Source organism: Opisthocomus hoazin, chromosome 5 (assembly GCF_030867145.1).
Source record: "Opisthocomus hoazin isolate bOpiHoa1 chromosome 5, bOpiHoa1.hap1, whole genome shotgun sequence".
Classification (NCBI taxonomy): domain Eukaryota; kingdom Metazoa; phylum Chordata; class Aves; order Opisthocomiformes; family Opisthocomidae; genus Opisthocomus; species Opisthocomus hoazin.
Genome location: NC_134418.1, coordinates 12,840,383 through 13,858,404, shown reverse-complemented (window position 1 = coordinate 13,858,404; position 1,018,022 = coordinate 12,840,383). Strand labels below are relative to the sequence as shown.

Here is a 1,018,022-nt window from a genome sequence, read left to right as displayed (position 1 = left end):
TTGCTGTGTTCCTGACATCATCCCGTGCCTCAGATCAGAGGTAATGCTGCAGTAGCAGCATCCAGAGCTGTGGGACATCGATCAGTCTTGGTCAGTGTGTGTCATGGGGGAACTGGGAGTCTCAAGAACATGTTTGGAAAGGGGAAGCTGCTTCCTGTAACTGTGTGTAACTGTGAGCTGTACAGTCATAAGGGTGTGAATGTTTGCGCCCCCTCCCCTTGTTCTTCAGTCTCTTTTTCTGGAATTGTGGTACGCTGTATTTGAGCGGCACAAAGGGGACCAAAACAGTGATGGGCTTCCACTACTGCCTACCTCTTCCCACGCCATAAGTGAGGAGGGCAAGCCTGAGAACCCTCTAAAGCTGTAAAGGCTGAAAGGCCAAAAAAAAGAATCAAAACTCTAGTTTGGAGTGGTAAGATTTATGTATATATTCATGCTATAAAAATAGTTCTTAAAGTAATAAACCTTTCTTCTTGTGCACCACTGAGGCAAACCAGGCAGCCTCTGCAGTGATGCAGTGCCCCTGTGGCAGTCACATCGGGCGTTAACCGTCAGCTGTTCCCCCGTTCCCAGCCACAGCCGTGCCACTGCCCCTGGCGGTGTGCCCACCGAGCAGGGCAGGGCGATACCGAACTACACAATCCACACCGGGGGTGGTGGGATCAGGAGCTGAGTCAGGGTTTGGATGGGGCTTGGCTTACGCAGTGTTGCCGTGGCCTGAAGGAACCGAGGGCCGAGATGGCTTTTTGGAATCATAGAAAGTTTGGGGTCGGAAGGGACCCCAAGAGGTCATCTAGTCCAACCCCCCCGCAGCAAGCAGGGACACCCCTAACTAGATCAGGTTGCTCAGAGCCCTGTCCAACCTGGTCTTGAATGTTTCCAGGGATGGGGCCTCCACTACCTCTCTGGGCAACCCGTTCCAGTGTTTCACCACCCTCATTGTAAAGAATTTCTTCCTTATATCCAGCCTAAACCTACCCTGTTTTAGTTTAAAACCATTACCCCTCGTCCTGTCACTGCTGTCTCTACTAAACAGATTGTCCCCATCTTTCCTATAGGCTCCCTTTAAGTACTGAAAGGCTGCAATCAGGTCTCCCCGCAGCCTTCTCTTCTCCAGGCTGAACAAGCCCAACTCTCTCAGCCTGTCCTCACAGGAGAGGTGCTCCAGCCCTCGGATCATTTTTGTAGCCCTCCTTTGGACCCGCTCCAACAGTTCCATGTCCTTCTTGTGCTGAGGGCTCCAGAGCTGAACGCAGTACTCCAGGTGAGGTCTCACCAGAGCAGAGTAGAGGGGCAGAATCACCTCTCTCGACCTGCTGGCCACGCTTCTCTTGATGCAGCCCAGGACACGGTTGGCCCTCTGGGCTGCCAGCGCACATTGCCGGCTCGTGTCCAGCCTTTCGTCTATCAGTACCCCCAAGTGCCTCTCAGCAGAGCTGCTCTCGATCCTTTCATCCCCCAGCCTGTATTGATAGCGGGGATTACCCTGACCCAGGTGTAAGACCTTGCACTTGGCCTTGTTGAACCTCATGAGACCTCACACAGGCCCACCTCTCCAGAAGCGCAGCCTTCTGACTGAAGGTTTTTGTTTTTTCCAAGATGGGCACATGTGTGTGTGTTCATTCAAAATGAGCAGCTACTGTCCGTCATCTCTTCACTGAATGCGTCACACTGACACGTCGCATACAAAAGGCGTTTTCAGGAGTACGTCTGTAATGTGTGCCCCAAGACTTCCCAAAAAGAAGCAAGTTAAAAATCAGAATTATGGGAAGCTCTTTTGTTTATTCCTTTTCTGTGCTTTCTGTCTCCAGTCATCATCAGCAAGGAAAGAGGAATTGGCTTCCTTGATTTTTTCCTGAACTCTCCTACAATGAAGGATCAGGCCAGCATGGTGACGCTGCAGTCCTTCCAGGCGCTGACTTAGAAGCTCTGCGGCATCCACCTTTTCCTCAAAGTCCCGAAGCAGGGCCTCGTATCCAAGCAGCCCACATCTCTGCTGCAGTTCCAGGTTGTTCCTCCGCAGTCTGTCTCTGGCCTGTTTGGTTTTGGTCACGATGTCTCTCTTCTGCGACAGGACGGTCTCGATGCCCATCAGTTCAGCCTTTCTCTCTTCATTTTCAGCTTCCACAAAGTGTAGTTTTTCCTGGAAGTGGCTGAGGATGTACACCATGTTCGATACCTTCTTCTTCAGCTTCAGGATTTCATCGCTGAGCTCGTCAATCTTTTTGCTGTGTTTCTGACACTCTCTCTTCATCTGCTCAAAGTCCATAAAACGCTGGTCCTTGACCACTTTTCCCTGAGCTTTCAAGTTGCTTTCCAGGTTTTGGATTTCATGCTTCAGCTTGATGTTCTCCACGCGGGCCTAGGGGAGCGGAAACAAAGGAAGAATGACCCCGTTGCTCTCACCCCTGCCGTGCCGGGGCGAAGTGCCTCTGTGGAGAACGCTCCGTGACAGCAGTGACGCTCCGAGGGGACAGAAGCCCCGCACAGGCTCTGCTCGGGGCTGGCGGCGGGGGGTGCCCGCGGGGACCGGGAGGGGAGCGCCGGCCCGGCCGGGAGCGGCTCCGGGCAGGGCAGAGGGCGAAGCGGCGGAAGGCGCCGGGCCCCGGGCCTCACCTCATGCACCCGCTGCTCCTTCTCCCGCTCCTGGGCCTGGATGCGCTCCACCGCCTTCGCCGCCGCCTCCCGCCCGCCCGCCCGCCGGGCGAGGATGCGGACGGCCACCGCCTGCTCCCGGGCCTGGAAGGCGGCCCAGGCGGCCCTGGCCGGGGCCTGCCGCTCCTCGGCGTCCCTCCGCCGGGCCTCCTCCCGCTCCCGGCAGGCCGCGCCCGCCCGCTCCCGCTCCTCCTGCAGCTCCCGCAGCTCCCGCAGCCGCCGGTCGTAGAGCTGCGGCCCGTCCGCCGCCGCGTCCGCCCGCCGCCTCTCGCCCCGCCGCCGCCGCAGCAGCTCGGCCAGGAGCAGCTGGAGCCGGGCGCTGGCCTGCCGCAGCCGCTTCCGCTCGCCCTCCAGCCCGCACCACTCCTCCAGCAGCGCGGCCCGCTCCCGCCGCTCCGCCTCGCCCTCCTGGGCCGCCCCACCGCCCGGCGGCTCCGTCTCCGGCTGCCCCGTCTCCGGCGGCCCCGGCGGCCCCGTCTCCGGCGGCCCCGTCTCCGGCGGCCCCGGCCCCGGCGGCCCCGGCGGCCCTGGCGGCCCCGTCTCCGGCGGCCCCGGCGGCCCCGGCGGCTCCGTCTCCGGCGGCCCCGGCGGCTCCGTCTCCGGCGTCTCCGGCGGCCCCGGCGGCCCCGTCTCCGGCGGCCCCGTCTCCGGCGGCCCCGGCGGCTCCGTCTCCGGCGGCCCCGTCTCCGGCGGCTCCGGCGGCCCCGTCTCCGGCGGCTCCGTCTCCGGCGGCCCCGTCTCCGGCGGCCCCGGCGGCTCCGTCTCCGGCGGCCCCGGCGGCCCCGTCTCCGGCGGCCCCGTCTCCGGCGGCCCCGGCGGCTCCGTCTCCGGCGTCTCCGGCGGCCCCGGCGGCTCCGTCTCCGGCGGCCCCGTCTCCGGCGGCCCCGGCGGCTCCGTCTCCGGCGGCCCCGTCTCCGGCGGCCCCGGCGGCTCCGTCTCCGGCGGCTCCGGCGGCTCCGTCTCCGGCGGCCCCGTCTCCGGCGGCCCCGGCGGCTCCGTCTCCGGCGGCTCCGGCGGCCCCGGCGGCTCCGTCTCCGGCGGCTCCGTCTCCGGCGGCCCCGGCGGCTCCGTCTCCGGCGGCCCCGGCTCCGGCGGCCCCGGCTCCGGCGGCCCCGGCTCCGGCGGCCCCGGCTCCGGCGGCCCCGGCTCCGGCGGCTCCGCGGGCTCCCCGGGCCCGCGCATCGCCCCGGGCCGCGGCGGCTCCCCTGTGGCGCCCGGGCCCAGCTCCGCCCGCTCCGGCGGCCCCTCGGGGCGCGCCCGCTCCTGCCCGCCCGCCGCCGCCATGGCCGGGCCGAGCCCCGCGTCCCCCGTTGCCCGGGCAACGGGACCCGGCCCCCGCCGACCGGCCCCGCCCCTCTCCGCGCTGCGCCGGGTCGGCCACGCCTCCTCGCCTCGGACTCAGCGGCGGGGTCGGTCGCGGCCGCCTCTCCGATTGGTCGCGGGAAAGGAAAAAGTATCCCGCTCGGCCAATCCTAGGCGTTCGTTCGTTTTAATACCCCCCGCGCCCGGGCTCGTTGGTCCCATTGGCCCTGGGTCCGAGGGGAGGGCCGAGCCCTCCGCTCCCATTCGCCGTCCGCCGCGGGGCTCCGCCCGCCGGTCGCGCCGCCATTGGCGACGCCGGCGCCGGGGGCGTGGCGGCGCGTGCGCGCGGCCCTCCGGCGGGCGGGCTGGCGGGCGGGGTAAAGATGGCGGAACTGGGGAAGAAGTACTGCGTGTACTGTCTGGCCGAGGTGAGCTCCCTGCGCTTCCGCTGCACCGAGTGCGCCGACATCGAGCTCTGCCCCGACTGCTTCTCGGCCGGCGCCGAGATCGGCCCGCACCGCCGATGGCACGGCTACCAGCTCGTCGATGGCGGGCGCTTCACCCTCTGGGGCGCCGAGGCCGAGGGCGGCTGGAGCAGCCGGGAGGAGCAGCTGCTGCTGGACGCCATCGAGCAGTTCGGCTTCGGCAACTGGGTAAGGGCCGGGGGGGCCGGAGCCGGGGGCAGCGGCGCCGCGAGCGGGGCCCCGGCCGTCGCGCTGCTGTCGGGGCAGCGCCGGGCGCTCGCCGGTGTCCCCGTCCCTGGGGCGTCCGGGCCCGCTTGCCCCGGCGGCGCTCGTGGCGCGCCTTCCCCCGTGGGAAAACTTCCCTGGGCCTGGACACGCGAATCTTAGGGCAGCGCTGGGAGGGCTGCGGGCGGGGAGGGCTGCGGGCTGGCTTCTGGGGGGCGGGGAGGAGGCCGAGCGCTGTGCTGGAGCTGGGGCGGGAGATCGTGAGGAAGAACTTCTCCACTCTGAGAGTGACGGAGCGCTGGAACAGGCTGCCCAGGGAGGCTGTGGAGTCTCCTTCTCTGGAGATATTCAAGACCCGCCTGGACAAGGTCCTGTGCAGCCTGCTGTAGGTGACCCTGCTTCAGCAGGAGGGTTGGACTAGATGACCCACAGAGCTCCTTTCCAGCCCCCACCATTTTGTGATTCTGTGATCATTTTGTCACCCCTCCCTGTTTCCCGTCTAGGAGGACATGGCCGCTCACGTGGGAGCGTCCCGAACGCCCCAGGAGGTGATGGAGCACTACGTGAGCATGTATATCCACGGCAACCTGGGAAAAGCCTGCATCCCCGACACCATTCCCAACAGGGTGACAGACCACACGTGTCCCAGTGGCGGCCCGCTTTCCCCGAGCCTGACCACGCCGCTCCCGCCACTGGATATCTCGGTGGCCGAGCAGCAGCAGCTGGGATACATGCCGCTTCGGGACGACTACGAGATCGAGTACGATCAGGACGCGGAGACGCTCATCAGCGGCCTCTCGGTGAACTACGACGACGACGACGTGGAAATCGAGTTAAAAAGAGCTCACGTAGACATGTACGTGAGGAAGCTCAAGGAGAGGCAGCGGCGGAAGAACATCGCGCGGGACTATAACTTGGTGCCGGCCTTTCTGGGGAAGGATAAAAAGGACAAGGAGAAGGCTCCCAAACGGAAGATCACGAAGGAAGAGAAGGAGCTGAGGCTGAAGCTGAGGCCCCTGTACCAGTTCATGTCTTGTAAGGAGTTTGAAGACTTCTTTGAGAACATGCACAAGGAGAGGGTGCTTCGAGCAAAGATTCGGGAGCTGCAGCGGTATCGTCGGAACGGGATCACCAAAATGGAAGAGTCGGCAGAATACGAGGCCGCCAGGCATAAACGGGAAAAGAGGAAGGAGAACAAAAACATCGCCAGTTCCAAGCGAGGGAAGGAGGACGGGAAGGAAGGTGAATTTGCTGCCATTGAAAACCTGCCTGGCTTCGAGCTCCTATCGGACAGGGAAAAGGTGCTCTGCAGCTCTCTGAACTTGAGTCCTGCGCGCTACGTGACTGTGAAAACTATAATCATTAAAGACCATCTCCAAAAAAGACAAGGGATTCCTTCCAAGAGTCGCCTGCCCAGTTACTTAGATAAGGTACTGAAGAAAAGGATTTTAAACTTTCTAACAGAAAGTGGTTGGATATCCAGGGACGCTTCATGAAACTCATCAGAAGAACACCCACAGCAGAGGCCCATTGTCGCCTCACGGACTCTGTTATTTTTTCCTTCCCTCCCCAAAGATACAGAAATGATGTCACTCGGACAGCGGGAGGCAAACACGTAAACCCCCGCGGTATTCATGATCCATAGTTCAAAGAGACTTTTGCTTTGGATCATGGAAAATACTTAATTGTGAAACTTTACATTGGATTTCACTGCTTTTGGTACATTATTAGATTTCTTTCGTGTGAACTTACTCAAGTCCAGTAGTCCCAGAGTAGTTACTTTACTCCTTACTATTGGGCACGAGTATCGGTGTAATCCTTGCTTTTCTTTGAAGGTGGGAGAGAGTTTCCTTTGCTGGAAACTTAACTTCTCCCTTCATTTTGCTTTTGGCATAATGCTGGCAGCAAAGGGAAGCTTATGAGAGCCCTGAGCTCAGGAGCACACTGAGCAGGGATTTCTGTGGCCATTCCTCAGCTTTCAGAAAGTTCTCCTTAGTAACTACAGCCAAGGTGTGGGGACAGTGGGGGGAGAGCCTCCGCTGAGTATGGTGGGGACGAGCCACAGCCGGGAGGAAATGCAGCGGGTGAGAGAGATGCCTTCAGGTACCTGTGCTGTGGGAAGGGCTCTTGAAGAGAGAGCTGCCTGCGCAGCCAGCTGGCCCAGGCACGGCTTTGGCTGGAGCGTTTGCCGAGACCGACCCCGCTGAGGCTTCGATGCTGACTGACTGAGTAGCCACGTTGCAGGCGTACTGGGCAGCTGTGGTGCTCTGTTCGGGAGGAGGGGTCAGCGCTACTGTGAAGTGGCCGATTTGGGCCAGAAGTGGGGTCTGGGAGAATGGGCAGCGAGTTGTCTCGCGGGGGTGGGAGCCTCAGGCAGCAGAATCGCTGTTTGTTCTTGCGGGGGGAGCCTGCTCCCCCTCCTTTGATATCTGTGACTTCTGTGGGCTGAGGCAGCGGCGCTGCCTCCTCCCGAGTTCGACTGGGAGCGACAGGGAGAGGGAGCAAGATGCTCAGACTGGGAGCGGTCGCCGAGACCAGTCTGTAAAAGTGAAATGAGGGGTGATACAGATGAGGTCAGAATGCACAGCCAGCGTGCTCCCGAAGCGCAGAGCTGTCAGTCAAGCCACTGCAGGGTTCTGATTGCACACACCTTGATATGTACTGGCTGAAACACGTCGAGGTTTCTGACCTGGCAGAACTGCGAGCGCAGCCGGCTGCCGCATGAGCTGTGCGCCCGCGGAGGTGACTCGTCACCATGCCTAACGGCTCCAGCCTGACCTGGCTGCCACGTGGTGGCACCGCCTGTAGAAGTGCCTGGCACACAGTCCTGGGTGGGTGAGATCCACTGATGAAGGGAGAGGTGTTGAAGGAGGGTGAGAACAGGATTGTCGTGCTCATTTCATCCATAAATTCCTGTGCTGGTATTGAGCTAAGTGAATAGAGAAGGGTGGTTGCCACGTGGGAGAGGGCAGGGTGTTGGTCGTGCTGAAGCCTCTCTCCTGGTCGTGTCCAGAGCAGGACGCTGTGACGGGAGGCTGGCTGGGCAGGTCTGCGGCGGAGCCAAAACCTGGAGCTCGACTGCCCGCAGAACCAGCGCAGGCGCTGGAAGCGTCCTCTTGGTGCGATGCTTTGGGCTGTAGTCGGTGAGGATACCGCGAAATCTCCACATAGTATTAGTTCTGCAGCTTGGCAGGGGCGTACTGATCGGAACGGGGTTTTAGTTCGTATATCCAGCGTTACCAAAATAGTGTTTCCAGTGAGTTTAGGATAAAAGGGGTACAATTACAAAGCCACCATTGCTAAGGAAGGAATAAACCAAAACTCTAGTGCCTTTTTCTTTTGAGCTCGTGGTGTTACGTCCCTTCAGAAAGGGTAAGGGCTATGTCCTCTCAGATGTAATGCTTTGTTCGGCTTGCCTGCAAGTGGCTCGTTGTGGAAGACTCAAGACAAAACCGTCTCCTCGGCAGCAGTGGAACTAACTGCAGTGTGCTGAGTAGCTTTAAGAGCCTCTTCCACCCTGTATGCATGTATGAGCAGCGCACAAGTTCATCAGGTTCAAGCCCGTGGGTGTTTCCTCTGTCCGGCTCCTGGGGAAAGGAAGCTCGCCTGTTCTCTCTAGTAGTCTCTCGCAATTTGGTTCTTCCTGGAACTTGTCACCTAACTGCCGTAACGCACCATTGCTGACCGCGCTCTGGAGCCTCAACTCTGCGTGCAGCTGGCAGTTTAAAAGAACTGGTGGTTTTTCATTTTGGTTTTTTTTTCCCTCAAATCTGTGACTTTTCTATTTCTACACTGTTTTGGAACACCTAAGTCTAAGCAATAGTCTAAAGCCAATCTGAACAATAACTTAAAAAAAAAATTTATCTAGGCACCAATGAGTCATTTAAATGTTGAAGTGAATTCTGCATTTACACTTTGTAGTTTCTGAATTCCTCAGCCCCTCCAAAATGTTTCTTTGGTGCTAGACGTAACTTATTGAACATCAAAATGAATGTAAAATAAAGTATTTTTAATGTATGGAATAGGGATATCGATATTTATTTTATACTTGCAAGCAAATTCAAGGTGGTAAATGTTTGCTTTAGCAAATACTTGTCCCTTGGAAAGGGCTTCCCTAGAAGCAATGTCTCGTCAGCTGTGCTTTGAATTTTAAAGGTGACTTGCACTAGAGGATGCTGCTGTTCCGTATTTTCACATGGAACTGATTTAGTCTAAGCATTCCTTTGTTATGAGCTGCTGCTTTTGTTTCTTTGTTTGTTTTTAAGTTGAGATGCAGTTATCTTAATCCAGCAACTTACTAGAGCTACGCTGCTTGTCTTCTGTGGTGAAGGGGCTGAGAAAAACCATGGCAAAGAGCTCTCCAGCTTGTATCTTGTGTTGATCCGGAAGTGCTTCCTGTACTGTACAAATAACTGAGCCTTCATGTTGCTAATGAACACATTTTATATGCTTAATGCTCTGACTTTTCTAATTCAAGAGATTACTAATGATAGTATCTGTCCTAACAGTGTTGATGTAAGCCGATGAGAAAGTGACACTCCATACGCTGTTGACAATACTGATCTGCTGCTGCTGCTAGAGGCAGCAAGTCTGTTTCAGTGCTCTGTTTACTTCCATCAGTCCAGTCCCAGTGATGTTTTATAGTAATATTTGCTCACTAGGTAACAAGGGAGCATTAATCTCCACTCTGTGTGTACTACCCAGTGCAGAAGGGCTTGTTACAGAGTGTTCTGGGTGCAGACCCTCCTGCCCTGCGTTCCATTGCAGTCCCAGCAAGCATTAAGAGCAGCGTTAGTAGGTTTGCACGAGTCTTGACCATAAACTGCCTTGTAAATCGCACAGATGAAGCACTCTGCCATTACTCTCTTGTGCGGTGGCTGCATCAAATTTCTTTGCAACTGTAATAAACTTCATTAGCCTTTTCGTTTACTATCTTTTCTTGCAGAATGGTTTTGCATGTGCCCCAGTTGCTCTTAAGTGATGCCACAATAAATACTGTGAAGGAAGGTACCTGGTGAGCATGTTCAGCTCATCATCTTCTTCCTCAAAGGGAATGTTGCACTCATTTGAACAGTGTTCTGGTGTAGCTGTGCCAGACACACAAATGCCTGTGCTGAAATCGTGTAAAACCTAACTGATGTTGTGCACACTCAGCATTTTACTAGGTTTCTGCATTGTACATTGGTAAATAAACTTGTATTAAAGTTTCTTTCCATTATGGATTTAATGGTAATGTGGCTTGCGTAATGAGGCAAATGGCTGAAGTCTTTGCAATAACAAATGGAGACAGATTTTAGTGAAATGGTGGTGGGTGGAGAAGTGGTCTCTATGAAACAGCTACACTGGAGGTACGAGTGGTAGCTTTGCTGGCTGCTCTGATGCTTAAATCTCAGAACCACCTCCCTCTGCTTTCTTCAGTGCTTCTCACTGTTGTATGGCAGAGTGCTCTTGGTGGAGACTGAAGCCTTCTGTCCTGAAAGCCTCTCTGAAAGGGCAGGCCGAGGGAAAGGAACCACTTAAATGAGATACTTGTGCTAAACGTTTAATGATAACTTGTGTTTACACGTAGCGTCGTCCAATAAAAAGACATTTTGTGTGAGGCACTGGGAAGCTCACGATCTGCTAGGGAAGAAGCCATCCCTTTGTTTCAGTGTCCTACTGGAAAAATCTTCTACACTAATTAAGTTGTTTTATTAGATTTAGTTCACGTCCAGAGGGGTTGGGTGGGGGCCAGAACGACCCATCACAGTTCTTAAGAGGCATATAAACTGACCCTGGTCCCTTCATGGCCTATCAGTTGAGCATGGGTTCCAATCAAAGTGCAACAGAACTGCTGCTCCAATCCTACTTCACACACTTACAGCGTGCTCTAACCCAGGTGGGAGGAAGTTACTTCCAAATTCAGCTTAAGTATATGGAATCCCCTTTTCTTTCCCATAGTTTTACACTCAATCTTTCCATTTTGATCCCTGTACTTGAGTAGTTTAAAAAAAAATTAACACTGCAGTTGTCTTCTCCCATGCACCAAAGATCATTCTCCCTCCCCTGCCCAGTCAAAGCACTGATCTTAAGAGTTGAGAAAGAAACAATGAATCCATAAACATGACTGACCTCCAAACAGCAGTATGCACTTAAGTGGTTCCTAGTTAACTGTCTGATTCTCGTGAGGCAAACCAGCACTGGAAAAAAAGTCTGCAACAAGTAATCACTTCTCACCATAAGCAGTGTGCAGTAAGCTGTTGGCAACTCTGTGTCTGAACCAAAAAAAATATAAATCAATACTTGATCTTAAGGTAAGAAGCTCCTTAATCCAAGACAAGCAGAAACAAGGGTGAAAAATTCACAAGTACTCACTGTTTACCAGGTCCTAATGACATGCGTAAGTTTGAAGTTTCTGTCCTGTGTGTTACATGTGTGGGCTTGGAGGACACACGAGGGCAGATGCTTTGTCAGCTGTGTGATTTGCCCCGTGCCATCCACTCCTACCCAGGTGACCAGACAGATGTAGGACAAAGCATTCCGTTACTCATGTGCTGTGTGTTTCAGCCTGATTCTGCAGGATTGGGAGCAGCGGGTAGTTAGGGATGGCAGGAGCTGCGTATGGGAAAAGTTCTGTTGCAACTCAAGATCCAAGCTGAGTAAATGCAAGAAATGAAGAAGAAACTAAGTCCACGTTTTCGTTTGAGCCACTTACATGCAATTATCTATGTAATTCTAAAAGGCAGTATGTACGAAACTCTCAGCTACTTGCTTCTTGGGGTATTCTGGCTTTCAGCAGGGCTGTAACTACAGTTTGCATAACAAACTGATCATAAAGCTTGGAAGTTACAAGACTATCAAAATTGTTTAAACCAATTTATACAATATTAAATTAAAAATCCAGAGATAGGATAAATTCTATTGGTTCTTCAATGCCATACAAGTATTAGATGGTTTTCTTGAGTCAGCGTTCCTACAGAACAAAAAGGGTTGAACAATTACAAAAGATGTCTACTCTCCATTGCCTTTTATTTACAGGTCAGAATTCACAAAGGTTTCAATTTCACTTGTTGAGAGAGATTATTTCTGAACAGACGAAAAAGTGCATTTACCACATCAGTGTGTAAAAGCTGATGGACGCTTACAGAAATCGGGTTCTTTGTACTACTTCACCCACTTCCGCAATGTTAGATTCTACAAAACAGAAGGAAGTTTTTGAACCACTATTTGGATTTTCCATCTACATACAGGGATAAACGTGAGACTGCAAAATTCTTGTAAGCATTGCGTTCCTTTCAATTTAATGCACCTTCGGTAGCAATAGTTGTAAAAAATGTTACCCAATTAAAGCATTAGAGGGCTTAATGGCTCTTGTCTGTCACACTTAAGACGACAGTTTATACAGCAGGGATGTTGAAGGCCACTAAGCAGGAGAATTTCATTGGCTGCTTCATTCTCACTGGAGACCTCAACCAATTCATTTAAACCTCTCAGCGGGCAAAGGAAGGAGGGAAGCACGGTGTAAGAGAAAAACCATCCAGCTGTTTAATAGTTGTATGGCATTTTAAATTCTCAGACTAAGCAGCTAAGCGTCTTTCACAACACCCACCAAGGCAGGCCGCAGTGTGCGCCCGTGCAGCTTATAGCCAATCTTGGATACTAACGCAATAGTGCCAGGCTCCTTCCCTTCCATGGGAGCATGGAACAACGCTTCGTGTTCATACGGATCGAACCTGGCTCCGACAGGATTCAGTCTGAGCAGGCCATGTTTTTTAAACACTTTTTGAATCTGTACTTCTGTCATAACAAGACCTTCATACAAGCTCTTCAAGTGAGGGTTTTCATCCTTGATTTCTTCTTTTGGAACGCTTTCTGTTGCTTTCTCCAAAATGTCTGCCACTTCTAGTAAGTCCTTACAGAAGCTCTGAATCCCTAAAAAGAAATAGAAGGGAATGGGATTAGTCCACTGAGGGAAACAAGTGTTAAAAAAAAACCCAACAAACAAAAACACAACCCCAAAACCTACGGCAATAATCTGTACTCTTTTAGATTTTTAGCAAGATGTGTGATACTGTAGATGTTTGGGGTAAAATGTCCTTCCCAATTTTACTTGATGATACAGAACTATTACAGATACCTCAAAATCCACACCAACTCCTCTAGTTCTATGGAAAAAATGTATTTCAGCTTAATACTTTAAAGAGCTAAAGCTATGCTGATGACCTGACATTAACAGTTAAAATTCTAACCAAAGTTACCAAAACCTTCAGATGGCTTAACATAATTTGCTTGTGTCTCATCCTGGGATTCACCTAAAGCTCAAAGCATTATGTTGCCCTCTTCCTGCCCTTCATCTGATGGGCTAAAAATATTTGCAGAAGAAAAAGCACGGAGTCAGACTGATGAGGAATCCAGGGATTCTTCCTTGAATGAAAAGAACTCGCACCTCTCCCTACCACTACAAGCCAGTTTTGCAGAGTCAGAAGCTGTGCCTTGTAAAGGGCAAGCAATTCCTAATCTAACGACAGGTCGTGTCCTGAAGCTGTTCTCTGGCTCACCCTAAGAGAGTCTGGACTAATCTCAAGGCAAACTGTCTCTAAAAAGAATGAAAAATCAAAATGATCCAGAAGAATGACACACTTCTCCACAGAGGTAAGCCAGTGACAAAGTGCACTGCATTTTGGTAACCTTGTTGGGTTTTTTTTTAGCCACAGACAGCCTTTTTAATTCTAGCTTACGTTTTAGGTGTTTTTTTCCCTTACCAAGAAATGATATGAGCATTACCAGAGGACAAGTCTTTGGTTTAAAACAAAAAGAACTACAGAAGCACCCTGTAGCATCTATAGGGATCAGCTAGTTCTCAGGAAAGAGTCACTTTAACCACTGCCCAACTCCACAGAGATGTGAGCTCTTTATAGAACAGTAGCAGTGTCCAAGTAGTCTCAAAACTATGAACAAATGAATCAAGGTTTTCAATTAAAACTGAAACTGTGGTTAGGGCTGAAGTGTCCCAAACACAGATTAACCAGTTGTCTGGTGATCTGGATCAAAACAAATAACCAAACTAGGGCTGAAGTGTCCCAAACACAGATTAACCAGTTGTCTGGTGATCTGGATCAAAACAAATAACCAAACTCTTCAGAAGGTGGTTTGGTTTTGTTGGTTTTTTTTTCTCTTGTGCAAGTTATCTCTGCAGATATCTGTGACTGCATCTCCGTGAATGTATGCAAGTTTTAGAAATGAGCTTCTCTTTCTTCAACAGAAAAAGCAGTCACACACAAATGATAAAACTTACAATCATGCAGATTATCTGTAATTTTGTTTTCACAAGAAATTGTTTGAAGATATATTTCTATTGTAGCATCTCTGAGAGCTCAGACATGACTCAAAGTCCTTGTGCACTACATGGCGTATCAGTGAAACAACGCTTACGGAAAATCAACTTCAGGATGAAGCATTCAAACATCCATGAGAATAGTATGAGAATACTATGTAACTGAGAAATGCTTTTTCTTACAGTACACATTAACTGAAAACCCTGTATTCAGACATGAAAAATTCTGTATTCAGAATTAAACTACACAGCCGGGTATAGTGTGTGGCAAAAAAGGCCAACTCATGTTTCAAGCCGGAGCAAGCGTCAGACACTAGGATGATATAGCACCCTGCTGCTGCAGTATCTGCATACAACTTCTGTTTTACAGAATTGTGTTTGAACTGTCAAAAAGCTAAATCAGATGTCAGTAGCCCGGCTCTTGAAGACAGATGTATTTCCAGCAGTCCTCATAGCCAGTGACTGTACATTCCTAACACTGGAAAGAATCCACCCATCTAAATGTATTAATTATTTTGAAAGCTATGGCCTTCAACAGAACAAGAAAGTTATTCAAATATAAAAGTCTAAAAAACACCAAAAAACCACAAACCCCTCAAAAAAGAACCAAACTCAAAGCAAACAAAAGAACGAAAAAACCCACACCAGAAGGAAAGCTAATATTCCATGCTCTTGGTTCTGTTTTTTGCAGTCACTTTTTGAGACCAAAGTGCATGAAAAAGGCAAATTTCAGGCTGAAAATCTTACTGAAAAAAACCTACCAGTGCAGTACATACTGTAGGAAATCAGACACCAAATTCAAAGAAAATTTCAAGTTGTTGACTTTGACAGTTTAACTCTTGCCCTTGTCCAGTGAGACGATTACAGTTCCGATGCAAAGAGAGGAATCACTCAAACCTCTCTGCCTCAAATACTTTTTTTAACCAGGTAACCAGAATCACCGGAAAGTACAACTCATCAAAACTGTGGGCCAGTCAGCTCAGTTTTCCAGGCTTTGCATTTCCTGCTGCTATTCCTGGTCTTATGGGCATACAGAAAAAGAGCCTCCACTGACCGTATAACTTTGCCTCTTCTACCAGCTTCTGGCTTCTTTGCCTCACGTTTTCTACGTCTGCCAAGGCACGCTTGTACTTGTCCTAAAGAGGAAGAACCAGTAACAGAAAAGACTTCATTCCTGGTGGTTGGGTAGTTGACAATAATTGAAAACAGCACATTCAGTATAAAACAGCATTTTAAACAGTTACATAGCCTAAACCCACCACCTAAAGAGTAATCTGAAGACAACATGCCAGTTACCACAGCATCCTTCCTACCAAGGCAGATGCTTGCTTCACTTTAGTGCAGACAGAAGCGAGGGAAAGGAAGTAATATGGGTTTCCAGGCTGTCTGTATTTGTCAACAGATCAGCTGTAAGAAATTTTTAACTCTGCGGATGTATCAGGTTTTATGGATGAAAAATTTCTACTTTTTCTGATGTGTGTTCACAGAAAGCCTTCATCAGTCACATGGTATTCTGACCCTATGGCAAATGAGATTCAACCCAGCCACGACTTTCAAACCATCTACTCCCTCTCCATACATACCACAGAGTGTCCTCCAGTTTTTTTCAAACTTTACAAACTATGAAGTATAATTCCTCTGTTGTTCAATTCAGTTTTGGTCTATTCCTAGCAAGATGGCCATCTAGCAGAAGATCTACTAAGAATGAAATTCAATAAACTTAGGCGCTTCGGGTTGAGCACTTCACCATCCAACCCAGAAGTCTGTGTTGGGCTTCCACTCTCCATATGCTCGACCTTCACACGCTAGTGAAGAATTTCAAAACAGAACACGAACAGTCAACCAGTTGACCAAAGAGCAACATTAGGTAGCCAGTGGTAAATGCTGTCAACACAGATGTTAAATGACATCTCAGTTTTGTCCTTCAGTGCTTCAGGAAGGGCAACAGAAACAAAACTCAATCCACTTATGATCCATGGGTGCTGCTTCTATAGAAGGTCCTGGGCGACCTCTCAAAGTCTCAAATGCTCTAGAAATACATTTTGTATAAAGCACTCATCCAGAACAGCAACACCTTTGTTTAATCCACACCTTCCTCCTCAGGGCATCCTTCACCCTCTGCTGACGTCACGCACAGGAGAGAATGCAAGATACGTTAGGCCAGACAGAGGGAATGTGAAGCTTCAGCCTGTGTCTGAAGCACTCTCCCACAAAGAAGGTTTGAAACTTCCACCCACTAAGTACGTAATAAGTACACTATTATATAAAAGCTAAGCATCATTAACCTCGACCTTTGTAAAAGCCAGCAGCTGTTTTCAGAAAGCCTACCCTTAGCACACACAAAATTTCTCCACTGAGCAAGACCTAACTGAAGTCAGCAAAACCAAGTACCAATTTTTTTTAGGCTGGAAGAGGTCCAATTCCATCCAGAAACTAGAATTCAACTATGCAATATCTTAATTTTGGACCAGGGATGCATCTCAGGCCTTGCAGTGCATCTACTCTTAAGTTAAAGAGATTACCAAATTACATGTTTTCATTCAACACCTAAACAGTATCACACAACTGTATCCAGACTGCACACTGAGAACCCCTAATGAATGCTTTTAGGTATGCAGTTTGTCAGGTATGCAACCTCATGACCAAAAGACACTTACAGTGACTTCTTTTAGTTGTTCTTCCAGTTTGGCCTTTTCTTCAGCTAACATTTTTTCAGCAGAGCTGGGTTCAACCTTCTGCTCATTTTGGCTCTGACTCTGGTCCTCTTCCAAGTTCTGGCCAGTATTTTTCTGCTGTGTCGCTACACAGAGCAGTCGTGGAGAAGTCCTAGGGCAAAAACATGTGGACAATATTAATCAGTTGCTTACTTTGTAAGATATTAGCATTTCCTGGACATACGGGACACTTTTTGACACATCAATGACTACAAAATTCTCACATTCAAGCACAAATCATTGCAACAATTCTAGGTTTGTGAAAAGTGTATGTGGAACCTTTCATCAGAAGTAAGGGAACTTAGCCCATGTAAAGCAAAACATAACTTTGCTGCACAGTAACAGCCCCTGGGCAGCAGCTTCTAAGTATCCATTATATTCAGCTTATAAAGTCGCAGCACTTTTAAGGGGAATATAAGCTCGCTTCCAGCACAGTAGTCTGTCAGGAAGAACGTTCGGTTTACGGGATGCAATCGCCCTGCAACGGCCTCCCCGAAGCCCCACCGAGGAGAACCGCTGGAGCGCAAGGGCAAAGGGCCTTCCGCGTCCCCGTGGCATCACATCGCCGCGTCGCGACCACCACGGCGAGGATGGGCCGGTCGCCACGACGATGGCCGTTCATCCCTTCCTAACGCTCCTTGGGCGAGCGAGCCGAGCTGCCCGAGCGAAGCAGCTGACGGACGAGGCGGGCGGGTCAGGGCCGCAGCGATAAAAGGCCCCGCATCCCTCCGCGCCGCACCCAGACTTCAGGCCCGGAGGCCTCCGGACTCAGCACCGGGCCAGGAGGGCCCAGCAACGCCGGGTCACTCTCCCGGGGGAGGGTAAGGCGAGCCGGCAACGGGCGGCGGCGGCTGGGGGGGGCACCGGCCGACCCCGGCGGCAGGAAGGGGCTCCCCGGCGCAGAGCCTGAGGGCCGAGGCTCAGGGGGTGAAGCAGCCCAGGGCGGCGGGGCTGGGCCCTGCTCTCCTCCCGGCCCGGCGGGAAGCGCGGAGCCGGACGCAGACCCGCCCCGACGCAGGCCAGGCGGCGCGGCGCGGCTCTCACCTCAGGGAGAAGCTCAGCAGCGGGTACCGCGGGCGCAGCGCGACCCGCACACACTGGGCCACCGCCGCCATACCGCCTTCCTGCCCACCGACCGCCGCAGCCCGCCCCCACGGGCCTCCGCGAGCCCACTGCCAATCGGCGAGCGGCCAGGCCAAGAGTGACGCGGCCGAGGACCAATCCGTAAGGCGGAGGCACGCCTCAGGCCCCACAGGCGAGGCGGGGGTTGGAGCCCACAGGTCTTCCGGGGCGCTGCGGAGAGCGCCGGTAGGGAGCGCTCTCCTCGCCCCGCCTCGTGGCGGGAGGTAGCGCGCGCGGGCGGGTGCGGCCGCGGGCGAGGCGAGGGGGCGGGGCTCGCGGGCGGGGCGCGCGCCGCGAGGGCCATTTTGTGTTATGAGGGATGGCGGGCCGGGCCGGGCTGGGCCGGGCGCTGTCCGCCCCGATCCTGGGTCCCGCCGGGTACCTGCTGCCCGCCGCGGGGCGGTGCAGGGGGAGGCGGCAGCCGGGGGGCGTTGGCAGGGTGCGGGCTGAGGCCAGGCGTTGGTATTTTCCTGTCAAAACTGGTCAGCGCGAGCAGGAGGTGGCTCAGTGGCTGCAGGTGGTCCCATCTAACGATCTGCATCTGTCCTGTGCAAGCGGTGACTGAAAAAGCTTGAAGATTGGAGCTCATTGTTGTAACTACTGAGTAACCTTGTTATCAGTAATACCTTGTAGCATGGGTCAGTAGTTTGTCTGCAAAGCTCCACGTAGAGGTTTGCATCATGTGTGTCCGTACACGCTCACTGGAACTGCTGTATACACTCTTGCCGGATAATCATGATCTAAAATGGGAGAGTTGGGCAGAGAGGAAGCTGATGGAGTTCAACAAGGGCAAGTGCAGGGTCCTGCACCTGGGGAGGAACAACCCCGTGCATCACTACAGGCTCGGGGTGGACCTGCTGGAGAGCAGCTCTGTGGAGAGGGACCTGGGAGTGCTGGTGGACGACAGGTTGACCGTGAGCCAGCAGTGTGCCCTGGTTGCCAAGAAGGCCAATGGGATCCTGGGGTGCATCAAGAGGAGTGTGGCCAGCAGGTCGAGGGAGGTTCTCCTCGCCCTCTACTCTGCCCTAGTGAGGCCCCATCTGGAGTACTCTGTCCAGTTCTGGGCTCCCCAGCTCAAGAAAGATGAAGAGCTACTGGAGAGAGTCCAGCGGAGGGCTACGAGGATGATGAGGGGAATGGAGCATCTCACCTATGAGGGAAGGCTGAGGGAGCTGGGCTTGTTCAGCCTGATGAAGAGAAGGCTGAGAGGGGACCTTCTAAATGCCTATAAATATCGTAAGGGTGGGTGACAAGAGGATGGGGCCAAACTCTTTTCAGTGGTGCCCAGGTACAGGACAACGGGCAATGGGCACAAACTGAAGCAGAGGAAGTTCCATCTGAACAAGAGGAAGTTCTTTACTCTGAGGGTGATGGGGCACTGGAACAGGCTGCCCAGAAGGGTTGTGGATTCTCCTTCTCTGGAGGCACTCAAAACCTGCCTGGACGAGGTCCTGCTGTAGGTGACCCTGCTTCAGCAGGGGGGTTGGACTAGATGACCCACAGAGGTCCCTTCCAACCTCTAACATTCTGCGATTCTGTGAAAATCTTGAGCTTTCATTAAAAGGGATAATGTTGCTAATCCACTGCTTCCACATGTGGCCACCTGCTTGCGCAACCTGTTTGTACAAGTATCCCAAATAACTGGAGGCTACAGGAACTCTGCTTGGTGATACTTTGATGACTCCCTAACTATGGCGGTGTTGTCAATTAGTTTATCATTATTGTGTTAAAAGGGGGAAAAAAACGCAAGGTCACACATTTATTGTACAGGCCCAAAGTGAGTGCTAGATTATTCACAGATGCCTGAACACCAGCTGTTAACCTGACTTTTGCTTGCATTTGTGCACTTTCCAAATGAAATCTGAAGGATAGAGAAGATGCACATTCCATGATGCAAATTTAGTAAATGTTATATTCAAGTGTATAATTAAAGTATCACTGAAATAGAAGCTGCAGAAGACATTTCTGGCTTGCCGTGTGAAAATCCTGCAGAAGTTAGGACCTTGCTAAATTCAATCAAACTTTGACAGAGTGCACCAAGTTTTCAGCATGGCCTTTATTTGGCAGGTGTGCTTGTCTATGATGTGTTGCTTCACAGCCTCTGCAGAAAGCAGGATAAATGGTGCAATGAGGCCGGCGGCCTCATACCATGACAACTGTTAGATTCCAAGGAGTCTCACTGTCTCTTACATGGATGTGGATTTCTCTTCCTGTGAGAGAATTTGGAAGAGCTAGAAGCATACCAGTAAACCCATGAGTGCTGAGGGAGCTGGCAGATGTCATTGCTGAGCCACTCTCCATCATCTTTGAGAGGTCCTGGAGGACAAGACAGGTGCCCGAGGACTGGAGAAAGGCCAATGTCACTCCAGTCTTTCCAGGCAAGAAAGAGGACCCAGGAAACTACAGGCCAGTCAGCCTCACCTCCATTCCGGGAAAGGTGATGGAGCAGCTTATCCTGGAGGTCATCATCAAGCAAGTGGAGGAAAAGAAGGTTATCAGGAGTAGTCAGCATGGATTCATCAATGGGAAATCATGCCTGACCAATCTGATAGCTGTTTACGATGGCATGACTGGCTGGGTAGATGAGGGGAGAGCCGTGGATGTTGTCTACCTAGACTTCAGCAAGGCTTTCGACACAGTCTCCCATGATATCCTCCTAGGGAAGCTCAGGAAGTACGGGCTGGATGAGTGGTCGGTGAGGTGGATTGAGAACTGGCTGAATGGCAGAACTCAGAGGGTTGTCGTCAGCGGCACTGAGTCTAGTTGGAGGCTGGTAACTAGTGGTGTCCCCCAGGGGTCAGTACTGGGCCCAGTCTTGTTTAACTCCTTCATCAACGACCTGGATGAAGAGTTAGAATGTACCCTCAGCAAGTTTGCTGATGACACCAAACTGGGAGGAGTGGTAGATACACCAGAAGGCTGTGCTGCCATTCAGCGTGACCTGGACAGGCTGGAAAGTTGGGCAGAGAGGAACCTGATGAGGTTCAACAAAGGCAAGTGCAGGGTCCTGCACCTGGGGAGCAACAACCCCCATGCATCAGTACAGGCTTGGGGCGGACCTGCTGGAGAGCAGCTCTGTGGAGAGGGACCTGGGAGTGCTGGTGGACAACAGGTTGACTATGAGCCAGCAGCGTGCCCTGGCTGCCAAGAAAGCCAATGGAATCCTGGGGTGCATTAGGAGGAGTGTGGCCAGCAGGTCGAGGGAGGTTCTCCTCCCCCTCTACTCTGCCCTAGTGAGGCCCCATCTGGAGTACTGTGTCCAGTTCTGGGCTCCCCACTTCAAGAAAGATGAGGAGCTGCTGGAGAGAGTCCATCGGAGGGCTACGAGGATGGTGAGAGGACTAGAACATCTCTCCTACGAGGAAAGACTGAGGGAGCTGGGCTTGTTTAACCTGAAGAAGAGAAGGCTGCGAGGGGACCTAATAAATGCTTACAAATATCTGAAGGGTGGGTGTCAGGAGGATGGGGCCAGACTCTTTTCAGTAGTGCCCAGCGACAGGACAAGGGGCAATGGGCACAAACTGAAGCACAGGAAGTTCCGTCTGAACATGAGGAAGAACTTGTTCCCTCTGAGGGTGACGGAGCACTGGAACAGGCTGCCCAGGGAGGTTGTGGAGTCTCCTTCTCTAGAGATATTCAAGACCCGCCTGGACAAGGTCCTGTGCAGCCTACTGTAGGTGACCCTGCTTTGGCAGGAGGGTTGGACTAGATGACCCACAGAGGTCCCTTCCAACCCCTACCATTCTGTGATTCTGTGATTCTGTGAAACAGTCTTGGGTGATAAGAGGTAACAGCTCTCGGATAAGAAACAAATGGTTTTGCAGTCCGTGGTTTTTATATTTTGGTGATCGCTGTTTTGTGATGTGATGCTGGTACAGTCCAATGGCTTGCCTGTACAGGACACAGCAAAGAAGAAGGGTGTATGCCACATGCTGTCCATGCATGGAGTGGCTGTAGTGCTGTCAGTATCTGCTTTCTGGATAGTAGATAAGCCACAAATTCCAAGCTTCATACTCAGAAACACTGAAAGATGTAGTTGAGGAAATCTGTGAAAGACGCTGATAATGGTAAGGAAGGATCAGCGAGATCAAGGAGAAAAATAGGAATAGGCATGAAGCATGATACCAACAGAAAGCTGGGAAGAAATGAGCCAGAAAAGATCAGTGGATCTTTAGGTCTGATGTTTTTAAAATGTTTCCTGGAAAGATTATTGGTTCCTGACAAAACCTAGACAAGCAGTCTGTCTGTCTGGTCTTGCTTGTCTGTTGTTTTTCCCTGACACCCTTAACCTGTATCTTGCTATTTCAGCTTTTCTTCATTCTCTGCTGCCTGCCATCTGTAGAATTTGTGCTTGAATAATGATTGATCACAAAATCACGGAATTGATAACAAAAGGTTGAGAAAAGCCCATTGCCAGCATGTCTCATTAATAACTGAGTAAAATATATTGGTCTCCAGATTTATGAAACAAGCTCCTTCTTGTATTAGGACCCATTTACCCCAAATAACAGTTCATAGGCCTTTTGCAAGCAAATTTTCAAGATATTCCACAGTGAAAATGAATTTTGTTTTTTTCTCAACTGGAACAGCTGTCAAGAAAAACTTGCAGCTAGCACAGATACTGATGGGTTAAGACTAAACAGCATATGCAGCACAAAAGAAGAGCATGCAAGTTTACGTGGAGCTTTTTTGCATCATGACTGATGTTGGCTGTAAGTACAGTCCCATTTTGACCAAAAAAACTGCACAAACAAACAACTTTTCCATGCTTTGTTCTGGCTTGCACTGTTGCAGTCTGTTCTAATTGTAGTGCCTCCTAGTGGGGTGGGTGTTTTTTAAACTCAGCTAATGAGTATTCAGCATTTGTTGCTTGACCTGGCTGACAGTCTCAGGTGTTCAGTAACAAGCATAGTTTTGTTCTTGGGCAGTCCTCTCCATATCAAGCAGTCTTTTGCTCTTCACATAAATACCAGGTTTGAATATGATCTGATGGTAAGTAACGCTTATCCTGAATTCTAAAACATCAACCAGCTGCTGCATTTCAGCTTGATGTGGGTAAAAGTGACTCTAACGTCTATGTTCTGTGGACTAGTGATGGAATCAGGTAGTCTGCATATAATTCCCGGTTCCTCTAGTGATTGATTCGCTCTGTGGTCTTGTTCAGTTGTTTAACCTCATTTCCACATTTCTACGACTACAAATTAAGGGTAGTAATCTTTCAGTACCTTACAATAAAGTTATTTAGAGACCACGAGGGAATTTCTGTGATATTTTGAAAATTCGGAATGTCAGCTGAATGATAAGTCTCTGTTTTATTATTAACATTACACTTGTAGTAGAGACTTGTAATCCTTCGAGATGAAAAATGCTATAAATGCAAGATTTGTGCCTGAAAAGTTAAATGAAAAATTAAGGCATTACATCTGTGTTTCAAATATGAACGTATTATTAATGTTTTGAGGGTAAAAGCGAAAGGGTATTGTATCTTCTCCGATCAGATATACTATATGTCATCCTAATCAGAACCAAATATTGAGCTGTGGTGTGAGCAAGTGCAAAAAAAAACCAAACCAAAAATATCTTTGTAAATATTCTAGCAGTGACCTTTCAAGCCAGTTACTGGGAAATACCTAAATCAAATTTAACAATGTTAATTTAGCTGTAAGGCTGTTACTGAACTATTAATCAGTGAAGACAAACTTGTTATTCATACCTGTGCCCTTTAGAAAAAATTTCAGGTAAAACCGCTTAGCCATAAGATTCCGTAGTCCGTTGTGGGAAGATGTATAGGGTAAAATTAAGGGACTGATCCCCGTGGATAAAATAATAAAAAATTTTCCTCTGTAAGGATTATTGAGACTGAGGAGCAGCTGCACCCTGGATGCATTTCAGACAGAAGACAGTAAAGATTAAATCATTACTTGAATCCAGAAACTTGAAATTCTGAAATGCAGGTTGAGGTGTGGGAGGGAGATAACATTAATTTCTTTTAGTTAGAGCTGTACTAAGATGGTTAATCTGTACATTCAGAATTTGTAATTTTTAATGCAAACATTTGAAGAAATCTCTCCCAAGAGAGAATGTGTAATACCTTCTTTCTGCCTCGTTTCTCCTTAGGCTGAAAATACAGAATTGTACGTCCTGCTCTGATTATAAAGAGTGCTCTTTGACTTCCCATAGCTTTTTGCTAACTAGCTTGAAAGGTACATTTTGTAACTATCTTGTTGCCTGGAGAATGTTGTCGCTGTGTTGGAAATTTAATAGCTATAGCCACAGGGCTCTGAAGAGAGCTAGAGCAATTTAGAATAACAAAAGTTCTGTTCCTGGGAGGATACTGAAGAGATCCTTCCCCAAAGCATCATGCCACAATTTCGGAGACAATTTATTGTAATATTCCTGCATAAGTCATCTGGTATCCCAAGGATTTACAAATCTGGCCATCATTATGGTGTGTTCTCTTAGCCGTCGTGTTATCAGGGGCACTCGTGTATGTCTTGTAACATTCCTGGAGATAAAAAAAATGGAAAAATTCTGTCAGGCAAGCATTGTCTATCTTACTTTAGTCTAGTTACCAGTCGGAACCAAGCCATTCAAATGCACAGAAATGATCTTCTGTCATGCTGATGTGGCTTTCCACCTTGAGACAAATTTATTGATCTTTGAGAGGAGGGTTTTCCGATCAATTGTGATTCTCCTAGTGTGGGGTCATGGATTTTCTTAATATTTTTCTTAAAAATATGTTGTTGCCTTTCAACTTACCAAGAACAAGTTGATAGAAGAGCTCTCTTTTGTCATGTTCAGATTTGACAAGAAGACAGCAGTTGTTGGTATCCACTTCTGTACAAAGGCTAACAGTGGAAGTGCTGTTACTGGAATGGTATTTGGACATTCAGATCTACATTTTTCTTTCTTTCTTAATTTTTCTTTAGGATTTGATGAATTAGCTGCTGCGGGCCCATTTCTGCTGCCCTGTGTACAAGTGATTTGTATTAGTCAAAGGGAATGTTGGAAGGGGAAGGACTGCCAAGCCAGGTGCTAGGCAGATAGGCTGCCAGTAGTACTGTAAAAGCCTGAGGCCTGGCTATTTATTGCTCAAGTGTGACTTGTGCAAATGTTTCTCCCATGCTTTTTACATATTTTTTTCTGATGACTGACAGGATGTTGAACGGCATGGTTTGTTGGGCCGGTGCACGGAGCTCTGTTTAGGCGTGAGGTTTCAGTGCTCTGATTCACTGTTCGGTCTCGTAAGCAGGCTGTTTGTCGTGCACCCAGCTGGCTAACAAAGGAGGAACGCTCATTCTGCTGACGTTGTGCGAGGGTATTGAAAAGCTATGAGTGCAAGATGCGTAAAGCAAAATTTAAAAGGGTTGCCTTCTGCTTTTATCCAACTCCTCTAGAAAGCAGCAAGAGCTTTTAATAGTGTTTCTGTGTGTAATTAATGAGTGCGTGAACACTCCTGTGGGACCATTGTTGTGCTCCATTCAATCCTAATCTGGCTAGGTGAGTCTGTCCAGAATGGGGGCAAAGAGTTCAGCTAAAAATAGCTGGAGTGGAAGGGAACAAACAGATTTCAAAAATATGATTTCCACATAAATAAAATCTACCTCACACCTTTGTGGTACTCTGTGTGGAGCTCACAGTCTCTGAACCTAGACTTAAACCTTTCCCTAAAATGAGTGCTGCACGTTTTGTTCCCTTTCCACAAGCATCCGTGAAGGCACAACTTCAACCCTGTTATAGGAGCTTTTCTCATCATTAAAGTTAGACTGGTGAAATTTAAGGGGTGTGCTTTGTTCAGATTTTTCTCAAAATCAGTTGGGTTCTGTTGCTGATATCTATGGTATAACTCCAGTTTTTTTGAGTTTATTTGAATGTAAACCTGTGCCAGGCAGGCACAGACAGAACTGAATGAAAGCCCTTGTTTTACATCTACAGTACTTGCAGCTTGTTCAGAAAACAAGAGCGTGGCTGCATCAAGTTTTCTGACAGTTGTCATCCAAAGTACTTTCATGCTCTTTTAAAGATCACCTCAGATTTATGAATCACCTCAGGTTAAAGTGTTATTAATCAATGAGAAACTAGTTGAAAATTATTGGTTCAGCACTGTGAGTGCTCTTGTGCTAGATGCTTATGAAATAAAGTCCCAGGAAGGGAATCTGTACTTCCAGGCTATATGTTACATAAATGCTGCTGCTGTAGCTGGAACCACAGTCTTTCCCTGTGACTCCATTACCAGCTCCTCGTCTCTGCACTGTTCTCTGATCTGACTGGAAAAGCTGCTTCTCATTGCCTTTACAACCCACTGTCTATCCTTGAACTTTACCCAGGCTTGTGCTGTCCTTTCTCCTTCTTCCTTTTATACCTTCTGCTCTGCTGTTTCTATCACCATGTCTGCTCTGTTTGGAGTGGAAGAGCCTCTCTACCACATTGCTTCCATCTCTGCTTACTCGTTCTCAGGTTTTGCTGAAGCTGTTCTTGCTTAAGAGCTCATAATGGTTTGTGATCAAGATCACCTTCACCTTTTTGATATTAAACATTGCTTCAACAGCACTGTGTTCATTTCTAGAGATGGTGTGACCAGTACCCCCTGCTCTGGTTCATGACGTTAGTGTTGGTTGATAATTATGCTTGTGCGGTGGTGAAGAATCCCTGCCCTGCTGTGGCTTCTCTTAATCTGTTTTTATTACTGAACAAAGACTTTTCCATGTCAAAGAGCTTATAGTTTTTTATGGCTAGTGCTGTCTGTAGTTTATTAGACCACCTTTTTCTGCTGGCTAAATTTGTATTTTAAGTCTATTTTTAAAATGATATTTCTACTGTGTCTTTTTAAAAATGTGTTTATTACTTTTCTATGACTCCCCAAGTGCCTTGGCTGGCAAAGTCTTAATGAATAAAATTACTGTCATGTTATAGCTATAAAAATCCACTCCCTCCTTGGAATGGGGTGTGCAAGTTTGAAGAGGCTGAGGAAAATGAGAAATATAGTTATCTTGGAGTTATTTTGAGTAAAATAGGATAAATATGTAGGAAAAAGGTTTGTAACATTTTCCACTTATGAACTGTTAATGTGTTGATCTTCCTAATTCTACATCATGCACATAAACCAAAGGTATATTTGTATTGTTATTACAGTGGTGTTTGCTCTGTAGGACAGAACCACCCAGGCTAACTTTGTAGAAGTTGAACGTTGACAGTCTGAAAGTACCAAAGAATTCTCTATGTGCTTGAAAACCTGAGTAAGTGTCACAGTATGTTGTCATGCTAATTAACTCTGAGTTGGTTGTGCTTCTTGGAAAGCAGCTAGTATCTGAGACAGCTTGTATCTCATACAGCTCTGTAGCATTCTGCAGACACATTAGCGACTGTCTACACATTGATTTGACAGCTTTTCTGCTGTTTGGAACAGAAGGAGCTGTTTTGGACTGCTGATTGTTGTTTTTCAATAACAATTGTTGATACCTTGGTACAACACCAAGTGAATTAAAAGATGGGCAGACAAGAAGTTGAGGCTTTGGAGAACTCTGAGAGCTGCAAAGTAGATGCTGTACTGTTCTGCCAGAAGACAGTGTGACAGACTTAGAGAATCTGTTCTCATGGTTCTCCATGTTGCAAATAACTCTGTTTCAGAGGCGGCTTTTCAGTAAACTCCAGCTAAATTACGTAGATCATGTAAGGAGTTGGCCAGCAACAAGAAAGGTCAAGCAAGAGCATAACACAGGAAATATTTATACATTGATGGCAATTTCCTTGTTACAGCTTAATGTTTGTAAGGAATAAATTCCCAGTTGGGGGTGATTATGAGGCAGCAAGCAAATTTACCTAGCTTTTCACTTTTCAGATGTTACCTACCTTTGTAATAGTTCTGCAGATCACTAAGTGCAAAATGCTGATAAAGTTAGGTGATGACTTAAGGCAGTCTCTTTTTAGGCAGAGTCACTGAATTGTAGAGACAGGTAGAGACATTTACTTCCTCTCTTTGTGCAATGTGATGGGTTGGCCCCAACCAGCAGCAAAGCACCACTGGCTTGCGTCCCCCCACAGAGGAATGGGCGAGAGAATCAGAAGGGCAGAAGCAAGAAAAACTCCTGCATGAAGACAAAGACAGTTTAGGACTATGAGGATGGTGAGGGGACTAGAGCATCTCTCCTATAAGGAGAGGCTGAGGGAGCTGGGCTTTTTCAGCCTGAAGAAGAGAAGGCTGCGAGGGGACCTAATAAATGTTTATAAATATCTCAAGGGTGGGTGTCAGGAGGATGGGGCCAGACTCTTTTCAGTGGTGCCCAGCGACAGGACAAGGGGCAGTGGGCACAAACTGAAGCACAGGAAGTTCCGTCTGAACATGAGGAAGAACTTCTTCCCTCTGAGGGTGATGGGGCACTGGAACAGGCTGCCCAGGGAGGTTGTGGAGTCTCCTTCTCTGGAGATATTCAAGACCCGCCTGGACAAGGTCCTCTGCAGCCTGCTGTAGGAGACCCTGCTTTGGCAGGGGAGTTGGACTAGATGACCCACAGAGGTCCCTTCCAACCCCTACCATTCTGTGATTCTGTGATTCTGTAATAAGTGAAGTAATAAAATGAAAAAAAACCACCAAGTGATGCAAAGGCAATCACCACCTCTCACCAACAGACTGATGCCCAGCCAGCCTCTGAGCAGCGACTGCCATGGAAAGACTCCAAGACTCCCTCCCCGGTTTTATTGCTGAGCATGACATATGACATGGAATAACCCTTTGGTCAGCGTGCGTCTCCTCCCAACCTCCTGTCTGCCCCTGGCCTGTTTGCTGCAGGGGCAGAGCGGAAAACCAGGGAAGGCCTTGGTGCTTTGTAAGCAGTGTTCAGCAATAGCTAAAAACATTAGTGGGTCATTAACACTGTTTTAGTCATAAATCTAAAACACAGCATCATACAGGTTGCTGTGAAGAAAATTAACTCCATCCCAGCCAGACTCAGTACGTACAATAATGGCTAGGCCTGACCCTACAGTGGCATAACCACTGTGCTAGCTATAAATACAACTTTACTGCGTTTACATCTTCTCTCATTTTCATTAGTTAATGACATGTATCCAGTTGACATACAGAAATACTCCAAATAAATTTTATGAAAGCTAAAAGCAACAATTTTCAAATGGAATGGCTGAAATTGTGCATCTGGTCTCTATTTATGCACATAAATATTTTGGTCTTCAGACATGTACTTCACTTGCAATTCCAGGAAATTTGTAGCAGTCTGACCGCTTTAAGGCTGCATTTGACCGGGGTTGTATATTAATCTTTTTTTTCTTGCATTTTGTGATATATTTTCATTCTATATTTAGGTGAAATTCCAGTTTAGGTAAGTCTGCAATCTAGATAATTGGAAGCCTCTGGTTTATAGAAACTTGTTGCTGTAGAACTGTCTCTGTTTTCCTCCAGCAAAGTCTGTATCCTGTGGTGAAAACTCTACGCTTGTTAAGGAACTTTCTGGAATGTCATTTCTAGCATTCCTCCATTTGTCCTGTAAGTGCTCCTACTGTATTTGAACTCCTGTTTTTATGTGAAATTTGTTACATTTCTTTCTGCAAGAGAACATTACTTGGAGCAGAGAAGCTGAGATGACATGTAATGTGGAATGGAGGTGGTATTAGGCTGTAAACAGTCATACGTTATTAAAACCAAGCAGTGTTTTGACCTGCAAAGGGTCAAGGAATCAGCTGAGCATCAGTGTTGATTTTGTTTGGCCAGCGATACCACTGTGGAACTTTTGTATCTGTTGTTTAGGCTGGCAGCAAAGTTGTCATTTTTTTTTCCATCATGTAGGTTACAAAGTGAGCGAATTGGATGCTAAATACGTGTGGTCCCGTTGTGGACACCCCACATACCCCACCTGGCCTCCAGTAGCTGTTCCAGAAGTGCACGAGCCTTAGTAAGCCTTGTTTTGTTTCCACCAGCCCCATGCTGACGTCTCATTTAAAATGTGTTTTTAGATATCTGTTTTTAGGCACCTGAATCACTCTTCAAACATCACTTCTAGAAAATATGTCTACAAAAATCCTGTAAGCACATTTGTGAACATCAGAAGAAGAGCCTATCAAAGATATTTAAGGCCCAGCAAATTGCTCTCTATCTGGCAGTCAGTGTGCAGCTTTACATCACTGGGGCTTGTCTGCCTGTGCATTCCATGTGTTTGTGTGTCCGCTTGGCTCTTGACAAAATTATTTATGCCCTTTCCAGTCTGCCTTCCAGAATCATCCTGAGGCCTTTGTTTGGCTCAGTCTTCTGGCCTTCAGTCTGTTTTCCCTGGCTCTGCTCTTGTCTGCTTTACTCAGTATTTCTTGTGACCATGATTCTTGTCTGTGGTTTTACCCAGCTATTTCAGGAGATAGCCTGTCTTTTGACTCTTGTGTTTTGTGCTTTGTCTTGTGAGCTGGCCAGAAATAGGAGGGTCACCATAACCTTGTTTTGAGTCTTCTGAGAGCATCCCTATGTCTCATGTTGAATTCCTAACTATATGTTGAATTCCTGACTATTTACCAGCATGTTCTTCTTGCTTTCAACCCTAAGACAACCTTAGGAGACAAGCTTTTAAACCAAACCATTGGCCTAAGAAGGCTTGGGATGCTCTTTAAGAGCCTCCTTCTGTAGCTTTGGATAACTAGTTACTTCTAAGTGAATAGGAAGGAAGGTCAAATGTTTGGGATGAGTGAAAAAGTAGTTTAACCTCAGGAAGGTTAGTTTCAACTTAGTGAAAGTTGAGTTTGCAATTTCCGTATCAGATCATCTTTCTTCAGCAAGATTTGTGATGAGCCAAATGCTCATTGCTTATCCCTGATGTTTCTTGGGCTCTCTAACCTATATTGGTGCCAGAGATGAAGTGTGTATATAGTACATACAGAAATATGTGTAATGCAGGTTAACGTAGTGTCAGGATGCTACCATGTCTGTTTGATGAGCGTATTGATGTGTATGACAGACTTAACTGAACACTTAGAATTTATTTCCTTGTTTAGAAAGCCTGTAGTCCTAGTAATGGCATTACAAAGATCTTTTTTTCAGTTGTGTCAAAGTCGGTGCATCTGTTCCTACTTGTTAAAAAAAGATAATGTTGATTGATGTGATTTAACCATAAATACTTACCTGGTGCTTGGACCATATTGAAGATAAACCCCGTTGCATTTAACAAGAACTGCTGCCCCATGTGCCACACAGAAGCGGCAGCCAGCATATGGCAGGTTGGAACGATCTTCTACTATTTTTCTGAAGTTCTGAAGTGAAAAGAACATGCCTGTGAAAATATTCAAGTAATATATTTTTCTTATACTGTACCTTGTGTTCTGTAAGTGCCTCTGAAAATCAATAAAAACAAATTACATCTGATGTATTCTGTGTTTTGCGGGGATGTCAAGCCCTTTCCCCTGCTATATTAATGTTTGGAAAAAAGTCATTGCACATAAAAATCCTCTATTAAAATAGTAATTCATGATGTTTTAGTATCTTTTTCCCCTAGTTAAAGAACAGTAGGAAGTATAGGAGTGATTGTTTTTTACTGCTATGAAAATATTTCTGTTTTTTGACAGTAACTGGCATCAAGAATAACAATAAAAAAAATATAAGCCATATTGAGTATTCCTCCTCTGGTGTTTTATGTCTACTCAGAGAAGATAGGGTACAGACAATTGTTCAGCTGCAGTAAAGTTCTCATTTTTGTTGTGCAGAGCTAAATTTATCCTTGCTGTAATTTTTCTGAAATCAGCATAGTTACTTCTGCTAGGCATGAGAATGACCTGCTCTGACTGTATTGCTGTTCTAGCAGAGACTGCACTTGAGCGGAGCTTCTTCCCTTCAGTTGAATACACGCATACATGTAAATTGTGTTTTCCTCTGCAACTGTTTGAATGATTATAGCCAGCAGCGACAGAAGAGCACAGTAACTCGAATCTGTGGCTTTCAGGTGGATGAGATAAGCTTTTGTCGTTTCAGAGGAAGGATGCTGTTCTATATCACATACTTCATCTGAAATGTTTCACCACATACCTGATTAGGCAGAAGCCTTCCTTACAAATAAATTGGGGTTAGTACTCATGAGGTGTTCAGGCTTGATATTTTCTACAGAGTATCCAGAAATCAAGGGGCAGGGGGAAGAAGCTTGGATTTTTTTGGTAAATAAGTTTCTAGTGTTGTATCAGAATATTTTGTGGTTATAAAAGAAACAGGTGGTGTAAAAGAAAATGGGAGCTTTTCCAAAGCTTCTACTTGAATGAAATAAATGTGTCAGAACGGAATAGGGGAATATAAGGTTTACACAGAAGTAGGACCAAACTGAGATTTGACATCCAGTTTCTATTTTGAAATTATTCATTTTCTCCCTATTAGGCTGTACAGACCCAAAATGAGGAAGTTCTCTGTAAACTGAAGTTTCATAATTCACTCCCAACATTTCATGTTCCTGTCTCCTTTGTTTTGATGTGAAGGTCTGTGTTTTTAATAGAGCTGATTCATTTTTTTTCTCCTCCCTTGGAAGTATCATGTGTCCAGCAATGTCTGTGGTTCATTTCTGTGCCTGCTTATTTTTATTTATTTTTAACAGATTCTCTCACTCTCATCAATAGCGTATGTATGATACAGGTTGCCATGGTAAACATGAATTTTTTATTGACATCATAAATATTAATTTAAAACATGAGAAGCTGGTAACTGAGATGTTAACACTGCTTTGGAGATTTTCCTACTCCTGAGGTGATAGAAATTATATATGGGGCTAAAAATGTGAAAAGCAACATGTCTTGGGAAGGAGGTCCTGTGGTGATAGTACAGCAGTCTGAGGGTACAGAAATGTAGGATATTTGGACTGTGAAGCAAAGACAATAAGAGGCCACACACAAGCTGCTGCAAGTTAATACTAGAGATGACATGGAACCAAGGTTCAAGTCTTAAACTGCTTCCTTACATTCTGGACCATTTGTAGTCAGCTCTTTGCATCAGAGTATGACCAATTGGCTCAGCTGAATCCAATATGAAAAAGAGAGTGTGAAGAGAAGTGGTCAGCTTCAAGGCAGGGAGGGGCACAGGGCTGGCCTCCTGGAGTTTTATTTATGACTTTACATCTAACTGTGCTGAATAAGTAATTTTAGGCAGGGCAGATTTTTGAAAACTCCCAGTTACCAAATTTCGTTGAGCTCAATGGGAGTTACGTGCCAGGAAGTTCTTGAAAATTCACTTTTCCAGACATACCGTATCTCTGAAAGTCGTGTCCTTCAGCCTCTTAGATTGTTTGTGGAATGAGTCTGATGCTGCTTGCTTTCTTGGGAGACAAGGAAACAGAAATATATTTGGTGGTAGTTGCATCTAATGGAAATTTTTTTCTGCATAGCCTCTGATTCCTGATGAATTTCTATTCATCCATTAAGTCCCTGGTGTTATGACCGAGTGTTCATTTTTCACTGTGGATTCACTTTTGGAGCAGAAAGTTATGAGGTTTTTTGTTGTCTTGCCCTGGGACTTTGACTCGTATTTGGTGCTGTCACCGAAGAGTGATTTTAGAAGAAGCTACATGATGAGAGGTACTATCTTTCATCTGATATGTTAAATTGAGGTCGCTTCTGTCAATGGCCCTCTTAAAACTCACCTCTGTGTCTTGTCAGACATTCCATTTCCCAGTGAAATTAATTCTAAAAATCAAGGACTGTGTCTGAGATATTACGAAGCCCATATGGCGGCTCTTTTTGCCCCGTCTCCATTGCACTATTGGTATTTCACTTACTGTTTTTGTCAGGACTTACATTATAAAACTCAATTTTACTCCGTTCTGTATCACAAAGCAGCATATGTCACACTAACTCCACTGGGCAGAGTAAGATTACTACATGAAACCTTATATCATCTTGTGATATATATACACACAAGATTACTCAGAAAATAACTTGTCACCACTGCAGACACTTCATGGTTGCTGGAAAAAACACTCCATACTGAAGGTCACATGTATATATACACTGATTTAACAGCTCTATTCACCCTTTGCTAGAACAGTGCTGCTAGCAGAATGACAGGAGACTAGTAAAGCTTCATACTTTTAAGGAAAGCTTTCCGATACCTTCTGTTTAAAGGACTGAAATTGCTTATATCAAAAGGAAACAGAACTTTGTGATGACATTATTTTCTGAAAATTAAAGCGCTCAACTCCATTTCACCTTGGTCGCTATTAAGACTCCACGTGTATCACAAATGTTGACATATAGCACACCATAGGGACTGGTGCATTAGGTTTGACATTTTCAGATTGTTAATTCCTTGGTTTGAATCACCTTGGGGATTTTTTTTTTTAAATACAGGTTAACAGTTCAAGTAGTTCAGTGTCGCTGGTTCTTTCAGCTGTGATGTTAAAAAGCATAGTCCTCTCAGATTCTTTATAGACTGAAATCTTATAGCCTGTTCACGAGAACAGGACTTGGGAAAGCTGATTTGGGCGCATGTCTCTCCTCCATATTCCTATTGACTGTACTCTGTGCTTTTCTGCTTGATGCATTTCAGCAGTGATTTCAAAGGCAAGAAGGCTTCCTTTCTGCTACTCTCATGAAAAACCACTTAGATTTTTCTGATTTGTAATTTACTGAAACATAACTTTGCTATTAGTGTCCTGTGCCTTTCAGGTGGCTCCCAAAAGCCCAGGTCTTTCTGTTGTTTCTGTACATTCCCAACTGAGATGGTTAGTTTTGCAGACTCATCTTTTTTGTATTCTGACTTACTGTGTATCTAGAACTATTGGCTATGTGATGACGGTTGATTTCTTGTCTTAAAACATTTCACAAAACCAGTAAGTTTCTTTTTTTTCTGTGGGATGTATTTGATAAGAAGTGACAACATTTCACATTCTTTTGTCAGTACACAAAAATTATGTCCTAAGTGACTTGACTTCTAACAGAGCCACGTTCAGTTTTTCACAGGGTTCTGATCTGACTTTGTGTTAATTGATTTCTTTAATGGTTCCAGTGATATCTTAAAACAGAAGAACGTTATATGCGACCTAGTAGTGTTCTGCTCTTTGTAGTCCACAAATCAATAAATGCACTTAAAAAACTAAACTCTAAAAACATTAATTATAGATATAGGCAAAGGTCACTCTTTCTGTCAAGTTCCTCTCCCCATCCAATTTCTAAATAAAGAAATTATAAAGCAGCATGCAATTTGTGAAGTCTAGTGACAACGTTTATTTTTATATAAAATTAGACTCTAAGGGTTCCATTTTGGAAATGGAATGGAAAAACTTCAGTGAGCAGAATTCCCTACCCACTTAATAAAGTGGAGGTCTTTCCTAGCATATTATGTAACAACAACAACAAGAAGTCCAGAAATATTGTTATGCTTACTGTCAGTATCTCTGTGTGGAATTACTTCTAGATTCTGAAATGGCAGCGGAGTCTCAGCACTTTTACAGTAACCAAGCTGGGACCTGAATTGGTATTCTACCACTTTCATTTAAATTCTAGCAATTATATAAAATAAATAGATAGACACCTTGTCATGTTTTTTCAAGCCCTAAATGTTGAATTAAAATGTGGAACTTCCTAATTATGTCAAATGCTGTCATGAAGAGTTCACCTGAAAGCAATTCAGACACTACAGAGAAGGGTATGGCTTAGTCAGCTTATTATTTCTTTCACTTGAGTTCTAATGTGAAATTGCTTTAATAGCTTTGTGGTGGTTTTAAATGTTTTACGGGCTTTCCTTCTCCACAGAAATTTTAATCATCATATTTAATTTAGCAATCTTTCAATAATGAAACGAGTATTTATAAAAGTTGGCAAGCTTGTTGGCAAAAATCTGTGTTTGCTCTGGGGACAGATATAGCATAGACAAGGAGGATGTCGTGGTATTGCTAGATAGGCACGGTCGTCTGGATCAAGCTGCTTTAATTCAAGTCATCACCACAGCCCCTGGAAATGGCAGCGCTGTGTCCTATGCTCTGCCTTGTGCAGGTGCTCTCAAACCATGTCCTGGCAAACTGAGACAGCCAGCTTGGTGCTGAAGGAAAGAAGTATTTACGTGTTTCTTCTGCTAGCAAAGGTTCGGTGGCAGTAGCCTATGGCAAGGGGTAGTAACAAGCCACGTAAATTGTTGATGCCTGTCCTAGCATGCTTCCTTGCAACATGAATATGAATCATGAACTTCCATTTCACTTGTTCAGTGATACTTCAGTCTTATTTTGGGCTGGAAGAACAACTTCTAGCATTAAAAATATGCTCATTTTTTTCTGTAACTTTGCAGTATGGGTTGTGATGCAGGTTGTTTATACCAGTGTAATGTGAGTGCAAAACACTTTTATTGTTAGTTAATAACACTGAACACTTCTTCCTTATTTTAAAATGCTGAAAATTATGCAAAGCTATGGACTAGGGGGCTTTGGGGTCTTTCCACACTAGGTGAAGGGACTTGTGCTAACTATGTGATAACTAGCATGTAAAAAACCTAATGGTTATATGGTGTGTACACAGCCTGTCTTTCTGTAGCAGACATCATTTTGTTTGTTTTTAAGGTAGCATTTACAAGTAATTATCATCATGCTTTTTTTGAAATGTTACCTTCTGCACAGGTACTGGTCTACCTGCTTTATCAATATTGGTTTGACTTAAAAGGGCACTATAGAACCGGTATTTGAATCGGTGCTAGTCTGTGTAGATGATGAAATGTGGGTAGACCTGCTATCCAGAAGGTGGATAACAGGACAGATACACTCTTCAGCTAGAGGTTAGCACACCTGATACGGACATCAAATTGTTGTATGATGATACAGTGTAGCTCCAGCCATGACTGGCATGATTTAAGGTGAGGTTTAACCTTGCCCTAGAGAAATGAGGAGGGCTTAAACATTCTGGCTTGTTGGCTCTGATGCAAGGGGAATAACTTCCTGCTGAGAGATGGCAACATACAGCTTTGGGGCAGTGACACTGCCTAAGGCACTGTTAGGCAGTAACAGCTCCAGACAGCTGCTAAAAATCTACTTCATATCTGTAAGTTTTGTACCATAAAAATGTAGATAAAAACTCCAAGAAGCAGATGCAAACTATACAGGTGTAAACCAGATTAGATGTAAAACACGAATATCATAATATTCATGCATAATACTTCAAAATATCATTCATTAAGCTCATGCAAGTCACAGAGAGATCTGGAGGAAAGAAAGGGTACTACATTACAAAAATTAATAAGCACCACTGTATAAAACAACTCAGGCATTGGAAAGAGTAAATGTCATGGAAAGTCAATAAGACTTGGCTCCTGGGTAACCCATGTTATTTTAAATGTCATGCTCTGTACTAAATAGTGACTCATTTTGTACATGTTGCTGAATCTTCTTGGGAAATTCTCTATATTAGTCTAATGTCTGTCAAAGAAACAGTAACTCCCTGGCCATCCATTTCTGATATTTTGATTCTTTAAATATTGATACCCCCGCAAGGGGTCTAAGAGCAAAAATGGCTCATAAACTACAGGTGACCCAAATGCCTAGTAAAGATCTATGGCAATGAAAGCAGGTGTCAAATGCCATATGATTTCTGAGGCAGGAATGTTATGTACAGACACACGTGCAACTCTTAAGTGTACTTCGGGTCTGAAACAGAGTTTCATACATACTTACAAATTTCCATGAAATATTTCATTGAAGTTGTATTTGTGCTAAAATAAACATCTTTAATTTATTGAGCTGAATACTATAGTGTTTTCCAGTTTTTCCGCTCTCTAAACTCCACTTAAATGTCCTCAAAGTAACATAGATGGTTTTGATTGTCAAATACTTAGTTCTTAACTTTGAAGTCCAGGTTGCTTTCTAGTGGAAAATTGTTTTTCTGCTTCTGTCAGAACCCACAGCATCAGATTGTAACATTAATTTTATATGTGCTGGTCTCTACTCTTCCTTCCCATTAGTCTTGTACTCAGTGCAATCAATGACTCAGTCTAACACATGCTGAAAACAGTAGGAGGTATTCTGTTGATTAACAGAAGTTGGACTTCTCAAAGAAAATCATCCTCTGAGACTGGAATCTGACATTCAGTTTCCTTTCTATAGTTTCAGTATCTTTTCTGACCTTTTTGTGAACAGGAGAGCAATTTTAGAGAACCATCTTTAAGTCTACAACAGGAGTTGAAGGAGCAGAAATATTTTGTCTTGTTTCTGATTTAACCAGATAGATGCTTCATTATAGCGTTCTCCTGTATGACACCATAGAAAAGATCTGGCAAGTAATAACTCTGTGTTGAAAGCTGTGTTCTTTGGCTGTGAATAGCATTCCATGTGGAAAATTGGCACAGCAGGTGTCAGCTCAGGATACTCAGAATTCTTCCTCCCTCTGCTACCAAATCAGGCACAGGAAATGTTTGTGGTTTAATGTTCCACTGTGCTGTTTTTGATTCTTCTTATTCCTATTTTACCTCCCATCCAGCCTTTCACAAGTTTCTTAAATGAATGAGGTTCTGCAAAAATGCAAGGAGGAGGACTACATGAACTGCAGACTTGGTAGCATCACCTCAGTCCTTGAAGAGATTATGGAGCAAATCATGTTGGAAGCCACTTCCCAGACACGTGGCAAGCAAGAAGATAATTGAGAACAGCACACATTTACTGGGACAAATGTTGCCTAACCAATTCATTACCTTCTAGAATGAAATGAGTGCTCTGTGGTTGATGGAATAGCAGCAGGTGTTGTTTACCTTGACAAGGTTTCTGACATGGTCTCGTGTACCATCTTTGTAGCTAAACTAATGAGACATGGATTGGGTAGTGGATGAAAAATTGGACGGTTGGCTCAAAGAGGAGTGATCAACGGTTTGGAATAAAACTTCCAGACAGCTACAAGTGATCTTCCTCAGCAATCAGTACTGGGGCTGATACTGTTGAACAGCTTTATGGGCATGAAGGGGCAACATGCACCCTCAGCAAGTTCATGAATGATGCCAGATTTTGTGTGTGGAAGGGAGCAGCTGATACGCTAGATTGAAGCAGAGCCTCTGTACAGAGCAACCTCAACACGTGGGAGGAATGGGCTGCTAGAAGTCTCATGATGTTCACGATGCAAACACACTGTTCTGCCAAGACAGATTAGTACAGGCTGGGGGCCAACTGGCTGGAAAGCAGCTCTGCAGGAAGATCCAGGGGGTCCTGGTGGGCAATGAGGTGATCATGAGTCTGCAGGAACAGCCTCAGAGCAATGAAAGCCAATTACATACTGGGCTGCCTGATCAAAACTGTAGCCAGCAGGTCAAGTGGTTATTCCTCTCTATTCTTTACTTACAAGGCTCCACATAGAGAAATGTGTTCTAGTTTTGACCTGCCGTGCAAGAGAGGTGAATAAACTGGAGCAGGTGCAGCAGGGAGTGAGTAGAGATGGTTAGGGAGCTACAGCATAGGAAAATGAAGGAAATCTAAGGTAGTGCAAGGAAAAGTTGAGAGTGCTGTGCTTGTTTACCATGGACAAGTAAAGGCTAAGGGAGGATCTAACTCCAGTCTTCTGCTACCTCGAGGAGGGATATAGAGAAGATGGAACCAGAATTGCACAGTAAAAGGACAAGATGCAATGGATACAAGTTGCTATATAGAAAATTCAAAGGCATTAGGAAAATTTCTTAGATATAAGGTAGTTTTATTTCACAGGGAGGGTGCTTAAGTACTGGAACAGGTTGCCTGGAGAGGTTGTGCAGTCTCTGTCCTTGCAGATATTGTCACTTGTTAAGTCCCTGAGCAACCTGATTTCTCTCTGGAACTCGCCATGTTTGGAGGAGGAGGTTGGGCTCATCAATCTTCAGAGGTGTCCTCCAAACTAAACTATTCTATAATTATGCCATTCTATAATAAGTCTTCACCTCTGGACCTGACATGCCTCTGAAATGTAGGAGAGATGTAGGGAGGAGATAGGAAAGAGGCGTGGGGTTTGGAAGTTACTCTGTGGGCTTTCGTAGAAGATTTTTCAGGTCTTAGGTTAGTCCTTGAGTCAGCTCTCCTCCTGATTTCCATGGGTGTATCAATCCTTACAAGTATCACGGAGCTCAGTTAATGCCTGAACAGCAGCACGGTCCAGCATGCGGGACACAAGACTGCCACTCTGAGCCGGCTTCTGGACTTTACCATCCTGCTGAGTTGATAATATACAAGTCACTATTTTGTTTTCCCCTCCCTTTCCTTCCATATTTAGACTGCAAACTTTTTGGATCAGAAAGTGGTTTTTTACTAGCTCTTCAGCATACAGCATGCCAGGACCTCATATTGGGTAGGTCTGTATGTGCTGTTTCTTTAAAGCACAATCTGAGGTGAACATGCTGTAAAAATGCAAAGTGTTACAGCTGGAATTTCCCTCAGACTACATTTGTTGTGTAACACAGAGAGAAAATCAAAGTTCTCAATGCTGTACTGCTCCTAGTAAGAGACTTACTTAATAAAAAATCATATTTTGAATGGAAATGTTAGCAGCGGTGAATGGAGATGGGGGTTGAATTAGAGTAATCTGAAAGGAGAGAGGCTGAAGACTTGTTACAGTTAATGGGGCAAGACGAGGGAAAAGAATCTGTATTTGCTTGTAAGACTCTGCTTGTCCCCTGGCTCCCTTCTCTTCCCTCCTCCCAAAATAAAAATAAAGTGCAGGGCTTCATTTGGGGCTGAAATCCTCGTGTGACTTGGTGGAAGACTTCGTGTTGATTCTGTAGTGTTAATTTCTGCAGGGTACTGTGAACCCTTGACTTCCAATTAATGTTGCTGTAAAGTGCTAAAAGGATTTATGAGCCACAGTTAAGAGAAATAACTGATGTGGGCTGCTGCCATAGGCTCTTGAGATTCTCTTGTAGCCAACTTCGCCGCCACTAGAATTGTTGCTGGCAAAGTACTGCAGCCCACCTGGAACTGAAGCTGGCAAGAGATGTCAAAAACAACAAGAAGGGCTTCTTCAACTACATCATCAGCAAAAGGAAGGCTAGGGACAATGTGGGGCCGCCACTGAATGAGGCGGGTGTCCTGGTGACGGAGGATGCCAAGAAGGCAGAGCTACTGAATGCCTTCTTTGCTTCAGTCTTCAGTGCCAAGGCAGGCCCTCAGGAATCCCAGGCCCCGGAGGTAAGAGAAGAAGCCTACAGAGAGGATGACTTTCCCTTGGTCGAGGAGGACTGTGTGAGGGATCGCTTAAGCAATCTGGACGCCCACAAATCCATGGGCCCCGATGGAATGCACCCACGCGTGCTGAGGGAGCTGGCGGATGTCATTGCTGAGCCACTCTCCATCATCTTTGAGAGGTCCTGGAGGACAAGACAGGTGACCGAGGACTGGAGAAAGGCCAATGTCACTCCAATCTTCAAAAAGGGCGAGAAGGAGGACCCAGGGAACTACAGGCCGGTCAGCCTCACGTCCATCCCGGGAAAGGTGATGGAGCAGCTTATCCTGGAGGTCATCAACAAGCAAGTGGAGGAAAAGAAGGTTATCAGGAGTAGTCAGCATGGATTCACCAAGGGGAAATCATGCCTGACCAATCTGATAGCTGTTTACGATGGCATTACTGGCTGGGTAGATGAAGGGAGAGCCGTGGATGTTGTCTACCTAGACTTCAACAAGGCTTTTGACACGGTCTCCCATAACATCCTCCTAGGGAAGCTCAGGAAGTGTGGGCTGGATGAGTGGTCAGTGAGGTGGATTGAGAACTGGCTGAATGGCAGAACTCAGAGGGTTGTCATCAGCGGCTCTGAGTCTAGTTGGAGGCCGGTAACTAGTGGTGTCCCCCAGGGGTCAGTACTGGGCCCAGCCTTGTTTAACTTCTTCATCAACGACCTGGATGAAGAGTTAGAATGTACCCTCAGCAAGTTTGCTGATGACACCAAACTGGGAGGAGTGGTAGATACACCAGAAGGCTGTGCTGCCATTCAGCATGACCTGGACAGGCTGGAAAGCTGGGCAGAGAGGAACCTGATGAGGTTCAACAAAGGCAAATGCAAGGTCCTGCACCTGGGGAGGAACAACCCCATGCATCAGTCCAGGCTTGGGGTGGACCTGCTGGAGAGCAGCTCTGCGGAGAGGGACCTGGGTGTCCTGGTGGACGACAGGTTGACCATGAGCCAGCAGTGTGCCCTGGCTGCCAAGAAGGCCAATGGCATCCTGGGGTGCATTAGGAGGAGTGTGGCCAGTAGGTCGAGGGAGGTTCTCCTTCCCCTCTACACTGCCCTAGTGAGGCCTCATCTGGAGTACTGTGTCCAGTTCTGGGCTCCCCACTTCAAGAAAGATGAAGAGCTACTGGAGAGAGTCCAGCGGAGGGCTACAAGGATGGTGAGAGGACTGGAACATCTCTTCTATGAGGAGAGGCTGAGGGAGCTGGGCTTGTTTAGCCTGAAGAAGAGAAGGCTGCAAGGGGACGTAATATATACTTACAAATATCTGAAGGGTGGGTGTCAGGAGGATGGGGCCAGACTCTTTTCAGTGGTGCCCAGCGACAGGACAAGGGGCAATGGGCACAAACTGAGGCACAGGAAGCTCCGTCTGAACATGAGGAAGAACTTCTTCCCTCTGAGGGTGACGGAGCACTGGAACAGGCTGCCCAGGGAGGTTGTGGAGTCTCCTTCTCTAGAGATATTCAAGACCCGCCTGGACAAGGTCCTGTGCAGCCTGCTGTAGGTGACCCTGCTTCAGCAGGAGGGTTGGACTAGATGACCCACAGAGGTCCCTTCCAACCCCTACCATTCTGTGATTCTGTGATTCCTTTCTTTCCTCTTCCAAAGCAGAAAGCACATGATCATGCCATGTGCACGTGTTCCCTGCGGCTGCCGACAAAGACAGCTGGGACAACTGTTGAAGAGTTCAGAGACCCAGCAAACAGTTCTTGTTGCGTTGCCACCCGTGAGGCAATAGAAGAGCAACCGTAAAGCCCATTCCATGGCCAGGGGCAGATTAACTCACTTTTGGAAGAGAGTCTCCAGCTGCCACACAGGTGAGTTAGTAGCTCTGTATTACTGCTTTCTCTGGGGCCATGCAACTGTGGGTACGACTGGGGCATGATATGGTGCTTCAGCAGTGTTAAATGCCGGAATAGTACCACTTGGCTCCCAAACACAATGGCTGCCGAGCTAGTTTTGGAGTGATTGAATAAGGGAACTTTGAACCGTCTTTGCTGATTTCTTTACCTTTCCCAAACTGAAAGATTATATCTGAGACAGCTCAGGATGTGGCTGAAGGTATTAAAAATATTTTTTCCTAGCAATAATTTGTCAGAATCCACACTTTTGTTTAAAAAAAAGCATAGAAAAAAGAAAAGGGGATCCTTACCTATTAAAGGTATAAAGCTGTGATTTAAATTACTCTGGAGATAGTATTTCTATAATCAGTACTAGTCTTAGGTTTATATTAACTTGTCCTTTGCTCAGCTTTGCTCTAATAGAGCTACTATGAACATATGGCAGGTGCCTCAGAAAACTTTGAATTTTACTTTGTTACTGCCCCTGCTTGTCTCATTATTCCTCTTGAAGTTTCAGGATGTGATCTGTAAGTAATTTTTAATTATATGCAACTAGAAAGGTAATGCTGGTCTTGCAGATAAATCACAGGACTTGATGGCAGGAGATGTAGGTTCTTTCAGCTTCACTAACTTTGTGGCCTCCAGCAAGTCACTCGACTATGGTGTCTCACAGTACTTATCTGCTGAAGTGGGCTCAGAAGCCCTGTCAAGTACAACAGAGACTCAATATTTGTACAGATTTGGTGAACTTTTAATGCACTGTTGTGTTAAAGCTAATGATAACTATTTTGTAAGTCTCAACCCAAAATTTAGAGCTCACACAGGTAGCATGTTTCTGGTGAAAATATTGCTGTTCTTCGTTCTGTTGTTTAGAAACTGAATTAAAGTGCATGCAAGGGAGGAAAAAATAGCAACAATGCCTGAAGTCTGTGAAGAGGTATGGCATGATGCACCTTCTGCCTTTGTGTTGCAGCAACATTGCTATCTGTAGTAACAGTAACTGTTTTTATGATGATCAGTATTATAGTTTAGCTTCAGAAGAGGAACCTAAATGCTTTTGAAATTGATAGGCTATAGTCTGAGTACCCTGACTAAATACATAGTTAAGAAGAGGTCTCCTCCAATAGCAAATTTTCTCACAGAAAATTCTTGACCTGTGATAATCCTGGGAGAACTGATGTACAGCTTAATCCTGCACAAATAGATTTATAGATGGCCAAAAGTAACCTGATGTCTTTATCAAAGACAACATTCTTATTGATTAATGTTTTTTTTGTTGATTCATTCTGTTGTAGACTATGATAACTGCTGTGCACAGTGACACCTGGGAAATAGCTAAGTAGAGAGACTACTATAAAACGTAATCTATCATTTTTCTGCTTTTGATTGAAACACATTTGTGATAACGTAGCTTATTGTTATGTTGGCTGAAAAAGAAATATCTGTGCACATACTTCTGTAAAATTTAGTTGGACTTTTATGAGTACTGTATTTTTATGTGATCAAGAGAGGGACATAAAGTGCTAAAGAGAGCCAGAAAGATGAGCTGAACTATACTGATCTCAAACTGCATGCTGGAGTCATAGGTCCATTTAACTGCGGTATGGCGAATTCTGATTCCTGAATACATTTTCTTTGGTATGATGATTTTTAAAGAAGCCTTGAAAATTTCTGTATTTTTAAGGGTTTTGTAGTATTCTTAAAAGTATATAGGGCTAATGGATTGACTTGTAGTATTGAAAAGGCTGAGTAAATTTTTTCCTTAAGCTTATGATTCTGGTACCTTTACATGCCTGTCCTTCTAGTTCATTGATATTTGTGTTGATAAAAGTTTGATTTGAGAACTTACACTAACCTTAGTGTCCTTGACATACTTACACTCTACAAGGATAACTTCTTACTCCTGTTTTTTACAAGTGCTCTAATTAATTTCAGTGGAACTTGTCACAAGACTCAAGATTTTTGGTGGGTTTAGGGGCTTTTAGATTGATTCTAAAATAGTGCAATCCACTTAAATTCCCTATGCAGATTGACATGAATGGTGTTCTAAGCCTTGACATAGAATAGCATAGCTGTGTGCTGTTAATCAGCTTCTGTGTCCCACTCCATATGTTTGCTTGTGGTTTCTGTGTCTCCCTTTAATTATTTGATTAACTAATGGGAGGTGTTATTGCTGTTTGTCAAGTGCTTTGAAATTCATGTATGAATGTTGTCGTACAAGTGAAAAGCTGTTCTTAGACAATGTCAGGAAAAATCGGCATCGCCTTGAATTTGGCCCATGGAGTTATCCTCAGTCACTCCCTTATCATTACTTGGCTTTATGAAAAAATAAATAAAACAATGGGGTATGACTGGGCTCATTAAAAACGTATTTTGTTATTAAACATCCTGTAAAGAACGTACTGTAATATCAATTACTGGCTTCAGCAGTTTTGGGAAATGGGACCGTCAAAGTACGTGAAAGCCAATATGCACCAATGGTATAGTCATTGATTTTCATAGGACTGTGGGAGTCAAAAATGGAAATTGATATTGCAATGATGTCCTGGGTAATTGACCATTGAAGTGATTCAGTAGTAGTCCTGTAGGTAAGGGAAGAGGCGCCCTTCTTTGGTGCCTGTTCCATATTAATGAGTTTCATACTTAGTCTTTTATGCTTGTTTCGTTTATAGTAGAGCTCTAAGTAACTGATCTTGACTTGAGAGTACTTGGCATCTTGCAGGACCCAGAATTGTGCCTGCTGAAGCTTGCTGCATTTAATTTAATTGTATCATTTCATTCACTGTTACTCACTCCGTCTATCCCAAGGGGAACATAGTAAAAGGAAAAGAGAAAGGAGAGAGTGTTAGTAATAACAGCAGAAAGAAACAACTAATTTTCAACTGCTTTGAAACATGCTTTCTGTAAGCAATGCAGTCCTTCCAAGTGGCAAAAAGCCTGACTGTTGAACAGATGTGCAATAAACTTGGGTTTTCTTCCACTGGCATAACATAGTGTATCAATAACACCTTCTTAGAAGCACTGCCTCAGAAGGGTTTTCTAACCTAGGGATATTGTTATGTGGATAGGACCTGAAAAAACAGAAATCCTTATTATGATCATAATTTATAGTGAGGGTCATACAGAGGGTTAATAAAAGATTTAATAGATATTTGAGTAAACGGCAAAACAGCAATTGCAGTTCGGTAGGTTGCTTATGATCATTGCCTTTAACCAGCCATTAAACCTTCTAATGGTATTGTCAGCTTTAATATGTGAATCTTGTAACTATACCATCTTTATAACATGTTATAGTCATTTAGCCTTTATAAAATATTTATAAATGGAGCCTCATGATAAGTTTAGCCCATATTTGGTTTCCACTCTGCAGCATGCTGCTTATTGTGCAGATCAATATTGTCTTACTGCTTCCTTGTATTCCTCTATCTGCCTGCACATAAGAGGTTTTCTTTAGATTAGTATCCCCATGCTACTGTGGGATTGGGCAAATGTGTTTAATTGCACACACACAAATATTATGAATGGCTTCTGAACTATCAGTTCAGGAAATGCCAGAATGAATGTTACCTGTCTCCAAAGAGGTGCGTGGAACCCTGATGGGAAAGGCTCCCATCTCACAGCATCTGCAGTTGGGTGTTAAGCCTCTATGTGATGTTGTACATGAAGCAGTGTGCCTCCTCTTCCTACTGTGCCATGATGTCCTACCATGTGGCAGGACCAGCATGACGGTGTGGGTGGAATGAAGGTCCAGGCTCAGTGACGATTCATTTGGTGGATTCACTGTTAGCCCAGTTTGAAGCAGGAGAGTATTTTAGAAGCAGAACTCCCAGCTATCAACACTTTCTGCACATTTATTGGTGTCACAGAGATGCTGTAGTTTGGATGAGATAGATTACTTTCAGAGGAAACCAAACCAGAATATCCACTGTGGATTATACCAAATATGCCCCAATCCCCAGTAATGATCACTGAACCCGTTCACTCCTCTCAGCACCATGATGTCCTCCAGCGTGAATTTAATGCACACCAAGAAAAGGCTTTTGGACACTTAAGAAGTGGGCAGCACCCAGAAAGTACTTCCAGCGCTGTATAAAGGCCCATATGGCAAGTATGCCTTGAAGTTTTCTGCTGCTGACTACCTTGAAATTTGCTTCTTTTTTCTTTACTGGGACAACTCCTACCTCAATATTCTTTCTTTCTTTATGAGCATTGTCTTGTTTGGCAGTCTGTCTTTGCTGAACCTAGTGCTGGACAGAACCTTGGTCTCTTTTACAATCTCTCTCTTCTTTTTCCCATCTTGTAATTATTTCGGCCCACTCCCTGCTGTCTTTCCAGGTGGACATGTCTTGCTGCTTCAGCCTCCCAGAAGATCCAACAAGGTACATGTGGTGGCCCCAATAATATAATCGTGTTTATTATCTTGTACTGTGAGAAAGCTGAACAATTCTACGGTGGCAGAATAATCCAGTGGTAGAACAAAGAGCTTGCTAACCTCAGGATAGCTTCTAGATGCAAGGGGCCTTGCAGTCAGCGGTGTGCAAAGTGGTGGAAGATGAAGTTTCTCTTGATAACAATAACTGCACTTTCGGGGAGACACAGTGGATGTACCCTTGCTAAGGAGATCTAAACAACTTTTCAGGTGGGACCACAGCTCTGAGGCTACTGCCCACTCGGATGCTTGCACCCTGGGTTCTGGCATCATCAAGCAGGGGTCCTGGAGGAGAACTCAGCCTCTAATGCCACTCCAGGGAAAGCTGAATCCCACAAATGACTCCGGTTAAAAACTGTCAACATCGAGGGGTTTTTCTTTTACCCGCTCTCTGCTGTAGTCAGTACCAACAGTGCGCTGTGTCAGATTTAGTGTTTTCATTCTAGGTAAGCATAGGTCTGCAGCTCAATGCCAAGGGTCCCAACTCCTCACCATGAAAACAAGGACAAGTGCAGGCTGGGTTTGTTTCAGAAATCAAGCCAAGGGTTTATCTTGATCTGCTGTTACATTAGGAAACTACAAAGTTTTCTGTCTCCGTTAACATTTTACCCTTAATTTCAATTTCATTCTAATCAAGGCCGTGAGAACTGCACCCACCTTAATATTAGTACATAAACCATGTGTGTATTTTAGGTGACTAGCCATAATTAAGACTTGGCTTATTTTCTTCCTCTTTCTTGGGCTGTTTGATAATTAGCAAACAATTCTGATGAGTTATTTATCAAACTTGGTTGTAATGATGAAGTAGAATAAAAACTAGGTAATTTAGAATTATTTTAAAAATTGAAATCAAACATGTTTTCTTTGGAAAATACATTTTAAAAATACCTTTAAAACATAAGTATATACTAAGCCCTGACCTTAGTAAAAAAATATTTTACTTTTATGCATTTAAAGTTTGTTATATTGTTGTCAATATTTTCAATAGTCAAACCACTGCAGTCACTGAGTGAGGAATTGAAACCATGGGTTACTGAAGCTATAATACAGGGTTAGCTTTTTTCTGCAGACACAAAAAAATTGCTCCTTTATTTTGGCCATTTCAAATAGTTCAATTCAATAATTATTTAACTGAGAAACTGACCTGTGCTGAAAAAGCAGAAAAACTTGTTTTTCTCTCCCAAACTGTTGGTAGGATAAGAGGATCAGGTCTACTAATTAAACATTTGGAGACAACAACTAGGAGAGACCATCAGGTCAGTTAGCTAATTTTAGATTAGTAAAACTTTCTTTATCAATTAGAAAATTTTGAAAAGGAAATGTGAGTCGACAAACATTTTTCTTCAGGTATACAGCAGATTGAAGATTTTTACATAACTTATAAAATAGCTTCAAATGCTGTGTTATGCATTTGGGGTGAATTGGAATTTTTGATCTAATTCTGTTTGACAGAAGTTGCACAAAAGCAGACATTTAATAATCAAGACAGATGCTATTCACAAGAGTCCAACTCTAAGACCCTGAAGAGTCAAAATAATTATGTATTACTCAAAAAAGGTCTTAATTTATTTTTGTCAGCAAAGAGAAAATAACAATGCACGCCACCAAAGAAAACTAAGTAAAGATTGCAAAACAAAAGTAATGATCATTTAAGGTTTTTTACTTGGTAATTCAAGTTATCATTAAAATATGTGACTATCAGCATAGCAACAAATTATCAGTAATTCAAAGACAGCAGCAGAACTTTCTTTAATCTTCAGACAGTCCCAGTATTCAAAGACAGAAATTTCTGTGGCAAGGTGGGAAACTGAAGAAGGATTCTGTGGAAGGAGACTGACGATTATGTTTTCAGTAATTCCTCAGTGCTAAAATGCTTATTCAGCAGTAAAAGCTGAATTGAAATGTTCTTACGTACATTGAAATGCTAACTTACTCTACAGGAAATCGCATTCATTTCAGCGTCTTGTTCAGTAACGTGGTCGTTAGTCAGTCTAAGGCTACGGATGTTCCTCCGCTTTTTCAGTTTCTTCTTTCTTACTCCTGGTAACACTTTATATGTATTTTTAACTATAAGTAGACAAAAATAATGTGACCACCATAATGAAATTGAGCCAAAGAAAGCAGTTTACCACTGGATATGAACTTCATGGAGAAACAACAACAAAAGCCCTCAGAAGACCATTAATTTAAACTGAAAAGGCTGAACTTTATTTCTAATTGTAACACTTTTAAATTCTGTGCTGTTACTTCAGGTTGTTTCTCAATGGATTTAAACAGTATGTGATGAATAAAATATTGATTGGTGGTTTCAGATGACAGATGCTTCTAAATCGGAACAAACGTAACTAATATGAAATTCAAATTCTGATCAAACAAAAAATTAATATGAATTTCATATTTTCTTGCTTTTAATAAGCACAGATGTCTTGTCGGTGGCTCAGGCTCTGTCAAGCATCACTGCCTCACTTTTTGTGGGCTCAGATATAAAGATACAGAATTCTTTCTATGTATGTGCTTTGCATGCAGAATCAAACTGGTTGATATTCAGGCATAACTGACGTTGATTTTCTTGAATGGCGATCGTGGTTCTAGTGTAAAAATGCTGAAACTCTTTACTTTTCCAGCACAATATGCATTTAGTAATTTAGCACCAGAAGGGTCCTAGCTCATCAGTGAATCATGTCCCCTGGTCTTGCAGGCAATTTGACGATATAATCCCTTTAACAGACAGACTCAGCTCTGTACCTCTTGCTGCTTGACAGTGGATAAAAAGATAAAATGGTGATACTTCATCTTCTACCAGATTACTAAAGATAAATGATGCCCTAGCCTAAATGAAGTATCAGTTTAGTGAACAATGAAGTATATGGACACAAGAATTGCCATGTAGGTCAAAAGATTGCATATCTAGTCCAGTGTCCTAGGTTTGACAATGTTCTGTTCCAGCATGAGGTTTAAGAAACTCTTTTCTGAATTTTCACACAGTGACCTTCCGCTGGGAGAGGCACTTTTGTAATGGCTGCCAGTGAGAAATCCACCCAAACGCAAGGTTTATTTATTTTTTTATTCCTACTAAACAACTTGTGTGTTCATCCTGTTTATATAAACATTTAAGTTTTGCTTTTAATGCCTTATAGTGCTGAGTTTCAGAGGTTAGCCTGACAATTTTTCTATTTTAAATATTTCTGCCTTTTACCTTCACTACTTTGCTGAGTGAAGGTATACCAAACCCTGTGACTGACTGTGGCTATACCATTTGTTATTTTATGTATCTCCATCATGTGTCTTCTTGTTTGCATCTTGCTGATGCAAGGAAACTTCATTTCCTCTATCATCTTTGAAAATAAGATGCCCAGAACTAAATGCACTATTTCAGCTGAAGGCATACTAATGACTAAAATAGAAAGGCATGCTAACATTATTTTTCTTCTTTTCTGTATCATTCCATTACAGAAAATGAGGCTCAGAATCTCAAGAAATCATCTTCTCGCCTCCTTCTCCCATAATCCTAACATGTTGTTTGCCTCTGTATTTGCAGTTGTGTGTTGATCAGAAGCTTTTGTGTTTGATCTGTTTACAGTAGTGCTCCTGTCTCTTTTCTGAAAGGTTCTAGTTAATGTAGAATTTGTCAGTGTCTAAGTAATTCAGACAGGATTAATGTATAGCGAACTGTGTCTGGATTAAAATCCTCATGCGTTGGGTTGCTGAGCAGACTGGTGAAAACATGCAAGTGCCTTTCAGTTCTAAGGCAGTTTGATATGATAGTGACCAAAAATTTTCACCAATGTGAACGGAGTTTGTGGTAGTATCATCTTGGCTTTTTTTTTACATAATTGATATGTTTTTAGGAAATCTTCACTAAGAGGCCAAGGCTGGTATGAAGTAGAGCCTGTGCAGGTGTCTCTGAGAGGCGGGTTGGAGCGAAAAAGCTGACACCACTGCATGCTCTGCATCATTACTTCTAAAAAGGCCCTAGGGAAGGGCAGGGAAGTATTTTTTTTGTTAGTCAGGGACTTAAATGGTATTTCTGCCCTCCTCAGAGTGTTGTCCTGAGTGTCTCTTCCTCCTTGGGTTAATGAGTCATAAAACTATGTTATATCATTCCTTTAATAACCTAACCAAAATCAGCCTAAAGATGTGCTGGTGACTGTGGCCATGGCCAAAGGATCCAGCAGTAATAATGCATTCTGATTAGGAGGCACGTATGCCTGAGGATTGTAGCTTCATTAGCTGCAATTAGCATGAATATGCAACAAGCTGAAATACGCCCAAGAGCTCAGCATGAGAAAAATATGAAGAAAATTACCATTTACATCCATTGCCTCAAAACACTTAAAATGGACAATAAATAGCTGTCTGTACAGGAGCTATATGGTGTACAGCCAATTACCTGGTTGAGTCCTGACATGCATATAGATACAGAAATCTAAACCAGATTTCATGGCAGGAATGTGGACAGTGTATTCAAAGAGTGAAACCGACACAACACACTGGGTACATGAATTATCAATATATGAATAGTTAGTTACATATCATTTTAAATTGATATAGATAGTAGATATGTAGTAGATTGGTATACCTAGCACATGTACATGTATATTACATGCAAGAATAAAATAAAAATTATCTTTGCCTAGTATATGTCTGAAATCTTATTAATTGCACAGATTTTATCTAGTGTGTGATGGACAAAGAATTTACTCCTTTAAGAAGTTTCAAGTGCAAAGCAATAAAAAAAGGGGGGTTTATTACATACTGTGTGTGGTTATAACAGAATCTTCACCTATTGCATGAGTCAACCTGCCATGACAAGACATCATCAGCTATTGCAAGTTCAGCATTCATCCCCAGTGTTCCCTCCTTATAGTCCATGCAAGACTCATCCTAGACACACGGCATTAGAAAGACGTTACTCTGCCTTGGTACTGGAGTTGTTCAGAACTCTGCCACAGATCACCACTGTTAATAACGTCTGTCTCATTCAGAGGACCTGAAGAGGACCAGGGCTTTTCTGTGTTTACTGTTGTGTAAGACTGGTAGGAAAGTTTCTGGCTTCTACAGCCTAAGGCTGAAGTTGCCAGCGGGGAAGTGGAGAAGCATATAAATATCCAAAACAAATTACCATTAGATGTGTAGAGTACACACGTGCATATATCAGAGCACACATTTTTGCTGGTTTCAGTAGAGAAACCAACCATTTAGTATAGTTACATGTTAGCTCATTTCTTCTAGGCATCAGGGGAGAGGTAGGTGGTAAAAAAGGGACGATCTGGATGCTGCTGCTCTAACCTGGTGGGAGTTTAAATCTGTGTGTCAGATAGACAAATTCTACAATCGTAAGACACTCGCATTGAAAGAGACCTCCAGAGGTTCTCAGTGTCATTCCCTTGTCCCAGCCTTCTCTGGGTTTGAATCCACAGAGGGATCTGGCTATGTTGACAGTCCTTGTACAAACTGAGATTTGTTCTTTCATTGCTCTTAACTTCATGTACTCTGTTCATCTTAATTATGCAAAGCGTAGGTGCCTGAACTGGTAATGTTTTGTGATGACGAGAGGTTGATTAGCATACTGAATAGGCAAAATGCAACTCTCTTTCTCAATTTTGCCTGCTCCTTGCATTGTTTCTGTAGCTGGTGTGGTATCGGCCAGCTGTTATGGTTTTGTTTGTCTTGATTTTTACCAGTTCATCTTTAGATTGGCTCACTGCACAGTGAATGCCATAGCCAGAGTTTTTAGTGATATATTTAAAAATTCTAATTCAGTCTTGCTACTGCTCAGTATGTCTACAAACTATCAAATTGATCATAGTGTTCTCATCACTCAGCGGTCTTCTGTGTAAGACCAACACGTTGCAGCACTTGAGCAGCTTTCATCTTTCCAAACCACTTGTTTCTGCTACTATACATTCTGCATTCTGCATGGAACCTAGAATTCATCAGTGTTTTATTTTTATTTCTATTTTGCTTTTATGTCGCTGTTGTGATTATAAAACACAGAATCTACTTATTCCTTATGTTGAGGAGCAGGGATTTAAAAATAATGTTCATATGAATTTTATAGGAAAAGTTTTAAATTATTTTTCATTTTAAGTGCATTTTCAGCTTTTCTGTGGGTTATGAGTTATTTATTACTTTTCTCTTTTCCTTATCACAGAGTGTGAGGTTCTCAAGGTTCTATGGAGCTGTATTTCCACTTTTTTTCCTACATGGACCTAGTGTACTTGCGATAAAGTTGCTTTTGATTTCAGTAGGTACCATTGCGGTGAGAATTGTCTCTCTGATTTTAAAACTGCTGAAAATAATTTGCTTTTATTCAGAGATTTGAAAGGACAAAAGAATGCTATAAATAGACCTAAGAAGAAAGCAAGTACCAGATGCAGCCATAACGTGAAAGAAGGGATGTTGCTGGATGACTGCTTCTGTATCATCTCAAAAATACCATGTGCTCCTCTTGGTCCACTGCTTTCCCCATACCCACAGTAGTGGATCTACCTTTGTGAAGTGTAGGGAGAGAGAAAGGACACCCTGACTTTCCTCCACAACCAGTCTCACAGTGACAAGAAGCTTCCTCCTTTAGGATCACATGCTGAGCTATTAGGATATTCCTTCACCTTGCCTTTTTTTTTTTTTCCTACAGCTACATCTATGCTATTTATGTAGACAATGATGTGTTTTTGCAGACAGATGTACCACTTACGGTTTAAACTTCCTTTGTCCTCAGAGCAGCATCACGAAATTTGTCAGAGTGAGTCATTTAGTGACAATAAAATAATAACAGCCTGCTTTCCTAGGGAAATGACACAGCCAGGTCTGGTTTCACCAACAGTAATGTTTAAATCACCTGAATTTGAGAGAGAGTAGAGCTATCAGAAGTATTATGTTCCTGCATGTTTTGTGAGAGCAGGTTGGCTGGTGAAGGAGGTGTAACCTGTTAGTGTTGGAATACCTTTCATTCAAATATGTTCAGGCATCAGTGTCAATCCATCTTGAGCATTAGGTGTTCTTAATGCTACTAATTGTAGAAGTACATATTTGAGAACAGGGGGACTCACTAAATGATGGATTATTCTGATTGTAATTTAACATTGGAAGGCTGTGTCTGGGAATAACTGGATTCTCTGTCACTTTTTCCTTAATTTCTTCTTTCTACACTGGATAGCCTTTTGAATACAGCTGCTAAATATAGCACAAGAAATAGTCGGTGAAATTGTAAAGGATCTTAACGCCCTTAAAAAACATTGAAAATTCTAATTCTAATTTATTTATTTGTAAAGAAGAGTTTCCATTTGCAGGAGCTCAAGGCAGATATCTCAGGCTCCCTAAGAATCCTGTGCTTGTCACCTCTCACGTACTTAAAGAGCAGATATAGCACTTGGATCCTTATGTTTGATCCATTTTTCAAAGTCATAGAAATCAGGTGCATCATGATGCTTTCAGAATGTAAATATATAATGCAGGATTGTTCCAGGAGGTGGAACCATATTGATCTTTACAGATTTATCATTTGTCTGACTGAAATTTGAAAACTATCCTTTGTTTTTTTTGGAGTTCTCTTTCCATTTATGCTGAATGGCCTGACTAAACTCCAGATCACTAGGACTGTAATTTATGTAATTCAGTTTCTCAGCCTCTTTCTATCTCCTTATTGAAACACTGTGGTTTGCTTCATTATTGAAGTAGACTGCACTCCACAACTTACTGTTCAGTCTTTCAACAGGTGTGAATGAAGTGAAAAATTCTGAACTTCATACATGGAAGCTGTAATTCAAACAACAAAGCAGGTGTTTTTCAGAAGGGGTAGTCATTAAATAGAGTAAAATCAAAGCTTCCAACGTGTTTTCTAGTTGAGATTGCAAGTTAGGATAATAGAAGCTTCAGTAATGAGGATCAATTAAATGGGGTCATATGCAGACCATAAGTAACAGAACATTCAGCACCACTTTCATGAGAGGGCATTTGATTTTAGTAGAATGTGCTTTCTTTCTGTGAAATTAATTATACATGTTTTTCATTTTTTAGATCTAGGATTTTTAACAAGTAGCAACTGCACCTTACTTCTGTTCAGGCTGGTATTAACTATACAGTAGAGACCATAATTTCTGGTATTATCAGTTGGTGACAAGACTTAACCCAAATACATCTGGAACAGACTTTGCACCTTATTATAAAGCAAAGGAGCAGGTAGGGGCCACATAATGTTTTAGAACAGTAGGCAATATAGAGAAGATTGGTGCGCAGCAAAAACTCTAAAACTGAAGTTGTCAGCCTGCATGGGACTAGAACTGAATGTTCGGAAAGTTAGTAGTTTGCAGGTCCTTTTGCTCGGTGAACATTACTAGACTTTTACCATCACTGGGCAATAGGAAGAGTTCAATACATTTTAACCAAAATTGTTGCTGAAAATGTCCAGTGACTAATAGTAATCTGTCCAACAGATACAAACTTTCTTTCTGCAGCTCTGTTTTTGCCATTATGTCTTTAATACTATTTGTCGAGAACACATACTCCAGTCCACCCTTGCAATTTACGAGACACTGGATCATTTCATTTCCCTGAATCCCTCTGTGACTAGATGATGAATTCTTGCAACTCACTAATCTTGCACCATTTCCCTCACTGAAGTAACATGTTCAATAACAAGGAGACTTTAAGCTTGGTGATTTTGCACCAAGTTTCTTGGGACCCAGATGTTCGCATGGCTGACTTGTTTAATGTCTTGAAAAAGTGAAGTTGGTTTCATGAAATTAATGGGAATAGGACGTAATTCTGGTAGTTGTCTGGCTAGTCTGATAATGCCATTGAAGTAGTGGAAAATGACATGAAAATAATTGAATTTCACATACCTGTGTTGTTATTTTGTTATTATTGCTCCGTATCTGACTGTAGCCTCATAGAGATAGAAGGGTGTGCTTGTTGCTGCTCTCTCCTTTTATAGTTAAGCTAGTTTGCATTTAAAAAGTTGAAATGGTGATGCAAGCAGAGCAGAGAGATATAAATAGAGCACTATCTCTCAATATTTGGTAACAGATGTTTGGGGAAAAATAAAAGAAACAGGGCAAATACTGAATAATCTTTCCCTGATGCCATCCAACCTTTCTGTAAATGGCAGCTTAAGGACTTTCAGACCTGGATGTTTCATCTGTACCACGATGCTCGAAAGCCTTGATGTGCCATTACCTCTCTTTCATGTCTCTTTCTAATTCTGGCTTCCACAACATCTCATGTGGAATTTAATTATGTTAAGAAGTGTTTAATTTTGTATGTTTTAGACCTGCTGCATGCTGAATTCACAAGCTGCTTTCTCCCTACAAGTTATTTCATAGAATAATACCGTACTCGTCTTCAGTCATCCTTCATCCAAGCTCAAGGGTCTGACGAGCCTTTCTCAGACAAATGTTGCTCATACTTCCAGTCATCATTGTTGTGTATTTCCTTCTGGTTCTCTTACATCCTTTCAAAGATGGGAAGATCAGCACTCCACATAGTATTTGAAGTGTAGGCACACCTTTTATACGTACAATAGTGAAAACTGTCTTTGCATCTGTTCTCAATTTCTTTTCTGAAAATGTGGCCATCCTAGGGGAAACAAATGTTTGAATACCTTGTTCTGCCATTTACAAGGTCTTTACAGGGCATTTACGTTGCAATCAGCTGTGCAGTTCATCCAGGAACCTTACCCCTTCCATCTCTTTTAGTGCACCCTTTCCTGGTCTTAAAGAGTTTCAGAGCTCCCAAATGGCCATATTCTCTGCAGTGGATATGACTGGCTCTGGAACAGATACTTTTTCGACCTGTACTTCCTTTAGCCCTTTCACTTCTGAGCCTCACAAACAGCTATTGCTGGCTGCTTGCTTGGTGTAACTGCTGCTCCCCACATTAAGTATAAAAAGGTGCTTCCCAGCTTATACATGCCAGTAGTGTCTTCATTGCTTTGTTTATCTGGCTCCTCCTACTGCTTTCACACACATGGAGTGCCATGTTCTTCCTTCACTGTCTGTTCCCATTTCAGGGCCTTCCACTTCTATGTGATTTTGCTTGTATTATTTTTCCCCTTCTCATCTTTTTTTAGAAATCAATGGGGAAGCATTTAATGTGATGGGAGACTGGAGGTCTGTGGCCCATTTTGTCACACGGCATACGAACTTGGCAGAAAAGGTAATCTTAGTTCGTAAGAGCTTACGATATAAATTAAAGGTAATGGGAGGCTATGTCAAGGGAAATGGAGCAGAGCAGTGAACTGTAAAAACTAGAGGCAGTCACAATGGCACTAGAAGCAGATGTAGGTCCAAGTCTAACCTGGAGACTTATAGTACTGAAATGTGGTGTGGAAGGAATGTTGCTTGTGTTTATAATAGGCAGAATCAAACCTTTGACTCAGGTACCACTAAGCACTAAGGTAACAGAGTGTTAAAATTGAGACCATATTTTCTTGTGCCTCAGACCCATGTTCAAGTGAAGACTTCAAAAAAAAGTCTCTGCAGCTGCAGCAATAAAAACACTAAATAAAAACACTAAATGCACTTTAAAGTTAATAACAAGCACTCCCTATCATAGTGTTGTATTCATGGTTTTATGCGCAGAAAGTCTTTTGTACCCATGACATGATAGAAAGTTATTGTTGATAGATGAATTGTCTGCTTAAAAAAAGCTACAAAATATTCCACTACTAACAAACTTCTACCTACGATATACTTTTGTCCTCATAATTTTTTATAGCATCTTAATGTAAAGTGCTATCTTAGACCTGTATGTACAACATGTGTTTTTGAGAATAATAAATGAAAGTTGCTATAGAAATAATACAAGAGTGTTTAAGAATGACTTCTGAATGGTTCGGTGAAGTAGATACTGGAACAGCAATCTAAATTCTATCAGACAAGGTAATGGAGGGTAAAGAAGCTGGCAAGCAGAGTGACTGGAAAACTAAATGGTAATATAAGCCTAAAGCATACAAGAGCTTTGAAAAACTCTATGTAGATAGGCCAGGAAACTAATGTATACATGAAGGACTGTAGCTTGAAAGGAGAAAGAGGAGTATCTGGTTGAAAAGGAGTCAAGGAAGAGCTGAGCCAAAGGTGTTACTGAGTGCTTTTGATCTGGATACACAGCATCCATGCAGTTGAGGGCGAGATTCCCACTTGTGGTGTTTTGATTTAAAATAAGGCCTATATGCATACAAAATATAGCTGGTAATGGTCAACTGGTGAACCTCTTGGCTCCAAACCAGGATCAGCTGTACCTCAACCATTCTTACAAAGCCTTATTCTACTGGTCCTTAAAAATCTGCATGGGGATCTGCAGTCACCAGAGGCATTCTATTCCAAGTGTTGGCAGTTCACCTCAGGGAACTTTTCCTGATACCTCACCTTAATATTTCTTTCTGTGCTTCGGACCCTTTACTTCTAGCCACACCCTCAGCTGACAAGAATGAGATCTTGCTGCTCTATTAGCTTGAAGCTAAGACTTCGCTTCTCTGCTCCTACAGTCATCTCTAATGTCTGTATGATACCCTTGGACTCTGGTCTGGAGTAACCCGCTGACCTCTGTAGACCAGGAACTCAGGTCATTGACAAAATGGTACAGGTGCCATACTTCTGTCTAAGGTATTTTCCACAGAAACATTTGCACATTGGCCTGATAGCTACTGGTAGCTACTATTTTGGCTGATACTCTGGATATCTAGCAGCCAGTCACAAACTGTATTAAGCCAGGAAGAAGATCCTGGCTTGAAAAGGAGAACGCATCTTAGAGAAATTCATGGGAACGCAGCCTGGGGGGGCAAACATTCACAGCTGGTGAGTTCTAGTTTGTATATGTTTAGTCTAAAGTATTCTGACAATGGAGTGCTCACTGACAGGTATTTGAGAAATATATAATAAAAATAGCAGAGAGCCAATTTCAGTTCTCATATGGAACAACGGCTGAGAAAGTTGTTCCCAGTGCTTTTCTAGAACTAGACAAGAGTTCACAGGTTTCTTCAGCAATAAAAAGTGCTCTAAAAAGACGGCGTAGTACCACAGTCCATTACAAAGTATCTTGAGTGAATCGGCATATCATATGCGTATCACAGGGGAATCTTGTGGGGGGTTTAGAGATTCGGTGTGTATTGATGATCTGGCTGCTGTTGAATACAGTAAACCAGCAGATGCTATGTTGAAACTTTGACTGGGGAGAAGATTGTTTTGAAGTGTCTCATCCAACGTGGTTTCTTGAAGATTTGGAAGGAAGGATGTTCAGACAACATGGCAGATAAATGCCTTTTCTGTACTGGTCAGTGCTACAGCTGTACTTGGTCTATACCCAAGCCTAAGCGTCTCAACACATGTGGTGTTTGGAACAATTCACTCTCTTGACTTTAAAAGGGATAAGAATTTGATGTAATTTGCTCTGGTTTTAGCCAGTTGGATAGTGCCACACATTATTTAGTTTTGATTAGCTTAGTCAATGCGCAGAGCTAGTAAATGTTAAACATTAATTTTAATCATACAGCAGTGCCACATACAGCCTCTCAGCATTCTGATATTCAGCCAGAAGTGCAGGTGTGCAAATGAGGAATGTTTTTGGCTTTAAAAGCCAAACCTTTCTGCCTCTCACACCTGCACATGTTTGGAAAATAAATATAGCCAACAAAAGCTCTTCTAAAATATTATTGTCCAAGGATTCCCTACTCAAACACTTGCGAGACATGCATGCATACATAAAAGAAGCAGATGCTATTCTGAGAAGTGTAAAGCATGCATATTGCACAGAAGTTGATGTGATCTACTCATGCTTATCGGAACAGCAGCTTGTAGGAGGTATTTGATTACCTGCAGAGTCTGGCCCTGGTTCAGTAGACTAGTATATGATTATCTAAAAAGCCTCATCTTGCTCCCTCTGAAGTCAATGACAGTGTTCTCATTTTGTTGTCATTAGTGGGTCATCTCTTGGCAATATTTCATCAGATTGTAGTTCACATACATGAGCTTCCAATCAAAATTTTTGCAAATATCTCTTTTCTTGTTTGTTTTAAGGGTGACACTTAAATATTTCCACCTGCCTTCTGCATATTTTTTCTATGTTATTGTAGGTTCATATTTTTTTAACACTCAAAATTACAGGGTTGAAATAACTACAGGAGTAAGTAGTATGTTACTCTGCTGATTTCAGTGAAGTTACAAATGTGTAGTTTACAATCTGCATGGCAAAATCTGGAAAAATGCAAAATCTGGTATTAATAATCTCAGTTTTTGTAAGAAAACCTTCTTTGAACACTGCTTATTGCACTATATTTTTGAAGATGTTAGTTCAGAATGAAATAGGAATTTGGTAAAGTGTATTTGTGAAAAGAATCAATCACACAGATGATAATATTCCCTGAAAGTTGCACAGCCTCTCATGAAAGCTTTGCTGCTGAAAAGCAAGGTCCTCTTGTAGTACAGGATACACAGATGCCTAATATGTATCTGCCAGAGGTCAAGGAGGAGATAAGAAGATCGAAAGTGGTACAGAACATTCACAATCAATAAATCTTTTATGAAGAGAAGTCAGATCCTGACTTGCCACTCCAGGGAGCTCCCAAAGGAAAAAGCAAGTGTGTCTGTGAATCCGTTCCTGGTGTCCAGTGAAACAAGTGATTCCGGAAGGAGCGAGGGCAGTTGCTGTTAGAGTTTCAGCTGTGTAAGTCAGCATGAACCCAGCAACCTTGGTAACATAGCTGGGGAAGGCATGACTGAACTTGTTTAGAGCTAGTTTGGTTATATCTTATAGCAGTAAATGTGAATCTGGCTTAATGTGAAGAACTTGGGGAAACCACAATTACAAGACGATGATGGGGAATATTGGTAGAACTATTTAAAGTGAATAAACATCATGAAGGGGAAGAACTAAACTTTTCAGAGACATTGAAAGGTTATCTAACTAACTGGAAGTGATGGAATGTAGTCAAAGCAAAACTGTTAGGAAACTTCTCTCATTTGCATTGTTGCTCTAATGGAGTTGCGTTTTCTTACACTTGAGCTCACTTAAGGCATTGTCCTGGTTTAGCCTGGCTGGACACCAGGTGCTCACCAAAGCCACTCTATCACTCCACCTCCTCAGCTGGACAGGGGAGAAAAATATGATGAAAGACTTGTGGGCTGAGATAAAGACAGGGAGCAATCACTCACCAATTACCATCATGGGCAAACCAGACTCAACTTGGGGAAATTAGTTTAATTTATTACCAATCAAATCAGAATAGGGTAATGAGAAATAAAAACTAAACCTTAAAACACCTTCCCCCACTCCTCCCTTCTTCCTGGGCTTGACTTCACTCCTGATTTCTCCACCTCCTCCCCGTGAGTGGCGCAGGGGGACAGGGAATGGGGGCTGTGGTCAGTTCATCACACGTTGCCTCTGCCGCTCCTTCCTCCTCACACTCTGCCTCTGCTCCAGCATGGGGTTCCTCCCACGGGAGACAGTCCTCCACTGGCTTCTCCAATGGGCTGCAGTTCTTCACGAAGTGCTCCAGCGTGGGTCCCCCACGGGGTCACAGGTTCTGCCAGCAAACCTGCTCCAGCATGGGCTCCTCTCTGCATGGGTCCACAGGTCCTGCCAGGAGCCTGCTCCAGTGTGGGCTCTCCACGGGATGACAGCCTCCTTCAGGCATCCTCCTGTTCCACCATGGTCCTCCAAGGCCTGCAGGGGCACCACCTGGCTCGCCATGGTCTTCCCCATGGTCTGCAGGGGAATCTCTGCTCCAGTGCCTGGATTGCCTCCTAAGAAGTTCAAAGAAGGTGGAGTACCTCCCCCTAAAATGATCACTGTAGGCTTGGTTTGCATGGTAGTAAGTCTATCTAAGGTGCAGAAACAATATTTATAGTAGGAGAAAAAATAAGTGAATGGCAGTAGCTGTTAAGACATGATTAAATTTGATGTATGTGTCAGAGGTGATTAACGTCTGAATGGCTAGAGGCTGCTTTTATTCTCTGGTAGGTGTTTGGTGACCAGAACTAGCAACTGTATTTCTGTGGCATTGCAAGACCTGTCCTAGATTAGCCTCCTCTGTATAACCCACACACAGAAATGCCCTTTAATTTGGCTGATCTGTTGACCTGATGGCATTCCTGGAATCCAGGTATCTCTAAGGCTTCAGCCCTGCAAGATCTACAAACCTGAGATTATTAAGTGGCCACTCCTTTCAACTCTTCTGCAAATGGGTTTCCAACCTAGGTTAGGGGTCACAGCATGAAGAAGACTTTAGGGTAAGCTGGAAATAAAAAGTCCAGATAACAAATATGACAGCCTACATTAGGGCATCATTAGTGTGGGAAATACTGCTATGAAGTCAGTCCTTCTACTTTGAAATCCTAATGCTTGGTGAATGCAATGGACTTGAAGACAGGATTTTCTCCGTATTTAACCCTTTTTAAAAATGCACAAAAATGTTTTTGTTTCAAGGGATGCAAAGGAAGATTCCTAGTGAAATCAGTGTATCCACTTGCATGACTTAAGTTAAATGTGTGCTCAAGGTCTCTGCTGATTTGTGAGCCTCGGCACAGGACCTTCCTTTATTGCTCCTTTTTGTCATTGCAAAATCAGTAATGTATTCAACATATTTTCCATAATTTATAACCCAACAGTGACAAGCAGTGTGTGTCAAATGCTGCTGTAGTGACTGACTGAACTAATGAAGTCCAGGGGCTATGTGCGATATTCCACAGCTTGACAAAGAATTAGACTGGTTTTGGAGATGGGGGGATACTCAGCCAATATAAAAAAAGATCAAGTATGCACCCTGTTCACAGTAATACCCATGTCCCTGGGAGTAACTACTAATGCAGCTAAGGTGGAAAACCTAGAAAATGAAGGTACTTTGAAAATAAAGTGTTAGAAATAAATGAAGGGTGAGAAAAATTCAGCATCAAGCCAGCTACAACTGAATGTCTTCACTAATATTTTTTTTCTGCTGAGAACAGAGACCCCATGAGAACTCTTATTTTTTTTTTCCTTCCCAAAACAGAAGATTTGTGTCCTGTGATGCAGTTCTGTGCAGGCTAAAACTACAAGAGCACTGCTGGAAAATTGCAGGAACAATGATTTATTCCTGAGTTGAAAACTGAACAAGGGAAAACACATAAACACTGCACTATAGGCACAAAGGGTGATTATTTTTGCCATGTGAAATGGTTTTAAAATTCATGGGAAAAAGTAATTTTTGACAATATGGTGTAGATTGTTTAGGTCTTATAAAAATAGCAATGGATGGTGTGTTTGCTTTTCAGACTGCTATCTTTGCTCTACTGTTCAGGTATTTTTAATGGCTTTTCTTGAATAAGACTTAGAGTAGTTATGTTTATTGATGGATGAATTTATATGATTACAGCAGACTAAAATTGCAGAATCTTACAATAGCAGAAACTAATCTGAGGCCTTACTGTATTTTTCTTCAGCAAGTTGTCTTGGGAGAAAAGATCTGATCATTCTGTTTGATTGATTTTTTTTTTCCCCAGTTGTATTTATTTTAAGTATTTTGGTGGATCAAGGTACTACTTTTCTGGATGCTACACACTGAATCATATATGAAATTAGAGTGAAGTGTGGGAATTTAGCAGTAGGTTTGTCACTAAAATATATATAAAAGTAATTCTCTGTTTCTTTGTCAATTTTTACAGTTTAGGTGATGGAAATTCAGATTTCATGTGCTTTTTCATGAGCCCTAAGAATATTTGTTTGCTGTCTCTAATGTCTATCTTAGATTTTTGGTTCCATCTTCTGTAGATGGGGTTACAGAATTACCAACTAAAGACAGAAAATAAGATCCTGGTTAAAGTCCTATTTTCTTAAAAATTAGTTCCCAAGTATCATTTCAAAACAAGAAGAAACCAGCTCAGGTCGTTTAATGTAATAACCACTAAAAGCTTTTGCAAGTTTAGTCAGGCAGGAGAAGAAGATGGTGAGAAAATCACGCTAGCCCTTTCTGCCACAGCACTGCAATGAGAAAATAAACTGTTGAAAAGACATGAGAATGTCCTAAAGAATGTGACATTAAAATAAAATACTTGACTCCACTGTCTTTATCTTCCAGTATCCTGAGTCTAGAGGATTAATTTATTCTGTGTTTTCAGTCTTTCTTTGAAAATATGAGGACTATCACACTTCCTAAATGCCAACACTGAGATTTTTATGCTGTCTCCTGATTCCAACAGCTGGAGCTCTAGGAGCATTGTGAATCTATAAGCTGCTGTATGAGCTTTATATATTGTTTCCTACGGATACACATTTGCTCTTATTTACCTCTCACGCAGTACTTACTCCTGGTTTCCAAGTGAATGATATAGCAAGCATATGGAAAAACATACAAATTTCCCAGATTTCCCTGCTTTTTGGTAATCCCAAAGAAAATTGAAACAGCCGCTCATGCCAGATTTCGAAAGGCAAATTCATTTTCTAAATCATTTGGGGTATTAGCTTCCATTGATGTTCATAGAAGTTAGGAGCCAGAAGCACTGAAAATGCCTGCCTGCATCCTTACAGGTGTAGGCTCTTTCAAGATTCTGGATCAAAGGGAACTTCAGGGTAGGCTGCAATTGTTTGAGGTTGGAGAGAAAATATTGCATAGCAAAGAAAAAAAGGTAGAGAAAGGCTTTTCTTTTGGATACTTTTTCAGCATGTGTGTTTGTAAGAGGTAATGATAATGGAATTTATAGAGCGCTGTTCAAAACAGTTTGATATTTACGCACCAGTTTGTTTTTTTCAGGTTAGTTAGGTCATCCTTTATTCATGGCACAGTACTAAAAGGTACCTTTTATTTAGGAAAAGTAGTATATTGTCTTGATGTAAGTAACCTGGCTGGGTGCATAAAAGATGACTTTAAGATGTTACGAAATATGGAGGGATTTTTGTTGTTTTACTAGCTCAAATGCAGAGCAAGATAGATTTAAAAGAAATTAATGTTTAGATGTAGATATAGAATAGATAAGGGGAGCCTTGGAAAGTGTAAAGTCCTTTGTATTTCTCCAGCTTGTGATTCCAACACCCTCCAGCCTTTTACTTACACAAAACATCTGCCTTCAGCTGTACGCTTTTTCAGGAACAATAGCTTGTCGGAGAGGAATTGGTGCCAGTTGTCTTTTATGTTTCTGTTACTTTAATTTTCATTATTACCCATATGGCTTTTTTGAAAATGGTTTTCTCCAAAATGTGTTATAGTCAGGTTCCCTGGCATCTGATAGTACACATTTTTCACGGTGCTACATTACTTTTAGTAACTTGCTCTTTTGGGGAAAGGGGAGGAAGACTTACCTTTATCCATTCATCTAGCCCATGCAAATCTATATTGCAAACAAACAAGGAAAAAAAAAAAAAAAGACATGCAAAACAATAAGCCAGCTCAGAAAAAAGTCCTACCTAAACAAAATTCATGTACTATTCTGTTAACTATTTAAAGCATTTATTCCTGAAGGTTGTTACTTTAAGCAAATCCGTTTCACAGATTGAAAATAGTGCGGTCTTCTATGATGTTTTAGATGAATATATCTTCTACACAGAACTCTCTCATTTTTGTTGGTTTGGCTTTGAACTAGCCACTGCTATATCTGTAGACCTCAGCCGTGAGACAAAATTTAGCAAACTCCCTGGAAAACTTACAGCAAAATCCTTCCCCACCCCTTCAAATAGGCACGCAAGACCACTTGAACTTAAGCTTGTATGCTTGCAATAGAAAGGATTTGCTCTGTTGGTCAAAACCTATTAACCATAACTTGGAGCCTACTCCCATCTGCGTTCCTCGCTGAGCTCTTTCCATGAAGAGTTTGAGAGGATCGAGGTAGCTGTAAACATGTCATACTGACTTCCCACTGAAAGTTTACCAGATGCGAAGATCTCCAGTTAGAAAAATGGTGCATTTAGGGATCCTTTGCAAAAGACCAAAAGACTGTTCGAATGGATTGGTTTTAGTTGAGCTTAATATTTATATATTTTTCTGATACCACTTTCTCAGAAATGCAACCATATTAGCAAACTGATTAATAAAATGACACTGGTAAAAATGCTGGTAAGTTTAGATCAGAATGTATGTGGTTTGTAAGACATTAATAGTATTTTTAAAATAAAAAGAACTGCGTACCTATACCTATATGAAGCTGAATGTAAACCTGAGAATTACATCCTTCACACCACATTTTACTTTACCTAAATACCCACGTCTTTCCCAGCTTTCCATATTTTCTCAAATAAGCTTCGTCAAATTTTAGGACAGAAAAAGCACAAGTGCAAAGCTATTCTGTGAAGAACAAAGTCCCACAGTCTAGCTAGCCACATAAAAGAAAAAGCCCTTCATGTTCTGTTGTGAGCTCCTAAGGTGTAGACAATTAATCCAATGCTCTCATGTTTTCAGAAGTCTCCTCGTTAATTATTGGTGAGAAATTATGAAGGCTGAAGACAGATAATCTTACAGTAGCCACCACAACATTATGCTTCACCATATGTTTTCTATTTCAGACTATGCCACTGTTTCAGGCTCTGTGGCGTAACAAATTCATACAGGTTAGTTGGATTTTTTTTTTCTGATTGATGGAAGATAAAATGTTAGGGGCTCAAGGCAGCTTGTATTCATTGTCAGCCTGTTTTTTAAGTGACAGTAATTGTACAACATTTTTTGCTTTCATTTTATGAGCTAGAACTGGAGAAAATTATAGTGTATATTTACCTGCTTACTAGTAAAAATCCTGCAAGGTGCTGAGCTCTTCAGTTGCTTTCATCGAATTAGATGAGAGCTGAAGATGCTCAAAGGATGAGGTTTCTAGACAGCCTCAGTGACTTCTTGTTTATGGGCTACTGGCCTGTAGAAAGGTGGGTGGTTGTGCCAGTTTTCTCTGCATACATGCTGTTTGCTAACTTGACACTGATAAAATTAGAAGCTATTCAGCTTTCCCTCAAATCATTTACAGCTCTTCCAAATTTTTTCTCATAGGTGTATGTCAGTTAGTATACTCATACCTGAACACAGCTCCCCGTAATAAAAGAGATAATACACTTACACTGAAATCCACTTTCTTTTATATTGTTCAAATTTGAATAGGATAATTGAACATGCACTTTATAACTTAGTCAGTCCTTCATAGAACAAAGGCAGCTACTCACTTTTTTGACTTCAGAACTGCCCACATAAGTAGAGTTTTGTTTTTGTAGTGACAAGTATTGCTTCCTATTAATTAGGCTTCCTTCTGTGGGCATCTGGGCTAGCTGCTGGCAGCAATGTATCAGTGAATTAATGTGAACAAAGCAATCTGACATCTGCTTGTTTTTTTATTCTTTCAAATGGAACAATTATCGAGAACAGTGTTAAGACACCTAGATTTGTTGACTATAGAAAGCTTCGAGGGTTTTTTTTGTACCTGTAGTAATACAAATAGAAATTATTTTGGATCATGAGAGGCCTAGCTAAATAAAAACTGCTGTTTAGCATAAGGGAAATCAGGGTATGGCATTATGTATAATAATTTGCGTTAAACACGGAAGAAAGCATTTGCTTTTTGTTAATTGGGTAACAAGGCATTAAAGCCGTGCCATTTATTAATTCGTTAGCTTAAAATGTGGTCAGAGTGAGTAATAAGGCTGTGTTGGGGTCAGGGATTTTGATAAGACGTGTGAGATATTAAGTTATTTTCATGCATGAGCATTTTGTCTAAAACCCTGCAGGTCACTGTGCTCTTAATGATGTTGTTAACATCAACACAATGTAAATGGAAATTGGTTTGTATCTAATGAACAGAATAAGGTATCCTAAATGCATCTTGATACATTGATTTAAGTCAGCCTTTGAAGGAGGTAAACAATCTGTAAGGAGCATGCTTACATGGGTAATTTTTTTCTGATTTTCCACCATGTTGTGGATCTGCGGTCACCTTGCATTACCAGCCTGAGAAGGCTGTGAGTATGAAACATGTAACAAACTGTTATCAATATTTTTATTTGCAAGTGTACTTCAGACCAGTAGCAAAAGGAATACTAGCATCGCATCTTCGTTTCTGCTCCAGCAGAACTTGTAGCTTTCTGTAGTACTTTCACTGTTTGATCAGACTTGAACCTGGTAAAAATAAAGTGGGTTAATTGAAGTCTTTTTAATCTTAATCTAATCTGATAGTAAAAAAAAATGGGAGTAGACTTTATTAGTATAGCACTAACAATTCTGCCATTAACAGGAAGAAACTCACCTTGGATTTACAACACACTAATTCTTTTTCAAGCTTTTTCTATTTCTGTTCTGGGACTAGAGGAGCTCAGAGGTGTCTGATAATAGGTTATTTGTCTTTTTGTCTGCCTGTGTGTGTTTGCGGAGCCAGAGTTTATAGGAGACATAAAAGGTGACAGAAATTTAAGGAAGCCTCTTTGTTTTAGGAATCCTTAAACCCACTCTAAACTAGCTTTCTGGCAACCTGTAACAAGTTCCAGTTGAACAAGCTTTGAAACTGGGAAAGCCCTTCACCTCTCAGAGCTGGTCTCTTGTATTGCTTAGCTTGCTTGGGCTTTCTAAACAAAATTATACTTACTGGTCTGTAAATTAGCTTCCTTCCTTTATTAGCACACTTGATGTTAACAAACTTAGAAAAATCAGTAGTAATTCTGTTCTCTTCTGTTTGTGTTTCAGCTGGAATAGTCACAACAGAGTAAGAAGTAATTGAATATTCTGGTCAGGCTTTGGACTAGAAGCATGTTGTTTTGATTGCCCTTTGCATAACCAAACATTTCTATGAAGCTGGATCAACGTTTGTTTTCTCTTTTTACATAGTACTTACCTAACACAACTGGACCTTGATCTGTGGTGTGGTTCCCTGACTTTGGACAAAAGAAATGTATGGTTTTACCTCTTCAGTGATTTAGCTACTGGACTTTGAATGACATTAATGGGAGTTACCTAGTGAAACTTTATTTCCAGTTTTGCAGACCTCAGCCTTCTCATTCAATCTGCTCTATACTCATGTTTTGAAACTATACTGTCATTAAGCATACACAGTAGTGATATAATGCAATACAGGTATTGTTGCTGCCATATCCCTAGTCCAGAGTTACAACATTTTATCATTGTGAATTACTGATATATTAAATATGTACTATTTATTAGATTGGAAGATTCAGTAGGTGTGTATTAATCAGGCTGATGTAAAAACAGCTTCAATAGCCATTGAAGAAGTGGCCAGGCAAATGCCCTTCCCTTAGTGGCAGTTGTCTTTATCTCTCCTGAGGATTTCTATTGCAGAGACAAGAGATGGTGCAAGTATCTCATAGCATCGCCCACACATCTGTCTTGGTTATGATAATCTCTAAAGGAGGAAAATAGAGAAGTTACCTTTGTTTCCTTTTAATCCTTGACTTCTTAGGAGCCTGATGCTAAGGGATTCAACTAGTGACAGGCGCAGTGGTAGGCTGAGTGAGTCATCCCCATGTACTCAAACCTCACAATTCATACAGACAAATAAGAATTACATCCATTTCTCTCTGCTATAGCATCCTTCAAGTGAGGTTTTTAATTGACTTGCCTAAGAATAAAAGGCCTGTGCAATTACTCTTTGTCAGTGACTAATCAGTTGGGCTGCGTGTCTGTCTGCCCACCTTGGTCAACATTTTCTGAACCTTTAAGACAATTTCAACTAAACTGGCAAACAGGGAGAGGTCACAAAAATAAATGGCAAGTTGTGTGACTGGGCAGACAAGGAGGACTTATCTGTGGATTTGTTAGGTTCCTGTAAAGATACATGGAGAAGAATTGTGACAGTGGGAGAAGGTTCAAGCAGACCTTGCAGTTGACCGTAAGATGCAAGGCTGGAAGAAACTGGGCTTCATTAGTTCTAGAACTACTGCTTGGTTTTCTTTTTCCTTTTAGGTCTCATTGTGGGAAATGTCAGTTGCTGACAGATGTAAAGAGCTCGACTCTTAGGAATGTGGGTGTTATCCTCTCTTCTCTTACCTGCTGCTCACTGGGAGCCCTACCTGTCCAATACAGTGGTAAATGCAAAATGGATAGGCATGACATAGTCCAACAGTATTCATTCAGATGAAGTATTAGGTTTTGCGTGCCAGTTTTAACATGTAGGGACTCAGGCTCTTTCATGTATTCTGAGTATTTTTAGGTCATTCTACAAATGTCGAGTAAACTTCACAGTTTCACAGGAGACAGGCCAAGATGTCAGAATCAAAATTGCTGAATTCCTGACAAGGGAGAAATCACCCCTTCGTGTTGGTTGACACGATTGTGGTCAATATTTTCTTAACAATTCAGCACTGCATTTTTTCCCTTGTCCCTTTTTGTGCAGAGGTGCAAAAGATGGAAGGTGACATGCTCAACATGCACGTTACCCCACCAGGAATGACTTTCCACTCATGTATTTTCTGCGAGCGGTTGAATCACTGCCCGATTTCTGCGCCCCTAAAGAACATGTCCAAACAGCAATGATTCAAACAAGTGTTTGACCACCAGCTGTCACTGAGACCAGTTTGCAAGAGTCAAGGGGGTTTTATTGGGAAAACTAACTTTCTGCCCACTTAAAACCAGGTGTTTTTCCCCGGACAAGGGTAGTGATTCAGAGGACGCTGTGAAGAAACTAACTGCATGCAAAGACCATTCTCATCTCATGCTTGTGCTTCCCTTCCTTTAGAGAGCTCCCTGTTGCTTCTCCTAGGCCTTCTGAACTTTCAGTATTGTCTCCAGAAATCAAGATTTGAAAAAAAAGAAAAAAAAAATCACTTGTTTTTTACACCAGATGTAAAGTGCTTCAGGAATGAATTTAATATACAGCCCCTTCAGGAGTCCCGGGGCAGCTTCTGGTGACCTTGGCCAGGTGGTGCTGCCTGCCCTGTGTTCCTGCCGGCTGCCCTGGCTCCTGCGGGCAGGGTGTTCGGGGCAGAATCTCTGAAACTGGCGGCTGGAGGTTCCCAGAGGAGGGGTAATTTCTGCTGTTAGTTCAGACGCCGCGCTGCAGGAACAAGGGGGAAGGCTGCGCAGAGGCTGTCTTGAGGCTGTGCATGGGACTCTGAAAGAAGGCTGTATTGGGAGCTGCAGAAAAAGCACATGGGATTATTTTATTTAATTATTTTTATTTTCAATCTTTATTCCTTTTGAAATGTGAGACCCATCCTGAAATTCCTTTTGAAATGTGAGTCATCCTGAATTTGAAGCTGCCTTAGAGTCTGAGACACGACAGTAATAACAGGGCAGATGACCACAGGTCTCCTAGCACTGAAGGTGTACAGCTCATATGCAATCATACAGCTTGCTGAAAGTCATTTTTACGTGAATTTGGGACGACCAGGTTACTTTAGGTCATTACAGTAGTCATTCCAGGCCTGTAAACAGTACAGTTAAACAAGTGCATGCTATTTTTTTTATTAATCTTCCCAGAAAAGCCTTTGTAATCCTAATTTTCTAGGCCATTAGGGTAAAGGCAGATTACAACTAAAGCTGGTTTGCTGACTTCACTCACCTTGGTTTTGCCCAGCCCAGATCTCTCCTGTTAGGTGTCACCTAGCGGGTCAGCCTGCGGCTGGAGTCATGACTTCCCTTGGTGGTCTTTCAAGCGTGTTTTCTGACATTTAGGCCTCAGCAACCTCATCTCACTGCGAAGTTCGATTCAGCTTCAGAGCTGGCCCCGGACTGCGCAGCAGGTTGGGCCGGGAATGCTCTGGAGGTCCCTGCCAACCTCAGCTACCCCGTGCTCCTGACCGGCTCCTCTCACGGCACCGAACCGCCGCATGACTCACAGTCGGACAGCAGGCCGCGGCGGAGCGGGACGAGCGTCCGATCTGCGACGGCCAACTCCGCTTCCACCGCTTCGCCTGCGTGTTTGGAGTTCCGCCGCACCGCACAGACCCCGCCGTTGCCCCTCCTGGCCGTGACCACGCTGCCCCGAGCACCTCCTGGAGCCGGCCTCAGCCGGTCACAGGCCACGCGTCCCCGAGCGGGCAGCAGCCGCCGGGCGGCCGGCTCCGGACGGCGCAGTGAGGAGCCCGGTGCCTGCCAGGGGCTGAGGGACCGGAGGAAGGGCGGGCTCCCCCCTCCGCCGAGGCACCTCTCGGCTCCAGCACCGCGGTCGCACTCCTGCGCCTGCCTCGCTTGCTCCTCGGCTGCCCGCTGCCGACGCGCAGACCCCTGCGCACGCTTCGCCACGGTCTCCCGGGACCGCGCTCGCCCCCCGCCACCCCCGGCCCGTAGGGGCTGCGCGGACGGTGCTTGCTCGGAGCGCTCTCGGGAAGCCTCTCGCTCAGCGCGGAACTTCACGGGCAGCGGGCTCTGCCGGTGCCCGCTCGTCCCCGCCCCGCCGGGAGAGCCCCGTCCCCGCCGCTGCTCACCCGGGTCCGTCCGTCCGTCCGTGTGGGAGCAGAGCACCCACCCCCCCGCCGCCCGGCGTTTCGGCGCGGGCCAGCAGATGGCGGCGCCGCCCCGGCTGGGCGCTCAGCCCCGCGCGCGCCCCGCTCCGGTTACAGCCCCCTCCCCCGCCCCCGCCCTCCGCGGCGGTGTCTCCCTCCCTCCCTCCCTGCCTCCCGCCGCCTCCCCGCCTGTCACTGCCACGCCGGAGAGCCACCATGGCGCGCGGCGGGCCACGCGTGTCCGCCGCCGCCGCCCCGCGCGGGGCCGCCCGCCCGCCGCCGCCGCTGCCGCTGCCGCTGCTGCTGGTGCTGGTGCTGCTGAGCGCCGCCGCCGCGCCGCGCTGCGCGGAGCCCTGCGGCCGCCCGCGCCCCGGAGCCCTGACCCGCGGGGCGCGCAGCCCGCCGGAGCCGCGTCGCGGCGGCGGGGCGGCGGCGGGGGGCAGCCGGCCCGGGAGAGCATCCTCGGCGGCGGCCCGGGAGCAGGTCTCCCTCGTCAGCACCTCCTTCGTGCTCAAGGGGGACGCGTCGCACAACCAGGCGATGGTGCACTGGACGGGCGAGAACAGCAGCGTGAGTGCGAGCGGGGTCCCTGCCCTCACCCCTGCCCTTCGCGCCGCTTTGCTCCCCCGGCCGGCGGGGCGCAGCCCGTCCCGCTGCCCGCGGCGCTCCGCCGGGCTCGGGGCGGGCGGAGCGCGCTGCTCCCGACAGCCGCCGCCGGGCCGGGGGCGCGGGGGTCCCGGCGGGCCGCGCTCGGGGGTGAGCAGCGCGCCGACGGCCGCTGAGGTGCCGCCGGGAGGCGAAGCCCCGCCGGGGTCGGGCCGGCCCCGCGCTTCCGCCGAGACTTCCCCAGAAGTTGGGAAAGTTTGCGAGGGCGCAGCTTGCGGGGGGGCCGGTGCGCGGGAGTGGGGGGGGCTCGGCCCCGGAGCGGCGAGGCGCTGTCCGTGCGCCATCGGCGCGCCCCCGGCGCCGTGCCAGGGGCTCCGGGCAGAGGAGGGGCAGGGGACGAGCCGCGGCGCGGGGGTGGTCTCCTCCAGCCCTGCGTAACGTCCCAGAGATATATTTCTCTGTATTTTTTTATATTTGTCAGGGCTTCATCGCTTCCCCTCGGCTCGGTCACCCCCGCGCCGCGCTCTGCCTCCGCGGGGGCCGGGGACAAACATCCAACGCGCGCCCAAACCGGAGCGAAGCCGCCGTTGGCGGGAGGCGGGTGCGAGCGGCAGGCGCGGGCAGGGCCGGGGCCGGGCGCGGGGCGCGGTGGGTCCCGCAGGGGTGCAGGAGCAGCGGCAGCGCTCCGAGGGCTCGTGGAGCCGTGTCGGTGGGTGACAGTCGCTCGCTGGGACCGGCGTGGGTGCGTTAGGGCGTCAGCGTCCGCAGCTCCCGCAGCTGAAGCGCTGTGCCTTGCCGTTATTACTGAATTACCTGTTTCAGGCAGCAGCTTTCACGGCGAGCGCCCGTAGTCTATTTTTAACTCTTTTTCAGTTTCGGCTGGTCTCCGTTTCTTTACGTATCGACCCATTAATGGGTGCGTATTTGCACGGGTGGTTTCAGGCGTTTGCTTCTTCTAATTTATCCCTCACTGAAACGTTACATCGTAACCGCGGGCGTCATAGGTAAATATTACACAGCACTTTGCACTGTCTGTGTAACTTCGTAGGCAGGAAAATATCGTTATGAAGGCTCAAGATCAACTTTCTCCTGGAGGATTTTAGTGTTTCTGGAAAACTCTGGAGTGTTTTTCCTACAGTTCAGCTAAGCTCAGACTCTGCTTGAACTTTGTGAATTTAGCATAAAGTTTACTTAAACTTGGCTCAGTTCAGCGAGTTTGTGTTGTACTTCTCACAAGTGTGTGAATTATCATCCTTGCTCTGGGATCTCAAGTGCTGGTTTTTGCCTGTTTTGCTAGGGGTTTGCCCAGGATGTGGAGCTGCTAAGGCTCCGCGAGTGAGGATGCAGTGATTCCCTCGAGCACGCTGAGCTCTTGTGTTAATGCTTTTGTATAATCAGGTGTCAGAGCTGGAGTCAGCATCATAAAGCTTGACACTTTCAAAGGCAGTTTTTGATTTGCTCAGGAAGGAAGCATAAGATGATGGCCATTTTCTGTGAAAAGAAGATGGTGCAAATTAGCAGCATCAGCTATTCTGATTCTGTCCTTCCTCTATTTCTCTGCTGTTAGACTGCTGGTGTTTTTGTGGACAGTGCCTGCAGGCTGTTAGCACTACTTCCTTGAAGAACTCAGTATTAAAGAGTTGGCATAAGTTCATTTTTTGACATAAAAGGCAAGTAACAGCTTTCATGCAAAGCGCTCTGCACTCTCAAACGAATATAGTAGAACCTTGCTAATCCACATTTACGCCTAGTGGTCTCTCCTCGACTCTCTGCAAAGATTTAATAGCAGATGCTGCAGTGAGGGCTTGTATTGCTAAAATGTTATTCTTTTTTCACAGTATGCTACAGTTCACTTACTAGAATGCTACCAAGCAGTCTCTTCAAAATCAAAGATAAGTGGCAACTGGCAGAATAAATGAAAGTGGTTGCAGTTTTTGCTGCAACTTAGTTCTTCTTTGTTTGCTTAGTTACGATCTACTAATTCAGTGTAGCAGGATGATACTCTCATGATGAATGCCTGCAGACGTTCTCTACAGTATTTGCACATTCAATAAAAAGTACTTTTGCAGAGTTAGTTAAGAAGTGTGTTGCTTACTCTGCCTGCTGTCAGGTGATCACCGTCAACCAAGACTGGATTTGAACGAGTGACCTGGTAATGAAAGACTCTTTGCTGCCTTAACCCAAATCGTAGATTTGGTCATGAGAGCAGCCAGTCTTTTTGCACTGGATGTTTTACAGTGTTACTGTCAGCATTTTTCTGCACCTTCTTTTCTTGTTAACTTTGTTTTATTGCATGCTTCCAGTAGAAGAGCTGATATTTTAGTGAAGGCTTCCAGACAAAAATGATTTGTAAAGACAGCCTGTAGAATTTTTTTTTTTTAAGAAGTGGAAGAAATGCATTAGCCCAATGGAAGCAGAATGGGCTTAAAGAGTTTGGAGAGAATTTTGCTGCCTGTGTGTGTGTGAGAATAAAACAACTGAAAATAAGTAGCTGATCCAAAACATATTCAAGATAGTCTTGGATGTTTGTTTGTTTGTGTGTGCATGTTTGTATGTATTTATTTAGTTTACTCTGCGTGAAGTGTTTGGAGGTAGAAACACTAAGATCCAGGGCTTCTCAAACCTGGCACCTTACTCTGCATTCTTAAAGCTATGGAAAATCTTGCCTTGCCTCAGAAGCACAGGCTTGAGCCCCGAAGCGCTGTTCTGTCCCAGGCGCATTGCAGTCAAGGGGAGGACTGTCGTTCATAACACTGGGGTTTGGGATCAGGCCCTGCGAACCTCGGGAGGCACGAAGCAGTCTTAAAGTGTCACCGCGCACATTTGGCACCTCATTGGAGGTACTCAGCACTTTGTAAACCAAGGAGCTAAACTAGTTCCTTTACCCTTTACAGCTGCGGGGCTGAAAATTTGACAATGATGAGCTCCAGATGACCGTATATCCTCTTAAACACCTCACATAGTAAAATGAATGAAGAAGAAAAATGCAGCAGGATTATTCCTTTGAGCTCTGTGATGGAGAGACAAATAACCATAAAAGCTGAGGGGTCAGCTGCTTCTCTGAGGGTTGTTCACCTGCATGAATAGTTCACTGGAGGTGCCACCATGGAGTACTCGTGTGTGTGGATCAAGGGCAAATAAATAAATTTGAAAGGGGCAGAGGTTAGGCTGAAGTGCACATGGCGCTTTAAAAAATTTATTTACATCTCGCAAATCTGCCTGTGCTGCAATAATAGGAGCATGTGGTTTTTGGTTGCGTGAGATGTCTTGACAGAAACTAAGGAGGCTGTAAATTAAATCGGTCCTCTCTCCTCCTCCTGCTTTTCTGTATTGTAGAAGTCTGACACCTACTTTATTATCATCTCATAATGCCATTAGTTTTGTGAATTAGGGAAACGGTGGATTTGATAGCACAGCAGAGTATGTGGTTGCACTGATTGTCAGGTGAGCTTGCATAACTGGGAAGCTCACCGTGCACTTCCTTGCTTTGCCAAGAGAGAGCTGTGCAGGGATTTTGCACAGCTTCCTGTTTTCTGTCCTCATTACTTTTATTTTGTATTCTAATAATTAATTATTTATAAATTCTGTAAGTGATAGGCTTGTCCCCAACCTTTCTTGACAGTGAGATGCATAGTTAAAACCATCACTAGCGATGCCGGTCTTACAAAGCTAGTCCTTGTAACATCAAGAGTGTATCTGGTTAGTGAATTTCTACAATTAGTATTGCTGCTCTCTGTCCCCTATGCCCGCAGAAATCTGTTGTGCACTATTACTTTCAAACAAAGGCTCATGCAAATGGAACTAATTTCCCGTCCAGTCTTAAAAATATCATAAACTGAAGACATGACAGGTGGGTGGTGCAGCACACCATTTACTCTGGTAAGGGCTGGTGACTGACATTTGTGTAACTGATAAGTAGCGTGGAGTTGTGCATCCGAATATACACATCCTTACAGAATAGCCTCTTACTTGCATTAAACTGAATATGTATGTCCCCAGATTTACTAAAAATACACTACCCTTTCTGATTTGGGGAAAAATAGTCAATTTATGACCACTTTATAAACGCTACTTTTCCTTAGAATAGACCTTATAGTCATCCCAGGAGCTTTTCTGTGCTATGTAAACAACTTTCTTTGCAAATTGATATTCTTTTTGACCCTCCTGAGGAATTCCCATTGTGCGTTAATACTAGCTGATTTTAAAAAAAAAGCAAAGCCAAAACAGAAATATGGGGAGAATGAGACTCGTGTTCACAACTGATTTTGATTCGTGGGCTGCTCTTTGTGCTGCGTGCAGACTGCTGAAGTGTTGTCAACAGGACTTCAGCCAACTAGTTCTAAGCCTGCAGTTTCATGGTGCCAGTATTTCCTTTCTTTGTTTGTTGTCAAAATATGAAGTCCATGCAGGAACTTATTTGTCCAGTAAGTTGATGTCATGATCCCTCATAAACATGTAGCTCTTTGTTATGGAAAATAAACCTAAATAGACACACAAATTTTTCCAGACTTAATATTTAACAGCACCTTTTCAGAAAGGAAGGTTTATCACACATCTACAGAAATTGCTACACACAAAAACTTTAGCTGATACAGACTTTTCAGTATTTGATATCCAGATACTTTGTTTAATTTAAAAAATATTACTCTTTGCGAACAGTTACACCATCTATGATTTATACAGCCCAGTGATCACTAAATGTATTCTTCTGGCAGATATTTTATTTAATTGGTTTTCTGTTTTGTTCAGTTTGCAATAAATTTTGCTGAGGAGATCTATAAAAAACATTGACTTCAATATTACTGTAGCAGTATCTGTAACAGTAAATGTAATTATCTATCTGAACTGGGCAGAAGTCCATTTGTGGTAAGGTTTTGGTGCTGTTTCTCCGGAATAGCCAGACTATTTTTTATGAAACTAAAGGGAGCATGAGGTCAAAAATCCTGATGGCTCAGACCTTTGATAAATGGCAGATGTATTGCAAAGTGAAAGGCAGATTTCCCATAGGGAGGTCTTTTTTAAAATTCCTTGAGATGACAGTGTGATAAAAAACAAACAGCAACCAAACCCAATAATCATATTTGAATGGAACAGCAGAATCCCACACGGAAAGCAGAATGATTTTAATCTGACTGAAGTAACTCTGGAGTTCTAACATTTTTTTTTTCCTTTTTTTTCATGATATGGAGTTTATGACTGACTGAATTTATTTGCTCCTACCAGCCTCTGTTTTCACTCTTTTCCAGCCCGCCAGCTTGCTAGTCATGTCGCTGCCTGCTGAGCTCTCTCCACATTTCAGCAAATTCTAATTGCTAAAGAAAAGAGAGAGCACCTCTTCTCATCCCCTAAGTAGACACTTAAAACTGATACATGCTTTAATTAGTCAGTGTGTGTTTCAAATACGCTTGAAAGTCCTCCTCCACACCTGCAATCATACCTGGTTTTAACAGGTTTGCTGGTTTAACTGGCATTGCCTGGTTTGCTTAGGAGCAAGCTACTAGCAGCCTTAGCGTGAGTAGGTACTACTGGGCTAACATTGGGATGAGCTCAGAGACTTTAAATCTAGGAGGGAAATTTAGCAACGAACACTAAAGACAGACACCGGATTGAAATCCTATCACTGATACTGCTAATGTATTACATGTGCATGATAAACCAAACCTGGCTTAATACCAATCATTAGGTATGTGTTTAGGCTCTTGGTAGCAGGTTCATGTATCGCAGTGGGAACATAATGCGTTCTTCCCCAGCTTGACAGTGTTAGGAATCTACTGATAGAGATCTTTGGAGGAAGAAATGAGGACAACCGTTTTGATTTTATTAAAATCCAGTAGACTGGTAGGTTTTTTTTGAAAGAACAGGAGGGGAAAAACAGTAATTGTTCTGCTAAAATGGGAAGTTCTGTGAGGCATGTACTGATTTATGAATTTAAAACATGAAGCTGCCCAGATTACAGAAGTTTTTATGCCAAGATCTTTGGATGTCCAAATAAAATATTTGCATAGAATCATTTAGGTTGGAAAAGACCTTTAAGATCATTGAGTCCAACCATAAACCTAACACTGCCAAGTCCAATACGCTGCTAAATCCACCATGGTCCTGTCAGTTAAGACCAAATTATGTTAGCATAAGAAGACATAGTCTGCAATACAGTGCAAGTGAGATCCTTCTATTTCATGAAAGCACAAATTCTTTCAAGCAAAAGCTGAAAGTGCAGGTTGAAAGTAGTCTGCAGTGTATGAGTGCTTGCTGTAGCTCATGATGAAACTTGATGACCTGCAACACTCCTTCAACATTTTGATTCCCATAGTCTCACGTTCTTTACCAAACATTCCCATCCCCTCCCCAGTAATAATAGTTTAAAACCCTAACAAATAGCTAATGACACAAACACTTTTGACAGAAATAGTGGATGGGATCCTTTGTCACACCTAAATTCAGCCTTCAAGTCTAAGCTTGGACTTCTGCAGTCAGAAGAAGGTGGAGATGGTCCCTGGACTGATCTCTCCCCAGCAGTCTTGGCATCTGCACTTGAGAAAGCTTGGATGAGTCGACTTCTGAAAGCATGTATCTCTCTCTGCTTTTTGTAGAGGGGCCTAGATGACAAACTTGGACAAAACACAGAATTTATTTAAAGTTATCTCTAACTCAAATATCTAGAGTTTATTGCTGCTGCAGTTATTTCCTACCTTAGTTATTGTAGCATGGTTGTTGGAGTTTCAGTTATGGATTAAGACTGTTGTGGTAGAAATTGCACAAACCCGATGCAAAAATACAGGTGGAGCTCTAAAAATTTTATATTTACAGTTCTACCTGCATACATCCCTGAGAAGCAGAATTATGTGCTTAAGGGATGTACATCGGCAGAAATTACAAAAAGGTCTAAGTTTCAGTCCAAGCTCTGCTCCAACACCTGTTTAAGTATTTTTTTTTCTAATGACTTGGAATATTCATATATAAGCAGTCATTTGGGCAAGGTCTGAAATTTCCCCTCTGCATTAAGAGTTGATCAGGAACTTAGAAATGTGCCCACTCTGTGTGTATGTATGGAGGTATGTTTTTCTGTCTCTCTTTTTTGTCCAAACCAGTAGATATGCAATGCGTCAAGAAAAAGTGGAACAGTTTTAGCAGTAAGGGTTGTGAGCCTCTGTTCTGGCAGGAGATGTGTGTTTCAACCATTCATGCAGAAGACCATTCTGCTGAGTGAGCACTCTAATCCCGGTGCTGTTGTGCGAGGGTGAGGAGGGCAGTGTCACCTCCCGTGAGAAGCCGTGTTTCAAAGGGAGGTACCACTGTGCACTGTGAAATGCTCAGTGTCGTCGGGAGGTGTGTGCTGGCACATCTGCTGGACTCGCCGCCTTCGGTAAAATGAGTGAAGTGCCGTGTTTGTGGATCCTGTTGGATTTTGTCAGCCCTGGGTGAGGCTGTTGTGGGAAGAGGAGAGATGCCGAGGCGCTGCTGTCTGGCAGGACCGAGAGCATGTGTGCCGCCCTTGGCAGAGCTGGTGATGCTCTGCGCAGCCCTGCCACCACGCCTGTGAGCTCTGAAGCAGTTCCTTGGTACTCACACTGATCCCTCGGGGGAATTTGAGGCTTGGCCAGAGGTAGCGCGTGAGGTTCCACATGAACAGCTGTCGGGTTAAACTGAAGCTGAATAGGAGTACCGAGAAACTTTGCCGGGTACCTCATCAGCATCCTCTGAAATGGCACTCACATTACAGAGGTGATTTAGCGCCTCGCTTTCCTACCTGCAGTGTGAGAATAACGGTACTTCCCTATCTCCTAGGCTGCTGTTGTTCTAAATAAGCTGTGCACTTTGATATTAAAGTAATGGTTATCACCATAACACCTAAAGGAGGCAGGAGCATAGAAAATCACATCTGTGGTTTCTTTGTTCCTTTGACTTTCACAGTACAGTCTGGGAATTAGAGAAGAAAAGGCTCTCACAGGTCATGCAAACTTCTCCGTTTGTTCTGATGTTTGTTTTGATCAGGGCTCCTTTTAATGTGTAGTCCAGTTTAATTTTAATGCCTAGACTCTGGCACTTCAAGATCATTGAACAGACTCAAGATTATGTGACTAAAAACATTCTCAGTGAAACAACCGGTATTTAACATGATTTTTTCTGCCTGCGTTTACCAGTATACTGAAATAACTGTGCTTCTTTCTCAGTGCTTGTACCTTTCCTGCTCTTGTAGACTAGTAATTATTTCTCTGAATAACATTTATTTTGACCTTTAAAAATTTATTTTATAACTCGCCTGTGCTAGGTCTTTAATGGCACCATCTATATGTAGGACAGTACCTACATATAATAGTACCTATCTACCGTGTGTTGAACTGGCACATTTTTAGAAATGTACATACACACAGAGATTACTGTTCATTTCTGGATTTCCTCTAATCTCTTGAATGTCCTCGTGATTATCTGTGTTCTCTAAAAAGAAAACCACAGAACAGTAAATAGTTTTTGTTAGTTTGGTTTTAAAATATAAGTCATAAAAATACTTAAATAATTTGGTTGTTAGCAAAAAAGCTACTTTCTGTGCTACTTCTGTGCAGCAACATTGCTAAATGTTTGTTTCAGGAGATGAAGTAGATGTATTTAATGTTTTTTTCCCCCCATTCACTTTATGAAATTTGTTTCTTTCATGATCTCTGGAAGCTTATCAGAGGTATGGTAAAACTGCGCGAAGCGTTGTAGAAGTGTATTTGCCACCAGCTACTGTGGTGTGTCCTTATTCCTGCTGAGCTGTAGGCCCATGTTTACTGGCCAGTCGGTTCGGTTTTAGCAGATGGCAAGCTACACTTCGTGAAAACACTTTTTTATCACTGTTACTGTCTCTTCTCTGCTCCCCAGACTGAAAGTGCCACAGGAAAAGAGCAGTCTTCCCCTGGCTCGTGTATGAGCAAGATCTGGTGTCCTGGGGCTCTGCTCTGAGCTGGTGGCAGGTAGGTGCTTCTGTCACACCAGTAGGTAATAATGATGATGTCTGAGGATTGAGCTGTTCCACCTGTAAATTCTAGCAGTGCAGAGCCTGGCCTCCCTAACTAAGCTACAGTAGAGAAAAGTTGCTTTTCTCAGGTATGGGAGAACAGCCTGTTGATGGTTAATGCACTCCCGCGCTTGCCTCCACCAGTAGCTGTCACCGCAAGACAGATGCCCGAGGGGATGGAGCTGAAGGGTGAGAGGAATATGTTGCAATCACTCTGAGCTTTGGGAAGTGCTTCACAGTGTTAAATGTGACTGATTCTGAAGAAATAGTTGTTTCTTCGGTGAAAACACAGTTGTACCAGAGGATGGTAGGTTGCCATAAAATGCTTCTGGGTCTAAATTCAATAAGATGTATTCCCTGTGTTTGCTAGGAGAAAAATACCTTGTAACTTGGGCTTGTCAGAGGACTGGAACTGCCTATGAGTCTAAGGCATCTAAATCTGCAGCAATACTGATTAAATCTTGCCATTTATGGAAAGCATAACATTTTTTTCTCGGTTCTTCTTTTATGCTCTTAGGTGTTGTGTTGTGTGTTCAGCATAAGCAGGCATCAGTGTTAACATAGGTAGAGATAAGAGTATAACCCCGGGGGAACTCCTGAAACGCTTTTGTATGGGCAGCTCTTTTTTACGCATGGTTTTTGAGGGGCTCCATGGATGAGGCCTAAAAACAGAAACAAAACAATCAAAAGCCACGTGTGCCAGCGACAGGGGGATGACTTTCTGGGTGCATAGAGATCTTTGCCAATCAATTACCACACATGGCAATGGAGACCCGTCGGGATGTGGTGTGCATACACAGTGTTCCAACATTCAGCCTGCTACAGAGCTCACGAGGTGAACTCTGGGGAGATCTGCAGCAGCAAATGCCTGGAGACACCCAGGGACCTGGCTGGTGATGCTGGAGACCTGTAACAACATGCAGTTAGGTGGCACAGAAACACTAACGCTCTTTTGTCCAGCTCACCTCAGCTTGCAGTGATCTCCCCAGTGGGAGAGGAAGTAAAAATGGAATGATTGGGATCTGCTGTGTGTTTGTACTTACAGGATCTAATCTCGATGGTTCTCAATAAATAAACCCCAGTATCCTACTCCATGACACGTTGGAATTAACATACTTATTTCCCTAAGTTCCCAGCTGGTTTTTACAGTAATCCCGCAGTGCTCTTTCTGAGCACTTTATGGGGCGCTGTTGAGACTAATAAGAGTTCACATTAGGTTTGGCTGCTACATATTGGTTTGTGGATACGCTATGTGAACATAATTCCTTCTGGCCTCTCTCATTTTAGTCTTGCAAACCGCACAAATTTAATTGATATGTATAGGACTTTAGAGTCTTTGGTATTGTAGTATTTTGTGTGGTTAGAGCACAGAAGCAGGCAGGCATAGGAACTAAAAAGCTTTCCTTTCCCAGGCTCAGATGCCCCACACAGGGACTAGGACTTTGTCAGAATTGCAGCTTTTTATTTAGAGGGCCATTTCATATTTTGCTAATTTGTTTGGCTTTTAATTGGTGGCTTCCTGTGTTTTCCTGACTCAACCACATAATGGCAAGCATGTCAAAAGATCTGAGCTGCCTTCAAAGCAGTCTTGAAACATGTTCTTTGCCCTGACTGAGCAGTACAAACTGAACAGAAACTTAGACAAAAGATCTGTGTTGGGAGTATGGTGGCTTTGGAGTGGGAGGTGTGTCCTGAGCACCACTGACAGGCTACAGAGGACTGATGGTGAGCTCCCTGGTTGCCCATGGCTGTGCTGGTGCTAGGGATAGAGTGGTTCTGAGCTTTTCTTTCCCCTTGGATGAGGGAAGCCAATAGTGGCGGAGTCAGCTGAGACCTGATCCTGTTCTTCTTGAGGTTTCCCAGCCTGACGGTGAAAATAAATATGAAAGAATCCAGAGTTATTTTTACCTCTCTTGTACGTGACATCCACCGAGGTGCTGCTGAACACATGCAGGAGGGAGGAGGATGTGTGGAAGGAGCAAAAGTGCCTATGTTTTTGGAGCAAGCACCCCACTATCAATGTTTTAAATTTAACTTGGGTGACAGATATTATTAAACTTTGTCTAAAACCACTGTAAAGAAAAGAAGCAAGAAAGTATGTTGCACATCAGCTGAACAGCGTTTTTGTAGCTCCGTGAAAGGAGGACCCAGGAAACTACAGGCCGGTCAGCCTGACCTCCATCCCGGGAAAGGTGATGGAGCAGCTTATCCTGGAGGTCATCATCAAGCAAGTGGAGGAAAAGAAGGTTATCAGGAGTAGCCAGCATGGATTCACCAAGGGGAAATCATGCCTGACCAATCTGATAGCTGTTTACGATGGCATTACTGGCTGGGTAGATGAAGGGAGAGCCATGGATGTTGTCTACCTAGACTTCAGCAAGGCTTTCGACACAGTCTCCCATAACATCCTCCTAGGGAAGCTCAGGAAGCGTGGGCTGGGTGAGTGGTCGATGAGGTGGATTGAGAACTGGCTGAATGGCAGAACTCAGAGGGTTGTCATCAGCGGCTCCGAGTCTAGTTGGAGGCCGGTAACTAGTGGTGTCCCCCAGGGGTCAGTACTGGGCCCAGCCTTGTTTAACTTCTTCATCAACGACCTGGATGAAGAGTTAGAATGTACCCTCGGCAAGTTTGCTGATGATACCAAACTGGGAGGAGTGGTAGATACACCAGAAGTCTGTGCTGCCATTCAGCGTGACCTGGACAGGCTGGAAAGTTGGGCAGAGAGGAACCTGATGAGGTTCAACAAAGGCAAATGCAGGGTCCTGCACCTGGGGAGGAACAACCCCATGCATCAGTCAAGGCTTGGGGTGGACCTGCTGGAGAGCAGCTCTGTGGAGAGGAACTGGGAGTGCTGGTGGACAACAGGTTGACCATGAGCCAGCAGTGTGCCCTGGCTGCCAAGAAGGCCAATGGCATCCTGGGGTGCATTAGGAGGAGTGTGGCCAGTAGGTCGAGGGAGGTTCTCCTTCCCCTCTACACTGCCCTAGTGAGGCCTCATCTGGAGTACTGTGTCCAGTTCTGGGCTCCCCACTTCAAGAAAGATGAAGAGCTACTGGAGAGAGTCCAGCGGAGGGCTACGAGGATGGTGAGAGGACTGGAACATCTCTCCTATGAGGAGAGGCTGAGGGAGCTGGGCTTGTTTAGCCTGAAGAAGAGAAGGCTGCGAGGGGACGTAATATATACTTACAAATATCTCAAGGGTGGGTGTCAGGAGGATGGGGCCAGACTCTTTTCAGTGGTGCCCAGCAACAGGACAAGGGGCAATGGGCACAAACTGAAGCAGAGGAAGTTCCATCTGAACATGAGGAAGAACTTCTTCCCTCTGAGGGTGATGGAGCACTGGAACAGGCTGCCTAGGGAGGTTGTGGAGTCTCCTTCTCTGGAGATATTCAAGACCCGCCTGGACAAGGTCCTGTGCAGCCTGCTGTAGGTGACCCTGCTTTGGCAGGAGGGTTGGACTAGATGACCCACAGAGGTCCCTTCCAACCCCTACCATTCTGTGATTCTGTGATTCTGTTCACTGGTTAAGTTGTTGGCTCCCACCAGCTTCTGTAAAGGAAGATGCAGAAGGAATGCATTCTCCTGCATATAAGCTGAATCGTGCACCTCTGCTTAAAAATTGTAAGATGTAACTCAGTGAACACATTTTCAGTTCATAATGAAATACAGGTGTTGATCTTCATGCAGCATCTCTCAAGGGCTACTGTGCGGAGCACTGAGGGCTGCTAACAAGATCTTCTTTCCTTCCTCCTCTTCCAACTGCTTTAAAACAGATGGTTTTTTTATGAAGTGGGGTACATTTAGAAGACTTTGAAACTTGGTATTCCTTTTAATCATCTTATTGCTCCTGGAGAACTCTAAGAGATGACAACGTTTTTGAAATTCATTGTATAAGGACCTTGTGCCCTGTATTCCATTTCTTTATTTTAAAAACACTTGGGGGAGAGGAGGAAGATGACTGCTATCAGATGACCATACATGATCAGCGTGAGACCAAGATTGTTAGCTGGTAAATTATCAATATGTAATATTTCTTTTAGTTTAGCTAACTGCAGAAAAGCAACTTCTTAAACTGACACAAACTGGCAGAACTTAAGAACTGAATCAAAGGCAAGCTGCTTCGTGAGCGGGTGGACTCGGTTCGGCTTGATCAGTCTGCAAGCACGCAGGAATTTTTGAGCTGCTTTTGTGTGTGCTACTGAGGCAAGAGATGTTTTATGAACACTGGAGCTGCGTGAAAAGAAGACCCTCCACTTCCTGCTTGAATCAATGTCCATATTATTGTGAGGGATTACATCGCGGCTCTAATGTTTGTGACTGCAGACTGTTCCTGAAGACGGGAATGTAAGGCTAGAGCAGGATATAATCTTTATCTTGTTTGCAGAAACTGCCAGCAAGTCTGGTTATTGCATTGCTCTATTTTGTGAAGTGTATCGAGGCTCCCTGAGGGAGCAGGACTCAGTCCAGCGTGATGTTTCACAGGGGCTGGCAGCTCAGAAGTCAAGCCCATTGAGATGGGAGCACTGAAACTCACATTTAGGCATAGACTCTGTGCCAGGAAGTAATATAAAGAGTTCATAGTCTTTGATCCAGAGTCTGTTGTATGTGGATGGTTTGCAATAAATGCGCAAGCTTTTTTTTTTTTTGTAGCAACTAAATAGACTTGTATGTATCAACTGAACCCGATTGTCACCGTCACTATCACTCAGTGAGAAACTCTGCTCCCTTTTAGGCAACTTCTGTGTCTGTCCTTTCTGTTACTTTTCTGTCTGCTTTTTTGTATGTCTCTCGTTCCCCCTCTCTCCTTTCTTTTCTCTGTCTCTGTGTGTCCCCTTTGTTATTCCCCCTTCATTTCCTTCTTGGTATTAAATCACCTTTCTCACCCTTGAGGGCTTAAATAGCATCATCTTCCTGGTTCCACCTGGAAAAAAAGACCTTCAAAGACATGGTTAGTAATGACACAGACATGTCATCGGTTTGGGAGCTGCCATTGCTGTGAATAACGATGTTCACACTTGGTCACATGTTATCTGCAGGCTTGGACAGACACTGCAGGATTGCGTAAGGAAATCTTGTGTTCATGGCAGTATCTGTATCTCTAGAGGATAGCAATAAGCAGACGTTTAAAAAAAAATTGTCCCCAGAATACATCATCTAAACTGAAACTGGCCCAGGTGCAGTGTATTTCATCTCATGCCCGCAGCCTAAAGCTGCGAAGTGATCCCTTACGATCTCTGCAACTCACCTAGGGTTAGTTTTGGATTGGGGACGTGAAGTAAAATACACTGCTTCTATGTCAAGCTTCTGGGTGAGTGCAAATCATCATAATTAGAAATGAAAGACTCAAAATCCCATTTCCAGTCATCCAGTTCTGTAATCTGCCCATACCATCTGATAAGAATTTGTGTACTACCCATCACTGGCATGACTCTGCTGCTCATCCAGGTTTAACTGAAAAATAATCATAATGTATTCAGTGTTAGATTTAATGCATAAATGAGGCATTGTGAGCAAAACGAGGCATTGTGAGCAAAACACAACTTCTGAAATGTCTATTATCGTGGATTTTATTGTCTGGATTAAGTTCAGATATTAGTGCTTGTGATTCTGATATTTGGGTGGTGTCAGTCTGATATGTGACTTTGCCAAGTATGCCTCATTATTACTTTTTGCAACCTATAGGCAACAAATTCTTTTTCCTTTAAATGAAATGAAATATTTACAAGCTGTTACTTGTTGCAGGAATTTAAATGAATGAAGCTTCTCTTGAAAACAAACGCAAGCTGAGAAAGCAAAGACAGCAAATGAGCGTGAAGCTGTCATAGGAGGGAAACTCTGCAGCTCCTAGATGCAAGCTCTGTGGCTTTAGCTGAGCCTTGGAAACATGGGAGTCAAAAGCAGGAAAGTACTAAGGTCTTGGTTTCTGGCATAACTTGTTTCTCAGATGCAAGTGCACTTGCTGTGCAGTCACCGCAGTTCACGGACTGAAAGAAGATGAACAGATTTAGAGTGCTTTTATCTAACGTGAAATTGATACCGTCTTGTGGGGAATGACTTCTAAGAAGAGCGTAAGAATGTCTGTACTAGGCTAGACCCGTGGATATCTAGGGAAGAGCATCAGACTCAGACGAATATTTCGTGATCCTTCACCAGACAGCTTTCCTGGCCGAGGGCAGTTTGTGGCTCAGGGGTAACTGTAAAAGCTTTTCAGGTGCAAGAAACGTACCTTGTTTATAAACAGGAAAATGGCAGGGAAGATGAGCTTCTGTACTTAAATGCAGCAGTTAGCCAAAATAGCTAGATCTAAATTTCTATTGATTACACCATCATTTCCCCAAACCAAAATGAGTTCAAATTTTCAGGTATGTTCTCTGAGTGATTTGAATTTTGTGGGTGTACAGCTACATTTTAGAATTTCAAACCCATTTCTTACTACATTGATTTAAATAGTATTTAAATTCCAACAAATTACATAAAATAACAAGTAGACCTATCAACACATAATTTACAAAGTATTTATTTTCTACTGTTTCTCATCAGTTCTGGAAGTTTGAAGGGTACGACATCTTTTGAGTGAAAGTTGTTTCTAGAAAAAAGATGCATGGCAAAGGTAGTTTTTCGATGTCTTTGTTTTTATGGAATTTATTAAAGCATCTTTTTAGAAGTGTTGGATGACGGTACTGTTGTATGGAAAAAGTACTAAATATTCTGAATGTTTTCCTTGGTTATTTAAAAATGAATAAATGATCATTAAATGGACAACCTCATCTGAGCCAGGATTAATTTTAAATTCAAGCCATTATTCTCTTGGTACATAACCAGTACAGTATATGTTCTTATCAACAAGTGAGTCTCATTTTTAATTTATGAAAGTTTACCTGAGAGTATTCAGATGTCTTACCCTCTCCAAGTATAAAAAAATGCCTTTGATGTCTCAGAATTTGACTTTAAAACAGCCAGTCTTCTGGTGTGCTGTATAATAAAGTTGTTTTGATACCTACAAGAAATGCTGCTTGTTCGTTCCACGTTTGCATGGCATAATTAAGCTAGGTTTTTGCTCAATAAAAATTGGTGATTCTGTTAAAACAAAAATCAATCCTCTTCTCTGAAGTTACTTTAAGGCCAATTATTAAACAGGCATGACCAAGTTTCTTAGACATTAAGACGTGCTGGAGGTGAATTTTGAAAATCGTCTTGCTCATTCTTATTTACAAATAGTTCATGATTTTTGAATAAGGATTTCTAGTGCTCTCTTTTCACTTTTAATATTGGATTGAAGGATAGCAATAAAAACATTCAATTATAGTGGACTATCTGTAGGCTCTGCAGGAACCGGAGCCGTGATTAGATTTCTCAGCTAGAGCAGCGCAGCACTATTTCGTTGACTTAAATTTCACCCATTATGGAAGGATTCTTAGGTTTCATTTGTCTCACAGTTAGTGGAATGTTCACAGTAATGGAAAGAAGAGGTGCAGGAGCCTACAAAATGGGGAAATGTAAACAGAAACAGATAATATCGCAAGAATTATATTTCAAATGTTGAATTCCACACTGTCTTTCTTACTGTTTTTCCTCTTCATTTTTTTCCCTAAACTTTCCTATGTTATCGAGTTTATCTAGAAAAAGGAAGCTTGTTAGCTCGAGCAGAGGTTTGTCTTTTTTTGCCTTTCTTTTTCTTCTCACTGTCTGTTAGTCCTCTACCTTCTTTTCTATGGACTGGTTAATTTAATCTGTCTAGCTGCTGTGTTGGTGTGTTCAGCATCACTAGGGCATGTTACATATGAAAGGCACATCAGCTGAATGAAACTAATATCCCAATCAACTTACCACTGCTGCAGATCGAGGGAAACCAGCTGGCAGGAGTGAATTGATCTCTGTATCAATCTCCTTGCGCAGGCAACCAGTTCAACAGAGAGAAACGAGACCTGAGTCTGCATCACTTTCCTGTTGTAGAAGGCTCGCTGTGTCGGAGTCTTTTTCTTCCAATTTCACTGATAAGCTCTGCTAACAGCTCCGAGAGCAATGGTACTCCGCACAGTGTTACTGAACCCAAAGCTTGTAAAAGGCAACAGCGGGCTTCGGTGTGTTTTGGATCAGATCCTTGGGCTAGTGCTGCAACCATGCTAGTCACCATATGAGTTAAGAGGTATTTAAGCCTCAAAAGCATTAGGAGGGATCTCTCATCTCTCATTGCTAACAGCATGAGGCTCGTCCTGATAATGAAGCAGGACAAATTTTATTTGTTATTTTTTAGTATACACAGCTGCTTTTTTATGTTTCTGAACCACATGCATGCTAATAGTTCGGAGGGATGACATGCATTTCAGTAGGCATCACTATTATAGCTACATGGGGAAAAAACCATGGTGCTTTCACTCTTCTCCCTCATTTTCTTGGTGAAGGAACAGTAGTGCAGCAGAGCAGGTCTGTTCTATAATAAAAATTTTCAGGGCACTATAATGTATAACTTAGGTAATGGTTTAAATAATCAAGTTAAAGAGAAAATAATTAGGAGGCTAATTTGGATTCACCCTTCCTTATTACCACTTAAAGATGTTGACTGTAGAGTTGTTACTGCTTCATTTAGCCTGACTATTGCAATGACGAAACTCCTTGTGCGTCAGACTGACCTTGTTTGGATGTGAAGCAGGGCTTTTGTGGTGCTGAATCAGAGCACGTAGCACTTGTGGCTTTTCTGATACCCTAAAATTAGGAGCAAATAAACTGACATTGGCTTACACAAGGGAACAGACTTGCTCTGCTTTGGTCCCAAAGGTGCCATTGATTCTGTTTGTATTACAAGGTCAAATATTTGTCTGTGGTATCATTGAGGCTAACAAAAGGTTGTCATAGGGCAGTGTTTATGTCACAAGTTGTGACATTTACTTGTTGATGGGATAGTATAATGTCAGCATGTCGTGGTGCAAATGTCATCATTTTGTGATGTGACAAATTGTCCTTAAGGGTAGACTTTTTAAGACACCTTAATGGATGTTGGAAAATGAATAGGTTTAGACTGATTTTATTCGCGTCATATTTAGGAACAATCAGAAGTTTAGAAAACAAAGCTTGCAGCAATTTGTATCTCTTTTCATTCTTGAAGGGTCTTTGCTAATGTCACAAACTTTAGTCATTATATACATGATGCTTCCTTAGCAGGCAAATTTGTTGACTCATCATGCTTCAAGGCAGTTCCAGAGATGACAATTCTTCAGTAGCTAACATGTTTAACTGGACCATTCTCCATTTGTAGCAGACTGGATTTTTCTTACTTTAACCACAAAATAGTAAGAGAATTTGGAAAGTTTCCAGTCTGTCAAAACTTAAGTGCAATAGGAAGTAAGATAATTTTATTTGTATTTGTTCTGTCCTTCATTCAAACGTTGTTAGAGGCAATTGTGAAGCATGCTAAGCAGTGCTGCTTATGCCTTATCTACAAGGCAAATTCAGCTGGGATGGCTGTGCTTTGTTAGCACAACTAAACCGAACCAGAAGTGTGTTTGGTATTGCAGTGTATTCCTGGGCGGTTCCCCGTGTATGCCTGAGCCGCACTGTAAGACACCAAAGGAGAGGGTGTTCAGTAGTTTCCAGAAGACATTTTAAATAAAATGAAGACATGCAACTTGCACTGAAATCAGACCCTTTGAGAATATTGATCGGGTTTCTTAAATATGAAGAGAATATTCTGGCAAGAACTCAAGGCTGCAGATTTTTCTGTGGAAATAGTAGGTTTCTGCTTCTGTAGAAATGGACTCAGAGGACATTTTTTGTATCCAAGCATAGAATAATTAAATCATAGATTTGCTCTTCAGGTTAGGTGTTTCTGGATTTAATGGTGAAATTTGGTCTTAGACAGGCCTAGTCATGCTTCAGGGTGGTGGCAGCATGCAGGCTTATTTTGTCAAATGCGGGTGAGAAAAGCAACACGTTGTAGCAGTGGTGGGCAGTATTCTGCCCTCTCTGCCTGAGGAGCTGTGTGCTCATTCTAAGCTGGACTGGAGACGAGCGATTTTCTGTGAAAGTACTTTCCACTAGATTTGGAAAAACTTCTGCTGAAATTTGTGCTTTCCAAGTCTGTATGGTCTCAACATTGTGTTCACACAGAAATTCAGTTTTGTATTGGTGCTGTATATGAAACTATATATGCAGACTTAATCTGCCTGTATAGTGTGTAGATTTAATGCAGAAGTTTGAGCTGCTGTTCTTTGAAAACAGAGATAAATATGATATAGTGTGTTTTCTTGTAAAATTTTCTAAGTGAGGCTGGGCTGGGCAGTTCCTGGACCTGCTGGGTCTTGCACTTGGGTCACAACAACCCCATGCAACGCCACAGGCTTGGGGAGCAGTGGCTGGAAAGCTGCCCGGCGGAAAAGGACCTGGGGATGTTGGTCAACAGCCGGCTGAACATGAGCCAGCAGTGTGCCCACGCGGCCAAGAAGGCCAACGACATCCTGGCTTGTGTCAGGAATAGTGTCACCAATAGGAGCAGAGAAGTGATTGTGCCCCTGTGCTCGGCACTGGTGAGGCCGCACCTGGAGTACTGTGTTTGGTTTTGGGCCCCTCACTACAAGAAGGACATTGAAGTGCTGGAGCATCTCCAGAATGGGCAGTGAGGCTGGTGAAAGGTTTAGAGAACAAGTCTTATGAGGAGTGGCTGAGGGAACTGGGGCTGTTTAGTCTGGAGAAGAAGAGGCTGAGGGGAGACCTTATCGCTCTCTACAACTACCTGAAAGGAGGTTGTAGTGAGGCAGGCGTTGGTCTCTCCTCCCAAGTAACTAGCGATAGAACGAGAGGAAATGGCCTCAAGTTGCATCAGGGGAGGTTTAGATTGGATATTAGGAAAAATTTCTTTACTGAAAGAGTGGTCAGGCATTGGAACACGCTGCCCAGGGAAGCATTGGAGTCACCATCCCTGGAGGTGTTCAAAAAACTTGTAGATGTGGCACTTTGGGGACATGGTTTAGTGGGCATGGTGGTGTTGCATTGACGGTTGGACTTAATGATCTTAGAGGTCTTTCCCAACCTAAATGATTCTATGATTCTATGACTCCTCCCCAGGAGCCAGGGGAACCCTGTCCATGAATGTCAGCTTTAACTATGGCACTACTGTCAGAGAACCGTGTGCATGTGGACTCTTCTTGCTAAGCTTGGCCAATATTGAGCTAATGCTCTGTGATTACACCAGGCTGTAACTTGCTGCTAAGGAAGAGAAACTGAATAAAGAAAAAACATAGTGTTTGGTGGAAATGAACGGTGTTGAACAACTTTGAACAGCTTTCTAATCAAGATATTTTGCACATCGGGTACTTTCTTCAAACCATTTGGTCTGGAACTGATCCAAAGCCAGTCTTTCTCCTGAGGCAGTTCCTGAAGCAGGACATTTTTGCTCAGATTACCACCAGTGTAAAGCTCCATTTCCGTAGTTTCTGTGTCAGTTCAAAGACAGACTCCAGGTGAGTTGTGTTTTTTCTGCAGAGGACTGTCAGTGATTGCAACATGATGTGGTTCCTGCAGAAATGGCAAACAAGGTGGGTCTGGTTGTTTTTGCATCTCTAGGGCTTCAGGAGAACCACACCTGGTTTGTGGGGCTGCCAGAGGCTTTCTGTTCAACCTTGAGCAGGTAACTTGAATCTTTCTACAGCTAAATGTCATGTACAGGAGTCCTGTTCCACCTCGCCGGTTATAAAGGCAACATCAAAGATCATGAAGTGTTTGGATACTTCTGAAATTTGTGTGATCACATTACCATAGGTAAACAGAAAGGAAAAGAGAGGCAAACTACACAGGAAAGTTATGTTTCTGATGTTAGTCTGATACAAGAATCTTATTCTACAGTCCCTTATCCAGAGCTTTCATGTGACTTTACATCTGACAAGATACTGCTTTTTAACTGCAGTAATCTAAAAACATTATGAATGATTTTTCATTTACATATGTTTTTAATGCCTGATACTTGCATTAGTGAAATATGCTTCTTACCAAGCCACTTTTTATTTTGGTATATATTATTTTCTTTCATAATAACATCTACCATAAAAATTATTGGGAAATTTAAAGAATGTTTGGGATTTTTAAAATTCTTTTTTCTCAACTATATGTTTTTTTAGTTTTAATTTGGTAAGAGTTATAAATTTCTTAGAATCATTGCATACATAATAATTTGAAATGTGTCTGGCATTAGTTTTGTAAAAACAATCTGGATGTTCTCTGATCTGGATCCACAGAGCCATAAAATATATATGGCGCTGTATTAAGTTTTATAATGCTCATTACTTCAGTGTTGTACCTGTTGGGTAGAAAATCACTGAAGCAGATGAAGAGTATTGCTCTTTGAGCAGCAGAAATATTAGATGTGCTTTTACATGGCCCCTTCTAGATGTGAGTTTCACTGCAGGGTTCAGCAAAGAAATAATTAGTATTTAAACTGTTTGCAAAGGAATATGACTATTCCTCCAGAGCAGAAGAATTACAAATCAGTGGAGCGCTGCAGATTTTTTCTTTGGGCTAAAATAATTGCCATATGAGGTCTTCAGGATATAATGAGGGATATCTGTGGTCTATCAAAGTGAGCTTAAAACTGGATATAGTAGGACCCTGTTTTAATTCCTGAATCTTTCACGACTGTCACTGTAATTTGGGGCAACACTCTTTGTTCCTGTTCCAGTTGTTAGAGCTGTATTAGCAATATAATCTGTGTGTCTTTAAAATTAACTGTGCCTCCATATTTAGTTACTTTCAGGGTCAATTGCTAAGCTACTTAGACAACAAATTTAACCTACCTGCTTTGTAATCACTGTAATTGATATTCTGGAAGGCCTGGGATCCATGCATGTTGTACAACATTGACCATTGTACTCCAGCAATCAGCTCCAAAATGTTAAATATTTAGATAGTGTTAGCTAACCTTCTGCTTATAATTATAGCCCTAATAAACGTCAATATTTATATTGATATCTTCCTATTTTTGAAAGGGATTTTTATTTATGATCTGTAGAAAATGTATTTATTTAATGGGCATTGCATTAGCATTGCGAACGGTCATAATGTGTTTAATTTCAAGGGATACCTGCTTTGAAATTTGCAGAATAGTGGAAACGCCACCATTCACTTGGGAGTGTCTAGGAGAAAGTCATGCTAATGTTTTATTTTTAGAATATGTCATCGTAGCATTCCACTTCTGTTACTGAAGTGCCAGTTGTTTGGTCCCAGTAGAGATGTACAGGACATGAAACAGTCCTGTAAGTATCATGGTAGAAAGCCATATGAAAACATGGAAGTTTGTGGTGGGTGTGTAATCCCCAGCTCAGTTGTACATGATGAGAACTTGTTGTCTAGGTTTTGGATGTAAGCAACTTTTGAGTGTAAAAAGTGGTGTGCCTACCCCACTTATGTGAGCGACCCAGTTTCACCTGTCTATTGTATGGGTTTAGATGCATTGCAGTACGGTGATTTTGCATTCTCCCGGGTTATAGCCCTCTTAAACCCTCCAAAACCAAGGTTGTTTTTAAGTTGGCTCATTTCACTGTACCTGTGCATGGTGCAGCTCTGCAACCCTTGCATGGACACAAGTGAAAGGGCGTCAGGCACAGGCAAGGGGCTGAGAACAAGTGGCCAGAGCAGTAGGTAAATGGGAGCTTTGGGAAGTAGCTTCACTGCTGAATCAGTGTATTGTGAAACAGATTTCTTAATGTGTAGTTGGCTACCTGTTTCTCTGGGTAGCAGTGCTGTCTTAGGCAGCCACAGAGTATTTCCAGGCCTGTACAAACCCTCTCAGCTGGTGTCAGTGTAGTTGTTTGTGGAGAACTGGAGAATTGATTGTGGTAAGAAGAATGTGGACAGCTGGGTTAGACTATTTTCTTTAATGTCTGATTTAAATCTGCCTTCCTTCAGTTTACTTCTTTCCCTATCCACCAGGGATATGGAGAGAAGTTTATTCTCTGTCTCTTTTCATCAAGCTCTAATATATCTGAAAGCCTTTATTATGCTTCTCCTATGTCTTGCGTTCTTTAGATTTAATAACCTCAGCTTTGTCATCCTTTTCCTGTTGCTCACTTGGTGCTGCTTTTCAAGACCTCTCATCATTTTTATTGCATTCTTCCAGGCTCTCTCCAATTAATCCACATTAGTCCTGTGATGCTGTGGCATGAACACACTCTTCCAATTGAGGTCTTCAGGCTGGAGTAGAAGTTTCCTTTCTGAGACTCACAGTCTGCATGTGTCTTGCAGCCTTTTTATTCATTACCTTACGGTGCCATACTGCTACGAAAAAGGTGGACATTACTGTCTCATGATTCATTAACACTCCCAGCTCTTCTTTTGCTGAGTGTACACTGCTCTTGCTATTCTGATTATGCACACTTCAGTATTTATGCTCACTGACTGCCATTGTTCTTGCTGAATGGCACCCGGCCATTTTTGATCATTTTTCCAATTTGTGAAGATCACTTTGAGTTCTCATCCTGTACCTCAGTCTATATGTTTCAGCTTGGTGTCATCCTCGGATTTAATAAGCATAGCCACTTCACACAGCTGTTAGATAATAGCAGACAAAGGATGTGTCCTCTTGCAAACCCACTGGATAGAGAGGGTATCTGTTGCCTCTCTGTTATCCACCGACATCCCTTAACTCCCACCCCCATGCTGGGGGAATCACATGTGGAGAAGTCTGTACCCAGAAGTGACTAGCAGGAAATTATGGCAGAGGCTGTGTCCTGCTGCATTCCTTTTCCAAACTCTGTGAGTAGAATTATATTTCTTGCTGATCAAAATAACATCCGAAGACAGAATCTTTTAAAAAAATATAAATGTCAGTATTTCTGTGGCTTTTACTTCACATGGCAAACTCTGCTTTGAATTAGTGCATCTGCTTCAAGGTCTGCATAGTGTCACTGGGTTTTGCACGCCATTGCCTGGATGTTCTTCTGCACTGGCATAAGGGCACACAGCACATGGCCTCCCACACCTCCTCCCACCTCTGCTTCACTGCCTGTCTGCTGCTGGGCATTCTCTTGGTCTTCTGTAACTTGTTTATTTCTTTATTCTTCTTTTCAGTCTCCTGAGACTGCTGTCGTTTTCTTTCTGTCTACCTCTAGATCCTTAAATCTTCAACCTGCATGAGGTTCATAATACATTTCTGGGTTATAGACATTTATAGGTACATTTTGTGTGAGCAAAATACAGAGCTGGTAAAAAGAAGTTCTGTTAAAATTAGGGAAGCATCAGAAGCTCTGTGTGCATGTATATGCACTTTGAAATACTTTGTAGGTTAACCTCTCATTTATTTTCTCCTCAGAAAATCATTGAAATGTTTACCAAGAATGAGCTCTGTTGCCTTACTTGTATGTTTACTTTTCCCTGTCACTTTGTCCCTGTGGCCAGTGTGAAATCTATGGTTCTGGAACAGTACCTTGTATGCCACTTAGTATAATTTTGATTTTGATCTTGGAGTATGGCATATAGGTGCTACGGTAAAGCAGGTAATAATATTTGGCAGATGTTAATGCATTAAACATAGGAGTTCAGAGGCAGGCTTCTCACTTTTATTATTATTACCGCACAGCTTTTAAGCATCCCTGTGTCTTTCTAGGCAGATATCTGGAATTTATTGAGTGGAGTAAATTCCTTCTGGGTATTTACAGGAAGAAGTGACAAATGTGATTTGATAACTTTGACAATTACACAATTCTCTTCCTGCTAGTGAATCCAAAACAACTTTTGAGAGCAATATGAAATAAAGTTATGACCAAGGGCAGCCACTGTGAGTTACAGTAAAACCAAGTGTTTGGTTAAACCCTCAGAGCTGCAAAACTTCTTACAGAGACATTAAGACAACAGATTAAGACAAAAATATCAGAATGTTTATGAGCTTTATGTCTGCAAGAATTAAACTGATTTTTCAGATAAACAGAAGTGCATAGCTTGCTGAACACAAGAAGAAACAAACATTGCTGGTGCTCATACCAAGCCATTGCTACAGTGTGATCAAGCTGCTGAGGAAAGTGTTTTGAAGGGTAACCAGTGGTACAGAGGGTATGAAGTTCAACAAGGCCAAGTGCAAGGTCCTGCACGTGGGTTGGGGCAACCCCAAACACAAGTACAGGCTGGGCGGAGAGTGGCTCGAGAGCAGCCCGGAGGAGAAGGACTTGGGGGTATTGGTGGATGAGAAGCTCAACGTGAGCCGGCAATGTGCGGTTGCAGCCCAGAAAGCCAACCATATCCTGGGATGCATCAAGAGAAGCGTGGCCAGCAGGTCGAGGGAGGGCATTCTGCCCCTTTACTCCTCTCTCGTGAGACCTCACCTGGAGTCCTGCGTCCAGCTCTGGTGACCCCAACATAAGAAGGACATGGATGTGCTGGAGCAGGTCCAGAGGAGAGCCACAAAGATGATCTGAGGGCTGGAGTACCTCTCCTATGAGGACAGGCTGAGGGAGTTGGGGCTGTTCAGCCTGGAGAAGAGAAGGCTCCGGGGTGACCTTAGAGCAGCCTTCCGGTCCCTGAAGGGGGCCTACAGGAAGGATGGAGAGGGGCTTTTCACAAGGGCGTGTAGTGATAGGACAAGGGGGAATGGCTCTAAACTGAAAGAGGGCAGATTTAGATTAGATATTAGGAAGAAATTCTTCCCCATGAGGGTGATGAAACACTGGCCCAGGTTGCCCAGAGAAGCTGTGGCTGCCCCCTCCCTGGCAGTGTTCAAGGCCAGGTTGGATGGAGCTCTGAGCGACATAGTCTAGTGGAAGATGTCCCTGCTCATGGCAGGGGGGTTGGAACCAGATGATCTTTAAGGTCCCTTCCGGCTCTTACCATTCTATGATTGTATGATACCACTGCAGGGCCTGTTGCAATAGGAGAAGGGGTAATGGCTTTAAACTAACAGAGGGTAGATTTAGACCAGATATAAGGAAGAAATTTTTTACAATGAGGGTGGTGACACACTGGCACATGTTGCCCAGACAGGTGGCAGATGCCTCATGCCTGGAAACGTTCAAGGTCAGGTTGGATGGGGCTCTGAGCAACCTGATCTAGTGGTAGATGTCCCTGCTCGCTGCCCGGGTGTTGGGCTAGATGACCTTTAAAGGTCCCTTCCAACCCAAAGCATTCCATGATTCTGTGATTCTGCTAGTGAACAAAGTGTGTCTGCTGTGCATACAGGAATGCTGTGGTAATTACACACAACGTTAGAGGACTGTTTCTGCTGCAGATCATGTGTAGCAAAATGCCTCACTGTCTTGTGTGCTCTACACTGCAAGTTGAGTAGGTTTCATAGACTACTAATGGCATTTATGTAGGTAGAAGGCAGCTGAAAATGGGCATGTCTTCCCACTAAGCATAAGGAAATTGAAATGCTGAAGGTATGGAACCGTGTATTTCCCATGTATTTCTACAGAGGTCAGTGAAGCTGTATCAGCAGTTGTGTACACTGTCCTGGGGGACCTCTGTTGTAAAACAGCACTAAGAGCTGTAATATGAGAATTACCACTGGTGGGATCCAAAGATTTCACTAGCTGAGGGCTGTGCAAAGCCAGTGCTCTTTCGGAGAGTGCTGAAGGAAGGCTTAGCATGCCAGAAGAGAGAGGTCTTGGGTCTTCAAAAGACACTCTGAAATACTTGACGTTAGGTAGCTTCACTGAATATTAAAGAAGGCTCTGAATTTGACATTGTTACTGCTTGGACGGTTTTTTAATATGGTCAGTGAGTTTTTGGAACTTATGGTGTTCTTGCTGTAGGAAGATATAAAGGTGAAGTTTGTAAATACATAATAAAGGCTCTGAAAATAATTTTGGAGAACTTTGGAAACCAAGAACAGAAGAGATTGTGCCAGTGGAAGTTTCAATTGCAATTTTAAGTCTGCCACTTCTCTGAGAGCCAGGAAGTTGAGCTCTGAGATAGTGTGGGGTCATGTTGAAAGTGTGACCGTATTTAGAGATATGGGAGTATTGTGATGGGGAAAAGTGTACTGTGTTATGGCCATCAGGCTCAATTTTTCACTTTGGCTTTACTAGAGCCAGATTTGATTTTTAAACAACTCTCGATCAATCTCTTTCTTGACCTTGATAATCTACCTTTTATTTTCTTTTTGATCCTTTTTGTCTATTCAGATAAAACTTCAGGGAAAAGGCAGTTTCTTACCATGCATTTCTGCAGCACAAAACGCAGAGGAATCCCAAATTTGAACAGAGTTTTGAAGTTCTACAATGCAGAGAGAGGAGTTCACCAAAAGCAGAGTTGATGCAAATTATTTTGCCTGCTAAGCTGTAGCAGATCTTTAGGAGAAGTTTACAGAGAGAGCGTTGGCTCCACTTGTCTAATAATCTATGCTTCAGTAGTTTGTGATCCTGCATATGTTCTGCTTCAGGCTAGATAATTAGTGTTGCCAGTGGTTATCACTTTCTGTGTAATAACTCATATCTGTCCTGGACTAGAGGCTGATAAGCTTTTGTTCCATCTAAGGGTTGCTGTGCATCCTCATGCCACTGTATATATACTACTTAAACAGTAATAATTTCTCTCCGGACTTGCTTGCTCTTCTATACTTAACTGGGGAGTGAGGACTGTTAAGAGGAGGCCATGCTATATCATGCTACAGTATTTCTTTATCTTTAACTTGGGCAGACAAGACTTCCTGTCACCTAGGGAGCATATTTTAAACTTCCAGGGTGGGAAACAATGCCTGTGCCTTCACTTGCTGAGTTAGAGACATGTCATACAGGGCAATGCAGCATATAGAGCTTAACAGGAGTATTTGGCCATTGGTCCTTATCAGCAAGCAGGAGATCAGCCTGTAGAATTTCTGGTGTTTCGATGGTGGCTTGCAGAGAGCTTGTTTGAGGATGGTGCTCTCTGCGTCTGGACAGCACCAGTAGCTTGCAATGGGCACAGGTATGGCTCCATGCTTCCAGTTTTCTTGGGAGAAATATTTACTGTCACAGCATCCAGTTGTGACTACTGAGGAGTAGAGAAAACAAGTGGGGAGGAGGAGGCCATTATCGTAATTTCTAATTGCAAATACTCTTTCAGTTTGTCTTTACTCTGTTCTGAATCTGGGTCAGTAAGAAACAAGCCTTGAGGAATAAGCAGAAGTTATGAGTAAGACTTAACAGTGTAACTGAGCCCCAAAATGTTTACAAGATCACACTTTGATTTTTAAACAATTGCTTAAACAGATAGTTTATTGATAGAAGGACATTTCTTGAGTTTGAAAATGGTTTACGATTTATACAGTAATTGAAGTGGCAGTTACTTCATCACACTTAAGTTTATTGATTCCATTAGTACATTGAGCTCCTTTCTGCTGAACCACCCGTCTGTGCTATGTGGGATAAATGAAGAGGAAAAGATGCCATTTTCCTAACTATGCAAGACCCAATTTTCTGCAAGAAGTAAAGAAATGAAAGCAAACAAACTAGTGGAAAAAGAAAAATCACAGGAGAAATGATGCTTTGAATCTCTTTACATTTGATTAATTTTTCGAAATGACTTTGTGTTTATCAGAGGATGCCTTTTCTGTGGGTCAGTGGTGGATGCTGAGTTTGCTTGCTCTGTTAAAGTGGCCAGCATCCGTATTCCCGCAGTTTGAATAAGCAGAATCACAGAGTCACACAGAATCACAGAATGTTAGGGGTTGGAAGGGACCTCTGTGGGTCATCTAGTCCAAGTCCAAAAGAAGATGAAAAATATGAATGGGAGAACAAAGCCAGCTGGAAAGTCATTTCTGTATGATTCCACTTTGTGTAATTTCAACATGTTAAATAATAGTTTTCACACTTTTATTTCCCCCAAGAAAGTTGGGGAAATCACTCATAGTTGGGCAATGCTCAATGCTGCAGGGTGGAAATGTGGAGCATTGGCATGTGAGCTCCATGGGAGCTGAAAGACAGAAACCTCTCTTTGCTTATGTTCTGCTGGGGCAGCTGCTCCCTGCTCCTCTGGCCTCTTTAGAGCGAGCTGCCTTCTGCTGCAGTCTCGCTCAGTCCTGTCTCACCTTGGGGAAGATAGTGGCTTTCTGCACCAAATAGTGCCTGTAAGGGCAAGAGCTGCTGCCTTGCCAGGAGCAAGTGATCCTCTGTCTCTGTCTGCCCTCCATGAGCTCCTGGCGTCGTTCAGCTTGCGACAGTTCCCCTGGGCAGTGTGGTGTGAGAGCTGGTGGTCTGCCATCACACCGAGTGCTCTTCTAGTCCGAGCATGGTACTAAGGAATGCACGTTTTGGCTTTTTGCTGTGTGTCCCTTAGATTTGATAGGTTTGCTCCTTTCTCCCCTGAATCACTGATGGAAGTCAGCCAGAGTGAAAGGACATGTTTTGCTCTTTGTAGCTGGGAAACAGAACAAAACAAAGTAATGATTTGGCCCTTGGGATAACTGAAGTGAGAATAACCCATCATTCTATGTCTAGCGGAAAGATAGTTAATATTTTTACCATTGATAGTACATGCTGGGCTAATGTATATAATGCTTCAAAAGCACCTGTAGGATATTCTGACCATTTAATCATGTAATTCTGAAAAATAAAGGACTTTGATTACAACCAAGGCTCCACATAACGGTATCAAGCTAACATTCAAGGTCTCTTGGATACTGGTAGGAGAGGTATTTAGCAAAGTCATCTTAGGAGCACCCTAATTTTAACAGCATGACTTGTGCCTCGATTACTACAAAGTGAGTTTTGACACCATTCCAGGAGCACCTTTTCATGGGATTTGGCCCAGGCATGCTGTGCCTGCATTGGAGTGAGCCTGGACAAGGTGAATGGAAGAAACAGAAATGGAAACCATCATGGTCTTTCCGAAAGGTTTTTCAAACAGATTTGTTTTCATCCTATTGCAAGATGGGAACTTTTGGATGCAGAGCCCAATTCAGGGACCAAAGGGATCGTGTAGTCTCACATTTATTAAATTGCGATGTGAGTTGGGCCATATGGCACAGAAGCAGAACAGGGGGGTTGTGCAGGGTTTTCTTCAGGGATATAACTCTCTTCCTGTGACTGCAGTGGAGTTATTACCATTTTATGGTGCAGACATGCTCAGATGCTGTGTTGGGAAGTGCAGTACAGTAATCTGAACTGGACTGAATTAATTTCTGCGATATGACAACAAAGTCTCTGGCCATATTACAAGGTTGGCCTCTTGTCATCTTTTTTGATTGTGCTACTCTAAATTTGGACCATCTGTGTGGGGTTATATTAGTGTTGTTGCTCTGAAGTTTACAAGCTTTCTAACAGCCAAGTGGAAAGGGCATTTCTCATTATTGTACCAATGGCTGAGACATTAAATGCTTGTTGTTATGTTCACAAATGAGTGTGCAGATTTTTGGCAAAACCAAGGAGTCAGATTCACTCATGCAGATTAAGGTCTTATTACAGTGTGTCCAATGCAGTTGTATACACCCAGGTCGAACCACTGGGTCTTTTGTGTGAAACAAGGAGTAGGTTTTAGACAATATTTTACCAGCCTTTTTTTTTTTTTTTTTGTTTTCATCAGTTTGATTAAGGAAGAAAACAGGATCTAATTTAATTTGTCTTCCTCCTCCCTGTAAAAATCTATTTTACTGGCAAATTAGAGTGATGAGAATTTCTGAAAATTTTATCAAGCAAATACTTTCCATCTGACAAGGCTGAAACTCCAAAGTTGCCAGGAAACCAGAAAAGCTAGTGTGACGTTAATTAGAGGAGATGGTCTGGCTCTTGCTTTTGCCATCTAACTCCGTTTTTCTATCCTTGCATCATTTCAGAGAGAAAGCCCAATAACTATTTTAGATTCAGCAGCCAGCTGATTGTCTTGTCTTTTGTATTGCATAGCATGAATAAAAAAAGAATTTATTTGCAGAAGTATCATGAAACAGTTGTTTGTGCTACCTGTGAAAATACAATAGGCTTTTTAGATTTTGTGTGGCCTGAGCTTAAATGAGGAAAGAGAAAAGGGGAAATGGTGACCGAAAGAGTGTCTGAGTGCATGAAAACTGCAAGAAATACCTTCCACAAGCTCACTGTTATTATTTGGTTAGAATGATGATTAGGAACCAGTATGAATACTTTGAATATAGAAAAGGTTATGCTTCCCACCTCCTGATTTAAGGAGATGCGTAAGGATTAAAGTAAATATGCCTGTAATTTATTGTATTGTGTGCATTCAGCATACTTGCTCTTTGACAAGTATCCAGCTCCATTCAGTGCCAGCTACTTCCTAATCAAGTAATAGATGAGGCTCAAAGGAGGCTGCTCAACATCCTCTGGTTGAGCTTTTGCTGCTGGGTAAGGAGGTTTAAGGGGGCCAGACGCAGAATAATCAAGAGGAGGCAGGATGCTATAGGACTACGGATGCTGGGAGGGTGGAGAGTGCTTCAGCTGCTTGTTGTAGGCGTTATTTATACATTTTTCCTTAAAGGATCGTTGGTTAAAGTGCATAAATGGCGAGTGGATTTAGTGTCTACAGTTGTGGTGTTGATGCTTGTCTCCAATGAAGTGATCCATTATCTCCCTGGCTACAGGTTGTAGGACAGAATTTTTAGAAGTGGGGTTTTGGATGCATCCATGTTGTCTTTGTTGCTAGCCTGGATATAAGTTACATTTTTTGTCATTTAGCTTTCATTGCAGTGGCCTCCCGTCTTGTGAGGTTTATAAACACCTGCCATCCAAAAAACCCCCACAAAACTAATTAAGAAGTAAGTATGAATTTAAGCTGAAGCTTCTTTAGTCCTGGCATCACAGGGAGTGACTACATTCATTGATCCACGGTGTGGATGTATTAGGATGGTGTCTTCTACAAGAAGAATTAAACCAGATATTAGGGATGAGTTTAACCGTCCTGTGGAACAACTGCAGAATATTCTAAGTTTAGACTGTGCTATAAAGTGTATCCATTTTTTCCTGAAGTATTTATATGGAATTTCTTGAGAATTTTCATTAGAAGCTTGACTGAAACGGAATCCTTTAAATCATAGTAACAGCAATCCTTTGTGTTTGATGATGGATGTCATAGTTTTAGATCAACAGAAGCCAGATCCAAGTGGTCAGTCTCTGAGATCTTGAGCTTCTGCTCTGAATCTGCAAAATGTGAATAACAAAGATTCCTTACATTCATATAGTTCTCCTGAGAATGAGCTCATTAACATCCAGGTTGCTGATGATGGGAGGCCTACAAGTAGGTGTTGGGAGTGTTGGTGTCGGGTATGGTTGCATGCATACTATATCCAATGGGATTCCATGGAATACATAGTGATGTTTTTAAGGATTTCTAAAGTTTGATACTATGGACTGCACTGAAATGAGGCAAAAGTGGAATCTGAAGTTCTTCTTTGGCTTTAAGTCTACCAATTCACGTGACTCTACCTTTGAAACCTGAGGCTTTGTTCTTTCCAGCCGCAATCCAAGTTAAAACAAAAGTGAAATAATGTATTCTGTTGTCTCCCAGTAGGGATTGGATACTTTCCTATGCCTTTATTACGTTATAAAACACATGTAGTGGCAATAGCTCTGGTTTGTGTTAGAGAGCTCAGTCATGCAGTGTCCCGGACACTCCTGCCACTGCTCAGTGCCCTTGCCATGGCTCAGAGTGTTCAGTGTGACCTTTAGGACTATGTAACCAAGCTGAAATAATTGCAGTGCTCAGTATCTGTAGTTTCATTATACTGTTTTTTCTTTCCCTCTCTCTTCCTTGTTCACTGTTGTCTTCGTATGGCTTTGGGCACTGAATATTCCCAGGTCCATAACTGATTCTAGGTTGTTAACAGAGTTCTCCACTACCTGTCTACTTTGTATTCCCTAAGGGGGGAAGCCCGCTATGTAGGAGTAGAAACTTTCAATCTGTGAAAATCTGGTGGGCCAAGAAGACTTTTTGCAGCCGAATTAGTTTTTAGTGGTGCATTGATTCAGTGTCTATCAGCTCACATGTCAGACTGTGTGAGGGTCACCCTCTGCCCCATCCCTAATGCATTTCCCTTCAGCAGTCACTGTTTGTGCATCTTTTTTTTTTTTTTTTTTGATATAGGACCTTGAAGTGCACTGGTGCTGCTTCATTAAGTTTTATTTAGTAACAGTAGATTGCGTTGGTGATCGAACGCTGAGGGTTCAGTGAAACTACGCACATCCCTGGTGTGCTGTCACGTGCGTGATGCTGCTGTTCTCTTTGCTGGCACACTGCAGAGCAGAGGCAGTTTTAAGAAAGTGCCATACCTAACTTTCCCGTTTAGTGTGGAATAATGTAAAGTGCTTTACCAGTCAAAACATGGAGCAGGAGCTGTCACTCCTGGGTTCAGTTTTCCAGGCAGATTTGTAAGATGCTGGGGGTGCAGACTTTGGGATGCTGGGGCTGGCTGTCCTGCTGATTTGTTGCTGTTACCACGGTGTCTAAGCGTCCCAGCCAGGGAGCTGAACATCTGTACATGCAACACTAAATGTGGTTTGTGGAACACTTTACAAACTTGTATGAGTAACATTAATTTTCTAAAATTTATCCTCAAGTACTTAAATGAACTTGGCTGTTTTTTTTCCCAGTAGTGATATGCTGCTTTTTCATCCTTGCTAAGACCAAAGGCCTAGCTCTTATGGAAATAAACTAAGATAGCAAAACAAAGACTTGTAAAAGCCATTAGTTAGAATATTTACAGCTATTTAATTATTTCAAATATTTAAGATTCTTGGATACCCATCTTGGGTTTTTTTTTAAAAGGGTCGTTTGAAAGGACTGAGAACACAGTACTTTCTGAAAATTAGGTCTAGTTAAGGCTGCCTAAAATGGAGATAAGTGCAAGTCAGCTCATGAGTCGCTTTTGAAAATCTGCGTCTATCTAATGTTGAGCAGCCTCATTTGAGGTCCCTGTTTGGAAACACTGATGCCATTTTTTTTTCCCAGCTTTTTTTAATCCCTCTGTACAGGAGGCTAAAAGAAATGCACCTCATCATGTTGCTGTCAGAGTTAATACTTTTGAAAGACGCTGAATACTTCACAAGCTACACCTCTATAGTATTAATTTATTTATTGTTGTGCCCCCCTGATGGAGACATTGCCTTTCTGTATCTATAATCTCTTTAAAATGAGCATTTGGTATTAATCCGTATTTTTCCTGTGGGGACTGGAAACCAGTTGATGGAGGTAGGAAGTTCTGATGAGCTCCCCCTTTGCAGGTTTTCTAGCTGGGGTTCCTTCTGCCACACTGCTGTCCCCTTAAGCTGAAATTCTAAGCTGTTTTCCCCTCTCTCATTTTATGCCTACTTCGTAAAATATTCCTATTAACCTCACATTTGTGTCCTGTATTACATCTGGTGCTGCTGTGTAGTTGAGAGGTGCAGGCATTTCAACCCAGAGTGAGTTTGTGGCTTGTATTCATATTCAAATTTTGGTATCATCTATCTATGAAATTATTCATCAGATTCCTGTGTGAATGCTTTTAATGGTTTAATGCGTTCGGCTGATAACAAACTGCATGCTGAAACGTAATGTTGCTCTTTTTAGACTTGATTAGACTCTATCCTTGATTGTGATTTAATGGCTGTTCACAAGCTTGTTCGCTCTTGCTGTTGCATATTAAGTACCAAAGTATCCAGCCAGGTCTGCCAAAGTCTTTCAAGGGACCATGGTTTCTCAAGGGAGATGAAAAGCCCTAAGTAGGCTAGTGTTTTGATTCAGGACTTGGATTGTATTCGATTGTTCTTGATCACCAAAGATTTTGTCCGTAAATCCCTCCGGAAACGTTTAAGTGCTCAAAGACCTGTCTCAGTGCTGGATTTTACTCTCCCAAAATGCTATCTAAACAATCAAACAAAATCCTTTTTTAAAGCAATTAGCGCAAGCAATAGCAGTCAAAACAATTCCAAATGTAAGTTTTATTCACCTTCTCCTTTTCATTTCCCAAATGCCTGTCTGAGCTATTGTGCCAGAAAAAGCAGTGTATGATTAGAAGTCAGCTATTTCTCATCTGCTTTGTGCATCGTCTCCAACATCTCGTATTTGTGTATTGTGGGTGCTTGTATGGCCCAAATTACCGTAATCTCTGCTTTTTAGCATACATTATTTTTCACTGTGCCCTTACAGAAGTACCGGTAGTCCTAACTCTAACAGGAAGATGCAGGGATTTCCACATGAAGTCTCAGAGTAAGGGCTTGATCTGAAGTCCTGCGCTAATGCCATTACCGAAAAGTCACTTTTCCGATAAGTATCTAGTCTTCTCTGTTTATGAGAGGATTGATAGAAGCATGATACTGGTACACTAGTTAGGAGATTGTTTAAGGTAGGATTGAAGTTATAGCATATGCTTGAACAGCACAGCAAGAGATGAAATGACCTCAGTAGTTTTTTGGAGAAAGGGTCGGATGAGGGAAGATGCCTACTGAGCAGTGGAAATGTGGGACCACAGAAGTATGTTGATGACTTCTAGTGATGTGCTCCTCACCTTTGGCTAACATGTCTGCTGTGAGCCCTAGTGAGCTCATGTTCTCTAAGAAAATATCTATAATAACAAATTAGCTTTTAAAGTGTAAGATGACGACACTTGACCCTCAGGTGATGTTGAGAGTAGCCTGTGAGCAGCGGTGTGTTTTAAACCACAGCTGATTTCCACAGTCTGCGTTAACTGTTGCTTTTCTAAAGAAAGAAATAGTCGAAGGATTTTCCAGTGCTTTTTTATACCAGTGAGTCTGTATTGAGCTCCGTGGAATTATTTCTGGTTTGCTCCCGCTAGCTAAGAGGAGTTTAGTTGCCAGTGCCTCTCCTTTTCTTGCTCATGTCTGGCTGTGGTTAATGTATCTGCCACAAGATTATTGCAAGATGATGGTTTCATTTTAGCTGAAATATGAACTGAGTGCTTTTGAACTGCATTTTATTCATTTAGTGAGCAAAATATGTTGATTATTCAAAAAAAAAGAGCAAACAAGACTAATCACCTAGAGTAGACTAGACTGGAATAGAATAGATGATTTCAGTTGGAAGGGACGTACAATGACTATCTAGTCCACCTGCCTGACCACTTCAGGGCTGACCAAAAGTTAAAACATCTTGTTAAGGGCATTGTCCAAATGGCTCTTAAATAGACAGGCTTGGGGTATCGACCCCGTCTCTAGCAAGCCTGTCCCAGGGTTTGACCACCCTCTCAGTACAGAAATGCTTCATGGTGTCCAGTCTGAACCTCCCCTGGCGCAGCTCTGAGCCATTCCCATGTGTCCTGTTGCTGGATCCCAGGGAGGAGAGCTCAGCACCTCCTTCTCCACGTCCCCTCCTCAGGAAGCTGCAGAGAGCAATGAGGTTGGCCCTCAGCCTCCTTCTCTCCAAACCAGGCAAACCCAGAGCCCTTGGCCGCCCCTCGCAGGACATTCCCTCCAGCCCTTTCCCCAGCTCTGTTGGCCTCCTCTGGGTGCATTCAAGAACCCTTCCTGCAGGGCTGCTCTCCAGCCACTCCTCTCCCCATTTATACTCGTGCCCAGCGTTACTCCATCCTAGGCGCAGAATCCGGCAATTCGACTTGTTAAATTTCATCCTAATCATAGCCCATCAACCATTAATCATAGCCCGATGTTCCAATCTATCTAAATCCTCTGCAAGGCCTCTTGCCCCTCAAAAGAGTCAACAGCACCTCCCCATTTGGTATCATCACCAAACTTGCTAATGGTGCATTCAACGCCTGCATCCAGATGATTGATAGATGTCTTGAACAGAACTGGCCCTAGAATTGAACCCTGAGGAACACCACTGGTGACTGGTCGCCGCCCAGAAGTAGCCCCATTCACTACAAATGGGGTTTGGTTTATTTATTTTTTTTTTCATAAATCAGAAACTTTATTTTGAGGTGAGTTTCAGGCAGAGAAGGTAGGCATCACAGAGCTCCCCTTGTCCATGGCTGTGGGGAGCTTCCAGCTGCCTGGGAGACCATGGTATGGTTCAGACTGGGGGTCTGTGGGCTTCCTTGTCCTCAGGTCCATGGCTTTGCAGAAAGCTGCAGAAATCTCTAGCTGAGCAGCTGAGGAGGGAGGGGACAGGGGTACACCGGGGTCTGGTTGTGCCCATGCCTGGGCCTGAGGCTGTAAGAGACAGGACAATATGTACAAACAATGCGAGAAGCCACCCTGGGTCACCATGGGCAACCCCTGCCCAGGGCTCTCCCAGCCTCAGGCCAAGGCTGTCTGTCCCATGTCTCCCTGGCAGCATGGAGACACCTGACCTGGGATGGCCATGTCACCAGCCCCACCGCCAGCCTGCTGCCCACTCTGACGTGGCCACGACATTGTTGGGGCTGGTGCCAAGAGCAGGTATCTCAAAAATGGCACTGTCCAGATGTTATTTTGATTCCTTATCTTTATGTCAGTGTCCTTGTAGAGAGTGGCAGCTCTCTCTGGCTAAGGGGCTAAGGACAGGGATGCGCCACAGTCTGGTCACATCCTCTTCAGGGCCTCTGGCCCCAGAAGGCAAAGGAAGAGCCGCCACTGACTGTTGCACCACAGACAACCCCAGCCTCCCTGCCTGTGGCCCAGCTGTCCTCTTCCCTGCCCTCTTCCCTGTCCTCTCACCTCAGCCTTTGCTCCTGCACCAGCTCGCCGCCAGCCTGGCTGCCCCCCGCGCAGCTCTTGCATTCCCTCCCCTGTGACACGGCCCCTGCCCACCCGCTGCCTGCTGGGACAGAGCCGCTGCAGAACTGGTGGCAGCGGGGTAAACGGTTGCTCCTGTCTGTGGGGGAACAGCCTCTCGCCTGGGACTGCGGTCACTGCACAGCCCCTCATCGCCCCCAGCCCGTCCCACCTCCCTTGGCCCCCTCCTTGCTGTCAGGGCTGGGGAAGAGGGAGATGGAGCCCAGCATGAGGGTGCAGACAAATAAGTGTGGTGTCTAAACACTGGGCAGCAATTCAGGTGTTCAGCATGCCGACCTAGTGCCACTGTGGCTGTCTGAAAGCCCAGTATCCTATGAGTATGCATGAAATGGGCAGAATACTGGACCTGGGAAAGTTACCCGCCTTTTTAGATCAGCCAGGTGGGGTACACTGAGGCATCTGAAATTGCACTGAATACTTATTTTAATTCCAGCTGTAATGCCTGGAACTCCACTGGCTCCATCTATGGACAGTCAGCTCACACCTGGCTGCACACCTGCTCTTGGGAAAGATACCAAGCTCACTAGCCTTTTATTAAACACATTTAGAGATTAAATGCAGAAAGTTTTACATGAAGAAATGATTTTGCTGTAATAAGTAATGTGGTACATACCAGTTACCAGGGAAAAGCCATAGGGAAGATGCAATTTCGACCCCTGGTGAGGAGGTGCAATTAGCTTGTTTTGAAAGTAGTCTTACAAGAAGGCAGGTTCTTGTACCCTGCTCCAAAACACTTGCAAAGATTAAAACCTCCAGCATGCCTGTTCCCATCCAAGTGGCTCTTTTGTGCTTGTATTCAACCCCATGCCTACATCACTGCTTGTGAAAAGTCCTTCATTTTTCCATGGGGAAATAATCACCAGATGAAGTGGATCAAGAATTACTTTTGCGTGGATCATACTCGGCAACAAGTTTAATTACAGCTGAAGTGGCAGATATTCCCCTTGTGACACATCCTCCCTTTATTGGCACCAGAAGAAACATTTAGCAGTGGAGGAACTCCGAGCTTCCAGAAGAGTATACTGCTTTTCTGCTGCTGTGACCAGGTGACTCTTACATTAGCCCAGCTGCCCCTTTCATCTTCCTTTCAGGAGAGAAGCAATATATATCTTGTGATTTAATGCATACCCAGCACAAGGACTGGGTATGGGATTTTAAAATCAGTAACGTATTCTGCAAGCTTAAATTGCAGGATAGTATTTTCTTAAGGCAGCAGCTCTGGATTTTGTTAAGATGTAATGTAGACATTTTTATTAATTATTAATCAAATCCCAGATATGTCAGGAACATGATTTAATTCCTACTTAATAATCCTCTAAATGCAAATATTGGAACTCTTTAAAACAAGCTAAATGTTTTTTCACTGGAGCTTGATGAAGCTGATTAAGAATTACCTGCATTAAGTTTAGTTCCAGTGGAGACTATCTGTTTAATAAAATAAATTACCACCTCAGGGGAGTGTAGAGACACACTGCAACATAGTAAGGGCGAGATTTTCAGAAGCACTTTGCAGTGACTTAGCTCTGTTCTGTGAATTTTACCCTTCACATTAAAGGGATGATGGTGAGGGAAACACCCAATGTCCATCTTGGATAAACGGTGCACAGAGAATGCAGAAGCATTTTTTCCCTGTGTTCTCTATAAAATGTTTGTTCGGCGTTGCCGTGAAATCCTAGTTGTCTTGCTAAATCAAAAGTCTGCTGCCGAAGGCAAGGACAGGTTAAACGAAGTGAGCTGAAAAACAGCTGTTAGACTCACTGGCAGTACTTTATTGTCTGTGTCTTGTTAGCTTTTTGTTGGATTTGGCTCAGCTCCTTGAGAAACAATCCTATCTCTTGAAGAAACAAACCTCATGTTACCACCTTAAAATAATACGAAGAGTACTTGATTCTTCTTACTACGTTTCTCCCATCATTTTCTCTCTTTAAGCTGTGCTGTTTGGCTGTTTTTCTGTCGGCCCCTTTCTGTACTGAACCTGATACCTGCAATATTTTTCATTGCCTTATCCCCAAAAAACTCAGGCATATCACAGTGCTTGCCAGAAGCCATTCAAGCAAACCATTACCAGTTTATGAAATATCTTTAATTAATATGCATATACTTAGGAGAAAGAGGTGGTGTTAAAGACTGTTCAGCCAAACTAAGCATCGTGCTGTTGTTTTTATCTCCAGATCTGCCCTCCTTCGTTTGCCTGAATCTCTGTTGAATCACAACACTGGGCTGGGAGTCGTTCCGAGGGCCGGGGATTCGGGGAGTTTGCCAGGGGGCTGGGCCCCACCCTGCCTGCTGGAGCCTGGGAAATAATACACCGTGCTAGGGAGACAATGTGGATCCTATTCGAAGTCCGAGAAGCCAGTACATTCTGTGGCGTCTCAGAAATGCACAGCTTTTAACCCACTTTCTGATGCCCGGCTGTTGTCGGTGTCCTTGAGAGCACAGGGATCAAACCTGACACACAGCTAGGCACAGCGGTGTGGGGACGGGCAGAGTTGCGGCCTTAAATCTGAGTTTGCCATGGTGTTGCAATAGACAGAGCGTAACTGTGTGTTGGTGCTGATTCGCACGTGCATCTTATGCATGCTGGGAGGGAAGGCGTCAGGGCTTCCCCGATGCCCCACGCAGCCTCGATGCCCCACGCAGCCTCGGCCTCCCAGAGTGGGGCAGGGCCAGTAAGCAGCGGCACTTTGCAAGCTTGTGTTCCAGCAGCTAGCAGAGCACTCAGACCACAGGTTTATTAGCTGTTACTAGTTGTCGTTCTGGATGTTGATAAAATACGGAGTGAAAAATACACTGAACAGTAACTGTGGTTTCTTTTCTTCTGGGTGCTGGAGTTAGGTGCATCTCCTAATTGAAGTTGCACATTATGGGAACTTGGAGCAAGTAAAGCATCCTCTGAAGTTCATTACTGGGGAAACTGAATGTAATTGCCTTTGAGAAGTGGACATATTCATTTCAGGACCCTGCTTATTAAGTGTCCATATGGAAGGAAAGAGAACTTTCCATGCATGATCCTTTTAATACAGATTGAAAACCTCTCTCCACAGCTGTCTGTCTTTTGTAACTCTTAGTTCTGTGCTAGAAGCCCACAGATGACTGTGCATTCACATGCTGAGAAGGCTTTGGTTAGGCAGAGGCACCATAACTGAGGTCATCTAGTTTCATGTCCAGTCCTTAATCCTGACTGTCTTTGCAGCCTTAAATAAATTGCTTAGGCCAACATTTTTTGAATGTCGGTGTCTGAAGTTAGACATCCAAATCTGTAATTAAGCATGTAAGTAGGATTGCTCTGATTTTTGTAGACACTGACTCCCACGGTGTCTTTGTGTGTTATATTGTGTGGGGGTTTGCAGCATTACTTAAAACTAAGTGTGGATTTAGGAGCAGAACGTAAGACAGCCAAGTTTGAGAACATCAGCCTTGACCTACGCAAACTTAGTTTTTTGCCCGCCTGTTAAGCTAACCTAATAAGGCTTACATGGGTGAAGAGGATGGTAGGAGGACTGACAGACAGTGAGTTTTCTGATTATGAAAATGTTTTGATCAATCAGTAGCTGATATTTTCTGTTTTATGAATAAAGATAGTTATTTTTACCATGTAAGGAGGGAGATTTCTTCAGAACCATTGCCCAAATGTCATCTGGTTGTCATGTGCAAATGTAGCAATCTAATACATTTCTGAATATCAAGACTGTGCTGCTAAACACAGCCTGGTTTGATGCACCCTCCACCAAAACAGATGAACTGCAGTTTCTTAATGGACAGTTAGATAGGTTCTTAGAGACACGTGCAATATCATACCAATGAGATAAGGACTCCTTTGTGGTACTCTGGACTCATAAGCATGCTGGCTTCATATGCTGGGGGAGAATGTTTGAGCATTTTATTAAAAAAAAATTCCACTGTTCTGGTAAAGTTTTGGGGCCGCATTCCGATCTCATTTTCATTATGTATCTCTGGCACAGAGAAGAGAGGAGCTTACAGCCACTCTGGGGGCTAACTTCCTTTTCACCATGTGGGGACCAAGGCGTAGAGCTCTCTTTTTAAATTCCTCTGGTCCAGGTTTACAGTGGCAAGGAGATGTAATGTAAAGGGAGTGAGTTCTGTGGCATACTTTAAAGGACTAGATTTGAAGGCGGTTAAGTGCAGTTGCAGCTTTCAGCTTGTTACAGAGTTAAGGCCCGGCGCATGCGTGTTAAAACAGAAGTTCCCAGTGAATGTAGTATTGTTTGCAGGCAGAAGCGTCTTCAAGTCTAGTATCCCTCTCCCTTCCGTTTGGTAAGTGCTGTGACAACTCTGCCCCTTTTGGGGACAGACCAAAGTCTGCTGCAACTTTGTGTGGACCGTGTATCAAAGCCTACTTTTGTCTTGCTGAACTCAATGGGAATTTTGTCTTTAAATGTAGTGGCAGCCCCGCTGGATTCCTTCTGTTCTAATTTATTCTCTAGGGCGTTCATGTCCAGAAGTACTGACTGGCTCTTGCTTCCAGTGACTTAAACATGAGCTGACTGCTTATCACCCTTGGAAGGTGGAGTTCTTCCCTGCAGAAGATTCCAGTTTAAGTTGGCAGATATAATTGCTCAGAAACAATTTTTCCGTGGGCTCCTGATGAGACTGTCTTAAGTCAGGCTTGGTTTGGTGTGCTTTGATACAGAGGTGTGACAGTGCTTTTCACGTAATTGGGTTAACACTGAAAGCGTTGTCTGTTTTGATTAACATGGTGTGGTTTTTCTTTAACAGGTAGCGAACCAGTGCAGACAGAGAATAATTTTGACTACCAGAAAAATGTTCTTCAAGCAAATGGGTTTATCAGATACTTGATCAATCTTTCAAAATCCAGCTGTTAAGCAGAATCAGCACAGGCAATTGTGTTTTCTGCGGATTTAAATAATGTATCAGAAAGGATCTTGACTTTTAAGAAATGCACTGCCTGTGTTGTTGTTTCACTCCAAAACCATGAAGCTGCTTTGCTCCATTTTGAATTCAAGCATCTTGTGCAGCACAGGGCTGTGTGCGGTACACAACTGCTGGAATTGTTTCTTTTTTTAACTAAGAGATTGGCAGCCACTTGGATGAGTCACAATCTTGAGCCTAATTTTAGCTGGTATGTGTGTGTTGGGACAACCTACCAGAGACAGTTGCATCTCAAGGATTGAGAGAGTTGAAGTGAATTTAGTTTTGGGGCTTCTTAGGTATCAGCTTTTGTGTCTGACTTCTGTTTCTTCTCATGTGGTTTTGTACAGTCATATTATATGACCTTTCTGTTGCAATTCACCTGATTCCTCACCATCAAAGAATTTACCAGAAGGAGACAATCTAGAGTGACAACATCAATACTTGGATTGATGCTTGTTTGGTGTGTGTTTGACTTGTGTTTGTGTTTTGAACGTAATGAAGTCCAGAGTTTAAACTGGCTGTAGCATGCCAGTTCATTCGTTAATTTATCCACACGCAGCCTCTGCTGGTTTCCTCTAGCTAATGTGGGAAATAGTACCCAGGGAGGTGTGGTAGTTTGAGAGGAGGTTAGTACGTGCAGTCAGAGCCCTCGGGTCCTTCAGGCTGCGTAGTCTGGCTGCCAGCGCTCATGCCACTGTTCAGTGCCTGCGACTGTTAGTTTAAGGCAGTAAAGGTATTCCGCTGAACACTGCGTTTTGCTCTGCTGGTCCACATGTATCAAAGAATCGCAACCTCTGGCAGGAGCTGGTTCCTACTTCTGGCAGCCCATTGGGAAAGCAACGGGAACAGCGGTGCCTGCCTTTAAATGCTGCGTACGTGAGAAAGAAGAGGCGTGTGCTTTTTATGGCATCTTGCTGTTCCCTAGTGCATTATTGTTTCTTCTGAGGCAAAGGTGTCAGACTGGGTTGTTCAAGGAGATGGAGGCCAAGTTGTCACTTGCTGCCTGTGTTCAGAAAGCAGCTGTAGCGGTAGTACCCAAGTCTGTCCTCTGCTTTGTGTTCTGCTCAGCCTCTGTGTGCACCTCGGTAGTAAACTACCAGATGTTGTTTATAGAGAATGTAAAGGCAGTGTATCATTTTCCACTTAATCAGGATGTTCCTAATCGGGAAATTGCTCAGAGAACTAATTAAAGCCAAATGTACTCAATAACTACTGTTTAAGAGACACAGTAATTCTGCTTAGCAGGAACATCCTCAGGTGATTTACAGGTATCTGGGCCACGTCCCATTTTTAAACTGAGAGTGGCTTGGTTTCTCCTAGGAGAGCTCCTACTTTTGTCTGAGTTACGATGCAGGGAATGTCTGTACAAACAACTACTCTCACTGTCTGATCCACATTGAAGCTCTGTCTTTTCTAGACCAGGTTGGCAGTGTCCTCCCAGTCGTTGCAGTGGCTGGGTAGCAAGCCCTGCTCCCACTCCAGGCAGAGTTGCTTCTTCCGATACCCCGAGGAGTCTCAGGCTGTGGGCTGGTGGTGATGATGGTGATGGTCTGGCTTAAACTTTGCTTATGCTGAGCATAAACACCTCCTGGCCCTGGACGCGTGCTCCTGATTTGTGCTGCTTCTTGTGTTGTCCTCGTAAACTATTTGTTCAGCTGTGCAGCAGCTAAATCTGGATACTAATGTGGCTGAAAAATAGCCCAGAGAAAGGGGGGAAAATAAGAACAGAAGAGAGGTGTCTCATCCAAATCGGTTTTCTAGCCTGGTTCACTACGTGGCTACACAAACAGCTGTACAAGCACAAAGGAGGGAGCGCTGGGAAGAAGTGGGTGAGGTCAGGGAGGAGGGAGGCGATTTAAGCCAGCACTGCTGCCAAAACGTTACTTGCCAAATTACCTCTCAGCTCCTCTGTTTTCTTGAACATTTCCTCACATCTGCTCTGTCACAGTAAACTCTTATGGATGTTACCATTTCTGCATAATAACATAACAGCTTACTGATTCAGACAAAGATTTCATCTAGCCCAATATCCTGTCTCCAACAGTGGCCATAATAAGCAGACCCAGAGGGTAAGAGGGGGACAAGCATATCTGATACTTCTATGAATGTTCTCTCAGCCTCAAACGATGCTTAAGCTCAGGGGATTTCTTGAACCTGATGCGGTTCATTTACACAGTAACTCTCAAAGTATCTCTTAAGTACTTGTCCAAGTCAAGTACTCCTCTGAAGGCCATGTAAAATTGTGGTGTTCATGACATCTTTTGGGAGGGAGTCCCACATTTTTCCTACTTGGGATAATCATGAAGTCCATAGGCAGGACAGATGTGACAGTACCAACACGAGTGGGCCTGGGACTGCACTGGCCCGGAGGGTGACAGCTGTGGGAGCACCCTGGGACTCTCACACTTCTGCTCAATGAGTGTGCCCTCCAGACCAGGGTAACTCCAACTGCTCCTCCTTTTGGGACTGGTTCCTGACTCATCATGGCTCTCAGGCTGTGTCTAGGGGTTGCTGGTTGTGTTGGCATGAGCCAAATAAGCTTGGGGCCCTTCAACAGCTCCCAGCATGGGCAGGTGAGTTCCAGTGCTTGGGGTGTTCCTTGGCGCTCTTTAATTCATGGAAAGAGGTGCAGCCATGATGCCTCCAGTGAAACATGTGTGGACTAATATCACTGGGATATTCCTAGGTCAGCATTTTTAACCTCTGATGGTTTCAGGAAGAAGATAATTTCCTAGAGAACATGACAGTTCTTATTTAGTGTGCTTAAATTAATAATTCCATTGAGTCAGGTTTAATGCCCAGTCCAGTCATCTGTGACATATTGTCATTATTTTAATTAATATATCTTTTTACATAATGTTGGCTCACTTGTGCAAGAGATAAAAATATTGGAGAAAATGCTTCCCTGAAGATTTGGAACTATCATGAAGTTGGTAACACCTGCTAGCTACTGCTCAGCAAAGATGAAATGTTTTGATTGTCTCAGTGCAGTATGTGAAAGAAAGGTGTAAAGGACCCTTTCTGTAAACCAGTGAAGGGTGATGAAGTTGTCTGTTGGTGTGCTCAGCCAAAATGACCAGGAAGGAGCAGTCAGGACGCACATTATGTGCTCTCCTCTGAGGTGGTTGGGTTGAGTTCATATCTGAAAGCACACCAGCCAGTGGAAAAGCCTTCAGCCTGCATCAGTTTTGTGGGCAAATGAAAGTTTTTACATCCTAATGCTTGTCTAATTCCAATGGGATTCATCCTAGATTATAAACTGTGTAGCTCTGGATAGCATGATTTTCTGTGCACATCATGCTTTGTGACCAAATCAGTGAACTGCAGTGCTGCTCGAGAAGGGTGAATCTGCTGAGACAAGGCCACATTGACAAACTAGGACAAATTTTGAATGTTTGTTTAGTGGTGAGTTTGATGGAGGTAATAACTGTTGCTAGAACATTCATACCCATTTAACAGGATGAGAGGGAAAACTCTCCATCACCCTTCACCTGACGTTCATAGTGTTTCTCACGGTAATCTGTGCTTAGGCCTGCGAGGCAGTCCTGATCAGTGCGGCGCTGCCTGAGCCACCTGAGTTGCTTTGTCAATGGGGAACACAGAGGCAGAAAAAAAATTACCTGGTATTTATTTGCACGTCCTTTCTCCTGCCCCCTTGGGACATGATTCCCCTTTTGTAAGATATTCACAATTTATGTAAACGATTGCGATTGCCAAACCAATCAAACCAAGGACAAAAGCAATCACAGGCGCTCATCTAACATCTAGCTTCCTGACTCCAGCCCCCACATTAACTTCTACTTCATTAAAATATATACGACCCAATTCAAGAGCTAATTTAGATGAAACCATTAGGCTTCTGTCCTCATCACTGGTGGAAGGCCGAGGTTCATTTTCACACGTGAGTGAGCAGTCGCAGCTTTAAGATGCATGAAGGTTATTGCTGTGTATGTGCATATGAAAGGGAGAGGGAAAGTGGCAGACAGTGCAGACAGTGGACATACTCTTATTTCTGTAACAGCATCGTTTTATAAGGTCTTATGTGCTCCACCTGTGGAACGCTAAGCAGGATATAAAAATATATGGATGAGTGAAACACATGAAAGGAAAACTGAGCCTCTGAGAAGGGAGAGCGGCAGGATGCTCTTGCTGCATCGTAACTGTTGGGCAACTAATACAACAATGGTCACGGTCGCAGTGGAGTCCCCATTGGAAGATGTCTGGACACATCTCCAGAAGTGTTTGGACCAAGCCCAGGGAATCTCTACACACTCTGCAAAGTTTTTTGTTTTGTTTTTTTTTTTTTTTTCATGTTGGATAGCTGTTTTACCTGTCTTAACTTCAAAAGAAGCCCTTAGCAGGCAGAGTCTGCAAAAATGCTCAGAATCTCAAGACATTTTTTAATCTGGCAAATCCAAGCAATTTATCCCAATAATATCCCAGTCTTGAGAAGGATGCCATGACTAGAATGTGTCAGTAATATCTACCGGCATGTGTGGCTGGCAGGGGTTTCTTCCCTGGAGCCACTATCTGGGGTATCGCGTTACTCTCCGGGCTGATGGATGAGTCACTAGAATCTCTGTTGTGTTTGTGCATTTTATCAGAGATCATCAGGCAGCCGTCAGTATGATTGACTAACTCCGTGCCAAGTGTCAGGCAAAAGTAGCTGAAGTGAAGTAACACAAGTGACAGCTAAAGAATAAGCAACAATCTGTCTTTTCAAATGAGTTGTTCTGTTGGCAATTTGACAAATTGTACAGTGTAACTGAAAGTTCTAGTTAATGTGTTACATTACTTCAAAATATTCTGTTATGAATTGCTTACATTTAAATTCTGCCAGATAGAATGCTTAATGATAATCACTACAAATACAATAAAATTGACATTAAAATGCTGAGACAGTGCAAGTCCTCTGAGATTTATTCCTAAATATATTTGCAAATTCCTATTTCAGCATTTTTAAAAATAATTTGACATTTGTGTTTTCTACAAAATAGAATGCAATAGGAGACTTCTCGATATAAATGGACAAGAAGCAGAAAGGGTGGGATTGGAAACAATTTGTTTGCCCGTAGAAAACCTCCTGCAAACTTTTGCTCAGTAGATTTATTTGAGTGCTCTACCAACTGATTGATCTAATTTGTCTGCCTTGCACGGGTAATTCATGTTTTTCCCATCCTAAGAAAACCTGACCTCTTTTTTCTTTGATCAAAATTATTCTGGTTCCACGATATAAGGGTGACATTTTAATGGAACATGTAAATAAGGAGTATCTCCATGAACTCCAGTTTTGTTGCTTATACACCAGGAATGTTGGAAGGCTTTTCTTCCAAACTTTTATTTTTCCTGGCTGGTTAATGCCTTGGGAGAGCTCACAGCTCTTGTGATCGTCACTGTTTCCCTATGTTTTTGACATTGCTCTCATTCTATAAGAAAATGTGAATCATGGTTAATTGAGCAGTGGCTATATTAATTTATTATGACCATACTTCAAGGTCTTATAATTTGTTTCTCATAGTCTGGCCAGTCAGTGTCTTGGACACGGCTAGCTAATGATATAGCTTGTAAAAAGCTTTACCGGAAAAATTAAAGTGGGATTTTAAACAATTGCAGTTTTACTGGTAGGTGTCCCTATAGGGATATCTTTTTTCTACAATGATATCTTTTTTTCCTTTTTTCCCAGATGGGCAAATAAATTTTGTGACTATTATGAAATATTGTCCTCTGATTCCAAAGTAAGCATCCCAACATGAAGAGCTATTTGCAGGCAATCGAGTGTCCGTATATTTAAAAACTTGCTGTGAAGGTGTTTTAAAAGTCCTTATTTTGTTCTGTGTTACAAAGGACTAGGAGTGTACGTTGTCAGCTACAGTGCTCGACTGCGAGTGCTAAGTCAATCGCATGTGCTCATTAAAAATGTCCACTGTCCATTAAATCACTGATATTCCACCTTGGGCGAAGACTGTTTAGATGTTTGCAGGAGCTTTTAGTATCTAGGTGTTTCAGGTTTCCTGTCATCCTTGTTAGTCTGATCCGGTGTGAAGACACACTGTTTCTGTTGGCAGGCTGATTGTAGATTAAGCACCAGTTGTACGGCAGTACGTCTCCTGTTTGTCTTCGTCACTGCTACCTGCTCATGCTGTGGCGAAGATTTGTCTAGGAGGCTCTGTGAGAGCAAGAGCAGACATCAGGAACGGATTTTCAGAACTGTCACTTCTTTTGGGAGACCTTGCAAACAGCAAAGGTATTTTTTTGCACCTGGCATTGCTTAAGTTTTAATCTCATGCCTCATGGTGATAACTGCATGGTTGTTGGGAAGAAGCGTAGATTGCAGTTATCACCTTTATGTTGAGGCTTGGGGCTGACACAGAAAATAGGGGAAAGCTACTTGCTACTTGCTCTGCCAAAGCAAGGCAGCATCTCCTCAGCGTCACTCTGGAGGGGCTGGTACTCTTCCTGCTGATGCGAAGGCTCTCCCTCATGTTTCGGTCTGATTTAAGCACCGCTGGCATCAAGATGTGTGACTTTCTTCTGGTGTAGCTGATGTGACCAAGTTTCTTCTTCAAAATGGGTTGATCCTGGAATTCAGATAGGGGCTAGGTGGTTACAGCCTAACATAGATGAGCAGGAGCAGAGACCATTTAAATAGAAGATTAACAGCAAGCTATTGCAGAAAATATAACCACTGTTTGCCCTGAAGGTATTTATCTGTTCTCTAATAGCTGAATTTGCAATGACATCTTAGTGCCTGTGGCAAGTAGCGCCATAAGAACTTTTTCTTTTAAATATAGGCTTTGTATCTAAACCTTTAAAAGGCTGTGGTGACCGCAGAAGCTAGCATAGGCATGCTGGAAGCAATGAGGCTGTGCTAACTTCAGCAGACCTTGCCGCAGCAAGGCTGGTCGGTGCCTGCACAGCCTGTGGCCCCTTGCTACCTCGTCTGACTTGGGAGAACCTGTGCTGCAGCTAGCGAGGCAGTTTCGGAGAGGAGAGGAGGTGAAGGGAGGGCTCTAAAACTCTTCCCTCTCCCCTACCCTCCAGTCAGCCCATTTCTCTGGGGTGTTCTCCACGAATGAGAAGCTGGGGTTTTTTTGGAAGGCATATACCTGCTGGCGTCATTCTAGACAGTGTTAGACAGGACAGTGCTTTTGGGAATCCGTTGTGGAGAGCTGTAGGTGGAATCTCTTGGCAAGAGTTTAAAAAAGAAAAAAAGGCAATTGCACTAACCTCCTCCCCAATTAAAAAGGTGGATGTTGGCATTTTCTCTTCCATCTTCAGAAGGATGAACACTATCCCAGAGGTGATGATGATAATGGTTGATGGGTTTACTTTTGGTATGTAGTAAGTGTTGTATTATCCTTTTGTTCTGTGATTTATGGTTAAAGATAGAACAGCCGACAGTTCTGAGAATGAAGGGGAGGCTTGGCTAAAATACATATTGAAATAAAAAATAAACAGATGAAAAAATTACATTCTTTATTAGTGAGTATGTTTCTTTCAGGCTAATTTTTCTAAGGCAGATAATAAAATTATGTTATCTAAATTCAAAGCACTATATTTAAAATATTGTATTACTTATTTGGCTACTCCCTTTTTTAATATATGTCCCCAGAGTTTTGTAACACATGGGTCATCTTCTTAAAGAATCCCACCATAGCCTTAGTTTCCAAATTAGCTCCTTGAAATATCAGCTGTACATATTTTGCATTTAATAAATTGATTTATTAAGGAAGCAAGAAATGCAGTATTCAATTACTGTGGATCAGGCACCAAACATCCTAGTATGTTAGATGAAGCTGATCAATAAAAATCTATTTCATCAACATTTCTTAGCAGTGAACTAGCTGCTTGGTAACAAACGGAAGCACACACATGCAAACCCCTATCTTTTCTAAGTGTTTTCAGATAATATGACTGAAACACGAATGTCCTGTGCAATAGATCTGTGTATAATAAGGGAGTTTGTTGCGTATGAAATGCAATCTGTATTTCATTCCTGGAAAAAAGTTATATACATGTTTGTTTGTATTATATATGCCTGAGTGAGGTATATGGATCCCATGAGTAAGCAACACATCATAAAATTTTCATGGGGAAAAATTTTGTGTATCTTAATGTTAAAGCTGTGCTGAACACTGGCCAGAATCAAAACTGTCATGATTTATATGTGTCTGCCTGTTTCCTTCTTCTTAAATATCCTTTAAATCTTTTCTTGAGAGCAGGCTTTTCCAGGTAGTTTATAGAGGGTGCTGCCAAGCTTTTCTCGTAGTGGACATATTAGAGGCCATGGAAAACAAAACAAGTCTTGTTACTTGGAATTTATCTGCAGAGTGATTGCTGAACACTTTGCCTACTTTATCTGGGGGTGGGTCTCAAAAATGTTCTTGTTCCTGTTGATGGAATGGATCATGTCTTACTATGTACTGCATGAGCATGGCAACATACATCTATCTTGGAATGCCGGTAATAGAATATAATGACCCTGTCACCTTAACATTAACTTTCTTAATGTTGCTCAGTTTGAATTCTAAATGTGTAAACATCAGGCCATTGCTTGCCATTTAACTGTCTACAAAATAGTGATTGTGCTGGCCAGTAGTGTAATAATTGGGCTTTTGTTTGCATATTTCTTTAACAATCTCCAATTTGGATTCTCCGGGCCAAGTTTTGTACTCTTCGATAGAAGTTTCAGACCTTTGATCTTTGACAAATATTGAATGTGGTTTGCATAGTGCACTGAGATTAAGGACATGACAGTGATCTTATGCTAGTGGCTTCAGTGGAGTATCTTTTTTCATTTACAGCTGAACAGCTAAGATCAGAGTAAGGTCACGTGTTTGGAGCCCTATTTTTGATTTTTTCTTTGCAAGAATCCATCTAATGATATTCAGCTGCTTGAAAAATTTCAAGGGAGCCAAAGTAAGTATTGCTTGGTGGCTTGGGACCCTTTCCTGTCTTTGAACAGTTTTATTTTGAAAATAAAATTGTGCAAGTTAATTTTAATGCATTTTGCAAAACTCTGCTTATGATCTATGGTTTGTATTACTGATACACTCTCTTCCAGCCGGAGATCTCCCAGCTAGCCCTAGGAGATGTTATAACAGCAGAACAAGATTTATCCATCTGTCTATGAACCTGGTAAAACTGCTGCCACCACAAATCTACACAGATGAGGGAATCAAGGCAAGTTAAACTCAAGGCAGATTTTACATCCCTCTTCAACCAAACACTTCAGCGTGTGTTCGACTATAGACAGGGGTTTAATCCATTTTTCGTCAACAAGTCACTTAAGAGCATGACTAAATCCCACTGCATTACCGTGAGAGGGGAGCGTGGGCGTACGTGCTTTGCTGACTTGGAGCCTATTCCACACAGAAGTGCAAGAGTCTGGTAGTGTCGTGTGTGTGACGTTTGTGCTGTGGTAGCTAGGTATGAAGCCACAGACTAAGGGTGAATCATCAACATCACCACAGCAACAGATTTCTTAATACTCAAAACCTTTGTCTCTTGTGAGACAGGATCTCTCATTACAAGACCTTGGTAGAGTGGTAAGGAGGTTTTTATTGGAACGAACCAAGCAGGGAGGCTTGCACTTGTTGAAGTTCAACCAGCAACACTGCTTTGCTTTGCACAGGAGATCTGAGTTTGGACTTCAAGTCCTATAGCTGCCTCTCGACCGCTGCCCTGGTGCTCTCATGTGCCTGCTGGAATCTGCAGCCATCCCCATGCTGATGGATGTCCGAGGAGAGGGGCACCGAGTACCCTGCTGCTCCCAGGCACCTGCCTGCGATCCAGAAAGGAGCAGACTGTTAAAACCACAAACATGTGTGTATCAATGGCAGCTATGTCTAACTGCGCCACGTAGGGCCATCCATGAAATGAAATTATTTGATATACCAGATTCTCAGCTGGTGAGATTCAGTACCTGAATTAATTACAATGAGGTAAACCAGCCAAGGGGAGCACCCGTCTTCCTGTGTGTGTTGTCCATTTGGAGAGTTTGCTCACTGAAGAACAGATCTGAAGTACCTTTTTTTTTGATAGCAACATAAATTGATGTTTTGAGAGAAAGAAGATGTTCAGAATGAATGATTTTTTACCTATTTTGGGATTTGAATGATTGTACCAGACACTGAGGTTTGTATCCCTCCCAGTCTCCAGCAGGGTGATGAACTTTCTAGAATGACTTTTGTGTTGTCCTGTTCCCCTCACTAGCATGGATACAAATGTTTCTGTGAGGACTCTAAAAAGCAAAGATACTTTTTGATTCTTTGCCTAGTGATTTGTAGTCAGTCTGAGATTCTTTCTGGGGTGTAGTTTGTCAAGCACCTGTCAGTCATGTAATATTCTCCGCTTTGTTGAATTCTATAAAAAGGCATAGGATTCGGTTTTCAACTTGGTGCTTTAAAGTGGTTTAATAACCATGATGAGTCAAATGCTTTATGAAGCTTTTTGGCTTGTGCACTCTTTTCTTGATGTGGATGAAAGCACTGCAAGCTGAACCCAGAGCAAGGGTTAGGAGAAGGGTTACGATGAGATGACCATCATGGGAGTCCTTCCCTCCCTTCCCTCCCCCCCATATTTATTTTGATAAGAGAGCTCTTGATGGCAGCAGAGAAGAGATTCATGGCTACTTGCAAGCAAGAAGGCCTCGCAGGCATAGCAAGGTTGGGTGCTTGTGTGAAGAATTGGCCTATGTTCTTTCATTTGTCGTGATAATTATGGTTTGAGGTTTTTTCTGTTTCTGAAAAACAGCAGGATGAATAGACTATTAAAAACTACACTGAGAAGATACCACAATGACGATATCTCAGTTGCTGGCTCTTGCAGCTGTATGCCTTCTGTTGTTCTCTACTTCAACAAGTTTATTTGGAAGTGCTGGAGACACTTCTACATTAAAAAAAAAACCCAAACCAAACCCAAAAGAATTTGTTGTTGGACAGTGGAGACAGAAGACAAATGTCTGGCCAGCCCATCTCTGTCTTTGCTTAATGACACTCTTTGTCCTGGTGGCTATCTTGTGGATCTGCCTAGGCTCATTTCCCAAAATTTATATCCGTCTATAATCGGAAGTTAATGTGGTGGAGTGATTCCAGTTCTGATTCTCTGCTCTCTTAATTAAATTAATTGAGACAGTTTGAGGTGAATAGGGGCAGTGCTATCCCGAAGTTGTGAACGTCTATCCATCTTGCAGGAAACAAGTGCTATTCTGTGGATGTCCCCATCAAGAATAAGAAGCTTCCTTCTCAGATGAAAATCATTCTGTTTAATGGTTTATGTTTACATCAGTTTCTGTTAAACTTACACTAAGATTTTGTGCCAGAAGAGTGCCAGCTAGTGCTGAGAAGCCTTTCCAAATGCCCTGCCCAGGTCTTCCAAATGTACCCAGTTTTTAATATGATACACTCTTTGGGGTTTATTGACTTAACAGACTTCAGCTGCCTTTGGCCTGGCAGTACTTCTACTTACTAGAGTAAGTGTTAGGCACATGTCAGCTCTGCATTTTAGTTCTGGGAACAAGATTTTATCCAACTTGCAAATTCTTAGGATTTACTTATTGACTAAATTTACAGTTGATATTTTGAATTTTTAAGTGCTGAATGTGTTACACAATATGGTCGCTCTCCAAGACTGAATATTTGCAAAATTTGCTATCTGTCATAGCTGTTTTTTTAACTGGTTAAAAAAGAACACTTTCATTCCTGAGAACACTCACTTCTGTGTTAATGGGTGTGAAATAAAGGGTGGAAAAAGCTATATGGTACAGATCTGTTAATAAAAAAGTGCACAGGAGAATTAGAGAACATACAAGAGGAGATTTTCCCTGGGCAGTATAGCCTGTAGCCTATGACTATGCAAAGCAGATGATGTGTTAACTGTACAGCTCAAGAGAAACACTTCCATACTAGTTTTTGATCATTTGAACCAGTCAAGACCCTTACCACTACTTGGTCTTGAAGAAATAGATGATTTTTTTTTTCTTGAATTAGCCATTACATTTGTAGTTCAGGAATATTTAAATACTGCATAAACTCTCAGAGCTTTCATTCCTCTTTTGGTGTACACATTATAGTCATCTTTTGAAGCAGAGTAGGCCTTTCCAGTGACAATATAAGGGTTGCTGAATAGTTCGCTTTTAATTCTCGAAATGTACATTTCTAGGTATATTGCTGGGGATGAGGCAGATGTAACATAACATTATAGTTCTCTTTTCAGTCCACATGATAATTTGTTCTCATGATATGGATACAACGTAAGATTTATCAGTTTCAATTTATCAGGTCATTAATGGCCTTCTCTCCAGATGTAATATATTGAGCTCAACAGACAGTAGCCTTTTAACATTTCTATCTTCTAAATTGCTGTTTACGGGGAGAAGACGAATCAGTGGAATCAGCTGGGTTCACATTTTCTATGGTCTTCAGGATGGAAGACACTAGAGAAAAATAAACTGAGTGCATTCTGGGTCTAACTGGCAGACATGGGTTATTCTCTGCCTATGCTAATATATCAGAAGATATTCTTTGCTGTCCACAAGCTAATAAGTTGTACCGTGTACTGTCAGGGGAGTGTAAAGTATGACCTCAAGAATTTTATATCCTTTTATACTGACGGCTAGAGAAGACATGGTTTCTTTATTTACCATGAGGATTCAGAAGTATTTTCATATTTAATGTCAGTTATTGATTTACTAGGTTTTTTTATTCTATCCTGAGGCATTGGAAAGAGGAGCTCATCTAAAGGTACATCCTTAAATCAGCATAATCTAATTGGTAGTCTTTGGACTACTTCTACTGCTTTCTTTCTGTTTCCCTGAGAGGCATCAGAGGAGATGGGGATTATTAGCTCCTCCTGTACATGGAAAGGCACTCAGATCTGTCACTCCTGCATCAGCCTTCCCTGTGAGAGGAGCCCCCAAACTGGGATGTGTTGCACATCTTACGTCTGAGGTTTTATCACTCCCTTTTACATAACCAAGTGACCTGATCTGTATCAGTGCTAAGCACCCATAGCCTCTGATAACTTGCATAAGTTTCATGGTGTTCATCATTTGAAAACAAGGTATTTAGATAAATGTGGACTTGGTTTTCCAGCTTTAGGATGAAACTTTTCAGCCTTTATTTCAATGACATAGGCATCAGTGCAGTTTTGTGGAATAGTCTTTCAGATGCATCATCTCGTCGGCTGCTCTTACCTTCCCTCCCTCCTTCTGCTCTCCGTCTTATCTACAATCCCCTGAGCAGCTGTTCTTGCACTCATCTGAGTCAGCCGTAGTGAATACTGCCGAATGAAGACATAACTGTGATTCCTCTCCACCCCGATATTTTACTGTTATCCAGAGCTGCCTCGAAGAGCAGGGGTGGTCTGAACATCTGTGTGTAAGTGCAGTTAGAAGCCTCTGTCACTGTCTCCCAGAGTTCCAGCAGCTCCATGCCATTGTGCTTCTGCTTCTATTTAGAGCCTGAGCCCGTTATACTGAAGTAATGTTCATTTTGGAGATTCAGAATACAGTGATTTTTTTTTGTATGCTTTTGCTTCTTACTACGTAGATGCCTTGCATGACTAACAGTACTTTTGATACTATGGGGATTTCTGTTTGCAAGGACACCTTTCCATGGACAGCCTAGCTGGTTCAGTCTTTTAAGGCAGAGAGCACAGGTTTTTAATATGTAAATTTGCTAACGCAGCGTGTGTGTTGTACAAGTACTAGTGCAGGCCTGGCCTCATTCATTGAAGTAGCAGATTTTATATGTTCTTTGTATGTTCTAATGCTAAATATTGTCTACTTCCTTATCTTTTTATACATTGATATGCAAGGTGACAAGGTAAGTTGAAAAAAATTGAATTAATACAAAGTTAATTGTTTGAACAAATAATTTAGAGGACTAACTCTTTCATGCCCATTGCCAAGAAGAATAGTTCAAATATATTCATCAAATACTATGTGAACTTCACAAAATAAACAGCTGAATTTCTTTCACTGAGTGTGGATGGTTTTCTGTAGCTTCGCTTAACTCGTTGAAAGGATCTGCTTTGTGGTGTACCTGAACTCAGTAAGGCTTGTTGGGAATGTGGTCCATTCAGGGAAGACACTTTTAATTTAGAAGGCAGCCTGGTGTGTTCTTAGAAAGAAGATTTTAAGATATCAATGAAGGATTTGGTATGTATTGAATGAGTGCATGATTCGTGTACTGCAAAAAGAGAGGAACCGATTTATCTTGTGATCTCTTGCCGATACAAAAACTTGCAATATGTTAACAAGGTTGGGATATTGTTGCTGGCAGATATTGGAGGAAAGCCAAGCTCTGCTTGTGTTTGGCTTCAATTCTAGTAAGTAATTCTTTATTATTTCAATTAAATTATTCAGTTTATTTAATTCCATAATGCCTTGATAACACAGAGCCCTGTGGCCCACACCTGCAATGTCAGCTTCACATAGTAGCTACTATTTGGGAGAAACATAATAGGAAGTACTAGAATAAACAAAAGGAGCAGAATATAAACTTGCTGGTTTCACTTGGTAGTTACACCAAGGGTTTTACACTGTGCTTGTCCTCTAATACGTTCCTGTCTTATGCTTTTTGCCAACACCCTCGAATAAGCATAGTAATATTTTGGAAGAATGAAGGATTGATTTGTACCAAAATAGCAGTTTGGGACATCTCATGTTGCTTGGTCTCACATTGGGAGGGCTGGTTGCACTTGAGGCAAGCCTGCAGCTGTTCCCCACACCAGTTCAGGTCTGTGGTTTGCAGTGTTTGGGATCTGGTACCATCCAAATGCAAAGGCATATGGCTCAGGGTGAAGCACTGTTTTAAATACTAGTTTCAGAGCATGGGCGTGAGTTCTCTCTTTTCTGTTTCTTCAGCAGGTCTTTTAGTGATGCCTGTTCGTTCAAAAGAACCCTTTTCTTCTTCAAGGGACAGAATTATGCATTGCCATAATGCTGCTGCTGGGTTTGGTGACAGGGCGCTGGTGTATCTGTGAGGGTTGTAGTTGGAAATGCAACTTCTTCTGTCTTGGGTAGAGAAGAAAGAAATTATACTTCTTAGTGGAGACACTGCATAGCTGTCTAGAATGGATATTTTTAAAGGCGGGAATTTTCCAGTGAGTCATGGATATTAATGTAGATACTGATTTTTCTTCTGGCTGTCTCTACTAATTATCTGATAGGGAAGTACCCAACCAGAAGGCCAGGCTGTTGCTTTCTAAGCTGAAGATACTTTCATTGTTGGAATCTAAATATAAAGCTGCAATCAATAGGATAATCAGTTTTCTGCAACCAAAGGGAGCATAGTGTATGTAATAATCACTTTGTGTATATGTAGCTTGTTGAAGTAATTAGAAAAATGGTGGCATCAGCCTTTTTATTGCAGCAGCTGGATTAGTTAGGGCTTCAGCTTGCAATATTATCTCAGAGACAGCAGATAAATCAGCTGTTAGGGAAGCTTTGCTTGTTCCTGTTTACAGGGAGCTCACACCTGTACTGGTTTAGTTTCCACTGTGTGGGGAAAAGGCGGAGAGCGTAAAGCCACTAAGTAGCCAGATATTATACTAGTCCATTACAGTTTTCATGGTTCATATTTTTTTACGGTGCTGTAAGTAGTTAATCCAAGACATCCATGGAAACACACATAAAGCACGTGCCTCCCATGCTATAGTGGACGCTACTGTTTGCCTTCATCTTTCCCGAGTGAGGTATTGGTCCTGATCCCATAGCCTTCTCCCGTGTTGAGCAGTCCTTCCTGCATGTAATCCTGACTCGGCAGGACCCTCTCTGGAAGTACTTTGTGTGGGGGAGAACGTGCAGAGTCAGGTTGTGATTTCTGTCTCAGCTTCCCAGGTGCACGGATTTCTGCTGCTTATTGATCAAAGGCAGTAGAAATAAATATACACATGCCAGGATTAAGATATACAGACACCATGCAACTTTTGCTTTCTTTGGGTATATATGATTTGAAGGGTAGATTTTCGAGTTTGTTTGGATTTTGGGGTGGGTGTTTTTTTTAATTTACCTTGTTAAATCCTCTCTGGGCTTTGAAATACACGTAGTTTCATTTTCAAAGGCACTGAATAGTGAATCTCCTGACATCAGACGCTGAGTACTTTCAAAGATTTATAGGTAGAGATTTAGAAATCCAATTTAGTTTCCAATGAAGCATGAAGTTCAAGATGTTTATTAAGCTTTATTTAGAAAAAAAGTAAGAATATCAGTATGTATTCCCATTAAGATCATTATTCTTTGCATTCACAAGCATATGAATGAAACATTCCTATTTCTGCTTGTGGTGATGATTTTTATTGATGCTTCACCTGGAAAAAGTTTTCCCCGAAATGTCATTTGCATTTGGAGTTAAACAGCAGACTTTGACAAGTTTTTGTTTGATGAAGACTTTAATATTTGTCATCCAACCATGGAAAATACACAGTCCTCACTGCTTCACTCAAAGCTGCATTGTTCATCGAGAGCAGAGCTATCATGCAAGATTGTGGAAGATGAGTGGATTGTAGAGGCAGCTTGGTTAAAGGCTTTGCAAATTTGAGAGAAGGCTTTAGAATATTTCTGAAATTGAAAAGAAGCATTCATGTCCTGATGAGATGTGGTTGTGTAGACTCCTGTTTGCTGTGTGTGTCTTCATAGCCATATACCTTGTGCTAAATGTAGACAGATAGGGCGGCATCAGATCTGTATGGGAACAGTAGTCCACTGTCAAATTTGCTTCAATAAAAATGTCCTGCTGTTGGTGGTATTAATTAAAACTAGGAGGCTTAAAAATAGCTTGGACCTAACCTGTATAAAGACTTTCATAGCTCAGCATCAACATCTTGAACTGCACTAGGGTTAACAGTCATATGGTCTGAAAAATTGTTATGTTGTGTTCCTTGAGGATAGCTGCTTTCTCCATTGCTTGCAACTCAGAAGTGATCCACAGCTGCACTGTGTAAAAATCAACACAGTAATCCAGTCCAGAGGTCCTGAGGTGTAGCAGCAGTGGCACTTAGGCTTTGACAATAGACTTCTAATGTGTGTGGTATGGCTTCATTACAGTGAATAACTTAAAATATACTGCCACTTTTCTGAGGCTCCTCTGATCAGGTCTGGGCTGGAGCAGAGATCTTAAATCGAGACAGCTGCTCTATCTGAGCGGTCCAAGCAAGTGGGTCTTAATGGTGGCAGCTAGCATGGTAATGAAAATCTGTTACACCTATTGCTTGCTGTAGCAGAGCTTTGGATACCACAAAAGGTTGTCTTCAGATAAGACAGGGGATTAGGATTAGTTTAAGGCAGACAGAGCAGATGGTTAAAGAAAATTAGCCACTCTGTATTTCAGGGGAACAGCAAAGATTTCAGATTACTTTGTGCTGCCTTTGTTGCTTTTTAATTGTAGACATTTGCAAAGATTACTTTGGATGTGTGCATACCGATAAAGAAACTTGTAGTTTATGCAAGCAAGGAGTCTAGCTTGCACATTTATCTGAAGTAAAGAAGACATTTAAGCCGTTAAGGAAATGAAAACATAATGATAGAAATAAGCCCACATAGATACGGCATTATTGTATTTGGTCTTCTGCCAGATACAGCCCTTGGAGTTGCGGTGTTTTGCTGTCTTCAATGTAGAGACGTGGCCACTGAGACAATTGGTCAGCGTTGGAAGTTACTGAAATCAGAATGCAGTATTGCCTGTTGAGGCTTGCAGTCATAGGGGACTCTACCTTCATCAATCAGATCAAGATGAATGGCTGCGAAATTGGATCTCCAGCCTCGCTGAGCCACACTGTAGTGAGAAGGATACAGGCAGAGGAATTATGCACTGGTTTGGCCATACCGCTCCTGCTGTAGCCCCAGGGCTGCTGCTGCCATCCCAGCAGTCTCTTTTCTGGCCAAAGCCTAACTGCCTCACCCTTGAAGAATTTAAGATAAAGGAATGTGTGTTCTAGTCTGAAGAAAAAAAAATGTTTCTAGCTGTCAGTGCAGTGTGTGTAGCAGGCCTTTTCTGCTCTGAGTTACCTTCAGGTTCGTATGGGGATTAAAAAGGTCAATCTATTGCGAAGTAACTGACAAGAGGACGATAGGTCGCTCAAACAGACATCCCTCTGTTTCTCTGAAGTGTAATCTGTCAATCATTTCTCAGCCTCTTTCCTTGCTGTCATGAGATGATAGCAAATTAATTGTGGGTCTGTACATGAAACTTTTAAGTGCATGTGTTTGCCTCTCTGCAAAAATAGGTTTCAAATGGCTTGGAAATTGAAATTCTAGTGAGCTCTCTCCTTCACCCATAACACTTTGTGTCTTGATAAAAGCCATGAACAAGAATTAAACTGGGTTTTAAAAATTAACAATTTTTAAATGGAGAAGGATGGCTCTTAAGTGGGCTTCTCTACAAAAAATGCAGCTGCCTCCCTAACACCCCAAACCTCGTTGTTGCCCAGGTTTCTCTAGCAAGCTGTCCTTATCAATGGGAAGACAGTTTCTGTGGAATTGATTCGCTTGACAGTGTAGCAAGGGTGTCCAAAATAGGTCAGAATGCTGTATTGCTCACTGTTTTTGAAAGGGCGACAGGCTCCTGTGAGTTTGTGTGTGTTGCTGCAGCAAACAGGGATCTTGACTGCTTGTGCACTTGTGGTAGGATTGACCTACAGAGCCACATGAAAGGCCATAGATGTAGTTTCATGGCAGTGTGAGCCTTAAAAATCCCATTCTTCATTGCTTAAATGGATTAGAAGACCAGCACCTTTTGCAGGGCTTTTTGTAAATCCTTTCTGTAAAGATAGGTATCTAGGTCAGAAGCTAGAGGTGCTGTCACCTGTTTTTTCAAAGCTAGAGCACATTTGGAAACTCTTTAATAAAAAGTTGGATTGCTATAAGGAATTCAGTGGATTTCTAAAATACTCATTGAATTTAACCTATAAAACTCGACTTCCAGCGGGCTGACTGCGGCAGGTCAGCTGGTGCCATTGTCTTGACTTAGGCTAACGTGAAATTTTGAGAAAAAGCAAAGAAAAACTTCTGTGTTCTCTTTATCCTATTCACATGCCTTCTGAGCTCTTCTCATTTACTTCACTTCCTTCATTACGTTGCAAAATCGAGCTTAACTGTCTGTCATTTAGCAGTGCAGGGCACCTGGCTGTGGGGCCTCGTTCTGCTGCTAACATGGGTATTGACTGCCATGCAGAGGAGACTGTGGCTGCAGTGGACATAGGGTGCATCCAGCTGAGCAGCAGCTGCTGGTAGCGAGGCAGGGAGCATGCTTGCCAGGACAGAGACCTGTCCCCCTGAAAGGAGCACCTTTGCGCAGAACGAGTCTTTGGGAGCGCGTGTACTTTGCCGGTGACGGTACCTTCTTGCTGTCATGCAGTGATATGCTTTGCCCTGGAAGTCAGTTTAATGATTCAGCTGTCTGTATGACTCTTTGGAAGATGCATCCTGCTCATATCAAAACACATGAATTCTAGTTCTTGTTTAGATGTTTCTTGTCTGACTTCAAGAAAAGAAGTTTTTTAAAGGGTATGTAGGTAGTTAAATATTCAGGCAGAGACCTTGTGAATTTTTAAAAAACAACCTGTTCTTAGCCTGCAGTTAACTACAGGTGCCTAAATGCCTTTAAAATCTGCCCTGTTGCTTCTCTACTCTAGATATTCCTTCAGTAAAATGGAAAGATAAATCAGGATTATTTCACTAATGGAAAATATGTGGCAGTTCGATAGTGTGCTGAGGACAAAAAGTAACGTCCAAGAATCCAAGGAACTGAAGAAATGTGAAACTCCTATAATGCCTATATAAGACCGATATGAAATATATAGGTCTGACATGGTGGAGGTAGTAACGAAGAAGAGGTTGTTCCGCACACCCTCTAAAGAAGCAATGTCCCCTTAATGGCAGATCTCTGGGGTCCTTCTTTGCAGAAAGCAGACTGACAGCATTTGTAGGTTAAATGAAATGAATTAGCAAACAAGTAATTATATTTGCATGTAACCTTGTTAAGATAATATCCTGTCCATCTTAAACCTGTCATATTAGACGTATTTAATCTTTGCGACACATGGAGCGGTATATTATGTTTGACAGCTTCTAAAGGAAGAAGGACGAGAGACTGTAATTGGAATGCTGCTGTTGGATAATAATGATGAGTGCTTCTCATCTTCAAAGGGTTTTCAGCCTCTTTAGCTAATCCACACATCCACTGAGTGGGGCAGGTAAGTTTTATCCCTGTTTTACAGATGGGGGAACTGGGATGGAAGAAGAATCACCAGATTAGAACTTGAAGTGCCTATATGCTGGTAGTGCTGCATAAAACCAAAATTAATTTAATTTGCACACTCAAAATGAAGTAAATATATTGTTTAGGTTTAGATTACATACATTACATCAATCATCCTGATATTTGACCCTTCAAATATAAAGTCAGTGTCATGCACTACCATTATAACAAGTGTTCTCTGGTAATCATATTACTGTTGTGTTCAATAATCTTTACAAGTAAAACATGCAGAATTTCTGAATGTTTGTGCTTAGAATTGAAGATCCGATCCTGAAAGCCTTCCAGGTATAGAATCTCTTTTGCAATTAGTGGAACTTCAGACTCAGAAAATCGAGAGTATCGCCCATTGCACTGGCAAAACTCTCCATGGAGTGTGCACCTTCCTGGGCAGTTTTACTTGCTGGATTGGCATGTTAAGGCAATCTGAATTTACTGGGTGTTAAAATGGTAAATCAGTTGCTGTGAAACGGACGTCTTCCTCTCCTGTCCTTAACCCCCACATTTTATTAGAAGCGATTGCTTTTGTTGTTAAACAGATACAAGGTGATTTAAAAATAATTTCTTTTGGTTTCAAGTCTGTATTTATGTTATTGAACTGGAAAACATTTTTGAAAAATCATTTTACCTACTGCTGATCACTCTTTATACTAGAATTTCTTTTATATTAACAGTGAAAGGTGGGTCAATTATTACACATGTTATTTGCCCCCATGTGATTCTGTTGTCCCAAGGGCAAGCTGCAAATATACATTAGGGATTTTTAAAAAACATCTTTAATTCATTAATAAATAAATACTATTTTGTCCTCATCTTGAATTTAGTAGAGCTTCCCCAGTATCACCAAATTTTGATGTAAAAGTGAGCCACAAACTGAACCATACTATATAGTCCCCCATTGGAATGCAGTGAACATTATGCAGCTAGTGAACAGACATGAAAATATTCTTACTGATGACATTTTTAATTACTATCTGGAGAATGCTTCATTTATACAAAAAAAAGTGAGTAAAAATTGCAACATTTTAAAACTTCACTAATAAAAAAAGGAAATATTCCTTTTTCCTTTTCACTGATTGTCTTCTGCCTTCACTTATTCTTACATTGCAATGCTGTACAGTAATTTTGGGAGTAGACACCCTTTTTGTTCTCCTTCTCTTTTGTATTTTCAGGGCAAATTCCTGTATGCACTTGTTAGTTCCCCAATGAAAGAAAATGTTTTCACTTAGTCTTTACCTGAGTTCTATTGGCTGAAATGACAACGCTGTTAAAAATCAATGTGCAGAAAGCCAGATCATTACTGAGGTTTTCCCTTGAACAGTTCATAGAGATGGCAAGCTCAGGAAAACAGCCTGAGTAAACTGCATCGTGATTGATTTCAAGTACATCTGATGGAGTATAATTGTCTACCCATTCATTTCTTTTCATTCTCCTCTACATGCTTCTTCTTTTGGGATCAAGTAATCAGTAGCAATAATCACAAGCAGCAAGAATAAAAAAAGAAAATACACAGAAATGATCCCCCCTCAGTTTTGGTTGCAAAACCAAATAGCAGTAACTTTATGTTTCATTCGTGAATTCTTGTATTCCACTATAACATCAGCATAAACTTTGGGAAGGCCTTTACTCAACTTAATATTAACTTAATAAAAATACACGCTTTGGTTTATATTGATGGTTTTGCTGTTAGAGGCATTGAGACTAGATTTTCAAGCGTGTCAACATCATCACCAATATCTTCTCCCTCTCAATTTATATTAAAAAGTGGCAAGAGTATCAATACTTTGAGGGATTAGCTTCCCAGCATTTCTGGGTGGTAGTTTTTTTGTTGTTGGTGGCAGTGGGTTTTGGTTTTGGTTTTGTTTTTTTGGGTTTTTTTCTTAGTTTTTTAATTGACATTGATGACACTTAAAATGGAGACTCTACAATTCAGAATGTATGACTCTAACTGACCTTTTTGAGCAGAGCGTTAATTGTCGAATGTGGCCTGATACCTGCTCAATATAAATCCAGACTATTAAATTGACATTCATAAACTTCATTCAGTAGGAGTCCCAATTCAAAGAAATTTAGATTTTACTCATATCCTTAACCTTGTAAATTCACATCAGTGCAAACTCTTCATCTGAGAAGAAACTATTCTTCTGTGATTATCTGCCACAGGCCACAAATCTGTTTTATAGAATCATACTCTGCTGAAAATATTATTCTAAAAATTTTTTAATACATTGGTATTTTTGGTTTCAGGCACAAACAAGTATCTTAAGGCTACCTAATCAAATGGTTTTGAAAAAAATTTAGGTAATAATACTGTCATCTTACCTATGTATAGTTATAGCATGCCTGTGAATTGCTGTTATTGTGCTGAAAGGAACTGTTGTCGTGAATGCCAACCTTTTTTGGTTTATCGTATGCTTCTTGCTGTAACTGCTTTCGTACCATTGAGGATAGCATCTGAGCACTGTGATTTCTTGTGAGTGTTTGCTCTAACATGGTATGTTTCTTCTGAGTTTTGTTTAGTCCTAAATTCCTCTCTCAAATTATGCCTTTGTCAGTACATTCTATACTTGCAACTTCTCAATGTTTTAAGTATCAAATTTACTAGTGAAAAACTCTGTTTTTTTTTTTCTGCCAGACCCATAAACTCAATTTGAAATGTGAGAATTAAGTTATGTTCCTCCTATTTCTGTGTGCATGTGTGTGTGTGCTTAAATCTGTCTACAGGCAGAGATAAGCTTTTTCAGGCGGAGGGTTCATTGACTGTCATCAGAAAAAAGAACCCCACTTTCTTCAGATTATGCCTGTAGTGACCTCAGCCACTGAAGGCAGTGGGACTGTGCAGTGAGAACACGGCTATGAGGAATGAAAACAGCAATATTTTGTTTTGTTCAGGTACGTCTCCGCCAGGAGCAGATGCCATGGAAAAGAAGATGTCATTTTATTTTGAAGCTTTTCAGAACAGAACAATACATTTGAGTATCTAAAAAGTCATGTCTGCTGTCATTTTTGTAGGAAGATCATTAAACACTTTCTAGCTATTTGAGCAGTTTCTCCTTTTGCACTCAATTTTGGGTGAACTAAATTCTTCTCTCCTTTCCTTTTTACTTTTCATGTAGTTAATCATCAACTACATTTGTGTTTGCTTCGCTCTCCTTCAGCTCAACCCCCACAGGTTTAGCTTGCCTTATTATTGCGTTGTAGTCAAGTCACTCCAGCTCTGATCATGTTTTGCAACCCCCTGTGAGAACTCTGTGGTTTATCTACGTCTTTCAAATAATGCTATGCATAGAAGTACTGGTTAGCCAAGTAGATCTGTGTTAATGTTGCCTGTTAATAAGTGATGTCAATGTTTTTAGCTGTGTTACTATGTTAATACAGGTAAATTTGGCCAGTAGTATGTTGGCAAATACATTTCTGTATTACACAAACGTTTGTATATTCTCTTCCTATTTCAGCTGTGGTTCCAAGGGAAAGCTATTTACCTCTGCCATTCTGGATGAATTCTTATATCCATTTGAAAAAAGCATAGGAGGCCTTTATGGTAGAGAAGGCCCTATCTACATTGAGACTTTCACAGATAGTGAAGTTTTATGGGAAACATCAGTGAATTGGTTTCTGATGAGAATCATGATTGCATTAATTAATTACTTAACTGTATTAATTTTTGAATACAAACTGATATTGTGGGTCTTTGTCTCAAATTGTGTTTTCATTAATTAAGCAAGATAGCGTAAGGCGTAGGTCGTCTCTGGTAAAATAAAGGAAAACATTTGAGTCTGATGTGTGGACCTGAGATTGATACCTACATTCTCCTTGTATTCCCTCTCTTGCTGTATTTCAGGGAAGTTCAGATGTTTTAGTATAGTCCATGAAAATACAGCAAGGAAAAACTGTGGAATTTGACTCTGAAGCAATGATAAAATTCCACACACAAATCTATCCCTATACTTAGTGAGCCTGCAGCCTTTTTTTTTTTCTTATATTTTATTCATTATTACTAAAGTGTTTCTACAAGTAAGTCTCCTGGGATTAACTTTTTGTTTTTTAAAAATCTGTCAGTATGTCAGAAATAAACCTTCTGGCATTGAAGAAGAGGAGGCTTTGAGGTGTGGTTCTCAAAGTCAAGATTTTGGGTCATGATAAACCCCTTTTAGTTAGATATCCATAATCAAATATCCAGTTAAATTCCTGGGAGAAAGACTAGATAGATGTAACAGCTGATGCTGCACTGTGTGTGACTAACTCATAGGTTGGTTCCAATTGCACATTAAAAGCACAGGGACACACTTCTGATTTCACCCGCTTCAGAGCACAAAATTACACGTTGTTTCTCATTAATAATATTCTTTTAAAAATAGTACAAGGATGAAGACAAAGCCTGGACTATCTCTCATAATGATACCCTGGAGCATCAGAGACACTACAAGCTTGTGATCTTTATGTGAAAATAGTGAGCAAATGGAAAATGTGTGTGTATCAAGAAGGCAGTGAAGTCTTCCTGAACTTCATGTACACTTTTGCTTTGTTTTGGTACATTTGGATCTGTACCACTCTTTTTTAACTCCTGTCCAACATAATGAATTAATTTCTAATTACACTGCTCTTCAAACCAATGTAGATCTCCAGGCTGTATTCAGAGGCGATGGCTCAATGTGTTAACACAGAATATCAATCACAATAGTTGTTTGTTGCTGAAAATGCAGAAACAGAGGGCAGATTTGGCATGTGTAGGGACCTGATTGACAGAGTCCCTGGGGAAGCAGTCCTGAAGGGCAGAGGGGTTCAGGAAGGCTGGACATCCTTCAGGAATGAAATCTTGAATGGGCAGGAGCAGGCTGTCCCTATATGCAGAAAGGCAAGCTGGTGGAGAAGAAGAGTGCCCTGGCTGAACAGAGAGCTTTGGCTGGAACTCAGGTTAAAAAAAAGGGTTTATGACCTATGGAAGAAGGGGCAGGCACCTCAGGAGGACTAAAAGGATGTTGTGAGGTTGTGCAGAGAGAAAATTAGAAGGGCCAAAGCCCATCTAGAACTTTATCTGGCTACTGTGGTAAAAGACAATAAAAAATGTTTCTGTAAATACAATAGCAACAAAAGGAGTGGTAAGGAGAATCTCCATCCTTTATTGGATGCGGGTGGAAGCATAGTCACAAAGGATAAGGAAAAGGCTGAGGTACTTAATACCTGCTTTGCCTCTGCCTGTAATAGTAAGACCAGTTGTTCTCAGGGTACCCAGCCCCCTGAGCTGGAAGACATAGATGGGGAGCAGAATGAAGCCTCCATCATCCAAAGGGAAATGCTCAGTGATTTGCTTCATGACTTAGACACACACAAGTCTGTGGGACTGGATGGGATGCACCCAGGGGGTCTGATGGAGCCAGGTGGAAATGCTCACCAAGCCACTTTCAATCATTTTTCAGCAGTTCTGGCTAACCGAGGGGGTCACAGTTGATAGGAGGTTAGCAAATGTGGTGCCCATCTACAGGAAGGACCGGAAGCAGGATCTGGGGAGCTGCAGGCCTGTCAGTCTGACCACGGTTCTGGGGAAGGTTATGGAGAAGACCATATTGTATGCCATCACGCGACACGTACTGGACAACCACGTGATCAGGCCCAGTCAGCATGGGGTTGTGAAAGGCAGGCTGGATGAGGCAGAGGTTGTGGATGTTGTTTACCTGGACTTTAATAAAGCCTTTGACACCTCTTCTCACAGTATTCTCGTGGAGAAACTGCCTGCTCATGGCTTGGATGGGCATAGTGTTTGCTGGGTAAAAAACTGGCTGGATGGCCGAGCCCAGAGAGTTGTGGTGTATGGAGTTAAATCTAGCTGGCAGCCAGTCACAAGTGGTGTTCCTCGGGACTCAGTACTGGGGCCGGTTCTGTTTAATATCTTTATCAATGATCTAGACAAGAGGATCAAGTGGTCCCTCAGTAAGTTTGCAGATGACACCAAGCTGGGCAGCAGTGTTGATCTGCATGAGGGCAGGAAGGCTCTGCAGAGGGATCTGGACAGGCTGGATCCATGGCCAATTGTGTAAGGTTCAACAAGGCCAAGTGCCGGGTCCTGCACATGGATCACAACAACCCCATGCAACACTACGGGCTTGGGGAAGAGTGGCTAGAAAGCTGCCCCATGGAAAAGGCCCTGGGGGTGTTGGTGGACAGCCGGCTGAATATCAGCTGGCAGTGTGCCCAGGTGGCCAAGACGGCCGACGGCATCCTGGCTTGGACCAGGAATAGTGTGGCCAGCAGGAGCAGGGAGGGGATCGTGCCCCTGTACTCAGCTCTGGTGAGGTCACACCTCGAGTACTGTGTTCAGTTTTGGGCCCCTTACTGCAAGAAGTACATTGAGTTGCTGGAGCGTGTCCAGAGAACAGCAATGAAGCTACCTACCAGATAAATGTTTTCTCTGTTGTATTAATACACAGAATTGTGAATAATTGAGAGTAGTGAAAGACAACAAAAAAGCTGAGAATAATACGTGCATAACTGAGTGAAGAATTAACTCTTCTGTTAGGAAGCTTAGGAAGCTTTGCATTTTCCTTGTTGCTTTCAGGGTTTTAAATTTACCAAATAAAACTTGTTCTGTACAACTTCTAGTGAAAAGAGGAGAAGCTGGTTTGAATGGGTGCCTTTGCCATTGGGAATGAGTGCTCTCCTTGGAGTCCTTGGGAAAATGCTTTGGGGAAATCTGCCTGTTGACAGAGCCGAGAAGAAACCATGGAGGGGCCATAATGACAGTAGTAATGTTGGAAGCAAAAAGAAAGACATTTTTGGAAGGTAATGCAGGAGGACTGAAGTGCAAGATACTGGGGCAACCTGTCAGAAGAATTGTTCTCTTGCTACCACAATGACTGTGTGTACTAAACAGAGAGATGAAAGACTAAAACTGAGTAAGCTGTGAGGAAGACAAAAAGGCACGAATCTGGCAGAGACATCATAGTTGATATTTCTAAATTTAGATGCTAAGGTAATATTGTAGCTATGTAAGGTGAGAGAAGGCTCAGTCTGTATGGCAATGTGGTTCCATTGCGTTGTCGTGGCAGAGTAGAGCAGTCTCTGGGTGGAAGAGAAACACTCCTGTTACACCCACCGCTCAGGTTGTTGCTAGAGCCAGTCTCCAAGATTCCTCAGATTTTAGGCTAATTCCCAGCTGTGGTGGAGGTGCAGCTTGGAGCAGCTTTCCCAGTTAGCAGGTGTGTGCAAGCACCTGAGCCTCTTCCGCTTGTCAGCTCTGAACGCTGCAGAGCCATCTGCGGGGGTTGGCTGGACTGGGACTAGCAGGACAGATCTTTGTAGGGAAAATATCTGTGGTTCTTACACTTGGGAAACTACTACTGTGAAAACTGTCTTCAAAAAAGAGGCGTTGCTACTACAAAGCCACTATGCTTGTCACCACTTCTGAAGACTCTGCTCAAAACTCCCAGGTTTCCTCTTCTGTTCCTTTTTCAGTGCTTTTTTTCCCCCCCTTCTCTGCCATGTTTGTTTACATTTCATTGTTGTGTATTGCTTGTAGGCTATTTAGTCTCTATAAGGGACTTGTAGCAGAAAAAGGTCTAATAATGTGAGACGCTCAGTTCTTGTTAGTGCAGCTGCCATCTGTGAAAGGGAATTCTGCATGGGTGGCTGTAGGTGCGAGTTGAAAAAAATGGAGAGGTGGTGAAGAAATCGAAGGTGTTGTGAATGTGAACAGAGAAATTGGATTGTTGAACATTTCTTGTCCTGCAGCATAAAATAATTATTGATGAAAGTTTTACTCTGCAGAAAATCTGTTTTGAGCTTTGTGCACATGAGCTTTTCCATTCAGCATGCAGATTTAAATGATATGGAGAAATGCAGTCTCTTTTAGAAAGCAACTGTTGATGGTAACGGCACTAACTAACCTGGAGTGTGTTTCTGTTGCCTGTGAGTTTGGCAGAACAGGCTGGGGAAGCACTGAGCATCCTTTGCTATTCTCGTGATGAAGAGGACTGATCTTTTGCACTGTACTTCGGGTTCCTCCAACTCCACCGAATAGATTATCTGTTGCTTTTTCAGGAGGAAGTTACAATAATTGTATTGATTGTCTTTCATTTGACTCTTGACTGAGAGGAATAAAAAGCTTCGGGATTATTGATTTAGTTTTGCACTCAAGTATTTTACTTTTGTTTTCACTTCCCAAAGGACCTAATCCCAACGCCATTTAGGCAGTTGTATAAGGCCTTAATGCAGTAGACATAATGCAGTTATGCTCTGCAGAAGCCTGAATCAGGAGAGAGCCCATGTATCTATCGCCTTGCTCAGGCATTTATAACTATATCAACTGAGAATAACCCCAAAAATGAAAGAAGAGAAGTTTAAACAAATGGATTTGTTTATTCTGCCTTTTTAGGAACTATTCGTTTCTCTCACGCACCCGAATGACTTCTAGATATATCCTTGCTGTATCTGTCCTTGTCACTAACTAGCACCAGAGGGGCAGGAATTTAGAGCTAGAGATTGTCGAGTGCCAAGCACATCCTGATCTTTTTGCTACTGAAATGCTGTATCTGTTGTAGTAGAGACGGTCAGTGTGCGGTGCTTTGGAACATCCATGAGTAGGAGTCAGCCAATGTTGTGTTCATAGTTAGCACTTAAACTTTAGTGTTTAAATTTGATGGTCTTCTCCTGACACCCTATTCTGCATCCCCAAATAAAGTGGAGAATAGATAATACCGATCCAAGCGATTCTGTAGGGAAAGGCTGCTGAACTCCGTGCTAAATACAGAGGTGATGCGCAGCTCAGAGGCTGGCACTGAGAAGCCGTTTTTCAGTCTCTCAGTGCTTCAGTGTTTGTAAAAATAGCCTCCCATAAATGTGTTGCATTCTATGTTCAATACTGATTTCTCCAATTCCTTTACTTGGAACAATAATGAAATAAATCATAAATATAAACAAAATTTGGCTGGGCAGAAATATTTAGGCACAAAACACAGCAAACGTAGTACAAGATAAGCACGGAAGCACGCCGTTAAATACAACGAGTAACACTTATTTCGCGGATTAGGGTCTGCTGAGCTTCAAGGCCTTGTGGTTGAACGACCCCACATAGAATGAACACAACTTCTGTATCTGGTGGCTTGTGTACTGTGCCTCTGTATGTAATGCTAGTGGGTGTAGGAGGAAAGGAGTGGGGCACATGAATTGATTGTTTATATAACACAGTTCCTGTGTTTGCTGTACCGTTATTAAAATCACACAAGCCTGTAATAACGTAAGTTTATCTTAGACTTATTGGCCACATTTTTTCCGTCACTTTCAAACATTTCTGCGGAAGTTGCATTGCTACTATATCCCTCTGCCACCTCGTTTTCTTGAAGTTGCAGGTAAGGCATATTAAAAATTAGGAAATGCTTTGGGACAAAAAGATATATGCATTTAAATTTGTCTTACTATATTAAATTCAGCTTCCACTCCACTCTGAAACAGTGCCTTATGCAGACGAGAATTTTAGGAAGGCAATCAAATATACTTAAGTCCAGGTCAGGTTTGTTCTCTTGGACAAAGCTGTTTCTCCTAGGATGGTTGGTAGCTAATAACAGAGTCTGATTCTCTAGTTGTAGTTTTGACTTACTAGATGTCCTTGATAAATCTCTTCTGTGTCTTATCCTCATTTGTACGATAAAGATAAGGAGGCAGAGATCCATTGCACAATGCTTTGACATCTCTGGATGAAAAATGCCAAGTTTTTGTTATCATCCAAGTGTGGTCATTATTATACTGTTTCCTTGAGAACATTAAGCCCTTCTCCAACCTCTTCTCCTTTTCTTCCTCCAAAAAATTTATGTATATATACCTTACATCCAAGAACCCTCTAGTACTTTAGAAAGATCGGGGGATAATGTTATCTCTGTTTTACAGATGTATCAACGGAGAATCTATAAAGAGCAAGATCCTACTTGCAGATTATACATCTTGCTCAGTGGTCCAGGTCTCTGTCTCCCAGCAGCCTTAATCGCTAGACAACTTTGCTACCCTTTGTAAGAGAGAGAGGGATGAAAAAACCATCTGCTGCTTGTGGTTGCTAGGGAGTCGCATGCTGCCCTCAGGTTAGGCTGATCCACTTTCTCTCACATTTGTACTTGCTTGGACCACTGCTCTGTACTGAGCTACAGTTGATTTAGCTTTTGCTTTTTTCCTCCCCCTCCCAGTAGTATGGCAAGTGGACAATTCAAGGTGAGCTGCATGAATTTAAATGCATAACCTCTTAATAAATACATGCAGAAAGGGAGAGTAAATGTAGATTTTTTAAAGTGTTGCTCTTCTATTTGCTTGTTGTCTGAGACTTGCAGCATGGATGAGGAAGAAAACCGCTTTTAGTGAAGAACACTTACACCCGAGACACTGGCAGAATACTGAGGTTTATATAAATCTGTTCATTATGGCTCTGTGGGGAATTTCCAAATGTATTAGCATTTTTAGGTCCTCTTATCAGCACTTCAAAGATAAAGTGGTGTGAGATGAACGCTTCTCCCTTAGCGCACCGGGTTTTGCAGACACTGTGCACCCAAAATAGGTAGGAAAGTCTAAAAGGGGATTTATAAGCAGATGTTAAAAAATGCAGTGAATGATTTTTCGTATGGTTTTTAATTATGGTTTGTCAGATGGCTTCTCACAGGAGCATAATCATAAGCCAGATAATCACTGATGGTTTATTTAAAGAAAAAAGAAAAGAAGAGAAGGCAAGCTGGGTAGTGCTTTTGTGAGGTACTGCTGATGGGAGCTCTGTGTGTCTCCGTCGTGTTTATCTCCCTGCTCACTGTCGTCATGGAAGCTCAGAGCCAACTGGGAGATCCTGCTCTGCACGGGACTGGATTACTGACCCTATTGCATGGAAAATTGAATGTATTAAGCGGCAGCCGCATTTTCAACCCTAAGGACTTCACAAGGAATTTGAAACAAAAGGCCAGAGCCCTCTGAGGAGATTTTCATCCCAGGAGGGAGTCTCATTTTTAAAAAACAAATTAGCATCACCATAGAGAAGCAGCTTCCAATGACCAAAAATTAGAATACAAAATGAAAGATTTTTTCGTTCTCCTGGATGCTGCTTTCCATCTTGTCTTAGACGTAGCTGAGGTGAGCTAAGCTGTGACCTCAATGCAGTTGGTTGCACTCCCATTGGAAGTGGGAAAACTACTGACATCAGAATGTCTTGCCAATCCATGAGTGAAAGATAAAAGAGGCTCATTCTTTTATAGAGGTTTAACAACAGTGGTCTCTTCATTTGTATGTATATAAATTAACTAGAGGTCCATGAAAGGAGAAATCTATAGGAGTTAATCTATCAGGGACACATAGTTGTTTTATTTTTTTTTTCTCCTTTTCTTCCTGGTATCAAATAAAGTATTTCATAGACTTCTAATAAAAGATAGCCAGAATTCTGAAAAGACCTGTGAAAGAAAGCTCATAAGCTATAAAACCTTGGCTTGCCTGTACTTGCATGTGAAAAATGTGGATGTCATGTCCCTCAGAACAGGGATAGCCAGGAGCTGTAGTGACAGGGCTAAAGGTTTGCATGTGGAAATGCAAAGGATGGAACTTCCAGAGGTGAGGCATGGACAACCTCCACGTGTCTCCTTAACTGCGGTTTGCTGCTTTGTCCCACAGAGTTGAGTTGCAGGAGCCGGGCGTTGAGTTGCACGGTGAGGTTAAGGGCAGGTGTGTGTCGGTGCCTGAGAGATGGAGGGCACAGGGCAAGCCTGCGAGGCTTGTTTTGCTATTTTGCCCCCTGGGGCGATGGCAGAATAGCTCCTGCCGGGGAAGTCTGTAGGGACTGTGTGCTGAATTAGTGCAAAATGTGTTTCCCCTACATTTTTCTACGACAAATGCTGTCCTCTGAGCTCAGCGTACATCTTTTGAACTCCTCCAAGGAGTTCTTTTAGCCTTGTTGCAAACAGTAGCAAATTTATAAGCTAGCAAGCTTACACTGATGTGTGTCTTCTCCTTAAGCCTGCCTATCCAAACGTAATAATACTCTGCAGATTTTTCCCTTAAGGGTGTCTGTGTAGCCTGTCACTTTGGAGGAGATGCACCAAGACTGAAACAACACTTCATTAGAACAAATAAGCAGATTGTAATGATAGCTGTTGCCCTATGAGATTTTGCAAGTGAAGCATGCATTTTTGGTGCAACCAGACCAAAAGCAGACCCAGCAGTACTGTCACTACTTTTTGACTTTTTGCTGTAGAAAATACTAAAAATATCTACAGTTATATGTTTTTGCGTGCAAAACACTTTATAAATATTAAATAATTAGTCCTCACGAAATTTATACTCAAAGCCAAACTTGTCCCAACGTTTCTTCTCACCTCTCAGATTGTTTCTGAGTTTCTGTCATCCCAAAGTAATTCATGCAGTGCTCCGTGTTGATTTGTTTTTGATGGTATGGTGCCTGATAAGATTGTAGTATAGGAATAAAATAGATAACTACCTAATTTATTTTAAAGGATTATATGCTACAGCATCCTTCAGTATAGTTGTGTGTAAGTCTATATATGGGCACGTGTCTCTGTACAATTGACAATACTGACACAGCAGTTTCACAACTGAAAGCTCTGGTTTTGGACACTCTGTAGAACATAATAGGAATCTGTTATTGTAAAAGTGGTTACAAAATATCCCTTTTCTGCTCTGTACACTGAACACTTAAAGGTCATGCTTGTTGAGAACAGCAGCTTTATTTCTGCAACAGAATCGAAGTGTTTTGTCCTTGCTTATGCATTTTACTTGGCGGGGTGAGTTGTGGCACTTCTGATGTGGCTTCACACCATTTCATTTTGGTAAGCATTCGGTGACATGCACTGCAGCCAATGGGGCTCAGACAGAGCAGCAAAACACCTTGGCGTGGTTTTTGTAACGAAAGATGCCGAGTCAGTGTCTGCCCTGAAGAAATTCCTCCAGCAACACAGTAAGATTAAATGACTGTAACTTCTCAGCTGTTCACTTTTTTTGTGTGTGTGCGTGTCTACTAGCATAAGCATACAGTAATGGTGGAAAGTGGGAGAGCCGAAACACTGCACGGGGTGAGATAATAATAGTGAATTGTTATAGGAGAGAGAATGAAAAAGAGATCTTTTCTCCAGTGCCAAAGCTATAAAAAAACATGGGGAAAACAAAACAAAACAAAAGACCCCAACAAAAATCCATACTGTGATTAACATGGCAAAAAAGCAGGCATGATGGCTTTCCTGTATGTGAATCAGGAGAAGACAGTGGTGACAAATGAACATGCAACAGCCCCCCAGACATTTGCAGCTGATTAGAAGCGCTACAGACGAGCAGCTGTCATGCCAATGAAAGATGATGGAATTGAAATGAACTTACAGCTGGTTGGGGTGCCACCCCTCGCACTTCACTTTTATCACTGCTGCTCCAGGCTCCTACTCTTTACCTAGTCAATGAGTTTCTCTCCCTGTGTGCATCCCATGTAATTAGACTCACTTTAAATCAAAACGGGGCTCAGTTTCTGCAAGCCTGTGTTTTGTAAGGTGTTGAGGTGTGGAGCAGACTCAGAACTGTTCTCCCTAAGCACAGCTGAGATTGGGTACGTTATCACTGGTACAAGTGAGATGCTGATCAGCTAATAGCTACCAAAGTTTGGAGACCACAAGCTTTCAAAAGATTCTGGTATCTTTCTGCTTTCTTCTCTTCATTTGTCTCACTGTTCTTTTCCATGTTCTTTTTCCTCTAGCCCTGAACAGAAAGATTGTTAATACTTTTTTCAGCTACCAGCTAACAGAATGAGGTTGCAAATAAGGGAAATACTTCACCTGAAGTAGCTGTATCCTTAAAAATATATACCTGTATGCTTAAAATGCTGAGCTTTGGTATAACGTGTAAAATATATTTGCAGATCATTTAGCTCAAGCTGTGGTGTGAAAGGTAATTCTAGTTGACTGCTGGGAAGTAGGAAGTGTAGCCTCTCATTTTCTGCTTTCAGTGCTGAGCTATTCATGGAATCTGCAACTTTTTTTTTTCTCCTTTTCAATCTCTATTATTTTCCATTATTCTCTAGATTTAGCTGCTTCTAAATCCAAAGCAATACTCTGGATTTAAAATATTGCCTCCAGGAGCAGAAAGTATTTTTTCCTGTAGGGTGGATGTTTTGCTCTTGAGTCTATTAATTATGGCCTTTTCTTTCAACAGGAATAATTGTGTTATTAATAGTCTTTTCATGAACAGAAAAAAGGCCTCTTTGGAAGAAGAATGCTCTTGCTTCACAAAAGGTTTCTGATAGCCTTAAGGTGGATTTATCTGGTGGAGCCTTGGCTAACCTTCATATTAAACAGACAGAAGCAGTTTAGGGAATTTGGGGATGTGAGGCAAATTAGAAAATAAATTAAAAGCATTATAGCTCAATAGTATAAATTAATGCAGCTGCTGTAAGCTTCATCCTGAGAGAGTTGTCAATATCTGCAAAGCTCCTGCTATGGGAAAGAGAATTAATGTATACTTTAACATTTGTGTTTTGCCCCACAAGAAGCAATTTGATAGAGTTCCCTATAGCTTTGATGGCTTTTCTTATCTTAACTCCTTCCACACCAGTGCCCTGGGTGTCCTCTGGGGACAGCAGAATGAAGGGTCTGACAGCCTATCCCAGGCAAAGCGTGTTCTGAGTAAAAGCTGTTCAAAACAGATGCTGATAACAGTGATGTCCAGGCTTCCCTCTACAGTCGCTTCTCCAGGTTCCTGGCTGTGCAGGCTGTGGTAGGCTTGGTCCAGCAATTTCTCTGTCTTGCAGATGAATAGTTTGAGGATAGAGGCATCGGCTGAATCTGCGTCCCAACAAGTATCTCTTCTATTCTGCTATGGTTTTGTTAGTATTGGTGGGAGAAGAGCACTAACCTCCCTCCCCTATCCCAGGCCTCTGCAGTGCCGTTCCTTCTGCTGCAGCTCTTTGTGCCTGCTCTTGTCAATGGAGATTTTAGTATTGTCCCTTTCCTGCCCGACACCTGTGTGGAAGCTCTGCCACAAGATCAGAGAGGGCAGTGGTGTGTCTCTTTTCACTTACGGAACAGAGAGAGCAGTGCTGCTCATCTGAAGCCAACATGAGACAAACCTCCCAAAGCGTAAAAGAGTAAGATAGTGAGAATTTTGTCTTCAAAATGGACGGAGTCATTCAGAATGGTTACATGAGAATTGAGGATAATAGAAAAAACATGTTCATTTGGTGATTAAAAAGACGACTCTGTATGGCTTTTGTGTTCTCTGCTACTCTTGGTATAAACAGGAATTGAAAACTGTTGTTGCTGTTGTTGTATTTATATTCTAGTTGCGCTGTGCACTCTTGGTCAGATCTGGTCCATGGTGTTCTAAGAACTGTGCAAACATGTAGTAAATGAGAAATTATGTTCCAGGGAGTTTGTGATCTTGATCAAAGTAAGATGTTTCAAAGCATGTGAAGGGATGGAAAGTGGTGAGGGCAACCGTGATATGGCCCATGGCTGGCTAGGTGAAAATCAGTCCCTACAAAGCTAAGCAGAAGGAGGTGGTGTCTGGCTACAGTTACGTGTTAACCTCTGAGAGAAATAAATTTTAGAGAGGAACCTTTTCAGCAGGTCCTGAGACAGCATTCCTGGGGCTGGATGTGTCAGAGAGAGAGTTTGAGGCACCAGAGGACAAATTGCTATTTGAGGTTGCCATTATTGGTATGTTGGAGCATACTGGAGTGGGACAAGTAGTGGAAACATGGGCTGTGCAAATGCTTACTGCAGGGGACAAGTAAGGTGTCCTTGAATGAGAGCCAAAGGAGAGGCTTCAATGATAAGAATTATATGTCAGGGCTTCATGATGGTCCTCATGGAGTTGAGTTGGCTGTTCTGAAGATGGCAAGTATGCATGCTGGGTGCATAGTCCTCCTCTGTGAGGAGGAGGATGCAATCTGGGGCAGGATATGGCAGCAGATCTGGAGAAAATTTGGTAAGTTTAACTCATTTGCTGACATCTGTGAGGAGATATCCTAGAGACCTCATTCCATGGTCGTAGATAAGACAGGAGTTTCTGTGTCTCTTTATTTTTAATAAAGCGAACTACTTTCTGCCTATAATATATGCTACTACTCTTTAAACATGATTTCTAATCCTAACACTGTGAAATAGATTAAAGCATGCTTCTGGCAGAACATGACTTGCCTCCAGAACAAACAAGGGAACTCATAACATTGAAAATCTGACCTTTGCTTAATTTCTTTGTACTTGTTCTCAGTATGTCTTTCTCCCAAAGTCTTCTCTTTATTTAATCCACGAGAGAGGAAGAATATTAGCTTTGTCTTTTTGCCTTCTTTAAGGTAATAGTAAACTTTGGATGCTTTGTAATTGCCTGTGTAAGAAAGTTTTGGGGAAGGAAGATGAGGAATTGCATGTATGCAGAGAAAGATGGAACAGAATATCTGGAACTAACTTGGACTGAAAAATTCTTATCTAATGAAAGCTCACATAGGCATAAATATGCATCTGACATGTCACCTAAACTTCTTGCAGCCTCTGCGATAAGACTGTAGAAAAATGCTGTCTGGACGCCAAACATTATGAACGGAGTAAGGAGGCTGCACATATGACAGCGGGTGCTAATATCTTTATTCGGCTGCACCTGAGACCCTGACATTCCCCTTCTAGTGCTGCTGAAAATGCAGGTCAATTAATAGGAGCAGAGTTCTCATTTTTGATCCTGTATTTAATTCCCTGAAGCTATTATTGCCTTGAGGGAGTGGGGGAAAAGCGAAGAAGATAATTAGACTTGACCTTGTGCTATGGACTTGTGCAAACTGTTGGATTAGCAATGAACACTGTCAAAGCTTGGTTAGAAAGCGGGGGACACACACACACACCCCGGACACAACACATTGTAAAGCATGTTGCTGAATATGCAAGAGAATAAAAATTGAACTTCGAACGACAAGAGGGAAGCTGAAAACAAATGCTGAGGCCAACTCTCCAAGTATAATGCTGTTTGGAGTTAATGTCTTTTTCTTTTTTGTTGTCAGAACATCAGTGATAATCAGACAAAATGGCACTTACTGCAGAGAATCAATTAAGTTGGGCCTTCACAGATTAAAAAAATGATTAAAAAAAAAAAAAGGAAGGAGAAAAATAGGAATTACACTAAGGGAACATGTTATAACAGAACTTGTGATGGTTAAGCAGCAGCCGTGTATCAAATATATGGAGCAGAGCAACTGATTCTGACCAGCTTTGCTTTTTCTTTCCCATTTCTCACTGCACCTTCTCTCGCATTATCCTACTATTAGCATTACCGGCTTCCATTTTGGTGTGGATCACAATGGCTTGAATAAGTCTTTTTTTGAAACCATCTGGCATTAGACATCAAAAACAGCTGTTGATAGAGCTGGCTTTTAATGTAGCTAAAGTTCATGTCTCTGTGTAAAATAAATTGGAGCAGCGCCCACATTGATGCTGACATGGTGACACTGAGCCTTGGGGAATTCAATTTCTCGTTTTCAGTTGCTTTGCCTTCAGCCTCTCCCCCCATTAGGGATTCTGGGCCAAATCCTGTTCACCTTGCTCATGTGAAAATAATTTTTGATATCAGTAGGATTCTTCACTTGCATCCTTAGACCATGCAGCAGTGTCCTAAATGTAGGCATTGTTCAGCAAGCAGGAGTGAAAGGAAAAGAAGGAGATATGAAGCCTGAGCTGATTAGAAATTTTGTTAAATGTGGGGTTTTTTGTTTGTCTGAGTCTTTGTGGCACTGGAAATCCAAAGTCAAAAGCAGTTCAGCAAAACGAAACACGCCAGAAAACACTTCAAAGGGTGAGAAGCTGTAGGGTTGAATTCTGCTCTTGTTTCTAGTGGTGTAAATCTAGAGCGATGTGGACGTCTTCCAGATTTATGTAGCTGTCATAAACAACTGTGCTCAACCTAGGAAATGGAACTGATCATTGTTTTCAAGACCAGGCTGAGTGCAGGAGGGAGAATTTGAAAACTTGACATGATTTATGAAAATGTATTAATTTTCTGAATTCTTAGGACTTAGAAGTAGCATTACAGCTCAGTGGAGCTGTAACGTGAAGTTAGAAAATTTCAAAGGCAGTATTAACAGGCAGACTGCTTCCAGGAGTGGGCACGTGGTTGCTGCATTCCTTGTGCGTAGGTCCACAGAAAAGAGGGCGATGCCATGACCCTTTCGTTTCCTTCCTGTCCCTGGGCAGCCTGCCCTGCCTCAGCCCCACTGTGCAGAGGAGGAGGGCAGACCGTAAAAAGATTTGTCATCTTCATACCCACTCCTGGCTTTTGAGGATCCGAATAGAAGCTGGGAATGACCTGGCTTTCCCATCATCCCTTTCTACTTCAACTTCTTCAAGCAAAAGTGCCTGTAGCCTCTGTGTACTGTGAAGCAAACAGACCAATGTTTGTGTTACTGCGTTAGTAATGGGCTGTGCTGTCAAAACAGAGCAAATGGGGAGTGAGCAATGAGAGAGGAAACTAATCCCCTGCTTATACCAAATCATCTTCTGTAGCCCTCTCTGAGAAAACAAAGAGAAAGTGAAGGCAAGGGAAGAGAGTGCTGCAAAGTCATGTTTCAATTACTTTATGAAGAAGTAACTGTAAATGTTCCCCTCTAAAATTTGCTAAGCTTCATTGATTTAACATTGCGCTCAACATGGGAATTTTCCTCCCGAGCAGCTAGGTTACATTACACCTGACCTCTTTCCTGCTCTTTCTTTTATTTTTCAAGAGTGACTTTTTAACAATGATTTGCAAAATAAAATAAGATTCGCTTTTCTAAGTGCTTTCTCTACTTTCCTGTATTCTTTGGCCATTGAGGTGGTTGCTTGTAGGAGACAAATATGTTAATGTTATGAAAAAAAATCCCTATAGGTAGAGTGTATCCAAACTCACGTCCTTATCCTGAGAGGATTTATTTTTAAGATAAAGTGCCCTTGCATACAGTCTCAAGTTTAACAAAATGCCAAGACCTATAAATATTCCAGTGAACATTAAATGAAATAGGTATTGGGCTGGACGAGTTCTAATATTTTGTGCTTCCTCCATGGAGTCCCTGAAAGTTAATCCAAACCCAGCTTCCCCTGGGCTGCCAAGGTAATGAGGAGCAGAAAAAAAGGGAAAAGAAGAAGAAAAAAATGCCCAGAAAACTGCAGGGTAAAAGATTATTACAGAAGGGAATGAAACGCTAAAAGGAGAGGTTAAAATCGCTGCCCAGCTACACTGTAGATTTATACTTGGATTATCTAATGAAAGCTCAATGAGAGGAGTGTATAAGATGTATGCAAGTGTGACGTCAGTGTAAATTATATGAATATGAATATCATCCTACATCTATGCAGGTAACAGTGCTTTAGATATGTTAGTTGAAGATTATATGCAAGATATATTTTGCTATTAGAAGTAACGCATAGGTGAACTATCTGAATTGCAGGGTGCTTAGATGATGTGCCATGGCTACTGGGCCTGTTGCGGGGCTGGAGTTAACTTTCAGTAACCTCCGAGCGAGGGGCTGCGTTGTCCGGCTGTGCCAAGAGCAGAGCTGGGATCAGAGGGTCCCTACACACAACGTTCGTCAGGATAAAATTACAGATTGCATACAGTCTTCTGGTCAATTAAGGTAGAAAATAACCCTCTGATTGCTGGACATTTTGCTCACTCTCTTCTGTTTCAGCTGTTCTGGCATGTATCTGGAGTGTGGGTTGCCTGAAGGGGGAACTTTCTCTGGCCTCCTGACTGGGAGTGACACTGGTGCTGTGATGTGTCCCTGCATGTCTGTGGCCCTGTGGATCAATAGCAGTCAGCAAATGGTATTAACAGAGTATTCATGAGCTAATTTGATCCTGAGGAGCCAGATTTCATAATTTTTTGCCTCCTTCAAAAAGAAACAGGCTGTGATTCGGAATTGCCTTCGGGAGGCTTCATTTGTCTTCTGGAGACTTCGCCATCCATGGATGTGTTCAAAGTTGACTTGTTTCCCCAGGCCATACTTTGCTTTGTGAATGTCTCCCCAGGAGTCTTGCTTCAAAGTGAGGGAAGGACAGGTACCTGCTCTAGCTAGTCCAGGCTCTTCTGCTGATACTGACGACTTCCCAGATTTGGGCTTTCTGGGAATTGAGTCTCATTTTTCCTTGCACCGCAGTTCTTCAGAGGACTCAGACTCGCCCTAAGTATCGTTGCTTAACCAGTGATTGTAAATCAGCTGAGCCATGATGACTTTCTGTGGGTGCTTGATCATGAATCTCAGCCCTGAAGTATGCCCTGATTGCTTCTCCAAGATCTCCGGTCAGATGTCAGTGGTTTAACTGACTGCACTAGCTTGCTATCTGCTCTTTTTGTTTTTCAATGATGTATTAGCACTCCAAAGTCAGAAATATGCTTGAAGTTTTAAATCAGTTGCTAGTCCTGGAGAAAGTTTGTTTTTTGTTCATCTTAAGAATCAGTTTACTGTCCTTTTTTTTTTAAAAAAAAAAAAATCAAAGTGCATGAATCAGAATGTATATTACTCGATAATTTGATCAACGCTGTGGCAACAAAGGCCAGCTAGTGCCTCATTGCCTGTTGTGCCCTCTGGTTTGAATAGTAACAGCACATTTTCATGCTGAGTTTAGACGAATTGGCTCCTGCCTGTGTGTGCTGGGTAATGTCCTTTCATATTCTTGGCATTGGTAATGAATGGGATTTTGAACACGGCTTGCAGATGTTAAGGCTTATTGTAGGAAAAACCCTCACAAAAAGTTTAACCTTCTAATATGTGCCTAAAAGCCAAAGAGGGTATCAGAATTATGGTACTAATTCAGTTTACTATTGGTTGCTTGCTAGGTCTCTAATTGCCTGTACAAACACAAACGCTTTTGGTGACAGGTGACTTTACAGTTCCCAGATTTTTTTTTCCTGTCCTTTTTTTCATACTTGGTCAATCTGCTTGCTTTTAGACCTGCATTCGGCTTTTAAATCCCAAATAGCTTCTTTGACATTAGTGGTGTTGTTGCACGTTAATTAAGATCAAAGTTTGACCTGGGTTTTTTCCCTGAAATAACAAAATAGGTCTGTTACTGATACCATGGTTTACTGCAGGAAATCCTAAAAAACCCCAACAAACTAACAACAAACTAAAAACTTGAAAAATAAAAAAAAACCCCAAGGCCCTACAAAAATGTCTGTTGCCTGAAGATAGAGTATTTGCCTCCTTTTATTTGTTTGCAAAACCAGAAACTAAAAAGGCCTTTGCAGTGTCAAAACTGTCAACTTCTTATTTTGACAGGTTGTATTTCTGAACAGTAACACAAATCATAAACAACTTTTTTTTGAGGAATTACTGCTATTTGCAGATCCTATTTGGTTTTACAGCAGAGAGTAATGCTATTGAAAAGCTGGATTTGACACAGACAGTTAAGAGGGATTCTGTGTGTTGGGTTTTTTTGGCTTTTTTTATTTTTCTTCCAAGAGAGATGTTTATTTCAGCTGTGCATTTAATCCTTCCTTCAAAGAGAACTGGAGGATAAAGTGAATGCCAGAGCAGCATTGCGGGTTTCTACTGTACTTTTGCTCTTTTTTGCTGCAGTGCTAAACAAGTTTCTGTTAATGTGGTGGTGCAGGTGAAAATGCTGGGACTTCATTAACAGTTGGGCTGATGAAGTGTGAGCCAGAATAAAATCCAGTTCCTCCTCTGTTCACTGAGTTAGATTTGCAGGATGAGTAGAAGCAGAAAGCAGCATGCCCTGCTCGTGTTATTCCACTGAACAGATTTCACTCAGACTCTACATGGGCAGTAGAGTAAAAGAAAAATAGCAATAAAAATGTGAAATCTTTATGCAGTCGCATTCCTGAGTAAAACCAAACATATAAGGCCTTCAAAGTGAGACTTTGCAGGCAAATTACAATGGATGCCTGTGCTGTAGCCAAAATATACTGAGAAAAATAACTCCAGAACAACACATTAACAAGGAAAATGTAAGGAAACGAACACATCATTTTACCTTGTAGCCTGTGTAATTCAGCACAGTGTCAGAGAAGGGGGTCAGTGGTTGTACTGCTGCCTGGTTTGCTACCTCCTTAACTCCAACATGCATAGGATGGGTGGTCTTGTAGCCAAGACCTCATCTAGGTCTTAGGAGTAAATCTGAATGAATAATAATAATTCTTCTAGTTTCCTGGCTGAAATGAATTAAAAAAATAGGAGACCAAATGTTTTAAACCAGGTTAATGCCGTTGATATTTTTTTCCAGCCAATTGGTCTCTACTGTCATGGGAGAGTAAATTCAGTGATGTGTAGATACTGTTGCAGTGGGATGGTATGAACAGACAGGCAGCGACGAGAGAGTCCCATCTGATCAGAAAGTAGCCGGCTCACAGAAGAATGACAGTAGATGCTAAAGAAAAACCTGGGTTTGTTCTGCCTTTCATAGTCTCTCTGGTAGACCTCTTTTCTAAACAATGTTTTACATAAAGCAATTTAACTCATGTTAAAAAGAGTGCTTCAACATGCTTTTTAAGAGAGATGAACAAATAAAATCTTTTTCAACAACAGGACATACATCTAACACTTCACTGTTCTTAAGTATCACAACACACAAGAAAATGAAAAACAGAAGAAAATCAGAGTCAGATGAAGATGGTAACAGCAGAATTTATTTAAAAGCTGGTGTTTCTTGTCTCATGGTAATGCAATCAATATCTTCTCTACAAGCTTCAAGGCAGTATGAGTTCTTTAAATAGTGGTGTAGCTTTGAAATGCCCTTTCATACCTGGGTAGACCAACATTAAATCAAGAGACAGCATCATCAAACTTGCTTTGACTGATGAAAGAAAAGGAGTAATTGTCTGTGCCCAGTCCTTTTTTCTCCAAGAGATCTTGCTAGCTGCAAATCATTTGAGAGAAAAATCAGATTCTGCATCCATATTACCTTCCTAGAGAGATCTTTGCAGATCTGATCAGCGCTTTCCTTTTTTCCCTAGGAGTCACCAAAATCTTTACTGTTTTTCACTCAGATGTGTATGCTGAAGGCTCTGCTTATTTCCCAGGGCAGACTTCAGATGATGCATAAAACTTAGGTCGTGAACACTGGTGGTAATTAAAGATCTATGGTATGTATGTTCTAGGTTACTAACTTGGGTATCTGAGCAGAATTCCAGCTGGGGTAATTACGGGCTGTCTCGCTGACTGCTGTCAGCAGCTTCCGCTGGGTAAGGTGTTGTATTCGAGTCTCCTCCTCCATGAGTGCGTCGTATGAGTTGCTCAGTCTCCTGGGCCTGTGATTTTAGGAGCTGATTGCTGATTTACCCTTTGAAAAATCACTAATGATTTTACATGCCGATCTTGTCGCCCCATAAAAACGTCCAGTTCAGAGAGAGCACATCCTCCACACTTAGCGAAAATTGAGTCCTTTCAGTATTTCTTGTTAAATGAAGTATATGAAATCACCAGTTATTTTGGAAAATTTAAGCTTTCAGCAGAAATTCAACAGTTTCTGGGTAGGTTTTGTTCAATGGCAAACTTCAATGCATTTACAAAAAAAAAAAGAGACTCCGTTTTTGACAAAATACTCTCTCACCCTCTCCTCCCTGCCCAGTAATGCTGAATTTGCCTGAGAATACGTGTATCTTTCTGTCACAGAAGAATCAGGGAGAACTGCAGTTCATGCCAAGTCATTATTGGAAAGGAGTCAAGTAGTAGGAGAGAGTTCTTGTTGCTACTACCTTAATGTATTCATATATTTATAAATATTGACATTGTGTTCCACTGTGTTACCTGAGTGTTAGTTGAAAGCTTTTGAATACCTAATCATTAATAGTGTAACAGATTTCAGTTTGAGGAAAATTGTGCTACTTTTTATTCCATCAAATGCTTTGTTAAAATTGTGTTTTCTCATGTGCATGCTCTGCTGTGTGTTACTGCTAAGCACCAAATTCCTGAAGACACTGGAGATGTAGTTCTAACAGCATCATAAACTGCGCACTTAGAACGGCAGACTAAATATAGCTCTGGTCATTTTTATTTTAAGAATTGAGTTTATGGTAAGAGGACACTCCAGTAATGTATCCCAAGGGACTACTGTGATGAAGTTAATATAGCAGACATTTTATGTCTTGTAACATCACCTGTGTCAAACTGTGTTGTCACCAAAACCATGCTGCCATTGTAGAAATAAACTGCTCAGGCATAATTTCTGTGATTTCGTGAATAACAGGAATGTAACTTCAGAATGAAAATTTCCCAAAACATAAGAGATATTAATGGGATTAGATATATCTATCGTGCCTCTGAGAAGAGGAGACCTAGAGACAGCTTCACCATCTGTAAATCTGATGCTGGTGTAGTTGACTGCTTACATGGACTTCACTTTCTGGTGTTGGGAAGAATCACAGCAGTTAATGTCATGGATTCTGAGATTCCAGATAAGCAGACTTTTCCCCCTTTTTCAGCTGTAATTTTTCCTGTCTAAGAGAGAAAAAAAAAAAGAGGAGAGGATACAGTATCACAGAATCACAGAATCACAGAATGGTAGGCGTTGGAAGGGACCTCTGTGGGTCATCTAGTCCAACCCTCCTGCCGAAGCAGGGTCACCTACAGCAGGCTGCACAGGACCTTGTCCAGGCGGGTCTTGAATATCTCCAGAGAAGGAGACTCCACCACCTCCCTGGGCAGCCTGTTCCAGTGCTCCATCACCCTCAGAGGAAAGAAGTTCTTCCTCATGTTCAGACGGAACTTCCTGTGCTTCAGTTTGTGCCCATTGCCCCTTGTCCTGTCACTGGGCACCACTGAAAAGAGTTTGGCCCCATCCTCCTGACACCCACCCTTCAGATATTTGTAAGCATTTGTAAGGTTCCTTCTCAGCCTTCTCCAGGCTGAACAAGCCCAGCTCCCTCAGCCTCTCCTTGTAGGAGAGATGTTCCAGTCCCCTCACCATCCTTGTAGCCCTGCGCTGGACTCTCTCCAGTAGTTCCTCATCTTTCTTGAACTGGGGAGCCCAGACCTGGACACAGTACTCCAGATGGGGCCTCACTAGGGCAGTGTAGAGGGGAAGGAGAACCTCCCTCGACCTGCTGGCCACACTCTTCCTAATGCACCCCAGGATGCCATTGGCCTTCTTGGCAGCCAGGGCACACTGCTGGCTCATGGTCAACCTGTTATCCACTAGGACACCCAGGTCCCTCTCCGCAGAGCTGCTCTCCAGCAGGTCCACCCCAAGCCTGGACTGATGCATGGGGGTTGTTCCTCCCCAGGTGCAGGACCCTGCATTTGCCTTTGTTGAACCTCATCAGGTTCCTCTCTGCCCAACTTTCCAGCCTATCCAGGTCACACTGAATGGCAGCACAGCCTTCTGGTGTATCTACCACTCCTCCCAGTTTGGTGTCATCAGCAAGCTTGCTGAGGGTACATTCTAACTCTTCATCCAGGTCGTTGATGAAGAAGTTAAACAAGACTGGGCCCAGTACTGACCCCTGGGGGACACCACTAGTTACTGGCCTCCAACTAGACTCAGCGCCACTGACGACAACCCTCTGAGTTCTGCCATTCAGCCAGTTCTCAATCCACCTCAATGGTATGTCATCAGATCTGATCAGGAAACCTCTGTGCTATTGAGGTGGGACTAGCAGTAGTTCAGGGAGGTTCTTGTTCCTTTGCTACTGAAAAGAACGTAAAAGTTTCTTTAAATAGTAGTAAAAACTTTTTCACCATGAAAACCATTGGTGGTTAAGCATTAGAACAAGTGCCCAGAGAAGTAGTGGGATCCCTACCCTTGGAGATACTCAGAGTTTGACTGGGTACAACCCTGAGCAGCCTGCTCTAACTTGGAAGCTGACCTTGCTTTCAGCAGGGTGTGGAAGAAGATGCCCTCCAGAGTTTCTTTCCCTTTTATTCCATGATTCTAAATAGGCATCTGGATATGTGGAGATGAATTTCTCAGTTATTCCATGAACTTCACTAAATTCTATCTAAAAGATCTGTCTGTGTGCCATTGCAGCAGGTAGAGATGTTAATTTTGACTTCAGCTGGAATCAGTACAAGTTCTGAGTCTCTGTAGTCCTCTTCCAGTGCCCATGAAATCAGACCTGTTATGACTCTAATTCATTTCTCTAATTTCTCTAATCCATTTATACGTGACGTGTAACAGTGTGTGGGAGGCAGTTCCACAGTATCACTGTATGAAAAAAACCACTGTTCTGTAGTCTGAAAGTTTATCTACTTTTTTATTTGCATTCCTTCCTATTGCCTTCCCTCTGTGGTTTGATATGAGTTTGTCAGACCATTTATATGAAGCAGAAACAGTAAAAAACCGATCTTGAATAAAAGAGCTTAGTACGTAACAATGTATTGGGAACTGTCAACCATGACAGAAGATGAAAGTGTTGAAATTTAAATAAGCGTCCTGGGCAGTGTATTTCTACCTCATGCTCAATGCTAATATGCCTCGGCTGTGATGGTAAGATACTCTGTGTGCAGAAGTTACAGCCTCTTCTAGGAGTATGACTGGTGTGCAATGGATTATTTCTCAAAATTTGCTGACTAGCAGCAAGCCCTGGGCTGGTTTAAGAGCATCCTCTACCCCAGCTGAGAAGCTTGCCCGGCAGTCTCATCACTCCTGGGAGAAGCCAGATTTGATCCAGTGACCCAGAGGTGAAAAGCTCTGTATGCCATAAGCTATTCTCTGGGAGATGTTCAGTCTTTACAATTTTAACTGTTTAAGGATTTCTGCATTTTCTGTGATGTCTGCATTTGGCAGAAGTGAGCTGCTGATAAGAAATAAGATCAGGCCATTCCCTTGAGGTTTCCTCCCTCACCCACTCCACTTGTAGCTCAACAGTTTGGATAGTGAAGAAATCAGTTATTTTCTAACATTTTACAGTAGTTGAGCAAAAAATGTCACAACATTTCTCTAATATGGTCTTTTGCTCCAAATTGTTCAAGACACTGCTTTGAAATGGCTGGAAATATGCATGGCTGCAGCAAGCAAAAATATTGTAGCCAGCAGCTTTGCAATCAATTCTAGATGATTATATATGAATATTTCCTAATATTGGCACCTCTTCTATTCTGAGAGCAGTATCTTTGCTGCTGGTAGGTCGGATGCTTCTTGTAGCTTTTATTAGTGAGAGCAGGAAGATTTGGCCATTCGGGTCTATCCTTTGCGGTTTTCGCCGTTTTGTAGTCTCTAGTTGTGTAACTTTTATTACTGGCAGGTGCTGCTGAGGTTTGTTAGTGCAGGGCTGAGTGGGACTAACTTCTGAACTGGCTGTAACAGCTAGAATTCTCATCAATTAGAATTTCTTTATCTTAGCATTTTCTGCTCTGAGTCGGTGGTTGTGGTTCCAGTGCGTTGCTAAAGGCGTCCCAGAAGGTGCCTTTCAGACCAGACTCATAGGCAGCACCAACAGCTAGCTGGTGTGTGGAAGTGCCGGTCTCACCAGAGAACGTCTTCCTGAACCCGCCGGGCGCTGGAGCCTGCTCTGACTTGCCTGCAAGGCAGTTTGCAGGTGGGAACGGGGTACGCTGGGTTTGTAACCGCTTCACAGGCTGCTCTGTAGACAACCTGGCCAGTGACATGACCTCCCTGGGAGATGCGAGAGTGTGGCATCTCTGAGTCTATGCAAGAGATGATTTGTTTCAGTAAAAATAACGTTGGCTGTAAAAAGCGAATATTGGACTTTCCCATAAGCCTAATTTTTTTTCCCCGGATGGTATATAGTATAGGAAATTACTTTTATTCCGGACATTTCTGCCTTGAATGATGAGTGAGAATGGGTGAATCTACTTGAAAGAGCAGAAGATAAAAAATGAACAGTGATATTGATATATATATATATATCTTTTTTCATCAAGCCAGCTGAATGAATTCTGAGTATGGCCAGATTCAGCAGCCTGTTAGAAGGAAACCGAGCAAGACATCTCTTACTATGTATGGAGAATTGATTTGAGCCGATAGCCTGGAATGTGGGAGTCTGCCACTACAGCCGTGATGCCACCAGTGCTGCCGGATGGCATTCCTTGTGGAGCCTGACAGGACGCCTCGGTGCAGTGTAGCTCTGCCAGCTGTCTCTCTCCCATGGAGCGTAGCACAGTCCATTTAGATTCAATTTTGTTTTTATTCTTTGATGAGTGTTTAATAACCGTTTCCAAATCTCTGCACAGTTGGAAAGTGACATTGTCAAGAACAGGTGCAGCCAGCTGAAATTGTGTGGTGATGCTGGTTGTAAGAAAGAGCACTGGGAAGAAGTAAAGCGGAAAAGTTTTATTTCCTTCAGGGCAGAGTTGGCTAAATGGGATTGAGATATCCTGGGATAAAATAATTACCCTCTTGGATTTGGCTTGCTTTCCATCATGAGAGAAACTGGATGGCATTTTCAACTAGGGAAAAAAAGTCATATATCCTCATCCCAGCCTGGATATCAGCTTGCTGCATGATATTTGAAAAGTCACATGGACAAAATTTTGAGTTTACTTGTTCTACAACCAGGTGCTTATATAAACCACCTGGTTTCTTAAGGTAAACCCACAACCTGCTGTTTGTTATGGACACCCAACATTCCCAGCGCTTGCTGTTTAGGTAATTAACTGTATATTGATACAGGCATTCAGGACTGAATGGAGAAGAACTCTCTGAGTTGCAAGGCAAATTAGTGGAACCTAGAGGTATGCAGCATCTTCTGAAAGAATTTCTTGTATTTCTTAGTTTCTTCCCAATTAAATTGGAGGCAATAATTCGTACCTCATTGTGTTGTTTTGAGGCTTTTAGTCAATTAGAGCTGGGTACTGTGAGATATTGAACATCGTCAGCTCTGATGGATATTAATAAATGAGCATGCAGAGCACCTGGTGCAAGCAGGGTTCTTAATATTTGCGATTGTTTTGAGGTCTTTGCTTTGAGATGCTATTCAAGTGCTAAGGCTTATTAAGCTCTATCGTAATGCTAGCAACCTGCTGCACTGTAGTGGGGACTACCTGTTTGTGGCAATGCCCTTTTAGTCATGATATGTTTTACTGCTTTATCTCTGGTCTTTTCCACTGACTGCTTCATATAAATGTTTTGATGAACTCCGAGTGCTCTAAAGCCTCCCTTCTTGCAGATCTTCTCTGTCCTTTTCTCTGTTTTTTTTTTTCTGACACTCCACCTTTTTGCTTTGCTTCTTCAGCGTGGCAAAGCAGCAGGCACAGCAGTCTCTGTCCTTCAGAACAAAAGGATTACAGGGGTTAGATGTTGTAAAAGTATACCTCAAATGAATAATTCCCATTAGAAAATCAGTTTGTTGACTAAGGGAAAGTAGCTGGGGAGGAAGGGAAGAGAAGAAAAAGGCTTACTTAAAATTGTTGTTCCCTGTTGAATCCTTGTTACTGTGAACAGCTGATGTCTGTGGAAACTCTCTAACCTCCCTGCCTTAACCATGAACCTTCTCTTCATTGCTTTAACTCCTTTTTTGCTACTAGAGGGGTGAACTCAGTAGATGGCACTCTCTTTCCTCTGAGTCAGCGCAGGGAGGCAGCAAGCCGCAGCTGCAAGGCGACTCTGCCGGTGCCCGCTTTTGGAGCAGGTAGGAAGCCCAGAGCCTGGTGAACTGGGGACAGTCAGCACTGCTGCGCTGATTTCATGAGCGTAGGTGTGTTCCACCCCAGTCGGCTATAGTTCTTGTAATTACATCTCATCTTTCTGCGTTAATGGGTGCTATTTTCATTACACCATGAAGTCTGGGAACAACACAGACATGAGATCCAAACCTTGTCTCACTAAAGGTAGCTTTATATGACTGTTGAGCAGTGGAGCTGCTCTTCATTCACGTACGGAAGTGGAAGGGGGTCAATCCCAACGTGTTGTCTTTAGCAAGGTGTTTGGCAAAAAATATGAGAAAAGGCCCATAAAGGTAAGTAATAGGGGTAACACCCTAATGACAAATAACGTATGAGTAGGTGTGCTGCTCCCGAGTGCAGCTTCTCACACAGAGGCAGGTGTCCTCCTGCTGGAATAGAAGTTCATTTTTATTTCATTCGTATTGCAATAGTTGCAGCAAAACCCTGCACTGTGTTTAGCATAACACCAAAAATAATTTACTTTGTATTTTGTTACTAATATTTAATTATAATGATTAATATTTTGTTAAAATATTTTAGGAAGAAATGAAATTTGGTATGTGTTGCTAGATTTCTTGTTAAAATATTGAAAACTTTCAGTCCTAAATTCATGAATTAAACTTAAAAAGTCATTTATGAGACTTAAAAAGCATCCAAAATGTGTTTTGAAGTTGGGTTTTTTTGGCTTTTGAGTGAGGGTCTGCATGGTTTGACTTGCTCCGAGAGAAACCAGGGGTGCTTTCAAACACTGCTTTGGATTGTCTGTATGTTAGCTTGAGGAGGCAAGTCAACTTCTATCCCCAGGCATCATCATCTGATGGCAGAAACTCAGTGCTGGAGTTTCCAGTTGAAGGTCAAACACAAGGCTAGATTTGAAGGGCAAAACTTTGATTTTTTTTTTTTTAATTTTTATTTTTTTTTTACTTTATTCTCATCAGCCAGTACAGTGACCAGAGCATCAATGTGTCTGTGAGACGGTGAATCCATTACTAATTGGGCAGCTGCCTGTTACACCAGCTGGAGTTTGTTTAGACCTCTAGCTTTCAGTCGCATGCACTGTGCACTGCAGTAGTCAGGCTTGGAGGTCAGATACATGTGGATGATCCTTGTCTTTCTTCCATTAGTACAGAAGAACATACAGGCCTGAATGGATTGGTTATTGAGTTCACTCTAAAATGTCCTTGCTTATTATGTTTTTTGCCCTCTGAGTTAAAAAAAAAAAATTAGCTATTAATACCTCTAATTTTGAAGCCTCTGAATACATTTTAGTTAAGTATTTTGCACCCTGGATTTTGATATACTGTACCCTGCCATCATATTACTACAACACCTGCTTTGAGTTCTTCTCTCTCCTACCTGTCAGTGCATCATTTCATGCTCCACTAAGTGGTGCGAATAGCAAAACCATCTGTTCATTACTCATGTAGCCATTGTGTGAAATATGAATGAAACATCTCATGTCTGAAAGAGTCATTGTCAGTCCAGCTGGTAGGGCTGTATTCTGCCTAGAATCCAAGTCCAGTTGCTTCCTTCAGTTGTTGTGCTTAGTCTCAGCGCAGTACTTGTTCAAGCAAATGCCAAATCCGTGATTTGAAATCTTCTGTTTATTCACTTTGTCCCCCTCAAAGTGTACTTTAGGGATTGAGATCCTTGCTAGAACATTAAATGTGGCACAAAGTCATTCTTTGATTTTATTCTTGTACGCACAGATAAGTGAAGAATGTATGCATGTATACTTACAAATGAGGGAAAGACATGAATTTGTTGTGTATTACAGGAAGTTAATGAATGTTTTAAAGAACTCATTTTTTTCCCCACATTGTCTGTACTGAAATAACTTCCATCAAAAGTTTTCTCCAGCAGGTCGAGAGTTCCATCTCCATCAAAGCTATTTGTACCGTTCTTTCTTTTGGCAGAAAGAATTGTTCCTTGGGAAGCCACATCATTGTCAGTACTGCACAGATCAGATGGCAATGGCTTCTAAAATAGCAGGTTAATATCCCTGTCTGACAGGATTAAATGCTTAACAGTGATTCTTGCTTTTACAGCTATCAGGGTAAGTGATGCCATATGCAATGATAAAGATGTGACATTGTTCAGCTTGCCTTTTGGAGAATGATTAAACGACATACTTAAATCCTTTGTGGCCTTACAAATTTGATGGTACTGAGTGATACAGTGGAACAGAACAGCTATACCTTAAGTGAGGATCAGTGGCAAATTATGTATCTAAAATTTAGTTTATACTGATGCAGGCAGAAGGAACAGCACACACTATTTTCGTTTATAACTAGCAAAGTGATATATTGTGAAATCTGCCTCTGGTGTAAGCTTGCCCACACTCCTCATGAAGGCACTCACTCATTCCTTTGGGGTGGAAAAGACTGGATGGCAGCACATTCAGTAAAACCTGAACCTGCATCATCTCTTCAGACTTCGGGGTAAGATTCTGCTTGTGAATTTAAATACCCAAACTGAGCTGTCTGCGTGTGAAGGTGGAGTCTAAGCTTCTATTATAAAGTCAGCAAAGATCTCATTTTAAGAGTCCAAGGTTATTCAGCTTCTAAAGCAAAGCAGTCTAGGGCTGTTCAGCTAACGAGATGTAAGTGCCTGTGTTAGACTGAGCTGAGCAGCTGATGTGGATGCCATTGATTGTGAGAGTGCTCAGGCAACTTCTCCGAGTGTGTACACCTGTGTCTGGCACCTTCATTTAGATGTCCATTGGTAAGCTGGATCCAAGCCTCTCTGTGGAGTTTACAGTGAGGTGACTATGCCATCTCATAATCCATGGAATGAACTAGAATATTGCAGCACAACAGATGAGGAAGGTTTGGCTTGTGACCTGTTGGCATCTGGTGAGGCCAGGGTTGAAGGTGGGTTGTTTTCTGCTTACAGACTTCTGCAAGCTTTAACGTCTGCACACCTGAGGGATTGAAGGAGCAGCTGAGTGGTAGGATTTTGAGGCTGGCATAGGACCTCAACAATAAATATAGTTACTGAAACAGAAGTTGACGTCTAAATATTTTGAGGGTTTGGGCCTTGGCATTGTGCACTGGTTGCTGACATATTTAAAAACAGTGTTTAGAGAGGTAGTTTGGTCTGCTTCCGTATTCTTTATTGCTAACATAGAATTAAGTAGTTGTTCTGTACAATATTAACCATCCATATCGGGATAGTGCAAAAGGCGGTACTGGGAGAGATCTCTAAGTGCTAAAATGGCCATCCCATCTCCAAAGTCAGGATCAGCTGAATCAGTGTATTTGGAGAAGACCTTGGAAGAGTGAAGCTTGGCTGGTAGGTGCTTGGGAGCCTGATCCACCACTATCATGATGGAAGTCCTATTGATGGGGGTTCTGTTACAGGTGTTTAAGGAGCTTTTCTTCATGCGAAAGTTTTTCTCCAGCATCGAGGTAAGAAAGGAGGCTGACTTTGGTGTTTCCAGTCTTTTGGCTGTTAATCTGTTGTCATTTAGTGTTTTTATTTTGAGTATCATGTATTATTTCACATCCAGAAATGACATAATTAGCAAAAAATATTAGGAACATGAGAATTCTTAGGCTAGATTTTAATATAAAATTATGAGTTTCTTATAAAATTAGAAGTTGCAGCAGCCTGGCATAAGCCTTCTGCCATCAGGAGCAAAACCTGTGATTCTTTAGTCTCTCTCTTGTGTAGCTTTAAGAGCTCTCCGTAATGGGAAATTAACCCTTGCATAATCAGGCATCTAGCACTATACAGTAGGATAAAATATAACCTGCAGGTTTGTATTATGTGCAGATTCCAGGCTTGTGGGATGTGAGCAGGTTTGGGTCAGCCCTAGTGCTACAAAATGACTCAAAATTCAGAAATCTGGAAAGCTGCCGGTGTTTGCTTTGCTTAATAAAGCAAACTGTAAGTCAAACATTTAATCACAGCATTCTGGTAACAGGGGGCCTGTTTTAATACAACTCTTTTATTGGCCTCTTTGTAGTTCAGAAATAAGAAAGGCGATCCTGGCGGATGAGGTGTTTCCAATGCAAGTCCCATGTGGAACATTTTCAGACTCGGGCCTAGTATAACAATATGAATCACCGACATGAGAGCCGTTCTGATCTACGGTGGTTTTTCCAGTAGGGAAATAACCTGCTGAGTTTATTAATGTTTGTCTAATTTACATCATTAGGGTCATTTTTTAAATAGCCCTGTCTGCTTGCTTTATTGCCGGTGTGGGTGTTGGGAGGAGGGATGCCAGAGCGCAAGCGCCGCTCCTTGCTGAGCAGACTGGAAAGCTGAGCCTTGCGTTTCCCCAAGTGGAGAAAATCTTTGAGGCTTTGGGCTCCGAAGGCCTGCGCACCACTGCAGGCGTACGTGTTTCAGCCTGGCTTTGCTCGTTCCTCAGAAGACCTTTGTGACGGCGGGAGAAGAGCAGGGCAGGGGGTTGGGAGAGCAGGGCTGATGTGCTCAGCGGGGAGACAAGATGACACCCGTTTCAAGACTCGCTGTGTGCCATCCCTCTCCTTACAGGTGTGGCACACAGCGAGTAGCAAAGGGGGCTTTGTGCGGCTCTTCGCATGCTGGTCGTTCCGCAGCGTCTGCAGAGCTGAGCGGGGCCGTCCTCGCTCTGCTCATGGTGGAGAGGGAGCTCGGCAGTGGCACTGGCAACACTATGGTGTTTCCAAAAGGCTGGTCCTGCTCCTCTGAAACACCCTCTCCTCTGAGGGGTGGAAGATATTTTTCTGTGTTGTTGCAGGAGACAGTATCATATCTGTTACTACCACTGCTAGCAGTAATACAGGTGAGACTACTCAGCTGAAAAGACCGATCTGCAGATCAGACCAAAATTCTGTTATTTGTTTTTTTCCTCCTTGTCCTTCTCAAAGGGGAATAAATGAAAGGACAAGGTAATACTGCAATTGAAATCTAGCAGACTAAGTTTTGGTCTTTGTCTTCCAGTGAAAATCTGGAATCTCTGTTTGGTTTTCTAATTACTATGGGTTTACTACAGTTGGAATTTGATCAAGCTGCTGTAATTTTTAAACTGTTTTTAACTGAGATCTGTCTGTCTGTTTATCTACACATACATAGATGATATGTGGACAGTTGCCTGTACTTGGCTAAAATTATACTTCATTGTAGTAGTGGCAGAACTAATTTAGTTCCGCAGTTTTCGTGACTAAATCCTATTTACCTGAGTGGGAAAAATTTAAGGAATTGTCCAATCTGGGCCGTAGTGCTGGCTGAGTTAGCCAGCAACGAGCAGTGAGGTGCTCTGTCCCGTAGTGCATCCAGCTGGGAAGGTAAAGCAGAGGCAGAGATTTGGAAAAATCCTGATCTTTGCCATTTCTGAGTTCATAACATGTAAACTTTACTTGCTCACTAGTAGAGCATTACACAGATTACTTGGAGAAGAGTGTTTGAATGACTGATTGTCCTTGTGTAAATATATTGCAGAATTTAAGATTTTAAGATTATTTGGAGTTTGGATAAAAAGGAACTCTGAAAGAGCTGTTTAATCTGATACACTGACTGTACCTGGTTCTGTGTCAGACTGTAAGGAAGAAGTTACATGCAACATATTTTCTTGGTTTTCCTGGGTAGGAAATTTTTTTCTTCTCTTTGTGTGGACAGCTGCTCAGCTCCAGGTAAAAATGTTATAGTTTATGGGACTGCCAGCTGGAGCCAATTAAAATCTAATGGACCAGACTTGGCACTAAAACATCTTTTTCTGCCCTAGCAGCCTAGAGTTTTTGTTCTGCTGCTTATACATGATTTAAAAGGTTTACAATGTTGTTAAGAAACAAATTTACTTACCATTTTGCAAACCAAGACATCTTTAAATTTTAAATCTGGCACAGAAATGTTACGATTTGTGTCCTTTAATGAAGTCATGATTCCACTGAGCGTGAAGAGTTGTTACACAGGGACTTTTCTTCCCCGATGTTGTCCCCTAAATATATGAGATGGAAGCAGAGAGCTAAATGACTTGCTTTGGTCACAGCAAGGATCTGCTATATCCCTAGGAAAAAATATGAGTCTTGAAACAGATGATCTGTCTTTTAGTTCTGACTGCCTCGAGCATAAGAAACCTAGGACAAGAGTAGGAGCTTGAGTTACAGTGCTGGAGAGTGAAAATCATTATGGAGAGTAACATGGGCAAAGGGAGATGTGGATGCGGTGTGCTAGAAGGACAGAACAGAGAGCAAGAGCTCAGCAAAAATAATTGATTTTTGGAAAAAGAATTCAGTTCATTTGAACTGGAAGGAGCTGTTGTTTTTCTTGAGAGGTATAATTCAGACTAGTCTCTCTGTGCAAACCTAAAGGCTTAAAAGGTGTTTTTTGCCTTTCCAGAATGGTGTAGTTTAAAAGATTGAATTGAGACTTTTTGACTTCATTTTGAAAGTTTGGAGAATTTTTTTTTTTTCCAAAACATCCAAGTTTCACCAACACTGGCTGGGGCAGGCAATCTTTCTATCTAGGAAACCTTTCTATTTTTTTACCTTGTGGTAGCTAAAGTGCAGTTCACTTCATGTTTTCAGTGAGAATATTTGATTGGTTAGCCACCGAGGTTCAGGTTCGTCTGATAAACAGGAACTCAATTGCTTGTGACTGTTTCTCCACATTCTTAAAGATTGCTTAGGGCACGAAAGATACCCTGATAACAGGTGCAAAAGTAATCCTGTAGATGCATGAAAAAAGGAGGGGATGATTCTTAAGGCATAAGTCTGGAGCGTATTATCCTGTGGTTTCCACAAACAAGCAGGCTGTGCATCTGAAAGCATGAGAAGTGTGAATAGTGGGCATTTGAAAGTGTGATAAACTTTGGCCTGATTTCTCTAGTGTGCTATTCATGGGGCAGATCTAAGCTGTTTTTAAGCATTCTGCCATTTATTCAAAGATTCGTGGATTCAAAGACTGGACTGGATTTTAATCATGAACTGACCAGTTTTAACCCAAAAATGGGTTATTCCATGCATGTGTTCATACATGCTGAGGGTGGTGAAGTTGCTTTAGCAGGCAGGAGGAAAAGAGGATTGGGAGAACAATAAAAGAACATGAGAAAAAAATGAGTTTAGAGACACTTGTATGTAACAGATTATACAAAGCCTGAAAAACTTGGATATTTGGATGAGATGCTTCAAAATGTCAAAGGAGGGTCGCAAAATCTAGGGTGCATCTGGTATAATGGTAACTGCAAACAGTTGATGTTTGTCCCGCTTTGGTGCGTCACAGTGTTTTGCTGGTTCCTGGGTGACCAGTCTGCTGGTGGGTGAGGCTCAGTTTGTGCTGAGCGGTATTTACTGCTAGACCGCTTGGAGATGAAGGTGCAGAGATCAGAGAGAACTGTCCTCAGAGAAATGAGACTGGTCCCAGGCCTGATTTGGTCCTAATTTTCACTTTTCCATAATTTTCCTTTTCTAAAGCCTTTTGGAACCATTTCTATCTGCTTTTGTGAAAATAAGTTAAAGAAATTACAAGAATTTCTTAGAGCTTTACACAGTTAAAACTATGTAGCTTCCCTCCTTATGATATATTCAGCTCCCCGCAATACTGAAACCAAGGATTCAAACAGAACTGGAAATCATGCAGCTGTAGGGTGGTCCTCAGGCACAGGACCGAGACACGCTCTCAGGAAACCTTTGGAAATACTGTATAGGTGGTTATGCCTGTATCCCAGCCAGAGCACTTCCCTCTCTTAACTTGTCAATGTGTCACTTATAATGGGCATTAAATTTAACATTTGGAGAGATGCACAACTTCATAATATTAATAACAGCTTCATAATGTTAAGGAGAAAGATATAAGCTAATTGGAGAATGAATGTAGACATTTTTTGGCTGCTCTTCAGGCAGGAGATTTATTAGAAGCACTGTAGTACTGTAATTCCTGAGCCATCTCCTCTCCCCCAGCTTACACAAAGTTACTTCATTTGCCCCTCTCTCTTAGGAGTACTCTTGAAATGGCATCTTTTTATGTACCTGTTTTTTAGAGAACATCGTGGAGAAAAAGGAAAAAGAAACCAATCCAAAAAAGAATACAGATGATTCATAGTAAGAACTATTGAGGTTGTAAAAATACTCTGGTAGGGATTCTGACGAGTTGGCATATCTCCTTCCACATCGATAAATTTGTCAGTGGTGAAAGTGTTTATTCCTTTGCAGTTGTATGATTTATGCTGGATCTTTTGTACAGCATATGTGGACCTATAGTTCATCCTCAAACAGTAGAAGATGAACTCTGACTAATAGAACTCAGTGACTATCCTGCAATTTATGCAGGATTAGTATTTTTAAAGGGTTGTGTGCGTGATTTAAGTAGGATTTGAGTATATAGCCATGGTTTGTCCTTTGCTGTCAGCAAGGCCATCCTAAGTTCATTTCTTTAAAGAAGCTCCAGGCCAAATGTCAGGGAAAATTAAATCAAGCAGTGATGTAGTCCCGTAGGGAAAATGTATTTCAGTTGTGAGGTATTCATGGATGTAATATGTCATCCTGTAGTCTGTGACTGTTGGGTGCACTTACAGGCAACATGGCTTGGTAATTGCTACTTGTTAAAAAATTTGGCTACAATAAAAAATGACCTGCCAGGGAGAGAGACAGTTTTGTTAATTCTATTTACGAGACTTTCATCAAAATTGGAAGGATGTGTGTGTGTGGTGGCAAATCCTCCATGACACAGCATCTTTAATAAATGAACATTGTTTTTGTCTTCCAGCAAGGAGTAATCTTTTAGAGCTTTGGCTTCTGCAGTCGGAGAAACAAGTTGGACACAAGCCCTTTATTTTGCTCAGCCACCATCATTTTGCTACCCAATTCGCCCTTCCTGAGGGCATGTGTAAGCAAATTTTCCATTTTTCCAACAGATGTGGGACAAAGCTAGGCTTGTCGGATCAGCCTGGATCCAAACCTGGAAAGAATTAACTCCACCCTCTGTAGCCTTGTTTTCATAAGGAGTTTCTTTTTTTTTCCTGGTATATTCTAAATAAAACAAACCATCCCTTTACAGGTCAGATTATACTTTACTGTGGGTACCTGACCCAGGAGCAAGATCGTGTAGGTCATAATTAGAGGCCTGGCAAGCTCAGAAGGAGCCACAAACTGTCCTGTGAGACACCTCCCTGCCTGTGCTCTTGTATTGGCTTATTCTCTAAGCTTTTTTTGGGGAGTAGAGGCTTGCAGTGGTTTTCTTTATCGTCTCTATTTACAGATGGGTTACCTTTGTGGTCTCAGTAGCTATAAGCGCTGATGTGTAACATTCAAACTTCCATGCCATGCTTGGCCCTGTTATTTGATTACTGTGAAGCATTACATGTGGAGCATGCATATAATTTAGGAAGAGTATCTTTTCAGATGCAAATGGACATTTAAATCAGAAGAAGCTGATGCACATTTGATAGCAGTATCCTCCTAGAATGAAAAGATTTATCACCTATTGAATCATTAAGGAACAATAGACCTGCTTCCTCAGCTGGCCAAAATCATTGCATTGCTTTGGGCTTTAGCGACCCTCTGACATTAAGGATCTAACCCAGTGTTGTTCCTGTATCTGAGGATGAGAGTAATGAAGCTACATTTCATGGATTTATTTCAAGAGAAATAGAAGGGGCGAGATTCTGCTTCAGCTTGTGTCACTCTAAATCCAGAGAGATGAATTAAAAACCCAAAGTAATTTTAAGCGGAGCACTTGTGTTATTCCACAGTAACACTTCCCTAGCCAGAAGGGCTGGAGAATGACAGAAAAAGATTGAATCATAAGAATTTCTGAATAGTTTCATTGTGTGCTAGCACAATGCGTGAGATGTACTGGGTAAGGAAATAGGTTGCACGGAGGTTTGAATAAGAAAAAACCTTCATGTAGTTAACCCTTTAGAGTCTGCAGACACAGGGAAGGGTCACACCAGCTGTAGGCAGGAAAATTAAAGATGGGCTATCACCAGACAGGTTCATCTGGCCCTTGCAAGTCTGGCAAGCCAGTCTTTTTGGGGAACATTTTATTATTCATGATCTGTCTCCAAAATAGTTCTTTTCATGTCAGATTCAGCTTTGTTTATCACTTTTTTGTGTGGATTTGTTGAATTAGAAGACCCATCTAAATGAAGTAAAAGTTTTTGTTGTATGCTTTAGTGTTCATTTGCCTTGTATGTCTTAGAAGAATCATGAAATACTCAGGGTTTGTTGGAACCCAAGTACTTTGGGAGACAGTTAACCAATGCCTCTTCACAGGAAAGGAGTTTGGTTGACAGATCAAAGTGCATCTTTCCCGTAATAGTGAGCAAAAGATTTTAGCAGAGCTGCCCATGTGACCGTAAAGAGATCTGTCTTCCTGAGGAGTCAAGGCTGGTTATGAATTCATTGAATCTTTCCAAAGTGCATTTCGTTGCAGTGGCTTTCCTTTGTTGTATTGCTGGAACACCTTGCTTGGTTTTAGTAGTTTTCCCCAGGTCGTTCCAGAGTCCAACTTCAATGACACTGTGTCACCCACAGACATCTGTTTTAACTGTTTAGATTTCTAATGAGGATGTTACATAAACTCAAAGTTACTAAGAGCATGGAAGCATCTCTATTGATTAATTTCTTATATAAATGCTTTTCTAAGCATCGCTACTATCTATTTAAACCAATATCTAGTGTTCACAGCTCTTGGGTGAATAAGCATTCATTCCCATCCTTTCTTCCCCATGTTCTCTTTTATCTTCTTTCCTGCCAGTTTTCCTGTTGTCTTTGGTACTACTACCTGCAGTATTTTTCTCCTTTGGTTTGTCTCCTTTCCAGTTATTTTCCCCTTTCTTCACTGGAACCAGTAATTACTCAGTTTTTCTTAGATAGCTAACTTCCTCAGCTTTTTTCCTAGTGCCCTTTTTTTTTTTTTTTTTTTTTTTTTTTGATGCTCTCTCTCTTTTTGTTTATTGAGAGGTTCTTTCCTCCATCTTGGTCATATTCTGTGCAGGTAGTTCAAATATGTTTCCTCATTCTACCTTGATTATATTGGACATGAGATGGTGCTTGTATTAGCTGTTACCTCTTGTACAGTTGTTCAGCAATACCTGCAGGTATTTCCTTCCTTTTAAACACTCATTCATTACCTGTTGACTCTGACTGAAGCTCTGAGAGATGGGAGCTCTCACTGAAGCTATTAAAAAAAGATTTTTTTTGCAAAGAAAAGAGTATTCTGCAATTCGTAAATGAAGCAAGCTTTGCTGAAGAAGATTGAAGACAGTACGGTTGGCAGTTGTGATTCCTACCCACTCTTCTTTGGCAAAGCAATTTATGTAGATGTTATCAAATGGCATTCTGGGTACACTGGCCTTCTTGCAGTGTCAGAAATCTCCCATGCACGTACTGTCTGCTGCTGGCCTGGCTTTGCTTGTGGGAGGTGAGGAGAGCACAGCCCAGAGCCGACCTGTGCTGCAGAGGGCAGTGGGAGCTGAATCAGCTCCTCTCAGATCAGTGAGGTCTGGCTGTCCAGGCCTGCAGCCTCCTATTTCTTTGTATTTATCCTTTGAAAAGTGTGGTTAAAATTTTCAGACTCATTTATGTAGTTTGGTGCATAATGATAAACATGCTTTTTTACAGAAGCCATTTGTAGCACAACGATTATGTTGCACGTTTATTTCTGAAGACTTTAGGGATTCTTGCCGGGCCATATGACTCACAACTTTGAAGTCACTGAGCAAAGGGTCAAGCCTTTCTTCACTCAATAGATGCTTTCAGCTCCAAGTGCTGCTAGTACATTCAGGACTAAACATCTTGTCTATTCAAACAGCTGTAGCTTCAGAATGTCATGGAGCTGCATTAACGCTTCACTTCCTGCAATGAATCATCTTGCTTATGAAAGTATAAGAGATAGGGACATTTGAAAAAAAAAAAAAAAAGAGAAATAAAAAGAAATAAACCCTCTGTGCTCTGGAATGGATTTTTTATTCCCCCCCCCCCCCCCCCCCCCCCCGCCATGGATAACTTTATCCCATCACAGCAGTAAAATGCAATGATATGGAATAATTATGTGTTCCTAAGCCTTTCCAATTGATCTACTGTTGTGCAAATATATTCAGTAAATTCACTGGAGTGACTTTGGACAGCAAAATGCAAGGACATTACGAACAAAAGAAACACTTATTTGCCTGATATAATGGAGTGTTGTGACCACAGGAACATCATTGTTAACCTGTATTCTTGATTAGAGTAGGTTTGTTGTCAGAAAAATGGGTGTGTGGTTCAGACTTGGAGGCTTCATATTCATTCCCTCCCTCTACTTTCTGGTCTTAAAATTTAATTTTGGATTGGAAAATGATGCTCTTTTCTTCCTGTTACTGTAAGCAGGAAGGTGATTTTGTTTTCTGAGAGATGCCAAATGGCAATTTTGCTGAGTGAGGAAACAGGAGATATAAAGCCTAGCTGTCTTCTCATTATTGGCTTTCTGGTACTACTCATATTTAAAATATAATTTAGTTTTAAAAATATTCAGATTTAAGGGAGCAGATACTTGGAAAAAAGAATGTGCCATTATTAATGATTTGCTTCTATCAGTAGCTGCATTTTGAAACCGCACAGTCTTCCCTGGGCTGTATTAGCACTGTGAACAATGAAAACAGAAAAATGCAATGTCATAGATAAAAAGAGTACTCATTAGTATTCCCCTATATTTCTCCAGCTATTCATTTTCTGCATTTGTCAGCCATACTTTAAAATATGAGGTAGAAATTGTTTAAATGTTTGTCAAATGGGGATGTAGGAATTTAAATGCAGTAATGAGAAGTTATTTCAATACACAAGATAATATATATGCTACGTAACACACACAGTTTGGTATTTTTAAGACATTATTGCAGAATTAACAGATTTCAGAAAGACACTATGTAACACCCAATGAATATGATATATTGCAAATAAGGTCATCTAGTTATACAGGTAGAAGTAATAAATTTATACTGCTCGTGATTGTTTTTTCTATCTACATTTATCCTTTAGTGGCATTTGATTTTTTTCTTTGTGTCTTAAAACAACAAAAGAACTTACTGTAAAAGCTCAGAAACAATGACAATAGAAGGAAAATTAAGAAAGGGGGCAAAGAGCATTGCAGATGATGGGTAGCAGAGGCGAATGCTCCTTCAAAAATGTATTTTTATGTATTTTAATTTCAAGAATATAATTTTAATGGGAGACTGTTACCTGCCAAGATACAGAGTTGCCTAAACAAAGAGAAATGGAAACCATTTGTGCTTTAAGTTTTTACACTATTTTAAGTTTGAAAATTTCAACAAAAAGTTTTAAATTTTCTGGGTTTATAATTAAGTTTAAATGCCATTTCCATCTATCTGCCTCCCTCTTTTTAATTCCACTATTGAGAAATGAGAGGATGTGGAAAGATTTGGGGGGAAAAAAAAGGGGACCTATAAGTTTTGTCAAAGTAACTAAATAAAATCTCCAAATCTCTCTTCCAAACTTTTTTTCCTCCATGTTTTTAATTACAAAGTCCATTTTTGTCTACAAACACCTACTTTGAAAAAAAAAAAAATGACTAGTTCTACTTGTTAAATTATTGTGGTAGAATAATAGAAAATGTTTCTGAATTTTGTGACAACTATAATTACCCGCACAGGGAATACTATTTGAGAGTAGAGGGATCTTCAGTCCAGGTGTCAAAGACATGGCAAGATCAAGTGGCTGGAAACCAAAGCTAGACAAATTTGAGCAGAAGGTAGAAGCACAGGTTTTTAACAGGGGTGTGTGTGGGGGTGTTATCCATAGGAATGTCTCTTCACTGTCTCCATCACTTGATCCCTCACATTGGTAGCACAGCTTTCTAAAAGATGTACTGGAAGGAACTGGAAGATTTCTGGGATTTATGCACTCCATTCTGCCAGAGGTGAAGTCGGATGAGATATCACAGAAGTCTTTCTGGTCTTAAAGTCAGAATCTATGAAACGTATTTTTAGGCATCTTTGTGAGTCTTTCCTCTATATCTGTGAGATTCATCCTATGTGCTGAGCTGGAGGAACCAGAAGCGTTGCAGAGAAACACTTATTGAGCCTTTTCAAGGGGACGGTTCAGAAGACCCGTGTAATCCAGTACAGCATGCGGTAGAGTCCAGGCTGCCGTGTAATCTACTGTGAACCATTTGGCAGCTCTGTGTGTTGGCTTGTAAATGCATACAGCTGGGGCACCGGCATTGCTCCTCTGCATGTGCTTCTCTCCTCTCTATTCCAATTCCCACCTCATCCTCAACCAGCCGGTAAACACACAGCAGTGTCTTGATGTCCCCTCTGTCACGTAAAGAACATATTGCTTGTACCACTGCAACCCGCTTTTTGAAGAAGCCTTCATTTGGGAAAAGGAATTCTTGAACCCAACAGTATCCACTCTCTTCTATAGCTTTTACCAAGCATGCTAATTGCAAGGCCAGGGAGTGGAGGAGGAGGAGGAGGGTAATTTCTGTGAGGTGGGCAGCTCTTTATTGAAGAGTAAAAGGTGTCCTGCTGAGAGCTGAGGTCAGCATTGGAGGAGGTACATTTTTCACCTGGTTTTAATGTTGCGAGGAGTTGGATGTGGTGTCACTAGCTCTTCTATCCCTACAGAAACGTACCCTGTAAATTTAGGCAAAGAACAGGTGGAAGAGTCAGAGGTAGCTACCATCATTAGTTACTGAGTTTTCAGCAGCAAGAAAATAAAGATATTGAGCAGAGGGTGAATGTCCTCTGAGTGAAAGAGGCTCTTGTTGCATGTGAACAGGAAGATTTTACTTTAATCTTATGAAGATGACTGAAGAGTTGAAAAAGTTATTGAAGGTTAAGCGGGACTAATATTCATAGCAGTTGAAGGAGTGCAAATGGGAGAAGAGTTTTGCTCACTATTTCTTGGTTCTCTATCACTTTGAATGCAGTGACAAGAACCAGGATAGTATTACAGATTTGTGGGCTAGGATATGAAGTTCCCATTCATTAAATAACATGGCTTCATAGTTCTCCAGTGGATAAAGAAAAGTAATTTTAGGTTCACATTGTACAGGGGGCAAGTCAGTGGACAAGAGGAAAGTAGCATCAGGTTAAATTACATGCTCCAGAAGAATTCATTAGTTAAAACTTGATACATCAGAGGGTTTGTGCAGGATTAGTCAGCATTAATGCTGGGTCATTAGGAGTTAAATTATTTTCCCAGAGTCTCAGAAAGGAGTGGAATCAGAGCTGGGCATTGAAGCCAGCATTTGAAGCCAGGTCCTGTGGTTGCACAACGAGGCTTGGCCCTCTTTTCATGGGGTACGGAGCAACTGGGTAGAAACATCTATCATTTGTAATATGCATATTCAGAATATCTGCACAATTAAATTGTAGCATTGATCCTTCAGCAGTTGTATTTGAGACCTCTGTGGACTAGAGGATTCAGACCTTAGTAGATTTTATGTTCCCTAAATTGATTTTGTAATTATGTTTTCTCTATTTCAAATTTTCCCCCGGAAATACTGACATTTGATATACTTTCTCCATCTGTCTCTGTCCGGATTCAGATGGTTTGTGAGGTAAATTTAATCTCTCTGTTGCATCGTTAGATTCAACAGCTTGTCAGCATTTCCATCCTGAGCCGTGTTATGGAGGTCTTTGGAACTCATCTGTGTACTAGTGAAATCTGGCTTAAATGACTAAGATGTGAGTGGTTTTCCCCCCTGTTGCTTATAGGTAATTAAAATAAACTGGTATGGAATGCATTTTTAAGTTTGAGGAAGACCTAATGTTCAGACAGGGAATTGCTTAGGAAGTTGTTTTTTGCTGCTTACACTTAGATAAAGCCTGCCTCATTAGTGCAGTTTGCAGTTACTGTTAATTAGTCCATGCAAAACAAAGAGATTGTTTGCCTAATTCTTTTCTAAATCTCACCTTTTTTAAACTGGTGTTATTCCAGTGTCTTTAGTAGAATTACTGTGGATTTACGCTTGATGACTTCCACGATGTGCTGAGTAATGCTCTCCAAGTCAAATGTCGTCTTTCTTTGGTAGAATCTGAACTCTGTGAACTTCAGTTGCACGGAGTAGTATCTCAGGTGAAACAAGGGTATAGCTCATTCCCCATGTGTACTTTGGGCACCTGTATTTTATTCCAGGTGTTTCCTGCTGTAAGCACTGTATGTCTGGAGGGTGCAGATTTACACAGCTGTGTCTCCTCCGTTAGTGGAGGCAAAATGTTGACCCAGGGCTTGTGGCAGTGTGAGGTCTGAACTTTGTGCTGGCACCTAACTCAATATATCCTCACTTGGAATAATTTCCAAATTTTACTGTGATCGACTTTATTTGTGCCATCTCATTCCTCTTTTCAAATCTGGGTATGCGCAGTGTGTATGTTAAGGAAACGAAATCATCTGTTGAAGTCACAGCTTATGTGTGTAGTTCCATGTGGTTCCCAAAGAACCAGGTGTGTGGTTACTCAGTGTGAGGTTAATTCACCAGGAATGAGTAGGACAGAGGTAAAGGTTATGAAGACAAACAAGCAAATGTGGTCACCTAATAAGTTTTGAAAGAAATTGCTGCCCACACTAAGTGTGTCTGGGAGAGATCTCTGGTGTGCTGAGATGGGCAGAGCCTTGGCACGTTGACGCAGGTTGCATTATTTACTAAGGCTGACATACAAGTGGCAACGCAGGACCATTAGAAATTAAAAGCAGAAGTAAAATTTTTATGTGCTTCCATTCACAATGCAGAAAGTAGAGACCTAAAGGGAAGCCTACTTCTTTTTCCCAGAGGGATTTGAAATGAGAATAGCGTTAATGAGGATTAAAACCCAAACACTTGCTGTATAGGAAGTGGGAGCCAGCCTGTACCATTCGTGCTGTTCTGCTGCAGCCAGTGTCAATGGGTCACCTGGTCATCGTGCAGCGGGTTACACCAGTGTAGCTCCTGCAAGGAAAGAGTTACAAAATCTTCTTAACCTGGTAACACTCTTAACTCTGCTGGCTGGTGATGCCCAGCTTAGAATCCCTTTTTGGTGGCTCTGACTGTTGAGTCTATAACAATATCAGTGCTCGTGGCAGTTTGCTGGGCTGTTTATCACAGAGAAGTGACCTGTGTTGCACCAGTGCTGTGTGTAGGACAGTCTGGGGCCCCTCTAGGTATTAGGTGCTGGATGATCAAGGCTAATAAAACACCTTCTCTGGAGAGTCCTGCAGACTTGGGAGGTGGATTGTCAGTAATCGTGTTCTGAAGCTGCATTTCTTTACTTGCTTTGTGCTTCCTTATGTTTACTTACAAAAGAAGTCTCGCTTGTTCAGTGCTGGATGAAAAGTTGACTCATCTGAAATTTTTGGGGCCAGAATTTGACTCCAGATCTTTCCAGTTTTCATGCTTTCCTCTGTTTTGGATTAGGGATAGCTCCCAGCCTCTGTACAGGGGCTGAAGATGAGCTCTTCCATTCCACTCCAATTCCACAGGATGCCTGTTCAGGAATAGTCCTGATCTTGTCAGAATTGTTTACTTCATACACTTTTGGTCTTGCTCAAGCATAAATAGTACTTCTTTATCAGTCATCAGGGTCAGTTGCATGCACATGGCATAATCCAGTATTCAGAGGAGTAAGAAAACTCTCCAAAGTGCTTCTGGCTTTTCAAGAATTTTAAGCTTTGAAATTTAAATTAACTATTGGTAGAAGTCTAGTATGAAGGGTCTGAGTAGAAAATAACAATTGTTGCCTATCTATTGTCATTGTTTCTGTGTTTGTTCTTTGTTAGTTTGGCAGTAAGTAGTGTGCTGGGATTTCTTTTTAATGTTTATTTTGTTACATTGCAGTACACAGAATGATTGCAAAAGTACACTTGTTTGTTTTAAATGTTAGGCGAGAGATTCTTACTTTATTGGTAAGATGGGATACTTGTCGGAATAAGAAACTAAAAATGTGTATAGGCTGGGACCACAAACCCAATCCTCAGCTTCCTTACAATGGTCCAGCCATTGCCTTGTGTCTCTCTTAAGCTCATGTACATCTACTGGATTGATGACATGGCACTCATGTACAAAACTGGTGAAGAAAAAGGGGTGCTGACTTCAGTGGTGGTCTTCCACATTTGCCGAGGTATCGGTAGGACTGATTGCCACAGCCCTTTTATTGAACTCTCCGAATTTACAGATACTTATACATGCGAAATACAGGGCGCTCTGTAGTAGCTTTGTGCTTGACTCTTTCTGTTTTATGAGGGAGTGAAAACTAGTGACTGAATTAAAATAATGAAGCCTCTGAAGAGATCTTCAATGACTTAAAACAAGATTAGTAAATTTGTCATGTAGGCCTGCCTTATGCTCTGTATTTTTTTCAGTCAAATGAGTGGCATCTTCACATTATATTTAACAGGTAAACTGCATGAAAGAAGATGCCTCCTTAAAATATGAAGCAGAGAAGGGGAAAACTGTACTGATGCTGTTGTCTCAGTTCAGCTGCACTCTCTCCCTACAGACTGAGAAATGTTATTGCATGACCTCATGCTGAGGGCAGTTATCATTAAAGTAGTTAAATTCAATATGGCTCAAATCAAGATAGAGATTTTATGCAATAGTCACACAGAGGGTCTCTGTTGCTGCTATAAGTATTTACAACTAAATAGCTTTGTGTTTTAGATGACAACAAATCCAACTGTTCTGACCAAAAAAGCTTCTAGAAATACAAAAACTATGGATATGATATATTAAAAGTGACAAACGTCTTGTATTTAAGTAACTGAGATGAAGCTTGTATGCATGTGGAACAGACCGGTGCCAAATACCCAAAGCTGCGCAAGCCTTATCTTAATTTCTTACTTGATTTGTTTTCCTTTTTCATCTTGGAGGCTGATGTATTTTTGTCATTAATATCTCTGTCTACCAAAATATTTCGGGTAACAAGTTCTATCTCGGTGTGTGGAACTTGACTGTATGTATTTCTTGGCTTTGCCACTTTGGGTGAAGCCTAAACTGCAGATAGGTCAAAAATGAATGAAAAGATATTAACTATCCATTAATATTAACTTTGTGTATGAGTATTACTGGGGAGTCCACTGACAGCCGTGGCTCCTGGGGCTTGTGATGGAATAGGAAACTCAAACCAAGAGAGTCTCTAGTTCGGTTTAGCCTAAGGCAGAAGGGAGTAATATTTCTGAGGTCTGCTGGATTGCCTCAGGAAAGTGGAACTGGGCTCAGTGCAGCATCAGGGGTGACAGACATCATTGTCAAATCTTTCTTGCACGCTCAGGAGAGGTTTGAAAGAGCTCACAGACCAACAGACAGGGGGACTTGGTAAAGGAGTTACCAATGAGGCAGTGGGGGGAAGCTTTTGCTTTCTTTGTATGCGCTTCTAATTTATCCTACTTCATTTGTTGGTGTCAGTATGAAGTTACATTTATTTTGCATTTGATATGATGGAGCAACTCATTTCAGCTTTTTAAGACTTTCTTCAGCTTTCTGTAGACATTTCATCTCTAAATGTGTGGTTTCTGTCTGTGACAAATGCTGGGAGTTGGCAGCCTAAAGGGAGAGGTAGCAGGAGGTGGGGGATTTCGGTAAAGAAAAGACAAGGATTTGCCTACAGTGTGTAGAGAAAGATCAATAATACCTTTAGATTGCTGCATTTTTGTAAATGATTTGACACAGATCATTGGTGACTGGAGCATTCTAAAGCCAGGTGGTCACTTCACACTGACGATCAATACATAAATGCAAGGCAGACAAGAGTGCCATGAATAACAGGTTTTCTTGAATACGTGGCCTGCTTCTTGCCAAGTGCAATATATAGGTGACTTTTAGGGCTTGATGGATGAATGTAATTTTTGTGGTCTCGTGTAGGATCTTAAGCTACTACAATGACAAAATCCAGTTTAATAATTTTTCTTTAGTGAAGATCCAGAAAGGTTAGCTGTACTAGCAAGTACCAACAGCAGTCTCACCAGGGTTGGTGTACTTTTCGCTCATCAGTGGTGGGAGATAGGAGGATAGACTGAATTCACCGTTTTCGGTTGTTTTTGACCCCCGTCATTAGATTTCTTTTGTGTTTAGTGGTCTGTGAGTGCCATCCTTGCCATTTTTTCAATGTGCATATGTGGGTGAGTGATGCTAAGAGGTGAAAATGAACTGTTCCACCCCCCCCGCCTTTTTTTTTCTCTGTCTCTTTTCTTTGGAATCTATGTCACTTTTATTAATTCATCTATTTTCCTGTTAATGAATTCTCCTTTCATTGCTGTATGACACCAAGGGATGGCATTTATGTTGAAGGTTTTTGGGAATTTGATTAAAGAGGTATGGAGTCTGACATGCTGAATATGCAGACAGAAGATGTGAGCATGGCAGACGTTTCTCCTTCTGCTGTTTAGCCCAGTTCCTGAGCTTTTGTGTTGACCAGAAATCCAAACTCAGATCTGACTTGGCAAAGAATCATAGAATCATAGGTTGGAAAAGACCTCTAAGATCATCAAGTCCAACCGTCAACCCAACACCATCATGCCTACTAAACCATGTCCCAAAGTGCCATATCTACACATTTTTTGAACCCCTCCAGGGATGGTGACTCCACCACTTCCATGGGCAGCCTATTCCAATGCCTGACCACTCTTTCAGTAAAGAAATTTTTCCTGATATCTAATCTAAACCTCCCCTGACACCACTTGAGGCCATCTCCTCTCATCCTATCGCTAGTTACTTGGGAGAAGAGACCAACGCCTGCCTCACTACAACCTCCTTTCAGGTAGTTATAGAGAGCGATAAGGTCTCCCCTCAGCCTCCTCTTCTCCAGACTGCACAGCCCCAGTTCCCTCAGCCACTTGTCGTAAGACTTGTTCTCTAGACCCTTCACCAGCCTTGTTGCTCTTCTCTGGACACGCTCCAGCACCTCAATGTCCTTGTTGTAGTGAGGGGCCCAAAACCGAACGCAGTACTCCAGGTGCAGCCTCACCAGTGCCAAGTACAGGGACATGATCACCTCCCTGCTCCTGCTGGCCACACTATTCCTGATACAAGCCAGGATGCCATTGGCCTTCTTGGCCACCTGGGCACACTGCTGGTTCATGTTCAGCCGGCTGTCCACCAACACCCGAAGGTCCTTTTCTGCCGGGCACCTTTCCAGCCACTGCTCCCCAAGCCTGTGGCATTGCATGGGGTTGTTGTGACCCAAGTGCAGGACCTGGCACATCGCATTGTTGAAACTCATACAGTTGACCTCAGCCCATTGATCCAGTCTGTCCAGATCCCTCTGCAGAGCCTTCCTACCCTCAAGCAGATTGACACTCCCACCCAACTTGGTGTCACCTGCAAACTTACTGAGGGAGCACTCAATCTCCTCATCCAGATCATTGATAAAGATTTTAAACAAGACCAGACCCAAAACTGAGCCCCGAGGAACACCATTCATGACTGGCTGCCAGCCTCTAACTCTGGAGTAGGTTGACTTAAAAACTCAGAACAGAAATCTTCTGGTTTCCTATCAGCTACAGCTTTGAAATGTAAATAAGTTAGCATTGATTTTTGTGCGTGTGTGTGTGTGTGTGAATGTGTGCATTCCTACATACTTCCTTCCCTCACCTACTAATTATTTTAGAATTCTCTTTTCTGTGATTTTTCTTTCCGTCTATTGCGTCCAAGGCCTTTCTGCCATTTCCAAAGCGTGCAGCATGCTATGAAATAAAAATCCATGTATAGGTAAGCACCTTAAACCAGCAGTCTGGCCTTTACCTGCTGTGTGGGCAGATGCACAGCCCATTTGAAGGCATTCTAGTTTGAGGCGAAAGCCAGCTTCAGAAGAAAGACAGCATTTGAGAGATAAAACTCCTGCTTTCAAGGACTGGGGCAGAGGCTGGATACCATTTGGACTTTTCTTCAGCTTATCCTTTCTAAAATTTCAAATTTTGGGTCAAAACCATGTTTCTTGCAGAACTCCTGCTACTTCAAAGTCATTCTGCCTGCAAAAGTTTCACAGCTTGAGCTGAAGTTACTGGTATGATAGAAGCTGCTGTGGGCTTTGAGATCTTGTGGGGTGTTCTAGCCAAAAGGCTCTTCATTAAAAATTGAGGTGGAGAGTTAAAAGCAAGCCATGGGAAAGAATATATAATATTGTTTTAAAAGTCTAGGCTTTTCGTGCTTCCTAAATTTTTAAGATTAGTGAATCTTATTGTGCTTTCCCAATGTTAAAAAATGCTGTGCAGCATTCAGAACAACCATTTTACTATTTTTGTGATTAGTTATTGTTATGCTGGTGGCACCTACCTGTTCCACTATAAATTATCTCCTTGTCTCTTACAGAAACAAACTGAGAAACTGTTGTGATTGAGTAGGTTTGCAGCCTAAACATACAAATATTAGCAGTAGGCAAAGGAAATACTGATACCTCCCTTTTGCAAGTAGGGGGTATAGGCACAGGGCAATTCAGTGATTTGGGCTTACATATTCTGCATCTGCTCTGGCCCTGGATCTCCGGAAACAGAGCCCATATTTTGCAAAGTCTCTGAAAATACAAATCTGTTTTATAGAACTGTCTGTCATGGAACAAATCAGAATGATTTAAAAATCATGCAGAAGATAATCTTCCCATATACCTGCAATGTAAGTTAATGGTCGGTATTCTAACCCCCGTTTTACTGAGAGGAGAATTGATAGAGAAGTGACTTGGGCCTTCTATGGTGTTCCCAAGCCAAACATCCCAAAGAAGGATTATAAGGCTAATTTAGGAATTCTATTGCTTTCACAGTAATTCCCTGCTCAGCTTTCACCACGGAGATGTAGTCAGAATCACAGTCTTCAATATTAAATGCTACCGCTTAGTTAGAAGTCACGTATGTGAAAGACTACAAGCTGCAATACGTTTATATGTGATCAAAGCAGCTATGAAATCCCACCACTATTCTAAATAAAAAATGAAGTTTTATGTGTTAGTGTTGAGTTTGTCTAGGTTCAGACTGTGAAAACAGTGGAGTTTGGGTCCTGTGTAGCCTTAGACTAAACCACATAGTATCGTAGTCTGATAAATAATATTATTTTTTTATTACAGTTTCTCTTTAATTGTTTGTATTTATTCCTTTCTGTATGCAAAAATAAATCCTTTATAAACTGTGAGTGCTGTTAAGACTTTCCTTGATCTCAAAGTCATATTTTAATGCAACAGCTGCTGCTTGCTAATATTTCAGTGAGCTGGTTTTAAGGTGAATGAAATCTACCTTTCTGAGAGCGGTTTTCCTTTTTAGTTAATCATATTCAACTGTATACCAGGAATTGTCTGAATGTTGCTGCTTCTTGCACTGACCATTTATTTAATTTCTTTTCTTATTATAAAACCTCTTTCTGTAACAGGATTGCCATTTATTTCAATGGTACAAAAATGTTCTGTATCATTATCAAAGTAACCACCTGGAGTGCTAGAAGTAATGCACATACGTGGAACAAAACTCTGCTTTTTATTACAGATTTCTGAATGCAAAGTAGCTGGATGTCAATTTAAAATAACTATTGACTTCAGTAGAGTTGCTCAAGATTTATACTTGTGTAATTGAGAGCAAAATGTAGTTTCATGTATACGTCTTCTAATAATGCAGCAATATTGCGTGAGAAGTAAATCTCAACTTTACTGCTGTCTAATAAATTATCTGGTAAGCACTATAATTAAACTACAAACCAGTTCATTAGATGCAGGCAGTATCACTAGATTGTTTCTAATATAAGCAAGGTAGCTGCAGAATGTGAGAGGCTGATTGTGAATATTATTGCTGTGACAGCAACAGTTAATTCAAATAATGATGGAGCTTTAATAGATGAGGTTGTGTGAGAGAATTAGCAAAAGCAGATTTGCTGAATAATTGGTTCTTTCTTGGTAAGTCATTGATTTCTATTCTCTTCCTTCTCCTCCTTCCTCTTGTAGTTGTAATCATCGATCTGCTCATATGTGCATAACGCCCTGAGACTTCATCGGCAGCTGTAGCACAAGTTCAGTGCCTGTCGAGCAGAGCAAGCCTGGCGGAAGAAATGCCAAGGCAAAGCCATCGCCAACCCAGCAGGCGTGGGGTCCAGGAGGTGCGGGCCGTGACGCCAGGCGAGGGGAGGCTCTCAGGCGGGAGCGACACCCCACCCCACCGCACCGCGCTGCTGCCGGAGCTGGGGCGGCAGCGGGGGTCCCGCCACAGGCCTGCTGAGCTGTTCCGCCCTCTCCTAATTTAAAAAAAAAAAATGAAGTTGCAGCCTAGGGTGGTGCTTTCTGAGTGTAAATTGCTGTGCCGACACTGCAGATTTGATGTAGGTCTTTTCTTCATTCACTTTTCCTTGACTTTATCTGTTGCTAAAAAAATTTACTCATAGATCAAACACTGTTTCATGCTGTCCTTTTCTCTTACAGTGTGAATACTCGTACGGGTTTATATACATGAGCCACTGCGAAGTGTGTGCATGCATATGAGCTCATGAATGTATACGTCTGCGAGAATGCACGTGCTGCGGTGCTTCCAGAGCTGTAACGCCATAGTTTCTCAGCAAATGCTTTCAGGGTGTGTAGCACTATCTAGTACATAATCCTGTTTAACGTATTTTTTTAGCAGCACCAGACCATGGGTTGTACTGCCAGATTCAAACTGACAGTAGCTGTTGCAGCAGGCATTTTAAGGGGAAATGAAAGACATGAACTAAAGCACTGGAGGCACTTGCTTAAAATGGGGCTTGGTTAACAGGTGTCCAAAGATCAGATGTCGCTCCAGACTCTGTATTAGGATAAATAAATTTTCTCGTAGAGTAACATTTCTCAGAAAGTTGAGAGTTGGAGCCATATTTAGTACCTCAAGGGCCCTGCTTTGATTTTGTTTTTGCATGCTGAAAGCTTTGATTGGACCTGCGTGTTAACTTGCCATCACTTCAAGGAAGTGTTACATAGATTCATCAATACTCATTTTCCTGTGCCTTGACTACCTGACGTGTTCTGTAGCAGGCGGGGGGAATAACAGCTCCCTGCTGCTGCTGCCACTGCAGTCTCTACACTCTTCTCACACACAGGTTCTGTTCTTTAATGCCATATCAGCTGCATTTAGGACTTCAGTAATACAGGACATCTACTTTGCAAACTCTGACAGTGCTGAAACAAGGCTCCTGAAGAATTCCTAAAACCAACATTTTTCATAGGTCTCTGTACACTGCAGTGACAGGTACAGACTGTGCAGATACAAAGAAAACTGTTCCGTTTCTACATGCTCTGTGTCGTATCCTTGCCATTATTGTATCTTCTGGATTCCACTTGGATTCTAGAATTCCTTTAACTTTGGGCTAACCTTTTGGGTTCTATCTTTATAGAAAAATGAAGTATTGACCCAAATTGTGGACTTAAATGTCCACATAACTTGAGGGGAGATAGAAATGGTTTAGATAATATACACATTTTGGTTCCTCTTTTTCTAGCATGCAATTTTTTATTGGATTCTGGTGAGTTGAGACAGTCAGGATTTTTAATGTGCAGTCTGTAGGATTCTTGCAGATGTTTTGCAAATAGTTTTATACTCTAAGAACTCTGGACTGATCTGCCAAAATCCAGGAGATATTCTCCTGCTTTTTCTGATAAAGCAAGCAGTCTTTGCTTGGTATCCTGTCAACCAGGACCTAGACTAATATGATGAAATATGTGCTGCTCTTTTATAGTCTTTAGTGACTGGATAACATTTAAAATAATTTCCAAATGATAAGCTCAGTTGCAGTTCATCATTGTGGTCCTTGTCTTACAGAGAGACAAGGTTGGGTACCATTCAATCTCAAAGCCTTGTTTAGATATTATAAAATCTAAATACTTTCTAAATCTGTAAATTTATGCCTTGATTCTGAAATGAATTAGGCATGTATTAGTTATATTGTGTGCAGACTTCTGTCGTTCTTCATTTCTACCCAAGGAAGGTTTTAAAATGACAATATTTTTTGTTTCACAGTCATCTGTAATATGCCTAAGACAATCTGATATATACCTTTTGCAGTGTTTGGATGCCAGTAAATAAATTAATCTTTATCTCTGGACATTTGTGTTAATAAAGCATCAATTGCTGCTTACACAGGTGCTAAGTAAATAACAAACACTTCTTTTTCCAACTTCTTCCTTATGGACCTCTTCTTACCATTGCTGAGTGCAGCATCCAGTTGAGAAGTGCTGCCGGGTAGCACTGCCGTGGTGTTTTGATAGTTTACCTAGAAATGTCATAGAGTTCTTGGTTCCAAGCTCTCTTCATGTTTCCAGTTCTGCAGCTGATCAAAACTGTTCTAGAAAAGAGCAGATGTTCATGTTTCCTGTGGAAGTCACAGATTTGCCTATGCTTTCTCTAGGTTTAGACTTTTCCTTTGGAATGATGACAAATGTAAATCTACAGACAAGTAGCACTGGCACCGATCACTTTTTACTGTATCATCAGTGCTTGTGGAGCAGAAATCCACAGACTCTCATAAAAATATGTAGCTTTCCTGGTTTATTTGCAGGTGTACCAATTTAGAATTGTACATTTGCTGCTTGTACTATTGAAATCGTGGAACGGCGTGTTATGTACAAACCTTACAGCAAATCACCAACAGGCAGTTCCTGAAGGGTTTTTAAGTTTAATTCAGCATTTCCTGCCTGGATTAGCTTTCATCTCGTATGTAGTATAATGAAGGTTCCCCTATAAAGTTGTATATAAAATAATAGGATTTAAAGAATAACCTGGATAATTGCTGTTTGCCTCTTTGGTAATTATTATGATTGTTAATCCTTAAAGATCCAAGAAGCTATGTGAAACTAAATGGTTATTTTAGAGCTCTGCTATGTTTATCTAACAGTTTAAGTACTTCTATATTTATTTGAAATTTACTTTTATTTAAGAATGGGTAAAAAGAAATGGACATATTTAAATGGACGCATATTCTTCCATGCACAACTGTATATTGTTTTAAAACCAGTTGCATCAATTTAATTTGTATTTGAATGTTTACATAGGAAATTAAAACTACCTGAGTCAGATTTATTTTTTAAGGGCAACTGCATGGGTTTCAGTAATGCAGTTTGAAATTACAATGTTTATGGTATGGACACAGCTGAGTACAGAATGACTCTAATTGGAAGGTAAAGTAAACTGATTTACACTGCCTGTAGTGATGCTTAAAATGAGCACCCACACAGTACGGTTGGTAAGTGGTAACATAAGTGATTGTAACTCCATGACTCTCAGTGAAATGCCCGTATCTTCAGGAGAACCTTAGGGATCAGGCTTGTAATCAGTTTATTACAGCTTAATAAATTACCGTGTATCATCTGAGAGAAAGCCCAGAAACATAATCTACCTGAAATCTCAGTGTAAGAGGTTTGAGCAGCATGGGATTACCTGGCGGCAGGCTAAGAGGGTGCATAAGGATGGCAGAGTTGTGGTAACATGAACTTGAGACAATAATGAATAGTGCATAGGGAAGACTGTTTCTGTGTTTCTCATAGTGCATTAAAAAATCCTCAGTGGATTACAGTCACCAGTTTGTAAATGAGAAATCTGTAGTAGAATTCTTCCGGTGGTGCTCTCCAAAGCCCATAAATTAATTACATAGGTATTTATTTGAATTTTCTTTGCAAATCCCATTAAGGCTGTGTTTAGAAGTTTGAATTACTTATCGTGATGTTTTTAAAAGATGTTGAACTTTCAAATCATTGTAACTTGCTACAGGTTGAGCACTTTTTAAAAACAAGCCATGTGTTTAGGCTCTTAATAAAATGTGTGAGCCTAGTTTTAGCACCCTCAGGATATGGTCCAAAGTCTATTACATTAGTAAGATACCTTCCATTTATCTTAAAGATGTGAACTCAATCTGTAATATTTGAAAATAACTTTTTTTAAGAATACCACACACTGCAATGGAAGGGCTTCTGGAGAGGTATTCATGTACAGTGATCACCTCTGTGTAGCTGTACAAAACAAACCAGTGACTCAGGCTATAAAGAATTGTTCAGGGACTGAAGTCTGTACAATACAGGTCAGCAGGTGAAAATGCAGGCTCTGTGAAATTGGTAGCATTTCTGTTATTTACAGATGTAACATCTCCTCTGAATTCTTCTAAAAGATAAAAGGTGTTAAACCCCAATATTTTCACATGGGCTCCACTCTGCAAGGTGAAGCAGTGCTCCCAACTCACCTTCGGATTCCCACCAGTGTCAAAAAGTGGTCTAAAGTATGTTCATTCTCACAGTGCTTTATTTGAAAAAGAAAAAGAAATCGGGACATCAGGACTGCAGGCATCCTCCCATTGACTTGAGTCTGGTCATTTTAGTTAATACAGCCCAGGCTGCTGTAGAATATTGTTATTTTCCCAGTTGGCCAGATGGTATGAAGGAGGCATTTATGCCTTGGTATAATTCTTCCTGTGCACGCATTTGTCTTGCCTTACGAAGCCATGGGAGCCAAGCCCAGCTCTCTGCTGTTGCAGACCCTTCAGGCGAGCTCAGAGGCTCGCGGTCGGGTGCACTGGACCTGCTCTGTTGGTAGCCTGGGGATGGCTGACTTCACTCTGTCACAGTCATCTCTGTCCGTCTGCGGCTCCGGTGTCCTGTCTGATTATCAGAGTGTACAAGGAACCAAGGAGGTAGGAATCTAGAGCACTCTTCTGAGACTTCAACTATTTAGGGCAATGCTCATGTTTTCTTTGATTAAACGTCTTTCCAAATGCAAATACTATGTGTTTAATATTAAGATACATAAAACCAAGCTGAAGTAGTAAGCTGGAGTGATATTTTTTTGGAAATTAGCCAAGATAGGATCTTTAACGTTGTGTAATAGAATATTTTTTATTAATACATTTAAATAGTCAAACTCAGATATGATCAGACAATTAATGAGATGACATTTGATGTAAGTTTCAATTCAATATTACTGTCACCGTGTTCGTAGACTCTGTAATAATGTCAGTGTACTGCACTAGTTCAAAAGGATAGCTCTGCCATGGAACGCACGGAGCGAGCACGCAGTCAGGAATTGTCTTGGAATGAGTGAGAATTGTGTATATAATATGGAAAGATTTCTGTGATAGTGTAGTGATCTATAAATATTAAAACTGAAATAGTAGCTAATTAAGGCAAGCTTCTCTGTCTTATGAACGACAGTTTAGGTAACAACCCCAGCATGGGTAAAGGAGAGGTTTTAGTTGGGTTGTTTTTTCCTTTCCAGATGTCACTTCCATTAATTATTGAGCAGAAATACCAGGCTGACCAAGCTTCATTGTAACTTTCCCAGAGGTGAATAGCATCTCAGGAAAAAAAAAAGCTGCATAAACAATATAACACATTTCTTTTTCGGAGTTTAACAAATAAGGAACAGATGACAGAGGATTAAAGAACTAATAGTTTCTAATCAGTCCTTTACTCATGTTTTTCCTCTTTTCTCTTCTAAAAGTAATTTTGATTTGAGGAGCGTCCACGTGTATTTCACTTCCAGGTCTGGTCTTCTCAGGCCTTATTTTAGAAGACAGAAAGGTGCTTGCATTTTCTTTTTGGTGTCATCTGTTTTCCTCCTCTTCCAAGGGATACTGTTTATATTAGCATTACAATCTACAGGGGAAAGAGTCCAAGACATTACCTGAAAGGACAGGTTTAAGAGTGTGTGCTGCAAGTGTCATTATGTGCGTCTGTTTGTGGGTAGATAGTCTCTTGGTCATCTTTCCAAAAGGCTGATGGGTTTATTTTGATTATTTGAAACTAAATTAAGGTAGGAGAATGGTTATAAAAGCCCATGTGCATGTTGGACTTGGAAGTGTATAGGAGCCCTTTCAGGCCAGTGACCATACTGACGGTGTCAGTGAAGAGAAATAGGACTGCACCTGACTTGTTTTCTGTCAGTGTTTCTTGTCCCAGTTTTTAGCAGAAAACTATAGGCTGGAAGCTGCTGAGTGGCACTGTATGGTGCTGTTGCTCCCCTGACAAGACTGTTCCAATGTTATCCAGGTATGAAAAAGATTTTGAACCTTTTTATAGATGTGGTTGAGAGTGACTTTTTCTGGTAATTCTTTTCCATGTTTTCTTATTCAGAAAGGGTGACAACTGCCACTTTCCTAGAAGCTGAAGTCTGAAATTGAGTAGCTTTAGTAGCTGTCTTTCATCATTCTGCTAGGAGGAAGAGGTCAGGCTACTTCAGATGATGAAGACTGATGTATCACCGACAGGGTCAGAAGCAGAATTTGCTTCATTCTCATAGAATTACATTAACTCTTGAAGAGCTGGGTTTTGCTCCAACTTCTACTCTGTAGGCAGTATTTTCAGTTGACTTTAGTGGAGCAGTTCACAGAAAGAGTCTACTGTCAAGCTGAACAAATCACCTTCACTGCTGATTATATAAATCTTTTTTTTCCCCACCTATCATCACTTTGTGAACAACTATCTTACGTTTCCCTTTTTCAGAGTTTTAGTTTTCTTTTCAGTTCACTTTTTTGTTACCAAGTGGCACAAAGTCTTTCTTGTAGCTGAAGTAGGATTTATCATAAAATTCCAGTGCATAAACTTTTCTACAGTGCCTCATGTGTCCATTGATATCAGCAAATTCTGTTGTGTGAAGTACATGGCTTGGAGCCTGTTCTAAAACTTTTACTGATGAGAGAGGTTTGTCAACAGGCTCCTCTCAAATCACTGGTTGGCAAGGTCAGCATTGGGTAGTGACCACGGACCCAAATGGCCAAACCTGGATTTTGCCGAGAACCATCAAAGTTTCAGAAGGTTGCTGCTGTATGATAACTGAGCAGTGACCCATATTATTGCTTAGTCTTTGCATGCCAAGTCTTTTGAAATCAGTGGCTAGACAAGGTGTGTCTTGTAATGTCTATACGCAAGACCAGATTGAAACTTACTGCTACTCTGATACAGAAAGGCTGATGTTGCTACAGCTTTCTCTACCAATTCCATAGCTGAGGCATTGTTGGTCTTTAATGTTTTTAATGTACCATGTTTAATAAAAGTAACTACTTCTGCTTCAGTTTAAGACCTTGACCCAGATCTGACAATCTCAGAATCATCTATCACACGGGAGTTTCCCATCTCCTCCTGTTGACAGGTTCTGCACTTTTGTTCCTGACAGAGTTGCTCTCTCCTCTGATGCAAATGTACAGCCACTTCCCAGATAGTATCTCTGTGCCATAAAAAAGGTTTATTAATTCCAGAAGTCCCTTTCCTGATCTAATTAGTGACTCTATTAACCAGTTTGTACTGGCACCATCGTTCTCATATGTTTTCTTCTAAAAAGATTCGGTGAATTGGCAGCAAATGCATGGAAAGATGAGTTGCTGCAGGTCCAGAAGGTCCTAATAGTGGCACAGTGTTCTTGTTACAAAGGTTTAGTTGTTGTTGAAATCAGTTAATGAAACTGGAGCTGTCAAACTGAATATGGCCGCTACCTAGAACAGTTTAAACCTTTGCTTCCTCTAGTATGGTATTGAAAGAACATAGAAAGCTCATTTGTCATGTTCGTATTCAATGGTTCATAATAAACAATAGTGCAGCAAACTTTGGGATTTCTTCTGAGGTGATAATTTTCATGACTTCTGGCCATGTTTATATCAGAGATTCTGTCTCAGAGATGTGGAAATTGTTTGTTGTTAATTGCTGTATATGTAGGATAGAGCTTTCAAACCTGCCTAGTATGGTCTGCTCCCATGGGAGCCTCAAAGCTAGTTTTACCACTGACTTCAGTGAGAATAGAATTACATGCCTGCTCTACATGCTTTTAACAATCCAGTTCCCTAGCTGTTTTGGATTTGGATACACTTATCCCGGGCAAATGTACTTTGCTTAATAAAGTTCCTTCTGGACTTGGTTCTTGACTGTGTCCCGTGACCAGTATACCCTTGCTAATAAGGAATTATTAACTTGTGATTTCATCTGACCTAGATTTCCATGGGAGTGCCTTTAAACTCTTGCTTTTACTGTTTGGTGATATTTTTACCTTACTTGAGCAAAGACTTTTTAAAAACTTTTCAAGTCTTAAAGGAAATTCAGTGTAAAGAGATTTGAAAAAGGTTTCTTCTTGAACATCCATTATCCAAAGGATAAATAGAGGGAGTAGTTATGATACCACGAGGCTTCGTGTGAGAGTAATTGAATGGAAGGTAGTATTTTAATGGTAAGATTTATGCTGTATAAAAGAATTGACTGAGTATCACCTTGCACTGAGTAAACCCGTAGGTGAGATCATCATTTCGGTAGTCACAGAAATGACTGGACATATCTCTCTTGTTATTCTGTCCTTCATTCTCTGCCATTCTTTCCCGCTAGCTCTTCCTATTCAAATTCACTGTGCAGAGCAGCTGCCCTAGGCCAGCTCCTGCTGAGCCAGGCTAATGGGAGAGCACAGATTTTTGTTGCTCTTCTGCGATAGGTTGTGGGTGGATGTTGGACATAATGAACCCAAACAAAAAACAAAAACAAACCAACTGTACTAAACCCAAAACAGAGCCTGAGCACTTTTGGGGAGGGGAGGGATGGTGTTCTGGGAAAATGCAATTGCTGTGTACTCCATCTGTGCCGGCATCCGAGAGGAATGGTTATTAGAGCAGGACCCAGAGCATCACACCTGCAGTCCAGTTGCTGTGGAATCAGTAATTACGTGTTAATTAACAATTCTGGAATGAGTGAGAGTTTGCATGTCAGCAGATAATCTGTATAGTGACTAATATGCTGCAGAATGTTTTCAATTAGCAGGCTTGAAAAGGAAATCCCAGTGAGTGTTTTGCTTGGTTGGGAAAGGACTGAATGAATGCACTCTGTTGTTAGGACCCTCAAAATAGGAAAGTGGGAGATTTAAAAACTACATTGTAAAGATTAAGATCTGTGAAACACATATGCTTGAGTTACTTGCTACTGCTGTGCATTGATGGAATCATACAGAGTAAATTTCAGAGAAACGAAATTTTTCACTTGGTTAAATAAGAGTAAACATGGAGAAATTCCACTCTTGCATAGATTTGTTAAGGCATTTTAGTAGCCTAAAAAGTATTTTTATTACGAGTTTTTCAATGGACTGAAGTAGAGACAACTCCAGAATCAGTTCACCTGGGATGGAAACAAATGCTGCATTCTTTCTTTGACACAGATTCTGGGAACCATTGACTATACGCCACCTCTGTTAGACTTTTCACTGTGATCTCCAGGTGTTGTGTCCCTCCATCATATGTTTACATAGTAATGTAAGGAGAAATGTTATTTCCCAGTGACCTGGAAAATTATCCAGCTTATCCTGGAGGCCATCATCAAGCAAGTGGAAGAAAAGAAGGTTATCAGGAGTAGTCAGCATGGATTCATCAAGGGGAAATCATGCCTGACCAATCTAATAGCTTTCTACGATGACATGACTGGCTGGGTAGACGAAGGGAGAGCCGTGGATGTTGTCTACCTTGACTTCAGCAAGGCTTTCGACACAGTCTCCCATGATATCCTCCTAGGTAAGCTCAGGAAGTGTGGGCTGGATGAGTGGTCGGTGAAGTGGATAGAGAACTGGCTGAATGGCAGAACTCAGAGGGTTGTCATCAGCGACGCTGAGTCTAGTTGGAGGCTGGTAACAAGTGGTGTCCCCCAGGGGTCAGTACTGGGCCCAGTCTTGTTTAACTTCTTCATCAACGACCTGGATGAAGAGTTAGAATGTACCCTCAGCAAGTTTGCTGATGACACCAAACTGGGAGGTGTGGTAGATACACCAGAAGGCTGTGCTGCCATTCAGCGTGACCTGGACAGGCTGGAAAGTTGGGCAGAGAGGAACCTGATGAGGTTCAACAAAGGCAAATGCAGGGTCCTGCACCTGGGGAGGAACAACCCCATGCATCAGTCCAGGCTTGGGGTGGACCTGCTGGAGAGCAGCTCTGCGGAGAGGGACCTGGGTGTCCTGGTGGACGACAGGTTGACCATGAGCCAGCAGTGTGCCCTGGCTGCCAAGAAAGCCAATGGAATCCTGGGGTGCATCAAGAAGAGTGTGGCCAGCAGGTCGAGGGAGGCTCTCCTCCCCCTCTACACTGCCCTAGTGAGTCCTCATCTGGAGTACTGTGTCCAGTTCTGGGCTCCCCAGTTCAAGAAAGATGAAGAGCTACTGGAGAGAGTCCAGCGGAGGGCTACAAGGATGATGAGGGGACTGGAACATCTCCACTATGAGGAGAGGCTGAGTGAGCTGGGCTTGTTCAGCCTGAAGAAGAGAAGGCTGCGAGGGGACCTAATAAATGCTTATAAAAATGCTTATAAATATCTGAAGGGTGGGTGTCAGGAGGATGGGGCCAAGCTCTTTTCAGTGGTGCCCAGTGACAGGACAAGGGGCAGTGGGCACAAATTGAGGCACAGGAAGTTCTGTCTGAACCATGAGGAAGAACTTTTTCTCTCTGAGGGTGATGGAGCCCTGGAACAGGCTGCCCAGGGAGGTTGTGGAGTCTCCTTCTCTGGAGATATTCAAGACCCGCCTGGACAATGTCCTGTGCAGCCTCCTGTAGGTGACCCTGCTTTGGCAGGAGGGTTGGACTAGATGACCCACAGAGGTCCCTTCCAACCCCTACTATTCTGTGATTCTGTGACCTGGCTTGTCTGTTTTGACTTGACTTTATTTCTGTTCTGTCCATATTTGCTCTCAAGGGCAACATTCGGAGAGGTAGTTTCCAGAAGTGTTTGAGCAATTTTATCTTTTTTTTTTTTTTTTTTTTAGTAGGATGGTATTACAAGGGCAGGCAATCTGGAACTCTAGTTTTTAACTAGCTACAAGGAGAACTCATACAGGGGAAGAAAGATTAAAATTTTTTCAGGATGTTACAATTTATAAAAGTGGACTATGAAACTTTTCCGTTAGATTGGACAACTTAAGAGCTTCAAGATACGTAGTATATAATTTTGAACAACTTTCAAGCACTTCAGATGGATCAGAACTGGTCAAATTAACCTACAGGCATGGTTTTCAAGTTAATTCTTGACAAGTGAGCTCTATTCAAAATTACAGTCAGACAGAAGATATACACTGTGATGACCTTCGTGTACTGAAAATGACCGTTATGGAGATATGCTCAAAATATGACTGATTTTCAGACTTGTGAACGTCCAGAGGAACCTGGCTCTGGCTCCATGCTGTGCAGCTACTTTTAACGTTTTCCCCTAGTGAGGATGCTTTTTGGGAAAGGAAGGCTGATAGAGACCTGCCTGGTCCATTCCTCACCTAGTATGGCTCATCTTCAGCTCCTCCCAAGCAGGACTGGAGCTGTGTAGAGCCCGCCCTGCCTGGGCTGAGCTGCAGGAGCAGGAGTCCAGACTCCACTCCTGTGCTATTGCTACACCGTATATGTCTGGTAATAAACATTTTGCCGCAAGTGACAGTTTTTTATGGTCTTGGAAAAAGTGCAGCTTGGAATATGAATAATGTCAACAGTTGTGGCTTGTCTTCTTAATAACCTTTGGTCTTCAGGTTGACAGGGACCTGTTGGCATGTCTAAAGTGCAGAACACAGAATCCCTCGTTTTTATCCCAGGTGGTGCCTCTTACCCCACGGAAACCGCTGAACTTCTACTTGTAGCGTTCAGGGCTTGAGCTGCCCTCTGAGGACCTTCTGTCAACTTGAGAGGTGCTGCTATTTTTTTCTTCCCGTCCCTCAGATTGCTGCTGCTGCCACGCTTAGGGAAGCAAGACAAAGGCACGTGGAAAGGTGCTAGGTTGTTTCCACGTGGTGAGATGCAGCAGAGTTGGGCTGGTCACTTGAAAACTCTAGATGATGCAAGAATTTTTTCCCAATTTCTCTTCTGTCTTTTCCTGCAGATCCCTTCCTAGCTGCTACATTGAACTGATGTTGGATGTAAGTGATCTTGATGCCATCTAAGGCATCATCTCTTTCATGGAGCTCACATTTTTATTATCTTGTAATTAATTTGCAAGGTTCTCTGTAGTACCTGTTAGGAAATTGAATTGGATCTACAGATTTGGCCAAGCTCCTTCTCGAGCAGGCAGGCAGGCGTTCTGCCACATCAAATAAACTATGATTCTTGACTTCAAGCCTTTTTAATTCTCACGGGGCTTATTAGTGTGCACCTCCATCAAATGCATACTAGCGGGTTATTTTTTAATTAAATTAATCTCGTTCGAGATCTTCCCCTCCTCCCACCAGGTTCTGAAGGATACGTGAGCTTGCATCTCACTCAGATCAGCTTGCAGATTTTTCAGCCTTCTGTCATGTTAAAACCAGGATTGGTCGGAGCCTAAGAAATGGCGTATGTTTTTCACTCTGAAGACAGCATGCATCTAGAATTATGTCCTTGCGGGTAATTGAAGTTGCGGCTGTTGTACCAGCCACCTCTTTTCACACTGTCAGGAAAAAGGCACCGTGGAAGTCTACTAGCATATCAAATCAACAGCTGATGTTTCTAACACATGCAGACCGTTATGTTTGTAAATGTGAAGAGTTTTAAATATAGTAAAGTGACATCAGGGGTTTCTTTGGATAGAAAATGTCATTGCGGTCATCTCATGTTAGTCCTCCTGCTTTTCCATCAGTCTGACAGCTGTCCTTAGGTTATTGTCAAGAATGTTTGTAAAGTTACAACAAGTCATTCCTCCCTTCCATGGCTTGTTCCAGATTTAATTAATCTGATATTATTTTAAAAGTCATTTTCCCTCCTACTTTTGAGTACATGTAGAAATGATCTAATTACTTGTGATTCCCCTTAGAAAGTACAGGGTGCATTCCTGCCTCCTCTGCAATTTGACAGGTTATGCTATGCAAAATGCTACAATAAAAATTCCAGTGAAACAACAGGAGCACTTGCCAGCACATCGTGTTTGACACTGCTGTGTCACCGAATGAACGGACAGGACTTTGAAATTACTGTGAAATAAAAATGCATTGGAGTGGAGTCTAAAGGACTTGCCTTAGACCTTTAGATGTTCAACCAACCTCAGGGATGTCATTTAACTTCTCTATATCTGTTTGCCACCACCCGTGAGATTTATAGTTTCTAGACGTTTCTCTCACAGATGTCTCTAAAATGCTGTGAATCACCTGGATGCCAATGAACTATAAATATTAGCAAACACTCTTCTAATTCTTAGCGTATTCGTACCCCTGTCTGAACTGGTGTCACCACCATAGCTTTAAAAACAGGCTCTCAAACTGTGCAATGTCAAATGCAAAGTAGTTTTAAAAAGCTGATGCTTTTCCCAAGCTCTGTAAAACCAGTTAATCCCAAACAAAAACCAATAAAGTCAGTAATTCATCTCACTGTAACTTCTGCAGTGTTAATGCCTTTTGTCCTGGTTATCCTGGCTGTCAGTGTGGCTCCACGATGAATCCACCCGTGGGCTGCTTGCAGGGGCTGGCTGAGGTGGTGTGGGGGATGCCTGAGCTGAGGTGGCTGGCGGAAATCCCATCAGGCTGTCTGCTGCTGGAGAGAGCCTTTCCCCAGCCGGGCTGGGGTGGCATGCTGAACATGCTGGGTTTTTAACTGGGCATCGTGAGTCAGACACTTCACTGTTAAAAGCGCAGAGTTTGGGCCATTGAATTATTTGTTAGGTGTAACCTCAGATTCTTCTGAGGATTCATGAACTATCTCTTTTGAGGAATGCAATGATTTCATCAGATAAATGTTTAAAGCAGGGCTAAGATAGTAGCCAACCACAGCAGAAAAATATTTTTTCCTTTGAGATAACCTCTTAAATATATACATATTTAAAAACATTTTATCTTCTCTGTCTAATTCTAAGCACCCCTTCTGTCAGCAGCAGACAGAAATAAAAAGAAAAACCCCTCAGTGGATGCCTTTATTTTTTTGTGAAATGTGTCAGATGATAAGCGAAATGTAACTGGGTATTTATTTTACTTTTCATGTGCTCTGCAAACTGTGGAAGGCAGCAAGAGAGATAGAGCAGCAACAGCCTGATAAGCACGGCTTTTCCCTTTTTGCTGGCTTTCTGTTTATACTGCCTTTGAGCGAACACTGGGCTAGGGACCAAATGTCTTCACTCATCTGGGAGATTTCAGAGCTTCTGGGAATAAACTGGTGCAAAAAGCAGCTCCTTCATTACAAGATCCGTAGGTAAATGTTACCCTTGCAATAATCGCCATTTCCCCTCCATCTCCTCCGCAGCACATTCTGTTCTAGCAGTGCCTAACAAACAATAATAGCAAAAATAAGCTGTATTTTTTACACTGGTTATTTTCTGTCTCCTTACTGAAAAGGACACATAATGGAATGAATCTGGCTTCCCATCTGTTGCTAGGTGCAATTCAAAGTGGCAGTTTTGACCTATAAAGATTTGGCTGGTTTGCGTCATGCTTACACTAGAGACAGCCTCTCCCCTTTAATTTCTGCGTGTCTCCATTTTCCATCTGTGAAAAATCAGGATAACGCTACTTTTCTACTTCACAGGGATTTTACAAGGACACATTTATTAACAGGCACAAAGCATAGTCTCTGTATTGGACATCAGACAAATATCTAGGTCTAAAAACTTGCGGCCACCCTCAGTCCCACAGAACCCAAGTCGGTTGACCTTCACTACGTGATAGAAGATGATTCGTTGTCCTAGGCTGTATTACGGATTGCCAGATCCTAATCTTGTGGTTTTTAAACACATGCATATCATGATACTTGCAATTTGTCCAGCTGAATTTGATGTTTCCTTTTAAATAGTTTGGGACATTCTAGGGTTAGAAAGTTAGAGGTGTGCTTATATGTTGCAGTTTTGGGTCCCAAATAATAGAAGAGACAGTGGAGACTGCTAACTGTTGGGTTGGAGAAGTTGTATGTGAGATATGGTTTCCTCAGAGCACATATATCTAGAGTTGTGGTTGCCTGTTGTATTAAAAGTGAAGTAGTTCTTCGGTTAGCCTCATAAATCAGTAGTTCTCAGGTGCATTTTTGCAGTCATATGCGGACCAGGTTTAAGTAGTTTAACATGCCTATTTGAGAGAAGACATCTCCAGGGCATGTTGGATGATCAAAGCAATATTTTAGACTGGTACTAAATCATGGAATCAGTCTTGCAGGAGCTCAGGGGGTGGGTATGGGCATTTTAAGGAGCCTTGGCTTTACAGCAGCAACCCTTCAGTCCAGACGTACGGTATTTCCTACCTGTCCTATTTCCGATGTGATTGTTGGAATGACAAAATTCAAGCTCGGCAGTGGTAGTAGTTCTCCAGCTGAAAGGTGGACAGGGCAGCAGTGTTTCTCGTGGATGATTACAAGACATGGTCCATCTAGCTAGATGGATTAACTTCCTTATTGGTGTGGCTCTTGTCTTGGAAAAAGTGGGCCCCATCCCTACCAGAACTTTATAAACCTTGGTAAAATCTTTGAGTCTTATTTCCCTGCTGTGCTAAGCATGGATAGCACATACACTATCATGATGCTAGCCCTTGGTGGGGGTTTTGGTGGCTATTCCCAAGCTCACAGAGACAGGCAAGATGCAGGCTGTGCCAAAGTAGCATGTGGGAAACTGTTATAAGGTCTATTAAAGATCATTGTCATATTTTATGTTTTCCAGCATATTACATCCAAATATTCTATTTTTTCATAATATTGTCTTCATAACAGTAATGAAAATTGACCTTGTTTGGTATGATACTCTCTTCTTCAAACTCTGTTGTGTTACATATATACGCATACACACGCTTTGCAGAAGATGCAGTCTTCTGCAGAGAGCTCCACCAGCTAGACAAAAATCCGAGCTGCCACTCTACCTAACTGAGTAACTCCCCTTAATTCTATTCTTTGTGTTTTTGATAAATGTAGGATTTTATCCTTTTCAGATCTAGCTACCCTTTAGGAATCTTGTTGAGAGAATTTAAAAAATTTAAAAAAATTAAACTGCAGCAGAGATTTTTTTCAACCTGTACTTAGGAACATGTTAACAAACTGCAAATAAGTGGCAAATGAAAATTTAGCTTAAATTATATTCATTTCAAACACAACCCACAGTCCCCTTCATTTGGACATCAGTGATGGGGAATCTGCAGTTTTGAGGTTTGGCAGTGACACTGCTTTTGAGAACTGGAAATAAGAATATCAGGGAAAGATAGAGACAGGCCCTCATCCTGCAAGGCTTTACTCATTTGACTAGCTCTGCTTATTTCCTTAGGACATGTTTCCCTGTAGCACTGCGTTCCAGTGGAAGGGCTCTTGATTTTGCTCGAAGGACGGGGTCAGGAGGAGGTGACTTCTCCCTGCCCACGAGGGAGCAGGCAGGTCCCTCCTTCTGTGCTGAACCTCCTCAGGCTCCTCCTGCTCAGCACAAGGAGCAGCACTTCGGCTTGACCATGTGAGCTATCTCATGGCACCTTGTTAGCATGGTATGATGGCTTTATTGGGGGAATGAGTCATAAAAAAGCTTCCTTTGGTTAAAAATGAGCAGTTTCATTTTAGTGCGATGACAGCTCAATACTGAGGATTGAATTTTTGCATTAAAGCTAGTTTTATGAGTATGCAGGCAAGAGAAGGGAACTGTGGACACACATGCCTAGAAAGCAGCCCCTGCAGGAGGGGAAATCAAAAGAAAGAAAACCTGCTGTGATTTTTTTATTTTTGATTTTTAATCTTCTGAGGTTTTCATTCTCTTGTCAGCTCAGTGGGCATCTCTTTTAAGTAGCAAAGCCCTCGTGTGGAAGTCCTGTCCCTGAATCTCACTTATGAGAGTGATCATTTTCAACTATGCATGAGCAAAGTACCAAGAATTGAAGGTATCAGATGTGTTTTTTACTGCTAGTCATAAAGCAAACAATTAATGTATTGCACAGTCCTGTATCTTATCATCATGGAAGCACAGTCTACAGAATGTTTCTATCTTACCTGTTCCAGAGGAAAAAACCTGATGTGGGAAAATGTGTCAAAAACATCTCCACTTCATGTAACACCAGTGTTTAAAAATCTGTGTTCACCTTTCATGTGAACATCCCAAAGTGCTTTTCAGATGGGGAAACTGGAACACAGATTAACGATATGGTACTTCTGGCTCCCTATTGCAATGTATTTATTTCATCTTTCTTTTGTATTGTGGTGCCTGGGAAGGCCAAGCTTTTTTTTTTGTTATGGTTCATACCGCAGTAGTGCCCCCACCCCGCCCCTGTCCTGAGGTCTCCAGATGCTACTGTAATGTAAATAATGCGTATCAGCAGGTCATCTGGTAAGGCAGGGGCAGAGGCAACAGAACCCTGGCTCCAGGGCATGTTTTCCTGGCCACTAGACCGTACTGCCTCCCTAGTGTTGGTTTTCCTCATTGACGTTATATGGATTTCCAAAGAAAATGCCGCACAGAAGCAGCCATGCATTTGCTGAAAACAGGGCCAGTGTAGTAGTTATTAGATTTAGAACCATAGTGCATGTATAGCTCACAAAAAAAAAAAAAGGCACGTGATGGTCTACAGTCAATCACAGGCTAATATCTGTCACTGGATAACCACAGACATGCACTGTGAAGAACATGATCTAAATTCTTCAATACTAAAATGACAGATTTCTACTTGACAAATCAGTGTAAACTAATATACGTGAGAAGAGGTCTGACTCAACCTCTTATTAGTTGCTGTTTATTTTTTGTGAAGACAAGCCAGTAGAGGGCACTGGTAGATGTCTATATAGTACAGACCTGTGCGCTCACTTTCCAGAAGAGCCCAAATAAACCCACACAGTTTGGTGCGACTCGCTGCCTAGAATATGCTGTATTTCTCTCCACAGTGTTTTATCCACCAATAGTTTAGGTCTGCTTGAGCTACCAGCAAGTGGATTTAGTTCTTCAGGACAGATTGTAGACCTCATGCTTTAGGTCAGGATGTCTTCACTGAACTCCATTGACAACCAGAACGATAGTTCTTGTGATAAGAGGATTCTTTGCTGAAATAACAAATCATCTCTGCAGATAATGCATTGGGATACCCATGCATCCGTGACTGGAATATCCGTATGTAATATCCGTATTTAGAAATCAGTTGAGGAAGGGGGAAAAGTGTTACATATCTTGTATAGTTTAGCCACCTTGATTGGATATGGACCTTACGGGAAATACTATACTTCTGTCCTCATTGATTAATGTTTTAGGTGCAGCTATTCTCTGTGACATCCCTTCTTGGCTAGATGGGGTCACGTACATCTGACATACAGACATACTACCTGCATGGGAAGAACTAATTTAAAAGGGGTGTTTGGTGCAGTGGGCAGGTCGATAAATGGGTCGATCAACAGCAAGGACCAAAATTCTCGTATGACACACTGTGGCCCTGAGGTCCTGGCCCATTCTCTGCTATCTATAATATATTTTTTTATGTCATGGCTCCATTTATGTCCTGTACTTTGTAAAATAACTATCACAGTTGTGCCCAGGTTGGGATCAGAGCCTTTGAGCATTATCATGTCACGAATAACAGTAACATAATTTCCACCTTTAAAGCCTGTGATGACCTCTTCATGTTCTTCTTTATGAAATATCTATCTTTTAAACGGTGTTCATTGTTACTGATCACAAAGACCGCAACAGGACATTGACTTACCACTGAGAATTTTGAATCTTGGAGCAAACAGATCAGTTATGGCCATTTTGGGGTGTTTTGCTGCGTTTGTATTCTTCAGGTGAAGGTGCTATTTATTCTTAATGCTGTTGACCTGATTTTAATCCTAGCTAATGCCTTACAGCCATTGAATGGAATGTATTGAGTAGAAAAATAAATTCAATCTTACAGAATAATACTATAAGAGCAGTTTAAAAAGGTCAAAGATGGAATTTATTTTCTCTGTGTTGCTGGAACTCCTGTGTTTGAGTGTTTAGAAACTTGATATGCCTTTATAGCAAATGAATAAATCAGAGAAAAGCTAGAGCCTTATATTGGCAGTTCCTGAATAACTCGCTGAGTATCTTCTCCTTGGAGGTAAATTGGTGAGGTAAAAGGTGTTGAATGTCTTCAGCTGTTTGTGGATGTGGAACAGATTGGAGCAGGATGGAATAGAATCTATCCACAAATTAAGTCACCACAAAAGGTTTACAGTCAATGCACTGTTTCTGCACATACTAGAATAATAAAGAGTGGGGGTGGGCGTATCAGGGGTCATAAGAAAAAGCTGAAGTGTTATATGTTCACATCAGTCAATCCTGCTCTTTTTGGAGTGGGTGTAAAATAGCTGAAGAAATCATGATGTGTGCCCCAAATGACTCTATGCCCAATCTGGAAAGTCTTTAGGGATGGTATTTGATTCCGAACACACATTATTTTTTCTTGTCAATCATCATATTGGCATTGCACACTGTTATTAAGCTATTACCCAGCTTTTGTGAAACACACAGAATCATCGCAACAAGATAAAGTCCTGAGTGAAAATCTCAGTGGCTCACAACAAACACTTGTTTGAATAAAGCAAAATTTATACTGCTGCTTTCTTCTGATGATGTTCAGGGGCATGTACATTTAATAATACACTGATGTGTTGGCAACTGTAATCAAAATGGGAGTAATAAAGAGTCTAAACACGTGAAAATATTTCATGAAACCTACTTGTGAAAGTTAGGGTTTTGTAGATTGCTTTCTGGAACAGTATTGCCTTTTTAGCACTTGCATGTGATTTCTGTAACTTGACCAGAGCACATGGAGCTACTGTTACAGGAGAAGGGAAAAGGCTGCCTAGTTGATACAGTACGATTCGTTAAAAGGATAATTGGGGATTATATCAATTTCTTGAAAAATGCTTTCAACTCTACCAAAGTACCAGTTCTCTTGTAGATTTAAACAAAATGCTGATGACTGATGGTAAGTCTTTTTATTGTTTTGGAGACTTTGAAGACTGTAGGTTTAGTGTAATCTGACTGTGACTTCCATTGACTTTGGTGGAATAGGCCCAGAAAATATTTCCCTATTTCAGGGTGAAAGTCCTTTAGTTTTTTCTGTAGTGCTTATGATGTTTAAGTTACTAGAAATACTTTTGCTTTTCTTTTTCTAAATGTATATTGTTTATCTTGTGCTGTTTTTCACTCAAACTATATGGAATTTTAGTTTTAGTCGCTCTTCGTAGGAGGAGAAAGAGGAAGCTTATTGTAAATATGATATTTTCCATGTAATTTTCAAAAAGTGTTTAAAATAATTTTTAGAAAACATTTATTCTTTATTTCTTAAACGCTATATCTGCATTTCAGATTTATGGTACCCATCCCTTCTGAACATGGGAGAAGTAGATAAGGAAGACAGGGAAAGGATTTCAGGTATTCGTTTAGTTTCTGCATGGAAAGACATGAAAGATTCTTTTGGTGTTCTGTTTTCTACAGGTGGTTTAGAGCATAGGTTAATCTATGGTGGGGGCATCTGTATGTAAACCCTGAACATCTGGAAACAAAATCAAACTTCTTATAACCTGTACAGAGTTTTTAAGAGAAGACCAAATTCTCTTGCTCGTTATTCAGCAGAAAGGGCTGTGTTTGCAACAGGACAACAGCAATTCTGGCAGAATTTTGCCAGATGGATAGTAATGCCTTTGTTTCACTTTGCGAAGGTGACTGTTTTAAAAAGGCTTTTCTGATTCAGGATATTTTGATATTTAATAAATAATTTAAAAGAGTCTGGATTAGAATGAATGCCTTTAGTAGATGTATCTTAAATTAAATAGGATTGAAATATTTATTTTTCCTGCCTAACTCCAAGTTGCCTATCAAGTCATATTTTTTGTTAGCTCCGAATTCTCACTTGTGTAAAGTCAAGGGGGTCAGCAGATTTCATCCATGCAAATGTTTTTGCCCAGTGTCATTTTTGATGACTTAATTTATGCTTAATTGTTCAACATAATTACAACAAGTACTTCAGTGATAGTTTATGAGAAATAGTCTCAATGAACCATTGCTAACACCATGGCTCCGCAAATGAAGTGCTGCATCACAGTCTGCTAGTTCTGGCATCAGTTTTTTTGTTAAGTAAATAAAAGGTGAAGGGAGTCGATTTGGTGCTGAATTCAGCCCACAAAGAAGAATAATTCCCTGGACATGATATCAAGATTTCTTGCTTCTTACATCGTTTCCCAGCACCAAGTGTAATGGGATCCCATAGAAGTCATCTCCACAATGGAAAGAGTAGCTGGTCAAATAGGCTGGTGTATTCCTGCTTGGTACGTGTGGCCTATGGATGGGCTATAATAATGTCACAGCACTGGGCATTGTTGTTATAATTGTATTGGACAATCTGCTGCCTAAGGGTAGCATTTTTATAGTGCGTGTGTTGCAGGGGGCTCTATGATGTAACTTGGGCGCCAGCATCTGTTACAAAAGACCAGACGGGCTTAAATTGATATTGCAACTCAGAACACTAAAGAGAATGTCACCAGCAGTAGACATGGAGCTTTATAAAAACTGACCTTCATGCTAATGTTAAAAATAACAAAACAAAAGCTCAACACTGAATCCTAACGAATGAGATCTTTACGTTAATTCGAGACTGTAATATGATTTTGTAGACCTTTTTAGGTGCCTAGAGTAACTTTCCACTGCAGCTGTGAAAGGACAACTCCAGTTACTGGTGTAATACTCCTTTTCTGAAGTGCTGAATAGCCATTCAGTTCCTCGATCAAGGCCATCCTTGGCCCTGTGCTATCTGGTGAAAAAGATATGAAAAAAATACTGAAAGTATTTCTGTGTAAATGGTAGTATCTATTCTTATGAAAATAACAGGAATAATTTGTACTTGGTCTGTAGGTTATCTAGAAATATACCTGTCTATTAGAATGTATAACTGCAATAGATTTTTATTCTCTTATCTTCAGCTGGTCACAGTATTTTCCTTTACTTCTCTGTATTGCACACTGAATTCTGAGGTTCTCTCCAAGCTATTTCATTAAATATTTGATCTAGTTAGTCTTTCGTAAATACTAGCAACTAGGGCAAGATTCTCATCTATTCTAATTTGCCGAAGTCTGGAGTAACTGTGTTCAGCTGAATTATTCTAGACTTGAGTGGTAAAGGAGATCCCGGTCTGGTCCCTACCAGTAAAATGTGAACTGCATTCTCCCGTTTGATTCATGTGCGTTGTTCTCATTATCCGTAATGGATGTTGCACACATATATTAGGAGAATAGACCCTATTAGGAGCTGTCGAAGAAGTGAAATGAAAACGATAATCACTTTGTCTTGGATGAGGTATTGTATTTATTCTATGGGATTTTAAAGGATATTTTAGTGTTTAAATTATCTGGTACATTAGAGAATGGTTTAGGTAGGCTTTGGTTGATTGACAGCAGTGGGTATATTTTAGAAAATTATTATACTCATTGGGACTTTAATTTTGCTGTGAATGATATTATTTTTGGAGATGTAAATTGCCGTCTCTCCCAGGAGATAGATATGGTGTGCTGCTTATTTGATTTTTAGCAATAATTAAAATGATATGTTAAATTAGGCTCAGGTAGTGTCATGAAACAGGACCCACCTACTTTTGTGGGGGAGCTCAGAGTCCTTGACAAAGCTGTGATTTTTTGTAGTAAAGAGAAGTGGATACCCTATAGTTTGTACCCTAAAAATCACCCTTCTCCACATGCATCTTCACATAAGAAGGCCCAGGAGTCTGGCAGAGCTGTTCACTGAGATTGAGGGTGGGTGCTCTCTGAATGAGAATTAAACTAACTGAAGAACAGATAAGTGGACTCAAGCTATTGCCTTGCCTTACGCTTAGCTGACACAGAAGACTGTAATTCTGAATGCTGTCGATCCTTTAATTCTCATCGGTTGCCATTCAGATCAGACCAGGCTGTGACTGAAGCAAGAAGTACCTACGCAAGGGCTTCGGGCGAGAATTCGCTGCCAGACGGATAGGTCTGTGGGTTACATCTCACTTTTCAGATCACCAGGCTTTGCAGTAGGGCTGTAGGAGGGAATAAGGTTAAAAAAAATATCATGGGGTCTCCTTGTTGTTTGGACTTCATGGCTTCTTACCAGCAGCCCCAGTTTAGTCAAGGTTGTTATTTTCTCCCCTAGAGAAGAGAAATCACAAGAAAAGTGAAGCGACGTTTGTTACAGCTGATGGGAGGCAAATTGAGTGCAGTGGAGTGGGTGATCTTTATTGAGGACTAGGTGGCAATGTCACATATCACCCCCTGCGCAGAACCTGGCAAGTGTAAAGATCCTCTTGCCTTCCTAACCGGAGCAGGGGATGGTTGTCACGCTAGATAGATGGAGCGAATGAGAGAGGACTCGGGGAGTTCTTTTAGCCTGTAATTGAGGAGAATCTGAGATAACCTGTTAATCTCCAAGGGACAGCAAAGAAAGTTTTATCAGTCAATCAGTTGACAGCTTGGTTCAGAGAAATAAAAAGACTTAAGTGTGAGTGCTATCAGAGCAGACTAAGTAGTTTCTAAATAGGAGCTGGTGTGTTTGTGTCTGTGCATCCTTAAATGCTCTAAGCACAAGGTCTTTGAAGCACGGGGCTGGGATTTGGAATAGCATTCAAATAACTTCCGAAGTTCCAGCAGAGACAAATATAAATCTACCATATCAGTGAATTACAGATTAAGACGTGAAGTAGTTTCTGTTGTACTACATTGTCTGCAGATGCTATACATATAATGTCATAAAAATGGAAATACTCTGCAATTTAACCATTTTTACTGAGGTCACCCAGTGCTTTGAGACCACTTATTATCCAAACACTGCAAGAATCCGCAAGAATGGATTCTGAGCATTGATTTTTAATTTCTTTCCATTTTTGTCATGGGCCTTACAGGAATGATCTTATCTCAAAATGCCTGTGTTTAATAACAAATGCTTAATGCTCTTTAATACTATAGGTGACAATGTGTATTCATAACTTAGGATACTACAACTCAGCTGTGGTAGGAAACTACAATCTGTGGGGCCTCAGATTATATTTCTCAGTGTTTTAGGAGTATAAGCAGAATTTAGCAATGTGATATTCAAATTCTGTGAGACTAGGGACCAGCCACTTGAGCATCTCTCTAGACAAAACTCTGAAAATGAGTGTAAACTGAACACAGACAGGGAGAATGCAAAACTTGCAATGTCGCATCAGAACAACTATGTGATTCCTATAGTCTCTGTTGCCAGGTAGTACTTAATTTTTCCAAAGGCAGGGATGGAAAATGGCCAGTAAAGGGTAACTGCCAAATAAACGTAAGTTGCAATGTTAAATTTCAATAAACATAAATTTCGGCATTACTGAAGCTTATCATATACTTTTCCTGTACAGATGTGGCCAAAGATACCAGAGTCTGCCCCAAGCCTACCTGAGCTTGCTGTGTCCGTTAGCACCCTCACCTACCCTAGCTGCTCGGTAAACAAGAGCATTACTTTTCTGTCATCTGAAATGACTTTGTGTGAAGGAATTGTGCTGTCCTGTGGGCAAGCTGCATTTCAGACAGCATCTTGGCACAGAGAAGCTGTCTGGTCTTGGGGAGTGATGTTTTCCTCTGCTTTTGAGTGTATCATATGTTTTTCACAAATGCATTCCTTAGTCTAAATGTGATGCCATGGTGCGTGGATCAATACTGTTCCTCTGTGGCAAGGTGTACAGAATGCCAAATGTGTTCGGCAGTCTGTTATTATAAGGCAACTTAGCAGAGCCAAGAAGCCCGCAACCACCACTTTCATTAAGGGTAATTATCCTTGAGCAGCTGGGATAGGAGCAGGAGCCTGAATGGTAATTAGCAGCAATTGTTAGGAGATGTATTTTCAGGATTCTGTACCATTTTTCTTTCTGTTTAAAGAACAGACTTGAGGGAATTGTGATAAATCCTGAGTCCTTGCTGTTGGAGAGGAGCTAACTGCCTACTGAACAGCTCAAATTAGGATGTTCTTTGCATGTCCCTGTGTGGTCTTGCTGCAGTGAGAAATCATACTGCACTTGAATGGTTTGGGTCTTTGCAGCAACCGTAACATTTTCCTATCTGTTTTCTCAACAGATGTATTGCTTTATTGTTGTTTTATGTTGTAATAAATTAAAGTGACAACTAATGCAGATCTGTTTCAATTCAGTTATGTTATACAGGTAGAGAGAAATACATGTGTGTCACCAGTGAATAGAATTACCAGACTGGTAGAACCAGACTGATACAACCTTAGTCACAGATGAGATTAATGTGTTTCTATCCATCAACATTTTCAAAATGGCCATTTTCAGTGCTAGACTTAAATGGAAGAATAGCTTTTTATTTTTAAAACATTTTTTTCCCCACAACCTTCTTTGGTGTTATGTTTTGGTGTCAGTAATTAGCGCTGGAAGAGCTTGGCAAGTGGTATGTCCTTGCTGCAACATCTTTTCATGAAATGAGAGAATTTGTAAAGGGAGGAAAAAGAATTAGTAAAGCTTTTATCATGCAGCACAAATCTGCTAGATACTTGATCACCCCTGCTCTGCCCTTGGATAATAACAGCTGTCCTTATCTGGTAATGTTCATCCTCAGAATGTTTTAGAAGCATTAGTTAATGAACTCTTGGAATGTTATTTAACTGTTAAAAGAAGTGCATGATGGAAAACTGAAATAAACATGTTAGGTCATACATACTTTTTCTGTATTGTATTCCTGTGTAGGAAATACTTCTTGTTAGTTTGGAAGAGAAAATAAAGATCAAAGGCTTGCTTCTGTGCTGTGCAAAGGACCCCTGAGGAACCGTGTCAGTGAGAACCAAGGGCATTCAGCATGTCTGTGCTAGATGCTGGGCGCTGGTAGGATTCGTCCTGGATATACAGCTGTCTTTTCTGGTTGCCCAATTATATTTTCCATGACTGGCATTTATAGTGTACTATGTAGAATAATTATTGACTGCTTTTCAAATTCTGTGTGAGAATAAATGATAACAGTCTCTGTCTCAATCTCAGGCATAAGTTTCATAATATTACAGATTTGACTGTATATCCTTAGAAATGTCCTTTTTTTTCCTGCTACTTCAGACTTTTTTCTGTGAGTTAAAGTTTTTCTACTTTCTGTTGAAATCTAAAACAAAGGTTTCATCTCCTCCTCTAGTTCTAGCAGAATTTCAACATACCCTATTTATGACAGTATTGAGTATCACTGATGCATTGCATCAGTGGGAGTGGAGAGGACTCCAGCAGAGACTGAAGCATTAGAGGAGCCAGGCGCAGGTTGGATTTTTGCTCTATGCCTTGAGGTGAGTTTTTGAACTTTCTGAAAGCCTTTTTGGAAGTCTACACTGATCTCTGGAGGGGAGGCCGTGCTGATCTATCTGTTAATCAGTAGAAGTTTTCATCTCCAGGTACATTTCTTTGACACTTTTCCTCTGCAAACCACAAAGTCTAGCAGTTCATGTTCTGCTTTGTCGGTACTCTTTTGGCTGCTGATTCTTTGTATAGAGAAGAATATGGTATGAAGGCTTGGTAGTAGTGAAACCTAACAGAGGAGAGCTCAGAGGATGGAGCAGAAGATATCCTGAGCTTAAAATAATGATCCACTCACAAATAACAGAATCTGTCCAAATACCTTTCTTTGCAGCAGCTCTTCTCTCTGCCCTCTTCCTTTTTTTCTGGCTAATCTTCCCATCCAGCAGCTATTTGCTTGTAGGTTGTGTGAAGTTACAAATTCATTATTGAAATTCTCCCATTTGTTGGCTACATATAGTCCCCCTGGTGTCTTGTTAAGTGCCCTGTTACCAGCGAATGTTCTTAATTGTGTTCTGGAAGATGTTGTTCAAGTCTCAAGTCATTTACTCAAGGCTTGGGCCCAGCAGGTAAATATTTTCAAATTAATTTAGGTTGCTAAACAGGAATTCACTTAGATCTCTTAAATGCTGATAACTTGCACTTCCTACTGAATTCAGTGGGAGAAGAGATTATTTACCGCATTTTGAAATCAAGCTGATTGCTGGTTAAATGACAGGGTGGGCTTTTACTAGTCTCCCAGTTTGGAGTATGTTGAATATAAATTGGATGTAGAGAGAGGTGTCTGTGAAGTGTCTGACTTGAATATTTAGAAGGGACATTGGCCATGTGCTAATGAAAACAGTCACCTATAAATTACTAGGAACAACATCTGCTCATAAATGACTAAACATGAAGATTTGTTGTTTTCTACCTTACCAGTTTTACATAAAGTAAAACAATAAAGCTGTCTTAAGAATCTCTATTATTCCTTTGTGTATGCGGGTATGTACTGTAGCAAATGCTTTAAATACTGTAGATACTGAAGCTATTTATAGGTGAGTGATTTTTTTTTTTATCCTTAAATTTGTTTTTATGGACCTTCAGTTAATGTAGAACTTTATTTTGAAAGCCATAGAATCTTACTAATTTCTTTGCTGTCATTATCATCAGCTGCTGTCATCAGCTTTGTCCTTGTGCCCTTACTAATGAATGACAGCCATTAGAAACTCAGAGTCAGCAAAAAGTATACAGGACTTTCTGCAGCACTAAGGGCCGGGATGCCAGGGTTGCACTGCTGTGGAGCTGGACCTTTACAACAGCAGACTTATATCTTGACCAAAACCAGACGCTGACAAGTAATAGGGGAAAGTGTTCCCCTACTCCCCATATCCAGTTGCAAATCAATCAAGAAATAAAGCTAGCAAACAAGCAAACTAAAAAAACACTGTGAACAGATATAAATCTCCTTTATCCTAGTTTAAATAATTCCATGAATTTTTAGTGAGAAGAGCATGACCACGTACTGCTGACCAATAAAGATGTGGAAGGTTGGGAGTTTGACATGAGCACGGCCTCAGTTTCTGATGCAAAATGCATCAGTTATGATGATACATGAATTTCCAGAATCTGAATTTCAACAGGGTCTGTTGGCAGAAGCATAGCTCTTATTAAAAGTGGTCATGATGGTTTATGTAGCAAACTTCAACATGGGCATGTTTTTATTTATGTAGCTGGAATTGGGGGCTCCTGTCATTGTATCTTGAGGTACATGCAGGTTTGTTTTTTATTCACTTGCACTGTTGATAATCTGTCCACCTGTGGGAAAACAGATTAGCTGTTTTAATCTGAGCTAATAATGGTGAATATTAATACTTGTTAGTGCTATAGTTTGGTTTCCATTTATGACTTTGTTAGTATAGAACTTCTGACTTCAGCATAACAATCTTAATCATAGAAGACACTGAGCTTGCAGAAAAACTGTCAACAGCAGAATTTAATTTTATAAATAGCTGTAATGCTATACTTGTTAAGATTTCTTTGGGAAAATATCACTTCAACACACATCCGCATCCACCCACAGTAAAAAAGAGGATTTTTTAGCTAGGTAAAGCTGAAAAATTATTGTCAAATATCATGCAGGTTGTTCTGCCAGGGTTGATGAAGTAAAAATCTATTTGTAAGTGAATGTACAATAAAAATCCAGATTTTCATCAATGAATCCTGCTCAAAATACTGTACATGTAAAGGAGGGACTGGAGACAGCAGACCCTGTGGAAGCAGACAAGAAATACAACCCCTGACTGACAGCTCCTGCAAGCGAGGGGGGTGCCTGAGGCGTCTGACAGGAGAGCTGTATGTGGACGGACTACCTCATCACCAGGAGGTGGGTGGCACTGAAAATGGGTTTGCGAGACTGGTTGTGTGTATTGAGATCATACAGTTTGTGTGGGTATTTGACAACTGGGTGTCTTTGGAAACTGAAGGGCTTCTCTTGGAAGAACACATAAACAGTGGGGATTTGGGCTACTTTGGATAGAATAGCAAGTAAGTGCTTAGAAAGAAAGGGTACTGGCCGCTTGAGCGGTGTGTGGTACAGCTGGATTTGGAAGAACGTGAGACTGCAAGTCAGCACAGTAGGCCCTCAACCTGATGACGGTGCTTCCACGTCCCTGTGGCCTTTGCTAGCAGGCATTAGGCGGCCAGAGGAGAGGTCCCTGACTGCCCTTTCTGCAGTGGTGGCTGTGGCCTGAAGTTCTTGCTTTGCACTTGCCACGCTCAGTGAGACCTGAACTGTGGGTTGGAACTGATCCAGGGTGAGGAGTGGTGGAGGATCTCTCTTCTGACAAGTGAGCAGCCCACCAGGTTTCTCCAGGCAAGTGGGCCATAAAGGCAGGGGTCATGCTTAAGTACCAGTAAGCACTTGGTAACATGGTTAAAATTAAAAAAATTTCTTAGTAGAGCTGACAAGAAACAGAAAAGCTGCAGACATTGTGGATGTAGTGGTTGAAACAGTTATCCAAGAGGAAACTGATTGCTCTTTGTAATAGAGACTTCAGCCCCTTCATATTTAACATCTGGGATGCTCTCTTTAGTTCCCTTTCTACTGAGAATAAGGAGATGATGTGCCTCACCCAGGTTCTTCTGCCCCGCCATCTTCCCATCTTATCCATATAGATATGAATTTCTTTCTGCTTTCCCAGCTGTTGCTGAATTCTGTTTTGTAAATAGTTCCTAAATTTTTCCCCTGCATCTGAAGTCCCATTTGCTTCTGAACAGCCAGCCATGATGTGGCTATCTCCCTGTGTGCCAGATGACTTCCTCAGTTGTTTTTTGCCCAAAGAATTCCCACTCTTTCCCCCCGCTTGCTGGCGACGTGAGGATGTGCCTCTGCATTTCCTAAGTGACCTAGATCAAAAGGGACAAAGTTGACAGGAGTTATGGTAGCTTCCTCTGCAGCCTATTCATCCTACTTGCCTGCTGATCTCCACATGTCTTCCTATTCTGCCAGCCTTTTTAGTCATTTGAATTGGGTAATGTTTCCTATAATATTCATACACTGATATCAAAGGGTTTATTGGAATTCAAGAAGCAGAAATTGCTGCTATGTATCAGCAGTAATTAACATTCTTTAAATCCTTGATACTCATCCATAATAATATAATATCAAAGACCCTGAAGATAAAGGAGCAGTAGCATCTAATGGTGCAGAGGCTGTTTTCACCAGGTCATACATCTGCATTTGTTTAGTAAGAGTTTGAAAGCAAAACTAGAATTTCTATTATTTTTATTACAGGAATCCAACTACTTTAGCCTATCACATATGCAGAAGGTGTGTATACCTGCTAGTACCTGCATACCTCTAGTACGAGGACAAGCAAAGAGATCATGGTTAGACAGCAAAGTGGCTTTTTGAAGACTTTGGCGAGTTGAGGTTCTGGCTTTATTCTGCCAGTTCTTCTGAACTGATACCCCACTGCTGTGTAGTGAAGCATACTGGGGTATTTGTTACCATGCTTTCCTCACTGCAGCCTTGTGGGATGGTCTATCTTCCCCTTCCTTTCAGAGAATCCAGAGATGGTTGTTGATGGATGAACTCCTCCATGTTTTTAATCACTGAGAATTATCTAACTAGCTTCTTAATGACTATGTGAAAGCTTTCTTCCAAAAAAAAAAAAAAGAAGAGTGTATTCCACTTTTTTCCATCTGGTTATTTACTTTTTCAGTTGGAGGTCCACCTCTTCTCCCTGGTGTGGCATGCATTTCTTTCTTTTCACTAGCACTTCTGTTTTTTCATATTCAGTAGTTCCGTCCTTAAGCCACAAGGCACTGTCATGTTGTTTGCCTGTGAGCAGAAAGGGCCTTTCCCGCCCTTGTTGCCAGAGTGGTTAAATCACAGTGGAATGTATATTTACAGAGATGAAAAATGATTCTACCGATGAGGTAGAGGGGCAACTGGTCCTATGCTGGAACATGTCTGGAAGAGATGGCAAAAGTTCCTCTCTTAGCATCTTGTTGGTGTCATTCAGACTCAAATCCTGGAATGAACGGCTTATCATCTCCCATTCCAAGCTACTGGCGCTGAGGGCAGTTCTAGTCCTGACTGTTTTTTCAACGAGCACACCTCATATAATCATTCAAATTCCTCTTCATTTATTGTATGAAGCTTAGTGGACTAGTCTGAAGTGTTATGTGTTTCACTGCTTTATCTCTAATTATTTTAGCCCATTTATTCTTCTGCCACTGTTCCACCACAAACTTGGAGAAGACAGGCCATTTGAACCAGATTGTACAAACTGATAGCACCCCAGAAAAGGTATTTTTCTTAAAAAAAAAAAACCCAACCAAACACCACCCAAAAGCCTCCCCCCCAGAAAAGAAAACAACAAACAAACCACCACAGCCCACCTGGTAGCCATATCTGAATAGCTGCAGATACTGAGATCTGCGCAGTACTCTCCTCAACAAAAAACCTCTGTTGTATTGTGGAAACTTCTCCATACTGTTTCGGGTGACCTTACTGAGAACATAGTCCTGTAAAACCTGCATGCAGAAGCAAATTGTTAACTAGATTGGTAGACTGAACTGCTTTTGAGCTACTCCAGGCTCAGCAGCCTTAGTTTCCTTTGGTAGATATATTGATGAGCCAACAGTAATTCCTCAAGCTGTTCATGTTTCATGTTGTCAGAAGACTAATCTCTAACGCTTTTTCACTCCCTTCAGATGGCTGAGAGAATACTAAACTGCATTTTTTTTTCCAGGTTAGTATTACACTAAAAACATGTTTCGATCCCCACCCCCCCAGCTGTACCTACTAATCCCTTGCACTAGATTCCCTTACGCAGCCTTTATCTTGTCCACCTGGCATCAAGAACTGGTAGAAACACCAATCTCAGCTGGAGCTTTTTAGCTTGAAAACACTCTTTCAGGTTCATTACAGCAATAACTGTAGGCATGTGACTTGATTACACTACATGGAGCTTGTCTGAACCACCAAAGAGAGCAATGGATCACTTAGTAAGCATGCTAAAAATGTCTGAGAATGAAAGAGGACTGCTTTGGAGGGGCATCTGGTAGGACTGTCTTAAAACGTCATCCAAAAGTAAGTTCATTCTGTTAGTATCCTAGGAATTCTTGTGATACTGTTATTAAGGGGTGAACTTTCTTTTTGGTACAGCAGCATTAGGAATATTGATTTTAAAATGCATATGTGTATATACATATATGCATGCACAGTGAGCAGTGAGTTCTTATTCCACTGGAAGTAATTTTTCCTCTTTATTTCAGAGTCTGGTGATGAGTTATGACTGATTTTTAACTCTTGAAAAAGTAAAGAAAAAAAATCTTTATTTATTCCCAGTTCAGGAGTGTTATCCACGCACAGACTTGCTTCAGGGCCTTGTATCAGACCACAGTGTAGTTTTGCAGCCCTCAGTGTCTCCCTGTGTCAGGTATCTGGGCAACTCCTTATATAGGCTGCTCTATTAATTTCTCCTGGTTACCGTTCTGCATCAGCCCCTTCCCGGTTCCCTGGCATGACTTGCCTCTGCAGTTCAATCTCCGGTGTTCTTTGACTTCCCATTATCTCTAAATGTCAGCTGGCTGGGGACTTGCCTTGTAAATGATCTTTCTCTTCTGATCCTCAGGATACCAGTGACTAGCTTGCACATGGACCTCTTCCAATTTTTTTATCCACTTCCCTAGCAGTCATTTCTTGAATTGTTACATCTGGTGCAAAGTAGTTGCCCTGAGGCTGAGAGTTAGAGCTGGTATCTTTAAGAAAATCCCAGCTTTGACTCTGCTTTATGAGTCTGCATACAGCTTGGTCTGTAGGTTTGTGCAGTGTGTTTGCACTGCTCACCGGTGCGTTGGGAAGCTCCCTTGCTAATTGTTTGCAAACTGACTTTTCACAGACGATCTCTTATGTCTTGCATCTGGGCACAGAACTCTGGCTGGGATGCCCTTGCCAGGTCTGGCACAGCTGGCTTTGCTTCACTTGAGCTGTCTCCTAAGACAACTGGCATGACAAAAACTGTGTGACAGTGTTTGCAGTGCATACAAATGGGCATACAGAATGACGCCTCCTGTCTGCCTTCTGGCTTGCCATCTCTTTCGATGTCTTGGAAAGCTGGTCTTTCCTGCTTCCTCCCCTGCTTGGAACTGCTGCAAGCTTGCATAGCTGTCTCTAAGACACGCTGAGAAACTGCAAGCAAGAGGCTTTGGTATTACTATTGAAAATTCTGATAGATACAATGCAGCTTTTTCTTTAGCATTTTCATATATGGAAAGCAATAACTCCAAAACTCAAATACAGAGATGCTTGGTTTGATCACCATGATCAGTAAATTTAATCTCATGTGGAAATGCTTTTGCCATCTGAATCTGCTGGCAGCACTTGTCATTATTATTTTGAAAGATCAGAATTTTTTAACACAAAAAATTTACAATTTCAGCAGACATAGGTAGGATGCAACTATTTTTTTACCTACTGTGGTAGATAACTACTGTATTGTTATCCAGCTTTAATGCTAAGATACAGGTCCACTGTTTTTCTTTGGCTGTGTAGGTACGGTTTGACTTGGCAAATGTAGCTGGCTTGTTCTTTTAGTTCACCCAGAAGTGACACAGCAGATTATACTGGTAATCGTAGCCAATATGATATGGAAAAAGTGAAGAATTTTGGAATGTAAAAGGACTAAGAAGTAAGAAGACTAACTTTTAGAAAAGGTTACTATTTACTCAAAAATGTGATCTCTCTGTGCTTTGTATTGCAAAGGTGAAAAGGCAAAGGGCCAAGTTGCTTGCGACTCATGTTAGTATCATTCCATGGCAGAAGAAAAATATTTTCCTGTTATGTGAAGAGGCTGCAACCAAGTAGATGGGTATAACCATGTAACATTGGAAAACCTTCACTTTACAAAGCTAGGTTTAGCAGTTGAGTGAAATAAATAAACCAGGAAAGGACAGGACAGAAATCCGGGTGTTGGGAGTAACTGCATCATTTTCGGTAATCCCAGTTGCCCAGCCATTAGGACAGTCCTGGTGTCTGGCAGACGAGATGCATAAAGCAGTTTTGTAACAAGAAAGATGGCATCTCTTATGCTCCTAATACCAAACTAGCCAGGGATGCAGCGTAGTCTGGGAAAATTGCACCATATGTTCATGGGTTGTACTGAATCTCACTGCAGAAAACCTGAAAGCCGGCCGGGTGTTTGCGTCTCGGCAAAGGCAGAGTAGGTGTTTGGAGAGCAGGCTGATGGAGGTAACAAAATCACTGAGATGTTCTGCCAGGCGCCATCCTGTGGCCCAGGGCCAGGCCTGAACGAGCTTCCTGGCCTGGTATCCCCACGCATAACTGTGGCTCCTGCTGCGTGAGGACCCAGCTTCTCTGCAGAGCCAGCCAGCATCTCCTCGCTGCCGCAGTGGGCAGAGGCTGGTGGGCAGAGGCTTCCCACCATGCTGGAAAGGAGCGTGGGGCTGGAGCCAACCCTGTCTGCTGCCGCCTTGGCGAGTGGTGTCCCCAGGCCCATGCTCCCAACGCTGGTGAAGACTGGGGGCGAAGGCAGGCACTGGCTGCGAGGGTGGGGGTTCCTCTGCTGGCACAGCCAAACGTGGTTTACCCTACGCCTTCCAGCAGCTGAAATATGACCCAGCTCTTCTGAAAAGATTTAGCTTTGAAAAGCTGCCTATCCTGCCCACAGTCCAGCTTCGGAGAGCGGAAGGTCTCGTTGGTTCAGGATGCTTTTGTAGCGCTTGTGGCCTTGGACTTCGCTTAGTTTTCCTGTTTGCAACAGAGGGGCTGTGTGTGGCTCATAAGATACAGAAATACCTAAGTGTGAGCATGGTTTCAACACTGTGCATCTCGGTGAAATTCCTCTTCTCCTCAGCTCAGAAGCTAGCTCCTGCTTATGGGGATATCACTGAGGGAAGGATGGGCAGCAGGAATTAGCAGAAATCAAGTTCCTGTGATTTATATCTAAGAGTTCTCTCTTGACATAGCTTGCCAACGTCTTCACAAGGGGATTTGGTTCATACATTAAAATCACCCTTGTTATCCATACCCATTTATATAGCATTCATTTGAAGTGTCCTCTTTAAACTGGTTGATTTTAGTGCAGGCACAGGATGGTGATTTGGATCTGTCCTGAGGTATGAGAGCACAGGACGGTGGTCTGAAGAGCCTGTTTGCTTACAGACCTGAAGGAGCTGTTTAGATGGTTTTTTTACTCATCACATGCTGCAAGTCCTAATTATATTTTTTATTAATTAAAACAACACACTGAAACACGTTTCTTAGTATGGCATTGCCTGGAGCTGTTAGATACTGTTATAGAGTAATTAGGCAGTTAAGACACTGCTAAAGCATGTGTAGAATTTTAAAGGCATTTTTTACTTGTAAGGCTTTATATATATAATATATATACACAAACACAGACTGCTGAAGGAGTAAATTAAAAAACAACAACAAAAAAAGGAAATTCTGCTAAGGAACATAAACCAACATTTAAGCAATAGTGAAGATTCTGGCTTAAGCTCAAAAATTCAAGGAAATTCAGAGTTAAGGCCGAAAATCTGTGTTGATAATCAACCATAATTTTTATGTCTGTCTTTATTTTTACAGTAATGAGACAATGGCGGCTGGAGTTGTCGGCTCTTCAGCTTTAGCTTGGAATCCAATTTTAAGTTAGACACTTCATATTGAAGGCAAAAAAACCATCAGATTCTTGTAAATCAGTTTTTCTTTTAATGACACAGTGTACTATTTCTACAGAGAGAAGAAGGTCTTAAAAAAAGCTATTCTTCCAGATAACAATATGGCATGTTCAGCCTGGCATGCTCAGATGCAAGCATGAATGCAGTCTCTCAATAGGAGCAAACCTTTATAAGGAACACAACAGGATCATCCTGTAGGTAGAGCAGTAATGGGAAAGCAGAGAGGTTGCAGTGTTCTGCAAACTGCAGGTTATCAATAATCAGGAGATTAAATTCATTTAGAAATCGGTAAGCAGCTTACTGAGTGCATATGTATGTGTATACATTCTCTTGATATGATCAGTGTATATACAGTCAGCGTCCACCTCAGGAGCCCTCAGCACAGGTGAGACATGGACCTGTTGGAGCAGGTCCAGAGGAGGCCACAAATATGATCGGAGAGCTGGAGCACCTCTGCTGTGAGGAAAGGCTGAGAGAGTTGGGGCTGTTCAGCCTGGAGAAGAGAACGCTGTGGGGAGGCCTTAGAGCAGCCTTCCAGTACCTGAAGGTGGGCTACAAAGAAAGCTGGAGAGTGACTTTCAACAAGGGCATGTAGCAACAGGACAAGGGGTAATGGCTTCAAGCTGAAAGAGGGGAGATTTAGGTTAGCTAGAAGAATGAAACTCTTTACTGTGAGGGTGGTGAGGCACTGGCACAGGTGGCCCAGAGAAGCTGTCTCCCTGGCAGTGTTCAAGGCCAGGTTGGACGGGGCTTTGAGCAACATGGTCTGGTGGAAGGTGTTCCTGCCCATGGCAGGGGGGCTGGAACGAGATGATCTGTGAGGTCCCTTCCAACCCCAACCATTCTATGATAAACATATAATCAGTGTATATGATATTTCTATCCATGTTTACTTTCTGACCTCTGAACAGCTAGAGTTTACTTACTGAAGTCGCTTGAACTTTTCTTTGAGCTTAAATACTGTGGCACTTCCAATTAGAATTTAAAAAATCAATAATTTTCTGCAAAAAGTGTTTAATTGCAATACGGTCTTAAAAGTTAAAAATAGTAGTTATAAATTATTGATGCCAGATTCCTTTCTATTTGGAAAGGTCACTTAAAACTTCCCTCTGATTTGCATTTTAATGATGTGGAACAGTAATATTTACAAGAACTTAGGTTATATAGGAGGCAGAGGTGAGAAAACTCACTTTTTTTTTTTTTTTTTTGGAAGTCTAAAGAGAACTAGCTATTCTGTCTCGCTGCTTGGCTGAACAAAGTTTCCCGCAGACGTGATGAGACCTGCTCCTACTGTTTCATTTTATTTTAGACACTGAGTGCACTCAGTGTCTACACAGGGGATGAAAATCTCAAACCCTTTGAATGAGAAGTACTTGAAATCATACAAAACAGTTAGTGCACATTGATCACTCATCTCATTCCAAATGGCCACGATCAAACCCTTTTCCCCAGGAGAGATGGCTTTTCCCGCTGGGCTCCAGTGCTTCCCATTTCAGCTGTGAAGTAAGATGCTCTGGTGGCAATATCTTTAATGCAAGTTCCTTTCAAGTCCTCATTGACTGGAGCCAGGGTTATTGGCATCCACTGCCTTTGAGATGGAAAATAAATCTCATGATCCAGAACTCAAACAAAATATTCCTTGCATTTCCCATGAGAGCACTAATCCCTATTTCTAATTGGGAGGTAAAACTTTAAAAAGAGGATTTTATGAGGCCTGATGTTCCATGAAGTATGCAAGCAATTTGCACAGCAGCAGCTTTGTGTTCCAGTAGTAGTGGAAAAAGTGCTTGAAATAGGCATAAAGGTTGAACAGAGATGCATTTCAAGTGTGTTGAACATCTTTTAGGAAAATGTTCTTGACATGTTGTGGTTTGGTGTTTTGTTTTTTTTTTTTTTAAATTTAAAAATCCCCTTAGAAAAGAATAGGCTGTATTTAGAAAAGAAAACAAATCTACTACATCACTACGAGGGCTGTTACCTGCTGCTGGCTTCTTCACTTTTTTTATTTAAAGCTGTAAAAATCTTCTGAGTGTATCTGGGGAAATTGCCATGCGGTTCAGAGTCATTTGAGCATGTTTGAAGTTTAAATTTGCTCTAGCTCCAGCATTTTTATTTTTTTGACAAACAATGTTAATATGTTTCATTGGGAGAGAAATGTCAGAAACATCACTGTTTCTATTGAAGTTAACGACCCTGCATGATGCTGTAAACAAACTGATACCTGCAGTTCTCTTGCAGTAGTACTTGTCTTGGATCCTGTTCTTCCCTTCGCCTTCAACCCCACTCCAGCCTCGCGTGCTCTATAGCCCCTGCAGATGTGCGTTGGCTGCTGTGAGCTGGGTGCAGGCAGGCTGTACTACGACCACGGATGGGCTCTGGTATTTTTTTTTACACAGAAGACACACGCCTCTTGAGGATTTTTGTGGGCAAAGAAGTTCAGCAGCTGGAGAATGAAGGATAGTCATGCCAGGGACAAACCAAAGGAGCTTTGTCATCTTACAGCATGCAATGCAGCTTTTTATTTGCAGAGGAAAATATCATGGTTTTGGTTAGTCTGGATGTGTGGGTTGGAAGGTTGACTTGAACTTCTCAGAGTCCCTGTTGTCAATAAGTATCCTGCTAAGGCTGGCCTTTTTTCTGGACTCCCCTTTTAAATGCAGTTGTAGTGAATTGTTAGCTTTGGAGCTTGCAATCTTCCTGCCAAACTTGTTGCATGAGTGGTGAACTTTCAGCTGTGAAATTCTGAATGAAGAGGGTTGTGGGGACACAAAAACCTGAGCTAATTTCCCCTCATTTTTCTCCTCCCTCTGATAAAAAAAGGATGAAAGGCTGTTCTTACGCCACCTCTAGTGAGTAGTTCAGATTCTGCGTCTCCCTCTGCACCTCACAGTACAGAGTAAGCAGTCAGGACTGATGTTACCTTAACAGGAAATATCTGTGTTTCCAGGGGAAAGGCATATCTTGAATTTACTCAAATTCTTTAGCAGCTCTAGGTAATTTAAGACATAGCACATCCCATGTAGATCTGATAGCTGAACCGTGTATCAGAGAAACACAATTAAATGTAATAAAATGTAGATTTGAATCACAGTTTGACCTGAATGTAACCCTGAAGTAAGTGTCTTATATTAATATTTACAATTGATATCAATCATTGCAATTAGTAATAACACTAATGAGACAGAAGCAAAATAATAACCTTATTAAAATTCTAATTTCAATAATATAAGGTGACTCAGGCATTTGAAGTGAAAATGGATGCACGTTGATTAAATTTGAAAAATAATTTCTTTGAGTCCTTTTCTTAAAAAAACTCATTATAACTTGATTTGTCACTAAGGTTTACAGTTACCTGTAGTGGAAATACAGAGCTCCATTAAAATAAATGGAGATCAGGAGAACAAATAGCTGGAAGATCTAGTCTTGTAGCAGACTCCTGCTGGCGCAGGTTTGATTATCATTTATCTCTGGGGTTATGTGTCTTGCAATTTAAATACCATTTTGTATAACTTAAAGTCATTAGGGATTAGGAATATTTATGGTAACCATAAAATATATGATGATACTTTCAGATGTAGTATTCATAGCATCAGGTGTGGTAAATATGTAGTGATCAAAATACTGAGTTTTCAGGTACTTCCCCTATTTTTATAATCAAAGCAGCACTATAAATAGAAGCACTTAATTTCATATAGCTGTTATGGTCTTTCTGCTAACTCAGACAGTAAAGGACTACAAACACTTCTCACCACATCTTAGCCAAAAAATGCACGTTTAAAATTAGGTTCTTAGTAGTTTCTACAGCGTTCTGTTTTGTCCTACCAGGAATCCTCTGTTCTGATCCTGATTCTTCTCAAGCTGCAATCATGTAAGCCATAATGCTAATGAAAGGTATTTGGTGCTTTAAGTAAACCTCACAAGCAAGAGTCGAAAATTATTTCAGTGCTGTCTTGGACTTTGCAAGCTTAATAATGTGACCTGTCTCATGACTGAAATATTTGCAAAAACACTATGTCTCTCAGATTCTTTCCCAGCTTTTCATCATAGACAGTCTCTCCATCTTTTTTTCTCTCCGTTTCACTTTCTTAATTGCTACACATCATGGAGCACAAAAGTGTCATCTGAATGCATCATGCAGAATCTTCTTGGCTGGAGCAGAAATGTCTGCCCTGGTTTTTTTTGGTTTTTATTTTAAACCCCTACTATAGTAATTAAGGGTTCCCTTCTGTTTATGTCACAGGGCTTGCATACAAAGAAATTATTCAGCTTTTCTCTGTCAGTTGTAAACCCCTCTTTTCTGTTACTAAAAATGTATTTTCTGTAGTGGTGAATGCTGCAGTTGCCTCATCCTGTCAGCTGTCTACATTTGGTAAGTGTGGAAAAGTACAGTTTGCAGAATTGTAGGTAAACTGGGATTTTTGAGCTACTGTCTTGTTCTGTGCTATCATGAATCTCCATTACTCCTTGGTTTTGATGAGTTTTCCCCTCCAGCTCTCCATTTTGGTGTTTACAGTGTTTACAGTCTTAAAAGATTTTCTTTTTTTTTTTTTTTTCCTTCTGTAATTATGACTCTCTTTGGCCGGTCAAACTTCTGAGAAGGCCAGGTGAATGCTGCTTTTCTCGCCACAGGACACAATATTTGATCATGAGGTTACCCTTCTAGAGGGCTTTTGTTCAGGCCGTTAGCATGCTGAAATAATTGCTTATTGAAAGAGAAAGAAACCTATACTCAGTTGTTGGGAGTTTCTGACTGATTTTTTCCAGTCAGATCCATACAGATAGAGCTGCTTTTCTCCTAGAACATGAATGATGTCCCTTGTCTTCCACGTGGATGTACGGGTTTGGTGGCTTCCCTGGGCCTATGAAGACGGTTGGCAAGAGCTGCTGTCCCTTGGGTGCCTGTCTAATGGCCAGTATGGAAAGGCTGGCTTGGCTTTTCAGCTGGTGAGGTTGCTGTGTCTGAAAAGGCACACTTTTTGACTAAGCAAAGATTAAGCAATCTGAAGTTATTTCTGTAGCTGCAAAATGAATTTCCTCTTCCCTCCTCTTCATGCCACCTTGGTTCATGGGTTAGGCACACTGGCTTTAGGGTCTTGCAGTATTGTTAAATGTGCTGTATATACCATTTATATGGGATTATCTACACCTGTACGTTCTTTGGGGCAGTGATCTTTTGGGCTTGATATTTGTGCAGCATCTAGCACAGTGGGTTTATTAGAGACCTAATGTGCACTATCATCATGAAAATCATAATGGTCTGCTAAATTTCAGGGGCCAGCGTAAGTAAAAAAAAATCTTTACCTGTCTTGTACCAAACCTTAGGTTCACTGTTTTCGCAGAAGATCTTTGCATTTAAATAGCTCCAGATAAATCAAAAGCAGAATATACTGAACAATTACAGAGCAGATACAGGGCTCTACTATTCACCACACTAACCATCCTGTCTTCCATGTCATTTCTGTTTGTTTTCTTGTTTTCACATGCTTTCACATTACTTTCATCCTTGTCCATCAATTAAAAAAAATCAGTTATTTCTTTTTTTTTTTTTTATCACAGCACTTCTGAACTCCCGACCTGTTGTTACAGGCCTATCATTGTTTTCTTGAGTTTAGAACAATTTTTCTTACCCTTGATTGGACTTCTTGATTGGACTTTCATCACTAACCAGGAATTTGACTGACAGGAGAAATTATAATAGTTTTCTTGTCTCTCTTGCCGGTGATTTGGAAGAGAAATTTCCAACCTATTGTTCAAGGCTAATACCTGTATGTACCTCCTACTGGGGCTCCATATAAATTTGGTCTTATTACTGCAAGCTTTCGTTTCCTGACAGCTCCTGCAAGCCATTCCTTCACAGGAGATGTTTTGGCACCTTAAACTTGACTTGCATCTGGATACTGTGCCTGCAGACTTACCAAAGTAAGATGCTGAAAGATTAGAAGTAGTTTTTGTATTCCAGTTGAAGAATTCACCATCTGTGATCTGTAATTAGACTTTTCACTAATTAGATATAACAATGCTGCATAATGCTGAGTTTGAGCAAAAAATTCTTAGAAATACAATATAATATATGGCTGCTTGTTTCTATTGCTTAACTGTAAATAAAATGTTCCTCTCATGTCCTGGGCATCCATAGTTTCCTACTGTTGTACGTTTAAAAAAATTCTTGTCAATCATTCATAACACTACTTTGGTTGCTATAGTGATACCAATATCCTGTCTCAAATTATTGTACTTCAGAGCTTGGTAGTTTTTGGCTTTTTCTGTATTTTCTTCCTATTTCAGTCTTTTTGATTTTACAGATGCTCTTACTCAAGGACTGAAATTCCTATATTATTGGTCTATTTTTTCCACTATCTGATGCAAACCAGAATAAATATATACCTCTCCCCTATCGGACTAATGAAAATTCCTGCTGCTTTATTGGTACCCTCACTGAACATTGCTCTATATCGAAACCTTGCAAAACTTATATTTAGTTTTGTTATGGGTCGCTAAGCTAGAGAAGCGCAGTCTGTTCACCTTGACCGAATCAAGAACAGCTGCACCCAACCAAGTGGAATTTACACACTTTTGAAAAGCAGCTTGTCAGCCATGATAAATGTTATGCTGAGTGAGATGCTACTGAAATCCAGTATGAGGAGTCCTGTCGGGCCAAGCCTTCGTAATGCGACCTAAGTCGACCTTGACTGAGGTGATTTGCTGTTTCTGTGATATATGTAATAGAAAGAAACCAGAAAGCAGTATGAGCTGAGCAATGTCCCCTTTGTTTCTCTACCTATGATAAAGTTTGAGTGTTCGTTGAATTTTCTGTAAGGATCAAGCTGTTTTGGTGGGATTGTTGCTGTGCTGGGCATCTCTATATTGCTTCCCGCTCTCTGTACATCTCTTTGAGGGCTGATGTGGTCAGAGGTGGGTCTGCGGTTGGCCTGTTAGTCTGATGGAATATTCTCATTGATTATGTGGTCTAATTCCCTCTGCATTTTGTTTGTCTTCCCACAGTACAGCATTGCCACTGTAACCTCGATCATCAGTGTAAGTGGAATTTGGCATGCTTTGTGCCACATATTGGCACACATTGCCAAATCCAATGGGATTTGGCATACATCTCAATGTGTAGCCTTAAGCAGCCCCAGTTCAAAGGTCTCTATTGTTAAATGCCTTTCTGCTCAGGAGGCACTTGTATGGATAAATGATGCCATTTCTGATACAGAGCACATCCTGAAAAGTCTGTGGAATCAGACAGACTGCTAGAGTTTCTAAGCAGCAGGAAAAAAATCATTACTGAATAAGGTAAAAAGGAAAAGATTCCACGTGGGATTACTGTATTTCCAAATAGGCAAAAGCTGCATGGGGGAAGACGCATATAGAAAACATTCAGGAAAGTCAGGAAAAGGAAGGGACCTGTGTGGCTGGAAGTAAGTGATGTGTTTGTATTTTAGTAAGTGATACATGCTAAAACTGAAGGAGAAATGGGAAATGAAGAATGTGTGGTGGATCCTGGGACGAATCCATATCTCATGGAATCATACACGGATTAAGCAGGGTGGTAACGATGTTTGTATAACTGAGAAGGAATGCACAATACGCTCTTCTTTATTAATGTCTCTCATCTATATATGCTATTCTGCCCCATTTTCTTTCTAATTTATTCTCTCTTCTGTCCCTTGAGTAGCTGTCTAGTGTAGTGGATTTATGTTATTTGTTCAGCAACATGCCTACTTTTCTGAATTCTGTCCCATGTGCGTTTAGCATAACCTTCATTTGCACTTCTACTTGATGCCTACTTGTTTAGGTTTTTTTCATGTGCTGTTAGTTCAGTTCTGTTTTCTTGTGGGAAAAAGTTTTCTTTCTGTGGAAGAAGTAATTAAGTGTCCTACGCTAAAATCATCTTCTCCAGGATACTCCAGATTTACTTACTATCCTTCCCTTGAAATCCATGTGTGATGCTATGGATTGGTGATAGGAGAAAACTTGGCTTGTCATGCTCCCTTCCCAGACTCTGGAAGTTTCTGTGGCTGAACTGGTGCATCCAAAATCAGTCCCTGCACCACACCATTAGCAGCTATTTGCTTTGGCAGCCAGAATCTTACCATATGGTGTTGTATTTTTTTTTTTTTTTTTTTTTTTATTTGTACTTCTGTTCTCTGGCAGCAGCTGCTCGCTTCACTATCTGTTTTTAGCTGCCTGTGTGTGGGCATAAAACCCATGCGAGGATCGCTCTGCTGTGGATGTAATAGCAGAAAAATAGATGTATTTTCATCTCTCAAAAGATCTTTAGATCTTTTCAAAGAGAAGTGAACTGTGATTGTGCAGAGTGAACAGGGTCTTGTGCTTTTTAACTTCTATATGATGACACAAGGGACAACTGCATTTCTTTCTTCTTTTTCTGTTCCTTTTATTGATGCTGGGAATTCAAGGCTTGTCTGGCTCAAGGGAATCCACAGGATTTATCGTTTCTCTCTTTCTTTTGTACTTATTTGACTTCATACCAATGATCGGTTTAAAAATATTTTTATTGGCTTTTTAACATTAATTGAATTGTGGTGCTGTCTCTTCCACCTCGGCTGCCGGTGTGTGCTATAACCACCTCTCAGAATCTGGAAGAATATTGTAGAACAAGCTAGAAAGAGCAGGTCAACGAGTGTCTGAAAAATTTTAAACTCTTATTTTTTTTCTTGCTTTTTAAATTTGATGTGGGAATAGCAAACCTAGAATGAAAATGACGTAAAATGAATATTTCCCTAGTTGCAGGCAAGGTAACAAGTCAGGTCCAAGGTCAAGCCAGGAGATCTAAGCAACGATTCAGGAATATCAGGGAACAAGAGTGGGAACAGGCACATCTATGACACAGCTCAGGCCAGGACCCCGTGCCGATGCTGAAATGAAGATGCCAGGGCTGTGGACAAGAAGGTGCATGGGCTGGGGTCCAAGGTGAGGCTGCCCAGGGCAAATAAGGCCTGTTGGTGCTTTGGGGACCCTGACAAATTTAACTTTCTTTAAGCGTTTACTGAGAGAATCTTCTGGTCAAAGTGACTGTGACAAATTAGAAACACCCAGTAGAGCTGAAAGGTGGATGATGCTGCTGTGTTGAGAATGAGTGCGAGGAGCTCGTGATGAGTGAATGCTGGCTTTCAAATGGAGCAATTATGAGGAAAAATGGAGAGGAGAGAATATCATTGCAACAGCAGGCTAGATGAAGCCCACAGAGACTCAGGATTTCAGTTCATGCCCTCTCTTACCAAGACTTCTTGTACAGTAGAGGAGCCTGGTAAGGGAAGAGAACAAGAAAATTTCTTAGAACAGCTAAAAAAGATGATAATTATAACTGAATTACTCTGAAAATAATCAATGGACTTACATCACACTTACTACAAAAGGCTGACTTTCAAAAACCTTTTTGTGCTTTTCATCTGTGAAAGGAACTGCAGGTGATACGCAGGTCATATTCATATCAAAATACCCAATTTCAGACAGAAGTCAAGTGCTTAATAAATAATTAACCGACCTGTCAGCCTCGCCTCTGTGCTGGGAAGATCATGGAACAGATCCTCCTAGAAGCTATGCTAAGGCACATGGAGGACAGGGAGGTGATTCAAGACAGCCAGCATAGGTTCACCAAGGGCAAGTCCTGTCTGACCAACCTAATGGCTTTCTATGATGCTATGACTAGATCAGCGGACAAGGGAGGAGCTATGGGTGTGATCTGTCTGGATTTCTGTAAAGCCTTCGACACAGTCCCTCACAACATCCTTCTCTAAATTGGAGAGATATGGATTTGATGGGTGGACTGTTCGGTGGCTAAGGAATTGGTTGGAAGGTCGCAGCCAGAGGGCAGTGGTCAGCAGCTCAATGTCCAAATGGATGCCGGTGACAAGTGGTGTCCCTCAGGGGTCCATGCTGGGACTGATACTGTTTAACGTTTTCATCGATGACATAGACCAAGTGCATCCTCAGCAAGTTTGCAGATGACACCAAGTTGAGTCGTGCAGTTGACGTACCAGAAGGATGGGATGTCATCCAGAGGGACTGGGCAAGCTGGAGAGGTGGGCCTGTGTGAACCTCATGAGTTTCAAAAAGGCCAAGGGCAAGGTCCTGCATCTGGGTCGGGGCAACTCCCGCTATCAACACAGACTGGGGGAGGAAGGGATCAAGAGCAGCCCTGCTGAAAGGGACTTGGGGGTATTGGTGAATGAAAAGCTGGACATGAGCCACCAATGTGCGTCTGCAGCCCAGCAGGCCAACCGTATCCTGGGCTGCATCAAAAGCAGTGTGACCAGCACGTCGAGAGAGGGGATTCTGCACCTCTGCTCTGGTGAGACCACCCCCTGGAATCCTGTGTCCAGCTCTGGAGCCCTCAGCACAAGAAGGACATGGAGCTGTTGACCCGCCTGGACAAGGTCCTGTGCAGCCTGCTGTAGGTGACCCTGCTTCGGCAGGGGGGTTGGACTAGATGACCCACAGAGGTCCCTTCCAACCCCTACTATTCTGTGATTCTGTGATTCTGTTGGAGCGGGTCCAGAGTAGGGCCACAAAGATGATCCGAGGGCTGGACACCTCTCCTATGAGGAAAGGCTGAGAGAATTGGGGCTGTTCAGCCTGGAGAAGAGAAGGCTGCAGGGAGACCTTGCTGCAGCCTTCCAGTACCTGAAGGGAGCCTATAGGAAAGATGGGGAAAATCTTTTAAGGAGGGCCTGTTGCGATAGGACAAGGGGTAATGGCTTTAAACTAATGGAGGGTAGATTTAGACCAGATATAAGGAAGACATTTTTTACGAGGGTGGTGACACACTGGCACGGGTTGCCCAGAGAGGTGGTAGATGCCCCATCCCTGGAAACATTCAAGGCCAGGTTGGACGGGGCTCTGAAGAACCTGGTCTAGTTGAAGATGTCCCTGCTCGTTGCAGGAGGGTTGGGCTAGATGACCTCTAAAGGTCCCTTCCAACCCAAGGGTTGAATTTAAATTGTTGCTATTATCATTTCTGTAAAAGATGTGGATACAAAAGCAGATGACAGTGAAGAACCAAGGTCAAAAATCAGATTCTTAATACTGTCTGACTAATAGTAAAAATATTTGGTTTCCTGAGTCATTTATCTTTGAAGAAGACTCTTGTGGTACGGGTATTTTTTACACAATGCACTTGGCCTTCTTCCAACAGATGAGCGCTCCAGATTGATAGTAATGAAAGAAATATTAATGCACCGTAGCATGTCAATTATCTTGAAAAGGTCTGCAGCAACCATTTATCACTTAAATTTCGCATCGTATAACTGGGGACCAAATTGTGTTACATGTTAGAATAGTTCTGCCAAATTTGATCCATCATTAACTTTCATTTGTTGATAATTTGAACATGAATTTTTATTTAAGTTATGCTTCTTTGTCAACTTGATGGAAACATCTTGAATTGTCATGTTGTCATAGATGAGTGATGCTGTTTCTCAGCTGAGTTGACTGTATTCTGAAATGCCTTTAAGGATATATCACCCAGGAAAAAGTCCTGAGGCTGGGGACTTTATTTGTTGCATTGTGGGGGCAGGGGGAAAGGAAAGGAGGACTTTTATGACTTCAATTTGATTCTCAATTGCTGAATCATGCACAGAAACTTCGGTTTATTGTTTTTTGGGTTTTTTTTCCTTTAACCTCATTATTATGATGGCTTTCACTGCTAGGGTTACCAGGCTTCTGTTATAGTTTGGCTGTGGCCGGCAACAGAAGGGCCACGTGGCCGCTCTGCCGCCCCTCCCCCCGCTGGGGTGCGGAGGAGAATGGAAGGAAACAGGAAAAAACTGGTGGGTCGGGATAAGGGCAGTTTAACAGAACAGCAAAGGGAACAGTAACAACGATACAGATAAGGAGACAGTAGAACACAGAGAGCCACTCTCACCGCCCACCGCTGCTGCGTGCTCCCGAGCCGCGACTGCCTTCCCGCTGCCCAGCTCCCCCAACCAGAACCCAGCATGATGACACATGGTGTGGAATACCCTGCTCTGTTTGGCCAAGTGGGGTCAGCCCGCCCGGCTGTGTTACCTCCTGGCTCCTGGTGAAAAATAACCCTGTCCTAGCCGAACCCAGGACAGCTTCCAAGCAAAACAGAATAGTCATAAAGGGGAAAGGTAACACCAGAGTAATTTTTTTTTATCTGTTAGGTGGGTTTCAATGGATTGGGTGACATATCTCAGGTGCAAGAAGGCAAATTAATCCATTGTAGAAGATGTGATGCAGTCACACGTCTTGGCCCTAGGCAACATTAGCATTAATTGCCTGAGACTTCAGAAAAAGGCAACCCCTGGAGGGGTTCAACCAAGGAGGGTCTACACAGATGCATCCCCCACCACAATATTGAAGGAAATCCTTTGGTTGAAGGAGTTAGTTGGACTAGTGCAGTGTGGTATGGTGGCTCTTATTGACTAGTAAGGGGTAACCTGTGGTAGGCTGTGGAAGTACATATCTTTCTGTGTAATATTGGACCATTGCAAAGCTCATCAAGTTCTTTTCTCTGTACAAGCCATATTTTTTTCTCCTTGCCTTTTTAGAAAGCAAACACACAGCAGCTTAGACTGGTGTTATTTTTTCTAGAGCTCTAAAATAAAATTCTTGGTGGCATGCAGAATTCTGGTCAGAGGAAGCCTGGAGAAGGCTCATACATAAGAGGCTCTAATAAAAGTTTAATATACTTCTGTAATGTGCTCAGATACTGTTTTCAGGAGTGTGGTGTAAAAGGTCTGTGTTGAATAAACAGAATGGGAATCAAATAAAATGTAATTAAGCAGCCAGTAGATAATTTGACAAGCTCAGGTGATGCCTTCAGATGGTATGAATTAAAGCCAGAGCAAAAGAGACAACAGAGGGTTCAACACTGATTGTAGCTGTATGAAGTGCCTTGAAAACGGAAGTGAAGCCTTGGCATTGGGAAGAAACAGATTTGTTTTCTTGTTGGAAAAGCTATGTCTGATCAGTATTCTCACCTTCATTTAAACGGACAGTGCAAATGAATTCATGTAAAGCTCAGGATTGCTAAGTGTGTTGTATTTGTGCCTGTGTTTTGATTTAATTTGCTCTTCTGAGGAACTGAAACATTATAAAGGCCTTAGGTAGCTTTTCTCATCACTTGGTGTAGTGATTAGATCCTTGTATTGTAAGTCAAGAGATCATGGTTGTAGTCATTGCTCTGTTATCCAGGGTACTGAGAGGTTGGGAAAGGCTTTGGATGATGCACCTCACCGAGGATGTGCTTGGAGTGCAATTTAAATACCCTTGAATCACTGTACTGAGCTCCCCAGGTTTCTGGAAAGGCTAACCAGTTCCGGTTGTGAACAAAAAATAGTTCTGTTCTGCTTCTAGACAAAACCTGGGCAAGAAGCAGCAAAAGTGACTTGTTGCTGCACCTCAGCAAATAAATCTTAGCGTGCTCTGCAGAGAGCCACATCCATAACCCTGTACAGTTAATTGGCAGCTTGAATCAATTGACCACGTCTTGGCACGATTGACAGAGTTGCCAGCAATTTGCACCTTTGTCACGTTGTCCCAGCCTTACAGTGGCCGGTAACTAGTTGCCACTGTGTCGATGAATTGTTCTGACCCCACTGCAGCGGCTCCTGGGTGTACGGTGATTTCTTGCTGCACTGTGTGAAGTCCTGGTGTCTGTCAAAGGCCGATGTGCTGGGGACAGAGTGGAGATAGTTGTATTTCTCAAGTATCACGCCAAACGAAATCCTGACGCTGCGGTTTTATGGTGGTAGCTCTTTAGTGAGCCGTGGTGCTTTGCGGGGGAGTTCTTTGCTGCTTCCCTTAGCTTTTAAAACAGAGGGGCAGTGATACTGTGGCTGGCTGTGTTTAGAGAGAGCACTGCTGAGATGCAGGCTCAGTTACAGTGCTCTCAGAAATGCATAACTGTCAAGTCGCCGATGCTACCTGGTGTTAACAACCCTGGACACTTAAGGCACTGGTTCGTAATTTTATATTGCTTTAAAAGCTCCATGATTCTGCAGCGGTACAAGAAAACCACCCCAAGTAATATCTCAATTTGCTTGTTTTGTAGCAAGTTGAGTAGTGCTCTGACAAAAGACATAGGAACATCTCTTTTTATCTAACAGTAGTATAAAGATTTCTGATACATGTATCTTCCTTAGTAAATAGTAAGAAAAGCTTTCAAATTTTCTTAATAGTTCGTTATTTTCTGGGTTGTGTCTGAATGATTCGGGAGCGTATCTTACAGTTTTTATTTGCATTTTATGTGTATTTTGTACATCTCTTTGGCTCTCTTGATATTTATAGTTTATTATTTCTTAATGTTAGTATCTCATCTACTTAATCACCTCATCTCATTTACTTAATAGCATTTAGAGTTGTGCTTCATGTTTGGGTTTGTCAGAAAAACAAATAACGTGGGTCATCAAAAAAAACCCAAACCAACTCTGGTAAAAATGTTCTCTCCTCTTTCTTTGCAAGAATTAAAAAAAAAAAAAAAAAAAAAAAGAAACAAATGACAAACATCAGACAGTGTGTGCATACTTCAGGACTCTGTAATAGCCTGAGGCACTCTTTTGGTATTGTATTGAGAATGGAGATGCTCCTTTAGTCCTTGTATGTCTCTGAAACTGGGAGGATTGGAGTCTGACAGTCACTGTTTGAGAACTGCAGGATTTATTTTCTAATGATGACGCATATATTTCATTTAGAGGGAAAATTTTGATGAAACTTATTTACTTACTAGCAAAATCCTACGTGATCCTAACATGAAAAATGCCATAGTAGGAGTAAGACTGTCTTTGTATTGACAAGCCCCTTAGCTCATCACTAGCTTAAGTGATGTGACTCAGTCACTTTCATTTGTGCTGTACCATGGAAATCAGCTGGATGCAGAAACATGTTTTTGGAGGACAAGTCATGGTCAGTCACCTTAGCAGTGAGGCGTAGGGGAATTGTGGAATTTATTTTACTCAAAATATCCTGTAAAATAGAATAATTTACATTTCAGTTGTTATTGACTTGCTGCTTATTTATAACCTAAAATAAATTTTGCAGTGGAGGTGGTCCGTGGGGAAAACAGAGTTACAACAAACATTGTTACAGCAAATTGTACTGTACTCTGTGGAGGTTATGCTCTCTCCCCTTACACACCATCACGGTTCACGTAAGTTTGTTATTGACTCAGAGTGTTGCCATTTCTGTCTTTGCAGGTTTTAAGAAAAAAGAAATTTAAATACCAGGGATCTTTGTTATCAGCTTCTAACACTGTTAAATTAGATCCAGTAATGGGGTCCCAGACTGACAGTGTGTCTCGGCATTTCCCACTGAACAGCAGATAACCTGGGTGGCATCTGATATTTACGGCTGGATTTTGTGACGCCACATGGTCCGGGCTGCTCTGGTCAGAATCACACCTGTACAGCTCTGCTCGATGGTGGATGGCTGGGGGGGCGAGTTCACCCGCATTTCTGGCTCTGCAGTGTGAGCAGATTGCTGTGAGGTTGTTGCTCTGTCTCTGTGCCCACCCCTGGTGAGAGAAATTTGACTGCTGGAGCCGCGTAGCAGTGAACGGGCTCTGACAGCCTTCGTGTGCCCGTGACCGGGTTGCCTCCACGCCTGGTCCTGGGGGAAAGTTCTCCTGTGGGCTCTGGTCATGGCCCGGTGTGCTTTCCTCCCCTTGGTCCCCAGGCTGTGTCATCCAGCAGGGCAGGAGCGCGTTGTCCAGCACGCTGTAGGCTCTGTCTCCTCCAGCAGCCTGGGGCTTCTCCCAGGTCAGTGCGAATCAGAAATCAGAGTCGGGGTCCGTGATCGTCAATCCCAGACCTGGTGCCCCTTCATTATCCAGCAGCCCAAGTGTGATCTGGAGCAGTGCTGTCAAATTAGCCGGGCAGCGCAGCGTGAAATCCGTGCTGGCTCTGTGCCTGATGCTGGAAGACAGATGTTACCTGATCCACAGGGGTGATTGGAACGGTGCAGGCAGATAATACCTGAACCAACATAAAGCTTGACAATAGAAAATTAACTTTTCAGCGTTTGTTCGTCAGATTTGAATTGTCAGGGTGAGTTAATACTGAAGCAGTGCTTGGGTGTTTTTTTAGGAGCCCTCAGGGTAGTTCTGCCGTAATGTCAAACTACAGCTGAACTCTGATTCAGCAGCTGTTTATGTAAAGCCAGTGGTGAAACTCTGCAAGAAAATGAGTGGCTAAATGTCCTCGACTGCTTTTGAAACCTTATCAGGAGAGAGGTTCGCATGTAGCAAACACAGCAGCTCTGCCTAAGCAGCAATTGGAGTCAGCTCTTCTTAATTTTGGATTTCAAGTAGGCAGTCTGAGCCTGGCTACTAACGTGCCGCCTGTATTCAATGCCATTAAATGAAACCAACTGCAGATGAAGCATATCTAGGCACACTACTGAATGTTTTATCTTAGCTTTAAGTTTTTTTAGGAAATTTTACTATTATTTTGAGCTTGTTCTTATTTCCTTTTTTCTTTTTGGGATTACAACAAAATGAGTTTTTCCTTCACATTAGCAGCAACGTGATTTGCCATTTTATGGGCAATGTTTATAGTCTAGCAATGTGTGAGATACGTTCATAAAAGAAAGGCATGCTTCGAAATACAGCTTTCCACCAAAAGAAAAAATAACATAAGTGCTTATTATACCGATTTTGTGAGAAAATTTGGGTTGGAAATTGGTGCAAATTTTATGCACAATTTTAAGAGCTTTTTAATAGTTTTCAGCTTGCCAATACTGTCACTTCCAAATCCTGATCAGCTGCAAAGAAGCATTGTTTCAACAGGTGATAATTTTACAGTCTGCAGAAGAAGTTGCTAGAAAATAATCTCTGAAATAGATGTCTATACCAGGATCTCATTGGTGCAGATAATTTTTGTAAATGTTAAGGCTTATTCTTTACAAAATTAGTTCATTTTCTAGGCTGAAACTACAGTGACTATCAGAACATTGTCTTAAGGATATAAATTGGTCTTAAAGGCTGGGTTGAGGAAGGACTCCTTTTCATGGTGCCGTGTACTATTCCTGTAACATGTCTGGCATTATGCTCTTGGAGACAGGCTATTGTTAGCTTTTTTTTTCCTAGTATGACTTACAATACTTTCCAGTTACCGGATGTTACAGCAGCAGAATATATCATATTGTTTGAGATGCTTTTAAAATATAATCTACATGTATGCTGAATGGCTTGTGGACAGATGACTTCTACGAGTTTTTAGTCAAGCTACCAATGCTTTCTGTTTAAAATGAAAGGATCTGGTTCAGAAAAGGAGATACAGCTTTCACAAGGTATAGGGTTTTTGATACATTCATGTAGAATCTAATGGGACTTATTCTGATGCATCACAGTGGACTGTATAAGTGATCACATTCACGTAACAGGAGATATCCATATAACACTGACAGAGTCTGTAGAGAAGGGAAGAAAAAAGAATCAGACCAGCCAGTTTTGGTTTTGTGGGAAGAATTTTATCGTATCTGCAACTGCCAGTCCTATTCTTTCACACTGAGACATTCTTAAAAGCAGAAATTCATTGGTGTAATGAACATACACTTATCCTTGTGGGGGCGAGAATTAGATGCTGAAATGAAGTGTCTGTTTTTGTGTTTGGTTTTTTTTTAAAGAAAAAAGTCCATGACACCTCTGATATTTACAGAAGCATGACAGAAACAACCTTACAGCTTATCCAATTACACTTTAATACTATTAATAGAATTGAAATACTGGGTGCTTCCAAGGTGCTACAGGCATGTAGGAGATCATTTACAGAGTTCTTGTGTGTGTTATCAAAGAAGTCTTAGTTAAGCATCAAATTAAATTGCACTCTTCTTTATTACATTAAAATTAAGTCACGTTTAAAGAATTGACTCCTGCAATAGGCATATCAGAATTAACAATAGACTAATAGAAAAACCCCTTTTTTCTTGAATTCTGAATTGTGGCTGATCTATGACATTCGCTAGCCCATGGTATGAATGGAATAAAAGTTGATTTGGAACAAGTTGCTGCTGTCTAGGTCGGCAACACAGATGTGCTTTAGAAAATGAACTTTAGGAGTCAAGCCCTGATTTGATGAATACTTGGTATGTGCATGGGTGCTTTGCTGAATCATGGTTTCTGTACTGAAAGTACAGGGTTAGCTCCTCCTAATTTGAACCCTCTTTGGGCTGTTGCAGAACGTTGGCTGGATGGGATGCTGATTCTGGGAATCCTGCACCCTGAGACTGGGCTTTTTTGTTGAGGGAACGTCTTGTGCAGTAGGGAACTATGTGAACTTGCCTGTCCCTTCTGTGGCAAAACTAATACATTAAACTCCTTTTGCTAAATAGAAGCTTGTGTTTCTGTGCTTCCTGAAGGTCATGATTTCTGTCCCTTTTGAGCACCCTGCACAGGGTGGTAGGGAAGGGTCGTTTGAAGTTTATGATGAGTATTTGAGAAAGTCACCATTGAGCTCATGCAGCTGAACAAGCCCATGCTTGTTGCAGTGAGCTGTGGCCACTTGCTGCAGCTGCATTGCTTTTCTGTAGGTTTTTTTTCTTCAGCCATGGGTCCTTTTGGTCTGAGAGGTTCTGAGGTCATCTCTGTGTGTTTGTGTGCAGTTTAACAATAAAAATACTTTGTTGGTGGCTTTTGTTGTTGTGTTGGCTTTTTTTGTTATTAGCAGCGTTAAGGCAGCGATTCATGAGATTTTTGGCCACCAGCCTCTATTGTGGTTTTCACAATACACCATTATTTTCTTTATTCTTCATAGCAGGCTACTAGCCCAGACTCCTTCCACTTCTGCTGCAGTAGCAGGATGGATTTAACAGAAATGTCTCTGGGCTCAGAAACAATAGCGACTCATCTCCCCTTGCTCATCCACTCATGTACATCTTAATAAAAAGAAGTTTGTTTAATCATTTTGTTATGAATGTAGGATGTAGATTCAGTCTTGTCTTTGCAGTCTGTTAAATTTTTCATTCAAGCTAATGTGTTCGGAAGAGTTAATGTTATCTTAGAGCTGAGTGAGTGCTCGGGGCAGATCCTGCTCGGTTGTCCTGCTAGAGCAGCCCCTCTGCCCGCGCTGCCCACACCGTCTCGTTGGGGTAGGAGATGTGAAAGACATGCTTTGCGGCTATAGCCCTGGTCGCTCTGGGAAACCGGGCACTCCAGCTAAAAATAGTCTCCTCTAAGTTAACAGCTTTGCTTGTGAATGCACAGGCACGAGAAGCTGGTTTGGGTAATACGAGAGTCCCATGGTAGACTGGGAACCGGGGCTGCCTGGGAAGAGACAGACAGGAGCAAGATGGAGATGACAAAGATAGAGGGGTTGTAATCCTAGCATTGCCAGTCTATGAAGCGCCTGATGTTGCATCCTTTAATTTTGCTAACCACTGTGTATTTCCTTAAGATCTCAGACAAGGTCAGAATTTCATCCCACTAAATGCTTTACACATGTATGAGAGAAAGCATTTGTCTCAAAGACCGTGAAGTTTTAGCAAGCCAAGCACTAGGTAAAGAAAACAAAGAATTACTGTATCTTTACTCTGCTCCCTGGGGAGTTAAGGTGAAGGAGAGGCTTCCTTGAGAGGCTGAAAATTTACCAGCAGAGGAACTTGATCTGAATTTTCTGTGTTCAGGATGTGAGCCTCCAGACCTACTCCCCTCTTCTCTTTATTCCCTTTGGCCTGGCTTCTTCCCCCTCCCTCTGCAAAGCTTGCTGTAACCCCCCCTTCTTTTCACTGGAGCAGCTGAACTGCGCTCACCCTGCTGCTGGGGGGGGGGGAATTCCTCCGCTGTGGGGTGAAGCTGGACTCGTCAGTGTTTTATTTGCTGGTGGAACCGGCTTGCCTTGTCAGCTAGGGAAGATTTTCAGCTAGATCATCTGTGGTACAAGGAGGGAAATAAAGATGGGGGCTGGGAAATGCAATAGATAAGGGCTTAAGCGGTCAGAATTTAAATCTTAAATTGTCAGTTCCGTGGCTGGCTAGAAGAAGGAAATGTGAGAAGAAGAAGGCGGCAGTAAACATGATGATTAAGTGGATCTTACTCAGAGTAAATTATAGCATTCCTGAATGAAAGTCTTCTCTTTAACAGAGAAATCATTAAATGTTAAACTCACACTGTTATTTGCGTTTCATTGGGCAGACTTGCATGTGCAGAAATATCCATTTTAATTAGAGTTGAAAAGAAGTCTCGTGTACAGAGAACTGCCTGGTAGGTATTTTTATATCCTCTCTCAGTGAACTCATTTTATATGATGATGATTTCCTCTAATTTTTAATTAACATGTCTAAGTTAGAGTTGGGGAAAATGATCAGTGTTTCATTAACTGCCTCACACTTGGAGATCTATGCAAACTTAATTGATACGGTTGCTACAGGGTACTTTGTCAAAATGAGCCGTCCTGCCTTTAGCTTTCTCCCCTTGCTTTTCAGTTATATGAATTTGAGTGAAAGGCATACTGCAGCAGCGTGTAGTTTTACCTCTAAAATGACAGCATATGGTGTGGCATTATATTTCAATGCAATGTTTCATCCAGAATATTTCAAAACATTTTATAGACCGTGTATTGGAAAATCATTTGTTTATCATTGGTATATAGTGCCCCCCCTTTGCAAAGAGTGTATATAACAGTGCTTAGGAAGAGAAGTGAGACTAGTTCTTGCTCCTTCTCTGAAGAGAATTATTGGCTCAACTCCTAAGCATTGCAATTAAAAATATACTTGCTAGTCTATAGCAAATACTCCAAAATTCATAATCTTTAAAATCACAAATTATTAAAGCCTATTGTTGATATTTATTCATTTATTTAACCATATATACAAATGAATTATGGTATCTTGCTGGAAAAAGTGGTTGAGATGTGTGAAGGCAGGATGGTCTAGCGGTAAAGGTGGTGTACTTATGAGGCCTCGGCTCTGGTCCCAGCTCTGCTTCTAACCTGCTTTATGACTGGGACCAAATTACTGCATACAACTATTAGGGTGCTGAAGAAAGTAATTTTTGGGGAGGTAGGGACTATTATTAGTCACACTTATTAGTAATTGAGTAATTAGTACTAAAATGCATATTTCTTCACTGAGAGACTAATCAAACATTGGAACGGGCTGCCCAGGGAAGTGGTGGAGTCACCATCCCCGGAGGTATTTAAAAGACGAGTAGAGGTGGTGCTTAGGGACATGGTTTAGTGGTGGACTTGGCAGTGTAAGGTTTACGGTTGGACTTGATGATCTTAAAGCTCTTTTCCAACCCAAATGACTCTGTAATTCTAAATGTTTTTTCAAGGAGTCTAGGTTAATTAATAATAGTTATTGTAGTTATAGGGTTTCTGTTGCTATACTGTGATAATGAGGAAGGATATGAAAACAGCAAAGGTAAAAAAGAGCTGAAATTTAGCAATGTACTCAGTAGTCTGTTCACGATTTATGCCATGAAACTGAGTTAGAGATTGTAAAATCTGAGTAGAAATGCTATCTCTGAACTTGCTTTATCTCAGGAAAAACAAGACTTTTTACTGTCCGCTTATCATAGTGAGAAGAGCTAACTGCAATAGCAGTAGTAGAGTTGATACGTTGTAAATTATTCAAATATGGTTTTATGAAGCCAATATTAAAACGAGAATAAAAACTTTGTTTTCTTTACAAAGTGGTGAAAGTGATTATTGTAATAAAATATATTCGGTTTCCTCTAAAGTTTTGGACTTAGAAATTTGGTCAAGAAAACTTTTGTCTTAAAATATGATATTCACATGAGATATTAAGGCACACGGGATTAATTTAAAAGCAGTTGATGTGACATGGAATTGCAGAATAATTGAGGTTGGACATCTGGAGGTCATCTGGTCCAGCTTCCTGCTTAAAGTAGGGCTTTTATCAAAAGTGAGATGAAGTTAAGGGCCTGGTCCAGGCATGTTTTGGGATCTCCAAGGATAGAAATTCCTCAGCCTTGCTTGGCGACCTGTCCTAGTACTTAACTACACTCGTGATGAAAATATTTTTCCTTTTATATCACACTGGAATTTACCCTCCATCTTGTGTTTTTTCTTCTCTTGTTCTTGGGCTCTGGGAAGAGTCTCTCTTTTTCTTCTCTTTAGGTAGTGGAGGATACTGCTTTACTCTTCTCTGCTGGACAGATGGAGCTCCCTTACTTCTCCTTATCTGTCCTGTGCTTCAGCTTTCTAACCGTGATCCCCTACTGGACTCACTCCAGTCTGTAAATCTTTGTTGCAGCAGGATCCCCAAAATGGGCATAGTATTCTAGATTTTGTATGTATTTGTCGACAGGGAGTTGCTGAATGATAAATAGCAATGGTAGGATTCCCACGACTACCTGTATGCAAGGGGACTTAGCTTGTATGCCAGATTTGCTATGAGAAGCTGGGTGCAACCTGGAGGGATGAGGTACATAAAGCTTTGCCTTCGTACCTTGTATTCCAGTTTTGAGAAAAAAGGGATAGGAGAGAAACCCAGTTTGAAAGAAGAGAGAGGAGGGTAGAGAGTGCTCAGTTATAATGGTGATATTAAGTACAAATTCTAAAGCTTCGTGTTCCTGGAGAGGTGACAAAGCAGTGAGTTATGGAGAGATGAGTGGGAGTATGTATTTTGATTGGAGCAAGCACACTGCAAGCCCTCAAGCTAACTGAAACACTGGAGCCGCTTTAGTGCTAAGCATGATGTAACGCAGTGAACAGTTCCCTTTTTAACTGTTTCCAGTTCTGCAATTAGGAATATAACCCATTCCGGTATGAGAATAAAATTTATTTTTCCTGATAGGTTTTTTAGTGTTCGGTAAATATGACAGTTGGAACACATGGTGTTTCCTTAAAAGCTGTGAATTCAAATGATGGGTTGGTGTTGAAAAAAGGATCTTAGGTGTTTACAACCCAAGGCAGGTCTGTCAGCTACAGAAGTTGGAGCATGTTTTCCATCATCTAGAACAGTCCATTTGGGGCAAGTGCCAGAAAAAAAAAAAAAAAGAAAAAAAAAAAAGAAATCTCCCTCGGGGAAGCAGTGGGGACTCCATTCACAATTATGTGGAAACTCATTACCTTAGTTTCTAGGCTTTAGTTCTGAATCCAATGCTAGTCAGTGTTTCCATATTTTCAGTCACTGATATTGACACTGACGTGAATTCTGCTGTAAAGTTGGTAGATGGCTAAAGTAATGAAGGTTGCTGCAAGGATAATCTGAAATGGCTGATCAGGTGACAAAGTTCCAGCAAAATTCATTTTAGTACAGCCAGATGAAGAGCAGTGCATCAGGAAATGAAAAAAATGGACATAAGACTCTCAGGGTGGAAGGCTGCTTTGGGAAGTAGCAAGCCAGAAGTCAGTGTACAGTTATTTGGTGTAGCTTGCTTAACATGTACTTAAACTGAATTGGTATGGCAAAGAGGCTCATGAGGCTTGTTCTTGATGCTGAAATTCCTATCTGTATTTGTGAACTGAACTTGGAAGAATGTTCTCATTTTCTTTTTTTTTTTTTTTTTCTCTCTCCTTGTCTCCAGCTGCAGACTTTTTTCTTGACAGGCTTGTTCTTTCTTCTGCAGAAAATCGGTTTGATTCTACTGGCAATTAGCCAAGGGAGGCAGAGACTAGTTAGAATAATTATTGCTGGAGGTGTAGGTGTAGGTCTACGAAGCCTAAAGCTAAAAATTAGGAGACAGATTAGAAACAGCTCTTTGGAGTCTGAGAGATGAATAATGTCTGGGCTTGGAAAGATCTTGGGTTCTTGGGGAGAACCTGGTGGTGTGGATGAAAAAATGCTGATTATTTTTGTGTGTATCTGCATTCACTTAATCCCCCCTCTGCATGCCCTAATTTTATTAGGTGTGTTTGCCAAGTATTTTTTCCCTTTTAGGGAAAGAAGAATAAAATGTTTAACATAGCTCTCCAAAAGCAGCACTGTGCTGGCTTATCCCAGAATCACTATTCATGGAAACCTGTGATGAGGCTCCTGCAGGCTGTTGGTGAGCTGTCCATAGAGCATATATCAAGTACAAGTGGGAAAATTAACTTGCCTTTGCCTTTGGTAGCTGCTGTTGTTCAGATCTGGTGCTCTCACCCCAGAAGTATTCTTTGTTCTAGAGGATATACTCTGAAGGTAAGAGGTGAGGGGTGGGGAAAGGACCCACAAAAAATGATCCAGACGCTGGAAAATAAACTCTATGAGGTGAATTGTAGGGAGGCCAGTCATTAATCTTATCAAAAAGAAAAGGTCAAAAGGTAACGCAATTTGCTGTGTATGAGTACTTACATATGGAGAATATATTTGTCAGCAGGGGCCTTTTAATCTCATATACCAGGACATGATAATATCCCATAGCTAAAGATTGAAGGTAGACAAATTTGGTCTAGAAACAAGTCATCGTTACCTGGCTGTCCGCACAAATAAATACTGAGACTCTTTACTAGAGGAAGATGTAGGAGCTGTATGTTTTTTGAAGTGTAGGTAGCTGTATTTTGAACAATATGCTTTAAGCATGCTTTGGAGTTATGTATATGGGTCTGGAAGGGAAAGAGGAGAGGAGGCCGGACAGGAAGGACCAGGTGATCCCTTCTAGCTTTGGACTTTGCATTTGAGATGTCTTCAGTTTGTTCCTTTCATTCGAGGTCCGTATGAGCATTCATAATGGCTGCAAATCTCAAGCGAGATGATAAATATCTGACACCTCAGAGCATCAGTCTGCAAGAGGTCAGGAGAGATCCCTTTTGCTCCTGGATACATGTGTGGCTCTAGTTGCAGTCCCACCTGCCCAAGTGCACCCCCCAACACGCGTATGTTCCTTCAGGGAGATGAGCAGAGCCACAGCCTGGGATGAGACAGTGCCTGAGATGATGTGTGCAAAGAACCTGGATCTTTGACTTACTGCCTCTTTATAAAGAAAGCCTTTTTAGGGAATAGAGCTGTGTTTTGTGCTTTACGAGGGCTATTTCCACTGCCCAGAAATGTTGCTGCCTCATTGCTCCATCGAGAGACCAGCTTCTCCTTACCCCTGTGTCACAGGCAGTAAACAGTCTTGACTGTGGGAGTTTTGTCCCTCCCCGCCTTCCCAATATAAGGCCAAAATATCAAATTAATCACTTAGAATAGATCAGAAGATCATGCCTGTTTCTGATGCATAAGCCTTCAGGAACAATCATAGGACCTTACACAAAACACAAGTAATGTTAGGGTAAGTTAGACTCCAGGTACATCTTGGGAGCTAGAACCTACATTTTAGTGAATCTAAAACCTAGACTACAAAATGCCTTACAAACTGTCTGAGATGCCTAAGTACAGAAATCGCTCACTTTACAGTAAAAAGGAACCACTACCAGGAAGCAATAAGTTTTGGTTTTGTATAAACATGTATTCTTGTTCTTTTTTTTTTTTTTTCTTGTTTTAATTTTATGCAATTTCTTTTTAGTTCAGGAAAGAATTACCTTGTCTACCACCCTAGTAAAGATTTACCTTGTAGCCTTTATCCACTTGGATTAATTATAAATTTAGGCAGAAAACATTTAGCTTTTGTGATCAGTATCTGCCATTACCTGCTATGAGGACAATTATACTTTACTGCATTGAACGCTGCTGGAATTAAGGTTGTAGTTGCAATTCCTTTAAGAAACATCTATTTCCATGGATTTGCAGCTCAATTCTAAGCATCCTGGATAGGAAACATTTAGCTACAGGCAGTTATTTAGTTTTTTATTGAAGTAATTTTCCTTTGGTGTCAAAAATAAAATTTTAAACAGCATCGTCTTCTGAAACTAAGATAAACAGACTGTCTTGGAGGCTTACTGATTCCCCACCCTCCTTCCCCTTTTTGTACTTTTGTCCATCCCCCTGCCCCTCTTGTAGCTGATGTGGGACGGATCCTTTTCTCTAGTCTGTCAGTGTGCAATAACTGTGACAGTCACTGCAAAGCTGAATGGTAATTAATAATTAAAGACAGATGCAGGGGAATGTATCTATAACGCATTGATTTGTGGGGGGAGGAGTGTGTAAGTTGCTTTTTATTTTCCTTTTTTTTAAAGAAAAGAAAGACTTAGCAGCTAGTCTTAATATTAGACACAAATCTATTTTACAAACTTCAGATTAAGCTGCTTGTTAGTCATAACGCCGCTCCTGGGTGTACAGTTAGTTAGGTATTCAGTGTGCAGATCTCTCAGTCCTTGTTCATATTAGCTGGTCAGGCACAGCACAGACAGCTGGTATTCTTTGCTCTGAGAAAAAAAAAAAAAAGGAAGGATAACCCTAGGTACCAGAATACTAAAACCGAAACAAAGATTTGCCTGAGCAGAGACCCTGCGCATTTCCCAAAGCTATTTCTCCTAAGACACTGAGGAGTAAATATTTCTAAGGGACTGACAGTTTTCCATATAGCTTAACCCACTGAGAAAATGGGCACTGCTTGAGTTGGATAGGAACCAAAGAACTGAACTGACGTGTTTGAGCATCTGTTTTCCCCTTCCTGGTTGATGTCTTTTTCTGGTTTACAGCCTTTTTATTTTATTAATGGGGAGTTCACATGATTTCCAGGTATCTGATGATTCCTATTGTTTCAGTGTAGTCCTCTATGTCCTTTGCATCCATACTCTGGACCTCTTCTTCCTGTTGTTCAAAAATGTTTTGATCATGGTCCTGTAGTGTCTTAGTTAATTAGTGCAACTGATAAAGAACAGTATGTGGTGTCTTCTCCCTGAGAAATGCACTTCAGGCTGCTTGTGTCGTGACTTCGGGAAGGGAGAGGGAAGCTACAAAAAATATCACTTCAGGAAAATTGCTGTCTGTTGTCACAGAGATTAAAGGATGCTTTCACCTTCTCTGATCCAGAGAAGGATGGAGGGGACATGATTTCTTTCCCTGCTGATACAGAATCGATGCCCTTGAAATTGCATAGGTTTCTGTGGGTAGCTCTCTGAGCTGGGTGCTTTGTGAATATAGGTGTGAAATCTCTGGGCTTAGCTAACGTCTCCCAGCACTGAACTTTAACATTTATAATTTCTGCCTTCATATAGCAGTAATAATGATGCTGTATTAATTAACTGATATGGTAATGTGTTATGCTTGATCATTTAAGTTTCTGAAAGAAAGCCTGAACCATTTTGATCTGTATTTTTCCTACATTGTACACCAGTGTGTTCATTGGGATACCATTTGCATGTTTGACTGTTCAAAGTAAAATTTTAGCTGAAATAAATAATAAGTAATCTTAAATGGTGTTTTATTGTGTCTACAAAATAGACTTCTACCAGCTATTTCTTGGGCTGGATTGAAAGCGTCTTTTCCCTTCTACTTGCTGTTGATGGAGCACTGGAACAGGCTGCCCAGGGAGGTTGTGGAGTCTTCTTCTCTGGAGATATTCAAGACCCGCCTGGACAAGGTCCTGTGCAGCCTGCTGTAGGTGCCGCTGCTTCGGCAGGGGGGTTGGACTGGATGACCCACAGAGGTCCCGTCCAACCACGAACATTCTGTGATTCTGTGAAAAGTGCAGGCCTACTGCCCTGTCAAAGAAGAGAGTGGGATTGGGAGATGTTGGAATATTCTTTCTGTGCTGACAAAAAGATTTTTTTTTTTTTTTTTGGTTCCAAAGTGGGGAAGTTAACAGAGTTGAATGTTGTTTTAAATGTATGGGTGATATATTTTTCCTGTGGCCTTTAATCTTGTAAAATTCTTGCAAAAGACAGCATTTTTTCAAAAACAGATATACGTAGGTGATCATGGATTGACATAAAATGTCTGAGGTCACATCCAGTAGGTCTGCCCCTGCTCACTTTCTCGTCTACATTGTGAGTGAACTTTTCCTTTAAGAAATGTCTGTTTAGAGACATCTTCAGAAGTGTAAGTTCTCACTAGAAAAGAAAAAAACCTTGCCTCATTAAGTATAACCCTAGCTGTTCTCTTTGATTAGTCTCATGTCCCTTATAACTTGACATTTAAAGTCATTAATTTGTACAACTACTTGCATTTTGTGGAAAGTACAGCATGGTTGTTTCTCCTGTGTACAGAATGTATGAGACTTTTGTGAATACTAATTTTATCAAAATTGAATCCTTTCCTTCGTGAAAGAAATTTCAAGATCTGATTTACTTTTAATATGTTTAGAATGGGCTTAATCCAGATTCTCATTGGTTTAAACAGACTTTGGATCAGACTCAAAATAAATGGATGGGTATGGAAGGGTGAGGAGAGAGGAGAAAACACACCCATTTAGTAACAACATTGAGCTGAAAAATTGCCATTGGATTTGGGCTGTGTCCTCTGCTACTCTTGTTATTAGTGTCTTTCTGTCATGGCAGCAGTTAAACCTCAAACTCCAAATTCAAGAAAAACAATTTGAAAGAATTAGAAGGTTCAGATTTTTTTGTTTGTTTTGTGATAAGGTAATTTCCATAAGAAAAAGACTATTGACTTTTGAACAGAGCAGGCTATGCTGTAAGTTTCAGAAATAGAAATAGTGACAGGTGTTTACAACACAAATATAGAACAAACTCATTAGAAAAAAGATGGAAAATAAATAGTTCCAGGGAGAGGCTCAGTATAATGAAGGACAACAGTAAATGTTAGGTACATTGTACAGAAGTTTTAACTGCTTAATAGTATTCAGTTCTGTATAAAGTACCTTGATATGAAACACATCATAGTCATACATACCATTTTGAATAAATGAAATGTGGTTTTCTCAGGAGTTACAAAAAATAGCTTGCACCTTCTGAGATGATATATAGTTTCCTCAGATTTCCATTTATTCCTTGGCAGAAAGACAGGTAAGGGGAAAAATTATTTATTCTCATATTGAGAATGTTGACTTTTTGGCACAGTTTATATAACAGTTCCGCTAGGACATCTGCGGTATAGAAGCACATAATTGTACTTTAGACCTCCCAGCTCTGCGAAGTGCTGGCACATTGCTGTAAGTCATGGGTACCAGTGTGAGGGTAAGTGGCCTTGAACAGATGCAAAACTTGAGTCTGGGAGCATCATGTATTGGAAAACAAGATCCTTATGGTTAGTGGCACACAGAATTTATGTTGTGTCTGTTGATCCTGCTTCTCTATTTGTCCTCTTTTTATATGTTGCTTTCTGCTTTGCCTGGGCTTCTTCCGCAACTGATGTAAGCACGGATTCATCCAGTCTTTCTGAAAAGGTCAAGCTGGAAGTGTAGGTCTTCAGCAGGATCAAGCAATAGGAAAAGAAGTACTGCCAAAGTATTATTCAAATCTAGATGAGCAAAACTGATCTCCAGAGGTATCTGTCTCTGTGCCTAGGGGCTGGTACATCCTATGGTTAGGTGGGATAAGTCAGTGTGATACATCTCTGCCTCAATTTCCAAACTGTAAAATAGACAGTACTGCTACCTCTGTTAAAGGAACGTTAGAAGCCTGAGATGACTGCGTTTCTACAGAAAAGAGCCATGAGAAGGTGTGTTAGAGGTAACTGTTCAGAAGTGTTCTAGGGATGAATTAAAAATGTTTTCCTTTCAAGCCTTGTGCTGCTTAAACCCATCCTTGCTGCTTAAACAACAAAAACCCAAACTTGCTGCTGCCTTGTGCTGCTTAAACATCCTTGGATGTTGTACCCATCCTTGCATCTATGAAGACAGAAAAGAGTAGTTCTCGTAACATGAAGAAAGAAGTTCTTAAAGTATTTCCAAAACAATCTGGGATCACAGGGGAGAGACCAAGCATGAAAAACGTCAGTCTCTGAGGGGGTGAAGTTTACATGAAGAGTTTGTTACTGAAGCAGCTTTGCAACCCTAGCTACAGCCTGCTGAATGCTGACATGCAAAAACTGTCTCCGAAGAATCTGTTGAATGCTTAAGTCTTTGCTGGAGTAAAGTAAAGAAATGTAGACCTCATTTATCAGGGCCTACAATCTTTTCCTGCTTGTATCTACTTGATCTGAAGGTCATTTAAAATGTATTAGAGGTTTGAGATTGGAATGCGAGGCTAATTTGAAACCTGGCTTTTAAGATGACCGATTGTGTTAATGTTCTTCGTACTGGTTAAACTAAAGCAGAGTCCATGTGACACAACGGCATTAGCTGGGGTTCCGAAATGACGTGGTATTGCCTGGTGAAATAGCTGTTTCTTTTCACAGATAATGCTGTATAATTCCACTTAACTTTAATGGTCCCATGGCTTTTAAAGTAATGAACACCTAGGGCAGAGGCTGGGTGAGGAAATACAAAAAGCTGGCGAAAACTCAGTGCTCACAGATTGGAAACCTCCTGGTTTGGCTTTAGGCTGAATGTGGAGAACTCTCCAGCACTCCCCCGGCCCCTTCCAATGTTTTCTCTGACGTATTTGGCCCCTGACCAATTTTCCCAACTGCTCCCAAGCCCTTTCTAATAGTCTCCTAACCCAGTTGGACATTCTCTCAGCTCCTTTATACCTTTTCCATTGGCACGGATATGAAGTTCTGCTGCTTCAGGGATAATGCTGAAGATAAATGTGCTTTCATCCTTCTTCCTCTCAAAAGGGGTCATTCCCAGTATTTTACAGTAGCTGAATTCTGTTAATGTCATTTGAGGTGTTCCAAATTTATTCTGAATGTGGTCACACGGAGCAGACGGGCTTGGCATCTGAGTGGGAATGGTCTCCTTTCACGCCATGCATATGTGGGTACTTCTGCTGCAATTAATTGTTTTAGCAGGATAAGTAGGGATAAAACAGTTAAAATGAAAGGCAGATGTAAAGACCAAATTCCACCCAGTAGAAGGACAGTGAAGGGGTGGCATTGGTCCTAGTCCGTCCCTGTGCAAAACTGCAGAGCAAATAGTCCTTGCTTGGAGAGGCACCCAGGCTCCCCCCACTGGAAGAGTGATCGTACTGGGGACCAGAGGAGATTTTTTTAGGTGGCACTTGAAGTAACAGGCCCAGATCTGTTTTGTATTATTCCTGTTTTGCTAGGCAACCCCCTGACGTTTCCCCCCCCCCCCCCCCCCCCTCACTCTGTGTCATTGTCCAGGCCTGATTTTGGCTTTGGAATAAGGGCTGTTAAAGTTGCTCCTGAGCATGTTAATGCTGTTCAATGCAGCACGCACGCTCTGCATCACAAAAGGTGTGAAACAAGTTTTGCATCTCCCTCTGGTATGTCTCTGCTCTTCTGACTAAAATCCTAATCAGCATCCCTCTGTGACATAACTGCTTGACCTTTAGCGTGTTTGTCCTGGCAGTGCGCCTTCTAGGTAGGAGTGTGCTGTTTTCTCCTTCTGTAGATCATGTGGCCATGTTTATCTTTCTCATATATAAAGAACAAATTTAGGTACCTACAATATTCAGGAAATATAAAGTCCAGTCCTTATTCATGATAAGAAGGATATTAAACATTGCAACTCTTTGGCTGATCTTGATGCAGCATCAAAGTCCTTGCTGCCATATACAGTCTTGTAAAGCTTCTTTATGATAGGCAATCAGGTCTTATCTGAACACCATAAGCCATTCTCAGAGATAATTAAATGTAATTTTGAGGTCAGTATAGGTTGATGAAACCTCTGATAAATATGTTACCTGGTACATTGATATTTAATCCTGTGGTTCTTGTGAAGACAGAGCAGCTGCGAGGGAGAGTAACCAGTATGAACATATCTGCCAACAGCCCTGCATCAAAGGAACAGTTTTCCCAGCTTGTGGTATCCTCTACAGATGTTTCTATATGTCTTGCATGATAATGTCTTTTTTTGAAATAAAGAGCATAATTATTTTTATATGGTAATATTTTAAAAAAAAAAAGCTCTGGCTTTGAAAAAGGATTTAGTGATGCAGATTGGAAGCTCACTTTCAGTTTTTATGTTTTACTGTTGGGCAGTAACACTGCATGACAGACCAGGAATATTTCACAAACAGTACTTAAAATTTGATATGTTTTTTTTTTTTTTCTGGTAGTGAATAGCTATATAACATTGATGACCAAGGTGAATTGCCTATGCATAACACTGGATTCCTGAAATATCCAGAAGAGAGTAAAGGTGTTTTACACGTCTTCTTTGGAAGTCAGCTCTGCTTCCTCTTGAATTTTCATGGGAATGAAAAAGAATACTCAGACAATAGATTTGCTTCTGCAGGAAGAATTGTTAATTCGATTTATAATACATTGTTAGAAGAGATAAGTAAAACTAGTCTACATTTCAAAAAAATTTACTATTAGGAGTCAAGCCAGACTAGGAAAAAAATATTCTTACTTCATGCTTTAGAAATTTATTCTCTTGGCATGTTTGCAGATGTGGTTTTAAGAGCTTATCAAATGCTATGTTAAATATTTAAATCCATAAAGTACTCTGGTTGAGTCGAAAAAGGCAATGGCAGAGAACTGGAGATTTTTGTGTCAGAGGTGACATTGTTTTGGGCTCTTTTAAAAAGAACAGAAAATTTAATTGAACAAGGAGTTAAAATGTTACACGCTGTTTCATAAGCTGCAGATTTAATCTAGAATTTTGGGCCCAGTGATTCTGCGGCCTTCAAACCTAGTTCCCGTTCGCTTGAGTGAGCGCTGCACCTGCAGTGTGCCCAGAAATCTCGGAGCTGCATTTAATGATTGTAGAAATGAGTAGCGACACGAATATGTTAGAGTAGCAACAATCCAGATTAGTTGACAAATTTTAAGTATGCTTTGATTTTTTTAAAACTAAACATTAAAAGTTACAAACACAATATTCTCTATTGTTGTGCTAATATGCGGTACCACCTGGAAGCCTGTGCTTATCCAAGCAGCCAACTACTAAAAACTGAAGTAACAGCCTTACTGCCCGACTTGCAAATTGCTGAAGGCTGGAAAATATATTTGGGAAGCATCTTATACTTTTGTGTTTTTTATTCGCCACTGTTGGAGACAGGTTACTGATCTAGATGGACCTGTGGTATGAACCCATATGGCTACTTCAGCCAGATGGCTATTTATGTCTCTGTCAAATATGATTGAAATCAATCAGTGGATTTAGAACTATAAGATAGGGATGAGCAGCCAAAAGCATGTATCTATACAGTGTACGTACAGTGCCATCACACAAGGACAAATTTCTTAGGAGCTTGCATTGAAAATCTGACATCAGTTGTTGATGACGTGAAGACTTGCTGTCTTCTGAACTTACACTGTGGGCTCCTGAAGGCAGTACATTGTCTTTTTGTTCCGTGTTTGTACAGTGCTAAGAATATAATCCTGCTCTGTGCTAGCTAGTGGATTAAATATATTAGCTATCTTAAAGTTACTTTTCTGTATAAATGTTTGCAGGGTCAATGTGTAAAGTGCTATATTTAACATGGTTTTGAATCCGGAAGCAATCACAGCCTCCGCTTTCAAGACTATGCACTTATTCAGCTCTTGTGGATAGAAATACCTCTTAGAGAATAGAAATTGAGCCATTATAGTGTCTTGCCTTGAATTATGAATAAATTCACTGTACAGAATTATTACTAATGCTTAAGACAAGTGCACTGGTCCGGTCAGTGACTTCATACTCAGTAAGTTCTCCCTTCTTCCGATACAATTTAGTTGGAAGAACTGTAAATCTAATTCTTTAGGTCTTTTATGTTAAGTCATGGGTTGCTTTTATGAACTTTATTACCAGAGAGGAGTAGAAGCTTATATGGTGAATTCTTTATAGCTGTAGTAACGATCTAAATGTCTCCTTTTTCACCTTTTGTCATAACACTGCAACAGAGTAAACCTAAACACTCATTTTCCACTTACAGTTCTCCCAGTGTAATCAAATTGTTATGAAGTTGTTAATAGTATTGTGGAAGTTGCTCCGTGTAACAGACCTATGGTGATATACCTTCATATTAATAATCTCTTGTTTTTTACTTTTCTTGTAAGAGTCTTTGTTTTAAATAATGAATGTAAAAACTAATGCCAACCTTAGCATGATGATTGAAGAGCCTACTGCTTCAGAAGTGGAAACGGCTTGAGGGATTGGAGCAGTAGGTGGTTGCCTATATTTGTTAGGGATTTTTTTGATTATTAGTTGTCAAGAAAGTTTTGGAAGTACAGGGGGTGGTGGTGATGAATTAATAGGCTGTGCCTAGAACGTCTTGATCTCCCTGAAATAATTACAGTTTACAGTGTGAAATAGTTATAGTTTAATAGCTGAAAAGGTGTGTTAGGCTGTGTTCTTGAGCAACACAGCAGCTTATGTTCCAGTCATACAGAGTATTAAGTGCCTGTTCAAGTGACTCTTATAAACACTTCTCTTGATTTCAGTGAGTTCATTCACATGAATTAAATTAAGCAGATGCTAATAAGTTTGCAGGAACTTGAGTCTGTCTGACCAGTGTATTTTCCTGCTAGCTCTGGCTGCCCAGAAGTATTTACAGTGTGCTCTCACCTTCCAATAAACTTGGGACAACACAAAAACTAGCAATCACACTTGCAATTATGCATTTGAAAGTATGAGTCTTTTGCTATTAAAGTTCTGAATAGATGCCAAAAAAATAATTACTTCAAATCACAAATGGCAGGGGTCATATAAAGCTTAATCCATAAGAATCTCCATATAGATAGAAAAAGAGAGATCTGTGTTAAGAATGGTCCGTGGAAGAAAACATTATGGAGGAAGCATGGAAAAAACAAAAATTCATAAGTCAGTGTTTATCAGAAAGAGAAGGATCTTAGCAAATCCTTCACAGAAAAGGAAAAACAAAAAAAGAAAACCAAAGATAAAATATAAACACCAGGGAAAGTGATTGATCTAGAATTCGTTCCCTTTTCCTTTCTCACCCCTCCTAGGTGACATGGTGATGAAAAGAGAGGATTAAAATGGGCTGCTTTAAAGCCAAAATTTTATTAGGAAATTATTAAAAGCACATTGTATATCTTAAAGAGAAGTTTTGTTCCTTTTGTTCCAGCCTTACTGCAAAGCATTTCCAGAAGAGAGCAAGAGAAGAGGAGAGGGGAAAAACGTAGATCATTCTAACTTTAATTATTCATGAATAATAGTATCAGTGGAATTTTCCATTTGTTTTCCCTGTCCGTCATTCACTGAAAACTGAAGACAGGTCTATATCCAGAAAGGATTTTTGGGTCAGGAACGGCTGCCTCTCTTTTGTTTGGAGAACAGTTTTGAGCTGTAACTGCCAGAACAATGAGAATCCACCCAGGTGGGAACTGAGTTATGGAAGCAGGGGAATGGCATGGGAGAATTGAAATTTTCTCTGTGCACCCCCCAACCCCCCAGAAAAGGCAGAGGGAGGATGGAAAAAGCAGAGGTAGAGAAATTTCTGAACTTCAAGGTCTCCCAGCCTGGACAAATTGACCAGAATTACAGTTGTTATTTCCACTGAAAATTTACTTCCAACGCACATTGCATATGACTTCTGGAATCCTTAAGGGATTTATCTTCCTTACCTTGGCCCATATGGAGAAATACTGGCCAACTCTGGCTTTATGGAGAGGTCAAAGGCAAAGAAGCAAGAAATAGAGCACTACTAAAGCTGAAAATTTTAATTTTCCTATTTTATTTTAGATCTGTACTATGTGACATGGTTGGTGTATGCCTGTCATGTAGTATCAAAATAAAACAATTTATTGAAGAGTGAAAATATTGTCTGCTGAATTCTGCGCAGGGAGCTGGAGATACAATGCTCTGTTTATTCTAATGTTCATGAAAGGAGGTGAGACTGCAGTGGTGTGCCATCTTGCTACAAAGGGGCAGAATGTGCTGGGCTTGGAGCAAGCAGGAGAAAGGTAGTCAGAAAGCTGTAACTTGCAGTAAGGACTGCTCCTAAAAGAAGTCTGTGACACTCAGATACTGAGCAAGGGATCTGTACCAGACATCTGTGTCTTTATTATGGACCAAACTGTGTCTGTATTTTTACTTGTATTTACTTAAAACCCCCAAACAGCCAAAATTCCAGTCTTCAAGCCTCATTAACATTTTCCTTCTTTAGGATTTTCAGGTAGAAAGCCCTTGGTGGTGTTATTGGTAACAAACAACTTCTGAGGAATATGGGAAAAAGGAATGCTTAGGGACTTTTGTTTCAGGGCAATGAAAGCAGAAGGGATACATTTCTTGGATATATTTGACCAGAAGCACCTTCAGATGTTTGTAGATCCCTAGCATAGAACAGTGACTTACTGTTGCCACCCCATTGACATATTGTGGGGACTAACTCAAAGAACTGTGGGTGAATCTAAGATGAAATGGTTTAAAATGGTTTCACAAGGAACAGAAAACTGGATGGACTTGGAGATCTCTAGGTAACCCTATAAATCCATCCTTAAATAAAGAATCTGCTGAGTCTAATTCTACTCTATTGCCTACATTGATTTTAGCTATAAAATAATAACACAGAATACCTAAATCTACTTTAGTTGTCCATGACTGATTGTAGTATGAGCTGGTTAAGAATCATACCCTTGATCGTTGCTCAGTTGGTGTTGTGGTTCAAGCCTCCCTCCATGTACAGGCCACCCAAGCGCTTTTGCTAGGACAGCCATGTGTGTATGAACCATTGGCTTCCATCCAACCTGAAAAATGCTTGTAATTATGGAGTCCTGTTGAAATGAAATCAGTGAAACAGGTCTCTGCTCTTACAAATGATGCACAGAATCCAGAGATCCTGAAGGCCTTTGTTTTTGCTGTTTTGATTCCTCGTGTTCTTTGGATCTGTTTATTAATTGAGAAAAAAATACTGTGCTGGTTAGCAGGATCACTATTTAGCTTGAAAAGATGCCCACAATCCAGGGGACGATGCTGTAAAATCTGTTAAATAGCTGACCTACATTTTTCAGATATTGGGATGAAATCCACCAGCATAGTTGAAGTAGCGGTCAGTCCCCTGGCAGCCTTGTACTTCTTAGGTTGTGACAGGAATCTGCTAACAGTATTTAAGAATTCAAAGATGGCTCATTATGGCTTTGCTTTTCCTACTAAGTCATTCTCCATGCTGCTAAAATGCAAAATAAGGTATTTTAAGTTTTGAAAGGATTTACCAGTCAGGTTGGAAAACGCTGACATCTGTTTCTCAGAGCTATGACTCGGATTAAGGCACCAATCCTGCAGCATAAGACATCTTGCTGTGTATGGCTGTTCCCCAATGCAGTTTGCAACTACCTGAAAGGAATTACACTGAAGTGTGAGGAACAACAGTAGCTTGCTGATTTGGTGTCTGCATCCCCTAGATGAGCTACAGCCACCAAGCAGTGCAGTGAGCCCACTCCTTGGTCCTACAAGTCTTTAACACTTACGACAGGTGCTGAGCTACAGAAATGGCTGATCTGGAAGGTGCTGTGTTGATGCTTCCATAGAGGTTAAGTTCAAAGCAGGTGGATTGAGAGTTATCCAACAGGATCTTCCGTGTGTCATAATAATCAGGTTAATTCAGGAATGAAACATTGGGCTTGCCCTGTGGCAGTGTGGCTCCAAAGTATATCGCTGAAAATCATCTGAATTTCAAAAGTTATGGTTGTGCAGTGTACAGGGATGAAAAATGCTGGCTTACTAAGTTCAGGATTCAGTCTTTGGTTCTGCATGAGCATAAGGAAACAAAGCGTAATCTCTTATATCTTTTGATATTTTCTTTTTTATTTTCATGCACCAAATATGCATTCTTATATCTCTTAGAAAATGCTCCTAGGTCAATTTTTGTGTCCTAAGAGGAATTTCAATTGTTCAGGAAAGCAAGGACTGAAACTTTTTCCTTAATAATTGGAGCCAATAGATGCTCCCAGTAGTGAAATTTCTTTGTTTTTCACCTTAATTGCAAGCACCAGCAGAAAGCTGTAGTTAAGACACTGACAATAGAATAAATAGCTGACCTGATGGAGCGTGCTTGGGCTTGTAGCCAGGAATCTCATCAGTAGATACTTTCTCCTTCGGGAAATGTTTTTTTTTTTTTTTTTCTTTTTCTTTTCCTCTTGGCTTTGTAAGTCTTGTAGTAACCTACATAAAAGCAAAAGATTTCTTTTTCTTGCTTGCTTTATTTTAAACCAAGCCTTTATTTTTTTATAACTCGTCAAATTCCAATGAAGTGGTCTGGTAGATTGTGACCCTTGAGAATAGGAAATGTTAATACTATTTGTGAGCTATGGATTGCTTCTGCTTTTACTTGTATCAATATACATCTAGTAATATGTGTTGTGAATTTATCAGGCTTAGATAACCTTGAGTGCGACTGGTATTATAGCTTAGTTCTGCATAACTTTGTGTTATTTCCAAAATGTGATGCATATAACACCCATGGTCTGGAATTCTGTTCTCTCACGAGCTTCAGTGTACAGAGACTGTCTCATAAATGTATCATCAACATATTAGTTATCTAAATAATCAAAGTGACTGCCTGCAGTTGCTGTTTGCTGGAGATTTCATCTGGTGGTCAGGAGCAGAGGAAGTGCCAGTTAAATAACAGCATGCTCCCAACTGTTGGAGGCTGATGTTGACCCCTCATTAAAGAAAGCCAACAGCTGTGCAAGGAACCAGAGGTTCTTCCTGTTCTGCCTCTGTGGGGTTGCTATGGGAACGTGGGTAGAAGAACCACTAGTATGGACTGGCAGCAAGTGAAGGAAATCTGTTGTAAATGATCTAAATATAAAACATAGCATTCAGCTTGATAGACCAGTCATGGACTACTACTTTACGTTGTTTGAGCAGTGAATTTGTTTCATGTTGAATGAATGGAAAGTGTTTCTTGCTGACTTTTGTCATAGGTTGAAGGTGTTTTGTGGATGGAATTTGTTTGTGTATTTTGTTGGCTGTTGGTGATGTAGGTGAGTAATTTACAGAGCACAGAGCTGGTTCTTGAAGGAAAAAAAGTAATAATTCTAGGAACAAAAAATGACAGACAACAGGAAGTTCCATTTCTAATCTTACAGGGAAGACTAGAGCTCATTTTCTGCCTGAATGTGTTATCTGGATAATCAAAGTTAATCACCATTGTTTAACACTTCAGATTAAAAAAAAGAAATTGTGTCTGTAGGTGTCCAAGACAGTTGCCTCCTAAATATACACTAGCAACCAGATTGGTTCTTCCTGCTGAGCAAGTCATACAAATTGCTTGGGGGCTGTCATGTGGTGGGGAAATTTATGTGACTATTCCAACTACGCTGCTCATGTGAAACGGGCAGTCTTTCACAAAGTCACCATGTTTGCAGAAAACTTCGAGTACTGAAACCACTCTTCTCAGAAAGAGAAAGGAAAAAACCCTGTCTAAAAGCAAAGCTGGCAGGTGGTAAAAATAAAGTGGAATACAGGTCAGATTTTCAGGAGCCTCACTTCTTGCATTCTGCCCATGATCTACTTCTGTTTCTTATATCAGTTTACATATATAAATGTATTTATTCTTATTTTCTTTTTAGGTGATCCTGATCCTTACCAAGTATTATCATACTGACATGGGGAAAGTGCTGGAGAGCTCTTTGTGGAGGTACGTTCTCTGCTTTTCCAATAACCTTCCTCCCTGCCCCATTCTCAGTGTAGTTCTGTCTCTTTTCCCTTTCCAAACTGCTGCTGAGTTGGGTTGGTAGCTGATTAATGCTAGTACAGCAAGATTATCCAGATTGTCATCAGCTCTTACTCCTTCTCTTCCTTAAATGCAGTTCCTGCAGTTTAATACAAAAGAGTTTGAAATTAGTTTTAACGGTAGAGACAAACAATGATAGAGAGTATCAGGTATCTTCTGATGGCACTTTGCAAGATGCCATTCTCTTCCTTTTCTTTGGAAAGTCACTTAAAAACTTGGATATGCTTATTGTGTTGGGATGTCTCTGTTAGGAGTTCTCACTGCTCTTGAGTACTGTACTGAGGTTAGTAAATAATCCTGATTTGGAAGTAGTCACGACTGGATGAAATACAATACCAGTGCAGGTTATATGGTCTCTTACGACAACTAGGAATATGTAGTGATCCAAATAAATTTCTAAATTGATTCTCATTTCATTAACATTCATGAATTTGGATATCAAAATCCCCATTGTCTGTGTGTGCACAAATTGCGCTTTCAGGTGTGTATCAGCACAAAACCAGGGCTAGGGTAAGTCTATGTTATACTGGCCATACTGGTTATCTTCTCTTGTGTTAATTTTGTTTTGCTAAGTGGGCTTTTGTGCTCTAATTTTCTGTGTATCTGTATAAATCTTCCATAAAAAATTTTTGCTAGACCCATTATGTACACTTCAAAAGAGAATGTATTTCACTGTTATCAATAAACATAACATTGCTCCAACGTTTGCTATGCTAGTTTAGCTGGCTTATCTGTAGGAGTAGAAATATTCTTGAAATATTCATCTGGGATTTCTGAATAGTTGTTATAAATGACTGGAGACTTACTTGAGGAGTCTTATGTGAAATTCTTATGCAGCCCATAAGCTTCAGGTCTAGAAACAAACAGGTTATCTAATGCTTTGTGGCTTAGGTACTTGTGAACTTCATACTGTCCCAAGAGCTTGTGTGGGGACTCGGCCTTCATTTGTGTGTGTAAGGAGCTTTACGGAGACAATCCAAGAAAAGGAGTGGGCAACGCAATAGGGAGTGGGAAAAGTCTGTGACCAGGACATAAAGCACACCAGCCTTGTTACTTGTTTTGAAGGATTTCTCATAATGACGGTGTATCTTTGCAATAGCTTGATTTCATCCTAGTAGCTGAGTTGTGCAGGCTGGCCTGGGGCAGTGGTCCATGCAGCACAAGGGTATGTTCAGGTAAAAAAGAAACTTCTAGTCATAAAAAAGGGGTGTTCAGGAAAGAGAGTAACATCAAATGGAGACTGGTATTGGCTCAGGTTTGGCCTTTTTAGGGCTGTGATGGTTAATTTGTAATTATCCTTCAAACATACAAGATGTGAAATTAACTGGACATTTGTTTCTGTTTCAATTTTTGTCCAACATCTTGTGCAAAGAAGATAAACAAATGGCAATTTGGATACTCCCGTAATTGCGTAAGCACACATTGCTTTCCTGTTCTATGCCCCTGGCCTATACAACATGTGCAATATGTTTCAAGTTTTTCTTCAGTGTAATCTATCATAGAAGTCTTTTAAACTTATGCAGTCAGACTCTTCAAAATAAACTCTCTGCTCTTTCAAAATAAACATAAACCAGGCTTCAGATAATGTTGCTTTCTTTTGAGAATATAAACACTTTAAACAAGGTCATTCAGACCTTGTTGGCAGCTGGTGTAAAGAAACTGGTGTGAACTGCATTCAGATAGAGTTGATGCTAGTGTGCATCATAGGGCAGTCAGGCCCTTTTACTTCCAGGTAATAGATGTACCAGATGCTTTGGTTGTTTATAAAACGAGGATGGAAAAGCTGAAAGGAAGCAAGCGCTGAAGAGAAGCACTTGGGCCAGGGGTGGTAGGTGATCCATCCCTAGGTATGTTCTGCTCTGGGCTAACCTCCTTCCTCTGCCCACTGAGGCACAAAAGCAACACATGAGGTTGTCAGACTGGGGGGCTTCCAAAGTGCCTGCATCTGGAAAAGCACAGATGACACCAAAATATCCAATAGTGCCTCTCTCTGTTGAAATGTAGCTCATTATTTGTACTAAATAGAATAAAAATAAATACTGTCTGTGGAGTTGGGGACCTTTTGTGTTTTTCTCTGTGTGAAATGGTTGGGTGTGAACTGGTGGGGCTCCATGTTTGCTGGTGGAGCCAGGGTGTTGTGCTCACATTAGCAGCCTGCCCAGAATGCACAATGTATATGTTTTTAAACTTCTTTATTTGATTCTCTTTTGCATTCTTCTTATTTGCATCAGAAAAAGATACAGTAAAACAGGTGTGAAAAATGTTAGAGGTTTTTTTGTCAGTGGAAAAAAGCCATTAATCTTTGTGAGGTTTCTGTGCCCTAGTGAGAATGGATCCTGTCTGGTTATTTCCTGAATCAGTCCAATGTTTTTCTTCTTCCTGTCTTGCCCAGCTAGATCATCCCAGACACTTCATATTCTCTAAGTCTCTAAGCGAAAATAAACTTGTTTCATAACCTGATCAATCCCCACCAGGTTACTTTTTCAGTGTTGTTAATCTCCCACTTTTATCTTGCAAATCAGTAAATATTATCCTAGCTTGGCATTTATTGGTTCTTTTGTTTCTTGAAAATGTAGCTGTCTTTTCTTCCTCTAAAACATATTTCCTGTTCATCTCTCTCTCTTCTTCTCCCATCACTCAAAATAATTGGTGGGTTTTTTTCCTTGCTTTGTGGAACAGGGAATGAGAAGGGAAGGGTGACTCAGTGGTCCAGCGATGCTTATTTCTTCTTAGTGACCTTGGAGTTGCAGTCAGACTTTTCAGAGTAATACAAATGGTGGGGAAAACCACCGGTTGGAGGTGCATGCCTGGGGTGGAGGGCTCTTTATGCGAAGAAGATAGACAATTTTTTTTTTTCTTTTAGAAGTGTATCTAGTTGACTAATTTCTGTGCCTCTGCAGAGTGTTGTTAATTTGTGTAGGTAATTTATGCCTGCCCCCCCAGGTCAGGTTACAGGATTGGGAGGCCTAAATTTTAATTGCCTTGGAATCTTTTCATTGTTGAATAAACGAGGAAAATGGTCCTGGAGAATGAAAGTCTTAACAGCTCTTTACCAGTAGCAGCCATGTCTGATTACACTGAAGAGGTGGAGGCATAAATCTTCGTGGGAACACGTAGTTAGAAAACACCAGGGTGTGCTGCTCTAGTCAGCTATTTCTGATACTTTGCTAATTTGCCTATTAAGTAATTGTGAAGTTTGGGGTAAATTATATAGTTATTTACTTCAAAATAAGGTAGGGAAATAAACAGAGATTACATTGGTTACCTCTTGAATATAAATTAAAATAACCTATTGAGAAGGAACAGAGGGTTGTTTTCAGGTTTATTTTTAGAGTTTCTAAACTGCAGTATGTATTGGGAATATAGGCTGGCCTTTGTCTTAGGCCTCATTAGCGTAAAGACAAAAGCTCATACTGTGACTAAATTCAGGTACTAAAATTATCTTCACAAATTCTTCCCATATTGAAGATACTGTGCATACTATTGCTGTTTCTGTCAGAGTCCACACACATCTTTATCCAGCAGGCTTATGGTGTGAAGGGCCTGAATCAAACAGACCATGTAGGAGAATAGCTTCTGGAGTATGTGTTTTCATATGCTTGATGGACCAGTTTGTGCATAAATACATAGGTGCACATATTTGACAACCTCAGGTGCCTGCTTGCATGTGTTTCATGCCTGCAGCTTTAGATGTATGTACTTTGATCTTACAATCAAATATTTTAACTTTGAGATGGTAGCCACTAAGAAATTAATACCTATACTTATCTGCACACCTGAGTTAATTAATCCTAATAATGTCTCTTGGAAATAGATATATATTATTTTTATTATTATTCCATTTTATACATGAGACACCTGCGGTAGTAGCTGATTGCTGAAGGTTATGTAGTGACAGCATTCTATGGCCGCAGAATGGGCTTCCAACCCTGTGCTTAGGCTGGCTCAGAGTCCCGTTTCTGGTATGCAGGCAGCCTTCCCCTTCTTAACTTGATCTCAGCAATGAATAATAGATTCTGATGATGATTGCTAATAAAGTTGTGATTGCATATTATCAAGCTGTAATGATATGATAGTGCTAAAGCGACTTGCTGTGTAATTGCCATTGTTCCCAATGGCATCACCATGTTGTTATTGCTTCGCCACAGCAGAACAAATGGCATTATTTGATGTTAACTGCACTGTTAACTCCTCTCAGCATTGCATGCTGAACCCCAAGCAGGCCTGTTTTCAGAGACGTTGAGATATTTTGCCTCATGTTGTCAATAATGAGCTGCTAAATGAAGAAACAGACTTTGACTGCTTAAACGTGGTTGGCTATCATAGCTAAACATCCTGGGCCTGCTTGCTCCCAAGGCAGCCTGAGGCAGGAGGGAAGCCGCAGCGCTGTGCGAGGAGATTGTGCATCCGGGCCAGTGGCCGGGCGGCTGGAGGTAAGAGCGGCTGAGGGAGCCTCAGGCTTGGCAAACCTCTGGCAGTCAGGAAAAGCCTCTCTGCTGGCACTGCCATTTCCATCTGCACCCACAAAAAGCCACATATTCAGGGCAAGCCCCGGTTATACAGGCCCCCTGGCCCTCAGTAGCAGTCAATGCATGGTGACTGAATGGTGCTTTGGGCATTTACATAAAGATGCGTGCCTACAGTAAGGTTAAAATCCAGGCTACAGAGAGTGGGAGATCCTTTTAAGGTGGGTGCAGTGAACAACATACCACTTGGGAAAGTAAAATTTCCAGACTCTCCATAGAGCGTGAGAGAACAAGTATGGGCATGTGTTTCCAAACTCTTTGGACTTGTAGCTGAAATTCATTTGACCTGTTTCCTAAAATTAATTAAAATAAACAAACAAACAACAACAAAAAAACCCCAGTACAGAGTCTGGTGCCCCAGTGAAATTATTTCTTGGTGTAGAGTGCTGCTTAAATAAGTGAGCAACAGTATTCTGCAGCAACTTGCGCTTCCAGATGGTCTTGTATTGTGGTTCTGCTTTGAAAACTGACTTTGTAGAAATGGCCCCAAGGGATGGAGTTATTGAGTCTGTGATTTCCATGTCAAATTTGCTCTTTTTCCAAGTCAAAACAAAGAAAGAAATGGCTTTCTAATTATTAGCCCAGCGAACTCAGCTTGGGATCTGATGTCTAGCTGTGCTTTCTCTGGCTAATGCATCATCCTGAGTAATGCAGGTTCTGCAATCAGAATAGACTGCCCTCAATTATACCTGTGCAGCTCTTTTGTCCTTCTATTATATCCTTATTTACACCTGTTCTGCTGTGAAAAGGTTTTGGACAGTACCACTGAAAAGGCAGTCCTAAAATTAGAATTTTATTTCCCTTATTGAACAACAGATTTTTATACTGTCTTTGATCATATTTCCATATTCACCTAATAGCATTACAAAGACTTTCATTATCTTTGCTGCAATTTCTGTCTTGTTAATACTCTACAGTGCATCATTATGAGTTGAATTGTGCAGGAAAGTCTCTATTTTAAATTTATTTTTGAGCAGTTAAAACGTGCTTATTATGGGTGTCAGGTAAGAAAAATACAGAAAAGACAAAGGAAATGGAAGGAACATGTCTTGACAAACCTTTGAATGTGTGAGATTGAAGAGATGTTTCTTGACATCTTTAGCGGGCAGTGGTATTGATTTAGGGACCTAAAGGGTGCCAATGTTGCAGTGTGCTTCTGTAGTGTGTGCTGTAATGGATACATGACCCTCCATAGGCTTTCCTGAGACCAAGACCCATCACACTGGCAGTAACCTTGGTGTTACCTTGGTGCTGCACTCATCCTGTCACGTTTTGGCTATAGCTTTTGGCCGTTCAATAACAGAATGAACTTTGGTCATGGGTGTTTGGAACCATTCTCTGAGTTGTGACCTGTAGATCCCTCTGAAAGAGATGTCTTTTAAATGTCTCTCCAGGGACTGGGGCTTAGCTTAAGGAGGCCCTTTTAAGTCTGTTGCCAAAATAGCATTTTAAAAATATTTTTACATCTAGTATGTATGAAGGTCTGAACTGAAAAAAAAAATCCTACAAGCAAGTAAAAGCTACCAGAGAAGTCTGTCCAAAATGTTTTACTGAGCATCTGTTGCTCACGAATGAGAGTGCTGTGTCATAACTACTCTTCCAAGTCTTCAGCAACTCGGAGTGGTGATGATGATTTTGAATGTTTACATGTTTCTACGCTAATTCGTGAATATACGAAGAATACATGATGTGGAGTAAGATCCAGTTGGAAAGCTGTGATTTATATAGCTAGGCAAAGGCTCTTGCTTGCAGTAAACTTGTGTTTATTGGAGATGGTAGCAGCATTCCTTCTGGAAAAGGAATTAAATCATTCTGAGATATAACTCATAATGAGTCAATTTATTAAGAAAGAATAACCAGTTATTTTAAATGTTTTACGAATACTATCCTATTGTTTGAGTAACTTGAACCTAAGTCATAGAATTTCAGATTGCTTTAACTGGAACTGGTATCATAAACATTTTTTATAGGCACAGACTGTGTGGGAATTGTACCACAGGTTCTTGTTTTAAGTAGATTCCTTTTGACTGGGACTGACTGTCATAGAATAAGAAATCTTTCCTACCTAAAACCCATCCAGGTTGGTAGCCTGTTCAAGAAAGCCACTTCACTGGCATTTCCTTAGATCTGTTGTGGTATCTTATTGCATAAGCCTCCCTGCAAGAAATGATCATCTTTCTTGCTGGCCTCAGCAGACAGGTTTCAGGTGAGGAGCAGAGAAACAGGGTCCTCCTGTGCATTAGTCATCTGTGGGGTTTGTAATTTTGCGTGTGTGTTGCTTGTGCCCTCCCTCCCAGCGTGAAACAGGGAAGCTTGCATTGCCACTGCCCACGATCCACTTCTATACAATCAAACCAAGAATTGCAATCTCAGTGCTTTTATTGTGGCGTGATTGCTCTGTACTAAATTCATACAAAAACAGTTGAGCCATCGTTTTTTAGCTAATCAGAAGTGCTTTGCTGCATTGTCATCCATTAACTCCCACTGTCAGCAGGCCAGCACAGCAGGGAGGTGCAGGGCCCGTAACCTAGGGGCAGATGGAATGTCACTGTATATATATTAAGTAATGTTTCCTTTGCCACGCTGCAAAATGGAATAAATAAGAAACCACAATCAAAGCATCTAGTTTCACTGCTCATCACATTTTTATGATGATGAATGAGGCATAAAAACCTGAATAGGATATATTTTTAAAACCTGAAAAGGCTGCAGTCATGGCTTGCGGGAGCATATGGTAAAGTAGATATGACATCACACTCAGCAACTAGTGATACTGCTGGTTCCACCTTCAGCCTACTGTGTGACCTTGTTTGAAGAACTTACTGTTCCTGGGCTTTCCTCTGCTTGGTCTTTGCCCAATTTATTTCTTTGGAGTATAAGTAATTTGGAGAACTGATTGTACAAGTGCAATGGGACCCTCCATCGGTGCTGGGGCTGTAATGCTGCATTAGTACAAATAATAAGAAAGAGCTGCAACATTTAGGGATGTTTAATGTTTGTCTCCTTATAGTTTTTGGCTTGAGCCTGAGAAGGACAGGAGACTATCAGAGAGCGCTGACATACCAGGATACTCATCCGAAAACACTTACTTGTAGTTTCATTACAAGGCAGCTAGTGATGAAATGCATTTTCTCAGCTGCTGTTTTGAAAATGCTGTTTTGCAACCCCTGCCATTGCTTCTCTTAACGTTGGGCACCTTGTGTCACTGACGTGGTATGTGGCAAGCGAGCAGCTTCGATTGCTTCTGTTCTATGTGCAGTTTGCTCTAGTGCATTCCCTGCAAACTGATTGCAAATTAATTTGGTTGTTGGGGCTGAATGAAAGAACAGCTGCATAGTTAATTATGCAGAATGGTATAGAAAAATGTGGTGTTAATGTTTTATACTCTCATTATCCCTGCAGTATGGAATATATTTTTCACTGTGAAAATAACAAAGGCAATATTTCACACATAACTTATTTATTAGGAACTTTGTATTGTTAGGCAGATTTCTCTGCTTTAATTTGGTAGGGATAGGGACAATTAAAAACTTCATACAAGCCAGCTTTTAAAATGTAAATATAATCTTATGTGCTGAAGAATTTGGGGGTGTGGGTAGTTTACAAAAATTAAACCCATTTTACAGTAAGATTTAAATGTACTGATTCTTTTTAGTGTTCTGAAATATGGAAGGTTAATTGAGAGTTTTTGCTTCTCCCTGCAACCTCTCATTGAAGAGCTGACTGATAATTAATCAATTAGTCAATTGAAGCTCTGTTCCAGCTACTTTTTGGGGTTTTGTTTTCTTTTGTTTTCATATGATATTTGATTTTGTCTCTTCCTACTTCTGCTCTTCCTCTTTCCCCTTCAGCATAATTTCCTCCTATCGCATACAGAGCAGGGATAGAAACTTATTTTGCTTAAATAAATAGCCATTCTTGAGCTAACCTTCAAAAAAGATATTTTACTTTCTCACCAACTTTCTCTTCCAGTGGCCCTTTCTTGCTACCTATTACTCTCCCTCTTTCATAGGACTGGGTTTGTGTCTCTTCCAGGCTTGACTTTTCCAGTCCAAGCTGGAGAAGCTACTTCTTGGAGGAGGTATGAAGTGTCTACCAAAGTTTTTGCATTTCTGTCTAACATGTCATCTCCAAGGCTGGTTTTTGAAGCTGTTCCAGAGCTGATGTCCTTCCGATGGCAGGGCTTTTCCCTGGTAGTTGCTTTGCCAGACTGTAGATATTTCCATGACGTATGAGCACATATGATCCCAATTTTCTATCAGGATCTGAAATTCTGACTTCAGTCTGAGAGGAGGGGAAATCCCTGTTACCACCTATTTGTTAAAAGCACCTATCTGTGTTATCTTATTTTTTCCTGCATCTGGTATATACTTTATTGGCCAAACGGGTATCATTTTTCTTGAAGAGGGTGCATGCAGTTGGAATTGCGTCCCTTGATACAAAGACTTTGCCGTATCAGAGAAATACAGGCACCTCTGTGCAAAAGCCAGGGAAAAGTGGACATGCAGTAAAGTGCGCTTTCTTCATATCAAAAAGACAAAGAGTTCAGCTCAAAGGCATCTACATCACTCAGCCTTTCGATAACCAGTCTTCCAAGCTTGTGTTTCTGGCAGGAAGAGGATGTATGGTCGTGCTTTCTGCATGATTCAGACAGTTTTCTGTAACGCTCATCCGTCCTTAGGATTGCTGGCTGCAGTGAAGGCTTCGACATAAAATGTTAACACATGGGAGAGAAAATGATTTTAAATTTTATTTTTTTCCAAGAATTTGAAGACCTATCACCGTTTTATCTTAATTCCTACCATATGCTGTCCACTCCTTATTTTTGTGATGTCTCTTTGGGATTGAGTGTATATGGAAAAATGTGATTTCAAAATAAAGGTGTGCTGTTGTGAAGTACACTGATGAGAGGTTGAGATTTCTCTCCCTTTATCCTACCCCTAGACAGTGTCTGTGCTAAATACTGGTCTCTGAGGTTTCAGTAGTTTTTAATTTGCTTTTTCTTCAGCCTGATATGTAAAATTAGAAAAATAATAATATTTTACTTTTTAGCCTCATTTAAAAATAATTGGAAGCAAAATATACATGTGATGGAGTTTTGTATGTGTGATGATTTCAAGTGCATAATAATTAAACTCTTGGTGCTATTTTGGTGCAATTTTCAGCTTAGTTCAGACTGCTCTGTGCTAATGGCAAGGATGCACCAGTAAAATATTATTCCTCTGCGCTGTGAGAGGGCAGCGCTTTCTGGCAAAGTGCAGAAGCCCAGAGTGAAAACTCTCATGCCTTGACTTTCGATATGGCCTCAGGTGAATATATGAATCTGTCAGTGTTCCAGAGTGGAAAGTGTCCAAGAAACACATTTAAATAAAATTGAAGAAGGAAAGTAAGTTAATTATTTAAAGATCAGAAAAGTATGTTACAAATATGCTGCATAAAGCACCCTGACCTATCACAGCATTACCTTAATAGGTCACAGTTAGAAGAGATCTTAACTCCTTGCTTAAGTATACTTCAGGTACAACATCTCATAATGTGCACTGGTAGATGAAATGCAGTGTCGTACCTTCAGAGAACGATTTTCATTGCAAGGGAGCTCTGGTGATCACCAGGTACAACCCCCGCTCAAAGTGGGGCTTGCTGCAGAAGTTAATCAGGTGGCTCAGGGCCTCGTAGTGCCCAGCTCTGAGAATCCTCCAGGATGGAGATCCCACAGCTTTACTGGGCAACCTCTGTCCATCCATTTGCCGCTCTCATTGTGAAGGGTTGTGTCAACTGGAATTTCCCATCTGGCAGCGTGTGCCTGCCATCTGTTGTCTTTTCACTATGTACCCTGGTCCTGTTTTACTTAAAACCTCCGTTTAAGTACTGGAAGACTGAAATCAGATTCCCCACTAGCCTTGCTTCCCAGATTAGCCAAACTCTGCTCCCTCAGCTGTTGCTTCTACGTCATGTGCTCCAGTTTCCTCACCATCTTAGTGACCCTCCACTGGCCTCACTCCAGGTTGCTGATCTCTCTCCTCTATGAAGAGCCAAAAAACTGAATGCGCTTACTTTATCCCTTTTGTGGAAGTGGGGTGATCAGTCGTCTGGGGGCCCCTCTCTGCTGCTCTCCCCACATATAATAGGCTGTGCTTGGGTGAATGGTTTAGAATGGTTTCCTTATTTATCTGAATATAAAAGTAAGTGTGAAAATCCCTATATGCCGAAGTCATTAACAGTGGAAATTCAGTTCTTTAAAAATTACTTAGATACCCAAGTCACTTCATACCTCTTGAAAAAGATAACATTGGCCTTGTTTGCACTGAACCTGTCGGTGTAAGAACAGTGGGGATGCCAGCATTAACTTTTTGTCTTCACTTTTGTTATGCAGTATGAATTCTTGATGGCTTTTGATTTAGTTGCTGGTACATTATTTATGACATCTCTTGGCTGCAGCTGCTGTAATCCACAAACCAAAGCCAAGCCTATTGTTTCTAGTAATAGAATTGTAGTTTGTTGTGGAGCGACTCCCAGGTAATTAGGCACGATGTGCTGTTATTGGTTGTAACATGGGCTTTTCTAAATAAAGCATTAATCAGACTGAATGACAGGTTAAAGTGTTGTTTTTATTGGTTTTTTTCTTTTGAAGATTTGTCTACAATAGGTAAACATTGTGGCCACAAACATTAGGAAGATTAATTTTGCAGGAAAGAAAAGACAATTATGTTTGGTTTTTTTTTTTAATGATCCCTCACTTAAAAAAGAATTCTTTTAAGTGAGAATACTGAAATGTGCAAAGTGGAGTTTTTGAGGGCAAGAATTCACGTACTAATCCTGGGATGTGGGTAAAGCTAAAGTCGCATTCAAAGAGTGGATTTCCTACAGCAGTTTTTACTGCTATAGGATTTATGAAGTTTTGGACAATATGTGGTCATCTTTAGCTTGAGCTGTACTTTCATATGTGTATATTCTTGGTTGACAGGGTTTTAAGGGTCAAACGTAGACACCTGACATCGCTGGAGTAAAAACTGCTGATTGCTCAAAAAAGTGACTATGAATGGAGAGGAAGTTCTAAGAGGCACAACACTGGTTTGGTGTTAGTTTCTTGTCCCTTGGCATCTTCTCATCAAAGCTGGATTCTTTTGTGGAGTATGTGATGGATACAAGCTAACAGGAAAGAACGCAAAGGAAATTGGATGAAATTCAGCATTAGCTCTGAAAATCAGAATATATAGTAGCCAATCCAAAATCTATGAGAAGCTAATGGATTTGCCTCGATTAAAGTGGCAAGCTTGTGAAACAGTCCCTGCCACAAGAACATTTAGGACTGGGGATGGGAAACAGAATGAAGTCAAATTGAATTTGTTCCATTGAAGGTTGTTCCCTCAAGTGTGTTACGTTGCAGTATTATTTTCTTAAGAGAGAAATTAAAGCAGCAGCTTTTTTAGGACTGTGTCCTATTTTGATTCTCTGTGTTGAGTTTGACTGACTAACAGGGAATGGTGTTTATGAAAAGGCTCTAGTTTGCTTTCTCCCAGGTGGTGAAGAAAAGTGAATTACCGTGTTACAGGTTACAAAGCAAGTGTTGGGGTGACACTGAGGCAGAGCCTAGACCAGACAGGGATTCTTCCAATTTTTGTTTTGCTTCGTGGAGTGCTGCATATTCAGTATTTAATTTCCCTTTGCACCCTCTCTGTATAATGCCCACGAGGAGTAGCAGCTGTTGTTGCTGCCATGCTCACAGTGAGCTGGATTTACCTGTCAGCAAGTCTCCGAGAGTTTTCAGTATGAGGAAACAGTCACTTCAGAGGAACTGAACTGTGTGTGGTGTCACCCTTGGGGACAAGCTAAACTGCAAGGCCCTCCACCTTCTCTCCTTGAAAACAAACCATCTTTTAGTGCATAAACGTATGTGCCCTACTGGGGGACAAGGCAATAAATTGGCTTAATTGCTTTAAAGAGTGCTTGTGCTTTTGGAAGCAGTGGGGCTGTAATGATATGTGCAGGTTACAAGTCAGGTCCTACAACTAACTATAGACTTCAGCTGCAGTTTGTACCAATTGTGGATTGTTTTAGAGCAAAGATTTGTGGAGTGCAGTGTTATTTATTATGGAAGTAGTAATCATCTGTTCCCATTCTTTTTTTCCCCTCTGATAGCCTCTGAGGAGACATTCCTTTGGTCATTGGCGTTGGAGTATCTGTTCCACAGATGAAGCCCTGCAGCAATAAAAAAGGGTTAAAGTTGAGCTCAACAGCAGGAATTTTCTCATCATGACAGTTTGCACAGCAATTTTTTTTGCATCACAAAGCATTTTCATCTAGGCAGAAAATGGGTGATCTTACCTTGGGATGGGAGGAAGGCGATGTTGTTTGTATACAGGTTGGATTATTCCGAGTAAAAACTGTAGTCTTCAAAGGCCTTGGGTGTCTGATGATTATTGTGTTGGTTTGGACATTAAAGTGGAAAGAATTGACATGTTAGAACTAAGTCTGTTCATTCCTTTATTCTCAGCTTCCTGACCTGTTCTTTGCTCTGTCACGATCATGGATTTTTGTTGAACCTCATCCCTTATCACTCATTTTGTCACTTAGTGTAACGGGCAGAAGATTTCGAGGAGGCACACTGGAGGCCAGGTGGCTCTGGAGCAGATTCTTGGCTTCTGGTTTTCTTCTGTGTTTGATAACAAATGGCAAGAGTCCCAGTGTTGAACCCAGTCCTTCTTCCCCAACCAGGCTTAACTCAATCCTGCCTAGGCAGCTGAATGGCAGCGAGACAGCTGGTCGCGGACAGGCAATACTTGCAGTAGTTTCTACCTGTTACAGTTTGCCTACAACACCTGGCTTAGCTCTGTATTGAAGAGAAGCCAATGGACCAGTCCCACCTCTGCTTAAAGATATGAATATTAAAATGTGAGAGACCCGACTGCCCCCAGCTCTCTGGGGCCACTGCTCAGAATTTGGTCAGTGGTAGGGTCGGCACTTGGCATGGCATCTGCTGGTCTCGTATTTTTTGCTAAAATCAGCACATGACTCGCCCAGAGTCCTGTAAGGCTCACCAAAGCTGTAATCATTGCTCCCTGCAGTGTAAATGTGCCTTAAGTTAGTCACTGTATTTGTTTATGTGCTAAATAAATTAACACAATATTTCCATAAATGAGAAGGAATTACTGATAACCCACCTAATTTTCAGAGGATGAATGTTCAATATTTTCTAGTTATCACCTTCTTCCCTCTGAGCTCTCAGAATGGGAGTTACCCAAAATTTTTATCATATTTGAAATTAAATGGTGAGATGTCCATGGAAAAAAAAACTGGTTATACAAAGAAAATGTACTGTTCACCAAGTTTTGTGGTTTAGTTTCTGAGCACCCAGAATTCTTGGGATCTGGTAGGGATGACAACTGTTTTGTTTATGCCATAGAACAAGAAGTATCACCAAAAAGAAATTTAGAACTTGAACCAGTTGTGTTGATTTCCACTTTGTTTTTCCACATCTTTACCAAAATTCTGCTTAAGTTTTTTTCTTTAGAAATTAGTCTGGGAGTTTTTGAACTGATATATTCTGCTTCACTATATTCTTTTCTGTATTTTGCTATGTTTTTAAATTGAAGTTTCCTGATTCCTTATTCTCTATTTCAGGGGGTGAAGGGAAAGAACTATGCAGTATCAATAAGGCACAGGCTAAATATGTTAAAAACTGGTTAATTCATGGATCTTTTGAATTTAATTAACATTGAGTAATTGTAACTGCCTGGAGTTTAGCAGTCATCAGTGTCAGCCTTGCCTCTAGTCAAAATTTTAACCACTTATTTGTAGGTAAATACAAATTATTGGTGATTACAGCTATGGGTGACAAAAAAGAATTGACAGAGTTATGAGGACTGGGCTGACAGAAGAGCTCTAAGTTGGCACATTAAAACCAAGTTCAGCTTAATGGAATGCTAATTGTCTGGGAACAAGAAATGTGCGATATGATGTACAAAATCGTGATGGTAGAAAGGCTGAGGGGATCAGAGAGGTGGCCTCCATGGCTGTGTCTTGGGTGATTATGAACTTCATGTAAACCACACTCCTGACTAGGGAGAAAAGCAGTGTCTTGCTTTCTGTGCATGCTGCTGCAATACGTCAGGGCCTCCCGTCCCTGCATTCAGACACGTGTAGAAAAGTGGGAGAGAGTCACGGGAGCATTTGAAAGCAGGAGAAAACGGCCTGCTGTGGGAGATGCACAGAGTTCAGCCTTTCAGCTTATCAAAGGGAAGCAAAGGGCTCTTTAATCTAATGGTTGAGTTTACAAGAGGGCTTGATGTTTGCTCTGCTCAACCCTAGGTGACCCTGGCTGTAGCCAGTAGGCTGCAGGGAAATGACAGCCGTGTCTATTCAGTTGTTTTCTCTTTCTGATATCCCCCACCTTATCTGTTTTGACCCAGAATACCTTTCTGACTCCTTGCTCCTTAGCCAAACAGATTTCTCTGTAAACTATTTTCTAATTGTTTTCCTTAAAAAAGAAAGGGAGGCAGTAACTACTGTGTTGGATGGGCATGTTCACTGTCCAATAGTTTGTGCAGGGGTGGGGTATAGGGAAGGAAGGCCAAAGAGAGGTAAGAGGCAGTAAGAAAATGACTACGTGGGAGAAGACATCACTATCTTTTAAAAAAATCTTTCTAACGTTTTGACATGCCAAAAATGTTTTTTTAAAAACATTGACTTAGTTTATAAATTTTATCCTACTTAAAAATTAACAGTACTCAGCACCAATTGTGCGTTGTAAGAGTTGGTAACCTTGGTCTGACTGCACACAGCAAAGTTGTTAAAATGATCAGAAGTCCCACCAGAGTCAATGCTGATTTGTGTTCCCGTAGGCAGCTGCGGCAGCAGGACCAGGGAATGGATACAAATGGAGCTGTGAAATATGCCTTTCTCCTCGGATGCGGATGATTCAGATCAGAGCTTTGGCTGTTAGTGCAATGATCAGTTTTATGTTCTTGTCTGTTTAGTTTCGTCGATATTAAGTTTTGAAACTCTGAAACCTCTTTGGTCAATCCTTTTAAAGACCACATGAAGTGAGAAAGTATCATCACCTCTGTGCGACAGCGAGACAGGAGGGAATCCAGACTCAGGCACGGGTGATGTCCACTAACGCCCTGCGTAGTTAAGGTGCCTTAGCAAAGTGCAACGCATGCAGACCAGGTGTGTGTGCCTTCAGGTGCCTATGCGCTCTCAGGGTTTGGGATTTCCTTCTGAGAGCAGAGGCAAGGATATTACTCCTGTTTTGTTTGCTTCTCATCCACGCATTCTGTCACTTCTTTGACTGGGAATGTTTTTCCCAAGAGAGCGTTAATTGAAAGGAAACAAGATTGAAACATTATCAGCAAGTGCTGTGTGAATGAAAACATTAAATGAGTGAATTTCCCACGTGTCTTCTGTGCCACTGCTGCTTATAGAAACAATACAAGAAAGAGACGAAATGCCCAATGGCTTAGACTGGTAGCATTTAACAATTTGAAATACTCTAATTACCCATGTACTTGTTAGGAGAAGGGGTTGGTATTTGGAGGAGTGATGAGTTACATAATTCAGAAACACTATAAATTAGTAAATGCTGATTTTCTGTTTAGGTTTAAATATAGATGTTATGAAATTATTTTAGCTTCAATGTGGGGCATTTATCTTAGTGGAGATTATACAGTTTTGGTAGATATTAATGGTCAATTTGAGTAGCATCCACACTGGGTAAGCAGTCTTCTCTAATTTGAAAAATTATGCAGGTTTTGTTCTGAATTGCACTGTTACATTTAGAGAGATTGAAAAGTATTATAATTTAAAATGAATAGGCAGGAAGAGGAAAAATAAATCAAGATGAATTCTCTATTGGAGGATATGGTTTTGAAAACCCCTACTGTAAATACCCTCCAAAACACCTTGTACATGCAGAGAAAGCTTTTCAGGACATTATTGTTTTAGGAGTATCTTATTCTACATTTTTCCCTTTCATGCCATTCTTTTTCTTCCTTTTTTCTATCAGATGAGGAGTGAGGGAAGGTGAGAATAAACTCAATGAATATGTTGAGAGTCAGAGTGATGTAGTGCAGAGCAACATTAGAGTCCCTCTCAGCTACGCATTCATAATTTTCAGCCCTGTATTCTTTGAACTGGGATAAGGAGCCATTGGGTCCTTATGAGTCAGCTCTGAGCACCTTCTCCTTTAGGAAGAAGATAAGGAGGAAAAACAGATTCTTCAAGTAACATAAACTCCATTTAAATCCTGTGGAAGTTATATTAAAAGGAGAATCACTCCCTGGAAAGCTTTTGCAATGTGAGAATTGAATTTAACAGGCTAAGCCTTCCGTGATAATAATTGCACAGCTAAGGATGATGCAAATTTAATGGCTCTAATCAGGTGAGGTGAAAGAAAGCAAACATTAGGTTTATGCTTTAATTTGTGATTTGCCCTACTGTTGATTCTTCCGTGCAAGAAGAAGGATGTGTTGTGTGTGATGACCTTTTTTTGTTCTCTTCTTTGTTATAACCTAGAAAACTTTGGAAAATATGGATTGGATTTGGTGCTCTTCATCAACATAAACTGATTCCAGCTTAAAATTATACATTTTACAACATTTAAATTAAAATAGTTTACTGAAATTTATCATCTAGAAAATGAGAAAGACCATAGTAGGGCAAAACAGAGTACTGAGCTGGACAGTCCTTTATCTCTGCCAGCAGCTCATGCCAGATGCTTATGAACTATAAGAAAAGGACACAAGTCTGTAGTGGAGTTTCACAGAATCACATAATGATCAGGGGTGCAAAGAGCCTCTTGAGATTGTCTAGTCCAAGCTCCCTGCTCAAAGCATGGTTGGCTATAGCAGGTTGCTCAGGACCATGCTCAGCTGGGTTTTGAATATTTTGAATATTGTTGAGCTTCATGAGATTCCTGACAGCACATTTCTCCAGCCTGTGAGGTCCCTCTGAATAGCAGCACAGCCGTCTGATGTGTTAGTCTCTCGTCCCAGTTTTGCATCATCTGCAATCTTGCTGAGGTTACAGTCTGTGCCATCATCCAGCTCATTAATGAATATGTTAAGTAGTATTGGCCCCAGTGTCAACCCATGGGGCACATTACTAGTGCCTCATCTCCAGGTGGACTTCCTGCTACTGATCACAACCAACTGAGCCTAGGATTTCAGCCTACGTCCATGTCCACTTATCTAGCCCTTTGTCAATTAGGATGTTATGGAAGATGGTGTCAACAGCATTGGTAAAGTCAAAATAAGCAGTATTTGCTGATCTTCTCTCATCCTTTGAGCAACCTACAAGTTATCAGTTTGGCTAAGCACTATTTTCGCCTTCATAAATCCATGCTGACTACTCTCCCAAACCATCTTATTCCTATATGTAGAAATGGATTTCAGGATTATCTGCTCCATCCTTCCCAGGGATGGTGGTGAGATGGATGTGGCTGTAGTTCTGTGATCCTTCTTCTTACCCTTCTTGAAGATAGGAGAGACAGTCATTCTTCTATGAACACTCTCACAGGCTCTAACAATTTTTGACTTGGGCAGTTCCTGAGCCTGAGGTGCAGTCCTTTTGTTTAATATTCCTTCACAGTTTTTTTTTTCCCCTGTCTGGAGTTCTTTTTTTTTTTTTTTAATTTGGGCACTTTTTTTTTACCACAACTGTGGCTTGTGATGAAACACCTCCACCACTGTAAGTTTTGATTTTATGCACATGTCCTGGGTTCAGCTGGGATAGGGTTAATTTTCAGAAGAAGCTGGTTGGGCTGACCCAAACAGCCAATCACATGGGATGTTCTATACCATGTGATGTCATGCTCAGTATTTAAGTGGGGAGCTGGGTGAAGGAAAGGCATTTTGCTACTCAGGAGCAAGCTGAGCATTGGGTGGTGACAACATTTCATGCTGTATATTTTTTTTATCAGAACTGTTGTTGTTATTTTCTTCTCCCTTTGCTGTCCTGGTAAACTGTTTTTATCACAACCCATGAGTTTTGCCTTTTCCTTCTGATTCTTCTCTCCATCCCACTGGGACAGGGGAGGAGCGAGAGAGTAACTGTGTGGTTCTTTGTTGCCAACTGAGGCTAAACCACAACAGCACATGACAGTTTTTGGTCATCATTCCATTCGTTTGCTTGCCTTTTTCTGTCTTATATATATATATTTTTTGTGCTTCCCTTCTGTCCTGTTTGAGATAGACAGGGCAGTGTCAAGCACAGTAGTAAAGGTAAGGGCACAATGAAGGGGCTAATACCAGTGCTATACTGGTGTTTTCTGTTTTGTTCTCTGTTACATTCCTAAAAATTTCTGAATAAATTTGTTTTTTGAATCACTGTTGAATGGCAGATTGGTGTTTTCATGGCAGTCTGTGTCATACCATTCAGGTACCTTTATGGAATGGCAGTAGATTGTGTAAAAGTCTTCATTCTGTATGTAATGTTAGAACACTCCTTTAAATTTATCTACTGTGAATTTCTTTTGCCATTTTAATGACCAGTGGCTCAGTATCGTGAAGTTGATCTACAACTTTTCATACTTACTATCTTAGCTGATATTTACTTGTCTTCATTTTACTGCTTTGAATAATGTAGTGTTACCAGCAGATTTTTGTCACTGTCTGCCTGTTTCTATGATTATGAATGCATTAAATAGGACTGACCAAAGTACCTTTTGGGACTCCTTTGATGACTTTTCTCTATAGCAAAAATGAATCAAACCTTATGTTTCCTGTTTCTAGAATAATTATTCTTCCAAATGAAGACCTGTCCTCTTATCCTCTAGCGATATAGTTTCTTCAGCATGTTTTGGGGGGGATCTTTCTGACAGATTTTTAGGGTGGGCTACTTGGTTGAATTTTCCTTTTTATATATTCATTGATTCTGTCAAAAACCGAGGACATTAATGAGTAACGTATTCCCTCTCTGAAGTCAAGTGGACTCTCACTCAGTACCTTTTATTTCTCTGTGTGTCAAATTACGGAATTGGAATAGATTTTACTAATTTGCCTAGTGCTGACATCAAACTTTACTGCCCTGATGTATCTCTCTAAATTGTTCTTGGAGACCTTTAAAAAATTGGAATCCATATTTGCAAATCCATTTCCCTAATACAAACGTTATTTTAAATGAGAAGGCATTCTCTGCAATTAATGGCTTAGTGATTTCATCCTTGAGTTTCTTTAGAACATTTGGATGAATACCATCTGGTTTGGACAGATGAGTAGTGTTGATTTGTGTAAAATGTCTTTCACTGACACTTTAATATGAGACAGATCTTAATACAGCGACAGCAAAGAACAGCTCTGACGTGGGAACCTTTCAGAGCAGCTCCAGGGTGAACGAAGATGCCAAACATTAGTTTGCTTTTTCTGCTGTGGCCTTATCTCTGAATGCTCTTTTCTCACCTCGCTCATGTGTTGGCTCCACAGATTGCTGTGGCAGGCTTCACAGCTTTGGTAGGTTGGCAGAAGATTTCTAATTAGAGTGTAAATTTTTTCAAGTTGTGTTTCAGAGGTTTTTATTTTGGCCTATTGCATTATAATGTTATCCTTCTGAAGATCACCCTCCTCCCCAGTTATCTTCAGCTGGACAAAAATTCAGCTCGTTAAAGTTATCTGTTTGTCTTCAAGTAACATTTCTTTTTCATCATGCCTTTTTTTTTCATTGGTCCGCTTTAGCTTGTATGCACTTGCACTGAAATTCAATGTCATGTCTTTTAAAAGGCATTTCCAATATTTTACCTGTAATGCTACTTCTTTTAGCTTTATTTTGTTAACCAAGCTTCCTCCTTTTCCTGCAAGAATCCTGTTGAACCTGTTCCCATTGTGGATATTTTGGCTTCCTTGGTTATGCACAGATGTTGAATCTACGTCCGTGCTGATCACGGTTGCAGAGTGACTCACTGACAGCTCTGCTGAGACCCCGTGAAGAGTTGCTTCCCCTTGGAGTTTCCTGGCTGGCTGCTCAGGGATCAGGGTCTGAAAATTTGCTCTTGGCATGGTGCTCCCGTAGAACATTTAAGCAATCTAAGTGGGGTCAGTGAAATCTCCCATTACTCCCGTGTTTCCTGATCTTGCAGTTGTTGAGTTCACAAAGCAAATTGGAGTCACTGCTCCCATCCAGGCCAGCCTGGTGGTGGGATGCTAAATATTGTATTCTGCACTCCCAGCCCTGTGTGGGACTGAACTTCCAGTCCACAGGGATTGTGTGTTACTTCATACAGTTTACTTATTGATTGGATTTAGCTTTAAGCTTTTCCTTACGGATAGTACCCTTGCTAGCTATTCTGTTTTTCTCTTGTAGTCTCACACCCCGCCCCTCAGCATTTAAACAATCTACTAATTTCTGTAGATATCTAACGTTTGTGTAGAAGGATGTTTACTTACTTTATCGTCTCATCTGATTTTCTGTTTTTCATGCTTGCTTAAACTGGGACTTTCTTTTATCTGACTGCTTTTAATCATCTGCTGTTTCAAATTTGTCAACATTTCTCCTGTTCTTCGCTTAAGAATAAAGTGTTTGACTCCCTTTTCTAAAAGATGCGTTGTCCTAAACTGTGCATCCTTCTGTGCCTTTCAGCATTCTTCTTCTATACATATTTTCTTAATTTGCTTGCTCATCATGTGGGTATTAACGTTACTGACTTCAAATATGCTAGTAGGTAGAAAGACGAGAGGAAGAAAACTGCATTACTTTTTCAGTTAAGAACAAAAAAAGCAAAGGATGCTAAATATTATCACATACATTGAATTTTTTTACTGTCAATATATTTTTAGGGATTTTCTTATTTTCTCTTTTTCCTATGACTATGAGTTTGCACATTGGAGATGTCAAAAATGAGGCAGCACTACATTTCTTTTTAGGGAAGAGGGTCCTTAACTCAAAAGCATTCTTGCCTTTCTCCCTCACTCCAGTGGCTTCCCTGGGAAAACTCTCACTAAGAGCGAGGAAGCCTTTGCAAAATCCTTGGCCACGTGTTTTCTGTACATTTGTCATCTGGCTTTTTCCTTTTTTCTTTTTTTTTTTTTTTTTTATCTCTCTCTTTTCTTTTAGTTATACATATTTGGTATAAAACCAAGTTGAAACTAACCAGAATTCAGAGGCTTTGACTTTTCTGGTGAATACAAACAAAGATAGCACACATGAATAAAACAGGCTTTGCGTGTCTGTAGCAGCTTCCCACACTCCTTCCATCTAGCAGCCAACACTTTCTGTTGGCTTTTCAATTAAAGCTCTATGCATAGGGATGGATTTGCATCATTTAATATAAAACTGCCATTTAATGCCTCATAGATGTTACCTCCAGAACATTATTATTCCTTAATTTTTACGGCTGGAAGCAGCTTAGTCATCTGGATTGTGGTTTATCTCACTACCACTTGTGCCTGTAATAGATCCTGCCTGTCTGTGATTTGGGCAGTGGAGTTTGGGAGTCCTTTCCTCGTCTTCTGTGCCTCTTCCTTCTGCTTTATAGGGGGACATCGCTTACGTTCTTTCACCCAAGAAGAGATCTCTCCCCATCTTCCCCCACCCATGTTTTTTAGGGTTTTTTAAAATATAAGCAGAAATGTAAATACCAGTAGATCAGCATTTCTAAAAATAAATACAATTCGTGATCATTTCTAAGAGAGTAATTGTGGATCAAATTTCCTAGAAACTTTTTAAGGTTCCCATGCATTTCCAAACATGATTTCCTATATTTTTGGGAAAAGGTCTTTTTTTTTTTTTTTTTTTTTTTTCCTGTAATAAAACTCTGTCCATGATCTTTCTGTACAGCAGAAGGTCCTTTTCTTGCTAAGGAGCCCCTTACAAGAACAAGTCTTTGTACCAAACCTGTCAGGAAAAGAAAAGGAGGAAGCCTTGTCCCTGTATACCTTTCATCAGGTGTATTCTACGTCTGAGGAAGAGGAAAGAACAGTAGGAGGTGAAAACTTTTAAAAAAATAAAAGAAAAAGAGAGATAGGAGGAATTCCTAGGAGGTGTATGTCATACTTTCTCTCTCTGTAGAAAAGAACTAATGCACGAAATACAAATAAATGCTGCATGCCAGCTAAACTGTGTGTTAAGGCTTATGTCATTATTAGATTGTCAGCTTATGTATGTCAACTCAGCTGTGTGTATTTAGGGGTATGTGGTTGCACAAAGAGGCTACTTGGGAATGTGAAGTGCTTTGTAAGCAAGGACTGATTGTCCTTCCTCTGGGATTTCGCACTGTTTCTCATCATCAAGACCCAAATGAGGTCTAAGCACCAAGGAGTGCTTTCTAATTGGCTTTTACTGCCAGTGTCAGCAGTTTAGAATGGGACTTCAGGATCTGCCAGGTATACACAGAAAATGAACTCATCTGCCATGAGGTGGAAAGCTGTTCTGTCATTCAGCAGTGGAGCCATACATTTGTCATCGGTTGGATTGGGGCATACTAAGATGCTTTAATTTCCCCATGAAGAGGAAGGAGCAGCAATTTAAAGTAGAATTTCTTTTCCTTGCTGTTTTTGGCACATTTGACCCTTTTCACATGTAGACATATGAATGTTTTGTTTAGTGCTTTTTCTATTGTGTTGTGGGGGCTGTATCCTCCTATTTGTCATTAATTTGTGGCTTCTGCATCATCCAGAAGCTTGTAGTAGAACATCGGACAATGTGTATGAGAAATGTCCAGTAGTCTTACACTGAAGGAGGCAGCTTATCCCTTTCCTTCACTGGCTGCTCCATCAGCCTTAATGTCAGCAGCAAGAAACTGCAAAGCAGGGACAGGGAATGCTGGAAGAACTGAACTGTGCCAGCCTGGGAGGAATTTGTAATGATTGTCCTTGTGTTCCAGGAAACTCTGACTCTGTCTGTCTTGGGGGAATGAAGGGAAAAAAGGTGTTTTGAACAGGCATTTTTAACTGTTTTTCTGCTCCTTCTTGTGACACTTGCTGTTCTGCCTGACAGTATATTGGCAGCCAGGGACTGCTGGCATCCCCTGGAGGGGGAGGAGGAATTCTGCGTTGAGATTACATGGTCACGATCAACTTTCAGCAGCTGTAGGATCTCAGCCACCCAAAGCTGCTGTTGCCATCCATTTTCTTCGTTTCAAAAAATTTGCATTTGAATGCATTTTCTTAAAGCTAGAGGAAGACAACATATAGCTCTTAGTACAACGGTATGCAAGATTTTATGTGAATGGTACTCTGGGAGACTATGAAACGTATTAGATCTCAAGGTGGGGGATGTCTTCTTTCTGTGGCCTCCCCTTTTCCCCCCTCCCTCTTTTATGTGGTATACAGATTACAAAGGAAGTAAAAATACCCTTCCAACTGTTTTCCCACATTTTAAATAGGTTTAGAAACTTCCTATGAAGTCATCAGTCACCTAGGTACTACACATAACTGTGTTCCTGAATGTAACAGGTTTCAGATTTCTGGCTGAATTCCTATATGCCTGTGTCAGAAAAGCCCCACAAACTACAGACGGCTGGAGCTAAATGGAAATAATGATTCTCTGGAAGTGCCTTTACTGTGTATGGCAAGTGGACCACAGTTACTAAACTGCTTTTTATGTTTGTCTGTGTGTTTTTGTGGTGACTATACACAGTATTAGGGAAGTTATAAGTTTTAAGTTGCCTTTTTTGCTACTTTTCTTACAGTCAAAGAGTAATTTGGAGTTGGGGAACTTATTAGTAGGGGCTTGAATCCATTTGTTCTTCCTAGAATAAACTGTTTAAAATATTTAGCAGTGCTACTAGAAACAAAGAGGAAAGCAAGAAAAATATATACTTAAGCTTTAATGAGCAGAATTGTAACTAGCTCTGTTTCCCTCTTCTTGTTGCCATGTAGGTTTTATTTTTTAAAGGAAGAGCTCTCCTCTGAAGGCATCAAGTAACTGTAAGCTTCAGACATTCCTATTAACTTTAATGCCAAAATTAGTTAGGTAATTGCCTGCAGTCATATGTATAGCTAATGGAGATGAGTAGAGACCTGCAGAGGGTGACTGGGAAGATAGGAATGATGACCTGAGCATGGCAGTTGCCTTTCTCTGTCCACTGTTTTCTGCAAGGTGAACGTTAAGTGGGATGGATCTGGATCATAAGGGTCCCATTGAGAAAGGAGGAGTCAGTAGGTACCGGCTCTCCAGTTATCTTGTTTTGCAGTCAGAGATGGTGATCTAAGATACATTTAGGGGAAAGGAGGAAACGGAAATACAACATGAACAATTCTGGGGAAGTGGGATCAGTGAAGTTCACCTTCTTCAGCAAGAAACAGTAAAGAAGGTAGGAGGGATACAATAGGGGAATAAGTCAGTCACAGAGTGAGAAAAACAGTAGCAGATCGCGGACCTGCTGCAGAGCAGCTCTGCGGAGAGGGACCTGGGTGTCCTGGTGGACGACAGGTTAACCATGAGCCAGCAGCGTGCCCTGGCTGCCAAGAAGGCAAATGGCATCCTGGGGTGCATTAGGAGGAGCGTGGCCAGCAGGTCGAGGGAGGTTCTCCTCCCCCTCTACTCTGCCCTAGTGAGGCCCCATCTGGAGTACACTGTCCAGTTCTGGGCTCCCCAGTTCAAGAAAGATGAAGAGCTACTGGAGAGAGTCCAGCGGAGGGCTACGAGGATGATCAGGGGACTGGAGCATCTCTCCTACGAGGAGAGGCTGAGGGAGCTGGGCTTGTTCAGCCTGAAGAAGAGAAGGCTGCAAGGGGACCTAATAAATGCTTATAAATATCTGAAGGGTGGGTGTCAGGAGGATGGGGCCAAACTCTTTTCAGTGGTGCCCAGTGACAGGACAAGGGGCAACGGGCACAAACTGAAGCAGAGGAAGTTCCGTCTGAACATGAGGAAGAATTTCTTCCCTCTGAGGGTGACGGAGCCCTGGAACAGGCTGCCCAAGGAAGTTGTGGAGTCTCCTTCTCTGGAGATATTCAAGACCCGCCTGGACAATGTCCTGTGCAGCCTCCTGTAGGTGACCCTGCTTCGGCAGGAGGGTTGGACTAGATGACCCACAGAGGTCCCTTCCAAACCCTAACATTCTGTGATTCTGTGAATAACTTTCAGGTGATGCTTATGTCTGGTTCACTCCCATCGCTTAGTCCGTGCAGGACATTTCTGGAGTAGGGAAACATTTGCTAATGGTATATTGTATCCCCAGAGGTATTGCTAGGTAGGTGATAATAACCACGATTCTAGTCTCTTTGGTGCAACAGGGCTGTTGCTACCATCACTTCCTGTCTTGTTCAGTGAGTTGCTAGATTTTTTTCCTTGTGAGAAGAAGTATCCAAAATAAATGGACACTGTAGTTCTCCCCAACAAGTTCCTGGCTGTCTGGGTAGGGAGACTTCCTTTTCCAGTGGAAAGAAGCAGCTTAGTGTGCCATCTCCATCTGCTGGTTGAGTAAACTGGCAACAAATGTATCTGAACTGATTGCAGAAGAAAAAGAATTAACACATTGGAAAATATGAGTAGGAAAATAGAAAGTGTAATATACACTTTAACCCTTACTGAAGTACGGAATTTAATCAATAAGGTATTAAGAATTACAGGCTTCCCTTGGATGGTTTAAATAATCTTCTATATTTCAATGGCAGGGATATAATTACATATTGTTTGACTGGATAAGATATTACTGTGGAATATAACTTAGCTGATACAGGCATATCAATATATCTGAAAATACGGTGAAATAGGCATCTTTACTTGGAGAAGGTATCACAATTTATTTTAAAATTCAACCATGTGTAAAGCAATTATATAAGTTGTATATTTTGCAAACTCTGTGTGTTTAGTTTCTGACAATGTGTTTGGTAATTTCATTATTATCCTTAGGGTGTAAAATTACTTAATTGCTAATGAAAATGTTCATCCCACCTGAAAAAAAGTATTACCTAAGTACTCCTAGTAACTATTTTCTGTTCCGTACAGAGCAGAGCAAGTTCTTGTTTTTAAACTGATCGTCACTGAGGTATTCACTTACAGTTGCTGCACTTCATCATTTGAAATGTGCTTATGGGAGGAACTTAGGAAATGTATTTTCCTTTGCAGACTGTAGTACATAAATGAGTAGCATGCTGATAACCTTCAGGGAGAAGGGATTTCTTCTGTGCCTGAATAACGGAGGTGCACATTCAAGGCTTTCCTGGAGCAAACTAGAAACCTTAAAAAGGGTAGAGGTGAGCTCTACCAGCTGGTAAAGTTTCCTTGGCAGGCTGGCTTCATTAAATAGCATATTAATGAAGTCATGAACTGTAATTTTGGACGTCAACCATGACAAGCTGCGTATTTATGTATTTTTAAATCTGTGTGTGTATATATACATATGTATGTACATATGTGTTTGTATATACTGCAAGTATGTTCCTGAAGTTTAGCATTTGGATATTCAGCATAACGTTATATTGATGTGGTTTCCCTGCTGTTGTTTTAATCTATATTCCAAGCAAAAGAAGGTAAAGCTTCTATAAGCCCTATGCTTTCCTTATTTCCAGGGAATACAATTACCTTCATATCAATCTGTCCCTCTATTCAAATGTTTTTTTTTTGTATGTGTGTATATGTAACTACATAGAGAGGTAGAGGCATGAATTTCTTAGCTGCACCTTTCAATAAAAAGAAAATCAAAGTGATACAAGAGCAATTACTGTCATCATCTTTGGACGCCTCTGTTTAGGGTCATGGTTTTGCATCTGATATCGTAGTGGCTTTTTGATGGAAAAACAGTGTGGCTTCGTCTTTACTGAATCCATTGATTTGAAAACAGTGAGAGTCCAGCAGGTTTCAAGCACAGGCAACATATATTAACCACAAAATTCAGGGCAGAATTAATGTAATTATATATTATTTTTTTAAAACTAGAGGACTAAATTAAAAATAATCAAAACAAAACAGAACAGTAGGAGTGTTTTAGTATTTTGAAAAATGTTTGAGGTATAGACCAAACTGTTGCTAAATGTAGTACGGAGTGAATTAAAAAGTTACTGTGGTAGTTATAAATTGAAATTAAACCTGGTGTTTTTCTTTACGTTCCTCCTCTTCCACAGTTGCACACAACGTGATTATTATTATGTAATTGCAACATACAATGTTGATAGTTTGATATAACTTCAATACAAAAACTTCATGCAATAAGGAAATGGTAAGTGTTTGGACTAGAAATCACTGGTGCTTAGTTTTCAATTTATTACTTATGAGTAGTTCTTTCAAACGCCGCAGGATACAGGAAGGAATTGGTGTAAACCTGATCGGCTATTCATTCCTTCACAGCTCGTTATCCTTAGGTAAGTTCCTCTGTCCAATCTTTGCCAGCTTATAAACTGTGATGGGCAGGAATATAGATCCAGCAGCAAAAAGAATTACACTTTTCATGAAGTCTCCTACAGGTGGTTGTCTGATATATATACTTTTACCCCACTTGAGTTTGCCTCCTGTGAGAGGAGGTAGTTTTGCCTTCATGACAAGTATTTTCTCTCAGCAAGTATACCTTTGATCAAGAGACCATTTGTATCTTTAAAAATTCAGTCCAAATAGTTTGAACAACCAGCAACAGCTGCCCAAAATTTCCATTTTGTCCTATTAGAATATGCAGTACATAACCTGGTACTGCAAGGAAGAGAGTTGAATATATGAATGCACTTTGAGAAATAACAGTCAACCTTTTCATATAGCAGTTGATTGTATATTCCCTGATAACATATCACTACTAAGAACTTCAAAACCTGTTATTTGTTGCTGCCTAGATTGGTGGAAAGCCTGTGAATGTTGGGTCAATGGACCTGTTAGTGGGGCTTTGTGCTAGCTCCCACCTCAGAGGGAGTTGCTGATGCTCCTTCTTCAACCTTGCCTACAGGAAACTTAATTAAATGATGAGAGTTTGTTTTCCTGCTCCAACATTTCAAATCCGAAGAGCAGAATATATACTCAAAGGGATCTGAAAGGATATGCTGGTGTGTCTGCCACAGGAATGTCTGGTTTTGATGTCTTTCCTGGAAAGTAAAATTCATTCCTGCGATACCTCTCACGCTTTTGAACTCTTAAGCCATTCTTCAAGCTGTAGTTTATTTGAACACTTGACACATATGTCTCTAGTAGGTCTTTCCTGCAGTGGTAGTAGCACTGAAGGATTTTTCCCTTTGTCGTGGGTTTATTTCAAGTGAGGATGTAGAGTTCTGCTGATGTCTAAAAGAGCTTAACCATATTTCATATACCAAACAACCACCCTGTTTCATATACCATATACAGGTGTTTTTTGTAAACTGTTCTGAAGGGGAAGATCTAACCCAAATCAGGATGGCAGCTGGAGTTGCCCACTTGCGTGATACCTGGTGTTGTTTTGGCTGAGCAGGCCAGAGACAGGATTCTCACCTTTGGAAATCGTGACTAGAATGAAGCCTCAGCTCTGAGAATGAGAAATCATCAGAGGATGCATTACGTGGCTGAGTTGTGGAGCTGATATAATTAGAGAGATGATAGGGAAGGAAAGGAGCTTTTGCAAGCGTGCTTTATGCTGCTGAATTTCTTCTGCCATTCAGTGCTAGAACTGAGTGTACAATGCTGGACTTTCTCTTCTTATTGCTGTCTTTCCTTGGAATAAGTATGTTTGAAACTTTTGTTATAATGTCTTTAGCCTGGGGGTCCTGGGGACCCTACCAGATAAGAGAGACTTCGGTGTCCACATGCTAGAGTGCAATGGAGGCAGCAGGTGTCGGGATGAAGTTGGGCTAAAGGCATCTCCAAGGACACCTCCAAACTGCCCACGGCACTGCGATGAACATGAATTCCCTCTGCAGGGGGTGGAAACAGCTTTGTGTGTGGTCTAGTCTCTGGGACTTCATTAACCACAGTTTAAAGCTCACAGGAAGGGGTACGTGAGTTGTAGAAGCAAGTCACAGAGTCACAGGCATGTTGGCTGGAAGTCACTTTGGGAGACTACGTAATGCAGTCTCCTGAGATATTTGCCTTGGGCAGTTTCAGCATCAGCAGCTGTGCAAACTGAGATGAGGGATTGTTGCTGATGTGTATGTGGGGCTGGGTGTTCAGCTTATACATACACACAAGTTTTAGTATTTTCTTATTTTAGTACTGTTTCGTTTTCTTGTAATAAAGGTACCTTATTAAGGGCTTATGAGAGGGATCAGGCCACTGAGGTGTACACATATAAGTAAGATGCCTTGGATATTTGTATCCGTCTGCCCTGCTTGCTTACAACACTGCTCTACACAAGAATTGCAGGACTTGGCTCCAGATGTTTGACTGTGAATGAAACTGGATTTTGGGAGGAGTGTTTTTGGAGGGGACAATGCCAATATTTGACCAACACATAAGGTGAAGACTGACTGGGTTTAGTCTGTCCATATAAGCAATACAAGTGCATATAGGAGGTGATAAGGGAGATAATACGGAAGTGGAAATCAGGCTTGCATCCTCACATTTATTATGTATGATATGAATTTATCTCTTAATGTTACTTTGAACATAGGTAATAGCTGAGAACTCCCTTTTGCCCTGTTTCTGAAGTATCTTGTGCTATCTGAAGGAGAAATATTTAAAAAATACCTAGTGGTTTTGAAATACGAGAGAATCGTAGTGTTGAGAAGTAAAGGCCATCTTTTGTCTGCAGAATTGGCTCAGTGAAGGGCATGGTAGAAACAGTTTCTCAGCTCAACACTCTTTGGAAGGACCACCTCTAGCAGAGGGCGGGTGCAGCCTCCATTGCTGTTGCCTGTTGAATCACTAACATCTAGTGTCTGATTGCCAGCAAGGCTGTCAATTAGTACTAATTGTGTTGGTAGTTTTTGTGAGTCCAATTAAATTTTTTTGAGCCATGCATATTGCTTTCCTTGGCCTTGCTGGGTTGTTTAATGTTGCCCACAGTCTGTGAGAAGACATTTATCCTTATGTTGCATTGGTGCCAAATTAGATGGTTTGATGGCTATGCCTTGTTGAAAACTGATGCTTGTGGCTTAGGAGTACCTGGATGGAAATAAACACTGACAGCATCTAGGAATAATAATTTGGTTTTCTCATTTTCGGTTGTGGGCTTTTGCACACAGACAACACTTGCAGGTATTAATAAACCCATCTGCTCTCCTGGCATTTGCCCACCAACTCAAATAAGCCAGTGTTATAAGCGACTAGAGATAGATGATGGGCTGTGTCTTTGAAGATGTGAGTTTGCCTCCATCCACTCTGAGCTTTACTCTATTTTCTGTTATCTAAGGATTTGTCTGGGAGTGATGTAAGGGGGTATCTGTGTGTCTATACATACTGAGAATTTCCAGCATATAAAAGTGAGATCTTGGGGCAGGGGGGAGGGTAAAAGGCTGTTAGTCTTCTGCTTCTTAATATAACTCAAGATTCTTCTTGGTTATTGGAGGGATCCCCAAGTTGACAGGAGTGCTCAGCTGAGTGCTCTGGCGTGTTGCCATTTACTAACTTTCATTTGAGTCTAATCTGCAAAGTAATACTAATTTTTCAAATAAATGTTTTCAAGCTGCAGGGTGTTCCCACACTGACAGAAACCCTGGAGGGGGTCATCTGTTTCCTCTTCCCTGCTACAGCAGGGGAGATTATTTCTACCTTTTTTCTTAATGCTGTTTTTTCCAGGAGTACCTATTGTCCCAAGCTGTGCAGTAACCCAGGTACAAAGCACTGCCAGTCACAAGTAGCCCAGGAGCTCAGCATTGCAAGTCATAAGCAGAATGAAATATTTCCCACCCTTTATTTGGCTATACAGTGCTGGGTGGAAAGAAAAATGTTATTTTGCTTTAGGAAGTGGTGAACCTTTATGCTGCATGGTTTAACTTGCTGTGTATTTAGAACTAGATATATTCTGGCTTTATGTCCTTTATAGAGCCAAATGTAAAATTCTTGTTCCATAAAAAGTTGTTACAGTAAGAGGCAAAAAGCCTGCTTTGTTGATCTTTGAGGAAAGATATCTCAGAAATATAAATATCCATTGACATTTTACTTGTGCACAGTTTAAAAATGAATAAAGGAGAAAGTGTATCAAGTTTCTTGTTTGAACATGTTTTTCAGATGAAACAGAGTTCACATTACACCTGTTCTTTCTAAGTAGTGATCTATCCAAAATGAAAAATTTAACCCTGGATCCAAATGCAGTTTGTGAAAATCCTTTGTTACTGATAAAAGCCATGGACCTGATATTGAGTCCTTAAAGAGGTAGTGTCTGAGGACGGAGGGCATATTGAGAGTGTGGGCCTAAGCCCAGAGATCTGTCTTTTCTAGTGTCAGATATGAGAACCTTTAAGAATTCTGGGGTTTTGCCTTCGTCTCGGCAGTTCTTCTGTTCCTTAGGCTTATTGTGTGGAAATGAGTCGACCAGGGAAATTTTCTTTTCTTCTTCTTCTTTTTTTTTTTTTTTTTTTTTTTTATTTCTGAATACTGCCATTGCTGTGAGGGCACTAGAGAGTTTCTTTAAGGAAATTTATTGCTGAAATAAGGGAAGAAAATGAAATTCTGCTGGCTGCTGCTTGAGACTTATGGACAAAGAACATACGGACAATAATTACTTTTAAAGCCTCCCTGGAAAATATAAAATCTCTTGCCGTTAACTAAACTGCCTTTAGAACTAAAGAAGGCATGTGCAAGACCTGCACAATTTTTTTTGTGCGTGTCCATGTGTAATTCTCTGTAGGTATTTCCGGTCTATGTTTGCAGTGTTCTCCATTTCCTTCCTCTTATCCCTCTAAAGAACTTCCAGTGCCTGTTTAGACACAGAGAACATGTATTGTAATCCAGAATTCCACTACTGAGTTTGTTTGTCTTTCATTTGATTATTATGTTTTATTATAATATTGCATGGGCATTTTGGTTAACTAAGTAGATGTGTGTTGGTCTGACTAATTTACAGTTGGAGCATGTGTGTTAATATAGGCAGTTCTTCCTTTGCAAAGACTTTTTTGGTAGCTTGCAGTCTATTTGTACTTTCCTTGGTAATATTTCCCAGAGGTGGGATTTAAGGAAGGAAATGGAGCAAATCTAGATTCAGACTTTACTTTTGGATCTCCTTTCTCTAGAGGGTCAGAACACATCCCCGAATTTAATGATGCACTCAAATATAATGAAAATTTGGATATTAATCGTCGCTGGGAACCTGTGTTCTGTGCTCATTAAATACTAAATTTTGGTGAATGCTTCCCATTCCCTGACGAGATACCAGAACAGCAGACACCAAGCAACGTCAGGTCATGATGCAAATTTTCTTTGAGGTAGAGCAGTGAATATTGCATTAATTTTCAATGAAACCTCAGATTCCACTTTTACTGATGTAACTTTCACATCATAAAAATGCAAATCAGCTTTATTATATGCAATACAGGATTCTCATCACTTTAGTTGGTGAAAGTCTGGACTATTTAGAAAGACCAGTTGTTTGAGTCGACATGTGAATTAGATTGAGAAACAGATTTCAAGAGTGAAGAATAATAGTTCAAGTGGCATTAGAAATGAGTGACTGCTGAAATCTTTCCTGACTTACTAGTGAAATGTATCTTTATTTGATTAATTATATTTGTATACAAGGATGTGACATGACCTAAATCTTTGGGGTCATAAAGGACTCGTAGCAGTGTTGTCAATCCAATGCATTCAGAAGTCAGAAACAAGCTGGAGTTAAGGAATTTTGAATTGGTTTTGTTTGTCTTCTGGCATTTTTGCTCCTAGGACCTGTTTTGAAGGTTCTTTCTACTTCCACAAAGAACAGAACTTTTCTTTCACAATGCTTTAAAAAAGGGGAAGAAAAAAAAAAAAAAAAGCTAGGATTTTTGGGTGATTATGTATCTCCCTGAAAGGAAAGAGGTCATTTAAAGGAAAAAAAAAAATAAAATTTGGTCTCATGTTGATACTCAGATTTGTCATAAGACTTTGCAGTATAAAGCAGAAGAGAATTCCCATGGTGAGACCTCTCTAGCCCGTTCCCAGGACAGCGTTCCCTTCTCTCTCCATAATGCCCCATGCTTGGTGCAGCCAAGGTGTGTTGAGTCATGGCGTAGGTACTTCACATTCCAGTGGGTTCTGATGGAGCAGGACTGTAGGGAAGATGTTTGGAATCCAGCTACGACTCGTGCTCCAGGTTGCTTCATCTGCCACCGTCCTCTCTCCTGACCCCATCAGCTCTGGCCTTGCAGCATGTCCTGGTACAGGGCTGTCATATGCATGGAGATGGTAAGGACATGCAAGTTTTAGACAGTGCGGGCTATGTGTGGATTGTTTCACTGAGCGTTTCTGCAGAAATACAGTATTGATATGATGGCTTTTCCACCATGCGAGAAGTCTAGCTTTTCATATTCTGCGTGGACACCTGGAGTTCCTACTCGGTTATTGTTCGGTTCACACTATAGGAAGCAAATGACTGACTGAAAAATGATTCAAGATCCACGTATTGCGTCAGAAGGGAAAAACACCCCAAACCACAAAACCTAAGGGTTTTTTGGGTAATCAATACAGTGCACTTAGGAGCAAAGCAAATACCACAGTGAGTTAAAATTGTCTCTTCTCAAACTGCTTTGAAGTTGGAAAAGCAATATCTATGCTAACCTGTAAGAATGCAGCTGGAGCTGTGTGACATCTAACATGATTGAGTGCCAGAGGTGAAACTGCGTTTTTAGAATACAAGTATGAATTCACAAATGCATGTATTTTTAAACATGCAAAAACACACTAGATTAGGAGCAAGAAATTGGATTCATGCTGTTGGAATCCCTGTTAACTTTAAGCATCACGTGGGTAGAGTTTTGCTCAAGTGGATCTGGGGTGGAATCTTCCTTCATTCGCCTGGCAGGTGTGATGTTCCAGATTCAGGACACTGCAGTTCCCTGCAATGGCTAAGGAGTTGCACGTACATAAGGCTTGCAATCCCACATCCAACACTCAGCAAGGATGTAAAGCACAGTATTTTTAGATGCATTCCCATATACAATATAATGTGTTATATGTTTGTCTGTGTTTATAAAGATAGATTATTCCAAATGTTTAAAAATTGCAAATCAGAATAGAATATGTCATTTTAAATACATATTCTTTACCATCTAATGTTATTTTAAAACAGACTTTATGTGAATACTTGCATAGATATGTATGTTCTTTTCATCAAGTTTAAAATTAATTAGTTTTTAAAGACAAATTGCCATGTTTGTGCTCAATTGTGTATTAGAACATCATGTATTAATACATTGTATGTTATTTATTAAAAATGAAGCCTCCAAAGAAGATTTTAACTTACTTATCATTATTTGTTACGGATCTTATGCAGACGTACTTGAATATTCTTACTTCCAAACACCAAATAGGAAGTGGTGGAATGGAATAGCATTAATCCACCAGCAGCACTTTCTAATTGTTTGCATCTTTGGCTCTTTTGATTTAAAGAAGTAATGTTTGTTGTAGAAAAATTAGCTAAGTTTTTACGTTTGTCATGGGTACTAAGCAGCTCGCCTTACAAGACTGGTCTGAGCTTGCAAAATTATCTATGCATTCTTATACTGATGTACTTAGTATTAGATTTTATACAATCTGCTTAACAAAACCCAAATGGGAATAGACTACTGAAGATATCCTTCTAAATCCCCTTCTCTTGTGCAGTTTCATACTGATCTATATAGTTACAGTAAATGAGTATCTACAAATACTTGCTCAGTTTACATTCGTTCCTAAATGCCATCATCTTGTTTGCTTGGTTTGTATGCAAGAGGGGACTTGGGGAGACAGTCATATTATTTATTCTAATGTTATAATAACACATTTTAGTTTACATGTGTACATCAGCAAATATATGTTCCATGGCATAAAAGGAAAAAAACAAAACCTCTTTTTCTAGTATTTAGCATGAGTTGCTTTAGTTGAATCTAGATTTTAAAAACGGAGATGATCTGCGCTGTAAACATATTTGTCTGTAATTTACTAACTACAAAAGCCTGTTATTTGCTTGTCCTTCCCATCCTGTGCTTGACTGACTGGTTTGAATTTCAGGAGTAAATGAATTTGTGAGCAAAGGTTTGTTCCCTTCTGGCTTCAAGGCTTAATGAGACTGTAATGTATCCAGGCTGAGGTTACTGTTTGATCTCGTAATAGTAGGAAACAGACAAGTAGATTGCACTAATCATTAACGATCGCTAATACATTTGTTTCTCTCTATTCTGACAGAAAGGCTGTCTAATGCATGGGTTGGAGTCGGGCACATGGTAGAGCCTGAAGGGTTATATTATCTTACTTGTGTAATGACACTGGCAAAAAATACCTAGTTGGTTATGGAGAAGGCTGGCCATCCCTCACAGCTCCCTCCGTAGGAGCTGAAGATGGAAGGGTCAGTGCTGTTCAGAGTAGCGGGATGTTTCTGCTGGGAACCTCCTCCTCCTGTGAGCTGCTCTGCCAGCGTGACAGAGCTGATCCTAATGCCAGGGGAGGAAGAGGGGTGCTTTCAGTAATGCCCCGTGGGAATTCATAATCCAGAGCATTGTGCTGGAACTGGTGGCACATTTGTCCTGTGAAAGTAAGCGTTCACATTTATTGTAGTGACTCTGGTGGTCTCTGAATTAATTCCTGAGACTCAGTCCTTTTGTTCTCTCATAGGTGTGGGAATGAATTATCTGTCCTGCCAGAACAGTCTGAAATTAATATACTTCCTTTAGGAAAATTGCAAAATTAAATTAAACTTTAAAGAAACCACAGAATGTCTTTTGAATATTTAAATTAAACCTCAACTTCCCTCCCCCCGCACTTGGCCCAACAAGGGACAGAATCAGAACCGAGGAAAGGAAACCAGGGCTGGGAGGGCAGCCCTGAGTTAGAAGTTGGGTTTTTGGATAGTGGCCAGTCATGGGAGACAGCCAAACTGGAAAACTTGCAGAGGTGTTAAAGGCTCAGAGCCCACAGACCTGTGGCTCACTCGTCTAAGCTACAAAACACTGGTGATCTGAAAAGGTAATGTGAAATGTATCGTAAAACATCAGGATGATGAAATGATATATGCAGTGAAATAGGAAACACTCTTGGACTTTTCAGAAACATCTGGATTTTCTGGGGTGTTTTTTGTTGTTTTGGTGGGGTTTTTTTTGGTTTTTTTTTTTCAGTTAAATAAAACTTAAGATCTGCAGTGTATGGGAGCCGAATATTCCCACCATGTGTTGTTGCAAAGTAGTGAGGACTTCTGGTTTGTGCAGCAACCTTTACTGTTTTAAAGCGTCCTTGTGATTTAGCTGCTCGCTTCGCTTCACCCCCCACCCCAGTGAGTGAAAGCTGTCAGCTTGTGGTGGGAGAGAGCACTAGAGCCATTGCAGACGGTGTCGTGATGATTGGGAGGTGGACGTAGATCCCGGCAGAAACAGCCCCTGGCAGCCCAGAAGTTTCCAGCATAATTTGACTGCCTAGCTCTCTTTCTGCAGACCCTGTCAGCAACACTTAACTGTGGTGCTGAGAAGTGCTATGAAATGTCATGGGTGTTGTCTAGAGCCAAATCCTCATGGTGTTGCATTAGATTTGATCATGAGAAGATGCGTTCTCTTAGAAACAGTTCTGATATTAAAAATAATCTTTTCTTGCACCAACATTTGGCTGGCAGCTATATAGACACTTCCCAGTAACAACAGAGGCGGCTGTATTTGTTTTTGGAAGGTTTTGCTGCCCGAGTTCATGCTCCCTCCCTGCCTTTCTCTATCTGATTTGTTTTTTTTTTTTCTCCCAAAATAAGACTAGATCAAGGGACAGTGGGTTTTGCAGGAAACCTCATGCTTTTTGGTGCCTCAGTGACAAAACAAGTAAGAAAGTCAAGTGTCTCTTCCTGGCACACGAACATTTACTGACTGGAAGAAACACTGGGGGGGAGTATCTAAACATTTACAGAAAGAATGGCCGTGGCACCTGTGCTGTATTTTAGAACTGTGATAAAGGTAAAATCATTGTGGTCCCTTTTTGAACCTAAGGAAATTATTTAACTGTGGAAAAAAAAAAAGACATTTTCTGGTGTATATGAAGAAACCCACGTGTGCTACACTTCAATGCTAGTGCAACAGTTTCATCAGTTTTGAGAGCTGGGAGCTTTTCCTTGAACACGACGTTCCCTGGGGACACAGGGAGCAGGGCCTTGCAGCCCAGGCAGGGTGTAGCAGGTTTTCAGGGATCCTCATGCCTTGTGATGTCTTTTTTTTTTTTTTTTTTAAGGGGAGTTCAAGATCAGGTGATCTGGTTTTCAGGAGTGAGTACTTGTCAACAGCTGAGCTCCTTTCTTGGAAACTTCGTCAGTGTTTGAAACAACGGGATGACTTCATAGTTTGGGGTGTGTTATGCACATATTGATGGTGTGGTGAAAATATTAGCCGAGGCCAGATGGGTGATATGGTGTTGTGGGCAGATGACAGGGACTCTGACTGTGACTTCTGGAGGTCCAGCCAGAATGGAGACTTTCAAGAAGAGATGCTGTATAGTTTTCTAATGCAAATGCAATGAAGAGTATCTCCCTGTAACTCAGGGCATTAACATCCTGTTGAGTTGACAGATGGTTCTGGAAACCACCAAATGAAGGCATTAACTACCTGTTGTATATGCTACTCTTGGCTAGTAATGATGGTTTATCAGTCTGAGAAACAAGGCACACGTTTTCTTTGTTGTTTCTTTTTAAAGATTTCTTTGTGTGTGCTGACAAATGTTTTCTTTGCTTGGAGTTTTCATTGAGGGTTTTTTTTAACTGCTCTTAAAGACAACAAAGTTTGCTAAATAGTCTGAAAAAACAGTTTGCTAAGTTAAGAGATGTATCACAGGATTGTGCCTAGCCCTGAATAATGTGAATTAATCAGGTGAGAACAAAATGCAGTCTATTTTTTGCCTTGTATTCTGGAAGATAGAATAGATGGATAATCTTCTAGTTCAGGCATAAATCCTAGTTTTGGCTCTGCTGTAAAGTTCATACATGGTACTCTCAGAGGCTATTTAGGGAGCTTTCTCTAGGCTTCTACAGAGGATCTCATTGGCCGATTTTGTGCATTTAGGAAACATGAGGCTTCAGGGTCAATTGTGGCTCCGGTAAAGTGATTCCCTGGGCTAGGTACCCAGCTCCCATCACTGACAGCTTAAGTGGTGCACAGATGCTGCATTGCTCAAATCCTGGTCAAAGTGCTTACTTTTCTGCAGTCCTATCTTTTTGGGGCACTATTCTCTGTTTATAATTGTTATAGTCTCAGTACAGTTCTAGTCTCTACCAGGGCCACTCAGAAAACGTTACCTATCTTTCATGTTATATTTTGACATGCTGAAACTTGGTACAAAAAGTGTGGAAGCACCAGATTTGCTATGAAGATATAAGCTGTACTTCACAGGGTTTGAGGCCTAAAGAAACCACTAGAGGATTTTGTTCTAATTTTCTTTAGAGAAAATCATAGAAAGAGACTATTTTTTGTTATGCCCATGTGCTCCTTTGTGCTGCTTTGAAGACAAAAGAATTTTTTGTCTTCTGGAGACTAAATTCTTTGTGATAGATTGCAGAAGAGATCATGAAACCTCCCATACTTGATACTCTTGGAATGACAAGGAATTTACTAGATATAATTGCATGAGTCCATCAGAAAAGAAAGAGTTCACAGCAGGATTTTTCTAGTTTTATCTTTTTGGTTCTGCTTAATCTCTGATGCTGCGGAAGAAGCTAAATAGAGTTCTTTCCCTTTCTGCCTTTGGAATAAGTCTTGATAGCTGCATGGGAGGGAGATGTTGTTGTTTCTGGCCTCATCAGGTGATTCTGGAAGCCCAAAAATATGAGATTTCAATAGACTTATTTTCTTAATGGAGAACAGAAGTTATTCTGACTCTTTCAGGAGAAAGGCAAAAACCTCTGTTGTCTTGTGACTTGTGAAAGAAGAGAGATGAGCAGACAGATGTTTTGGAGTCTTGTTTACCCTAACAGTCTTTCTGTCCCTGAAAGTCAAAATATTATCTTTCCTGTCTAGTACAACAAAGCATGTTAACTGCAGAGAATTTCTCCAAGAATCTGGGGGGGGGGGGGGGGGGGGGGGGAAGAAAAAGAAGAGGATAAACATATTCTAGAAGGATAGCATAATTTTCTTTTAAACACTTCAAGCAATGCAGGTTCTCTTGGTAAAATATCTCAATTTGATTTTCCCAGCTGTGAAAGTAATCAACAGCTTCTTTCAACGTTTAACTAGCTAATGAGATCCAGTGACTGGAAGTTAGTTTCACGAAGAAGGTCTTTCAAGAGTTTATCTTGAGGTTCTCATTCTTCTGTTTCTTCCAGCTTCTCTTTTTTATGTCACTTCCACTGAAGTTCTGCTCCAGGTTCTGAAAGTGCATGGCTGCCATGGCGGTGACCAACCGATAGCCTTCAGGCATCCAGCACTGGAAGTATCTATTCATTTTTCCTTAATTCTATAGGAAACATAGGCCCTTTTTTAAAAAACTTTGTCAAGCATCTAAACTAAATTAAGGAAGTAGTCAGGTACAATCCTGAAGTTCCCATTAGGCACATAAAAATGCCATGCATTGAGTTCTATTAAAATGAATTTCATTAGATTCTCCTTGTAGACAGCACCTGAGATCGCTTCTCAGATACTGCATTTTCTTCCCTAACCTTCGAGATGCTATCTCACCTACTGCTGTTACCGCAGGAGGTCTTATATTTTTGATAAAAATAATTTCAGATGAAGGAGGAATCCCTTATGGCTCCACTAAATCAGGAGTTGTCAGTATCAAGAATATTTTGAGACCTGTGAGTATATTACAATTGAATCCAACTGAAGAACACTGTTAATTTCACATCATCTTTTTTTAATTGAGATGTCATGTTATACTAAGTCAAATGCCATGGAGAAATCAAGTGCACTATAGCATACAATTGCCTTTGTCAACCAGACCTGTTATCTCTTCACAAAAAGACAATAGGTTTGTTTTACAAGACCAACCTTCCATTAAACTAACTGATTAACATTAATTAGATTTTTAGCCTCTAATTCTTTGTTGATGAAATTCCAACTTAATCACTCCTTTTGCTGAATGCTAAATAACTATTCCAGAGGTCTGTGGCCCGTCTTTTTTATCCTTATTTAAATATTGGCTATCCTTTGGCTGTCATTTATTTCCTTGGAATTTCCCAGTTTTCAAAGGGAAATTGTTGGAATTTTGTTTAAAAATTAACATTAGCAATTTGGGGAAGGTCCTCAGCATGTCCTTTTAACACTCGGGGGTATCTGTTATCCGGGCTGCTGATATGAACATTGTTTAATTTTAGCAGATGTTGTCTACATCCTTCTTTATCACATACGGCAAACTTTCTGTTCCATCCACGACTTTGAGGTCAATGCATCCTCCTGCTTTCATGCTGAATACAGAACAGAATAAGAAACCCTGAGCATTTCTGTGTACTTTACATCATCGTGTACAGTTTTACTGCTCACCTCTTGCAGATCTCCTGTATCTTTTCTTCCCACTATTATCTTCTATGCACTGTCATTTACATACCTTTCTTCAGCCTTATACATTCACATTCTCTCTTTTTTCCTATGTTTTATATGTTCTAGTTTCTTTTCTATTTTTGTTGCTAATTCCAAGTCTCATTTTAAGCAAGATACCTTCTTGACAGTTTTTGTGTGCATCTGGGTGATGATGACTTCTTGAGTATACTTGTAAAGATACCCTCATAGTTTGTTAAAACCTATAACTTAATTTTTTTTTGTGTGTTTTTTTTAGTTTTTATGCCAATTGTTACTTTAAATTTTGGAAAAACGATCCTCCAGATTTTTCAAATGTCCTGTAAAATATGTGTTTGTGCTTTTAGATAGAATTTGTTTTTATGTATGGATGTGTTTTACAGAAGGTAAGTGCAGTAAAGTCACAATCATGAGTATTGCAGTCGAGCACATATATATATATTTTTAACTGTTTCACATTCAGATATCTGAAACGGGTCTTGGGTGATGGACCTGGAATTTTGGGGGTTACAACATGTTGATTTTGTCACAGACGAAGGAAAATATTTGTTTTTGCTAGAATTTCCTTTACTTTTCTCGGTGGAGCTGAGCAACTCATCAGATGCAGAGCCTGCAGAGAGCTGTATGGCTGTGCCAGCATGGCAGCTCCGTGCCATCAGCTAATTTCAGCAGCTGGTATCTGCAAATATGACATCTTTTTAATGATACTCGGTGGTATTTACACAATATTATAGTGAAACCCGTTCATTCAGGCCCTCTGGTGCGTGAGCTGTTAATGCAACACAGTAGATCTCCTGCTTGCTGTCCCTTCTACGTTACAACTGCAGTGGTATCAATATTACTTCCTAGTCCCCCAGTGTGTGAGGTGATGTGGGTTTGGGTCTTACTAAGCTGTGTTGGCTCCCTCTGCAATCATCATCGTGCTGCTCTGTCACCCACTCCTGCCCTCAACAGAGTTTGGTCTGTTTGGCATCAAAGAACAATGTAGCCCATAGGTTTGGATTTGCATTTAGGAAATGCTATAGGGGGAAAGCAAATACCCTGAAGTGGTTGATGCCCAGTGTGAACCTAGGGCAGATGGCACAGCCACCCTGTGGCAAGGTCTGTTCGCGGTGGGGCTGTGATCACTCTTCTTTCCATCTCCTCCACTGTTCAGTGAGCCCAGGTAGGCTCAGGATGCTGCCACGGTGAGAAAGGGTTGTGTGCAGGGAGGTTTTGTGGGTCTGATTAGAAAATCTGCTCCTTGGAGACAAGACATCTGTTGAGATTTTTTTGTTTTTAAGCAGCAAAGAGGAGCAGAAGAAGAGGGGCTGATACCTGAGTGCAGAGGGCACATCTGAACCAGGGAAGCTCACGTGCACACAGCAGCTCCATCTCCCAAATCTTCCTGTAATTCCAACAGGATTGCTTCCAGTATCCGAGTTGTGGGTATAAATTTTTAATACCTATATCATGTAGAAATTGCTCACATAGGTGTATGTTTCTCTTAGCCCTAAGAGAACGGTTGAGGATACAGCCTAGACTTTGAAATATACATCAACTGCAAATTGAGAGACTTAAGACAATGTAGATTTGATGTCCTAGGTGTAATTACCACCTTCAAAATCTGACACGTTTCCTGCAATATTTTCTATACATCTTGTCCACCTCTTCAAATTTTGGCTACAAGTCCTGTGCTTCCTTCCCTTGCTCATTAGTACTCCTGCAGATAGAGTAGTTGAAGATGCACTGATGAGTGCTGTGGTAAGGATGGCTTTATTATGAATACAATTACAAATGTTCTTTATGGTTTGTTTGACCCTTTTTAATCACTTTAATCACTTTCCTTCTCTGAGTTTCTGGCTGCTGACAGACGGCCTTTGCTTTCTAGCTGTCACTGAATGTGTGGAGACTAAATAATCTTGTACTTCAACCACATCTTTAATGCTTGTGTGTCTAATAGAAAATTGATTGATGAACTAATTGATAAAATCCGGCTAAGAATTTACTAAAATGCTTGTGGGCACCAAAGAGGTGAGGAAAAAATGGAAAACCCATTTATTCTAATTAACTCAGTAAAAAACAATTTTAGGAAACAATGCCTGCCTTGCTGGTGTGGAAACCTACAGATATAGGCAAAATAGCTTTGTATAATGTTTCTCATTTTATTAAGAAGGAGTTTCTGATTTGCCAGAGGGGCTCACTTTGCAGCTCTTTTGCTATACAAGTAAGGTAGAAGAAGAAAATTAAAACTAGAGTCCTGGCAGCTTGAATGTAAAGTGTACTCACCAGTGGTCTTTGTTGTTCTTGCAGCCCCAAGCACAGAAAATCTCCCATGCTGTTTCATTTCTTACCTCAATATGCATTTATTTAGAGTAAGGCCGAGAGTCAAAGTTAGTGGTAAAATTCAGTACCTGAGACATGGGAGTGAGATGGAAAGGAGCTGCAAGACATGTGTTGCATGATTCTAAATATCATTGATTTTATCTCTTTCTTCGTATGTTGGAGTTCAGGAGCAGCTCTTGCCCTTGCCTCCTGCTTCGTTCCCAGGAATGACAAAAAGGTTGTTTTGACCTCTGAATGCTTTGAAGTCAGAGTGTATGTGCATGCATGGATAATTCAGTCACTTTCTACGACTCTGTGCAACACATAATATGCTTCAGTTGATTCCTTGGGTTAAATCTGGTCCTGTAGTTAAGCTTGTATTAAAAAAAAAAAAAAGCAACACCACCAAAGAACAAAAAGCCCCAAAGCAAAACAGCAACAAAAAAACCCCAAACCCATCAAGCCTCTCTTTCTTCAGTGATTTTTTTTTTTATAGAATCATAGAATGCTTTGAGTTGGAAGGGACCTGCAAAGGTCATCTAGGTCCAACCCCCAAACTTGTTAGAAGTGTAAACCAACCACTCTTTGCTTGTCTGATTTCAAAGCCTGATTGTAAGCATAGTCTTTCAGGGGTGTAAACATTTGCCAAACTTCGAAAAAAATCAAATGATATCAGAGTGAATAGCAGCTCTTTCAAATTTAGTTAATTATTTCATTGCCTAGATTAGGCAGTGGGATAATTAACTAAATAATATGCTTGATCTCCAAACTCACTTGGCTTCTTCAGATATCTAAACTTTCCAGTATTTCCTCTCCATCTGTCAAATTTTCTGCTTTCACTATAGCCTTTCCAGACAGGATTTATAATATCCTTGTGCATTTTCAATGTAAATCTTTCTCTGTGTTGTTGTTTAAATCTTCAAAGCCACCCAAGTTAATAAAAAGTAGTATAAAATTAAATACGGGAGTATATGCAGACCTGATCATTTAATATTTAGTTCACTTTAAAATCTTATTTTTCAATGTGCTATAAGATTTTCCCCTACATTGCAAGAAATGCTAAACTCTCATCTTTGAATTGAGGCATTTTGCCCACAGTACGTGGTGCTTGCATGCAGCGAGGTTATTTCCTGTGTGCAGGGCTGTGGTGGGCAGCAATGGACCTTTGCTAACTTGAGCAGTGATTCACTTCTAGCCCTAAATAGGGTTATTATTATCTCACTTAGGCATCTATAGAAGATGTACTTTATAGGTCAGATATAAAAGATATCTCTTTGAGGGGGGTACGGGACATGTTCTTCCTAAAAATTGTTGATTCCTTCTCTCCTTTATGAATAGCACAGGGCTACTGCTGCTACTCAAGAGCTGCATTGAGTGGCAAAGCTGCTCATTCAGTACAGCTGCTTCCCATCCACCAATGCCTTCATGGCCTTCCTGGCTGCTGCTGAGGTGCCTGGCTATTGGAAAACCAGGAGTGATGCTGGACTGCTTTGGCTAACCTTAATTTAAAAAAGAGAGAAATCTTGCTGAAATTAAAGAAAAAAATCTATTTCTACCGAACTGTCTTGGATTTTCTAAAAGAAGCGTTACTATATTTTATAGCTATGTTACAAGTATGAAATAGGATTAGATTTAATATAGAGAGACTGATCACTTCAAAGAGTTTGTCAAATTATGCTTCTGTGTACCATAAGCTATGTATTGTCAGGCGAGTATATTGTATCATGGAAGTTACAAGTTCAGTTCAGGATGACTTAGCTCAAATTGCTGCAAACAGAATAGTTCTGGTTCAAGGCTCTTATAAGCTCCTCAAGTCTGAATGTTCTAGCTCGAGATATAAATATCTCCTGCCTGTGAAGGCCGGGGTAGTTTGTTTGTTCTGCAAGAAGAACAGCTTGAGACTTCTTTTCTCCTTTTCTATTTATTTCATGATGTGTTTGCTTTTTTTTCCTGTAGGTTTTTCTCTCTTCTGCGCACTCATGATACTGTTAAATAAGCGAGTCACACACCCATGACTTATGTTCGGTAGGGGTGAAAAAGAACGTACACAAACATCAAGAAGCTGAAACTAAAACTTGAATATCCGACTCTGATTTGACCTAAGCTGTGTCTGCAGTAAGATAATGTGTCACTTTGTAGCATTGACTACTTATTATATGATAAAATCAATTGTGCTATAAAAAGTTACAGTTGTCAGCGACATCATACATTTATTGCAGGTATTGAGGGCAATATAAAATTTCATACATAGCCAAGAGAAAACTGGTCAGTCTGTGAAATGTAAACATTCTGTAAAGTTACATTCTGCAGACTTAGGGCCTTTAAAACAGCATTAATTTTTTCCAATTAAAAACCTAACTGACATGAATATTTAATATAGGAAATCATATTTAATGTTTGGAATGCATTAGAAATTACTAAGTATTTTAACATGAAAATTTGAAGCGATGTTCAGGTTGACCTTGGAGAGTTGGTGCGATGTGAGAGAATGAGGGAGTTGGGGGAAAGGCGGTGCCCTGGGGGTGGGAGAGGCTCTGGGTGGCCATACAGCATGGTGTGGGGCTGCAGGTGGGCTCTGTAGGCACTGCACATCCCCTGCGGTACCCACCACTGGTGCATGGTGCCGGGGCTCAACAGAAACCTGGCTCCAAGACCACCAGTGCCCCAAGCTAGGGCAGTCACAATCCTAAATGAGTTTTGGGCAAGCTGCTGGTTACTTTTACCGCCTTTGTAGATCTTCTTCTGGTGAAACCAGTAAAATCTGTTGTGATTCACTTCAGCGATGCATGGAGACCGAGCAAGCAGAAGAAAACACCTTTTGCAGATTTCCCCTGGGAAAGCAGCTGTAGGAAGGAGGGAGCAGGGTTGCAAGGAGTGCTAATGTCAGGGATGCTCAAGAACACAGAGTTAGTGGGCAACCTTCTCCTAAAACATTGTGGTTTCCTGGTGTGTAGGTCGGGCTCTTGCCTGTCTGTAAGTTTCTGGAAAAAAATCTGGATTTTTGATTTAAAATTTTAGTCTTTCTGGAGTTTCTTAGTTTGGCTCATTTGTCTGAGATTTCTGCTGTACACAGGGTGCAGACACGAGCCTCTGTCCTGAGCTCAGAGTATCTGCAGCTCAGAGAAGTGACCTGCTCCACCTTTAGCTCCCAGTACAGAAACCGTTGTCCAAATACAGCATCCAAAGTACATCGTCTCTGTGGGAACCTGGCGTTGTACTAACAAGACAAAGAAAATGGGGACTGTTAGGAAGTCAGAAAGCTTCCTTTTTTTGAGTCCTGTGTACAGCAGCAGCAAAGGTGAAAAAGGGAAATGGTATTTTACATGTATACTTTTGCCCTAAAAAAATGTTTGTCAAAAGTACGCCTTCCATAGCTCAGCAATTTTTGCCTTATTTGGGCATTATTGTACAGCATTATTTACGCATGTTTATGTAAAGAAGTTTATGGATTAAAGGTGACACGTTTTCTTTCATGTTAGGTTACTGATACTGCCTTCCCTTCTTTCTATTCCATTAATAGAAAGAAGTTCATCTTCTTGGAATTCAGACCTTAAAGGATGAAGACAGTATCATACCCTTGCACGTTGTCATTATCTATATCCATATATGGATATAGATTTTTATTATGAGTAAATCTTTCTGATGTTCCAGAATTGTCACTGAGAGCTTTTGGTTAAAAAGGAAATAAAAGTAAAGGTGAAAATAGAAAGACAAAAGTTGGGCTTTGTCCTTTGATATCTTACAAATAGGAGGTATGTATCTGGAAAATGACTGCCTTCTGAGGCCTCCCTCTGATTCAACTAATCTTTTAAAATTGGTGCTGATACTCACTTTTGCTGAAATCTGGGAATAAAACCTGCTCTAACGATGACCTGTGATCTACTTCTGTTTTTCTCTGCTCTTTTCTTTGCCTCCTCGCCTGCATATAAAACCTATCTGTAATGGGAAAAAATGGCCAGTGCTATACACGGCTAGTTTTGAAAAAATGTAACTATGTAAAACTGCGTTCATTTCGAGCAAACTTACCTAGTTCCTCTATTTTTCTATTAGTGCCATGCCAAAAACTTACATGCAAGCCCCCTATCTAGCTGAGGGTCATTAATTTTTTTGGTCTTAGGATAGTGGGCTGGAAATATATGGAAGACCTAGTGAATGCACATATTCTCTGTAATAAAATGTGCATTGGACTCAGATTGAGCAGAAATTTGTGTATCTGAATTCTGGGCAGAATTCTGGAGTGCACACACTTGTGTGCGAACGTGGGCCCTGAATGGTAGTTCCCATTTATTTTGATTTCTTTGAAGTCTGGTTATTTGGTTTTGGAATATTTAGGTGACCAAATCAGTAGGTGTTTAATTCAGTGGATGAAGGGATCAGCATTATTCTTTCTATAAGTGTCATAGTCCTGGTAAATGGACTATATAAGGACTAAAAAATACCCTTTAGTGTATTCCAGAACTTGCATGTGAGTGCTGGTGAATAATTCCCTTTTACCGGACTAAGCATAACCAAACTTCTGTTGAAGCAAGCCAAATATTTAATGGAAAACTTTGGATTTTAATGTACAACCAAGACACAAAAGATGTTTTCCATTTCATAGAATTTAACACTACCCATTGTCCAAATGTTCTGCTCATTTAACTCTTAGTATGTTGTTCCCGTTAGAGCAGAGAGGACTGAAGGAGGCCCATGCATGGTGGGAACATGGTGGCCCACAAAGCTAACGGATTGAAGCTTGCAAAGTTGCTTTCTTGTTCAGCACTTAGTTATGAATGCAGTGGCTACTGTAACACAGCAGACAGACTGTGCATGTCCTTAACAGATCGGTCTAGGAGACAGTGGTAAGATAACTCATGGTCTGTGAAATTGCTTTTTCCAAAGCCAGAGCACAAATGTTGAAGTAGTTGGCTGTTGGTGGCTGAATGCACCCCTGGGAGTGGAAGATGAAATGCTTTGGTGTAGTATGCACATTGGGGTAGGCTGCTACTCAGTGTAACCTTCCACAGGAAAATAAACAGAAAATATTTGTGTTTTGCATAGCCCAGAAGTACCAGCCTTGGTAGCAGTTGTTGAAGCAAGTAGAATATGAGGAAGATGAGAGGATGGTGGCACTGCATCCCTGAATTCCAGGGTGATATTGCCTATGCAGGGAGCTGGGCGTGTGAGAGCCCAGTATCATCTGGGTTGTGAACAGATGCTCTTACGTGTCATAGATTACAGAAGTGGTTTTATTTCAGGGGTACCCAGGTATGGCTGTTGGTTCTGCTGTGCTGCATGCTATGTGGGAAGGCAGTGTGGTAGTACCGTCGGTTAGGAAATTTAACCAGGTGTAAAGTTGAACAGGAGTCAAGCGGTGATCCTGAACAGTTGTTTTTAGATGGAAGTTTTGGCCTGTTACTTAGTGTCTTTGGACAAACACAGAGCACTGAGCATTATAACATTTGCATCTACCAGCCCTTAAGACTTTTTATGTTTCAGTCGTGAAGCAGATAATGATATCCATGGAGCAAATATCTCCTGTGCTCCAGCAGTCAGTTATATCTCAAGATAACCTTTTCCCAGGAAAAAGAAATTTCATAATCAAGAGTTGCTTTCTCAGTTAGCTATACATCTAGTGTTGCTCTTGGAGAAAGCAATATTGAATAACTGCTGATGTGATTACAGCCCTGTCAATTTTGATATGAAAAGGTGTCTTAAGTTCTTTTCAGCCATTTTTCTGGATCATACTCTTGTTTTGTAAACCAGAGTTGTTATCTTTGACACTGTCCCTTAGTGGTCTTGATACCTAAATAGCATTATATAGCAGAAATTGAGATGGGTGCACTTTTGTGCCAGTAGTGTGCAAGAGAATTACAATCTTTGTGTCATGCCCAATTTCATAGGAAGTTCGTTTTTACCAAACTAATGCAACGTAGTTGTGATTTAAGAAACCTGAATTCTTGTAAAAACTGGACAATTTTCAGCACAATGGTTTTTGAAGCCCATTGTCCTCTGAGTAAAAATGATCAAGAGCCGATGCTTAGGAAGCAGTATGAAAACAAACATAGGTTGTACATTCAGAGCCATCTCTTGCTTCTGCTAAAAATCAACATTTTGGACTCATTGAACCAGAGGCTGCATCAGCCATTGCAGCCACTGCAGTCATTCATGAATCCTCCTTTGCTTGTGCAGTACAAAGGAAGACGACCTACAAAAGAGCCGCTAAGGTCGAAGTCTGTGCTGTGCCCTTCCAGGATTACTCACAGGCATAGGAATCTGGTGCCTCTGCTACAAGCACATCTTTTGGAAAGCTGTCCACCCTTTTCTATAATCTACTTTGTTATCAGCCCTCTTGTATGCATCCAGATCTTGCTATACTACCTCTGTGAAACCTCATCTTCCAAATCACGTTTTTCAAGAGGATTTATCTTTTCTTTAATGACAAAGGTTTGGCGTGTGCAGTGTTTGTCCCAGTATTTTATTCCCGCTCTGCCAATGATTCCCTTGGATTTTGGACAAGACTGTTTATCCACTTTGTGGAAGCAGCGGTAATATTATTTTTCTCTAGAGATGAGCTTATAATTCTTTAATGTTTAAAGATACCTCACAACTAAATCATAGTGTTTTATTCATGAACTGGACAGTGAATAAAGCTTGTAGTATACTGAGATCATGAGATATTGCTTGGGAGCCAGCTTAAATATACCTAGTGGTGAAAATCCAGTACACAGCTGAATATCTCTGGCATTTCAGAAATATACATCTGAAACACATTGAGTTTTTTCCTTAAACAACACTTCATTGTGGATTTTTTTTAGTAGAAGTAAGTACAAGTTCTTTAAGTTGTATCTGTACTTGCAAAGAACTTGACTCCTATGGAATGATGGTTAAATATGCTCTAAACTTTCTTATGAGGTATAAACCCCTTTTCTTTCATGCTTTGCTTTCATTCTTAAAATGTAAAAAGCCCTTTGGTTCCACCAGCTTGCACTGGCCATATTTGCCTGCTTACCCAACCTGGCATGCCAAAGTCAGTTTGCTGATTCCAGCTTCTCTAGAAACTGTTGAAAGAGCCAAGCTATATATTTGCCTCGTAACATGTCAGAGTAACTGATATATTGCCTTTATTTCCAACTTGAAGTACAGTGCAAGAACATGGTTCTTGTGTTCTTCTGGTCTAAAGCACACACTAAAATGGGTGTGTGCTTGCAACCCACAGAGAAAATTATTTCCATTAACTGGCAGAAGTGGCTACTTGCATGTGGGTGGTGCCGAGCAAATGCTTCTAAAATTAACTACTGGAATGTAATAAGAAGAAAAACTCTATCCTACTGTAAGGTTCCTGTAGGAATCCATTCTTCCTGATCTGAAATGTGGAAGGTATGTCTCCTTACAGACACTGCTGCTTCCACCTCCTTCCTCACAGGGTGATTCCTTGATGGCAAAATTTTTTAGAAAATTGGGGAAACGTAGCACATTACATCAGAAAGAAAGAGCACTTGCTTGTCTGGCTGATTTTTAATGGATATTTTTGCTCTGTAGTGGTGTAAATTAACTGAAAACCAACTATACTAAAAATAAATGTACTGTTGTGGTAAATGAGTCAAAACTGTATTGTTTCGCCTTGCATTATTCTAAATGATGCATTCTATCTAATCCTATTCTGTCCTATTCTATCCTGGTTTTTAAATGATACTACATTCCTCAGAGGATAACATGGAGTTTAAATGCAGCAAACAGTGTCGTCAGGAACAGTGCAAAGCTGCTGCCTGCTGCTGTGCCAGTTTCTCTGTGCCGGCTCAGGTCTGAACTATGGTGAACTGAACAGCCTCTCTTTTAAAGTTCTCAGTGAACAAAACTGAGAAACGTTTTAATTGTTGACCTTCAGAGTGAAAGAGCTGATGCATTAACTTACAATATCTACTACTATACTATGCTTATTGATTCATGAGCCCATAACTGTAGATAATAAAGAACTAATGTGCTTTAACAGCAATTTGTTATAATAGCTGGTAATGATTGTTTGATGCCACCTCTTCTCCTTTTCCTTCCCTCCTGCAATATTTTCTCATGTTCTGTATTTTCACTTCATCTCCCTAAGTCCATTTGTGCATCTGACCTCCTTATTAGCGTCTGTTTAATGCTAAGTGCATGGAGTTTTAATCTCTCGTTAGGCTTCTGCCCAGCGACAGGACAAGGGGCAATGGGCACAAACTGAAGCACAGGAAGTTCCGTCTGAACATGAGGAAGAACTTCTTCCCTCTGAGGGTGACGGAGCACTGGAACAGGCTGCCCAGGGAGGTTGTGGTGTCTCCTTCTCTGGAGATATTCCAGACCCGCCTGGACAAGGTCCTCTGCAGCCTGCTGTAGGTGACCCTGCTTCGGCAGGAGGGTTGGACTAGAAGACCCACAGAGGTCCCTTCCAACCCCTACCATTCTGTGATTCTGTGATAATCAAAAAATTTTGTATGCACCAGGACAAAACACAGATATTCATAATATATTTGCAGTTCTTTTCTGGGTCAAGTTCAGCAGGAAAAGAAAACATCTACTGGATACCTCATTTTTAAAGTTGTTTTGTATCTTCAAAGTAGTGCAAATACAGTTTTGTGAAGAAACGAAGAGCTGGTGTAGATTGACTTGTAGGCGTGCTAAATCACATATCTTTTTTTTTTTTTTTTTTTTTTTTTTCATCTTTCCTCCCGATTTTGGTCTTGGCAGGTTGAGAGCTCTGCAGGGAAAACTTCATTGATGCTTTACAGGTCTTTAGTAAACTAGGCTGTAAGTTTCATCAAAGTAACGGTTTATCTCATTATATAGAAAAAGCATGGCTTGCTGCAGAATTTAATGGTGATTGTTGAATTAGGTGATGATTTTTATGCTGGCTACTATAGTCTCTGGTGATGTAGATGCCATTAGCTATTATCCAGCATGCAGCTTATGGAGATGTAGAGTAGATAGCTCAAACTTGGACAGAAGAGTGCTGAAGATATTTGGGGAAAAAAACCCAACTATTGATTAGTGAATACTTATTTTTGATGCATTTAATCATTCTTATAATGCAGATGGTATTAAATGGATCTGGCAGATTTTATTTTGTAGCTGCAATGTTTAAAGAGGAGAATGCCTAATTGATTGAAGTGTGAATGGCCTGAACTCCCACCAACAGGACGCGCAAATGCTCCTGTCTGCTAAGAACTAAAACCTTGAAAACACACACACTGACAGGGAGTGACTGCAGCTGCTCTTGGTGACTAAGTCACAATAGGGAGCTGCTGTAATTGTTTCTTTTCATCATTTCTATTAGTTCTTGAGTCTTTCCAACTGCTCATAAAACTAAGCTTTACGGGTGTTTTTTCCAGTGTGGATAAAGGTTTCCGTGTCTGGATTTGTAGTCAAGCAGTGGAGTGTCCTCCTTATCAACAATATGGAAAAACACAAATTATTCTCTTTGTTCCCTATCCTCCATGAGAAAAGACAAGGCAAAAAGGTTCTATAGACACGAGAGGTTAGAGCAGACTTGTAAAGTAGTTTTAAAAGTTAGTGAATTACACATACTTTCCCAGAAAACATGTATTTCTGTACGCGTAACTTTTAGGCAAAAAGTTGACAGGCAATTTTGATAACTGAACATCAGAGTGTAGAGATAGATCAAAGCAGAATTTAATCCAGATACTAAAGAAGGCATTTGAATGCGAATTATCAAATTGCGGACTGTGTATATTCCAGCATTACACACTAGTTTTCTCTGAAGCTTTGTAGGGAAGAGAATGAAGCCAGCATGTCTTGTTCAGGTATGGCCATTCGTTACTTCTGGTGCCCAAGGTTGAGGACAGGCTCTGGAACCCATAATGACCACTGTGTGTTGGTGAAGGTGGGTAGTAGGGTCTCCAGAGGTGAAATATGTTCCATCACCTGCAAGGTCTCAAGTGAAATCTCACCAGCGCTATATGGATTATGTTTCTAGTGCTGTGTGTAGCATGATTATGAATTGATTTATCGTGGGCCTGTATCACTTGTTGGGATTCATTATATCACTGCAGGTACAGAAACAGTGTGATATGGCTTCTGGATATTGCAGTTATTTTATTGGCTTTTGAGTTGTGCAATGTATGGGTTAAAGCACCTTCAGAAGATCTCAATTTTCCATACGTTACTGCAAGAGAAGATAATGTTTTAGTGCAACTGCACTACCTGCTTAATTCCTTGATGGAAAACATAAAGTGGCTATGCAGAGAGCAGAGAAAAAAATGCTAGTAATGATTGCAAAGTATTTGTATTCTGATTCCTCCTTGCCAAGACTTACTCTATGAAGGCTGTAATTGTCTGTGCTTGGTCTCTGCCCAAGAGCGAGGGTTTTGTTGGTGTGAGGGGGGGGAAATCTATCTGCTTTTGTTTTTAAACTCAAGACAAAATGGTTTAGTCATTATACAGACACGTGAGAAAACTGAGTAAAACAATTGTCCCAGCTGTCACTATACAGATTCAGAAAAATTTTAAAAACTAAAATAAATAAAGAGCAAAAGCTAAATTTTGAGGTTGAAAAATCTTTCCTGTGGAAGGATAGTGGTGTGTTTTGATGTGAGTGACTAATATAGCCCTTTTTTCCTCATGTGTCAATGCTCCTAGGGAAATCTGGCTCAAGTACACGTGCTTGAGTATCGTTCTCCACAAGTCATGAACCTTGCCTGTTTTGTGATGTACTAACTCCTAGTTGTATTGTTTGTTATGCATATAGAGGGTGGGTTTTTTCAGATGGGGAAGAAAAAAAAAAACCACCTTTGCTTGGCTGTTTGCCTGAGCACAGGGCAGTCTACTCACTGTGTGTCCAGTGCTCTGACCATGCCTTCTGCTCAGGATGTAGGTGTCTTTCCCCTTGAAAATGTTCTTCTGAGTGGCAGCAGGGCCACATCAATGCGAGGGCGGCCCTTGAAGGACAGAGAAGAAGGTGAGCTCTGAAACGTCTCTGCTTCTGTGGACTCTGAAGAAGGGACTGGACAGGGAGGTTTGAATAACCGCTGTGGGACAGGGAGACATTAGGTCTGAAGACTGTGACTCTGGGATGACAGATTTCCTATAATTTTTTCTTGAGCTTTACAAGATTTCCAAGATGTGTTGGGTTTTTACAGTTCACTAAGGGCAAACCCCTTCTGATCTCTGTAGTAATTTGCCTAATAGACAACATTGATACCAAAAAAATGCCCAAAAGAAGATCAAAACAAAAGCACGCTTTGCATTGGCCCGGTGTGCATTTTCCTAATACAGAGCTTTGATTTTTTGGGTGGCATTGGCAGGGGCCTGGGATGTTGTTTGCTTTGATTTGAGAACAGTCAACTATTGTCTAATTGTTTGAGACAATTTGGACTTAAAGCAACCTAGGAAGCCAAGAGATCATAAACGATAGTTGCCTAGTTTCTTAAATAAAGCTATTCACAAAGCTCTTTTAAAGATGTAATTTAAATCTTTGTGTTATGCTTGTTACTTCTCAAAATAATAATAATTTCCATTTATAATCCTAGTGTGCGATTGTTACACTAGAACACTATGCTCTGGGTAGTATTTATTCAATGTTTTTAATTGGAAGAGCTTAAAGCATTTCACAATGCATTAATAATCCTTGCAATTGCCCTCTTAAAGGAAGTATTCATAGCCCCAGTTTCCATATAAAAGAAGACAGAGACATTGACTCATTTGCCCTAGGAACAAGCCAGTGGCAGAGTGAAAATATAACCTGTGGGTCCTGATCTCTGAGAACTGAATTAAATCTTGTAACACAGGCAAATGTTTTTCACTTCATGGGAATTCCTTTATATGAACAGCGGGAATAGGATAAACGGGTAGGTTTTATGAGTGAGTGCTTATGGAATTATGTGCTAATTTTCTTGAACTCTTACTCGTATGTTTTTGTTTTTTTAGTTCTTTTTGAAAGAGTAGAAGTAAAATTTTCTAATAGGGCTATATAAGAATGGTTATCTTCTGTATTGCTTTTTCACTACAGTATTTAAAAGTACGTGCAATGCTTTTGGGAGCATTTGAATTGTAGATTAGTGTTTAACTGTTCAGCTGCAATGATATCAAGCACTACCAACCAGGGCTGACACAAGTGATATGGAAATACAGAACAATGGAATTTTTGCATCTCTGAGGAGATTCAAATCATTAGCCTGTGTAGAATAAAATATACTTAAACATATATCAGCCATATGAGAATAGACACTTTCGAGTCAAGCCTAGTCCTTGAATATAAAAATGCTTTATTTACATAACCAAAATTATGCTACTGGAGCTTTTTTGTGTATGTGTATTTAGAGCTATAAAAATGTGAAACTTCAAGTTAGTATTATGGTTTTAATAATTAACATTCTCCTAGAAATCAAGTGTATAGCTTAGTTTGATGTTCTTGTATCAGTTTCTCAAGAAGTATAATAACTTAAAAATTAAGCTTCATATCACAAGAAAACAATTCTATATAGAAAAGGAAATAACTATCATGAAGAGATTGTGTCTGAAGTTTCCTTTCTTCATCTGGCACAGGGCATTTTATTCTCAGTTTCTGCTTGGCAAAGAGAGATTATTCCAATCCTTTCCATGATCTGTACTATATTGAAATAATATTGATGGCTTTTGTGTTTTGGAAGATAAAGGTGCAACCCAGCTGCACTTACGATTTTCTGCCTTTGCTGTTGAAGGAAAGGCGTCTGGTGCTGTATGGGTTTTTAATGTAAATCTTGCACAAGTTCATTGCATTACATTGCTGTAGCGATACAGCAGGATACGAAGACTATTTTATAGCCCCTGTGCAGAAAATAGCCTAGGAGGGTACTCTGCTCCTTGGGTCCTCAGACCTGTGCTGACACTAATCTTTTTTCTGCTGTTAGTGATTTTGGAAACATGCTATCACTTTGCACTACTGTGATGCTTTGTAAAAGGAAAAATACTCAATTTTAAAAATAAAAGTAGTCAGTCATGGCTTTGGTCTTTTCCTGTGGGATTGGGCACCTTACTGAAATGAAACTGTGAAACGCACGCGAACTGGTTCTGTGCTGACTTTACCTTATGAGAAATGAGTTGTCGGTATTCGGTTTGCAGTGCTGTATGAAATGCTATAGTTTGAATGTATTACGAGTAAAGCTGTCAGATCTACTTCAGGAGAAATAATTGATGCTAGTTGCAAGGCATGCTGTCGTCGTGATAAAATCCAAGTGTTAAGCTGAATATATCTGGTCTAGTGACCACTGCTCCTTATAAGCATCTCGTCTGGAGACTGTTGTGTGTTTGCGGCCGATCTCTGAAGAGCAGCTATTCTTCCATAGTCAAAAGAACAAAAAAAAAATTTCCCTTTTAGACAAATACCTTGGGAAAAGAGTCAAGTATTTATGAGCAACAGACACAAGATTGCTGAGAAGCATAAGATGCAAAAGAGAAAGTTAGAATTTTGCAACAGTTCAGTTACACTTTCAAGTAACCAAATTACTTTTATCTTGCTGATGTAAGAAAATGTGTGTTGATCTTCAAGCAGCTTATGATTACTAGGTGACCAATGATGCAGTTAGTCCAGTGTATAACATCTGAGTACCAAACGCTTAAGAATAAGTGCAGAATGTGTTACAAGATTTCTTTGGTACCTAAACTGTTGGAGACCCTGAAGAATTGAGTTTGATAAAGTTTCCAAAATGTGCTTGAACACTTGCAAATCTAGAAATTGTTATTTCTCTAAATGTCATGCTATGACCTAAATGTCATTCTTAGTCTTGCTCTGCTTGATTTCTTTACTATGTGACAGGGAGATCCATGGATCGGTTGCTAGAAAAAAATTGTTTTGCTTGATGAGGCTTGGTATGTTCTTTGTTTCATTCAGTATTCTTGTTTCATGGTGCTGCATTAAAAAACTGTCAGATCAGCCCTCTGTAGGCTGTGCTTTTGTTATACAGCATGCTTATCGTGTTTCCTCTAATTTCATCATAATAAAATAATCTTTCCTATAAATCACTCTTTTTGAGAGAGTATTGCTGTCACTCTGTAATTAATCTTATACACCCACCCCCCTCGCCCCCCGCATCCCCTTCAGGTCTTTAATAAATGGATTTAGCAATTTGGATTAAGCATAAAGCAGGCTAGTTCTGCAGCTGAATATGGATTTAAACTTTATACTTTAATGTTTTCTGAACCTTAGCCTAAATGAATACATGGGTTAAATCAGAAGTGTTTCTTAATTAGTATGCAGACACTGGTGACTCAATGTTATTAATTTCTTATTTGCTATTTCTGGATTAAGTTAATAAAATTACTGAGCATTTCATAAAGGACTATTTTTAACATTTTTCTTCTTGTGCACTGCCATCTAAGCATGAGGGTTTTCTCAGATCTTAGGTTTTCGTTTGTTGCTTAATGGGTCAGCGCCACATTTCGGAAACAAACTTGTGTTTAGTGTAGGACCCAAAACATACAGTGCTAGGTTATGGCATATAAAGAGTACGCGAAAATAAATCCTTCACTTTTCAAAAGCTGCAAAAGAAACCTTGACTGACCTTTCACTATAATGTCATAGCCATGACTATATAGCATAGAACACTATATAGGATTTCAGGTGGAATAAGTTAATTTGTTATAACTGTTTAGGACATTGGAACAAATCTGCTCCCTTTGGTTCCAACAAGCCGCATGCTGTAGCAGCTTTGTTCATCTTCCAATATATGTAAGGCACACCACAGTTTAAATCTTTGCAAGGGATAGGTACACATACACAAACAATAAAATGATTTTATGAATTAGGTGAAAAAAGTTTTATAATGTGGATTTGTTAGGATTACCTTCTTTCAAGGCCTGAGCTGCCTGTGCAGTGGGAAATGTGATACGGTTTGGCTGATGGGTGTTGTTCTCTCCCCTGCTCCCACCCCTTTTTTCTTCAGTTCCCAGCCCGAAACCTGAAGCTTTCCCAAATCCACATCCAATCCCCAGGGATAAGTTGCTGGGAGTTGGTTAGTTTTCTAGTGAAACAAGGCTCGTCTGGGGCACCGACATCTGTGGCCGTGACCTTCCTGTGAACTCTCTAACAAGTCTATTGCCATTTTCCTGCATTTCATTCAATGTACGTGGCAAGGAGTCACTAATTGCATTTGCTGGGCTATGCTACCTCTAAAACATTGCTTTTACAATCTCCTTTTCCTTCATCCAGTGCTTTTTTTCCCCTTTTCTGCAGTATCTGGAGTGTATCACACTGATAGTCGCAAACTGAGTATGAGCTTTTGAAGTCCAGACATTTGGAATATTGCTCGGCTTTGATGGTGACAATAAGTATGTTATTGAGAGATATTAAAAACAACTGGAGTCCTAATGACGTTAGGCCTGAAAAAATGATTATTCTATCAGAACATTTAATTTCCAAAAATTAAATTATGCATCATTTCCAGATTTTTAATAAAATAATTAGTGCCTGCACTTTCTCATTATCGGCTAGTTTGCTCCAATTTCTTTATATAAAAGGGGCTTTGTTGTTTAGTGAGGGGTCATATTATAGTTTTACACATTTTATTGTCTGGACTTCAGCTCCAAGAATTACATGTCTACTTGGGAAATGAATTCACTGTACCACAGAGGCTGGCAGGCTTCCAGATTTTAATTGCTTACCAGTGAGGTTCAGGACAGACTGTTCTTCCTAGGGTGGGAAAAAGAAAAAGAAGCAAAACTCAGTTGTGCTGAAGAAAATGAAAATCACCTTCTTGCAAAGAGTATTCACTAATATGTGAAACAAAGAGCTGCATCGTAGTTATCAATGCATAGTGGGTGATGTGGCTGAATCAACAAAATTGGGGAACTAAGCAAAGTTGGAGCTGTCATGGTATTTAGCGAAGTCTTATGACTTTCTGTAACTAACTTTTTTTAGGCAGACTGAGGTAGCTGACAGGGAAAAAAAGGGATTTCAGATCAAAATACATGGGAAAAGTTGAGAGAAAGGATGCACTAAGAAGCTCTGTAGTAGCAAACCAGAGAAGTAACTCCAAACATGTCAGCTGCAATATAAAGGTACGGCGCAATTAGGTCAGGTGATGAGATCCTGTTGCTGAAAGCCGAGAAATCTGGATTTCAGTCTCTGGCTCCACAAGAGGCTCCTCTGAGGACCTGTCGTGCCTTGTTTCTGGTGTGCTTTGTCTGCAAAAATGGAGTATTTTTGACCTTTTGCCTGAAGGTCTCTTTCTCTCTATTAAAGAAGTGTTTTCTGTTGCGTAACTTCATATCATTGCTTCCATGTCTCTGTATTGTAGTATGGTAGATATCCAAAAAGCCACGAAAATAGCAGAGTGTAAAGGACTGGTGAAGGGTAAATATCTGAAGTGAAACAGTAATTCTAAGTGTAGGAAGTTCTTTGCAATTTATTGCCATCAAGCTGTCTTGAAAACAGGTTATTTATTTGATACAGCTTCAAAAGGTATCAGTGGTGCTTTCAGGAGGGGGACGACATGGTGTTTTACCTGCTGACACTACTGCAGCAGCTACAGAAGACTGCAAAAGGCAGAAAGAAAGGAAAGAGGACAATGTTGAACAGGATAAAGTCTAGGCTCTTCTAGAAAGCATGGTTCCACAAAGTGAAGCAGTTAGTGGATGATAAAGTGGATTTTGTATTTGCTACAAAAGGGGGTAGAGAACTACTGGAGCTCTACTAGGCAGGATCTTTATTGTGCTGTGCATGAATAGATAAAAAATAACATGCTTGAATTTGGGTATGAGCAGCTTGGGAGATGATGGAGGAGGTGAGATGCAGTAATCGACAGCTGTAGGCACGCTTGGCAGCTGGAAGGGTGGCTGGGTTGGGGGGGGGGGGGGGTTGGGGGTGGGTAAGGGGAGGAGGATGCCTCTTTTCCAGGATTTATTTACTTGGAATGTGGACAGCCTGACATCTGGTTGTCTTCTAGCAAAACTCAAGAGTCTCAACTTCATTGCCTCTCCTGAGCTTTCCTTTCATACCTGTTAATTGGCTTGTACTAACATTTGAGCAACCCCTGCATTTTACATTCTTCTTTTCATTGCCAGCCTGGTAAATGACAGGAAAGAGATCGCTGTGGTTTAGCTGAGGGAAAAATGTTTCCATGCAGTGCAACATGGGCTCTAAAATATATTCAGCAAACAAGAGAAAACATACTGCTTACATGACTTAAGTTCTCTTTGTCTGTCAACATTTACATGCTCCAATAGGTCGTGTTTAATCTCAAGATACTAATAGTATGCATGCTAAAAAAAGCCCTCATTAGATTTGTAAGACTGAAAACTTTATAAGCCTTGCTATTCATTCACTAATGTTCACACTCACCAATGTTCATACTTGTTAAATGTAACACTCATTAAAAATATATAATCCATATTAATCATTTTAGTTATCCATCACTAAATCAGATTAATAGATCACCATACAATTTTACATTCTTTTTACAACTTAATGGAAATGATCCATTATTCAAATACTGAGCATTGCCCATCTGCACTTTTTTTTTTTTCCTCCGGTTGAGTCACCCATTAATGAGTGATAGACAGAGTAATGCTGACTAATGTATTTGGAGATCTTCAAAATGCTGTTGCCAAGACCCCTTGTAGGGCTTGTTCAGCCTTCCGAGTCACTACTCTCTGCTTCTGGCTGCTTGTGTGTCATTGGGTGGCATACTCCTGCTTGGGCAATGTCTCTGAAGGACAGGATCTTTGTGACTGGATTAATGGATTCCCTTATTATGTCTGATGACTTTTCATATTTCTCATTTTAATCCATTTTTTAAAAGATGATCTCATGTCTTGGTAGCTTCTTTCCCATGAGAGGAGTTCTGTTTTAATCCAAACACTTCATTAAAGGGACTTTTTTGGTAAATGTCTCACTCTTTTTGCCAGTGCTGCCACATAAATACCACTTAGCATTGTCACGTATTTTAAAAAAACTGTATCAGGTATAGGCAGGACATTGTATGTGTTACTATTCAAGTTTATGGTTTATGAGCACGCTAAGGAGGCAAAAGACAACTTGATATCGTACTTAACTTTAATATTAATCATAACAACAAATAACTATAAGCATATCCCTCACTGATTTGTTTCACCTGGGTTTAGCTGAAGCAAAACATTCATTCTAAAGGATTTCTCTCTCGGGATTTCCCTACCTGTCTCTTGTATTCATTCTAATTGTTTTTGTCTTGAACAGCATCTCCAGTGGAGGTGGCTGCTGAAAACCAGTGTGTAGCAGTTGGTCCTTAGAGGAGAGCCTCTGGCCCCTGTGCCTGTCACCGTGGGGCTTGGAGATAGATCTGAAACCTTCTAAAATTGTTAGCTGTTTCTCAGCCACTGTCAATGCTACATGATGTCATTGGGGGAAAAACTCTTGGCAATCTGTTCTCCTGTTTGTAGTCAGCAGTGCACTAGCAGATATGCAGGGTGCCTCAATTCCCGGACGGCTCGTGTCACCCAGCACGCAGGGGTCAGCAGTACTAACCCAATGGAAGAGCTTCACAAGAAATGCTAAGGGAGAGGGGTGAAAAAGAGATGGGTGAGAGGTAAGTCTGGGTCCAGTCTTTGCAAAAAAATCTTTCTAGCACCTGTGAAGATTTGTACAGCTCATGAGGAATTGTCTCTCTCTCTCTCTCTCTGTAGTATTTGTGTGCGCGTGTGTGTAATTCTTTTCGCCAACAACTGCCAGGTTATACACATAATATATTCTTTTAAAAATACTGTTTCATAAATGCAACATGTTTCCTTTTATCCTTTTGTTCTCCTTTACCCTTCTTTTTGGTCCCGCACTTCATTCGTTTACACTTACCGAAGAGCAGCGCATTGAGGCTGCCGTCAGCAGGTACGCTGGGCAGGTGATGTGCTGGGGGACAGCGGGGACTCCTTTTGCCTCTGACCTTCCCTGGCTCAGCCAGTGCCCGGGAGCGCTCCCGGGAGCTGTGTGGTGCCTTCCCAAACCTGCTTCCCACTGGGCTGGCGGTCTCAACTGGCCCTGCACGGAGCCAGGGCTTCCGTTGTCTGAACCTGCTCTTTTCCTCCTGGTTTTCCTTGTTCTTTCTACATTGGTTCCTGTGTCTGCCCTCTGCCTGCCCTCCCGAGCTGCCTCCTGAGAGCTGCTGTTAAGGGGAGTGCGTGCAGACTGGGCTTGCCAGCTGTGAAAGGTTTTCACAGAAGAACCTTGTAGGAGGCTGAGAAGTGAGAATTGTTTTCTTTTTCTTCAGTAAACACTTGAAAAAAGCAGCTTTGACAATGAAATAAACCTTCAGAAGTGATACTAGAAGTAGAAGTGAAAATTTTCCACAGTGTGGAAAATGTGTGTTTAATTACAGTTACAGAAACGCAAACAAAGCAACCTGTGAACTCCACAGTTTTTTGATTCGATAACAGTAGCTTTGTGAATTGCTGAGAGAGAAGTGATGCCACGCTGCGAAATCATCAGATTCCCCCCCATGCTTGCCCTATATCTGTAAGGCAAAACCAGCTCCACTTTCTGTATTTACCTAAAGCTTACTCACTGCTGCTATAAGCTTCTTTACAAGCCAAGAGTGGATCTGACTTGTTGATTGCTTACAAGTGAGGTACTTGAATAACAGGAAAATAAAGAAAACAGTAGTAGATCCTATATCAATATTTTAAACATCAAGCAAACATGTTTCATGCACATCCTTTCCTAATGAAGCATTTAGCAGCAAATCTTTTCTATGTAGGTCCAGTGACACAGTGAGTGGGTTTTATTTGTATGCTGTGCAACAATGTGAAGGAACTACTGGAGAGGGTCCAGCAGAGGGCTACAAAGATGATGAGGGGACGGGAGCATCTTTCCTATGAGGAAAGGCTGAAGGAGCCAGGCTTGTTTAGCCTGAAAAAGAGAAGGCTGGGAGGGGATCTTATAAATGCCTCTAAGTATCTTAAGGGTGGGTGTCAGGAGGAAGGGGCCAGAGTCTTTTCAGTGGTGCTCAGAGACAGGACAAGGGGCAACAGGCACAAACTGAAGCAGAGGAAGTTCCGTCTGAACATGAGGAAGAACTTCTTCCCTCTGAGGGTGACGGAGCTCTGGGACAGGGTGGCCAGAGGGGTTGTGGAGTCTCCTTCTCTGGAGATATTCAAGACCCACCTGGCCAAGGTCCTGTGCAGCCTGTTGTAGGTGACCCTGCTTTGGCAGGGGGGTTGGACTGGATGATCCACAGAGGTCCCTTCCAACCCCTAACATTCTGTGATTCTGTAACATTTGATTTCACCTGCATGCTTGCAGCTCAGGAAAAAGTGTTCATATAACTTGTACAGATAAGGACATGAGCTTGTCCTATAGCTAAAACATGATCATCCAATTTGTACTGACCTTTTGAAGTGTTTGGACAGGCTCCTACGTTATGAACATTTACTTCTAACATTGAGTGCTTTGCTACGATTACTGTTTGCATTTCCTATTCTCAACTCCCTGCCCACTCAGCCTTCATACTTCCTTCTCAAATACATCTTTTCTGTATGTCCTTGTCTTTTTCCATGTCTTTTTTCCCCCCTGTCCTTTCTAATTTGAATTCCTTTATTCTCTTTCAGCATCAAATAACCTCACCCACATCCTTACCCTGACTCTGTAAAGCCTTTCAAGAGCAGTCCTCCTCTGAGATCCCTTAATGTCGGAATTGGAACAAAACAACAGAAGAAAGAGCCTGACTCAATGATAAATGCACCTTTCTGAGTTTTAGTGTTTAGCCTGCGTTCTTTCGTTGGGCTGTGTGCTTTATTCATACAGTAGAGATGCTTCCTTGGAGAACTTACAGGCTGAAGAGTACCACTGGAGAAAGCAGTCTGTTAAAAAGGTTAACATGTACAAGCACAGTATATTGGACAAGAAAATCTCCCCTAGAAAAGAAAGATTTTTTTTTTGTACTGTAAATGGCAGTAAGTGGGTCTTTAGGAAGGATGTGAGCAACAAGAAATCTGCAGAGGAATCATTTGCTTATGTGTGAGGGGCCTGGGATGGGAGGGAGGAAGGGAGGGAAGATGCATTGTCAGGGGAGGAGGGAGGCAGGGGAGCAACTTCGTGAGAGATCAGGACAGTTTCCTGGACTTTCTACTCCAAGTTCAATGGAACTTCAGACTGGAACGAAGAATTTTGGATGACAGTCTGGCCTTTTCAAAACATGAAGGGGTTTATATCCTCTTTAAATATACATAGAACACAGGGAGCACTTTGAAAAGACTAAAGCATCGAACTAGGCAATTAAAAGAGAGGAGATTCTGCTGAGACCTTGTTTTTGAAGATGTACTAGAGAGGTAAAAAAGCAGGCTGGGCCAAATGCTTAGTACACACAAGACAGCAGATAGTAATTGCTTAAGCAAACGTGTGTTGTAAAAAAAAAAAAAACAAACCAGCAATGCAGAAAAGGTCAGTGTTCCCAATTTTCTGTTGAGAACCTGAGTACAGTTGTGCGTGTTTGCATGAGAAGTCCCTGCACTTGCCTGGCTGTGTGTAATACCCCTCTGTACTGCTGAAATTAGGAGCCTTCCACCATCATTGTACTTGGATAAAAGAATTTCGTTCAGTGTCTGCACAGCCTGTAACTGAGAACTGATGGGATACCTAAGATTTATTGTGCTCTGTAGGTTTTTGAAAAGTCACAGATTTTTCATGGCTCAAAATCTCTCCAAAGGAGTTAATTGTAAGAGTTATCGATTGTCAACACACCATCCCCCGCCCACATCCCTCCTACCACAAGGATTTTTGTCCCGAGTTAGGAGATCTTTGATATAGCTAATGGTACCTGTAATGTGACTCAGAGAAGCAGAAATGGGAAAAGCATAGGTCGTTCAGTAGTGAGTATTCACAATTGAAAGAATCCCAGGAAAATAATTGGCCTCAGAAGACTTTTGATTTGTGATTAATTATTCACAGCACAATTTCTCTAGCCTGTCTTGCTCCTGCACTTTAATCTCTTCAATTTGTCTGGCCTTCGTTGGTTTTATTTGTAAGTTCATTAAAATTAATCTTTCTAAAAAAGAAGTCTGACTGAATATAATCTTGCTTGTGTGATGAATGCGGACATTTTACTTTGTTACGTGCACACATATCTGGGGGAGCCGCATATAAGAGGGCAGTCATGCGGATTAGATGAATGTGCAATCAGTTGTCTCTGAGTGTAGTAAGTTACACAGCTTCCCTTCTACAAGACAAAGGAGCATCTGCGTGGACACGTTCCACGCAGCAGCGCTGCCTTCCCATTGCTGTACATTTATTGAAAAAGATAAAAAACACTACTATGAATGACTTCAAATTATTTGTAAATGGACTGCAAGTGCAAAGCTGGAGTACGCTCTAGGTGCTATGTTTGGTTTCTTAGTGCCTCCCTACATCCCGTGTGCTTGCTGCTGGGATCTCAGGGCTGGGGTCGCACAGGCGTTTTAATGACCAGCAGTTCCTCTGGCACAGAAAGGGGCAGCTTCTCCCCTTCTCCTTGCACAGCTACGGGCCACTCGTGCCCGGCTCGTCCCCTGTGCGGCTGCGGGGCGAGTGGGGCTGGCCAATGGCGTGGGGAAGGGGAGCAGTCTGCAGCCAGATTTTTTTGCAGCTCTAGCTCATTTCTCTTGCTGGGGGTTTTGATACAGAGGTGGGAGCAGTGGCCGGTGGCAGGGAAGCAAGGCTGCGGGCAGCCCACGAATCTGCTGCTGAAAGCCTCAGCAAGCAGTACTTTATTTGGAGAAGTGGGTTAGCATTGTGGTTTGTCAAAGGCAGCTGAAGGGTGGATAAGACAGCATGTTTAGGGCAGTATTAGCGCTAACGAATTTAGGTACTAATGCATGGCTTGTTAGACTGGTGTTTTAATATATTGGTTAACAGAAAAAAAAAGTGAGATACTGCTTTGGCAATTTTGATATTCTCATTCCTACATCTCTTCTGGTGGTTTTGCCTGGAAAGTGGTGTAGGATCCCCTCTGATTTGGGATTTGCCAGATACTCTGTTATGTAGTTATTTCCTTGAGTTTCATGCACCTCCTTTTGATCTCTTTAGAAGTATTTCTGTACCCATCAGCAGATACGTTCATGATCAGGCATCAGTGTTTCATCTGAGCCATTTTCAAATTTATAATGATGTTCTGCCAGTTCATACTCCAGGAGGAGTAAGTATCACCTTGTGTCAGTTACTATGAAATGATTACTTTGTTTTTGTTCTCTATATAGATTTTAAACATGCTTTATGGCTCAACTGAATATAGTTGAGTTTGCTTAGCCCTTTTTTTGTGAACAAAATAAAAAGCTTGAATTAATATTTCTTAATTAGCAGTCCCTAGTCTTTGCTGATAAAAGTCACTTTGAAAATGAATCCAGGCAAGGTTGTTATAGTGCTAGAGATATTAATTAGGTATTGCTGTCCATAAGACTGGTTAAGACGTTCCCCCAGGTTTTCGTGCTGATACTTGGAATGACTGGCAGTGATGAGGCGGAAGAATTTGCAGCAAAAGTCCTCAGAACAGCAGATCTGCAATTTTGCATTTGCGCAGTATGGAGCAGAAGAAAGGGAAATAGGGTGAAGCTCTGAGCAACCTGGTCTAGTGGAAGGTGTCCCTGCTCATGGCAGGGGGATTGGAACCAGATGATCTTTCAGGTCCCTTCCAACCCTTACCATTCGATGATTCTAAGTGTGTAACCAGCATGAAGGGAGACAGAGCACACTGGTGATCATGCTGTTTAGGCACTGTGTTCGCAGCCCACTCAGATCAGTTTGCTTTCTTCATGTGTTTCAAATCTTTACTTGGCGTGAGGGAAGAAGGGAAAAGATAATACTTTCAGGGTCCTGTGACAATGAACCTCACTGCAGAGTGCCCTGCTTTAACCCATCGCACAGCTTGGTAGAACATTTTAGAATTGCGCAAAGGCTGGCTTTTGGTCTTGGGCCCTAAAATCAGAAAGCACTGGTGAAAGCCCTGCTGCTCTGGGGTGACGGAAAGTCCCACGGAGGTAAGGGGATGTTTTGGAGGTGAAAGGAAGAAGTTGGAACTGTGAGAGCTTTCAGTAGTTGGCTGGATCTGGACAGGGGACAATTGAGAAATCACAAGGCAATATGGGCAGTGTGAGAGGTTTACTTGCAAGATGCAAGACAGTGCTGTGCTGTGTGGTCAGCTTGCTTGTTCCTCTCTTCTGGGAATTTAAAAAACGGTTTGTGGAGACAAAATGGCTAAGCCTGAGGTGAAGTGAATTCATGCCAGTAGCCTTCCTTTTGGGTAAAACTTAAGGAATGCTGGAGAGAAGCATCTAATATCCAATCGACAGGTGCCAGCCAGTACCAAATGGCCATGCTGGAAGCATGCAGCACATATCAATGTGTTTTATGGAGGGACAGCATAATTTAAAATGCATATCAAAAAGGAAGTGGGTGTTTATGTGTGGTCACATGTTTATCTGTGTCCTTTGAGGCTTTGATGATCTTATACGATCTTGTGTCATGACGTACAAACACTACCTAGTAAGAATTTTAAATACTTGTTTTGCCTGTCAGGGATAAGTGCTATTTAGATTTGATCTGAGACTGGAGAACTCTTCCCAGAAGGGCTGTTCATTAATTTTTGCTGATAAATAACACTTCGAGCTTTACATGTAGGACATAGCACATACTTTCCTCTTCTTCCTGATATTAATATTAGAATTTGTAGCACTTGAGGGGAGGGACAAGACCCAAACCTTCAACCTGCTTGAATTAGCCCAGTATCTATCTCAGTATTCATTTCTTGGGAATTACAGATACCACCACAATCAGGACCACAGATTAATCCCAACATCTTCTTAATTTGGGAGTTTGATTTGGTAGGTTGCAGTACCTGGTGATTGCTTAAGTATACTGACTGTATCTGGAACACCAGCGGAAGATTATTCCTAGTATACTGCTCTAAGGGCAGCAGAATTTAACTTTTTGGAGGTTTGCCTTAACTCTTGATTTTTTAGCTTCCAGAAGTTTTACTGAACTTGAGATTCAGAAAAGAGACATGATATTATCAGGCAATGAATTGTTTTGTTACAAAAAATTGTATCAGCTCAGCCATTTACATATTATCAATGTAGAGTTAAGCAAATATTTAAATTTAACTGTACTTGCTTTGCCAGTTGCTTTCATGGACAAAAGTTTCAGCTGTTATATTCAGAATTTCACAAATTTAAGGACTTGCTAATGGCAGGGGTTTTAATTTTTGTGTTGCTTGCGTGGATATATTTCGGACCAGAGATTGCTTTAGAAATCTGCAGTAGTCTGTGTCTTGGGAGTTGAACCTGCTTTGTGTGGGAATATGTGAGCAGCATTTTCTTATAATGACATATTTTTAAAAAATGAATACTGGAAATCCTTGACTAGCCATACATTAATATTCCTCGCAAAAATTCTGCTACTTTGGCCTTCAGGTAGTGGGTGGTAGAAGAATCATAGTTGTTACTCTTCTGGTCGATGGCTTTGTCTTAGTTCACTGAGTTTCTCTCTCCACAAACACGTTGCATGTGAATCGCTCCTCACCATGTGTCCCAACCGATCTAGCCAATATCATCTCCTTTTTCCAAATGGGCTGAAATTGGGCAGTCAAACGGAAACTCCTATTCACAGTTTGTGATGAAAAAAACTAATGAAATGCTCCATTAATCGTGTAGCTTGACCTTCATTTCCACTCTAATGAAGACTGAGAGGCAACATTAGCCCATCTGAAAGGTTTAAGTGTTTGAGATTGATCTCGAATGGGCTAAGGCCATCGGTGATATGATACAGGATTACTAAAGGCTTGAATAAATAACTCATGTCTTACAGTTGTGTTAACATAACAATCAGTCATACTTAGTACTTCTAGGTACTGCATTTAAATTTCTTTATTGAAATGTCTCTCATCGCTGGGAGTTTTGTCTGTTTGCTGACAAACTTGGGAAGGATGCTGGTTTTGGCTATCCAGTATTTTATTGCACTACTTACTGTGCTGTGAATGTTAACAGTACCAAGTGAGACAGGAATTATTTTTTAATACCAGTAAAGTAAAAATACTGCTGCTTTGTGGAGAGTTTCATCAGTCGGTGTCGGCAGCATTCTTCTCTTTGTACCAGATAATCCCAGATCCAAATCATGCCTAGAGATGTATACAAACTCTATCAGTTGTCTCAACATCTCATCATGGTGTCTGGCGTTTTGGATGAGATGTTGACCCATATCCACGCTTCAAATGCGAATTCTGAAATTACAGGCACGATATATGAAAGTGTAAAGGTATTTAGAGTACAGTGTAATTTATATTTTTCTTTTGCAGTACTTCTTTCACAACCTTTATAATTAGGATGGAGCCTCTATGGAAACAATCATTGATATTGAAAGGGCTTTCCATTATAAGTGTCTCCATTAAGTAAATAGGTGTAGGAGTCATAGCAAAGCAGTTTGTTTTTTAGCTGTATAAAACAGCAGTGATTTGTGCTTATTGAATTTTAAAACAGCGCAAAAAAGTTAGAGCAGAACTTAGGGAATCACTATGCAGTTCTTGTTCACTGTTACAGAAAGTGGAGTGATGCATACAAATAGCGCTAATTAATTTTTCAGTAGGAAACCAACACTTCATGCATACTAAGTCTTCCCACACTGGCATGAAATCGGTTACACTATTGCTGTACTGAGAGCGAGAGGCATTGCTGCAGGGAATTATAATGTGTGTAGAAAGGTGTTACGCAATCAGCACCTCTTGGATCTGCAGTCTCATTGACTGAAAGCATTAAAAATGGGAAAATGTATCATCCTGGTTTTACCTGGATATAACTTTGAAAATGTATGAAATTGAAATGTAATTTTCTGATTTTTTACTTTTGGTAAATTAGACTATGATCAGACTGTAACAAATGGAAAGATTAGTGTGGTGCTTGAGTCAGGGTTGATGGCAAGCTCTAGGCGATGATAGTCTTTAAATGAGCTGAACTTGTTGCTTATCAAATGATACTTGTCAGTAAAGTTTAATGCGATATTTTCAATAACAATAAGATTTTGTGGTTTTGTAGATTTCTGTTTAAAGATCTGTAGAGTTTCTTTCTTCCTGTTCGTGAATGAATACTCAGAATACTTTTTTTTTTCTTTTATCAGACTGTGGTATTAAATATAGTGAGCCTTTAAAAAAGCCTAAGAGGTAGCTAAGGGCTGCAACTGTTAATGCTACTTCTTTGCGTTTAACTTTTTTTCAAATGCAGTACAAAGCAAAATCTTTTTTTCAGAAGGAAGCTGAATTGATCAATCTGATGATATGAAGAGTAAACTTTCTTAAATGTTGTTACAGCAAAAAAAATGGTTTAAAATAATAAATGAGTCATGATAGTTAAAATTCAGGTCGTTGAGGCAGTGCCTCTGCACATCCACTATGGATTTGGCCTCTTAAGTACTTTTCAAAGTATGAGAAGGTGGAAAAGTCACCTAGAGTATAAAATTGTTGGTACAGGACTTCTCACAGTCACTGTCACTTTGCACTGCCCTTTGATGTGGCTCTACATAATTTTACTGGGACAAAAGTACAGTCTACAGAATTAGCAGTTGATGAGCACCTTGTACCAGAGAAAGTCTTTCTGTAGCTCTTGTATTGAAATAACTTGGAACTAATTTAGGGTGGGCACGTTTGTCACTCTCTGAGTTGACCAAATTGTGTTTATGCTTTTGCAAAATCTCTAAATTACAGTCCATGGCTTGACTGTAGCATCGAGGATGATTTGTCCAGACCTGGAACAACTAGGAAGTCTCTTTCTTCCCCTGCCCATGTCAGAGTGCTTACTCTGCAAGCTGCTGCTGTTTCCTCAGAAGGCAGTGACTTGCTGTTGCTATATACCACAGCCAACATCTGGCTCAAAGACTTGAGGATGTCGAACAGTCTGACCACAGAATGCAACAACAGAATTGTAAAATTCTGGGTGTTTGTGAAATAATTGCTATTGATGTCACTGGATGCAAGCTCAGGTGTTAGAAAAGTAGAGGACTATACAAATTTCAGTGTTGACATTGTCAGCATTCTCTAGGAAAAGAGTGATTTCTAGCTCATTCCCAGCCTTTCTGTATGCCTTCTTTAGAAAGTTCCCCTGTTGCTTAATTGGCTGATACAGAACAGTTTCAAATATTTTGGAAATTTCTTTTGTAATTCTCTCTGGCATTAGCAATTCATCCTGGCAGGTAAAAGGCTCAAACAGTTTTCACCAAGCTGAGGTATCAGGACCATTCTTAAGCACTGGCATACATTGCTAATGTGAAGCTCCGGGAGCAGCAGGGAATTTCATTTCACAACTCTGGTGCTCTAATGCACAGCCAGGGCCTTTTCAATAGGGCAAGACCTTTCCCCAACTGGAAAATTTGAGCCAAACTGAGAGTTAGCTAAGTGTTTCTGATGACTTTTCAGCCCCACCTACTTTGTAACAAAACACCCAACTGAGCAGACTTACTGTATAATACTGCATTTCTTGATCTGCACTATCAAATTTTGGATGCATTAAATGATTAAATGAGTCATTCATTCTTGTACTACTCAGAATGCACACTGCTTCATGGGGGTTGGGCAGGACTTCGCCTGATGTAAATAAAGTTCAGTGGGAAGAACAAAATTCAAGTCCTGTTCTTTGAAGATACAACAGATTGATGTTGTTGCTTTTTAATTGGACTGTGTTAAATTCAGAATGATACAAACCCAGAGCAGCACAATTTCTATCTGAAAGAAGAAAAGGAAAGCACTCCGACCAACCCCAACAAAAGTTTATTCACATGGTAAGGATGGGGTAAGGTAACACTGTTGAAAGTGATATTTTACTGTTAATGTTAGAGCACGGAGAGAGGTATTGAACTTGCAGTAAAAAGTGATCTCAAGAATTCAAATCTGTTTTATAAATACAGTTTTATTTGCATCCTGAATCTTCCTATTGTTGTAATTATTATAGTCAAGTAAAGGGGGGATGCAGTTTGTAAGAGAGAGGAGGATTTTGTCACCTCTCACTACATCCCAGACCCACTCGGAAAGCGCGTGGAACATAAGATTTCTTGTGAAATAAGTGAATCTGTAGCCTGGTGGTTTGCTCTGCTCCCTACCCCTTCCTGATTGAGCTATATTACTAGTTTTATGCCCCAGTATATTTTCTGACACTATGTTTTAACCCCCCTGTATGAGATTCCCCTATATGGACCTGTTGGAGTGGGTCCAGAGGAGGCCACAAAAATGATCTGAGGGCTGGTACCCCTCTGCTGTGAGGAAAGGCTGAGAGAGCTGGGGCTGTTCAGCCTGGAGAAGAGAAGGCTCCAGGGACGGACGCCTTATAGCAGCCTCCCAGTACCTGAAAGGGGCCTACAAGAAAGCTGGAGAGGGACTTTTTACAAGGGCATGTAGTGACAGGACCAGGGTTAATGTCTTCAAGCTGAAGAAGGGTAGGTTTGCATTAGATACAAGGAAGAAATTCTTTACCATGAGGGTGGTGAGGCCCTGGCACAGGTTACCCAGAGAAGCTGTGGATTCCCCCTCCCTGGCAGTGTTCAAGGCCAGTTTGGATGGGGCTTTGAGCAACCTGGTCTGGTGAAAGGTGTCCTTGCCCATGGCAGGGGAGTTAGAACTAGATGATTTATAAGGTCCCTTCCAACCCAAAACATTCTGTGATTCTGTAGCTACTTGACAACCTGTTCTGTATGTTATACAGACAAGGATTTGTGTGGAATGAATCCCTCTGATGCCCTTTGTGGCCACCTTTTCCCCTCCTCTCGCAACAGGTCTCCTTTTATTGAGTATGACACTGATTCAAACTGTCTGATCTGTTCATTTTAGACTTTTTTAACATAGATTCTTCTCTCAAGTCTCTTGTGACAAATGATTCGTTGTTGTTGTTTCGGGGTTTTTTTGTTGATTGTAACCTAGGCTTGATAGCTTACACTCCTCTGTAGAGTACAGTAAAATATCTGAAATAAATATCTGAAAATCTCACCATGTCTCTGTATTTCTAAGTCATTAACAATTTTATCACTGCTTCTGTTTCTATTAACTGTAGGTTTATATTGCCAGTAATTTTTTAACCTATTTAACATCCTTCTGAGTCTTTGATCAGCTTTAATATTAACCACTTTTAGATTCAAGATATTACTCCTTTTAGTTCTCTCTTCTACTATGGTAAATAATCCCTTAGCAGAAGTGTTTATTCTTAAAAGGTGTTCTCTCACCTTTCCTGCCAGGTATAAATGTAGCATTCTCATTCCCTCTCCTCTGGGCTTTATCTTTACAACCCTTTCATTGTTTTGCTTGCCTTCTTTAGATTCTTTCTAATTTATTCATGCCCTTTTTGTAATAATTGCCCAAAATGGCATGCAGTACTTTAAAGCACAGGTGCTAAATAATTTATTTTCTATGAATAATTCAGTCCTGACTGAATTAACTCTGTTAATGAACTGATCCTGCCTAGACAGAAGCATCCATTGTTTGTAAGTGTGCACAAAATTGTTTGTGCAAACAAATTTCTGGTGATGTATACTTGAATAGCTCAGCTGTTCGGTTTTGGTGGTATATGGCTATGAACACAAGGTCTTGTCTTACCACACTCTACCTTAGTTAAATTGGTGCAAAGGGCTTATGTCTTAAGAGGACTTTAACGTGCTCTTGAGTGTCAGTAGTGTTTCAACTACAGCTCATCAGCTCATTTTCATCAATAAATTCTGTGCTCTTAGTCCATCACAAAAGTGAGATGAGATTTTTGCCTCCCTTTCAGATAAACAGGGTTAATCTAAGACCGTGAGTCCAGCCTTACTGCTTTTGAGGCTTCAGCACATACATCTGTGTTCTTTGTTACATGTCTGGACTTAATTTACCCGAAATGTATTCCTAAGCAACTTCAGCTAAATTGAAATAAATACATGGCTTAAGCTGAAATGAGAGCTGATACAGGCAGCTTGCAGAAGTGTAGTGCAATTCTGCAGTCCAGTCCTGTCTGTGTGAAATTTGTCAGTGCAAGAAAATAGGATTATAAGGTGCCATTCAGTGAACAGAAACCAAGGCAGGCCTGCCAAAATAGGCAAATATGGGAGTTATCACCAGCATGCTCTCTTCTGTTCCAATAATCATAATCTGAATCATGTTCCAAGAATTAAAGCAGAACATAACAACATAAGCATAGTCTTAGTAAAATTTGCAATAATTTCATTTATTGTTATATCATTTTTAAAATGCAAGATTTAAAAAAATCCTGTAGCTGGAACCTCATCATTTGTCAGTGAGTCAATGAAGGATAACAGTTCTGTACGTTTTCTGTTATTAATCTGCTTTCCACAGTCTGTGGGAACGGAGACATTGAATTTTGACAGGGACGTTGAATCTTGTAACAAGCTGTTACAAGAGTAATCTAAGGAAAGTATCACTTAAAATTATTTAACAAGCAATTTGTTATTTTGACTTCATATTCAATGGCTTAATTGCCTAGACTATGAGACATTGTGTCAAGACCATGTTCCTCTTCTGTACTTTGCTGTCTGCCTCAGGTTAGGTGATAGAGATAATGTAGCGATACAGATACATGGTAATACTAACATTCTGTATTACTGAACTCTATAGACAATTTGCATTTTTTAATTCTGCCACTCTAAATGAAAAAAAATTTGTAATATGAAACTATACATTTTAAACAAGCTTGCAGCATGTAATATATCTGAATTTAGAAGTAAAGTGTATCTGATACTGTATTTGGAAGGGAAAATTCAACAGACTTTGGTCCTGAATCTTAGATCTCAACTAGGCAATTCAGTTGTAATTCCTCTATCAACAAAGTGAAACATCATTCTGGTCTTGGTTCCTGTCTCTGGTTTTAGAATTTCTCAATTAAGAAGTCCATTTTATAATGCATTTCAAAAGTAATTGAAAAATTCTGTCCCATCCCTCATGAACAGTTAGAGGAGATGGTATTTCTTTGACAGATGGGCTGATTTTGACTTCTAGTAGAAAAATGAATTGCAGCCATAACTATGAACTCTCTATTTCCAGTTCCCATAAGTGCTCTTCAATTGTGTGCTAAGGACCTGAGATCTGAAAGAAGATTTAGTAAGGAGGACTATAATTCAGGATTAATAGAATATCTGGAGTTACATCGAGATATTTGAATGGCTAGTGTACAGCTTATTCCTTCTTCTTTAGAGTTCATTTAAAACACGTAGCTTCAAAATAGCCACGTCTGTCACATTTAAATTTTTTTGACAGCAATAAAGTAAGTACAAATAATTTCTGTGGAATTGATTGTCAACAAAGGTTAAATGTCCCAAGAAGTACCTTCTGTCTCAATCATTGTGCCTGAAAGAGCTGTGGATAGCTTAAAAACTTGAAAAAGTGTTGGCAAGTACAAAGAAGTCTGTTCTATGGCATAAAGATGAGAAACCTTATCAAAAAGAAGATGTGGGATGCAGTATAAAGAGGTATTCATATTTACACCAAGAGGAATTAAATAAGTGAGACCTGTTCTACAAATAATTTCCTGAGAAACTTCAGGTCGGTGTAATGAAAACCAAGCACGACAAACTGAATTGTGCAACAAAAGTGTAGCCTGGCTTTATTATGATTTGACAAATAGCAAAAAGCAAGTAAAATTGCAGGAGAAATAAAGTGGAACTTAGAAGTATTCAGAAATGGCAGAATTAAAACAGAGAGCAACAATTGAATCCTTTTAAAGTTATCTGAGATTTTAAAAAAACACTACAAAGGTTTGCTTAAAGCATGTCTGGTGGCATGGAGCTCCCAGAACACTAGAAATCAGCTTTTTTGGAATTCTTTGTGTTTGATGATGATAAAAATATTTGCTGTTAATGCATAGATTTGTGAACAAGATTATTTGGCAAACTGGTCTGAGAAGGTGACGGAACATTGGCTAATTTGCTTGTGGCAAAGTAATTTTCCATGTTTTGCCCACTGGGCCCAATTCTGTAGTCCCTATAGAGTGCTACTGATTCAGTGTCATTTGGAGAATCTTTTAATAACGTTTAAATAATGACTTTCAAACGCAGAATGACAATAATGCAATACTTTTCCCCTGATCAAAGATAATATTTAGTTAATACCCCATGATTATCTTTTAAAAACCTGATGGCATGTGGGTTATTTTCACCACAAAGTCTTTGAAATTTTGTACTGATTATGTTATATAATTATGAGTTGAGAATAACAAATAGTAGCATCTTCTGTAGGAAAATACATATATCCTTTTGTTGTTTCTAAAATACAATACATTCTAAAAGCAAAACAAAATGAATCCTGCAGATTAGATGGATGTTAAGAACTCAGTTCAGGAAAGCACTCTGGAGACATTAAGCATGATCTCCTCAGCTTTCAGTGTTTTTAAAATCAAAATCAAAACAACAACACAACCCATTAAATTCTTCTAGATTTGAATGCCCTGAAGGCACCAGTGGGCCTTGGTGGCCCTGACCAACCTCCCCTGGGGCCTCTCCTGTCCCCTGCCCGTGGACCCAGGAGCACCATTTCAGCTCAGTCATGGGTGTACCTGTCTCCAGCTCTGCCACCACCTGCCCCTGCCTGGCCATGGGGCTTGGTGATCTGGACCCCAACATGCAGGCTGACTTGTTGGCTGGACCTCAGACCTGCCTCATCACCATGATATTGCCTTACGATCTTGACTCGTGGTTGGATCTGGCCACCATATGCGTTCTGTCCAGCTCACTTCACTTGGCATGGTAGGGTGGGGCCCTGGTCAGTGATGTTCTTGCCCTGCTGACCTTGTCCTTCAGGGAACAGTTACCCTTTGTTGCTCCTTGACAAATTAAGGAGAATCCCGTGTATTTTACAACAGTAAAAATTACCTCTGCGTGAATTCGAACACTGCTATCCAGTGTTTCAGTAGTTGCTTTAGGTTCATTCTATTATAAATCCTGGTGAGGGGGGGCAAAGGAGACAAACCGCACAAAATACATGCTCTGTTGCCTGCTTCTGCAAAACAATTTAAAGAGAATGTCCTGTCTGAAAATGGAAGTCTGAAAAACCACTTTTCCTTATACTGGTAATTAACTTCCTGCTGGGAAAAGTGCCGTGTGTCCTGTTGGTTTCTGGAACACCAATCTGAGAAAGAAGAGAGATCAACCCATCTGGGGAGAGAGAATACACTGGGCTGAAGAGTTTCAGGAGATCATAGTCACAGACTTATTTTCCAATATCAAAACTGCTGTAAGTACAAAATTGCATCTGTTACATAAATAGAGTGCCAGGGATGGTGATTTTTTTTCCTTTACAGGGCATTTTGCCTGTATAATTTTTCTGCTATTTTGTTGTGTGACTTTGTAAACCCATCGGGATATTGGCTTTGATTTTGTTTCTGAAAAAAAACCCAACCAAACACAAAAACCCCAGACAAACTCAATGAGGTTTCTATTATGGAAGAAAAGCAAATGATTGAGCAGTTTTGCAAAGAGATTCTGTACATTGATCATGCCAGTATAGGCTGATATGTAGTAGAAGATGCAACATGCTTTCTAATCCAGATAAATACTGATAAACCCTAATCCATGGAGATTTTGATAGGTGAATATGTAAAGAGCAATATATTGAGCTGCAGGCATCTTCAGTATGCTACTTGTTTTTACTCTTTGTTCTTATATTCCTGTTAAGTTGAGAATGGGAAATTTGGTGTCCAGGATGCTGGCATATGATGTGGTAGAGCTTTTCAGGGTAATGCGGCGACTCTTCTTCGATGGATATAGCTGCCAAGCAATGTTGTAGTAGCAGCATAACTTAATCAGTTCCTTCTCTGGGTTGTCTCCTTGATTCTCTGTGTGGTGCCACTGTGCTAGTAATAACAATCACTGTTATATTTCGAACGGAATTGTTATACAGCTTGACGAGTTTCCCTATTCTAGTTATGAGATGGGCACAGAACACCTCGAGCACAGCGCTGCATGCTGTGCAAGGGCAGGAATAAGTGGCTGGGACTGAGGAGGTGATTGCTTCAGCTGCTATAGGCAGTACTGCTGGTGAATGTGTGAATGCACCCTAGCTCCCATTGACTTTCAGCCCCTGTCACTTGTGCTTATGGAAATCTGAATCATTGTGTATAGCCCAGCAATAATTCCTGTTGTAGACTTCCAGCATATTTGATCTGACTGCTTGGTATTTTCAGACTGAAATATGTGACCTCTTTTTGGCTTATCTGTCTTCATGTGACCCCTTGAGTCGACAATAACTTCTTTCCTCTGCAATGTGAAGACTGAGATGCAGCTGTAATTACTGGCTCACTCAGACATTTTAGAGGATCTGAGCTGTTGTAAACAATTGCATTAGGGGAGCGCTTCCCCTGCTAGTGAAACCACGTGCAGTCACTTATCACAGCCTGCTCGCATTTCTCCACCTTGGAAGAATTGAGCTTTTGCAGATTACTGCTCCTTAACAATTCTCAATCTTTTTTCAGCTCCTTTGCCCTCGCTCCAGAGGGGCCATGATCCATAGTGTAAGACACATTCATATTCATAAAATGAATGTATGAAGTGTGTAACTTCAAGTGAAATTGAAAAGAGGAATACAAATTTTGGAAGAGGGGGAAAAAAAGCCTTTCAGAATCGCTTAATCTCTTTTTGAGCTTCATTGTTATAAGAGAATACCTAGAGGAATATGTGTCTTTTATTAACCTGAAGGTCCTGTTGCTTGCACCTTACATTAAGTCATCCTTTTGCTTTCACTAGGGCTGTTTTAAGAGAGTAAGACACGAATCAGTATAACGTTGTTCAAATCTTGCTGTATGTTATGCTTGTAATTGTATTTTCAAGGTGTTTTCTTTTTCATCTGACTTGGGCTGCCTTATGAACCCATTTTTTAAAATTAGAAATAACTGGTCAGCATGGTTTTCTGAATCAGGTATAGAATCTTGCCATGTTTCTGTCACAGATCCTTAAGCAGGTTTGAGACCACAAGCTGACAGCCCATGAGAGTTTGAGAATAACTTTCCGTGATTAGTTCTGAAACTCGATATGGGATTGATTATAGTAAAAATAGCAGTATTCTCGTTCTTTGGTTTGCTTTATGATCTGAGGTGGTTAAGAAGCAATATCGCAGTTCTCTGAGCCGAAGACAATGCATTTATAGTCTTTAAGCTAGTTCAGAGTTTATGTTTGTTAATATATTGAAAGTTTCTCCCTAACTTGCTCTCCGCCCAAGGTAACGGTTAGCTCACTATCAGCCACTAACAATTAGCTCTTGGCTTCTGCTAGTCACGCGTATTTGTATTTTGAGGTGGATAATGGTCTAATTCTTCCCTCCCCATTTTTTTTTTTTAGTTGTAAAAATCAAATGGAATAAACTTATTCTAGAGATGTCTGGGCTTTGAGGGATTCAGCCAGTTTTCCATTACTATGTTCTCTTACATTAGACTTTATGCCAATGAAATATATAATCTGTCAAGGCTTACCTTTCATCCTCTTTTCTTTTAAATATACAGTTACACTTCGGAACATAGCATGGAGAGTTTCTTATGAGTGTGATCAAATTGTGATGGCTCCCTGTTGGCTTGTGCAGGAGTTGGTAATGGAAATCTTCGCACTTTTGTTTTGAGCTTGAGCCAGGGTCTTCAGCCATTGTGAACTGGGCCAGCACGTACTGCCCAATGGGTTGAATGAGCATGGTAAAACTAGATAAGAATCTTTCCAAGACTTCAATAAAGTTTGAACTTGATCCTAAACAAACATTAAAAAGTTTGAAAGGGATGTAGCCGCAAGATGTGCTTTACATTTAAGAGCCACAGATTTTCACAAAGGCCAGAAATAAGTTTTAATTAATGAAATGGCATTAGTTCAGCTGGTGATGCTAAGAAACACATTGATTACATGTAAGCAAATAGAGATTTGACTAATGCATGGTTTAGTGCCACATAGGGTCCTTCCAGGCTTACATAAGTTACTGATAATTAAATTTTTCACGTCTCCGATATATTTTACCCTTCAGTTGGAAGTATTTGTGATGTACTAATTAGCTCTACTGAAGTTGGCACATAGGTTTCACCATTCTGAGGGGACATAATGTGCGTGCAAAGCAAATAACTTGTTACATTGTAGTAGAGAGGTAGATGAGTTCTTTAACTTTTAGTTCTATATGAAATATTTTATGGGGCTTACAGCTGAAAGCCAGTCTCAGCTGCTACTGTGGAGTGATAGTTGCTCTATAATAAACTTACGATGCTGTCATGGGATGAAATATATAGATGTGGGCACACAGTTGTGTTATAAATACTTGATTCTATGGTTTTTCAAAGACTCACAGCTTGAAACATGGGCTTTTGTGGATTTCCTTTTGATTCCACATTGTACAAAAAAATACCTTTGGAGGAGAAAAGAAAGATATTGAGTGTTGAGCACAAAAAGGTTTATAACAAACAGTAAAAGGAAGACAAGCAGGAGAAAGCAAAAATTAAGATACAGAGCTTGTGAAAGTCACTTCATCAAGCACTGAAATAGACTTGTTCTTCTCCAATGTGCCTGCTCAGTCTATACTGTTTCAGGCTGCTGAATCCTGTACTCTGTCATACTTCCCAGGTTCTTTGGCATGTCTGTTCATTTTTTGTTGTTGTTCACAGGAAAGAAGTCTTCTCCAGAGGGCTATAGTGACAAATTAGTAAAAACCAGGATATCCATCTTAGTTATAATTATGACTTTGCAACTTTTAAGGAGTATTGAAGGGATTTCTTGCTCAAAAGTTGCCCAGAAACTGCTCAGAGTAATGGCATTCCAAATGAGACTGGCAGTGATCTGTTCATAACACAAGGTCAGTGAATCATCTAATACTAGTTAGCTGTGGAAAAAAGTATTCACTTATGTAGATGCTGTTAGCATCTCAATGGTTTATATCTGTAAACATGGCACTGAAAGTCCAGTGTCCTCTGTGAATTATCATCTAGCCTAGGTACATGGGGGGGGAAAAAAAGTCTTCCATCTCAGTTGTATTCCAGTCTTCATATTAGTCATGGTTAACACTGTTTGTCACCCAGAGTTGGAGACTAAGCTGTGCAGTACTGAAAGACACTGCATCCCTTTATAGTGCCTGAGGTTGTGAAAAAAGTTGCTTTAGAAGTACATGATACCACTTCTACAACAGGAAGCATTTGTACATGCAGGTTGCATTCTTCTTGCTGTGCAGGAGCAGCCTCAAGGCCAGACTTGCGGCCAAATTCATCACCTATATACTGCATTTGCTCCAGTACCTGCAGGCTTGCCTGTGAAGTAACCCAGTGATGTTCCTGGGACCTCCTGTTTCAGCACATGCTGGAGTGTGTATTTATTCGTATGCAGCCTGGCAGTCTCCTGAGGCTCTGGCACACGTGTAACAGACAGTCTTGCAGTACTTCTTAAATGGCCACCAAGTTTACGTGCCAAAAACATAGATGGATTTGTGCTGTAGCAGGAGTTCAGGCTGTCCACGAAGAAAATGTGGAAGGATGATGCAAGCCTAAGTATAGACATGGCCAGAGCACCTCTAGTGGGACCAGAGTCCTTGACGAAATAGAAACAACAATAATAAAGAAGGAATTGATGGTGAGAGGCTGTGTGCCATCCAGGCCTTGGAGTATAGAGGAAATACAAAAAGATTTGAGCTAGGCTATTGCTTCTTATTCCTCTTGTCTAATTTTTTTTGTTTTCAATATGATGTCTGCTGTAGATTTCCACATCCACCATCTCTCTGCTTTTGTAGGGCCTCCCCAGGTGTATTGTCTCCAATAGTTTTGCTCTGTATTCCTTTGTGTAGCTCTCCTTGCTCTTTCTATTATTTGAGCTACTTCTAGTCAAATATATCAGTTCAGATAAGGGAATTACTTCATGCCTCAAACCCTAAAATGGTAATAGAAAAGGAGTTCTGGAGAGGGAAATCAATCTTTTCCCTTAATCATATCTGTTAACTCTTCTCCAAACCATCTTTTGTTTGTAGGCCTAGCCCTACACTGGAGTTACTGCCAGCAAGAAAAAAAATCCTCTAAATTAAAAAAAAAACACAACTCTTTTTTTGCTGATAAAATCACCTCCAAATATATGGCACGTGTCTACCTAAACAATACAATATAAATAGTAGCACAAGAGTGAGATAGCAAAATGTTACAGCAGCAGGATCTTTCATGGAAGCAACCAGGAGTCACATTACCTTCCTACGGTCATTACGATAGCAGTAGGGCTGGCTTGGTTCGTCTGGCAGCTGTCTCTCAGTGTGTGAAGTGAGATATGGGGACAGAGAAGAAGGCTATGTGTGAAGAAAACACATTTCTTAATTGAGCTGGGACTGAAAGTGAAGGGGCCTTTATGAGAACACCTTTTATTATCTCTCTGCATCAGGTACAAAAAGTGACCTGGAGCACTTTGTATTAGGAATATTTTCCACTGTTAGCATAAGCATGGCAAACAACGTAGCACAGCAGTCAAGACGCTAATGTGCATTGGCAGTATATGCAAATGCTCTAACAAGAAATTTTCATTTATTTATATACACTGCTATCAGTGTGGTGGGAATTGAAAATAATAACATCTGAATTGTTCAGTTGTTTGCTGGATAAATAAAAAGCATCAAATGTGGGAGCCTGATATTATATAAATATTAGATTTTTAGATGGGATCATTTTAAAAATGTTTTTGTATATTGTGTTCTAGAAGATGCTTTGCAGCTGACAAGACTTGCTCTCTTCTCTGCAGAATTGCCATGCTAAATGAGGCTCTATTTATGGAGGTGTTATCATTTTTCTACTAGAAAATGGGGTGTTCCTTTTCTAGCTGCTTGGAAGCTTATTCTCTAAGGAAGGGTGTCCATTACTCAGGCTAGTTGTCCCGATTCCAGCACCGTTTTCTTAATCCACGAACATGTCTTGAATTTGCAGGACAGAAAAAAAAGGAGGAGGATTGATGTAGCTCAAGCTAGACATGAAGAAATTAAAGCTTGACTGCTTTGAAAGATGGATGCCTCCCAGCAGGATCTCAGAGAAGAACTGCGTGTAAGAATAGAAAGTGGGGACAGGCTGCTGGGAAATGGATTAATGACCTGGAAGATAAATTGAGAGGAAAAATTAAACAGCAGATAGACCCTGCCTTTAGTGTCACAAAGACTGATGTCCAGCTCCTTGTAAGTGAAGAAGCTGTGAGTAAAACTTGCATCTTAAATCCTCATACTCCTGGTTTCTGGATCAAAACGTGTTCAGTGGTCACATCTGGTGGTGAGGCAGCTTGGGGTACATGGCACTGCATAGGTGTACTCTTGCCTGCTCCCGGTGCTTTCAAGACCTGCCATAGTGCATGGATGGTGACACTCTGACAACATTACATGGGAGAAAGGCAGAACTGGACCCTAAAATTAGAAGACTTGCCAGTAGTGTGTTCTGTTAAATCACGTTTGGATACACATACCTTACTTCTCTTGAACAGGTGGGCAACCATAACATTTTCTGACATGTTTTTAAGGGGAAAAATTCTTTCTTCATTGATTTCAAAGTTTATCTGTAAAAATGAATGGAATACCCTAAGCGATTGCTTTCAAAAACAGACTATTAACATGGTATGCATGATGTACATGAATTGGTAGAGAATCAATTTGTTGTCATTTACAACATACACATTTGGGACTAAGGCTAAATCAGCCTTAAATTGATAGCGAAACCTTTGACTGTCACAAAAGTCCTTTTGTTTGTCAGAGTAATGGTGCTGGTACATCATCTTGAGTGAGCCAGTGATGCAACTTATAAGCAAGAAGAACATTTTGGATAAGCATGGGAGATCTACTGCAGATTCTGAGACAAAAGGCGAACATGTCCGATTTGGAGAGACAACAGTGGGAAAAGCAGATTATGGAAATGGGTCATGCTCTGCAACAGTATGTAATGCCTGAGGGAGTATCCAAGAAGCGTCTAAGAGCTGGAAATGTAATGACACGGTTATGGATGGAGCAGCTCTGCTCATCCATTGGAGCAGAAAACAAATACATCACTTTTCAAGAGCAAGAGTAGACAGATGCAACAAGAACTGAAGTGAATTAAGAGTTATATACTGTGTAAAGCTCCCCTGTGCTAAGGCCTTGGTGTTGAGTCCTTTTGTATACATTTCCTGAAATATAAGTTGTAGGAGTTTTTTTGGCAAAATTTTCTGTGCCTTGATTATGCTTACAGTTAACCTGATGCAAATTTAGCGTCCGTCTGTTTAGTTCCGTAGAGTTACTTGCCATTTCTAGTAAGACAACTGAAGCAATGTCTGGCCTCTATGGATGTTATACATTTGAATGCAGAAGAGAGCAGTTGTGTGAAATGATGCTCATGTCAAAGCATGAGAACAAGAATGTTAACAGGAAGGAGGTCATCCTTCTAAATTTATAAAATTGCCTTAGAGTAAGTTTTCTAAAGTTCTGGCCTTTAACCCAAGTGAAGGCTAGCATGGGACTGAATTTTACAGGCTGGATAAATGGGAAGATGAAAAAAGCAACCCAGCTGAAAACAGGCTGAGATGACTGTGTAGAGAATGATATTACTGGTTTTTGGCCTAAATCTGATCACATTGATCTCAGTGGTTCAGTATCTAGGTTACGGGGGGCTAGAGTTGGAAATGGTCTGGAAAGTTTGGGCAAAAGCTAGGTGGCAGACTAGTTATATTTGTAACTTTTTAGACCGTATGGATCCAAGAGGAAAAGAAAAACAAAAGAGGGGCAAGCAACACCTGAAGTATAGCATTTTTAGACAACGTGGAATATTTTACTGTTCTATTTGCTCATCTTCCAGGTGAGAGAAGGAGGGAAAACATGGGAAGTTCATTTTGTTTAACCATACTACACATAAAGTTAACTCAAGTAATTTTAGGTTTTGTACCATTTTGCCACTTGTCAAAATATGCAGATGAGCCCTCTTTGTCCTGATGGATGATGTACTGTGCAAACTGCAGCCAGAGCTGGGCGATGCTAAAAAGATTGGCTTTGAAAATACAAATAGCTTCCTTCCTGTTTTAGCTCCCCAGGCCTCTTTCTATAATTCAGCAAAAGATTTCAGACAGCATCAGCTTTTGCAGGGTGTTTGCAGACTGTCTGCTAAGTTATGAACAGTCATATGCCTAGTGAAGCATCTGGTTAATCTTTAATTCTGTAGTGAATAAATTCTCCTGCCTTTAGCACTGATGTGAAATAATGGGTCTGACCTTTAATTTCAGACCCTAGTCTTGTGAGATAAAGTGAAGTATAACACTTTTTTTCGCAGCTCCAGGAGGTTCCCTGTTCAATATTGGCAAGCGTACAATAGGATCTCATGTCTCATTACTGTTGGGCAGTTTTAGGGATTTTATTAGAAGTATTTAGAACGAAAACAAGAGATGCCCTTTGTAGAAGCTCGTGTATAACATCCTGATGAAGCTTTTCAAAACAAGCTCCCTATGAAGCATCACAAGGCCTTATTAGGAAAACACCTGTCTCAGGTCAGGTAGTTGCAGCACTTTCTCCTCACTCTATCGTATGTAAAAGTCCTAAGAACCACTCCTGTCCTTCAACTTTTTTTTTTTTTCCCCACTGTAGTCCTCTGATTAATAAGATATTCACCTTGAATCAGATGTAAAAATGAACTTAAGATGAATATAAGTTTGCAGGCATAACTCAGAGGTCTGAATTCTCAGAACCCTCATTATAAAAATGAAATTGCCCCAATGCAGACATTAGAGATGTGGTATTAGGAATAACTTTACTTGAAGAATACAACAGAAATCCTCAAAGGAATTGCCATTGTATTAGGTTACTATGAGGAAACACTATCAAAGGATCAGAAACATGCACAAGAAGCTTGCTTTTGAACCCATAGTTATCCTAACAAGCTTCAAAAATGTGAGGCGTTTATAAAGGATTTTTTGAAAAAATGGTCTTGAAATTGAAATTGCAGAGGATTTAAAGATGAGCTTGTTGTGTCTTCATTGTACTCGGGCAGAAACTTTCCAGTCCTACTAATCTGGACAGACAGAATTCTTTATGAAATTCTTTTCACACTGCTTTGCTTATGGTTCACATTTCTACTAATGTGTAGTTTGTTGCCTGTTAAAAATACATCATTTTCAGTGACGCTCATACTGGTAAAGTAAATCTCAACAGTGTAACCTAATGTAGAGATGAAGTTTCTTCTTTTCTACACCTCTGCTGTTAAGAAGTCACATTATAATTATGTCAGTACCTAATAATGTTTCTGAAGGTTTCTTTTGTTTTGTGAAATACACTATTAGGCATCAAATTAAAGAAGAAATGACAGTGCCCAGCCCTGACTACTGTTCACTCTGCATTCCAAACATGGTGGTTATGGGAAAAGACTACTTTCTTTCTTTTGTACTTTTTAAGGATATCTTCACTTATTTTTATATTGTTAAAGTACACCCTTCAAACATTTATAATTTTACTCGGTATTGTTAGTCTGATATGTATGTAAAAAATATAACTAAGGTATATATCTCCTTTCCTCTTCTACTTGGAGTTTGCTGTAGAAGACAATAGCAATTGCAAAAGCCCCGTTGCTTTCAGGGAGGCCAGAATTTCACATTTGTGGAAGCTTATTGAAGCCAACGGAGACAGTTGTTATGAAATATTTTGTTTTCTTTTCTTCTGATTTAAATGGCTGTTAAATAGAATTTTCCAGAGTTTCAATTTAAAGAAAAGATGGGAGAAGTGGAAATTTGAGAAGAAAATAAAACAGTGGAGGCTTTCTTTCCAGTTTTAGTATTTGTAATCCATGAGCATGGGTAGAGGTGTATGGCCCTCATTCATAATCCCCCAAATGGCCCATTATGGATGAAAGTTATAAAGATACAGCTATTATAATTTAGTAAGAAACATTAATATTTCCCATTAATTTGGATGTAATTTCAAAAGAGAGTAAGTTTCCATCAGTTGGTGTACTGCTAAGACATTGACAATTGATTAATTTTTTTCCAATTAGACTTGTTCTCATTTATGGATGTGTCCATTTGTTTGGCTGCCAGAACTGTGGTGAGATGCAATTTGTTCCTAAAATGCCTTGAAATCTGTAACATGTCTGTCATCTTTAGAAGCCAGTGGAGAGATTCCTTATCAGGAACCTGATGATGTTCAACTAGGGCAAGTGCAGGGTCCTGCACCTGAGGAGGAACAACCCCATGCACCAGTAAAGACCTGCTGGAAAGCAGTTCTACAGAGAGGGACCTGGGTGTGCTGGGGGATGACAAGTTGACCATGACCCAGCAGCGTGCCCTAGTTGCCCTTCTTGCCAAGAAGGCCAATGGCATCCTGAAGTGCATGAAGAGGAGTGTGGCCAGTAGGTTGAGGGAGGTTCTCCTCCCCCTCTACTCTGCCCTAGTGAGGCCCCATCTGGAGTACTGTGTCCAGTTCTGGGCTCCCCAGTTCAAGAAAGATGAGCTACAGGAGAGAGTCTAGCGGACGGCTACAAAGATGATGAGGGGACTGGAACATCTCTCCTACGAGGAAAGACTGAGGGAGCTGGGCTTGTTTAGCCTGGAGAAGGCTGAGAGGGGACCTAATAAATGCCTACAAATGTCTGAAGAGTGGGTGTCAGGAGGATGGGACCAGACTCTTTTCAGTGGTGCCCAGGTACAGGACAAGGTACAATGGGCACAAACTGAAGCAGAGGAAGTTCCATCTGAATATGAGGAGGAACTTCTTCCCTCTGAGGGTGACGGAGCACTGGAACAAGCTTCCCAGAGTGGTTGTGGATTCTCCTTCTCTGGAGATATTCAAGACCCGGCTGGATGCGGTCCTGTGCAGCCTGTTGTAGGTGACCTTGCTTCGGCAGGGGGGTTGGACCAGATGGTCCCAAAGAGGTCTCTTCCAATCCCTACCATTCTGTGAGTAATTTCAATAAGGATTGGGTTGATGCAAAAATTATTTGGCTTTAAGACTTATTTCTACTTTTTTTTACCAACACATATTGTGAGTTGTGCATTTTTTTCCATACTTCTCTCATTAAAGAAAACACATTATTTGGAGAGAGAAGCTCTAAGCATTATGTGGCTGGGAGACAGGAATTCTGCTTTTCAGCTCTTAGTAAGAAGAATTTCCTTCTGTCTGAGGACACTCATTTGTCACCTGTGAAGATATTTCAGCTTTGTCATGATCAACAGTTGGTCTTAATATTTTTCATTCTGTTTAATTTTTATCTCTTCAAGAAAGGAAGGATAACCATCGTATTCCTAAAATTACGAGATAGAAAGCAAAAAACTGAGAATACAGATGGAGAGTGTTAGGGGAGGCTCGGGGTGGGCATTTATAATTTTGGGTCCTTTTTAAAATCTGTAAACAAATTACTGACTTATGCCATTATAGTTTCTGAATGGAAAACGAATTGTGCTCTGTAGGAGTTTGCTTTCCCTAATCTAATCTACACATGGGCTTAGAGTCACAACATTCAAGTTTCAATTGAATCCATAAATTGAACTAAAATCGTATCTATCTTTTAAACAATGAAAGTATAAATTACATTCATTCTGTCTTGGAGAGAAGGGAAAAATCCATGAAATGTGGGTGGTCAAAAGTCTGTGCAACAGAGAGCTTTAATTTATACAGAGGTCATGATTCTAGGGGATAAATGTTTAGAATCCCAGATGAGAAAAGTTCTTAGAAAATAATTTTACATTCATGGGATTGCTGCTCAGAAAAGAATTACCTTTTTCTGGGCATATCTTCAGTTATAATTCAGTTAAATATGTGTATGTACACTAGTAATAATTTAACACCTTCCTTCTGTTGTGTCTTACTATGATGGAGAAGGGCTCTAATTTTTCAGTGAACTCTCTGTCTCTCTTTTTTCCCACCTGCATTGGTTCTTCCAGATGTCTGTAATAGATGCCATGAAATGATAAAAGGATTAAGATTTTAAGCCATCTGGTGATGTAAGTCTTCCTGGCATTAAAAATTCTAATTACACATCTCAGCATAGTACACATTTTCAAGACTAACTTTATTTTATTGTCAGTGGTCTCCTTGTAGGGTCTTTTAAGGAATAGATTTATTTTTTTACCTGTTTTAGAGATCAAACAAATATTCAGTATCTTGGTTATTTGGCAGCCTTCTCTTAGTATTTTCACTTACTGAAATGTCCTTACAAATATTGGAATATTTCTCCTATATTTTGTTACATAATTTTAGTTATGAAGCGTATTTATTTAAGTTTTTTCCATATTCTGGATTCCTTAACAGCATTTTAAGTAATCTGCCTTTTACTGAAACATCTAAGGTCCAGATTTTTTAACTGCATCCCTTTGAAGATCTAGGCATGATTCACTGCAAGGTCCATAGAGTTCACACAATACAGTGTGATGGAAATGAAATGAGAGTTAAGCTTCTTACACTGCACTTCATACAGTTGCTTTAATAAGCAAAATGCTCTTGGTGTAACTGAAGCAGGCAGCTCACAAATGGCTGAGAATTGTAATTGTAAAATTATCCAGTCCTTCAGAGTCGATCTTCTTTGCAAGTGCTTCTGAAAAAACAACGGCTGTGGATAGACTCTGGAGAGCTTGCAAATGTGTGCTGAGCTTCTAGGGCTCCCTGACAGCACCCAGGCAACAGCTCCCACCCAATTTTCAGAAAGGGGAAAATACCTCATGGGTTGTAGCAGTGTAGGAAAGCATTGCAGGCACTGTAACAGGTCTTATGAGGAGTGGCTGAGGGAGCTGAGGCTGTTCAGTCTGGAGAAGAGGAGACTGAGGGGGGACCTTATTTGCTCTCTACAACTACCTGGAAGGAGGTTGTAGTGAGACAGGTGTTGGTCTCTTTTCCCAAGTAACAAGTGATAGGACAAGAGGCAATGGCCTCAAGTTGTGTCAGGGGAAGTTTAGATTGGATATTAGGAAAAATTTCTTTACTGAAAGAGTGGTCAGGCATTGGAATAGGCTGCCCAGGGAGATGGTTGAGTCACCATCCCTGGAGGTGTATAGATGTGGCACTTCAGGACGTGGTTTAGTAGACATGGTGGTCTTGGCTTGATGGTTGGACTTGATGATCTTAGGGGTCTTTTCCAACCTATGATTCTATGATTCACTGGAAGTTTCTAAACATAAAATTATCAAAGTTATTCAAGGCCGTGTTTTGGTATTTTTACTCCAAGTAAGTAATTTAAATAAGTATGAATAGGTTGGCAATATTGGCCAAAACCTGCTTTTTGGTGTAAGGGTATTGCCATCGAATACTTTGTGATCTAATCTAATTGTCAACCATATAGATGTCCATGTTTTTTGTCTCGATTTCTGTTTTATATGTGTTTGTATAAAGATTGTCTGTGTGCTATTAACATAACCCTAAAGCAGCTTTCCAAACCGAGGCCCTTGTATGCCTGTTTCTCCTCATTGGTGATAGAATGAGCCCAGGTGACTGTCTCAGGTGTTGGCATTAACATTGCGGAGGTTTGGCAAGATGAGTCCCACCATTGGCATGGCAAAACCAGAAACCCTCAAACCGTACCTGATAGCTGATTTTAATATGCAAGCTCACTTCTCAGCTGAGAAGGCTATATAAAGGCCACGTAGAATATAAATTGCAAAGTAACTTACTGTGTGGATAGTTAGGGCCTGGCGGTCGGAAGATGTCGTGCTGTACGGAAAGGTAGGCCCCCCCCTCCTCTCCTGATAACCAGTAGCGTTTAGCCCATAGGTGTAAGCAGACGGAAGTGACGCTGTAAACCTAAGCTATATAATACTGTGCTACCCGTCAATAAACGCCATTTGCCGTCCACCACATTGGTGTCTGCGAGCTGATGGCCCGAGCGGCCTGGGGTTGGTCGCCGTGCCGTTCCTGAACCAGGTCGCCACGCCAACAAAGGCAACAAGTGGTGCCGAAACCCGGGAAAGACTCGCCTGGAATCGGGTGAACGGCGGCCGGAGCGGCAGGACCAGCCCGGCGGGGAGGACGCTCCCGGACCAACAAGGAGGATGGAAGCCCTTGTGAAGGTCGTATTGCAATTACATAAGCAGTGGGGAATTGATTGTAAGCCCAAAGATTTTACGCTCGCAGTTGCGAGGCTTTTGCAAATTGGGGTCATTGACCAGCCGGTGGATATTCTCCACCCTGAGGTGTGGGATAAGTGCACTAAAGCGTTAGCCGAGGAAACGATGTCCTCGGGTTGTGGGAAAAAGCTTAAGTCGTGGGGGAAAGTCGTGCAGGCCCTGCAGAAAGCTATACAAGAGCAGGAGACCTGGAAGGCGGCAAAGAACTGTTTGTTAGCTACCCCAAAATTGGGAATCGGGGCAGCTACACAGACTTCGCACCCCCCAGACGATAACGGTTCTGCTGAGCCTAAAAATCAGCAAGAGGGCGACACGTCCCCTCAACTCCCGGACCCGGATCCGCTTACAGAGGGAGAGAAACAAGCTAAATCCTTCTGGGGCGGGTTAGCCGAGGAGGCTAGGGGTGCCGCGAAAGAAACAGAGTCTAATAAAGTCTGGGCCACACCACCGCCCTATGCGCCCCAAGATGGCACCGAGCACAAAGGGGAAAGGCGGGATGAAAATTCCTTTGGTGATAACAGGGAGGAAGCGCTAAAGTTATCAAGCGCACACAAAGGGGAGGTGGAGGAGAACAGGGGGGAGAGGAGCGGTAGGAGCGACCTAGAAGGGGAAAGGGGGGCCAGCGGGGGGCAGAGAGCCAACCGGCGCGTGCATTTCAAAAGGTGCGCCTGTGAGGTGGGCACCCCACCGAGCGGAGGGCGGGGCGGGCCCGGGCGGGGGGAGGAGCAGCCCGCCCATAGGGGAGGGGGCCAGAGCTCGGCAAAAACGTACTGGAGACCGGAAGTAACCAGTCAGTCGAGTTCCGACTCCGAGTCAGACACTAGCGGGGATGAGTGGCTCGTAACTAATTTAAGTTTAGAAGAGAAGAAAACAAAGATAAGTAAAGTCAAGAGCCAAAATATCCCCATCCAAATTAAAGAGAAACCGCGAGGGGGAGAAATCCCTCTCACGGACTGGAGGAAAATAAAGATTACGTGCGCCGACTGGACCCCATCGGCCGCACTAGCGTTCCCGGTCCGGGTGACGGACGGGGGACAGAGGGTCCACACACCGATAAACCCTAAGGATATACAAGCGATTGTTAAGGCAATCGCAGATAAAGGCCTTAATTCTGCCATTGTCTCCGCCCTCATAGATGGTGACTTCGGGGGAGACGATATGCTCCCGTTCGATATAAAACAAACTTGTAGATTGATCTTTGACGGGGCAGGGATGATCGTTTTTAAACAAGAATGGGAGGACAACTGTGCGAGGCAATTGGCCCAAGTAACTGGGGCAGACCATCCACTGCATGGCTCCAGCCTGCAGCGGTTAATGGGCACAGATCCCACAATGATTACTCCCCAGGCACAAGCCCAGGGCCTGCGGGCCCATGAAGTCATTACAACTACTCGTGCGGCCAGAGAAGCTAGTCGCATAGCCTCTAGAGTCATTGCCAAACCATCGCCATGGTCCACAATTAAGCAAAGTGAGAGTGAGAGTTTCACAACATTTGTGGATCGTCTCCAAGCAGCGGTCGATTCATCAGCCTTGCCTGTGGAGGCAAAAGGCCCAGTCGTAGCAGAATGTTTACATCAGCAGTGTAATTCAACAACCAAAGAAATCCTGCGATCACTATCAGCGGGGTTGTGTATCGCAGACATGATTAAGCATGTCGCGAAGGAAGAGCATCTAACCCCGATCCAGGTGGCTGTTCGCACCATACTAGCCAGAGTAAAACTAATGAAAACTGTGAGTTTTTGTTCACAGGACCGGATCATCGGACACCCCCGTAACCCGTATACCCCGGTGACCAAAGAAGATGACAAGTCAGCAAACGTTCTGTCCAAGCCTGGAAGTTCCTCACTATCAGAAGTTGTGTTACAAAATAGGAGGGGAATGGATATTCTTTTCTTGCGACAGGGAGGCCTCTGCGCTGCATTAGGGGAAGAGTGCTGTTTTTATGCTGATCACACCGGAGTAGTCAGAGATACCATGGCCAAACTTAGAGAAGGTCTAGAAAAAAGAAAAAGAGACAAAGAAGCCCAACAAGGATGGTTTGAGTCGTGGTTTAACCATTCGCCATGGTTAACCACCCTGATATCCACCTTGACAGGGCCGATTGCGATGATCGTAATGACACTAATTTTTGGACCCTGTATACTGAACAAGATCGTGTCATTCGTCAAGAGTCGGCTAGAGAAAGTTAACATCATGTTCGTAGAACACCAACAACTGCTTTAAAAATGTACCTACCCAGTGTTACCCTCAATCGTCCCTAAAAGTTAACTTCTACCCGTTTATTGTGCCTTATGTTTTCTATTCAAGTTTATAGCATATACTTTTTAACACTACTGTACAATATAGAATAAGAATAAGAATAACAATAGAATTTTTAAGATTATATTTTAGCTAATTTACAAATGCATTTGTCTAAGGTACCTTATCTTTGTAATCGTAAGATTTTAATATTTACATTTTTTAAATTGTAGTTAAGGTTAAGTAAGGTTAAGTCTGGCCAGATATTAAGTTTAAGTCTTAAGGTTAAGTATTAACACTTTTATATTTTATATTAACCTATTTAGTTAAGCATAAGGAGGGGGGAAATGTGGATAGTTAGGGCCTGGCGGTCGGAAGATGTCGTGCTGTACGGAAAGGTAGGCCCCCCCCTCCTCTCCTGATAACCAGTAGCGTTTAGCCCATAGGTGTAAGCAGACGGAAGTGACGCTGTAAACCTAAGCTATATAATACTGTGCTACCCGTCAATAAACGCCATTTGCCGTCCACCACATTGGTGTCTGCGAGCTGATGGCCCGAGCGGCCTGGGGTTGGTCGCCGTGCCGTTCCTGAACCAGGTCGCCACGCCAACAAAGGCAACATTACTGCAGTGACACATTGTGCTTGCGTTGAAATAGGCTGCATCTCATAACATGTTTTACAGAAGAGTAACTTTCTGTTCGGTTATTAAGGCTCTAAACCATCAGGGAATCACATCTGAGCAAGAAGTCATCAAAGTGACTACTATGTGAGAGCCATTGACCGCAGTGCCATGTGAGTAAAAGCTTCTTAGACCCATTACCTGCAACAAATCAAGGAAAGTTGTCAAAAATCTAAAGTAACAGGAAGACTTGAACAGTGAGAGTCTCCTTTCGGAAATGCTGCTCATACCCATTCGTAACAGAAATGGGATTCAACTGCATGAAATTTAACTGTGGCTGGAATTTCTAAAGTGAAGAACAATGTTGTGGGTAAAACCTAGATACAGAGGATGTTCTGGCTGACCTTTATAAAATAAGTTACTAATAGATTTTCCTTGCTTTACTAGTGCTAGTTAGTCATGTAATATCTGTTGCTGTATGGTATACCTAGACCTCATCTTACTTTTTCTTAAAACCTATAAAGTCCTAACCTGAGGCATCTGAAGTCAGGCAACAGAAAGTCTTCACCCCCCTCTTCTAAAATTCAAGAAACAACTGTCCTGTCGGATACATGAAATTCTTTCCACCTTCATTAATGAAATTCAGCCAGTTTTATTTTTTGGGAAAGCTGACTTTTTCTAGTGTAAGTTGGCTATTCAGTATCTTTTTCTACCCTTAGGAGTTTAATCAGAAGGTGGAATTTTCATTTTAGTCTTTAGGATACCATTCATTCCAAAAGACACAGGATATCTCTTTGCTGTAATTAGGAAAATGGGGCCTTGGTCTGGGATTTACATGGAGCCCCCGGGTGGCTGTCAAAACCAATCCATAGCTTTTGTAATCCTTTTCCACCAGGATGGGAAAAATGTTTAAAGTACCCCTGCTCAACTCTTCTGTTAATCGCTTCAGTAGTTTCTCTAGGCTTAACACCAGTGATTCCAAAAGGCAAAGGATAGACCTGGATTTGGCATATTACTAGTCTGAATTTTATACAGCACTGAAATATCAGAAAAGTACTTGAGAAAACTATATTGGAAATATCAATGTCTTCTTAATTTGCGGGTTTTTTTAATTTCTAGCTTGGATGATTCTGTGGCATATATTATTTGTTTTCTCAAGCTCGCTTTTATAGGTTGTCAATTTTGCATTAACAATAAACTGGAATAGGACTTGGCTCCTGTTTCTGTTGACCTGAGGTTTGCTTTGCTTTGAAATAGCTCTACTTTTTACAGATTTATAAGTATCCTGACCCATTTCAGTAAAACAGCAAGATCACTAGCATTGGCTTGTTCCTCTTTCCCCTTTTAATAAATGTGAAATTTAACAGCCTCTAAGAAGCCTGTCTCTTCAGAACGTGTAATCTTATTTTGCTCAGGAGAGAACGTAAGAACAGCTGCTCTGGTCAGGGCAGGTGTCCTGCCAGCCCCATTTCCTTTCTCCAGGAAAGATCAGTACCTTATGGAGGAATAGAAAAAATGAGGCATTGAAAAGAGGCTTTAAAATACATTAATTTGTTGAATTTATTCTAGCCATTGATCTAAACAATATAATTCTCTCTTCGCAAATAGCATTCTTATGTATGAATAGTCTTTTTCATGGTTTTAGCAGCCTTACACAGTCACTAGCTCTGTTTTATGCTAAAGCATAATATATATCTACTAATTTTATCTCTAGACTCATGCAAATTGCTCTGTGAAATATAAAATTTCGATAAAAATGCAAATATAGCACCTACACACTCCTCTGCTCATAGCAGAAACTTTTGAACTTATTAGGCCCATGTACAATAAATCTTCATCTACTCTCTTTGCTACATACTGAAAATATTCTCCAGCTGTTGAAAACAAGTGTAAGTAATGTTGGAGTAAGCAGAAGCTGACATAGATTAAGTGACCTTTCTAACAAGAGGAACAATAATTGTAAATTAAAGTTTCAATTACCCAGCATACCTGTGGATCAATATCTACAGATGAGTCTCTTCTTGTGGCAGTAAATGCTAAGGGAAAGGTCTTATATATAAAACGAGTTCCTTTTTGCATTCTCTTCCTTCAATCTCTGGGATTTTTTTGCATTTTTTCACTGTAATTTCTTCTGTGGACTTTTGTTTCTGTCCCCAAAACTCGGAACTTCTTTTCCTTCTCTTCATTTCGGTTGACGTGCCCTTGGCCTCTCTCCGTTCCTCATCCCTCCTCCTGCCCTCACCACTGCTTGCTTGCTTTTTCTCTGGATCTCTTTGATAGCAAAACTAATGTCACAGAATCACAGAATCACAGAATGGTAGGGGTTGGAAGGGACCTCTGTGGGTCATCTAGTCCAACCCCCCTGCCGAAGCAGGGTCACCTACAGCAGGCTGCACAGGACCTTGTCCAGGCGGGTCTTGAATATCTCCAGAGAAGGAGACACCACAACCTCCCTGGGCAGCCTGTTCCAGTGCTCCGTCAACCTCAGAGGGAAGAAATTCTTCCTCATGTTCAGACGGAACTTCCTGTGCTTCAGTTTGTGCCCATTGCCCCTTGTCCTGTCACTGGGCACCACTGAAAAGAGCTTGGCCCCATCCTCCTGACACCCACCCTTCAGATACTTATAAGCATTTATTAGGTCCCCTCGCAGCCTTCTCTTCTTCAGGCTGAACAAGCCCAGCTCCCTCAGCCTCTCCTCGTAGGGGAGATGTTCCAGTCCCCTCATCATCCTCGTAGCCCTCCGCTGGACTGTCTCCAGTAGCTCTTCATCTTTCTTGAAGTGGGGAGCCCAGAACTGGACACAGTACTCCAGATGAGGCCTCACTAGGGCAGAGTAGGGGGGAAGGAGAACCTCCCTCGTCCTGCTGGCCACACCCTTCTTGATGCATCCTAGAATCCCATTGGCTTTCTTGGCAGCCAGGGCACACTGCTGGCTCATGGTTAACCTGTCATCCACCAGGACACCCAGGTCCCTCTCCGCAGAGCTGCTCTCCAGCAGGTCCACCCCAAGCCTGTACTGACGCATGGGGTTGTTCCTCCCCAGGTGCAGGATCCTGCATTTGCCTTTGTTGAACCTCATCAGGTTCCTCTCTGCCCAACTTTCCAGCCTGTCCAGGTCACGCTGAATGGCAGCACAGCCTTCCGGTGTGTCTACCACACCTCCCAGTTTGGTGTCATCAGCAAACTTGCTGAGGGTACATTCTAACTCTTCATCCAGGTCGTTGATGAAGAAGTTAAACAAGACTGGGCCCAGTACTGACCCCTGAGGGACACCACTTGTTACCAGCCTCCAACTAGACTCAGAGCCGCTGATGACAACCCTCTGAGTTCTGCCATTCAGCCAGTTCTCTATCCACTTCACCGACCACTCATCCAGCCCACAGTTCCTGAGCTTCCTTAGGAGGATATCATGGGAGACTGTGTCGAAAGCCTTGCTGAAGTCGAGGTAGACAACATCCACGGCTCTCCCTTCGTCTACCCAGCCAGTCATGTCATCGTAGAAAGCTATTAGATGTCCTCCATTTAGATTCTGCTCTCTGCTGCTGTTTACATTTCTGATTTTCTCACTTTCTGTTTTCACATCATGTGCCTCATATTAAATAATTTCTCAGTGTTTTATTTCTCCGCTCTGAACTTTGAACTCTTATTTACAGGTTTTCCCCATTCAGCGTGGAAATACGCTGTCTTCATTCATACCCTGTCTGAGAACTCGTCTCCTGCGTATGATTGATACTGATAAGCCATGCAAATGATTTTAGGTATTCTTAAAATGATTTGTGGTTTGAGATAAAGTAATCTGCAGCTCTGTAGTGTCTTATGTGTCTGTCTTCTGTGTGGTTATAGCTGCCTTGGGACTGGGTTCCTGTCTTCATTTCTTTTGTGTGCAGTTCGGAGCATGTTACCATCCTTAAACAAGTCATGTTGTTATTGACTAATAGATGGAGTATTTTACTTCTCTGTTTTCTTAATTTGAAGCCATGTGAAAGGTGATTACCTTTTCTAACTATTTAAAAATTATCTTAAATCTACTTTTGTTCTCAGCCAGAGGAAACAAACAAGGTATTTAGTCGGCAGAAGCAGTTTAGATAAAATGTACTGTTGGCACAATTCCTGAATCTGGATTTAGAAGACTTTAGAAGAGACATTTTGAATGATTTCTAAATAAAATTCAGTGAATGATAAGCTGTGTTTGCTTCAGAGAATGACTGACACACAATCTAGAATTCCTTCACAGTTGTATAGTTATTGCTTTTGATTTTAATATGAAATTCAAGCCTCCACTATCAATTTGATTAATGCGGTAATACAACTTGTGACATTAAAAAAAAGTTAAATGTTTATAAAGATAGCATTTGCCTAGGGAGCTGAAAATATATTCCAATTATTGCTGGAGAGTTATAAAGTCTGGTCTTTTGCAAATCTTAGCATGATTCTTAATGTTACAACTTTAAATAATGCTTGTCATCTGAATATTTGTGCAGTTCTCCATCCAGTAAGACTTTACTCTGAAATCTTAATCTCTGCAGGGACAAAGAACATTGTTGCGTAAACTAATTGGTTGTGAACAAAGGAAAAGGGCATAAAACTGACACAAGAATAAGCAGAAGTGCCACACTTTTTGAAATCACTAAATAGAATAGTTCTGAAAAAATTACATCTGCAATACTAATATACAAAAAGCATATCAGCCTTTTTAATTTTAGCATTTCATTTTCTTTTTGTATACAATATGTGATATTTTTATTATATTTAGCTATTGTGGTAGAACAAAATATTGTTCATTTATGAGCAAACACACCATTTTCTGTACAGGTACAGTAAAATAATGCAGTTACAGAGGGAGACAACAGTATTCCGTACAAAGTGTAGTTTAACACACAGTCTATTCCAAGAGGTGATGTTCTTTCAACTGTAGAGGTGAAACAGGGAAAAAGAAGGATGATTTAGAAGGAGATTAGTGTGTAAGGGTAGGGGAAAGTAAGGTAAGTAAGAGGAGGAATGGTAGAACTGAACCCTGCAGTATCTGTCAGGTTAATAAATCCCTTTTCATAGAGATAGTGGTAATAGTACCAAAAGAGAGACCTCCTCAGTGATGCAAGTCTCTACACGGTCCTTCTTTTCTGTAATATCTTCTTAAGTATTCTAGCAGTGTTCTTTTAAAATACATCCTCTCTTCTCTCCAAGGCAGATCAGTCTGGCTGTCATTACACTGCAGTCATCCAAAACAGCATATTTTCACAGATGGAGAAAAGCGATATTGGTGGGAAGGCAGAGATGATCACCAAACTAGACGTTCATCTCATGAGGAAGAAATATGGCCATAAGCAATTAATTCGTTTAGTATTCTTTTGTTTTTGTAGTGGAGTAGAGCTATACTCACTGAAAAATTGTTTTGTTAGCTGTGAAAACAATATTGACTTGCACATGCTGTACTCCAAAGTTGATGCATGTTAGTTAATATTTCTTAGTATACATTGGCAAGTGCTTCTCTGTGGGAGAGGGAGTCCTCTATGCCGGAGTATGTAGGTGTGTGCAAGTGTAGATGTTTGTGTGTCTGTGTGCAGCTCTGACTTTGTATTCTCATCAGGCAAGAACAGTTGTGGTTGGGGAAAAAAAAAAATTTTACCCCCGTTTACAGCTGTGAAGCTGAAGAACAGAGAAATTAAGCAATCTGAAGCCACAGAATTTATCTCTGGTGACAGAACTGGGACCTTCTGAGCCCAGAACTTCCCTCCATAGCAGGAGTGTTACTGCTGCCACTCCTCCAGCTCTCTTGACTTGCAGAATTACAAGCCTTGGACTGATCTTGTCCATGAGGCATGCTATAGGGCTGTCATCATTCGTATCACAAAATACTTCAACTTTTAGTAAACAACATCATTCTCAGTGTTGTTATCCTGCCTCTCATCTCTTCAGTGACTTGATTTATCTGAACTTGTCTTTAATGTGAGATTGGTACTCCTTATGGATTTTGTGGTTTTAATTACCCTTGGTTTGGGGAAGATCAGCTTGCTGTTTCAGTGCTCATGTAGATTCTTTGTGGACAACAAGGCGCCTCAAATGGCGCGAATTGCATGTTTTATCATCAGTTTTCTCTCTCCAAATAAATGGACAGTTTCAGAGATTTAAATACTTATAGTCCTACTCTGTTAAGACTATGAGCAGGCCCAATGGGATTTGTGACCATGTTTGAATAATAAGATACTGCACAGAATGAAAATGGCAAATGGCAGCTCTGTGCTGTTACTAAAATGCTGATGCACCAGAGGCTTATAAAGTTGTGGTTGAAAAAAAGGCTTTGAAAGAAAAAAAGAATATAGAGAACAACGAAAGAAGCTTTAAAAGAGCAAAGTAGATGACCTGAAAGCAGAGCAGATTTAATGCACATCTTGCAGAAAGAAAATTGCATCCCTCCCCTTCTCCCCATTGATATTTTGCTCACATGCTTTTAGAAAACAGCTGTGACAAGTTAATACTTTACACCAATTAACATTTTCTCTATGTTAGACTTCAAAGTTTCTGCATTCTTGACAAAATCCAAATTGCGTGGTAAAATATTAAAATGATATTGTTTAAATTCTGTCATCTTCTTATGCTTGTGACAAATGAGAACCCATTTGCTTCTGTATTTTTATTCATTTCATTGAGTAGTTGCTACAATATTGACTGTCAGTTCCTATGACCAGCAGGCTAGAGGGCTTTCGTATCATGTTTGAATATGTACTGGTACAATCAAGCCCTAAATGCAAAGTATTTTCCAAGGCTGAAGTACAGATGCTGCATTCATTTCACTGAATTTTTCATTTCCTCTTCAATTCGAAGTCCCATGAGGTGCGTTTCCATCTCCTTGGTCCTGTATAAGAATTTCTCTTAAGACTATTGAATCTAGTATCTGTCTCCAGACAAAATCCGTTCTTCAGAGAAGCTGTTGATGTGCTGGCTCTGAATTGACTGATGCCATCTGTATGTTGATTTTCACATGCTCTATGTGCTTATGCCCTAAAATATGAAAGTTTTTTTTATTATATAGATAAAATCAGGAGCAGAGATATGTGGAATTATATTGCTTTTCTTGGCGTATAGTATTCAACTGTGAGGAATCTTTATTTTTTGCTTTTTAATCACTAGCTACTGGTACAGCGAACACAAACATTAAGTTGAGCACCAATATGTTTTAGTGTAGCAGTGCATCGGGTTTTACTATTTTATCTTTAGATCTAAGTGATTTCTTCTTCGTATTTGTGTCCTTGCCGTTCTACATTTTTATGTCCAGATGAAGCAGTTTTATGGTTGAGAGGTTTTTTTCTAAAGCAAATGATGAATGTAGCTTTACACAAGAATTTTAATGCAACAGATGCATTCGCTTATAGTAGAACCTCAAAGACTCTTTGACAGCAAAATGAAAATATATTAGTTTGTCATTAAAGGAAATTTGAATTTCTTACTAACTCAGATAAATGCAACAAAGTGTATTTTTGACATCTCATTAGTTAAGTTGATTCCAATAGAGTTGTACATTGTTAAATACAATAAAACATAACATTAGACCCTTAACTGGAAAATACAGTACAGAACAAACTGGAATCGATTTCCTGGGTTTTTTTCTGCACCAACATTTTACGTATGATCAGCATGACTTTAGGTGAGTTAACTTAAAATCTTGCATAGATATTATCAGCAAAATGAATTTTGCCCCAGTTTTTCTTTTAAGTGCAAATACAACTGTAAGATAGATCACTCTCATTAGCTGGTGGTCATACTAAGCCTGCTACAACCACATCACCCAGCCAGCAAACAGACGCCAGTAGTAAATCAGAAATTTTTTAAAGAATTTTTTTTTTTTTATTACAGTGTTGATATCTTGTGCCCTGTCCAGCTTCTGTGATCCTGCCTTCTTTTGGCTGATCAGTGGTCCTTACTTTGTGGTCTGTTTCTGGAGATTGTTTTCTGTCAAACATATCCCAATACTCTCTGATTTTGTGTTGTATTAGTATCATAGAGTCTGCTCTCTGAATTGATGGGCATTGTGTGCCTTGAAAAGATTAAATACTTTAAATACAACAAAAATAAACTAAATAATCTTAAAAAGTAGACCCCAAAGTTATTATTAAAAACAGTAATATAAAATCCTACTTTTGAGAAACCAGACTTGTGATTTTTATATATTCACAGTGCAGTATCAAAGTGTACCATTTTACACATCATCAGTGATTTTAATCAATACCAACAGTGTGTGGAGTAATGACTTTATTATTTCTCACTTAAATAAAATGTTTACCTTTGGATCAGCTTCATGCAGGTACAGCCTTTGCCGGGCAGCTGGCTAGCTTGCATTTCTGCAGTGTCATTTTATTGTATTTGTTACTGGTTGAATGTGTCCTATTCAGAAACAACGAGGAAAGTAAAAGGAATCGGTGCTACTGAAGTGTCATTCTTTAAAATGTCGTTGCAGAAAACTCAAGGGAAAAAGAATGGTAAAACGAATTAACTCTGTGTGCTGTGCAGCAAGTCCTTCTAATGGTCATCAGTTCTCTCTTCATGAAGGTTATAATACTGTCCTTAAGGAACAGGGATTTTTGAGCATTGATTTTAAGGAGATGGTATGATAACAAAGATGGTAATAATGGTAAAATTTTGTCTGACAGTTGAGAAAGAGTAACACAAGCAGATGGAGCACTTTTATCAGGGAGAAAGAATAGTGGGAATGTCATGCCTGCCCCAGAACCCCATTTATTCATGTGCTGCATTTTTGAACCTGTATGAATATGACCAAAATTTATGTTACCTTCACCTATTATTATGTTCTTGAAACCATTTTACGTCTTTGCAGATGCTTTTGGACTTGCATCGTTCTGTAGCTGTGTCCAGTCAGTCCCCTCTATACAAAGCAGATTCATCAGAAGGATCTAAGAGGAATTAAGGTTTGGGGGCTTCTTGCAAAAGGTGTGCAGTGTTTAGTTTGAAATTGGTATGTTTAAACATTTCATGCCAATTTCTGTTAGTAAATATGGAGAGCTACAGTTTAAATTATCCTTTGTGAACATGCAAACACATTGAAGGTATCAGGCTATTAATATTTTACATTTTAACCCTCTGTCAAATCAAAACCGAGAATAGGTCCAGTTCCAGACAACACTGCTTGTCCTGCTGAAAATATTCTGTGGATCATCTGATGACTGGACATCCCTAGGCCCTTTTTGGTTTTAAACTGGAAGAGGCTCACTGTCTTCTATTCATTTGCCATCGCTAATGAATAATTGCTGATAATGTTGTCCCCTGAACATCTTTTTCCTCTTTAAATATAGTTAGGGGGGAGGTTGGTACATACTCTTTTTCCCAGGTCGCCCATGCTGCTGGGAACAATTGATTGAATATACATGTTTCTGAAGAGCTGGCAGACTGGTTGGTGGTTGGTGTTACCTCCTGGGAACTGACTTTGTGCTGAAGCCCTCGCTTTTGCCCCACACCCCTGATCTCCAGGCTCTGGGGGCCTTTGGTAGCACTTCATCTTGCAGTATATAAGTGGTACGTGAGCCAAATCTCACAAAGCTGATACTTATCCAGGTCCTGCTGGGGTGTCTCTGCATTCATTCCCATGCCTCAATTTCTAGGACGATTTTCATTTGCTCACTTTTGTGGTACTGTGCCTATGGTAACATAGTGCAAATGTCCAAGGAAAGCTGGCTTCCTGGAGACAGGTGGAGTTATTACAGGAACAAGTCAAACCTCTTGCAGGGTCTGATTATTTGGGGCTTTGCCCTTCTTTGGAGTGTGCCAGCCCCCTTCCTTGTCTTAGATGATAATGGGCTCATTTAAGGGATCTAGTAAAATGATAGACTAGGGACCCTTTCAAAGGTGATAAAAACAATTATTGGTGCTGGTAGTTATTCTCTTTTGTCGTATTTTCCTTTACAACCTTGAGAGTAGTGGACAAGACCTAAGAAGGATTTTTTTCTCTGTGTGTACAGAGACATTTTCACTTTCATTAAGAATATATGGGGGACATATTACAAAACATGGTACTGAGACATTATTTGACAGGATTCAGTCTTTCCAGTGCTTACAAGATTGAATGGTGATTCAGGTATGTCACTGAATCTTCCCAAGATTCAACTAGTCTCATTCTTTATGTGAAATCAGAAAATGTGCAAAATTACTGAAATTTTCATTGCTGAAATATGAAGCATGATTCAGTGTCATGAATAAAATGCCGATCAGTCCAACCTGCGTAGAAGTATGAAATTTATTTCTACTCTTGTTTGGTGAACCCACAATATAATTGACGATGTGCGCAGGAGCATGGATGTGACTCCGTAGAATATGATTTAATGATTGTGTAGCTTGGTTTTGTCATTTCTATATGTATATGTTTCTAGAAATAAGAAAAATGAAGAAATTCAAAATGGATCAGCCAATAAATTGTCTAAAGAAAGGAAGAAAATGAACAAAGTAGAGATGCACAGTGTTTTCACAACACTGCAGAAAGATGGGGTGGACGGCATTATAGGAGTGACCAGTTTGTGGCAAGAGAAGTAATGAGCAGGAAATGAGGCAGCGTAATGATAAGGTGGGAAGGAGTAGAGTTGGGAAGAATGATACAAAAAGAAGGTATGCTGTTTGGCCAAAGAGAAATTACATGACGATCTGTGAAATTAGAGAGGAAAGAAAGATATGATGAAGTGAAATTGGATTTAATGAGGTAGAAGAAAGGTGATTAGGGACAGAAGAAAAATAGAATTTAGTGATGAGAAAATCCTATTAAATTATCCAATAAATCTTCTTGCCACTCAAGGATTTCCCTTCTTTCTCCTCCTTCTCCTCAAGATTTTTTCCAGGGTAGTTGCCTCAATATGTAACCATACAGGAATGCCATTTTCCTTATGAAGCACTTCACCATCTCTCCGTAGGACCAATAAAACAATGGAAGTGTACTCCTGCATGTAGTCACAGCCTTCAAGGCTTGTAGTCTGCATGGTGTGTTAGCACTTTGTCAAAACCATGTTTTAAGTGACTGGGTTAACTTTTTTTTAAGGACTCTTTTGTTTAGGGGTTTATTTTGAAGGGGATTATAGCCGTTCATTGTAGCAGATACTGCAGATGAAAGAACCATCTTTCTGATAATCTGCGTTGCATAAGTTAAATCTCTGGACTTTGTACCATTTGCTTGCTTTTAGCATTGTACAGTTCCATATTACAGCTTTTTTAAATTCGAGCTAAGTGATAGGAATGCAATATAGTGCACGTAGCAGATGGCTTTCCATTAGGAAATGATCAGTTTATCTGAATTATACTGAAAAGGCAAAGTGCGTAGTATTTGCGCAGTCTGTACGCTTTCTCTTTTTGATGGATAAACAGGAAAGTTCAACACTTCATGCTGCAACAAAACCAATCCTAAGACAATCCATCAAAAGAACAATTACAATGCAGCCACTGTTGCATTCTAAGTGTGTGCCCTTTCTACTGTGATGTCATGTCATTGAGACCTCATTTGGCAAGAAGTTGCCTGTTGGTTAAAATTTGATATGTTTGGACAGCAGGATGAAAATCCCAGCAAAATTACATATTTTCCACAAAACGTGGCTTAACAAAACAAACCTGGAAAGACTTCAAGGATGATTCACGCTTTACTGGTCTGAAACAGGGCTCTCTTCAAGTCAGTGAGCTAATAGAGATGGAGGGGTGTGATGGGGGCTGTCCTGAAAAAGCAGTAAAACTAAACTGCAAAGTTTTACTTTAGATCAAGTTGCGTATAGCATGCTTTCCTGTGAAGTTACAGTAGATTGGATTCATCCAGTAAAGCATCAGTCTTAAGGTGGTGGGTTTTACAGAGTGGAAGGCGGCTAAATTGACAAACATTTCTGGACATGTCCTCATCTTTTAGTGGTGACTAGTTTTTAAGTTTTTTTGATTTTTGCTTTGGCAATAGTTTTAGATCTTCTAAAAGACCTTTCTGAAGACTATTTCACAGGAAAAAAAGAAACCCAGGAACTAAAGTTAATGCAGTTGTCATAAAAGAAATATGTTGATGTAGTCAAATCATAAAACTTCCTGGAGTGTACTGTTATACTTATCCTCCAAGCTGGGAATACTGAGCAGAAATAAATATATACCAACACTCCAACTCTGTGGCCTTTATGGGAAGACATTCTGAGTGTTCCACAAGTCTATTTGTTCAGGTTGAAGTACATTTCAAAACTGTTCTGGTCAATTAGATAAGCCTGATGTTGCTGAGCAAAGTTCTTAATGTTTAGTGCCATAAAGTTGCAAGGAAGTTCCCTTAAGCAGTAGTCCTTGTGACACGGAAGGCGCTGAAATCAGAACTGAGCAAGCTGCTTTCCTTTCCTGTAGTCTGTGACTGATAGCCCTGGCTCTAAGAATTTTTGTTACTCGCCCATTGTCATGCTGAAGATGCAGTTGGCAGCATTTTAGAGAAACAGGATTGTTAACAACAGACCCAATATCCAAATAAAGCCTGCATACCAGGATTTTGGAAATGTGTGTGAATATGAAGTAACAGCATTCCTAATAACTTCGAAAAAGAAAAAATGCTGAAGTAATGACACAATTTAAAGAGAGAAATAAATGTATAGTTTTTGCTCTGTGCTGTATCTTTTTCTTAAATACTTGGTATTAACAGCAAAGACTGAATATGAATCCTAAAACCTCTCTTTCTTGGGAAGATGATGTGCACAGAGGCTGCTATGCCAGCTGTTTTTCCAGCCATAGGAGTACAGGCTGTGTTTTTAGTGATGGGCCAAATACCTGTTTTTCACCGATTACTCTTGCATCAGTTTCTGGGCAGGTTTGTGCTCTGTGTGTCTACCAAAGAGTCAAATTGTATGTGAAATTTGAAAGGAAGACAGCAAGAAAAAAAATTTTTGAGGAATATAAAATAAAACATGATAGCTGTTCAAAGCTAAAGGAAGCTTGAAGTGGCAAGAAGAGAGGAAGTATTCTAAATTTATAATGAAAATTAATTATGCATTCATTGCATTTGAACAGGTCAGACATGATGAATTTAAATAGTACATGAGAACGAAGGCTATTTTTTTTATTAAAGGCATTACAACAGGGTGGTGTGAAAGATGCAGTGAAATAAAGGAAGCAAAGGGGGTAAATTGCAACACTGAGGCAGTAAGTAACAAGAACATTACCTTGAACAGATCCGGTTTGTGACTGTATTGATTCATGATTTTCAGGAAATTCAAAATAATGATAATTTGTTATCCATAAAATCCTACTGGAAAAATATTTAAAGCTACTGAGAAAATTAATAAAAGAATGAATTTCAAAGTGGATTCTCACCAGTTGCAGCAACCTTTACAACTTCTGTACAGTGGAATAATTCTTTCTTAAAATTTTGTTCCTTTCTTACATATAGTTACTCTGTATGTGTCTTGCTTTTGTGGGGAAAAGAGTAATCTTTTTTTCTGTTTTTCGCTATCTCCTGTGACATCTGTCCTGTTTTCACTACCCTGTTTCACTTGTGAGTATAGTATACGAGCAAAGGAGTTGAAGACAAGCCTGTGTAAATGCTGTACATTAGAACTGGCTGTAGGGCTAAATCAGGGTATCTTGCTCCACTTTCTGGGTTACAGGAGCAGAGACTTATTCTTAGCAGGGATAGACTATACTGAATAACACTGGTAGAAATATAGTGTAACCTTTCTGCTTAACACTGTTTTAATATATGTATTCCAGAGTGTATGACAATACTGTGTTACTCAGTCGCCTTTAGAAACGCAGAGACTTTGGAGTGGGGACCTTACACCTTCCGTGTGGAGTCGGGCAATATTTATATTGCTATCTAAACACTGCTGTCAGACCCAATAGTTTGTTTTGACTCAAGATATTGCTATGGATCTTGAGGAGACACAAGTAGTATGTGCAGAGCAACATGACTGGGAAGTCAGAAGCTCACACCGACTTTCCTAGCAAAGGCATACCTCAAATTACACAAATTCCAGGTGAAGGGCGTTCTTCAAGAGTGTTGTTTCTATGCCTCTGAGCTAAGCATCATCAAGGGAAAGTGAAATCTGAGAGGCTTAGTGGTTAAGAAGAGGGAAAAAAGGTAGAACAGCAAATAGTAAATTGTCACCTCAGGCTTTTACAAAATAGCACGTAAGAGAAATACTGAGTATTTTTCCCTAGAGGGTGGTTCCATGTACCTAGTTGTCCATGGGATGCAAGGTTACCAGAACAGGATACTATACCAGATAATTCTTTTGTGGCAGCTGTTATGATTTACTGGTTTTAATATTATCCTCATCTTCACTTGGGGGAATTCTCTGGGCAAGCTTCTAAAGCATTGCATGTAACTTAATAGAATTATTGTTTTTATTTTTTTTATCACAGTCATGTTCTTCATTTACTTACAGCGAATCTCTACACAGAAAATGGTACCGTAATTCCTATAGCCACAATTAGATACCCACAGTTAGATTGAATCAATGCCCATTCTTCTGAAGAATATTGTACTGAAATTGTAGAGTACGGCTCTCTTCTTTGTCCTGATAAATACAATTAACACTAGAACCCTGGTCCAAAGCCCACCTAATTCATGTAATATGTTATTTACCAAGTAAATAATATATTAATAATAGATAAGTTAATATTTAACACATGTATTCTTTCTCCTTGTATTTTAGAATCCTGTGTTCAGCGTGGTTCTCTACTGATGGTTAGTTATTGCACTCTGTATGGTGAAAATCCTAACAAATTTAACAGCCAAGAAGGGGGTTGTTGGGCTTGTAGCACATGGGAGTTTTTGTACCTAATAAGGAGGGGGGACTTTTCATGTTGTATTTCCTTTTCCCTTTTATTTTCCTTATTCTTCACCCTAGAAATGAGGGTAATTGTTATTCTGAGGGTAGAAAATTTCTGTCATATATCTCCTTACCCCCAAAGTGCTTGGTGTTACCTTCCTCTCAAGCTTTGCATTGTGGTTTGAACTGACAAATGGTTGGGCTGGCATGGTTCTACTAAAGTCATCAACAGTGAAACCATTGGTATTAACCTGTCATTTTTTCTTTGAGGACTTCAGAGTTCAATCCCTTAGCACTAAAAAACTGATTTACATTGATTTACCACTAGGAAGTTTTTCTTTGCAAGGCACTTAAGCACAACTATATGTTAGCCTGCTAGCACCTATGGATGTTCCTAATTTACTGATGATTTAATGGAGCCTGAGCAGACTACCACGTGTAGGTCTTGCTGGGTTCCTTGTGGTGAAGTCTGAGAGTCTTCACTGTGATTATGCTTTAGCTTTAAATCAGCTTCCTTTGTGCAGCCATTGATGCAGTATATAAAATGAGATTATAGACAGGGATCTGTGCTGGAGATAGGCTTACCTTGTCAAACAGGCAAGTCAAGCAAGAGGTTACAAAGCACACCGTTGCCTTTTGATTCATTTATGTTAGTCAGTGCCTTTGCAATATCAGTCAGGTCTGTCAGTTTTTCATTTGCCCCATGAACGAAGTTCTGGGCACTGGGTAACCAAATGGAGATAATATGCTCCCTTCCCCATGAAACTGCTGGGTGGGCATTAGGTAGTTGTGGGAAAAGCAATAATAAATGTCCACGAGAAAGAAATACTAACAAAGAAGGTGGTGGGCAATCAGCAGACCAAATCAGGCAGAAGTTTGTTTCTTGGAGAGACATACCTAAAATAAGACAATCATCTCTTGTTTTCAACTTGCCATTTTAATACTATCCAAGGGCATAATTTGATTCCAGTCATGACTTAAATTTTGCCGTAATTTTGGCTCTAAAATTAAAATTGTATCATTTTTCAACTTTTTTGGGGGGTTTAAAATGTTTCTATGTATTTTTCTCTCATGCCCATATCTCTGTCCTCAACCAGAAGTAGGTTTTTTCTTTTAAAAAAGGTGTAACAGGGAAAAATCTTTCCCTGCTAGGCCCAGTCAAACTTTCATTATCAGTTAGGGTGACGGCAGGTTTAGCGCATTTATTAATTACAACGGCAATTTGTTAGAACAAACAAGATTCCAAACCTTTAGGAGGCCTGGCATGATTATAAATAAATAAAAAACCTGGAAAAATGCTTCAAGGCAAGAGCTCTGCAAACAAAAAGAAGGAACTTTACTTTGAGACTATGCCAGCAAACTGAAGAGTACCTTCCTCTGTTGAATAATGATGCCAGATATGTTAGCAATACATTAATGGTCTACAAGTGTATGTATAGTTTTTTGCTTGCTAGAGGTTCATCAAAACAAAACATATTATAAACCTGTATATGAATCTCCTTGTGAACATCATTTACCTTCAAGACTGGCAGTAGTTCTGTCCTCTTTCTTGTGATTGTATTTCCAGCTTTGCGGCACCTTTCTGTGCTACTCAGCAGATAAAATTCTGCAACAGCAGTGATGACTCTAGGAAGTTGGTTTTGGGTTGGCTCATGCTCTTCTTCTTTTTCAGGAGGATGGATGCTTTCCAGGCCCTTACAGGGATCTTTGGAGTCATCTATCTAGTCAAACTCCTTACTCAGAAAATGCAACCACATTCTTCAAAATTACCATCCATCATAATTAACCAAAAGGGGAAGGTTCATTTTCAGACATCATTTTCCATGCAGCATTTGTTACCGAACAGAACCAAAATGCTAATGCTGGGGACATCAGGTGTCATAAGTACTACAACGCTGCTTTTTGTGTGCATATGAGAGATCTGGGTGCTGATCAGCTGTCATGGTCAGCCTACTGTATTTAGAGAATCTTCATTGTTCTGTGTTAGAAGCAGGCAGTGTGGCGATTTAGTTGGATAGCACTGAGATTATTGATTTAAGATCTTGAGAGACTTGTTAAATACATCATGAATGCCAGTATTCATTTATTTATTTTTTTATAAACAAGCATCATCACTGAAACAATGGAAGTGGTGTGTACAGTGGCGATATGAATAAACCTCATGTTAATGTCTTCGGAAGTAGCAAATACCTGTTTGTGACAAGCACAATCATATATTTTGTGTCCTGAGCTGTCCTGTGTTTCCGTATTTATAAATACTTATGATTTCCAGGAGTTTCAATTTTATATGCCTCACCTTGTGAATATATACCTTCTAATGTTGTAGCAACTCCATTCCTTGATACAAAACCTGTATGAACAGTTATGTCTTGTCTTACTGTTTCAGGTTTAGTATATCTGTATTTTCTTCTACAGCAGGGAGTTTGCATCCAATAGTTGCCATACCTCTATCCCAGTGCTATACATTCTGCCATGAGAAGCAGAGAATAATGTAATGCAATCAAATAATCTGCTCATTACTGACAGTAGAACTTCAGAAATGAAAATATTTTTTTTCCATAACTAACCTGGATACCCTTTTCTCAAGGAAATGTAGAGGGTTCTGTGGTTGCATTTCTGAGGCAGTTCCAAAGAAATTCAGGGAGCTACTACTCCAGATATACAGCTTTGTGAAACAGAGCTGAATTTGACTCATTAACATGTATGTCTTCAGATGTAAGATTTGATTTTGCCGACGTGCTACTGTAGCGTGCTGCTTTTGTAACTCCATTTGTTTCTTTGAAGTTGCATACATGGCAATGACATGCTGTGAAGGTGGGTCAGACCACAGAGGTGTATGAGATAGTCAGGAGGAGGATATTGTGGCCTGTGAGAGTGTCTGTGACCCAGAAAGTAGCACAGAAGTGCATTTACTCTGTGTGCTGATGACATATTTTGTTTTTTCAAGAACTCAGTTCCTCATTTTCCCATTCTATTATGTTTATTGGACAAGTTCCACATAGTTCATGATCAGCAGAAAACTGAGGTCATACCTTTAACATTTTTTGGCATTCACAGCTAGACACTTTTTTTTTTTCCTGCTAAGAGAACACGGCTTTGAAATAAATAAATTTAAAAACCCTAAAGCCAATTATAATACCTTGTAGGTCAATGACTTGATTTTCAAAAAAATGGTGGTGCTTGACAATACCTATAGGCAATTGCTCAGCGATTCTGAAAATCAAGGCATCTGCTTAGATACATGAGTGTAAATACCACCGTCTGACTTCAGGTTTCTAGGTTACTTGTATTTTTTTTCCCATAATTTCTTTATGACTAGGAAGGTCTTTTCCCTGACACAGAAGTTAACAACCAAAGAAAACAGACTAAGTATAAACCACCAAAAAAGTGAAGGTGTCCCAGATTTTGAAACTTTAAATATCTGAGCTGTTCATCTTTGTCCCTCTGAGAAGTTGCTGCATTGACCCAAAGGTCTGTGCGATCAGTTGAAAGGCTGATATTTATATTACAGTTTTCAAACAGTCCTGAGTGCTTTATGCACCATTCCTGATTTTCAGTGAGATGTATTCTCGTTCTGAATATTTATATTGAGATTCCTGAAGGACCAGATGGTAGAGGATTCACTCAGTGACTGACTTTTAGGCTGCCCTGGACTTTATTATTTATGATTTCAATTCTGTTTTAGCTGTGACTGTTTATGACCATATTAACAGAGCAAGTTAGTTTACATAGGTTTCAGATTTGAAGTCTGCATTGTTCTTTAGAGTTTTCAGACGCAAAGTAGATATATAGTGAGCATAGTTACAAATGTAATTGCTGGTACTTGAAAAACTTCTCCAATTAAGGTTAGTTTATGTAAATATGAATTTTTTAATTCTCACGTACTCAGAGAGATGTTGTCCTATCAGCTGGATATTCTAGAGGTTGCATTATTTTATACTGTATTATGTGTGTATATAAAATTGTCGTATAAAGATAATTGTGTTACTAAAATGGCTAACATCTAATGAGAGGAATGTTTTAGGAATTTTCAGATTAATTCAATATTCAGAAGGTAGTTCTTTATCTCAAAGCTTTGTGGTCTGCCTTGTGTTTGCCCTGTGGAGTCCTCTTCCTCTGCAGCCCCTCCCATTCTGTCACTGTCCTCTGTGACTCTGTCCTGCCATCGCTTTCTCCTGCAGTCTATTTTTGCTTTCCGAATCATTTGTAAGGGCTTGAGTTGGGAAGGAGACTGTTCTACATTTGGGTGGTTACAGCTTGCACTTTGGATGTCCAGACCAGACATGACGCTTCCCAGCTGTAGATGATTTTTTCCTCCTGTCACCCACCCGACACGTGGCCTGTGCTGCAGGGCGGCTGCTCGGTCCATACGAGGAGCTGCTCTCATTCATTACCTTTTCTCTCATTATGCCTCGAAGCCAGAAAGGCATCATTTCAGCCGCTGTCTGCTCCTGTGGTTCAGGCAGTACAGAACCAGGAAGGTTTCACCGGGCTCATCTTTGGACAGCTGTATTTAATGATGGTCTTTGGAAGATCCTGTACTTAAAATGGTTATGATTCAGTCTTTACCAATGCTTTTGTGAACGTTTCATAGCCATTCCCAAGCCGTTCTCCATGTTTTGTGCAGACAAGGCGAGATATTTCAAAGGAAACATTCTGTGCTTTTCTGGATGACATCCTGCTGCTTCCCAACCATTTTTTTGTTTGCCTTTTTTTTCTTCTTCCTTCTCTCCATCATATATTAATTCCGTCTCTTCCTCCTTCAGAGACAGATGGTGAGCTGGTGATACTAATGAGCTCCCTGCTGCCCAGGGAAGGCAGCCTGAAATGCTTTGTGTTCTGAGAACTAACAGGCTGAGCACCCTCGCTAAGGATGTAACACATGCGATGAAAGGTTTGATGCGCAAATACTGTAGCAGACTTTCTTCACATGCACCTATGAACCATGTTTCCCCAAGAGAACAACTTCCCGAAACAGCCTACCTAATAGTCCAATCCTTACTGTGTTTATTGGGGTATTGCTCTGAATGGTACAATAATCTCTCCCTTTTATGGGGATGGAGAGAGCATTAGGTTGTGGACACATGGCAATTGAATGCCCTGCTTCTTTGGCATTAGCACACTGAGAAATAAAAACAAAGAGCACCTGCTGTTCCTCAGAATGAGTCTTTGAACATTATAAAAACTTTCTTGGCAGAAAGCCATCCTTTTCTGGGCTGACTTTAAAAAGAATACAGTTAATTATAGGAGCCACAGACCTCTAAGGTAACAAAATGCAATTATCCAGGGATTCACGACAGACTCAGTTATGTCTTGTTTAAATGGTGACAGGATGGTCAAAACTGACTTGTACTAAGTATGCAATTAAAGATGGGTCCAGTTGGCCTGGAGGTCTAACAGTTGCAGTTATGTGGCCAGTTCAAGGCTGCCTATGAAGTTCCCAGGTGGTGGTAGTTATGTGGATTCAGCATGATCCCAAGGAGTTTTTCAAACCTAATGAATTGGTTATGATTCTGAGAACTTTTGTAATGGATTCATTAAATGTTCTCTCTCCAGCAGAGATCACAGAGAGATGTATCCCTTTCTCCACACTCCACAGAAAAAATGCAGTGACATAAGATTGCTAATTGAGTGAATGTGAAACATTCACTTTTTGTGTTTAAAACCAAATAAATACTAGTATCAGAGTATCTGTCTTTTAACATGAGATCTCTTTCTCAAGAAATAATATTTTGCCACTGGAATGGAGAACGCTAAAAAATCCAGACTTTGCTTTCAATTACTACATAGATATATATCACATAAGTTTAGGGGATGGATAGTAAATCTAATTCTAACCTGACCAAATATTATAGCTGATAAAGAGGTGTTTGTCTCTTATCAAAGCAGGTGCTTTGATATCTGTTGATGCAGAATTGTACCCAGTCCACATTTAAGTTAATTACTGTATACTAGCAAGTAACAGATGTGCTGCAGATGGCTAGGGTGATTAAAATAGAAAAGCTCACAAACAAAGATTTTATAGGTTTGGAAACTAACAATAAATAAGTGGGTTAAAAAGCACTATATTAAAACTCAAATATTTTAGTAATTGAACTAAAACTATATCTGTTTCCTTGTTATCAGTCAGTTGCTGTGAATAGGTTCAAAACAAAATAATGAGTTATGGACTTAAATGGAGATATTTTTCCCATTTGAATTTACTAATGCTATGCCAGCAGCTATTCTGGGAAAATGTGTGTGTACTGTCTTTTTGGTTGTGTGCTTTCATCAGCTTTCAGTAAGAACATAAAATGAGGGTCAGTCTGAAAGTGGCCAATGGTCTTTCTTTTAGAATGTACATTTACATTTACTGAAATGAAAGGTTTTTACAAGAACGTACTGGCTTCACCAAGAATGCTTTTACAAGCGTTTCTAGTTTATGACTGGAAATTCCACCCTGAAAGGAGAGGAAGCCACGTATAGACAGGCAAATACCCATCTCTGAAAAAGCAAGGTGGTCCTGTAGACAGTGTAAGATTAAGAAGTTGAACCAGAGGTTCCCATGGGACTAGTGGGTACCTTCACCATATGGCTTTTTTCTCTTCTGGGATGTTGCTTCTTCTCTGGTGTTTGTTGTTTTGGGATTTTTTTTGAGAAAAACCTTGGCAAGTCTTATTTCATCCTGATTTTCATCCTAGTTCAAACCATGGCAATTTATGGAGTCTCAAAACTTCCATATGACAAGAAAATGGTTTCCTGCCTAGCTGTGAGAGGCGTCATTGTAAGGTGAGAAAGATTATGAAAGGAAATGATGCAATCTCAGTAATTTAAATGTGTATGGGTAGGATGACCTAATTTCCAAATTCATAATAAAAATGTAGACCACCTTGCGGTGAGATAAGCATTTATTAGGTCCCCTCGCAGCCTTCTCTTCTTCAGGCTAAACAAGCCCAGCTCCCTCAACCTCTCCTCGTAGTGGAGATGCTCCAGTCCCCTCATCATCTTTGTAGCCGTCCGCTGGACTCTCTCCAGTAGCTCTTCATCCTTCTTGAACTGGGGAGCCCAGAACTGGACAGAGTACTCCAGATGAGGCCTCACCAGGGCAGTGTAGAGGGGAAGGAGAACCTCCCTCGTCCTGCTGGCCACACTCTTCTTGATGCACCCCAGGATCCCATTGGCTTTCTTGGCAGCCAGGGCACACTGCTGGCTCATGGTTAACCTGTCGTCCACCAGGACACCCAGGTCCCTCTCCGCAGAGCTGCTCTCCAGCAGGTCCACCCCAAGCCTGTACTGGTGCATGAGGTTGTTCCTCCCCAGGTGCAGGACCCTGCACTTGCCCTTGTTGAACCTCATCAGGTTCCTCTCTGCCCAGCTTTCCAGCCTATCCAGGTCACGCTGGTTGTGGTTATAGAATGCTCTGTACACGTGGGACACTGGATAACCCCAGTAACTGCACAGAAAGGCCATGGAAATTTCTCCCCATATCTTAAGGCATTATGATTCTCATTCTAGTAAACCTCTGCACTGTGTGGTCATTTGCACCATATGTAAATAGAAGTGTCTGTGGTAGTAGAAAAACAGAACACTTTGCTTATGGATTTGTCTTCTATCCACTGTAATAACAAGCTGCTTTGCTGTGTTCCCCTAACCTTTCTCTTTGACTTTTGCAATACCCTGTGGTCATCTCCACGTGCTTCTTGGAAGGGCAAGAAGCAGTACTTGCTGTGGCTGATGACAAGCCATGTGACTGCTGTCGAGCCAGCTGGCTGTTGCCTGCCAGACCCCCTGGTAGCCTCTTCCAGTTGCCTTTCCCTCAGTGGAGATGCTAATTGGGTCTGTATCCTTTATCCAGCTATTGCTATTCATAAAACTTGTAGGAGTTCAGGATTTTTGTGGTCTCTCTTCCTCACAGTCTGGGTCCACAAGCCACTTTGCATGGGGAAAGGAACTGGAAGAGAGAACAAATGATCATGTAAGTCTTGTTTCCTTAGGGAACCAGACTAAAAATGTGTATCTAAGACTTGTTTCATACATTATAGATCAAGCAGAATGCATCCACTGGTGTATAGGTATAGTGGGGAAGCTCAACTACAGGAGTGATCCAGAATTTGAAACTGTGTCTCTATTGCCATGTGATAGCTCTGTGTTTGTATTATTTCACAAATGCAGTTGTCATTTGTTCAGTCATTTGTTCATATGTTCTTCATAGTTGTTATCTGTTTCCAACTGTTTCCTCTCAGGTCATAGCCAGAGATGACGTAATTTTTATATGTATATATAATTCACCATTAATGTTGCACTGTGCAGTGTTCTGTCCTATGAGTAGGTGAGCACGAGATGTGCTACATAAATATTGCCTTGTAGTGTTTTCTCACTTATTAAATTTGATCTCTGTTAATGCTTTCTATTAGTTTGAATGTCTGGATACAGTGGAACATTATCAAGTATAACACAATTGAGTTGTTCAGAAAAGTTTTAGGTTTGCATCGTCACAGACACCCCCTTAAAGAATTGGACAGCAAGGAAAAAGAACAACATTGCCTTTTCCTGAATTTGCACCATGAAGCACCTTCTTAGAAATCACTTTTAAGTTTTCTTCATGTCATATGAAAAAAGTCCTTCCTTTCCCTTTAGTTGTTAGATAAATACACCCCCTCCACCCCCCGCCACCCCCCCCCCACCCCCGATGTACAGAAAGATGTAGGCTGATGAAGTATTTAGAATTATCTAAACTTTCTAGTTAGAGCATATGCTGGTGGCACTGTGGAAACCTGGGAAACTCCCTCCCAGTAAAGTGGGAGAAGATGACTTTTCAATGCTGAATAAACCATCTCTGCTTTAAATATGGAGAAGCTTTGGTATTTTGGATTCAATGAGGCCTAAATATGTCAACATTGGAGGCTGTTTGCTTTTGTTAAATAGTTGGCGTGCGATACTGGCTGGCACTGTTGTATTTGCTCTGTCAAAATCCTCTGCAACTTCTTGTTTCCTGAGCTGTATGGATTCAGCTCTTCAGGCCTGCCTTCGTATTAGGTTGTTCTATTTAGTTTTAGGGTGAAGTACATCTACTCCCTTTTCTTTTTCCAGATGTCTTGGTATTTCTTCTGTTAGGCATCCTACAAGTATTGATATAGACAAATTAATGTAAATAATTCTTTTGAATAAATCCAGCACAAGAAAATTGATGCATTTGAAATGGGAACTATGGAAGTTTAGCTCATGCAGATACTCTAATGCAGCCTGATCATATTCAAAATTGGCTTCTGAATGTCCAAGACTATAATTCTTTTGCCCAGGGGCACAAGGCTGTCATGCATATACAGCTGGATTGCTCTGCAGTCCCAAATCTGAAATCTCCTGAGTTTGCACTACAAGGGATTATACTTATTACAAGTGACAACTCTATAATCCACTATCAGATTTCTCCCCCCAAAATAGCTCTAGTCACAAGCCCTACTTGAGTTAGTGTCTAGAAACGTATTTTCTCCACAGTTTCTGCAGTTTTTAATTTATCCTTCTGTGGTTAGTGTGCAAAGGACTACAGTAAGTCATCTCCTTTGTTGTTGTGTACCACATCTTTCTTATAAGTACAATGCCAGAATTGTAATGTGAATTGTTAATATTCCAGTGCTGAGCACTGAAGTCAATGGAAACTTGCCATGTAGGATGATGGCATTATCAGTTCAGTAAAAGGCGTGCACATTTTATTACTTTACTCAGTCATTTTCCATGAAGTAATTTTGGAGTATCCAGTTCTTTTTTTTTGTCCAAAGATTTTGATGACCTCCTGAAAATACCCCAGCATCTAGTAGCTGATAATCAGATGAAGCTGCTACAGAAGAGGTGGAAAGCTGGTCTGAAGCCTTTGTCAGAAAAAGTCATGACTGCCTCACTGGGTAAACAGAAAAGTGAAATGAGTGGGATTTTCTAGAGGTCTGTTTGTGTTTGTGGTCAATGAGTTTATATTAGTGCTGTGGTTGATGACAGTGCATATATTAAATTTGTAGATGTCATGGAGTCTGAAGAGGCTGTAAGCATGTTGGAGGACAAAATTGGACTTCAAAATGATCTTGACAAACTGAGGAAATGAACGGAAAAAGAGAGGAGATTAATTAATAGGTATAAGTGCAAACTATTGCGCTTCAACAGGAATTGACAGCTTCACAGCTACTGATTAAGTGAAAATTTTACAGAAATAAAATTTCAGTGTTAAAATGGATCACAAACTGAACTTCAATCCTGTCTTGTTGATGCAGAAAAGGCAAACCTCACACTGGAATATATGTGGATCTGAGTTTACGTGCAAAAGATACCAATTAGTCTTCTGGCCAATTTACCTTTGTAGGGTATCAGATGGGAGTGAGCCTAGAGAAGAGCAGCAGGAATGAGGAGGGTCTAGCACATGACTTACGGCAAACACCAGAAGAATGTGGGTTGTTTAGTTTAGAGAAGAGCGGTTAATGTGCGATGTTTTAACAGTCTTCAAATGTATTAAAAAAATGTCAGCAAAGAGGATACAGTCTCCAAATGCGCTGTGCTAGATGATGAATAGCAGACTTACACATCAGCAAAGAAAGCACAAGTTAGAAATTAGGGAAAACTTTATAAAATGATAGGCCATTTGGATTATTTGCCCAAGGAGTTTATAAAATCTTCATTACTGGAGGTTAATAAATATATAAACAAACATCTGTTCGAGATCGTAATTCACCTGCCTTGACAGTGGTGGAAGTGAAATAAACTTCTTTTGAAGAAACTTGCAGCCCTGTTTTCTGGATTTCTGCGTGGGTTGGCTTTTTTGTTTGTTGTGATTCTAATGGCAAATTGATATTATCAGAAAATAAATTTTGGGGTTTAGGACTACTTACTGCTTTAAGTACTTAAAGCCTGAAAAATTTCACACCAATGGGTTGTATTGCTTATATTTAAGTGGTAAGAGAGTTTCTTAAATGAGGCAGATCAATACTGGTATGCTGATCGATAATTATTTAATATATCTACAATAGATTAAAATCAAATTTTATTATCCTTTCAGTATGTGGTAAATTGTATCTTCCTTCTGGAGAACTTCCTTTTATGACCATGCCTAAAATAAACACTTTTATCTGCTCTGACATCTTGATGGTAAATAAAATATATTGTTAACATTATGGCTTTTTTTTAAGTGTTAGATTTATTCAGATTACTATTGTGACCTACTGAAAGTGGTACTTTGGAAAACACAGCAAGGAAGTTAATAGGCTCCACAGGCACATTAGCCTACGTGGCATTAGAGTTTATTTCTAACTTCAGTAGAAGTTTGTACAGTAAAGCAGAATTTGCCTCTGTGCTTTCGGCCTCGTTCATAATGGTGTGCTGTTCTATGCGGCACGATGCATCTGTGTCAAGTAGTATAAACTCGGATTCGAAAGTAATCTGACATCTTTATTGCAGAGAGGAATAACCTTCAGCAAGATCTGAGGGGCATTTGGGAGAGGCAGAGGATTCGGTTTCTTTTGCCCCTATATCTGCCTTACCCACGGTGGGGCTGGGCACGGCAGAGCAGGCAGGGTGTCCTGTGGTGTCTGAGGTGGATGGGACCCCTGAAGTAATCCTCAGCAGAGGGGAGCAGTTCCCCAGTAATCGAACGGTTGGCACCCATTCTGCCTGCCCCCACAACCGTTCATTTGTCATGGAGATAGCAAATTTTTGAGCCTGTGAGGTGCTTCCTTCATTGTGGATTACAAGTATGCTGGAAACATGTTTAGATCCACACTTCAGTAACAGAAGGATTGAGGACTGAAACACTGTCACTGAGAAGAAAGTTATTTTTGCAGTAGTTGTATACAAGAGAGAAATATTTATAGACAGTGTGACAGGAAAATGGAATCCTGACTGCTAATTGTGATTTATGCTAAAGAATCAAGGAGCTTCTTTTAGATTTTTCTTGCTTTGCATATGTTCATATTTCTGTCCTAATGCATTTTTAATTCCTTCAGTTACCTTAAATATCCTGCATCTTTTAGATTTGGAAGAATGGACAATTTTCACCAGGCTTGTTTGTTCTGAGTTGCAGCATTAACTCATAGTTTTATCCCATCAAATGCAGTGAACAGTTAGCGCTGTTAGCTCTCCTGGGTCCCCATGCAAAGTTGTAAATGAATTTGATATTGTACGCAGATGTCAGCTCCATTATAAACACAGGACACTGAAACTGGATCCTCTTATAACTGAACTTCACATTCGCTATAATTTTAAAAAAAAGAAAAGCTATCAATGGCTTTAGTATTAACAGTAGCTTAGCGCAATTACTGGAGGTTGTGAGCATCGTGCATGGCAATGCTTGGAGGACCAGGGTCAGAGCTCAGTATATATGACTTATGTTGTACAATCATTGCCACATGAAAACATTTTCAGACAAGTATGAACACTTCCCAAATGTGAGGAACAGGAGCCAAGAAGTTTTTGTGGTACTGACTGATGACATTTGTAATTTTCTGTAGTGAAATCAAACTTTCATGAAGGCTGGAGCGTTCCAAAATACATTAGGACAAGTAATTCCAAGGTTAAGATTGATTTCGGGATGTTTCCAAGTGGAAAAACATTGCCAAAAAGGCACAGGTGTAAACCAGATGAAGAAGCTCTCGTTCTGCGGTTAGGTTTGTTGGGACAGGTATGGTGACAGTTTTGTGTCGCCGATAAATGCAGTGCACACCGCTCGTATGTCTTACAGTTCTGTTCAGTCATATTAGCTCTTGTATTTCTGTTCAGTCACTATTAGTTTCAGAGAGAGCAGCAGTGTGTTTGGGGAGTACTTAGGCAAAAGGACATGCAGTATTTAGTGTGTATGCAATGTGCCAAGATTAATTGAGAGGCCTTGTTAAAGGTAGAAAGCTCTGTTGCAAGTAGTTCATCAGGTGAACTAAGAAATATTTTGAACTGCTCTCTTGGCACTCTTCTGTTGAGTTGGACTGAAGTTGTTGGGGAGAAGAAACAGTGATTTTTGGTTATGGAAATAACTTACTTTGAATGGGAATACATCCTCAAATGAAATTATTCTTAACCACTTGGATAAGCACATTTCAGGATGAAAACATATATTTCTAAATGTCTGTGCACATTGAAAGACAATAGGAAAATAACGTTTACATTATGAAGCACTCTTTAGAGAGTGAATTGTTAAGTTAGGAAGTATTGTTGTTCCATATGAGCAGGGATAGTGGTAGCTGGTAGAGAAATGGAAGGATAAAGCTGGAATATTTGCTTGGCTCTGGACGAGCAAGTGGCTTTCCTCTGGAGCACCAAGTGAGCAGGAACTCTGGCTCCTGTGATAAACCTCTGTGACTGAGAAGGGCTGCTGTCAGTAGGTCTTGTCTCCTGCAGATTCTGCTGAGCTCTTGTATGTACTTAGGATACACGGTGTGGCATTTAAATAGAATCAGCCCTGCTAGTAGTTGTTACCATGTACTTCATGGCATGTACAGCCAGTTCTGTTTTTCATATCACTGGTTTTTGAAACTGAGTGTTTTCTAGGAGCAGGCTGGACCAAGCGGTGGTACTCTGCTTGTCTCTGTAGGTGCTTATTCTGAGGTTAGGAGCTGGCATCATTTGGTCTGTGGATAGTGTGATTTGATGGACAATATTCCCTGCAACGCAGAGCCTGTTAGCAAAACCAATGGCAAGAATGGAAGCATTCTTCTCACACTGAGGATTAGTTGACAAGCTAGATGATACCGTTGTCGAACCAGTGAGGGTGAAACCCAGAGGAGTAACTATGGCCATTAAATTTTCCTTGGAAGTCCTCCCTAATTTGAGTGTGTTTGAGATTGTGATTGGGTTTGGTTTCAGACAGGAGACATATGGCAGTGGGCTGGGGAGCCGAGACTTTGCTGGGAAACAGAACACCCAAAGAAGCCGCATGAGTAATTAAATCTCTTGTTCTGCCTGAGTCAAGCAACAGAATATTGCAGGTTTTCTGTGAATATTAGCTCATATTTGAGAATGAATTTATTTCAGTCCTGTCTAGACCTGTTCTGTGTTCATTTTCTACAAATAGACTTCAGCAAATGGCAGCCTTTGCCAAATCAATACATTTTAACTATACATTACAGATACTTGGGGATGGCAATTGGAATTTATAACCACAAATGCATAGGACAGAAGTCTGATTCCCCAAGTCGCAAGCTGATCAGACAAAACCGGACTTCACATGTTACCTTACACCCTGTCAGAGCTCAGGTATTTTATAGCTAACAAGCTACAGGTCAAGAATTACTTTACAAATAATCTGAGACAACTATTGTTGGTTTTCCAGATAATTTATAAACAGAAGAGTAGTTTGTCTGAATAAATAACGTAATGCAACATTCTGTGATATTCTTGTGTATTGAGATTAATTTAAAGCTCAAATATGTAGAAAGCACGGGGCTTGATTCCAAGTGATTTACTTAGGTGCCTTTCTGTAGAGGACTTAAAGGATGGACTGTTCTCTGCCTCTCAACATCTCTTCCTTTCCTGTGTACATCTTTGCAGAATATTTACCATTTTCAGAAAATGCAATTTGTCTCACCATTGTCAGAGCTCCACCTTTACTCTATGATAATGGAAACTAGGGTGGCGAGGGTGGCAAGTGAATTCAGAGAGGGTAGGCTAAACCCAGAGTAAGTACATGAAGATGATGCAGTTAAATAAGCAGATGACTTTTGGTTTAGATGAACAATATTCCAGCCATCTGTCCTGTTTTTCTCTCCAGAATTGATGGCAGAGTATCAAAACTGTTGAATAGTTAGCAATAGCTGTCAAAGTATCTGTAAGTTCCTCATATAGAGGTTTGTGAATAGTGGGTATGGACCACTGGTAGTCTGCAAGTTCATGGGCGAATGCTTCACAGCTGAGCTGTGGAACTGCATTGCAGATATGCTGTTTTCAGTTGGAAGTGTAACGTATAGTGATATTTGAAATATTCTTACAAAGGTCCACTTAGCCAAAGTTTTTGGAACCAGTTGCCTGCAGACAGCATACCTGATCCTTAAGGCATTTGTTTTCTCTTCTCTGAGATGGAACAGTAAATTGACACCAAGCACTGATACGCTATAAGAGAACATAATAGAAAATTCCAAAGCAAATACAAACAGGCCTTCTCATCTGTGTGCCAAGGATGCCTGATGTTGCTATCAGTACTGTTATTGATGCTTTAACTGCAATTTAGATGAGATCTGTGCCTAGCATGTCCAGCTTTCAAAATAAGGAATAATGCATTTGTCTCTTCTTGCTGATGCTACACACAGAGTCATGTGTAATCACTGCCAAATTATAAGAATGAAATGGGACAAAAAATAGCAAAAAACAATGCTGTTCTGATAGGGAAGGCAAAGAAAAGATAGGTATAAAAGAAACATTGTATGAACAATCGATGCTGTGATAATAATTTGAAATGCAATGACTAAAGGTCAGCCATCTCCAAATTTTTCTCTGCTGCTCATGGACTTGTAAGCTGGGAGGCAGGAGAGGCTTCCAGGAAGTAACAAGCAGGGATGGGGTGGGCAGCAGAGGACAGCAGATTATCTTTTCCTCCTCAGGACCTCAGGTCTTCTAATGATGAAATCACATATATCTCTAGTTATCATATACCTGACAGTATTTCTTATTCACTTCAGCTTCAAGGCATGGATGACTCTGCTCCATTCCTTTTTCATTATACCTCTGCCTTTGTGTATCTGCTGCTCAAGGGATGGGGACACAGCAGAATTAATTCCCTCCCACATTCTTCTATGCCATTTGACACATTTAGTAACAAAGACAACTTACATTTTTTCCCCAAAATCCATACCTAAATATTTGAAGAGACAAATGCAAAGCATAAAATTGAAGCCTGAAAAATCTACCTACAGTATGCATAAGCCAAGCTGTATTTTCTTTAAGGTATTCCACTGAAACTTTTATGTACATGTTCTTTTCTTTCCTCTTACACTTGACAGTATGTGTGTAAAAGTGTGAGAGTCTGAATGGGGTGTTATTTATTATTATTGTTGTTGTTGTTATTCAGTAAAACCGCAGAGCCAAAATGATAAGTAATGAAAACCTTGTAATAATTAGGCATGACTCATGGGTTGCTCATAAAGAGTTTATTCCATTAATCCAACTCTATCAAGTGGTTTGAAGGTAATTACATTTTAAATATCAGTGTGAATAACTTAATGGTCTGGAATCACTTGAAATTTCTTATCAATCCATCAGCTAATATCCCTTACCTATTATTTGCATTCTCAAAAGGTTAAGGGACTCAAAGCTACTTCTTATTTTACTACTTCTTGTAATCTTTTATAGCTTCCTTTGATTGTGTGGTAATATCCTTCACTTTTACATCTTTCAGTGTCTTAGAGGCAACAGGTATCAACTTTGTTCTGCTTTTATGCTTTATTGAGGCAAAACCAGAAGTTTCTCTGACCTCTTGTAATATTGGAGGAAATTTGAGGAATGTGAAGCTCAGCTGAGTTGAATGCACCTTTATTTATCTATGTAAAATGTGCAAAATATTAGGAGAATCTGAGGCAGATCCAAAAGCTATAACCAAGAAAGGAAATCAGAAACTTGGCGTGCTAATCAAAATGCTGTCCACGCGTAGCTGCCGAACAGGCCATACGTGGGCAATGCAAATACAGGTGTGACGTGACTGTTCTTTGTTCTGCTAGATTAGTCAGTTCCTGAAGACACAGCAGTAGAGCTGGAGAACAATTTTGCTGGGATTTGATGGGTCATCTGATTATCATATTTTGTATTATTCTTACTAATCTCATGCTGTAGAATAGATGAAATTGTGAGAAGGTAAATAAGGAGAATGCAACTATACTGGAAGGAGTTGGAACAAAAGATCACTTTTTCTCCTGAGGCAGTTATGCAGCAAAGCAAAAGGTCTTCAGCAAACACAAGAGAAAATTATTACCATGTGTAATTTTTTATGTAATATTGCTCATGAAGGAAGGAAAGTATTACCACAGGAAAAGATTTTCTTCCTCCACCCCCCTCCTTAAATCCTGATGTCTCATTTTTATGAATCTGAAGTGCAGGAATGCAGGCCCCATGTTAGTGACAGAGGGACAAATAGACCCTTTTTATACGTTGTACGTAGTGATGAAAGAATAAAAGAGCTTTGAGTCATATGTAGGCTGCTTCTCAAACTTGCCCAAAGCTTGCACAATAAGAGATGACTAAGCTTTTTAGGTTGTGCAGCTGTGTCTGGAAAGGGTGTTGCATCTGTCAAGTTAAGTCCTTTATTTGACAATATAGCTTTTTCTTGTTCTCAAGTAATGTGGTCTATGTTGGCCTCAAAAATAAAGAATGTTTTTTAATTTAAAAAAACACCAAAGAATAAAAAGTGGTTGAAAAATTGTTTTACTTGTCTTTAATCATAAGGTGGAATAATGAAATTTGTCTCTCTTTCTTAAAGTACATTACAGATGACCCTACTGTCCAAACTCGTTTACAATTATTAGATCTTTTCAAACCTGAGAAGTGCTGACATCCTGTCATTAATACTCTTGTAAATTCTGAAGTAAACAGATTTCAAAGACACTTGACTGTTAGTGTGAAGACAAGGTCAAAGACTTGAATGACAAGTCCTCCTGGTACAATAAGACTACCCATCAATCAGTTTTACTAGCAACTTCTTAATAAAGAAGAGAGGTCAGAACATGACAAAATAGTATCTTGGAAAATATATGTGCATGACGCCCATTTTGATATCCTTGGACTAGCAGTTAATGAAGAACAACTATTATATATGGCCTGGAAATATGGTAGTCTCCTGTAGGAGAACCTCTTCTGCAGTTTAAAACCTCTGAAATTCAGAAAGTGAAAAAATCTATTATGAAAAAACTTTCTGAAGAAGATGCTTTAAAGTAACTAAAATAAGCAAGATGGTTAAATTTCATTTAAGAATTATCAGGTTTTAGTAGTGATAACTCAAGGATGGTCATTTACAGCCAGTTTAAACAGTTTTGTTTCGGTTATTAAATACTCCTTTTTCTCAAGTGTGCAAGTTTCAATGTCAATGGATTCAGCAAATACACAGCTCAGAAGCTAGGTCATTTTCCTCTAAATTCCTACTGAAAGTTTTTTGGAGTGTTTTAGCCTACCATGTAGTGCCACTGTGTTTCATTCCCTTAAGTCTTTTGTGGCATTTATTCAACAGGGTTAGATGTTACAGACAGATTAACCAGCGGTAATGTTAAATACAGCCAGTTTAGAGTTTAATAGTAAGACATGGTCTAAAACTAGACAACAGATGGCTCTAGGAGAAGGAATTCCCTTTATCTACGAAGTAAATATATAGGAACAACAACATTATGACTCAGATCTTTCATTTTTATTAGCACAGGATATTAAAAATTAAACGAAATGTAACATGCTTACATTGGAAAGGACTTCAGATGCATTCAACAGTCGAGATACTACATGTGTCTTTAAGATATATTGTGAGGCTTTTTCACTTGGTCATTGTCTCACGATGATAATGACAGTTTGTCTCAGTAAAAGGAAAACAAAAGGCAGTTCGTATCTGGAGATCCAGTCTGATCCAGTCTGAACACAAGCTATGTTTACATGTAAATTTACCGTATGAAGCTGAGTGAAGGAGGGCAGATTGCAGTCTGCTGTGTTCCATCGGATTACCCACAAATGTGGGGCAACAGGCATTGCATTGAATGACTCCTCCTAACCACGCTCCTTTTTGCTTCCCCAAAGAGAGATAGCTGGAGTCTTGATTTCTTTGAAAATGACTGCCTTGGAGTGGATGTGATTTGGAAGTAAGAACAGTAAATGTACGTTAGTCTCTCCCCAAACACTGGCATGTCGATTTTCATTTTATTGGTATAAGATCAAGCTGGTTTCCGAGTCATGTATAAAAAGTACTTAATAAAATAAGCCTGGTGGGACTAGTGGCCAGCATTTGGGATCTGTACGTTTATTTATAGAGTAGTGGTGTTGTGCTGAACTTTCACTATGAACCTGAGGCTTGACCACATATACCAAAAGGTTTGCCAAAGCTTTCATAGGTTAAATTCCCCAAAGTGGTGGTTTTGAGCAGAATCGACAACATCAGAAAAGAAAAAAAAAATTTCATTGGGCAAAACCACATCTTTTTTTCATGTAAGCTTGACTGCTTTGGGCAGTTGCATAAGACTTAGTTATATGAATGCAAGAAGAAATGTAGATGAAATGCTTCTGTGCTGTGTTTCAAACTGCAAATGTAAGTATTGGGATAGACTATAATTTCGAACTTCTTATCCAAAGATTGTGCAGGCCCTATGTTGTAGGTGCTTTGCTTATCAGTAAATGTGTGGGTATCCTTCATTGGATTAACCATCACTGCTGCACAGCTGGGCACTCTCTTGACACAAGCAGACTGCAGGCATCGTTCTGATTCCACTGAACTTAAAGAAAGAACAAAATGACAAAGTTTTTGTTTGTAGTATGGTCAAGACTTTATGTAAAGTTGTGGATTTCATAGAAAATGGAAAATATCCCTGTTGCCTACTCCCAATCAACTTCCTTGTATTCATATATCTGGAAATGGCTTCCAGAAGTATTTGCTCCATCACCTTCCCAGGGATGACAGTGAGGCTGACCAGACTTTAGTTCTCTGGATCCTCCTTCTTGAAGATAAGAGTGAGATTTGCCCTCAGAAGCCTCACCTAATCACTGTGACCTTTCAAGGATAATCAAGAGTGGCCTTGCAGTGACACCAGTCAGCTCCATCAGCACTGATGGATGCATCCCATCAGGGCACATGAACATGTGTGTGCCTAGTTGGTTTAAATATTCCATAACCTGATGCTCCTTCAGGGAAGTTAAGGTTTTCTTGCTCTAGCCTTTCCCACTGGTCTCCGGGGCCTGGGCTTGCTGTGAAGGCAAGTCTTATCAGTATAGACTGAGGCAAAGAAGATATTGATAACCTTCACCATGTCCTTTGTCATCAAGTTTCCTGCTCTGTTCAGTGGCAGGCCCACATTTTCTCTGGTCTTCCTTTTTGTATGCTTTCTTTTTTATGTCTGAATTTTGTCAGGAGCATCTTGTTCATTCATGCAGGCCTCCTGCCTCTCTTGCTTGACTTCTTGCTAGTTGGACTAGACCATTCTTGAGCTTGGATGAAGTTATCCATGAAAGTCAAACAGGTGTCCTTGACCCATCTTTTGGTTCCATAGCCCATGGGATTTTTTCAAGCAGATCACTGAATAGGCTGAAGTCTGCTTTCCTGAATTCTAGAGTTGTAATCTCAAGTGAGATCGTAGCCCTGAAACTGCATGCAGACCTCAAATTTCGCCTCTTCGTTCCGCAAACTGCTCAGAGTAGTGTACAGACACTTCAGATGGGCACCTGATCATGCTGATTTCCCAGGAACAGGGTGAGAGCTTTCCCCATCATGCTGTCTGGTGGGTGCACCAGACTTAGACTGGGCCTTTTCTGTTGGTTACGAGGTCTCTCTTGTCCATATCACTCTTCACCCTTTGTCCACCGCTTCCTCACTTGGTTGTGGATGTTAATCTCCCTCCTTTGTCATTTGTAGTTTAAAGCTCAGCTTACTTGACTGGCCAGCCTGTTGGCAGAGATGCTTTTGCCCCACTTTGTCAGGTGGCTCTCCTCTCTCCCTAGCAGTCCTTGATCGCCAAGGAGTATCCTATGGTCAACACCAGGGGCACAACTGGGCATCAACCTGCAGGATCCTTCTACACCTCCTCAAGCCCTTTCCTTACACTACCAGGATCAAGGAGAAAACAACCTAGGCCCTCTTTGGCCTTTGGCCCCAGAGCCATGTAGTCACGGTTGGTACAGTCCAGGTCTCCCCTGGGTCTCACCCACGTGGATGTCCATGAAAAAGAGCAGCAGAGGTTGATAATCTAAGGGACAGAAAAAAATGTGGCAGTCTGCCTTCCACATCCTGGATCCAAGCCCCCGACAAACAGCAAACCTCCCTAGCCAGTGGATTAGGTTAGCAGATGGGGGCCTCCATCCGCTGTAGTGGGGAGTCTTCCAACTTTGATCACTGGACCCTTCCTCCTGGCACTGCTGTGTGGCTCAGGCTCAACCAGCTCAGTGCTTTGCTGGACACTGCTCCCAGCCCCTCGTGCTTTCAGGGCACTGAAGCTATTCTGTAGTTGGAGACCTGCAGATGGTGCAGGAGCTTTCCTCCTGGTGCCAGGGCTCACCAGATTTCAGCCTTCACCATCACAGCAGGATTCAGGCTGTTGTAGCTGCCGTGTCTGAGAGAGGATCCCATGGATCTATTTCCTGTCATCGTGGATGCTGTGAAGTCTGCTGATCTCCATCTGCAGCTCTTTGCGTGGTGACCCGGATCCTCCACCACCATAGAGCTCAGGGAGGGAAGGAGCCCATCTGCTACTGTCCCAGCCTCAACAAGAGACCCCAGACACCCCTGCAGCCCCAGAGCAGCATCCTCTGCTGGCAGCTCAATCTGAGCTTGAATGGTAGAAGCGAGAGGAAGCAGGAGAACATGTAATAACCTTCACGCTTACAACATGAACTTTTTCTTCTTAGACGCTGCGTCACTTTTCTCTCCTTCTAGTCTCCCTTAATGCCAGACAAGAATGCGATTGAAGATTTCAGCTCCTTGAGTGCTTTGTGTGATTTTAAATATAGAGAACTAATCTTGTTCTGTGGAGGTTGTTTTCATGTGCATTTGAAATTACATGGCAACAATTTATAGTGGACTGAGCTTCCGTTAAGAGCAGTTAGTCATCATCGAGTGAACAAATTTATTAGCATGTCACAGAATCACAGAATCACAGAATAGTAGGGGTTGGAAGGGACCTCTGTGGGTCATCTAGTCCAACCCCCCCGCCGAAGCAGGGACAGAATCACAGAATAGTAGGGAATCTCTCTCCTATAAAGCACAGTGTCAGCTGTGAACACACTGTTACTGCAACTTTCTTTTTACGAAATAGATCCAGCATGGCATGTATTCAGAAGACGACTTCTGCCAAGGATCACCTTCTTGCTGTTTTATTTTTAGAACATTCATTACCATGATGTGGAAGCACCGTAGATCCATGTGAAAGTGTAAATGGCCATAAAACCGCCTGCTTCTTGTACTTGTTGCTATGAAGTGTGATCGTCTCGGTTTGGAAACTGCTATGTAAATGCGTGTGTTGGTCTTCGGATTCTGTTTCCTAGCAAACTACGATGCAGTGCAAAATGTGCTGCATTTGCTGTGGCTGGCCCTCGTAATCTGTCTGTGTAATTTATGGGAACACTTCACGGCACCTTCTGCTGCAAATGGTCTCTCGGAGTCCTGCAGAAAAGGCTGGTTCTGCCTTCTAATTTTAAGATCCATGATGGTGGCACTGTTTGTCTCTTTTCTGGATCTGTTTTGGATTTATGTCTGGCCAAGGGTTTGGAAGAGCTGCTATAAAAGCAGAAACATCTGCTGGGGCTTTATGTGCTGCTGACTTGCCAAGTTCAACAGCAGGCCAAGCTACAGCTGATGGGCTCGGCCCTCCCCAGGTGTCACTGCGGTTACAGGAGAACCACTGCAAGGAAAATTTGGCTGCTGAAAGCTCTAAACAAAATAAATTTTAAAAAAAGCTTTGGCAATTGTAGAAGGCTATTAGGAGATTAGGACTGGGGTCATTAGCAAGTAACAGAAGCAAATCCTGCTGAAGTGGTTGTGAGCATCTGTATTCCCCTGTGGAAGCCCCCTCAGGTGTGCCTCCTCCCATCCCTAGCTGCAGGCTTTCTCACTGTGTTCTGCAAACTGCCCGTTGAGGTGGCACAGAAACACGGTGATTTTAAAGACTCTTAGGAAAAACTGAGCTTATTTATCTGTCTAAGTTTGCATGATTTCAGACACATTGTGGCAACCTCATTTGTGGGCAGACATGGCCCTCAGAAATCCCAGGCCCCGGAGGTAAGAGAAGAAGCCTACAAAGAGGACGACTTTCCCTTGGTCGAGGAGGACTGTGTGAGGGATCGCTTAAGCGATCTGGACGTCCACAAATCCATGGGCCCCGATGGAATGCACCCACGAGTGCTGAGGGAGCTGGCGGATGTCACTGCTGAGCCACTCTCCATCATCTTTGAGAAGTCCTGGAGGACAAGACAGGTGTCCGAGGACTGGAGAAAGGCCAATGTCACTCCAATCTTCAAAAAGGGCAAGAAGGAGGACCCAGGGAACTACAGGCCGGTCAGCCTCACCTCCATCCCGGGAAAGGTGATGGACCAGGTTATCCTGGAGGTCATCATCAAGCAAGTGGAAGAAAAGAAGGTTATCAGGAGTAGTCAGCATGGATTCACCAAGGGGAAATCATACCTGACCAATCTAATAGCTTTCTACGATGACATGACTGGCTCGGTAGACGAAGGGAGAGCCGTGGATGTTGTCTACCTTGACTTCAGCAAGGCTTTTGACACAGTCTCCCATGATATCCTCCTAGGGAAGCTGAGGAAGTGTGGGCTGGATGAGTGGTCGGTGAAGTGGATAGAGAACTGGCTGAATGGCAGAACTCAGAGGGTTGTCATCAGTGGCGCTGAGTCTAGTTGGAGGCTGGTAACAAGTGGTGTCCCCCAGGGGTCAGTACTGGGCCCAGTCTTGTTTAACTTCTTCATCAACGACCTGGATGAAGAGTTAGAATGTACCCTCAGCAAGTTTGCTGATGACACCAAACTGGGAGGTGCGGTAGACACACCGGAAGGCTGTGCTGCCATTCAGCGTGACCTGGATAGGCTGGAAAGTTGGGCGGAGGGGAACCTGATGAGGTTCAACAAAGTCAAATGCAGGGTCCTGCACCTGGGGAGGAACAACCCCATGCACCAGTACAGGCTTGGGGTGGACCTGCTGGAGAGCAGCTCTGCGGAGAGGGACCTGGGTGTCCTGGTGGATGACAGGTTAACCATGAGCCAGCAGTGTGCCCTGGCTGCCAAGAAAGCCAATGGGATCCTGGGGTGCATCAAGAAGAGTGTGGCCAGCAGGACGAGGGAGGTTCTCCTTCCCCTCTACACTGCCCTGGTGAGGCCTCATCTGGAGTACTGTGTCCAGTTCTGGGCTCCCCAGTTCAAGAAAGATGAAGAGCTACTGGAGAGAGTCCAGCGGAGGGCTACAAGGATGATGAGGGGACTGGAGCATCTCTCCTACGAGGAGAGGCTGAGGGAGCTGGGCTTGTTTAGCCTGAAGAAGAGAAGGCTGGGAGGGGACCTAATAAATGCTTATAAATATCTGAAGGGTGGGTGTCAGGAGGATGGGGCCAAGCTCTTTTCAGTGGTGCCCAGCGACAGGACAAGGGGCAATGGGCACAAACTGAAGCACAGGAATTTCTGTCTGAACATGAGGAAGAACTTCTTCCCTCTGAGGTTGACGGAGCACTGGAACAGGCTGCCCAGGGAGGTTGTGGAGTCTCCTTCTCTGGAGATATTCAAGACCCGCCTGGACAAGGTCCTGTGCAGCCTCCTGTAGGTGACCCTGCTTTGGCAAGAGGGTTGGACTAGATGACCCACAGAGGTCCCTTCCAACCCCTACTATTCTGTGATTGTGTGATTCTGTGGGTGAGGCAGGCGATGCTTTTGACATGGACAGTGAAATTCTGTTGCAGGAGGAGAACTCAAAATATACCTTAAAATTCCTTGTAAAGGTTTTCTTCATGATGCAACTGTAATAGCTTATAATATAATCACTCCTTTGACACTGGGGACATGGGAGCTGAAATCGTGGATGAACTTGTGTTGCATCTGGGCACTGCTCAGCCTCCATCCATGGTGTGTGCTAGCAGTTTTGGAGAAGCAGGCCAGAAAACCCACAACAGACGATCGTGGGGTAGTTGATAGGTCTCTAATACACTCATCATAAGGTTTGATACTTTCCAGAGTCTATTTATCTGTATTTACATACTGTTTCGTGATATTTTAAGTCTTTTAAAAAAGTGTCCAGTTGCTTCCTTAATTCTGCCAAGCATTAGTCTTCAGGTGCAGAGTACCACAGTCAAATTACTGACAAAACATTGACTTCATTTACCTTTTTATAAAGTGCTACAACCTGGCTATGTAATTCACCCCCCCTCCCATCCCCCTCAGAGCAATTATAAAATTGGGGTCAGCACTTCAGCAGCAAAAACTTCTACAAATGGACTTAAAGAAGAGCTCCACTTACTGAAGAGTAAGTAGCTGACTGTTATAGTTGGCAGGGCCCATTACTAGAGGAATACATAATCGCATGTGAATGTGCACATAGAATTTATTAAATTATTATCGGTTCTTTTTTAATTTCCTAAATGTTCTTGTTGCAGCCGGATCTATCCAGCGATTACAAGAGAACTCGCTGTTCTGGTCAGAAAGTACAGGGCCAGATTCTGTCTTCTCATACATCCCAACATCCTTCTTGCCTTCCAAGGAGCTGCCTGGCTCAGAATAAAGTTGTTTCAGAAATATTTCAGCTGTGCGTACTGGTTTAGAGAAAAGCCTGGGCTATGGGAAATACCTAGCATTTTTCCATGGTGGAGAATTTTAATGCTCCTTGCAAACCTCAAGAAAATGTTCTTAATACATCCCGTTTCCCCAAAGAACACAAGTATCTGAGAGGAGAAATTTCCAGTCGCAACACTCACAAGAGAGGAATCGTACTGGAAGAGATGTAAGGATGTTTCCACTTCTGGCACTGTGGTTAGTAAGCATAATTTTGGAGTATTGCATTTGAGCACCAAAGGATTTTCTTTCTTGTTTACTCTCCCTAAGTTTTCAGCAAACACACCTTTTTTCCAAAGGTCGTTGTTTCTTCAAATTGATGGAACGAAGTTAACACTATATAGGAAGTGAGGTGTTTGTTTCTTTTGTAGGTAGTGATTAAATGGTGAAGTGAAACTACTGTTTTTTTCCCCAACACAGTACTTTCAGAAATAATGAATTGAGGTTGTGAAGGAAGGACTGTTTATTAAAAAATACACACCTAACAGTAGAAGTCTTCCTGTACTCTAATCCAGATGGCCTTTTTAGGATACAAAAGACCCTCAAAATAATATTAATAATTTTTGTAACACTGTGAGTTATCAGTTTTGGTATTTTATTTATGTTTCTAATATGCCAGAGCTGTCTCTCAGTACCAAACCCCTCAAACACTCCATGATATGCTCCATTCCTTGCTGAGACCTACTAATTCTATGCTGGATTTGCAGCTGCTGAAACTAAATCTACACAGGACTGTTTCTTAGAATAAATGCTTGCATGCTAACGGTTAGTTACATGGTACATTGAATTCAATGATGATAGTGTGGTAAGAATTTGATCTTTCCCTATTTCCCACCATTTCATTCTCATTTTCTACTCGCTTATTTAGGCCACTACAACTATTTGTGGGACTGAGTTGTAAACAGGATTGCTGAAATGATCCAGGTTAAAAGTAAGTCTTCAAAACTATTGATTTGAATGTGTATCGCTTCAGTCATTTTTTTTTAGCAGGAGCAAATGACTGAAGTAGGACGATGGTAGGGAATTTTTAAGGTGCAAAGCTAAGAAGGAAGAAGTAACACAGAGCTTTTACTTTTTACAAAAGTAAGACATAACCCTGTCTTCCTGGCTGTGTCTTGTCTGCTCTGTCACTGTGACACTGCTTGTTTCATGCTTGAACGGATTCATCACAAATATCTGTGTACTGCAAGCGTGGCTACAGGCTGTGCCTTCCAAGACGTGCGGTCAGCGAGTGCTCTGTGTTGGTGATGGAATTAATGCACCAAGGCAGTAGTTTCAAAATAGGTGTCCTACCTAAACTAACAATTTCTGGGAGAAAAGGTGAAGGCTGCAGCTAATAGGAGCTAATGCAACATTTTGCAGGCCTGTGAAATATAAGGTCTAATTATTGGAGCTCTGCAGCAAAGTAATGAGGAGCTTGAAAATGTAACTGATAAGCAGTGCAATAATAGGCTAATGAGCAGGATTTTTGTGGTATATTGAAGGACTAATGAAGGGCTGCAAAGGATAACTGTGGTGGTGTACAGTGAGACTATGCAGAGTAGGAATGTTTAAATACAACACTGAAAGATATGTGCTATGTACTGAAGAGACAGTGCTGCTAACTACTAGACGTTAAGTATATCTGTGTACGTTGTATAGATTAAGTAATGAACCAAAAAACTACGGGATAAATGCATGGCAGAAGATACCAGCAAGGGAAAACATGATAGAGTACACAAGTACATATAAAGTAAAGAACCATAGATTGAATTTCTGCACTGAGTAAGACCCCCCACCCATACACAAAGCTTTGTTTGCCAACCTTCCACATTCCCTCATGAGAAGACGTGAAAGATTCCTGTACCGTGTGAAGCTTTGTGTCCAGACAGCTCTGACACAGGGTAATTCTTGGAAAATGTGGGTTTTGAAACACTTTCTGCAAAGGTAATTGCAACATCAGGATATGAAGTTGTAGCCTAGCCTGCACAGTCAGCTCGGGTACTGTGTAGCGTCAGGGGAGCTGGCTGTCAGACCCTCAGGGGAGAAGCCAACCTGTAGCGTCATTCAGCATTTACCTTCTGTGATTTTTAAGTACGTTGCAAAATAAGGCCGTGTCCTGTTCCTCACTGTGAAGGCAGTTAACCATAGCTTCGAGGAAGGATCCGACTCCCCCAAGTTGCTTAGCAGGGTAGTCCTTGCTTTTATTATCGGGTACAGGGGATTATTTTTCCCTCTCAGTGTAGCCAGTGGAATCTGGTATATTTAACGCATTGACTAAAAGTCCAGTTCTAGAATTTGTGATATTTTGATCCTCCTTGAGTTCTCATCTGATATGAATGTGGCTGTTCAGTCTTTTGGTTTCATTTGAGTTTTTTTCTTTGGATTTTTTGAGTCAGTATTGCATAATTAAATATATATTTACAAGTCACTAAAAAGCCACTACGAATGGCTGCCTGTCCTTCACTGTGCTCTCATGTAGTGGCTGAGACTGTAGGGCTCCTCATGTGCACATAATAACTGTAGAAGTGGGACGGAATCTCTGCAACTGTGTAAATGCAGAGTTGCATAATGTTCTCTACTCATCAGAGCATTACAGAGCAGATCACTTCAGCCAAAAAGGCTGCTGTGATAATCCACGGTTCTTAAAAATATCTGTGTTACACCATATGTGATCAATATATCTTATTAGTAATGGAAGGGTAAGTAATAACAGGATACATTCATCTTTGTAGTGCTTTTGGGAAAAAAGTTAAACTCTGTATTGCCTAAACTTGAAGTTGGTAAACTCTTTATCTGTTAGCTCTTGCCTATGCCATTGATTCATTTGTGTAAAACTGGATTAAGGAAGAAACATTTCTGTGAATCTGTTTTTGAGAAAAAAAAATATGTAACCTCAAAAAGGCTCAACTTTTCTGGAAAGCAGAGAGAGAGTTATTTTCAGAAAGTATTCCAGCAGGGCTGATAACTGATGAGTGTCATCAGTTGAATTGCTAGGAGTCATACTCTTCTACAGCCTTTGGAGAAACTTTCATCTGCATGAATTCCTCAATGCTTGAGTCACGTATTGAAGCCCAATGTTACAAAGTGTTTCTACTCTGACAAAAGGCTTTGAGGTTTAGGGGGTTTTTTTTGTTGCTGTTTAAAAAGATTCTATGACGCTAACCAATGTGTCTGCAATTTCCACAATGGATGTGTAAGAGCCCTTGAAGTCTTCTGTGCTGTTTAATAATGATTGTGCATTAGCGTACCACTTCTTTAATCATATTCCTCTGGTTATTTTCTTTTCAGTAGGTTTGTCCTGGCATTTGTTTTTGTAACTTCTGATGTATCTGTTTTAAGATACTCCATCAGCCAGTCTTCATTATCCTATAGATACCTGTTTTCCATCTGAGGTGTAGGAGAGAGTGTTGTCTGTATTTTTCAGATGAGGGACCAGAACACAAGGGCAATCCTGGTGTTAGACATCAGGCTGTGATAGAGCAAGAACCTGAGTAATTTCTCTTGCACTTCAAGGTTCATGGTGTAAATACTGGGTAAGAAGGGGAAGGAGAGAAGATGACATTTGCAATACAGTCTGGAGAAAATTAAGTGGGAAGAATTCCAGTGAGTGTTGTGCACAGATCCACTCTTCCTTGATACCGTTACATGCATCTCAACTGAATCTTTTTTATTTTCAATAATTTATCAATAATCTAAAACAGCAGATCCTTTGTATGTTTTTCTCCCCCCCCCCCCCCCCCCCCCGCTTTCTTTTTTGTTTTTCCTCGTTAAATAATCCATGGATCATTTGAAGTCTCTTCATTGCTGTCTTCCAGGATTTTCAGTTAATAGGGCTTGTACTGTATGCCTCATTTGGTTAGAATGGAGCTTGAGTTAATCTTCAGGGAGAAAAGGTAGAGGAAATCTGATCAACATGTATGTTAAGTGTTCCAGCCATTCTCTTTCCAGTATGTCTCTTCAGTTGATTAAAAATAAAAGAAAACAGGGAAGGAAGCATTTGTAGCTGACATTTTCTTTGAGTATTAAATTGACTTGGGAATGCAGTTTTAATCTCTCTGAAAATTTTAATTAACATCTTACTATATATATGTTGATGTTTCTTACATATATTATAATATATACTTGTAAATATCATCTGGAAAAATAACTAACAATAAGTAATACTGAATCATAGGTGTAAGTCGTCAGTGGAGAGCTGTATGTTGACAGTGAAGTTTAGACAGGCAAGCATTTGGTTTGTGTCTCTTTTGGTATCTGTTAAATTTCTCCTTTCTCAATATTTCTGTTGGAAGACGTCCAGATTCAGAGTTTAGTTACAGTTCCAAATAATGCTAAGCATAGATTTATTTTAGCTTAAATATAAAAAAGTTACATTGTTAAGGACAAGACCCAAATTTCCTGAGAGTTTAGGGGCTTTGGAAGTTTAGTTTCATCAGGTTCCATTTCTGTACCACTTGGAAGTTTACTCAACTATCATTTGAGCTCCCAGTATTAAAACAAGCTAAAAAGAGATGACTCTATCTGTGCTGTAATATCACGGTTTGATTTTGATAATTGTCATTTCAATGTGCTGTTGTTACAGTGGCAAGTGATTTTTCTTAAAGAAAAACAAAGAATGGCACATATTTCAGTAGATATGCACACTTTCAAAGAAGCTGTTACCCAGCCACAAGGCCTGTCACAAACAGGTCGTGTAATGTCTGCATCAGTACACGGCAATCATGTCATTCCAGCATCCAGTGGTCCTACCGGTCTTGAATGGCCCATCACTTGAATACTGAAAGATGTGTTTCCTACGAGTCCTCCACCCAGTTTTTCTGTACTAAGAAACATCCATACAATCTGTAGCCTGTAGTGCACAGGTGAATAAGCAGCAGCAACAAGAAGCCAGCATACAGGTTGCTGTGTCCCCTGGAATGTCTCACAGAAAGCCAAAATGGTCGCTAACTACATCCAGATCACTCAGAACCACAGGTCAGGCCCAGCTTTATGAAATCACCTTTAAATTTCTTGTTTGGGTTTATGGAGTTGTGCTGTTGTGCTACCACTGCAAATTACCCATGCTATAGAAGAATGGTTTACTCATCAGGTATCTGTCTATCCGCTTTCCATTATACCTTAAAAAATCTTTTAATTAATTTTTAGGGAGGAAAGAGAGCATTTATCCTGATAAACACAGTTAGTTCATTTGTGGGATTTCTTTTTCCTCTCCTTAACACTTTTGACACAGCACAAGTTTGGTTTTTAACATACACAAAAAATCTCTTATATGACTGGAAAAGCATAAAGGGCTTGTCCTTTCCTGAATTTGGTACCAAACACATTTTGTGCTTCCTCTTAATATATTCTTGAAATAGGCATATTCTGAGATCCCAGAATTCATACTCCCCAGCCCTGCCTGTAGACCAGTAATGCAATTACAGGGAATTCTGTTCTAGCTGTGTGCTACAAAATGTTAATTCTTTACATATGCAGAGTCAGGAGCTTGGAATTTATATCTCAAGTAAAACAGTTATGGTCACCTGTTTTCTCTGGATTATAGCAGATTTGGAAAACTGATTATTTTGGACAGTGCTTCCCTGGAATGATGTCCTTGAACTATGTCCTCTTGTATGTAAATGTCTCAAAGAGGAGCTGGTGTTCCTGGGCTCCCTCAAGGCTAGGTTATAGTAAAAAAGATTTGGGAATCTGAATAAGTTTCTCCGTAGATCCACAGATCTTCTGCCAGTCCAGGTCTTCCTACTTAGGCATGGTATACTTTTATGGATATGCATTAGCCCATTATCTCAGATTAGAAATGACCTTTTTTTCCCCCTTGAAATAGCTAATTTGTACCAGAAAATAAAACATTTTTGACTATATAATTTTTCTGCCTTTGAAAATACCTTAGTTACCTTAGCGTACTCTGTCTGTTAGAACTTTATTCTTTTCTTGTAGTACTTTTTAGAAGTCATGAGAATTAGAAGAAAAAGTTTTAGACTGGAACTTTTTATCTTTGAAATGGGTTATCCTCCTTGGGCTTCCTGCCTGTACTCTTTTCGTATCTTGATACAGTTGCTGCCATGGTCCCTCCTGCAGTGACACTCTCCAGTGGTCCAATTGTATTAATCCTGGAACTGCCTCTTCAAAGTAAATTGGATAATCTTTAAGGTTCAGAGATTTATTTCAGCATGCTATTACTGGGCAAACCACTGACCTGATACTTTCCTCAAAGAGAAGAGACTAGGTTCTGTTTCCATCATATATACTTGTTCTGCACGATTTCAGTACATCTGGCTGAAGTCAGTATTTTAGTCTTTATTTCTTTTCTGTCAAACATGTCCAGCAAATTAGGTTTAGTACAGTCCATGCTATTCCCCTTAGAATTTTAATTAGCTCAGTGCTGAATACCCAGTGTAGTGTGATTGTTTATATTTGATTTCTACACAATTATTTGTCAAAACAGAATTGCTGTGATTCCATTAACTTTTGTAATGCATTGCTGTATATCTGCAGGCAAAGCAACATTATGAGGGAAAAAAAACCCCAGATCAAATCCATTCAGATGTCACTATAAAATAGATAAACTCTCAACTGTAGGCTGTGAGTGTGGTCTGTGTGTCATAGGCTTATGCCTGGTCATTTTTTGACTGGTAGAGGGGTAAAAAAAGCATGGTAAATATGAGCTGTTTACTTGATGTCACTTAGGGCTTCATCCAGACGTGTAGCTCTGTGCCTGATATACTTCGTGATGCCAAAGACATAGAAAACTGCACCATAACAAACATTCAAGACCAGGTTGGACAGGGCTCTGAGCAACCTGATCTAGTTAGCAGTGTCCCTGCTCGCTGTGGGGGGGTTGGACTAGATGACCTCTAGGGGTCCCTTCCAACCCAAAACTTTCTATGATTCTATGATTCTATGATAACTACAGTGAAAGTTTTCGTGTCACTTGGAAAGCTGGATGTGTGATTGCAAAGTAGCCACTTCTGGCTTTGTACCACATGCCCTCTGACTTACGCAGTGTCCTGGCGGGCCTGGGATGCGGGCAGGCACACCGTGCTCATGGCAGCCTCCTCTGGGCACCAGCCCCTCGGGGACCGATCTTGCCTCAGGCTGCGGGCACCTCAGCCAGGGATCTGGTTTCTCACTTTTCTCTCTCGCTGTACTCAGTAATGTCCCTACGAATTTCAGCAGTGACTCCCCTGAGTGAGGAGTAGGAGATGATAGAGCCCACCGGGAAGCAATCAATGTGTTGGAGTGCGACTACAGGTGAAAATCACCTAGGGGTGAAATCACCTATAGGCAGCCCTCAGTGTCACACTGCGAGGGACACAGGTCTCATGCTGGTTCCCTTGGACGTGAGAGCTGTTGCATGTTCCCACTTGTTTGAATAACACAGAGGTACCAGGCAGGGCACCTTTATCCCCATTTCTTAAAGGAGTTTGTTATTCCAGTGATGAAAGGGGCAAACAGTGTGGAAGTCCTCCCACCAACCGTCTGTCCCAGGGAAGGCTTCTTGGTGATGAAGGGACCGGTGCCTTAGACGTGTCCGAGTCCCCTTCCAAATGAGAAAGGAAAAACTGTAAATGTGGAGAGACCATATGGTGCAATTTGATTGTATGTAGAACAAATGAGGCTTCATCCAAAGTGATTTAATTTTGGATGTGGCTTGCTTTGAGTTTCACTAACTAACGTTTTCCTATACCAGCATTTTACTTGTGCATTCTTTTTATACTAGACATTACAGATACAAGTGTGTAGCACAGGTGCCACTTTTCACTGTAGGTTTTTCAGAAATACAAAACAATTTCTGCAGAATGCCCACTTTTGAAATATTCATAGCTTTGTGTGTATGACATACTGATGGCCAAGTACCGGCTTTGTTTTTGTTCATTCAAAATTTAGTGATACTCTGAAAAAGAGCTGGAGGAGTGAATAGATAACTTTATCAAGTACAAATTCTTGTAGAGGTCCATTGCGCATCTTCCAAATCTCAGGCCAAATTGTTCCCTTATGCAACACCAAGCTCTGAAGTCAGCTCTTCTTTTTCTGCGTCGCCGAGGAGGTGCTGTTAGTACTTGCTGATGAACCTTTGCTCTGCTTAGCTCTTTTTTCCCACCATGTGGGTGGTGACGGAAAGGTATATGTGTTGGGCTTCTGTCACGGTGTGGTACCATGTCAGACTGAAAACCAGCACTGCACAGAATTGCATAATACAGACAGAACTAGCCATGTTTTTTCAAACCTAGAAAATTATTCTTAATAGTGGCAAGTTTCTCTTAGTAGCTAATGAGCACTGAAAAGAACAAGAGGATAGCAGAGTAGCATTGGAAATGGATAGTTAGCACTACAAAGTGGGGTTTTTTTCAGAGTTTCAATGCTGAAGCCTTTAGAAGAGAACACTTACAGATGTTTGATTTCTTTCAGGTCCTCAGATTTTGGGACGTTATACACAAAGTTGAATCTACAGCCTGGGATTGCCACTGTTATTGACAATTTCTACATTTGTCCCACCAACAAAAAAAAGGTATGTGGCAAAAAATGACATTTTGTCGTGCAGCTGAGATTCTGCAGCTATGTGAAATGTGTTTTACAGGTTTTCAAAATACAGGGAAGTGGTTTTCACAAAGTTACAGATCACCTTAGGTGCATTTGTGACGTATGGAAGTGGGATATTTATTCTTCCTGAACAATATAGGAAGGAAAAAAATGCCTTGATGGACTCTGAAAACTTTTAAGGCCGTTGACTCCTGGCAGTTGAGCTTCTGTGGAGTTTTCTGCGGAAATGAAAAAGGAACTCCTGTAGGTTTTCACACATCCACACAAATTCTGGGACTACATTCAACCTCTTCATCCTTTATGCACAAAGTCCTTCGCACGTTCCTTAATATAAGGCATAGGGATTGGGCAGGCTGTCATTGAGAATGATGTTTATCCTGTGTAAAACCTTAAGAAAATAAAAAAAACCCTCTCCTTGAAACTCTTGCTTAAAAAATGTTCCTGCATTATTACTGAACCAAAAAGCTTTTCACGGATCCTAGGAAGATTAAGTGGACTTTGTAAGTGAGAGCGAAATCGACCCATTGAGTGTATTTACAATGGATGTTATATTAGAAGCAACAGGAAGAGTGATTATGAGAAAAAAAACAACAACCACCCTTCTATGTCTGCGAAATGCCTGTGATTTAAACGGCAAGACTTGTGAAATGCATTGTGAATAACACAAGCACAGTAGGTCTTTCATGAAATCAGAATTTTCTCTTGATAAGGGCCTTTTGACTCCAGTGTAATACAGAAGCGTTTATTTCACGCAGAGGCCACTGATTGGCAGGACAATGTTAGTTGTGTTTGTCTGTCTGTTCTGCTTAATCAAAAATCAGTGGAACTCGGGGAGGCTGCCTGGGTGACAAAGCACATATTTTATTTCTCTGGCAATTGTCACTGGAGTCTTTGTGCCCAAGCGATGCCATTCCTGAATTCGGTAATGTATGTTCAATCTCCTGCAGATTATTATTATGCAGAAATTAGTTCTTTGTTTCTTGAAGTGGAGCTACCACCAAGCACAAAGTTTCTGCAGATTGTGTGTCTCAGAGAGAAGATCTACTGGTGATTTCAAGTCAAAAAAAATTAAAAAAAAAAATCTTTGCCCATCTCGGTTTCTGGAATAAAGGCTAAAAGTATGAGATGGATGAGAGCTCTGTGGAAGATTTTTCCCAGCTCTCTCAGCTACAATATAAAAGCCTGCACAAGCACAAGGTGCTTAGTGACAATGTGATTGTGCCAGTTGTCTGGCAAAATAAACAGTGGAAAGATCACTGCAGAATTTCAAGCCTGAAAGACACACCCATGTTCACAAAAAATCTTATTTTAGCTCTGTCTTAGAAAAATCTATGTTCTACTCAAGACAAGTTGGAATTCTTAGAGATACAAACCTACTGAGTAAACTAAGATCATATTGGAATCAATCTGTTACAGAAAGTCCCTTTGAGTCATTAAATACGCTATTTCTATGCTGAGACTTGCTTCTACGAAGATGTTGTTCAATAGTGTACAAACAACAAAAACAACAGAACAGAAAGGGTTTCTAGGGCCTATAAATGATGCCAGAGGGCGATATATCTGTACGTGCACATATACATACATACACACATACACACACAGGGTACAAAAATGGTGAAATCACTGGCGTTAAATTCTGTAGCCAGCAGCATCAACCTGGCCTTGGATGTGTTGCAGTCTCACATGGCAGGTAAGGAGGCAGTCCCCATGTCCTAAGAACTTTGTCAGTCATCATGGCAACTTTTCTGGTGTTGGACATTTGATTAGGACACGAAGGCTACCAGCTGATTTCATGAAACTTATTCAGAAAGATGGAAGAACAGGTCTCCCTATCTGTCCATTTCAGCCCAACTGCAGTAAGGTGGGATAGCACGTTTAGAGCTCTGACTCCATTTTCTGAGCTGAGCAAAAGTCTCAGGGTTTCATTTGTTCCTGATGCTACTAGATTACAGGTCATTATGGTATGGGTTTTCATCAAGCAGTTCAGATTTTTTGAAATGTGCTGAAAATGGAAACTGCTGGAGTGCTGACCATGCGTACTGGAACTGAGCATGCACTTGGAATTTAGAGCATAAGTAGTCCCATGCTACCACTTAGCATTTAGAGTCTGGGAATATGCATGAAAGCAGAGATAAAAGACATTGATGGGGATTTTTTTAATACTTTGCATATTCATGCTTGCATTCTGTTTACCCAGTGTATACCTCATCTGTGGAAGAACTGATACTGCAAATTCAATGCTTATCATTTCCACCTCGATGTCATCAGAGCATTAACCTGTAGTGAAGCCCTCTCCCTCTGCAGTCAATGGAGAAACATGGGTACCTCTAGGCAGTTCATCCTATTAAAGTCACAGTTCTTTGTAATTCTGAGAGTAAGATGGAATGATCTTGTAGAGGTTCCTATAAATGATTTTGTGACTGTTGTGAGTCTGAATAGAATCTCACTGCAGCTTCCTACAAAGACATACAAAGAGATGGAATAAGATTATTGTTTTGAAATGCAGTTACATAAAATATTTGCTAGAAAGCTCCAGTCTAGTTCTTGGACTGACATTATTTCTTCAGTTTTTCTCTGCCGGTATACCAGCTCCCAGAGTGACTTAGAGCTTCACTCAACATGCCTCCACTCTGTGAGCTGCAATTATACCATTCTGACCAACAGACTTGTTAGTGAGCTTTATACAGCAAGTGTGAAATTGTACTGTAATTTTTCGATCCCTATGAATTGCTCTAGTTTGCACTTTCTTAAGATGGAAGATCCCTACCCTGTTGTTTAAGAAGTTAAAATTCCACAGAATTATAATGCTGTTCATGAAGAAGTGCATTAGCAGATGCAGAGGATATAACAGCAGCCTTTTTACATAGTGCTCCGTGGAAAAGAGATTGAATAAAAAAGAACGAAATTACAAGGTAAACTAGAGGAGTGATAGGGGCTTTGAACTAGATGCTGGAAGGAATTTATAAACCCTACTAAACCTATGCAAAGAAGTTGCACATTCCTTTTCTCTCTTACCCTTCTGTGAACAAGTTGTGATGAGTGCTATTCGTGAGTCTGAGATGAGTCTGGAAGGAGTTGTATCAAGGTCATGCCTACACAATCTTTTGATGATTGAGGTAAATGCATGCAATCTGGGTTTTTTTCTGGCTGAATGCAGCAGAACTCTGATGCAGAAATTGTGTTGCTGCGGTTACCACAGGACTCAAGCTATGAAACCCAGTTTTGACAAGAAATGATGACAAACCTCTGAGGGTAGAGCTTTAGAGGGATTTGTGAATCGCTCTGAATGGGCCTTTGATGAAATCATGGGATGGAGGTGTGAACTGGGGCTGTATTTTTTGTGATTCAGGGCTGAACTGCAGTCAGCCAGCAGCACAAGTAGAAGATATTTGCATCTACCTGCAAAACACCATGTAGGCTCACCCTAAATGCCATGAAACAATAGAGTAATAGGGGAGGTAAGTGTAGTTAAGAGTTCATGCTTTGTAAGGATGCATTAATATTTGCTTTGCATTTTGGCTGCTTTTAGTGTAGAATAAACCTGCAGCCAAAGACACTGAAACTTCTGACATGGTTTTGGAAAGGTATAGAGTAATGAAGGTGAGTTCTCCTAGGTAAGCTCTCTGATGCTAACTTCTCCATTTGAAGCACTTTTTCCTTGATCTGTGATATAAAATAACCTGACTCTACGCAGGCCTTGAAGTGCTGTGCATTGATAAGGGATATTCCTGCACTTGAAACAACAGAACTTATGGAATTATCTACTTTTCAGTAATTACTCTATGCTGATAATATCAAATAATGCAGGCACCTTACCGTGTGGGGGAAATAATTTAATCTGTATCCTCTGTTTTCCAAAACAGCATTATAATTGTGATTTGGAAGTGAAGCACACGATTCATGGAGGATGGAGTTATGCTTTCCATACTGTCAGTCTCAAGTCAGCTGAACAAAGTATTTTTTTTCTGTAGGAGGCAGAAGTTAGCAGAATTCAGCTTCACTGAGCTAAATTATCAACAAAATATTTAACAATTTTATAGGACATATATGCTGTTGGATGTAGAAATTACATATTTACTTTAATTCTCTTTGTGTAGTGTTTCTGGGGAGGAGCTGAATGAAAAGGCTTTCCCCCCACCCCACATGCAGCACGTATTTTAATTTTCCTTGGTGCTAATGCAACTGATGCATCCATCCTTCTCTTTACATGCTTTTGGAAAAGAGGCAGCTAAGCAGTGTATATTCAATCTTTTCATATTAAAAGAAAATAAATGTCGATTGTGCCTACACCGACTTATTAGTTAAATAGGTTGAATACTTACATTTCCCAGCTGTCACAATAACCAGTAGCTGCATATTTTTCCAAACTAAAAGGCTAGATGACAGACATGTCTTCTTGCTTGACAAACCATGCAGAACACTTAAGATAGTAATAAGGATATAGGCTATCCTGTAAAATATTTTAACTCTTGATACTTTAAAATAGTATAAATTACACAGGATTGCAAAAGGGTATTTGCCACAGCTATAAAAGCATTTCCCGAGATGCAATGTTTGTAAGCACTTACAGGTAAATGCAGTTATACAGCATTTTGACATTTGTCTTTTGGAGCAAAACAATTGGTAGTGGAGGTTGTCAAAACACAGCATGACTACATTTACTTGTAAGGAATAATTCTATTCAAGTATCAATTTCCTTAGACACCATTCCAGAGTGTCTGCAAACATACAGAGCAGAATTATTTACACTTTTATTAGCAGAAGTTGTCAACCACAGAATATGCCTTTCAATAACCTGAGTAGTTACTTCAGGAAGGTTTCACTGTGAAATTGCAGAATAGGAATCTATATATCATGATGCATCATGTCTCTACGATGATGCATTCTTTCTTGTAAGCAGTGTCACCATTCAGTTTTATTCCAAGCACAAATACAGGCTGGGCGGAGAATGGATTGTGAGCAGCCCTGAGGAGAAGGACTTGGGGGTGCTAGTTGATGAGAAGCTCAACATGACCCGGCAATGTGCGCTTGCAGCCCAGCCGTATCCTGGGCTGCCTCAAAAGCAGTGTGGCCAGCAGGTCGAGGGAGGGGATTCTGCCCCTCTGCTCCGCTCTGGTGAGACCCTACGGGGAGTCCTGCGTCCAGCTCTGGAGCCCTCAGCACAGGAGAGACATGGACCTGTTGGAGTGGGTCCAGAGGAGGCCACAAAAATGATCAGGGGGCTGGAACCCCTCTGCTATGAGGACAGGCTGAGAGAGTTGGGGCTGTTCAGCCTGGAGAAGAGAAGGCTCTGGGGAGACTTTGTGACAGCCTTCCAGTACCCGAAGCGGCCTGCAAGAAAGCAGGAGAGGGATTTTTTTATAAGGACCTATAGGGACAGGTCAAGGCATAATGGCTTTAGACTGAAGTAGGGTTGATTTTGGTTAGGTATAAGAAAGAAATTCTTTACTCTGAGGGCGGTGAGGCATAGGAAGAAGTTGCCTAGAGAAGCTGTGGCTACTCCCTCGCTGGAAGTGCTGAAGGCCAGGCTGGATGGGGCTTTGAGCAATGTGGTCTAGTGGAAAGTGTCCTTGCCCATGCAGTGGGGTTAGAACTAGATGATCTATAAGGTCTCTTCCAACCCAAACCATTCTTGGATTCCATGATTCTAGTGATGCACCACTAGAGCACTGCTGACTGCATTATTTTGCTTAAGGCTTCAGTCTGTGACTCTTCAGTTTATCTTCAGATTTTCCAGATGCTTCCACAAGTATGCTCAGTAATCAAAATTTTTTTCCATTAGTAGTTTCCTGGTAAGTGGATGGCTGTGAGAGGCAGTCCTATGCAGAAATCCCAGATTTTATTCACACACAGTTGATGAGCAGTTGCCTAGTTGAGGGTCAATCTAGGAAGCTATTAAATCCAAGTAAATTGGTTAAAATGGTCATAGCTTTCCTTGAACTGTTAGCAAGGAGTCAGAGGTTCATGCAGGACCACTGAAACCAAGCCATAGAGAGAGAAGATCAGTCACTAGGAATCTGGCTATTAGAAAAATATTTGAGCTAAGTACTGGCTTCATGGAGGCTAGGAACTACAAATTTACCAGTCCGATTCCTGCTATGTTTGTGAAACAAGAGCTTTTTCACATTTTGTATGTAAACAGGGCTGCATCAAAAATGTATGACTCTTCTGTGAACTGAATATTCTAACTCTTTGTAACACCTCCAAGAAGTGATAGGTAGTGGCAGTGCTACTGTTTTATTTAAGTATACCCTCTCTCTTGAACAGTAGACTATGAATTCATTTTTCTATATAGTGACGGAGAAAGGTTTGGTTTGGTTTCCATAAAAATTTTGCAGACACTTTCTGTGCATTTCTCCATCCTGGTCTTCTACATCTGGAGCTATAAAGGACTCCGCAGCTCTTGTTGATTAAATACATTGATGTCTTTGAATACTTTTCTGAATGCACGTCTACCAAAACACTGAACAGTGCAGCCTGAAGTTGCCTCGAAACCTTTTTGTTTCAGTGCTGTTCCCTTTGACCTATAAATGTTTTATATTCCAGCACCTAGAGTAGACTGTGGTCAAAGGCTGCACCTCATATAAAAAAAGAAAAAAAACAACCCACAAAAAACCCCAAACCAACAAACCTGGCTAACAATACAAGTGAACAGTAGACTACCATGACTAGTGTGTAGGTTTGCCATAGTATGTAGGATAATTACTCATCAAGGTGGAGGATGTGCGGGCTAAATGGGTGCACACTTGAGCAGACATTCTGTGTTATTATTCTGTCCTGTAATTTATTTGATGCTTAATGTAGAGATCTCAATCGAAGTTTTTGAGATTGACCTTCCACTGTGATTTTGTAGCCTAATGTGCAACTTTCACATTCTTCTGTGCTCAGGCATACAATTATTCTAAGGAAAAATAGTCCTGTCTTTACTGCATGCTTATTATGGATTCTTTTGTTCTGTTTTTATGAATTTCCTGTCTAAAACTCATTAATCATAAAAGCAGACCAACAACTACTAAAAAGCCATAATGTTAAATTAAGTTTACTGTAGTGAAGCCAAAAATAAAAAGACTAGTTTGTAGGAGTACAACATAAAAAAGATTTATGTGAAAATGGAAAAGACCTGTAAGCAAGTGTTAGGAGACCGTTGTGCATATGATTCTTCACTTGAGAGACATCCATTTCCCTCCCGGTAATTCTGGGAAGAGAAGAAATCCAAGCATCATATTTTCAGCAAGCTTTTATTTCCTATTATGATGAGCAGGGGTCATTGCTTGGAGAAATAGGAATAGTCAGTCAAGAGCATATAGTAGAAAGCAGGCCTGAAGCTACCCTCAGCACCTGTGGTGAAGTGAGCTGCTGAGTGGGTGGCTGGTCAGAGAGGAGCCATAAACGGAAAAGCATAATGCTCCACATCAGATGGGTTTGAAGATCTGGGATTTTGATTTCGCATGTCTGAAAATACGGGCAATTTTGCAAAATTTAGACCAGGCTGCCATTTCAAACATCTTAATTTTAAAATGTAGATTCTTCCACTTAGGCCCAAATGTAAATCAGCCATGCGCCAAAGAAAAATGTAGAGGGGTGGTGGTAGATTTGCGGTGCAGGACGCTACACTGTTTCCCTTGTCCAGATGCCTGTGGGCTCATTGACCTGAAAGGACCACTTAATTCTTCCTCTGCTTAAGATAACAGCTAGGGGAAAACCAAAATCAACTAATCAACCGAAATTGTTTACAGTAGGTCTCTAGAGGTGAGCGAAACATAGGCTTTTCTGCAGCATAGCAGAGACTTTCTTGTGTCCTAACCAGAGCTACAGCTTTCTTATTATGAAGAGCTATGAGGATCATGCACATCCTTGTTTAAGGCTATACATTCCCATGAGAATATGATTCTGGAAGATTTTCTGATGCAATATGGAGCTTTCAGAATTAAATATAACAAGGAGGCAAATTGTAATATATGATGTAGTGTCCAAAGGAGAAGGTGTCCATGTGAAGAGTGAATAGAAAGTTACTGATTCAGTAAATCTGTGACAGATAAAATCAGAAAGGAAGACGTGGTTGTATCAGTGGTGTTGAATCTTTATAGGGGGAAAGAGGAGAAAAGAGAAGCTAATTATAAAGAGGAAATGGTAAAGGATTAGTAACAAGCATCTTACAGTACTTAGTAAGTATTTAATTAGTTGCCCAGTGTGCTAGGATGAAATGAGTACAGTTCAGTCTATGGAAGAGAGGCAGGTTTCTGCTGAAACTGGCATGCACAAGATGAGGTTTTTCTGTGATTAATTTGGATTATTTATATCTATTGCAATTATCCTGTGTGTCGAGATTACTTTCGTCTAATTATTTACTGAGCAGCACAACATGCCTAGAGGCTCATATCAAGGTTCCAGTGTTACAAAAGGGAGGAAATTGGGAACTCTTTCATCTTAACTCAGAGTGTAACCACAGCAATAACTAACCATGAGGACAACGTTAAGGAGGTTAGATGAAAACTTCTAAACAGTATTTGACGAAAGATGAGTAATACCATTCAGGAGGTCTGCAAGGACAACGTATAGTAGGCACGTTCCCCAGACAGCTCAGAATAATGGTGTAGTGTGTTTGAAACATATTCATCATACTTGCTGATGGATCTTCTGCATCTCCTGGAAACTCCTGTTTCCTCCTCATTTTCCCAATGATGGAATGGCAGCACAAGTCCCAGCTTTTGTGCTTCATGCTCTGCTAGTGTTTTCCAATCTACTGATGTGTCAAATTCTGCTGCTCTTCACTGCAGCTGTTTGACTTCCCTCCGCTCGTGCTGACCACACAAATTCCTCTGGCTCTCTCAGGAGCAGAGATGCAGCAGGATTTTTTTCCCTGGGGTCGATGTGGAAGCACAGCAGAAATGAGCAGGATTTAAATTGCTGCCTTGGCCATTTTGAAGGGCTGGCAGTGAGCTTGCCCCACTGAGAAGCCCCATGGCTGCTGCCCCTCTATGCTGCCAGGAGTGAAACTGCCGCTTAAATGTGTCGGCTGCTGCAATCTTGTTGTCACAGCACAAATACTTGTACAGGACTCTGAAACTACTCTGAAAGTTAAGTATTCCAATGATTCTGTTTATTCCACCCTCTACAACAATGCTAGATGGGATGAATCAAACTGTTTGCTTACCTGTTTCTAATTCTGAAATGAGCCCTGATTCCCAGTAGCCCCAGCACTCTGCAGCAGCAAACTTCTACTGAGAAGGCAGAGCTTGTGTGACAAATACATTTTAATCATGCCCTGCTCATGCAGCCTGAACCAATTTAGTTGAATATAGTCTTCAAAAATTCATGCAAACATAAAACAGGAAATTTTTTTTCCACACTATGTGTTTCTGCCAGACAGAGAAAGATTCTTACTCCTGGAAACTGAAATCTCTTGTGTTCAGCTAAGCCAATTCCGAAGCCTGCTTGATTGTGGCCTCTTTCAGGCTTGTGCTAGAGACAGATTTGTGCCTTCTATGGGAGCAGTGCACTAGGTTGCTGTCATCCCTTCGTACCAGAAGATTGCTGTCAGATAAATGTTGGAGTCTTCATAATTCCCGATTTGGTTTTGAGGTGGGATCTTCTGCAAGCTGGTTTTGCTTTGTGTCTAACCGGTATTTCTCTCTCGCTATTTTTTTCATAACGAGCTTCTGCAGCCTTTCATTACTTCTTTCTGTCCTTAAATCTCTTAATCTATTTCCAGTGTTTTCTTGTCTTCCTGCTTTTCTTTCTTCCATTTCTGAGCATTACTCCTTTTTACACCTTGCAAGTCAGTTCTGGACTGAATTAAACCTTTTTCTTTCACAGTTACAATTACTGAAGAAAATTATTATTTAGAAGAATGTAGCTAATGGTCTGTGTTTCTATTCAAAAATCATAATTGTACAGGGATAGTAATAAAACTGCTGACACTTGCCTAACTATAATTCATAAAATTAATCTCTTCAGCAGCAGTAATAGGGTGATTCGATCAGGGAGCTGTTAGCCAGGAGACCTGACTTCAGTTTCTATGACCTTGAGCAAGCCTGAGCCTCCCTGAAGCCTGACTTCCCATTGCCTTGCACCTTGCAATGTCATTTGCCTTGTGCAGAAACACTGTGACATGACATGATTTGACAGTCTACCCTGATGTCAGATGACCAGGTTTTGCAAAAAGTACAGAATTAGTCTGGTTTAGTTTGCTTATTTATAAACTGAAGATAATAATACTGAAGTCTGCAGAGCACCTGTGATCCCTAAATAAATGCTGAGTATTTTTATGATTCCATTTCAAGAGGAATGCATATTTATGAGGTATTTTTTGTGTCACATACCTGCAGTACTGAACAGCATTTTAAGATCTGCAGCATGCTGAAAAGAATTGTTGTAAATAAGTTCCTGTGTTTTTCAAGAGTATTTAGCATTTAAGAGGCATTGTTGGTTCATGACATAGGTAATAGTTTGAATATGATGTTAGTGCTTCTGTTCTCACATAAATGAGGAAATCAGGCTACTTGCCTCAAATGGAACAGGATTAATTTCTGCTGCAATTGCTGAATCTACCATTTACAGGCTTACAGTCCTATTCTCAGTCCTCTAAACAGTTATTAACAGCCTGGACATTGAAACAGCATTCAGATTTGACTTTAAAATGCTCTCATTCTTTTCCAAAAGACACTAAGTCTATGCAAGGAGATCTTGTGGAAAAGTCTGGCGAGGGAAGTGCCTCAGGTAGCACTGAGAAATTGTGGAGTGTTTATCTTGCAAAGCCTGGTGCCAAAAGTGGACAACTGCTAGTTGCATAAAAAGCTGTGCTTTCAGTGTAACTATGACTACAGGAATCAGACCGGGATCACTGGGAATAAACAAACATCTCCTGTCAATTTAAGACATTAAATGCAGTGGTGGTGTTCTTTAGTGCTAATATGTGTCCTGCTTGCTTCATTCAGCTGTACCTGTGAACTATTTTTTTTCCACATTGCGTCACTTTGTCGGATTTTCTGTGTTCAAGTGCTTTGACAGTTTGTTTGTGATGCAGTGCAGGCAGGCATAAGTTAGTGTGGGTTTGGCTAAAGGTCCAAGTCTGTCCAGGAGAATAATAGTGTCTCGTGCTTCATTCTTTCTGTAGGCTCCAGCAAAGACTGAAGGGTCAAGAAATGCTTTTCTGCTCGGTAAGGAGCTCTAACCCAGGAGTGGGAGATCTGGGCCTCCATTTTTTAAATCTTTGCTACACAGAGCTCAGGGACACAGGGTTTCTACTATGCTTTGGGATTGCGAAGCCCAAGGGCTCCCCTGAAATGCTCCCATGCTGTATATTACTGCAAGGTCCAGCCATAACTTCCCACTTGACTTAGGCAGACAATGTCTATAAAACTGTCCTTTCTAGAATAAAATGCCATGCAGGAGGTAGTAATGTTCCATTCTAATATTGCTTGGTATATTGTAAGACCATATTAAAACCATTTGTGTGTTGTACTCTGCCATAAGATCTCAAAATTTTATGTGCACGTAGATGATTTGGTGTCTCCTGTTAATAGTTTTGGGAATTCTGAAGAGGTTATAGGATTTCCCTTTTACAGATGTGGAAACAGAAAGATGTAAATAACTTGCCTGGGAAAGAAATGAGCGAAATTTGATAATATGCCATGTGTCTAAATCAGCCTCTCAGCTTCAAGCACAAAACTACCCTTTTGCATCTCAACAACAGAATAGATTAATTATATCAAATGCATTTTTATCAATTCAAGGGAGAGTATAGGTTTTTTAGCAGTCATATATGAAAGCTTATTTTTGAAAAAAATCAGAATGGTTAATCTTTCCAGAATGAAGGACTGAAATATGGGAAATATTTTCAATGATAAGATCATAATTAGCTATAAGCAAGGATCAAGTAAATTTTTACACTTTCTTGCATTACTGTTTTGAAGACTAAATAGATAAATACACAGAATTTGAAGATGTGATTTCTGAGCCAAATTTCATAGGAATTTTATAGAAAGCTAATCTTTCATGATAAAGAAAAAAGTTTTAAAGCTTTTCTGAATTGTTACAGGCAGTTTGAACTGTGTCTTTATATCAGGAAGAAAGAAGGGAGCTTAATTTATGTCTAGGGTCTCAATTGTAGATGCTGTGTTGCTCTGTTGGAAACATTGGCCCTGTGTTTCTGCACAATTCATAGAATTCAGTTTTTATTAACACTTATCTGCTATAAACCAGTTACCGCGTAAAACATGGCTGCGTTAGGATAAGGTCAGAAATGTTCATCAATACTTTGAAGATTTCTGAAAAAAATATATCCTGACTTACAAATGAAAATAAAAAACTTGGAGAAGGGTTGATGAAGCCAAGATAAGGAAAACCAGAGGAGATGAAGTGAAATATTTTGTTTAAATTATGACCCTCTTAAATGTAATGATTTAAAGTATACCAAGGTTTACTTATAAAAATAATAAATACTTCTAATTAAAATTAATATTTGTATTGGGAATCTTGTCAAAATTAAAATGTGCATTGGAAAACATTGCCTTTGCCACTTCAGCATTTTCTGATGAAAATTTATTTTTTCTGAAAGAACCCTGGCATTTTAATAGGCAATGAAGTGCCAGAATCTTACACATTTTTTTCTCTGATATAGCTGGTAAATTTTTTTTACCTGCATAATATTTACAACTCTGAGTTTATCTGAAAGAAAGAATGTATTCTGCTTTACTGATATATCTTTGTCTCCATGGGATTCTTTGATGCATTAATAAGGGGATTATCCTCTTCCCCCTTTTTTTTAATGAAGATGTTAGGACACAAATTCATTAGGCTGATGCTCACAGTCTGCAGGTGACACTGCTGTGGTTTTCTTTTTTCCTGTGTTCAGTGGTCCATGATTTAGGTAATTGCCAGTTATTTATCTTTTTCGAACATTTTGGTAGCATTCTGGGTTTTGTTTGTGGTGGTTTTTTACAGTCTCTGTCTGCTTCCTTTGACTGGAGCAACTACTGCAGCTTGTCAGTGGCTGAGGTTGGACACTTCGCTGTTCATTAATACTGCTGTGTCACCTGCCACTGCATTTGAGCCGTGTTCACAGACGTAAGGTAAATATCATCCAGATAACATCCAGAGAGAGGCTAAATCTCTAAATGTTCATGGTAGCAAATATATTTATTTAAAAATCACCAAGGGATGCGGTGGCAGAACCCAAGAGTCCCCCTTTCTGCCTCCTTTGCCGATGAGTTTCTAAGCTTCAGCTAGCAAAATTATCCCCAGGGAACACTGCGGTTGTAAACTCGCGATGACATCTACCATTGTAGGGGCTACAGGCCTTTACCAAAAAGCTCAAAAAAAAGGTCTATTCTCAAGGCTGTAGCCATTTTTAGTAGATCTTAGAAAAGTGAAGAATAACATAAGAATGCACAGTAAATTTTCAGTACACTTTTTAATCCAGTAAACATATGTTGATGGCTGCACAGTAAGATGTTGTGCTTTTTCCCTGAAAGGTTTGAGTTTCCAGCTTATTTTGATTTCTTAAGGAACCACAAAATCAGGAGGAAACCTCCAATTTAGGCTTGCCCAGCTCTGTTGTAGTATATTAGATGGTAATCAGGGGTACTCCAGCTTGATGACCTTTTATCTAGGGCTGTTCTTTAACAGCGTACAGTGCTGCAGTCTGGGCTATGACGTGTTTTGAGTATTGATTTTCCAGATAGGGAGAACTTCAGTAATAACCTGAGGAAGTCTGGCGTCACAGTGACCTGGTTTGCTTTTATTCCTTATGGCTCTAGGCAAAGCAGTCAGCTCCTGGGAGCAGTGGGCTGCTGGAAATGGCATCTCTCTCCGTACTTCCCTTGTGTGAAAGCCCTGAAAGAAGAGTTTCCTTGGTGTAAATGGCTCTCCCTCCAGTTTTCCTTTCCAGCTTCTCTCCATTCCACTTCAGTTTGTCTCCTCCCACCCTTCCAGCTGCAGATTGGCCTGGAGGTGGGTTTTCCTGGCACCCTCATGCTGGGAGCAGCAGCGTTCCCCTCTGCCTGTATTGCTGGGCAGCCTTGCACAGGTACTGCTGATGGCTGCAGCATCAAAGGCTGAGGGAGTTGATTGTCGGATGCAAAATTGCATATCAGAAACAATTTTGATGAAGAATCACCTCAAAATGGGCTCTTCTTTCATAGTGTATTGTTTCTTTCCTTAGAACAAAGAAATGTGCTGGCGTTATCTTGTTCAAATCTCTATGTAAAGTCACTTTCCTTTTCTAAAGCTCTAGCGTATGAATCCTGTTCACGCTGGGGTACCATGGTGATGGGTGGCTTCCAAATACCAAGGGCTAACAGTGTGATAATGGTTGCTGTGGTGTTCTTAATCCCCTCATGATCCTCTTTATATGAAACTGGTTCTGTGTGAAGAACCTATGATCCAGACTAAATGCTCTCCATGCCGAAGGAATGACAATAGGGGGAGCAGTGATGCCTTGTGGGGTTGACCTGGTGACCGATGTCAGTACTCCAGGTTTCTAAAGCTATCTCACCAGATGTCTTTGTAATTTTACTCCATCTAAAGACTTCTTGTAAATGGGCTTCTCTCACAGGAATGAGGTTACTTACTGACTTTTCAGAATACAGTATTATTGTCAATATTTGTTCATCACATGTGGTGGCGGGTATGCAATGTTTATGGTCTTTCTATAAGGATTGCCACTGGGAATAGCGAAGTCACAACCAATTGCCTTAGCTGCTACTTATAAAAGCCTTTACCATACCTTCGTTGGAATAATCTAGCCCTGCATTAGAAATATATTACCCGATAAACACAATGCAGTTGATGACTATTTGAGGAGACCTCACTCATTTCAAAAGTCTCAGGAGACAAAAGAAGTTATTTGTGTGGCTGAAGCTCTGAATAAAAGAGAAGCCATTTGTTGTCTGGAGTAACAGGACAGCATATGTTTCACTGCAGTGTGGCTGGCAGCCTAGAGCCTTGAAAAATATGTTCTTGTCTTCAGGGGAGCACAGACATCAACTTAGTGCATCTCAGAAGGTGTTAAAACAACTTCTGAAGAGTCAAGTTGCAATCAAATGAGCCCTGCTAGGGAAGAGCAAGCAACATATTCAAGATTTTGGCAACTGCCATTTTACCTTTGCCTTTTTTAATCAGTCAAAATCCGCTGTGATTTCTCACAAGTTTTCTTGAGCTTTACAGTAAAGAAAGATGCCCTGAGCTATTCTCTCTCTCTCACTCAACCATCTTGAAATTTTAACCTTCGAATGGAAAATAAAATAAAAAGTTAAAGTTTGTGGTTTTCCTTGTGTTCTCTTACCTATTGAAAATTACTGAGTTTGTCACCAGAAGGGAGACCTGTGGAACCTGTCTTTATTCTGGAAGAAACAAACTGTCAATTTTTATTTTTATCATTCTGAAGAACACTTTGACTGCCAAATAAATATCCTGAAGAGTCAATTCTGCAGATGTACGTAGTCCTAAATTTGTCATGTTTGTGCTCAGATATGCCATGCCATCTGTCTTCCTGGTTGTAAGAAGCTTACTACATGTAACCCTTTGGGTAGTTCAGTTTGTATTTTGTGGTAGGAGATATCAGTGATGCCCACAGTTTTAGCACCCTGACTCTGGTGAAAAAGAAAAGATGGTAATCATTAGAGATTTTTTATGCCCAGCAGCCTGCAAACACTGTGGCAAATAGTCAGTCTTTGTACGAGATAAAGATGAAAGGTGTGTGAAATGTTTCTCAAAGACCAGATGTTTTCTAGAAGGTCGAGCAATTTCACCACCAGTGCTAGGCAAGGATAAGGGACTTGCTGATGATGAAAACAGCCTGGTCAAAAGAGGTAACAGGCAAGTATGCAAAGGGGTTACATGCTTCGGCTGGATCTGTAATTCCATTACGCTGTCCGACTAAAAGGTGTGTGGTAAAGGAGTTTTACAGCACAGCCTGAACCACTGATTATTCTCTGGAAGCACAGGGAAAGAGAAACCATGTTCTGCCCAGATTTGGCTGGCAGAGGTTGGAAGCAGAGGTTTGTTTCCACAACACCTAACTGTGGGAGGTTCACTGGAAGAGCCTCAGCTGGGACTATGACACATTCATTAAAGGAGAAATCCATAACCATTTTGATATAAAGACTCAGACTCATCTGGTCTTCTGTAGTAATTAACAGCTTCATCACTTAAACACATCCACCTAGTGCTGTTGTGAACCAATCAACTGTTATGGTGCCATGCAGTACTCTTGAACATCCATTTAGAAGCTGTTGCAGCACCAGGTAAAAAGGTGGATAACTTAGAGACCTGATCCTGTTTATGTTTTGCTTGATCTCAATCAAACTTGTTGTGCTTGGTTTCCTGTCTTATCCTTTGCATTAATTTATCAGTACCAGTGCTTACTGAACAAGGTCTAGGCAAATGGGAGAAGATGTCTTAGGTGTGAGGTTTCTCATGTCTGACAATTTTTCACCTCAGAATTCCTTTTTCCTCACAGAAGTCATGTTTATAATGGAAATCAGGAAGGATTTAAGGAAACCCTTTCATCTTTTGTCTTCTTGCTGTGTTGAGAAAGTATCACCAAAAGTGGAAAGGCTGACCTTCATTCAGAAAAAATACAGAAAATTTAATTGATCAATACAGATTATTTCAATGTATGTTGGCTAAAAGTGCTTAGTTGCATCATGGCTATTAGATCATGGGGAAACTGTTACATTAGGAACGCTTAATAATTGCCTCAAAGAATGATATCCTGTTTCGTTAACATGCCTCATACTGTTGTGTTCTTATTGCAATATTCAAGGTAAATGAGTGGTTTGTACACTTGACATTGCATTCTGTGACATCTTTATATCAATACTTAGTAGCGTTCTCAGGGGCAATGGTTCTACTGATTCATAAGTGACAATGATTAGTTGGTAAGAAAGCATAGACAAATCTTTTAAATACTTGTACTTTTTTTCTTTTGTAACTTTTCCATTGTTGTGAGCAACATGGAAAAGCATCGCAGGCAGGTGCGCCCAGTGTTGCTTTATGAGCTGACCTAAAGAGCTTAGTAAGTAGCTGAATACTGTTAAAAAAAAAGAATAAAAGGTGTAAATTAGGTGGAAGTACTCTTCAGGATGTAAGTGAAGGGGCATTTATCAAAATACTGTGCAAAACTTCTACTATGTTTACTTGTGTCACTTCATTCATATGTCATCACCCTTCATGGAGCTTAAGCCTTTTGAATGCCACCAGAACTAGAGTGGTGAAAATAGTTTCTTAATTGCTCTATGCACTATGAGTAGCTTTATTATCAGATTATGTCCTTACGACACAGAATATAGCTAGAGATGTATGATATGCCGTATAAATATGGTACAAAGTGTCACTACAGCTCATCCTTGATTAAGAATTTATTTTACTCTCCTCTTAACAAGGATTGACTGGATCACAGGCCATTTCATTTAGGAGGCTGTATGTGGGAGCTTTGTTGATTTTTAATTTTCCTCCATTGATTTTCAGCATCCAGAGAGCACTTGTTCTCTAATGGCTTTCTGTGTTGGTGTTTGCTTGCAAATTGAAGCAAAAGATATATGGCTTTCAGGGTAATACCTCTCCAAGGGCTTCCACTTGAGGGCTGGTGGCCATTAGCAGAGCTGCAGTGTGTTTAGAAAAGTTCTGTGCTGAAACAAAAGCATTCCTGTGCCTCTAAGTGCAGTAAAATTGTTTTAGGCCTGGTGTGACAACAATCTCTAGCTGATTTATGAATCTTTACAAGGAATAGCCCAATTTGTCCACATTTTTCTATGATATTGAAATGCTCTGCACTTTTCTTAATAGCGATTCAAATGTTTTTCTTGCACGTGTTTTTCCTCAAACAGTTGATTTTTCAATAAAAGAAGAGGAGAAGAGCTGCTCGTATTTGGTTAGTTACGAATAAGTATTTTTACTAAAATGCAGCAATCTTTTGCCTGGGCTAAGGTTGAAAGTTTTGGCCTGTCTATTGGAAAATAATATTTTGAAATGGCTATAAATTTAATTTTCAAAATCTTTGCTTGCTTAGGAATATTAAGCTCATCTATAGAGTAAACGTGCTTTGTATTTGGATATTTCAGGCCTGCTTGTACACTGTTGCTGTGGTACATGGTTGCATTGTGTAACAGCATTCTGTCTCATAACCACTTACAACACAGAAAAGGTCCTGCTTAGCACCCCTGACCCATTGCCTTCTCAGACCAGGCTTCACTATTTCAAAGAGTTATCTCCTGACTCTAGGCTTGAGTCAGAAAGCCATGGAAAATGGGGTGTGAAGCTATTTGAGTTCCAGAGAGAAGATCCCCTGGATCGTGCGCCTCATCTCCCACACGTGCTGGGCAGCGTCTCTTCCCATCGGCTCCTCTGGAAATGTTTGCTGTTCAGTGCCTCAGAAAGTCGCATTTGTGGGTCAGGTAGCTTTATACAGCATGTACACCCAGACTGCAGTATGTATTTTCATACATTCAAATTGTAAAACTAGGCTAATATAAATTTTTAGGAGAGTTCAGTTATTAAACCTATACTGCGTATATAGCATCCATATACATCTTTGCTTAATTAGGTTTTCAGCATTTAAAGTGTCCTGTAAAATCAGTAAGAATTTGGCTTAAGGAACCTGTGCTTCATTTTTGTTATTCTCTGCTTGTCATGTCACTTATATCGAGCTTAATTCAAGCGGCTTCAGCAAAGGTCTGGAGTAAGATACGCATTCGCATATCTGGATCAGTACTGAAACAGCTTCACAAACGACTCCATTAGCAAATACATGGGAGAAATTAAAGACTCAGTCTGAAATGAAGAGGAGCTACAAATCCTGGGCTCCTTTCTCTGTGCTGTGTCGTTGTGTGTCCCGAGGTGGGTGTTCAGGACAGTCTCCTTAACAGTCCCCTCGTCCTGCAGCCTCCGGCATCAACTGGGATTTCATCAAAACTGGAGACCTGGATTTCAGGTTTGTTTCTGAGTTCTGCGTTGGTAGAAGTTCGTGTTTGGCATTAACCACGTGGATGATGCCATTGACTTCAGTGCATAAAGTTAAGCATTTGCACAATTGCATTTGGGAACTGGGGAATAAAATGGAACACACAAAAATTAGTCTTTACCAGAGGAGCAGGACAGTAACCTCTCCATATCTTAATTTATAAATGAGAAGAGTAGCTTTTTTCCAAGAAAATGAAGTGACTCTTTTATACCAAAATGCAGTTTATCTGAAGCCTTCCCTTAGCTCGTTTTTAAAGTCATAAATTGCTGACGGCGGTGTATGCCACAGGGCATGCAAAAATCTTTTGCTAGAGGCTTTGTTTCAAGCTTGTGGGGCTTTTCCTCCTCAGTAGCCAGGCTTATTACATCAGATGTGCTTTTGTTTTGTTTCTTCAATGCAGCTTTCAGGGTGACCTCGGCTGATATAAAAGGACTAAAACCACTGTGGATTTTCCTGAAGCAACATCTTCAGCAGCAATGGGCAATTCATCGCTCTGAAAGCAACTGCACACTCCAGAAGAGAACCCAAATCAGACCAGGGAAGACTTGGCAGAGCTCTTGCTTTGCTCTGTCCCTCCTGTACTGCTTGTGAATCAGGGCAATGTTAAATCTCAAAATACAGTAGTCTAGGTAATGACTGCAGTAGTGATTGAAAAAAAAGCATCTTATTTTTTCTTGAGGAATTTAAGGAGTATCATAAGAAAACATTCCTGGTCAGCTGTTCACGGGGGCTCTTCTGGAAGAGCTCGAATTTTGGGCTGTGTCTTCATTGCATGGCTCAGTGCTGCTTGAACTTAGGCAAATCTAATGTGAAGGCATTTGAAATGCTGCCAGTAGTTAAGGCTGGCTTTAAGTTACTCTTATGAGAAGCACCACTGGAACAGGGAAGATGACTGGGTTTGGACCATGCAGAGGTGCCATGGTTGCTCTGTAATGAAGGGACGTGTATGTGCTGGGGAGCCGTCCCAGGGCCTCATTTCCCTGACGATGGGTTTAAATGTGGCTTTAGGCCAGCACAGAGCTCCAGAAAAGATCTTCCCCCTCTCCCTACCCCCTAAGAAAAGAGGGAGCATGGGCAGGGCTCGAAGGAGCTCTTCTCACAAAGAGAAAGATGTATCCCCCACATGACTGAAGGGCAAAGTTGCAGACCCAAGGGACATTAAATGGAGCGAGTACTGGTTTGGCTTTGAAATAAAGCCTGACACATCAGCCTTGCCGCAAGAGAGACAGTGGTGCCTGTCGCCTGGGATAGTGTGGATGAGGCTGGCTGCTCTGCCCACACTGTAGGAGCTCGGTAGGGATCCAGCAGTTCTTGGTGAGAGGGTAGGGTGGAGTGTGTTTAGCTTTACATAGCTGTGAATGACTAAATTGAAAGTCAGGGAGCAGAGAAATGAAACCTCCATCTCTTGTGGAAGTGGCAAATAATAGTCTCCGTTGTGAAGGTGACTGTTTACTTCCATTGCAATGGAAGGTAGGGGATTTTGTAAGCGGTGTTAGAACATTTCACAATCCAGAAATCAATCCATGTTCTTTGAAATGGGGGTGGAGGTGAAGGTGTGTCTGTCTGTTTATCAGAAATGTATGCCCTAGAGTATTTCCTGGGAAACAGCTAAGGCTAATATCAGGGAATAGTCCTGGAAGAAGACTCAAATGAATAAAATACTGAATATTTTTCATCATGCATCTTTTTAATAAGATGCTTAACAAGGGAGTTGAGGGAGGGCACTGGAGTGGCTTGAAGCTGAAAATCAAGCATTTTTATGGAAATAGACTCATTAGAGCTGTCTATTAAAGAAGTGCAACTGTTTTTCTATGAACATGATATTTGTTCAATAATTGAAATATGTTTCTTAAAAAGAAATATTCTGCCAGTTTTCTGGTTTTGTTTATGTAATTCATAAATGCCAGGCGTAAATGGACTAGATACCTTGCCCCAGAAAGCCTGGAACACATCTACCTGCTTTTTACTGGCCTGGTGAAGTAACCAACCTGCAAAATAAAGGTTTATTTTATCAACCTTTGGGTGAATTACTAATGTGAATCAGTAAGTAGAGATGTGGTTCTGCCCCACAGCATGTATTGTCTAAAGTTGATGAACCAGATTCAAGCTGCTTTGTTTGCATTATTTAAAATACCTTCTATGAACTACTAACATATATATATATATTAAAATTATCTTTTAAAAAGCAGTTCTTTCACTTTGAAACTTTTCTTAGATCTTAAACAATACACCTTGCTCTCACCTTTGCACACAGGTTTGGGGAAGCCACTTGATTACTTACTGTAGTTACACTGTCATGTTTTTAACACTCCTATTAATACTTCAGTTCTACAGAGTGCTACTTAGTTCTTATTTCCACCATACAGAGTGACAGCCGATGCTTAAGGATATCTAGGCAATTTATTCCAGCTTCAGTGCTCAGTGTCAGCATGCAGCGCGGGGTGGCTGCTCCCTGTGGGATGGGGAGCTGGGAGCTGAGGGGGATCCCACAGCCGGTGGGGCATCATCCACGGTGATGAGGCCACGGTCAACGGGGTCAGCCCCACAGGGCTTTTGGGAGCCTCCCCACAGGGCTTTTAGGAGCCTCTTCCTCCCTCCCACCCCAAAATTGTCACGAATGTTTTCAGCCCGAGTTAGCTGTTCTGCTAATCCCATCAGTCAGCCCCCAGGCTGGTCTGCTTGAGCAGGAGGCTGGAGCAGAGACCTCCCGAGGTCTCCTGGGCTGCTGTGGTTACTGAGTGCCACAGACCTTCAGAATTCAGTTTCATGGTTCTTCCAGCCCAAGGCTATGATTTACTTAATGTCTTTTTATTTTACATGTCCAGTTGTTTAAATACAAAAGTGCTTAAGATTCTTTTCCAGATAAGACAAGCAGTATGAATCGTGTGATTTATGTATACAATCTGGTTTTATATTGTAGAGTTAAAGACACCATGAGAAAGGAAAATGCTATGAGACTTGCAGTATAAATCCTTGAAATAGATCCTGAGTCTTTAAGTCACCAATTTCCTACTGCTCACTGTATAAAAATGTGTTAGTTCAATCCTCCAGTTGGCCACAGACCCCATTTTAAACATTTATTTCTCATTTCCTTGATATCCTTTCCATTTTGTAAGTATCTGAACTAGACTTTTGCAAGGTTTCCTGCCTTCCCTTCCCCTGATGGGACAAAAGATTGCTCCTGTCGTACCCCTGCAGAGCCCAAGCGAGACAAGAATTGAGGCCTTGTTAGGCTGGGAGCATCCTGAATTCTCCGGGGATGGAAAGCCATGCTGTTGTAAGCAAGATGACCCCAGTTCACTTGGTTTTGTTGCATTATGTTTATTGATATTGTTCCTTGTGTGGCTTGGCTGACTTGTCACTTCACAGCCTCCCTGTTTTGAAGTCAAAGTAGGACACTGGAGACCAGTTGAATGCTAGAGGCACTGGTGATCTGTTGTGCAGGAGTTAAGGGTGTATGAAGCTGTGGTTTGCCATGTAGTGAATGATGCTCAGTTCCTGTGGCAGACGCCATTAGTTCTGGTTTCGCTTTAAGCAAAAGGTTTGCAAGCGGCTTTGTACCAAGTTCACTGGCAAAACAGAAAGCTGTAGTGTACATGTGGAGAATTCACCCCCTTCCAGAGCAGTCTGCTCTTCTGCGTATTTTTTTCTTTTTCTATACATTACATACTTTGCTTTTTATTGACGCATTTTTTTCACCTCTTCCACCTAATTTTGTTATGGCTGTTAGAACACTGCTATCTGGGTAAACTGGTTTATACTTTTCACTTTAGGTTGTTCATACAAAGACATCAAATCATGCTACAGATCTGTCTAATGCATGGCAAAACTGAGAATGAGGTGCTGGAATGGAATTTTTCATGGAAAAAGAATCAGAGAACAGCAGAGTCAGTCAAGGCAGGTCACACCCCATGTGTGACAGCATCAGGGACAGCTTGCAGAGTGCTGATTGCATTCCAATTAATAGACCATGTTCTCAGCCTTTAGTTTCTTAGGCTATATCCTCACTGTTGGTGCATGAACTGCTGCGTCTTTGGCTGTTCACACAGGGTATTGAAGGTAGACTTGTATAGGGCTTTTTTTCCCTTTTTTTCCTGACATCGTTTTAAAGCAGGCAGGCTGTGAGCATCTGTACTGTACATATAGGCAAAGTACATTCTGTGCAGCACACTTGGTGACCCCTTTCAGCTCTCCCCATAAACAGCAGAACACCTAGTGATGGACTTTGCGTTGGCATTTTCATTGCGTTTCTGAAGAGGCAACATTGCTGGCTCGATCAATAACACTCAGTTAGATTTACTGATTACACAATTCTCTTTTCCCGAGACAAACAGCGAGTCCGTAATTGCTCAGTGTACTATATTTTCTACCAGCTGTATCCAACCATACCTGTCATTTTGTGTGTTTCACAGGATGGGATTTGGGTTGCTTCAGATCTCTTTCTTCTCCCACACTGTTGTGAGCTGGTGGACTTTCCTCAGCAGAAAAGGAGAAACATGCTTTTTATGATCTAAGCCTGTGACTGCAGTCTTCAGAGCGGTGACCATAACGTGAAGCAAATGTGAGATTTTAAAAGGGTAAATAGTGACATCTGAGTGTGCTACCTTAAAAAAGAGATAGACTGCCTGAATATAGCCTACTAATCCTACAAATGAATAATAACAAAATGAAGTTATTATAGTATGTCCAGCTGACCTACACGGTCGCTGATTTTAATTTTATTTCTGAGTGCAAACATACTTTTTGTTGTTTCCAAGACTACGTTAGGAACTGTGAGATGCATTATGTGTTGTAGCCTCTTCAACTCTATACCTGCTCTTTTCTGGTACATTGACAGACATGTCAGTCTTAAGTTTTGGAAGTCTTAAGTCTCCAGTACATATACAAACTCTGGGCTTAGTGTAAGTGTTGGGCCTCTAAATGCCAATGAAGAAAAACTGATAGTTAAAGTCTTGGAGCTGAGGGTAATTAATTCATTTAATCAAGCCTATCTGGATATCTGCAAACCACTGTGGTACATGTTAATGGGCAGGCCTCTCAAACTGCCTTTTTCTCCCTGGGTTTGGTAAAGCGGTACTTCTCCTCTTTGAAAATGTAGGTCATGTATGACTTGGAAAATAAGTGCTAAATGACACAAAACAGTTAGCTGAGAACTTCCATTCCCGTAATCACATTTTCCCCAGAATTGCTGTTGCTTTTTAGCAATCTATTTACTGCTGTAGAATGCTGCAGTTACAGGACTAAGATGTACTTACTGAAGTACCTCCTAAGTAGCTCTGTTAGAGGTTAAAGTCTGTTAAAGGTCCCTCTTTAATTTGACTGTCTGCTAGGGAATTACAGCCATTCCCTCCCTATTTTCTTTCTTCTGGCACACAGATTCTCTGTTGAGATGGATAGACAAAACTTCACCGATAACAACATTTGATTTTGAGCCCTGTCTTTGCTATGCCCTCTCCTGCACTTCGGTTGTTACTGCTGCAAGAAACTCTTCTCGTCAGCTTGCATAATTTGTTTTGGTAAATGTAACAGCTTTATCCTCCCTCTTGCTGGATGTGCAAACCTGATATCCCTGGAAAATCCATGGAAGAAGAAGGGAAGGATTCAATAACACCGAATGGCTGGAATTGCCCTCTTTTAGGGGTTATGTCTGTTTTTTCTGCCTGATTCTGATACTCCTGGGGTTTCACTCCACTGGCCTGAAGCCTTTTTAGTGACTTCTGAAACTGTGAGAACCTTCAAGCACACAAATAATCCCTCAAGTCTGTGACGACACAAAATGGAGGCAGCAGAGAAACAGGACTAGTTTTACCTGGCAAATGGAAAGGATTTGAGGATCCTAAGACAAGGGTTAATAAATGTTGTCAAGGGTAGAAGCCTGAGTTTCCTAATGAGTATTTTATTGCATTTCAGGCAACCATTTCACCAAAATTATCATCTTTGCTTTCTTTGAAACAGACTGACCTGCAGCTGAACTGTGCTAAGGCATGGTTTTAACAGAATTGTACCAGCTGTTAATAGAGTGTTAGAAAAAAGCATGTGCTAGATTTGCAGCTGGGACAAATTCATGCAATTACATTGTGTTCAGAGGAGCTCTGCTCGTTATGGGAACCTGAGGATCTGGTATTTGGGGTTCTGCTGAGGCTGATGGGCAGCATGTGGCTGCTGTTTTCCCCATATGCTGTTTGCTTACTGTGAGATGGTGCAAATATCTGGGTTTACTCTTAGAGATTCTTCTCTTGGATTTTGGAGAGTCTCATGAATTTGACCTTTGGCCACCTCTGATGCTTCCCAGCTCTCGAAGTGTGCAGTGTGCCGGCTGTTTGCTTGGCTGGAAGCGCACTATCCCATCACTGTTGCAGAACCTCCCTGAGGTAGGTGTAAATACAAGCGATAAGTTGTTGGTTGGTTTTCAATGTCAGATAAAGTTTTTAATGAATAGCTGAATCTCTAAGTAATTTCTTGTAGTGCTCTTAAATTATAAAATTCCTAGGAGATGGGTGATATCTAAGTCCAGAGGAGCCTGAATAAAATGGTAAGCTGCTTTCATCCAGAACTGTGTTTTTCAGTGTCTGTACAATAGTGCAATGTCTTCAATAAGTTGAGATTTTTCCCTTGTTATTTTAGCACCATGAAGCAGTACCTCGATGATATAAGTACTGTTTAGTAGCCCTTGCTTATTCCTGTATATAGAAGTAAAAGCCTTCAAAAGAAATAAAGATAAATAAGTATATGCTAAAGACATTTTGAACATACTTACCTTTTTGGATGTCTAAACTGAGACATTTTGTCAAACGATTACTGCTTGCAATTTTCTAAAGTAGGGATTGTCTCCAAGTGGATGTGCTGGAATGAGATATCAAATCCATTTTGTCTTTGCTTCTTAGGCAGCCTATTACAAGTAGAGAGAAGGGCAGCCAAATGTTAAGTGATGTGTCTCAGGCCATATATACTAGTTTTGGAGACAATATTAAAATTCAGAAATTATTAGTATCCTTTCTTGGACTCATAAAAAGAATTTTTCACTGAAAGCTGTTTGTGTGGTGTGTTTTTGGTTTTGTTTGGGCTTTTTTCCTCCCATTGAAATAGGTTTTATTTTCTAAAACGATTTTTTTCCCACTTTATGATGCCTAGGTTACTTCTCTCTCCCAATATATAGCAGCGCTTACGACCAAGGGGAGCTGTTCCTTGTGTGTGAGGTAAATAGGCTAGAAATACGTATGCTTCTTAGTACGGTTTAGCAGGTGGAAGAGGGAGTAGAATTACCTTCAGGTGGCTAGGTACTCCTTGGTGTGGCAGCAGCAGGTGAACTGCTGGCCCCTAGTGGTAAATGGGGAATAAATTGAGAGTATGAGTATCTCTTTCTCAGAAGTGATGTCTTCTGAAGTTACTTCATGTAAGTTACACCAAAATCTGAAATATGACAGACCATGGCTGTGATTTAATTTCAGTTACGTTAATTATTTTCAGTGTCATTCAGACAATCTTGAAATGAAAGACTCTTCATTTTTACTGGTGTAAATAAAGCTGAGGATGTGTGTGAGTACTGGAAGAATGAAATTCTTGTCGTGAGACCCAAAGGTAGAATTATTTTAAGGGAATACGCAGTCAATATTTTATAATTTCTGTAAAGAGGATAAGCCTCTGTCGGGCTGCTTGTGGCAGAGAAATAGAAGTCATTATAAAACATGTAATCCTCTGAAGGCACTTAACTTTTTTTCTTTTGCAAGTGAATCTGTAAAGAGATATGGTTTTCCCTGGGCTATATGGGCAGCTCTCTCTTTTTGCAGTTAATAAGTGAAATAATATAAAGGCCAGTTTGGTGGCGTGCAGTTAAGTGCTGTGTTAACGGGCTGATCTCTGCCCTCCTGATATGGCAGAAGCCACAGAGGGGACGAGCTGCCACATTTCCATTTTCAACACATCGCTGAACTGTGCTCTAGTCCAGCAAGTATTGCAGTGGTGCTCACGTGTGCTCTCCTGGTGAAATTTGGTAGTTGTCACGTGGAAATGATAGCTAAAACGTGCTGAATCTGCCCAGTGGTCTCCAGGACAAGTGTTTGTTATAGCAATACCTTAGATGGATTCAAAGAAGGGAGGAAAATGCAAACCTTTTAGGACAGTTGAGAGGAGAAAAAGTCCTTCATTAACTTTGGAAGCAATCAGCGTGACAAGCGAGATGTTTACACTTACTAATTTGTGTATTATCAGATGCTTTTACATTGCTTTAATTTGCTTTGATAAACATATCTGAATTAAAATTTACCCATTGCCCAACTTGTATTAATACCAAACATAGTTACGCTCAGCTTAGTTCAGTCCTTTTTTTAAAGGACAGAAATAATGACCCTGAGTCCTAATCACAGAAAATGGTGTAATTCAAAGGTAGAACCAAAGGATCTGTGCCAGGGTAAATCAGAATGGAATCCAATTCCCTTGCTTTAATTAATGAGTTAGACTTTGGCACTGAGGTTGGGCTAGCGTTTTCTGGTTAGCCCTGACCTCCTGCCATTTCTGCAAGGATATTCCCCTCTGTAAGACCTCCTTCATCCTCTTTTTCTTCCCTCTACTCAGTCATTGGAATGACAGAAAGGATCTGCTTACGCTTATATGCACCTCAATAACAGTATTTGCCAAATGTTCTTTGGCAGGACATTTTGTGGTGACTAGAAGTTTCTCTTTTTGTATCCATTTACTCCCCTTTTTTAGTCTATTTGGAGACATGTAAGGCATCTGCTGGATTTCTGGATGTGTTCTATCCAGCAGAAGGCGGCATAGCAGGCAGAGAAGTCTCAGGAATACAATTTACTTTTCTCCATAAAAGATAACTTTCAGTGCAGATGGTTCAGCTGCAGACCGAGGGCTGTAGAGCCCAGTTTCTCCCTCCCTGCCTGCCTGGCTGCAGGCTGGCCAACGGCATTGGGGTTTTTGGAAACTGAAGAAACAAAATGGCAAAATCAAATTAAAAAGCCAAAAGCTGCAAGAAGCTTGAGCAGCCAGGTGTTGTTTACACAGTGTAGTTTCTGTGAAGCTTCTATTACTGTAGAAGTTTTAACATTTAAGATCTGCCTTTGAAAACTTCTGTATTTCAGCAGCTCCCGAGGCTTTTGGAGCTTTTTCCCTGGATGTCCCCACCTTGGAAGAATGTGTGATTTTAATGTAGCTGCTGGAGATCAGGCTTTGTGTTTGAATCTTAGTGCTGTTCCCCTCATTCATAGGGAGCAGTGGCTTGGAAGAAAAGACTGATGCCCCTCCTGGCATTCATAATAGGATTTCCTTCCATTTACAGGCCCTTAACATTACTTAGCTGTACAGGGGTTGGTGTCCGTGAATAGCTGGCTGACTCATTTCTGAGTTATTTAACATGTTGAGAATAAGCCTGAAGCTGTCAGACAAGTAACATCTACCTAGGCTTTTTCTAGCTGCAGCCATTCTTAATTTTTGTGCTATATTAAAGCTCGGCTAATAATAGTACTTTGGCTGATACTTTGATGGGAAGCTTTGTTAATGCGTTTGTGAGGACTAAAGAGGCCAGTCAGTTCAGTGCTAGAAATGTTAGAGAGGCAATGATGCTAAACTGGTGATTGAATGAATAGATGGAGCAGCTAGCTGTTTTGCTAAAGAAGATAAAATATCTGTATGTAGGTCTTTGCAGCACATTAACTGGTGAATAGGCACAATAGCTGCATTGTCGTAGTCTGAGCTACTTCTGTTTTTCTTTAAGAATGGAGGCTTAATGTTTCAAGCAGAAACTGATTGTTAAAAGTGAGGCTTATTTTAAGAATATGGGTACAGATATTCAGTTCTTTGTTATACGTTAGAAGTCATTCCCACAATGAATATTTTTTCAGAGGGATCCTAATGTTTAGCCCAAGTTAATTAGAAAGAAGGAGAATGGTGCATGTCTGAGCTGTCAGCAGATGACGTACAGGTGACACCCATGCCTGCACTACTAGGCAGAAAAATAAAGTAGGGCTGTCTCTGAGCTGATTTGGTGACTTGAGAAGGTTAAGGCAAGAGTGGTGGCAGTGACATCTGCATCCGAGAAGAGCAGATGAGGATGGGGAAGCATGCTGGAGAGCTTAATAAGGCCACCGTTGTACCAGAGTGAGGTTAAAAACATCAGTGTACATCTGGAGAACCAGACCCCTTTTTGGTGGCATTGATGGAGTCAGTGGAGCTGTGGTGACTCGCCACATCTGAGAATTTGTCTCAAATGGGTCAGCTGCCTTGTTGACACCTCTGTGGGCTAAGGGGTGTGGAGTAGCTGACATACACCACTGAGTAATCTGTGACAAACATCACGGTTAGGGAAGTAAGATTAGGAAATCTAGTAATAAACACAACAACCACTGCAAGACTGTAACCCTCTAGAAGTCAATGATTTTGTATTAAAATATAAGTTCAGTTAGATGTTAACTGGTCATGAAAGCAAAACTTACAGATATATCCTTTCTTAAAATGAATAATATCATATTTGTATCAATAAGATGGTAATAAATATTGTATAGTATATGTTGACTTCTGTGGCTATGTGTTTTTTATGTGTAGGAGGAGTTGCAGGGTGAGATCTAAATGTATACTGCCTGGGTTATTTTTGTTTAGTTTCTTGCTTTACCCTTTGGTATATCTCTGTGGAGTAAATGTACTGTATTAGATAAATTCTATTCCTTATATAAAATTGTATAGATAAGCTTGAAAATATTTTGAAAGAAAATACTCTACTAAATTCTGTGGATTGGGTTTTATTTCCTTCTTTCATACTGTATAAGGCCATAGAGGAAGAATTGTATGTTATATGGTATTATTTATTATCAGTAATAGTGGCAGAAAACAGCTTTATATATTTGAGTAATATTTCCTTGGCTAAGTCTGTGAAAGCGTCAAGGGCAGCACAGAGGAACAAGGCAGGGTAAGAGATGCCAATGCTGAAAAAAATGATAAAAAATGAAAATACATTAGTGCAAAGAATCTAAGCTTGGGAGAGTCTCTTGTTGCCTTTCCGTAAATTCCCACATTTAAGGAGTAAAGCAGCATGTGAAGTCCTGTGGCTTGAAACCCAATGTGTGTGTACTTGTTGCTGACTGCTGCTATCAGCTTCTCTGTGGCACTTTCCATCCAAGCATTTCAGTGCAATTTTCATACAATTTCCAAGCATTAGGTAGCAAAACTGTTACCCAGGCCAGTTAAGAGCGTGGGGCTATCCGGGGGTGTGAGGTAGATGCAGAACCCAGCCTGTGTGAGGCTTTCTTATCTCTCCGCCTGTGTAGCTCTCTGTGGCAGCCCTGTGGTGGGAAGCACAACATCTTTGCCTTTGGGTTGCAGGTATTCTTCGATTGCAGAAGATTGCTCAGTGTAGAGTCACAAAATGGATCTTGTAAGTTGCCTTCAGACGGGTGTTGTGGAGACTGCCAGTGCTCGTTACCCTGTGGGAGATACCATCTGTAATCTATATACAATAAACAAAGGGACAGAGCCAGATCTTCAGCCCACATAGCAGCGACAATTTTCTGTCCAGATCAGCTCCTGCCTTAGGTGTGAGGAAGGCGATACAGAGTCAATGCTCCATGTTCTCTGCATCCCCCTTTTCTCCAGTTGTGCAGTTTGCTCGCAGCGTACTTAAGTGAATAAGCTCCTTGTTTGTATTCTCTTTGTGATTTCCTTGAGTGTTTTGCCTCTTTTCCCCTTTGTACAAGGACCAAGTGATAAACCTTGAAAGCAAATATAGAAGAATAAGAGATCATCCACACTCTGTATCCCTTACAGACAATACAGACTTTGAAATGTTTTTTCTTTTAGCTAGAAATGTCAAAATAGTCAGCAACTGGAAGGCTACTGCTTCGTGTTAAGGGAAAATGTTGACACAATTTTCACTAGCATCAAGGCTCTTAATGAGCAACTGTTAAGGAAGAGGCGACCAACACAAGTAATTGTATTGCGCATTGGGATTACCCTGTCAGCTGTAGTTCTCCTTTTCAGAAAAGCAGAAGACTATTTTTATGATAATTAGAAATGTAAAATATACTGAGGACTGAGAGTCTCTTTTTACACCTGGAATATGAAGCTTCCAAGCATCCTGAAAAATTGAATAACCATTTCTGCTGCTGCATGTTGAGAGCAGGCTTGCAGATGTGGTGCAGGTCAATTAATGAGTTGATGATAGATCATAGTCCTAACCTTGTCTTGGCCTCTGTCATTCACAGGTGAAGTGTGAATATCTTCAGATGATGTATCTGAATAGGATGCTGCCTCCTGAGGCTTCTAAAACTCAAGTAGTCTCTTGCCTAGTGCAGTTATTCTTGCAGGGGCAGTGGAACAAGGACATTTTTAACAGTTAAAGCATTGAATAATGGAAGCTAAGGGAAATACTCTCACTTCTCTTTGTGGGATTTAAGCATGCAAAGTCTATTAATACCAATGATGGTAATGCTTTTAAATTCTGTTAGTATTCAAATGTAAAAATATGCAAACTGATCTAAAATATGTATCTTTTTGGCCAGAATTGTCTGAAAGCTGAAATATTGCTGTTCTAGAATTTTCTGACATGGCTTTTGGTGTTTATGGGAGGAAGAAAGGAGCCATTACAAGATTCACTAAATGGACATCATCACTCGCTGGTCTGCATACTGTTTAGCTATGATGCTTTGTGCTTTCTCTGCTGATTCTGTTGTCACTATCCCAGGTATAAAGGCTGTTCATGCGGGATTTGTATACAGTGTGAAGGTGTTTATTTATTTTATATGCATAGACCTTTATAAGATAGCTCTGTGCAAGAAATGGTTTAATACTGGGACAGAGCCAGAAGAGAACACCAAAGTCCAAACTTGCCTTCTCGAAATACTGAAAAATTTGGTAGGTGGACTAACTTAGATGTCCTTAGATGTTTTTTCCCTGAGAAAAAATTGTCCTATGCATTTAGAAGCAATTTTTGTTGTTGTTTTGGGGGTGGTGGTGGGTTTTATTATAGAAGCAGATTTTTGTATTGCAAATAGTGCTGAGAATATTTTAAGCAACACACAGAAAAAAAAAGATAGCATGTCAAGGGGCTGGATTGAAAAACTCAAACATTACTTTCTCTCTAATCTCTCTTGTTACTCTTCCTCTGCTTCCTAAATGATGCTTCCTATTCAATTTCATGATTGTGATAATTTTATGAAGTAGACAGTTGTTTAGAAATTGGAAATTGCATTTGCTTATACACATCCAGAATAGTTAGATTTATTTGTAGTTATTGTTAAAGCTTTTGGATTTATTTTATTTTGTGATTATGTTATTACTAAGGGCCTAATTCAAACAGCTACCATTTTTATTTGGTTTATGTTTTCATTAGAGCCTCACGTGCAGGAATTAGATTTAAACCTTATAGCAGTAATAAGGATTGACTTGTTTGCTTCTGAGTGTGTTGGTTGTATGCCCTCATTTCTCAGAAGGTCACATGTTCTGCCAGTTCCTCAGATTTTTAGATGCATCCTTTAGATGCATTTTGTGTTAGCCTAATAAATAATATTTGGGTATATACTTAATGAAAAAGATTGCTGGTGGATGCTCTCATTCTACTTTCAGTTGTTACCTGTGCTCATCGATCCATGAGAGCATTTTAATTACACTAAAAATGTACGTCAATGGATGTAGAAAGAAATAAATCTTTTAAATCTCTATAGCACACTTCACTGAAATAACTTGAGTTTACTGCCCTTTGTAAAACTATCTTTAAGAAAGGTTGAAATGGAGATATAATTTGCTGTGTCTGCATCCTTCAGCTGTTGCATTTGACCTCTCCGTCCTTACTTTTAATATCAAGGGCTGGGACAATGAGTTATTTGTAGATGAGAGCTTTGTAGATTTCAAGTGATCTGTCTTTGTGTGATATCTCATGTTTATTTTGGGTTGATTTGCTGTGGATTTATTTTTTAGCCACACTTAAAATAGCAAGAATTAGCTATGAAGGGGTAGGAAGTGAACTTAACTCTTAGCCAGATAACATATCAGAGTTATTGACAGAGCTTAACTCGCTGTCGCTTAGCTCTTAGTGTGGCAACATTTAGGTTGAGTGGGAAATGCAGACTTCATTCTGTTTTGCTGCAAGGAAGTGAATTCTGGAGGTTTTTCTTCAACTAACTTATTGTTCAACCATCAGAATCACCAGCTGTGTTTTCCAAATTGTGGGATTCCAGGCATTTATTTGTATGCATGTGCGACAGACGGGTAATTGATGTTTAGGTCAGTACCTGGAATGGTCTCTCAAAATAACATAGTAGTAGCACGATCTGATTGTTGCTAATCTAATTTCCTGCTCTAAAAAGTGTTTGAGATTTTTGGCTGCATTTTCTCTGGCAGTTGGCTGAATTGCTGGGTGAAAATACAGTAATTTAGACCAACTCGCATTTCTTTAACTCTGTTTGTAAGTGATTTTCTCAAAGGGCTTGAATAAAGCCTTTAATTACAAACTAGCCATGGAATAAGTATCCATAGGACAATGCAGGTACTATTTAAAGCTCAACTATATCACCTTTACGGTAATCATGCTTAATGTCAACTAGTGAACATGGTGTTCATGAGAGAGTAGATATTGGCAGGATAACACAGCTGCTGCTGCAACTGTGAAAGGTCATTGGATTTTTAAGCTTTCGGTTAGCAAACAGCTACTTAAATGGACAGGAACTGGGATTGGTGTTTCAGCCATTATCACTGTAAAGTCACTTCAATACATACGTACAACCAGTGAAAATCTAACTCTGAAAGCTTCCACTTTCATGGCAATCAGGGGGAAGCAGATGCGACCTTGGTGGCTCTTACCACCCTTGTGTGAAGTGTAAGGCAAGCACTATTCAAAGTGGCTCACATTTGTCACTTCCCATGCCCTCACCAACTTCAGATGTTGACTCACAGGTTCAGTTATCCCTTCATTTAAAATAAAACCCCAAACTTCTCTATTGAACTGTGATCAAACACACAGAGATGTTTTTTGCCCCCGTCTCTGAAAGTTATGGTGCTTACTTTTGAAGCTGAGACTGAAGTGATCTCCTTGAAGTTAGACCTGCGCTGGGTTGTGGCAACAGAAGTTGTAACTTGGGTCTCCTGGCACTGGTGTGATGTCTAGTCCACTGGGCTGTGCTGTCCCCACCGGTGGTGTGTGTCCAGTCTTCCAAGCTTGCTCCTGTATTTGGTTTTATAGTTGCAGTAGTGAGCGTTGCTCATATTGTTTCCTGCTAGACCATTTATTGTATTAAACTCTGTGTGCTGTGTCGTTCTCAAGTTGAACTCCAGGGTTGGTATATAACAGTCCAGTGTTTCTGGCTCATTTAACGTTGCAGTTTTTAAACACGGTTATTGATACTCCTCTGTCCTTTCTTTGTAATTGCTGCAGGAACTCAGTGGTCCTGTTTGATCAAGTCTGTTGTACAGAGAAGTAGCTTGCAAAATATTAAAGAAAAGGTGAATAGGAACAAGGAAAAATGGCTTGTTAAACTGCACCTCTAGTTCCTCATGATTTAGGAAAAGGAGAAATTATTCAACCATACATGAGTTATTTTTTTTAAGAATGACATTTTCCCCATAATTCTTTGATTCAGTGACTTGTAAAAAGGAAAAAAAAAAATTTCTATTGTACTTCTGTAATGTTGTGTACAGTGGGCCAGATCCAGAAGTTATATGAATGTTGATATTAATGAGGGACTTGCTTCCTTCAGCCATAGGAATACAAAAACTTAGGTGTTTAGTACATTTTAGTGGTCAAAATTATTGAAAAGCAAATGGCATTGCAACATGACATGTCATAGAATTGGAGTCAGAGATAGTTGAAATATATCAATGAATTTGAAGTTGACCAATATATCACTGAAGTGTGGGGGTGACCAGCTTTGTCTAGAGACTGAGGATGCCACAGGCAGGTTTTTAGAAGTAACCAGTGAAGAAGATTTAGGAATTGGCTTTTCATTGCATTATTGACTACTTCTTTGCGTGTGTTCACTGTTAAAACCTTAAGCATCTAACCCTGTGTTAAGTTTGCATTTCTAACTCAATACTACCAAAGGAGAATTTTGCTTGCAGAATTCCATCTGTGTCTGACAAATGAAAACTAATAATGAGGAATTCCTAATTTTCATCTGCGTTTCTACTCTGCATCATAAACTGGCTTGAAATAATAAACTGATGCTATTGGTCGCTCAGTACTTCACAGAATCATAGAATCACAGAATGGTAGGGGTTGGAAGGGACCTCTGTGGGTCATCTAGTCCAACCCTCTTGCCAAAGCAGGGTCACCTACAGTAGGCTGCACAGGACCTTGTCCAGGTGGGTCTTGAATATCTCCAGAGAAGGAGACTCCACAACCTCCCTGGGCAGCCTGTTCCAGTGCTCCGTCACCCTCAGAGGGAAGAAGTTCTTCCTCATGTTCAGACGGAACTTCCTCTGCTTCAGTTTGTGCCCATTGCCCCTTGTCCTGTCACTGGGCACCACTGAAAAGAGTTGGCCCCATCCTCCTGACACCCACCCTTCAGATATTTATAAGCATATATTCGGTCCCCTCGCAGCCTTCTCTTCTTCAGGCTGAACAAGCCCAGCTCCCTCAGCCTCTCCTCATAGGAGAGATGCTCCAGTCCCCTAACCATCCTCGTAGCCCTCCGCTGGACTGTCTCCAGTAGCTCCTCATCTTTCTTGAACTGGGGAGCCCAGACCTGGACACAGTACTCTAGATGAGGCCTCACCAGGGCAGTGTAGAGGGGAAGGAGAACCTCCCTCGACCTGCTGGCCACGCTCCTCTTGATGCACCCCAGGATGCCATTGGCCTTCTTGGCAGCCAGGGCACACTGCTGGCTCATGGTTAACCTGTCATCCACTAACACACCCAGGTCCCTCTCCGCAGAGCTGCTCTCCAGCAGGTCCGCCCCAAGCCTGTACTGATGCATGAGGTTGTTCCTCCCCATGTGCAGGACCCTGCATTTGCCCTTGTTGAACCTCATCAGGTGCCTCTCTGCCCAGCTTTCCAGCCTGTCCAGGTCACGCTGAATGGCAGCACAGCCTTCTGGTGTATCTACCACACCTTTCAGTTTGGTGTCATCAGCAAACTTGCTTGAGGGTACATTCTAATTCTTCATCCAGGTCGTTGATGAAGAAGTTAAACTAGACTGGACCCTTGGGGGACACCACTAGTGTCCACCACTAGACCACCGCTTCTTGTCTTCCGGTATAAATTGCCATTATTATTACTCTTGAGAATGTTAGGTGGGTGTTTGGGCATCTGTTGCTGATGGTACTTCTCCTTGCACCGAGAGGCATGCTGAACACCTGAAAGTAAAATATGCCTTCTGAACCTGGGGAACTGTCATACAGATTGTAAATTGGCGTAATGAGGGTGCGGCAGTACAGAAAAGATAGTAAAACTAGAAGGGTCCCTTTATTCAGCAAGATCATAGCGTGCTTGGAGATGAACAACGTGAACTGGGTATATTGATTCTAACTTTTAGTTTGTTAATAGCTGATCTCCCTACAATCTTTATCTTTTGTCTTTGGAAAAGCTCTGTTCTTTCTCAATTGTTTGTGCACTGTTAACCTTCAGAAAGGAATTACCTGGGAAAAAAAATCAATTATATGCACACACAGCAGATTAGACTTTAGCTCCATCTCTACTGAAGTGACTTTTCACTCCTACTAACAATAATTTGGTTGGGGGTTTTTTGAACATTTATTAGAAAATATGCAGCAAGATGATGTGACACCATTTTAAATAGTCTTCATTGTCTATGGCCACTTCCTATTGATTACAAGAGTGTAAAAGTGTTCGCTGCATGTTCCCTCGGAAGGGCTCTATTGAAGAACAATCTGTCTCTTTTTTGAGACCACAGTGGTATTAATATTAAGCAGGTTTTCCTGCAGACATGGCAAATGGAGGACAACAACAGTTTTGTGTCTAATGTTAATCAAGTAGAGATGTTAAAAATGAATTGACAGGTGGTCTCTTGATAAAGACAATTCTGTATTTGTAGATCTAGACAGCTTGCAGATCATCTTGAGCTAGGTAAGAATTTGCAGTGGGCATTGTTTTAATAGAATGTAGCATTACACTGCCTGAAAAAGGTGGTAGTTCTAATAAGAAACTGGTCAATAAGGTATGACTGAAGTAATTATCTTCCTCTAGAATTAAGCTTTAATCAAAATCTTAATGTGATTAATGAAGAAAGGAGATTCTTCATAAAGGCTGTGTATTAATAGTATTAATGCTTAAGAGACACTGAAAAATATTGTTATCTATTTGTAGAACTTGAGTGTCTTCCTCAGTTGGGTACCAGTACATTCTTTCTGAAATACATTATCAGTGGGCTACTTTAGTATGGTATACGTCAGATTAGGCAGCAGATACGATTATCATCTCCTTCCTGAAGCAAGTTATCAGTTGTTCAATTTAACACATAGGTGTTTTCCACAGAAGGTGAAATATCATAGAGCTATCTGCTTGATGAGAATATTTAGATTCCATGGCTCTTTTAACAAAGGTGGAGTTTTTTTTTTCTGTCATTAAGATTGTAATCTGTTGAAGTCTGTAATTGTTAGTTGCATTATTTAGCTGTCAGCTATCACTCTTGCAGAAGCTGGAGCTTTTCATTGGCACTGTATGCGACTACGAAGTCTTCTGGGGTGAGCAGAACTGCTGTATTAAAGTATTGCTAATAAAAATGTAAATACTAGAAGGCACATTATCCAGGGAAATCCAGATCTGCAGAATGTGCAGATCTATGCGGTGAACCTTTGTGAGGAGCAGCAGCAGTAAAGGTTTGGGTGTTGAGATGAGCAGCGTTGGCTTTTGACTCTTCAAAGTGTTGCAGATGGCAGGCAGGCAAATTAACAATTCTTTGAGAAAACAGTTGTGTGCTACAGGCTTTTGACAGATGGGTTTCTGCAGTAAGGCCTGCAAGCTATAGTTTCCGCTGCTGCTGCTGACTTATGAATTCTGGGGAGTTAGTGGTGGATCAACAGGGATTTCAGAAGGCTTCAAGGCTTATAGTAGGAGGTGGGCAAGTGATATCCTTGGACATTCAAGAGGTTACTCAGTAATAAATTAGGCAAAGATACAAATTTATACCACAATAATAATGTAGAGGATGAATTTTGTAGCTTGAAAGCCATTAATTTTTCTCTCTTCAATAAGTGTGCATGTGACAGAGATTCAGTTAATTCAGTTTGGTAGTTAGATCAGCAGTTTCCGTGGTAGACCCTGACTACTGGTAGTGCTGATGACAAAACCACAAATGTGTTGTTCCTCCTGAGAGCTGAAAGGCTAATCTCTTTGGTGCTGGTTTCCCTGAGGTGGCTGAGCCCATTGCCGATGCTGCTCTGGATCTGTGGGAGCAGAACGCTGTGCATCTGCCATGCGTCCGTGGTGTGACACACGTGTTGACCCACCTGAGCTCCTGGAGGAGGGAAGGAGTAAAGGCTTTAAGGAGAACACAGGTATCACAAATTGGTAGAGACTGGTTTTGAAAGAAATTGGAAGGGAACTAACCCTAAAGATTTGATAAGAACTAGAGAGAGGGACCAGGGCAGGGCCTTTGCTGTATGCATGGATGCACACCAGCTCATCTTACAGGAAGAGGAGACAGGTGTATACCGCTATTCTAATGTCTTTATCTTAAGCTTCTTTTTCCAGATGTATTCAGGTATCTGATAAAGGGGGAGAGGGAGGGAAGCTGGATTAAACTGACCTCAGATCTGCTACACAATATCATATCCGACATAGAGGGAGAGTACCTCTTAAAAGAATTGTGTTTATCTGAATGGTTATAGATATTCTCGTCACGTTAGGTAGAAGCCAATGTGCAGAAATGAAGAAGCAAGGAAAAAGCCAAATGTAAGTAAGAGTGCTAGGTTTTATCGATGTTGGAGATGTCAGTAAAAGGCTTGTGTCACTCCAGGAGGCACAGAGGGTTGCATGATTGCATCTGCAAATGCACTGTACAAATCTGCACCAAAATACAAATGTATTAATTATAATATTAATAAAAGCTGCAGTTGCAGATGGTATTAACACCTCTAAAGAAAATTTTGAAGAATTACTGTAAGTGAATTTTCATATTCTGAAATTACTGAACTTTTAAGTAACTCGGTTTCCAAACACTTGTGATTTTTTCTTATTGCACTGGATCAATTGGCAGACTGCCTAATGCCAGGGAGGGAATGCTACATGCTGGCAGGCTAAAGGAGCGAAGAGAAGTTTAAAATTCTTCTAGAGAAAGAAGAAAGACAATTAATTTCTGATGGTACGTTAAGACATGTTAGGAGCAGCCTGTCAGGTACGTTAGTGAGAACATCTTCTGGGCACGCTGATAGACAAGGCTAATAAAGCCAGGGCTCAAGACCATGAAAGGAAGAGCACTTGTCAGGAAGCCATAGCCAAAAAGTTCATCTCTGTATTTGGAAATGAGTAAAATTGCAGTTAAAAGGATGTGCAGAAAAGCAAGGCGAGATGTATAAGTAGAAGAGCCAGACCACTGATGCTGTTAGCACGGGAAGAACAGGGCTGCATGTTGCTCGGGGACTGACCGTAGACTCATCCATATTTCACAGTGTCTGAGGCCAGAAAGGGGAGAATGAAATCATGCAAAGTTCAGACTGGCTATTAAATTTTATTGAGCAGTGTTGTACTGAGCCCAAGAGATTTGCTCAAACCAGTTCTGTCCCAAAGCACTTTATGCTACAAGGAAACAGGGGAGACTCAAGCATAGCCAGTGCCTGAAGCCTCAGCAGTGGCAGGAGGTGGCACTTGCTTCAGATCTGCACTGCACGCCTTGGCTGAACAGTTCTTGGTCAGTATGGTCTGGGGTAAAATTCCCTCCCAATCCTAAACCTCATGGGAACATGGAGGAGACAAAACTGTGAACTTAAAAAAAGGTTTATTTTCACTGCCACATCATGTCTCTAGTTCTGCTTTTGGCTATCATATCCTGACATACATACATCATGGAAGAGAAATGCTCAGCTTCAATTACATCTTTTCTCCGAGTACCAACTGTTTGCTTTTGCTGAATGGATTGAGTTCTGGAGGCCTTACATGGTAAAACTGGCTTTTTTAGAGCATTTCTGTGGCTTTTGTTTTTTTTTTTTAGTAGTTCTGGGGCATTATTCCATTTTACATTTGAGCAAATGTATTTGCTAACTATACCCTGACCTACCTTCCTAATACTCTATATGTTTTTTTGTCACCTACAAACCATACCAGCAATGACTCTATGTAAGAATCAATATGATCAGTGACAGTAACTAGTTACTGGGAGATAAAGAACTCTGAGTGCTGCTTGACTATATATGCTGTAACTGGGGCAGCTGAGTGCTTCTAAATTCCTTACACAACGTGTAATTGTAAGATTGGCTTTTCAAAGACTTTCTTGCTGGCCTAGTTCTGCTCCTGCTGGAGACCATACTAAACTTCTATTCCTAGCTAGTGGGAGCAAAGTTAGGCTGGCAGTGAGAGCTTTAGAAAATCCAACCCTACAGTTACAACCAAAAATAATTTTCTAGCAAATGGTTGTCTCTGGTTTCTTTTTTAAATCTAAGTCACCCACTGGGAGTTTGATTCTGTAGGACTCTGAAGATGATTTGATGAGGGGGAGCAGAGGGATTCAACCTAAAAATAACTTGGAGGAACTCTTTTATGCCTCAACAAAGTCACAGCTGTTGGTCTGTCATTTCTGGACCTCCAAGGCTGAGAAATAAGTGGTGGATGCTCTGAAAAGAGAACATGTGTATGTAAGCACGTGCCTGTGTGCTCTGGATGTACACACAGAAATTCTGTCACCTTTGCCCTCCTTGGGATGAATTAGAAATGTTTATTCAAGAATCTGGATCAATCTCTTCTTCAGCATCCTTATTACATTTTTTAATAGATAATACCTGAAGTACTGCAATTCTTTGAGACTATTGTTAGCTGAATTGTTGGAAATCTTTTAGTTACAGTTTATAAAACAGTGAGACTGTTGGTACAGGCAAGTGAATCGTTGTCAGCAGAACCGCAGGAAAAGCTGGATTTTCAGAAGGAATCTGAGGTGCTGCTTTTTAAGTAGAGCAATAGGCACAGGACCATGTTGTGCTCAGCACTTATACCAGAGTTGATCCCGATCAGCTTCACTAAATTTACCAAATCCTTGCCAACTTCATGGTGCTTTTATGTGAGAGCAGAATGTAACCTTTGATACCCTACTGCTTGCTTTACCCAAGGGTGGATTAGCAAGGATCAGCACTCAAGCTGTTGCCAAGTTGTGATTCCCAGAAGTGCGTCTCCCCTGCATCCCTGGCTTCAGCATCACAGGAGACTGATGAAAATCTCACTTGGGAATGAGGTGGCCAAATTTCTGCGGGTAAAAGGCATCTCTTTTTTTTTTTTTTTTTTCCCACTCCTACCAGACAGAGTGTCACCTCTTGGTGGTTTTCAGAATCTCTGGCAAGTGTGCAGAAAAGCTTGGGGTTTTTGTTGTTTTTTTTCCTTTTTCTAATATGTATTTGAGTTGAAGGACTTGGGAATACAGTGTTTCAGCTTTTCGGGGTAGGTATTGTTGGTCTTGCAGTGCAAATTCATGGGGATGCCTGCAATGCTGTGCTGCTGTTTTGCTGGAAAAGCTGGCCATGTGGTGTTGGGTAAATCGAAAGCCAAAGACATGCTGATCCTGCTTGAGTTCTGTAGTTCATCCACAAAGAGTTAATATTCTTCTATTTGTTTTAGACTGTGATTTTGGCGTTTATTTTACCTTGAGCCTACAGTAACACCCATCAAGCCTGGTGATACGAGCGCTATGCAATCAGACGCTACTCAGGGAGAAGGAAGGATGTAAACACTGCTGCTCGCTTCATAAAGAAGCGCATTAATCTCGCTCTGCCAGGTCTTTGTAAACCTTTGCAGTAGATAAATGATATTACACTTCCTCAGGCATGTAGAGAAGGGAAAGCTGGTTACTTCAATTGTGCTGTCAGCTGTCATTGGCAACATAAAGTCTGTATTCCTACAACTGCTGACGGTTTGTAGAAGTCATGAATAAAAATATGCATTTTTAGTCAAATTGTGCTGCCTAACCCCAGTATGCTGTTAGCATGATATCCTATTGCTGGGCGAAATATAAGACATGTGATTGAATAATTCTCTTTTGAGTTTAGTATTTCATCTTTCTGCCTGTATTTTCAAGGCTATAAATAAATTTATATGATTTAGAAATTATCTTACGATAATCTATGGTAATTCCTGGATAAGAGATAGGAATTCATCTGTAACTTTGATCAAATGTTAAATCTATACTTATGTGTATTCATCATTATGCAATGTAATATTTCTGTTACAATATTACAAAAACTTATAATTGCACTGTAAGGCTGTAATTTCAAGAAACGTTCTTCGTAGTAGTCAGTGTTGATTGATGCTATAAAAGGTAGATTACAAAAAGGATTCCATTCTTGCTTTCTGGAAGTCATAAATAGAATCATAAATATAACACAATAATATGAATTCTAATTCATGTTTCCGTGTAATTATAGAAAACATAGGAGGTTATTTGTGCCCTGTAATTTTCCAGCTGTATTTCCTGTAAATGCTAGCTGTACCACTTTTCTATATATTTTCTTTTTCTTAGCTGAAGGGAAATGTCATTTCCCAGTAGACAGTCTTGTGTAAATAAAGTAAAAACAGAAATGTAAAATGCCAGCAACTGTTTTCTTTTAAAGAAGGCCATTTTGCTTGTGTGTTTGCATGCAGTGAGTAGGGAAAAGGAGTTGCATTCTTTTCCCAGTATTGCCGATAAGGATGATATTTCAAGCAGCATTTTTAATTTGTTCTTCTCCAGGGGCTGGCTGGTGTAAAATGGTGATAATGAATTATTAACAGTTTTTAACAGAGATACTGCCAGTTCACAGTGCATATGTAATCCGTGGATGGACCCTGTCCTTTGGGCTTTGTTCTGTAGTGGTTTGAGATATTATCATCCCTGCAGTGTTCATCCTTTTCATTAGAGGTTGGGCTGGAAGACAACGGATGTAGCAGAAGAAATTGTCCAAGTGCAGTTCAGCAGCTTTCATGCAAAATCAACTATCATTTTTTAATCAAGTCACACTAGTTATCCAAGTCAAGCCATCTGAGTCTGTGCTGAAGGAGAGGAGGAATGTTTATACAATCAGCTCCTCAATCAACTATAGGAGTGGTGGTCTCCAGCCAAAGAGTTAGCAAAGAGTTTATGTAAAGGAAAGACACTGTGTAGAAACATGTAGCCATTAGAAATGCCAGCCTTCAGTTTTTCTTGGTTTATTTTAATCTTGGAGAAAAAAATTGGGGAGGGTGAGATTTGATCATTGAGATCCAGATTCATTCCAAAAACTGCATAGCTATCTTTGATTTACCTCCTAACCTGCCACCTTAATCTTCCCCTGTAGAGAAGGACTGGAATTTTGAGGGTGCATTTCCTTCCATCTAGGATGTGGATAGTCGTGCGTATGGTCTTTTCGCTCACTGTAGAAGGACCACATGCCATTTCATACACATAGATTAAGTATTACTCTTGGTTGTCTACAATCAGGTGGGATGAATTTAGTGTTAACAGCTTAAATGCACAATTTAGTTATTGTGCTAGCAAATTGCCTCTGACAAAGTCATGTGAATTATCTCTAACCACCTTACACTGCATGTTAAGTTGTAGTGCATAAATTTGTATATATTATGATCTAAGACAATGCGCACTGATGGTTGCTGTGGGTCAGCTGAGATTTGGTAGCTGAGTGAACCATACTAACTGGATATGGGAATTAATCTCCAGCTGAATGTGTGCATGAAGAGTATTGTTGTTATAGAACTTCTTTATTGGAGTATCTGTGTGCTAAGAAACTACTATTTACATCAATAGATGTGATCCAAGGTAGATAGATGTGATCTGCTTAGTTTAACATCCTGTCTCCAAGAGAAATTGGCTTGGGAAAAACATCAATATCTCACAACAAGGAGTGAAGGGGAAAGAGTTAATGTTTCCTGTCTTTTTAGTATACCACTAGTCAGTTTTGTTGAATGACCCTTACTTTTCTGTAGTGAGACAGAGAACTAAAGCTCCCTTTCAATATAGCTCATTATTATTGTTACATTAATTATGCATGTTCTTGTTTATTTCCCTTCTGGGATAAACACTATCAATGTTTTCAAATCCTACTTCAAAGCAAGAAGTTTACAAAGAATTCCTAAAAATATGACTAACCTTAAAAGTATGTTCCAGGCACAAACTCTGATAAATGTAATATTACTGTTATAACAAAGGCATCATGGAAAAAATGGGAGTCAGAAAATAATGCCCTATCTGTTCACTGACCTGATGCTGCTACCTTTAGACTGAAGATAGCTGGAGTTAGTATAAGCAGATCTATCTTATTATGTTTTGGAGGATAGGGAAAGAGCAACATACACAAATTGCAGATTGTATGGGAAGGATTTGGGTTATTGAATAGAGATGCTGGACTGCCCAGTTCCTCAGCGGTGTGTTAGAATCAGATGACAAAGGGAAGTGTAAACCAGGCAATGCAGTCACTAGAGGAAAAAAAATCTACATATTTATGTGAATAAATAAAGACAACATTTGGACTACTTTTTTTGCTGTGTCAGTTGCTTCTTCCAATTATAGCATCCCTTTTTATCTGTCTTCATCTTTTTCTTAATACTAGTGAAGTCATCCTCATCCATGTTGTCTCGGCATCTTTTTTCACACTTAAACATTTTAATTTTTAAAGAATTTATGTTGCCTAATTATCACAACATACACTGAGATGGTGCGAATACCCCTAGTAATCTTTGCCTTAGGCTACTTTCTTGGTATGCTGAGGACCTGTAAGTAGGTGTGAATCTGAGCACTGGAGTTAGAGCCCAAGTCTTCTATGCGATGAGAGCTCTGTGACCTTGAGGGTGGATGAGGAATATATCGGGAATTTGAACAGAAAATTGGCTCCTCTGTAAAAATCTCAGACTTTTTTCACATCTGAAAACTTTTACGTTTCAGTTAGAATTCTCTTATGCCAATGGTGGTCTTTTAGATGAGTGATTTTTTTTTTTTTTTTTTTACTTGAGCACTGGCACGCAATTTATTATTGCAGATGAGAAGGAGCACTCAAGAGCATTAGAGTGCATGTCAGATGTTCTTCAAGTCACAAGACTTGTTTAGTTTGCTGTTGCAGAGGCACGATGATATTCTGAAAAGACCAAGGCGTTAGCGTCATTTGAAATTAGTTTTTACAGCTTAATATATCTCTTGCATAGCGATAGATGACTTGTCTTACAATACAAATACAGTCAATGGAATTAATTATGGGGTATAAAAGTAAACATAAACTTGCTGAGTCCTTGCAGAATTGTGGCCTAACAATTGTTACATCCTGGATAATTACTAGATTTAAGCACGTCTCAAAACTCGTCTTTCAATTTGGGAGATAGATCTGAGCTGTCTGACTACTTGATGGAACACATTTTATATAAAAATGGAAAAAGAAAGTTTAATAGCAGCAATTGTTTCCATATATCAACGTTCATTTAAAAAATTGCTTCCGATTGTCAAATTCCGTGTAATGAAGTCTTAGTCAAAACCTGGTAACTGTTCTGAAAACATAGGTCAGAAAGAGGCAACTTATGACCAGCCCAGGGGCAAGTCAAAAGCTGTTGGTACATCTGCCGATATACTGCTCTTTATTGTTTGTCAAGGAGTCAGAAGATGCTACAAGGGGAATATGTTTTGTAACTAGTGTCTGTGATGCCAGACCCTGGCTGTGTGCGGCAGGGACTGCACATACATTGTTTGAGGTGTCCTTACATAATAAAGAAGAGAGCAAAGAAGGGCTTAATCCTTACTGTGTCTTTGAGTATAAGTTTTCACTGTAATCTGGGATGGATTGCTGTTGCTGATGTAGAATAACAGCAGAGATTGCTTGAATTTTGTATTAAGTCAGGGAAGTCGAGGTAAAATGGATGCAAATTAGACCATGTTCAACTTATGTGTTTTAAATATAATTCAACTTTTAATATGCATTTTTGTAGACTTTTTGTCATGGTTATATTTATTGTTTTGCTGCAAGAAAATAATTCTTGAGGGATAACTAGAAGATTTGCTCTTTTGTCAGTGAAAATAAAAACACAGTTGAAGTTAATTTGATGGGAAAATGCAAAAAAGTGTCTTCCATTTTTATGTTTAAAGGTTGAATAAATGCCAGTTTTCCGTATTCTCCAATTAACTTAAATTTAGCAAAGATTCCTCCACTAAATAGTGCACTTCCTAGCTCATTGATATTGCATTAGATGAAACACCTACTTTATTCAGTACATGCAATTGTACAGTTAAATTAATCTATAATCACTGTGCAGCTTTCCTTTATTTGGAAAAGAAAACATGTCAGTCTGCTTCCATATTGGTTCATGTATTTGGGTCTAGGACTTAGGATGATGTAGCTGATATCTGGCTACCATTTAAATTGAAGGATCAGTGTTCCATTTGTGCCATCTAAAGATACCAGCACTAATTACTGCAAAGGTCCCAAGGATCTCGTACTTCTGATGGGTAGTAGTTCTTTTTAGTGATGGAGAAATCATTGCAACTTCAAATGTTTCCCAAGATAGTCTGAGATTTTGAACAGTTCTTCTAGCAGTCACTCAGTGATTAAAAAGATACTGAAGCTGCATGGAAATACTCAAGAAATAAATGTTGGTAGTAGGAGACTTTAGAATAGTTTTTATTCTATTGTAACCTAGAATTATATATTTCAATATGATAGTAGCTAAGATATCTAAGAATGTAATTCTCAGTTACATTTTTTCTTTTTTCTTTTCTAATACTTCTCCACTGTTAAACAGCAGCTGCAAGAATTGAAACTCTGGTATTAATTTTTTGAATTCTCATACAGGGAGAAAATAGAGAACTTTTTTAAATGGAAAAAAATAAAGGCAATAGTAGTTGTCATAGAATCATTAAGGTTGGAAAGGCCTCTAAGATCATCAAGTCCAACAGTCAATCCAACACCACCATGTGTACTAAACCATGTCCCGAAGTGCCACGTCTGCACATTTTTTTAACACCTCCAGGGATGGTGACTCCACCACTTCTCTGGGCAGCCTGTTTTTTCAGCTTGGAGCGTTTTCTTCCATGGCTAGACAATTTCAAAGCGATGGAATCCGTTTCTCTTAGCAGAGGCCAGATGAAGATCACAGTTAGTACAATTTGAGTAGGAAAAGCCTAAACCTAGGGTTTAAAGTGGATGAGACTTGCTAACCCTGGTTTGCTGTTGGGTGTTACTCTACTCATGTATCTCCTTTTTATATGAAGTACAGATTTATTTATCAAAAATCTCTTTCAGAAGACCAAATCTACTTAAGTCTTATTGACAACATTTGGCAACTTATCTTTCCCCTTTCTATTTTTTTTGCAATTCCTTTTTGGGTGCATTGCCATACACTTCTGATGGTCAAGCTGATGCACTTGAAGGAAATTCTGCTGCTCAACTTTGTCAGCAAGCTATTTGTGATTGCAGTAGAAGTTTTTTTTTATTTGATGTATTTTACTGAGCATATTTTGCTATTTGTTCTACTCTAGAAGTAAATGCAAGTGTGGTTCCCCAAAATCACCGTTTGGCAGCAAGGGCTAATGGCAGAACCAACCTCTCAATGTCCAGACCAAGTCTTCTAACCATCTCCTCGCTGATGGTTGAAGCAGACCTTTCAGTTAGAAAAGAACAGTGTCTGTTGTGAAAAGTATTTGACTGAAGTCTGCCTTTTAGAACTAGAAACTTAAATGGCCAGCGTGCTGCCTGGTACTTTCACGTATCTAAAGGTGGTATATCACAGACTGTAAATCTGACCATTGACTGAACATCACGATTATGTCATATAAGTGCAGCTGGAAGAACGTTTTTCTGGCATTAAACCAAACAGCTCAACTCTTTCAGACAGCAGCACACATATAACAGTTTCGGATCATTCATCCATCTAGTTTTTGATCTACTGTGAAAAGAAATGCCAGAACTTATGCACTTGGTCACACTGCTGACAGATTCCTCAGGATGCCTTGAAGAAATCTGACAGCTCCAATTTAAGTTTACTAATGCAATAAAGTGGTTTTTAAAGGGAATAAAGATTTTATATGAGGAGCTGTAGTCTTGCCAGGGAAAGTGTTTAGCTTTACAGAAACATAAAGCAAACAAACTCCCCTCCATAAAATGACATGGCTTTACAGTAATATTGTTAAAGAAATTGATATAGTTGTATCTGCTGAAGAAACTAAAGGATTTCCTGGGCTGTCGGATTTCTGGGGCAAAATCCTAAAAGTCCAGAAGTTGCCTAACAGAAGAAAGTTAAATTGTGTGATTAAAAAAACCAAAACACCTTCTGGTTTTTCAAAACTTTTTGCTGATTTAAACATTAAATATTAGCTTAAATAAGTTTCTTTATGGAAATACATTTGTAAAGGCCAAATCCAGTTGTTTGATATATTTTTAATAACACTTCTTGGTTGATATGAAACTTTGTATTTAAGCCCTGAAAGCTACTGATATGTCCAAACCAAGCTACTCAGTTCAGGACTATCTCCAGTTTTACATGAGAGCAGCAGGTTTAATATCTTTCTTCAATCACTTTGAATACACGGAGCCAGGCTGAGAGTGCAGTTAGTGTAATTGCCTTATCCAAGCGTACAGAGCAAGAAATAGTTCAGAAGAGAAAGCTGCTACAGTGTGTCTGTAGGCATTGTGGTGTCCTCTACGCTCCTCGACAGCAAGGAGTAAGAAAACTGATCTCTCCCTTCCCATTCAGATTGGACCAATTTCCTTAATCTTTTAACCTAGCGTGGACGAAATAGATTTTTAACTTGAGCTTTTGAAAGAACTTAACTGCTGTTCAGCATAATTACTTGTTTTCTGTTGTATTGTAATACATAATGTTCTTTTTGCAGTGAAATAGCATCTTAAAATGAGAACAGTTAATAGCGATTACTCTGATTTTAAATTATAACTATCAATGGGAAGGCAAGTGTCATGTTGTTTCCCCATTTCACAGATGTGCAATGAAGATAATAAGTTGGTTTGATTGTGTCTGTTGTGTCATGAGTAAACTATGAAATAATCAAGAAAATAGAAGAAACTTGTATTGCCTGAAATTAATCAAGAAGTCTTCTTACCAGCACCCTTGTTCACAGGGGACGTCCAAGAGGATGAAACTGAAGTGCCAGTAGAGGAGATACTAAAATAAGTTGCCAGGAGCTGACAATATTCATCCAGGAGGTGAAAGGAATTTTGGGATGAAATAGCTCTGCCTTGTAACTTGCTGCTGATGTACCACCAGAGGACTAGAAGGTGTCAAATATGCCTCAAAACTGGAGGGGGGGGCGGAGGGGGAAGGAGGGTGTGTGATCTGTGGAACTGTCCAGTAAGCCCAACACCCACAACTAATTGTTAAAAACAATTTTAAAGAAGAAAAAAAACCAGAGGGATTCTACATAAATCGGAATGTTTTTTTGAGGAACCAACCAATATTTGAATGAGATGTTTGGTTGATAGTTGGCTTGGATTTTCTGGTGGTCCTGCTTTCCTGCTTCCACCACTGCTTTGTGTGTTTCAGAATTGACACAGGAGACTACAGGTGCTAAAACTTTGCATTGGTTTAAAAAGACAAATTAATGGAAGAAAAGTACATCTAGCTACCACTCTTGTCTTGGAAACTACTGAACCATGAGCTGTGGGAAGATGACAGTGTATAAAAACTGTAGGACAAAAAGTGTAGGGCAAAGATTTACTTTCCTGAAGTAGGTTTCCTCAGAAGTCTATTCCTCTCCAGTCCTGGAGAAAAGACATTGATGCGGACCCTCTGTCAACACCAGTGTGGCAAATCTTAGAAGTATAAAACTGAAAAAGAGCCTGTGTAACATCTGCATCTTCCACTGGCCGGTGCTCCCCATGGCTGTCATTTTTCTTCAGTGTGAAATGATAAATGTACCCGGAATAGGTTAAATATAGTTATTCTCTAAATAGATTAGTATTGAATGTTTACTCTTTTATAACCGCAAATACTGAATTTAAAACCATTCCAGTGATATGAAAGATGTATCACACAGTTTATGATCCTGTTCAGGAGATGTACCAGAATGCACCTGAAATGATCCAATATACTCTTTCTCAACATTCTGAATGGAATTCCCTTATAGTTTTATCTTGTGATGTTTTCTGTATATTGTCTTTAAGTGATGGATTCACTGGATGAACATGTTATTGGGTGCTAAACTTTCTCATCACTTTCTAAATCTTCTCATTTCTTTCAGCAGATAGATATGGATACAGTTTTCTATGCGAATACGACACACCTCTCCCCAGTTATTCATTTCTTTGTTGCTTCTTACAGCACACTCGTCATCTTTCTCTTAAACCTAGCCCAAAATTTACCATCTAAATACAATTTTGATGGAATCGAAGCACAGGAGAGTAATCCTGAGAATGTCACTAGGTGAGTTACAATCCCTGGAAGTCTGACTTTTTTCACTAGTGGAGTTATAAAGTGACCAGTCTTTTATGGTCCTGTCAGCTGAGCTGAATGTCTGAGCACCTACCTGGTGCCTGAGGCAGTGTGTGTTTCACACAGCTGGCACCTTGCTGCTTAATGCCCCAGGCGAATGATCTACTAGGTATATTCAGCAGGTCTAACCTCTACTGAAAGAGTTGCAAAGCTGTGGCTACTGTAATTGCTATGAGTGGTTGTTATGCCTGTATTTGTGTAGGTAAGTGATGAGCATCTGTCCAGGGGAATGGAAAACCAGGATCTTAGGACTGCTGTAGCTAGCGGGAATTCAAGCCAGAGCCTGCACTTTTTGGAGGTGTCCTCTAAATTTCCATTCTCCTAGGAGAGTTTCTGTTTTGTACTACGTGATCAGTGAATATAAAATGTACTTCTAAAAGCCAGGGCCAAATCTAGGACTTTGCCTTCCCAGATGATTCCCCAAAGATGGGAGCTAGAGACAGGATCCTGCTGCTCCCCCCTTCTTGCCTCCATAAATCTCCTCTTCTTGCTGAGACAGTGGCCAAGCATCAACATGTGCCCTTGTCCAGTTTGGCTGAAAGCTGATGGGTGGCACACTCTTAAACCTTGTGAGTGGCTTACCATATAGTATAGTAAATAACATTTATTACATCCCTTACTCTGACTTAAAATGAAAAGCATATGTCAGTTCTGTCTATCCAAACTGAAATATTTAATTTAGGGGAAAGCTAATAATCCTGGTTTTCTGTAAGTATCAAACTGGAGGCTTTTGCTCAGTGTATGATCTCTAGAAAAATGTGGTATTTTTTACCACTTCATCTCGCTTACTTTAGGTGCACCCTTGATCCTCTGCCCTTTTCGCTGTACTGGCAGTAGTTAAATTCCCCTCTGGATGCCTCAGCCTCGTTCAGAATAGAGAGTGGCATCTATTCTTAACTATAAGATCTATTAAGTTTGTAATTAACTATCTATTAAGTTTGTAATTAACTCGTTCAGAATAGAGAGTGGGTTTAAAAAAAAAGAAAAAAAAAATCAAAAATTATCACAGACCTAAAGGAAACCCAGATGCCAAGACACAATATGCACCTTTGCCTTTTTTACCTCTAGAAACAATATGTGTGTTTGCATGGTAGCTAAGAGTGTTAACTCAAGTGTGTCTGCATCATGCTTCTGCTTACAGAGCTGGCTCAGGAAGCCCTGTTGGGGCAACAAGCTTTTATGCTCCTGAAAAAGTGAGGTTCTTAATTCTTCTCTGGCAATTAGGTGTCTTGACTTTCCTTTCGAACAGGATCGAAGGACTATGTTGATACCTATAATGGAATTCAGTGTGTGCTTTCATCCTCGTCTGAATTTCTAAAGTATTCCTAAGCCTTTTCCATAGGGAAACTAACTTAAGCTATGGACGTTTTAGAAGTAATTATATAGAAAATGCCATATAGTATGATGAAGGTTTGAAGACATGGTTCAATATTTTGTTTTAAACGGATTTATAATTGCATATGGGGATTCTTTCCTTCCACAGTCCTGAATGGGACAGAAGGAGAAGAATGACAGCATGTGTGGGAGTATTGATTTTATATAACTAGACTATTAAATGATAGCAAAAAATGCGTCATTCAGTAGATACTGTTAAGGACAATATCACGTTTATCTGTCACTGTGGAATGAAAAGAAGTTGAAGACTAATACCTCAGCTTTTAATACAGATTTTATGGACTTTTTTTCTTTTATAATTGGATTAAATTTGTTGCACTTGTAATCTTTCTAGTCACTACTCATTCAAGTATTGACACATGTATGTGTTCCCTTAGTATCACCCTTGTTGCGCAAGGGCCTGCGATACAAACAAATGGATATCTGGCTCCCTAGAAATGTCTCTCAGTGACTGAAAATGCCAAGAAAATATATAATTTATAATAATATTGATTTTCATTTTTTCCCTTTAGTACAATTTAGCAATATCTCTTCAGGTTGATAGTGCTGGCTATTAAAACCCTCCGTTCAGGTTCAGATGGAACTATAGTTCAAATAGTCTCCCTGTACGTGGCTTAAATCACATCAGCCTCTCTGCCAGGTCTTTTATGACTCTTTAGTAGAGTTGGGAGGCTTTATGTCGCCTCTAATAGTGGTATCCAGTGAAAAATGTAGAGCATTGCTTAAGAAGACTACTTTTAAATTTGTGTTTGTAATTAATATCATTACTATGTAAGAGGTTGAAAAAAGTGGTTATGATGTTGTGAGGTCCTGGTTTATTTTTTTTAACCGAATTTTATTTTTAAGTTGTCCTAACTGGAGAAAAAAAATCTGTTAAGGTAGGTGATTATATTATGCCCAGTTTTTAATCCCTTTTTTATTTTAAATATTTGGGAATAAAGGAAACATGTCTTAGAATTATTTTTTTCATAGCAATTTCTAAATCTGTCTAGAGATTTAGAAATTCATGATCAGAAATTAGCAATGAATAGCATCGTGTAGACACAAAACACGTTGGAACTGGAAAACAGACACATTATCGTATTTCATCCAGAAATATGATGACAGAAAGGCACTCAGAATTTTCATGTAGACAGTACATATTTGAGTTGGTAAAGAGACAATTCTCAAAAGAAAATGCAAGCCTTTTATCCAAGATGAATGACTGATATGAGAATAATTTTGATCCAAAGATGGCCTTTGTGATCTCAGAGTAGTCTGTTTAGTATGTGTGCCCAAGACGTAACACTTTGATTATTTTTTCTTTTTATCTGGTGTGCAGAAAACCATACAGCTGTCCTGTATTATAACATCCTGAGGGATGAAGTTTAATGCATCTTAGTCCTGGTAACACTCCTGGGATTTTAATGTAAGAAGGTGATAGAACACCTTCCTAATGCAGAGAAACAGGTGATTTCCAAACACAACATCTTAAGGCCTAATCCTGTACTTGACTCGTGAGGTGTGTCTCAAGTAGGACTATTTTGTATAGGCAAGGATAATAATTTCCAGTTCATTTTTTCCCCAAATACAGGCATCAGGAGTCAGATTATGTCAAATGCCAACAGTGTGAAAGTGCTCACTTAAAGAACAATTTTTATTCTTACTTTAAATCATTTCACATTCTTCCCAGTCGTATTTTTTTCTGTATTATTTTGCTGAGAATACCTGAGCTGAGGCGGGGAAACAATACCCATATAAACCCTATTAACGTCAAGGTTTGTGGCTACAGAATAACTGAATGGTGGCACAGGCTCATATTCTCATGGAGTTTCTTTAGGGGTAGGAAGTTCTTTCTGATTTTGCACCTTCCACTCCATCTTCTGCATTTTCCAGTGAGGTTTTTTTTTGGTTGTTTGGGGTTGTGGTGTCTGGGTTATTTTGTCAGCCTTTAAGCTCTGAATATCTGTCCCCTTTAATATAAATGGTAACTTTACACAAGAGTAACCTTTTTTAACTAGGTGGGAACTACTGATTTGAAGATCCGGTAATAACAGTACAATGTATGCTGTTAAGCAGGTATCCCTTATTACGGCACCGGGCACACGGGGGATCTCTGCTCCAAATGTGTGTGTTGAAAAGACACAGTTATTAGGTATTTATGCTATGTTGATGTACATATTAATTATATTTCTGAGAAATGCTTGTCACATTCAGAATGTTTTTGAGAACTCATTAGCATATGTTAATGTCCTTCGCATGTCTGTTGGCGCCTCTGGGTGGTCATCAGGGGTCTTCAGATGAAGGCTCGTACTCTTCATCACAGTGACTGCTGGTTGACCTTTGTTTCTGTGCAAACTCGGTTGTGAGATCACGTATACCATGTCGCTCAAGGTTGTGTTGTTCTGATCTTGTTGTCATCTTGGTGCCTCCTTATCTTCCTGGTTCTGCGCATCTGCTCTCCCAAGGCTGAGCTGTCTAAGTGGGATTATTCAGGAGTCTCTTATTTTACAACCTTCCCAATTACTCACAAAGAATCAAGACTTGCTTTGGTTTTAGTTAATCTGTGTGCAATGATTCCGACGACCTGAAGTTGTAACTTCTCTCTACGTCTGCTACATCTGTTACATTTGCTGCATTCCCAGGTATCGATCCCTCCTTTTCTTTTGAGGGCTTGTAGCTTACACACTACAGTTCTCGGCAGTTACAGCATTGGATCGTTATGCATGCAAGAATAGAAACTGAAATAATAAAAACTACCAGCAACTAGAAAATATCATTAAAGGTACTTTGTTAAAGTTTCACGTTTCTTAATATCTCTTCTATCACTACCTGTGAGTTTAAGACTGTATATCACCCTCATTCTCTGGGACAGGGATTACTTCTCATCAATGACAGTGCAGAGCATATGATCAGCACTCTAAACAAACAATAATTAGTAACTACATGTAAAATGTCAGGCTTAGATTTATCAGTGTGCAGAAAAGTACAGAATTTTTTTTTTTAAGGACACAACTGCTTTCTCCCTTGTGCTTAAATAACGCAAAACTGGCAAAATGATCTTGTGTTAACCTTTCCAGAGTATTTTCTTTTGGAACCAAGACCAGGCAGGAGAAAGATCATCCCAGATGTATGCTTTCTGAGGAGGTATATGTGATGGAAAAGATCCAGTTAGAAGTGAAAAATGCTATTTCAACTTGACTGTTAACATCCATCCCCAGCTGTTGCTCTGTGAATAGCTCTGGTGGTTTTCGCTTTGGGAAGTCTTGTTTTAACCTAATGCCTGGCACACCAAGGCTCTCTGCTATCTGCGTCCTCGTTATGGCTGATGCATTTCTGATAATACAGGCTATGGGTAGAAATATACTGGCAGAAGTTGTGCTGGGGATGGTAACGATCCCTGTTTGCGATGGTGAGTGTCAGGTTGTGCTTGTTTAGTGGACAGAGCAGAGATCATTCACCTGGGACGTGTGAGTGAGGTGTGACTGTATTTGTCCTTTTTTGTTTGTTTTTCTTAATGCATTGCAAGTGTCTTTCTGTTAGCATTTCTAAAATGTGCATCTCTCCCAAAAGACTCTATCCATGCTGCACACGAAATGACCTTTCACTGAATAAAAGGCAGACTATCTCCAGAATAATCACAATATTTATACCCTAAAAATGCATATTTTTTTTTTTAAGACAAGTCGTGTAGGCAAGAAATGGATCTTTTCTGGATCGTTGTGTGTTTTCTTTCCTGCTCTGCCCTCCTTGATGCAGGGTGTATAATCAGGTGTAAGTTAGTGATGTGAACTTACAGCTGCTGCCCGGGGACCTTACTGATACGAACTTGCTTCTATTTCGTGCGGTGTGTGGTGATGGTGGGAAAGAGCACTGCCATGATGACCTGACCTCTCCTTTCCTTCCTGGTGCCATTCCTAAATTACACAGAGCAGCAGACTTGGCAACACTGGTAGAAGCGACTCAGGCTAATAATTTATGTCTTGTCTATTTTTTTTTATCTTTCTGTTAAATTTATTTCCAAGTTACAGAAGGTTGCAGCAGGAGGCAGATGCAGAGTCCAGCAGCAGATGCTGCCTGCTACAAAAGGGGTCTGGAAGAGAGTTTGAGGACACTAAATGGGGATAAAGAGAAAAATAAGCTGCAAGTCCATTTTGAAAGCTTTTGAAGTCATAATCCATCTCTATCATAGGACTTTGTGGTGTTTAGAAACCCATGTCAGGGCAGCTTTTTCAGCTTCAGATACTGGTGATGGCATAAGGTTAAATTTAAAAACAAAAAAAACAGTGGTGTGAATTTTGTAGTAACTGGTAGCAGAAAAAAGTTGAAGCCACAGGGGTGAACAACAGCTGACATATCAAAGTGTAAAGTGTGTTTTATCCTGGTTCTCAGTCCTTTTGTCAGATATTAATGGTTTATTTGAAATGCAAATGACAAAGGATGACATTTCATTGCAAAACCATATTCCACATCAATCTTTCATGTCTGATTGTACAGAAAGAGGGTCGAAAATTTTTCTGTAGTTTTTAAAATCAGCTCAACGTATTCTTGAAGGACCTGCATTTAAGATAAAAGACTCAGTAAGCAAATAGCAGTTGCTGTTTTAAGTGCAGTTTCCTATTGTCCAGAGCATCAAGCAGCAGAATCATTAAGTATCCTTTGTTTAAGTCAAGGGGAAGGAGAGTGCGGGAGGTGAGTAAAGACATTGTGGTTATTTTCACGGAGGCTATTTTATACAGCCCTTTTGTACCACCTGACTGGGAATCAATAGGACTTTACTGGAAGACAAACAAGCAAAATGAAAACTTAAGAAAGCTCCTGAGTGCAGCTGTCTGTATTGCCACTGGGAAATGAAATCCTCCTTCAGGTTTCAGTATTTGCACAAAAGGGCAGCAATGTTGTTGGAGTTTTACATTAAATTTTACTTCTCTTCAGGACCTTTCTAAATGTGTCTCTCTCTTTTTTTTTTTTTCTCTCTCTTTTTTCAGAAAGCATAGCCCACTATTTTTGTGGAACATAAATCACATATTGTCATATGTGCTGTACCAATACAGTAACTTCTACATGGAATGGTTTTACTCTTCTGCTCCTTCTTTTTTTTCTTTTTTTTTCCATTGGGCTCTATGTTCTCACTCCTTTCCCCCGTTCTTTCTCTGCCCCCATCCCCAACCCAACTTCTTTACACTGGCATAAAGGACAACCAAATTTCAAGGAAGTGGAGAAGTATTTTTAAATCACATCATCTCAGAGAAACTCTTGATCTCTTCGGTTTGCACTTTGAGTCTCTTATCTGTGTGCCCTCCTACACTCGGAAAGTGTTACCGACTCAACAAAGTAGCAGAGAATTCAACTTTGTAATTCAAGCTGGAAATTGTCAAACTGAAATGGAAGTCTTTTTCTAAGGGGGGACAAAAAAAAAATTGTTTGAACAAGTCATCAGAAACATGTGACAAAGCTGTGATAATTTATGAATGGAATAACATTAACTTCTAAATGTTGTCATCAAAATAAACATTGTTGAAGTATTCTGCTAATCCTCTTTGTCTTTGGTTTGGTACTGACCACTTCACAAAACTCCAGCTTCAAGCTGGGAGGAAAGTCCCCTAAAATTATTATAGTGACTTTTGATTTTCATATGCTTTTTAGTTATTTCAATTTTTTTATGCTTTTAGAAATACAAATGGATAGAATTGTAAAAACTAAGGATGATGAACTTTTTTTGGGGTAGAATTCCTCAGATCTAAGCTGTTGATGTTGACATCTCAGTTGTAATTCATGGAAGGAACTGCGCTTCTAGGGTACAATTCAGTTCATAGAACGGATGTATAAATTTGTACCTTAATAATGCCTATTTTTCTTCATTGTCTGGAGAAACCTGGCTAACTCACATCTAGCTATTTATGTAATGTCTAAACTTAGAAATTAATTTTATGCTTTTACTTGACAGCATCCAGTCAAAAATAGACCTTGGCGTCAGTGTAGACAACTGCATCCAGGCTCCTTTGTATTGTGCCACAGCTGTGAAAGAATAAACAAATACGCAGAAGTTAAAGGAACAGGAGAAAGAAAACTGCTGAAAACACTATGGTTATGACTTTTACTTAAAAGAAAAAAAAAGTCAGTACTGTTCTATTACCTGGGATGTTGTGTTTTGTTTCAATTGCTGCATCAGAAAGACACACTGGAGAAATAGAGTGATTGAGAGAGGAGGTGAGAATGAGGGGGGTATGGAGAGAATGTTCTTATATGAAAAGGGCTATTTAGGGAGAGATGAATAAGAAGGAAACAGTAAAACTAGCCAAAGTAATGATTATAGTAAAGAAAAGCAGGATGGGAATTTGTATTTCATTTTTAAAGCATGAATAGAAAAACAAGGAAACACTGATTGAAACTGGAAGGGAAAAATTGAAAACTGATGAAAGAAAAGACTTTATTCACACATTGCGTAATTAACCCATGGCAGTCATTTCCCTAAGATGACATTGAGGCTACAGTTTTACCAGCCTTGGAAGAAAGGACTGGAAACATATATGGGAACAAGCAAAACATCTACAGGATGATAATATGCAACATCCCCCGCTCAAATACAAGAGAGGAACTTTGAGTGTTTTCAAAGCAATTTCAGTGCTTCTAAAACAGCATGACTTTGGGATGATTTTAGATTTTGCCACTTCTGAACCAAGTAGAAAGTAAATGGTTTTGAGGATTTTTTTTCAATAGTTAATTTGTTTATGCAAAATAAATTTACTGTTTGAAACCATCAGATTGGATATTGCTAGGTTATCATCTGCTCTCATTAATTCAATTTTATGCAAATTCTGTTGTGGCCCTCTATCAGAATGCAGGCGTATTTTTTGTTTGTGATATATTAAGGGCAAAATAGCAGCAATATTTCAAAAAGAGTGGGCTAAATCAGTTTCAGTACATTGTCTGGCTGGGAGATGAGCTCAAAGAAATCTCAAAGCAATTCAAGCAGGTTGCAGCCTCTAAATGCTAATTGGGTTTGTCTGTAGTGTGCTTGATAGAGCATCTAAGGAAGAGAATGAGAATTCATTATTCTTTATACGAATAACCGATGGAAAATGAAGTGAATTGAAGGGAGATGTACTTTTTCTTCCTGAAGTCTAGATTTATCAAACTGATTTCAATCTATGTCTAGTGGTCAATGTAATGGTTTAGATTTTGTTCTGTTTGAAGGTCATTAAATATCTGTTGCAAATATCAGAATGTTTTTAACTGAAGCAGCTAGCAAAAATGTGATGTCTTCTTGATTGCTCCAGTTTTGGGACGAAATGTAGCAATCTAGTCCATTTCCATGTCTGCTTTAGTCCGTTCCACAAGGTTTATATGAATTTCTGCTCTCTGAGTTAAGATGATGTAAGTTTTCTGAATGCTTAAAGATTGTTTTAACCAGGACCTGCTATCAAGGTGCTCCTTGAACCCACACTTAAGTGCCTCTGTGTCATTTTTTGGCCAAGGATATCTGGAATTTCTGTCCTCCTTTCTGTCATTGCCCCATCCTCTTGGTGGCATTGCATTGTGCTGCGCAGTTCTGTGATTCTCAGCCCAAGCTAGGCTGGGGCTGTGAGGGATTAGTGTCAAGAGGGCAACACAGCAGCATCCTGCAGTCATTTTGTGGTCCATGGGGGAAAAAAACGTATGGCGAGACCACTTCCAGAAGGGCATAACAAATATGTATGAGGTAGCATATTGAATAGAAGTGGTGGAAAGCAACAAAAAAGGAGATGCTTGGAAATAAATTATGGACTTTTTTTCTCCCTAATCTGGACTGTTATTCTGGCTGCGTGCACTTCTTTCCCCTTTCTCAGTGTAGTTTGCTGTGGTCTAACCCTTAACTGAAAATTTCCCTGAAGCTGCTGGTGCTGTGTTGAGTGTCGGGTTGGGTTAGAATGGGACCTGGAATGATCAAGAAAGAGTTTGAAACTGGGACCAATAGGCTGTATTCGTTAGTGCATACCAGCTGCTCTGTTTTGATGTGAAGGGAAGGAAAACATCATCAAACCAGGAGATTAAATTATGTTTACGGCTGCTTTCTCTTACTTTCGGAGAGACTGCTGTACTGTACTGGTGAATCCCTGTAACTTTGAGACTGATTTGAAGAACGAAGGCTGTTCATCTTTTAGAATTATTTTATTAAACTTAGGAAAAATGGGTGTCACTGAGAAGACTGTTATTTTTCACAGACTTGCAGTAAAAACTGGAGATCACCTGTAAAGATTGTGCTGGATATTGTTTGGGTGTACCGCAGATAGCCGCGTCCCAAACATCTTGGGAACCATTTGCTGGAATGAATTTTTTGTTTTCAATTTCAGTTATGATCTTTGTATTCACTTCTTTTTTCATAAAACAGGTTTGAAACAAAGAGCTTGCAAGCTATCAGAAATTCACTGATGAACTGTGTTCATTTTTCTTAGCATTCTTTTTTGTTGTGGCACTGGAATAAGCAATATAATTATGCTCTCTTAAGCCAACCCAAAAAGCATTTCCATGTGGCTGGGCAAATGTTAGTGCCCTGCTCCATAACACTGTGGACCAGAACCCATATGTTTTTCTTGGCATTCTCTCTCAATGTTAAAGTTAAAACAGAAGAACAATCAAAGTTGTACGAATACATAATTTTTCCTGGGTGATTCTGGTTTCGTCCTTGTCACAGCCCCTTCCAGCTGCTTTTATAGGGTGTCTCCAGACTTTCTGACTGTATATCTTTCTTGTATGTCTTTGTGCTGTTGATATAGGTATAATGACACCTGCCAGGGAAAAATGATCCAGCGCAATGGCTCTTTACATTTATGCATCGCAAACCTGTCTTGGGGCTGTGTGTTAAATCTCTTAAATCCTTTTGGGGGGTGGGCACACAGCAAATAACGCCTGGATTTGTAAAGGTCCTGAAGAGGTCTCATTGCTTAGGGCTTCCATGGGGTGTAATGCTGGTTATTGCCCCTGAAAATCAGACCTTGTGTTTCCAGGCCTTAATGCTAATATATGTATATGTGAATTTTTGAATATGTTTGATGTTTCTTAGCCTTCTTGCTGCCAAATGCATCATTTCTAAATTAATAATAGTAATAATTTTCTCTGAAGTATTTCATTCTCACAGAAAAATATATTTTATGTGTGTTTATTATGCTCGATCATTAAGTGAAGAGTGATAATAATGTAAGTAAACAAAATGCAAAACTTGTAAGTATTCCTGTGTTCAGGTCCTAACTGACGGAGATTTAAATGTAATCGCTATGTAAAATGTTGTATTTACTTGGTAGCTGCCAGATGAAAAAAGAGTGCATGAAGATTGAAATGGAACTTGGTTTGAATTCTGCAGGCACTGAACATAGACAGCTAGATTTATTGCAGCTCTTTGTATTATCGTTCTTGAGGAGAAAGTGTGTTTAGATGGAGAGGGAGAGAGTTTGTAGGATTATAACTCTGCGCATAACCCAAACTCTGAAACTAATGAGGACACTTGGCAAAGTTTTTCCATGCGTATACTTTAGTGTATGCATCTATTAGTCATAGTAAATCTATTCTGCCTAATAGACAGCCAGAAGCTGTCTATGAGCAATATGTGTATATAGATATATATGTAGAAAGATATATATACAAAAATGAAAGCTTTACATCTATAGCAGAAGAAATGTTTCAAGATGAAGATTTAGGAAACATGCATTTGAAAAAAAAGAGAGTCAAGTTAGCGCAAAATAAAAGAACAACCCTGTGTAATAACCTGTGCCTTGCCACAGGTAGACTGAGAGAGAAGCATGTCGTGGCAAGTGTTGGAGATGATGAGTAGCATAGTTATCTTAGGCTGGTAGTGCTCCTCAGTGTATTGTAGTGACCAACAGGCCATAGACCATGTTCACTTTGTCTGTTGAGCCAGCAAAGCTTCTGTCTGTATTTTTCAAATGATCCTTGTTGCTAATTGCTGTTGAATTGCACCCCCTGGCAAGCAGTTTTTCAGAGGGTTTTTGGGACCACTTAATATTGAAGCTTTTTGATACTATCCATAAGTCTGCTTCATGATTGTGTTGAAGTATTCTTTTAGTGCCAGTTCAACTATGATCAGATTGACAGAGCCCACAAAGTGGTCGCAGCCAATGTGGAGAAAACCAGGAAAAAAATGTCATTGTGACTTCATAAGTGAAAGTGGGAGCAATAAAAACATATGGCTGGTGCAGATTGAAGGTTGATTTCCAAATAGGTGGATTTAATTTAATTTTTTTGACACTATTTTAAAATGTAAATTATGTTGATGTAAATTTGAGGAGAAAGCAGAATATCGCTGTATCTTCTTAGTGCCTGGTATGCTGCAATGATGCAAACTGAATAGAAGTCTGCTTTAAAGTAAGTTTAAAGTTAAATGAAGCTTATTGCTATGTCATTGTTGTCACCAATGGAGTACCAGCGGCTGTAGCCCTAAACTTGTATTAATTTTCGGGGGGTGGGGGGTGGGGTGGGGGGTGGGAATTGGCTTGGGAATGGAAAGGTCATAAAAAATTCTTTTTCTTTAATGGTTAATTCTTGAGAATCAGCAGAAGTAGTCACAGATATGTTCTTGGTGGCACTAATGAAAACTTCAGAACTGCTGTTTACTCTCTCTGAAATGGTAACCAAGCTTTCTCTTATCCTTTTGTCTTTCCCTGCAAGCGAGAGGATTCTTTTTTTTTTCATTGCTTTCCAAAGGGAGACACCACAAACTGGCAATGTTAGGAGAGAGGTTCATTAAATGAGAATATAATGGTGTTTCAAGGCACTCCAAATTAGCCGTACATGTTTGAAATGACTATCTGCTTCCCATTATGAACCATATACTGCAATTAATTGGATGACCTTTGAGAATATTTCCAGCCATCTGGATCTCTACAAAAATGGTGGAAGAGCTTTATCTCTTCAAGTTGAGAAGGCGGGGGTGGGGGGAGCAAGCTTGAGTTTAATATCAATTAGGGCTTTAACATCTGTTACTAGAACTAATAGTCCATAAACATCAGAATTCTCAACATCAAATGTTAAAGGTTGGAACATACCTGGCTTAGCATTAGTAGTATAGGTGTTATGCATCTAGCTAGAGCTGATTTTCTAGTGTTTCTGCCTAGTCAGTGGAGAGGGGCATCTACAGAGGATGATCTGTTCCGTCCTAAAACAGACGTCTAAGATGACTAGCAGGAGTCAGCCTTTCAAGGTGCCTACCTCTCTGTCACAACATTGGAGAGAAACTAGGTGTTTGTCTTTTTAGATCGCTAGGGTGAAGTCAGATTAATTCCAATCTAAGTACCAAATTGCAGCTTATTTAAAAAAGAAGTAAAAAAAAAAAAGGGGGGGGGGGGGGGGGAAGTAGTATGAAGTGGTGCTGGATATCTTGTAGCAAGGGGAAGTCAAGTGACATACTGAGAATCTTTTAAATCAGCCTGGCTTTGGAATAGTGCTATGTAGGGAAGGGGCAGAGGAAAAGGCTGTTTGGAAGTAGTTAACTAAGACGCACTGTTATAACTGGAATACTATACTCTTGCATGCGTTTGCTTGCTTTCACTTTTCCCACTTAAGTCTGAACCACAAAAAGAGCTGTCCTTTAAGTATTGTCTTGGCTGTTTAAGTCCAACCACCCTCTAGACTGACTTTTTTACAGCTACTCAAGCATAGATGCTGATGATTCTGTGCTGTAAGGGCAATTACTATTATCTCACCTTAATAGAACTTCTTCTGAAGAAATTAGAGCACTCCTATCTCTATGCTTCTTCCTCAGTGATTTAGCATATCCCTAGTGTGTTGGAATTGTTCATTAACCAGATGCTACCTAGATTAGAAGGCAAAGGGTAATCTGCCATGCAACATGACCCAATACTTGCTTAAAAATGAACTAAATTTGTTCCAAACCATAGCAAATATCATGGGCTTGTCCCTTGGGCTTTCCACTGAAAACTTCGTGCAGAGCTTAGAAATGTCATCTCTGTGTCTGTATGCAGTTTGTACACGTGCTATTTTGTATAATGAGGTATCTTGTTGGGATAATGTTGTAGGGACAAACCACAGGCCATTCCTTCTCTTTTTTTTTTTAATAATAACTTTTAAATTAAAATTAATTTAAATTTTAAATAAAAAATTTAATTTAAAAAATAATAATTTTTAAAATATCATGCCGTATAAGGAGAATCAAATAAATAGTTCAATAGAGAATCTTGAATTAGATCTGACTCCATTCTGCGGAGATCTCTTGATCTCTTTAGGACTTCGTGAAGCTTTAAGGCCATGTGAATAGAACTAGAGACTCTGATTAAGGTTCATAAAGAGATTAAGAGACCATAGGAAACAGACAGACTTTTTGCACAATTTGCATAAATGCTTAAACAATTCGGTGATTAAAACCAAAGTTTAACTAAACCACTGTGGGTACTGCTGTAGATGATTCTAAGCACATATTTATATTTGAGTGCTTTCAGTATCTTTGCAAATCTGACTCCAGGAGCTAAAGCATGCAAGAAATATATACGTTTGGGGAATTTTTTTATTATTCTCATATACAGTCCATGCAGCTGCACAGCTGCATGCAGACCACTGGAAATGTACAGAAAAGAATGAGCAGTAGGGGAGGAGCCAAGACTCACTTCTCTCCACATGCTCACTTGTATAAGAGTTTTAAATTCTTATGGTACGATTCATAGTCTTTAAACTTTGTGCCACAGAAGCCACAGCAAAAGATATGGTCCTTACCTAGGAAACCTGCAATATATTGAAAAAATGCAAGTTACATATGATTACCATAGATTTTGTCTGATGACGGTGGTAATACCAACATTGTAGTAACATAATACAGGCCTCAGATACCCTGTTGTCATCTGTTTGCCATTAAAAAAACATCTGTAGCTTCTGTACTCTTTTGCCATTAAACCTAGCTAGAAGAGCGACACTGAACTTCATTTTGGTTCTTTTAGATTATTGCCCAGTAATATACTCCTAATGTTTCGGATATTTCCTTTCATCTTTCCTCCTCTCTCTTACGGAGCAAGTAAGTGCTGTGATGTTCAAGAATCAAACCATTATGATGGAGAGGTTTCAAATTTGGTGAAATGAGTTCACTCGTTTTACATAATGATATAAAATTGATAGTTAAGACTTTTGAAATTGCTATATGTATATATCAGAAAAGCTGAATTACCCCGTCATCTTATGAATGTTAAATATTACAAAGCAATGCTGCTTTTCCTCGTAACGTTCTAATGTCAGCATGCTCTAGCAGTGTTATAAGCACGTTTTTTTCTGTAGAAAGCCTAAAAGATTAGTACATTTTCAGTCTTTTTATTCACAAAGGAGTTCAATAATTTATATGCTACTTTACATCCAATTGCAAAACTGCTCAATGAGCAAATTAAAACTTAAAAAGGCTGTTGACTTTATGGAACAGAATTCTGTTCAGCATTTCAGTTATTTTATCGTAAGTCAGTCTCCTTTTTCGTTTTATCCTTAGTGCTGCTGCTTCTCTTGTGCGGTGCCCATATCTTTCTGACCATCATCTTCTGTCCTTCTCTATTCATCTTCTTTTCTGTCTACAGAATTTCCATTTCTGTAAAAACATCCCAACCTTCCACAACCTACTCACGGAATCACAGAATGGTAGGGGTTGGAAGGGACCTCTGTGGGTCATCTAGTCCAACCCCCCTGCCGAAGCAGGGTCACCTGCACAGGACCTTGTCTCGTAGTTTTCACATTCTGTTTGGAATCATAAATTTGCAAGAAAATGGCAAATTTGCACCAACTACTGTGGAGGGAGGTAAAACTAAAATTCCTGTTCTCCACTTAACATATTGGCAGATATTCCCTGGGCAACCCATGAGCTGAGTAGTTGTACATTCAGCCCAACTCTCTTTAGAAGTATACATTTATATTTATTATATATTTTATTATATATTTAGAGTATACAGTCTTTAGAAATGGTGTTTCTTTGCTGCTTGTAGCTTTAAGCAAAATTGCTTTACCCTTTTGGCACAAATGTCCAGCATGCAATACTTCCATTAGAGTCAAAAAGGTAAATGATTCGTGTATTTCTGTATTATTTATTTTGTGTTCTGCAATTTGACAAATTGACTATCAAGAATTCACAATGGAGAAATTAAATATCTTGGAAAGCTCTGATGACCTCAGAATTAATGAAGTAAAGACCATCGATTTTACTGGGGATAGTGCTGTGTCAATTAACAAACAAATTACTTTGCTATATGTGTGATTCGAGGACAGTGAGAAGATCTGAAAGGCATCTAGAAAAATTCAAGCTGGTAACTTCTTTCTGAAATTGGGGTCTGTAGTGATACCCACTGCGTTCAGTGCATGAACTTCTCCCAACTGCAGTATGTTGCAAGGGAGGAGATGAAGTCATGCTGCTGCAGACAGTATTCTACTCTGTTGAAATGTTAATAAATATGACTTAATTTTGGTTAAACTAAAAATCAGGAAGGTTCCATTTGTGGATAGTTTGATGCTAAGGTACTTTCCTTTTAAACGTGTTAAACATGCATGAGGCACTCCGTTATATCTCATAGCAGGTAGAGATAATTTCAGTAAGGTGCCATTGATATTCTGTCGGGTTTTACTAGTAATCAATAGAAAAGGTTGGCAGCAATGTCACTTATAATAGTACATTGTTTAGCTTTGTTTCTCCACTTATTGAAAAAACAAATAGTTCAAATTTTCATCTGAAAGTCTAAAAACCTTAAATTGTTGACAGCTTCTACTGTTCTTATGACTGACAATAAATTAATCAAGAGAAGTCCTGTCAGACCTGTGTTACCACTTAAAATCTTTTCTGGATTTCATGTTTTGATTTTTGTTTTTTTCCAAAAACATTTGTAAGGGAAGATCAGCTAGTTGGAGCTGGGAGCAGACACCTCGGCAGTCATTGAATAGTCAAAGTTGAGCTAAAGGTAGTTAAAAGTCTTGAAAGCGAAGCCAGGAATGCTATAGTTCACAGGGATAGGAAAAAAGGAGCTGGACAGAGCAAAGAGGAGGGTAAGAAAGTTGTTGGGATCAGTATCAGTGGTAGATGACAGCCTGGCAAAGGCTAGGAAAAAGGAATTTGCAGTAATATTTTGACAATGTAATATATTGAACAAGACTGAATAATATGAAAGGGAAGTAATAGCTTAAATCTGACACCCAGTGCCTGCAGAATGTAGATGCATGATAAAAAGGTGCTTGAGTGGAAAGCTGGGTCTGAACCAGGATAAAATAGTTTTCTCTCCTAATCCAGAAGCTCTCAAATGGCTGAACTTCAAGTTTTGTTTAGTAAAACATATGTTTTACCAAATAAGCCTAACTGTTACTTCAGAGAGAGTTTACTTGGTTTAAGCATGTATACAGTTGAGATTTATAACAAATTAATGAGATCAGTTTAAAATTGATTCATGTTAAACTAGTTCAATTTCTCACGAAGACTGAATTTCAGATGGGTCAACTACTGGAATAAGAGATTAGGGCAAAATTTTTCCACAAAGAGTGTTTCCAGATAGTTGGCAGTTATGAAAATCAAATTTCTTATTGATGGTTAAATCAAATGTAGAAACTTCATTTCTGTTCTCTTTTTGTCTCTTGGTGTTAGTGACTTACCCGGGGTCACTCCATGAGTCAATGGCAGAGCTGGAAATAAAACTGAAGAATTATTACTCCCAGTCACAGGCACTAACCACAAGACGATCTTTCTTCTCATTTCCCTTTTAATGGACTACACTTGCATTTAGCATTCCACACCAGTCAACAGGGGAAAATTATTGGCTATAGTTAGACAAGCTTACTAAAGAGTACCTCAGAGTTTATGGATGAAAACAGCTATAAAAATGCTCTGTTTTATTATTATTATTTATTGTTTGCAAACATGGAAATTCAATAAAAGTTTACAGATAAAGGAGGCCCAGCACAGGACTTAAGTTACCCGTTATTTCTTTTCTGTTCCAAAAGCAATATGCATTACTTAAAATATTTAGCTGAAAGTTGCCAAAGTTTTTCTGATATTTATTCTTGGAATAATATATTCAAATATGGAAGAACTCATTATGAAATATTATCTTAAATTATCATGTTCCCATTCTTAGCTTCTCTTCTTCACCTAGTGATTTTTACATAGTTCTCTGCTAAGAATAAAAGAACCCAGGACCTATTAGTGAAATCAAGAGTACCTATAATCCTGAGTAATCTGTAAAGGGTTTTCTTTCATTGCCAGGTCATTTCCACTAGTCTGAATGCCAGCTCAGTTCTCCACACTGAGGTCAGTTCCCAGATTTTGTAGTTGATTTGTCTTCCTGTCATTGCCAATCAATATGAGTGAGTGGTGGGAATGAGTTGTGTTATCAAGTACCATTCAACAAGAACAACCCATAAAAATTAATGGCTATATTTTTCTTGTGGGGATTCCATTAATTTAAATGTGAACCATATTTGACAGCAAACATTTACACCGTGAATTGAAATAATTGAGAATTAAGATGAAAAGCTAAGGTGAGCAGGTTATGAAACTTCAGACAGTCTAACTGCACAAGTTCAGCAAGGACATCGCAGCATGTCCAGCAGTGGGTGAGACACAAGAAGACCGTTGTCTTTGAGACGTAGTGACTGAAAGGAACAGATCTGCATACCTAGCAGAATCTGGCAGTGGTTGTAGGGCTGCAATGAAAGCATGGGGCAGCTACACACCAGGCAGCAAGCAGTGTTTGTGTTGTACACCAGCTGCCAATCCTGTAAGCGAGCTTCAGAGATGTGCCAAGCAGAGAATAGTCTTCAGGATGTTTGCAATAGCCAGGCTTCAGGGCAGCACTTCGGGAACTGCAGATTAATCTCATGAGGAGAGGACCTACCCCCATGCATTCAAGGTGCTTTATCTCGTTGCAGCACAGAGAAGCAGAAAATGTAAATGGTGTAAAATACTTGCTGATGCTTCCAAGGGCCACAAGGCCCTGCAGCAGGCGGTGGGCATATTTTTGAATTCGCAGTCTCTGGTATCTTTTTTTGTGGAATGGGCACCTATAAGTGAGCCGAGGGTGGTGAAATGGGGAATTGGTGCTGATGATAGATAAGATGTTGGTACTGCTGAGAAATGGTGAATAAATTAGCATGAGCAAGTAGTGCAGTAATGCCACTGCAGAAATGAGACACTTTTGAATGCTGTGTTTGGGGAGGTAGAGTTATATGCAGAAGCATAATGTATGCACTGGTATGTTTGGTACTGCTACCTATGCTAAACTTGAAAAATGTGACAAAAATTATGGATTTGTGAAGAACCACAGACAAATACACGTGTGTTGGTGTGCCTGGAACTATGTGGAACTTCTTGTCGTTCATCACCTCCACCCTGTGCTTTTTCAATTTAAAGGAATTTCTGTCTTCTCTTTCTGTTTATTTATTTATTACTGAAGGATTGAGAGTATAATCAACCTCAGCTGGCCAAGAAACAGCAATTTTAAAGGCTCCTGCTCCTTGGTCATTTGTGTGACTCGCATACTGAAGTTTTGTTTATTCCTTAACATTAAATCCCAGTAGAGTGAGGGGAAAAAAGCAAGCAAGCCTTAGAACCTAACACAAACCACAGTCAACAAGTAGCAGAATCCAATAGCAAATTTCAGGCTTCACTTGACTACAAATTAATTCTGCATTCTAACTGTGCTCTCTGGTTCATTAACATTCCAGTTTCTTTTGTGTTTTCTGAGCACGGCATTTAACTCTAAAACATCCTAGTTTGTTTCTGCGTAACCTCATTCCACCACAGCATTCCAGTAGAAGGCACTGGATGAGAGAAATGCAGCTTTTTTCCTTTCTGCCTCCCCTTCCCCAACCCCCCCTCCCAACATATTTCTCATCAAAGGAGTTTGCCATCAGCCTCCGTAAGGAAATATTTCACCAAGTGTGCATTAAAAATGAGGGTAAAGTAAGTGTGAGTGCATCAGTAAAACTAGCTCTTCCCCCCACCCCCCCTTTTTTTTTTGTTTTTTTTGTTTGCAAGCAGTTTGTATCTTCAAGAACTCTCTTAAGTCACTAAGATTGTTATGATCCTCTCTGGTCTCAGTAGAGAGACTTAACCTGTTAGATTGACTCAAGAAGTGGGGGAACCCCCTCCATGACAGCAACAAAACCAGGCTTGTTTTGCAAGATTCCTCTCAACCTCTCCAACCCTAAGAAAGGTATAATTTGTAACTAGTAATTTGAAAATAACATGAAGAATTGTTTTTAATGTGAAAATGAGTACAGTAAAATTTACTGAGTGTGAAATCATTACATACTCTTGTTAATATAAAGTACAAATGATGTAAACTGTTGAGCTTTGGGTTTGCAAGCTGATGAGCTGGAGGAAGATAAATCTCCTAATCTCTAGGTGCATGGGGTTTTATACATTCCTCTAAAGCTTTAGACCACAGCAGGAAGCAGATGAGGATGATCTGTGGCACTTAGTGTAACAATTCACTGAAAAATACGCATTTAGCATTTGCAGCCATGAAATGAGTGCATTTATTTAATGATTTCCGATTTTTCCTAGGACAAATGGCATTCCAAAAATGAAATATTTGGCAGACTGCAATACAAAGTGAGACAGATTTTTTTTTTTTGTTGTTATCCTTTTATTAAGGGTGAGGGATGCAAAGTAATTCTTTCACTCTGTTCTGCTCCGTACACCACAGTCCCAAACACGTAATGGAAATGTGGTGCGACTTGGGTCACCTTTGCAAGCTGCTCCATAGTCAAATGTCAGGGGATTCAGATCTGACTTCAGAGCCCTGCTCCTGGGATTATTTCTGTTTTCCACATGGTGGCTGTGTAATATACAATACATGAACTAAGCAGGGAGTAAAACCTAGTTTCTCCCACTTTCCGCTGCGTACTTTGAGTAAGAGGCCATGGAAACAGTCCACTCGGCCTGTAAATCCCTTCACACCTCCAATGTTCAGCTGTGAAATGCCATCTTCGCCAGACTCTGCTTGTAGCCTGGTTGACAGGCACTCAGACTTGTATTCCTCCCGCTAAATTCTAGGTGCTTAACTGAAATAGTAAGAAGAGTTCAGGATCTTACCTCAATAATGAACGGAAAGAGAGCAGTTCTCCATCCAGACAGATTTACAGGTAAATTGCCCCTGGGATGTACACATACACACATATGCCCTCCTAACCCAGAGGGAACCCCAACAAATTCTCTCCCAAGTTTAGGAAAGCACCTAGACTTAGATGGAGGAAGACTTGCTTCTCTGAGATGCATGACAGGTGGGTTTGAGTTTCTTCTGCCAAAGGGAAGACTCAGATCCCACCTCTTCCATTCCTGGTTATATATCCTAACCTACAGCGCACTGTGTAAGTGATTACTGTCACCCACCATTGGGTGTGACTTATAGATATGAGTCCTACTTGCAGGTGCAGCACCTGGATCTCAAGTGGAAGAAGCTGCTAAGCCCTTACTGAGGTGCCTTTGCTTCAGAGCATAGCAGGAATTTGGAGACAAGCCTGTCACCAAGCTGTAGGTTTCTCCTTGCTAACTTTAAGGCTTTCTTGGTCGTTCTTTGGAAGCTTTTGCTGCTGGTGATTTTTTTTTTTTTTTTTTTTTTTTTTTTTTTTTTAATAAGGGGATACAGAGTTCTTGGTTAAAAACTAACAAGAACGTTTGTATGTTACTGCCTCTCTCTGTGAACTGGCTTATGTAGCAGCAACATTTGCAGTCACTAACTTAGCTAGATGAGGCAGGTTTCAGACACATCCCAATCAGACCCCTTCAGGTCTTCAGTTCCTCCGCTAAAGCTGTTCTCTCTTCGGCTCCCAGGATAAAGGGTAATACTCTTTTCAATCCTCCTTCCTGTTGTGGATGCAGTGAGTGTAAGCAGGGCTGATTGCACCCACAGAAGATTACTAATCACTTCTGGCAGCTTGGTATTAGTATACCCGTCACAGTGTCAAATCCTGGTGCTGTGAAAAGGAATATGCATCATCTTAAAGCTGTGAGCCTGGAAGACACAATGTAGTTGAGAATAGGGATATTAGTGCTAGAAATATAATCTCTTTTCCTTGACTGAAGACAGTCACATAGCTGCTTTTATTTGCAGTTGTAAGTCTGTAGTAAACTGCATGACTTAAACATGTTACATATCAACGCAATACATAAGTCAGGGTCAACTGAAAATAAACCAGAACTTTGCATATGTGAAAACATTACTCAGGTGAATGGAAAGATTACAGTTGCACAATTTTTTTTTTCCTTTCACTGTAAGCATTAAAGAGTAAGTGAAATGCCAATGGTCGATATGCAGTTATGCTATTTAATATTAAAATTTGCTGGATCTAATAGTACAGGTTCTCCAGAATTACTTTTTTTTTCTTCACCTGAAGAAGTGATGATATGATAGCATCAGAAGATGTTACAGGAGCATTTTGGCCAGTGTAACATGAGGTGCTTTGCTGTAAATTGAAGTAGAGTGCATGTTAAATGTTCCCTGTCAAGCATGCAGTTAGGTGGCCTGCTGTGGAAGGAGGTCCTAGTAGGAAATGAAAACCTGTCTGTTCCTTCTTGTGATGTCCCTAGTTTAGTATCTTAAACTTTTAAGAACTGAGTATTTTGGGGGGTTTGGTGTTTTGATTTTAAATAATGGGGAAGAAGTCATCTGCCTCAACCGTATTTCATAGTAACACAATTCCACTTACATCTTTTTAGTACATCTCCTTTACAGATCTTGTATATAAAGTAAGATGAGTGTTGTTTCTCTCATGAAAGATGAGGGGATACAACTGTTGCAAAACATATCACCTGTGCTGCTACTTGTGCTAACTACACAGCTGTTTGGTCTGCTGTAGGGCAGAAAATACATACGCCATTTCGCATATCTTTAGTGCTACTACTTTCAAAGATGGTCTGGAGTTTCATAAAAATCATATTAATTTAGAACTCAATAAAAATCAATTCATTAAAGAGTTCAACAATTAATTGGCTGCAGCATGCTGAAACCTGTGTCACTAAAAATTGGGTAAGTTTGAGTGTTATGTTTTTATTATGCTTAAATAAGTGAAATATTTGAAGAAGATTACTTTCTCCAATTCTTCAAATGTCACAACTGTATTTCTCAGAAGAAAATAGAGATTAAGAAGCCTAGATATTTCAGCTTGCATGAAAATTGAATCAAATAAGCATTTAAAAATGTTCTTTAAATTAATAGCTGATACATTCATTCTACACAGGACTTAAGCAATTGAGTGAGATTTATTACATACTTGATTTTAATTCCTGGAAAAATACTGGAAGAAGTCGTTAAAAGTACCTGTAAGCACCTAGAAAAATAATAATTATGAGGGATGGTAAACAGACATTTACCAAGAACAAAAAGTGTCAAACCACTTTAATTTTTGTTTCTAATAGAATAACAAGTCTTGTGGGTAAAGGACAGGCAGTAGATGTCATATATTTTGACTTCTGCAGAAGAAATTATTGTAGGTGGAGAGAAAAACTGTTAATAGGGGAGCTGTAATAGGGGAGTGTTATTAATATTTCACTGTAAAAAAGATGTGTATGTCAAGAATGTGCTAATTAAATCTGCACATAACACCAGCCTGAGAAATACTGTAAGTACTTGGAAAATAGTGATGCAGAAGATCAGGGAAAAAAATTATGATGTGATTACATAGGGAGAGGCACCTGGATAATGTAATGATGTTGCAATAAGTAGAGAATGCCTCAGTTTCGCAAAAGTTTAAAATAAATTGTGGCTGAAGAAAAAGCTTGGCAGATCATTATGCTTGCTGTTTTTCTTGATGTTTACATTTCAAAAAGATTTGATTTTTCAGTATCCATGTTAGAACTTAAAGTGTAGCATTTCTATCTAATTATTTGGGTGAAGGAGTCCATGCAAATGAAAAGGGACATAATATCTGTTTGAGAAATGTGCAAAGCTTTAATATAAAATTTAAAGTTATTTTATATCACAACTGCTTAAAACATCAATTTCAGCATTGTAACTGATACCTCCACTCTACCCAGCCATAAGCTTTTCTTGTATTAACTGCTGTTTTATCACTTTAGTGGGCAAAATGCAATTTATTTGATCATTTGAAAATGTCAGAGTAGAAGTTCTGTAGTGAGGCAATTTTCGTTTCTGTAACAATGAGACAGCAAAGATTCTTGATAAAATAGTTTAGAGTCGTATTTGAATATTGTTGTTAAAAGGATGTTATCTGCTTTGATACTTTGTTTTTATATCATATACTGCTTCTGTCTATACATCTTAATGTACTCTCTATACGAGTGTCTCTATATGCATGTTAATTATACCTTGAGAGCCTTATGATTTGCAAAAGTCTATTCTTAAACCCTCTTTTAGGAAGCTACTATTAATAAAACTATTTACGTACAGTCACAAAAGAAATACGTAAAGTCTGGAATTCAAATCCCAATTCCCTTAATAACATTTTGTTAACCTCATTAAAGAAATTCTATTAGGCGCAGAGGCACTGTGGGGTTAAGTAAAGGACTGCTGAACAGTTTCTTCTCATTGCATCAAAATTATTTGGCTTAAGTGATCAAGTCTTAGCAAAATAAATGCTTCTAAAATTTGTTTAACTTCACGATAACTATGAAGAATATTTTTTGAAGTACATAAATCCGCTATTTTGTTACAGTGTGAACATTTCATTTGTGTTTCTAGACAATACATTTTTAGTATTAATCCCTTTAATGTGTTTTACCACCTTTTACTTTGTAAGATTGTTTTATCTTCACTGAAATTATTGTATTTTCTTTAATAAAAAGAACACTTACTGTGCTCTTGGCATGAATTAATTTTTAATAAACTATTTAGAAGTCAGATCTCTATGGATTTCTTTCCCCTTAAAATCAGGCCTAGAAGAGCAAGGAGTTTTTGATAGATCCTGGCATTTCAATTTATTGTAACATTTCTAACATTATTCATAATAAGAAGAAAGGAATAATTCTGCTTAGACTATAGATGCTTTTTTTTTCCCCTCTTTGATATATTGATGAGACAGTGTAAAATTCATATTGCTAGAGAAACTGATTCTTATAAGCTGTGGTGAAGCCTGAGTTACTATAACTTGTGTTCTAATTGGCAGAAATTCACAAAATTGAAAATTTTATCTATTTACCTACCTGTCAGAATGTTTGTGTTGTACTCAGCTGGGAGTTTGGGATTTTTTTCTGTTGGTTGTTTTCGGGGGGGTGGGGGTGGGGGGTGTTTCTGTTGGTTTGTGTTATGTGGTTGAGGGGTTTGTTTTTGTTTTTTTATTTTTAAGCACTAATTCACTCTCTGTTTGATGAGCTACTGTGATTAGTTATTGCATTGATGCTTCAAAGATCTGAGTTGCAGAACTGTCATGCTTGGTAAACTACATACCTAGCCTTCTGTCTGTTCTGTCCCAGACTGAATATATTGGTGGTTGATTTAATATTGTCAGTGATCAGTCTTTAAATGATGAATTAAATGTGCCCTAAGTTTGCATATGATTTCCATGAAAAAGCTGTACATTCCAGCTCTTATGGAGGGGGGGGGATGCTCCATGAAAAGGAGGTTACTTCTTGTTGCATTGACTGTAGAGTTAGGAAATGGTGGATGAGCTTTTGGGCCTTCCAGTTCAAAACAGATTTTTTTTTCAAGAAGAACAGTTTGCTAGGGTTTAACTATGTTGATATCTGCTAGACTATTTGGGAGAAGTTAGTTTGGTACTTGTGGGATGGAGTGGAAATGGTGGAGTTGTTCTCTCCAAGAAGAAAAGAGGTCAAGACTGTAGAAACGTAAACTATCTTTTTAAAGGAAAGGGAATGCTTTGCTAATTGCTCTATGTAAATTTAGGAAATTTAGGAAATCTAACAGAGGGTTTTATCTGCCCACAAGTACTTGGAGACTTTTTGTTGACCTTTTGTGTGTAATTGCATTTAAATGAAGTCAGTGACTTTTACTGTTCAGTGAAAGTGGGAGTTAGAGCTGTGCAGCCTCTTGCAAGTAGCCTGTTGTTTCATGGACGGTACTTCTGTTGGTGAACAACATTAAGTCATCAAGCGGAAGGCTTCTCTTGGATCATTTTGTGCAGCTGGAGTCTGTTTCAATATAAAGTTGATGCAAGTCTGTTTAAAACTTAAAAGTTTGCTTAAAATTTACATAAAAATTAGTTTTCTCTGAATTTTAGAGTCTGTTGTATCATAAACTGGAAGCAGACAAGTGTGTATGAAACCCAAGGACCAGGCTGTACAGCAACCGGGATTAGCTGCCTTTACTGCTCCCAAGGTCTTCCCCCCACCCCCCCCGGCTTCCACCTGCAAAGAACTGTGTGTTATTAATGAAATGGTGGTGAACCTGAGTTAACTTCAGCATTTTAAAGGAACTGCAGCAAAGCAGAGGAGCTAATGTGCATGTATATGGCAATACACACACTTCTGTATTCAGCAAAACCAACCTGGTCGTTTCTTCCTCTGTTGCGTTACGGAGACGGTGTTCTGCTTGGGTTTGGGCCCTTCTCGCTGCATTCAGAAGTGTTGCTTTTTGTGTGGATTTGAAAGACAAGACGTGTTTTCCTGCACAATTGCGTGTTGAACATGTTCTCAGTCTGAGCCGTTAATTTAATTGGAAGCTTACTTTTTTTTTTGTTGTTGTTGTTAAGTTGGAGCTAAAGGTTTTTAGAATAGACTTCAAAGAGGAATGGATAAAACAGCCTGAAGATCTTATAATTGGCCTGGATTTATAAACTTTGTAGCTATACATATCTCATAGCTACTTCCAAAAAGCTTGTCAGCTTCTCACTGAAAACGGTGCTGACAGTTTCTACTGTAGTACAGTTTGAATAAGCCTGCAAACAGCAAATACAATCTAAGATAACCTTTTACTAACACTAATAGCCAAACAGGTCAAGTGACAGCAGCAGCCATGCAGGGCTCAACCAAAGTCTGTAGAGGATTCTTATTCCTTTATTTGTATTCGTTTTTATTGCTGCCGAATCAGAGGTGTAAGGAGAACAGGCGCAGGCAGTCCCCTGTAATGTGGTTCGGTGACCATAAGGATCGTGTCTTTTGCCAGCATCTGTGCTAAGCAATTACTGATGCTTTGTACCTTATAATAAGGCCATTTTTATTGTTTTCTAACCTAGTAACAGTACATTTCAGTGCTTATGTTAGCTGCTTTGCTTGCTGTGCCTGTGCTAATTCTACTCTTCCTGAATTAAGGAATCTTGAATAGTTTCGACATACTTTGTTTCAGTAGCTGCAATCTTCAAGTCTTGGTTGGGTGGATTTTTTTGTGTGGTGATTTATTTTTTTTTTTTAATTTTTTAATTTTTTTTTTAAGATTTAAAGCAATCCAGCATGGAAGTTGACTGTGCTGTTATGAAGCAAATTAAAAATACCATGGACAGATACCATTGAAAAGTATTTTTGTTGAAGGGTAGGTGTTGTGGGTTTTTTGATCAGTCAATTATTTTTCAGTCTGGTGAATATTATCACTGCTTTATGTGTATGGGTGCATTGAGCTAGGTATTTTTATGTATTAGGAAATCAATATAGTCTTTGTTCTCGGGGTCTATCTGGGGAGAGAGTAAGTGTTCTTGCAGCAATGTTTTTAGGCACACACAGTCAGTACGTTTAAGCATATGGCCTCACTCAGTGTTTAACGTAGAATAGTTTGGGTTGTAAGTGACCTTTAAAGGTCATCTAGTCCAACCCGTTTACTGTGAGCAGGGACATCTTCAACTACATCAGGTTGCTCAGAGCCCCATCCAACCTGACCTTGAAAGTTTCCAGCAATGGAGCATCTACCACCTCTCTGGGCAACCAGTTCCAGTGTTTCACTAGTCTAAATCTACCCTCCCTTCATTTAAAACCATTACTCTTTGTCCTATCGCAACAGGCCCTGCTAAAATGTTTATCCCTGATTTATTTTATTTTTTAAAATATTTTTCTAGCAAGGTGATTTTGATTCTGCTGATATAAATAAATCTAATACAATGGGGTGAAATAGAAAATACTGTTCTAAAGTTATTTACTAAATATTAGCATTAACTGGAAATATAGATATGTATAATAATTGATATTTAAAAATATTGTCAATTATAATAATTCAGACCATGTAATATGTGAAACGTTATTAGATACCCACACTATAGGAAGAACTTCAAGTTTCAGGATCCTGTAAGTATATGGTCTCCATAACCGTAAAGTAAGGAACGGTTGTGAATCATGGCAAGAACCAGTACCAGGATTGCTAAGAAAGCACTTGAGCGGGCCACCATGTGTTGCAGTATTTGCACTCTTTGAGTTTGGCCAGTACAGCAGCCGCATGCCTGGATTTTTTGCCTAGCCTGAAATAACACTGCAGTAGTTGCTGCAGCAGCCTGCTCAGTGGAAACGGGGAGAGATGCGGAAAGGTTGAGAGCTGAGCTCTTGTCTAGCGTTGTCTCCTTGTCTCCCGCATAGAAGCTGTACTGCTGGGTGCACCGTAGGAAGACTGGGGAAATAGAAAGAACTGAATGTCCCAAATGAAATATTGAGCATGTTTGGCCAGAGGAGTTGCTGAAGTACATCTTCACTTGTCAGTTCCCTTGTGCCATCTAATAGGAAAAAAGTGAGGAAAAACTGTCTTAAATCATTGGTCTTCTAACTGTAGTTTGGAGGAATCTTCTGAAGGTAATCATGTCTTATGTTATTAGTAGAATATTTGCTTAGGAGATGAAAGAGACTGGTTCAGTGCTGTCATCAGCATGACAGCGCTGTGGCTCTCCACTCCTGCTGAAACTGCTGTTGGGCAGAGCATAGGGCACAAAAAGCAAGAGAGAAAGCAAGTGAGGAGGAAAAGAAGACACAGGAGCGATGTATGGAATCCTTGTCATGTAGCTTCTGTATTAAGCAAAGACTCTTCGCTATGAAATATGTGAGTGGTCTTGCAAACAGGGGTGCAAGGCTTTGTAATGTGTGTTCCTCCCTGCTCCATCCTCCCCAGAGGTAATCTCGTAGTTACAGCCACTTGGATAGGAGACATGGATCTGAATACTTTCAGGTGGAGGAAGACATTGGGCTTAAATCTTCTGCTCTGTCATAATTGCATGTTGTGCAGGTTTTTGTGCTACTGGTAAATGTTACTGGTGCTTTGAGAACACCACCTACCAGACTGAGGCTACAGAGGCATACACACAAGAAATAATCTATTTTTTTATTTATTTTTTTTTTGAAACTGGCTGATCTTCAGTGCCACAATATTTTTTTTCAGCAAAACCTGAGTGGAGAGAGCAAGCAGAACGCCACCTGTAAAACAAGGGAAGGAGGAAGAATCTTGATATTACAAGGTTGTCGGTTTAACTTCTTTTTTTAGAAAAGCATTTTGAGAAATAAATAAGTTCTTGTAAGCAACTGGAAGATTACAACCATGTGTAATAACTATAATTAAGAAATCAAGGTTAATCAAGAAAAAATGTGTCATTAATTTAATTCTCTATTCTGACAGTTTAAGACTTCTGGTAGATGTGTATATAGAAGGTGTATGTGTCTGTATACGTACACATTACAAAATCTGTCAGAATGGACAGATACTTCAAATGGAACTTCACAGGAGCCTGACTTCAGCCTAATTCTTATTGTGTATTTTCATCAAATACTTTGAATGAAGGATAGAGATTGCTTAATCAGTCTTCAGGTGACAACAACATTAAAAAATGTACAAGGATGTTTGGGAGGCAAGGTCTGAATTCTGTGAATATGGAATCATTCTACTCATTCTGTTACTGAAACACTATGGGAAAAATAAAATAAGCCTAGCTGGGTTGCTATGTAGAAAGGACAGATTTAAACTATATTTAGGTAGGAATAATTAACTGTACAAGCACAGGATGGGTAATGACTCCTTAAGCATCAGCAATACAAGAAAAAAATGTGGGTTAATAGTCAATTTTAACTTCGGTAAACAACATCTTGTCAATGATGTCAAATACCATCTGGAGTGTGTGACAGGGACATTCTGTTAAACACCAGAAGGAATTCTTTAGCCCTCCTTGAACCTCCTAAGGTCAAAAAGGATATGGACCAATTTAGGAGAGTTCAGAGAAAAATAACGAGAGTCCTCAGAAGTCTGTTTTTTTAAAACAAAGAAACAAACCCCCAAAACCCAAACAAACTAATAAGAAAAGGTTGAAGGAACTGGGGTTTTTTGAATACAGAGAAGGTAAGACTCGGGTATCATGATAACAGCTTTCAGTTGTGTAAAAGGCTGTTGCAAAGAGGTAGAGAATACGTTCACGGTCTTCCATGGGAAGATCAGTGAGAAATGGACTTGAATTGCAGCAAGGAGGATTTAAGTTATACATCAGAAAAAAGCATCTGAAAATAAGGATGGTGAAGCTTTGAAAAAGGTAGCCTACAGATAATGTGAGGTTTCCATTATTTGATGTTTCAAGAACAAGTATCTGTGCTTGGTAGTGGGGGAATAAAGCAGGTGCACGGAGAGCTCTTTGACCTGGGGTAGTAGATGAATACGAATCTGATGCATCGAGTAACATCTATTGGCTTTATGTTTGATATTTTGGAAACTATGTGTTTGTAACTGAATATTTGTTGTATGATACTGATGTGTGAAAATACTAGGGTGTGATGCAGTTAAATATGCGTTGAACCTGAGGAGAGGAGAATAACTTATTCCCTTGCTCTGTCATTCCTCTGTGAAAAGACATTTCTACCTGTTAGTCTTTCAAAGGTGAAGTAGAGAACAAATCTGCACTGCTTTTCTTACAGATTTTTCCCTCCTACAATGCTGGTTCAGTACTTCGCAGCTCGGAGCGTGACATTTCCATTGGAGAGGTGTAGTTCTGTCCCAACCCCGTCCTAATGGCACCGCTGGGCCCAATGCTTCTTGGCCAGTGCTTGTTATTGACTTTGATTTTCCAGAACCTGACAGCAAAGGTCCTGCAAATTCCACCTTATTACACTCTTGTTGCTATGTCTTTTTTTTTTTTTTGCACTCCCCCCTCCGTGCCCCCTCCCCCCCGCTTCTGTAACCCTGGCTGGGATCATATCAATTGATTTTCTTAAATATCAGATGTAAAGACACCTATCTGCTTGGTCTAACTTTTGTTGGGAAGAGAGATCTCTTCTGGTTTGTTTTTTTTAAACAGCAAAGGGCTTCGCTTCGGGTCAGACTGTTTATCTGAAAGGCACTTCAGAGATAAAAAGAAGAATGCTGTATTTATCTTGCAGTAACAGCAACATCCAGCAAATAATGCAGTCATCTCCCTTGGCTCCTGTGCCCGAGACACAAACAAACCAGCTACAGAAAGCGGTTCATGTTGCTATAGACTCTCAATTTAAGCACTGCCTGTTAAAGAACATCTACATGGCCAATTTATTCTTGTTTTCCACTCTCGGGAGGAAAAAATGACCTAGCTGTTTTTCAGCCACAAAGGTTCTCAGTCCCAACAGATGGAAGAGCTGTCATCTCTCTTCTCCTTAAGTGGTAGAAAGACATTTGTCAGCTCTTGGAATTGGGTGCAACAATCAATAGTTCCTATGTTGTTAAAGCCATTCAAAGAGGTCGTTTCAGCATATTTGTAAAACAGCTTAATGCAGTGAATAAAATTAAAAAGCATTGTAATAGGAAAAACTCATTAATTTCAGTATTTAGTCAGGATATTCACTATTAGCCTACTTAAATATTAGTATAGATCCTAAATAGAAGGTTTTTTCTTCTAATCCAACACAGATTTAATTTTTAAACCTGGAATGAATTTGTTAGATTTCTTACACTCTAAATGCTTACTTACCTCAAAGTTCAATTTGTCACTAGCTTAGCTAGTGCTGTATGCATTGTAAGCTGTGACAGAATTGCTAGTAGAGCCTGGACTGTTCAGAAGTGACCAAAAGGCTAGAAGGAGGCAGATGGGTGCTGCTTCACCGAGTTCCTGATTTTGAACTGATCCGTAGTACATAGCTGCTCCTCTGTTGCAATATCCTCCAGTGGTGACATTTCGAGGTAATGGAATAGTCTAGGATAAATACATTGAGTCTTTTGACAAATATAAACTTTTTTTGCTCAGGGAAGGTGAGAGCAGTCATGGGAAATATTTTTTCTGTGATTAACATTGGGTCTTTCACTGAAATTGGCCTGTGTTTGATTTTATTTTTTTTTTTCAGAATATACGACACACTTTGATTCTTTGATGCTGCTCATTTGAGAATTCGTGACCATCTGTGACTGTCTTTAGTCTTTCTAAATTCCAGAATAATCTTTGCTTTTAAACATACTTAGGGCTTTTTGCTATTACACCAAATTGTGTTTAACCTCAGAATTAAGAGCTCCTGTTCACTCAGTAAGGAAATCTGGCATTATGTTGTTCAGGCCATGCTGTGGCAATAGCCTTTAACAGAAATATATTTCACACCTCATTTATGATAAAGCACACGTTTAAAAAATAAAGTTGGAATGTATGTAATTTGAGAGACTGAGATTTGAGGTTTTTTTCTGCACACAGAACTGAGATCTGAATGTTTACTTCCCATACAGCAGATGAGTGCTCTAATCTCTATGTATTCGGTGCTCTGCCTCGACGAGGCTTTGACTTTGGGAAGATCTTGGGTAGTCTTGGGTGTAATGAAAAGTTTTGTGCCCAGTACTAGTTCAGGGTCGTCACTACTCTTGGTAGTGATCACAGAATGGTTGAGGTTGGACGGGACCTTCAACTCCCCTGCTCAAGCAGGGCCACCTAGAGCCAGTTCCCATGACAGTGTCCAGACAGTTTTTTAATATCTCCAAGGATGGAGATTCCACAGCCTCTCTGGGCAGCCTGTCACCCTCACACCGAGAAAGCATTTCCTGATGTTCAGACAGACAGAACATCCAATATTTCAGTTTGTGCCCATTGGCTCTGGTCCTGTCACTGGGCACCACTGAAAAGACCCTGGCTTCATTCTCTTTGCATCCTCCCTTCAGGTATTTATGGACATTGATAAGATCCCCTGGTGCCTTTTCTTTTCCAGGCTGAACAGTCCCATTTATAACATCACTCCTGTAACTGTGTCATACTAAATTTTACTGTCTTCATGAAAACTTATTAGTGTTTCTGTTTATATGTCAGATTATCTGCTGACCTGAAAACAGTTGCGTCTATAAAAATCAATTGAAAGCAGTTGGTTTGACATATTAGTGAAGTCAGGATTGAGTACTATGTGTCTGAATAAACATAATCCTAATTTAATACATGAAGCTGTATTTCTGGTGATGACAAACTTCTGATCAATTCAGCTTGACTTTGAGATCCTAGATTGAGTTTGGAGTGGAGAAACACTGAATAATTGTGAAAGTCTACAAAAGATAACGTCTTCTGTTATGAAAATTTATAGTCATATTTATAATGCAAATTTCACTGAGTGTGTGTACTTCAGGATAAGCAAGAATGTTCTTTCCTTGTTCAGACAGATTTATCCTATGCTACAGGAAAATCCCTTTATCTTATCACAGGTTTTCTTCTGTGGTAACAAGGTGTTATCAATCTCATTACCGTGATTTTGTATTCTCCTGGAGAACAGATGTGCTTGCAGTAGCAGATCGTATGCAGTGTGTTGTTTTCAAGGCAAGGCCTTGAGATATCCTGTGCTTAATGAGAAAGCTTGAATTTTTGGATCTTGTTATTGCTTAGGTTTAGAGGCAGTTGTGTTAAAATTCAGTTGTTGTTAGTAAAGTTGGTCAGTTGGTTAAAGAATTCACTCTTGTATCTGTAGCATCTCTAAAATTGCACCTTTTTTGATTTGCCTTTAAAGATTAAAGGTGACTTACGGGGTTGTTAGAAGTGGATTTCACCGAAAGCTTTGAAGAAAATCCTGGTCTACTATTCAACAAAAACACAAAGCTGTAATTCTTTCTTTGATGAAGTCCACCACTGTGAGATTTGACGCTTGAGTTCCCATTGTATTCTGTACGTGCATGATGGATTTCTGATGAAAGTATGTGCTGCTCTCTCATCTGGCTTTGGGTGTGTTTACATGTGGTTATTTTAGAGGTTATATGACGCCTTTATCCATTCTTGCTGTCAATGTTTTCAGGGTAAACAATAGAAGATCTTCTAAAAGATTTATTGTATAAATTAATTTGTAGATAAAGAGGAGCTTGGTGACTCATTACTACAGAAGAAATAAAATTTCTTTTTAATTGTCTGGCATATTGAGAAATACATATGCATAGTCTTTTGAGAATTCTATAAAGTTATCCTTTAGGTAGTGTTTCTTCTCTTCGTTAATACTTTTTAATAAAGATGCAGAATTCAGTGTAGAGTACTTGATATGTGGCAGTTAAGAATTACCTAAATGTAGCTTGGTCAGATTCTTCATAAGAACATTAACGAAATTTTTCTGCAGACTGGATAAGAAACCCTTCATGCTTTATCATGACTTTGTCTTACGTGAGAAATGTTACTCATGGGAAGATACAATCTATTCCACCTGAAGAATTTTTTACTGAGACTTCTGCTTCTTGTTCCTCTTAAAAAATGAATAAGTAAGTAAAAAAGACAGTGTTCTGGGACTAGTGTATCTTAAACGATCCTTTTGTGGCACGTACTCAACAAAAATGCTGGAGTGCAGTCTTGTGCTTGTGGCTTATCTTAAGGTTTTCTTCTGTTGGATGTATTGGCAGGTATTTTATTTTATTTCTTCTTCTCTCTTAAGAACTTTTTGCTGCTGGCCTAAGGTATAGCTTCAGTTAGGAGTGTGTTGGAGAGAAATCAAAGGAGCTGGAATTCCTCATGGGCATGAGAGTGTCATGGCTTGTATGGCATCACATCTGCAGAATACATGCAGGAACTGGGATGCCATGTGATTGTTTTTTGGGGTCTGGGAGCAGGATGACAGGCTGTTAACCCTTAAATCTTCAGCTGCGTTCAAGGCACCTCATACTGAACACTGAGCATCTGTACAGCTGGATTAGAAGAATGGAAAAAATTATCACTACACTGGAGGGAGATTTTCACATTTGGTCGTTGATGGAATTTCTGTTGGGCATTTGGTAAGGGAAGACAGCAGAAGGGTAAGGGAGCAGGCAGATGGGAGTTGCAGGAGGATTCAGAACCTGAGCATAGCCAAATTATTTGTCAGAGAAATATGAACAGATGAGGCAACTGGGTGGTGGGTGCATAACAGATGCTGCTGTGAGGCTGTAGGAGCTGCAGAGAGGAGGAAGGTGCTAGAGATGTACTGCGTGTATGCTTTGAATGGCGCTAGATGAGTGTGTGGTTGACGATGTAGCACTTCCTCAGTCCTGGCAGGTTAACAGTAAACGTTTTCAGTGCATTTTTGACGTGGTTTTTGTGTGTTGTTATCAGGATTTCTAAGTGTCCACCCTCAGTCACAGTCTCTCTCTCAGCTGCAGTTACCCATCCTGGTGATGGCTTCTCAGGCTTTTACGTAATGCTGCTGTACTAAACCTTATCAGCATTTAATGTCTGCAATTAAATAAAAGGCAGTACCCCAATATTTTCTCTATTCTGAACTCAGTTCCTCTTCTCTTTGGCATCAAGGAAAGAGTTGTGTATTTTTGTTTTGTCTGACTTAAAAAGTAGAATAAGAGGGGCACCTAAACTGAATGCCTGTGATTTTTTTTTTTTTTTTTTTTTTTTTTTTTAAACTGTACTGGTAGTCCTCTTGAGTGAGTAAAACTCACTAGCAACCTCCATTACTCTTCAGTGGACTTGAGAATTAGATGGCAGATTTCAGTTACCTGTGGATCACCTTGCAGCTTATGAGTTCATACAGAGCTGAAATCTTTTGCAGAATAATAAAGTTCAGATTTTCACAACTTAGGTGACTGTTTTGCCACAAGAAAGCTGCATGTTTTGCAGCAGGGATTTTATTTTTTTAAACAGTTTAAGTAGTGCAATCTCATTAGTTTATCAAAAGAAACAATAAGATAGACTTGACTATGATTTATGAGTATAGTAACAGGAGGTAGTTTTCAAGAAACACTAAACCAGACAATTTAAACTTCATACTGTATGTGAATTTTAATGGGTTGTGACTTTCACTTCTTGAGGTTCCTGGCTTGAAACTAGTGCCTTATTCTATAATACAGAATCATTTATGTTGTGAAGGACATTTTAAGATCATAGAGTCCAACCACTAAATATATATAAAAATATACTGTAGGTAAATACTGGTTGAACTTGAGAATAGTAAGTGGTGTATTGCATAGTCATCACTGCACTGATTTCAGACTCCGAGTTCTGATGATCCCTTCCCTTAGAAACCTGTGAATCAGTGATTCCCAAGTATCAAGTTATTTGGCAAAACTAAGCTAACATTGACCTCTCAAATTCTTATTAAAAATGAGCTGGCAAAGTTAGACCAAAAAATGAAACTCAGCTTCATTTGCAGAATGAAAGCCTTTCTTCAGTAGATCTGGAAAAATAGGGGACTTGAAAAGCATAAACTTTTCATTAGATCTTGGCAGTTACATCTGGCTGGTTCTGCATTCCTACGTCCCAAAGAGAATAAGCAGTTGGCACATCATCTTTGTTACAGTAAGTGGAGCCATCTGTGTCACTGTTAGTGGACTCTATCCCAAACATTGTGTCCAGTTCTTTAGAACTGACTGAACATTTTGTTTTCAGTTTTAAATTTTCTAAAACTAACGGAGATCTATGTCTTGCTCTTAATTTGTTTTCTATCAGACTTAACCAACTTTGACTTAAATGGATGGCTGCAAATTTGTCCAAATTATCTCTTTTAGAAATTGTGTTCTTCTGAATCTTTTCTGAGCTAATGATAACATTAAGGCTTGATCCTGTAATGGCATGGCTGTCACTCTCATCACTAAATGTTGGGCCTGATCTCTTCCTCAAGATATAATGTTCTTTTTTGCTTATTTATGCAGATGTTATCAGCTTTACGGGGGTAATACAGCTTGAGTTGCAGCTGCTAGAATAGGCCTGTCAATCCTTCAAGTTTTGGTCACTTTCTGTCAGCTGTTGGTGTTGCTTCACATTCATTACCCTACAAGGATATTTTTCCTGCAAACTGCTGTAATAATATTGTGATTTGTTAGTTGCTTGCTAATTTGTGAATGGTATTGAACATTAGTCTTTCCTGTCATCCTCATCTACTGCTCTTCACACCACTGGAAGAACTTTTTGGATTTGTAAAGGTTAGGGAAAGTGATATTAAATGAATGGTAAAAGCAGAATATCCCAGGAGATAACAGACATAGAGGAAATTTCATAAGAAAATGCTTGTCTAACAGAAAAAGCTATCCAAGAAATGAAGTGACAGTCATTCAATAAAAACGTCAAGAAAAGGAGAGGAGGGTTCTCCACCATTCTCATGCTGTGTATTAAAAAAAAAATCTAGTGAAGTGTGTCAGAGCTATCTCTCTTATTTTGGAGGAACACAAGTTTTTGAGCACTGAAATTCACCAAGTTACTAGGCCAAGTGCAGGCCTTTTCAGAGTAGAGGTAGCTACTTAGGACCAGTGAAGAATGAAAGACCTGAAACAGTTTGTGAGTAAGCTGTAACTGCTACTGCTGTTGTGTGGCTTTTTAAGGGAAGCACATAAATTAATAAAATCTTACACCTGAAGGTCCATTGAATTTTTTTAGGTAATACAGATCACAGAATGTCACCAATGTGAAGAGCTGAAGAGGTTGTCTGGAGGCTGTAGGCAAATCAGTTTGTTTACATGATGCCTTGAGTATTATTAGAATATTAGATTATTAATTCAGAAAAGTCTTACTAAAATTATTCTGATTTGAGGCATATAATATCTAAAATGCAGAAGTACTTTGGATAATGTACATAAGGATTATAAAATGTCTACTACAGTATGAGACAATAATAATAATAGCTGTTCTTCAGTAAGAGACATTTCCTGCTCATTGCAGGCATTTGCTTAGGTTTTTAAATAGTTTATTTTTCTGTTTAAATATAACTTTGTTATAGAGGTTTCTGTAACTAAGAACATCTATGATTTCAATAGGAAAAAACCCAGTAATAACTAAAATGGCTTGCATAAAAGTGATTTCCCGGTACTGCTAGGCTCTTATATCTGGAAATTCTCTATTTTGGGACAAAATCCAGCGCTAAGCTACACATCTGTACAAAGACATTTTCTTTTGTGTTTTGTTTGTTTGCTTTTTAAATTCATGCTGAATCAGTGCTGCTGCCTCTCAGTCCCTGACAACACCTTGATTTTTCTTCACATTCCCCCCCGCCCTTGCAGAGCACAGTATCGTCTCCCATTTAGAGGAAAGCGATGCAGTCTGTGATTTTACCCACAAGCTTTCTTACTGACTGCTTGTTATTCTCAACAAGGCCGAGGAGTCTGTTGCTGCCGAACTGCAGATTTTTCTGGAAATGAACTCCATCATTTTTACACAGTAGTAGAACCCAAAATTTCTGCATGTTGTGGATTTTATTGGTAAATTAAGATCAAGAGATTAGTTGTGAAGGGATGTTACTGTGTACTTGTCCACAAGGTACGCTAAAATACAGTTCAGAAATACTCCCTGTTTTGGCTTGGCCTGGATAAATGCCAGGTGCCCACCAAAACTGCTTTATCGCTCCCCTTCCTCAAATGGACAGGGGAGAGGAAATATGATGGAAAGCTCAAGGGTCGAGATAAGGACAGGGAGAGATGCCTCACCAATTACAGTCATGGACAAAACAGATTGAACTAGGGGAGAAGCACTTTTATCACCAATCAAATCATAGTAGGATAATGAGAAATAAAACTAAATCTTAAAACACTGTCCCCCTCCACCCTTCCCTTCTTCCTAGGCTCAACTTTACTCCAGTTTTTCTACCTTCTCCCCCTGAGCGGTGTGGGGGATGAGGCATGGGGGTTGTGGTCAGCTCATCGCACATTGTCTCTGCCGCTCCTTCCTCCTCAAGGGGAGGACTCCTCACATTATTCCCCTGCTCCAGCACAGGCTCCCCACAGGGTCACAGCCTCCTTCGGTCATTCACCTGCTCCAGCATAGGGTCCCTTCCATGGGGTACAGTCCTTCAGGAACAGGCTGCTCCAGCATGGGTCCCCCGCAGGGTCACAAGCCCTGCCAGAAAACCTGCTTCAGCATGGGCTCCTCTCTCCACGGGTCTGCAGGTCCTGGCAGGAGCCTGCTCCAGCATGGGCTCCCCACAGGGTCACAGCCTCCTTCGGGCATCCCCCTGCTCTGTTATGGGGTCTTCCAAGGGCTGCAGGTGGAGATCTACTCCACTGTGGACCTCCATGGGCTGCAGGGGCACAGCCTGCCTCAGCATGGTCGTCTTCACAGGCTGCAGGGGAAAAATCTCTACTCCAGCATCTGGAGCACCTCCTCCCCCATCCTTCTTCACTGACCTTAGTGTCTGCAGAGTTGTTTCTCTCACATAGTCTCACTCCTTTCTCTCGGCTGCTGTTCCCCAGCAGTTTTTCCCCTTATTAACTATGTTATCCCAGAGGCACTACCACTGTTTCTGATGGGCTCGGCCTTGGCCAGCAGCGTGGTCCGTCTAGGAGCTGGCTGGCATTGGCTCCAATGGACATGGGGGAAGCTTCTGGCAGCTTCACAGAAGCCACCCCTATACCCCACCCTACTACCAAAACCTTGCCACGCAAACCCACAACACTCCCTTTGCAATTCTGTTGTGCTTCAAGAGTAAATACTTATATGGGAAACACTGTGAATTGGTTTTCTAAGGTATGTCATCCATGATTTCTACATTCCTAGTTTTCTGCTGGGTGCAGGGTTTTATTCATCATCGCTCGGGAGGTTTATAATAATCTGTCATCATCTCCTTTTCCTCCCCATCTCTCCTTTCTGACCCTTTTCTCCTGCTGATCAGTGACTGAGATGGTTTTATTTCCTTGAGTTTTGTCATCTTGGTGACTCCTCTGGAGGTAGTGCTGAGTTCAGATAATCCATTTCAACTCTGAGCTCCAGACAAGTGCAGAGGAAGACAGCAGGGAGTGATAGAAAATGGCATGTGGACGAACAGAGGATAAGGAATACATTTTTAAAACCCAAGTGGTGAGGAAGTGGGGACACACAGGGAAAGAAATAGCAGCAAAAATATTTCCAGAAATAGGACACCTTCTCAAGTCATGGACTGGAAATGATGGGACATGTTATGATGTCCTAAATCCTCACTGCACCTTTTAAAGCGACATTGCACACATGACTTCAGAAAAAGGCACTGTAGTGTCAACTGAGTGAATTCTTTGTTAGATTGATTTCTCTCTGATGAGTATCTACATCCGTTACTACAGTATTTTTTATGTTTTACTGGTGAGCTCATTAATCTGTTATGTCAAAACTGCGAACTAGAAGGATGTTTACTTGTACTCAGCTTTTTAGTACACCATAGTTTGCACTAACTGAAGATCTCACAGTGATTTCTAAGTTTAGAACATAATTTTAAAGAAATGTAGTGATTTAACAAGCTGGCACTGCCGACTTTTCAGGGTTGCACTTACATCTTCTTGCAGCACACATAATTTATAAAACTGAAATCCGAGGGATGTTCTTAGCCCCACAATAGGATGGTGTTGGAAGGTGAGCTTGGCTGACATGTCACCTCCAATTTTATGCAAGACCGGAGATTTTTTTACACATATTTTTGGTGGTTTTTTGTTTTTTGTGGGTTTTGTTGGGTTCCCCTTCCCCCTGATAAATTGGATGAATCGCAATGAAAAGTAGTCTAAGGTCACTCAGTAAAGTTCATGGTTCAGTGTGTAATTTTCCCCAGGCTTTTTATCCTCTGATTTAAGTACCTGATTGCATGGTGTCATTAAAAATGAACTTGGAAGCAAGAACATATAGGAATCCTATCAAAAACAACTGCTGCAATTTGGAAAGTTACACTAGCCAAATGGTAAGCTTTAATATTAAACAGAGACGCAGTAGCTTTCCAACACTTCAATTTCAGGAGGATGTAACTGGTAATCAAAAAAATGATTACTCGATACTCAAGGTGATAAAAGGTCATGTATGACATAGCTAAGTGCCTGTCAAGCAGTGACATGGTGGAGGGTGGGTGAAATATGTTGACTCTGTGTCCCCTCTTGGATTATCATTGCAACAGTGCTGTGAAGAAAGCAGGGGTTTATTATTATGTTTCGATCTTGAACTGAAGAAGTTATTTAATGGCAGAGTACATTAATTGTGCTTAATATGTAAACATAGTGGATATATATAAATCCTTTCAACTATGAAAAACTCAACTATGAGGGCCATTGGTTGTCTTCCTACTCAAGCCTTCAAGAAACCATAAAATTAATTAAGTGTAAAGGATATCTTTTAGTAACTGAGGTGGTAAGACTGCTTTGATACCTCCTCTGTAGTAACTGTTCGTGAACATGAACAGTGTCTGTGCTGGACAAGGCAAAAAAAACCCTACAAAGCTTTTGGTCTGAACCAGACAGCCATTGAGCAGGGTGGACTTCAGAAAGCCTAGAGAGGGATTGATTGTTGCTGATTTCCTTCTCGTGAATCAATAATCCAGATTATCAGACAGTAAATTCTGCTAACATGCAAATTAATCAGTTTCTTCTTTTTGAGATATCAGAATAATCCCCTTATTATGCTTGTGGGCATTTTACATATTTGTGAAGTAATGAAGGCAATAGCAATCATAGAATCATAGGTTGGAAAAGACCTCTAAGATCATAAGGGAAAACCTTATGGTTCATAAGGGAAAACCTAAATGTAAGGGAAACAAACAGGAGGAGTTGGAAGCAATCGTGCTGCTGGAAAGCTATGACCTGATTGCCATCACGGACACTTGGTGGGGTGAATCCCATGACTGGAATGTAGCTCTTGATGGCTACAGGCTGTTCAGAAGGGACAGGTGAGGAAGGAAGGGTGGGGGCCTTGCCCTTTACATCGAGAAAACACTACAGAGTGAAGAGCTGTCCCTGAAGAATAACCACGAGCAGGTCGAAAGCTTATGGGTAAGAATCGGAGAGAGATACAACAAAGGGAACCTAGTGGTTGGTGTCTACTACAGGCCGCCAGATCAAGAGGAGCTGACAGACGAAGTGTTCATCCTCCAACTCCAGGAGGCTTCGCGCTCGCAGGCTCTCGTCCTACTGGGGGACTTCAACCACCCCGACATCTGCTGGAAAAGCAACACGGCAAGCTGTAGGCAATCCAGCAGGTTCCTAGAATGCATTGAGGACAACTTCTTAAGCCAGGTAATAAGCACCCCTACCCGAGGGGATGCGATACTAGACCTGGTGGTCACCAATGCGAGTGAGCTCGTTGGCGGTGTCAAGATCGGAGGCAGCCTGGGCTGCAGTGACCACATGCTGGTGGAACTAATGCTACTGAGGGAAATGGGAATAACGAAAAGCATAGTCAGGACCCTAAATTTTAGGAGGGCAAATTTCCAGCTCTTCAAGGAGATAGTCAGAAGGACTCCCTGGGGAACGGTCCCCAGGGACAGGGGAACAGAACAGAGCTGGCAGGTCTTTAAGGATGTATTCCAGAGAGCGCAAGAGCTCTCGATCCCCAAGTGTAAGAAGTCGGGCAGAGAAGGGAAGAGACCGGCATGGCTGAGACAAGAGATGCTGGTCAAACTAAGGAAGAAGAGGGAACTGCAGACAGTGGAAGCAGGGACTGGCTTCCTGGGAAGAGTGTAGGGAAGCTGCCCGGTTGCGTAGGGATGGAGTCAGGAAGGCCAAGGTGCAGCTGGAGCTGAACTTGGCAAGGGATGCGAAAAATAACAAGAAGGGCTTCTACAGGTATGTCAGCCGGAAAGAGATGGTCAAAGAAAGCGTACCCCCGCTCATGAGCGAGACCGGCAAACTGGTAACAGCAGGTGAGGAGAAAGCTGAGGTACTCAACAACTTTTTTGCCTCAGTCTTCACTGACAACCTCTCTCCTCACCCCTCCCGAGTCAATGGATGACATGAAGGAGACCAGGAGGGTAAAATCCCTCCAGCTGTAAGTGAAGACCAGGTTCGGGACCTCCTGAGGAACCTAAATGTACAGAAGTCCGTGGGACCTGATGAGATGCACCCCAGAGTCCTGAGGGAACTGGCTGATGTAGTTGCCAAGCCACTCTCCATGATATTTGAAAAGTCATGGAAGTCAGGGGAAGTCCCCAGCGACTGGAAAAAGGGAAACATTGTGCCCCTTTCCAAAAAGGGTAGAAAGGAAGACCCTGGGAACTACCGACCTGTCAGCCTCACCTCTGTGCCTGGGAAGATCATGCAACAGATCCTCCTAAAAGATATGCTAAGGCACATGGAGGCCAGGGAGGTGATTCGAGATAGCCAGCATGGCTTCACCAAGGGCAAGTCCTGCCTGAGCAGCCTAGTGGCTTTCTATGATGGTGTAACAACAAGAGTGGACAGGGGAAAGCCAATAGAGGTCATCTATCTGGATTTTTGTAAAGCCTTTGACACGGTCCCCCACAACATCCTTCTCTCTAAATTGCAGAGCCATGGATTTGATGGGTGGACTGTTCGGTGGATAAGGAATTGGTTGGATGGTCGCAGCCAAAGGGTAATGGTCAACGGCTCAATGTCCGGATGGAGACCAGTGACGAGTGGAGTCCCTCAGGGGTCCGTACTGGGACCGGTGCTATTCAATATATTTATCAATGACATGGACAGTGACATCGAATGTACCCTCAGCAAGTTTGCAGATGACACCAAGCTGAGTGGTACGGTCGAGACACCAGAAGGACGGGATGCCATCCAGAGGGACCTGGACAAGCTGGAGAGGTGGGCCAGTGTGAACCTCATGAGGTTCAACGAGGCCAAGTGCAAGGTCCTCCACCTGGGTCGGGGTAATCCCCGCTATCAATACAGGCTGGGGGATGAAAGGATCGAGAGCAGCCCTGCTGAGAGGGACTTGGAGGTACTGATAGACGAAAGGCTGGACATGAGCCGGCAATGTGCGCTGGCAGACCAGAGGGCCAACCATGTCTTGGGCTGCATCAGGAGAAGCGTGGCCAGCAGGTCGAGAGGTGATTCTGCCCCTCTACTCTGCTCTGGTGAGACCTCACCTGGAGTACTGCGTTCAGCTCTGGAGCCCTCAGCACAAGAAGGACATGAAACTGTTGGAGCGGGTCCAAAGGAGGGCTACAAAAATGATCCAAGGGCTGGAGCACCTCTCCTATGAGGACAGGCTGAGAGAATTGGGCTTGTTCAGCCTGGAGAAGAGAAGGCTGCGGGGAGACCTGATTGCAGCCTTTCAGTACTTGAAGGGAGCCTATAGGAAAGATGGGGACAATCTTTTTAGTAGAGACAGCAGTGACAGGACGAGGGGTAATGGTTTTAAACTAAAACAGGGTAGGTTTAGGCTAGATATAAGGAAGAAATTCTTCACAATGAGGGTGGTGAAACACTGGAACGGGTTGCCCAGAGAGGTAGTGGGGGCCCCATCTCTGGAAACATTCAAGACCAGGTTGGACAGGGCTCTGAGCAACCTGATCTAGTTAGCGGTGTCCCTGCTCGCTGCAGGGTGGTTGAACTAGATGACCTCTAGGGGTCCCTTCCGACCCAAAACTTTCTATGATTCTATCATCAAGCCCAACCGTCAACCCAACAACACCATGTCTACTAAACCATATCCCGAAGTGCACATCTGTACGTTTTTTGAACACCTCCAGGGATGGTGACTCAACCACCTCCCTGGGCAGCCTGTTCCAGTGCCTGACCAATCTTTCAGTAAAGAAATTTTTCCTAATATCCAATCCAAACCTCCCCTGATGCAACTTGAGACCATTTCCTCTTGTCCTATCAGTAGTTGCTTGGGAGAAGAGACCAACACGCTCCTCACTACAACCTCCTTTCAGGCAGTTGTAGAGAGCGATAAGGCCCCCCCTCAGCCTCTTCTTCTCCAGAATAAACAGGCCCGGTTTCCTCAGCCACTTTCATTTTCATTTTGGCTCAGAGAGCAACTTTAACTCTTTGGTCTGGTTGTCTTTTCAATGTTCTGTGAGGGACAAAAAGGTTAGTGGGGGGCAGGCCTGATCCCACCATTGTTGAGGTCAATAGCAAATAGCCTGCTCAAAGAAACTGTTGTGACTATGGGTATTCCTATCGACCTCTGTGCATTTTGGACTGGCCTCATGAGAGTGGGAGCAGGTCCATAGCAGAAGAAGAGCAAAAAGAGCAGAAAAACAATTTTCATCTTGACTTGAAGATTAGAATAAGGACTTTGAAACCTGGAAACAGCCCCTAAAGGAACAGGAAGGCATTCCCTCAAAGCATATCATATCACCCAGCAGGTCTACAGATCACCTGGCAGAGGACTTTTATCTTTGCTGAACTTCATCACCATTGTTTTTTGAATATCTTGCTCCAGGAACAGAGACCACAGGCCCATCTTCTGGCACCTGCTCTTTATACAGCGCATGGAAACTGTCAGGTGTCCAAGCATGTGAACTGTGTAGGAATGTCCAAGCCTGCTGAAAGCTGTGGCCAGTTGCCTGGGGCTGTAGGAGGTAATGCAAATATGTCAGAAGCAACTGCAGGCTGCCAGCTGTAGCACGAAGAAGTGAGAGGAAATAGTGAGGTCCCAGAAGGGATATGGTTAAGGTGAGGAGAAAGAGGGAGATCTGCAGCTTGAATAACTGTGAGTCCTGGTCCCTCAAACCCAGTTCCTGCAACTCTGGCAGATCCCAGTAGTCTTCCTGCATCCTGCCATCAGTCTTTCTCACACAAGCCCTATCCAGCCCTTGAAATACTGATGACTGCTTCTGCCCCTTCTGTGGGCCTTAACCTACTCCATTGTAACAGCAAAATTTAATTTTGCGAGCAATACTGAAGCCTGGAATCACCGGTGAGTCATTTGACAAGAAAATGTGAGGAACAGCAGTACAAAAATGAGTCTGTGGCTGGTCTGGAGTATTTCTGGGGTAGGAATTCATTGTTTAAATTATCAGGAATTTAATTATGTTTGTCGGTGTTTTCTTAATTTGTTGGGATGGAAAGGAAGAGCATTCTGCTATTTGTGCAATGGCCCTATGACTGCACACGCTCCCTGCGAGCAGGCAGCCATCTCCAGGTGCTTCTGCTGTCCCAGCAGCGCAGCCCTGCCTACCCATCCAAGAAGAGAGGGCAGCGAAGAAATTGGGCTGCAGCTTCTCTCGGATGATTATTTATGTATTTTATATTTTCACATGTATTCGGATGAAGGTCTAGATGACAGGTCTTGTATTTTCTGGCCCCAGCCCTTTGCACTATTAGGAAAATGTAAGCACCACTGCTGTCTTCTGCCTTTCGTTTTCCTCCTTTTTTTGAGCTTGGTGCTGTCCATGCTTGTGGGTGTGCACCGAGTACATCTCCTAGATTAGCAGATGGCCATGGGTGCCTGAACTTATGAATCTGAGCTGGACTTGGCATGCACTTGCATACACAGCTGAGGAAAGACAACAAATACACAACAGCAAGCTCAAACCTCCCCAGTAATTTTTCTGGGGAAAACAGATGTTCTCAGGTACCATTAGGTATGGCGGGTATTACGATGAAAATTATTTTGTAGCTTTCACGCTTGGAATCTGACGAAATTTTACCTGTGTAGTGGTTTAACCCAGCAGTTGGCAGCTAGGACCAGACACCCGCTCTCTCACCCCTCCCCTTCCCCCAAAGCAGGATGGGGAGGAGACTGGACAAAAGGTAAAACTCGTGGGTTGACATAAGGGCAGGTTAATAGAACAACAAAGGAAAATACTACTACTACTAATAATAATCAATGTGCAAATCAGATGATACACAATACAATACAACTTTTTTTGTCACAGCCTGATGACCAATTGCATAGTCAATCCCTGAGCAGTGATCAAGGAACTTGTGGATTTCACGAATTTTGTGAACTTCCAAAAAAAGACCAAACTCACAGAAAATTTGGGGAAAAGGAGGGGAAAAAAAAAAAGATTTCCTGCCCCCTATCCAACCCCCATTCATAAACCGAGCATGATGTCCATGGTATGAAATATTCCCACTGGCCAGCTTGGGCTGGCTGCCTGGCTCTGCGCCCTCCCAGCTCCTGCACACCTGCTCATCAGCTGAACACGGGAGACTGGGAAAAGTCCTGCATTTCATAGCAACAACTGAAAACATCAGTGTTATATGAACATTCTTCTCCTACTAAATCCAAAACAGAGCAGCTACTGTGAGGAAAATTAACTCTGTCCCAGCCGAAACGATGACATCCTGATTTCAACTTTGAATACCTAGGTGCTTTTTTCCGCCCCGCAAAATATGGGCAGATAAAGTATGTCTTGGAGAAAACTGAGGCACATATAAATACTACATTCACATTTTTATAGAATGTTTCATGTTAGAAATTGGTTCTCAGATATATAGATGGACTTTTTTTTACCTTCCTTTTCATTAAAAGTGTATTAGGATCCAGTAGGAGCTAATGATGTAATAGGCATTGAATTTTGCAAATTAGTGAATATAAAAACTCAATTTTTTTCAAGAAAGAAAAAATAATGCAATTCAAAATGTATTTTAGTTCTTTTTTTGACAAATGTAGATTAATATTGTATTAAAGGCTTCCTAGAATGCTAATAATATTATTTGATAAATTTCAGTAAATCTTGAGATTCTTCTGGTAGCGTACAGTAAATTGCAAATCTCATTATGCCAGTCTTTAGAAATCCTTTCTGAGAGGAAAGTAGATGGAGATTATAATGCAAATTGTGGAATACAAACTAAATATTAGCTAGTAAGGTGCTGTTCTGTTTGGATTTTATGATTCTTATTTTCTCGGATTAGATAAACTGCTGCATTCATTTTGAAAATAAACAGTGTTATGGAGTTTCTGTCCCTATAGTATATTAGGTTAAAGTGCTAATTTTTTTTTTTTTAATAATTCGTGGGCTTGTTTAATATGATTTCATTTATATGTGGAGATATGGAATAGTGCTCTCCTTCACTCTTCCTTCCTGCTCTGCAGTGACTGCTTACTCTAGAGAGTGAAAGGAAAGGTGATTTGAACGGATGTGACATGGCTTTCTGGGTTCCCTGGCACCTCTTGTGGCCTTCATTTCTCTAGACTGGTCATGACATTCCTATTGAGCTGTCCTCCCATCTTTCCCCGAAGTGATGATGCTCACAACTGCTTTGACACCCTTTCGTGACAACGCGGTTGTCAGAAGCATAATTTTTCTTCGGCTTATGCAGTACATAATGAAACTGTCTTTATGTCCAGGGTGGGTTCCCATGGCAACAGCAATGTGTTCACTGAAAGGTTAATTACAGTCATGTTGGTAAACGAAGTGCTTCAGGGAGCTGGAGCTGCGTGGTGACTAATCCCATCTACCTGTGCCTGCCACTGAGGCAATGCTTGATTTGGGAAAGAGCATCATTCCCTACTTTTTTCAGTTACGCAGCCCATTTACAACAGTCAGCGCAAAGCGCATGTGATCACTCTTGTTTCAGTCAGATTCAGACTCATGACACAGTCCAGGGGGCTGCTCTGCCAACAGCCAGTCCTGCAGGGCTGGGGGCGGCCAGCACCTCTGAAGCACCTTACCGGGTAGTTCCCTTGGCCAGCCTGGGAATCTGACAGCAAAAGTTTTTCACTTCTAACTGGGTGTTTTGTGAAGGTTTTCTCTGGTTTCGTCAGAGCAGAAATGTAATGTCAAAATTCATAACTATTCTTGAAAACAGATGAACAAGGAGGTAGCAGCCAGTGCGTTATCCCCTCCTCCTTGTCTGACCCCACCACTAGAAGTCTGTAAGGAACTGGTACACAGAGTGAAAAGTTTCAGACCAAATCCTTATAGACTTAATAGAATCCATTTTATTGGTATCTGAGAACAGATAGGAGAAAATGTAATCTCTGCATTAGCCCTACAAATGTATGATGAATATATTGAGAGAAAACTCCTCTGCAACACCATGGGGGGAAATCTGCAGCTGTCATCTTCAAGATGTAACTAAACTTTTCAAGGACAAACAAAGGGGACTGAATCATCAGCTGAAGTTTAATAAATACATCTTATATTTCAGTTAGTTTTTCCAGTTTCACTGCTTTAGTATCATAGAATGTCTTGAGTTGAAAGGGACCCATGAGGATCATTAAGTCCAACTCCCTGCTCCTCCTAGGACTGCTTGTATCCTTGGTACTACCTGTAACCAAAGATCCTCAGTATCTTTGTTATGCTGGTCACCATATTAAATTTCTACAATTCTCTTTTCAAAGCAAAGACAGATTCAGTAATTTCTTGCTTTCATAATGTAAAATGTAGGTAAAATCCTTAGTAAAGTGACTTGAGTAAAGCCACAGTAATAGCGGTAATAGCCACCCTGAGAAAGTATTCAGGTGAGGCAGTAGGATACTATTCTACCATTTAGTCTCAGCTTGGGTGATAACAGAGGCATGTATGTTGCAGGATTTGTACACGTTGCTACCTACCTTTTGTCAGGCAATGACTTTATTTACAAAGAAATGTGTTTAGGTGTGGAATGAAAAGCAAATATAGTTGAGCCAACAAAATGTGTACTGAGCTTTACCATGCTTTTATCCATTCTCTTTTTCTTTCTTTACCTAGTTTGATTTTATGCCCTTCAGAATAGTGTGTCTGTCTGCAGGGAGTACATTACTGTTTCTTTTTGACACTGCACAAGTGGTAAATACTATTAAAGTTTCACCTGACCTGCAGTGAGAAGTCACGGGTGCTGGGTTGGAGACATTTACTAAGTAGAATAACGTATAAGACGATTGGAATTTTAGACTTGGGAAGACTGTAATCACAATTTGTTAATGCATTTGAAGATTTCCTTCTGGAAATAATTTCCTTCTGAGAAGGTGCAGAATGTTTAAATTGGATGCACAGAAAGGTTTGATTTTCAGGGTTTTTTTCTACAAGGAAAACTGTTTTTTAGAGATCAGTTTTTTAAATGTATCTATTATGAAATGATATGGCTTGGTGCTTATTTCTTTAGTCCAAGCTTAGATCATTCCAGTGATGGATGCAGAATAGTTAGATATCCTGTTTCTAGTGAGATTGAAGCCGTGTGATAGCTGCTCATCAGCAGGGATAGCAAGCAATACGTTTGAAGGACGTGATGGAGGTCACTTTTTAAAAAATCTGTCTAAGTTCAGTCAACATTTTTGTGTAGCCACTTAATTTACACTGTAGTGTTTGAGTTTGTTTAGTCTGGAAAAAAAATGCAGAGAATTAGTGAGAGGTAGATGTAGGGATTTTTAAAATTTTATCTCATTTTTCCCAATGCACTGTCTCTTTGCAGAGAACAAAGTAAGCCAAGTAGAGAACCACAGAAATGTGCAGGAACTGGATGGGCAGTTGCTGTTATCAGTAATAATCTACAATATTATCTAAAATAATATGCAATAGTCACGCTGCAGATAACCATCCTGGCAGGGTGCTCTCATCCCTTAGAGAATGGAATCAGTCTGATCTTTGTGGGGACAAGGAGGTGAATAGTAATAAATATGGCATCTGCATGTGAAAAAACATGTGAATGAAATAATGCCATTCCCCCGTTTTAGTTCAGTATCTGGAAAAGCAATGTAAAAGCTGCATTGAAACAACATGGGGAAAGCACGCCATGGGTTACAACTTTGTGTGTATAATGTAGATGTAGTGTTGAAGTAATGCTTTTGGACAGCGAAACCAGTATGTAGCAATTTGTGTATGGTCTATCTAACCGTGATTTTGTTTCCAAAAACTTACAAAGGTTCCTCGGGGGGACAGGAGATGTCCAGCAGAAAAAAAGAGCGCTATAGCTGTGTGCTGTTGTGATGATAGTGACTTCAAAGGCAGGGACCTGTGTCAGCTGATTTTTGACCCAAAGCTCCACTTGCCTTAGTAAGGTTTAGTCTCCAGATTTGTATGTAAAGTCTAGAAAATGGCCAGAGAAGTACATATGTTTATGCAAAAGACTTCAATGTTGGCTGCTAAGTGGCTGGACTGCTGCCATCTTTGGGTAATCTACTACAATAGCATATGTTGGCAAGAAAACATATTTATGTAAATGACCAATTTGTAGACAAGGAATGTTGAGTGGGATTTGTCTTGTCTGAGCATGCCTGGTGTTAGAAGACTGGATGATTAGCCTTGTCGATAGTAATTACTCCTCCTTCCTCCAGCCCTTGCAGGGGAAGAATGATACCCCAAGCACTTTGCTTCTCACCGACTGCTGCTATGTGATGATAGCTTTGGCTCAATCAAACCTTAATTAAAATGTTATTGATAATTTGTCTACAAAGAAACACTTGCTCACTTAATAGGAGGTCAAATCATGTCATCACTTAGCTTAATCAGCTAAAACTTTAATAGAAAGTAACTAAAATTTACCTTGGTCTTTTTGATTTACTGTGGAAATGTTCACCAGTAGGTTTTCACCCTGTTGATTTCTATATGTGGAACTAACTGATGACAGCAAAGAGTACAGTATGATATGCAAGGACATCCAGGGATGGCATGCAAAAAAGATGTGTATGTAAAGATAATGCTTTACAAGTAAGATAACATATCAATTGCAATATTATGCATGTTTTTAAATAAGTAGTAGATACATGTAGATGTCATATATGCAAGTAGTAGTAGCAGATATGTTAACAGGTACAAGAAAGTATCTTTAAATCAGCTAGATGTATGCAGTGAGTCAACTTTTATGCACCAGATATGAACTTAAAATGCTGCTGTTTTCATTAAGTTGCCTAGCTAGCGCTTGATATTGGTAGTGTGTATGTATATGAAAATGTATACATAACAATATTTATCTATATATGTATCTTAAAATTATATTTGGGTCATATAAGAGAAGAAATTTGTTATTCTCTGAGAGTGATCAGATGTTTAGCCAAGAAATCCTGTAGCTTTGGCCCCCGACAGTTGAGTTCCACTTCAGAGAACGTTGCCGTTAGGTATGTACCTGAAGGGAATGTACCTTGGCAAAAAGATTAGTGTGTGGAATGGTGTCAATAAAGACCATGGTTTTTGTATTAGCTATAATTTTTATATACACTTGTTTTGATTTCTAGTTGGAAAAATCCGTTGAAGAGAACCTGTCATTGACAGGTCAAAGACAATCCCAGTCAAAGACAGACCCAGTCTGACTTTGGCTTAATCTTTCAACAAATGTGTGATCAAGTATCTTTGCTGGATATATTTTGGTAAACTGTGACTAGTTTTTGTTCAGTATTTACTGATCTTTCTTTAAATATGCAACAAGCATGTGTATAGGATGTTGTCTCCACTTGCTTTTTCAGTGTGTTTTAGCATTATATTATAACTACTTTGTGGATTTCTGTATTTCAGTGTTTTTGTTCTGAGACTAAAAGGCAATGTATACTTTTAAACAACCAGGTAAGAGCAGTAGCTTGATTATGAGCTTGATGGAGCTAGTGAGTTTGGTTCTGTAAGAAATCGTTAAGTAAAATCTGACTCTGAAAGGTATTGAACCTGCAAGAGAATATTTTATAGCACACTCTAAAATTTTTTTCCACTACATGCACATGAAGGAGTGACTGAGTTAACTGGGTTTGTCGATGTACAACCTTATGTGTGTAACTTTTGGGACGGGGGAAAGGCTAAACTAGTGTGTTAACTTTGAATGAAGTTCTTTCAAAGCATATAAGCACTTTCAAAAGCAAAACAGTTGTGCCCAGGAAAAGCATTGGCTTGCCTGTGGTCTGGGACATCATTACCGATCATTCATGCCGTGTTGATTATAGAATTTTTCCAAATGTTGTTTGGGAAGGCAGAGTTCTCAATTTGTAAAGTCATTTTGCTCTTTGGCCTCCATCTTCACATCAAAGTCTAAACATTCTGATTGCTTTCATGATTGAGGCAAATCTCTGTGGGAGTAGATTCATTGCAGTATACATCTAGCAGATAGGGTGGGGATTTTCTTTTCTCTCATAAGTAGATTATGTAAAAGCTAGCATATATTGAGTCTCATTAGAGTTGGATATAGGAAGGCATTTTCTTCATTCTCTTTTCACCAATAATTAGCATAAAACGCTACTCCATGCTCCAATATGCTTTTGTGATCTTTTTTTCGTTGCTGACATAACTCAAATACACTTTACGCTTAAATGGTGCTCTACATTATCAGTATTCTACAAATCATTAACAGTCCTTGTCATTCCCCTTTCGTTTTTGCGATGAGAAAGATATTATCATCATAATCTTTACAGAAAAGTCAGACAGACAGGAAAGTGAAGAGGCTTCTTCATCATGATGCACTGGCGGGGAGTCAGCCCTGGATAATGCCGATGCCCAGAGTAGAGCGGGTGTCACTAGGGTACAGTTCTGATTACTGAACCGTGCTGTCTTGCTGGGACGAGAGGTAAGAAAGGATTATATAAGAAGTGCTAGGTGGCTGGAGGCAGCTACACGAGGAAATGAGGCAGTATTTATTGCAAGATGCGTATAGCTGTTGTATTTCCTTGCCAGTGAAGTGAAAGCATAAATATTCAGCCAGATATCTAATTATTTCTGTCCAGTTAAGGGGACTATGCAATCCGTTGGGAGCTAAATCTCTGTGAAGAGAACAGCCATTTTTAGTTGCAAGACAGCTTCCCTCTCATGTTTTGTTGTTTTATACAGGGTATACATGAGGCACAGCCATCAGATTTCTGTAATTCCTCATCATGCTAGTCCTATTTTCTTACTTTGAATCTACCCAGTAGGTGACCAGTTTCCAATTAAATTTTTTGGAAGTGGTTTTGTTTCACTTTTAGTGTGACTCACTTTTTAAGTAAGAAATTGATTTGCACACCAAACATAGAATAGCATAGATTATTTCAGTTGGAAGGGACGTACAATGACTATCTAGTCCACCTGCCTGACCACTTCAGGGCTGACCAAAAGTTAAAACATCTTGTTAAGGGCATTGTCCAAATGCCTTTTAAACAGACAGGCTTGAGGCATCGACACCCTCTCTAGCAAGCCTGTCCCAGTGTTTGACCATCCTCTTAGTACAGAAATGCTTCATGGTGTCCAGTCTGAACCTCCCCTGGTGCAGCTCTGAACCATTCCCAAGCATCCTATCTCTGGATCCCAGGGAGGAGAGCTCAGCACCTCCCTCTCCACGTCCCCTCCTCAGGAAGCTGCAGAGAGCAATGAGGTTGGCCCTCAGCCTCCTTCTCTCCAAACCAGGCAAGCCCAGAGCCCTTGGCCCCCCCTCGCAGGACATTCCCTCCACCCCTTTTCCCAGCTCTGTTGGCCTCCTCTGGGTGCTTTTTCAAAGACACTTATTTTGTGACTCTAGCGAAGTCCTGTTTGAGGAGGTTTCTTCTGATTCACACTAGCCTGCAGTCTGTTGTTGTGTTACAGTGAATATTTTTGGCACTGATAAAGACTAATGATACATGGAAATCAAGCACTAGAAGTTAGGTTAAAAAGTAAATGTTTTGTTTCTTTCTGTCTTCTGCATTTTGGATATGGCACATTCTGGTTTTTTCTATTCATGTGTGTAAGCGAAGGATAGGTGAAAACAAGTGTGACTTTAGGGATTGTACAGTTGTGGATTTTGGACTAAGAAACGATGAAATTCCTTTACTCAAGACATGGGTCATGAAATGGACTCATTTCCCTCTACTGTCTGCAGTAGAGAGCAAAAAGCATCATAAATAATATGATAATGATAAATAATAATAAAAAGCAAAAGCATCATAAATAATAAGTCTCAGAAACTAGTAATCTTTCAAATTTTTTTTCCTTAGGAAATGCCATTGTTTTGCCATTAATATAGTATCTTATTTTGTATCAACTACATTACTTATAATGTAAAACTATGTTATGTATAAAGATAGCTTAGCATAAATGCTTCCTGTTTAGCCTATTACTTTGAGATACTGTATTATTACTGACACATTAGTGTTTTAACATAGTTTGACCAATATGACTTAAAAACAAATTTCATGAAGCTACAGGATGTACCTTTCTGTCAAAGAGAAGTCTCTCAATCATGTATCATATTAAGAGAGAAGCTGAATGGCATTTTAAAGTTGTGTACAGTGTCTAAGGACTTTGTATACTGAAATTTTTGTCCCCCCCAAAATTACCCAGCTGAAATTCTTCCCAATCCCTGCATGGTATGTAGCTGTAGTTGTCAGCTGATACATCATCCAACTGGTTGAAAGGCTTGGATGTGTGTGAAAAGTTGAGTGATTAAATAAAATAGAACCTCCTGCTTCCATAGTTTGAGGTCAAAACAGAGTTGCCTAAAATTGTGACCGTGGATTTGTCCCAGGATGGCAACTCGTGCTGTATGTCATGGTCATCCAATCTGCCAAATTTCTGGTATAGTGTAATGAATCATTTGTTATGTGACAGGCTGTGAGAATAAAAACTTCGACCAGGATCTGCAGGGGGAGAAACCAGTATATTTATTCAAGTAGTGATCGTATTTGTTTTTATTGGCTGCTCAGGGTTGGCACTTGTATTTATCTATGTTTGCAATACAGTGTTTAACTTGCAAATGACATATAGAGGTTTTTCAGTAACTTTTGTAATACTTTTTGTTCAGCCTTGTGTTCTTGTTCTAATAGGCACATTCTTTCCCAATGAATCTTCCAACAGAAGGGTTTTTACAGCAGTGTTTTCACGCCTGAGCCACTTATCTATAGTAGAACTGTGTACTGTAGAAACTTCAAAATTTCCTGAATTAATCATCACTGAAAGAGAAGGGCATGAAAAATTGGTGCAGTAACAGCAGTGGAAGAAGCATGTAGCAGCAGATGGGCTTTTCTTGTGCTCGTCTTGAAAAGGTGTTTGATTTTCCATCAAATATTTGTTTCCTTTTCAAAGCTGGCCCCTATTTGAAAGTTTGTTTTACATAATTGATTTGTTGGCAGGGAAACCCATAGATGACATGTCCAATGTATACTGCAGGCATCTGTTCTTTAATACGAAGTCCTGCTAGAACATTTGAAAGCCTTTCAACTACCAATGGCTGTATGAGTTTTCAAGAGAACTTTTCACTTTGAACCTGGGCTCAGATTATCTCTGTCCAATCATTTTGGTTCGTTAATTCCGAACAAAGCATTGGTGAAATACACGAGTACAGTGCTACTTAGTTTAATGATACTTACTCATCAAAGTTTTCCTTTTTCCATATACTGACATGTAAAGAGTCACAGTGGCCTACATCAAGATGGCCGCGTTTCCTTTGCATAACATGATTTTTGGAGTTTGTGGCAGCTGTTTGGTCATTTGACAAATAAAAGCTGAATTTTCATATGGAACCTGAAGAATTTAACTATGTTGGGCACAAAGTGATATACCTTACCGAGCAGAATCAATGTATCTCTTTGTGCCTTTTAAGATAAGATCGTGGTTTAACTGGGTTTTTAATTTAGTGATACGCTTTTTAATTTTAAGGTTTCCTATGACTGGTTGTTTGGAGGAAGAAAAAAATACCTGAACAAAAAACAACCAACACAAAGGAAAAAAAATGAGAAATGGCCTGTATATTAGGACTTGATTACTGTAAATATTAGGTTCATTTTGAGTTTTAAAAACTTCATTAAATAATCAGAGTAGATATAGCATTGAGTCACCCTGTTTGATTTTTCTGTTGCTCATCTTAATTAACCATAACAAGGAGAATTTTTTAAAGTGACTAAATGACTTGGAAGAACATGTAGCAGTGAAAATGGTGTTCTTGGATACCTCTAAAAATATTGTATCCTGTGTTTATATAATCTTTCATAATGATGAACTTTACAAATGCATAGGACAAAACATGCTACAATCAAATCAAGCACTCTGATGCATTCACTAATGATTTTGATAAAATTTTCATTTTCAGAGCATAAGCATTGCTTTAAAAACATTAAAAATATTAAAAATCGGTTAATGAAATCACAAGGAGCCTTGAACATTTTGTCCTCTCTAGGAGATTTGCTGTAACAGTCTGTCGGTTGTAAGCAGAACCAGGAAGAATGATTTAAACAGCCAGAGAAGCTGGAACATGCGTAAATAATGGAGAGAATGGAATTGACCTTGACTGAAGTTTGGGTTGCTATATGGTCTTAAGTTAAACAGAATCTTGTGTTTTGCTTTACTTATCTGTTTTATGACAGCCTGATACGAAGCTGAATCTACCCATATCCTCCACTGAGTTTTGAATAGGTTTCACATGAATCTCCCTTAATTATATGAAGGTTAATAAGTTAATGTTTGTGCAGAGCATAGAAAATGTAAGGTATTCCCTACCCAGGGAATATGTAGAGTTTAGAAGCGGTTGTAGTCCAGGCATAGACGGAGAGAAGGGAGTGTGAAAGGTTGAGGCAAGCTACATATCTACACAACTGTGACTGTCATGTGATTCAGGAATATATACCACTGTGTGTAATGATAATTGAAGGGCTTATAGCATCTTTAATCTTCCTTATCCAATAAATATATCCTAACTGAAAAAAACCTTCCAAAAAATTTGATGAGCAGCAGCCTCTGAGAGGACAACAATTTCATGCTCCTTGTACCCCATGAGTACGGTTTTAATCTTCTTTAATGAGAATGAACTGTTTCTTGGGAAAAAAAAGGGTTTTTTTGAGCAAATGTATAGACAAGATATTGTTGAACTATGCTAAGTATTAGGAATTAAAGGTGAATGCTTCTATCTGCTTCTAGGCTAACCAGTGACAGTAGCATGTGGATTTTATCTAAGCTAGTCTAGACAGGCAGAAGACTGGATTATTTGCAAGCATGTCCAAAGACTAGCTGTAAGAGTAAGGTGACATCACAGAGTGAGACACTTTCAGGTTCGATCTTGTAAAAGACAGTTTATTGCATAAGTTAAATACAGCCCCATTTCTAGGGGTTCCCAGTCATAATGTTCTGTGCAGCCTGCTGCAGGTGACTCTGCTTCAGCAGGGGACTTTGACTAGATGACCCACAGAGGTCCCTTCCAACCCCTACCATTCTGTGATTCTGTGATAATATGTCACCTTTGAATCTGAAGAATTGCCTTTGGCGGAGGAAGCCAAAAGGGAGGATGATGAAGACAGAAGAGGGCTGGATTTGGAGACTGTTCAGAGGAAACATGTGCTTTTGCATGGTGATGTCATGTTTGGAACAGTGAAACCAGTTTAGCAGTACTCTGGGCTTGTAGAGCAGTCCCTACGGGCCTGTAAAGAGGCAAAAAAGTGACACATTAATTTTCGCTTACTAGGGAGGACCTTTAAAGATGCTTGGCTTCCTGCTGTCTCTGCCCTTTCTGTGTAGATATTACTTTAAGGGCCTTTAACATCAGAAAAATCCATTATTTAAACAATGTTTTAATATGCTTTTGTTTGGAAGCAGAGGTAGTGTTAGACTCTGCACCAAGACCTTTCTTTTTGTTGTGCTGTTTTTTTTAAAACGAAAATTGTTGCCAAAAGCATGTTCCCTTGCTTTATTACCTGACACTTCTTTGCCTCACTTTTTCAGTAAAGTACAATTGAGATCAAAGAGGATAGTGAACTTTTGAGGTAAAAATCAGGGACAGCTTCAAGGTATGTTTCAAGCCAAAGAGGATCACTTATCTGTGCTACCAAGAGCCACGGGGCAGCTTCTGTCTCTATACATGTCTCTGCAGAAAAATTTAAAGATAACCAAAGATGCTGAGAAGCATTCTTTTAATCCTGCCTCTTACACCAGAAATTTCTGAGAATCGAGCAGAAGAGCTTAGAGAACATGCTGAAGTGCTGTAATAAATGAACATATTTGGCTGTAGATAAAGTCGGCTGGACACATCTCCCTCCAGAGATGAATAATGCAGCCCTATGTGGCAGCCAGAGGGACCAGCTGAGAGTGATACGAGCTGCTTGCAGCCCCCAGGAGCTATTAACAATTGCATTTAATGCTTATGGAGCACTTCTGCAATGTTTAACTGGATTACTGGAGGCTTGTAACTTAAAGGATTCTGGTGACTTATAACAAGAATAGCTGAAATCCATTAAAATAACAAATGCCCACAAAAATCTCTGTGTTCCCTGCCTAAACCTCCAGCTCTGTAACAAGAGCATACTAAAGAACAAATACAGCTGGCAGGCAGGAACATCCTCCTATGTAAGGACATACCCTGGGACAGGAGCACTCAAACAGGGACAAAGGTAGACGTGAGTCTTCTCAAACCTGAACTTCACCAAATGTAGCTTGTTACATGTGAAGTATGTACCAGGTCACATAAACAGCAATCAAACGAAAACTAGAGATGGCATCATGTTGATAGCAATGGTAGCTAAAAGGTTTTTTCAACTTGACAGTAATAAATTAAACTGTGTTCTTGCTAGCCAAAATGTGATCTGACCCTAACATGTCTGTAAAAGTGCCAGCAAGGAAGACATAAAATAAAGCTGAAATAAAGTCAGTCCCTGTGAAAGGAGGAATATGTTGCAGTCTGTGAAGTGGGGAAGAGCAGCTAAAAATTTACTCTTTCCTTATGTGGAAGTGAAGAAGTTGGTAGAGGGTTCTGGTAGTGTGAAACAAGAGTCCTCCCCCTGGGTTCCGTCTCAGCAGAAGGAGCAAAGAGGAAGGTCAGTTGTGTGCAAAACACCAAGCAACAGCATCCCAAACAAACCTCCCATTAGTATCAGCTGCGAACTAGATAGTAAGGGTTTGGAAGCAAATCCTACCAGCCAGCTTTCATAACCCATTAATGGCAATGCGTTATTGCCAGCAGCTACCATGCCATAAGAAAACAAAATGCACAGATGCCAAAAATGTGGGATCGTGCTCTGTGTGTGTTGTCAAAGGGGTGATCCAAGTATTTGTGGTTGTCATTAAAGTTGCCTAGTATTTCCTAATACCAAACTTACTTTTCAGTTGCTTATAACTCTGCCTGGCTTTAGTTTGGTGAAGTTTAGACTGAGTTTTTGTTTTACATATCTGCTATATGATTGTTTTAATTTACTGTGAAAGTTCTATCATTTTGTTGTAACGTTAGGTGGTAAATGGCCTTTGAAGATTAGGTATACATCTTTTGGTAGTGAATGAAGAAGGCGGGTTGGAACTATGTGCAAGAAGGAATGGAACGTATGCTCAAAGACTCATTAGTAATATATACCCAAGAAGCTGAGCTGAGGTTGTGCAAGCAATGTCCGTGTAAGTTTTGGCAATTACAGCTCCAGCATTTCTGGCCTCTGGGACAGGAGTGCTGGAGTATTAAGAGCTCAGAGCAGATGTCTGTGCGGTCCCTTATGAATTCAGCTCTGGCTTTGTCCCACAGGAACAATCAGTTATTTCTGAGCCTTGTTCCCCAAGCACATGAATCCTGAAGGCCTCTATCAGGTGAAGCGCAACACTGCCTGAGATAGCCATGAGGCATTCTCTGTTGCTTGGAGTGCTGGAGAAGGCAGTGCCGAATCCCATGGGTCTCTTCCTCATGTACTGCATGTGCTTCACCCTCCCGTGCACATGTGGCAATAGCAGTATCATATGCTTTTCCTTCTCCCTCCTTGCTCCCATTTCCAAAATTGGAGACTTTAATGTTGTTTCAGGCTGTTTTCTGGAGATTTTGTCCCTTGCTGAACCATTTTGACACGGACAATTATATGGTATACATGTTACCTCTTTACTCTTTCCCATGAAGTGAAAATAGGTGTGGGTTTGTTGTGAACAAATAATATGTTGGAGCCCAGTTTCAATGACTTGACTCGGATACACTCGTATCTAGCTCCAGAAGCAGCCCTACTGGATTCATTTGGTCTGCCCACAGAGCAAGAGGTCTCTCACCATGAGTAAATGTAGAGACATGGTTCTCTAGCACTAGAACAGACAGAAGATAAGGCAAGAAAAAAAAATCAAGTCTGTGTTATTTGTTTTTAATTTTGACGTCTAGTAAGTTCTGTTAAAGCTAGTAGGAATTTGTAGGAATGTGAAGGGAATAAATACTGAGGTAGCATATCAAGATTTGGCTTCTCTTGGTAAGCGGGAAAAGAGATAGTTTGCTAATAGCTCAGCACACTACAAATATAGCAATGCACAAGCTGTGTGTGCCGTTATGTGCATGGTTGACCAAACAAATATAATTGTGCTCAGTCAGCCTGATGCAATGGTGACACATGATGTGTTCCTTCCCAGCAAGACATGATGTGCAGTTTCATCATGCCATGTTGCATGGACCAGTAATCAACTTAGAAATGCTTGTGGTAGAGGAAATCAGGAGGCTCTGTTGTAAATACTAAGGAAAATATACTGTGGCTGTATTTTTCTTGAGGTTTGTGCATCTGTTTTTCTGTCAGCTGAAACATGTTTCATTTTTTAAACTTCAAATCACGATCCAATCCAATATGCATTCTCAATTAATCTTAATCCTAGAATTTTCTACTCTTTGTTCTTGATTTCTTTTTTTTTCCTCCTGAACATGTATGAACCAGATGATAATATTTCATTTTCAATAACAGACTTCAGTGACTTTATTCGTATTTTTGGAACATGTAGGTATAAAAGTTTTTAGAGCTCAATGATCACAAAACTCTAACCTATGTTCTTAGTAATGATGAAGATTTAGTGGTTGTTCCTGTAGACATCCAGTTAAATGTCTGTGTCTACTTGCATGCATATTTATATATGCAACTTCTTAAAAATTAGGTCATTCATAATTTTGCTTACTCTGCCACTGACAAGATGGTCATTCATCTTAATGTTTCAAGACCATGCTTGCCAGTATGCCCTTTTGTATAATATAATTAGCGAGTTTATGGCTACAGAAACACTTCTGTCCTCAGATAGCTGGGAAAGTTGATTATTTGTAGATGATGCAGGCAGTGCTTCGGAAGCGTGAGCACCTAGTTATTTCTGTGCTGAACCTGAGTTTTGGAAGCATATCTGTCCATTGGGGGCTAGTTCTTTGGAGAACCATAATTTGCTTGGTTTTGTTTTTTTGGGGTTTTTTTGCATGGAAAAAAGGTGCAGAAAAGTAGCGTTGTCGTGCCATAGTCCATAAGCAAGCTGAAAAAAGGGCTGGAATCCTATTGTGTTTTCTTTATAACTAGAGGAATTCTGGAAAAAGGCTTAAAATAATGCGTATTTATTGAAGACTCTTTCTTACTGTAAAACTTTGTTTGCAAGAAGTCAACAAGCTCCAAGACTTGTATTTTGCCTATTTTTCTAAGCGAAGTAAGTTGGCCCAAATATCACACAAAGATGTTTTCAAAATGCTAAGAGAAGCTCATTATATGATTTTAAAGATCTGAAACATACTATACTTTCAAGATACTGTCTCTTTATGCTAAAAAGGTTTCTATTTTGTATGGGGTATTGACTTCAGTGTTAAAGTTCCTCATGTTGAAAATGTTCATAATATAGTTATTGTGGTTATTTGAATTGTATAAAATCAGATATTTCCGTTGATTCTCTGCACTGCTGCTGTGTATCAGGATAATAGATGTAATATCTATTTATCTTTCAATAATTTTTCTAGTCTGCTTATGAATATGCTGAAGCATTTTACATGTTATGCAGTTTAGTTCATTGCTTCTGAACTAATTATTATACAAATTCAACATGAAGTTCTCTGTATGTGAGGTTTTTGAACTGGTGCTATTTCTCAACTTGTTGGATGTCAGATATTTCACCTAGATATTATGGAGTGTGGTCTTTGCAGGAAATTGTTTTTACAGCAGAATTAGAAATAACAAAGAGCAACACAAGTGATACTAATGCCCAGTAACTCGGTGGAGGGTGTGCCAAAGTTAAATTTTTCAGGAGATTTTCTAGCAAGTATTTCTATTCAATGGTGGATTCTCATAGCAGAATTCATTGGGAAGCGCCTGGTGTCTTAGTTTTAATCATTTTAATCCTACTGTGAGTCTGAGGGGACATCCTGCACATTGCCAATTTTTTTTTCTACTGGTGTTCTAAAATGGTGTGAAAGTAAGGATGTACTCGGTGAGTTGCTGGTTGGTGTCAGGCCCTGGGTGTAGCTTCTATATATCAAATTATGACTTTTTCTCTGGAATGTTTTTAGGAAAAATTAGGTTTGAAGGTTTAAAATCTATTCAAAAAACACGCTTGAGCCAAAATTCATGCTTCTCTTCCATCCTCCTTTTATGAACACCTGCTGAGATAGAATTTTATTTTTATTACTTCAGTGTTTTTTTTCCTGCCACCTCGATTAAAAATCTGAAATGCAACAAATTCTTTTCTCAGAATATGTCTGCACAATATTTGGTAGTAATCATGTAATCTGTCTGATTACACAGGCTGATTACAAAAGCAGGTGTTCAGACTGATTACATAAAACAGCTTCCCTTTTGCAAATTTCTGTCATTAAGGGGTGAATTGTGCTTTCATGCTGTTTTAATTCCAAAGTCGCTGCATTAAAATTAATGGGAAGTCATTGGATTTCAACCAAGATAAGGTGTTTAGTGAACAGTTCAGATGGCAAACTCTCAGCTGTATGTATCTGGCATTGTACTGTATGAATTTTTTTTTTCCACAGGTGTTCTCCTAAAGCCAGAGAGAATGTTTTGGGGTGATTGTGCAGAGGTCATTGTCTGAGATGCAGGTTAAAGAAAGGAGCTATGTAAAGTGGGATTTTTGTTTGTTTTATAGAATAGGAATTTCAGGTCTGGGTCATATAAAGAAGTATTTATTTTTGTTGGTGTTATTAATGGCACTGACAAATTGCTTGGAAATAGGCCCCAGGCAAAATATACAGCGTACTTCAGGAGCACCATTTATTTGCCACGGCTACCTCTATAATTCCTAATGTGGGTAATGTGTTTCCTTGACAGCTGTAGACCTTTCTTCAGTTGCAATATGATTCCATTAGTGTAGAGATGCATTGAGGTTACTTGGTACTAATTGTGTCCCAATATCTCCTGATAGGACCTGCAGAATTCCTGCATTTGCCCATAGGGGATTCCTTTGCTATGATACTGAGTCGGATGGCGTTAAGTATGACTCTCGCCAGCCCCTCTCGACCTTTGGATCATTTCGCTTCATGCAATGAACTACATTTTACAGCAAAAGCAGAGCACATGCAGTGAACCCTAACCTACAAAATGAAATTGCATCGTTTTGAAGTTTCACTCTACGTAACAATGTTTTTATGTAACAACTATCTATGGGCAGCATAATACTAAAGAGATAATTAGTAGCAATCTGAGGAAAATCCAGCAAGCCAGCAAAATTATGCAAGTGTAAAAGTGGTGTTAGAAGTCAACAGTACTATCGCATGCAGTTTCAGCAGTGTTGCATGGGATCCTGGGGTGCATCAAGAAGAGTGTGGCCAGCAGGACGAGGGAGGTTCTCCTTCCCCTCTACACTGCCCTGGTGAGGCCTCATCTAGAGTACTGTGTCCAGTTCTGGGCTCCCCAGTTCAAGAAAGATGAAGAGCTACTGGAGAGAGTCCAACGGAGGGCTACGAGGATGGTTAGGGGACTGGAACATCTCCCCTACGAGGAGAGGTTGAGGGAACTGGGCTTGTTCAGCCTGAAGAAGAGAAGGCTGTGAGGGGACCTAATAAATGCTTACAAATATCTGAAGGGTGGGTGTCAGGAGGATGGGGCCAAGCTCTTTTCAGTGGTGCCCAGTGACAGGACAAGGGGCAATGGGCACAAACTGAAGCACAGGAAGTTCCGTCTGAACATGAGGAAGAACTTTTTCTCTCTGAGGGTGACGGAGCACTGGAACAGGCTGCCCAGGGAGGTTGTGGAGTCTCCGTCTCTGGAGATATTCAAGACCCGCCTGGACAAGGTCCTGTGCAGCCTGCTGTAGGTGACCCTGCTTCAGCAGGAGGGTTGGACTAGATGACCCACAGAGGTCCCTTCTAACCCCTACCATTCTGTGATTCTGTGATTCTGTAATGGGCTCTTCTAGCCATAAAAGGTGTGAAACTGTGAGGTTTTTGTAGTCAGGGAAAACACAGAAATTTCTCTGTATTTTTATAGTAAATAAGTACTTCTAAAAATTGTTTGGTATCAATAATTTAATGCATTACTGACTTGGCCGTTTACATATCGATTGCAGTCTGCTTTTTAGGCCAATTACTCCAGCAAATGGAAGCCTCATAAGATATATTTGAGCACTGTGTGATGCTCAGAGTTAATATTAATGCACACAGCAAAAAAAATTATTATTTTCTTACAGGACTTCATTGTCTTTTTTGATATCACAGAAAGAGAGATGAAGGGTTCTGTCCTTCAGGTTTTTTGGTTACTTGACTTTCTCAAGCATGCCCTGCTTGAACACTGTTTAATGCTGTCCTCTTGCAATCTGAGTTCATTGCACTAAATCCAACACTGTCATGATCTGAGCACAGCTGAGTTGATTCTGTAGTCTAATCTGTAAATTCACAATCTGCTGTACAAGCAGTAGCTTATCAAAACTTTGTTAAGAGGTAGAAACTGGGGACACAGGAGAGGAATCTCTAATGCTACACCTTTTGAACTCTCACTTGAAAACCCTGGTGGCAAATAGCTGATAGCAGTAGGTTGCTATCGCAAAGGCTTGAACAGGTCCAGTAAAGGGCAGTGGTGCACATCTCTGTCAGCTGTGTATCAGCAGTGCTACCTGCCTCTCAATGACACTTATCTCTGAAGTTTCGTGGGTACATTCCACCTTCATTAAACTTACTGAGCTCTGTGAACGGAATATCCTTGTTTAGTGATCAGTTGACTGTCTTGTATGTTGCTGAGTTAGAAAGTTGCTGACAGAGGATCTGTAAAGGGGGGGTGAAATTCAGAAGAGAAAAACACTTTAATAAATCCTAACTCTTGACTCTAATGAATGTTGATTGACTGTGTAACATTTAGGCAGGTTTGAGTTGGAATAAATGTCAAATATAATTCAGTTCACACAGCAGTGTGAAAAGAACTGTTACTTTCCTCGGAGGAAACCTGACAGCCCAACTTTCTTAAAGGGCTTTTCTGTCTTGCTCGTTTGTTCTCTCTTTTTAATGAAGCCTTTCACAATTGACACTTCCCTAACAAAAGGTAACACAGGTCATTCTATTAAACAGAATATTCTTCTATCAGTGACATCACAGCTGTAATCTGAGATCAGAAACTATTATTTCTGTTTCATCTGATGGAAAGGAGGAGTTGCTACTCATAAGAATAGTGTGGTGTTCTGAAGTGGTATCTCCAGACTGCGGGTGCTTGGTATTAATGGCACATGCTGAGAACAGGTATTTAACTGCCATAAACATAATTATATATATGAAACCAAGAAGTGTGTGGTATTAAGTTCTTGAGTGAAAAAGAAATGCACTGCATTAATACCCAACCCTGCAACAGACTTAATATTTGCAGAATCCTTTTGGGACTGGATTTGGGATGCAGTGGGAGAAGGGATCAGAATTGCTTAATGCCTGTGATTGAGATCAAATTTTCAAGAGCTTATAGTGCCAAGTTCTGACATAATTGGAAAAGGTACTCACGAGATCATAGCAAGAGTTGCTGTGTGCTCAATATTTTTGAAAACCGGGTCTTTATTTACATGCTTCAGTAGAAGGTAAGGTTTTTTGAAAGCTGGTCTTTGTTTTTCTTCATCAATTCACAACATGGAGTGCGATGGTAATATTTTTCCCTTGTACTTCTACCTATTCTCTTTTTTACGTTACGAATGACGTTCAGCATCTGTCTGCCCTTCTCTGTGCTCATGTTTCTGGTCTGCTGTGGTTGGTACAGAGTCATAGAAGTATTCAGAAGTCTTTCAGAGCCATCTGTTGTGTTTTAGTCTTCTAGGGCAGGATCAAACTGGTTTTAATTGCTGGAGATTTCTGAGAAGACAACCACTATCTGTGCCAGTCAAAGTTACGAGGGGCAGGAGTTGTCAGGTTTGCTTCTAACAGTGGAAGGACCAAGCCAGGGTGGGTTGAAAAAAGAAAGAATTTCCCTTGAAGGAGAATCAAGAAAGGTGTAGGAGCAGGGAGAGAAAGGAAAAGCAGGCTCAGAAAGTTGTAGGAGCTGGAGATTGCTTTTGACAAATGATTCAGGAAGCAACTGTCATGTCAATAGTTCGGCCATGTCGAATCGAGCCACCTACAGTGCCGCTCCTTGTTGAATGCTGGGATATGTGTTAATTCAGCATTGTAATGAAAACAAAGAAATAAATGTGACTCAATAACAGGGACCTGGGCCAAACTACTAAGAGCTACTACTGAAATGTAAAAAAGGCTTGTCCCTGTAAAATGTAGCAAGATCTTTTCTGGGTATGATTAAATAAGAAAGACTGACAGGTAGTAAAGAGATGATGAAGGAGGAAAAAAGCACCTGTATTGTTCTCAGGTGAGAAGGAGATTTGTTTTTTGTCTGTATTTGTTACAGAAAACAAGGAAAACAGAGATGTAGTTTGGTGAAAATTGAGTTAGTTATGTATAGAGTAGGAATTGTGAAGAAAAATATTTTCTAATACTGACAATGGGTTTTTTATACTTCTCTTGATGTGATTAAGAAAATCACTTTGGTAGTCCAGTCTGAAGATAATTTATGACGCTTTACAATCATTTGTTAATTACAATTGTTTATGACTTGGGAGAAGCTGGCAATGTGATGAGTAGTGATGGTATCCCCCTTGATTACTCAGAAGGCAGCAGGACTTGCAAGGTTTCCTGCAATTTTTGTCTACACAAATTGTACAAAGCCACTCTGTGATATAATATTTCTCAAGCAGTCAAATACTGTTCTTCAGAGGTTCTTAAAATTATTCTAGTAAATACATTTTCTATGTAGATAAAAGCAAAATAACTTAAATTTTAGAATGATTTGCACTGCCATATTTCTCTGTCATATTTTGCTGCCGTGGTATATATTCCCACTTGTGTTGGAACACGCTAGTACTGCTCTGAAGTAAGAATTGTACTTGATTTTCCTTCATTTTAGCCATTTGTCTTTTTATAAGATGACCATTTCAAGGTGCACACTTAATACTCACCAAATTGCTCTTCATAGTTGAATTGATTGAATTCAGGATGGGCACTGGGGAGTGAGGGAGACAAATATTCTGATAATGCAGCAGTAATTGCAAATCATATATTTACTTGCAGTGGCACCCCATGGGTATTGAAGTCCTGCTTTATTCTATTACTCCCTAGTCCAGCGGGTGAAGCTTGTCTTTTTTGCAGAAGACAAAGCTTTCTTGCGATTTGGTCTGAGGGAAGGCTAAGAACAGCCAGCAATCTCCATCTTCTCTTCCATCTGCAAGGGGCACTCTTGATATTGTATTCTCCAGAGTACAGAAGTGTGTATGTTCTAATAAAACTTCAGATGAAGACTGTGCACAAGTGCCTCCTTGAAAAGTATTTTTAAGTATCACTCTGTGATCAAACCAGATCATTCCATCAATTCAAATAAACTGATACGGAGCTTAGCATCCAGAAACACTGGTAACTCACGATGCTGATGGAGTGCACTTTTTTCCTGAGGCAAAGAATGGTTTATACTGACTTGTAGTCAGCATGGTTTGACATGATGTGACTTGTGATTCCTTTTTACTGAATAATTCAAGTACGGTCCATTCAGAATTTGTAATATAATGGTGAATACTGTGATTCTGCATTTTCTGCAGAGCGGTGAGACTGCTAGTGGTAATCACTAGATCTAAAACCAGATATATTAGCTAACTTTCAGATCAGGAAAAGATGGAAAAAATGGAGTGCTAATACAAGTGTTAACTTTTTATGCTGAATTGAGGACCTCTTGATAATATAAAAGTCATGGAATACTGGTGTGCTATTGAGGATAAACCAGTTCCAAGGCCTGAATTCTTAGACCTCTGAAAGACAAGAGACTCCTCACAAATTGTTTTACTTAACAGATGGTCGCAGCAAACCTGATTCTGCAGCCTCCTCTTACGTAGAAAAGGATTACTCATTTCACTAATACTCCGCATGTATTAAAGTGAAGAAGAACTTTATAGACCCTTACCTCCAACACTCCTTTTTTTTGTTTGGGGTGTGGGTGGTTGGTTTTTTTTTTTTTTCCGAAAGGTCAAAATGGGTCTGGACTTCATAGCTTTAGCCACAATTTTTGCACTGGCAAGTGTGATTGAACCAGATTTTATAGCAAGGGATTTTATTTCTCAGGGTAAAGATATATTGGTTAGGCTGATCTTCAGCAGATTTAATGGTGTTCATATTTGGCTCTGTCGTTTCTAGAGGGAACTATGAAGTTGAATGGGTGGAGGTACACTTACTTTGTGGAAAATCTGCTTTTGAGACTTCTTTTGATAACACAAATGGTGTTTCTTTTTCTTCACTGTACTATTTGTTTCGTTGTTCAGTAGCTACTGTTTTGATCTACATTATGCCCATTACAGGAACAGTTTTACGCTAAGTGGTCGAAATGCCAGCATGGAAAATGAGAGGAAACAGGATGAAATCTGTGTGCTTTTTTTGAGAAGTGTAAATAGGCATCTTCTGAAGTACTTACAGCACAAGACAGTTTAATATTAAGTCATATTTTAATTCCATCGTCTCAATCCTACAATGCACAGAAGTATTATCTCCATTATGTCGATGGGTATTATAAAGCACAGAGAGGTGAGGTAAGGAGTTCCCCAAGTGTTATAGTGAATTGCTGAGAAAATCTCAAATACAGCTTGGGAACCTGAGTCTCTAATGCCTGGTTTTGCAGCCACCTCCTTGCTGGGATCCAAGAGTCATCTTCTGGTGAATCTTGTTTGAACTATCAATGTGGCAGTTTGTCATAATATATGGGTCTATGACCAGAGCAGGCATTTTTGCTGTTGGTTTTCTAGAGTGTAACCTTCAGCAGAGAGGTTGCAGACACCTATCTCAAAATACGGCAGCATTGGCATAGCTTTAGGGTCTTGTGCTGAGGAGGAAGGCTTGGTGAGCATGTAATTTTATTATAAATCTTCTGTTGTGGAAAGGCTGTGTGCTTTTTGCAGCTGTGATCTATGTTTGCGTAGTAAAGTGTGCTTTGGGAAATAGTTGCTGTACCTTGTCATCTGGCATTATGTTACAGCATTCACAGCAAATTGTTTTGTTACCATCACTCTGTTGCAAAAAGTAGTCTTTAGTGAATGAAACTTTTGCAGGGCTTTTTCCCCTTACGTTTAACAAAGTGAGTATTGATTAATAAAGGTCACAGCTGATTATTCTGCCAAAAAATAAAATAGCTGGATTTGGGAATAGATACAAAAAATGCAATGCATTCCTAAATTCTGAAGGCAAGTGTAGACAGAATACTGGCGTAAAACCAAACCGTTTTCCATGATATGAGAATTTAGAGTATCATAGGCTCAGCCATTGCTATTGTGCTACATAATGGGAACTACAGGCCCTCAAATGCTTTCCTGGGGGGCCCAGATCCAACAGAGATACAGGACTGCAAAGAAATCACTTTAACTGCAACTTTTGATGGAGACGCTTATACGAATGTTTAAATTGTCAATAACCTACACTGCTTATTCTCCTTCTTCCATGATAGTTTGTAAAATTGCAGTTTCACTTAGACAGGAATGATGGAGAGAACTCGGAAGATGTTTCTGGGGGTTGGAGGAACAAAATACATAAATTCCTAGCCTGAGCATGGTAAATCTTGGACATTAATGACAATACAGGCTTGAAATGTATATTGCAATGTGATCTGTTTCCCATTAATGTTTCCAAAGCCTTGGAAACATCTAAAGACTTCATCTGTACTCATTCTACTGGTGAAAACCAGAGATAGCATCTGGTTAATAAGTGGTTATGTGAGCATTGTGGGTAGGCTGAAAAATTCAGCTGTTTTCTGTCTTTCTGAGAAATGTCTCAATATGATGCAGAAATTTTAATGTGGGTGTATTAGGTTTACATGGCAAGGTTTTGATAGCAGGTGGAAGCTGCCAGAAGCTTCCTCTGTGTCTGACAGAGCCAATGCCAGTCGTCTCCAAGACGGACCTGCCACTGGCCAAGGCCAAGCCCAAGCCCATCAGCAATGGTGGTCGTGCCTCTGAGGTAACATAGTTAAGAATGGCGGGGAAAAAACCCTGCGCAACTGCAGCCGATGGGAGGATTGAGAACATGTGAGAGCAACAGCTCTGCAGACCCCAGGGTCAGTGCAGAAGCAGGGGGAGGCAGTGCTCCAGGTGTCAGAGAAGAGAATTCCCCTGCAGCCCATGGAGCCAGACCATGGTGAGGCAGGCTCTGCCCCTGCAGCCCGTGGAGGTCTATAGTGGAGTGAATCTCCACCTGCAGCATGGGGAGGACCCCATGCTGGAGCAGGGGGATGCCTGAAGGAGGCTGTGACCCTGTGGCGAACCTGTGCTGGAGAAGGCTTCTGGAAGGACTTGTGGACCACCCCGTGGAGAGAGGAGCCCACCCTGAAGCAGGTTTGCTGGCAGGACTTGTGACCCCATGGGGAACCCATGCTGGAGCAGTCTGTTCCTGAAGAACTGCAGCCTGTGGGAAGGACCCACGCTGGAGAAGTTCATGGAGGACTGTCTCCCATGGGTGGGACCCCATGCTGGAGCAGGGGCAGAGTGTGAGGAGGAAGGAGCGGCAGAGACAATGTGTGATGAACTGACCACAACCCCCATTCCCCGTCCCCCTGCACCGCTCGGGTGGAGGAGGTGGAGAAAGTCGGGAGTAAAGTTGAGCACAGGATGAAGGGAGGGGTGGGGGCAAGGTGTTTTAAAAGTTTGCTTTTATTTCTCATTGTCGTATTCTGATTTGATTGGCAATAAATGAAACTAATTTCCCCAACTCAAGTCTGTTTTGCCCAAGACTGTAATTGTTGCGTGATCTCTCCCTGTCCTTGTCTTGACCCGTGAGCCTTTTATTACGTTTTCGCTCACCTGTCCAGTTGAGGAGGGGGAGAGTGGCTTTGGTGGGCACCTGGCATCCAGCCAGGGTAAATCCACCCCAGTGGGATTAAGGAATTACTTCACTGTAGAACTGATTTTAGTTGAAACCATATCTGCACTATATTGAGCCACGTGGCCCCAGTTCACTGAAGTGTTTCATCTATATCACATATAGGTTCCATACTCCATAAAAAACCTTGTGGCATAAATCTGAATTCATGTATTCTCCCAAAAACCAAAGACTAAATATACTCACTAACTGTAAATTTCAATATGGATAAGAAAGATACCAACAATTGTTTTGTATTAGAAGAAAGTTGGCATCGTGCTGCAGCTGCCCTGCCTGGCTGGATTTCTGTAAAAAAACTTGTGCTGATGACCTGGGACTGTTCAGCGGAGGAACCCGAGAGCCCCATGATGTCATGGAGAGCATGAGATGGGCAGCAGATGAGCAGGTCTTACCTGAGATTTTACGGCTTGGATATGTTGTTGTTGAGAGTTTTCAGGGGTTTACCAATCCCCAGAAATGATATAGGCCACTGTGGGGAAAAAAAAGTCTTCAGCTTTTTGTTTCATCCTGTTTCAACTAGCTGTTGGCAATCTGACATTTCTTAGCCAGAGCTTGTTTTCCAGGTGAACAGTTCAGCTTGCAATGATTACTGTCAGTTAGCATGGTGCCACAACAAGGCTGTTCGGGCATGAACCTGCGTTGTCTTCTTTTACTCCCTTCCTCCCTGGCTGCAGCGATTCTAACAGCCTGAATGATATCTAACCTTTCATTAATACCCACTGCCATGATTGCTTGCAAGTCACATTCATAGCTCCAGGATACTGAAAACTCTTTCTAGTGCTAAACCTTGAAGAAGATGCTCAGAACAGGAGATTTAGCAGACTTGGGCTTCTCTGTAGGCATAGATTTAACATCTCTGAAAATTGTAGACAACGTGAAAGATGATGATGCCGTTGGGAATTTCTGGTGCTTAGCAGTTTGCAAATCACATCACTAGTATATCAGCAGTAGTACAACAAATGAAATTAATGGTCTTGCTATCTGTATAGGACGGTGGAAGTGAGGACAGCATGTAGTTAATTTGAATTAATTTGCTGTAAATATTTGATGTGTCTTTAAAAATCACCAAATTGTCATTTAGGGGTTAAAGAAGTAGAAATGAGTTCAAAACACACTCAGCAGCTCTCAGCACTCAGTGCAACCAGTCTGGTTTTTGCAGCTGTATTTATTTACTTTTATCATGGTTGCACCTACAGGCAAAGGTATGATTGAGCTCGGCACTGTCCAGATGTGAAGCAGTGAGACAGTCTCGCCTTGGGCAACTTGTAATCAAGCTGACAGAGAAATGGATGTGCTGAAGCCTTTTGAAAACTTAGCTAGGACTATAGGCATGCTGACCGTGTTTCACATGGTGGGATCCTATTGCTGCATTGTTTATGAATTCTAAGTTCAGTCTTATTTCTGCATCCCCAACCACCACCTTGACTTATGCGGCTATAACCTGCAGAAGTTTTGTTTATTATTTGCTGAAATATTTTGATTTAGGATCCTTGTCGTTCTGTATAGACATGCAATATTGTTTAGTAATCAAAGAAAAATTATTTCATGGACCAGAGGGTTCTGTTTGCAGGCAATTTGGGAAGACTGGTCATCCACCTGGGCAATCTTTCTTCTTGAATGAGGCTTGGTTTTTCCTCACGATTTGAGATTTTTGGGGTTTTGATGTGTTGTTTTTGTAAATGTGGTATCTTTAATGTCTTTTAAGTTCCATATGCTCTTTTGTTTTCTGTAGCAATAAAGGTGTTATAGCCTGTTCCTCTACAAACTTCTTGTCTGCTTATTAACTCTCTCAAAGAAATGCCTAGGAGCAAGCTGATGAAGCAAGGCAGATTTGACTTAGAGACGTTGTCAGACAAGAGAGTAAATAATCCTCTCTTCTTTTTTTTTTTTTTTTTTTTTAATTCCCCCCTCCTTGCCCCTTGCCCCGCCTGTCACTGAACTGTTTAACTTGCAATAAATTATCAAGAACTGTTAGTAAATTAGTATGCCACCTGGGACGGGCTGTTGATTATTGTGTGATTTCTATTTACTTTTCTGGAATGGGCTGCAGTCTCAGATGAGTGCTTCTTTCAGGAAACTCACTTGTAGAAATGACAAAAGGCCATTTTTTCTGGATGTAAGTTACACTGAGAGTTTTTAATTAACTTTTAATTATGTGAAAGAGGCTCTTCATACCTTGTAGTGTTTCTTTTTTTATGTCTCATACTTTGTGGCTAACTCGCATCACCCAGCCTCCACCCAGTTAGCTGTGTTGTATTACAGTGAGTTTGATGGCACTTACAAGTTTCTAGGAGCATTACCTCAAATACAATTGATATAAAAGACCGTAAATCTTCTTACACTTTTTATCAGTGTCGAGCTGTGGTCCAGGGCTGCAACAGATTAAAACATAAGAGGTGAAGGATAAGGTGTCCTGGAAAGTTACACTGGAAAGGATTTTATCAACATAAGAAAACACACTATGATGTTTGCAAGGCTAATACCAACAGGAAAAAAAACATAAAAACCCCCAAATTTTGAAACAAATCAGAGGATTGTACTCTAGAATGTAGAGTATGTACTCTACATTGAATGTACTCCAGAACACAGATGAGCAATTAAACATTCATAATTATTATAACTGATGCTAGAAAATCAAGGGTGGAATCTCATCTTTCTGACTTAGGAATCTGAGATCCTGCCTCATCAAATTATTAGGGGCTTGGACTACTTGGGGCAATAGACCCCGCTTTACCTAGACATCTGGCTTTCTCCAACAAGTTAGATAGAAACCTCTGAAAAATCCAGAGGGCAATCTACAGCTTCAGTGCTTGCCCTTCTCTCTGGGTTGTACAGGCAGCAGCATTTGTGGGGTATAATGAGATAGCCATTGTTGAGACAACAGCAATTGTTAGGTATCTTCATGTACGCATATTTTGAGAGTCACAATTGCTGTGCAGGCTGGAGAAACGAGCCATTAGGAAATGTGAAGTTCAACAACAGCAAATACAAAAAATAATCCTCCATCTGGGGTAGAATAACTCCAGCAACTGTACAAATGGGGATGACTGACTAGAAAGTAGCTTTGCAGGAAAGGTCTGGGGTTCCTCGTTGAACGCCCGAGGGCAGAGCAGTGTGCTTTTGCAACAAAGCAAGCCAACTGCATAGTCTGGAAAGAGTGTACCCAGCAGGTCCAGGGGAAGTGATCCTTCCCCTCTATTCAGGAATTCTGTGGTTGGATCTGGAATCGATCCTCCAGTTTTGGGCTCTCCAGGACAAGAAAGGCATTGACATACCATAGGAGGCCCAGTGGAAGGGCAGCTAGATCCAGAGCTTGGAGCAGGAGCACAAGAGACACAAGGAGAGGCTGAAGGAGCTGGGCTTGTTCAGCCCTAACAAGGCTCGAGGGAGACCTTATTGCTGTCTAAAACTGGCCATGTGTGAAGCTGGAGTCAGACTTTTCTCAGTGGTGCGAACTGGAGGTAGAGTCAATGACAGCAGCTGGAACACAGGAAACTCCAATGGCTTACAAGCAAACAAGTTATTATGATGAGGGTGGTTGAACACTGAAACAGGCCATCCAGACTGTGAGATCTCCATACCTAGAGATATTCAGGACGGGAAGGAACGTGGTCGTGACCCGTGTGCTCTACTTGATGTCGCCTGGAGAAGGAGGTTGGACTGGATGACCTCCAAAAGTTGCTTCCTACCTATATGTTTGTATTATTCCCTTCAGCATTCTAGGAGTTAAACTGGACAAATAACTCCCAGTAGCCACATAGCCTGTCCCTTAGCACAACAGATGCTATAAGGAGCATAGGCAAGAGAGAGGAAAGAACAGTGAGATGAAATTAAGTTCTTACCTAGAAATAAGAAAATGTTCCTAAGAGAGGGTAAGACTGCAAAAACATGCAACTTCCAAGTCAAAGAGCTATATTCTAATGCAACGCCTGGACGGCATCCATCTCAGTCTATCAAACACTGGAACTATGTCTCCCAGAACAATACCTAATTACCAACTGAGATGAATTATTTTTGTCCTTTCTGTCTAACCCAGATTATTTAAGATTGCCTGTTCAGATGCGAAGACTTACAGGTCTGTGTTCTGTTTGCTCTGTGTGTCTGTGCCAGCTGACCAGCAGATTTGACCAAAGCATACACATCTGCACAGGTGAGATTAGAAATCAGCCCTGGATGACAAGGCATTCTTCCTTCATGAAAGTTAGCTCTTAGGTAATGAGACCACTAGAAATATCAGTATAGTGCGGTCTTAATACACAGTAAAGGGATGAGATTTATTATTCAGTCATTGAAAGTGGATGGTCCTTTAAAATGAAAGTCTCAAGTTGCATTGCAATAGGTGACTTTGTTCATAAGTAAGAACAACTCCTATTATCACTATGAACATTTTTTCATGATTAATACTTATTTCACTAGCAGCACTGGGGAGTGGGCTGTGTGAGGGAGTATTTACTTTTTTTACGGCTAAAATTCCTTTTGCTAATATGGGGCTGCTTCCAGTAACCCCATATATACTTTCAATATGCTTGAGACAATCCCGTGGCTTGTATGGTATCTGGTACTTTCTGCTAATGAAATCAAAATGTTAACAGTATTGAGAATGAGGAGAATGGCAGAGATGTTTTTTCCTCCAATGAATTGTTGAAATGCACCTGTTCTTCTGACATGTCTTCTTCAGTATTTTGTTCCCTTTCCTGAATTTCTCTGGTGATGTGGTTTCACCATTTCACCTTTAACGCCACCTGGAAGCACACACAGATTTTTATTCCCATCCTGTTGGTATTGATGTGAAATGTAGAGAAACAGTGATATATGTTAATTCTCAGAAGAAATGTGTGTTACAGCCTCAAGAGCTACTACAAAATCTTGTAAGTGCCAACATGGTGGTAAAACCAATGTTTCATTTGAATTCTTCTTTAGATGGGGTCAGTCCCCGTGTCTGCAAAACGGTCAGTTTGCAGAGTTCCGGCTGGCTGAGAACAGAATTGATACCCCAAGACAAATCTCGGTCTGATGTTTTTAGAGCTCTGTGTAGCTGTCTGTCATAGAACAAGAAATAACGATATCACCTTTTTCAGTATCAGCCATAATTCATAGCTGAATCTCTAGCCATATTCTTGCCAAGAGAGAAAGCTACTGTAATCTTCCTAGCTGCCTTTTGTGTCTGTAAACATACTGCCAGTATCCGACCTCTCCAACTTCTCATTTTCATTAAAATATTATGTTAAAAAAAAATAATCCCTTGGATTAATTACAAATTTTTCATGAAGTTTAAATGTTAGTAAAAGTGAGAGAAAGGGGATTAGTAGAAAGTTTGTGCATTCATTTCATTTACTTTCCTATTTACTTTTCAACTTTTCATTAAAATGTTCTGGAAAAGAGCCAAAATAGCGTGCTTGGGAACAAACATAGAAACAATAGCCCTTGCCCTTAAATTTTACAAACTGGCAAATGAGCGCAAGAACATTGTTTGTATTTCTGCCTTGGTTTTGCCGATGTGCAGCCTTTTCTCTCTCATATATGAGAACAAGTACAGAATTGCCTAAGGTTTAGTAATCACAGCATTCAACTGGGAAGATACCATGAGTTGTTCCTGCAACAACATGTGGAAATGCTCTGAAAACTGATCAACAAAGTCTGTGTCTCTGTCCCAACAAGTATTTTCTATGTATCCACATAAGGTGGAACAGCCCCAGAAGGAATACTCTCACGCCCTAACTCCCTGTAGGAAGCATGCTGGTAAATCTTCTGGTGGAAATTTTCAGCAATATATTTCAGTTATGGCAAAATGATGCTTTTTAATAGAAAAAAACTGCTTTATACATTATCTTTCAAAAGCTCCAATCAACACCCATCCTAAGTACACCTGGAGAAAACTAGCGCAATGAGTGCCAGGTATGTGCATTTACTAAAACCCTTCCTCAATATAAAATGAGTACTTTACAACTGCAAAAATCTAAGCCCTGATGGAGAACGATTTATTATCTGCAGTGCTGCTAGGATCAGACACAGCAGTACTGTATGCTTCTGAATATAAAAGCTCTATTCTTCAGTGAAGTCCTTTTTCTATTAATGAGATTCACCCTAATGGGACCAAAAATTACTTTAAAAGACATTTCCTTTCTGCTTTTCAAGGGCTTTTTTCCAGTCCTTTTGGACTGGATATCAAAGGGGAAATATTTCAATAGCAAGAGTTTTTATAATTAAGCTTTGTAGCCTGTATAATGGAGATATGGCCAAATTCAAGTGAAAAATAATTACTGTTTTTCCAGCGCTTGCTTCTGCTGTTCTGCCTCCCTTTCTTCTCCCCCTTCCGTTTTCCCCTTCAAAGCCACCTGAATAGTTGTGCCTTACATATGAAAGGCTTGCCCAATGCACTCTTTCTCCCAGGTTTGTGTTTTCCCCTGTGGTCTAGGAGAGAAGACTTGTTCAATCTTTAACTATACCCAGATCTCTACCAAGGAGAGCCCTGCAGTTCTCAAAAGGGACCAGGTGCTTCCTGAAGGGTAAGGACTTGAATAACTTACTTCGCAGTGCCAGCTACCCCTTTAGATATGGGAACATATCTAAAAAAAAAAAAATCAAATTACTGTGAGACACATCTGAGAGACTTTCTTGGCAATGCTAAGATGGGCATGATGTTTATTGTCTTCCAGTCTTCAGGAACCTTTTTCAGTTACTGGAGCCTTTCAAAGCTCTTGATGATTTCAGCCAGCCACTTCAGCAACTTTGGATGTAGCCCATCTGGTTGCATGAACCTGTGTGTATTTGCAGATGTACACACACCTCCAAGTTTGGAGAATGCTACTTATTCTTTATGATTTGTAACAGAGTCGTTAAGTACATTAATCTCCATGAAAAGGGCTCTATAGGATTGGGAGAGAGAGTAATAGAGGTGCTTGAAATTGATGCCTCAGCTGGTATTTGGGACGTCTTGGGAATATTATGGGATGGCGTTTGGCTGCGAGAACACCAGGAGCCTGTTGAGCGTTTGGATTGGAGGGGACAATGCATGCGAAGTGAGATTCCCCAGAGTAATGTCTGAGAGCTCCCTTTTCTAGTCTTCCCAGAAAATTCTTATGCAGCCTTAGAACAGAACAGAAATGATTTCATAATGAAAGACCAAAAGGCACACCCTTAATATCATTCAGGCACACGAGTGGTTTACCTAATACACAAGATGATGAGGTCCTTATCAATCCCATATGACTGATATTTTTAACTACCACAACTGCCTGCCTTTCTTTCATATTTTCTTCCTGTCCACTAATTACCATCCATGTGACTTCTTTTTGCGCATTGTGCAGTTTTTGCTGCTGACAAATTAATGGCTGCCAACTAGGAATTGTTTGACCTGTTTCTTCATTAAATTAGATCAACACACATATGTAGTAATTTGTTGTGAATCCATTATCCTGTTTGGGAAGCATTGTTTTATACTTTTGTTACGTGATGTCTTCAGGCAGAAAATATTTGCAGGTTTATTGGATGTCTGCAAAATTACTTCGTGAATTAGATTAGTCTGTGAATGCCCAAGCTAAAGTTTAGTGTGTGCCTTTTCTGCCTGGGAAATACTAATGTTTATGGGGGTGTTGGTAAGAAAGAGTGAAGCTTGCCCATTTCTGCTGTGCAGTCCAACTCCTTTTTTTTTTTTTTTCCTCCCAGTGACGCAAAATGTCCTTATTTTATGGGCAATATAAAACCTGGTTAGGGAACATTCCCCTGCTGTGACAAGAATTGGCATTATGCCTCCCCCAGTGTTGTTCCCCACTCAAGCTGCTGATTTAGAGCATACTGGGAAAGACTATCTGATCTAGTTCCTGGTATACTGGAGTGCATAATTTTAAATGAAACCATTTGAATATGTAAAGATATCAATATGATGATCATACCACAAAACATCTCAACAGTAAGTTTTGCTCTTTTTAGAGATAGGAACTGTACAGACCATACGTGAAACGATTGCTTTTGCTGAAGAATTAGCAATAGCCAGGCTAATATTGGACCTGACAGAAAACAAAAGGACTCTCCTGTTTTTGCTTTAAACTAAGAGACAAAAAAAGCAGTATCTGCAACAAATAGTATTACATTCCTCTGCCAATCTTGGGTACCTAATAAAGCTTCTTTTCCTCTCAGTGTAAGTTCAGCCTGTGCCAAGAGATCCACTGGGTATATAAAAGATATTCCTTATTAATTAACTACTTGCTCATAGCAGTACCAACATATTTTGCAGAAGATAAACAATGTATATGGTCTTAGCTCTGATAGGTACAAATTACAGTAGAAAAATTTGCTGTTAGGAAAGGACTGTCTGTAAAGATGTTGAGTACTGTTTCTTCCATTGCTGTGACCTTTGGCATATTCACATCTCTCAGTATATTGCAGGATTACCAAATTTGCTTAATAAGAACCAGTTACTGCTCTGAAATGTTTTTGAACAGGGCATTCCTCATGCAAATTTGGTCTGCCATGCTGGTCAAGTAACAATAATTTTTTGATTCAAACAGGTTATAGATGGGTGAGGTTTGTTCCCATGGAGGGAGAGTTGATGTCTCAGCTTGCTTATCCTACCCGACACTTCTATAAACAAGAAGACTGAAGAATTGGACTGTAATTAGTACCCCCTAGAGAGCTGGTGTAGTCAGCATCTTTGAGGTGTTAAGTTATAGAGATCTGGCAGATTTAGATATGTACAGGTCGGCAACTGGTGCAACAAGGCAGGATTTTCAGGCTGCTCATCAACATCAGTCAAGACTTTTGTAGCTCTTTCTCTGTGGGCATTCGTTATTATGATATGTAACCACACTTAAAGTGGCTTCCTCTGTAGGGAGTGCCCTAGAGAAAAGCCAACTATTTTCTTTGACTATCCGATTATAGAATTTCATTCTTGCCTAGTTGCAGTGCTCCATGCAGTTGCTGTGAGCACATTTTTCTTTTAAGGTTCTAACTTTGATGTTCATTCCCTTTACAGCATGTCTGATGTGTTACCAACCGCTCCAGTTGGTAACCAGCTCATTTTAATGTCCTAAACTCTTAATATTCACTCCACATCCTACAGTGCCTAGCATGTTGCTGGTACTAGATAAATAATAATACAGCTTCGGTTGTGATATTGCAAATGATTAATGAGCTGACCACAACACAGAGGAGATGAAACTGTAATACATACTTTCCATTAGCCCCACCAGGATTGCTTCATATGGCCTTTGATTGTGTCCTGAGATTATGTGATCAGTGTAGCCCATGTTTCTTGGGAGCAATCCTTAACATTCCCACTTTCCCTTCCCTTATGGTGGTTCTCATAGAGACTAGTTGCTGTTTTGAAATGCATCTGTATGACAGCTTGAAAGGGGCTCTTCAAGAGAATGTAAGTATGAATTCTAGTGAAAGCTGTGAGTGCTTACTGTGAAAAGTAATATACCATTCTGGGATGTATGTACATTCACATATATGTGTGTTCCATCAGTGTGTATTTATGCAATTCAGTTGCACACACAAACTGGTTTTCTAGCTCTTGTTAATTTTCAGTGATTAGATTCACTAATAACTAACATCTATGAGAAACAATTTTGGGAAAATCTGCAAGCTTAAACTGCTATCTGGAAGGCATTTTATTTTACTCTCTGCTTGGAATTAAGCTGAGTTGATTCTTTTGATATGATTTTTACCACTATGAGAGTAAGTGGACTATATTTCACTTTGCAGCTTTGCCACCCTTGAGTTATCAGGTCTTTCACACCATTCAAGAAAAAAATCATAACCCTTGGCAGTAAGCTTTGTGTGTTTTATGAATGTCACCTGAGAAGCAACATCTCAAACATCTCATTTACCATTGGGACAAGGAGCTAGAGTAATTTCTGTATCAGCCAAGCTTATCCAATAACACATAAATACTGTAAATTTTAAAAACAAGAAAAATAGATGAGTTAGTTACTTGATCTGAAAAATGTTGAGGGTGTGACTGCAGTCCTGTGAAGCTCTACGGATACTGCCCCAAGACTGGCAATATGGCCACAAAGAGTATTTATCTTCAAAACTCATGTAGGCATGTAGGTTTATGTGATGGTAGATTTATGTATCACTAGGAGTTTGGTGCTGCTCTGTGTCCAGCAGCCTTGTCTCCAGTTTAACTAAGAACCTGCCTTTGGGTATTAAAATTACGTGTTCTTAATGGAAATTAATTGACCTTAGTGGGGATGGCTCATAAGTTTGCATCGTTAAGGTTTTTGCTGGAATGAGTCCAGTACTCATTAGGATTGAATCGCCACAGCCAAGTCATCTACATCCAGTGGGAGTTCAGTCTACTGGACATAACTGAAGAGGTGTAGGTGAGTCCTGGGCACACTTGGCCTCTCAGTGCATGGCTTCTCTGTGCTTCATTAAGAGTTTCTCTATTTTGATTTCTTACGCGGCCCAGAGGAGGTTTCTTCCTTCAAGGGCAGTTTAGGGTGTTGAAGAATATGAAATGTCTTGATTTGTGACTATATGCAGGATTACAGAATTTAAAAATGGTATGTCTCTTCATCTCACCACTTACCGCAGAAATCTGTAGCAAGTCAGATGCTATGAGTCTAGAAATTCATGATGGACGTTTTGACTTTTTATTTTTTTCTTTTTTAATGCTAGAGAAACAGAAAGGCTAATAAAAGCTAGGATTAAAATTAAGACCAATTGCTGAAGATGAAAGAGACAGCACAATTGTAATATGTTAGAAGACTGCATAGTTTTAGAGAAAGTGCTGATTAAGATCAAATTTATCTTGAGTTTACATTTTGATTAGACCTAAACTGAGGGGAGGGGGTTTATATTTCAGACACAGTGCAAATGATGCATGCTAATATCCTGTGTTTATTGCCACTTGAAATTACAGTGTAGCTTTGAATTACTGCCAGATCTACAGTTAAGGCTCCCCAGTAATCACTATGATTATTCCAAGCCTTCATGGTCATAGTGGCAGAAGTAGTATGATATGGAAGCTACTGTGGCCTAAGCTGTCAGAGTCTTTTTATCTTTTGGGGCTCCGATTGTGATTCCACCAAGTAGACAGAATGGTTAGACATGCACATTTGTCAATCAGTCCTGAAAGAGAGATTAAATAAATGGATTTAAATGTGTTATTTTTAGATTTATTTGTCTTTTATATTACCTCCTGCCTCACTAACTTTTCATGAAATGAGGAAAAAGCATAGCGTTTCTTTATTTTTGGAATGCTTTAATTCATATGTTGGCATGGTGTAGTATTTTTCATTTTTATTAGAAATCTGTTTTGCTTTCCTCCCTGTTGATCTATAACATATGCTATTTTTACTCATTTTCTTTATAATACATGCGATAGTTTATCTCCTTGAAATATTAACTAACTACTGGAAGTTATAGATTTACACCTGATCTGAGTGTATACACATGCATTGTTGTGGTTTATTTAGCTTATGGGAGATTAAGAAGTGAGGTCAGGGATAAACAACATAATATAAAGTTACAATTTACTAAAAAATATTAGAAGACTGTCACGGGAGGTGGGGAGAAAAGCTCTGTAAAAAGTTGTTTAAAAGAAGCTTAAGTGAAATTTAGATGTGATTAAAATCTGTTCTGGTTTTTGGATACACGATTATTCAATCAAGTAGTTGTTTATTTTGAGTTTAAACCCTCAGCAATTGCTGTTAGTCAGCTCTCCAGATAGTATGTCCCAGTTGCATCCCTTCATCAGTTGCTAGCAGGAAGGTTTTGCTATTCCACTTACAAAGTAAATAGAACTTGTTATGGAAAGCGTTTAATGTGGTACAATATTTACTCTGGAATATTTTCTTTGGTAAGTAGTGTTAGCCAGCAGGCAAGTCTGAGCACCCAGTGTGTTTGCTGTGGGAAGCGAATCTGTATGTCTGGCACATAATGATCAGTTTAAACTATTGAAATATAAATCAGAACACTGAGTGAAATTCAAAAACATTTCATTACATGAATTATAATATGTGCGACTAGAAGCATAGTTAGGGACTCTGCCATATATGCTTGGATGTCTACAATCTTTAGGCAAGTTTTTTTCTGATAGATTTAACTCTGAAAGATACATCATATTTTTGAAGGATAGCATTAGCAAATATCACAGTGTGTTTGCATTTCATTATAGCTAGCAGTTTTCTTGTGATTTCAGTTTCTAGTATGATGTTCTCTGCAGTTTGCTCTTGGGTCCTCATTATGAAACTTAGACGTGCCTCTACTTAAGGCTCATTAACAGTGAAAACCACTCCCAAATTTATAAACCTCATTCCTGTATTATTCTGAAGCCAATATTTTGGTATTTCTGGAAGTGTAAGATTTATTGGGCCAGAAAAAGAAAGCAGAACAATAGCTTGGTAGTCCAGAGATTACCGTTCTGTACAAGTGAAGTTCATGCCTTTTTCTGGAGTATATGCCATACTGATTTGTTGTCTTGATTGCATACATTTTAAAAACATTAACAGGAGAGAATGAAGATAATAATATTCACAGAAAGTGTTATTTAGGCTAGAAGATTGTATCCAAAGATATTAACTTTCTATAGGGAATTACTACAATGCCGCTTCTAGTGATACAGCATGGAAGGACTCGTACACACCATGAGATAAGCGTGGGTCTCTGAACCAGCCTTGTGCATGCATTCAAATGCGAGGACATACCTGGACATGAGCTTCAACAGGAATCGTGGAGCTCATGTTGCAGCCTTGCTTGTGGAGTTCCCTTTTGCACAGGACCAGGTCCTTCTGCCCGTCATCTGTTCAGGAACCAACAGGATGGAGTGCTATGTAGCTTGCTCGACATGCAGATAGTTTGTATTCATTTACTTCCAAGAAAAACTAGATGTTTTGGGCCTGAACAGCAGATTGTAGCATGGCAAAGAAAGTACAAATCTCTGTGCTGGGCATAAATGCTTCTTCACTCCACCTTGCAATGCACGCAAAGGGACAGGGCAGCGCATGACAGCATGCTCAATTTTAGGTTGGTGTTTTGCCCTCTGCAGAAAACCTGCCAAATGATGAGTTACAAGAATCTTTGGATGCTCTCTCCAGGCCACCAGCAGCATACTTGAAGTGTATACAATAATAAATTAAACAGATACTGCTTGAAGAGTTTACCAAGAGGCAGGAAGCCATTGGATACAGTAGGAAAAAGAGATGGCATTTGTGAAGATGTCATTTATAGAGGCTTTCCAGAAAAATAACACAGTTTCCTACGCTTGGGTAAAGTATATCATTAAAAAAATACAAGATCATAGCAAAGTTATGGGCTATTGTCTTGCTTTTCTTACTGACCTAGTCACACAGCTAATAGAATTAAGTTTGGCTTAATGTGTGCTCTAGTGTGGGGTTTCAGCAGTGGACTGTGCACCCTGAAGTACGTGCAGTTCTCTCTCTTGTTCAACAATGTTCTTCAATGTGTGCCCCATTTTAGGTACGTGAAAGCTATGCAGAAATTAGTGCAACTGTGTGTGTCCTTCCAGTACAAGTGCACATGCTTAAGTAACCTGTCAAATTAGAGTACCTACAAATGTTGTATTTACAGCTTTTCCCCCAAGACCAAATGCTGTAAAAGCTCAGTCCATTCGTGATATCTGTGTAATTCATCAGAAATTTCGAATTTTTAACTTCATCTTTATTCTAAAAAAGTCACTACATAAAAATTCTACTGTTTTGTCTGTTTCCTCCTCTGTATTCGCGTTATTGTAATTCTGTTTGCAGAACTCATTGCCATTTATCTCTGTAAGCAATTTACAGTCACAGTATCACTACGATCAGGATTCTGCAGTGTCTTTTGCATCATTTGCTGAATATTCTAAATGTGTTTTGCATTCGGGATTTATTTAATTTTTTCAGTTGTTTTTGAAGTATAAGGCAAATAGAGCCCAGCTGGGCTTTGAAAATCCATGTTTTGTTTGTAGGCTATCAGTTGATAAAGGCACCTTTTTGACTGCAAACTGGGCCTGTTTGATCTGGAAACACAATAAACATGGATCCTTACGTTGGCAGTTTTAGAAAAATGTTATAACATGTTGGCCAACTGCAAAAGGTGAAGAAGTTGAAAAGAGTGAAATTCTGATTAAATTATGAGGAGAATTTCTTTGTTATCGAAAGCCTGACAAGAACTTCACACAAGGAGACTACTCAAGATATTGCTATGTTTGAGTCAAGATGTTATCTGGACCAGAGAAGGAAATTCAAATAGTTGATTGGCATATTTTTCTGCATCAGAGTGAACTGCCATTTTATCCAAAATGTGTCATCAGGAGGAGAATGGTGAAGCAATGAGGAGATGTTATAAACTAGTTCTTTCTCTGGAGTCATTCTTCTGGTATAACTATAGCAGTGATTATTTTTACATTTAGTATTTATGAAGGCAGTCTCACTAGGTCAAGTGATGTATTTATATGAACACGTTAAAATGAGTCATTGCTAGTATTAATTCTTCTTTGTTTAGTCTGGAGGTTTTCTCATGTGGCCTCATGTACCTTGCGCAAGGATGAAAATCTAAGGCAATCATTTTGAGTAGAGATGAGGAGCATGATCAATTTGGTGTGATTGCAAGAGAAGTTATAGAATTTAACATTCACAGGTTTAGTCAGGGAAGATTAATAGGATCTTGCAGTCCTTATCTCTTAGATGCTTTTGAGTTTGCTGTCCACAGAATTCTGATAGGTAAGGTGTGTACAAAATCTGAATTTACACAAGAAAAATAAGGCTGTGTTGTCTGTTCTAGAGAAAACAGTCTCCTGAATACATGCTGTCATTTTTGTCTTTCAGATAATTCTTGTAAGTTCTTCCCACAATGACCGTGACCAAAGCCTTTTCATAAGCACGGATGAAGGAGCCACTTTCCAGAAACAACCCATTACTTTCTTTGTGGAGACTCTTGTTTTTCACCCAAAAGAAGAAGATAAAGTACTTGCTTACACCAAGGAAGGCAAGGTAAAGCTTGACGATGAGGATACTGCATGTGTTTGAAATTTAGGAATTGCTTTGTAAGGACATACATAAAACAGTTCTGATATGGATTAGTGTTTGTTTTCATGAAATATCAGTTTCCCAGAAGGGAGTCATATTCTGATTTTGAGGCTTATTTAAATATTTATTGTCTTTGTGTTCAAATCTTTGTTTTTATGGTAATTTCAATCCCGGAATTTTCAGTTGATATGGATATTGGTAATCTTTATCTTCCTGCATAATGTAGTTAAGTAGTACCTCTGAAATGTTCTCCTCCCTAGAAAGTGCCCATAGCAATTGCTTTGTAATTTATGGTGTAGTAGAAAGTTAATGAAGCTGAAACAGTGCCTCCAAAGGCCGTTCATGGGAAGTAAAATCAAGTAATACAAAATAAACAGCACAGTCATTCAGCAGAATAGGATATGAGGAATCACTGATTCTGTAGCAATGCAGAATAATTCTCTCTCTCAGGATGTATTGATACCACATTCAGATTCAGGAGTTATACCATGTGGTTTGTAAATTTTGACCATCTTTCAGATTTCTTCTTGTTAAATTACAAAGTCATTTTTGTGGATGGGTTAGGCTGAGCAATGATGAGTGTGCACACAGTCTGTGAGTGCGTAGTCATCTCTTTTTCATGGTGTCAAAACTGCCACTGTAAAGTAACTGTGATTCTGGTCCTGGTAGTAGTCTTGAATCACCTCCATTGTTACTCCTGCTTTAAACTGAAATTAGCAAATTCAAGTCCATTTTAATCCTTGTCAGACTTCACAGAAGGTTTATATTTAGGTGGTGAAATTAGTCAGAGAATGTTGCTCATGCTGCAGCCAAATACTGCACTGAATTCGGTGGTGTGTATCAAGTCCTCCATTGGGATATTTTCTGGGATATAGAAGATAATAACTGATCCCAAAACAATTCATGTACACAGGCATATGCAAATAAGGATAGAATTAGAATAAAAATAATAGCAAACCAAACTCGGTTACAAATTGCAGAAAATATTTTACTTTGCAGCTTCTATTTGAAATTCTGACACAATTACAAATGTGTTGAATGCATGTTATGTAAACAAAGTACTTCAGGGAAGGCTGAAGTTCTGAAAAGCCTGTGTTGAAAAGCACTTTTAGCACTTTTGACTTTTGTTTCTGATGATAAGTATAGTTCCTGAATTTTGTATAGTTAGAAGATCAAAAGTCCTGAAGAACTAAATGGCAGAAACTTTTAAGTGTAAGAGTCCAAAGAAGTGTGTTGAAGGGGACCGGCCACAAGTGGGTAGAAATATTTGCCAGGGAAGAGAAGGGGACAGGAGAACCAAGTGAAGCATTTCCTTCAGATTTTGATGAATTATGCATGATAGAGAGGTTTTCAGGCATTTACTTAGATAATCTTACAGTGTGATACCATTTTTTGCCACATTTAAAATGTAACTGGACAAATAAATACAAAATATTCAGTAAATAGTATCTACAAAATACTCAGTAAAGAATATCTCTGCAGTGGTAGCAGGAAGGGTTATGTACTCTGGCAGGACTTTTCTCAGGCTTTCAATTTGACACTAAAAGGAGTCAACCATAAAGACTTGCTGGACAAGTCCTACATCTTTATCTAAGAGGTGTAGGAATGAAGAATGCCTTTGGCTATAACTGGGTCAGTAACCTGCCTAAATTTTCTATAGATTCTGATGTATTTGGCCTAGTGGGGAGAGGAAGATGTTGACAAAGTTGGAGCTGAAAATGAAAATTGCAGCTTGACATAAAAAAAGGTCACTGTACTAAAATCAATGGCCTTGAGAGAGAGTGATGATCTGAATTTGGCCTGGGGAGATGCTATACTCTAGATTTTTGAGTTGACTAACTTTACCTTTACTGAAAGAAAGTAGTGTCGGGATGTAACACAATCTAAAACTTGAGAGAAGCCATTACCTCCTGTTACTATAATGATTTCTTACAAAGGCACTTTTGAAAATACAAAGAATTCAGGATCACATCCTTCCTAAATGGTAATTGGCAAGGTTTCTGTGCCTACTGGAGCATTGTGGCCTTGCTCACAACTTCTCATTTGATTTAGGACATATTTTATATTGCAAAATATGCATTGTTCTTTCATTCACAGCCCTAGATTTTGTTTAAATAAAGCTCTAGTCTCTAGCTGACACTATAAATAAATGCAAACCAGTCAATGTGGTTGGGTTAATCCATTTACTCCTTCAAATCTATACTCTCTTTTTCTGGCTACTGCAGTTAGAATGAACAATAAGCTATTCACTGAGTCTATATAAATGTTTCTAGATTTTTTTAAAAACTCAACAGGGATGCAGTAGATTTTAATTGTTCATTTGGAAGCTGAAAGGATGAAAAAAATGGCAAAACTAATAAAAGCATTTTAATTTTTTTAGAAAACTTGATTCCACACATTTATTACATGGGTGGTAACAAACAGAATGATAAGAACTATTAGATGTGTTTGCTGGAGCCGGAGACTTTAGCTGTCCATTAATATAACTGTTTTTACCTCATGTCTAATCTTATTTAGTAGTTTTATCATATGTACCTGTTAAAAAGCAAAACACACGTGGGACTTTTTTTTTTTAATGAAAGGAAGTTGAATATGTGCATAAGTAAAGTTCATGTTATTATTTATTTATTTCAAATAGTGCATCAGTTAAAAATTCCTGTCAATTCGAATATGCCTTATTATTCCTACTTTGCTCTCTCTTACAGTACGATTGCAAGGGCTTGCCTACACTAAACCAAACCGTTCGTAAGCTCCCAGAGTTCAGTCTTAAATGTGTCTGAGGGGAGGTAGTTTGGATTTGGTCATGGGGGTTCGGGATTGGTTTGCTCCTTTTTGGCCCCTGTTGCGCAGACATCACTGTTGTAATGGCAGGAAACTTCTCTCATTTTCTTCTGAAATTCATTCATAACAAACTTATATCCCTTTATTCATTTGCCAGTGTTGTCCGTTAAGCTAAATGGCTCTTTTCCCTCTTGCCAGGAATCTCTTGAATTCGTGGCTTTCTTTGCAGCTTGGACACCAGAGTTAGGGCAAGGCACTAAATGATCATCTCTTCTGGATTTATAGCACTCTGCTGAGGCATGCAACTAGCTGAGCAGGGTCCACCCTTTTAGAAAGATCACCAAACTGATGGTTATCTTGTCTGTAATGCCTGTGGTGAGAAGTGTTTGAAGAAATAAGAGGTTAGGTTCTCCGTCCTGCACAGTCTAGCCCATTCAAAGTCACATCCCTCCCCTCCCAGGAGGTTGCTCCAAGCTGTATGCTATAAAATACACTGGTTGCAGCAAACCCTAACCCACGTAATAAAGCTAAGATCAGAAAGTTAGCAGGCAAATCAAGAACCTGGCTCTGCAGCTCCATCATTAACACATTTAGCTTGGAGATTGAAGACTTCTTGATCCCTGACCCTTGCTGTCTATGCATTGACTGGGTGAATGCTAAAGTAAGCAGTCTGAGTACTGGTTGTAGTTTCTTACCTGAACTGTGGTCTACTCGCTTCAATTGAGCGTGTAGTGGAACAAAGCCCAGTTATTGTGAAGTGCAGAGTAACTGGGAAATACTGTTTTATCTCTAATTCAAATTTTAGTAAATTTACCGTAGAGTTTATGCTGAGATAAGTTACCTCAGCCTTTATCTTTGCATATTAATATTGCCAGTTTTCTGTAGTAAAACATAACGCATAGTCGTGGTGGGTTTATTTTATTTGTCCTTCAACCTGTCATTTTAAAACAAAAATATTTCTTACTAGTTCTCATAAGACACTTTGCCCCAGAACAATCAGTGACTGAACTGGTGACTTATTCCCACATCAGACAAGAAAAGTTTTACTTGCCTTTTTTTTTCCCTATTAGAGATATTAAAAGAAAACCCATCATATGCAAATTAGATCAAATAAGAAATGCATGCAGACAGCAGGGGGCTTTAAATCTGTCTTTTTAGAAGTCTGATAGATATTACCTATTTTAACTAGTGGAAACACATTATGAACACAAATGCCAAAGGAGGGAGATTTTTCAATAGCTGTTTTATATCCCACTTTATTCTGGGGCAAAACACCTTTCATCTGCACTCTTGCTATCCATCCGTATCATTAGCGCTTGCTTTTTTACCAGGAGTGAACTGTTTAGAGGGAAGGTGGACCTGGAGTCCTCCTCCTTCAGGCCATCTTCTGGCTCTCTGCCAAGTAACCATTTCTCATGGGTCACAAATTGGTATCCATGAAGCAAGACCTTAAGTGCATCTCTCCTCATCAAATCTCTTAAGCATTTCTCTAATATCTTTTGGTCCTATTTTATCACAGTTTTAAATCCATTGACTTCTTGGCTTAAGTGTTTTTGGTGGCATTAAGGCTTGAAGCATAAAGGAAATATTTGTGCTTGTCTGGTCAATGAATGGGAAGAAGGAGAAGAAAAGTGTCTTTTTACTATCCCTTTTGTGTAGCCATGCTGAGGTAACAAAGAATCTGACCCAAAATAAACTGTGAATTGTTTTCATGGTAAAATTGTCACTGCGTTTTGTTCTTTATAGATTATATTTAAAAGATATTCTCTATAAAAGGTTATTACTCTAAAAATCATTGTATAGAGTTCCTGGAAATGATTTTTTTTTTTATTTTTAAAAATGGTGTGCACTCTGTTGTTTTAATAGTGACATAGGACCTGCCTTTGAAGATGTACATCATTAGCAGGTTCTTATCATCTAATTTTTCTTTTTTTTTCTTTTGTAGGTTTACGTATCCATTGACTTGGGGAAAAAATGGATCCTTCTGCAGGAACGAGTTTCAAAAGATCATATTTTTTGGTGAGAATTCTGTGATTTTCCAAATAAAACATGAACAGCAAAAGTACTTCATTCTAACCAAGAAAGGTGTTTCCAGAAATACTGATGGGGACAGTATAAGCCTTGGCATCTTTTGCAGTTTGAATATGTCGACGTTGTTGCATCCACTATTGCAAATTTATACTCGTGCCAGTGATCATACTGAGTGTCAGCACATAGAAGGGTTATAGGTCTGGTTCTATGGAGCCCAAAATTTAAAGAGAGTTGTAATGTCTGATAAAATTGCTGTTTGTTTTACTGGTGAAATTGTTCTTAAGAAAGGAAAGCAGTCTTTCCACAGAAAAATCTATAACATTTTTTAAGAGAGGTTGAATCAGACCTATTAACTGGAGTCATCTATAAACTTGGGCTGTTGAGGAAACTGGCGAAAAATATTACTTTATTCGGTATGCATATGTCAAATGGTTTCATTTTCAGGTCAAATATTTTGCAATGTCTCAAAATGTTGAAGAAGTGATTTAAACAGGTTCACAAAATATTTGAGGAAAAGTCAATGCCTGATTTTTATACAAATGAAATTAATTTGAAAAGTGTATAACTTTTTACACCAAAATTAACCTGTTGCTAGTATTTTTCAACTGATTTTTGTGTTTAAAAAAGGTCAATTTACACTCCCAACATTTATCTGATTTCTGTTGAAAAAGCCAGAGAACTCCCCCTTTCACATGTTACTAAAGTGTCTAAGTATGGACTATGCATAGCTGTACCATTACCAACAACAGGTATTTTTTATTACAGGATTAGTCATAACATGCTAGACACTTCTGTTCCCTAAATGACTTTTTATTTCAGTTCTAGAACTCTGATCTGTGTCTTTTACATAGACTCTAATTATCCATGTGTCTATGGAGCCATTTCTGGTTTTCAGCAATATTCTGTGTTTTGCTAGTGCTGTTGCCAGTATTGAAATGGGTTTACCTGATCTTGGTTGCAAGATTTGCAATGCGTTTGGCATTCATACCGTGATCCTCTTTGCTCTTCAGGTAGTTGCTTTTTTCTTGAGTAGAAATAGATACTAATCCTGGCCATACTCGGGGCTGGGGGGGAAATAAACGAAACCCCAACCTGCTTGAACTGCTGGTGTAGAGGTTACAAAGCATGCTGGTACCTACAGATACATTGGCCCGAAAAGAAGCTGGCGAGTCCGAAGGTGTGCTGGCATGTGTGCGGCTGCTGAAGCCGGATGGGGGGAGGCTGGGACCCAGGGCAGGGACACATGGAAGAGTTAAACCCTGTTTGAAAGCACAAGACCCAACCTGCCCTGCTGCCCTGTTGGTGTAATGATCCCTGTGCATATCAAGAGAGCTTTTTCACACTTCCAAGTGCCTCTGTCACTCTGCAACCTACTTACTGTCCATACTTTTAGAAAACCAGCCTGCGGTTGGTTTGTAGTAACGCTCTTCTGATTTACTCCAGTTTGTCTCAACCTTTTCTGCTGAAATACTTGAATCGGCCTGAGACTTTCTACTTACTGGCTCCTGCAAAGTACAGCCTTATTGAAGAACTTATTTCTCCAAAGCAGCTGAAGTTTTGTAGGCAATACACTTTACTGCTTAACTACCATGTGAAAATGTATAATCATTTAGAAGTAAAGCAGTGGGTCAGAAATGTCATGTCTGCCTTATAACTGATCTTTCCTTAGCAAGTTTATATAGGGTGTTAATCAGGAGGGCATGTGGCTCTGTCTTTAATCAAAAAAAATTTCAAATGTGTTAGGTCTGAAAACTATCAGAGTCATTAACAGGCGGGAAAGAACAGCGGAAGCCTCTCTTGCAGATTTGTTTAATGGTGTTTTTCTTATCTGAGTCTAGGTATATTTAGCATACTGAAGTTATTAAAAATGTAGCATACCACTGAAATATGTGTTAGTTTTGCGCTGACTCAAATAATCTGTCAGTGTTTTTTGTATGTAAGAATTAAAGCCAGAAAGTGGATGTTTAATATTGAAGTCTGTATTTTGCTGTGTTTCAGAATCCTTATGTTTCCTTATATCATTCAGACATAAGCAGGGAAGTGTCCTGGAGCTTTGATAGGAATAACTCCAATGTAGTACTTCAAAGTCGTGGTTCTTCATAAATATCACATTTCTCTCAGATAAGAATAATAAATTCTAAGAGTCTGTACATTTATAACAATTAGAAATATTTTCAAGGTTTTTTTTTTCCCCTTTTCTGTATATAGACCATTTTGATTTCACAGAATCACACAGAATCACAGAATGGTAGGGGTTGGAAGGGACCTCTGTGGGTCATCTAGTCCAACCCTCCTGCCGAAGCAGGGTTACCTACAGTAGGCTGTAGAGGACCTTGTCCAGGTGGGTCTTGAATATCTCCAGAGAAGGAGACTCCACAGCCTCCCTGGGCAGCCTGTTCCAGTGCTGCTGCTTCTCTCAAGAACTGTATCAAGGAGCAATAGCAAGGATTTGGGAGTGGAAGTTTAGTGCCTCATCAGTACCACATGATCCTTCTCTTAAATTTCCATAGAAATAAAGATACATAAATATATTTTACTTCTAATAGCATATGGGACATTGCAATATATAAAGAATCTGCTGCGAGTTGAGGGTTGGACACAATGGCCTTCCAGTGGGAGTTACTCTGTCGTTGTATGAAACTTTTCGCTATTTTATGGCCTTCATCACCCGAGCTATCCGAGTGCCAGATAGAAACAGGTATTTGTGTAGTTTTCAACAGGTGTAAGCACATGGGCTCTATCATAACTTGCCTATTAAGACATTAAGTCCAGTATTATGTTCTTAGCAAAATATAACATCTGATGTTTTAAAGATAGGTGAAATGAATTCATACTAATTGTACATCTCTCTATAAATGAGGGCATGTGTCTGGCTGATACTGGCTGGTAGTGCCAAGAACATTTCACTGGGCAGTTGTTTAGCAGATGTTTCTTCTTTCATTTCAGTCAAGCTTTGCCACTGAAGTTGATAATATAGCCTAAGATTTTTATTTCAGCCTGGTAACTTCAAATATTATCAGTCATAATATTTTTCTGTGCTTTGTGAAAACAATTTTTTCTGTGCCTCCAGCAGCAGCCAGATCTTGAGGAAACGTGTTTTGCGCTCAATGAAAATCTAAATGCAATTAATTTAATAGAATTTCTTATGTATTTATGTTAAGGAAATGTCAATAGGGACTGAGTATTTAAAAATATTTATGTGTAGATCTTATACTCTAGGTTTATAATCAATATATTAAAATCATCTTCTAGGCCTTATTTGCTTTTCAAGTGTTCTGGACCATCCCTTGAGTATCTTTGCAGATTTAATGTGTGGAATTTGGTCTTTCATGATAGTGGAACTAATGGGAAGATTGATGGTATCAGTGGAAAGTGTGTACTACCATTGCTATTTTAAGAGCATAGAGTATTTCTTCCCATCTATGATACAGTGTGGCATTTTCTTCCCATTTTTCTCTTTCCAACTGTTTTCCCAATTTGTTTCATTTATACTTTGGGAAAGGAAAGTTGTCTAATCCTTCATAGCAGTTTGTATTCTCTTAGCATCTTAGGAGGCCAAACAGGCTTCCCAGAGAGGTGGTCGATGCCCCAGGCGTGTCAGTGTTTAAGAGGCATTTGGACAATGCCCTTAAACAATGTGCTTCAACTTTTGCTCAGTCCTGAAGTGGTCAGAGAGCTGGACTAGATGATTGTTGTTGGTCCCTTCCAACTGAAAATATTCTAGTCTAGTCTAAAAACAAAACAGCTGTAAGGGTGCAAGTAGATGTAAACATGGTTGCAAAATAGATGTATTCTAGAAACTTCTTATGTTTTCTTCTGATATTTCTCATTCAAGTTGAAATGAGAAAATAAAAATATAGAAAAACACACTGTTCATAAAATGTAGAAATACTGAAAATAAATGCTCTGACATTGGTCATTGAAAAGCTTTATTTAAAAAAAATTTCAAAGCAGAATCATGAAATGCAGATTTGAAATTAACTTTAAATTAAATACTGAGTCACACTAATTTGAAACAAAAAAGTATCAATCAATTATTTAGAAAATAAATATTTTATTTCTATATAAATACTATCTAGGAAGATTCAAATCCCTTTTTTTCTTTAAATGTGACAAGTTTTAATTTTGAGCAAGTTCTTGTTCTTTAAAATTAAATAACTTTCATTACTGTGACCAGTTTTACTGCTGCATATAAATTGCAACTGGCCAGGAAGTATTGCCCCAGTGTGATGATTTCTCTTTCAGGGATGTTATGGTACCTAACTTTATAAGTATTTTTTTCCAGTTCTGGGTGTGTTTGTAGGAGGGAATGCGAAGAGTTTTCTTTAGAAATAGCATTATATGACCTATCCCAGACAAATATTAAACACCCACACATGACATGGTATGTAATTGGTTTTATATATCAAGCCTATTTTAAAAAGCTAATGGTGTATTTTGTGGTAATCCCAGAGAAGAGGAAGGAATACTGCAGTTTGGGATTCCTCTGGCTCTGCTGCTGTTCTGCTCAGTCCCGAAGGCTTATGCACCAGTTAAGTTCCTTTTGATTTCTCAAAATAGAGCTTAGTAATACATAAGTGAGGAACAGATTGTGAATCAGCTGTCTACACCAGCACAAATATACCTCAGGCCAGTAAGTCATGAATCAGTAATTAGCAGAGAATTAGGCCCAGCGCATTACCTTTGACTCTGTCTAGAGCCTTAGAAATGTTTTAGCCTTGACTATGGGTATCTGTTACTCGTATTTTTAGCTGTAGGTTCTCCATTTTCATGAGAGGTTAGAACATAAAAATAAATGTTTATTTGTGTAGAGCAGTTGTTCTCAGTGGGCCAAAGTTCTGTTCTCATCATGAAATCCCATACGAGTAATCAATCAAACTGTACCCATTAACGTCAAATGTAGCGGGTTCCTGGCTATTCAAGTGTCAGGTGAAAGAGAGGATTTCAGCAATATTATGCCCTGAAGGAGAGAGAAACACAAAGAGGATTTCATTGAACCTTTAAGATTGAATTTTGTGTGAAGAGTTCTTGTGTGGGAAGCCAGGAATGTGTGTGGGCAGTCATTCTTACGTTTGACTTAATCACTTGGGGTGGTGTTTTTTTCTGTTTCTATCCGTGTGGTGATATGTATGACTCTATTGGGTTAATGTGGCAAGGTTTCAGTAGCAAAGGTGTTCAGAGCTTCTGTGAGAAGAGACCAGGAGCTGCTTCCATGTCGGACAGAGCCAATTCCAGCCAGCTCCAAGACAGACCCGCTGCTGGCCAAAGCTGAGCCTGTGAGCGATGCTGGTGGGAGCCTCTGTGGTAACATATTTAAGCAAGGGTAAAATAGCTGCACAACAGCATCTGGGGGAGAGGAGTGAGACACCAAGGTCAGTGCAGAAGGAGGGGGCGGAGGTGCTCCAGGCTCTGGAGCAGAGATTCCCCTGCAGCCCATAGATGTTGCCTTTGTTGGCATGGCGACCTGGTTCAGGGACGTCTCGGCGACCCACCCCTCGGCCGCTCGGGTCATCAGCTCGCAGACACCAATGTGGTGGACGGCAAATGGCGTTTATTGATAAATAACACAGCATTATATAGCTTAGGTTTACAGCATCACTTCCGTCTGCTTACTTCACGGGCTAAACGCTATTGGCTATCAGGAGAGGGGGGGGACACTACCTTTCCGTACAGTGCGACATCTTCAGACCGCCAAGCCCTAACTACCCACACATAGAGCAGACCATGGTGAGGCAGTCTGTGTCCCTGTAGCCCACGGAGGCCCACAGTGGAGCAGATTCCCACCTGCAGCCTGGAAAGGACCCTACGGCGGAGCAGGGGGCTGCCCGAAGGAGGATGTGACCCTGTGGGGAGACCACACTGGAGCAGGCTCCTGCCAGGATCTGTGGAGAGAGAAGCCCATGCTGGAGCAGGTTTGCTGGCAGGCCTTGTGACCTCCATGGGGGACCCATGCTGCAGCAGCCTGTTCCTGAAGGACTGCACCCCATGGGAAGAACCCTTTCTGGAGCAGTTCATGAAGAACTGCAGCCGTTGGGAAGGGCTCACTTTGGAGAAGTTCATGGAGGACTGTCTCCCGTGGGAGGGACCCCACACTGGAGCAGGGGCAGAGTGTGAGGAGGAAGGAGTAGCAGAGACAATGTGTGATGAACTGACCACAGCCCCCATTCCCCATCCCCCTGCACCGCTTTGGGTGGAGGAGGTGGAGAAATCTGGAGTGAACTAGAGCCCAGGAAGAAGGGTGGGGTGGGGGAAAGGTGGTTTTATAGTTTGTTTGTTGTTTCTCACTATCTTACTCTGTTATTAATTGACAATAAATTAATCTTCCCCAAGTCAAGTCTATTTCACCAGTGATACTAATTAGTGAGCAATCTCTATGACCTTATCTCGAGCCATGAGATTTTAATCTTATTTTCTCCCCCTATCGTGTCCAGCTGAGGAGGGGGAGTGATAGAGTGGCTTGCTGAGCACCTGGGGACCAGCTAAGGTCAATCTGTGGCAATAAAAAACCACTTCAGCGCTGCTGTTTGGATAAAGGTGGCAGGAAAAAAGCTTTTGTTAAAAAGCATTTAAGCATAGGCAGTAAATAAGTATCAGCACACGTTGGCCATGTAGGGCATTGACTGAATCATTGAAGATGCGCCTTTCAAAGCAGGATGTGAAGGCAGCAAGGCTTGAAACACACCAGTCATATCCAAATGTATTTTTAGCTTGGATGAATGAAATCATAGTTTTGTCTCTCTGAGTAACCAGGCTGCCAAGAGCCAATGCCATTGTAAGCTACTTGGCGAGAACATTTGCATGCTTTTGACTTGCTTTCTAAGCAAGGCAGTGCCCTTAAGCTAATTGCTAGAAATCAGTCAGTATGAACTAGGAACTTGTTACCCTTTTGGATTAACTTCATATTCAGAGATTATGAGAGAGGTATAAGAGGAGGCCAGCAAGTTTTCATATGGGCTTTGACTGGAGGCTCTATCATAGCAGCAAGCAGGTTTATTTTGATTCATTTTTGGTTTGAGATGTCTTGTTTGAAGATATTTCTGGATTAATATGCACCCAAGTGAACAGCATCCAATATTTAACAGTGAAGGGATCCACTGGAGGTAGACAAGATAGACATCCATAGCAGACTCTACTTGATTAGTGTTTGCAAACAACTGCTCCCCTACAAAACGAGCCTGGACTACCGGAAGCAAAGAAGTGTTTCCTACCTGAAGTAAAACACGAAGCATAGTTCTTGTATAAGGGACTGATGCTTATGATTCACATTTTGAGATGTGTACTGTTATATGTCAGTGGTAATTTTTGTTCATGTGTATTACATAAATATGAAATTTCAGATGACGGTGTTTTTCTAACACTGCATGCAACTAGAGTAAGAAAATACTGGGGCAGTCTGTGAAGAGAGGTAGGTGAAGAAAAGAAAAATTATTATTAAAATAATGCCAAAGGTGTCATAATTGGAATTCTTAGCAGAAAATTTGAAATTCTTAGGCTTTTAGCATGGTTTTTTAAAAGTATAAAATACCTAGTGGTGGCATGATGGAATACATGTTTATACACAGACCAAGGCAGACACAGAGGTCTTGTTAGTCCCCTCCATTGCACCATATTCATGCTGATGGAATGTTGGTAAGGTCAGTGGAGTTACCTGGTGGAGCACTAATGCAGAAATGTGAAGAATTATGTCTCACAACCGCTTATCTTTCGGGAGAACTTCCGTAAAGTCTAAAAAATCATATGTGGAAGAAAGGATCCTAGTGTCCCTCAGGAGACCAAATTCAGGCCTGAATAGAAACAAAAGTGCCCTGATTTCCCTCTGCTTCTGATCATGTTTTATTAGATACAGCTTTATGACATAAGCAAAGTTAGACATGCATAAAGGCTGGACCAGGGCTGAGACAATTTCACCTCTGTGCCACCAGAAGGGGCTGTATTGCTGCTTTTCTTCAACAAGATTGGCACTCAACTGCCAGCATGATCTGGTCTTACAGATCTTATGAGGAGCAGCTGAGGGAGCTGGAGCTGTGCAGTCTGGAGAAGAGGAGGCTGAGGGGGGGGACCTTATCACTCTCTATAACTACCTGAAAGGAGGCTGTAGTGAGGCGGGTGTTGGTCTCTTCTCCCAAGTAACTAGCGATAGGACAAGAGGAGGTGGCCTCAAGTTGCGTCAGGGGAGGTTTAGATTGGATATTAGGAAAAATTTCTTTACTGAAAGAGCGATCAGGCATTGGAACAGGCTGCCCAGGGAAGCGTTGGAGTCACCATCCCTGGAGGTGTTCAAAGAACGTGTAGATGTGGCACTTCATGACATGGTTTAGCAGTCATGGTAGTGTTGGGTGGATGGTTGGACTTGATGATCTTAGAGATCTTTTCCAACCTTTATGATAATATGGTGATTTAAGAAACAGAAAACTAATCCCTCCAAAAAGTTCTAAAATTCCATTCTACAGCACTAGTTTTCCCAAGAGGCTCAACATGGTGTCAGACAAGCACAAGGGAGATAATGGGAAGCTGTGTTCACAGGAAAGGGAATTAGCATATTGAGGCTGCCTATATACACCACCTGACAATCAAATTGGGCTATTTTAATTCAGAAGTGTGGTAACCACGCTGTTATGTGATCTGAAGTGCTGGCGTGTTGTACTTGCTTTATCCAGCGTGGTATACTTGGTCAAGAGATATTTCTTTTCCTAGACAAAGACTCATCTGATCTAAAATTAAAGTTAGTCTGAATTTAATTGGAAATTTTAATGGTTGAATGTCAAACACTTAAACAACCCAAACCAGAAAACCCTAAATTCAGGGGCGAGCCCTCCTTTACCCAAGTGAAACAAATAAATAGTCCCAGATTTCTGAGATATGAACAGTTTCACTGCAAACTGCTTTGAGAAGAAAAGTGGGGGAGTTCTAAGGAAACCAAAAACACTGCTGAAAAAAACCCAGATAGTTCCTGAGAAAATGCTGGCTCTGTATGAGGAAAAAAAAATAAAAATTGATGGTGAAATGTCAACAGAAGAGGAAGAAGCTGTTGGATTATCAGGGTCCATTGTGACTGTGCTTTATAAGACAGAAGAGGTTCTATCCTAAAGTCAGCTGAGGAACAGAAAACTGTGCTTGTGAATGGGTGTGTGGACACAATACTCACACTACTACAATACATTTATGATGTGGTAGTAGTAAGTTTTTAAATGAAAATAGAAAAAAAAATTCTCTTACATTTCTCCCTTGATGTGAAAAAAACATACAATTGAGCCTTTCTTTTAAGTGAATCATTTACTGTATATTGTTTCTGTATGTATGTTGTTTGGCCATCATTTTAAGAAAGCTGTATCGCATGGGCAGAGTCCACTGGAATGAGTAGATTAGTTTATTCTTCAGGGATATAGCTTCAAGTTCTCTGCATTAGTTATACTAATTTCTGAAGATTTTCTTAGCAGCCATAGTAGATGGGGTCTTTTTTCAATAAAAGAAGAAAGGACAATTCTTAAGTGTAAAGCTGGGTAAAGGGACTTCAGAGTTCAGAAATTCTGCTCTGCAGCTGGCATTCAGTAGTAGACCTTGAGGATGTAACTTCTTCAGTGAGTAAACAGAGTCTTTGCTGTTACAGCTTATCTATACGATTAATGAAACACACAAAACATATTTTTAAATACTCTACTTAATTTGTGCCTTTCAGAGTGCATAAGCTCTGCACTTATGGGGTCCATCTAACCTGTTAGACTTGTTTAAAGCTAGATATCTACAAGTATAGCTTAATGATCATTTCTTTTGACAGCCTTACACCTTTTACAGGCTTACATCTTTGTGGGGTCACCTTCAAATTAGACAATCCCCAGTGTCAGGACCTGGCAAGTTCAATGGGATGGTTGAGGCAGTGAAGGAGAACCAAGACTGGGGACACAGAATGGGGTGGCTTAATCTGGTAGAGCAATAAGAAGAAATCCTTGTCAAGCTGCGGCATGGAGCTGTCATCCTAAACCTTCTTTATAGTCGACACCGTGGATGGTGATATAGCTGATTTAGGAATAGAGGACTTACCTTTTGGAAATAACTGGTCTCCTGGCTAATAAAGGGTAATTTTAAAAGGAGAGGTAGGGGATACGTCTGAACTTCAGGGGGAAAGAGGTATTACTTTTTCCTGGCTGGGTTAAAAAACCGCTTCCTTGTGATTTATTCACATCTACTCAAATAAAAGTATAAAGAAGAAAAGTAATCTGGGTTGGAAACCTTCACTTTCTGTGTCAGTGCAGTGTTCATTAAAACAGACCAGATACAACCTCTTGCACTAAAAGATTACACTGGAAACAAGATTAGAGGCTACTTGTGCTCGCTTCCAATGTTAGGAGGAGCACAGTAGACATCAGATCATTGTCACTTTGGAGCTGTTGAAAGAAATATGAGAAGGTAAAGATATTGACAAATATCTTGAACTGTGCTTATGAAAATGTGTTTGTGATAAATTATATGTAAAAGAGGTGGTTTCAAAAGTACACAAAAACTATCTATGCGTTATTGATGGTGATCAGCATGTCAGGCTGAGCCTCAGAAAATTTAAACTCTGAAGTTTCTATTAGTTTGTGGTTCAGCTACATGAGGTCCAGCACAAAAAGTAAAATATTCAGAGAACCTCATTTTCTTCCTTCAAAAAGCTGACTGCAGAGGCGATAGCAGGTTTGATTTGGTGTTGTGAATATCTAGAAAAATAAATACAGCGCACACAGCAAAAAAGTTCACCAATCCCTTCCCTCTGCTCATATATATTCTTATCAGACCTCACTGAATATAACATCTTTTCTGATTTAATGTGTTGCCTCTACAATGCTAGAATAGTTTGTGCTTCAGAGACCATTTTCTTAGTAAATGCAAGATTTTTCCATGCATTTACTAAAAAAATCCCACTGGAAGTTTTCTTCACATCTCGTGGCTTGGCGGGGCCTCATCCCTCACCCTCCCCTTCCGTCTTTGGACTGATCATCTATCTTATTAGGGAAAACCAGCACATGGGATTATTTCTGGTTGTTATGCAGCAGTGGAAATCATCCAGGCTCTTCCCCCTGGCCTGCATTCCCAAGGAGCCACCAATTACAAAGTCTGAGTTTTAACTGATCCTCATAAATCAATGCTATTAAAATCATTACACAATGATGTAATCTCTATCCAAAGTATAGCTTCATTGCATTTGATTATTAATAATTGTATCAAAATGATAATTTTCTCTTAAGTATTTTAATGGGTGTTTTTAATATCTGTATGCAGCTGCACTTTATCACTCAATGTATCTCCTTTGCGGGTCTTCAACTCACATCTGCTGACTTGATGGACTCTTACCATGCCAGTGAAGAGCCTTGTGAAGAGCGGTGTAGCTATGGGAGTGGGGATGGATTCTGCTTCGCTTAGTGACAGCACAGCTGTCAGCTCAAAGCTTTCTCTGCAGAATCTGCCTGACTAATGACCATGGAAGGGTCAGAAAAAAGCACAACTGGGGCTGCCGTTCACAGGTTGAGATGGAAACCCTGAGGATAGAATATTAATCTTTTGCCTCAGCACATTGGACATGGGAGTTATTAAGAGAACATCAGTCTGTATTCCCATTACAACTTTTCAAAGTTAGACTGCAGCTTGATCAATTCTGACTGAATTTCCTTCTCAGGATATTCTTGTCAAAATTTTTATTCACTTTCTTCCTTTGTCAAAGCAGAATCTACTCTTCTTCTGAAGATACTAATCCAAGTTCTACCAGTTCATTACAGAAGCTGTGTGTCAAGTTTAAAATATTTCTAATAAGAATGGAATTTAGGTATTTTTTGGCACTAAATCTGCCTTGTATTCTCAAATGTCAAAGGTAGTTGTAAAAAGATGCTCTAGAGCTTGCGAGTGCATGTGAGTGTGTGCATATCTCTGTGTGTGTATATTTATCAATTTATGGTTATGAAGTGTTGTTTCCTATTACATACATATTTCTGTTCATTTCTCCGAATAATCCTATGTGTTTTAGTTTGAATAGAAAAGATTCTAAAGAAATATACAAAAAAAATAATGTTTCCATCTATGTTTTAGTAATAGGACATTACAAATAGGGTTCATTTTAACCTCCCAGCTAGAATGTTGAAACTGGTTAGTATGAAATCCTCTCTTTTCTTCCATCCACGTAGTTATTATTCTGTAGCTGGCTTTGTGTAACTTCATTATATTATGTTCTCAGGGCTGTTGCTGGAGTTGATGGAGACCCTGATTTAGTTCATATGGAAATCCAGGACCCCAGTGGAGGTATGCAAATGAAAACGTTATCAATTGATACCCTAGTGTATAGTCATTTCTCTTTGGTTTAGAGAGTACTTTTTGGATTGTTTTTCAAACTAGTCAGAACAGAAATTGTGCAAGTCAGATTCTTCCTCTGTTTGTCTGTAGTCAGCAAAGCTGTCCTGTTGTATAAAAATATAGTATAATTTAAAATTTACTTGTTTTTCACTCTAAGATGAATTGATGTCCAGATGCTATGCTCCACTGAAAATGTCCATTAGTAGTGCAATTTATTCTGGCAGTTAAACGTTGAACATTTTTTCCTGATTTGCAAATAAAACTGGCAATGCAGTGTTAGTGCTGGGTAAGCGTCTGTTAAAATGAATTCTTGCATATGTCAGTCCTACTGCACTAACTACCATCTCCCAAAATTTCCTCATGTTACAGAATCCAGGGTACTTTGAGACTTCCAAAGGAAAATACATGCAAAAGGAGATTAGCAGTCAGGATTTTCTGTCCTAAAGTCACTATGATTCCAAAAGCTTGTATAGTTTATTGTTGCCAATTGTACTCTTGAAAGATAGTTTAATTCCTTGAATCAGATCATCTAAGTTCCTGTGAAGTCTTAAAAAGGAGTTGTAAAGAATGCACAGTTTGACTTTGCCCAATCCAGTAGCTTTTCTTCATTTCAGCCCTATTAAAAAAAAAAAAAAAAATCAAAGTTACCATGTTAAATTCTGGATGACAAAGTTTCCAAATCTTTTAGCAGTGAGATTTCTGAGGCTTGGTGATCCCTACATAGCCCCATCAGCTGCTCTGTTAAGACACAGTGTAAGAAGATTCTTCAGTAGCTGGATGGAAAGAATTTTTTTAATTTCACAGAAACATCAGAAAAAGAAAAACTCTTATGAAATATCTCCTGGCTGGGCTCTCAACAAACTGACTTTGTGCACTTATGGTCAGTATGAGCATTGCCATTGATCTTTGTACTACATATCTGATGAAGAACTATAATGCTTGTCGTGAAATATGAATAGCTGCAAGACTTTTCTATGGCCCATTGCTGCGCTTGCTCAAATATCCTTGTGGTGATGATTTGCACACAAGCAGGAGAACTTGGACTGACTCTAGCTGCATCTTAAACAGATTCAGATTTTAAAACAAATATTCATGTCTAGTATATTGGTTTGGTCTTTTCCACTTGAAAGCCAGAAAGTGTGGAATGCATTTCCTATCACACTGCAAAAGTAATGAAGGACATGCGTGGGGGTGCATCATTTGCTCTGTCATATGGTATCTGGAGCATGGGGACAATTAACAATCTGGACACAGGACTGTGTATATAACATTTTTCTCATTACACGTGGGAATGTCGCTCATGTACTTTGTGCTCAGAAGCTTGTGACCAAGGGTGAGCTGTACAAGGGCTTGAATCTAGGAGAAGGTCTTTGGGCTACAGCTGGTGTGAGACATGGTTATTAGCTCTGCTCCCTCTGATAAGAGCAGGTTGCATCAAAGATGTGGTGATGCTTTCCTAATAGCCCAGGCAGAGAGGATGTTCCTTGTCCATTGCTAAATGGAAAGGAGGAGAGAGGCCATAGCCTCTACAGATATAAATCAGTCCTGGCTCTTTCAGCAAGGTATTGACTCTGAATATAGAAGTCCTGCCCCAACAGAGCAGTTCCAATAATGTGTTAATAGCGTGTCTTAACTTTCCTACAGAGCTCTGAAAACAGCTTTTAAAATTCTGCATGCTGTCTATTAAATGGAGTCTGATTCTCTTCTTACTTATCACAATTTTATACTGAGGTTGATCTATTGATTTCAGTTACGTTGTGTCAGGCTGCAATTTTTCCAAGTGAATAATTTGGCTCTGTGCATAGGTTAAGTGAGAAAAGAGGCTCCTTCTATTATCCCCACCCATGAATGTCTCATTCTTCTAACCCCTAATCTCTCTGGACCAGCAAAATTTGGATAATAACAGGCTGCCTCCCGGGAATGATCTGAACTGTAAGCAGTTAATATATTCTCACTACACTGGAGATTGAAAAACTCTTGTATGAGGGTTTAATACAATAATTTTACAACTAACTCGACTGGCAAAGGCAGCGCTTTCCCTACATGAATAACATTTTATACTGCTTGCTTCTTTTTCCCTTGATAGCCCTATCATATGTTTCTGTCTGTCTTCCCTCAGGTTATCGCTACATCACTTGCCAGATTCAAAATTGCTCTGATAAGACAATGACAGTCCAGTTTGCTGGTGGCACTGATCGGGATTCCCTGACTGTGCAGGATGACTACATATTTCTTCAGGTACTGCCACTTTCTGAAGAGACAGCCCATTTTCAAATTAAAAAATACGATGTTAAACAATGCAACAGCGCTGTAATTTAGCAGAATGGAGAAACCTGCTCCAGCATATGAACGATAATTTATGAATTTTCAGATGGAACAAAGCCCTCCTTTATCAGTCAAAAAAAAACATCACATCTATAACTTTTGCAACCAGTTGCCTATTTATACAATTGATTTTAATTTATCACTGACCTAGCTTTAACTAGATGGAAATTTTCAAGTGTATTGTGTGGTTCAAAGTTACTTATTTATAGATATTCTTGTGTGTTAGGCAAAATGCAACCCTTTCATTTTTGTGCTTACAACCTCCTCTGGGTCATTTCCAGTACCTCCATAGCACAAAAAATTTCCCTGAAAAAAGCATCCAAGGAAAGCCGCTGACAGAACAGTGTCTCAGCTTCTTCACATGGATTCTCCTGTGAAGAGGTTTTCCTGGGAAAGAATTTATGTAGTTGCCCTTGGGAAGCAAAAGGGCGAAATGGCCATAGCCGGGGAGCTTGGAGCAACTTCTGATGGCTCCAGTTACATCGGGGTTATTGCATTCCCAAACTACAAGACCTGCATGCAGAAACCTGGGCTGGGAGCTCCGTCAGCCTTATGGCAGTATGTACAGCTCAGGTACACTTGAAAATGTCGTTTTATGTGCTAGTGACTGGTGGTGATTTGAATCTGTCTGAGCTGCAAACTTCTTAACGAAAGGTTATGTCCTACTTGTTTTTTAAGATTTTCCTAGGGAAGTTACTTGTACTTTCCTCGGTGATTGGCGATCATTTTTCCCTTACTTTGATATGATTCCCCTGTTGCAAAGGCTTGTTCATTGACTCTTTCAGGAATGCAATGCTGTGGTGATGGATAGCTCTCCCCACCACTGCTTTCGTATATGTCAGATTGGCTTCCTTGCAGCTTTCCCCCGTTGTGGCTGTTTCTTCCAAATAGATCTGTAAATTGATAGAGACAGAAACTCTGTCCTCCTCTTGTTTGCCACAGTGGTTTCAAGAGCCCACGTGCCTTAGAACATTTAGCACCACAAAGAAACAGCAAAATGGATTTGTAAAAGTATTTTTGAGTTAAAATAGGCATTTTTCAGCTCAGGTCTAGCACCTGGTTTTGCTCAAAGGTGGTATTATCTGGGGCTCCCCCCAGGCACACTCTAAAATCCGTTTCATGGTGTATAGACAGTGAGAAGTTGTTCTCACCATATGAACTTCCAGACCGCTGTGCTCAGCAAAACACAGGCTGCTTGCTCTTCAAGCATTTTGTTTTCCCAGCCATCTTGTGTAATTCCATCTTGAGCTGTTGTAATTCAGTCTCATGCCAGGCATGGGCAGACAAGAAATGGAATCACAGAATCACAGAATAGTAGGGGCTGGAAGGGACCTCTGTGGGTCATCTAGTCCAACCCCCCTGCTGAAGCAGGGTCACCTACAGTAGGCTGCACAGGACCTTGTCCAGGTGGGTCTTGAATATCTCCAGAGAAGGAGACTCCACAACCTCCCTGGGCAGCCTGTTCCAGTGCTCCGTCACCCTCAGAGGGAAGAAGTTCTTCCTCATGTTCAGACGGAACTTCCTGTGCCTCAGTTTGTGCCCATTGCCCCTTGTCCTGTCACTGGGCACCACTGAAAAGAGCTTGGCCCCATCCTCCTGACACCCACCCTTCAGATATTTATAAGCATTTATAAGGTCCCCTCGCAGCCTTCTCTTCTTCAGGCTGAACAAGCCCAGCTCCCTCAGCCTCTCCTCGTAGGGGAGATGTTCCAGTCCCCTCATCATCCTTGTAGCCCTCCGCTGGACTCTCTCCAGTAGCTCTTCATCTTTCTTGAACTGGGGAGCCCAGAACTGGACACAGTACTCCAGATGGGGCCTCACCAGGGCAGTGTAGAGGGGAAGGAGAACCTCCCTCGTCCTGCTGGCCACACTCTTCTTGATGCACCCCAGGATCCCATTGGCTTTCTTGGCAGCCAGGGCACACTGCTGGCTCATGGTTAACCTGTCGTCCACCAGGACACCCAGGTCCCTCTCCGCAGAGCTGCTCTCCAGCAGGTCCGTCCCAAGCCTGTAGTGATGCATGAGGTTGTTCCTCCCCAGGTGCAGGATCCTGCACTTGCCCTTGTTGAACCTCATCAGGTTCCTCTCTGCCCAGCTTTCCAGCCTATCCAGGTCACGCTGAATGGCAGCACAGCCTTCTGGTGTATCTACCACACCTCCCAGTTTGGTGTCGTCAGCAAACTTGCTGAGGGTACATTCTAACTCTTCATCCAGGTCGTTGATGAAGAAGTTAAACAAGACTGGGCCCAGTACTGACCCCCAGGGCGACACCACTTGTTACCGGCCTCCAACTAGACTCAGCGCCGCTGACGACAGCCCTCTGAGTTCTGCCATTCAGCCAGTTCTCTATCCACTTCACCGACCACTCATCCAGCCCACACTTCCTGAGCTTCCCTAGGAGGATATCATGGGAGACTGTGTCGAAAGCCTTGCTGAAGTCAAGGTAGACAACATCCACGGCTCTCCCTTCGTCTACCCAGGAAGTGCAACCTGGAAATGTGCACACAAAGTAATGGGCAGTTGGTATGACCAAAATGATGGCATTGGTAACATCGTCTCTGTGGATTTGAGACACGTCAGTGCCAGTAGATAAGATGTGCCTGTATTCCACATAAAGGAGAAACATCTCTAGTCTTTTCCTTTCAGACCTATCTGCAATAATTCGCAGTATGTAGTATACATATCTCTCATTGCTGAATTGGTTTACAGTTAGCCATATCTATACTACTTGAGAACAGGAGATAACTCTGGGATCCTATAGTCACATCTGAAGGGCAGTCCCCCCGAGGTGTGATGCGGGACACTGCTTACAGAATCACAGAATCACAGAATAGTAGGGGTTGGAAGGGACCTCTGTGGGTCATCTAGTCCAACCCCCCTGCTGAAGCAGGGTCACCTACAGCAGGACGCACAGGACCCCGTCCAGGCGGGTCTTGAATATCTCCAGAGAAGGAGACTCCACAACCTCCCTGGGCAGCCTGTTCCAGTGCTCCGTCACCCTCAGAGGGAAGAAGTTCCTCCTCATGTTCAGACGGAACTTCCTGTGCCTCAGTTTGTGCCCATTGCCCCTTGTCCTGTCACTGGGCACCACTGAAAAGAGCTTGGCCCCATCCTCCTGACACCCACCCTTCAGATATTTGTAGGCATTTATAAGGTCCCCTCGCAGCCTTCTCTTCTTCAGGCTAAACAAGCCCAGCTCCCTCAGCCTCTCCTCATAGAAGAGATGTTCCAGTCCCCTCATCATCCTCGTAGCCCTCTGCTGGACTCTCTCCAGTAGCTCTTCATCTTTCTTGAACTGGGGAGCCCAGAACTGGACACAGTACTCCAGATGAGGCCTCACCAGGGCGGTGTAGAGGGGAAGGAGAACCTCCCTCGACCTGCTGGCCACACTCTTCTTGATGCACCCCAGGATCCCATTGGCTTTCTTGGCAGCCAGGGCACACTGCTGGCTCATGGTTAACCTGTCGTCCACCAGGACACCCAGGTCCCTCTCCGCAGAGCTGCTCTCCAGCAGGTCCACCCCAAGCCTGTACTGGTGCATGAGGTTGTTCCTCCCCAGGTGCAGGACCCTGTATTTGCCTTTGTTGAACCTCATCAGGTTCCTCTCTGCCCAGCTTTCCAGCCTATCCAGGTCACGCTGAATGGCAGCACAGCCTTCTGGTGTATCTACCACACCTCCCAGTTTGGTGTCGTCAGCAAACTTGCTGAGGGTACATTCTAACTCTTCATCCAGGTCGTTGATGAAGAAGTTAAACAAGACTGGGCCCAGTACTGACCCCTGGGGGACACCACTTGTCACCAGCCTCCAACTAGACTCAGCGCCGCTGACGACAACTCTCTGAGTTCTGCCATTCAGCCAGTTCTCTATCCACTTCACCGACCACTCATCCAGCCCACACTTCCTGAGCTTCCCTAGGAGGATATCATGGGAGACTGTGTCGAAAGCCTTGCTGAAGTCAAGGTAGACAACATCCATGGCTCTCCCTTCGTCTACCCAGCCAGTCATGTCATCGTAGAAAGCTATCAGATTGGTCAGGCATGATTTCCCCTTGGTGAATCCATGCTGACTACTCCTGATAACCTTCTTTTCTTCCACTTGCTTCATGATGGCCTCCAGAATAAGCTGCTCCATCACCTTTCCCGGGATGGAGGTGAGGCTGACCGGCCTGTAGTTCCCTGGGTCCTCCTTCTTGCCCTTTTTGAAGATTGGAGTGACATTGGCCTTTCTCCAGTCCTCGGGCACCTCTCCTGTCCTCCAGGACCTCTCAAAGATGATGGAGAGTGGCTCGGCAATGACATCCGCCAGCTCCCTCAGCACTCGTGGGTGCATTCCATCGGGGCCCATGGATTTGTGGACGTCCAGATTGCTTAAGCGATCCCTGACACAGTCCTCCTCAACCAAGGGAAAGTCGTCCTCTTTGTAGGCTTCTTCTTTTACCTCCGGGGCTTGGGATTCCTGAGGGCCAGTCTTAGCACTGAAGACTAAAGCAAAGAAGGCATTCAGTAGCTCTGCCTTCTCCGCATCCTCCGTCACCAGGACACCCGCCTCATTCAGCGGCGGCCCCACGTTGTCCCTAGCCTTCCTTTTGCTGCTGATGTAGTTGAAGAAGCCCTTGTTGTTTTTGACATCCCTTGCCAGCTTCAATTCCAGGTGAGCCTTGGCCTTCCTCATCGCATCCCTGCATGCTCTCACCACGTTTCTGTACTCTTCCCAAGTGGCCTGTCCCTCTTTCCACATTCCATGGACCTTTCTCTTCTGCCTGATCTCCGCTAGAAGCTCCTTATTTAACCATGCAGGTCTCCTGCCTCCTTTGCTCGATTTCTTTCTCAGGGGGATGCATTGCTCCTGTGCATGGAAGAAGTGTTGTTTAAAGAGCGACCAGCACTCATGGACCCCCCTGCCTTCGAGAGCCCTGGCCCACGGGATTCCTCCCAGTAGCTCCTTGAAGAGGGCAAAGTCAGCCCTCCTGAGGTCCAGGGTTTTGATCCTGCTTATCGCCCTGCTTCCTCCACGCAGGATCCTGAACTCGACCATTTCATGGTCACTGCAGCTGAGTCCACCTCCAACCTTCACATCCTCCACCAGTCCCTCCTTGTTTGTTAACACGAGGTCCAGCAGCGCGCCTTTCCTTGTTGGTTCCTCCACCACTTGCATCAGAAAGTTATCATCGATGCTCTGTAGGAACCTCCTGGATTGCGCCTGCCTAGCTGTATGGTCTTCCCAGCTGATGTCAGGGTGGTTGAAGTCCCCCATGAGAACCAGGGCCTGTGACTGTGAGGCTGCTTGCAGCTGCCTGTAGAAGGCCTCATCAACTTCCTCCTCCTGGTCAGGTGGCCTGTAGTATACACCCACCGTAATGTCACCCGTGTGAGCCTGTCCCTTAATTCTAACCCACAAGCTTTCAACTCGTTCCTCATTTGCCCCCAGGCCAAGCTCAATGCATTCCAGTTGCTCCCTCACATATAGAGCAACTCCCTCTCCTCTCCTTGTTGGTCTGTCTTTCCTAAAGAGTCTGTAGCCATCTATGACAGCATGCCAGTCATGCGAGTTGTCCCACCACGTTTCTGTGATGGCGACCAAGTCGTAGCCGTCCTGCTGTATAATGGCTTCCAGCTCCTCCTGTTTATTGCCCATGCTACATGCATTGGTGTAGACACACTTGAACTGGGCTGTCAATCTCACCCCTGGCCTTGGCATTCCAAGCCTAGGCTTATCCCTAGTGAGCTGGGCAATATCCCCTTCCCCCTTCGAACCTAGTTTAAAGCCCTCTCAATGAGCCCCGCCAGCTCGTGGCCAAGAATTCTTTTTGCCCTTTGTGATAGCTGAGCTCCACTTGTTGGCAGCAGGCCCGGTGCTGTGTACACCTCCCCATGATCAAAGAAGCCAAGATTTGACCGATGGCACCAGTCCCTGAGCCACCTGTTAACCAGGTGAGTTTTCCTGCCCCTTTCAGTGCTGTCCCCTGCCACTGATGGGATGGAGGGAAACACCACCTCCGCCCCTGATCCCTCAACCAGTCGCCCCAGTGCCCTGAAGTCCCTTTTGATGGCCTTGGGACTTCTTTCTGCTACCTCGTCCCCGCCAACCTGCGTTACCAAGAGGGGGTAGTAATCAGAAGGCTGCACCAGACCAGGGAGTTTCTTCGCAACATCCCTAACCCGGGCCCCAGGGAGGCAGCAGACTTCCCTGTGGGATGGGTCCGGTCGGCAGATCGGGCCCTCTGTTCCCCTCAGAAGGGAATCACCTATGACAATGACCCTCCTTTTTTTCTTAGTTGAGGCAGTTGTAATACGTGGGGCTGTCTGACTCGTTCTAGGCAACCCCCTGGATGGAGCCTCACCTTCACCCACATCCTCTGTGGCCAGTCCCTCACATTCCAGAGCCCCATACCTGTTGCTTAAGGGCAACTGTTCCAGTGAAACCACACAGCAGCTGCACAGCTGAGAAACAGCACACCTTCAAAACCACATGGAAATTCTTTCATCAATAGACTAAAATAGAGCTATATAATAGTGCTATATAAATTAGAATCAGACCAGGGACTCCTCTTAATATCACAGCAATACCTGTCAGAAAATGGGACAGCATCATCTGTGCAAAAAGAGAGGAGAGTTTGAGACTGTCTTACTGCCCCCGGCATCGCTCGCGTCCCCTGAGCTGTGCATCTGTGAATCAGAGCGTTGCAGGTCTCCACTGCTAATCCTGGCCCAAATCTCAGACTTTTACCATCTTAGAGGAAGATCTCAACCCCATTTCTTTAGTATGTCTGTATCCATGAAGATCAGGAACTTTCTAATACTCATTTCTTTTCCAGTTTGCACTGACATTCAGACAGTTTCAGAGGTGATTTTAGTAGGAGGATTAAAGTTTCAACACTGTTTTTAAGCACAGACCAGCCTTTAATAGTCAGTGAGGCTTGACATGAATAGCTGCTTCAACTCTGATTCTCTGCTGCCTTGCATCATCTTCAGTCATAGAAAATGAGTGACATAAAATAAATTCATGATGAACAAGAAGGCTATGAAAAGATGGATAAAACTGCTATTTAACACTAATTAAATTAATGGTGAGGTTTTTAGTTTAATCCGTCATTTAATAAATCACATTCCTGAAGGGCATCACATTCTTTCTACCACAAGAAAAGGAAATTAGTTTAAAATAAAGAGTGAAAATTATTATAGTGTCAAATGCTCTGATATCTTTAAAATATTCAGGCAGGTGGACTTGCTGTGACGCATCAAGTCTATTTTCACAAAGTCAAGTTTCATGTTTCATGCTGTTTTCCAAATCAGGTTCCCTTTTTAAACATGAAAGTTGCGGAGAAAAGCAGTGAAGTTGGAGTAGGATTTCAAAATGGATTTCATAATCTATCTTCAGTTCCACACATACAACCAGTTCATTCAGAACTGCATCATTATCCCCCATGCGGCATGACAGCTTCTTGCACAGGGAGACGTTTTCTCCTGTATGGAAAATATTAGTCAAATATTGCAAATGCTTTACATAATGTTGGGGTGATTTATTTAGCCTTTATTTCCCCGCTTGAATAGCGCTGTTGGAGTACTGCTTGCCCTTGAGGCAGATGGTGATCATGGCCAGTGTTCCTCCTCCCTGCCTCTTACCTGGAGGGTGCTGGAGCCTGGGTTTCTGCGAAAGGGCAGAAATGTGGGAGGCCAATGAGTACAGAGATACCAATAAGGACTGGGGACAGCGAGATGCTGAAGGTCTCAGGTATCATGCAAGACAGCTGAAACGGCAAAAGAAGGATGTAAATCACTTTTTTCTTCCTAAAGAGGGGGAGAGTAAACGAGTTTGAGTCTATATGGAGTCTATTTTGTCACAACTTTTGGTGTATTCTTTTAGGAGTACGCTCTGCAAATTAACTGCATGCAACAAAAGTATTAACTATGTATTTCAGTTTAAAAACTGCTATGTATTTGCAGCTACGTAAGCTAGCTATGTGTTTGCAGATTAAAAAGAAAAAAAGGTCTTCTATTGCAGACTCTTTAGATTTAACATAAACTACTTCAGGGTTCTGTTTTTTCCTTTGTATAGACAACAGCAGCAAATCGCACAAAGTATTATGTGTCTTACCGTCGCAATGGCTTTGTACAGATGAAGTTGCCAAAATACGCATTGCCAAAAGTAAGTGTATGCATTTTTCTTTCTATTTATATATATGTCATCTTCTCTTTCTACCTAAACTAGTTTTGTTCTTTTCTTTTTTAAACCTCATTAATCTGAGATCACAGTTTCTCCTTGCAAGGATTTCTGAATCCCATTTGTGATATATTCTTACCCTACTGTTTCTATTTTTATTCTAAGAATTTAGTAGCTCATAAACCAAAGAGGGCAAGAGCATACAACAGCTTACTTGTCATCAGTTACTACAACAGTTTTTGAGCTTTGCTTCCGTAAAGCAGTGCTACACACCCAATAGCAAAGTACTGGTATAGAACAAGTGCTCTTTCAAGAATCAATTACAGTTTAATTCCACATGGTGCTTTCCGATACAAGTATGAAGAAAATTTTACCAGTTGGTGATGCTCTATTTCATTAAAGAATCCCAATGTGAACGTTAATTACTTAACACAATAGCAAGGCTTGTTGAGAGATTCCTTCAGTCTGGCTTACTTTTATAGTGACAGGGTTTCTATATTTGCATAGTAAATTAGCAATAAAGAACAGATAGATATTTACACGTGGTCTAACTGATGCAATTGATTTTTTCTACATTGAATGTATTTCATAACTTTATGTATAGTTAGAAGCCTTCTACAATCCTGAAGAAACACGACTTGGAGGTTTTAAAGACCCGGCTGGATAAAGCCCCGAGTAACCTGGTCTGGCCTAACAGCTAACCCTGCTCCCAGCAGGAGCTCGGTCTGGAGACCTCCTCACGTTCCTGCCTTTTTGTGTGATTGTGCGTGATTCTGTCAGTTCCTTAGTAGAGAACGAAGACATGTTATTTTTGCATTTCTTGAAATGCACAGGTCTACTTCATTGCTCATCTAATGAAGGACAGTGGAGTATAACATATTTCTTTCTTTTGTTGTTATTCGAAAACACAGAATGTGTTTAACATTGTTTTTTCATCTTTGATTTTTTTGTTTTTTTTTTTTAAATTCTAAGTGGTGGTCTGTAGTCTTCTAGCTTTAAAGTTACAACATATTAATAAAACCCTCAAATCAAATCCTCAGATATTACTTGGGATATGCTCCCAGTAACATGATGGAAATAGCTGTTTGTTTATTTATTTATCTATCTATTTTGACAATAAATGTATAGCCAAGGACAGGTAAATATATCAAACTTTCCATATAATTATTTCAGTGTTTTTAAGGCCTTCAGTATAGCCTTTGCGCTTTTTGTGGGGAAATTTCTAATTAGGAAAAGAGGAGAATATCCAGGTCTAAATCTTAAAATGTGCACACCTCAAGGGATTGGAGCCCATCGGTAACACATGCCAAGGCAGAAGAAAACAAGTAAGGAGCAAGGGAGGAAAGCAAAGAATAAGCAACAAGCAGCAGAAAGAAACCCTTCCGCAGATGATTCCAACCTTCTGCACAGCCCATTGCCTTGCTGAACTAATTGTGAGGAACCAAATTAACACAAGGTGGAAACATTGGACTTGAGAGTAGAAAGGGGAGAGAAAAGGTGTTTGATTAAGCTGATCCTGGAGAAGGGGAAGGAAGGATGTTTCCCTAAATGTTTCTTTAAAGTATTTTTTTCAAATACCCAAGTCAGTACTTAGAAGTGTGTGTTAACTGGCGATAAATTAAATCGGGTAAAATTCACCAAGTTGCGAATGTTTTGCCTGTGGCAAATTTCCTGAGCAAGTGTCAGCACACTAGTGAAAGTGTTGGCTGTGCTCACTTGTGTGGGAGAAAGTTGTCTGTTGGGAAATGGAAGGGCAAAAATCTTTTAAGAGAGACCTGGGCATTTCTTCCTTCTGCTTTTGGATGGCCTGTGCAGGTATCTGCACCCTTCCATTGCAGTTTCCTTCTCACTCCCAATAATCTGCTGCATTTGGCCAATGCAGCAATGTTTATCCTCCCTGATACTGCCATCACGTAGAAGATGGACATACTAACTCAAATTTTTAAGAGTTGCATAAAGTGCTATGATTATAGACAGTAGTTCATATTCCATGTGTTATATTAATAAAAATCATGTTCTTTGGGTTCAGATCTAAGTATCTGATACATCTCAATAAATGGGTGGAAGCTGTCAGAACTCAAGAACTGTATGAGACAATTGTCCAGTTCTTGTAGGCATCCACGTTCGTAATAGGTGAGCTTGCATAGGTTGTGAAGAACAGCAGCAAATCAGGTGTTATGGGAAGACTGGAGATGTGGCACAGCGGAGGACCTAGATCTGTCCCCCGCAGAGCTTTCTTTGGCAGCACAACCAGTTTAAGAAGTCCTCTCCAGTCATTCATTTCTACTACTCTTCTGCAGTCCACTATGACCTGTGTTGTGTTTGTGGGACTGCACTACAGACAAGATCAGTGCAGTGACCTCAGTGCAAAATAACCCTGAAAAAAAGCATAATTTGTTTTTCAAAAAGGCGGATCAAGAGGAACTCGATGGTAATGAAGAAGCCTCCTGTGGGCACAAAACAGAGTCTTAAAACTGCTTTAGTAGAGAAAGACCCACCACAGCTGGGAGCTGAATCCAGATGCATTCATATTAGAAACTGATCTCAACTTCTTAATGGTTTTGGTGATTATGTATTTGAAAAAGTACCAAGGAAAGTGTCAGATATTCTAGGTTTTGAAGTTTTCAGATCATGACTGAGTGCCTTCCTAGGAGAAGTTATTTAGTTATTTGCTCCTCCTGCATCTTATAAAATATGCAGAAATAATTGTTGGAAATTCTCTGGTTAGAAGGATAGCAGAGGGCGGACTGAGAGGTCTAATAGTCAATTTTAGCTTTAAAATTTATTATTCTGCAAAGGCTGCTTAGTTTACTGGGCATATGCTCTAACTGAGTGTATTTCTGACGTATTCGAAAAGTGTCAGTCATAACTCACTAGTATGTCTCTCATATGTAGTCTGGATTGGTTGAAATAGTGCTGCATACTGAATTCTTTGTCTTGGAAAATATGTTTTTCATTTATTTGTTGGGTTTTTTTTGTTTGTTTCTTTCTGAGCTGATTAACTCCAGGCTTGACTGAATAAATAAATTAGAAGTTAACGGTTTCATTTTGGATAGTCAGAAGCTAGCTAGGAACAGAAAGACTGTGTCATTTGGAAAAGGATGTTTTTGTGTTCTTCCTAGTTCAGGCAGTACCTGTTGAGTGGAACGAAATAAAATGTATCTCTTTAGCATTTTGATGATGCCTCCAAGAGAAGTTTCCTGGGTATCTACACACAATAGAGCTGAAAATTTCACTACAAGGGCCTGGAAGTCAGACATCCACTAGAACAGTGGTGAATGCGAGAGATTTTAACCTCTTCTGTAAAAGATAAATTTTTTTGAAGTGATTTTGTGCCTTCACATCACAGCAGAAATTTTAGATACTGAAGTAAATAAGAACACAGCTCTGAAACGTTTCACCACACAATGTTTCAGTGACAATCATCGGAGTGCAGTAGAAATGTATCTTCCTATCCAATTTGAACAGAAGGGAAAAGATTCATATGAGAAAATTACAGATTAAATTTTGCAAAGAAGCAAGATATCAGCCAAGGCACTGGCACATTAAGAGTATATCTAGAACACGTGACTGTGGAGTTGCTCTTTTTATGGTAGTAGGAGATAAACAGAATGAAAGAATCTACAAAGAATTTTTTTTAAGTTGGATTAAAAGCAGTAGTTTTTGAAAGAACTGAGTTTCAGAGTTGAAGTATTAGGATCTGCCTAACCAGGAGATGAAGCAGGTCTCAAATAGGCTATATTTCATTTTTCTCAAAAGAATTGCATGAGGCTTCAAAAAATCTTTCGAAGTGGCCTCTGTCAAGTGTTTCATGTCAATGGCCAGAGTTTTTGAGCAGTGGTTGTGTATAGGGAAGGGAAACCGTAGCCATGTCAGAAGATACTACAGGCTGGTCAAGGGTGTGTCTAACAACATTAGGAGCGCTGTGCTGGAAACCCAGGCTCTAGCCTGAGGGAATGGTGCTGGGCCCTTCAGATATTATTCTTTTGCAGCACAGATGCATTTCATGGTGATTTTACGTATGGAGATAGAATGAGCATTTTCAGACTGAGCAATTACAAAATGCTATTGATGTCTCATTTTCCTTTTAAAATGAGGAGGTTGAAACTCTTCAAAAAAAATGATTCAGTTGTTTAATATTGTTTGTGTTTGCATTGGTGTTTGTATTTGTCCAAATGTACCCCCAAAGAGAAACCTAGAAAAGGATAAATGTTTGTCTTTGGACATATCTCAAGGCCTCCTTACTTGTGGATCAAAGGCTGCGAAAAGCAGCTTCCAGCCAAGCTTTACATGCGCTAAGTTTCTAGACTAGCTCCGCAGTGCCACTTCTATCACCTTTTTGTAACACATCATAGCTCCGTGTATGTACAGACAGCAGAGCCATTGGGGGCCATCTAATGGACAGAATTCCGTTCTTTTGGGGGTGGTTTTTTGGGGTGTTTTTTTGCCTGCTGTTGAGAGATTTTTTTAGCAGCATGTTTGATGCTGGCACTATCCTGAATCACACAGCTGTCTCCTGCATTTGACAGGAGTAAAGTGCTGGCTGTTGCAAGCCAAGGTGGTGGCAAAGGTTAAATATTAAAGGCTGCCTGTGTTCTCCCTGAAACAGAAGAGGAAATCTGGAGCCGTTGTTTTAAACATGAATTGGTTTTTTATGCTATATTCCATTTTACCAAGATTGATTTTTTTCTCTGGTGCTAAAACTAGATCAGCAGTTAGTAACTTGTAGGAAGGGAATAACAACATCAAGCTAAGAGCAGCAGGATTGCATTTGTGTGTCAACATGGCTGGCTAGGCACGCAGAAGTGTTCCAGGGAGATCCAGTGATGCCCCTTGGACTGTTTTCAGCCTGGAGCAGGGGTTCAACCACCACTGCTGGGAGAGCAGGTCTGCCGAGGGGCATCGGCTGCAGCCCCATCCAGAGAGTTGTCAGGCTTGTGTTGCACAACAGTTCCTGCAGCTCTGACTGCCCTCGCCGAGAGAAGTGGCGTGCGGAGAAGGAGGAGTACATTGGGTTCTGGTCCTTATTTGTGATTTTGAGTTATGCTCTAATGTAACTAACAATAAAACTTGGGAACTAGTTCGTTCTGGCAATTTAAGCAAAAAATTTTATTAACAAAATTACTGACCAAACCAAGGAATCTGCTACAAATCATGGTAGTTTACTGTTGCAATTTGGAAGAATTTAATTATTCTGAGTCCCCTTCCCACCTCTGGTAAATAAACTCCATTGATATTGATCTCCTTTTCTGAACTGATATAAGGCATTCATTGATTCTGCATTTGCTCATGCCAGCTAAAAAACCTTAATAATGCAAGTGCTCAATTATCTGTTATATCCTACTGCAATTCTGAAAGTTAAGTTCTGCAAAGATATGGTGTGGAAAAAGTTTCTTCTTTCATCTATTTTGATCTGTATGTCTTTTCAAGCTTGTGAAATAGGCAAAGACATAAAATTTTTCAGGTAACCAAGACGAAAGAGAGTACAGGGGAAAAATAAACAAAAAATAAAAGAAGAAAAAAATCCTGTTGTCTTGAAATAAGTTGAAGTCTTTAATGTATTTATGGTAATATGAATCTCCTATATATGCCTTTTATCAGCTCCATATATTCTTTTTGTTGATTATCCCCTAGTGCCCTTCTGAGGGGCTTGAAACAGGGCCACCTCCTCCTTGCCTCTGTCTGAGATTTACATCACTATTTTAATGGCAGGTTTTCTTCCAAACTTGTCTGTATCATCCAATAATAAATACAACATTACCAAGAGTAAAATATTTTGAACAGTTTTACTGTTTCTCTCTAAATAGGCATCAATGTTTTGAAGCATGTATCCCCTTCTCTATGAAGCTCCCTCCTACCATAACTTTTTCAAGGATTTGTTAAATGGTTCCGTTCATTAACAGCAGAAACAGCAGGAAAGATTCCTGAAGCCCTTTTGTCAGCAAAGTTCTCTTGAGGCTCTGGCTGTGTGATGGCTGGATTATGAAGTACTGAGGCTATGAGAGCTCATTTAGCAAGTCTCCAAGTCACCCAAGGATTGTTTCTCTGCTTGGGTAGCCTCTTCACTACCTCTGCCATCTGCTGCCATGGGAGGCTTCGTCTGAGGTTGTTCTTTGTGCCAGATAGAAGAGCAGTTTGCAGCCACAGCAGGACGACTACTTCATCCTTCTGAAAGTCCATTGGAGTGGCTGTTGAAGAAAGAATAAAGGGAAACAAAAAAGAAATACAGATAACAGTGGCATTCGATGCAGGAGAAGTGTTCCTTTCCTGGGTCGTGTCATGGCAGTAAGCAGTGAACCTGAGCTGTAGCAGCTGGCTGGCTCCCAGTCGTACAAATCCATCCGAGGTGGATTCAAGGAACTGTTCTTTTCTTCACAGGGTAACTTGTTATTGATTTCTCTCCTTGAGCCGTTTTCCTCGACCAGGCAAGGAAGATTAGGGAGATTATTTTGGGTATATGTGTCATCCTGTTACCTTGATTGTGCTTAAGAGATTACAGGGGTGTAAATGTGGTGCATCTGGAGGTCAAGGCTGAGACTATACAGCCTTGAGTGCTTAAATCTGTTGCACTGCTGATACATTTGCTCCTTGTGATTCTCTGTTTCATTTATCACTTGCTTTAGGTTAATACATGGCCCGACTGCAGCATTAAAAGATTGCAGCGGTGCAAAATTCTGATGTTGGACTGAAAGTTGCAAGACTTTAAAAACAAGAATATTGAGGTTCTGTATTTCCCCTATTAAGTGCCACAGTCCTGGCTGCATAGCATTATACCGGCTATGCTGAACCTTGCCTACGGTATTTTCACTTAATGATATTTCTGTGTCATTAGCACAGTTTAGTATACAAGGGAGTACTGGCTTGCTTGCACGATCCTTGTCATCTTTTACATTCTTCTGTCTTCAGGGTGTAATTGTATTTATTTGCGTCACAGGGTATCTTATCACAGTTAGTAATATAGTAAACCATATTAAGCATTTCTTGAATATAAAATTTTAGAAAGTATTAGCAGATTTGTAGGCTGGTGAGTTACTAGATGTGGATGGTATGGGGCTGTATACGGTGAAAACAATGCATTTCTCTTCTCTAAACCTCTTTCCTTCTTCCCTCCTACCCTCAGCTCCAGAAAACCCTGACTCTCTTAACTGCTTATGCTTTTGGGCTTCTTGACAGAGTTTTGATTTTTGATTTGTTGTTTGTTCAGTCTTCTGTGAAAACAGACTCAACTGCATTAAAAGCAGATAAATTTGGAAAAATGTTAGACTGATCATGTTGGTACCTCTGTGTTAAAAGTGAAGAAATAATTCTCAAGCAGTGTGGGTGTTTTTTAGTAGTAGCGCTTGATCCTTACTCTGTACTTGCTGGAAGAGTTCTTGGGTACTTGCTCTTCATTGCATGGCTGAACCATGAACAGTTCTATCAATGTCATGTGCACACCTGCAGACTTGTTTGTTTTTAATAGACCAGGTCTGTCCATGTGATATGAAGTTTCTTTGAAGTGGTGTTCATCTTTTGGCACAATTTGGTCTTCTATACATGTCTAATTATTTCTAGTATGACTTTGAATCTGTCTTTGTGTTTATTTGAACAATCGTGTTCTCTGCTACTGATGTAAGGTACAAACATAGCAGCTTACAGATACCTGGGAGAGCAGGAGTTGTATGACCTGTCACTGAATGCCTTGTTTAATCATACCATTTTTTAATATGCAGTCTTTAATCACTTTCAGGATTTGTTTAGCATTTTTATATAGAAATATCTGATTCAACAGATTTCCAGCTGCTTCTGATTCCATGATCAAGATGAAATTCATATTTGTATGGAGATTGTTTACTTTCTTAAGCATATTAAAGAAATTACAGCTTTTGAATTAAAAAAAACCACAACAGACAAGCAAAAATCCAACACAACCCCCCCCCCAAAAAAAAAAAAAAACAAAACCAAACCCAGATCCTGTCTTTTTCATGATATTTCTATTTGTATGTGTAACATTTCAAGTGATCTCGATAAGGTGTGTTTTTATTTTCCCCTGTGTTCACAGGATCATAGACTTCTCGAGAAGTCCTTTCCCCAAACATGGTCTTCTGCCTAAACCATTCCTGACAGATATTTGTCTAATCTACTCTTAACAGCTCCTGAGGATGAAGATACTTTACCTCCCTAAGCATTTTATCCTCTGTGTGTGTGACCAGGCCCTACTACAGAAGGATATTCTGATGTCTAACCTAAATCTCCTTAGCTGCGATTTATACCCAGTATTTAACTCCAGGTAGACTTAGAAGACAGTTTGTTCCATTTTCTTTGGGGTGGCTGTTTACATTATTTGAAGGCTGTATTTTGTCTGCTCTCACCCACCCACGGGGAAATGACCCCATCGACTTGATTGTATAGTGGATTTTAGGGCACTTTACAGGCTTCTTTGGTTGCACCTATAAGTAGACCTATCTCTGGCCTTGGGTTGGTCCACTGTCTCGGACCTGTGAGTAGTTCCGCAGGTTTTTAATGAAGAACATACAGACATGCATGCTTAGTGTGGTATAACGTTACCCAGTAAAGAAAGGAGGATGAAAGAAACATTGTGACAAATAATAGTGCACAAAAGGCGCCTTAGCAAACAGAACAGAGAAATCTCATGGGGTTTTAGAGGTGAAAAAAGGGAGTTTTGGACAATACAGCTAGTAGCCTCTCAGAACTGTATGAAAGCTTAGAACCTAAGAAGGTGAGATAAAATAAATGGAGAACACTGGTATGTGGGAATCACAGTCTATTGCTGATAGAATTGCCATTGGTGAGCTTTGAAAAAACAAAAGAGAGAGAAGTGAGAATGATGCTCTCATCATGGATGAGATGCATGGATGCGTGGGTCATAGAATCATAGGATGGAAAACACCTCTAAGATCATCAAGTCCAACCATCTACCCAACACCACCATGCCTGCTAAACCATATCCCAAAGTGTCACATCTATACGTTTTTTGAACACCTCCAGGGATGGTGACTCCACGACTTCCCTGGGCAACCTATTCCAATGCCTGACCACTCTCTCAGTAAAGAAATTTTTCCTAATATCTAATCTAAACCTCCCCTGACGCAACTTGAGGCCGTTGCCTCTCATCCTACCTATAGTTACTTGGGAGAAGAGACCAGCATCTGCCTTACTACAACAACCTCCTTTCAGGTAGTTATAGGGAGCAATAAGGTCCCCCCTCAGCCTTCTCTTCTCCAGATTAAACAGCCCCAGTTCCCTCAGCTGCTTCTCCTAAGACTTATTCTCTAGACCTCTCACCAGCCTCGTTGTGCTTCTCTGGACACGCTCCAGCACCTCAATGTCTTTCTCATAGTGAGGGGCCCAAAACCGAACATGGTACTCCAGGTGCAGCCTCACCAGTGCCGAGTACAGGAGCACGATCACCTCCCTGCTCCTGCTGGCCACACTATTCCTGATACAAGCCAGGATGCCACTGGCCTTCTTGGCCACCTGGGCACACTGCTGGTTCATGTTCAGCCGGCTGTTGACCAACACCCGAAGGTCCTTTTCTGCCAGGCAGCTTTCCAGCCACTGCTCCCCAAGCCTGTAGCGTTGCACAGGGTTGTTGTGACCCAAGTGTAGAACCCGGCATTTGGCCTTGTTGAAACTCATACAGTTGACCTCAGCCCATCGACCCAGCCTGTCTAGATCAAGCAGGTAGACACTGGCTCCCAGCTTGGTGTCATCTGCAAACTTACTGCGGGTGCACTTAATTCCCTCATTCAGATCATTGACAGAGAGATTCAACAAGACTGGACCCAAAACTGAGCCCTGGGGAACACCACTTGTGACCGGCCGCCAGCTGGATTTGACTCCATTCACCACCACTCTTTGGGCTTGGCCATTCAGCCAGTTCTTTATCCCGTAGAGAGTACACCCATCCAAACCATGGGCAGCTAGTCTCTACAGGAGGATGCTGTGGGAAACAGCGTCACAGGCATTACTAAAGTCCAGGTAGATGACGTCCACAGCCTTTCCCTCATCCACTGGGTGGGTCACCTGGTCGTAGAAGGAGATCAGGTTAGTCAAGCAGGACCTGCCTTCCATGAACCCATGCTGGTCCCCTGGTTGTCCTTCACATGCCCGGGGAGCGCACTTGCGATGAATCACTGTATAATCTTGCCTGGCACCAAGGTCAGGCTGACAGGCCTGTAGTTCCCAGGATCAAGAGGGTCAACAAGACATGGAACAGGGCAGACATATCAGACTGGACAGAGCAAAAGTAAAGTTGTAGACTTGAGAGAAAGGATGGCCATAGAGCAATGAGCATGGCACTGAAGAAACAACATGGTTGCTACAGTAAATGTGGAAAAAGGTTCTGCCTTGGGACACCTGAAAGTGCAAGGACTCCCTGAGCATGGAAATGAAAGGAAAGCACAAGAGCTCAAATACTGAATATATGTAAAAAAGCAGCCTGGAGAGAAACAGAAATCTGAGTAGTGACAATAAGGAATGTTCCAAACCCTGAAGATCTCTAACATTAGTAGAGAAGGTCTTTATAAATGAATTTGAATAAATTATGTGTGAATAACATAATTACAGAAAAATTAGATAATCAGCATGACTTTGAGTAGCCTGCAGGATGTGGAGAGAGAAAGCAGGAGGTCCAGCAAGAAAGCAATTGCAGTAGTCCAAGCATGAAATCATCAAAGAATAAATACTTTCCTTATAGGATCTGCTGAGCTTACAGCCTAAGGTAGTATCTGTGGCCATGAATTAGGCAAACCAATAAAAACTCTCATTCCCTGAATCAAGATATTTCTTCTCTCTGTCTCCCCTTACTGGTTAACTCTTTACTGACAGTAAGTTCTGTCTATCAATATTTGCCAACATTTCACCTTCATGTGCTTATTGTCTGTCGAACAGTGGGTAGCTGGACTGAAGGGTTGGACTTGGCACCCTGAAGACCCAGCCTCTGTATTTGTCAATCAAGTGTTCCTTCTTCTTTTTAAATTCAGTTTTCTAGGATAGGAATAGTACAAAAGTGACATGACCGTTTAGCTTTGTTTTGGCTAGATTTTCAACAGTCTATGCTATTCAGGAATTTAACATATTCAAGTATCATGCATGAAATTTTCTGTTCTCCTTGCTTTGTCAGTTAATTTTCCTAGATGGTTATATCATGACTGTGGGCAGGAAGAGCAGTATTATTCCAAGATCATATAACTGAAGGAATGTTTTTCTTCTTGAGGGAAAAAGAAATCACTGTGCGTAAGAAATAGTGCTAAGACTTAACTAGAAATCTGAAAGTGTAAATTCTGCATAGCAGGAACAAAGTTCAAGGAAGCGGAAAGGCAATTTGACTTGCTAAAACCAGGATCTGTTAAGTTCTTGCCTCAGAAAAAACTGGCACCAAACAATCTAAGTGTCTTTGTAACGGTCACTGCCAAAAATAAACTTTCATTTGTTGCAGTAAAAGTTGCGAATCCAACCCCTCTTTCTTTCACCTGATCCTTCCAGTCTGTCCAAAATTAGTCTCCCTGTCCCTCTGCATCACTTGTTTTGGCTCCTTGTGCGTGGCTTCTGCTGACTCAGCACCTCCCACCCCACCCTAAGGCAGGAGAACCGCAACTGCTTTTATGCTGCCATATCCTATAGCAAACTCATGTCCTTTTTTTCTGTTTGCTAAGCTTAGTTCACTGTTGCTACTTCCCAATTTATTCCTTCTGTTTAATATTAGTGTTAAATTATTTTCCCCAGCTGTGCATTTTTTGTCTGAGAAGTTTGGAGTGAAGAAGCTAGGAAAACTGAAAGCAAGCTGTTGCAATATCCACGCCTGAAATTCCTAAGAAATGAATGCAGAATGTTGACTCACATGTTATCACTGTTGAATATTTGAGTGGATCTGTCTACATAGATAGATAAGTTAGTGTTATGTACTACGATCTACGTGAGCTGTGTGCATGACGTACTATTTCCTATGTGTAACTTCTGTAAATTGTATCTGATCCTCATGCTATGTGATGCTTTACCCTTAGTTCTTGATTCTCTAGGTACCTGAGGATTGTTTTTTAGATTAGCTTTATTTGTGTTGTGTCAGGCTTCCATTGATATCTTGTCCACATCTTGGAAAACCATTGACTACCCACCCCCTTCCTTTTTTCCTTCTCTTCAAGAAGTCATTTCCCTTAAAAGTCAAAGCAGATCACAGCTTTTGCACATTCATGATTTTTGGTCTTCACTAAGCTGGTTTGCACTCTGATAATCTGTAGCCAAAAGGCAGTGACTGACCACCTCAGAGTGGTGGGATACAACATGTGGATCAGCGGTATGTTGAGATATTATAGTCCCTGAACTTTCAGGTGCACTCCTCCTCCCTTGGCCCCCCGCATTTGACTCTTCAGGCCAGCTTATTGTTTGTAAAATAGAAATGATAGGAAAATTAGTCATTTTGTATCTTATTTTTCTACAGGATTTACAGATAATCAGTACAGATGAAAACCAGGTGTTTGTGGCTGTTCAGGAATGGTACCAGACGGACACATACAACCTGTACCAGTCTGACCCGCAAGGTGTTTACTACTCCATACTGCTGGAGAACGTCCGGAGCACAAAGCAGCCAGAAGAGAACGTCCTGATAGATATTCTGGAGGTAGGTCTTTCTCTCTTCCGATGTGTGTAGTCTGGGTGGAGTTTTAATTGTTTAATTTTGATTATGAGTATCATTAATTTTACATTAATGTATTTTCATGGTTATCTTTAATGTAAAAAGACTAGGTTTTAATTCTTATTGATAGTTCATCATTACTATGTACGTGTTTCCCTTTTTCCCGGCTAGTACACTGTGCACTCCAGAACTAGATTCGTGCTATGGGGTTTCATGGATTTGCAAAACCAGAATTGGCTGAGGGTTTTCTTTAGGATGTTGAAAAGTGAAACTGGCAGCACAATTTATAATTGAAGCAAGAATTTATGCAGCTGCCTGCGTACAGCTTTTTTTCTTCTGGATGACTCAGTGATACGCTTCCTGACTTAGAGCAGGAGATCTTTTAGCCAGTAGGGTCTTAAATAGTAATCCTGTGAACCTTGTGCTAGGTTGCGTCAGCTCTGACAAGCAAAGAACCAACAAAATTAGATATTGGACAGCAAATCCACTTGCTTTCAGTAGGTGTCTTGTGCCAACAGCATTTGCTATGAGACCAACTCTCCAGTAAACAAATCCATCTTTGATTTTAGTATCAGTGCACTTGGCAAAATAAAAGACTGAAGAATATAGCGTTTTGGAAGAGTAGCACAAACTGTTATTAATTCCATTCCTCTTGATGATGACATTAAAATGTAATAAGGTGTACATTTGCTCTGGTTCTGTTTTTTCTTGTAGCACATAGGACTGGCCATTATCAGGACGTTAAACTAATGGACCTTTGGTCTGACGCAGTTTGGCCACTGTTACACTCTAATCTGCCAGGTGTTAGTTTAAAGAAAAAAAAAAAAATCTTTATAAGTGCACCAGCCTGCTTTGGAAAAGGCTTGTAGTAATTCTGGATACAAGTCATATGCTTATGGAGCTGTTAAATGGCTGTATTTAGACTGTTCTCAGTGGGGGAAAATGGTGATAGGTTTTGCCCCTCTATCTCCTCCATCTTTATTTAGCTTTTTCTTTCCAAATGGCTGTATTAAAACAAAGGTCTGTCATTACCAATGATTATTTTCTAGATGCTACCTTTTTAGAAATGAGGCTTCCTAATGAGTAAAGCTATACTTCGTGTGTAGCCACATTCCCGCAGGGTGATTTACTGAGAGCATCAGTTTGCAGCTCTGTTCCTGCTGGCTCCTGCAGGATGCAAAGCCAAAAGGGAGTCAGGTGCAATCTATACTCCCTGCGTCACCTGTAGCATGTAATTTCAGATAAGTTGTACAGAGATGCCACCCCTGGCTGTCCTTTTGTCTGCAAGAGTTATTTACCTAATTCAGTTTCACCGATGATTTGAGAATTTCACAATGTTACTGAGAGCGTATTTGATAATGTGCAAGAGAGAGAGAGAGATCCTAGATTATTTTGTGTGCTGGATTAATTTGTAGGGTTGCATTAAAAAGAAAATGTGCATGTGATTAAGAGTAATTCAAAGACAATACACATGGAGCCATACAATTCAATTTTTTAGAGCTATTTTTGGAAGAGTTGCATTATAGGAGAGCAGTTTTATTTGCTTGCAACAAGAAAGCCTGCAGCTTCCAGATAGCTTGTATGCTAAATAATTAGTGCTCATCTTCTTTATTAGAGTATGATCAAGTACTCATATGTACAAGTCATGTATGGGTTATTTACACAGTACAAAATAGATAATAAATACTGCATACTGCAGTCCTTGTGGATGGAATTTTATTTGGTCTAGTCTGGGTTTTCTCTCTGGGCATTTTAATGCAAGCATTCCATCTTGGGAAAAGGAATCTTCAGTACAACACAGATACAGTCCTCAATGGTTGACAATTTCTCTTTCCACCAGTGCATAATTCTCCTTAAAATTTGCACTGTTCATCTTCGTTATCTTCTACTGACCTCACTTCATCTTTTACTTGTACATCTGCTATAAAATCTTTTATAGATCTCTGCCTGTCTGCATTCATTTTCTTTTATACGCTTTATCTTTTTCTGTACAGTATTTCTTTTCATGTTGCGTGTGTGAAAGGGGAATAATTCCCAAATACTTGTTCAAAGAAGGAAAGAAAATGAAAGTAAAGTATTAAGTGACTGTCTGAAAGGATCATGCCCTTGAAATTTGAAACTGTACAAAAGGATGATATCCTTGAAATTGTATCAAGTGGTGCCAGTGTGAACCAGTCATACATTTGACATAGGCATATTTGCAAAATGAGCATACTAATGTAATACTTCTAGATTGTATCTTGTTGTGACTCCTCATATAGATAAGAGCTATACAAGTTGCAGTACACATTGTTCATGCTTTTTTTCCCAAACAACAAATAGTATATAATTAAAATTTAATCGCAAACTTATATAGCAGTATTTTTTGTATTTCAGTAACTACTGCTAGTAAACGCTGTGGGGCCATCTGAACTGTGCTTCTTGCTACCAACTAGTATAGAATATTGTTGGGCTGTAAAATCAGTAACGTAACAATGCAACAATGAATGTGTCACAGAACACATAGTCATAGCAGAAAAGCTGTTTAAAAAATAGGTTTATAAGCTACAAAGTGCTTTTCTTAGAATACTGGGGAACCACTAACCCCTGAACTGTTTTGGAAAATAGTTGCTCTGAGAACTAATCCAAAAGTCCAAAGAAAATCAAAGGAAAGATACTTTTGAATTTGCTTGTGTTTGTCTGTCTTGGGTCGCTACTGGACTGCTCACCAGAGTAGCTGAACACATCACAGTGTTTAATTGTCGTCTTTTCCATAGCACCTTATTAATGTGAATCTTTTCCCTTCTTGGTAGAAAGATACTAATCTCCCAATTTTAGATTAAAGAACTAAGTCAAGGAGTAGAAAGTACAGAAGAATTTGGGTCCCTTGGCATCACAGTTGAATCCAGAAGGTAGATCTGACATACAGCATTTACAGCATTTACAGTATTTACAGAAAGAATTAGGCAAGTATTTACATAGGTCATAGGACAGATAAAATAGAAAATGCTACAGAGGGGGTGGGGTGTTTTAAAGCTGCCTTTTTTTACACACCATAATTTTATATTAGTTATTATTTTTTAGGCTAATGCACCACTCCAAACATCACACTTCTGAATTTACTCTGAGGATAGATGCCTGAAACTTACTTATTATTTCAAGCAGGGTTTGTGCCTTGCATAGAACATATAACTGCTGCAGTGCTGGTCGGCTTTTGTCTTTTAGAGCTGTAATGAGAGAAGTTAACTGAGACCCTGGAAGAAATTATTTCATAACCTTTCTGTCTGATAGAGGCAAACACTTATGCCTCATATTCTACAGACCAGAGGTTACCCTAGCACTTGGTTAGTTTAGAGATGGGAGTGGGAATGGAGAAAAATTTTGGCCTGATTCCTACTGAATCATTATATGGAGTGGTTAAATATTCATTAAACAAGAATGAGAGAAAAAGAGAGAGAGGAAACAAAAATATCCATTTAGCAACACTGGTTTTGCCATCCACAAATGAAGAAGGAAATCTCATTTTCAGTCCCTGATCTAATTATTGTTTAAATGTTTAATATTGTGTTCACTGGAAGAAAGACACACACAGAAATTGAACCCACAGTCTACCTTCCCATGAAAATATGTGAACTGCCAGGCTTTTCAGTCGTACTCTTGGCTGTGCTGTCTCTGGAAGATAAAATATGTAATAAAGCCCCAGCAAGACGAAAGTACTTTGACAGTAGAGAAAGCAGGTTCCTTGTTTCTTCCCTCCCCTTCCCTCACTTGCCTGCACTGCAAAGTAGTTGACTTTGACTTGGAGGTGATTCTGAGCTTCCAGCATCCCGGATAAGTAAGCCAACCACGCACGCATGGAAGAAGGAGCTCATGAGAGAGCGGGGTATTAAAATGTCTATACAGAATCTGGTTATCTAAACTTAAATATATTTCCATGTTTCAGGCTGTTACAATAACCAGCAGAACATTCTTATTCTCTGCAGATTTGGATCAGTTCCTTAGAAAAAAAGCACGTATTTATAAACATTAAGTATCAAATCTATAGCCTGCTGCAAGGGATGCCTTCTCTTCACCCCAAATACAGACTTTTGTTAAATGAATCACAGAATGGTAGGGGTTGGAAGGGACCTCTGTGGGTCATCTAGTTCAACCCTCCTGACTGGTAGCTGGAAAAAAGGAAAGAGTAAGTATTTCAGATACAAAATACATCGTAAATTCAGGAGTGAAGCATGTCAGCAAGAGGCAAATACTCCTCATCCTGTAAAGAGCTGGCTATCTTGTGCATTTAGTTGTAATGAATGCTTCAGTTCTGTTAAATGTCAGTGCATAAGCAGATTAGAGAGCTGTACTGTGCTGGAAATGGTATATGAGTTGATACACATTGTCAAGAATTTTTGATAAATTCATAAAGCCTTGCAAATACTCACAAGAGAGACGAGCACTCTTAAGGCAACCTTCAAATTTAGTACAAGATCTTATTTTGTGCCATTGGGTGGAATATTAACATATAACATAGATGTTAGGGCTACAACTAAACATATTAAGGTGCGATTACTGTCAGGTTGCTTCTAAAAATTATCCCCATTAAATTTGACACTCTGAATTTCAATCATTTTCTAATACAGATTGTTTTGAAATGAAATTAGTAAGTGTGCCCAAGAGAAGAGACAGCCTGTAAATTTTTTTTTTTTCTTTTGCCCCAGAAGTTAAACATGTGAAGGGAGGCTAAATGTGTGGAGGTAGGCTGGGGGTGGAAGCATTTCAGATGCTGGAGAGGTTGACTCACCCCTCACTGTTGCTTCCCTGGATGATCTGTCTGTATTTATTTCCCACAAAAGACAATTGTGCTTCCTAATTCAGTGTTATTTTAAAGGATATTGTATCATACTTTGTTGTTGTAACCTAGTTATGTACTATTTATATGTTGTAGGTCACATGACTTCAGTGTAAAAGTCAGGTTGCTGTTATAAATTGCTTACATCACTTGTATAATAATATTTTAGAGATGTCCATATTTTAAAAAATGCAGAACTGTAATTTTAACAGTAGCGTACAGTAAGGCCATGACACCATAATTTTTGTATTTTGCTGTGTAAACTACATGTAATTTGATTAGCCTTCTGACACTGAGAGAACTGCATATCATTTTAGATACATTTAGAAATACAAATCAGTTAGTAATTATCTCCCCCTTCCCCTTTTCTCCCTTTTCTCTTATTCTTTTGCCTTCCTTGTTTTTTTTTTAAGATATCATTCACTTTCCTAGCGGAGAAACCACCTGAGGTACACAGTTCAGAGCCACAAAAGAGCAACTAATCAGGGATAATCCTTGCTGAAAAAAATGTGTATGTTCTGGTCGTTAACCCTCTCTCTTGTATGCTTCAGGTCAGAGGTGTAAAAGGAGTCTTTTTGGCCAACCAGAAAATTGATGGGAAAGTTACAACTCTGATAACTTACAACAAAGGCCGTGACTGGGATTTTCTAAACCCTCCAGACATTGATATGAATGGCAAACCGACAAACTGCAAACCTGTAAGTGGTTCTTTTTAACCTATCCTTAACCTATCCGTTCTCGAAAGTGCACAGGATGTATTTGTGCAGTAGGACATGCAGTAGTTCTGACAGCCCCAGAGCTTTGTGCTGAGTTTACCAGCCAAATTAATATGCAAATCAATTTGCATTGCATTGAGCAGTGGTTTCACAAGCTGTTAGTCCAGTCATCTTCTAGAGTGAGTAGTCACGACTCTCTGTACCACTGCATTTCTTTTTGTAGAGCTTACTTTGACAGAAAGAGGACACTTTTTCTTGTGTGTCAACCACACAACCCTGTTCAGAATAATCCTGACAACAGCCATTTGTGTCTGGATATAAGGGGCATGTCATCAGTCAAACAGAGCTCACAAATCCCTTTCCTTTTTCCATCTTTCATATTTTTGTTTCATCTTAAACCAAGGTAACCCTTCGTTCCCTGTTAAAGGGAGCTCTTGACAGTTGCTTGGAAATAAACACCACAGTTAACTGCATGAAAAAGTTCTTTTTTTTTGTAAGAGACTGTTATTTCAGGCTGTTTAGATATCCCAGCTAGCCATAATATTTTGTTATTTTCGAGGCTGTGCTGAAAACTTTTTATTTTTCTCACCAACTCTCTGCTTCTGGGGACTCCAAGCTGGGTGAAATAAATGCTTTTAGTCCTGCTGCTGCCAGAGGTTTGATCCCTCTCCATGTAACAGAAAACGAGGGCTGGAGCTGCTGGCTCCCTTTTGAAGAGTGCGGGACAGTGATTTCAGCCTGCAGGGCTGATCCAGAGCTCACCGACATGAGCGGAGGGATTGCAGTGGCAGCAGCTCCCAGGCGGTGCTGGCAGTCCACTCCCGGGGAAGCTCGTGGTCAGATTGCTGGGAGCAATGTGAGCTTTGAGGGCTGCTGCACAAAGAGCGAGAAGCAGTAAGATACTTAGCAAGGAGAGATCAGGTGGGTCCAAAAGTCATTATGCTATTTTTTATATGACTTTTTTTTTTCTAAAAAAAGAAATTTCAGTATAAATAGTTGTTCTTAATCATCGTTTTACCGATTACCTGGGAACAACAAAGATGCAGTACTTGTTGATGTTGGTTAGCATTTTTAAGCAATTGTTCTGTCAGAAGGGTTTTTTTCAACAGTAATTTCATTCTCACTTCTTTGAGTTTGGAAATCTTTATGCTGAGAGTGACAGACCACAGAGACATCACCAGAGATTCTTGTTAGGTTGCTAAGGTTGGTAGTTCAGGCTGGACGTTGGCTCCACGGGAAACAGCCGTTCTCTTTCTCTGCAAAGACATACATGGCTGAAGCTGCTCTCTGAGTGGGCTTTCATTTTTGTAAGAGCATAAATGTTACCAGTTGTTTTGGGTTTTTTTAAACCTGTCATCTTGTTCTTCTCCCCCAAGCCTGACTGCTACCTTCACCTCCATCTCCGCTGGGCAGACAATCCCTACGTGTCAGGAACAGTCCATACGAAGGACACGGCACCAGGGCTCATAATGGGGGCAGGTAAATGCATAAAATTATTTTTTAAGACCTGAAATGTGGCAGCAGTTCTTTGTAGATCTAATCTTTTGGTTTATAACAATACCATGCTAGAAACGTTGCCAATATAAGGCTTTCCCTGCAGAATAACCCTTTGTGGGATCTCTTGATAAAACAATGTAATAAAAGTTAATTGAATTCCCAGAGCTGTGTCTTTTAGGACAGATATATGACAGGATACATTATGCTTCTCTCTGCTGTGTAATATCTCCTGCCCCGTTAGTGCGGTGTGGAGGAGTGGCAGCGCCTGAAGGACTTCAGCACTTGTCTTGCATTCTTTTTTTACAAGAATTATAAATTCTTGTAATTTTTATTAATTCCATTTTTGCTTAAAGAGAGATGAAGTGAAAGAGGCAAATGCATCTCTGTGATGGGAACAATACTGGTTGTGGCTTCTCCGTTATGACATACATATGGAGCCATGGTACTGTGAAGTGGCATTTAATGAAAGAAATTGCATTGCAGTGTTGACTACTCATCAAGAAAAATAGTCACATCATCTGTTTTACTTTATATCCTTGTGATTCATCTATTAATTTTATTTAATTTTCTGTTTCTTTGTTTCAAAAGTATTCAAATGTTAACTGTTCTAAGAGTTTTTTCAAATTGCAGTATTTTATTCTTATGTTGTGATTGTATTTAGGTGAAATACACACGTGTGCTGCTTCTCTTTTCCTAGAAGTCTGCCTATTTTTAATCAATAATGACTTCTGCCTCAGCTTACAGTATCTCTTATAAATAGCTTACTAAACTGAAAATTTCTTGAGAATATCAAGGTGAGCATATCTGGTATCTGAAGAGAACGACAGCTGCCATTACTTCAATATAACTGAAGATGTCAAGTTTTCCCCTAGTGTAAATGGAGTTTAAAGTATTTTACTGGAGGCAGACCTACCTGGTGAAATGCTGCTAGGTTTTTGTTAACACAAACGAGACCAAGAATTTATACAGTGCCCTTGTAGATACATTTCTATTAGGTGTTTAATTCTCAGTTTCTGTATTCCAATATTTCAAAAAATAACTTCTGTCTCAGCGATCTTGTTTTTACATAAAGGTGCTCCTATTTTCATGTGGGTTCTGACTTTTAGCCTCATCATATTGTACTTGAATGCCTTCTAGTAGAAAATTGAGCAAGGTGGTTTAATTAGTTTGGCTGTTACTTCTACTTCGTTTTTCTCTGTCCTTGGACTATAATCTGATGTAGTGAACTGCTGTTTGTTGAGATTTTGGGTTGTTTTCATTTGGTTGGATTTTGTGGGTTTTTTTAAGTGCACTGTTCCCTGAGATGATATTACGGATGGCAGGTTGGAGAAGAGTATTTTTCCTTTAATTCCTTCCTAGAATGGGGTAAGATTTTATCACTGGTACGTTGTCTTACCATAGCAGATAGGTAAACCTGTGAACAGCTTTCCTCAGCACAAACATGAGGGGATTTTTTGATGACATCCAGATATCGTAACGAACTGGACTGATGTTAAATTTGACTTGATTGTGGAGCAACCTGTAAGGTAATCAAAATGGTAGAGAGGCATGGTCACTCATAGGAGCTGGCTAAAAAGTTAGGAAGGGTGGTGTGAAATTGAGAAAAACTTGCCCGAGAGTAGTGCAGTACGTCCTTTCTCTGGTAGAAGGTCATGTAGTTGAAAACAGAGCTGAAGGACTTATTGTGGAGTCTTAAAAATCTTACAGAGCAACTGCATCCCCTTGCCAACAAACGACCTGAAGCAACTCTGATTTTTGACTCGCATTTACATTATTTGGATATTCAGGTTGTCTGGATTCAGTGCACTTATTCAGTCTTATCTGGCAAAGCTGATATCCTTGTAAACTTATGCTTCTTATCAGAAATACTTTACATACAATGAGCTTGAATTTCTTCTGGCCTGATCCTTGAAATTGATAATCCTATGCAAATCGACAGAAGTACTAGGTTCTCAGCACATATAGAAATCAGATTATTTGCACCACATCACACACTGCTGGAATTTTACTGTTAGATTTAGGGAGAGCACATCTTCTGGAAATGACTTAAGATGATAAAGATCTGTGAATGTCAGTCGATCACAGTGTGTCTAGGAACCATCAGTGCCTTCTGCTGTGTAAAGGGGAAGTAGGTAAGTAATTGCCAACAGAGAGTGAAATATTAATAATCTGGTAAAATACTATACAGCGACCTTATTAATAAGAATGTGTACAATTCAGTCAATTTTCAGGACCAATGAGCAGATGTTAAGAAGGACTATTTGGCAGTTCATGGAAATAGAGAATATTTACAAGAGGAACCTCATTAGCTGAGAAAAACAAAGGACAACAAAGAATATGATTTTTTTTTTACTGGATGTGTAACCATGGGGTAGAAACAAGTGATGTAAACAAGTGGATAACAACTAGAAGTTTAAAAAAAGGTTCTAACCATAAGTTAATCCTCTCAATAACAGTAGTATGGCTATCAGTCAACAAAGCAAACAAACAAAAAAAATCTCTTTAACGTGGAGGGTGGGCCACTTTATAGAAAGCTGATAGAACACAGCTGCTTGTGGTAATGGAAGACCTAACCTGTGACTTAAGGATAGTTTTGATACTGTGCTTGAAAATCAGATCACGGATACTACAGAATACTGTTTTAATTTAAAAAATAATGAAATGATGAACAGCATTAATGTCTGGAGCATTTGCGAAAAATGCAATAATAGGATTGTAAAATTGCATCTTTTTAAGCTCATATTTACAAATAAAAATTCCACTCTATTAAAGTTGCATAAATAGTTCTGAGAAATGCATATTTTTAGCTTATGTATATATACAAATTGTGCAGACAGAATTTTAAATCTTATAGCTCTGTATTAAAGTGCTCTTTTAAATAACTGCCTTTCTCCCTTTAAGAAATGTAATAGGATTTTGCATTTACATTTGATTTTCGTGCATTTTAATCTTGGAAACAGCTTCTATTTCTCACAGCATCAGCTATGGAATGTGTGTCAATTGATGTGTAAATTTTTACTATAAACTTGCAAAGGACTTTTCTATGAAAAACATTTAGAGAAGTGTAGATTTTTCAGGTGCTAGTTTACAATAATTGCCTGCTTAGCTTCCAATCTAGATGGCAAATCAAGCAAGCAGTAAATTCTGCACATTCACACAAATTGAAGAAGTGCTAGAAAAATTCACTTCACTTTTTGTCCTATCAGGCCCAAATACATTGCATACATTGTGATAAATTTATACAGTTTTTCACAGAAGTAGCATACCAAGATGACACTATAAAAAGGATGAGGGAACGGGGAGATGATTGAGCATTTCCCAGCACATTTTGGAGTGAAGATGCTGCAATTCCCTTGGATTCTTCTCATGTCACCATGTTCCCCCATTCAGCTGGTGTGAATCACTCCCACAGCCCTCAGCTAAACACGTCTTCAGTTTGCCAGGCAAAAACTGTCTGTCTGGGACGTTTTAAACACAAATTGGTTGTATGCTTGTTCTACACTGTGACTACAAGTTTACAAACCATGAAATTTGAGCTTATTGTGCATTGACTAGAAGGGATGTTACAACTGTATTAATTACCAGTAATCTAGGCAAGGCACATCTCTCCTTTTGGAGTAGGTATCTGCCTGTATGCTAAATTTAAGTGGCTGGAAAAGATTTTCCATATTAGAAGGATTATCAAAGTGTTGCATATGGGAATTATTTCTTCTCACCGTAAGCATGTCTAAAATCATGTATAAAAATATGGGTAAATGCAGTGATAAGTAGCACTTAAAACATGTAGATTAATAGCAAATTGTAGATGAAAGTAATCTCCCATATTTGTGTGACCTGGTAGGAACCTGCCAAGATGCCTGAGCAAAGACAGACTTTTAATTACTCTCTTGAGAGCTGTATGTGTTTTTCACAACTATACCACCTTTCCAGAGAACTTGGCTGGCCACTGGTCATTGCTAAACTACATTGCTTTCTCTCACATCCTTGTGCTGCCAGCTGCTGAATTGGCAGGTGCAGAGTAACAGACAGCGAGGAGAAATGTGTTTAAGGGTAGTTCGTATTCTAGTATTCAGGACTACCACCCCTACAGGGATGGAACATGTGAATTTAACCAGTTACTTTAAAATTAGCCTTTACTCAGGAGAAGTAAAAAAGCAGAAGAGGGTTTTCTGTACCCCAGAGAACAGTTTGAAAAGGTTTATAAGAATGGAAGTAATAGAACTGAAAGATTCAGGTCTTTAAGGGTGTATTCCAGAGAGCGCAAGAGCTCTCGATCCCCAAGTGTAAGAAGTCGGGCAGAGAAGGGAACAGACCGGCATGGCTGAGGCAAGAGATGGTGGTCAAACTAAGGAAGAAGAGGGAACTGCACAGGCAGTGGAAGCAGGGACTGGCTTCCTGGGAAGAGTATAGGGAAGCTGCCCGGTTGTGTAGGAATGGGGTCAGGAAGACCAAGGCACAGCTGGAGCTGAACTTGGCAAGGGATGCGAAAAATAACAAGAAGGGCTTCTACAGGTATGTCAGCCGGAAAAAGATGGTCAAAGAAAGCGTACCCCCGCTCATGAGCGAGACCGGCAAACTGGTAACAGCAGGTGAGGAGAAAGCTGAGGTACTCAACAACTTTTTTGCCTCAGTCTTCACTGACAACCTCTCTCCTCACCCCTCCCGAGTCAATGGATGGCATGAAGGAGACCAGGAGGGTAAAATCCCTCCAGCTGTAAGTGAAGACCAGGTTTGGGACCTCCTGAGGAACCTAAATGTACAGAAGTACGTGGGACTTGATGAGATGCACCCCAGAGTCCTGAGGGAACTGGCTGATGTAGTTGCCAAGCCACTCTCCATGATATTTGAAAAGTCATGGAAGTCAGGGGAAGTCCCCAGCGACTGGAAAAAGTGAAACATTGTGCCCCTTTTCAAAAAGGGTAGAAAGGAAGACCCTGGGAACTACCGACCTGTCAGCCTCACCTCTGTGCCTGGGAAGATCATGGAACAGATCCTCCTAGAAGATATGCTAAGGCACATGGAGGCCAGGGAGGTGATTCGAGACAGCCAGCATGGCTTCACCAAGGGCAAGTCCTGCCTCACCAACCTAGTGGCTTTCTATGACGGCGTAACAACAAGAGTGGACAGGGGAAAGCCAGTGGACGTCATCTATCTGGATTTTTGTAAAGCCTTTGACATGGTCCCCCACAACATCCTTCTCTCTAAATTGCAGAGCCATGGATTTGATGGGTGGACCGTTCGGTGGATAAGGAATTGGTTGGATGGTCTCAGCCAAAGGGTAGTGGTCAACGGCTCAATGTCCGGATGGAGACCAGTGACGAGTGGAGTCCCTCAGGGGTCCGTACTGGGACCGGTGCTATTCAATATATTTATCAATGACATGGACAGCAACATCGAGTGTACCCTCAGCAAGTTTGCAGATGACACCAAGCTGAGTGGTACGGTCGAGACACCAGAAGGACGGGATGCCATCCAGAGGGACCTGGACAAGCTGGAGAGGTGGGCCTGTGTGAACCTCATGAGGTTCAACGAGGCCAAGTACAGGGTCCTCCACCTGGGTCAGGGTAATCCCTGGTATCAATACAGGCTGGGGGATGAAAGGGTCGAGAGCAGCCCTGCTGAGAGGGACTTGGAGGTACTGATAGACGAAAGGCTGGACATGAGCCGGCAATGTGCGCTGGCAGCCACCGTGTCCTGGGCTGCATCAGGAGAAGCGTGGCCAGCAGGTCGAGAGAGGTGATTCTGCCCCTCTACTCTGCTCTGGTGAGACCTCACCTGCAGTACTGCGTTCAGCTCTGGAGCCCTCAGCACAAGAAGGACTTGGAACTGTTGGAGCGGGTCCAAAGGAGGGCTACAAAAATGATCCGAGGGCTGGAGCACCTCTCCTATGAGGACAGGCTGAGAGAGTTGGGCTTGTCCAGCCTGGAGAGGAGAAGGCTGCGGGGAGACCTGATTGCAGCCTTTCAGTACTTAAAGGGAGCCTATAGGAAAGATGGGGACAATCTTTTTTAGTAGAGACAGCAGCGACAGGACGAGGGGTAATGGTTTTAAACTAAAACAGGGTAGGTTTAGGCTAGATATAAGGAAGAAATTCTTCACAATGAGGGTGGTGAAACACTGGAACGGGTTGCCCAGAGAGGTAGTGGGGGCCCCATCCCTGGAAACATTCAAGACCAGGTTGGACAGGGCTCTGAGCAACCTGATGTAGTTAGCGGTGTCCCTGCTCGCTGCAGGTGGGGTTGGACTAGATGACCTCGAGGGGTCCCTTCTGACCCAAAACTTTCAGTGATTCTATGATTCTGTGATTACTATGCTAAATCAAGAAATCCAAAATGTTTCCTTTTCTTTCCTAAATTGAAGAAACAAGGTGTCAGAACATAACAAAAGCAAAGTCATACTGACTCAGGTTGAGAATCTGTCTAGCACATTATCCTGGCTCTGTCGGTGACAAAAGAATTTGGGGAAGTGTTTAAGAGGAATTCAGGTATATATGGGCCTCTGGACCATGTTTTGGGAGAAGGCACAAACATGGGACTATTTCTGAGAAGTCCTATGGTCAGGACAGCACCAGGTTTACCTCTCCTAACCTGCACAGCCCACCGTACCTTGGCCTTCTACCCTCAGACACATCCGTCATGATCAGGGGCATGCCACAAGTATTCTCGGTTTCATCACATGAAAACACTGTTTTCATGGCCTATAATAGAGCCCTTATGTTATTTAGGGCAATTTGAACTGAAAAAATAAAGAACAACACAACACCCCCCAAAACCTCACAAAAATACATCTTTTGGCCGTGGTGGCACCACCTGGGGAGTGCTAGGGCTGAGTGCTTTGTGGTATGAATGTGTTCAGGTCATACCAACTGTCTCTGGCCTTCCCTTTGTGTGGTGTTTGCAATAATGCCATCCCTTGATCAGGGACAAAGTGTGAACCTCTAAAAATGCCTTTAATAGCATTATATTTAAAACTGGATGAGAAATGCAGCAAGCAAAGTTGAAGCAAACATTCACAATAATGTCGAGTCTTTTTTCCTGTTCCAGTCATTTAGCTACAAGATTAACAGAAACTAAGACAAACTTGAGAATCTTCTGTATTACAGACAAAACTTCTTGAAACTAGGTGGCAAAACAGTCTGAGTCATGTGTCAGAGAAGTTTTCAGGCCATTTAGATCAAAAAGTGATATTAAAGTGATAACATTTACAGCTCTGGCTAATGTAGCCTTGCAGTTGATTACCTATTCCAGATGCAGTAACCTTTTCAGTATGAACCTGAATTGCCTGCAGTGTATTATATTACCTTTAACTTGTTACCACAGATGGATTTTGAGATCTAATAGACCCGCTAAAATGACATGAAAGTTTCCATGTTGTAGTGGCACACCTAGGGAGTTACTGCAGATGTTTACATCTGTAGTAAGGAGCACATATTTTGGTGTGGTTCACCAGGCAAACAGCACACTGATGTTTGTGGATGTGTGGTGCAGTTGGAACACTTCAGGACATGGTGGGAATGGTGCTTACAAACTGTAAGTGTTGGGTTCTAGTCTTGGGGCTGAGCATAATTTGGCTGTTTCTCACCTTCTGTATCACTTGATCATGATGTCAGTTGTGCACGTGTTAATGGCTGCCACACTTCCACAAATAAGATTCATAATTCCACTCAGGTACAGCATGGAAACTTTCAGGATGTTTCAGCTGTACTTTCTGAGTGCTCCTGTGACTTTGTAGTCATTTGTTTGTAATCTTATTCATGTTGGGATTTTTGGCATTTCATTTGGTGTGACTTGGAGCTGTTGTATAGGGGTTTATGGGGTGTTTTTACGTGTGCTTTGTCTAGGTAGCTGGCTTCATCCAGCAACATGACACATTGCGAGGTAGCTACAGCCTTGAAGTAAAATTGTGCACTTTATTTTAAATCTCAAAAATAACAAAATGTCCCAAATCTTTGAAGTTGTTTTTTATTAGAATATAAAAAATAAAGTTAAAACCGTGAAAACTCATAACTCTTGTGTGACACATATTAAATAGCTTTGCAAATAAAACTGTGGTCAGTACGCTAAGTTCTTTAAAGGAATTGGTTTTATTCTGGTTCTCCTTTTTCAGGCTAACAACTTTCAAAGATACTCTTGGCTTAAACTCATCACACACCCCTTACATATTCCTGCAGAAATCTCCTTCTGCCTGTCACCCCTGAGACGTGGCTGCGTGGCTGCTTCCCACTGCGAACAACCCCTGCCCTTTACAGGAACCTCCTTGTCTCCGCTGGTGACGCAGGTTTCCTGCTTGCTGCCTCACCTCCTTTTTCTTTCTGAATCCACTGATGCTGTTTTTCAGCAGGATATTGTCTACATTGCCCACATAGCAAACTGTGACTAAACTGAAGAGTTTTATGCTCCTTACAGAAAGGGTTTTCTTATGTGCTTGAAGACTTGACTTTATAAAGCTTGCAAAATTAAGTAATATAATTGTGTCTCCGAAGGATCTGGAAGTAGTGGAAGTTGCAGCCTTCATTAATGCACAGAATGCTATGTCAGCAATCCAAAGTCCCTCAAGCGCCATCTCTGGGTTTTCACCCTTGGCCTGGGGAAAAACTGCTTTCACAGGTCAAAGAGTAGTGAAGTCCTTTCTCCCAAAGCAGTACTCCAGCCTCTATGCCAAGTTTGTCATCAGTTGTGAGTTTTGACAGAGTGGCATTTCATTGTAATTATAACTGAGTCCACAAACTCCTTTTGCTCATTCACCAGGAGAAGGCAATAAAGGTAAAACCAAAACTAGGAGAAGTCATGTCAGTCTTGTTACAGAACTGCAATTACAAAGCTTTTGCTAATATCTTTCAGTCATTACCATATCAGCTGGATATAAAAAGCTTTCTAATGAAGTGCAAGTTGATGCGGTTCAGTTTACAGACTAATTCTCCATTAGCTAAGGCAATTTACCACTGCACTTTTTAAAATGCAGATCCATAGCAATTCTCAAAATAAAGACCTGCTCATGTAAGTAGGTTATTAAGTGGTAAAAAGAGATAGAACAAACAGCATTTATCCAAGAGAAACACTAACAATGCATTCATTAAATGTATCTGTGCAAAGAAGGGTGTAGACTGACAGCAATACTTTAGATTCTAGCAAGGAAATAAATATTTCTATCCCCAGCTACCCCAAAGAAAAAGTTCTGTGAGTAGTTACAGAAGCACAACAAGGTACTATTCGCAGAAAAGTACACCAGTGCAAACCATACAAAGGAAAGAAAGAATAGCAAAATAAATATGTTTTGTATAAACAGCAAATCAAATCTCCATTCCCTTCTTATAAGCCTGAGAAGGTAATTTCTCATTCATACCTCCTTCTAGTGACCAGATTAATCTTTGCTGCACAAGTCTGTTGGGATCTGGTCCTACTTCCTGATGAGATCTGTGAGATGCAGGAAAATCAGGTCATGTTTCCTGATCTTTTCTTACATGACTTTTTAGGGTTCAAAGTGACAATAAATTGAAAATTGCCATTAACCAAACAGATTTAAATAAACTTATATTTGGGGAGAAAATACAACCGAATTCAGATGTGAAGCTTTCATTTTGGATCTGACTCCTTAGATAATATTCACAACTTAATTGTTTTTAATTGTTAGGTTTTTTCTCCTGTACTGGAAGATCTGCCTGGTGAAACACTAGAGTGGGTTGCCCAGAGAGATAGTGGAGGCCCCATCCCTAGAAACATTCGAGGCCAGGTTGGTCTGAGCAACCTGATCTAGTGGTAAATGTCCCTGCTCACTGCAGGGGTGTGTTGGGCTAGATGACCTCTAAAGGTCCCTTCCAACCCAAAGCATTCTATGATTCTAGATTAATACAACATGACTGTAACCAAAAGATGTAATTTTCCAAGGACTTTTGGACAGAATAAAACCAAAAATTTCATCTGTTTTTTAAAAAAAATTTGAACCTTGTGTTAGGTGTGTGGTCCTTTGTCCTTAACACTGATGATGTGGTTGTAACTCTCTGTCATTTCTGTCACGGAGGTTTCATTCTAATTGCTGGTATCACTACAGCTTTTGTTTCTTAAAATTAGACAGCCTTATGTATACTTGAGAACCCTTTTGTGAAGTGATATGATGGCCCTTGCTACCCCAGCTTCCTGGACTAAGTCAGCAGGCAGAACGGTGGGAAGGTGAGACCACGTGTCTCACGAGCAAGCACCCCACAGCATTGGTGCTGACTTAGGACTGCGCTGGTTTTGAAGATGAAGATGTTTGCAGGGAGAAAAATAGGAGCTGTTTGCTCCACAATTACTCACTTCTTTTTTTCCTGCTGGTTGGGCACAACTGCTGTCAGTAGTCACAAGGGTCATCCCTGCACTTTGAGTCTAAGCTGGTTTTGGCACAATTTTAATCTTATAGGTCTTATATCTACTTCATCTGTACAGCCTGGTTCTTAAGTATGTGTTCAATCCACGTCACCTTCCTCCATACTGTACTCACCTTATCAAACCTCCTCCTTGCCTACAAGAATAAGGTCTTCTTTTTAAATAAATCTGTGCTGAATTATTTGATAAATGAGAGAGCATGGAGTGGGTTGGAAAGATGAAAACCCAAGAAGGGGCAGTGGCATCTTCTGAAATGTTAGATGCAGTTGAAAGAAGTGAACTGGCTCCTATAAACTCCCTGATTCAACATAAATATCCTAATTCTGTCCGGGCTGTATTTAGGGTTAAGTAATGTAGAGTTATACCATTAAACAGTGGAGCAGATGCAGTCTTCACGGTCCAAATAGAGCGTGTATTTTGGGGAGTGGGTGCTGTCATTCCTCTCGGGAACTTTTCAGCACTAATGAGCATGCTCTGTATAAGCAGATCCGTTTTGGTGGTTAAACCCAGCTATTTATATAGCAAAAAAGTGAAAGTTCATATTGCTATCCTAATCTCAAGTGTTTTCTTTCCTCTTCTGCTTAAGAGGATCTGATAACTTTTATCTTATTTCTGCTGTAAAAACATGCAAACCACGTATTTAAGTCAAAATCCCCTGGAGGATATCATTTAGAAGGAATGTTGTGCTATGATTGCTTCTCCCCTGGAACACTGTAAACTGCCTGGTGGTTTAATAGTTTGCTGTTGGAAATATCGAATGTTAAAAGATGGAGATCTCAGTATTTGGGATTGCATCTACTAAAATCTTGTTCCACAACTTTGTTTTAACACTGCTTTTTGCTTTGCAGTAATCTGAATGCGAACTGCTGCTCCTTAGTGCTGTTTGTCAAAATAGTCAGTAGTTTCCTGGTCAATATTCAGCTAAATCAAGTAATTCTGCTTCAGATTCTTTTGTATTTATGCACTGTTTCAACCCACCCTGCCCCCTCTTCTCAGTGTTACCTGTTTCTCCAGATCCTAGATTTTGCTATCACTACATAAAGTCTTACAGATGAAACATTTTTTATTATAACAATTCAAGAGGAATAATTTTACAAACGTGATTAAAGTATGGCTTCTGATTTTATGAGTATTTCAGACTTATATCTTAAATATGTGTTCTTTTATAATAATTTTTCATCATGCAGCGACAAAACTGAAATGTTGGTTTGACCTCTGCGTTTCAGTGTTAGAATTAAGCCTCATCGCTCCCATCTATGGATAGCTAGCACTGTCAAGGAAGAAGTTAAAAGGCTAAATACATGTTTTTAAAAGGATTTATCTGGTGCTGCCAGAAATGAAGTCAGCCTGCTGATCATCTGAGTTTAGTTCTTCTCTGACCTAGAAACTTCTCATTCTGACTGGTGTCAGGACCAGATCCAATCTCTTGCTCATGTGGATGCAACCCTTGTTTCCTCCTGTTTCCTGGCAGGTAACCTGGGGTCCCAGCTGGTTGAGTATAAAGAAGAGATGTACGTAACATCTGACTGTGGGAACACGTGGCGCCAGGTAGGAACAGAAATCATCAAAGGCACCTGGAGATAATTTTAATGTGATGAATTTTATAATTCTTAACCAATCTTTATACACCCACTCTTTTGAGGGGGGTGGCTATTATTATCAGGCTGTCAGGTTCTGCTGAAACTTGAATATTTGGATGTTTTTTATAAGTATCTTACATAAAAAAACATAGAGTCTGTTTAGGTTTTTAATAATTTAAGTAATCTTCCTATGCTAATGAGGAAGTGGACTCAGCTAGATGTGGCAGTACAAATGTTCCAAGATGAAAGACATGGTTTAAGTAGAAAGGCAGATATTCTTCGTAGTCTGAAAACTGGGTTTTAAGCTTAAACCTTGTTCTCCTTTGAAAATGAGAAAGCAAAAATAGTTTGGAAAAAGCAATAAACCTTTGAATGTCTTCTGGTGTAATTTCATGAATTCTGGGAATACAAACACCAAAGTGTTAAAAAAAGAATAGTCATGTAGTAGCTGTAATGCCATTTGAATTCTGGATGTCTTTTGCTTCCAATGCCTGGTGTCAATTTAAGCATTGCACCTTTATTGTGTATTTTTTCCTAAATTGCTCTGTCTCAGTGATGATTTATCACAGGGTTTAAGATTCTTTTTGTGTACATATGGCAACAACAGATTCTTTTTGTGTATATATAGCAACAAGACAAATATGATCTGGAATCTACTTATAAAGTATATCCAGAAGAAAAACCAACATACCCTCAAAGGACCAAAGTGGGTCAACAAGTAAGAATTTCAGTTAAAATAGTGTTTTAGTGTTCAGCTGAGATAAAATTTAGTTGTGTTATTTTCTGAGAACAAGTGTGAAAATGTTCTCACTAGTGTTAATGAGCTTGGGGAGTTGGAGATAAAAGAGGAAAATACTGATAATTTCTTACATTGCTATTGTAGAGTGCCATTAATACTCCACAGAAGGACTTTTTAGAAGTACATTATTTATGTCATGATAACGTCTTTTGAGGTTTAAAAGTTAAAATTTTATGCCAAATTCCATATTGAAATCAAGCATATCATAAAAAGGTGTTTAAATGCAAAAGCCTTCCAGAATTTACAGTGGATACTGTGATGTCTAATACTTCACAGAGGTCTCTTTAATAATTTATTGTTGCTATTTGCCAAAGTTCTATAGTTTTTCTGGTGTGAAAAATAAGAAGAAAATGGTGAAGAGGATCAAATTCATATTTCTGCTGCTTTTTATTTGTGAGACCCTCAGGCAAATGATATGTGATGAAACTTGACCTTAAGATGACTAGTCATGCTGTAAAACCAGCCACAGCCTGATCCCTCATTCTGACAGTCAAAATGAAAAACATCATTGCTAGCTTTATTTTAATTAAAACTGCTATGAAGCCTTTGAAGAAGCTTACTCAATCTTAATATTTGTGATCAGAATGAAAATTTGGATTATTATGTATTTTATGGCCTCAGTGTTCATGATCAAACAGTGATACATTTCCTTTCTCTGTTGGAGCAGAAGACAAGGCTTCGGTCAGATGACATGGGAATTATTTAGAGAGTAAATTACAGGTTTCCTGAGCTGGTAAAACCAGAGCAAAGCTCACGTTTTGGCACAACTCTTCGGGTGGTTTTAAGTCACTGACTTGGAACCTTAGTGGTTGTTGTTAGTGGGTGCCTGTCGCCTTTCTTACATGCCATATGTGATGTTGCAGGGCTGTCTACAGACCAGAAGAGAGGTCTTTGCTTGTGTACAGGAGCAGAGCAACGCAGAACAGTAACTATAAAAGACTTAGGAGAAAAGGCAGTTCAAGGAATTCATTAAATGCTTTCCTGGAATAATGGCAGTATTGGTTCATAGGAATATAGGACAAGAAAGGACAAAGATCATGTAATTCAACCATATGATCTGAGATGACATCGAACGTACCAGGCACACGTCTAACAGAGGGTTACCAGACCTGTTTGTTAATCCACTGTAGGACATTCAGCAGTCTGGCTACATGGTGTTTCGCCGTTCTTCAGAGATTTGTCTGAATATTTGACATAAGCTGGCTGTGTGTTTTGCTGCTGTTATTGCAGTTTCACAAATTCTGCAAAGTAAGTTAATTTCTGTTTGTCTTTGGAGAGGACTGGTTTCCTGTCACCTTTGAATAACTTTTCAGATGTTGAAAGGTGATTATCGTGTCTACCCAGAGTATACGGGTTTTTCCCTTGGGAAAAAAACAAACTAAAATCCACTGATTTTCTTAATGGATCAAATTTCTAAAGTGCTTTTCTTTTTTGTTGCTCATTTATCAGACTATTTAATATGATATCCCTCTCCTGAAGCATGATAAAACTGAATGCAAAAATCACAATTTCTGTCAGTACCAAACAGAATGAAATGATTGCCCTTGATGTCTTGACATTATTGGCACCTCATTTCAGAAGATTTCACTTCTTTGCACTAGCATCGCATTGTTGACTCAAATTGTTTCTGAATCATAACTGGGACCAGTCCCTGTGTTCCTGGATTTATAACAAATTCTCAGTTTAACAATGCTCTACTGATTATTTTCCTTCTGTCATTTCTTAACCAGCTGTACACACTTGAATGATTTCAGCTGAACCCCTGTTTCCATAGCTTGCACATGGTAAGGTCATATGAGAGGTCAGGAAGACTTACTATGGTAGGATATACAGCCAGTATTTACTGGTAGAAATAAAAATGCCCATATGAGAGTTTTGTGAAATTAAGAAAATACTGGTGATAAATGGAAAAGTAAAAACAAGGACTCTAAGTAGCCACAATTCCTCTTGGGCTGACTCCAGTTGTTCTTCTGCCTTTCTGTTGCATGATGCCTGAGCTGCTGGTTGGTATCACCTGAAACCGTCACTCCAACGTGTACCATTTTAAGGCAAACTGAAATCTGTGACTGTGCATCGTACAACATCACACTGTAAATAGCGGTAGTTTAGGAGCTGGTCGACAAGTAGCTTAAACATCCAGCCAGCAGCAGTGATCTGGCCTGTAGGAGAAGGGAATCTCGCCTTGACATTGTCATGAACTATGTGGGCTTAGATCATCTCAAGTGAACCACAAACATCTAGCCTGAGGTGAACTCATGGGACAGATATATCTATCTGGAAGATTTTTATGTCTGTTATACCAGGAAGACAATACCATAAAGTGGATAACGAACATGGTAGGAGTCAGATAGATAAATAAGTCTTGGATCCTGGCAGAAATGGGCTACCTTTGAACACAATTTCAGACCGTACAGACTTTATCATCTTTTTCCCCCTTTGGCCCTGTTATTTCAGTCCTGATTTTTAAAATATTAGGATAATCTGTCAAATGCTAAGGATGACCTTGTGTATACATATGTGTGTGTTTTATTTATTTTTTTGAAAAAACAGCTTTCTGTTCACAGTTGTGGTTGCCATTGTTATTTGAACAGCATCTGGTACAACACTATGCTTGAAATAGGGCAAACAGAGTAAGAGAAAGGTCTGCCTTTAAAAAAAATTGCTTAAATAAAAGGGAAAAAAACAGCAACAAAAGAACTTTCGTATTGGATCTGCTACCAAAGTAGCTAGTGTAGCAACAAAATACTCAATGAAGATAATAAGGTCGCACAGAAAGTCTGCTATATGTCTAGGAACGGAATCTGGATCACTGCAGCTTTAGGCCAGTGCTTTGTTTTCTGGGATATTGTTTCTCTATGTCAAATTCTTTTGTATCAAAGCAGTTTGGAAAACCTTTGTTTAAGCAAGACTAGTTGTTTTTCTGCAGACATCTTAAGAGATGGGTGATAACACCTTTAAGCACAACAGGAAAGGCTGCAATCCCAGCCTCTCATCCCTGGGAAGGTCCAACCGGCTCATTCTGTGTAGGAAAACTTCTACTTCCAGATTTGAAATTAGAAATGGATGTCACTTGGTGGGAGAAGCAAGTGACTTTGGGCATTTTTGGTTACTTCTGAAACTCTGTATCTCAGAGTAATATTGTGTGGAGTGTATTTCTCTAGGATCATTTAAACATGTTTTAGTTGATTTCATGGAGGTCTCCTAATTGTTCCCAGTGGATATCCTGGTCTGAAATGGCTGCTGAAGCTGTTGGGACACAGGAAAAAACACAGAGAGCTGAGGAAGGGGAGAGAGAGGGGGAGGAAAGAAGCTGACATTACAATTGTAAAGCACATACCTTGCTCCAAAACACTAAAGACAAAAGAAAAAAATACAGAAATAGGTTATAAAAATCTACATCTGTAGTTGCTGGCTGCTAGTAAAGATCATAATAAATTTATTTCCTGACTTTTGTTAGTGGAGAGACATATATCGAAATTTGTGGCTGACTGTAAACATACATAGCACTTGTTCCTACGTTCAAAATTCTGCTCTAACACCAGGACCATCCTTGCCTACAAGCTTTGCAAGCTGTTTGTCTCGGTTTTGTTTATAGACAGTAGAGATAAATATTTACTTTTGTGCTGAAATCTGCAGGCATGGAATACTTCTTTTCAGTGTACTGAAGATGAAGAGTTTCTTTCATAAGGAACTTCGTACATTTTGGTTATAAAATGTTTGGAACGTGTCCAAGAAAAGCATGATACAAAGATGGCATTAATATGCCCATAATGTGTCCGCTGTTCTTTATAGTGTGCTAAAGCTGGGATACTAAAATCGTGCATGAGGAAGCACCGTGGTGCTTTTCTGGGAAAACCTTGTTTGGATAAAGTGATGCAGATACCAACTTCCTTTACCTTCAGTATGAAGGTGAAGCTTTTGGAGACTGCATATCCCAGCATATACTGTTTTGTTTTGATTTCAGCAAAAGTTCAAACAAAGTTTAGAGAAGGATCAAAACTCTGCTTGCTTATCTGACTCCAGCTGATCTCATCCTTTTGAAGTGCATCTAAAATTAATGTCTGCCCTTTACTGAATTATCTTCTGAAATACGCAGCTGTGTGGAACAAGTAGATAGATAGGACTGTAAATGTCTCAGATATCAGGGTTTTGCCTGGAAATTGGCAACATTGAAAAACTGATCAGACACTTGAAGCCTTAGTATTCCCATAAAATATGCTCTCACTAGCTGAGAGGAAGACTGAATTCTGGACCCAGATTAAATTCTTACTCTTTTTGAAGTAATTTTGAATGTGCTGTCATATATTTCTTCCCCCCCACCCCCCCACTGGTTCAGTCTTGCTGATCATTCCTCTAAATGTAGCATTTACTATTGTCAAAACCCAAGTGTTTAGTATTGTCATTATTTTTTCATTCACAAGGCAAAGTAAAACTAACTGTGTTTTTCAGCTTTGCTTTATCAAAGTATGTGAGAGGCTGCATGTTCACTATTAACTGCTGCTAAGTGTGTGTAGTAACTCTCACTTTAGCTCTTGCTCCTGTGTTAAACAAACTTTCACAGGATAAAAACATCAGTAAACCCTGTCTTAAAACAGATTTCAGATGTAAAAAAGGGAAGATATCTACCTGTTCATTTATTTTAGTACTGCTGATGACCTCTAGAAAATGAATGAAAAGAATTTAGGAAATTCTGAATCCTCTGAACCATTAAATCAATATTACATGTATTTTGGTTCAGAACTCAGAGCGGCCTCTGTGTGAGATCACATAAATTTGAATTGAAATAAATCATTGACACTAGAAATGCAGAAAACACGCTTCCACCAATTATTTCAAGTTCTGTAGAGTCTGGAGAACGGGTGAGAAATTCACGGACAGCAGTACTTTTCCTGTTTTCTTAGAATTAGACTACAAAGCATTTTATTCTGCAAGATACACAGAATATGGCAAATACCAAAGTAAGGTGACAGGTCACTTGGTGATATATAATAGGAAGGAATGCAGAATGCATACTGTGAGAAATATAAGCTTGGGCTAAAATCACGTTAGACAGTTTAATCTAACTGTGTTTTGAACCTGAACGTTTTCTGATTCACCTGCTTAACTTTCTTTTCTTTTACAGCCAGGAGGAATATAAGAGTTAAACTGACTTTTATGTCCTTTTCAATTTGGAGTGTGGACCTTATAAAACATATAATTCCTTTAATGCTGGTGTGCTTGTACATTTTATTTCTGCTGGTTTGCACATTTGCTTAGCTGGCCTATTTTTGTCCAAATTGTAGGTCTTCGAAGAAGAGCATCATATCTTGTACCTGGACCATGGTGGAGTTATTGTGGCCATCAAAGACACCTCTATCCCTCTGAAAATACTCAAGTAATCCTACAGTCAAGTAGAGTAGAGCTGTTGTGTATTTGAGACCTCAGGCAAAGTTCAGAGTTTAAGATGAGCATTTCAATGTCATCATGTACAAAATTCAGTTGGAGTCAGCTTAATTTAACATCCACTAAGCCAACAAAATGCAGGTGGATGTTTCCTAAAGACTACTTCATGGTGCTGAAGTTACCATGAAATAATGCATTAAGCATAATAAAATTTTCTTGCATCGATGTAGATATTTTAGCTTAAAAGGCTGTCCTGGACCTCTACAGTATAAGCCATGCTCAGCTTGATTGTTATCTGCTACTGGTTTGCACCAGCAGTATATGGCAATAATGCTCAACCTACGATGCACGTGCGGCTTAGGTATCCAGCCAGGATAGTTCATTCATCTGTAATAAAGCTCTGTCCCCTCCAAGGGCCACAGGGAACAAAGATGTTGAAGAATAGCCCTGAGTTGCTCTGGCAAGAGCAATATAATATTTCCTAGTGGGGAAAGGACTTATGTGTGCTTATGTGCTGTGTAACACAGTATGCAAGAAGCCAAATTCATCTGAGATATTCATGCGCAAATTAACTGTAGTATGCATAGATCCTGTCATATAGTGATAGTGCAGCAAATGGCCTTCTTACCTTCTCTGGAAGGGAAGATGTGCTGCAAAGCATTTTGTTTTAAATAATAAATCAAATATCAAGTTTTAAACTCTGTCATAGTTAAACTAAATACCGTATGTAATGGCATAAAAAACTATAATCTTCAGCATAAAAAAGGTAAAAGACCTTTGTCATTTGTGACTAGGTTCATTTTTGCACAATACTGTATACACTAATAGGAACCCAGTTATGTACTTGGTTAGCTAGAATGAAAGCAATAATTAACCTACTATCCAGAAGACCTGGAGGAAAAGTACAGAAGAAAAGAGACTCTGAATCACAAATTTTGGGTGCACAGAGTATTTGAAATATGTTTTGCTGATTCACCAGCATCTTTTGCAAATTTTTAAGTGGATGGTAGCAGCTGTGAAGGGCCATCACCTTGATGCCTGCAGTTACTGCACCTTCCACAATTTAGCGATTGAGCTGTTTTACCTCTCATGTTTCACTGACCTCTGCTTAACAGGCTTGTAGCTTAGAGACTATTAGAAAGAATGAAGTGTAAATTAACTTGCTCTCAAACCTACAAGGTAGCAAGATAATTCGTTGACGACGTCAGTTTTTATCTGCCTGACAATTTCCATTGTAGTGGCAAATAGATTACACACCTTCTAATAAAGATGTGAGCCCCTGGAAACGTTGCTGAGGAAAAGATCACATTAATACAATATACCGTCCAGGCATATTATATTTTTGTGATCATAAATCCTGGGCATTAGTAGGGAGGGGATTCTTTTTTTTGAAGGAATGAATGAATGAAGTTTTGTGTAATAATAGTTGTAAATGAAAACCATTTCTGCTTTCTTACAGATTCAGCATAGATGAAGGCCAGACTTGGAGTACACATAATTTTACCAGCACTTCAGTCTTTGTAGATGGATTACTTAGTGAACCCGGAGATGAGACGCTGGTCATGACGTAAGTTTCTGGTTTCATCTCTCTTTTCAGGGCGCTCTCTGCTTATGCACTTAAGCATATTTTTAATCGTGGATGTTTGAGATAGTCCTTGAGTCAATGTGCAGTCACACAGACTCTTATGCTGATGTCCAAAGAGCCCTGGCATGCAATCTGTCTTTGAAATTATCTGAGTGCACTGTTTCAGACTTGTAAAGATGAAGTGTTATGTCCGTATGAAATTTTGCAAAGTTACCACTAGGGAGAGGTGGAATAATAGGACTGCAAATACAAATCAGAGAAACTTAGATTAAAAAAATAACGATTTTCTGCATTTTTTCTGTTTTCCACAGATTCTTAGGCAGACTTCAGAAATGCTAAATATCTGTCCCTTCTGCTTGTGAAAATTGTCTTCACAGTGTAAACAACTGTGTTGTTGTCCTAGTAACTAGCCTTGCAGTACTTTGTGTAACCGAGCATTATGCTAACAAATAAATACACGTTCTAATTCTGTGCCGTGACTGAGGCAGATGCTGTGAACAGAAATTCTGCAGCTTAGGCCCCTGTTTATCTGTTTCAAAGGACCAGGGACATCTGGATCTGAGCTGCATATTTTGCTCCATCTGTAGGATGAATGCTAATATTTTAGAAGTGTCTGAGACTAAAAAACAGCTGTCCAATTAGAGAGAAAGGAACATGCTGACTGCAGCAGGAAAGGGGAACGCACTCAGAGATGTGCAGGTTGTTAGGTGTGCTTCTATCCGAACAGCTTGTGTCATCCTTTGTATTGGAGCTCAGTCTGTTCCTGACAAGCTGCTTCTCCTAGGAGTTACAAAGAGAGCTGCCTTTGACTTGTACCAGTAGCATTTTCCCCAGGGGAAAAACAAAATGCCCAGTGTGGAGCTGTGTAAAGGATCCTTAGCAAAACAGAAATCCTACCCAATGTACTCAAAAGCATTGTGCCAAGTTCACAATGCTGTACTGTGCAGGGATCATTTTGGTCTGTTCTCTCGTTCTTTCTCCATTGTCTCATTTATCCTCTGTTATACATATATGACCTGAGAAGAACAATATTACTCCACCGATTTCCCCTTCTATCAGCATAGTTTTTTTTTTTATGGTATAATATATGCTACATGGAGATACTTATGCCTTTGAATGAAGGATTTCCATTGATTTTAGTGGAAGCAGAGAGATCAAAATCTTATCGTAAACTGTACTTACTGGCAGATAAAACGATGTGTGATGACTTTGTGTTCTGAGGGTTTTTTTATTATTAAGTATCTTTAAAAACAGTGATTTTGTGAAGATGTACTTAAATATCTGGCTGAACAGGCTAAAGAGCTCATGTAAAACACTACCTTTTTGAAATTTTCCATCTCAAGTGTATAAAACTGTAGCCAGATTTCATACATGAGCCCAGACTGACAAAAAAGCATCATATGACTTTTATTTTTCTAAGGGCAGAACTTGAGTCTGACTCCATCATCTCAATGTCAGGCTTGTAGGATCTTACTTTGCAGCTAGTTCTACTGAATATGGAGGACGTCAACCACTTACTGTCACAGGCTAACCATGAAAAAACTTGCAGCCTTCCTACCAGACTCTGAAGATAATGGGAAGAATAAACTTGGAGTATGTGTTTCCTTGTTGCTATTATATAATCTTACTTGTCTCTCCTACTGCTTTTGATTGGGTTTTATCTTCAGGGTGACATTGTTGGCCCAGAGGTGCTCTATCTGACTTTACATCCAGATCTTTGGTTGTTCTGTCTGGCTTAGGTCATTTTCTCTTAAAACTTCATGCTTGCACTGAGCTGCTGGGAATGACTTAATCTACAGTGATTTGCTTTTTTTGAGAAATGTCATCCACTGATACACACTCCTTGAAAAAAAAAATCAGCTATGCCATTATTTCCATTTTATTAGATAAAAAGTGGGGTTTTTTTGGGAGAACAAGGTAAGATGAAGTTGGGTATGGTAATGGGAGTAAATTAATTGTGACATTCACCTTGAAGAATCCAAATCCATTACTAAGGACCTAGTCTGACATTTTTTACTTGAACAGGAATTGCATTTTCTCCCTTTGGTAAAGAGTTTGTTTGAATACGAACTTTGAATAAAGAGTCAGTGTCAAAATCTGCATAAATTAGCAGAGATAAATTAATTCTGAAGTGGGAAGGTAGTAACTGAAAAGGTTTACAGCAAAATGGTGGAACAGACATGGTTTAATTTAAAGTTTCTAAAATAAACTCACAAAAGAGTCAAAGAATATTTTACTTTTATGGAAAGCAGCTGTTACTGTAAAGTCTTGGTTCTGCTGGAGTCAGCGTAGGGATTTCGTTCAAGATTTTTAATTTTTATTAAAAAAATGAAATCCAGAAAAAGATTATCTGGGAAAGATGTTAAGGGACCTGGTAACACTGTGTGTATGAGTGACATCTCATTCTCCAGCATGGTGACTGGGACATTGACCTGACTTGTAAGGGACTTCCATTTGAATTCCCGTTCTGTCCTAACTTCCCCAAAATGAAGTGGTCTGGAAAGCTTTACTGAAGAAACAGGAGAATGGGAACCTGATTGCCTCAAGTCTTCATTTCAGAAAGTTTCGTGTGTTCTCCAAAATAGAAAAAAACCCCAAATGTTGACTTGTCAACAGTTTTCATAGACTGAGTTGTCATCTGTCAGTCGACATTAATCTAAATCATTCATCCAAATCCCCTGTAGTATTCAAAATATGTGCACACAAATGCTAAGGAAAATATATTTTATTCCATTGTTCTCTGCGATAGACCTAGTTAAGATTTTTAGGAGTTTTAAGCAGTAAGGTATTCATAAAGTTTAGGAAACTCGTTCTGTGTGAAAAAATCAATGTCTAAATGAAGAGCTCAAATCCACTCTATTGCTAAATGAATAAGTACAGTTTGCTAAGAAATTTTCTCAACAAATTGATATATATTCATAAAAATAGTGCATGGTCTGGTAGGATTTATTTTGTTCTAAATTCTTTAAGAATGAAAGTTACTGCAACCCAGTGTTATGCTTAACAATATATTGAGTTTGGGAGAAATTACTTAATAACAGTGGATTGAGTAATGGCCTAACTCAGTGGAAAAAGGAAGACTTTTTGTGTGTCTGAAATATTGATGTTCCTCTCCAGAGGAAGTAGTTCGTATAATGAAAGTTTCAAACCTGTTAAAATGACTTCTAAATCACAGTTCAGCTTCTGGGAGTGTGTCCCAAGCCGGGTGATTTAGATTGCAGTGTAAACCCAGTAGGCAAGATAACCGTGGTACCACAGACCATGGCCTCTTTTATAAGGCCAATAAAAGATTATATAAAAGGACTGCTTTTCTGTATGTGAAGTAGAATCAAAGTCTTCCTCATGGGTAATAGTATTTTTTTTCCAGAGGAATTTTTATTCTAAGGTCTTGTAGAGTAACAACTTCAGATGCTGCTGGGAGCTTCATGACGTCTCTGGACTGCAGAACTCCTGTGGATGCATCTTGTTCTCTTGAAAGTCCATTGTTGCATTCCTGTTGTGTTCCTAGATGATAATGGAAGCAAGAAAATAGTCTAATTTAAAGTTAATCAAAACAAGGTGGATATAACAGGTGTTAGATATTAGGGAGAACCCTCTGGGTTTTTGCAGCTGTTGATTCTGCTAGGAATATCAACCTCGGCTTTAACAACATCAATAATGTTCAACATTACATGTAGTTTGTGGGGCTTATTGTGCCACACGTGGCAGCACACTACTCCTGTTGTCTTTGAGTATCTTACTAGGTGGACATACGTCTCTGTGTTGTGAACTTTTCACTGAATTTCTCATACTGTAATGCTTACAAAAGGTAGAAAAATAGTAGATAAAACCTCGTTATGTAATAGAATAGCAGGTTTCCAAAGGCAAATTCTAGGTTTTGTTTGCAACTAGCTAATCTCTCATTGAGAAGCATTGCTCAGTTACGAAATGGTTGTTCTGCTCTCTGCATAATGAAGAACGTACGTATCTCTCAACAGATGGAGGAAACATATAGAAACACAGGAAGAGAATGGTGACCTTGCTGAAGGAGCATTGAAAAAGCAAGCCTATTTCAGTCTAATTTAGATGTCAGCTAAGCCAGACATACAGGTGCCTCTTTATGGGCAAGTTTCAGCTAGTGCTTTTGCTGGCACCTCCGTGGACACAGAATTTAACAGAGTAAGTCAGTGTTGTAGTGTCACTGCAAACCCCTGGTCTTGGAGCCAAGACCCTGGGACTGCCCTTTCTCTCCCTCTGCTCAAAAGAAGACTTGGAAATATGTTTGAATATGAGGAACTGAAAGGTTAAGAATCCATGTCCTGTAAAAGTTTTTTTTATCACTTTGTCCCTGTTTAAAGGAGGAGAGCAGGACATAAAAAAGGGTGACAAGTGACTTTTTTATTCAGATCGAGTCTTTGGGTCGTTTTGAGCCCTTGTCACTGAGTGAGTGCCTGCAGCTGTGGTGCTCTAACTTCTCTGTCAGGGAGACAGTTCCTTTATAGACTCTACTTCTGATAAAAGGTGATGATGAGTTAGACATTAGAAACTTTGAACCATAATAAAATTGTTCAAATATTTTCACTTAGATTTTGATGGGGCCTTGAACTCCATTTTACTCGATTTTGCTCTCAGAATGAAGAAGCTACAGTTTTGGTGACCACAAGCTATTTAGTCTGGCTTTGCCAGGTAAAGTCTGAATGAAGAATTGTCAATGTCCTACCTGTGACAAAAGAGATCTGATTTTTAACTATGTGAGTAGAAGAAAAAATTAGCTAAAGAATTAATTATAGAATTGTGTAACTATCCCAAATTAATTTCATCTTTAAGTAAGATGACAGCAGAGAGCTAAATGATGCAAAGCTGTCCTTTATAATGTCATCTGTTTCTTCTTAAATTAATCCATTTTGTTCACTACCCACCTTGTATTTACTTCTGCATAAAACATCAGGCTAGGCATTAAATATGCAATTTTTTCAAAACAGCTTACATGTTAAAAGGTTATTCTTGGAGAGGAATTTACCAAATAGATGGAAAAAATGTTGGAGGTAATTCACAAACAACACAGAGCCACTGAGCTTCTGGATAAAATGTGAACACGCCCATCCTGCTCCTCCCCAGCATTTCTCAGAATCTAAGCATTCACTTCCATTCTTTTTCCCTGAAAGAGCTGAAGCCAATATGTTTAGGCACAAAAAATGATTGGCAGTTATTATTTTTGGGGGACGGGAAACAGTCAAAAAACATATTTGGGTTCAATTTCAACTAAATTATTTCCTCCCTTCATTTTTCACTTTGGCAACCAAACAAAAAAAAAAAAAAGAAAACGTACTCTTCTCTTTAGTGCATTAAGTTTATGCATGTGTTTGTAGTTTAAGGCACTTGAATCATAAGTGTCTTAGCATATTTGCACGTGATCTGTTGTGTACGCAAGCACTGTTTATCTGCAGTTGCTTTGTGTAGGCAGGTGTCTACTTTTGCACATGGAAGCATTCATCATTTCTGTAGTTGTAATTTAGGAAGGTCATTGAAAATGTGATCTCTCATGTTCTTTTGGGGAATTAGAAAAATATGTGGAATTATAATCTTGATGTATTACAGACTGCAGCTTGAATCTTACATTACTTTCATCCATTTTACTCGTATGAACCCTTTGACTTCTCTAGTTTTTGTTGATTTTACAATGGTGTAAAAGAAGCAAAGACAACTGTTGGAAAGAAAGCATGTCTATAATGATTTTTCTGTCATTTTCTTTTTGAAAATTGTAGCTTTTAAATAGCACTGTAGACATAGTCATGGCTAACCGGGTCTTCCAACCCATATCCCCTTGAAAATCTTTGCTTAATAATGTTACTGCTTCTGTGAGTTCAGGAGCTACCTGTTGGCAACGGTTACGCTAGAGATAAAGTGCAGCCTGCCATGCCACGACCTCAACACTTCACTCACAGAATCACAGAATGTTAGGGGTTGGAAGGGACCTCTGTGGGTCCTTCAACTTGGTAATTTCATTACAGATTTTGGCATGGGGAAGTCATGAGTTTTGCTGTATATTCAAAGGCACTGTAATAATATAAACTACAACAGGCCAAAAAAGAAGATTGTCACATTTCTTTGCATTTTTAGTTATATTGTCATTGTTTGTAATAAAGGTCTAAGTGAAGCAATGAACTCGGCTCTTTGAGCTCACCATAAATTGACAAGAAGCTTCTAACACACTGTTCCTTTTAGGCGAGAGACAACTGAGAAAATTGCTGCTGTTTTAATGTAAATGGCTTCTGATATCTAGTGAACTATAATGTGGATTAAGTATTCAATTTGAAATTGCGATCGTGTTATAAAAATAGTCAGGGAGGTGTGACAGCTGGAAAAAATATTTTAACAGTACAGTAGGTTCACTGAGAATTGTGATTGCTACTAATATGATTTACTACGGGAGAGGAAGCCTTTCTTGGGAACAAGAACTAAACACCACTTTTCAGTACAGCTCGGTGACTGCTTCCATTTCAATGAATACTTTCCAAGAGACAGACTGAAAGTTGTTTAAATAGTTAACTAGCATCTCTGAGAGTCTGGTTTCCTTTCCCAGCTTGATCACATGCTCACTGTTGGATTTTGAGGTTTAAATCCATAAAGAATTTCAGTTACCTGCCTTTTATGCATATGCTTGGTCATCTTTGCTTAGGTGGTGCCCAGAAGAAATTAGATGTGTTATCCAAGATAGAGCCACGGAGACAGCCCACATTATCTGTATGTGGGGTCCTCAACTGAGTCTGACTCAAACCCCAGGTTTTACTGTCGATAGTTTTATACATTTGAAGGCTCTCCCAAAAGACTTGAGGTCCTGTTCCACACCTAGCTGGCATGCTAAGCGAGCAGAGGGTATCAACAGGGCAGTACAGGGCTGTGCAGACAATTTCTGCTACCTGGCAGCATGCTGTGTCAAATATCACAGTTGAAGACAAAGTCATGTAGAGGAGAGCAAAAGCCAATGCAGCACTTGGGAAATTAAAGCAACATGTCTAGAATGAAGGAGACATCTGATTTCAAACAAAAGTAGCTATGCATCATGCAGTTGTCACGTAGTCTTCAGTACGACTGCAAAACTTGGACAATTTAAGTTGCTGTGTTGAACATCTGAATAAATTCCACATCTGCTGTCTTCATGACCTTGGTGGGGTAGTACAGCAGGAGCACTTCCACTGCTCTGAGGTCTTTGAGTGTTCTTGGATATTCAGCAGTAAAGCAAAAATATTGCAGGTTCAGCTATGCTGCTCTGAACATCTGATGGGTATATCAGACATCAGGCTGCTCAAAGACATTTTCTTCATCTGGAGACAATATGGCTAGCAGCTCAAAGGTAAACCACCATAATATTACAAAAAGATGCTCAAGGCATGTCTTTATATAGCATTGGATCCATGATATGGGACACTATAGCTAAAATCCATCTGCTCTGACAAAGAATCACAGAATCACAGAATGGTAGGGGTTGGAAGGGACCTCTGTGGGTCATCTAGTCCAACCCTTCTGCCGAAGCAGGGTCACCTACAGTAGACTGTAGAGGACCTTGTCCAGGTGGGTCTTGAATGTCTCCAGAGAAGCAGACTCCACAACCTCCCTGGGCAGCCTTTTCCAGTGCTCCATCACCCTCAGAGGGAAGAAATTCTTCCTCATGTTCAGACAGAACTTCCTGTGCTTCAGTTTGTGCCCATTGCCCCTTGTCCTGTCGCTGGGCACTACTGAAAAGAGTCTGGCCCCATCCTCCTGACACCCACCCTTGAGATATTTGTAGGTATACATTAGGTCCCCTCACAGCCTTCTCTTCTTCAGGCTGAACAAGCCCAGCTCCCTCAGCCTCTCCTCACAGGAGAGTGTTTTGATACTGTGAAACCCTATGAACAAAATCCTGAAGAACACAGCAGAAATGCTAAGGAGGAAGGCACGTGTAGTGGTTATAAAAAGATGTTTGTGACATCTGAGATGAGCAGTGTGTTGTCAAACTCAGGCTCGTTTCTCCAGAATGAAGCCATGGAAGCTGAATTCTTACCTGGTAGGTCTTTGGGAGTCTCCAGCATCAGCACTATCGAAGCTTCAGTCTGGTGGTTTGCAAGTGACACAGGCAGCGGGCGACACAGCTGTTACTGCTCGTCTGAACTAAGAACATCTATTGAATAGATGCCCTTTTCTATTGAATAGAAACATGAATTTACTGGAAGAGATTATCATTGCATATCATTTGTGTTAAATTAGCTCCCCCTCATTATGAGCCTTATCAGGAACAGAAATAACCAGCAATCCTCCAGCAAATAGTTTAAATGAGTTAGCTTAAAAACGGCATTAAACTGTCTTAGCTATTGAATGATGCAATGAAATTAAAAAATGATGTGCTCATAAATGAACTAGGAGCAAATGTACAAAGTTGTTATGGCAACTGAAATACTGAAGTTAAAATTATGGATCCTGAATTCTTGCAAATAAAAGTAAATGAATTTCCAAGGTGACTGGAATTTATTTCAAAAATTATTTATCTCAGCATCATCTTTCATAGTTTCAACAGAATTGATGTGATGGCTTTCTAATGAAATATAATTAATCAAGAGGAAGGTTTTAGTAGCTTATGACTTACTATCATCTTGATATTTAACTTCTAATCATCAGTTACACTTGCTGCACTGTTCCATTTTTTCCATTCATATGATTTTATTGGACATATATATTTTGCACCTGAGCAATTAGATAGTGATTGCTGTTACGTATTGCTTTATTGTAGCTCATATTTTTGTCTAATCCATTGAATGCTACTTAATATATGCCTGCCTTTTTTACTTTGGAAAAATACTTCTTTTTTATTCTACTGATATTTGGTAATTCCTTTAAGTGGGCTATCCTAATGTGTCTGCAAAACCCTGTCCTCGGCAGGGCAACAACTGTTATTGCAGCAACAGCATTAATAATCGTGGGGTCATGTCTTCAAACAGCTTGCTAAGCTGGGTGCATGTAAGGTCCTGGATTCCGTAGGAAATTTTCCCCAGGAATTCCAAATCTATATGGTTGCATATTTCATGGGGTTTGTGGCTGTGCTGGAACACTTGCAGGAGTCTCAGGAATTTTATTTAAGCCAGAGAATTGTGAAATCAGTGGTACAGTTACTGTGGTGTGTCAGAACATGATTTTCAGTCTGTAGAATCAACAGCCATAATGGAAATAAGGGTGTTTGGGGGTTTTGGGGTTTTTTGTTTTTTTTTCTGGAAGAGGCTAGACCAAGAGGCAGAGAGGTTATTTCTGTCTTTTGCTGAAAATCCACAGAGGAGAGGCTTATAGTTTGTCTATTGAAGAAGTGCCTTTCCTGTATAAACATAGAGTTTACACATTTTCCATATTCTTCTAGTATCATTTGCATAATTTCTAGAATAATTTCTAAAATGTTTATAAAATTGCAGGATGTGGGACTGGGCAATATCTCAGAAGTTTATCTTCTCTATCTCTAACCCTGATGTTTCACTAATTTCTCACTCCAGTAAGCGAGGATATAAAACCTCAATAGCTTGTACCATTATCATTACAGAATCACAGAATGGTTGAGGTTGGGAGGGTCCTCTAGAGATCATCTGGTCCAACCCTCCTGCTCAAGCAGGCCTACCTAGAGCCAGTCACCCAGGACTATGTCCACATGGCTTTTGAGTATCACTAAGGATGGAGACTCCACAACTTCCCTGGGCAACCTATGCCAGTGCTTGGTCACCCTCACAGTAAAAAAAGTGTTTCATGAAGTTCAGTTCCTCCCATGTTTCAGTTTGTGCCCATTGCCTCTGGTCCTGTAGCTGGGCACCACTGAAAAGAGCCTGGCTCCATCTCCTTTGCACCCTCCCTTCAGGTGTTTATAGACATTGAGAAGATCCCCCTGAGCCTTCTCCAGGCTGAACAGTTCCAGTTGTCTCAGCCTTTCTTCATAGGAGAGGTGCTTCAGCACCTTCATCATCTTTGTGGCCCTTTGTTGGACTCTCTTCAGTCTGTCCATGTCTCTGTCGTACTGAGGAGTCCAGAACTGGACACAGCACTCCAGGTGTGGCCTCACCAGTGCTGAGGAGAAGAACTTAGAGAATCGTGAAGCTGTATCTTTTACTGATCCTTGTCCTTCCTCTTTTTTGCTCTTCCTCCAGGTCTTTTTGAAGACAACTCTTTGACATATAACTAGACTCAGAAGACATTTTGTTGTACTTCTCAGCTTTATCTTTTCCAAAGAAAAAAACAATTGTTTCAACCTTTCTTCACTGGTTACATTTTCTAAGCAGCTTTTGAGTCATCCTTGCCCCTTTTCAAATTAATTTTTAGTGGGTGTGTTAATATGCATAGAACATCCAAAATGGGACACCATAGTCTTCCAGAGGCTCCACCAGTGACAGATTAATCAAAATAATTACCTCCATGTTTTCTATTTTCCAGTTCTAAGTACAACCTAGAATTAGTCTTTCTTGTTTTGCAGCAACATTGCAGTTTTTTTTTAATTCCCCTGATTTCCCCAAGCCTTTTCTTTGCTATTTGGAAGTTATTCTCCATTTTCATTTTGCGCCTCTGTTGTGGTTTGTTGTGGTTTTGGTTTTTTGGTTTTTTTTCTCCTAGGAGTACTTTTTGCAATTGGTTTTGGAGTATTTCATCATGTTGATTTCTTACCATTGCTTCCATCAGTCAGTGTCTGCCCCCTTCCTTCTGTGTTATCAGCAAAATTCTGTGTGCATTTGTTATTTGACCACAGGGATGTTAATGAAAATAGTTGCTGTGGACCCATCACATCTTTGCAATGCATATCTCAAAATATTTTGCTGTTAGATAACTACTTTTTGAAAATAGATTCTTTTAATTGGATATGTACTCCCATTCCTCATTAAAATGATCTTATCTGCACTGGTGTTTTCTTTTTTATGTTGAGATAGTGTCAGCTAGAACTGTGTAACAGTTTTAACAAAGGTCAAAGTATGCTACATTTTCACCTTTCCTTTATCCAGTAAGCCAGTTACTTTGTAAAAGAAGGAAATTATATTAGTGTCATATGATTTGGTTTTGACAAATCTGTGGTGGCTGTTTGTTATCATTTTAATTATCTCCAAGGTGCTTATAAGTGGATAGCTCCATAATTTATTTGGTATCTTTGTGGATATCAGAATTAATTCTGTAACTCCCTGGGCTCTGTTTTGTTGGTCTCTATGTATGGTTATATATACACATATATATGTGAGTGTGTGTATGTTTTCCATAGTCGTCTGGAATCACCTTTAACATCTGTGAGGTCTTGAAGATGATGATTAATAGTTCGGAGATTTTGTTTTGTACTTTCAGGAGAATTTCATTATGCTGTACTGCACTGAACTCAAACAACCATCTGCTTTCTTCTCCTTTCCTGACTAATCTGACTGAGATAACTAACATGAATGAAGATAATTTCATTTGTTCAATAGATAATACTTTTCTTGAGGCAGGAATGGAGCTTTGACAGGACTTGGCTCCTTGCACTTGAATGTATTTGTTGATAAATGAGTTACTAAAAAAATGTAACCAATTTGTAAAGTTTTGTGATGTCTAAAGAAGCATTCAGTGAGGTAGGTAGTTGCATAAGCACACGATGAAGTCTGTGTTATGTTAGTACCTTGTATGGAGAAAAAAAGAAAAAAGATTAAAAAAAAAAGTTACAGGTATTTAGCGTGCAAAAGACACTTCATGCCTGTCAGCAAAGCCAGTCATATTGAAGCAGGCATTGTGGAAAAAGCATGAGACCACCTAAGTAGTCACTTTATTGCGTATGTTACTGCAAGTGAATAAGATTATATGGTCACAGCAGCTCTCAGGATCCAGCTAAACCAGAAAAAGGAACCAAACCTGTAGGTCTTGATGCAAGACAGTCTTTCTGCTGAGAGGAGTGGGACCACACACCTATGAGCACATACAGCCAGTGGACTGAGCCACATTTTTTAGTTTTTGTGTATTGTTTCTACTTCTGACCCACAGGTAGATTGAAAAGGAAAGAAAGTTAGATCATTTAAATCCTTTAATCTCAGAGCCTTACTAAGAACAGGGTAAGACATGCAAACTAAATATGTGTGTTTCTGTTTAATTAAGTGGACTTCTGATGGGGAATTTTCTGTGAGCATGGATCATTTGGTTATAACGTGGGCAGTATGGGCAGTAATCTATAGATACCTACAACTCTGTTCTATGGCTGAGAAGTAAAGGCACCAGAAAGGAAAGGGGGAAGTCACTCTACATCTTTAGTGTCTGCAACTATTTTTCAGCCTCTTTGGTAGATTTCGGAGTTCTACATCCATCTATCAGGGACGAGGCTTAGTGCGATGATGTTGCCTCTGTGCTGCAGAGAATCCACTGTCTCCTCACTTCTGGTCTACCCTGGTTTCTCTTTGAACCTGGTGTTCAGGAAAAGAGAAATGACTGTGCACAGCAGAATACTTCTAGCAAAACTGTATGATTCCTGCTGGGCCGGGATTTGGACAAAACTGAAGGCAAAACAAAAGGAGTAAATTAGTTTGAAGAATGCTACTAAAGCCTGGAATATTAACTCCTCTATGCAGTATGAATTGCACAGAAATTGTTGGCTTCAGAATCAACCTTAAATTCTTTGGCAAGTAAGCCACATAAGCTTGATACAAACCACAAATACATTTGACTTTTACCCAAATAGAGTCTTTATCCTTTCTAATTTGTTGCTGGATGTCATACTTACCCATTTTGTTTTTGAAATAAATATTCTGACTTTGAAAATGTTGGCTCCTTTGAAAGTGCAGCTTGGTTTTAAAAGCAATGAGATTTCCAGTTTTTTTCCGAGAATAAATTTGCTGTTTGTGGCTGGCTTTTGTTATACATTGGACTATCTGGAGTGAAGAGGAGACTGAGAGTTTTTCAGCCCAGTATGTAGATTCAGTATATTCCTTAGAAATGAATACAACTTTACGATACTGCTGTGAGTTTGAACAATAGCAAATTGACATCTGAAATCTGTAGAAGTTAAGAAAAAAACCCAGAAAGACAACTGTAGAAGTTGCACCATAATCAGAAGGAACGAGTAACAGAGCTGGAAATTGAATCCGGTGATTCTGAGCTCTGCTCCCTGATCTGAGCTCCCTGTCAAAAAATATTTCATATAACAAGATAATAGGCAAAAATACTGGGTTCCAAATTAGAAAAGGTAGTGCAGGTCCATTTAAATTTTGGGGTAGTTTTCTGGGGGAAAAAAATCTCTTATCTATGAGCTATCTTGTTTCATTGTAGAGTTCCATAGACACAATTGGCAAGTGTTTTCTAACTTGGACGTGTTTTATATGAAGAAAAATAAAAGCGGAATAAAAGATAAATAAAAGAGGACTTTTCAGTAGGGAACCATGACCATGGAAAGGAAAAGACAGAACTGAAAATTTGAATCTCAGATGTATGGTATTTCTTTCCAGCAAGATTTTACTTTTGATCTTCTTGTTCAGAGTCTTTGGACATATTAGTTACCGTTCGGACTGGGAACTTGTGAAGGTGGACTTCAGACCGTCCTTCCCCAGGGAGTGCACTGATGATGACTATGAATCTTGGGAGCTCACAAATCTACAGGTATTCATGGTCTTATGTTAACAGCTACAACTTTTCCGTAGGTTTCAGATTCATGGAGAACTGTGTGCTAGGAAAATGTTTTGAAACAGAATTTGGATGCTACGTCCCCAGCTTTGTTCTCCCTATGTTGGTATTTGCTGATTTTACAATAGTTTAAAGCGGAGGAGGATTTTGTGTTCCTTTGGACTCTGTGATCTGTGTCCTGGGAAGGGCAGCAGTGTATCTGGTGGTCTGCCATAATAATAGGTGGTCCTGCTGGATTGTGATACATATACCATAAACTAAAATGTGCAACATTGATTGAAGCAATTTCAACATGTAGTCATATGTTCTGCCAACTTCCTGACCACATACCGTACTGATATATAAATTGCCATAAGTAAAGCCCGTTCCAGAAGTAATTTAGGATCTCAGTGGACCGATCATGTAATGAGGTCCAGTTGTTTTGGGCAATGTCATTTCTGCAGTAATGCATTAGGGCTGTGCTAATCCTGGGTCTCTGGCCAAATCCAGTTTTGGGAAGCTACATTCTCTATACAACATATTGATTAAAGACATCCCTTGCCAGCTTCAATTCCAGGTGAGCCTTGGCCTTCCTCGTCGCATCCCTGCATGCTCTCACCACGTTTCTGTACTCTTCCCAAGTGGCCTGTCCCTCTTTCCACATTCCATGGACCTTTCTCTTCTGCCTGATCTCCGCTAGAAGCTCCTTGTTTAACCATGCAGGTCTCCTGCCTCCTTTGCTAAATTTCTTTCTCAGGGGGATGCATTGCTCCTGTGCATGGAGGAAGTGTTGTTTAAAGAGCGACCAGCACTCATGGACCCCCCTGCCTTCGAGAGCCCTGGCCCACGGGATTCCTCCCAGTAGCTCCTTGAAGAGGGCAAAGTCAGCCCTCCTGAGGTCCAGGGTTTTGATCCTGCTTATCGCCCTGCTTCCTCCACGCAGGATCCTGAACTCAACCATTTCATGGTCACTGCAGCCGAGTCCACCTCCAGCCCTCACATCCTCCACCAGTCCCTCCTTGTTTGTTAACACGAGGTCCAGCAGCGCGCCTTTCCTTGTTGGTTCCTCCACCACTTGCATCAGAAAGTTATCATCGATGCTCTGTAGGAACCTCCTGGATTGCGCCTGCCTAGCTGTATGGTCTTCCCAGCTGATGTCAGGGTGGTTGAAGTCCCCCATGAGAACCAGGGCCTGTGACTGTGAGGCTGCTTGCAGCCTTTATACTTCTTGCTTGGGAATGCTGTGTATTTACAAGGAATGTTTTGCAGATCTGAGCCTAAAAAGTTAACAGTGTATTGGGATATTGGCATTGAAATGGCTTTCAGGAATTGGAAACTACTAAAATGACTTTGACAGAGTACTTGCAGCTGCCCAGTTACCAGTGGAGTGTGTTCAGATAGTCTTAATTCTACCTTTGTCCACATGGTTGATGCTTCGTGTTGACTGCTGACACGAGACAGTGGTTTACATAGACCTTCAGCCATGTGCATCCACGCTGAATTTTTAAATGGACAATTGTAGGGCTGTGCCTGGATTGTGCAAACATGAAACATGGGTTAAACTGCACTTGAAATTTTCATGTACATCTTTGGATTTGTGCCCTGAAACATCGTGTATGTTACAACTCTGTAATGGCGCATTAGTGGATGGCAGTGGGTATGAGAACTCTGTATACCTATACATTTGCATATGAAAGAGTTGATACAAGTTTATAGCCTTGGCAGCAAGACCAGCCTTCCTCATGACAACATAAGGTCACGTCTGTGTGGTGTAGGTTACACGTGCAATAAGTCCAGTGCTTTGATGTTCAGGGTGATCGTTGCATCATGGGCCAGCAGAGGAGCTTTCGGAAGAGGAAGATTTCATCGTGGTGCATTAAAGGGAGAAGTTTCACATCAGCTTTCACATCCAAAGTCTGTGAGTGTGTGAACTCGGATTTCTTATGGTGAGTCTGTCTTTGGACCTTTTGATCTGTTGCTAGTAAATAGTTACTTAGAGTTTGAGCTGGGTTTATTTTCCTCCTTTTGCCCCTCTGCCCACATAGCCTGCATAAACACACAACCTGTACTTTGAACAACAAGTTGCTTTTGCATTTGCCGTTGTTTAAAAACATTGCCATGTTTTAAGTGTTTGTTTCGCTTGACTGAACAAATCCTGATGTTTTTCTCTATTGATCAAGACGTGAAAAATGACCATTTGATTGATTTATAAAGCAAGTAAACCCTGTCTATTTGCAAATTAAGCAAAAAAAAAAAACAACCCCAAAACAAAAAAACACAGAAGAAATGTTTTGGTCTGAGTGGCAAAGGAAACCTTTTAAAAATCTAAGCTACCAGGAGAGTTAATTTTGCAGAACAGACAAAATAATTACAAGCAGCTTTTCCCCCAGGTGTGCACAACTCCCTTTGAAATTAGAACAGAACTGGCTTCATCAACTTGTATGTTCAGCTGGTAGAATAATGTTAAAAAGCTCTTTTTACTCTTAAAAAAGTAGTCTCATCCATCCCAGATTAGACTGCTGAATGAAGTGTGGATAGTAACACCCTCAGTGTTGATGTTTTTCAGTGATTACGGGTTTGAGCGCTCTGCACCATTGAAGTCGGAGTTGAGCAAATGCTTTGCTGACTTTTGGTTTAACCCAGAAGCACCTCCTGAAGACTGTGTGCTGGGGCAGGCATACACCAGCAGCACTGGGTAAGCTGATTTTGTGTTCAAGTGGCTTGCAGAGGCTTCCAGAGTGGGAGAGAAGATTCCAACCAAGGGCCACAAAAGTGGTTTCAATGGTTTTGTAACCGTTGCTACACTTCTGACAGAAAAGTCCATTCAAAGGCTCCTTTTTTAGCCCGTTGCTTGAGTTCAGACCAGCTTTCAGTTTGAAGCCAATGAATTACTCTGAGGAGCCAGTAACATCTCACAGGACTTCCCAGTCTCTCACTTCCATAGGAGTAAGGAGTTCTGTGGAGAATAGATTCTCTTGCTGACCATATGGGACACTCAGAATCAAAGGAAAGCTTTAGTAACTGTAAACAATGCCATATAGAATATACACTACAATGTAGTCTGACGTCTGTGCTGAGAATAACTTGCAGCTGGCATCTATTCTGGCTTATCATAACATCATCTCTGTCAGTTGTGGGGATAAGAACCAAATGACGAAATGTCAAATCTGGCAATAGAATCACAGTCTCTGTGTATATTTGCCTTACCAAGGAAAATGATGCCTTTTGAGTTGTGGCTGACAGCTGTGATATACAGAATAGGAATTCAAAAGAGCAAAAGCTGACTCCAATTTTAAAGGATGTTTAAAAATAACATACCTGAGTGAAACTGATCTGTAAATAATTACTATACACATCCAAGATTTTTGTTATTAATTCTTCAAAAGTGTTAGGCTTTTCACTCTTTGATACTGTTATGTTAAATAAATGCTTTAAGTGTCTTAAGAAATGCATAGATTTGAGAGGAGCAGATAAGCAATTGGTTCTGGGTTAATGCAGAAGCTGCCTGATCTAATTTCTTCCTGATATTTGGGATTTGAACCAAGGCCTCTAGAGCAATGAAGACTGTTGAAAGCTAGGAAAGGGTATGGCAGAGAGAGCAGCAGACTATCTAGCTTGTGGAGGGCTTGTCAGGCATGTTTCTGAGCTTGAAAAGGCAGACTCTTGCAATGCAGGCAGTGAAATCCTCATTGTGCTCCACGCCCTTTCTTCAACAGGTTTTACTCAGTAAGGGCAATGTCCGTCATCAAAGTATTTGCATCATGAGTTGGTTTGGATCATGTGCAGTCTTGTCTGTTTGTGAACCCAAGGAATATTTGTTAGCTGCTATCACACTCGCATTCAGTGCCTCTGATGGCATTCTCCCTCTCACCTCCGGTTCATTGTGCTCGCTGCTTACTGTTTTTGCAGGTACAGGAAAGTTGTTTCTAATGTGTGTGAAGGTGGTGTAGACCTGCAACAGAACTTGGCACAGCATATGTGTCCATTGATTGCCCCCAGGGGACTTCAGATCAGCATCGGAGAAGAAAGTCTGGCTGTTAAGCCTGGGGAAGACATCACCTTCATCGTCAGACAAGAGCAGGTAGTAATGAACATTGGCTTTCTGAAAGTTTCCTCACTATTTTTATGGTTCCTTTCTCTCCTACCTTTTATGCTGCTGAATGAGATTACGTTGTGCTTGAGACAAAGATGAATGACTCTCTAGATATTGAAGCTTCTGTATTCAAGTGAATCAGACAGTCCAGTAAGCTTAGTGAACCACGAAGTTCTGTCCACAGACTGGGATTTGACTCCTCAGCAGCATGGTCAGTCATGATTCCTTAAAGGCATTAGCTCCTTTGAAAATCGAAGGAACTATATTACCAAAGTCTCCTTGGACTGAAAATTTCAACCGCTGTATCAGAGAGGAACAGAAATGCAGAGAACATTTAATGTTCTGGTTTAAGTGGTACTGAGAATCCTTTCGGAAAGGAATCAGGCGAAGCTTTACAGAAATCAGCAAACAGCACAGCGTTAGAACATTTATTATATATTAGCTGTGTTGCCAAAGATATGGCTTTTTTTTCTGTTTATTGAGAGAGGCAATGCCCTAAGGCCCTCAACAATGGCAGTGAGTAACTTTTGGATGAACTGATGAATTGTTTGACATGGAGATCGTTCTTAACGCTTTCTTGCTAGTATTAGGCTCTAACTGTTGTGCTCAAGTTACCGGAGTGTTGGACTTCCTGGCTAACCCCACTCATTTGCAAGAACTTGAAGAAAATTCACACATTTTGGCAAACCTGTGCAACATAAATCGGGCACTTGGGATTTATTTCTGTAATGGAATCAAGAAGGTGACGTGCAGAACACGGGGCTCCTTAACGCTTCACAGGCTCTGCGTCCCAGTGCCTGCAGTGCAGCAACAGTTGTGTGGCGAGTTATGCTGCCTCTTTTTATAATTTTTGGAAGTGTTTATTGTAAGACTAGAGCATTTGGTAGCAATTTGGACTGTAATGATTTTGATTGGCAGTTTGATTTTTTTTCTGGCTATGTAGAATCCGAAGCTTACACGAATCTTTCTGGCAATATGTAAAACATTTAAACTATTCAAAAGTCTTAAGAAGTCCAGGATCTTGAAGGGAATCCTGTACTGTGTTTCCTGATGAAGTCTTTGCTCGGTAGGTCGAGCTGCAAGGCAGATTTAGAAGAAATGTAACAGTTTGCTGCCCCCTATGGCTAAGAATAACATTTATACTCAAATATCCTGAGCGTTGCTTAGGATTTAATCTATACAACAAAGTCTAACAAGAATTCATAACAATTCCTGAGTTTAAGAAACAGCTCTACAAGCATAAACCAAAACATGCTGCTTTCTCTGCTGAACAAAATTAATTTACTAGTTTATGTGAATCCATGTTACTACATGCAGGAATGCCAGACATCAGGGGGTAAAGAAAGCAGGCTTTGGGTATGTTTGGGCAATTTGCAAGTGACTGTAGAAATAATAATAATAATTTAGAATCATAATTATTTTTTCCCCAAATTCTGTTGGCTGAGTGTATGAATAAATAATGTCATGACAATAATCTATTTTGTGTGGAAGTCCTTTACAATTTAGCTGCCTTTTCCCTGTGTGACTATTCTACTGTCTGTCCACTGCTCTGTGTCTTTGCTGGTCAGGGAAACAGAAGTGCCTTGGAGTTTCAAAGACAGCACTCTCGTCTTTGCACTAGGGAGGCTATTAGAATAAAACATTAAGAGAAGCTTGCATCTACTGGCTTTCACCATTGGTTTCTGTCTCACCTGCAAAAAATATGCGCGTATGCTTGTTAGCATAAGAAAGAACGAACAAGAACTGTTTGCAAGCTAATATCGTTTAAGGAGATTCCGCTTACTGGCACATTGCTGGCAAGAAGACATCTCTTTTGCTTTAAACTTTAATAACATATTATCTTCGCTGCTAAATTCTACCCATCTGTTGTCAAAAGAAAGATGTTATTTGGAAAAAAATATTCACAGTGAAGAAGCTTTCAAGGTCCTTTATGTGTGTTGAAATACGGTGTTTAGGTATTTGATAACTCTACAGGTTCCTTATTGTGGGTATTCTTTTACATTATAAGCAGTGCTCTTTCATCTGGTAAAACATGGAAGAAAATCAACCAAACTGCAAAATAATAAAAGGAGGGAATAATGGTATATTTTCCTCCCTTTTGTAATGCCAGGGTACGTAAGTTCTAGGCTTTGTTGCTTCCTTTGATTTTACATTAGTGCTGCCTTTTGGGATTAGATTTTGATATAGACCTAATTCACAGAGTGGCTTATGGGGAAGTGAAGTGATTTTTGCATACTTTGATGGGTGTTAAACCTTCTCTGCCCTGATGGCCATTCAGGTCACCTGACTAGCGTATGGATGTATACATTCCTTTCCTAGAGACAATGAAGATTTTTAAACCAACTCTGTGTTTTCACAACACAGAGGATTTTCTACTCAGCCTGGCCCTGCAACCTGTTTAAATTGCAGAACTGTGATGGCCGTGTTCTGTGGCAAGCGAGCAGAAACATATTGCTGAAGGCCAAGGAAGCCAGGCAGCTCGCTAAGGCAGTGCTGCCAGCAGTATAGAGAAAGTGTTGCTTCTCGCAACTGAAATGAATTTTCCTTTGACTCCATCCACATCGCTAGACCATGTAGCACAGGCCCGAATTCTCTCCTGAGCAACCACATCGTGACATGAGTCGTGGGCATATGTTTGTCCTCTGTCAGTAGTATCAGTCCTGCAGTATTTTACACCCGAGTTTAGGAAGACAGTGTTATTTAAAGGAGCACTTAGCAGAAGTGCAATGAATTATAAATTCTGTGAGACATTTGACATGACAGAATTATTTGGCTGGACTTTTAAACCCTTTGCCAAACTCAGCTCAATAATCTGCTTTATCAAACACGCACCTAATTTTGCAGTGGAGCATGTTAGTTCTAGGCATGCTGGTAGCTCTGTATGATGCAGTACAACTCTGTGCAAAGATCCCAGCTTGGATCTTGAAGGCCATATGGTTGACCCTCGGAAGGTGTGGTTAAAAGGTACTGTGAAAGAGGTCTAGACCAATTAATTTTACTTCATAATTGCACAGGCTAGAAGTTCACTGGATGAGTAGTAATTCGCTGAAATAACAATATTGAGTTGTTTGCAATCAAATGAGCATCACTCCAGAACTTGGGGCTGCCCTTCATTGTTCTGTTAGTTCATGTCCAGCTTCATTAAGATAAGAGTGATGGTTTCTGTGTCATACAACTTGGTTAGTAGCCTGCAGAGTCTTATTTTAAGGTAGCACCTTACTGTGGAAATTCTCTATTAACACACACAACATCTGTTGCAGTAAAATCTTTGCTGTGGGTGTAGTGGTGGTGGTGTATTGCCACTGAGTCAAAATATCTGGCTGGGGCTGGAAATGCTGTTGTGATTCAGGAAATGGTTATAATCATGTGTCCTGTCTATTTCCATCCTGCCCATTTAAAATATGTTTTATATCTATTCCTTTTAGGGTGATCTATTGAATACCAAATATCAGGTGGATCTTGGAGATGGCTTTAAGGCAATATATGTGAACCTTACGATGACTGGAGAACCCATCCGTCACCGCTATGAGAATCCTGGGATTTACCGTGTCTCGGTGAAGGCTGAGAATGTGGCTGGGCATGACGAGGCTGTGATGTTCGTCCAAGTCAACTGTAAATCAGCTCTTCGGTTTTCTTACTTCTGCTGCTGTGTAAAAACCTCACTACAACTATGAAGTAGTACAGAAAATTACTAGTCCAATTAGGAAAAATGCGTATTTTTTCAATAACCTCACGCAGTCTTGCGATCCCATATGTTGTTAATGGCTTGTAAATCTACTGTAATAGGAGATCAGAGTTAGTTTTGTTTGGATTTGGGAGAAAGATGGTGTATTAATCTTTTAAATAGCAAGTGTGCCTCAGTTCAGATCTCAGCTTTGATCCATCTTCCTGACTCTAGACCCCACTGGCCCTCTTAGCAGCTAAAATTTAACACTTCAAACTATGCCTTTTTAGGAGCTTCTAGGTGCTGTGTGAAGCAAGTGAACAGATGTGTTGAGAAACATATGATCTCTTGTATGATTTAAAAAATAAAATCTCAGTGTTTCTAAAAGTCAAGCTACTTATTAAAGTACTAGAATCTAGATTTTAGGTAGTTAATTCTCACAAAGTTTTAAAGTGATACTTGAGTATAATTTCATACTGGCAGGCAGTATTACTTGACTTAGACTTCTTTCCCGCTCCTTAATTAAGAAGTAAAAAACCCCATCAAATAGATTTAAAATAAAAGAATAGCATGGTACAAGGAATATCATGCACCATCACAAGCTTAATGTACCTCAGTCATTTCATAATTGAAATGAAGAATGAAAGTCTTAACTGGAACTGAATTTTCCTTTTCCTGTGAGATTCAAGACAGCTATTGCTTTGCCTGTTTTCAGATGTGTCAAAAATTCAGGAACAAGCAACATCAAAAGAAAAGATACTCATCTTGCATTCTCCAGGTGTCTGTTTCCCTCGGTTGTCAGTGGTGTTGTCAACCATCCTAATCCCAAAGCAATGGAAATCGCTGGAGCCACATAGAAGGCTGTGCACGGATCCGGGTGCTTGATGTCAGCCTGCCTAGTGCCTGCTGATATTTATGTATTTTGCTAGTCAGTGACCTTGAGTCCAGAGTTTCCAGTTCTGCTTTGCTAAGCAGGTGGAGCCCAACCCCTTAATGCTAATGGCCAATCTCCTCATAAAATCAAACGCAAAGGATCGGAATCGAATTCTCCCCTTAAGTTTCATAATCAGTTTCTTTGTTATGTTTGTTTTTTAAATCATTTGACAACTGCAGAGAGATGAGGTAAATTACGTAGGCCTTCATCGTTACTTTTTAGGAGCTTCTAGGTGCTGAGGAGTAGATTAAGCACAGGAACAGTAAATCTGTACAAGCAACGAACAGCAAAATACTGTCCAACCTCCTGCTCTCCGGGGAGAACAACTTGTTACCATTCAGAGAATGACAAGCAGTAGCAAGCCCTGACGGAAAGAAAAACAACCGCTTTCTCCAATGTGCTTCTGGTGTGGCCTGCGTCAGGACAAACAGTAAAAATAAAAGGTGTCAGTAGTGTTTTATGCAGTGGATTTACACACTGCAGAAGCCAGAGGTATTTTTTGCAAATAAAATGACTGGTGCATCGAGAGGACTTTGGTGCCGAAGTGCAGAGGTAGCAGAGCTGAAGCAGACGTGGTCCATTCCTGAGTTGGTCCGTGGATGCTGCGCATGGTCTAGAAGACTCATGAGAGTATATAACCCAGTCCACTTGAATGAATGTTTTCTATGTAATTTACTCTGTGTAATTTTTTAAGTAAATTACACGATTTGAGGAAATTAGCTGGCACTGATTAAAGTGCTGTTTCTGCATTCTGGAGAAACACTAGTAGCTGTTCATGGACATTTTTCACTGTGGAATACCATGAAAGCAGAAACGTCCGTAGAGTCCTGCTTTCACTCTTGCCTCCAGCTGGTGTATTCCCAGGGAATTCTTTCAGGAACGAGTGACAGAGGGAATTTTTTTCGCTCCTTCCAAGTTCTGTGGCTATGGGATGCCCTGTAATGCAGGACAATTATGTGAACTGTGGCCCATCATCCAGATTATGCTTTCTGATCCAGATCACACAATCTACAACTTGTTACTGAACTGTAAGATAAATTAGAGCAAGTCTGATATATAAATGTGAGTAACCAACACAGAATAAAAAGAACTGAAGAAGAACTAGGCATAAGTTTTCTTTTTCATGAAACCGTAGTCTCTATTGCTTGTGAATAATCAGGGAGCTTTGAAAACTGGACTGAAATTGCAGCTTCATTAAACAGAAATCATCTAAGTCAACTTCATTCCTAATTGTATGCACTTAAGGGTGCCACGAAGCTTGTTCATTTGTGTTATGGAACTGTGTGACTGAGACAAGCAGAAGGACTCGCAATAATTATTATTAGCTCTTTAATACACAGGAATGGCAAACTTGAAATAACGGTCATCATTCAAGTACCAAACAACTTCCCTTCTAAAAATTTTGGAAAATAAAGTAACCTGCTTCAGAAGCAAAACCATATCTGAAAATGATTAGTTTTCTCTGGGAATACATAAATTTATGGCAAAATTGAAACAGTGACGCAGATCCTTCAGACTTCTTTAGTTTGCCTCATCACAAGGAAAATCTGTTTCTAGAAGGAACAAAGTTCATGGAATTCCTACAATTTCTGAATTTGCCTCAAGACACCAGCAACAGGAGGAGCATTTTAATTCTATTTCGGTAAAGAAGCTGTTGAAGAAGCCATTTGTTTAAGCACCCCGCATGTCTTGAATTCACGTAGGTGGTTAAAGAGTCATCGGAGAAAGCGCAGACCGACCTTGGAGCCTGACACTCGGATGAAGCAGCCCACGGGCTGGTTGAAGGGAGGTGGAAAAGGAGGGCAGGCACAGAGCAGATGACTTGCTCTCAGAGAAGTTCCATCACTTTAGTCAAAGTGAATTAGAAGTGGACAGGCAATGAAGCAGTTAATGAAAGAGAGTAAGAGAAAGGCTTTGGATGGGTGTTAATTACCTTTATGTTTGAACTGAGATGAAAGACCTTTGAATGAGTTAAAAGATATTTAGAATAAATCAAAAATGAGTGGGTTAGTATTCATTCTGTGTAACGAATGCATGCACCATTGGACCATACACCACTTTGGTATCCTGAATAGATGGTGCAGCTGAAGTTAAAAAATTCTGGTTATCACATTGTACGATTAGAAAACTTTTACCTTCACACATTCTGAAGAAGATATACTTGTAAACCTCTGAGGGAAAGATTTTTCTTTCAATAAAGTTGTTGTACTATGAAGCAGAGTACAACATTAAGCAGCAGATATCATTGTAATGATGCATATATTTTATAAAAATAATAATGTTTATAGCATTCATAGGCAAAAGTTTGGAAAGGAACAAACTTATTCTAAAGGCACATTCTGGAGTACAGCAGTTATCTATTTTGAGTTGTAAATAAATGCTTCCCTGATATGCACATCTATTTTAAAGCATGCATTAATGAGAGCTTATGTGTGGTGTGAGCCTAACAGCTGATATTTTATAATGAAAATGAGTAGTCAGCAGAATTCTTTTTCAGTTTTCTGCTTTTTCCCTAGCAGTTTAAGATTTCTTAGATTTCTATTCATTTGATCTTTTCTTACTTAAATAAAAAAAAAAAGCTGAGATTGCCTTTTCCACTTTTTAACTGGGATATTTGCTTATGTTTTCTAGAATTGGACATGCACAAAAAAAAGTGCATCAGAGAGGTGCACTTTGGTGATCCATCACATTGCTCTAGGATTTTGTTTGTGGGGTTTTGGTTTTTTGTGGTGGTGGTGTTGAAATGAGGTACCTCTAATTATGCTGACACCTTTCAACACAGATGCAAAAGCAGGGGGGAGGGAAAAATAAGTTCAGGACCTTATGGTGTGCAAGTGAGAGGTTATGGGGGAAAGAGGCATTAATAAATTAATGGATTCTCATTCAGTGATATTTTGGGAACTTTCTTCAGCTCCGCTGCAGGCTTTAAATTTAGAAGTGGTTCCAGTTGTTGGGAGAAACCAGGAGGTGAATCTGACAGCCATCATACTGCCTAAGAACCCTAATTTGACAGTCTTCTACTGGTGGATAGGAAACAATCTTCAGGTACATGAATGCTTTTGATTGAGATTATTTTCAACCTCTTTCCAGTAAAGGTTGAGTGACACCTTTTACTTTAACAGAAATACTGCAATGTTGCATGACTTCTTTTAGACCATCTTTCATTGTAAATAGCCAGTTGTATCTGGTGGCAAGCAGTATCTAACTTCCCTTGTTTTATCATGTACATTTAAGGTGTTAATTTCCCATTATTGCTACTTATGTGGAAGTGGAAATTTCTCATCTAGAATTGGTTTGAATTTCTAAATTTCTCAATATGAATTTCTTTTTGGGGGGAATAGCAATTTATTGTATTTCATAAAAAATTGCAGAAGGGGATGCATATGGGATCATAGCATTGGTGAATGATGTATCTTGGATTTATGCACTCCCATGTTGATAAGGCGAGTCCTGTAAATTTAAGTGCTGTGCAGAAGTTTATATATATATATTTTCATTGTATAGATAAATATTTCCTGGGAGTCTAAAATAAACTAGCATATCAAAAATAACTTGGATATCTAAAAGGATATCAAAATAGTGAGAGCACTCAAACTATTTAGTGTTGTTCATTTGGGGATAAAAAGTCTAGATAAACATATCCTAGAGCAATAAATATCCAACTGTTTCTATTGGGAATGTTTCTTGTCTAGCTGCATTAATTTCTTTTAAGGTAATTCTTCCAGTAACAGATAAGTAAAATATTTTCTTTATGAGGCAGACTAAGTATGACAGAGGAATGCTTCAGATAAGCGCAATTAACTTTCTTCTAAATGTGCTGTCTACTATAATCCCAGCCTGTATCTGTTCATTATTATTGACTTTGCCTCTGCTAGAACAGGCACTGCAGATTGATGTAGTCTTGTGAAGGGTTCTGTAATTCATACGGATGTTGTCAGGGAACAGAGTATCTCAGCTCCGCCTTGGAGGCTACAGTGGGCTGGTGCCCTTCCATGGGTTGTGCTCTAAGTTGACAGAATCAATCCTTTTGACCTTGACTATACCCCACATTTTTTGAGGCAAATGGCTTGCTGTATATGATCTTGTAGAGATTTGTGAGCCTGACTCACAATCCGTTTATTTCAGTTGGATCTGAAAGAAAACCTAATCCTCTACCAATTATTCTGAAATTAATGTTTGGCCCACCTGGAAGCTACTCTGTTTATAAATGTTCCATTTAGTGAAAGAAACATCCTGTATTGAAAATTGTAATTGAGCTGTTTGATAAAATGGTGATTAATTGAATAAATCATGTGAAACCTTTTTTGCTAATATTTTGAGCGACGGTCTCTTCAGACACTGTTCTTGTGGTTCTTACTGTAATTCTATTTTCAACTTCTCTTTGTTTTTGAAAGCCACTCCTTACATTGGAAAGTTTTCTGGTGACAAAGTTTGCTGAGACAGGTGACGTCAGAGTTACAGTGCAGGCTTCCTGTGGGAGCTCCATGCTTCAGGACTCTAAAGTTGTCCACGTTTTTGGTGAGAAAATACTCTTGACTTTTTTTTTTTATTATTTTGCTGTGTTTCTTGTACCTCTTAAACCAGCCCTGAGACAACTGAACCTGTTGTAAAATTGTTTCCAAAGTTGCATTTAATTCTTAATATTAGAGGGATGGACTGTCACTAGGTAACTCCGTGAAGTTGAATAGTGTGATTGTGTACAGAAGCATTTAATCTAAAACCTTCTGTTTCCTTTGCTTATTTTAAAGGTTGCTGTGGTCACCAAATGCTATATGTAGCAATAGTGTTTAAGGGGTATTTTGGCCTATGACTACAGAAATTCTTAGCATTCATAAATAAAGTAGTTGAAATACCTCTGAAATAAATAAAATCTAGTTGTGTATATATGCCCAACATTAAAAACAATGTGAAATAATTGCCTTTTATCACAATATATCACCGTTCCTTTGATCTTTATCTGAGAGTTTGGAAGAAGTATAGCTTTGCTGTAATTATTGAATAACCCTTCAGCTCTTGTTTCACATTGTGCCCTGGTGTGTTTTGTTGTGTCTTATAATGTGCGACAAGGCATAATATACTGTGAAAAATGTAGTGCCAATGAATTATTTACATTTGTAACTGTGCTGTCACGTGTGGGAATTGTGATAAGTGAAAAAGCTTCTCTTTAATGCATGAGCTAAAAGCCTTCAGATATCATGAAATGCACAAGATACATCTGCATTGTCTGAAGAAGATTCTGTTATTCTTTATTTTAGTATACTTACTAGTTAAAAAAAATTATTAAACCCACACTTGTGCTAAATGCAGCTTTTATGAACCTTGTCCTTAATTAAGATAAATGGATTTAATGTCTATGCTACCACTTATAAGTGCATTCACTCTTTTAGAAATCTATAGAAGTATAACCCCTCACAGTGTGACGAGATCAATGACTTTGGCTTTCAAATGCTGCTTCTGCTCTTAGTCTTGGCCAGTCCTGACACCAAGAGCAAGAAAGTACTGGTCATGGGGAAATAAAATCTCTGGAAGAGAAAACCACATTAAAATACAATTCTGTCAGAAGCATTGGGGAGGCTGGGTTTGACTCCTGCTTTCCAGAGGATCTCTTTCTCTGTTTTGCATTAAGTTCCGCAGGTGTTTATCCAAGGAACTTAGGTGGAGAAAGCAAAGATTTTTGAGACTGTTTATTGAGGAACAGTCCATTTCTGGTATTTCAGATATTTTGGACAATATCCAGAGAAATGTTGTGGATATACCTTGTTTTTATTTTTTTGAAGAGGGCAGTAGGTAGCCTGTGATATATCATTTCTGTTCTTATTTTCATAGCTAGTTGATGGAATATATAAAGTATTCATTTTACATGGAAAACAGGAACATGTAATGGGCAAAACCCCACATGTTTATGATTCAGTGAGAATAAAATCCATTGGTGCTTTCCCATTACAAATAAAAGAAACCAGCCATGTCTCTGTAGTGTATTGTCCTAAGGAAAAGTTACTGGGAAGGTTATGACCCCAGAACATGTCTGTAAATCTGTTTTGTTTATTGTTTTTCTTCCTGCTTTTTTATCTTTAGGCACAAATTTGTTGATGTTGATGAAAAAAACAGACAGAAATTAAGTGCCTGACCGGAGTGTACTCTTGCTCTGTGCACACACCACAGGGCAGGGGGGATCCTGGATACTGCAGTGCTGCACAGCAAATAATGCCGAATATTTTCAGCTTTTATTTCTGCAAAACTGTTTTTGCAGCCTCATTTGTTACTTGTTCAAAAATGTTTATTTTTGTTTTTCTAGATCATTTTCATGTTCTCGCTCTGAAGTTTACTAAGCACCTGGACATGTACAACCCTGACATACCGGAGTGGAGGGAAGACATAGGGCAGGTCGTAACACGACTTCTTGCAAAGGTGCTCTTTCAGATTACTAGTAAAGTGTTCCCTCGCCAGTCGTAAAGCTTGAAGGTTAAGTTAATGTCTTCTCATTTAGAAAAAAGGAGGCAGAGCAAAACTATAAAGTGAACCTCATGAGCCATATTTCAAACAAGTTTGAGCCTAGTGTCACTTATACATGCAGGCTGTAGACGATGGTATTGTAACATGGAAAGTTTAGTCTAACACAGCCTAATTGGCAATTAATGCTAAATATTGCTCTCTGGGATTAGGGATAGACGTATTGACAAATACTGCTGACTCCAGAACAGGAAGAGTAGCCTGAATGTGATATATTTAGAAGTTAAGCAAAGGATGCTGTGTAGTAGAAAAGACATAGACTTTGTGTAAAAACAAAGCAGAAAGAAAACATTTACAATGTCAATTATGTAACTTTGAAAATTATGTTTAATATATAGGCAAACAGTTTATACAGCTGTTTTTTTAAGACCATATTCGCAAAAGAAATGCGAATTAGGAGCAATTGAATCCTGTAGGTTAAATCAGGTACAAAGGCATGCAGCAGTTCTGTGAGATAAGTAAAAGCACCCCGTAAAACCTCTGAGATTTGGAGCTGTGTCCTTCAGGTACCCACGCTGCCGGCAACTGGCTTTTGTGAGGGCAATAGCGCTGCGGTGCAGGTTGATAATGTTTTGAAAATGTTTGTGTTTGAAATCACTTCAGTTTTCCTGGATTTAAAGTAGTGGAAATCAGGTTCTGGAATTTTGACTTTACACTGTTTCCTGCCTGTTTTATAACGTTCACATCAAATGTCAAATTAAAGTAAATTTCCTCTTTTCTCAACTTAAACCCATTCCATAGCCAGTGTCCGTCAAACACATGTTTTAATACCTTATAAAATTGCCCTGGAATTTTAGTAATTACCAAATCATTTTCAAAAGAAATTGAACAATTTAATGGAATTTTGGAATCTGTTTGAGAAAGGAAGGCTACGGGAAGTGCCCAGGGTGTTGTCGTTAGAATTGTGTGGCTGTATTATACAACACATGGAGGAATTTGGGACTAAAAGCAAAATTTGCACAAACTATTTTGGAAAGAAATGCACATGATTTTCAGTGGGGTCTGCAGGTATTCTTAACAATTTCGGGAAATGGACCTAAGTGCTCTTAGTCTCACCCTGAAAGGCTTCTCTCTGTCCATTAAACACAGATGGAAAAGTAGCCTCCCTAAGCTAAAGTTAACTGTAATGAATATGCCCTTCTAAGCCTACTAAGTGTCTGAATGGCCCACAAAGATTCCTAAATCACTTAGGAACATTTTCTGTGTTACGCTAGAAGTGCACAGCCATTGAGAGTTTTGCTAAAACTGCATATCACTTCATTTTGCTTCTTTCCATGTTGCCACTGAATCTCTTTAGTGCGATAACAATGCTTAGCTCTTCTAGTCTTCAAAGAGCAGCTCACATTTCAGTTAATTTATGTTTGGCTTTGTTCATGTTTTAGCTTCTGCTGGAATCCCTTCTAAATAGCAAGGATCTGAACACCAAAGACTGAGACACATGTGGAGTTACTTATGTATTTTCTATAAAATATAAAGCACGCTGTCCTATAATTTGCCATATGCCTTTGTCTTCACAGGAAACCAAGATACCCGAGGAAACACTCATGACTGTTGTGAAACCTGGTCTGCCCACAACTGCTGACTTGCATGTGCTACTGCCAGCAAGCCAACCAAAAAGGAAGAGAAGTGTAACTAGCGATAAGGTAACCAGAGCCATGTATGTCTCGTTAGGATGGTTTTCATCCTCTTTTGCAATCAGTGGCTGTACTCTCATTGTCTTTATATGAAATTAAAAGGTGCTCCCTAACTATGTAAAGATCTCAATCCCACCTGACAAGAGACGTGTAAAAACTAGTAACAGCTATGACTGCTGTGTTTGACAGCGCATAGACCAGTATAATCTAGTGTTTACTGGTATTACTGGTATTAGTGTGTTTCTCCTGTCACTTATTTATAGATTTGTTACATTCTCTTCCGTTCCCAGAAGGAATCTTGGTGGTCTTCATCATGTTTCACTGGAAGGATGTGCTGTGTCCTGCTGCTAGTGCCAGTTCTCAAAGTCAGTGTTGTGACACTATTGTGAGGACTCACCAGCGCAGAATGTTTTCTGCATGTTTGGAGGAGGTGTCCTTGAAACCTTTAGCTTAGACATACTTAGGAAATGTCTTCCCTTAGAGAGAACCTACTTCTTCTTGGCTGAAAAACTGTTAGATTTGGGATATTATGTGATTTCAGAAGGATTGTTAAAGGCACTAATTTCTTGGTCAGGCAGACAAACACCTACTTGGAGGAGTTTCTGTTGATGTTTTTCATGCACTGTTGTGATGTGGTGGTATTTGTTAAGTTAGTGGTCTAGAGTAGGAGTCATTACTGACATAAGCAGCCAGCAATAACAAAGATCATAGGTAAGTTAGCAGTGTAGTAGTAGGAGCCCTTTGGATAATTCTGAAGTTTGCTTCTATTCTGACAAAAGCCCTTTTTCTTTCAAATTTATGCATGTAGAAATAAAAACTGAGTGTGGTTTAACCTGATTTTAAGAACACAGCAATTTCAGAAGTATTTAATTCTAGTTATTGACTCTAGAGGAAGACTTGGTTGCTTAATTTATGCACATCTATTACATGCCTAATGTCAGGTGGGAGAAGTCCAGTTGAAAGAGTCAATTAATGTGCATTTAAACTACAGCTTGGAAAGCAGTGGATCTGAGGAATATTTGGGGCTCTATTTAGACAAACTACTACATGATAATTCCCAGTGAGTTGCTTCAGCAAAAAGGGCAAGTCGGACCCCCAGATGTGTAAGAGGGTAAGAGTTTGAATAGTGTCATTATTTTTGCATTCTTATACGACAGTGCAGGAGCCATTGTGTTCACATGTTCAAATCTTATAATTAGAAAGGATGTAGAAAATTAAAATAGAAAATTCAAATTATGGTATAAGAACCTCAACCTAGAGAGCCTAGAGAGGTGCTCCAAATCCTGGATTTGTTTTTTTGAAGAGTTGGAGAGGTGACAGCACTGTGCTCAATAAATACCTCAGGGCAGAAAGAAAAAACGAAACATGAGTACTGAAACAACCATCAGTCTAACAATGACATATGTAAGCCAGAACCTTTGGCTGGATCCACACGAGACTCAAATTTTTGAATTTGAGTGGAAGTGTAGTTCTTGGGTGGGAACCCAGGGGCAGGGAGGGAAATAACGAACAAGTGTCAGTTACTTAGGCAAAAAGCAGAGTAAAAGTTGGATTCCTCAAACATCTGCCAGGAAAATATGATGTATCCAAAGTTATGGGGCTCAGTAATTTCATTTACTGGCTGAAAGTCACATTAGCGTAAAGTACTGGTCCCTCTTGCATTGTATACCATGAATGTGTGAATGAACCTGGGTTGAGACCAAGTGACTCTATTTCAGTGGAGCCAGCATCACTTTAAAGGTTGCTGATCGATATAGTTGTCATATCCATTCTCTTTTCAGACTTTGGGAAAAAAAATAAATACGAGCTATCTGGAGTAATCGCCTTGTGAAAGAACTGAGGCTATGCACACATCACCCTTATGTTGAGTCATTCTCTCTCAAAAAATGTAATAAAGTCAGTGGAATGGCTTCAGAAGTTAGATATTCCTCAATATGAGTATGGATATTTGAACTTGAACTTTTGTGTAGTCTCTGTCCATAACATGAGAGAGACTATAGGGATTTCTGTTACACTGCAAAGGCTTGTCAAAGATGAACACCATAATTGATAATATCATAAAAGGAGTTACTCGTGAAGGTTTCATGGATATAAAGCATATTTCTGATTTGGCATCCTGTGGGAAGTCGTATCCTAAATTATAAGGCATAGAGTATGAAACTAGCTTTGATCTTTTAGAAAATTACCCATGTTGAAGACACAAGCAAGTAGAAGGGAACATTCAGACAATTGTCATCTGGGATTAGGATATGATGGTATATTTAATGGTTCTGCTTCATAAAAATATGAGAGACCATATTTTACTGTGCTCTATCCACTGGAGAAAAATAGGAGGAATCCTGATTTTTTCCACATGGGTGGATCTATATATTGCTACAGAGTATTGTTAAAAATTAGGTATAAATGGAATCCATCCCATTATAGGTAAGGAGGTGAGGTAAATTATGATGTGCAGTTCATTTTCAAATAGCAGTTACATTTCATAGCAAGACATCACAGGTTTTCTTCTGGTAGCTTAGAAGAATGGAGAGTTTTTAATATGGATTATGCATTGTGTGAATTATGACTAAGGTAAACCCAACAGCGTGTGCAAATGTCATGCTGTCTGTCACATACTGGGTAAACATAAAGGCTTTGGTGAGCAGAAAGAAAGATTTGGCCATAAAGATTTGACATTTTCAGCTTTTATGGCTTGTGGAGTTTTGCATGATTTTTAAATATGTAATTTTTTAAATTTCAGCTCATGATTGACAAATGCTTTCTGAGTTTCTCACCATTTAATGAACCAGAGGTTTTCTTTTTTAGAGCATTGAGTTTCTCAAAGTGGAACAGAGTGCGAGATGTCTGACTTTCTCTCCGTTGTATTTTCAGAGAATAGCGACTATAAAGCAGGCGTTGAATGCACACAACATCAGTTTCTTTCTGAGGGGAGGATACTGGGTCTTAGTGACTTTAGCTGACTCTGGTTCAGGTAAATATATAAACCAAGCTCCCAACAGACCAAACTTTTGATGCCTGTCTGAGTTCTGATAAGTTAAGGAGAAAATATTTGTATCAATAAATATGCCAACATATATACACATACATATTGACTTACTTGGTACTTGTTACATATAGATACACACATAGATATATATAAGTGTATATATATATTTATGTATGTAAATATATATATACATATAATATAAATATATATATGTATATATACACACACACATGTATATATGCATATATTTTCATTTGGTACTTGTTAACAGTCACCACCAAATCAATATTTCTTACATGTTTCCATTTTGCCATACCTCGTGATTTGTTTAAGAAGCTTCTTGTTTTTTTCTGTGTAACCATAACATTAATTAAACACCCATACTATACAAAACAGTGCCCTGAAGGAGGATCCAACCAGGCTTCAAATAAACCATCTAGTGAGGCACTTTGGCTGCACTGGCTGCCGAGAAAGCCGAGCTTCTTTACTTCAGCTGTTAACTCTGTAGATGTAACTCCAGGAGTCTGGGACATAGCCTGGCATCTCTGCCTTGCATCTCTGATTTTCAGATCAACTGATATGAAGCTTGCTGTAGGGTCTCTACATTCCTAATCCTGTCCTGAAATAAATTATATGTTTTTTCTCTGTTTAAAACAAATGGAAACAAATTTTTTTGCAGGCATTTCCTGCACGTCTGGATTCACTGCATACCTGGAAACTGGTTGAAGAGAGTATGTGTGCATACATGTGTGTGTGTTTAGAACAGAGATACATTAAAATGATGTTATAACTAGAAAGTTCAACTTTGACTTCAACCTTGTATTAGAAAGTCCTGCAATTTTTGTTTGTTTATCATATCTCATAATATATCCTTTCTTATTTCAATGTGTCATGGGAGAACAGCTTAGCTGACCACAATCAGTTTATGTAAATACTGATGTGATATTTTATCTGTCAGCTCTCTGTAGAAGACAAAGCTATCTAGTCTCTAATGTGGAATCGTGCTACAGTTTCACTGTGGTACCTCATCTAGTTCAAAGGGCTGACGCATGTTAGCCAGCACAAAAGGCTGGGATTGAAAGAAGCCCATGTTCATTCCAGCATTTACCAGCGTGACCTGGATTAGTTCATTTGTTGTTCACAACCTTAGTTTCTCCATCTGTGAAATTAATACGGTCCTGCTTTTGCAACACAGGTGCTTAGGATATGTGATCATTTCCTCTGATAACTTTAGATTTCCAGAAAAAAACCCCACTGGGTATGCAAATAATTAAATCTTCAGGATTTTAGGTTTTGCTTGTCTTGCTTTTTTTTTTTTAATTGGTCCTCTGTCTTTCAGTCACAAGTCCTCAATTAATTTTACTTTGCTGCCTTTTGGAAGGGGCTACAGATGGAGTGAAAAGAAGAGCTTACACACATAACAACAAATGTTTTTGACCTGGCAATTAGAAAAGAAAGCCCAAGAATGTGAAAGCTCTGAAAGAGGTTGTGCTAAGCTGTTCTTTTATTTCATATTTCAGACTCTCAGAGGATTGGAGGAGGCGGTGGCTATTGGGCTATTGTGGTTCTCTTTGTTATCTGTCTAGTCGCAGTTGGGGCTTTCATCCTCTACAAGTTCAAAAGGCAAGTAACCTTAATCAACAACATGTACAGTTTAAGAATTAGATTAGCAGAAATCAGCAAAACAGAGTTTGTTATTTGAAAAGGAGATTTCTTGAAGAATTGCAAAGAGTTCACTGCTTTGAAAATCGTGTTTTTCCGAACTTTTCAGACATCAAGATACTGCACTGATGCTAGCTTTCACTTGCTGTGTTCCAAGATAAATAGCAGCAATATGGGAACTATGGAGAGTTTGTTCAGCTTATCCAAATAATATCATCAGGAAACAGAGCTGAGCTGAAATATTGTTCCTGATTAATTCCTACCTTATTACTTCTAGTAGTTATGAATAAACTAAAGCTATTGGGACAAGGAGTGCATCTGCAATGCTGATTTGCTTAAAAAGTAGTTTTATCAAAATGCATAGTGCTCTAGAGTTTCTCTTTGCAGACGTTACATTTTGATTGCTGGGGCAATGCCACATAGAACGAGTGATGGAAATAGATTAGTGTGAATTTGACACAAGAGTTTGTTGAGGGGAGCAATTATTCTGGAAGTGGTCCTTATGTGAGACATATTTTCAAAATTGACAAGGGATGCCATGCCCGCCTTTGACAGTCCAAAGTATCTTTAGTCTGCAGTTGATTTTAATCAGAGCTACTAGGGTGCTGCACAATTTAAAGAATTTTGTTCTTCATGAGTCCGTGTTATCATTGGCTATGCTCCTTGTATTTTTGTATTTCTGGGGCATTTAGAAGATATTGGGTTTGAGCATACTGGAAAATAGCCTTCATCATCATCAAATACTGATGTCCTTACTCAGTGATGATTCCCATTGTTTTGTCTCATTTTTTCAAGATTTATTTTTATTTGAAATAAGCATAACTTTATAGGAATGGGTGTGGCACTGAGTTTGTGATGGCATTAACCACAGATATAATTTCAGTAAGATTTTGGTCAGATAAAGAGATTTTAAGTCAATACAGAAACCCCCTTTCTTCCAAAAATCTCTTCATTTTCTCACTGCAGCACCGAAGTTTCTTAGAGCTCATAGTGGCTAATTGTTCCAAAGGACAAAGCACAGAATGTTGTATCAGACCGTCTACAACTGAACAAAAATCCATTTCACTATTTTAGGTGCCTGCAGCAAGGAAAAGCATAAAAATGGTTGATGTGATGTAATTATACTATTTCAGTAGCAATACATGGAGAATTTGCTGTTTATAGTGTGGGATCATAAAACTTGCTTGTGATATCTTTCGAAAGCTGTATGATTTATATCTTTTATTATCTCTTAAATGAGAGCAATTAAATAACAGACACAACTACTGCATGGCAAAATAAGTATAAAGTATTCAAGAAAGGGAGAAAAAAATATTTTTCTTGAGTTCTTTCTAAAATGCCCAACGAACCATTGTATTATAAATAGAGCTATTATTAAGGAGGAAACTATAGTACAATTTGCAATTTGCGAGCTTTAATGTCTCTCACACTTCTATATGTAATCTGTGAAAATCATTTGCATTTAAATTTTGTGGGGGTTTAATTTAGATGCGAGTGAGGAGACTTGTGAGATGTATTCAAATGTTTCTCAGCAGCCTGAAAACTGCTTTTGGCACTGATGAATGACCGTGCAGTGGTTTTCAGTTTTAGTCCATATCATATCTGTTTATGAGATATTGGACAGAATTATTTTTGAATATTCCTGATAAGCTTTTCGAGGATGACAAATTTTTTTGGTTGCATCCTTCATTTGCAATTTGATCTTCAAGAATACTCAGTGCCTAATCAGTGCTATTTTTGAAAAATCACTTTTTCCCCATGTGCTCCCTGTGAACTCCTGTCCCACCCAAATCTTTAATTGCTTAAGAAAAGTCTTTCTTGTGCTTATAAAGACAGATGTTGAATTTCTGGATCCCCATGGAGTACTTCCTTGCAAGTATAGTCCCTTTAAAGTCAGTACAGTGAGTACGTAAGTTTACAAACTGGTCCATAGCGTGTGAGACTGTGAAAGGGTGTGTCCCTTATATATGAAGGTTGCAGGTTGTAATGCACAAAGACAGCTTGTTGATATTTCATGCCTGTATATTAAAATTTAATTTGCTGAAAGAATGCCATAGGCAACAAAAATTGTTCAATTTTAGGAGATAATTTCAGCAGAATACTTTCTGGGACCTGTGTAACTCAGATAACACATGCAAATATAAATATGAATTATCTCCACATAGAAATTACAGGCATGTATAAAGTGCTGAAATGTTAACACTGTCCATAATTTTTATGTATGATTCACAAAATTAAGGAGGAGATGGAAGACATTTGGTGGTGCTTTCCTTTCATTTATATAAGTTGATAGTCAGATATTCCCTTGAGAAAAGAGCTAAAACTCTGTTCCCCCCGAGTCAGACAAAAGGTTACTAATCTCAGTTTTATCACAACACTAATTGGGTCTATAGGACTTGCAGTTGGCATTTGGGGCACAGCTAAAGCAGGTGGTCTGTAAAAGATTGTGTGGACATGCCTTGGACTACTCACTCTGACTTTCTCTCTGCTGGCCCAAAGGACAGTTCTTTACTTAAGTTTGATACCTGGAAAGATGCAAGATGGAAAGACTGGCTTGCAGATCATATGGTGACTGGACTGACTAGCAGGTTATAGTTTCCTACGTAGGAGTATTTCATCCATTTGCAACAAGCAGAGGCACTGTTCAGAACTTGTGATGAAAAGTAAAGAGAAAATGGACTTCTGTGTAGAACATAGTGCAGGTTCAACAGAAAATGGAGAAACCTGCCCAAACTGTCTGATAGTTCATGAGTGCCGAGGCCCCTTGTCCCCAGGCATGGTCACCTGCCCTCGCTGCCCAGACTATTTCTGAAGTTCAGGTTGTAAGAACTTTGGTCTTAATTTACACTGATTTCTGCCAGGCAGAATTGCGAGATGAAAGGCGGTGTTGACAAGACATCGAGGTTAATCTAATACATCTTTTTAACAAATCTTTCAGGCCAAACAGGACAGCTATGATGAAACTTGCAGCTCCTGTTTCATTTCTCATTTTTTGAAAACTGCAATACCCAGTGCTAAAAATTGGTGTCCCTTGAAGGAAGTAAATCTCACAAAATTAGTTTGAGGGAGAGAACTAATCTAAAAATAACAATCCTGCATAAATTTCTGTGTCAGATGCCTCGTGCAGAAAATGAAGAGAGTATTTTACCTAATTAAGTAGGGGGGTAGGGGAAAAACGGAGGCTGATTCATAGAGAGGTAGTGGGATTTTGGCTGATTAGTTATACGCACAGTAAAATCCAGCACTGCCTCATCACTCCTGAAGGCATGGCCATTAAAAAGAAAAGATTAAAACTATATAATTTTATAATAATAATTTGCTAGTATAATCAAAACTAAAATTGTAGGGTCCGCTTGCATACTCAGAGCTGTCATGGCTGTCTAGTTAATGATTAGATGACTGTAGGTTACATCGTTTCTGATACACCCTGATCCTAAATACTTCAGTACTGACTAGGAAGACTGCTGCCCTCTCTTCTTTTATACAGTAAAGTTGCAAGCATTTATCATTTCGTCTCCCCGCCACTCTTTCCCCCACTTTATCTAATGGCCTGCTTGTGCATCCAGCAAATTCTCGCCAGAAATATGTGCTCGAAAAACTGGTGCTGGAGTCCCTGGAGCTCGTGGAGCAACTCCAGGCAATCCCGAGAGTGATTAGTTGCTTTAGATAAAAAGAGTAAAAAGCCAAAAAGTCTTCAGACACGCAGGGTTTTGATCTTTTGTGATCAGAGTAGGTAAGCAATTCAGATGAGGGCTATTTTTACCAAGGAAATGAAAAGTAAATTTTAAATGAAAATGCTGATGGCTTTAAAAACTAATTATAGTCATATCCCACAAATGAACAAAGATTTGTTTAGATAGGTTGGGGGCGAACTTTTCAGCATGGCAGCAAGGAGTGAGAGGTAATCTCCCAGCTGCTAAATCTGGCTTTGGCTGTGGCACAAGAGGCAGTGAAGACACTGAACGTGGATGTCGGGCAAGTCAAGAATAATTTGCCTTTTCTTTGCTCTTGCTTTCTGAGTGTGGAAATCACCGATCTGATGCCTCAAGCAAGCAATACGTTACAATACTCGCTAGTACGCTTCAGTTGTTTAAGCATCCAGGTAAAATGGACTACAGCTGCTTCTTTTGACCAGAACAATATGAAGCAGCTGGAACATATTTTTGAGCAGGTCTGTATTTTTAACATGGATCTGGGACCTGCATATATTTTTTTCTATACCATACCATCTTAACTAAATTTTGGCTGGGTAAAAGAATGCTTCTTCCACTCCCTTTTGAAACAATGCTTTTATTTTTTTTGTGTTTTTTGAGTTGCCATCCACAAAAGATTTCTTTATCCTGTCAGAGCAGATTTCTGTGGTGTGGGGTCCTGGGCAACAGTATAGAGAAGGCAAATAGTACTATCTGCACTAGGCAAAGTGGACAAAAGGCAAATTATATTTTAGCCACATCAGAGCTGCCATCTAATCATTATGTTACTAGTGGAAGATCTGGAATCAGCCTTTTCTTATTTTGGACTTCTGTATAACAACAGGATACTAGAGCAGCCTAACCAGAGAAAATAGTTGGCTTTTCTGCTTTAGTATTTTACCTGGTTAATAGTAGCAAATTCGATTCTTTAGAAGAGTATGAAAATCCTCATCTTTTAATTAGTATGCAAAATACTGCCAATGTTGTTAAAGCTGCATACATTGTTTTCACGAATCTCCGTGAATCTACGTCCGCCAAATTTGTACCATTTTGTGCATATTCCTTTTCTCCTGGGTACTGTCAAGTGCCACTTTTGGTAAACGAACCTCCTCCTGGGTCATTTCCACAGTGTGGAGCAGAACTGTGTTATCTTTCTGCCTCATTGACTTATTCTCTCATTTTCAGTCTCTGAAGAAGAGCTATCTTTTTTTCTCACCTTGCTTATACTACTTTTATGTTCCGTGAGACCAAGTTTAGTCCCAATCCATACCATTTAGTTTAAAAAACAGGCACTAATTTAATGATCCATAGTATTTCATAAAAACTTCCTCAGAAATTAAAATAATAGCATGTATAAAAGAGTTTCAAAATGAGAGAGGCAAGTAAATCAGAAGTGCCTTAAAGCACGATGAAGTCAGTCATCTGAGCATTAATCCAAACATAATGGAGCCAACACCACAATAAAGTATTCTTTTTAATGGATTATTATTGTTGTTAGTTTTATTTAAGTTCCAAGAGAATGCTACATTATTTCATATCCTTTGCCATGTGAATATGTTCCTATTTTTTCTACTAAACAGAAACTTAATCAAACCTTTGCCATATGAATGAAGTTGCGTAGAGGCCAATGAATGTTGGCTCCACAAGGAAGGAATTGAAAGCCAAATAAACTAGAGAGTTTAAATGAGTGGGAATCAATATCTCATTCCTCTCCTGCTGTTCCTTACTGCTGAATATTTTTAAGTGTGAACAGTTTTGAGTATGAACTGAGTAGAGTTTCTGAATATAGGGAGGAAAAAAAAATACTTTCTGGAATACTTTCTAAAAGGTGTAGGACCTGGAGAGCTTGGTGAAAGCCATGTACTGTGATGTTCTTTAGTTCTGTGCAGAATTAAGTCTCCAGTTCATATTTTTATGGTCCTCAATGCAGGCATGAATATTTCTTCTTCATGACTGAAATAAAATGCTACAGAGAAAACAAAAGAAACTAAAAATGTAAAGCATAGAGTGCTGCTCAGCAGAGGTAATTGTCTCCAGTGATGAATGCGAAGCACATGCATTTTGCAGATGAAGAGTAAAGCCCCAAAAGAAACTATAGTGTGATCATTTTCTCTGTTCTTAAAAATGTGCTTTCACTTTTCGTACTGCTGATACAAATCTCTTGGGTCAAATTTCATGTCTTGTCATGTTTTCACAGTAGTCTTTTATGTAGACCCAAGCATTTCAGCTCTGCCTACTTCAAACTGTTACATTGGACTCAACATAAATTGCTTCCTTAAGAAGAGCAAAGCACATCAGGGTACACAAGCATTTCTCTCTGTATAATTAGGGGTAGCAACTTCCTACATGTTAGAGCAGTTAGGATTGACTGGAAAATTGCCAGAATCATGCCCATCTTTAGCAAGGATTTGGTATCCACATCCTGTTTCATCCCACAGTGCGGTTGTCCCTTATAAACAGAACATCTGGCACATGTGTTAAAAATGCCTCTTGAAAAGGCTTGGACAATTGTTTTCTTCAGGCTGGTTGAATCTCTTCCTTGTAAAACTGAACCAATGTGAAACACGTAGAGAACTCTATAATGTATAAAAGGTCAAACGCCTACAGTATCTGCCTTCACAAGACCTGTAATATTCTCCTGCCTCCCATCTATACTCCATGTTACAATCTAAGATGCTTTCCTCTGTAAGTGTGAGGAGCAAAGGAAAGTGTGGAAGAGTCACTGAGTATCTCAACTTTATGCCTTCCATGAAGGATCTGCATGTAGCAGGATTGCGCTCATCAGGTTTAGGTGAGTGAGGAATAACAGCTTATGCCTTTTCTCCTTTTTTCCATAACCCATAAAAAAGTGCTCATAACAAGAATATATTTAATGGTTATTTGTGAACTTGTGAGGTTTCTTCAGTGAGGAACCTCTTAACATGTTTACTAGTATGTGTTGTGATTGTGGCGATCTCTAACTAGTAAGTCTTACCAGAGACATGAGTTGAAGCCATACCATTTACACCAAAGGGCACACCTTGTTGACCTGGTTTCAGACAACCTTCAGCCTGGGCAGACAACAATTATACTAGTAGGTCTGCTCTCTTTACTTAACTGCAAAGGTCTGATGTGCCGTATGGGTTTGAGATGGATACCACTTTTATTGTCAAAAATATTTTGATAATGCCATTGGTGCTTCTGCAATGCCAGAAATACAGTTTTGAGAAGGTCCCCTAATTATTGCAGAAACATACATGCTGATTCTGCAGATGAGTTTCAAAGATGTTTGTCTGGGTTTTGTTTTCCTTAGGCATTTGGCCGTGGACTGAAAGTGAGCAATTTGACAGGTTTGATGCAGGTCTGATTGAGAGGGATGTTGTTTTCCACGTGACCAGTTTCATTCGCAGACGCATTAAAAACAGGCCGGAGTTACTGGCCCTAGAGAAAAAAGTCAAAATTAATTACCTAATGTATTTGTTCTAGTAATGAGCAATGTCCTTCCCCCTTTCAACATGGCTTTTTTCCATCCAGTTAATGGGAGGAGTGATGCAGGGCTTGGCGCTGTGTGTGTGTTTGTGTTGGAGGAGCCTTCAAACCTGTCAAAGTGGTCATAATAGCACAATGTTGTGCTTTCAGACCTTCTTTCTGTCCTTGTCCTTTGCATTTGGTTAGTCCTGTGCTTTATTTAATCCATGCTCACTGAGATACAGAAAAAAGCAAGAGCGATCAGATTCCTTGCTTTGTGCTGCTTATAAATAATGAGATAAAATACCTGATTTCCATATAGAAGTAATTTTATGTGTATGTGTATATACGCATACCTGTACAGGGGTGTCTCTGTGTGTGTACATATATAGGTATATAGGACGCAATTCATCTCCTGGATAGCTCAAATTAAATCACCTGCAGTCACCTTTCATTGTTTAGTGATTTCTATTTATTCTAGTTACTTTGATGCAATGGAAAGTGCTGTTCAAAATAGTTCACTGCAGCAACTTTTATCTCAAACTAAGATGGTGCCACCTGGTAAAGAACCTTTCTTCTGAAATAAGATTTAAAGACAGGTCATCTTCAAAAGCCTAGAGAAAACAGAGCAATCTATCTTGGTTGTACCAATTTGTTGTATAAATTTCTCCAGGTTTCAAACTGCTGCCAGAATATGGAGCAGAAGATGGTCGTTTTTAGAGAGAAGCCTAAAAAAATTAGTGTCATTTTTTCTGTCTTCCCACTATCTAAAGCAGCTCAGCAGAAACCACAGCTTAACCTAAGCAGTTCAGCCCCATTTTTCTCTTTTCTTCTTGTTGTCTCCTCGTTGCAATTATCTGTGTTTAAGATTCTTTGACAGCCATGATCTGCTGTCACGGTGATCAAGCTGTCAAGCTGCTTCTTGCAGTGTAGGAAAGAGAGCTCACAACCTGTAACTCCCTAATCGGAAGCATCTGCTTGGTGCCTAGGGCAGGACGTCCTTATGTGCCCAGGCAGATTGCAGGTGAATGCAGCTACAACAAATGATATGGCTTTCTAGAAATGTTCAAACTGTAATTTCTTTACAAAGTTAGAAGTTCCTCATTATTCCCTTTGATTTTACAAAGTCTAATTAAAGTTGACCCAGTTAAGAACTCTTTATCAGTACCCACTTTTAAACTTCCCAGGCTCAGCCATGGTGCTAATTGTCCGTTAGAGCTGATAGAGATAGTGACATGCTTTTTGTTTTTCTAGATTCAAATCAGAATCAATGAATAAAATGCTGTCTGCTATAGAAAGTTTTGTCTAATTCATCAATTTCCAGTAGTCTCAGGCCAAGCCTTTTACTCTGTCTCCTGCAGTGCTGCCTGCTTAAATTCACTAACCTTCCCTGTCTTTGATTTGCCCTTATCAATGCCTCTTTACCTCCTTACTCCTTACCCCTTGCTCCTGGCCTCCTGGATCTTCACTGTTTGCTCTCTTTCCATTCCCTGTCTCCTGGATTTCTGCTGCTTCTTTCTCCTCAACCCTGACGGAGTATGAGAGTGCTATTTGATGCTGTCACCCACCTTCAGTGCCAGCCCACCTCACCAGGGAGATATGATCATAGAATCATAGAATGATTTGAGTTGGAAGGGATCTTAAAGACCATCCTGTTTCAACCTCCCTGCCATGGGCAGGGACACCTTCCACTAGACCAGGTTGCTGAAAGCCCCATCCAACCTGGCCTTGAACACTGCCAGGGAGGGGGCAGCCACAGCTTCTCTGGGCAACCTGTGCCAGTGCCTCACCACCCTCATAGTAAAAAATTTCTTCCTAATACCTAATCTAAGTCTACCCTCTCTCATTTTAAAACCATTGCCCCTCATTCTGTCACTACACTCCTTGATCCACAGTTCCTCCCCATCTTTCTTGTAGCCCCCCCCTTCAGGTACTGGAAGGCTGCAATAAGGTCTCCCTGCAGGCTTCTCTTCTCCAGGCTGAACAACCCCAACTCTCTCAGCCCTTCCTCACAGGGAGGGTGCTCCAGCCCCTGATCATCTTCGTGGCTCTCCTCTGTACCTGCTCCAACAGGGCCATGTCTGTCTTATGCTGGGGTCCCCAGAGCTGAAGACAGTCCTCCAGGTGGGGTCTCATGAGAGATGGTGATTGTGACCCAGCTTGATGTTTGTGAAGACACCTGGAACCAGCAATGAATGCCTGTTGGGCCTTTTTATTGCTTCAGTTCTTAAATATATCTTTTCTGTGCTTTTAATTTTTTTTTTTTTTTTAGTATTGTTCATTGTCTATCAATCTTAGTCAAGAAATTAATGCTTAATTATTATGTTGGTCTGAATATCATGATAAGGCAGTTACATAAAACTGGGACTGAAAAGAAGGAGTTGATAAGTTTAGGTCATGACCTCAAAATTAAGGAAGGGTGAGATTGGTGCTATTTTGTGATTCTGATGCAACTTCGCTCTGCTGAAGCTCTGCTCTGATGCCAGTGTGTGTGTGTGACACAAAGGAACTCCATCACAAGACTTCTTCTCCTTGTCCAATTTAGGAAACTGCCAGGCAGAAACGTCTATGCCCAGATGCACAATGAAAAAGAGCAGGAGATGACAAGCCCTGTTAATCACAGTGAGGACACCCAGAACATCATCCAGGGTGAGGAGTTTATTGATGATGATCTGGACTCTCAAACACTAGGTAACGCAAGAGGTAACTTCATTTTTAGTTAATAAATTTTCGTAAGTAATTGAATTTTAAATGATACTTGTTTTCATTTTAGCTTTTATTTTTCATTTTCTGCTCCGACTCAGGAGGAAGCAAATAGTACACTGCCAACAGAGGATTATCTCAGTTATCTTCTCTTGGCTTGTTTGTGATAGAGGCTAATGTATGGATGGCACGCCATATACAGCATGAGTACAGAGACAGTGCAGTTTAATGTCAGGAGACTTACTTGGACAATTTTAGAGAGTACTTATATTTGGTAGAACAGTATATTATAGGTAACAGTTGAATTAACTGAATAATGCCCTGTGTTAGTGAAAAATGGAGTTTAGGCCAGAAAGATTTGTAGAGTCAGTGTTCCATGATTTCAGATGGATTTTATCTAGATCCATTTGCTATATTTACCATCATATTCCAGTAGCATTTAAAGTTTTTATAATTAGAAACATTAAATTTATTCCTGTATAAAAAATATCATGAGTCTTCCCTGTTTTAGCTTGTAACTTACTAGTATTCTTGGGGTGGTCATAAGGAACCCATGAGAGAAACTTGCTGTGCCTGTCTCTCAGTGGAAATGATTCCAGTGTCAGATAGAGGTGTATATCCTGGCACCCTGTGGTTATTTTTAATGTAACACAGAATGCTGATCTATAAAGTTCATTTCTTGTAAAATTTACCATTGTGTTCAGACTGCTTTCAGGTCACAGGCTGAAAAGTGTAGGACAACGGACAAAGCTCCCCACTTCCATTTCTCCACATTTTGTGAAATACATCAGATAACCCAAAGCCTTTGGGATTTATAGCAGTAGATTCATGGCGTAACAGGCAACTGTAATGTCTGCATGAACCCACAGAAGAAGATGTGTTTTTGCTGCACTGTATGTAGCCTGGGGAAGGACAGAATTTTGGCAGAGGAGAGATTTCTTTATCTTGGGTTTCACCTTTATTGTTTGTTCTCAATGTTTTTATTTTCATTTGCTGAACTGTGTGCTGCTTCTAGGTTCTTGGAGGTGTTAGCTTTGAGGACAAGGGAAGAATCCAGCCTCCTGCTTTGCTTTGTGTATTTCTGTCTTTTCTTTGACAACCTTTGTGTATGAGTATCACTGTGTTTTCATTCAGATTTTGCAAGACGACCTTGATTGCACTCCTGACTCTACTGGAGATAGTTCCAAAAACAACCCTGGCAAAACAAAGTCTGTGTTAAAATTGTTTGATCTGCTCATCTCCAGGGTCTTTAGAGGAGAAGGCTGAATGCTGACAAAGTCTTTGCAGATTGTTGAAGTGGAGCATTCAAACACATCTAGTAATGTACAAAAACATAACTTCTTTTAATGGTAGCCAATCACTTCTGGCCTATTTATACAAGGCAGCTTGGGATGCTGGAATAAAGAAGCGCTACCCTGATTTGTAGCACATTCATAAATAATCTCTACTTGCCCTGCACTCCTTACTCAGAGAGAAAAAAAAAAATCTTCTATCTGGGCAGAGCATTATAAGGGTTAAAGAGTGCAAAATCAGTATGTCTGATATGAAACTGAAGACAGTTAGCAAACGTAGATCTTGAGGTGACTTGTGCTTCTGCAGGTTGTCAACACCGGCAGCATTTCCAGCAGAATGTAAAGAGTTCATTTCTGTGGATCATAATCATCCATATTCGTCAGCTACTGTACAGCTTTTAGACACAAGACTTTATATAAGACATAAAACTATACTTCTCCTTGCTGTACTGTTCTGTTGCTTGCAATACTTTCCACTAGCTCCTGTATCGCTCAGTACTGCCAAGAAAATATTCCTGTTAATGATAGTCCTCTATTTTATCTGGCTAGAGTATGAAACGTGTTATAGTCCCTGCTTTATATTAAATTCTGTTTTACGACTTTGTTTGCAGAAGGTTCCTATGCTATAGAAGTCCCTTCTAGTTCTGGGGAGCTGTCTCCCTCCCTGTTGGGAGATGTCGGCAGCAGCCTCTGCTCCATGCACAGCAGGGAGTTACAGGCCTGGGTTTCTGTTTGTTCTCTCTCTTCTCATAACTTTTGAATTTCCGCAGTACAGTATTTCCAGACTCACCCATCCACTTTTTTTGTTTTCTATATATTTTATGTTGCCTACTTTATCGCAACCCCCACCTTGGGACTCCTCAACACCATTACCTTGCAGTGACTCCTTCTGGGAGAAGTGGCAGCTTGAACAACTACAGAGTTCCCCTATTGCTGATGCCGGTCAGTGTCCAGTCCCAGGTCAGTGGCATGTCGAATGGACGCCTCAGGTTCCATTCTCCTCCCTCACCTGCACCCCTCGAGACAACTACACCTTTTTAAGCCACAAAGAGAACCAACTTATGCTGTCACTGGGATAGAAACCCTAGGAATTCACCACAAAACCACCACCATGAGCAAAAGCTTTGCACGAAAGTATGCTGTAGGTACACGGAGCTGTTGCACCAAACCTTCACCTGATCTGTTGGTTGATAAAAGCACTCTCTTTACGTGATTGACTTGTCCCTGCAATAAAAGGGGGATTTACTGTGAAGTGCCTGAAATAAACTAATCCTGGCCTTTTGTTTCTGTATTTTCATAGGCAATCACTCAGGCGTGGTTTTGAGCATCAACTCCAGAGAGATGCACAGTTACCTGGTTAGCTGATATTTACAGCTGAACACAAAACCCGAGAGACTCTTCTCTGTATTGTTTTATTTTTCCCTGGGATGTCACAAAATTTCAAATATGGCTGTAAATGCTGGTGGAGAGGAGGTTCCTTATCGGTCCTGTGGAAAAAAGTGTCCATCATCAGTTACTGAGGGAGAAGGATAATACGTCTTGTGTTCGCTCTATGGCCTGGGAACTCGTCACGATTGAAACTCAAGATATGGTAGCAAATTTGTAGCCCTAGGCACCTTCAATGCCACCTTATTTCTTTTCTGTATATGCTCTAGTTCTTTATGTTTATTTTTAGAAGGATTGACTGTAACTTCTTAATTATATTTTTAATTGAGGTATTCAGTGGAAGGCTTGGACTCTTCGGCCTGAAAAGGTGATTTTTACACAAGTGACTAGACCAGAACAGATGGTTGGTTGATCACAATGACATTTTTTTAGGAGGCCAAGTGTTTGTGTACTGGGAGGGGACTGAGCAAGGAGACAAATGCACTCCTAGTCGATACAAGCTCCTAACTTCAACATGTGTGAGACAATCTAATGAATTTAGGCTTAGCCCCTTCCGTGGATTAAAGGAAGTAAAGTGTTAATTAAGTTATAATATAGGATAATGCTCTTGTAAGTGTAGCAAGTCCTGACAAACCAACAGCACCAGTATCTCCCCCAATCCCACCCTGTGTGAAAGAAAAACACCAGCTTGATGCTATTTCCAGACCAGGTGCCTTCACTTGTGGACAGTCATTTCAGTTACTGTTTTCTTGTCTCCTGAGCAAGCACCTCTAGGATGATGGCAGCTGCCAGATGCGTTATCCTGTAAAGCCCTGTGCTGGTGGCCTGTCTCTTTTTAATTTTCCAGAGAGTGTAAATACCTCTTTTAGGTCACTTTCTTTGTATGGCTATTTTTTAAAATCTTGCCATTAGGGCAGTGGTGCCGGGTAGGTCAGAGCTCTCCTCCAGGCAGGACTGGGCAGCGCACCGCCATCTGCATGTCCTTCTCTGGGATTTTCCCTGGCTGTTTGCCCTTGCAGGCCGGGGTAGGCAAACTCTGACTGGACCTTTTCCACTCGGGTTGGTTCAGCGATCCAGAGGGCCGTGAGGAGGGTGGGCTGTGATTCAGGGGTTCGTGTTTCTGTTCCATCACCAAAGGGTGTCACCCAGCCCCTACCACCACTGACCCCTCTTTCTGCAGGGAGGACGGTGGGGCTTCTGAAGGAGCTGCCTGCAGAAAGTCTTGTGAGCCAGGTCAGGGTTTCCTAATCCCAGTTTTGTGAGTTGGGTCAGAATTTCCTTGTCCCAACCTCTGCATCCCTACGGTAGCAGCAGCACTGTAAATCCACACCCCACTGGTCTTTTCCCTGTGTTTTGTGGAGCCCTGTAGGAAATGGACTGTGGTGTGATGATTTTAAACATCTGGCATCTTGTGTGTCACAGCTGCCTGGAATTAGGATGCTTGTCTCAGAAACCTATATAATCTCTTCACTTTTTGCCTTCGATAGAGAATAAATAGCTCTTTGAGTAAAGAGCTGAATGTCATACTGATGCTAGTGGCAAGCTCACACACCACCTTGCTTAAGAGGATACAGATAGCTAACTACATCTTTCCGAATAAACAAACAGAAAATAATGAATGCTGGTAAGACAGAAAAGAACTGTCTTAAAATTATTGTATGCATTGGAGTCATTCTTCCATGTAGCTGTGGATGTCCTAGAGCATATTGTCATCAGATGTAACGGATTGCGGTGTAATATTTCAGTGTAGTACTGTAGGCTCTCACAAACCCCGCAGGATGTACGTGTAAAGCACAAGAAAATCTAGATTATAAACTTACTGTAAAGCACTAGATGGAAATGTTTAAGTGAAGATTCTGAAAAGCACTTGCAAACTGCTCAGGAAAATAATTTCAAAAATTCTTCTAAAATTTCTGCATATGTAGAGTGCCATGAAAACCAATTTACAGAGAAGCAATGCTCTAGCTGACTGTTGTATTGCCAGACTGTGTAGAAATCCAAGGTGTTGCATGTATCTGAGTCTGGGTTTCTTGAACAGACAGAAGTGCAAATACAAAATGTGCTGTGCATTGGAAACTCTTGGGATCGTTGCACCAGAGGCTTTCTGTTCTCACCAGCTCTTTCTGCTTTTTCTAGTGGAAATCAGCTGGAACAGAGAATAAAATCATATTGCAAACAGCTTGCTTGTTCCTATGAAAAGAATCTGAAGTGGGTTATTTGTATCGGGCAGGTGAGCAGCAGATTAGCCTCATGGACAAGGGATGGTGTGGAAGTTCTAGCTTGGAGTTGTTCTCCCACAGTTCGTCTGATTGGCAAAGCATGCTGGTGGAACTAGGTCACACGTTTTATTTATGCTTTAACAGCTACTTTAATGCATTTAATACAGGGTCATTTGTGTCTCTGGTAACAGGAGTCTTTTGGAACACTGTAGAATATTTAACCGCTTGGTACTCTAATTAACACTTAACACAATATAGTGCCTGTAATAATGTTTTTCGATGCTTACGAGTTTGATTCATGGAGCACTCCTGTGAGGTTGGTTTGTCATGTCTTAAAAACACTGTTTTCTAAAGAGTTATCAGTATTGCCATAAATGTATTAATAATATCCAGCAGATAATAAAGGAGGCCTTTGATTCCCTGGCAAGAATAATTTAAAATGAATTATTTTAAAACTGAGAAAATACCGTTGCCATTTTCCCATTCGTGGTGTCTTGCTTTGTCTTTAAATGAAAAGTCTCACTAGTGCTAGGTTTCGAATCTCTTGAACTACATCCATGAGGTCTTAGCATTTTATCCTTTATATGTATCTAAAATGCAGTATTTGTACATATACCAGTTAAATTTGTTAGTGAGGAAGGGTGATTTGATGGCTAAAAACCAGAAGATGGCTGTCAGGTACCTGGATTCTGTACCCAGGCTTTAGGCAAGTTACTTTACCTGTATGTGCCTCAGTTTCCCTACGTGTAAAATGGGCCTGATAGTAATTACCTACCTCACAGGGGTATTGTGAGGCTAAATTAATCACTGTTCAGGATTTTCCAAGTGAAATAATTTTATGAGCATAAATTATTAATAGTTTTGCTTTTTTTTGTTTTCCTTGTACTTCTTGCCGTTATTAAAGGTAGTCTGCTGAAACCAGATGCAATTATGTCTAAATGTAAAAAATGCCAAATCCAAAAAAAAGAAAAAAAGTGATTTGATTTAAAAACTGTTATTGGAACATATTGTTACATATGACAGCGTTGCAACTTTGGCTGTGATTTTGCTGAGTTACATGCTAATATCTTAAACACACTTTTCTGCACTGTTATTTGGTCAAAAGCCTTATAATAATCAGTGATACTTCTCAACACTGCTGTTGAACTGTACTGAAACCAACAAAACCTGCAGTGTGTTGGCCTCATTTACGTCTTTTGGCCTTCTTAAACTCCTATGTATCTGCAGCTTCAAATATACCCTGTACTTTTCAGAGTGCTCCAAGCAGTACTGATCTGAAGTGTTCTAACAGAGCCATCAAGATTTACAGCTGTTATCTTTGCTTTGGCATTGAGTGTTTATATGGCTTTGGAATGGTCCATCCATAAAGTGCTCAGAAATGCTCAAAAGACATTTAGGGAAAATCCATACAGTGTAAATTAATTTCTCAAAAATAAAAGCAGTATAAACCAATGTATGTTTTTATACCCTGTAGGAGAGGGTGTTGGAAATGGCTATGAAGAAATAGAAGGTACCAGCCTGAGGCAAGATGTTTTTTAGTATCTCCAATTCGCTTCCAATTTGTTTGAACTGTTTTAGGATATTCTTATTGGATCATATCTTTCTTGATGAGTTTTCTTCTTTTAGTGTCCAGTGTAAAGAGGAGTGAAATGTTTATTCATATAAAATAGATGATATGTTAAATTACTGCCTTCTGGACCGATAGAGACACATTGGTGGTTTGCCATTAGTAGTTCCTAGTAGAAAGGAGATGTTGTCTGATGATGATGGTTAGCTGTGGTTTCAGTCCAATGAGACATCCCTGTAGTGGGAATACTCTGCTACTGCATGCTGTCTCTTGATTAGAGGTTGGTAGAATGGAACTGCAGTGGTTTCCATCCTCCTTATATAAATAGATGCTCAGAGAAATGTGGGTTTTTACTATTTTTAAGAAATTAAACATATGCATTTGTTTGCAGTGACTTTTTGATGATGAACCAGTGGTTCTGATATACTTTAAATTTCTAGTACTACTTGAAGTTGAATACAACGTTGCTAAGGTGATAGAATTGATGACCACTTCAATTGTAGGTTTTTCCTATGTTTCCTATAGAAATAGGTTTAGTGATTTTTTATTAATGAGGCTTGTGGAGGAAAAAAGACACTAAAATTTTTATTTCAATGCAGACTCACGAACAGTTGGGGTTGTTACTATATATTGATTGATACCACTGTATTATTTCCATCTTCATTTTTATTTCGTAGTTTTAGGTGAAAGTAAGTGCACATTTCTCTCAAAATACTGGCTTTCCACCAGGAAGAAATTTATAAGCGTTTACCTTTATAAATATTGATTTCTGAGATGCAAAATTTTGTTGGATCTTCTAAGTCCAGCTGCTTCCTGGCTCGTTTTCTCTGTTCTGGTCCCAGTTTTCATATTGCTTCTGCAACTTCCTGTACAAGACTGGCATATAGCCGAATCTTACCCGTCTCAGAAAGTCTTTCTGAAACTTCCACTAGAATAGCATTTAATTGCCTAGTAGTAGGTATCGGCTCAGAGTGTTTTCCTAATATTAAGTGTTATGTTTCCATGTCTCTTATTTCTGTTTGATATTTGAGTACTAGCCCTCTCCGTGCCATTTAAATGCATGTTTATTCCCATTGTAGATATATATGTAATGTTTTTCTCCTATTTTCAGACTACGATTGTCAAAGTGACAAATTTTGCAATCACTGAGACCCCCAGTTAGCTTTTGCAATTAAAAGCCTGGCCCTGCAGTGTTTGGGAAATGTCAAGCTGTGCACTCTTAATTTTTTAATCTTCTTTTGTGATTCAGCCCTGCTACCTAATTGATCAGCTCGGCAGCTTTTCTCCCCATTCGTTTTGTAACCTCAAGCTGGAGGGAGTGCAGAAGGGTTTCTCAATGTCGAGACTCACTAGAACAGCTCACTTCCTGAATCTGAGCGGGAATGTGGTGTGGACTAACTTTTTAATTTTCATTTCTTTTCAAGTATGTTGCATAGCGCAGAGAGGATTATATATACCATCAGGGAAATCCGGACTTGTAATGGCACTACATGATGGTGTGAGGACTAAAGAATGCATTCCTTTTAGAAGCTGTGTATTTTTTTTTATCTGGAAATTGATACATACAGCTAATTAGTTTCATAATTTTTAATATGTGAGATCTCATTTCTTTAAGTCTTCAGTCCCAGCCTTTTTCCTTCTGTTAAATGGAGTAGCAAATTACTTAACTTATGAATTGTGGAGCCGTGTATGACTGACTGAAGGATTTTCGTTCTTTTAGTCTCTTTTTTTTTCCCCCTCCTTATGTGAAGCTTGTCAGAATTACTATTGTCAGCTAGTTTATATGCTGATAACTAAGATGATCTTCTGGAAGACAGTACCTAAGACAAGAAATACTGGAAGGCTTAGAAATATGTACTCTGAAGTGCTATGTGATCAGTGCCAGACTATGAATATGCTGGACAAAACAAAATCCTTATCAAAGAGCTGTTATGGTTTGTATTAAAATACTTTTTTTATTAGTATCTCAAAAAATACATGTTCTTAATTGCATACCCTTTGTCTCTCTCTCCTTCCAGATTGGTTTTCTTTTAGGAGTGACATTTATTAGCCCTGAAAAAGGTGGATTCTTTCCCTTACAAAAGTACTTATGTTTAAAATTACTTCCTTGCAACACTCAAAAGCATTACACAAACTTCAGCTTTATTGATCAGACTTGATTTCTGGTTCTCTGTAGAATTTGTATCTTTACACTAATTTGTTGCAATACAGTGGACATAAAGCCCTGTTGGGCAGCAATAATGCATGCAGCACTGCATGAGGCTACTTAAATAATATGCCTTGGTTGCACATATTTTTAATGGTATAACGAGTACTTTACTTACCAGGAGGGCCAGGCGTTCCAAATAACTTTCTTAGCATGTCTTAGATTTCTGTGTTATTTGTCGCTAATTTTAGCCAGCTTTTGATACTTATATTTAGTTCTTACTGACAGTGTCTGCTCATGCAGATCAAAAGGCAAGAATTGGCTTGTTCTTTTTTTTAAAAAAAAAGTATTAATTCACAACATTTGCTTATTAATTAAAACAGTTTAAAAAGGAAATCTTTCTGAAATGGTGAAAGAGATGCTTTTTAATGAGAAAAGCTCATACAGGAAAACAGCAGACTTGTAGCCACACATTTTTTGAGACGTCCTGGTTATGGATTATGGGTAGGCAGGACAATGCAGAAGGAGAAGTGTACACCCCAAACATCAGTAACGTGCACATAGGCAGTTTGCAAATGATCAAACTAGTCTAAAGGAGACAATTTTAATATACCACTTATATGTCCCAGATTCACAAAGGGCATTTAGATGGTGAAGATCACAGAATATCATCACAGACATAAGAAGATGCCCAATTCCAATGCACCATTTGCTTGTAAATACACTCCTCTCTTTGCGGTTAACCCTTTAAGATGCTGAACTCGTCAGAGAAGTGGCCTGTGTTGTTTAATGCTTCCAAATTTTTACTAAGTAATTGGTGGAACTTTATAGAAGAAAACTGTCTGAATTTCCATTCTTTTCTGTTTCTCCTCGTTTCTTCCCTCCTTTTTTGGTGCCTTTGTTCTTTTTCATCACTGCTGCTGTTTGCTGCTCTGCTGTGCCTGCCGCCTCCTCCTGATGACAGTTCGCTACAGTCCACTTTTTTCTTCCTTACTTTTTGGATTGCTTTATGTTCTGTTTCTGTCTGTGTTTTTATTTGGATACACACCCTATTGTGTCCTGAGTGATAACAGGAAGAATCATGGTGTCCTCCTCATCCCTGTCTCTCCTCTGAGCTCTGCTGTATTGCCTGGGCTGACGTAGGTCCCCTGTGCTCTGTCTCACTGCAGTCCATGCTGCCTGTTTCTTTCCCACTTTCAGTTCTTTCAATCCTTTCACTTTTAATTTTGACTCTCATTTTCTCTAAATCTTTCTGGAACTCTTTCCTTTTGCCTTTTCAGGACTTCTTTCAGCTGCCTGTCCCGGAGAGCACATACTTCTGGTCTGAGATGTGGATGAGTGTTGTACTCCATGGAAGAATAAATAACTAGCATTTTCCCCTCTCATCCATGTATATATTGACCTTGCTGTCTCTGTAGCGGAAAATCTATACTTAATTGACAGACAGCTGTACCCGTGATCTCCCAAATGCCTCCTCCTGCCTCATTGCAGGTTATGGGGATGAGACATGGTGCTTGCGTTGGTTTCCTGGAGCACAGCAAGGGCTGCCTTGCGTTGCCAGCCCTTCAAGCTGGCAGCTACAGAACTGCAGCGAGGTTGGGCAGAGACACCTGGCCAGGCCATTGGGCTGCATTTGTATTTCAGTAGGGGAAATACGGAGGCCCAAGCTAGTACAGCACCTTTTAGATCAATTTTTACAACCTGACGCTGAAGAATAGGTGGGGTAAAGAGGGTCCATTGCTAACAGAGAAGCAGGACCAGGGATTATTCCTCTTGGGAGCAATTGGACTTGTCAGGTTTATGGGACAGGTCTGGAGGCAGAGGCAAATGGCTTGCTTTCAAGTTCTATAAAATAAAAAGTTTAAGTGTAGTCACCAGATGGGTTTAGCAGAACCTTCTTGTTGGGGACCCTGGAGAAGCTGATGGGAATAAGATAACTGAAAAGCTCAACGGTGTCTTTGAGGGGTAGAGCCTGTGTTAGAGAGGGAGTGTATGTGAGAGAGATGCAGGAGGGAGGGGAGCACAAGACTAAACAGGACAAGGAAAAACAGGGAGAAAGTCAGTGTTACCAGTCTGTATGATTTTGCCATGAGTTGTTGATATTGTTTTGCTGAAGCCTTGTAGCTGACTTTAATTCGTAATGGCACATATTTTCAGTGTTGTTGGTTGCATACTGAGACTTCAAACCACGAGTATAAATTGATGCAGCACCAGGAATATGCAAAATTATCAGCATTTCTGCCTGTATTTTAAGAGGTATCTGACTCACAGCAACATCCCACCTGAGGTGCATGGAAAAGAAGTTGCTTCCCAGGAGCCAGGATGCATGTACGTGTGCTCCAGAGGTATCTCCAACGTAGGTTTACTTCTGAGATGATTGTAAGGCATTTGCTAATGGTGTTCCTGCTTAGCACAGCACAGAGCTGGGAGGCAAGGGAGAAGAATTATTTTACAGGGTCTGTGTCTTGGATTTATGCTACTTAAATATAATTTGCTAGAATCCCTCTACGAGCTGTTATTTTATAATGTTTAGAGAGGATGAATGGAGTTGGTATAGTATTCCTGAGGGTAAATACCAGCCACTGGAGTTTGCTGAACATGTGACTAGAAATTTTAATTTTAGGAACACAGAGTTCCTCCATTTCATATACACACCAGGCATTTGAGTACAGCTCCTTTTTTATTTGTCACTGACAAGCTATGATTTATTTCCTCATGGGTGCAAGTCGTGAGCTACGCTTGCTGCAGTGCAGAAGGCTCTGGAGGGGAAACGTAATCAAATGGAGAAGTATACAAAGTATACTTGAATTTTTCCATCTTGATCCCAGTTTCTTCTGAGTTGCTTTTCTGATTGTGGTTCTGCCAGTAAGCTGCGTTGATGTCAAAAGAGGATTAACTCATTTTTATCCTCTTCTGTGTGTTTCTTTGCAAAAGAGGAGGTGTTTCTAAAGAATATCACACCAGTGCATTGCAAGTGTGGTTTTAGGGGACATCGACTATTGCCCTTCCTTACCGAAATGAAATTATCATAGTGTCATTGCTCTGTATTTATGAAGCTGAATATCAGTTCATCCTGGATTCAGTATTGGAGGAAGATTTGGAGAGATAATGAGAGTTGGAATGGGAGAATTTTCCATTTTCAGAGTACAGGATGAATACTGGCCTATTTACAGTGCATCTGTGGCTGTTTCAGCACATGTGGGTCCAAAATCTCTCCTTCCAGACTCAGACAGATCAATCATACGGATTTTGCTGGTATTACCCATATGAACAAACGGAGGAAAAAATTTGCCATTAAAGCAACCCCAAATCATATTTTTTGGCCAATTAGCGCTACAGCTCTTGGTAAAGATATGACAGCCGATAAAAACTAGACTTGACATACTCGTGAAGATGCACAAAGCATTTCTTGTTACCCTGTTGTTCATGTGGAGCATTATTTATTTGGCATTGCAGGACCAAATTCTACCCTAATTTATGACCATGCAGTTCCACGGGCTTTGTCAGCTCAGCTTTGTGTTACGGAAGAAAGGCGCTCGCCCACGGTGAATTTGAAATGTAGCTGCAGGCAAAAATCCATGGTCATCTTGCTGCATCTGTATTCACACAGGTGATGGGCCGATTTCGCCTGTAATTCTTATTCCCGTGGTTAGCAAGAGAGTACTACGGATAGTTGCAAGCTAGTTACAACCAAGGTAGAACTTAGTTTTTTAAGTACTCCAACTGCTTTTCCACAATACGATCAGCAAATGCTGAACACTGTGTTTCTAACTGGATTTCTGACAACGGGGCCCTTCCAATCCGTGTAAAGGCTCTTGGCAGCCATCAATATGCTCTAGTCCATACCTTTAACACACATGACTACGCAGTCCTCTCCTTTTGCCTTAGCACATGCTAGTATTCGTGAAAACAGTACATGCCTTTTCCTAATTTTGTTTCAGGATACCTTGACTTTGAGCAGGTTTCTTTGTACACATTATCAGGGCTCAAGGGAAGAATGAAATTCATCTGTAACTGGCTCATTGTCATAAATGGGGAAAAGTTGTTATTTGTATATTTTTGTAAATATGTAACATTTAATGGCAGTTTTGTAGTGACGTGCTGTTTTTGAGGAAAAAAATAAAATATATGTTTGAATATGCTTATTGTAACACTTAACTGTGATTCAATTGCACAATTAATAGCTTAATCAAAAGTCTTGTGCAATATGTAGTGCACACACATAACCAAGTATCTGTTAGTGATCCACAACCAAGTTTTTGGCAACTTTTAATGATGGTGATGAACTGTGCAGTACGGTTTATCACGGTCTCTTTCAGCTTCCAAACATGTAGCAGGCAAACTACTGTATACGTACCTGTGTACTCCACTGCATCCAAAGGTATGCATTTGTCCTGAGAACCTGCACTACAGGTTTTTCTTTAATAAAATTTGGTTCTAAACTATTGGTTGCTTTGTTTTTCTTGTGAAGCATTTCATGGGATTTTTGGAGGGAAAATGGTTAGACGAGTGTTAAACCCCGAGTCTGTGTGTGTTTTGATTTGTCAGTAATTAGCAGCAAACTACTCCAGCAGCACTGAACTCAAAAGCTGCAGCAAAGCTTCATCCTCCTCCACTGTAGCCATTCCACTTCATCCTCCTGCACCGCAGCCCAAGTCCAGACCTGGAGAAAAAGGGAGCAGGTCCTTTTCCCTGGGAGCGGAGTTTTGCTGCAGCATGAGCGGCGTGAGGCTGACACGCTGTGGCCAGACTGAAGCCATGCAACTGCAGCTGAGTTCCAAGAAACGTGCTTCTAGAGCTCCGCTGAATCAAAGCCTGAGTATTTCAGTCTAGCTAAAGAATTCAGCAGGTTTTAGCCTTGAGCTCCCTGTAATCGAGAGCCATAGACAGAACGAAGCTATGTGTGTTCGTTTGCCCTGCCTGTGTCTTTATTTCAATCTCTTCAATTTTCACTGGCTTCTTCACACGCTACTTGCTTCTCATTTATTCTTTTTTCTTTAACTGCGTTGTCTTTCCTTTAGCCCACTCTCTTCCTGAAGAGTTGCATGTGCCGTATAGAAGCTGCATTCTCCTTGCAGTACTGAGGGGTCTGCAAATCGAAACCTGGCCTTAAGCGAGCTGTATGCAAGGATCGGGCCCTGGCTCTCAAAACGCTGGTACTGATCCTGCCGGCACGTGCTCTCTACCTTCGTGAAGGTCACTGAATTTCTCAAGTCAGAATATGTCATGCATCCCTGCAATTCAGGCGTTCTTCCTTGCTTCAAAGTTTTGAGGTGAGGTGCTGCTGCCTTAGCTCAGATTTACGTTGGAAATGCAGTTTCTGGTTTGCTGAGAGGTGGGGGCTGCTGTGCAGCTTGGCCTTCCCAGGGACAGCCTGATGCTGGTAAAAAAAACTTGACAGTTCTTGTCACTGCCCAATGCCCACAACAGGGAAGAGCAGAGATGGTGCTAAGGGTTGTGGTTGTGTGTAATGGGAAGTCTTGCTAAAACTTGTACTGGAACAAAGCAGCAACACAAACTATTATCTACCAATTTTTTTAATTGGCCATAGAAATTTTATAGACTGCAATGGAGTTTTAATGGAACAACGAATGGATTATTTCTTCATGGACTGGGTTTATTTTGAGGATCAGAAGATGGCCAATTAGAAGGGGAAATTTCCAAAATACAAATTCAAACCTAATTTTCTCAGTCTGTCCTAATTCAGCACTTCCTTGTAGGCCCTGCTGAGAGACTCAGCGGCCAGAGGAACCCTGTGGTATGGGCTGTGCGATCCTGCTCCGTGGCACAGCCCGCTAAATGCGAGGCTGGGCTCAGAAATGAGGCCTGAGGCTTCTCCTACTTCTGTAACAACTCGAAAACATTTTGAAGGTTGTCATTTTCGGTTGTCTAATCCTATCGTGTGGCTAGCTGAGACTTTAAACCGCAATTTATCACTAAAAGAGCAGCCTGTTGAATCGCAAGTGACTATGTTTCATTTCCCAAATTTAGTGCTTTCATATAAATAAAAGCAAAACCAAAAGTCTCTTATTTTTAATGCTGTTCCAATAGCTCTTTCTCAGGAAAGCGCCTGAGCTGGAAGAGGAGTGAGAACAGACACAGACAGGCTGTTACCATAAATGAGACACCAAATGGAACTTGCTCATACTTAACCTGAAGGGCTATTTTACTTCAGAAACTCATTTCCGTGGAAAAAAGAATAAGATAATCACTTCACTTCTGCTTCCTTCGCTGTCCTCATCAAAGCCATATTAATTGCTAAGCTATTTGAAGCCTAACTGGTTTCAGCATCATCATAAATTATGTCTCTATAATAAAACTTCTGAGTCATAAACACCAGCCAATATTTTTTCCTGTTTTCCATTAAGACACCGCTTTCTTTTCCATTTTTTGCTTTTTGTGATTTATGCCTTGAAAGAATGAAGCCAGCTGCTGTGGTGAAAACGTTACTGTACTCTGACCCTCACGGTTTTCAAAAGCTGAAGCACAATGCTACATATGCTGCTCAGTGTATTTTTAACACAATAATAGGATCTGTTCTCACCATTACGCCACAAGTTGACCTCCAAAAAAATCAGAAGCAGCAGTACCTGCTAAAAACCAGGTTTAAACAGTAGTAATTCCAAGGAATACCTCAGTGACAGCAATTATCGGTCTATTTAAAAATTAACAGTGAAACCAGGAATGAAGATTTTCACTTAAATTCAACTCAGGACCGTGTAGCTGTGATTCTGCTGAGCTATAATTATAGAAAACCTAATAGGAAAATTATTTCCTTGTCATCAAGAGAGATTATTGAAGAGGAATATCCTTGATGTAATTGAATTATTTCAGTTATCTAATGTATTGTGAAGGAATGACATTGCATTGTCAAAAAATCAAATTGAAAAGAAGCTGATACATTATTTAATAGGAGACAATGCTTTTGCAACGGCTGGCAGGAAAAATTAAATAGTCTTTTATGAAATAAATCAGTTTCATTTATCAATAAGGCAGGGGAACAGGGGGCAGCACACGAGGAGAGTTACCCCATACGCGCTTCCAGCCTCCATCCACCGCGGAGCTGGACCTTTCTGCTTTGGAGCTGGTAGCTCTGTGCTTGATAGCCGTGAGTAATTCTTTTCCGCCATGAATTTTCTTTAATGTTTATGGACCTGTATAAGCTTGTAGCATCCATAAAATTTTGTGGCAACAAATTCCATAGCTGAATTAGACAGGGAGTGGAAGTACCTCTGTATAGTTGTTTTGAACCTGCCCCATTAATTTCAATACCCTCAGAGTCTGGACCATTAGTGACAAGGACCATTTCATTCCCATGGCACATTCTGCTGCTGATTCTCACAAACTTAGCATATTCTTTCCCCTTCTCAAGATTTTTTTTTTTTTTCACACTGAAAAGCCCTAATCTTTGTTTTCGCTTTGAATTTTATTGTAAAATCAGTATTATTTTTCCCTGTATGGAGAGGTGTCTGTACTTTTGGATCTTTCTTGCTCTTGTGCCATCATCCATATGAGTTTATCTATTTATGACATTCAGTGCCCAGATTTCGATAATGTTATATAGGTCCTAAAGCACACAATCGAGGTATGGGCGATACCAGGCAAGTGTTTTTCTTCTTTTACCACTTGCTTGTGCATAGCAGTTGTTTCAGCGTTATCTTTATCAGTCAGAGCGTTTGGTGCCCTGGACGGCAGGGATTCTTACAGCCCGGCGGCTTCGCTGCTGAGAGCGTATGCTGTGACGTTACGTGTGGCTTGGTCAGGCAGGGTCTAGAGCTATTCACTGCATTTTAGATCACAAGGTATTTGCTATGGGATTATTTTTTTTTTTTTTGCCTTTTTTTATTTACTGTTACTATGCAGTAAGTAGATATTTTCTTGGACCTAACCATTAAAACTCCATGATCAGCTCTGGGTGTAGTCAGAGCTATTTCAGTGCTCCTAAGTCTAGATTTTTTTTTTTTTCTTCTTCTTTTCTTACCACAGACAGCTCTTTCTGCATTTACCTACACTGAATTTCTTCTGACATTTTAATTATTGCTGAAGTTGTAAAAGGTATTTCTGGAAGTTCTTGTAGTTGGCTTACTATCCTGAATAAATTAGGAACAGCAAATTTTTAATCTCCTATTTTTTCCAATTATTGCAATTATTCTGATATGCACAAGGCTCAGACCCCAGCCCTGTGGGATCCCAAGGCCACTGGAAACAGAGAATTTATGCCTTATTTTTTGTTTGCTTACTAACCAGTTGTTTATCCTATTGGTCTTTTCCTTTTCTCCAATAGCTACTTAAACCTCTTCAGTGACGGACCTTGTCAAAACTGTATTGAGGAAACCCAGGCAGAATGTGTTCTTTTCCTGGATGCTGATTAGCAGCCTCACAGACCTCTCAGCACTTCATGAGCAATGACACCCCAGTATAAAACCTGTGTGGGCTCTACCCCAGTACAGTGATTTCTCAGTCTGCTGACTGATTCTTCACTTTATTATGCCATCTGTCAATCTGCACAGTAGAGCTGTAAAAGGCTGTGTTTCCTGACTTTTTCCCTCTCCGTTTGAAAAATGGTGTCAACATTTGGCGTGGCTCATTCTCTACCAAGGCATCCTTCTTTATAAAGCCCTGCTGTAATGAGCGGTCTGATGGCGCTCAACTTATGCACAAATTAAAAAAAAAGTAAAAAAGAAGAACTCAATATTAAAGCACTGCAATGCTTGCAATGTGGGTGCCCACCTGCAAGAATAAACCACAATGGAGTTAGGTGTTGGTGGGGTCTTTTATACTGAATGCCTTTGGGATGTAACTGGGTAGAACAAATATTAAATGTAGCTTAGAGAAAAACACTGAGATCCTCTTTAAGGATTTTTTCGGCCATAAGTCTGAGTATTAAGGTATAAATTTTCTAAATTTTTCATATATACTATTATACTATAACAGTATATATTATATAGTACAACTATTCTAAATATCTATTTTTATAAATAATGTGTGTATTTTTATACAATTTGTCCTGTATGTGTATCTTTTCTAAAGATTTTGTTTCCTTCTCCAGAGAAATACTAATAAAAAAAGCTTTGCTTTTGAAGGCTTTTTAACTGACAAAAGGCAGTGAAGTGTTACGAGCTTTGATTAAGCGGACAAACCGCTGTGTCTCCTTGAGAGATAATTCTTGTTAGTTACACCACCATGAGATGTTTTACATATGCTGACCACCTTTTTCTCCTGAGGTCAAGGAGGTTGCGAGTACAGAAAGGAAACCATTTAGTCTACAATACTGCTTCCCTGAGTCTGGTAAAATGAAATGTGTTTTCTATTTAAGTATGACATTTGGTAATAATATTTGTGTAATGGGAGCAAGAGCTAAATCTAGGAAAAGCAACAAGGAGTAATTAAGGCTTATCAGTGCTCAATCTCATCTGTCAGTCATCTATAAGGAATTGCTATATTCCTAGTTAAGTAGTCTGATAATTAGCTCAGTTTGATTTTGATCCACTTTAATTTCTTAGGGGTAACTTTTAACTTTTTACAGTTTTACCTTATTTATTAATGGAGTTGACGTCTAAGCAAACTGATGCACTAGCACTAGGTAAGCGGTAACTTCTGCTATGAGCTCTAAATACACTGAACTCCCATTGTCCATTGCCAGGCTGTCCCTTAGACAGACTGCATGCCAGTTGCAGCAGGTCATCGCACAGTTAAACGGGGACAGAACTGACACCAAAAAAAATCCTAATTGTAACCTGTCCAAGCATCTTTCAACCGACTGGCATGGGAGAAGGGTACTTGGTTGAGGAGGACTATCCTGGGTGTCCTGCCAAAGTGCCACCTACTTACTACACTGACAAATACCAAGAAACAACAGTGCAAATACTTCCTTTTTGACAGGTAACTTTATTAATAATGGTCTTGGTTCTGTCGCACCTCCCAGGTGCCAGTCTTTTTTCATGCTCTGCAAGACTTTCTGAAGAATAAACTAGAAAGGCATAAAGTTAGTTGGAGCTACTAAGACACACATTTGTATGTGGGTCTATTTTGGACCTTTTTTTTTTTTTACAGAAGTTTCCATGAATGTGTGTCAAAAAACTTAAATACATTGAGAAAAACAGTAGAAAGACTATATTTACAGTCAATTATAATGGGCACTGCCAACATATCCAATAACAAAAATAAAACAAAAACTTTTTTCATGTTTCTTTCATGCTTTTTTTCACAGAGATTTTTAAATACGATTTTGTTTTTAAAAAATACAATAAGGAAATAATTACATTCTTAATATGAGAACATTATCTTACAACATACAGCCTCGGCCAATTAATTTGAGAGTATCTTTAACAAAAAATTGATACTAAATTAAGTTCTCCATTTGAAAAATCAACTTGCCACAATCATCTCATTAAAAAAACACCTTTGATCCCCCAAAGTTATAATCTTTTTTTTTTTTTAAAAGCATCACCCATAAAAAAACAATTGAAAAAAGCACCTGATACAGTAACAGGAGTTTGTTGAGGAAGCGCAAGTGTAACATTTTCATAAAAGACATAGTTTGCAATGGTTTTAAATACAAGAGTTTTCCTTTAAAACAGAAGTCATGCTGCTCTATTGCTGACTTTGTCTGGTGATCCTGAAATCGAAAAATGGTGAAAATACAAGCTCTGCTGCTTTTTATAAAAAATTGTACAGCGAAAGTACTATTCAACAAAACGGAGTATATTTCACAGCACCAAATGTGGTTTATAGAGAGGTTGTTCCCCGAGGCTTTTTGGTTTTCCCCCTTTCCAAACCTTGGCCATTATACAGAACAGACACTTTGCTAACGCCAAGTGCGATGGTACCAACGTACTTCCACATTAGAGACGGGCAGTTACAGAACGCGCCGGGCTGGGGGCGAGGGGGTGGTGGAGCCTTTGCTGGAGGAAGCGTGAAAGATGCTTAATTCTGGCAGCAGCCCCTGCTGCAGTGGGCATCATAGGTGCCAAAGGCACTATAGGTGCTGAAGATGACCAGCAAAGCAGAAGACCGTGGCACCAGGCTTGGGGTTGTGTGCACGGCCCCAGCACCACACAACCTCTGTTTGCTCGGACAGAATTTTGCACAATTCTATCATCTCAGGCATGGATTAGAACTTGTCCTTGCCAAGGCGCTTTTTTTTCCCATGGGATATAGGGCACTGGAAGATACAATGCCAATATTGGATAAACAAGACAAGAGATTTGGCTTTTGACTACTCTGCATTACTTGATGCGGGACCACTTCTTAATGGCAACTGATACATCATTGCAAACGTTGACTAGAAGCCTAATTTTCATCATAAATATGTACAGATATAAATTAAATATTTATTGAAATATACAAATAAATAACTTAATTTGAAATAAAAAGCCTAAATGAACTTACTTTTGCTTCAAATTTGTTTCTGCTAAACATTTATGGGAACTTGATACTGTTTAGTCCATAGTCGTACAGCATAGAATGTGCCCTCCACTTATAGAGTTAGTAAGTAAGCAGATGACCTAAAATAATACTAAAAAAATCCTGGTTTCAGTGAAAACCACACTGACACTTGCTTCCTTACCGTTATCTGCATCCCCGCAGCACTTCATACAAAGCACAGTCCCAAGAAGCAAAGAGCCTTTTCTCATGCTGGACCCCATTTCTACTCAGCTGAGGTCAACGGGATCCCTGGCATTAATTGCATTTGGGAACAGGACACAGCCCTGCATCTTTCTGACAGCTCTGTGCCTTCAAATCCCCCCAGCTCCTGTGGGAAGTCCTCTGGCATCCAGCTCAGCTGGGAACGCCAGTGTACCCTTCCGGAGTTACACACACCTATTCCTACAGGTAGGAGACAAACTACAGGGCTGGCCATACAGGGGTGTGATCCTTGATAACTGCTGTCTTGCCAGCTTCTGCAGATTCAATTGCAAGTCTTAACTAATTATCAAGACTCCAGCCCTAACATCTTTGATTATCTCAAACTACAAGTAGGGTTTTAATTTTTTTAATTAAAGTAATTTTCTAGTCCTTACAGTTGAGGAGGAAGAAAATCTTGAGAATGTGATTGAAGGCTCTCCAAAGGCTTAAAAAAACCACAGAGAAAAAATTAAATAAGCCAACTTCTTATACATTTTATTCCCCTCTCTCTCTCCTGATTTTTAGAGCCAATCTTGAGATTTTGAAGGACTTCAGTTGACAATTTATGCGTGTAAGTTCTCAGGAGTGACATGGATAGAGACAAATAAGAACAGATTTCTATAATTTTACAGACTAAAATGCAAGATGTTGTTTCCTAGTAAACAGAAATGGACTCCTGTCCGACAAAATCCCCAATTCTTTGTAAAAGTGTTTGTAAAAGAGTCTGGAAATTATCATCTTTTCAGTCCGTCTTCCTCAAAAATAATAGCTGAGATCTGAAAAGACGAAAGAAACTAAGTACAGCAGTGTTCTATAACTCAAGTTTAACAATACTATATTATAACAAACAAAACAAGACTGACTGCATAAGCTACTCTGAGTTGCCACTATCTGTTGAAGATTAATTTCAATTATGTTTTCTTTTACTTTTTCAAAAAGTATAGAAAAGAAGCAGTATCTAAAAATACCTGTTTGCCTTTTAAAAAAATCAGGAACAAATCACAGTTCAATGACATGACCTTTGAAAACGATTGGTTCTTCGGAATAGTAATAAAGAGAACGTATTAAAATGCATTTTTTTTAAAGTATGGAAGCTTTTTATCTTCCAATGAAAAAAGCATCTGTCTAAAAAGTAGCCAAAAAATGCTTCACAGCTGAGGCGTGTCGTCCATGGTCCCACCACAGTGCAGGGGCCAGCGGCAGCGAAGAGCTCCTGCCTTCCCAGCTCGAGCCAGCCACGCCATCTCTGTGAACACATTTCTTCAGTTTTCTTCTGCCACGTGAACAGCTAACAGCAAAGTGATGGCTAATGAGCAAGACTTTGCTCAGCAGACCTCGAAAGTCAGCTTTACTCTTGTGTACTTCTTCTCCGTAACGATTTCATGTCGGTCTTCACGCATCATTCTTCAGCGTTCAGGCCATCTGATGCGATATAATTAACGTTGCTGGTCTATGCTGTTCCAGCAAAGTAAACCTTCAACTAGGACTTTATGCTCCTTTTTAATTACTATAGTTGGTTTGGTTTTCATTTTCTTTACCAGTGAAGTTGGAAATAAAGAGTTACAGCTAATAAGAAGGGTCACACGTAGTTACACAGCAATACAATAGAGGGAATACAGGCAAATTAGCGCCAAGCTACCATTAACTTAACAGAATTATAAAACCTCTTATGTTGTATCGCTTGATACCACCTTTCAGACGAGTCTTTTGCAGCCTATGTCTTGGTCCGTAATTGGTAAGGCCTTTATGGAAAGTGAGTGGTTTTGCTATATTTATGTTCCATTTTTCATCTCCCATTCCTGGAAGGGAAAAAAAAAAAAAAAAGAGAAGATATGGAAAATGTTAGAGAAATCAGGATATTTCACTGATGTCATCAGATCTGCTACGCCAAAGCCAGCTGAGGTCAGTAACAGTTTTTCCATTAACGTCACCGGATCCAGCCTTCTGCCCACAAATTAGTTAGGGAATGCTAACAAGTCTGTCCTGATAGCATCTGTGCGTGCAGCTTCCACCCCTCCGCACCGGTTACTTTCTCTCTAGGGCACTCAGCGGGAGCTGAAGGAGAGAGGCTGATGCAGCGCAGAGGGCTTTCTGACTTCATTGCATGAGACAGCAGGAAGCACTCAGTATCTCCCATAGCTGACACCAAGTGATTGCTTTACTACTCTTCAGTTGTTCATTACAAAAACCATGGCAGAGACACGTTTCTACGGCTAAAAATGGCAGCTTACTGAGGTAGGGACACTTACAGGCAGGGTAAAGAGAAAGACGTTAGCTTCTATTACATTTGTTTCCTATCTATATAATCCAAGTTGAGCTATTGCTCAGCAAGTTAAAGAAAGCACTTTGCCTTTATGTGCCTCAGTTTCCCCACCTGTTAGCTGAGGACAACACCACCTGCCATCCACAGCAAGCACGTAATCTATAATGCTTTCATCCATATGCCACAGAGCAAGATATTGCCATTTCTTCTGCCACATAAGTGAAAATCGTGAGATTGCTATAGCTAAACACCCAGTGAAATTGAACGTGTGGCTACTGCGTGACGCCTACAGCATTTCCGAACAGTACATAGGAGCAGAAGAGCTGAAGACAGCCGGGCTCAGCCTAAGACATCCATGCCCTACCTGCTCCCTGAATCACGCCCATACAGCAATCAGGAACTAATGAAGACACGAAGGCGTTGGCCTCTCGCTGCAGTCATCCCCGTGGAGCAACTGCCCGGCTGCGCCTCGCCAGGCACTGGGCTCTGCGCACGCCTCTCCCACCACCTACTCCGCAGAGAGGCTCTGCAGGCAGCCTGATGACTTGGCTCCCAACCCGAATTCCTGAATTTAACACTCATTCGACAACGTTTAAGAGCTCTGACTGAAACCTGTTACTTATCCATGTGAATATCTATTTCTGCTGCTGAAAGCAGTGATGGCATTAGTTTGGCTAAACAGCTGCATGACTACGACACCTCTTCAACCGTTGTAAAGCAAGAGTAAAGGTCACAGTTGGTGGCTATTTTCACAATATTAGGAAAAAAAATCTTGGGTTTAAAGAATGAAGACAATAGATTTTTTTTTTAATCTTGTGGTTTTTTTTCCCCTTCTTTTAAAAGGTACTTTTACTAAAATAGAATATAAAATAGTTTTACACTTCCAATTATTGTAAATCTAAACTTCAAACACAGTATTGGTAACAACTAAATTACTTTAAAATAGATATTAAATGTATTTTCTCTGTGTATACACTGCCAAAGATCTAAAGGAAGTCGCTGGCTAAGCAACTGGGAGGAGAATATTTCTCAGTGTTAAATAAGCCTGGAAAGCTGAAAGTAGCGTCTTCTGCAGGTGCAGAAAGAACTTCTTGTTTCCGTTTCTCCAGCAGGTTCACGCCAATGAAAGGCAACACTGACAGCCTGACTGGGAGCTGGGAAACTGGGAGAGCTCCTTTTCTTCTCCAGTCCCTGAACATAAGGAAATGTAAACTGCTGACACTCACCAGCCCACCAGTTTGGAAAACAGAGCAGAACTACTCATTGCAGTTTCCTTGCTACGCATAACAATTTGGTTTTAGAAATTCATTTGAAATGTGAAATAGTTAAACAATTACAGCAAGGGTATTTGGAGTATTTTACTTCTCTAGGAATGCTAATGCAGAACACTGTTATCCACTTTTTTACACAGTCTCCATTTCCAGTAGAGATTAACAAAATCACAATTAAAATTCCTTCTGACTTCTGAAAAATATGCGTTATTACTTTATAAGAAAACTAAAAACGTTACAAACAGAAAAATTGAAAAATCCAACTATCTGCACGCATATGTATTTGTGGCACAGTGCATGTCCTAAGCAGTCAATCCCAAATCGCTGCTAGTCCTTAGATCTAACGCTAGCTCTGTCCTCTTGCTATTCCCCCTCACGTCAGCGCATCCGAGAGGAGCGAGCTTCTGGGGGTGCCAGTCTCAAAGCCCCCCCCAGCGCAGTGCTTGGGGCGCAGGCTGCGCAGCCCACACCTTCGCGGCAACAGCTGCCCAAGCAGCGAGCAGCGTGGTGCTGGGAGCCCGCGGCAGGGACGCGAGGGTGGCTGCGAGCACACGGCTGCCGGGTGACAGACTCGGCATCCTTCAGGCAAGGGAAGAGCAAGAAGGGAGGCATTCAGTGCATTCAAGTACATACCGGGGGAAAATAAAAATAAAATCTGACATTTCAAATGCTTACACAACTCCCTCGCAACCTTGGGAGATTTGCCAGTTGCTGAAGACGCAAGCGCTAGCACGGATGTGAAATCTGTTTCACTCCCACACGTCGCACTGACACCCATGCGTGGAGCGCCAAGTTCTGCTCCGGGATACTCACGCGTGACGCCCTTTCCTTTGCCACATGTATAAGGCCTGGGCTCACTCATAACTGCAAAAGGCCAGAAGAATTGAGAGCCAAGTTCCACTCTCGCACATATACAGTTAATCCCACCCTGTCCCTGCAAGCGGGGCGTGCTGCAGATACCTGATGGCAGACTTTGGCTGCAGCTCCTTGCGAACGGGCTGAGTACGGCTTGGGTTGCACCATCTAATTCAGCAAAATTTCACCCCATATTTAATGCATGAAGTTTTAGGAAAAAGCTGTTAAAGCTGAATTGGATACTTTAAGTTGTTTTTCCCAGGATGGCAAATATGCTTAGTAGCTCCGTATCCTTTTTGATTAGCCCAATCTTCTATCCAAGATTCCTCTACAACAGAGCCTGACCAAGCTATCATGCCATCCAAAGCACAGCAATATCAAACAACACAGCAGGGGTTTTCCTGCTTGGTATATGCTGAGCATAAAAAATGTACTACAGCTGAAAGGCACTCTTTACACCAAAAATGTTTAGGTTTTCATAGTGCCCTGGTTTCTCCAGCTGTAAAGATGAAATGGCTGGCTTTAATGTGCCTGTCCAGCGTGTAGCACAAATCCGCGCTCCCTTTCGTAAGGCCTGTGCTCTGCTAGACCACATTCCCTGAGTAACGCTGTGCTAACACGCAAATCTAAGGCAAAGCATATAGTTAGAGATGATATCATTATGAGACAAATTAGGATATAATTGGAATACAGAGATAAGCTTCAGAGCACATGAATCCTTCTTCGGGTTTGAAACACATGCAGCAAACATCAAAGTTAAACAGAACTAAAACCTATTATGCTGAGTTCAACTATTCTTAGTTGAATTTAAATGAATTAGGCTAACTGACAGAAAAAAAGCAGCTGATGACCATGGAAAGGATGGAGGAAATGGTGGTAGAAGAAGGGCGAGAAACCTCTCACATAAGGTATAGCAGGAGATGTAATTCATGGCTTGGCCAATGTGGGGAGGGTAAAAGGCCTTGGGGGGAGGAAACAGAGAGATTAGGATGTGCCAGAAAACCAAATCGTTTGCTGGGATGTTGATTTTTCAGTATCTACTACATTTAGGTGCCAGGCTCATGCTCAGTCACTGTAAATGTACATAATCAATGAAGACATGTAAGAGAAGTTGCTTTAAAAAAACCCCTGTACAGAATACTTCATTGTTTTGAAGAAAGAAATGGACTGCATGGAAGACAAATGTTTATAATTATTATTGTTTAGAATTACAATTATCAGTGCACTACTAAAACAACAAAAGCTTGGGCCAACACTATTACTGTCCCCCTTGGTTACGCGCTGCCCACACATGTATGTTGCTGGCAAACTTAGGCCAGAAGAATGGTCACGCAAATCCCATTTAAACTACAGCACAACAATTAGGAAACTGTACCAACGCAAGCGGACTGCCAGCTTCAGCCGGGTACTTGCCAGACTAAATTCAATTAATTCAATTTCTACTTTAAGTGTACATCAGAAGTAGATATTTGCACAACACATTGTCGATTATTATAATGTACAACTACCCTGTTCTTGCACCAGCTGGCAAAGATCAGACCCAATCTTGTGTTGTTTCAGAACACCTACTACAACAGTGCTCTTTTAACCACTTCTCTGCCACACAGATTAGTGTAACTTTATGAATTTTAGATGGACTCTCTAGGTCACAGACCACTTACCTTGCAAATTAAATCTATAAAGGAACAGAGAAAAACAGTGAATGAGAGAGCAGAGTCAAATCTGTCTCCCAAACTACTTACCAATTCTTCTGCAAAAGGTTCCTCAAAATCAGCAGTATTTATGTAGCAATACAAATAATTTAGATATGGCAAATTCTCTTCTTAAATTTCACCCACACGAACTAACTTCTCCCTCTCTCCTCTGTCTCACCACAAGCAAGTATGTTTTTTTTGAAAGTAAGAAAAAGGACAGACAAAGAAAACTAGACGTAAGTCTTCTCACCTTTGCTTTTCGAAGGACATGGCCTCGACATGGAGAATTATTTGACGAGGGAGGTCGCTTCAGAGCGGCTGCGCTGTTCACAGGTATTGAGCATTCAGTATCACTGGTATCACAACTGGAGATGGGAGAGTTTTCCAAAGTTCGGTGCTTGAGAATTGGAGACTATTAAAGAGTGAAAACCCTACAGTGAGTTTCCTCCAGTGACTCACATGAGCAGTATCTTCTATCTAGACTTGAACTGCAGATTTTTTTTAAGAAACCATACTCATAATAATGATGGATAAATGAAAAAGAGGTTGGAATAAAATTAAAAAACACGAAGTCTGTGTTCTGTAATGAAAATTAAAGTTTGTTTTCTGTCATTAAAGAGCGTTGGGTCATCTGGAGGAATTGACAAATCCCTCTGATCCTTCTGCTGGCTGCTTCTGCCACAGACCCAGCATAAGCCAGGACTACCACGTAAAGGGCGACAGTTACTGCTAGAGGACCAACACAAGTAGGTCTCAGTCACTGCAGGATGATTTTGGTGCATTTACATCTTCCTGGGATGGAGCAATGTCTCAGTTTATGCACTTTTACAATCACTGAGGACAATGAGGTGTCAGCTTTTGCACATTATCCTAACAGTGTCTGTGATTTCCATGCCTACCTGCTCCCTGCTGTTGTACAAAGTAAACCAGATTTAAGTGAATAATGCAAATAACGCAGAAAGGCATTTCGTTCTGCTCTTATTTCCTGTGCTTAATAAACCTTTTGAAAACTCTCAGTTCCCACTCATTTTACTGGAGATGAGAAGGCAGAGCACTCCCAGCCCATGGTACTGGGACGTGCGTGTTTAATGGCTTTGCATACCTGTGGGCTTGATGTTCCTGACTTGGGCTCAATAGCCAAGCCCAGTGTGATGCCACCAGCCAAGGCTTTCTTAAGGCTCTCCTTCACCTCGGTCAGTTCTAGCTCCAGGTTCACACGCTCAGCCTCCTTCTGCTTACATTCCTCTTCCAACTTCTTTAATTTGTCTTCAAGAATCACTTGGGTCTTCCTGCCTGTCATTCACAGAGATGTTATTATTTCAACAACAGGCTTAAATTGACACCTACAGAAATAATTTTCTTTTTTAAAAAGTAAGGAACAAGGTGTCTAAAGATCTGACCTTACAAAAAGTCACGTACTTTGCAAAAAGCATTTTTTCATGTAAAAAGTTTAGCGAAAGAAATCAAATGCTTTCTTTCAGGTGCCTGCCCTAGTTTTCGAGTCTACTTTCAAGTCATTATTTGTTTTGTAATTTTTCCATGTCATGAAAATAGAACTAGCCAGTCACAATAAAATTATTCCCTTGTTCTGCTTAAGTCCCCATCACTGTAATTTCATAGGTGCATCTATAGACACACGCACATATATGCACACACCTATACATACATACTACACAGGCACACGTGTACACACACACATACACATGTAAAAACCCAAATCTAGACATTACAGAGTATAGTTTAACATCAAAACCAAACCTGATGTAGTGGCATGTCTTCAGCACAGAATACAAATCTGTTTGCATAATTCAGCCTACCCAGGGCAGAATTCAGCACAAAAAACCACCTCGTACCAGCATTGACTTCAATGGCAGCACGTAGATCTTTTCTTTCTTTTCGGAGCTGGGCCAGCCTATTCCGGAGCGCTTCTTTCCTCTTTAGCAGCTCCTCCTCTTTGCTTTGTAACCTCTTTGCATCTGCCTCCACACGATTCTTGCCGTATTTGTACTGCTCCGCATCTGTGTGTATTGGATCATAGTTGTTTATTTGATCCTGTTGGTCCCTGCCTGTTCCCATTCAAACTTGGGTTACAGTTTAAAATGGAGATGCAAAAATTACAGATACATGCACCAAAGAAATTTTCTCAGCTTAAACTTGGATAAAACAGACCTTTATAGCATATATGTGTGTATGTGCCTATGTGCTTCCTCAGCTGTTTAGGCAGCTCATTGCCCCAGTCACTTGGTTAGATTAACAGTAAAATTCAAAACCATTCCCTGAGACTGAACATCACATGAACAATTTTACGGTTTGAGCAACCATTCCCTTTCCACTGACTTTTTCTCAAGATCCATGATTCCCGCTGAGTTCTGCAGCACCACTACAGAAACCATAGGGGATAGACAGTTTGTTCTCTACGTTTATATGGGGAAGAAGATACATACCAGTACACTGGTTTTTGAAACATGGCCTTGCCTTTGTGTGCAATTCAGAGGAAGGAAAGGAGGCTCCTCTTTATCTCTGAACCCTTGATTTTTAATTGGAAGGGGTCAGAGGAAAAACTTGCCTAATTTCCATTCCTGCTTCAAGTACTTAAAGCACAGGTCTTTTCTCATCTGACGTAAGAGAACATAATGATGTTCTCACCTTTTTGACACTTCAGAGCTTTCTTTTTCTTTTTTTTTTTTTTTTTTACCTCCACATAGATGCTTTGATTTCATGGCTCACATGTAGCTGTGTTCTAATTTATATCACAGCCCCTTCTATACTGCTGCTCCAACTGCAGACTCAAATCAATACGCCAGCTAACACACCACTGTCTGTCTGCATATCTGAGGGCAATGTCAATTGTACTAAACCATTCCTGACAATTAGTTGTCAAAGCAGTTTTAGTTGGTCTTTAGTAACAGAGATGCCTTTACTCCCACAACTACCTACTTTAGTACCAACTGGCCTACCTAGTTAGAAAGAAACATACTACTTTTTTCCTAAAGTCTAACCCAAATTTCTCTTACTGCCATTAAATCCATGACTTAAAAAATTTATCACAGGATCAAAAAAACCCCCACATTCATTCCTTCTCTAAAAGAAGCCGTGTTTCTGAATCTGTATTTAAAAAAATATGATTATAGCTTTTTTTTGTCTTTTCTTCTTCAAGCAAAGCAATCCCGGTTAGGGATTTCCTAAAGGCAATCCCCCTGCCCCAAAGAATCCTCTTTCTGAATGTGCCACTTGCCAATTGAAATCTCATCTCTCTGAGGAAGTTTCTGAGTTGTATGGTTGTCTTCATCATTTTGTCATACTTTTTCATTAGTGATAAGAATAATTCCACTTTTGAGCAACATAATGTTCTCATGTACTTCCCAGCTCCTCATCCTCCTCTTCCAACAGGAACACAGAATTGCTCTCTGCCCCAAATGAAGAATCATTACCCTTTTTTTTTTCCTGCTGCCCTCATGACTTTGCAGCCACGGCTCCACATTTCATATTTCTCGTTCTCCACATGACAACCTTTTATCTTGTGGAATGGCTGGACTACTAATGAGTCACCAATGCACACAATGTCTCCTATTCAAAGTCTTGCTGGGCGTCTCCTGCTCAGCCTCTCGGGCACAGAAGAACCACAGTGGTTCTTTATCTGTTTGCTAAGAAGACAGCTGTTTTGGGTATCCTCATGACTCCACTCACAAGTGGGGCAGCAGCGAGGAGAGATACTTACTGGATGCGGTGCGCTTCACACATGACACCGATTCAGACTTCTTCGGCTGGCTGTTTGAAGTTCTCCCTTTTCCGGTGATGCCATTAGCAGTCACAGGAGGCTTCTTGCCTTTAAACTGTTTGAAAACAAAAGTACAAACCGGCTCCAGCTATTCCTGTGCCACTGGCATTACAGTCACCCTCAGTCATCAAGGGCGAAGCTTGACAAAAAGCCGTCTGCTCGGAGAGCCTTAACAGCGCATTGACTGAGCTGGAGCCAGCGCTTCCTCCAGAGACTCTGTCACTGAGAGCTGCCTGCTCAGCAGGAGCCAGAGCAGCAATCAGAGGATAACAAGGGGATGAACTCCCCATCGCTGCTGGCATCATGGTCTCCAAGCTATTTAAAACTCTGGTGTTTACTGTATTAAGAAAGCCACTGTGAGGCAGAAAAGTTGTACTTTTGAATAATTTTATAAAGATTCTTGAAACACAGGCTTGTCAGAGTTAATTTCATACAGAAAAACCCAACAGGGTTTGATACACAAAAGTTCAACAGTTTTTCTTATTTACTGTATGACCTTGCCATTCTCGTAGTGCAAGGAATTATTTTTTTAAAAAAACAATATTAATTATTGCACATTTTTAAATGCCAGGAGATAACATGTCAATTTCCTTTTACACAACTTCTAGCTAATAACTAAAAGTTTTTCTTACTTAAAAAAACTTCTCACAATGGCCAGACAAGCTCACAAGATCACCAGAAATAGCACACTATGTCCAAGGGGTTTCCATTTAGAGGACTCCCCTGCAACGAACTGAACCCTGGGGAGAGCAGCACTGTCCTGGATAATGGCAGTGCTTCCATGGGGGACGCCTCAGCCGAGCCCGGGGCAGACGTGTGCCACGCTCTGGTCACCTGCTTCCAAAAGCTTCTGAGGACTCAACTGGGAATGGAACGAGAAGCCTGCTGCTGCAGCCAAGGTTCAGGGCAACTTACTGCTCAGGTCCACCTTTGAGTCTGCAACTTCACTGAATTCTAATATTCCAACAGGAAGTTTTCATAAGGGTTGAGTTAACACACAATATGGCAGGTGCCTTAGAGAAGGGAAACGCTTATCTAACTGTTCCATTTCAGATTAGATTGAAACCCACCCATCTTTGTGACACATTCACAGGCTTATGCCAATGCCCAGCTTTCGGAGACTGGCTATGGGCTCCAGAGAAGGTCCCCAGTGTGGCTGTGAGCAAGGCTTGCTCTGCCCCACTGCAGGGTCTGCCTGTCTGCTGCTGAGGCTCAGCACACAGGATTCCATCTGCTCTGCAGCTTCGCACTTCAGCTGAGGTCCAGAAGCCTGAGGTCACCCTCAGAGAGCAGCATAGACATAGGCTCAGGTTTTGTAGGGGGGAAGAAAATAACAGGCAGTAGCTTGAATTTGGTATATACACGCTATATACAGTATCACTTAGTATATATCTGATATATATTGGTATCTACATATATTGACAATATATATAACCATAGGATACACAACATACAGATTAGTAAAATTCTAGAGAGGTAAATTTGCTCTCACAGCCAGGTCGTATTTCACTTTTATTTTTTGAAGTCATCACTACCTAAGGAGACAAGGCGGCTATATATGCATTCAGGCTAAGTTTGGAAGGTCACATGTCTTTTTTTTTGTTATTATCCACAATCTGTAAATCATCAAGAACTTGTGGAGAAAGCCTTTCCCAGGTGCCAATACTTCCACATCAGAATTTACAAGTTAGCAAACCTGTTTCATTTGCAGTGGCCTCAGGACTAAACTCCAAGCTTTCCAGTGCTAACATTAAGGGACTGAAATAGCCCAAGGCCCTTAAGATGACAACCAGACAAACAAAACAGCCAAAAAATAAAAAGCTTTGTTAAGTATTAAATAGTACAGTACCTGTGAGCCAGATCCCCTCCCCACAGCAGAGGTATTAGTGACAGACTGAGCAGAAGACAGATTGGATGAGACAGGGTATTTGTAATGGTTAGAGGAGAGTTTGTCAGTAGATAACCTATTGGGCTTTCTGTCAGCTGGCGGATAGCGCGCAAAGATTTTTGGAGACGGCAAGTTATCGTACAGGCCTGCGTTATCATAAAGCATTTCTTCTCCAATGTTCCTGCTACGAGAAGGAAAGCCATCTTCTGGTTCCCACTGCAACACATACACTTTGGCAGTTAGTAAACAATACACCATGCAGAACCTCCTCAGTGAAATTAAAACATTAGTAATTCTTTTGACCATAGCAAGCCCTTGGTGTTTAGCAAGTATATGCTTCTTGCTCATGCTTGAATCAAGCTATTTCGAAAGGCAGGGAGGACGCAGTGTGGAAAGAAAGCATCGCATTACATGGCTCATAGCCTCAGGCCTGTGGATTTTCCACACTGTCCCACCACCCGCCCTGTTTCACAGACTGCACCGTCAGTCGTCAGCTCTAGCACCAAGGGGGCACAAGCAGACTGTGCTAACGGGGGGGTATACACAGGCGAATCTGTGGGATTACATCTGGTTCATGAGTAGTCAAAAGCAACACAGCCTAACAGTTAGCAGAAGCCAAAGTTTTTTCTCTTTTTTTTTTCTTCAGGCTATATGACTTTCCAGTGAATACCAGCTGCTGGTATGCTAATATTATATTCTGTTTGCTGGAGAATTATTATTCTGAGCTAACCAGCTAAGATAGCTACAGGCTATTACTTTTTTTTTCTTTTCAGAAAAATGGAAAGCTCAACAACAATACTCCAGTGATTCATTCCATTAATCTTAAAAGCAACCAACCTGGTTGCCAAATATCCTTCCTTAATCCACCCTGGCTGTGGCAGTACACTGCTCATACAAAGGCCTGGGCACATCCAAGAACGACACACACAGACTGCTCACCGCACACGCAGCTGCATGTCGTTCCCAAGAGGGGTTTTCTGCCATCTTTCTGCCATTACTCAGACATGACGGAGGATTGAACTCACAGTCCACTTAACACTGAAACTCTGAATTTCTCTGGAGCCTTAGTGAGGGCCTTTATGAAGCAGCCCAAATTAAGAGCTGACACAGGCTGTAGATCCTCTGTGAATCTTCTTGAGGACCACACATTGCTATGGGTTAACACCTACTATGTGTTGAACCCTGTTGCACATCTGCCTATGATCAGCTCTGCAGTTTGTCAGGATAGAAGTGGCCACTGTGGTTCTCCTTTGGGATAAGCAGTACCTGCTGTCATGAGGAATGCAGCCCCAGGGACTGAGAAGTGTTTCAGTTTTGGTTTTATTTCAACAGACACCAAAAAGTGCCTGGTGTAACCGAGTCCTTAATTTTGCCAGGTGCAGTGTGATCTAAAAAGTACCCCCTCAAGTGAGTATTATATTCAAGGACTTGGCAACAAATCATCAACAGGCAACTGCTTTCTAAATGCACGTTGGCTCACGCGCAGGTTAATGTAAACAGTATGTCCCACACCCCTAATACTCCGTAGGTGTGAGAGAAGTTTGCAGCCTCCAATCAAAAAAACAGGAGTTCATTTGGAAACTGCCCAGTGGGGCTTTTTAGATAATATAATTTTCAGATGTCCATGCATTCAACACATGCAAACCATTTGTTCTGTGCAAATTCAATTCTTACCGATCCGTTTATGCAGGGAACATCATCGTAATGAAGTGCCATTCCACTCGGGCAGGCGTAGCCATTGGCAGTGCTTCCCCGATACGGATTTGTAGACATAACTCGCCTGTTCATGAAACTGAATAAAGCAAAATAAAAATAATAAAAACCAGCTCTTGAACCTAAGTCTAAATGATGATTCAGTGGTATGTTCCCTGTGTCTGATTATGTAGCCTGGAAGCACATATCTTCTCACTTTCTGCAGGAAAGCTGAGGACAGTTTTCATTCTTTTGCTACTCACATGTTGCTGCTAGCAGCCAACATTACAGCATGTGTTCCTGTACTCCATTCTTACAGCGGGAATACGACTGCGTGAAAGCCAGGAGGGCAACAGCTGTAACGGCTCAGTGGCATGTTTACATGGGAACCTGCTGATCTCTGTTATAAACCAGCTTGCCAGTGTCCCACAGAAGTTCCCTTGTTGTCTGCATCAGGGAGAAGCAGGTGTTTCTGGGTGCATGCATGCTCAGGGTGGGGGGGGTGGGGGGGTACAAACTTACTAAGTGGGAGAAACAAGAATCAAATCCAGCAAAAATCTGCAAAAAATGGAACTTTGACAAAATCTAAGTTCATATATGTATCAAAATTTGCTGAATATTTTCTTCTTCAAAATCTGGGAATTTTTAATTTCCGTATCAGAACTTTTGGCTGGGTAGAGTGTGCACAACGGCACTGTGCTTCCCAGCTCTCTGTCTGGGTAATGGTGCATGCAGATACTCCCAATGTTCATTCTTGTTCTGTTTCACACAGTGGATCTGAGCTCTCAGGACACTTCAAATGAGAGATATGTATATAGATATATACATATGTTTGTTTGTGTATTTCTGCCCCCAAATCAACACTGCAGCTTGTTTTAGTGAAATTCTGCAGAATACATGCAAGATATCGTGGACTAAAACAGGCTTTGTGTTGGGAGCAAAGATCTAACAATGCAGCAAATGGCAGAATCAGATAATGGCCCCAAAGGTGAGTTTTCCTTTGTAGCAACCGCTGAAATTGAACACAGTATAGAATGAGATTCCAAATAATTCCTACAGCTTCAGGTGTACATGAACGGGGAAACAAAGCTTTCCATCCCTGACAATGGAACTATTCAGGCTGTGTGCTGACATTCATAAAATACGATAAAGCCCTGTTAAAGCAGAGAGGGTCTTCTGTAGCACTGGCCAGGGCTCAAAAATGCTGTGGTTTCAACAGATGCTTTCTCTTGGCTTTGGAATAACATGCAGCCCACTGAATTTCTCACTGAGAGGGAGATGGACCTCATCCAACTGGGGCTCACCTGAGCTGCAGGAGACCCGGGCTCACAGGAGGGATGAACCTGCCCAGTTCCACGTGAGCCTTTCCAGGCAGGGCACGGGTGGAATAATCGTTAGACAGAAGCTTTTCTTACATCAAACAAACAAAAACCAAAAAGCCCAAGGTAAATTCCATGATAAAAATGTTTTTAACTTTATCTTATCTCATACTCAGACATTATTAGAGGGCTGCATTTGTTTACTGTTCCTCTTAATGAAGAACATTACTCAAGTGTTTCTGGTTAGTCAGTCATTTCTGGTTAGTCTGAAGGGCTGCACTTGGAGCTGTTATTGTATTTCTTTCTCTTTAAGTAGCTTCAATGAGAGTGATGCGTACTAACCATGTCTGAAAACTGGGCTATTTATTAATGACACCTGATGCACCTGTAGTAACTATTCCCATCACCAAAGCAAGCTAAGATTTATCTAAGCATCTGCAAACACTTCATAAGCATTATTTGACTAAGCCTCATTAATCCTGTTTACAGATGTATCCATGTAAGTTAACTGTATTCTGAAACTGCTAGAGGGGAAAGGAAATGGAGAAAACCTGCTTGGAAACATTTTTTTCTCCAGCCTTTCCTTGATACCTAATAATTTAGATGAAGAAAATTGATGGGACTGTTAATGAAAAGCCCATCGTTTTGCAAAACATCAGTCTCAGGAAACTAACAATCGATAATCCTGAAGTGACTGTGCGATAATCAAAGGTTTAATGATAACTGCAATTAATTTGGAATACTGATATTCATTATATAAAGGGCAAGAACAGTATTTTATTAACACATAAGTATTATTGTAATTTCTCCTCATTTTCTAGTAGTTGAAAATCAGCAGACAGCTACTCCGGTTCCTTATCAACAAGCTCTTCCAGTCCTTTAAAAAAAACAATGAATTTTAACTAATTCTTAATAGGGGAATTCTGCTATTTTGCAAGTTGTTCAACATTCCTTTCTAACATGTGGTCTAGTTGCATATGTTTTTTCACTTGGCTCCAATTAATATCACATTTGTTCAGAAAAGGATAGCCACGCAGTATTCACGCGGAAAAGGTTTCCATTCTATTTCTTTCTTAAATGTGGTTATTGCTAGATGCTGACTGAAGGAAAAATACGTCAACACAGGATAAACTTTTTGAGCCCTATTAACTTCAAAAGAAATATTAACATAAGTTGTAAGCTAAGTGCTTTTTGATTCTATCAGAATTATCTGGCTTTCACAAAACTGGGCTTGTGGTAACACTGAGTCACTTTGATTTCTATCAGAAGTCATTCAAACTAGATCCTGAATGAAGCTGTGCATTTTCCCTCGTTAAAGCCCTCTTAACACCTTGCTAATGGCATGAGAGTCTTCTTTTGGAAAACTTTGAAGATTTTGCCTTTCATTTTTTGCATTTTCAGTCTGTTTAAAGTTATGATGAGCAGATAGGGTGTGATTCTCAAATACATTAAGCCACACAAATTCCAAATTTCTGTGGGCAGTCTCATTTTGCAGCGAGATGAGGGATGTCGTCTTTGCCAGCTGTCTCCTCAGACTATCCACTTTCCGAACCCTGGGAAACCACGGGGTATGTCTGCAGCAGGGGATCTCGCCGGTGCCAACTGCTCCTTCACTCCCCTTTCTAAACAACCTCATCTAGCCAAGGAAAAATGACAGTCTCTTCCCACCAAAGACTGCTTTAATCCCAAATTGATTTGAATGCATAAATCACTATATATGCTAAGTATGTAGCACTTAGCACAGGATCAGTAACGGGGAATTCACTGCGCTGATTTGCAATTTAAACAGAGTTTCGGTGCTGCACCCTAGACACCTTCGCAATCTCCACCTCCTAAACTAAAACCCAGAAATTAACTGGAGTGGTGTGAGCTTGACGAAGTTGCTACTAATTCTGAAAAGGACTTGGGAAGGGAACACTGAGAATGTGACTATCCAAGACTTAAATTTGCTATACATTCTTAGTGTACAGCATATATTGGCCAATGTATGCTGCACATATTGGCTACATGTACAGCAAATAAAGCCAACAGACAAACGTAAGCTATGTAGCTGCATATTTATTTAGTTTTCAGCATATTTTTCCTCTTCCAGGGATATTTCTATGTTTTCAGGCAAAAAAAAAAAAAAAATATTAAAATGTAGCATTTGATAAGGTGACTTACTGAAAAAATGAGTAAAGATTTGAGTAAAGTTGGATGGTGTCTGCATCTTCTACAGAACTTAGCAGGATGCCAACACCATAATCATAAACACATCTAACATGTTGTGATGCTGAAACACTTCAGGAGTTCCAATATCTGGCACAGGGGGGTGGATTTTGATAAGCTCTCTTGGCACCGGAGTTAACCTAGCGATATAACTTCTCACAGGACTGGAACCACCCAGGTAGCTGAACACCTCTCACCAGAAGGTCTGTTTGGCAGCCTGGATGACGCTTGCCGTCATTTCCACGTCGATGTAGTCGTAGTGCAGGGCTCCGGGGTCTGTTGAAGACCCCGTTTCCGCCAGCAAAATTCCTATCCATCTGCCCATGTCTTCGGAGGAGGATGCCTGCAAGGAGAGGGCAAGGGTGTATGTCAGGTCTTTAGTCTGCCACTGAGCTGAGCATTATTTCAAAATGGAGTGTTCTTCTTGGCTGACAAATTGCTACCACATTGTATGAGAGGCTCTGGTTTCTCTCTGCTAAACTCCTGAAAACCCCAGGATTTCTTAAGACTGCTTTGCTGGAAGGAGTGCACGTTAAGTAAGCTATGTGCTCATCAGTTATGATCTAACATAAAGTGCGCAAACTCCAGAAAAGAAGAAAAAATAATCGTTTAAGGCTAGTGGATTTAGATTCAAGTCATGCTTATTTTAAACTTCAGAAAATTGAAAGCTATAACAGAATTATTCTCCTGTGCTAGGCTTGGGAATTTTAGTTAGGATGACTCCGTAGAAGAAAACCTTTGTCCTACATAGACACGAGGGGAAAAAAAATTAAATAGTAGAAGAAATTTTAGTGGTTTTTTTTTAAAAATTCCAATACATTTGTCTAGATGATGGCATTCATTTTCCTAATGGTACCAAAAGAATCTTGAATACCATTAAAATAATTGTCAATTTTTCATATTTTAAGTCCCCAATTACAAAGTTAAACAGTAGCAAAATAAAAAATGGAAAAAAGAGGGAAGGGGAAGGAAACTGTGGTTTCTAATTTTTCTAAAAATATTTCATTGCCATTCACAGTTCCTTGAGCTGCTTTCTTGTTTTTTCAGCTTCTCTGAATTGCTCACATATAACAGGCCTGGCTGCAAGCACAGGAAACCAACATGACCTACAGATGGAATTCCAAAATGGTCAAAGTGTCCATCCTGCCACTGAAAACACAAGGTTGCCCCCTCCTGTATCTTCCTCATACCTAGCTTTAAGTGTCTTCTCATTTCAGCTTTCAAAATATGATGAATAAAGCCCCCCAAGAAATCCTGGCCCACCTAACACAGATGAAAGTATGACCTTCATTGTACGAGGAGTGTGCCAGTGTGTCCACGTGCGGTGTCAAGAGACTCACCAGAATGCTGGCACACTGCATTTTCTCACTGCACAATTACCTTAATACAGATACAGACTCAGCAAAAGGAGTTCACAGAAGCAGCAAACAAATGAGAGTTAAGAGCTCTACAGTTCCCATCAGCTGTGATCCATTATTTAATTACTGCTAAGTTATTTACCCAAAGGAATTATATACCTGATGTAAAAGTGTTCACAGAGAAGGAGCAGGGATATTTTAGTAGCAGGTCAAGGGAAGGTCAGTCTAGAGAAAAGCATCTTACTGAGAAGATTTCTGAACTGTATTAAATCACAAGTTCTCTCTTTATCTACAACTCTCCACATTTTTTTTTCTCCTTCCAGTATTTATTATCCAGCTCTGCAATAATATTATTCCAAAGATTTTTTTGAATGGCCAGGTTGTATGAAAGTTCTTCTCTAATTTAGCTTGTGGGTGTTCCTACAAGTCATAGCCATTAGCAACCACTGCACCTCAAGCACGGCGACCTCCTGCCCGTTTCGGAGCAGGCGGAACGTCAGGGGATGCTTTGAATCCAGTCCTGGGATGACTTCGCAGCCACGGAGAGGGATAGAAACAATGTGTGTCTTCAGATCTGTCCTGTCCTTGTGGAAAATGAGTTTATTATCTTTCACTCTGCACCAGCGCTCACGCCAACGGTTATTTGAGAGCACGTTTAGATATCCTGCAATAAAATGAAATGTGAGATGTTTTACTCCTGACTTTTTTTGAAAAGAAAAAAAAAAAAAGAAACTTACTTTTCAAATGTAACGCTAGCACTTAAACAACTTATTCTTCTTATAATAGAAAGTCCAGATGGATTTTAGGAAGACAAATAAATGACCCCACTTCTTTTAATGAAAACTTTCACTATGCCACTAACCTAGAAAAATGCATATAAACATGTGATCCCGCTCACGTGCAAACGGCTGCTCTGTGTTAGTCACAGCAGCGGCTGGATGAGCAGGAGCACACCAGTCCCCAAGACTTCAGTAAGAATGGGAGAGGAACAGTGATAAAAAGCTACGTATACAGACGATGGGCTCACACAGAAGACCCACCTTCTCCATGTGTAATGACCGATAATTGTGGCTGACCAAAATTTTTGGGGAAAATCACAGCTTATATTACATAATCACCTGACAAGCTATCTTCTGTAACATCCAAAGTCAGTGTTTTAAAGCCCTACTAAGCGCTGATGTTGTATGTTCTGATTTTCTTTAGAAAGAAGAATGCACATTTGGTTTGCGATGTTTTAAAGCAGAATTTTAAAAATCGCTACAGAGGCAAATAATAATAAAATTCATACTGGTTTAAAATACAAGAAGTAAATGTATATGAAATTTATCTAAACTTTAAGACAGAGGTTTAAACAATCCCCCCTCCCAGGATAATACAGTACCCTTATAACAAATCAAAATTTCATGAACAAACTGCCTTTTAAAAACCCCCACTTTTCTTATCATGCTTTATATTGGATGCAGTGTCTGGGCATATAATAAAATTAAATAGGCAGTGTTTTGTGTTTTTCCTTCTCTGTCCCATAGCAACAATCATTCCAGATTTAAACCTTCAAATCAAGACAATGCCCAATTTTCCTGCCTTATTTAATTTGGGAATGAAAAAACACAAAAAGATCTTTTACTTTTGCTTCCACATTACGAATGGTACATGAATTCAGTGTGTTGCTGCTTCCAAACAGGATACGCAGAGGGAAGCAAATGATATCTTGCACAGGCCAGAATTTACATGAAAAATTTGTCATTTAATCCTGTTGGATAGCTATCTCTTTGGTTTTCATTAAAACTATGACTTCTTAATTTTTCTGGGCTTCCCTTCCAACATTATAGTTCCAATGTCAAAGCTTGATCCAAGAGGATATAGCAGATCAGAATTACACACATCTTGGAAGGTGCTATAAAAAAAAGGAGGATGTGCACAATCCCCTGATCTTGGCTCCTTGTGATGATCACACTCTCCAGCTCTCCTCCCTCCTCCTGTAACAAAACCCTGTATAGCTGTGCATTATAATATAATCCCTAGAAATGGAAAACCCTTCTCGTTCAAGCCAGCTGGCTTGTTTTGGAGTGAGTCCTTTTTTTTTCAGACAGTACTTCTTTCCCTCTCTGCTCCCAACGCACCTCTCCAAAAAGCTCTTCCAAACCCTCCTACTTCAACTGAACTACACAGGATCTCATGCTTTTCCTCCCACATATCCCTGCTTAAAACTTCAACAGTTGACATGACCAGAATGCCTTCAGTGTGCTCCCAGTTGGGGCATTAGCACTTCAGCTTAGCCCAGTCGGTCAAAGACCAGTGATGCTGTGGGGAGGAGCTTTGCCATGACTCTGAGCACAGGTGGGTTTCCATTTCCACTCTAGCTGGGTATCCCCTGCAGCCCCGCTGGGCTTTTCCCTTTGTTCATGGGAGAACAGAGGCAGAGCCTTTTAAAGTGTAAAAGCCTTCAGCTGTGGAGCAACCTCCCAGAGGGTATTGCACTGAGACAAATTTCTGGTGGTGAGAAACCCCTTCTGCAAAGACTTCCTGCAATGATCAAAGCTTAGACACTTGTATATTTCCCTATAAAATCTCTAAGTGGTGTTGAGTAGAGCCAAATGCAGCCAATAGCAATGGTTATACTTCTGTCCACATCTGAAATAATGATAGAAAGACTAGGAATTAGATTGTCAGCTGTGGTTAACGTTTCACATAACACAGAACAATCGACGGAGTATGAGACCCCGGAAGTTTGAGCTTTTATGGAAGCCAGATGCTTCAGACAATGCATCTGGCTGGACACAGCTTTTCCCACCTGTTCTTTTGGTTGATAAATCACATCTGTACTTAGCTGATGTACAGACATATATACACACACATACTTAATCAAAGATTGCTTATGTGAATGATTCCTAAAAGGTGGCTTGAGAGCCACCTGTGATCTATGTAGTTCTCACTGGTGGTCCACAGATCTACTTATTTCACACTGGGCAAGCATCTATCACACTTCATGCACCAACGAGTTCTGCTAACTACTCTCTAATCACAGATTTGTGGGTTTCCCAAAGGCTTCCTAGTCAATTAATGGGGAAAAGTCAAATCCAAATTCAGAATCTGGTGCAACTGCTTCACAGCTTGCTTCTATGGAAATTTTTTTTTGGAAGGGACTGGGAGAAGGGTGGGTTCAAATCTTATTCATCTATGGAAATCTTACTTAATACTGGAGCACCAAAAAGCAAACAGGAGAACATAAACACATTGCCTTGTTTGAAAATACCAGAGTTGTGAGGACATCAGCTAAGTGCATTGCACAAAGTCCTAAATTGTGAGCAAACATTAACAGCTGAGATACAAAACATAAGCATTTTCTGCATGCCTTTTTATATACTTCCTTGGTGCTGCCACGCACTGCAGCTGTCATATGGGGTGATTAACATCAGGAGTTAAAATAGTTTACTAGAAATTTGTTACTTCGTTCAAGTTTTGCCGAGTATGTACCACTTTAGGAACCCACAATTAAACTCTAATCACTTTGGTTGAGGCTAGTCTCCTGCTGTCTTGATTGCTATCCCATAAAACCTCAGCACGATCCATCGTAAAACACTCGATCCCTTCCCAAGAACTTTCTTCCAATTCCTAGCCTAAATTTATTTCATAGTCCAGCGTATATTAATTTCATATCCATTGGTTTGAAACAGCTCGTTTCTTTCTGCTTTTTGTCCACATTTCTCTTCCCCCTCACCTTTGCAAAGATATTCCTTCTAAGCCTGTGTTACCCTTTTATTCAAAAAGTCAAATCTTTTTAGTATCTTTTCAAATGATAAACTCCCTCTTTCAGTCTGAGTGCATCCTTCTGATGTTGGGGGAAGAATTACAGCAGTAAAAGCAATTTTAGAGGAATTTCTAGGCTATAATTTTATAAAGTTTTAGTCACATGTGCATTTAAGACTTTAGGAGAAAAATCACTTACCACATGTTGGAACATCTTCTTCAGCTGATGAGGTCTGCTCATCTGTTGATGGCTTTTTCTTTCCTAAACCAATGATCTTCGTTATTTTTTTCCCTGTTACTTTAGTCACAGTGCCCTTGGCTTCTGATTTTGAACTTTTTTTCCTCTTCACTATTAAGAAAGCACAAGTGTGTATTTTAGTGTGTTTAAATTAACCAATGAATAGCGAGAACCTGACTAAAAATAGAAGTTCAGACAAACAATCCTGTGCAAGATGAACATTTGTACACAGGCTGCAGACTGCAATGAGATAAACATTATATGCCCTCTCCAATGCAGATGCCTATAAATAATCTCTGTGCTATAAAAATCATGGCATTCAGAAGGGAAAGAAAAACAAAAATCAAGATTCTAATTTAATTTTATCTAATCAAGCTGGAAGTCTCTTTCCACCGCAGTCATCATCTAATTTATCGGTACGACTCAGGTACCTGCATATAAATTTAGCTCATATACACAAGAATAAAAATCCAGCCAGACAATCCTTCATCGTCCCAAAACATTTACCCCAAAATACTTCAACAATTAAGTACACAACAACGACAGAATATGCTTGCCTAGCAAAAATACTCCTGCTATGTACAATCAGGTTAAGGTATCTTATCACAATGAACCTTTTAGAAAGACAAGACTTATAAATTAACCACTAGCAATAAATTAGTGGGATCAGTATAAGCATTCAATGGTTAGAAGTCGACACTTTTTGTGATCATGAGGGCTTGGAAAGAAAAAGCTCTGCTGAAAAGACGTATTCTGCTAACATCCAGTCTATGCTTCCCTTGACTTCATACCTTGCCAGCAGTATTCTGGCTCTGTACACTAAGGCCTAGGGAGCTGCTGAACGTAACATGGCAAGGACTACAGCTAGCATTTTTAAAAGTGCCTACCTGACCAAAATCCTACCAAATTAAAAAAAACCCTCAGTTTCTAAGATTAAACAGAGACAGAAAAAAAGACCTTTTATTTGCAAAACAGAACAAACGAACTTTCAGAAATTGCATTCAGTGGCCTAACTTGGATTCCATCAGCAGAGCAAAAGTCTCTCTGCTAACTGAAAGGGCAGCAAAAATATCCATCATCTTGCACTGTTTTTTTGAAAAAAAAACTTTGATGAAAAATACATTTAGAATAATTACTGATTGAGCAGCTGTAACTTTATCCCTGGCATATCAATTCCCTTTGCAACAGGGAACATTTAGTGGTTACAGACTTGTTGTAGACCGAGGAAAAAAAAGGAGAAAATGTTCACGTGAGAAATGACTATATGGACTGATGAACTGGGAAGCAGAATGCACAGAAAACAGAGAAGCAGTTTGGGACTCACAATGGGATAATTCATCATATTTAGTTTAATTGTCAGCAATCATGGAACATTATTTGGAAATTGTGTCTGTAGCCAGGACTGCACAAATCCGCTGCCTGCTGCATGCGGTGCTGAGGGGAAAGGCAGCTTTTCAGGCACGGATGGAGAGCGGACAAACACACAGAGGAACAGGCCCACTTCAGTGCTTTTTTGTTTTTCTGTCCTATCTTCCCTTCACATTGCTGTTTTATTTTCCTGCAGAACTGCGAGGCAGCAGAAATAAGGCCTTCATGACTTAATCTTTTTGAGTCTAAAGGATATACTGATTGCCTGACTGCCAGTGATTTTGCCACAAAAGCCTTTTCTTCTCATTTCCTTCCCCACAGCAAATCAAGCAGCTGGTTAAGAGCGGAGCAGAGGCTGGCTGATGGGTGACGGCTGGAGATGCTCTCCGAAGCGTCCCTCTCTACGTACTCTGTTAAGCATTTCCTATCCATTGCTCAAAAAATAGTGTAACTTCACCCAGAACCATTTAAAATGATGCCAGGGATATTTTAAACTCCCTGCAGTCATTAATGTCCATTATTTTTATTACTACATATTGAAGGTCATAATTTTCAAAAGCAGCTGGTCTGTTCAATTATCCTCCTTGGGACATCTAAGCTGGGCTGATTTTCCAGCAGCATGTGCTCCATCAGCATGGCTCCCGCAGGGCACCTGAGCCACCAGGTACTTCTGGACATCACGCACAACACTGGGTCACAGATGTTTCTCAGCAGGTCTTGGAGACTAAAATGGTACCACGCTTTTTGAAAGCTTAAGATCTTATAGGGTGAAATCTAACCATGTCCCACAGCTTCTAGAAACCACAAAACCTGACGTTGTTCTGTTCTGTCAGGTATGTCAGAGATCGTTATAGTCAGGAAATGTTGGAAAAAGACCCAGAGAGAAGATAAAGGAAATGAGTCAAAAGGCGAGACAGCGCTGGCACCAAGGCCAGTATTGACATTGGGCTCACTGCAGCTCACATTACCCTTCAGCTTGACAGCTGCAGAAAAATGTCTTATCTAAATGATACCATTGCTATACGGCAAGTTAACAAAGTCACAGAATTTCTTCCACTCTGGGGAGCAGCGAGGGAGGCAAGGAAGAGAGCACAGGGGTTGAGGTTTTTAGATGTAACTGAGACAAAATTCCCTCTGGGTTTGGGATGTGCCTCTGCTAGACTATAAGGACTACAAAACATGCATGGCTTTAGTGCAGAATATGTAAAATTATATACATATTTACTCACAAGCCAAATGATATTACATTATTATACACATTTTAGTATGTTAATATAATCATACATAATAGTTTATATATCTATGTATCTGTATACACACATATATAAACTGTGTATATATGTGTATACATACATACATACATACATATATATATATATATAAAATACTCATGATTCTTTCGTTCTAGTAGTCAATGATAGCTTTTTGCTTAGGAGCTATACACCCATTATTTATGTTGCCACTATACAGTTAGAGTTATTAAAAGCAACTCTTAGTTGCCTATAGTGGTCAGCCAAGCTCTAAAAAACGGTATTTTTGAACACACAGAAGGCCAAGTCAAGATTTCTATATTCTGTTTCCTTATACTAATTATAGTGATTTTACCTGCACAATGACATCAAATACCTTTTGTTATTTTAAATTTTAAGGATTCATTCTTGACATAACTCAGCTTTCAAGTTACACTGAACCTTAACAAAAATGTTCACAAACTTTACTGCCTCTTTTTAAAAGACAAAAGCCAGGTATTTCACTACCTATCACTCCCTACATGCACATATTATTTACACCAAGCATCTCTGATTCTGAGACGTACCTTGTTCTTTCCCATTGCACACAGTGGTGATGCCATTTTCCACAGCACACTCCCCATCTGAGCTTGGCCTCTCAGATGACAACTTCTGCAGGGACAAAGAGATTAGCTGACATACACTGTTGGCACCTTTGCCAAATGAAGTATCATGAGTCAATTTAAAAGTATGCGAACTGTGAAATAAAACACATTTGGAAGACAAATAGAAGATAGTAAAAAATTCAATTTTTGAGGATTTTTTTTACATTGCCATATAGGCTTTAGAAAAGCACAGCAACCACAAAATAGGTCTACATTTGAAACTACAGTCAAAAGAGTACAATAATCATCATTCAATACCTCTTATTACACAATATATTTTTAATTAATTTCTGGACTTTAAATGTTGCTGTTTATTAATCTGCTAAGCAATGAATAATTACATGGAGCAGATAAGAATAATTTTATAATTATTTCTTTAAACAATGCTTCAAATATGCATTTACAATTACACCTAATCAGAAAATAGCGCATTTCTCCATGGTGCTTCAGTACTGTCAATATCTACAAAAATGAGGCTTTTAAAATAAATTTTTTGCACCAATTACTCTGTACAGGTTGCATACAGGATGTAGGATGATGCGGTAATGAGCTTATGCCAGCACAGTTTTGGTAACCGCATTACTCACAAGTGGTGAAGCCATGAAGAAGATCTACAGATTATCACGGAAAGAAACAAATGAGAAGTTTCGCTACACTTTTTCATGGCATGCATTTTGGAAAAAAACTGTTTTATGATGCTTTCAGTGACTTTGTTAACACTCTGCAGGTGTGCGCAAGCATCCAAGCAAAACAGCTCTTGCCTTGTGCAGTCAGGAGGTCCGAGCTGCCATGGAACATGCTTTGCTCTTACTACCCCAGCTGCAACGCAACGGAACCCTACGGACTGCAGCCACCTTCCACCACGGGGGAAGAAACTGCCATCAGGAATTCGGTGACGAAACCTTTGTCAGCGGGACTTTTAAGCAGGGTCTGCAGAGGGGTCTGCTCACATGGATGTCTTAAGAGAGCAGGGTAACTCTTAACTCGGTGCTGGTAATGTCAGTGTTGTGCTCCTTCCTAAGCCTTGCTCTCATACGCTACTGAGTCAAGGCAGCAGAGACAACCACGTGCCAATAGCCAAGCTTCTGTGTTGAGGCACGAATGCCTGAAAGGGTCTGCCAAAACAGTGACCTCAGCACGCCCAGGGAGCACTTCAGGAACTAAATTCTCGAAAATAAAAGATTTCCCCTTAAAACTTCTGTATAATCTTCAGCTATTCTTCCCTAAGGGTCACATCCCTGCTGGCTCTTGGCACTTGATGGAGAGCGTCTCTGCACCACAGCACAGGTATCAGACCTGCTTAGACTGCACCCTGCATGGCTAAAGAGCAGCTGCTAAAGGATACAAGCCAGTCTGCTCGTTGTTCGTGACCGAATGAACAGACACGGCAGAAGTCTTAATTCTGTAGGATGCGTGCACGTATCCAGACAAACAGAAACAATCCAGGGGCTAATAGTCTAAAACAGTAGCATGAGTCTAGAAAGCAGTTATTGAAGATTGGCCTACAAAGTGGTCTAACAAGAAAAAGTTAATACATGAAATCCAGAACCTAACTTCAATTTCAGCTTTGTTTTAGGAACATCCCCTAAATCATGCAGTGCCTCTGTAACAAGCAATCACAAGGAATTTTGCTTTCATTATTTTGATAACTTTACCTTTTCCAGCTCTGTCTTGTGTACTGGAGAACTAGACAATGGCCCATCAGAGTCTACAGCTCCTGTACAGTTGCTGCACACGTCTTTTATAACCTTAGGAGACAAGGCAAGACTTATTAATTATTCATAAAATATAAATCGGAGAAATTACATATGCACGTGGAGGGAGATGGGAAGGAGAACCTCCCAGATGTTTACTAGGCTGGCAGGTGTGAGGCAGGCTGCCACCACACCGACTACTCCACGCTGCCTCCCCAAGTCATTTCACTTACGACCTGGAGGAAACATAATGTCTAGAGGTGGAAGGTTTCAGTTTCTAGACAAGTTAAGCTCCAAGGCTCTCCTGAGTAAAGAAACCAACAGCGCTGCCGATTTCCATGGGCTAGTTTTGCAATACGAACTCAGCTGACACCACCAAATTAATTTCATTATGATGACGAAAACCTGGGATTAGATCCAAGGTCCCGCATGTCAAAGGATGAGAGTTTTGCATAATACACTACCCTGCTGCTCTTTTTTTTCGCTATTGGAGAGCTAATGAAGTGCTGATCGACTTACAGTTAATACTGCACAGTGGTATTTTGTGGTGTTTTTGTATTATACTTGCACATTGACATAAAGAAATAGGTCAAAGTAATTGTAAATGTGTTCTTGGAAATGGGAATGGCGTTGAGTCTGCTTTTAAGAAGTTAAAGAAAAATCCAGAACCTGGAATTCACTGAGATTTTAACAGAATTCGAAGAACTTCGAAACCTGAAACTATATAAATGTAAAAATACGCCATGAGCAATGACGTGTGATGACTCCATATGGACATAATTACATTTTTTTACCTCTCATGAGGTTACCACCAGCCCATTAGCAGTCTGAAATCGCTTGTGCTGATGAGAACGGGTCCCAGCTCTCCATTCAGACTCATGCCGAGGGGGTGCAGAGCTCCACAGCGCTGATTACAGCCGTGCAGCCACACAGGACAGCAGAGCCAAGCCAGCTGAGAAAGAAAGGCAGCCCACTCTGCTGGACACGCTACCGCTAGACATGCAAACTTTCTCCTTCACATGTACATGTATGCATTTACATATCCAGCTCCTCCCATCATACTGTTTACAGCAACTTCAGCTGGCAGAGAGGAGGATCTGGCCTGAGAACTCCCAGTTCCAGGGAAACCAGCAATTAGCTAACTGTCAAAATCCAGATTTCTTTCAAGGAGAGGAAAAGCAAAACAGCAAACAACATCTTTTCAGTTTTGAACTGAACAATTTTGATGTGGAAACTGTTAAAAGAGCTAAAGATGACCCAAACAGTCCTTTCACAGCACTCAAGTTCCCTTTAAGGTAAAGCTAAACAAATCTAATGTTTACGGGCTTCCAAAGACCCCATCGCTACAACTCATGAGCACATTCATAAATTACAAGCACTATATGCCATAAGGAAAGAAAGAGCACCAGCCCCATTTTACAGATAGAGAACTCAGGAACAAAAGAAAGATTAAATCACTCACTCAGTGTCACATAAAAAACTCTCAGCAGCGCAGGGAAATGAACCTACACTTCCATTTCTGAGCTAGTATCTTAAAACACTTCAGCATCCTTTCTTGACTGTCTGAACTTCGCTATATCTTGTCCCAGAAACAGAAGAACAGTACTTCATGCCACTTGGAATCCTTTGTAACAGAAAATTTCGACATATCTGTTGATGAGAATTTGCACCTCAGAGTTAAACGCAGTCCTAAATTCTCCAAAATTGTAAGAAATTTTTGTTACGTTTGTTGTTTTCCTTTCAATTGCTGGTCCTTGGTATGGCATAAATGCACTGCTGTTTTCTTCCTAGATAAATGTGATAGTACGGTTTCTGGGAACATTTATTTCTGTCTCCTGCATGACCCTGATTCAATTGCTCATGTTTTCAGCATCTGCTCACACCACACAGTTAGTTAATTTTGGCAAAGGCAGATAGTAATGGGAGTTACAGACAGAACAGAGGGAAATGATTTGGCAGCACTAACTGAATAGTATGTGCAAAGTCATGCACTCAAGTAAATCCGGTCCTTATCATACCTCACATACTTAAGGAGAAGCTGAAGTGTTTAATTGGTTTGTAATTAAATTTTGATTTAAAAAAAGACACACTATCAAATGGAAGTTCGTGGCAAGGCCTGAAGTAAATGCATACTCAAGGATCCAACACTTCATTTGGGTTCAAGAGGTCCACTGGCAAAAGACTCGCTCATCACCTTCTATGTGCAATATAATTGTGTTCCACGCACAGCAGAAAATGCATACTTCTGCAGCTCACCAGGATGAAATGCCTTTAACATACAATGGTTGCCTGGATGCACTCTCTATAACTACATTTGCAGACAGCTGCCACTATAAATGTGGTTTTCACATGCTTATAGCTTTAACTCAAAATTTTAAGGATAAAACATTCCACCAGTGTTGCCAACTTGCATAATTTCAATCACAAGACTCGGAGTTCTTGTCAATTTTTTTCTATGTTCCACCTCCTGGAGTCATATGAAAACAAAAGATCATTAAAAAATAGTTCTCAGTGAGAGCGGAGAAAGGAGGTCAGCAAACATTTATCCATTGCAAGGAAATGTGTAAAAACATGAATAAATGTTTCTCAATGGCTCCAAAACTAGAAAGCAAATAAAAGGAATCCCCAAATGTGTTATTTCTAATAAAATGGCATAAGCTGGAAGGCTGTACTGAGAATATTTTGTAATAGCGCACACTGCATTAATAGTTTAAATTTTCCCATACATTAGCAAAGGGAAGTCATTCTCTTTTTCTCACCACAAATACCTTGGTACTTTACATATACACACACAGAAGGTGATCTGCCAGGAAAATCAAACTGAGATCTTAAACAGACTATGTATTCAAATATATTAAAAATATGAGCAAATGTAATCAGAAAACTGAAGACCTTTCACTTCTTTGGAAAGCCTCAAAACTAAATACATTTAAAACAATCTTCTGTTATTCCATCACAAGAATTTTAAATACCACAATTACCATTACAATGTTACAATTAGTAGAGTCCAGAACTGCCTCTTTCAAACTCAGACCTGGAAAAAGCTTGTGCAGCCTGAACTATATTATTATTACTTCTTTAATTTATAGAAACGGCTTGAATCCCCAGCTGGATCAGGACATACACCAGTGTATCGCATTGACTGCAGTGACATGAGGAACAGAGGGGAAGTACTTGCAGGTACAAAGCTGGAAAGATTCCCTGCCCCAAGCCATTGACAGTGATGGGTGAAGCCAGTGGAATTTCTGCTACGTGGTGTGTCTGGAATATTTCTCTCTTAAAAACTATCTTACTGCACAAGCACTAACACATTTGCTATAAAACCATCACACCTGCTGTCACCTACAAAATTCTATAGTTATTATATCTTCTTTTAAATGACACACCATGACTGGAGGCAAAATACTTAGCCTACCTGCAAAGTCAGAAGAATCAAATCAGATTTTTCCAGCTACCTTCAAAGCTCCAGGCTTCAGATGAAAAGCACAGCTGCTTGCTGCCCAGACCCTGCCACACAGAAACCCAACAAATTCTGAGGACAAGCACGGAACTTGCAGCTGGTTCCTTGCGGTTGACCTCTTTGGGACCGGATAAGGAATAAGACCGAGTCGTCCCGTGTTTGAGGAGCTTGCAGACCTCTCTCCTGTGGACATCGTGGGATGAGTTCAGGCTACAGGGCTGTCATTACAGCGTCTCGTCTCGTGTTTTCATGAAACTCATGGGAGAAGCTCACACTTTTAATATGATCGAGTTCAAAAGTGATTAGGGAGAAAGCCGACAGCCTGACTGTGCATTTGCTCCACTTCTGGATGTAACCAGGCTCAAAATCCATCCAGCCCACCCACCCCTCGGCCCCATCTACCCACATGTATCGCAAATACAGGAATGGCTAGAAATGGGATGGGCTGAATCCCCTGTCTCTGCTGCTTAACTCCGAAGACAGGCATACGGTAAAGCTGCAATCTGCTCATGCACCACACAGCAGAGGGAAAGGGTTTGGCTCCAGATGTAGCTCAGTACTTCTCATTCCTGCAACACTCCTTTCTCAGTGCTGGAGGAGTACTCACTTTCGGGGACTTTTTGTCATTTGGGCATGACAAAATTCTCATTTTCTCTCTCTTTCAGACCCTCACACACTACACACATTAGCATAAATCTCCTCCACCTTAAGAGAGCACCAAAGCTCTCTTAGCATTTTGCAGAGAAGAAATGCCCCAAGGTGTGCACCTAGATAAATTAGAGGAAAAGCAGAAATTATTCACATCATAGCCTATGCTATAAGTTTCAAAAAGAAACCCTCTTTACCTTCTGCACTGGAAAACAACATTCTCAAGCATCCCCTAGCCTGAAAAGATTCATCCTTCTGCCTTAATTCCATTTGTCTGAGCAAAGTGGGGATGAGATTCTAGCAGTCTAGCAGCCAACAAACCTATCTTTACTGTCTGTATGTCTCCCCTTAAAAATATTTTTCTGACATATTCAACGAAGACAACCCATGTATCACTTCTCCTGCTCTATTACCATGAAGTCTACTGCCATGTACGGCCACTGAATCGGGCCAAGCCATGGAAGGAGGCGCTGGGCAGTTGGGGAGGGTGGCCAGAGGCACTGCTGCTCCAAGGGCAGAGGTACCCCCTGCAAGCGCAGCTGCAGCCCCAGCCCAGGTGGTGCGGAGATGCAGATCGTACTTTAGGCTGTAATTCTGAGCGAGGTATGATTTAATTAATTTACCATCCAAAGTCGTGAGTAGAAGAGAGGACGAACACTACCTTGTGGTGAAAGCAAGAGATCAAGTCTCAGCCCTCCTGGGTTCTGCTCTGAGATCTGCTACAGCTGGCATTCGTGATTTCAGCCAGGAACTTAAAGAAAACCTACATGCAAATAGGATGTCTGTGGTTCTGTATTCACTGTTTTTTGTTTTTTGTTTTTTTTTTTAATTCACATATGTACCTGCTTTTTTTAAGTAATATTTTGTTTTCCATGGTGCCAGTCACATGCACTCTGGTTCACAGCCAGGATGGGCTCCTCCGGCTCTGTCGAAGCACGCTGGCAGCAGTCCTGTGGGCTGGTCGAAGCTCTTACATGCAGCTCCGTCGGACGTGTCTCCAGATCATACACTAAATAGTTCTTATGCAAACATACGGACCTTGCTGTGGTTTATACCAAGGTATCTAAAACCACCTCTTTGAGACAATAGGGGTGTAAGCCCTGGGAGGTTTCACTTAGTTTGCAAAGCCTTCACTGCTCGTGATGATGTGCAGTGGAGAACGAACCCATCCTGACTGCCTTGGGACACAGTATGTTCCTGAAGTCACTTACAAACTAACACACACTGTATGGAAATCACTTGTGTCGAGTACGCATCCCCAAATGCACTTTTCCCAGTCAGTTTTAAGGCATGATCATTCAGCACTTGACTCTACTCAGCTGCAAAATGGAGATAATTACCTCTTTGGGGAACATTACTTAAACCAAGCAAGTAATGTTTGAAGTGTTTTGAGATCTCTAGCTGGAAATTCCCATAGAAAGTAAAACCAGCCACACAATGTTTACAGTCACAAGCTCAGTTTTGTGCTGATTTAAACTGGTAAAAGAAGAGCTCTGTCAGTTGTTTATTCTTCAGTAAAAGTCAGTCCACATTCAGGCTGGAGCCCAGAAGTTACTCCACTGCCCTCACTGAGCTCAGGGCAGGGGAAAAAAATATGTTTTCAATGACTTTTACAAGAGACAACATGCAGTTATCAGAGATGGAAGCTGAGTAGGACAACCAGATGAACAGCCCTATGGGGAGGCTTGCAGGCACTGGGGATGACTGGATACAGTCTCAATCTTGATTTTCTTCTCGCTTCAGGGCAAAAAATCCCTTTTATTACAACAAGTTCAGAACTGACTGAACATTGACAAAATGATAGATGCAGAAACGTCTACTTATGCCTGAAAGGTTCACTGCTCAATTACAGACCCTCAACTGAAGAGACTGCGGCAAAACGGCTGCACACTGTAAAAGGAAGAAAAGTTAAAAAAAGGTGCCTAATGTTAAGGAAAAATGAAAATCAAGGCCAGTACTCCAAAATGATAGATTACCTCTCATGCATGATAAATCAGAAATACATTTTTGCAGGAGACAATGCTAAGAGCAAGAGAAGGCCTTGGGACCAGACACCATGACCATTGCCGCCTTCTACCTGTTTTCTACAAGAAGCTACTTCAGAACTTAATTTCTTTGGCATCCATGTATTTTTCATATTCAGAGCAATTTTCTGTGGCCTAGTCTGAAGGTCCTGCACACAGAATACATTCATCTGTATGAATGAAGCCACTAAACAAGCATCTTCTTGTAATGTCATGTTCTTAGTAGTCCTTTTATTTTTAACGTAGCATTCCCAGGGATGCTGACAAATAACTGCAGTTTCAGCCAGTCCACTGGATGTGCTGAGACAAACAGGCAGACTGAAGACCTTACTAGACCACAGATGCGCACACAGATGCACATCTACTCCAAGTGCGCACGGAAAAAGCTCATGTTTGGGTCTGAGTGTGTAACTGCACACATTTTTTCATGTACATTTTTGTGGCAACATTTTAGGCCTCAAGTCTGGAAAATTCCACCACTTTATGTTGCGCTCCACAGTATTGCTATGATCTCAGCTCTAGCCTGAATTTATACTAGCTGCGCTCCTTGCTCTGAAAGCTTGACAGGCTCTTTGGTGACATCAGCTATCTTTTTTTCATCAAGCCTTTCTTAGCTGGTAAACCTGAAACTCCCTTTGTGGTTTCCAGTCTAGACTTCAATTTGCACTAAGTTTATCAGCTGGCGTTTTTGGTGTCATCTTTACAAAAAAGATCTAAAATATTCTGCATTTATTTCGCACTTGTCTTCCCATAGATATTTTAAAATTACTTGCTTAAGTAAACATACTTTATACCCATTACATCTGACTTAAAAAAAATCATCTGGTTACATCTGACTTCAAAAAATCATCTGGTTTAGCTTTCATGGGAAAATCTGGCCTCCAAAGCCATTTTGAGATTTTCAGGCTCAAGAGTAAAGCGTTACTTTGACACTTGCATATGAGTTAATGAGAAACCGTTGCTCCCGAGTGATAACCTGGCTCCACTGGCACATATTGGTAGGGTATCTTTGACAAAGAAGGCATCTTACGATTTAAAAATGTGGTTGCAGAGACCTTCTCATTGTCAGTCTCTGAATCTGCCCATTTTGGTAACTACAAAAATCACAGGCAGGTGACAGCAAGCTGGGAGGGGGGAACCTTGTCCCTCTGACTGATGGGCAGGTAAAGCTCCACCTGCTTCTCCCAAGGCAAAGCAGTGATCTCCTTCTCTGTATAGAAACTTCCTACACAAAGCCAGACAGGATTTTCAGATGCTCATTTTAAATAAGGCTTGAATGAGAAAAAAAAATTATTTTCATAATAAAACTCCCCAAACTTAAATTCTGATAAATTTTTAAAAATATGAAAACCAAATCTTTTTTCTAAAAAAAGCTACACTTTTTGAAAACACTGGAGGTGTTGCAAGAGCTGCACAGACCACTTTTGGTTAGCTGTTGGACAGGCAAATTGTTCTGTGCAGAAAAGGGTACTGCAGCAGCACCGAGGACTTGGAAGTTGAGCGAACAGTAGCGCTGCCATGTATTTGAAAGAGTTTTTATTAATAGAGAGCTTTGCAGCATGAAGGAACTAAATAAAGTGCTGTCAGACTGTCTCCAAATGCTTTGCAGATAACACACTGTCCGGCCATTCACCCTCGGCACACACAACTTTGTTAACACGCAACCGTACAAAATCTTTTTTTTTTTTTTTAATTAAAGTAGCATGAATGTGTCTGGGATATGGAAAAATCAAGCACTGCTCTGTCTCCCTGTGAGGAATGCTTTATGTACAATTTAAAATAAGAAAAAGAAAAATGAAAACAATTTTAATGGAAGAAAGTCTGACAAATGCCAATGAATTCAGCATTACTAAATCCAAGTTTAGAACAACACAGGAAATAATGGAATAGTGGTGCAGTTACTATGATCTAATTACAGAGGAATTCCCTTGGAACAGAATATGACTTATGAATTTCTATTCGTTATAATCAGTCTTTTTGAAAGTCTAGGTGAATTACTAGGACACTTGGACGGTGCTAGATTTTAAAGTTTAAAACAAGATACTGATGTTAGAAGCAGCCTAAAACAAGTGGCTGTGATTAGTTTCTATCATAAAGACAACAGAGTGCATTTTCTAAGCTAAGATACAAACTTGCAGTCAAAACCTAACACACACACACACACGCAAACCCCCAAAAGGTATATTCAAATATTGCAAAATAGGAAATTACAGATTAATTTTCCATTTAGGAAATTAGCCCACAGCAGAACTCATACCTCTTAAGCTGCATTTTATGTCTCCCTCTTCTGCAGAAAAACTATCTGCCATCAGGAAATTCCTATGTGTTTAATTCGATTGTATTTGGAAAAATACAATTTATTCTTAGAAAAATAAGCACCATATAAGGTTAAACCAGAGCACAGCATGGAGAATGCTTGATGAGTCCTATGCTTTCAGACTTTTACATGCATTTAAGAGGCTGGATTTCAAGGTCTTAAAACAAGCTGCTGAAATTGCAGTGATAGTTTCCCACACTACTCCACTGACCTCCACATTTGAGACTGGCAAAGTCCAACATAAATACTAGTAATCTGGTTAGGATCTAACACTGCAGCCCTTGCATTGGGATTTTCCACATTTGCAGACACTGAGCAGAAAAGAGTGGAAGATGACAAAATCCCATTTCTCAGAAGTCTGCATTCCCAGAACAAACCATAAAGGATGACATCCAGCTAAAGCAGGATTAGCAAACTTGAACTAACTTCAGGAAGCTGAAGGATTTTTCTCCATCCAGAGCAATTCGAACAGGTATCTCCTCAGAGATCCTCCTTTTTAAAAAGGTGCCTGTGATGTTGGCATGCCCAGCGTTTGCGGGGTAGCCTATGGGAGGTCTACATATCTACCACTCCAAAAAGCAGCCTGGGTGCCAGCCCCCTCCACCTTCGGGAATTTGAACCTTCAGCTCGCTACCAGTGTGCCCTAACCACCAAAGCTTTCTGGAAAATGAGCTCGTGATGAAGATGGAAGGGAATTTACCACCTTTCCTCTCTGTGCCAGATTATTGTGCAATTAGCGGTGAAAACCACAGGGAGCAGCAGCAGCAGCAGCTGCCTAATTCTGAGCTGCTGGTTGCCCAAGGAGTTGCTTCGAGGCCTGAACATTAAGTCTGTATTTCTGCAGTCCCAAATTAGATGGGATTTTAGTGGTCTGGATTTCCCTGAATGTTACTGTCTCTATGTCGGTTTTTAACAGCAACAGAGCAGGCAATGGAAGCACTTTGTGTGTGGAGAAGCTCCTGGTCAGAAATGTTCCCCTTACCTTGAGCCACTGTTCCGCCTGCTCTTTGCTCTGTACTGCCAGAACCAGGGCATCCGCTCCTTGGTGCGAGATTTTCAGCTCATGCTTCTTCTTTTTGCTGTCTTTGGGAATGTACGTGATACTGCAGTCGTTCAGGAGCAGCTCCATCTGGGGCTGCTGGTCCTTGGAACTTTTGTAACACTAAATAAATGTAAGGAAAGTTCAAAAGTTAGATATTACCTTCCTGAACCTTGGGTGAAAGCTGTTATTATACAGAAATTCTATTTTTAAATTTTTAATATTTTCCACGCCCCCCTTTACCACATACCACAGAGTTCAGCCAACGCCAAGTTTGTATTTCTCCTCCTCCTTCCCTCTGTAAAGCAAAATTACTTCCAGACTGACATTAACAGACATCTTTTATTGCAGGACAGGTACAACATACGACAAGCATTAAGCTTCTCTGCATTATCCTTATGACTCAACCTTGACCTTGATCAGACAGGAAGGGGGTGATTTAGGATATCTGTTCACATGTAGCAGCAGAATAAACTTGTACAGTTAATGACTTTAAAGCCTAGATGCGTACCCCGATGCAGCAACAGCCCAGCATATGCAGGCAAAACTACGTCAGTGCCTACACGCTGCAGCTCCAAAAGCGCTGGCCCATCCCCTACCCAGCCGTTCTTTTTCTGGATAAAAAAAATTGTCACACTGGAATGGGGGCAAAGTCGCAGGATGGTAACTTTTTTAGCTAATTCAGTTTAATCAGTCACTGCACAAAACCAGGTAAATCTCCACGTCAGTTTACCCTATAAGCTCCTGGATAAAACTATATGACTTACCCAATGTTTTTTCACTCAGTAGTAAGTGCTGTCAATGAACAGCCATTTCATGCTGGATCACTACCTGCTCTACGTTTAAATTGGTGATCTTAAGATTAAGGGTTTCAAGTGACATCACTTGTCCTGTAGCTCTAGTCCCTATTCCTGTCTTCTAACACATCAGTATAGTTGAATGTTCAATTATTTTATGTACTTATGTAAATTAGGCTTTTACTCATACAAATAAGCACAAAGGCTAAAAAGGTATTAAATAATAAAGACTAATTAGTATACGCATACATAGAAGAGTACAAATGTAGAGAAAAGCACGTGAACTTTTGCGTGTCTGCGGCAGTGTTCATATCATGATGCAATTGTCAGGAAGACAGTAGCTTGCTAAAAGTATGTTATAAACACTACAACTTATGCTGAGCAAATACAGCCACTCTAAACCAGCCGCTGCAAATCACTCCAAATGCTCCTTCCCTCTTCAAAGCCCATTAACTCAAAGTTTCTCTAGCTTGGTCACAGATTTCAAGCTTGTAACTTTAAAAATATATGAAGTTTTCAAGCTATGAAGTCTTGGAAATACACAATATTAGTCACTTTAAGAAGCAATAAACAGCATATAATTCCCTTTATATTAATTTAAATATTTTATTTACAATTTTACATTACTAAAACTGAAGTATTTATATATTAAAGGACTTTCAGTGAAAAAAAAGTTCCCTACTAGAAGTTATTTCTAATGTCTAATTCTAATTAAAATATATTGGTTTTATGATGACAGCTGCATTTAAAACACTAGCAACTACTAATCCCTAAGAACATATATTTGTTTTACTTGCATATCTCATAAGTTAAATGTCTAAGTCTTCCTTTAAACAATAAACCAATCTTGTGTGACTTGGTCATTAGACTCCTATTGTGATTTTTATTTTCTTAATCCTCATTACAGAATTCCTGAAAGACCATCCCTGTAAGGAAAGAAAAAACTTTTCAGACCACACATGTGGCTAAAGGAAAAGAAAATAGAAAAAATAACTTATTTCTATACAGAACAACAAACATAACTGTAGAAGAAATATTGTGTCACTTTAGAGAAAATCTGTTTTTTCCCCTCTTTCTTTGTTTTCTTCAAACTGCTATCAGATGGTCCTGAAATTTGATATGGTCTTGATCTATGATGATAAAAATGTGGACTAAGCATAACAACAGAATACAAACCAAATTGGAATCAACATTCTATCTGACACTTAAATGGAGGACGATAGAAAAATTAAATCCTCAGTAACCACTGAAAACTGGCAAACGAATTCCAAGTATATTTACAGAAACCTCTTACCCAGATACCTCTATTTCATATCCTGTTATTTCCTACACCACCACAAGCACATATGTACTTGGAAAGCGAACACATCTAAGCTATGTTGTAAGTGTGTAGACTAACTAGGTTCTACAGAACATGTTCTATCACCTGTTAATCAGCTTTTAACATTTGGGATATTGCAGTAATTATTAGTTACATAATTAGTTACAACCGTTGGAAGCACCAGACATGAAGACAGGGAGTGCCTAAGACCCCAACTTACTTATTACTGTAAGCATTAGTTCACTTTAATAACACAGAAATGAGTGTTTCCCTCAATTAGGATCTCTTTCAGAAAACAAAAAGGCATCTATGAGCAGATAATTCACTAACTTATGGAATCTTATACTGGTGCCTCCAGTCAGGAAGAAACATAACAGATATGCTCAAGGAACAAATACATCCACTTGTTTCTCTCCTTTCTATAATGCAGCTGTGCATCACATGAACACTGCATCTGTAATTACTGCAGAACAGATGGCAAAGGTTTAGCTTAAAGTGTATACATTACCACAGCATATGTTGCCAAGTGAATTCTCAGTCTAACAAGGGACTTTTCTCTCCAGCGCTCTGATCCAACAGTTCATATACAAAGCTCCCTATGAGATTCTTGGTCCGCAGGGAATGAAAGACTGGATTTACAGTTTCAGCAGTTTTTTTTCCAGATGAATTATGTTAAAATCTAATAGGCCAGACTTTCTTTCCAATATCAGGGAACTGCCTGGGTTTAAGCTTAAGTGCAATAAAAATCAAAGTTCTAAGTGGCTAATGCTACACTTATATTTTCAGTGCTTCACCGCTTCTTGGGTAAATCATGACTGAACTCTTTGGTAAGGTTACTGTAGACTTGGTCACTGTTTGCAGGACATAGTCCAAAACCCAGATTCCTGTAAAAATAAATACATCAGCTAAAAGGTACAAAAAAAATACAGCTAGATAAAAATATAAAATTACCAGTAGTTTGTTTTCTTTGATAACACACAGTAGTTTGGTCCATTGCCCAAATCGTTTCTTTCTAAGGAGGAAGGCACAGATTTTGGCATCCTTCACCAGATCCATAGAGGCCTCCTCAGAAGGCCACTGATGTCTCATTTTCTTCCCCTTTCCATCCTCCTCCTCTTCATCGTAGGATTCATAAGAGCTGCTCATAGCATCTGAGTCGTAATCTTTAAGAAAAGCATACAGGTGTCAAGTTAAAACATGTAGCAATGAAGTGTAGTGAAATAACTGAAAATCTCAACAGGGTTCATTTTAAGTTAAGGCTTTCGATAGTCAGCCATGAACAAATTACTGTTTCAGTGCTCAGTAATATCAATACATTAAGTTAATTGAATACAAGATGTTGTTCCATTATGGAATTTTATAGAAGACCCACACTGATATCTTTGGAATTTTAACTGAAAGAATCAGCTGGGAATAGTTAAAATTTTATGCAGTTTTTTATTATCTTCAAAATATTACTTAGCAGATACCTTCCTCTTTTGTAATTATTTTACAGAGAAACATCTTCATCTTGCCCTACTGCATACTGCAAAATGTAAGCACAGAAATGTCAACATTAACACAGCATGTTAAGAAACAAGCCCTGAATATGACAAAGGTCACAGAAGCAAATTATGGGGCACATTCTACCTATCATAGCATTTCATACAATTCTCAAATACAGCACCTGCACTGACACAATCAGTGTTGAACAGACAATGCTGTTCCTTGAACTACGGATTCTGCTGGAGTTAAAGGTGTTCTGCAAAAAAAGCCTTGTCATGCTAGCCTAAACAGTTTAACCGTGCTCTAAGTTTGGCGATGTAACGGCAAGATTCCTTTTTAATTAAACAATCTTTGTTCAGGCCTTTCATTTTCAGCAATGCAATCAGCTCTAGCGGTCCTCTCAACTACAAAACTAACTTGCTATTATCACAGAATCCTCTCTTCAACCGTCCATACTCATTTATTTGTTTATGTGGGAATATTAGAAAAGCTCCTCAGATAATAACTCCTGAAGGCATGCCTGTTACCCACCAGCACAGGCTCGCACGGGGGAGGCTTGACTGGAGTATTTTCAATAGCTGAAATTTCATCCAAACATTTCAAGCAGACTTTGATATGTTTTTAAGCCACAAGCTGGAAGAAAAACCTCTCATTTGCTTTAGCGAGGTATTTAGGACACAGCTGGGAGGTAGGAAGGCGACATGGGACAAATGGCAAAAGGACAAGAGAGTTGATGCTGGAAAGGAGCTCTGCTGGAAGGAGTGGTGGATACACCAGAAGTCTGTGCTGCCATTCAGCATGACCTGGACAGGCTGGAAAGTTGGGCAGAGAGGAACCTGATGAAGTTCAACAAGGGCAACTGCAGGGTCCTGCACCTGGGGAGGAACAACCCCAATGCACCAGTACAGGCTTGGGGTGGACCTGCTGGAGAGCAGCTCTGCGGAGAGGGACCTGGGAGTGCTGGTGGATGACAAGTTGACCGGGAGCCAGCAGTGTGCCCTGCCGCCAAAAAGGCCAATGGGATCCTGGGGTGCATCAAGAGGAGTGTGACCAGTAGGTCGAGGGAGGTTCTCCTCCCCCTCCACTCTGCCCTAGTGAGGCCTCATCTGGAGTACTGCGTCCAGTTCTGGGCTCCCCAGTTCAAGACAGATGAGGAGCTACTGGACAGAGTCCAGCGGAGGGCTACAAGGATGGTGAGGGGACTGGAGCATCTCTCCGACGAGGAGAGGCTGAGGGAGCTCGGCTTGTTCAGCCTGAAGAAGAGAAGGCTGAGAGGGGACCTTATAAATACTTATAAATATCTCAAGGATGGGTGTCAAGAGGATGAGGCCAAACTCATTTCAGTGGTGCCCAGCGACAGGACAAGGGGCAATGGGCACAAACTGAAGCACAGGAAGTTCCGCATGAACACAAGGAAGAACTTCTTCACTCTGAGGGTGACGGAGCACTGGAACAGGCTGCCCAGGGAGGTTGTGAATTCTCCTTCTCTGGAGATATTCAAGACCCGCCTGGACAAGGTCCTGTGCAGCCTGCTGTAGGTGTTGGACTAGATGACCCACAGAGGTCTCTTCCAGCCCCTAACATTCTGTGATTCTGTGACAAGCTCATTCTAAATCTGTTCCTCCCTATGTGCAAAGTCAGAATGGGATATATCCAGACCTCACATCGCTGAATCAAGACTAGACATTCTGATTCTATTAGTGTTTTCACAAAAGTGTACAAAATAGTGCATCTTCATTCTGAAGTGAAATGAAAATAAAATGTCAAGCTCTTGAAAATTTTGGGTTTTTTTTAATTTAATTGAATTGCCATCTTCTGGTCAATTCTGCTATGGAGTGTTTGTTTTGGGGGGCAGCTCCATACTGGCAAGTGGTAAAAGTTTCAGATTAATTAAATTAATTGTAGGAAGTGCTGATTGAGACTTCAAAGTAGAGATTGAAATTCTACATGCTGAATGCCTTACAGGTACTTCCTATGTGGCTCACAAGTGGTGCAAGTGCAGATTTCATGTTAGCAATTGCTGATCAGCAGAGGGACTCAGCTGGCACAGCAGTTGCACGTTCATCCAAGTCTCTGTTTATAGGAGGATGAAAGCCAGCAGGAGCTTCTGGGGCTGACATTTCTGGACTCCCATCCTCACACAGTCCAACGGGATCTCTGGGGACCTGTTGCCATATCCTGCCCATTAACTACTCCACATATTTCTCCCCTCCTGGGGTTGTGGGACTCTTGGCCAGACGAAGTGTTTGCTGTGTGACTCACATCAGGAAGGATGACCACCCTGGAGCACTCATGTCATCCTGGTTGAAACTTTTGCCGCTCTTTGCCACATCCCACTTCTATTCTTTCTCTCTCCACACTGCTGTATCATGACCAAAACAAGGCTTTCAGGCTCTGGACATAAACTAGCTTCTGTTCACATTGTAAAGTGACTATTTTAACATAAATAGCATAGGCAGTCTACTACCCATATGTAACAGCTTTAGCAGACATTCAGAAAGATATGCAGAGAAATCCAGCATGTACGTATCATTTCAAAGGGTTCTGAAGCAGTATTGTTTCCAACTATTACTCACGGTGAACTGAATTTGGGAAGCAGTAAACTTCCTATTAAAAAAATGATAAATTGTGGAAGCAAACTGTGTAAAGGTAAGTTGTAGCAAGGCTACTAGTGACTAAATTCGTCATCTTGTCTCATCGCAACGGGTAATGAAACAGGCTTGACAGTAAGCTATAGGTAAGATCTGAAAATTTCTTCTGTGTGTGTTCAAGTCAACAGATTCTTTGAGTCCTGGAGTGGGGAAGGGGCAAGCCAAAGGAGAGAAAGACAAGACGTGTAGAAAAAGTGAAAAGTGTCTCTCCAAAATAGTTATTTTATTAAGTCTACTGAAGTCTTAGAGACTGAGACTCACTGATACAACAGTTCCAATGCTGCTGATCTACCTTTTTTTGTATCTTTTGCATTTTCTGATTATTTTAGCTTGATACGGGCTTTTCACACATATTTTCATCAAAACTTTCCACTGTTAGGGGGGCAAAAATTACAGTGGACTTTCACATTATTTGTAATAACGTATTCCAAAGATTAGTCTGTAATAATTTAGTCATACTGTACAGACCAGTAGCTTTTAATAAAGTTATCAGACAAGGCATATACAGTCTTGTTTTCATCTACATGCAAGTGTTCATTTACAAACAGATTACAGAGACTTGTGGAAGTTATGGCTATTTCATTTTCATGATCTGTATTCTGCAATTTTCTCCTGCTGCTGTTCATCTTTATAGGTAGAACATATGGTACGTAAGCCTCTTTGCAATTAATGGCGTTACAAAAATATTCCATGGGAATATTTATTTAAGATAATGATATCTGTCCCAACAGTTGTTTAATATACTATTCTTGCACTTCGTCTACTTTTAGCACTTCTTTATTATGGTCTTCTCCACCTTAAACAGTCTGAACTGCTAAAGTTACATCTTTCATTAACACACTGCCTTGGTGGCTTACTTTAATTACCACACACACTAGTGGAAGTTTTACTTGAGTGGAGATATATTACTAACAGCATATTGAATTTAAAAGCACCTTCATTACCAATCAAGAACTGAATACTTTTAACACAAATTAAAAGAGATGATAAGGAGTTTGGGACATAAGCAAATACAGCAAAATCACAGCAAGTGAGATGATAAGTTACACTAACAGAGCTTTAAATGTCTGGATATATATACACACTTAAATAATGGAATTATTAATGAACTTTAAGGCTGATATCCTAAATACTTTTACGGATTTGGATGGTTAAGTAAAATAAGAAATTAGTTTCATATTTTGTCTTTTTTCCCCCAGGTGATCCTTCAGCAGTGCTATTAATATTTGTTCTATTAACATTTTTCTGCCTGAGCATGGCTCTGGTTTAATGACAAAACACAAATCAGCAGTTCACTGAATTACAGGGTGTAGCAGGACCACCCTGCAGCATTTCAAGGGAGGAAATGAAGAGAGGAGTGATTTTGCTGCTCTGCTAAGGCTGTATGGTCCTTCATTTATTTTACAGTATATGAAACTCTTTCTTACCTTGAATTTCTTAGGTAAACTAAGACAACTTCATTTTGTGCAGTGTACAAGTGAATAATTAATATTCTAAGGTGACTCCTACGCATGTGTTTTAAGAACAGAGATATCATTTTATTCATTTGTTCTGGTTCTGATAATAAAAATGGCTACAAAATGGGGGAAGATATGCCTTTAATCTTTGGGCCACAGAAAGTAACGATTAGTGGTAAATCAGCCATACACAAGTAATAAATTACCCCAGCCAATAAAAAAGCAGCAAAAGGGAAAACCTTTGCAGTTTTTTGGTACATAATGTCCCGTTGACTGACCCTGTGTAAGTGCTCACAGCAGTGACTACATCGCTTCACCAGCGTGCTCTCAGCGTAGCTCCACTTAGGTGCATAGGTCTGTGGGTAAGTATTTGGACATGAGAAGGAGCATTGGCATGCTGCAGAAGGACATTCTGGCTGTCAGTTAGGAGGCAGCTCTCTGCCTTTTGCACTAAATGCATAGTCTCTAAAATACTGTCTCGCGCATCAAACAAGGCTTGTAGGAGCCAGTATGAGTGATTTATCCCTATCCACAATGTGTCATCAGAAACGCTGCAAAATGCAGCTTCTCAATAATTCCTCTTTTCTTTTTATTTGTCTACTTTAGCAAGTAATTCATTGCAACAGAGGCACACCATTAGAGGTTTCTGAGACCTGTACGTTTACAGCAGTGCCAGTTTAGAGAGTTTTACGCTGGACGATGCTGAAGTCTGGAGCCCTGGGCCAATGTCCCCACCACATTCATGGCTCAAATCTGTCCAAAATACCAGTGGCTGATTTGGACCCTCTGTCTCCAATAGCAGCTGAAACATATTTATGTGCACCTAACTTGAGCTCCAGGTTTAGTCTCCTCTAAAAGGAGCCTGGTTTGTACACGCCAAAACAGTTCTGCAAACCAAACCAATGCATGGACAATGAGGATAACCAGAACCGGCTCCAGATGCTCAAAGCCACGCTTACGACACAGTACCACAGCACTAATAAAGATGTAGGTGTCAAATACTAAAAGAGCCGAAGGACATTGTAATTACCAATTGCTCAGAAACTGGATACAGATTACTTACTGGAAGTGATGTACTCAGGAGCCTTCCCAGGACTAAGTGGCACTGCCTCTTCATAATAGCCTTCAGGAAGGGAAGATGTTGGTAATGGTGGAGGCCCATTATCTGGTGGCTAAAAGAAGAAGAAAAGAGAAAAAGGAGTTGTGAACATCTGTCCACAATCAGTGCTAATGTTACCAGCCTTATAAACCAAATGGCTGCTCTTGCAACTATTTCTTTTGTTAGCTACGTCTAAAGACAAGAATCCGGAGGGATGAATTAGATGACCTTTGAATAAGGTCCATTCTGCAGGGTAGCAGCTTTCAGAAGTGAAACAAGTCCAAGTCACAAGCTCCTCATATGCTGTTATAATTAAACAGTAACAAGTAGAGGTTGAGATTTTGAGGCAATAAAGTGACTTAATTATGCTTCACAACATTTAAAATTGTATCATTATTGTCAAGACCTTTTCCTCCACTCGTGATAAGGAAGCAGAACCTTTTTGCACATAGTCCAACTGAGTCCTTTGGGGATATAAACACAGTAGGATCCTACTTGCCATTGTTAAGGATTGCAAAATCAAGATAACAGCTACATTAAAAGAAGCTCTTTCTACAACAGCACTAAGTGGTAAAAATGTTGAAAAGCTATAGTTCTCTAAGAACTAGAAGTCTAAAGGGTCTATGTAGGAAAAACACTTCTGTGTATGGACCATTTTACAGTGTTAAGCCTTATTTATTAGTATTTTACACCTAAAATGATTCATATTACAGCAATGAACAGTTTGGTTGGTCAGTTCAGAAAAGTTCAACAGCGTGGGGTGGCAGACATCAAGGAGAGATAATTTAGACCACATTTTCACAGTGCATTTTGGTTTTCAATGGCAAATCAATTCTTAATACAGACATTAATTTTTAAAGTGCCGTTTCTACATAGTGAAAACTGAGCTACAACCAATGAAAAGTTTGGAACACCAAGAAACTATTATATGATAAAATAAATATTTCAAATACCAGGCCAAACTCTAAATGCTTCTTTTCTAAATATAAACCTGTTTTAAATTTAAAACTGACCAAATGCTGGTATGTTGATATAGTAACAAAATAAATTTAGTACTCTGTGACTTCTTCCATATGACTTTACTGTTTCCTTAACAAGTACCAAAACAACTGTATTTTACAGAACTCAATTATATTTGCCATATGTTTTTAGTTCCATATTTTCATATTGGAGAAAATACTGAAATTTTTCTCCAACATCAGTAGTTTATTGTATGATTACAAAAATATAACTTGCAAGCACAATCCCATTTCTGTAGTAACATTTTTCCAATACATCTTTCTCTTTTTTCATGTAAGGAAAGAGACGTAATGGTTTTTGTCTGCCTTGGACTGATGCAGTCTAAACTCGGGGAACGAATGGAGATACCAAAGTAAGAAACCAGTCAGGCTGGGCTTTGCTCATGGTCAGATACCAACACTTCTGGAGTGCCACTCAATGGGCTGAACAGTCTAGTAGAGGCATAGAGCCTTCTTCCACATAACATAGATGAAGCCACAGTGACTGGACTCCTCTTTTGCTATAGATCTAAACCTACCTGGGAGGAAGCTGAGCTTTAATAACACATGGCATTAGCTATAATGAAATTGCTTCTGTGGGCACATTCAGGGCTGGATCCATCTTCGCAGATTTCAGACCTAGACATCTCCAAATCTCATTACTGATTACACACCTAGGCTGGTTAACAACCTCAGCAAGATGAGTCCCACCTTTAGTGTGCTCTGTAGTTAAATTCACATTGAGTAGGTCATTCCACCTTGCAGGTGAGTGCTTGCGTATTCCTGATGTGAGGAAGACGAGGAGCTAGCGAATAAACCTGTGCTTCAGCTCATCCAGCGCTGACTTCTTTTTGTGCGCGAGCAAAATCACAAACTTCCTCACAAACAATGAACAGATTCGTGACAGAACACAGGAATTCTTGGTCAGATTGAGATTTACACTAATATTATTTCTATATCAAATGATATAGCCAATTTCACGTGTCACACTCAATTACAGATAAGAGATGGCAATTACTGTTATCTGCAATGTGAACCAAATGAGTTTTCCTCACAGACCAGTTTTGCTAGAGAAATTATATGTCAAAGAAGCAAAACAATGAAAAAATATGACTTTCAGCACAGTTTCCCTGTGATTCTGCTGAAAAATAACCCAAATGGCAAATATGCACATCAGTACAAAATAAATGAGTCTTCAAGGTTAGCTGCTGCTGCGCAACAGGCATAAGGGACATGAAAAAATATTCCATGTTCATTAACATTGGAAAATTGACAGCACATTATGAATTTTGCCCTACACACCTGCACGCTTCAGCTCTGTGTGGCCTGAACTGCTCGACACAAGAGGGGGAACGGCCTCCCAAGTCTTTGCAGTTTCTCCCTTCATGCAGGTGAGCAGAGCCTTGCCCACGTGAGCTGGGGTCAAGGTTTGCTCCTGGGGCAGTGCAGATTCATACCACCCCTTTCATAAGACAAATATATTAATATCTTGCTCTAGCCTTAAACAATTTTCCCTGTCAGGTATATATACAATATATGAAATTCCTATCATTATTAAACCTTATTCACCCAGAAAATACCCATCCCAACAGTCATTCCAATTGTAACTTGCCACAGCACAAAGGTTTCAAAGATATCTTCTAGCCAGAAACAAATAAGAGGTTCCAATAAAGATCAGGAGAGGAGAAAAAAAATCCTTGTTTTTAGACAAAATGTTATTCAGAAAGAAAGAAAAAAGGAAATGAAACACAAATGGTGCTTGTCTGAATCTGACCCTGTTGGAGCACCCGTTACTTCACCCAGCTGGGGCGGGCTGGGCCGTGCAGCCAACGTCAACACAGATGGAATCCATTGCCGAATTAACCAGGCCCTCCTTTCTGAAATGCCTTCTGCAGTGCTTGCCATAACAAAGTTGAAAACAATTATAAAAAAGGGCTTTTCAGAAAAAAAAAAAATAAAAATTGGAGAAACAGAAACACCCAACATTAAATACTTTCTGATTAAAGCAAGGCTGCTTTAATACTACAAGATAATCCAACTGATTTAATACAAAATAAAAATACCTCACACAAATCTGTACCATAAACAGCTACATCTTTTGGGAGCTATGGAATATTTAAGTGTTTGAGCACCAAGAAATGTAAAAAGTAGATCTGAGCATTCCAATATTACTTACTAATATCTACACTGCTTTAATTTTTTTTACTATTGCTAGCTGTATTGTTTAGTCCTTTCAACTGTGCAATTTTTTAGTGGAAGGATTATGATGAAGTTATGCGTTATGAACTGAAATAATTCTTGATTCAATAACTTCTCATTAGTTTACCTGAAATATAAAAATGCCATAAAACCCACAAAGCTATTTACATATTCTATAAAAGGATTAAATCTCAAAAACCCTAGAAACTGTGTAGTTTGAGTGGTATCAGGAGGAAAGACCTGGCAACCTGCAAGGAAGGCATCAGCATGAATTTCTACATTTTTTTTTTTTTTACAACAGGTTACACAGAAGAAAACTAGAGAATGCTGGCTTTCAGAACAAATAACCTTGCCTAACCACAGGAACCAGAACAGAATTAGAAAAAAAAAAATCACCATTATTTTTATTTTTTATTTAGCACTGGAGGAGAAGAGACAAATACGAGTGAGATATTGTTGCCCAGAACCATACCAGTAATACTGAAACCGAACTGTTAAAGGTGATTGTCAGGTGCTGGGTCTGAGACCAAATGAGAGAAGCTTTATCTGACACCAAGAAGCGGGTCGGCTGACAATTACACTACAGAGTTGAGATCTCTGCAGACCTTAAAGACTGGACTGTGCACGGGATGCCCAACTCCTGTTTACAGGAGGGATTGTTGAGAGAAAGAAACAAGTATCTCCACATAATCAGCAATATTTATCTGGGTAGTAAAACTCATTATTCTACTCAACACTATGAAACAGTCTTAGTGGAAACACTGATTTTGCGGCATGCTACAGTCTGCCCCTCCACCTGCTCCTTTGTGTTCCACAGACCACAACTGAACTCTTTCTTTCTTTATCTTGGGAGATGAAATACTTTATTTCCCCCTTCTGTCCAAGGGTACCTACCAAGACAGGTAGGAACAATTTTTTTAGGGATAGTCTAGCTGATATCCGCTGATGACATGAAAGTATATAGTGTGGAAAGCAGCATGAAATACAGAGGAGAATAAATGTCACCATATAGGGAACTGAGGATATAAAACCGCTTTACACCCCAATGAAGACTTACGCTATGTAGGAACTAGGAAGAAACACCTCCCTTTATGCAATGATTTAGGATGTGGAGATTTCCAGTGGAAAGCAGTGACTTTAACAGAGGCAAATACTGTCAGTACGCCCGTGCTGCAGGCAAAGGCTGCCAGCAATTCAAGGGCCATGCTTGCACGCGTGTTATTAGATCAACCACCAATTCGGATCCAGCCAGGCTGTGGAGCCAGCTGCTACGTAACCCCTCAACACTGAGAAGCAGCAACATGAGACTGGAAAAGTGGTCACGCACTGGTGATGCATAATAAAGTTATTCAGAAGCCAGCAGGCAAATGTGGGCTGTCAAGAAGAAACCTTGACACATGCACATGCCATTTGCTTTGGAGCAAGCTCAGACCTGACCTCTGCACAACCCTGATGCATCCTCAGCCTGGGAGAGGGAACACATTTATGATCCCTTTTGCCACATGTAAAAAAAATGGAGGTCCAGAAAGCAAAATAAATCAACAAACTGAATAACAGTACAACTGGCAAAATTACTGACCGCACATTTGAAGCAGGCTACTTCATACCACTGTAAAGGCTGGAAAATGGGCACCGGTACTTGCCACACACTTGGTATGAAAGCCTTCAGATAAACTCAAAACTGCCCAGGCACTAAAAAGAAATCACCATTTATTGCCAGCCATTGAGGACCTGGATGGACCTTGGATTTATTCAGGACAAAAGCGCTGACTATATGGGATGCTAAGACCATACTGAGCTGTGCAGGAGTGAAATACTAGCCTGAGTGTAGACAAGCAGAAGCTGAGAAGAATTCTTCATTTGACCTCAGCTCTGCATTGTAAGGTTATTAATCTCTCAGCTTGTCAGCCAGATCCTACAAAACCGGGAGCCAAACAATGTGAAGGAAGTCTAACAACATCTCTTTTCGGCTCCTGAGCACATCCGACAAAAGGCAGTGACCCAGCCAGGCAGACACCAAACTCAGCTCTCTGGAACGGAGTGATCCCATCAGTCCCACCCCACGGTGGGTAACAGGGCTGTGTGATGGGTGGCCGGCAGGGTCCCAGCCAGCCATTACCGAGGGCACCCAAGCCATTACAGCACATGCCTCTGGGACACTGGGGCTACCACGAAAAAAACAAAAGGAGTTGTCAAGAAATCAACAGGCAGAGTCAGACATGATGGGAGGCCCAGCAACCCCCAGCGACCCTGCACAGAGCCAAACTGGTAACCCACAGCTCCTGCTGCAGTGCGGCAGGGATGAGGGCAAGGAGGAGACGCCAGCAGAAGTGACTACCAGGTGGAGGATGAGTATAAGCACAGTGAAGCTTCTGTTTAAGACTAAGGGTTTAAGACTAAGAGCAACAGAAGCTACACACTTTGTACATGGTCCTCCAGGGAGTGGAGGTATATCTGACACAGCCTAAGCGTATGTCTGCTGACTCAGGGGTGAATGCCTAATGAAAGGTATCTCCGGAAAAGCAATTAGTATGTAGCGTATAGTGACTACAAACAGACTGCAGCCTCAGAAAGCACAGCCTGATGATGGGAAAGGGATCTGAACAGACTTGCTCGCATTTAAAGAATTAATCAGGGTGTACTATGGCTCCACAGTTTGATCTGAAGATTGTCTGGAGAGCATTTACACAGGAACCTCACCAGGAACTGAGATACCATTACACAAAATACAGCACACCTGAGTTCTGCTTAGATAACCCGATAGCTCCTTTACCTAAGCACCAGGAAGGTAAAGATGGCACTGAAGATGATCAAATGGGAACAGCAAGAAAGCAACACAGTGTATCAACTAAGCAGAGAACCCAGTTGGTTCTTGCATCTCTCTGATGGCAACGTCAGCCTGCAGCAGAATACAGGCATAAGCTTAAATCTCAGTTCTTGCCACTGTATTTCGTTAACATTTGAGATACTAAATAAAACTGAAAAGACTGGAGCACAGAACGCACCACTGAAAGGACCGATAGCTGCAACGAGTTACACCCAAACTCAATGGAAGACAGGAGCGGAAATAAATTCCAGACTACATGGAAGTAACAGCAGATCTGATGAAATAATTCAAAAGTGAAAAAGAATGAGCCACGAACAAACTCCCGATATTTCTGTATCATTCAGATTTTATAATAAAAGATTATTACACAGCCAGTTGGAAGCATCACTCAGACGAAACAACAGACTTGACTCATATCAAGCAAAGGGTCTGGGTGTACCAAGAAGAGAAATGGGGTTTAATTAACACTGGGGAACACTTTCATGTATACTACATGAGAAAGATGAATCTGAATTTTAAGCAGCATGGGTCCCTCAGTCAGAGGCAGTTATTGTAACTGCTCAAAGCACTGTCTGTGTTCCTCAGCAAAGACAAAATCACCTTCCAATTCCAGAAGTTAACAAGCTCATCCAGGTACGCAACATGACAGTGTCGACAAGACAAGGCAACACAGTGAGAAAAGTGTGGGCAACACCGTTTCCACCGGAACAACATTCTTTCAGGGCCTGAGCACTGCATCAAACGAAAACAAGAGAAGACTTTGGTACTTACTGGCCTAATTCCTCTCCCACGTGTTTCTGCACAGCACATTAACGAGCATGTTTAGGACAGCAAATAGGCTGGTCCCTAAGCGTCAGCACAGGGAGGGTGTTTTATGGACAGCTATAGCATACAAACAAGAAACCAAAAACCTGAGGCCACAAGTGCAAGCATGTTATGAAAAATGGTGGGACAATATCCTATCAAATCTGTGGCATTAGTAATTTAACAGCTTTCTTCTATGGAGGCCAAAGATCATCAGCATCTAGTAAAGCCAGACAAGAGGGCATACAGCTTCACAATAAAGCAGTTCAATCCTATGCTAAACCCGACCTGAGCTCATCCAGTCTAAATGTGAATTCCAGTTACAGGCAGTCAGGAACAGCTCAGTCCAGCCGCTTAGAAGAAGCTGAAGAAAACTTTGAAATATGGTGCACTGTTATAAAGGTATATTGTAAGTGAACTGAGAAGGAAATCACTTTAACTAAAACTTTTCTTTGATACCTCTTGCAAATGTGAAATAAATCACCAACAGTAAGGCACCAACTCCAGCCAGGGGAAATGGGAATGGCAACTACAGCGTCCTGCAAGACACGATCAACAAAAAGGAGGCTGCCAATATTTCTTTGTCCTTAATCCTTATGCAAACAGAATCATGTCCAGAAGACTGCCGTTCTGGTCACTCATGACTGACCTAGAACACGAACCTACAGCAGGTGCTTTGGAGAAATACTGATATGGGAACTAGTTCAACAGAATTAACCTACAGCTCAAAATGCAACTGACAGAGCCTTTCTTACACGCAATGGAGTGAAATGAAACCTGAGAGGAATATGATTGTGATTTCAAAGGTTATCTGAGGCACAGGTACTATGGTGAGGAAAAAAAGCTACTTAAACGCAAGGACAAAGGCTGGCAATGAGCACTGGGATGATGGAACAGCCTTTCAAATTGAAATAGTGGGTTGAAGACACCTAAGTGACAGCAAACAGATTTTTATAAGATTCTGAAAGATTTTTATAAGATTCACGGAAACTTGGTGGGATGAATCCCACGACTGGAATGTGGCTCTTGATGGCTACAGGCTGTTCAGAAGGGACAGGCGAGGAAGGAAGGGCGGGGGCGTTGCCCTTTACATCGAGAAAACACTACAGAGTGAAGAGCTGTCCCTGAAGAATAACCACGAGCAGGTCGAAAGCTTATGGGTAAGAATCGGAGAGAGAGGCAACAAAGGGAACCTACTGGTTGGTGTCTACTACAGGCCGCCAGATCAAGAGGAGCTGACAGACGAAGCGTTCACCCTCCAACTCCAGGAGGCTTCGTGCTCGCAGGCTCTCGTCCTACTGGGGGACTTCAACCACCCCGACATCTGCTGGAAAAGCAACACGGCAAGCTGTAGGCAATCCAGCAGGTTCCTAGAATGCATTGAAGACAACTTCTTAAGCCAGGTAATAAGCACCCCTACCCGAGGGGATGCGATACTAGACCTGGTGGTCACCAATGCGAGTGAGCTCGTTGGGGGTGTCAAGATCGGAGGCAGCCTGGGCTGCAGTGACCACGTGCTGGTGGAACTAACGCTACTGAGGGAAATGGGAATAACGAAGAGCATAGTCAGGACCCTAAATTTTAGGAGGGCAAATTTCCAGCTCTTCAGGGAGATAGTCAGAAGGACTCCCTGGGAAATGGTCCTCAGGGACAGGGGAACAGAACAGAGCTGGCAGGTCTTTAAGGATGTATTCCAGAGAGCGCAAGATCCCCAAGTGTAAGAAGTCGGGCAGAGAAGGGAAGAGACCAGCATGGCTGAGACAAGAGATGCTGGTCAAACTAAGGAAGAAGAGGGAACTGCACAGGCAGTGGAAGCAGGGACTGGCTTCCTGGGAAGAGTATAGGGAAGCTGCCCGGTTGTGTAGGGATGGGGTCAGGAAGGCCAAGGCACAGCTGGAGCTGAACTTGGCAAGGGATGCGAAAAATAACAAGAAGGGCTTCTACAGGTATGTCAGCCGGAAAAAGATGGTCAAAGAAAGCGCACCCCCGCTCATGAGCGAGACCGGCAAACTGGTAACAGCAGATGAGGAGAAAGCTGAGGTACTCAACAACTTTTTTGCCTCAGTCTTCACTGGCAACCTCTCTCCTCACCCCTCCCGAGTCGATGAATGGCATGAAGGAGACCAGGAGGGTAAAATCCCTCCAGCTGTAAGTGAAGACCAGGTTCGGGACCTCTTGCAGAACCTAAATGTACAGAAGTCCATGGGACCTGATGAGATGCATCCCAGAGTCCTGAGGGAACTGGCTGATGTAGTTGCCAAGCCACTCTCCATGATATTTGAAAAGTCATGGCAGTCAGGGGAAGTCCCCAGTGACTGGAAAAAGGAAAACATTGTGCCCCTTTTCAAAAAGGGTAGAAAGGAAGACCCTGGGAACTACCGACCTGTCAGCCTCACCTCTGTGCCTGGGAAGATCATGCAACAGATCCTCCTAGAAGATATGCTAAGGCACATGGAGGCCAGGGAGGTGATTCGAGATAGCCAGCATGGCTTCACCAAGGGCAAGTCCTGCCTCACCAACCTAGTGGCTTTTCTATGATGGTGTAACAACAAGGGTGGACAAGGGAAAACCTATGGATGCCATCTATCTGGATTTTTGTAAAGCCTTTGACACGGTCCCCCACAACATCCTTCTCTCTAAATTGCAGAGCCATGGATTTGATGGGTGGACCGTTCGGTGGATAAGGAATTGGTTGGATGGTCGCAGCCAAAGGGTAGTGGTCAACGGCTCAAAGTCCAGATGGAGACCAGTGACGAGTGGAGTTCCTCAGGGGTCCGTACTGGGACCGGTGCTGTTCAATATATTTATCAATGACATGGACAGCAACATCGAGTGTACCCTCAGCAAGTTTGCAGATGACACCAAGCTGAGTGGTACGGTCGAGACACCAGAAGGACGGGATATCATCCAGAGGGACCTGGACAAGCTGGAGAGGTGGGCCTGTGTGAACCTCATGAGGTTCAACAAGGCCAAGTGCAAGGTCCTCCACCTGGGTCGGGGTAATCCCCGCTATCAATACAGGCTGGGGGATGAAAGGATCGAGAGCAGCTCTGCTGAGAGGCACTTGGGGGTACTGATAGACGAAAGGCTGGACATGAGTCGGCAATGTGCGCTGGCAGCCCAGAGGGCCAACCGTGTCCTGGGCTGCATCAGGAGAAGCGTGGCCAGCAGGTCGAGAGATGTGATTCTGCCCCTCTACTCTGCTCTGGTGAGACCTCACCTGGAGTACTGCGTTCAGCTCTGGAGCCCTCAGCACAAGAAGGACATGGAACTGTTGGAGCGGGTCCAAAGGAGGGCTACAAAAATGATCCGAGGGCTGGAGTACCTCTGCTATGAGAACAGGCTGAGAGAGTTGGGCTTGTTCAGCCTGGAGAAGAGAAGGCTGCGGGGAGACCTGATTGCAGCATTTCAGTACTTAAAGGGAGCCTATAGGAAAGATGGGGACAGTCTTTTTAGTAGAGACAGCAGTGACAGGACGAGGGGTAATGGTTTTAAACTAAAACAGGGTAGGTTTAGGCTGGATATAAGGAAGAAATTCTTTACAATGAGGGTTGTGAAACACTGGAACGGGTTGCCCAGAGAGGTAGTGGAGGCCCCATCCCTGGAAACATTCAAGACCAGGTTGGACAGGGCTCTGAGCAACCTGATCTAGTTAGCAGTGTCCCTGCTCGCTGTGGGGGGGGTGGACTAGATGACCCCTAGGGGTCCCTTCCAACCCAAAACTTTCTATGATTCTATGATTCTATGAAAGGGTTAATACTTTATAATTGCCAGCAGTATGAGTGACTGAACTGAATAATCAAAAAGGCCCCTTTAGTTCTTCCTTTATCACAGAAGCCAGCTCTGAACAAAACAACTGTATTTTTGTCAAATTTATTTCTGTGGCTTTTAAAAATTTTCTGCAGAGAGAAAAACTCCAAGGCTAATACTATCTTAAGATTATCTTTTAAGAAGAACACAGAATAACAACTGCTTTTCAGTGGTAGAAGAAAAAGCCAGATGAAATAAAGATTCCTACGTACCCACCTGGCACATGAGCCCCTTGCTTTTGTTACGGCACTAGCCTGACTGCACATTTTAGAGGAATGTTTAAGACTGGCACTTTTTGGTTGTTGCTCAACGAATGATTAGTGTAACTGGTGACTTACCACCTTAACAATCTTTTTGACTTCAAGATGATTTTTTTTTTTTTTCTCCAAGGACACTGTCTTCTTTCAGTATTTTCTAATAAATACCTGAAAGTGTACCTGACAGGCAGCCAGATAAAGGGAGGCTGTCAAATTGCTTCTCCACAATAGGAAATGCATTTATATGAAACACTCCTACAGAGCGACTGTGTATGTTGCAGCAAAGGGTTAGAGGAAGATGACTCATCCTTTTGATTTATATCTACAGGGGTTCTGGCATCTTGCTGGACACTTGTTGCGGTTAAATAATTATTAAATTGTCAATATTCCAAGAAAAATAAAATATATACTCACTTTTACTGTGAAAATCATGCGAAATAGCTGTGAGCTGTTTGTGTTTGATTTTGTTGGATGGTACAGGGCACTGAAATCATCGACTGTCAGATGTAATATGACAACCAAATGCTTGAAGCCTAGAAGTATTTTGTCACTGTCATGCTGTGGATAATCTAAGACAGCAATCCTCAGGCACATCTGAGCAGCAGGACACACAGGATCGTATTCTCTTGCCTCAGTGGAAAATGCACTTCAATGCAACTTGGTGACAGTGCAATGACAAGATCCCAGGTGTTGAACGACCAGCAGCACTGTGAGGCACAGGCAGAGCACTGCCTCTACATTCCTCCAGACCCATCACCTAGCACTGTTTCTTGCCTGCCAAGAGCGGGAAAATATCATAAAAGTAGCTACTGATGCAGAGATGGGGAAAGTAGGTTAAAAGACACAAGCCCTCGCAGTAAGCAGGCTCAAGAGAGGTGAACCAACATGACTGTCTCTCAAACATGGTGATCTTCTCCTCTGCTGCCGACCCAGGCAGTGCTTCCCTAGCTGCTGGCACTGTATTCCTGCTGGCAAGGACATATTAAAGCACCCAGGCAAGGGGCGTTTCCATTCCGCAGGAGGGCTCTGAGTTGTCCTTCAACTCACATCCTTTATCTGCAGCTTTTGCTCTGCCGGCCATCTGAAGGAGCTGTACGCACAGGCTAAAGCAAGTATTTGTGCTTTTTAAGCCTGACAGAAAGTCTGCTAGACCACATGTAGGAAAGGGAATGCATACAGAAAAAGAGAATTACTAAGAGATCGCGTGCTTAGTGATTCACTTTATTCAAGTCTATGCAAGGTCCAATTTTGTCCCTCAATTTTAAGACCTGGTCCAAAGTCCACTGAGTCCAGGAAAAGTCTCCAGGCTTTCATGTGTTTTAATAACTGAAGACTTCAATTAAACTATTAACTGCGTGTTTCTAAATAAAATGAATTTTATACGCTTTGTTCATGGGCTGATGAATAACAAAACCGATACAAGATTTGGCCGCAGCAAGTATGCAGGTCTATTTACAGATTTACAAAGGAAACCTTGCACAGCACCTGCCCCCACATAATTCTGGCTCCTGGCACTGCTTTAAGGAGCATTGAATTCCTTCCCACCCACACATCTTTACATAAGTAAAAGCTTAAACATCAGTTCAGACTAAACATTTTTGAATGCAGAATCCCTTGAGTGCCATAAAAAGAAACAGTGGTGTAAACGAAACTTTAATTTCCATCACGCTCACTAACTGATGTGCTAAAAACACAGATTTTAAAAGAGTGCATAATTTATTTAAAGTTACTGATTCCCACTTCCAGTACAGTCCTGTGTTCCAGCAGCACATTGTGTTTCCGCCAGAGGCTGAGACCACCACTTCATGCTATTCAGCAAGTGGAAAAAGTTTCTCTCCTGAACGGCTGACAGAAAAGACAAGTTGCCATACAACAGGACTTCCAACCTGCCATGTGAAGAAGGGCAACCTGGAGCAGAACTTCCCAGCCTCTGGTGAGCCCAGGGGACTTCTTCCACTTGACTAGGAAAGCACGGTCTGTGAAAAGGGGCTAGGAAAGGTAGCTCGGTGTCACTGAGCAACGTAATTACATACAGACTGGCATCATCAGCTACAAATTCTTAGGAGTCCATTGTTTAAGGATAGGGTGAAAATGACCATGCAGGAGCATTAATTAAAACAAAGATAATATGACTGTTTCTGACCATATCTAATAATAATGAGGCACTGACAAATAGGCATCTAACAGAAAAAGGTTTCCAGAAAACAGCTAATGATCAATTGTATTAGTTCAAACTGACTTTGGGTGAAGTTTCTGAACAGTCAGACCGGGGTTTGAGCTTGCCCCAGTGTTCAAAGGTCAAGAAGCTGACGGTTTTGTCCTTCCCTCCTGACTCCACCTGTTTTTTTGCAGGATGACAGCAGTCTGTCATCTTTTTCACAAATTACGATGCGCTACCACCTTAAAAAAGTACCACTCATAATCCGTATTTGGATAATGCAAGACAACGAGAGGCCTGGGACATTTCCTGGCTGATCTCAAAGTGGCACCGACGCCAGAAAGGGAGGTGAGAACCACCACTGCCTGACAGCAGCAACAGAACTGCAGAAAAACTGGCAAAAATCAGCCTCCGCTACTATGGAAAAACCAGCTCAGCTCGGTGACTTCGCCGAGATAAAAGCGTCCGCAGCGTTACAGGCAGCTCAGAGTGCAGGGCCATGTCCAAACTCCAGTTTGCCAGGCTCAACATGGGAAGACCATGCTCCAGACCAGCCAGCTCTAACTATGCCAACTTCCATGCTAATTCCCACTGTATCTCACAGAAATATTTCTGTTACTCCAAAATCCAAACTGAACTACTGCAAAAAACAGTGTTGACCTCCTGGACCTAATTCATACTTCACACCATTTCACTGGCTGCAGCTGTACCAACTTTAAGGGGATTTACACATTAGTGCATGAGAAAGGAAAAGTAGGTCATTTGTCTTTAGAAAAACAACCTGAATCTTCATAGCCAATTTATTATACTGAACCTATACAAATATGAAAGAACGAGGTTCCCAATTGGTTTCAGTTTATGATGCTAGCACCTGAAGTCTGCATTTCAAAGGCATGTGCATTTTGCATAATATTATTGCCTCTCATCAACCCCTTCCCTTGTAACTTTTGCTACATGCATCTTGAATTAAAGAAAAATAATCATTTTCAGGCACTGTTAACCATGAAATAGGTTCTCCAGGTTTCACTGCATATTAATAAGAAAGATCATTTTGCATCTATTCAAATCTTGCATAACTATTTTATAGCATCCTTTGTAGTTGAATTTTGCTACAGTGTATATACCAACTCTGGATATGAATGTTTTTAGCATAAACACTCCCTTCCTATAATGATTCCAGCATATCTTATTACATTAGGTAGAACTAAAAGTAAAAAAAAAAAAATCTATAATTTTGTGCAGGTCACAAACCAAAAGCTGACAGCGCTTAGGGAGAAACCATGATTAAGGTATTCTACATAATACATGTTTGTTGGGGTTTTTCACTTTGTTCCGCAGGACATAGCATTATTCACCATCAAATAAAGGTTGTTGTGAAAGGCTGGACAAGAGTTTGATCTGATAAATGAGTAATTATGTTCATCAGGTGCTACTGACTTACACATCATGTAGAACTGGGCACAAATGCGGTACAGAGTAACACAGTAGAATGAAGTAGAACATCAGTCACCCAGTTGCTCTGCCCCCGTAAGCTGCATCTATAATTCCTGCTTCAGCCAGTAAACACAGGTCTCCATGGATTGCCCTTCTCACTAGGCACAAAATTTTCCACAAATGAATAAAAAGACGGGTAATTTATCAGCACTTAGGCTAAGACCACGTTGACCTTTCAACAAGCTAAACCATGACACTTCTCTAAAAAAAATGTTGAAAATGTTTTCTTCAAATCTACTGTGAAATCAGTTACAGAGGAGAATTAAAACCCATTTATAGTTTATTCTGTAACAAGACAGCTGCTCCCAACTGGAGGAATTGAATTACAGATCTCAAACAGTATTTTTGCTATAAACATCCCCGAGAACATACAATTCTACTTGTTCTGCAGGGGATTTTCTACCCAGAGACTGAGCACAGAAGGGCACTAAAGACTTTATAAAAAAAGGAAGTATCTTTCCTTCATTTTAAAACTCCGTGCTTTCATTTTTCCGCTGTCAAGAGGGAGTCTTCTCATAAGACTTGCTCCAGGGAAAGCTGATCCTTAAAATCCTTGAAAAGTGGCTGGGACCTGTGGGCTTGGCCAGGCGAACCTCCAACACATGGCAGATCAGCCTTTGAAGTTAAGTTGCTGAGGCTTTTGCCACGTGAATTTTGAAAATCACTAAAGACTGATTCCACATCCTTTGCAGGTGACCTGTTCTGAACTTACATCACCACAGGGAATTCTTTGCTTTCTCTTCTGCAAGTTGAACCCAATTCCCTCAACCAGAGCAGAGCTGAGAGGAATAATCATCTCCCTGGACCTGCAGGCTCCTTTCCCTGGTAAACATTTCTGTTAGTGCTTATCACAAATACATTCTCTCTTATATATATTTATATATTTAAATTAACACTCACCAGCCACTGCTGAGGTATTTCTGGCAGAGGCATTTGAGGAGGCGCTGGCAAACTATTGGCAACTTCTTGCTTCTGTACATGTTCTTTTATTTCAAAACCTGTGGAAAAGCAACAGACACCACTTAACACTTTGGTGGATGCACATGGGATGCTTTTTTCACACATGGGCACCACGTCTGACTGTCGCACACTGAAATCTGGCACGCAGTGCTGCTCGCAACCTAGCTCCCAAGAACAGTTACCGAGGCAGGACTGGAAGAATGCTGGGAATTCAGGAATTTAATCAAGCAGAACAAACACATACTTACTTTATATGATAATGACATATATGCTATTTGGATCAACATATACCAGACACAGAAAAAATTTTCAGGAAATCATTCTGAACTACCTATCCATCTGGAACGGAAAGACTTGAACAGCTAAAATTCAAACACGCTGCCAGGCGTCTACCATACAGACAAAACCATTTATGGGGGGAAGATACCACAGCTGTGAATGCAACATTGGCACCGAACAGTGAATAAAACACGGGCAGCCTGTGGGCAGTATGTGGCTGGCTGCCTTTTACCAGCAGAGATGAATAACAGTTGTTCCCATGGCACATTTTGGATGGGCAAGGCCATCATGCAGAAATGAGTCCAAAACCACCTTTCATACCAAAAGAGTGGGAAGAGGTCAGAAGAAGAGGCCCTGCCACTCTCCCATCCCTGCAGCAGTGGTGACAGCTATTCAGCCAAGCTCACAGCACCCATGTTCCCCAGGCTCCCAGCTGCCCCCACCGCCTCTGACCAAGGAGCCGTGGTGTGAAGTCCTGGGAGATGCAGGATGCTACAACCCCAACCTGGAGCAGGCTGCTGCTGGGGATCATTGCCCTAACCAGCACACCATTAACAGAACTGCACACTGAGCATGTTTTCCCACCGTTTCCTTCTTCCTCCCATTTTTTTAAGCAATCCCACAATTTCCCAGGTGAATTTGAAAAGGGAAAAGGAACCAAACATAAAAGCTGCTTTGAGGGTCCTTTGTATCACTGCTGCATTTCCTTCCCACGAAAAAAGAGGACTGACCCACTCGTTCTGAGTTTTTGGCACAATAATTTAAATCCCAGTTGAACTCGCTTCATAGGAACATGATATTGTTTATTTTTCTAAATATCAAAAGGGAGGTTAGGGTGCATCTCCTCAATGTTCTGGCAAAAATTCAGTCAATGGATTGTACCCTGCTTACCCCTAAAGTGAATTTAGCTCCTAGTGTTTAGTTTAGCTTTTAAAATACATATTTACATAGTCAAAAGGATGTCTTTTGGTCAAGATCATATAATTCTCAAAAATGTAATCAATGATGAAATGTTTCTTGTCATAATAACCCAGTCCCACTGGCTGTGAAGTCATGGATTGAAAACAACACTGATAAAATAAACTGTCTTTAAGGGCCACAGATTCTTCTTTCTTCCTACAAATCAGGAGGGGGATTATTCTTGGGAAACGTTCCTTTTTTTTTTTTTCAGTATAACTTTCACTTGTTCCTCTTTGTGTAGGATGAATCCATACTATGACTGCTATCCACATCCAAGTCTCCCATGCTTGCCATAACAACCAAAAGTCAAATATGAGGGGCTTTTTATGGAAAAAAAAAGTATTCCAAGTGAACTCTACTGACTCTATAAAACTAGATTTTCCCCAGTCTTAAACTATGTGTGTTTAAGCAAGAACCTGCTCTAATTTCTTTTCTTCTACTAAATTACACAGCAAAGTCAGCATTATAGGTTACGGCACCAGATCCCTTTAAGGAAAACAGGCAATCATTACAGTCATATTAAATGACTAAATCCACCATTAGCTCTTACTCCAAAATAAACTGTTTGTGTCTTTGTTTTTTAGAAGAAAAGTTGAGTTTCAGAAGGAAAAGCCAAGTGTTTTGTTCATACCTACAATCCATTGGGCATGCCAAGGCTCAGGAAGAAAACCAAAGTTTATAGTTTTGCCAGCTATTCAGAGTAACCACTGATTTGTACATGAGGCAGGTCGAGGCCAGGCAGCTATGACCTGAAGAATACATCTGCCTGGCCCAGTTCTCTCTGCTTGATAGATGTGTAATGAGGAAAACAGTGTGCATTTGGGAGATGTAGCAAAACAAGGCAAAAGATTTCTAAAGAATTCCCCAAGTAAGAACTTACTGAGTTTAAAGTGTTTTACTAAAAGCCAACAAGCCCATTACAATAATTTCCACACCTTTACAAACATCATTGTCCATTTCCAGATGTTCTAAAGAACCCAGCCAGTTCCCAGTTGCACAGATCCTTCATTACTGTTCCCCATTGATCTTAAATGGTTTTCTCCGGCAATCGAAATATCCTGTTGGATTCACACAGTTGATTTTCACAAATGCATACAAAGAGTTTGAACTCAGCGTAGTCCTCAGGCCTCTTAAACCATGCCAGCGACCCAAGAGCTCTCATGGAGTTATGTGGGTGGAGTAAAACAACATTTTGAAAAACAGACTCTGAATGACAGTTCAGCTTAGTTACAGAGCACTGTGGGTTTACGCATCTTTTATTGCTTATGATTTTAATGAAGAGATGAATAGTTTCAAAGGGATGGGAGTCCTGAATGTTCTAACAGATAAAAAAAGCAGCAGGGTCAGTTCCAGTGAAGTCCGTGACTCCCCGGGCAGTTCCACGCACCCCTGGAGCCAGCACGGGATGGCTGAGCTCCCAAGGAGGAGCAGAGCTCCTCTCCTCCCCTGCCTTGCTCCCGGCCCCACATCAACCCCTGCCTTCTGCCAGCGCAAGCCTGTGTGTGGCCTCAGGTTGAACCAGACCAGTGAAGTGACGCTGGTTAGGACTAAACCAGCAAAATAAAGCAAATAACGCTTGTGCTAGCAGAAAGGGAGCTGCAGTACATCATCAGCAAGAATGAGTAGCCTGGGGAGAGAAACAGGATGCTTTTTTTAGAGGCTGTGCTGGCTTAAACTCTATTTAAACTGCAGTTCCATAAAGTAGACTTTATAGACTTATAAAGCATAGTTCTATGACCTCTTGCTTAACTGAACTATGGGATTTCCTTGAATTAATTCTTGTTTGAACTACAGCGTATCATTTAGCAAAATATTCTATCTTGATAAAATTCCAGCAATGGCATGCAGACCTTAGAAAATTCTTACATCAGTTCATAGCTTCAATGCTCAAAACATGTGCTTTATTTCCACTTTGAAACAAACATTCTGCCATTGCACATTGCTTTTTGTTGTGTAAGTCTAAGAGCTCCTTCTCAGTCATTCCTCTCCTACATCAAGTTTAATTATGATACTTCATTTTGGATAATCTGAAGGCATATTTCTGGATATTTTAATCACTTTTATGACTTTTCTTTGAAATGTCTAAATTTTATCTCCTTGAATGTACGTACTAGATGTGGGTATAATGTTCCAGTAACAACTGCACTGAACCAAGTTCCACCACTCAATATATGGATCTCCTATGGATCTTGTTAATGGATGGATGTTGTAATAGGATGTAATGGATTTTGTCATAGATCCTGTAATAGGCTTTAAAACCTAAACAGTAGGTGTGAAATGTAGATGGCTGTGGTCCTTGAGTCTTTTTATCCTTGGCCACATCTATAATCATCAATTAAACACATCTGGGAAGGTGCTCTGGTACGGAGAAATTCATACCCATATGGTTAAATTCTCTCACCCCTCAAAACCAGGGTGGAGGGTGATGATTTTGACTTGTCAGTTGGGAACAGACCTTTGCCCGTACCAACTCCCAAATCATGCCTAGGAACTGATGGAGGAGACAAGTCAGCTCAGGGCAAACCCACGCCAAGTAATTTTAACAGTGTAAATAACTGAGTTCCAGGGTCCAGAAATGTACCCAGCACTGTTGAATTTAGTAGTAGAGCTGTAGCTTTTGTGTCTGGAAACCATCCACAGTCCAGAAGAAAAGGATACGACAACACTTCCCTGTGTTTGCGAAGCTGGCAACAGAATGTTGTCCGACTTCTTGAGGAAGTCAAATGTTTTTCTTAATAAATCTAGTTGAAAATTTTACAAGAAGAACATGCAGTGTCAGATCAACATTGTTGAGGCTATGCTGAACTCCTGTTTCTAAACATATCAAATTGCAGGTTCTCACCTAAAGATTTTGGTTTGGGGGAGTTTGGTGTATTTTGATTGGCTTTTGGAGCATGAAGGCTCCTTTCACAATATGTGAAATTGGTACCTGCCTCCTTCTTTCAGTAGTGAAGTAAAAATATAGGTCTTAATAGGATGGGTCTTTAAGAATGTCAAAATGGAAAGGAGGACAATCATTATTTTCAAGTTGATCTCCTTGGACTTGAATCCTGTGGCAAAAACGGTTTCTTTACTTAAAGGGGGAAACACTGCATCAAACAAGACCATATATTTTTAGTACCGGAGAAGAAAGAAATAATGAGAAATGCAACTGCTCTCAATGTGGTATTTTTCTTCAACACACTCTGGTATTTTTCAAAAATCTAAACACTGATGGTTTACACTGACAGTATTTCTGTCAAACGTAGGAGAGATAGAGGTCTTACAGCCCCAATGCCACTTCATACAGAAAGGTGCTGTAATGAAATATATGAGTACTGTTAAAAAAATGTAGTGAGGAATATTCTTCGCATAAGCTCTGTGGAAACGTTGCTGCACACACAGAATCATTTATATTACATTCAGTTCGATAATCTTGACGGAGACGAAAGTGATTGTACAATCAAAATGGTTTTAGATAGGAAGAAAAGGGGAAAATGAGTATTCGTCTAATTGCAAAACACAAATCAAACATGCTGACAGCCATTTCCTAGCTCTGACCTGGCACTCCTGTATTAGCCATGCACCAACTGAATGCCAAGCCTTTGGATGGACTTGGGTCGTTTGACAGAGATGCAGCATGCAGCACCCACGCATCCATAAAATGGTGCTGTGGCCAGCACTCCCTGACACAGTATTACTTTTCCATCAAAACTCATAAATACCTTTGCTGCCACAAATAAAATGAAGTAACCACTATATCAGGAGAAGTGAAAACATTCTATCTATCTAGCACGTAATCTTGTGGCTGGATTCCCCCATGTGCACCCAAGATACTTCCAGTATGCCTTTTGCTGTATTTTATTGCTGAATATGAAAGCAAGCATTCAGGAAAGCTACATTTTGGCTTCACCCTGTCTCTCTGCCTTGCTTTAATTCAGGGCTTGTCTTTAGCCCTTAAAACTATTTCACTAAGCACAGACTTATTCTGTGCATTCTGCAAGTGAGAAAACCCACCGCTGACACTGACCTTTTGATGACTGTATCCTCAGGAGAATGTTAGTTATTACTGCCTTCTTCTCCCTGACAGTGGAAGTTAGATATTCATGGTCCAGAAGTTCAAGAAACAAGCGCAGCTCAACTATTAACTCTTCCATGGCTGAAAGACAAAAAAAAGATAATGACTTTTTCTAAAAAGTCCCATTAGAAAAACCACAGAGTTAATTCTCATTTCTTCACATTCTTAAGTTATTTTCTAGCATTTCTTAAACATGTATGGTCCTCTTTGCTGGAAACAGACTGCTCATGAGTAAAACCAAAAGAATAGTCCACTAGTGTGGACTACTGGCATTTGTAGCAGTTATCTCAAAATTGAGGCAGAAAAGACAATTCTTCTCACATACCAATTGATATTTTCATAAACCTTTAGGGAAAGTCTCTCTTTCCCTTATCTTATTTCTTCTGTTTGCTGTGCGGAAAAAAGAGCAGGTATTGTGTTTTTACAGTGATTCGTGTTTTGTATAACTTCCAAAGACAAGCTCCTAACCCATCGCATGATTTCTTATTACTCCCCAGATTCCTGATGATGCACTTCATATTTCATCGTTTTTCTACTATTCCAGATCTCAAGGCTTTCCAATTCCTTCTACAAAGATGACATTCCTTCTCTGTATTCTCAATGTTTCTCAATGTTTTTATCAACAAACTTTACAAGCCCATGTCTACTTTATTTCCTTTTAAATTACCTCTAAATTCTTGCATTGTCTTAATAACTGCAGTAGCTCAGAACATACATTTTTTTGTTACAGCCTAATCATATGATACCTATTCAGTAGGGTTATGAGAAGCCCGTGGTATTGAAGCTCATTTTCATGCTTCAGTTCTCTCATAACTCTGAGATCCTCTGGTCCCTTCGCTTAAGTGGTCTTACTATTACTAGTTTAAGTTTCATCTTGGATAGAATAGTTCACATTCCCATTCCTTCCATAGCTATCTGATGAGATTATCCTTATTAAAAGACGAGGAGAAATATCCATTTCATTTCAGGGCCGCACCTAGGATTCATCTCAGTGCTATCTTCATTCCAAAATGCCTCTACTTAAATTCTTCTCTACTTATTCACATTTGTTTTTACAGTTTTTTCAAGGCCTAACAGGGCGACTGTTGCTAAGCCTCTTCAGATCTCTAAAAAGTACATTGTTTGCTGCTTGCCGCCTTACGAGCTCTTCCCTACTCCTAAAACCTTTTCCGATATGGTTGTTTACCCAAGTGAAACTGGAATCCTTTCTTCCATTTCTGAGAACATGTCTGGATGTTTAAACAAGCCTTGGTCTAGATGCATTTGTTTTATCTGACACTTGAGCACAGCACCATGCAGGGAAACCCGCAGATGCCAGCTACAGCCCTACAAGGGGCTGCTGGCCTCTTCTTGTCTCCAGTGAATGTGGATTTTCCCATTTATTTGCAGACTGTACCTGCCAGCACGCTCTGGCTACCCTGGCAAGCAGCTGTCTAGAAATCCATCAGAAATCCAAAGTATTCCACAAAAACCATATTGCTTATGGTTTATGTTATGGAACAACAGACATGCATACAGCTTTCTGAAGCAAAAAGGTATAGGTTCAGATTTGCAATGCGGTAAGTAATCACAAGAGTCAAGGAGGGACAAAGAAAGAAGACCTATGACCTAAAAAAGTAAAACACAACCCAAATAATCAGCCCTTAGTTATTTTTTAAATGACACACTTTAGAATATATGTATTCCGTTAAAAGTACAGTGGTCTCTTGCTTTTAAGTATTCTTTGAGTATAACCTATATTACTACTGTTGTTATGAGCTTTAATTATAGAATATACAAATCTTTTAATATTTACTTTATTATAATACATGCATTTCAAAAACCATCATTACCATAGAATCTATGCCGTCATTGTGAAATCTAATGAGTATACAGTACGAGAAATGTCTATTTTTCAAGCACTTCTTCTACAGCCATATAAATTACTGTCAGTAATTGCATATATTACTGCACTAAAATTTCTTTGCAATGACATGTTTTCTGGACTCTTTTAGGCAAGGGACTGTAAATAAGCTGAAAGGGAGCGCTCTCTTCTTCTCTTCACTAGGGAATACCCTGTGCCACAGTAATCCCATTTTTTTGCCGAGAACCTTCACTTCTGGGAGGGAAGAGAGAAAAAAGGAGGAAAGCAACAGCTACCATGGATGTGCACAGGGCGCATAACTGTTTTCAGTTATTAAAAATGATAAGACCCTTGTATTCAGGAGCTTACAATCTAATGTAAACAGAAAGATTGCAAAATGAGAAATGAAAACCGACCAAGAAGGAGTTATGAGGCAAAGAGACAGGGAAGCAAGAGGAGATAGGAAAACGCTGCTGGAGAGACTCCTGGGAGCTGGCATCAGCCCAAACCTCTCCCGAGGCCTCTTCACATAAACATGTGGCCTCCTCCTCCCCCTCTTCTTCTTCTTCCTCCTCCTCCACCTCCTCTTCCTCCTCCTCCATGCCTTTGGAGATCTGCATTTCAGTCACTGGTGACCACAGCCCCTTGACCTACAATGACCAAGCCGCCAATGTTACTGGAAGCAGTTCAACTGTACCCAGCACAGGATTTTTAAAAAAAGTCTTGGTTAGGACCGACAGAGGATGACAAGATGAAGCTCACACCAGTGAGACAATGCTTAAAAAATCTTGAAACCACTGCCTTAGTAACACATTTACCGTCACTGCATTTGGCTTGGTGTCCAGCACTGTGGTTCGAAAATCTAATAGTGGATTATAAAGGAACACAGAGCCTGAGAAGACTTGTTCTTCCTGCCTTTGTAAGCTTACAAGTAGATGACACTGACTTCAAGCAAGCAGTCATAAAAGCTAGTTTCTAATGTTAGTACAACACAATAAAATCATTAGCAGCTGTTAGGCATAAAGACATTGCTTCTCTTCTTTTTCTACCAGAATTAAACTGGGGTTGTATTTTCTTTTGTTAATAGCACCACAAACATCAAAGTGCGAAGGAAGTAAGTCCCAAATTTCACTTATTATATCTGCAATGATGTCAAACATCCAAAAAGAAAGAAGGCAAACACTGTTCCAAGTTAATAAGAAACACTCTTTCCACGTATCTTAAAAATGCACTTTTCTATTTTAATACTTTTGCTGCTTAAGCAGAGAACAGAAATACTGCCATGGAGTGCATTTAAAGTATTAAAAATAAGGAACTGAAACTCCTTTTTCTAAGATGGCAACAAATAAACTTGTGTGTACTCAGGAAAAAACAAGTTTGCCTGTTGTCAATCCTTGGCGTATTTTCTGGATTGAAGAATCTTCTTTTCTCCTTCCTAGAAAAGTAGTGATGTGCTCACAAAAAGTAATGGAACTGAATAATAGAAAATCCACATAATGCATATTTTCAGTAAGCAATCATTACTTCTGAAATGGAGAATAAAAATGAGAGGGTGATGCAAGTCCCAAAGAAAAACATACTCCTCCAGTGAGAGATTACCCTTGGAAATCTGACATCACCACAAAATAAGACAAATAATCAGAAGGCTTTCAAAAAGGGGCCAATTTATTTGACAGTTTTGGCTGTATTCTCATTGCCAAAGGAATTACTCGTAAGTGGCAGGTGGTGAAAGGCAGGGTGGGGCCTAGGGATGGTAATCACAACAGTAAGCAGATTTTAGCTCGACTGAGAAGCAAAATCGCATTCCATATTAAATGATGAGAGGCCCATTTGATGCTCAATAGGAATTATAGACCTCTAATGGGCTGCTGCAATTGCCATGCACAAATAAAAAAACAATGATACATCCAGAAGGGTTTCCAAGACTGGCTCTGAAGGGCTTTAAAGTTTTTCAAATGACAGCACATAAAAACGATATACACAAGCCAGCAACAGAATACACCAAGGTAAAAATAATCAGTAAAAGGCAATTACATCACACTGTAGTTTTTATTCCAAACCAGAACTAAAACCAACTGGGACTGAAAGAACATGATGATGCAATTATCCCAAATCTACATTTATGGGTACTAGGTCTATAACCATTTTTTTTAAGAATACAAAGTTTAACCTTCCAAATGATAAAAAAAAAATGTAGGAGCAGTGCCATATCACACACGTGATTTCAAGGTTGCTTAAAGCAGAAGAAACACAAGGATGAGCTCATTAAAAGAATGTTCAAATGGTTTTTTTGGTCACTCACAGCAATTACAGTATCTGTTAACCTTGACAAACCACAAATGACCTGAAAGTGTTTTCCAGTTGACTAATATCTGCTGAAGAACTTTTAAAGAAAAAGACAGACAAATCCAGGAAGGATGACAAGAAGTATTTTCATTAATTATTGTCTTGTCCACATAATACAAACCCCACACAAAGTAAATGCTCTTCCATGCTTGCACGTCTATTATAAATGAATGTATACAAATACGATAGTATACAAATCTGTCATAGAAATATGAATCAAAATTGAGCTTCAAAGTTTTAGAAGATCCTCTTGACCAGTTCCTTGCACATTGCTGCAACAAATTTTTCTGGGCTTAAATCTTCCGTTCTCCATTTAGTTTCTCATTTACAGTTAAAGGCCAGAACAGACCATGTCAATGAGACCCACTAGAAGAAATAATCTAATCTGACTTTCTGTAAAACATGGGCCAGAGACTTTCATCTAGCTACTCCTCTGTTAGTGGAGAGACTTGTATTTACCTAAAGCACATCTTCCAGGAAAGCAAAAAATCTATGTCAGCGTTCTGAGCCCTGCTTTCCCTGGGGAGGGGGGCAATCCCATTTAACTTCCTTAACCAAATTTGATTGGATTTACGGATAAAATTGATGCCAACCTTCAAGCTATATATAAAAATCAGGTATTGATAATAGGTATGCTTCAATCCAACTGCAACCCAATACTAGCTTGTACACACACATGGACGTGCACACACACACAAGCGCGATATTTGGTAACCACTAAGAGGTTTTAAAAGTGGATGTCTCAGCCTTAACCTTGCCTTTATGGTCGCTTATTGCAAGGCTATACTAAATGAAATACATACCTAATCCTATAATAGTATTTATTCTCCGAAAATGCTGCAGTTTTGGCCTACATAAAAAAGATGTTCTCCAGCTCATACACCGCATGGGCCAATTTCAATGCAGCTATGTTCTCACCACTTAGACATTTAAGCCTCCATATTCTGCTAGAAGTATGATACATTGGGACTTTCTTCAGAAAAAAATTAAAGCTGGTGATGGCTGGCCTGGCTGAATGAATAAAAATAGTTCTGTTTCAAAATCTGATTAAACCATACTAAGATCCAATGTGTAGAAACTTCTTGAAACATACAGAGTCTCCCATCCTGCCAAAAAAGCGTCATTGGCATTTGGGTACAGAAGCAACAGTGGAGAAGCCAGACATATGATCTAGTTTTGAATCAAAAACAGAGCATGCACTGCATGTTTATACCCATTTCTCTTGAAATAGTGTCATCATCCTTAGTTTTAGATGTCGTCATTTGAATATTTTATTAAAAATCTCATAACAGAATACCGCTGGGGAAACCATGTCTGTATTTTATAAAGACATAAATATCAGAGACATTACGAAGACTGTAGAGCCACAAGGAGACAAAAATCTTTAAACTATGAAGAAAAACACAAAATCACTTTGACTTGCTTCCACTCAATCCTATAACGTAGTTACAAAAATCCAGTAATTAATGAAAAAGTTCCATTCATGACTACATTAGCATTATCTAGCAAAAGACACTTGCACAGAAATGTGCAAAACTGGAAGCAGGCAGCAATAACATATTTAGGACCAGGAAAAATTTTTACCTTCTTCAAGACGCTACCAGAAACTAGCTGCCATATTCGAAAACTCTGTTCAAATCCCACCCACCAAGAAACGAAAAGGCACACTGTCTGAAGGACACGGAGTGCAAAGAGGTCGCTAGAAGAGTTTTCTCATGGTTGCACCGGCCCTTCTTTGCTGTCCTGTTAATGATGGTGTATGAGGTGTGATGGACACTACGTGTTACGTAGGCTCAGGACCTGCTCCAGAACGTAGAGATGATCATCTTGCGGCTCTGTGGTATTACAGGAAGGAATGATAAAAGCGTACGAAAAAGGGGTGAACCCTAAACTGCAGATGAAGCCCTAAACATGAAGAATTAGCATGGAACAAGTAAAACACATACAAGGATTGTCATCAGAGTGTTTTAGTATAAAAATAATGATATTTGAGCCTCTCTAAAAACGCATAACAATCATCTTTTGTTTAAAATTTGGAGCTCCCCACACTGTCACAAACTCTCTTTCCGGACAGCTTGGGGCAAGAGAGGCAAAACACAGCTACTAAAACCTCCTCCTGTCTCATGCATATTTATGATCCACATCAATGAGTGCCAAGGGATCATTTTGGCCACAACCCACACATATTCCTCTTTTTCTTTCTGCTCCAGTTTTCAAGGAATTGTCTTTTACAAAACCAGCTTTCCAAAAAAGCTATCAGAGCTCCAAATGCTGCTGTTGCAATACTTGGGTGATAAAACAAGAGGTGGGAAAGCATTAAAGAATGTTTGGACAAGGAACAAGCTGCCAAAAATCCTACTCAATCAGCTACAGCCGTGCAATGAGTGACAGCAATGCAGGAGTGTAATCCACTAGCATAAGACAGATGGATACAGAGTTTATTTTTTGAAGTCCAACCCAGTGTTTAAGCATTTCCACAGACTTTGGAGAGGAATGCCTCCTTTTAAGCAAGTTCACAAACTCATGGGAAAAAAGAATAAATAAAAAAGAAAAAAAAAGAAAAATTCAAAAAAATAAAAGAAAAAAGAGAAAAAAGAAAAAAGAAAAGAAGAAATCAAAGAAAGAACAAAAAGAAAAAAGAAAAAAATTAGTATTACAGGCAATTATTTTTACTGAAGTATTAATTATTCACATTGAACTCATAATATGTTAGCAAAAAAAAAAAGCTGACAGCTAGCTACAGAAAGTTACAGTGAACTTTATCAAGTTGGTGAAGGCTTTCTCTAAAAATATATTTTCCACATGAGATTTCTTTTGTTCCCAAGATAAATGTAACATACCTTGTAAAGCAAAAGAACACGGATTTCACTCCAACTGCACACCCAGCAGCCCAGGCGAGAGTCTCGCCCTCCTGCCTCTGTGCTCACTGTGAGCACTCGCGTTGAGTCTTCTTTTCAGACTCCCATTACCCTACTAGGGTAGAAAACGGAAAATTCTTCCATTTCACCACCTCCAAATGTATCAGCTGACATCACCTCGCCAGGACAAGACATTCCAGGTCTTGCTCGGTGGCTCCTGCATTAGCTCAGCTTCTCTGTTACTCCAAACCACAAGAGATAAGCAGCCATTATAGAATTAATAAATGGGCTCCGATTCCACAAAAGAGAAGCAGTTCCCTCATGATGCAAAAAGGAGACAAAAAATCTGCGGTAGGAGGTGAAAGGCTGCCCCAGACCCCAGGTCCCAGGAGGAGATGGGGCTCCATTGAGGCTGAGACACACTGAAGCAAGGCACTGCAGTACATCTCGCCAGGTCTTCACTCAGGTCCTCAGCTGCACAGAGATATGGTTTTAGGGTAGGATTTCTTTCAAAGTTGTGAATTATTACATATCTAGCAGAAATGTGAGACAGCAAGTTAATGAACTTAATGGAATGGAAAAACAGTGTAGTAAAACAATGAGAAAGAAATTCAAATATGGCAACGGTTGGAACTGCACACTTGCATTTGGTACATTTGTATTCAGTGATACAATTTTAACATATAATATATGTAAAATACCAAACTTAAGAATCGTTCAAGAAGTCCTAAGGTTGATCATGTCAGCAATACCTGCAGTATCAGTTTGCACTCTGAGAATCTGGTGTTGCAGGCTTCCAGTTTGCAGCTATTTTAAAGCCAGAAATGAGATAATACTGTATTTTACAAGAACAGGCCCAGAAATGCTCACATTTGTATGTGAAGATGGAAAAAAAGACATTTTTTTTGTATACTACAACACTTTTTTATACCACTGTTCTCAGTGCTGGAACCATTATGAAATAAGTAACTCCTACCATACATTGCTTACTGTCTGATGTTCTTCCCAAGGAGAGAAGCACGTTCTGCTTTTCCTGTCAGGCTTTTGAAAATGTCTTTAAATAGATGTACACATTGATACTGATTTATCTTAAGAAAATAAGACCACAGAAACATAATTTACACTGTTAGAGAGTAGAATGGTGAGAGCTAAAATCCCTCTTCAAGTGAATACCTAATTCCCCACCTCACACCAGTGCCCCAAGAAACATCTGTCTCCTTTACTGTCACTCCTTATTCTTATTTCGGAAAATTTAATTATGTGAGAGTTAGATTGTAGTCAACAGAAAAAAAAAAAAAAGAGCTTAAGGTAGCTTTGAAACTCCAGCCCCACAGGTGAAGAACCATTAACATAAAAATGGAAATCTTAGTTTAAAAAAAAAAAATCCATAGAGAATGCTCCACAAGGTTTCAACAAACCCTTCATAGCAAAAAATGCCTGAACACTGTGAATATCACAGATAGATATATAGCAGTTATTTAATATCTTGTGCGCTCTGTTTCTTATCCAGAAGTGTCTCTGGGCCTTAGGGACTTCACACTCTTTTACGTGTTGCATGGAATGCAGAAATATTAGTTTTCTTATAAGCTTTCTGATGTCATTCACCCTTAGATTGTCCAAGTGATTCACAAATTAAGTTTGCTACAAAGCACAATTGCAATATCACTGGGTATTAGATAAGGAACTAAGATAGAGTAGAGACGGAAGGAGCTCCTGATCCTGGATCCTGTTTGAAATAACTAGTTTTTCAAAGTGCTTGAAACCATATGGAACTTTACTTGTGCAAGCGCAGCTCTCCTGAACACCAGCTGCTTAGGAGTGCTCTGCACATCTACTGGGTGGCTCACAGAACCTTGATTTCCGTGCGTAGGGAATGAGCAATACCCGGTCACTGTCAAACTCCTGGGAAGCCAAGTCTAAAACGCTCAGATCATCACACAGCTCTGAAGACACAGAGGATCCAGTGCTCTAAGGTAATGGTAGGACGCCAGAAAAACAAGAGCATCCTTTCTCTGCTACCATTCTTTGCTCAATTCAAAAGTCTGGAGGACACATAAACAAGTGCTCTAAAACCATCACCTTCTCCCACTACACAAGTTGACTCATTCCTAGACCTCTGCTCTGAATAAGGTCATAAATGCAACTGGAATTTTGTAAAATCCCACCATCATGATAAATATCACCATATAACTTCCAGCCTAATTAGTCTGTGCCCTTAGACAGATATTCCAGGTCAGAAAGTGAGCTTTGCTGCATCTCCAACATAGACTTTTCGAGACCAAAGGGAGAAACAGTTGCAAATGTATGGGACCTTACGGAAGCATATCCTGCAATAAGCATCTTCTTAAATAACACCAGACCTCCCTCATAATCATCCATCTAAATCATAATTTCAACAGCTTTTCACACTCAGATGCTCAAAAAGGAACAATGACTTACACAAGGTGCCCCAGGACATTTGTGGTTTTATGGAGAAAGGAAAATCAACATGCTGAATGCAGCACATAAACCAAGACACAGTCAAGACAACAGTAAATGAAGTGTTCACAAAGAAGCACATATAACGTAATATTGTTAATAATTATCATTAATAATAATAATAAACAACACAGTATAGTATTTGGTATGTAGCCCCTTGCACTGTAATTGTGTGGTACCAATGGAAAAAAAAATGTGGCACCACATCTGACACCAGTCTGCAGTGGAAGATCGAAAGCAGGGTTTGAGGTGTCATGCAGGTAACAAAAGTGAGGACCTACTGTGTGGTGACACACAGGTAGAGCTGGTGGCAGAGCCTATATGCCAAGCAAATCCATCAGTGGGTGACGTGGAGCAGCTCTCCTCCTAAGCTATGCCTTCAAAGCTTTTTCTCCAGCATGTGTGCACACGACTTTTATCACTCTGCTGAACTTCTCTGATGCACCATTCACTTGGACCTGTCTCTGAGCCACATGATCAGCAACTGTAACCATGAAATATATTCCCTACTGAAAACAGCTATATGTGCATTTCAGTAGTGGGTTCAGCGAGCTGTGATAAAGGGGGAAAGTTGTAACTCTACAATGGGAGATTTTAATTCCATTTGTCCCTTGTAGCTCTCGGGTTCATTCTCTGAAACACATCAACGTCTCTCTGATTTCTTCTTTCTGGTTCTCCTCATGAGTACTATGTAGACAGGAAAATCAAATGAACTTCTAATTTTACAGCTTCTGATCAAAAAAAAAAAAAGTCAAGCTCAGCCACCCAGAGGCAGACCGTTCCTTCCCTCAGCGCGCCTCTGCAGCACGCAAACTAAGGCTGACCAGAGGTTCCCTTCGTAAGCCTGCCGTGCCGACGGGCACCGGGAGCAGCAGGAGCCTGGATGTGCTCCCGGTGCCTCTGGGCTTGGACAGAGACCGCTCCAAAGGTGGCCACAGCAAACACACCAGCCAGAGGGCCAGCCACCAGTGGAATCCACACTTGCTAATGGAGCTCCACAGAGCAACCTTCAAGGCCCCTTTTCTGTCCCTGTGTTACACTCGCCCTCTAAAAGCAGATAAAGTTAACAAGTACCTTTTAGAAATCTGTGAAAGTTTAGGTCCCAGAAACTTAAGTTATATTTCCTTAAACTAGGAGAATTAGAAGCTAAAAAAGTGCTTTTTTTCATATTTGTTAGAAAAAAAGAGGTGCTAAAGAATATACCAGTGATAAGCTGGTTCCTGTAAGCCAATAGAAATTTTGCCAGTTCAGCTACAGACTGTGCTGGAATTCGAAACCCTATTTTTTCACAAGATCTCATACTGCTGCCTTTAAAGACACGCAGAAGCTTTCTCAATTAAATATTCTAGCACAATGGTGGAGGTGCCTATGATAGTCATATAGAAATGCAGCTGTGTGCACGTAAGGCCCACTGCCCAGGCAAAAGACAGGCAGCATCACTGCGATGTGGCCTGAGACTGAGCAAGCTGCAGAGGAAGGATCACTAAAAACCCTTGAACAATTTTCTTGAATGGATTTAGAATCCAGAAATCTCATGTAAGATGTTGTCACCACGTCACCAACAGCCACACAGTGAACCATATGAAATACACTAATTGTAAAGCCAAATATTTTCAATAACTGCAGTATTGATACATAGTGGTTTTTGTCTCCAGCACTGGCCAGGCAGAAAACTAGGTATCAGACCATTAAATTTCAAAAGCCTTGAGCATTTCATGGCATGAAATACAAACCATGAACTCCTCCTTTAAAAATCTGTAAGCGATACACCGTTTTAATTACTGATTGTACAGTGTGTCAGAAGATGGAGAGAACCACTAAAATTAGTGAAGTTATTTCTTCAGGGTAGCCTTCAAAATGCACAGGTAGATCCCTGAAACACTAAATACTGGATACTGCACAAGCTTGTTAAAAAAACTCCATCTTTCTGATACTATCAACAGATATTCCGAAGACTCATGGTGAGCTGGATCTGCAGAAAGATGAAGTGTGAGGCCAGACACCAAAGGGGACTACAGCACCCTTAACTGTGTGCTGGGATGTTTCTTCAGAGTACGCAATCCTAGAAAAAATCTTTGCCTTAAAAAATGGGGATTCTTACAAATGTATTTAACTACTGTGTTGGGATTTTTATATACTGCCTCTTTGAACATAAAACATGGACTTTAATTTCCCTCACCAAACAAAATAAACATTAATTTATATTTATAGTCCAAAGATAAAGAATAAAATAAATAAATAAGCAAATTCCCCTCACAACAAAATAGGAAAAAAAAATGATTAAAAACTTTGGGTCCTTATCTGGTGTAGTTCTCATGGTTTCAGTAATGCTCAACTAATTCATTGCAACGTAGGGTATCCAGCTAATACTTGTATGTTACGGAGATTTCATTTTAATTGTCGATGTGCTTCGAATTTATCACGAAACCAGAAAACATATGTTTAAGAAACACTATCAGCTGCTGCCAACACCCTTCTCTCAGGCTGCTCCAGCCACTTTTCCTCTTTGATAACTCTCACGCCTCTTTGGAATACAGACTGTTCTAGACAGACTTACCTACAAGATCTCGGTGAAAATTTACCTCCACGGTTTTCACTCCCCTTGGCCGCTTTCTGTTTTCTGCACATTCTCCAGCTTTTCTACATCTGGTTAGGCTGCCCCATATGTTTGGAACAGCCTCCCTTCTCCCTGCCAAGCAACCTTCCTCTCTCCCATCAAATCCTTCTTTCTTTCAGCAGTCCCTTCAACAATAATCCTCACATTCACGTTCCCCCTTGCCTGACAGTTCCGCCGTGTCTCGTCATGCAGCTGTTTTTTTTATCTACCTTCAGGCCAGACCTTGCAAACGTTTTCCCATGGCAAAAAACCAAAAGGTTCCAACCCTTCTGATCGGTGTCACTAACCACAACAGGATGAGTTCAGAGGAAAAAAGAAAAGAAAAAAAATCCATGTTTTAGTTATTAACATCTAAAAGGCAGTAATTTCATTCCCATGCAACGGGAGCGAAGCAAACGACCAGTGGGATGTCTGTTCCTCCTGCCAGCAGCGGGCGGATGCAGCCCTGGGGATGGGAGAACAGGTAGCTGCCGGGACGGACCCCGGCACCAGCCCCGGCACTGCCCACCCTGTCCTCCCCTTCCCGACAGGGAGGTGACATTTAAAATGTTACCATTACCAGAGGCTCTCACTCACCCTAAGGCTGGGTACATTTTTTGAAGTCAATGAGCTAATTTACCGTTTGTAAAATGTGCTGCCACAGAACTAAAGAGCATAAGCAACACCAGCTTCTCACTGTCATGGCATCTAAAAACTTCATATCTGGCCATGGGAGAGAAAAAAAAATGCACTTTACACATATCCTCAGCATATTCTCCTTGTGAGTGCCAGCTTGTGTCAGCTGATGGATACCATAAAGATAAAAAAAGACCACTGAATCCAGAATAAAACCCTCTATTCAAATTATGCATCTACCTCTGAGCATACTTCAGCAACATCACTTGGGCAAGGAAGCCACATTTTATGACTAGGAGGATCACTGCAACCCCATTTGTCCTCACCAGACTTCTGTCACAGCTGAGGGAATATCCCGATCAACACCAGCTTCACCAAGGGTTGGGTGTGCCATCGATCTCGTGCCTTGTGTTGCTGGGTAAGCTCCTGGATGGCTTGTTTAACAATATATGCCAAAAGGTGCTTCCCAGTTCTTCCTGCGTTCCTGAGTAACAAAGAAGATGCACTGCCAAATATCCTCCCACTGAGATCTCAAAAGCAAAAACGCAGCACCCTCCCTGAAGGAAAAAAAAAAACCAGCAAGGATTTCAGTTTATAGCAAGCTTGCATATTTTCCTGGGTTTATGTGCTTTGTTTTGCACAGACTCATAACCTAACTAGGAAATCACAGACTGCTGCATCTGCTGGGTCTCAGCTATTATCAAAAATGTGCTGACTCTATATAAAAGTTATCCCATTGCATCATAGCACAAACAACCCGGGTGACGCCTGCAGCCGTGAGCAGACGAGCCCGGTGCCGCATCCCTCCGCAGCCCGGCTGGGGAGGGACCAGCTGGCGCGGCCAGGCAGCGACCGGGCTCAGCAAGGCATCAGCCACAGCTCTTACACAAAGGTAACAGCCAGCGATGGCAAACATTTGCGTCCTTGCCTCATCTCACCATCTGCTTCTGCTGCTGCTCACTTGAAAATTAATACGGTGGCTGCCTGGATCAGAAGCTAACGCTACATCTGTCTTCCTTGGCATTACAGACAATTATCAGACTACGCATGCTACCCTTTCTGCAATTCAAACAGGGCGACAGTGCCCTCTAATCTGTCAGGGTCCTTCCTTCATCAAGAGAGACCAAAATGCTTCATTTGCAACTGCAGACCCTGAAACAAATCAGACTGAATCTTCCTCGTCCTAGTCTATGTTCCCTTACTTTCCCTTCTTCTTCTTCCCCCACACACTTTCAGCAGAGCTAAAAAGTAAATTAATAAAGTGTATATCTCTTTCAAGGAACACAAAAAGGTCTTTCACAGGCAAATGTATGGAAAACTCAGGGCTGGTCTTGCTTGTATAAATTGCATTTCCTAGCCCAAATTGGGCTGTTCGCCAACCACAAACAACTAAAATTGCATTTTATCACCTCGATCATTTACTCCTAATAGTTTCCTACTTGCATCTGATTTGCACTGCACGAAGAATAACAGAAACGTGAGAAGAATCAAGTACATACTGCCATAAGGTCCTTGAGGTTAGCGTACTCGGACAAATCCTCATTCCGTGGCCTTTAATCCAGAGAAAGTCTCAAAGAGGTATTCCCTGTATATAAATTGCAACATACTGGTTTTATGGAAGGACAAATTTCACAGGCTTCAGGGGAAAAACTCTGAGCTAGAAATCTGTTCTCTTCTTTCCCACGTAAGACATGCTGGAAACTGCTCACAGGAACACTATCAAATTGAATATTTTTAAAAGCCTCCGAGTAAAAATTATTTTACCCTATGTGTCCTTTTCATCATTCAAGTTAAAAATTATTCACAATAAGAAAGCAAGCAGTCAAATCCACTTTCACAGTTTTCAGGGGAATCTAGAGTAATGTACATATCTAAAAAAAAAACCCCAAACCCCTTCCCTCCCGTTCAAAGCAGTTTGAAAATGCAGTAAAGAAACTGCTAAAAAGAAAGTTTGCAACCATTCTTTTCATAAGCTGTAGTTTGAGCAGCCTGGTTACAGCAAATAAGCTGCTAAAACAACAACAAAAAAAAAGGCAAGGATAAAATGCTCCATCATGTCCTAGTCTTTTCCAGTTCTGTGGCTCACACCATATCTACACCTTAGCAATAAAATCATGCAGTTGACCTCCTCCACTTCCCAGCAGCAAGACAAGGCCAGATAATTGGCAAAAGGCAGAAAAGGCCAGTGGAAAAATGAAAACTTTAAATAAGCCTTTGTTTTGGAGCATTTGAGATTGGCAGGCAGGTGCTCCAGAAAGGCCAGGCTGTCTTGTGAATAGGAAGGGGCATGAGAAGAAAAACAAGACTGGGATGGGTCATTCGGAGTCCGTGAACCTTAACAGTATTCCTTGAAGAGAAACAAAAAGGTTTATCTCAGTTACACAGCTTGTTTATGGAAAGATACAAACATGCACTTGCGGTAAAGAGTTTTTTTCTCCTCTATGCTGCTTTAATCTGTTTTCCCATGGTTACACTTTTTTGCCCCCAGTTTTTCTTAAGAGACATACAAAGAAAGGCAAAATCAGCTCATGCTTTCTTTGCGTTCCAGATGGCAAAGTAACGAAAACTGACTAATAGCCAAATCAAGAAATGAATTATGATGAAGGCATGGGTTCTAAAAAAAACCTTTGCGATTTTTCAAGTGAGAGCAAACATCATCACATAACTTCTAGAAAGTAATTCTCATGGCACTCAAGGCACTGCAGGCCCATTAACTACTTCATTTTCCTACCTCCGTTTTGGGTTACAGAGTAGCACTCTCTCTGGTTTACAGCTGGGAAACTGAGGCAGGCTCAGTACCACAAAGATGTTCATGGAGCACAACCCCGCGCTGCCATCAGAAGGAGCAGTCACACGTGCCTTTCCCAGAGCCAGGCAGACACTCATCATCTTCCCCAGGCTGGCCCATCTGCTTGGGCAGCCACAGGACGGACTGCAGCAGGGCACTGGTACGGTTTGTAGGTGCACGGTAGAGTAACTTCATGGTGGAACACCACCATAGATCTACTTGTATCTAAATTCACGCTGTGTGGAGCTGCATGGGGCTGGAGTCCCAAACTCAGGCTGTTTAGAAATCGCTTTTGTTCTGGCATCAGGCAATAGTGGGGGATCTCAGTATGAAAGAACCAGGTGGTCCTCACTGCCCAATGTCCTGACATATAACAGGGAGAGAGAGGACACATGGTGGGCTGGTGTCCCACCCACACTGCACGCAGGGGCAGGTCTGTGCACGTCCTGCAGCAGAAATATCTGACGTTTCCCTCCCGCCAACACCAGCAAAGGACTGGGGAAATGGCACGTTCTGCAGTTCCCTAAATCCACAGGTCTGGTGCCAACATCCTTTCTGCGCTCTAACATCAAATTAGATCTATAGACCAAATATATCCACGTCGAATGTGTAACATGGGATGTTTGAGACACAATCTCTGATCCAAACAGCATTTGTCTAACGTTTCCCATTAATGGCAAAGTTCTCCCCACAGCAAAGGTCGCTGAGATAATCCAAAGCTTAGCACATCTGAAAGCCCAAATCCAGCTGTGGCCCTCTCAAGATAATCTGACTAATTTTATCCTTTTTTGACAGTGATGTCTATTTTTGTCTTTGGCTTTTGTAATTAACACGGGGATCTAAGTCATATGACCTGAATGCATTGCAAAGTCCTTAAGGACTTTTTGAAAAAGAGGTAAGCTTTCCCTCAACCTCAGAAGAGCCCAAACCCCCATATAGTAAATTATTAGACAGCTGTGTTAGAGAATTAGAAAATAACCGTTCCAAGCATATAGAATTTACTATTACGCTACCAACAACTTTAATAATATTTAATTTTATTCATAAATTTCTATGCCACTTTGCAGGTTTCCCTGACGCTACCGGGCCATTCCAGAGGTGCAGACCCGGCTCGCAGGAGCTGCCTCTGCGTACGCCACAGCACATTGACCAGATGTGTGGATGCTAGTAAATAATAATAACGATGATGATGATGGCAGAACCATGTAAGCATTCATGATTTGCTAGTTTCCAGCCTTTCCTCGATCTGGCTGGCGAGAAGTGGGAGGCTGACAGCCATCCTGGCAGCGCGCTCAGCCCCCGGGGCCCCGCGCCTCATCAGCCGGCCGGGAGCAGCAGGATGCTGCGCCGCTGCCAAGCCGGGGGGTGCGGGCTCAGGGGGACCCCCGGTTTCTGCGCACAATGCTCCTCACTGAATCCAAGGAGTCCAGCCTGGGAGGACAATCACAGGCCACGCTTGGGCCTCCAGATCTACGCTCCTGGCTTGCGCTAGCCTGCAGGCAAATGGCTTACTTACATCCATGAGCAGTGAGGAGGAGGGCTGGATTTTGAGCCAAGTCAGAGATCATTTGCAGCATGGATTAATTGAAACTACTTGGATTTCACTTTTTACCCTCCCATACCGAGAAAGAACAAATGCTTCAGAATAAAACGGCTCAACAACGCCAATACATCTCCCCCACCAATGCCACCAACTGATGGCTACACGTGCAGGGATGCAGCCCGTATGTAGCTAGGGTAATTCTCTGACACGATGACACCACCAAAAATTATTTCACAGGCTATGGTGAGACTGTATCCCACGGTACCAGCTTAGCCCACAAGTCTGAAACAAGAAGGACATGGAGAAGGTAAAACAAAAGGTGAAAACTGTCATCATATTCAAGCAAACCACATGTACAACTCTGAAATGTTCATTATAAAATTCCAAGCAATGGTCTTTGTTCTGCGGCACAGAGAGACTGTCTTTGGAAATAATGAAAAAGCAAGGGTGAAAGGGAGCTTGGAATACAAGTCAGCAGGTGTGATTATTGTTTGGAAAAGTCTTACGCACTTATTCTCCAGAGCACTACATGAATATTCATTAAGACTCTCAGCTTAGGAGGTTTCAGATTGGAGCGCTGATATCTTCACTTTACGGAAGAAAAAATAAGGCATAAAAGTGCAGGTTCACACAGCTAAGTGGAACTTAAGGACTGTAGTTTCTCCATAGCCTTGTCAAGTCTTTTACCAATCATCTTTCTTTAAGGTAAAAAGAGCAACAACTAAGTGACGGTGGAGAAAAGCCAGCTGCCTAAGACCACTACAAAAATAAATGGCAAAGCCAGAGATGAATTCAGAGCCCTGAAAACTCATTCCAGTATCCCGGTCCTTCAGGAACACTACTTAAGCTTAGCAAATCATGAGCTAATATCACTCTCTCAAGCATGGGTAGCAGTTTCCCAAATCACACCCCATGAGGCCACAGCTCAATGAACCATGCAGCTGATCAACGGAGCAGCTCTGTCAGCAGAACTTCAAATTAAAAGTGAAAAGAAAAGGGTTCACTGAACTGCTGACATAAATTTCAGGTTCAGCAACAGTGCCTCAAAAACACTGCTCTTTGGCAATTGTCAGTGTCAGATGGCATGTTTCAGAAAATATCTCAAGTTTGGAAAATAACGTTTTGTCAGGGAGTGTCTTGCAAGCCCCGTATATTCTAATTTGCAGCTGAGGACTACCACAGCAAACACCTCCCTTGGCGTAAGTTAGAGATGGGCACCTATTTAAGTGTAAGTTAGAGAATCCGCATCCTTCAGCCAAACACTGGGGCAAACAGTTTTGCTTCAAGAAGCTTCAATAACATCTCAAAAACATATTTAGAGAAGAAATAATCCTGGCTGCAAAGTCTGTGTGGAAAGCCTAGGAAGTAGCCAAACGATATGCTGCACCCCAACACCTTTGCTCCCCAAAAAACAGAGGACTAAAACGAAGACACTAGAGGACTCGGCAGACCCACTTCTGGTTCTTCACGGAGTCATGAGATGCACTGAAGCAACTGTTATCTCCTTTCTACCCTCCAGGCTGGAGATAGCCCCCTTCACTGGAGATAAAGATAATAATTTTAATCCCTTTTGTTTTGAGCCTTGATACCTACTAAAGAAAGACATTACGCTAGAGTTAGATATATGATGTTTTTTAAAACACACCTATGAAAGCAACATAAGAATTCTTGTGCACGCCATCTAACAACTTAATAGTTTTGCAACCATACAAATCTGAAAGCATGGCAAGAAGAAAAAGTGTTACAAATGCAGCTAATCAGAGAATGCTCCCAAAGGTCTGCCAGCAAGCAACCAAACCTATCTGTCTTCTTTGTTCAGTCATTTCTAATTTTCCTCGTGTTACAAAAAAAGAAGTTGCTATTTATCCTCGTTCATAGTATATTCCTTCAGTAAAGGACACTGGTACGGTCACTGGTACCCTGGCAGGGTTTAATCTTCTAGGTGGTCTAAGTAATGGTGAAGTTTTTCCAAATGAACAAATAAATTTATATCTTCAAGCCCTTCCCATTTAAAAGTAAACAATGTGAAGCTAAGTAACATAAGAACTTTAAGGACAGCAAAAACAAATCAAAGAAAAAGACTGAGGCAACACAGATGGTAGAAATGTGAAAAACGTAAAGTCTGGGACAGGGAAAATTGGGAAGAAAGTTTCGAAAGGAGCTCTGAAAAGCTGCTCTCTACACCGCATTTTCATACAGGGCACCTTACCTGTGGGCTTGCCTGATGCTGCCAGGAAATGCCGTTCCCATCATCCACCCACCAGCTGATGTGGAAACCAACAAAAGCCCATTCCCAGCAGCTCTGCCAGGCTGCGGGCTTCGCCATCGCTCCCTCCCGCCCTGCCCCAGCATGGCCCCACGGAGCAGAGAGCGCTGTGTCCCTTCCTAGGGACACCACAGCAACCCCCCATGTGCCCTGTGGCACCGCCCCAGCCTCCCTCCGTCCCTGACACCTTGGTTCCACACGCCATCCCATGTGACAAAAAGGAAAATCAAGTGAACACATCTACTTCACATACCACGATGAGCAACAGAACAGGGAATATACAAACAGCGGGTCAGAAACAACACCAACTTCTATAATGCTGCATGCTGCTCACAGAACTCGTGCATAGACAGAATCATACAATCACTAAGGCTGGAAAAGACCTCTAAGACCATTGAGTCCAACCGACAACCCAACACCACCATGCCTGCTAAACCATGTCCTGAAGTGCCACATCTATACGTTTTTTGAACACCTCCAGGGATGGTGACTCCATCACTTCCATGGGCAGCCTGTTCCAATGTCTGACCACTCTCTCAGTAAAGAAATTTTACCTTATATCCAATCTAAACCTCCCCTGACGCAACTTGAGGCCATTTCCTCTCGTCCTATCGCTAGTTACTTGGGAGAAGAGACCAACACCTGCCTCACTACAACCTCCTTTCTGGCAGCTGTAGAGAGCAATAAGGTCCCCCCTCAGCCTCCTCTTCTCCAGACCGAACAGCCCCAGCTCCCTCAGCCACTCCTCATAAGACTTGTTCTCTGGACCCTTCACCAGCCTCGTTGCTCATCTCTGGACACGCTCCAGCACCTCAATGTCCTTCCTGTAGTCAGGGATCCAAAACTGAACACAGTATTTAAGGTGCAGCCTCACCAGTGCCAAGTACTGATGACTAAAATGCTTAAAAGATCAGGCAGATTTGTTTCAGAGAAAAACGAAAACTATAATGCATTTGTCTTAGGAAAAGAAGAAGTGTAAAGATAACGATGTGAAACAGGACACGGGGATTCTATTTACTCCTCTTAATAACTAAAGAGCAAGAAGATAGCAAAATTAAAAGACAACAAACAGATAAAAAGAAATCATAGAAAATTGTCACATGAAAAGTATGAATATAAAATATCAGCAAGTAAGTAAAGAATATTTTTTTTGCTAATAATTCTGGATCACTGGGTAGGACGAAGACCAGACAGCGCTATCTATTTACTGGGGGTTAAGAACAAACTTCCCGGCAGGGCAGGTTACGCCAAGATCACCAAACAGATGGGTGAGGCAACTTGTTTTGGTGCGTTTGTTAGCTGAGGTGGATCTCTGGCAACAGCGCACTCAGACAAGGGCAGACAGGAGGAAAGGGCTGCATTTGCTCTGGGAGCATCCTAGCAATATTTGATTCAATCATCACTAATTGTCCCTGTTTCTGCCCCTACGCTTGGAGCATGCCCTGGCACCAGTCAGTCAGCAGAGAAGAACAGGGGGAAGTCGAGTGCAAAGAATAGTCTGGGTCATAGTTTATTGGTTTATTATCTTGTGTTTAACTTAATTCTATGAAATTCTTTTCTAATTTGCACTGTTTCCAGCCTCTTTGTGTTTTCTTATAGATTCTGCACCTCTTAACGAGCCTCTTTGCTGCCTTTTGGCTTTGGATAGGCCGCAATCTTATCTCTCTTTGCAAAACTTTCTTTATTCTCCTTACTAAATCTTATTTATTGTTGGACGCTGCTAGTGAGATCAGCCTCCTCAGAACAAAAGTGTGGAAACTGTCCAAACCCCCGTAGAGTTTACTCACTCAGCAGAAAAATCCTCGTTAGCTCTGTTTCATCCCGGTCTCCTACCCCCTATTTATTTTGGCATTGTAAAAGAATATGCCGTGTTCTTGAAAACAGAATTCTCCTCTATAGAAAGACTTAGGTACACAAAGCAGGTAAAGCGTAATTTTGGTGAACATTTATGCAGCAGCCTGGTGGGAGTGCAGTTGTTCATCTACGCTCTTCACAAAAAAGAGATGCTGAACCGTGTGCAATAGCCACCAGCTTCACTGTGGCAGCAAGAGGGATGGAAGGAAAGGAGCCCCATCCCAGAAATACAAAGTTACCCAGTTTATAACATCACATTCCTGTTAATGAAACAGTTGTGAGACTCTCCAATGAAAAACAGTTGTATACAAGCACATACATATCAATCACTGCCAAGGGTCTTTAGGAGCTTCGGAATCATTTAAATCCAGCCTCACATCCCACTCTGATAGAGGTACGTCTTGGTGTACTAGAAGGAGGTTGTGCAGGGTTACGTGGCCACTTTCTCAGTGGGAATTGCACGGTGTAACAAAGAGCAGGTGATCTTCTGCGCTTCCTTGACCATCCTTCTCTTTTCTCCTTGAGAGCACGAGAAGTTGCCACAGCAAGAGGAGAGATTTGCAACATGCCAAGCATAAAAGGCAGGATCACGTGGGGTGGCGAGAGGCCCCCTCTGAGAACCAAAGACGTGTTCAGAAGTCTTTTATCAGGACAGAATACAAGGCCCCACCAACGTGAGGTACTGAGACAGAGTCAGAAGGTCCCTTCATTTATCGACAACACTCCAGAGCCATTTCTTCATGCTTTCAAGGAACAAGAACACCTTATTTCACCTCAGAATAATAAAGTATTAAATGCTGGAAAAAGATGCTCTGGAAACTTACCATGTAGGTTACCAGCAAATATCCACTTCTTGGCAGCCTTGTGTGTTTGGAGAGGTCTTTTATTTAGTTTAAGAAAAAAAAAAGAATTTTTTACTAAATAAACATACATACGTTATTACTCACATCCAGAAGGAAGTGTGACTTTTCAGGAAAAATCAACTTTCTGAAGAAAGACGAATGAGTACGCTACGAGTCAGACTCATCAGTAGTAAACTAAAATCGTCTGTCATAGGACACTTCTTTTTTCTCCTCTACACTTCTGCTCTGAAACAGAAATAAATTTCAATTGTTCTTCAGAAAAAAGTAAAAGAATTTTTAACTTGCACTACCTCCCTAATTGTGGTGTTTATAATGAACAGAAGTTACTTATTTTTGGAGGGTAAAAAAAGAACATTCTAGTATTATTTTTGGCTGGTTTGTGCGTTTTTAACAGGCATTTCATTCTTTCTAAATGCCTATTAATTTTTGGCATTGCAATACCTTCATGTAATTTTTGTAAATAGAAAGATACTGAAGTCTGTATCTTTATATCACTATTTTACATATCTTTTTAAAAATGAATCTCATTGATTCATTCTGAAATTCCCCAAAAGGTCACAGTTTTCAGCATGTCTAAGAGCTGGCCCCTAATATCAGTTAAAATACCACTATATATTAACCTGTTTGGAAACTAGAGCCTCTCCGCTTAATCATAAACACTGCAGCTAAAGTCTGTCCTAAGTAATCTGCCAAGTGCCACGCAGGAGCTGGTGCCAGTTAGGAAGACAATTTAATTCTCTCTGTTCCCAGAGCTGGGCTTTATCCAGGAGACACTTTCTTCTCCGGGCTGCATTTTTTTTAAGCTAATTTGGGGTATTTTGCCTTTAGCTTGGAACATCTTCTAAATAAAATAAAAACGTTAATCTGGACATAGTATTAGTGCCAATCCCATAATGTACCACTTTATATGGTTTAATGGGAAAAAAAAAATTCGCATTACATCAAAGAGACAATTATAATAAAAGATATAGACCTAAAAAGCCTTCTCTCTTTCAGGCACATGGGAAATGTCACTTTGAACAGATCTGCAGAACCTATAGCAAACCCAGCAGTAAACTGGAATCATCTTCCCAGGGCATGTCTAGCTAGAAATGCAATTCCTTTTTGCTCCTACTCCAGTGCAATCATGGGCTGCTGGGAAAGGCTGGAGCTGCTCTGCCCCCCACTTTCTGCTCCGGGTTTCTGACTCTCCCCTGCCTCAAGGGCCAGGCTGAGCGGTGGCAGAGTGCCTCGGTCCGGTGCAAAAGGCAGGATTCCTCTTCCCTGAAGGAGAGCCACCTCGCCCTACAGCTGCACGACTGCCAGACCCGGTGCACCCATCAGGAATCCAACCAAGCCACTGGCAAAGCAATCCAGCCAGGTGCTGCGATCTGCAGGGCTGCTGCCTTTAATTTTACAGCGACTCTTCAGCTACTCAGTTTCCAACGGCTTTTTGTTCTGCTTGCTAATGCCTTACTCTGCAGTCGAGAATGCAACCTTTTGACAGTTGGGTTGAATCACAAAACCCATTTATACTTGAAAAGTGCATTCCTCCAATATTTGTTCAATTGTACTGCCCCAAATTTTGTTAGATAACTTACGACAGAGGGTAGTTAAATTTTTTGCCAGAAGCAGATCAGCAGGTCACTCTTCTTTTACGAGAGTGTTTTGCTAACACTGCGATACAGAAAATTAAGAGCTGTCTTCATGGAACTGGTTTCTAATCTTTTATTGAAGATTTCCTGCTAGCAGTTTTATACTAGACCACTGTCTGTTGGAAACTACAAGCCTGATCCTGGTACAGGCTGCACCTCCTGAGGCACAAACCAACTCCGCCAGGGTCCGAGCCTGCCTCCCCCAGACCCCTCTGAGGGCCCTGCGCACACGCGGCCATGGACAGAGCCGTGCCTTGAGACCAACCTTCATGCTGCAGGGCCAGTGCTTGCTTTTTTTGTAGTGATGGAGTAGTTAAGGAAAAAAGAGAAAAATAAGTTTTTAAAAGTGAAAAACATAGTTTCAGATCAGAACTAGAATTAGACCTGAGATATTTTGGGGGATAACTGCTGGAAGGTGGATGTCAGCTGGGGAACCTTCATCTTTACTCTCTGTTAAGGCTTGCTGCTGCAAGATACTAAGCAAAATACACCAGACACACGCATAATTATCTGAATTTAGGGGACTAGTCATTTGTTTCAGCACATGCTCCTTCTGGACTCAGTTACTCAGAGATTAAACCCTTCTCTTGGGTCCTCAGAGTGCTGGTACACGCCCTGGCAGGAAGCCACCCTTTCCTCCAAGCGCAGCAGGACACAAACTGACAGAGATATGTTCCCATTCTTTTCTGTAATCACCCCTTCCTCTCCAGGACAGCTAATGCACCAAATATATCAGCACAGTACTCATATCTTAAGCAAATCCATCACGTCTACAATTCTGCCCCTGGGAGAGGGAAGTGCTGGCCCGGAGAGCCTGATGCTGTCAGATGCTGCCCAGAGTTGGAGCCGGGCAATACTCCCCATCCTCCCCTCCCCAGGCCAGGACTAAACTGTGCTGGGCTACATGGACTCCCCTCACTCCCACTCCAGTAAAAGGCTGAAGCTGGGGAGCTGAAACCTTCCTCCACTGTCCCAGCATGGCTCCTGCTCAGCCAAGGAGGAGGCAGTGCTTGATGCTATCGATTTTCCCCATCTCCTGTACTCTTGGTGGTTGAAAACTCCTCCAACTCGCGTGGTTCAGCCCTCCCATCCCATGCCACAGACTGTCCTCAGTGCCCCTTTTCAAAAAGGGTAGAAAGGAAGACCCTGGGAACTACCGACCTGTCAGCCTCACCTCTGTGCCTGGCAAGATCATGCAACAGATCCTCCTAGAAGATATGCTAAGGCACATGGAAGCCAGGGAGGTGATTCGAGACAGCCAGCATGGCTTCACCAAGGGCAAGTCTTGCCTCACCAACCTAGTGGCTTTCTATGATGGTGTAACAACAAGAGTGGACAAGGGAAAACCAATGGACGTCATCTATCTGGATTTTTGTAAAGCCTTTGACACGGTCCCCCACAACATCCTTCTCTCTAAATTGGAGAGCCATGGATTTGATGGGTGGACCGTTCGGTGGATAAGGAATTGGTTGGATGGTCGCAGCCAAAGGGCTGAATGTCCGGATGGAGACCAGTGACGAGTGGAGTCCCTCAGGGGTCTGTATTGGGACCGGTGCTGTTCAATATATTTATCAATGACATGGACAGCAACATCGAGTGTACCCTCAGCAAGTTTGCAGATGACACCAAGCTGAGTGGTACGGTCGAGACACCAGAAGGATGGGATATCATCCAGAGGGACCTGGACAAGCTGGAGAGGTGGGCCTGTGTGAACCTCATGAGGTTCAACAAGGCCAAGTGCAAGGTCCTACACCTGGGTCGGGGTAATCCCCACTATCAATACAGGCTGGGGGATGAAAGGATCGAGAGCAGCTCTGCTGAGAGGCACTTGGGGGTACTGATAGACGAAAGGCTGGACACGAGCCGGCAATGTGCGCTGGCAGCCCAGAGGGCCAACCGTGTCCTGGGCTGCATCAAGAGAAGCGTGGCCAGCAGGTCAAGAGAGGTGATTCTGCCCCTCTACTCTGCTCTGGTGAGACCTCACCTGGAGTACTGCGTTCAGCTCTGGAGCCCTCAGCACAAGAAGGACATGGAACTGTTGGAGCGGGTCCAAAGGAGGGCTACAAAAATGATCCGAGGGCTGGAGCACCTCTCCTATGAGGACAGGCTGAGAGAGTTGGGCTTGTTCAGCCTGGAGAAGAGAAGGCTGCGGGGAGACCTGATTGCAGCCTTTCAGTACTTAAAGGGAGCCTATAGGAAAGATGGGGACAATCTTGTTAGTAGAGACAGCAGTGACAGGACGAGGGGTAATGGTTTTAAACTAAAACAGGGTAGGTTTAGGCTGGATATAAGGAAGAAATTCTTTACAATGAGGGTGGTGAAACACTGGAACGGGTTGCCCAGAGAGGTAGTGGAGGCCCCATCCCTGGAAACATTCAAGACCAGGTTGGACAGGGCTCTGAGCCACCTGATCTAGTTAGCGGTGTCCCTGCTCGCTGCGGGGGGGTTGGACTAGATGACCTCTAGGGGTCCCTTCCGACGCAAAACTTTCTATGATTCTATGATTCTATGATTAATACGCTCTCTCTATATCACTGCTATTAGACTATATTTGTATGTAAAAATTTCTCTGTAAGCTGAATGAAAGACACATCCAATTTGTAAATCCATTCTCGCTCTACCATCTATGGCTGTAAAAGATCCCATCCTGTTAATTGGTCTAAACTTCAACAGACACTTAATTCTACATTTTCCCAACTACAATGGCAAATGTGTGGGGCTTTTTCAGCTTACTCTGTTTAAGCTCATTTAACTGAATGCCAGTGATGGGCTGTGAATTACACACCCAGACATTTCTGTAGAAGGCTCAAGTCTTCAGAACAAGCCTTTTGAGGAAGAGCCACAGGCCTCGGTAACATTTGATGAAAGCTATTGCATATTGACAATACTTTTATTATATTCATTATGGTAATACCCAAAAGATTGCAACATGGGGTGAAATTAATGGAGGTTTTATTATAGCTAGGAAGACAGTACCACTACTTGCAGGACTGGATGCTCAGGTTGGTTTTTCCACATATAATCTCACCTGCCTCTGGTATTTATTTTAGCGTTAGGAGAGAGTCAGTTCTTACATCCTTTCCATTCTGGATGAAGGTTACATTCATCTTAAGGTTTCATTCAGACACAGACACAGTAATTACAGTGAGGGTTATTCTACTGTGTCTGAAATACACCTCAGTCATGAAAACCGCAGTCTTCCTTCTAAAAGCCCAGCAGGTACAGCATGATAATGGAACGGAAAACTCCAGAGGATAATCCACCAACAGACCTCAAACATGACTTGGAGAAAAATTTTTCTAGGTAAAAATCTTTTCACATCCTATGAAGTTGCATTATTTTGTTATTCATGTATTTAATTATACCCACTCCAAATGCATTTTCTGCACCGGTTGCAGAAAAAGCTTTTTACTATAAGTGCCTGTCAACAACCGGATGAAACTTCCAGCTCATTTCACACTAGCTACAACCAACCTCAGCCACGTCAATGACTTTGAGTCTGGCTGGATTTCAATTAATAACCTAAACGTGAACAATCCTACGTATCCAATCACTAACTGAGTCCCTTCAAATGGATGCTCACTGGATACTCTTCCCTGTATTCAAAGAGAAAATCAGAAAAAATCCTTAGCCAGGCTGGCAGAAACCATTTATTTGGCAACTGTCTGAACTAAATAGCAGACTTCTTGGTTTAAAGAATAGTCTAAAAATTAGAATGGCCATGACGTCAAACACACATAAAATTGAAATCTTATTCCATATTTTGACTATAATCTTTCAAATTATATGCCTGACTGAATTTTCAAATCATAAAAGTCCAGGAAAGGCTTGCTGGCCAATCAAAAAGATATTCAGTAAAAGCAAGTTGTAATAATCTTAACAGTTCCCAGTGGTGGCTGTGTGGTCCAACTTTCCCTTCTCATTCTTGAGCATCTACTGAAAAAGTACATAGACTATTTCACATTCTGTTTTGATACAGATAAATAATTTATGAGTGAACTGTTCTAACAGAAACAGCAGTATTTGGTAAATATGAATTGCAAGACTGAAAAACCTGTAGAGAGCGTTTATGACGTGAGTGCTAGTTAAAATAACTGCAGATTATATGGCACCAAAAAGAGAGTAATCAAAACTAAAAATACAAGAAAAACAAAGAGATGATGATCTACTATTATATATTTTAAATGATAGGTTTTGAAGTAAATACAGCTTTCTTTAAACACTAAAGTTTAGTCTAAGACTGCTTGCTCTTCTGTTTTCCTTAAGTTCTTTGTTTCAAATTTACAAAAGTCTATTGCTATTACCAGACCTATTCCCTTCCTTCTGCTCCAGTGAGAACACGACTCCTGCCCTGCAAATAAACCCACTGTGTGAAGACACAGAAGAGTACAAAAAAGTGATAAATCAATCACTTATCAGCATAACTGGACTAAAGGAGTTAATAATTTATGACAAAATACGAACATACTGAACAAACACTGATTTTCCCTGAAGTTTTGTTAATTCTAAGAAACACGAGGGAGAAACCACTCCTCCTTACAGTACAGTTGTGTTCACGCACATTTGTTGCTTATGAAACACGTCCCTGCTGCCCGCCTCTGCTGTCCCCGGCTGATGGGATGCTTGCTCTGCACACCAGAATGCCACGGGTGTATTTTAATCACAGCAGTATATGGGAAGGTCCATTAAACCCTGAAGACATTTTGTACGTGTGCCTGTGGCATACATATCAGACAGATACCAGATAACAAGGAAATCAAAATCCCAAGGTTTTTGTTGAGTCTCAAGGTCTAACAGGGTCAAAAAAGGATTGTTTCTCCACTGCTCGGGGTGGGTAAAACACAAGAATTCAGTGTAACTCCAGCTCTGCTTAAGCTGATGTAAAGATGGAATAACGCTGCTGCATTCATGGTGGTTTTCAAGATTTATTCCTCTATAAATCAGGAAGCAGTGGTTTCAGTGAACAGACAGGGGAAGCTGGAAATTTAGATTGCAACATTTCAGTCTCAGGTTCTTCACGGTCTTCCAGTATGGCCTATCTTGACATTGCTTAAAGTCTCTGCAAACAGTAACACACTGCCACCTTCTTTTTACAAGTGTTGCAATACACTGAAGTCCTCTGATTAAAGCACGAGGTGGTCAGACTGCCAATATGCCCCTTCGAACCATCACATCAAACACTTCACACGCTTCACTTTTCAGAAAGGACACCAGGGCCGACCTACTGATAAAGAACTTCTACAGATACGAAATTACCCAACTGCTCCTGTACAAACAGACCCTCATGTGCCACATTAACGGATATCATGGAGTAAATAAGCCAACGCATTTAACACACTGATTTAAACACATAATATTTTGTTAAAATTGATGCATTTACTCCTTGCTTTACTCCTGTCTATGAGAAGATCCAGCCATATTCCTGAAATCTTTAGCACAATACAGTGGCAGCAAGAACTCAGTTCCTCGTCCTTTTGCATTTGTGTGTTCTTTCATTTCTCATCTCAGTGCTTCTGGAAAAGTGCAGCATCAGTGACAGATTCTGCTTGTCGGGAATTGTTAATACTTAGTGCCAAAAAACACACATACCAAAACAAGCTAGGGAGCAAATTTAATAGGAAAAAAAATCATGTTATTTATGTGAAAATCATGTAGGCCACATTAAACATTTGGACAGGCCGGTCAGCCTCACCTCCATCCCGGGAAAGGTGATGGAGCTGCTTATCCTGGAGGCCATCATCAAACAAGTCGAAGAAAAGAAGGTTATCAGGAGTAGTCAGCATGGATTCACCAAGGGGAAATCATGCCTGACCAATCTAATAGCTTTCTACGATGACATGACTGGCTGGGTAGACGAAGGGAGAGCCGTGGATGTTGTCCACCTTGACTTCAGCAAGGCTTTCCACACAGTCTCCCATGATATCCTCCTAGGGAAGCTGAGGAAGTGTGGGCTGGATGAGTGGTCGATGAGGTGGATTGAGAACTGGCTGAATGGCAGAACTCAGAGGGTTGTCATCAGCGGCGCTGAGTCTAGTTGGAGGCCTGTAACTAGTGGTGTCCCCCAGGGGTTAGTACTGGGCCCAGTCTTGTTTAACTTCTTCATCAACGACCTGGATGAAGAGTTAGAATGTACCCTCAGCAAGTTTGCTGATGACACCAAACTGGGAGCTGTGGTAGATACACCAGAAGGCTGTGCTGCCATACAGCATGACCTGGATAGGCTGGAAAGCTGGGCAGAGAGGAACCTGATGAGGTTCAACAAAGCCAAATGCAGGGTCCTGCACCTGGGGAGGAACAACCTCATGCAGCAGTACAGGCTTGGGGTGGACCTGCTGGAGAGCAGCTCTGCGGAGAGGGACCTGGGTGTCCTGGTGGACGACAGGTTAACCATGAGCCAGCAGTGTGCCCTGGCTGCCAAGAAAGCCAATGGAATCCTGGGGTGCATCAAGAAGAGTGTGGCCAGCAGGATGAGGGAGGTTCTCCTTCCTCTCTACACTGCCCTGGTGAGGCCTCATCTGGAGTACTGTGTCCAGTTCTGGGCTCCCCAGTTCAAGAAAGATGAAGAGCTACTGGACAGAGTCCAGCGGAGGGCTACAAGGATGATGAGGGGACTGGAGCATCTCCCCTACGAGGAGAGGCTGAGGGAGCTCGGCTTGTTCAGCCCGAAGAAGAGAAGGCTGCGACGGGACCTAATAAATGCTTATAAATATCTGAAGGGTGGGTGTCAGGAGGATGAGGCCAAGCTCTTTTCAGTGGTGCCCAGTGACAGGACAACGGGCAATGGGCACAAACTGAGGCACAGGAAGTTCCGTCTGAACATGAGGAAGAACTTCTTCCCTCTGAGGGTGACGGAGCACTGGAACTAGCTGCCCAGAGAGGTTGTGGAGTCTCCTTCTCTGGAGATATTCAAGACCCGCCTGGACAAGGTCCTCTGCAGCCTGCTGTAGGTGACCCTGCTTCGGCAGGAGGGTTGGACTAGATGACCCACAGAGGTCCCTTCCAACCCCTACTATTCTGTGATTCTGTGATTCTGTGATGGTGGTTCACCTCGACATTTAAATATTTAAGGAAGAGTGGTGAGATTTTTTTTGTGTTTTTACACTCCCACAATTTCCAGGGAGCACTATGTACCTTCTAGACCCTTATATCAAACATACAAACTCTATCCTACACTATCTCTCAGTTACTTCTTTGAAAAACTAAGTTTGGGATGAGAAAACCAGTACAAACTTGTCATTATTTTTTCTACTTTTATAAGTAAATAGACCACAAATTTTTGCAATCATTTCTAAACAAAACTTTTCTAAACAACAATATTTACAAAACAGTTCAGTCCATCTCTGTCAAATCAAATCAAATCACATCATCCATCTCCATGTAAATATAAGAAAAAGTAAGAAGTCTCCCCATGGACTCCCCAGCATTGCCCTTACACAGCATCTGTCTTCTGAAAGGAAGGAAAAACTACAGGAATCTCCTGGAGAGTGAATAGCTTCTAAATATTCCAATAAAAAATAGAAAGAATCCTACTTTTTGCAACGCAGAAAAATTTATTACTCTTACCTCATTATTACTAACACATTAGCACGGCTTTTGCAAAAGATTCCAGTGGCCTTCCAAACTGCAAAACCTGCCAAATTCTTTGACACCGTTGCCATAAAATGTTTCTAAATCACTGGAACCAGATCCAAATTGTGTTTTGTAAAAGTATAAAAAGGATATGAGTAAAACCGTGGGTTGATTCACTGTGAATGTAACACATGTTAAAGGGTTTCCAGGTTCTGTTACTCATTATGAGAAACTAGTGATCCAGATACGCAGATATATTATGGTGGCTCCACAGATTTAGTCTCATCCTATTGTTTTTGGTAGTTTTCCTTTTCATCTAATCATCCGCATCTGGATTTTCCTAAGTAAATCCATGTCTTCCAAAATCAAGTAAACCAAAGCAGTGCCATCAATAAAAGTGTGTACTTTCTCCAGTAATATTAACCACACGCTTTCCTCTTCGTCAACAGAGTACATTAGTTCACAGAGAAAACGACCCTTTGGACTTCTCAGATCTTCAGCTATATTACTATGAAATTTGGAGTATTATTACCCTTTAAGAATACAATAATGTAACTTCAAATTGAATTTATACCCAGCATGAACAAAGAGCTAGAAAGGATCCTGAAGTATTTTTATAAATTCTTACTCCATGTTTCAGTGAAGTTCTCTATTTTTTTCAGTTTAAAAAAAATCTTTAGAGGCTGTTCATTAGTTAATTACTTCCATATAATCAACCAACCAATCAACATGAAAATCATACTTAGCTATCTGCTAAAATGTGTGTTTTGCTGCAGGAACATCTGCTTTACTGCTCAGCAGACTAACCCGGTTCAGGTGTGGGAGGTCTATCCAGGATATATGATACCTCTTGACTTGCTGGCTGGGTTTTGCAAGAGCTTCTGGGAGCTGATCTCCATGGGTTCACCACATCCTTCAGGCACATATAGGAAATTTTGGAAATGCACAAGAAGAACAACAACCTGTCCACAGCTTGGCCACCATTCTCACTGTGAAGCATCAAGAATCGCAGCCCGCATCAACAACCCACTCAGCCGTTAGCTTATCTGCTCGTCGACCTGCTTGCCTACACTGAAAGCAGCACCAGGCTCCCTTCAGAGGTTTCAAAGCGTGTTTGGGCAGTGAACTGGACAACTTCACACCTGGGTAAGTGTGGGAGTGAAGTCAGCAGAAGCAGCAGCAGCTAATTCATGTCCACCAGTCCTTCCCAGAGTCTGAGCAGTCCCAGAGCTGCAGCTTAATCGGAGGTAACACAAAGCTTAATTTTTCTGTTTGGCAGAGTGATTTCTTTGTCCAAACTAACGGCAGGAATGACAAATATGGATAAAAAGCAAGCTGAATTCTTATTTCAGCTTGTGTTGTTCATGTAATCTGTAACTAGCTTTTCTGAATTTCAGGATGCTTCTTTTAGAGAGTTCAAGTTTGGGCAGTGCCAGGGGACTGATGAGGCTGTTTTGACCTCATCTGTAAGGAAAAACATTTCCATGCTTTTAGTGTCAGTTTTGAAAAAAAGCAGATGGTGTTTTTTTTTTCTTTTGGGTAATTTTTTAAACTTTCAAACCAAGACTGAAGTGATCCATTGCTTTGGAGGATGGTGTGCAAGGGAGGTGTTTTTAACAAACATCCCAAGATCCTCTTTAGAAATAAAATTTGTAGTCTCTTTTGTAGGGATCTTTTGGTCTGCATACTGACTTTTTAAAAATCATTTTTTAGTTTCTTTTTTTCTTATTTCACATCTATCGCAGAATGAACGTTTAGAGGGCATTTTGAGTGCACCCTCAGCAAGTTTGCAGATGACACCAAGCTGGGTGGTGCAGCTGACACACTTGAGGGATGGGATGCCATCCAGAGGGACCTGGACAAGCTGGAGAATTGGGCCTGTGTGAACCTCATGAGGTTCAACAAGGCCATGTGCAGGGTCCTGCACATGGGTCGAGGCAACCCCCGGTACCAGTACAGGCTGCGGGATGAAGGGATCAAGAGTAGTCCTGCCAAGAAGGACTTTGGGGCACTGGTGAATGAAAAGCTAGACATGAGCCACCAATGTGCGCTCACAGCCCAGCAGGCCAACTGTATCCTGGGCTGCATCAAGAGAAGCATGGCCAGCAGGGCGAGGGAGGGGATTCTGCCCCGCTGCTCCGCTCTGGTGAGACCCCACCGGGAGTCCTGCGTCCAGCTCTGGAGCCCCAAGCACATGAAAGACATGGACCTGTTGGAGTGGGGCCAGAGGAGGCCACAAAAATGATCAGGCAGCTGGAACACCTCTGCTATGGGGAAAGGCTGAGAGAGTTGGGGCTGTTCAGCCTGGAGAAGGCTCCGGGAAGACCTTATTGCAGCCTTTTAGCACTTAAAGGGGGCTTATAAGAAAGATGGGGACAAACTTTTTAGCAGGGCCTGTTGCGCTATGACAAGGGCTAATGGTTTTAAAATAGGAGAGGGTAGATTTAGACTGGATATAAGGAAGAAATTTTTTACACCCGTGAAACACCGGCACAGGTTGCCCAGAGAGGTGGCAGATGCCCCATCCCTGGAAACTTTCAAGGCCAGGATGGACGGGGCTCTGAGCAACCCAATCCAGTTGAAGATGTCCCTGCTCATTACAGGGGGGTTGGGCTAAATGATCTTTAAAGGTCCCTTCTGACCCAAACTATTCTGTGATTCTATGATTTTACTGTCAAACATCAACATAAAGCAAATGTATTCTTGGGATTGTTTTGCTGATTGTGTCCCTTCCACAACATTTTTTGTTTCTAATGCTCACCACTTGTATCAAGATGGTTTTAGGCAGAAGCACAAGGAACTTCAGGATTTCACTTAATATTCAGCTTTCCTCTCCCTAAGGAGTGACAGTGTCATATTTCAGCTTTTGCTGTATATTTCCATTGTCCTGTGTCTCTGTGTGTTTGTTAAGCCATAATGTAGGCAGAATCTGTTTCTGTGGGGTTCAGAGTAGGAAAAATGCACTTTTAGCAAAGGCAAAGAAGATGACAATAGGGAGAGATCCAAGAGCTAAAGAACCAAAAGGGGAAAACGCTGCTGAGCAGGGTGTGATTGCTGCTCCAAATAATTATCAGCCCAAAAATGTTTATAAGAAGCGGAATCTTAATCTTAGCCATTATCTCTGTTTTTTGTTTTTGTAGCTAAGTGATTGTATTTAACACAGCTTGAAGCCAGTTATGTTTATACAAGTGCGTGTGTCTAACATGGAGAACTGAGGTCTGCCAAAGTAACTGAACCGTAAAAGTCACTGAAAAGTTTTGATGTTACACCAGAGGGGCAAACCCACAGATACTGGTGCTGTCTTCTAACAAGACAGCTGAAAAAGAAAGCTGGACATTTGCTGGTCACCCTACTTCCACAATACTTCAAAGAAAACCTTTTTTGTACTAAAGCCACTTCTAAAGCGGCAGCAATCAATCAGAGGAAGCAGGATCAGACAACCGAGGAAGGGGGAGGAAGGACAAACCACAACACCCGAGATGTCCCCTCATTCAGAGCCTCTCCAACACTTGTTCCTTTAAATGCTTTGTTAGATATTCTCCTCCTAAAACGTCAGGCTTTAATAATCACAGACTTCTACGTTACTTGGAGCAGACTGTCTTTTGCAAGTCGTATCCCTCAGAGGCTGCATCTCATGAGGATGAGCGGTGGGCTGATGCAGTACAATGATATTCTCTCACCAGGGAGTGAGAAGTGCCAGCCACTAAAAACTAAAAGAAGGGGACAGCAAGCGTGTCCCAGCCTGACAGCGGCTTCATCAGATCGTCTTCTCCCAATTTCCGCCCATCTCAGAGGCAAATGGGAGGGAGAGAAAGGGAAGATATTACTGTCAAGAAGAGGTGACAAAGCAACTAATCCTGCAGCTGCTATCAAAGGTGAACAGTCCGTGTCAGATTCGCTAAGAATTGCAGAATTCAATTTCAATGCAATAAAAGAAGAAAACTAAAAAGAACAGAATTAATTCCAAACATAAAATTATATGGAAAATCTTTGGGTGAACATCAAACTGTGATCTGAGAAGATCATTTACCCTCAGCAAGTTTGCTGATGACACGAAACTGGTAGGAGTGGTGGTTATACAAGAAGGCTGTGCTGCCATTCAGCGAGACCTGGACAGGCTGGAGAGCTGGGTGCAGAGGAACCTGATGAAGTTCAAGGGCAAGTGCAGGGTCCTGCACCTGGGGAGGAACAACCCCATGCATCAGTACAGGCTTGGGGTGGACCTGCTGGAGAGCAGCTCTGTGGAGAGGGACCTGGGTGTCCTAGTGGACGACAGGTTAACCATGAGCCACCAGTGTGCCCTGGCTGCTAAGAAGGCCAATGGGATCCTGGGGTGCATTAAGAGGAGTGTGGCCAGTAGGTCGAGGGAGGTTCTGCTTCCCCTCTACACTGCCCTAGTGAGGCCCCATCTGGAGTACTCTGTCCAGTTCTGGGCTCCCCAGTTCAAGAAAGATGAAGAGCTACTGGACAGAGTCCAGCGGAGGGCTACAAGGATGGTGAGGGGACTGGAGCATCTCTCCGACGAGGAGAGGCTGAGGGAGCTCGGCTTGTTCAGCCCGAAGAAGAGAAGGCTGAGAGGGGACCTTATAAATACTTATAAATATCTCAAGGATGGGTGTCAAGAGGATGAGGCCAAACTCATTTCAGCGGTGCCCAGCGACAGGACAAGGGGCAATGGGCACAACCTGAAGCAGGGGAAGTTCCGTCTGAACACAAGGAAGAACTGCTTCACTCTGAGGGTGACGGAGCACTGGAACAGGCTGCCCAGGGAGGTTGTGGAGTCTGCTTCTCTGGAGACATTCAAGACCCGCCTGGACAAGGTCCTCTGCAGCCTGCTGTAGGTGACCCTGCTTCGGCAGGAGGGTTGGACTAGATGACCCACAGAGGTCCCTTCCAACCCCTACCATTCTGTGATTCTGTGAAGACAGAATAAAGGACATGAAAGAGAAGTAATGTTATATAGCAGTTAAAGCTTCCTCCAAGACGTCAAAAAGATTTTGCATTAGTTAGTTACTGTGTTACCATTCTACTCTATTTAAGATGGAAAAACAGAAGGTCATTGTCTGAAGAGAGCAGCCTGGAAATCCAAGCTACCCTCATGAAAAACGTTGTTTACTTTGTTAAGACATCATTAAGCATTAACCTGAGGAAAGTCATTACTAAAACACAGAGGAAAAATTGATCTTTTGGGTGGAAGACGGTTATTAAAATGCACACCGCATAAATGTTCTGGTTGGCTGAAAGAAACAGTGAGGGAGTGATGTTGTTCATCATTCTCATCCAAGGAGAGATCAGCTAGACCTATCTCATTCCTGATGGAAGTCAGTCCAACCTTTGACCTCTGGTGGCAATCAAGCCCAAACTTCAACCATTGCTAATGTAAGAAAGAGTGGTTGTAATGTGCACTATCAATCTCCTTTGCTGAGGTTTAAGACCATTTTTTCTGCTTCTGTCCACAGAAGACACAGGAAACACATTCCCTTTCTCTCTGTAGCAGCCTTAATGTATTTGAAGACTATTACCATGCTTCTCCTCAGTTTTCTCTAAGCTATAAACAACTGAAATCTCAACACCGGTCTTTCATAGGCTGCGTCTATCTTTCTGCCCTCTGGTTATTCCTCTTGCTTTCTCCTGGAATCTCTCCAATAGCCGGTATTGTCCCGCATGACACACTGCTCCAGCTGAGGCCTTCTCTAGGTTATTTGGGCCCGGGGGAATTATTTCACATCGCTTCCAGACAACACTCCCAGCAAAATGCTTGCCTGTTTTTCTGGCAAAGACATGACATTAGTCCTTCGGACTTGGCCAAGATGTGGCTGTCACACCTACGCACCTTGCAGTGCATACAGCTGTTTTATTCTTGCGATAGCTATGCAACAAAATAAAACATAATTTATTTGTACCTTAAACTGTTTCTATTAATTAAAAACATGGAGGGGAGGGGCAGGGATGCTATTTCATAGTGACACTGCCCTTCAGTCTCTGCATAAGCCACATGAAAAAAAGTCTTCATGGTTTCATCACACCAAGGCTGAAAAATGAGTAGGGAAAACTCACCCTAATTGCCTAGAACAATAAATCCTTTTGTCATCTGGGCATGAGACAAGACAACAACAGTGCTGTAAACGTCCCAACTGGTGTCCACCTGAAGAAACTGCTTTGCTCCAAGTTCAGAGATGCCTTCTCACATGCCCAGATTTTGGAGGAAACCTGCTAGCTCCTTCTCCATGTTATAAAAGCCAGTTTTATGAGAAGGAGAATGATGGAAAGAGGAAGGATTGCAAATGGAGGATACAAATGAGGTGCTTAGGAGTCCAGGAACAGCCTTCAGCCTAGACTTGCTACTTTTCTGCTTAAGCCATGTTTGATTAACACTGTTAGCACCACAGGAGAGAATATGACATAATCTATCACCTCCTGATATTACTGCCCATCATTTTAATCAGAGAAACAGCCTGTGTCGGTCTGAAGTATTAACTATGACAACACATACATAGTCCATCTGACCTTCTCCTTTCATGATAAAAAAGTTATGATGAGGAAACATTGCTTTGCTAATATGACAAATTAGTAGGTTGTAAAGAACTGGACACATGACAAAGCCTAATAAGGGAGCAAAGAGAATAGGCTATAGGCTCCTTTCTGTTGGTCCTGAATTGTTACAAAAGTTCGGGCAGGAGGAGGAAGAAGAGACAGCATACTTAGAGGTTAAGATGCCATACAAGCCCTTCAAAATCAGCTCATCTCAAAAGAATGACACGGATCTCTTAGGGCTTGGACGTACCTTGGCACAGTTGCCAAGGACATCCCCCATGCACGGAAGCTGCACCGGTCTTATCTCAGCTGATGAGCCGCAGTGGCTGAAAGAGTCACGTTAATGCAAAAGATCCCTATTTCTGGTTAGCATTTAAATGCCACCACAGTTCAGCAGCTGAATCACAAGTAGTGCAGCCGTGCACAGGTAGTATTAACTGCGGTTGGCCATGAGGGGTACGCCAGAGCTCCTAATCAAGTAGGGTTTGAAAGGTTTACCAGTCAAGGAGTCTGCGCAGAGCTTCAAGTAACTGATTTTTTCTAAGGCACTCCTCTTCTTTCTTGGTTTATCATGATCTAATTTTCACAGGAAACAAGTATTTCTCATTCATGATTTAGATGAGTGCTATTTAAGCAGGAAGAAATCAAGCTGTGAAGGAATCCAGCCGATGCTTGTCAAGGAGTAGCAGTTACTTAGACATTAGCTGTAACATATGATCCAAGTAATACACCCAGAAAAGTCAGAAAAAGGTAATTTTGACATTGCTAAGAGTTTAAATTCAAAATGTATTAATCTACTTTAATAGATAATAGATAAGCATCAGATAAATAATGTATGCTGTGAGAGGATGACATGTATGACGGAATATAAATAAAAAGCTCCTGGTGATGCTCGTTCCACTTCCCTCCTTCCCTTCCAAGATGCTCACGGGGTGCTTTCAGGTTAACTATTTCCTAATTAGAGAACCTGTGATCCTTAGGCCAGGCTAAATGTTCTCCTTAAAAGCAGTTACCAATGCTGTGAGAAAGCAATAACCGGAGAGCCACTTTCTGAGATACTGAGATGAATTTCAGCGCAGTCTGCACAAGTGAAAGAAGCACGTAAAAGTGTGCAAATGCATTTATTTCAGAGAAGTTGGCTATTTCTGCTTTTTTGCTCCATGCCTTCCCTGCAAGCTGCAGCTTTACAAAAACTTTAACATCTGTCTGGGCTGCTGCTGAGAGTGATCTTGTCTCTGACCCCTCATTTTCATCCCTTCCTTTGGGCCAACATGAGCATTTCTGGGCCACGGGGTGAGCCAGAGGAGGGCCCAGAGCCCGCTCCCCATGCGCCCGCAGGACCCTCTGCCGGCACCCAGGCAGGGCAAGAGCAAGGACCGGGAGCATGACAAGTTGCACGGTCTCCTTCAGCAGCAGCCCACGCTTGGATTTACAGCTACTGCAAAACTACACTCTCGAGTGAAGGCTGTCACTCTACACTAAATGTTGGAAGAGACCACTGCACACAGTCTAGTCCTACACATACGTGCATATATATGTGTGCGTGTGTATGTACACACGCACACAAATATATATGTACATACGTGACTTTCCTCACGTTGCTGTGGGTGGAAGCGTGACAGCTGCTGGGAGGCGAGTGGTCGGAGAAGACATCTCTGTCCCACGGGCCAGGCCAGGGGGTACGGCAGGAAGACTGCAGCTCACCCCCGGCTCCTCGGAGAACAGTCCCTGTTCCCGCGGGGTTTCGCTTGTTTATGTGTAGGGCTCAGCAGCTATGCGGAAGCAAGAATAAAGATGTTTTTATTACGCAGTATGAGGACTACTGAAGCAAGTATACTCAGCTTCTTGGAGCACACTTGACTCAGACATAGAAATTTGGGGCTGCACAGACCATATTGTAACAACACACCTGAAGGTAAAAAATGGTATTCATTAAACACGTACCTAAAATACTTCTGTGTATTTTATGTGAAATACACTCAGGAACTCTAAACTGCTGAAATTACCGGAGGCAACATCACCAATAGTCTAAATGTTATGATTATTTTCAAATGCAAGCAATAGCTGCAAGCAGGCTCACATTTAGCCCTCTCCTCCCTGGGGCGGTGCATTCCTAGCAGGGGTGTTATCCTGCATCTCTGTGGAAAGCATTAGCTGCTCCGATAACAATGCAGCTCTGTGCTTTTAAAAACTACAAAGCAACCATGCAAAGAGTAGTAAAGTTCATTCTGAGTATTTCTGTGAGAATTAAACAGCCCAGTAGTATTTCATGTTTTACATCAGGGAGATTGTTTATTTTCCCTTCTGAAATTTGTCTTAAGGTCAATAAATACAACATCAGTAGAGACTTTTTTTTTTTTAAACAAAAATAATGAACCATTGGGCACCACACCTACCCTTTACTTTTTATCCTTTTTAATTTATGCTTCTACTTGGTAATTAAACAGAGGAGACTGAAACTGGATAAGCAAATGTTATAATGGAGGAATGCACACAGTTACTCATGTCTCTCATTTCAAGAGGACTTCTTTAATTATTTGGTGTATTTTGACCCTCAGGAAATTGTTCTCCAGATGAAATCAAGTACAATACAGTTCCTTCTACACCGTTTTCCTAGAAGTATGTTTCAACCATACTGTTCTGCCCTTTCAGAAGCAGTAATAATAACAGGCAACACACACATATTCTTACACTGCAAGATGAACTTAATAAAAATATTTATTGGCAAAAACGCTGACATGTTTTGATTTGTGCTGACATGTAACTACCAAGAGAAGGAAGAAATTTTAAAAGTACTTCCTGGAAAGGCTTTGGAATCCACAAGCACCATGGAAAATGAATGCAGTATAAAAAAACACGAAAAATCCCCAAACAAAGGAAAAGAACCTATGGCCTTTAAGGATGGATTGTACCGGGTGGAAAGCTTTGGTCCTCCTAATATATCAGAAAATGGAAATGTATCTGAAACAGTAGAAAGAAATCTCTCCTGAAGGCAGTCAGAATTCCTTTACAGTGGGTTACGTACAATATTGTATTTCTAGTTGCTCATCTATGGATGTCTGTTCGCAGTATAGATGTATGCAGAAATGTTAATACAAGAGACTACTCACACATGCATTCATCTACAAGACCAGCTGTTCATAACACAGTTTAAGTAACCATGTCTTTCCTTTCCCCCAGCTCAAGCTAAAACAATTCATCAGCTGGAAGCACTATCTAGCTTCACTTAGTGTTTCTCCAGCAAAATCTCACAGCTCCACCACGGACTCGCAAAAAGTGAGCAAGCTTGCCTAAATTAAGAGGAAAAGAATCAGGTCCACTGCAAAGACCTCAGGGACGTATGTTACTCAGAAGTCTCAGTGCCAGGGATGCGGCAGTGCAGTTTCAGGGTAGGCACAGATTTGAGTGTCGTTTCACTGCACGGCTTCTCTCAGCCATCCTCCATTGACCCAAGAGGTTAACCTGTGGATGACAGGTTAACCATGAGCTAGCAGTGTGCCCTGGCTGCTAAGAAGGCCAATGGGATCCTGGGGTGCATTAAGAGGAGTGTGGCCAGTAGGTCGAGGGAGGTTCTCCTTCCCCTCTACACTGCCCTAGTGAGGCCCCATCTGGAGTACTGCGTCCAGTTCTGGGCTCCCCAGTTCAAGAAAGATAAAGAGCTACTGGACAGAGTCCAGCGGAGGGCTACAAGGATGGTGAGGGGACTGGAGCATCTCTCCGACGAGGAGAGGCTGAGGGAGCTCGGCTTGTTCAGCCCGAAGAAGAGAAGGCTGAGAGGGGACCTTATAAATACTTATAAATATCTCAAGGATGGGTGTCAAGAGGATGAGGCCAAACTCATTTCAGCGGTGCCCAGCGACAGGACAAGGGGCAATGGGCACAACCTGAAGCAGGGGAAGTTCCGTCTGAACACAAGGAAGAACTGCTTCACTCTGAGGGTGACGGAGCACTGGAACAGGCTGCCCAGGGAGGTTGTGGAGTCTGCTTCTCTGGAGACATTCAAGACCCGCCTGGACAAGGTCCTCTACAGCCTACTGTAGGAGATCCTGCTTCGGCAGGGGGGTTGGACTAGATGACCCACAGAGGTCCCTTCCAACCCCTACCATTCTGTGATTCTGTGTGATTCTGTGAAGAGGAGCCCCTGCAGTTCATACATTTATACATATATATACACACACCTGCACACATTCTGTAGGGCATTGATAATGGAATAGCAACAGAAAGTGGAGGAGTGATGGGCACCAGCTAGTCATCTAATAAGAAGCTGGGGCCGATTCTCCCCAAATATATTTATGGTCAGCAAATGAGGCTGCTTGAAGAAAAAAATTTAGATGTTTCCACCCTTTTGAAACCGAGAGCTTGTGCTCTCTTGATGTAGGCTTGTTGAACAGTATATGGTTTTATTGCAGAATTTTATTCCACTTGAAATACACTTTACTAGATTACTAGGGTCAGCCCTCCCTACTTCCCCGTGGAGAAGACTAGTTGCAAATTAGCTTTAATGCAAGAAATCCTATCCAAAGAAGTATTTATTAATATCCTTATGAAGTGAAGAGGTATAAGCACCTATATACTATATGGTTGCAGGTACAAACCAGTTTCTTCCAAATCAAGGTCAATAGTAAAAGGGAGGCATCTCCAGAAGGTTGCTCCTTGCTCTTAAATTCTTAATCCCTGCTCATTGATTTTAATTTTGTTGCATCCAAGGTCTTTATCTGTAAGGGATATCAGCAGTTCTCCAGATAGCAACATAAGAAGTTTGCGCGAGTATCTACAACAGACCTCTTTCTACCAACATGAGTAGCAACTTGTAATGTTTTGCTAGGGATCTGGGTACAGTTTTGGGGAAAACACAGAAATATCTACCAAGGTTTGATGCCCTCATTCAGCTCTGTCTTGCCTTTGTGGTTAATACAGAATGCTAATGTAAACTCCAGCTGCTGAGCATATCATAAGCCCTTGTAAAGAATGTGTAAATGCACGCTTACCTAAACTAAACAGCAATCATGTGGTGGTCTACACTTGAGTGAATGTGATGTGTTTATGAATAGTACTTTCTAATAAATGCTCTACCTCTCCAGCTCTTAATAATATTTAACTTATCTTTCAACAAAAGTTATTTAGGTAAAACAATACAGCAATAATCATCACATTTCAAGCATCAATGAATCTTTCTGGGAGGTCACCTACAATAGGTAATATAACCAAGATGCACCAAGACAGCAATTATTCAGCCTGAAGCAGTGATGAAGAACTACACTCTTCATAAAAATAGCTTAAACTATTTTTAAATCTTTGAACTATTTTTAAGACTTAAACAGCAACAAAAAGTCAGACAAAGGCTGAAACCAGTAAACGCATATCAACTGGAAAAGAAATACAGAACATGGGTTATGTACATGGTCTGCCTGGTGGGTGAAGTTAACCCCAGGACAAAGGAGCTTCACAAGGCACTCTGCATCTTCTAGGTCTGCCGTTTTACTTGACCTTCTGGCACGGTAATAGACATACACAAGTCTCTGAATTTTCCCACTGGCTTCAATGCAAACACGCACATGTGTAAAGAACTTTGCTTGATTGGGTCTCATGGGCAAAACCCTATTTTTATAGGTGTTCATTTCCTACTGGAGTGATTTTGGTACTGTTGCGTGTTTACAGTTTCCAGCCATCTCTACGTAAATCTCCTAACTAAATTCTATGGAAAAGACTGCTCTACTAAACTACCTGAGAATGATACATGTATACAACATATGTAATATGTAATATGTAATATAATATAGTATAGTATATAAAAAACCCCAAATAAAAGTTTAGTTAAAACAGCCTTTCAGAAGATCAGCTTGCAATTCAATACTGTACATATGGATTTCTCCTAAAGAAAGCCATATTTCTCAATTATCTATATCTATGCTTCCTGTCCAGATCTGAAGCATACTTAGAAAAAAATCATGTTTTGGTAGTAAATTCAAGCCACCGGTTCTCCCTGGACTTCCTTTCAAAATCCCAGATCTCTGACATTACTCAGATGTACAATTCATGTTTAAATGGATTAGTAAATTATTGGTTAAACCCAGATGCTTCCCCTTCCCAGAAACTACGGCCTTCAATGTGAACTTTTTCTAAGGACACAAGCAATAAAATTTTCCCAAAGTCTAGCTCTACCTGTACCTCCAAATGATGATTCCCAAGTCACTACAATATTTCTGTCTCCAGAACATGGTTTTCTGTTATTTGACGGCACATTTTTTTTCTTTCTTAATTTTAAACAGTGGTAATAAAGCTAATTATTTTTGGTCTATTTAAGACTAAGCATCTCAGTCACCCAAACTCAAGACATCTTAATTAGTAAGGCATTGAGCACAGCAGTCTAAATAAAAAACTCACAGCTGAATGAACTGACATGTGGTATATGCACTTATGATCTTATATGATCTCATATAAGACAAATATGGAAAATTTATCATAAAAGAGAGATCTAATGTTATGGAGCAATTCTCTGAAATAAACAGCTAAAAATTTTATATTGGAAAGCTCATTTTCCAAGAATCTGTCGTGGTCATCACTCCTGCATTTCCAGTCTCTTTTCAAGCATGTTTTCACTGAGTCTCTTGAGCCTTCAAAGCACTGAAGAAGCCATGCAAAGATATTGTGCCAGACTTTTTTGTAAGCACTGAGTAAACCTAAATTGAGAGTGCAAATAATCCACCTACCTATGCAAATACAAAAAACGATCATCTTCTTTTAAGCCTCTTGAATAAATCCTTTTACTTCAGAAGAATTACTCATTTTATAGGGTGGAAATGAGGGAGGCAGACCATCTGAGCTTTAGAGGTGACACCCCTCTGACTCAAAGGCAGCGCTTACAGTGTAGCCATCTGTATCTCGGCTAGCTGCCCTAGACTTCATGCACATTCAATGGAGAAATTTAGGCTTCCTAAAATAGACATCTAGAAGAGATCAGACCAATTACATTCTAGAAAAGCAGATTTATATGCCCTGACTGCAAAGCAAGTCTACGGGGAACGAGCTCAGCTGCAGCCCTGCTCACCCACCTGTGGCTTGAGCCCAGCAGGACGCACCTCGCTCTAAGTGCCTATCGGCTTTCACGGCCATTTAATTTGAAATTCTGATCCAATGTTTACCAAAACAAAAGTGAAAAAGAGCTTTCTCATTACAGTAAAGCTGTTTAAATATAGTTAGAAAGTTATTTAAATATGGTCCTGTGTTATATTCACACACATATTTAACAGTGCTATTATTACTTATCATTTTTATGTCATTGTTTACCTGTCCTTAACCAGTTTTACTGAGAATAGAAGTATAGGAAATATCCATTCTTACGTTTTCCGAAGTACACATTAGCTAGCACCACTGGGAGCCTCAGCGGAGCTCACACGGAGTCTCCTCGGTCTCCGACTCGCTCAGCGTGCACATGAGGTTGCTGTTACAAGCACCGGTGACAGGCAGGACTTGTGAACATACGATGACACTTGGCTTCATACGTCCATTTTTTCAACACAGATGGTCCGAGTGAGTGCTTTTCTTAGTGCCTTGCAAGTACCAATAGTTGAGTCCTAATTTTGAAGTGAATAGACTAAACCAAACTGTTTCTCCTCAGTTAGAAAGCACATTTCCAAATGCTAATCTTCAAGATTAGTAAATGTACCACTACTTCATAAAAATGCATTCTCATTCCTAACTTCGGCTCCTACGCCATCCTTCTGTCACATCCTCATCACCGGTCTTTTTCTCCAGCCCCAAAACTCCCGTGCGAAAAACATAACAGATCTGATGCACAAATGCAAGATTCAAACCCACTGTCCCAAGAGAAGGGAGGAGGGAAAGAAAGCACTTCTGGCTCGTAGCTGTCACCCACGTATCAGGAACAAACAATGAGACAAGCCACCACAAACTTAATGAAAATTGCTTTAAGAAACCGCACACCTATTCCCCCAAGTCCCACAGATAGGCAGGGTAAGGGCTTGCGCTGCACTCAGTACCTTTGCTTTTCCCAGCCCACCAACCCAAGTTCAGCCATGTTGATCTAGCTTCAGCCCCTGCAGTACACTGAATAATGCAGCTGTATATCCCATCACTACTCTTCTATCTCCCATCACTACTCTTCTACACCTGCTGTAGATAAGCATCGATGCATTTGTTTCACAAATCTCATCACTATTTGAAATCTTTCTCCTCTTCGACCAATGTCCAAGCTGGCTGCCCTCTGCTTCACTTTGCCTTTGGTTGCACATGTCGAGTGCATTCTGTCCTTGAAGGACAGTGATTGAAAACGATCTGAAATAAAATCCCCTACATAATTTCTACCCACAGTCTTTGATAAGAAAGCAAACCCAAGCAAATTCCCCTTGGCAAGACTCTGTACTGTGGGACTGCAAATCACCACACTGGAGCACCTCGGTCTCTTCTTACAAAGGAAGACTTTCTCACCATTTGTCTTCTAAAGCAATTTGTCAGGATACTGACTCTCTGATAATCTGCTCTCACATGAAAATTCACAACAGATGCAGGTCCTTGCTCAAACACAGAGTAAGGTCTGGCAAAAAAAAAAGGATGGCAGACAATTCTATAGCGAATAGGGTACAATTCAGTCATAAACACATGTCGAGTTCAAAAATCTCCAGCATCGGGCAGGCTTTTGCTTAAGAACAAGCATAAACATAAATAATAATTAATCTGATTATTTTTGGAATAGGATATTTACAACTGCAGTGATTTTATTGTGGAGACAAACCAGTTTAATGCTTTCCAAGTCCAGCAGAAATACTGTCATCTTTGGACGATGCAATTAGATTGAGCTCACCCTACACTGTTAAGTGCACTGGATGAGTAGATGCAGATAGATGATCATTGGGAAATGTGTTTGGAAAAGCAGCTATCAGTCACAATCAATACACCACTTTAAATTTTCCCTTCAGAAGTCAATATTTTTAAGCCGGAAACTAGTAGTGATCTGACCTAACAAGTATCTTACTAAAAATCCTACAATAGCAATACAGCAAAAGAGTGGTGACACATTATTTCTCGTGTATCTTACAGAATACACTGTTCTCCCCTTGAAAGATTCTGAACACGGGTGCACATACGCAGACGGTAGGAAACAACCTCTGGGAAGCTAAAGAAGCTAGGGCAATACAAAACCACCTACATCAATCCCTTTAGCTGGTCTTAATGTACTTTTTACAGTTGTTTAGGTAGCTTAATGATGCCATTTCTTAGCCCTCACACATCGAACAGATGGGATGCAGCCCTCTGATCCTTAAATTAAAGAAGATGCAACTTTATGCTGACAAAGCTTTTAATCATCTAGGACGCACAGTTTACCACCGTCAGAATTTTAATTCAGTGACGTAATTCCATGGTGCCATCAGATAAAGAAAGAAAAATAATGGTATCCTCAAAAGCCCAGATTCTAGTAATCTTCGTTACTAGTTGCAAGCCAGCAGACAAGCTGAATGTAAAGCAAGATAATGGCACCCATGAAAATTCTCACTCAGAAGGCTCTTTGCTGGCGTTCAGTGATGTCCCAGCAGGCCTATTATTAGGGTCCCAAGCTCCAGATCTTTCTCTTATTAGTCAATGACAAAAAATCACTTGCCTACAGGCAGAGGAAGAGTCACTGTAGTCATGGATGCTATTTCTTAGGCACAGGAAGAAAGAGGCATCACTGATTATAACGTCAGATTAAAAACTGAATAAAATTATCAAATGCTGTATTTTGTTTACTACAGTATAAATAATCATTTAAAATTCCATAGGAAAATGCACTTTATATGAGAAATCGACAACCACTGAACAAATTATTTTTCCAAGGGGCTTTTATTATTCTGTTCTTAACAGTTTGAAATGCCATCTTCCCCTTCTGCCTTGGACAATTTCCACTGGTGAATGTGGAGTATCTGTTTCCTCCTTACAAAAATCTCATTGGGAAGAAATTCTCACTTTAATAAAAGAAACAACGATGAAAGGAATCGAACATTTTCCTAGATAGGCTCACCTCAGAAAATGTCTAATAATTACAATTTTGGAGAACTATGCCATTAACAACTATTTCTCCACTCCAACGAAAAACCTTCCTGTCATGCCCTTTGACTGCTTTCATACAGTTACACCTTGACAGATTCTGCCATCACACAGGTATGGTTGCCCAATATTATTCTGTATCTTTCTGAACTACGCAAAAATGCTCTTTATTATTGACTGTAGCAAAACCTCCCTGGGAAGTGCTAAGGTATAAGGTAACATGCTTCGTTCCACCCCTCCCAGAGCTGATAAAAGCCTTCAAGAATTACACACATACTTTTAATTGCTTCATTGCACTGGGTGCAGCTGAACTGAACAGGGGAAGGGTTATTTTGGCAGACTACTGTAATGAACTGATCCGGGATGGTCATGACCCCCTATAGCTGCCCCCCGTGAATGCAGTCAAAGAGAAGGGCACGTATGCCTGGGGAGACCCAGCACATCTCACATCAGTGAGGTAACTCACACGGCCCTTCTCCACCGGCTCGCTGGGAGAAGAGCGCAGTCTGTAATTTCAACAGCAAACAGTATAGCGTTACGTGCCACCGCTCTCGTAAGCAGTACGGGGCTGGAAACCAGCAGGTGAGATGTTTGCTCCATAGACTGCCCGACAAAAGGGGCAGGTGAGCTGAGCCCTGTAAACTGCACGTCAAAAGTGCTGTGGCAAATGGTCTTACAGATGTAACACCTAGCATTATTCCAAAAATTAAGCTTCCCAGGTAAAGTAGATAAAAACCTGTTTATCCCAGAGTTTACGAATGTTCCTAAACTCACTTGAGTTGCAGGAGTTAAGATGGAAGCTTATAAAACAGGGGTGACTACAGCAAGAAAAGGGAAAAGACACTACAGGATTGCTACGTGCTCCCCTGTACTTCACTGAAGTGAAGCTGGATTACGGTTTCCTACTGAAATTTCAGGAGTGTTGAGGCACTAGCAGGGCTGATGAGACAGGCGACCAGTGTACCAAACCCTCACAACTTTATCACGCCTTTGTTTCACGCATTCAGGGAGACAAAGTCAGTTCCCTCCTCCCCTCTGCACCCTGAGCATCTGCCATTTCCAGTTCCTACTCCCCACCCTATGTCGTCAAGTCATTAGATTTTTATGAGTTATTAACATGTAAAGAGCTGCTCTAGAGTACCAAGTGCTCTCTAAGTCACTGATGCCAACTTACTAGAAGGGCACAAACTTCTTCAGCTAAACATATAGCTCAAGTGATAGCTCAAGCACGAGAACATTACTGCTAGGTTGTCTGTGGACAACTTTGTCCCTGGCTCAGCTGGGTGACTGGATCATCCATGTGATGCCTCCTGGCCAAGAACAGCTCCGCAGTCCCACCTAGGAAAGCTGCACACCTTCATTTCACTTCTCTTTACTTTCAGATACGTTTACATTTAGATCTTGCTCTGGGTTGCCCAGATCCTGACTCACAGAGGCGAGCACTTGGAGCTCCACAGGAAGCAGCCCTTCCCTAGGGATGTCCAGGGCAAGGGCTGGACTCTCTCATAAACGCTGCTTCCAAGACACCTCCCTACAGTGAAAGAACTTCACTAGTGTAAATGCAAGGACTGAGACTACTTAAGACACACTCCAACCGAGCTAATGTTTGATTCCTATTCGCAGAGTGCTTTTTCTTTATTTGGTTGTTTTTCTTTAAAGCTGGCAGAATGACAACGCCAGAACAGCTGGTTTTTTGTAAGGGCTGGTATGTCAGGAAACCTAGCCCAAATGACCCCAAGTCTCCAAGACTGATTTCACCCTTTGCTCTCATAAAGTACAATAAACTTCAGGGCAATCTGAGTTTGCACTTAGATCTTGGAGCCCATAGATGTGCTGACCATAAACAGAAAGGAAACCCCAAGTGCAAGTACAGCAGAGCTAGTCCCATAACGCTTAAAAAGACATTACTGTGGCAGGAAAAAGAAGTTGAAGGAGTTGAAAAGGGCTGAAGAAGTCTAAAAATCCCCAAACATTACACCTCTTCAAGCTAGCTTTTGCTTTCCTTGTAATTGAATCAATATTTCAGTTGTTTCTTTGGGGGAGACTGTCACGGGGGCCTTCTACACGTACCTGTAATTGCCTTTAGGTTGTACAGAGAGCTACTGTTCGCAGGGAAGCCTTCAGCATAGCTTATTTTTAACATCCAAATTACTTTTAGAAGTCACGCAGTCAGACTATAAGCAAGTAGACAGAAAAAGCAGAGATCCGGAGAAGCTGGGGTCAAAGGCGCGGCAGCTCTCAGCAAGATATTCCACACAAGCAGAACCCAGACGGCGTTTTGTAACCACCCATAAAGGAGAAGATGCGAGGGCATGCGAATGAAATTGCAGTGTTGGGAGATTGTGAGGCTCAGTCGTTGCAGACAGACAGAGGGGAGCAGCAGTCACCAAGTGACTAATTGGGACTTGAGTCAGGTTAAAATCAACCGTTGCGCTTTTTCGGCGTGTTGGATAGGGTTTGATCCGGCCCAGCTCTGGGGTCAGGCTCAGGACACAGTTGCTGCGAGGGGGAAGGTGTCTGGGGGCTCGGAGCCACGGCAGTGGTGGCCAGGGGGGGGTCCTTGGGGCAGAAGGGCTGATGGGGGGTGGGCACGGGCCCCCCCGCTCTGCAGAGCAGCATAAACCCGCGCACAACCCCCAGCAATAATCCCACTGACATCAGATAGGATGGTTCATTTATTTAAAGCTGAGCGCTTGCATAAACGCCTCTCTGAGCTCCACGGCAAGCAGTGCAGGGGAGACCGCGAAGCTGCAACACGGGAACCCAGGACAGCAGAGAGTCGCAGAGAAGATGAAAAGTTCATGAGCCGCAGGAACAGACAAACTTTCCCAGAGAGGGAACAGCTCTCCCTTCCCCCAGAGGACACTTGTTTTGTTTATCTGAGGTTTCTCGTGTGTGCTTTCAGCTGTCTGCATGCTTGCGGGCTTGTTTTCCTTAATTTCTGAAAAGCGAGACTTTTAGGTTTTTTTGGTTTTGTTTTGGGTTTTTTTTTAGGTCTCCAACTGTGTTTTTTCCTTTTAAATGAGACCTAACTTGTTCAGTATCCCCTTTTTCAGCAGACCTAACCTTGGAAATGGGATTGTTTTTGTAACCAGGTGGGGTCCCACCCATCTGCACTCAGCATTATTCACCCTGGGCCTCGTCCAGAATTTTTCCCGAGACTCTTCAGGGTGGATTTCATTCCTGTTCAGCTGAAAACAAAATGCCGTGGCCTGACCTAGCCTCTGTCTCCTTTCAGCTCTCCTGGTTCTTCCTGAAGGACCCACCAGGCATCCATCATCCCCTGTCCAAGGAGACTCACAGCTTTTCGTGGTCCTAATGGCAAACACATGGTGCAGACAGACAGATCAGGCAAGAAGAGCTCTGTGTATTCACAGAAGCTCCTCAGCCTGCATATTCCGCCCCCTCACAAAGAAGTAGATCTTTTCATTTTCCAAAGAGTATTCTTTGATAATGCTGAGTGTTAACAGAGTGGAAAATCAGTTAGCTCCTCACATCTCCAGGTATTTCTTTTCTTCTGTCTGTATCTCCTACAGCCAGCACCAGCACCCAGTAAGTATTTCACTCTATTCCCTAGCACAGACTTGGCTTGCAAGAATAAATCCCGCTCTCCACAAGGACAACTTCTTTAGGTTTGATCTACGCTAAGCCCTAGCAGCAGAACAGCATCAAAGGGTGGCCCCTCTGGAGCCCACCTCCTGGCCACCCCCGCGCCGGTGACACTCGGCAGCTCTGCTTCTTATCTCTTGGCTTTGCCTTGTACGTTATCTATCTTATTTTCAACTCCTGCCATTTTATCATTTCCTCCTCGCAGCCCACCCTGCTTGCAGGGCTGAAACGCCGCCTTTTCGCCCAGCCTGCGCCAGCAGTGGGCAGGGAGCTGGTTTGCTGCGTGATCATGAAGCAGGAGCCCCCGGGCAATGATACCGGACTCAGCTCCCGAAGCCGATTCCTGCTGGCACCTTCCCCTCTCCTCCTCATCCTCCTGCCGGAACAGGCCCACTGATGGCTTTGGCCTCTTATGACCACTCTGCCGAGCAGCCGCACCGCCGCAGTGCCTGGCTGCTGGAGCTCGTGGTCCAGTGCTCCGGTCCCCTCCCAGTCCCTGCCTGGGCAGAGATGCTGGGCTGGGACCCGGGGGCTGATACCAACGCGACAGCGAGGACGGGCACTGCTGGCACGCAGCAGCTGACAGCACCATCCATCTGAAACCACCCAGGCACACCTGTCTGTCAAACCCTTCCTCTCAGCAGCCAAAACCCTCAGGGAGAGCCCCAGGGCCGGCAGACGGACGAGGCGCAGCCCGGCTTCAGGCAGGCTCCTTCCCACTCGGGTTTGCTGTCTCCGGGGCAGCAGCTGGGCAATAAAACCTGTCCAACTGACACGGCACACGCAGAGGAAAACCACGAAAGTCATTCTTTCCACAGCCAGCTGCCAATTCACGTGATTATTTTCCTGACAGAGTAGATAACCATTTTGCTAAACATATTTCACATTTTATGAGCATTTTCCTTGCACCTGCTATTGCACATTTCTTCACAGTGTTTCAAGCTTCCTTGACCAAATCTTGTACCAAGGTAGCTTCTACCAAGAATTGGCTGGTTAAAAATCACAGAAATTATAGATCATATCCTGCTGTTGGTCAGTCTGAAGCTCAGGGCCTTAACTTTTTACTTGATAGTACAGCAGTAAATACATATATTTAGTAGCAATTAGCCACTTTTCTCAAAAAACCTCAACAAAGGTGGCTCTAACATCTATCACCTATACATACACACACTCTCTCTATATTCACCTGTACACATCTACATATATAACTGTATATATCACATACACACACACAAATATCAGCCCACGAAGGAAGTTAGAATTCCACACTGGCAATTCTGCCTGTCCCCATTGCTTCTCGCTCTCCCATCTACCTGTCGGCTAGGGCGGTGCCTGGGAGGAAGCCAGGCACGAAGTGACAACCTGTCACTGTACTGAGCCCTGGAAAGGAAGGCGAGAAAGTTGTACTCACCGCAGCTGGCAAGAAAAAGGGAGCAAAGGAATTTGAACACGGCAGCGAACTTGGTGTAACAACGAAAAAAAAAATCTAAGAACACAAAAAGTTGTAAATTTCGGTAAAACCAGACCAAGGTCAGCAGTGAAAACCAACCAACCAAACACAAACCAACCCAACAAAACACTTACAGGGTGTTCATAGCGTTCTGCATGCTCAAAAGAGGGATGCTGCCGCTGATCGGCTGACCTTGGCCACTGCATTACAAACTCGCCTCTGAAAGAGCCCCAGAACAGCCTGCGAAGGCACACTCGTGCCCACAAAAAACAGCAAACCGCTTCATCTGAGAAAGCTACGTTACTTCATGTAAGAATGAGAGAAGGCTGAAAACACTTCTTTCTTCCCTAACACTTTTGCGCGCAGAAAACACCTAAACTACGTTACCTGCACAAACTCTCTAGTAAAAACAATGCTGAGGATTAGAATGAGACTGGAAAGTACTGACTGTGAAGGGCTGAAGCTGCAACGGCTTGTGAACGATTTGCCAGTGCCATTGAGACGCAGTGGAGGTCTCTTCCACTGCTTTACAATCATCATATTTTATTAATCAGCCCAACAGCACATGGTAAATATTGAAATCTGCCTACAAAGCTGGCACATATGGGAACAGCTCTCTCCTGGCTGTTTTATTTTAAACAAAAGCTACAGTAGCTCCCATTGTTTGTTTGTTTTTTCCCCCAGACTAGACAGCATGTGGCTTACGAGCCGCACTGATGGACGCGATAAAGCTCCTGCCAGATCTGATTGATGACCGCACTAGGAAATGCCGTGAAGGTCACACTGCAATTCTCTCTTTGCAGCTGCTCCTGGTAAGAAATGCTCCTGCAAAACACAATCTGGATCCACTAATTGCTAATAAGAGGGAAATTCCCTCCCTACCTTGCCTTCTCTTCGCTTCCAGTTCTGAACAACAGGAATGCCATAAGCATGCGTAACCGATGACACAACAGATAAGTTTCAAAGAGATACTTTCATGGACAAAAAAACACCCATCCACAACAACTGGCCAAATATTGAGCCTTCATACATCTGAAGGCAGTGCATGGTAGTTTCGCATAAAAGCGGCATATTAAAGCGTTTTCACTATTTGCTTCTCTGCAAAACTGAGATAACCTACCACCACACGTTCTTTGTGAAGCAGTGCTACCTCTGATAATGTGGATACATGAATTCAGCTCTGTTCCCAAAATTTGTCCATTTTACACGAAGCAAGCAAGTACGCTCATTAAAAGCGGCTACCGACTCCGGACAAATTCAGTGAGCCAGAACATCAGCCAGTCAAGTAGAACACCAAAATCTTGTTTTCCATGAATGTTTGGACGTGATTAGGACAGTGATAAGAGACTTTGGGGAATTCACAAACATGATATAATGACAGTCCCCTAATGAATAATATATATTTAGTGCAACTCACAGCAATTATCTCACATACACAAAGTGCTGTATTTCTTGGGGGTAAAATGCTGTTATCTTCGAGACATCAGCTACATCACAGATTAAATTTGAAACCACTCGTATACTCCCTTCTAGCACTTCTTATTAATGGATGGAAATATTTTTATTTGGCATTTTGTAGTCATAAAGATTTTGGCACAGTAAGGACATTACCAACATCTGTCCTAAAGAAAGACAGCTCAAAAATACACGATGGCAGAGAGATGCTGGCAGCAGAAAGCCCCAGTCAAAAAATCCCAACACCATGTCACCATGAAACGAATCATGCACTGCTTTTTTTAAAAAGATGTTTATTTCTTTTTCGGTTTAGGAAAGAGATTTAAAGAAGACAGTCCTATGCACATCTGCTTATTTTACTGCCAAACATACACCATCAACATTTAACATCTCATTACATGTAAAGAGCGTACCTATACAAAACCAGACCTATAAGACAAGCCCTCTTAGGAGTTTCTTTCCTAGATTTCTTGATGGACAGTGATAAAATATACAACAGATATTGATTAATCCTTTTCACAGCCTAGTGTATTCTCCCAGGGCTACTCTCAGAGAGGTGATCACCACCAGCTCATTTGGACATTGCTGAGGGTGCTCAGCACCTTGAGCAGTCAGAGCTTACCACGTGCCCTATGTCATGACTGACACTGTCAAGGTGGCAGGGGGGCAATGGACAGCAGACAACTCTATTTTTCTGTCATTTAGGATTTCATTTCTTACCACATCTCTTGAAAATAAGGATTGTGTCCCAAAAGGTTAATTTGTTATCTGCTGTGAGATAACCCCCCTTTTCCACAAACCCCAATTATCTTCCTGCAATACTATTCATTAGCACTACTCGCAGCAACATGTGTTTCATGACCTGACGAGACAAGAGTTAACTTTTAATCAGAGAGTAAGAGCAATTTGGTCTATACATAGTATTTTACAGTGCTGTTGCACATGCAATACCAACAGAAGACCTCCATGTATCGCTGGATGGGTAGGTGTAGTCCAACAGTCACGCTGGTGTAACACCTGCACGTCCCATTCAGGGTCACCCCCGTGCGATCGCAGCTGCGTGTTTTCCTACCTGCTCATAGTGTTGACAGACTATTCTCGGTACTGCTTTACACAGACCCTCCCCAAAAAGACATCTGATATGATATTAAAAACTTTAAAATTTGCTCTAAGGTGAGCTTAGGATGCCTCATAGCATGAAAGCTAATTCCTCCTGAATTTCAATAGATAACCTTAATAGATGTAGAATAGGAGTACACTGAAGACTTCACTTTTTCAGTCCTGATTCAGAGTTCACAGCAACTTCGGTTGACGTCCATTCTTCTATCATTCTTTCAGGGTTGAGTCTTAAAGTTCAGCTGTGAGCCTGAGACCCCACCTGGAGTCCTGTGTTCAGTTCTGGGGCCCCCAATATAAGAAGGACACGGACCTGTTGCAGTGGGTCCAGAGGAGAGCCACGAAAATCAGCAGAGGGCTGGAACACTTCTGCTATGAGGAAATGCTGAGAGAGTTGGGGCTGTTCAGCCTGGAGAAGAGAACGCTGCAGGGAGACCTTATTGCGGCCCTCCAGTACCTGAAGGGGGGCTACAAGAAAGCTGCAGAGGGACTTTTTACAAGGGCTTGTAGTGACAGAACAAGGGGTAATGGCTTCAAGCTGAAAGAGGGGAGATTTCGGTTAGATATAAAGAAGAAATTCTTTACTCTGAGGGCGGTGAGGCCCTGGCACAGGTTGCCTAGAGAAGCTGTGTCTGCCCCCTCCTTGGAAGCGCTGAAGGCCAGGTTGGATGGGGCTTTCAGCAGCCTGGTCTAGTGGAAGGTGTCCCTGCCCACGGCAGGGGAGTTGGAACTACCTACTAGAGTATATTAACCTGGAGTAATATCTACTGAGTGTGTAAAATACTCAACCGCCCAGCCCAGCCAGACAGTTCCTGTGCCAGATGAAACACTGTATTTGTCAATGAACTGATGAATCAGAAGAAATTCAGGGTCATACCGGTAGCGAGGTGTCACCCACACCTAAAACAAGTTGAATTGCATAACTGGAAGGGATACACAAATTTTTTGAAAAGTTGACACAGCAGGCTTTCGTGTGACTAAAACCATAATAACAGAGAGTGGACTAAACCATTCGGGAGTTTGGAAGCGTAAGTCCTTGCATCCCACCCTCCCACCTTAGCAAGAGATCTCTTGCAAATGAATACAAAGCCCACCCGTCCCTCCTCCTGGCCCCCTCCTCGCAAAACAAAGAGCGCAGCTTCGAACATCGCAGTTAACCCGGCAGGCTCCTGGATACCACCCTCCCATTGACTGACGTATCAGATATGAAACTCCTGAAGATGGACAGAAATTAAATTGGTCGACTCCAGACTGCATAAAGCAGCCCTGAACCACTGGCTCTTCGCCCTGGGGCAATGTCTCAAGGAAGTCTGCAGTGAGCAGCAGGGCAAGGCAATTCCTGATCTGACCTTACAGCAGGTTCTTTTTGCCCCACGGAAAGGAACAGCACAATTAGTCATCTGTGTACCAAATACAGCCTGCCCCCACTGAGACTGCAATATTATTTTTTTTTAAGGCTCTGACAGTATCCCTTCAATTTTGAGAGCTTCAGGAGATGAAAATGGAAAACCTCTCCTCTAAGACTGTAAGATTTTAAAACAGCGTGAGTGGCTGACCTATTGAAGTGTCTTTGCATTTTACCCCTCCTTGTTGCCACTTCTTCAAGAAACACTGCAATTACAACCTCACAGATCTTCCAAATCCCTCCATCTAAAAATCTACCTGAGACCCAGGAACACCACGCAGCACTTTGAATTTCGCTGACATATTGCCTGGGAAACAGCAAACAGTCCCACGTATCACCAAAGGCAGGGAATTTCTGCTCATTGTTCTGTGTGCAGGCTTGTCACTGCCACCACTGGGTAGCCAGACACACAAAGAAAACTGTAGACGCCTCTTTTCAGAATCCATTTCGAATTCTTCTTAAACCCATCTGGTGCCCCATAGCCCCAGAAAGACCAGGCAGCTCTCCCTCCGGCTCTAACGCAGGGTTCGCTGCTCTTCCACCCCGGCCCCAAAAGGAAAAACGGATTGTTCAAAGGGAGGAAGAGATCGCGCAGCTCTTCCGATGGAAACCACCAGGAGGCATAACGGGTGACCGAAGGGCACCAAGTGCACATCCAGGAGAGCACTGATGGATGGATCCATCTGGCTGCCAAGCTGTTCCCTTGTCCCCCCACACAGACCCTTCCCAGAGAAGCAAAGAAAAAGGAACTTCACAATACTGCTAAATACTGCTATTTTCATGCAAGAAAAAAGTGGCCCTGTAACACTGGGAGCAAACAGCCGCAGAGCACCTGCGAGGGCGAGATACCGGTCATGGAAAATACCTCCGAGAGCCGACCCAAGCCATGCCGTGACATTTTCTTCCCCGTGGAACAAAACAAAGAACTGCACAAAGACCTGCAGAATCCCCCGGCTTAGGAAGCCCTGGACTGCAGCACAGCATTTAATTCTGTCTCTCTGGCTTTGAGACGTATTGTTTTATAGTTGGACCCCAGTTGAACAGATCAGTTACTGCAAAGGCACGATAAATAAATCAGGCACAGACGCACCGAGCCTTTGCGTCGAACTGATCACACAGGATGCAGAGGGGACACCTTAGCTAAGCCCCGCTCTGTTCCCGACATCTGCCCTGCCTCGCCTTTCAGCAGCGTCCATCCATCCATCCATCCATCCATCCATCCATCCATCCATCCATCCACCTACCCATGCCGCCTTTCCGGGCAGGTGAACGCCTCGGTGTCCAAGGGACGCCTGCCTGAACCCACCCACCCCCTGCACTCCAGAGCTTGTAGTTGATAAAGCGACGCTTGCTGCTGGCTGCTCATCCGCCTCTTTTGCTGCCTGTTCTCTTCCTACCGGCCGAGTCTTGCCAAGTCTCTCCCACCCGCCCCCCTACAAGGCACACAACGCGCACCGAACCGACAAAGTGAAACGGAGTTTCTGAAGCAGGAGCGAGCGGCCTCCTACCCATGGCGGGCCCGGCCGCGGGGCAGGAGGCCAAGCCAGCGCGACAGGCCGCCACGGACGGGTCTTCTCACCCTTGCCCTTCCCGAACCCGGGGCCGCAACGCGACGCAACCCCTCCGCCGCGACTCAACGGGGTCAAACGGCGAGAGACCCCCTGCTCCCACCCTCCCAGGCGGAAAATAACGCAACTCCCTGCTGTATGAGGCGGCAGCCCGGGCTCCCCCGGCTGCCAGGCCGGTGCCGCTTCCCGGGAAGGGATGCGGGGTTCGGATGGCAACCCGGGGGGTTCGCTCCGGAGGGTCTCAGCCGGGCTTCTGCTCCTCCTCAGCCCGGGCAGAGGCCGCAGGGTGCAGCGGGGAGCCGGGGGGGGGGGGGGGGGTGGTCGGGGGTGTGTGTGCAGCCGCCGCCTGATGTTCGGGCTCCCCCCAAGCCTCTTCCACGTGCTTCTCCCGGCCCAGAAAACGAGCGAAGACTTTTTTTCGGTTTTTTCGGCTTTTTTCCCAGTAAGCCCACAGCTCTCCTCGCACGGGGCTGCCCGGAGCAGCGGCAGAAAAGCCCCTTTCCTGAACTCAGCCCTTCCCCTCCCTCTTTTCCCGCCCGCCCGCGGGGCTCGGGAGGGAGGTGCCGCCCGCATCTCGGGCGAAGGGAGCGAGCGGGGCCGGCGGGAGCCCTCCTACCTCTCCGGCCGTCCTGCCGCGGCTGCCGGCACAAAGCGGGTTCGGGCGGGCGCAGCTCCGCCCGCGCAACCACCACCGCGCCGCGCCGCTGGGCGGGGCCTCCTCCCCGCCCCGCCCCCCCCGCTCCCGCCGGCCCCTCCCCGAGGGGAGGGGACAGCGGGGCGGGGCGGAGCGAGAGGAACAAAGGCGGGAGGGCGGGGGCGGACAGATGTGCTGATGTGCGGATGTGCAGATGTGGTTCCCCACGGGCAGGGGCCCCTGCGAGGCCAAACGTGGGCTCTCTGCCCCGAATCAAGCGTCCTCGGTGGACGGAGGCTTCCCCCCCCCTCCCCCCCGCGTTTACTGGGGGGGGGGGAAAAGCCTCCGTCCACCGAGGACGCTTGACTGGGTGCCATAACTGGAGCTCCAGGGCCACCCGTGCCCTCCCCCTGGTTCACTCCGGCGTTCCAGCTGTGAGGAGGAAATCGCCCAGAGCGTGGAACTGGAGCGCAGCCAGCGTCGCGCCGTTCATCCCAAGTCACAGCGTCAGCCCTCTTGTTAAAGCGGCATAAAAGCGTGCGCGGACCCGACGCTGATTTAAATCTCTCTTCTTAGTTTAGCTCGACACAAGCCGGATTTAAACCAAGAGCGCAAGACGAGGCGGTTTCTGTCCAAAGTTTATGATTATTAAAAGTGCCCGCCGAGAGATCAAAGCAGGCTTCAGCTTTTAACAAAATCGCAAGCTGAACCAGTTCAGACTTGCATATGGATGAGGTGGTAAGCAGGTTCCAACTTTCACAAGTTCACGTATTTATTTTCTTCTCTGCCAGTAAAGAAATTGGAAAACTGAGGCCACGGAGGAATGTTACTGAAGGAAGAGCATTAGCTAAGGCAGCCATACTTCTTCATCATTTCTTCATCTTTAGTCCAGCTAGGTGTTAGAACATCTTTTCTTGTATTTCAGCTGTTAACAGTTGGATGCACAAATGTTCTCCTGTGAGAAGTATTTGTGGAGCATTCTACACGCAACTTCATCATTCTGTACGAGCTTTTAGCTTATGTTGTTGTACATCTTAGAGTATACAACTCGTTAAGCGACTTTTGGTGAATAAAATTTGATTTGATCTGGCCAAGTTTAATGTGGTCTTCTTTCCTGTTTTATCATCCCGTCACTCCAATAGGGTGATACCCAAAGTTACAAGTTCAACCAGGGAAAACTCTCATTTATTCAGCATTTACACTGTGTGGCCAGCTAGGATACTCATGAGATCTCTGTAGCCTAAACCAGGAGTCCTGAATTCACAGCCCAACCTTGTCAGGACAAATTATTTAGCCTAAAATCTCACTTTCAGCTGTTCTCTTTCTCGTATGCCTTTGGGTACAGGCAGGGATGGACTTGCCTGCTGGATGAGCTCTTCTGACAGCAGCAGCCTGCTCCTACCTGCCTTTTTTCATTCCGTTGGCTGGGAGCTGGCAGGAGTGCGGTTTGGAGTAGTTAGAAGCAGTGATTTTTCTGGCAATATTAAGGGGCTTAGTCGGCCTTGAAAAATTAAACCGTAGCTCCTCTTCTCCACAGTTCAATTGCTTTCAGCTATTGCTGTCTTAGAGCTACTTGATTTGTATCATGACCTGTAAAACATGATCGCTCGAGAGAACAATCCAAAAGTCTGCTGTAAAAGCACAGCACTTGGCTGCTCTGGCGCATGCAGTGTAAGCCGTGCACAGCACCACCGATTTCTGTGCTTGCAGTGAGCATTTCAAGGATTTGTTGGCTTTACTGCCTCCAGTTTGACAAATTTTAAAGCCCGCATTACATTAACTAAGACTTCAACGTACAGCCGCTGTCTGCCCGAAGACGCTGTGTGGCCCCTCAGCAGTCTGTAAGCAGGGTGCTCAGTTTTAGCAACACTGCAGGGTATTTCTTCCACAGAAGTGTCCTGAAGGTGTTAGGAAGCTGATCAGCAAAGAAACAAAGATAAGAAATAGTCATCCCAAGACAGGCAAGCAAATAAGCACTGTATGCCCTATGCCAGATGAGAAAGCGGGATAACAAGGGGCTTGTCCTCCGGCTGTTGGACAGATTGGTGAGGACTTCGTCTTTTCTGGGGGTAACTCCATAGGGACTAAGGAACAGGCCAACTATCACAAACATCAGACTGCACAAACAGTTCCTCTTGGAGACAAACTCTCTCTAAAGCTGAAGGGCTCAAAAGAACTTTTTTATTTGAGTTCTTAGTTTCCACAATGCTGCATTTTAAAATGGCATCCCCCCAACCGCCAAAATCTGAGTTTGGCCATAAGCATTCTGTAAGCTGCATCAGCTGCAAAAGAGACCTTAGTGACTCAGTGAATTTCTTGCCCATGAGTCTTAATGACACTATTTAAACACAAGTTCTATTTTATGGAATTAAAAGGAACAGCATATAACTCATCTCAAACACATTATGATCAAAATAAATCAATTGATTACTAAGGAGTTTCTTGCATGGAAACTGAAGTCACATCATTAATATAAGATCGGTGGTACACAGTAACTGTACATCATACTTCGCACCCAATAAACTTCTTAAACTAATCATCTTCTAACAGAAAGCTGTAGAAAGCAATTTTGTATAAATCTCCTATTTGAAACACACATCCTCCACGTCTGACAAGGCACCTTCTAGCTTTAAGGCCAAACATCCATGCAATGTTCCAAATATTGCCTTTGTTCTCAATAACTCACAGTAAATTCCCACTCTATCAAGGGTAAACTTCACTACTGCAGAAACAGTCTTCACAAGCTTTAGGCATGACTTGATGATGCTTGGCCGTAGGGATGCCCTTATCTTCCTGTAATCTTCTTAGTACTGGTTATCACAAAAAAAAAAAAAAATCAGAGAAAATAAAGAAAATATCCAAGTAGTCCCAGCAGTAAGGTATCCAAATATAGCTGTTTACAAGATTGGGACTTTAACCATCAGATAATCCCCAGTGTGTTGAAGGAGAAAAGTCGTGACAATGACAGAACATATTTATTATCTTTAGGATACGCTTAGAAGAGTTATTACGCACATTTTAAGATTTTTTTTTCCCTTGGAAAATCAACATTGGGTGAAATCTGAGAAACACAGCCATGAGGAAAAAAATCTCCAAACGTTTGTTGTGATTTATGTCTTGTAAGGAACTCCAAGCAATTAGGATTTGGCTCACTTAAGTAATGTAAAAAGGCAGGATAACAGTACTCTAAGCATTTAAAAGTTTGGGACAGTTTTTAAAGATACACCCAATTCCACTTCAAATCTCCCTTGGACTGAGTCCATAAGCAGACAACTCGCTAGTTTAAGAGGCCCCCAAACCTCAGCAACATAGAATCATGGAATGCTTTGGATTGGAAGGGACCTTCAGAGGTCTTCTAGTCCAGCCCCCCTGCTAGACCAGGTTACTCAGAGCGCCGTCAAACCTGGCCTTGCATGTTTCCAGGGATACACATCCTGGTGAGAAAACCAAGTATAAGAAAAGCTATTGGATGGTGTAAGTGATGACTGATATCCCCCGAAAGCCTGCTCAATACTTTTCATTAAGACCTTTCAAGATGCCTGTACAAGAATATGGAGATGTTTTCAATGAAATTGTAGCTGTGAGAAAGAGCCGGTATGTTCTTGTCATTTGGTACCAGAAAGACTGTCAACACAATCTGCCTCTTTGGGTTTTTTTGGCGGAAGTTTGAGGGATTTTTGTTGTTTGAGCAGACATAAAACCCTATAATTGGCAAAACATTGACATTGTGTAGAGAGCAGACTCTGCCCCGTGCAGAAGCCGCTGGCATGTCGGGCAGGGGAGATGGGGGCTCCCCGGAGCAAGCCACCACGTCTGACCTCCTGCCCTCGCATCATGTTGGCACGGGGGGAACGTGTGGTCTCAGGGAACAGTGAAAAGCAGGTAAAAATACCGTGCAATCTGGGCTCTCCAGAGATGGAGTGACATTACAGTAATTGCCACTCTGCTCAGTGAAACATAATGATGGCAGGATTTCAAAAACAAGAGGCAAGTTACGGCTTTTTTGAACAAAAATCTTCTTGTTTTACTTTGAAATTGATTTTTCTGTAAGGAAAACATAGTGTTTCTACAGCTGTCTCAGATGCTTGAGTCTTTTACAAATTAGGAATAAATGTCTTTTACCTACACCAGAAAGCTCTTGATAAAGTTTGGGGTTTTTTTCTCCTTTCTTATCAGATATTATGATCCTGTTACTGCTGAATCTGTTGTTATTAATACTCTAATACTCAGCATCTTTCTTGTTTAATTTTAAATAATATCTTTTTGACGTATCTCTTCAATTAGTTGTTTTTTCTTGGGTCCCACATACTTTCTAGGGTTGCTGGGGAAAAAAAATTATCATGTTTTACATATACTTTTAAAATTTGTTTCAGGAATCTCACAGTGCTGGGTATATATGTGTCCCAAAAAGACTTCTTATACAGGTAAAACTTACTTTTATAGACATACCATTCACCTTCCTGCAGAAAGCAAATATGAAAAAGTGTGCATTATAGAAACTTCAAACAGAGGGATTACGCAGCTTTTAGATAATGAACGGGCCTCTCTTTACTCTCTGCACCGACAGGTCTTCTCCTGTGTCACAAAACCATTTGCAACTATCTTCTCTTCACAGAGCAGTACAATATCTTAAATTAGGTTCTTCATTCCACTGCTAACTGATTTTGAATGAGGGTGAAGAAGGGGATACATAAAGGATAATAGATGCTTTATAGAGTGTTAATGTGTAGCTAAAAATGGTTACTTGGCATTCACATTCTTCTGTTTCAGCTAAAGACAAACAAACAATCCCTCCTGCTGATTTCGGTTTTAGAAGAGTTTCTGCATAACCTGACCTTTGCAGCCTTGGGCAGGTAGGACTGCCAGTGATTTCAGCGGGCTTAGCATTTAGCGCCTGACATTTTCAAAATGCTATGCCAACATCCTTTCATTAGTTGCGTGTTAAACCTTCAGCATCACTGAAAAGGAGCTCTACCTTTGGGTAGAACAAACTTTAAAAAAAAAATCCAAGTCTGATTACTTTTATTTTTGTATGAAGGTTGAACACACTGGGAGATTTCCAGTAAATCGCGCCTCCTGGGCCCTGCTTTCTTTGAATTCAAGCAAGATTCAGCACAAAATGGACTCTCCGCCCTTCCCCACCTCTTTTTCCCCCTCCATTGTTCAACAGTGTATGAAAGTCTATACCTTCCTTCTGCTTTATCATCCAGATCAGGGAACAGCCAGTTCGTAAAATGCTCTGTCAAAATCATGCCTGTGTAATTCTTTCGAAAATCTCAGCTATTCAGATAAACACACTGTGTTGCTTTACTTGTGCACTCCTTTGCACTTTATCCTGTAGAAGCACACTTATGTAAGCACTGGAAAAGCTACTTCACATCACTCCTTATTTACATCTTCTTCACTCTTCAGGTGACTCACTGTGACACAATGTAACTTTTTTACGTGAGTAATTTTCTTCTTCCTGCAAGAAAGCTTGGCAAGGTTTGCTTTTGATGACACTTTCACGAGTAACAAAGCCATGCTTTTTTCTGCTTCAAAACCCCTTCCCAATATTTCCATTTAAGCCAATGAGTTAGAACGATTTTGAAAGAAAAAGACCTTATTTATGGTTGGACACATGCTCATTTAATGCTTACCTTTTGTACAGTGTTTGGAAATCAAGGTCTAATGATGTAGAGTAAGTGTATTTAAAAGGTTTGTTTTGCAAGTATTAGGCCTCTATTTCTTACTGAATTTCTTAAAGTAGAGGTTTCACCATTTTTTAGTAAGCAAGATAGGGTTCAAGAAAATTTTCATATATATTTTTATATTTATGAATAATAGCAGTGTTGCCAAACTGATATTGGTATAGAAATACTAATTTTAGTCATCTCATGAGTGTAGAAGACCTGAAATATGCTAGTTTATATGTAAGCCTATTTCAGAGGTACAAAGGTAAAGTAAATGTGAAAGCACATAATCTGATATTTGTATTTTTATAGAATACATTTTAAGAAATATTTATAGAACCTAGAGGAAAGCATCTGCCTTGAAATTCAGCAGTTCTTAATAACCTACAGCACAGAGTCCTCCCACTAATGACAACAGGAGTACATTCTTCTGTAGAGCCCTTTAATTTTACCCCCTACTCAAAGAGGAGATACATTTCAGCTTCTACTAGGAATTTATATTCTCTTTTGTGCCATTTTAAATGGAATAAATTATTTCAGTAGCCTTTTATTATTATGTTATTTTTATTGCACTGTAAAAATAACCAGTTATTACACTGAAAAAAAGGATTAAGGAAAAAAATGCAGTTTGAACAATTTGATGCATATACAGCAACTCATAAAGTCCTGCAGGCACTGCCATCTATCAAAAACTAGCTGGGAGATGAAAAATGCCTGGTATAAAACTGGCAAAAACTGGGGAACCCACAATGTCTGTGTTCCAGATCCTGAACTTCAGAGATTTTTTTTTCTGAAGCCTGCCTAGCAAAATTGTCAAGTGGCATGAAGAGTATTAACCTGGTTGCACAACTGAATTATTCCAGGCCAGAGAAGTGGGAAAATTCAGATGACCATCAGCAGCTTCAATTGTTTAATTTGCTATTAATCATGTTACCTATTTAATTATCAGTTAATAGAAAAATGTATAGATACTAGTATAAAAAATTAAAACGACTCATGTCAGAATTTAGGAATGTGTCCACTTGGGGGAAAGAAACCCCAACAGCTTGCAATAATGAGAATAGCTCTAGCAGCGCTCCAGCATAGTGTACACTTATACTAAAAGTCAAAGTCATTCTTACCTGTAAAAAAGATGTTGTAATGTTTGACATAATGCAGTAAATATAAAGCAAATCCTGTAACGCTGTTATTCTGTCAGACCACCTCTTGCATACAAGGTACCATGGGCTGAGAGGAGCTTGCAGAAGAATTACCAAGGGCAAAGAAAGGTTTTGATCTCAAAAGAAATTGAAAACATTGCAATTTTGAGTGCAGAAAAGAGTTAGAGGATGCAATAAGGGAGTGCATCGTAGCAAGCGGAGAAAACAGGTCAACAGCAAATCATTCAGGACACAAATGTAACAAGCTTCAGAACAAGAAATTAAGGATATCCATCCTTCTAACAAATGGTAAATACATCGTGGCTGAGATGGTAAACCTCTTCCTTAAAGCCTTGAATCATTATACACTTAGACATGTGGGACCCGGTGCTTTTGTCTGGTTTTGGTTTCCTACAGATCACTGTGGAGCTGCTGCTGTTGGGCAGCCTGGCATGAAAGACCAGCAGCTGGTCCTGACTGCTTGAATGCTCCATAGATTTGTTCAAGCAATTAAAGAAAATATGGAACCCACCTACTTACAAATACCTGTGTGCAAAGTAGTCAAGATGTCAAACACTGAGTGACGGGAAGACAACGTGCTAAATCATGAAAGTAAGAGCACTTAGAAAAACACCAAACTACTTTCTTCTCGTAGCTGCAACTCCCAGAGACGGAGGTTGTGAGGAGGGAATAATAAGCAGCTGCAGTAAACCAACAACATTCAATTTGCTGTGTGTACTTCGTTACCAGCGAAGCAAACGACTGAGATCTCATGTTTCACAGGCATGCGTTTTACCGAGTACCCCCTTTTTCTAACGTGGCTTTTCACAGAACAGAAAACGTGAGAAGGGATACAAAGACTCCGAAAGCCTGAGCCAGCACCTCCCGTGAGGCTGTGAGGATGTGGCCATACCTCAGAGGCGGCCTGAATATGAAGAAGAAATGCAAGCCTCCAGTATAATTTCACATGTAGAAAAGGGTTGCAGTCTGTCATTTTGATATTAAAGACATTTGTCTTTTTTTCAGGTATTCAAGATATCTGAAAAATGGTAGCCATGCCTGTGTGCTATCAAGTAATCACATTTGTCAAGGTTGAGTCTAGTTCTGAGGAAGCTTAGAGGAACATGACCCTTTTCCTCATACACGAGTCTAAAGAACAGAGAATGTAAGGACACTGGAGCTCAGGCACCACACAGACGGTGCTGCCCAGGATCTCACCTAGCTCATCTGCAAACAGCAGAGCAGCCTCTTCCTGCAGACCTGTGAAGAGGCTAATAAAATTAATGGCCTGGCTTGGTCACGCTTGGGAAGTGCTAAATAGATGGTTCCTCATCAAAGTGAGGAATGTGAGACAAGGCATCTCTCTTGGTCTGAACTGTATCTTTTTCGTTCATATCAAACTAACCTTGTCTCGGAGGGTTATTAGATTCCAGGTAGCTTCTCACAGCTATATATTTTCTTGTTTCTGCATTTCTAGTTTTCAGAGTTCTCCCCTGAACCACAAGGAAAAGAAATAGCAGAAGGTCAGACAAAAATGTCCAGCCTTCTCAGACAGCTATAATGGCAATCTGGCTCGCCTGGTTTCCTATCTGGAATTGTTGGTCAGATATTCCTCAGCAGCCACAAAAATCTATGTGTTCCTTTGTCTCAAAGACTATGGTGATGGAATAAGTTGGCTCTTTCATTGCTGTGTTTGAGACATGCCTTCTTTAAAATACATGAGGCGAGAATTAGGTCATACATCAGGATTGTCATGAACATGAAGACATACACTTCAGATCCAAGTATGGAAACGAAATCTCTGACAGAATTCCCTTGCTTTGCTTCTTGTATACATATCAAGACAGCTTCCTTCAGGAGCGGTATTGATCCTTTTAAGCTGCATAGCTATATCCATACTTACCAAAATGGTGAAAGACAACATTTCCTTGACAACAGGGCTATGGAACAGGACCTTAATAACTTGAAAGAGCGTTATCTAAAAAACAGCTGATGATTTGTCGAGACTCTCAGTTTGTTACTGCCAATGTTCAACCACACTATCAGATGGAATATTCTGGCAAAGATTTATCTAATTACTCTGAAATGCACTTTCCATTTCATAATGCTATTTAAGATTAGCATATGGAACTCTAGCAAAAAACCAGAACATTGATAATGCACATTAGTCTATTCACATTTAATAATGTGAATTAAGTTCCTGAAAGATGAATACATGACTAAAATTCCAATTTGTAGTTTTTAAATGGGGAAAATACAATGAATTTTAGAAGCAGAAATGTTGTATTCTTTGCTATGCCATGTTCTGGTTTATGGAGTTTAGGTGATGTACAGAAGCAGTGAAGTGAATTACAACACTAATTTTACACTGGTGTACTCGACTGGTGCCAAATCCAGCATACAATATCATATTTTAAATGAGAATTCTGCTAGGCTAGGAAGCATAACTAAATAGCATAGCATGTCACCGTATCGCTCTGTATTTGACTGTATGACAGTAGATGCTTTAAATATAGAGCGATACACCGACATGTATCATCTGCAGAACAGAACAGCTTATTGAGCTGTGCCACCCTGGCACAGAACAGACATCTACAGACCATTTCCAACTTTCAGGGAAACGAAATAAGAAGGACACACAAGAGTACTTGTTCATATAACGTCAGCAAAGGTTTTGTGTATGGAAGCCAAAATTCCTTTCTGGTTTTGGCTGGTAGTAGGAACGTAAGTTGATAAACTGACTGTCTTCTAAAACATTTTTGCGTGTTTGGCATCAAATGTGTGCCTGTTTGGTGAATAGTATAACGAACACAAAGAATTACTGTGTTAAGGTGTTCTGTGAGATCTGTGCAATTCAAAGTGCTGTCCTGATGGCTTCAAAGTGATTCGGTAACTTGGTCTAGGAACTGCCAATGGTTGTAAGACTCATATTCCACCACCTTGGTAAAATCTGGCTTATTATTTTTGCTTATGGACTGTAGGCATAGAATTAATTTCATCTAAGATTAGATAGCTTTCAGTGTATACTTCTGCAGCTGGATTTACTTTCTTTATATTCAGTGGACAGAACTACGATAGGTGCAATTCATACAACTAGTTTTGAACATTAGGATGTGATTGAAGTGCTCTTTTTCTGTTCACTGACCACAAAAGGGAGCACAGAATGACAAACTGACTTGTAAGCAAGTATAGGCAGATGATGGGGTACCACTCCTGGTTGTGCGTTGTGATAAGAACTGATGCTCTTGAGCTAAAACATCTACATGGGTGTATGTAAAACAAGAGTTGTACCTGATTTAGCTCAGGTAGGACAAGGATCTTCAGGCTGTTGATGTTATAACAGACTGACTGTCTCAAAACAGCAGAAATGGGTCAAATAGAGCTCGCATGCTCTCACTGTCCTCACTTGTCATCAGCTATACATCTGCATAATGCAGGTCAGCAGCATGGAGCTGTTGATCACATGTATTGATTAGTAATGTACAATGTCCTTGCAGCATAGGTTGAATCCTACACCAGTACAATAACAGCTGTGGTTAAGCGATTTTCAGATTATTTATGAAGATCCACTTTGAACCTCCTCTGCACCAGTATATGGATTTCTTTGATCAACCTGCAATTTTTTTTTGCTCATGGAGAAGATGCTCATCATCAATCTGATATCCCAGGAAGGTGGAGATGAGAACAGTGGTCTTCATCATCGTCAAAATTACTCACCGTTGTTCTCCACCCAATGGAGGTATCCCTCCTGGATTTAAATTTTCACAATACCAATGGACCTTGCTGATCACATTTTAGACTGGCCCATTTCAGTGTGCTGCCAGTTTTCACATGTAGACAAAACATAAAAAGCTGTTCTGAGGTTAAAGAGCATTGTGGATGTGGTCTACAGGTGATGAGGAGCTCTCAGTTAAGACTGGCTAATGGTTCTGTACACTGAACATCACCAGTGAAGCAGCTTTTGCTTGGTGAGGTGTGCCAGTTGCTATATGGATTGTTTAAATCATGACCAACTTCACAGTAACTTGACATTCAGAGGCACACTTAATGCTCTCCTCACTGAGCAAAACTAATGCAAATTACATATTATTTACATTAATATCATGGGAAGACCCTATCCAGATCAGCAGTGCAATCTAAAAATTATACACGTTAGCAAAGTCATTCAGGTATGTCTTTGTTTTAATGAATTTTTTAAACATTTGTATCATCAGACAAAACATTTAGGTCATGAGAAAATATTTATTTCCAACAGCATGGGTTTTGAAAGTTAGTTGGAAGAAGGCATGTTAAATGCTATGGTTTTTCCAATGCTGGGTCAGTTGAAACAATGTGTAGTAGTGCATGTATTAACCAGGTACTTGAAGGAAATGCAAAAAGACATAGTGAAGTAGGAAGTGAGTACAAACATTCAAGGCAGTAAAAACGCAGAATACTGACACATGGCTGAAAAATGTACTTTTTGTAATGCTCTTTTAGTATCACACAAAACTAGCAACTCACTTTAAAACATTCTTTGTCAGCAACCATACTTCTGACCATATGAAATTACTAAATTTAATACAGTCTTTCAGCTGGAAGAGATATTAAGGTCTAACGCTCATATCAAACGCTTAGATCTTGTTAGCTTTGCTCGTTATTTAAGATAGTTTCAAGGTACTGCACCAGTTTCACACAGTTTTTTTTCCTTTTAAATTGATTTGTACAGAAACATGCAAATAGTAATGCATGAGGGTTTTATATATTTGATTATAATTGGATGTATTATTGATAGAGCACACCAAGCTTTTTTTGTTACATTTTATGCTGAACTGTCATTTCCACACCTACCAATCGCCATCACAGTTCTCATGGCTTACTGTGTAAAGCCAGAAAGTGGAGAAAGTAAGAATGTCTTTACTTAGGACATATATTAATGAACATAATTCTTTCATAGATAGACATATCTATCTACATATAATTAAGATTACAAGGTATTTTTATCAGCATGAAATGTAAAAAAAAAGCTCTCCAAACACCCCAAACTAGCAGGAAAACACAGTTAACTGGCACAATACACTCTTAAACCAGTTTTGTATAAGGCTTCAGTTTTCCTGATGAATGGGACTAAATTTTTAAGTAGGTCTGTATACATTTTAGTCTTTATAACTGTTTTCTGTCACAATATATACTTAATAAAATAAAAACTCTTGTGTTGTAATTAAAGATAGCTAGTTACCTTTTAGACAAATATGACCTTTCAGAGAGTAGGCTGTGTCTAAAGTATAAGAAGTAGAATTAAGGTGCTTCCATATTTTTGCTTTCATTCTTATAAAGTACCACACATAAACAATTGCAATAATTGCTTGCGGACATGCTTTTCTTTGGCTTTTACCATATTTTTAATAGCATGTGATCCCCAGTTGGAGAATTTTATATTCATTACTTACTTGATCTTGTAAAAATTGTATTGTAAAACTTAATGGAACAAAATGTTGAATGTATTTCCTTTGTCACAGCTACACTTTTTCTCTTCCTTTCGTAATTTCCATTTGCATCAAGCAATAACTGCAAGCAACAATAAATTTAAAGCTAGATTTTTTGCACGTTGTAAATTAGGTAGGACCAGGAGTTACTGACAAAACCATCTGGTCATGCAAGATTAGCAAATTCTCTGTGTTCCAACGCGTTGCCATCTAATCTGTCCTGTTTCCCCCGACACATACTAACACAATGAAGCTGGACAATGGTTCAACAGCAAGTGCATGTGATAGTTCTGGCAAGACTATTTTTGTTTTGATTAAGCGCATATTTTATCCGGGAGGGGCTAGAAAAGCAGGGCCTTTTTCTTCAGGTCATTCCGCTTCCAAAGTGCCAGACGATCAAATTCCTCAATGCTCATTTTGAAGACTTCCTGGAACTCTTCAGGAGACAAATGCCTCTTGAAAATGAAAATACAAAAGATATCATTAAGCTCTTCTGTGCACAGAAATATTTCTGCCCTTCCTAAGTTTTAAAACACACCACTAAATAATGCATTAGGATTTGTATTTAAATTCCCACATTGTTTCTGGAAAAGACTGCATCAAAACCAAATGAACTCAAGAGTAGCTTGGAAATGAAATTATTGATGGCAGTAGTGACTTTTGAAAAATATATAATCTTTTCAATATAGCTCCAAGTGAGCAGAAGCTGTGGTCTTCGGGAAAAAGATGTGTTTATACATGGTGCTTGATGACAGAGCACGCTGAGACAAATTTAAGCTATTGCAGGACTTTAAAGAGATTGATAACAATGTAATTTCAGAGTTGGATTTCTTTTGCCTTGATGTTTAATGAGAGTGGTGGACACCACACTGGTCTACTAATAGCAGCCTTGTAACAAAGAAGAGCGCACGTTCCTAAATTCTTAAATCCAAAATGTTCTTATCCATGGGTATAAACTCACATCAGAAGTCCAAGATGGATAAAGTGGTTTTTTTAAATGCCAAGAACTATGCTTCTATTTGATGTTTTCATGATTCAATATTAAAAAAAGCAAGAAGGAAAAAGGGCACAAAGAATTGGAAGGCCGTAAGATAACGATTGCCTAACAATTATTAGTTTATACGCAGAAAAGGCAGAAAAGATAAATGTATGAATTAGAAATGAATATCATATCAAATTCTTCTGATAATGGGGACTAACTCTTGCTCAAGCATTTCAGGAGTATCAGTTACGGTTCTCTGTTTCTGATGCATTAAGCACACACTATCTAAAAGGGACAGATTCAGTGCAATGAGAATTACAAATTGCAACTTTTAAACATGGATCCTCCTCTACCACAAAGATTTTCTGGAAACCTGGGACCAGCCCTGCAATCTAACCCTTTCCTGCCCAATGGAGCTTCTGACTTGAAGCTCCCCAGATGCAGGTTTCCTTCCAGGCACACCCGGGCAGCCCCAGCCTGGGTGCCTCAGTGCCTGCTGAAGCACCACCTGCACCCCCAAATGAGGCCCCCCAGTGCTGCTAAGCAGAGGAAATGCTTGGACGTGCCTCACATCGCAAAATCAGGCTCACCACACACTAAACAACTGTATTATTTCAAGGGAAGGGTGTTGGCTTTTTCCTTTCATCTCACTGCCTCCTGGTTGCAGGACTTCCCAGGAGGTGAGAAACCCGGGTTCAATGTCCTCGTCACCTGGAGGAGGCTCCAAACTGCCATTTAGTCCACATCACTCACTCTTGAGACACATGCCAGCAAGCCAGCCGGGAGGGTAATTTTAAAGGAGATCCAGTCCTCATGAATGTGAATAATGCTGCCTCCAAATGCTGAGTGCAGGGTGCTGAAGTTAGTGAGGAGCACAGCATTCCCCAGGAGAAGGGGAGCCACTGGGTCCTTCAGACTCTGCTTTTACTGGCAGTTCAAACAGGCCCAGGCTGTCTATCATTTGAATCAGGTCCCAGCATTGTCTAGAAGAGTGCTTGCCACCATTAGCCAAAATTGTTGCATGGAGTCGCAAATTTGAAAGCAAAATTTTACTTTCCACTTAGTAACAATGTCTTTATTTTTGCAATGTAAATTTCTCAAGAAAAATTAATGAAATTGTTTATAAGAAATCTCTACATTTAATTACCTTGAATGGTCATGATGGGCCCTTGCAGTTTCTTAAAAAAGGACAGCCTTGGTTTTCTTCCCTTGAGATTCCACATATTCAGAACAACAGTGACTAAGAGTTTGGAACCGAGCCTTCATTTTTCATTTGACCAATGATAGCAACCCACCATAAGCACTATGCATAGCATGGAACAAACACGCCGTGCATATTTGGCAAAGGAGCTCCTGTTTCGCATGGAAATGAGCAACATCTGACAATGTGTTTTAGAAACAATCTCTCACTGACAGAATTTAATTCTACTGGGTTTGGAAAGAAAAAGTAACTTCTCTCTGCATTGATTTTTTTCCCATATTTTCCTGGTAATCCAGTGGACAAATGTGAGCAAGCTTAACTGCAGCAATTTCTCACAGCAAGGAACATGTCTGTAAGTTGTGGGACTGAAAAAGAAGTCTGCATGAGCACAGTGTATCGTATTTTGTTTTGTCTTGCTTTCTAGATTGTGGAAGACTTGGGATGTCCCCTCACTCAGGAGAAAGCAGTGACAAACTGTAGTTCATACTCAAAGAGAAAATCAGAAAGCCTGGACCCTGTAGATAAACTGACTTTGTCAATCATCCAAAACCTCAGGAAATATAAAACTTTAAAAGGAATGTTTTCACCATTTTTTTTCTTGAGGTAAATTACACCATTTCATCCTAGAAATTGCCGTGATCTCATCAGATCTGTTTCAACACTGAAGGTCAATAGAGGGAGAGTCAGCAAGCCCTATGCCAGGCCTCAGGCCTTTTCTGCAGGGTGTCAAACACTCGCGATGCTTCACCTCCAAACAAAGCTTGCCACCAATCTCAGCACAAGCTCTGCAATTCCCCCTTTCCTCTCCAAGGCCACACTCTGCCATTTATCATTTTGCTTTGCCCTCAGGCTTAGCAAGCTTTCAGTCCACATGCATCTGTCCAAGCCAGTACGAATTAGATGTGTGCTCTCCTCTTCTGCTTGTCTCCAAATGACATCACCTTCATTCCTTGCATGCACTCATTTTCTAATTATACTGAAGTTTTGGTTTATACCAGCACCATTTTTTTCCCCCCTCACAGCAGTTCTCAGTTGGTGCTGTCTTGTCCAAAAGCAGTTGAGAGTTTCCAGCCCAGGGATGCGGTAGCAAAGACTGAGATGGGCAAAGCACGAGCTCCCTAATTTCCACCTCCTGTACCACTAGGCAGTTTCTTTGCTTTTAATTCTCCTCCACATACTGTTCCTCATCTCAAGGACTAACAGACAGGCTGCAATATTAGTGAAGTTTCTTACTCCACCAATGCATTACCCACAAGCAAAATTAATTCTAGTAGAAGGGAACACTTCTCCTTTGGTCTGAACCCTCCCTGAGGACACCAGTATGTGCCCAGTGCAGCAGAATTCCCATTGTTTTCCCTTCATCTCAGGAACTTTCACCATCCCTTCCTTAAGCATCATGGGGCTGACCCCAGAAGCAGCAATGATTACAGTTCTGTCTGCAAATTTTGGAATAAACCTTGATCCCAGAAAGATGTCATCAAACTGGCAAAGCTTCACATAAAAGTAACAAAAGTAATCTTGGGTTGCAGAGTTTGATTTATGAGGAAAGACTAAAAGGCCTAAGTATGTATAAGCTTAGCCAAATGATGACTAAGGGAAAATATGGTAAATGTCTACAAATATTTGAAGGGTCTAAATACCATGGGAATACACCAGTGTGGGAAGTTTATGTTCGTACTTTTCTTTGTATGTGTGATGTTAAATTTTGTCTGCACTATTGTTGGGACTTTCCTAAACCTTATGCCTTTAAGACCTAGAGCTCTTCCCGAACAAAGGTAGAGGAAATGCACCACTAAGAAATCTTACATTGATTTATCTTTCTTCTCAGCTATTTGAATATTAATTTGTCTTAACTGAAGCGTAACCTTGTCTCATTAGTCAAATAAAAGAAGGGAAATTGAAAATTATGCGTAGGGAATAGGGAGGATATTCATTTTGAGGTATGAGAGAAGACGTGTGTGTAAAGCTATGCTTTACAGGGCCAAGAACATTATTTCTTTTTCCTTTTCTTTTTCTTTAGGATTGGATCAACTTAAAATATATAGCTATGTTAACGGTGCATCATTGGGACATTAAATGAATGGCCCAACTTATTAGTAGAAGTAAGTCATTCCTTTCTTTTACTAGTGTTGGCCCTGTTTACACAGGAAGTCCGGGGGCTTTACAGTGTGCTAGTAACCGATTCTCGATTTCCTTTGTGACAATTCGGCCATATTCAGGCAGCTTAACTCAACCTACCTCTCTGCTCTGTATCAAAGGCAAAGCTGGGCACATTGCAGACACCGAAGAGAGTACAGAGAACCAGATTAAGGTCCTCTTCTGCCCACACTCTGAACTGACTGCATTTAAGTGAGCTCAGTTTGGAAGTTGCATAGTGATGTTAACGTGATGCTGCTGAAAGCCTTGCCAAAAGCTAAGGTAAATAGTTTAAAGATGGTTCTTCACTAGAAAGACTGCTATACTGGAGCTCACCACATCAGAACATCAGCATTTTGGATATATTTGTGAAATTGTCACACTAGAAAGGACTACCACATCATATTGTTTTGATAAAATTGTATTAATCTGAGAGACTTGTAAAGTCAATGCTGCTCCATCTTTTGTTCTGGATAGCATTTCATGTCAGCTTGCATGAGAAATGAGAGAAAGACAGTGGGACTCAAGTTTAGTAAAGCGCTGGTCCCATTAGATGTGTCCATGGGTCGCAGCAGTGGCTTTGTATGGAAGAGGAGAGTTGTGTCTCCAGAAGCACAATCTCTTCACCTACACTGACAGCATTTTGGATTAGAGACATGGGATCACAACCTTGGGATCCCACTTCGGGAAGCCCGAAGGTGGCCTGCAGTTTGGGAACCAAATGCTGCTGCTGCAGTTCCTCAGCTGGATGTTACCTGTGTGCCACAGTGCTGTGTAAGAAGGGTCACCACACCCTGCTGCAATTATGTAGCTAGCTCTCCTAAAGCATGCACACGCACAATGGAAGAATTCAAATGCAAATGTTTCTTATTAAGATATACAGAACTAGGTGAGTGCTGAACTAAGGCTCTCTACTGCAATGGAATCACTATAAAGGAAAAACCTCATGCTCTACAAAAGAGTCATTAAAATGAGCGGTACAGATAGGTGCTCATTTTTGAGTGTCCCAGAACAAAAGTAATTAATTGCACATTCAAATACTTGCTCCACAGTGTTAGCTCAGAACGAAGTGATGCTTTTCACTGTAAATTAATGAGACTTGCCTCTATTTATCTATGGCATGCTCAAAAGCCACTAATCATTCTAAATAGAGTTATAATGTTTATTTAATTCGATGAGATTTCTTTTCCCCAAGAACAACTGTGCTTTTAAAGCAATTCAGAGATCATCAAAACTAATACTTAGGAACATGTCATTAGTGTGAATGAGTCACAGGAAGGGAAAACTGCAATTAACCTAGAGCTGTACTGCAGTAAGCTGTGACCAGGTCCTGCTGCACAAGCATGTTTATTCTGTGTCACTAATTGGATGGGAGTCCTCATGTGAAAACCTGCTGATGTAGGAAATTCAGAGGATATCATACTTCCTCATGAGTCAATACTCAACCAATGAACCAACACAGTGGATGGCAGGAGGTGATGAGTTGAAGATGAGAAAAAACAAAGTCCTAATTCGCAGAGGTCATTTAAAACCTCAGGTTTGTTTCTCTTTTGCTTTTTGTTACGTTATTTTATAGGAAATGACAGCTGAGCTTTACATTCCCTTTGCTTGAATCCATAGTGAATCTTTCAGCTATTCTCTCTCTGAAGCACTGCTGCGTACTCTATTAATTTTAAGTAGTTGTCCGCTTCAATTTGTTTTTTGTTTGAAGCCCTTGTAACACTTCCAACCTCTGATCCACAAAATCCAGAAGCTACAGGATCTTTTCCAGAGTCTTCAAAATGCAGAATAGTCAAACTAAACTGGGATTTACTGTGAAATGTTTATCCATAGATAAGCAAGTATGCACATCAATAACCAGATCTTAGATCTTTAGGGTTGTTAGAGCAGAGGCTTTGCTGGTGGGACATTGTCTTCTCCTCTATTCATTAGAATGTTAAAGTATCTCAGCTGAATACATCTGGAAAAATAATAGCCTCCTCCCTTTTCCCGTTTTTCTCCTCTCCCCCCATCCCCCAATTTCCTTCTCCCGTGCCTCTCAAAGTTAGCCCAAACTTTCAGATAGCCAATTATAATTTTCTGGAAAATTTTCTCTTTTATCTACTGAATTTTGAATCCTCATTTTGCTTTCACAAGGTTTGCACTCTTCCCCTTTCTTTCTGTTGCACTGCTGGGGCTCAGCAGGCTTTTCAGAGGTTTCTTCTAAGCCAACTGCATGGCTAATTACAAAGCTGTAATTAGCCATGTGCCACATTCCCAAGGGAGTATTGAATGTTACGCTCATCTACGGAGTAATTAAGCTTCATGCTCAATAACTATTTCAAACTATTAAGTAATTATGTGACAGGGAAGGGAATGTTAAGAAATGGCATGAGCTGCCATCTAATGAACTTCAGAAGGTACCAAAGGATAACGAGAACAGCTCCACTGATCAGGGGACAAAGCAGTAGGTGCTACAATTGCAGTTATGCTAGATTAGGGCACCTAGGCACAACACCGAGCAGTTAGAGCTCTGGTGGAGCTGTGGCAGGAGGTGTAAATCCCCCTTTCCTCTCTGCTTCCATGTATAAATGTGGATCCCTGAAAATGCTCCCAGGAAAAGCAGTGCAACAGGAGCAGTGAGGAAGGGAGTCTGAAACCCTTCCCCCTGCTGACATAACCCCAAGCATATATCCAAGGCTCCTGGCCCTGTGGGTATATCTCATTTAGCATCTCAGGGTATCATGAAACTTCACAGAGAAGCTGCATTCCACTCAGCAGTACTACTGTGGGGTACTGACCTCTCACAAAATATCACAAGGCACATGCAAAATATTCTGTAGTAGCATTGTACATTCAATATTTTCCCCAGCTGAGTAATTATGCAAGAAATGGAAAAGATACAAGTATTTCACTCAGGGATACCAATGTATTACTTATGCAGTGGTAAACAGTAGAACATCTCTGAGGATAACCTGTGCCATCATTCTGTCATTCAACCAAATGAGCCTTTTCATACTGATATCTACATAAGCAGTTGGCTTCAACAAATTGCTGATAAAAATGTTATATAATTAAGAAAATAGTTAATAAATAAAACTATGAATCCATAATGAATTATAAAAATACATAGAGGATCTTGAGTTTCAAAAATCTAAGACATACAAGTGCACTTTAATCTTAAAAGAGGTAGATGGTTATTAAACTGGACAATCTAATGAAGTTATTTATTGTGTGTTCATGGATATTTATGCTAGCACTTGTTTGGATATTTGTCCCAGACTCACAGCTGGCCTCAGAGGTTTGGCTTCAGGCGATATGTCTATGGTTTTTGGGTCTGATCCACCAAAGTTCGCTGAAGTCAACATGAAATTTTTTCCACATTAATTTTATTTAGGTACAAAATACCTTATTCTTAAAGCAGATTTCCCAGTTTCCCTTAGTTTGGCCTTTAGTGCATCCATAATTTCAATACTCCACATCCAATCCCTGATCACCCCCACACCATTTCCACTCTGATAGGAATTGACTTTCATAGATATCATTTAGTTTCTAATGCATATTTTCATTTTATAATGGTTCCTTTTGTAAGGGCTTTGAAAACTGATATAGACATCCAGCACTGATCACAGCACAACCATATGACTAGAATAAGAAACACAACACAAATGCTTTGCAAGTTAAACAGTGTGAAGTTCCACTGAAGTCAGTGAACTTGCACTTTTTTCACACTCAGTTATGAGCTTCTTTGTGAAGTGAGCCCATAACCTCAAATTCATACCTGAACTACAGACTGCACTTCTGTGATAAAACACACAGCATTCCAGTTGTGCTCTAATTTTCCCCATCTGAGCTCCAGAGAAGGTGGGACACACAACATTACTTGTATAAATGATATCTAGGAGCTAGGGCTGTTATAAATTCAGGCTCGATTACTGGAAACCAGTCCTAAAATGGTTGCAGCCTAAATGGCTAGAACCCATGGTGACTGCTGTGTAAAAACTAGTGGAAAAAACGTCATCCCTAAAACAAATCCAGACAAGCAGTTTCAGGAGAAAAAGCATGTTTGAATTAATGTGAGTGCTCTGTTCAAACAAGACCGCACCCATGTTTAAATCTCACATTTCTGTTTACAAGAGAACAAGGTGGCAGATGAAGGTTTGCTACTTGACATTCCAGAGTATTTTTTGCCTTAGCAATTGTTTCCGTGTATCCTTGTTAAACAAAGAATGAACAGGCTCAAACAAAAGTGGAATAATTTACTTTCTACTGTATTTGATAGGCATGAATGAATAATGCTTTTAACTCTATGACACGCAAAAGAAAAGGCTAAAGAAACTAAGATACATTAAGATAAGAAAATCAAATTAAAACACTAAAAGATGGTTTCCAAATGCAAGATTCTAATTATGTTGGCTTTCAAAACTACCAGTCTGTGATCACAGAAGAAATCTTATACTTTATGATAAAAGCAACTTCAGCAGAAAAAAAAAAATCTGTGCAGCTGGGCATGAACCATCACTTTGGATGTGCAAGCACTGAACCACATCGCTGTGACTGAACAACAGGCCAACAATATCCAATCTAAGATAAAAGTATGAAGTGCATGCTTTTAGAAGCCCAAGGCCTAAGTAATAAAAGGTATTTCAAGTACTTTAAAGACGTATCAAGTTTTTCAAACGTGTCCATAAGCCCATCTTCTTTTGGAAAAATAAAAAACCAGATCGGGTGGAACACTGCTGGGAAACCAGCAGGTGAGGAATGTGCTAATGTGCACCATCCAAAGGTGATGTCTTAGTCCCTGGAAACTCACGCCTTAAGTTGTCCAAAGTAGCGAAGTTTACTCCAGGACACTTTTATTTAAGCCCCTGCATAATAAAATGATCCTTTTGATAAAATGTCCAAAACAGACCAAATTAAGTATTTTTTCAAATGCTGTTGCAGCAAGAGCACCAAATAATTCTATTTTGTAATTATACTATGTTAAGGCTTTGTCTTCACAGAATATATCAACCTAAGCAAATTAGGGACTTTTGTGGACTTCAAAGCAGGGCCAACTTTAAAATTAAACCATGTTACTGAAGGCCTTGACCAGCTGAGTTCTGCACACCTCCAGGCATGGAGACTCTACAGCCTATTTGGCAACCTGTTCCAGCACACTACTCTCCCAGCGAGGAACCTTCTCCTTATATCTAACTGTAATTTCCTTTCCTGCAACTTGTGACTGTTGCCGCTTGGCCATCCAGTGCCTACTTCTGAGGAGGGTATGTTTTCCTCTATTAGCCTTTTACTGCAAAGGTGAGCTGCTGACTCATGTTCAGCCTGTTTTTCATGAGGACCATCAGGTACTTTTCTGCAGAGCTGTTCCCCCCATCTTGTGCTGACAAACAGTGGTGTTCTGTCACAAGTGTAGGAATCTGGATTTACCTTCATGCAACTTCATGAAGTCCCTGTTGACCCATTCATCTAGCCTGGCCAGGTCCCTCTGAACGGAGGCTCTGCTCGCCTGCGCATCAACTGCTGTTCCCTCAAGTTTGTGTCATCTGCAGATGCAGTGAGGGTGCAATTCCTCTTCTTTATCCAGATTGTATAATCCAACCTTGTGCTAACGCTTTGTCCTTCTGCAGCATTATCTGAATTAACTTGTTCTTCACCACTCCCCGTTAGAATAGCTCACAGGAATGCTGCTCCGTTCATCTAATGTTAGAATAAACAGCACTGTGGTATAGAGAAACTTGGAAAAAATTCCTGGGCCAAATCCTTATCTAGTGCAAATTCCTCGCATTTCTAATCAGCTTATACTAAACGAAGATCCAGGCTATTCATTCAAAACCCAGAGTGCCAGTAATGTATCTAAAAATCAGCAGGTCGTTTATTGTAACTAGTTCTCAATGCTGCATGTATGAGTTCACTGCTGGCATAAACATCTCCTGGAGGAGCACAGGGACCTGGGCTACTTCTGCTTCACTGCTGAGTTAGAACAGGCAAACAAAAACATGCCGAATGCATTTATTACCAGTTGAGCCTTCCTAATCTCTAGATACTTCTTGGTCTTAGAAAAATATGCATTTTCACAAGAAAATATTTTTTACAATCCTTAAAATAAATTTCTTACATAACAGCGTAATCTGAAAAGCACTCATAATGGGAGCAAAGTTAGGAAAACACCACCACCCATTAGAACCCCACCCTGCTGTGGGCCTTGACCATCAGCCGAGGCCTTCATTGCAGCCTCCCTTAATTTGACCCAGGGAGCTAACACCATTTACTAGAGTTCACTTTTCTCGACAGGAGCATTCATTACAGGAGACTGCCCTTGGAAGAGGTAATCAGAGCCAAACAACCGTGCCTTTTCCATGACAAAACAAACTGTTCATAACAAACTGTTTCACAAACAGGAGCCCACTTCAAGTCAACTTGCAAGAGTGCTGTTAAATGAAGCTTGCTCATGCGGATTTCTTCAACTTCTTGCTCGTAAGTAGACCAGGAAACCAGAAACATCACGTGTAAGAGATTTTAGTCATACTGGGCACGGTAAGGCTGCTTTCAGGTTTGACAGCTGATATAAAATGCAACAGTTCTACATCTCGTTTCACTGATGCCACCTGTACCCTGTCCACAGCCATCATGCCCAGGAGCTTGTTCTGATTTGCAGCAGTGAGAGCAAGATGAGGCTTCAGCCCACAAAATCGATTGTAACAAAACTGGAATATTAGAACATGGATTTCTTCTTAAAAGAGAAATCAGTCTACAGTTTGGATAATACATGGGCTCAGAAGCACTATCACCTTCACCATTTCTTTAGGCACCACCTAGCCCTTTCAAGAGTGACATTGGCTGTGCAGGATGGAAACAGAAGATCAGCCAGCAACCTGCTTTGCTTGAAGAGAGCACCTGCCTCCCAGAGATCTGCGAGCATCAAATCATACCCTCTAGCCAATGTGAAATGGAGCTCTAGAAAGGGTGAAATCTAACCTTGGTACCTGCTTCCAGTATTCCCAGTGTTGCTCCCAGAAGCATGAAAATACCAAGATACACTAAGTGGGGCCTAAGTGGGTGGGCGGGTGGGTGGGTGTAGGTGTGTGCCCAGTCCTGGTCTGTTCCTGTCCAAGCCTACAAACCCACAGAGTCTTGGGCTCCCGGAGTCCTGGGTCTTGCCCAAGCCTGAAATCTGCTGAAAGCACAAGTCAGCAACTAAGTTACAATCTTCTTCTTCTGCCACAAGAGGAAATAATGATAAACTGCTTTTCCACACAAAGCTATTTATTTCCAGCAATTCTGCAACGCAGAAGGAAGGGATGGGGAGGAGGGAAAGAGGCCGTCAGGGACGGCAACAGTTTGTGCCTGTCACTCAACTCTGCATATGGTTTGAATGTGCAGATGAGCTGCTGTCTCTGTTTTTCCAGTACTTACAATCCTATTAAAATGCTGCTAATTTAATTGTTTAAAAAAACTATCAATCCCTAATAAACGCAAGACGGTCTCCAAAGGAGCCCTTCTTACAGCCACACACGTTTAACACACTGGGGCAATCAGCAGGATCAGCCTGGTCCCTTTATCGCTTTCCTGGTGCAGGTCTGAAGCAGATCTTATTTATCGTTCTTTTTGCAAACCTCTGTCAGATCTTTGAAGTGGTGGGGCTCCTCCAGCCGTCGGGCTGCACCTGGTGCAAGGCAGACTGAGCAACTCCAATGCTAAACAAACAGCCATCCCAGCTGAGGACAGTGTGTGAATTAGGGGTAATGGCAGCCAGGACAGGCATGATCCATCCAAAGCAAACTATAAGTTGTCTTAAAAAAGCAATCTGAAGCTGCATTTGCTATTCTACCAGCCCGATTTGTTTAAACCAAGACTCTATTCTTTAATACACACACACATATATACACATATATAAAAGAATCCTTTATAGGATGTGTTCAGATGAGGATCCCTCCAATTCCCTGCTCCTTTTTCTGGAGTCTATGCTTTTTATTATTGCTATCACGCCTTGCTCTACCCCAGGCTTAAAACAGCACATGTCTGAGGCTCTTTTTTCCTTACAATCAAATCAATACCACTTGCTGGGTAACCAAGCAACAGGCACACTGAAGTATTTAAGAACATAACACCATTTCCAAAATATACTACAGGTATAAAAATGTGGTAAATTAATATTTTGAAAAAATTGATCTTTAATGAAGAACTTTCTGCTACTTCATAGTTTATCTTTTTTTTCCCTGAACATCAACTTCGGGATTTGGTCTTTGGAAACTAAGCTTTCTTTCATGGTCTGCATTTATCCAGGTAATACTACTACTCTTTGAGAGAGGTGGATGCTACAGCAAATCTGTAGCACAGTGATCATGGATCAAAGGAGAGGCTGAATAAGACAATGGACTAGAAACACAGGTCCATATATTTAGAGGATAAATTGAGCTTTTTTGTAATACTCAGGTTATTCTAGGAGGGTGTTTTTATGGGAATTAAAGAAACAAGTTTCCACCCACCCCATTTCAACTTTCAATATCCTGAATAATCAGCCAAAACTTCTGGGTTTCATTAGTATCTTTGGAAAACACCGTTTGGTCAGACATTTGCCAGGTTTTATCTATTCTTTTTTAGTTATATTGCCTACATACTAGTGTTTTGGAATAAAATATAATACATAATGTTATTCCTCTCTTCTCTCTTCTATCATTGCTATAACTTGGGCACAGGAATCTCTAAGACGGTAAACAAACAGGACAAAGACTTGCAAAGCCATCAAGTAAGTATCATTCCTACCTCCAGCCTGGTCCTGTCCACATCCTTAGGCAATTTCACACGAACTCGGTTTGTTACAATAAGTGTTTCATAAGGGTAAATCTGTTAAAAAGACAAGAGAATATGAACTCCAGCTAAATGGGACTCTGATGTGTGGAAATGACAGTGTGGGGAACTTACTAATATAAATGGTACATACTTGCATCCTGATTTGACAAATATTTCACTGGGACAAAAAATAACAAAATAAAAGAAGAAAAGGAACCCATGTAACCTTGCTAGGAAGTGCTGAATCTGATTGTTCTTCCAGTGTTGGAAAAGCCCTTCTTACCTTGTATTCTGCAAGAGAATGAGAACAGGTTCACAGTTTAGAATGTATAGGTTTCTTCTGGAGTCACCGTAATGAACAGCTAGGTACATCAGCAATTTGCTATGCTACTACATTTCTTTTACGGTTTGCAACAGTTGTTGGATAACTGCATGCACAGTAAGCATTTGACCCCCATGCTCTGAATGCCTATAACACTGTTACCAAAGCAATAGTCCTCGAAATCAAAGGCTTATTACAGAAAATCCATCTCCTGATGCCACTGGGTTACACAGTGAGTATGTCAGGCAAAATTGGCAATTTCTTTTACAGGAGGCTTTTGTGCAGAGTTAAGTCAGTCTGTTGTCCAAAAGTCATGCCCTTACTGTTCTTTACTGAAAATAGTTAAAATATATGGATTATTACAGGCATGTCAGTTTTGGAACATAAATGAAAATCATTGAGTTAACACAATATTGCAAAATGCCAGCACCCTGCACTTGGGCTGAATGTAGTGGGAATAACAATAGTGAAGAAAAGACGATTTGCGGGTGTGAGGACGATGATTCCTGGATCTAAACCAGCACAAGAGTATCCTAGTTAGGTCAGTATACGACCACATATGATACAACTACCACAAGGTCATCTATCCACATCGATGATTAAATGCAACCAGGATAGCCAGTATGTGTTCATAGACCTTTCTATGGTCTGTAATGAAATCAGAGATAAGCCTACTTTTCAAAATCTGTGCTTTAAACTATTCAAACATAGAGACAAAGACTAAGTGGAGCTTAGAGCAAGATATTTAAATGAGATTAAGTGTCTTGGAAACAAAATCCTACTCCTCCCCATGAATAGATGCATATTGCTAAATTTCTCAGCTCTCTTGAAAATTCCAACTCAAGTTCCATATTAAGTTCACAGTCCACTTAAACTGTAATAAAAACAATGAAGGCAAATAAATTCTGCTTTTTGAATTCTGTATATTCTAACCACACTGCATCACGAACAAGCACAACAGACATTTTTTTAATTTAGATATGTCTTGAAGGAGTGATTATCTTAAATTTCTTCCTCTCTTTGATATGAGACCACCCCCACAGAGGCTGTTGCCACATATTGAGGATACTGGTGTTGATTCAGCCTGGTTGCACCGCTTTATGATGCAGGACTTCAGTCAGGCCTTAATGTTTGGTTAGATAAAAAGAAGATTCTCTGTGATAAACATCCCACTGAGCTGTGTCTCTGTCTAGTCACTATTACGTGAACTATGGGAAGATCTGAGAGGCAAGATGTTAACAAGCATCCTCAAAGGAAGAAAACATGAAGTGGCGTGGAAATGATAACGCAATGTACCTTTCATCCCCCAGCTCGCCTCCTGGTCCGTTTCGTATTGGCCCATATTTTCAGGCTGAAAGAGAAAGAAAGAAGCAATGCAGCAGCAAAATACACCACAGAGCCACTCTGCACAATATTGAGAGAAAAGAGAAAACCAGCTGGTACCACACAATCAAAATATAGATCCTTGCAAGAGCGAAAGAGAATAAAGTCTCTTTTGAACTTGTCCTAATTGCTCAAAGCAGGCATCCTGAGCGCTCACTGCGCCATCGATCATCGATCGCAGAGATGGAGCTCTGCCTGTAGACGAGGACCGAGTGTCAGTGAGTGCCTGGGTCCTCGGAGGCACCGCAGGTGCCCTTTGCTGCCTGCGCTGTGAACTCCCCCAAACCGGTGAAAGCTGGAGCTTGGATGGATGTCATGCAGAGAGGCGACCGCAGAGTCCTGTCGACCCACCTCGCCCCTAAGCTCTTGGGAAATTTTGAGCTCTGACTTCTTGCAGCTTTCCATGAGGTAGGTGTCACCAGCCACCCCCATCTGAAGACCTGGCGCTAAGGTTAGACCGAAGCTGCCTTTCCCTGCGATGCAGACGTCTTAGGCAGTCGCCGCAGCAGAGCAGATCGCTTCTGCCTCACGCTGCTGGTGCCACCACGACCAGGGAGGACTCTGCGTGTGCCATCGCTTTGTCTGACCCACCATCTTTTCTCTTCGCTGGCAAACGCTGTGATGACAAATGCTACCAGAGATCAGAAAAGCACTAATGTGCAATGTTTTTCTTCTGAGGCTCATTTTTGCCTGTTAGGGTATCGATAGTGTGCACAGCTACGCTCACAACAAGCTGCGAGGCTCAGCAGTAACCTGCGAGGCTCCTGATCGTTTGGTTTTGCTTCATTTTGTGAAGCATTCCGAGGGGGATTTTGGCCTCAAGCATCTGACCACCAGCAATCTCCTCAGCCCTCCCGCCGCCGCGCCGCAGGGCCCCTCGCCGGGCAAAGGCCGCCCCCTGCCGCCGCCGCGGGGCCCCTCGCCGGGCAAAGGCCGCCCCCTGCCGCCGGCCGCCAGTCGCTCGCTCCAGGTTACTGATAACAATCCCGAAGAGCCCGAGAAAAGCTGCCGACTGGAGGCAGGTTTATCTCGCTCCTTCCAAGCTCCCGCGTCTCATCTGACCAAGCTGCAGTGCCACTGGTTCCCTCAGGGAGGAACTGGAGCGGCCAGGTACTGAAGCAACGCAGGCACGATTAGTTTTGTAACATTGACCCAAAGCGATCCACATTTCAGTAGCTACCGAGAAACTCATCTAGCTGCCATGTGACAGCTGCTTTCCTGCAGCTCCTTCCAATGACCTGCCGTGTGACTCTTATCTCTGAGGAAGTTTAATCCTCTTCACATACTTCTGCAGCTTTCACATCTTCCTCCGGGGAAAGGAGGGAATTTGAATGAGGTCCTGTCCATGTAACGTAGACACAAATCAGTCTTCAAAATGTAAGCACACGCGCGTCTCTATTGCCAGCTTATCACTGTTATCCATAATGGGTTTGTACCTAAAAATCTAAGCCATGAACTGAGAACCCATAACACTAGATGCCAGAAAGAAAGAGAGACCACAGTGTCAAAGATGCCTTTTTTCCTAAAGACGTACAAAAATTATATAAAAGGACTAGAAAAAGAACACCTAGTCTGATCTGATCACAATTTTGTTATGCACTTTGCCTTTTAGATTGCTGCCTGCCATTCTCTCTGTACTGCTCCCTCCCTGCCTTACAAGTATGACGACGGTGTGTGTGTATACATACATACATACATACATATATATATATACGCATACATGCATACTGGAAAAAAACAGAACAGATGGTTCAAGAAATGCAATGGATGTGGGCTGCTCCACCTTTGCTCTAAGATCATTACTTGCCTAATTCTAGGCCTAACCCTCTCTCTCATTAATTCAAGCCATACTGTGATGTATTAGTATGTGCAGCCCATTCATTCTGGACCTTGGTTTGTTTTGGGAGGGGAGTCAAGACTCCCAATGCTCATGACACACATGGTCAAAAGGAGAAGCCTGAGTCTGTCTTCCTCTTGCAGACAGACAAACTGTAACCCGCATAGGCTATGAATCTGCCAGACAGGGCTGGCAGCCAAAACACCTTTGAAGTGTTATTACTGTGTAGATTTTCAACTTGTTACTAAGCTGCCTATTTATGATACACTATTGCCTGGAGAATGCATTTAAATGTGTACCTACCTGATGTAAGCCGTTCTTTCCATAGCCAGGTAGAGAAGCAGATTTAGAATATGGAAATCCTGTAAAAGATGTAACATGCAGCTATAATTTTTGCAAATCCCTTACAGTCTACTAAAACACAGACTTCAGGAAAACAACATGAAATAGCAATTACAAGATAAATATGTACATTCTATTAACAGGATGAAACACAACCGAGCAATGCTCATCTTTTCTCTATATTTAATGTACATGAATATGTGTAACAACCTCTACAAATAGCAGCATGCCAGGATGCACTCACCTTACCGGGCATGACATGAAGAGAGTTGTGGGACTCACGTTACAGCAGCCTGACGCAGCTACGTGATGCAAAGCAGAGTTGAGAGCTTGTGAAATCTCCGCCGTCCAACTTGGTATTAAACCATGACTTGAAAATGGGATCAAGGGTACCATTGTTTTAGATTTACATCATTTCTGATCATGATGGATGGTTTGGTTTTGTTTCTTGAAAAAGAAGGGCTGGTATGGTACAACTTAAAAAAAAAACCACCAAAAAAGATTTTGCTTTCTGTAAAATTTCTAATGCTTCAGGTGGAAAAAAAGCATAACTGAAGATACGGAAGTAGATAAAGGAAATCAGTGAGCATATAAACACTCAAGAGAAAGAAAGTTTTAAGATAGACAAAATTGGGAAAGTGGTGCTACCGTGAACAAACTGGGTGCAATATGGTGATGAAACTCTGCGGTCAGTATGAAAAAACTATAGAGATTTACTTTAATACTGAGAGTCTAATAAGAAAGTTAGGAAGTTCCTTTTATCAATGAAAGGACAAAAAGTGTTTCAGATTAGTTTTTGATTAATAAAAACATGCTGTCACATTGACAAGCTGAATCAGTTTAAATTAAACAGAAGATGACCAAACACGCTGTAATAAACATTCTTGATTCCAGTACAGGAAACTTTGATAAACTGATACAAAGATTTAGAGAAGTCAGTTAATTCAAAGAACTGAATGTACAATACTTCTTTCTGTCAAAAATGTTAGCAATCTGTGTCGAAGGGGAATGCAGGAAGGGAATCCAGACCCCACTGGATTCATAAATACCCTAAGGAGATGATGAGGAATAAGCATACAGAAAGAACAAACAAAAGATGGATCTGCAAAGAGCTCATGATGTGCTGAGATAAAGTGAGAACTGCCAGAAGTCAAGCTGAGTTAAACACTGAAAATGATATTAAAACAAATAGCAAAAGGTTCTCCAGCTATCCAAATAAAAAGAGAAGAAGGAAAGAAGAAACGGGATCACTGGGAGTTATGCTATGTCAGTACACAGCAGAGGTGAAAGGTAACCTAGGTAGGGCTCCAACACTGAAGGAGCATTTCACCCCCGTTTTTAGGAACAAAAGATAGACTACTGAGCAAGGAGGGAAAGCTAACGGAATAAGCTAACGCCAACGAATCACAGTCGTGATGGAAACATAACTCCAAGCGCTTAGTGTACTTAAACAGCAAATGATCAGCGCGTATCAAATTGCTAGTCCAATACCTCCTAGCATTGCAGAACAGCAACTACGGTTTTTATATTTAAGAGGGGAAAAGGCTAATGAGGAGCTATCAGTTTGGTTCCAACAGAAAACTCAGGGAAAAACTGAACAAAAACATTGAAGTAAACAGGAAATCAATTACAGTCACATAGATTTTAATTGTGTTGGCATAAATTAAAAGACACAGTGCTGGGCTTGCTTGGTAGCTTTCTTCATTAAGAGGAATGACTTCTGCCCAACATAGATTTTATCGGATCTCATCTAATGTGATATCGTTAATGTGTTTGGTATGTTGCTGCACATGGAATTAAATGCAAATCTGGAGAAGATGGAGTTTATCAGAGGAATTATAGCGTCAATAAGGAAATAACAAAATCTAAGAAATGGGTAGTGAGAACCGAACAGTGCTGACAGAGAAAAGCGTCAGCATGGACTGCTATTGAGTTGAAATTGCCTAACACTTTCACTAATCAGCTGGACACCAAAACCAGTCATGGGCTAATAAAGTTTGCTGTGGAAACAAAGTTATAAAGCACTGCCAATATAGAGGCAGACTGGGATATCATAAAGAACTGGGATAACCTCGAACATTAGAGTAATAGAAATGGGATAAAATTTAATAATTCATCAGAAAAGCCACGCATTTCAGGACTAAGAAACACCCCAAACTTCTGCTATTTAATCTAAGCACTCATCATTTGTAAATGATAGGGAAGGCAACAGAATCACAGAATGACAGAATGGTGGGGGTTGGAAGGGACCTCTGTGGATCATCTAGTCCAACCTCCCTGCCGAAGCAGGGTCACCTAGAGCAGGCTCAGATAAACAACTCAATCACAAGATGAGACTGAGTTGCTAATATAAGTATGAAAAAAGGCAAAAGCTGGAAATGTCTGGCTTGATACATATAAGATACGGCAATAACTGTGGTATTTTTGGGCAGCGACAGGAGATCCTGGAAGAATCCTTTGTGCTGTTCTTGTTCATCAGTGTTCAAGTGGGTTAAATTAACTCCACCAGACCAGTGGCCTACAGGATAACTGGGGCGTTGAAAGCTCATCACAGGAAAGAAGGCGTGATAGGCTTGAACTATTTAAGATAGCAAAATGAAGATTATCTGTAAAAGCAAGAGATGTTTTAGAAACATAATTGATCACCATCTGAGGAGTGGTATAAACTATGAGCAGAATTTTTGTTGTTGGCCCTGCAGGGGGTTTCCACAGGGGGGACATACTGACAAATGCTGAATTAGATGGATCACTTACCTATTCCAGCTTCTAAACTGGAAACTTATCATTGCTTGTTATCTGAATGGTAAGGACACCAGAGGGCAAAGAGTACACAGCACCTCTGAGACAGAGCAAACGGATCTGCAACAAAATTGTCATCTCTAGTCTTGCCTGGAAGAAGCTACTGGTGTTAAACATTAGTGCAGAGTTCAATTTCTTCGCCTTGTGGCTACAGAGATGATGAGTGGGATGGTTTCAAATAGTTACGAAGGAAAAATGCCCTAAGGTAAAGATCCCAGCTTGGAGTGAACACAATTGCCTTCAGCAGGCAGCAGCAGCTGCGGAGCTGCCTCCCGGGCTGCCGGGGCCGAGCCCCATCCACGGGCACACGCGACATCGTGTGGCTGCCTGGAAAAAATCCAAGAGGCGCAAAAAGCCGAAACAGCCCAATACAAGCTAAGTGACAAAAGACCCACTGACTCCAGTGGGAACTGTATTTCACCTAGCTTCTGTTTCCCGTGAACTAAGCTGCGAAGCTAAACACATTTTGTTTTGCTGCCTTTTTTTTTAACATAAAGAAAAATACACCACCAAAAGCCAACACCCACATACCGCTCATTGTCACATCCAAAGGCAGTGTACTGTTACAGTAAATTTTCTGGAGTAACTGGCCAAGATAAAGCAATCGTTCTCTCTAATTAGGCATTATCTGAACATTAACGGCTCTCTGCATGGCTACATGTCCTGCTTTTTCCAGTACGATAGTCACTCTAACCTGGATATCCTGCGGCTGTTTTTCAGCACATCAGGGACACGTGAAGAGCAAGGGTTACACAGCTCGCTAGATGTCTGCTTCCCTAAGTATGTGACACTTACAATCATGAATTATGCTGAATGATTGACTATTAAACATCTACACATACAGATACAAGACACATGTACACAGGTGGATGTAAGGAGATGCACGCTCCACTCTAGATGCCTGCCAATCACATAAGCCTCATAGTCACACTAAAGCCTTTTAGTCACACTAAAGCCTACTGTGTCAACTTTTCAAAAAATTTATGCATCCTTTCCAGCTATGCAATTCAATTTGTTTTAGATGTGGATGACACCTCGCTACTGATATGACCCTGAATTCCCTCCGATCCGTCAGTTTATTGACAAATACAGTGTTTCATCTGGCACAGGAACTGTCTGGCTGGGCTGGGCAGGTGATGGTTTTATGCACTCTGTAGATACTACTCCAGGTTAATATACTCTAACATGAAATCCTAGAATCATAGAATGGTTTGTGTTGGAAGGGACCTTCTAGATCCATCTAGTACCAGCCCCCCTGCCATGGGCAGGGACACCTTCCACCAGACCAGGTTGCTCAAAGCCCCATCCAGCCTGGCCTTCAGCACTTCCAGGGAGGGGGCAACCACAGCTTCTCTGGGCAACCTGTGCCAGGGCCTCACCACCTTCAGAGTAAAGCACAGAATCACAGAATCACAGAATGGTAGGGGTTGGAAGGGACCTCTGTGGGTCATCTAGTCCAATCCCCCTGCCAAAGCAGGGTCACCTACAGCAGGCTGCACAGGACCTTGTCCAGGCGGGTCTTGAATATCTCCAGAGAAGGAGAATTCACAACCTCCCTGGGCAGCCTGTTTCAGTGCTCCGTCACCCTCAGAGTGAAGAAGTTCTTCCTCATGTTCAGACAGAACTTCCTGTGCTTTAGTTTGTGCCCATTGCCCCTTGTCCTGTCGCTGGGCACCACTGAAAAGAGTTTGGCCCCATCCTCTTGACACCCACCCTTCAGATATTTATAAACATTTATGAGATCCCCTCGCAGCCTTCTCTTCTTCAGGCTAAACAAGCCCAGCTCCCTCAGCCTCTCCTCGTAGGAGAGATGCTCCAGTCCCCTCACCATCCTCACAGCCCTCCTCTGGACTCTCTCCGGTAGCTCCTCATCTTTCTTGAAGTGGGGAGCCCAGAACTGGACACAGTACTCCAGATGAGGCCTCACTAGGGCAGTGTAGAGGGGAAGGAGAACCTCCTTCGACCTGCTGGCCACACTCCTCCTAATGCATCACAGGATCCCATTATCTTTCTTGGCAGCCAGGGAACACGGGTGGCTCCTGGTCAACTAGTCATCCACCAGCACTCCCAGGTCCCTCTCTGCAGAGCTGCTCTCCAGCAGGTCCGCCCCAAGCCTGTACTGATGCATGGCGTTGTTCCTCCCCAGGTGCAGGACTCTGCACTTGCCCTTGTTGAACCTCATCAGGTTCCTCTCTGCCCAACTTTCCAGCCTGTCCAGGTCACGCTGACTGGCAGCACAGCCTTCCGGTGTATCTACCACTCCTCCCAGTTTTGTGTCGTCAGCAAACTCGCTGAGGGTACATTCTAACTCTTCATCCAGGTCATTGATGAAGAAGTTAAACAAGACTGGGCCCCGTACTGACCCCTGGGGGACACCACTAGTTACCAGCCTCCAACTAGACTCAGCGCCGCTGATAACAGCCCTCTGAGTTCTGCCTCTGAATTTCTTCCTTACAGCTAATCTAAATCTACCCTGTTTCAGTCTAAAGCCATTACTGCTTGTCCTATCCCTACACGCCCTTGTAAAAAGTCCCTCTCCAGCTTTCTTGTAGGCCCCTTCAGGTACTGGAAGGCTGCTCTAAGTTTTGCCATTAGATGTATTCTTTTGGGCATACAGCTAACGTAATGTGGCTAAATATTTTCTAGAGCAGAATAACCCTTCTCTGGCTTGCTCAGAGGCTGGACAGATAAACACAGGGCTGTTTGCACAGTATGTTTGGACACATCATCAGAGATTCGCAGTCTGATGCCTGCTAAGCCCTCCATTCTGCGTGTAACCACGTGGCACCAAACCCATACCTGAAAAGGTTATTTTCTCTGATACTCAGTGACTATGCCACAGAGATGGGGCTGAGTGAGTTCTCAACCATAAGTGCAAGAGGCAGAGAAGCTACTCTCCCATGGCCAACGGGGCATGTGACAGCCTAGAAAAACTCAGAACTAGATAGGGAAACACTGACTAAAGAAGGAATTATTTAGAATGTCCATGGATAATAAAACCGTCAGGTAGCTGAACAAAATCAGAAAGAAAGGCAAAAAAAGAAGCATGATTGTCAGGGAAAGAAAACTTCTTCAATGTCATTTTTGTGTAGCTGCTAAGTGAGTAAAAGGGCCAACTTTCAGAAGGGACAGAGAAATGCTGAGAAAAAACAATGGAAAATTAACTACACAACCAACATTGCATTGGCACAGAGGCGATATTGAGCCTGGTAGATGTGTGAACCATCTTTTGCATTTCTAGTTGTAATAGCTCCACATTCCCAAGATAATAAAAAAGACATAGAAGAAATGCTGGTATGGAAGAGTGACAGGTGTAGCAATATTCTCATGAAAAAATTTGACACCATATGTTGTTCCTGTATAACACACTTAGTGTGCTACATACTTCTCCCTACATAAAACTTGCACGCAAGAACTATTCTCTCAATACATATGTAGAAAGCATCAGATCAACTCCAGAAAGCTTCTAAACATACCTATCATGTGTATCACAATGAAAGGTTTAGGTGTTCATTTCTGGGCAATGACTTACAGGTGTTAGATGTGTGAGGTGGTCAGACTTGGTTTCCCCTGCACAGGCAATCCTACAATACACCTCGTGCACATGTATGCGATGTCTGGTGATGACTTGGAAATCAAATCCCTTCAGGTTAGACCAGTAAGAATGATGATCCAAAATAACTTTTCTTCCTTATCTTGTTACAGCCTCGTGACAGACTTTGTAGCATCTGTTTTTCCTCTTCCTTGCATAGCTAAGCCATAATTTCGTTAATATAAGCCGATGGAGCCAGCTATCACATTACCAAAATGCCCACAAAACTGACATCCTAGCCCTGCTGCCAGACGTGCCTCACATTGGATGCATTCTTTTGGAAAACTGCTTCCCCAACTTGTTTACCCCAGATGACCTGCTACTGCTGTACGGTGTAAAGTGGAGGAGGCAGGGAGAGGAATGGCCCAGTTATCTCCTAAAATGCAGTTAACCTATTTTTTGTCATTTATGTAATCTAGAAGTAAAATTCAGACTGAATTCTAATGATTGTTTCATTCACCTCCTGACTTCCTGAAATGCAGAGTAAGAAATGTGTAGAACATGCTTTTGGTACTGACAGCAAACGTGGACATATGGTCTTCAGACCAGTATTTAGCAACAAAATTATCCCATTATTCCACCTGGTTACTCAACGGCTTCTATATCTGGAAAGATTCTGCGAATGTACAGGTATAACTGTGAGAAATAATAACAAATGCCTATTCTAAATTAATCGATGGAGCAAAGTGTTCTTTACGCTTTATCACAATACAGAAGAAATGGCTCTGCTAATATTCAAAATGCATAGTTTGTATCAAGCAGTAATTAGCACAGGTCAGCCATCTGCCTGATACTGCCACCCTGCCTACGGAAACAGGTAGCAGTACTCACGGGAGTAGCTGGCAGTTGTGCCCTCCTGCACCCTCGGGAAGTTTTCTCTGTCGGTTCCGGCAGTGAGAGACAGGGATCGGGTCTCTGAATCCGGGAAATTAGTCCTGGTGTCCACATCCCCTTTCAGAATGAGCCAACTGGTCTTTAGCTGGAGAGAGTACAAGCCCATTATAGGATTCAGGATTTAACATCTGAATGCAATTTTCCTACTTCACCTGTCTGAGAAGTCTTGTGAACTGAATCTATGTTTATGCTCACTGCAACTTGTACCATCCTTTATCAAACACTAAAAGTTGACTGTGTCATGGGACTCCTCGTTAGATGCCACAGCTACCGAAAACTTTTAACTTTCAGCTGGGCTGAGGAGTTTCTCTGTTAATTAAGCTGCCCACTGCACCTCGCTCTAGAAGACACACTATGACATTTTCTTATAAGTAACCTTCTGTTAACATTTTTTCTTGTATGTTAATATGCACCCTGAGTAAAAGTCCACAGGCTTAGCTGAATCACCAATGTATACACTGAGACTGAGTGAAAATCCATGGGCTTATTGCTCCGAATCTCAATATCCCTATTTCTTTCTTTACTGTAGAACGTAGTTTCTAAACCCTCTGGGTGCAAGATTAAGCTTTTCTATATCTTCTTGGAAATACCTAAACGTAGTAATGATTATTTCAGTTATATGAAAGAATACCTTTATGTAAGAATACTTTTATAAAAACCCACTTGTTTCAAGAAAGATCAGTAAACGACTCCTTTTTGTTCTTTCTGATCATTACCTTCTTACTGTTCTGATCCAAGCTTCCATCCTCCCCTTCTGATCTTCTTGCTGCTGGAAGATTAAGTTAATTTTAAAAATTAGAACACATTGCATCTTTTTTGTCTTCCGTTTTGACTGTGGTTATGTTCCAAATATTTTTAAGAGGGAAAAAAAACACAATTAAAAAAAACCCCAGAGCTGAGCAGAAAATTCAATGTGTAGAGCTATGGTTTTACAAAATTACTTAAAATAATTTTGAAATTATTACAGTAATACTCATCCTTTAGGCATACAGGGAAGCTAGACAATCCTGCTGGATTTTGAACCTATCTTTTTAGGAAGAAACTACTTTTGGGGAATGATTGGTGGGAAAAAACTTACATAATAATTCAGGGACAGATTTATATGGTCACTGCACGCAGGAGCTAGTAATTTCTCCATTCTTCTGTGTTACCATGACCATGAAAGTACATATGGTTACACAGATACGCTGTGGTCTGCACACCTGGGCCTCCTCCGTTCCCAAAAAGGATAGGCAATGATGGTAAAGAAGATAGGAAGAAGTTTGGTATTACCTCTTCATGAAATCTGCAAGAGAGGCTGTGTCAGACTCTAAAATTCACAATTCTGTGACCAACCACTTTTCTTACTACATTGTCCTCTTAAAGAGTCTTTTCACAAAAAAATATTGCAGATATTTTACTGTTGGTTTATTTTCTTGTCGCTTTCCAACTTGCTGCAAAGAAAAACTCAAAATTGAAAACCTAAAAGCTATTCATTAGATAGTTCCCAACCATCAAATGTGGCTTTCCTTGTCTTTTATGTCCCACAGTATTGTTCAAGACACTGAGTTATACCTCAGAATCTTACAAGAAGATTTTGTGCCAAATTTCATACCATTTCAGATAAGTTCCCAAACTTTGAGTCCTACTTGCCTTTGCATCACTCGATGTTGTTTTACGGAGAGTTTGATGGTACAAAACTGGAGTAATGCAATGATCTGGCATAATTTTAAGTCCATGAGAAGTCATCCTAACAACGGGGTTGTCTGCAATGCCTGAGTACAAGGGCAACACAAGACCCCCATGCAACACAACGCAACCAGAAAACTTACTTATTAGTAATAAAAATAATATAATAATATGAAAGTTAAGGCTCAGATGAGACTCTCAGAGACAGAGGTGAGGAGCAGGTGAAGTTGCACCGTTAGAAGAGCTGCAACGCTCCCAGCAAGTTGGGAACAACTCTGCCCTCTCTGTTTCCCCAGGCAGCAGGTTTGCAGAGGATCTGCCCCGCATCTAAACAACATGAGCCAAAAGCCACCAGCATTAGCATTCCAGTGCCATTCAGTTTTATTTTCCGGTGCCATTACACAGCTCACATCCAGACTTTCACTGGTTTTGTTGAGGAGGTGATACTTCAAAAATGACAAATTGCAGTAAGGAAAAATCTGTGGGTTAGAGGTGAAAATCTGTAACTGTAGAATTTTTTCTTCTTCTCAATTTAATGTGGAAAACAAAGCTGGGTCATAAAATAAAAACAGTATTACAGAACAACTCAAAGTTTTCACAGTTAGCTAATAGCATCCTGACCAGGGCGTTTTCCTGAGATGGCAAGCTGCTTCTCTGAGAAAGAAATAGAAAGAAACAGAAAGAAATATCCACAGATGAAAGATGAGAAAAAAGTCCCTACATTGCAAGCAGGACTTGAAGAGGGTTCACTGATATTTTGGGAGCATAACCTAAATCACTAGTCAACGAGTTGTTCCAGGTTATATTAATGGGTCTTGCTCTCACTACAACAGAAATCCATCGTAGAGAATCTGATGCATTTTTTGAAATTATTTTTGTTTCAAGATGTTGATGTTTTCAAAGGAAATAAAACAAGTTTAATCCAGAGGGTTATTCGGAGATTTCAAACATTCCATGGGATCTTGAGAGCATCTGACTTCAAAATAGTGAACCACCAAGGTTTTATACAGAGATGCAGAGGAGTACAACAAAAACCAATGGAGGCCATGAAGGCCTGCCCCTCCCAAGTTCCTGAGAGTCCTTTATACAACACATTGTTGGCAGATAAATCCAAGTGGTCTGAATCTCATCAGTACTGAGCATTAGTTTCACTGCTTCAAGGGATGCTCAGCTCTGCTGTGAACCCCAGTGTGAACTGCATGTTTCACATGGATCGCTGCTAACATTGCCGAAGATGAAACCTCTTCAATTTTTTTTAAACTTTGAATGATGTTCAAATATTTCTGAGACATGAACACACACAAAAGTACAACCACACAGGGTTCTGCACTCTTCATTTTCCGACCCCAGCTCTTAGCCTGATCTCTCGTATGTCTCATTCTTCCACCACATTTTTTTCATTCTGAAGTTGGGTGTTTATAATAGAAACACAGAAGCTGTAGCTACAGCAAATCTGTTGGGCACTGCTGTAACTGAAACCTTTTAAAGCCAAATGTTTTGGAAGAGCTTCTTGCACTTTTTGTTTTAAAGAACATTTTTGTGCTTGTTTATTCAAACTTGGTCTCTTCAACAAAGGAATGTTCTCTGGCTCTTTTTCAGCATTTATCAGTTCAGTGTCCTGTTAGCTTGAGGAGCTGAATCATCAGCTGCTCATGTCTTCATGCTTTAGCTGGGAGTTCTTCCAGAATAAAAGGTAATTTTTTTTTTTTAACTGTTTATTTTGGAAGGAAATTTCATTGATTTTTGGGGGTTTTGAGTTAAGATTAAATTATGTTTTACTCTTTAGTAGAAAAACAAGCATTTGTTTTCAGCACAACCTTTCAGAATATCTATAATCTGTAAAAGAAAGTTTAAAACATATATCCTTGTTAACCTGCAGAGACTGATGACTTGATAATTTAATTCTCTGGTCACACCAGTGATCATGAGGAACAATTCCACAGAGCAGTGCAAAATTGACATAATCCAGAATTCGGCTGCATATCTGATGGACAGAAAATTGACATAAAAATGCCTGGCCTGGAACAAAAAAAGCTGCTGCTTAGAGTCCTCTTTGCAAACTAAAAATATCTATAAAATTAAGTGACACAGCCAGGGTACAGGACATTGGAGCCATATCATCAGCTTCTGCAAATCAGTGAGGCCGTGCTGGTTTACACCAGATGATTGTAACTTTGCATTTGCTCATGATCTTTCCAAACACCACCATAACATTCAACTTCTTCATTTGTCAATAGCTTTTTTGGTTCAGCCTGAGTAGTTGCCTCAAATGATTTGTATATCTAAAGACAAGAAGGAATTAGAAACCTTGCGCAGACTCTAAAGTTGGCAGATTACATTAAATCAAGCACTAAACCAAACAGATACTATCTTTTTGCCTTAGTGGTAACATTAATTTGTCCAAGATTAGGATACTGTGAGAAGAAAATGTCTATCAAAGACCGATACCTAAAGTGCACTGAAGCATCAGCAAATCTGACTTGGTCCAAAACCACACCCAGAAACCCCACAGAGTTTATCTAAATCCAGATGATTTGAACGTACAGTTACTTTGCCATGAAGCACCAGTTACCATGAATGTATCTGAATTACTAAGGCAAATCAAACTATCGTTATCCCAGTTTTAGAGAACTTACTGAATCCTTCGACAGCATGTTATACAAAATGCTATTTGATTTTCATGTTACTTTTTTTAATTTTCTATTTGAGATTATAGGGATGTACTCTAATGCAAAAACTACAGCAAACTACTTTGGAAGTCAATGTGCATTTGTTTACAAAGACATGTAAAGAAAACCGCAACAGAGAAAAGCAGACTGTACCATGCTGTTTGTAGATAGGAGGTTTCCTATAGATGTTATCTTTTATGCCAGTGTCTGAGGAAAAGGAAAGAGAAAGGAAAGAATAAAAGAGTGAGCGAGCAGTTCAGACTGTGCTGCTTCGTCTCCTCTCAACAACACTAAAATGCAGACACTTGAAAAAAGACTATGCGTTCATTCCGTGCTTTATCAACCGCGGGCTATTACCAGAGAATGGAGCCTTACCCATCATCTTCATGTATTTGAAACATTGGCTATGCCTACCTCTGCAGCATAATCCCCCTTAAGTCCCTCAAAATGCCTTAAGACACCTCATGCGACATCCTTTTTCTGAAATATAGGTGGTTATATCTGCACTAACAATGTGTACTTCATAGACAACAAATAGAAAATAGCTACACTTGTCACTACTTAAAATTCATATACAGGTACAACAGACTATTACAATAGTCACACGTGAAAAAGGACTTTCTCCAGGAATTATGAAGAAAGTGTACAGGTTCAGATAAAGAAGTTTATATGGGAAATGCCCAATATTCTTATAGGAAATAGTATAGTTTGTCTGTATTTTGAGTTGTATAGCTAACCTGGCCTTCCGGGAATTTTCTGAAAGCTCCCAGAGCCACAGACCAGGGTTCCCATATCATGTTGTACAGACATCAGATTTCCTTAGTACTACAGACCTGAGCAGACACTATTCCTAATTATGGTGTGTTTAGAGAAACATTAACCCCAGAAGCTAAGCATAAATAAACCAACTATTCCACTGAGAAGGTAGACGTGCTTAACAGTCAAAAAGCTAAACAGTGTGGACATAAATTGAAAGTGTTTGTTGACTGAATGTGAATTTGAAAACAGTATAGTACATATGTAAAGACACAGCCACAGTGAGCTTCTTGGAGTTCTAGTCTTCCAGCTAGTTTTAAAGTCTATGTTAATATGCCTGTTTAATTCAGAGAGTAGACGGATAAGGAAAAAACAAAATAAAAAAACGCTTCAGCCTTCCCTCCCACACACAAATTCAACAGGCCTATGCAGCCATGGCGCTATAAATAACAGTATCTTTGTAGGCTTAATAACATTTGTGATGGTATGCTGCCTGTAATGTATTTTTTTATATATATACGTAATCACACAGCTCACTATTTCTGAGACGAAGTTTAACAGGTAACAGATTTTCACTTAGACATTTTCTTCTCTTGTAGTTCAAAATTCACACATCAATGCAAAAAAAATTACATTCAGAAGAGTAAAAACAGGTGTCAGCAATTGAAGATCAAAAGCTAAGCAGTGAATGCCTACCTGGAATATGGAAATGCCTAGGAGCCTGCTGATAGACAGAAGGTGAAGATTTGCTGTCTGAGTACATGGATAAGCTTGGAGTGCTCCGACCACTTTCACTGCCTCCAAGGGGAAGAGCAAAGAAAGCAGATAAAAGAAAAAATGGAAAGCAAAGTAGAGTATTTCAAGCATAAAAGCTAGTTCAGAATGACTTGTTAATCCAATAGTTTTCAATACATGGTTTTTGTAAAACCCTTTATTTCTCAGCACAGTGTGTTGGCTCAGTCTCAAAACATCAGTAATGAATATCTGATAGATAATATCAGATTCCAGTGCCCCACTTTGAAACTAAACCTACTCTTTGAACAACACTTTAATGAAGAAAATAAAAGGATAAGAACATCCGCAATCTTGTAATGTGTTTTGCATAGCCTTAACTAAATGATCTATCAATCAAGTTTTTGAAAAGTTTAATGCTATGGCTCATGGCCTGCCTGTGAAACCAGTAATGAAATCATTCAGTAGTGTTTAAACTATCTCGAAGCAGGACTAGACCAAAAACCAGATGTTACAGATAAATCAAGTACTCCTGCATTTATCCGTGACACAAACAGATGTTGAAATTTAGTTCTTAACTGAAAACTTTTCCCACAGGTTACATGCCACAGCTTTTCATATTTATGCAAACAAGGTTGGATTATCAAGTCATGGATCTATAATGCCATAGTCATTTCACCAAATTTCAAGAATCACATAGGATTGATCCATATTCCTTTTCCACTTGTTTTGTCAAATGCTCATTAGGTGCCATTCATTTCCTCTTAGCTTGTATCCCCAAAGAACAATCTATGGCATTATAGTGCTGCTTGGCAAACAAAAAAGTAAAGCTCTACTTTTTTGGGACTTGTAAAATCCAGTTAAGTTACAGCACTGTTAAGCAACTGGAAGCCAAACATGACATTTATTCTAACATAAAATGGCTGTTAATTCACTGTTACTGTTTTAGTGTGGATGCAGCACAAATTTAATGGCTAGTAACAATGAAATTACAGCAGGTTTTTTGGGGGTAAAGAAAGTGAAGCAGCTCAGAGCACTAGATCTGTAACTGAGTTCTCCCTTCAGTGAGGGGAAGTTTTATAACCATGAAACTACTGGATTACCAGAACTGTCTAGGCCATGCCCATGGAGGTGGTCTCTGCTGAACTCTCGCCTCTGTTGACAAGCAATGGTCATCGGTCTGTCACCAAAGCCAGCCTTGACTCGCACCACTGAAGCCAACTGGGTAGTGCCACTGAGTTCAATGGGAGCAGAAGCAGGCCAGACGAGGTCAGAAGAGCATACTGTGTACCTCATGACGATACTAATTCATTCCAAATTTTGTGTCTGTTATTTTCACAGTTTGTGAAAAATTAAAACTCGAAAACTATTCAGCCATTACCACTGTGTACTCAATAACAGTGACTTCTCATTGAAAAAATGTAGTCAGAGCAGTTGAGAAACTGAAATTACAATTGCATGTGCCCATAGCCTATGATCCTTCCAAAAAGTAAGGGAAGAATTATGGCATTACTAAAAATCTGGTGGGTCACCACTAGCTTGCAATCAAGTTGTCTTCAGATAAGGAACCAGACAGCTATTCAGTTTCTTGATTCACGCTTTGCTTTTGGAAGGAAAGAAGTGGTGACAGGTTTTCACTGCACATTTATTAATTCCCTCTTTCTTTGCTGCTTGCTGCCCAGATGCTTGGTCATCCCTACTACATGGAAGAAGCCTCACTCCAAATTTGAATGCAAAGAGTAGTGGCAGACACTTATTTAAGTAAGATCCTTTACAACTCCAATAACCTTAAAAATCTTGATCCCAAAGTGATGTTACTACGGAAATTTTTTAATTTTAAAAAAAAGGACAGTTTTCAAGTGATTTTAGTAGTGTATTCATTCCTCATTTACTTCAAATTGGCATATTATTAAAAAGTCATATTCATATGAGTTCCATGAATAATTACTTCATTGAGCAGTGACCCCACGGTGCTGGCATCATACGGACATAGAGAGTCATTCTCCAGGACAGGGTAGGGTGTCAGCTGTGAATCAGGAGGAAGCATTGATTAAGAGGAATAAACTTGTAAGAAAACAGGATACAAGCACAAGTACCAGAGGACAGCAGATCTGTGAACTGCTCGATGCAAGGATCGCCTGGGTGAAGCAGTTTGCAAAGCTATCACCTCTAACTTGCTTGAAAGGGAAGAATTAAGGATGAAATTAGGGAAAAAGTTCTTGCAGCCCACTTGTACAAGCTGGTGCACATTTAAATTATATTTATAGCTCTGCCGCCAATTTGGACAAACACAAAAGAGTAGCTGCATTTCACATTTTGCATAAAAAAATATGTATTTAATAATAGTGCAAACGGAAGACCCATGTACAAAGTTCATGTTTAAGAACTCCAGACAGCCATTGAATCTAGCCTATAATAAAAATCTCTAAAATGACACTTTGCCACGAATTTGTCTCTTTCAAGGTTTGCCTGGTATACACTGAAGAAGAACTTCAAATACGGTCTCAGAGAAAATAAAACTACCAGAGAGAGATATTTTTCAAACTTCTGGTTTTGTCTTCTGCCACAAGCAGCTGCAGGCTGTGATCTGCTTTACTGGCCAGTGCACAGCAAAAAACCAGAATCATGAACTCTTCCCTGGATTTTGTTTAACTTGGAAAGAATCTGGAAAGGTTTACTTTGAACTTGAGTGTCAACCACAAAAACTTCCTTGTGTCTTCTGGCTGCTGACAGGGTAGGCTGCTCTTTTAACCTTTTGTGTGTGGGGAGACAACTGACCAGAGCTCAGACCATGCTCCCTTTTCAAGAGACTGTCAGAAACAGTATCACATTGCTTATATCTCCTTCCTAGTCAGCTTTTATCTTATCTGGGAGGATGGGAAATTCGATAACAAGTTACAGTAAGAGCTGTCTAAGTTTGGGATTGAACATCAAACAGATACCACTGGCCTAACAAGGGAGATGTCAGAGCCTACTCCTGAAACTGGATCCCTTAACATCTCTGTACGCCGTGCATTAAGATCAACAAAGTATTTTGAAGTTTGATGACTAATTCTTTTCAAGCTTTCAAAGCCAAAGAAATAGACTTAGGAAGCTGTGCTCCTGCACTAGAAAGGCAAGATACTTTCCACCATGTTTTAAGTATGCATTTTTTCAGCAGGGCTCAGCACTGTATGCTCACTGACTCCGTCACCGCAAGAGGAAGGGTTACACCAAGGGTTGGTGCTTGGAATATCGCACCCTATGATTCACAAGGGCATGAACTGTGAAGCTTTCTTCAAGCAAGGCTGTCACAGGATTTATTCTGAGGACATTCTGAAGACAAAACTCCTTAAAAGAGCATAACTAAGTCATCTGCATGATAAAGAATAGCTCACCCTATTACACTTCATGTGAACTAGACTACAGTATACTGAAGAAAGAAAAGGAACTGAGTAATTATATTTTTCACTGGAAAAATGATGAAACATGTAATTCTCTGAAAGAATATGATGCAAACTCAGTGAAGTCAACAGGAAGATTCTGCCTGTTTTAATTTCCCTAGTGTAGTCACATCTCTGTCTTCTGGAAGCTTAAAGAAATATTTTTTTATGATGATTGCAGAGTGCTGGTTTTACAATGATTGCTTCTAGTATTATTAAGCAGTGTCATATTTTTGGATTTAATAAAAATTTTTTAAATGAGTGTGATTTCACTTTTTAAAACTGAAATTACAATGTTAACCTTGGTCTGGATACAAAGCAACTATTCGTACAATCCTACTCTTCCCACAGTAACCACTTCAAAGAGAAAAACGTATCACATCGACGCCCTCAAAAGGCTTCTCAAGATAAGGAAAAATACAGTCTGGAACTCACAGAACTTGGTGAGGATGGGGAACACCTTCTGGCTCCTGTCACACTGAGACATTAATTCAGTGTAAAACAGTGGATAATCTATATAACATCTGCTGGGCTCAGGATTACCTATATAGAAAAACTATAAACAGTCTCATGTGCCTCACAGCACTCCTGTGAGGCACTGTAAGCTACTGCTTGCAAAATATTTTAGCTCCTTGATAAAAAGTGCTGCAGAATTGCAAATTATTATAATTTTGATCACACTACTAATAATTGTTTGGGCACAAGGTGCTGCCACTTGAGGTTTTCATCCACCAAACAGCAGCACAAAGTAATTGCTGCTGCTCTGAGCAACAGCAGGTAGCACTGAACAGAAACTCGTTATAACAGGAGTGCTGCTAAGCAACTGCAGGTGGGCTTTCGAGTGAAAGCTCTCCATACAGTGAAATCATGCACTGCAGCACACTAAAGAGTTTTGTTTTTTTTTTTACTCAGTACATCAGGTTGAATAATACTGTCCAAATTTGGAGGACAGATGAAAAAACTGTTCAAGCAGCACCTCAGGGAATACCAAGGTGTGTGCCAGCCTTCCATGAAATGTCTGGGGGGGCGAGTGCTTGTGATGTGGGAAGGAGATTTGCAGGTAGACTTTAAAATGGCAACAAGCAGTTCAATCTCATCAGCTTTTTCCTCCAAAATTTTCTCTCAGAGATCACATTTGGAAGACTGAATCCTGATTCTGTTCCTGTCTATACCAGTGAAATTCAGCTGACTTTGGGCAGAACTGTTTCTGGATGCATTAGGGCCCAACGAAGATGCATTAGTTATTTTTTCCAAAGGCAATGAGTGCCTGCTATTCCTCTGAGTTTGCATGTCAGACCTGTTCATAGTCTGGTTCTTGCAGAGGGTCGCTTCCTTTTCTGTCATGGTTACAATGGCAAGAAGATCAGCTTTGCTTTATTAAATCAAACAGTACATGAGAGTCAAGGAACAGACACTGAAGATGTTTGGCATTCATCATTCAAGTCTCCTCCCTACTCGTATCGTTACTAGAGGGGAGAGATGCAAGGGAAGACACGTGGTAGCTGAATGTCTTCTCTTTCTGACATTTAACTAACTAGCTAAACAAAATAGCCTTTGCCTCAAAAGTTCTCGTTACTGTCTCACATCTGCAACATAAAGGTCTTTAAAAGTTAATATCCACTGCAAAAAAATCACAAAAACATAATGGCAAGGAGACTAGACTCAGTTACTCTGTTTTATACCATTATTTGCTAATCAGAGCAAATAATGATTTAACCAGCTTATCTGGCATAATTTTTGGTAATGTTGCAAATGATGTGAAGAAACCCTAAATGTAGGTTAGGAGGTTAGATAACTGATCATCCAATATTGGATCCAATGTATAAGCTTGTTATAATATTTATTTAACATCACCAAAATAGGGTAAACACTGTAGATAAGAACAAACAGACTTCAAAATCATTTTCCTCCCTCATTTTCATTAGAAAATCTAATTCCTTTCCACCACCCCTTCGAAAAACATTTAACACTCACTGAAAAAAAAGCAAAAATAAAACAACCCATACCCACTCAGTTCTTAAAATTCGCACAGTACATCAAGAAAGCACTTGCACAGAACTGAGACAAATTTTATCCAAGTGGAAGCCATGCTTGCACAGACATAAAAGTGAAACACATCTGAAGAAGTCTACAGTATCACAGCACAGTTTTGCATTCCTGGACCTTACCTTTGAAGAAAGGGATGTAATGATGTCTGAATGTAGATGTAGGGCTTGGGTGTTGGGGCAGGGAGATGCAGCTACTGGTACCAAGACTCTGAGTACCAGCTGGGGGCAACAGAGAGTAAGTGAAAATAAACTATTTAGTTCACTTACTGAAAGCCACAAATTACAATGCCATCCTTTTTTTCTGGAATATTTTCCTTCTGATGCTTAGAAAACTTACAGGTTATATTTAAGACTTCATCTTTCTCTGGTTATTGCTAAAAACATCACAGTGGCCGTACTATGTGGTTGGCCAAGGGACACCAGCTTTCTGCAGACAGAATGAGTATCATACAAAATGCTGATAATCGAATGCATCAGAAAATATTCCAGAAAAGGCACCACAAAAAGCATAGCTGCACTCAGGGGAAAATCTGAATATTCAAAAGCTGCAAGAGGGAATGATATATGCTCATAATGGATCTAATGAAATGAAATGGAGAAAGCCTTGTCTCTGCTGAGAACTGCGCTACGAGTGGGTCCAGTTCTCACTGCCATCGGTGCACACTGGTAGGATTTAGTTCACGACGCACCAGGACACTGAAGTGCATTGGCTAATTTAAGCATTTGAAGAAACAACCTGCAGTTATTTGAGCTCTGAAAGTTAGATGTGATTAAGTACTTGGAAAAACACGCTCAAAAGACATCTTTGTTTGCTTTGTTGTAACAATATCCTCACAGCATTTTTCTGAGGACTAATGGCAATTCTTAAAAATGGCAATTATGATGACTATCTTCTAAATTTTCAATGAAGCTGTAAAACATTAGAATTATTTTGGAATTTCTTTCATCCTTCCTCCTTGCTTTAACAGTGTGCAGCTAAGCTTACGCATGACACAGCTGCCAGACCTTCAGTGGAGACTAACCTTTCCTCTCTTTAATAGATCTTTGATACTCAATTTCATTTCCACCATTTCCACTTTATCAAAGACTTTATGTAGTACAAATATTCAATTCCTGTAAAAACTTTTTCTTTTACCCATAAAATTTTAATTTCCACTTGAAAGATCAAGAACTCCCAGTTTTCCAAGCTAGTTTACAATGTGTCCCCAATGAAATTAAAAGACACCAAGAAAATAATACTAATGCTCTGTGTTTCCCACCCAAATGATGGAGTGGAGAAATATTAGAATTAATTTTGAGTAATCTAGTTGATTATTTCCAAGGATGAAACTCTGTACAGTACCCAAATGTGAGAGTGCTTTTGTAAGGGATCCCCATGCAAAGATCAAAAGGAGGTGATCCCTCCTCTCTGTGCAACACAGCTGCTACTGCAGCTCAATGCTGCAATAAATATTGCTGTAAGCTTCTCAACTAAAGCAACCTGTCCTTTGAAATCCAGTCATTAGGACCACTAGTCACTCCTCCAGCCCTTGCACTGCGGAGAAGAGACAGGGACCAGAGCCCTGAGGTACAAGAAGGGCTAAAGAGTCATTCAATTACCCTCTTGGCTTTGTGTGCATCCACTGTTACCATGCTGCACCGTGAAAGAGGTGCAAAAAACAACTCATTCCCAAAAACTCATTCCTAAAGCACTTGTTTCCTTTCTCCCCATGGGAATCTCTGTTCACAGTAAAGAAACCACTGAAATGAACTGCTACTCCACCTTAAACCCCCGTCTGCAGGAGTCTATCCTACCTACACCATAAGACAAAGCAGTGGAAAAACCTAGAGTACAAATAAGGCTGCTTTTCGATTACCTGGTCTGCTGTAATGCTGAGGAGAATGGGAGGTTGGAGTGTAGCGACCATAGCCCAGTGAGCCAGCAGAGCTAGGACTTGACGTCCTGTACTGCTTGAAAGATCTGTCATCTTGGTCACCCTGAGAGGAAGAGAGGAAATATATGTCGTTAGGGAAGAGAAATCACTTCCGAAACAGGCAGAATATGCCATTTTGCACATTGCTGTGCCAGGTAGATGGAAGTCGATGCTGTCGTAAGGCTCCATGCAATCCAAATGAAATGAGGCAGCTTTCAGCTGTAAGCACCTCCACCGCAGTGTGACTGAAGGAGCTCTGCCAAGTATCAGAAAATGGTCATGTTCCCAGGAAAGTCAGCACATACATGAATTTAAAAGGACAATACAATTTAAAAAGCACATGACACCGCAGAAATATTGTTTCAGGACAGTGTAATTCCCTGAACATACACAGGTGGGTGGAAGATGAGATTGGGTTAGCGTGATAGTACTACGGTCACTTCGTACCCGTATGAATGGATGGATAATGGTTACAGGCAACACAAAAATCAGTATTTGTTGGCTTCATTACATCACAGAAATGACTGTGTCTGCTGTATAAATTGCCCGGCATACCATGGTCATCACTAGCTAGGTAACTGATACAAACACTCATATATAGCATTAGCATTAATACAGCAGCATTGTGCAAAGCAAGTCATACAACCCATTTCCCACTAAACCCTTGGCTTCAACCATTTAAAACCACGTACACCCTTTCCAACCCCCTCACTCCCTATAGCTAATTAAATTGCAACTGCAATTTAAAAGCACTTAAACTAAGGGAGGGTAGGTCTAGACTAGATATAAGGAAGAAATATTTTACAGTGAGGGTGGTGAAACACTGGAACAGGTTGCCCAGAGAGGTAGTGGAGGTCCCATCCCTGGAAACATTCAAGGCCAGGTTGGACAGGGCTCTGAGCAACCTGGTCTAGTGGAAGATATCTCTGCTTATTGCAGGGGGGGGGTGGGCTAGATGACCTCTTAAAGGTCCCTTCCAACCCAAAGCATTCCATGATTCTATGATTCTATTACTGAGTGAATTAGATGTGGAAATTACTTTTTGTAAGCTAGCTATAAAAGCAAATTCAAATTTCTTGTTTAAGACAGGTGAGAATTGGCTTGAGCTAGCTTCAAATTAGAACAAATCAGTGTAACCTGGAGATGCTCCCTTACAGAAAGTCAGACTCCAAGAAATGCTTCCCCTCTCCCATTCCAGTAGGAGTGAAGATAAGCTATACTATAGCAGGCGTTAGTCACTTGCTATGAATACTGGGACATCTTTAGGCATCAATGTGACTCCAACAGGATCATTCATCATTTAAACATACAGGAGATCCTACTTAGCCCCATCCTCTTCTCCCAGATTCTTATCAGGACTTATATCCATTATTTAGTTATAATTATATCCATCTATTAATCTTTAGATTAATGCAGTTTCCCGTTTGGATTCTCTGGAATTATCCTTGACACCATAGAGATGTAGAATGTTGTCCCATCACCAGTTTTTCTCCTCTGGTTCAGGTGTGTTCCATCCCTTCCACCTCACCCCAGACTCACTGACAACCTTTTTAAAAACAGGAAATCAGTTTTGCATAGTGGTAAGTAGCATTATTGCTTTATCATCCATTTCAGAAGAAATTATACAAAACAGTGAGAACAACTGATGCCTTCCCAGGCATGCAGCGTTCTGTAGGCATTCTGCCACCAACTCCTCTATGCCCAGTTTGAGACGTTTCCCTCCCAAAGTAGCTACATTATTGAATACCCACTCTAGCCCTTGCAAAGAGATTTACAGGCAGTATAGCAATGTCTCTAGAAAATCTTGTGATGATATTTAAATATCATATGAGTGTTAGCTAATGGTCTATGATGTGTCCAATTTTATGATACAGTGGAATTTTCTTCTAATAAAAAGCCCTGCAACAAAACTGGTGATAAGTTTGCAGATGATGATGCCTGAGCGCCTAGTCATAGACTCTTCAGAGAGAGAGAGCATGGCAAAGATGGATAACCTGGAGAATTCACATAACATGAATCATGGCAACAACAGCCTCCACACCAGTATGACTTCTGGAATTTAATAGTATGATTGTTTGCTAACTGATAGCTAATTAAAAGGAAATTATTATAATCTTCCAAAACACCAAGATTTCATGTTGATTATTTCAGACCGTATCTTTCGTATACTCTTTGTCTCTGTAAGGAACAGTCACTCAAGTTCATGAAATCCAATATTGAATAAAACATATTTTTATTTTTAAACTATCAATTAAATTGCATTTATATTGGTTAACTTTTCTGTTTAACCAATGCTCACAATGACAATTTGTCATTAATAATCCTTAATGAAAATTCACAATTCTCCACTGTTACCAGAATTTTGCAATACAGTTCTCTTAACGTAAAATTGGAATAATGGAGAAATTAGCCAGGCCTGTGATACGTGATAGAGTTACTATCTGGGAAGCTAAGTGAAATGCTTTTTCAGCTTCCAAGGTGATGTTTCTTGAAACAATAACTGGCTTTGATCATTAATGCACATTAAAACACACAGACCTAGAAGTTCAGGTATATGCTAATGACTTAACAGTATGTGTGCACAAATAGTATAAATAGTTTAACTCTTTGTGGAATAAAAAAATAAAAATAAAAAAGAAGAGAGCTATGCCAAGCATTAATTCAAGTCAACTCCTGCTGGCAGCTTTAAATGTAAACATAAATCATATTTCCCAAACTAATTTATTTAGTAGAGCTTGAAGAAGTGACCACAATACAACCTTTATTTTGGAAAGCAGAAACATGGATGACAGTGGAGATAGATGCATACAGATGACAATCCAGAAGCAGAGCACGTATTCAACACAAGTAACACTCTAAAAAACACAAATTATAAACCCCCATGCACTGCAGAGGCAGGAGGCAAACCCCACATTTCGGACGCTGCTGGTTATCAATATGGCCGGGTTTACGCATCACAAAATGGGTCAGAAGAGGAGAACAAAGGCATTGGGGATTACCTCAGTAGGTGTTGGAGAGAGCAACTGAGGTGACTGCAAACAGCAACACACAACAAATTAGTGATACAAATTCATGCATGATGTTACTTGTGAGAAGAACTACTCTTAAAATATCAATATCCATGTATAACATGATACAGTTATGAAATACACCTGTCAATTAAGTTAGGGCAATTTTTATTTGTTTTTAAAGAAGTAAATAAGGAATAAGAGCTAAATAATTTCATATAGAGCTTTTGTTCATTTCTTTACTACAAAATCCTGGAGTCTGGTGAGTCCAGTACTGTACCACAGAGAGTGCTGATAGTAGAGAAACTCACATTTAAAGTAACTGCCTGAAACGAGAGACTAGCCCTAGTTAAATCTTCATTGAAGCAGCTCCAAAATCTGAACTAGAACTTTGTTGCTCAGAGCTGGCTGTTTTAAAGGAAAGAAAGAAATCTGTATTACTTAATCTTTAATTAAACATAATGTAATTTGAAAATTTGCTGCTTATTCATTTTCCTTTCAAAATGAAAGGCTAAACTCGGTTAGTTGAGCAGAAATCTACTGAAACTATTGCAGCTGCAGGTGTAGCCAGGATGCTGAGATTTGGAAGACAGGATATATGTACATACAACCTGGGGGACAAAAGGCTGGAGAGCAGCCCCACGGAAAGAGATCTGGGGGTCTGTGTTGGTGGCAAGTTAAATGTGAGTCAACACTGTGCCCCAACAGCCAAGAGGGCCAACCGTGTCCTGGGGTGCATCAAGCACAGCATAGCTAGCCGGTCAAGGGAGGCGATCGTCCCACTCTACACTGATGCGGCCCCACCTCGAGCACTATCTGCAGGTTTGGGCGCCTCAATATAAGAAGGACACCAAACTACTAGAGTGTGTCCAGAGGAGGGCTACCAAGATGGTGAAAGGTCTCGAGGGCAAGACTTACAAGGAGAGGCTGAGGTCCCTTGGTTTGTTCAGCCTGGAGAAGAGAAGGCTGAGGGGTGACCTTGTGGAAATCTACAGATCCCTTAAGAGAGGCAGCAGAGGGGCAGATGCTGATCCCCTCTCTCTGGTGACCAGTGATAGGGCACAAGGAAATGGAATGAAGCTGCGTCAAGGGAAGTTCAGACTGGACATTAGGAACAGGTTCTTCACTGAGAGGGTGGTTGGTCACTGGAACAGACTCCTCAGGGAAGCGGTCATGGCACCACACCTGTTGGAGTTCAAGAAGCGTCTGGACAACTTTCTTAGTCATATGGTCTATTTTCACGTAGTTCTGTGAGGAGCAGGGAGCTGGACTCCATGATTTTTACAGGTCCCTTCCAACTTGAGATATTCTACAATTCTATGTCATTTTTTTTCCCCCTGGCAATATCAAGGATGTAAATATCTGGAGCATCACGAAAATGTGCAATGCAATGTTGGGCATTGCAAGCACAGCCCAAAATCCCCTCCTGGTTTAGACACCTAGAAACAGATGACTGGACCCCACTTTTTTAAGATATCACTGAAGTCTTGCTGACATAATTGCATACATTGGCACAGACCTACCGGAGACAGCATTAAGCTGGTGGTGCAAACAGTGTAGGTGTCTCCTACAGCCCCAAGGGAAAAGGCTCTCATTCATGATGTGGTCCCTTTTATCTTCTGCTAAGTTATATGTTTAACAAAAAGGGCAATGACTCTAGTTGTCCCAATAAACCTCTCCTGTCATGGTCTCATGACCGAGCTACCCACTAAAGGCAGCTGACAGCAGCAATACCCTCTTTGCTGTGAATTTATTTCTTTGGCTGGTTGATTTTTTTAGACCTCAACTGCAACTACCTTCTATCCCACTCCTGAAAGTGCGATGCTGAGGTTCCCACAGTTCACAGCCGCTGGGTCCCAGCAAAGGCTGGGCTGCTACCAAGATGGGCAGTTTCACCACATCATTGGGCAGTTGTCCTGCCTGCGGGATCTCCAGCCTTCGAGTGACAGCATGGAGTAGATAACACCAGGGGTTCAGAACAAACCTAAGCCCTACCACAGACCCACGGATGCTTGCTCTGGCAAAGGAGAGGAGCAGAAGCAAGTGGTCAAGGAGATGCTGAGGGAAGGCAGGGGGAAACTCCCTCCAGCAGCCTTACAGATTTATGCTGGGTGCGACTGTTTTGTAACCACTACCTTGGAGCGGGTGCAACGAGTGAGACTTCACAAGAGCTGGGTGGAAGGCTGTTTAGTCTATGCACCTCTGCCAAGCCTAGATGTCTCATATGCCAAGTCTAGATGTAAATTGGCAGCTGAGGAGAGCCACAAACATTATCAGCACCCACAGATTTTGACATAGAAACGAAATGTTTGTACTCTACAAGTTCAGGGCTAGCAAGCAGCATTCAGTTTTGTGAATTCAGAAACCTAAATACCATTTAAACCATTTACTAGATACAATCTTAATTCTTTTAGCATGCATTATAATTGAGCTACTGTGGTTCAGCATTGTACAGAGAAGGTTTGGAAGGGAATCTCCAAGATCTAACATGTGCTGCACCTCACCTGAAAGTAGTACTGAGACTTTAGCAGATTTAGTAGATTAACTGTAAAAGGTGTAAGTGATAGTAGCACTGAGGCTATTATAAACAGTATGGCTATTATTTATAGTATTTATTTCTAGCCATTCACTTACACCTGTGGAGAACAATACAGACTTCCATTCTAGACCATATATATCTTGATAATATACCTAGTACATACAACAGGTTTTATTTTTAAAACATTATCTAAAATTAGAAAAGAAATGGGAAATTGAGAAAAAAGATAGATATGGTTAGGGAAGAAAAGCTAACTTGCATGACAGGAGTTATATACAAATATGCCTCACAAAAAACAGAATTAATATTAGTAAGATTATGTTAAATTAGATTTCATTAGCACAGACTGTGTAATATTAGCTCTGCATATGAATAGGTTGAAATGCATGCATGACATGAAAATGAACTTTAGTAAGAGACAGTTGAAAGAAATTTATACATAGGAAAGTGATACCATTGTTGTGTTACCAAAATAACATGGTACACTTAAAAAAAAAATCATGAAAGACATTTGGCTTCGCTTCTGATTTTTGCATTATAATTAGCAATGGCTCCTGTTTCCTACCACATGCATGTAGAACTCCTCCCATAGAAAAACATATTTTAATTACATGTCATCTGTTTAAAAAATGATCATGGAAAGCAATTCTTTAATTTCCACAAACTAAAAAGTGAAATGAATATCTCGCTTGTTTTTGGAAGGCTAAAATGCCTTGCGAATGAATGGATGACAAGACTCAGTTAACTGAAGTCATAAAAATTTTTTAAAAATTATGCACATGTTTTAGAGTGTTCAGCAGCATGTTTAATGATGCACATAAAATCTCAAATTCATAGTAGAAAAAACACCCGTGTTTCAGTACCTCCCCATAACTATGCCTGTCATCTGAAGAGTAACTGATATATGGAGAATAGGAGATCATATCTGGGCGGTCAATGTTATAGATGGCTTTATTTTTAGGAAGAGCAGCCAAATCCCTGTAGTCAAGAATTTCATCTCCAAGCTTTGCCTAAGAAAAGGAGGAAAGAAAGCAGTGAGAATAAGAAAGAATATGATCAGGATGCAATCAGAAAAGGACAGATTCACGTGGGCAGAAGAGTCATCATCATAGTAATAAACAACCTTTTCTGTTCATGTGCATTTAAATCTCTTACATTTACTACACAATGCTAAATATTATCGCTGGTTTCTTTTTATATACTGGTGCTTTCTACTTCTCTTTGTCGCTCACATTTGGCTAATAGGAGGAATAGCATGGCATCATTCCAGCTCCCTCAGTTATACCCCGCTTACTGCCAGCTCACAGAGACATGCGGGACAGATACTGTAGTCTTTTTCAGTCAAAACGCCCTTAATTTTAAAGTGGTTTCGGTGTGCAGGGTTCCCCTACCACAAGCAGCAGTGAATAAATAAATAGTATTTCCAACATACACTCTCCAGATGTTGAAAAACTTTAGTCAGGTCTTTAATTTTTTCCATTCAGCTGTGTCCCACAGTTTCACCTCCCTTCCTGACTACGTCTGAGTAGCCCTTAATTATGGGTCACAAATCAGTAGATGATGGATTTGCACGATGGTGGATTAGCTGGAGGATCACAGATGCCACTTAAGTAAAGTTCAAATCCTTCCATGAGACTCACTCCGCCAACAGAGGGAAAGGGCTGTGTCGCTCCCCATTCTCCTCTTACTACGCTTATTCCAAAAGTATCATTATCAAAATGCCACATTTCACAGATTATCATAAGGATAACGGTAACTTGCACCAAAACTGTACCCAGCACGTGCTGCTGTGTAGATACAATGACAAGCTGGCCACATTGACAGGGGAGAAATGGGCAGCATAATCGTCTCATTCCCACTTCAGGCTTTGCAGGACGGTAAGATCTTTGTTGGCAACAAAATGATGAGTGAACCTCACTATTCTCTGAAAATCTCAGTATGATCAGCTGTAAAACTGTAATAATGTTTTCCACATGCAAAAATGTGAAAGTATCCAGCATCTATGTGTGTAGGGATTATATTTTATCTCAGTAAGAACTAAGAAAAGTTCAACAGATTTTCCAGGGAAGTTTTCTATTAGGTTATATAGGAAAATTTTAGCGTGACAGCTTTCATTTATCTCTTTTTCTAAAACAATGTATTCGTTTGTGTAAACATAAGCAACATGACAAGGAGGAAGATTCCTCTTAACTAAGAGAGTGGAACAAAGCTGCCATCACCATCACATATTCTCATCCTCAAAACTAATGAAAAGGTGTATTTTAATCAAATGATTATTCAGTGATCTACAGCTCTCACCTTCCTTGCAGCTACCTTCATAGGCTAAAGAGCAATGAAGCAGCCTCTTAATGAAAATAAATCTCTCCCTACTGAGAAGCCAGTGGCAAGCTCTGATGCAGGAAGAGGTCATGCAAAGGTAAGGTGCTGTCTGTCCCTCAGGTCTGTTCCAGGAAGACTTTGGGCAGCATTCTACCTACAAGGAAGGCCAAGGAGGCTGTGATAATTTCTTTTTTAAGGTATCCAGTGTTGTGAAGATTATTCTAGTGAACTCAAAGAAGTTCAGAATTGGGATTGTTTAAATGTGAATTATGGTAATTTTAGCCTCTCTCTCTCTCTCCACGCAGAAGTGCAACTTCAGATCCTCCCACTAGATTTCAGAACTGTCAGGAGTAAAACTTGTCTAGTTACATAATTCCTTTCAGTTTAAATATCAAAATGTAGGCAAATTTGGATGAAAAAACACTTCAGAGATACAGCTGCTTTCTAAACACTTAATTCTACGGATGTTCAGCCTACATTGATTTTTATTTTATGTTTCACCTACTTTCAAATACGTGAGCAGAATTCAGTTGTGCTAGGGAAGGCTCAAATTACAGCTAAGAGGCTTTTAAGCCATTTCTTCAATAATCTGGTATTTTGGATTCTGTTAAAACCATGCTCTAAGTTTAGAGTATCTATTTCATTTGGAATATGTAATTTTACAATTGTATAATTGCAAATATGATCTGTACGAAAAAACAAAGTGATTTCTATTCCTGGTATGAGAACATACAACACAGCTGTGTAACATAACCTAAACCTTCCAGTCAGATATATCTTTGCAGGGAGCACCTAATGCGTTCTTCATAAAATTTAGATAAGGAAGGACTTTTATTTAAGCCCTATTTAATGGCACAATTTAGAAATTAACTGATTTTTAAGTGATATTTAGGGACTTTGAGGGGATGTCAGCAGTGGGGTAAATTTCAGTCTAAACATAATGAAGCCATCACTAAAGACCATGAAAAGATGCCCATTAACTTCAGAAAGGATTGGCCTATGCCCTCTCTCCGTGCAAGAAGACACCAATGCCTGATATCAAAAAATGAAGAAAAAGTGATATGGCTTTAGTAAACCATCTGTATGAACCACATTCAGGTTTAGTCAAAACACACTTTCTTCATCTTTCCTTAGCTGACCACTCCGCACCATGACGCAGGAACATGTCTCCCATGAGGTGGCACGTTGTTCAAAATTATTGCATTGCTCTGACTTGATGCCTTTGAAAGTATGAGCACCATGAATTCACAGTTCCTAAGCTTTAACCTTTTTCTCTAAACTCTCTTATGTCAAACACAATACTTCACAGAGCTCACTGGTTGCTAAGGTACAGTTTCATCATTGGTTTTAAAGATCCAAATCAATGCTACTGCTGAAAACGGCTGTCCTGTGTGCACCTTCCACTCTGCTCTGCCTTCTACATTAGCAAGACATGTAGATGGTTGGGTCTTTTTTTGCCTTTTGGTTGGCTGCAGGTTTTTCCTGTGTTATTTTTTAGCCAAACCTGGTCTCAAATCTGACTGAACATACCTCTGTGTACCCACTAGTACTAGCACTAAAGAAGAGATGGGAGGACATGGCTGGAGAGGGACGGGGCCACGTGTGAGTGGGACCTTCCTTTCAGTGGCAGCATGAATTTAGGTTTGGCAAAACGAATCATGAAAACACTCAAGACAAATCTTGCGCATCTCCATAAGTCATAACTCTTCTGTAATAGAAAACAGACGGAAACATAGCCAAAGAAACATTTTGATAATATAGAAGTCCAATAACATGTTTTTAATCCTTTTTATTTTCCTGTTCATGAAAGCCAAAGCAGGATTTAATCAGTCTCACAGTCTGGACAATTAAGCAGTCAGAAATGAGACAGATATAGCAAGAACTTGCATGCCTCTGGGGAATCTTTTTTTCTAACTGACTCATATTTGCTAGAGAACTTAATTCTTTCACAGTCCCAGCTGCCTCTAAAGCATATTACAGCAACAAACATTAGAGTTGTGTGCTGATTTAATGATATCCTTTGGAAAAAAAAAACCACAGAAAAAGAGAATGGAGGTTTGTCCTTGACTTTTAACAGCCTGTGAAGCATATTTAAAGATGTAATGACCAACATCAAGAAAAACGGTACCATCCACCAGTTAGATAAATATCACTAAAAACATTTAAATCTTAGAAGAATGCTCATGCTTATAAAAACAAAGAAGTAGTGCATGGCTGGAGAGATAGAGACCATCTGGCCAAAGAAAGTGCTTACATGGCAAGAGGCTCCTAGCACAATAAATTGTCTTCACAGCAGTTCAGGCAACGACATTTTTTAAATAGGAATATATCACTGGTATCCACCAGCAGGGAGCTCTGCTGGTAGGAGAACTCAGAAATACCAATGAGCGTTTAGATAAGGGGCAGTTCCTCCACTTCTAGTTCAATCTTACTCAGATAAAGGATATACTGCATTCAAACTAATTTTTACTTAAAAAAAAAAATACAAGTTTGACTCCAAGGCACTCTTGCTTGTTTCAGTGTGGTAGATAAAAGCCCTTAATCTTTGTATAATAACTTCTCCGGCCGTCAATCGCATCTCCAGCAGTTTCCTCTGCATATGGTCCTGTCCAATGAGTATGATCTGCCTACCTGAGGGATACTTGGACATGACAAAGAACAGGGAATACTGGAAGCTCTCCAAGAGATGTTTGTATGCAACACGCCACACTTGTGGATATTTTTTTACCCATTGGCGGTAGCTGTGAGAATTTGGCCATGAACATTAGCTGTAGCAATTATGACAAGCAAGGTACACCTGGCATTGACAAAATACTCAGCACAAGCTTTTATCATAGTTGTTATTTTAAATTCTCTCTGTGAGCTCTCCAGAGCTAGCACTTCTTAGACCATGAACACATCAAAGGTCCTCTGAGGTCAGGGGCTGGGATTTGTCAAGGCCTGAGTCCTGCAATCACACAGAGAAGTGTTTTCATAAGCAATCGGATGCAGGTTCAGGAGCTCGATTTAGACAAGTTGTGTTCAGACCTAGGCTTATAATCTACCTGTCGGCTGTACTGTTTACTTCAACTTTTCTTTTCAGAAAGCACTGTGGTATTTTGCATACTTTGGTATAAGCCAGCTCTAGTGGTAATGTAAGTGCTATAAATACACCACGTGAAATAACAGAAACTGCCAGAATTCTGCTATGGTAAATGCAGCATTCAAATATTTTAAACGTGAGAAAGTGAATTCCGTTTCAGAGGAATCGCCAGCTGCAGTGGTTTCGAGACACCAGCTTTCCATACAACGTACTAAACTGTAGGAGGAAGCACAGGGTTTTCCCCATCCCCCAGAATGAATTTCACCGTGAAATACTCACATAGATCACACGGCTTGGGGAACCTGATGTACTTGAAGCAGGTACAGAAATAATACTCTCAGATGAAGTCCTCGTCTCCTACGGCAGGAGAAGTGAAACAGGTAAGAAATAGAGGAAAGGGAAGAAACTGTAACAGTTACTTCAAAAAGAGAGCGCAAGACATTTCATTTAATTTAACCTCTACCACTCAAAAATGGCAGATTAGAGCGAGTTCAAAGCACACAGGCATATCAAAGGGTTAAAAATAAAAGAACACCTTCAGTCAAACAAACTGACCTTTGGAAATACAAAAGTGATTTTACATGTGGCTTTCTTTTCCCCTCCCTTCAGAATGAAATGGCCTGGAACACTTCTGGGCTGCCAGGACAGCCTTTGGGCACTATAAAGGACAGGCCAAGTTACAGCAGTCTGAGTCTGGGGTCACAAGCTGGTACGGTGGCAGCATTTTTACTCCAAGGTTATACCATCAAACCAATCTGCATCACTTCCAGAACGTGTCACGCTACCATGTCTTCCACTCGTAGCAAACAGCACAACGTCCCGCAGAGCATCCTGAATCAGACACCCAACAGGTTAGCCTTCCCCTCTCTGATTGTGACACTACCCAATTAATTTTAACACTCAGCTGGTTTTGCTCTGGCTTAAATCATTCTGGCATTCAGAGTGACAGATCTTTATTGCCTTCTTGTTGGTATGTTCGTTTATGATGAAAAATATACTTACTTTTAAACAACAAAGGACTGAAGACACAATGACATTACCGAACAGTGAACAGATCTGACATTAATAACTGAAGTTTAAACAAATCTTACTATGAAATCAATGGTTTTATACTCTCTTTTACTGAGATATTTTAATTCATCATAAAATACTCTTTCCCACCTATGGAAAAATCTGTCCCTGATTGCAAAAAGCACGTATTTTTCCATGCGTTCTGAATGACAGCCATTTACTGTCTCACCGAGGGCTGGCACTTCTCAAATGGAGGTTACAACGGTTCAGACCCTTAAAAGGATTTTAGCATTATTAAGCTGTCAGGTCAAGGAAGCATCCTTCCTACTACTCCACTATTTACCTGAAATATTTACTAGCTTTTAGAAGCAATACGTGAATATATCTGTACAGTACTGTGTTAGCAGAGTAAACAAACTCAATAATCAGAACTATTCTTGCACAGAACTTCTTTAGCCCAAATCATCCTATGGACTTCTCCAAGACAGTACGTGGAGATACTTACCTGTATAAAAAAGATTCAGTATAAATGTTTTGACTGGAATTTGGGAATTTTCACCTCTCATTTTCAGTTGTCTCACATTGAGGCTCTGGACGAGCTCAGAAGGTCCAAGGGGACAAGGAAACACTGGGGTGGAAATAGAGTATTCTCTAAGAAATACCTGTGGCTGCCATTGAGATGATCATTCAACATGGACAGCGAATTGCATTGACCTTCTGCCTAGTTAAAGCATACAGCAATTTTCTAGATCTTGTGTAAATGACATGAAAGTGTCATCAATGGATTGATGTCACATGCAAACCATATTTCTCTTTCACGATGTCCCTACAAGGGTCCAATGGAGTAGAGAAAAAGAAATGAGTAAAACTTCACTATTTTAATGTTTTAAACCCTGTTAATGTCAAATGACAGCTTTGGATTAACCTCAGAATTCCCTAGATAAAGCTTCAGAGCTTTTTTCTGTGTCATGTACAACAGTTGAATGTGTTTTAAGATCACACAATATAGCATGACCTTCAAACACATAACATACCTGGCTGAGTTTTAATAAACTCCTGGAGTTTTTTCTGGGGCTTTCCTCCACTTTGAGGTGCCATCTTGCATTTAGATAATCCTTATTCTTTCTCTTGCTACTTTGATTTCTTCTGTCTTTCCCAGCTTCATCCCTTCTACTTACAATCTCACTCTCACATCATTTTTGTTTTTGCCATCACTCTCTTTCGCAACTTCTTTTTCCCTTTCACTCCGTCTCCAAAGCTTTGGAGTGTGCTGCCACTTACTCCTTCTGCCTTTGTCACCTACTTTAATTACATGCTGTGCATGTATCTATATAAATACACAGAAAGCTAACTTTTAAAACAAATAAACTGCAAAGGTTGACCAGAAAATTTCTCAACCAGCATATTCATTCCCAACTTTACAAGTTATGATGAAAAGTCCATTACTATTCTCTTTGAAACAACATCCTTTCTTCTTGGTTTATTATTTCCAATAATGAGTGTGAAGACCAAAAGAAGAGGAAAAACCCAAGCTAAAGGAAAGATGACTAGACTTAGAAAAATGCTTTGAGCTCCATTCTGTTGTTTTTCCCTACCCAGGCAAGACTCCCACTGACTTTCAGATACAGATGTCTTCCTCTCTGCTGGGGAAGGAGCAGACTCCCAGCACTCAAGAGACGTGTTACAAATGAGTCAGCCTTTACACAATATCTTACAGGTACACTTTCTTTGCCTTTGTGAGGAAAAGCCAGCCAGCGGGAACCCAGTACAACCTCGTACACTGTCTGTCTTTGAAAGAGGGGAAAAAAACCCAAAAAACCCTACAACAGTTTCAATAAATGACATGGAGTTTTAGCCTTGCAATTTCAGTAACTCAGCCAGAATAAAATTCTTAAGAAGCCAGAAATACTGCTTAATAGTATTAGGCTGAATCAGCAGCACTTACTAAAGTGAAGTATTTTGACAATTTTAAATACACGTGTATTAAACAATAGATTTTATACTGAAATGCTACTTATTTGATATTCAGAACTCACCATGAATACCAGAGCAATTGCTTCCCAAACACATCGGTACAAAAAATACAGCCAAGATCCTTCAGGGTAAAGCACAAACCAAATTTTTTTTCAAAACTGTAATTTAGTCAGAGTTGTACTTGCTAACACACCAGATTTGTAAACATTCTTTTTATAGCTGCTGCCTGCTGTTCAGACTTGTCCCATGTGCCTTGTGTCCAAGCCATGATGAATCAAAGCAGAGCTTTTACGAACAAGGATACCAGGGTACAAGGATACCACTTGGAGCATCAGAGAACAGCAGAACTGAAAACCTCCATACTTGGCCTCTGCACTAAACAAGATAGTTTCATCTCAGTCCCACCACTTCAGAGATCATTTCCCCAGCTACAGATTAATTCTTCATTTCCTAAGGATAGCTTATTCATCTACTAACCTTATAATTATTAAAGTTGCCTGAACTCCCCTGTTTTCCCCTTGCACAAAGACAGATGCACAAATCATCCAACTTAAGGAGGTACTTAAAGCCAGAGATTAAATTTAGTTGAGCTGGCTTGCCAACATTTTACAAACAAATAATAAAAAAGAAATTCCAAGGGGAGAGTTTTTTTATAAAAACAAATAAAGTGAAAGTTTTCTGATCTTTTAAGTGAAGAGCCACATAAAAAGAGAAGAGGTCATGCACTGATCACATCACCTAATCAAACAGGATTAACTTTTTTTTCTTATTCCTATTTTCACATTTTTCCTTACTCAGCTTATACATATAACTCTTAGGTCATCATTCTCCTGCCGTTGTAGCTTTAATCACTAAGTAAAAGTAAAATATTTATAGTACATTGTTATGTTACATTAACCAACTAGATTTCTGTTGTTTAACATGTAAAATTACAGTAGTGAAAAAATCCTTCCCTCCATGCCCACTGTAAAAAAAGAGATGGAGAATAATATGACCATGGAATAACACTGGGTAAAAAGAAGGTATTTTTACCTTGTTTTTTTCTTCAGCCTTTGCAGCCTGTCTACAAACTGGATGCCAAATTGATGTACCTGGAAAGTAAATTTAAAGTCTTGCTTAATTAGGTTCTCCAACAAGAACCTTACAAGGTTTAAAACAAGAACCTTATTAAACCTTCCTGTAAGGCTTTATGAGATACAGCGCACTGACTGATTCCACTACAGTCGTTATTTCATGGATACTTTCAAAGCTAAAACCGAACAACTTCTCAGTATCAGTGAGACTGATTACACACATACTAAAGACTAGGTGCACTGCAGAAAGCTATGTGGACTTCAATATGAGAGATCAATATCAAAACCTGAGTCCTAAGAAGTGCGATATGGGATCTCCAGTGCTCCTCCAGCCCAAGCTCCTGCTCAGAATGGGTCTCACTCCAGCAGGCAGCTCAGGGCTGTGCCCATTTGGGTTCTGCGTATCTCCAGGGAGGGAGATCCCACAGCATCTCTGGGCAGCCTGTTCCACTCTCATTGTAAATTTTCCCTTATACGTAGTCAGAATTTTCTGTGCTCTTGTTTTACATATTTCAGTAATAGTCTGGCCCAGGTCATACTAAGTAGCACACTGATGGGATGGAATAGCACTGTGGCACTCAACATTAGCTGAAAATCCAGTCTTTCTTTCTGAATTATTCACTGTACTGATCTTGCACTTCCAATATGTTTGTTTCTCACAAGTCAAACCCTAAGGAACTGCATTAATTCAGGGGAACAGCCATCCTAGAGAAAGCAGAAAATACAAAATGAACCAATACTCTACTGCATGTAAGTATGGAAGAGAGGAGTATGAATTCCAGAGATATAAGTAAACATTAAGTGCAAAAAAGAAACTTTATAGTTTTGCATTAGTCACAAAGGGAAAGGAAAAATCTTTTAAAAAGTTGAACACAATGTTCAATATTCAGTGTTCAATGGACGTGGAATGTGTGTAAATATATAAAATAAATTTAATAGTAAAAAGGAACCTTTACATTTATGCCAGTATGAGCGTGGACAAGCCACAAGATAAAGCTCTGCACAGTTAAATAATGTGAGCGCACTGCAACTTCTGCCTGTCTAAATGGGAAGTTGAGAATTTTTTGTGTTATAAATATTGAATGTTTACACTGGGTGGAGACCACCAAGAAGATTTATTGGAAATGCTTTGTTTTCACAGCAGTTTGATAGTTTTCTAACCAGTGGATTTTGGAAACAAGACAGAATCAGAAAGTCTATTTCCCAGAAGACAGATGGAGATCATCAGAATTTATTTCACAAAAATAACCCAGATGAACCCAGACTCAAGCAGTAAAAGACTTATCGATAAAGTACAGATGACATAAATTATGTTTACTAAGTTATTGAAGCTTTGGGGGACTGAACCATGAAGAAACATATTTGCAGCACCTTTAAATTCAATGCTAATTCATCTTCCAATTATGAGTGGGTCTGAGCTTGCCCACTGAAAGAGTTTGTCCCAGCTGCTGCGTAAGCTGATGTAAATCTTCCCCATGGTTTTAAGAAATATTTAGATCAACTTTTTTTTAATTACTCCTATCCATGGTCAAGTAAAACTGGCTGGGAAACTGTTTCACACAGAATAAAGTGTCCTTTCAGCTAAAAGTCATCTGTTGGATAATCACTGACGACTCCATTTCTGCTAAGGAACGTGCAACACCTAAAGGAACTTTCCAGTAATTTATTTAGAGGATGAAGAAGCAGCTATAAAACCCTAGGCTCTGACATTTTATATTATCTAACACAGCAGGTCAGGCAGTCCAAATACCTAATCACAGATCTTTCATGACGTTAATACCAGTTTCTTATGGAAACTGTCCTTCATGTGAAGACAAAAAGTGTAAGCTGGTATGAATGTTTCATCCATCAGAAAATAAAGTGAGTAAGATGGGTCCAAATTAGAAGGACCCGAGCATACTTTGTGACTATTTGAGCCAAAAATCAGCACAAAACCTAACAAATATCCACCCTTATAACAATCTGAACTTAAAAAGATGATTCACTTGCAACCCAGTTTCAGAGGGTTTGAAATCTAGAAACAAATTTGTAGTTTGGTATCTTTTTTTAAAGAACTGATTTCCCAGGGGATCTTAGTACTGCTAAGCTACTTTGCAGTTGGAAGAACCACAGCATTTTCTGGCTCCTGGGGGAGAGTCCATGAGCATACACAAAGATCATTATGTCCTTTAATGAGCTAGTTCTTGCTGCAAACCAAAGTGACAATAAAATTGTCATTTTAAATAACGTACTAAATTATCATTAGATCTTGCTGAGACCACTGTTGTGTTTTAAATAAAGTTTAACTTTTCTAGCTTAATGAATGACTTCAAAGTACGCTTCTAGAAAACTGTAGACAATTGCAAAGTTGTAATACAGATCTGGACAAGCATGTGATTTTATGGTCACACACAGCCTTGCAGTTCCCAGATCCTACACAACTTCCCTTTTCTGTTTTCCTTTGAAAAGGTACTGCCAGTCAAAGACATAGGCAAAAGCCTTCATTTTCTCTGGTGTCTGACCCTATATTTAACTGCGTAAACACTGTTTGTCTTGATCAGTTTAGTACAGCTAAATGTTGCTACATATGAAATACAGATTTTAGCTCACTTCTATTAAATAACCTGTTTTTCCATTGAATAAATTATTATGCAAGTTGTTCTCTATTACCACTGAAATTCCCTGACAAGAAAGACTGAATTTCTCCCTGAACCACTTTCTCCTATGCAACGCAAGCTTATGGCAGTGTAAAGTATAGGCATATTGTCTGGCAAGGCTTCAGCTCCATGGCATCCTCTTCTCCACCCTCTGAAGGCAGTTAGATCTGACTGAGGGGAATTCAGGTAAGGACCTTCACATTTTCTCCTCATACCCAAATGGGCAATGGGTACAGAACTGGCCTTAGGACTGTTCTAGGGAACTTGCTGTCCCATATGTGTGTTAACTTTCATCTGGACCATTTATCACTGCAGAAAAAAGTCACATTTTTTTAGTAAATGGAAAATTTTATAATGTTCACTGTCAAGTACTTCCATCTGCAGGAAATCACTGCTACCACTCATCCTTTCTGTGATTCACGCTTGCTATTGGATTTGAACTTAGAGAGAAGTAATAGTGAGTGAGAAGAAAGTGTTTGTTTTTGCTTTTCTTTAGCCTACACATTGCATTCTTCACTTTCTTTGGTAGTTGTGACGTGAGAATACGTGCAAAAAAGCTCAGCCATGCTAGCAGATATGGGCAAGTGCACCACGCTGCCAAGTGTAACTGGTTTGGTTTTGGAGGTTTTTTAATTTGTTTGTTTTTACCTTGAAGATACATTTCCTCTCCTTCTGCAAACATCTGACTGCACCTGACACATCGTGCGCACGTTGGGTGATAATGTTTTTCTCCCGCCTGTTCAGGAAAAAAGGTACAGATGATGAAGTATATTGATCAATTTAGCAGCTTCACTATGAGGAGTTTCTCTGTCATCCTCTAGAATATGACTAATTAGAACAAATTAGTTGATACCGGTTATCTCAAAAATCTCCCCAAACCACTATGTTTATTTTTGATTATAGACAATTCATGATTTAAAATGTAATTATGGTCTTGTCTACCCCAAAAAAAAGCTAAAGTGCAATAGTTAAGTCTCTGAATTTACAGAATGGAAACAATTCTTTATAGCGAACACATTTTCCCTGTAGACAACCATACTGCGCACCAAGTGCAAGGTAGCTTAACACTTACCTGGAGAAGGAATTTGGGAAGTTATAACCTTGAGCATGCGCTTGCAATTCACTATATGTTCTTCATGATCCTACTGAACATATTCTCTTCATGCACAGCAAGAACCATCTTATTCAAGCAACGTTTGTATCTGCTTTGAAAGTGGCTTGCAAGTAACGGGTACCAACAGCTTTCCATGAGGAACAAGTGTGACGTGCCTATAGGCCTGTAAGTTCAGAGCTACCACTTTTGGATACTGTGCTCTACATCCCTCACGTAGACAATCCAAGGGCTTTGCCAAATTTTCTGAAGTTAATCCTCGTAATTTAATACCACTGTTTGCATTGATTGGAACACGAATAGGACTGAGCCCTAAATTTGCTCAAAACAGCTAACTCATCAATTTTCATAAATTTAGATTTCCAGTTACCTTATAACCCCATCAGTTTAAACTGTTTGATCATTGACCTCAGTGTGTTTTTCAAGAGAACACATCCACATGCTAAAAGGAGCAAGGACCTGTCTATGTCAGAACATCAACGTGCAACACAGACAAGGGTGAAGTTAACTTCAAACGACTATCAGAAGAGAAAGCCAAGATTCTTGGATCACAAGATTTATGCAGGACTCAATTCTGGTAGCTTGGCCAAAATCCAGTTCTATGGTTGACTCTGGGCAAACTTGTTAGCTCTGGTTCCCACAGGCAAGGACAGCAGCACCACAAGACAATGTTGGCTTGAGCCAGTGACAAAAATAGCATTCAGGGAGCTGCACTCTTCTCAGAGAACAACGCGGGCTAGCCCCACCAATCTGCACCCCTACTCCATCTTTCAGATGACACTCACAAAACAGAGTTCAACAGCCCAAAGCCGGCTCTTGTGTGTGCTACCAGCGCTCCTTCCTCCTCAAAACCCCTACAGAACTGAAAGTCAAATCTTGGCATCTCCTTCCTCATCTTTGACCCCACACTCTTCTGTGATAGACAGAATGGCCCATGGCTGAAGTGGCTTAAGGTTAATGCCACTTCCATTATGAACAAAAGCCAGGAGACCAAGTAACTCGAAAGCTTAGAGCCAAGTTAAACTGAGTTTAACTGAAGTTAAGCTAACTCTGACTTCAGAAGTCTCCTGGAGTTAAAAGTAGGCAAATTCTGGTCCATGTAGAATGTCTCATAACCTGTTTATCTGGAAAAGGTTGAAAGGGCATTACATGTACCTTTAAGAAATAACCATCAAGTATTGCCCCACTGTCTTCAGCATGTAAATATGCTCCTACAGCACTGCACTGTAAATCACCCTTCTATTAATCTAGAAATTTAACACTCTTACTACAGAGATGACTTGTCTTACTCTTTTTCATTAAATGAATGTCAGAGCTTCAGAAGTATTTATGCTAAAGAACATAATCTTTGTGTGGGGGCTACTTTGCCATTTACAACATCAAATATAGGAGTGTGACAAATTCAGGTTAAAGAATGTCTGGTTTTACTTCACCAGTGTTATCTTGCTTCACCCCTGAAAACCTGTTGCTGTGTTTTTAAATGAGCAATACAGAAGAGCAACTCTTTGTTCCAGTTCAGTCTTCTTTTTACGGTGTCATTTGTGCAGACTGCTGGGTGATTCCTGCAACTTTAGACATGGAAGATGGTCACTACTACCTGTGTTGACACCTTAAAGTATCAGACTGTGAAGTATCAGTACTGGGTTTAAACCTCAGGTTTAAAATTGCTTGACTGAGTGCAGGTGTTTAAGCACAGAAGGTTATTTAACGATCATGAGATAAACTTAAATTTGGAATATCAAGCTGAAAAGAAATATAATTTCCCTTGGAAGATTTGTACTGCACAAGCATCGCCTCAATAATTCAATTATTAACCACAGCTGATACAATTGCCAGGGTAACACTCTCTAGGGAAATTCAATTACTCCTTTGCTAAAATAAACTGTTAGAACACATTCTCAGATAAGCTGGATGCACCACAGAACAAAATCTATTTCCCTAAATTTAAGTGCACAACCAAATACGTAATTTTAATTCACTCTGTAGAGTAAGTAACGTCAACTAGCTGCAGAATGGCACAAAGAGAACTCTTGTGATAATTTAGATAAAATTCTAACAGAAAAATCAGGGGGAAAAGGTGTAGTGATCCTTTTGTTGATGCTTACACCAGCATAACCCCAGTGGATTTTGCATAAATACCTCTGAACTAAAATGGGACATACTCAAACTCTGCGTATAACTCTCTGTGCTGACAGCTGTCTTTGTTCCCCCTTTTTAAATTTTTTTGTGCTGTTCCTCTTCTAACCAAAGCACAAAAGACAAGACATGGCAGACTCTTCATCACTTTAAGTATTTAAAATAGATCACGTCAGCTTTCTAAGGGAGAAGTGATAGCTGAACCTGAGGCTAGGGACTTGATGCAGGAATTAACTAATATTATTCCCTGATATGTTTATACAGTTAGCTTGATTAGATAAATTATATTCAGACCTGGGTGTGTTGGGTCTGAATGCGAAATATAACCCCACTTGGGTACATGCCAAGGAGGCTTTCATCAGTGCCCCTTTCTCCTCCCTCTTCAGACTATTTCAGAAGCTTCATCTCATGGATGAACAATCGGTTCCCACAGAACCCAGAAATTTTATAAGCTTAGGGCAGCAACTATTTTATGTCTTCAGTTTAGCTGTAATGATGGCCTCTGTGTTTTGTCTTTTCTTGGTTACACTGATGTGAGGGAGTTTAGTGCAGCAAACAAATTCCTAACCACATGATTACTTCTTCTTTGCACGGTTTGAAAGCTTAGTTTGACAGATTGTTGTCTCAGTGTTTAATAAAATATCAAAGCACACATAGCACAGAAGAAGCAACATTCATCTCTGAGAGATCTCTTATGGTTCAAGTGGTAGATTGTAAGAAATGTTCTCAATATCCTACATTTGCTTCAAGACTGCACAAGGTATTTGTGCCCAGGCATCCAGATGTGAAGATAGTATTATTTTGGAGATCAGTTCAAAGATTAATTCTCAACTGAGATTTCCTCACACCTGAGTAGCAAAGAATGTCCTTGGGAACACAGTAAACTGCCAACAGTTTAATTTCTCTTCCAGTGATTACACCAGCTTTCCACAATCACCGAGTCAAAGTCTTAGTGTGTAATTTAAAGGTGGAGTCAAAACAGTCCTTAACACTCTGAGACAAAGTATTATGAATTACTTAATTCTCTTTAGGCATGAGGGTCCGTTCTGAATAGTAAATCTCCTCTGTGCAGCTCCCCTCCTGGGCTGGGTCAACGTGAGGAATGTTCTCCCATTTGTACTAAGGACTACCCCACACTCCCTGCCCTAAGCATGGGGGACACCTCAGTGTTGCTACGCATCTCATAGCACGTTGACAAGTAAACCCATGCTTCAACTAAAACAGGACAAGAAAGCTCTGCAAGAAAGTGCATACAACCACCTCTTCTCATTTCTCATAACTTCAGGGCTTGAACTAGATAAAAGAAGAACGAACCTGATGTGACAAATGTGAATCACATCATTTAAAGCACAAATTGAAGGCAGTAAAGGGTGTTATCCTAAAGTCTACAGAGCAGTATGAACAGTAGGGCTGGAAAATATGCAGCACTAGCAAAACCAAAGTAATTCATACTGGAAGGAATAACCTTAACTAGTTAAGTCTGAGTTTTAAATTAGCTGTCTTCACTCAGGAAAAAGATACTACATTATTGCAGACAGCTCAGCAAAAACCTCTGCTCGTTCTCTGCCTATGACTGCAATAACTGATGAAGTGGTAGAATATATGAAAGACAATATGTATAATAATTGTAATTCTGTCACAATAATACTGCTTGTCTGGGCTCTCATGCTGTTGCTAGGAGTGTGATTGATGTTATTTTTTACTGAAGCTGATGAGCGACAGTTGCTTATGGATTGACACATGAGGGACTGAACCACAGCAGCCTAGAGCTCAAAGCACAGACTGAGTCCTGGAAAAAATACTCAAGATTTCTGATGATTGTCTCACCAGTGAAGTCTAAGTACATCCTATCTCACTGCATTACTCCCTTAGTAAAATAGCTAGTAAATCATAGAATAGTTTGGGTTGGAAGGGACCTTTAAAGGTCATCTAGTCCAATCCCCCTGCAGTGAGCAGGGACAGCTTCAACCAGACCAGGCTGCTCAGAGCCCCATCCAACCTGACCTTGAGGGTTTCTAGGGACGGGGCATCTGCCACCTCTCTGTGCAACCTGTCCCGGTGTTTCTCCACCCTCATTGGAAAAAATTTCTGCCCTGTCCCGGTGTTTCTCCACCCTCATTGGAAAAAATTTCTGCCTTGTATCTAATCTAAATCTACCCTCTCTTCATTTAAAACCATTGCCCTTTATTCTATTACAACAGGCCCTGCTAAAAAGTTTTTTCCTGTCTTTCTTATAAGCCCCCTTTAAGTACTGGAAGGCTGCGATAAGGTCTCCCAAAAGCCTTCTCCAGGCTGAACAGCCCCAACTCCCTCAGCCTTTCCTCACAGCAGAGGTGCTCCAGCCCTCCCAGCATTTTTGTGGCCTCCTCTGGACCCAGTCCAACAGATGCATGTCTGTCCTGTGCTGAGGGATCCAGAGCTGGACACAGGACTCCAGGTGAAGTCTCACCAGAGCAGAGCAGAGGGGCAGAATCCCCTCCCTCACCCTGCTGGCCACAGTTCTCTTGATGCAGCCCAGAATACAGTTGGCCTTCTCGGCTGCAAGCGCACATTGTCAGTTCATGTCAAGCTTTTCATTCACTAGTGCACCCAGGTCCTTCTCAGCAGGACTACTCTCAATCTGTTCATCCTGCAGCCTGTACTGGTACCGGAGGTTGCCTTGACCCATGTGCAGGACCATGCACTTGGCCTTGTTGAACCTCATAAGATTCACACAGGCCCAATTCTCCAGCTTGTCCAGGTCCCTCTGGATGGCATCCCATCCCTCAGTTGTGTCAACTGCACCACTCAGCTTGGTGTCATCTGCAAACATGCTGAGGGTGCACTTGATCCTGCTATGTTGTTGATGAAGATATTTAACAGTACTGGTCCAAATACGGACCCCTGAGGAACACCAGTCATCACTGATGTCCATGTAGACATTGAGCCGTTGACCACTACCCTCTGGATGTGACCATCCAACCTATTCCTCATCCACCGAACAGTCCACACATCAATTTCATATGTCTCCAATTTAGAGGGAAGAAAGAAAGTAGACAAAATAATTTAATGTGTTAAATACACTGGTAACTATTTGGTTCCCTTCCTGAGAATGAAAAGTTTCCATTGAACTTTTTCGTGGGGAAAAAAAAAATATCTATCTCATTATTAAAATGCATGGTGGCAATGGACATCTTTTACTGCTGGGAGTAAAGAATCGTGGAAGTGAGAGGATTGGACTGCTGCAATAATTCAATCATATCAAAGAATATTTTCCATTCTAAGGGTATAATAAGTTGATGTAATAGTGCATTATTACCACTGAGCGTCATCTACTGAGGTAGGTCCAAATCCTGCCATCCTCATATTCTAAAGGCTCCAAATGAAGTCCTAACTGTATCTTATCCTGAACAAAGATAATGGAAGTCAGCCTACACAACACTGAGCCTGCTGGTATGTCAAGGCATGGTGCAGTACATGACCCAGAAACAAAGCCAACAGAAGACTGGAATAAAGCATTCTTAGTTAAAAGCTTTTCACATGGAACAAATTTGCTGGAGAGTTGGGTCATCACCAAGCAACCACCTGTTCAAGCATAAGGAAACAGAAAAAAGCACAAACCCAATGACAAGCAATAAGCCTGTCCATCAGGCAGCTTCTCACCCTGAAATGAAGGATTGAAGCTCTTACAAAAGACATACAACTTGACTGCTGCTATCTGTTTAAGTGGAACGGAGTTTGTTTGAGATGGGAAGGGGAAAAATACTTAGGTACTGTAGTGATGGGCAGAAGAAAAAAAGAAGAAAAACTTCATTTAGACAATAAATTATTCTCTTTTCTATATCATGTCTCGATTTCCTGAATAATTCTCATTCACAAGGACATTCACTTTTATTCATTAAAAGGGCACTGAGATTTATTCAGGTGCACTTTGTAATACAGATAACAGTAGAAATATAATTTGCTTTAAAGTCAGGAAGTGTGCAAGTACACCGTAGAATGACAGAATAATTTAGGTTGGAAAGGACCTCAGGAGGTCATCTAATTCAACCTGCTGCTCAAAGCAGTGTTGATGCTCAATTCAGACCAGTCTGCTCAGGTATTTGTCCAGTCAGATATTGAAAACCTCCAAAGATGGAGACTGCACAATCTCTGAGCAGACTGCTCCGGTCTAAGTTATCCTTGCAGTGATTTTTATTTTTTTCTTAGTATCCAGTCAGAACTTCCCCTCTTTCAATTTATGATAGTTGTCTCCTGCTCTCCCACCATGCACCTCAGTAAAGAGCTTGTCTCCATATCCTTGAAGGCCTCCTTGTAGGTATGGCAATGCTGCTATTAGGTCCCCCTGAAGCTATCCCCTCTCCAGGCTGGGCAAGTCAAGCTCCCTGAGCATCTCCTCACAGGAGATGTGCTCCAACCCCTCAGCTATCATGCTGGCCCTCCACTGAACTAGCTTCAGTGAATCATTGTCTTTTGATATGGGAGGGCACAAAGCTGGATGCAGTATCCTACATGTGGTTTTGCAAATGCTCAATAAAATGGTTTCTCTTCAATCTACTGGTTGTGTTCCTGTTGAAACTGCCCTCTATGCTGGTGGCCTTCATCACTGCCAGGGCACACTGCTCTCAGGTTTATCCAACTGCCCACCAAGACCCCAGATATCCCATATGCACCTCCAAGCACTTATAATTGAAGATAAGGCATCAAAATAAATCAATATGCGCTTGATGCACATTATACCGAAACAGAACATAAAATCAAAACATAACTCCTCAATAAATGAATCATCTAACGCTTTCATCTTATGTCCATGGATTCATGAGTAGATCTGAGGAGAAAACCATCTTAACATTTGTAAGGGAAGTTCATTATCTACCATTTTATATTAAACGCTGAGGACTACGTACCTTCACTGGGAAATTGAAAAAAAGAGTATGCAAATCATAAAAGGTAGAAAACCACTGAACTCCTTTAGTCGATATTTAATTAATCCTGTTTATACTTCCTCCTTCTTTCCCCAAATGACTGTTTTCACTAGGGTTTTAAACTGTTACATGAATGAACAGTTCTTTTTCTTAGGTGGCAGAAATGTATAGGAAGCTGATAATGAAATCAGGTATAACAAGGAACTACAGATATTTATCTTTATGAAATGTAATAATGAGAAACAGCATTTCAACACTAAATGGCCCAACCCATCACTGCACTGATTTACAGAGGCAAATTCACAATTTCTCTAAGTAAATGCAGTCCCCTGACTTTGGCTGAGCTAAGATTCTAGTTCCTGCACACAGAGATAAGTTAGTTATTATTTAAAAAATCTCTGACCTGAGAGCACAAAAATAACCCAGAAAATCTTCCTATCAAGTTTTTTCCACCTACTAGGCTGAAATCAGGGGCTGTTCTTGTTATTCCCACTTGGTAATATAGCCCTCTCGTTCTTGGCCAGTGCTTCAGCATGACGTTGTGGATGTGGGTTTAATCCTAAATACTGTGTAAAACCTAGAACCCAGGTTTTTGTCCTTTTGTGTTTATCTCAAGAGTACCCCGAAGCAGGTGCCCAGCACTGCACCATCAAATGTTGTTCTATGGCCACAAATTCATTCCTCTGGCATTGCATCCACGTAGTGGTGTATTTTTTACGTCCACTATACTTGTACCATTAACTGGATTCTATGGGCTATTTTCAAAATAGAGTGATGATACTGAGAAAATCAGATAACTTTGCTGCTTGGAGTAGAAGGCTGTGCTTAGTTACTAGCTTTAAGTGTAATGACATAAAATCTCCATTCACATTTACTGCAAAGCCAGAGTTTTGCATATGCTACCGAAGACTTGAAGGGTTACTCAGTAATAGATGTATACAATACTGGTTAAGTTAGTAAACAGCTGTCATTTCATCTACTGGGTATGAAGGGACAGGCAACATTATCAAGGCAGAGGTATGTCGCAAAATATATATTGCTTGCGTTACACAACAGTGCCAAGGAGAGAAAAGTGTGAGAGCCAGGAGACAAAGAACTATGTGTAGGAAAATTATTACTAATTCTCTTAGTCACAGTGGACCTGACTCACCACTGAGTCACTTCAGCAGTGTGCCAGGGCAAATGAACCGTTTTCGATGGGGTTTACACCAGCGTAAATGTAGAGTAATGTTTTGAATCAATCCTTCTCATCATCTTCTCCATACTGGGTTCATTTATCATCCCACTAGATGCCAAGAAACAGTCATGTGAAACGTTCAATACAAGCACCTGCAGCATCACTTACAGCTTTAGCTGTCTCACAGGTACGGTTATTTCACATTGTCTTGGTTCTGGCTCATCCCGCTGTACTTTGCAGAGCCTTGAGACTTCCCACCCACATTTGAGTCATTTTTACTGCCTCCCACACACTCTTCATTCTTCCAGGTATAAAGTGAAGATCGAATGTACCAAAGTGGAGATTTATTTCAGAATGATAGTAACTTACTATATAGTGGACTCTGGAGGGAGAAATTTCTAATTCTTGCGGGAGAAATAAAAAAAAAAAATAATTAAAAAACCCTACCGGGAATAATTAAGAAAAAGACTAGAAAGAAAAATCAGAACTGTTCTAACTGCAATCTCATTCTGTGACATCTGCAAACAAGTTCTGACTCAGGAACCAATTCAGCCCTGTCACAGTCAGGCAAAAGCTGGAAAAGGCGAATAGTGCATTTTTTTCTACAGGATATGGTACATGATCTTGTGAACCAAAATGGTCTGTCATGCTGAATCACTGATTTTGCACTCAGTTGCTTTTGCTATGCATCGCGGGATCTGCCCCTTTTGTCTTTTTCTTCTCAGCTTTGCAAATTTTTCTTGCCACCCACTGAGACTGGAAGAGGCTTCTGTTTTTCGTTTGCTCAACAATCTTCTTCATGTCTTTTCCACTTTCCTCTCCCGCTCCTTAAAACCCACTTACGGGCCAAGACAAACTGCAGCTGGCTCTCACTTTTGCCATCCCTTGATAGGGGAGAGGGAGTGAAGAAGGAGAAAGATGACTTGCAGACATATTCCCCTTCCTTTTCAATTTTGCAGCTGTGGATTTAGCCCACCCATTCGAGATGGGAAGAATGAAGCTGCAATCGAGACCGAACAGCCCCGGCGAGGCAGCATGATTTATCAGATGAAGCCAGCACAGCTCTTTTCGTGCTGGTTGTGGTGATACAGGCTGCACACGTCTGAGGACAGAAGCTGTCTCTCATTCCGTGCCTGAATAAGGACTGATATTTCGGATCCCCGAATTTAGCTCGGGCTGGAAATGCTGCTGTCATAGGCAGAAATGATTTTAATAGTCCTTCCTGGAAGTAGGAAGTTGCTACTTTCAGACTCATCCACACATTTCCAGTTCAAGGTACCATTCAGAACTTCTTGCTTTGGGGGGAGAAAAGAAATTGAAGAAGCACAAAAAATGCTGATGGTTGGCAGGATGAAAAATCTTAAAGATACAAGAAATGAGTCACACAGACTGCTTTCCTGCTATTAGCACACACTGAGACGTTGTCACATGGGCCAGAGCATCCTGGAGATACTTTACCAACAAAGCCAGTTGTCACTAAGTGCACTTACTGCTGCACCACTGTCATGGTTACGGGCGGGAGCTGGAGCGAGACGCTTGTGCTGTTGGCTGGAGCACAGGGAGGCACCGGGCACTGCAGAGCAGTGGTCTGGCCGCCCACTGCATGCCCCAGGCATCAGTCAGAAGACCACCAGAAATTAAAGAAATTATGCCAAATAATTGGACGAGGAAGTGAAGACGTCCAAAAAGTGCAACGTTTCACATTGTCAAAATATTCAAATGCTGGCAAACAGTACTAGATAATAACGCATCACCACAGCAACGCATTGCTTAGAAAGGCATTGTAACTGGTGTCGTGCACGCTGCTTGTGTCTGAGGCTCCGAAAGCATCAAGGTGACTACTGCAATCACTGCTTTGGTGTTTTAATTAGTCAGTCAAGATAGTTTAAGGTAATTAACCGGTACTGCATTTTTTCCTAATGGGAAAAGGCAGTGGACACCATTCAGCTGTCTGCCAAGCTCAAGAGTCGAACTACGCACTAAAACTCCAACACGTACAAACCCCCACAGGCACAGATGCGCAGCAGCACTACTGGGGACTTTTTCCTCATGTACAAGAGAAATCCTCAACAGAAAAGTAAACAAGCAACTGAGAAAAACCTCAAAACCTGCAGTAATCATTCTTTCTTCTCTATTGACCAGTTTCCCTCAAATTCTGAACTTCTCTTTCCTGTTAGGCAGAAATAGTTGGCAGAATCCCTTACTTCGGTAAAAATGTAACAGGCTTAAGCTATCACCAAATGCTACTCAGCACTCTTCCCCCATAAACCTAAAAACTGATTTACAGGGTAAAAACTATGCAAACAGCTCCTTTTAATATGTACTGCTTTTTCCTGACATGCCAACAATTGGGAGTTTTTAACAGCTCAGATAATAAATATGAACAGGTGAAGCTCTGTATCTCTTTCTGCAGAGAAGAGGTGGTTGAAAAAGCAAAAGTATGAGGGTGGGAGAAAGATAAGGTGAATGTATCTAAAATAATACAACTGGGCTACAGAAAAGGCTGAAAGCAAAGGTCAAAAAGATTTGCATCACTATTTAAATGCTTGTTGATAGTATTTTTAATGATGCCTGTTTTAAAGCAGAAAGTCTAAATCAACTATCAATTAACACTTACCCAGCCAAGTTCAGATACTCTGCACTGATGATTAACCTGTCTTTGCAAACCAGCAGCCCCAGAGGAATGCAAGTAGCACCAAAACAGAGACCATTCTCAAGCTGCAAAATGCCTTGCATCTCTGCAAACACTATGCATTGAAAGTGCGAGTTAATGTTTCCTACCTTAGATGGTTTCGTTTTGCAAGAGCTAGTGCTGATTTATTTAGATGTATCTTTTCCAACAGTTTTCCTTCTTCTCTTGTGATGGGAGAAAACTGGCGTAGATTGCAGTTTCTAACTGAAGATTAGTACTGCCACCGGGATCCTTTTGCTGCTCTGACAGCCTTCGCAAGGCTGTCCATGCTACTGGAAACCCTTCCTTCATACAGACGGAGCCACTTTTATTGCATGTTTCAGTATTAATGCCTGTATTATAAGCCGCTCAAGTACCTTTCACACATCACTAGGTTTTGTTGTTAGTGAAACAGCAGGGTAGCAGACATTTCAGAATGAACCATTCTTCCACACTGCAGGCAGAAATTTGTACACCCTGCTGTAAAGAATTAGTCTCGTCTCTCAGCTATACCGAGACTTTTGCAAAGGGAAAGGCAATTGATTTACAAAGTAGATGTGGCTGCAAACAAAAGCAGCTCAACCCTAGGGCAAAGCAAAAAAACAAACTACCAAAAAAAAAATCATGTTTTAATTAATAAGTCACTGAGGTATAAGTGGCATTTAACTGACATAAATAATTGAAATTTCTAGTGTCATTCCTGTCTAGTGCCTACTGCATTTGTTCCCTTATTTCAAAGTAACATAGTTATGATTAATAGATTTAAAAAAATAGATTGATTATACTTTTCTAGACATCTACACACACACGTAAACCAGAAAAATGTGTAACTCTTTCTTCCTCCACATCTACTAAGTGCCATGCTGCCATGATACAATGTTGGATAGAGCAGCTGGACCCATCTTTACGTTTAGTAAGTGATACAACCATTTTCACCAGCACTTCTTGGACACATTTACACCACAGCCGTGTAGCTGTAAATCACGAAACAGTTGTAGACAGAAGCCTAGTCAAGGGCTGAAAATACCCCTCAGTGCTTACAGAGGCAGCTGGGTTGCATGTAAGTAAGCCCCAAGAGACTTTTCCAAAAGCACAACTTCCAACGTGCTACACTGTCAACTGTTATTCACACAGAATTCAAAACACCAGCTAGCAGCAGAGGAGATCCAGTTTGTTCATCAGCTACCAGTACAGCTGGTCGTGGAGGCCTGCTAAAAGGTGGCTCAGCGTGGCCATCGCTGGGCTGAAGCTGCCTGTCCAAGCAATCACACCTGGTCCCCCCACAGCCTACACCACATTTGCCATCAAAACATCCCCAGGAGGTTATCCTCGGACGTGAAGGACTTCCCCTAACAACCTAGGCTTCCTCTAAAAACATCATTAGCTGAAACAGCAGATGAAGAGAAACACCCCTGCCAAGTTGTCTCTCATTACAGGCTGTCAATGTTAACGAAGCCACAGAAAAAAAACACAGTCAGTGCAAGATATAACAGGGAAAGGTCTTGCTTAAGAAACAGTGGAAGGGGTTACTGTCACTGCACAAGGTAGTGGTGAGGCATCATCTAGAATTCAATGTTCGTCCATACTGAGAGAAGGTGGTTCTAGCTGGGAACAGACAGTGAGAAGATCCACCAGCATCACCAGAAGAGCCTGGAGCTGGCTTCATGAGCAGAGAGGAATTTAGCTCATTCAGTTTTGCAAAAACAAAAGTTGGGAGGAACTAAAACTGTCCTCTGTAAATTCTACTTAGAGTTCATCAGTTAAAGAGAAGATCAAAAAAGCTAAAAATTAATCTGCATCAGAAGAATTAATGACTCTACAGAGACCACTTGCAAACAGAGAGTTTGCTGGAATTGAGTTTCTAAGTATCAGATGTTAAGGAAACCCAGGCACATCCCCCAGGGGGGACCAGGAGAAGTCCCTGACTGTCACACTGTCACCTTGGGAATAACATTTGGATATATTTTAAGAAGGCGAACTAACAGTTAAGAATAAGGTTATAATTTAAGAATAGTTACTAAGTCATGAAAAACTATCTAAGTAGCAGCCAATGTTCCAGATAAGGAACACCTGATGGTTACAGACCTGCTCAAGCCAGGAGATTGCTGACAAGTGGAGAAGGTTAAATCATCTCTAATCAGAAGAACAAACACTTGGTAGCTTTAACCAAGGACACACTGGAGCAACTGGACCTCAAGAAGGACAGTTAATTAGAATGTTTCATGTATGCTGGGAACTTGGCAGCAGAATTGAGAATTCACATATCCTTAGTTGAACTACCCTCATTATAATACTAAATGACACACCCCCTGAGCTGGAGACCCCGGCCCAGGCAAAGACCCTTAACCACTGAGCATGCCTAGCTGAATTTTAAGAGTACTGTATCTGCAAACCGAGGTGAGATGGGAACTAACCAACCGTAGTTAGGAGGGAATAGCTAATAGGCAGTACTAACATTTTTTTTAACATTTTTACTGTATAAATACGCAATATAAATGTAAGGGTGTGTGCTTGATTTGTGGTAATCTTCCACCTCACACCCTGTGCAGAATAAATCAATGTCTCCTCTCTAAACACACTTTCTGTGTTTCAGGAGCTGTTTCTTTATTTCAGGTAACAACACAGCTCCTCCACACATCTCAGCAGCCTTCCAAGCCCTTGCACGGCTTGTCGGGTGGGGAGGACCAGGAGGCAGGTAGCCCTCCTCCGTCTCCTCCAAGCAAAACACAACTAGAAGACTGATTCAAGATCACAAAACAAATGGAAAGTGTTTTCTTGTTGAAAGGGGTTTGTATCAGGCTGTCAATTACCATGCAAAATATAATATATTTTCAGAAAAAAGGCAACTGCACTTATTTTGTCTATTTTTATGATACGCTTATTAGCGCAAGTTGCAATTTTAATTAATAAATAAATGCTTGTGATATAGAAAAAGAGAGTAAAAGTATTTTTAGTGCCAAATGCAGAGAAATAGATTGCAACATGACAAAAGGGAAATGGCTGATTATAAAAATCAACAGCCTGTTATTTCAAATGTGTTTATTTTCTGTGTTATTGCATGTTGTTAGATATTGCTGGATTGGGAACAGAGCTATAGCACTAAAATAAAGCCCTTTTCTCCCTAAAGGTTTTCAATTGCACTGCATTTTAAGTCAAACTACAAAGTAAACTCCAACCACCTCTTGCTCCCCATTTAAGATGTTATGTTTATCAATATCTATGGTCAGGAACAAAACACAGCAATTTCTAGGAGGGGACTGATGCATTAAACAGTGTTCTGTATGCTTCACAAGTAAAGCAAACCTTGCCTGGAAAAGCACTGGTGGGCAGGGCTTTTGTAAAAAGAACAGCAAAATAGTTGCCTTTAGAAGTAACAGAAGAATTTACGGTCTCCGTAAATTAGCTGCTCAGCTTCTTTTGTAGCTTTTCCAGTAAAAGTTCCCTGGGAGACTGGGGGCAAGCCAAGATGGATTGGAGGGGGAAGAAAGCAACAAGAAAGGAATTATAAACAGAGCTATCCTGTGTTTAAGCCCATTTACTACATGGAATGAATCTGGGCCTCAGAAAATGAGCTGAAGGAAGAATTTAAGTAACTAAATCATCATTGTATTTGGCTGGCAACCTATGAAAACAGCCATATTTTTGTAAGTTATCAGTAACTCTCACTAGTTGACTTTCCCTTCCTCTTTTGCTGAATAAACACTTAAAACGAGCAAGTGTTGGGAAGGAAGACAATATTATAAAATCTGGGCACAGAACAATTGTGGAAGCAGCTGTCCTCCTGACATTCTCACAGAAATCAGAGATGGAAAAAATCCTATTAGGTCATACAGTCCCTCCCTTTGTCATTGCAGGACTGTTTCCTAATGTAGATTTTCCAGTGCGTTGTCCAACCTTGTTTTAATATGATCTAAGTGATAGCTTCCAGCAGCTCCCTTGGGAGACTACTCCTCTGCCTAATAACTATTGCTGTCAAGATTCCCCCCCTACTTTAACAGCAATTTCTCCTTTTATTTCTGTGTATCTCCAGATTATATGCAAGACGGTAAAAAGAAATATTGATTTTGAAAAATGTTTCAGGATTCCAGACAATTCCACAAAAAATATATCTCACAACAAAAAAGCAGCCATGGCTACTTTCTCTTTTTTCTGTCTTGCTGACCAGGAGATACACAAGCGTACCAGCAAGTTGGCTGGTAACAAATACACACTGAGACGGAAGAATCAGCCCCAGTTCAGAGCCCTTCAAACAAGTCTATCTGCTGCAGACAAACAACAAATGACATAACCATGTTAGCTACGGATGCGGTCTCTGCATTCTTTCAAATCTGTTTGCTTAGGTCATGACTTTTTGTCCAACTTCCTCACAAAATGATGTGTGCATGCTATCGCCTGATCTGATGGCTGTCCATGGGCAATGCTGAAACTCAAAGGCCATTGAAAGTGCTCCCTTACAGAGGTCTAAAAGCTCATGGAAATCACAGACCGATCACCATGGAAGGAGCCTTACACTGCATGTCACCTTCTGACCACGTAAACAGGCAGTGGAAATGTAAAGAAAGCTCTTGAGATATTTCACGGGGAAACAGAGGGGATGGGAGCAGGAATTTTGGGAGATGTCATGAGGAACAGGTAGAATGCTAGGACATAGGACATTCACCCATATTCAAGCTTCATTAGTGTTGTTTCACACAAAACAACAAATTGTTTTATACAATCTTATGGAAAGATGGTTCTAGACTATGAAGTTTCTAGGTTGTTGTAACAAGCCTCCAGGCACTAAATATCATTCTACCTGTTCAAATCCATTGCCTGCTTCACATTAGCTTCATCCTATCTTTCCTATTTGACACTGACACTACATGACACTGCTGTGCTTTTACAGATTGCCAAAGTCCTTTCTCCTCATCTTTGTTTTAAACATGTTTCAGAATCTTGCATCAGTATTTTTTTCCACAGTTAAATGCCACAGACTTCAATCAAAGTTCCTACCAGCCTGCACCAGTACCAAAATAAGCAGAGACTCAGTGCTACAGCATTGTCATCAGAGCAACACTGGGACAGGGGAGAGGAGGGGTCACATACGCACTAACAAAAAACATCACCTAGAACTACAATGGCAGATGTAATCAGTCATGGTAAATCTTCTACAACAGCTTTAAATAATTAACTTTTATCAAATTTGTCATTAGTCCATCCATAATAAACACAAGGAACTCTCCTCCTGTTCAGTACACTCTCACCAAGCATTAGAAGAAATAGATACAGGCACATGTGCACCCAGGTTCCACAAATACAACTCAGCACCATTACTATGAAAATCTTTTTAACTTTTTATTCTTTTCATCATCCACAGAGACAGTTCTTAATCACACCGCACCACATGCTATTGTTTAATCATCTTGTGAGTAAAATACTACCAAATAAAAGGAGTATTTTTGTACAGACATTTCAAGTCAAGAACCAGGACAGAAAAACATAGTACTGTGAAGCCAAGAATCAGCAGAGAAATTGGAGCTTCTGTTCTTCTCACTTTTTAGTATTAATCACTCCCTGTAACCTGGTATGGGTAAGTGCACCCCAAATTTGCTATAGCTTTTACCATGACACTCTTCTCTCTGCATTCATCTCTCTCTTCTTTATCACATCAAATGTAAGTTCATTAGCTTCACCTCCAAAGCCCACCCCCTCTTACTACCTTTCATTCAGTGTCAAATCCTGACATGCCCGAAAACATGTAGCAGCTTCCACTGGTCATTTCTTACGTTTTATTTCTGAAGTTTTTTTTAATATCTTCTTCTGTTTTGCCTCTCCCACTTGAGAGAGCTGTCTGTAAACAGTGAGAAAGCTGTCTTTATATCCTTTCAAAACCTTTATTAGAAGACTGTTTTCTGAGATGTCTGTAAAAACATTTCATAATGGAAAAGCCTCCCATGCCTAACCCTAACACCCCACCATGCCATCTAGTATGGACTCATTGTTTCCTTCCACTTGCTTCTCAGTCCCTTCCATAGCAATAATTGTCCACCATTTGGATAGTTAAGTCTTTGTATGACTCCTAGCAGATCTTTCTCTGATGGAAGTCCTTTGGGACTTCTCCAGACTTTCTTAACTGATGAAGAGAAAGGAGTGAACTGAGCGATCTGGGGAACCTCTTCCTAACTCCAGTACTGCTAAGGCTTCACAAGATACAGGGAAAGGGCAGAAAGAAAAGGTGGATAAATTATAATGTTGATTGGATAACCATCATACACTTCGACCCAATTAATAAATTATATTTAGATCAAAGGAATATACCCATTTCTGACCCTGGGTCAGTTATGTGGAAATCTCTTTTGCACAAATTATAAACATTCACCTACACTGAACAACTTCCTTGCTTTTTAAAACAACAAAGTCAAAAAACCCCTGCAAAATAGCACATTTCTGGGTCCAAAAATACATTTCAAATGATTCATTTTAGTTTTTCAGCAGCTTCACCCTAACGCTGGGAAATGTAAAACAGGATCAAAGAGTGCAATTTACAAAGGAATTTACTGTAAGTTTTAAAATGTGCCTGATAACCCATTCACTTTTTACTCCTGCTACCTGAACGTTCTCCAGTACCACAAATATCCATTTAGGGAGTATGTGTATTATCAAGCCATTAAGAGAAGAAACAGAAAAGAATTCTAAAAAAAGTTTCTAGTATTTCACAAAAGTAACATTAAACTTCTGCCTTAACATCCATTTGTAAGCATATGACCAGACCCAAAAGAGCAAGTCTCTTTGTACACTTTGAGATGTGTTTGGATGATGGGTTCTCCTTACCTCAAGTACTCTTCCTGTGATATACTTTTCACAATTGTCACATCTGATACCAAACTTTGCATGATAGTCCGTTTCGCAGTATGGAATGCCATCCCTAGGGAAGAACAACAGGCCACACAGAGATTACTTTAGGCAGGTTTACAGGCTTACTGGGAGATTATACAGCTAAAATTTGGTAATGCTTCAACATTTCATAGGGTGTTTATGGACTTTTACCCCTCCAAAATACTTGTATTTATTAATTATTAAAGACTTGAATAGTTAATTGATTATTCTGGCCCTTCAGATTCTACCTTGATCTCACTTTCCTGCCTTGTTACTGAATTCCGCCATCGCCTCTCCCCCAGTCACAACACCCAGTCTCTGAGGCTCTCACACCATTTGTTTCGATAGTGTTACTCATTAAATTGTTCCACGTGTTTCGCACAAGGGAAAAAAATATTTCTTTCTACATATTATTCTTTCCCTCTTTATTTGTCTTCTAATTGTACTTCACTTAGACTTCACAGTAATTTCTCAACTGACTATCTTCACTGTGAACCAAGTTTTGATTAATACTGAAGTCGGCTGGCATTCTTAACTAGACTTGCTTAAAGACAGTCATGGATTAATCAACTCGCGAATCTGCTCTGTGGAAGTCAGTAATGACTAAGAGACTTCAACCTGAGCAGCAGAAGAGATCTTGCAGTACGTTCATGCATAAATTGAACAGTTATTTCACCACCACAAGTAATTTAAGATAGTGAACAATTTTAATGAAGAAAAACAGGAGTCTCAGCTTTTATTCTAAAATGCAGAAGCAGAGCACTTGGACTATTGCTCTGAAATGAACCTATTTTTTTTTTTAATTTTACATTTAGATCACAGTTTTACAAAAACTTACATTTAGACCACTAACCTGATGAATTAAAATAAATTACCCTAGAAGAAACTGGAGATTATTCTCCCATTTCAAAGTGCAAGTTAAACCTAGAATCATAGAATGGTTTGAGTTGGAAGGGTCCTTTAAAGGCCATCTCGCCCAACCCCCCCGACTATAAACACGGACATCTTCAACTGGATCAGATTGCTCAGAGCCCCGTCCAACCTGACCTTGAATGTTTCCAGGAATGGGGCATGTGCCACCTCTCTGGGCAACCTGTGCCAGTGTTTCACCACCTGCATAGTAAAAAAATTATTCCTTACATCCAGTTTAAATCTACCTTCTCTTAGTTTCAAACCATTAGCCCTTGTGCTATCGCTACAAGCCCTGCTAAAAAGATTGTCCCCATTTTTCTTACAAGCCCTCTTTAAGTACTGAAACGCCACAATGAATTCTCCCCTGAGGCTTCTCTTCACCAGGCTGAAGAGCCCCAACTCTCTCAGCCTTTCCTCAGAGGAGAGGTGTTCCCTCCCTCTGGTCATTTTTTGTAGTCCACATTTAACATAGTTAAATATGTTTCGTGTGCTACGTCAAAACAGCCCATGACCAGACAGATTTATTGGCAGAGGCATAATTTTATTAGACATTTCCCTGGAGAGACATAAAGATTAATTTTATAGCACACAAGTTGGGATTGCTTAGAGACTAACCTATAAGTTCTCACAACAATTAATTGAATGACTTGAAGTAAGAATGTTTCTTCTCTTGAATTATTTTGTTTGGCATTTAGCATTTTTTAAAAGAGTATGTCACAATAACTCTATCTTTACAATTTATATTTTTTTTATTATTAAATAACAAGCAAAAAGAGAACTATACCAAAATACAGCAGAGTAGCATAACATTTGAGACAATGCAAAACCTTATTTAAGAACATCCTTTTATTAAATATCATTTTCTCAGCCTCCAGTGCAAGCTAAGAAATTAAATGTTATACTTGTACAAATCTAAATCCAAATAATTGTTGAAAGTCAGTGGGACGTCAGCTCTGAAACTCCATCATCTCTAGGCACTGGTGATCGAGTTACGTAGCTATTTAGGAAAAATTCATCATATCACTGCACTTCTCTGAAGCAGAAATTAATCCCAATTGCCTTGGCCAATGAAAGCCCTGTATATCTCACCGGACACAGTCTCCCATGATATCCTCCTAGGGAAGCTGAGGAAGTGTGGGCTGGATGAGTGGTCGGTGAAGTGGATAGAGAACTGGCTGAATGGCAGAACTCAGAGGGTTGTCATCAGCGGCGCTGAGTCTAGTTGGAGGCTGGTGACAAGTGGTGTCCCCCAGGGGTCAGTACTGGGCCCAGTCTTGTTTAACTTCTTCATCAACGACCTGGATGAAGAGTTAGAATGTACCCTCAGCAAGTTTGCTGATGACACCAAACTGGGAGGTGTGGTAGATACACCAGAAGGCTGTGCTGCCATTCAGCGTGACCTGGATAGGCTGGAAAGCTGGGCAGAGAGGAACCTGATGAGGTTCAACAAGGGCAAGTGCAGGGTCCTGCACCTGGGGAGGAACAACCTCATGCACCAGTACAGGCTTGGGGTGGACCTGCTGGAGAGCAGCTCTGCGGAGAGGGACCTGGGTGTCCTGGTGGACGACAGGTTAACCATGAGCCACCAGTGTGCCCTGGCTGCCAAGAAAGCCAATGGGATCCTGGGGTGCATTAAGAAGAGTGTGGCTAGCAGGAGGAGGGAGGTTCTCCTTCCCCTCTACACTGCCCTGGTGAGGCCTCATCTGGAGTACTGTGTCCAGTTCTGGGCTCTCCAGTTCAGGAAAGATGAAGAGCTACTTGAGAGAGTCCAGCGGAGGGCTACGAGGATGGTGAGGGGACTGGAGCATCTCCCCTACGAGGAGAGGTTGAGGGAACTGGGCTTGTTCAGCCTGAAGAAGAGAAGGCTGCGAGGGGACCTTATAAATGCCTACAAATATCTGAAGGGTGGGTGTCAGGAGGATGGGGACAAGCTCTTTTCAGTGGTGCCCAGTGACAGGACAAGGGGCAATGGGCACAAAGTGAGGCACAGGAAGTTCCGTCTGAACATGAGGAGGAACTTCTTCCCTCTGAGGGTGACGGAGCACTGGAACAGGCTGCCCAGGGAGGTTGTGGAGTCTCCTTCTCTGGAGATATTCAAGACCCGCCTGGACGGGGTCTTGTGCGGCCTGCTGTAGGTGACCCTGCTTCGGCAGGGGGGTTGGACTAGATGACCCACAGAGGTCCCTTCCAATCCCTTCTATTCTGTGATTCTGTGATTCTGTGAGTGTTGACATGGGACCTGGGCTGCGTGTGTGCTTTGTGCTGCCTCTCATTGCTGTCACCACATTCAGTCCAAAACTGACAGCCCGAGGGTCTGAAGCAACGAAAAAGCATGATACATACCTCCTTAATTAACTTTTTGAGAACATCTTTGCTTATGTGAAACACATGGAAAGGATAATAACTGCTTGTTCAAATTACAGTATCGCACAGAGCAAAGTCAAACATAGATAACTAAGGGCATATTCCACCCATTGCCTTTCTATCGCTCTGGCAAGTTCCATGCCAGGTAAATGGACAAATTCTACTTTTCTTAACGTGATTTTTTCTGCATTTAATCCAATTTAGGTCATAATTTAGGTAATAATCTCTAATCTTTTATAGATCTCCAAACACTTCTAAACACAAATGAAAGGATACGCAACACTGAATTAATTACTTGGTACTAAAAGAGTGCTGAAAACACGTGAAGATGTTCCTCCACTCCACTTACTTGCTGATGTACTCTGCATTCAGTAGCTTGCCGCATGTATTGCACTTAAAACAGCCCAAATGCCAGTGTTTGTCCAAGGCAACCAATGACTGCCCATTTTTGATCTCTGAACCACAGCCCCCACAATCTGTAAGAGAAAAACCCCGTATGAGTGAATCACACTCTCTAGCAGTCATGCAACAATACCAGTTACTGCAGCATAAGGATCCATCCATGTCCCAGTAACAGCTCATGCAGGCTCTAAAGCTCGCTGCTGGTGGCTCACTGATGGATGACAAGTGGTGATGCCCTAATATCATCCTAACATTGCTAGAAGACGTGAATCATTCAAAGAAAAACTAAAGACTTAGGTTTCCTAGTGACTTAGGTTTTATTTCAATTCATTTATATTGTGTTTAAAGATAGGAAGTTTTGCTGATTATGTTCTTAAGCATCAAAAATTAACCCAATAAAATTCATAAAAAAGACTTAGAGTCATGAGGTCAAAACAAATAATTGAACCTTCATATTAGACTTTGTTTCTGGGTCTGAAACTTTACTTAAAGTTCAAAATACTTTTTGCAGCTGTGGAAAAAACTAAGCTGAAACTCTGTTGTGAACTTCTACAACCAGGAAAAATACACCAATACTTGAGATTACAAATTCCTGAGCAGTAGTGGCGTTGCAACATATGAAAGTGATGGCTGGCTATATATTTATTATTTACAGAATTTCACTTATATAAACCTCTAAAAAGTTGTAAGGAAATGAAATGCAAAACATGTCATAACTGGGTAACATAAGCTAGGATACACTGATTAAACAGGCTATATGTGAAGTAGCTATCCTCCTCAGAAAAAGTAATTGAGGACCAGACTTTTCTGGGGGTTTGGTTTCTTTCTGGGATTTTTAATGATGGATGCTTTTGATTACAGTAGTAAAAGCCAAATCCACTCTTAGCTTCCATGCCAACAGTGAGGGTTCTGCTCAGCGAAGCTACGCTGACACAGGATTTGAACCTGGTTCTCTGTACCCTAAATGAATCCTCTATTACTCGATAGGGTCCAGCTCTCATTCACTCTTCACTCTCTATAGATTCCTATCTATGTATAATTTTCTTACAAAAAGTTAAAACAGTCAGAATATGTGGAAAAGTAGGAATAAACATCCGTAATAAACCTATTGTAGTATCAATAGCTCAGTAACCCTTCTAATCCTCCTTATGATTACATCTTCCATCTTATGTGAAAACATGTATTTTTTTTTTAGGAATTCCTCATGTATACCAACAAATTGCTAGAGAAAAGACAAACCCTGAAAGACATTTAAAGAGTCATTTAGAGGCACCAGAAGACAAAAAAAACCACAACAATGACTTGCATGGAAGAGAAAGATACACAAAAGCATTTAAAAAGATTTATCTAGTTATTAAGAAAGAACTTCAAACACAGGATCTCATTAAAAGATTGAAACAGTCCTCCTAAAAACTTTCTGATTTAAGATTCTATTTAGTTGGTTACGTGATCCTAATGAGATGCTCTGTTAGTGCAGTTCTAAATGTTTAATTTCTGAGTGCACAGCAATAAAGGATAGTTCTTATTTTCCTTTAGTGGATTTGGAATGGATTAAGGGAGTAATAGGATGTCTGTCTAACATCACCCTGTAGAGCACCAATATGTGGAAACAAGCCCAGCACAAAAGCATGTGCACCACAGATCAGAACATTTGAGTTTTGCTAATAAAAGAGAACATTTGGGTGTTTGCCTGGATTTAGTCCCATAAAACAATAAACACTGCAGTATCTATTCTTTAATGCAATCAGATTTTTTTGGTGATCTTCCCTGCACTAGGGGTTCATCTGGCAATCTAATTTAATCTCACTGCTTGAGGGTTTATTTCACAAACTTAATGCAACACAGTATGCTCAAGATGTCACTCACCTTTCATCTGGTTTAAGCTTGGGTGAGCAGAAATGCAGCATTTTGTGAGGTACTTTTTTATTCCTAACTGCTGTTTTCTCTGTTAAGTTCCAGATAATTAAAAACAAATATTGTGGTTGCTATGACAACAGTGCCTATTGATGCAATGTCCTTGTCTTCCTGCCTTGGATGCCGCATCCTTTGGTGACTCACCCAATTTCAACCAATAACTCTGCAGAACACATCAATTTGCTGCTACATGTTGATATTCTTCCCTGAGTACTCTTTCAACATCAACACTGCCACAAGAGGTTTCCACAGCTAGCATTTTATAAAAGAAACAAAAGAGGTAGCTAGGTATTTATATAATACTAAAAAATTCAAGGACTCTGGCAAAAACCAAATATTTGACATTCGTCATTTCTTTTAAATATAATGCATAAAGGAGGTCAAAACCAAACTTGGAGGATGAAAATAGAAGGGCTGGTCAGAAGGGGCAGTGATTTTGAAAGCTCAGTGGGTCACAAGAGATCTCCTGAAAGCATTCTTGAGCTCGTCAGAGATGAACAGGATGACAAATAACATACACAGCACGTACCAGGCAGTTCTGAGCCAAGGGCAAAACCAACATAAGAGCGGATCAACATATTACTTGGTCCTTGACTCAGCTTGCTTTAAGTCATCTGTTTCTGTGCGTTACTGTTCTTTTACAAAAAGAATTGTTTACTTAAAACATTAAGGTCTTTTCCAAGAAGACTGTTGTTAAACAAGGAGACACTAATGCCATTTATTGCTTTGTGTAATAAGTAGCTTAGCTATAGACAGCCATTCTGGACTTTCAGTTTTCCAGTTCAACCAAGATGTCTCTGACACTGCTTGTTTATTCCTGAAACACTGATTCTAACCTAAGGATTAGTAAGTGCTTGGAAAACAGTTGTTACTGCACACTTCTCTTTCACATATTACATACTAATCTGAATGTTTCCCGATATTAACTTTTTATATATTTGGTTCATTTTCTTTATATTGTCATTGGTTGGGCTCTGGCATATCCTGTTACATACACATGCACACACCTCCATGTATTTGTGGCTGCAGTGCTTCCCCCTGACCCATCAAAGCTTTGTTCCCCACACCAAGAAGGGATTATACTGTTGCTACCCAATTTCCCAAAGCTCATGAGCTCGGCAGCTCCCGGGCCAGTTGGGTGCGACACGTCACCATGAAATCAGAGGATGCTGCCCTGCAGCAGCACTGCAAGACACTGGGGAAATAGACTAAGGAGGAGATAAGAATGGACATAGTCTACACAAGTAAGGAAGATATTTCTCTGGGATCCTGGGAACATCATGGCACAATTTACTTGCAGACCAGACATGGATCTCAGTTTTCCCTTTAAGAAGCCATGGTATCCATCAGCTCACCCCCATCACTACATCATTTGAGAAGCAGAGCTGGTAAATCTCAGGTGAAGATAAAATCAAATTATTTTAAAAGTCCAGTCTACAGTGTGGCAGACATCCAGGTTTGAACCAAGACTTTCATCTGAATCCACTAAAACCTGTAGCAAGCAATATTTCCTCCGTTTCTAATGAGTTTTAAAGCACACCTGTATTTGATGTTTAAGTACTTGCATCTGTTTGAGATTTTATTCAGGGAAAAGCTACACTTGTGTTTTCCACGGTCAGGTTTTGCCACAAAGATATGCTTCCAGTGCTCTGTCTCTCTGAGGAAAGTGCTTTGCTGAGGTTTGCAAGTACCTGTGCACTGGGGAGGCCCAGTGCAGCGACCTGAGAGAGCTGGGGAAATGCAACCCAAGAAAAACTCTCTGTGGGGTGTGCGTGTGTACAGAGAAAGGGAATGTAAATACATTAAAGGATTCTGTATCACAGATAATCAAATGAAGTTGTTCTGTCAGTGCTCAATCAGGCAAATAATTTCCTTTAAAGTCAAAACCACGTTTCCCGTACGACAAGGAGACAAACAGATGACAGCCTGTGAAAGTATGGATCTGCAAATGCGGCCAGCCAAGATAGCTGAGGATGACCCATCTCTGGAATAAGTGACAAGAGAAAGCAGTAAGAGAGAGGGCCATCCCCTCCCCAAAAGAGAACAGCATCAGAAAGAGAGGAATCAGCATAGCGTCTCTCATTGCATTCACACAGCAGCTTTTGCTGACAAACTGGAGAGAGGGGACGGTGAAAACTTCTGTAGAAAAGAGAGATGTGGGGAAAAACAAAGAAAATAAAGGAGAAATTTCTCCCTGAAGTGAGCTGGATTCCTTATATACAAAGAATAGCAATCTATGAGGTCCCTCCTCAGCCATGTCTAATCCAGCTCGATGCAATACGATAGTTATTAAAAATATTTCTCTCTTTGCTGTTTAATTAAATTGCTGTTGATATTTAATTACAAATAGGTGGTGGATGAATGTTAAAGTGTGGCAGCTCCTCGTGAACAAATAAGCAGAGGAACAGAGGTCAGAGCAACAACACCACTCTATAATCTGCTGCAAAAGCGTGTTATGAAGAGACCACGTTTCTTCTCTGCAGCGTTTGAATTTTCTGATAGTACACAATAGTACAGATGTCAAGGAAAATGTCCCTCTGGTCATGATGCATACCTTAATACCTTCCTGTGTAGTATTTAGCCATGCAGCCATGTCACTGATATTTTCTGAAGCAACCCTGGAGCACTTACAGATGATTAAGTATAATGCTGGATTTTATTTTAGCTGGAGTTGGAGTAAATCCTCAAAAAAATCATTAACATTGATAATACGCCTTTCCCCAAACAATTTGATTTACTCCAGCTTTAATCAAATGTTCTGGGAGGTTTTGTGTTTGTTAACCCTATAATGGTACCATTTGTGTTTCTTTTTAACATCAGACTTCTCAGAAAACTGCCATACACTTTTTCACATGGCTATTTTGTATTTCTTGACACCTCGTAAGCAGCATAGCGGTAAAAATTCCAGTTAAACATACTGATGTAAAATTGTGTTCTTTAAACACGTGCAGACTAAGAAATACTAGCGGAAAAGAGCAGAAACCCCCACTTACTTCTCAGGTTCTGTACGGGGAAAGAGCCAGTGCTGCTGGAAGGGGGCAGGGAACATTTCTGGCAGATGCACTCCTTCCCGTTAAAAGTCACCCGGTCGCCCGCAGGGAAAGGTAGCCTAAAACAGAGGAAAGAAAAGCACACAGGTTACAGTCTCACGTCCTATCAAAATTAAGTATCTTCCCATACAGGAACTGATTATTTCTGGTTTCTTTTTCTCTATTTGCCCAGTTCTCATTCACAATTTTCATCCACCTGGAGGCTAAAGAATCAAAGGGACATATCAAACGGACAATTGCAAACACAGATCTCACAGCTACTTAGAAAAAAAATAGTATCTAGAGATACAAAAACACACTGAGCACTCAAGTCCAAATCCTTGTGTGTCTAAGTAGTGTTGTATCAGCAAGGGTTGATCACTAACAGGATCAGTTACAGAATGAAAATAAATGTGGCATTACGGGGAGCAAGTACAGGTAAACGCAGCTGCTTTTATGTTGTTAAAACGCTGCATGAGTGTGATGACTTTTGTACACTAAAAAACCAGCTCTTGTCCTCCCAACTTCGATCATATCAAAGTCCTTCTCTTAACCTATATGCACAGAAGACAAATGTCCATGAACTCTCATAGGAGAAAATATATCCCAGTTATAAAACCCAAAGTGTCTACATTACTTGTTTACTCTACTCAACAACAGCTCTCTTCACACTTAATTAAATCCATCCTTTTTATCCATGTCCTTAAAACAAAAAGCTTTCTGCTGTGAGCTTTCTTGTCTGGGCACAGAAACTACTGAGGTTTTTTCTCTAAGAGGACCAGATGGACAAATCACTTCACAATGCAGCAAAGGATGGTGAGGATTTAGAAACACATTGCACTCCACCCAAAGCTCACGTCCAACTAAATCCCAAACAAGCTGTCAAAATATGGCTTAAGTGGGGCACAAACATAATGCAAGCCTTCTGCCTCATGAAGTCCATCTGATCAGATTATTTCATTAACATTTCATTAAACTCTGCCTGACATTCCCCCACAAAGGCTATCCGATTCATACCAATTGAGAGGCTGTCTTCACTACAAAAGCTGCACAGATACTTCTTGCTAAGCGTAAATATCAATTCACTCCCTAAACCACCCAAGAGTGGCTTATTCTACATCAGCATTGCATTTAAAAGAGAATCCTTATTACTTAAAAAAAGAGAACAAAATCAGTGCTGTCCTTTGTTTCTAAATATTACTAAAATCTATTTAAAACCAACTAAAGAAGTGTTCAACACTGTCATCCATTTTGGACCATAGGAAATACTTTAAAAATTATGTGGACACATGGAGTTTAAATATTTGTGTATCTTTGGATATCTGATAATGAATTCTGCTTTTCACTTCTTTTTTTCCCCCTTCACTAATGACTTAATACTCCAAATACTTGCCACCTTCTTACTTACCTAAAGTTAAGCCAAGGAAATAGCTTTTAAAATTGCCCTGTTCTTTGACACAACTAGATGTTCCATGTGTGATTCTGGTACCAACAGGCCCAACGCCATGTTAGTACAGAACCAGGAGTCCTAAATTTCCACCTGTTCAAGAGAGGATTTTGGTACCATGAATTCTACTCAATAACCTGATCAGAAGAAGACAACACTGTCTCTAGTCTAACAGACCAGATGTGATGGAGCTGCACTGCTCCAGCGAGCAGCAAGTCTGTCCCGTCTTGCAGCAATCCAGCAGCAAGCTCCTCTGTTATGTATTAAAAAAAAAAATGTTCTTTTTAGGTCATAACTGTTATTTGCAATGGATTTTTATATTGCTTAAAGTCACGGAGTTATATTCTATATATTTTCTATTTATATATATATTTATATATATATTCTATATTCAATATTCTATATATTCTATATATTTTAATATATAGAACAATAAAAGGGTTTCATGAACATCTCAGAACAGTTGAGGTTGGAAAGGACCTCTGGACATAAACATACATTCATTTGAATAAAAACTACCAAATGTGATACACTTCTACATAGATAATTAAAATTAATGACTAATTACCAAAAACTGTCTTAACAATGGAGTGATACAATTCAAATGCTGTCCTAGCTTTCTACTGCCAATGTGAAAGACACCATTTAATCACGTTTTCATTTTAATAAAATGTTACAAAATCAAGTCTAGAACTAAGCACTATTGATTGACCAGCACAGGCACAAGCCAAGGAATTTCAGCTGTTGCAGAACTGAGACAAGAACTTATAATTGACCTTCTATTGGTTTTAGGAAGACATCTCATCTTGATTTACAGACATCCATATAATTATTACAACCACTGGTAATGTATTTTGAATTAAATCCCCACAAAAATTGTAACCTGCTCCACAGATACAATCACACAAATACACTGCCATACAACTACCCCAACATCTTTCATTCTTACGCATAGTTGCATGCCCTGGGCAGGATATTACCACCAACCATGGTTTGCTGTACTCTTTACGGGGAACAGGACTGGGACTCAGCTCATGACCCAGCTGGACCCTTGTGAGAGGTCTCAGTAAAAGAGCAGGCTTTGCACTGTTAATAATCCCGGAGATCATGATGTCCTGGAAGCCGTGAATGATTCACTGCTCAGAAGCAGCACTGTGACTATGAAGTATTCTTGTATCTAGTATATTCGGAGCAGAGGCCAGAGGCAAAGTTAATATACTTTTTGACCCAATGATTTACCTAACAAAAATCCAGCTGAACACAGAAGCCCATCTGAAACAGATGCATCAATTATCAAGTAAAGTACTAGTAGGGACTGTTTGCTTTGAATTGGCTCAGCTACATTAGGCAATTAAACAATCTGAAAGAAAATACGGCTAAAACTTAGAGAGGAATAGATTAATTGACCTCCTACAGCACAAAGACAGAGCCAGGTAGATAACACCCGCAAAATCCAAAGCTCACAGGCACGGCAGTATGCCACAAAGCCTCCTTTGGGGTGAGCATGTGTGGAGGCTTTCCTACCCCATAAACATATCTTATGTGGTCTATTTTCTGAAAGTTTAGTAACTATTCACTTTGCCCTTCCATTCAGAGGGGAGAGAGTAACAATTTCACTTCTCTATTAAGTTTTTCACATCTGCAAGATACCTTGCTCTATAAAAGCAGGGAAATCCTCCTTGGAAGTTGTCTGCCCAAAGGTACAGGCAGATGTTTCCTTCCCTCATAGGTCTTCCAAACTTGTAATTAAGTCTCAGCACTTGCTTCACTATTTTGTTCATACTCAGAACTCATATACAACACATTTGCCAGTATTTCTGTAACACCTGACCTCTCCCTTTCACAAGCAGACCTACTTGAGGATTTCAGCGCCGGTACAAGTGAAGGCACAACAGAAGGCGGTAACAGTCATTTAACAAGGTTTCAGCTTCTGAGCTCTTTAACTTATGAGCAGGGCTATATATGGCATTGTAGATAAAGAGCAGCATATCTGCCTTCGAGTATAATGACATCTCACACCCAGTCACCCACTGAACATTGTTAGGTATGGGTTTTAATTAGCTACTTATCCTTTCAAAAATATTCAGTGTGATTTTCACAGTTGGATAATCTATTTTTAAAACAAAAATTAAGAACATGTTTAAAGCAGCTCTCTGAAATGACTTGTAGAATTTTAATATATCTTCTAGGATTCATTTCCCAATTGTTTTTGTTTTATCCACCTGCCTACAATATTTGTAAACCCAGAAATGACTGGAGCTGACCAACAAAATCATATTGTAAAACATCAAACCACCGTCACTCTAATCCAGGGTAACTGCGTGCTGATGCTGAATGATCTGGACCTGGTCTTGTCCCTCTCTGCCCCATGCCTCAACCTATGCGGCTGTGGGCATGTCATTCGAGCTTTCTAGGCCAAAAGAAAATACTGACATTTTTTTCAGAGCAGATGGATGGCATTCTGCTCTTTAAGTTGCTGATCTGACTCTGTGGCTGAACAGTCAACTAAATTTGATATAAGAAAATTAACAGAAGCATATGGTCAGGGATGTGGGGAGAGCAGAGCTATCTATTTCAGTAGCAGCCAGCAGTTACACTGGGTCAGGCGTAATGTCAGACTGCAGCCTGAGGACCTACAGGATCAAATTCTTCTTTATGCCAGCAGAGCAAACATGCAGTTAAACTCTGAATTTGTTTAAGAGCCAACTGGTCATGCAAGATAGAGAAAAATAATCATATAGGACAATACATAGCATCATAGAATGGTTTGGGTTGGAAGAGACCTTATAGATCATCCTGTTCCACCCCCCTGCCATGAGCAGGGACACTTTCCACTAGACCAGGTTGCTCAAAGCCCCGTCCAATCTGGCCTTGAACACTGCCAGGGAGGGGGCAGCCACAGCTTCTCTGGGCAACCTGTGCCAGGGCCTCACCACCCTCATGGTAAAGAACTTCTTTCTTATATCTAATCTAAATTTACCCTCTTTAAACCCATTATCCCTTGTCCTATCCCTACGTGTCCTTGTAAAAAGTCCCTCTCCAGCACTCCTGTAGGCCCCTTCAGGTACTGGAAGGCTCCTCAAAAGTCTCCCCAGAGCCTTCTCTTCTCCAGGCTGAACAGCCCCAACTCTCTCAACCTGTCCTCACAGCAGAGGTGTTCCAGCCCTCAGATCATTTTTGTGGCCTCCTCTGGCCCTGCTCCACAGGTGCATGTCTGTCCTGTGTTGAGGGCTCCAGAGTTGGATGCAGGACTCCAGCTGAGGTCTCACCAGAGCTGAGCAGAGGGGCACAATCCCCTCCCTCGCCCTGCTGGCCACGCTGCTGGGGATGCAGCCCAGGATACGGTTGGCCTGCTGGGCTGCAAGCGCACATTGCAGGCTCACGTCCAGCTTTTCATCCACCAGTACCCCCAAGTCCTTCTCAGGGCTGCTCTCAATCCATTCTCTGCCCAGACTGTATACATTATCCTGTACTTTTAATAGTCAGTTTTTCTCTGAATACTATTTTTTTTCCACTTTGACCTGTGGCTGCCCAGGGCGATAGCATCTGAGTCCCATGGGATGACCAGGGATGAGCTGGGCTTCTGATAGACAAGCTTTTCCCAGAGGAGCAGCTTATCACCACAGTGCAGATGGCACAAGGGAACACAGCTTTTTTCTGTGACACTGGGCCATGAAGCATTCAAAAGTAGTAATAGCAGGAGCTCCAGAAACCTAATGGGCTCGTGTTATTGGCTTTTCCCCAGTACTCCAGCTAGCTGTATGCACATCAGATTTTCTCACTGATCTGAAGCAATACATACACTTCCCACTGGTTTCTATTCGATCTTGCCTTCTCTGCAAATAAGAAAAAAAGGAGTTGCTACTGTTACTGGTTTACTATTCAACGCAGGAATAGTTTAAAGGCGTTATTTCAGAGCTACAGAAATACAGGGTATAAAAGTGCTCATTTAAAGTACTTAACGACCCCACACCACGCTGGAGACCCATGTCACGAGTGCAAAGTGCCTTCTGCTGCCAGTGTGTTCCTGCTGAAGTTGGGAAGAGCCTCGCTTGGTTTCCATGAGAGCAGGATCAGCCCCACTGTCGGGCCATCGCCACCTCTCAAGCTCACACCGTTCTGGAAATCAGATTTCTAACCCACCCACACTAAAGTCCAGCTGTAAAAAGCAATGTCAGATGCAGTTTGCGTGATCAGCCAGCTGCCTCAGATGGAATGCTTTTGGCCCTTTAATAAAGGTTTCTGCCCATTTGTAAGAAATGAAGATACAAATGGTACTCGTGATTCTTCCCACCAAAGAAAAGGCCAGGGTAGAGTGCTTTATACCTCAAATCAAATGGTGCTGTTTTTTTGCCTTTTTTTTTTAAACAACAACAAAACAATTATTTTTTCTGCTTAAAGCACATGTATATACATTCTACCCACCTTATTTTTAGTGAGGATATCAATCAACAAAACCAATACTGATGCTGTTTAGATAGGACACTCTTTCCCATGAAAACCATAAATTATGCCCGGTTTGCAAAGACTGGGGTAATTGAAGCAATACCGATTTAAAGCAGTCAAGGACCTGGTCCAGTTTTTTTACAATGACCAGATGATATGATTTTTCTGTACCACAAGTCAGTGTTACAACCCCCCTGGGAGACACTAACTGAATCCTGCTTGTCAGCAGGGCATTAGCTGGCTGTGATGAAGTCAACATGAATTTGTGTGTCCTTCTAAGGAAAGCAACGGAAGCAGATCCAGGTCTTCCTACTGAAGTTATAGATAGATAGCAACAATTAGAAACTTCACCAGTGAAACACCTTTTAATCCAACTGTTTAGTTATACAAAAGATGAGGGAACACCTCTAATTTTTTTTGGTATGAAATACTGTTGTATTACAGTCTACATTTTTAAAAGCATTAGCATGTCTTCAATACACGATATTTGTAGCATGTTCTAGCGAATATTTTCACTGTATTGCAATTCATCTCACCTGAATTGTTAGGTACTTAAGAACAAATAGTTTAGTCATGCAGAAAATTCTTCTGAATTTCCAGAGAGACCAGACAAATTGTACCACCAGGCTCCCAACCATCAGCTGAAGGACCAACTAAACACAGCAGGAGGTTGGTGCACCCAAAGGCCTGACCGAAACCTAAGTTAGGAGCTGCTAAGTACAGTAACACATGGGTAAATAATTTATGCCTGAATACTAAACCCTAATGGTGTGCTGAGGATACAAGCACATTTAGCAGGAAAACGGAATCAACCAGTTTATCTTTTTTCTCTTAAGAAAGAGAAGTACCTCATTTTACAGAAGGTACTCGTGCTAAGAAGAAAGGTACCAAGAATTAGCTGCACTCATCTGCACAAGAGCTGTAATACTGACAGGCTGCAAGCCAAAAGTAGGAGTAGCCTACTCTAGCAGTTAACTCATGAGATCCACAACTACCCAATTAAATAATTTTTCCTCCTATTTAAAAAAAAAAAGGAAAAAAAGATTAATTCAGTTTTTTTTGTTATCTTTACTCTTCATGTTTGTTTAAAGTATCCAACAGGAAAAAATCTATTAAACATAGCAAAACTTGGACAGAATTTAATATAATAAATGCTTGTCAGTCTTGGAATCTTCCCTTTAACATGGCTATTCAATTATTCCTGCAATTGGTAAATTAAATTTAGATCCTGCCACGACACAGCTGTTCTGGCATTTGAAGACCTGCTTCTCCTCCAGCGCAGGAGGACATCTGAGCTCGGCAGCACTACGAGCTGGGCAGGTTCGGCTGGCAGACGGCCACAGCAACACGGACATGCTGGTTTTGGACAGCTGTCAGCTGAATGAGGCACCAGCACATACAGCATCTACAGTGTGGTGCATCTGTGCCCTGTTGTGCTTTCCCTTTGAACTTGGGGTTACTTTTCTTGTACTGCTAAAGGGTCACGTTTAGCCAGAGGAATCATTACAGCATTCCCATTTGCCCCAAACTGCTGTAACAGTGCATTTTCTGAAGGTTTGGTGGACATAAAGCTTCTTTCTGAAGTCTTCAACAGATTTATTTGTGCTGTTTCCACAGAAGAGGATTCCGACGCAGGTCAAACGGACATCAAGCACTTGGACTGCAGAGCCTGCAAACTCCCCCACCAACATTGGGTCACAGCGTCGCACACACCCACGTGGGGAATGATCCCACCGGAACACACCAGGCTGCAGCAGGGGAAAATCTTGTGTGCAGTGTCACTTGCCACCTCCATGGCTGCTGGAGATCTTCAGTGAAATCCAATGCATATGCAAGGGTTTGTGAGTCCAGCACCCTTCTGTCCTGTTTTAAATCACTATCAGAGTTTCTGGGATGCAGCACTTCAGAACTTCAGTTTAAATCTATTAACACATTATCCACTTGGCTCACCAAAGACTCAGGCACTGGCATTGGAATACTTTGTACCTTCAGTCAACAAAAGGCAAAATAGCAGACACCAGAGAAATAAAGCAACATTTGGGGCAAAACATCTGACCATAGAGGCAGCGGCAGTTTCTCAAGCAATTGGAAAATCTCGCACATAAGATACCATAAAACAAACAAAAAAAAGCATTTGAAAAAAAAAGGCACTCAGAATTTGCATGGTTTTTTTTAAACTCTGCTACTTTTTAAGGAGCGGATAATACAAAAGAGAATTTTTTTTTTTTTTCATCTATAGGCTATAAGTTTGAATGTCTTTCAAAATCTAGTTTTTAAATGAAACACAACTTCATGTAGAAGACATACCTGCAGACAGCACACACAAAACAGTCTGGATGATAGGTTTTGCCCAGTGCTGAGACCACTTCTCCCTCAATGAATTCATCGCAACTGAAGCACCGTGTGCCATAGAGTCTCTGGTAGTCCAAAGTACAGATGTAGTCTCCCTGTCTCACAAAAAATCCTCCTTGAGCCAGGTCACATCCACAAGCTGCAGGAAGAGAAAAGGCAGACTCAGGTGGCTGGAAAAGCAAAGCTCGGTCTCCAAGATGATGCTGACTTTTCACCTATGATCAGTATGGTTCCTAGTGGATTATTTAAGCACTTCAAGATAGTGGCTTATGATCACAGAACAGTTATGCATCTGAAAAACACTACTTTCATAGTAAATTACATCAATGATGTATTTTGTACACTAATAGCTTGGATTTATTCCATGTAAAAAACATTAACCTCAGTGCAGAGGCTGCTAGTACAAAGTGAAGTCTTTTGGAGTTGAGTTCAGGGCTAGCATATAACACCCTATTTAATAGGTTAAAGGAAATGCATAAAGGATATAAACCTTCAAAATCTAAAGCACCAACATTACAAACAAATGTCTCTGACAGATTACAATTGTCTGATATTCCTCCTGGACACAAAAGTTGTTAAAATACTGCTCCCTCTAAACACGGCGTCTGATGCGCATGGCAACTGCTGTAAACTTCCCCAAGTTTACTAGATTCATTTTTTAAATCAGATCTTTCTTTTAGCTGATAAACATCACACACCAAGCACGAATTGGAGGGATCTCCAGAAACATCTGCTCCTGGTAAAAGCAGAGTTTTTAATCCTCTCTTTCAAATTATATTTTTTTAAGCTAAATCTGTAGGAAGGGGTTTAAGTTGATTAACCAAAGGCTTGTGAGACTTTGCAGGGGCTTTGTCCATTGCATCAGGAATGGAGCTAGGCTGGAATTTTTAGAACTCAAAAGATAGGAAAGGAGAGATACAACAGTCTGGCAGAAGTCATACAGAATTAGACAGATATAGATGATCCTCATCCATATTGACCAGTATCTTTGAAAACAGACTAGAACTGATTTATGAGAACTGGAATTCAAAATGGTGATTCTGCTGCTGTGCTGACTACTACTTTACTCCAAGTGACAGAACCACACTTGTTACTCCATACTTCTGCTCCTGAGGATGTGCGTGTAGGGAATTGCTTCCAGCAGCAAACGGTGCTCACTGTCAAACGAGGCCGAACAGACCACTGTGGCCATGTCACTACTCATACGCAACACAGAGCAGAAGAGTGGGAATGTTGTGTATCAAATTTGGGTTGCGTGTACAAAACACTCCAGAGCTGCTCGGTGCCTTGGTCCCAAAATAGCAGAGGCACCTACATGTCTGAAGTTCATGACTGAGATTTCTGTTTGGGTACCCGAGAGTCCACAGAGACTTCGGTTTTTAAATGTAAAGTCTCCCAATTCACACCAAAGCCTGTTTGCAATGCCAGAATCAGTCATCTTGCATCTAAGCTATGAAAAATGAGTCTCCAGCAGTCACGCTCAAGGCACAAAACAAAACACAGTCACAGCACGGAAACCCCTAGAATGTCTAAGATCCTGTCACATTCATTGAAAACCACATCCAACCACATGCCTTTTTTTATTATCTTTTTTACTAGCTAGAGACCACAGCACAGGAGGCCTGGGCTCAAGGCCCTCTTTAAACCCTGAGTGGGCATTTAAATCCTGATCTTCTCTCTCCCTGGAGATGGCCCCAACCCCTAAACGACAGAATACGACAATTATGCTGAAACTGTATTAGCGTACGAGCAAGAACTGAAGAACTTTGGGTTAATTAACCCATCTTATAAGTTAAATTAGTTCTAATTACATAGCATTTGCCATGGACAACAGCTATGGGTTAGACGATTCATCCTGCAACACATTTTTCATATGCTTTATTGCACAGGCTTAACACATTCGCTTTAACATTATTCTATCTCACCCTTGCTCTAATTTTTAGTAAAGAGATGTTTTTTGAACAGACTTTTCAAAAATACAGCCCAACTTGCTAAATACTATGGATTTCTTTTAGTGTATATATTTTACCTAGATATATACTGATGTGACAAAACCACAAATCAACTATGGATTTAAGATAAGGCTGAGCAGCACACTGACCTGATACTAACAATGCACCACAGCAGTTCTAAATTGTACCATACAGTACTTAAACTTGCAAGGTGAATCAGAAGAGAAAAACATTAAAAGTCGTAACTGGGTTTTTTAAGTGAGCGGGGAGGGTTCACTTCTCTATGGCAGCAGTGGCACATCTCACTGCAGTGCACTTGAACAAAGCCACTGAGAACCGCTTTGAGCTATGGGGCAGGCACCAACCTGCGCATTTTGGTCTCTGCCATTCAAGAGGGACTTGGAACTGGGCTTCCGTAACAAGCGGAAGACAAGGAGTTGGTAGTGTGCCCACAAATTATCTGCCACTGCTCTGTCGTGCACTTTTGCCACTACTCACCTGCTCAAACGAGCAGTAAGCATGAGGAAATCTGTTTTTACTGCTGACGTGTTCTTAAGGGAGGCCACTCAAGCCCTGTACGCTGCTGCTAACAGGGCCCTGGTGCTGAGGTCTGGGGCAGATGGCGTCAGTGACAGCCTTGCCACTGGCATTTGATGAGAATTTGCCTCATCCTAAACATATTTGCCTTTCTCTCTGCTGTCTCCGAGGTTAAAATTACTGTGGCTCCTTGTGTATTATTCCAAAGAAGTTCACACTAATGCATCTAATCCTGGCTTCTCAGGAAACCCTTCAGTGAAATTGTTCACCCAAGGAGAGCCAGAAAACCAGGATATTTGGACTTTGAAATAAAAGCTGAGCTTAGCATCCTCTAATCAGGCCCCTTTCTGCACTGTCATCACTTCAGCCTCCCTGTAACTAACGAGTGGCTGAATTTAGTAAGGAGGAACACAAATTACTCCATTAAGTATGAGCAAGCGTGAGCAGAGCATGCATTCACCTGAACAGCAGAATGAAGATTAAGACTTGTTTTCTTGTGCTAATACCTGTTACTATACTTTCCAAATAATATTAACAGATTCAGCCTGACAGTCACAGCAGGTATGCTGCAAGTGAACTCCACACCGGAGTAACGGGCTCTTCTAGCGGCTTTTGCTACATACCACACTAGGGTGACATTCATACAAGAAATGAAGTGGACCATGAGAAGGAAAAACAACTTACCAACATACTTTCTCCATAATACAGAGCTATTTCAAGACACATGACTTTCTAAACAAACTAAGTGCTGCAAATCTCACCTACCTGTACCTCTAGAGCAATAGATAGGATAGAAAAAATTAACAAGATGAGATCATAATTAGGTAATTGGCCAAAGGGGAGATGACAGTGGTTTGTGAAGAAGCGGGAAGCACAGCCTCAAGGAAGGGTATTAGTACAGCTGATTAATGACTATGGGAAATTCCAACAGGAATAATGTTGCTACCACAAAGCAGACCCATGACAATGAAATGCACTAATGACCCGCAGCCGACAGGCACAATCAGTGCAGAGGGGGATCCAGGCAGAAGGGGAGCTGGATACCTTGAGACACGGAGATGGGATTTATTTTAATTGCACAAAATCAAACGTCTTCCGTTCAAACAGGAGCAACAAATAATTTCCCTTCTCAGTGGCAGAAAGAAAGAAAGACTTGCAAATATTAGTGATCATAGGACAGCTACAAGTCATTAATGTTTTGGAGTAATAAGTAAGAATGCCCTGGGCCAAGCAGGTGCCCAGAGCTCGCTAGTACTAGAGGCAGTGTACCTTGTGAGCACACAGGGTATATCTTGCTCAGTTGTTTTCACAAAAGACTGATTCACAGCAGAGCAGGGGTAGCAGGATGACATAAAGAATAAAAGCCTATTTTAAAAGCCAAGCAGAGCTTGGCTTGCTCAGCGTAGCAACAAAAAACCCCCACCTTAGGAAATCACTAATATCTCAACATAAATCTGAGGTTTAAAAAGAGCCAGATGAAGAAAAGATGAAGAGCTATTTAAATCCAACAAGAATGTTGTCATAAGAACAAATGAGGAAACCCTGTCCACAAACAAATGGAGGCTGCAAAGTAATACATTATATTAGGGTTTCTAACCATCCCAGTAAGAAGGAAAAAAAGATGGAAAAAAAGGCCTCAGATCTCTACAGCTTTGCAATGAAGTCTGAGCAATATTGAAAAGGGATTATGAAATATGGTTAAAGTGTTATCTTTTAAAGGATAAAACCATAAAAAGTATCAAATGTGAAACAAGCTTGGATGAAATGAGAAAAAAAAATCGGATGTTTAAGGATTTCTTAGGGTTTGCATATCTTAACCCCAATATTACCCATAAAATGTAAATATCAACATTTGAAAACACAGTTCTTCGTTTGATGCTTCTACTTAATTAAGCAGATGCATCTGTCTTCTTCCATAAAATCAGCATCTAGCAAACATTATAATATAACAAATACCAAACAGTTTTATTCAACTGTTTTCTGATATGGCATGAAATTTCAAGTCCTGAATTCTATGGTTACAGCAGAAAATGCATTGGAATTAAGGAAAAGCTCTTTCTTTTTCACTGAAAGTACTACTCTTTCTGTGTAATACAGTAGTAGAAATAAACTGACATATAAATGGGTTATAATATACATTTATTTGGAACCAATTAGATCTGTAATAAATTGAATTGAGACTAGTGGCCGACACGCTTATTCTTCTTTGGAGATTTGATAACCTCTTGCACTTAGCAAGGCTATTAAATCTCCTGATGTACATCAGTATGGCTACTGATTCAGTTCAGTGCAAGAATATTGTTATGGCAGAGGATTATAATTTTCTTGAATATTTCATTTATAAAGCCAGCTGCCGTTATGTCACTGAAGACACAACTCGTGAAGATTTTAGCTGAAGCTATCTTACATGTGCCATACCAAAGAAAAATATTTCTTTCATTACAGCTTTTAAACAAAAACGGGCTTTTCATGCAAAAATGTTAGGTACATTGTAAAATATTTCTTCATAGAAAAAAGATGGGATGAAAAGATTTCAAACAGGCTTATCCATCATGCAAATTTTAATCCGTATAAAAAGGTTTTTTAGACAAGGTTTTAGTGTCTTAGTATTCCAAGAAGGTTCAAAAATCATTTGTGTCAGATCTCGATGGTCCCTTAATCTCAATTCTTGTCAATGGTCATTAGTTCTTCTAGAGACCATGTACGTGACAGTTCACAGCGGTGCTACCCTCTGCAAAGTCTTTTTATTTACTCATGAATGAAGAAAAATCTAGCTCCTCAGTGAATCCTGGGCACAGGAGAGAGTCTCTGTGGTCATACCCTCCCTCTTCCCCACTGACTCTGCAGGCTGGGGGAAGTCACAGCTTCTCCACACACCAAGTCCTCCTCCTCTGCTCCTCACACATCACTCCACCACCAGCTATGCTCTGCCAGCCGCAACTCAGGTCGCAAACCCCCATGTGGTCCCACACTCTTTGATCCATCTGACACGATTTAACTCGACATCCAGCTGACCAGAGGAGAACACAGAGATTCCAGTTACATACTGGCTTGGATATTAAAATAGTCCCAGTTTAAAGCTGAGAAGAGTAGCTCTGAGAACAGACCCATTAGCCATCTCTTGGGCAACATGCTGTGCCCCTTGCCTGCTGCTCATGTGGACAGAGAAACACTGCCCAGCTGAGGTGACTCTGCACACTGGCAGAGACAAGCAACCAGGGGAAAGAAAGCTGGAGGCAGCCTAGGGAGCATGTTTGAAGCCAACTACTAGATCTTACTCTTGTAGGGTAGGAAATCAGTGTTATGTCACAAATCCAATCCTACCCAGCGCTTGTCATCCAAAACTGGTATCTGGAGGTAGGGTTATTTAAAACCTAGAAACAGTTTCCAGCCATTACTGAAGTTCATCTTTGCAAAACAAGAAAAGCACTGCAAGTGTAGCACTTATGAAAATGAAAAGACTAACACTGAGTAACTCAGCTGCTTCTCTTGGTATTACCCTACATACAAAGGCAATACCCTACCCAGAAGAGTTACGAACTTTAAGAGCATTTTTTAAGTAGTGAATAAATAAGTGTTTGTCTCCTTTTGCAGTATTTGGCAGCAAGTAAGTACCTGGACTTGCTGTTGGACTTGAGATAGAAGATAGTCCTACCGTTTCTAAGGAGGGTATCTCAGGATGGCTTCTCCAACAACTCAGTAATTCCACTCATTAAGACAGTTTGCAGTTACCTGACACCAAAACACCTCATACAAATATGAAGAGTTCCTCTACTTGCTTAGAAACAGGCTACTTTTTTCCTCAGCCCAGTGTCTGTAACAGCACCTGGAGCACTGCCATTTATGCTGTGTGATTTCACAGTCAATCTAACTCCATAATTCTTTATCGCCTACAGCCTATAAAAATAAGTAGCAGCAACAGCAATTAATTTATGCACTTTAAGCATGCTGCTAGTCTGCTATTGTACATCATCACTATTCCATTTGCACTGTACGAATATAAAATGCATCCCTATTTTCCTTGCTGGCAAATGAGCCTACAGAAAGTACATTAATTTTTTGGCTGTGTGCTGTGCCTGAAAAACAGCTCTGTCCCAAGAGGCTCGAAGGATGTTACAGTTTCTGTGCTGGGTTTGCCTGGCAAGGTTTTGGTAGCCAGGGGCTACAGGAGTGGCTTCTGCGAGAAGCTGCCAGAAGCTTCCCGCATGTCCAATGGTGCCAATGCCAGCCGGCTCCAAGGAGGACCCACTGCTGGCCAAGGCTGAGCCCATCAGCTACGGTGGTAGCACCATTGGGATAACATAATTAAAAAGGAAAAAAAAAAAACCCTCTGTAATGGTATTTGCAGTCAGAGAGAGGGGTGAGAAGATGTGAGAGCAACAGCTCTGCAGACCCCAAGGTCAGTGCAGAAGGAGGGGGAGGATGTGCTGCAGGCGTCGGAGCAGAGATTGCCCTGTAGCCCACAGGGCAGACCATGCTGAGGCAGGCAGTGTCCCTGCAGCCCATGGAGGTCCATGTTGGAGCAGATCTCCATCTGAAGCCCATGGAAGGGACTCCTCACCGAAGCAGGAGGATGCCCGAAGGAGGCTGTGACCCTGTAGGGAGCCTGCGCTGGAGCAGGCTCCTGGCAGAACCTGCAGACCTGTGGAGAGAGGAGCCTATGCTGGAGCAGGTTTGCTGGCAGGGCTTGTGACCCCATGGGGGACCCACATTGGAGCAGCCTGTTCCTGAAGGACTGCACCCTGTGGAAGGGACCCATGCTGGGGCAGTTCATGAAGAACTGCAGCCTGTGGGAAGGACTCACATTGGAGCAGTTCATGGAGAACTGTCTCCCATGAGAGGGACCTCACACTGGAGCAGGGCAAGAGTGTGAGGAGGAAGGGGCAGCAGAGACAACATGTGATGAACTGACCACAACACCCATTCCTGGTCCCCCTGCGCCACTCAGGGGAAGAAGGTGGAGAAAGTGGGAGTGAAGTTGAGCCTGAGAAGAAGGGAGGGGTGGGGGGAAGGTGTTTCAAGATCTAGTTTTATTTCTCATTATCCTCCTCTGATTTGACTGGCAATAAATTCAACTAATTTCCCCAAGCTGAATTTGTTTTGCCCATGATGGTAATTGGTGAGTGATGTCTCCTTGTCCTTGTCTTGACCCATGAGCCTTCCATTACATTTTCTCTCCCCTGTCCATCTGAGGATGTGGAGGGATAGAGTGGCTTTGGTGGGCATCTGGTGTCCAGACAGGCTAAACCATGACAACACTACAACAGGCTACAGCAGTAAAATGCACTGGTCTTCCCGTCATCCAAACAGTGCCATTTTGCTTTCAGCCTGCCAGACAATCAAGTGTTTTGCTTATTAGCCTGCAACTTCAGGTATGAAGTCTATTTTGTTTTTTCTCCCATTTGTTGCCTGATATAAGCAATCAGGCATGAATTCAACACAGGAGAGGCAGACTCCCTGAAAATAAAAGAAGGAACAAAGACCCATTCATAACATTGTTACAGATAAAACAAGAAAACAAAAATCTCTGGTTGCCCAGACCTAAATAAAAGTTTTCTTCCTCAGCACTGCGGCTTTATATACATTTCTGGTATTTCTCCCCATCCCTGATATGGATCCTGGCGGCTGATTAAGATCCCAAGAATGACATGTAGTACACTGCTGACATAATTCTCTTTTGGCAGCTAAATTGCATGTCTTCATACACCACTGATGCAGTCTGGGAGCCCATTCTCCAAAAGCCCATGACTGTATCTGGAACATTTCTCCTGGCCACTATGCCTGTGAGAAGCCACAGCAACCATCTGGCAGGCTTCCACCACTACAGCCTAGACTTCACTTCAAATTGACCTGAAATTAATCTGAAGCAGCCTAAGCCCATTTCCAGAAGACAGCTGTGATGAGGATACGCTTTCTGTTAGGTGCTCTGGTGCAGATAAGTCCAGGTAAGATTTTAATGAAGGTTTTGGCAAAGTCTTCCCCAGCTGGAAGTTTGCTGCCCTTACAAAGTCTGCATGCGAATACCATCTCACTCGTCCACTTGGTCAATTCACACCTGAAACTTCTGTCTGTAGGTGAGGCAGCAGCAAGACAGAAGGCATCTTGTGATGGTATATAATCCAGTTTCTCTTCCTAGGCACGAGTGATTATATCAAAGTCTTTCCAAGTAGGTGTCAGTGAAATCAAGAACACTCAAGCCTGTCAGTCACCAGCAGCATTTTAGCTATAACATCTGAAATACCAGCTATAATCTCAAGGACTGGAATCTCATGTCATTTTGTTATAGTCCAGGGTAAACAAAAGGAGTATGCAGCACCAGAAAAGCCTACGGCACCTGCTGGCCCCTTCCCCAACTCCCAACAAGGACCTGCAAGAAGGCAGAGAGTCCTGCCAGAGGAAAACCAGAACAATTTTCTGGAGTGGGTAAGATAGAAAGGACTGCGGGCTACATCTTATCCATCCATACAACACCTCACCATGCATGTGTAGCATTGATAAAGGTATAAAGGACACAGCGTGCAGCACATCTACACAAGATCTTAGGCTAGACTGGTCATGATACCTACAAATTAATTTGTGGGGTACACGCTTCAGCGCAGGAAAACCCTTAGAGATTCAGAATGTTCTGATGAGACTGACAAAACATTAATGGCTCACATGCACTAATTAAAAAGGAGAGTTTGGGGAGTTTCCTGTGCACTTGACTCCTCTAATTTGCTTCTTAGAGTTTACGGAAACTATATATCTAGTAATTTTTGCATTAGAAAGTGCATTTCGATTTTCCATTTCTCTTCTGGAAAGCAGAATTTCCCGGTAGCTTAAAGACAGTATTAGCGCCCTATAAAAGTCCTCCTGTAGTGTAAATGGTGAGAGAGAGTTCCTCACAGCACTACATACGTGGCTCTTCCAAGCTACTGAAACAACCTCCAGGAAAACCGGAAAAGTTGTCTGGTTTATATCGATTTCTAACTTCAAGGAATTAATCTGGTTATAATTTACAAGCATGCTAAAGAGATTTAAGAAACAGAGTAACATGCTTTATCCTTTTTCAATCTAATAGCATTTTAGGTGTTTACGATAAAATACCACTGTTATTTGCCTGACTAAAACAGTCTGTTTTTTTTTTTTTTGTAAAAATGTGTAAAGCAAAAACACTAAATATTTTCTGTTTTTTCATGATGATGCTTTGGACGCCAGTTACAAGTTTGCAGATTAAGTCCTTGCTCTGACTATGCACAGATATGGCAGATGGTCTCGTGTTAATGAGTTGCAGAAAGCGGGAGGTGGAATAACACCACTGTTGCAGGGATGACTTTTATGCAACAACTCTCCCTGGGTCTCCACACAGGCTCCACATCACCTTAGTGGACTGACATGCCCAGTAACTACTCCAGTGTGCTCGCTGTGTCCCTGCTGTATCCCCATATGAAAGCACATGATACAGACAGACAAACGCGCTCCATCCTTGCACTGACTTTTTTTGCGTGGGTAAAAACTTTACCCTAAGAAGAGAACTTAAGTCATTCAAAAGAATTACAGGCTTTTCAGGGGCGTGATATTATCTAATGTGGGCTGAAATTATGTATGCTCAAAACTGCTTTCTTTGAATAGTATCTCTACTGCCTGCAAAGCTTATGTTACCACCCAAAATCTTATTTAATGAACATCAGGCATAATTTTTAAATGCATTCAGTTTTGTCCCAGTTCTACATCGATTTCAACCAGGGTGAGTTTTACTACTCTCCATTTGATTGATGTCTTTGCCTGAATCTACTCCAGCATTCCCAGCATGGTTAAGCACCTCTCCCAGGTAGCTCTTCCCAGTGAGGAACCAGCCCTCTGCAACGCAAACATATTTTGCACGTGGCTGCATCTGTAGTTTGGATCGTCCCCCAGGAGTTTCAGTAATTACTTCTTTTAAAATCCTATACATTATTTAATGACCACTTAACTTTCTAGAATAACTGCTCAGCCTTTGGACTAGAAGGATATAAATAAAGAGAAAAGCAAGGCAATGAAAAGACTAAAGAAAAGTGTATCTGTCTATTCTTAAGAAAGTGAAGCGACGATATTATGTAATATCCTGGGTATAAAGACTAGAGTAAGCATTAATGGCTTTATTATGCCCTAAAATCCTAAAACCCGAGAAACTTTGTGTCTTTAAATAAGACAAATCAAGTTGGAAACCAGAAATAAGAGAAGCTTGGCTTCCTATAGTGGATAGTTAGATAACCTTTATTGAAATGTTAGCAAGATATTCCTCTGCCAGTACTCGTAACCATGATTTCTCCCCTGTCCCTTCCACCACACTTTATTAATATATAAACTTATGAAAGATATCTTTAAAAATATTCATCGCACTCTAGATGAAATATATGCTGTGAAATAAAGCTTTCGCTAGAGTGCTGATGTGACTGGTATATGACCAAGACATAAGGGGTTGCAGAAAGTTCTTTATGAATACAAAGAAAGGTTGCAAGAAGAAGGTGATTAAAACAAAAGAAAAATTAACAAATACTTTGAGATTGTGAGAGTTCACTAACTGACCAAATTTTTTTTTTCATTCTTGAATTATTGAGTTGCTTTTAGAAAGTCAGTATCTAATTATTTTTAAAGTTTAAAAATCTCAAGCCCACAAGATAGAACCCATGGCCATTGCATTAAATCACTTTTTCACAGGCAAAAGGAATTATTGTCTTTATTATCATTATTTCAGTGAGATAAAATATTAAACTATCATGACATTGGTAAGTCAGCCCTGAACCCACCATACTGTCCAAGCCAGACTCCAAGAGTATTGTGTCAAAAGCGTAGATTTTCCTATTATACCGAGTTCATACAATCTGGGATTGCAAACTCCTGAAGTACTTGGGAAGTGATGGGCACATCACTGAGAGAGCCTGATGAACAAGAGCTCCTGTGCTGCCTGCCCAGTGCCTCAGATACCACGCGTGCCATCAACTGCTACTGCTTTGCCAGAAGCTGGGACTCAGAAATCTTACTAGGGAGCTTCCCGCAAATGACTCCTGTTCCGAAATGCGAAACCCCGTAGCTATGTCCAAACGCGAGTCCCTCAGATTACTCAGCGTAGCTTTGAACATACGTATTTATATCCTGGCAGATACATTTGATCTAACAAACAAATCACCTCTATCACCTCATTACTTGATTTTTTTAACCTTTTCACCGAATATTCTGTCTTTGCCCTTTCTATTAACATGGCTTCATGATAGATGATATAACTCTGGGTTGTATTGTATGTTCTAACGAAGAAATGGTCTAAAAGTGATGTATCCAGTCCATGGCTCTTGCAGAATTCCCAGGAAACTGGAGTGCCACACGACTCATAAACGTTGACCCACTGAACCACACACCCAGCTCCGCTGTGATATGGTATGTTCTAACAGGTTAATCAAACAAATAAATAAAAATCCATGGGGAAGAAAGTATACGTGAAACTGCTAGCTGTGCCGGTGTGTAAGACTGCACGTGCTGCATCCACAGCAGGGCAGCAATCCAAGGAATTTTTATTAGGGGTATAACAAGGCAGATGCACACACAGCGAAGCTGCTATAGCACAGTGGTCATGTTTTTTCATCTGTGGCTCAGATTGCAAGCTTAATTCATTTCATCATGACCAAACCAGTAAAGGACAAAGATATGAATTATCGTTCATCTCACATATGAGTAATCCTGTACAAAGAAGGATTTTTGCAGGATTGCATGGATTTTCCTATTTAACCAGGGTGGAGGCTGCAGGATTTTTGCATACAAATAGATTTGCAAAGGCATTATGGACTGTCCATTGTTTGGTCTGCTGGAGTGACTGTATAAAATACCATAAAAGTATTTATAAAATACTGTAAACACCTATATACTTGCTGTTACCTTTCGGAAACTTGCAGTCCCCATAGGAATAATCAGATGGCAGTATGGCAAAATACAAAACTATCTTTCTACTCTAAAAAACCTAAAGCAACTAAATGCCTCTGCCCCCAAGAAACCTCACAATTTATCCAACACTATCAAAGAAATAGTTTCACATTTCACACATACCCAAACAGGTAAGTGTGACTTCTTCAAGTGTAATACCATCTGTCACTGATCAAGTCATTCAAACTGATACTAAATACCTCTAGACAACCTCTCAAGACATGGTCATTTGTAATTCTTCTTCATGGGCTCTTGGTCAGTTTGTGGTCTCCATCATCATACGTCTGTAAATATTGTGAGACAGAACATAATTTTCTGCTTTCTTACAAGTATCAGGTTTTTCTGATGAGAAATGAGATGTTTTAATACAGAGATTATTATATGTATTACTATAGATACGGCTATGAGAGGCTTTAACACGGAGGCAGTCCACCTAAGCAGGCAGGCAGCTCAGCGGGGCAACGGAGCCAGCCCACACGTTACATGGTCTGTCCTGGGACACTGGACACACTGCCTCTTTCACAGCAGTATCTTTGGCGGATGAGGTGAGATGGGGCAAGCTGCACCACTGAGCACCTTCAAAATAAATGCACTGCAGGGAGGAGTCAACTGTAAGGTAAAGATATTCCCAGGATCATCACCCTGTCCGTGCACAACAGTCCAGCAGCATGACAAGAAAAGGGGTTTAGAAATGGGGTTGCGGCACAAACCTCTCCCCAAGGCTGAAGGGAGGTAAGTGGTCAATTGACCAGAAGGACTAAGCATCATTTTAAGGCTAAATCATAACATGTTAACTATATTTTTTCATCCATTGATTTCAGCAGGTGATTAAGAACCCAAATTACATTTGCCTAACCTGATTTTTTTCCACTTTATGTTAGCTAGTGAAATGTACGTTCAGTGCTCTGTTTGGTTCCTAAGCTCTTTTCACGTAACGATGTGGTATTTCCACACCAGAAAGTAACTTACGCTTCTTACGCAACAAATAAAACCCAGAAACCAAATAAAAAGAGATACCAGAAGGATGCCAGCAAATTGATGGAAATCCGTGAAAAGCGATCAAAGAAATTATGGCATTTAAATAATGAAGATTAGAAGAACCCAATCATGTGTGTAAACTTAGCACTTCGCAAAATGCGTAGTAAGGAGGAACAGAAGTACTCCAAGAGCCCTGACACCAAGAAGCAGTTTAACCATGCATCTCTGACACTATCAAACCAAGTAGTTCCCTCCAAAAAACAGAAAAGCACGGAGGGTCACTCTAGGATTCAAACATCACAGTCCAACACAAGAAAGCCTGAACAGACGTGGCCGTGGCCCACCCCATGGCATGTAACAGAAAGCTGGGAAAGGCACACCCTCTGAGTTTCTTCGTAAATGTTAATTCTCTCCTAACCGCACACCGTGTTTCACTACCAGTTCTCCCAATGTGTTCTTCTTCAGGTCCCAGCTATACAGTAAACTGTGCAGGTTTATATCCATTCAAAACATACTCCACTTTTAGGATTTAGGATGTTTACAGTCTTACACTAAGCAGTCATAGAGTTTACAGTAAAACCTTTCAGGCAAGAACTGCATTGTGAAATATGTTTGTGAAGTTTCCAGGCCCATGAAGTCACACACCCAGTGCTAATACTCAAATCATATGAAGAACTGTTACAAACACGTACCTTTGCAAACAAAGCACTTAATATGGAAATATTTGTTCTGAACTCTCAAAACTTCTCCTTTGCATGGGCTTCCACAGTTATTGCAGAGAATTGCAGTACTTGATGGCTTCTCCAGTTGGCTGTGTACAGCCTGTGGTTGTGAAACTGCAAGGGAAAACAAAAAGGGGAGTGTTTTAAAGGACATCACATGCAGCACTACAATAAAAACATCTTTTGTAAGACCTACAAATAATGACAACTAACACCTGGGACAAAACAGGTCAGGCAGATCAAACAGTTTTAACTCCTGATATCGGCCGGCACTGGAGAGAAGTTCTGCTAAAGGAGCTGAGCCAAGCTTCTCATTCCATAAGTTTCAAAGCTCATGCCTGCAAACATTTCAAACATAAATCAGAATTGCTTATAGAGGAAAGAATCCACATGATCAAGTCTTGAGAGCCTTCACCTGAATTTCAAATATTGCTTTGTTGCGTTTTCTCTTCAAGAAATCAAAGACTATAGATAAAAGCTATTGTTTGCACCCGAAACACCTATAATGGGATTTAGTAACTATTATACTGTGAGCTATTGATGCTTAAGGTTCAAGGTAATTGCCTTTTTAACTGATTTTAAGATAGAAATACACTTCTGTAGATGTTTTGACTTCATACTTCTAAAACATTGACATCTCTGTAAATACCACATACATCTAATCATTAAACAAAGGTTGCTGTTATTTTGTAAGAAAACCATGATTTCAAGAGATTAGCTTTAGCTAGGTTAGTAAAATATTAAGTGAATTAAAAATTTGCTGCCATCTTGTGATGTAAATTAGAAACTGCATTTATTGGGCTGTTGATAACAACAATACAAATTGACATCCCAATGTGTTAAGTGGAACAGGTGAGACATGACCTGAAGTCTTGCAACTCCGCTGCAGTACTTGCATCGATTGTTTATTGCAGTGTACTTGGGAGTCTAGAGGGCAAACATCAAGGCAGTTAATTCTAAGGGGGCTGTACTATAACTCAAGAGACATGGCTTTGTGAAGAAGAACTAATAACAGGAAAATACATCAAGCATTTTAAATAAATTACATACTTAATGTCATTCTTCTTCTGTAATGCGGCATGCATATTCTAAGGTTGGATTGGTTATTTCAAAGTGATCGAATTTTTTAAAATTTTAGCTTTACAATAAACTGACCTATGAACCAGTCAAGATGGAGCCAATACAGTAAGTATAAATGGGAGTCAGACTTATTTTCCCTTCAGGGTTTAGTCAAGGGATAATGCCAGTGCTGTGTAACTGCTGTCTTTCATCAGCACTCAAAAAAAAAAAAAGGGAAGTAACATTTGTATGAGACTGCTGCCACATGACGAATAAATTTATATGAGGCTGGGTTAAACTCAGAGTGGTCAAGATCTTTAGTTTCCATTCCCATTGTAATAACAGAGTTGCTATTTCAGAAAAAAAAAGGCTTCTGAAAGAGAAAAAGAAAAAAAAGAAGGAAAAAAACCCCACAAAATTAATTTTAATTTAAAACAACAACACAACAACAGTAATGTCTATATCTTCACCATAGGTCAGGATGACAGAGAAGCAGTGAGGGTACTGTCACTACGAACACATATGATAACAGACGATACCAAATTCACTAAGTGAGCATCATCCAGCTCTTGTTCTCTAACATGCAACCTTGCTGCTCTTCCTGCTCTGTTCTCACCCTCATCCCCACCGTGGGAACCTGGTGCTGATAACTAAAAGGCTTTTCCATATCCACCAACTTCAAGGAGTCAGTATTTCAATAAGATGCTGAGCCTCCCACCCAGTATTCCAGGGGAGTTTCTGCAAGTTTTGCCCAAGCCAGCACTTTCTACTCCCGTAAATAAAGGGCTTTTTTTTCCCCCAAGGAGACACACGGCATTGAGCTGCCTGTAGCGTCATTCACCACCCATCAGTGTTCTGGGATTGTCAGATAAGTCCTGCTCAAGGCAGTGCGGACTCTGGAGCTATAATTGAAGCCCTGGCTGTAACTAAGTACATCTGCAATAAAAATAACACACCACGACAGGCAATTAGAAGTTTATAGAATGGCAGATGGTCAAATTTACACAGGGCTAATGGGGCACACACAGTTCAAGCTAATACGGACGTCTGACTCTTTCCTCAAAAGAAATTGCAGAAAACTCTGAACTTTGCAATACTTAACTTTTGACATGAGAATTTCTGTTTACTGTAACCTGCTCAAAACAAACTGCCCACCCTGAAAAAGAATCAACCTTGTAAGAAACTGAAACAGAGTATTTTCCTGAGTTACTTAGAGTAGCTGCTAAAAGTTCATAACTGTGGATAAAGCAGGTTTGCTCCCTCCAGAATCACTAGCAAGTATCAAATCTGTAGCATTTAATTCATGGAAGACTTGTCTTAAAAAGAGGTGACCACACCCAGAACATTTTTGCCTCAAAAAATTATATTTGAAATACAAAATTCTAACTGGAATGATTAAACATTTGACTTTTTTTTGTTTTTCATGCTTGACTCTTCCCACGGCTAAGGCTTTCTGAGCAGCATCTCCCCAGAGGCACCAGCGCCTGGCCGGTGTGGAGGCACGCAGACGGCTGCGATCTCATGCTGTAGTGTGTCCCATCGGCAGGGCAGTAACCCGGCCAAGGAACCCCAGCCGGAGAGCAGAACAGGTGCTTCAGGGTCCCTGATGCAGCGCTGCCGAGCCCCGAGGGCAGCCCTCCGCACCAAACATACCCCTTTTCTCTAAAGCAAAAATATTGCCACATTTTTCCAGAGAAAACTTCATTTTTCTGTCTGTTTTCTTGCATCTGCGACTTCAATGCTGCACTTACTGCAAAGCAGCAGAAAATTGAAAATGGTTGTAAATTTGTTTTGTGGACTGTGAAACAATTGTGAAAATTGTTGCAAACTGAAAATTGTTGCAAAGTGACAGAAAACAGAAAGTCTGGCTTTCCACATCGCCATGTGGTGCTCAGTGTCCAGAGCTACAGGACAGGACTACTTACTGCATTTCCTTCTCTTCAGGTCTCTAGATCAAGATTTCAAATTTAAAAAAAAAAAAAAAGACAACTCAGCATAAAATAAATGAAAAAGTAAAAGACGCAGTATTTCTGTTGGAATTCTTCCATTAATCTTGAAGTGGTAAAAATTATATTTAAAATATGCATGGTTGACAGATGAATAATTATTTTGCTTTCCTCTCAGTTCAGAACTAAGCTAATCAATATTTCACACAAAACCCCAGTGGGAATACAGTGCCTTTGGGCCATTATAAAGTTGCTTCTGAAGACTTAAATAGTTACTCATTCTTCTAGCAATACAAAATGATGTAATTAACGATATATAAATTTGAATATTTTAAAATATATCTTGGTTTATGTTGAAATTGCAACTACAGACAAATTTTGGTACACTAACTACATTAGTCAACTTCAAATTTTAACTTATGTTTCAAATAATTTTAAAGAAATACGTTTACATGGTTATTTTCAGCATTCTACTTCTTTACCTCTATGTATCAAAATCAGTCTTTGAAGCAGCAGAAGATACAATCAACATATTTAATGAGTTACATCGTGAATTACTGATAGAATGTAATGATCTGCAACTACTCCTAGGATCATAACTGACTGAAGAGCTCATTAAAAATTAAATACTTACATTACACCCTGATCTGCAGAATTTAACAAAATGAGAAATTTCCTTCTTAACTTCAAATGACTTTTTCTGAATCGAAAACAAATGAATGCCTGATTCTCAAAATTTCCCTTTCTCCCAGACTGCTTTCTGCTCTAGCAGAGGTACCTCCATCAGTCCTTAAACCCTAAAAGGATCTGACTGCACGTATTTTTTGACAAGGACAAAAACTGGCAAGAAATGAACTAGCGAACACTTTCGCCAGCACTTCATCAGTGTACAACACCTGTTTGCTGGGGACATCACTGCCAATAACCTTGCCAAATACCCAGTGCTCACATATTTCTGATGTTAAGACTCAACCTCTCCCCAGCAGGCTACACAGTACACAAGTCTGTAGTTCCGGATAAAGTAGGGGTTATTGAATCAGCAATGGTTTGTTAAACAAATTGTCAAATAAGATACATTCCTCAGATTTACTTCTATGTTGCTTGCTCAAGACATATGCATTTGCTCTAAGTATCATTGGGAAGAGAGGACAGTGGTTTCGCTCTTTATTAACCTTATGGCAACTGTAAAATGATGTTTTCAGCGTGCTTATAACTTTGCCAAACTTTAACCGTTTATATTGACATTCATATTTGGTGTTGCTGAGCTCTTTTCTTTAGGGACAATTTCAGACAAAATGTTTAAGCTTTCCAAAAAGGTGGGAAAAAAGGATAGGATAAAATATATCAGTTTTCAACATTAAAAAGAAAGCACAGCACCTTGTGTTTGGAAGTACTTTGGAGAAAAATCTGAAGCCTGACAGAGATGGACTTTGTGAAAGGTGCACTGGATCCATGAAAATCCACAATACAGGATCAAAAAAATCCCCTTTGAATAAAACCAGCTCCTTTGGCATTGCCAGACTAAGGAGGAGTTAAGAGCAGTGGGGACCAGGATGAGGTGCCAGCATTGAGGACGAGATTTGGCTGAGACAAGAGTGTTTTGGAAACTGCACAAGACAAGCTGATGGCAGTGGCAGAAGGAAGAAAATTTGCAAGTCCCTGGTCATGCCCCAATCCAGAGCCTGGGACGGAAAATGTAACCATGCTCTCGTCATCTCCTCTTTGCTGTGAGCAATCCACTAAGTGAAAGCAAACCCTTGGCAAAAGATCCCAAAAGGTCCCCTTTAGGACCAGTGTCTGCAGAGGATGACAAACCCCTTTGCTATCAGGCTTCGGGTAGCCAAATGAGAAAAATCTTCGTGGTAAATTACAGATCTGATGAAGAAACATCTGGCCAGAAACTGCAGAATTTGACATAGTTCTAATGCTTTTTCCAGTTTGGTGCCTTTTGGCTTAACTTAGCACAAAGACCCATAGAAGCCATTACTGATCTTAGAAATCAAGTACTGAAAAGTTAAGAGATCTCATGCTTAAAACACGAATATATACATTCACTCTTTGATGCAGTCTCAAATATGAAGTTTAAAGACTTTCACCTGCTTTGTTCAATATATGGACACAAAAAAGGCCACATCTCCCATTTACTCCACATTATTTAACCCTGTTCTGAAAAAAGTATACTAGATTTACTGCTTTTGGTGACTACGGAAGTCTGAAATGACAAAGGGCCAAATGACACACTGTAATATTAGAATCACAGATTCCTAGAACGATTTGAGTCAGAAGTGACCTTCAAAACTATCTAGTTCCAACTGCCACTGCCACAGGCAGGAACACTTTCCTCTGGACCAGGTTGCTCAAAGCTCCATCCAGCCTGGCTTTGAACACTGCCAGGGACGGAGCAGCCACAGCTTCTCTGGGCAGCCTGTGCCAGCGCCTCACCACCCTCACAGTAAAGAATTTCTTCCTAATATGTAATCTAAATCTACATCTACCCTCTTTCAGCCTGAAGCCATTCTCCCTTGTCCTATCACCACATGCCCTTGTAAAAAGTCCCTCTCCAGCTTTCTTGTAGGCCCCTTCAGGTACTGGAAGGCTGCTGAAAGGTCTCCCCGGAGCCTTCTCTTCTCCAGGCTGAACAGCCCCAGCTCTCTCAGACCTTCCTCACAGGAGAGGTGTTCCAGCCTTCTGATCATTTTTTGTGGCCTCCTCTGGACCCGCTCGAACAGGTCCATGTCTCTCCTGTGGACCTGAGGACAGAGGACTGCAGAGCTGGACACCAGGTCTGACAGGTGTTCTGTGATATTTCATACGGACTTTGTAAAGAGTACTGTAAACTAAACTAAGGTGTAATTTGAATAGATAGACAACATTTATGTGAATAAATATTTTATTCCCAAATGACAAGTTTTTGCAATCCCCCAAATTACCCCAAATTACCCCTCAATCCAGGGAAAGTGCTAACTCCTCATCTAGGTTCCAGGATGGATACTGCAGAACCAGAGCCTGAAGACAACAGTAAAAGGACAACCAAAAAGGGTTGGGGGGGTGTCCCTGTTCTTTTTGCATTTGATTTTAGGTTTTTTTAATCTGTTCTTCAGGTTGGGTTAAAAAAGTGCATTTCTGGCTCATACAAATATAACATCATTTGCCCTCAACAGCAACGCTCCATCAGCAGAAAAACCACACCAATTTTCTTTAGCTACTATCATCACTACTGACTCCTCTATATCTTCACCAGGAACACCCCTTCTTCACAACCCATTACATTTACTTCATGAGATGGAAACATTTTGCTTCATCAAAAAGACATTAATATCTAAAATTACCAGTATCAGCTGTTAAGTTCATTAAACTGTTCAGTTTTTTCAACACAGACACAGGCCACATTCCAACTCTGAACCAAAAATGCACAGTTCTGATAACAGATATTATTCTGCATGAAGGAATTAGCAGAAAATCGTGTCTGTGTCGACACTGAAGCCTTTCATCTCTATAGCTAGAGGTGGTGACTGAAAATCAAAATAAACAAGTATAAGACCCCAATGCCATTTACTCACTAAGTATTTAAGAAACAGGACAAAGTATTGATTGCTGAAATCAAGTGATTTGGGGAGGGTGTGGTTCCCAGCAGCTCAGAGGGGAATTAAATTTGCAATCTTCTCTGAGTAGGATTAAAGGAGAAGCAGATGAGGGCAGCAGCACCCGACTGAATTAGAGGTTGGAGTTCAAGTTGGTTTTTTGCCAAACCCTTCTTGTGATGCCTCAGTCAAAACACTCAGGGCTGGACTTAAAAACACCCAGATGAAAGCAAAGGAAACAAGCATTTAAGTACCTCTAAATATCCCGTGTAGCATTATTTATGATTTTAAGTGCCTAAAGCTGGCCCCTGCTCCCTCCCTGCCTTGTGTCTGTGTGTAAAATACAGTGACTCGGAGTACTCGAGTCCTGCGTGGGGGTAAGGATAACATAACACAGTAATAAGACGGTAATACATGCAGTGTTCAGAGAACCACATGGGTGTGAGCTATAAATTTACTTTCGATAAGGAGTTTGGGGTTTTTTTTTTTCCTATGAACTGGTGATTCATTATGGAGCCTTGTGGGAGCCCGAGACCTCGATGGTCCTTTCCACAGAAAGGATGAGAGAAAGGGTGACCGTGTAAGGGGCACTCCACAAGTTTTGCCCATGCACCGCTCCGACTGCACGCGGCAGCAGGCAAGAGGAATTCCCCGGCCCCAGCCCTGCACCCTGGAGGTCCAGGCACTGGGGCAGGAGAGAGCATGCGTGCCCGAATGGACAGGCACCAAAACCGCCCGAGCAGCAAACATGTTAGAAGCAGAGGCTCTGCAACAGCATGTGAAGTATCTAGTGGTAACCTGTTTTACTGTATTTCTCAATTAGCAGCTTGTGCAAAAGGCCGTTTCAAACGTGTTTGCGTACTTTATGGTGCCTTGTCATTACAACGTAACACCTTTCCTTTCCATGCATCTCACAACAGAGCAGAAGATCACAAGGATAAAGAGAAAGCTACAGAAGTTTTGCCTTGAATGTCTGTCTCCGGTAGTCCCTTGAGCCCTCCAGCTGGCCATGCAGAGGGATGAAGTGTCCCCACGCCAGCACACAGGAGCGAGCTGTCCCCCCCAGCAGGGATTTTCCGCACCGAGCGGGTCCAGCCACCCCCCTCGAAATGCTCGCCGCTCTTTCCAAGACTTCTGCTGTAGCTCCTGCAGCAAAGCACTATTACTGCTTCTCTCTTTAGCTCCTATACCGTAAGACAGGCAATTCAGCAACTTCAATAAATCTTTATGTCAATAGGTCTCTATTTAATTGAATTCATTCACGGAGTCCAAAAATACAAAATAACACGGTTCAAAAATCACACTCTTTTTCGAAACGTATACCTGCTTCTACTGCTTATAAGCAACAGCTTTTACAGCGCCTTTCCATTAGCACTGAGGAAAGGACTGCATGACTTTTCCAGCACTCCTATGGATCATAATCAAACCAGAAACCTATAGCTGATACAGGACAGCAGGCAGACAGCACAACTGAAGCAAACTGAGCTTTCACTGCTGATGACAGAGTTTATGGGACCAGGGATGACAGAGAGGTGTTATCCAGCAGAAAGTGAATACAACCAAGTGTGAGAGATGTAACAGCACAAGTACCCAGCACACGAGAGCTCCAGGTCTCACCGTCCGCTCAGTGCAAAATTCATGTCAGATAAATAAGCCTGGCAGAAGCTAACCTCCTGCCCTCCTTGTTATAGTAAAATATTTACCAAATCCAAAGGCAGTTAGTAAAAATCTTTGCTGAATTTTACGAACCGTTACTGCAGCAACGTAAAGACTATTTTTGTATTGGTTTAGCAAGATGACAATGAGAAAGGATACAGGAACAGCACTCCAACATAGCTGCATAAAGCAATAGGTATTTTTTTCATTTCAAGTTAATATATACTCTAAAGTGAATTTAAATTAAATAACATGAGGAAAGTTTTCAAATTGAGTTATCAGCTAAGTGTCAGTATCATTATAATTTCCAAATAATCATTCATATAATAAAAGACTATGAAGAACAATTCAAAATCAATGTTTAACCATCATCCTCCACTCTGCTGTATTTCCACGTAAACACAGAATAATTATTCTCACGATAGTATCAGTGATTTCATTACCACAGCTCAGGAGAGAAACAAGTCATTTCAGCTCTAGGTTCTCCCAAACATGGAATCATCACAGCATACCTGTATCCTCCGGCATCCCCGTGTTAACTCCCCTCAAGAGGGGGAATGCCACCAGCAGCAGGGCACTGGGGGCTCGGCCGGTGCGGCGGGGAGTGGGTGCTGCAGCAGTGTGCCGTCACGGAGCGCTCCGACACCAGCACGCCCAGGGGTCAGATGACTCCTGCAGCACCCACGCACAGGCGGGACGCGAGCCAACGCCACGTAAAAATAGTGTCCTGCACAAGCCCAAATATTGTCACGTCCACGGGGCAGGCCACCGCTGGCAAGGTCCCGGAGGGACTGGACATGGGACGTGCCGGCAGCGGCTGTCTTCTCAGCAGGCACTGCAGGGCGGTGCTGGGCAGCTGGGGAAAATAGCTTAAAAAAGGAGAACCTGCGAACTGCCTGGCCACAAAATTAAAAATACGGGCTGAGGTAGCTGTCAAACCCCTCCAGCCATTCCCTCGATCCAGGGAGTCCCTGGCTCCTGGCGCAGGAGGGCACAGCACTGATGTCGGAAGGAGATGCTGTAAGCACGTCTCTCTCCCAAAGGCGGTCAAAAGAGAGATACCTGGCAGTCAAAAATCTCTCCCCTGATTGCTCATACGGAGTTGGACTGCGTATCACTGAGCAACAGCGATGTGCTGAGCTATTTAAAGCAATACTTGCTTGCCCAGTTATCATGTGAATACTCCACAGGGATTAAAATCTGTAGCTCTTGCTTGCTTTGGACTTAAATTTGTATGACGGTAGTAACGTGGTTTGTGCATTGGAAAGGAGGCTGATTGTTTGCAGAACAAACTGGCTAAACCTGGAGTAAAGTGCTGGAACAGGAACAGGATTGCACCTCTCATTTTCACAATGCAGGGTTTTTTTTTCCCCTGCATGCTTCACAGAAGCCAAAACACTCTCACCGCTCCATCATTCACCATCCTTTACCCAGTCACTGCCTACATGGTTACAAAGCAGCAAAGAAGCAGCTTTTTCTCTCCTTCAGTAAACAGAAATGACTCGGTGGTGTAAACGTGAAAACAGGTCTCCGCAGCTTGTGATGCTGCTAAGGGAGGGCTGTGAAAGCAACACAGCTCATGTAGCACCACGTAGAAAAAGCACAGTAAGTTCACTCTGCCATGCAGGTTGAAGAAGAATATTTTGCACTGAATCATATTAAAATCTATTGAGCTGATCCAATCTGCATGTTTGTTGAAGAGCAAGTCTCCATCGGCTTCAACAGTTGATGCCGAACCATTTCACAGAAAGTTCAATACTTTCCAGTCTTCATCAAGAAGCAAACTAATTTTTCAAACATGAAATACTACTATTTTTTCCTTTGTTTGAAGAAAATGCGCTTATATATGTAGAATAAAGTGCGAGTTTTATGGCTTAATGAAGCTCTTATGAAATTTTTTAAGCTCTTACCACTATGGATGAATTGTTATAAATTTTATATAAAGAAGGGGTGGAATATCTTTATTCTTTTTTTTTAAACCAAAAAGCTTCAGTGCTTCAAAAGCATCTATATGCAAATATGATCAAGTTTAAAAATATTTCATGATCAGAAGCTAAAAACAGCTGACAATTCATAGATCTTACAGAAATGTCCACTAACTAAAGCAGAAATCAAGAATTCCCCTGAGTTATAAGAATGTTTCTCTTTCGTTTATTACGTACAGAAAATGTCTTTACATTTTGTAATGGGTACAAAAGAAAATATTTTTTGTCCATTACTGACTACTGGAAACAGAATGAGCATTTCTATAAGGACAGCTGAGGAGCTCTGACTTCAGAAATCCACCTGGTGAGTACACCACTGTCCTGGGCCATGCCAGGCATTGTCCCTAACTTCGAGTAGCCCCTGGCTGACATGGCCTGAGACCAAGAGAGCAGATCTGAATATTCCTGGGGTGCATTAAGAAGAGTGTGGCCAGCAGGTCAAGGTAGGTTCTCCTTCCCCTCTACTCTGCCCTAGTGAGGCCCCATCTGGAGTACTGTGTCCAGTTCTGGGCTTCCCACTTCAAGAAAGATGAAGAGCTACTGGAGAGAGTCCAGTGGAGGGCTACAAAGATGATGAGGGGATGGGAGCATCTCTCCTACAAGGAAAGGCTGAGGGAACTGGGCTTGTTCAGCCTGAAGAATGCTGAGAGGGGACCTTATAAATGCCTATAAATATCTCAAGGGTGGGTGACAAGAGGATGGGGCCAAACTCTTTTCAGTGATGCCCAGCGACAGGACAAGGGGCAATGAGCACAAACGGAAGCACAGGAAGTTCTGTCTGAACATGAGGAAGAACTTCTTCCCTCTGAGGGTGACAGAGCACTGGAACAGGCTGCCCAGAGATGTTGTGAATTCTCCTTCTCTGGAGATATTCAAGACCCGCCTGGACAAGGTCCTGTGCAGCCTGCTGTAGGTGACCCTGCTTTGGCAGGAGGGTTGGACTAGATGAGCCACAGAGGTCCCTTCCAACCCCAAACATTCTGTGATTCTGTGATTCCAGGTTTTGCACATTGAATCAAAACTATGAATTATTCAATTTTAAAAAATTCTTGTAGATGCACTATCTTGCAGCAACTGACTTTTGGCATTAAACCCTTATGGCAATATTTTATTTTGTTCAATACTGTTGCGCTGTCTGTGTGAGGCCAAATCTGTCCCTGCGCTCTTTTGGATCACCATCAGCCACCCTGGCTGCGCTCTCCAGACATTCGCAGGACTTGCCCTACTTAGTTTTTCCCAGCAGCTACTTTAGCTTGGCAGAAACGCAGAAGGCACTTTGCTAAATAGCAATGCTCTGAAGGAACATAAATTAATAGGCAGGAAGAGTGAAAGCGCTTTCACTCTAACGCAGCCTTTCCCTCTGCTTGCCAGGCTTTCTCCTTTTCAAGGCTAAATGCTATATAACCCACATTTTGACATTACACGATCATAATGCAGTCACATAGCGTACTAATTTGTATTTACAATTCTAGGTGTAATTCCTGAGCCTCCCACACGGTCTTGCCGCTTGGCTCCAGCAAAGGAAAAATCACACTCGAAGAGCTCAAGAGGGTTTTGATGGTGCTGCTGTGAAACTCCACCGCCACTCACGGGCTTCACAGGTGCAAAGTCCGAGACTATTGCACTTCATTCGTGTGATGGACTGACTTGGGGCGCGTGGCACGAGTCAGCAGTGACCCACACAACTCAGACACCGCCCACTGACACTCCTGCTGCAAATGATCCAGAAAGCAGAACAGCTTTAACGTGATTTCTCAAACCAACACAAGCCAAACACCTGTAAGTCCCCGGTTTTAAATGTAATTACAGTACACTGCCCTTCCTATAGAAAAGGATGAGGCACTCGGCTTTACAACTTCAAGTGAAGTTCTGGTAGCCACAGCAATGCCCTCGCTCATCCTCTGTTTCAGGTTTCCTCTCACCAAGGTTACGTTACCGAGGTCAACACCTTCACTGATGTCTTTGCAAACAGCAGCCAGACAGCTTAGCAACAAATTTAGGCCACGCTGAAATAAATACACTAGCTGGCTGCAAACTCTTTATAGCCTCTGGTGCCATTGGCTGTAAATGGCATTTTTAAAAGATTTCAGATCTGTTCCTAATTAACTCATGTTTTCTCTTGTACTCGCATCTCTCTTCCCACTAAAAGTTAAAGTGAATGTCAACAGTAACTGAAGGTGATGGTATAGGTCTAATCCTGCTCCTTTCTCCCATGCGCACAGCACTTCACTGGACCGATTTTGAGCTTTCTCCATTGCCTGTCTTTGAAAATATTTAGAAACATTTATTTTATTAAATACGGAAGAAGGTAGACGTTTATCTTCACAATGAGATATGAAGTAGTTTCTAACCAAGAATGTTTTAAAAATCCAAGCTAAAACAACAACTGACATCCAGGGACTTTGCAACATACTACACGTATTCACCTGCTTGCATACAGCAATTCTCATGCTGCTTGGGATCTGCATATTGGTTTAATTTTAGGTTGCCCTGTGTGGAGTCAGGAATTGGACTCCACGATCCTCGTCAATCCCTTCCATCTCAGGATCTTCTATGATTTCACGATTCTATGTCCCTGGACTTGAAGTCACTTACCTAGTTTCTCACCAACTGCATATAGGACCATTTAATAGCAAACAGAGACTACAGAGTCCAGTTTCAATCCAGGTTAAGAAATTTAGTTTTCATAAACAACCTATATTTGATAAATTTTAATTTTGAAAATACTGGAAAACACCAGAAATCATCGTATTTCACAGTTTTTTCTCAGTATGCTTTAAGGTATCTTTCCTTCTAAGTCACAAAAACTGGCTGTAGCTCTGCTTCATGTTCTTTTTGCCTTACAGGGGTTTTGATCCAGGTTAGTGTTTATTTGGATTTTCTATTTAGGATAACATCATCACAAACAAACAAACAAAAATGCAATCAAATTAAGTATATCTCTGTATGTAGTGATATAGATTTTGGCAATGCTTTATCACTAGAGCAAAAATAAAACTAGGAAGCAGATGTTTCCTTTTATCTATCATCATGCATTAACTGAGGTACTCCTTAGTGACTGTGTTCAAAGCTGGCACTGCTGCTGAACGGTCCTAGCCCTCAAGCAATTATGATCCAACTAAAGGGGACGAACACGTGGTAGAAGTGCAAACGAACAGTACAAGGGTAAAGGTTTAATGAGATGGAGTTGAATAAATGGTGTCTCTGCAATTAAACACAAGTCTTCCAACTTTCTGCCCAGCCTCTCATGCATCAAACCCTTTCCTGCTGGGAACGGACTTGCAGAGTCTCCCAACCATGCCCTCACTGACCAGTCGCACCCTACCAAAACCTGCCCCGCTCAGAAACAGCCTGAACTTAAATTTCTGGCTCTCAAACACCTCCATCCTCAAGTCCAAGCAAGAGAAAACATCTCTCATCACCTGCACAGGAATGAGCTGTATACATGGGCATCTTTAACTGAAGCACCCACACACAAGCAAGTCAGAGAAAAATAACAATTTGTGGGCTCTTGTAGTACAAGACACTGAAGTACAAGACACCGACAACGCTGCATATTTATGAAGCAGGAAAATTTAAAATGTGAGATCGGGCTGCGAATCCACTCTGAGCTCTGCATAACGGAGAGCAGGCAGCTGTCCTTGCTTCAGAGGTAACTGGGACGCTAGTCCTTCTCTGCTCCCTGCTATCTCAGGAATAAAGAGCTTCTGTCAGCCCTGAAATTCAGGATGACAGCCCTTGTCTGCTGGCCAGCAAGTTGGATGAATGAAACCAGAACTTCTCCCACTCCCAGCTCCCTTCCCACAGGGTTGAGACCTCTTTAAAGCAGACCTAGATCCAGACCGAAGGGCGTGTTATCCCCTTTTATTCCCCAACTAGAATAAAGGCACTGTCTAGTATTCTTCAGAAAACCATACACAGGACATAGTGAGAAGTCAAACATAAAGCCTTCAACAGAGATTTTATAATTGGAAAAAGCACTGTATCAACCCCATAAATGGGGTGCAAGAAAATCCTTAAAGGACTGAAAAAAAACCAAAACCCTGTCTCATAGCGAGGTGTCAGAGTACTGACATGTCCAGACAGCAGTTTTCAGAGTGACACAGATCAGAGGGTAAAGGGATGCAGTCTGGTTAGCAGCGAAGGGACAATGAGGGCCACAGCGATGGTACCGCAGGTCTCACACCTTCCGAAATGAACCTGTCCCACAGGGAATCTGCCGACCTTCCAAAACTGATAGGGATGGCCGGTGACAAATGGAGTAGACATGAGATAAGAAGAGACCTGCTTAAGTAGAGGTTACAGGCTGACATGTGCCATTCAGCGCAGAAAAACTGCCATGTAATAAGGATAAGGCAAGCAATTAACAAAAGGTATTTGTTTCTAACAGGTCAGGCACTACAAGGGACTAATAAGAGAAAGGACTTGAGAGTGCAAGAGGGAAACTTAAACTGTCTGCTGAATACCTGGCAGCAAGCTGGGAAAATGAACAGGATAATGGCATGTATTGTATTAAGGGAAGGCATCCCAGCTGCAACAGAAATGGTACTGTAACAAGAACCGCCGAGACAAAACCCAGAATCCGAGCCCAGCATGGGAAGGAAATTGAAGAAGCAGAACAAGGCAATAAATGTCGGTTGGTGTGGCCAAAAATTGTATGTAGTAAGCATGGAAGTTAGAAAAGCTAATTTATATCCTTTACTACGTGAGGAATTAAACTACAATATTAATTTGACATTCAGGGGATCACGAATGGTGCAAGAAAGATAACAGGCATTGAGAAGACGCCAAGATCATTTTTGGATATTTCTTCTGGGAGTAAACTGATGCACAGAGCAGGTTTTTAAAGATGTATTTTTCTATGTGGGCTGATGTTACATGAACACAAAGAGAGGAGAAGATCACTAAATGTTAATTTTTTAGTGTTTTACATAGAACATTATCATTTAAATCATCTGGATTTTTATTAATGGAAATTTTGAGTGCTTAAATGGAGAATAAACTGAAGTATCAACTAAGTAATCCGATAGACTAAAAGAATCTACACTGCTTAGCTCTCTTCTGGAAAGTTACAGAGACATTGTCATAATTCTGCAATCACAAGCTACTTGTCATGCAAGATTACCAAAAGATAATGTGGGTTGGGTGCTATTTGGAAAAAAAGATTCAACCTGCTCTCTCACGTGTTGTAATTAGAATCCAGAAATTTAACTCTGGAGGTATCTTACAAAGAAAAAGAAAAAGCAATGAATGCACAAAAAGACCCTGAAAAGTAAGATTTTGAGAGTTAGCAGGCATGGGACTAGGTCTAAGGCAAGACTCATGTGCCTGAAGTGTCCTACGTGTTACGCCCAAAGCTGCAGGGCTGAAAACTCCCTTCTTAGCAGCCTTCTCACGCCTGCTCCTCGGCACAGCCAAAGGCACAGAGAGCTGATTTTACGCCTCCCGTTTCCCAGCTGTTCACGGAGGACGGCAAGAAAGTGCTTCCCCCCCTTCTCCATGTGTAGCGGATGGAAAAGCAGCTATATGTGCTTGGTTGGAGCTCAAACCCTTTGTGTGAGCGCGGGGTACCGAGTGCTTTCACTCAGTGTCACCCAGCAGATCTGAGGATCTTCCATTTGAAGAGCTACCTTCCTTGTTTTCCAAGAAAACATGACTACCAAGACTTTTTGGGTCCTCAGCATATTTGCTATTTGAGAGAAACACTTTGCCACCGGAGCCTGGGCTGCGGAGCTGCAAGGCCATGCCGCTCAGCCCCTCTCTGGTGCGTGGCACTCCCAGGACAGGCAGGCACAGCCAAGCACACATGCAGAAACCACTCTTTGCAAAAAAATTGGCTGTAGCCTCCTGATTAGGGCAATCTGAAAAACTGGCAAGGTGAATTTAACCCCGATAGATCCAACAGGGAACCAAGCTGCAAAATTCCATTTACTCAGGGGTCGGAGCAGCTGCAAGCCTAACCCCAGCCTTTGCACAGACAGCTTTGTTCAGGGTTATGAAAGTGAGGAAAGAGACACTGAGATCAGGCTCAGGATCCAGACTGTGAACGCCAAGAGTAAAGCCCTGAACAAGAAACCCATGCCAGAGGGCAGAGGGGATTTTCAGACACATCCTCATCTTCAGCTCTCCACGTCCCATGCATGCACGCCCGACTCCCAGTGCTTTAATCCTTGCATTTAGCCCACAGTGACCATGCCAGAAAACATTTTTCTGCCTGCTTTCCAAATCCCATTCTCCACAAAGGGATGTGGCTGCAAAGCAGCAGGTCAGATTCAAAGCCTACGTAAACACATTCATTTTGGTCGATGATCACCGAGGAATTTGTCAACAACGCGGAGTGCTGTTTTGAAAGTAAAAAAAGATGAAAAAGAAGTCATCATCATTGGAAGCGTGATGCTGTTGGACTTCACCTTGTTCCCAGTGAAGCCCACCACTAAAACTGTTATTGATCTGGGTGGAAGACTTTCTACAGCATTAATTTCTAACCTCAGCTGAGCCAAGTTTTGATCTTAGAGTTTACTCATCACTACCAGAATGTTCAACCTACCATTCACTACCAGAAAGTTCCGCTGCTTGCCTAAGGTTATAATTTCTCATCAGTAACATCTGAAATCAAATTATGTATCCGAGCTCACGTTAATACCAAGAAACAAAGCAGAAAGACTTTTTTCTTGGAGTATGCCTAAATTAATCGATATTCTTTATTGCTCAGTTCCAGCACAAGTAGCTCTGAAATTTTAAGAATCCATTTAAAAAAGAACTGGACTCTGCCTATTACTGTTCTGCAGCTCCTTGGCTACCCGATAACCACTTCTAGCACCTCCACCAGTTACTCAAGCCATACTCCTGCCCCCGCATCTTTCGGGCACTAAGCCATAGAGAGCCATGACCCTAGATCAGAATCTGGCATTTTGGTGCTATTTCACCGCCCAGGTCTGTAGCACCGACCGGGCTCCACCCCTGCTTGGCACCACTCTTCACACTGGTATTTGCTCTGCCCATGTCATCGAATGGAAGAGGAGAGCAAGCACATTCCCTGGCTCAGAAATGAGCAAATGTTTGGAACTGGGGAAAAACAGTTTAGAAGGAATTTCCATGGCTCATTTGTCTTTCCATTCCCTGGTACAAACCAAATAATAACAACAATGCCTAATTGCTATAGCAACACCAAAAAGCAAAAGCAAGATAAAATAACGTAGAAAACAATAGTTCATTTTGCTAGCCAAGCCACAATGAATCACCTCAAATCATTAATTAAATTACAATTTACTAACCTTCCACTAACATTCTATGAAATGACGTTTCTAAAAGGATTACAAACAATGATTTACAGACCTTTCCAATGGTTCTTTCTTTTTCATGTTCTATTCTACGGCATATAAAAATGTCTTAAATAATTGCTCTGAAATATCAAACTGAGCGCCTGTTTTTATTCGCTCTGCTTAATTTGGCATTAAGAGGGGAGTAGCTGCTGTTTTACTGTAGTCATACAGTTACTTCAGATCTATATATAGGTATTGACACCATTAAAGTGCTAGTGCTAAAGTCACAATACTTTAAACGGGTGCAAATTAGTTAACTTTGGTGAAGCGTGAGAACTTCTTCCTAGATACAAATCTAATTGTGCTTCACGCCCATCAGATACATCAGCACGTTGCCTCCCTTTTCACATGCAGGCTAGACAATTTCTGCAATCAATTGTCTTTCAACACTGCGTTCGTAGGAATTGTGTTATATTCACACAAACACAACCCCAGAGCCACTGTGCTACTTCTTGCACAGCTCTGCAACTAACATTTCTGCTGCTGAGGGACACGTTGTTGAGCTATTTATACAACGCACTTTTTGACTGAGTTTTGGACTGCTTAATTTGCAATCTGCCGCCTTATTCTGACAGTGAATGAGTTTTATGTCAAACTCAATATTTTGGTCTGAAGCTTTATATTCACCTTTTGCGGATAGAAGGGGAAGAAGCAGCATCATCTGATAAAACTGCGTCGTATTTATAAAAGAAAGATATTGCACACCATTTTTCCCAGGTAATGTACAGAAATGCAATTCAGGGAAGGACAGATGAAAACGCAATGCCAAATCACACACTAGTCTCACCCTCCTGATTTCAACAAGGTTGAAGCACAGATGAATTACATTCATTGTGTCGAGGGAACAATAACGGGACATGGGCGCTGTGGGGACAGACAATGCTGGAGCCCGTTGGTCCCCATCCAGCCTCGGTACCCAGGTTGCTTTTGTCTGGAGACCCTAGTTTAGAGGAGGTGAGGGAAACTGATGGCCAAGGTCTGGTCCCAGTGCTATGTCAGGGTGAGGCTGTGGGGAGCACAAACAGGAGCTGTCACAGTCTTCACATTGCCCATATTTACTCAGTCCAACTCACTGGAAAAGAAAAAAGAAGAGCAGGCTCAGGGGGGACCTCATAACAGTATTGCAGTATTTAAAGAGCGGCTACGAAAAGGAAGGAGGCTTTCTCTTCACAAGGAGCCACATGAAGAAGACAAGGGATGACAGGTACAAGTTGCATCAGGAGAGGTTTCATCTTGACATAAGAAAGGAATTTCTCACAGGGAGAACAATCATGCCCTGGAACAGCCTCCCCGGGGATGCGGTGGAGTCCCCATCACTGGAGGTTTTCAAGATGCAAATGGAAAGGGTGCTAGATAATCTCATCCAGGCTCCCTTTCCCACTACAGGTTGGACCAGGTAATCTTTCCAGGTCACTTCCAACCTGAGCTGTTCTATGATTCTGTGAATAAATGCAGCCCTGCATGATGAGAAGTGTGATGCAGAAATCTGCTTCTGTTCACCAAGGAGTGAAACTGTAAAATACAGTTTGAGGAAAGCACCAAAGAACGCTTTTCAAGTCAAAACCAGAGAAATCAAAAGAAACCATTTTGAGATACTTTCTTAATCTAAATTGGCTTTTAGTTTCATGGGGACTGAACCTAGTAAGTCCTCACACTCCATGCAGAAAATACAATTAATCTAAAATTGTAGCCAAGGCCTGGGGAACACCAGCTTCCATTCCAAGAGCATTAGAAAATCCTTTATCCTCCTCTATCCTAAGAGACGCCTTTATCTCTGTCCCCAGCACAGAAAAGCCTAGCAAGTCGCTGCGTTGTGGAGGTTGGCAGCCCCACCACATGCCCCACCGGGCAGATGTAGGTCCCTCCTCCTCCGCACGGGGGGAAGAAATCGGGGAGTTTCATCTGGCTGCAAGCTGCTCCAATTGCCAATAGTCCTACCGATCCAAGTCTTTAATAAAAACCTACTAAGACAACAGTTACGTAGGATGCTATTCCTTGACCTATATGCCACTGAAGAAAGACTCGGTCTGTTGGGCCACCACTGTCACAGACGTCCTGGCTAATGGACTCAGCTCGTGGCACTACACTTTTTTTTTGATGTTTTACTGCATCCCCCTCCTGCTGTAGGCATGGCTCTGAGGCTGTTTGCACTCACAGCCGTTCCCCCTTAACCCCTTCAAGCTCCCTTCCACTTCCCCACAACGGATGACTGCTTATACATGGTTTTGGTCTTTGCATTGATGACCGCTGTTCAGCCACTTGGCATCCTGTAGGAGCAGGATAAATTACGCACAGCCAAATCTGGGAGACCATGGGACATGGGGATGCCTCCCACACGCAGCCAGAAAGGAGCGAATAAGCACACACACCCCCCACCAAAGCCACACACAGTTTAAGAAGACGGCAGGACAGACTGTGGCCATCAGGTGCTGGGTTCAGCCAGGGAAGGACACTGCCCAGCAGCCAGCTTACTTGCAACCAGCCCTGTTTACCCCTAACTTCTCTCCATTTTCCCACAAATGCTCCTCCCTGACTCACCTTGATGCCTCCTTTCCCCACCTTCAACCTTTCTCCTGGACATCTCCCTTCTCCTGGGCACACAGTCTCTTCCTGCTTTCTTCCCACCAGCCCGAGGAGGAGCTCCCCGTGGGGCAGGAGGCAGCGAATCTCCTTTACTGTTTCGCAGGGCTGTGAAACATGGGAGCTCTCTTTACTCTTCCCCGCCAAAGACCATAAACCCAAGGAGCATCAGGGCACAATCTGTCTCTGCTCTACTCCCAAACTATCACAGTATTTTTATACTGGTTTTAATAAGAGAGACGCCCAACTTTAGTTTAATGTGACACACAGAAAGAGCAACTGACCCATGCTACCACAGCACATTTCCAGTGTTTACTTCTAAAACAGAATATGAGCAAAGATAATTCTCCTCCCCGTGCAAATACTCCTAAAGTAAATGATGACTCATACAGTAAATACCCTTTTCTATGGCATCCCATTTCTCTCTATCATTTAGAGTGACAGCCCTGCTCTCACCGAATTAAAAAAGGACAATTCTGCTTTGTAATGAACGAAATCAACATTCGCTCTAGTATGACTCGTTTTTCTGCAATGCTATGCACTATCAGTATCTGTACTTCAAAACCTTTTGGTTTTAATAGTGTTTCCATAGGAACAGGCTTGAATTTCAAAAAGCACCAGGAAGGTACTCCCTTAAAACACGGATGTGAACATAGCACTGAGTGAGCTACCTACGAAAAACAGTCTGATAAAGTTAATCTGCACAAGCCGGAAGGAGTGAGTATCAATTTCATATTCACAGCATGATGTCCAACTCTGAACAGACTGACGAGGTCCTTAGGGTATGAAAAATGATCAGATGCGATTGGATCATCTCAGCAATACAGTTTCTTACAGAGGAGCTAGAGAAAGGACACAGTAAGGGCTAACATGTTACATATGCAGAGAAGTAGGAGCAATTCCTTAATGCAATACATTCCTTACACTTCTGATAATTTTAGCTGCAACTGTCACTGGGGCTGTGCAAAATGAGACATCTTCTGGAAGTGCTTCTCTCTGCTAACTTACTTGCTTATAGAAGCTAGTGAGATGGTAGGTGCCAAAAGCATAAATCTCTAAATTAGCCACTGTGACTTGCAGAAATCCTTAATTTGACCTAGCCTCCAGACTCTGTCACTCTAACAATGTTTTTTATACTGTCAATCACAAACCAGTCCTATCTTTTTAAGCTACTCTAATAGTAATACCTTCCCGTATCAATAAGCATTAGAAATGCCACCACTATCTCTGTTTAGTCCCTCTTCTAACACTGAGCTGAAACAGTTGAAAAGCCTGGTCTGAATTTCAGTCTGGAAGACGGGAATGACGTGCACTTATGCCCCAAGCCATACAGCTTGATGACCCCCATCATGTCACAGTTTCACTGTCTGACAGCACGCTGACAACCCCAGGCAGACAGGTTTTAACACCACGCGTTGTATCACTGATTTCATAACGGTAATGCTTTTAGACAGCTTTGTACTTCCAAAGCACTATGATGAAGACTAACACGGCATCTTTTCCAATGGCAATTGTAATCTTCAAAGGAGCAACTTTTCAGTTCTTCACTCTGTGAACACGCGAGCTTTATGCAAATATAGAGTTGGGGTAGAACTTCAGTCTTCCCTTGTTTGCTAGGGTGAGGGTAATCTCACCTAACTCCAGGCACCCAAAAATTAGGAAAGCAGTTAAATAGGTTCCCACTATCTTAAAAGAGACAGAAACTTTCCACCATGAAGGCCACCACAGCCAGTGTAGGCTGGCGCAGAAAATTCTCTGGAAGTGTCTCCTTTCCACTTGGTGTTGGACTAGTTCAGGCTAGACACCTAATGTTGAGCTCTCTAAAGTCAGGTGAGATAAATCCAAACCTGAGCACATAGCTGCTCACTGTGTTTTCTGTGTTTGGTTAAAATTCTTGTTGGGATTGCGAGTGTCTTTATTTCCTATGCAAACCAGGTCTGAATCTCCCTTGCTCTGCTGCTGGCTCTGCTGATCCTCCTTCATCAATCCTTGTGATTGCAGCGTGCAAGCCCTGTAAACATTGTGAAAATCTTATCCTGCATTAGGAAAACAAAAATATAGCTTTAACTCCGCTGAATTATTTGAGAATTCTGTATAATAATTTTAAACAAATACAATGGTTTTCGGAAGTTAGATTTGCTAAATGTTTGGGGAGGCTGGAAACACTTCAGTACCGAGTATCAATCCATTACTTCACCAATGCACTCTACAATTTTCTTCCTTTTTGCACTGTTTCCCCCCTTCGAGTACCTCTACATAATTATAAACTTTTAATTGTAAATTATCCCAATTACTGGTTATTTAGTCTTTTTCTAGCCTCATTCTTTGACTTTCCTCTGCATACATTAATCCACCAATAGTCCTTTGTATTTTGGATGCTCATACTAGTGGAGTGTATACTAATATGAACATCAACTGAGAATGAAAAATATTAGCGCAGTATTTCAGCTGTATTGAAGTCAACTGAAATACTCCTATGTATAGAGTCAAAAACCTTCGTAGATATTTATCTTGATGGGTTTGGTAGGTCACACCACCAGCTCTTTGGATGAAGGATCATATTTACTTTGTATGTCTGTATGATACCAGCTTTTGTTTGCTGAAATGCTGCTGCCAATAGCAATTCAAGTTTAATCAGAAGAAAGTTAGTAGTTCCCGAACAAAATCACTTCACGAGAACATTGTGCATGAAACAATGTGCAAATATGTGTTATTCAAAGCAAAGATATTATATGTAAGGGTTTAAGGATTGCTCTTGGGCAAGAATTAACAACATGTAGCATTGTATAATAAAAATGAAACATCTTTAATCTCTAAGCTTTAAAATCAGGCAATGGAAGAAGAAAGTCTCTTTCTGAATAAGTATTCCCACAACGCAACAAACTCTGTTTCCAGATGCTGATTACGCAAGTTCAGGATATAACCAAATATTAAATACACGTGCAAACTATGTCTTTAATATAGACTCATATTGAAACTTTACAGATTAAGTGAAAAAGAAAGAAAGAAAAAGAAAGCCACCTCTTTTAGAGGAAGATCTGTAAAACAATAGAAAACCTCTGCATATAAATGCCTGGAAACTGCTGGCAAATACAGGTACTGCTCTGATCACAGAGAAGGAAAAGGGAAAGGCAAAGCCCACCGATTAATAATCCCAACAGAAAGAGAAGAGGCACAGGTGCTCTGGACTGGAGAAACAGCTGGAAGGGGTGTTCCTGAATCAGGAGATTGTCTCCTGCTCTTTGGCCCTGCTATTCACAACCAAAACAAACTTTCATCTTGTTCCTTTCTGAAGAAAATGTAATCAAATCTTCCTCCTAACCAAAATAATAGAAAGTGCCCAAAATGCTAGCTAACCAATTGCAAAAAAAAAAAAAAAAAAAAAAGGAGCAATACTGTGGCATTCTATGATTACTATCTGTTATCTAAAAATCTGAGATTTTTTTATAAAATATTCTTTGATCAAGACGGTGTCATGGAGGTTTCCTATACACATAGTAATAATATTATCTTTTTTAATAAATATACCAGTAATACAGTGCCATTCAGTACGGCACTTCAGAAAGCAGCAGAATCCCTGCACCTCTAGTTCAAGAATATTTTCTGCTGTGCTTTACAATTTGCTTCTTTAAGCCTCCATTTCACTTTCTTTCCAATTGCAGGTCAAATCCATCATCTAATTCACACCATCAGTCCAATTACTGACAGACCGCTAGCACAGTTATACCTAGACAGACGTAATCAACACTGATTTGCAAATTGATTAGGCCAATTCCACTTGTGAGTTCCACTTAGCAGCAGGTAAGGGTAAAGGAGAAGTGCTGTAAATCATCCCTTTGTCCTCCAGACAGGCAGCCAGTGTGCCTGACGCTACAGCACTACAACAGCAGTCCCCAGTGACCCTCCAGCAGAGTGACAGATCGCCCATTGCCATATTTGGTCTGTTAATAATTATCAGAAATAGGGAAAAGACAGAAAAATAACTAATTCCACTCAATCTGAAAGCCACCGAGACAGATTTTCATTCATTCTGTACGTTGCCTTTTCAACCAGTGAAATTACATTTGTACAAAGGCAGAATTATAACAATCCCTTGAAAGTGTATTCTTCTACTCACACAATAAGATTTAATTATCTTACTTAAAGCACTGATCCAAAACCTTTCAAACACACTCAGACCTACCCAAAGGCTTTAATGCTTATACGCTAATCCTAAACTCTGGTATGTATCAATCCATTTATTAGTTGTATGATGAGGTATGGACATAATTAGAAAATGTAGTAAAATAAATTTTGCCTTTTAAACTTGAAATCGCTTTAGTCTTTAAAAAAGCTCCTCTTCTTCAACATCTTTTATTATTTTTATTAATTTTACTGACAGTTTTATACTAATGAGATTCTACCTGTCCTATCTCAGAATTCACTATATATTTCACATTCAGTCCATAAGAAAATAACAGTCCCAAGGTTCACCTTTAAATCAAGACACTATCTTAAAATTGACCTAGTTGTAGTAACGACACACTAAATTAAAAAGAAGCTGGGTACTCTACTATGCAGAAAATCTACAGAATATTGGAAATGTATTGTGTTTATTCTCAGGCCAGCTGTACAAGAGATCAGATCTCTTAATTATCTGTCATAGAATGGGAAATAGGAGCCTCAAATCATTCAGCTGTTCAGTTTACGACCTGGAGATTTAAATCTGACCCCTTACAAAATACACCTAAGCATCACATACACCCCTACACATAGCTGTGGTTTTAAAACAGTCATGTAACTTTCAGCTGGTTATCATTATGCTACTGAACATCTGAGTTTCCACTGAAAATGTACTTGTGTCTATATTTTTTTAAAGTGCTGCATGAGAGTCCTAGAAGCATTGTCTTGCTGTCCTGTTCTAGCTTTAAATGTAATTTTAATCATGCCAAAGTCAAGTTTAGCACTCCCACAACACTATATTTAGAACCACAGAATAATTTAGATTGGAAGGCACCTCTGGAGGTCATCTAGTCCAGCCTCCTGCCTGGCTTGGGTCCCACTAGATCAGGTTGCTCAGGGGTTTGTCCCGCCCAGATCTGAAAACCTCTAAGGATGCAAGTCCATCACTTCCCTGTGCAACCTGCTCCACTCTTAAACACCTTCTTGGGAATTCTGTTTCCCCTTATGTCTAATCAGAACTTGCCGTGTTGCAGGCTGTCACAGAGTTCACTCTTGTCCTTTTGCCATGCACCTCTGAGAAGAGCCTGGCTCCATCTTCTCTACAGCCCAGCAGGAGAGACATGAAGACACTGATTATCTGCTCAAACAGGTCCAGAGGAGGGCCACAAAGTTGATCAGCGGGCTGGAGCACCTCCCCTATGAGGACAGGCTGAGAGAGTTGGTGGTGTTCAGCCTGGAGAAGGGAAGGCTCCAGGGAGACCTTGTTGTGGCCTTCCAGTAAAGGGGGCCTACAGGAAAGATGGAGAGGGACTCTTGATCAGGGAGTGTAGCGATAGGATGAGGGGAAACTGTTTTAAACTGAAAGAGGGTAGACTTAGATTAGGTGTTACAAAGAAATTCTTTACTCTGAGTGTGGTGAGGCCCTGGCACAGGTTGCCCAGAGAAGCTGTGGCTGCCCCATCCCTGGCAGTGTTCAAGATCAGGCTGGATGGACCTTTGAGCAGACTGGTCTGGTGGAAGGTGTCCCTGCCCATGGCAGCGGGGCTGGAACAGGATGATCTATAAAGTCCCTTCCAACCCAAACCATTCTGTGATTCTGTGACTAATTTCCCCCCTCAAACTCCTCAAGAAGCCTGGCTCCCACAGCCCCTCCTTGTACACGCAGCTCCCCACCATCCAGGCAGCCCATCCACAGACCTACTCCACTTTGCAGCAGGATACTGGCATGACAGCAAAACAGACCTTCTGTCTGAAATCCTTCTTTAACAGGAACATCATCACAAGTGAGTGAGGACACATCCTTTAATGCAGGGTGATTAAAATCAGCCTTCCAAACTTGTATTTAGCATCTATGGAAAAGTGACCTGGTCTTCAGTGCTGCTGAACACCTTCAACCCGCTGTATCTTTGCCCATCTAGGTTTTTTTACCAGGCCACCTTCCATCATCATATTGTACTACACACCACAAATAATAAAGCAAAACTTCTCTCTCTCGGTGTGCCATAAGGAACTTGGAATGTCCTGGGGGGTCAACATTTCTGATCTGAACTTGTAGCCTTAGACCACTGGATTCTAACAGAATAGAAGCTAATTTTAGGCATACTCATGTATAAACATCTAAATGAATGAGTTTTTTTTTCTGAGATATAAATGTCAGAATAGATTTCTTGTCCCATAGTGCTATCAATCACATCAAATGTGCCTACTTCCATCTACACTGCCTGCCTTCAGATTTGCAGCAGTCTGGCCCCAGGACTGACCCTGAGAATTCAGGAGGCATTTCATTACAATCCTACAACCCAAATCTTAGACATACAATGACCTTGGTGATCTCAGCCCCAAAAAGTCACAGTGAAGCAGAAAAGTAAAGCTGTCTTTTAAAATCTATGCATACACTGAATACAAAGAAACCAAGCTGGTGTACAAAGTTACACATTTGACCTTGCAATTTGCCTTCAAAGTAGTGATTTTTGCTGCGACAGTAAACAGCAATCCCACCTAACCACATGTCCTCTGGGTCACACCCTTCGGAGCAGGCATTACCACACAGACAGCCAGTTTCCAGCCCCTACGCCCTGCACAGCTCCCTTGCAGTTTAAACAACAGGCAATGTGATTAACACCGCTAATCTGTATGCATTTTGAATTTTGGCTGACTCTCTGACATGGGAGCTCTGGGAGTTCTGACTGCAACAGAAGAAGCATTGTTAAGTCTCACAATTCTATCACAGCCTTGAAATACTTGACGTTTTAAACTAAGTACCTTCGCTGGGAGATAAGCGATTATGCAGCAATCTGTTCTTTTCTTTTTGAATTTTTATTTAGTTTTAGCCATCATAGTCGCAGAAAAAAGGTTAAAGGTGTTTAAGACCTCTCAGCCCTTTCCTGTATGAACAACCGAAACAAAATCCAAATGGTAAAAAAAGAGGCTTCAACTTGTATTCTGTTTCAGAAATAAAGATGCTATTGCTTGTTATTTCTCCCTTAATTTTCTTGCGCATATACATGACCTAATTGATAGTTAGATCTCAGGGGTAAGCATAAGGTTTTCTCTTCTGCTTGTTTACTATCTGGCAAACTGACGAAACTACAGAAATTTAAAAAATAGTATAAGGTCATCAACGTCCTAGAGCTGCTCCAGAACAAGGTATTCTAGCATAAGCACTGCAATCACATGAGTTCTGCTGTGAAGCCACCTTCCCAGAGCAGACAAAGATAACGGGCAGTTCCACTCACTGGTGTAGACCCAACAATAGGGAAAAATATTAGAAAAAAAAAGAATTTCCTCCCACAGCAAGTGATACTCCTCTCAGAAACACCAGAAACAGCCCCTTCATTCCACTCACCGATCTCATTGCCGTGGTGGGGGAAAGAGGATGGTGGTGCCGATGCCTGTAGCTGAACATCTCCTACCAAACCAAGGCAGGTGCCAAAAGCACCTCACCAATGCGACTGGTATCAAGGTACCCAAAACTGGCCCCCAGCCTTCCACCACTTTGAGCCAATCCTGAGCTGCTGGATCTATCCACAACCTTTTGTCTTAATTCTCAATTTTCCAGCCTGCAGGCAACTGACGGAGCAGATGTCACTGAAACGGCTTAATGCATTAAGCTGTTATTTGTTTAATTCTGATGTGGAAAATGTGTCCCTCTCCAAATAGTTTAGTATGTTAATGTAGCACTGCAGCAACCTACAGCATAATTTCATTCTAGATTTAGTTGCTTACTGATTTTACTCTAAATAATAATTAAAACCTGTTTTCTTGCTTCCTACCCATGTTTATTTAAATGTACGCTTAACTTCATCTTTAGTTTCCTCAAGCTGAACAAACAGAACTACTATCTCCAATAAACATTTAATGTCCTAGCATATTTTACCTACAATTTGTTTGCAGTAAATGACATAAAACTGCTAAGAACTTCCAGAAGAGAGTATTCAGTTAATAATTTGCATCACAATAGTTCATAGATGAGGAAGTTTTGGGGGCTGAATTCTAAGGAATAGCATTTCTGTACCTATGTCTGCACAAGAAAGCTGACCAAAGCTATATTTGGAATTGGTTTGTGAGTAATATTATCAATATAAATCTCTGAAATCTAAAATATTCTTATTTGAATAAAACTTTTTCAAAAAAAGGTTCTTTAAATCCTCCAGTCTAAGGTAAGGGGCAGCTTTTAATAACTGCCACATGACAGTTTTATTTCTCATATCAGTACATTGTTCCTTAGGCTTCAGTGGGACTAAACATGACAAGAGAAAATTGAAAAATTTTGTCATTGAGAATTGAGATTTGAGAAAATTGAGAAAATTATTCATCTGACAAATGTTTAAGGAATCAATTTTGGAATAACTTTAAAATTTATGATGAGCACTACAAAAGAGGAATGGCAAGCCATAAACATGAACAGTGCCCATTTCAACACAAAGGTGCAATATCACACCCACTAAACTCTCTAGTGAATTTGCATTGGATGTTGTGGAGCCTTATTAGCTTGACAAACTATAAGCATGCATTAGTAAAATTAATCCTCTTGCACATAGCTGCACTCCTTTGATAAGTCAGCATACCTAGCATTAGCGCTTCTGGTTTCTTGAGACTCTCTGCGCACGCATAAGACAAATGTAACTTGCCCGTGCCTTACCCTGATGCTCTGCCACGGTGCATTTTGACTGGCATTCCCCATGGGGGCTACAGGCTTCAGGGCTGGCTGCTGCTTCATCAGTGGCTGCATGTCAACAGCGCTGAAAATAACCCTCATGGGTTTCTTAAAATAAACCATAAATTTGAAAAAACTTTGGAGTACGCTTTTCAAAACACAGCTTTTGAAACGTACGCTTCTGTGGTCTGAAGCTCAGTTAATGCCCATTATTGTATGATATTGAAGATTTTCTGCAAAGAAACACCTGTGTGCATTTTCCTTTACACCAGGCCCATTCAACGTGACAGTGGTCAAATGACCACTCCTCGCCAACAAGCCGGCAGCGATCCACACACAGGACAGGCGCAGGCACAAACCCTTCTGAGCCACCTCAAGGCCAAACGTCGGGAAAGGGCTTCAAAGACCACAAAAGCCAGAATGAGTTTGCTCAGCAATGCAGTTCTCCATAACTGCCCTGTGCTGGTGCTGCACTGGTGTCCAGTGAACACCCACTGGTGAGACCTGTGTACTCCACGTCTCATCTGAACGGTTCTCGTTACGCAGATGCTCTTTGCCCCAGTATTAAATTATACCAGTGGTTACACTCTTCTGGAATGACAAAACTGTCAAAACATGACAACAAACACATGGCTGTAGGAGCTTGATGCTGCCATACAGAGAGCATCAGGGGACAATCAGTCTGGTGCACTTTGGTCAGATTTTTCTTAAGATGAACTTGATTGATTTAATGTTTTTTGAACAGAAGTGCTATGAGTGGCTTGGAGTAGGTCCACTTTACCTAAACACATGGTAGCTTTCTACGATGGCATGACTGGCTGTCTAGATGAGGGGAGAGCAGTGGATGCTGTCTATCTAGTCTTCAGCAAGGCTTTTAACACTGTCTCCCATAATATCCTCCTAGGCAAGCTCAGGAAGTGTGGGCTGGATGAGTGGACAGTGAGGTGGATTGAGAACTGGCGGAATGGCAGAGCTCAGAGGGTTGTCATCAGCGGAGCTGAGTCTAGTTGGAGGCTGGTAACTAGTGGTGTCCCCCAGGGGTCAGTACGGGGCCCTGTCTTGTTTAACTTCTTCATCAACGACTAGGATGAAGAGTTAGAATGTACCCTCAGCAAGTTTGCTGATGACACAAAACTGGGAGGAGTGGTAGATACACCAGAAGGCTGTGCTGCCATTCAGCAAGACCTGGATAGGCTGGAAAGTTGGGCAGAGAGGAACCTGATGAGGTTCAACAAGGGCAAGTGCAGGGTCCTGCACCTGGGGAGGAACAACCTCATGCATCAGTATAGGCTTGGGGCGGACCTGCTGGAGAGCAGCTCTGTGGAGAGGGACCTGAGTGTGTTAGTGGATGACAAGTTGACCATGAGCCAGCAGTGTGCCCTGGCTGCCAAGAAGGCCAATGGGATCCTAGGATGCATTAAGAAGAGTGTGGCCAGCAGGTCGAGGGAGGTTCTCCTCTCCCTCTACTCTGCCCTAGTGAGGCCCCATCTGGAGTAATCTGTCCAGTTCTGGGCTCCCCAGTTCAAGAAAGATGAGGAACTACTGGAGAGAGTCCAGCGGAGGGCTACAAGGATGGTGAGGGGACTGGAACATCTCTCCTACGAGGAGAGGCTGAGGGAGCTGAGCTTGTTCAGCCTGAAGAACGCTGAGAGGGGACCTTATAAATGCCTATAAATATCCTAAGGGCGGGTGTCAAGAGGATGGGGCCAGACTCATTTCAGTGGTGCCCAGCGACAGGACAAGAGGCAATGGGCACAAACTGAAGCACAGGAAGTTCCAACTGGACATGAGGAAGAACTTCTTCACTCTGAGGGTGATGGAGCACTGGAACAGGCTGCCCAGAGGGGTTGTGGATTCTCCTTCTCTGGAGATATTCAAGACCTGCCTGGACAAGGTCCTGTGCAACCTGCTGTAGGTGACCCTCCTTAAGCAGGGGGCTTGGACTAGACGACCCACAGAGGTCCCTTCCAACCCCCACCATGCTGTGATTCTGTGAAATGCACTCAGTAAACAAGCTTGACTCAGTATTAACCATCAGGACTGAAATAATCTTCACACCAATATCTAAGGTTTCAGGTCACCGGGAGATACAAAATTTGACACGTGTTATCGGTCTGATCTGGAATGGATCACAAATATTTTCCAAATTACCTATTGTGTTCTTGGGATCATGACTGATGAAAGTTGCAGAAATTGAGAAACTGGAAAGTTGCCTCCATCCCCAGCTTCCCTTCCCAGCTTGGAAAGGGAGATGGGCGAGCAGAGAGAAAAGCAGGGGCTTTTCCTCTTTTCTGAACCTATCTAACACCAGCCTTTGGGGAAATACTAACTTAAGCCTGCCTCTAGAGGAGAGAGCTTCATGTTATCTCTTTGCTGCACTACACCACCTTCAAAGAGCTTTAAACAAACGGCAAGTGACAGTGGCAGCTGCTGGCAGGGGTCTGCCGGGACAGGCGTCACTGTGGGCTGAACAGATTCCTTGGTGGGGCTGCACGCTTGCAGCTCGGGTGCCAGGACGTGCAGCCTTTTCCTACCTTGTAAAAATAAAAAAAAAAAAGAAACCAAAAAAACCCAAAGAACATATTCAAACATTTTCCAGGGTTTTGTTCTGGTGTTTGTTTTTTTGTTTTATATTTTACATGTGCAGTCTTTGATGGGTGACATCAGTTGCAATCTTGTTTTCTTTTTGGAATGAAATCTCCTTGTGGATACAATCCAGGAAGAAACAGAAAGCAAGGGGGGGATATCTAGGCTGCCTGGGGCATGGAGTAAACAGCAAGAAACTGGCTTTGTTGCAGTTGGTTTTTACAAACTCAACTCTTCCCTCCCTCTTTCCCTCCTTGAGCTGTTGGACAAGCTAAGGACCAGATTTTATTTTTCAAAACTTAGTGGAAGATGGCAAACAAATTAAGCATTTGTTTCCCTTTCTTAATTTTGCAGACAAATGTCAGCTACTCATGCCACTGCCAAAAACGACCCAGAATGTATGAAGCCTTATACCTGTGAAGTCAAAGTGACCTAATGGATGCAACAGTTAATTCAGACTTCACTATTTCAAATTCTTTTCCTCTTGGCTAACCTTACCAAACACAAATCACAAATCTGTTCTCAGTTCCCATATGTGCACAAGTGAATTCTCTTCTGAGAGCTCTGCAGTCAATTGATGAAAAGTACTATTAAACAGCTAAATATATTTATAATAATATGCAGCATCAACAGTATTATAACAAATATCTACCAAAAGGAAACCCTGACATCAGAGAACATAAATGCAAAAAGTGATACATCCTACCAAAAAAGGAAGGAGTTCCTGAAAAATACAGCAGAAGTCTCCTAAAAAGATGATGTTATCTTTCTGCCTGGGACTAAAAATAGTACAACTGTTTATATAGCGCACAAAGCCAGAGACAGCATCTCCCCCCCAAAGTTTACAAACAACATAAACTGCAGTCAGATGAAATACAGGGAATGTTAAGATAACAGCAATTGCCCTATTAATTAAGTATTAAATTAAATTTGTATTTAAAGGAGTTTTCTAATTTTTTATTGCATTAATAGTTTCGTCAGGACATAACATTTTAGGATGCTTACACAGAAGCATGCAACAAAAAGTCTAAATAAATTAATAAGAAGAGGCTTTAACCCTGACAGCGAGATGCCATGGCCATCTCAGAAGCAGCAGAAGACCTTGCAGCCTAGAGACAAGCAGGAGTGCAGCACGTAGGGTGACATGTTTACGGGTTAGTACACCAGCTCTCCGAGATGCACAGCTCTTACTGTCCACCCAGCCTCCTCCCTCCCTGCTGCTCAAGTGCTATACATAGCTGTCAAGCTGAAATGCCAAATCGCCTGTGACCAATATAGGTTCTTTGGTAACTGTTAATTCTTCATAGTCCAATAATATCAATGCAGTGGAAATACTTTCCACACTATATTTTTTTTCAATAGCATAATTACCATAATTTCTCTAGAAGATTTATAGGCACTACCTGCTATACTTCAGTTCTTTGCCTTCCAGCACACCGAGAGCACAAGAGCCTTCCAGATCCACAGCACAGAGCTCCAGTGCAGGCTCAGAGTAGGAAGCCGGCTTTAACAGGTCAAGGTTTGCTGTTCACTCACTGCTACGGTCTCTGTAAGCAACACTGGATGCACAACTACTCAAAATATGCTCACAGGTTCACTTTTAGAAAATAGGTTCAATTAGAGAAAAATAGAACATTGTATTTTTAAAAAATACATAAACCAGTACAGCATTTTCTAAGCAAGCAGGGTAAATATACAGAAATGGACTATCAGGAGAAGTGATAAGTTTGTTATTTTCTGTTGTCTTGAGGGAAGGCGTCTCTGCTTTCTCAAACAACTCAGTATTGGGATATCTGAGTGAAAGTAACCAGTTACACAGAGAAGTAGTAGAAGATTCAACATTTTAGCAACTGAATTTGACCTATAACCCAGACAATGTCGTAAAAATAGTTTAAAGAAGTAAGTAGAATTAAAGATGAATTTCAGAACTGAAATTGATGAGCTGTTTGATGTCCACAGTGTAAACAGCTATACTGAACACATCCATCACTCTATTAAATACATCATTACAGCACCTAGGAAACACATGTACGAGATCATAATTACCAGGACTGAAGCTGGGACTGCCTTCAATATGTAGTAATCCTATATATTTCCAAAAATATTAAATACCTTTGTATTTCAAAAGGATCTGAGAAGCTGCCTTTTTCTAGTTCTTAACAGGATGGGTAAATCAAGCAAGCATCCAACCAACGTTGTGGCAGTTTCTGACGGCTTTAGCTTAACAGCCAGGCTTCTTCTGCCAACTTAAATTTGCAGCTCATGCTGTTTGCTGCTTTCTAAAATGGGCATGACTATGGCATGCTTCTAGATCTATGTAGACCTTATGTGCTTTAGAGACAGGATGCAGAAAGCCCAGTCGAGCATTTCTTCAGAGCTGGCAGCATCATCCTAACATCAGTCTCATATTTTTTACAGGACACAGACCATGGTGTTCCCACAGAAAATCAGCCTTGACCTTGGAAAAAAGCTCAGACATATCACAAGCTAAAATTATAGATCTATGGAAAGAAATGTGAAATAGCTGCCTATCACTTTAACAGTTTTCCTGAAAATGTGGCATCTTGCTACAGTTCAGAAAGAATATTTAACCCCAAAGTTTAAAAATAACAGGAGTTAAGGGTCCTCAGCACAACCTGGGTTCCAGTCTTAGGTGAATGCAATTAATAATATGGACACAATGAGCTCTAAAGCAGTGTAAGTGCATAGCTCTATTAAGATACTAAGCTCTATTAAGATAGAAGTTTATTGTTATGCTGACTTTCTGCAGACAATGAAATTTAGGCCATGCTACCAAAAATGAGCTAAAATTCATTATTTGAGGTGATGCATCACTTAGTAACATCTTGAAAAGCATTCAAGACCAAGACAGACGATTGGCCACTCTTATCAGTGGTACCCAGGTCAGGATGATGGGCACAGTTGGACACAGGCTCCTGAGCCACACAGATATTTAATCTGCACTGGTACAAACAGTGTTCTAATATGAAATAATGACAATAAATGTGGCATACAGCAAACTGAAACACAAATGCTTATTGCTAAAGGTCTTACGGTTTATAAGGACAGAATCCTTGAAGAAGATGCTGGAAAAGCTTTGGTTCTCACAGCCGACAACACATTAAGACAGTCTCCAAGATGCTTGTTGTCTTATTTTCATACCACAAAAAGCTGTGGTTATTAGAATAAAGATGTTAAAATATTTACATCTAATTCTATGCTAAGGCACGAAAAAGAAATGTCCTGCTTCCAGAGTGACAAAATGCTTTGCAGTTCACAGTGCTTTCACCGGTTGGAGATGGATGCTTAGCAATTCTCAAAATCCCAGCAGTGATGGAGAATCCAGATGTTCACACCAAACGCTCTGTCCCAGTTGAGAAGGGACTCTGCAACTGCACATACGCAACCCGTGGGAAAGGTCTTCATCTTTAGGTCACCGTTCAACAGATCTGTGGTATATAAATCCACAGGGCCTGGTGCAGGAGAACTTGCAAATGTTCATACATGAGGGTTACACTGTTTTTTCTACAATTTTCTGAGGCAGGAATGAGCCACTGAAGCACGGCCAGGAAGACTGGTTGGTAAATGGCCATACAAAACATTTGAGACTAATCTGCCCATAAATCTCTGCAGCAGCTCAACAGGAGCTCTGCAGCCATGCTTAAGATGGCTTCAGATACCCACAGAAAATTCAGGACTGAACAGGATGCCCAGAGGACCAACTTACAGCATTGCACTCTTCAAAGTCAGGTCAGGCAGCTCAGGCCTTTGCCAATTAAATTTTGAAAATCTCTGAGGCTGGAAATTTCACAGCCTGTGAATAAGGCACCCTCCTCCACGGTTCAGGAGTGAGAAGTTCCTTTGCTACACCTCCCGACCACTGCCTCTTGCCCTTTTTCCATGCACCTGTGAGAAGAGCTTGGCTCCATCTTCCCTCTACCCGCCCCTCAGGGGGCTGCCACAGATGAATTCCCCATGGCCTTCTCCTTTCCAGGTGGAACGAAAGCAGACCCCTGCTCCTCTCCTTGCACACCACGCGCTTGAGAGATGCACACAGCAGCTCCTCTCACTGTGCTTGCTGCACAAACCCCGGCAGGATTTGGGGCTGGACCCTGCCGACCAAGCGGGTAGGAATGCTGTACCTAAGCACACACCATTAGTCATGGAGAGGTCCAAGATGGCATGCAATTCAATGCTGCTCGCTTCTCAGCAGCTTCTACCCACTGCCTGCGTGCAGGCACACCTCGGTCGCTGCTCCAAAGCCAAGGCAGAGCATGGGGTTTTATTTATTAGCACACCTGGGCTTGGACAACACACAGAAACCCTACGGTCGGCCCTCTGAGCCTGACTTACAGCCAGGTTAACAGATAGCAGAGCGCAGAACGCGTGTGCGAGTCGCAGGGGTGAGGTGTTGGAGTCACTGCCAGACGCTCGGTACAGCTCGCAGCACAGACACACGCAGCCCCAGCTGTTCCCGACCGCCTCGCACCCCGTTACGGGATTTGGCTGCAAACCCTTTTCCATTCCTGTCTTCCTGCCATCAAGGGTGACAGCGGCAACACAGCCCATTTCTCTGGTTTCCTTTGGTCTCTGCCCTACACAATTACATAGGTAACCTTAAAGATGAGGTACTCTGTACCTGTGTTGCATCTAAAATTGTAACCGAGCGATTGCTTTAATGCTGCCAGTATTGCAAAGCCAACAGGAACACCGGGGCAAGGCAAACCCTGCAAGACTCTGCAAAGCCTAACTTGTCAGCTGAACTCTGTCAAAAATCCTCAACAGCCTGTTACAAGGCAAAGAACAGAAATACCTGCTTGACTTGCACGTCCCAGCTAAGTTTGCAATGCTGAGAACATTAACAGGAAAAGAGAGATAACAAATTTGTAAACAGAGCAAAGTAAACAAAAGTAACTGAGATGAAAATAAAAAGGAAATATTTTTCATGACTTCTAGAGCATTCATGTAATTTTAAACTGCAATGTTTTCAGATATTTGGGATTTATAAATGCGCCTCCATAAACTCTCTTGACAAAGGTAAAAATAAGTCAAGCAAAAACCGAAGTGGTCTGTGACCAAGAGCTCTCCAAACCAATCACTGCCGATAAGGCTGCCTATTCTTTCAGTCCCACTTCGCATTGCTCAGCAGAGAAGATCCCAATATATATTTAGACCTCAACGAGTAAACTGCGTTATGTATTACTTCTGAAATTCCCTGCTATACATGAATCCTCAAGTCACTTCCCTGAGAGGGGAAGGAGGTATATGACCTATTTTCTAAAGTGGCAAAATCTCTTGCATGACAGGTTCTGCGGTGTCTCCTTCATATGATATGTAGCAAACTTTAACTCCTACTTCACCGAGGGTTTCAACATATGAACAATGTCACAGGGACTCGATTCTACTTTGTCATCCTCTGACAGACTCTTGAAGGAACACAACTACTGCATGCTTAGTGCTCCACATTTATACTATATCCAGCTCTTTCACTCCATAAACCAATAAGGGTGAGGAATTTTTTTTTCTTCCCCCTGAAGCTCAAATGAACTTGGCATGAGAGAAGAGGAAGAACACAGGACAATTAATTTTCATCCTCTCCTGAAGTATCAGAAGTGCCCTATGCTAGAAATCACAGAATCGCAGAATGGTAGGTGTTGGAAGGGACCTCTGTGGCTCATCTAGTCCAAGCCCCCTGCTGAAGCAGGGTCACCTACAGCAGGCTGCACAGGACCTTGTCCAGGCGGGTCTTGAATATCTCCAGAGAAGGAGACTCCACAATCTCCCTGGGCAACCTGTTCCAGGGCTCTGTCACCCTCAGAGGGAAGAAGTTCTTCCTCATGTTCAGACAGAACTTCCTGTGCTTCAGTTTGTGCCCATTGCCCCTTGTCCTGTCACTGGGCACCACGGAAAAGAGTTTGGCCCCATCCTCTTGTCACCCGCCCTTAGGATATTTGTAGGCATTTATAAGGTCCCCTCTCAGCCTTCTCTTCTTCAGGCTGAACAAGCCCAGCTCCCTCAGCCTTTTCTCATAGGAGAGATGCTCCAGTCCCCTAATCTTCTTTGTAGCCCTCCACTGGACACTCTCCAGTAGCTCCTCATCTTTCTTGAACTGGGGAGCCCAGAACTGGACACAGTACTCCAGATGAGGCCTCACTAGGGCAGTGTAGAGGGGAAGGAGAACCTCCCTCGACCTGCTGGCCACACTCCTCCTAATGCATCCTAGGATCCCATTGGCTTTCTTGGCAACCAGGGCACACTGCTGGCTCATGGTTAACCTGTCATCCACCAGGACACCCAGGTCCCTCTCCACACAGATGCTCTCCAGCAGGTCTGCCCCAAGCCTGTACTGATGCATGAGGTTGTTCTTCCCCAGGTGCAGGACCCTGCACTTGCCCTTGTTGAACCTCATCAGGTTCCTCTCTGCCCATCTTTCCAGCCCGTCCAGGTCTTGCTGAATGGCAGCACAGCCTGCCGGTGTAACCACCACACCTCCCAGTTTGGTGTCATCAGCAAACTTGCTGAGGGTACATTCTAACTCTTCATCCAGGTCGTTGATGAAGAAGTTAAACAAGGCTGGGCCCAGTACTGACCCCTGGGGGACGCCACTAGTTACCGGCCTCCAACTAGATTCAGTGCCACTGATGACAACCCTCTGTGTTCGGCCATTCAGCCAGTTCTCAATCCACCTCACCGATCACTCATCCAGCCCAGAAATGAAATGATGGAGGAGGTACTTAAAAACTCCCAAGGAACGGGATGACGTATTTGTGCACAGCTACTATGCACTGAGATACCACACTTGTTCCTCGTATTCACCTGGAGAAGCAACCGTGATTTATTATTGCTTTACAATGACAGTATTACTTCATTCTAAAAATAACAGTTTCTAAATAGTAAAAAAATCCAGAACACAAGAACATGAAAGTGTTTTTAAAATATCACTAGTGATGTCTTGCAGTTCAGGGGTGTTTATTTTTCATGGCCAACTGCATTTAGACTTTGTTTTCCTTCAACTACAGATCAAGCAGCTTGTCCTATAGAATCTGAAGAATCTCCAAAATAGAGTTATTGATCAATTTGATTAATGCCAGTAGAAGAATGATTTGCTTTCACAGAGAAAGGGAGAAAAATGGCTCCTAAAGCAGACAAAAATATTCACTGAACGGAGTTTATATTCCTCTCACATCCCTTTTTTGAAATGAAAAAATAAATCGTGCTTCGTGCAAAACAATGCTCCTTCTCAATTTCAGAGCACGAACACCAACTAATAAGCTGTGAAAAAAAAATTCCAACATCTCAGCAATAACAGCTAAGGACCTTGACACACTGCTAATATATCTTGACACAGGGAATAATCTAAATTCAGAAATATTTGCCTTAAGGTTATATTTAAGGATGCAGACAGCGAGCCAGCAAATTGCCAAATAATCTCAAAGGTCCATCCGCTGCCCTGCTCGTGTAGAGTCCCAGCTCTGCTGCCTCTCATCCGAGCACTGCCAGAGCTCTGCTTCGAACAGCCCCAAGCAGCACAGCCCACTGCCACATGAATCAATTCATTACTGTGAGTGCTGGGTGCTGGGCCTGGGAACCCAAGGTCAGCAGGTGAGCTAATGGCACCAGCAGTCCCTAGCAGGACTGGAAAACACAGCTGTGGGCTTAAAAGTTACAGCCTTCAAAAGAGACGGTTTTGCATCGCTAAAAGCCTGGATCTGGGGGTCTGTGCAGTGTAGAGGGGGAATGATTTGGCAAATTAGGCAAAACGAAAATCAGGGTTTCCTCACTTCTCCTTGAATGTTGGCCAGTCCATTGCATAGAAGCAGGCAAGAGGGGGAAAAGGTTACCTCCATAGCCATGCTTTATTAATTTTTCAATTTTCTTTACATTTCTTAGCCCTCTATGTTTTTATGACAAAGCTGACTATTGGGCATCATGTACTTAAGCCATTAATGTCCTCAGAAGCAAAACTGAAAGCATACTGATGTTAACATAGCACTGAAATGGCAGTCGGATGTGTACGGATACCAGCACGGAGGATGCTCATTCCTGCGCAGGTGCTGCGCTGCAAACAGGAAAATTGGCAAGAAACAGACGGCGCTCAGAAAGCCAACACCAGTGCTTTTTAAAGCAGAACCAGCCACCTTTCCAGAGATCTGCTGCAGAGCTGGGGCAGCACGTAAAGGCCTGTTGGAGCCAGGATGTCCCACAGTCAGGAGTTACCAGCTGATGTACCATCACCTGATGATCTCTTCCAACCTATTTCATGCTCTCGTAACTGTGCTGTATGTTCTTACAACCCAAGAACAAGATGCTATTTAACAGATGTCATACACTGAGCTGAAATCCTTTTCTAAAGAGCTGTAAAGAATGATTTCAACCGAAAATCTTAAAGAATCCTATGATATGGTTTCCTATTTTTTTACAGTCTAAGAAATCAGATATATTCTATGCAATTCCACTTCAGAGGAAGAAAATACCATCAGGAAATAGAATCATAGAATAGTTTGGGTTGGAAGGGACCTTTAAAGGCCATCTAGCTCAACCCCTCTGCAGTGAGCATGGACATTTTCACCTAAATTTGGTTGCTCAGAGCCCTGTCCAAGCTAATCATGTTTCCAGGGATGGGGCATCTACCACCTCTTTGGGCCACCCGTGCCAGTGTTTCACCACCACCATCATAAAAAATTTCTCCTTTATACCCAGCCTAAATCTACCCTCTTTTAGTTTAAAACCATTACCCCTGGTCCTATCACTACAGGCCCCACTAAAAAGCCTGTCCCCATCTTTCTTAAAAGCCCCCTTCAAGTACTGAAAGGCCACAATAAGGTCTCCCCAGAGCCTTCTCTTCTCCAGGCTGAACAACCGCAACTCTCAGCCTTTCTTTACAGCAGAGGAGTTCCAGGCCTCTGGCCCCGCTCCAACAGCTCCATGTCTTTCCTGTGCTGGGGGCTCCAGAGCTGGATGTGGGACTTCGGGTGGGATCTCACCAGAGCGGAGCAGAGGGGCAGAATCCCCTCCCTCGACCTGATGGCCATGCTGCTTTTCATGCAGCCCAGGATACGGTTGGCCTGCTGGGCTGCGAGTGCGTGCTGCCATGTCACGTCCAGCTTTTCATCCACCAGTGCCCCCAAGCCCTTGTTGGCACAGCTGCTCTCAATACGTTATTGCTCAGTATGTGTCACTGCTTATTTTTTAAGGGAAACATGGCTAAAATGGCAATGAAAGTAAGTAGTTCTACTTTGGTTTAATTACAAAACTTGGAGGATTGCACGTTACAATCTGCACACACTCCTTAGTTGGAGAAGTCCAAAGTAAGTTGACCTCTTGCTCCTCATATCTAGTAATTCAATGCTCTCTTCTACTATTGCTCAAAATGACGGGCTGAAAGCAAAACACTGTATCTAACTATAAAATATGCTACAGTCTGAAACAGTCATACTATTTTCTCCAGAGAGGATTCCTACCAGTATATTTATATGTGAACTTTGAAAAGGAATTAGGCAGCTCCCCAGCAGAGCAGGACCTTGCAAGACCAACCGGCATAACCCCTTTTGTAAGCAGAATCACTATGTTCCTGCTTGGTTTGGGCTGTGACACTCCAGTAGCTGTTCTCTGATCCATGCAATCAATTTTTCCCTCTAATATCATAGTTTAAAGACTAAATAGCCATGTGAATTTGTGTCATGACATTTAATTTAACCTAATCTAAGATAATTCCCCTAGTATGTAATTAGCTCTGTGATTCCCTTTTTTGCACTTAATAATAGGTACCGTGTTACCCTATTTCTGGGAATTGATGAGAACCTGATTTTCTCAATCTCAAATTTTTAACCTACTCTGTTGTTCTTTCTATGACTTCAAGATGGCAAAGAACTGAAATATCAGACTGATAACCGTATTAGAAACTCATAAAAGTACATTTAGAACCCTAAAAGCACAGCCATGCCATGTAAATCTCCCAGGTATAAAAAGCAGTGAATGGGTTCTTCCTTAGAAACAGTTTCAGCCAAGATCAATGGTGAGCATATTGAGCAAAACCACGTGTACAAAAACCTAACTACACCATATGTAATAATGCATCTGAGCTGTATTTTACCGCAGCACATGATGATATGCTTTCTAGATTTAAAATTATACCATGAGTCTGCAGTCCATTAATACACAATGGTATTTCAAAGCATGTATTACTGGGCCACTTTAAATGATGTTGTCAGTATCTATGTATTACAAACTAAGTCACATTTACCAAATATGCACATTTCTACAAGCAAAGCTACATCTGACAGTTAAAATGGCAAGGCAGGGTCGCCTGAAACTCTCTTGTCTCAGACAGCTAATGATGTGTTGCATCGGCACAGGAGGGGACACAGATTGAGCGAAGGTTCCTGGAGTAACAAGCACAGATCCACAACAGTTTACTCCATCTCAGGACTAACGGGAAGAGCCAGGATTTCTCCTGGGTTACCAAACAGTGCAGCAATTCCTTGAACCTCATGTGGGGCTGATTTTAATACCACATTACACCTGTACGTTCTTTGCAGAACCAGAAACATCCTTCTGTTACAGTAAACAGCAAACTTTGAATTACAGCCTTCCCATAGTAATTTTGGTGGAAATCTTTTGGAAACAGGGATTTTAGTCAAATTTGCTGTACAATACTCATCCCATTGATGTTAATGGAGAATTTCCATTGATTTTGCAGAGTAGATGTGGGCTACTCACATTTAATTTATCATGCAAATTGACTGTAAATTGTTTACATAGTCCACACAGACATGCAAAATAAAAATTTGGAAACGTCAAAGCTAAACCTGTACTCAAAATCTATACTCCTAAAACTGCCAGTTATACTTTCAAATGAGAGCCAAGAACTCTCAAGGGTTTTTTCCACTCTCTTTTTTCCCAGGATGTTATTTTTATCTTGGCACCGCTCATTTCTGCTATTTCATTTACACCACGTTTGGTGCAATTACTGAGATAGAATTGTGTCAAGTCTCCTCTGCATTACACTGTTACACACTAACTTTTCTACTGGGTTTACAACTTTACAATCTATTTAATTAGCATTTTAAATATTATGAAGATACAACTTTGGACTTTGACACTCCCTCTGCCAGCCTGCGTTCTATGGCTACAGAATTTAAATGTGTCACAGTATTTCATATTCTCCGGTTCAAAATTGCAGGCGAGCAACCGAGGACAGGATTCGGTGCTGGAGTTTAACCACCACCAATGCAGATGTCCCCATCTGCATTAACCATCTCTGTTCCCTTCAGAGGCAGCGAACAGGCTCGGGATTCCTCAGCTGACGATTCCGTTCGCCCTGAAGCTCTGCTCCACATCGGCCGTGGCCCGGGCCCTGCCCCGGAGGGGACCGGCGCGCTGCCAGCGCACGCTTCACCGCCGGTCCCCGCGCACGATCGCACAGATGCAGATACCCGGGCTTCCAGCGGCCGGGAGGAAAGGCCAGAGCGGGCTTTCAGCCGCAGCCCCCGGCAGCGCCTGGCCCCGGGCCTGGCACCGCTCTGCCAGCGAGCTCGCTTTCCTCTCCGCTTGCACCAGGCTCCCGCCCGGCCCGCTGCGAGGGTGCGATGTGGCTGAGCATGTCGGCACGGAGTCACCGCGTAACGGCGGCTACTCGGCGTCCCCCTGGTGCTGTGGCAGGGGGTGTGTTTAGCGGCTGCAGTTACCCTCGGAAACGAAACACACCATCAGCGCTGAAAGCCTCCCCTTCCCCTCTCCGCGCACCCCTCTATTTGCCCTAAAGGCTGTGATACTCTGCGATACGCTGCGCTGCGAGGTAACCGCCCCTCGCTGCCACACGGCGCAGCCCAGCGCCGAATCCCTGGAAAACACCATTCCCAGCCCGTTCCCAAATTCTGCCTGTATCACAGGATAAATCCATTCTGCATCGCCCCGGGCAACGGGACCCCTTCGGGCGGCAATCCGGGCTACGGCTCCGTGAAGCCGCCGCGATTTTCACCTCCCTCGTCGCCACCATACCTCGGCCGACAGAAAAGGCCGAGCTTCTGACCCAAAACACCCCCGCCTGGGGAGCCGCGAGCTCCCACACACACACCCAGACCCCCCCACCCCCGGGGACGCCGGCCAGCAGCAGCCCCCCAGCCGGGCCGAGGCGCGGGGGTACCGGCGGCGGGGGCACCGCGGCCGCCCGAGCTCCCTCGGCCCGGCAGCGCCCGTGGCTGCGGCAGCGACTGTTCCCCCCCCCCTCCCCGCATACACCGCGACGGACCCCAGCCGGGCAGCGGCTCCGTCCCCTTCCGCGGCGCACGGACCCCGCGCCCGCCTACCTGTGCCGGCGCTCATGGCGCGCAGGAGGGGCCGCGCCCGCTGCCGCTCCCCGCCGCTCCCCGCCGGTCACCGCGCCACCAGCACCATCCCCGCCCGCCGCCGCGCAGCCCGCAGCGGGGCAGGCGGCGCCGCGCTCCGCCCCCGCCACCAGGTGCCGCGCACCCACGGGCACGGCGCGGCGCGGCGGGGAGCTTGGGAAGTGCAGGCGTCGCGGGACTGCATCCCCCTCCTCCGCGCCCTGCATCCCCCCTCCGCGCCCTGCCGCGGCCCAGGGTGCGGGGGGCTGCGGCGGCAGCGCTGCCCGCTGAAGGGGTGCGGCCGCAGCCCCCCCCCGGCGAGGGCCGCAGCCCGCTGCCACCCCCGCACCCACCTGCCGGCCCGCCCGCCCCGCGCTGCTCGGCGGGCGAGGGCTCCCTCGGCATCTCCCGTCCGTGCGGGGCCTCGGCTCGTCCCCGGGGAATGGCGGTGAGGGCGGTGCGTCCTCCCTCGGCCGCGGGCCGCGCCGCGCCGATGTTTGGCGGCGGGTCCAGCTGTGCGGGACGGGAAGGCAGCGCTTTCTGGGGCGGGTGAACTCACCGACCCTTCATGTTCGGGAGCGCACGGACACGCAATCCTTTAGTCAAGCCAGCTCTTCCCGTATTTCATCAATCTGAAAACCTGCTGTAGCGCTGGGAAGAATAACGTTTTACAAAATAAAAACAACCCCAAACACCTGTTTTAACAAACCCAGGAGGAGCGAGCCGCAGGTACACCGGCGCGTTGCATTGCACAGGTCAGACTGGGCTCAGGGCAGCTGGGAGTTACAGCAACAGCACGGGGAAACGGGGGGGGGAGGTGTTGAAGACCTGCTCTGCGTTTATGTCAGCGTGCTTACTCTGCTCCTCTCCACTGGCAGTTATCTAAAAGCTAAACCTTAACTAATAGCTGTAACCAGGAACTCCTACATGACTTGCCCATCCGGCGCCAGCAGCTGAAGTGAGATGAGCTCTGCAGCAGCGCTGACGTATCGCGATTCAGCAGGGAATCGTGATCCCGGGCTCTGTGTCAGCACAGCAGTGCAGCGTGGCTCTGGCGTCGTGCCACCGATGCGAACCGAGAGCCCCTGGGGACAGTCGCTGCCGCTGGGGAGCACGCGGACCTGTGCTCAGGGCAGCAGTGCGGGATCGGATGATCCAACCCAGCCCCCCATTTCTGACAGCCACCAGCAGTGGGTACCTGCCGAGGGGACTTCCCGAGCCAGGTGTGTGTTCTTCCTATTGAAGAGCCTTCTACGGATTTTCTTCCATTATCTTGTCTGGTTGTTTGAACCCACGTACGCTTCAAGCAACTACAGCTTCACGTGTGGTGTGAAGAACCACCTGCTTCTGTTCCGACCTTGCTATTTGCTATCTGTGTTTGGTGCCTGCTTATTCTTGTAGTAGAAGAGATCGCAAGCATATCATTCCCTATTCACTTTCTCTGTGTCACTCATTAATTTATACTGCTCTACCAAATTCCACCCTTCACTCCTACTCTACTCAGTCATTCCTTAAGACTGTCGATGCGTAGTTTCAGTACCACGCTGCTATCTGTCGCTCTGTGTCATTTGCTTTGGAGTTGCATCACTGATTGTTTAACACCATGTTTTGCTAAGTGCTTTTGTCACCTGTTTTCCATCCTGCAATCTTCTACCACCCCTGTGCTGTTGAAAGCTCTCCTGAGCTGCCCAGCTGTACTGAAGCTTGCCAGCCGAGCTGCAGTTGGCCTTGCAGAACTTCATCAAGACGCAGGTGATGCCTGAATATCCATGTGTGCATGTAAGTTACCTGTCACACTAGTAGAAAAGTGTAGAGCATCTCAGTTGTGGCTATGAGGCAGCATCCATCTTGCCCGTTCTGCATTCACGCCAATTAGACCTGGCTTCCAGCATCATTGCAATTTGTGTTTTTAATCATGAACTATCTTTGCATATAGTAACTGTCACGAGCTCAAGGCAATCTTTGAGCGACGCTAGTAAGCCTGTGGCTATGCAGAAGTGCTGCTTTAAATGCTCGGTGGTGGGCATGCAATCCGTGTTGGATGTGTTGAAGAGGAAACTGCTTTGGGCTTTAAGGCTGCGAAAAGATAGTTTGACCCTTCTGCTGGGCAGTAGTGCAGAAGGAGACTGCACACTAAAACCTTTGCTTATCCATTGCAGCGAGAACCCCAGGGCTGAAAGAGGATTTTGGAAGTTCTTTCTACCACTCGTGGGAACAACTGAAAGGCCCGGGTTACTACACAAATGCTCAATGTGCCTACATGGTGCCAGACTTTAGGGAACACTGTAAGAAACAGGTGGTGGACTTCAACATTTTCCTTGTTTAGGACAAGGCCACCTGCCAGAAGCTTAATTAGGAGACCCCGTGACCCAATGGAAAAGTCATATTCCACTACTGGTAAGACCACATTACTCCAACCAATGAACCAGGGAGTAATCACCGCTTTCAAGGCCTACTGCCTAGAAGAGACCTTCTCCAAGCTTATCCAGGTGACAACAGGTAAAGAAAAGCCCTGCCTGAATGAATTTTGGAGGTAATTTAATATCATGGATGGCACAGATAACATTAGCATTACTTGGGAAGAGGTCACTATTCACCGTATAAATGATCTATGGTAAAAACAGTTGCCAGAGTTTATTCTGAACTCCACTGGATTTGATTTTATCCTTGCTCTCCAGAAAGGCACTGACTCCTTTACTAAGGAAGCTGGCTTTGATGACGTCGATGGAGAAAGCGTGGTGGAGTTGTTGGCTTCACAGTCAAAATGAAACCATCCAGAAAGGGCTGGCAAGAAGATTTACACTAAATGATTTACGCTGAGCATCCAGTCTCACAGACGAAAGAGCTGAGATCTTTCAGGTCAATGATCCACCCTGAGAACTGGCAGATGCACTCATCAGGACACTGTAAGATTCGGTCTCACGTTACCAATCCAAACCACAGGTTAGCAGGCAGTCATCTCTTGATTTTCATTTTTAAAAGCAATCAGCTTGTCCAGCCACTGCAAAGAAGGCTGAAAAGTCAACCTCAAAACTGTCGTGCTTTGCACCACTTCTGTTGTTACTGGAAACTGAGTTGGCACGTGGTCGTCCTGATGATCCTGCTTCTTCCTCCGCATCCTCAGTGTCGTCCTCAGTTATTTTAAGAGCATCATTATATTTTGGAAGAGCTTAGAAGACTATGCAAGGCAAAAAAGTTTACTCTTTAGTATACAAATATTTTCTAGCATTTCTTCAGTAATGTTACTTGGACAGTCTTATGGAAGAACTTCTATTGCATTTCACTGTCCCTCTGTATTTAAACTCTATGTGTTTCTTAAGTACCTTCATGCATCTCGCTCTCTTACATTAGCTCTATTGTGGAAAAAAAAAAATGTTTGCTATCGGTTGAATTGCTAACCATCCCAGTTATCCTCAACAAGTAAGAGAATATATTTCCCATTTTCTTTTCTCTACATCCAGGATATAGATGGGTATAGACAGGTTCTTACTCTAAGGCAAGTTCTCCTAAATCCTGTGGTTTCCTGCTATGATTAACTTGGAATTATGTACGGCTTCATGTAAAGGTAAAAGGAGTGAGTATTTTAAATGTAAAACAGAACAATCAATATAGCATATATTCATTAGTAGATGTTAGATGTTAGAATTACACCAGAGAGTCTGCTTCTAGATGTTCAGTATACTGCAGACTTATGGACTGACAAAATACATATTTCCTGCAGAAGCTGGCGTTGCTCAAGCATGCAGAAAGTTTGGAGTTTTTTTCCCTGTGTATTTAAGTGATGTTAACCACGTTAAAAAGTATTTATCTTTCTTCATTTTTTTTCTTGTATTACCTTTAAAATTCATATAATTCAGTTGAGGTATATTAATTTAACAGTACTCGTATTTTATAATTCAGTTTCACAGCAAAGTTGTCATACAATATTTTTATTTAGTGCTTTTCTTGAAAAAGTCCAGATGAAGTAAGCAAAAAGTATTCTTTCTAATATTTCTGATCTTTTAAACAATGGAGAGGCCATGGGCTTGCAGCACAATAAAATTGTTACTTTTATTTGATTGATTGTCTGCAAAGCTTTTTAGGTCATTGCCAATTGAGTATGAAGGGGGTCATATTTCTAAAAGTATCTCAATGACAGTGGGTCCAGCAAGAGGGAGAGGAACTAGAACTTCTGCACTGGAAATGAAGCAGAACCTTTGTCTCTTCAGCAACAAAATACCTGTGAAAAAGCATAATCCAGTCAGTTGCCAGGAGGGATTTGCTTACTAATCTAGAATGTAGAAAACCACAAATTCAAGTACCTGTTTAACCTGATAAAGGAAAAGAAGTTGGCCCTTGGCTTGACGTTCAAAACTGACATAGTATCACAAGATACTGAGGTCAAATAGCAACTTGGAGTGAAACTTCAAAGAACAATTAGTCAGTCTGTGCCAACTATACTGTTAGTTGTTCAAATCCTTCTAAAAATGTCATAAACAGATATCTCATAAAAAAAATCAGAAAAACCCAATATAAATTATGTTTTCTTTTGTGCATATCTGTATTTCATGCCTTTAAACTCTATTAGGTAGCCCTGAAAACTGAGCTTAAGTTCCTAAGAAATTTCTTCAATTTTCAACCTGAAATCTAATTATTAGGCTCATATTCAATCCAAGGTGCTGTCTTCTGACAACGATTACTATCTTCTGGAAGACAAAAAGTAATCTTACAGTTTATAGTAATTTATTTTGAAGTGCTTATGTTTTAAATGACAAATTATCCCTTAAATGTGTTCCATAAATTTCCAGAAATGTGTCATTTTCCTATTACTTCAAAAATGGTAATTCTTTTGTATCACAGAAGACTAAGAACCTGGAATGACATGCTGTCATGACCCCTCTTTCATTTTTTACTGATTCTCTTTTGTGTGAATAAACGGGCCTAAAAATCTGTACATTAAAAACATTTCTACTATTTTTTTTTCTTTTTTATATCATATGTCTCCCGGGAAGGGAATTCAGGGCTGGACTACTTCATCTGGGTTACAGTCTTGTAAATAGACCTGAACTAGTCTAAATTTATGTTGAATCTCAAATCTAAGTTATGACTTTCCTGGCATCAAAGCTACTATTTCAGGGAATTACTGGTTCTGGGACAGCTGCCAAAATAAGCCATGCTTGTGTTTGTAACCTGTTTGTGCCTATGATAGTAGTTATCTCTCTACCACCCTTCTGTGTTTGTTGTATTGATAGTAAACAAAATATGAGTCTAAGCTGAAGTTTCAGAAAAATAACAGTCTGGGATCTTAAAACGAGATTCTGGGTATGGAAATAAATTGCCAACTATTCACTGAGCCAGAAGTACACATGTTTATAAATAATGAATTAGCGTGAAGCAGCTGTAATGAAATAATAACGCGGCACTAGATTGAGTTGTCTGCACTGCAATATCAAGATGCCTGTAACAACTTCTATGCAAAGCGCCTCTCGCACCATGGGCAGAAGATAAATATTGTATCAGCAGTTACAACTTAGACATCAATTATCCATTACAAACCTAAATGCATTATGATCAGTAGGTCAAATAAAACTCCCAGGCAAACTTTGGAAACAGAAAGAATGAAATAACATCAAAGGGAACAATGGCAGAGGATGAAAGAAGTCTTTGTTACAGCGAGACAATCAAGGACTGTTCTCTCATGTCAGCAGTCAGCTTTTGGGAAGTTGGTCAGAACCAATAAATTTTAATATCGCTGACTGCTGCATGTGACAGGAAGTCTAGCAGGTAATGATTAGCATCGATATATAATTTATACATGTGGATGACAAGCACCCAGGTTACAGCAATGAAACGTGCAGAAATACAAATGCAAAGGATGGTTTGGGGAAGAGCCAAGACAAAGCATGAATAATATAAATGTCACTACATTTGCAAAAACATTGGCAAAAATTTAATTTTGAGAACGGCAGATGAAGCTTGCAAGTATTTCAGTGCAGTATTACACAGTCTGTGTAACCAGTGATATCAGTACTCCTGACTGTAAACATGTAAACAACTTTGTTCCTTCTGTAGCAAACAAGCTAGAAGTATAATACTGTCCCTTTTGTGCCTGTGGCAGAGAGGTTAATGCTTATTAAGCATATTGTGATCTCTTGCAAACGTGACTCCTTGGAAAACTACTCCTTATGGGAAGCTACAGCTTCTCACTTGAAGTAGATGACATTACAGTCCCTTGGCCCTGAGTCAATTTAACTCTGTTTTGCAGTACAGGCTGATGGATGCTGATTTCCTGTTGCTTATCCTACATTGCATCTCTAATGCTGCTCGCATGTAAAAAAAACAAAACAAAAACAAACCAGCATCATGCTAGCAGAATTAAACTCTTCCTGGGTGATAAAATTCTCCCATAGCACCGTCTGTAAGTGAGGCTTTGCTTGGTAAGATGCACGACGGTTTCCATCACCTTTCGGCACGCTCTGCCAGGGAACGTACCTGGGCTGGCAGACGTCAGTCCCTAGAAAAATGCAGCTATGACCGAATGCTTCTGCTGGGTCCTTGTCTGCGGCAGAGCTGCCTTGCATGATCAGTGCTGCTTTCCAGGCTTCAGGATGCACGGTGCAGGTCCCAGTCTGGATGTAATGACCTGGGCCAAGCTGACCTAAAAGACAACTTCGAGATTTTAGGTGAGGCTTGTGGATAACATATGCACAGATGTCAACTAGAAAATAAGAAGGAATGGAAACATAACATTTTTTTTTTCTTTTCCAAACATGGGAAGAAGTGGAAAAAATATTACTGAATATAATGAATGGATGACACATACTGTGCATTTAATGGAGTAAGCCCAGAGTGTGTTACTGCTTATTACAATTTTTGGTTTTAGCTACATACGCTCAAATGTATTAAGAATCTTCTTATAGCACACCCCATGCATTCACACCTTAACACCCTTATTGTCTGTGATGGCAAGTGAAAGTCTATTTCATTTAATCAACAGTCCATGAATTGTAAGATGGTTCCAAGGCCTAAATTCTGACTGGAAGCATACAGAGTTTTATGGTTTTCAGATCCATATTGACAACAGCTCCAACGTGTCTCAGATTTTCTCTATTAAATAGAAAATCTTTCCTTGTATTTCTCAAGACTGTTGATTGCACTACACCTTTTAAAGATTTTATTCTTCTTCTAAGAAATACTACCTCAAGCATGACAAGGCTGGATACTTAAAGAAACAGAAAGTGTTGTGCTTGTTGTGTTTATTACCGTCTTTTTATATACTTAGTTGTGGTGTCTGTGGCCAAGTGGTCTAAAAAGATATGTATAAGAGGAAAGATGTTAGTAGAAGTTGTAACCTACCTCTACAGATAAACCTGCTAAAACATGGACTCTGTTTTGCACATGTGAGCCCTTCTTCAGGCCTCAACTAGAGGGCAGCAGTAATTTGGAAAAATCCCAATAACTTTGCTGGTTTTACACGGATGCAGACTTTTACAGTTACTTGTTGAAGTCAAAATTATCAATACAGGATTTTCTGTACTGTAGACATTTTGGTGGCTGGAGATGTTAATCCAAACTGTAAGAAGATAGTGTTTTGGGCTATCTTGATCAAAGGAAAAACCCTCACATGGCATGCCTACCACCAACATCCATTCTGTTTTACACAGAAGACCAAAACTGCGTTGCACCTCATAAATGACACTGAGATCATAGGATGATAAATTGAAATTCCTCAATCATTTCTAGCCTGGTGGCTATCTATCATTTTGGGTCCTCCAGGCACTCCTTCAGTCATGTTCTTCCACAGAGCATCAGCAGAGGCAAAAGTGAGCCTTCGTTTCTACTGAATCCATAATGAAATTTCTTTCCTCCTCTTTGGATGGCTAAGTCAGCCAAAATTTACTTCCTCAATACCAAAACTAGCTCTGTATTCCATGTTTATTCAAACTCCCATAAATAAAGTTCCCTCATCCTGCATTTTCTAGCACTAAGCAGAAACACCAAGCAGATGGGTAAAATTTCAGTACTGCAAATTAAGTGTTTTGGTGTACAGCTAAGGATTGTAACTGTTTCTCTGTTGAAAGTCTTTTTATCCATCCCAGAAGTGCTTTAGCACCTTAGTGAAAAAAAAAAGAGTGTGAATATGTATATAGAGATACAGAAATGTATTTCAAATAGCATACATTTATGCAAATCCTCAGAAGGGAGAAGGAATTGAAGCAGAGCTAAATATTCCTTGCCCCTGCTCCTCCCCCTTCTTTTTTTAAAATCAAGGAGCCATGGCTTTCTACTCCACTCCTCACAATAAACATTTTCAGATACACTGACACAGTTTTCTCTCTTTTAAAAGCTAGCAGAAAAACTGTGACAACCTAAGTGAGAAATCCCATTCAAGGAAAAACCTTGACTACTGCCCTCTTCTGAATGTCTAACACAGAAAAGATTTCTCTGAAGGAAAAGAGATATCAAATTCATTTGAGCAACATAAAAATTAATCTCTACTTAATATATCATCATGTAAACTTTTCCTGGCTATTGATAACAAGGCTACAAATCTTTCATTAAAAATAGACTCTTATTTCTACCTGCTAACTTCAAGCAGCTGGAAAAAGTTAACTGTTAATGAAAAATCAATTCACCTGATTATAAAAGGAAGTACCTGTTTTCTTTTAAATCACCTGCAATGCTGTAAAAGGTGGGTTTTTAGCCTGTGGAGGGTAAAAAATATTTTTTTAAAAAAAGTAAGTGTTCTATGGGAGTTTAAGTATAACTTGAAATACATGTAGATATTTTTTTTCACCTTTTAATATTCTGAGGTTTGTTGAAGAACAGAATTATTGCTTCCATATCAGCATGTGTTACTTGTATTCTCAAGGCTCGGCTGGATGTTTTAGAGGCCTTCTTTACCAAGTAGTTTGTTAATCCCAGTAGATAAGAGGAGATAGAAGGCATTTAATTTCATTTCAAAATGAAATAAAAATAGAGAAAGTTCATTCCCTGTACTGAGGCTTGTGAATACAGCCTCTCCAAATGCTTCTGATTTGAGGTCATTGAGAAGTAGAAGCTTTCTGTGCCATTTGTGACTCAAAAGTTTATGCCTAATCTGGGGAGGTTGTTATCCCTGTGGGGCAGAAAATAAATCCTGGTGACCCAGAGAGTAAAGAAAGAAAATGATTCATCTTCTAAGTGGTAAGTGCTCATTATCAATTTTTATTCAAAGCTAATGAAACTGTTTTAGAAGATTTCTCTTTCTCTAATACATGGAGGCCTATGGTCTATGTCATGGCTGAGATGGAACAGGGAATCCAATCACAGCCTTCTTGCCTGATGGAATTTGGATATGACCCCAGATCATTTCCTTGGGAGAAGCATGTTGGCTTTTTGGTCTGTGGCCAAAAAAAATCCTCAAGTGGGTAACAGTGGCTCTCGGGAGCTGCTAAACTTAGGAGGAAGCTCTGTCAGGTGTTCCATGTTACAGCTTGTGCTGAGGAATAAGAAGCTCAGTAACATGTATTATTAACATATGGTAATTGTAAGTAAATGTAGCTATTATTTAATGAGCTGGGTAAATAGCTTAGGAGCTGTTTAAGTGGTGTAACAGCTGGATGTTTTGACTCAGCATTTTCCTGCAGACTACCAGGCGACAGCATTTCCGTGCAGATGGATAGCAGTATATTTTTCATGTTTTCTGTTTTTCCTTTGTGAACCAGTCTATGAAGATGGGGTGGTTTTTTTTTTGAAGACCTGGGGGAAGTGAAGTTATCTGGGTTCTAACCAGACAGATGAAAAGATGACAGGACTCCATGAAAAAACAATTTAACTCTTTAGCTAACTCTACATGCAGTTACTGTGGAGAGATAACGTGCTAATCAAAAGGAAACATGTGGCTAAACCTATTTTTGTGGAAGTTCTGTGCAACCATAGCATGAACATAACACGACTAATCCATGAATGCTGCTAATCTTGCTAAAATTAATATAATTATTTAGGTAAGTTTGCTAAGTAAAAGGTTGCCACTGTGAGTTCACATTCCAAGCTGGATAGATTTCACATCTAAGGGCTCAACTGATGTTTCTTTGCAAACTTTGCAATACAGATTGTATTCCATTACATTCCTCTTAAGTGAGTACACCTCAGTCACTGGATGAAATAGGAAGCAGTAGAACAGTATCTGTGTGATTTCAAATTTGTCATGCCAGCTGTAAATAGTGAAGAATGCTAATTTCAGCAAAACATGAAACAGATGATCTTTTAATGATAGGGTTCAGCAAGGGGAAATAAGCTTTCTAACATTTAGTGGACTTGAAATGAAGGAGATCAGACAGGGTTTTAGTACACCGGGCAGGAAGACCCCTTCTTGTGTAGATCTGGTATTTGCTGTCAGTTATCCGTGAATGGTTAAATGAGTTGCATATCAATGTGCTTACATGTTAAAGTTAGTCCCTTTGGCAGTGGACTATTCCTTCATAGGTATGTCCCCAGATGTAATGGAATAATAGTTACACTGGCAGGTATAACTTGGTGTTAACATTAAAATGTGTTGTTTTTCCTAAAAGGAGCCGCTGTAGTGAAAAGCAGCCAAACATGCAGCTGCAGAAGGGCAGACAAACAGGATGACAAAAAGCAATGCCAGAGAGAGACAATCAGAGGAAGTGTCTTGTTTCAACACATAACATCCTCCTTGGCCTTCTGGCAGCTTCTTTTAATAATCCCGAAAAGATCAGGGAAAACCCAACATAAGCAGGGCCATCAAGTCTTCTGTAATTTTAATAGTTAAAAAAGAAGTATTCTCAAGCCTATTTTTTTAGCATAAGAAGACCTGAACAGGTAGCACAATATCTAGTGATTAAAACTGTAGTATAAGGGATGCAATTACTAATACGGAAACTACTCTGTGCTACCTTTGTTTTTTCCTGCTTGCTGCAATGTGTCGGTCCCTGGAGTTATTTCAGGAGAGCAGCTGTTCACATCTTCAATATGGTTATTCACTCACATTTCTGAAATGCAGATTGGTACTGTTTTAATGAGACAACGGAGAGTCCGGGGCCAACTTTGTGGTGTTACTACCCTCAAGCTGAAAACTTTGTTTTCACAAAATCACAGAATAGTAGGGGTTGGAAGGGACCTCTGTGGGTCATCTAGTCCAACCCCCCTGCCGAAGCAGGGTCACCTACAGCAGGCTGCACAGGACCTTGTCCAGGTGGGTCTTGAATATCTCCAGAGAAGGAGACTCCACAACCTCCCTGGGCAGCCTGTGCCAGTGCTCCGTCACCCTCAGAGGGAAGAAGTTCTTCCTCATGTTCAGACAGAACTTCCTGTGCCTCAATTTGTGCCCATTGCCCCTTGTCCTGTCACTGGGCACCACTGAAAAGAGCTTGGCCCCATCCTCCTGACACCCACCCTTCAGATATTTGTAGGCATTTATAAGGTCCCCTCGCAGCCTTCTCTTCTTCAGGCTGAACAAGCCCAGCTCCCTCAACCTCTCCTCGTAGGGGAGATGCTCCAGTCCCCCCACCATCCTCATAGCCCTCCGCTGGACTCTCTCCAGTAGCTCCTCATCTTTCTTGAAGTGGGGAGCCCAGAACTGGACACAGTACTCCAGATGAGGCCTCACCAGGGCAGTGTAGAGGGGAAGGAGAACCTCCCTCGACCTGCTGGCCACACTCTTCTTGATGCACCCCAGGATCCCATTGGCTTTCTTGGCAGCCAGGGCACACTGCTGGCTCATGGTTAACCTTGCTGCTGCTCAAACTACACGCCAATATACACCCCCAAGAACTGCAGTACTGCATGCCATGATGAAATACACTTTGGAGTAAAATCATAGGGGAAGATGGACCATCCTGATCTAGTTGAAGATGTCCCTGCTCATTGCGGGGGGGGTTGGACTACATGACCTTTAAAAGGTCCTCTCCAACCCAAACTATGCTGTGATTCTAAGCAGGTATTGAGAAGAGAGTTAAGGAGCCTGGAGTTCACTTGTTGCTATTTTGTTACTTGTTGCACTGACTTGCATGTCTCCCAGTTCCCCTTTTCTAAAATAAAAATTGGTTGTATTTCTTGAGATTTTAGCGACACGCTAATCAATGGTTGAGTCTACAATGACTGGGCTGTAGAAATAGAGAATGGAAGATTGGTGTTCTTTGAGAAAAATATAGGGTTAGATGACTTTTTCTTTGTAAAACTACCTTGAGTACACATGAAAGAAGAGGTGATAGAAATACCAGTGAAAAATTGAGGTTATAAAATGTAACCAAAGATTGTCCTTAAATATACAAATAAAATAAATGTGATTAAAAGATTTAGATGTGTATGAAACTCACAGAAAATTAGTCAGTAAAATGGTGACAGAAATGTGGCATTTTGTGCTGTTGTCATAGCTACTACATAAATCAATTGAACCTGAAGTGGCACGCTTTGTGTACTGCATGCATTACAGTGTGATATTTCAATTAATTCCAGTGGGAGAAAAGCCCTGTGGGATGATTGGTTAGTTGTTATTTATACAATTAGTTGAATACCTTTGAATACCTTCATAATTTCTGGAAAGATGGAGAGTTCCCAAGCATGCTGTAGGAACAGACTGGCTGACCAGTGTGAAGTCGTGTTTTAATTCATGTTAACATGGTGTGATGGGATGAAGTAAGGTAAATAAGAGTACGATTTGTAATTTATCCCTAGTTTATAAAGTCTAAAAACAACTTCAATGCATGTTCGTTGAAACAGATAGCAGGAGTCATAACTAAGGTTTTTAAGGCATTTAAAGCGTCATTTTTTCCTAGTCCCCCTGGTAAGAGGTGTGGGAGGGCAGCAGTGCTGTGTGGGGCAACCCATAACCACAAACCACGTTCTCAAAGTGCTACCCAGTCCCACAGGCTCTCTGTTTGTGTCTCAGGACAATGCCCACCCCGCCAACCCAAACACACGCAACTGGTCAATGGCCTGATAATCTCAGACGCTGGGATTTTGGCAACTAGGGATGTCTGAGATAACAGATGTCCAGTCCTTGGGGCAGACACTGGCTACTTCTTCTCTTCTCTTGCAGTGCCTGCTGCAATGCAGCCCACACTGATGGCATGGAGGGTGCTTGGTGCTTATCTGTAAGAAGAGTAGCATAACTGATAAACTGTATGTGAAATTTTCAGTATGTTAGGAAGGAAGAGAACATAAAACATCTCAAAGTGTGGGGGACAAAAAGCAAGCAGGTTTGAAAAAGGATGGTTTATTTTCAGCTTCTCTCACCCTTGCCTTTGTGGGTCATTTAGGATGTGGCATCTGTATCAGTGATGAAGTCTTGTGATACAGAAGGTATGCTCTGCGTTTATTCCACAGCAGACTTGCTTAATTCCCAAAACTGATATTTAATGCTGCGTGGCTCCATAGTGCATGATAGATCTGCAAAGCTCTACACTTCTGCAGTTTAAAGCCAAGCATATCGGAGTGAATTCACTGTCAAACAATTCGTTGATAGGTTTTTGTAGCTGAAATGATAGCAAGAAACCTAATTCTGTGATCAAAAGCAAAGGGGAAACAAAGCCTGGTACTCCGTCTGAAGGACTATTTGTTACTTTGAACAATGTTGGCTGAGCACAGTGGCCTGGACGTGTCCCATGGAGCCTTTTAGCTGCTAATGCAAAATGCCAACATAAATTATTGCCTCGAAAAGCAGGAGTGTGTGAATGAACATTCCAGCACCCTGGATGCATTTCTGCTTTGCATAGTGAACTTTAGTAGCTCAACTCCATGCTCATGAATGTTTTTTTTAAAAAAAAAAAAAAAGTTTGAGTTAACAGTATGGGTTAATAGACAACTTTTTGTACTTGCCACCTCCAAGCCAGGCTGTGCAATCAACAGGAAAGATAAGAAGGTCAGGCAGGAAGAGCTGTGTTGGAGTCAGTTTTGAGCAGAGCTGAGGAAGGCACGGATCTCTCTACTGGCATGTTATAGCGAATCGGACTTGGAAAAGGTAGGAGAACTCCTGTGCTCTATATCTGCGTGTCCGTCTTTCACTCTATTTTGAGTACTTGTGGTCTGGCATTTGACTGCAAGGTTTATTGTCAATGTGTTAGAATTGCAGCCAGTTAAACGAGGGTAACTTCAGCAGTGTTCAATACCTCGGTGTGTCAACAATGCAATGACTGGAAAATTTGTGTAAACATGATCAGCCATGGTTATGAGAACCTGCTGGGGGTTCCTGTGCTATGCTCTGTTCCCTCTTCTAGGTAGTTTTGTGTGAGCTGAGCTGCTGTTTACTAACAAAAGCATTCCTCCTACTTTATTCCTCTGCATTAGCTGCCACAGGCCAAATTCTCTCAAATCTAGCACTCAAAATGCAGTATTGACATTCACAGATGTCTTTTACCATCTTCTAACTGCGATCTGTTGTTTTTTTTTTTTTGAAGCACCCATAGAGTTTATGCTTATTTTCAATCAGCTGTGAAATTGTGGATTTAGTCTACAATTTTCAGTATCTACACTTGGAAATTTTGGATTTATGGTGCATTCAGAGCTGGACTGTGAGTGGAAAGTATATTTGAGTGCTACTGAGGTATGAAGAAAATGAACCATGAGAGGGTTAAAACTTCCAAAGGAATCTATTGCATCTTTGAGCTTGCTAGGGCTTTTTTGTTTGTAGACTAACTGTGAACAATGGTACTGCTTGCAACACAGTTTACCAAGAATTGCTAATTAACCTAAAGTTACTTCAGTGATAAAGGAGTCAATCTTCCATTTTTGGGGAGTACTCAGATTCCTAAGTCCATTTAACCTGACTACGGATTTGTTTTACCTTTCTGTGTAATACATACCAGCACTGGAGGAAAAAAACACTGTTTAGTGTTGTCTATACAGTACATAGTATGGATTTTTTAAATTCATGCTTGTGACTGAATTTCATAGAGACCAAGGCTGTGATTTACTGAGGGCAAAGTTTATAATGATCTTGGCTGTAAGCAGTTTGCAGCCTAATACAAAAGATGTGAAACAAATGTGAGTTGAAAGTGGGGAGAAGAAATAACTACTCCAGCACAAGTCTGGGGAAATGACCTAGATTAATTAAAGGCAGTACTGTTGCAAGACTGAGATATTGTATGACTTGTGGGATATACAGGAGATAGAGCAGAGCAGGTGATCAAGGGCTTGCAGACAGTCAAACGTCCTTTAAATGAAGACAATGCAGGCTTTGCTAGCTGTCTTGCATGGTTTGGAGCCCTGGAGGAGGGCAACTCAGCGCATGAGAAGGGTGAAAATTTGGGGGCTACCAGAGCTATGTTGTCTCAGGTACAGCAGCAGTGATTAGAAGAGTCTGGACACTAAAATTTAGAAGAATTGCCCCTGATTATCCAGGGGCTCAGGTGAGACGATATAAGGAAAGAAATGGACATTAACTTGTGCTCATTTTCTTTGTATATGTCTTTGAGATAGGAACTGATGCACAGAGGAACAATGGCAGTAACCCTATACCATCCAGAGGTTCCCAATATGTATGAATAATCCTTTCTGGGTAAATTAACTCAATTTTACACTCACCTCTGTACTCTTTTGCTATTACTCCAGCATTTCTATAGCACTCTTGTATGACTGCAAATAATCTTTGTCTTGATTTCCATCTCTGTAAAACTAGAATAATTATAATTGCCACTGGTAACTTGAAGCTAGACTTAATAAGTTATCCTGAGCCTCATAGACAGAAGAATGATGAATGAAAGAAATATTGTATTGCTTGCAGGTTTTAGGCAACTAGTTCCGATATAGCCCACTTTTATATACTGGGTCGTATTCTCGTACTGAGAAATACACCTTTAAAGAGAGAGACAGAATCTGTTCAGTGGATGTTATTAGTTTTCTTCTTCAACCCCCTTTAAATGGGAAGGAGTTGGTGGAAGAGAAGGTGTTTGTCATACACAACAACTAAAGGCAGAAAAAAAAACAAAACCAACCAACCCTTAACCTGCACAGTTTGGGAAATGGAAAATGTCAAGTTATATGTTTTTTCTTCTGGTTAGCTGTGCTTTGAAAACAGAGATACCAGCACTCAATGAAAACGGAGCAGCAACAGAGGGAAAAGCATGATAATGGAATTGTTCTATTTAACTTCCAGTAGCAAAAAAGTCTTATTTCCACCTCCTGTTCAACAGCTGCTGAATACAGACCTTTCCAGCCTGCTGTGCTCTCTGGGAAGGCAAGGGGAAGGTGAAGTGACCTTCTGAGCCTCGTAAGCCTGGGCAGATCCTACCAATGGGTCTGTGTGAGCCAGAATGCCCACTGAACTTGGGACACAGAGAGTGATGATATCGAGGAACCCTGTAGGAGTTGAGCTGTTCAGGATCTGCCTCCTCGCTTTCACCGCTCACCCTTGTTGTGAGTGCCTGCCTTAGAAAGTGAGGCTCCCCCAGATGAACGGGGAGTGCCACCTCTTGCTTGCATGGCTTTTGAATAGAGGTTGGCTCCTGGATTGGAAGAACATGAAGATCATTAAGTTTTATGGCCAACGCCCTGCACCAGATATGAATTTCTTGGTCAAGCCTCAAAGAGCATGAGATAAAATAATTTTGTCTAAATTATAAATAAAATGCTTTGTCAGTGCGCTTAAATGTAGATTGTAAGAACTAGTTACAGAGGACAAAGTTACTTTACAAGGTGAGTGCTAGATCTTTAACCCATTTCTTCATCTGTTATTTGTTGCTATCAATAAATGGCTAGCTTCTAGTAAGTATAATGATAGCACTATAGGTTTATGAAAAATCTCTAATGATGAGTGACTCAAGCTCTGAAGTCTAAATTTGTTTTATAGTGGATGAATGTTTTTCTGTGGTTTGATGACTCCGAATCTGTTTGAATTTGTACTGGAACAATTTAATAATTGATGAGAAAGTATTAGCATAATAAATAGGGTGATTATACAATAGCATTGCTCATGTGTTAGTTTTGCTCCTTGGGCTTCTTATATGATAATAAAAGGACAGAGATGTGGTACAAAGTTCTACAAAATCTTTGTCACTTGAGGCCAAATTTGCATTGCTTAGGATACATTTAGATGCTAAATAAACACTCAAAAGGGCCTAGGTGGACTAGGCCTAGCCACAGGAAAGTTACTTACTATCTTGTTCTCAGTGCTTATACAGAGCTGCATGAGTTGACATCTGATAGTTAAGGCAAACATTAAAGATAGGAAAGGAATCTGTAGAGGAGAGCACGACAGTTAAATATTTTTGAGACTTTAATTTTCATTATTCATATCTTGGAAGAGCCACGATAAAACACTTGATAAGAACATACCATTTTTGCTTTTCTTTCACTCATTCTGATTTTTTCCCTTGGCTTAAGCTCTGGGATACTATGAATAAATCTTCTTAAACAAATCATATCCATTTTGATTCCTTCAGGTGTCTTACTTGCTCTTGCAGCACCATGTTTTATAGGTTCGTTCACAACCCTGTTTATATATGATACCCTTATCAACACGCACCGATACAGACGATGTGAGAAGTTAATAATCTCTTCTCCAACTCGGCTAAATTCTAAGAATTCAAGTCACAGTATATTTGTTTTCCTAAATTTTGTTGAAGATGATATTTCTGCTTCTAGATAGGAGCTGATGGAAAAAAATATTCTGAACACTGAATTTCATTTCTGGGATTAAGCATAATCATGGTCTAAAACTAATAAATGTCTGGTTTCACAGAACAATGTAATTTAAACACACACCTTTGGATTTTAATTATCCTTAATATCACAATATTTACGTCTTCATCAACCAGAGATACCAGTGTTTACAAAATAAATGTGGAAAAGTGTTTAATTCTTAACTGTGAAAACTACAATGCAGTACATATAATCCTGGTACAGTACTGTAAAGAGTGGTATTAGCTACTGTCATCACTTTAAGGAAAAGATCAGCTATATAAATGGAAAAGCATATCTCTAGCAAAGTGAGTTTGGTCTCTGGCAGGCCTGTATTTTTAATCCTTTATAACTAGGTCACCAATTCTGATAAGCAGTTTTTCAGGGAACTTGGCAAGAGAAACTGAGATCTGAAGTCAGAACTACAACATTAACTAAATATGTTAGTGGAAATAGTCTTTTATGAGAAAAGGCATGAAAATTACTTGTGTTTGAGTTACTATCTGTGTTTCATAGGTATATATGAATCTGTATGCATAAATTTATGTGGAGAACTGCAATACTACACCGCAAAGTATCTTTTGAAAATCAGCCTTACCACTCTGATAGGCACTTTTGAATAAATTGGCAAAATGGGACAATGAAAACATTAAAACAACATCCAGGCTAGATTTCTTTATACTTCATTGACTTACGTGCTTGTGGTAGAAGTGGTTATAGTTTAATTCTCTGAGTTGGGCATACTATCTGTGAGTATACCTCATTAATTTTTTATAGTTGGATAACATGCCTCTGTCTATATAGAGTTTACTGCTTATTCGAGTGGGCTAAAGGTCTCAATGACTGCAAAACAGAGTCTGAAACTTGTGCAGATGGATCACTGCCTTGCCCTGTGTACCTGCCCACCCTGGCAGACAGCTAGGACCTGTTGCCACTCTTCACACTGGCACCCAGTTTGCTCAGGTTTAGGGATCTATGACATGAAGCTTGGAGGGTGAGAAGTGTTGCAAGGCATATATGTGAAGAAGCAAGCCAGAACAATGTGCTTTGGGATACCCCACTGCATGGTGAACAGAGAGGGAGATATTTCCAGACCAGTCTGAAGGCAGATCATAAGGGCATACTAGGTGATCGGGTGATAGTCTCAGGTTTTGGCAGAGCAAAAGTAATCTTCCATCAACAGCTTCATTTTTAACCATTTTCTGCTGGAAAACAAATGAGAGGGAACTTCACAAAGATTACAAGTTTGTATGTTTATATAGAATGTAGCTCATTAATGAGTACAGCTGGAGTAAGCACAGAGGAGTCTAAGTGACAGGACTAAAGCAACATCTATCCTGTGGCTTTATGAAATCAGTTGAGAGGCATGTGAGAGTCTACTGAGGGAAAGGGTCTACATACCAGTGGGGCATGTGTTGGCTACATGAGTCAAGTTCTTTGCATGTGCATTGGCTGATGGTCTGGCTGCACTTCTCTGAAGCTGAAGTAGCTTGTGCCTCAGAAACTGGATCACAGGAGGTCTCTATCAGTGACTGCACAGGAAGAAGCGAAGCTTCCAACTACCTGTGCTCAACGAACATTCTTTTTTCCCGATGTTCATGCCAATAACAGTCATGCTGGCAGACTCAGCCCCTAGCTCCAGTAGATCACTCTTCTGCTTTACTGCAAAGAAATCTTAGAATCTTTGCATGCCAGTCTTCCTGCACTGCAGGTTTTGGTAGGACATTAATTCTTTAGCTGGATTTATAAAAAAACTTCCTGCTTGTTTGAATTAAGCATGCAGTACCCATTCCATTCATGTCACCTTTAGAAAAGAATGTTTTTCCCCTGCATTGCCTCTGTTAATGTGAATGATGCTGGTCCTTGGAGGCTCTGCATGAAAGCTGGCCAGGAATGAATAATGAGCAGTGGGCACAAGTACATTTCACTTCAGGCCTTGCATTGTTGCTATTAATCAAATCTATTGCCTTGTTGCTAAAGTAGTGATGCCACCTGATTGCAGGAGCTTTTTCTGGGATCAGTTTGGGCATTACACAACAATTCCCTGAAAGAAGTCTAAAGCAAATACTTTAATGTATATTACAATTAAAAAAAAAAAACTCCTGCAAGAGAGGTACAGCTCTTGAATATGTGTATGTATTCTGAGATTTTTTTAATATGTTATTAATTTTTTTTCCTCCTCAGATTGTCAGTAATTTTAATCGCATCACAGTGAGGAACTGCAACTTATGGAGAGTTCAGCAGTAGTAGATAGCTCATCCGTGATAGGTGCTAACGCCATCATCCCTGGTCTAGATGGAAAGCAAGACAGGAACTTGGGGAGGAAAGAAATGGCGCAGGGTTGCAGGTCTGGCTGGAAACACATGGAAGACAATGCTGCCATCAGCGCTGTCAGGGATGGAGTCAGGACGGACACTTTGCAGGAACCATTGGGTAAGACCTCAATCCATATATCCTGGTCACTCTGCTCTTGACCTTTCTTTGCTTTTAAACTACAGTGTTCTTTAAACATTGCTTGCTGTGCACAAGCAGAGAACTGTCACATGTTTTTTCAGCTGAGCTTTTTTTTTTTCCCCCCATACATCTACAACCGTTACAACATGCAACAAAACAGCTGTATTTCTTCCATGGCAATGCTGCATAGATTGGACTATTAAATGATCTATACTGAAATTCACTTTGGACAGACAAACGCATTATGTATCAATTAGATAAGCTGTGATGAAAATTTTCAGAACCCAAGAGCCAGAATACTGAAATATAAGTTCTTCAACTAGCACTCTCTGCTATAATCTTGAAGATTCAAAAGTAAAGATGAGTTAGACTGCATGTTTCTCTTTTATTAAAAATCTTAGGTTTCTGTTTTTCATCAAAAGATGTAACACTATCTTTATTTTTGTGCAAATGAAAACATACTTCACGCAGTAAAAACACAGAAGTTGAAAACACTCTTTGGCTGGAAGAAGACGGTGGCATAGGCGGCTGTCTTTCAAAACCAGTGGCTGGACTCTTAACAGTAGGCCCAAGAGCTTTCTGAATGTGAAAATACTTAGAGCAATCATGGAAAAACTTTTTAATTTTATGTCCTATGGCATAGACAATGTCTTTCTGTTCACAACTGCAACTCTGCTGACATGAAAGAATATGGGGTACAAGCATCCCAGGGTAGTATAAAGTTTCTTTTCAGCTTGCCAAGAAGTACGCAAGTCATTCCATTAATTAGGAACGAGGCATTGAGTTCATGTTAAGTCTTTGAATCTAATTATAGCATTTTAAACAGTCTTAATATTTTAGTTATTTATAGTAATTCTTGGCTGTTTGCTCAAATTTAATGGCAAGCTGTTATTTGTAATTAAATTCCCATGAGTAACAAAATGCTTGCTCATAGTTTTTGATTTCTCCTAAAAGCCATAGAAATTAGATTTAGTTTTTAAATAAAATATTGCCCATTTGATATTCATGTCTCAATAAATGCCTTTCAAGGAAAGTCCTTATCTGGTAATATCAAAATAATAGTAACAGCAAGTTCACATACCAAACCCACATGCTAATGAATTGTCCTTATCAACTGTTAAATGATGATCAAAGTGATTGGTAACACATTATCAATGTTTTGACAACTGCTCTGTTTGTACTTATGACTAAAACAAAAAACAGAACTACAACTAAGTGGGGTCCCAGAAGTTGTTGGGAACTTAAATTTATAACATTCCTTAACTACAGTCAGCCTACACTGCAGTGAGCTTACTATCAAAATTCTATTAAAAAAAAATATATTGTTGAGTCCAGATTTAAAAAAAAACAAACAAAAGAAAACCCCACCCCTATCAAACACCCAACCAAAACCCAACAAAAAATAAAGTGCTTGGGAATTGAAATTTCTGATTCTAGTATATGCTAATAATTGGCCTTAAAGATGACATTTTTACTGCTTAATGCCTTTTTTCTGAAGTAGCAAAAATCTGTGTTTGTTTATCCTTATTTATTAGCGTGACTTTTTTTAATGTAATATCAACAGATGCACTCAAGGGAAGATGCAGAAGAACTAGAAATTACTGTGTCCTGTTATTTTACAAGTTTTTTCTTAAAAGCAGAGCTGCAGAGGAAAATGTCTTAGCATACATGAAAATTGCCTCAAGTTTTCTTTTAAAAATTAAGGATCTATTTCTCCCACTTTTATTCTCAGAAATATTAAGCTGTGTCTTCCCTGATTTTTGCCGAGGGAACCTTGAGAAAATTGAATTGGTCGGAGTGGGTGTTTCTTCAGCATGAAAATGTATAATTTCCAAAAGTACTGGAAGAAATATGGGCCAAAAAAGATAAAAGCAGATTATTATTATCATATAATATACTTATTTTGTGTGATTTTTCTAAAACTTTAAATCACTTGTTTTTACATTACCCCCTCCTGAGTATTAAGCTTGTAAAACAATAAAGAGAAGGATTATTTCTCTCCATGTATGAACTGCTAGAAGGTACTCATGTCATTGCGAATTTATACCACTGAAGCTTCAGTGGAAGTGACTTTTTAGTATAGGTGCAAGGGAAAAGAAAATGAAGTCTGATCCTTGCTCCCTCCCAAATGGGCCTTCCGTTTCCTGAGAGGCTGTCTTTCCAACAGCTCTCCATCATCCTGATGCTTCACATCAAAATGATGAAATCAAGATTTGACTTCCTCCCCAATAGGAGAGAAATGATCTTCAGATATTTTTTGTGGGTGCTGGGAATTATATAGCAGGAAGGGGAAAAATACAGTTGTTTTCTTTGTAATTATCCAATGCGTCAAATGCTTTGAAATGTGGGGTGTTTTCGTGGTGTTCTTTTTTCCCCAGTGTGATTTCTACGGTCTTAGAAAATGCACTTAACAATTCCTTTCATTTATCATAATAGAGTGTTCTCAAAGTGAAAAATGCACTAATGTCAGTTCAAGGACCCTTTGCAGTCAAGAAGAGAATTTTCCAACTGGTAAGACATTTTCTCCCATCATATCTTATAAATTTAATGCTTTTCTCAGTGTTTACTTTTTTAATTGAGACAAGTACGTCAATAATATTTGCAGTTGTCACTCCTGTAGCGTTATAACATATTTCATAGTACCTGTGAAGTGTTCAACGTCTACATAAGACTTGTTGAAAATTTGTCATAAAAAGAGAGAAGTAACTTAACTGCTTTAAAAGCCAGAAACAATTTATGGACTATATTATAATGGTTAGTGAAAAAAAGAAAAGAAAATAAAAATTTTGCTGCTTATTCTATGTATAGGTTTCAATGCTTCAAATGTCTTAATTCAAGTATGTGGCTTTTCCAAGTCTTAATTTATTTTTTAATGGTGTATTTTCAATGAGGTTGCAATTGAGCACCGTTCTTCAGTAAGTAGGTACAGCGGGCTTCCCTTGTGGAGGGCTCGTGGCCTGCTCTGCGCATCGAGGGTCTAGTTGCATTTTCCTTCTCTTGCTTGTGGAGGAAGAGAAATAACCATCAAAAAAAAACCCTGGGATGCACTCTGCTTTCTGGTTCGAGCTGACAAATCACATCAGTGGTAGACAGTCTCCCTCAGACATATAGTTATTTGTAGCTAAAATATTTGTGCTTATGTACCTGTTTGTCTCACTCTGTACAGAATTTGGGTGGTTGTTAACTGGAGGGTATGGATTGGAGCTCACAGAAGCAGTCAGAAAGATTCCCATAAGTGCAATGGTTTTTTTTGGACCATGTTTCATTTCCACAAGGCACTACTAATAGTTCTTTTGGCAGAAGAAGCCATGTTTCATTTGTTTAAATTCTATATAATTATTATTTCAGTAATAGTAACTTTTAACATAAGACTTAGATATTTAACTGTAGAAATACAATTTCACTTAGAGTCAATTTGATTATGTAAACCAAAAATTTAAATTTATAATTAATAGCCTTCTCTTGTGCCAGTATCTTTTTACAGCTTTAGGTAAAATCAAAAAGTGAACAATACTGTTACCTAACAGTGATCCAAGTAATATTCAAAGACTCCAGCCTGTATTCTTTGTACTAACAATTGACTATATAACCACAGCTTAAACAGGGAGGTCTTGTAATTCAGTAACACTGCTTTATATTTCTGAGCTGCCCTTCTTGGCTTTAAAGTAATGAGTAATTTAGGCGCAAGTCATCATAAAGCTCCTGGACACATACATAGGAAGCCCTCTGAAAACAGATTAAGATGCAGCATATTAGACTAGAGTGTGAAAATATCTATTTTACTTGATTAAAAGGTGAAACTCAGCACAGCTGGAATATTTTAGGATGTATCATAATCCCATTTATTGCTGGTAGCATGACCTATTTACACACTTGCAATTGGAATTCTTCCTAAGTGGGTATTATTGGCTTATATGTGCCCATCTGGGTATCTGGAATCTTGTGAATATGATTTACTGTTATTGAGTTAAATTAACAGACATGCAGAATGTAAGCAGCTTTATCAAACATCCTCTTCATCTGAGAGAAGCTAGCTGAAACTGTACCCTTAGCTGTAGTAAAAGCTTCTCATAAACAGATGTCAAGATCTGAGAACAGGTATCTATTTCTTTCAGATGTGGTGGGGAAATCATGTAAGTAACCTTTTAGTTGGGCCACTTCTCTTGGTTGGTACTACTCAACCAGCTTAGCTGAGAAACAGCTTTTTCAATACTCAATTTATAGAAGCTTTCTGAAGTGGTGAAGGTGATGTCAGATCACCATGAATTTAAGATTAAAAGAAAGACTTGTTGTAACATGCTGAACTATCTATGTGTTTGGGGTTTTTTTTTTGCAATTCCAGAATTTGTTTGCTTCACTTTTTAAAATATTCATGGGATATTTGGAAATCTCGGCACATTCTCAAGGTTCATAGAGCTGTAATAATTTGTCAAATTAGAATCTGGTTGCTTTTTTCCTCTTCTTTCTCCATCCCCAAATGTCTGTCTCCCAAAATTTCTGCAGACTTTTACATGACCCTCCTTTGTATAGCTGTAACCTTTATTATCCAACTGAAAAAAATCTTGTGTTTCACGCTAGGCTACTATCTCTACTGGATAATAAAAATGAAAAAGAAACATGCGGTAGGTCAATTTTCTGTGTATCTGTCTCTGAAGCTGAAAAAAGTTCTTAATGTGTATTCCATGATTTTGAGGGATTTTCTCATTCTCCAAAGCTGATTCACAAAACTTGTAGCACTGTAAATGGATATCCTTCTTCAGATATCTCCTTGAAGTTAATGATGGTAAGACGAAAAAGTGGATGTCCTGATCCCAGACTCCAAAGACAGCTCAGAGGGCAGCTCCGTCTTCTGGAAAATGACAGCAGGGAGGTGATGGCTGTTTTTAGTGTAAGTCTATTGCTTTGGAATTGTTTTAATTATTCAGAGAATACACCCTGTACTACTGAAATAGCCTGTGAGATATTTGGGTGCCATTTTCATCTACATGCTGTACACTTAAATTTGAGTGACCAGAGTTTCCCATGGCTCAAAACCATCTAGAGACATCAGAAATACTGAACCACTGAAAGACTTGTACACCAAATTCATGTAAAATAAATAAACCCAGCTAAAGATACTGAAGGGTTTTATTTTAAAAACATTCTGCTTTGATTTACATCAAAGGAAATAATGGTTCTCTGTTTTTGTTGGTTGGTTTTTTTGTTTTTTTTTTTTTTAATTTGCCTTCATATTGAGTATTCACTTTAGCTTCCAGTCACTTGGAGTCTTTTGGCATGCAGGTTACCCAGGAAGCCCGCTGCTAAGCCAGAGAGGAAGTCTGAAGGAGAATAGCATAAATATCAGGCTTCCTCAGGCGAGATGGCCGTAGCACATAAGAGGGTTGGCATATTTTTATTACTGTCTTTAATTTGTTTGAGTATAGGAAATCCATCCCGTACAACCAATGAGGTTTGCTACAAATACAACTTGAAGTCTCATCTTCTCTCTTGATGAAAAAGCAGGATGATACTGTTTGACCTCTGGTGTCCTTTTTTTGTCTGAAGCATGACTTCCAGCCTCCTTCACCAGTGAGCCAAATGCTGAAATCTTAATCAGTTATGGCTTTATGACCATCTCAGATGTATGTCTTTCTACATGATTTTCTTTTCATGTGTTGCAAACTCTCCACCACTAGCCTGCTGATTTTGTGGCTGTGAAAACAGTCTGTACTCCTGCTGCTCTGCTCTGGCTTTTGTTCAGGGGGAGATGGAGAAAGGGAGAAGGGATCAGGAGGAGAAGGAAAACAGCTTACAAGTAGACTAGATTTGTGGCCTTATTAGAAACAGACTGGAAAAAGAACTTTGAAGGAAGCAAGATTTATAATGATAAGTTTCTTTAGAATGTTGTTTTGATACTCAGCAGTGCATAAAGCCCTTGAGGCTGAGATATTTTAGCATGTGTTGGCAATTTATTAATAGATTTCAGGCTCTCATTAATATTTAAGTTAGTGTAGAAAGGGGCATGCAGAAGATCAAAGCAGTGATGAGGCATGCCTGTTCAAGAGGCTTTAAGCTGGGCTTTTGTTTTCAAAAAGGAATTACTGTTTTAATTTGTTCATGTCGTGTGAATGGAAAATATACAAGTTACACAGGCTTAACTAAGAGATCTGTTAAAATAACGACAGAACAGTCATAAAAACAGTCGATCAGCTCCATCTTGCTCAGATTACAGAAAAATGTTTGACGGACTATTTTTTTTTTCCCCAGAATTAGAATCAGTTTCTTGATCAGTCCTGAAATTGTTTTAAGATGCATTTCAATTTTGATGTGACAGGAGCAAGGGTACAGTACTGGGAAATGATACAGTAGCATTATAACTGTTGGTTTTGCACCTGATTTATTCTGAGATACTGGTTCAGATATTTGTCTCATAAATTGCCACAGTTCTTTGTATTTCCCCGAAAGACAGTATCCAGCATCATTGGAGAGTCCTGTTTCTATGGTACTAACTGAAGTGCAACCAGACTGTATACGACCGCTCTTTGGCTAGAATCCATCAAAAATGTATATTTCTGTCACTTATTTGGAGGTTTATATAGTTTTCCCTTTTAGCCTATCTGAAATTCCTTATAAAATCCATCATTATCATTTACATTGATCATTGCTCGTCTTTGTTAAATGTGCAATTGAATGCCACTCTAGCAACAAAAACCAGTACAAAGTGAGAAGAAAAAGATCTTACTGTATCTTTTTAAAAAATAATACTCCAGTACATGTAATTGTATTAATCATGGAAAGAATGAACTAGACAGTGACTATTCAGTGTCTCCTCTGGAATAAGACTGAAGCTAAACAGCTAGCAGGTTCAAAGATGTATCAAAAGAAGTGTGTTTCCGAATGTGTACAGAGCTCTGAGGCTAACCTACAGCACGATGTTGTGGATCCTAAAAATTTACAGTGGTTCAAGTGACCTAGAGAAATTTTAAGTAAAAAAAAATTAAAAAATCAACAAACAAAACCAAACCCTTTCCACTATTTAATATTAATGCCCACATGCCTGCCAAAGGCAGTTCCCAAGCTGTGAATTGCTCTGTGCTAGGAGGGCATTCTTGGAAAGTACCACTAGATGCTTGCCTGGCTTTCACACTCTAAATAGAGAATACCAGATACTATGCATAGATGTGTCAAACCTGACAGGCCTTTAGTCTCACTCAATGTGGTCCAAATCCCTCTGTCAACTATCCTCACTGGAACTGTTGCTGCAATTGGTAAGAAAAAATAAGGTTAAAACATGGCTTGTTGTAGGTATGTGTTAAAGAACAGATATCTCATATAAGTAGTCCTGGATGATTTTCTTATCCTTCTTAATATGTAGTGTTTTAGCATAAGTGTTACCTAGCGAGAAATCATGCTTGAGTCTAGTATAATTGCAATTAAAATATTGTTTCTGGTTATTTTTAGGAGCTCTCTGCCAGACTGCTGTCTATTCACAGTGATCAAGATCTAATAGTAGTGACATTTAAAACTTTTGAAGAAATATGGAAGTTTCGAACCTATCGCTCACTGGGTAAAGCTGTTTCACCATACAACAGTTCAATATGCTTTTTTTATTCCTCTGCACACAATTTCTGATTGACTGGGAACTTGTTGAACAGGATTTTGAGATTCTCTGTATTAACTCCTAATAGCAGTAAGTAGTGTTCTGGAACTAGGTACTAGTGATAGGGCTGGAGAGACTCTTCAAACTCCAGGAGAACCTGCCTTTGTCCAAAAGCATATAACAGCTATCATTCCTGGCAGACGTCTTGTCTAAGTTAGATACTCCAGAATCAGACCACATCTTCTTTCTAAGCAGTCTATTCTCGTCCAGGTGTGTTTTCTGCTAAAGCCTAACCTGTGCTGCAACTTAAATGCTTTTACAGCTGCTTCTGCTCACTGTAGACTCGTTGAGGTGACTGCTCTCTTTGAACCACGCTAATACGTATTTCGAGACTTCTAACCTGCACTTTCCCTCAGTGTTGTTTTCAGTAGGAAAAACAACCCTAATTCCTACAATCCTTCTTTACAGAGTATATTTTCCAGACTTCTGGTCATGCTTCCCACTGGACTTTTCTAGTTCCATATCTTTCCTAAACAGCACTGAGCAAACTGGACAGAGTTAGTCAGGCTTCAGAGGCAATATCAAGTAAAACAAAGGTTGCTTCATATGCTTTGCATGCTTCAGTTCCATTTCTAAACCAGAGAGTGCCTTTTGTAACAATACGATGCCATTGATTGGAGTTCCATTTTTAATATCTTGTAACTTCACAGGTCTTTTCTGAAGAACAGCATTTGAATCAGATCTTTGTCTCTGTCTTGTTCACCTGATTTTTTTCTTCTGTGTGTGCAGAGCTTGTGTGCATTACTATTGAATTTGTCTGTTTCCATCAGACCAATTTAAAATAATGAATTTTATTTTTAATTTAATATTTGCTATTTACTTACTATTTCGTATTTTTAAACTCCTTAGAGAACTAGAAAAAATAGCGTGTCAATCCAATTTTGCAGAGAAAGCACAGGATGAAGTTTCTTCTTGGGCAAGGCTGTGGCTAATATGGAATTGATTCAGCATCTTTCAAATAGCAATGTAGCACCTTAGTTACTGATCTGGCATCCCTTCCTCTTCATTATAACTTTTTGCACAAAGGATTTGCTAACATATTAATGTTGGCCCTTTAAGTAATAATCTACTAACTTTACCGAGCTTCTTGATACGCCAATCCAGATCCCCCTCTAACTATCACGTAGCTTTGCAAGCCCTAGGTCCCATAAGGAGTCACAGTTTCCAAGATCAAGCACTACCTTCTTGTGATTTACATGATTCTGGTATGCAGCATCATCTCTCTTCCAAAGAAGTTCCAGGAATAAGATACACAGGCATTATATCTGCATAAATCAGCACAGCTGAGTGGGGCAACAGAAATTTATAAAGATATTATTTTTGGAGATTTTTTCCATTTATCTGCTATTAAGTGGTGCTAAGCACCTGTTGTTCAATGCTTGCTGCCTCTTTCAGACTCCAAACTTCTCAAATATAGCTCAACTACAGAGAAGCCTTGTAAGGGGAGGACACTGTCTGCTTTTTCAACAGGATTAGGCACAGAGAAGTTGTATGCCTTTTAGGTCTACTTTGAGAGCTAAGCACTAAAAGTAGCTGTAATAATGTGAATTAATGAATGTAATTTTGTCAATAGCATGTAGTAAAATTAGTTATATATTGTGAGCTAACCAATACTGGAGCTATCTGAATGCCTACCCCTGTCTCTGACTTTCTGAAAGCTTATTTTCTTGTGTAATACTGTAAAACTGCAAACAAATTGGATTTTTTTTTTCTAGGTTTTATAAATCATTGCATGGAGAATTTATTCCTAGATCAATCTTTCTGGCTCTGTTCTGAAGAGGAGGAAGAAATGGGCATTGAAGTCTGTATAAATGAAAAATCACTAAATTTGATGTGCAGAAGCCTGCTAATACAGGAAGGTAAGGAAGACTATACACGCTAAGGCTAAATTTAGAGAAGTACCTTTCTTTAAATTCCTGAATTCAAATATTTAATGAGGATCAAATTTAAAAATGTTTATTCCAAATGCACCAGAAAGAAGAGAAAGGATCAAACACAGATTGGGTTCAGTAGGATCATAGGGGTATTAGAGAAATTAATGTGCAACTGGTCCATAAATGGATACCAAAAGGATTAGAGAGGGATGTACATTCCAACTTGCTTAATACTGGAATGTACATACCTCCCAGGCTGGATGGCACTCTGAGCAACCTGGTCTAGTTGGATGTCCCTGCTCACTGCAGGGGGGTTGGGTTAGATGACCTCTAAAGGTCCCTTTCAACCCAAAGTATTCTGTGATTCTAATATTATTGCAGATCCTGGAGACATACAGGAGAGGGATTACAGATAGTTGCCAGGCTTGTGTGCTTCTCCTAAATAGCATCACCTGCTGCCATCATCAGAGACAGAATAATGGGCTAGATAGATTGTTGGTTACTGCAATAGGAACATGCAAAATGTTGCAGCAGAAGCAGCTCCTACAATTCCATTGAACACCTGCATTTTTTTTTCTACTTACAGAGAAACTAGACAGAAAAGTATGAATATCTGAAAATCAGAAAAAATTATTGTGGAATCTCATATTTTCAATCTCTAATTGATTACTGATGCTCTTGAAGTCAGTTTTAAAGCTTGTATGGCACTAAAACATTACATAAAATGACATCTGCTCCACTGCTTTCTTTTTAGGGGCATTTTTTGTTTTATGTCCTGACAATCTTATAAGAAAGGTAATGGATACAGACAATGAAATAAACACTTATTTTGAGACTGGGGCTTTTGCTGAAGATGTAACAGGTGGATCTGTGGATGGTGACATGACCATGCTGTCTAATGCTTCTCCAGAGCCACTGATCCCTTTTCACCAGTAGGTACCTGGCTCCACCTACCTATTTCATGTGTACATATGAAACAGGTGCATATGTCTGCTCAGACATAGGTGTCTCTAAATGGTAGCTTGTTATGGAATGTTCATCTTTCATGAACACTGAGAACAACTGCTCTGTTTCCTTCCATACCACACAACTGAAATTAATCCAGATGCCTGCAAAGCTGCATTTAAAGATGGTTTACTATCTTGTGAGTTAGATACTGCTTTTTTCCTGGCTCTGGAATAAAATATTTTAACAGTTCTAGAATAACATGAAGTGAGAAATTTCATTTTTCAGGATGCTTGGAAATGTGGGTGATAACAGGTTAGCAGTGGTTTTATTCAACACTCTTGACATGAGGCATCCACCTCCTTAATGCAGTTTGCTTCAAGTTGGCATCCAAGTACATTATTGCTATAAAGACAAAATCACATCAATGGACTTACTTCAGGAATCACCAGAAATCATTCATTCTTGGTGCTTTTAGTAGTTAGAAAGCTGGATTTTATTTCTATTGACCCTGGGCAGGGAGAAATAGCATGACTTCCTCGGGTTTGCTTGACTGAAGTAACACTACCTTTACTACTAACATTACTCAAAACATAGCTCTGAAGTGTATGGACAGTGCTGAAATTGAAAGATAGTTGTGGGAGGGGTGCATCTGTATTCAAATCGATTTAAAATATCACTGTTCTTGTCATAACATCTAGTGAAATGTTTTATACACTAACTTCAATCTCCTTTTCTGCTTTCAGATGGTTTCTTAAAGGGTATTCTAATCCTATTGACTTTACATGCAAAACTGAATCCAAGTCCAGCAGCAAAGTTGGTAAGAAAATCCATTCAAACATCAGCATAAAAACACCCAAAACGAACTTATTCTATGCTTTGGTTAGGACAGAACCTCTAAAGGGTTCAATAACTTCTTTCCATTGTGTTACGATGGCAAAACAGCTTTCAAAATTACATTGCAGTAAAATTAATGAGAACATAAATCTCTGCTGAAGTTGAGTTAAACTCTGAATGCTTCTCTCCCCTTTTTCCTCCTAAATACTGTATTAAGTAGATGCACAAAGTAGTAAGGAGTAATTAAGCTGAGGATGCCTCTGTAGATTTGATGACAAACTTTAAAGTAAGAAAATGGACAAATGTAATTATTGTGGATCTTTCACGGGTGTATTGCTTTATTTAATAGTGCTGGAGAGATAAAACTTAGACAGATGGTCTGATGTCAGAGAGTAAATATGGCTTATTTTCTACCATATGTTAGTTTTAATACTGTATTGACTGGTATATAATTGCATATTTATCCAATGGGGATTTTCAAATGGTTCAAATGTTTTCACTCTGGCCCAAGTTCAAAGCCGTCTATAAGAGGGGAAGTAGGGACTTAAAACATTTTTTTTTGTTGTTGCTTCATGATGGAATTTGCTAGAGTTTTGAAAACATTTCAGACTTTGCTTTATAGTGGCTGGAAAAGGAGGAATTTTATGCTGTAATGTACTTTTCTAATTGCTCAAACTGAACTGATTAGGTTTGGATGCTTTAAAACTTGCCACATCGATGTGCAACTCGTGAGTTCCAGGAATGTCTTTTGCTAAGTATGTTCTTCTGCTGAATTTAGTGTATTTGTATTATTAAATTATTTTATCTGTATCCGCAAATATTATTTCCTTATTACACAGCAATGGGATCCTGTCTAGCTGTGATGAATTATGAAAGCGCTGTGTTGGAAGAGATGAGTTTCCAGGAAGGGGACGAAATTGAGATCTTTGGCTACTTCATTGAATGCATGGAATGGTTTCTTGGAAGACATGCATTTACTGGCCAAATAGGTTTTGTAAAGACAAGTCATGTTAAACTGGACTTATCTAAAAACAAGTAAGTGATATGTATTTAACTCATAAACAAAAAGGAAGTCTTTTGAGCTTTAAAATGATGAATGTTAAACTCAGCTTGGGTGGATTTTGTTTGTTTTTTTGTTGTTTGCTCTTTTAATGAGGATTGTCATAGTGTGTATCAGCCAAAACAAACGCAAAGAAATTGGAATACAAAATCTGCTTAAATGTTGGAAAATGTTATCAGCCTGTACCTCAGTTTCTTACTGGGAAAAAAGGTTGCTGTAGTTATACCTGGTTGAGTTTCTATTCTTTGGATCACAAGATCCAAGAAGTTTTGCTATTGCAGAAGATTCCAATTTTACTGGTATTTCAAGATCTATATTAAAGTATCTAAGTTCTGGTTTTGCTAGTACCATCAATTACAGGCCTTAACTTGCTTCAAATGGGGCTCCTTTTAAAAATAATTGCTCATAACACAGAAAGAAACCTGTGAAATGTGTGTTTCCACATGCATTGGCACCATGTAAAGGGACTGTTCTTACTAATTTGTCTGGACTGTTTGCCTGCTAAAACAAGGAGCTCTTATATGTTATTTGCAGGTCTATTTGATATGTAACTAAAACTTATATTAGAAAACCAATACCATAATGTCCTTAAAGATTTGTGCTTTTAATTTAATAAATTTTCTCATAAAATGCTGCACCAGGACACAGACATAAAACTTACATGGCAGAAACTGCTAGCTGTAATCATAGCTACTATCAGTTTGTATGTATGTTTATAAATATGACTGATACTAATTTTGAACAGAACAGGGCCTATAATGTAAAGATTGTATTAATTTCTCTAACAAACTCCAATTTGACTGATGCAGTGCACTCCCCTCAAGCAGAATCTGTTTTCAGACACCTTCAAAGTTGCTCCTTTATTTGTTAGACCACAAGACTCGGGTTTTCTTGAAGAAGAGGAGCTATCTTTTTTTTCAAAAGAAAAGAATTTGGACAAAGTGATACATTTGTTGAAACAAACCTCCATTACAGATGTTTGCTCTGTGTATCGCATAGGTGAGTAAGAGTTTTACTCCTTTTTACTGCACAAGATACATGTGCAGTTCCTATATACCTGTTACAACTGATTTTTTTTTTCTTATTTCAATGAGATTCTAACCTTTACACCTACTTTGAAATATCTTGGTATTCAGTTTGATCATGGATATGGCATGTAAAAATTCTTCATGTCATCTGTGCTACTTCACCGCTGATGTAAGACTTTTCCCAGCAGAGCACTTACAAATCTGTCCTTTTTTTGAGTTTTAAAAACTCTGTTGTCGAGGTGAACAGATCTTCAAGCTTTTAAATGTTAGTGATGCATTATAAAAGGTAGTATATTCACCCAACTACTGCTGACTTTTCACCCATCTTAGGAAAGGTGGCATGGTAGTTATTGACAGCTACTTGTGCTTGATTTAAATTTCAAAGGTATAGCAAAAAAGCAAAATCTATTCCTACAAATTAAAAAATATACTTTTAGCTATATCACTTCTGATACAGCTGTTCTTTCTCTAGGTACTCATGCTTTATATAAAGGAATTGGGATAATTGGGGTTTCACCTTCACAGCCGTAGTGTAAGGTAGCATAATATAATCATCTTGCTGAACCTGAACAGGAGCAGCAATTTCTTATCCCACCACAGGCTGTTCTGAAGCAATGTGTGTGCTTGTCAAATATCTAACAAAGTTTTATCTCCGTTAGTCGCATCCTAAGAGACAGGCTTGTAGGCACCAACTTGAAAGGAGCTGGTGTGTAGGTTTGACTCAGGTGCATTGGTTTAATTCTGCAAATCGGGGTGTGTGTGTGTGTGTGTATGTGAACAACAACGACTAAGGCTTGTCAGACCTGAGTTGTAAAATGCAACTCCTGTCAGTTTGCAAAATGACTTCACAACTCGCCTTCCTCGCTCAAATGAAAAGCCTGGGAACAAAAGCTCTGACCTGTATTAGATACCAAAACAATCTCCTGGGCTTAATGGATGTGCTGCTATTTGCCTGTTGCACATTTTTCACCACATCTCATCTCCTCCCTAATCTTTACAAGTGCCAACTTCTTTTCACATCTTCCCCAGCTAATAGTACCATCTGCACCACTTTTTTCTCTCAAACTGAACAATTAATCAACATAACCTGACTTACTCAGAGCAAGTGTTTTCAATATTCACTTGCTGTTTTATGTGATCTGCATAAATGGGTTTGATACCTTCCATCTACATCAATCTAATGAGAAGTATTTACTTATGAGCACTTCCCCAATTAGATATTCAGAGCATTAAGTTACAACTGTTGTAAATGTGTGGCACTTGTCCACCAAAGTCAGCAAAGCCTTTTAAAAAAAAAAAGCAAATCCAGAAGTAAATGGTCAGTGAGAGGTCATTGTTACAGGCTAGTAAAACAGATTTGCATCAGCTGAAATAGACCTAGTTCTCTGAGCCTCTACTTTTAGATATATCCTTCAAACAGTCAGTACAACTTATATTGCATCTAGTGTATGAAAGACAGTGAATATAGTCCTGAAACGTAGCATGACAACTGAAATACCTTGAGAAATATCTTCTACACAAAACAGTAATCCTTAAATGTTCTACAGATGTGCTATGCTAAGTATTTAAAACTAGATCTATAGTAGTACTGTCTGCAGAATTTCAAGTACCCCTTTTAAAAGAAAAGATAGATACAGAGATTTATCTGCAAGCTATTGGAATGGCCACAAAAGACTGACACCCCTATCTACGCAAACTACCCTAAACATTTTAGTTTTTCTCGTTGGGAATGATGCTAAATATAAATAATATTACTGAAATAAGTTTTAGCGTCACTCCCAGAGAGAGGGAGGCTTTTTGGTACCTCATTTTAGAGGCAGGTTGTGAGGAATAATTGTATCTATATTGCCCACTTGTCTTTTAATGCAGCAGGGATGCATCCCCCATGCAGAACAGGTTGGCTTTAATTCTAGCTGCTGTATGCAGGTGTGTCCCTCCCTTACTGAGCAGTGGTAGGTGCATGAAGATAACCGTGTATAAAGCAGTGAATTGTATCGGCAGGATGATAAGTCCCTAGTATCTGTTAGCTCTGGATCAGACTTAGAAATGTCTTCTCTTCTAAATTTCGAGGACACATCCAATTTTTCTGACATGAAGAATTCCAAACTAAAATATCCTTATTTTAGGATATTTAAAACTGAGAAAGAACTGAGCTACCGTAACTAACATAACTTTTTCTTTCTTACAGACCGATTAGAAGAATCAGAATTTCAGAAAGCTAATGAATGTGGTAATACTTCATATGCATACAATTTTTACATAAAATTTATGTGACTTCTGATATTTCTGGTATCTTTCCCAGCTTTTCTCTTTTTAATATCTCGTCACATTCTTTGTTCTCTCATTGTTTGCTTTACTAGGTTTTGCTGTAACCCCTTCTCACTAGGTTTTGCTGTAAGACATTGAGGATTTTCACCGATATCAGATTTCTTTCTTGGACCTTGCTATCTAACTGCAAACTGTATGACTTATTTTTACTGTTGTGACACATGCACCACTCCCCGGTCCCCCATGTTGTTTAACAGGGCAAAATACTGTTTATGGGGTACCTGGCAAGTGCTGACTTCGAATTCCAGAACATTTTTCCATCTGCTAGAAAATTCCTTCCCTTAATTATATTTCCCAAAGGAGATATTTTTGAGTGCAGAATTATTATAAGCTCCCGTTATTATGCAGCTGTAAGCTTTATACTGACTATGACTGCAAACTACATCCCTAGTCCTTGTCCTATTACCTTGGCTGGATAGCAGTGGGAGGACTAAAGAAATTATGGCATGGCTTTCTCTTTTATATTTGTAAGATATTCAACAATGTCAGGACTAAGAGAATTTAGATCAATGACTACATCAATCAACACAAACCTGGTAATTTTAAAGTTCATCTGTGCCAGCAGAGAATTGGGGTTGGTGTTTGATTGAAAGAACAAATCTGCTTACACATTACACAGGCATGGCTGGCCACACAGACATCACACGGACAGGAGAATGGGACCTTTGTAGGCACCCTCACAGCACCCACGTGAGACTTCAACAACTCCAATGGCTCAGTCCTCCTCACAGCCCAGCCAAACTGCCTTAGTTTTCTATCAGGGTGTGGACATACACCTTAACTCACCTGCATGCTCAGATTCACAGTTCCCCTAGACCTTAAGTCCATCCAGCAACCATGCCCTGATTTTGGGCCCTTTCTCCAGCCTTCAGTTCAGATCTTTGGTCTTTCCAGATTCTGGTCTTCTCCTGCTTACCAGCTAGTCTGAATTGTAATTCATTGGCAGATCTCTGTTGCTCATATACACACAGAGAGAACAGAGAATATATACTCAGGGTATACTTTTTGAGTATACGCTTGGACACAAACCAGTCTGAATTAAAGTTGGACTTCAGCTGGATTAGTGTTGGATCAGGCACAGGGCTTGGCTAGGTTAGCGTACTGATCAGCAACCTGCTTACATGTGGCAAGCCCTGTTTATCCCCACTCCTTCAGACTCCCTCCCATGCTTGTTCCTCCCTGATCCTGCTTGATCTCTCTCTTTCCCCACCTTTGGCTTGTCTCCTAAACATACTGTTAAGAAAGTGCAGTATGTTTACATAATGTTTTCCTCATAATATCTTCTACTGATAAATGTTTTTGTTGGTCTATCTGAGATCTTTGTGTGCATGCACACACGAAGTTGTAATCTTTAATTTATTTTTGAATTTCAGAAATTCCATGTTCACATTTTAGCACGGGATCCACTAGCAAGAATGGCAAGATAGAAGAATTCCTGACCAACTTCAAGAATTTGGAGGCTGCTCAGCCAGAAAAGCCAACTACTGAAGGGAACAATTCTGCTAGCTCTCCAAATACAGAAATCTTTCCTCCACCTGAAGGACCTTGCTTCCACATACATCAAAATGATGTTCAAGCATCTGACACCTTTGAGTCATTGTTACCCTTCTTAAACAGGGGAGAGTATGAGAGAAACTTCAAAAGCCTGTATGACTTCTCTTATCCATTTATCAATAGTATGTTTTATGGGTTTTCAGAAGAAGAAGAACTGGTCAGCTTTTTTAGATTAGCAAGGGAAGCAGCAAAGAAAGCAGGTATGTCCTGGGCACTAGCAAGGCTATGCTTTCTCTTAGGGAGGCTCAGTGTTAAAAAGCTGAAGTTTTCCCAAGCTCGGGTGTATTTTGAGGAAGCGTTGGGAGCAGCAGCTGGAGGGTTTAGTGATTTATACTTTGTAATTGCTCTTTATACAAATTTATCAGTCATCTACTTGACACAGAAGAACAAATTAAAATGTGCTCATGTTTTTGACAAGGCTACATCTCTTCTCATGGGAATTCCCAACTACATTTCCAGTGCGGACCTCGAGTCAGATATTCTAAAGTATGCTCTGAAGAGGACAATTTTGAGCCAGAATAAACGTGCAGAGGCAAGGGCATGCTTTCTACTGGCAAAACATTACAGTGCTCACAAACAGCATGAAGAGGCACTACCGTTCTTGGAAAGGTTCCAACTGTTGCTTAATGACTTGGGTTTACAAAACAACTTATCAAACAACTGTTATTTCAAACTAGCCGAGTCCTACAATGAAAAGTGTTTGCCACACATTGTATTAAGTTGCATAAAGGTCACATCTTCCCAGAACACCAGCACTTTAATGGATTCCTTGAAAAGGATTGATTTAGTCATCAAAAATGCTCCCAAGATCTATGGCCTGAAAAGACTCAGACAAATGCTTCCATCCCAAATTGCACCTTACCTCAGAAAAGCACTTTCCTGTGTGTTTACTAATGAGCAGCAAGGACTATGCAGCACTATCTGTCTTAGTTTAGCAAAACTGTACAGCCATCACAAACGGTATGGAAAAGCCATTGTTTACATGATGAAAGCACTGGACTCTGTTTCTGCTAAGCCTGAGGAAACTATTAACTATTTGGTTTCACTTGCTTGGTTGTATATTCTTTACAGGCAATATGATGTGGCTTTAGTCATTTTAAATGCTGTTGTAGACTCTTCTTGGAGCAATCCTCAACAACTAGGCATCGCTTATAACATGCTTGCTATTGCTTTGAAAAGAACAAACAATACAAAAGAAGCTGCTGAGAGCTACTACAAAGCACTGCGTCTTTCAGAGGAGACCAGTATGACCCATAACCAAGCTGTAGTACTGGCCAATTTTGGGGCACTCTGCCTGCATGCAGCAGCCAGCAAGCTGGCAGAACATTATTATATCAGGGCAGTGAAGCTATTCTCGAAACTTCCAAGTACAGACTGTGGCCAAGACTTTATCCAAGTTCTCCTTCAGTTAGGATGTTACTATGTTGGTGGAACTCAAAGAGAAAAAGGAAGATTTTATTATGAATGGGCATTTTTGGTTGCAATGGAGACGAGTCATCTGGAAAGTAAGTATGTTGTTTTTCTCTCAGAGTTAAAAAAGGTACCCTGTTTGGGAATGTTTGTTGAATAGGCATGCTGTTCCTAGGCACGTTACATGTGTTCCTTAACAACATTTTATGTCCAGTTATGTGACAGCTATTCAAGTGACTGAGATAATAAAGAAATAAATACATGTTGACTTCCTTTTCTGGTGTTACTTAGGTTTGTCAGAAAAGATAGAGAAAATGAAATGTTAAGGAAAAACTAAATAATTAGTAAAAAGTCTAGAGATTTCTATGTTCAATAATATTTTACAATAGTTGTGATATTGGTAGTACAAACAGCACCAGACTCAAGTTTAAAGGTATGAAAACAATTGGTGATCTGGATTACTTTTGCATAAAATAGTTGTATTTAGAAGACCCATGCTTTACTTCTTTATTCTTGCTACCATGATTAAGGCAGCTTATACAGGTAAGGTGATTGTTATTATTTTATTTTGGAGATCAAGCTTGAAGTAACCTCTTTGCTAACTTTGGGGATGAAGAAATGGGCAGTGGAATCCTATTATGCTTTTAATATTGTTATTCGTTGACTGTGCTGAATTGGTGAAACAGTAAGAATAAACAATTTTAAAACTAATTTAACTTTCATTTAAAAACAGAGATTCATGTTAGTATTACTAATCTATTCTCCTAGGTCAACTACAAGCAATTAAATTGCTGTGTCAGTTCTACAGTACAGTTGTTCCCAATGAGGCTCAGTGCGTCATCTACAATGAATATCAACTATCTTTAGCTAGAAAGATGTCCAACAAAGTTCTGGAGGGACAAATTTTGGAAACCATTAGTCAGCTCTATTTGTCTTTAGGAACAGAAAGGTAAGACATGCTGAATGACTTTGTTTTTATTCTGACTGTAATTTTCTGTCATGCTAAAGGATCTCAGTTTTTACAACAGGTGAAAATGATTTATTTTTTTTTTTCACTCTGCCTATGCACTTCATTAAAATTGAAGGGACCAGGGCTAGTGGAGATTTCTCTTGTTTTTTATAACTAGCATCTCACGGGAGACAAGGTGTTCAGTGGGGCTTAGCACCACTTCAAGAGCCAAATTATTTTTTAAATCTATATGAATACATTTTTAAATCATTAGATGTTATGCAACTTGATGAGTGCTATAGCTCTAGGATTATTGCTGGCAGGTGACTTGTTTGCAATGATAGATTTTTACAAGACAGTTTTTCCATTAGAAACCAAATGACATATTCCAAACAGGTCATATATTAAATTGTCTCTGTGTAAGTGTTTCTCCTTGAGGAAATTTTTTTTTTCAAAACTTACACAAACACAAAGCCTACGTGCAAAACTGTGTAGTGTCAGTCTCCAGCAATTTCCATACTGCTTTTATTTTCAGAATACCAATATTTTGCTTTATTGAAAAAACAGACTGTACAAGTCAATTTATAGTAACTAATGTGCTGGGGAAACCTACAGGTTTCTCTAGACAATTTTTAAAGTTTATTAAGGCACCTTTAATTTTTTTTTTCTTACTGTATCTCACTTCACTGAGTCACTTTAGATTCAGGTATTTTCAAGCGTGCTTCAGTAAGGATGGAACAAAAAACCTCAGCTGTGGAAAGAGTAGATGCTTAATTTAGGTTTAAGTGGCTGCAGTCCAAGCATTTAACTATTCCTAATATGTCACCTACTTTATTTTGCGTTGTTCACTGCTGTTTAATGAGATAGTTGGTGAAAATCCTTTGGAGAGGCTGAAGACGAAGGAGTTGGTTATGATTTCAAACGATCTGGAATTTGCAGAAGGGTTTCGCTAACTGGGGAAGATGCTGCTTTTTGTGCATGTAGTACATGGCATTTATCACAGCATCATAGAATATCCTAAGTTGGAAGGGACCCGTGACAATCATTGAGTCCAACTCCCTGTTCCTTGCCTAGAAGCCTGGCTCCCAAATAATGTTGGTTTTGTAACGTTAGCAGACTACCAGAAAATAGCACATACTCAGTAGGATATTAGACCATAGTATCACAGTATTCTTTGAGTTAGATTCCCAGGTAACAAGGATATGTGTCTATGATGAAGTGACTAAAACAGTGATGTCCCTGGAGTCCCCACCTCCATTGTAAGTTACTGTGGCCATGCCGTGGGACACAGCCTGACCCCTTCCAGCTGCCCTGCTGAGTTATGGACTGGTGCATGCATCTCTCTGTTGTAAAAGCAAAAACTCTGCAGGAGGGATGGAAGCGGCATTCAGTAATTGGGCTGAGTTGGACTGCTTTAGCCACCTTGCCTTTGCTCATGTTAGTAGCTTGTTAGCAAAGAAGAGAAGACTGAAATGTCTGGCTTGTTCAGTGGATCTTTACTTCCTCTTGTGAGTATGAAAGCAATGACAGGTCTCTTCAGTTTCTGTAAGAATCAGGCTGTGGCAAAACCACTTTTTTTTTTTTCCCCTTTAGATGAGACACCTTGTTGAGACAGAACTAAAGTCTTGGTAGTGTGAAATACTAGGGAGTGTATTACTTTTAGATTTGTTTTGGATCTTTTTGGAGGTTTGTGTAGGCTGTTCAAAAGATGCACTGTGTAAAGATTCACTGTAACCACGCAGTTCATGTTATATTTTAACATGTTTGTCTTGTGCTTGGAGGAAAATGCACTAGGTCAAGGTGATGGAGTCTATCACAAGACAGATAGAGAAGGATTTAAGGAAGTCTGGGACTTCTACATCTGATATAAAGTACTATAAGCTCAATCAATCTGACAGGTCTTTCTAATGAAAAGTATGACCACTTTTCTGAGAACATGGTGCCCTTACACTTAAAGAAAACTGCACTGCCCAGTGATCTGATAGTTTAGGTACTTCTAGAAGTGTTCAGGTCCCATCTGCCCCTCTCCAAGATTTTCTACAAATGCTGATTAGTTTGAATTATGCTCTTCAGAAAAAAATATTTACAGACACAATTTCTTTCTGAGGTTTGTAGGAAAAGACTATAAATTATAATCATTAAAGATACTGATAAATGATAAAGAGCTAAAGATGAGGAAAGATTTCCCCCCACACACCTGTCACTAGCCTGAGGTGTAGGGGAAGGACACATCTAACATAAACTATCCTGAAATAATGTAACATGATAACAATGTAGGAAGAAAGAGATCAGTCAAAAAAAGGAAGAAGAAAAAGACCAAATTTGCTAGTTACTAATGGAATATAGCTGAGAAATTGTAATTGTGCATTGAATAGAGGAATTGCATTGTTTTTTACAGTACATAAAGCTTTTTTGATTATGAAGAAAAATCTTCCCTATTTTGAAGAACCCCTCAGTGATTAGCAGTTCTCCCATGTTTCAGGGCTTACAGGTCAGCTCTGGAATATACCAAAAGGAGCCTTGGAATATTTATAGATCTCCAGAAAAAAGAGAAAGAGGCATATGCTTGGCTACGGGCAGGAAAGATATATTACGTTCTGAGGCAGAATGAGCTTGTGGATCTTTATATTCAGGTATGTTTTCAACGCTTACAGGCATGCACATGTTGTCAACATGGTGCAGGTGGCATGGTAAGAGTAATTCGATATAACAATCCCAGAGATTTTGCTAACTGGTGTTCTGACATATAGTAATACCATTTATGTAATGCTTAACAGCTGAATAACTCAGCATTTTCCAGTGGTGCTCCATTTTAAGTTGTTGCTTGACTCTGGAAAAATTTTGGGCAGTGACTTTTCTTAGTGCCTGCTCTGTTGTAAACTCTGTGTATTTCTTACTTGTCTACCACCTCCACACCACCATAGCAATCAAACCATGTATGTATGCTACATGCTGCTGGATAACAGATAATAATCATCTTGGCATGCTGGCCTGTGGGCCAGATGCCCAGGAAAACAGAGTAGCTTTTTCAGGATGCATTTCCAAATCATCTAAAGCTTTCTTTCTGTGGCTGAGCTGGCTAGAGCTGCTGCTGCTTTTGCAAGAGTGAGACTGGAGGCATGTGGCTTGCACACCTTGGACCCCCCATAACCAACTGGGACCTGCTGCAGCCTCTACTGCTGTGCTAATGCAGACTGAAATATGACCTGAAATGGTGACCCTTGTGGCTGCTGAAACTGGATGATCTGGATTCCTTCTCGGAGCTGCACTGCATCTCAGATCTGACTCTGTCCTTTATAGGACTTGTAGCCATTCACTGAAGTATTTGGGAAATGAGTTTCTTTTGTAAAGGAGTTGAAAATACTTCTCTCCTGTTGTAAGGGACAGTGCTGCCTTGTAGTGCAGGATGTTTACAGAACCTAATATAGTAAGATCTGAGTCTTGGCTGGTGTGTGAGTGGTACCAAAACATGATCTCTAAATAAAATAAGCACACATTTTTTGTTAAGATGTTTTGAAAATGATAATACAAAGCAGCAGGAAAATATAGGAAACACGTTCATGTTTAAAATGTACTGAGACACAATACATGGGGCTACTCTAATGACTTTTTTTTTTCCTCAATGAAGTTATATTTTTGAATACTCACCAGGAAAACTAAATAAATATGCTTACAGGAAGGGATTGTGTTACAGGCCTATTATTTATCTTTTACCAAATGATTGTAGCTGATACCCCCCAAGTCAGTCACCTGGTGGTACAAAAGCCAAATCAGCATGTGGGATGATTTTCTCCATCTGCTTTGTTTTCTCCAAGAGGAGGAGTGGTTCAGGGACATGCATGTGTATTTCTATACTATGTGCATGTATGGAAGCTGGTATTTAGAGCAGACTCAGTGCCTCTCCATGAGGAAAGTCTAAAAGCAGGAATCTGTCCACTAAAAGGTTGACTGCTGTGCCAGTAATGTGTGCAAGTCATCACATCTTAACTTGCATGTAAAACAACTTCCAAAAATGTGATGCAATAGAGTCCTTAGGTGCCTGAAGCCAAAATAGCCTGAAAAGGATTGCTGCCTTTGTGCTTAAGTAGAGAGCTGGACTTGTTTTCAATTTGCACTCAATTAATACTAAAGATCCCAAAACCAAAGCAAGATTCTTCAGCTTGCTTTGTGTGCAAGTCCCTTTCCATTACTGCTTATTATCTCAGTTACTGAGTATTCTGGTATCCTTGCTCTGGGGAGGATGGATGCTGCCTTTTATGTAGCCTTTTTCTGCTAACGTGGCATATGTTGATTTCAGAATAACAAGATAGTGGAGCTGCATTTATTTACAAAATTCACTTCACAGGCATTCAGTTCTGCACTGTTACTAATATTTAACTTGCAATTAGAATTTATTTCTATGATAAGTGCAATTTAACTCAAATTTAATATGTAGCAGCTATCAAATGCACTGTTGGGTTTGTGTGCCACATGCTGACAAAGGTAGCAGAGTAGTATTGCCAGGAAAAGGGAGACCATAACACTATGTGCCCAGGTCCTTATATTCCCTCTTCAGTATCTGCCACTGGCTGGCTCAAAACCAGGGTACCCAAAAGACAAAGCATGGTCTCAAAATATAGCCTTTCCTATCTTCTACTAAGAGGCCTTAACAAGATCTTTTTTCAGTTGCTAATATTTATGATTTTTCTTTTTACCACGTAACCAAGATTTTCTTTTTCTCTTTCCCCATTCCTTGTTTGCTTTTCAGGTTGCCCAGGATGCTGCTCTTCACACAGGAGATGCAAATTTAGGAATGGAATTGTTTGAAGCTGCCGGAGACATATTTTTCAACGGTACTTGGGAAAAGGAGAAAGCAGTGACTTTCTACAGGGTTTGTGCAGTTTTTTCTACTGCATTGATACTTATGTACCCTCCCATGACAGCAGGTGTTCTGCAAATGCTGGACCAAAAGCTGATCCTCTCAGCAGACAGTTTATAACCTATTGCAGTTGAGTACTTTGTCATGACATTAACAGATATCACCTGTTGCAACTCCTCTTCTGGGTGTAAGATATGCCATATACAAAGAGCAAAATAAAACCAGAGGTTGCTTGATAGGATGTAAATGGAAGCCGGTCAGTGCATATCATGGAGTTCAGCTGTACTTAAACTGTTGTTATGCGTTTCAGGACAGGGCTCTTCCACTTGCTGTTAAGACCGGCAACAAAAACACCGAACTCAGATTGTGTAATAAACTGGTGGAATTGCTGATGAATCTGAAGGTTTATGAGGAAAGTCTGGAATATGCAAGAGTATCTCTTATGCTCAGTGTAAGTTTAGGTAAGACCAGTTTCAATTACAGCTGAATATTAGTGATACCTCCAAAATAAGGCAGAATTCTAAAAGGCTTGCTTTCTTTTAATTCAGTTAGATTTCTTGCCGGGATTTCATAATATTATTATTCCTGTTTCTGCTTCCATTCAAGAATGAACAACTTCACTGCTGTCTCTTCTAACTCCAAGATCATATGGAAAACCTTTGGTAGAGCACAGAATTAAACCTGGGATTCCAAGTCCAAATTCGGTGTTCTTCTCACAGCTAAGCTGTAAAACTAATGAATAATATTGTTCCAAGAGGCTTTTGAGTGTCATATATTTCTTTCAGATTTGCTCATAGCCTTGCTGGTGAACTGACCTTGGAAAATGTAGTCAAAGACAATAGGGCTAGTTTCCAAAATGACTGTTCTTCGAACTTGAGAGCTGTTCAGCTGGTTAAGAACCCTATTACTCCTCCATACATGCACACACAGGTCACTTTCATCAGTCTGAAAATCATCTTTGTCATAATTTTTGATGTAAAGTATGTACTGAGAGGGGCAAGGAAGTCTTTAATCCCATTAGCTACTGTACTTTCAAAATACTCTATTTGTATTCTTTTTAAGTATGCACAGGGTGTGTATATCTGTACATGAATGAGAGATATGAATGTAGTTATTTCTTGAGAACCCCAGACACTGTCAAATCCTACACTGGGAAATTCAGGAATTCTGTGATATATTTCTTAAAGGACAGGGTTTGGCCATGTATCTTTTGAGCAAAATTAGTTTTATTCAATAAAAGATCAGCAAATACCATATAGAATTAAACCAAAAAATAGAATAGAATTTGAAAGAAATTCTTTGCTCTGAGGGTGGTGAGGCCCTGGCACAGGTTGCCTGGAGAAGCTGTGGCTGCCCCCTCCCTGGCAGTGTTCAAGGCCAGGCTGGATGGGGTTCTGAGCAACCTGGTCTAGTGGAAGGTGTCCCTGCCCATGGCAGGGGGTTTGGAACTAGATGATCTATAAAGGTCCCTTCCAACCCAAAACATTCTATGATTCTATAGGTGTATTCTGATTTGAGAAAAATTGACTACTTTGTCTCTTTGGTTTTGTCCTGACTTAATATATTATCTCATTAGGAAATCGGCTCAATGAACGAATAGCTTACCATCGTCTGGCTGCCATCCATCATCATTTGGGTCACTGTGAACTAGCAGAACACTTTTATTTAAAGGCTTTGTCCCTCTGCTCTTCTCCCCTGGAGTTTGAGGAGGAAACACTGTATTATGTCAAGGTGTACTTGATCTTAGGAGACATTATATTCTATGATCTTAAGGTAAGAAATACCAAAAACTGCTGTAGAAAATTGTTCCATTGAATAATATTTCATAATATCAGATTTTACCATATTCTGGTTTTACGCATTTAGAATGTAAATAATAAAGTGGAAAAACCTACTGAAGGTCAGAATCTATATGATTCTCATTTGATACCTAATAAACTGAGCTTGGATCTCCTCTTACACCGCTTGTACTGTAGAGGGGTACTATCTTTCTGTCTCTTATTTCAGGATCCCTTTGACGCGGCAGGCTATTACCATTTGGCACTTGCTGCTGCCATGGACCTGGGCAATAAAAAAGCTCAACTGAAGATTTACACAAGACTTGCAGTAATCTACCATAACTTCCTTGTGGATCGGGAAATGTCTCTCTTCTTCTATCAAAAGGCAAGAACCTTTGCAACAGAGCTGAACATTAGGAGAATAAATCTAGCTCCTGATCAGTGTCATAAGAGTTCATATGCATCTTTGGAAAAAGCAGTCTAACAGCTACAGAAATACCTAGAGAAATAGTGCACTGGCTTGGTAGGAGGGATGCAGAATGCATTCAATGTCTTGTTATGCATGTGCTGTAAGCTGGAGCTCAGCATCGCAGACTAAATTACCAGTTTATGTGACAGTGAACTACATTTTATTGTTTCCAAGATAGTCTTGTACTTGTTTAAGGATCAGCCTGTGAACTAAAACCAAAACCCAACAGTTTTTTTTTAATAATACATTTTTCTTTGCTATCTGTTTCTGCCTAGCTGTATACTGGAGAATTATCAGTGCATATGTGCAATGAAAAAGACTTAAAGTGTTATAGAGAACAAACACTCCATAGAAATTGTGGCTTGCTTTGCATGACCTAGTTCTTGTATGACCTAGCTCTGTTGTATTTACTTGATGTCAGAAAAATATTTGCCCAAGCATGTTAGGTGGGTTATTTGACAATTGGTTTGATGCAGTTCCCCAGACATGGCCCCTCATTTCCTATCAAATTCATCCACTGCAGTATTTACAGGCACTAGTTGAGATTTATGTTCTAATTCCTAAAAAACACTTATGTTCATGTTGTAGTAACTAACTGGTTTCTAGAACTGAAGTATCTGTAAGTTGTAGTTTTGTGGATTTCAGTGGTCATGTTATTTCAAAGACAAATTATCTGGGTGTTTTTTTTCAACTGACCCTTTTCAGAACAGTCTATTGTCTGCAGTGCCTTCTTACAGCATTTCCTACTGTCTTATATGTACCTACATTATGTTCAGAAAAATGTACTACTTTAGTTGCAAAAACTCTAGATTGTTAATTTTGATAGTTCTAAATCTGTGCCTCAAAACATTTTCATACCAAAGCTATGGTAGAAATTACATATTAGATCATGCTGTATATTTTGAGAAGGAATGTCAATGTCTTAAAGAGTCTGATAATCTTGTAATTAAATATTCAGATACATTTTGAAATGATGCCTTTTCATTCTCTGTAACAACTTCATAGAGAAACTGCTAGCTTATTTTTGAGGCATTACAAAGAATGGAAGTATGGAAGTGTCTATGGAAGATGCACGTGCAGTCTCAGGAACCAACTAGAGGTTGTTGGCTACTTATATTTTATTTGCTTATACCGTCAAACCTGGACAAAGGTGCAAAAAAACAACTTTTTTCTGGTCTGTGTAGCTATGTACTCTCATTGTTTTGGTTCTTTGCCTAAGAATATTTCTTTTCCTATAAATCTATCATTCACAGCACACTCTGAACACTTTCTAGATACACATTCAGGTATCACAAGGTATCTTGTGAATTCTTCATTAGTTTTTTTTTGACTTCTTCACTCCAGGGAGTGAGCATACTTATATATAATCTAGATAGACTGACACTTTCGATACTCTCCAGGGAGGTGGAAAGTGCATCTTCTTCCACAGTGAGTGCTGTAAGCACTAGTCTATGTAACAGATAGTTGCCACTATCAAGAATTACATTGAAGAGATTTAACTTAGGTAGACAAGGTAACTCTCTACAGTCTTGCACTTGGCTCAAAGGTCTGGAAAGTGAAGTGGGGCTTTAGCTATATACATTCGAGCTTAAACACTTTGTATTTGCTAATTCTAGTAGGCTCCTTGCACAATAAACTTTTTTCGTTTGTTTTTCTCTTCTGACACTGTAAAGAGAACTTCAGTGCTTATGTGTTTTCAATTTGATACTGAGGGTTAGATGGCTAAAAATAATGAACATGATAGAGCCTTGCTTGTAAATATGCAGAATCTTTAAATATGTCAGCACTTTGCTTTTAAAAAATAAAAAAGCTTTATGTTGGGTAGTGAATCAGACCTCCGATGTCTTGATTGCAGAAATGTGTGTACTGCTCAAAGCAATTCTGCACTCAATTTTTTTGGACACTCACAATCAGACTTGAACTAAGCATTAAAGTTGAAAGTTTTACTGTCTGGGTGTCTTAGGAACTTACTTTGAAGACTTAGATTCAGACTGGTCTTATATTGTCCCACTAAACATGGGAAATTAATTAACCTATATCTTCCTCTTTGTCTTGACCTGAAAACTCAACAAGAGTCCTGTATGATCTCTGCAGAGCTCAGAAAATTGTCGATGTTGCTCTCTGTTAATTAAGTTGCTTTTCAGTGCTTGGCAGTCTATTTTTCATTTCACTTGGCTTTCAGACTAGATAAATCTGTAACTTCTCTCCAGTTCCGATTGCTGTAATCACGGGCAGTTGCTTTGTATTCTGAAAAGGGAAGCTGCAGTTCCGAATCTGGAATTCAGTTCTGCTGATTAGACCTATCTTCTTTCTTGCTACTTAGTCTTATTGTCCTGATTCCAAAGAGTTTTTGCTTTCACAGAAATGCAGACCTTTATTATTAATTCACTATTTAATGTTAAATTGTACTTGCGCAGTGTATAGCACACTGAATTTCTTGGGCATTCCCTTCAAGCCAGCTGAGCAGCATACAAAAATGTATCCGGCTTTTGAAAAGGCAGTACCTGAACTCTCTGTCCTTGCTCTGATGACACAGGAATTCTATATTTTCCTATTCAGTGTGGCTAAAGTGATTCATAGGCATGGGATTTCAAAGAACTACATTCCTATTAGATATACAAATACCACTTCTTAGGTTTTTAGAAACTGCTTCAAAACCTGTTAGACCTTTAAATATATCTTTTTTTTTTTTTCCACAGGAAGTACAACATTATTTTAAGATTCTGTGATAACAAATATGATGCACTTGGACGCCAAATTTGGAATTTACAAATTCTGTGAGGAACTGAATATAGACTGAAGGGTTTTGCTGTGAAGTTCTGTTCCCTTTGATAAGGAGTGGTAGGATTCATCTTCTCTTTGGGAGACACCTGTCAGATGGCCCTACTCTCTTTAGCACCAGAGAATGGTCAACTGTCTGCAGTGTAGAATTCCACAGGGTGCATGAGATGAATCTTACCTGGTGTGCTTCCTGGTGTAAGTCTTTATAAACAGAAGTCTGATTATTTGAGAAATTATAAAACTTTTTTCCCCACAGCTGTTATGTAAGTGATCGATTTTGGCTAGGGAACTGGTAGAACATTCTTCTAGTTTAATGAAGCAAAAAGGCAGAAGAGCGTGAAGTCTAGATGGGTGTCAAAAGCATAACAGTGCAGAGTCTGGTTGTTAGAAAAGACAGTGAGAGATGGGATGTTTGAATGATAAATGAAAAAAAGACATAGGAAGAATATCTAGATTCAGAGGGCTTCTACCGAGAACTAGTTATATAGCTCGTCAGTAGCAAAAATTTGATAATCTTAATGAACCAAAAAATCCCTGCTGAGCTGTTAAAAGCTCTGCAGGCACTGACACACTGTAGATATTTCTGCTTGATTTGAAATCACAAGATTATGCTTCCAGGAAGGCATGAACTGGTGCCTGTGAGCAGCTACATCTCTAGAACCTTGTCAGATATAATGCCAGATACTTGTGGTGGCTTCTTATCCAGGAATGACATGTGTTGCCAAGTGTCAGCTCTCCATTTTTAAAAATGGGATTACAGAGAAGGAAATTGTAGTAATGCTGTTATAGTATGGAATATTTAATTACCGGAAAGGAGTGACGTCGACCCCCTTGCTTTCCTCACAGAATCACAGAATCACAGAATCACAGAATAGTAGGGGTTGGAAGGGACCTCTGTGGGTCATCTAGTCCAACCCCCCTGCCGAAGCAGGGTCACCTACAGCAGGCTGCACAGGACCTTGTCCAGGCGGGTCTTGAATATCTCCAGAGAAGGAGACTCCACAACCTCCCTGGGCAGCCTGTTCCAGTGCTCCGTCACCCTCAGAGGGAAGAAGTTCCTCCTCATGTTCAGACGGAACTTCCTGTGCCTCAGTTTGTGCCCATTACCCCTTGTCCTGTCACTGGGCACCACTGAAAAGAGCTTGGCCCCATCCTCCTGACACCCACCCTTCAGATATTTGTAGGCATTTATAAGGTCCCCTCGCAGCCTTCTCTTCTTCAGGCTGAACAAGCCCAGTTCCCTCAACCTCTCCTCGTAGTGGAGATGCTCCAGTCCCCTCACCATCCTTGTAGCCCTCCGCTGGACTCTCTCCAGTAGCTCTTCATCCTTCTTGAACTGGGGAGCCCAGAACTGGACACAGTACTCCAGATGAGGCCTCACCAGGGTAGTGTAGAGGGGAAGGAGAACCTCCCTTGTCCTGCTGGCCACACTCTTCTTGATGCACCCCAGGATCCCATTGGCCTTCTTGGCAGCCAGGGCACACTGCTGGCTCATGGTTAACCTGTCGTCCACCAGGACACCCAGGTCCCTCTCCGCAGAGCTGCTCTCCAGCGGGTCCACCCCAAGCCTGTACTGGTGCATGAGGTTGTTCCTCCCCAGGTGCAGGACCCTGCACTTGCCCTTGTTGAACCTCATCAGGTTCCTCTCTGCCCAGCTCTCCAGCCTATCCAGGTCACGCTGAATGGCAGCACAGCCTTCCGGTGTATCTACCACACCTCCCAGTTTGGTGTCGTCAGCAAACTTGCTGAGGGTACATTCTAACTCTTCATCCAGGTCGTTGATGAAGAAGTTAAACAAGACTGGGCCCAGTACTGACCCCTGAGGGACACCACTTGTCACCAGCCTCCAACTAGACTCAGCGCCCCTGATGACAACCCTCTGAGTTCTGCCATTCAGCCAGTTCTCTATCCACTTCCTCAGCCTATAGAAGCTCATGTTTCTGAAAAGGAAAATGCAGAGTATCCTACTCAGTAGGCTAGGGGCCTGTCCTCTCCATCGCTTGTGGTTAGATAAAAAGATATGCCAAACTCTGCATGCTCTCTGGGTGTGTGTAAAAGAGAGTGCAGCCCTGTCCTCCCATGGCTACGGCATTCACTTGGGAGTAAAGGATGGCTGGGCTCTGCCACCCACCCTCTGAAAGACTTGCCTTAATCACCTCTGAGTGAAATACAGTCTCCGGAGTAGAACCTGGCACACAGGATTCCTGGTCCTTGGGTATCCATTAGTCTCTTTTTTTCACTAGAGTAAAAGCTCCACCATTTTTGCTGCTTTGGCCGCCTCAGAGAAGTTAAGCCTGCTTCGTGTAGTTTTTTTCAGGGCCGAAGCCATTCAACCTGCAGGAGCGAGCTGCAGAGCTTGCCAGCCGGGAGAGCCGCGAGCCACGCGGTGGCACTCGCCAGCTTTGCATCGCTGGCCTCCAGGCCCCACGGTTAAGACAGACATGCCCCAATCCGAGCCAGCAGCACGCTGTTCCTCCATTGCCCTTCCATTCCAACGGCAATCTAATACCTCTTAAAATAACCCAAAACCTACTCAAAATACCCTTCAAAAATGATGACCTAGGTCCTAGCTAGGGCTTCGAGCCCCTTTACCACGGTAAGAGAAACACAGATCTTCCCCAGGCAAGCTTCCGTGTGCTCTGTCGCAAAGGAAATACGCTCCAAGAAAGCAACAGAGCACTTGCAGGGAGCAAAAAGAGTTCTTGATCAAAATTCTAAGCTACTTTGAAATGCCCGAAGTTCTGATAACTGACTTCTCCACAGAGAGCCTAGAGCAAGTTGGCTGCTCCGAGGCAGCACACAGCTTTATTTGGTAACAGAAAGGCTGGGGTGTAAATACTGCAGCACAGAAGCAGCCTAATAAATGAAGTTAGAGGCAGGCACACGTGATGAAAACTGTTGGTCTTAGTTTAAAGTGGTCAACTTTTGATAGCTACTTGTTTTGTCAAGAGAAATGCTATATGAATTGCTTTGTGTGAGCCTGGTGCTATAGTATTTTAGGCAGTGACATTAAATATACACAACTTGCAGAGCAAACCACTTTTTCTGAAAATGTGCTGAAGATACTAGCGGAGTGAGTGGCTGTTTTCCCATTTAATATAAATTGCCTGCCTGGTGTTATTGTCTGCTGATGCACCAAGGAAATGGTCCTCTAAACGTTTTGCTTCTAATGTTCTTCCGCCTTCATTCTGCCATTTCAGATAATGAAGGGAAGAAAAATCATGTTTCATTTCCCAGAGTATTTATCTCTACCTGTAACTTTAATCACTGAGTGTCAGGTTAAGTTGCCTTTGCAGTGCACTGACATGCTAAATGGATTGTATCTTTGCACGAAAAGGCAAACTAAACAAGATTATTCTGACTTACAGTATCGTAGAACTCGTATGCTGTTTAGATTCTGAATTACTTTAGAGAGTTATGTGCTGGGAAACTCTTGCAAATTTTCAGCAGGCGTTTTTCCTGATGTAGCAGATGTACAAAATCTGCTCAGAGTATCCTTTCTTTGCCAAGTCAAGAAAAGGGAATTTCAACATTGCACACAAAATATTTAATTTTTTTGGAAGTTGGAATGAGTGTGATAAGTGGAGCATTTTTGTTTTTCTAAAAATAACCTGGATACTTTCTTAATGTTTCCTTAAGTGTATCTATCACTACTGGCTGGTGTTAGATACTTGTGTTCTACCATTCAGGTCATAAACTACAGGAGAGAGAAACTTCTCAGGAGCCAATCCATACCCAAACTGGGGAAAGACTTTATCAAGAATTATGGACCTCTATTCACCTGCTTATATTTTGCTTAAAGCGCAGATACATTTCTGTGTGTCTCCCTTTTTTAATATGTGCCATAGTCATATGTTTGAGGCACAACACACCTGTTTCTTTCTCTCCCTTGAGAAGCAGATATAACACAGTACCAGTGCAACTGGGCACTTCTTGCAATATCAGAAAGCAACAGCATACGGGTATTAGGACATACAAGCAATGACATAAGAAGTGACTGAAAGTGACCTTGAATCAAAATATTGCCTCCTTTTTTGGAGTTCTTGTATGTTTTGGCCTTTGGTCTGGAATAATTGTGGGGTGTTTTTAGGAGAATTGGAGGCTTAGGTCTAGTGATGTACCAAACCCCCAAGTTAATTTCTGCATTTTTCCATAATCTCTCTTTAGCAATTCATATCCATTTAATAACATGCAGCAATTTCCAAATACAGCTACACTGTTATTGTTCAGTGGCAATGCAGCAAAGTAGCCACATTTGCTTGAAATTCAAATGTAAATTAATTACTTTTAGTCTACTTTCCATTTGGAGAGTATTATCAGCCTTGAACAACCTATTATTTATTAAGGCAATTTTATTCTCTATGCAGAATTGAACTACTGAGCATCACTGTAAAATGCTGTCAGGATGTTTTGTCTCATGTTTTCTAAGTTGATGTTAGTACTAGCTATGCAGAAGCATCCAAATTATCCAGAAACAGGGCAGTAAAATAAACATATCCCCTCTATCTATGAAACTGTTCCCTAGAAACTATTACTTTTTGAGTTTTTAATTCCTGGCACAATACTCTACTTAATTCTTTGGTAGATTAAAGTGATGTGCACTGCAATTTTCTTTAAATCCTGAAGCGGTGTCTCATATATGTCAAGAATTATATGGTATAAAGATTTAGTTACAATTCATGCATTCTTGTACTGATGAATTGAACTCAAGAGAAAACACTTGTAAATTGCTTGCTAAGTAACTTGAAAAGTGTTTTTCTTTTATGCTCTGCTGTAGGTCTGTCAATTATACACTGTATAAAAGTTCTTTTTTCTGTTCTTCCTGCATACCAGAGACAACAATAGTCTTACATGCAAACATACAGCTGAGTAAATATGTTGTTCACCATGAAGTAATGATAATTATGACTATAATATTATTCTTTCTTTATTATCCTAGATAGCAGTAATTCTTCCAGTTTCCCATTGTATTTTACTTATTGATAACTATAGGTTTCTTAAAATTTTGAAAGACTTGTAAATACAAGAATTTTCAAGAAAATCGAGGTGTTAGCAAGTATCTTAGCCTAAAAATCTGTCCTTTACTAACAGTTTTAGTTAATGTCTTTTTCTGACATTTTTTCTTCTTTCACAAATAAGTGGAGTTTTTGGGTCAAATCACTTTGTTAGATTATCTATTTCCTTTTTATGCCTACCAGTTGATCAATGTGTATAAATTTGGATTTGTGACTTTCTGGGTCATGGAACAGACGATGACACTTTCTTATTTAATCAGAGAAAAGTTGTCCTTATTGCAGCTTTTGCCAATTACATTTGTTTTATGGCTTTCCTTTTTTAGACACCATTTTTGCTTTGGCTTAGGTCTGCCAGGCTTTTCATCATCCTTGCTGGAACCTGGGTGTCTGCCACATACCAGTTAATGTTGGAAAAAAATCAATCCTATTTCTAAGAATGAGTCTAGAGAAAAGTGCACTAATTGGTCAATGTTTATTTTAAACCGAATAAAGTCTGATTACCTGTTCTCTGTGAAGCTTTAGTGACCAGGAATACTGATTTACCAGCAAAGTGAGGTTGCTTGAAGCATAGGCTTTCTCCTATCAAGAAGTATTCCTGTCATAAGCTTTTAAAAAATTGCAACTAAAAATTGCAAAATAGGAAAGATGTTTTGCTGCAATACCAAAATTCTATGCCTACTCAGTAAGCTTGAGCTACTTGCACCTTGTGGGGGTGAGCAGGCTCTGCTGTGTGTATGCTTCATGCTGTTACGAGGGGGAAGCAAGCCAACTTATGAGACTTCCAACAGAAAATAAGAGAATATCTTGGAGAAGTATAAACAAAGCTTATCCTCTGCTTGAAAGGAGGAAGAATCGGAAGGGAGCTATTTTTGAAGATGTTGCTGCATCACATCCAGTCTTCCATACTCACAGCAATCATATATTAGAAGGTTCAGAATTCTCTGTTGCTCTCTGTAAAAAAGCCCAAAACACATTCTTTTTAATTGGCAAGAGGTAAAACTTTATGCAGTGCACTGAACATGTTTCTCTATGGTTTTGGTCTTTGTAATGTGCAAATATCTGCAGTTTTTAAAGCTGAGGTTTAGTGCTTCTGAACTTTACTTTAAAATCTAGGTTGATCTTTTCTGAACTCTCTTCTATTTTTAAATGACTTTTGATAAACTAATCCTGTATTAAATATGCTGGATATAGTTTATAAGTTAGATTTAATATAAACTTAGATTGAGCATTTAGAAATACTTAGATTGCTGCCTTTGGACCTCCATGCTCACAAGTTAAGATTTTATTTTACTCAGTTGCTGAGACATGGAATTCTGATTTGGACAACATGCCACATTCTTAGTTCACGTGAATCAGCTAAGCTCCATTAAAATAACGCCCCAGATCTGGGTCAAATTAGAATATCAGATTTAGCTGAAGGTCTATATGTAACATGACATTCCCTTGCCACAGGAGACTAAAGCTAAGTGCTGAGGTGCTGCATAAAGGCCCAAGTTGAACGGGCTCCTGGAAATGGAGTGTGTACGTGGGCTGAGATCGAATCTTCCTCCCACTCGATAGCTGCTGAGCA

At 41.0% G+C, this 1,018,022-nt stretch overlaps 7 protein-coding genes across 24 annotated transcripts; 3 read left to right on the top strand and 4 right to left on the bottom strand.

Moving 5' to 3' along the window:
* Positions 1–1,101: 1,101 nt before the first annotated feature.
* Positions 1,102–4,221, bottom strand: CFAP184 (cilia and flagella associated protein 184). Its single transcript, XM_075422081.1, has 3 exons — positions 4,152–4,221; positions 2,617–3,182; positions 1,102–2,362 (listed from the first exon to the last, which is right to left on the bottom strand). The coding sequence occupies exons 1-3, from the start codon at positions 4,219–4,221 to the stop codon at positions 1,763–1,765; spliced, it is 1,236 nt and encodes a 411-aa protein (XP_075278196.1). The 3' UTR covers positions 1,102–1,762.
* A 104-nt stretch (positions 4,222–4,325) lies between these two features.
* TADA2B (transcriptional adaptor 2B) lies at positions 4,326–10,021 on the top strand. Its single transcript, XM_075420461.1, has 2 exons — positions 4,326–4,610; positions 5,150–10,021. Exons 1-2 carry the CDS (start codon positions 4,341–4,343, stop codon positions 6,140–6,142), a joined length of 1,263 nt encoding a protein of 420 aa, XP_075276576.1. The 5' UTR covers positions 4,326–4,340; the 3' UTR covers positions 6,143–10,021.
* Positions 10,022–11,488: 1,467 nt separating this feature from the next.
* Positions 11,489–17,847, bottom strand: GRPEL1 (GrpE like 1, mitochondrial). Its single transcript, XM_075420462.1, has 4 exons — positions 17,718–17,847; positions 16,617–16,785; positions 15,014–15,095; positions 11,489–12,557 (listed from the first exon to the last, which is right to left on the bottom strand). Exons 1-4 carry the CDS (start codon positions 17,786–17,788, stop codon positions 12,211–12,213), a joined length of 669 nt encoding a protein of 222 aa, XP_075276577.1. The 5' UTR covers positions 17,789–17,847; the 3' UTR covers positions 11,489–12,210.
* Positions 17,848–72,714: 54,867 nt separating this feature from the next.
* Positions 72,715–668,154, top strand: SORCS2 (sortilin related VPS10 domain containing receptor 2). 4 transcript variants are annotated; one of them, XM_075420456.1, is made up of 28 exons: positions 72,715–73,068; positions 263,784–263,851; positions 406,519–406,618; positions 543,010–543,174; positions 547,937–548,010; positions 560,225–560,289; positions 562,460–562,578; positions 570,722–570,811; positions 583,266–583,445; positions 588,825–588,971; positions 590,366–590,468; positions 602,319–602,395; positions 608,509–608,600; positions 610,068–610,175; positions 623,651–623,771; positions 625,587–625,720; positions 626,341–626,469; positions 627,684–627,855; positions 631,293–631,479; positions 635,377–635,510; positions 636,860–636,983; positions 638,761–638,873; positions 640,493–640,618; positions 643,481–643,580; positions 645,116–645,218; positions 654,942–655,099; positions 657,272–657,351; positions 657,692–668,154. In XM_075420456.1, exons 1-28 carry the CDS (start codon positions 72,715–72,717, stop codon positions 657,713–657,715), a joined length of 3,447 nt encoding a protein of 1,148 aa, XP_075276571.1. In that variant the 3' UTR covers positions 657,716–668,154. The 4 variants fall into 4 exon arrangements, with proteins under 4 accessions (XP_075276571.1, XP_075276573.1, XP_075276575.1 ...); XM_075420458.1 differs by having other exon boundaries at positions 72,947–73,068; positions 654,942–655,087; XM_075420460.1 differs by lacking the exon at positions 657,272–657,351 and having other exon boundaries at positions 72,947–73,068; positions 654,942–655,087.
* Positions 668,155–675,811: 7,657 nt separating this feature from the next.
* AFAP1 (actin filament associated protein 1) lies at positions 675,812–800,851 on the bottom strand. Of its 3 annotated transcripts, none has more exons than XM_075420453.1 (18): positions 800,774–800,851; positions 741,658–741,786; positions 736,350–736,447; positions 720,867–720,975; positions 715,162–715,373; positions 712,036–712,215; positions 702,566–702,658; positions 700,833–700,917; positions 697,610–697,759; positions 694,116–694,327; positions 692,503–692,648; positions 688,761–688,878; positions 687,048–687,302; positions 685,139–685,253; positions 683,274–683,438; positions 682,523–682,713; positions 681,671–681,832; positions 675,812–677,136 (listed from the first exon to the last, which is right to left on the bottom strand). In XM_075420453.1, exons 2-18 carry the CDS (start codon positions 741,782–741,784, stop codon positions 677,110–677,112), a joined length of 2,445 nt encoding a protein of 814 aa, XP_075276568.1. In that variant the 5' UTR covers positions 741,785–741,786; positions 800,774–800,851; the 3' UTR covers positions 675,812–677,109. The 3 variants fall into 3 exon arrangements, with proteins under 3 accessions (XP_075276568.1, XP_075276569.1, XP_075276570.1); XM_075420454.1 differs by lacking the exon at positions 800,774–800,851 and adding an exon at positions 754,789–754,858; XM_075420455.1 differs by lacking the exon at positions 687,048–687,302.
* A 10,900-nt stretch (positions 800,852–811,751) lies between these two features.
* Positions 811,752–962,329, bottom strand: ABLIM2 (actin binding LIM protein family member 2). Of its 12 annotated transcripts, none has more exons than XM_075420440.1 (22): positions 962,229–962,329; positions 917,987–918,130; positions 903,850–904,033; positions 895,614–895,729; positions 890,654–890,780; positions 886,984–887,077; positions 868,823–868,910; positions 865,498–865,556; positions 861,760–861,837; positions 856,943–857,089; positions 853,532–853,564; positions 850,476–850,596; positions 848,740–848,838; positions 843,114–843,215; positions 841,815–841,868; positions 838,041–838,093; positions 837,262–837,409; positions 830,001–830,059; positions 827,774–827,828; positions 826,382–826,446; positions 826,129–826,209; positions 811,752–813,522 (listed from the first exon to the last, which is right to left on the bottom strand). In XM_075420440.1, exons 1-22 carry the CDS (start codon positions 962,278–962,280, stop codon positions 813,409–813,411), a joined length of 2,073 nt encoding a protein of 690 aa, XP_075276555.1. In that variant the 5' UTR covers positions 962,281–962,329; the 3' UTR covers positions 811,752–813,408. The 12 variants fall into 12 exon arrangements, with proteins under 12 accessions (XP_075276555.1, XP_075276556.1, XP_075276560.1 ...); XM_075420441.1 differs by having other exon boundaries at positions 838,041–838,090; XM_075420443.1 differs by lacking the exon at positions 962,229–962,329 and adding an exon at positions 961,858–961,968 and having other exon boundaries at positions 811,753–813,522.
* A 13,455-nt stretch (positions 962,330–975,784) lies between these two features.
* SH3TC1 (SH3 domain and tetratricopeptide repeats 1) lies at positions 975,785–1,010,501 on the top strand. Of its 2 annotated transcripts, XM_009936376.2 has the most exons (18): positions 975,785–975,817; positions 981,658–981,906; positions 984,364–984,438; positions 986,688–986,815; positions 989,368–989,473; positions 991,282–991,425; positions 992,195–992,372; positions 993,132–993,205; positions 994,062–994,257; positions 995,154–995,281; positions 997,499–997,540; positions 999,012–1,000,697; positions 1,001,371–1,001,551; positions 1,004,034–1,004,184; positions 1,006,299–1,006,421; positions 1,006,720–1,006,870; positions 1,007,986–1,008,182; positions 1,008,417–1,010,501. In XM_009936376.2, exons 2-18 carry the CDS (start codon positions 981,702–981,704, stop codon positions 1,008,669–1,008,671), a joined length of 4,020 nt encoding a protein of 1,339 aa, XP_009934678.2. In that variant the 5' UTR covers positions 975,785–975,817; positions 981,658–981,701; the 3' UTR covers positions 1,008,672–1,010,501. The 2 variants fall into 2 exon arrangements, with proteins under 2 accessions (XP_009934678.2, XP_075276553.1); XM_075420438.1 differs by lacking the exon at positions 975,785–975,817 and having other exon boundaries at positions 981,701–981,906; positions 986,642–986,815.
* The last annotated feature ends 7,521 nt before the right edge of the window (positions 1,010,502–1,018,022 follow it).

Bases quoted from the DNA above. Each gene is read 5' to 3' on its own strand.
- SORCS2 (XM_075420456.1), top strand. From the start codon at position 72,715: ATGGCGCGCGGCGGGCCACGCGTGTCCGCCGCCGCCGCCCCGCGCGGG. The intron at 631,480-635,376 runs GTAAATCAGCTC...AACTTTCTTCAG, and splicing joins GATGTTCGTCCAAGTCAACT to CTCCGCTGCAGGCTTTAAAT. The intron at 655,100-657,271 runs GTAACTTCATTT...ATTACCTTGCAG, and splicing joins AACACTAGGTAACGCAAGAG to TGACTCCTTCTGGGAGAAGT.
- CFAP184 (XM_075422081.1), bottom strand. From the start codon at position 4,221: ATGGGAGCGGAGGGCTCGGCCCTCCCCTCGGACCCAGGGCCAATGGGA. The intron at 3,183-4,151 runs GTATTAAAACGA...CGGGGCCGCCAG, and splicing joins AACGAGCCCGGGCGCGGGGG to GGCCGCCGGGGCCGCCGGGG. The intron at 2,363-2,616 runs GTGAGGCCCGGG...CCGCTCCCCTAG, and splicing joins AGGAGCAGCGGGTGCATGAG to GCCCGCGTGGAGAACATCAA.
- GRPEL1 (XM_075420462.1), bottom strand. From the start codon at position 17,788: ATGGCGGCGGTGGCCCAGTGTGTGCGGGTCGCGCTGCGCCCGCGGTAC. The intron at 16,786-17,717 runs GTGAGAGCCGCG...TTTTTGCCCTAG, and splicing joins CTGCTGAGCTTCTCCCTGAG to GACTTCTCCACGACTGCTCT. The intron at 15,096-16,616 runs GTAAGTGTCTTT...CTTCCTCTTTAG, and splicing joins AACAACTAAAAGAAGTCACT to GACAAGTACAAGCGTGCCTT.
- AFAP1 (XM_075420453.1), bottom strand. From the start codon at position 741,784: ATGGAAGAGTTAATAGTTGAGCTGCGCTTGTTTCTTGAACTTCTGGAC. The intron at 715,374-720,866 runs GTAAGTAATCTG...CTTTTCTTAAAG, and splicing joins TCCTGAGTACATCACTTCCA to ATTACGACTCAGATGCTATG. The intron at 700,918-702,565 runs GTAAAGTTATCA...TTGTCCCTGCAG, and splicing joins ACAAGACAGAGCTGGAAAAG to AAGTTGTCATCTGAGAGGCC.
- SH3TC1 (XM_009936376.2), top strand. From the start codon at position 981,702: ATGGAGAGTTCAGCAGTAGTAGATAGCTCATCCGTGATAGGTGCTAAC. The intron at 981,907-984,363 runs GTAAGACCTCAA...TTATCATAATAG, and splicing joins CACTTTGCAGGAACCATTGG to AGTGTTCTCAAAGTGAAAAA. The intron at 991,426-992,194 runs GTAAGGAAGACT...CTTTCTTTTTAG, and splicing joins AAGCCTGCTAATACAGGAAG to GGGCATTTTTTGTTTTATGT.
- ABLIM2 (XM_075420440.1), bottom strand. From the start codon at position 962,280: ATGCCGAGGGAGCCCTCGCCCGCCGAGCAGCGCGGGGCGGGCGGGCCG. The intron at 887,078-890,653 runs GTAAGTGGAGTG...GTTCTTCCCTAG, and splicing joins AATGCAGAGTACATCAGCAA to GGATGGCATTCCATACTGCG. The intron at 813,523-826,128 runs GTAGGAATGATA...TTCATTTTCAAG, and splicing joins TGGACAGGACCAGGCTGGAG to AGGCATTTGTCTCCTGAAGA.
- TADA2B (XM_075420461.1), top strand. From the start codon at position 4,341: ATGGCGGAACTGGGGAAGAAGTACTGCGTGTACTGTCTGGCCGAGGTG. The intron at 4,611-5,149 runs GTAAGGGCCGGG...TTTCCCGTCTAG, and splicing joins AGTTCGGCTTCGGCAACTGG to GAGGACATGGCCGCTCACGT.